General features: G+C 43.1%; 3 protein-coding genes across 7 annotated transcripts; 2 read left to right on the forward strand and 1 right to left on the reverse strand.

Annotated features, from left to right (window-relative positions):
* The first annotated feature begins 133,804 nt into the window (after positions 1–133,804).
* Positions 133,805–208,065, forward strand: LOC124799020 (cytochrome P450 6k1-like). Its single transcript, XM_047262557.1, has 7 exons — positions 133,805–133,883; positions 133,953–134,152; positions 145,914–146,177; positions 157,875–158,037; positions 171,432–171,731; positions 188,113–188,364; positions 207,751–208,065. Exons 1-7 carry the CDS (start codon positions 133,805–133,807, stop codon positions 207,915–207,917), a joined length of 1,425 nt encoding a protein of 474 aa, XP_047118513.1. The 3' UTR covers positions 207,918–208,065.
* Positions 208,066–250,837: 42,772 nt separating this feature from the next.
* LOC124798621 (COBW domain-containing protein 1-like) lies at positions 250,838–775,085 on the forward strand. Of its 5 annotated transcripts, none has more exons than XM_047262102.1 (13): positions 250,838–250,879; positions 257,932–258,028; positions 281,112–281,203; positions 329,352–329,411; positions 329,510–329,547; positions 529,454–529,533; positions 557,036–557,122; positions 578,783–578,827; positions 590,883–590,942; positions 658,741–658,798; positions 664,116–664,232; positions 766,595–766,721; positions 774,902–775,085. In XM_047262102.1, the coding sequence occupies exons 3-13, from the start codon at positions 281,143–281,145 to the stop codon at positions 774,994–774,996; spliced, it is 828 nt and encodes a 275-aa protein (XP_047118058.1). In that variant the 5' UTR covers positions 250,838–250,879; positions 257,932–258,028; positions 281,112–281,142; the 3' UTR covers positions 774,997–775,085. The 5 variants fall into 5 exon arrangements, with proteins under 5 accessions (XP_047118058.1, XP_047118055.1, XP_047118053.1 ...); XM_047262099.1 differs by lacking the exon at positions 250,838–250,879 and adding an exon at positions 251,167–251,250; XM_047262097.1 differs by lacking the exon at positions 250,838–250,879 and adding an exon at positions 251,257–251,504.
* An 85,095-nt stretch (positions 775,086–860,180) lies between these two features.
* LOC124799021 (proline-rich protein HaeIII subfamily 1-like) lies at positions 860,181–860,702 on the reverse strand. Its single transcript, XM_047262558.1, has one exon. The coding sequence runs from the start codon at positions 860,700–860,702 to the stop codon at positions 860,181–860,183; it is 522 nt and encodes a 173-aa protein (XP_047118514.1).
* Between the last annotated feature and the right edge of the window lie 292,731 nt (positions 860,703–1,153,433).

A 1,153,433-nucleotide genomic window follows, 5' to 3' on the forward strand; every position in this document is an offset into this window, starting at 1 on the left:
GATGCGTTGGTTTCAAGCTTACCAAGGTACGACACTTACGTAAAATGAGGCATTTATGAACAAATAACAAAGTATTCAGTTACCATACATACAGGATGTTCCTGTTAATAGTCATCAGGTGAATTTTCTCTGATGTTTCGGTAGACATCTGCAATTTCGTCCTCACAATGAGTAGCTGGAGTCTCTAACTTAAACTAACTTATGCTATGGACAGCACACCCACCCATGCCCGAGGGAGGACTCGAACCTCCGACGGGAGGGTGGTGGGGATGGGGACGGGGGGAGGGGGGGGGGGGAAGCACGGGCCGTGACAAAGCGGCTTAGACCGCGCGGCTACTCATACTAATACTCCAGCAGCTACTGAGAAGCGCTGCTGCATGGCTGTAGCAGTCATTGTTGACTAGGGCCATTCTGTCGCTGCTGGACTACTCGCTTTCTACTGTCCCTGTTAAAACATATCGATAAAACGACTATCGCACTAGATTAAATCAGGGCCCCTCTATGGAACAGACAGGTAAAAATCTGCTTGAAACATCATTAAGCTCTTGACGGGAAACAAACCTATGCTGTCCATCGACGCTGAGAGTCCAAATGGCTCTGAGCACTATGGGACTTAACATCTGAGGTCATCAGTCCCCTAAAACTTAGAACTACTTAAATCTAACTAACCTAAGGACATCAAAGACATTCATGCCCGAGGCAGGATTCTAACCTGCGACCTTAGCGGTTGCACGGTTCCAGACTGAAGCGCCTAGAACCGCTTGGCCACACCGGTCGGCCGCTGAGAGTCACATGATGGATATGATGAGCGGTATTTGTTCGGGGTAACTCCAACTACACATCACAAAAAAGAATTTGCATATAACTGTTTGAGATATAACTTTTGTACCCTTTTTTACTTGGATAAGAAAATAATAAACTGAAACTATAAATGTCTTTGGAGAACGGCTTTTCCTGAGTCCATTAACGTGTGAAGAATTCAGTCGAAAACAAAATTCGATTATAAAAAGGGTTCAAACTACTTCTGTGACTACTTGGAGCACTATATCAGCACATGAGCGCAAAAGAGAAAAATCAATCGTTCTAGCATATGACTGAGCGTTATTTGAAAGTAAAATATTTTTCAAAACACTTTAAAATAATAGAAAATGATATACTGGCAATTACATACTTAAAACCAAGAGGTGCAGTCAAGGTAAACTGTGAGTGTAATCGTGAATTGTAGAATGCGTTTTTCTGTGAAATGTGATAACGAAATTTGCTGGTCCTGAAAAAAAATTACGTGGACCTCAGTTGTACTGAATGAGGAGCTTGGTCTTTAGTAAGTGAAATGCATTCGCAACTGCGAATGTGGGCTGCCATATGCTGTATAATGAAATGCCGACAGTGAAAACTCATATCGGACAGGGACTCGAACTCGGATTTCCCGCTTATCGCGTGCGGTCGCCTTACCATCTGACTATCCGAGCACGACTCACGGCCAGAACAAAATGTCTAATATCAGTCATGTAATTTAAAATTCTTCCTGTAATGTTAGACGGCCCGCCCGGCCTAACGCACTTGCTTCCCGAGCAGGAAGCTGTGCCGATCCCCGGCACGAATCCGCCAGGCGGGTTAGTGTCGAGGTCTGGTTCGCTGGCCAGCCTGTGGGTGGTTTTTAAGGCGGTTTTCCATCTGCCTCGGGGATGCGGGTTGGTTCCCCTTATTCCGCTTCAGTTACACTGTGTCATGATTGCTGCGAAAATAGTCTCCACGTCCGCGTACACCATAATTACTCTACCACGCAAACATTGGGTGTTACACTAGTCTGGAATGAGACGTTCCCGGAGGGGGGATCCACTGGGGTCCGAACCGCACAATAACCATGGGTCAGTGTGTGGTGGCTGTGGGGTGAGTGGACTGCTGTAGCCTGTTGTGGGGTTGTGTACCACTGAGGGCTACGGCGGATACAAAGACTCTCCGTCGTTTCTTGGTCCCCAGTTCAATACATACATACATACACACAATGTTACACGAGGTTCACCTCTCGACTCGTTCTGGCACTCAGCGATAAGCTCAACAGAGCAGGTCCCAATGTTGACAGCAGACCCGTGGGAACGAAAGACGAAGTGGTAGGCGGAATGATAAAAGTCTTATTGTTCCAGTAGGGAAACAGAGCCATGTACTGAAGCGCAAATAATACAGAAATTTGTTAAAGGTAATATCCAGTCGAAGCAAGGTAGGTGTACGGAGAGGGACGTTAACCAGCTTGACCTCGGTTCAGACGCTGCAATGCTGAGCTCATCATTACTGGCGCGCGGTTTCTTCTGTGCCTCAAAAAAATGGTTCAAATGGCTCTGAGCACTATGCGACTTAACTTCTGAGGTCATCAGTCGCCTAGAACTTAGAACTAATTAAACCTAAGGACATCACACACATCCATGCCCGAGGCAGGATTCGAACCTGCGACCGTAGCGGCCACGCGGTTCCAGACTGAAGCGCCTTTAACCGCACGGCCACACCGGCCGGCTCTTCTGTGCCTCCTACGCATTGTGGAGTCTACGCTGCAGACGGTCAGAGATAAAGTAAGGTACTGATTGGGGTCGTACATAGGTTGCCTGTAAAGTTCCAGCGTAACAATATGTCATGTACATAAATAAATATACAAACTTAGGCTCTGTAAGAAAGCTAAAAATTAAGTGGTGTGATATGAGGTAAAGACATAAAATTTCATTTTCATCATGAAAAATTTATTTTTCATTTGTTTTAGTTACTTTAGGGTAGATCCTTGTTTCTATCAAGGCCACTGCTCAAATTTTAAATAATAATTTATCAGCAATGGTAGCCTCTGACGGCCGACATAAGGAGTCACCCTTGTTCTGCGAACGGCCTTGTCAAAGAAGGCAAATGAGCGGACAGAGTTTCAAGTCAACCTCTTGCCCTTGAGGTGGGAAATTACTCCAAACAGGTGTAAAGCGCAGCAATGATCACCGAAATGAGGACGCAAAAGGCAATGGAAACCACTGCATTAAAGAGGCATAAAATGTATTCGCAAGACGTGTGGTCTAGAATTGATATTCCGGATCGGTCCCACATTCGGATATTCGGGACGGAACTGCCGAGGGGCAGGTCACCATAAGAAGACTGAATAACCAACAAAAGAGTGATGTTCTCCGCGACGGAGCGTGGAGGAGTGGAATGTTCGCCGTATGAACGTGATAGGGGATCTAGAAAATCTGAAGAGAGGAATGCTAAGGCTCAAATCGTTATAGTGGCGGTCAGTGAAGTGAAATGGAAATAGGATAAGGATTTCAGGTCACACGAGTACGATGCTGGGTAATATCAGCAGCACTAGTACATGGTATAACGGGAGTGGGGTTCGTTATGAATAGAAAAGTGGGGTAGAGAGTGAGCTACTACGAAATGTTCAGTGATTAAGGTTGTTCTCCTCAGATTCGACAGCAAAGTAATGTCGTAAAAGATGTTTCACAAACACATGTCGATGTCGCAAGCAGGAGATGAGAAAGTATATGAGAACATTGGACGTGTAATGCAGTATGTAAAGGGAGGTGATAATCTAGTAACCAGGAGGGAGGACTTGAACGTGATAGCACTGGAAGGAGCAGAACACGGAGTTCAGGGAGAATATGGGCTTGGTAGTATGAATGAGAGAAGAGAGAGAGTTATTGAGTATTGGAGTAAGTCACAACTAATAACAGCGGATACATTGTTCACAAATCACAAGAGGAAGAGGTTCACTTGGAAAAGGTTCGGAGACACGGGAATATTCCAGTTGGATTACATCATGATCAGGAATATATTCCACCTACGCGTCTACATCTACATCTACGTGATTACTCTGCTATTGACAATAATAGTGCCTGGCAGAGGGTTCGATAATCAGATATTGGATTCTAAGGCGCACCCAGAAGCTGATGCAGACTCGGATCACAATTTAGTAACAGTGAAGAGCAAACTGCAGTTTAACAGAATCGTCTGAAGGTATCATTGTGGGGAGAAGTGGAATACAAAAGTACTGAGGATTGATGACATGCGTTTTAAGTTCTCCAATGCAGCAAAAACTGCCACAATAACACTACAGTAGGCAGATCAGTTGAAAACGATTGAACAACTTTAAAAATGGCGAACACAGATGATGGAAAGGCAAACTTAGGTACAAGGAAGGTAACTGCCAAGAAACCTTCAGCAACAGAAGAAGTACTTCAGCTGATCGACGGGAGAAGGAAGATAGTAACGTTGGGAAACACTGGAACACAGCATTACAGCACTATAAGTCACTTAGGAATAAAATGAGAAGTGCAGGAAAGCCAACGCGAAATGTCTACAAGAAGAACGCGAAGAAATCGAAAAATAAACGATAAGGGACGGTCTGTTCCGGTATACAGAAAAGTCGGAACAAATTACTGTGAAATTAAAATAAAGGGCGTCAGCATTAAGAGTGAAATGGAATTTACTGTTATCGCAGAGAAGAAAGCAGATTGTGGAGAGGTCATACCGGATGACATAGGGTACCCGTTTGTAACACTACCATTTCTTTGTGAACGAGATTTTAACTTTGTTTCACCGTAAAGTCAAATTGTAAGACGTGCTTTCTGTAATTTTCAACGAGACCGTAACTTCCGTGCGTCGTGTCGTGACTTTACACTCGCATAAGTCATTTACATTTACGTAATGCTACACACACGTTAGCTCTGCATAAGAAACAGTTAACATCACTACAACTAGACAAAAAAAAGTTATTTATAATAAAGTTTTTGGTGATTTTATTGCCCTTCTTGCCTTAGCCATTGATTAAATGACTTCGAGACAACCATTGAATCATAATGCTTGTATCAACAATGCAATGAGGAATGGGACAACCTCCCCTTTTGATTTCTCCTCCTGAAGAAATGACATAATATTTGTTAAATAATACGGTTGTCAGTCCTGAATGGTCAAAAATCAAGAATTGATTTGGTATATTCACTCAAAACCGTTGACAGGATTTTTCTTGAAATTGAACTACTTCATTTTAATGAAAAATGAAGAAGTAAGCGCAGTTTTGTCTCCCTACATTTGCAACCAATGATGATGATGATGAAGTCCCATACTCCTTGACAGAGCGTAGGGGACGATGCGGGAGGCCCGCACCGCCGTACTAGGCAAGGTCCTAGCGGAGGTGGTTTTCCATTGCCATCCTCCGACCGTTATGGGGATGAATGATGATGATGAAGACGACACAACAACACTCAGTCATCTCTAGGCAGGTGAAAATCCCTAACCCCGCCGGGAATCGAACGCAAGACCACGTGCTCGGGAAGCCAGAACGCTACCGCGAGACCACGAGCTTGTAACCAATATTACTGCTTTTTTTTACCAGAAATGAGATCAATGGTTAATTCTGTTATTTTTCATAAAGCTTATAGAATCCTAAAACTCCAATTAACCATGAACTACGGCAAAGTGACCCTCCCAATAAACGACCAAAACTTAAGTTTAAAGTTAAATAATCTCTCTATCTGTGTGCTGCAGGCATTTCATTTACACTTCTACTACGTTACATTAGCATTACTGTACAAACATTTATACTACCTTTAATTACTCTTGATTTAACAAAGTTACTTGGCAACAGGACGCGGAAAGAAGGGAATGGCAAGTTTTCAAGTAGTACTAACATGTTATTATAAATCATGTTAATGTATTTTCCACAACTGATTAGCCTCAACGTTTCCTAAGACAACTGTACATCCCTTCACGTATCTAAATAGGAAAGGATAACGGTCTTTGTCTCTTTAACTGAAACTTACACCTTTTAAACAGTGAGCATTTAATACATTACGGTTTCTTCATGTCTCATATCAAAAATGTAGCTGTTGATCGCCTTATTGCATTCCGTGGCAACAACGCTTGCTGGACTTGTGACGCGTTTGATAACAGTATAGATTTAGCCTCGAAAAAATTTTGCACATGCTTGAGACGACTTACTGATGGAAATGCCCAAAGTCGACGTTTCCATTTACCACTATGCACTAAGTTACCGTACAAAATTAACTGCTTATTGTCGGCTGTACTGTAGCACTAACAACAACTGACTGGCAGTGACTGTTAGTCACTTCACACGTTTCGCGCCAACGTGAGAAACAGACACCAAACTAAAAACGTAGAGCATGACCTCGATATGTGCTGCAGACATTATCATAAATTTCTTTGAAAATCGTTTACTCGTGATGAGAGCAGTTATTCACAAAAATAAATTTCGAAAATAATATGAAGTCTAAAATAGTTTCAATAAAGCAAATTACTAAGTATATACTGCAATCATTGGTTTCGTATTTAAGATACAAAATATGTAATTGGAATTACATTATGACGGAAAAAAGGTTTGAGATAACAAACAAAATATAGTGTTACAACATTACACAATATTAGACTCAGAGTTTAACAGAATTTTGGAAAACTTTCTATCAAATAAGGCAGAAAGGATAGAGAACATCCAATCGGAATTTCTAAAATGATTGGGGGCAGCAAAACAACTTTTGAAGTTGGTTGTAGAATCTAAGAGACTTAAAACATACCGTCTGACTTTCACAAAAATATCATCCACACAATCCCGAAGATGGCGAGATCGGATTGGTGAGAGAACTATCGCACAATCAATTTAAGAGTTCTTGCCTTCAAGTTGCCAACAATAATAATACATATAAAAATGGGAAAGAAAATTGCAGATCTGGGGATCTGTTAGATGACGATGAGTTGGGATGCCGAAAAGTATAGAGCCCAAACAGGTATTTCTAACGCTGCGTTTAATAGTGGAAGTAAGACTTAAGAAGAATCAAGACACTTTCGTAGGATTTGTCGACCTAGTAAAAGCGTTCGACAATGTAAAATGGTGCAAGACGTCCAAAATTCTGAGAGAAAATTAGGAACAAGCCATAGAGGAAGACGGATGATCTATACTGCTATATAAAGACAAGTCGTAGTTTAACGTTGTTACCAAAAATTCTGAAAAGTCTCTGAGTAATTTACTTCAAATTTTTACACGATACTTTACTAATCGTTCCGACGCACGGAGCCTACTAAAGTTCTTCACCTATTTACTTCAAATTTTCACAAGATACTGCAATAAAATTTGGATGGTCGTAGACTATATACATTTAAATATACATAGTATATAAATATATACTACAATGATACAATAGGCAAACATTTCTGGCACAATCTCGAGAAGTTCTTGATCGATATAGTTCAGATTTTTGCGCAATACTTTAATAAACATTCAGATGGATATGGGCATAGGCTATATATTTTTTAAACAACACTGTACAGGCTTTCTGTTAGAACTGCCTGTGAGAAAAAAATTCCGTGCTTTGCTGTGAAAATGTGTGGTTTTTTTCATTCTCACCGTCATTTTTAACATCGATATCAGGGTATTTAAACAGTTACGCAAATTTTTTCTCCTACCTATATTCTTTCTCCTTCTATAAAATTTTAAGCAAAATTTGAATACACGATAATGCGCTTTTTCCGTTCATTCCTCGCGGACGGTTTGAAATAGAAAACGGGGAAGTTGCATTCATGGTTTGTCAGTTATAGTTAGACTACTACTATGGAATCTGAATCGTTCGAAACTTTGTCATCCTACCCGTTTGCAGATTAAAATCAAGCGAAATACTGTTGTCGAAGCTACTGTCCTCGCAGATCCAGCAGCCGGAGACGTCTCTCTCACACCCCGTGTACCAGTGATACCATCCGATTTACCGATTGATTTTAAGCGATTTGTAATTTTAATCAAGGATTCCTTTTCTATAGCAATAAACAAGGCTCAGGGTCAGAGAGAGGAGGGGTCGACAAAGAGGAGGGAGGATAGGAACATAGAGAGAGGGAAAAAGGAGATTGACAGGGGAAGGGCGGATGAGTGGAACGACGAAGAGAGGGAGGAGGAGGTGGAGAACAGAGAAAGAGGGAGGAGGAGGAGATGAACAAAGAGAAAGAGGAGAAGAGAGGGCTAGAGAGATTGGGAGAGACGGAGATTAGGATGTACATTCAATTCCTATACATATTTAGCGATTACGAAACATTGCCGGGTTAGCTAGTATACAATACGTACAAGAACCGAGAGCGAACAAGAAGAATTGAGACAAAGAGTAGCATGCAGTTTTTCGCCCCTACTGTTCATTCTGTACATGTAAGAAGCAATTGCGTAAGTTTGAAGAGTGGTATTAAAATTTAGGATGAAGGGATATCAATGATAAGATTCACTTAGAACATTGCTATCCTCAGTGAAAGTGAAGAAGAGTTATGGGATCTGCCTAACACTACGAACAGTCTAATGAACACAGAATATGGCTTTAGACTAAACCGCAGAAAGACGAAAGAAATGATGAGCAGCGGAAATGAAACTAGCAATAAACTGAATATCAATATTGCCGACCGCGAGGTAAACTATCGGATTTCTGCCACCTTAAAGCAAAGTAATACATGACAGGCGAAGCAAGAAGGATGTAGAAAGGAGACTAGCATAGGAAAAGATGGAATTCCTGGCAAATAAAATCTACTACGAGTAGTAGCAGAAATGTGCTTTAGTTTGAGAAGGAAATGAGCGTAAAACTGAATGGTTGGCCGGAATACATCCAACAACTAATAGAGGTCATAGGGTAGTAGAGCTATTATGAGATGAAGACGTTAGCACAGGAGAGGAACTCGTGGCGGACCCCGTCAATCCAATCAGGAGAATGATCACCAGGGCACTTTCCAAAATGTTTCATAATTTGTGGTTCCAACTGACGTGAAATGAGCTGTCTGAAATTGGGGCTCTATAAGATAAGGAGGAAACGTGCCCCCTTCAACCTAAAAATGGAAAATCCAGGAAAAAGAAAACCATCTGCTTGGCAAAATATTATCACAAAAACGTCACTGAAGGCCGAGTGTTTGTATCATTTTCCTTTATGAATGGATTCTTTTTTTCCAGTTCCCTTTGGCTCGCAGTAGTCCCAGAATTCACATCCGTCGTAAAATGTAGTCGTCCCGTTTATAGCCACAAACAGAAGCATTAGAATATTGAGAACCGAAATGATCCCGACTGCGAAATATACTAGGGTTGTCCAGAAAGTAAGTTCCGATCGGTAGCGAAATGTAAACCACTGGGAAAATCCGGTAAAGCTTTCCACAGTTGTGTTGAGCAGTGTCTCTAGTATGCTCCTCGTCGATCGTGTAGCGTCGCTCTTTTCAGTTTTGAGTGAACAGTGAGCACATAAAGATGCGTAGGGAATAGCGTCTCCCACCAAGTGTGAGGGCCCGGTTAGAGATTTCGCCTGTGTCATGCAGCCCACATAACACAACTGTCGAGCAGTTCCTTCCTCATGCCAATTCTCGGCTGCACACTGCAGGGGCAATGAAGACGCTCCTGCAGCGTTTCTGATGAGAAGTGTTTGTTCACCCACAAAACAGTCCGTAATTGGCTCCCCCTGAGTCTCATCTCTTCTCACAAAAACCGCTGGCTATGAAGACAAAATTTTTCCACAGACTTCGAGCTGCAGACCAGTGTAGATAACTGGCCGAAATCACAGGCGGCTGCGTTCTATGACGAGGATATTGGAAAATCTACACTACAACACTACGACAAAACTGGAAGTTGGAGCGGCGACTATGTAGACAAGTAGGTGGACGGTGTACCTAACCGTTGCAAATACAACATTTCTGGTTTTCACTGTGGTTTCCATTTCGCAACCGATCGGAACTTACTTTCTGGACAAACCCGATTAAATTTGAATAACAGGTGTCGGTAGACTTGGATTAATAATCGGCTGTTTATTCCAATCATCAGATGCAGGCGCTTCGGTTATAAAGTCATTCAAAGATAGCCTGGAACTGGATAACACGAAAACCCACTGAGCGTCCGGTTGCAATGGGTGGTAAGTTCGACCTGTCCGGTACCGACCGGGAAAATTACGCATACTGTCTCGAACAACTGGCCCGACAACCCACACGTGAAAGCAATATTCTAGAATTTCTAGCTTTAAACAGACCCCATCTTTTTAAGAGTGTCACCAGTGAGAAAGGCCATCGTGTTATTACAGGAACACTGGTCATAATAGGTACAAACATCATCAAGAAACCTAGGAGCAACTTTGTGTTTGATCGAGCTGATAGTCAGTACCCAATCATTAAAAAAGAAGAAACTGAGAACGTTTAGTGCAGAAATGGCCAACGAGTAAAAAATGAACTTATACTTGAAACCACTTTCTTATTAACGTAATAAAAGACCCATCCTGGTTTAATGGTACATTCGTAGAATGTTACTAAAAGAGGGACTTCTACATTCTCGCTAAAAGAGAGATTCTACGTATGCTACTAGATACAGTTTACTAGCAGCTCCTGCATTTGTAATAAGGGCCATGCGTGAAGCCTACAATAATTTTCAAATGCAGATTCCCGCGAAAGATTTTTGGGGGAATCATTGGAAGTTCTGATCTTAGAATGAAGGCTTTCACGGCAGGTGTTGTCATCACTTAGCACTTCCGGTCTGAGATGCCGTGGTCCATACGTAAGACTCTCCCCCGACGTTTCGCCTTCGACTGTGGAAGGCATCCTCCGAGGACAATCGGCGAACTGCAACGAGAGCGCGAGTGAGCGCAGTATATATAAGCCATCCTGAGGGCGCCGCTGTCAATCACGTGACGTCGGCGGTGCTATGATCTCTGATACTGCCAACTTTCTCAATTGAAATTAATCGATTGTCACGCTGTTGCTGCAATGTTGACATCCATATGTTATTCAGCTTAATGCCTTCATCTTTTCTATTAAAATTATTGCAGTGTTTGACAATCTCAATGGCCTCTCTGTACATTCGCGCACAATAATGCGACGTCTTTGCTATGACGGTCGTCTCACTAAACTTTATTTCATGATCACCTTCCTGAAACACATGTTCCGCTACAGCCGATTTATCATTATGTCCGAGGCGGCAGTTCCTTTTATGTTCACCCAGGCGGATGTTGACGCTTCTTTTAGTTGTGCCTATATAGACCTTTCCACAACTGCACGGAATTTTATAGACACCTGGTGTAGTTAAAGGATGTCGTTTATCTTTTGCGGATCTTAAACATTCTTTTATTTTCGTGGTGGGTCTGAAAACAGTTTCCACAACGCACTGGCTTAAAATTGGAAGTTCTGGTTATATGTGAAGTCAATGAACGGATCCAAACAAACCGTTCAATCTGTCGTGGATCCATTTGCTGTCGCGACTGAGGACAGCAGACAGAAAGCAGAAATTTTCAATTCCACATTTAAAAATGTACGCACGTGAGATGATATTATCGAAGAAATGTTTGCCACTGCACTGACTCACCAATGAGGGATATCGACTTTAGCACCCCTAGAAACGAAAAACAACTAAAACTTCTCTGATGTACCAGCGATTCTAACAGTCTGCTTCCCGCCACTTGGTATGCAAGAACCGCTCTGATTGTCTGTAGAAGGATTTATGTTCTGGCCCTGCCAGGGAGGTAGTATCAATCGAGGAATTGATTAGACTTAAGAAGAACGGTTATTTGTGGATTCCTGAAGCAATTTAATTTAATGAGAGTAGGTAACCTACTTTGAAGACAAACAACACGTTCCCTTCACTATTATATTGTTTGTACTATCGCGTTGTTTGCAGAATGATACAGGATAGAAATGGTTTACTGATAATTAAATTTAAAAGAGTACATACGAATATTTATACTAGTATCAGATAGTTATAGATAACAATGCTTAGCTGCTATATAAGTTAAAACAAACAAGTAAGAACAGAAGTACACTCTGTAGAAATGGTTTCTACGATATACTATACTTAAACGGCGTTAATTAATGTAGTTGGACAACCATTCCTAACTAATGTTCATCATTATAATCTTTCTTGGCTAAACACAACAAGGAGGGACTAGTATAATTGTCCAAACTAAACACTGATCTGGACAAATACGCACGCTTGTGACAAGATCATCTGTAATGCACTCCCTGCGCGATTGCAATGTGTCATTTACCTTTGCTACACAGTGCGTCCTTAGATGTGCAGGATGCCGGATGACTGCATCTGCTCCGCATAGCCTGTCAACCTATAAAACTGCTTATTCTTGGCTGAAGTGTCAGTCATATAGTATTACCGAGACGATCTGTGAAGCAGAAGACTGTTTGTCCCTAATCTGTCTATAAAGATTGCATACACTCGCCTGGTTGGTGGAGCAACGTGCATAGTAATGCCCTCGCAGTTCTCGCAAGAACTTATTAACACGTCTCTTCTCGATCTCTCCTCTTGGAGAATATATTAGACTCTCAGCTTATTTAAAGCTGGTCTGTTTATAGTCCATTGTGATCAAAGTGACCACAGAATAAATCTCTCTACACACCCCACGAAATGTCTAGCACTCGGTGTATCATCACAACGTTTCGGACAGAGAGAGAGAGAGCCGTTTCTTGTCTGCAATTTGCGTGTACTGAGCTTCCCTCCTCCTTCTGTGAAGAATATTGTCTCCCATCAAAACTGCCAGCCAGACAGCTATGTACAGGAATTATTTCTCCCACTCTTAAAACTTTACTTTCAGTGATCCTATCCACTAACTCCATCTCCATAAAGAAAAGACGTAAAGGATGCAGTCTCCCTTCGCTCATGATTTTCAGGCTGTTCTGCCAACGAGACAGCGTTCTAAAAGAGCCCTGACCCTTTACTAGCATTCGTATCAGGCACTGTTCACATGGGTGCCACGTGCTGTTTCAACTATGTATTTCCTTCTCCGCCTCCAAAATTATGGCACAGCGTGAATTGCGCAGTCGCCACTTCCTTCAGACATCTGAGGCAGTTGTTGCACCGTTGGCTCCAGTGGCAAAATGAGCCACAGAAGTCTGTTGATACCCACACAGCATCCCTTCATGCCGCGATATTTATGACCCATCGCTATCCTTCAACACTGGTCTGCGAAGTGGCTTTTAAAGAAAAGTTATGTCGTGGTTCATGACTTCCTCTCTGTTCCAGATCTGCATTGCCACTGACATATATTTACATGCAAGTGGGAAAAGGGATTACTTATTCTTGTATTCTGATCAGCCAAGTACACTTTCACTGTCATTTGATATACAAATGAAGTCTGTTAAACACAAAGTATGGCATGTGATATACCATTTGAGCTGTCTCTTTGAGGAGATGCTCACGGAAGGTGGTGAAATGGATTGTCAACTTGCCTGTTGCCTCTGGAAGGTGGTAAAAACGGGCTGCCACGTTACATAATTCCGCCTTCGTAGTTAATTTGGTGCTGGGTTTAGTCAAGGGTTAAGGCATTGACTAAAGCAGCACCAAATTAGATAACTGTCTCAAGTTTATTCAGCTGTCTTTAACTTTGTCCAACTACCTTGTCTTAAGTTAAGGTGAGTCATTTTAAAGTACTATTAATCTTTAATACATAGAAGTTTCAAAGAAGTGATTTGCAAGACCCTTTAGTAAATCTTAATGTTATTATACTGAAATATTATGTGTTCACAACTAAGTATCTATAATTATTGTTTAGCTTTTGGGGACACTTTATAAGAAATTACACTAGAATGTCGCTTTCACACTTGAATCAGTATCTCAGTCATCCTTTATCTAGTTAAATTACGTTTCAAATTTGTGAAAGAAAAACCCACATTCATTCCACTTATCAATAATTATGACGTGTATGATTGAAGTCAAGGAAACCTTTGTCTCAACTATCACATTATTTTCTCTCAACCCTTCACAATCCATGTCCATTTAAAATGTTTGTATCTCTGCATCTACATGTGGAATATTATTAAGTTCAACCTTGTTGATGGTAAACACGACATACACACATAAAATAATTGAAGACAACAAGAATATACGTTTGCATAATATAATTTAAGTTCACAAGGTATGTATTACATTGACTTGAAAGTAACATCAACGTAACGTTTCTTGGCACTTGTAGAGAACAATTTTTTCCTTAGGTGACCTGGTACCGAATAAACTTTTTTCCAGTACTAAAGTGGCACTCTTACACTTATTTGTGGACTGTGGTACACAGTTCCCATTGTAGTCCTGCACTTATTTGTGGGCTGCACTAAACATTTCCTGTAGACTGAGTGGCTGTGTAGACCACAGTCTGTTGTCACATCCCACAGGATCTTGTTGTGATGTGATAGAGACATTGTAATTACATATGTAAATAGTTCTAGTTGTAGAGTAGCTGGAGAATATGGAACCAGCATTGCTGGCAGTGTTTCATGGTAGGCCATCAATTAGATGTGTATTTGTACAGACTTCAGCATGACTTCCATGGTAGTCTTGTAGTGTCAGGGTCATCACTTTGGTGATGTAACAGATCATGGTTTCGTTACATATCGTAGGCCCTCATTCTTCAGGATTTTCTCACATTTCCATTTATGAAGACCAGCAGCAGGTCTATGTTAATGTTAAGTATTTGACAGTCACAGTGCTATGTGTTCATACTATTGGATGAGCAATAAGCTGCAGAGTTTTTTCATGGCATTTTTACATATTTGACTTTTGAGATCTCAGGAGAGAATTGTGGAAGGTGAATCTTCATTCTTCTAGCCCGCATCATCTTTCTCCTCGCCTATGGTCTTCTCTTCTTTTTTTGCAGGACCTTCTGCTTGTTTGTTTTTTCATTCTTCTTGAGCTGGGATAGGGTGTGATCTCACATGTTAGTTGACAGTACTGGATAACTTTGCCAGGTTTTATGTGGGATTTTGATAGGTTTGAACAGATGTTCATGGTGACCTTGGTAGCTCTATGCTCAGCATCAAGCCATTGTGTAGCACTCATGTTGGTACATGGATGTATCGTTTTTCATCGATTGCCTGTTGTCCTCTGGTGCGATTCCTATTTGAAGTAAGGTACCATGTTGTAAAAGCACCGTGGTCTAGAGGTAGCGTCTTTGATTCATAATCAAAACGTTTTCGGTCCCGGGTTCGATTCCCGCCACAGCCTAAATTTTGATAAATAATCAGCATTGGCGGCCGAAGACTTCCGGCATAAGAAGTCAGCCTCATTCTGCCAACGGCCTTGTCAAAGAGGGCGGAGGAGGGGATAGAGGATCAGGGCACTCTCTTGTCCTAGGGGTGGGAAATTGCCCCTAAAGGCGGAAGAATCAGCAACGACCAACGACATGAGGATGCAGCAGGCAATGGAAACCACTGCATTAAAGACACGTAACGTGTATCCACAGGACATGTGTCCTGTAATTGAAGAAGTGCCATGATGATCTCTCCATTGGCAAAAGATTCCGGAATAGTCCCCCATTCGGATCTCCGGGAGGGGACTGCCAAGGGGGAGGTTACCATGAGAAAAAGATTGAATAATCAACGAAAGGATAATGTTCTACGAGTCGGGGCGTGGAATGTCAGAAGCTTGAACGTGGTAGGGAAACTAGAAAATCTGAAAAGGGAAATGCAAAGGCTCAATCTAGATACAGTAGGGGTCAGTGAAGTGAAGTGGAAGGAAGACAAGGATTTCTGGTCAGATGAGTATCGGGTAATATCAACAGCAGCAGAAAATGGTATAACAGGTGTAGGATTCGTTATGAATAGGAAGGTAGGGCAGAGGGTGTGTTACTGTGAACAGTTCAGTGACCGGGTTGTTCTAATCAGAATCGACAGCAGACCAACATCGACAACGGTAGTTCAGGTGTACATGCCGACGTCGCAAGCTGAAGATGAAAAGATAGAGAAAGTGTATGAGGATATTGAAAGGATAATGCAGTATGTAAAGGGGGACGAAAATCTAACAGTCATGGGAGACTGGAATGCAGTTGTAGGGGAAGGAGTAGAAGAAAAGGTTACAGGAGAATATGGGTTTGGGACAAAGAATGAAAGAGGAGAAAAACTAATTGAGTTCTGTAACAAGTTTTGTAAGTAGGCTGTTCATGTTTTCTCTATGTAAGTAAGCTGTTTATGTTTTCTCTATGTAAGTCGGCTGTTTAGGTTTTTTTATTGGTAACGCCACCTCTGTATGAAAATCACTGGCTGTGCTGTGTGCAGTCTGTGGCTAGTTTGCATTGTTGTCTGCCATTGTAGCGTTGGGCAGCTGGATGTGAACAGCGCATAGCGTTGCGCAGTTGGAGGTGAGCCGCCAGCAGTGGTGGATATGGGGAGAGAGATGGCGGAGTTTTGAAATTTGTCATGAACTGCTATATTTATATATGATGATATCAAGGTAAATACATTGTTTGTTCTCTATTAATATCCTTCATTTGCTAACTATCCCTATCAGTAGTTAGTGCCTTCAGTAGTTTGAATCTTTTATTTAGCTGGCAGTAGTGGCGCTCGCTGTATTGCAGTAGCTTGAGCAGCGAAGATTTTTGTGAGGTAAGTGATTTGTGAAAGGTATAGTTTAATGTTAGTCAGGGCCATTCTTTTGTAGGGATTTTTGAAAGTCAGATTGCGCTGCGCTAAAAATATTGTGTGTCAGTTTAAGCACAGTCTTGTATAATTGTTAAAAGGGGACGTTACATATGTCGACCCTTAGCCGAGGATACCTCACTGGAATCTTCTGATTTTTTCTTGTAGTTTGTGTATTTAGTGTAGCTTTTGTTTATTGCTAGCGCGTAATTGTAGAGAGAATCTCCTTTGTAGTTGTAGCCTTTCATTGTTGTACAGTAAAACAGTTGTGGCATGCATATAGATTTGCACCAAGTATTTCGCAGCTACGCTTGCAATTAACTAGATATTATTTTCAGTGCTATGTTAATGTGTTCTCCTATTTTTGCACTTCAAATTGTGCTTTTCGGTGTTATCGTGTGAAATATTGTGACAATTATGGCGTGTGAAAAACGTAACACTAGGCTCCAAACTAAACTGAGAAATAATAGTGACGACGAGCGTAGCTTATCAGCGCCGCCGAGTAATGAATTTACTAATGTTCAAAGTAGTAATTTGGTAATTGTGCATAGGGAAATGGAGCGGGCGGCAAACAATGGCGTGGACAGTGAAACAATTAGTGAAGAGGGAAGCATTATCGATCGATCGGTCGGCAACAGCTCGCCTCAGGAATCCGAAATGACAGGACACAATTTTTCAAATACTGTAGATTCAGGTTTTGCGTCCTCACCGTTTTCCCAAATGAGTCAAGACACGTTTTCCGCTTGTCAAAATGTGAATGTTGCCGGTGCAAATTCACTGCCGAAAAGCACTGAGGAACATATTTCAGACACCAGTGCATTGTTACTACAGTTAATGCAACAAATGGGACAAAAGCTACAAAAGTTAGACACAACACTTGAACAAAATCAGAAACAAATAGGACAAAATCTTCAAAAGCTAGACACAATGGAACAAAATCAGAGACAAACACAGCAAAAGCTTCAAAAGTTAGACACCACACTTGAAAAAACACATGAAGATTTAACTACTGAGTTACATAACAATGAATCGAAATGTCAAAAAGTCTGTAATGACGTAAAAGCACAAATTTGTGAGCATTTTCAACCTATTTTTTCGCGGCATGAAAATGTATTACAGAATCACGAAGCAGCCATAAAAGAACTGCAAACCATTGTTCATGAAAATCACGACACCTTGCAAGCTAAAGTTGACTCAGTTGCATCTACCGATTCGATTACGCAACTTGCAAAAACTCAGGAAAACTTAAAGGACACAGTAGATACTCTGAAACTTGGTTCAGAAAAACATACAGAGGAAATAATTTCACTATCGGATAAAGTAGCCGAACTTTCAGATCAGTTCACTAACTTATCTACAAAGGTAGATGATGATCTGAATAACACAGCACCTGTAGCCTTCACTGACACTGAAGAGTATGTAGAAATTAGAAAATTCAAACAAAATCAAAATCAAATCAATACACTGTACAAAAGAGAAATCCGGGAAGTGCAAGATCAGTTGGCACAAGTAGTACAAGAATTGCGTACTTCAGAGGACACTCGCGCCCCAATAAGGGAAGAGGGACATAGAAATACGGAACAGCCACAAAATAATAACACAGCGCATTTCGGAAGTTATGAAAGAAATTGGCAATGTGCACCGAATTTTGATATGGAACGGCCGACACGACCTAACAATGACCGATATGCGACTCGCCGACATGATGATTTTGACTATAAGCTGTTCATTACTACACGTAAATTCAAAACATTTAAGAATTCTGGCAACGACATTCATCCACAAGCATGGCTCCATCAATTCTCTCATTGTTTTCCTCCCAACTGGTCATTAGAACACAGATTGGAATTTATGTGTGGCTACTTGGAGAATGAACCAGCTGTAAGAATGCGATCGGTCATTCACGATTGCCACAGTGAAGGAGAGTTTTACCATGCCTTCCTCTCAGCATATTGGTCTCAAGCCACACAAGACCGAGTAAAACATAGCATCATGATGATGAAACACTTTGAACAATCTGAATTTTCCAGTCTTGTGAAATATTTTGAAGACATGTTGCATAAGAATCAGTATCTTTCAAACCCATATGGCCCCTCAGAACTTATCCGCATTTGCTTAATCAAATTGCCTGAACATTTACGACACATTATTTTGGCAGGACGTTGCAAAGACGACATTGAAGCTTTTCAGGGACTCCTACAAGAATTAGAAATTGACACAGACAGTCGCCGGATGCGAAAACAGGAAAACAATCACTACAGGTCACATACGTCACAATTCTGTGATAACAGAAACAATAACTGGACACGAAAAGGCTATTCTTACAACGCAAATCGTGACCAAAACAGACACCACCCATATGACAACCGCTGGCAGAGTAATAATAGTTACAGAGAAAGATCGCATTTCCGTAGTAATGACTATCACAGAGACAATCAGAGAAACAGACAATTTGGGAACCAAAATAATTATTATCAAAGGAGACAGAATAACTTCAGACGCAACAGTTCGGCGCGGAGTTACGATTCAGGGAGAAATTCTCCACCACGCGACCGACACGAAAGAAACTATGTAAACTACCGACAAAACGACAGACCTGAATTCCATCAGAACTGGCGAGCTTTAAACAGAGCTGGGCCCTCTCGGCAAGGCGAATTTGTGGAAGTTAGGCCTCCTAATCCCAGTAACGACGCGCGGCAACAAAGAGACAGACAATGACTCGCACCGCAGGCATACACGTGCGCCGGCTGGCTCCGAGAAAAATAACATTATATCTGGTACTGCTAATGAGATTTTAATGCAACATTTTGGTTTACTTGAAAATACATTCTGGGTTTAAAGTACTTTCTGTGAGATACCAGATGACACAGTAGTTAGTTTATGTGACAACTACACGATTTTATCACGACGCTACTAAAGAGTGACAATATACAATGTTGCTTTTGCGGTGTATCTGTTTTATATCTGCACAGTTTTCCTGAATTCTTCTGGAAAGTAAAACAGGTTTTAGTAGTAACTTTTGTAGTATAGCTACAATGAGACAGGGTTTTCCGTAGCACAACAATACGTTACAGTACAGTACTTTCTTCATCATAACAATAATCGTAATAACTACGACATTTGTATGCAAAGCATTTCACTTTTGTGTATTATGAGGTAAGTACATTGACTTCTGCAGAACTTAGCTTTCGTAGGACAATAACTACGACACTTCCACAGAGATTATGTTGCAACAAGACGCACATTTAGCGTTACAGGACACGTATTTGAGTGATTGATTTTGTACTTAAAACATTTATTTTTAAAGATTTTTGAATTACAAAGAAAGTTTTCCGTGATACATTTCATTCCATTGCTGTAATCTGTAACACCTGAGGGTATAATTACATTAATCCTCAGGGGGGTACACACTTACTTTGTGTACCATGTGTGTGGCAACCACAAGGAACCCTAGCTAATATGGTATTTGCTTATACAACTTTACACATCGGTACCATATTTCTCTAACACACAAATTACACAGCTATCTGATCATTTAACTGAGAGAGACAAACATTTATTTTACTATATCAGTGACAGATGTTTACGTAATTACACAGTTGGATAACTTCACACTTATGAAACTGTATTTTGTCTGTACTTTGTAAACTCTTCATATTTTTTCGGAATCATTGTGATACTATGAGAGCTTTGAATGATATATTTGGTAAGGGAGCATGATTTTAAAGTACGTTTGAGGTAGATGACATTATTGAAATGAGCAGAGAATATTTTTTAGGGTTTGAAATTATTGCAGAAAGCTACGACAATTTTGAGATTTGACTGAGGTGTTATGATGTTATTTTTATGACGACGATGTGTATTATGCTGTTGAGGTATGTTTATGATCAATAAGCTGATGTTATATGAGGAATCTGATTATGCTATGTAGTTATTATGTGTTGATGAATACGAATATGTATATGTGTAATAAGGTAAGGAATAATGAATAGTGGGTAGGGACTCTTGACTTGTGAAACAGGATGTTGGAAACCAAGAATCGTACTTTAGAATTATGAAAGGTGTGTACATGTGTGAATGTATTACAATGCCGACGAAAAATTTTTTGGACACTGTTATATATATAGGGTTTTGTTTCTACAGATCTGGAACGCTAATTCTTGACCTGTGAAATATTCTTATGTGAGACTGTCACTGTAGCGGAAACTGCTGTCGTAAATATTTCCGTAAGAAAGTTAAGTGACCACCTGCACGTAATGCGTCGCGGGCACCCACCTGGGCGACAGCCGCCCGAAAAAAAAAAAAAGCCATTAGCCTTTCAGCGGCACTGGTAAAAAAGCAAAAAAAAAGGCAGGCCTTTATCCTCGCCATTGTCATTCCTTTAGAGAAAGCATCGCAAATCCGACACGCTGATTACTTGGAAACATATCGTACTTTCTGATATTTACTGAAATGCCTAATGAAATGACAAGAAATAGTTTGTCTACACACCTGACTATGACTACTGTCTTTCTAGATGAGAGATTTTTTTACAACTTATGAAATGTCACATGACTATTGAATGATATTTTTATGCTTTGGTTTGCGTAATTGCTTATTTCATTTGACATCTGTTTTTCAGCTGTGTTGCAACATTGGTTTCATAAAATAAAATTAAATGCATTTGCTAATGTGAACACTTTCTGTCAACAGATATATTAAATAATAATTTTGTGATCCACATTCTTCAAAAAAGGTGCACTTGGAAAGGAAAGAACAATAAGAAGGAACTAGTAACAGTAACACATTATTTTCTTTTCAAGTACATGGTAATATTTTTTTTACAATAAGTTGTTGTGGTGCACCACTTTAATTACTTAGACATTAAGATGTGATTATACATTTCCCTTATCTGCATTGTTATCTTTAGTGTACTATTTTTTCTGCATGAGCTATGTCATGTTTAGATATAAGCTGCTGTTTGCCAGGCATAGTGCTACTGAACTTTAATTTGTGTTACTCTGCTAAGCCAGATTTATTTTTTTGTTGCTGCACATTGGCTCATATTAGTTGTAATGTTGCATTGCTTGGTAATTTAGATTTACTGTAGCTTGCTTTGCAATTTTCCAATTTTTTGGTCATTGCTGTTTGTGTTACTTATTTTGTGCTGCTGCATTGCCTCGTCCCTTAGTTTAGCATCTGAGCTCAGTAGATTTAAGTTAGCTTAAGAGGGGGTAGCCTCTAAGAGAATGAGTTGCGATGAATTGGAAGAAATGCATTGAGAAAACAGGTTTAGGTAGGATTTTCTTGGAAATAAATGTTGAGGTAAGAAATGTGTGAACATATAAATACAGAAAGCATGCTTAGATAGAATTTTTTGGTGGAAACAAAGGATGAAATAAGAGGAAAGATATATGAAGTTTTGGGTTGGACTGCAGTACCAGATGTTACACTGAAAACGAACCCTGTCCTTTCCTATTCGTGTTATCCCACTATGTGTTTGTGTACCCTAGTGTATTTGTTTCCATCCTGTCTCTGTGTAGTTTCATAGAATTTTTTCTTCTTTTAATACTAAGCTACATTCACTATGATGAGGAATACTGTTATCCTCGAATATAATTGGCATTAATAATATGTTATTTACTTTGTAAAGATGTTAGACATTATTAATTCTGTTCTGTTCAATGCTCATGTGTGAAGTTGATGTTTCAAAAGTTATTGTGATCCTTTTATGTATGTACTCATGTCATAATTCCACTGATGTATATGTTTATTTCTATTCTTTTGTAAAGCCCCTATTACTACAAATGTTATCTGTATTATTATGTTTTTAATGATGTGTTTTGTACCTTTGTTATTGTATTCTTATGTTATAAAATTGTAATTGTCACCAGTTCATGATATTATTAACTTGTTAGTTACATTTCACTGCACACGTTTCTGTTGGTCATAGTATATGGACAATATGTGAGAAGTAGGGACTGATAGTGTTTGCACGTGTGTTAATAATTCAGCAAGGGACTGGATAACAGCATTGCTGGTTCTAAGGACAATTCCAAACACTTTGTGAGTGCACAAGTGGTGGTTTATGGACTTGCTATATTATCCGCAAGACTCTTCGATGGTGAATGTGCACCTGCACAATCGCAACAGATGGCTGCTGGTCATCTCTACAAGGACTACAGTGGGTCTACATCTTTGATGATCCATCAGTACCATTATTTCTAGAAGGACTGCAGTGGGTCTGCGCCTCTGGTGGCCCACCAATATCGTAATCTCTACCAGGACTACAGTGGGTCTGCTCTGTGATGACCTACCAATATTCATCAAAACTTCGACTGACTCTGCAGTGGGTTTGCTCTGTTGTGACCCAATACTTGTCTGCATGTCGAGAGTCAGCACTGTCTTTCCGTTGGAAGGACAACACTACTTCTTCAAGACTGCATGGAAATCCACTACTTCCGTGTGCATTTTCTTCTACTGCTCAGACTTTGAGAAAAACACTATATTTTACCATAATGAATGATCAGGACTGTCTTTATGGACTGTGACAAAATTTTAGCTTTTGACCAACGTTGTATCAATAAGTGTGTGCATTTGATATCTTTGTTATTGTAATTATGAAAAATTTTTTCAAATCTGTACTGGGCACTGCCCAAACCAATTTGTAAAATTTTTTGTGGGGAGCATGGGGGCTATGTAAGTAGGCTGTTCATGTTTTCTCTATGTAAGTAGGCTGTTTAGGTTTTTTTATTGGTAACGCCACCTCTGTATGAAAATCACTGGCTGTGCTGTGTGCAGTCTGTGGCTAGTTTGCATTGTTGTCTGCCATTGTAGTGTTAGGCAGCTGGTTGTGAACAGCGCATAGCGTTGCGCAGTTGGAGGTGAGCCGCCAGCAGTGGTGGATGTGGGGAGAGAGATGGCGGAGTTTTGAAATTTGTCATGAACTGCTATATTTATTATGATGATATCAAGGTAAATACATTGTTTGTTCTCTATTAATATCTTTCATTTGCTAACTATCCCTATCAGTAGTTAGTGCCTTCAGTAGTTTGAATCTTTTATTTAGCTGGCAGTAGTGGCGCTCGCTGTATTGCAGTAGCTTGAGCAGCGAAGATTTTTGTGAGGTAAGTGATTTGTGAAAGGTATAGTTTAATGTTAGTCAGGGCCATTCTTTTGTAGGGATTTTTGAAAGTCAGATTGCGTTGCGCTAAAAATATTGTGTGTCAGTTTAAGCACAGTCCTGTATAGTTGTTCAAAGGGGACGTTTCAGTTTCAGCTAGTAATAGCGAATACCCTGTTCAAGAATCACAAGAGGAGGAGGCATACTTGGAAAAGGCCGGGAGATACGGGAAGATTTCAATTAGATTACATCATGGTCAGACAGAGATTCCGAAATCAGATACTGGATTGTAAGGCGTACCCAGGAGCAGATATAGACTCAGATCACAATATAGTAGTGATGAAGAGTAGGCTGAAGTTCAAGACATTAGTCAGGAAGAATCAATACGCAAAGAAGTGGGATACGGAAGTACTAAGGAATGACGAGATATGTTTGAAGTTCTCTAACGCTATAGATACAGCAATAAGGAATAGCGCAGTAGGCAGTACAGTTGAAGAGGAATGAACATCTCTAAAAAGGGCCATCACAGAAGTTGGGAAGGAAAACATAGGTACAAAGAAGGTAGCTGCGAAGAAACTATGGGTAACAGAAGAAATACTTCAGTTGATTGATGACAGGAGGAAGTACAAACATGTTCCGGGAAAATCAGGAATACAGAAATACAAGTCGCCGAGGGATGAAATAAATAGGAAGTGCAGGGAAGCTAAGACGAAATGGCTGCAGGAAAAATGTGAAGACATCGAAAAAGATATGATTGTCGGAAGGACAGACTCAGCATACAGGAAAGTCAAAACAACCTTTGGTGACATTAAAAGCAACGGTGGTAACATCAAGAGTGCAACGGGAATTCCACTGTTAAATGCAGAGGAGAGAGCAGATAGGTGGAAAGAATACACTGAAAGCCTCTATGAGGTGAAGATTTGTCTGATGTGATAGAAGAAGCAACAGGAGTCGATTTAGAAGAGATAGGGGATCCAGTATTAGAATTGGAATTTAAAAGAGCTTTGGAGGACTTACGGTCAAATAAGGCAGAAGGGATAGATAACATTCCATCAGAATTTCTAAAATCATTGGGGGAAGTGGCAACAAAACGACTATTCACGTTGGTGTGTAGAATATATGAGTCTGGCGACATACCATCTGACTTTCGGAAAAGCATCATCCACACAATTCCGAAGACGGCAAGAGCTGACAAGTGCGAGAATTATCGCACAATCAGCTTAACAGCTCATGCATCGAAGCTGCTTACAAGAATAATATACAGAAGAATGGAAAAGAAAATTGAGAATGCGCCAGGTGAAGATCAGTTTGGCTTTAGGAAAAGTAAAGGGACGAGAGAGGCAATTCTGGCGTTACGGCTAATAATGCAAGCAAGGCTAAAGAAAAATCAAGACACTTTCATAGGATTTGTCGACCTGGAAAAAGCGTTCGACAATATAAAATGGTGCAAGCTGTTCGAGATTCTGAAAAAAGTAGGGGCAAGCTATAGGGAGACACGGGTCATATACAATATGTACAACAACCAAGAGGGAATAATAAGAGTGGACGATCAAGAACGAAGTGCTCGTATTAAGAAGCGTGTAAGACAAGGCTGTAGCCTTTCGCCCCTACTCTTCAATCTGTACGTCGAGGAAGCAATGATGGAAATAAAAGAAAGGTTCAGGAGTGGAATTAAAATACAAGGTGAAGGGATATCAATGATACAACTCGCTGACGACATTGCTATCCTGAGTGAAAGTGAAGAAGAATTAAATGATCTGCTGAACGGAATGAACAGTCTAATGAGTACACAGTATGGTTTGAGAGTAAATCGGAGAAAGACGAAGGTAATGAGAAGTAGTAGAAATGAGAACAGCGAGAAACTTAACATTAGGATTGATGGTCACGAAGTCAATGAAATTAACGAATTTTGCTACCTAGGCAGTAAAATAACCAATGACAGACGGAGCAAGGAGGACATGAAAAGCAGACTCGCTATGGCAAAAAAGGCATTTCTGGCCAAGAGAAATCTACTAATATCAAATACCGACCTTAATTTGAGGAAGAAATTTCTGAGGATGTACGTCTGGAGTACAGCATTGTATGGTAGTGAAACATGGACTGTGGGAAAACCGGAAGAGAATCGAAGCATTTGAGATGTGGTGCTATAGATGAATGTTGAAAATTAGGTGGACTGATAAGGTAAGGAATGAGGATGTTCTACGCAGAATCGGAGAGGAAAGGAATATGTGGAAAACACTGATAAGGAGAAGAGACAGGATGATAGGACATCTGCTAAGACATGAGGGAATGACTTCCATGGTACTAGAGGGAGCTGTAGAGGGCAAAAACTGTAGAGGAAGACAGAGATTGGAATATGTCAAGCAAATAATTGAGGACGTAGGTTGCAAGTGCTACTCTGAGATGAAGAGGTTAGCACAGGAAAGGAATTCGTGGCGGGCCGCATCAAATCAGTCAGTAGTAGACTGATGACCAAAAAAAAAAAACAAAAAAAAAACCATGTTGTTCGTTCTTCACTTCATTCGCCTTCATACTGCCTCTTTTTGATCTACTGGTGTATTTTATTGTTTGTAAACTGTCATGTCATTTGCTACTCATCATGAGTCGTCAATGCCTGTACCTTTTACCTATACCACCTCCTCGATGTTCCATTCTGTCGTCCCACCATCGTTGTCCTCCTGGCTTGATGTTCCAACAGCATTGTCCTCTTGCTTTTAAGTTACACGTCGCTCTGAAAAACAAAGAATTTCATAACAGATCATACGTAAAATTGTTAAAAGAACTTAACTCAGTTAAACCTAGTGCCCTTCATTTTAGACTTTATACATAGGGCGGTTGATTGCTCACGTTTACATACCAGTAATGCTATCAGGTTTCCTCATCTTCCTAGTTTATAGTTTACGACTGAAATGTGTTCATGATGCTTGAATTTAGGGTTATAACTTGCATGCTGTTAGTGTTTGTTTCCTACCTGTACTTAATTATTTGCTGTGCATGCTCTATAAGTTCTTTGTTAGTTACTCTTTGATTGTGTCTTCTCTTCATCCACATTGATTATCAACCGTCAGCTCTCCACCTGTACGTATTTTATCTGAAACAGAATGTTTGCTGTCGTCTCTTCCTGGCATGGTAGAATTGGTTGCTTTTCCCTTCCTTAGGACTAATCATCAATTTGATTCACGTACCTGTATTTTTACTTACTGCATTGGTTTTATCTATTGTTTAGTTACCTTCTTCTCTTATTTATATACACATCTCCTTTTTTCCATTCTATACTTGTCTCACTTCCACCTATAAAACAAAGATCATTTATATTTGCATACATTACGTGTGTTCATTTACAGATGCACTTTTGGCGCCATGTACTGTCTCTGGTTTTCATTGTCAACTGTTGTTCCTGACCTACTCCTCCCAACATGTAGGGTAGTTTTGCAACCATATTAATCTCATTTTATTTTTCCCTAAGAACAACATTTCACTTACAGCCCATTCCACTCAACATATTAATAACAATTAAGGTCCTCACATTCTGAAGAATCCTATTAAGTACTGGGATCTCATATCTTTTGGTATGAGCCCATAATTCTTTTACACCTTCACTCACTGTGTGCAAAATATACATATCGATACTTGTGGCCCTTGGGTCCACCAACCGTCCTTTATATTATTGCAGTAACTCTTACTACCTTTTCATTCAGCGAGCTCTGGACTTCGGTGTCTTAAATTTCATTTAACTACATATCCATTAAACTGTTGACAATAATCTTAATGTCTGGTAGGTTGTTCCTGTTTACATCAGTTCTCCATTACATGTGTATAAATGTATACCCCCTAAGCAACATTACATATCCTTATGAACTCACTCATTAACAAGTATTGCAGCCTCCAAGCTACTTTATCCCATATGCTCTTAGGATTGTCTGCCTCCATTTTCAAAATACTACATGCGACCCATTTTCTGTAATGGTCGTCGATAGCACTGTTGTCTTCGATCCACAGGAAATTATGGAACGTTTTACCTTAAACCCATGGCAATTACTTGCTTTTTTACCAGAATTTATTCTATATTATCTTTGCTAAGCATCGTTAACATAACTATTCTTGACACGCCTTCATGTAGCTCATATGATGCACTCCCAATAGCTTTTGCGTTTTGCGTGGGAAATATAACAGATTTCAACTGCTCCCCTATATGCAAGAAAGAATTTATAACACTCTTATTTCTGGTTATTTGACAGACATTAAGTTTTGATTTGTACCTTCTGGCCTATTTTAAATGCTCATCTACTTACAACTCTGTCTGCTCTATTTTTTCGGATCATGCCTACACAGAAAATATTAAGTATTGCTAGTGCTACAATTTATCTGTGTTGTACCTCCGGATTGGTGGGAATTTAATTATTTCTCTGGTGGTTGTTGGCTTTTTTAGAACAGTTATGAGTGGTAGTTGAGTTGTGGTATGAGGCAATTCATTTATCACGTCATTGGAAGTCTCGCAAATGAATACCCAAAGTGTTGTGCCTTTTTTTGCAAGATAGTGGCATAAGGACCCTAAATCTTTCATCACGCATTCTGATGGGTTATAATTGTAGGGTAAATGGGTGCCCTTGTTTGGAATAGTATATGTTTAGTTTGTTGACAGTCATTACACTTTGTTAGCACCATTCTAATTTGCCTTTCCATATTATTTAAGTGGCATGACCATTTGATTTTGATAAAGCATTTCTTTGGTAAAAATTATCATAGCTTACATTAATGTAACAAATGTGTTTGTTAATTAATTCATTTTGTAGATAAACGGGTCATAAGGTACTACCTACACTTCATCGATAAAACAAGATGTCGTTACCCAAGAAATAATGTTGCCCAATCTCTATCCCATTCTTATCGTTCCATTTATGTTTTCTGATTCCTTGTCTTGTTCTGTTTTGATATTGTTAAAAGTGTTAGTGATAAAGTTTTCAAACGGAACATTTTGCATATAGTAGATTGAGAAATGTTCCTCCTGTAGATCTTGCCTTCTGTCGTCTTTGCTGCACCTTGGGAAATGTGATAAGGCGTTGCTGCAAGTACATAAATCACTGTGAAATCGTGTTCTTGTAGGGTAAGCACCCACCAGGTGAGTCTGCCATATGTTCGTTTCACCATCAGTAAACGATATAACGCTTTTTTATTTGTGTAAACTCGGGTTTTTGTGACAAAAAGAGAACTCTAAAGTTTTGAGATCCCCATACTATAGCTAAAGCTTCTAGCTCTGTTATGGAGTAGTTTCTTTCGCATCTGGTTAAAACCCTGCTTGCAAATGCAATGGTTTTATGAACAGTTTGCCCTTCTTGTTGAAATTGTTGACATATGAGCATTCCCAGCCCTGTTTCCATGCAGAAATCCTGCATTAGGTCTGGATGTGATAAAATCGGCGCTGCTAATAACACTACTTGTAACTTCTTAAATTCTTCATCATCTTGTCTGTCCCACTGAAAGGACGTATTTTTCCCTGTCAGTGCACATAAGTGTGATGTGGCCATACCTCTGCTATAAAAATATCATTGACATAGCAAGTTAATCCCCGTCTATAATTGTTCCAAAGCCCTTTGTAAACGCTACTGAAGAGGTATTGAGTCCAAACGGAAGTATTTTAAATTAGTAGTATCTACCAAGTGCAATGAAGGATGTGTGTTGTTTACAATCTGATGCCAACTCGATTTTCCAAAAGCTAGACCTCAAATCTAATAATTTAACCCTATGAAATATTTGTATTAACCTTGTAACTTTTCTGGTCTATACGTTTCAGTCATAATTATTGTATTTATCTGCCTAGAGTCATGCACGTGGAGGATGCTTCCATCTTATTTGTCAATTTGTAGCGAACAACTGTCCATAGACTGTGCCAATTCTATCACCCTATCGTCCATCATTTTATGTAATTCGTGAAACACTTGTTTTCTGTAGCATAATGGTATGGTATGATATAGGGTGGTACCATGAAGGGTTTATGTTATGAACGTGTACCACTATTGAAATAAGCCCTTCATATGCACACACAGGACATCGATCTCGTGAGGCACAAGGCTCTCATAACGAAGTACGTACGTTGGTCAACAGATGGCACTAGGAAAAGAATGTTAACTGTGCTTTTTAGTTGCTACTTGCGACTCTAAGGCCGGTATTACTCTATCAAATTTCTTTGTCAAAGATTTGATCAAAGATGTGATCCAATATTCCGTCCAATATATTTGACAAAGATCTTTGACATAGCGCTAGAAGGGGTATTACACTGTCATCAAATTTTTCGTCAAAGTTGAAGATGGCTGACAACAACTTGTAATTAACCGCAGCAGTTGTACGTATCCCAATTGCATTGTGTGCACATGCGGAAAAGAAGTGGGGGAAAAAAATGGAACCATACATACGAGGTTGACAGTCTTAAAAGTCTGGAGATTACAACTTGATAATAAATTCAGTTGGGAGGAGCACACCACAGAACTGCGGAAAGGCCTTAACAAAACTGTATTTGCAATTCGAGTGTTAGCAGACATAGGCAACACAAAAATGAAAAAGCTTGCATACTTTGCCTACTTTCATTCCATAATGTCATATGGGATAATATTTTGTGGTAAATCTTGAAGTCAAACAAAAGTTTTCAGAGTCCAAAAGCGTGTAATAGGTATTATTTGTGGAGTAAATTCATGGACGTCCTGCAGAAACCTCTTCAAAGAACTGGGTATACTAACTACCGCCTCTCAGTATATTTACTTCTTAATGAAATTTGTCGTAAATAATATATCTCTTTTTCCAACAAACAACTCAGTTCATACATACAATACCAGGAACCAAAATGATCTGCACAAGGACTTAAAAGCACTTACTTTAGTTGAAAAAGGGGTCCACTACTCAGGAACACTCATCTTCAATTATTTGCCAGGAAACATAAAAAAATTAGTTAGAAATAAAGATCAGTTTAAAAGGAGCCTGAAAGACTTTCTAGTGGCCAACTCCTTCTACTCCATTGGCGAAATTTTTAATAGAAACAAATGATGTATTGTATTTATTCATACTATTAGTTTTGTTATTTCAGCTTTAAAAAAATCGACATGTTCCACATCCACGAGGATCTACTCAGCACAGATCTATGGAACGAAAAACTAATCTAATCTGGGTGAAGCCGTGGGTTTTACGACGACACGATAAAAGCATTCAACAAAACTTGTTACGTGAGCTTACAGTGGAAGACGTCAAGTCATACATCAATTACTTAAGAATGGATGAGCATACATTTCTGTATGTGCTCAATGAAGTGTATCCTCATATCACAAAGCACAATATTCACTTAAGAACTGCTACATCTTCAGAAGACAGGCTCACTGTAACACTCCGATTCCTTGCTAGAGGAGAGGGTTATGTTATGTTAGGTTAGGTTAGGTTAGGTCAGGTCTCCAATCTTCTTGATCTATTTTTGTATTCAGGGTGCCTCACGTTGTAAAGCGCCTCATCAGCTTCAGACATCTCAATTAATTTTGTAGTTGTCGGCACACACCAATTGTATTTACCGGCAATGGTTATAAAAACACTACAGACGACAGAACGCTGCAGTGATGCTAGCGCTCCATGTGGTAACATGTCCCATTGCAGTGAACAGAAGACAAGCGGTTTCTTTGATCAAATATACAGCGAGGCCCTAGATTTGATCCAATATTGGACGACATTTGACAAAGTCCCTATTACACTATCAAATATCTTCGACAAAGATATTGGACAAAGAAATTTGATAGTGTAATACCGGCCTAAGCCAGACTGCGTAAGAGCAACAATGCACGATGGGTGATGCAACTGGGGTGGGGAGGAGTGGGATAAGGAGGAGGGTGGGGTGGGGAGGCGGAGGGATAGCAAGGTGGGGGGGGGACACAGTAAGTGCTGCTTGTGGGAGCGAGTAGAGATGAGGTGGAGAGAGGATGCTCAGCTAGGTGCAGTCAGCAGGTTAGACAGGGGGTCGTGGAGAGGGGGGGCGGGGCAGTAGTGGAAAAGAAGTAAAAAGACTGGTTGCGTTGGTGGAATGAGATCTGAGTAGTGCAGCGAAGGGGCTAGGTGGGTAAGGACAATGACTGACGAATGTTGTGGCCAAGGTTATGGGAACGTAGAATATAATGCAGGGAGAGATCCCGTAAGTGCAATTCAGAAAAATTGGTGTTGGTGAAAAAGATCCAGATGGGTCAGGCTGTGAAGCAGTCACTGAAATGAAGAACGTCGTGTTGGGAGGAGTTCTCAGCTACAGAGTAGTCCAGCTGTTTCTTGGCCATTCGTGCAGACAACTTGTGGTTATCATGCCCACATAGAATGCAGTACAGTGGTTGCAGCTTAACTTGTAGATCACGTGACTAGTTCCACAGGTAGTCCTGCCTTTGATTATGTTTGTGACTGAACTGGAGTAGGCAGTGGTGTGAGGGTGTATGGGACAGGTTTTGCATTTATGTCTATTACAGGGATATGAGCCACAGGCAAAGGATTGGGAGCATGGGTTGTGTAGAGATGGGCACGGATGTTGTGTGGGTTCGGTAGGCGGCAGAATACCACTGGGGGAGGAGTGGGAAGGGTAGTGGATAGGGCATTTCGCATTTTAGAGCGTGACGAGAGTTAGTCGAAACCCTGGTGGAGAATGTAATTCAGTTTCTCGAGTCCCAGAAGGTCATGAGGGGAATGCTCCTCTGTGGCTGGACAGTGGGACTTTGGGAGGCGGTGGATGAAATTAGATTATTATGTCAGACATAGGTAGCAGGAAGACATCTTCCACTTCGTAGCTTGACTGTTTCGTATTCAATACCACATCCTGCTCACTCATCGTATAATTCAAACTTCTTTTAAATTTTAATATGCAAAACTCTCAAGACAAAAAGATACTTCTTAAAAGCAATTATCAATGCATTCCATTATTTTAAACACATTTGTTATGCACCTCTAGTTAAGTGACTGTGGTATTTACTACTCTGGTACACAAGATGATTACAAAATTCATGAAGCAACAAAGTGACTGTCATATTTATTACGCAGCTTCCCAATAATGAAAGTGAAAATTTTGTTCGGATTTATGCTTCAATTGTGTTCATGTCAAACTATCAATATCCCTTCGTTACTCTAGGGTCTAAGCCAAGGAAAATATCATAACGACTTAGGCTTCTGTTGCTACAGTTGAAAACAACTGAATAGCATTTCTAAAGTTAAATAAATATTTAGATTCTTGTAATATTGTTTTTGTCCTTTAAGCAATAAACAAATAAATAATTCTGTTTCGTCTCAAGTAAGTACATAACGTTACAGAATAAATCTTGAAAAACAGCTTTTAAGTAAAAGAAAAATCATTCCAGTCACTCCACTAGGGACTGTGACACCGCATCATAATGTTACATCGTGTCTGCAGTATCAGCCGATATCCGTTCGGCCCCACTTTCAAATACGCGCGCCGCCTTTTACGTCGCTGAGTTTCCTACAGCCGCCACCGCTGCATGAGGGCGCTGCCACGAGCGATTACGCCACTGCCAATCAGATGCAAGCATCCCCTCTCCGGAGCCCCAGCGGTGAATGCACTTAAGTTCGAACATTCATGCATTCTCCCCATTTTGTGCGTTTGCCAGTTGAGTAACATTTAAAGATTTTTATAGTGTCTAGGGCTCGACGTCTTCTGAGTAGACACGGTATTGAAGAGTGACATATTTATAAATCTTTAGTATCTGTATATATTTATACACTCAAATCTACAGTTAGCAACTGATGCTGCAATTACAGCAACAAAGCTATGTATTATTTTTACTGTGTTGTATTAGATGTATTAATATCTGAATTCTCTGTTGATGAACAGTCTCTATTCCTCGCTCCTGTATCAATTACAGAACCAGACAGCTTGCAAGGAAGTCAGAAAAGTGCCCTCATCAAACAATAACGTAGTCATAGCCTAGATCTGGGTAGTATGTAAATGCTAAATTCTTGCTTTTACATCGCAGTGAATAATACCTTTCTTGTTACTACATTCAGTATATCTAAGTAACTTAGCACACTTTGTATGTTCACAAAGAAATGTCTCTACCGATAAATTTTTCTCTTCTGGGACACAGTAACTAAATTCCTACCTTTTCACCAATTCTTCAGTTTTAATCTCCAATTTAAGAAATAAATCATGATCAGAGTCCACATCTGTCCCTAGAAACATCTTACAGCTTATTTGGTTTGGAAATCTCTATCTTACCATCATGTAATCAATTTGAAACCTTCTAGTGTCACCAAGTTTCTTCCACCTATACAACTTTCTTTCATGATTCTTCAACCAAGTGTTAGCGACGATTAGATTATTCTCAGTGCAGAAGTCTACCGGGCGACTTCCTCTTATTTTCCTTTCCCGGGTCCATATTCACCTACTATTTTCCCTTTTCCCACTATCGAGTTCCAGTCTCCCATCACAATTAAATTTCCTTTACCTGCTCTCAAATTCTTCAGTCTGTTGAACGTCTGCAGAACTAATTGGCATATAAATTTGTGGTGGCTGTTGGCTTCATTTTGGCTACGTTAACACATCCACTACGCTGTTCATAGTAGTTTAGCTGCTTTCCTGTTTCATTACTCATTATTAGGTCGCATTACCCATATTCGATTTTATGTTGATAAACCTGTACTGAACTAACCAGAAGTCCTCTTTCCCCTGCTTCTGCACTTCACTAATTCGCAATATATCTAACTCCAGCCTGTCCGTTTCCCTTTTCAGGTATTCTAACCTACCTGACCGTTTAAAAGATCAAACATTTCACATTCCGTCACGTAGAATGCCAGGTTTGGTTTTCGTGATGAAGATATGCTCCTGAGCAGTCTCCACACGAAGTTTTGAATGGGGGACTGTGGTGTCACCGCCAGACACCACACTTGCTAGGTGGTAGCTTAAATCGGCCGCGGTCCATTTAGTACATGTCGGACCCGCGTGTCGCCACTGTGTGATCGCAGACCAAGCGCCACCACAAGGCAGGTCTCGATATACGGACTAGCACTCGCCCCAGTTGTACGACGACCTTGCTAGCGACTATACGGACGAAGCCTTTCCTCTCATTTGCCGAGAGACAGTTAGAATAGCCTTCAGCTAAGTCCATAGCTACGACCTAGCAAGGCGCCATTAGCCTTACATAGTTTGATAGTTAGCGTATGAAATGTCTCCACAAGAACGTTGTACCACAAGGATAAATAAAAGTTAAGTAAACCGACGATACATTCTTTTCTTATTAGCATTCATTACTTATATTGTTCCAGACTTCACGTCAGTCGGCGTGTGTGTACGCGTGCCTTTCTTTCGGCTACCCGTCACTGTGGACTGGCTGCCTTAGCAGTCCACATCATTGGCGATGAGGATGGGATAAGTGTTCTTTCTTATTGCTTACATTTACTTGTGTCATGGCTTCGCCAGATGTACTGTCCGAATTTTATCACTTGCAGAATCAGCAGACGCAGGCGTTATTGGATGCCCTTGGACAACTCGTCCAGGGTCAACGTGCCATTCAAACCGATGCGGCAGCCGCCGCTACATCGCTGCCGCCGCCACAACATGCAGTTGCACCGCAGTTTCGCCAGTTTGACCAAACCCACAAGACCTGGACTGAATGGTCCCGCCAGTTTGGATTTCATCTCGCCGCCTACAGAATTCAAGGTAACGAGCGGCAGCCTCACTTATTGTCTTGTGTCGGCGTGCAAACGTACTGTGTGATAGTGAAATTGTTTCCCCGACGCGACGTAGCAACTCTGTCCTATGAAGAAATTTTGTCTGCTTTAGATGCCTATTTCAAAGAAACAGTCAATGTTGTTGCAAAACGGTATACTTTCTTTCGTACCAAACGTACGGCCGGTCAGACTAATAGGGAGTGGGTTGCAACTTTGCAAGGCCTTACTAGGGAGTGTGCATTTGAATGTGACTGTGGCCTTCCTTATTCAGATACAATGGTACGTGATGCAATAGCACAGAACGTTTCTGATGTTCGCATACGGGAGCAAATTTTGAAACTAGTTAATCCCTCCCTTCAACAAGTGATAGACATATTGGATAGACAAGACACACTTGACTGTGCTCAGGAATCTTTTGAAACTTCGCCAGCAGTGTGTAAAATTAACTGGCCCGCCGGGCGTGCTGCGCAGCCCGGTAACCTGCCCTCGCGCACTTCGACGCAGCTGCCGCCGCGCTCTAAACCGGGTGTGCCCCGCCAGCACACAAATGCAGTGAAATCATGCCCGCGGTGTGCTACTAGGCATTCGCGTGAACATTGCCCGTCACGCCAAGCTATTTGCTTTTTCTGCAATAAAAAACGACATGTTCAAAGTGTTTGCCAGAAAAAGCTCAGATCAGACAATCACCATCATTCCAGGCCCTTTTCTTCACGCTGGAATCGAACCAAGGACACTCAGGCTCGTGGATCTTCGCCCATGGACATTCATGTAGTTAATTCCGCTTCGTCCAGTGCCACTTTCTCTAACAGTGACTGTGTTTGTCCCACAAAAACTGTGCGTCGACATCGCCGGAAATCACGTCAATTAGCAAGTGATGCTGTATCTGTATCAGTTCAAATTGCACAAAACAGTCGCTCTTGTTGTCAGCAGGACAATAAACTTTTTGTAGATTTGGACTTTAATGGCAAGGTCATACCATTCCAGCTCAATACCGGAGCTGCAGTTTCACTGCTCTATCACGACACGTACAAACAACTGGGCAAACCTCCGTTGCGTGCCACAAATGTTCAGTTAAAAAGTTATTCAGGACAGAAAATTCCTGTGATAGGACAGTGCACTCTTCTTGCAACATACAAGGGACAAAAAAAACTTGTGTCCTTTTACGTTCTTCGTTCTTCTACTGCAGTGAACTTGTTTGGTTTAGATTTATGTCAGTTGTTTAACATGTCTATTGTAAATCAGGTCCTATCAGTGAATCAGACTGTGCCTTCAGACAGTGTTTCTCGGCTATGTGACGAATTTGCAGACATTTTTGCACCGGGCTTAGGTTGCGCTAAAAACTATGAAGCACATTTGGAACTGAACGTAAACGCGCGACAGAAATTTTTCAGAGCGCGCAATGTTCCTCACGCATTGCGTGATGAGATCGCAAGAACATTAAACGATTTAGAATCACAAGGTGTAATTGAACGTGTGCAAGCTTCTCTCTGGGCCTCACCCTTAGTAATTTTGCCAAAACCTTCCGGAAAACTGAGACTTTGTGTGGACTTCAAGGCAACTGTGAATCCACAACTCGTGATTGCAACTTTTCCCTTACCCCGCCCGGAAAATCTTTTTGATAAACTGTGCCCTGGTACATACTTTTTGAAGTTGGACCTAGCTAATGCGTACTTGCAAATCCCAGTTGGCGCTGAATCCCAGCGCGTCTTGGTGGTTAACACGCATCTTGGTTTGTACCGATTCAAACGACTGCCATTCGGGTGTGCATCCACCCCTGCATTGTTTCAGCAATATTTACAAACTATTTGTGCGTCGGTCCCTACTGCAGCAAACTATCTGGACGATATAGTGATCTCCGGAAGGACAGCAGCCGAACATTTAGAAAATCTGCGAACATTATTTCAGGTATTGCGACAAAATGGTCTTCGCTTGCAGAAGGACAAATGTGTGTTTTTTTCTCGTGACTTACCATACCTGGGACATGTCATTAATGCCCAAGGCATACATCCGAGTCCAGAGCACCTCCGTGCCATACAAGAATTGCCTTCGCCACAAAATGTGAAGCAGCTACAGAGTGTGTTGGGTAAAATTAACTATTATCATCGCTTTCTGCGCAATGCCTCTTCCATTTCAACTCCGCTTCATAGCTTACGCTGTAAGGGTGTTCCGTTCGTCTGGACGACGGAATGCGAACGTGCCTTTCGCCAGTTGAAATCGGCGTTGCTTTCTCATACTTGCCTTACGCCATTCGATCCCCAGAAACCCCTTTTGTTGATGGTAGATGCATCGGATTTCGGGATCGGTGCTGTGCTTGCGCACAAAGATGGGTCGCATGATCGCCCTATTGCCTTTGCGTCCAAATTGCTCTCGTCTGCGCAAAGAAATTATTCCCAGATAGAGAAAGAAGCTTTGGCTCTCGTGTTTGGTGTTACTAAGTTCCATGATTTCTCGTATGGTCGTCACTTTACCATCATCACGGACCACAAACCTTTGACGTCGCTTTTTCATCCGAACAAGCCTGTACCTCCGCGTACAGCGCAGAAATTCATTCGCTGGTCTATTTTCCTCTCGCAGTACCACTACGATATCTTGTATCGGTCCACTGCTAAGCACGGAAACGCCGATGCGTTGTCCCGTTTGCCTGTTGCTGAGGATAAAGCATTCGATTCTTCCGAACTTGCTTGCCTGTTCATTGATTCGGAAACCGATGACGTGGTCGAATCGTTTCCGATTGATTTTCGTCGTGTAGCTACAGCCACAGCTGCTGACCCGGTCCTTGCTACCGTTTTGCGTTTTGTTGCTACGCAATGGCCTTTGTCAAAGTCTCGGATCGAGGATCTGTTGGTTCGCCGACTTTTTGCTCACAAGGAGAGACTTTTTGTACGATGTGGTGTTTTGTTGTTGCGTTCTGATAATGATCAGTCCAGAGTCGTGGTCCCACGTTCGTTACAGTCCTCTGTCTTACGGCTTCTTCACCAAGGACATTGGGGTATAGTGCGAACGAAACAACTTGCTCGTCAGCACTGTACTTGGTTCGGAATCGATGCTGCGATTACGAATATGTGTTCTTCTTGCATGGCGTGTGCCGAACAACAATCCGCACCGCCGTGGAAAGTCTTTGCATGGCCGAAAGCCACTTCCCCTTGGCAACGCTTGCACATTGATTTTGCTGGTCCATTCTGGAATGCTCGATGGTTCGTTCTCGTAGATGCCTTCAGTAATTTTCCTTTTGTTGTCCGCATGTCTTCCACGACGTCATCTGCCACCATCCAAGCGTTGTCTGCTATCTTTTGCATTGAAGGTCTTCCGCAAACTATTGTTTCCGACAATGGCCCACAATTCATGTCCGCAGAATTTCAGTGGTATTCAACATCTGACATCCGCGCCGTTTTCGCCTCAGTCAAACGGTGCCACTGAATGATTGGTCCGGACTTTCAAGTCACAGATGTTGAAGTTGAAAGAGTCGCATTCTCGGGAGGACGCGTTGTTGCTCTTTTTGTCATCGTATCGCTCTCAGCCCCGAAATGGTCGCTGGCCGGCTGAGTTTCTCCATGGTCGTCCTCATCGAACCTTGATGTATAATGTTACTTTAAATCCGTCTTGATTGCAAATTTTTTTTTTTTATTATTCATATGACCGGTTTCGGTTCATTCAGAACCATCTTCAGATCTGTAAAAATAATTATACTAATTTACTATTTCACGAAAGCAAATCTTTTTCATTCTATCTTATCAACATCAAATGTACCAGAACGTACCTGATATTTAAGTTACAGGAGTAACCCGTCCAATTCAGCAACTTTCACATGCTACGTCACATAAAATTGGTTGGCAGAGTGCACGTCATTTATATTAATTATGACACTATTACCGACAGGTGGCGTCTGGTACATTTGTTACATTCCATTTGCACATACTGTATTCAGTAGATCTTTTTTATATTAAAAATATGTAATTAAAATATGTAGATGTCAAAGCTAAAATCTGTACTTGTCAGGATTAAAAAACAGTAAAATTATCATTTTTATACGATCTAACAGGCATAGGGCGATTTATATATCTATGGTGCTGGTGTGAACTTGTTTTCTTCTACGGTCTGCTTCCGTGGTTCCCGCCACTTTGGTGTTGTGCCGCGGTCCGCTCAGTCGTCTGCTGTCCATCGCCGCGGGCAAGAGGGCCGCACAGGAGGGCCCCGTCAACGACGCCAGGCGTTGCACGCGTCTTCCGGCTTCTCCACCGCGCACCATCTCTCATCCCTTGGCCTGGATCTCCATACGCAACAGTTGTCATCTTAGTAGGTCGTCATAAATGCTAAAATAGGCGTTATGATTGAATTCGCTTTGTTCGTTGAGGATTAAATCCGGATCTTTATTTTTATGGGTGTATATTTCGATCTCTTCTAAAATGTTAAGGAGCCGTCCCTTGTGAGCTCTATGCAGGATGTCTAAGTTGTTTTCAATATTCGTGACTGAGTGCTTTGTCGCAGCCATATGCGCCCCAAAAGCTGTTTTGTTTTGAGAGTAGGTGTGCTCCCTGAATCTGGTTTCAAAGTTCCTACCAGTCTGCCCTATATATTGTTTACAGCAGTCATTACATTTGATTTTATATACACCTGAATCCTGAAATTTATTCCTATTACATATTCTGTGCCAGAGCTTCAATTTTAACGTGTTATTTGTTCGGAACCCTATTTTAACGTCGGATTTACGAAAGCATCTTTCAATTTTGTCTGCAATTCTTCCATTGTAAGTGAGAGCTACATATTTTTTCTTGTTGTTCCTCTTAACTGCTACTTGCCTTCCTTCTGTTTGTTCCATTTGCCTCTTCTTTATCTTCCTATAAATATTCATCACCTGCTTACACGTATATCCGTTCGCTACGGCCACTTGTTTTAAAATACTTAACTCCTTTTCTACTTCGTGTTGGCTTAGTGGCAATCTTAGTAGCCTGTATACCATCGAAGTAAAATATGCCCATTTGTATCGCGGTGGGTGACAAGAGCGCTCGTTGATAACTAGATCTGTACACGTAGGTTTTCTGAATATGCTAAATTCATGCTTCCCATTTTTCTTTATTAGTTTTAAATCTAAGTAATCTATACGGTTGTTTTCTTCAAATTCCATGGTGAATCTAATTTTCGGGTGTTGAGAGCTCATTTTTTGTGCTAAGTTTTCGATATCATTTTTATCTCCTTTGTATAATAAAATGGAGTCGTCCACATATCTCCTGTAATATACAATTTTCTCAGCGATATTAGGATTTTCATCAAAGAATTTGTTTTCTAAGTGATTTACAAAAATGTCAGCCAGCGTCCCAGCTAAACTGTTCCCCATTGCCAGCCCGTCTTTCTGTTGATAAATTTTACCATTGAAAGTAAAGTAATTGAACGACAAGACATGTTCCAACATTTCCACTAGTTCAATCACTTCCCCCAGTGCCAATTTACCATGAGTGAGGAGATTGTTCTTAATGATCTCAATTGTTTCTTTTACGGGAATGTTTGTGTACAGATTGGTGATATCCAATGAAGCTAGTGACGCATTCTGAGGTATAAGTACGTCTTCAATTTGCTCGGCAAATTCGTAGCTGTTGCTAATGTTGAAAGTCCGACGATATGTATATGCCGCCCTCAATCTGTTATTTAGCTCTTTATTTAATTTATAACTTGGGCTGCTGGTGTTATTAACGATTGGGCGAATCGATTTTTCAACTTTATGGAGCTTTATTTGTGATCGTAATTCGGGGATTCGCGGATTCATTACTTTCAGTTTAAACTTTTCCTCCTCTGTGAATAGAAACACACTGTTATCTATTTGTTTCCTTATTTCTGTTTGAAATTTCGTGGTTGGATCTTTCTTGACTTCTACTATTCCGATTTCCATAAAGAACTTTTCAGTTTTCTCTATATAGTCTGTATCGTGTATTAAAACCATAGTGCCGCCCTTATCTGCCTTTGTGACGATAGCCTTACGTGATTCTAACTTCTTATTCAAGCCCTTAAGAGTTAGTAGTTCGTTTCTGTTCTTGTGAGCAGAGTGCATTTCATCTATAATCGACTTCTTTACTTTAATTGCCGTGTTTGTCTGTTCGTATCTATTCATATTTGCGATATCACATGCAATTTTCACTTCTGCGACAGTCTTTTTTATTGTATTTGAGTTAATTGCGGGATTTAGGTTATATTGCAGGCCTTTATTTAAAAGATTCTGCTCATCTTTTGTTAATTCTATCTCAGTTAAGTTCACGACCCTCTCACAAAAAGTATGCAACTTTTTATACTCCGTTTCGTTATCAGTATTAAAATCTACACCTAGGTTAAAAAGCTTCTTCTGATGTCTGTTTAGAGTTAATTCTCGCTCCCTGCCAATTCTATTTTCAATCTCTCTGCTTACGTATGTGAACTGTAATGGAGATAAAATGTCACCTAAAATCAAGTGAAGATTAAAAGCTTCTCTATTTAACTTGTCTTTCATTTTATATGCTTCTCGAATTTGAGTTTTAATCCATAATACTTCACTTTTACGTTTTACTATTTGTGCTATGTTTGACATATTCCTGATTTTTACTTTTGCGTAGTTAGGAGTAATCCCTGCGTCTAAGCATGTTTTGTTAAATTTTATTTTCAAGTTTTCTTTCATTATCTTTGTCCTAATACGTAAGAACTTCGTAATGTATCCCGAAACCTGACGTGGCACAAACTTTGCAAAAACAGACATAATGTCTTATGGGATAACAGCAATCAGTGATTTTATAATGTTACTTTAAATCCGTCTTGATTGCAAATTTTTTTTATTATTCATATGACCGGTTTCGGTTCATTCAGAACCATCTTCAGATCTGTAAAAATAATTATACTAATTTACTATTTCACGAAAGCAAATCTTTTTCATCCTATCTTATCAACATCAAATGTACCAGAACGTACCTGATATTTAAGTTACAGGAGTAACCCGTCCAATTCAGCAACTTTCACATGCTACGTCACATAAAATTGGTTGGCAGAGTGCACGTCATTTATATTAATTATGACACTATTACCGACAGGTGGCGTCTGGTACATTTGTTACATTCCATTTGCACATACTGTATTCAGTAGATCTTTTTTATATTAAAAATATGTAATTAAAATATGTAGATGTCAAAGCTAAAATCTGTACTTATCAGGATTAAAAAACAGTAAAATTATCATTTTTATACGATCTAACAGGCATAGGGCGATTTATATATCTATGGTGCTGGTGTGAACTTGTTTTCTTCTACGGTCTGCTTCCGTGGTTCCCGCCACTTTGGTGTTGTGCCGCGGTCCGCTCAGTCGTCTGCTGTCCATCGCCGCGGGCAAGAGGGCCGCACAGGAGGGCCCCGTCAACGACGCCAGGCGTTGCACGCGTCTTCCGGCTTCTCCACCGCGCACCATCTCTCATCCCTTGGCCTGGATCTCCATACGCAACAGTTGTCATCTTAGTAGGTCGTCATAAATGCTAAAATAGGCGTTATGATTGAATTCGCTTTGTTCGTTGAGGATTAAATCCGGATCTTTATTTTTATGGGTGTATATTTCGATCTCTTCTAAAATGTTAAGGAACCATCCCTTGTGAGCTCTATGCAGGATGTCTAAGTTGTTTTCAATATTCGTGACTGAGTGCTTTGTCGCAGCCATATGCGCCCCAAAAGCTGTTTTGTTTTGAGAGTAGGTGTGCTCCCTGAATCTGGTTTCAAAGTTCCTGCTGTAAACAATATATAGGGCAGACACCAGCACCATAGATATATAAATCGCCCTATGCCTGTTAGATCGTATAAAAATGATAATTTTACTGTTTTTTAATCCTGACAAGTACAGATTTTAGCTTTGACATCTACATATTTTAATTACACATTTTTAATATAAAAAAGATCTACTGAATACAGTATGTGCAAATGGAATGTAACAAATGTACCAGACGCCACCTGTCGGTAATAGTGTCATAATTAATATAAATGACGTGCACTCTGCCAACCAATTTTATGTGACGTAGCATGTGAAAGTTGCTGAATTGGACGGGTTACTCCTGTAACTTAAATATCAGGTACGTTCTGGTACATTTGATGTTGATAAGATAGGATGAAAAAGATTTGCTTTCGTGAAATAGTAAATTAGTATAATTATTTTTACAGATCTGAAGATGGTTCTGAATGAACCGAAACCGGTCATATGAATAATAAAAAAAATTTGCAATCAAGACGGATTTAAAGTAACATTATAAAATCACTGATTGCTGTTATCCCATAAGACATTATGTCTGTTTTTGCAAAGTTTGTGCCACGTCAGGTTTCGGGATACATTACGAAGTTCTTACGTATTAGGACAAAGATAATGAAAGAAAACTTGAAAATAAAATTTAACAAAACATGCTTAGACGCAGGGATTACTCCTAACTACGCAAAAGTAAAAATCAGGAATATGTCAAACATAGCACAAATAGTAAAACGTAAAAGTGAAGTATTATGGATTAAAACTCAAATTCGAGAAGCATATAAAATGAAAGACAAGTTAAATAGAGAAGCTTTTAATCTTCACTTGATTTTAGGTGACATTTTATCTCCATTACAGTTCACATACGTAAGCAGAGAGATTGAAAATAGAATTGGCAGGGAGCGAGAATTAACTCTAAACAGACATCAGAAGAAACTTTTTAACCTAGGTGTAGATTTTAATACTGATAACGAAACGGAGTATAAAAAGTTGCATACTTTTTGTGAGAGGGTCGTGAACTTAACTGAGATAGAATTAACAAAAGATGAGCAGAATCTTTTAAATAAAGGCCTGCAATATAACCTAAATCCCGCAATTAACTCAAATACAATAAAAAAGACTGTCGCAGAAGTGAAAATTGCATGTGATATCGCAAATATGAATAGATACGAACAGACAAACACGGCAATTAAAGTAAAGAAGTCGATTATAGATGAAATACACTCTGCTCACAAGAACAGAAACGAACTACTAACTCTTAAGGGCTTGAATAAGAAGTTAGAATCACGTAAGGCTATCGTCACAAAGGCAGATAAGGGCGGCACTATGGTTTTAATACACGATACAGACTATATAGAGAAAACTGAAAAGTTCTTTATGGAAAACGGAATAGTAGAAGTCAAGAAAGATCCAACCACGAAATTTCAAACAGAAATAAGGAAACAAATAGATAACAGTGTGTTTCTATTCACAGAGGAGGAAAAGTTTAAACTGAAAGTAATGAATCCGCGAATCCCCGAATTACGATCACAAATAAAGCTCCATAAAGTTGAAAAATCGATTCGCCCAATCGTTAATAACACCAGCAGCCCAAGTTATAAATTAAATAAAGAGCTAAATAACAGATTGAGGGCGGCATATACATATCGTCGGACTTTCAACATTAGCAACAGCTACGAATTTGCCGAGCAAATTAAAGACGTACTTATACCTCAGAATGCGTCACTAGCTTCATTGGATATCACCAATCTGTACACAAACATTCCCGTAAAGGAAACGATTGAGATCATTAAGAACAATCTCCTCACTCATGGTAAATTGGCACTGGGGGAAGTGATTGAACTAGTGGAAATGTTGGAACATGTCTTGTCGTTCAGTTACTTTACTTTCAATGGTAAAATTTATCAACAGAAAGACGGGCTGGCAATGGGGAACAGTTTAGCTGGGACGCTGGCTGACATTTTTGTAAATCACTTAGAAAACAAATTCTTTGATGAAAATCCTAATATCGCTGAGAAAATTGTATATTACAGGAGATATGTGGACGACTCCATTTTATTATACAAAGGAGATAAAAATGATATCGAAAACTTAGCACAAAAAATGAGCTCTCAACACCCGAAAATTAGATTCACCATGGAATTTGAAGAAAACAACCGTATAGATTACTTAGATTTAAAACTAATAAAGAAAAATGGGAAGCATGAATTTAGCATATTCAGAAAACCTACGTGTACAGATCTAGTTATCAACGAGCGCTCTTGTCACCCACCGCGATACAAATGGGCATATTTTACTTCGATGGTATACAGGCTACTAAGATTGCCACTAAGCCAACACGAAGTAGAAAAGGAGTTAAGTATTTTAAAACAAGTGGCCGTAGCGAACGGATATACGTGTAAGCAGGTGATGAATATTTATAGGAAGATAAAGAAGAGGCAAATGGAACAAACAGAAGGAAGGCAAGTAGCAGTTAAGAGGAACAACAAGAAAAAATATGTAGCTCTCACTTACAATGGAAGAATTGCAGACAAAATTGAAAGATGCTTTCGTAAATCCGACGTTAAAATAGGGTTCCGAACAAATAACACGTTAAAATTGAAGCTCTGGCACAGAATATGTAATAGGAATAAATTTCAGGATTCAGGTGTATATAAAATCAAATGTAATGACTGCTGTAAACAATATATAGGGCAGACTGGTAGGAACTTTGAAACCAGATTCAGGGAGCACACCTACTCTCAAAACAAAACAGCTTTTGGGGCGCATATGGCTGCGACAAAGCACTCAGTCACGAATATTGAAAACAACTTAGACATCCTGCATAGAGCTCACAAGGGACGGCTCCTTAACATTTTAGAAGAGATCGAAATATACACCCATAAAAATAAAGATCCGGATTTAATCCTCAACGAACAAAGCGAATTCAATCATAACGCCTATTTTAGCATTTATGACGACCTACTAAGATGACAACTGTTGCGTATGGAGATCCAGGCCAAGGGATGAGAGATGGTGCGCGGTGGAGAAGCCGGAAGACGCGTGCAACGCCTGGCGTCGTTGACGGGGCCCTCCTGTGCGGCCCTCTTGCCCGCGGCGATGGACAGCAGACGACTGAGCGGACCGCGGCACAACACCAAAGTGGCGGGAACCACGGAAGCAGACCGTAGAAGAAAACAAGTTCACACCAGCACCATAGATATATAAATCGCCCTATGCCTGTTAGATCGTATAAAAATGATAATTTTACTGTTTTTTAATCCTGACAAGTACAGATTTTAGCTTTGACATCTACATATTTTAATTACATATTTTTAATATAAAAAAGATCTACTGAATACAGTATGTGCAAATGGAATGTAACAAATGTACCAGACGCCACCTGTCGGTAATAGTGTCATAATTAATATAAATGACGTGCACTCTGCCAACCAATTTTATGTGACGTAGCATGTGAAAGTTGCTGAATTGGACGGGTTACTCCTGTAACTTAAATATCAGGTACGTTCTGGTACATTTGATGTTGATAAGATAGGATGAAAAAGATTTGCTTTCGTGAAATAGTAAATTAGTATAATTATTTTTACAGATCTGAAGATGGTTCTGAATGAACCGAAACCGGTCATATGAATAATAAAAAAAATTTGCAATCAAGACGGATTTAAAGTAACATTATAAAATCACTGATTGCTGTTATCCCATAAGACATTATGTCTGTTTTTGCAAAGAACCTTGATGTCTTTGCTGCATCCGCCGCATCAGGTTCCTGTGCAGCGACAGACTTCTGCTTTTGCTCCAGGCGACGTTGTATTTTATCGCAGCTATTGAGGTTCACGGCGTTGGCTCGCAGGGCGCATTCTTCGCTACCTCGGCCGCGCGATGTATTTGGTTTTGGGGGCCTCTGATGAGGTGCGTCGGCATCTCAATCAGCTGCGCCTCTGTCGTCGCACGGGTTCTGCCGCTCCCCGTCTGCTTTCAGCGACGGTGCCATCCGGTCAGCGCCCTGGCTCGCCTAATCCCCAGGTGTTACCGACGCTGCCTTCCATTTTGCCCCGTGGCGACGCGCCGCCGCAGCCGCCGCCACCGCCGCCGCCTGTTCTCCCGCCGGCTCCGCCCGCATTCGACGCTTCGCTGCAGCTGCCCAGCGCCTCCCTGGGTCATGCGCCACCGATCGCTTCCCGTGACCAGCTGTCCTCCGCCATGGAACTCTTGCCCGCTCCGGACCATATGACGTCATCGCGCGTCGGGTGCCCCGACGCAATGGAGGTCGACCCTTCGGCCCCTCCTGTCTCTTTACGGGCGCATACACCGCATGTTGACGTGCACCCTGGACTAGGTTTTCAGGCGTTTCCTAGCTCCCCTCGGACCGAATGGCCGGGTGCGGGTGGCACAGCCTCGACTGTTGTTAGGCTTCCCACCTCATCGCATACGTCAACATGGGGTCCTCCCCACGGCGGGCGGAAGCCTTATAACACGACCGTTCGCCGATTTGCGGGGGAGGAATGTGGTGTCACCGCCAGAACCACACTTGCTAGGTGGTAGCTTAAATCGGCCGCGGTCCATTTAGTACATGTCAGACCCGCGTGTCGCCACTGTGTGATCGCGGACCGAGCGCCACCACAAGGCAGGTCTCGATATACGGACTAGCACTCGCCCCAGTTGTACGACGACCTTGCTAGCGACTATACGGACGAAGCCTTTCCTCTCATTTGCCGAGAGACAGTGTAACCACCCCGCCGAAATTTTAAAAGTCGATATTTAATAGAAATGGAGCCAAAGTGTAACCTCCCTAGCAATTAAATTTAATGACAATAAAAATGAGAATCGCAATCTGACTCAAGGTGTAAGCTGTCACGAAAATAATTAAAAACAATTCAATGCTAATGAGACTTCAGTGACAATGTAAACTCAATTAAACCGAAATATCGGTCTTTGGCCCTTGTGCAAAAATCAGAATTAATTTCTTACCTCATTGAAACTGCTTGTCAAATTTCTGCTCTTATTGTTAGCCACAGCTTGGAGGAACTGCATTGCAAATAATATTTTTTTATTTTTATTTTTTTTTAATTTAACTGAAACTTTTCTTTAAGGGAAATAAAGGAAATCGTAATTAAAATGATTTTTTTGTTAAAAATTGCTTTGAAATCAAAATTATTATTGGGGCATTTGTTGGAAATTAATTACAATAAATAAACTTTACATTATCTGATGATTACCTTAATTAACAATATACCTCATTCAGCATCTTGACCAGAATGCCATGTCGACGCTCGCCGACTGCATCCCACTCGCGACCGTGACAGGACTAGACCACTGCTGCCGACAGACTACATCACACAACCGCACTGGGCTGCTACTACCGACAGACTGTACTGCACGACGACTACTAGCATACTGCTCTCAACACTCGCGCGGTCAAGCGCAGACTAACCACGATAAAAGGCTCTCTGGTCAAAGATTTTATCATGCCTCACCATCGCTGCTACGTTACACACGTGTTTCATAACCCTCCACTGGGGGGGCAAAAATTTGGCAGCGATGGTGAGTCATTTGGACTTGCCATCGAAAGAAATTTTTTGTTTTTTAATTAATCAATTTTTACAATTTACAGAATATTCACATGTAGTACATAAATTAAATGTGGTGCACACGCACCAAGTACAAAATATATCAGACAAAGACAAAATGTGAGTAGCAAATCAGAAAAATGTATATAAAAATTATTTGACAGATAAAGTGCACAGGCACTGAAAAAATTCTTTAGCATAAACAGAATGGCAAAAAAATCATGTTGACAAGTGGCATGAGTGCACATGCACTGCAGTTCAGAACATATCAGCAAATGACGAAATGTATATATAATGAGTAAGAAATGACGTAAGTGCATACGCACTGAAGTATTGAACATACAGAATGAGTAGAAATCATATAGAAAAATGAGAAAAGTGCACAGGCATTGAAGTTCAGTAGAAAACATATTAACACCTAACATAAGTGCACATGCACTGTAGTTCAGAACATATCATCAAAATAAAAAATGTATATACAATATAAAAGACAAGAGTGCACATATACTGTACTTCAGAACAAATCAAAAAAATGTCTTTAGCATTTTCGCAATAAATAAACATAATGGCAAAAAATCATGTCGACAAGTGACATAAGTGTACTCGCACTGGAGTTCAGCAAATCGAAAAAAATGTATAGCCCATGAACATAAATGATGTTAGCAAAAATGATTTTCATTATGTGACAAGAATTAGGATAGGAAAGGGAAGGATTGCATCATGGTTGTAGCACTTTAGATTGCACACAGCTGTTCTGAAAGTCCATATCTTTCCACAGAAGTACAACACCAAGTCACACAATTTGAAGTTCTTTTCCCATCAGAATTTATCAGCGTAGCCAAGACACTGAACTGTCGTAGTAATGTTCCATGTTTTCATTTTGGCAGTACACTAGGTACACCAAACAGTGGGACCATAATAACGTCTTCATTGCTCACGGTGGTGGACAGCATGTCGTGTCAACACCACGCTCTTACAAGGCACACCAACGTAGAATTAGTGCAAAACCAAATATAGTGCTCCATGATCACGAGGATGGACAGGACAAATCGACATTGCAGTAATTCAGGGTAGTTAGCTCATAAGGTGAAGGACATTAGTAGTTTGCGGCATTCATAGCCCAGTTATTGAACATTTCTGTACCAAGTATGTAGTATTACAGAAAAATGTTCATTAATTGTTTTACATAGAATCAGTAGCCTTCTTTTCCTAGTTACAAAGCATTATTAAATAATCGCATTCTTTTCCAGTTACAAAGTATAGCATAGTTAATTAATCATTTGTCATTCCAATATAGTATTAATCATTAGCCTTCTCCTAATTACAAAGCATTATTAAACAATCGCATTCTTTTCCAGTTACAAAGTATGGCATAGTTAATTAATTATTTGTCATTCCAATATAGTATTAATCATTAGCTTTTTCCTAATTACAAAGCATTATGAAACAATCGCATTCATTTCCAATTACAAAGCATAATTAAGAATCATTAGCCTTCTTCTAATTACAAAGCATAGCATCATTTGTCATTTCAATATAGTAAGAATCATTAGCCTTCTCCTAATTACAAAGCATAGCATCATTTGTCATTTCAATATAGTAAGAATCGCATTCTTTTCCAGTTACAAAGCATAATTAAGAATCATTAGCCTTCTTCTAATTACAAAGCATTATTAAACAGTCACATTCTTTTACAATTACAAAGCATAGCATAGTTAATTAATTATATGTCATTCCAATATCGTAATAATCATTAACCTTCTCCTAATTACAAAGCATTATGTAACAATCGCATTCTTCTCCAGTTATAAAGTATGGCATAGTTAATTAATTTTTGTCATTCCAATATAGTATTAATTATTAGCCTTTTCCTAATTACAAAGCATTACTAAACAATCGCATTCTTTTCCAATTACAAAGCATAGCATAATTAATTAATCGTTTTCCAAGTGACATATTATTCATTGCTGTTCAGCATTACTCAGAACTCTCTTAAACTGGTATCATTATTTGGGACTGGTAATACATTTTTTTTGTTAGCAATGCATTGCGTTGGGATCAATAATTAATTGCTGAGGCATAACACTATTCGCTTTTGACCTATTGCTGCAAATGAGGATAGGTAACGTCATTCGTCATGAGTCAGCTGTAGCAAGGTTATGTAACAACGCAGTATATGTGATTACATTTATAAATGATAAACACAAATGGGTAAAAATTAAAAATGCAAGTACTAGAACAGATATAATAAGTAACAGGTTTAGTAAGTATCATGAAAAGCTTCTCCTGGAAAAAATACAAAATGGATTATTGACCCGAAAGAAGAAACGCATACTATGCTGAAAAGTAGTGAACTTCGAATTAACAGGTAGTGAAATGTGTATAAAAATGCATTCCATAGCTGTCCTTTCTAAAACCTTCCGTCATTCTACTATGCAATATAACACCTGCTGTCAAAACAAAATGCAACAAATACTTAAATAACTACATAGCCTAAATATAACTTCAACATTATCCTCATCTGTAAAGAAAAAACTTCATTATCAATCACTTCATTATCCATATTATCATAACTTCATTATTATCATCGCCTGTAAAGAAAAACTTCATTATTCATAATAGCATATTCTTCATCATTATTCATCAGCATTGATTATCATCTGCAAAAAAATCACTTCATTACTCATTATACAACTATCCCTTATCTCTAGCATATTTCATCACTAAAACTAAGATGTGTAGTTCTGTCTGACAGCCTGCATCAATCACCTTGTATTCTGAAAGAAAAAATTAGTTAAGACTGCTATTCTACGATGAGTATAGTATATTCTTGTTAATGCTTGTTAATCCTGATCCATTTACTCTTCCTCATAAAGTTATTGCATCTTCTTTCGTTTATTCCGTAGTTGAAATTCCCATTTCTGTTGAATTTATTTCTTACACACATCATTTCTTTCTGAAATTGATGAACAAAGATTAATGTCTTGCATTTAAATCATATACCCACTAAATAATGACTGGTTTATGGTAACATAATTAACCATACAGCATAACATGACAGAAAACGTAATGTGTCAAAGACATTGACAGTGTTCAGATGCAAAATGTGCAGAGAATATCACAATGCAGGAGCAAAAAATGTAAAACAGTCACGATCTTGAGATGTCATAGGGCAACAAAAATGTCAAAGTCAACTGGTGTGTGTTATATCTTAACTATTTCACAGTGCATACAAACAAAACTGGAATACAATCATACACACGAAAAAAGTGGAAAATGTGCACGGTCTGATGTGTAACGACAAGAAAAGCGACCTGCTAACCTTACCTTGCCGGGCACTTGCCAAGAAAAAATACGATAATCATCAGTAATTAGTCAGGTGAATATAATTGCATAAATGGTCATAAAAAATTAGTAAATGGCATCATAGTGTGTTGAATAATAAAGTGTCTTCATTCAATAAACGGTTTAATGTTTGAGATATGGTGATTCCCTTTCGATTTTCTGGTTCTCAAAGTTTCGACGTGTACCACATTGGGGTGAGGGATGCTGCGAATCCAATATGGACCTGCGTATAGAAGTTCAAATTTACTGCACTTACCTTTTATTCTGCTGGATAAATAGTGTGTACGTACTAATATCTTCTGTCCAACGTGAAAGTCGCGGCGTGTACAAACCTGTTTTTGCTGTCTTCTCCGGCGCTCTGCGGCACGTTTGATGTTGTTCAGCGCAATGTCAATTATTTCGTGGTGTCTTAGTCGACGACATTTAGGGAAGTTTACTAATTCTTTAATTTTGTTTGGTGGTTCAACGTTTTTCAATATAACAGACGGAGATAGCATAGTGGATTCATTTGGAATGAAATTAATTACATCTTGGAATGAGAGTATGTGTGTATCCCAATCAATATGTCTTTTGTGGCAGTATATTCGGCACAGCTTACCAATTTCTTTCATTAACCGTTCACAAGGGTTCGAAGAAGCATGGTACTTGGATATATAAATCGGAGAAATGTTTCTAGCTCGTAACATGCGTGTCCATGTACCAGAACGAAATTGAGATCCATTGTCAGAAATTACTCTCATCACATGCCCTACATGAAATAGAAAATGTTTTACAAATGCTTTCGAAACAGTTTTAGCAGTAGCTTTGCGTAACGGAGTGAAAGTAACAAATTTTGAAGTGAGTTCAACAGCGACAAAGATGTAGCAAAAACCTCTGTTAGTTCTCGGAATTGGACCAAAAATGTCTACAGCGGCCATGTGTCTTAATTTAACAGGTACAATAGGATATAAAGGAGGAATATGTGAAGTGGTGTCTGATTTAGCTTTCTGGCAAATTTTACAAGACGCTAAAACTCGTCGTATACGTTTCTCCATGTTGGTAAAATAACAGTTCTGTCTCAGTATAAGAAAACATTTTCTTGCTCCGTAATGTGCGTAACTTAAATGAGTGTACCAGATTAATTTGTTAACCAGTTCGTCAGGAATGCATAATAACCAATTGTTGTTGTCAGGATGAGAGCGGCGAAACAGAATGTCATTGCGTACAGTGTAATGGTTTCTAATCGTAACATTATTCTTATCTTGCCAAAGGTGTTTAATTCCTTTCCACACATTGCCTTTATTTTGCTCCTTTGCTATGTCCTGTAATGACGATGAAATAAAGTTTTCAAATGCAACTTGCTGAATGTACATGACACTGAAATTTGCTTTGCAGAAGTTGGTTGCTACGTCTTGCTGATTGTTGCTGAGAGAACGCGATAGTGCGTCTGCTATAACATTTTGCGTGCCGGGAATGTGAACTATTGTAAAATTAAATTCCTGTAAATATAGTTTCCATCTGCTTAATCTGTCGTGAGTGAACTTAGCCGAAAGTAAAAATTGTATCGCTCTGTGGTCTGTGTATACGGTGGTCTGCCTGCCATAAAGAAAGTGCCGAAATCTCGTAAAAGCCCATACAACACATAATGTTTCAAGTTCTGTAACGGAATAATTTCGTTCAGCAGGTGACAGAATGCGACTTGCAAATGCGATGTTTTTAATTACTATTGAACCATCTTCTTCAATTTCCTGGAAAATATGTACGCCTAAAGCGGTGTTGGAACTGTCAGTGGCAATGGAAAAATTTCTAGTAAGGTCTGGGTGCGATAAAAGTGGTGCATTCAACAGAGCATGTTTCAGGTTCATGAATTCAGAATGTGCTTGCTTATCCCAAGACCAAATAGTGTTTTTACCTGTTAATTGGCATAATCTGGGTGTGTCTAAAGCAGAGTGATGAATAAATTTACGAAAAAAATTAATTAAACTCCAAAAACTGCGTAATTGCTTCTTCGTCGTAGGAATAGTAATGTCACGAAGAGCTTGAAGTTTTTCCGGATCAGGTGCAATCCCTTCTGCTGAAATTACGTGTCTCAGAAATTTTATGGAAGTTTTGCCAAAATGCGATTTACTGAGGTTAAGTGTGAGTCCTTGTGCATGAAAAGTTTGTAACAGTTGTTCAAGAATCAGATTGTGTTCAGACCAGTTAGCTTCTGCGATAAGAATGTCGTCTACATACGTCGTAATTCTGTCCTTAATGCAAACGTGTGTCGGATGGCGTCAAAATTAATAACATTTTCGTGAAGAAGATTCTGCGTGTCAAAATTATTGCTTACGTTACTGGAATATGAAACCTGTACTGTATATGGTCAAATTCTATCGTACGTGCTGTTATTTACGGGAGAATGTTGTGGCATATCCACTACATGAACTGCTCTGTTATTTCTTATTGACGTGTTACGCTATAGATGACACCTATTACCTGGTTCATTCATGAGAATATGTTCTTGTTGATTACTTTGTTGCTGGTAAGACCGACTGTTATTAAATGTACGCTGAAAATTGAGCTCATCATTTTTTTTTTTTTACGTCTGTCATGATAGTAATTTCTATACGGCGCATTGCGATACGAGTTGAAATAGTGTGTTGTCTGTACGTAGTTATTTCTTTGCTGCCATGCGTTACTATTTGTTGGGGCTGAGACTATACGTGCACGCGGCGAAACATTAAAGTTTGGTTGACCTTGTAGACTGCATTGTTGGTTACGTATGCTAAGCGGCTGACTTTCATGCTGTTGTGCTGAAAAGGTCTATTGTTACCAAAAAATGCGTTTGCTGTTAATTTTACACATACTGATGATTACGATTTTATCCGTTATTAAAAATTACGCTGGTTCTGGAGTGCCTAATGAAAATTATCACTTTCAGTAAAAATTTGTCACATCGGGTTTTCTTTACAACGTTTCTTAATTCTACATAGAGCAATAGTTAAAGAGCTGTTTTGATAGATATAAAGGATAGTAGAAGAGAAGGCAGCAGTGCAGAAAACTAAAGATGAAACAGCACTACTACAGCTCGGGGCCCTATGCTCGCTACGGCACATATTCATTAAAGCGTAATGAATTCCCTGAGGTCAATTACGCACGGCAAATAAATTTTGGCTTTTGCGTTACAGGCAATTGCGGTATAAATTCAAAAGCAAATAGTTGTATCCATGTTAATTCTAATTTCTGCATTATAGGCAATGCTGTTGTAAATGCAATAGCAAATTGTCGCATTAGGTTCAAAGCTAGCTTCTGCATTACAGGTAATAGCGGTGAAAGTACAAAAATAAATTGTCTTATACAGTGCAAATCGTGTATTTGTGCTCTGTCATTATTAAATTCTTTACATTTTCTTGCGGATAAAAATTGCTCGTAATCTACGTTCTCGTCATTGAATTTGAAAACACGTTCGGGTTTGTGTGTGAATCTGTTTGTCTGTGTCATTTCGGATTTCAAGTTGCATAGCTTTTCAGATTTTAAGTCGCGTGGCTTTTCGGATTTTACGTCTCGTAGTCTCTGTAAATTGCTCACATTATACGCGCTGAATAAGTCTGACAAATGTTCGCAAAGTGGCGTCTGCTGTCATGTGTTATTAACTGAAATACTTTTCATCTCTGTTACTTCTTGTTGTAAACTTGACAACTTCCTACGCAACGTGTTATTAGACGAATCGATGTCATTAATTGTCTGCTGTAAATTTTGAAATTCAGGTGTTTGGTTAAATGAAACCGGTGCAGTATCGTCTGATTTATTATCATTATTACTTTCAATAGCATCAATACGACTGGCTAATTCATCATATTTTTCAGTCAGTATTTTTGCCTGATCATCGGTTTTAGAATCGGATGCATTAATCTGTTTTTGCAACTTACGTGTAGTTTCGCTCAGTTTTTTAACATCAGCTTTGATGACATCGCAATCCTGTGTTAGTTCTAATTGTTCGAATCTGTCTGTCACTGTTTGAATATTTACTGTGTGTGTATCTGTTTTTGATTTAAGATCAGAAATTTCATCACGTAATTCCGCGTTCAACTGTTCTATGGTATTAATTTTGTCGGACACTGTAGTAATATTATTGTCTACATACGTTTTGGCCTTCGCAAACATTTTACGTTTGTCTTCCTGTCTCTGTGCTGTGATTGTTTCCATTACTTGTCGTTTCACTTTGTTTTGATCCTGAATAAATTTGCGGAAACGCGTATCACTGTTTTGTATATGGTGATTAAGACGTTCGTTAATTTGAGAGTTCTGTTGTTCGAATTTCGCGTCTATCTTTGCGTCCATTGTGCGCGAAAGTTCTACCGTCATTGCTTTAAACTCTTCCCGTAATTGTGTAGCTTTTTCAGAGCATTGTTTAGCGACTCCGCTAATTTCGTCTCTGAGTGTGTCTGTTGCGGCTGTTTGCATTTCCCTTAATTCCTGCGCAACAGACTTAATTTCTTCGCTATTTTTTCTTGAACAAGCCTCAATTTCCGCGCGCAACTGTTCCTTAGTGTCATGACACTGCGCGGCAACAGCTCTAATTTGTTCACTAAGCTGTCTGGAATTGTCGTCTAATTTTTCATTTAACTGTCTGGAATTGTCGTCTAATTTTTCATTTAGCTGTTTGTTCTGTTGTTTGACCTGTTCACCAAGTTGTTTGAAATTTTCATCATTATTTTCTAGTCTTTTACTATTTTGTAGCAATATTGCCATAATTTGACCCAATGTAACATTATCTACTCCATTCTCTGTACTATTTGACGGTGTATTTGCAATTGTCGCGTTTTGTGTGACCATTTGGTCATTCTTTGGTTCACAAAAGGCTTTCCCTGTCAAATGTACACTCTCATTCACTATTTCGGAATTAAAGAACTCCGGCGTACTTTGTGTACCTTGTTCATTTTCATCAAAAAATTTGTCTGTACGTTACTTGAATTTTCCAAATCGGGTGTGTTAAGCTCGGCAGCGCTCATTACAATAGAGCGTTCTGCATCATCAATTGTCATCAAATTAACAGACGAGACAATTGAGTTTGTTTGTTCATTATCAAGGTAAAAGTCATCACTAGTGGTTGGAATGCACTGATTGTTAGTGAACGCAGGATTGTCATCATTACACTGCGTGTCACATGTCCTATCGGTAAAGTTGTTTGAGTCGGTAATTTCATTCATAATACCTCGCGATACACTATTCACTGTCTTTCGCGGCATTTTTACAATAGTCAAAATTTTTCACAAAATAAATAAGCACAATGCAAAAGCAACACACAAATACAACAGAGCAACGAATTGCCGTTGACCTGTAGAAAGAAAGTCACAAGTTAATAAAAGTGTTGCGCCAAATCCTAATTATATCTAAGCAAATAAGAGCAGATATCTGACTGTTATTCAAAAGATTCTCAACGAAATTCGATCCTGGCAGGGTCGCCAAGTGTAACCACCCCGCCGAAATTTTAAAAGTCGATATTTAATAGAAATGGAGCCAAAGCGCAACCTCCCTAGCAATTAAATTTAATGACAATAAAAATGAGAATCGCAATCTGACTCAAGGTGTAAGCTGTCACGAAAATAATTAAAAACAATTCAATGCTAATGAGACTTCAGTGACAATGTAAACTCAATTAAACCGAAATATCGGTCTTTGGCCCTTGTGAAAAAATCAGAATTAATTTCTTACCTCATTGAAACTGCTTGTCAAATTTCTGCTCTTATTGTTAGCCATGGCTTGGAGGAACTGCATTGCAAATAATATTTTTTTATTTTTATTTTTTTTTTAATTTAACTGAAACTTTTCTTTAAGGGAAATAAAGGAAATCGTAATTAAAATGATTTTTTTGTTAAAAATTGCTTTGAAATCAAAATTATTATTGGGGCATTTGTTGGAAATTAATTACAATAAATAAACTTTACATTATCTGATGATTACCTTAATTAACAATATACCTCATTCAGCATCTTGACCAGAATGCCATGTCGACGCTCGCCGACTGCGTCCCGCTCGCGACCGTGACAGGACTAGACCACTACTGCCGACAGACTACATCACACAACCGCACTGGGCTGCTACTACCGACAGACTGTACTGCACGACGACTACTAGCATACTGCTCTCAACACTGGCGCGGTCAAGCGCAGACTAACCACGATAAAAGGCTCTCTGGTCAAAGATTTTATCATGCCTCACCATCGCTGCTACGTTACATACGTGTTTCAACAGTTAGAATAGCCTTCAGCTAAGTCCATAGCTACAACCTAGCAAGGCGCCATTAGCCTTACATAGTTTGATAGTTAGCGTATGAAATGTCTCCTCAAGAACGTTGTACCACAAGGATAAATAAAAGTTAAGTAAACCGACGATACATTCTTTTCTTATTAGCATTCATTACTTATATTGTTCCAGACTTCACGCCAGTCGGCGTGTGTGTACACGTGCCTTTCTTTCGGCTACCCGTCACCGTGGACTGGCTGCCTTAGCAGTCCACATCAGGGATTATTTCACCTCCAGAAAATTTTACCCATGAGGGTACCTTCATCATTAACCTATACATTAGAGTTGTATCCCTCGAGAGAAAAACAATGTTTGTAGTTTCACCGGCTACGTGGACTTTCCGACCATGGTGTTTCCGACGACCGAGAGAGGTGGCGCTGTGGTTAGCACATTGGACTCGCAATCGGGAGGACGACGGAAAAGACCCGCGTCCAGCCATCCAGACTTAGGTTTTCCGAGATTTACCTAAACCGTTCCAGGCAACTGCCTGCCGGAATGGTTCCTTTGAAAGGTCGCGGCCGATTTCCTTCCCCATCCTTCCCTAACCCGAGCTTGTGCTCCGTCTCTAATGACCTCAAAAATGGTTCAAGTGGCTCTAAGCACTATGGGACTTAACATATGAGGTCATCAGTCCCCTAGATTTAGAACTACTTAAAACCTAACTAACCTAAGGACATCACACACATTCACGCCCGAGGCAGGATTCGAACCTGCGACCGTAGCAGTAACGCGGTTCCGGAATGAAGCCCCTAGAATCGCTCGGTCACAGCGGTCGATCTATTGACCTCGTTATTGACGGGACGTTAAACATTAATTTCCTCCTGTTTCCGAACTTTCTGTAGGTGCCGCAGGTACCGTGGGGCTTCCGACCAGGCAGTTTTTCACCGTGTGTTTTCCGACTAGACAATCCCAAACTACTGATTTATGTTATTCGTTCATCAGCGGCAGATGTGTTGTCACCGTCAGTCAGGCAGTCCCTTCACTGACAGCCTTCGTTCTCGTATATTTTCGTAGGCCTGAGCTATTTAGGTTGCATACACTGCGAGCAATATAACAAATTACAACGAAACGGAACTGGTGTCTCCTCTACGATGGTCATCGCTAAAGGATGCACAGAAAATGTTATGAGTATACGAACTGATGGTCCAACAACTTCGAATGTAGTAAGTGCCGACGCCGTTTAAAAATTGCAAATGGTAGAATCATGGCTGAAGACCAACATTCTAGCTCACCTGACGAGGCAGATGTGAAGATTGAGAAACGAATGCACAAGTGCAGGAAAAGAGCTCACGAATAACAGAAAGTGCCTGTTTTTCAGATTTTTAAAGAGAAATTTCAAGGTTGGAAAGATAAAGATTTATATTTCGCCGTAAATGTGCCAAAATATGAAACTCCGACACTGTACTGTGTAAAACCAGAAGAGAAGTAATTGTGATGACGCAGAATCGTGCCGCTACTTCGGAGGATTCAATTACGCGGAGCCATTCTGAAATTGACTGAAGTTTCTTTCGGACATGTCCAAAAGAACAGACGTCATCGGAATTCGCAGCTGTGATACAGAGGTGGAGGGGAGAGAAAGGAAAGGAAAGGGAACGAACTAATGATATCAGCTGCTTCGGGACTTTATACGGAATCAGCAGCGACGACTGACAATGTGTGCTGGACCCGGGATCTCCCACTTACTAGGTAACTGCGTTAACCACTGAGCCACCCGGACGCCTGTGTTTATTTCAGTTGCGCAGACTACCTCAGTACGCCTCTCGACCGACTCATATTTCCACGTAGCGCCACCTTTCCACAGCCCCTGTCCATGTTCTCCATGCCTGAGATTCCCGCAGGAGTTCGGAAGTAACTGTGCATCCGCAATGGAAGTCGTGGATTCATTGTCCATGTGACTCGTCCGAGATAGTCCGACCAACTGCCCTAAACACTGTGTCCGGCTGGCATAGTGATTACCGCAACTGCCAACTAAGAAGCAGATCCCGGGCTCGAATCTCGGTCTGGCACACGTTTTCACACGTCTCTGCTGACTCCGCCTAAACCCCCGTTGCAGCAGATAATAGTTCCTTCCAATTTCTTTCCTCTTTCCTTCATCCACTTACAGTTTACATAATATTTATGACAACTCGGGATTCCACATGCCGGCCGGGGTGGCCGAGCGATTCTAGGTGCTACAGTCTGAAACCGAACGACCGCTACAGTCACAGGTTCGAATCCTGCATCGGGCATGGATGTGTGTGATGTCCTTAGGATAGTTAGGTTTAAGAAGTTCTAAGTTCTAGGGGACTGATGACCTCAGCAGTTAAGTCCCATAGTGCTCAGAGCCATTTGAACCATTTGGATTCCATATGGCGTTTGTTCTTTCAGAAAGAACAAACAAACTGCATTCGTATAATTGATTTGCCTCGATGGACAATGAATCCACCACCTTCAGTGCGGATACACAATTACGTCCGACCTCCTGCGGGAATCTGAAAGTAACAAGCATGGAGGACATGGACGCAGACGGTGGATAAGTGGCGCTAAGTTGGAACGTGGGTCAGTCGAGAGGCGTGCCGAGATAGTCAGCGCAACTGCAATGAAGGCTGTACCTTAATGGCGCGGTGGTTAACGCACCTGCTAGTAAGTAGACTGGCTTTAGTAGCCGAACAGTGCGGACGTTCTTTATTTCCTCCTGTGGAGCGCGCATGCTAGTTTACCTTCTGCGGCAGTTATTTGCGCCCCATCTACACTCATGCGCATAAATTAAGGATAATTGCAGCATGTGGTGCCACACAACGTCGCACTACACAAAACTGGTGCTAATAGCATAGGCAAATAGGGAACAAACACGACACAGATCTGTAAGTCCACGGTATTGGTGATAAGTCGAGAAAAACGTCCCGAAACACATGTGCTACAAAACGCCACTGTTTCCTGCGCATGCACCCCGACATCAATATGGGATATGATCACCATGCACACGTACACAGGCCGCACAATGGGTTGGCATACTCTGGATCACGTGGTCGGTCGAGCAGCTGCTGGGGTATAGCCGCCCATTCTGGCACCAGCGCCTGTAGGAGCTCCTGAAGTGTCCTAGGGATTTGGAGACGTGCAGCGATACGCCGACCGAGAGCATCCCAGACGTGCTCGATGAGGTTTAGATCTGGAGAACAGGCAGGCCACTCCTTTAGCCTGATATCTTCTGTTTCAAGGTACTCCTCCACGATGGCAGCTCGGTGGGACTGTGCATTATCATCCATCAGGAGGAAGGTGAGACCCGCTGCACCCCTGAAAAGGCGGACATACTGGTGCAAAATGACGCCCCGATACACCTCACCTGTTACAGTTCCTCTGTCAAAGACATGCAGGGGTGTACGTGCACCAATCATAATCCCACCCCACACCATCAAACCACGACCTCCACACAGGTCCTTTTCGAGGACATTAAGGGGTTGGTATCTGGTTCCGCCGGCCGCGGTGGTCTAGCGGTTCTAGGCGCGCAGTCCGGAACCGCGCGACTGCTATGGTCGCAGGTTCGAATCCTGCCTCGGGCATGGATGTGTGTGATGTCTTTAGGTTAGTTAGGTTTAAGTAGTTCTAAGTTCTAGGGGACTGATGACCACAGATGTTAAGTCCCATAGTGCTCAGAGCCATTTTTATCTGGTTCCTGGTTCATGCCAGATGAAAACCCGGCGAGAATCACTGTTCAGACTATACCTGTTAACATAACCTTGGACCACTGTTGCAATGACCATGTACTGTGTTCTTGACACCAGGCTTTACGGGCTTTACTGTAAGCAGGGGTTAGTGGAATGCACCTTGCAGGTTCAAATGGTTCAAATGGCTCTGAGCACTATGGGACTTAACATCTATGGTCATCAGTCCCCTAGAACTTAGAACTACTTAAACCTAACTAACCTAAGGACATCACACAACACCCAGTCATCACGAGGCAGAGAAAATCCCTGACCCCGCCGGGAATCGAAACCGGGAACCCGGGCGTGGGAAACGAGAACTCTACCGCACGACCACGAGCTGCGGACACCTTGCAGGTGTCCGGGCGAATAAACCATGTCTGTTCAGTCGTCTGGAGACAACTGTTCCAGTGTCTGCAATAAGGTCCCGATCAAGGCTACCTACAGTACTCTGTGGCCGTCTGCGGCCACTGATAGTGAGATATTGGTCTTATTGTGGTGGTGTACAATATGTACGTCCCGTACTGTAGCGCCTGAACACGTTTCCTGTCTGCTGGAATCGTTGCCATAATCTTGAGAACACACTTTGTGGCACACGGAAGGCCCGTGCTACGACCTGCTGTGTTTCACAGTCTCCAGTCGCATTAGTATTCTACCCCTCATAACGTCATCAATATGTGTTCTTTGAGCTATTTTCAACACACAGTCACCATTAGGACGTCTGAAAACGACTGCACACTTAACTCGCTGCACTGTACTCTGACATGCACCAACACACCTCTGCGTATGTGAACTGCTGCCAGCGCCACCGTGCGACGCCCGCAGGTCAAAAGCGCCGCATGGTCATACCCCGAGGTGATTTAAACCCGAAAACCGCCCACCAGAGCCTTGTTTCACCATTATAAAAAAAATGGCTCTGAGCACTATGGGACTCAACATCTTAGGTCATAAGTCCCCTAGAACTTAGAACTACTTAAACCTAACTAAACTAAGGACATCACACACACCCATGCCCGAGGCAGGATTCGAACCTGCGACCGTAGCAGCCTCGCGGTTCCGGACTGCAGCGCCAGAACCGCACGGCCACCGCGGCCGGCTCAGCATTATCCTTAATTTATGTGCGTGAGTGTAGTACTCCAGAACAATGACGATTATATTCCGTAAATCGACGCGAAATTTAACCGACAGCAAGAAGATGCAGTGATATGCAAATGATTAGCTTTTCAGAGCATTAACACAAGGTTGGCACCGTATGTGTTGAAATGATGGATTGGACTCTTTCAAAATCTGTTCTTTAAGTCATAGACATCAGTTGTACAGTATCACATCACGCAACATAACATTTAAACGTAAAGCACCAAATGCACATTTGAATTTGCATTTCCTCGTCATACCCTGCAAATCTGTTACCCACTTACGATAAGTTCGTTGTGACCACTTCTTGCAATTAAAGAATTGGTACCTATCCGCTACCACATCCACTTGTTGGTCATAATTAACTTTGAGAATTTACAACGATGTGTTGCAAGCAATGGGCGACAGACAAAATAAGGAAGTCAAAATAAGGAAGTCTACTGGCCATTAAAATTGCTACACCAAGAAGAAATGCAGATGATAAACGGGTATTCATTGTACAAATATATTATACTAGAATTCACATGTGATTATATTTTCACGCAATTTGGGTGCATAGATCCTGAGAAATCAGTACCCAGAATAACCACCTCTGGCCATAATAACGGCCTTGATACGCCTGGGCATTGAGTCAAACAGAGCTTAGATGGCGTGTACAGGTACAGCTGCCCATGCAGCTCCAACACGATACCACAGTTCATCAAGAGTAGTGATTGACGCCAGTTGCTCGGCCACCATTGACCAGACGTTTTCAATTGGTGAGAGATCTGGAGAATGTGCTGGCCAGGGCAGTAGTCGAACATTTTCTGTATCCGGAAAGGCCCGTACAGGGCCTGCAACATTCGGCCATGCATCATCCTGCTGAAATGTAGGGTTTCGCAGGGATCGAATGAAGGGTAGAGCCACGGGTCGTAACACATCTGAAACGTAACGTCCACTGTTCAAAGTGCCGTCAATGCGAACAAGAGGTGACCGAGACGTGTAACCAGTGGCACCCGATACCATCACGCCAGGTGATACGCCAGTATGACGATGACGAATACACGCTTCCAATGTGCGTTCACCGCGATCTCGCCAAACACGGATGCGACCATCATGATGCTGTAAACAGAATCTGGATTCATCCGAAAAAATTGCCTTTTGCCATTCGTGCACCCAGGTTCGTCGTAGAGTACACCATCGCAGGCGCCCCTGTCTGTGATGCAGCGTCAAGGGTAACCGCAGCCATGGTCTCCGAGCTGCTGCAAACGTCGTCGAATTGTTCGCGCAGATGGTTGTTGTCTTGCAAACGTCCCCATCTGTTGACTCAGGGATCGAGACGTGGCTGCACGATCCCTTACAGCCATGTGGATAAGATGCCTGTCATCTCGACTGCTAGTGATACGAGGCCGTTGGGCCGGCCGCGGTGGTCTAGCGGTTCAGGCGCTCAGTCCGGAACCGTGGGACTGCTACGGTCGCAGGTTCGAATCCTGCCTCGGGCATGGATGTGTGTGATGTCCTTAGGTTAGGTAGGTTTAAGTAGTTCTAAGTTCTAGGGGACTGATGACCACAGATGTTAAGTCCCATAGTGCTCAGAGCCAGAGGCCGTTGAGATCCAACACGGCGTTCCATATTACCCTCCTGAACCCACCAATTCCTTATTCTGTTAACAGTCATTGGATCTCGACCAACTCGAGCAGCAATGTCGCGATACGGTAAACCGCAATCGCGATAGGCTACAATCTGAACTTTATCAAAGTCGGAAACGTGATGGCACGCATTTCCCATCCTTACACGAGGCATCACAACAACGTTTCACCAGGCAACGCCGGTCAAGTGCTGTTTGTGTACGAGAAATCGGTTGGAAACTTTCCTCATGTCAGCACGTTGTAGGTTCAAAAATGGTTCAAATGGCTCTGAGCACTATGGGACTTAACATCTGAGGTCATCAGTCCCCTAGAACTTCCAGAACTACTTAAACCTAACTAACCTAAGAACATCACACACATCCATGCCCGAGGCATAATTCGAACCTGCGACCGTAGCGGTCGCGCGGTTCCAGAGTGAAGCGCATAGAACCGCTCGGCCACACTGGCCGGCCACATTGTAGGTGTCGCCACGGTGCCAACCTTGTGTTAATGCTCTGAAAAGCTAATCATTTGCATATCACTGCATCTTCTTGCTGTCGGTTCAATTTCGCTTCTGTAAGCATATCAACTTCGTGGTGTAGCAATTTTAATGGCCATTAGTGTATTTATGGCCATCATTGTGTGTGAGTGTTACACCTTTTCTTTTTATAAAAAGTCGCAACACAACACTGTGGTGTTAGACTGTATTAATCAAGCTCTTTTGAGGGCAAATGTTTGAAGTAATCTAAAAATAATTCAATTAATGAGAGAAGTACTCTCTTAGTATCAAGAGTAAATAATAATCAACGAACAGTAACATCATTTGTAATTTTGCGAAGCAGAAACGACAATTACGCGAGAGTCGGTGCATGCTGAGGTGAGTCACTAGAGGGCTGTGTTTCTGCTGTAGCACTACAAAGCTGACGTCATCAAAGCGCACCGAGGCCAGTATCTTCAGTCGGCCGTGCACGGGAACTCGCTGACGTCATCCACAGCACTGCGTGGCGGTCAGGCGGACGTGTTCACGTCGACAGACGGGCAGGGGCGTGGTGGCAGCAGGACGAGGAGATGCAGCAGTAGCTGACCTATCGTATGCCTATCGCAAAGCAACTCTAAGCAATAGCCTCACACGCTATGAAGGTAACGTTTCGCCTCATACTCCAGACGTTACAAAACGAACTTGGAGTGAAGACGTTGGGAAGAGTGACCCCCCAACACTCAGATCTCATCGCATATGTGCCACCATGTGCGATATCCAAACCTGCAATATTACTACACGTATCAACAGTATTCGATGTGCGGTGAAACTCCATTGGCTGGCTAATTTCTTGTAGGGTACCGGCGTTGACATTGCCGTACTGCAGGAGGTAGTCACCGTCTTAGAAATGCCCCGATACGTAATTATTGATAACATAAATATGTAAGATCCTGTAGAAACTGCCATCCTTTTGCGCGTCGGTATACCTTTTACGGACGCGCAACGGCTGCCTGGTGGTCGTGGCATTTCTCTTCGAGTGAATGGTGTGCAGATTGTCAACGTGTACGCCCCCTCAGGTAGAAGCCATAAGAGAGAACAATTTTTTTAAAAAAATGAGGTTCTCATGCTTCTTAGCACTTACCATGCCCGTCTTACCGTCGGTGGTGACTTCAATTGTAGGCTTAAGGATAGAGACCAAACTCTACACGTGAGAAAAATTACATTGTGAGCGATTAGCGTGCAGTGTCCGATTCACTCTGGCGAGACACTGTGAACCATAACATAGCTCCTGTCAACATCTCCAACCACTGCGCGTATCAGTGTTACCCTAACCTAGAGCGTCAGCAAATTTAGCGCGGCAAAGGCTGTTGGAAACTGAACGTCAGTCTTCTACAGGATACGCAACGTGAAGAGAAGGTGAACCTAGCGTGCCATCAACTCCAGCGCCACGGTCGTCATTACACTAGCGTTCCACAGTGGTGGGTTCAATGCACCAATCCGAAACTACGCCTCACCATCATGAGCTTTACCCGACTGAAAGTTTTTGGCTGAATTTTATTACCGTTGTTTGAGAGAACTGCACAGTCAAACTAACAATCTTTCACCAGATATCGACGTACGTAACAAACGATAAAAGCGAAAATAACGGTGATTCATCGTAGATGGAGGGAATCATCGAATGGTTCAAATGGCTCTAAACGCTATAGGACTCAACATCTGAGGTCATCAGTCCCCTAGTCTTAGAACTACTTACACCTAACTAACCTAAGGACATCACACATCCATGACCGAGGCAGGATTCGAACCTGCGACCGTAGCAGCAGCGCGGTTCCGGACTGAAGCGCCTAGAACCGCTCGGCTACAGCGGCCTGCCAGGGAATCATCGTGCGTGCCCACCCAAAAGACGTTGCCGCCAAAGAACGAGCCTCTTTGTACCATAATCTGAAAATGAAAAACAAACTATGTAAAGCTATGATGATTGAAACAGTCGTTGATGACGCCAAGAATGCCATCAGCCAACTTTACGAGAAGCAGTCACTTGATGAACAGTTTTCCGACAAATTTTTTTTTTTTTTTATGACCCAGAACTGCCGCTTGTCACGAGTGGACATTGCAGATCTGGAATGTGTTTCCACAGTGCACAGGGCAAAGAAAGGGAAATCACCAGGACCCTAGAGCTTTAGCGCTGAGTTTTACCAGCGCCACTAGAACCTCCTCGGCCCGACACGCCTCAACATAGCGAATGAATTCTGGCACCAAGGAGACATACCCAAGGCATTCAAGGAACGCATCATCTTGCCCTTACCGATAAAAGTTAATAGCAGGAAGGTAAAAAACATGCAGCCCATCACACTATTGAAAGCCGATTTCAAAAACGTTACCAGATCGATTAAACTACGGCGACAAACCGTTATGGAACAGTTTTAGGTAGGTACCAACAGAGTGCTGTGCAAGGCCGAAGAGCAATCTCAGCTGCCTGTTAATTGAGGGACTTCATCTGTTCATATGCTGAAAATAGAAGACATCGTGCTCTAGTATTTTTAGATTTTGAGATGGCGTATGATCGTGAACGTCATGACTTCCTCTCTAAAAGCATGGTGAAACTCGCACTTGGATCTCTCTTCACCAAGTCAATTTGCATATTCACTACAGACGTTTCATCCCGGGTCCTCATTAATGACCATTTCACAAAAGAAAGTGGCACTGGGCAATTCATCTGACAAAGATGTCCTCTGTCAGTGATATTATATGCCATTGCAGTATTGCAGTGGAGTCGCGACTCAATAACTTTGTGCACAGTGGGATCGGGCTTAGCATCGATTCTGTTACTATCCTGTGCATTACACATTTTGACTATACATGCGTAGCTGTGTCATCATCACAACTTAAGCTGTGTCATCATCACAACTTATGTCAGCAGAAATTCTTTTAGCGGCATTCACGTTTCGTTCCAGATCAAAATTAATTAGAACCAAAACCATAGCCTTAAAATTAGGCCGCGATGTAGGAGACATATCTCAAACTACCTGATGCACAGAAACGGATTGTCGCACAATTCTCGGTGTTAACTTTAAGGCCATTCCAGATTGCTGACAAACAACTGGTCACAAATGCTTAATGAAGAACGTTTTACTTTAATACTCCGACCGTGATTTGAACTTAGTACAGAAGGTTAAGACGATAGAGCTCGCCATTACAAATAAAATGAATTATTTGGCGCAGGTTCTCCCTATATCCGACTAAAGAGAGTACAGCAAGCGCTATGCTGGTGTCATTTTAGAGGGCACAATTTCAAAGTTGAATTTGATACATTAACTTTTTCCATGTCCAAAGGCAGCCTTCAACTCATTAACGTACACAGGAAATGAGTAACCCTCTTTCTAAATCGCATCAGGAGGAGCAATGTCATCACAAACCTCATCAAGTGGCGGAATCTCCATAAGCCTTGATCCTCCAGTTGATATCACAGGCAGTCCGCTTTATTACCGACATGTGCGACTGTACTACATGAAAATGAGCTGCATTCGGCACACCCACCGTCATCGATACCGGAAGCCTGACAAACAGAAACCTTCATGGACTACTAACGATAACAAATCACAAAGCAGCATCGAAGAGGAACCTGCACACACGAAATGGAAAATAGTTTGGCGAAATGTGCACAAAGACATGTTAAGCGTCACACATCGTAGCCCACTCGTGTCTAACAGTGAATGATAAAGTAGCAAATAATGAGAAGCTACCTAAGATAGGCCTTCATCCTACGCACACTTGTGACGCATGCGGTAGAGTAGCCACGCTAATTTATAGGTTCAGGTGTGGACATGTAGAAGTAATTGCAACATTTTTTCGTCACAGATTGTCGGGATAGACCGGCGACACCCAGCTGTATAGACCACGTGGTGATCCTTCAACGACAAAAACTGAGATATCCACAACAAAGAACAACGCTACAATGCGGACCATCGGCCACACGCCATAGTTTATGATGCAGAACAACCATACTGCTTTCAAACATTATTGTTCATACATCGGAAAGGAACATCTTACAGTCAGCCAACATAATGACTACAGGCAGTCATTTAAAAATATACTGAACGTTATAATCAACGGTTAACTAATTATGTACAAGTAATTCGGATATTAGTAGATGGTGACACTGATCTGTGTGTACAGTAAGAACCCCAGTTCCTTCAGGGGACTTCAGTGCTATTTGAATCTTTAAGGAATTATTGCAGACGTTAAACAATGCAGAAAACAGTTTTATTTCACACTTTTGTTTTCCTATATTTCTTTTTCTCTCAAGGAACTGGAGAGAGAACTTCCATTCAACAATAAAACGATAATTATTTGTGTACTATTTCGTTTTGACGTTAATAATTTGAAGAGCACAAATTTCAAAAAGAAATTTCTTTTTCTAAATTGCTTCAGAGAAGATTGCAGATAATAAATTTCCTTTTTTAATTTACTCCCATCGCAAATGTAGAGCGAATGTTGTTTACTTTTCTTCTTCATACATGAACCTCCTATGTTTTCTCAAACTACAATGTGATGATTTACTTGCAAATAAAGCTTAGAAGGCAATATAGGTGAAAGGATGGCTGGGCTGTAAGTGGAGAAGGGATGCCTTTAAAGAGGAAAAAGAAAAAACAAAGTGTTAGAGCAAAAAAAAAAGATAAAATAAATAAACGTAAGCAGGAGACCCTGGATTCGAATTCCCGTCCGGCACACATTTTTCACTCGTCGCCACTGTTCCGCATGAAGTCCCGATGCAGTTGATACCATAAGTTCATTTCCTTTCCTTTCCTTTCTCCACCCTCCTCCTCCAAATTACAAAATATGTATCACAGTTGCGGTACCGACGTGTTGTCTATTCTTTCGGACATTCCTATTTATATGACGTATAGAATACGTGGGTAGCTGTACCATAACTTACCGATCAAGATATAACTGCAGCATTTCACTGTTGTAATAAGTAACGCTATTAGGCACATTATAATCTCAGGCTCTGTCAATATGGTATGTAACGCTTGGAATAAAACGTAATTGAACTGAGATTGTGGTCAGTTTAGGGGCAAGATGTAAGGAAAACTACAAACTATTCCAGAATCTTCCAAAACAATATGATATTGTGAACTGAAGGTAATCTAAATTATGATTTCACTCGCTCGTCCAAGTATATGCAGTGTCAAAAAATAAACAACAAAAGATCAATAGCAGTTCGTAAATATTGGCAGAAGTGGAAAATATTACGAAAATTTTCGAATTCTATCTACGAGAATAGGGCAACACACCAGTGTTCCTTAAACATTGATTGTTTTTGAGACAGAGCTGAAAAATTACGGTGACATTCCTCACTTGCTGTCTGTTCTCGATGCTAATCCTGTTACACATGTTTGATATGAATAAGAAAAATAGTTGAATGAAATGCGAATGAATTATGAGGGTATCAGAGCAGCGCTATTGCGCTGTTTAGGAAATGCAATTTAATTCAGGCCCCTACGGCAGGAATAACCGTAAATTCTTGTTAAAATATGGCACTAGAGGAGTCTTTGAGTCAGAACAAGGACACAGAAACAGTGAAATCAGCTTGTCACGCTTCGGACGGCCACTGTCTTATCAGCAGCGGAAGATAACCGGTTGACAGTACGGTCTGACCTCAGGGAGCATCGCTGCGGCCATGAAATTCCTCTTATAACGATGAGTTGCAGATGCAGAAAAAGCAACTCATTGCGTCTGATCTTCTACTTACATCACCCTGACTGGACATCTTAGCTGCAGCGTACGCTTATTTTGACATTCGTTTCCAGTTGAAGGACTGACAAGTGACACGGCAGTGGCGATCGAACTGATTACGACTAAAATAATCTTAAATGAAACACAGATCAATTGGCTGCACGTTACCTTTGTTTTTCTATCAAATAAAGATTTCTACGACGACACTAAAAGAACTATAAAAATATTCATCTGTATAATATAATTTCTGCAGTGTCTGCAAATGGATATCAACATTTCTGGGCATACACTGATATGATAAAGTCATGGGATGCCGATAGCGGTAATATCGCGTATGTACTTGTACAACGTATAACAGGGCAGTGCTTTGGCGGAGCTGTCTTTTGTGCTTACGTGAATCATCAGAAAAGATTTCCGACGTGATTCTGGCGGCACAACAGGAATTAACAAACTTTGAACTCAGAATGGTAATTGGAGATACACGCATTGGACGTTCAATTTCGAAAATCGTTACGGAATTCAGTATTCCGAGATTGACAGTGTCAAAGGTGTACCGAAAAAACCAAATTTCAGGCGTTACCTCTCACCACGGACGACGCAATGGCCGACGACCTTCACTTAACGACCGACAGCAGTGGCATTTGCGTAGAGCTGTCAGTGCTAACAGACATGCAGCAATGCGTGAAATAAACGGAGAAATCAACGTTGGACGTTCGACGAACGTATCTGTCAGGACAGAGAGGCGAATTTGCCGTTAATGAGCTACGCCAGCAGGCGACCGACACGACTGCCTTTGCTATGTGCACAACATGGCCTACTGCGATGAGTTCGTGACCATATTCCTAGACGACTGGAAAACGGTGGCCTGGTCGCATGAGTCCAGATTTCAGTAGGTAAGAGCTGATGGTAGGATTCAGATGTGGCGCATAATCCACGAAGACATGGACCCAAGTTGTCAACAACGCACTGTGCAAGCTGACGGTGGTTCCATAATGACGTGGGCTCAGTTTACACGGAAAGGACTGGGTCCTTTAGTCCTACTGAACCATCGTTGACTGGAAATGGTACTGTTCAGCAACCTAGCGCATTTGCAGCCATCCATGGACTTCAGGTTCCCATGACAATGTGCCATGTCACCGGGCCACAGTTATTTGCGATTGGTTTCAAGAACAATTTTGACAATTTGAGCGAATGATTTCCGCACTCAGATCACCCGAGCCATGAATCCCATCGAATAGTTATGGGACATAATCAAGAGGCCGTTTCGTGCACAACATAGTGCTTGGGCAACACTTTCGTAATTATGGACGAATATGTCCGCCCTGACAGCTGAGTGGTGCCGGCACGGTAGCTCAGCGTGCTCGGTCAGAGGGTTAGCTGCCCTCTGTAATAAAAACACTGAGTTAATGGATCATCAACGGACAGAAACGGGTGCCTTTCGACGTCCGCCCAGAGCAGATACAACGAACGAAAACGAACAAAATGAGATTAAAAAAAAAAAAAGTGGTCATCGTGACGGACTGCCGTCCTACGGGCCCGGGTTCGATTCCCGGCTGGGTCGGAGATTTTCTCCTCTCAGGGACTGGGTGTTGTGTAGTCTTCATCATGATTTCATCCCCATTCGGCGCGTAGGTCGCCCAATGTGGCGTCAAATGTAATAAGACCTGCACCGAGGCGGCCGGACCTGCCCCGCAAGGGGCCTCCCGGCCAATGACGCCAAACGCTCATTTCCATGGACGGCTATAAAGTTAACATGGCTCAATATTTCTGCAGAGTTCTTCCAATGACTTGTTGAGTCCATGCCACGTCGAGTTGCTGCGCTCCGACGGACAAAAGGAGGTCCGACACGATATTCTGTCCCATAACTTTTGTCACCTCAGTGTGCGGTACTGCTGCGACTTGATATCACTTTAAGAATTCTGTTCGTCTTAATTTAGATACTCTGTTAATCTCTGGAATTGTTTTTCTCACATTATCTGTTTCAGAGCTTCAGAGATGTGAAAGTTACTGATAAGGAAATCTGATGAATACGATGAGTGTGGAAGATTAAAAGGCACTTGGTGTTTTTTTTTCATATTCTATAGTAACAGCAGCTGAACTGGGAGTATTGGGCGGTCGTTTTGATACAGGAAAAAAAATAGTAACTGAACTTCCTGCTGATTGCATGAGAGTAAGGCAGGTAGAATAGTGTTTAACGTCTCGTGAAGGAGAACGGCATTATATATAACTCGTACTGGGAAAGAAAATTAGTAGCGTCATTTTAAACGGACCCATCGGCGTGTTTTCCTTATGCAATTTCTAAGAACTACGAAACACTCACATCGGGATGGCCAGATACGGATTTGAGCCGCTGTCCACCTGAATGCGAGCCCAGCTTGCTGATCACTGCGCCACCTCAAATGACTGGTGATTGTACCGCAGATGAGTCTTTTGGGCAGATCTCTAGGATTTACTCCGATGTCCCGTTACCCCGCCCACTTAAGAGTCTGAAAATTGTCGACCCCTGTCTCAGAAAAAAAAAACGCTTAAGCTTCTTTGCTGATATTTGCGTACTAAATTTCTTGTGTTTACGAGCTACTGCGGCACTCCTTACTCGCAGTCTGTTCCAGATTGCTGACACTGCAGGTTGCATCCTGTTACAGATCTTGCAAGCAGTTGCATAGACAGATTGATACATATTTGGCTCTGAGCACTATGGGACTTAACATCGGAGGTCATCAGTCCCCTAGAACTTAGAACTACTTAAACCTAACTAACCTAAGGACATCACACACATCCATGCCCGAGGCACGATTCGAAACTGCGACCGTAGCAGTCGCGCGGTACCGGACTGAAGCGCCTAGAACCGCTCGGCCACCGCGGCCGGCTACAGGAGGTGTGCAACGAATCCATTCATGACATTGCACCCCTCTGCCCTCCGGCGTAAGGAGTGACACAGTCTCTCAAGCTTACCAGGACGTTGTAGTAACTGCTGGCACGCTTTAAGACGCGAACCTGCAATGTTCGCACATCGTTGATTGGAGTGGCGTAGACCAATTCCTTCAAGTGTCTTCATAAGCAAACGTCTAGGGGGCTGAGGTCTGACGAATGATCAGGTCAAGGTGTGCCCCACCCCTACCAATCCAGCGGTCCTGATACGTCTGCGTCAGATGTTCGCGCACTTTGTAACAAAAGTGTGCTGGTGCACCATCACGCAGGAACCACATTTGTATTCGTTGCTGCAATGGCATAGCCTCCAGCAAGGTAGGCAATACATTACTGAGACAGTCCAGATAATGCGCCCCAGTTAATCTTCGTGGTAGCACGTACAGCACTATTAATCTTTCGGCAAGTATGTCCGCCCACACGTTGATTGAGATCGGCGCTGATACCCTCTTCCCTGAATTTCTTGGGAATTTGCATCTGCCCATACATTCTGACTTTGAAATTCTTAACACGATCTCTTGTGAACCCTGCCTCGACGGCAAACAAAATCGTGGATGAGAACTGTGGAAATGCGGCACGCTTCTGCAACAGCCACTGACAAAACCGCGGGTCTGCCATGACGATCCTCTAGCCTTAGGGCCGGAAGGTGCTGTAGATGATAAGGGTACAGAAATTGTTCATGAAGTACCTACCAGATAATAGAGTGAGAAATGCCTTCTGCTGCTGCTAATCGTCGCACACATGTCCCAGAAGTTTCTTCCACCGAACGTGGCACACTTTCTTCCATGTCGGGCGTGGGGACTGTGCGTGGCCTTCCAGGGTCAGTGTTCCGAGTTGCAAGGGTACCTGTCTGACTCAGACGCTGGAGATGTGTGCCGAATAGATTACCAGAGGGCACTCACCTCTGCTGGTGTTTTTCAGCGTAGAGATCACGATCCATTTGCTAAATTATAGCAAAATATCACATCAGCCATTTCATTTGTGAAGTAGTAGGCTTCCATTTCTAACAAGTGGTGTAAGAGAGAAAATGTAAATGTACTACACCGTTTGAACGTACAAACAGCAGAATAACAGTAAATACATAAGTGAATCCGCGTTTGGAAGAAGGTCAAACACTATTATACGTACCCGGGGTTGACAGTACTGTACGATATGGCACACAAACACGACGAAAACTAACGTAGCCTACAGTACCACTCGAGCCACACAACTGACTGCAGACCACCTAATGGTAGGTAGAGTAATGTGAGTAAGATATCATAATACCCTGCCGTCACATTTCACGGAGCGATTGTGCTAATATCCGCAACCAACCATCGCGCAGTCCTTCCTATAAACAAGTGTTTATCTCGGAAAGTATGTGTTTGTGGACCAATGTTTAATGGACTTACTTTTCTTGTTTCGATTATTATTACCACCTCTCAAAAGTATCCGACACTTTCTTGAGCACTATATATGTATATGAGGAGATGACAAACAAATATCCATTCTTTCAGTGCACACAAAGGTCGATCTCTTGCGGAAATCCGAAATGACGAGTAAGAGGTTCACGGGTAGATGAGACAACGCTAGTAGTGTGTAACAGAAACTTGAGTCTGATGAAAAGCGTTCTCGGATGGCCGAGGTGGTAACGGCGATTCGATGCCCGGTCCAGTAAAAATTTTCATCTGTTACTATTGTTTCATTTCAGTGTCACAAGTGAAAACCTCTAAATCAAAACGTTACTCCCAGCCGGCAAACAACGCAAGTAGTTTCGCATGAGCATCAACGCGCCGATTTTTCAGCTCTGCAGTGTATTGATGTGGAATCCATCTTGCACACAGTTTAAGAAACTACAGCTCATTATAAGTTATCTGCTGCAGTGAACCGACAGTGTCATCCGCGTACACACTTACTAACAGCTACGGGGCCATCGTCTCTGTTACCATTTCTCTGTTTGAGCTGGGCTTGTGGCCTCTACCCGCGTTACAACAAAGGCAGATAGCTCGATTTAAAAAAGCGAAGCTGATATCGATGTTTCTGTAATTAATTCACCTTTGAAAAGACACTGTACGTCATCACGACTCATTTGTATGAAAACATAATTACTTTATGTTAAACGGCTCAGGAAATAACTGAGACGAACGGCTTAGCTGAGTTCATTTGGCTTCCTGAATATTAACCCTTGACCTACGAGGTTTGGTCTCGCACATGGCGCAGAAATTTTCGAACTCGCTCTCCAAGGTCACTTATGGCGGAGTGCTTCCATACTCCCCCTACCCTCCTTAACTTGCCATCCCTACGATGTTTTGTTGTTGGCACGCGTTATTGACAGGTATTCCAGATAGCGCCTCGTAAAATACGTACCTGTTTTCTTCAGTGCAGTGCAAAATGTGTTCGCAGAAACGTGTCAGTTTTAACGATACCGAGCACCAGTCTTCATACTCTCTCTTCTCTCATCATCATCGTACACTACTGGCCATTGCTACACCAAGAAGAAATGCAGATGATAAACGGGTATTCATTGAACAAATATATTATACTAGAACTGATATGTGATTACATTTTCACGCAATTTGGGTGCATAGATCCTGAGAAATCAGTACCCAGTGTAATGTCCCCACAGCAAATACCCTCTACCACGCACCAATTAATCATTTTCAATCAAACCATCCACATTCATTCACTTTGGAAAAGTTATCTGATCTGATTTTCTCGTAATATATGCGGCGACAGCTCGTCGACGCCAAAGTATTTTCTAGTGTATTTATTCTTTGAAATAACAAAGATGCATATATGCATTCTCCATGTTTGTTAGTGTGGTAACTAGGAAAGCTTCTGGAGTATCGGTTGAGGGTTTGACGTGTTTCTGAGAGGTACATATTCTGCTTTTCTTCTCGCTAAAGCGAGCCAATTAACATTTGTGCCGCTAGCGGTTTGTTTTGAAGAGAAAGAGTTTGTAAAAGAAAAATAATTAAGGCGTGGAATTACCTGAGATCTGGACATGTAATGGAGACGGATTTAATACACGATTTCCTCCATAAATGAGGTTTGTGACTTTTTTGTTCTGGAGTGAATGAACGAATGAGTTTTTTCTGAATCATTTGTTGATCACGTTGGCCCTATAGTTAGTGGGGAAGTTCCAGCTGTGTCGAAGAGAGCCTGCAATCACTGAGTCTGTGTTAAATCGTCCAAAAAGGCTTCGTACACATCTGGAATTCGCAATCTTTCGTAAAAGGATCAAATTGTTCAAACGATTGATTCTCCCGACTGACTGCAGTGTTTAACAGTAATAATAAAGGTAAAGATCTCTTACAGCAAGTCAGCCTCTGATTACCAAGACGAAAAGCTCCACCAAAGATTCTATTTGGCTGATTCCTTTTATCACTATATCACGTAATGAAATCTTATATTAAAAACTATACATAGATAAAGGAGAGAAAGAGAGAGAGCGAATGAAAAATAGAGATAATATTAAGAATCCTCCATTAGTCTAATTTTTCGCCTGTCTTATCACGGATCAGCCAAGAACTGGGAGGGCCTTACTTTACTGTATAGACTTATGTGTGAAGGTGAAGGGATCTTAAAGACAACAGATACACGTCTATACAGACAAGACATTACACAGAGATAGCGGCTAGCTGCATTGATCATCTATTCTTAGATTAAAGAGACGGCAACTTATTATCCGAACATAAAAATGTTAAAATGGCGACTGTGACAGGACTCGAACCTGCAATCTTCGGATCAGATGGCAAATTATTACAAACTGGTAAATGGCGTATTATTTTTCCGCTGTGGAAGGCTAAACAAAGTCCGTTGGTGTGTATGTATACCTGAGGCGCAAATAGAGAAACTCGTATGATTCACCCATTTAACCTGGGGACATTTCGGTGCGACAAAATGTGCAGACAAGATAAGTGTGTACTGTTATTTTCCCAACATAAAGCGCAGAGAGCATGAGGTCTTGAAGAAACTCATAATCTGTCAAAAAGCAAAGCCGGATTCAAAAGGGAGTAAGCACCCACTGTGCTCTATATTAGTCCGAGAACCAAAAGAATTAATTTCGTGCGATCTGTGTGGACCGTTACCTACTTCAAGAGGAGGTGTTAGATATGTGTTGGCATTTCTTGATGTGTCTACGAAATACGTAAAGCTATACCCGATAAAGGCGGCTACAGCCAAAGTAATTGTAATAAGATTGACAACGGATTATCTTCCACATGTTGGTATACCTAAGGTGATAATAACAGACAATGCTAAGATATTCACGAGACTCCGATGGAAACAGGCTTTGTCTCAAGTCGGTGTGAAACACATACTAACATCATTTTACCATCCACAAGGCAATTTGGTTGAGAGAATTTTTAGAGAGTTCAATCGCTTTATGAGGACCTATTACCATAATAAGCAGACTGCGTGGGCAAATTATGTGGAAGAATTTGAGCAGATATACAACAACATGCCCCACTCCTCCACTGGTTATACACCTCATGAATTGATGTTCGAGGAAAAAGAAGAAAACTTCTGGACTCAACATATGCCCAAAACCCAGGAAATTGAGATGCCTTGGGAAGAAAAAATAAGACAAGCCATCATAAATATGACACAAAAGGCTGATCAGAGAAAACAACAATACGACAAATTAATCAAGAGGGTACAGGCGTACCACGTCGGAAAGAAGGTACTAGTCAAAAGACATACCAAATCATCCTTAATAAAGAAGAGTATAAAGAAATGGGAGTTATTATATACTGGCCCATACATCATTGTACAAATTCCGAACCCTGGGGCTTATCTGTTAGCATACCCGGGATCTAACAAAATTAAAGGGTTATTTTCCCATAACGACTTGAAAAAATTTAATGAAGATTAGAAGATAGGGATGAATGGTGTTGCGAGTGACAGAGATGAACGCTTGTAAAAACATAACAATAAACTGTGTGTGTTTAGTGTTAGAAAACTTTAAACTGAAATAATTAATCAGTGACACAGATTGTAGAAATAGTGAATAACTATAACTATCGAGCGCTGTAAAGAAGACAGTGGAGATAGGCTTCACCTGTGTTTGGGTAAACATAGAACTTTAGCATTGCTAATGTCATCAAGAATTATAAAGGATCTGAATGACCTTCAAGAAGAAAGAAATATTTCCCGAAAATGACGCTGCATAATCAAAAGAGGTTACCAGTGAATGTTCATATATAATTTCAAGTGCACGCTTAGATGTGTAAACGTGTGAAGTGAAGTGATGCGTTTAGGCAGTGAATCATGAGTGACGGTTAACGCCGCAAAGATAATTTCCCGCGCAAAACAATTGACGTCGGCGCGAGAGTTAGAATCGATATAGACGACACAGATATGCTTTGTAAGAGACTCGCATCAAACGCGAGGGGAAACGGATTGATGTTCAAATTCAAAAAAGTGTCATAATTAGAGGTTAAGAGTTCTTGATTGATTGTTGAATGTCAAAAGAAATCAATATTCATAGAATTAGTAGTTTTTTAATGGGTCTTGTTCACTTTGGAATTTTGTTTGAAAATCCATTTCCATATATGTGCATGTATGAATGCCGGATGAATCAGAGAATAAATTAAAGAAGTGAATCCACATTCCTCGCCACTAATAACTTTTACATTACAGCAATCAAGCGGAGAAATATATGTACTTAGGACCAAATTTTTATGAGTATAGATAAATGATATGACTTTTCAAGGAAATGATAGATTATGTCTTTGTATAAAATGAACCACACTTTCCATTATTCGATGATTTGAATCCAAAATCTACTGCAAGTTGCATGAATCCTTTAAATTACGAAGAGTAAATCATTGACAGAAAATGTGTCGGAATTTTTGGACTTATAAGCACAAGTGGTGATTAAGTGATATGCGAAGTATAAAGAAAATTCAAACTAGAGTAAATATTATGATGTTTACGGCAACAGCATTAGTCAATGGACAAATGGAAACCTTAAATCAATGGCTAAATTCCTTGCAGTACATCGTAAGAAAAAGGATGCATGAAGCCATAGGGATTTTGTTTTCAGAAAGGAGAATCTTGGACAGTGCAACCTAACCAGTTATTTTACAGGAAGAGTTTCCTTTTCGGTCATTGCTAAATCTTTTGGAATGAATGTTGCATGTAAAATCTGGTATCCCTGTCCCTTCTAATCTTCCCATTGTGGGCCGCGTAGAAGAACGACTACAAATTTGGACGTCGGGGACATGCAAGATCCGGGGGAGTTTCAGGACCGCAAGATATTGTCCTGGGAACAACACTGTAAAAAAAACTTGAGTTATTGACTGTAAATTTTTTTTTAGCTAGAGGCACAAATCACTCTTCTCCAAATCGTTATATAAATCGATCCCTATCTTTCCTTTAGAGATCAATTTCAAAACTATTTTTTTCTCTTGTGTAGGCTTTCCTACCTTCTATACACCGTAGGCTGGGGGGTCTAGGCTTAAGAGGTTTTCCAACGTTTCCCTGCTTAAGAAAGTTCCCGAATGGGTAGACCCTGATAATAGTTTCATGAAAGATCATCTTCCTTGGTTGTGCACAGCAGACATAACACCTTGATGCACGTAAAAGCAATACAGCCGCGCTACCTGTCTCTCCATTTCTTCTGTTTTCAATGTTTCTTTTCTTCGTCTGTCTTGTAAATAACTATTTTTTTTTCAGTCGGAGGACTGACACTCATCACTTCCGGGTCACCCACACTAACAGATAGCTCGTGAAGTGTGTTCGGTAAATCAAAATTAGGCTCACAAACTTCGCTCGCTGCGGACAACCACCTCTGGCCGTAATAACGGCCTTGATACGCCTGGGCATTGAGTCAAACACAGCTGGGATGGCGTGTACAGGTACAGCTGCCTACGCAGCTTCAACACGATACCACAGTTCATCACGAGTAGTGACTGGCGTATTGTGACGGGCCAGTTGCTCGACCACAATTGACCAGACGTTTTCAATTGGTGAGAGATCTGGAGAATGTGCTGGCCAGGGCAGCAGTCGAACATTTTCTGTATCCAGAAAGGCCCGTACACGACCTGCAACATGCGGTCGTGCATTATCCTGCTGAAATGTAGGGTTTCGCAAGGATCGAATGAAGGGTAGAGCCACGGGTCGTAACGTATCTGAAATGTAACGTCCACTGTTCACTGTGCCGTCAAAGCGAACAAGAGGTGACCGAGACGTGTAACCAATGGCACCCCATACCATCACGCCGGGTGATACGCCAGTATGGTGATGACGAATACACGCTTCCAATGTGCGTTCACCGTGATGTCGTCAAACACGGATGCGACCATCGTGATGCTGTAAACAGAACCTGGATTCATCCGAAAATATGACGTTTTGCCATTCGTGCACCCAGGTTCGTCGTTGAGTGCACCATCGCAGGAGCTCCTGTCTGTGATGCAGCGTCAAGGGTAACCGCAGCCATGGTCTGCGAGCTGATCGTCCATGCTGCTGCAAACGTCGTCGAACTGTTCGTGCAGATGGTTGTTGTCTTGCAAACGTACCCATCTGTTGTCTCAGGGACCGAGATGTGGCCGCACGATCCGTTACAGCCATGCTGATAAGATGCTTGTCATCTCGACTGCTAGTGATACGAGGCCGTTGGGATCCAGCACGGCGTTCCGTATTACCCTCTTGAACCCACCGATTCCATATTCTGCTAACAGTCATTGGATCTCGAACAACGCGAGCAACAATGTCACGATATGATAAACCGCAATCGCGATATTCTACAATCCGACCTTTATCAAAGTCGGAAACGTGATGGTACGCATTTCTCCTCCTTACACGGGGTATCACAACAATGTTTCTCCAGGCAACGCCGGTCAATTGCAGTTTGTGTATGAGAAATCGGTTTGAAACTTTCCTCATGACAGCACGTTGTAGGTGTCGCCATCGGCGCCAACCTTGTGGGAATGCTCTGAAAAGCTAATCATTTGCATATGACAGCACCTTCTTCCTGTCGGTTAAATTTCACGTCTGTAGCACATCATCTTCGTGATGTAGCAATTTTAATAAATTTAATGGCCAGTAGTGTACAACTCAAGCATTACAGTACACTCCACACACAAACACACACACACACACACACACACACACACACATACAAACATGTAGTATTATAAATATTGTTAATGCAGCATGTTGTACATAAATAAACAAAACAACACACCATTTTCATTTAGCTCCTCCTGCCAGGATGGTTAGTTCCTCCCCACATTGTAATAGATTTCATTCATTTAGCTCATCCTGCCGGGATCCTGCCAACTAATAATAGACGGTCTTTCATTTGGCGAGCCATATCTCAGGATTTTCGAACTAGTGCAAATCTTGTGATAAGTAGCCACAAGCATAAGCGCGTTATTTAGAATAAGATGACTAATGGTTTCCTTTTGTCAGCTTTAAAAGGTTTTCATTGTCCTTCAGCATTATTTGATATGCATTGCTTGGTGATTTGATGTGTTATTTTGGAAATATTTTGATTTATTTGCATTTTGGAGTTTGCCTTAGCAAACAGAGTGACAACGGCGAGAGAAAAAATTTAAACAACACCACAAAGGTTTAAATGTGAAGCGGCATCGATCAACATCTCCTACCGAAGTAATTACGGAACTATAACGATTCTTTGCCTTTTATTACTAACAACAGGATTATTAATTAAATAAATTACTGTTTTTCTTGACGGAGAAAGAGTCGTTCTGGACTCTTTGTGAATAATGATAGAGAGATTTGTTCGTTGAAATGACTTCGTAGAAAATGAAATGTTAAAAGGGAGATGGAGAGCGAGAAAAATTGTTGGAATTTGTAACAACAGAAAGATATTTGTAAATGAATAGTGTTTCATTGCAGACGTCAATACAATGTAACTTCTGTGAAGTACTTCCGTTAATTTTCATCGCCCAGAATGCAGCTTGCTGTTTTTCTTTAAAGATTTCAGCTGCAGTTTTCAGCGAGTAATATTTCCGGACAATAGCTTTTGGTTTAAGTCAGTTATTGCAAATCGGATCACATTACTCGTACATGGGAACCGACTATATTTTCAGAATGCAGCGTAGCTTGACGACTATTCACGAAGTAAGTAAAGTAAAAATACATTTCACGAAACCTGGTTGCAGATTTGAATTGAAATGACCGTTTATCAATAATAGGTGTAATTCAGACCTCCTAGCGTGTGAAGCGAGAGACGCAAGAAATATTTTTCAAAAATTTAAACATGTATTGTTTTCCTACAATCTGCTTACTGCAGCTTGTTACACTTAACGCCGTCACTAAATTTTCACAAGCAAGAAAAGCATTTCTCGTGAAACGCAGTGCTTAACGTCACTTTTCATTACTTTACCGATAGCAATCACGCCTCATTTACTTACGGATACAGGTCTTGGCCCTGTACCCAGGCAAACGAATTTTACACGGAAGAGCCTAAGAAACTGGTACACCTGCCTAAGACCGTGTAGGGCCCCCGCAAGCACGCAGAAGTGCCGCAACTTGACGTGGCATGGACTCGACTAATGTCAGAAGTAGTGCAGGAGGGAAATGACCTCAAGAATCCTTCAGAGCTGTCCATAAAGTGGTAAGAGTACGAGGGGGAGGAGATCTCTTCTGAACAGCATGTGGCAAGGCATCCCAGATATGCTCAATAATGTTCATGTCTGGGGAGTTTGGTGACCAGCGGAATTGTTTAAACTCAGAAGAGTTTTCCTGGAGCCACACTGTAGAAATTTTGGACGAGTAGGATGTCGCATTGCCCTGCTGGCATTGCCCTAATCCGTCGCAATGTACAAGGGACATAAATGGATGCAGAGTCGTATCTAGTCGTATCAGGGAACCAATATCGTTCCAACAGCACACGACCCACACCATTACAGAACCTCCACCAGCTTGAACAGTCCTCCGCGGACATGCAGGGTCCATGGATTCATGAGGTTGTCTTCATACGGCCGTACACGTCCATCCGCTCGATACAATTTGAAACTAGACTCATGCGACCAGGCAACATGTTTCCAGTCATCAATAGTACAAATGTCGGTCTTGAGGGACCCAGGCGAGGCGTAAAGATTTGTGTCGTGCAGCCATCAAGGGTACACGAGTGGGCCTTCGGCTTTGAAAGGTCGTATCGATGACGTTTCGTTGAATGATTCGCACGCTGACACACTTGCTGATGGCCCAGCGTTGCAATTTGCAGAAGGGTTACGCATCTGTCACGTTGAACGATTCTCTTCGGTCGTCGTTGGACCCGTTCTTACAGGATCTTTTTTCGGCCCCAGCGATGTCGGAGATCTGCTGTTTTACCAGATTCCTGATATTCACGGTACACTCGCGAAATTTTTGTACGGTAAAATCCGCACGTCATCGCTACCTCGGAGATGTACTGTGTCCCATCGCTCGTGTGCCGACTATAACACCACATTCAAACTCCCTTAAATCTTGATAACCTGCCACTGTAGCAGCAGTAAGCGATCTAACAACTGTGCCAGACACCTGTTGTCTTATATAGGCATTGCCGACCGCAGCGCCGTACTCTGCCTGTTTACATGTCTCTTTATTTGAACACACATGCCTATACCAGTTTCTTTGGTGCTTCAGTGATAAATATTCATTACATAAAATACTTCGTTCGCCTCACTGGCTAAGTCCGAAACACGCAGTTTCGTTTCGTGCACTAGCGCTTTTGCCAACCATTAGGTCAATGTAAAAATAATGTGGTAGTATGCAGTCTGATAATGGAAATAGAATATATTATTTTATTATTTGTGTAAGGTAAGCAGTTTTATAGAACGTTATACTACCACGAGTGCTTTGTTTCCAGCTAAACGTTACAGCGAGGGCAGGCAAAAAGCCTTTGGATACGTTTGTATTGAAAACTGAGGAGGGAGTCTAGTAACAGCGTTGTCGGCGTAGAAAGAAACGGACTGTCTGGTGGAGGTTAGCTAAGGACCATTGTAGAAAGAGACTACAGCAAGCAGATACCGTCCAAGGTAAACTGTTCGACGATCAATAATTCTCTTTGCACCTGCATGCACTGAACTTAACGTTATTTCTGTAAATGTGGGCCTCCGGTAGTGACTCTAGTAATTTTCAAGTTCAGAAATCTTAACTTTTTTTTAATTTGGGACACAGAAAATGAAAATATAAAATTCGTATTTTGCAACTAGAATGCCAGCGATGTAGTAGTGTCGGTAGAATTCAAACTAGTAATTTTCATTTACGTAATTTATTTCCGGAATCGGTAAGTAATTTTTCAATTTCAGCAAATTGGCTAGAAGTGACAACAAGAAGAGTTTTTTGCCTGTTTGCTAACAAGTAATAAAATTTTATTAGGCGACAGAAAAAGTGATTTGGCAGAACGTGGAGAAGAGGAGAGGTAGGAGAATGAAGAACGGAGGTAGAAGGAGAGACAGGAGGATGAAGCAAGAATAGATGATAGATGGCGTAAAAAGAGAAGTAGTCAGGGAATTGCAGAAGAATTTAACCATCCTTGCTAGATAATTTTAGGGGACAAATGAATAAAATCCTTAATCAGGTCGTGAATTTGAATGAGGCGGTATGGGAACGAACAGCGGAAGAAGCAAAGATAAAAGGAAAGATTTAAAAATTGCAGCATGAGACTAGGGAACTGAAGACTGATAGCGTGTCCAAGGAGGGTTGGACCCCTACGAGAAACTGAATAGTGAGATTTCATAGATGCGGACCTGGGTAGTAAGGAAGTAGAGTGGTTGTGATTTATCTTTGGATTGCGTGAGTGTGACAAATTTCGATGTCTGCGGGCAGGGTAAAAAAAGAAAACAAAGTTCAGGGTAGTGATGAGACACCACCACCCCCTCCTCCTTATATTGTTGGGGATGACGAGAATCTGCTACAAGACAGGATTAGACAATTAGGTAACCATTCTGAAAATTATATAGGACACCTAGAGAGAATTCAAGGAATAGTAAATTTTAGAAAACGTTCTCGTTGTCAAGCAGAAGTGACTGGTGGTGGAATCAGTTTTACGAAGAATTTAGGTCTGAAATGTGCAGAAGGGAGAACCCAACCAGCTATTTTTTCGAAAGTGTTTCATGGAACTTTATCTGTAGTTTGGGACTCTAGAAGAAAGATAAGTTTTGTGATAAATCATCTAGAGGAAAATACATTGCGGTGGGAACTGTTGAATGTAGACAGATTTTAGTCTTAAGAGAGGTTTGAAAAGGAGTTAAGTCACAATTTTGGACAGAGGGTACACAAAAGTTGCTGGGTACAGGCGTATACCAAGAGACGTGGAGTGGTATAGGAATTTCACTGAATGGCATCTCAGTTAGGCAAAATATTTAGATGAATGAATTTACGAGGCCACGTTGATTGAGGTACTTATCAGTAGGTTATCCACAGTCACTAGTCACTTGACAGAAAATCCTCGGAAGTTCTGGTCTTACGTTAAATCCAGACACTCCGGGATGATGATGGCATTGAAACAGAGGATGACACGCGTAAAGCTGAAATACTAAACACCTTTTTACAAAGCTGTTTCACAGAGGAAGACCCCACTCCAGTTCCTTCTCTAAATCCTCGCACAAACGAAAAAATGGCTGACATCGAAATAAGTGTCCAAGGAATAGAAAAGCAACTGGAATCACTCAACAGAGGAAAGTCCACTGGACCTGACGGGATACCAATTCGATTCTACACAGAGCACGCGAAAGAACTTGCCCCCCTTCTAACAGCCGTGTACCGCAAGTCTCTAGAGGAACGGAAGGTTCCAAATGATTGGAAAAGAGCACAGGTAGTCCCAGTCTTCCAGAAGGGTCGTCGAGCAGATGCGCAAAACTATAGACCTATATCTCTGACGTCGATCTGTTGTAGAATTTTAGAACATGTTTTTTGCTCGAGTATCATGTCGTTTTTGGAAACCCAGAATCTACCATGTAGGAATCAACATGGATTCCGGAAACAGCGATCGTGTGAGACCCAACTCGCTTTATTTGTTCATGAGGCCCAGAAAATATTAGATACAGGCTACCAGGTAGATGCTATTTTTCTTGACTTCCGGAAGGCGTTAGATACAGTTCCGCACTGTCGCCTGATAAACAAAGTAAGAGCCTACGGAATATCAGACCAGCTGTGTGGCTGGATTGAAGAGTTTTTAGCAAACAGAACACAGCATGTTATTATCAATGGAGAGACGTCTACAGACGTTAAAGTAACATCTGGCGTGCCACAGGGGAGTGTTATGGGACCATTGCTTTTCACAATATATATATAAATGACCTAGTAGATAGTGTCGGAAGTTCCATGCGGCATTTCGCGGATGATGCTGTAGTATACAGAGAAGTTGCAGCATTAGAAAATTGTAGCGAAATGCAGGAAGATCTGCAGCGGATAGGCACTTGGTGCAGGGAGTGGCAACTGACCCTTAACATAGACAAATGTAATGTATTGCGAATACATAGAAAGAAGGATCCTTTATTGTATGATTATATGATAGCGGAACAAACACTGGTAGCAGTTACTTCTGTAAAATATCTGGGAGTATGCGTGCGGAACGATTTGAAGTGGAATGATCATATAAAATTAATTGTTGGTAAGGCGGGTACCAGGTTGAGATTCATTGGGAGAGTCCTTAGGCGCCGGCCGGAGTGGCCGAGCGGTTCTAGGCGCTTCAGTCTGGAACTGCGCGACCGCTACGGTCGCAGGTTCGAATCCTGCCTCGGGCATGGATGTGTGTGATGTCCTTAGGTTAGTTAGGTTTAAGTAGTTCTGAGTTCTAGGGGACTGATGACCTCAGCAGTTAAGTCCCATAGTGCTTGGAGCCATTTTTTAGAGTCCTTAGAAAATGTAGTCCATCAACAAAGGAGGTGGCTTACAAAACACTTGTTCGACCTATACTTGAGTATTGCTCATCAGTGTGGGATCCGTACCAGATCGGGTTGACGGAGGAGATAGAGAAGATCCAAAGAAGAGCGGCGCGTTTCGTCACAGGGTTATTTGGTAACCGTGATAGCGTTACAGAGATGTTTAACAAACTCAAGTGGCGGACTCTGCAAGAGAGGCGCTCTGCATCGCGGTGTAGCTTGCTCGCCAGGTTTCGAGAGGGTGCGTTTCTGGATGAGGTATCGAATATATTGCTTACCCCTACTTATGCCTCCTGAGGAGGTCACCAAAGTAAAATTAGAGAGATTAGAGCGCGCACGGAGGCTTTCAGACAGTCGTTCTTCCCGCGAACCATACGCGACTGGAACAGGAAAGGGAGGTAATGACAGAGGCACGTAAAGTGCCCTCCGCCACACACCGTTGGGTGGCTTGCGGAGTATAAATGTAGATGTAGATGTAGATGTAGAGAAAAAGTGACAGGAAGTACTTGGAACAGTGTTCAGCAATTGTTAAAATTTCTTGATCAATTGGATTATTTAAATTTTTTCAAGAAATATTTATAATTAGGGAGAAGAGTGTGGCCGTTAAGATTAATACCTGGTCAAAAAAGGAGAATAGCTAGGAGGGATGTACCTATGAGGCCAGTTACGGAAGGATAGTACACAACCAGCAAAATACTAAAGGAAACAACAAGTTTTACCGTACTAGGGATGATTAACAGCAAAGCCAGAACTATAATTACCGTCGTAGTAATAGCAATAATGCGAGGTGGTATGGAAGCGTCAGTTAGACTGCCCACCTCTCGCCAAGCGCCAAGAGACGCTAATAGGACTTGGAGAGAATCAGTTTGTACTGAAGGTGAGAGAATTAGTGAGTGTTCAGCTGAGAGAGGAACCAGCTCTGTTGACAACGCCATAAACATTACAGTTGTATGTGTCAGCTTCTACAAGTCATCAAGAAGGACTAGAGGTAAAAAGAATTATTATTAGAGGAACAGTTAAACCAGCAGTCAGACTTGTCGAAACCGTTGCAAATTGGAAGTGTTAATGACACGGGGCTGTCATTAGTGATCGACACTGAAAGCAATGTATGTTTAATTAATGGAACATGTTGGGAAGTTATTAAGAAACATGGGAAGGCAGCTACTTAACCCGTAGAAGGTGTGCTTTAATGCGGAGTGATTTTGAGCTTCTCAGTAGGTTTGTAGCCCGTAGCTCGTGGTCTGGTGGTGTTAGTAAAAAAAATCCATAAATTAAAAAAGTAAAACAAATAAAATAAATAATTAAACATAAAGAAACCCGCTAAATCCCCTCCCTGATCCTTCGATTCTAGGACATGTTGCTTGGGCATGGCGACGGGATGGTCAGGCCTGCCCTACACGTCGTCCTATCCTGCAGCGGTTCATTAGATTCAAAAGAAAAAAATGAAAAGGGTTAGCATTGCTTCCTGTCGATCACCGGGTCACAGGTTCGATTTCCGACCGGGTTGGAGATTTTCCCCACCCGGGGACTGGGTGTTTGTGTTCTCCTCATCATTTGATCATCATTCGGGAAGATGGCGAGGCTGGACTGTGCAAAGATTGTAAATTCCTACGGGTGCTGATAACCGGGTTGTTGAGCGCCCCAAAATCATCGATATGATCATCATCGGTAGGTCTGTAAAGCGAGAAACTAACATAAAATTTTGGGTAGAAGGAATTAATATCCGTCAAACGTCCTTGAATATAGGTTAACGAAGGCCCTCAGATATACTTATTTGTGAGAGCTATGGTGTCTTATGACAATTATGCTTTGGTGCAAATCTTCCTTCAAATAACAGATAACTTCCAACCGGCCATCAGGGCATAGGACATATTCCCTTATTTAGTATTAATAACTGATGTCCATGCATCTGGTGTCACTGATATTGTACCATTTGTTGTATCAAGCAACATCTTGCTTTGTCTTCCCCAGAATAGGCCACCTTCGTTTTAGCTCACCCTGCAGTGATGCTTAGTTTCTCCCCACATAGTAACAGATTTCTGTCAACAAGAGTCAACTAGTCAATATATCATAACTGGAAACTTGAATTCTCCCAAGGTGTTTAATAGAGCCGAACCGTGTATGTTATCGTATCAATATTTAGTTGCCAGCTTTTTTCATTAAGTTATCTCATAGTAAATAAGTGACCAGCTGCGGACGTACTTCCCGTAAATACACACCGATCTACAAAGTGGTGTGACAGCAATTTTATATAGCCTTGTCTTTTATTTATTTTTAATGTTTTATACGTTTTAACCTCATTCGCTTCTATTTATGTTAGGGCACTAGAGTAAAATGTGTAAAGGGTTGATAAAATCGTCGCTTAACGTCCATAAATCACACACACACACGCACACGCACACACACGCGCGCGCGCACATGTACAGGGCTGTGTGACCCGAGTTTCACCTGGTGAATAAAATTTTTAGATAACTTACGGGAATACAGCCGGGCGACATCGTCGACAACCGCCGATATTTCGACATGAGACCACACTTTCATTTTCAAGGCAACAGTGCAATAGGAAAGCGACGTGCAATGGAATTTAAAACATCTGCCTGCAGTGTGATTCCGGAAATATAAGACACCAGAAGTTACAGACAGTGAGAATTACAGAACAATGAGTGAGGTACCATTAACTCTGACCCTCTGTTTTTTGACAAGGGAGAGAGAGGGTTCAACGCAGAATTTAAGCAAAAATATCCATCTTTATATACCAGGTTATTTGCTGATTTAGCCGCGAGCAGTGTCCGCGCGGTTTGAGGCGCCTTGTGACAGATTACGCGGCCCCTCCCGCCGGAGTTCGAATCCTCCCTCGGGCGTGGATGTGTGTGTGTTGTTCTTAGCGTAAGTTAGTTTAAATAGTGTGTAACTTTAAGGACCGATGATCTCAGTAGTTTGGTCCCATAGGAGTTCACACACATTTGAACATTTTTGCTAATTTAATTCCTATTGCTTTCTTAATAACATTAACCTAACAGCTGGAAGTGCATGCCAGAATCTGGGTGTTGTTTTATTCCATAGGATGAGTGGTAGCAAGACAGTGTTCTCCAATAGTCATTGGAATTAAATTAGCAAATAATCTTATAAATAGATATGGAGGTCTTGCTTACATTCTGCATGGAATCGTGTTCTTTCTCTCCATTCAGAATGTAAGCTAGACCTCGATATCTACACTCCTGGAAATTGAAATAAGAACACCGTGAATTCATTGTCCCAGGAAGGGGAAACTTTATTGACACATTCCTGGGGTCAGATACATCACATGATCACACTGACAGAACCACAGGCACATAGACACAGGCAACAGAGCATGCACAATGTCGGCACTAGTACAGTGTATATCCACCTTTCGCAGCAATGCAGACTGCTATTCTCCCATGGAGACGATCGTAGAGATGCTGGATGTAGTCCTGTGGAACGGCTTGCCATGCCATTTCCACCTGGCGCCTCAGTTGGACCAGCGTTCATGCTGGACGTGCAGACCGCGTGAGACGACGCTTCATCCAGTCCCAAACATGCTCAATGGGGGACAGATCCGGAGATCTTGCTGGCCAGGGTAGTTGACTTACACCTTCTAGAGCACGTTGGGTGGCACGGGATACATGCGGACGTGCATTGTCCTGTTGGAACAGCAAGTTCCCTTGCCGGTCTAGGAATGGTAGAACGATGGGTTCAATGACGGTTTGGATGTACCGTGCACTATTCAGTGTCCACTCGACGATCACCAGTGGTGTACGGCCAGTGTAGGAGATCGCTCCCCACACCATGATGCCGGGTGTTGGCCCTGTGTGCCTCGGTCGTATGCAGTCCTGATTGTGGCGCTCACCTGCACGGAGCCAAACACGCATACGACCATCATTGGCACCAAGGCAGAAGCGACTCTCATCGCTGAAGACGACACGTCTCCATTCGTCCCTCCATTCACGCCTGTCGCGATACCACTGGAGGCGGGCTGCACGGTGTTGGGGCGTGAGCGGAAGACGGCATAACGGTGTGCGGGACCGTAGCCCAGCTTCATGGAGACGGTTGCGAATGGTCCTCGCCGATACCCCAGGAGCAACAGTGTCCCTAATTTGCTGGGAAGTGGCGGTGTGGTCCCCTACGGCACTGCGTAGGATCCTAAGGTCTTGGCGTGCATCCGTGCGTCGCTGCGGTCCGGTCCCAGGTCGACGGGCACGTGCACCTTCCGCCGACCACTGGCGACAACATCGATGTACTGTGGAGACGTCACGCCCTCGCTCAAAGTCCGTCAACTGCACATACGGTTCACGTCCACGCTGTCGCGCCATGCTACAAGTGTTAAAGACTGCGATGGAGCTCCGTATGCCACGGCAAACTGGCTGACACTGACGGCGGCGGTGCACAAATGCTGCGCAGCTAGCGCCATTCGACGGCCAACACCGCGGTTCCAGGTGTGTCCGCTGTGCCGTGCGTGTGATCATTGCTTGTACAGCCCTCTCGCAGTGTCCGGAGCAAGTATGGTGGGTCTGACACACCGGCGTCAATGTGTTCTTTTTTCCATTTCCAGGAGTGTATTTATAAGATTATTAATTTAATTCCAATGACTATTGGAGAACACTGGCTTGCTACCACTCATCTTATGGAATAAAACAACACGCAGATTCTGGCACGCACTTCCAGCTGTTAGGTTAATGTTATTAAGAAAGCAATAGGAATTAAATTAGCAAAAATGTTCAAATGTGTGTGAACTCCTATGGGACCAAACTACTGAGATCATCGGTCCTTAAAGTTACACACTATTTAAACTAACTTACGCTAAGAACAACACACACACATCCATGCCCGAGGGAGGATTCGAACTCCGGCGGGAGGGGCCGCGTAATCTGTCACAAGGCGCCTCAAACCGCGCGGACACTGCTCGCGGCTAAATCAGCAAATAACCTGGTATATAAAGATGGATATTTTTGCTTAAATTCTGCGTTGAACCCTCTCTCTCCCTTGTCAAAAAACAGAGGGTCAGAGTTAATGGTACCTCACTCATTGTTCTGTAATTCTCACTGTCTGTAACTTCTGGTGTCTTATATTTCCGGAATCACACTGCAGGCAGATGTTTTAAATTCCATTGCACGTCGCTTTCCTATTGCACTGTTGCCTTGAAAATGAAAGTGTGGTCTCATGTCGAAATATCGGCGGTTGTCGACGATGTCGCCCGGCTGTATTCCCGTAAGTTATCTAAAAATTTTATTCACCAGGTGAAACTCGGGTCACACAGCCCTGTACATGTGCGCGCGCGCGTGTGTGTGCGTGTGCGTGTGTGTGTGTGATTTATGGACGTTAAGCGACGAGTTTATCAACCCTTTACACATTTTACTCTAGCGCCCTAACATAAATAGAAGCGAATGAGGTTAAAACGTATAAAACATTAAAAATAAATAAAAGACAAGGCTATATAAAATTGCTGTCACACCACTTTGTAGATCGGTGTGTATTTACGGGAAGTACGTCCGCAGCTGGTCACTTATTTACTATGAGATAACTTAATGAAAAAAGCTGGCAACTAAATATTGATACGATAACATACACGGTTCGGCTCTATTAAACACCTTGGGAGAATTCAAGTTTCCAGTTATGATATATTGACTAGTTGACTCTTGTTGACAGAAATCTGTTACTATGTGGGGAGAAACTAAGCATCACTGCAGGGTGAGCTAAAACGAAGGTGGCCTATTCTGGGGAAGACAAAGCAAGATGTTGCTTGATACAACAAATGGTACAATATCAGTGACACCAGATGCATGGACATCAGTTATTAATACTAAATAAGGGAATATGTCCTATGCCCTGATGGCCGGTTGGAAGTTATCTGTTATTTGAAGGAAGATTTGCACCAAAGCATAATTGTCATAAGACACCATAGCTCTCACAAATAAGTATATCTGAGGGCCTTCGTTAACCTATATTCAAGGACGTTTGACGGATATTAATTCCTTCTACCCAAAATTTTATGTTAGTTTCTCGCTTTACAGACCTACCGATGATGATCATATCGATGATTTTGGGGCGCTCAACAACCCGGTTATCAGCACCCGTAGGAATTTACAATCTTTGCACAGTCCGGCCTCGCCATCTTCCCGAATGATGATCAAATGATGAGGAGAACACAAACACCCAGTCCCCGGGTGGGGAAAATCTCCAACCCGGTCGGAAATCGAACCTGTGACCCGGTGATCGACAGGAAGCAATGCTAACCCTTTTCATTTTTTTCTTTTGAATCTAATGAACCGCTGCAGGATAGGACGACGTGTAGGGCAGGCCTGACCATCCCGTCGCCATGCCCAAGCAACGTGTCCTAGAATCAAAGGATCAGGGAGGGGATTTAGCGGGTTTGTTTAATTATTTATTTTATTTGTTTTACTTTTTTACAAGTAACCTTGTAAATAAAGATGGAGATTTTTGCTTAAATTCTGTGTTGAAGACTCTCTCTCCCTTGTCAAAAAACAGAGGGTCAGAGTTAATGCTACCTCACTCGTTGTTCGGTAATTCTCATTATCTATAACTTCTTTCGTCTTCCCGGAATTACGCTTGAGACAGATTAAATTCCTCTGCACAGCGCTTTCCTATTGCACTTTTGCCTTGAAAATAACGTGTGGTCTCATATCGAAATATCGGCGGTTGTCGATGACGTCACTCGGCCGCACTGCCTTAAGTTAGCCGAAAATTTTATTCGCCGGGGGAAACTCAGGTGTTACAGCCCTATATGTATATGTGTGTGTGTGTGTGTGTGTGTGTGTGTGTGTGTGTGTGTGATTTATCGATGTTGAGCGACGAGTTTATTAGCCCCTTACGCATGTTACTCTAGTGCCCTAACATAAATCTACATCTACATACAAACTCCGCAATCCACCATACGGTGCGTGGCGGAGGGTACCTCGTACCACAACTAGCATCTTCTCTCCCTGTTCCACTCCCAAGCAGAACGAGGGAAAAATGACTGGCTATATGCCTCTGTACGAGCCCTAATCTCCCTTGTCTTATCTTTGTGGTCTTTCCGAGAAATATAAGTTGGCGGCAGTAAAATTGTACTGCAGTCAGCCTCAAATGCTGGTTCTCTAAATTTCCTCAGTAGCGATTCACGAAAAGAACGCCTCCTTTCCTCTAGAGACTCCCACCCGAGTTCCTGAAGCATTTCCGTAACACTCGCCTGATGATCAAACCTAGCAGTAAGAAATCTAGCAGCCCGCCTCTGAATTGCTTCTATGTCCCCCCTCAATCCGACCTGATAGGGATCCCAAACGCTCGAGCAGTACTCAAGAATAGGTCGTAAAAGCGGTCTCCTTTACAGATGAACCACATCTTCCCAAAATTCTACCAATGAACCGAAGACGACTATCCGCCTTCCCCACAACTGCCATTACATGCTTGTCCCACCTCATATCGCTCTGCAATGTTACGCCCAAATATTTAATCGACGTAACTGTGTCAAGCGCTACACTACTAATGGAGTATTCAAACATTACGGGATTCTTTTTCCTATTCATCTGCATTACTTTACATTTATCTATATTTAGAGTTAGCTGCCATTCTTTACACCAATCACAAATCCTGTCCAAGTCGTCTTGTATACTCCTACACTCACTCAACGACGACACCTTCCCGTACACCACAGCATCATCAACAAACAGCCGCACATTGCTATCCACCCTATCCAAAAGATCATTTATGTAGATAGAAAACAACAGCGGACCTACCACACTTCCCTGGGGCACTCCAGATGATACCCTCACCTCCGAGGAACACTCACCATCGAGGACAACGTACTGGGTTCTATTACTTAAGAATTGAAGGTAATGTGGTTAAAACGTATAAAATATTAAAAATAAATAAAAGACAAGGCTATATAAAATTGCTGTAACACCACTTTGTAGATCAGTGTGTATTTATTGGAAGTACGTCCACAGCTGGTCACTTATTTACTGTGAGATAACTTACTGAAAAAAGCTGGCAACTAAATATTGATACGATAACATACACGGTTCGGCTCTATTAAACACCTCGCTAGAATTCAAGTTTCCAATTATGATATATTGACTAGTTGACTCTTGTTGACAGAAATCTGTTACTAAGTGGGGAGAAACTAAGCATCACGGCAGGGTGAGCTAAACCAAGGTGGCTTATTCTGGGGGAGACTAAGCAAGGGGAATATGTCCTATGCCCTGATGGCCGATTGGAAGTTATCTGTTATTTAAATGAAGATTTGCACCATGGCATAATTGTCATAAGACCCCATATCCCTGCTTCGTTAACCAATATTCAAATGACGTTTGCCGAATATTAATTCCTTCTACCCAAAATTTTATGATAGCTTTTCGCTTGACAGCCGCTTTCCATGTATGATCTCGATAGCAGCACGTGAATATTCGACCAGCTTCGCCGTTTCCGAGATCCTCGTTCGCAGACACCGGCCATAAGAATCCGCCATTTATTAGAGTCCCTTATGTCAGTGAATTTCACCATCTGAAGCCCGTACCGTTGCTAGAATGATTCGCAATCCGTCTCTACTCCGCTTAATTACATTAACTGATCAAAAGTATCCGGACCCCTATTAGATCACATTCATGATGTCTTCAGCTCTGCTGGGGACACTTACGATAAGGTCTGCAGAGGGATGGCAGCTCATTCTTCCTCAAGAGCCAAAACCAGAGAGGATAGTAGTGTACGCTGGGATCTGGAGTGAAGTCGATGTTCTAACTTACCCCAACGGTTGTAAGAAAATGCAACACCTACAGCCGTCATTATGATGTCATAGTCCGCAGCTCGTGGTCGTGCGGTAGCGTTCTCGCTTCCCACGCCCGGGTTCCCGGGTTCGATTCCCGGCGGGGTCAGGGATTTTCTCTGCCTCGTGATAACTGGGTGTTGTGTGATGTCCTTAGGTTAGTTAGGTTTAAGTAGTTCTAAGTTCTAGGGGACTGCTGACCATAGCTGTTAAGTCCCATAGTGCTCAGAGCCATTTGAACCATTTGATGTCATATACTGTGCAGCTACCAGTTTCGGAGCTTCGCCGAAATTGGTAGCTACACAACAAATGACATAAGGACAACTGTAGGTGTTTCATTTTCTTACAATAGTCAACGGCCGTAGTTCCCCAGACCTCCAGTCACAAGGATGGACTTACAAAATACCCCAAAGGTGTTCCATTGGATTCAGATCGGGACTCTTGGCAAGCCAGTCCACTCCCGGAATGTAACTGTTCAACTCTTTTTGAGTCATCAGTCTTCTAACTGGTTAATCCTTGCGATCTACATCTTCAGTTATTTGCTAGATGTGTTCCAATCTCTGTATTCCTCTACAGCTTTCACCCTGTACAGTTCCCTCTAGTGCGATGTAAGTTATTCCCTGATGTCTTAAGAGACGTACTGCCATCCTGTCCCTTCTTCTTGTCAATTTTTTCCGTATATTCCTTTCCTCGCCAGTGAGAACTCCTTCATTCCTTACCTTATCAGTCCAGGTAATCTTCACATCTCAAATGCTACGATTCTCTTTTTTTTTCAGTCCTTGTCTCACTACCATACAATGCTGTGCTCCAAACATAGATTCTCATAAATTTCTTCTACGATTCTTTTATTTTCAGTCCTTGTTTCACTACCATACAATGCTGTACTCCAAACATAGATTCTCATAAATTTCTTCTACGATTCTCTTATTTTCAGTCCTTGTCTCACTACCATACAATGCTGTGCTCCAAACATAGATTCTTATAAATTTCTTCTACGATTCTCTTATTTTCAGTCCTTGTCTCACTACCATACAGTGCTGTGCTCGAAACATAGATTCTCATAAATTTCTTCCTCAAATTACGGCCTATGTTGGATAGATTTCTCTTGGCCAGAAATGCCATTTTACCAGTGCTGGTCTCATTTTTAATGTCTTCCTTGCTCCATCCATCATGGGCTATTTATTGCCTTCGTAATCGCTAATGCTCATGATAAGTTTCTCGCTGTTCTTACTCCTGCTATTTTTCATTACTTTCGTCTTTCTTCGATTTACTATGACTCCATATTCTGTACTCATTAGACTGCTCATTTCAGCCACGCGGGATTAGCCGAGCGGTCTTGGACGCTACAGTCATGGACTGTGCGGCTGGTCCCGGGGAGGTTCGAGTCCTCCCACGGGCATGGGTGTGTGTGTTTGTTCTTAGGATAATTTAGGTTAAGTAGTGTGTAAGCTTAGGGACTGATGACCTTAGCAGTTAAGTCCCATAAGATTTCACGCACATTTGAACATTTGAACTGCTCATTCCATTCAACAGATCCCGTAATTCTTCTTCAGTTTCACTAAGGATAGCAATGTCATCAACGAATCTTATGACTGATATCCTTTCACCTTGAATTTTGATTTCACTCTTGAATCTCTCTTTATATTTCCCGCATTCCTTCTTCGATATATTGATTGAACAGAAGGGGGCGGAGAATTGCATTTCTACCTTACATCCTTTTTAATCCGAGCACTGATCCCTCTTGGTTCTTATACATATTGTACTTTACCCGTCTTTCCGTACACTCTTACTCCTGGTTTTTTTTTTTCAGAATTTCGAACATCTTGCATCATCTGACACTGTCGAAAGATTTTTCCAGGTCTTCGTATTCCATGAACGTCCCTTGGTTTTTCTGTAGTCTTGTTTCCTTTACCTTTCCTAAAACCAAACTCATCGTCATCCAACATATCCTCAATTTTCTTTTCATTCTTCTGTATACTATTCTGCTGTTACTGCTTTTCTACTGACAGCACAGTACTCCCCACCCGCATTTATACTGCTGGGTCCGCCTCTCGTGACATCTAGAAGTCAAATCCGCGATACGTTGGGTGTCCGGATACTTCTGATACAGTGTACTTTCCTTATCATGCCATGTTCACGCAACGCCAGTAAGCGGCATTGAGTCTCGAGGTGTGCAGTGGTGTCACATTGTTGTGGGGATGTAGATGTAGATGTAGAAATAAACTGACGCAGCAGCTGTAAAACGTCCGTTTGTCACGGTGAGTGTTAACGCAACGCGAGTGCCTCGGGCTGTGCCAGACACTGCCGGAAGGCGGCGCCCGCGTTCCTCGGTGTCACGCAGCGTGTGTGACGTGAGAGCAGCCCGTGGCCGGCTCCCGGGACTGATTAGCCGTATCAGCAGCGCAGCCGATACCGCCAGTACCGGCGGCCACGCCTGCAGGTGAGTACTGCACACTGCCCATATCCTCATTTATTAATTAATTTCCCAGTGTGTGTGCGCGTTATATGAGAGCGCAACCTACTAGCATACTGTTCGACGCTTTCCTTATCATCGTGCTTACATTACCCTGTTTGTATTTGCCTGCGCAGCTGCTAGCACCAGACGTCTTTGTCTTTACTCGCCTCCAATGCTCGGCGATTACAGCCTCGGAAGAAGTAGTGCAACTTTAAGACGGTGACATTGTATTTTAAGACGGTGACGTTGTTGAGTCTTGCACCGCAGATGCGCGTGGGCAAAGAGAAAAGTGTATTTAGTCCTTTAAAATATGTGGAACACAATCTCAATAAAAATCCTCTATGCATATGACGGCGTAATGACAGAAAGTAAATCCAGCTGCGATGACTTAATCTCATGATTCTACCTTCAGCAGAAGGCGAAACGCTGGATTTTATTTTACAATCTGACGTTACCGCACTCTTCGCGAAATTATACGGAAACTGACTACAGCCTTCACCACTACCACTCGTAGAGAGGAAAAAAATAATTCTGTATTTGAGCAGAAAGTGACTAATGCTTAAATAAATCTAATCGCTAGAGAAGCTTGACACTGATAGGGAGGAGACAGTGGTTTAATGTAAGTTGTTAAATAATTATTTATATTGTGGGATGTAGGTCATGCTTCGCAAAAAACTGTTTTTTGTTGTTACCCAAACATGTTCCAGCACCTCTGTACCATCATCAGCGAGTATTTTTTTATTTGACATATTTTAGGTTGTAACTTATCTAACAAAATGAGGCCTAAAGACAGTTTTTGTTCGTTACTCCTCTTACCTTCATTTTACGTTATTTGGTTTTGCAGAACCATCTGTATGGTGTCCTGCACTGATGCCTCGTCATCTGTAAACCAAACGATGTAAATGTGAATTTTATCAGCGAGTTATCCTATCCCTGAATTTTTTTAGAACGTGATTTTGGTGTGGAAACATGTTTTGTGTACGTATTTGTTAATACCCACATGATGCCATACCAAAATCACGTTTTTAAAAAATCAAGCGATAGGATAACTCGTTCATAAAACGCACATTTACATCGTTCGCTTTGCAGATGAGAAGCTCACAGTGCAGCACACGATACAGATGGTTCTGCAGAACCATATAACGCAAAATCCAGTAAGAAGAGTAACGAACAAAAACTGTCTTTAGGCTTCATTTTGTTGGATAAATCACTTCTACAGTTGTCCAGTAAACAAAACCCACTGATGATGGCGCAGAGGTGTTGAAACATGTTTGGGCGACAAGAAAAAACAGTGTTCTGCAAAAAATGCGGAACCTATAACCCATAACGTAACTGCAAACACGGAAGAAATACAAGAGGTGCAAACCCAAAAGATGAAAAAATTTTTAATGTACGAAAACTTTTAATGCCTAGATCGCAATTTTCGCTGTATAATTAAAGCTCGATGACTAGTTTCGTTTACTTTTCTATACCCACCTTCAGATTGCTCAAATCGTAAAAACTTGACCTGGTGCGAGTACAACTCGCGCATTGAGCGTTCCGTACAGACAGTTCATCCATCCCGGGAATCGATAATCTCGTCGATTTTTGCCTCTTATCGACATTTATACTGAAAAGTTATCGGACCCAGGGCATCGAAGACTTTCGAGAATGTTTTACTTTCAAGTTCGAAGTCGGATAACAAGTAACAAAAGTAATATTTCTTTCGTACAATATAACTACAAATTAACAGTTTTCGGATATTTTCCTTTGGTTCTATGGTGAATCCTTGCTCCTTGCCAAATTTCACGATCCTACGTCAACGTGAAATATCTCGTAGGTTTTGATGAGTGAGTTTGTGAGTATCAAAATATGTGACTTAAATGGCCATATCTTTTGATTGCATCGTCTTAGATGCAAATTTTTATTATACCGCCAAGGGACCACAGACCTTAGTATGTGACACAAATATTAAGTTGATACGTCTACCCATTCCTGAGGAAAAGGGTTCGTAACAGATTGGCAGGCAGACAGGTACTCTGATAACAAATGACAAAATTTTTTTCGTGTGACGTAATTACAAATTAACAGTTTTCGGATTTTTCTCCTTTTTTGTAGTTTGGAGCCTTGGTCCTTGACAAATATCACGATGCTAGGACAACGGGACTACCCTTAAGTTTTGATGAGTGAGTTGGCAATTGTCAAAATACGTGGCATAAATGACCATATCATTTGATTGCATTGACTTCGAAGATTCAAGTTTTTCCATCGGCAAGAGATCGCAGACCTTGATATGTGATATAAATTTCAACTTGATACGTCAACCCACTCCTGTGATAAAGGGTTTTGAACAGTCGGACAGACAGACAAACAGATAGACGAACAACAAAGTGACCAGATAAGGGTTCTGTTTTCACCGATTGAGGTATGGAACCCTTATAAGCAGCGAATAAGCATTAAAAAACACGATCATTAGCTGTAGTTATACAATATCCATTCGTATTATGGACCAACAAGACTATGACAGCATGTAGTTAAAAGCCTCATCGTGAGGAACAGGGTTGTAAATAATAATCTCGCAAGCAGACGGTAATAAAGAAGAAAAATTGCGAGCTACATTACAAAATATTGCATCAAATACCCATTATATGCAATTTTTATTAATGTGACTCGCCATAACATAGTACGAATGCACGTCATTGCATGATGACTGAGTGATTTGAGTGATATGAAGATGGTTACAAAAGAAACGAAACTGGTGGGCATGGTTTAATTGTGTAATGAAAACAGTTGTTTAGGCACGGACAGTATTTTGCATTAAAAATTTTTTTTCGTAATGATAATTGCATAAATCCAGTAGTTTAATAGTCATTCAAAACGACAATCTGAGATTTGTTGTGCTGAAATTACAAATAGATAAATAAGCACCAAAATCAAGACGAAAAGGAAATCATCGCTAGTTTATTTGTGTTATTTTCTGAGCTGCAGATGGTTGTACGCGCTAATACTATATTCTAATAGCGATAGACGAATATAAAGAGATGACTGTAAATTATATAGGAAGAGCATTGCGAACGCTAAGACGGTAGATAAAGCGAGCTCAGCAGAGATACGGTGAAGATTCTACAAAGAACCCTCTCGTGTGATTATGACAACAACATCCTGCTCACATATCTCTTCGAGAAAGAATAATGTTACGAGCGTATCTGGAGTAAACCTTGAGAACGAAGTAGCGGTGCATTTCATGTGTATTGTGGGAGTATCATTTATAATGTTGTTATATCAACAAAAACGTCACAGTGATATAGGGAAAACAGATTTATTAAAGATATGTATGTAATCACGAAACAGCTTTAGAATTAGAGCAGATTCCTTTCCATAAGTACGGTTAGGAAGTGTTAAACATCATTTATCAATGTAGTCGAAACGCTCCTAAGTCTGACGTAAGTTATCTGTTAATGTATACTTTGGAATACATTATTAAATATTGTTTCCCATGCAATAACATTTGTTTATTAAAGTTTATATTTCTACTCGAAATGCTACTGTGCATTCATTGACGGAGGAAACGTGTACTGGCACTGTAATCAGTTCGGCCTTCCAATTTCCCCCTGAGACAGTTTAAGAACTGTTAGTTCTTCGAATAGCTTTACTACGGGTGCGACAATATAGTAATGAGACTGATTTTCTTTGCAAGATGTGGCAACCCTGCAGGCTTGGGTAGGCACAATATCTTTGACCGTGGTCTATAAGCTGCTTCTAGTCCAAGTGGCACATCGATGCAACTCCTCAGTCGTGAGTTGTGCTGTAATAAGTTAACACGTGTTTGTGTCTCTCGTCACGGAAATGGAACTGCATAATAGTGCGCAACGGTATGCCATGTCTTCTTGCGTTAAATTGGGTGAAAACGCGACGACAACTTACAGTAAGCTTCAGAAGGCTTTTGGAGAGGAGGTTATGTCAAGAGCTCAAGTTTTTCGTTGGCATAAAACTGTCTAGTGAGGGCAGAAGGAATGTTGAAGATGAAGACCGCAGTGGACGACCATCAACCTCACGGACGGATGTCAACTTGGCCAGGGTGCGAGAATTGCTCATGAAGAGTGGGTGCCTCGTGAACAAACAGTTAACCAATATTACTAAAAAGAAATTTTAGAAAGACTTCGTAAAAGAGTTCTTCGTGTCCATGCTGACATTGTTGATGATTGGATTCTGCATCACGATAATGCGCCATCCAATACTGCTCTGTCAGTACAGCAATTTTTAACCTCAAAACAAATTTCAGTACTAGCACAGCCACCATATTCAACAGATATCGCTCCATACGACTTTTTTCATTTCCAAGAGTCAAAACGGCGATCAAGGGATGTCCAAAAAACTATGACGAGGGTCTTGGAGGATATTACAGTCGATGAGTTCCAGAAATGTTACCATCAATGGCAGAAGAGCTGGAAAAAGTGTGTGCAATCAGAAGGGAACTACTTTGAAGGAGACCACACTAAACTGACTCTAAATTGTAAGCAACATTTTTTTTTTCACATCAGTATCATTACTTTATTGTCGCACCTCGTAGTTGTTTCGTTACTGAAATATTTCTTCATCACGGCTTGCTCCTCACAAGAGAAACTTCCTATGGCACTCCCTCAGATTTGGTGATAAGAGGACCCTGCAGTCAGCTCGTCAAAAACTGAACACAGATCAACCATGAAAACGGGAAGAAGGTGTACTGAGCGTTAAAAAAAAGCAAAATAGAAACAGTAAACGGTCCGAGAACAAGAAGTGCAATATAGAACAGCGAGGAAAATATATGACGTCGTGATTAAATGGTTACGGTGTTCGACTGCGAAGCGAACAAACCGTGTTTAAACCTCCTTCTTGCCTTTTTTCCGCTGTTCGTTTTATTCAAATTGTGTCTGTATCGTGGTGTAACGTCCGTTTGCAGCAGCGGGGCGTAAGGTAGGGACCTATTATGAAAGTTGATAGTGCACAACTACACTATAAGCAGCCAAAAGGAAGTGGCTTTCGAATGGGAATCGCAAACGTATGATGACAAGGCGACAAGTCAACCGAATCCTCCGCCGGAAAAAAAGTCTGGTGAGTCATACACGGCATTAGTGACAGTACGTGTGTTATATGATAGGAATCTCTTACCGGCGCACACTGGACCCGCTTTCGGTAGGACGACGGTTCACACCCGCGTCTTGCCATCCTGATTTAGGTTTTCCGTGATTTCCCTATATCGCTTCCGGCAAATGCCGAGATGGTTCCTTTGAAAGGGCACGGCCAACTTTCTTCCCCATTCTTCCCCAATACGATGGGACCGATGATCTCATTGTTTGGTCTCCCCTCCCCCAAATCAGTCAACCAGTCAATCAATCTTGTCGACGCATCTAATCTGTATGACTGGTAAGTGAATGAGATATGCCTCCTTCCCCGATAGAGGTGTTCGTATGAATGTGAATTTGATCACTCCCAAAGAAATTATGAAAACTTAGTAGTATGTCACATAAGCTGCAACAAATGAACGCAAGTTTCACACTCACAATGTTTCTCTGTGCTCTATCAAAATATATGTGTTTAACGTTTTTGAAGTTGCGTTCCGTTTTGGAAGTCTTGACTCTTGTATTCCTTCGTTGTAGCATAGTTCACATCCTTTTGCTTGTTGTTTTCGTTTCTGTGAGACGATCTATGTGGCATCTCGCCTGCTCTCACTGTTCATCACATTTACTTTCGACAGTAGCGTATTCTCACCACATTACTCATATTCTATAAACAATGTACAGTATGACAACTGCCAAGACTACAAAAGGAGAACAATCATTTCAATAACCGGAGGAACAGTCCATAATGTAGTGAATAATAAATAAATGGCACGAGGGAGGTTCGAACACTTCTTGCTCTCGTGGCAGTCCAACACCATGACCACTTGCACCCGACGCAGGTGCTGTTTCAGCCTGGTCTTTATTGCACTTCTTGTGTTTGGACTGTTCACTGTTTCTATTTTGAGTTTTTTCCCAGTTCAGTACACCTTCTTCCTGTTTCCATGCTTCATTTGTGTTCAGTTTTTGACTGGGGTATCCACTGGGCCATCTTACCCCTAAATCTGAGGGGAGTGGGATGGGAAGTTTCCCTTGTCAGTAATCTTTGCTACATACCAAAGGCGTACCCGGAACCTGATGGTGGAGGAGGAGGTAGCGATCTCATATTGGTTTCGTGGAAGGGAAAGTGTTGGAGGAATCGAAGTACAACTTATGGGAAAATAAAAGTGAAACATGTAGTGGCAGTGTGACTATTATCACCAAACATACTGGTAGTACCGTTTTATAATAGGCAATGCTCTCTACTGTTGCTGCAGCTGCAAACTAAAAACTATGTAGATTAGTCTAGCATGTGATTGCAGTACTGATACAGCTCCGACGGCTCAATTTTCAATTATTTGTGCGCTACTGCACAAATGATGCGGTAGTAGAACAAGACTTCTTGACGGTATAACCACAAGACGTCACAGAAAACGTTGTGATTGAAAGATGTTATGAAAACCGTTAAAAGCGCTGTAATTTTCATTCGTGCACGCGAACGTAATCAACGAAAATTTAAAGAACTGTTGAACGAATTGCAAGCTTGTTACGGTAATGATGTCCTGCGTACTACTGTGAGAGGGCTAAGTAAAGGAAAAGTGCAGGAACGGTTTGTCAATTTGAAACCTAAAATTATTTTGTTCTTACAACACAGCAATAAAAATGGCGGGCACTTGCAGCTTATCTGTCCAATGTTACACATTAATTCAACAAAAGCAAATTGGAATTGCTAGGTCCAAACAAGATAACTGGGTATATGACTAATAAAATATCTGCATATGAAGCCAAATTACAACTGTATATAAACAAACTTGAAAACAATGATTTGTCTAATTTTTCAACTGCTTCTATGCTCCAATCTGACCTAACTATCGCTGAAAGTATTTACCATGACATGGCGTTTTATTTGCAAAAATATTTGCAATAAATTAAAAAATACTATTTGTTTCATTCTCGTAGAGAACTCTTAGCATGTTGAAGACGATGATCTCAAATTATTTTGTCAATTTGCGTGTCATTTAACTTATCAGAGAAATGAAATAATCGATCTTTCAAGAGGACATACAGCATAAAGCTGAACTTATAGGACATCGAGAAAAGCAGAAGTAGACTGAATTTTGCAGATGAGAGCCTAGCAATTAGCCCAGCAAGATGACCAACTGACGAGGCCCAGAAACGGCCAAAAGACCAAATACACGTCGTCCAATGAGACGACCAACCGAACGACCAACCAGCGGTCGTTCCCGCTCCAATCTCCTTCCGTCGGACAGTTCATGTGTGTGGCCAGCGGTCGGCAAGTACAGGCTGTCCGCGCCTCACTGGCGCTCCGTCCCCGACTCAACTCCATGTCTGTTCGGAACTCGGGAGACACGGCGACCCGGGTACACTGGTTAGGACCCAGCCATGCAGAGGTAACACTTGCCCATTGGCCACCCGACATCTCTACACAAGGAAGGAACCGACCCACGTCCGGCAAGATCACCAACTGACGAGGTCCAGAAACGGTCAAAAGACCAAATGCACGTCCCCAGATGAGACGACCGTCCGAACGACCAACCAACGGTCGTCCACGCTCCAGTCTCCTTTCGTCGGACAGTGCATGTGTGTCGCAAGCGGTCGGCGAGTACTGGCTGTCCGGACGTCACTGGTGCTGCTTCCCCGACTCAACACACGACACACGACGACCCGGAAATACCAGCGGTCGCTTCAAAGATAATATGGCACTGCTCTTATCGATAACCGCTGCTGCTGCCACTCACGGGCAGGTAAGACAGGAACTTAGTGACGCCAGCAAATCGAATTAAACGAAAACGAGGCGACAGAAACATAAAAACAAGATGACGAGCAATAAACGGCATGACCGCGAGCCACGCACGGCTCAACCATGCTGTGGGACTCTGATTTGCAGATGTTTGTAAGAACTTCCTGATTATGAGACCTTTGGGAGTTCATTCTCAAGTGATTGGAGAGTCGAACTGGTGATCCTTTCAGGAAATTCTCATGTGGCGTGTTAAGTGATTCGTGTATTGTTTCGCATAGAACACTCTTATTTTGAGTTCTGGAGGCATGTCAGCCTATTGTATACTCAGTTTTTAGACTATAAATCTAATCTCTGCAGTCATTTCAATTTATATTGTTACTTTGTAACATCTTCTTTCTCTATTGCACAACTGGCGCCCGTTTCTACAGTCTAGTGCCTGAATCTCTAAAGCGTTCAACTGCGTTACCTCTGTCTGACCTCAGCTTCCAAATGGACAGCGCTTCTGAAATTTAATTACTGAAGACAAAAACCCTGCTTGCCGGCCGCTGTAACCGAGCTGTTCTAGGCGTTTCAGTTCGGAACTTCGCGACTGCTACGGTCGCAGGTTCGAGTCCTGCCTCGGGCATGGACGTGCGTGATGTCCTTAGGTTGGTTAGGTTTAGGTAGTTCTAAGTTCTAGGGGACTGATGACCTCAGATGTTGAGTCCCATAGTGCTCAGAGCTATTTGAACCATTTTTTTTAACCGTCCTTGCTTACTGGGAGCTGACGAGTTGTCGCTTCGGTGAGTAAAATAGAGATATTTCAACCGCTAGTCGACGGTTTACCAGGGTAGGAAGAAGAACGGAATGAGAAAGGGTTAGCTGCTCTGAGCGTCGCCCCAAATGGTGCGGTACATCAAAACAACAGCTGTCGGCTGTCACCCCACGGCCTCATGACACCACATGAGACTAGCAGGAGATAGATTCGTCGCTCTTACACCACACCAGCCACACATGCCTGCACGAGTACCAGTTCTGTCACGTGGCCAATACCACCACCCCCTACTTGCCAAGGGCCTATCCGCTGTCTGTGCACACTCATCGGCAGTGTGATTATTTTGTATTTATGATTCGTGCTTAATTGCAATATTAATTTGAATTTATTCCATATGCATTCGCATTTCCATTTATTACACCCTGCTTAATATCCACTGCTGGATAAAAGACTTCTAAGGACTGTATGTATTACAATCTACAGTTGTATGCATCCATACTACTCCTATACGTTTCTGATATCGACCACCCACCTACCATTGTGATGTCTTGTCCGTCTTACGTTTCCACTTAGAATTCAGTAAAAGAACATCTCTCTGCCATCCATTCGCGTACGAAATTCTGTTTCATTTTCTTTGCGGTCATGGTTACGTCCTTCACTCCACTTTGTTGCATCATCCATTCATTTATTTTCCTATCTCATGTATTAGTACCTGTCATCAATATTTCCTCCATCACTGAGAATTGTTCAGTATTACGGGCTTTTCGGAGTGAATGTCCATGCCTGACTCCCATATGGCAAAAGTGATAAAACACGCTCACTGCAAGCGTTATCTTACATATAGATCGCAAAGCCATACTCGGTTTACGAAAATCGTTCCAGGCTGTTTTTCCTTTTTTGTTTTATATCCTGCTGTCCATCCAGTCGTCTTCTGTTATCCTGAATGCCAGTAAAACCTGTTTCTATGATTTCGTTAGCAATTTGTACAGTTTTCTTTTGAATGTGTTAATTATACGTTTTTTTTAGTCTTGTGGTAATTGAGTCTCAGCAGTACTTTAGAACTTACTATATTAAGCTCTTTGATTCGTTTTGAAATTCATTTGCACAAGAGCCAAACAGCATGAGTTCGTTAACAAAACAAAGATGATTCAGGCTTCTTCCATTAACACATGTTTCTTCTTTCTTTTTCCAGTTCATTTACCTGCCAACATCCCCTAGGACACATGGGAATAGTTTTGATGATATCGAATATTCTTGCCCATCTAGAGCCCTTGTAACACTATACCCCTCCGATAAGAAAACAATATCACGAAGCCAAATGCAACCATATTGTCCCCGACGTTTGGTGATATTAGCGTTTATCTCGACCATTGGTCTTGTTTTTAATTTGGTTCTCTTTCAACAGGTATCGCGTCATATGATTTATACTGATGTTAAGTGCCACGGACAAGGTGTTAAGAATAAGCTTCCTTTAAATTTATTCTAGATTCGAGTCACTGTTTTATTCCTTACAATGTCGCAGCTTGTGAAAAAAAGGTGTTAAGAGTCCGTGGCGAATCGGTCTGCACCCCTGGCTTCATCAAAGGACGGCATGAAAAAACGTTCTCCACGCCAACGACAGTTGATTGGAACAAAAACTGTTACTGCCAGTATTTTTTGTAACACTTTCTACAAACTGTTTGCTCATAAATTAACAGTTACTGAAAGCGAGCAAACTTGAAGTTTTCTTTAAGTCGACTTCGGTTTAACACTCGAATTTTTCGTAATGAATACATGAAAGAATAATGATTCCCACACCCTGTAGCGAAAACTGAGCACCATACGTGCCAATACATCATTGCGGGAAATCTACTCTCACTCCTCAGAAAGGGTGAACCTACTTAACAGTAACACAACAAATTTACCCATCTCAGTAGGATTAGTTTCTTGAAAAGAGCGGTTGAAACACATGAACTGTGTCACTATTAAAGTAGTCTGTTGGTCAGTAGGTATCGCTTTGACCCACTTACTTCTGATGTTTTCTACCTCCGTTCTCAGGCTGCAGAAACACTACCTTTCCTCTAGTCACTATCACATAATTTATTAGAAAAGCAGTACAGTTGGGGAGTAATCAGTGAAATAAGGTTTTCCTTTTGGGGACTGTTGGTCAAAACTCAGCTCATAACTTTTTTGAATGAGCAATTGCAAGTATTCTGCAAACTTTGAAGGTGGCAGCAACAAAACCACGATCATCGCGTGGACGACTATGAACAGTTCGACTACTCGCTGTTACCTTCCCATCCGTGTTGGATTATAACTACTTTAACGGTGATGTCGCAATCTATAGTGTTATCTGAGTGGCACCCATATTTAACTATTTTACTGGCAACTGTAGGGCCGACCAAGTCCCGGTGAAGAGGAGCGTTAACTACTCGTAACTTTTCTGAGAGCTCGAAGAATGCCGTAGTATCGATAGCTCCTGAAGTCGCTAGCGCCGACGGCGACTCCCTGTGGCGTAGCTCTTCCACCTATACATACTTGCTCTGCCAACAAAGCCAGCCTCACACAGCTCTTCACTACCGTCTGACCACGAATGACTTCGGCAGCATTGGGTCCACCAGCTTACTTTTCATTGTACTAAGTCAGCTGTTTTTAATTAACAATAGCCGGTCGGTGTGGCCGAGCCGCTCTAGGCGCTTCAGTCTGGAACCGCGTGACCGCTAGGGTCGCAGGTTCGAATCCTGCCTCGGGCATGAATGTGTGTGATGTCCTTAGGTTAGTTAGATTTAAATAGTTCTAAGTTCTAGGGGACTGATGACTTCAGATGTTAAGTCCCATAGTGCTCAGAGCCATTTGAACCATTAACAATGGGTTATGTGTTTATTAAGAATCCGTAAGATTTGAATTTAGAAACTATCTTCTAAGGTTTTCGCCAATCCAGCGTTTTTGTGGTTTCGAATGAAGGACTCTCTACCACAACGTGAGTTATGCTTCATATATCTAAAGGCATCTATAATTGCAGCTTCCGATCAATATCAACGTTGCACAACATTTGTTAATCGAAATTTTGATAAAATAATTGCACTATTCCATAGGAGAATCTTTACACACTCCATTCATTGGAATCTTCATTTCATAGTCTTACATTTGTTTTTGTGTCACACCAGACAAAATGTTCGGTATAAAAACAATGACATTATCAACGCATTGCTTAAAAATATTTGCAAAGAAAATTCACAAAATAAGATACTCGTTATTAGGGCCAGCTAAGTAGCAGCAGTACACTTCAGTGTGATGTAGGCACTTCACACCATTTCTCAAAACAGTCACCAAGCCTCTGCAAACAACAGTCGTTACTTTCTACCAGTCATTCGGCTTCTCGGCGACAGAAAACAGGTCGTTAATAACAAAGCCACTCAAGAACTACTATATGAACTAGAAGTTTGCATTTGAAGTTTAAGCCCACTCCAACTGCTCGGTGCATGTAGTTCCGCGTAAGTCGAGCAGAAGTCAATACAGCCAATCTGTTACTCGTTCGAGCATCTCAAGCTCGAATTGTCCAGCCGTCTACTATAGTTGCCCGAATGCCGCTCAGCCGCCCGCTGTAGAACAAGATGCATTAACGTAAGATGAATGAGAATGCGAAAGCGAAGTTCGATCACAAAGAATATATTCTGAGAAAGACAGTGGTCGTAACAGTGTTTGGGAGAGATTTTCATTGTGACTGATAAAGATAACGGCTACATGTAATTTGACAAGTGCTCTGACCTCCTATCCTACAGATCCGCCACCACACATCTGAAGGCACATGTCTGCAGAACACGACAAAGTGTAAGATCTGAAGCATTATCAGTCTCAGTGAATCCTACAGTACCTGAAAAGGTGTACAAAAATGTATGCCAAAGATCTTCTTCCATTTACACACATTAATATTAGGTGTAGGATTTCGCGCTTTATGTCAGGACCTTGTAACCGTCGGCTCAGAACTGCGACATGTAGATGTCTCTAACCCTATGCCTTTCCCCACCACAGTAGCACGAAACACAGAAAGACACGCCATGACAGTATGAAGCCCAGTATTATCCAGGCCACAGGCGTGAATACATTTGGATGAACAGCAGACACAAGAACACATGAACCGATAACATCGGAAAATGTGTTACATGTGTATTATTGCGCACTTTGTTTATCAAGATTAGGCACTGTGAAATACACTCCTGGAAATGGAAAAAAGAACACATTGACACCGGTGTGTCAGACCCACCATACTTGTTCCGGACACTGCGAGAGGGCTGTGCAAGCAATGATCACATGCACGGCACAGCGGACACACCAGGAACCGCGGTGTTGGCCGTCGAATGGCGCTAGCTGCGCAGCATTTGTGCACCGCCGCCGTCAGTGTCAGCCAGTTTGCCGTGGCATACGGAGCTCCATCGCAGTCTTTAACACTGGTAGCATGCCGCGACAGCGTGGACGTGAACCGTATGTGCAGTTGACGGACTTTGAGCGAGGGCGTATAGTGGGCATGCGGGAGGCCGGGTGGACGTACCGCCGAATTGCTCAACACGTGGGGCGTGAGGTCTCCACAGTACATCGATGTTGTCGCCAGTGGTCGGCGGAAGGTGCACGTGCCCGTCGACCTGGGACCGGACCACAGCGACGCACGGATGCACGCCAAGACCGTAGGATCCTACGCAGTGCCGTAGGGGACCGCACCGCCACTTCCCAGCAAATTAGGGACACTGTTGCTCCTGGGGTATCGGCGAGGACCATTCGCAACCGTCTCCATGAAGCTGGACTACGGTCCTGCACACCGTTAGGCCGTCTTCCGCTCACGCCCCAACATCGTGCAGCCCGCCTCCAGTGGTGTCGCGACAGGCGTGAATGGAGGGACGAATGGAGACGTGTCGTCTTCAGCGATGAGAGTCGCTTCTGCCTTGGTGCCAATGATGGTCGTATGCGTGTTTGGCGCCGTGCAGGTGAGCGCCACAATCAGGACTGCATACGACCGAGGCACACAGGGCCAACACCCGGCATCATGGTGTGGGGAGCGACCTCCTACACTGGCCGTACACCACTGGTGATCGTCGAGGGGACACTGAATAGTGCACGGTACATCCAAACCGTCATCGAACCCATCGTTCTACCATTCCTAGGCCGGCAAGGGAACTTGCTGTTCCAACAGGACAATGCACGTCCGCATGTATCCCGTGCCACCCAACGTGCTCTAGAAGGTGTAAGTCAACTACCCTGGCCAGCAAGATCTCCGGATCTGTCCCCCATTGAGCATGTTTGGGACTGGATGAAGCATCGTCTCACGGGGTCTGCACGTCCAGCACGAACGCTGGTCCAACTGATGCGCCAGGTGGAAATGGCATGGCAAGCCGTTCCACAGGACTACATCCAGCATCTCTACGATCGTCTCCATGGGAGAATAGCAGCCTGCATTGCTGCGAAAGGTGGATATACACTGTACTAGTGCCGACATTGTGCATGCTCTGTTGCCTGTGTCTATGTGCCTGTGGTTCTGTCAGTGTGATCATGTGATGTATCTGACCCCAGGAATGTGTCAATAAAGTTTCTCCTTCCTGGGACAATGAATTCACGGTGTTCTTATTTCAATTTCCCGGGTGTATAGCCCCTAACCCTCGTTTCTGAGAAGTAAAAACAGAGTGGAATTTATTAAGAACTATATTGAGGAAAAATTATTTAAATTGTCAGGAGTAAATTTGCAGCATTTTACAAGACTTCATTTGTCACTGATATAAGGCAATAATATAGAAAGGCGTTGCAACACTCTCAGCATTATGCAGTCATTATATATGTTTTGAAGACCGTCCTGAAACACATTTTCGATGACGGTTATTTGATAAATGAAGCTGCAGTGGTTTTTTTCCACGACTTATGCTGCCAAAGATACCGTCCGTTTCAGGAAGAAAATTGTTGACATGAATTCGATGCAGACAAGCTTGTAGCAAGAAACAGAGAGTAGGTGAAACAGCTTGTTTAGAATGCTGCAGTCAGTACTTTGCCGTACCATTAAATTATGGAAATGCTTCCGAGAGAGATATCTCTGAAAAACTTACTGGTTACGATGGCACTTTGATAGAACTCGTGACATTTTGAGACATTGTTTGTATGAAAGAAAATTTTTGGAAAATCCACAGGAAAAGTCGGAAATTTGGATGGTATTTTTGTATGTAAATCTCAATAAAAGCAGCATGACGGTCGGTTGACAGTTCTGCTGTCATAAGTTTTCATAATATATAAAATGTAACATTCACTTTGACGTTCTGCTGTCGTATGTTTTCATAACAACCAATTTCGCAGAGAATATTGATATTTTGCGAAAAATAATACAAGTGAAAGCGATATTTCTGTTTGTTATCGGTGATGACCATATCTTTAGTGTGTTGCAAAGATTGAATTGATGTCAGTTGGTGATAATTTGTTATGCTGAAAACATTCAATTGATTTCAGTTCGTGGTTTATTACTTTTTAAAAAAAAACAAAAAAAACAAAAAAAAACGCCAACAGTAAGGCGTCGAAATATCGGTCAGCTTACGCGAGCTAACCACCTGATCGTCGAGTCAATGAGACTGACGAAGAACGTAGACAGCGTTTGGAGGCAAATCGAATAAGAATTTCTCAAGCGCGATCCATTATGACACCAGGACCACGGATACAGTCGAGTTTCCACTCGCTCAGCTGGAGTTTACGCACAAAATAATTTGGAGCGTCGACAAAACAGACAGCCAGAAGTAAAAATTAGAACTGAACATTTGGCGTTCAAGTACGATCCAACAGTCGATTACGCTGCAGATGTCAATGGTTGACTTCGGAGCAATGAACAATGTTTGTCAACATTGAAATGCTTTCAGGCTTCGACACGAACCTCTAGGATTATGTTTTGCGAGTGGAAAGCTCAAATTATCACAATTGACGCCAACACCAGAGCCAATAGCAACTCTGCTTCCTGGCCAAGACCAACGATCGAAGTATTTCTTGTAGAATATACGAATGTACAACTGTTACTTCCGAATTAAGAACTACATTAATTATTTATTTTGAATGAATATTATCGAAGAACGAGGTTTAAACCCAACTTTTAAGGTAAATTCTTTTTCGACTGCATCACACATCACATATACAAACACACCACACAAACGAACATCAACGATTCACAAAGTTAACCGTTACGATAATTTATCCATTAACCGATATGTAGCAATATTTTTAATCGTGATTCAGTCCGATACCTAACAAAAGTTCATTATTCACTTGCAAGTTAAGAAAAAAACAAAAAATTTAGCTTTATGTATTTTTATGTCTACCGTTTGATGAGTTGTCGAAACGAGGACACTCACTTATTTAATTACCCTAGATAATTTCATCAGTTCGCCGTTGATATTTACTCGCATGTCAAAATCGAAGCGGGACGTCTGCCATATATACGTCTAAATCAGCAAAAATTGTGTACTGAAAAACACATTATCTGTATGATGCCAAGAAAGTAGACGGAAATGCAAATAAAGTTGGACGACTTATTATTTTGCCAGCGATCTCTGCTGGAAGCCCAACGCACATCCACGAATACGCATGGCCTATGTGCGCCAATACGGTCGACCAGACTTATTCATCGTTTTCACTTGCTACCCAAAATGGATCGAAATAACACAACTGTTACGACCTGGTCAATCATCCAACGATCGCCACGACGACACAACAGGAGTATTCAAGCAGAAACTCAAAACGATCATGGAGCTGATTGCGAAATGTCATGTCTTCGGAGACGTGTGATGTTAGATGTACTCCGTTGAGTGGCAGAAAAACAGGACTGCCTCATGCACAATTCTCCTGCGGATGGTCGAGATAATAAGACCGGATGAAACTGACGCCGTCATTTGCGCAGAAATACCTGATCTCGAAATAGATCCAGAGTTGTATGGACCGAGTGAGGATCACAACCCTGAATCGCCGGACATGATCGAAAACAAATGCTCGAAAGGTTATCCGCGCGCTTCGTTGGCTGACACAATCAAAGGCAATGAATGCTACCCCCCGAATCGTCATCATACTGTTGAGAATAACAGAATAACGATAACGTCGAAAGTCAAGAATAAGGACATTGTAATCGGCAACTGCTGGATTATTCCGTTTTCGCCGCTGCTTTCGAGAACATTCAAACCGCATTGCAGTGATGAGTGCTGCTATTTTGTCACGTCCATCAAATACGTTTTCAAGTACGTCACGAAAGGAAGGGACAGGGCTGTTTATGGTGTTGCAGCTCCTGATGTCAACGATGAAGTTTCGCAATATCAGATGGAAAGACATCAACAGCAACGTGGCGATTTGCAGAATATTTCCATTCTCCACAAACGAACATCATCCTACTGTGGTACGCTTAGCCGCGCAGCTGGAGAATGACAATGAGTTTATTTCACGGCAGCAAACGCAGTGCAGAGAGCCGAACCACCACCAGTGACAACGCTGACAAGATACTTCGCGATATGGACAAGTGATCCATTTGCAACAATACTGTTTCACTCGGAGATGCGGAGATATTTCACGTGGACTGCGTCATCAAAAAATTCCAACGTCGGAAACACGGAAAGTCTGTTCCCGGATACGTGAATGTATATTCAGCTGATGCATTGAGGCGCATTTAGACCGTTCATTCGAGCAATAACGAATGTTTTTACCAGCGTTTGCTTTTGGTTAATGCCGGCCACGGTGGTCTAGCGGTTCTAGGCGCTCAGTCCGGAACCGCAGGACTGCTACGGTCGCAGGTTCGAATCCTGCCTCGGGCATGGATGTGTGTGCTGTCCTTAGGTTAGTTAGGTTTAATTAGTTCTAAGTTCTAGGCGACTGATGACCTCAGAAGTTAAGTCGCATAGTGCTCAGAGCCATTTGAACCATTTTTTTTGGTTAATGCTCGTGGACCAACTTCACTTGAATATTTACGAACTGTCAATGGTGAGCTGTGCGCAACATGTCTAGAAACCTGTTAGTGTTTACATTTGCTCGAGGATGGCATTCATTGTGACCACACACTCGCTGACGCTTATATTTCGTTGCTGTTCATCAAATTCGATCACTTTTTGCCTTCATCATTTCAATGTGTTTCCCATCCAACCCTCGTCATTTGTGGAACAAATACAAAACCAGTATGGCTGAAGACATTCTGCATCAAGTGCGTACAATAGCGATTCACGACCGTGAATTTCGCGCGGAGATCCACAATGAGATATTGATTTCTATGGAGGATTTGTATTTTATGATGGTCGGCAAGGTGTTGCATGGCGCATTCAATTGAGAAACTGAGTAAGAACCACAATACGATCGCGATGCTTTGATTCGATTAGTACGAACACAGGTCTCACTTTTGAATCACCGGCAGAAAACCGAGTACGACAACAGTCAACGACGAATAAGGAGGTATCTTCTTCTTCGATACACTTGGTGGAAGCGACGAAACGTTCACAATGTCATCAATTTTAGTTTTGATTGACGCACAAAGTCAAATAGCGCTGGCCGTGGTGGCATCATTTGGGATCGCTGCCACAGTGTTAGGAGGAGGACGAACATTATTCTGCGCTCAAACGGCCACAGAATTTGAAAACGATAGATGAACCGACATGCATGATTGCCTGAAACTGGAAAAACTGGGAAGTTTGTGGTGAGGTCCTTTGGGATCAAACTGCTGAGGTCATCGGTCCCTAGGCTGACACACTACTTAAAACTAACTTACGCTAAGGACAACACACACACCCGTGCCCGAGGGAGGACCCGAACCTCCGACCGACGGCTACGTTGCGCCGCGCCTGAAATTCATCAATGGTAAAAGTACTACTGAACAGCAGATTATCGTTTGGGATGAGTATACATTGGCGCACATACGAGCACAGGAGCTCTCAATCGAGCGTTGAGAGGTTTGCGCAATAATCTGGAGCTCTTATGAGGTACAATGATTGTGTTGGCCGGTGATTTTCGCCAAACACTGCTAGTCATACCAGTATCAACAGTTGCCGTTGAAATAAACGCTTTCTTGAAGTCATCGACTTTATGGAGATACGTGAAAACTCTCAAGCTTACAACGAATATGCGAGTCGCATTACAAAATAACGAATCGGCGGAAGTGTTCTCCAAGTAATTATTAGACATTGGAAGTGGAATAATTCCGCTTGACCCTTCGATTGGCCTCATTCCGTTTCCACCTAACTTTCGTCATTCACAACATCGAAAGAAGAACTGATCACAAAAGTGTTCCCGAGTTCTGCTGGAAATTACAAAGACCATGTATGGTTGAGCGAATGAGCCATTGTTGACAGCAAAAAATAAGGACGTAGACGAATTGAACATAAAAAATTTTAGTCAAATCGCTGGCCGATTATATTCATTTACTTCGATTCATTCCATTATCGATCCAGATGGTGTCGTCAATCATCCATTTGAATTCCTTTTATTCACTGAATTTGCCAGGAATTCCACCACACAATTTGCAGCACAAAGTTGGCTCGGTGATAGTCATGTTACGCAGTCTGATCCAACTGAAACTATGCAATCGAACAATACTTGCTGTTAAGAGGCCGATAAACAAGGTGACTGAAATATCGATAATCATAGGAAAGCTTGAAAAGCGATAGTGTTCTGATGCCAAGAATTCTACTTGCCGTTTCAATTGAAGCGTGTCCAGTTTTCTATTGCCTTGCATTCGCAGTGACGATTAATAAATCTCAATGGCAGTCGTTGGGAGTGTGTGGAATAAACCTTGAATTGCCGCGTTTGCAATCCACAAGCAAGAGCGGGCAGCGCCACACCTCCAGGAAGACAGCGTTCAGCGCCCCCTGTCAACGATGATTTGACCGGCCGCCCATCGCTAACCGACCCAGTTCGGTCGCAGACATCTAGAGCATCATTGTTGAGTAACAGAAAGACGATACTTAGCCTTCGCTCTACAAGTAGTAATAGTGTGTAAAAGTAATAAATAAGATAAGAGAGAGGCGGAGGAAGAGATGGACAGAGAATGGAGGAGGAAATGGATGTAAACAAGGGGAAGAAGGATCTACATCTACATCGACATCCATACTCCGCAAGCCATCTGATGGTGTGTGGCGGAGGGTACCTTGAGTACCTCTATCGGTTCTCCCTTCTATTCCAGTCTTGTATTGTTTGTGGAAAGAAGGATTGTCTTCCACTGGAGTTTATCTATCATCTCCGTAAGGCTTTCGCGATTACTAAATGATCCTGTAACGAAGCGCGCTGCTCTCCGTCGAATCTTCTCTATCTCTTCTATCAACCCTATCTGGTACGGATCCCACACTGCTGAGCAGTATTCAAGCAGCGGGCGAACAAGCGTATTGTAACCTACTTCCTTTGTTTTCGGATTGCGTTTCCTTAGGATTCTTCCACTGAATCTCAGTCTGGCATCTGCTTTAGCTACGATCAACTTTATATGATCATTCCATTTTAAATCACTCCTAATGCGTACTCCCAGATAATTTACGGCATTAACTACTTCTAGTTGCTGACCTGCTATATTGTAGCTAAATGATAAGGGATCTTTCTTTCTATGGATATGGACAGAGACATGAGGTAGGAGGAAATGGATAGAGTTAGTGTGGAATAAGAGATATACAGGGAACGGGGGAAAGGTGATGGATAGATATAGGGGGGAGGGAGGAGGAGATGGACAAAGGGATAGGAGAGGTGCACACCAATAGAGAGAAAGGGGGCGAAGGAAATTTGGGTGAATATACGATTCCCATACATATTTAGTAATTGCGAAGCATTGCCGTGATCACTGGTCTGTAAATATTTATTTAGTGCCTTTGAGAGAATGCCTGCAGTGCACAGTAGCCAAAGAAATGAAGTCTCTGTTGTCGGAGTGGGTAGACTGTGTGCCATGACATAGTAATCTACCGATGAAGCTTACCTTGTATTTAATCGTAATGCATCGACTGCGCACTAACCAGAACAGCGCTGCAAAACGGCATCAAGAAGGCGTTGACACGCACGCCTATGGAAAGAGTTCAGTACCCCCTGCCAATGTTGATTTAACCACCCATGACTGGTCGGCCCAGATCGGTCGCAGACTTCGAGACCATCAGTACCGAGTAATAGGAAGACAATACTTAGCCTGTATTCGGCGAGTGGTAATAGTGTGTAAAAGTAATTGCATGTGGGAGGCACATGAAGCACATCAACCCACCTCACACGTTACGTTTCTTTCGTTTTTGGTAATAAAGTGTTCTATTAATCAGGAAGTGTACAGATCATTTTGAATTCCTGCCACCAGCCATTGCAACTTCTCTGCTTCCTTGTTTGGGTCGGTGCTGACTCCCTCAGTAACCGACACAACAATGACGACTATGATCCTCTGGAGAGGTGAAAGTGTAACTGTACTCTCTTCCTCAAGCAATCTAATTTAGCGAGAAGAATGTCTTGTGTTCCAGTCTCAAATGTGACCAGCGAAAGAAATTTCAGTGTAGCATGGAAACTTATAAGTTGGCAGTGAATCTCCGAACTGTTTCCACATTTTCTTCATGGCATAAAGCAAGGTACAATGAAGCCCCAGAGAAACCAATATAGGCATGCGTATTCAAATACAGAGATATGTAAACAGGATGCATACAGCGCTGCGGTCGGCAACGCCCATATAAAACAACAAGTGTCTGGCACACTTATTAGATCGGTTACTATTGCTACAATGGCAGGTTATCAAGATTTAAGTGAGTTTGAACGTAGTGTTATTGTCAGCGCACGAGCCATGGCTCACAGCATCTCCGAAGTAGCGACGAAGTGGAGATTTTCCCGTACGACCATTTCACGAGTGTACCATGAATATCAGGAATGCGGTAATACATCAGATCTCCGACATCGCTGCGGCCGGAAAAGATATTGTAAAAACGGGGCCATCGACGACTGAAGAGAATCGTTCAACGTGACCGAAGTGCATCCCTTCCGCAAGTTGCTGCAGATCTCAATGCTGGGCCATCAGCAAGTGTCAGCGTGCGGACCATTCAACGAAATGTCATCGATATGGGCTTCCAGAGACGAAGGCCTACTCGTGTACCCTTGATGACTGCACGACACAAAGCTTTACGAGGCGTAAAGCCCGTCATCACCGACATTGGACTGTTGATGACTGGAAAAATGTTGCCTGGTCGGACGAGTCTCGTTTCATATTGCATCGAGCAGATGGACGTGTACAGGTATAGAGACAGCCTCATGAATCCATGTACCCTGCATGTCAGCAGGGGCTTTTCAAGCTGGTGGAGGTTCTGTAATGATGTGAGGCATGTGCAGTCTAGATATGACTCTGATGGGTAACACACGTACGTAAGCATCCTCTCTCATCACCTGTATCCATTAATGTCCATTGTGCTTTCCGATGGACATGGGCAATTCCGCCGGCCGAAGTGGCCGTGCGGTTAAAGGCGCTGCAGTCTGGAACCGCAAGACCGCTACGGTCGCAGGTTCGAATCCTGCCTCTGGCATGGCTGTTTGTGATGTCCTTAGGTTAGTTAGGTTTAACTAGTTCTAAGTTCTAGGGGACTAATGACCTCAGCAGTTGAGTCCCATAGTGCTCAGAGCCATTTTTTGGGCAATTCCAACAGGATAATGCGACACCCCACACGTCCCTAATTGCCACAGAGTGGCTCCAGGAATACTCTTCTAAGTTTAAATACTTCTGCTGGCCACCAAACTCCCCAGACATGAACATTATTGAGCATATCTGGGATGCCTTGCAACGTGCTGTTCAGAAGAGATCTCGACTCTCTCGTACTCTTACGGATTTATGGTCAGCCTTTCAGGATTCATGGCGTCATTTCCCTCCAGCACTAATTCAGACATTAGTCGAGTCCATGCAATGTCGTGTTGCGACACTTCTGCGCAGTCGTGGGGGCCCTACACGATTTTAGGCAGGTGTACCAGTTTCATTGCCTCTTCAGTGTATGTCTACAGCTTGACCAAATTGATCTAAGTATTGTTCATCATCTCATATATTTTGCCAGGAGCGACGCCAGCCTGCGGACACGCGGAGCTGCTATTGAAACAATCGTAACAGCAGCGCGGCGATCGCACCAGACCGGGCTGCCTCTGCCCTTCCCGCGGCGCCTCGTTCGACCATAGCCTGCTTCGAGCGTTTGAACTCGGCCAAGCCAATCCCGAGCGCGTCGGGCTTGCGCGAGTATGGTGCAAATGGCTCTGAGCACTGTGGGACTTAACACCTGAGGACATCACAGACATGCCCGAGGCAGGATTCGAACCTGCGACCTTAGCGGTCGCTCGATTCCAGACTGAAGCGCCTAGAACCGCTCGGTCACACCTGCGGGCCGCGCGAGTATGAGCGAGCAAAATGCCCAATTTGCAGACCTCTAATGTGAACGTCCGCATCGTTGGAAAATATGGCGGCCGGTTATCGTGTGCTAATGTGTTACAGCTCACAGAAAATATCACCCTAAAATCATGCCATTTCGCTTCTAGTGCGAGCTGGAATTACTATATTTCTCTTAGAATGCGAGCCTGAAATTGTACTAAAATTACACCAGTTTTCTTCGAATGGGCAGTGGTATGTAAATAAAACGGACGAAAACATATTTTGTAGTGCTCTCTCCGCGATAACTAGAAACTAGCGTCGAATGCTGAAACGGCAATCAACCCAGCTAACTTAGAAAAGGGATGCAGCTGTTTGTCTTTGAGTGCGCATGCTCTGATCTGACGTCATCCCTTCTGACACTATGAGTACTACGTTGCTCACAGCACCAGGTCAGTATTTTTCTCTTTTGAAATTGCGTGTAGTGTATTGTGCAAGTGTAGAGCATCACGACTTTTTAAAGAACCCTTCATTGTTCTGACGACACTGAGCGAGTGGCACAATGCGCAGACTGGAAGTTTGCACTCCCGGCTTTGGTTCCCACTCATACCAATAATTTTTTTTCATTTTATTTTATTCCTCGCAATGTAAAACTGTTAGTTGTAAAATATAAATAACATTTCATTTTATAAACAAAAAATGAATACATTCGATTTAGTTATGATTATTAGTCTTGTAAGTGGAAATGCTACAGGCTCGATGGTGCTAAAACAAGAGAGTATGTGAGGTAATTTAGCTTGAAAGTGTTTTCCGCGGATAAACTGCCAAAAAGGCCCTCCTCCATTAGATCTTTAGAGAAGAAAGTAAGATTTAAAGAGGAAGGTAGATGTGCTTCAAAGATAAATATAACGACAAAGAACGAGGCTCAGTGATTTGGTTTATGTACCGCTGAAAATTTCGAAACACTTGCAAAACATTTTGATCAGCTTCTTAATTGTCCAGAAAAATCCATAAGCTAGAACATTCAAACACTAACGAAAACCTAGAAGAGAGTTTACCCCCAACTATCAAAGCAATTGAAGAAGTTATTAAAACCTTACAAAGCTAGAATAGAAGACTCTATTGTAGCAGAACTTCGGAAATGTTTTCTACCATAAATAAAAAAGCAGCTAAAATTAATATTTGACAATAAATACTATTATCGATTCTGAACAAAAAATGTGGGGCTGTTAGTACCCCCATCGGGCGCCTCCCCAGGTGGCGGATAGGGGAATGCCTCCTAGATATAGGTGGTACTGGGGAAATCAAATACCCAGGGCGGACCAAAAACTAAAGAAATGTAGCCTCTGAACTGCTAGAGGAGCGGCTACAAACAGCGTCTGTTCTCCATGTTAGGAGCGGCTGAACACACACTCTGGAACTTACAATCCCAGTTTTAACCTCGGAATGGCCCAAAAAGCCATCTCCCCCCTGAATTTCAAACAACTATGCATGATGTCAATTTCTCTAGATAGAACTACTCCAGGAGGTAACCAATCCTCCGCCGCTAACAGCAGCGCAATCAGGCCTAAGGATTCTCGAGAGCCTGAAGCACCACGTCGTTCAAGAAATTCAAAATCCTCTAAACTGAAGAAAAACAACGTACATTTCTTTGGAACCCTAAATATTAACTCGCTCTTGAAGCCGGGAAAACTGAAGCAGCTCACCAAAGTCTTGAAGGTATATAAAATCCAAATATGTGCGCTGCCCGAAACCAGATTTACAGATGAAGATTTAATGGATTATGAAGGATACAGGATATTTAAAGGAAAGAAAGGCTGGAACCCATGTGTAAGAGGCCTTCCCCACCTTGGAACAGGCTTCATCGTGAAATCTAACTGGGTAAACTCAATAACCGACTTCCAGTCACCTAATGAACGCTTGTCTTTTCTCACATTCCGCGCCCTAAATAAAACCTATACACTTATTAATTGCCACGCACCCATCAAAAATGACAATAAGAAAAACCCTCAGAAAGTAGATACATATTGGGAATGTCTAGACCACGAACTTTCTAAAATCCCAACATCAAATGTGAAAATACTGTTTGGGGACTTCAATGCACAAATAGGCCAAGAAAAAAAATACAAAAAAACAGTAGGAAACTACCCGGCTCACAAAAGGACAAACAGAAATGGAGAAAGATTAATAGAACTATGCAAGGATCATAACTTAAAATTAATGTATACAAATTTCAAAAAACTTCCTAAGAAACAGAAAACATGGAAATCACCAAACACAAGTATTGGAGAGTTCCAGATAGATCACATAGCCATCACACACTATAATCAAAAAGAAATAATGAATGTGAGAGTTCGGAAAGGGGCAAACATTGTAACTGACCACTACTTATCGACAATCAAATTAAATTTCATACCACAAAGAAAGAAACAAATACAAAACAGGAAAACTCAAAAGATAGACGTAAACATCTTGAAAGAGAAAAGAGAAGAATTCTGTCAAAACATAGTTATATGTTCGGATAAATGGGAAGATATAAAAGAAGGAATGATAAGATCTGCTCAAGAAGTCGCAAAAATGAAAAAGAGAAAGAAACACGAATGGTGGGATGAGATATGTGAGGAAGCAATAGAACAAAGGATGAAGGCATGGAAGAAATGGCACTCAACCAAAAGTGATAAGGACTACCTGGAGTTCAAACAGCAAAGATCTTCTACAGCAAAACTCATTAGATCAGTAAAAAGACTATTTGAAAAGAACCAACTTACACAAATGGATAAAGATTTTAAGAGAAACAATAACAGATCCTTTTACAGCACATTCAGACAGAAACTACAAAAATATGTAGCACCAAATCTGTGTTTTAAAGATACCAGTGGAAAACTGGCAATGAATAATGAAGAAAATTGTGAAATATTAGCAAAATATTTCGAACAACTCCTCAACTGTCAGGAACCTATTGAAAAATTACCAGCCAACACCCCAAACACAGTAAACAATAATTCTGAACCCCCATGCCTCATAGAAATCAGAGAAATCATTAAAAACCTTAAGAACAATAAAGCACCAGGGGAAGACATGATAATTGCAGAAATGTGGAAAAGTGTGGATAATACAACTCAAGAAAAACTACTGGGAATAATCAACGAGATTTGGAGAACGGAACGTATACTGGAAGAATGGAAAACTGCATTAATCCACCCCATCTTCAAGAAAGGGGATAAAACCGATGCAAATAACTACAGAGGGATATCTTTACTTCCGGTAACGTATAAAATTCTATCTAAGGCCCTATAAAACAGATTGGAGAAACAACTTGATCAAGAAATTGGTGAATGCCAAGCAGGCTTTAGGAAGGAAAGATCTTGTGTGGAGCAAATTTTAAACTTGAAGTTAATTATTAAATACAGACGATTAAGAGGAAAAGACATCTTTATCACGTTTGTTGACTTCAAGAAGGCGTACGACTCTGTTGACAGAACAACCTTGGTTAACATCCTTAGTGAGTTTGGAGCAGACAAGAAAACAGTCGCAATCGTCAAAGAAACACTTACGGATACCTATGCAAAAGTAAAGTTCCGTGGTGAGGTATCCAGACCATTCAAAATCAGAACAGGATTAAGACAAGGAGATGGGTTGTCACCTACCCTATTCAACTGTGTGTTAGAAAAAGTTATTAGAGAGTGGAGGAAGAAAACGACTGAAGAAGGAATACAAAAAATCAGATTAGGAAGAATAAAGGATGGATTAGAAGTAGATTGCCTCGCTTTTGCTGATGACTTAGCGATTCTGGCAGGAAGTTTGGAAGAAGCAGTCAAACAGATCAATATTCTGAATGAAACAGCAGAAAAAGCAGGACTGAAAATCTCCTTTGAAAACACAGAGTACCTAACCAATGTTAAAGAAGCACCGAACAATATGATTACAAAGTATGGCCAGATAAAGAAGGTTTCTAATTTCAAATATTTAGGGGAAATCATCCAGCCCAATGCTTCAGATAAAGACGGAAATAAAACAAGAACAAGAAAAATGGAAATGGCATTCCAGCTAACAAAGAATGTGTACAACAAGAAGTCAGTATCAATTAACGCAAAAATAAGGCACTACAACACTGTGATTAAGCCACAGTGTCTGTATGCATCTGAATGTTTAGCAATGAACACTAACAAGGAAATGGAAGCTATAGCAAAAAAGGAGCGAAAAATCATTAGAAGAGTACTTGGACCGAGGTTTGAGAATGGGACTTGGAAGCTTAGAAGTAATAGAGAAGTGTATGACACAATTGAGAAAGTGGGAGATACTATGAGGAGAGTAAGCTTTTACGGCCATTTGAAAAGAATGAATGATGAAAGGCTGACAAAGAAAATATTCATGTTTTTTGACAAGAACCCCAGAACCCAAATTACCTGGTTCAAAGAAGTCAAAGCAGACTTAGAGGAGATGGGTATAGGAGAAGATGATATAACCAACAGAGACTTAATGAGAGACAAAATTCAACATTTTGAAGGATTTGAAGTGAAGAAGAGAAGAACTGGAGGAACAGTGTGGACAGAAGACCGAAGGGAGCAGCACAGAGAGAGGATGAAGACATATTGGCAGAAGAGAAAAGAGGAGGAGCGCAATAGGAGAAATGTACATTGAAAAATAGTTGTTTAACGCGGTCCCTAGACGGCCAAAATCGGAATAAAAAAAACAAACTATTATCGTTTCTGAACAAAAAATTTCAAAATAACAAAACTGAAACTAATAACATATTTTAGTCTCCAGTTATTACATGAAAGTATTTTAATTCACTTGACAGCTTCCAGCAACAGAAATAAATTTTGTTTCTATTAGACGTAAGAGCCATAAACGAAGAGAAAACAGTAAAATCACAAAGCATAAACATGGGTCACGTGGAGAACTCACGCCACTACGACTCAGATTACTCCGTCCGTGTGCGAATCTGGCGGCTTGGGCGGACCAGAAAAACTTTTCTGGGTAGCATCTGGCTGCGTGCTACTACTGCTCTGACAACTAACAGCCACACTTCTAGTAGCCACAAGCAGGAGAAGGCAATGCTCATACGCAACTGCTCAGACGAACTGAGAACCTTAATATATACCCAGTTCAGTGTGAGGGTTGTTTTTTTAACTGCGCCTAACAGTTTTCTCTCAAACATCTCACATAATTTACTACCTGATGTTTTCTGCATGGTCATAACTGTGCCATGAAGTGGACTATGCATATGAGTATAGACTTTCCGTTTGGCTTCTACGTGTCCGCACTTCAATATCTGACGTGCTGCCCGGGGGAAAATAAACATTAATGGCTTGCTTGTGGCACGCATAACTTCGTGGTACTAATTAACCTAAAAACATACTACTTGTAATATCTATATTTATTAGTCTACACATTAAGTAAATACTGAAGTAGTGTTACTCAGTACGCTGGCCTCAGCAATCAGTAGAAACGTCTGCACTTATGCACACAACACTCTGTACTTATGAGAGGTGTTCGAAAGAATAGGTGCGAAACAACACTGTGAGTATAACTGGTCTTAAACACCAGAGGCTTTAGCACAGGTATCCAAAAGATTCGCTGATCCCAGAATTCCTGTTGCTGTCACACGAGTCAGTCCTCCACTGTGTCCTTCAGTTCATCATCTGAGTTGAAGCGCTTCACTTTGAAATGTTTTTTTCAATGGGCCAAACACGTGGAAGTCTCAGCGCGACATTTCCGTGCTGTAGGGCGGAGGCTCAAGCCGCTACCGCTCGAACTTGGCCAATACACTTTGTGTGAGCTCGGAGACGCGTGGAAGCATGTCACTGTGGCGCGGAATCACTTCTCCGTGAGCATTCCGGGCCGTTTGCTCTTGATGGACTTGCAGAGGCTACGGTGTGTCTCACTGTACACGTCACTATTAGCAGTTTGTGCGTGGTCGAGGATTTCGATGAGTATCGGACCGCGGTCGAAAAAGCTGGTGAGCATCACCTTGCCTGCTGAGAGCACAGCTTCGAATTTTTTAGGGAGAGGTGGCGACCCTACATTCGCGTTCCTATATGTTTCACAACGTTATCAAAAAGCGGCATATGCAAATTTCAGGGGATTTGAGCGCTATGACATTTCACACCTTTTCATTTGAACATTTTTAATACGAGGTATGTCGTCCACAAAATAAGTTCCGTTTGGTTATATAAAACAAACGTGCACAGATACAGAAAAAATATTTGTTGTACAAATATCTACAACTGTTAAACTACTTTTCTACAGAGCTTCCGAAGTTTTGTAGACACTAGTCATAGCGTGGTAAAAGTTTTTGTGTGCCTTCTTCATAGAAGGTTGCCGCCTGTATATTCAACCATGTGGTAACACGTTCTTTCAGCTCGTCATCATCGTTGAAGTGTTGACCACAAAGGACAAATGGTTCAAATGACTCTGAGCACTATGTGATTTAACTTCTGAGACCATCAGTCCCCAAGAACTTAGAACTACTTAAACCTAACTAACCTAAGGACATCACACACATCCATGCCCGAGGCAGGATTCGAACCTGCGACCGCAGCGGTTCCAGACTGTAGCGCCTAGAGCCGCTCGGCCACCCCGGCCGGCCCACCAAGGACAGATTTTAGGTGTAAGAAGAGATGAAAGTCGCTAGGAGCGAGGTCCGGGCTGTACGGAGGATGATCAAACGCGTCCCAGTGAAATTCCCGGAAGAGTTGGTCACATTCGCCGTGAGAGGTCGGACATTATCGTGGATAAAAACAACACCTTTTGACATCCATCACGCTTGTTCTGTATTGCGTGGCGCAAATTCTTAATGGTCTCGCAGTAACCATGTAAATTGATTGATTGGCCTCGTGGTAAGAAATCAATCAGAAAAATGCCTTTTCTGTCCCAAAAAAAGGTGCATATGACTTTTCGAGGTGTCAAGATTTGCTTAGGCTTAACCTTCGTTGGGGATGAAGTGTGCCTCCGTTCCATTCATTGGCGTTTTGTTTCAGGGGTGTCGTACAATACCCAAGTTTCATCCCCCGTATCTATCCGAGAAAGAAAACCATCGCCTTCTTCAATGTATTGTGTCAAAAAACAACGGATGGGCAGTGCACTTCAGTTTTTATGTTGTTCAGTAAGAATTTTGGGTATCCAACGTGAGGAAAGTTTTCGAAATTTCAGTTTTTCAGTAACAACTTCATGAATTTGTGATCGTGAGATTTGCCGAACTTTCATAGCAAGGACACTAAGTGTAAACTTACGGTTGTGCTTAATCTTCTCTTCAATGGTGTGGACCAGTTCATCAGTAACCACAGACTGGCGTCCACTTCATTATTCATCGTGCAGTTGATCACGTCCTTCATTGAACAGTCTGACCCATCTTCTAACCGTTGAATCACTCAAAGCATTTTGTCAGCAAACCTCGCAGGTTTACCGATGAATCTCCTTTGGTTTAACTTTCTTTGCACTTAGAAAACGAATCACAGATCTGATTACAAACGCGGCGGCATTTTCAGTTACGGCTGACGTTATGAAGAAGCACTACAAAGCACACGTCGGCAGCAGCGATCTGAAAATGGCGTACATGTCTTCTCCTTGAGTCAGAGTAACTGTCGCGCATGCTTGGAACTGCAATTGTAGCGCTGCCGCGGATAGAAATAGAAACGGAACTTACTTTGTGGACGACTCTCGTACACTCGGAATAACACGCCAGGCAACAACTCTATAAGCAACACCGATTTGAAACAGTTGCCCAGGAAGACAACTGTTCTCCTTACCCGAATTTTCAACAGCTGTCTTCTGCAGGGATATTTTCCTGCGGCATGGAAGACGACTCGAGTAGTTCCAATACCCAAGCCAGGTAAAGACCTAGAAGAACCCAACAGTTACCGGCCAATTAGCCTCTTGCCGACCCTTGGCAAGGTGCTCGAGAGAGTGCTGTTGAAGAGGCTCCATGACACGCTTACAGCGCATGAAGTTGTACGACCCGAACAATTCGGTTTCAAGGACAAGTTATCTGCCGAACTTCAACTTCTACGGATTACCGGACGGATACAAGAAGGATATAACAAGCAGCACTTCACGATTGGTGTATTCCTTGACATCGAAAAAGCTTACGATAAGGTGTGGCGCTCCAACCTTATTGTCAAACTGTATCGCACTACCCTTATTGCGGATTGTTACGTTGGACTCATAGACAGCTTTCTGCAGGACAGGGAACTGTATGTGTGAGTCAACGATAAAACTCCGAAATGAAACTCATTTCCGCAGGGCTCTGTCCTTTCGCCTCTGCTTTTCAACTTATATGTAAATGACATCCCAACAGTTCCCATTGTTACGGCGAGTTTTCATGCGGACGATACGGCCTTTCTGACAACTGGACGACATTTGGACCAGCTAATCGCTAGGATGCAACGGAAACTTGCTGTAATGGAACGTTGGGCGCTGCAAAATAAGATAACGATCAACCCGATGAAGACGGCAGCCGTTATGTTCACAGGGAGGAAACCAGTTCTGAACGACAGACTCCAAATAGCTGATCAATTAATCCCATGGTCGCCGGGAGTGAAGTACCTCGGTGTCTACCTTGACAAAAAATTACTCTTTACGCAGCATATTGACGACAAGAAGACGGCAGCCCATAAGATGGCCAGGTCATTGAGTCTGTTTCTGAAGAGTCAGGATGTCAACGCTAAGGCTAAATTGTATAAGGCAACGGTGGAACCGACAGTGTTACATGGCTCCACCTCGTGGGGAACTACGTGCATCTATAACTACAACAAACTCCAAACGCTGCAAAACATTTGCTATTAGTGGATCACAGGAGCTCCATAGTGGACAAGAAACGTCGACAGCCGCACCGCACTCCACGAGACCACTATACAAGAGAACGTCCATGACAAGGCTCTACGAGTTTTTGACAAAATCGATTCCCTTAGGGTCGAAGTTCGACAATTACAATCGGTAGGAATGATAAACCCCGCAAGATGGCACAAGTATCGAGTTCCGAAGTCACTAACGTTTTACTCCGCCCCCCCCCCTCCCATAGGCGATATGTCATAAGACAAGTAAGCAGTCACCCATAACAGTGTAGACACGTCTCACCCTCCAGAGGAGATAGACATCACCAAAGACTGCAGGCTAAAGGACCCATTGAGTGCCCAAACCTAATTTTTTTTCTTTATTGTGATTTCATTCCCCTGCCCCATGTGGGCAGAGGAGGGCTGTCAGTGGCACAATCCGCCACTCTTCAGCCGAGTGACACAACAACTAAAACAAGAATAAAATTATACACGCATAAGGCGGAAAAAATGGGAACATAAAACAGAGTAAGGGGAGAAATTGGAGGTAAAAATACACTGACATAGAGACATTCATGGGGAACAGTTGAAAAAGTCACCAGAAAGTTAAAAAACACCGTTGGAGATTCTTAAAACACAGAGAAGACACTGAATGCGCATGCACAGGTTAAAAGTCGACCACAGTATTAAAAACACTCTGGAACAACACACTTAAAACCCACTTGGAGCACACATGACGAAGAATAAAACTGCCAGGAGGGACCTGCCGAGGGAAAGGTAAGAGAGGATGGAAAAGGAGGGGAGAGCAAGGGGCAGTAGGGGAAGCGGCGGGATGAAGAGAGTAGGGGCATGTGCAGGTACACTAAGAGGCAGGAGACACATGGGGCAGGAGATGAAGAGAAAAGACAAGGCAGGAGGAAGTGCAGAGACACTGAAAGGGGGCACAAGAGAGGAAGGGGGAATAGGAGGGGGAAGCCGCTCAGGAGGAGGGAGGGTGAGGAGAGGGAGCCCTGAGGAGGAGGCAGGAAGATGGGGTTAGAGTTGGTAGGAAGGGTAGATGTCAGGGCGAAGCTCATCATGCAGGAGGGGTAGATGGTGGAAGTTCCATTGGGAAAGGAGATGGAGGGTGTGGAGATGGAGAGAGGGTGGGACACAGCGGTAAAGGTGTGACAACTAGTTTGGGGTGGAGAGGAAAAGAGACACCAGAGGGTGAGGGGGATCAAGGCGGCGGACAATATATAGTGTGCAGATGTGTTCAAGGACAAGTAGAAGGTGGGGGAAGGGGATGAACTCGTAGAGGATGCGCGAAGGGGACGGAAGGCGGATGCAAAAGGCGAGGCGGAGCGCACAGCGTTCGAGGATTTGGAGGGCTTTATAGAACCGGGGAGGGGTGGAAATCCAAGCTACCCTGGCATAACAGAGGATGGGGTGGATCAAGGATTTGTAGGTGTGAAGGATGGTGGAAGGATGCAGACCCCACGTCTGGCCGGATAGGAGTTTCAGGAGGCGGAGGCAGTTCTGAGCTCTGTGTTGGATGGTAAGGAGATGGGGAGTCCAAGTGAGGTGGCGGTCGAGTGTGAGGCCAAGGTATTTGAGGGTAGGAGTGAGGTGGGTAGGACGGCCATAAATGGTGAGGTAGAAATCGTGGAGCCGGAAGGAGCGGGTGGTGTGGTCTATGACGATCGGCTGCCCAAACCTAACTGAATGTGTAATAAATAAAGTGTTTTCCTTTTATCCTTACATCCCAACCTAGAAGAATAAGTCATCAAGGAGATCTCTTCAATCCACACTACACAGTATAAACAGGATGTTGCAAAAAGGTACAGCCAAACTTTCGGGAAACATTCCTCACACACAAAGAAAGAAAATATGTTACGTGGTCATGTGTCCGGAAATGCTTACTTTCCATGTTAGAGCTCATTTCATTACTTCTCTTCAAATCACATTAATCATGGAATGGAAACACATTGCAACAGAACGTACCAGCGTGACTTCAAACACTTTGTTACAGGAAATGTTCAAAATGTCATCCGTTAGCGAGGATACATGCAGCCACCCCCCGTCGCATGGAATCCCTGATGCACTGATGCAGCCCTGGAGAATTGCGTATTGTATCACGGCCGTCCACAATACGAGCACGAAGAGTCTCTACATCTGGTACCGGGGTTGCGTAGACAAGGGCTTTCAAATGCCCCCATAAATGAAAGTCAAGAGGGTTGAGGTCAGGAGAGCATGGAGGCCACTGAATTGGTCCGCCTCTACCAATCCATCGGACACCGAATCTGCTGTTGAGAACCGTACGAACACTTCGACTGAAATGTGCAGGAGCTCCATCGTGCATGAACCACATGTTGTGTCGTACTTGTAAAGGCACATGTTCTAGCAGCACAGGTAGAGTATCCCGAATGAAATAATGATAACGTGCTCCATTGAGCGTAGGTGGAAGAACATGGGGCCCAATCAAGACATCACCAACAATGCCTGCCCAAACGTTCACAGAAAATCTGTGTTGATGACGTGATTGCACAATTGCGTGCGGATTCTCGTCAGCCCACACATGTTGACTGTGAAAATTTACCATTTGATCACGTTAGAATGAAGCCTCATCCGTAAAGAGAACATTTGCACTGAAATGAGGATTGACACATTGTTGGATGAACCATTCGCAGAAGTGTACCCGTGGGGGCCAATAGTGCCTGCACACGCTGTACATGGTACGGAAACAACTGGTTCTCCCGTAGCACTCTCCATACCGTGATGTGGTCAACGTTACCTTGTACAGCAGCAACTTCTCTGACGCTGACATTAGGGTTATCGTCAACTGCACGAAGAACTGCCTCGTGCATTGCAGGTGTCCTCGTCGTTCTAGTTCTCCCCCAGTTGCGAGTCATAGGCTGGAATGTTCCGTGCTCCCTAAGACGCCGATCAATTGCTTCGATAAAAACGTACCGCGCCACGGCTATTGCCCCGTGCTAATCCGTACATCAAATGGGCATGTGCCAACTCCTCATTTGTAAACATTGCACTGACTGCAAAACCACGTTCGTGATGAACACTAACCTATTGATGCTACGTACTGATGTGCTTGATGTTAGTACTATAGAGCAATGAGTCGCATGTCAACACAAGCACCGAAGTCAACATTACCTTCATTCAATTGGGCCAACTGGCGGTGAATCGAGGAAGTACAGTACATACTGACGAAACTAAAATGAGTTCTAAGATGGAAATTAAGCGTTTCCGGACGCATGTCCACATAACATCTTTTCTTTATTTGTGTGTGAGGAATGTTTCCTGAAAGTTTGGCCGTACCTTTTTGTAACACCCTGTATAAGAAAAAAAAAAGACCCTCGTACATAGCCTCTGTCTCACCATGACATTTCCGAGTAAACAGCACAGTTTTCACCGGCCCTAGCCTGTTAGGCGCCTTCGCCCCTCGCCGAGCGCAGCGCTGATGAGCCGGCAGCCGACGCGCTGAGCCGCCAGATGGAGTGGATCACGGCGGTGCTGTCGCTGGTGGCGCTGGCGCTGGTGGCGTTCCTGGCGGCGCGCGCGCGCTACTACGGCTACTGAACACGGCTGGGCGTGGCGTCGACGCGGCCGCGGCTGTTCCCGCTGGGCGACACGTGGGCAGCCGAGCTGCGCCGGCGCTCGCCGGGCGAGGCGCTGGCCCGCCTCTACCGCCGCCTCGCGCCGCTGCCCGCCGCCGGCGTCTTCCTGCGCACCACGCCGGCGCTGCTCGTGCGCGACCCGGACGTCGTCGCCGCCGTGCTCGACACCAACTTCGCCTGCTTCGCCGACCGGCACATGAGGACCCGCGACAGCGACTCCTTGGTGCGTACGTTCTCCCACACAGTTTGCCTGGAAGCTCCGTGTTTTCTATTCTTGTCGTTGTTGTGGTCTTCAGTCCGAAGACTGGTTTGATGTATGTCTTCAAAATGTTCAAATCCTAAGGAACCAAACTGCGGAGGTCATCGGTCCCTAGACTTACACACTACTTAAACTAACTTATGCTAAGAACAGCACACACACTCATGATACGCCCGCTAAACCCGCTGGGCAGAACAGGTAATAGGATTGTGGAAAGGGCTAAGGGTTGAAGTCAGCTTCTGCTTCTAATTGTCATTTATTGTAATTTAGCAACTCTTTCACAGCTGAAAGCCTCCAACAAGAAATCTTAACAATATAAAAATCCAATTCAGATGTTGTTGTTGTTGTTGTGGTCACTAACGGCCAAAGACAAAATTCCACTGGTGCACTCAAATCGTACTCGATCAAAATAGTTAATTGCGCCGCATGACGCCTAAATCCGCAACAACCGACCGACTCACTGCCAGTACGCCGACAACATTTAACACAAGTTGTCAATGGAAATGACACCAACTACACATACAGTTAGACAAAAACTTGCACGAAGACCTGAACGATACTCAACAGTAACTAATCACACACGAGGACAAATCGGGAGTCTTGCGCACGCACACACACACACACACACACACACACACACACACACACACAGCCGACGCATGAACGATCGGCGAGCCAAAACGCGTCGTCCGGTAGGACGACCGACCGACGATCCACCAAGCCCGCGGCCCGGCTCAAGCGATGCGCGGCGGCAATGGTCGGGCGAGCCATGTTGATGCAGGACTCACTGTTGCTCCAACCCGACTGCACTAGTGCCGCATTGCAACTCCCCGACTGGCAGGTCCGGACTGCCCTCCAGACGCTTTCCAACTGACTGGCAGACCCGAACTCGCTAGCCGAACTCGCGACCAACTCCCTACGACAGACAACGTCCGGTAAGTAATAGCAGTCGAGCAAGATACTACGAGAGGGGATATATCGATACGCGCTGCTAACGCCGCTCACGATCAGGAAAAGCAGCAACTCAGTAACAGAAATAATTTAAATTAACGTAGTGAGGTGGAAGTACGTTAAAAACAGGGTGTAAAATACATGATGGGAACACTAGCCATGCACGGCTCAACCCATTCCCGAGGTAGGATTCGAACCTCCGGCGGGAGGGTCCGCGCAATCCGTGACATGGCGCCTCAAACCGCACGGCCACTCCGCGCGGCTGCATGTCTTCATACTGGTGTACTGGGTGAGTGAGACTCAATTAGGAAGTATCTAATTACATGTTACTTTTATGAAACCATCACTCATCGGGCAGTGTGGTCCAGACGAACAGCCTCGAAATTTCTTAGCGCAGCCCAGATACGCTGCTCATCACACTCCTCCTTTTCTACGCACCCAATGGGCTCGCTCCTCGAGGCACAAACATACAATGATGAACTGATGAACTGAGACGTAATTTTTAAGTAAAAAAAAAATTTAAAAAATTTTAAGTAAAAATTTACGAGTAACTCGTCAGATTAAGCGCCAGCGTAGACAAAACAGTTGTGATAAGTCGCTGCAAGATAATAAGAAAACTACCCAAGGCAACCACCCCACTTACACCTAATTGTAAAGAAGTTCAGCGACCAACGGATTTTCAGCTTCAGATCACGCCACAAGGCGGTAACAGTAAATACTTTATCGTCGTGTGCGATGTAAAACATTGGTGGAACAAAGACACAGACAGGTGGCTGATGAACATCACCTACGTTAAATAAAAGCTTAGCTTGAAAGTACAACTAACCAAAACACATGTAAGAAGATTTGACCCCATAAGATGATAAGCTTGGGGGGCCCAGATACACTGAAGAGCCAAAGAAACTGGTACACCTGCCTAATATCGCGTAGGGCCCCGGCGAACATGCAGAAGTGCGGCACCACGACATGCCATGGACTCAACTAATGTCTGAAGCTGTAGTGGAGGGAACTGATGCTACGAATCCTGCAGGGCTGTCCATAAATCCGTAAGACTACGAGAGGGTCGAGATCTCTTCTGAACAGCACGTTGCAAGGTATCCCAGATATGCTCAATAATATTCATGTCTGGAGAGTTTGGCGGTCAGCGGACGTGTTTAAACTCAGAAGAGTGTTCCTGGAGCCACTCTGTGGCAATTTGGGACGTGTGGGGTGTCGCATTGTCCTGTTGGAATTGCCCAAGTCCGTCGGAATGCACAATGGACATAAATGGATGCAGGTGATCGGACAGGATGCTTACGTACATGTCACCTGCCAGAATCGTATCTAGACGTATCACGGGTCCCATATCACTCCGACTGCACACAACCTAACCACTACAGAGCCTCCACCAGCTTGAACAGTCCGCTGCTGACATGCAGGGTCCATGGATTCGTGAGGTTGTCTCCATACCCGTACACGTCCATCCACTCGATACAATTTGAGACGAGACTGATCCGACCAGGCAATGTGTTTTCAGTCATCAACAGTCCAATGTCTGTGTTGATGTATCCAGGCAAAGCGTAAAGCCTTGTATCCTGCAGTCACCAAGGGTACACGAGTGGGCCTCCGGCTCCGAAACCCCGTAACAACGGTGTATCGTTGAATGGTTCGCATGATGACACTTGTTGATGGCCCAGCATTGAAATCACCAGCAGTTTGCGGAAGCGCTGCGCTTGTGTCACGTTAACGATTCTCTTCAGTCGTCGTTCGTCCCGTTCTTGCAGGATCTTTTTCCGGCCGCATCGATGTCGGAGGTTTGATGTTTTACCGGATTCCGGATATGGTCGTACGGAAAATCCCCCCTTCATCGCTACCTCGGCGATGCTTCATCCCATTGCTCGTGCGCCGACTATAGCAGCGCATTCAAACTCACTTCAATCTTGATAACCTGCCATTGTAGCAGCAGTAACCGATCTGACAACTGTGCCAGACTCTTGTCTTATATAGGCGTTGCCGACCGCAGCGCCGTATTCTGCCCGTTTACATGTGTGTATGTGAATGCTCATGCCTATACCACTTTCCTTGGCGCTTCACTGTAACTAAATAAAGCGACTTGGCGACTTAGTGCACAACATACTAGGTAAAAAAAATTATTCTTTGAGCGTCAAGGATAATGACACACTGAACATAAAAATTATTTTTAAAAGTCAAATAATTTACAAAACCTTATAATTTAAAGCACTCAATCAAATCACATCTCCATGATAACTTGTATGAAGACGGTATCTGTTCTTTTGGACATGTCCGGAAGAGCAGACACCAGTGGTGATCATGCAGGTCTCGAAGAATGAAGTTACAATGACATCCAGACCTTTAGATGCTTACAGGTGTTGATAAATATCAACTGGGACAGTTGAAAATGTGTGCCCTGAGGGGGACACGAACCCGGGATCTTCTACTTACATGGCAGACGCTCTATCCGACTTTTTTTTTTTAATATGAAGGAAGGTAAGAGAAATGAGAAACGGAAACCTTTATTATTCACAAAATAAACATAGTACGTCCTGACACATGATAACTGTCCTGGAAGGAACCTCGCTGCCGTCCTACCATGCAGCATGAAATAACAACAAAATCAAAATGGGGCCACTTCCGGCACCCTAAAGAAAAGTATTTATGGATATGAAAACAAAATTTGAAATACATCCAATTGCTAACTGTTCAAGCGTGAGTTTTTCGTAGGTCGCATACTCTCATAGTGTTCTTAGTCGATCACATTACTTGGTCGTTTTCACAACGGCAGCACCGCCGCTCATCTTTGAGCACCCGGCACACCCCAAGTATATGGCGGGTCCGCAAATACCGTTACCAGGAAATTGGCATACCAATCCTTGTACTTTTGTAGCCGTAATAGTTTTGTGCGTCCATCTTGCAAGTATTGCCAGTAATCCAGGACGTTCAGTAAGTTCGTACGTGTGTCTCTATAGATGTAATGGACCGTCATACCTGTGATCCACGCCACTGCGTTCGTCTTATGACACGGAAAATACGTTTCCTCCCGAAAAAATACTATGTCAGAACAGACTACTGTATAGATAGTGCGCCGCATGAACGCTATTATCTTTCTTGCGAGAGTCCAGACAGCCAATGCCTCGCCGCAGACCAGCCGATGGTCGTCTGTATCCAGCACGCCGCATTGCTGACAGAAGGGCGAATCCGCCAAATGTATTGCGTACTTTTTATCATTTGTAGGGTATTTTCTGTTGACGACAATGTACCATGTTGACCTGACAGATGTAGGTAGGTGGGGGTGGTGGACCGTGCGCCACACCACGTGCCAATTAACAGCTGGATGTTTGCGTTCCACCCTATTCCGGGTGATCTGTCGAAGGAGCAGATGGTACACGTCCTTCGATGTCGACTGTCGGGTCGTCGGTAAACGCTCTCGAACGTAACTGTGTTCCACGAGGAACGTGCGCACATACGTTAAAGGGGCCGACACTGACTGGAGGAAGATGCGATGTGGGTACGAGTTCTTCGATGATCGTCCCCGTAAGCGAGTGATTCCTGTTGCGCCACCGTTTGAGCATAGTATTAATATACATGGCACGCGCCTTCTCGTGCACGTTCACTAAACCAACTTCCCCCTCTCACGCTGGGAGGGTAAGCGTGTTGTACTGTACCTTAAAGAGTTGTCCCAGGCACACATAGTACCCAAAAGCCGCCTGAATCCTCATAGCCATCGTGCGCGTCAAGGGAAGAAGGTGCGTCAGTTGGCACATCATGGGCGCGAGATAAAGGTTGACGAGTAACACTCGCTGCAGCATATCCATCGACCGTAGGGCGTTTAGTCGTACTGCCGTGCGGACTCTGAGTAACAATCTTCGGTAGTTGTCCGCAGCCGTTCTCGCTGTCTCTTCATGAAAGGTGATACCCAAACAGCGGAGGGTTTCCACCGCAGGTAAGGGTCCTTCCGTTCCTGGTTCTAGTCCACGCCCCACATGCATGAATTGTGATTTTCGGTAGTTGACCACACTTCCAGCTGCCATCCCATACGTCTGTAGCCAATCCAGTGCTGTTTGAGTCTCCCTCTCATTCCGTACGAGGAACACAATATCATCCGCGTATGCTCTGCATTTGAATGATAATTGCCGTAGGGAGATCCCACTAAGACGGCGGCGAAGGCCTGCGAGGCACGATTCTAAGGCGATTGCATAAAGGAGGATCGACGAGGGGCAACCCTGTCTCACTAATCTTAGGATCTTAAAATACTCAGTTCTCCCTCCGTTGACCACCATCGCTGATCTGGCGCCGTGCAACAAACGCATCACAGCATTGGTCAATAATGGCGAGACACCCATCCTATTCATCACCGCCGCGAGGTACACATGATCCACGCGATCAAAAGCATGATCGAAATCTACTGCAACCATCGCCCCCCGGAGGCGGCATGCAGCCGCGAGGGCGACGACGTCACGATAGTCTCCCAAGGCAGTGTGGATATTACTGATGCCGCCAAGACAAGTCTGATCGGCATGTATTCGATTCTCCAGCGACTTTTTGATACGACTTCCCAGGATGCGCATGAAGATCTTGTAGTCACTATTAAGGAGGGTCAAGGGGCGATAATCACAAGGCCGTTTGCCACCACGGGGCTTCGGTATTGGTATCATGAGCCCTTCCGTGAATTGAATGTGAACCGGTGCTTCTTGCTGCAGAAGCTCATTAAACATACATAGCCACATCGGTGTCATAATGGTCACAAAGGCACGGTAAAATTCCAACGGGAATCCGTCTGGACCTGGGGACTTGTTGCAAGCACCTCGTGTAATCGCTTCCTCCAGCTCTTCACACGTAATTTCAGATAACCCGTCCGCTTCCCCGTTCACACTCGTCGCGTCTGGAATCTCTTCCAGGACGTTCCCCAGCTCCCTCTGACCCTCCCCGTTGCTCCCATAGAATCTGCTAAAATGATCCGTGAACGCCTGTGCTATGCCCCTCTGTGTTGTAAAACGACGGCCATCGCCGAGATCGATCTCATGTATTAAATTCCTGCGTCTTCTTCGTCTTTCCTTTATCACATAATGCATCGAGGGAACCTCGTTGGGCATGAAATCCTACGACCTCGCGCGTATCATCGTACCTGCCATCCTCTGCTTCGCAAGTTGTACCAGCTTCGCTTTAACTCGGTGGACGGCCGTCTGGCGTTCTGGTGTAGGTGGTTGCGCTAACAGTTCCCGGAGAGCCGTAAAGTAAAACTCAGTGGTCGTGCGCTGCCATTGAGAAACTTCCTTCCCGTAACCTATTAACGTCCTCCGTAAAGCTGGCTTCGCGCACTCGATCCACCACTGCAGGACAGAACCGAAAGAATTTCGTCGACGGAGGCAGCCATGCCACGCGTCCTCCACCATGCGTCGGCATTCTGCATCTCGCAGGTGGGAGACGTTCATCTTCCAATTACCCCTCCGTCTCCACACCTGCTGTCTATTAAGGTTAACCGTACAAATATATGCCTCGTGGTCTGTAAATGCCGTCGGCCATATTTCTGCGTCCACCGTCGACGTTGCTAACGCCCTTGAAACGTAGATCCGGTCCAAACGGCCCGCGGAGTGGCTAGTAAAAAATGTATATCCTAGTTGGTTTCGATACTTCAGGTCCCATGTATCGACTAATTCCATCCCGTTGACCAGCTCCCTAAGTTCTTGGCTGGTAGTATAGTTAGGTTGTTGGTCCTTTCTATCGAGCACACAATTAAAATCTCCGCCGAGTATGCAACCATCGTATCGTCCCTGGAACAACGGTGTAACCTCATGGGCGTAAAAAATCTGCTCTGTCCCTTCTCTTATCCGAGCCTGACGGTGCGTATATGTTGATCAAACGTATTCCACCTATGGTCACGGCCGTACCACGGGCAGAAGGCAAATATTCCACTTCGTCTGCACGTATCCCTTCCTTTAATAGAATAGCTGTGCCAACGCCCCTCTCGTCACACGGGGAACAGTAAATGTCGTAACCGTAAAAGTCCGAGGGGGGAAGTACCCGAACTTCTTGTAATAGTGCTATGTCTAAATACGCAGCCTTTATTATGTCACTGAGCATCTTGATTTTTACCGGCGTCCCAATGCTATTGATGTTAACAGACCCTATCCGATAAGCTTGTTGCATGGCTGTCAACGTAGATAGGGCACCGTACGGCCGCTAATTCTTCCGTACATAGGCTGCTGTCGTACTAACGTCCCCCGCCGTACCCTCATATGGTCTGCCGTTATTCCGTGCACCCTTCCGGTCTTACACCGGGAGAGTGCGTGGGAGCAGTTCCTCTAGCATCATCAGTTCCCCACGGGGGTGGGTCTTCTGACCAGTCCCCTAGTGTCCCATCGTTGTCGTGCGGTGCAGGTGCCGTAGCCTCCTCAGTAGCCTGTTGCCGTCGATCGAGCGACTTCGCTGTGTCTGGAGCATCGTCAGCGGTAGGTCGTGCCGCCGTCCCGCTGGCCACCGTTGCATCCACGCTAGGCAATTCTTCTGTATCCATGGTCGTCTGTTCTGTACCCGTAAACTTCTCAGAATTGTCTGCTAGATCAGAGTGGTCGTTCTCCACCGTGAGGCGACGCTTCTTCCGGCGTTTTGGTGATCGCTGTTTACGTTGCCGGGCCTCGGAATCAGAGGTCAGCATGGTCTCCAGTTGTTCGTGGGGGACGTCGGAATCATGCGCCGTCGTATGATCGACGTCTCCAAGTGCGTTATCTGAAGGGGCCGCAAGCGGAACCGAAGAGAGGGCGTCCTGTGACTGCTGCAGGCGGTCCACCGCAACGTCGTCTTTCTGTGGCTCGCCACGATCCGTCGCTGTCTGTGTGTTCTGGTACGCGTCTGTCTCGCGGCCCACGTCATCGCGTAATGCGGCGACGTAAGTCATGGGGAGCACAGTCGGATGCGGCGTGAGGGGTGGATCATCCCGTGGCAGCTGTAATAACCTTCGTTGAGCACACTCAGAACGTATGTGTCCCTCCTTCCCACATCCAGAGCACGTCCTTGGTTGTCCGTCGTAAATGACAATCGCCCGACAACCGGCGATGTACAAGTATGACGGGACGTGTTTTCGGAGTTCGATCCGTATTTGTCTGACGCCATTGAGGACAGTATACGTCTTGAAACTCGCCCATTTTTCAGCCACGTGGGATAGGACCGTTCCGTAAGGACGCAGGGCGTCTGTCACCAATTCTTCTGGCACTTCGAATGGAAGCTCAAATACGCGGATCGTTCGGAGGCCCATGCCGGCGTGTTCAACAGTTACCGCTCCAACATTCCCGTCCGAATGACAGAAACGAAGTCCTTGTCGGTGTCGAAGTAGTAGTTCGTCACATGCCGCTTCATTTATGAGCTTGACATAGACCACGCTGCTGACTATAGTTAAGTGTATTCCAACTAGAACGTCAGGTTCGATTTTCACCTCGTCCCGTAAATAACGTTCGATCTCGTAAGCCTTCGGTCGAGCATATTCGTTAACAAAACTAAATTTCAGTGTCGATTTGCGGAACGACAAGGCCATGATTCGTTCTATGTATACCGCGACACACCGCTACACACGTAACGTAAACACCTCTCGCGCAGACGTGCGGCAGAGACGTAAACACCGTCCGAACCGCTGCGCCGCCGAAGGCTGACTGTGACTGAGCCATCGAGGACACGGAGGATAGTGCGACTGCAGAGACTTATCTCTGGCACGCTTCCCGCGACACCCACATTTCCAACTTACTGTCCACGCACTACATTTGTAGTGCCCCTGCGACAATCTTCCGACCCGGTCGGAGCACACATTTTCAACTGTCCTCGTTGATATTTATCAACGCCTGTAAGCAACTAAAGATCTGGATTTCACTGTAATTTCATCCATGACTGTTGCCAAATTGAAGCTATTACTTTTTCATACGAGGGACACGCTGCTCAAATCGCCTGGCCAGACACAAGCACATGGGACAACTACAACTGGAGGTTGAACCCAATCTTTTTCCCTTCTCCGATAATATTCAGTTGCAATTTGACGTCATTCTGACGAGTGGTGTTATTTCTACAGCGGTTTGAAAATTTTTATCTGCCGTGTGTGCCAACGGCCTTGCCGCAGTGGTAACGCCGGTTCCCGTCAGATCACCGACGTTAAGCGCTGTCGGATGGGTGACCACCTGGTCTACCGAGCGCTGTTGGCAAGGGGGGGGGGGGGGGGGGGGGGGGGGGGGGGGGGGGCACTCAGCCCTTGTGAGGCAAACTGAGAAACTGAGGAGCTACTTGATTGAGAAGTAGCGGCTCCGGCCTCGAAAACTGACATACGGCCGGGAGAGCGGTGTGCTGACCATATGCCCCTCCATATCTGCATCCAGTGACGCCTATGGGCTGAGGATGAAACGGCGGCTGGTCGGAACCGTTGGGCCTTCATAGCCTGTTCGGGAGGAGTTTAGTTTAGTTTTAGTTTTAGATGCCGTGTGAACAGACACCATTTTGATCCAGCAGCTACTGTGAATTGAGACACATAGTAACCACATCCACAACATCCAGAGAATCGAAGAAGTAATTTCGTAAAATGTTTAATTTATTAACTACTTGGCCCAATTTGTTTTTTTTTTTTTAAATTCCAGACAATTGCACAAAGTTTTCAACGGAAGTTGTAGAGAATTTAATTTTGAAAAAATGATGGTAATAACTGTATACCATAGCACAAATGAATTCATGTTAAACTGGAGAAAATAAAGCTTTGTGTTAACGAAGTTGTACAGCGTACATACAATTTCACAACACATTCACAATAAATGTTCAAAAATGTCTCCACCAAGTTCATTGCATTTAGCTGCCCGTGTATGAACAAATTTTGTTGATCGTTTCAGTTTCACGGGGTTGTTCTTAATTTCGTCTATTGGATTCGGAACGCGATCAAGTAATGCCTCACGTGTATTGACTTTGTCCTCATGTTTTATTAAACTCACCAGACAAATAACAACAAAATAAATAGAAATTGTGCTTTACTTTATCCTCATACGGTTCTGCGAGGGCTTCATATTAGCGAAGCTGCTAAATTTCAGGCAAAATCTTTTATTAGCCATAACTCCGTAAGTAAACGTTTGCGGACCTATGTTTATGTAAACTTTTTTCTTTAGCTTTACTTGTAGGATAACATTAAAATATTTGCATATCTTCATGAATAAAAAAAAAGTTCAAATCTGTGTGAAATCTTGTGAGACTTAACTGCTACGGTCATCAGTCCCTAAGCTTACACACTACTTAACCTAAATTAGCCTAAGGGCAAACACACACACCCATGCCTGAGGGAGGACTCGAACCTCCGCCGGGACCAGCCACATTGTCCATGACTGCAGCGCCTTACAGCGCTCGGCTAATCCCTCGCGGCTTTCGTGAATCACTCTGTATAATTCTGTTTATGTTGAAAGTATGAGCGAGATGCTACAGCATTGCCTGATCGCCACGTTAGTGACGAAAGGTGCCGCCAGCTTTGAAATTACATCTAAAATGATCGTTGCGTGTTCGTATAGATTAATAGAGTATTTGTTAAATGGACTGATTACTCCCTTTTTTTTATTATCCTCCACAATATCGCTATGTTAACTTTATTGGAGGCTTTTTCCTGATCAAGAAATGCTGAGGTGGTTATTCGATAAATCTCTGCACAGTTTTCATAACAAATATTGTGTCTGTTGGATGTAAAATGTAGACTGGCAATGGCAAGGAAAGCGTTTCTGAAGAAGAGAAATTTGTTAACATCGAGTATAGATTTAAGTGTCAGAAAGTCGTTTCTGGAAGTATTTGTATGGAGTGTAGCCATGTATGGAAGTGAAACATGGACGATAAATAGTTTGGACAAGAAGAGAATAGAAGCTTTCGAAATGTGGTGCTACAGAAGAATGTTGAAGATTAGATGGGTAGATCACATAACTAATGAGGAGGTATTGAACAGGATTGGGGAGAAGAGGAGTTTGTGGCACAACTTGACAAGAAGAAGGTACCGGTTGGTAGTACATGTTCTGAGGCATCAAGGGATCACAAATTTAGCATTGGAGGGCAGCGTGGAGGGTAAGAATCGTAGAGGGAGACAAAGAGATGAATACACTAAGCAGATTCAGAAGGATGTAGGATGCAGTAGGTACTGGGAGATGAAGCAGCTTATACAGGATAGAGAAGCATGGAGAGCTGCATCAAAGCAGTCTCAGGACTGAAGACCACAACAACAATAACATTGTGTCTGTTATACATCTTCCTGTACGGAAACCGAACACAAAAATCTGTTGCGTGTAAGCCTGTTGCTGTGGCCGAGCGATTCTAGGCGCTTCAGTCCGGAACCGCGCTGTTGCTACGGTCGCAGGTTCGAATCCTGCCTCGGGCTCGGATGTGTGTGATGTCCTTGGGTTAGTTAGGTTTAAGTAGTTCTCAGTCTAGGGGAGTGATGACCTCATGTGTTAAGTCCGATAGTGCTTAGAGGCATTTGAACGATTTGTTGCAACAAAAAAAAAAAAAAAAAAATGGTTCAAATGGCTCTGAGCACTATGGGACTTGACTGCTGAGGTGATCAGTCCCCTAGAACTTAGAATTACTTAAACCCAACTAAACTAAGGACATCACACACATCCATGCCCGAGGCAGGATTCGAACCTGCGGCGGTAGCGGTCGCGCGGTTCCAGACTGTAGCGCCTAGAACCGCTCGGCCACTCCGGCCGGTTGTAGGTAAGGCTTCGGACAGTCAGAGTGGCCTGACCACAAGAGCCAGTCACTACAAGTACCGCGCGTGTGCACACAGCTGCGCGCCAACGACCTGTCGCTAATGCCGGGCGGCGACGGGCGCTGGGCGTCCCTGCGCGGCCGGCTGGCGGCGGCCGTGTTCGGCGACGCGCGCACCGAGGCCGCCTTCCCTAGCCTGGCCGCCGTGGCAGGCCGCCTCGCGCAGTCGTTGCGACGCGCCGCCGGCATCGTCGACGTGCACGACTACGCCACGCGCTTCGCCATCGACATCGCGGCCTCCGCCGTCTTCGGACGACCCTGCGACGCTCTCGCACGTCCCCAGGTATGACAAATCTCCCACCGCCCGCACTGGACACAATGGCACGCTTTTTATCTACACTGAAGAGCTAAAGAAACTGGTACATCTACCTAATATCGTGTAGGGCCCCTAATGTCGTATACGACCACGCGAGCACGCAGAAGTGCAGCAACACGACGTGGTATGGACTCGTCTTATATCTGAAGTAGAGCCGGAGGGAACTGACACCATGAATTCTGCACGGCTGTCCTTAAATCCGCAGGAGTACGACGGGGTAGAGATTCTCTTCTGAACAGCACGTTGCAAGGCATGCCAGATATGCTCAATAATGTTCATGTCTGGGGAGTTTGGTGGGCAGCGGAAGTGTTTAAAATCAAAAGAGACACTCTGTAGCAATTCTGGACGTTTGGGCTGTCGCATTGCCCTGCTGCAATTGCCAAGTCCGTCGGAATGCACAATGGACACGAATGGCTGCAGGTGATCAGACAGAATGCTTACATACGTGTCACCTGTCAGAGTCGTATCTAGACGTATCAGGGGTCCCATATCACTGCAAATGCACGCGCTCCACACCATAACAGAGCCTCCACCAGCTTGAACAGTCCCCTGCTGACATGTAGGATCCATGGATTCGTGAGGTTGTCTCCATACCCGTACACGTCCATCCGCTCGATGCAATTTGAAACGACTCTCGTCCTACCAGGCAACATGTTTTCAGCCATCATCTAGGCAATGTCGCTGTTGATGGGCCCAGACGAGGCGTAAAACTTTTTATCGTGCAGTCATCGAGGGTACAAGAGTGGACTTTTGGTTCCGAAAGCCCATTACGATTATGTTTCGTTGAATGGTTTGCACTCTGACACTTGTCGATGGTCCAGCATTGAAATCTGCAGCAATTCATGGTGCACTCATGAAATGGTCGTAGGGGAAAATCCCCACTTCTCCGCTTGCTCCGAGATGCTGTGTCCAATCGCTCGTGCGCCGATTATAACACCACGTTCAGACTCACTTAAATCTTGATAACCTGCCATTGTAGCAGCAGTAACCGATTTAAAATGGTCCAAATGGCTCTGAGCACTATCGGACTTAACATCTGAGGTCATCAGTCTCCTAGAACTTAGAATTACTTAAACCTAACTTAAGTCACTAACACTGCCAGATGTCAAATTTGTTTAGTTTGCAGATGATACGAACAATGCAATAGAAGTAAATCGAGTATAGTTTTATAATTATGGAATAATGAAATTTTCGTGCGCATTAGCAAATGATTCATTGCCATTTGTCATTAAAACCCTGGAAAAAAATGCTGTATTCAGTAAAGACTCGGAAGAATGTCGTCGCCCCCCCCCCCCCCCCCCCCACATATACCTACAATGTGACGAGAAGCGTACAGAAGAGGCTGACAGCGTTAAGTTCTTGCGATTACTACTCGATAGTAAATTTAGCTTGGAGGAGCACACCGCAGAACTGCCGAACAGCATAAACAAATAGTCATATTTTAAATATTAATTACTAGATTCTAAGTTGCACATATTGACACTGGATTACTAGTTTTGGTCATAAGCTAGATCATCTTCAGATCTGATTAACCACGACCTGAACCTCTAATGGAACGTTTAATTGACAACTTGATCAAATTTATCATTACTAGGTGGAGCTTCAGCATTAATGGAAGAGTTATCACTCTCTCATGACCATATTATAGTTCTCTTATTAATAATTACAGTAGTTGTAGGCTATGTTCGTATTCATACCGGGTGTCTCTTCTAACAATTGTCAGGCACATGTTCTCTGGTGTTTCAGGAGGTATTTGCAATTTCGTTTTTGCATTGTGTAGCTGGACTCAGCCCAAACAATTGCAGGTCATCACGTCTTTTATGCGACACACAGTGACAACAGAAAGCGTCGGCTTGCTTCCTATTACAAACAGAATTATTTTTAAATCGGAATTTTACTTGCCCAAACGATACAGCGCAATCAAATTAGTAGAGTCCGATACTCGTTTTATCGGTATGTATTAACAGGGAGAGCTAATCACGAAGAATAAGCAGCAATCCAGCAGCGAGTCAGTAATGCTGCATCTTGGCGACAGCAAATGGCTCTGAACACTATGAAACTTAACTTCTGAGGTCATCAGTCCCCTACAACTTAGAACTACTTAAACCTAACTAACCTAAGGGCATCACACACATCCATGCCGGAGGCAGGATTCGAACCTGCGACCGTAGCGGTCGCGCGCTTCCAGACTGTAGCGTCTAGAACCGCTCGACCACTCCGGCCGGCTGGCTATAGAAGTCAGCGCATGTCAGGGCAGTGCTATTACTGCTTGAGTGCTGGTTACTCTTCGTGCTTAACTGTCCCTATTAATACAGATCGACGAAACAAATATCGGACTAGACTAATCTGGGACCACTCCATCGAATGAGCACGTAAAATTACGACTTAATGATCATTTTGTTTGTAACGGGAAACAAACCGGCACTTTCCGTCCACACTGGGCCTCACATGAAAGATATGTTGAGCACTATTTGTGTGGGCTGACTCCAGCTACACGATGCAAAAATGAAATTGCAAATATCTGCTTAAAGACCAGAGAACATGTACCTAACGACTATTAAGAGAGTCACCCTCTTTATACAAGGAGGTCATAGATAGTATGAAACCCTTGTAGGGGGTTTCAGGGTAGGTTTGTTGAGAAATAATAACTGCTCAGAAATAAATTAGATTCGTTGCGCCGTTTCCGAGTTAATAAGCATTGAACTTAGCCAATCAGGCCGTTGCACGCGCCAATTCAAGCGGCCCGCCAGATACAATTAGTGTCAATTGTTCAAGTGTAGGTGATAGCACACAAGATTGCTCAGCCTTTAGCTTCGGTTCGATCCTTACTACGGTCCCATATCCGATTTTTGTATCGCTCTCTTGTTCGGTATTAGGAAACCATACGAAGAAGGTGTTAGGCGACAACGTCTCTGGCCGGCTACTTGAATTTCTGAGCACAACGGCCTGATTGGCTAACCTCCATGCTAATCACATCGGTAATCGTGCGACATATCCAATTTTTTTCTTAAAAATTATTTCTCAGCATAACCTACCCCGCAACACCCGACCACCCTGCATAGTTATACAGTACATCGCGAGTATCGTGATTAATCAGATCAGAAGGTGATCATGGCTTATGATCGAAACTAGCGATCTACTGTGAATATGTACAGCTGAGACAGTAATACTAAATATTTTTAAAATAGCTGAACAGTTGCAGAATCTCTCATATAATACGCCATTCGTTATTAAATTCTTCATTTGCAACGCAGATCTTGGTATAACAACGAAAACTGATAGATATTCTAATGCACTAATGTAAAACAGATTTACGCTGGAAAAAAATTAGTTCAAATATTGGCCTCAGGCGTAAATTTTTAGCTGTGAAACCAAGAAAAGTGAGTGGAAATGTTTCCGTATGTAATGGATTAGGAATGGGAAGTGTACATAAATGGTCAAACAAGTGAGAAGTTCATAAAGTTGATTTTATTGCTAATTGCTGTTTATACAGTTTGTTCAACGTGAGTACCGGGGACGTCGACGAAATTCCCTACAGCCCAAATTTTGAACCTGCAGGCCAAAATTTGAACCTCTTTTCGTCCAGTGTAAATCGGTTCCGCATTAACGCATTAGATAATACACAACGTATCACTGCCATACGATAATTACAGCCTGCACAGGAACTCTGTGAGTAGCTGCATTTTAATTAAAACCGCCTGGTACTTATTCCTTATGAAAATTGTTATAAGTAATACACATCTTTTCGAGCCCAGCAGCTCATTTCGTGCCGTCAGCACTATAAATAAGATTAATCTTTAAAGGATTGAACATCACTTACTTTTGTCCAGAAAGGCGCACATTAGTCAGCAAAAATATTTTAATAACCTGCAAGCAGCTATAAGAAATTAATTGCCAACAGACTTCAGTACAGGAGGAGCCTAAAGGACGACATGTAATGGCCAAAACGTTTAACTACCTTGTCGAATTTCTTAGTAGATCCGATAAATGTGTGCATATTATTTTTATCAAATACCATGAGTATTGCGTACAATCTGATTTCTGTACAGTGATTAGTGTAATGTGGTTACTGTAAGGTGATCGATGTAATTTGATCAGTGTAAACATGTTATATAAATTAATTTTTTCTTCGCTACTGCTTTGCCACAATGACCTGTGAACTACCTTATGCACCTCACTGTATTGAACTTTTATGTTTTGTGACAAGTTTCTTATTGCCTTTTAAATTAAAACATGTTTAAGATTTTTTGACGCATTCAAAATCGATGACTGGCATTCCACTTTGGATCTATGCAAGGTAACAGCATGCTGAAAAGTATCCGAAAGACCTGAACCTCATTCCACATGATTTGCATGTAGCCAACACGATATAACTTTCATGCATGTTCTCTAAGCTCTTTTTGGTACAGTGGAGAAGATTTACGTTCTCTTTGGAGAACATTCATAATTCTTGATCATAAGGTATGTTCCATAATTCTACAACAGATTGACGTCAACGATATAGGTCTATAATTGTGTGCATCTGTCCTACAACCCTTCTTGAAAACGGGAATGACCTACTCTTTTTATCAGACATATGATACTCTTCGTTGCTACAGCGACCTACCATAAACTGTTGCCAAAACGGGTGCAAGTTCTTTCGCATAAGCTTTGTGGAACCTTACAGGTATCTCATCTGCTTCTGATGTCATTCCACGATTAAGACATTGTAGTTGCTTTTCTGTTGAGAGATCGGTTATCTAAATATGTGCCATTTCGCCGTTCGTACGATAGGTGAAGGGAGAGACCGTATTACGATTTTCCGCAGTGAAAGAGTTTCGGAAGATCGAATTCAGTATTTTGGCCTTCTCCCTGAAATCTTCCGTTTCGATGCCCGTATGGACACTGAGTGATTGAATAGATAATTTCGACCGCGTACTGATTTCACGTGAGACGAAAACATTTTAGGGATCTAGTCAGATCAGTTCACAAAATTTTACTTTCAGTGTCATTGAACACTTCTCTCATTAATCTCCTTAGGCTCATTGTCGCTTCGTTCAGCTTCTGTTTGTCTGGTAGGTTTTGACTTCTCTTGAATCTGTAATGTCGCTATCATTGTTTACATAGTAGGTTTTTACAAGGCTGTTGAACGACAGAAGGTCTTTCCCATCTCTTAATAACTTACTGGGAACATACTTGTCTAAGGCGTAACACTGCTGATTTTTATTTTTTGTGTGTATCGTGCTTTAAAGACACCCCTGTAAAGTCTGTGAACAGTGGTGAATAAGTCGAAAAGAGCCATGAAAATAAAGATGCCTCAACACATCACAAAAAAACATCAACGCCACAGGAACAAAATGAATGAGTACTTTATAAAAATTATGATGTTGACAGAAGACCAGTACACAAAGTGACATCTTCTCTTACTAGGTTAGCCTTCTCTCTCTCTCTCTCTCTCTCTCTCTCTCTCTCTACAGGATTATCAAAGCAGACATGTAAAGAAGCTTTAATAGCTGTATAAACACGTGTTAAATGTTTCTGTAATGCCAATATAACCTGATTAAGAGGTATCACCTCGACACCTGTCGATAAATAAATAAAATAATTTAGTTGTCACCAAATTTTGCGACTGGTAACGGTATTTGAAAACCTTTTCATATTTTTGAAACAGTCGCGGTCGATTAATAGTCAGTATTACATTGAACGATGCTTTTAATTTTTTTTCCTTTTGTGCTCCACATCTTTGTCCTCAACACTGAATATTTGTAATGCGGAATACAAGTACTTCCACGTACTTCACTGCTATCGGAACTTCCTGAAGGCCGGTCATTGCCAGGAGAGCTGGGTCGCCAATGGAGGGAGCTGTTGGTATGGCAAAATGCTGCGTCGATTGGCTACAGCGGGTGCCTTGTGTACCGCACCGGGCTCCTGTCTGATAGTGTACCGATACAGTTCTATGAAAATTCGAAGTATTCTTGCTCTCTAAATGGTTTCCAAAAATGTCGTTCGCTTGGCAAGGTATCTGAACTAACGAATTACTAAAATAAAAAAAGCGATTAACGGCGTCAAGCGCTCTATGAAACCTCAATATCAACAGCTCATTACTAACAATTTCACTGTACTCACTAGCAACACGTGGCTTTATGAGCAGATGTGCAGTTTGAAAGTCACCTGTCGCCTTTGTTATCTACCTCAGACTGAGATTAATTATCTCAGGTATTCGTGAGCGTGTTTACACTTAAATGGACATCCGGAACTGTTTTGTTCTAGATACTATTCAAACCCAGCACCTATAGCCAATGATAACTAACTACACAAAGTTTTCGTGCTTGATTGAGACTTGAACAAAGGGCTGATCGTCACTGCTGACTAGGCATAACCAAACGAGGAATTTCTCATTTTTGGCCAGTATCAGTTAACAAGTCTCTACATGAAATTACACGAAGAAAATTTTTGTAGTTGACCAAGACCTAGGACTCCTATCCATTAAACTGCTGCCGCTGTTAAGTGATCACGAAATATCGTAAATATAGTTTCTTCATTCCGTAATAACAAATGATGATGATGAAGTCCCGTACTCCTTTACAGAGCGTAGGGGAACGATGCGGGAGACCCGCACCGCCATACTAGGCAAGGTCTTAATGGAGGTGGTTTGCCATTGCCTTCCTCCGACCGTAATGGGGATGAATGATGATGATGATGAAGACGACGACACAACAACACCCAGTCACACCCAGTCATCTCAACACTCAGTCATCTCGAGGCTGGTGAAAATCCCAGACCCCGCCAGGAATCGAATTCGGGACCCGTGCTCGGGAAGCGAGAACGCTACCGCGAGACCACGAGCTGCGGACTAATAACAAAAGACCACGTTTTTAAAATTGAAATGAGGTGATATAATTTTTTGTGTCGCACGAGGATTCTAACCCAGAACCTAATGGGATTGTTACCTAAGCACAATCAAACATCAAATATCGATACAATGTTAATAATGGGTGAAGTTTTGTGCTGGATCGTATTACGAATACTTTTTGATTTATTAAGGTAAGTTTTCGTCGTAAGATTTTCATGGTAAGTTGTAATGCATTTGTATTAAAGCAGTGCTTACATTTATAGAATTTCTTCCTGGTTTATTGAATATAAGAGAAAGAACATCATCATCATCATCATCATTTAAGACTGATTATGCCTTTCAGCGTTCAGTCTGGAGCATATCCCCCCTTATACAGTTCCTCCATGATCCCCTATTCAGTGCTAACATTGGTGCCTCTTCTGATGTTAAACCTATTACTTCAAAATCATTCTTAACCGAATCCAGGTACCTTCTCCTCGGTCTGCCCCGACTCCTCTTACCCTCTACTGCTGAATCCATGAGTCTCTTGGGTAACCTTGCTTCTCCCATGCGTGTAACATGACCCCACCATCTAAGCCTGTTCGCCCTGACTGCTACATCTATAGAGTTCATTCCCAGTTTTTCTTTGATTTCCTCATTGTGGACACCCTCCTGCCATTGTTCCCATCTACTAGTACCTGCAATCATCCTAGCTACTTTCATATCCGTAACCTCAACCTTTTTGATAAGGTAACCTGAATCCACCCAGCTTTCGCTCCCATACAACAAAGTTGGTCGAAAGATTGAACGGTGCACAGAGGATAACTTAGTCTTGGTACTGACTTCCTTCTTGCAGAAGAGAGTAGATCGTAGCTGAGCGCTCACTGCATTAGCTTTGCTACACCTCGCTTCCAGTTCCTTCACTATGTTGCCATCCTGTGAGAATATGCATCCTAAGTAGTTGAAACCATCCACCTGTTCTAACTTTGTTCCTCCTATTTGGCACTCAATCCGTTTATATTTCTTTCCCACTGACATTACTTTCGTTTTGGAGATGCTAATCTTCATACCATAGTCCTTACATTTCTGATCTAGCTCTGAAATATTACTTTGCAAACTTTCAATCGAATCTGCCATCACAACTAAGTCATCCGCATATGCAAGACTGCTTATTTTGTATTCACATATCTTAATCTCACCCAGCCAGTCTATTGTTTTCAACACATGATCCATAAATAATATGAACAACAGTGGAGACAGGTTGTAGCCTTGTCTTACTCCTGAAACTACTCTGAACCATGAACTCAATTTACCGTCAACTCTAACTGCTGCCTGACTATCCATGTAAAGACCTTTAATTGCTTGCAAAAGTTTGCCTCCTATTCCATAATCTTGTAGGACAGACAATAACTTCCTCCTAGGAACCCGGTCATATGCCTTTTCTAGATCTATAAAGCATAGATACAATTCCCTGTTCCACTCATAACACTTCTCCATTATTTGCCGTAAGCTAAAGATCTGGTCCTGACAGCCTCTAAGAGGCCTAAACCCACACTGATTTTCATCAAATTGGTCCTCAACTAATACTCGCACTTTCCTTTCAACAATACCTGAGAAGATTTTACCCACAACGCTGATTAAAGAGATACCTCAAGAGAAAGATATAAGACATAAATGAACCATTAACAATATATTGTCACATATGCACTAAAACTGTCTGACAATGCTAAGGTACTGGAGTTTTCGAATTCTACGCCTTTAGAAACCTACTGGTTCGGAGATAAGGTTGTCGTCAATCCAAGCGTAAAGGGCATTTTCGTCTGCAAAGAATTTTTCTTCATGATTGTTCGGTAAGAAGCGATAGAGGTAAAAGTTTGAGAACGCAAGATCAGAAGAATAAGTGTGGTAGGGATGGTCTTGTACTGCAACAACACTTATGCAATTTCCTGGTTCTTATTCTTGTAATGCGACCACTCAGTTGTTGCCTATAAATAGCAACTGCAGTGGACAAATCAGATGTATAACATTACATTCTGTGCACTCACACGCGCCTCTTCTTCAGACAGTTTTTTGTTAGAGCTAACCATTTATTTGTTCTTTAATAAGTTAACACACGGTCGTTGAAATCCCCATCAGGCCACCAAATTTAGGTTTTGCTTTGCTTCCTTAAATCGACTATGGCAAATGCTGGGATTCTTGTTTTGAAAGAATACAGTCGATTCCTCATTCATTCCCTATCCTCCTCAATGGATGTGAGTGTCTCACGAATATTACGAGGGCGTGCTGAAAAGTAATGGCTCCGAATTTTTTATGTGAAAACTCTCAATGCTTTTAAAATAAAGCAGACGTTATTAACATACTACATCTTTTATTCTTCAAGACCACACGTTTACTTCTCAGCATAGCCACCTTGGCGACGAACACATTTCATCCAGCGAGAGACCAGTTTGTTGATTTCTTCACTGTAGAATGTTTGACTCTTTTGACGGAGCCACATCCTCACCTGTGCTTTCACCCGCTTCATCTGTTTCAGAGTGAAGTCTTCGAAGGTGTTGTTTTAAGCTTTGGAAACAGATGAACATCAGATGGAGCCAAGTCAGGACTGTATGGAGGATGATGGATGAGAGCGACCTCAAGGCGCGGATTGTTGCAGGTGTCGCAGCGCTTGCGTGCGCTCTGGCGTTGTCATGCTGAAGTAGAGGGTGCTGCATGTGTGAAAGAACCCTTCGAATTCATGCTTTCATTTTTCTGAGGAAACAGTACCTTTCAGGGTTTATTGTGGTGCCTGTAGGTATGAATTCCAAATGTACCACACTTTGATTCAAATAGCTCTGAGCACTATGGGACTTAACATCTATGGTCATCAGTCCCCTAGAACTTAGAACTACTTAAACCTAACTAACCTAAGGACATCACGAGGCAGAGAAAATCCCTGACCCCGCCGGGAATCGAACCCGGGAACCCGGGCGCGGGAAGCGAGAATGCTACCGCAAGACCACGAGCTGCGGACCCACACTTTGAACATCCCACAACACTGTTACCACGCCTTTGCTTACTGATGGCATAGTCTTGAAGTACACTCATGCTCATAAATTAAGGATAATTGCCGAATGTGGTGCCACACAACGTGGCACTACACAAAACTGGCGCTAATAGCAAAGGCACATAGGGAACACACACGACACAGATCGGTACGTCCACAGTATTGGTGATAAGTTGAGAAAACCGTCCCGAAACACATGTGCTACAAAACGCCACTGTTTCCCGCTCATTTAGCCCGACATAAAGATGGGATATGATCACCATGCACACGTATACAGGGCGTACAACGAGTTGGCATACTCTGGATCAGGTGGTCGAACAGCTGCTAGGGTATAGCCTCCCATTCTTGCACCAGTGCCTGTCGCAGCTCCTGAAGTGTCCTAGGGGTTTGTAGACGTTCAGCGATGCATCGATCGAGAGCATCCCACACGTGCCCGATGGGGTTTCGGTCTGGAGAACAGGCAGGCCACTCCATTCGCCTTATTTCTGTTTCAAGGTACTCCTCCACGATGGCAGCTCGGTGGGGCCGTGCGTTATCATCCATACGGAGGAAGGTGGGACCCACTGCACCCCTGAAAAGGCGGACCTACTGGTGCAAAATGACGTCCCGATACACCTGACCTGTTACAGATCCTCTGTCAAAGACATGCAGGGGTGTACATCCACCAATCATAATCCCACCCCACACCATCAAACCACGACCTCCATACAGGTCCCTTTCAAGGATATTAAGGGGTTAGTATCTGGTTCCTGGTTCACGCCAGATGAAAACCCGACGAGAATCACTGTTCAGACTATAACTGGACTCATCCTTGAACATAACGTGGGACCACTGTTCCAATGACCATGTACTGTGTTCTTGACACCAGACGTTACGAGTTCTCCTGTGACCAGGGGTAAGTGGAGTGTACCTTGCAGATCTCCGGGCGAATAAACCATGTCTGTTCAGTCGTCTGTAGACTGTGGAGACAACTGTTCCAGTAGCTGCAGTAAGGTCCCGAGCAAGAGTACCTGCAGTAATCCGTGGCGGTCTGAGGGCACTGATGGCGAGATATCGGTCTTCTTGTGGTGTTGTCCACTGTGGACGTCCCGTACTGTAGCGTCTGGACACGTTTCCTGTCTGCTGGAATCGTTGTCATAATCTTGAGATCACACTTTGTGGCACACGGAGGACCCGTGCTACGACCTGCTGTGTTTCACCAGCCTCCAGTCGCCATAGTATTCTACCCGTCATAACGTCATCAATATGTGTTATTTGAGTCATTTTCAACACACAGTCACCGTTAGCACGTCTGAAGACGTCTGCACACTTACTCGCTGCACCGTACTTTGACATGCACCAACACACCTCTGCGTATGTGGACTGCTGCCAGCGCCGCCGTGCGACGACCGCAGGTCAAATGCACCGCATGACCATACCCTGAGGTGATTTAAACCCGCAAACCGCCCACCAGAGCATTATCCTTAATTTATGAGCATGAGTGTATTAAGAATAATAATTATTTGATTAGCTGAATGCGCAGTGTCTGTTCCTTCGAGAGAACAGACACCACGCAGATCCATATTAAGAATAAATATGTCTGATAAATAATTGTGGAACATTATTTTTTGAACGTTCCTCGTATCGGACTTACAGTAAATTGAGATATAGCAGTTACTGAAACTAGTTTATTATACCAAGTAATAAGTGGTGTTTTACACACCTACAAAAGAAGCGAGAAGCACCGAGGTGAGAATCGCGGTTGCGGATAGCGCAGTTGCCAAGTCCAGAGTTAGAGCCAAAATGAAACTTCCATTGCGTTCTGTTGCAGAACGATTTCTCGCGCTGGGTGAAAGACAGGAAGAACCCGCTGGCGGAGTACTTCCTGGAGGCGATGGTGATGGACACGGTCAACTACCGAGCTCTCACGGGCACTCGCCGCGCCGACTACCTCCAGCTTCTCATCGATGCCACCAAGAGCAGCACTCAAGATGGTCAGTATACCGGGTGTTCCTGCTATTCTGACCACGCCTGTTCCTAGACATCATCACATTTCATTCATCTATTTGCTTCCACAGGCTGTTCGGAAAACCCCGTTACGAACCTCAAGCACTTATAGAGGAGAGTGACTACGTAGTATTTTGAAAATGAACCCATGTCCAGAAACGTACTGTCCCTCCACGGCGATCTCAATACCAATATATAACGCGTCCACGTCTAATGAGGAAAAGAGAAAAGTATCAGTTGATTGTCCCGGTATGCAGTAGGGGAGACAGGGTGATGTGTACCACGTCAGTCACCTGATGTCACTTAACCGTTTGCCTTGCTGCGAGACCTATTAAGTGCCTGTGCGTCTCCGATACTGTAAACATGGTTCGATAGACATTTTCTCAAAAAACAGACATGCTCCTTGTGAATGAATGGCGAAGTTCCAAGAGACGGGAGAGCTACTATTCGGCTGTATCACGGACGTTTACCGCAACGTATCACGTCATCACACAAACTTTTTGTCCAAGTTACGCTGCGGCTTGGAGAAACAGGTACCTTCACCGTGAGGATGCAAGGTTGTGGTGCACCACGGCAACGCCGCGAGCCCGAATTTGGTGAAGATGTACAACATCGCGTCGAATAGATACTGTCAACGAGTACTCTAACAACTAAGCGTGCAATGGGTATTAGTGTTAGTATCGTCTGGGATGTTATCCCTTAGCATCAGTTACACCCGTACCATTTACAAATGGTAAACGCTATGGATCCAGCCCATTTTCCACAACGCCTTACCCACTGTACGTGGTTCCTGCACCGCTGCATCGACACACCCCTGTTTTCACGTCACGTTCTGTTCGCATATGAATGTAAATTAACAAGCGACTGTGTTCTGAATTCACGAAACAGCCATGTGTGGGCAAACGAAAACCCTGTTAGATGCATGTACATGGATTCCACCACCTGTTTGGTATTAACGTGTGGGCAGGTATTATGGACGGTCATATGATTAGGGCATACCTCCTTCTACTCAAGCTAACTGGTCTTGCATACTTCGTAAAAAACGTATATGTCCCGTTCTTGGAAGCAGTGTCATTGAATGTTAGTCAGGAAAAGTGGTCTCTGAATGATGGTGCACCATCTCATTCCTCAAGTGCGCTTCGGAGACATCTCAATAGACGATATGATGACAGACGGATAGGCCGATGTGGTCCAACCGAGGGCACGATAGCCGAATTTGACTCCTATGGACTACTTCTTGTGGGGTCGTATGCAAAAGATCTGCTGGCACGAGTTCTGTCGGCTGCACTAGTAATTAGTGAGACACCAGTTGGGATTCAGAGTGTGTACCAGAATAAGCTGCGTAGCTACAGTGTGGTCGCCACATTGAGCCGCTGTTGTAATGAATCAGTACTGTTCTGCATGTACAGTATCCCGGGTTCTCTTTTGTTCTGGAATAATGTAAACACGTAAAGTTAAAACGAATGAGCTTAAGTAATAAAGCGACGTTTCCTTTCGAATTGTTACCTAATAACTGTACTGCGTCACGATAAATTCAACTTTTCCCAGCAAACGTAGATGAGTTAAACATCTGAATTGAAACAGTCGTAGAACGGAAACGGTGCCTTTCCGAACATGGGTTCCTTTTCAAAATATTTTGTATTCACTTCCCTCTGTAAGTCCTAGAAATTTGCAGAGGGGATTTCCGAACACCTTGTATACTGATGTAGCTCGACGTTTGTGGTGGGCTTTGTTAATGTGCTAATAGGGCCAATACATCCACGTCCGTAACTAGATGAATTCTGGATTTCGTTTGCTGTTAGATGTTTAGTGTTTGCAATTGAGGGCGGAACCTCTACATCTATGTAAATCCCGATCCGCCACAAATTTTCGTATGTCACATTTTGGCAGTACACTGTTGTTGTTGTTGTGGTCTTCAGTCCTGAGACTGGTTTGATGCAGCTCTCCATGCTAATCTATCCTGTGCAAGCTCCTTCATCTCCCAGTACCTACTGCAACATGCATCCTTCTGAATCTGCTTAGTGTATTCATCTCTTGGTCTCTCTCTACGATTTCTACCCTCCACACTGCCCTCCAATGCTAAATTTGTGATCCCTTGATGCCTCAGGACATGTCCTACCAACCGATCCCATCTTCTAGTCAAGTTGTGCCACAAACTTCTCTTCTCCCCAATCCTATTCAATACCTCCTCATGCGTTACGTGATCTACCCACCTAATCTTCAACATTCTTCTGTAGCACCACATTTCGAAAGCTTCTATTCTCTTCTTGTCCAAACTTTTTATTGTCCATCTTTCATTTCCATACATGGCTACACTCCATACAAATACTTTCAAAAACGACTTCCTGACCCTTAAATCTATAGTCGATGTTAACAAATTTCTCTTGCCATTGCCAGTCTACATTTTATATCCTCTCTACTTCGACCATCATCAGTTATTTTGCTCCCCAAATAGCAAAACTCCTTTACTACTTTAAGTGTCTCATTTCCTAATCTAATTCCCTCAGCATCACCCGACTTAATTCGACTACATTCCATTATCCTCGTTTTGCTTTTGTTGATGTTCATCTTATATCCTCCTTTCAAGACACTGTCCATTCCGTTCAACTGCTCTTCCAAGTCCTTTGCTGTCTCTGACAGAATTACAATGTCATCGCCGAACCTCAAAGTTTTTATTTCTTCTCCCTGGATTTTAATACCTACACCAAATTTTTCTTTTGTTTCCTTTACTGCTTGCTCAGTATACAGACTGAATAACATCGGGATCAGGGATTTTCTCTGCCTCGTGATGACTGGGTGTTGTGTGCTGTCCTTAGGTAAGTTAGGTTTAAGTAGTTCTAAGTTCTAGGGGACTGATGACCATAGATGTTAAGTCCCATAGTGCTCAGAGCCATTTGAACCATTTGAATAACATCGGGGAGAGGCTACAACCCTGTCTCACTCCCTTCCCAACCACTGCTTCCCTTTCATGCCCCTCGACTCTTACAACTGCCATCTGGTTTCTGCACAAATTGTAAATAGCCTTTCGCTCCCTGTATTTTACCCCTGCCACCTTTAGAATTTGAAAGAGAGTATTCCAGTCAACATTGTCAAAAGCTTTCTCTAAGTCTACAACTGCGAGAAAAGTAGGTTTGCCTTTCCTTAATCTTCCTTCTAAGATAAGTAGTAAGGTCACTATTGCCTCAAGTGTTCCAACATTTCTACGGAATCCAAACTGATCTTCCCCGAGGTCGGCTTCCATCAGTTTTTCCATTCGTCTGTAAATAATTCGCGTTAGTATTTTGCAGCTGTGACTTATTAAACGGATAGTTCGGTAATTTTCACATTTGTCAACACCTGCTTTCTTTGGGATTGGAATTATTATATTCTTCTTGAAGTCTGAGGGTATTTCGCCTGTCTCGTACATCTTGCTCACCAGATGGTAGAGTTTGGTCAGCACTGGCTCTCCCAAGGCCTTCAGTAGTTCTAATGGAATGTTGTCTATTCCTGGGGCTTTGTTTCGACTCAGGTCTTTCAGTGCCCTGTCCAACTCTTCACGCAGTATCGTATCTCCCATTTCATCTTCATCTACATCCTCTTCCATTTCCATAATATTGTCCTCAAGTACATCGCCCTTGTATAGACCCTCTGTATATTCCTTCCACATTTCTGTTTTTCCGTCTTTGCTTAGAACTGGGTTTCCATCTGAGCTCTTGATATTCATACAAGTGGCTCTCTTTTCTCCAAAGGTCTCTTTAATTTTTCTGTAGGCTGTATCTATCTTACCCCTAGTGAGATAAGCCTCTACAGCCTTACATTTGTCCTCTAGCCATCCCTGCTTAGCCATTTTGCACTTCCTGTCGATCTCATTTTTGAGACGTTTGTATTCCTTTTTGCCTACTTTATTTACTGCAATTTTATATGTTCTCCTTTCATCAATTAAATTCAATATTTCTTCTGTTACCCAAGGATTTCTACTAGCCTTCGTCTTTTTACCTACTTGATCCTCTGCTGCATTAACTATTTCATCTCTCAAAGCTACCCATTCGTCTTCTACTGTATTTCTTTCCCCCATTCCTGTCAATTGTTCCCTTAGCTCTCCCTGAAACTCTGTACAACCTCTGGTTCTTTCAGTTCATCCAGGTCCCATCTCCTTAAACTCCCACCTTTTTGCAGTTTCTTCAGTTTTAATCTACAGTTCATAACCAATAGATTGTGGTCAAAGTTCACATCTGCCCCTGGAAATGTCTTACAATTTAAAACCTGGTTCCTAAATCTCTGTCTTACCATTATATAATCTATCTGATACCTTTTAGTATCTCCAGGATTCTTCCATGTATACAACTTTCTTTTATGATTCTTGAACCAAGTATTAGCTATGATTAAGTTATGCTCTGTGCAGAATTCTACCAGACGGCTTCCTCTTTCATTTCTTAGCCCCAATCCATATTCACCTACTATGTTTCCTTCTCTCCCTTTTCCTACTGTGTAATTCCAGTCACCCATGACTACTAGATTTTCGTCTCCCTTCACTACCTGAATAATTTCTTTTATCTCATCACACATTTCTTCAATTTCTTCGTCATCTGCAGAGCTAGTTGGCATATAAACTTGTACTACTGTAGTAGGCATAGGCTTTGTGTCCATTTTGGCCACTATAATACGTTCACTATGCTGTTTGTAGTAGCTTACCCGCACTCCTATTTTTTTATTCATTATTAAACCTACTCCTGCATTACCCCTATTTGATTTTGTGTTTATAACCCTGTAGTCACCTGACCAGAAGTCTTGTTCCTCCTGCCACCGAACTTCACTAATTCCCACTATATCTAACTTTAACCTATCCATTTCCCTTTTGAAATTTTCTAACCTACCTGCCCGATTAAGGGATCTGACATTCCACGCTCCGATCCGTAGAAAGCCAGTTTTCTTTCTCCTGACAACGACGTCCTCCTGAGTAGTCCCCGCCCGGAGATCCGAATGGGGGTTTATTTTGCCTCCGGAATACTGTACCCAAGAGGACGCCATCATCATTTAACCATACAGTAAAGCTGCATGCCCTCGGTAAAAATTACGGCTGTAGTTTCCCCTTGCTTTCAGCCGTTCGCAGTACCACAACAGCAAGGCCGTTTTGGTTAATGTTACAAGGCCACATCAGTCAATCATCCAGACTGTTGACCCTGCAACTACTGAAAAGGCTGCCTCTCAACAGATACCCTTCCGTTGTGGTTGCACCTACGGTACGGCTATCTGTATGGTTGAGGCACGCAAGCCTCCCCACCAACGGCAAGGTCCATGGTTCATGGGGGGGGGGGGCGGGGGGGGGGGCAGTACACTATGTGATCAAAAGTATCCGGACGCCCTCAAAAACATACGTTTTTCATATTAGGTGCATTGTGCTGCCACCTGTTGCCAGATAATCCATATCAGCTACCTCAGTAGTCATTAGACATCGTGAGAGAGCAGAATTAGGCGCTCCGTGGAACTCACGGACTTCGAACGTAGTCAGATGATTGGGTGGTACTTGCGTCATATGTCTGTATGCGAAATTTCCACGCTCCTAAACATCCTTTGGTCCACTGTTTCCGATGCGATAGTGAAGTGGAAACGTGAAGGAACACGTACAGCACAAAAGTGTACAGGCCGACCTCGTCTGTTGACTGACAGAGACCGCCAACAGTTGAAGAGGATCGTAATGGGTAACAGGAAGATCTATCCAGAGTAAAATTCGGAGGCGGTGGTGTTATGGTGTGGTCGTGTTTTTCATGGAGGGGGCTTACACCTCTTGTTGTTTTGCGTGGCGCTGTCACAGCACAGGCCTACATTGAAGCTTTAAGTATCTTCTTGTTTCCCACTGTTGAATAGCAATTCGAGGATGGTGGTTGCACCTCTCAACACGATGGAGCACCTGTTCATAATGCACGGCCTGTGGTGGAGGGATTACACGACAATAAGATTTCTGTAATGAACTGTCCTTCACAGAGTCCTGACGTGGAAATGGAAATGAGCGTTTGGCGTCATTGGCCGGGAGGCCCTTTACGGGCAGATCCGGCCGCCTTGGTGCAGATCTTATTACATTCGACGCCACATTGGGCAACCTGCGTGCCGGATGGGGATGAAATGATGATGAAGACAACACAACACCCAGTCCCTGAGCGGAGAAAATCCCCTACCCAGCATGGAATCGAAACCCGGCCCCTTCGGACGGCAGTCCGTCACGCTGACCATTCAGATACCGGGGCGGACAGTCCTGACGTGAATCATATAGAACACCTTTCGGATGTTCCGGAACGCCGACTTCGTGCCAGGCCTCACCGACCGTCATCGATACCTCTCCTCAGTGCAGCACTCCGTGAATAATGGGCTGCCATTCCCCAGGAAACCTTTCAGCATCTGATGGAACGCATGCCTGCGAGAGTGGAAGATGTCACCAAGGCTAAGGGTGGGCCAACACCATACTGAATGCTAGCATACCGATGGAGGGCGCCACGAACTTATAAGTCATTTTCAGGTGGCCGCATACTTTTGATCACATAGTGTACGTCTGTATCCACGGTATCTGATGTCATGAAATTCGTATTCAACTAGCAATTTAGAACAATACTGCATACAGCTGCTGATCGTCAAATGATACGTAACTGTATATATGCCTCACAACCCACTATAATGTTCAAGGTAGAGGATACCTTGTTCGACTGCTATCATTTCCTTTCCTGTTCCACTCGCAAATGATGCCAGTGGAAACCAGCTGTCAGTATACTTTCGTACGAGCACCGATTTCTCTTAACTTGTTTCACGGTCCTTAGGGTATATGATTGTCAGTGATAGTAGCATTGTTCTGCAGTATGTTGCAAATGACGGTTCTCTAAACTTCCTCAAGAGTGTTTTGCGAAAAGAACGACTTCTTAACTCAGGGATTCCAATTCAATTTCATTTTCCGTAATACTCGCATGTTGATCGAACGCACCGGTAACAAACCTAGTAGCACGCCTCTGAACTTCTTCGAGATCTTTCTTTAATCCGACCTGGAGGGGATCCCAAACGGCCGATCACTACTAAAGTATGCGTCAAAGTGCTCTGTGCGCGGTCAACTTTATAGGTGAGCTACACTTTTCTAGAACTCTCACAATAAACAAAATTGTACCATTCACCTTACCTACAATCGAACTTACGTGATCGTTCCATTTCAGATCGTTTCGCGACTTTATACCTAGAACACCTAAATATTTAATCGAAGTGACTGTGTTAATCGGCGTACTACTAATATTGTATCAGAATACAGTAGATTTGTTTTTCCTACACACCTGCATTAATTAACATTTTCCGACGTTTAGAATAAGCCTCCACTCATCCCACCAAATACAATTTCTCTCCGAGTCATCCTGTATCCTCCTATAGTCATTCAACGACGACGCCATCAGGAAACACTTGCAGGCTGCTGCTCACCCTATCCTAGAGACTGTTTATGTATATAGGGGACAAGTGTTGTCCTACGACACTTCCTGGGGCACTCCTGATTATATCTGTCTCTGGTGAACACCCGCCATCCGGGACAATGCACAGGGTTCTATTACTCAACGCACCTTTGGGCCATTGACATATTTGAGTAACTACGCCGTAAGCTCGGACTTTCACCCGCGACGGGTAGCCGCGTCGTGGTCTAAGGCCTCTTGTCACGGTTCGCGTGGCTCCCCCCCCCCCCCCTCGGGGAGGTTCGAGTCCTCAGTCGGGCATGGGAGTGTGTGTTGTCCTTAGCGTAAGATAGTTAAAGTAAGATTAAATAATGTGTAAGCTTAGGGACCGATGACCTCAGCAGTTAGGTCCCATAAGATCTACTCCAAATTTCCATTTGCGGACTTCCATTAACAGTCTGCATTGTGGCACTGTGTCCAACGTTTTTCGGAAATCTAGGAATCTCTCACCCATACCATTTCCATATTTCTGGAGCCTAAGGAAGACGTCGCGACCGTCGATTTGCCTCGGCAAAGAGGTGCACCCTGCCACACTCTTACAAGCTTTTCAGACTGTTTCTGGCCACCCTATACATCATACTACAAGCCATGTACAGTAGTTATTATAAACATTAGACATAGATTTTGTTTTACTTCATATACCCCTAGAAAGATTATATAATTGAAATTTATTTACCATAAATACAAATTTGATTTGTTGTGTCCAACATTTGAGTAATATTTTTCAATAAAGCTTTATTTTTATTAAACCCTCTAACAAAAACATAGATTTTGCTAAATGTGCATAGAAAATACTGCACGAAGGTAGTTTTAGGCGGTGAAGATGAGAGAGGAGGGCTGAGGAGACAGCTTTGGCAATTCTCCCGAGACAAAGGGTTATCTTGGTTTGCCTCTGAATCTGATTTACAGAAAATTCGAACATACTAAAGCAACAGGCACTTGTAGATCCGATATCTGAATGGGCTAACAAAGTCTGGTTCAGCTCACACTTGAAAACGCGGCATATCTATTTTCATCTTTTGCGAATTGTGAGATTGTTATGAAATAACACAGGAGAGCGAGGATTGGGAAGAGTTTGACAGAAGAATTCGAGATGAATAAGGGTTTGCGGCAGGGATGTGGCTGTCACCGACCCTCTTTAAGCTGTATCTTGAAGCAATCCTCCAGACTTGGCATGAAAAATTTCAGGTTATGAGAGTGACAGTAAAGGAGAGCAAGATATTTCGGCTTGTCCATCCCTGTTAAGTAGGAGGAGAGGATCTCGGCCGATAGCAATATTGCCATTTTCAATATTACCGTTAGCTACAGTAGTTATAATGAAACTACAGCTGGCAGTGGTGTCGAAAATTATGAAATAGCAAAATATTTAGCCTGTATTTTGCAGCTGACCAGATTGTACTACCAAAAGATGATGAGGATCTGAGCTATATGATGCGAAAGCTTAAAAAGGAATACAGTAAAGCTGCCTGAAGTTGAACATGAAGAAGTGTGATACTTGGCTGTCGGAACAGAAAAAATTAATAATTTGTAGGTAGATGGAGAAGTACTACTAGACGTGGAAAAGGAAAAATATCTTGGAGTATAATAAACAGGGCACAGACAATGACGAAATCACTAGGAGGATTAATAAAGGACGAGCTGCAAAAGGGCAATGAAACCAATTCTGTGGAACAATAGATGAGAAGAACAACGAAGAAGAAAACGTATAATACCATACACTGAGGAGACAGAAGTCATGGGATACCGCCTAATATTGTGTCACAACTCCTTCTTCGCTGCGTGGCGCAGCAACTCAACGTGGCATTTACTCAGCAAGTCGTTGAAAGTTCCCTGCAGAAATACTAAGCCATGCTGCCCTCATATCCGTCCACAATTGCGAAAGTGTTGCCGGTGAAAGATTTTGTGCTTGATCTGTCCTCTCCATTGTGTAAGGTGAATGGTCGATGTGACTGACGTCATTCGCTCGAATTGTCCAGAGTGTTCTTGAAACCAATCGCGAACAATTGACATCCATAAAAATTCCGTCGTCGTTTGGGAAGATGAAGTCCATGAATGGTTGCAGATAATCTCCAAGTAGCCGAACATAACCATTTCCAGTCAATCATTGACTCATTTGGAGCAGAGGACCCAGACCATTCCATCTACACATAACCCACACCATTATTCAACCACCACCAGCTTGCACAGTGCCACGTTGACAACTTGGATCCATGGCTGCGTGGAGTGTGCGCCACACCCGAGTCCTACCATCAGGTCTTCCTAACTAATATCGAGACTCATCTGACCAGTCGTCTAGGTTGCAACCGGTGGGGTCACGAGCCCAGGAGAGAAGCTGCAGGCGATGTCGTGGTATTAGCAAGGTCACTCACGTCGGTCGTCTACTGCCATAGCCCATTAACGCCACATTTCGCCGCACTGTCCTAAAGGATACGTTCGTCGTATGTCCCGTCCCACATTGATTTCTGCCGTTATTTCAAGCATTGTTGCTTTTTTGTCAGCACCGACAACTGTACTCAAACACCGCTGTTCTCGGTCGTCAAGTAAAGACCGCCGGCCACTGCGTTGTCCGTGGTGAGAATTAATGCCTGAAATTTGGTATTCTCGGCACAGTCTCGACACTGTGTATCTCGGAATATTGAATTCCCTTAACATTTCCGAAATGGAAGGTCCCATGCGTCTAGTTCCAACTACCACTCGGCGTTAAAAGTCTGTTAACTCCCGTCGGGCGGCCATAATCACGTCGCAAACTTTTTGCCATGAATCACCTGAGTACAAATGACAGGTCCGTCAATGCACTCACCTTTTATACCTGAATATGTGCGAATCGCTATCACGTGATTTTTGACACCTCAGTGTAGTTCAGAGTGTAGTTTTATAGGCAGCAGAAGCCTAGGACGGTAAAAAAAAAATACTGCTTGCCATTGAGATGGTTTACTTAAGACGAAGCTCAGTCTCTACTAGGACAGATAGGATAAAAAATTGAGAGAGATATTTGTGACGACATCAACAAAAACAGCTGATGTGGTTTGACCTAGTGAGTAGGATGAATGAAGACAGGTTGCCAAATAGCATAGTAAGGAAGAAAAGGTTAGTCAGCTCGGATGGCTGTGCAGTCTAACGCACGGCTTTCCGGGCGGGAAGGAGCGCCTGGTCCCCGGCACGAATCCGCCCGGCGGATTTGTGTCGAGGTCCGGTGAACCAACCAGTCTGTGGATGGTTTTTAGGCGGTTTTCCATCTGCCTCCGCGAATGCGGGCTGGTTCCCCTTATTCCGCCTCAGTTACACTATGTCGGCGATTGCTACGCAAACAAGTTCTCCATTTATGCGTACACCACCATTACTCTACCACGCAAACATTGGGGCTACACTCGTCTGGTGTGAGATGTTCCCTGGGGGGTCCACCGGGGACCGAACCGCCCAATAACCCTGGGTTAAGTGTGGGGCGGCGGAGGGGTGAAGTGGACTGCGGTAGTCGTCGTGGGGTTGTGGACCACTGCTGCTGCGGCGGGGACGAAGCCTCTCCGTCGTTTCTAGGCCTCCGGTTAACATACAATACAATACATGTTGTTGTTGTTGTGGTCTTCAGTCCTGAGACTGGTTTGATGCAGCTCTCCATGCTACTCTATCCTGTGCAAGCTTCTTCATCTCCCAGTACCTACTGCAGCTTACATCCTTCTGAATCTGCTTAGTGTATTCATCGTGTAGTCGTCGTGGGGTTGTGGACCACTGCTGCTGCGGCGGGGACGAAGCCTCTCCGTCGTTTCTAGGCCTCCGGTTAACATACAATACAATACATGTTGTTGTTGTTGTGGTCTTCAGTCCTGAGACTGGTTTGATGCAGCTCTCCATGCTACTCTATCCTGTGCAAGCTTCTTCATCTCCCAGTACCTACTGCAGCTTACATCCTTCTGAATCTGCTTAGTGTATTCATCTCTTGGTCTCCCTCTACGATTTTTACCCTCCATGCTGCCCTCCAATACTAAATTGGTGATCCCTCGATGTCTCAGAACATGTCCTACTAACCGATCCCTTCTTCTAGTCAAGTTGTACCACAAACTTCTCTTCTCCCCAATCCTATTCAATACCTCCTCATGAGTTACGTGATTTACCCACTTAATCTTCAACATTCTTCTGTAGCACCACATTTTGAAAGCTTCTATTTTCTTCTTGTTCAAACTTTTTATTGTCCATGTTTCACTTCCGTACATGGTTACACTCCATACAAATACTTTCAGAAACGACTTCCTAACACTTAAATCTATACTCGATGTTAACAAATTCCTCTTCTTCAAACGCTTTTCTTGCCATTGCCAATCTACATTTTATATCTTCTCTACTTAGACCATCATCAGTTATTTTGCTCCCCAAACAGCAAACCTCCTTTACTACTTTAAGTGTCTCATTTCCTAATCTAATTCCCGCAGCATCACTCGACTTAATTCGACTACAATTCATTTTCCTCATTTTGCTTCTGTTGATGTTCATCTTATACCCTACTTTCAAGACACTGTCCATTCCGTTCAACTGCTCTTCCAAATCCTTTGCTGTCTCTGACAAAATGACAATGTCATCGGCGAACCTCAAAGTTTTTATTTCTTCTCCATGGATTTTAATACCTACTCCGTAATTTTCTTTCGTTTCCTTTACTGCTTGCTCAATATACAGATTGAATAGTATCGGGGAGAGGCTACAACCCTGTCTCACTCCCTTCCCAACCACTGCTTCCCTTTCATGTCCCTCGACTCTTACAATACATACAAGAAAAAAAGGGGTCTCCCATGTCGCGAATGTCAAAATGATTGGGAGGAAGTGGTGGAAGCAAGGAATATGAACGTTGAGGGAAGTCAAGATGGAAGAAGATGGCGACTGGGGTCGGAGATGCGGCGCCAGCTCTAGATAATCTGCAAGAAGAAGCGAACTGCGTAGGATGTAGACGTTGTGAGTGTGGTGTCGCCGCCAGACACCGCACTTGCTAGGTGGTAGCCTTTAAATCGGCCGCGGTCCGTTAGTATACGTCGCACCCGCGTGTCGCCACTATCAGTGAGTGCAGACCGAGCGCCGCTACACGGCAGGTCTCGTCTAGAGAGACTCCCTAGCACTCGCGCCAGTTGTTCAAAAAATGTGTGTGAACTCTTACGGGACTTAACTGCTAAGGTCATCAGTCCCTAAGCTTACACACTATTTAACCTAAATTATCCTAAGGACAAACACACACACCCATGCCCGAAGGAGGACTTGAACCTCCGCCGGGACTAGCCGCACAGTCCATTACTGCAGCGCCCTAGACCGCTCGGCTAATTCCGCGCGGCAGCGCCAGTTGTACACCCGACTTTGCTAGCGATGGTTCACTGTCTGCATACGTTCTCATTTGCAGAGACGACAGTTTAGCATAGCCTTCAGCTACGTCATTTCCTACGACCTAGCACGGCGCCATATTCAGTTACTATGAATGTATTCTGAACCGCCGGCCAGAGTGGCCGAGCGGTTTTAAGGCGCTACAGTCTGGAACCGCGAGACCGCTACGGTCGCAGGTTCGAATCCTGCCTCGGGCATGGAAGTGTGTGACCTCCTTAGGTTAGTTGGGTTATGTAGTTCTAAGTTCTAGGGGACTGATGACCTCAGATGTTAAGTCCCACAGTGCTCAGAGTCATTTGAACCATTTGAACCAATTCTGAACCGATAATATTGTGAATCATGTACCATCAAGAGCGACGTTCATCATTAATGAATTAAAGTTAAGTATCAAAGTAATTACGTGCGCTTTCTGAATTCTAATTCCTTGTCATGTTCCAGACCTCACGTCAGTATAGTCCTTCCCTCCTCACGCCAGCCTGCGTGAGCTAAAACGCGTGCATTTCGGCCTCCTCTAGTAACACGGTGTTGGCTCTTCTGCCACCACAACAGTGAGCGTGTGGCGTTTGTGTGTTCAGGAGTTCGGTTCAGACCGCGGCAACCGCAGGGCCCAGCGGCCACGGTGGCGGAGGCTGCGGGCCCTGCCGAGAGCTTCCGGCTGGGCGGCGTGGAGCTGCGCGCTCTGCCCGTCTGGTACCTGGACTCCGGCGTCGAGACGGTCGCGTCGGCGCTCGCCTTCTGCCTGCACGAGCTGGCGCTCGACACGCCGGTCCAGGCGGCGGTGCGCGCAGAGGTGGACGCCACCCTGCGGCACCACGACGGGCAGCTCAGCTACGCCGCCGTCAAGCACCTACCCTACCTGGACACCGTGATCGCCGGTAAGCGCCCTGCCCTCCAGCTTCGGAATGTAGGAGCGTGGTTTCATAAGACTGGCAAAGAGGCAAGAAAAAAGGTTTGTTTCATAAACGACTCACCTTGCTTCTCGACATAGTCTCCTTGGAGGGCTATACACTTGGCCCAGCAACTGTCCAGCTTTTCCACCCCATCGGAAAAATACATTCGCTGAAACTCTGCAAATGCTCTCTGGCTGCATATTATAACGGCTCTTCTTCTTGATGATTTGGTTTGATTTGTACATGGCCTCGGCTAAATCTCGGCGACATTCGGTAGAGTGTTGAGATCGTTATCAAGTTACGAAGACGACGTTACTCAAAATAACAGTGCTGAACCGAAATGTCGACGTGCGTGAGATATTTACTTCACCAAGAACCGTAATTAATCGTTCGTAATCGATGTTTAACTGATTAATGATGAAATATTAATGATAAAACCAATGCAGTCACAGCCACAACAAATTCCCTACAAACTGGTCGTAATCTCAAGTATCTAAGAAATCGTAACAGTGGGCTTGTTATTTGAGTCAAAGATTCTACACAAGCGCCGAGTGCTACAGTCAAATATTATCGCTGCGCGTAATTATTACTCGGGAGTTTCATGTCAATAATTTGATAGAATTTTAAATCACAAATGCACGACTTGGCACGAGAGGGTGTTTTATTGCACAATATCAGTCACTTCCTAACCGAGCCTTGAGTAGAAAGCTTTCCCAGGTGTTGGGGGGATTTAAATTATATGCTTCGGACCTATCACTGAAGTTCCATAAACCACTGGCTATTATAAATGAAAATTGTCTATCGGTGTTCGTTGCCTAAATCACTGTCTAAGTAATGTTTAGTTCAATTATCTAGTTAAAAGTTCACTTTATTCTAGTAGGTAAAAGTCCTCCGTTCGAATTCTAATGCCGTGATATTTGAAGATCGTATTACTGCGTCATAATAGATCGCAATCTCAAAAATAATCTAAGCGCGCCTACATGTCGAGCATTCAAATATATGACCTGCTTCGGCTAACTCTCGTAACGTAGTGACAATGCATTGAATTATACTTAGTCATTACTCACGATTCCCAAAGAGTACTCACACGGAGTATTCTTTGGGATCATTGGTTCTACTTTGCGAATGTTAATTTATGCTAATTTTGCGATTTATTATGATTTTTATTTTACTGAAATTTAATCTTTCTTTCGTAGATTGCTAAATTGTCAAGTCTTAGATTCCTGATTTAATTACTTGTTATTTTCCTAATAATAGTGATAAATGGAACTTCGTTCACTTATTCACTTTTCTAGGAATTTGGGACATGGGGGGAAATCTTTGGGGTGTTGGGAGCTAATTTTTGATTTTTATTTCTCGTCTGAGGAACTGGCATTACAACATATCACTTCCTCATTTGATGAAAATTTCTTCCCAGCAAGCCTAGGTTTCAGCTTTGGGAAGAGGAAGAAGTCACTTGGGACTAAGCCTGGAGAATAGGGTGGATGAGAAACCAATTCAACGTTCAGGTCATGCACATTCGCCATTGTTATCGCTGGTGTGTGGGATGGTGCATTATCCCGATGGAAGAGCATTTTTTTTCTTCGTGACAGCCACATTTTTTAGCCAACGAATTTCACATGATCCAACAATGAAGTATAATAGGTTCCGGTTATGGTTCTGCCTTTCTACAACTAATCTATGGGACAAACTGCCTATTGGCTTCTGTCTCGGGTTCTTCGACCGACGTTCATCTAATGATTTTACTGACGTTTCGCCAGCACGAATGGCTGGCATTGTCAAAGCTTCACCCGATGGTGAACTGAAGCCGAGCTCGCGGCCGCAGACTATATGTACCTGGCGCGCCAACGTCCGAGGGCTTCTCCGCGGTCATCTCCGGTGCGGTTCTCCTCTTGATACCGGCTCGGTCGTTCGCTGCAGTACGTGAAGCCAGGATCCGTTTACCCTAAGGCTCTCCACTTATGTAATCGAGCTTACCAACCATGAAGGCGCAACAAAAATGTTGCATTCTTTCATTGAAATTTACCAGACTTACCAACCACGCTCGCAGTCAATGGACCGAGCGACGGGGAACACCAGATAGCTCACTGTAGGCCTACTCGCAATTTGGGGAACGGTATATCAAATGCTTGCCTGGCCATTGGTATTAGGTCTTCCACGGTTCAGAGTAGTATTTGCACCCAACGCCCTCAAATATTTGTTGGATATACAGCCTCTATCTTCCTACAGTGTTTACCCTCTACAGCTTCCTCATTTATCATGGAAGTTATCGGACTGTACACGATAGTGCACAGTACAAATGTATACTAAAAACCCGCGCACTAAAATGCGATTTTTCAGGGAGTCATATCTCGGGTTCTTTTGATCACAGATATAAGGGGTCAAGTGTTTTGGATAATCCATGGACTAGTAACCATTTGTATACCTATTGGAAGAATAAGCATTCTGTACCTGTCCTACAGCACAGGGTCAAAATTTCAACACTACACACTTCCTCCATCCCAGGCAACTTGAAGCAAATCCCATGGTTCTTTTGTAAAAAGGTGTGGTCTAGGGAGGACCATGGGCGGCTTATGAAAGTCTGTTTCTCCATATGCGGTTCCTGAGAATATCCCAGAAAACCACTATATTTGGGTACGAGATGCACCAGTTGTGGGGATGGTCAGTATCATAATTTCTGTTCATGACCGTCGTCGACATTTTCCGATATGTCCTTAAGATGTTCTCAGAGAACGTTACAGTTTTTTTTCGATATCAGTATCCGTTACTGAAGTTCAGAGGTTCAAAGTTCCGTAATTACGCACGTAAAATATCCGTATTTTTAGCTGATGTAGTGAACTCATGGTAAAGGTTCTAGGGCAATTGCACGTTTTTTGGGGTCACCAGACTAGCATTTTTTCACCAATAAAAATGTATGCTGCACTCTCTCTGTATAATGGGCATTTCGCGCATATGCAAATGTACCAAAAGTGGTACTAAAGTGACAAAAAATGGACTAAAGAGGGTCTTATCATGCCTGAAAAGAGCTTAAAATAATTGCCAGAAATTATGTAAAACTGGAAAGGCTGAAAATTTAGTAAATATTTCTAATAAAATTTTTATTCTTTTAAGACAAGCCGTAAGTGCGCCATTTTCTATTGATTGCGATCTATGAGAAAAGTATTCATAAAATTGTGTTAACTTTATATTATGCGCATTTATTTGTCGTTGATATGTGTCAAAGCACATAAATTTGTCGAAATATGTAGATAAACCACCAATTTTTTTACTTGTAGAATTCTTTTTATATAAGTAGCACAGTCTGCTGTAACAGAGAAAAGAAGGGAACTGGCGGAAAAATGCTCCTGTCAGACAACAAAAAGATGAATATGATCCACTTTAAAAGACTGAGAGAAAAGTGGGGAACCAAGTGCCTAATGGTCAGTCAATCTTCCTCACCAAAAATTTTGGCATGCGAATGTATTCGAGCTTTTCTGTGCTGAAATAGAGTAGAAGAGAGACTGCGACGGTGGAAGAAAGAGGATTCAGTGACAGTGGGAGAGAAAAGAGAGGAGACACTGATGGAAGGGAGGAAGTGGCAGTGAAATATAAAGATAAGTAAAAAGATCGACGTGGGAAGGAACGGATCATTTCAATCAGTTTTTTGTAGTAGCCGAATTTGTCTATTATGTTGCATCAGAACCAGCATTTCTTGCGTAGAATTTTAACTTATAGTTTACAAAGGAGTTTCGTCCAAAGCTGTCGAATGGAAAATATAGAGTGGGCGTAGTCCACCTCGGATTTATGAACAGCGCGGCGAGTTCAATTAAGTTATGTCGTAGTGTCACCGTCAGCATTGCGCAGCATGGAATTTGGGTGTGTAACAGATAACTTCGATAGATGTGAGGACATAACAGTTTGATTTACCGTCGTAGGTGAAGACATCGCACAGAAAGGTTCCGACGGAACATAACACACCAGTGCATTAAAATCCGCTTCTCATCTTACGATTGTGAAGTCACGTCCGTGCCTTTACGACATATGTACAGCTACGAGACGTACTTGTACTGCTACCAACGAACGAACTGTTAGCTGGCGAGGTTGGATCACTCTTGACACTATCATATTAGTGAAACCGTTTACGGAAAGAGTCACCATCCTGAGTGAAATTCACGAGACAAGTTTAAAACGCCTCATTTCTGGGACAGGCGACCACTGTCCCGTAGAAGTCCAGTTGTTGTCACATAACTACGTTAGCCGACTGTTCCTTTGGAGCAATGTAGAATATTTCATACATTATAAATGAAAAAAAATAGACGGTGTTTGCGTAATATTCTGCAATATGTATTATTTAACTGGTTATTAGCTGTTACTCTATTATCAGGTACAATAGTAAATATGTGGACTGTGAATTTCATGATATCAAGGATTGATTGAGACTAGGTGCGTCTAAAGATCTGTCAACTACCTCTGAAAGATAACAGTTATTAATGTTCGTTATAATACTAAAATTACTTTGATGAAAATGTGAAATAAAAACTATGTAACTTACATAAGATGTATGACACGTCGAGTTAATGAACTACATGATAAATTACTATAGCTAATTGTACACTGAAGGAAAATAAATTGACCAAAATACAGAAAACTTTGGAGACATGTTTCAGAGTCGTGACTGAACGAGATAACGTTGTCTTGAGCAAAGCCATTATTACAAACAAGTACAATATAAGAAGTGAGACTAAACGGAGAAATGAAACAAGTGTAAAAATTAATGCCTCCTGCGTCATAAAAATTTTAATAATGAACAAATAAAAGCGGAATTATAGCCTGGACAGTCCTCTACATAACACTATCGTTCGACGTAGTAACAACGCATTTGCACACATTTGCACGATCGTTGAACCCAGGCATCAAAACGTTTGGAAACATTCAGCGCTTTGCTCCTTGGCCCATTTTTCTCTGAATGTTTTTACAGAATTCTTTAAAAGAATTTTCTTTTAAAGGATGCTTCTGAAAGATGAGAGTTATTAATGTTTGATGTTGTTGTTGTTGTTGTCGTCTGCAGTCCAGAGACTGGTTTGCTGCAGCTCTCCATGCTACTCTATCCTGTGCAAGCTCCTTCATCTCACAGTACCTACTGCACCCTACATCCTTCTGAATCTGCTTAGTGTATTCAACTGTTGGTCTCCCTCTACGATTTTTACCCTCCACGCTGCCCTCCAATACTAAACTGGTGATCCCTTGATGCCTCAGAACATGTCCTACCAACCGATCCCTTCTTCTAGTCAAGTTGTGCCACAAATTTCTCTTCTCCCCAATTCTATTCAATCCCTCCTCATTAGTTATGTGATCTACCATTCTAATCTTTGGCATTCTTCTGTAGCAGCACACTTCGAAAGCTTCTATTCTCTTCATGTCTAAACTATTTACCGTCCACACTTCACTTCCATACATAGCTACACGCAATACAAATACTTTCAGAAACGACTTCCTGACACTTAAATCTATACTCGATGTTAACAAATTTCTCTTCTGCAGAAACGCTTTCCTTGCCATTGCCAGTCTACATTTTATATCCTCTCTACTTCGACCATCATCAGTTATTTTGCTCCCCAAATAGCAAAACTCCTTTACTACTTTAAATGTCTCATTTCCTAATCTAATTCCGGCAGCATCACCCGATTTAATTTGACTACATTCCATTATCCTCGTTTTGCTTTTCTTGATGTTCATCTTATATCCTCCTTTCAAGACTCTGTCCATTCCGTTCAGCTGCTCTTCCAGGTCCTTTTCTGTCTATGACAGAATTACAATGTCATCGGTGAACCTCAAAGTTTTTATTTCTTCTTCATGGATTTTAATTCCTACTCCGAATTTTTCTTCTGTTTCCTTTACTCCTTGCTCAATACACAGATTGAATAACAATCGGCGATAGGCTACAACCCTGTCTCACTCCCTTCCCAACCACTACTTTCCTTCCATGCCCCTCGACTCTTATAACTGCCGTCTGGTTTCTGTACCAATTGTAAATAGCCTTTCGCTCCCTGTATAACACCCCTGCCACCTTCAGAATTTGAAAGAGAGTATTCCAGTCAACATTGTCAAAAGCTTTCTCTTAGCCTACAAATGCTAGAAACGTAGGTTTGCCTTTCCTTAATCTTTCTTCTAAGGTAAGTCGTAGGGTCAGTATTGCCTAACGTGTTCCAACATTTCTACGGAGTCCAAACTGATCTTCCCTCAGGTGGGCTTCTACCAGTTTTTCCATTAGTCTGTAAGGAATTCGTGTTAGTGTTTTGCAGCCGTGACTTATTAAACTGATAGTTCGGTAATTTTCACATCTCTCAGCACCTGCTTTCTTTGGGATTGGAATTATTATTAATGAAGTCTGAGGTTATTTCGCCTGTGTCATACATCTTGCTCACCAGATGGTAGAGTTTTGTCAGGGCTGGCTCTTCCAAGGCTATCAGTAGTTCTAATGAAATGTTGTCTACTCCCGGGGCCTTATTTCGACTTAGATCTTTCCGTGCTCTGTCAAACTCTTCACGCAGTATCATATCTCCCATTTCATCTCATATACATCCTCTTCCATTTCCATAATATTGTCCTCAAGTACATCCCTCTTGTATAGACACTCTTATACTCCTTCCACCTTTCTGCTTTCCCTTCTTTGCTTAGAACTGGGTTTCCATCTGAGCTCTTGATATTCATATAAGTGGTTCTCTTTTCTCCAAAGGTCTCTTTAATTTTCCTGTAGGCAGTATCTATCTTATCCCTAGTGATATATGCCTCTGCAGCCTTACATTTGTCCTCTAGCCATCCCCGATTAGCCATTTTGCACTTCCTATCGAGCTCATTTTTGAGACGTTTGTATTCCTTTTTGCCTGCTTTATTTACTGCATTTTTATATTTTCTCTTTTCATCAATTAAATTCAATATTTCTTCTGTTACCCAAGGATTTCTACTCTCTCGTCGTTTTACCTACTTGATCCTCTGCTGCCTTTACTATTTCATCTCTCAAAGCTACCCATTCTTCTTCTACTGTATGTCTTTCCCCCATTCTTGTCCATCGTTCCCTAAAGCTCTCCCTGAAATTCTCTACAACCTCTGGTTCTGGTAGTTTATCCAGGTCCCATCTCCTTAAATTCCCACCTTTTTGCAGTTTCTTCAGGTTTAATCTATAGTTCATAACCAATAGATTGTGGTCAGAGTCCACATCTGCCCCTGGAAATGTCTTACAATTTAAAACCTGGTTCCTAAATCTCTGTTTTACCATTAATTAATCTGTCTGAAACCTTCCAGTATCTCCAGGCCGCCTCCATTTATACAACCTTCTTTTATGATTCTTGAACCAAGTGTTAGCTATGATTAAGTTACGCTCTGTGGAAAATTCTACCAGGCGGCTACCTCTTTCATTCCTTACCCCCATTCCATATTCACTTACTACGTTTCCTCCTCTTCCTTTTCCTACTATCAAATTCCAGTCACCCATGACTATTAAATTTTCGTCTCCCTTCACTATCTGAATAATTTCTTTTATCTTGTCATATATTTCATCAATCTCTACGGAGCTAGTTGGCATATAGACTTGTACTAATGTGGTAGACGAATGCTTCGTATCTATCTTGGCCACCATAATGCGTTCACTATGCTGCTTGTAGTAGCTTACCCGCATTCCTATTTTTTATTCGTTATTAAACCTACTCTTGCATTACCCCTATTTGATTTTGTATTTACAACCTTGTATTCGATGTAATACTAAAATTACTTTGATAAAAATCTGAAATAAAAACTACGTAGCTTACGTAATATGTATGATATGTTGAGTTAATGAATTACATGATAAATTACAATAGCTAATTGTGCATCGAAGGAAAATGAATTGAGCAAAATACACCAAACTTTGGAGACAAGTTTCAGGGGCACAACTGAACAAGATAACGTTGTCTTAAGCAAAGATATTATTACAAACAAGTACAATATTACAAATTAGACGCATGATGAGACGAAGCTGATAAGTGAAACAACTGTAATTATATAAGGGTGATCAAAAAGTAATGCCTGCTGTGTCATAAAAAATTTAATAATGAACAAATAAGAGCGGAATTATAGCCTGGATTCTCCTCTATACAACACTACCATTCTACATAGTAACCACACATTTATACACATTTGCGCGATCGTTGAACCCAGGCATCGAAACCAGTTTGGAAACATTCAGGGTTTTGCTCTTTGACCCATTTTTCTCAGAATGTTTTTAATGCTGTTGTTACTGAACTGTAACGTGTCTGTCTCCTCGAATCACTTCATCAGCACGTCCTCGATAGGTATCTGAGACAGCTGTGCGTTTTATCTGCGTCGTCCGTTTTTCTGTGACCAAACATTTTCCCACAATACCGCACTTTGCTCGTGTTCATTACTGCGTCCCCATACGATTTTCTCATAGATGGGATAAATAACTTTACGATCATGCTTGAAGAAGCGAAACCCTCAATTTCTCCAAACTGGATTAGGTGGCTAGTTAGTCTTCCACCTCCGCAAACTCAAGTCTGTTAGAATTTTGTTACGGGAGGAAGACTGTGGTCCAAGGTTGGTGTTGGGAGCGGCGGAACAGAAGATGTGGACCTATTGAATTTTAGGAAATGTAATTTGAAAATCAAAATGCGGCATTCGCTCTGTGCTGTATGATTGAATGACTATAGGTTCCGCACATAATAATCAGTAATAACTGACATTGTAAATTAGTAGTAAAATCACACCAATGCCGGAACGGTTCCACATTGAAGTGTTGAGTCTTCCCTGCTAGAAATGATGAAAAATAAAACTCATGACACAATAAATAATGAAATTAAACATGTGAAATCGTTAACTGACAATAAAACAGCACTTACTTCCTTCAAAATAAGTTATTGTATCGTAAAAGTACTACAGCAATACCACACGATCCTTGCATGTCAAAATCTGAAGGCAGACAGACCAGTGCGAACAGACATGCTTCTCTTACCTGCGATCAAAAAATTTGAAGGCTGCACTTTCTTTTATTACATAGGTAATACAAATATAAAATCGACTCTGTGGTAGCAATCTACATACCTATGTTTTACACAAAACAGGTTTTTTTTTTATAATGAGCCTTACACCAGATTCAACGATGATGCAGATGTGTAGAAATGCATGGAGACTATGTTTAATCGTAGCGTTATGTGCAATTGAGGCTATGATCTGTACTAATTCCGGTCTTACACATTCATTATTAAAGTATAGGAAGACTAAAGCAAGCTGGTGCAAATGGATGTAGGTGGCAGCAGTTACATAGAGACGAAGAGATTTGAACGTAACATAGTGTCATGAAGAGCTGCATCAAACCAGTCTTCCAACAGGAGAACACAACAACAACAAGCGCTACGTAATTCTGTAACACTTAATTATTAGCTGTCCTTCAGTTTGTGCTTGTGTATGCTTGGGCAAAAGTAATTCAAGACATTGTAGCCGTACTGGCAGGTAGGGCTAATGGATAGGTTCGAGTGACTGAGTTTGAGTTAACAGAACAATAATATTACGTTTATTTCCATCATAAGTGTAATAAAACAGAGTAGTTTACAGACACGATTTAAATAGGCTTCAAACGAGTAAACCTAGCATGCACCAAATTTTAAACGTCACAGGCTTCCTGGGCACAAAATACTTAACAGTGCCAGAGAAGTTTTAAAAAACCAGTTAACAATAATGAAAATAGCGCATCAAAAAAAAAATAGCAGCGTAGTAGAAAACAGTTAAATCAAGTGAATAATCATACAGCAGATTTAAAAACCGCATTTCAAAATTTCAATAGGATCCTGAAGGTCAAGTGTTTAAGATGCACAACTGAATAAACTGAGAACAGTAGCTTCCCTTTTGGAAGGAGCATCGACATTGGGTGTCAATAGATTCTCAATAACGTTTACCTCGGTACAAGACAATTTGCCCGCCTCCAAACCTACAGTGTACATGAAAATCAGCAACGCATTTGGCGACTGCGAGTTGTGTTTTTTTATCATAATTTCATCATCATCATCGACATGCAAGTCGCCTAACGTGGCGTCAACTGAAAAGACTTGCGACTCGGCAGCCAGTTCAGTATCAGGCACGAATCATAGCAATCATTTATCAACATCAACAGAGGAATATGACGAATCAAGGGTTATGGCTGGTCTCGTTAGCATACTCAGTTATAACAGTCTGCATTTAAGAATTTAGTAAACAGTCTCTTTGGGAATTCACTTTTATAGTATCTGTTATAAGGTCCACATCGAAAAGTTTAACTAATCATTCACTCTGGCCAGTCACAGTACTCAATCAGTTATGGTAGTTTGTAGTTAATCATTATGTTTCTATGAGCGTTAGCAAAATATCAACTTACAGTACCTGCGGTGCAGTACAGCTAGCCACAGTCATGTACTGGTCGTGCCACTCCGTCCCGTGTCCAAAATAATAGAATACACAGGCACAATGGGGAGACGTGGGTTTCAACACTCCAAGTGTGCAGTCTGCCCACTAGGACACGAGATAGCTCCCCTGCGATCGCCCGTCACCTACTAGGGCTGTTGATAAAACAACAATATATCGATACTTTCTTCAAATGTGTAAATGCGTGTGACCAAACTGCTGAGGTCATCGGTCCCTAGACTTACACACTACGTAAACTAACTGATGCTGAGAACAAAACACACACCCATGCCCGAGGGAGGACTCGAACCTCCGGAGGGAGGGGAAGCGCACTCCCCGGCATGACGACTAACCGCGCGGCCACTCCCCGCGGCAATACCGTATTTTCATTAAAAATATCGATATGTATCGGCCTTATTCTCCTGCCCACGATATATCGATATACCGATTTCAAACCTGCAATATCGAGTGCCGATATTTTTATTTTATATTACATTCTTTTTCACAATTTTTGGTAAATATTTGAAGTTGTTCTTTTGAAATTGTAGTATAACATAATTTTACTTTCACTCTGTGAAGGACTCTTATTACTTTTTGAGCCGATCTTTCTCTTTGCCTGTGTGCAGCATGTATATGTGACACGAAAGGAAAAGTCAGATTACACTGGGGGGGGGGGGGGGGGGGGGTGAGTGGAATTAGATTTCCGATGTGAATAAATATCACACCAGTTGCGTTACAAAAAAAAAAAAAAAAAAAATTTAACGCAACTAGTGTACTATTTCTTCACATATGCGTCTTCAAAAATGGTTGCTAAAAATGTTGAACAAGAATTTAAATGACAAGATTGGTCTTTGTAGTGGGCAGAGACGTACAAATATGAGGGCAGATGCTGACGTAATCGGCGTTCGGCGTTGCCAACAGAAATTGCAGCCTTTAGCTTCACCACGTAATTTTGACACTACAGTTGCTAGGTCACTGGCGTTGGGGAAATGAAAAAACAGGGAAGTGGACATAGGTGTTGTGGACAAATGCGGTATATAACGGGACTGAATGGGGGACCTTTTATTGTGCCACTGACATTCAGTTACCATTGTTAGCAAAGTGGTTACCGTCAATCGTGAAACTGCATCGTTTTCCTTTCAGTTCTTGCTGTAAGGGGGATAGGCAGGCTGCGAGCTTGTTGATGTCCTCGAATATCTAATAATAAATCAATATCAAATACACAGCTCTAAAACCAGCACTATACTCTCAGGCGCTATAAAAACTGGTATAGGCAGGCGTATTCAAATACAGAGATATGTAAATAGGCAGAATATCGCGCTGCGGTCGGCAACGTCTATATGAGACAAGTGTCTGGCGCAATTGTTAAGTCGGTTACTGCTGCTAAAATGGCAGGTTATCAAGATTTAAATGAGTTTGAACGAGGTGTTATAGTCGGCCCACGAGTATGGGACACAGCATCTCCGAGGTAGCGATGAAGTGGGGATTTTCCCGTACGACCATTTCACGAGTGCAAGTGTACCGTGAATATCAGGAATCCAGTAAAACATCAAATCTCTCCCACATCGCTGCGGCCGGAGAAAGATCCTGCAAGAACGGGACCAACGACGACTGAAGAGTATCGTTCAGCGTGACAGAAGTGCAACCCTTCCGCAAATTGTTGCAGATTTCAATGCTGGGCCATCCACAAGTGTCAGCGTGCGGAACATTCAACAAAACATCATCGATATGGGCTTTCCGAGACGAAGGTCCACTCGTGTACCCTTGACGACTGTACGACACAAAGCTTTACGCCTCGCCTAGGCCCGTCATCACTGACATTGGACTGTTGATGACTGGAAGCATGTTGCCTCGTCGGACGAGTCTGTTTCAAATTCCATCGAGCGAGTGGTTGTGTATAGTTATGCAGACAGCCTCATGAATCCATAGACGCTGCATGTCAGCGGGGCAGTGCTCAAGCTGGTCAAGGCTCTGTAATGGTGTGGGGCGTGTGCAGCTGGAGTGGTATGATACGTCTACTTACGACTCTGACAGGTGACACATGCGTAAGCATGCTGTCTGATCACCTGCATCCATTCATGTCCATTGTGCATTCTGACGGACATCGGCAATTCCAGCAGGACAATGAGACACGCCACACATCCAGAATTGCTACAGAGTGGCTCCAGGAACACTCTTATGAGTTTAAACACTTCCGCAGGCCACCTAACTACCCAGAGCATATCTGAGATGCCTTGCAACGTGCTGTTCAGAAGAGATCTCCACTCCCTCGTATTCTTTCGGATTTATAGACTGCCTGCAGGATTCATGGTGTCAATTTCCTCCAGCGCTACTTTAGACATTAGTCGAGTCCATGCCACGTCGTGTTGCGGCACTTCTGCGTGCTCGCGGGGGCCCTACACGATATTAGGCAGGTGTACCAGTTTTTTTGTCTCTTCAGTGTATTTATAATGTGCAGCCGATATTTATATATTGTAGTGTTTTGGGATATTTGTAAACATCCGAACATACCATTGGGAAGCCGTCGACAAGAGATGCTCGTGAGTAAGTTGAATAAGGATAAACGTAGTGGGAAAGGGAAGCTGTGTGTTTTTCTTTCTTGTATGCAGTGAATGTGGAGCAGTGGTGGAGCCGGCGAGAAGGGGACCAGTAAAAATGGTATTGCAACCACTGGTCGTCCGGGAGTCATTTGGGCCATGGTGCAGCAAGTTCCTGAATACCAGAGCCATGAAGTAAACGAAGCACCAACAAGAGCGTAATGAACAACATGAACTACTGAACAGCAGTAGTTTTTTTATCTGTGCTTTGTTTGCTCTCTGAGGTGCTAAAGGACGCATGTACGGACGTTTTTGAATGTACTCAAGAGAGTGCTGAACCGTCAATTAGGGCGGTTCACAAACAACAACTCAAGTACACATATTATTCCAAAAACGTTATCGTGGAAGTCGGGACCAGGAGGTGCTGGTGAAATATCACACACTGCTAAGTTTATCTTTTTATTTTAAAAGGCTTTCCCAATAATAAATTTTTAAGTCTGGCATTTTAAAAAAATTTCAAAAACAATTTCGAATAGCTGACAAATTTTCTTTATGAAAAGGAGATGCCAGGTAGGACGTTAACAACTTCCCAGTAGTAATATATATATATAAGACAACAATTAAAAAATACTCTTTTAAATAGCTGGCAAATTTTCTCTATGCAAAGGATATTATTGCAAGGTATGACGTTAACAACTTCCCAATAGTAAGATTTTAAAGGAGAACAATTGCTTTAAAAAATCACCTTAGAGTAGCTAGTTTGTACTAAAGCTAAAATAGTTGTCTCTCGCCAGTTAAATAACTTATATTACACTTGTCAGTTCTTACAAGGTAAATGTGAATAAGCCAGCACACAAACTTTCACATTAAAGGCAGTTCCCCAAAAAAATTCCCTTAGCTCGGTGAGGGAGTGACACGTGTAAAGGGGCCCAAATCACAATAGGCGGAATAGTTATTGGTGGTCTATAGGACCACAGCAGATCAGCCCCAAAACTTCCATTACAAGCCACCACCTCCCCGAGTTACCCAAAACTAGAAGATGTAGCAAGACTCTGAACCACAGAGACACGCGACACCGACCCTAAATCACCCAATCGACGTGTGAACGAAACGGCCTGACCAAGAAGAAATTACCACACTCCCGCGGACAGGCAAACGAAAACTGTGGTGGAAAGATTCCAAGAAAACCATTGGTGAAGAAACTCATACACTTCACTAGAACTCAAAAAGCCCTTTATATATAAAACAGTACTCAACTTCTCACACTCCACAACAGCGCTGGGGACACGTTGCACTTCCAAATGCTCGTCAGAGCCAACCGCTGCCAGTGGTTTCAATGGCCGATAAGAAGACATACGGTCCTGCACCACGGCTTCTAAGCTTCATAAGCTACGAACATGCGGGTAAGGCATATTTAGCCTCTGACAGCCAAGAGGTCGGGCAAAGAACGTGGCGAGCAGTTGACGACCCCCAATAACAGGGCCCCCCTCGCGCCACCACCTCTCTCGGTCACCGGCCAGTACATCCTCCTCGATCGTCTCGTGGCCGTACACTTGATCCACCTCCCGCCAAAGAGCAATAGCGATCCAAACGGCGCGCTAAACCGAAAGCGCCACCGCAAACACTAGACGCGAAGCGAAAGGACTCCGCCTGGCGCGCTTTTCGAAGAGCCGGACACAACTACAGCTCAAGTGGTATTACCGTAGCAATTGTTTGTTATGTTGTTAAAAGAAATAGTGAAAATGTTGGGTAAAATATACTCCTATTTGTGAGAAGTGTGGCTATTTATTTAGTAGCGCAGTAGAGAGAACTTGCGGAAGCATTGCAGGAATCTTCACCACAGTTGGATCGACAGGGAGGTGGCACGGAAGGTTCCGGGCCGCCAAACAACTACTCTAAGAAGAGTGGATAAACGTAATACTACTTTCATCTGGCGGTGTATTAGGGTCGGCAAAATATTGTCCAGTTATATCGGCCAGGGACGCAACTTCCCGCTAGTGCTGGTATAAGACCGACCACAAAACCTACAAAATATACACCCCAATAGGCAGGTAAGTCGATATTTTTTTCGTCGATTTGTCGATACATTTCCTCGATATATTGTGGCCGAGCGGTTCTAGGCATTTCAGTCCGGAACCGCACTGCTGCTACGGTCGCAGGTTCGAATCCTGCCTCGGGCATGGAGGTGTGTCACGTCCTTAGGTTAGTTAGGTTTAAGTGGTTCTACTTGTAGGGGACTGATGACCTCAGATGATAAGTCCCATACTGCTAATGGCCATTTCAACCATTTGAACCTCGATATATTGAGAGCAGATAATGATATCTTTTTAAATATCGATGTATCGGATTCCGGACATTTTTAAAAATATCAGAAGTTGAAAGGTGGCTACACTGAGTCACAGCGCCAGAGATTGCGCCAAAGAGTATTATTCCGCCGCCTTCACTGGCAGTAGTAGTTCAGAGGTTGCGGTGGGCAGTTGTAGTTCAGAGGTTGCCGTGGGCAGTGCTTGTTGAGAGGATGTCGAGAGCTGTACTAGTATAGAGCATGTCGTGTGCAGTTGTTCCTCTGCTGGCCGAGAGCGTTGATGCTGTTCGGTTGGTGTAACGTATATATGGAAGATGTTGCAATGATCACAGTGTATTTTTCATCAATATATATGGAGGTAACAAAAATTTTTTTATTTCAAATTTCCTAAATAACAATGCCTCTTGGTCACAGGTTCAGTCAACAACGCATCTGGCTCGTGATCATGCATTACACTGTAACTCTGGTTTCTATGTGCAATTATAGTATTTCTGGTTTTTCAATTAGTTCATTGTAAATGGTGTTTAAAACATCTAGTCGTATTGAGGAAGAACCGTGCCAGATACGTGTACGTTGAATCACACACAGAACAGTTACACTTGTGCTTTGTTGTTTCTTAGCTTTTATAGTTACTGGGGACTTAATTAATCAATTTTGTTAACGGAAATTTCCCTTCATTCTTTATTGTTATTTTATGCAGTCAGATTGCGTACTAATACTAGTCAGGGCCAACCGGTTGCGAGACTTCGCAACCGGACACACAGCTACTAAAATTATTGTATTCGTTTTTAATAATTAAGCCCCCATGCAAAGTCATGTCCTCTATCGTCGCTGGGCTCGGAGCAAACTTCGCTACAGTCGGCCGTCCCTCCAAAATCTATAAATTCGCCACCCAGCTCACACTGCTCTTTCCCATTTTCGCCTCTCAGGGATGGCAGATAATACACCTTCCGCCAGAGGGGTATAACAAAGCCATTCAGCGACTTATCGACACGGAGCAGTGCCAACCCCTGCATGAAATGGAGAAAGTGTCAGCCTTATGCCAACATTTATTATTGTGGACCTGACTGTACGCCTTAATGACGAGGCCTTTACTGGTGACCGCCTGTCTGTTCCTCAGAGACGCTGCGGAAGTACCCGCCCGTGGAGACGGTGACGCGCGTGACCAACGGCGAGTTCCGGGTGCCGGGCTTCTCGGCGACGCTGCCGCGCGGCACGCTCGTGCTGGTGTCCGTGCTGGGCCTGCACCGCGACCCCGCCTACTTCCCAGACCCAGACCGCTTCGACCCCGACCGCTTCCGCGAAGACGTCCGCAGGCGCCGCCATCCCTACGTCTACCTGCCTTTCGGCGCAGGGCCACGGGCTTGCTTCGGTAAGCTGAAGACCCTTCTTCGGACACGAAACGTCTTCTATTTCGGAATACACTAGTTACAAATGATAGTAGCCACTGTGGAGTCGTACCTTTGGACACACCGAAATTACAATCGAAATCAGTTGTAGTTGCCACACACTTCTTTATTACAAATACATTGCTCATAATACATTCAGAGTAACCATAGTTACAACAAAGCTTGTCTTATAGAACACCAAAATCTTTTAAGATATCTTCCACACATCGTTTTTTTTTTCAACCACTTGCATTAATTAAAACCCTGTCCATGGGTCCATAATTAATTCAACATGACTGACAAATGAACCACACCTACTTCATCACTTACATGAAAACTCTTATCTATCTTTTAGCTCATCCAAGTTCGGAATTCAACAGACATTAATGTTTTACGGCTTCTTTGGCCAACTCTTCATAATTTAAACACAATATACATAAAAGCATGCTCGTAAAATATGACTACATAATTATCACAGTTAAAAGTTCTGAGTTCAGCAAACACCAAAATTTTAAGGTTTACTTAGCCAACTCTTCATTAACTAATACAATGTTCATAAAATCCTGATCCATAAAATATGACTAACATGACTAACTCACACCAAAGTTCTGAGCTCAACAAGCCCCAAAATTTTTAAAGTTTACTCGTCCAACTTCAGATTAATTAGAACAATACTGCTTGCATATACCACGTTCGTATGATCTTAGTACATGACTATAACGAGAAGATCTTTCCAAGAGAAACTTAATAGGGGCCGCTTCCACTCTACATGAGAATTAGTGATGGATTCGAGCACCCCAAAAGATTTTAGCCAAAACAAGAAATCCACGGGACAGGAAATTAAATAAAAAGGTACTTAACTGTGCACTGCGATTGAGTTTCAGAAACCATAACTCTCTACCGAAAGGATCGAATTACAGGACAGCTGCAACAAAACCCGAGACGTGGGAGGGGGCAGGGCCTTAAATATCACTCTGCCACCGTGGTAGTCCGATCCCAGCTTGCTCGCGTCAAGCATGTCAGTTATCTGCAACACAAAACACACCAGCGGCAGACAATATTCTGAGGCATGAGATACCAATCCTGACTGCACAACTAGTTATCAATATCTTGCGACGATATACTCCACAAATGAAACCAAGAGAATTAACCTCCGTGACTTACTTGCGCAGTCAAGGCTCTTAAAATCTGGTTAGCCAATCCCTTAAAACCATCACTAAAATAATGGCATAAAAGTTAGAATAGCATGAATAATCTCGGCGCACATTTAAAGGCCAGACTAAAATAATGACGTAACAGGCAGAATAGGAAAAATATTTCAGCGCAGCTTGGAACGCCGAACACAGACTTACGCAGATCTTCGTTACACTTGTAGCTACGTGTTTAGCCATGCTTCGTGTCTATTTGGTGGGCGTCGTTACACTTCCTTAACTGCCTCAAGTTATCAAGTGACAACACCAATTTCAATGATAAGCTACTGGAACAATTCCAAACGGTTTTTAGTACACTGGAATATTTAGTTAATATGAACACCACCCACCGAAGCAACTCGACGACTCCAATTCGTTCGGCCTGTGTAACTTGTAACCAACTCGACGGAACTTGTCCTCCCAACCTCCAGGAAGTCCCCATCATCATGGCCAGAAGATTTGCATTGTAACGGTTAAGGGGATACGGAATCGGATTTTGGGTTAAAAAATCGAATTTTTTTTTATTGGCGTATTATATCCTGCCATGTTTCCTCTTTAAAATGACGTATCATACATAGCTCTACTACAATTATAACTATTTTATTTTTATATATTTGTGGGATCGGGTATTGCGCTTTAGTTATACACGTCTCTCGTGGCTGACCATGAACTTTTTGGCAGTACCTTTAAAGTGACATGAATTCAAATATCCCGGTTTCCAGCGACTATTTATACACTAGTTGCCCGAAAATGTTTCTGTCTGGTTTCCTCAAGTTACTCTTTGACTTTGTGGCGGGACTGTTTTGTAAACAGTGTGATATAAGAAAGTAGTTGTTGTTGAGTTATTTCGTATTTAGTGCTTCATTTTTCGCAGTGAAAATGCCTAGAGCTAAAGCAAAAGTATTTAAAAAGCGTGTGAACTGGCAAAAGAAAAGAAATAATGATTCATTAGCAAAGCAAAGCAGTTTATCATCATCACTGTTGGAAAATGTGAATCCACTTATTACTGATTTGCCGAACGAACTTACACCAAATGAAAACAGTGCTTCTCATAAAAAACTAAGAGATTTGGAAGAGAAATATAATTTACTTGATAGAGGGAATGAAGTTTTTGAACTCATTGATACGAATATATTGTGTGAAGCTCTTGAAAACAGTTTGTGCTGTAAAAAATGTCATGGAAACGTTTCTCTGAAAGTAGAATCCCATGTTGGCCTGGCTGCCCAGTTTAATTTAATATGCAGTGTTTGTAAATACAGCTGTAAGTTTCCAAGTTCGGTTTCAGTAACTGTAAATAATGGATACAAGAAAACTGAACTTTATAGTGTAAATATTAGGTTAGTTTATGGATTGCGAGCAATTGGTAAGGGCAAAGCAGCTGGTGATATGCTATGTGGTGTTCTAAATCTTCCAAGTGCACCTTCAAAGTTTGAAGCTTACAATTATGTACTAGGATCTGCAGTTGAAGATGTAGCACAGAAGTCAATGCAGGTTGCTGTGGAAGAAGCAGTGGAAGAAAATGACGGCAGTCGTGACCTCACAGTGGCGTTTGATGGCACGTGGCAGAAAAGGGGCCACACCTCCAACAATGGTGTTGTAACAGCAACTAGTGTTGATACTGGCAAGGTTATTGATGTTGCAATAATGTCTAAATACTGTAGGTGCACAGGCAGGCTGAAAAATGAACTCAGTGATGACTGTATTGCTAATTATTATGGTAGTAGTGGTGGCATGGAGGTTGCTGGGGTGAAGAAAATTTTTCATCGCTCTTCACAGTGGTATAATGTTCGCTATGTCAAATATCTGGGAGATGGTGACTCTAAAGCATTCAAAGAAGTTTTGGAAAGCAAACCATATGGGAACAGTGTAAATATAAGCAAACTTGAATGTATAGGACATGTGCAGAAGAGAATGGGTGCCAGGCTGAGAAGGTTAAAATCAGTTATGAAAGGGAAAAAACTAGATGATGGGAAAACCTTGGATGGCAGAGGAAGATTGACTGATTCCATAATAGACCACATTCAGAACTGCTATGGCCTTGCAATCAGGCAAAATACAGGCAATCTTGAAGAAATGAGGAGAGCTATATGGGCTTTATATTTCCACACCGCATCCACGGATGAGCATCCACAACATGGTTTGTGCCCCAAAGGTGAAAACAGCTGGTGTAAACACAATAGGGGACTAACAACAGGAGAGAAATACATTCACCACCACAGTCTACCATCAGCCATCATGGCAGAAATAAAGCCCATTTTCAGAGATCTGGCTGACAGAAGTCTTCTGATGAAATGTCTTCACGGAAAAACGCAGAACCCCAACGAGTGCTTGAATAGTGTGATATGGCATCGTCTCCCAAAAACAGTGTTTGTCGGAATTAATACACTACATTTTGGTGTGTATGATGCTGTGGCAACCTTCAATCTTGGAAATATAACTAAATGCCAGGTCCTTCAAAAGTTGGGTATGTGTGTTGGTTCCCGTACGGTACGTGCTATGTTCTTTTTAGATCAGCACAGACTAAGGCATGCTGATAATATAATCAAGACATTAGTGAAAAAAGCAAGACAGGTGCAGAGGGGTGCCAAAAGAAGACTTGAAGATGATTATGAAGACTGTGAAGGGGGTATTAGCTACGGATCAGAAATGTTTTAATCTTCTTTCTCCGTTTCCCGTAAGTTTACTTTTTACTTCATCTAGGAACATTATCTCAGGTACTGGTCAACCTAGAAGTCTGAAATTTTTATGACGTAGTGACATAGGTCCCTATTACATACTGAAACAACGATTTTTTAATTACTTGATTTACAAAAGACTTAGGGGTGATAGTCTAGTAAAAAGCGATGGAAAAAATTTACTTAAAAATAAATGTACAATATCTCTGTAAGAAAATACTTTGACAATAAACTGTTGTTTCAGTATTGTTGTAACATATGAATGCACATACAGTAAAATTTTTACCTCTCTGTCTCCAGTAGTTTGTGAGAAAATGTTCCCTATAGTAGGCATATATTAACATTGCGGGGATAGGTGATTCCGTATCCCCTTAAACTCGCAATAGTGGCTGGTCACGCTCCTTCGTCATGCCCACTCGGCCTCTAGCCGTGCTGCATACAAACACAGTCCCAAGTCATTCCGCCTCACACCGCGCATACCCGCACACCAGCCACCAACAGAGCGCGCGTACTGCAGTTAAAATCGACCGCCGCCAAAGATGTGAAGAAGACATATAAGCATCTAAGTCAACTCAACGATGAGAAGACAATCGATGGAAACTGGCGCCAGCAACGCACCAGCTCAGCCACAGTACGAGGGGCGTTCAGTAATCAATACAACACATTTTTTTCTGAAAGCAGGTTAGTTTTATACAGGATTCCAATACACCAAGTTATTCCCCACTCTTTTGGCTACAAAATCCCGTTTTGCAATATAATCTACGTTCAGTGCGACGACCTTACACCACCTTACTAGGAGGGCCCGTATGCATGCGTGGTACCACTCCACTCCACATTCGTGTGGTACACATGCAGTTTATAATTACAGGTATATGAAATCAGTAATACTACATATAACAAGAATATGAAAGCTACATATAAAACTAACTAAATGTCAATATATAGGTTCCTAATCCGTATAAGAGCTGTATCATCAGCTTTTCATGAGGGCGCTCCAACACCCCTGGTAGGAATTCAAGGGGCACTCATCTGTAATGTGCTTGATTGTCTCGTTCGGAGCCCCACAGCCACAAACCGGAGACTCTGTAGCACCCCATTTGTAAAGAGAGTCTCCGCACTCGGCCATGCCTAGTGATATATCTGTTCAATTCGACCTACCGTTTTCTGTCAAGGTCTGTACCATAGTATCACAGTTATACTTTTGGAACCACTCAAGCTACATCTACATCTACGTCTACATGGATGCTCTGCAAATCACATTTAAGTGCCTGGCAGAGGGTTCATCTTACCACCTTCACAATTCTCTATTATTCCAATCTCGTATAGCGCGGGGAAAGAATGAACACCTATATCTTTCCGTACGATCTCTGATTTCCCTTATTTTATCGTGGTGATCGTTCCTCCCATGTAGGTCGGTGTCACCAAAATATTTTCGAATTCGGAGGAGAAAGTTTGTGACTGGAATTTCGTGAGAAGATTCAGTCGCAACGAAAAACGCCTTTCTTTTAATGATGTCCGGCCCAAATCCTGTGTCATTTCTGTGACACTCTCTCCCATATTCCGCGATAATACAGAACGTGCTGCCTTTCTTTAGACTTTTGCGATGTACTCCGTCAGTCCTATCTGGTAAGAATCCCACACCGCGCAGCTGTATTCTAAAAGAGGACGGACAAACGTAGTGTAGGCAGTCTCCTTACTAGGTCTCTTACATTTTCTAAGTGTCCTGCCAATAAAACGCAGTCTTTGGTTAGCCTTCCCCACAACATTTTCTATGTGTTCCTTCCAATTTAAGTTGTTCGTAATTGTAATACCTAGGTATTTAGTTCAATTTACGACTTTCATATTAGAGTGATTTATCGTGTAACGAAAGTTTAACGAGTTCCTTTTTGAACTCATGTGGATGACCTCACACTTTTCGTTATTTAGGGTCAACTCCCACTTTTCACAGCATTCAGATATCTTTTCTAAATCGTTTTGCAGTTTGTTTTCATCTTCTGAAGACTTTATTAGTCGATAAACGACAGCGTCATCTGCAAACAACGGTAGACGGCTGCTCAGATTGTCTCCCAAATCGTTTATATAGATACCGAAAAGCAAAGGTCCTATAACACTGCCTTGGGAATTTTCAGTTAGTTGACATCTGTTGTCCCACAGGTCTCTCATCCTGGTATTACTGGAATGTAGCTGTTCTGCTTGTCGTAATGGTGGGTTTCTTGAACGGAGTCTATTTCGTCGTAAACTTGGTATGTCCTCCTGTAGGTTCTCCTGTAGCTTACGGTATTTCTTAAGCAAGGTCTCGCTTCTGCGGATTGTGGGTGGATACATGTTGTTCAGCAGAGGAAGCCAATAAGTCGGTGATGATCGGATTGCCCCAGTTATTAACCGCATAGTTTGGTTCAATTGGACGACGATCCAGTTGGCGTGGCAGCTGTTTAGCGACACTGGGTCATAATACTTGGCTGCTGAGCAGACCAACGGAATCGATTATGTGCGCAAGGTACCTGCTGAAGCTACCCATGTCAATCCACACAATTTTTGAATAATATTGATACGGGTTTTAATGTTGGCAGCAGTGTTTTCGAGATGTTTTCTATATGAAAGGGTGCAGTCAAGGATGACACCAAGGTACTTAGGGTACTTGTTATGGCAAAGAGTGTTTCTATTAAGTTTCACTCTGAACTCCGCATTACCTTTTTTGTCTGTCAGGTGGAATGTACATACTTCAGTTTTACTTGTATTCGGTTTAAATCGCCACTTTCTAAAATAAGCACTCATAACGGTTAGATCTTCTGTGAGAATTGTCTCCGCTCGTCCATGATCCTTGGTTCTACAAGCAAGAGCGATATTGTCTGCTAGCAGAATTTTGTTGACCTGGTATTGGGGAGATCGGAGATACATAGGTTGAATAATAGAGTGGCTAAGATGGATCCCTGTGGTTAACCATTACATAATTTCCTCTCCTTGCTCACATTTTCTCCCAAGTAAACACCGAAATATATATTGTCTATCATGGTGTTGATGAGAGTTACAGTTTTTAGGCATCTTTTTTTTTTTTAGTAATTTGTGTATCATCTCTTCTCTCCAGACTGCGTCGTATGCCGCGGTTAGGTCTACGAACGCGACAAATGTCTGCACGTTTCCTTGGAAGCCAGCCTCTATGAAAGTTGTTAGAGCCTGTACCTGGTCGTAGAAACTTCTCTGTGGCCTGAAACCCGCTTTCTCAACTGGGATATGTTCCAGAATGAAGCCGCTAATACTACTATAGATGCACTAACAACCTCGGCGTAATCCACGTACTGCTTTCCGCGGAGTGCGTACTTCATAGGGCCAAACAGATGGAAGTCGGAAGGTGCGAGATACGTGTTGTAGGGTGGATGTGGAAGAATAGTCCAATGAGATTTGTTAGCTCCTCTCTGGTGTGCAGACTAGCGTGAGGCCTCCCTTTGTCATGGAGAAGGAGAAGTTCATTTGCGTTTATGTGGTGACAAACAAGCTGCAGTCGTTTCTTCGATTTCCCGCCGGTAGCACAATACACTTCAGATTTGATCGTTGCACCATGAGGGAGGACATCAGACAGAATAATTTCCTTCGGCGTCCCAGAAGACCGACACTATGACTTTACCGGCTGAGAGTGCGGCTTTGAACTTTTTCTTCGGAGAAGAGGTGGTGCCACACCATGGATTGCCCTTTTGTTTCAGGTTCGAAGTAGCGAACCCATGTTTCGTCGGCTGTGACGATGTTCGACAAAAACTATCACGATCAACCTCATAGAGCACATGCAATTCTGCAAAGTTGATCGTCCGTTTCCCTGTTCGGCGGTAGGGAACTCAGCAGGCACACACCTTTGCATACCTCAACTGATCGACGAGTGTGCCAGTACTACCAACAGCGACGCCCAGTTGCGCAGGGAGGTGTTCGATTGCGATCCGTCGGTCACCTCGAATGAGTGTGTCCGCACGTTCAAATTGCAGGACTCAGAGCTGTGTGCGACTTGTCGGCACGCGGAAGATTGAACATATTTACCCAACTTTCTTGTGATGATGACAAACACCTCGCCAGACGACTCACCGTGCTTTTGTTCCCTGCCAGGTCTCTATAGACAGTCAGCAGGCACCTATTAATATTTCCGATGCTGTGGTTTCCCAACAAAAGAAACTCAGTGACAGCTCTCTGCTTGGAACGCACCTCCGTTACAGACGCCATGTTGAAGGCAACGTATTGTGTCTCCACCTCCAGGAATTCTATGAAACTGTAGGGGCTGAAGCAGGAATACTCCACGAACTCCCACAGCAAATTCCGCATTTTTTCAACTCATACTAACCGAGACAAAAAATTTGTTGGGTTACTCACTGAACGCCCCTCATATAACTGGATCCGATATTGCTTATAGACTTACCGCTAGGATTACACATGCCAGGGCAGCATACCTTAGTACTATGTAATCTAACAGTTATTTTCTTACTCGAGATCGGCCTACTACGAATTACGTAAGTACCTACTTCTGATTTAACTTCCAAGTTTTCCAATAATTTTTGTTCCTATAATCTTCATCAACGGGATTACTCTGCTATTCACAATAAAGTGCCTGGAAGAGGGTTGAATGAACCACCTTCAAGCTGTCTATCTACCGTTCCACTCTCGAACGGCGAGCAGGAAAAACACTTAAATTTTTCTGTTCGAACCTTGATTTCTCTTATTTTATTGTGATGGTCATTTCTCCCTATGTAGGTGGGTGCCAGCAGAATGATTTCGCAATGGAGGAGAAAACTAGTGATTGAAATTTCATGAGAAGTTCCCGTCGCAACGAAATTCGCCTTTGTTTTAATGATTGCCACTTCAATTCACGTAACATGTCTGTGATACTATCTCCCCTATTTCGCGATAATACAAAACGAGCTGCCCTTCTTTGTACTTTTTCGATGTCATCCGTCAGCACCCACGTGCTGCGGATCCCACACCGCACAGCAATACACCAGAATAGGGCGGACAAGCGTGTTGTAAGCAGTCTCTTTAATAGACCTGTTGCACCTTCTAAATGTTCTGCCAATGAATCGTGCGCAGTCTTTGGTTTGCTCTGCCCACAACATTATCTACATGATCAGTCCAATTTAGGTTATTTGTAATTGTAATCCCTAAGTATTTTGTTGAATTTACAGCCTGCAGATTTGTGTAATTTATCGCGTAATCGAAATTTAGCTGATTTCTTTTAGTACTCATGTGAATAACGTCACACGTTCTTTTATTCATGGTGAATTGCCACTTTTCGCACCATACAGATATCTTACCTAAATCATTTTGCAATTCGTTTTGGTCATCTGATGACTTTACAAGACGGTAAATGACAGTATCATCAACAAACAATCTAAGATGGCTACTCAGATTGTCTCCTATATCGTTAGTATAGATCAAGAACAATAGAGGGCCTGTAACACTTCCTTGGGGAACGCCGGCTATTACTTCTGTTTTACTCGATGACTTTCCGTCTATTACTACGAACTGTGACCTGGCTGACAGGAAATCACGAACCCAGTCGCAAAACTGAGGGGATATTCCACGCGCACACAGTTTGGTTAGAGGACGCTTTTGTGGAAGATGTTGAAAGCCTTCTGGAAATCTAAAAATATGGAATCAATCGATATCCCCTGTCGATAGCACTCTTTACTTCATGAGTATAAAGAGATAGTTGTGTTTTACAAGAATGAAGTTTTATGAATCCGTGCTGACTATGTGTTAATAAATCGTTTTCTTCGAGGTAGTTCATAATCTTCGAACATAGTATATGTTCCAAAACTCTACTGCAAATCGACGTTAGTGATATGGACCTGTAATTCAGCGGATTACTCCTATTAACCTTTTTGGGTATTAGTGTGACTTGAGCAATTTTCCAGTTTTTAGGTACGAAACTTTCCTTGAGCGAGCGGTTGTATATAACTGCTAAACACGGAGCTATTGTATCAGCAAACTCTGAAAGGAACCTGACTGGTATACAATCTTGACTGGAGGCCTTGCCTTTATTAAGTGATTTGAGCTGCTTTGCTACACCGAGGATATCTACTCTTATGTTTCTCATCTTGGCAGTTGTTCTTGATTGGAATTCAGAAATACTAACTTCGCTTTCTTTGGTGAAGGAGTTTCGGGAAACCTTGCAGTCTTTACCATTTCTGCTAGTCGCCCGAAACCAGAGAGAATGTCATCTGATCCAAAGCGACACACGTCGTTGGCACCGACATAGGCCACCACCTGCAGTTGGCTGCACTCTGTACTCTTCATGGCATCTGGAAGCACCCTTTCGACATCTGGAATAATTCCTCTCGGTATGCACACCAACTACTAGGCAGCCAAGTTCATAAGGGGCCCTATTACGCGCCTAACGTTGGAGCTCCCAACTATCAATAAACCCAGCCTCTGTGATTGGCCAGATCTTGCAGGCTGAGAGGTTTCCTCTGAAACAGAACAGGCGACTGCATCTGGCTGAGCGACAGTGATAAAGGGCATAGCTGTCTCAGATCCTAATGAGAGTGGTAAACTCTCTTTGAATGCCCAGACCTTGTGGGCCGAGAAGCTTCCTCTGGAACAGTGTGGACGACTGCATCCGGCTTAGAGACTTCCTCAGCCACAGATAACGCCCGAAACTTGTTCGTCAAACGAACTGGGGAGGCCCTACTATCGGCCCCTCAGAAAGTCTTTCGCTGCCTGCCAGACTTTGGAATGATCTCCCACTCGACCACAGGTGAGGGGTCAGCCTCAGTGCAGGCAGTATCCGGGGCGGCCACAGCAGTGGACCGATTGGGTGACATGTGGGACGTGCTCGATGTCCCTCCCATCCTTGCATCTGACCCCCTCACAGTGATGCCACTTGGCAGCAGCCTCAAGCTGTGTGACAGAAGCCAACACTACCTGGAGCTGTGAGCGAAGGGTCAACAACTCACAGCAATCACAGTTTCTATCCATTACTGAATTCGCTCCTGTTTGAATCTCATAAAAATATGTAATAAACGAACGGTGCACTCGCCTTATTAGCAGCAGGAACTCGCGGTGCTCACTGATGGTCTAACCGACACATAGTGCTGTTGTTTCCGAACTTCTCACGACTTTACTATAGTTTCCTTTTTGGTTTCCTCTGAAGATGGGTACCTTAAAGATCTTTTCGAAACGGATCTCTGTTCATAATGTCATTTACTTCACTCTTCAACTCTTTCATATCACTTCTGATTCTATGCAGTCACTTGCACTACAGAGATTATTCTCCAGTTGACGTATATAAAAATTCTCTTGCATATCTTATTTTCATTCGCAGGAACCAGATGGCCATAAAACATCATTTTACGTTTTCTCATCGCTACATTTATATGTTCAGTTTTTCTGTACACATCCTTGTTACTCCTATTCTGGTATTCATTTTTCTGTTTTGTTGACCCCATAGTTCTTTAGGATTTTCTGCTCTTTCTGCTCCATATTTTCTATTTCTCCCGTCTTTTTTGAAATCGATGCATTTGCCTTCATATAAATATTCAGGTTTTTTACTGTAAAACGGTACCGTAATTATGCTTGAGAGGCAATATATCTCTTATTGTTCATATCTTAAGTTCAGCGAAAAGCCTTTTCCACCTTCTTTGCCCAGAGTTTCTTAGCTTCCCAGTCACGGCCGTTCTTCTTTATTACTTCACCAAGCTATTCATACTGTTTTTGATCCACTGTGTTTTCCAGAATGATGAAATCACCCAGGGAAAGCCACGAAAACGTTCTTGAAACAATAACACTCCCACCTGTTTGCAGGGTGTATGCTTTCAGACGTTTCACAACGATGAAACATAAAACCTTCATTCATGTAAAAAGTCCACCTGTCGCCACTCAGCGGACGTCCAATTGCGGTACTGACGCGCAGATTTCAGCCTTCGTCGCCGATGCACAGCAGTCAGCATGGATGCACGAACCAAGCGCCTGTTGCCGTACAGCAACATTCGCTTGACGGTTGTTGAGGAGACAGTGTTGCTAGGCCCTTGGTTCATTTGGACGTTCAGTTGCTCAGCAGTTGCTCATGTATGTACCGAAGTATCCTCTACTCTGTTCGATTGTGTCCTTGAAAGGATGATCTGAGAATGCGAAGAATAACTTAGAAAGTGTGGAGTAAATAACCAGATGCAATCAAATATACGGGGCAACTAAGACGGACCCCCCAAACATATCCAGAGTGAATCAGTATGTCGAGCTATGCTTTTCGCCAAGTAATAACGGACAACATGGCAAATTTCCTGACTTTCGCAACTACACTGATGAGCCAAAACATTATGGCAACTTGCTTAATAGCTTGTTTGTCCGTCTTTGGAACGAAATACATCACTGATTCTGCGTATCAGGGATCCGACAGTTTGTTGGTAAGTTTGTGGAGATACGTGGCAGATGTCTACGCACAAGTCACGTAATCCGCGAAAATAATGGGCCACTGATTTGCGTGCGCGGTGATGGCCCCAGACAGCGACCCATATGGGTTCTATAGGATCAACATCAGGCGAATCAATGTCAATTCATTATAATGCTCTTCAAACCACTGCAGCACGATTCTGGCTCCGAAAGACGACATTACCTTTGGAGAAGGCTTCACGGATGAAGGGATACAGGTGGTTCGCAGCTGACAGCGTGTCTTCGATTACTGCCACAGATTCTATGCAAGTGCAAGAGTGTATTTTCCTCAGCAAAATACTGCTCCCACCAGCCTGCGTCCGTGGCGCGTTTCACGTTTCGAGCCCCCGTTCTCCTCGATAACGACGTTTGTGGAGACTAACATCGACCAAATGTAGTAAAAATGTGATTCACCTGAAGAGCCGACATGTTTCCGTTGATCGACGGTCGAATCCAGATGATTCCGTGCCCATTGCAGTCGTAATAGACAATGTCAATGGATTCACATGAGGCCACGTGGGGGTGATCTGCTGCTGAGCTCCATGTTCAACTATGTGCGATGAACGGTGTGTTCCGAAACACTTGTCCGTGACCAGCATTGCGCTCTTTCGGCAGAGATGCCACAGATCACAATGTATCCTATTTTATGGAACAAACAAACCTCAGAACCCCACGTTCTGAGAAGACTCGTGGACTTCCAATTATTTAGCGCCTAGTGGTAGTTTCATTGTCCTTCTACCTCTTTCCGTAGATGCTCGCGACAGTAGCACGTGAACATTTTAACAGTATCGTCTGTTTCGAGATACTCGTTCACAGGATCCACGTAATAATAATCTATCATTTGTCAAAGTCGCTTCTCTCAACGGATTTCCCCATTTGCAGCCCATATCTTCTTTAGGATGGTCCCCCGTTCGTGTCTGCTCCGCTTACACACTTTTGTTACCGCGTCACCTGGCCGCAACGCCATCAGGAGGCATCCTACATCGCGGTGAGCAGCGGTCAGAATTTTTTGGCTGATAGGTGCAATTTTTATCGTTTATAGTCGCCAAATTACGGCATCAGCTTTGTTTTCTTCTAATGGAACTTCAACGACATAACATGTATGAGACTTGATCATATAGTGTTAAGATAAAAGCGCCGCATACCACTGTCCCGCCGTTAGGAGAAGACGTTTCACAAACGTCTGTCGTATTATACCAAATCTAAGCTAACACGTAACTCAGCTATGATTCTTGTTTTTACCTGGCCTCTTGAAGTCCATCAGTCTGTCTTCTGCTGTTTTAGCAACCAGATTACTTTTCTCAGGCCGCTGAGACATGCACATTGTACACTACAGTCGAAAAATTGAATGTCGTTCATGGCGAATGCCGCGAATCTATTAGAATAGCGATGCGGTTATATGCTGAGGAGTATGCAGATGGTGCCAAGGATTCACGATCTGTCGATCTGTCTTCGCAAACATTATAAAAATTCTAGAAACTGGAAGAATGGAGAATAAAATTCGCCAAGAACAAAGAAGGACTGTGCGGCTGGCCCCGGTCGAGGTTAGAGTCCTCGCTCGGGCATGGGTGTGTGTGTGTGTGTGTGTGTGTGTGTGTGTGTGTGTGTGTGTGTGGGTGGGTGTGGGTGGGTGTGTGGGTGTGTGTGTGTGTTTGTCCTTAGGATAATTTAGGTTAAGTAGTGCGTAAGCTTAGGGACTGATGACCTTAGCAGTTAAGTCCCATAAGATTTCACATACATTGGATTGGACAAAGAAGAGCAAATGATGAAAGTAATAAAACTAACATTTGAGCAGCAATAACACATCTACATCTACGTGATTACTATGCTATTCATAATAAAGTGCCTGGAAGAGGCTTCAATGAACCAGTTTCAAGCTGTCTCTCTACCGTTCCACTCTCGAACGGTACGCGGGAAAAACGAGCACTTAAATTTTTCTGTGCGAGCCCTGATTTCTCTTATTTTATCGTGATGATCATGTTTTCGCAATCGGAGGAGGAAACTGGTGATTGAAATTTCACGAGAAGATCCCGTCGCAACGAAAAACGCCTTTGTTTTAATGATTGCCACTCAAATTCACGTATCATGTCTGTGACACAATCTCCCTTATTTCGCGATAATACAAAACGAGCTGCCCTTCTGTGTATTTTTCCGATGTCATCCGTCAGTCCAACCTGATGCGGATCCCACACCGCACAGCAATACTCCAGAATAGGGCGGACAAGCGTAATGTAAGCAGTCTCTTTGGTAGACCTGTTGCACCTTCTAAGTGTTCTGCAATGAATCGCAGTCTTTGGTTTGCTCTACCCACAATATTATCTATGTGATCGTTCCAATTTAGGTTATTTGTAACTGTAATCCCTAAGTATTTAGTTGAATTTACAGCCTTCAGATTTGTGTGATTTATCGTGTAACCGAAATTTAGCGGATTTCTTTTAGTACTCATGTGGATGAATTCACACTTTTCCTTATTCAGGGTCAATTGCCATTTTTCGCATCATTTTGCAATTCGTTTTGATCATCTGATGACCTTACAAGACGGTAAATGACAGCATCATCTGCAAACAATCTAAGACAGCTATTCAGATTGTCTCCTATGCCGTTAATATAGATCAGGAACAACAGAGGGCCTATAACACTTCCTTGGGGGACGCCGGATATTACTTCTATTTTACCTGATGACTTTCCGTCTGTTACTGCGAACTGTGACCTGGCTGAAAGGAAATCACGAATCCAGTGGCGCAACTGAGACGATATTCCATACGCACGTAACTTGGTTAGGGGACGCTTGTGAGGAACGGTGTCGAAAACCTTCTGGAAATCTAAAAATATGCAATCAGTTTGACATCACCTGTCGATAGCAGTCATTACTTCATGAGTATAAAGAGCTAGTTGTGTTTCACAAGAACGATATTTTCTGAATCCGTGCTGACTATGTGTCAATAAATCGTTTTCTTCGAGCCATTAGCAGTCATTACTTCATGAGTATAAAGAGCTAGTTGTGTTTCACAAGAACGATATTTTCTGAGTCCGTGCTGACTATGTGTCAATAAATCGTGTTCTTCGAGGTACTTCATAAATTTCGAATACAGTATATGTTCCAAAACCTTAATTTACGATTTTGGGATGTATAGTGTTATTATTATTATTTTTAATTTAATCAATTTCCTAACAGGTCTATTATAACTCCATACTGGTATCACCGATATGATAGAGTAGGTCGAGGAAACACTGGAGCTTTTTTCTGAAGGTCCGAGGCGGAGGGATACAACTCTGCCAGGACGCCCCCTGTGAAGGACGAGGCCCCCTATGTCCCGAAATACCGCAATCTATCCCGAAATACCGCAATCTATTTTTCCTTACAGTATGATTGTTGGGCTGCTAAGGATTGTCTCCACGAGTAGAAGACTTTGAACACATAATTAAAAGTTCAGAAATACAAAACAGAAAAGAATGTGAACTTGGCTAAGATCCAAGATGGCTGTATAACCCGACATTCTGACGGACAAGGAGAGAATGAAGCTGAGTGTCGGCGAGAGGGGTCGTCGGTGTTAGGTCTACGCTGACTACTGTCCCTAGCCTTTCACCTGCAGATGGAGCGAATACAGGAAAAAACTATAGCCTGTCGCAGCTACGGACTTGACTGCTAACAGATGAGATGATACTTCGTGTGTTTTGTAGGGAGCACATTGTGCTCATGTGGGAGCGATCTAGATGCTTGTAACACAATAAACCGGTAGCCAAGATCGCAGGAATTCTTTTTATTCCCTGATACCATGGAATAAAAAGAATTTCTGCGATCTTGGCTACCAGTTTATTGTTTTACTTCGTGTGTTCGCTGATCATGCCTTCGGTAATGTCTTCATGGCCGAGAGGCTGGGACCAAGGACGCTGAATTGCCTTCGTAAGTGGGTGCACTACAGACAATGCTGCACTTTTTAAGTTTCTATTTTCTGACGTAGTTCTGAACCAAATCCGCATAACAGCAACCCCCTATGAGGAACTGGCACTTCTGTTCACGGTGGCGTGAGCTCTGATTTCGGTAAGCTTTGTACCTGTATCTGACAGCCCACATTTCAGTGTGATTGTCTCCACTTGGGTACCGAAATTCAAATTTAATGAGCCCAAGGACAGTGTAACTTTAAATTTAGAGAAGATCTATTTTATAATATTGAATAAATGCGTGTTCGCAAAAGTAGTATAGGTACGTACTACGTGCCTTACTTTGCACTTAAACCCAGTATTGAATTACATGATACCACTGATGTGATACTCCAAGGTGGGCGCCACTTTGCACTTAAACGACCTTGAACGAATGCGTCACAAGCCACACTCCCTCTTATCAGTGACGTCTCATACCTTATCTATGACATATCGTGACGTCACAAGCCGCGAGATTTTTTTCAATGACGGCATACTGGTGGGAAATGCAGAAAATACTAATGAAACATGCAAACAGTATTATATTACATGTTCAATTTAAATGATTTGTATTATTTTTTAAAGAAACACCTAACCATCATCTGAACTGTGTAAAAAGTTACACTCCGTCTTCAGTCCACAAGTGGCCCATCGGGACCACCCGACCGCTGTGTCATCCTCAGCTGGGGATGCGGATAGGAGGGGCGTGTGGTCAGCACACCGCTCTCCCGGTCGTTATGGTGGTTTTCTGTGACCGGAGCCGCTTCTGTTCGGTCGAGTAGCTCCTCAATTGGCATCACGAGCCTGAGTGCACCCCAAAAAATGGCAACAGCGAATGGCGGCCGGATGGTCACCCATCCAAGTGCTAGCCACGCCCGACAGCGCTAACGTCGGTGATCTCACGGGAACCGGTGTATTCACTGCGGCAAAGCCGTCGTGTAAAAAAATGTAACCAGATTCAAATAAAAATATTGCCAATACTAGAGTATTCTCATACTGAAAAATGAATAACCTTAATCTAAATTGCATAAAACTGGCGCCATGTTAAAAAAAAAAAAAAAAAAAAAACATTGCCAATACTACAGTATTTCCAAAGACTGTTTAAGCTTGACGTAAGTTGTGCAAATCGGTGTTATTCATATATATCTCTCTCTCTATCTCTCTCTCTCTCTCTCTCACACACACACACACACAAACACACACACACAAACACACACACGTCTGAGAAATATATTATGCATCTGAGTGTACTTGGAAGGCTGAAGAGAAAGAGAGAGAGAGAGATACTTCTGTGCAAGACCTTCGCTGCAGCGAAAACGTCTGATTAGGTCAGTACTGGTGTGTCTGACTTCATGGTCCAAGAGAAGACATGCTTCTCACTAAATAGACTGCGGCATCGATGTGAGAGGGAAGCCAACAGCTTTATAGTGTCGAAAAATGGCGTCCTTTGATGACATGACTTTTTCATTATGATATAAAAATATCCACTGCACCAAAATTTTATACTCTTTCAAACAATAGTTCACGAGCCATTAGCAATTCGTCAATTTTCAAAATGAAACTGAGGTCGAATACACACTCTAGGACAATAAAAAAATGCGTACCGCGAAGGAATTATCCGAATGGGACGGAAATCAGTAGATGTGATGCACATCTACAGGCAGACAAATGACTACAACTTCAGTAAGATTGGATTATTTATTCAAGGGAAAGAGCTTCACAAATTGGGCAAGTCAGTAATGCGTTGGCCCTCATACAAGCAGTTATTCGGCGTGACTCTGATTGACAGAGTTGTTGGGCGTGCTCCTGAGGGATATCGTGCCAAATTCTGCTCAATCGACGCGTTAGAACGTCAAAATCCCGAGCTAGTTGGACGGCCCTGCCCATTACGCTTCAAACGGTCTCAGATGGGTAAAGATCTGAAGACCTTGCTGGCCACTGTGGGGTTCGGCAAGCACGAAGACAAGAACTCTCTCTGTGTGCGGGCGAACATTATCTTGCTGAAGTATAAGCCCAAGATAGCTTTCCATGTAGGACAACAAAACGGGCCCTAGAATATCATCGACGTACCAAAGGGGTCCTGTTATGAAAAGGAATGTCATCCTTGTCGTGCCGTATGACAAGGTCGTCGAATCTCTTTCCAACTGAGAACGTTTGGAGCACAACAGGCAGCGCCCTCCAACTATCTCCGGGATTTTGACGACCTAACGCGCCAATTAGATTTAACACTATATCCGTCAGAAGGACACCCACAAGTCTATCAGTGAATGCCAAGTCAAAAAACTGCTTGCATAAGGCCTAGAGATGGACCAACACGTAATCGCCTTGCTCTTACATAAATCATTCAGTTTTTATGAAATTGTAATCATTTATCTGTCTGTGCATGTACATCACATCTACCCAATTCCATCCCATTCGGATAATTCCTTCATTGTGAGTCGATTTTATTTTAGAGTGTACTTTTAAAGTTATGAACACCAAATTGGGTATGCTAGTTTTATTCTTGGGCGTTGTGACGTAGTGTGTTGAGTTTTGTGTCAGTAAGCTTTTGCTTTGATTTACGTCGAGTAGAGACTTTGTTTAGTTTTTATAGACATTGATTTTTGGTGTCAGATGTTTTAATAACACCACCGGATTGCAATTTCAGTCTTTTCTTATTATCTTCGCTTATAACTTGAAAATTAAAAGCATTTTCACTCCATGCTCATTTACATACTTCGAGGAACGCACTTTCCACTGAAAGTCATATCAGTGTCAACATGACCACTGAGTACATGCCTCAGATTATGCTCGTCTCGTCTGAAAAGAATAATAACGTAGCAAAAAGCTGCCTGCACCATAATTACGTTCATTTTACTTTTTTCTTTTTATATAGCCTGATCACATATTTTTCTTTGAAAATAATTCTCAGCTGTGAAAGAAAGCTTATTGCTTGTCATACTGCCATTGTAACTGTAGAAACACCATCACTAGTAGCCGTTCCAAAACAACGAATGGTCACTTTATTTTGTATTTGTTCCACTGCACTGATCAGTTATCTATCATAATTCTGATATAACTTTAGCTTCTTCACTCATGTAATTCTAACAGAGTAGCGAAATTTGAATGAAACTCTGTTGCCATTATGTATTATTCGTGTGAAAATTTACTGACGAACGTTAACGTCAAACTTATTGTGTTACAGGAAACGAGCTTGCTTTGCTGATTCTGAAGATGGCGGTAGCTGCAATTCTTTCAGAGGTGGAACTTCGAGTATGTTACCGAACCAAGATGCCACTCAGGATTGATCCTACACGCAAGATCATGACACCGAAGGGTGGAGCATGGCTTAACGTTCTTCCCCGGGACTGAGTTTGTGCCTTAACAAGGAGGCTACAACAAAGATAGAAACGACAGAGCATAAAGCCATGTCACTCCATCAAATGTGTTAAAAGTCAAATGTTCTATGTAATTTGCCCAACTGAATTGCATTCAATTTCTACGGTTTAATCATAAATATTTTTATATGTGTTTTGTGATTTAGATTTAATTGTTTTTTTTCCTCTTCTCTTTGTCTATGGCAAGCAATAATCACTTTCGAAGAAGTTTTGGTGATACTAATATGTACCTCTACACTTACTCATAAAGTGCAATTTTTCAATAAATTTTTTTAGATTACTTCATGGTAGAATCTACATACAAAGTTTATTAAAAAAAAAGAAAGGCTATCTTTGGTTATGATACCGGTTTACGAATTTATGGATTATTTAACACTGAGGAAAACAGTATGAAAGATAATCATTTGTATCATACTGACTGTGTGACTGCTGCGTAAGAAATAATATATTACAGTGGTTACTGTGAACAGCTTTCATCTGTAAAGGTATCTTCATATTGTTTGGCCGGGAATTAAAGCGAAAATATGGACCATATTACCCAGTTTTTACTGATAAGGAAGGCACTAATCTTAGCAGCTCCATCTGCAGAGTGCAACAAGACGATACAATTTTCGATGGATTATAAACGGTGTCTTGAGGAACAAAGCGAGGATAGAGACTCATGCCTAGATACGTCGCCCATGACACTGCAGAGCATCGTAATGAACTTTCAGACATCCTCAGTTTGGTTCTCAAGACGTTTTCTACTACCCCACAAAGCTGGTCAGTTCTGTTCCGTTATAATCCGTAGAAGGTGTATCATGACACATTTCTTATATCGTAACTTTTTTTTTACCCAAAAGAAACTGTCGTTTCTGCAAGCCAAGAGTCAACAAATTTCATAAAGCTACTTATGTATGACATTGTTTCTACTAAGTCTTAAATAAGGGCAAGTGTCAATAAAGAACGCATTTATTTATCTGTTTTACTTAAAAAAAACAGTATTGGGAAGATTTAAACCATAAGCTACCCTCAAAGTAAAATCACTTGACCTTAAGTGTGTAAGAAGGTAGATAAATATGATTTATCAACTCAGATTCTAAGAAATATACAATGAGATGACAAACGACATGGCATAGAGATAGCCACTTATACAGATGGCAGTAGTGTCGCGTACAGAAGGTATGCAAGGGCATTTCTTTGGCGGAGCTGTCATTTCTACTCATGTGATTAATGTAAAAAAGTTTCAGACGTGATTATGACCGTACGACAGGAATTAACAGACTCTGAACACGGAACGGTAGTTGGAACTAGACGTATGGGACAATCCATTCCGAAAATCGTTAGGGAATTCAATATTCCGAGACCCTCAGTGTCAAGACCGTGCTGAGAATACCACTTTCAAACATTTACCTCTCACCACGGAAAAATTAACAAGCGAAAGCACCGTCGTTCGCTTAGAGTTGTCCGTGCTGACACACAAGCAACACTACGTGAAATAGCTGCGGAAACCAATGTGGGACGTACGACGAACGTAACCGTTAGGACACTGCGGCAAAATCTGATGTTAATGGGCTATGGCAGCGGACGATCGACGTGAGGACCTTTGCTAACAGTACGACATCGCCTGCAACACCTCTCCTGGGCTCTTAGCTATATCGGTTGGACCCGAGACGACTGGAAATCTGTGGCGTGGTCAGATGAGTCACTATTTCAGTTGGTAAGAGCTGATGGTAGGGCTCGGGTATGGTGCAAACCCCTCGAAGCCGTGGACCCAAGTTGTCAACAAGGCACTGTGCAAGCTGATGATGGCTGCATAGCCGGCCGAAGTGGCCGTGCGGTTAAAGGCGCTTCAGTCTGGAACCGCAAGACCGCTACGGTCGCAGGTTCGAATCCTGCCTCGGGCATGGATGTTTGTGATGTCCTTAGGTTAGTTAGGTTTAACTAGTGCTAAGTTCTAGGGGACTAATGACCTCAGCAGTTGAGTCCCATAGTGCTCAGAGCCATTTGATGGCTGCATAATGGTGTGGTCTGTGTTTACATGGAATGTATTAGGTCCTCTGGTCCAAGTGAACCGATCATTACTGGAAATGGTTATGTTCGGCTATTTGGAGACCACTTGCAGCCATCCATGGACTTCATATTCCCATAACAAAACGCCATGTCACCCTGCCACAGTCGTCTGAATACCATTCTGGATAGTTCGAGCGAATGGTTTGGCCACCAACATCGCCCGACATCAGTCTCACAGAATATTTATAAGACGTAATCGAGAGATCAGTTCATGCACAAAATCCTACACCGGCAATACTTTTGCAATTATGGACGACTGTAGAGGTGGCACGGCTCAATATTTCTGCAGGCTACTTCCAACGACTAATTGAGTCCATGCCACGTCGAGTTGCTGCACTACGCGGGACAAAAGGTCTGACGCAATATTAGGAGGTATCCTGAGACTTTTGTCACCTCAGTATGTATATTCAGACATCACGAAACTTCTGCATATTATTGCCGCTCATGAGTGCATATGTGAAAGGAAGAGGGAATATATAGACGCTACTTGACAAAAAAGTGATGCACAAGAAGATATCTTCCGATGTCAACGTAACTTAATACACGAACACGCTATCGGCAAGTATGTAAATGAATTAAAGTTGAAATTCTCCATGACACGAAGATCAACCATGAGAGTGCATTAATGTGCCTGATAGGATATCTAAGAGGCAATAACAGCCTCAGGTGCTAGGTGACCACTGTGAAGGACATACACTACTGGCCATTAAAATTGCTACACTACGAAGATGACGTGCTACAGACGCGAAATTTAACTGACAGGAAGAAGATGCTGTGATATGCAAATGATTAGCTTTTCAGAGCTTTCACACAAGGTTGGTGCCGGTGGCGACACCTACAACGTGCTGACATCAGGAAAGTTTCCAACCGATTTCTCATACACAAACGGCAGTTGACCGGCGTTGCCTGGTGAAACGTTGTTGTGATGCCTCGTGTAAGGAGGAGAAATGCGTACCATCACGTTTCCGACTTTGATAAGGTCGGATTGTAGCCTGTCGCGATTGCGGTTTTTCGTATCGTGACATCGCTGCTCGCGTTGGTCGAGATCCAATGACTGTTAGCAGAATATGGAATCGGTGGGTTCAGGAGGGTAATACGGAACGCCGTGCTGGATCCCAACGGCCTCGTATCACTAGCAGTCGAGATGACAGACATCTTATCCACATGGCTGTAACGGATCGTGCAGCCACGTCTCGATCCCTGAGTCAACAGATGGGGACGTTTGCAAGACAACAACCATCTGCACGAACAGTTCGACGACGTTTGCAGCAGCATCGACTATCAGCCCGGAGACCATGGCTGCGGTTACCCTTTACGCTGACGATGGTGTACTCAGAGTACGCGAAAGAACTAGCCCCCCTTCTAACAGCCGTGTACCGCAAGTCTCTAGAGGAACGGAGGGTTCCAAATGATTGGAAAAGAGCACAGATAGTCCCAGTCTTCAAGAAGGGTCGTCGAGCAGATGCGCAAAACTATAGACCTATATCTCTTACGTCGATCTCTTGTAGAATTTTAGAACATGTTTTTTGCTCGCGTATCATGTCATTTCTGGAAACCCAGAATCTACTATGTAGGAATCAACATGGATTCCGGAAACAGCGATCGTGTGAGACCCAACTCGCCTTATTTGTTCATGAGACCCAGAAAATATTAGATACATGCTCCCAGGTAGATGCTATTTTTCTTGACTTCCGGAAGGCGTTCGATACAGTTCCGCACTGTCGCCTGATAAACAAAGTAAGAGCCTACGGAATATCAGACCAGCTGTGTGGCTGGATTGAAGAGTTTTTAGCAAACAGAACACAGCATGTTGTTATCAATGGAGAGACGTCTACAGACGTTAAAGTAACCTCTGGCGTGCCACAGGGGAGTGTTATGGGACCATTGCTTTTCACAATATATATAAATGACTTAGTAGATAGTGTCGGAAGTTCCATGCGGCTTTTCGCGGATGATGCTGTAGTATACAGAGAAGTTGCTGCATTAGAAAATTGTAGCGAAATACAGGAAGATCTGCAGCGGATAGGCACTTGGTGCAGGGAGTGGCAACTGACCCTTAACATAGACAAATGTAATGTATTGCGAATACATAGAAAGAAGGATCCTTTATTGTATGATTATATGATAGCGGAACAAACACTGGTAGCAGTTACTTCTGTAAAATATCTGGGAGTATGCGTACGGAACGATTTGAAGTGGAATGATCATATAAAACTAATTGTTGGTAAGGCGGGTACCAGGTTGAGATTCATTGGGAGAGTGCTTAGAAAATGTAGTCCATCAACAAAGGAGGTGGCTTACAAAACACTCGTTCGACCTATACTTGAGTATTGCTCATCAGTGTGGGATCCGTACCAGGTCGGGTTGACGGAGGAGATAGAGAAGATCCAAAGAAGAGCGGCGCGTTTCGTCACTGGGTTATTTGGTAACCGTGATAGCGTTACGGAGATGTTTAATAAACTCAAGTGGCAGACTCTGCAAGAGAGGCGCTCTGCATCGCGGTGTAGCTTGCTCGCCAGGTTTCGAGAGGGTGCGTTTCTGGATGAGGTATCGAATATATTGCTTCCCCCTACTTATACTTCCCGAGGAGATCACGAATGTAAAATTAGAGAGATTAGAGCGCGCACGGAGGCTTTCAGACAGTCGTTCTTCCCGCGAACCATACGCGACTGGAACAGGAAAGGGAGGTAATGACAGTGGCACGTAAAGTGCCCTCCGCCACACACCGTTGGGTGGCTTGCGGAGTATCAATGTAGATGTAGATGTAGATGTAGACGAACCTGGGTGCACGAATGGCAAAACGTCATTTTTTTTCGGATGAATCCAGGTTCTGTTTACAGCATCATGATGGTCGCATCAGTGTTTGGCGACATCGCGATGAACTCACATTGGAAGCGTGTATTCGTCATCGCCATACTGACGTATCACCCGGCGTGATGGTATGGGGTGCCATTGGTTACGCGTCTCGGTCACCTCTTGTTCGCATTGACGGCACTTTGAACAGTGGACGTTACATGTCAGATGTGTTACGACCCCTGGCTCTACCCTTCATTCGATCCCTGCGAAACTCTACATTTCAGCAGGATAATGCACGACCGCATGTTGCAGGTCCTGTACGGGCCTTTCTGGATACAAAAAATGTTCGACTGCTGTCCTGGCCAGCACATTCTCCAGATCTCTCACCAAGTGAAAACGTCTGGTCAATGGTGGCCGAGCAACTGGCTCGTCACAATACGCCAGTCACTACTCTTGATGAACTGTAGCATCGTGTTGAAGCTGCATGAGCAGCTGTACCTGTACACGCCATGCAAGCTCTGTTTGACTCCATGCCCCGGCATATGAAGGCCGTTATTGCGGCCAGAGGTGGTTGTTCTGGGTACTGATTTCTCAGGATCTATGCACCCAAATTGCGTGAAATGTAATCACATGTCAGTTCTAGTACAATATATTTGTCCAATTAATACCCGGTTGGACTAATGACCATAGATGTTAAGTCCCATAGTGCTCAGAGCCATTTGAACCAATACTCGGTTATCATCTGCATTTCTTCTTGGTGTAGCAATTTCAATGGCCAGTTGTGTAGAAATGCTGCTTACACGTGTGAGGCACCGTTATAAGCACCTGACAGCAACTGAAAGGAGTCACATTGTGGGTCCCCGTTTAGCTGGCAAGTCGAATGGCGCAGTGTTGTGGCGTGTTAAAACGGCGTGAACGTTCCACATAAAATCACACAAAAAATAATCATGTGGCGTTAGATCGGGAGAGTGTGGGGCCGTGACACGAATTTCTGACCATCAACCCCACCACAACCGACCCGTCAGTTTCTCAATTTCTTGTAAAGAAATTCGCGAACCTCAAGATGAATTCCACACTGTCGGTCTCCAGTTATGGATGAGCCAATTTCTCAGAATGTCCAGATACGTGTGTCTCGTAACAGTCTTTTTGCAGCAGAAAAAAGGACTGTTAACTTTAAACCGCGAGACTACACAGAATACATTAAGTTCTGGTGAATCTCGAGTGTGCTGCACGATAGTATGGGGATTCTATGAATCCCAGATTAGCACATTGTCCCTGTTCACTGTGCCACTCACAAAAATTCTTGTATTGTCATTGAAGATGAGTTTTTCACTAAACACGTCCATAGGCTGTTGCAAGTTTGCCGAAAATTCAAAGCGTCTGATTTTGTCATTGGGAGTTAGGGCTGGTAGCAACTGCATGCGGCAAGGCTTGAGCTTCACTCTTTTCCTTACGGTCTTCCGAACGGTTGGTTGTGGTATGTTCAGTTCTCTGTTTGATCTGTTCATCGACTTTTGTGGGCTACGTGCGAAACTTGCCCGCACGCGGCCAACCGTTTCTTCATTCACAGCAGGTAATGGTAAAACTTTAAACTGTGCGCACCATCGCCGGCCAGAGTGGCCGTGCGGTTCTAGGCGCTACAGTCTGGAACAGAGCGACCGCTATGGTCGCAGGTTCGAATCCTGCCTCGGGCATGGATGTGTGTGATGTCCTTAGGTTTAATTAGTTCTAAGTTCTAGGCGACTGATGACCTCAGAAGTTAAGTCGCATAGTGCTCAGAGCCATTTGAACCATTTTTTGCGCACCATCGCCGAATGGGGCTGGCAGTTTTGCTGAACTTCATTCTTAAGTGTCATTGCATTGTTACAGGAGTGTGATGTGAATGCATTTCAAGCTCAACATATGCTTCCTTGGCACCTGTCGCTATTTTTTTTTTTTTTTTGCCTAATTGCACACTGCTACGCTCTCGTGGCAGAAATCTCGAGTGCGAGGCAACAATGCAAACCTTTTTGAGCTTTTCAATATGAGTGTTGCGTTTTGTAACAACATGGCAATCCAGCTACAATCCAATTTATGAAATCGTTTCATTCATTTATAATGACCTTGCATGATTTGATAAATTGAAACAATTAACAGATGTCTTAGAGCAACAGAACACAATTATCACAGCCCTTCAAGAGTTACGTAATACTGACCAGGATCCGAAAGAATCAGGAGGATATCGACTTTATAAGGGACCACCAGGAGAAAGCGCAACAGAAAATGTTCCCCAATTCGGTGTGCGTTTCCTGGTACATAATAGAATATTGAATTCCATTGAGGATTTTTCATTCAATTCCTCAAGAAAGGCATTATTAACAATTAAGGTTGAAAACTAAAGATACTCACTGATAAATATTCATGTTCCAACTAATATTAAAAGTAGAACTGACAAGGATGGGATGGAAAGATTCTGGGATGAACTTGATCAACTAGTAAGGCCCATACCAGGTACTAACATTAAAATTCCGCTTGGAGACTGTAATGCGAAGATAGGACGATAGAAGAAATTTCGAGGTGTGTTGGGGGCGATGGCCAGTGCATAAAGTTACAAACAAGAACGGGGAACAGTTAACTGAATTTTGTACTACAAATGGGTTGGTTTTGAAGACAACAAAGTTTAAGAAAAGACCACATAAGTTAATGACATGGAAATGCCCTAACGTCAAGCTAGGAGAGTTCCAGACAGATCATGTGGACATGGGTCAGAAATTCTATTAAAAAAATCTATAATATTAAAGTGCTGCGTGGCGTCGATGTAGATTCAGACCACTATTTTCCAAAATTAAACTCAAACTGACAACTAAACGAAAAAGCAAACCTCAAAAGTTTGATACAAAGAGAATATATGACCCTAGCTATATTATTACTAATCAGATATATTACGAGAGATCAAAAACATCTCTAAGCGACAATCTAGAAGCCACAAAGATAAAACCTGTCGGCTGACGGGTGACGCAACAGAGTGATATTCTTGCTCGGTGGCCATAACATTTTGATGACCTTCTTATTCCCAACCATCAGACGACTGATATTCCATACATAGGGCAATAGAAAGGCCTGCCAGTCGATGAACAACTTTCTGATGCCCCTTCATTCATTGAATTCAATTCGGCATTGGCTAAGCTGAAAAATAACAAATCAGCGGGATTAGACAACTTACCATCAGAACTTTATAAATATGGTGGACCAAACATTATGAACCGACTGTTTGTTCTAATTTTAAAGATTTGGGAGTGCGAAATAACTCCACAAGATTGGAAAGATGCCTGCATTTGCAGGATTTACAAAGGCAAAAGTGACATTTCTGACTGCAATTCTCACAGGGGAATCTCTCTTCTCTCGCCAGCAGGGAAAGTCCTGGCTCACATACTCAACAACCGGCAAATGCACATTGCAGAAAAAGTGCTACCAGAGACCCAGTATGGCTTTTGCCCAAACAGAGGCACAGTGGATGCCATATTTGCTGTAAACAAATGCAAGAGAAAAGCTTAGAGTAACATCAGCCTCTGTTCATGTGCTTTGTAGACCCGGAAAAAGCATTTGACCGAGTCCCACGGGGAGCTCTCTGGATTATACTAAAGAAAACTGGCTGCCCTGACGAAATTATTAATTTGATTAGACAGTTTCTTGACAACATGATGGCAAAAATACTCCATGAAAACGAGCTTACAGACCAGTTTCCCGTGACATGCGGTGTAAAACAAGGCTGTGTACTGGCTCCCACACTCTTCTCACTTTATTTCACAGCTGTTATGAGACGCGACCAAAGCCTACAGTGGTCAAATGGGTCTTTACTCGAGAACAGACAAAAGTGTCTTCAACATCTCTCAGCTCAGAACAAAAATGGCGTAAATAAAATATCTATCTTAGAAATTCTTTACGCAGACGATGTATGCATGATGGCTAACTCTCTTGAATCTCTCCAAACATACACGAACCTGCTAAATGACTACTGCAGAAGATTGGGTTTAGTCATAAGCATCACCAAGACGCAAATCCTTCAACAACCACTTAGGGGTTCCAATACAGACGACTACAGTATTAAGTAGGACAACAAACATTTGGAAAACGTGTCACACTTTAAATATCTAGGTAGCAAAATTAGAAGTGACAACAGCTTGACAACAGAAATTGCAGCTCGTATAGCCAATGCAGCATCAGTTTTCGGCAAACTGAATCACCGAGTATGGAAATCACATGACTTCAGACTACAAACTAAAATTGCGGTCTACAAAGCAATAATGTTACCAACTTTACTCTACACCTCAGAAACCTGGTGCTGTTATACAGCTGACATTAGGAAGCTAGGCACCTTTCATCTTCGCTGTCTGAGATCAATTCTCCGCATAAAATGGGAAGACCGTGATCCAAACACGGAGATTTTGCGTCGCGTGAAACTACTTGGCATTGCAGCTCTCTTAATGAAACACCAACTGAGATGGAGTGGCCATATCATACGCAAGGATTACAGTAGACTTCCCAAAGCGGTGTTCTACTCACAAGGGAACCTCCTCATCGCACCCCCCTCAGATTTAGTTATAAGTTGGTGATGTGTCGGCAGCTGGGCCAACACCTTGTAGATCGAGATGGCTGAAAATGCACGCTAGACTAACGCAGACGGGCGTGAAGTACTGGAACAGGCTACGTAATTAATGCTATGAAGAAAAGTACGTAGCTGGATTAATACTTATCTTTAATCAATCATTGTGGTACATCGCTCTTGACGATACACAGGAGACTTTAATTACAATCACTGTAAGGCTAATGGCGCCTTGCTAGTTCGTAGCCATTAACTTAGCTGAAGGCTATTCTGTCTCTCGGCTAATGAGAGAGGAAGGCTTCGTACATCTAGTCGCTAGCTAGGTCGTCCGTACAACTGGGGCGAGTGCTTGTTCGTATCACGAGACCTGCCTTGTGGTGGCGCTAGGTCTGCGATCACACAGTGGCGACACGCGGCGACATGTACTAAATGGACCGCGGCCGATTTAATCTACCACCTAGCAAGTGTGGTGTCTGGCGGTGACACCACAGTTGGCACAGGGATAGGCCTTGAAAAACTGTACACAGATCAATCGAGAAAACAGGAAGAAGTTGTGTGGAACTATGAAAAAAATAAGCAAAATATACAAACTGAGTAGTCGATGCGCAAGCTAGGCAACATTAAGGAGCATGTTAGCTTACGAGCGCCGTGGTCCCGTGGTTAGCGTGAGCCGCTGCGGAAAGGCAAGTCCTAGGTTCAAGTCTTCTCTGGAGTGAAAAGTTTAATTTTTTATTTTCAGATAGTTATCAAAGTTCAGGCACTCACACATAATCAACTTCGCTCTCTAAAATTCCAGGACATGTTCAGATTTGCTTGGACATATATAGGATTTGACGGTCTACGCACGGAAACATTCGAAAACGTAAAAACACATATGTTTTGACAGAGCACAGGGAAAACTGTGCGACTGTGAAACTGTTGCATTCATTTGATGCAGTTTATGTGACAAACTCTTATGTTTTCATCACTTTTTTGGGAGTGATTATCACATCCACAAGAAAACCTAAATCGGGTAAGTTAGAAGAATCTTTTTACCCATTCGCCAAGTGTGCAAGTTAGGTGGGTCGACAACATATTCCTGTCATGTGACACACATGCCGTCACCAGTGTCGTAAAGAATATATCAGACGTGTTTTCCTGTGAAGGAATCGGTTGACCTATGACCTTGCGATCAAATGTTTTCGGTTCCTATTGGAGAAGCACGTCCTTTCGTCTACTAATCACACGGTTTTGCGGTGCGGTCGCAAAACACAGACACTAAACTTATTACAGTGAACAGAGACGTCAATGAATGAACGGACAGATCGTAACTTTGCGAAAATAAAGAAAGTAAATTTTCACTCGAGGGAGGATTCGAACCAAGGACCTTTCGTTCCGCAGTTGCTCACTCTAAGCACGAGACCACGGCACTCATCAGCTAACATCGTCCATTATGTTTCCTATCTTCCACATGGACTACTCAGTTTGTATATTTTGCTTATTTTTTCATAGTTCCACACAACTTCTTCCTGTTTTCTCGATTGATCTGTGTTCAGTTTTTCAAGGCCTATCCACTGTGTCAATTTATAACTAAGTCTAAGGGGGGTGCAATGGGGAGATTCCCTTGTCAGAGCTCTCATGTGGAAAGTGGTGGCAAGGTGGCCAACACCTGCGATATAAAGACACCATCAAACGCCATATCACAGCCTATGGCATTCCGAGTAAACGTTGGGAGGAGCTTGCATTGCCCTGATCAGAGTGGCGCTCAACTGTACACAAGAGTGTGGAACAATTCGAGCATATCCACCTAATGAACCTGGTCGATAAACAAAAGCTCTGCAAATCCAAGCACAAGCCTAATTACATATATATGCATAACTCCACTGGGCAACTGTATTGCACTTCGTGCAACCGTATCTTCAAAGCAAAGCTCGGTTTTGCAAGCCACACCCGAGTCCGCCACAATGCAGACTAAACGACTGATGGAGTCACTGTCGCCGGACATGGCGAGGAGGACATGATTATATACAAAAAATGATTTGAAAGATATGCATTATGAGGCAATGAGATTGACATATGCCTTTAAGAACTTCTGTTTAAAACAACAGCCAACAAACCATTCAACAAATAACGTAAATCTTAAGTCATATCTTTAACCAAATAAGGGTAAAATAAGCGACAGTAATTTCTGAGCAGTTAGAAATTTGCACATAAAGGTTGGTCAGAAGCTGCAATCGAAATGGTCCACAAGACGTAGGAGCAGCAATAAAATGCTGCACAAGAAGAAAGACCTGTTTAACAGGAAACTACTATCTATGCAGCTCTGAATATCTAACAGAATACATTTCCTTATTTGGTGTAAAGAATACTGAAGATAATCACACTGACCAAATTTGATCGAAAACGAGCAAACTAGTAGCACCTAACCAGAAGAGGGCAGAAGCCTTATCACACCAGCAACTGTGGAAGTGTTTAGTACCCATGCTACAAGGCGTAACAAAGCCCAAGCAAGTGGAGCCAGAGGAGTATACAAATACCTAGCCACTTTTCTACTTAAATCAGGGGTGTCCAATCCATGAACCATAGGTTGCAAGCAGCCCAAAGTATGTATCAGTTCAGTCCAAGAAGTGAGTTATCACACAATCTGGATATATATATATATATATATATATATATATATGTGTGTGTGTGTGTGTGTGTGTGTGTGTGTGTGTGTGTGGTGCTATTATCTAATTGGTCCATACTGTTCTTTCTTTCTTTCTTTATTTTCTCTCAGTGGTTAGTGTTAGTGTTAAGTATATTATGGGCAGCACAAACATACTCCTCTTCTTCCAATATGGCCCAGTTGTTTAAAGCATTGAACACTACTGACTTACATTGTCTCATGTTAGTAGTGCAACACTATTGCTCTGGGGCTGCAACACATGGGGCACCATTGGGACTGCTGTACAGAATCCACAGTTCCTCCTCGGATCAGGGCAGCCCGCCCTGAGACACTAGTTGCAGAGCTGCCATTTGGTCAGCCGAGCCCTGAGACGTAGCACACCAGCCACAGTGCTTTTACAGGATAGCTGGAGACATCAGCCATGCTTCAGCTGTGGCTGCCTTAGTTTCCAAGTACAGAAGATGCTGCTGTCAGAGACACTGGCATTGCACCACCACTCAGCCAAGCCAGCACACTGTCAGCATCGCAGGATGACATGCACACACGCAGGAGACAACTGGATGCCTCAACCACACTCCTTGTAATTAATCAGGGTGGAAGGCTGTAATAAAGGAATTTGAAAAGCCCAAAACAAGTCTACTGACTTCAGTCTATTTCAACAAATTAAAATTAAAAAACTCAAAAGCAAATAGTTACATTGTTATAATTGCTCTATGAATAATTAGACACCACAAAAATTTTTCAAGAAAAGAGTGAAAGGTTTAAAATATGATGTTCAGCCTCCACTAACCTCTAAAGTATTGAAGGATACTATTGCAACGGATATTGGGAAACTAGATGGTAATATCAAATTACATGTAGGACAGAAAGACGAAAAGGCTCTAGCTAACAACAAAACAAAAGCAGGTTACCAATATTCCCAGACTAACATGACACTCAGTGTCTTGAAGGAAACCTTTTTTGTGGTTTACCTTATAGAATAACAATAACATCATTACAAACGTTTAATATCCTTCAAAGTAGTTCCCTTGGGCATCTACACATTTTTTCCAGTGACTCTGTTCCACACATGATATGCATCCTGGACGGCTTCAAATGGAATCTCAGCAAGGCTTCTCGTTACAGTGCTTTGGACAATTATAATCAATCTAAAACAGATTCATTTCAGGGTGATCTTGATCCTCAGGAAGAAACAGAAGTCAACCATACCCTCTCCAGACAGTTGCAGGATTGCGGCAGCATTGCAAATTTGTGTTTCACCCGGTACTCACGTACACACAGAGAGGTGTCATGGTGGAGCTCCCAAGTAGTAGTGATCTCCTTTCTCACTCTGATGACCCTTTTTCACAGCTTCTCCATCACATCAATGTAGTGAGCAGTGTTAATGGTTTGGCCTTTAGGAATGAACTCTCTGTAGATCACGTGTTTGGTGTTTGGAAAAGACAGTCAACAATGGTTTTCATTCTGGCTTACTCCTTATTGCTACTTGTGGTTTCCAAGGTGTGCCACTTGCAGTGTTGACATTTTGTTTCTGGGTTGTACTTGAAACACAATGTTTCATCGCTGGTAATGAAACTGTCCAAGAAAGAAGGTTCAGTTTCCACATCTTCAAGGAGTTCAGCCTTGACACTCACCTAATGACTCTTCTGATTGTCAGAATTTTGTAAACCAGCTTGCACACATCTCCCTCATGTGCAATTTATTGGCCACCAGTTCATGTACGGTTGTTTCAGGAATGTTTAGGGTTTCTGTAATCATCTGGTCACCCACCCAATGGCCAGAATTTGACAGATCACACACACTGTCCAAACTGTTGTCAGTTGGGCTGGTTGATGGCCATCCAGAGCAAAGTCCATTGACCACTCTTCCTGGCCTTTCTTAAACACTTTTAATCAATATGACACTAACGAATATGACAGAGTACTGTCACCTTAAACTTGCACAATCAACTGGTGGGTCTTTGCAAGAGATTTGTTCAGTTTTCAGAAAGCATACACACGCATTTCAAGTTCATAGAAAAAATATAACCACCATCCAACAGCTCACAAACAAGCTGCATACAAATGTGTTATTAACAAGGCATTTAAACATCTCTTAAGCAAAATAAAGTTTATAAAAAAATCTTCAAGCTGAAATCAAAATAATCCCTGAAATAGCAGTAGTAAATGTCAGAGAACAAATTGTCACTCATTAAAATGTAAAGGACAATAAATAAAACAATGGAAAATCCAAGGTGGAATGTAACAATATAATGAGAAGGAAAGTTGCTACTCACCATATAGTGGAGATGCTGAGTCACGGATAGGCACAACAAAAAGACTTTCGCAAAATTGGCAAGAAGTCAGAAGGTCAAAGTAAAGAATAACTAATAAAAAAAATAACTAATAAAAATATACATATATTACTGTGGGTAGCAGGTCTCTTCTTTCCTGTGTTTCTCTTGTCGCCTTACAAACTGCACTGCATGCTCTACTTACAAGCCACACTGTATCAACCGTCTCGGTCTTGCACAGCAGATGGCTACTAGACCACGCTGATTATTGGAGCAGCATCTAATGTCCCCCATTACTCCCGCTGAAATAATTATCCTATACTTTCAAACTGATCACTCTTCCGGTGTCATTTCCCATATTTATGAATATTAACACCCGCACCTTTCCGGTGCCACACTAAATTGCATCTCATCCTACAAATCCGTCTCCACCCCCCTCCACACTTTCTCCATTCTATCCCAGTTCACACCCCATAATTCCACCATCCTGTCACATCTGCCATCCCCCTTCTTCATACTTATCCACCCTCAGACCTGCTACCCACAGTAATATATTTTTTTATTAGTTATTCTTTACTTTGATCCTTGTGACCTCTCACCGATTTTGTGAAAGTCTTTTTTGTTGTGCCTATCTATGACTCAGCGTCTCCACTTTTCATAATATTATAAGAACAATAAATAGATACTTCTACCAGCACAAAAAGGGATAAAGTTAATCTATACCTTATACTGGTTGTCTATCTCACAACTAGCAAATAAACTCAAGGACCTCAAAGATCAAAGTAAACAATGCAAAGTACAGGTTTTTTCGAACATGTCACTCAAACCACATTAATGCATACTACCTTGACAACACACTAAGCATCAATTGTCTCACAGAGACATGAAATTGGACATGCCTTCAACACCATAAAAACCAGTCTGCCAATACCAACAGAATTAATTGAGTTGACAACATGTATATTACAACATTAATCTAGATTTTCATTCACAACATAAAAGGCAAGCTTACTAAGTCAGTTAATAAAACAAATTAAATTTGTGAACTACTTTACAAAATTCAGTGATATACATATTTTATAGCAACTAATTGTATACAGAGTGTTCAAAAATTCAGTGCCCAAGCTAGCAAGGATAATGATGGAGACAAAAACAAATATATTTTGTAAAGCAACCAAGTGTGGGAAATGCATATTACTGGAATACTGAGTGCTCATGAGGTTATTGTGTGCGACTGAGAATAAAGCAAGGTTAAATCAGGGTGGCTATTCAAACTTGGAAAAAAAATCCCTGAGAATTTCAGATGTAAGGAGGAAGATGATGTCAAGAAGCTCCTGATAAATTAATGGTGAGAGGAGGGCAATGGTTCAGCATACTACAACAATGGGTTTCCTTTCCTCTCAATTGAGCTATATGCCAGCCATAAGCAGTAGTTTCACAGCAACTTTTAAACACTAATAATTTATTTGGAATAATATTTATATAACATTGATATATTGAGTATTTTAAAATTTATGATTTATAAAACTCAATGAAATTCAATTTAAATGCTAGTTTAAAAAAAAGAATCCCTGAGATTTTATGATATTCTTGAAATTTCCTGAGATATCCCTGATTTTTCCAGGTAGAATTAATTCCCTGGAATTCCAGATTTTTCAGAGGAATCACTATCCTGTAAATATTTTTATTGCTGTATTGTTCTGATCACTATTACATTACAATAAATGTTCAGAGTGAGCACCATTACCCTCAGCACAGAACCAGTGTTGATGTAGCAGGGAGTCCTGTATTCACTGGAAAATGCGTGGTGTCTTCTGTACTTGAGTGGCCACTAAAAGAATTCTTGCAATCAATTCTGCCTCCATATCATCAGGAGTAGAATACACCTTGGTTTTTGTGTAGCCCCTGAGAAAAAAGTTTAATGGGATGAGGTCTGGTGATATTGCAGACCAATGTACAGGTCCACCCCAGCCAAATCTCCGACTCCCAAAAGTATGGTTATTACTGCTCACACTGGTTCTGCAAAGTGCATTAGGCCCCATTACACTGAAAACAGATTCACCTTCTGATTTCAAGTGGTACCTCTTCCAGTAACACTGGCAGGTGGACTTCCAAGAGCCCTCTGTCCATTGGATGCCTGCATTGAACAGGCATCATGTAAGGTCCAAATAAGTAGTCACCCATGATACTGGCCAACATGTTTACTGGAAAACGTCTCTGATGACCTTGTACAATTGCAGTATATGAGTTTACATCTGACCATACCGGTAAGTGTGAATTGTGACTATTGTAAATGCCTTCCCAAGTAAATTGAGTCTCATCTGTAAACACAATATTAGATTAGATTAGATTAGTTTTTCATTCCATAGATCCGTGCTGAGGAGATCCTCATGGATGTGGAACATGTCATTTTTTTTTAAGCTGAAATAACAATATTAATAGTATGAATATATACATCATTTGCTTCTATTAAAAAATTCGGCAGTGGAGTAGAAGGAGTTGGCCACTAGTAAGTCTTTCAGGCTCCTTTTAAACTGATCTTTATTTGTAACTAAATTTTTTATGTTTGCTGGCAAATTATTGAAGATGAGTGTTCCTGAGTAGCGGACCCCTTTTTAAACTAAAGTAAGTGCTTTTAAGTCCTTGTGCAGATCATTTTTGTTCCTGGTGTTGTAGGTATGAGCTGAGCTGTTTATTGGAAAAAGAGATATATTATTTAGGACAAATTTCATTAAGGAGTAAATATACTGAGAGACAGTAGTTAGTATACCCAGTTCTTTGAAGAGGTTCCTACAGTACGTCCGTGAATTTACTCCACAAATAATATGTATTACATGCTTTTGGACTCTGAAAACTTTTGCTTGACTTGAAGAGTTACCCCAGAATACAGGTTCAGTAAAAAGATGATGTTCATTAGTCTCTTGCAGGTAACAGCGTAAGTACTCAACATGAGGTGGAGAGTCATCTGGTCCCATGGCCTATACTCTCATAGAATTAAGAGGATGGAATAGCTGTCCATGCAACACATCCCTTACTAAACTATGGTGAATGCCGAGCAACAGCTCATGTACTTGTCTTGGATTGTTCTCAAAATGTAGCACCATGTCTTCCTGTACATTTGGTATATGCACCATCAGTGGTCTGCCGGCATTGTCCCTGCTTAGCATCAATGTGCTGGTATTTCCCAGCTGAGCATGGATTGCAGTAAATGTGTGATAATGTGGGCACCTGGTGCAGGAAAACATTACAGTACAATTGCTGGGCTTTTCAACTATTACCTTCAGCCACATCATAAAAGTGCATGTCTTGCAGCTCTCCCCATGTGTAGTACTCCATGCTGACACAGCAATTGTCATGTAGGCATGAGTGATACCCACTGTTTACTGACTTAGTGTTGAAGAGTGTGGCACCACAACATACAGCAGAGTCCCGTTGATCTGAACCCCTGCAATCTGAAGTTCGGTTAATCTGAACATGAAAAATGTTAGTCTAAGTATGGAAAACTGTGCAGTAAACTGCTATACATACACACTATTTTAATTTACACAGTACAGTAAACACATATTAGAAAAATTGGCAAGAAAACATTAGGTGTAAACAATGCATAACAATGAAAGGAAAGCTGTCAACCTTACTAAAATATGGCAGAAATTTTATCCCTACTTTTTAGATGACAAAAACTCAGTCATTGTTTTTTGGCATAATGAAGACAGTCTGTTATATGACGCATAGTCGCACCATCGTCTCATAAACATCAAATCAGCAGGTGTAGCAGTGGACTGTTGCTCCAAATAATGTAACGTCAGGTCAGGGGCTTCTGCTGCGTCACTGAGTGGCACCAGCTCTCCTCTGTCGCTTTCAGGCTCATTGTCACTTCTGTCACAGCAGTCCACTTCTTCCTGGTCTTGAGTCACAGCAGCAACTAAATCAGCATCAGTAAGGTTCTCGACACATGCCCCATCCACTGCCATCCACTCATCTACGTCTCCTTCAGTAGCTTCTTCACATCCAGGGACTACCTGTATCATTTCTAGCAAATTTTCCTCTTCATTTTCAACTAGGTTGCCTGAAATTTAAGAGATGTCCACAGTTTTCTTCATGATTTTCTCAGAGTATTTTCTGAAACATTCTGCCGTGCCTCAGTGGCCCGATAAACAACATCCTTCACATTGGTCTTTTTTATTTCGACCACTAAAGGAATGCTATCATCTTGGAACACCATTCTTAAAAATTGTTTTCTGTAAATCAGTTTTAATGTTTGCAGTACACCCTGGTCATCGGCTACAGAAGTGGTGTAACATTCGGTGGCAAAAATTTCGCCACAATTTCTCCATCACATAATTCCTCAGTGATGGGGTGAGATGGCCCTTTATCAGTCGAAAGGACTGCACAAGGAGACAAATGATTTTCCTTAAAAACCATCAGACAGAGGGAACAAACTGGCTGTGAACCCATTCTTTGAACAGCTTACCATCCATCCACACTTTCTTCTGGTTGCGATAATACACAGGCACAGACTTCATGTTGCACTTTTTAAAATCTCTGAGCCTAGCAGATTTGCCAATCAGCATTAAAGGCAGCTTGTGACTACCAGCAGCGTTGCTGCACACTAATAAAGTCACACAATCTTTACACATTTTAAAACCAGGAGCATGGTCTTCTGCCTTTGATTCCAGGCTTTTTGTTGGCAATGACCTAAAATTAAGGCCAGTTTCGTTAGCATTATAAATTTGATGGGGAGACTTTCCCTCTCTTATCATTTTTTCAAACTCACCCAAGTATTCCTTTGCTGCATCATGGTCAGAAGAAAGCTTCTCTCCAGCAATTGTTAGCTTACGGATTCCATGGCGTTTTTTGAATCTGTTCAATCAAACTGTACTCGCACTAAAAGACTCATCACCATTCATTAACAGCCTTCTCCTGAACCAGTGCTCCACTCAAAGGAGTTCCCTTTGCTCTTTCCTGTGCAAACCAAAGGAAAATAGCTTCATCCACTTTAATGTACTGGGGCTGCTTCAAGTCTGCCGAATTTTGAGTGTTTTTCCTGAAGACATTGCACAGGACTGTTCAAGCTTTGCTTGGTTCTTCTTCCAATCACAAATGGTTGCTTTACCAACACCCAGTTCCATTGCCAGTTTAGATACATTCTCACCATTGTCTATCCACTTCAAAGCATTCAGTTTTTCTTTGAGAGTTAACATTGTATGTTTCCATTTACTCATGATGAAAATACGTACACCAGAACACCAGTACAACTGTTACGCATGCCAGCCATCGATAACTAACATAACCAAATCCTTTACGAGCCAACTGGCAGTGCACTGACCTCAGACACTACAAGGGTCTCAACAATCCAAAACAACAAGGGCAGGGTGTGAGAGTGAGTCATTGTTCCCACACTTGTTCCCATTTGTTCCCATGATGTACATTCTTATCTGCTTGGTACACTTCATTCTAGAAACTCATTACCATAATTCCGGCTAATCCGAATAAAGGGTAAACCGAACAAGGTCCAGTCCCAATTAATTCGGATTAATTGTACTGTACTGTACTATGTATCTCACACTCACGTTTGGTGTAAAAACATTAGGTGATGATAACTTTTACCTGCTCCACTTGTGTTTTACCTGTGCATACTCAGTGCTCATGCAATATGAATGTCTGATACATTATTGCTTTACAAAATATATTTGTTTTTGTCTCTTGTATGATCCCTGTAGTTTGGGCAGTGAATTTTTAACACCTTCTATTAAGCATTGTCACTGCATCTATTTATTTATGTAAACAAGTCTTCAGTGGCACATTATGTTTGACATACAGCTGGATGAAAAAATAACATCTGTAGTATGTTTATGTCCAAATAAGTTAATCAGTGTGTTAAATTGAAATCAACTGCAACTTATGCCAATGAACACAATAATAACAAACCACATATTTGCAACATATTTTTGTGATTATATGCCTTCCCACAGTCCTGGAGCCTCAACTCATATGCAGCTTGTATCTGTTCCAGCACTGCTGCAAACACAACAATGTGAGCAATGTACAGTTGTATATATACAATATAACAAAATAAAAACCAGCCAGTGAATTCCAAGGTCGAGGAAGAGGTCTGAAACCATCCCAATGACATGAAAAGAAGAAGAACCACAAGTGAAAGACTGGTCTTCACAGCCCAGAAAGACAATCAATCTTGGGGAGGAAACCCTGAGACCAAACTTATCAGGTTATTATTGGTAGTAAATTAATTATGGCTTAACACCCCTGATCCCTCAATAAATTTTCAACCAAATCATGGAGGACATTTTACTGAAAATAAAATGGTAAAAATTGTAACTATTGTGCACTTTTTGCTAGACTGAATGTCAATTTCTTCCACAATATGGGTAAGTAGAAGCACCTAACAGACACTTTGGCACAGTACCATATTGCTCACAGCAGTACAGGACACTAGATACACAGATAAGTATGCCTTTCAGTCACAGGGGTACTGGTTTTTCAAGAGTAAGAGAGGGCAGAGACGAATGAAGAATAGTCCATCTCCAGCAACTGGCTTGATAGTCAGTCACAGAAAGTTAAGAGTTAGTTATCAAATTCTATTCACCCAGCAACAAAATACTGGAAGTATCCAATTCACAGAAGCCCCAGGCAAACAGAGGCACAGTCACAGAACAGTAATAACTAACAGTTAAGATCATCATACAGGTGAAGTTCCAGCAGACCCAGGAGCAATTAACAAATGGGCAGTGGTATGCATCACTAGACCAAGTGTCAAAATGCCATGAGTGAGATAATGGAGCTCAAAGTTTCCATTCCCTTAAAAATGTATTTATGTCGAATTTTCCCAATTTTTGTACTGAAGAAAAGTTATTATTGTTTCTCTTAGTAGTGGAACCTCAATGTAATCAAATTCTAAGCAACAGTAAAAAAATAACAAAAATTTTCATTAGCATACAAAAATGTCCATGAACCATGGACCTTGCCATTGGTGGGGAGGCTTGCATGCGTCAGCGATACAGATGGCCGTACCATAGGTGCAGCCACAACGGAGGGTATCTGTTGAGAGGCCAGACAAACGTGTGGTTCCTGAAGAGGGGCAGCAGCCTTTTCAGCAGTTGCAGGAGCAACAGTCTGGATGATTGACTGATCTGGCCTTGTAACATTAACCAAAATGGCCTTGCTGTGCTGGTACTGCGAACGGCTGAAAGCAAGGGGAAACTACAGCCGTAATTTTTCACGAGGGCATGCAGCTTTACTGTATGGTTAAATGATGATGGCGTCTCTTGGGTAAAATATTCTGGAGGTAAAATAGTCCCCCATTCAGATCTCCAGGCGGGGACTAAAGAGGACGCCGTTATCAGGAGAAAGGAAACTGGCGTTCTACGGATCAGAGTGTGGAATGTCAGATCCCTTAATCGGTCAGGTAGGTTAGAAAATTTAAAAAGGGAAATGGATAGGTTAAAGTTAGATATAGTGGGAATTAGTGAAGTTCAGTGACAGGAGGAACAAGACTTTTGGTCAGGTGAATACAGGGTTATAAATACAAAATCAAATAGAGGTAATGCAGGAGTAGGTTTAATAGTGAATAAAAAAATAGGAATGTGGGTAAGCTACTACAAACAGCATAGAGAACGCATTATAGTGGCTAAGATAGACACAAAGCCCATGCCTACCACAGTAGTACAAGTTCATATGCCAACTAGCTCTGCAGAGGATGAAGAAATTGATGAAATGTATGATGAGATAAAAGAAATTATTCAGGTAGTGAAGGGAGACGAAAATTTAATAGTCATGGGTGACTGGAATTCGAGGGCAGGAAAAGGGAGAGAAGGAAGCATAGTAGGTGAATATGGATTGGGGTTAAGAAATGAAAGAGGAAGCCGCCTGGTAGAATTTTTCACAGAGCATAATTTAATCATAGCTAACACTTGGTTCAAGAATCATGAAAGAAGGTTGTATACATGGAAGAATCCTGGAGATACTAGTAGGTATCAGATAGATTATATAGTAGTAAGACAGAGATTTAGGCACCAGGTTTTAAATTGTAGGGCATTTCCAGGGGCAGATGTGGACTTTGACCACAATCTATTGGTTATGAACTGTAGATTAAAACTGAAGAAACTGCAAAAAGTTGGGAATTTAAGGAGATGGGACGTGGATAAACTGAAAGAGCCAGAGGTTGTACAGAGTTTCAGGGAGAGCATAAGGGAACAATTGACAGGAATGGGGGAAAGAAATACAGTAGAAGAAGAATGGGTAGCTCTGAGGGATGAAGTAGTGGAGGCAGCAGAGGATCAAGTAGGTAAAATGACGAGAGCTAGTAGAAATCCTTGGGTAACAGACAAAATATTGAATTTAGTTGATGAAAGGAGAAAATATAAAAATGCAGTAAATGAAGCAGGCAAAAAGGAATACAAACGTCTCAAAAATGAGATCGACAGGAAGTGCAAAATGGCTAAGCAGGGATGGCTAGAGGACAAATGTAAGGATGCAGAGGCTTATCTCACTAGGGGTAAGATATATACTGCCTACAGGAAAATTAAAGAGACCTTTGGAGAAAAGAGAGCCACTTGTATGAATATCAAGAGCTCAGATGGAAACTCAGTTCTAAGCAAAAGGGAAAGCAGAAAGGTGGAAGGAATATATAGAGGGTCTATACAAGGGCAATGTACTTGAGGACAATATTATAGAAATGGAAGAGGATGTAGATGAAGATGAAATGGAAGATACAATACTGCGTGAAGAGTTCGACAGAGCACTGAAAGACCTGAGTCGAAACAAGGCCCCGGGAGTAGACAACATTCCATTAGAACTACTGACAGCCTTGGGAGAGCCAGCCCTGACAAAACTCTACCATCTGGTGAGCAAGATGTATGAGACAGGCGAAATATCCTCCGACTTCAAGAAGAATATAATAATTCCAATCCCAAAGAAAGCAGGTGTTGACAGATGTGAAAATTACTCAACTATCAGTTTAATAAGTCACAGTTGCAAAATACTAACACGAATTCTTAACAGACAAATGGAAAAACTGGTAGAAGCCAACCTCGGGGAAGATCAGTTTGGATTCCGTAGAAATGTTGGAACACGTGAGGCAATACTGACCTTATGACTTATCTTAGAAGAAAGATTAAGGAAAGGCAAACCCACATTTCTAGCATTTGTAGACTTACAGAAAGCTTTTGACAATGTTGACTGGAATACTCTCTTTCAAATTCTAAAGGTGGCAGGCGTAAAATACAGGAAGGGAAAGGCTATTTACAATTTGTACAGAAACCAGATGGCAGTTATAAGAGTCGAGGGGCACGAAAGGGAAGCAGTGGTTGGGAAGGGAGTGAGACTGGGTTGTAGCCTCTCCTCGATGTTATTCAATCTGTATATTGAGCAAGCAGTAAAGGAAACAAAAGAAAAATTTGGTGTAGGTATTAAAACCCATGGAGAAGAAATAAAAACTTTGAGGTTTGCCGATGACATTGTAATTTTGTCAGAGACAGCAAAGGACTTGTAAGAAGAGTTGAACAGAATGGACAGGGTCTTGAAAGGAGGATATAAGATGAACATCAACAAAAGCAAAACGAGGATGATGGAATGTAGTCGAATTGTGTCGGGTGATGCTGAGGGAATTAGATCAGGAAATTAGACGCTTAAAGTAGTAAAGGAGTTTTGCTATTTGGGGAGCAAAATAACTGATGATGGTCGAAGTAGAAAGGATATAAAATGTAGACTGGCAATGGCAAGGAAAGCGTTTCTGAAGAAGAGAAATTTGTTAACATCGAGTATAGATTTAAGTCAGGAAGTCGTTTCTGAAACTATTTGTATGGAAGTGAAACATGGACAATAAATAGTTTGGACAAGAAGAGAGTAGAAGCTTTCAAAATGTGGTGTTACAGAAGAATGCTGAAGATTAGATGGATAAATCACATAACTAATGAGGAGGTATTGAATAGAAGTGGGGAGAAGAGGAGTTTGTGGCACAATGTGACAAGAAGAAGGGACCAGTTGGTAGGACATGTTCTGAGGCATCAGGGGATCACAAATTCAGCATTGGAGGGCAATGTGGAGGGTAAAAATCATAGAGGGAGACCAAGAGATGAATACACTAAGCAGATTCAGAAGGATGTAGGTTGGAGTAAGTACTGGGAGATGAAGAGGCTTGCACAGGATAGAGTGGCATGGAGAGCTGCATCAAACCAGTCTCAGGACTGAAGACCACCACAACAACAACATGCTTAATTGTCACTTTTGAGCTTCTGTTATGCATTAACAGACTAAAAGACTTGAAAATCCTTTGCTCTCATTATGTATAACTGAACAGTGCATTAGGACTATTATAACAATAGAACATAGTATATCACATGTTTTTCATAGACTGAAACAACTTGATTATGATGATGTTTGGTTTGTGGGGCACTCAACTGCACAGTCATCAGCATCCGTGCAAAGTCCCAATTTTTACACAGTCCAATTTTTACTCTATCCTATTTAGCCACTGTCACGAGTGATGATGACAAAATGATCAGGGCAACACAAACACCCAGTCCCTGCACAGAGAAAATCCCCAGCCCAGCCGGGAATCAAACCCAGGACCCTGTGATTCAGAGGCAGCAACACTAGCTACTAGACTATGAGCTGTGGATGAAACAACTCGAAGAGTCCACTTTTTGGAAACAAAGCTTCAATAACAACAAATTATGTTTTGTAAGCTAAACATTGTTGAAGAAGATGCTGAAGGTAACACAGTTTTAATTATTGTAACATGGATGTATCTTTTATTGATCCTTATGGAACACAAAACAATTACATCATTGCAAATAACATTAAAGCTTTATATCTGGAGAATTTCTTAATGTACCCAGCTACCTCTTGTATGTGGGCATCATCAGTTTAAATTTTTCCACTCCATGACTGTCATGAACTTCTTCAGGGTGCTTCATATTTTGCAAAGCGTTATTCACTTTACGACTTGATATCCTAAATGTAACAACTCACACAGTTCATATAACCTGCTAAACTTTCTTTTCTTTAATGTTTTTGCTCTTTTCCATTTTATTTCAAACTTGGAAACCATTGGGCAAATCAATGCATGCTGGGCATCATGAGAGTCAACACTATAAAAATTTTTTGAATTCTTTCCTAGCACTGTCTTCTCCCACTTTTTAAACATTTGCATGGGTAGAGGTAATGTCCGAACTCTTTAGCTTGTTGGAGGGCATTTCTTTGAGCTAAACAGCCCTTGTTTTTTATACATTTTTTTCTTATCTCACTGTTTTGGTTTTCAAACTTACATTTCCATCCCCTTTTTGGCCTCCCATTCAATAACTAATTTATATCTGGTTAAGGAATGTAATTTTGTACATCATTAGTACACACATTCTGCTGTGGGATCACTTCATTTACATTTCTTTGTCTTTCATCATTGTCAACATGAGTAATGCCAGATCTGCAGTTTTCATCTTCATCTCAAGTCACAGCTTCATCAGTGGTTTCTTTACCCACTACTACACTTGATGTTAAATAAGTGCTACTGTCATTTTCACTCCACAAAGTATCTTTGGATGAAATGTCAGTGCTTCAAGATGTATACAGTGTGAATCACCTAAAACTTGCATCACAAATATTGCAGAAGTGAAAAGTGTAATTGATGAGTGGTTTTCACTTAGTGGGTTGGTAGTCAAGGGTTTGTGTTGTTACCCAATCAACAGATTGTAACAAAATTGAGAAAGTGTATTTTTGTGCAGACATACAATTTTTTAAATGGAACAATGTCTATTGACATTAACAAACAAAAAGTTGGTTAAATTAGAATGTCAGTGATCTTTGTTGCAGGATTCTAGTGCGAGTTGTTTATGAGATGCCATATTTTAAAAAGTTTCCACACTGACACTTGTACAATATCTGAGGTAGCACACACTAAAGAACAACACAAGTGCATACACTACTTATGTGGATTCTGACCAGTAATGATACAACTGACCATCGCAGGTTGTGCTCAAAATGACCATCAGTAGTGGCAATACCTGTTTCCAGTCTGGTAAGGAATACCTGTCGCACACATGCTAGCATTTCAGCATTGATGTCCAAGCAAGCTGCAGTAATGTCATTGGATGTAGCTGGTATGTCCCTGTAGACAGCATCTTTCAGCTTTCCCCACAGAAAAAGTCTACAGGCATCACATCTGGGGAATGGGCTGGCCAAGGCACAGGTTCTCTGTGTATTATCCAATGATTTGGAAAAAAATTGTGAAGGCATACTGCAGTGCTTCATGCACTAGGGGCTGGACAGCCATCATGATGGTACCACAGGTCCCTCCTAGGCTGCAGAGCAACATCTTCTAGCATCTGTGAGGAAGCTGCAATACATGTGCAAGTTCTGTGTTCCATCTACAAAAAATGGACTTATGAAATGGATGTTCACTATCCCACATCTCACGTTTAAACTCCATGAATGCTGACGTTCCACTTGACGAAGCCAACAAGGATTGTCAGGAGACCAACAGTGCATGTTTCAGCGGTTTACCTGGCCATGATTGGTAAATGTAACTTTATTCCTAAATGTGACATGTGATACATCTTGAGTATTGTGTCTTAGTGCCCATGTACAGAAGTTAACCTGATTCTCATAATCGTTTCCATGAAGCTCTTGATGGAGCAGGATGTGATAGGGATGGAACTTATGTCGATGGAGAATGTTTATGACACTTGTCTGACTCGTGGCACTTCTTCATGTGATTGCACAGGAGCTAATGTGTGGATCAGCTGCAACAGCAGCAATAACATTAACTTCCCCTCTTTCTGTCATCACTTGTTTCCTTCTGTTACATTGTCTAGACAGTACACTACCACTTTCATGAAGAGGCTGATAAATAATTACTGAGATGGTTGATGTCTATTGGGATATCTTGCCACACACACCATGAGCATGTTGACTTTTGCTGCATTGGTGAATCCCATCATCCATTCACAATCTACTGTTTGGACTATCACTCACTAACTGACTAGCTAGTCACAATGCACTCAAGGAATACACAAGCATACTGTATGCAAATGTGATAACACTGTACCTTGCAACTACACAGGCTGAATGGCATAAACAAGGGTCAGTGAAGAAACTTTTCAAAATGCTATATGTCTTAAATGAATCATACTAGAATCCTTCAACAGACATCAGTGACACCTTAATTTACATTACTTTTTGTTTGTTAACATCCATGACATTGCAACACATAACATAATATTATGTCCATAAATACTACACAGCTCACAGACAAAGGAAAGATGGCCTTTTGCATGGTCTGTGCACACAACCGATGTTGTGAACTAGAATTGCCACGTGTTCCCTTTATCATCATTAGACCAGAGACTGATAACTGGCACTTGGATTGTGGATTTTGTTGCAAAACCGAAAAATCACATGAAGGCAAAAATGGCACTTAGTATTTTCCAATATTTCATGGCAGCCTTTGCTATAATGAAATTGGTGATTTTTTTCCCTAAATAGGTTATGTTGTTTCCCAACAGTATGCACTCACATCAGGAACTTTAAAATAATGGTGCTTGGTCTAATGATACATAACACAGTCCAAATTTGAATGAGGACTTTAAGGAGAAGAGTTACAGGATCTACTGTATAATCATTAAGCAAAAGCTCAGTCACTACAGCACACCCAGTCTCCACCTTCAGGGATCAGATGGAAAATGGTATAGAGTGGTACAGCCAGTTACAACCTCCTGGCTGAATACTTCAAAAACCCCTTCACCAACAAACTGCCTCAACCTTCATTTTTATATCAGCACTGTCCCAGTCAACTAATCTTCCATCCTCCTACAGAAGAGAAAGTGAAGAGCATAATGTAGGCACTCGACAACAATCGCTGAGAGAAGACTCCCTAGGGACTGAACTGTAAAAGCCATTGGAGAGAAAGTAAGTAACAGGTTAATATCTTGAAGAATATTTGATAGACAGAGTGACTACTAACGGACTGGGCATCACCCCTAATCCATCCCTTAAACAAGGAGGGTGATTGCCCAAAGCCTTACTAAACAGAGCTGATCAACTGGATCCACAAGTGAGGGAACATTGAATGGATCCTACACCTGAAGTCAATCCTAAGATGGGCTAAGAGAGCTGGAAAAGGTATGTCATCTTTGTGGACTTCCAGATGGGATTCGGTTCAATTGGAGTACCTATGCTTGTGAGAATTCTGCAGGAAATAGGACCAGACCACAAGACCTACAGCCTTATCCAACAGTCCCTGAGTAATACCAGGTCACAGGTAAAGTTCAGAGTGATGGTCTCAGAAATATGAAACAAAGACAGGAGTCAGTCTGGGGATAGACTCTCACAGTTACTTTCCATATGCACTTTACAGAAGGTCACAAGAGTGTGGCAAAAATAAGTGGATAAACAGAAGTTTCCAAATGTTCTGTACCTGGAAAACAAACACGAGAGAAAAGGGAACATACGTGGCTCAAAATACTCACACATCAGACTGCTAAAGTGGGGCAGAAGTATCACTAGAAAAAACTATATTCTTCACTCTCAACAGTGATCCCCCATGAACTACAATTGGAGTAGGGCAAGATCAAGACACTCATAGGTTTAAGTATCAAAGAGAATGGCTGTGAATCTATCTCTCTGATGTGGCAGCACAAACACAACAAATCAAAAAGCTGGAGCTAGCATATCAACTGACTAAGAACATCTACAATAAGAAATTCTCACATAGCACCAAATTTCAGCACTACCATGTAGTTATCCCCACAGATGCCCTTTATGCCACTAAATGTCTCCATTCCAATGGTGCAGAAAAGTGCAAGCAAACTGATGGGGAAGGGGGGAGGGGTACAGGAGAAATGTATTAGGCTTAATTAAAGAAGTTATCTCCTGTTTTAAGAGCTTCATTTCGAAATTATTGAAACCTCAGAAGTGTGTCCAACACCAACGGCAAAAATTTGCCTCAGTTGTTGATTGGTGGAGGCCCTTATCTGTTACTATTCTGAGGCAGCTTTTTGGAAAAAGAACACTATCAATTTTCCCAATCAGTGTTTAAAAGACACACGTGCCCTTTCTGCATAATGGGAACCCCTACTTTCAGCTAAAACAGATCAAATCAAGATTAATGTGCTTGAAACATTTCCAAAGACAGAGAGTGCCTACAAGACCCACCTGATAGTGATGACATTAAACAAATTTTCAAATAAAGTGCCAAAAATAAATCACCAGGTCTTGATGGCATCCCCACTGAATTTTATCAAGTTTGGGACATTATTGGAACTACTTTTACAGAGAATGTGAATCAAGTTTTTACTGCTGTCCAAATTTCTGGAAAATTCCTCAAAGGGAGTAATTGTATTCATACTAAATAAAATTTCTAGTCACAGAGTAGGAGATCTTTGCCCAATAATGCTTCTAATTGTAGACTACAAAATCGTTGCAAAGTGCATCATATCAAAATTAAAACCTATCATGCCTAAATAATCAGTCCATAGAGTACTATGAAAGAACATTTTGTAATCCATTCGTTGGTATATACATGTGACAGCACATGAAGCAACAGAACATGCTTCTAATTGTAGACTACAAAATCGTTGCAAAGTGCATCATATCAAAATTAAAACCTATCATGCCTAAATAATCAGTCCATAGAGTACTATGAAAGAACATTTTGTAATCCATTCGTTGGTATATACATGTGACAGCACATGAAGCAACAGAACATTTGTCATCAGCATTAAAGGCTATGACCAAGATTTTTAACATGTCCAAACAAACGGCAGGGCAATTAGCTGGAGTTTGATTGCAGACTTCGAGAGCATCAGTTCTGAGTTATAGAAAGATGATACTTACCCTGCATTCTGTGATTAATAACAGTGTGTAAAAATAAAGTGTTATGTACAGATAATTTTTGATTCCTGCCACTGGCCATTACAATTTCTCTCCTTCCTTGTTTGTGTCCATTCCACACACTGTCTTTTACTGTAGGATGATAGCCGAAAACCAAATCTGACAGAGATTCACTTACTACAGTAGGGCTACGTGCATTGTTCAACTGTGATGACATGTTGGAACTTAGTTTTAACTGTCCACAAATAGCAGACATCTGGAACAGCACAACCAGAATGACAGCACTCATACATCGAATGAGTCAGGCAAACGTTTTACCTCATACAGTGCTTACCCCTGGGTTGTACCCTTGTTCAGATTCAAAAACAAATGGTACTATGTGGATCCTTGCTCATGCAGTTCATGCAATCATAGAAAGCCATATAACAGACTCAACTGATTATCCTTCTTTCCTCTAGAAAAGGTATCAAAAGAGACTACCCAAAAACAACCTATGAAAAAACTTTCAAAACTACCTATGGATACTATTAGAGAATGAATTTCAGAAGCTTTTAAGAGTTTATGAGAAGAAACAGAGAAAAACAAAAATGAGTAGAAAACAGATTGAAATATTTCTTTTATTCTTAATTAGTTTATCGTTAAAAATGTTATATTTTATTCCAGTTTACTTAATTCCACATATTTAAATTTCCTTTCAGTTAACATTTATTTCAGTTTCATTCCTTCTGTTTTAACTCCACACTTGGTCTGTTTTTTAATGTGATTACTGTTTTTTCTTTGCCTTTGATTGTATACAAGTATCCTCCAAATGAAGCATTTGTCTCACGAACAGCAAGAGTCCAGTCTCAATGATATCTCCTGCCTACCTAGTATTCTCATTGTATACACAAAGAACCGTTCAATAAGTAATGCAACATGTTTATTTCTGAAAGCAAGCTGGTTTTATTCAGGATTTCAATACACAACATTATTAGCCACTCTTTTGGCTATGGAACCCTAGTTTTCAACTTAACCTCCATTCAATGCTACAGCCTTATGCCACCTTACTGGGAGGGCCTGTATTTGTCAACATTAGAGCCAATGTCTTGCTGCATCAATAACCTCCTCATCATCCATGCACTGCTTCTCACAGAGGGTATCCTTCACTGGGTCAAAGAGATAAAAGTCAAAAGGTTTGAATTCCAGGCTGTAGGATAGATGAGGAAGAACAGTCAAATGAAGTTTTGTGAGCTCCTATTGGGTGCACAGACATGTGTGAGGCCTTGCATTGTCATGGAAAAGCAGAGGTTCATTTACATTTTTGTGGTTACCAACACACTGAAATCATTTCTTCAGTATCTTGAGGGTAGTACAATACATTTCAGAGTTAATCACTACACACGAGGGCCGACATCAAACAAAATAACTCCTTCAGATCCCAGAAGACCATTGCCAGGATTTCTCCCAATGAGGTAGCAGATTTCTTTGGAGGAGAGGTGGTGTGGTGCCACTCGATGGATTGCCGTTTTGTTTCTGGTTCGGAGTGATGAACCCGTATTTCATTGGTTGTGATGATTTTCGACAAAAAATTGTCATTATCAGCCTCCTAATGCACAAGCAATTCCACACAGATGGTCTTTCATTGCTCTTATGGTCTTCTGTTAGGTGCTGAGGAACCCAGAGAGCATACACCTTCAAGGACCCCAATTGGTGGACAACTGTGTCAGCACCACCAACAGAGGCATCCAGCTTTGCGGTGAGGTGTTTGATTGTGATTTGTTGATCGCATTAAATGCGAATGTCTGCACATTCCATCTCTGCAGTGGTAATAGCTGTGTGTGACACGCCAGTACATGGGAGATGAGGCAGATCTACATCTACATCTTCACAGATATTCCACAAGTCACCACATGGCACGTGTCGGAGGGTACTCTGCACCGATACTAGTCGTTTTCTTTCCCATTCCATTTGCAAATAGAGCAAAGGACAAACAACTGTCTGCACCTCCGTATGAGCCCTAATTTCTCATATCTTATCTTCGTGGTCCTTACGCACTATATATGTTGGCGTAGTAGAATTGTTTGGCAGACAGCGTCTCTAAACTTTCTCAATAGTGTTTCTCTAAAAGAACGTCGCCTTCCCTCCAGGGATTCCTGTTTGAGATCGCAAAACATCTCCGTAACACTTATGTGTTGTTCGAATCTACCTGTAACAAATCTAGCATCCCATCTCTGAACTATTTCAATGTCTTTCTTCAATCAGACCTGTTATGTAACCTGACTGAAACTTGATTCTTGGTTCTCCATTACAGGCCCCACTTTGAAGGCAATGTATAACGCCGTCACCTATTGAAACTTCATAGAATTAGAGGGGCTGAAATGGGAATATTCCACGATATTCCACAACAAAACCTGCACTTGTTTTTTCAACCGAAAATGACCAAGAGAAAATGTGTTGCATTACTTACTAAATGCTCCTCGTATACATAATCAAAAAACCATAAACCAGCGTATTGAAGTACAATTAAAAAAACCGGTGTGGCATCAAAGACCAGAAATGGAAAAGTCTGTGGTTTGAATCTCCCTCATAACAATTTGTTTTACTTTTATTTAAATTTTATGTTTTTTGTCAACTGGAAATTATAATAAATATTGAACCATAATTTTCTAATGAAAATAAAACATTTTATTTTCATTATGGATCAAATGAAACAAATTACAATTTAATACAGACAAGAGTGAAATTCGTTCTAGAGTATTACTGATCTAAATAAGTCATTTCACATGTCTGCATCAAATTTTAATTTGTTTCATATGACCCATTGCTGAAAATAAAAAGTTATTTTCACTAGGAAATTCATCATTCATTATATCTTTATTATAATTTCCACTTGACAAAAGTGTAGAATTTAACTAAAAGTAAAAAAAAAAAAAATGTTGTATACTGTAGGAGATTCGAATCATATACTCTTCTTTTTCAGTCTTTGAAGCTACACATGGATCCACAAACGTGGACGAAATATCTTTTTAATTTTTTGCAATAAACAATGGTCAGAATTCATCTCATTTTTAGAGGCAACTTTTTCGAGTTTTTCCTTTTTAAAATAGTGTAAAATTTCTTTAGAAAACTGATAAGTGGGCAGACTTTCAAATCTTGAAAACAGACATACAGAAAATCGAATGGGGCCAGTCCGTCAGGTGCCCTAGTCAGACAAAAGCTCGTATATTAGCTCACAAATGTAACCTCTGTAGAATCAGATGCCTCAAAAGATTGCAAACACGTACACAGTGTGCAACAAATCCAATGTTAACTTAGTTTCACAACTTTCGGAAAGAACTATGAGAGCTTTAAGAATGCTTCTCTGAGTGTGACATCTACGGACAATGCCATGTACCTTTTTATTGTCGTCATTGTTGTGATATCTTGAGCCACGACCTCAGAAAACTCAGGATTTAACGTTGAGTACTCCGTACTTATAGATTGTAAAGACTGAGCCAATTTTACCGTTTACAAATCGTATTGTGAGGTCATCTTTTCCAAAAGTTGGCAGGTTCACACATCCAAAGAAAACAGAACAATCAATAACTTCCAAAATTGCAGCGAATATACCAGTTGAAGATATTAACAAGCTGTGTTGTCTTCGATATAGAGTGCACACATCATAATGGCATCACACCTGACTTTACCAGAGTGCAACCATACTCATCCTTCTGCAATAGCATATAAATTGACCGGTAAATGAACTGCACATGAAATTTTAGAGATCTTTTTCTCAGAATTTTCTGGCTAGTGTGCTTCACAACTTTTAGGGTGGACACACTTAACCCAGATAGTCCTGAGTTATTTGTTTCTCAAAATTGATTTATATCTTATCTATAGTCATTCACAAGGTTGTAAGGAAGAAAGTAAAAATAATTTTGAGTATTTTTATTTAGTATTTCCAAAAATGGGCGTCCTTCCAGAAGAACATCAGGACAATAAGGGAACATGTTTTTAAAGTATACAACATTGCACAATTAACTTGTTTTGGTTTTTATACATTCAAATAAATATAAATAAATTTGAATTATGGGCTAAAACAACTAATAAATACAAAAAACAAAGAAAATAACCTATTCACATATTTTATACACTAAAGTGCGCCTCATTTATGTTGGCGGCCGAGTTTAGGTTCGTTCTGCTCATCTGACGTCACAAAACACAGTCAGCCAATGAACAGAGAACGACGTTGCCAGATCTCGTCTGCAGTGCAGAGCATGGACGAGTGTCTTCAGTTTTAGAAACGTTCAGTCATAAATAAAGTAATAGAACAAAAGCAATGTCTTGATAGCAGACTTTCTTTTATAGAAAGTTTGAAAAAAGCATTCTTTATACCAATTGCTTCATATTCTATTAATTAATTAAACAAAACAAGCAATAAGACTCCTAATTCAGGTGATAGCAAGGAAAGGTGTTTGTATCAATCTCACCAACCGCTTTTTTGCAATAAAGAACAGCGGTAAGTGTTTATTTCCTATTGTTCTTCGACGAATCGTGAATATTCATAGTCATACCAACGGTGTTTGTCAGTATTTTGCATGGCGTGTTATACTTTTCAATGAGTAACGAAACCAGATGAGCTGCAATAGCGCAATGGTGAAGGTGTTGGGCCTCTACGTGAGAGGTTATGAGTTAAATCCTTCTGAGGTGCATAATATTTTCTTTATTTAAAAACAATATTGAAGTGCCATACTTAACGAATTTTATTCGTTTGAATGCAATTTTTCGAAATTTCTAATGCTTTGTCCCTTCATTAACCCTTTCGCTGCTGCAGACACGTGCTCCCCGCATTCCGCGCTGTGCGCGATTTTGTCATCACTGCACTGCTCGCCTGTGCAGACACATGGTGTTCCCACTGCTTTGACACACTTATCATTCGATTTCACAAAAACTATTTGGCCCAAAAATTTGATTTTCACACGTCTTCTTGACTGATACCTTTTCCCCATAAATGACTTAATTTTGTTTCGATGTTCAACGCAGTTATTATGCAGCATTAAATGTAGTAAACCATTGCACGAAATTTTGAAGAGTTTGCAGAGGTAAAAGTCCATAGCGTATACTTTCCGTATGGTCGATTTTAGCTGCCACAGTGTTTAGAATGACATGTGGACAAGATATCTAAATTTCATATAAAATTTACTGTATAACATCTCATTTAATTTAAGTACCACATAGGTGTCGTATGTAATATTGAGAAATATTCCATCTTTCGCGACAGTAATAAAAGTTTTATTTACACCGGGCGCGTTTGGCTTTATTTTAAAGCACTTCAATAAATGAAAGGTATGGCACATACACAATGGTACTCATGTTCTCTTTCTTGTTTTTGTTCCACATTCGCAGTTTTACCAATGGTATTGAAATATATTCCTCTTCTGCAATTGTAATAAGCGACTTATTTAGACCAGATGCATATCTCTCTTTTGAAGCATCTTCAGTGGACAGTATTTTGTCTCCTCCATTGCCAAGTCACCTTCCATAGTTTTGTGCTGCGGTAGCACAATATTCAACGTTTGTGTTGGCTGATCAGTGTTTTAGCAAATAAATTTGTGTGTGCCACACACAAAAATTATATTTGACATAGCTCAGAGGACTCACTGATAGACGGCATATTCAAGTCCTAATGTTTTTGTAAGTCCACAGTTTTGTTTAAGGTATTTTGTGTACTGCCTTTTGATTGATTGAAGTGCTTTAAAATTAAGCCAAACATGCCCGGTGTAAATAAAACTTTTAGTACAGTCGCGAAAGATGGAATATTTCTCAGTATTACATACGACACCTATGTGGTACTTAAATTAAATGAGATATTGTTATACAGTAAGTTTTATATGAAATTTAGGTATCTTGCCCACATTTCATTCTCAACATTGTGGCAACTAAAATCGACCATACGGAAAGTATACTCTATGAACTTTTACCTTTGCAAACTCTTCAAAATTTCGTGCAATGGTTAACTATATTTAATGCTGCATAATAGCTGCGTTGAACATCGAAACAAAATTAAGTCATTTATGGGGGGAAGGTATCAGTCAAGAAGATGTGTAAAAATCTAATTTTTGAGCCAAATAGTTTTTGTGGAATCGAATGATAAGAGTGTCAAAGCAGTCGGAACACCATGTGTCTGCACAGGCGAGCAGTGCAGTGACAAAATCGCGCACAGCGCGGAATGCAGGGAGCACGTTTTTGTAGCAGCGAAAGGGTTAATGCGGCCGTGGTGGATTTACTTCATGTACTGCGCGCTCCCCCCTAAACGTAAGTTTGCGAACTATACTATACTATGGCGCTGCTTCTCTTGGCACGTGCATCGTGTGCAACTGGCAACGCAGCAATCTCCCGCGTCTGGGCGGGCATGCGCGAGCCGCCAAGATAAAAGAATTCAAGTATAGTATGATAAGACAAAAAGCAACAAACATGAAGTAGTTCGTCACATTTTACGCACATAGTAGTAGTTTTGTTTGTGGCAACTTCGACATTTCAGCCACTTCTTCTTTTTTATTATCTCGTCCGTTGGTAATTTAGCAAATAATGTTCTCTTTCATCAAATCTAGAATCTAGTTTTGCCCTCTTACTGGGACATCCTCTGCTGGTAGTGACTCTTTTGTTACTTTCAAGAACTGCAGTGACAATTCGACGACGAAATGTCAGATGATCTATGGATTCTTCGTTCTGCTTACAAAGATCCCAGGCATTTTGCTCTGCAATGTCTATAAAATGTGCAATGCTCGTGAAATACCATTTTCCCTCTTATAGAGCATCTATATAGGGATACATTTTGGTCAGCTCGATCTATGCCTCCCATTTAAGTATTGTAGGAGTGTAATAAGTTAGGTTGAGGCACGCTAATCCTTTTCTTTTGTTCCCTGGAAAATCTTGCTACAGAGCAAGTTGGTGGCTACAGTAACAACACTGTTGTCATTCCAACGTACAACGGAAATCCTGGATGCTGAGTCAGAACAAACTTCATATGATCCTATATTTTCTTTTATCATTTTACTTACAGAAGATAGAGTACAATTCTTAACTTTGTTTCCTCTTATTGTTCCTGTTGCTTCCAAACCCCTCTCTTTTAGGTCATGTAGTTGTTCAACGCTAGTAAAGAGGTTATAAATGTATATTCGATATGGCACATGTGGAAGTAACTGGTCAACATAAGTCATTACCACACTGTAACCCTTACCTTTCGTTTCATAATCCTTACTACACGTGCTAGCTACTTGGTAGGGTTCGAGCCAAACAATAAATTTACCACTTGTGCCTCCACACCAAAATGTGAATCTGCATCTGATTGGTTCCCATTTTATGAATTGTTTGCACCCGTGACCCCCGAAGTATGGGACCATCAATTCATTGACAGAATGATGCCGCACGTGAGTAGCAAATTGTTTGAATCTATCATTCAGCATACACAGTAATGGGCGGATTTTCCCAAAATGGTCTAATTTATCTAAATTGTTATTGTTGCATACATGCAAATTGGAAAAGATAAAGTCAAATCGATCTCTGCATATGGCATTTGTTACGAGATCGTTGATGGTCTTTCTGCGTGACACTGTTACATATCCACTTAGCAGAAGTATTGCAATAAACACCAACATCTCGTCTTCTGAACAATCACCTAGTCTATTTCTCTTGGCTGCGTACTGATTTGTGTAAGTGACCATTATTTGCAGCACTTCGTTATCAAAAAACTGTTGGAAATATTCAAGCAGTGTTCGCCCTTTCTTCATTGCAACTGTGAACATTAGAGGTCATACAGATGTTGGATTAACTATTTCACCACTTTTCGAGTTATATTTCTTGAGGTTTAGAACTTTATTCTTTGATAGCCTTGCTGCTTTTGTTTGTAATGATTGTTGTTGTTGTTGCTGTTTTTGTACTGCTGGAGGGTCCTGGAACAATGTCAGAGGTAAATGATTGTTTCCTTGTTGCATTCACAGCATTACCATCGGTATAAATGGCCAAATCACAAAACGCAGTAGCATTGAGCTGCCTTGCTGGTAATTTATCTACACTTGGATTTTCTTCAGCACCCGAATCTTCATCTGTTATGTCATCAGTTGAATTTAGAAGATGGTGTAATGTTACATTCACACCAGTATTAGGTATCTCCTCATCTTTTGATTTTAATATGTCTAAAAGTTCCATCAGTATATATCGTTTTCTGTGAATACAAAATGACAGCATATTACCCTGACGTCCTTCTGGAAGGATGGTTGAAAACATGATTAAATTACAACTGACGAAAACTTCCAATCGTAATATGAACCCATAAATAACATAGGTTAATTCTTTAAGATATTATATGACAAGTTTCAGAATTATTGACGATATATGAAAGAAAATATATATACCCATCGATGTCAAGGTCAGTCAGTTCGTCCATGGTAAAATCGGCCCTATTTTCAAGACACAGTTTCTCACTCACTATGAACGACAGTGTCAAACTGACTATCGCAGTGCGCAATTGACTCTGCCAACTTCATATAACAATGCGTCACAGTCCGTCACAACAATGCATTATTCGCAAAAATAAATAATTTCGATAATGAGTGACGTCGTCCTTCCAGAAGGATGTCAAGATTATCTGGGTTTGGTATACTACCAACCTGCGACGTCCCTCACAAATCAAGCTAGTCAATAATGCGTTGGTTCACCTCTGGCCCTTATACTTTGTACACACTAGTATATGAGGGTTGGAAGTTAAATAGTCGCAACTATTTATTCAACACTGATACAAAAGAGTTACATGTTTGCACCTGTTACTGTCCTTAAAAATAGTCACGAGCGTTGTGTAGAACCCGTTGCCAGCTATGTGGAAGGCGTAGTATACCATTAGCAGAACCTGTTCTGTTGATGGTGCGAATGGAGCGGTCTACTGCCTGTCGAATCCCTGGAACAGTTCGGAAGCGAATACCACGAAGTGGTTCCTTCATCTTCAGAATCAAACCAGTCACAAGGACTAAAGTCCAGGGAGTATGGCGGATGGTACAGTAGTTCCCAGTCTCGTCGACCGAACAGAGCAGCCACGGCTTGCGCTGTATGCGCCCATGCATTGTCGTGCAAAATGATGGCTGCGTTGTGCAGAAAGTGTCGCCCGCTTCTTTCGCAAAGCATGATGGGTCGCCGCGAAAGTTGAAACTGTGACAGAGCCCCAGTATGGTGATTCTTGTGTACGACTATCATGGTGTTATCGTAACGCATTACATTCCTCCACGGCAGACCGTCAATGCTCAGTATTACTGTTCTTTTTGGAGCACCACCTGCAACCAACTTTGCGAAAGAAGCGGCGACGCTTTCTGATCAACCCTGCCATCATTTTGTATTACAATGCGAGGGCGCATACAGCGCAGGCTGTGACTGCTCTGTTCGGTTGACATGACTGGGAAGTACTGTACCATCCACCATAGTCCCCAGACTTAAATCCTTGTGACTTTGTTTTGATTCTGAAGATGAGGGAACCACTTCGTGGCATTCGCTTCAGAACTGTTCCAGAGATTCGACAGGCAGTATACCACTTCATTAGCACCATCAACAGAACAGACTCTGCTAACGGTGTACTACGCCTTCCACATCGCTGGTGGTTCTACACAACGCTGGTGACTGCTTTGAAGGACAGTAACAGGTGCAAACATGTAACTCTTTTGTATCGATTGTGAATAAATAGTTGCCACTATTTAAATTCCAATCCTCGTACAAAGCCGAGCTATTTTTGTACACCGACAGTGTCTACAGACAATCGAGTTATTTTGTAAACAGGGTGATTTTTTCCACTGTGTACAAACTCTTGGACTGATTCATGACAGGCTATGGAACAAAAAAGATCTAATGAAGTCATGTCAGGAAATGCATGGTTTCCATGCTAGAGACCTTTTATTCAACTGTACTTCGTTACGGAGACTGTGACCTAATACGCGCTTTACCGTGCAGCCCTAGTTACAGTGTGCATTGTTTCCTACTAGAGGGTGGAACTGCTCCTCACATGTCATGCCCTAGCGCCCTCTCCTGCCACAGTAACTGGTAATGTTGTGTCCGATTCACTTGTTTTTCTGACTCACTTCGCAGTGGATGTGATACAGCGTTTTTTACACGATGGTTCCGTGTTCGAATCGAGAGCATGCCGACATGATGTTTACTTACAGAAATGCAAATGGAAACTGGATGCAGGCAGCAAGGTTGTGTCAAGGTACACATCCCTGCCGACAACAATCAAAGCATCCAATGTTTGCAACAGTGTTTCGCCGTTCGTCTGAGACAGTCGTTTCAGGAAGCAGGAAATCATGAAGGATCTACTCGAAAGATTCGGACACCAGACTTGGAGACAGTTGAGCCGTCAGTACAGGGTAAGCCAGACGACCGTTTGTCATTCTCCATGACAATTTTTCCTACACTTATCACGTACAGCGTTTGCAGGGCTTACTAGCCACAGATTTTACACACTGGGAGCGGTTTTTTTACTGGTTTCTTCACCAGGCAACCAAAGATTCCGGGTTTTGTGTCATCCGTTCTATTCACAGATGAGACCACCTTTACGCAACTTTCATAGCAATCACGGTGGAAAGAACCACCCTTATAGACAACTGAGAGACATTTCTTGTCTATAACACGCTCTTGCAACAAAATTACAGACCTTTTTGGCTCTTGTTTGAAATGGGAGACATGAAGACAATTCGTAGAAAACTGCGAAACATTTCGTAACGTGAACGTGTTGGTAGGCATGATATTCAGTTATCCTCTTTAGAGCGTGAAAAACGCTTCGTCGTTTTTTTTTATTATTTTGGTTTTTCTTATTGTTAAACTTCACTTATCAAGGTGTGGCCAACGGAAAAAGTGTTGCAGATGACTGAAGAGTTTCACGTGGTATCATGTTTGTGGGACTTTAACGTTTCCAAATAAAAAAATCGCAACAAAAAGTAGCTGGTTACCGAAGAGCTGGCCAAAAAATTTTAAGTATCAGTGAGTAATGCTGAAAAAATCACGTGCTTCTACTTTCAAAGTCGAAAGAAAATTACAGCCGAAACGAAGCTCCTCCGCAAACAGTTCGCGTTTCGACCTACGTCTCCTTTTTTGATTTCTTTCACTATCCATTATTACCGGCGCCCAAGCTGCGATGCTAACAAGATCAGTCATACGTAGCAAATATCGAGGAACAAGGCATTCAAGTGTGTACACGAAACAAAATACCTAGGCGGTTTATACACATTGTCTCTAACCTAACCTAACCTAGCTACATTTCTATAAACAATCCCTCTACAATATCTGCAGACAGTCGCTCCATTTTGTATTTAAAAAAATGGTTCAAATGGCTCTGAGCACTATGGGACTTACCTTCCTGAGGTCATCAGTCCCCTAGAACTTAGAACTACTTAAACCTAACTAACCTAAGGACATCACACGCATCCATGCCCGAGGCAGGATTCGGACCTGCAACCTTAGCGGTGGCACGGTTCCAGATAGCGCCTAGCACCGCTCGGCCAACTCGGCCGGCTTTTTTATACAAGTGTGTAGCCTACTTACCTTTACGCAAACAGTTATTCGGTTTGGCATTTATTTTTAAGAGTTGTTGGATGTTCTCCTGAGGGATATCGTACTAAATTCTATCCCAATGGCGCATTAGACAGTCAAAATCCCAAGCCGATTGGAGGGCTCTGCCCATAGTGATGCAAACATTCGCATTTGGGGAGAGATCCAGCGGACCTGCTGGCCAAGGTAGGGTTCGGCAAGCATGAAGACAAGCAGTACAAACTATCGCGTTGTGCGAGAAGCATTCAAATGGGTTGAAAACACATAGCTACAGAGTAAAACTGTAGTTTCCTATCTTTCGTAGGAGAAACAACTTGATTAGATCTCAGACGACGCGATGGGGATATTGCCAGATCTCGTGTTACTGCCGTTTCATCCCGTTCTTTTCCGTTTTGTTGGCGGCCTGTATGACTGCCACCGTTTGAAGTGCACTGTGGAATGTTTTGGCGTTCCGTTCCGTCAAATGTGAATCCACATTTTGGCTGGATTGAAGTCCTATCTCGCGGTGGGCTTACAGTTCCGACAGATGACTGCCTACATAAAGCATCACAGTCTGAACTGATTTTAATGAATTTAACGCTTTAGAGAGTATTTCGAAGGAAAGAAATATAGTAAAAACATATCGCTGCTGTCCAAACTAAATGAGCTGATTTTTCACCGGAAATAATCCAGCGGTACGCTAGAACAAGACTTTCCATTCGCATGCGCTTCCTTAATATGAAGCTGAAAATGCAAAAGGTGGCAGCAACACATAAGCGGAAATCCTGGCAATGGCACTCTTCAGCCACTACTAATATTGATGTGGACTCCTAATAAGAAAAGAATGTATCGTGGGTTTACTTAACTTTTATTTATCCTTGTGGTACATCGCTATTCTTGTTGAGACATGCTTTAGATGATAACTATCAAACTATGTAAGGCTAATGGCGCCTTGCTAGGTCGTAGCCATGGACTTAGCAGAAGGCTATTCTAACTGTCTCTCGGCAAATGAGAGAAAGGCTTCGTCCGTATAGTCGCTAGCAAAGTCGTCGTACAACTGGGGCGAGTGCTATTCCGTATCTCGAGACCTGCCTTGTGGTGGCGCTAGGTCTGCGATCACACAGTGGCGACACGCGGGTCCGACATGTACTAAATGGGCCGCGGCCGATTTAAGCTACCACCTAGCAAGTGTGGTGTCTGGCGGTGACACCACAAATATCTAAACAGGTAAACCAACAGTTTTAAAGAATTTCGTGGGAACTGATTGTAGTGATAAGCAGTACTCGCTCCGCCAGCCGCTCCCTCGCTTTGCAGTTTGCTCTTATTGTGACATCACTGCGCAAGTCACTCGCAGTCCTCTTCGCTTCGGGCCCAGCTCTGTTTTTAATAACCTTGAATCGACCTGTTGGGCTTTGTAAAATTCCTCTACAGAACGTCAACGATAACTTTATTCTAAGCTTATTTAGAATCGTCCCTCAGTGTGAGCATCAAGCGTTGCAGATTAAATAGCTAATAAAGACATTTCTGTAAAAGAAAGAAGTTTTGTCTTGCAATATTGGTTAACTTGCTGGAAAACAAAAGCGAAATGCCGAACTTGTGTATGTTTTGAAAATTTGTGTGTACGAAGTGTCAATAAGTGATAACTTTTGTAAAATTTTAGACTGTAATCGAGTAGTAATTATGGAATCATCGGATGAGGATGTCCCAGAATTAGTTCCAGCTGTTTTCCAGCCAGTGCCAGTAACAATAATAACTGGTTATCTAGGCGCAGGGAAAACAACACTTCTTAACTATATTTTAACAGAACAGCACGAAAAGAAGATTGCAGTGATTTTAAACGAGTTTGGGGAAGGTAAAACAGAAACACTATATGTAAATATATACATGTCACTATCTCGTATGACGGTTGTATAACCGTTTGATTATCACCTAACAACGCGTGAATCAGTCTAAGTACCTGGTGCAGATTTGGGTGGGGAAAGTGAATTAAGTATTATAGAACATTTCAAAAGCCAGTCTTGGGATTGGAATGATGCAAAGGGCAAATTTTCGTTAGACATCATTTCTACCTCGTGTAGAAACTTACAAAACCTCCACGCGTGTGAATGGTTCGTTGAGCATAATATAGAATGAAAATAAGGGAATCATACAGGCTTACTCGTTTGCATTCCATTGACGCCCTTGTATCAGAAATATATCCGTGAATTCTACAGTTAAATTCTACTGTCTTTGAGTTCTTTCAAACGATGCTGTGAAGCAATCGTTGTCCGTATTATTCCTTTTTATCAAAGTATCAGCATCGGAGCACTGTAGCAACTTCATTTTTAAATCATTGAAAAAATTACATATATCATACCAGGACACTGATACACGTTGTGTAAGAACTCGTACAATATGGTATTAGTGACAGGTAAAGATTTTGACTTGTTTTACATGTTCAGTATGCCTCCTCTGTAAACGGTCTGTATTATTTAGCACTTCACATACTGATGCTATGGAGTAGGCTTACTGTGAAGTGCCATATCCCTATGTGACATATAAATACAGTATTTTAAGAATGATAAATGTACTTGATTGTTCAAGGTAACAGTGGGGTAAGAGTTAAGTAGGGCCGTGTCTCTCCCTTTATTACAACTTTTGTTTTGCATTCACATGTGTTGGTTTCCCCAAACTGCAACCGTATTGTCACCTTACAACATAATCTAGATCTCAGGTTATGCAACACATCAGTCTGTCACCACAGGCAAGATTGCGGTAAAAGTGGGTGGGGGGGGGTTACTAGCCAGTGTAGATGATATAGTCATCAAGATGTTACCAACATATTTGGGGTTCCAAAATTAACACATCACATTATCATGTTTCTTTCTTGTTTTCTCAGCTGTCCCAGAGTCGGGTACTGTTCCATCTTCTCATCTGCTACAGGTCCAAGATTATTTTAGGAATGTGATTATAGAGAGGACCAATAATACCACATTTATATCCTTTTTCAGTTTGTATTTTCCATGATCTGCACAGAAACCTTGCTCATTGGCAACAAGTTCTTCTGGAATGATCTTTCTTGTTATAAGATTTGGCAGACACTAAGGAGAAGGATACACATCCTTATTTCAGTTTTGGTGTGAGGTGCATTTAACAAGGAAAATCCTATTTGACAATGTGCACATGGTCATTATGGTCATTTTGGTATATTGCACTGGCTGAAGCATGTTTGTGTTTGTCTTGCAACTGTAATAACAATACCTTCTTCAAATTCAAACCTTTAGTTTTGACCAATCTAGTGTAGGCCTAAATATGGTTTTCTGTTTTGTTTCCCTTCTGGCAGCTACATCCTTTTCTTTGATAATGTTTGTGCTTTTGCTATGCCCTTCTCTACATCTATACCGTGTGGACCACTGTGCAGTACATTGGAAAGGGTACGTCCCACTGTACTAGCTATTAGGACTTTTTTCTGTTCCATTCATGTATGGAGCGTGGGAAAAATGATTGTTTAAATGCCTCTGTGTGTGCTTTAATTAATCTAATCTTATCCTCATGATCCCTGTGGGAGCAGTATGTGGTGAGTTGAAGTATATTCATAGAGTCATCATTTAAAGCCACTTCCTGAAACTTTTTTAGTAGACACTCTCAGAATAATTTCCCCCTCTCTTTAAGACTCTCATTTGTGCTGCCCTTTTTTGTATACATTCAATATCCCCTGTTAGTTCCCTTTGGTATGGGTCCCACACACATGAGCAAAACTCCGGGATGGATCACAAGGGGATTCATAAGCAATCTCCTTTGTAGACTGATTGCATTTCCTTAGTATTATAGCAATAAACCAAAATCTGACATGTATATAATAGAGGGAAATATTCCACATGGAAAAATTATATATTCTAAAATTATGTGTTCTAAAATTCTACAAAAAATGTATGTTTGTGTTTGTTTGTGTGTCTATCAACATGCCAGCACTTTCATTAGGTAAGTTACATCATCTTTGTTTTTAGATATAAAGTCTATGACCGAGCCTATGTGATCATTCCACTTCATGCCCCAAACAAGGGTTACACGCAGGTATTTGTATGAGTTTACTGATTCAAACTGTGACTCATTAATGTTATATTCCTAGGATACTACATTTTTCCATTTTGTGAAGTGCACAGTTTTACATTTTTGAACATTTAAAACGAGGTGCCAACCATTGCACTGCTTTGAAATCTTAAAATCAAGATCTGAATAGATATTTGTACAGCTCCCCTCTGACTGTATTTCATTGTAGATAACAGCATCAGGTACAAAAAGTCTGAGGTTACTATTAATATTGTCCACAAGATCATTAATAAAGTCTACTAGACTGCCTTGATCCATGGCGTTCCAGATGTCATGCAAGAAAAGTGCAAGTTGGGTTTCACATGATCTATGTTTTCGAGAGTTCTGTTTAAGAAACCTCATTGTGTTTGAGCTCAGAATATGTTTTAAGATTCTACAAAAATTTATGTGAATGATACTGGGTGGTAGTTTTGTGTATTATTTCTGCTATCCTTCTTGTAGATGACTGTCACCTGTGATTTCTTCTAATTGCTCAGCACACATTTTTGTTTGAGGGATCTACGACAGATTGCAGTTAAGAGAAGGGCTTACTCAGTTGCAATTGGGTATAGAATCTGACAAGGGTTCCATTGGCTTTGGGGTTTTGTTCAGTTGTAGCGATTTCAATTTTTTCTTAATGCCAGTGAGACTAATATCTATTTCACTCATCTCTTCCGTGGTATGAGAATTAAGTTGGGCAATACTTCTGGGTTTTCCAGTGTAAAGGAACATTTGTGCCATTAATAGCCTTTACACATTATCAGAATTTCTGTGGGTTTTGTTGAAGATCATTTGACAGTATTATGCTACGGTAGTCATTCAAGGCTTCACACATTGCTCTCTTGGCTGCCAAACACATTTCATTCAGCATCTTGCTATCTACAGCCCTGCGCTGTGTTTTGTACCTATTTTGCAGTAGTCTCTGTTTCTTTAGAAATTTCATTCTTTCTTGTGTCATACTTATCAAATTCCAGTACTTTGAACTTTCTAGTGACTCCCAGCTACAGATGGCATTTTACAACGGTTAGCTGCAATTATAGAGTGATGAGTTACGTTCAAAGCTGTTTGTAAATGGTTTGAAAGATGAAGACTCATAGTTGTCTAATAACCTACTAACAAATTAATTACCTTTTTAATCAGCAGACTGTCTTTTTTTTATTATTGTGAGAAATCAAGGACCAATTTAAATTAAATTCAAAATTAAAATCAGAGCTGAATATACTGATCCTAAAGACACAACAGGAATGCTTTCCTTATTTCCACAGTATTATTAATAAACCATTAATGTTAGCTAAAGGCAGTGAAAAAGCTTTTGTATGCTGATAAAAGAGGCAGTTGTGGTTGAGTTAATCCTGAACATTTCATAGATGACTTTTTGTGGACTGTCATGTGGCCAATGAAAGTGCTAAACCAATGGTATGCATAGGAAAATGTCCTGACAGTGACTTACTTGCAGTAGGAATGGAAGAGAATATGACCAAGTAATGACTGTAAAACTGGAAATAAGTTGTAAGATGGCTTTTGTACAGTTATCCCATTTGTAGTGTGTCAGTTTTAATATATTTGTAGTGTTTAAAATTGACATTGTTATTAATTTATTGTGCAGTGATATTAATTTATAGTGTGATGATGCAGCTGTAAATGACAGGATGCGTAGAGCCTGCAGATGTGTTATGCTTTACAATTACAAAATCATTGTGGTGCTGCGTTAAGTATCTCGTGGCCAAAACAAAAACTGTCACTTATAATGTAACCACACATGGAAAAACTCAATAGGCCGCTGTTTGAAATATGTTATCAATGAGTAATGTGATACATGCCTTTTTCAAGACACCTATAAATCTTTCTGCACAAGTTTGCTATATAATCTTTGGCTGCTTGTGGAACGAACATCATTTCTCCCCTCGGTACTTGCCCATTGCTTGACTTTCTGGCGTCGAGGTCAGTTGTGACGTGCTGCATCCCTTGTCTGCTTACAACTGTTTTTAGTGAGAGTATGTATCAGGATACTAGCTGCTGTGAAGTGCAGTCAAAGTCCAGCCTGCTATTTCATTTGTTGTATACTGCCCACAGTGCTGTATTGCCTGAGGTGATACTAGATGTAAAGCGTGTTTTTCACACGAGAAGATATGTGAAGCCTGGTAACCAATGTAAGTAGCATGTGGTGTTTTATTTAGACACACAGGTGAAATCTAATGAACTGTTGGAGGGAAGAGAATTACCAATAAAGAGTGAGGAAGTTAGAAGTCTGATTAGTCAATAACACTCCTTACCATCACCAGAATAATGTATTACTTCTGGTTCAAATACTGATTTTCCAGACGGTACAGAAGGGGGAGGCCAAACAATTATAAACAATAGCACACTCATGAAATTGGCTTATAATTATCTGTTTGATATTACTGATCAGCAGAAATTTCTGTCGTGTAGTCATTTGAGTTGTCTGCATTCAGCATTGTTAGCTGATTATTCAAAACACTGAATGGGTGCTGGACCTCGGTATGAGACATATGAGTTCAACCCAAGAGATGACCCTGTCGAGGCAGACAATGAAGGCTTATTAATAAAGGGAATGAATTTTCTTTATGAGTCTGTGATCATTGTGAATATTTTCTGGAAAAAAAAGTCTAGTTCGCTTACTAAAATTTCTTGATTTCTTACGATGTTTTGGCCACTGCCATCATCAGATATCAGCAATTAAGATGAAAGGAACATAATTAGAGACAGGCATTTGTTATACAACAACAAGCTAACAAGAGATAATAACTAATAAAGTTAAAAAATATTTTTAAAGATACACTCACCGAAAAGCTTAGAACTTATAAAAGAAAGTTCTGTCACTCCTGAAACCTGTACCTAAGTGGGTGCCAACTAATAGCGTAATTCAAATTTTTTTTCAAATTCATAAGTTTTAGTTGATAGTTGGCGTTAGTGCTGGGGACATTACCTTTGAATTTTATATTATTACTTATATAAGTGTATATTTTTTCTCCATACTTATAAAAAGACAACCTCACTGTAAAATATAAACATTCACAGACAGATTATAAAAAATGATTTAAATGAGTATAATTCCATACTTGTGAAATTAGCTTTTCAGAAGGTGCCAGTTACTTCTCTAAACAAGCCACAAGTATTCATTTAAAGTGCTACACAATAATATCTATGTAACAGCATCATGAACTTTAGTATTAAATATATTTTTTACCTTATCATGATGCAGTGATTATAAAAGTAGCACTTATTGTTATAATTGCAGGCATCTGATAAATGAAAAGCTGTTTGCTGTGAACTAAAATGTAGTCAAACAATACCCAAAATCTGTAAACTTATAAACGTATTGTAGAGAATAAAACAATATAGTTATTGAATTAAAATAGTTTGGTAGACATCTCCTTTCTGTGGAACCAGCAGTAGCTTGTTCCCTGAGGTAGGTTGTTTGGTGCTCACCAGTGGGAGCTCTGCCAGCCCAGCAGAAGTGACATGAAGTATGGCCTAGTCACCAACAGGAGAGCACGTCACAGTCAGTACTGTCTGTTCTCAAAAAATATCAAAAGGTCATTCAAAATTGTTTTTAGATATCTGTTTTTTGTGGTTAAAAATATCTAGGTTTTCCAATATGTTTAAGCCATATGCCTTTCTGGTTCTGTGTAATACTTTTAATATTTCCATGCTTTCATTTATCTGATTGATGTTTCTGAGTGTCTGACTGTTGTGTCATCCTTGCGCTGCCTCTCCCTCGTAGGAGTATTCTTTAAACATTGCCATGAATTTCCTTCTGGTTTGTCCTATATAAACCTTATCACAATCATTGCAGCTTATTTTGTACACTACATACTTGTCACCTTTATTTCCAATGTTGTGACGTAACCTATTTGGCTGGTAGGAGTAGAGGATCACTACATAGCTGGCATCCAGTGTAGGACCAGAAAAGTCTGTCACTACTGCAACCTCATGTTTGAAAAAGTGTGGGAGAGATCAGCTGCACATATAATCCATAGACCATATGCAGTGTTTTTCAGAAGCTGAAGTTAAATGTATTCAGACTGTAGCAATTGATATAGAACAAGTATGTCATTTGTAACACCTTCTATTTAGTATTTTCTTCGATATTTTACCATCTAAATGTAAAGTTCCAGTAGCTGATGTCATTCAAAGGAAATCTGTACTATAGTTGATTTTAAAATATTTGTGTGTTTGTATCTTTACAGGCAGTGCTTTAGAGAAGAGTGTCTCTGTTGGGCAGGATGGCGAATTATATGAAGAGTGGTTGGAGCTCAGAAATGGTTGCCTGTGTTGCTCTGTCAAGTAAGAGAGACTTTACTATGTGCCTTGTATGTTATAGATAACCACACTTGTGTTTTGTGCATACATGTCTCAGTGAAACTGTTATTGTGGAACTACTCTCTTAATTCAAACTATTCTGATTTCGTTTACATGTGGCCAGCTTCAAACAGCTACATTCATGCATATGTACATGACACATGACACTGAGTGTGACAATAGTAACATGTTGGCTGCTTTGCTGTATAAATGATAATTCATTTCGCATTGCGGCAATTTCCACGGGTAAGAATGAAAGAAGCATTAGTAATGTGCATGTAAGATGTTGTGACTATGCTCTGGCTTGATATAAAATGGTGTGCAGTGAAGGTCTGCTGTGTCCAAAACAGGATTGCACCTAAGTTGGCAATTTTTTTTATCTGGATTTCTAATCAGTTATCCCATTCTTGTCCATGAAAACTACCACAACCAAATCAAGTTGTGTCTGTCTGTACAGAGCAAGAAAGAACATGGTGCTAAATTTGTTGCATAACACTTATATGTAGCTATCTGAAGAAGAGAACAACTACCCAAAACAGGTAACTTCTGCTATGTAGAAAGCAGTTTAATAATTTAGTCATTGTTGGCATTTAATTTTAATCGTCTTTAAAAAACTGTAAAAAAATGAAATATGGCTACTCAAATTGAAATAATAAGATTGGTAATTGGTAAATATTATGTGCCAAATCAGTGTATCCATTATTTGGTACTGAACTTGCCTGTTATGGTTTCTCTCTGTTGTAATATTTCACATCCTGTATATAACTGGAATTGTGTGAACAATCATATATGTTTTTCCAAATAATTAGGAAGAATTTTCAGTCATGGTTATGATATTAGCAGTGCTAACTAAACACATTGAATGAGTTCTTCGATAACATGATTAAGCCTTCAACATATAGCAGGCTGTGCAAGGTAATTGCAGGAAACAGAATTATTAACCGGTGATCAAAACTGCAATCTTGTAGCAGTTATGAAGACGATTCAAGTTAAGGAATAGTAAGCCACATCCTGGCCCACATTTTAAGTACTCACATTGCCATGGGATGACATAAACTGGTAATCATAAAAGGTGCTTTATCCATTAGCAGAGGACCAATTTTGAGAAATACCTCCCTTCACTGTGACCCACTTCACTAGACTTGTCTTTGGACTGCTACAATCTACTGCCTCTTGGGACCATGGCAGTATCGCACCTGGCTATTCATGGGTGGACTGTACACAAGCCCATAGCCTTGTGGAAACATGCCGCTACTCTTCCATGGCACCTCCATGCAAATTGCCACTACGCCATTCATGGACTTTGTCACAGTGAGCACCATCTAGGTATCATCAAAGATTGGCATTTCAATTGCAATCAAATTGTGTGGACATTTGTCCTCAGAAACTTCAGTTAGTTTAGTTCATGGTTAATAAACAGTTGTTATCCCAGTGTGTGCATATCAATCACAACCTTGGTACACCACTTGGTTAAGGACATAACACAATGAAGAGGTATCACAGTAGAGTGTGTGATATTTTGTAAAGTATTGAAAAATTACTGAAATTAATATTTGATGCTTTAGGTTTAGAAAGGCCACAGACTTTTGCTTCTAAATGCACAATTATTAGGAAAATACAAACATGACAAATTACAGTCCCCTTTTGAAGTGGTATTTAAGATTCATTTCAGAATACAAACAGTTTGAAGTGTTAAATAGCATTTGCCATTAACTTCGCGTGATGGATCACCCCTAGGGCATGGAAATATGCTCCACAAGGTAACGCTTCGACAACAGAGGTTACAGTTAGTTCTAAAAATTCAGTATATTTTTTGAGTTGCTGTTCCCTGATACAAAATTCAGGATTCAAGTTAGCATACATCACTTGACCCAATTGTTGCTTGGCCATTTTATGTCAAATTACAGTTTGGAATTTTTTAACAGTAATTTTCAGGATTGATACAGACAGACTTGTATTTCAACAGCTCATCGTTTCCCCAGAACTTCTTCTGAGAATGATTTCATATACCCAGTGCCTGCATGATAAATGCAAGAAGTATTTTCCTGAAAAGTTGTCAGTCAAAATATACACACCTCAAAAAGTGCCATAATGCTGAAAAGCTGCTCGGTGAGAGTTACTTAGGCAACTTTGTTCTTTCCCATAGTAAGTTAAATATCCATATTATGTGTGAAACTACTAGCATCATTTTCGGATATGTTAATATGTAACATTCATATTGTCACTTCAGAAATATACAATGACCAAAATTTTGAACCTATTATTTGCATCCTTCATGTGTTCTGTCAAAAGCTTGATTTCTTTCTCTAATAACTTCAATTCCATGAATGAATCATGTCCCTCTTGAGCTACAATTGACCAAGAACTGGGTAACTTCTTCAATATTAGTGACATTGAAAGCATTTGCATGTGCTACCTCCTCAAATTTTTGAAAAATAAATAAATAAATCTCTTCCAGCATGTTTTTATAGTTGCCTGTATTGTTGTTACAAATCTTCCAGTTTTGGTATGCAATTTCTCAGCGAGTGGACACTTTGAAACACATTTAATTTACTCACTTGAAAATTCTATATGAAAACCTTTAATCTTTGTATGGCAGATGACAATCTGCTCTCAGTAATTTCATCAGATTAATAATGCCAGAACAAATAAATTATTGCCTATACAGGATGTCACAAAAAGGTACAGGCAAACTTTCAGGAAACATTCCTCACACACAAAGAAAGAAAATATGTTATGTGGACATGCGTCCGGAAATGCTTACTTTCCATGTTAGAGCTCATTTTATTACTTCTCTTCAAATCACATTAATCATGGAATGGAAACACACAGCAACAGAACGTACCAGCGTGACTTCAAACACTTTGTTACAGGAAATGTTCAAAATGTCCTTCGTTAGCAAGGATACATGCATCCACCCTCCGTCGCATGGAATCCCTGATGCGCTGATGCAGCCCTGGAGAATGGCGTATTGTATCACAGCCGTCCACAATATGAGCACGAAGAGTCTCTACATTTGGTACCGGGGTTGCGTAGACAAGAGCTTTCAAATGCCCCCATAAATGAAAGTCAAGAGGGTTGAGGTCAGGAGAGGGTGAAGGCCATGGAATTGGTCCGCCTCTACCAATCCAACGGTCACCGAATCTGTTGTTGACAAGCGTACGAACACTTCGACTGAAATGTGCAGGAGCTCCATCGTACATGAGCCACATGTTGTGTCGTACTTGTAAAGGCACATGTTCTAGCAGCACAGGTAGAGTATCCCGTATGAAATCATGATAACGTGCTCCATTGAGCGTATGTGGAAGAACATGGGGCCCAACCAAGACATGACCAACAATGCCTGCCCAAACGTTCACAGAAAATCTGTGTTGTTGATGTGATTACACAATTGCGTGCGGATTCTTGTCAGCCCACACATGTTGATTGTGAATTAAGGACGTACAGTACATACTGACGAAACTAAAATGAGCTCTAACGTGGAAACTAAGCGTTTCTGGACACATGTCCGCATAACATCTTTTCTTTATTTGTGTGTGAGGAGTGTTTCCTGAAAGTTTGGCTGTACCTTTTTGTAACACCCTTTATATGAACTGAAGATAAAGTCATTGTACTTGCAACAACTGCTACCGTTCCTCAAAAGTGAGATGAGTGGGTTGGTGTGGGTTGGACCGTAAAAAGGAATGGTTCAGTCAATAAATTGCTTCCTCCTTTGTGAATTTCACAGAAATACCATGAAAGTAAAGCTAGAGAGATTTGAGCTCACATTGAGGCTTATCAATTGTTGTTCTTTGTGCAGGCTCCTTGTGACAGGAACAGGAAAGGGAAGAAGTGACAGTGGTACACAATTTACACTCTGCCTCCCACCATAAACTGGATTACTGAGTATAGATGTGGATTTAGTTGTAGCTCATTCTGCTCCCTCGCTACCTCTTGGGGTCACTGACAGATCATGTCACCTGACCAATATAAACTGTGAAATCTGAAAGGATTCAGTTAAGGAGATACAAATGAACAACCTCTGTACTTATGTAACCTGATCATACAGACGTAATATTTTGTGAAGATTTTCTTTTTTCTGTAATTTCCGATTTTGAATATCCAGGAGCATTTCTTTCACTTAACCTACTGAGCCATAGATTACACTGCTCATTTTTACATGTAACGGAATTAAACTGGAGGGCAGTCCAAGAAAACTTATCAAAAATGTGGAACAGTACTGGATAAAGGTGCACCCTAAACTGACCATATGACAGCTAACCAAGGTGCATACCAGAAAAGTGGATAAGTCATTGAACTTGCAGTCCATATAACACACAAACTCCATGTAAAATGTGTCTATTTTCAAGTCACCCAGCCTACACTGTCGTCCAATGGAATCTCTTCATAAAAGGCTGTATTATGAATTGTTCTGTGTTCTTAATCATTTTTTTCCACTGTCTTAATCATTTCAGCAGAGTCTGCCAGATAATCTTTCCCCAAACCAGACTAATACCACACTGGAAAGCTGCAACAAAATATTAACAAAGCAATCCAGAAATGAATCAAAATATGTGCCAACACACAAGGCAACTCAGTCATAATGTTAATCATGCAGCAGCACAAATGTCCGTAAAATTAAGCATCTTTAAGGAATGTCAAATCTGCGAGTAACATTTCAGTGGGACCTGTCACAACTAGCAAAAGCAATTATCTATTCTATAGATATGCATTTCATACATAATTCTACACAAAAATGTTCTCCTTCCCCACATTTGGTCCATGATGTAACAGTATATATTACTCCTGCAGCAAATTGCCATAAAGATATTTTGGAAAATGGATCCATCATAAGTGGATAACGGATTCAAGCTGTCACTGCATGCACAAATTCTTCCTTAAATCCTGTAGAAAAGCATTCAGTCAGTTGATAAGCAAGCGGGAAGATAACATTATTCTAAGCATATTCTGATCAAAACTGAGTCAGCTGAGGGAGACTGTAGCTACTACTGTCCCTTAAAGATGAGGGAATCAAGGATTCGCCAGAGATGATATATGTGAAGAATAGGGATTTTAGTCCCCCGCTGCCATACCAGTACATTGATGTGCCATGCATGAACAACGTTGTGATCTTGTATTCAAATTTCAGTAGCATATACTCTGTCATTTCATTCCAAGATGTCAGTGGCTCTGACTTTTATATTCACCTCTGTTCTTTATTCCCTCTTCACTTCTCTGCTCGTTCCCTCTCTACTGTTGTTAGATCTGGTTGCCTTTTTATTGTTCTTATTTTGTAGGCCTCTTTAATGTATAGTTATATGCTACACTATAGTTTTAATGTGTGGTGGCTTATGTCAACTAAAACCTCTTCAGTCCCAATGTACACATATGTGCACATCAGGTCTTTGTAGTGTCATCCTGCCAAGTGTCATTTTCTTGAATTGAGACCTGATGTGCACGACTGTGCACATCATGCGGTTTCTGTTTTTGCCACTAGCTCATGCGCAAGTCAGTTTTGGGGTCGTCTTGCATCGTGAAACTTCCAATCTGAAGGGTGGTGTCATCTGCGACACATGAGAAAGATAAATTCAGTTACAATACTTGTTTTTGAATTGTATTACTGTTTTTCTCATGTCTTACTCCAAACAAGACATCAAGGAAGTGATATGTGCATGCAGTTAAAATGATAGTTTCGTAGTTTTACAATCATCAACTGTTGAATTTTGAACTACACATTTGTGTACATCAGGTCTTGGCTCACAGAATGTAGTGGTACTAATGCTAAAACTGATCTCATTGCAAAATTGTAATTTAAAATGTAATCTGAATTAAAGTCTTAAAGTTTAGCTACTAACACTGTAGCTTAGGAGCAAAGTCTTTGTGGGTGTAATGGGTAGCATGCTGAATTTGTAATACATAGGTCCTGGGTTCTAATCTTGGTAAAAGCTCTAAAATTTTTACTTTTGGTATTAGTTTCACTTTAATTTCTTTCAACAGTTACCAGTTACTCCAAAAGTTACCTTCACTTTACTTAATTTTCTTCTCAGCTTTGACAGACGATGAAATTATATAACTACTTGAGACGAGTGACTTAAGTTCCTTGTCAGACAAAGATGGAGATCCTGTTGATGGACTTCCAACTTCAACTGATTGAATTGGTGTGCTTGAAGTTGAAGCACGCAATGTGGATGTTACTCCTGAGGCATCTGCATCTAACAATGATGCACACAATTCTGGGACATCAGCTTCATCTTCTCACTGTCATCCAGTAAGATGAATGCTATCTAAGTAAGCAATACATTGGTGTAGTTCTGTGTCATCTGACTTGATTTAGATCACTATTTTTCAGTGGCACAATTTGTTTGCAGGATGTGTAATAGCAACAGCCTTCTTACAACAACTTTGAAGAACAAACAGATGGTGAACTGAGAAACCCTTCAGTTTTTCTTCGAGTACTTTGATAAAAATTTCTGGAAAAATGTTGCAGGACAAACTAATTTATGTCATTGTCAAAACTCAAAAAATCTTGTTACAAACAAAATTTTGTCCCTTGTCGACATTGAGATGTTGATGGGTACATTGAAATTGCCCCAGGCAAGACTTTACTGGAATATGCAACTATCAGAATGAGATTTTCACTCTACAGCGGAGTGTGCGCTGATATGAAACTTTCTGGCAGATTAAAACTGTGTGCCAGGCTGAGTTCGAGTCTTGGCCTGGCACACAGTTTTAATCTGCCAGGAAGTTTCAATATGCAACTTGATATTCCATTTGTATCATCAACCATGACAAGAAATAGACACTAAAAATTATGTAATAATCTGCATTTTGTAAATAATTTGGAAGATCATGACACAAAAGACAAACTCTGAAAGGTTTGGCCTGTAATTGATGCTTTTAGAAACAAATGTATTCCTTTATCCAGGTCTCAGCACCTGTCTGTGGATGAACAGACGACTCCATTCACGGGGAGGTGTAATATGTGGACATAAGTACCTTCCAAACTAAATCCACTTGGCCTCAACAATTTTGTTTTGGCATCATCAGATGGACTTGTCCTTAATTTTGATACATACACTGGCAAAGGAACAATTCCTGAAAGCGATCAAAAAGAACATCGCCTGAGAGCGGGTATACTCAAAGTACTGGCTAGAACTGTGTCCAGTGATAACAATCATGTAATTTACAGCAACAGATTTTTTGCCAGTTCAAAATATTTTCAGCTTTTACTAGACAGTAATATATTTCAAACAGGAACTGTGATGACCAATAGAATAAAATAAGTAGCTTCTAAGTTCAAGAGAGATCAGAGGCTACAGCGGGGGCAATGGGATGAATATGTAAAGGAGGACCAGGAAATTTGTGCCCTCAAATGGAAGGACAATAAATCTGTCACTTTGTTATCCTCGTGCATAGGGAGTGAACCAGAGGCTACTAGCATACGATGGTGTAATACAGAGAAAGCAAAAGTTGGTGTCAAACAACCAGCCATCATCAAAAGTTATAATCGCAATATGGTTGGCATTGATCTTTGTGATAGATACATGGCATACTACAGGTCAAAAATCAGGACAAAAAAGTGGATTGTCAGAGTATTCAACCATTTCACTGATTTAGCCATAATTAATTCAAGGATTATGTACAAAAGGTGTTGTCATGTTCTCGCGCAATGTGTAAAAAGTGCAAAGTTTATTTGTATGTATTAAAAAACAATTGTTTTGCTAAATTCCATAAACATGAGAAGTAATGTGTTCATAAAATGTAATGTGTACATAAAAACGAGAAGTAATGTGTACATTTTTCATTGTAAATAAAAATATGAAAATACTATGAGATCGGCATTTTTTTCTCTGTTAAGACCCAGTTTGCACTTATGTGTACATTCAACTATCCAAACATTACATAAAATAAAATTTCAAAATTTGTTTTTTTTTACTACTTTGAGATCAACTGCACCAGAAAAAGCAACTGAAACATTTTTTCCATTCTTTGTTAATCTTCGGGTCTGAAGAGGGTATAGACAGCAAAATTTAACGATGTGGGAAAAGATAGATTGCTACTTACTGTAAAGAAGACATGTCAAGGTGTGGACAGGCAACTGTATGCAACTTGATGTGTCTTCTTTATGAAAGTAGCAATGGATCTTTTCCTACATTGTTGATATTCCTACCTGGAGTTTCTATTGTTTGAGACTGCAAAATGTGATGTGATAAGACACTCAGCCAATGTACAGAGAAGGCACTGAACAGCATATGAACATACAAACTAACTGTAGGTCACCATAGATCATTTTTTTGTATTTTTCAACTGTTCTCACTTCGTTCATTAGTACTACTCCCTTTTCAACTGCCATGGTACACAAATTTTCTTTTTGCTAGCTTTCCTGTACCTCGGTTATTTCTTTCATGTAATTATGGTACAGATTGTCTATTGTTTCTTATGTTGCTTTCTTCCCTTGACAAACTTTTGATATGTTTCTTTCCAGAGATGTTTCACATCTTTAATAAAATCATTTTGCATCACTAAACTTTAGCAATTTGTCTGTGTTATGTGCATATTCCTATCCTGGTCTGTTCTAGGTGTATATTGCTGTGCTTTAATACTTCAGTTAACTGTGACAATGGATAGTCAATCTGAAAATTATAATGGGAAACTTTGAATTTTTTGGAATCAAACTTCTCAGCAACTACTGCTCTAACATTAAACTTATGATTGACAAAAGCTGGGCTCATCTTTAATTTCCTGTTAAGTCATTCAGGTGATTTGCAGCCCCTTTATGAGTCTCCGCTCGCATTGAACATCCAGCTATTGGACTTCCCACTGCCACAGTGCTTTTTTTGTTTTGTTTAAAATCATATTCTGCTCCTGACCCCTAAATCGTGATCTGTTTTCAATATTTAACTCTGCTGTTACAACTGAATAATAAGAAAATACAGTTCGAGGTAGATAAGACAGCAGGAGCTTCAACACATCACTATTATGATAGATGATACACACTTACTAATTCTGGTAATCATACGTAAAACAATACATGAAATGATAAGCAAATACAGGCAACATAAACTTAGGGAATTTATCTATAGTTTTGTCACTGACTAGTTGGCACACATAGTTACTGTTTCACTATTGTTTTCAAGGAATAACTTATTTGTATATAAAATTGTGAAGTGACAAAAGCATGGGGGGGGGGGGGGGGGGTGTCATTAAATAGCAAACGAGCTCTACATTATGAATGCCATTTTATGTAGTAATAAGTTGCAAGTCTCACAGTGAAAAGCTGTTTCTGTGGTGACAGCGTTATGTAATCCAACTTGAGAAACTGATTTATGTTAATTATATTTATTAACTAGTTGAGTACCTGGTATTGCCAGATATATATTTCTTAATTCTGTTAGTCAGTCATATCTTTTGGCTTCTCTTTGTCCATTTCCCCCACCTTTCCTTTCTGTGCCCATCTCCTCTTACTCATCTCTCTGTCCATGCTGTTCTCTTCTTTTTCTCTCTTCCCATCTCCTCCTCCCCCTCTCTACGTACTGAATAATGATATAATTTTATAGGTACATTCAGCAGCATAAGTAGATACTGTCCGCTAATTTTGTTATGAATAAAGTTAGTATCAAAGAAGTAATAAAATTCAAACATCATACATGATGTGGCTGTTTTTCATGCACTTCAGAATTTCTGACACTGTATCTCATGAACTACTTGCCATACAGTGGTATAATTTTGTGTGTGTATATCAGTGCTACATGTGAACACTGTCTGCAAAAAGTGTTGTGAATACAGTGTATAATAAAGAAGTAATAAATAAAATGTTATGCCTAAAGCGACAATTTTACTACATGAACAACGAAAATGCAGTATGTAAGTGAGATAATTTTTCATAAAGGTTTGAAATTGTGTTGTAAGTCACTAAGTGCTCTCATTCTCAAATGATGAATATTGCACATAGCAACTACACATTATACAACATGTACATTATGCAACAGAAGTATGAAAGTGTCAATTAAACTCATTGAAGAGTGTGTAAGCAGTGTATTCAGTACTTTGAATTATATCACATAGCATGTATCAGCCAAGAAAAGCACTTTCACAGATGTAGTTAAGTTCAAAAATTAAAGAGTAAGTATCCTTTTCAAAGAGTAAATCTTTTCCTTAGCTTGCATAATATTCTTCAGTCAGTAAGTATCTTGTACTGTACACTTTCTAAAGACGCTATATTTTTCTTCAGCGTTCAAGCTAATTGCTTACCAAATTTCATCAAAATTGGTTCATTGGGTGTGTTCTTCATAACGTGTGTGGGAATGCGGTGTACTTTGTACAGATATAAAGAATAACTGTCTTTACGTTACTGATGTAAAACAGGTATGAGCAAAATCACTGTCTAATCTTATGTCTAATTAAACAGTGATAAAATAAACTTACATATATGAGCTAAACTTCTGTTCAATTAAACAGTAATGAAAAGACACTGTGATATATCACTTGTCATGGACAGGCGATACCCCCTCAGTCATAACTAGAGACCAGATTATATGCATCATAAAAACCTTAAAATATGCAAGCAAATATGTATGAAAAGTGTCGAAATGTGCAAGATCAAATAATAAAAAAACATGGTAGTTACTGTGTGCATTATATCTCAAAAGTTGAATCTGTGTTATATCAGTTACGAGGAAGAGCGCCGGCCACATGAAAAATTGTTTCATATTGAATGCTGATATCATTTCCTGAATACTCTGTGGTAAAGGCTAGGAAGGGGGTCTTTCTGGGATTATTTTCTAAAAATTTGCAAAATGGGGATGCAATACTGTGTTTCAAGAATTATTTCTCCTTTGATATTGTTGTTGGTAACAAGAGAATGCGATGCTAGTGAGTCACAGCAAGACAATTCATACGTGGAGGACCAATTTCGAGATATATCGCACACAGAGGGGGCACGCTCAAAAATTGTGTAATATTTTATTTAGAAAACAATAGACAATCATGATTTTTTTTTAACAGCATTAACTTTCAATTAATACTATTGGACCAAAGCATCATTTACAATTTATTTTACGTATTTCTACTATTGTAAACATAAACCACGAAGTACTGTTCCAAATGTTCGGTAGTGAGATTGTGTCTTCAATCACTCAAAACATTTTTATGAGCAAAAAAGGACCGTTCTACGTCAACTGCGGTAACTGGGCAGTATCTGAATTTGGATGCTATGTTGGCATTTATTGTTTCTGGTAAAAGTCACCCATCCCATTAATAAAACTATCAATTTGGGACAAGGGTTCAAAGTCTGGGTAATTGTTTAAATTGTTTTCAAACATATCTTTTAAGTTTTCTTGGGAATACCTCCGGCAATAAGGAATTCGTTAGAATAATTTTATTCATTAACTAAATAGATTCATTTAGCACTAAACATTGAGTTTCAAGCTTTTTAATACTTGCAGGTATATGGGAAAAATGAGTGATAATCACAGCAATGTCTTTTCTAATACCAGAATCATTAAAAGCTTCCTTGCACTGGCAAACTGCCAAACCCTCTGCACTATTGAAGTCATTTACTACCTCTCTAAAGACCTCGAAATATTCATTGTAAAACCATACAGCTTCGACCCACAAATCCAAACAAGCTACCACTGCTTCAGGAGATATACACACATTTGGTAATTTTTGTAGGTGTTGATGTGAGCAGGAGCCTTTAGAAACACTTTCTTTGTGAATGAAATCGGTTTATTTACATTCACAAATGTGGAACACACTTACGCACTTCTTCAGCAAGGCACTGTGCTCCATGAACAAAGCACGTCACATGATCAAATTGGGATACAATACTCGGAGGAGGGCTTTTCCTGCTTTGATCATACAGGGAGCAGTATCTGAAATAAACAAAAACCTCATTCATCTGCAGAAGAGTCTGGAAATATTTTTCTAATACCCTCAGTCACAACTCTGGCGATCGAGAATGATTTACTTTTTCAAGTTCTTTACCAGCAGGGATGGCTAGAGGACAAATGTAAGGATGTAGAAGCTTATCTCACTAGGGGTAAGATAGATACTGCCTACAGGAAAATTAAAGAGACCTTTGAAGGAAAGAGAACCACTTGTATGAATATCAAGAGCTCAGATGGAAACCCAGTTCTAAGCAAAGGAGGGAAAGCAGAAAGGTGGGAGGAGTATATAGAGGGTCTACACAGGGGCGATGTACTTGAGGACAATATTAGGGAAATGGAAGAGAATGTAGATGAAGATGAAATGGGAGATACAATACTGCGCGAAGAGTTTGACAGAGCACTGAAAGAACTGAGTCGAAACAAGGCCCCAGGAGTAGACAACATTCCATTAGAACTACTGACAATCTTGGGAGAGCCAGTCCTGACAAAACTCTACCATCTGGTGAGCAAGATGTATGAGACAGGTGAAATACCCTCAGATTTCAAGATGAATATAATAATTCCAATCCCAAAGAAAGCAGGTGTTGACAGATGTGAAAATTACCAAACTATCAGTTTAATAAGTCACAGCTGCAAAATACTAACACGAATTCTTTACAGACAGATGGAAAAACTGGTAAAAGCCGACCTTGGGGAAGATCAATTTGGATTCAGTAGAAATGTTGGAACACGTGAGCCAATACTGACCTTACGACTTATCTTAGAAGAAAGATTAAGGAAAGGCAAACCTATGTTTCTAGCATTTGTAGACTTAGAGAAAGCTTTTGACAATGTTGACTGGAATACTCTCTTTCAAATTCTAGAGGTGGCGGGGGTAAAATACAGGGAGCGAAAGGCTATTTACAATTTGTACAGAAACCAGGTGGCAGTTACAAGAGTCGAGGAGTACGAAAGGGAAGCAGTGGTTGGGAAGGGAGTGAGACTGGGTTGTAGCCTCTCCCCGATGTTATTCAATCTGTATATTGAGCAAGCAGTGAAGGAAACAAAAGAAAAATTCGGAGTAGGTATTAAAATCCATGGATAAGAAATAAAACCTTTGAGGTTCGCTGATGACATTGTAATTCCGTAAGATACAGCAAGGGACTTGGAAGAGCAGTTGAACAGAATGGACAGTGTCTCGAAATGAGGATATAAGATGAACATCAACAAAAGCAAAATGAGGATAATGGAATGTAGTCAAATTAAGTTGGGTGATGCTGAGGGAATTAGGTTAGGAAATGAGACACTGAAAGTAGTAAAGGAGTTTTGCTATTTGGGGAGCAAAATAACAGATGATGGTCGAAGTAGAGAAGATATAAAATGTAGACTGGCAATGTCAAGGAAAACATTTCTGAAGAAGAGAAATTTGTTAACATTGAGTATAGATTTAAGTGTCAGGAAGTCGGTTCTGAAAGTGTTTGTATGAAGTGTAGCCATGTATGGAAGTGAAACATGGACGATAAATAGTTTGGACAAGAAGTGAATAGAAGCTTTCAAAATGTGGTGCTACAGAAGAATGCTGAAGATTGGATGGGTAGATCACATAACTAATTAGGAGGTATTGAATAGAATTGGGGAGAAGAGGAGTTTGTGGCACAACTTGACAAGAAGAAGGGACTGGTTGGTAGGACATGTGTGAGGCATCAAGGGATCACAAATTTAGCATTGGAGGGCAGCGTGGAGGGTAAAAATCGTAGAGGGAGACCAAGAGATGAATACATTAAGCAGATTCTGAAGGATGTAGGATACAGTAAGTACTGGGAGATGAAGAAGCTTGCACAGGATAGAGTAGCATGGAGAGCTGCATCAAACCAGTCTCAGGACTGAAGATCACAACAACAACAACAACAACCAGCCACTAAATAGGAAGAAGAATACTCTTCTTTTAAAGCACCAACAATTAAATTTGCAATGTAATGGCCACTAGTGTCTGTAGTTTCATCAACTGAAATCCAGGTAATGCTGTCTTTGAGTTTATTGCGTACTTCTTCCAGAACATTTAAGTAAATTGTCAGTATATAATTTTTATGCAATGTTGATTCTTCTGTTATATTTTGATTTAAGCAATATTTGCACAGGAAGCCTTTGAGGATAGGGTTTGTAAGTTTGTGAAGAGGAATGTTGCGTGCAATGAATGCTTCACATTGATACATGTTAAACTGATATTTTTTTGGTTACCTTTGGCCAAATCCTTGCTAATGCAACTTGCTTTTGTCAGAAGTTGTTGCTGTGATCCTTTCTTCTGCGTTCCTGCGATATCAAGACTTGTTCTTGACATGCTAGTCTATTTGAAACTTTCTTTTTTTGCACAAAACGTTTTTCTCGCAAACACGACAATATAAAACAATATCGTTATATGTTAATCTTCCAGGATGGTCAGCTATCCACGAAACGATGTTCCTTTTTTCGGGCGGCTTCGTGTGCAGCACATAGTTTAATTTAATTGTTACCAGCGCATGTGGTATGACAGCGGAGGGGATTAACCGGGGGTTGTGGGAGCAGGGGCATTGACTCTGTCTGTGTGTTTCTGTCCCTCTTCTGTAATGATTTCGCTAGACAGTGGCCTCTTGGTTAACGACTGCACGCAGTTCTAGGTCACAGTCAATCGGTGAGACATCAAAAGTAGATCGAGCTAGAGACCACCCATCTAAATTTTTAAAGTATTGTAAATATAGGATGAAAATAAGCATCATCACTAGTTTTTAGTTAAAATATGCAATGACCGGTGAAAAGGAGCCAAATATGCAAATGCATATGCAACATGCAAATGCATATAATCTGGTCTCTAGTAATGACCCACTTGATGCATTAAACAGTGCAATTGCATCAGATCCCAGGCGACCACTTATTTGATTTCTAATTACCTTGTAGACAACTGCTTCATTGTGGGATTGTACTGCTAGCTCATAATCGGTGTCATTTTCCTGCATGCAAAGTAAATTTTTTCTCTCCTAGCTCACTGTTTATTTTATATCACTGCTGCTCTCTTGGACATATGACAACACAATTTGTCGCTGTGTTAGCTGAAGCAATAATGAAGGAATAAGTATGGGCTCATAACTGTCAAATAACAATGGAACAGTGCAAAACAATTTTATTTGTAGTTGCACACTGTATACATAGGCGTGCAAGGGTTAAACACCATGCCTGATGTGGAAGCTTTCATGCATGTCATTGATTGTGAATTAATACATTTTGAACTATGTGTCGTACAATGATATAGTTTTGCAGGTACATTCACTGCTATATGTGAACACTGTCTGCAGAATTTGCCGTGAATACAATTAGTAGTAAAGAAGCATTAAATTAAAATGTTAATGCCTTTAAAGGTTTGAAATTACATGTAAAGTTTGTTGCAAGTCACTAAACACCCTCTACTCAAATACTGGATGAATAAAATCTGTGCATTCACATGTCGTGGCCTAAACTTCTTTTTCACCCCCACTGTTACATGTGTGATAGTTAAGTCATTCTTACCCACAGAGCAATTCTTTCCAGACAGTGAGTGGTATGTGTGCCACATTTGGTTGATATTGGGCGAGTGGTTTTGGAGGGGATGTGAAATATATATACATACATTTTGTGAAATATATATACATACATTTTTATGAGACATATGAATGCCCTTTTCTGTGATCTGATTTTGATGAAATGTAGGCTATATGGCATATATAAATATGCTAAAGTTATGAGTCAAAACCCCATAAAAATACATGTAATAGTCTTGCAGATTAGTGTGTTCAAAGACTGACAGACATGATACTGTTACAGATTCATTTTTAGTACAAATTATAAAAACATTTGTATGCAGCATTTGCAATCAGTAAAAAACAAGGGAAGTGGATCACCTGCTACAATATAATTAAAGTATGCCATATCATTAAAGTATGTTATAATTGCATTTAGTTCCACAAAATTTGTCTATTTTGGACCACTGCTAAGTTGATGGTAGTTACCTTTTACTAAATTAGTTAATAATTTGCTCTTAAGTGTTTCACCTAAAACAATTGACACCTCTCCATCACACAGTAAGATTAAAAAGGAGATAATAATATTCCCTTTTTATTATTAACAATCTCAGAGCCACTTTCCTAATGTTAGTTATTACTTTGGGATAAATGGAATTATGCAAGTGGGCTATTTTACTTGGATGCTTTAACACATATAATTACCATGCACTGCATAGCCAGTCTTGTTGGTGTCAAATAAATTGTGGTTTTCATGTTGCATGCGTCAGATGGAAGTATGTCCAGGTAGTGAGAGCTGCTTGTGTAAAGGCTGTGGTCACTGTGGACAAGACCTCCTTCAGCACTGAGGATGGAAAATCATCATTGCTTAAGCTCATGATCAAAGTCAGGTGTAAGATGACTCACACCTGGTGTAGTAGCAAAGTGGCCCTCAGTTGGAGTATCTGAAAGTTTCTTGCTTCCCTTGGTATTATTGAAGTTCACACTGGGCATGTCCTTTCTTTTTTTTTGGCCACCATGGATGCTTCATCTCACCAGCTGACTTACTTGCATACAAGGTGCAGCTATTGCAAATGCTTCAACCTGATGACAGGTGAAAGTGCAAAGCATTTGCAATTGAGAGTCTGAGTTGCATCAAAAAGATAATCAAAACTTCCTGCAAAAGGTGATTCTCATAAATAAAGTTCCTTTCATGTGTCTGGTAAGCAAAACCAATGCAATGTGAAGATCTGGAACTCTGTCAGCCCTCCCTTTAGCATGGAAATTGTGTGTGATTATGCAAAGGTAAATGTGTGGTGTGGTTTGCTTTGTGAGTGTGTATGGTGGGACCATTTTTCTTTGCAAAGGTTTCAGTAACCTTGGCTTTACCTAGAAATTCTGGAAGAGTGCGTATTTCAAAGGTAAATGTGTGGTGTGGTTTGCTTTGTGAGTGTGTATGGTGGGACCATTTTTCTTTGCAAAGGTTTCAGTAACCTTGGCTTTACCTAGAAATTCTGGAAGAGTGCGTATTTCAACAGTTCGATGAACAGCAACCTGATATGCTGCAGCAGGACGGTGGCCCTCCTCACTGGGCCTTGATTGTTAGGAAGGATTTGACAACGCATTTCCAGGTCACTGCATTGGCTGGAGAGGACCCATTGCCTGGCTCCTGAAGCATCCAGATGTAACCCCATTAGGTTTCTTTCTTTGGGGCTTTGTGAAGGATACTATGTACCAGCCTTCAGTACCTACAGGAACTGCAAGTGCATTTTAGAGTAGCAATTGCACGTGTTAATGAGGATATGCTTAGCTGGACATGAGAGGAACTGGAATATCACTTAGATATTCTGCATGCTACAGACAGTGCATACATTAAAGTCTGTTAAAAGGCTACTAACACGTTAGGAGTGTGTGAACATTATGCCACAAATTGCACCTTTTTACCTATCCCCATTTGTGAAACATAGATTATCGAACTTGTAATCTTGGAACACCCTGTATTTGCAAATTGCGGTCTGGACACATGTATCAATACACATGAAAAAAGATAAAGTATTCCATAACCTAAGCGTTGAATAATTAAATAAACTTTGAAAACTGTTCTCCTTAAAAAATGACTTGTGCAAATGAGTGGATTAAATTTTCCTAATCCCTGGGCTACAAATGCAATTTGAATATCAGTTAGAATAAGTGTCAAGGGACAGTGATGATTACCATGTTAAATCACATTACAAACTGAATTGCAAAATGCTAAGCAAAATTGTAAGAGAATGAAAATGTATGTGTTATCAAAGAAGGGAGGGAGTTTCAGGTTTAACATCCTGTTGCAGAAGGGTAAAGAAGAGATAGGAAATACTCTTTCAAAGGAACTAGCCTGGTATTCACCTGGTGATTTAGGGAATCTGCAAAAATCCCAAATCTGGATAGGCAGATAGGGATTCGAAACACCGTCCTTCCTGTGTATTGCCATTGCACATATTCTCAAGAAAAAATAAATTTCTCCAGTAACAAGATAACAATAATTGGAAGCTATTAAAATATGGCAGGAAAAAGATTTGTGAAAATAAAGAAATTTCTTGAAAAATCAAGTAATTAAATGATCAACGATTGTCTCAAAATTGTAGACGCTTACAACACTTTCAGTGAGTTCAGGTAACAGGCAAATAAAGTAGGTCTGAACACTTCCTTAGTGGACAGATTACAGTTTACAAGAAAAGTGTGCCAAAACAGGTTTAATAAATTTAAACTTTTTTTACGAGTGTAAGTCAACTTACATAGATCAACTGCCATTCCTATTAAACATACAGTTCATTTTCCATGACAGATACTCTTGGAAAATTGATGTTTGAAATGCTGATTGAAATGCTCGATAAATTTCTCATGTGTAGTGGGGCCGATGAGAGTGACTGATTACAAGCAACATTGCTACTTACAGTATGTCTTTCAAGTGTTTTACTAATCATACTTATGCTGTAGATAATTTATCACCAAAATGAAACACAGCGTTAAGCACTGATGACTATAGCATCAACCTTATTGTGCGCAGTAACATTTGCTAGCCAAATATGAGAGCAACACACACAAAAATTTTAGCAGTTCAGTTTCCAGTGACCCTTCTGAATCAGCACTAGGGAACAAGTAGTCAAGAGAACATGTACTGTGGCTGAGGATACAAACTGTGCTGACACAAAGATGATAAAGCTGACTAACCATATTTAATTTTATGTTAGTAGAATGAACAATTTCAAATCAGTTTCATTACAGTAACATCCAAACTCTTTAAGATGTCTATGATTTAAAACAAAAAATTATCTGACTAGCTACAACTTAATGCAAGAAATCCATTTGTAACACATTGAAAACTACAGTAAAAATGAATTATTTTGAATGATACTTACACTGGAAAATGTGTGTTCCCATACACCATGGAGTTATACTTGATATGCCAAAAATTATCTATATGACCACATTAATAAGTGAACTTTGCATTGAAACTTTGTAAGAGAATGTATAATTTGCAGTATTCTCCTTTACCTCTAATTATAAGATTTATATAATTCGGGCACCTTCAGCACAATCTGCTTCAGGCAAGCTGCAATAAATAGACTGCATGATTAGTTTGCAAAATCAGAGTACCCGGAGTATAGCTATCATGCTGAAATCCTCCATATCTACACTCCTGGAAATGGAAAAAAGAACACATTGACACCGGTGTGTCAGACCCACCATACTTGTTCCGGACACTGCGAGAGGGCTGTGCAAGCAATGATCACACGCACGGCACAGCGGACACACCAGGAACCGCGGTGTTGGCCGTCGAATGGCGCTAGCTGCGCAGCATTTGTGCACCGCCGCCGTCAGTGTCAGCCAGTTTGCCGTGGCATACGGAGCTCCATCGCAGTCTTTAACACTGGTAGCATGCCGCGACAGCGTGGACGTGAACCGTATGTGCAGTTGACGGACTTTGAGTGAGGGCCTATAGTGGTCATGCGCGAGGCCGGGTGGACGTACCGCCGAATTGCTCAACACGTGGGGCGTGAGGTCTCCACAGTACATCGATGTTGTCGCCAGTGGTCGGCGGAAGGTGCACGTGTCCGTCGACCTGGGACCGGACCACAGCGACGCACGGATGCACTCCAAGACCGTAGGATCCTACGCAGTGCCGTAGGGGACCGCACCGCCACTTCCCAGCAAATTAGGGACACTGTTGCTCCTGGGGTATCGGCGAGGACCATTCGCAACCGTCTCCATGAAGCTGGGCTACGGTCCCGCACACCGTTAGGCCGTCTTCCGCTCACGCCCCAACATCGTGCAGCCCGCCTCCAGTGGTGTCACGACAGGCGTGAATGGAGGGATGAATGGAGACGTGTCGTCTTCAGCGATGAGAGTCGCTTCTGCCTTGGTGCCAGTGATGGTCGTATGCGTGTTTGGCGCCGTGCAGGCGAGCGCCACAATCAGGACTGCATACGACCGAGGCACACAGGGCCAACACCCGGCATCATGGTGTGGGGAGCGATCTCCTACACTGGCCATACACCACTGGTGATCGTCGAGGGGACACTGAATAGTGCACGGTACATCCAAACCGTCATCGAACCCATCATTCTACCATTCCTAGACCGGCAAGGGAACTTGCTGTTCCAACAGGACAATGCACGTCCGCATGTATCCCGTGCCACCCAACGTGCTCTAGAAGGTGTAAGTCAACTACCCTGGCCAGCAAGATCTCCGGATCTGTCCCCCATTGAGCATGTTTGGGACTGGATGAAGCGTCGTCTCATGCGGTCTGCACGTCCAGCACGAACGCTGGTCCAACTGAGGCGCCAGGTGGAAATGGCATGGCAAGCCGTTCCACAGGACTACATCCAGCATCTCTACGATCGTCTCCATGGGAGAATAGCAGCCTGCATTGCTGCGAAAGGTGGATATACACTGTACTAGTGCCGACATTGTGCATGCTCTGTTGCCTGTGTCTATGTGCCTGTGGTTCTGTCAGTGTGATCATGTGATGTATCTGACCCCAGGAATGTGTCAATAAAGTTTCCCCTTCCTGGGACAATGAATTCACGGTGTTCTTATTTCAATTTCCAGGAGTGTATATCTATATTACTGTACAAAGAGAAATCATTGTTCAACATTTTAACAAAATTTGAAAAGTACTTGACCAATTTACTTCAGATTACATGATACTCTAATAAATGTTCAGGCATGAAATGTTGTTAGCAAAGCTCTGGAAAAGTTCTTGACCGGTTTACTTCAAACTTTTACCTGATCTTTAACAAACATTCAGACGGACATAGGCTACATACTTTTCTAAATGACAATGTAAAAGTTTCTTTTTAACTGACTGGGAGAAAAAAGTGCTGTACTGTGCTGTGAAAATGTATGGTATCATTTTCTTTCTTGCTTTCAGCTTTAATTATGATAGCGGGGCATGTAAACCATTAGAAAATTGTTTTTTCCCATGTACATTATTTTTCCTTATATTTAACTTTAAACAAAAATAGTCTGCACAATGAAGTGCTGTTTTGCTTTCTTCCTCACTGTTAGTTTTCTCAGAATACAGAAAAGTTGTATTTCTGGCTTGTCAAGTTATGATTAGAATAAAACTGCGAAATACTGTCATTGAAGCTGTTATCCTCACAGATCCAGTAGCTGCAAAGGTCTCTGCCATACCCCTTATACCAATGATCACACTGATTTATCTATTTATTTTAAGCAGCTTCAATTTCCAATCAAGGTCTTGTTTGCAGTGGCAGTGAACAAGGCTCGTGGTCAGAGAGAGTGATGGAGAGGAGAGAGACAGAGGAGTGAAGGAAGGGGGGGGGGGGGTTGTGGGGATGGAGATGGACAAAGGTAGAGGGGGGGGGGGGGGGTGGAGATGGACATATAGAGAGGGAGGAAGGAGTTTGGGATGTATGTCCAATACCCTTACAGATTTAGCTATTGCAAAACTTTGCCATGTTTACTAGGTCATTATATAGGCCTTTCAGAATGTATGCTGTGCATTCACAGAAAGACGTAGTTGTGGCATCTCAGACTGATTCTAAGCATTGATGTTACTCAATGTGGGGGACCTGTATTGTTGAGCATTGCAACCGTCATGATCTGTTGCTATTTTTAAGAGAATATATGGAAAATAGTCATCACATAATTAAGGTAATTACCCAGTTATAATAGTGGGCCATAATTAAAATGGGGATTCCAAAGAACATGCCCCATGGTGCACAAAGCACATAAAGAAAAACATAAAACATTGAAATGGAGGGAAAAGTGGAAAAAATTAGTAAAATATATCAATCAGGTGAAGTCTTTCACTGTGTTAAAATAACTGAGGCTGGTTCTGGAAATACTTCAGAGGTTAAGATAAGTGAATCATTTACCTCCTAAGATCCATGTGTATAGGAGTCCAGTATCAATTGTCTGAATCTACAGAATGAAAGGGACTAAACGGAGCAAATATTGTTGGGTAAGCTGTGAAGTAACATCTGTCATGAGTGATGTACATGATGGTGTGCAATAAAGGATCAAATTACAATTTAGCCCTTAAAGACACTGTAAGAGAGTAATCAAAAAATGCCCTATACTCCGGCATGGGTGAGAACATCTATATATTTTTTTGCTCACAGCATATCACAGGGGTAACATTTAAAAACTTTTCCCTTAAGCACTTCCAACATATTGAGCTGTGATATGATGCCATCATTGCCATTCTTAGACCTGTGCCAAACTTAATTCATGAGTAAGAAATGTAATGAACTGAGTGTAGCATTAGACCTTAAAACATAATCCAGCCCTACAGCGTAATGGAACAGGAACAGGCTGTAATGAATGAGTCAGTAAAAAGAATCCTCTGCGAAGCACTATTCACAGAGCATAGATGTATTTATGTACATTATGTGAAAGAGCACAAAATATTTATCTGTCTGAAATAATGGACCAATTTACACATAAAAGAATTAGGACACATTCATTGAAGTGAGACAAGAATTTAGGCCACATAGAACATACATTTGATTCAAAGTTTAAACTTTTACGTGGGTATTCACACTTATATACTACTTTTATTCCCGTATCATCATGCAATGTTTTATTAGATGTTTATATTATTTTCCTTTCGTGATATTAATATGTGTTGTAACTAATTAATTTTTATTTTAAAAGTAGTAAGATTTTTTTATTAGTTATATGCAGAATCTCATAAGAAACAGTTTGGTTTTATGTTGAATTAAGACATACCTGGGCAGTACGCAGTATTTGTTGTGTGCAGTGATGTAGGAATGAATAGCTGTTTCATGTTTTGATAAATCAGAGAAAAGTTATTAAGATTATTTTCCTCTTTACCAAAGTATAAAAAATAGACTTTTTTATAAAAGTTTTTCTTTTTAATTCCACTTTATTACTCAAGTTGGAGGAAAACAGCCTGGGTGATGTAGTGTAGTGTGTATTTAATTAAGGGAAAGGGGGTCTGTGAGAGAAATTAGTAGTCAACATTTTGTTGAATGGGGAATGGGGGTGTAGCCAAGCGTGCAAGATGGGGAAGGGCCCCCCTACTGTAGGTACTTTCCTTGGGATCTGCATGACTGTAGTTATGCCCCTGAGACAAATGTTTTGACATATGAAATGCGCAATTGCTGGTCTCTTATATGTTTCTTTCTTCATGTAGTTAATGCTATAGTCCTCGGAACTATTGTAACACTGTATGTACTGTTTCAGGGACAACGGTGTGAAAGCTATTGAGAATCTAATGAAAAAGAGAGGAAAATTTGATTATGTTCTACTGGAAACTACTGGTTTGGCAGATCCAGGTGAGTAATTTTACCTTGTGTGAAGTGTAACTCTTATGATGGAAAGACGTTGGTGAAATGTAAGTAAAAGTAGGAGTAAATCTAACAAATCACCTTATAATTGAGGTATTGAGTGGTTGATAGGCACATAAACATGACTGCAAAATTTGGCTAGTTTTGGATGATGTCCATATTCAGAACTAAATAATACAGTATACACATAACACATGTACATCTCTATGGGTTCAGTCAACTACATTTTACCAATACTGCAGCTAGACTGGGCTGAGGGGCTGTATTGGTAGGAGAGAGTGAGGTGACAGAAGAGGATTAGAGGACTTGAGGGAGGAGTGGTGACATCTGGGGGAGAGGCAGCAGACACACTAGATAGGAATATGGCACTGGTGAGCTTGTTTTGGGTCACAAGCAGGAGGAGTTGTGTGTGGTGCAGAATGATATGAAGGTGGTGACTGAGAATTGGAGATAGAAGAGAGGCACATGGAGACTGCAGAGACAAGGGTGTGACTACAGAATGGGTTATGTGGCAGGGTTGGAGGTGGAATTGGTCAGGAGCTAGTGAAGATTGAGTCCAGTAGGTTTATGAGATTAAAGAATGTGTTGTAAGCACAATACTATGTACATAAATCAAAGACACTGTTGCTGGGAGAAAGAGTTAAGATAGGAAGCAACCACTGAAATCCATCATCTTGTGCTCAGCGGTGTGTTCTGCCACAGGGCAGTCAACTATGCTCTTGGCTACAGTGTGGGAGTGGGGTGTATATTGGGTGTACAGCTGGTTTGGTGGTCAAGCTCACATAAAGTGGCTGTGCAAAAGTCACAGTAGAGCTCAAATGTGATACGTCTGTTTTCATAGGTGGCCCTGCCCCTGATAGGATAGTATATGTCTGTGACGGAATTGGAAAGCAATATGTTTTGTGAGTGCATAGGACAGGGACATAGGAGATACATTAACAGATTAGGTTTGGAGGGTAATGGTTATCTTTGGAGGCTGTATTAAGACCTTCAGTAAACTGGGCAAAGGATTGTTTGTTTTTTCATATGTGTTGTCTATGAGTGGCTGTACATATGAGAGAGACATTAAAATGTGGAAAGAATGACACATATCAAAAGTGAGCTTGATATGAGCAGAGGTTTTTATGCGTCCCTGAAAGAGATGGAGGTCAACTTCTGGGAAGATGGACCAGGTGAAGCAGATGAGAGAGAAGATCTTGAGGCTATGGAGGTATAAGGATAGTGTGTCTTGACCATAGATCCAGATCTTGAAGATATCATGAGTGGACCTGAATTCCCAACTTTTAGTTTACTTATCCTGTCTCTGCTTGTCATTGAATTGTGTGTGGGTTTTGATTTTCTCCTGACATTCACTTGTCCTTTAGGAATACAAACTGTTGATGCCCATTTCTCATTCCTCTTCATACTTGTGTCTTGATTAAACATCTGAGAAGTTGTGTCACCAGAGTGGACTAATTACCACATATTGATGACTTCTATTTTCATCTGACTACCATGGTCACACCTGTGGTTTATGGCAGTTGTGTCATCCCCTCTTTCTTACCAGACATGTACTGTCTGACAAAGTGTTTGGGCAGGTGAAAGACTTGAGAAAACGTGTTATAGGGAATATGGAAAGTCACGCACAGAGTTAAAATTTCCCATACATTAGGGTATTAAGTGATACACTCGCTAACATGCTTTTCCTGGAGTACCAGAAATTCCCCAGTGTTTGTGAGAAATGTACAGAGGTTCCCTTCTTGTACTTATCAGGATACAGATAGAGAGCTTTTGTCCACAGCTGATGTATAAGAACAACATCTGAAAGTAATTTTAGAACACACAATGAATGTTACAGATGATGATGCAGCATTTGTCTGAAATGCTTGTAAGTGTATTTCAGGGTTTGCCTTATAATTTGTGGAAATATAATGGAGCTTCTATGACTGTTATAAAAAAAAGTTTAGAAAGCAATTGTGTAAGCTTGTATTTTTCAGAATGTCCAATCTCACAGAAAATGTAAATGTCTTTCATCTAAAAGTCCTCTCCTTAAAATAAAACATTGATCTCTGGTTTATTTTTCCAACTGTGTTCTCAATTTATGACCCATTATTGAGGTCATTGGTCTCTAGATCCAATTGACTGAAACTACCTTTTCCAACGTCCTCCTGATACCAAACCCACCACGTCTTTCTTAATCCTCCTAATCAACCACATCCTGACTCACAGTTATTTCGCTTTGGAAGGCCAAATCTGAAAACAAATCCATGGTACTGCCATTGGTACTCGCATGGCACGATCCTATGCCAGCTGATTAATGGGAAATCTGGAAGAATCCTTCCTATACAATCAACTTCTGAAACCCCTTGTCTGGTTCAGATTCTTCAGATTCATTGATGACATTTTCATGATCTGGACTCAAGCCAAGGACAACCTTTCCTCTTTTCTTCATAAGTTCAACACCTACTCCCTAATTGACTTCATATGGTGCTTCTCAGTTCAATGCGCCATCTTCCTAGAAGTTGATCTCCACCTCTCAGATAACTCCATAGGTATATCTGCTCATATCAAGTGCACTGACCATGAACAATACTTCCAGTTTGACAGCTGTCACCCCTTCCATGTCAAAAAGACTCTCCCTTACAGCCTCACCACCCCAACACACCTCATTGGTATTGGAAAGTAGTAGTTGCTGAGATATACCAAAAACCTTACCAAAACCTTTTTTGACAGACAGTATTCTGCCCAGTTTATCTATAAACAGATCCCCCATGAATCACTTCCTCTGACATCAATAAAACTGTTAACCAGCTGCTGACCAGCAGTCCTCTGGTCACTCATTATCACCCTAGCCGTGAAAAGCTTGACCACATCCTTCATTAGGCTTCGAGTGACCAAGCGACATGTCCACTGAAGGCAGTGTGGGAAAAATAATCAGGTATAAAATGACCATGATGTTTATTGTAACACACTTGAACAGTCTTCTCCATGGGAATTAGTGTATAAAACAATAATTGAAAACAAGTCACTCATCAGATATTGAAAGAACAACAATAATATCTTAAGGCTGAAGGCCTGTAAATGTCAGAGTAAATGGAAAGTTCCAAAATCCAATATCCAAACACCAAGCAACACTAAGCATGTGGCAATCAAAGTTCAGAAGTGACATGCAAAAGTAAGGGATGCACAAAAAATTAAGTCTGGTGTATTGCCAACGATAACCAAAGAAAAGTCCAGTTGCTGGTCACAGCATTGGAAGGCATGTCTCTTCAGTGCATAAACCAAGAATGGTGTAGGTCTGTAGGTGGCAGCTCCTGGAGGCGAAAGTCGATGCGGATGGAACCATCACCATAGTGGCAACTCGAAAGTGAGATCTTGATTATGGGAATGTGTATGCAATTGGTGCATGGCCCAAGAGACTCACTTGGAGTGAACTGCTTGAGAGTAGCCCAGATGATAACCTGGGCACCATTCATGTTGCCCTCAGAGGAGAAAAAATGCATGGGGCCAGTGACTGCTGGAGGTGCTTGTGTTGGTGATTGTTGGCCTGACAGAGTGTAGCCATCCCCTCAGCATTTCTTCCTCTCCCTCCCCCCTTTTCCCTCCTGAAGGGGAGGAGAGGTGGTAACACATCTTGACGTCCCTGGAAGAAGCTGGCTCACTGCTTTTAAACAGGATGGCTGGGGTGCTGAGCTCCACCACTACCGACGTTGATGCTGGTGTGATGTGTGGAGTAGCTGAGGATCCCTCCAAGGAGCTAGCCACAGTCCAGAGATTAGACAGGTGTGTGGGATGGGAATTGTGGAGGGCTCCAAAATACAATGGTAGACTACCGGATCTAGGAAGGGGTCCTCGGGAAGGCTGCATTTGGTTAATGTCCTTATAGCACACCATACCATCTTTAAGTGTCACCTCAACTTGGCTCAGCCCAGAAGACTGGAAATGACTGCAAGAAACCAATGCTGGCAGCTTTTGGTGAAGATGAGGGCTCACATGGGCTCTTGGAGAGAGAAACAGTGGCAATTGGACTGCTTAGACGAGGGGATGGATGCTAGTGAGGTGAATGATAGATAATTGTGACTGATGTGGTTAGTCGTGAGTTTTTCTGATGGGATTGACCTGTCCTGGGGAGTGCAACAATAAAAAGCCAGAAAGAGTGTAAGGGCATCATCCAGAGTGTGATGGTGCTGGAACTTGCACAATTGGGATTTAAAGGTATGTACAAAGCATTCAGCTAGACCATTAGAAGCAGGGTGGAAGTGCACAATGTATATTGGTGAGTTATGGCATTTGCTTCACAGAAAATGGGGAATTCCACAGAAACAAATTGAGGGGCGTTATCCATGACAATAGTTTCTGGTAGCCTTCAATTGAAAAATGTGGGACAGGGTTTGAATGATCTACAGACTAGTTAGACATGTTTGAGACATAGGGGAAATCACTGTGAGCATTGTGGTGATTAACCAGGAGTACCCCAGGAAGGGACCTGCAAAATCCAGGTTTAGCTCTTACCGGGGAGCAGAAGTGTCTGTCATAAAAAAAAAAGACAACTTGGAAGGATGGCCTGTGTGGATGATCGCCACATCTATGCCCCACCTGTAGACTTATTGGTAGGCAAGGTACATGGTGAGTACAATCCCCCAGTGCCTGACTTGCAAGAGACACAAGATATGTTGGTGGAGGGTTTTTAGGATCTCGACCTTGGTGCGGCTGTTGTCCCCATGTAGCAGTAGTGCAATCTGAGGGCAGAGAGCGCATTCCAGTGATACCTGTAGGCCTCGACCTCTGGATGTCACAGCTGCTTGCAGTCTGGTGCCAAACTGCATGCACCAGGCAGAGTACCTCCTGGAGCACTGGGTCCTCAGTAATGTGGCGCATGACAAACTTCACGTCCAGCAGTAGGTCGCCCATGGCTATGTCCAGGTGGAAGCAGAATTTGGTGTCTGCGTCAGAGACACAGCCCTGGCCCAGGGGCAGATGTGAGTGAAGGTCGGCAATAGCATGTTGGAGTGTCGAATGTTTCTGAAGTCATAATTACAGCATGAAAGAAACAGAGTCCGCCAATGATGGTGGTGTGCCATTTTGGTTGAAATGTTTGCTGACACTTTTAAAAGAAGGTGTAAGATGTTTTTGGCCTGTGAACAGCATGAAATGGCAGCTGTGGACCTCGTCAGTCACATGTGACAGGACCACTTCTAACCTGTAGTCCAATGCGTAAGCTCCCAAGATTGGGGCTTGGTGGGTTTGTACGCCATAAGGCACTTGGGGCAGAGGATGGCTTGTACCAAGTCCCAGAAAGTGTTATCACATGCCAGGGTCCACTGCCAGCAAACTATTTTGTGTAAGAGGTGGTGTAAGGGTTCTGCAATGGCTGCTGCATGCAGAATAAATTTACAGTAATACTTGAGCTGCCCCAACACGGGTTTCAGTTGGCATGTGTTAGTTAGGGCCTGAAAGTTTTTCACTGCCTCAATATACTATGGCATAGGGCAGATACCTCAGGTACTAAAAACCAGGTATTCCACTTGATGAACAAAAAGAAAAAAAACAATACTTGTCTATTTGAGATTGGCCTGTGGGAGGACCATGAACAGTGTGTGCAGGTTGTGAGCCAAGTCCTGTGTTTCCTTGCCCAAAATGAGAATGTCATATAAAGAGTTCATCATGACTGCTGCACTGCAGGCGAGGTGCTTGAGATAGTGCTGAAAAAATCGCTGGAGTAGTGATGATGCAAAAGAGAAGTCTATTGTGGTAAAACAGCCCAAAAGGAAGCATTGGGAATTCTTGGCCAGTAGAAGTTGGAGATATGCTTCATGGAGGTCAGTCTTGGCAAACGCTTTACCACCCATGAGAGGTAGATCATTATGTCCCCTACCTTGGGAATAGGATAAGCGTGTATGACAGATTGGACATTAATGGTTGTCTTGAAGTCCCTGCAAATGTGCAGTGCACCATTTGGTTTTTCTACAAGACAATGGGGGTGGCCCATAGGCTTTTGTGAAAGGGAATGAGAATACCCTCATCCTGCAACCACTGTAGCTGTAGTTGAAGTTTGTCCCTGACTACAAAAGGAACATTTCCGGCTTCGAAGAACTTCAGTGTCACAGATGAGGGAAGAGCCACATATGCCTCAAAGTCTTTGACACCCAAGGAGGGTTGTGTGAACACTGAGCTAAACTTAGAAAGGCAGGAGTTGGCACCCAGTGACTTGACGATGAGGATGGAGTCATTGATTTCTAAGCCAAGAGTGTTGATCACATCCAGCCCCAAGAGACTGATGGCTCCAGGAGTGCTGAAGACCATAATCCTGGCCATAAGAGCTGTCGAACAGTACTGAACTTGGACTGTAAATTGGCTGCTGACTTTAATGTTACTGCTGTAACTATGCAGCAGATAGTCAGAAGGCTGAAGGGTAGGGGCTCCACGTGATAATAATATTGGCAGTCTATGACGGTCGCGGAGCACCCTGTGCAACTCAGTGAGCAAGTTGTTGCTGACTATTGTGAGCAATAGAGGTTGCTCTTAGTAGGGAAGCACAGATTGAATGTTGGATACATCTGGGAACAAGCCTGTCCTATCTTCCACCCCTGTGTCCAAGAGTTCCTTACATGCACAATCAACATTCATTCTGAGCACTACTTGGCACACTTAAGCCCTTTGTTAGGTTTTCCCACAAAAGGTGCACTTAGTGCGCTGGTAGTGGCACTGGTGTCTCTGGTGACAAATGTAACAGTGGCTATAGGAAGGGGGCTGTTGAGGGTGGCATGTGGCCACTGACTCTATGCCAGCAGTGTGTGGATCTGAGCTGGGTGGGGTTGCCTGACTTGGATTGAGGAGATCATGTTGGTCAGGTAGCAAATGCTTGTGATGGGTCCTGCAGGGTGGCTGACAATCTGAAACACTGCTCAAAAGATCTGATAATGTGAAGACATGTTTCTAAGGAAGGATCTTTTAGTTTAAGGAGATCTGTGCATAGTCCTTCAATGGGGGCATGCGCGAGAATCACGCCTCGGATCAAGGACGTCACATATGATTGCTTACACTGAAGATAACTACACTGGAAATGGCAGTCACAAGTTAAATCCTGGAGGCAAGCAATCCATCCACAGTAAGACTACATGTTCAGTTTACGACAGTTGAAAAGCTTGTGGCAGGCTGCCACCAAATTCACCTGGGAGTCGATATATTCTAACAAACTGGACTTCAATGTGCCATAGGGCAGAGTGTGAAGTTCCACTTCCAGGTTAAGTTGTTGCAGAAGGTGATAAAACATCTGGGTGTGTGACTGACAGAAAGAAGCTGCGCTCGTGGGTATCATTTTTGATGCCGTGGGCTAGGTAGTGCTGTTCCATGCATGCAGTGTAGTTTGCTGCCCATGACCCAGTCTTCTTGTTGAATTACTGCAACAGTGGGGGGTGCTGCCTGGAAGTCCTTGACAATGGAGTTGATGTGGGAGAGACGGTCGCAGAACTCCAGAGGCGATGTGGAGATGGCCCCGTCCGTGGGTGCACTGCATCTGCTGGAACGAAAACAACACTTGGGCAAATACATCCACCAGTTCTGTCATGCTGGAATTTACATGATAATAAGTGTACTTGAAAGTGGAAGAACACATGTCAAAAGACTGTGTATCTGGATCAGACCACACATGTGAGACACTGACTAAAACTTGTAGCCAACTATGCTAAAGGCAGCATAGGAAAAGTACCAAGATATGAAATGAGTATGAAGTTTATTGCAACTCACATAAACAATCTTCACTGATGGAAATAGATTGTAGCTGTGGAAATAGATTGGAACACAGTAATTAAAAACAAGTCCGTAATTAAATATTGAAAGAACAACAATAACATCTGAAGGCATGAAAATATCAGAATAAATTAAATGTTCCAAAGTCCAGTGCCCAGACACTAAACATGCCACAATTAAAGTCCCAGAGGGCTGCAGAGAAGATAAGTCTTGCATATTGTCAGCAAAAAACAAAGACAAATATCACAAAATCCAATTGCTAGTCATGGCGCAGAGGCCATGTCTCTTCTATGTAGAGCCCAAGAATGACATGGGTCGATAGCTGGCAGCTCCTGGAAGTGAAGTTCAATGTGGACGGTGGATGCATCACAGTGGTGGTTGCAGAGCGAGACTCAGATTATGGGATTGATTTTTTTTTTTTTTTACTGTCAGTACATGGGCCAGAAAACTCACTCGGAGTGAAGTGCTTGTGCATAGCCTGGGTGCTAGCCTAAATACTGCCTGGGTCAGAGGACACTGCAAGTACTACTTTTGGTCTCATAACCTGTGGAGGAGAAAAGGTTCTTGGGGCCAGTGACCTCTGATAGAGCTCAGGTTGCCCCCTGGTGGCCATGTAGAGCATGGCCATCCCTTGTTTTGTCATCTTGTCATCTGAAGAGCTGTCCCATGCAAAAGTCTGTGCCCGCGTAACTTGTCTGTGTCCTTGGTTGCTGTCTTGAGTAGGCACAAGCCCTCGACACAGCATCAAGAACCTCTCATTGTGCTCTGAAATGAGGGATATCCTAGCCAAAATCCTATCAGTCTCATCCAAAGTAGTATTGTGCTACTGACCCAACTTACAGAATATTCTTGTCCATCCCTATTCCAATCCTGGTTCCAGTCCTGTACCACATGAGTAATTCCATTGTGGTTGTCCAAGGTACAAGAACTATCCATTACACCCACCACCACCTCCTCCTCCTCCTCCTCCTCCTCCTCCTACCACAGACCAACCACAGGAATAATTTCCTACTGAATAGAAGGTAGGGCCACATCTGAAAGCAGAAAGAACTTAGATCAGAAATATTGTCTGTATTTGATGGACTAATGACAAGAAAGGAAATTTGTCTGACTGCGCTCTTATATGATACTTCAGTTTTGAATTATTCCTTTTTCTGCAACTCATGTCCACTACATGTCATAGCTTTGTTGCCAAATTGTTCTATTAAAGGTGATCCAAGAGGTATATACAGGATGGTCAGAAATAGTCTGACAAGCTTGTAAAGATGTTTCAGGATAGCTTATGCTGAGAAAAAACTGTTAAGAAAGAAAGTCAGTACGTTGTGCCATTTACAAATTAATTGCCATTGAAATTAGCCAATCAGGCTGTTGTGCATGCAGATTGAAATAGTCTGCCAGATACAACTAGTGTCAATTTTTTTAATGGCGTAGATGATAGCAGATGAGACTGCTCAGTCTTTGGCTTGGGTTGGATCCTTACTATCACGCCATGTCAAGTTTTTGTATTGTTCTCTTGTTTGATGTTAGGAAACTAAACAAAGAACATGTTTGGTGTCACCATCCCCGGCAGACTACTTGAATTTGTGCATGCAGTGGTGTGATTGGCTAATGTAAATTGGACACAACACAACCAAGAATGTTAGTTCAACTTTATTAAACTGTGGCATGCACACCAATCACCATAACATACAATGAACACAATAAGATAAGGCAAATGTAAGGAAGCAGTAATAACATGATAACTGAGTGTTAGTGTAGTGCAGTTTAAATAGGCACTAATGCATGGAAGGCTCTATCGGAAGTTCACAGTATTGCTCTTTTGTGGTGCACTTTCACTGATGATAACACACTGCTACTGCGCACAGCTTTCAAGTGTGGATGCATTATTTCATTCCTCTTCCCTTGGGGAACAGCTCAGATTCACAAGATGTCCGTGATGGTCTCCTCCGCAAAGCTCTATCGGAGATGATGTGCTGATAATGGGACATATGGTCAGAAGTACTTTGGGTGTGGGCAGCATTGCAGTCTGCCTTCTCGTGGCAACCCATATGGTAGGATGGATGTCGTTGGTGCAAGTTCCATATCCACATCAGGTCCAGTGCCTGGTGGTGGTGGTGGTGGTGGTGGTAGTGGTGGTAGTGGTGGTGTTCCCGCAGTTGATGGCTGAGATGGAAAAGGTGGCTCAGTGTGGACGGCAGCTATGTTGGCACTGGTAGCCATATTGGAGAAGCTGTACCAGATTCGTCCACTGGTGACGGGGGATCCCTCGTATGTCGTGTCAGGGACTCAACCACATAAGGTGATCCATCGAGCAAGGCAGACTGGCATGGTGATGTCGGAGTTCCAGCTAGGCTTGTCCAGTCATCCATGCACTGGTACAACTGGTCATAATGACGTGCACAGAGCTCTCCTCCATACGGATGTCATCAGAGATGGCAGCTGCAGCATCAGGAGGTGATGGTGGGAATTCATTTTGGGCGATGACCAAACCCGCATGTCTGGACAGCCAACCCGAGCTGGAAAAGGAAGACAGCTCCACAGGTTGACGTCCCTGGTTGGGTCATAGGGGGTGCATGAGCATCCAGGGTTAACTCCTGTAGAGCAGTCCAGCAGGGCTGTTGTTGCCAAATAGAGTGTACTGATAGGAAGACAGAAATTGATCCCAGGAATTGTCAGACAGGGACTTAGTCACATACTTTTACATTTGCATGTTGAATGTTCCAACTTAATATTGGACTGCAAGTGGAAGGGTGGGGTGAAAATGTGACGAATCCCATGGGCATCACAGTAGGAGGCAAACTCTTGTGACACAAACCGAGGGCCATTAAAAGAGGCCAACACTGCTGGAAGTCCATCAATGAAAATATTTTTTGTCTGTGCTGCCACGGTGGCAGCAGCTGAAGTTGACAGGCAAATAAACAACATATAGGAACTGAAAGAATGCGTCAATTACTAGTAGCCAGTATGCATTAAGGAAAAGGCCAGCAAACTCGGTGTGTAGATAGTTCCAGGCCTGTGAAGGTTGCGACCACAGAGACAATGTTGCCTACAGGGCAACTTGCTGCATTGTGCATTCAGAACATGTTGTAACTAAACAAGTGATGTCGCCACCCAAACCATACCAAAAAATATGACGACTGGCTAATGCCTTTGTGCATGACACCCCCCCCCCCCCCCCCCCCCCTTCCCAGTGATCAGTGTGCAGCAGTTGCAGGATATCTGAATGGAGAGCTTAGGGAACCACTAGATGAGGAGCTGAATAGTCTGTATTGAGAAGTAGAACGTGGTCAGTGACAGAGAAACAATGCTGAATACACAGTAGTTACGGATGGGGTCTGATGCCTGCGATGGAAGCACCACAGGCCACCCGTGTTTTACACAGTGTATCACTTTCTGTAAAATCAGATCAGTAGCACAGCCAAAGTGCTAGTGATTGGAAATCACCAATAGTTTGTTGAGTGCACTCATCAATGTGGAAACAGAGTACCTCCTCCTGATCAAAAACTGAGTCTGGACCGGCTGGAAGACAGGAGAGCTTGTCAGCATTCGCATGTTTAATTGTGGGGCAGAAGTGACTCTCGTAGTTGTACTGGGCAACAACACTGAGGGGCTAAACAGCAAAACTAATGTCTTGTGATCTGTGATGAGATGGAATTTTACATCATACAGGAAAACATGAAACTTTTTGAAGGCATAAACAATGGCGAGTGCTTCATTCTATATTTGTGAATATCTAGTCTGAGCCAAATTAAGTGTCTTCGACATGCATGCAATAGGCTGCTTAGTACCTTCAGAATATTTATGGCCTAACACTGCTCCCAGCCCATGCTGGAATGTATCTATTGCTAACACTAAATGTTGACCCAGTTGATAGATTACAAGGCAAGGTGCAGACTGTAACATAGACTTGAGTTTGGAAAATGCTGTTCCATATGCCTGTGAGCAGTGGAAATATGTCCCCTTGTGCAGCAAAACATGTCACCATTGTGCAACTGACACTGCACCTAGCAAAAGCTGGTGATAATAAGCAGTCTTACTTAAAAAAAAAAAAACTTGTAGTTCCTTGACTGACAGGTTGCAGAAGAGCCACAATGTCAGAGACAATGTGACCAAGGGGTTTGATACCAGCACTCGAGACCTTGAACCCAAAATAAACTATAGAGGCCTGAAAGAAGTGGCACTTTTCCAAATTGAATTTTAACTTGGCGGCCTGTAACACCAAAAAGAGCACACATAAGTCGTTGAGATGTTCATCAGTGGAGGAGCCGGAGACCATAATACCATCCAGATAGGTGGCACAGACCTTGTGAGATGTTAGAGATATGGCTGAAAAATCCCAGGGTGCTGGACATGCCAAATGGTAACCACAAGTATTGAGACAACCCAAAAACCATTTAACAACCAAGAGTCATTGAGAGTTAGCATCAACAGGAAGCTGCAAATATGTGTTGGAGAGATCAATCTAGGAAAAGTACTGGACCAGCAACCATGGCAAAAGGTTTGACAGGGCATGGCAAGGGAGACATGTCAATGATAGACTGGGCATTGACAGAAACTTTGAAATCGCCACAAAGATGTAACCATCCTGATTGCTTGTTGATGATGACTAAGGGGGTAGCCCACTCACTGGATGCAGTTGGTTGGATTACCCCAGAGGCCATGAGGTGGTTGAGCTCCACATTCACTTGGTCACTGAGTGCATTGGCACTGGGTAAACCCAAAAGAAAAGAGGTCTGGCTGAAGGTTTCATTGTGATGTTGGCTTTGAAATTATTGACACAGCCCAAGCCTGTGGAAAACAGGTGGGGAAATTCAGAGCATAAAGAGTCGAGTTGTGTACAAGGCACTTGATCAGAGATGAGATTAACTTCTTCGGAAATAGTGAACCCAAAAAGGTTAAAGGTATCCAAACCAAACAAATTTTCAGCGCATGCATTGCTCACCACCAGAACACTCAGTGGACGAACCACAGATTTATACGTGACTGGGGTCAAGAAACTACCCAATATTGGAATGCTTTGTTTATTGTAACTGGCTAATGTATGGGACCCTGGTGCTAAAGGGTTTGTGTTACTAACAGGAGAAATTTGGCCCATTTTGTTGCACTGGCAGCAAATGGCCCACCACTTAGGACAGTCTGGCCTCATGAGTGACAAAACATGATGAACAAGAGAGGAGCATGGAGCACTTGCATTGTTGTTCATTACTGGGCATGTTGTGCTGCTGCTGCAGCCATAGCTGCCCTAGTGAATAGGGTGGCCACTGTGATGTTTTGCTCGTCCTTGGACCACTGCCACCATATTGTCCCCTGGTGAACCGCTGGACAAGCAGTGGGGAAAGGTGGTTGAAGTTCTGCAACCTCACTCCACGATTCAGTCTGAGTACCTGCAGCCCTCGAAACCTCAAACAGTTGTGTAATAGTCATTGGAGAGTGTGGGTTTTCACATTGAATGGCCTGCTTATGAACCTCATGATTGGGGCCAACTGAATGATCGCGTTGCAAACCATTTGGTTGGCATATGACTCGTTATGTACATCAGTGACAAAGTGACGACAACAGCTTAAACTGTGAAGCTCAGCTGCCAAGTCTTATAGGAATGTTCCAGTTTCTTGCGACACCAGTAGAACTTGACTCAAATGGCAATGATGTGCATCCTATTACAGTAGTATTTGGAAGAAGGTTGCACATGTTATCAAAAGAGAGTGAAGACCGATTGTGCAGGGGGGCCAGTTGGCAAAGGAACTGATACATGCGAGGTGATAATCAAGACAAAAAGGAAGTGCGGCATACGATAACATCAATCCAAACACATGAAAATGCTGCCTCAACTGCTTTTTCATAGGCTTTCCATTCTTTGACAGACTCATCATAAGCTGGAAATGGGGGATGGGGGGTGTAAACAACTGTGGTAGCGGCAGGAGGTGTAAGGGGCAATGTAGCAGGTGACATAGATTGAGACAGACCTGAATTGGTCAAAACAGAGGCAAACGTTTCCAATATTAGGGCTTGATTGTGTTGTACTGTGGCGAATGCCTCCTGCTTTTAACGAAGATGCTGCAACACCACAGTAAGAACCCCTTGCTGATCAACCAGCCTGCATAAAAACTCGTCAGTAGTACTATGAGGCATTGTAGAAGCAATGGAGGACCAATCACCATAATATACATTGAACACAATAAGATAAGACAAATGTATGCAAGTAGTAATAACATGATAACTGAGCGTGAGCATAGCGTGGCAGGGTTTAAATAGGCACTCACCTATGGCAGGCTCTGTCAGAAGTTCACAGTACTGCTCTTTCATGGTGCATTCTCACAGATGACAACACAGCTGATGCATGCAGCTTTCGAGTGTGAGCACATTACTTCATCTGACTTCAGTGCTAATTATCATAGAAATGGTACAATGTGTCTTAATTTTTATTTTACTTAACAGTTGTTTCTCAGTACAACCTACTCTACGACCACACTACAAGCTTTTCAGGCTGTTTCTGACCTCTCTGTATGTATTTAAAGTAATAAGCAATGCATGAGCTGCTTTGTGCACTTAAAATAATATTGTAAAATCATTAATAATTTTAGAGGATTTTTCCTTTCATACTAAAGTTTGAATTTTATGCACTCAATCAGCCATGTGTGCCTTCCTGACCTTCCTAGAAGTATGAGAATTACAAACACTGATGAAGTTGCCAAATTTCTTGTAACAGAAGCAAATTTCATTCTGCATAGTATACTGATGACATGGATGTTATAAAAACACTTGGGGCAAGGAAGTAGTGAAATACATTGAATACATGTGGACCCATGGTCTGTCAGTAGTGTCTGTGACTAATAATCAAAATGTTGTGAGTCTCTGGTTTGAACCCAGCAACTTCTTTAATTTTGATTAAAAATTATCAGCAGTGGTGTCCAAAGACCACTGGTATATAAAAGTCACCATTGTTCTGCCAACCACTTCCTCAAAGAGGGCAGAGAAGTAGATAGAGTTGCAGGGCAATGTCTTGCCCTTGAGGTGGGAAACCACTGCTAAAAGGTAGAAGAATCTGCAATGATTGGTGATGTAAGGATGCAGGAGGCAATGGTACCACTGCATTAAAGACACACAATGTGTATCCACTGGACATGTCCTGTTATTGAAAAAGTGTCATGAGTGACAAAAGATTCCAGATTAATACCGTATTCTCACCTCCAGGAAGAGACTGCTAGAATGGAGGTAACCATGAGATTGAATATCCAAAGAAAGGGTTAAATTCTTCAAGTTGAAATGTATGGTGTCAGAAGTTTGGATGTGGAGGGAAGCTAGAAAATCTGAAAAGGGAAATTCAAGGACTGAATCTAGATATAATGGGGGTCAGTGAATTAAAATGGAAAGAAGATATCGATTTCTGGTCAGTGAAACATAGGGTAATGTCAATGACAGCAGAGAATAGATAAGGAGTAGGATTTGTTATGAAGAGAAAATTAGGGCAGAGAGTGTGTTACTGCAAAAAATTTGGTGGTAGTGTTGTTTTCACCAGAATCAACAGCAAACCAACACCAGAAACTATAGTTCATTTATACAATCCAACATCAGAGCATATGATGGAGAGAGAGAGAGAGAGAGAGAGAGAGAGAGAGAGAGAGAGAGAGAGAGAGAAAGTGTATGAGGATACTGAAGGGATTAATTCTGTGGGTATTGGAACACAGTAGCAGGGAAGAAATAGAAGAAACAGTTAAGAGGAATAGGAATGGAAGAGAAGAAATATTAATTGAGTTCTGCAATAGATTTCAGCTACTAATAGTGAATACATTGTTCCAAATTCACGAGAGATGGTGGTATACTTTGTGCCAAAAAGTAGAATACCAAAGTACTGAGGAATGATGAGATGTGTTGATGTTCTCTGAGGCTATAGACACTGCAATAATAAATGTCGCAATGAGCAATTCAGTTGAAGAGGATGGTCATATCTAAAAAGGTCTGTCGCAGAAGTCGGACAGACAAACATAGGTACAAGGAAGGTAGTTGCCAAGAAATTGTGTAACAGAAGAAATACTCCAATTGATCGACAAGAGAAGGAAGTACAAAAATGTTTAAGGATGTTTAGGAATACAGAAATATAAATTATTTAAGAATGAAGTAAATAGGAAATACAGGGAAGACAAGGTAAAGTGGCTACAGAAAAAAATGTGGAGAAATTGAAAAAGAAATATTTGTCATAATGAGTGATTTAGCATGCAGAAGTCAAAGCAATCTTCAGTGAAATTAAAAGCAGGGGTGTTAACATTTAGAATTAAGCACAGAGGAGAGAGTGCATAGGTGGAAAGTGTAGAATAAAGGCCTCTGTGAGATGGAGGACTCGTCTGATGACATTATTAAGGAGAAAATAGGGTCTGTGTGGATGACATATGGGATCCAATATTGTAGTAAGAGTTTAATAGAGCTTTGTAAATCTTGTGATCAGGTAACATGGAGGGAATAGATAACATTCTTTTGGAATTTCTGAAATCACTGGGGGTAAGTCACACACAATCAAGCAACTTCTCAAGTTGGTGGTAGAATCTATGAGGCTGGAGACATACTATTAGACTTTTGGAAGAATTCATCTACACAAACTTGAATATAGCGAAAGCAGATAAGTGTTAGAATTATTGCACTATTAGCTTAACAGCTTATGCATCCAGGTTGCTGGCAAGAGTAATACTCAGAAGAATGGAAAATTAAAGTGAAGATTACCATGTTGGATTACTATCAGTTTGGCTTTCAGAAAGGTAAGGGCATCATTGAGAGGCAGTTCTGAAGTTGCAATTGATAATGGAAGCAAAGCTTAAGAAAAATCAAGATACATTCAAAGGATTTTGTGACCTGGAAAATGTGTCCATCAATGTAAAATGATGCAAGATGTTCAAAATTTTGAGAAAACTAAGGAAACATACAGGGAAGATGGATAGTATATAATTTATACAAGAACCAAGAGGGAACAATAAGAGTTGAAGACCAATAGAAAAGTGCTTGGAGTAAAAAGGGTGTAAGACAAGTAGTCCGTTGCCACTGTTATTCAATCTAGACTTTGAACAATTAGTGATGTAAATAAAAGAAAGCCTCAGTGGTGGGATTAAGATTATTAAAATTCAGGTTGAAAGGATATCAATCATAAAATGTGCTAGGATATTGCTACCCTCAGTGACAGTGAAGAAAAATTACAGGACGTGTTGAATGGAATGAAGATCTGAAGATGACGCAATGTGAATTGAAAATAAACCAGTGAAAGACAAAATAATTAGGAGTTGCAGAAATGAGATAAGCAATAACTTAACATCAAAACTGGGGACCACAAAGTTAAGGAAATGTTGCATATTTTAAGCAAAATAACACATGACAAATGAAGGGTGGAGGACATAAAAAGCTTATTTTCGCAGTCAGAGAGGGCATTCCTGGCCAAAGGAAGTCTAACCTGAGGAAAAAATTTCTGTGACTGTACATTTGAAGCACAGCATTGTATGGTTGTGAATCAAAGACTATGGGAAAACCAGAAAAAAAGAAAATCAAAGCATTTGAGATGATGTGCTATAAAAAGATGTTGAATATAAGATAATGTATGAGGAGATTCTCTGCAGAATCATTGAAGAAAGGGGCACATGGAAAATACTGACAAGAAGAAGGGACGTGATGATAAGACAGATGCTGAGACACCAGGAAATAAATTTTATGGTACCTGTAGAATCTGTTGAGGGTAAAAATTTCACGGAACACATCCAACAAATAATTGAGGATGCAGGGCACATATGTTACTCTGATGTGAAGAGGTTGCCACTAGAGGAATTCGAGGTGAGGAGGTAAGCCATATTGAACCAGTCAGAAGACTGATGACTCAAGGAGGGGGGAGGGGGGATGCTGAGCTTGGAGAGTAGAATCACCTGAGGAAGGTTTGGAATATTTTGTTCCAAGAGCTATCATTTCTTTGAACTCTGTTGTCTCAGTTCTTCTTCTTCTTCCTGAAATGTTTCTGATTATGCAGGTCATTCACAGAGCCTCATCCAAGCTTCTCCCTAACTATTGACTGCTGTCTTACTGGTCAAGCTGGTTATTTGTTCATAATAACTGTGCAGTATGTGGAACCTTTGGAGTATGTTTGCCAGTGCTTTTAAGTATCCTATCTGAATTCAAAACTTTGCTCAGTTCTGAGAACATAACCAAAGGTGGATCCAAAAACCTTATTGCCTGAATACACACCTCTTTATCAGGTTCATAACAAATAACTCATTATACTGAATTTACTGTGATTTACATGTTTCTTAATGGGGCGCGATTGTTAACAAGGTGTGTGATCACCAAGGATGGCAATGTATGCTGTGCAATGTCCTTGCATTCTGGCTCCAAGGTTGGTAAGGTGCTTTTGTGGTAGGGCATTCAATTCCTCCATCATCATGATTGACAACAGCTGGGCTTACATTGGTGCTTGTGAACATACTGTAGTATGCCTCCCGAACACATCTCACACATACTTGATGGGATTTAAGTTGGTTAAATTGGCAGGCCAGTTCATTTGCCAAATATCCTCCCACTTCGAGAGCTCATCCACCTACACTGTTCATTGTGGTTGTGCATGGTGTTCTATAAATGTGAAGTCAGGGCAGAATGCATTGCTTGAAAGATGTAAATGGGGAAGGAGTACTGTGTCACAATAACATAGACCAGTGGATGTATCAATTTCAAAGACTTGGAGGTTGGCACATCCGTGCAGCATTATGCCTTCCCACATCATAACACTTGGATCACAAAACTGACGGTGTTTGACACTCTTCTTGGGTGTCTTATGTGTGGCGAGAGTTGGGAACATGTGATAAATCATGGAACATAGTCAAATGTGATCCATACATTATAGTGTGAGAAGGCATAATGTTGCATCGGCGTAATGAGATTTTGAACGCAGTACACTCATTGATCGGTGATATTGTGACACTGTACTCCTTTCCCGCGTGCATTGCTTTATTTTAGACAGTGTGTAAACACACTGGCTCACCTTGTGAAGGACTTGAATTTTTCTTCAAAACAACTGCAGCTCTTTTCTTTGAATAGTAAAAAGACTTAGTTATTGATTATTGGAGGTAACAGCTCATTGAATAGTGTGAATAGTGGAAGCACTGAGTCATCAGTGAGCACAAAAAAAGAATGAGAACTTTGCTAGCTTTCTGATGAATCCTTTAATGACCTATGGCGTACACACACACACACACACACACACACACACACACACACACACACACACATACAGCTACATTATGCCAGCTGAAAACACAAGAGTGGGCTTGGAGTTAAGAAGGTAGAATGGGGTGAGGGGTTATGTTGGGAGGAGTAGGTGAGGAGATATAAAGGTGGGGGATATGGTGGGAGGGTTGGAGAGCGTTGAGGAGGTGTGGCTTATGGCTCAGAGGGAGGCAGCCGGCATGCAAAATAGCAAGGCAGGAGGGAGAGGCAGCACATAGATGCGGTAGGAAGCAACATATGAGCAACGGAGTCTGTGACATTTTGCAGCATATGATGAAGATGATGTGGTGGTGTGGATTTTGAATGGGTGGCAGGGCAGAGGAAGGGAAAACTGTTGGGTAGAGGGTGTTGGGGCAGTGAGTTAATGGAGACTGAGGCCAGTAGGATTACAGGAACAATGGATGTGCTGTAAAGATAACTCCCATTTATAGAGTGTGAAAAGCTAGTGCTGGGGAGAAGGATCCTGAAGGCATGGGTTATGAAGCAGCCATTAAAGTCAAGCATGTTGTGCTGCTCAGAAGCATGTGTTCAGTTCTGCTCTTCTCCACAGTTCGGCAGTGATCATTCATTTGAATGGACGTTTGGTTGATGGTCATACCCATATAAAATGCTATGCAGAAATTGCAGCAGATACCGTGTATGGCTTGGCTACTATCACAGATACCCCTGCTTCAGACAGGATAGGGCAAACTGGTGATGACACTGTAATATAATGTGGTAAGTGCACTTGGATTCTTCTACAGGGATATGACCCGTGTGGCAAGGGATTGAGAGTGGTTGTGGCACAGGAACGGATCAGGATATTGTGTAGGTTGGTTAGGCAACATAATTCCTCTTTGTGAGGTATGGAAAGAATTGCACATGGGATGTTCTTCATTTCTTGTCATGACGATAGACAGTTGAAGCTCTGGCAAAGGACATGTTTTAGTTGCTCCAGTCTGGGATGATACTAGCTGATGGGGTGGGTGCTCCTTTGCTGCTGGCTCTTGGTGGTGGTAGGAGGATGAGGGGTACATTAAGATATGACGTGAAAAATCTATTTGTGGACTAGATTTGATGGATAGTGCCCTTTTGCAAAGGCCTTTGTAACACCTTCAGCACGCTGGGCAAAGGACTTCTCATTGCTGCAGATACAGTGTTCTAAGGAGGTCAGACTATATGGGAGTGACTTTTTGACATGGAAGGATGACAGCTGTCAAAATGCACATATTGTTGGTGATTAATGGGCTTTATATGGACAGAGGTGTGGATGGAGCCATCATATAAGTGGAGGTCAACTACCAGAAAGGTGGCACATTGGTTGAGGATGATGAGGTGAAATGAATGGGAGAGGTGTTGAGGCTGTGGAAGAATGAGGGTAGGGTATCGTGGCCCTGGGTTCAGATCATGAAGATATCCTCAGTGAACAATATCCAGATGAGAGGTTTGGGATATTGGGGGGGCTGGGAAGGTTTCCCCTGGGTTTCCCACAAACTAACTGGCCTAGGGCAGTGTCAAGTGAGTGCCCCTGACTCTGCTGCAGATTTATGTATATATCTTCCTCCTCAAAAGAGAAGAATTTGTGTGTGAGAATGTATAAGGAACGATATGGTGGGTTTGGAATACTAAGGAGGTTGTGTGAGGTAATGCTTAAATAGCAGCAAGGCCATAGGCAGGGGGGGGGGGGGGGGGAGCTTAGTATATAGGGAGGGGCCGTGACAATAGGGATCCCGGTAATAATGGGGATGAGATGAGCAAGAGCTAATGAATGAAGCTGTTTGTAACTTTAATATGAGAGGATAGGCTATAGAGAGTTTATTAAAGCCATTGGTCGACAACAGCAAAGAGTCTTTCAGTGAGAGCACAGTAACCATCTACATGGGGGCATCCAAGATTGTTGGGTGTATGTATTTTGGAAAGCATGTAGAAGGTCAGTGTGTGCGGGACGATATTGGGGTGAGGTGGGGGATGGCAGGCAGGGCCCTGTCGAGACAGACTTTTTGTTTCCTTGGCTGCTCATTGGATCACTATGGCATCCATGACTTGTCAGATACTTACTCCCGACAATTTGGTTGGTCCATTGGGCAGTAAAAACACCCGTCCTACAAATAGAACTTTGGAGGGTAGCCCTCTTGAGCAGCCTTCATCGTAAGTTCAAGCACTGTATCATAACAGGGCTTGCCAAGTGTGTCAAAATGTCTTTCTTATGTTACAAAGAGAAGATAGTACATTTGAGAAGGTATCATCCTCTTATATACAAAATGGACTTGATGGATTGGTTGGAACCCTCATGTATGTTAAGTGGCTGCATTAAGGCAGATTACTGCTTGAAATAGCAACATCACAGCAAGTTACCAAGCTCCAGGAAGTCAAAACTTTTGAGTGTATATCCTTTGTGGTAGAACTGCACCATACCATTAACTATAGTCAAGGATGCTTATTCTACACTCTTTATTGATAACCACTACATATAAAAAAATTACATCAGTGATAACTGCATGCCGAATAATGACAAGGTTAGAGAAACATTAACACAACTATAAACTGTTAAAGTACATAGTCCTATCACTAACAACTGAATGCACACTGGCACGGAGCTGGTCTGGCTCAAGAGTGTTTGTGTACAATGGAAAAGATGCAAGTGCCTGAGGCCGCATTGGCAGTAACCTGAAGTGTCCCTATTGGTTGGCCACGGCATTAGATGCAGGCAACAGTGGTGTGCTTGCTTTGCCCGGCTGCTGCTTGTTTCAGATACAAAAGTTGAACGTCACAACATCCCTACCCTCTTCTATGGAGCCAGCACCACTGGCATTGGTGTATGAAAATGGAAAACCGTACCAGCTGGATCGCTACTGGCAGAGATCAGCATGGGCAAGGAAACCACCCAATCCGCCCAGGCGAACTGATGGCATCTGGGCAGACACCTTCAGACACCAGTTGAGGGTCCAGGACAGGCAATGGCTCCATCCCAACATTTTTGACACTCACCAGCACATCCAGGGTAGAAGCCACCATGGCATTCGGTCCCTGGGAGGGGTGGCATCTGCAGGGGGGCTGGCCAGTGGTGTCTGCTGTGGTTGCCATGAGTCATTGCACTACTGGTGGTGTAGTTGATTCTGATGGTGAGAGTGTGATGCCCTGTGGTCATCCATGCTGAGCATTAGCTGGCTGTGCATCACCCGAACCTTAGCCGGCCCCTATTGCAGCTGCTCGCAAATGGTTTGCACTAGATTGTTCATAGCATATTGTGAAGGGTGCAGCAATGTCACAGGCCATGGTGTAGCAATGTCTGCTGAGCTGCAGCTGTTCAGTGGCACGTGCCTGTAGGTGCTTAGGAACACAGGCAACACCGTATTGGTAGGTGAGTCCGCCAAGCACTTTGCCAATTTCATATGAAATGTGTGCACCATACGTTCCACCTCACTACTTGGTTGGGGGGTGAAATGGTGTGGACATAAGGTGAATTATACCATTTCAGATGCTGATATGGAAAAATGCTGTGACAATCTGTGGGCCATTATTGGAGACGATCATCCGTGGCAATAATTTGATCAGAAAAATCTGCATTAGAGCCCGCACAGTAGCTTCTGCTGAGGTGGAGCAGATGTGCAAGACATATGAATAATTTGACAGTGCCTCCGCTGCTACTAAACACATGGAATGATGGAAAGGAACCCCAGAATCAATACTGATACAGTCACATGGCTGACTGCGAATGGGTCGTGGAGAAAAAGTTCATGTGGGAGGACTGTCTGATGCTTGGAACACTGTTTGCACCCAGAGAGAAGTTTCTCAATTGCTGAATCAATGCTGTGCTTGTAGACAAAATGCCTTGCAAGCATTTTCATGTGGTTATGCCTTGGTGCCCGTGGTGGAGAAGCACAAGAATTCAGGACTACAGGACTGGTGGGATGGCAACACGGACTTCATCCAAATCTGTACTAGATTAGAGTAGATTAGTTTTTAGTTCCCCGGAAACCATCCTTGTAACCATTGATGCCACTTCCTTATACACAAATATCCCGCACGTCCAGGGCCTCGCTGCGATAGAGCACTTCCTTTCACGCTGATCACCTGCCACCCTACCTAAAACCTCTTTCCTCATTACCTTAGCCAGCTTCATCCTGACCCACAACTTCTTCACTTTTGAAGGCCAGACATACCAACAATTAAAGGGAACAGCCATGGGTACCAGGATGGCCCCCTCGTATGCCAACCTATTCATGGGTCGCTTAGAGGAAGCCTTCTTGGTTACCAGGCCTGCCAACCCAAAGTTTGGTACAGATTTATTGATGACATCTTCATGATCTGGACTCACAGTGAAGAAGAACTCCAGAATTTCCTCTCCAGCCTCAACTCCTTTGGTTCCATCAGATTCACCTGGTCTTACTCCAAATCCCATGCCACTTTCCTTGACGTTGACCTCCACCTGTCCAATGGCCAGCTTCACACGTCCGTCCCCATCAAACCCACCAACAAGCAACAGTACCTCCATTATGACAGCTGCCACCCATTCCACATCAAACGGTCCCTTCCCTACAGCCTAGGTCTTCGTGGCAAACGAATCTGCTCCAGTCCAGAATCCCTGAACCATTACACCAACAACCTGACAACAGCTTTCGCATCCCGCAACTACCCTCCCAACCTGGTACAGAAGCAAATAACCAGAGCCACTTCCTCATCCTCTCAAACCAAGAACCTCCCACAGAAGAACCACAAAAGTGCCCCACTTGTGACAGGATACTTTCCGGGACTGGATCAGACTCTGAATGTGGCTCTCCAGCAGGGATACGACTTCCTCAAATCCTGCCCTGAAATGAGATCCATCCTTCATGAAATCCTCCCCACTCCACCAAGAGTGTCTTTCCTCCGTCCACCTAACCTTCGTAACCTCTTAGTTCATCCCTATGAAATCCCCAAACCACCTTCCTTACCCTCTGGCTCCTACCCTTGTAACCGCCCCCGGTGTAAAACCTGTCCCATGCACCCTCCCACCACCACCTACTCCAGTCCTGTAACCAAGAAGGTGTACACAATCAAAGGCAGAGCCACGTGTGAAAGCACCCACGTGATTTACCAACTGACCTGCCTACACTGTGACGCATTCTATGTGGGAATGACCAGCAACAAACTGTCCATTCGCATGAATGGACACTGTTGTGTCGGTATCTGGGCCGACACTGTGAAGTCGAGATGGCTGAAAAGGCAAGCTAGACTAACGCAGACGGGCGTGAAGTACTGGAACAGGATACGTAATTAATGTTAGGAAGAAAAGTACGGAGCAGGATTAATACTTATCTTTAATATCATTGTGGTACATCGATCTTGACGATACACAGGAGACTTTAAGTTCAATCACTGTATGGCTAATGGCGCCTTGCTAGTTCGTAGCCATTAACTTAGCTGATGGCTATTCTGTCTCTCGGCTAATGAGAGAGAAAGGCTTCGTACATCTGGTCGGTAGCTAGGTTCTCGTACAACTGGGCGGTAGCTAGGTTCTCGTACAACTGGGGCGAGTGCTCTCTCGTATCACGAGACCTGCCTTGGTGGTGGCGCTAGGTCTGCGATTACACAGTGGCGACACGCGGGTCCGACATGTACTAAATGGACCGCGGCCGATTTAAGCTACCACCTAGCAAGTGTGGTGTCTGGCGGTGACACCACATTCCTCCCCCGCAAATCGGCGAACGGTCGTGTGATAAGGCTTCCGCCCGCCGTGGGGAGGACCACATGTTGACGTATGCGATGAGGTGGGGAGCCTAACAACAGGCGAGGCTGTGCCACCCGCACCCGGCCATCCGGTCCGAGGGGAGCTAGGAAACGCCTGAAAAACTAGTCCAGGGTGCACGTCAACATGCAGTGTATGCGCCCGTAAAGAGACAGGAGGTACCGAAGGGTCGACCTCCATTGCGTCGGGGTAGCCGACGCGCGATGACGTCATGTGGTCCGGAGCGGGCGGGAGTTCCATGGCGGAGGACAGCTGGTCACGGGCAGCGATCGGCGGCGCGTGACCCTGGGAGGCGCTGGGCGGCTGCAGCGAAGCGTCTAATGCGGGCGACGCCGGCGGGAGAACAAGCGGCGGCGGCGGCGGCTGCTGCTGCTGCTGCGGCGGCGGCGGCGCGTCGCCATCGGGCAAAATGGAAGGCATCGTCGGTAACACCTGGGGATGAGGCGAGCCAGTAGATGGGTCCCCAGGGCGCTGACCGGACGGCACCGTCGCTGAAAGCAGACGGGGAGCGGCAGAACCCGAGCGACGACAGAGGCGCAGCTGATTGAGATGCCGACGCACCTCACCAGAGGCCCCCAAAACCAAATACATCGTGCGGCCGAGGCAGCGAAGAATGCGCCCTGCGAGCCAACGCCGTGAACCTCGATAGTTGCGATAAAATACAACGTCGCCTGGAGCAAAAGCAGGAGTCTGCCGCTGCACAGGAACCTGATGCGGCGGATGCAGCAAAGACATCAAGGTGCGATGAGGACGACCGTGGAGCAACTCAGCCGGCGAGCGACCATCTCAGGGCTGAGAGCGATACGAAGACAAAAAGAGCAACAATGCGTCCTCCCGAGAATGCGACTCTTTCAATTTCAACATCTGTGACTTGAAAGTCCGGACCAATCGTTCAGCGGCACCGTTGGACTGAGGCGAAAACGGCGCGGATGTCAGATGTTGAATACCATTGGCCTGGCAGAATGACTGAAATTCTGCGGACATGAATTGTGGGCCATTGTCGGAAACAATAGTCTGCGGAAGACCTTCAATGCAAAAGATAGCAGACAACGCTTGGATGGTGGCGGAGGACGTCGTGGAAGACATCCGGACAACAAAAGGAAAATTACTGAAGGCGTCGACCAGAACCAACCATCGAGCATTCCAGAATGGACCAGCAAAATCAATGTGCAAGCGTTGCCAAGGGGAAGTGGCTTTTGGCCATGCAAAGACTTTCCGCGGCGGTGCGGATTGTTGTTCGGCACACGCCGGGCACGAAGAACACATATTCGTAATCGCAGCATCGATTCCGAACCAAGTACAGTGCTGACGAGCAAGTTGTTTCGTTCGCACTATACCCCAATGTCCTTGGTGAAGAAGCCGTAAGACAGAGGACTGTAACGAACGTGGGACCACGACTCGGGACTGATCATTATCAGAACGCAACAACAAAACACCACGTCGAACAAAAAGTCTCTCCTTGTGAGCAAAAAATCGGCGAACCAACGGATCCTCGATCCGAGACTTTGACAAAGGCCATTGCGTAGCAACAAAACGTAAAACAGTAGCAAGGACAGGGTCAGCAGCTGTGGCTGTAGCGACACGACGAAAATCAATCGGAAACGATTCGACCACTTCATCGGTTTCCTAATCAATGAACATGCAAGCAAGTTCGGAAGAATCGAATGCTTTATCCTCAGCAACAGGCAAACGGGACAACGCATCGGCGTTTCCGTGCTTAGCAGTGGACCGATACAAGATATCGTAGCGGTACTGCGAGAGGAAAATAGACCAGCGAATGAATTTCTGCGCTGTACGTGGAGGTACAGGCTTGGTCGGATGAAAAAGCGATGTCAAAGGTTTGTGGTCTGTGATGATGGTAAAGTGACGACCATACAAGAAATCATGGAACTTAGTAACACCAAACACGAGAGCCAAAGCTTCTTTCTCTATCTGTGAATAATTCCTTTGCGCAGACGAGAGCAATTTGGACGCAAAGGCAATAGGGCGATCATGGGAGCCAACTTTGTGCGCAAGCACAGCACCGATCCCGAAATCCGATGCATCTACCATCAACAAAAGGGGTTTGTGGGGATCGAATGGCGTAAGGCAAGTATTAGAAAGCAACGCCGATTTCAACTGGCGAAAGGCGCGTTCGCATTCCGTCGTCCAGACGAACGGAACACCTTTACGGCGTAAGCGATGAAGCGGAGCTGAAATGGAAGAGGCATTGCGCACATATTTATTGTAATAATTAATTTTACCCAACACACTCTGTAGCTGTTTCACATTTTGAGGGGAAGGCAATTCTTGTATGGCACGGAGGTGCTCTGGACTCGGATGTATGCCTTGGGCATTAATGACATGTCCCAGGTATGGTAAGTCACGAGCAAAAAACACACATTTGTCCTTTCTCAAGCGAAGACCATTTTGCCGCAAGACCTGAAATAATGTTCGTAAATTCGCAAGATGATCTTCTTCTGTCTGTCCGGAGATCACTATATCGTCCAGATAGTTTGCTGCAGTAGGGACCGACGCACAAATAGTTTGTAAATATTGCTGAAACAAGGCAGGGGCGGATGCACACCCGAATGGCAGTCTTTTGAAGCGGTACAATCCAAGATGCGTGTTAACCACCAATACGCGCTGGGATTCGTCGTCCACCGGTATTTGCAAGTACGCATCGGCTAGGTCCAACTTTGAAAAATATTTTCCCGGGCACAGTTTAGCAAAAAGATCTTCCGGGCGGGGCAAAGGAAAAGTAGCAGTCACTAGCTGTGGATTCACTGTGGCCTTGAAGTCCACGCAAAGTCTCAATTTTCCGGAAGGTTTTGGCAAAATTACTAAGGGTGAGGCCCAGAGAGAAGCTTGCACACGTTCAATTACACCCTGTGATTCGAGATCGTGTAACGTTCTGGCGACCTCATCACGCAATGCGTGGGGAACATTGCGCGCCCTGAAAAATTTCGGTTGCGCGTTTACCTTCAGTTCTAAATGTGCTTCATAGTTTTTAGCGCAACCTAAGCCCGGTGCAAAAATGTCTGCAAATTCGTCACACAGCCGAGAAACACTGTCTGCAGGCACAGTCTGATTCACTGATAGGACCTGATTTACAATAGACATGTTAAACAACCGAAATAAATCGAGACCAAACAAGTTCACTGCAGAAGAAGAACGAAGAACGTAAAATGACACAAGTTTTGTTTGTCCCTTGTATGTTGCAAGAAGGCTGCACTGTCCTAACACAGGAATTTTCTGTCCGGAATATGTAGTTAGCTTAACATTTGCGGAACGCAACGGAGGTTTGCCCAGTTGTTTGTACGTGTCGTGATTGAGCAATGAAACTGCAGCTCCGGTATCGAGCTGGAATGGTATCACTTTGCCTTCAAAGTCTAAGTCCACAAAAAGTTTATTGTTCTGCTGACGACAAGAGCGACTGTTTTGTGCAATTGGAACAGACACTGGTACAGAATCACTTGCTAATTGACGTGATTTCCGGCGACGTCGACGCACAGTTTTTGTGGGACGATCACAGTCACTGTTAGAGAAAGTGTCACTGGACGAAGTGGAATTAACGACATGAATGTCCATAGGCGAAGGTCCACGAGCCTGAGTGTCCTTGGTTCGATTCCGGCGCGAAGCAAAGGGCCTGGAATGATTGTGATTGTCTGATCTGAGCTTTTTCTGGCAAACACTTTGAACATGTCCTTTCTTATTGCAGAAAAAGCAAATAGCTTGGCGTGACGGGCAGTGTTCACGCGAATGTCTAGTAGCACACCGCAGGCACGATTTCACTACATTTGTGGGCTGGCGCGGCACACGTGGCTTAGCGCGCGGCTGCAGCTGTGCGGACGTGCGCGAGGCCCGGTTACCGGGCCGCGCAGCGCGTCCAGCGGGCCGGTTAATGTTACACACGGCTGGCGAAGTTTCAAAAGATTCCTGAGCACAGTCAAGTGTGTCCTGTCTATCCAATATGTCTATCACTTGTTGAAGGGAGGGATTAACTAGTTTCAAAATTTGCTCCCGTATGCGAACATCAGAAACGTTCTGTGCAATTGCATCACGCACCATTGTATCTGAATAAGAAAGACCACAGTCACATTCAAAGGCACAGTCCCTAGTAAGTCCTTGCAATGTTGCTACCCACTCCCTATTAGTTTGACCGGCCGTACGTTTTGTACGAAAGAACGTATACCATTTTGCAACCACATTAACTGTTTCTTTGAAATAGGCATCTAATGCAGACAAAATTTCCTCGTAGGACAGAGTTGCTACGTCTCGTCGGGGAAACAATTTCACTATCACACGGTATGTGGACACACCGACACAAGAAAGCAAAAACGGCTGCCGCTCTTTACCTTGAATTCTGTAGGCTGCTAGATGAAAGTTGAACTGGCGAGACCACTCGTGCCAGGTCTCATCGGCTGCCACGTATGGTCGAAAGGGAGGTGCAACAGCGTTTAGTGGCAGCGGTAGCGAAGAAGCGGCGGCGGCCGCATCGGTTCGAATGGTACGTTGACCCTGGACGAGCTGTCCAAGGGCATCCAGTAACGCCTGCGTCTGCTGATTCTGCAAGCGATAAAATTCGGACAGTACATCTGGAGAATGTGGCGAAGCCATGACACAATTAAATGTAAGCAATCAGAAAGAACTCTTTTCCCTCGTCGCCAATGTTGTGTCGGTATCTGGGCCGACACTGTGAAGTCGAGATGGCTGAAAAGGCAAGCTAGACTAACGCAGACGGGCGTGAAGTACTGGAACAGGATACGTAATTAATGTTAGGAAGAAAAGTACGGAGCAGGATTAATACTTATCTTTAATATCATTGTGGTACATCGATCTTGACGATACACAGGAGACTTTAAGTTCAATCACTGTATGGCTAATGGCGCCTTGCTAGTTCGTAGCCATTAACTTAGCTGATGGCTATTCTGTCTCTCGGCTAATGAGAGAGAAAGGCTTCGTACATCTGGTCGGTAGCTAGGTTCTCGTACAACTGGGCGGTAGCTAGGTTCTCGTACAACTGGGGCGAGTGCTCTCTCGTATCACGAGACCTGCCTTGGTGGTGGCGCTAGGTCTGCGATTACACAGTGGCGACACGCGGGTCCGACATGTACTAAATGGACCGCGGCCGATTTAAGCTACCACCTAGCAAGTGTGGTGTCTGGCGGTGACACCACAGACACAGGAAGACAGTGTTTGTTGGTAATGAGGATCACCCTGTGACTAAACATGCCTTGGTGCACGGCCAGCACATCTTGGCACAGTGTTACACCGTCCGGGTTATCTGGATACTTCCCACTAACACCAACCTATCCAAACTCCGGAGCTGGGAACTTGCTCTTCAATATATCCTCTCTTCCCGTTATCCACCAGGCCTCAATCTCCACTAATTTCAAGTTGCCGCCACTCATACCTCACCTGTCATTCAACAACATCTTTGCCTCTGCACTTCCGCCTCGACTGACATCTCTGCCCAAACTCTTTGCCTTTGAATATGTCTGCTTGTGTCTGTAAATGTGTGGATGGATATGTGTTTGTGTGCGAGTGTATACCCATCCTTTTTCCCCCCTAAGGTAAGTCTTTCCGCTCCCGGGATTGGAATGACTCCTTACCCTCTCCCTTAAAACCCACATCCTTTCGTCTTTCCCTCTCCTTCCCTCTTTCCTGATGAAGCAACCGTTGGTTGCGAAAGCTAGAATTTTGTGTGTATGTTTGTGTTTGTTTGTGTGTCTATCGACGTGCCAGCGCTTTCGTTTGGTAAGTCACATCATCTTTAAAAAGACTGAACTAACAATACTAGTAGTATGAATATATACAATACATCATTTGTATCTAGTAAAAAATTCGTCAATGGAGTAGAAGGAATTGGCCACTAGAAAGTCATTCAGACTCCTTTTAAACTGATCTTTATTTGTAACTAAATTTTTTATTTTTGCTAGCAAATTATTGAAGATAAGTGTTCCTGAGTAGTGGACCCCTTTTTGAACTAAAGTAAGTGCTTTTAAGTCCTTGTGCGGATCATTTTTGTTCCTGGTATTGTATGTATGAACTGAGCTGTTTGTTGGAAAAAGAGATATATTATTTAGGACAAATTTCATTAAGGAGTAAATATACTGAGGGGCAGTAGTTAGTATACCCAGTTCTTTGAAGAGGTTTCTACAGGACGTCCGTGAATTTACTCCACAAATGATACGTATTACACGCTTTTGGACTATGAAATCTTTTATTTGACTTGAAGAGTTACCCCAAAATATTATACCATATGACATTCTGGAATGAAAGTAGGCAAAGTATGCAAGCTTTTTCATTTTTATGCCGCCTATGCTAACGCTCGAATTGCAAATACAGATTTGTTGAGGCATTTCTGCAGTTCTGTGGTGTGCTCCTCCCAACTGAATTTATTATCAAGTTGTAATCTCAGGAATTTAAGACTGTCAACCTCTTCTATCGGCTCTTCTTCATACTTTTTCCATGTGCTGGGTGGAAACCTCTTACAGGTTCTGAATTGCATATAGTGAGTCTTTTCGAAGTTTAATGTCAGTGAGTTGGCTTTAAACAGTATATTAATATCCATGAAAATATCATTAGAAGATCTTTCTAGAACTAAGCTCGACATACTATTTATTGCAATACTTGTGTCATCTGCAAACAAAACAAACTCTGCTTCTGGCAGTGTAACTGATGAGAGATCATTAACGTAAACAAGAAAAAGCAATGGCCCTAAGATGGATCCTTGTGAGACACCACATGTAATTTCTTCCCATTCTGATGATGACTGATGACTTAATTCACTAGTCCCTTGCACTGGCATCCTTTGTTTCCTGTTAGCGAGGTATGACTTGAACCATTTTGCAGCACTGCCCGTGACACCATAGAATTCTAATTTATTTAAAAGGATGTTGTGGTTCACACGATCGAATGCCTTTGACAAATCATAGAAAATTCCTGCTGCTTGTAACTTGTTATTTAATGAATTAAGTACATTTTCACTGTAGGTGTAAATAGCCTTCTCGATATCAGAACCCTTCAGAAATCCAAACTGTGTTCTTGATAATATGTTATTTGTGGTCAGATGGTTGAGAAGCTGCCTGTACATTACTTTTTCTAAAATTTTTGAGAATGCTGGCAAAAGTGAAATCGGTCTGCAATTTGATGGTATCTCTTTATCCCCTTTCTTGAATAGAGGCTTAACATTTGCATATTTTAGCCAGTCAGGAAATGTCCCAGTTATAATTGACTGGTTACACAAGTAACTTAGAATTGTACTAAACTCACAAGAACATACCTTAATTAACTTTGTTGATATTTCATCGTAACCATTAGAATGCTTTGTTTTTAAAGATTTTGTTATGGAAGTTATTTCTTTTGGCGAATTGAGTGACATATTCATGTACCTGAAGCTATTTGTAAAGGGTAGTTTCAGATATTCAAGGGCATTATTTACTGATCCTGACAATCCCATTCTATCAGTAACGGATATAAAGTACTTGTTAAATAGATTTGCCACATGATGCCCATCAGTTACTAATGTGCCATCTACCCTTAGAGCTGTTAGCTCCTCTTCCTTTCTGGGTCTACCAGTCTCCTCTTTCACTATATCCCATATTGTTTTTATTTTGTTCCCTGACATTGCTATCTTCTTCTCGTAGTGCATTTGTTTAGATGTCTGAATTACTTTTTTTTAAATATTTTACAGTATTCCTTGTATTTAGCTAAATCATCAGCATTAGAGCTATTCTTGGTTGAAAGATACATTTTCCTTTTTGTCTTACAGGAAATCTTTATTCCTTGTGTAACCCATGGTTTTATTATAGACTTCTGTTTAATTTGAGTAACGTTTAGAGGAAAACAGTTTTCAAACATGGTACTGACATTGTTCATGAATGTGTTATATTTTTCATTCATGTCATGAGCACTATAAACATCTTTCCAGTTCATATCTTTGAGCAGTTTTCTAAAACACTCAATTTTTGGTTGATTGACTACTCTCCTGTACTCAGATTTAGCAGTCTTGATAATCTGCTTAGAATTTACATCTAAAACAAGGAGCTGCATGTCATGATCTGATAGTCCATTTATTACAGGTTTTATGATATGATTTTGTTACTTTGATTTGTCTATAAAAATGTTATCAATAGCTGTCCTTGAGGATTTAGTGATCCTAGTTGGAAAGTTTACGGTGTGAGTTGGATTGGAAGACGACATTACTAACAGCAGTAAATGTTTACTGGAAGATTGCATTAGAAAGTCTGTATTAAAGTCACCAGCAATCAAAATTTCTTTGTTTCTTCCTGATAAATAACCCAAAAGACCTCCTAGATGATTTATGAATAGATTATAATTTCGTGCAAGTGCTCGGTAAATAGTTACCATTATATTGGATCTGTTAAGGAACTCTACTTCTGTTGCACATGATTCTAGATGCTGCTCTAAACAGAATTTATTAATGTCAATGTTCTTGAATTTATGGCAGTTTTTAATAAATGTGGCAACTCCTCCTGCATCCATATCTACTCTGCAGAAGTAGGAAGCTAGCTTAAATCCTGAAATGTCTAACATATCTATACAAGTGGTCACTTGATGTTCAGAGAGGCAGATTATGTCAATTTGGTTAGATGAATTCATTTCATCGATACAAATGAGTAGTTCATCAACTTTATTTCTGAGTCCCGGAATGTTCTGGTGTAATAAAGATAACTGATACTGCATCTAATGGGATTATAACTGCTTTGGCGAAGATGAACTGGCAGTTTCTGATTACTTTCTGTTAAACATTGTTTAAATGGAGGCTGTATGCTAAAATCTGACTCTGTTTTCTCAAACTGAGTGTGTCTGCCAATCTCTCTTAAAACTCGTTTTCTTTCCCCCTTCCCTATCCTAAAAAAGGCATCCCTCTGACATCTGTGACCACTGGTATTTTACCATTTGACAGTGTCCCCCCGTAAGTTTTCTGCAATCAACCCAGACAGTTTTCCCTTCCCTTTCCTATTGAGGTGAAGGCCATGCCTAGTGTAGTCCCACCTATCGATCACATCCACAGGAATCAAACCAATATGGGACCCTATATCCGTCCTAAGCAGCCACTCCAACTCCAATTTCACCCTCCCTACAGAAGAGTTCAAATGAGGCCGATCATTGCATCTCAACACAGACATAAATCCCACACCCGTATGCTTCATTGCTGATGCTATCTTCTCCAGGTCACTCTCTATGGAATATTCAGAGTCTCTGTCAATGGTATTTCCTGGACCACCCACTATAACCACGGCATCCTCCTTTGTGAAATCCGTGCATAAAGAACCTACATCCTCTGTTGCCTGACCCAGATGTGCACTAGACTTGAAAAAGTTTGTGACCTGGTACTCTGGACCTAGATTTTCCTGCAGTAGTTGGCCAACACCTCTACCATGGGAGGAGTGTTCCATCAACCATCGCCAGCTACTTACGAAGAAGGAAAAAATTGCAGAGTGGGCCCAGCTGCTTAGTAGGCAGTCATTTGGGCCAACCTTTCGACACAAAATGAGATGCTTGATGGAGCACTGGATCTTGCTAAGTGGCTTTCTCTATACACTTCGCTGTGCTGGAAACCTATCCAACACCTACTGCACATTCATTTGGAAAGACACAACTTTCATTTTGTTGAATTCACAATGAGGACCAATGGGTAAGTGCGACAGTGCACCTGTATTGGCATGACGGGCAGTGGGATGATAATGAATCTCATACTGATACACTTTCAAAAGTAAAGCCAACTGCTGAAATCTTTGTGGAGTCCTGTCAGAAGCTGATTAAGGGGGCCAAAGAGCAACACAAGGGGTTTATGGTCAGTGATGAGATGGAAGTTGTTCTGATAAAGGAAAAGGAGGTCCTTGCGGGCTGCATAGACAGTTACCAAAGCTTCCTTTTCTGTTTGCAAATAATTGTCTTTGAGGCAGATGCCAGAGGTTGTTCAGATATATCAGCTTCCCTGTGAGACAAAACCACCCCAAGCCTATTCTGGGAAGCCTCTGTGGCAAGAACCAGCTGTTTACCAAGTGTAAAAATACTGAGAGATGGGGAAGACAGCAACAACTTGGCATGGGCAAATGCCTTGTTGCAGTCCACTTGCCAAACAAAAAGAATACCTTTCTTTCACAAGTTGCTTAAGGGTTGAATGACATCTACTGCCACGTGGGATTAGCCGAGCGGTCTAACGCGCTGCAGTCATGGACTGTGTGGCTGGTCCCAGCAGAGCTTCGAGTCCTCCCTCGGGCGTGGGTGTGTGTGTTTGTCTTAGGATAATTTAGGTTAAGTAGTGTGTAAGCTTAGGGACTGGTGACCTTAGCAGTTAAGTCCCATAAGATTTCACACACATTTGAACATTTTTTGGACATCTGCCACATTGGCAATAAATGTTTAAATAGGAGCTGAATTTTCCCAAAAATACTTGGAGATCTTTCAGGTTTCATGGCTTAGTAAGGTTGGCAATAGCCACTAGATGATGCTTTGCAGGACAGATGCCATAATTTGAAAGAAGATGGCCCACGTATTACACATGTGCCTGAAAAACTTTAACTTCACAGGTTGCCCTTAAGGCCTGCCTCTTGCAGTATAGTGAAAAAGAGTCCAAAGGTTGTCGACATGTTCTTGCCATGACGACCTGATGGAGATAATGTCATCTAGATAGTTCACACAACAGGGGTTGTCATATATTAACAGTTCTAAGAATCACTGAAAAATTTTGGGAGCACTCATGATGCCAAATGGCAAGCAAGTGTAACAACAAAATCCAAACGGGGTATTGATAACAATAATCTGTTACAAATGGGAATCCAGGCAAAGCTGTAGACATGCCTCTGCAAGATCAGTTTTTGAAAAATGCTCACCTACTGCCAGTTTTGCTAAGATTTTGTTCGTCCACAAAGCCAGAGAAGACTCCACTACTGACTGAGCATTAATTATGAATTTGAAATATCCACACAAATGAAGAGTTTCTGAAGGTGTGGGAATTACAACTAACCCATTGGCTAGGGGAAAGTGGTTCAATAATACAGCCTATCAAGTTCCTCCTTAACCGCTGATCTCAGGGCGAAGGGGACAGGTTGAGCATGACAAAATTTAGGTACGACTGTCTGTCTGAGGTTGATATTTGCCTCAAAATCCTTTGCTGCCCCAAAACCAGGCAAAAACAGGAGGACCAAACTCATGGCAGAGATCACCCAGTTCCTGGAATGGAACAGAGTTGGAAAAAAGATGTATTGCATCTTGAATTTGAAACCAAAAGAACGTGAATGCATTGAGATCAAAAATGTTCTCCAACATTTCACTATCTACTGCCAAAAACATGATTGCCCTTATGACAGTTTGATACTTGACATTGATAGTGAACTGTCCTAGAACAGGAAAGTTGATACTTGATGTCGATAGTGAACTGTCCTTGAACAGGAATGGGCTGGTTTCCATAACGAATCAAACAATGATTTTTAGAGGGGAGAGCAGGTTTACCCAGACGATGATATGTTTCCAGGTTCACAAGGGACACAGAGAATCTGGAAATGGAACAGTTGTTGCTGAATCAACAGCATAATGTAAATCTTGCTGGAGATATCAAGCTTGCGGCCATGGACTGGCATAACACTGTGCACTTCCATGAACTCTACATCTGCATCCGAAGGCCGGCTGCACGATGAGCTATGACAGACTGTGGCCACATGGCCTTGTTTACGGCCCTTCTATGTGGGCAGCAGTGCCAGGAGTGTGCACAGAAAGTCAGGACACCATTGGAAACCACAGCGAAAACAGCAATGTCCAATTGCACCCGAATGAATTAGAGGAACAAATGGAGGGCTTCAGGGAATGTTGCCAATGTTGTGCTAATGAGCACTTTGATGCAACTTACATGACATCTGCAAACTGTTCACATGCAGATTATGACACTTCGAAAGCCTTAACGATAGCCAAAGCCTCCTCAGCTGTTGGATCATTAAAACATAACACTTCCCAATAGACCTCTCTTTCTAAGACAGAACAAATGACAATGTTGCGACTCCGAGAATCGGCATAAGAGTGTTGGCGTTGATCACACACAATTAAACTTCCAACTTAGCTCTTGGAGGTCAGATACCCATGCGTGGGAAACTACCACATGGGTTTGCTCAAGATAATGTGTACTAAGCAAGTCACACATTTCAGAAAATGTTAATGGTGATCAGTTTTTCAATGGGACAAGTTTTTGAAGTGGATGAAAGACAATCATCATCATCATCATCATCATCATCATCATCATTTAAGACTGATTATGCCTTTCAGCGTTCAGTCTAGAGCATAGTCCCCTTTATAAAATTCCTCCATGATCCCCTATTCCGTGCTAACATTGGTGCCTCTTCTGCTGTTAAGCCTATTACTTCAAAATCATTCTTAACCGAATCCAGGTACCTTCTCCTTGATCTGCCCCGACTCCTCCTACCCTCTACTGCTGAACCCATGAGTCTCTTGGGTAACCTTGCTTCTCCCATGCCTGTAACATGACCCCACCATCTAAGCCTGTTCGCCCTGACTGCTACATCTATAGAGTTCACTCCCAGTTTTTCTTTGATTTCCTCATTGTGGACACCCTCCTGCCATTGTTCCCATCTACTAGTACCTGCAATCATCCTAGCTACTTTCATATCCGTTACCTCAACCTTATTGATAAGGTACCCTGAATCCACCCAGCTTTCGCTCCCATACAACAAAGTTGGTCGAAAGATTGAACGGTGCACAGATAACTTAGTCATGGTACTGACTTCCTTCTTGCAGAAGAGAGTAGATTGTAGCTGATCACTCACTGCATTAGCTTTGCTACACCTCGCTTCCAGTTCTTTCACAATGTTGCCATCCTGTGAGAATATGCATCCTGAGTACTTGAAACTGTCCACCTGTTCTAACTTTGTTCCTCCTATTTGGCACTCAATCCGTTTATATCTCTTTCCCACTGACATTACTTTCGTTTGGAGATGCTAATCTTCATACCATAGTCCTTACATTTCTGATCTAGCTCTGAAATATTACTTTGCAAACTTTCAATCGAATCTGCCATCACAACTAAGTCATCCGCATATGCAAGACTGCTTATTTTGTGTTCACACATCTTAATCTCACCCAGCCAGTCTATTGTTTTCAACATATGATCCATATATAATATGAACAACAGTGGAGACAGGTTGCAGCCTTGTCTTACACCTGAAACTACTCTGAACCATGAACTCAATATACTGTCAACTCTAACTGCTGCCTGACTATCCATGTAAAGACCTTTAATTGCTTGCAAAAGTTTGCCTCCTATTCCATAATCTCATAGAATAGACAATAACTTCCTCCTAGGAACCCAGTCATATGCCTTTTCTAGATCTATAAAGCATCGATACAATTCCCTGTTCCATTCATAACACTTCTCCATTATTTGCCGTAAGCTAAAGATCTGGTCCTGACAACTTCTAAGAGGCCTAAACCCACACTGATTTTCATCCAATTGGTCCTCAACTAATACTCGCACTTTCCTTTCAACAATACCTGAGAAGATATTACCCACAACGCTGATTAAAGAGCTACCTCTGTAGTTGATACAATCTTTTCTATTTCCATGTTTAAAGATTGGTGTGATTACTGCTTTTGTCCAGTCTGATGGAACCTATCCCAACTCTCAGGCCATTTCAATTATCCTGTGTAGCCATTTAAGACCTGACATTCCACTGTATTTGATGAGTTCCGACTTAATTTCATCCACCCCAGCTGCTTTATTGCACTGCAATCTATCGACCATTTTCACCATTTCCTTAAATGTGATCCTATTTCCATCGTCATTCCTATCCCATTGTACATCGAAATCTGAAACATTACTGATCGTATTTTCACCTACATTGAGCAACTCTTCAAAATATTCCCTCCATCTGCCCAAGGAATCCACAGGATTCACAAGCAGTTTTCCTGACCTGTCCAAAATACTTGTCATTTCCTTCTTACCTCCCTTTCGAAGACTGCTAATTACACTCCAGAATGGTTTACCAGCAGCTTGACCCAAAGTCTCCAACTTGTTTCCAAAGTCTTCCCAAGATTTCTTCTTGGATGCTGCAGTTATCTGTTTGGCTTTGTTTCTTTCTTCAACATAACTTTCTCTGTCTACCTGAGTTCTAGTATGTAGCCATTTTTGATACGCCTTCTTTTTCCTGTTACAGGCTGCCTTGACTGTGTCGTTCCACCAAGCTGTTTGCTTCATCCTACCTTTACACACTACTGTTCCAAGACATTCTTTAACCACTTCTAGTACTGTGTCCCTGTACCTTGTCCATTCCTTTTCCAATGACTGTAATTGACTACATTCAACTAACTGGTACCTTTCTGAGATGATTGTTATGTACTTGTGTCTGATTTCCTTATCCTGAAGTTTCTCCACTCTTATCCTCCTACATATGGACCTGACCTCCTGCACTTTCAGCCTCACAATACCAATTTCACTGCAGATTAAATAATGATCAGTGTCATCAAAGAATCCCCTGAATACACGTGTGTCCCTCACAGCCTTCCTGAATTCCTGATCTGTTATTATATAGTCAATGACAGATCTGGTTCCCCTGCCTTCCCAAGTATACCGGTGAATGTTCTTATGTTTAAAAAAGGAGTTTGTGATTACTAAGCCCATACTGGCACAGAAATCCAAGAGTTGTTTCCTGTTCCTGTTGGCCTCCATATCCTCTCCAAATTTACCCATAATCGTTTCATACCCTTCTGTTCGATTTCCAATCCTGGCATTAAAATCACCCATGAGCAGAACTCTGTCCTTGTCCTTTACTCTAACAACTACATGAAAGACAAGAAAAAAGTTTTTTGCAAGGGTTGATTTTCTACCTGAAATGCTGTGAAATGCTGCTGTAGACATCACACACATGTGTCACAGCCTGCCTTTGCTTCTTGGATTGATGGAAAAGCTGGATGAGTGCATAGGCAGTCATGACTGGAGGGGCCAGTGCTCCCCGAATTTGTAAATAAGTGATGAAGCAAGTCTAAGTGCTACTGGTATTGCTCATGCTGTTTCTGCTGTTGTAGCAGTTGAACCATGCTGGTTGCATTTCACTTGTGAAAGACAAGTGCAGAATGAACTACCTCGTTGTTAAAACTGCTGTACCTACACTCTTTATTGACAACCACTACATGCACAAAAATTACGTTGGATGATAACTGCACTTCAGATAATGATAAGGTTAGAGAAACATTAACATGACTATTAGCTGTTCAACTACAGAGCCCTACCACTGACAACTGAATATACACTTGCATGGAGCTGGTCGGACTAGAGAACATTTGCCTATGGCAGAGAAGGTGCGAGTGGCTGAGGCCTTCCTAGCAGTGGCCCAACATGTCCTTATTGGCCAGATGGGTTGCTGGCTGCGGGAAACTTTGGCGTGCTTGCTTCACGTAGCCACTGCTGGTGCTGTATACAAACGCTGTGGTGGTGGATAGTGCCAACTCACTGCCACAAAGGAGTAATCGCATGCAGTGACATCATGCATATGGACACAACAGAGCTTGAGGAGGAGTGGACTGACCAGGGGATCATTGAAGTGCGGAGTGTAATGCATTGTCTGAATGGAAGACTGAAAAAAAATCAGAATCGTTTACATAGATGTTCAATTCACCAGTTTTGCCAGATTGTATTAAAGCTGGATTTTTTTAGACTAAAAGTAAGACCATGCTTCACCAATCCCATGAGGTGTTTCATGTGACAGAAATTCGGGCTCACCACTATGGGGTGCAAAGTGCAAGCTGTATGTGGTAAGTGTGGTGGGGGCATACAACACTGAAAGAACTACGTTTGCCTCTCCTGACCTTCGTGTCAGTTGTTCAGACAGCATACTGCTTGGAGCAGAGTGCGTATGATGTTCAAGGAGGAAAAGAAAATCCAGCAATTAAAGGTGACTAAGTGCTTGCCCTATGAAGATGTGAAGAAGGTGTACAGAGCTTTTCAGCTGTACTTGCTGCAGTTCTCATGAAGAAACCTTTAATATTTAGTGTTTAGACCCATACATCACCTACAGATTTTGATACTAAGAAATATTCTAGCCATTGACCTTGCAGAAGCAACATTTCAGTTGAAACTGTAGCTGTCTCCACATGAGCTCCAATGATAAGCACCACTTCAGCCCCTGTTGTAGATGCCACATTGAAAGGGCAGTTGCTGAAAATGGTCTGCCTCAGCCTAAATAAGTGTCACCAACCTGAAGGACAAAATTAAGTTGCAGTGTACCATAAAGAAGGCGGAATCAAAGCAAGTGGACTGTCAGATACAGAAACATTTAGAGGATGCTGACTCAACCACACACTTTGAAGTGTGCTTAATTGAACCCTCAAGTCCTGCCAGTTCTCTACCTTCGAAGTGGATTCGCCTACACACAAAAGAGCAAAGAAAAACAAAACCTCCCAAGTGAATTGATAACCTCCTAAGTAAATTGATTCTGTACTTCAAAGAAAAGATACAGAACACACAAGGAGGACCTGATACTATTGTCACAGCACACAGCATGCACACCTGACTCTGTGTTTAAGGAAATGTATTTTAAATGTAGACACACGCTTTGTACTTAATGGATAAAGCCTCCATCAAAAAGATGACCTCAGTAGAACAGTGGAACAGCAGCTGTCTTTGTGAACGACATTTACCACTCCAATTCCTCTCTGTTCAAACAGCTATTCAAGCAGTTGCTTTCACATTCTGCAACCCATTCACTGTTACAATTTGTAGTATGTACCTGCTACCCAATGAAATTTAGGATAGAGCTGCTCTTTCTGATATGATTTCACAACTCCCCCAGCCTTCCCTACAGGTAGGAGAGTCCAATGCACATAATGTGCTATTTGGATCTACACTGACTTGCACCAGGGGTTGAGTTGTTGAAAGCCTCATCGTGTCTGTCAGAAGAGTTATGCCTTCTTAACACTGGTGGTAGCACATGCTGTAACACTGCCACGGACTCATTCTCAACCATAGACCTAACTTTCTGTTCTCTTGCCATTTATAAATGCTATTCACTGGTCAGTGGGTAATGAAACTGCCATGAGGTCATTGTTGGCCATAGACGTGGCTTTCTGTTCTCTTGCCCTTACAGATGGTGCACTCTGGGAAATGGTCGATGACTTGCATTCAACTGACCACTTTCCTATCTGGTTTCCACCTCTGAGACAGAGCTGTCTTCAAAAGGAAGCCACCATAGTGGAAGCTTAGCAGAGAAAACTGGAACAGCCAATTAGCTGTGTTTGAACATCCAGATACTATCCAGAACAGGGTGGATCACCTCACTGTGCTACTGACGCATCTGTCCCAAAGTCCTCAGGCCGTCTTCAGAGGCGACAGATCACGTGGTGGAACAGTGAGTGTCACTCATGGCCTTGCAACAGTTCAAATGTGAACTATTGGCTGTGAACCTTGCAGGCTTTTAGGTTGTGAGAGAAAAGGCACCAATGACAATAAAAGAGAGCAAGAAGAGGTCTCGGCATGTGTTTCTAGACTTGATAAATTGTCACACTTGCTGTTCAAAGGTTTGGGAAGCCATGAGGAGGATATCTGGCTAAGGTGGGACAGTGCCTATAATTACTCTACAGAGGCAGGGTTGTCTCCGGTCTATGCCTGGGGACATCACTGTGCAAGCGATAGCAGAGTACTTCAGTTCAGTCACTGCCACTGAAAATGTGGATCCACTTTTCCACCGTCATCGAGCATTAATCTGGATGGGTGGTTGGAATTTCCACTCCACCAACACCAAGGATTACAATTGCCCCCTTTTCTGTGTGGGAACTTGAGTATGCATTGTCTTGGGTCGAGACAGCACCAGGTAAGGATTGAATCCTGTATAGCATGGTACAGTGCCTCAAACAGGATGCAAAGGAAATCCTCCTATCCTTTTTTAATTTGATTTGGTTATCTGGGGCTTTCCCAGTTCATGGAAGGAGGCAGTTCTAGTGGCCCTTCTGAAACCAGGGAAGGGCCACACATTGCCTAGTAGATACTGTAGCCTGGCCCTCACTAGCTGTGTGGGAAAGATGCTTGGAAGTGTGGTCAACGACTGTCTGAGTTTGGTCCTAGAATTGTCGAGCATACTCTCAACAACCTCACTCTGCTGAAGGCAGAAATACAACAATTTTTCCCATACAGATGACAACTCATTGGTACCTTCTTTGATCTCAAAAGGGTCTATGACACTGCTTGGAAGCATCACATCCTGGACAGCTTGACAAATGGGACTTCCAAGGATGACTACCAGTATTGATGCTATCTTTCCTTTCTAGTTGATTTTTTAATCAGGGTGGTCATGATCTTTTCAGGCAATTTGAGCAAGAGAATGGCATCCTCAGTTATCTGTTTTAAGTGTAACTCTGTTTGCTGTTGCCATAAATGGTATTACATCCATGGTTAAGACTCATGTTCGATTTTCATTGTTTGTGGATGATATTTTCATATTTCACTCCGTCTCCAACTTCTCAGTGACCACTCGTCAGCTGCAACTAACGAAGTGATGGTTGGAAGAGGTTGATAGCATATGTTTCAAATTTTCCTCAGACAAATGTGTTTGTGTTAATTTTAATAATTCTCGTCACCCTCTTTCCCTGCCTATTCTTAAAACGAGGGACAGTCTTCTGCATTTTAAAAGTTCCGTGAGTTAAAAATATTAAGGCCAAAGCCATAATTGCATTGAATATTTTAAAATGCCTCATCCACAGGTCATGGGGAACAGACAGCATGTGTCTGCTCCATTTTTAAAAGGCATTTGTGCGATATCGCCATGGCTTGGATGCATGGTTTATGGCTCAGCTAAGTCATCTTATCTTAAGATTATTGATGCTGTTCTCCATGAGGGGATTCAGCTTTTAAAAAGAGTATACAGGACAAGTTCAATCCCCAGCCTTTGTCCTGAGGCAAATGAACCACCACTTGTTATCCGATGGCAAATCTTCATGGTGCATCATGTGTACAATATACTCTCCACCCTGTGACCCCTGGCACTCTGAAGCATTGCTCAGCATCCAATGGAATGACTATCGCAAAACAGGCCAAAAGCAATGAAGCCATTTGGGATTCATGTGTGGCAGGTCTTAACAGCTCTTAACGTGGACCGTATCTCTGTGCTTCATCGAAGTTGGAGTTGTTTGCCGCCCTGGTCAATAAGGAGACCCAGAATTATTTTAGACCTACCAGTATACAAAAAGAATTTTCCTCCAGCTATGTTTTCAGATTGCTGTTCTACATAATTTTATTTGAGCATTGAAACTTTGTGATTGTTTATGCTGATGGTTCTAAACAGGATAATTCGATTGGCTGCATTGTGTTATTTCCACAAAGTGTTCTCAATATTGACTTATCTTACATATTCACAATGTATAACACTGAATTACACTGATTGACCAGAACATTATGACTACTGACCTACTGTCAATAACAAACAGTTCCCGGTGGCAGCAGCCTCACCTGGTGAGGAATGACTGCTATTCGGACACATGCATGATGCACATAGTGTCAGTGGGCATGCTGCCCATGTGTAGAATGGGGAACGCATGCACTCTATCAGAATTTGACAATGGGCAGATTGTGATGGCCCGGAGACTCGACACGAGCATTTCAGCAACTGCACAATTGGTCAGGTGTTCGAGGAATACTGTGGTGAGTGACTTCAACACTTGGTGAAACCACGTCCAGACATCATGAGATAGGGTGACCTCCTGTCATTATAGATTTCAGACATTGTAGGCTGGACAGATTGGTAAAACAGGACAGATGATGAATTGTGGTGGAACTAACATCAGACTTCAATGTTAGGCGGAGTACAAGTGTGTCTGAGCACACAGTGCACCAAACATTTCTAATGATGGACCTCTGCTGCCAATGACCCCTGCATGTGCCAATGTTAACACCATGACATTGGCAACTTCAACTGAGATGGGCACATGACCATCAGTATTGGACATTGACGCAGTGGCAGAGCGTTGCACAGTCTAATGAACCCTGATATCTTTTTCATGATGGAAAGGCGCTAATCCGTTGTCTTCCAGGGGAACAGCTCCTTGACATCTGTACTGCGGGTTGGAGACGTGCTGGTGGCAGCTCCTTTATGCTCTTGGGAACATTCATGTGGGCATACTTGGACCCAGTGGAACTCATGCAAGATATCTTGACGACCAAGGAATATTGTACACTGGTTGCAGACCATTTACACACCTTCATGATGATCATGTTTCCTGATGGCAATGGCATTTTTGGTAAGATAATGTGCCATCTCCCCCCCCCCTCCCCCCCCCCCCCCCCCCGACTCGTGAGATCCAAACCCAATTGAACAAATCTGGGATGTGATTGAACGTGATGTCAGAGCTCATCGACCTCCTCCCTGAAATTTTGGGAATTAGGTGACTTGTGTGTGCAGATGCTGAGCCAACCCCTTCCAGCGATGTACCGAGGCCTTATTGGTTCCATGACATTATGTGCCAGAGGTGAACATAACAGCTATTAGGTAGATGGTCTTAATGTTCTGGGATCATCAGGGCACTACAGCAGATATGATGTCTTCCTGCTATCAAATTCCTCATCTGCACCGACTTCCTAAGTGTCCTCTACACTAGCTTTCAAGTATCTTCAGCTAATTCACAACACCCCCTTTTCCACTTACAGAGGTAGGACACGGAGGTGTCATTTTGCTGATACCAGAAGACATGTGTGTTCAGGGTAATGAAGCAGAAGAAGATGCAGCTAAGAAAGCCTGCTTGGAAAATACGATTTCTAAAGTGTGAGGCAGAGGGCCATGCGTGTGTGGGAGCTGGAGTGGTTAGGTTTGAGGAACAACAAGCTGGGGCTAGTGAAACCAGCGACATAGCCATGGCATTCTTCCTTGTGGCTGCTGCAGTGGGAGAAAGTACACCACATTTTAACAAATGTTTTTTATATCAAGCCTCGAGGGCTTCAGCCAATACCAGGTGACCTGCTGCCTATTTTAGGAGACAATGAATCAAATGTGGGCCATGATCTGAAATTCTGTGCAATGTTTAGTATTCTCAGTGATATCTTAGATACTGGGTGGGGCAAATAAAAATGGACCAGAGAACAGAGTTCCAGGATACAAAGAAACATGGCAGAGGAAAGAAAATACAGAAGTGACCTGATCATAACAGATGTTGAAGGTGACCCACATTCATCTCATGGCACTTTTGGGCCCGTCAGCAAGTTGCTGAGGATGGGTTGAAGCTGCACTGTTGTAATTGCTGCAGTCTCATCTGAAATGTTCTGCTGCAGTTCTTGAATGCTATGAGGATAGTTGCTATACACATTAGATTTGAGGGCTCCCCACACAAAGTAATCACGCACTGAGAGATCAGGTGACCTGGGTGGCCAGCTAGGGTCATGACAAGACTGACCTCTACTAACAACTCTGTCAGCCATGAAGATTGTGTAAATGTGATCCAAAGTTTGGCCGGCTGTATGGGCAATTGCTCCATCCTGTTAGAAGTAACCATAGGCCTTTTCTTCCTCATCAGTGCTACCAAAAATGGTTTCAAAATGAATTTTGGCAGTATAATGTGCCAAAGTCAGTGACTGATGAAAGAAGATGGGACCAATAATGTAGTGTGCAGACACTGCACACCCAACCCCCAACCTCCTGATCATCCAATGGTGTTTTGTGGAAGTTATGCCATTTCCCTGCTGCCTAGAAGCTGTGATTCTGAGAGTTGAAATTGCCATTCAGGTGAAACCAGGCATTATCAGACATAAATAACAGATCCATGTCCAACCATTTGTTGTTATCCCAGAGAATAGCTGCTTACAAAACTGGAGGCACTGGTTTTAATGCGTGACCAACAGACACTCACTAGGGATGCACGTGCTCATCCAAGTGGAGTATTCATCCACATCATCGATGTGATATGCCAGTCTCTTGCAACAGGCATTGGGATGATTTGGCGGGACTCTGAAGCATTTTCTGGTGAGCCACATTTTTCTTGCATGGACATATTTTGAAATGAAACTTTCTGGCAGATTAAAACTGTGTGCCGGGCCGAGACTCGAACTCGGGACCTTTGCATTTCGCAGGCAAGTGCTCTACCGACTGAGCTACCCAAGTACGACTCATGCCCCGTCCTCACAGCTTTACTTCTGCCAGTGCTAGTTCTGCAGGTTCACAGGAGAGCTTCTGTAAAGTTTGGAAGGTAGGAGACGAGGTAGTCTGCCAGAAAGTTTCATATCAGTGCACACTCCACTGCAGAGTGAAAATCTCATTCTGATATTTTGAAATGGTTTTTTTTTTTACTTGTTCAAAACAGAAATGGTTTGATGCCATTTTTGGATGAAGTGTTGCATGACACTCTTTGCTGGCACTTTGACACCATTAAACTTCTCAGCGAACAACTGACCTCATCATTTCTACAACTTTGTTGTCACGTAACCTTCCACAATGAACAACTGCTGCTCCACTGTGAGTACCATTGTCGCCTTTTCACTGCTCCCTCACACTGATACAGCCCACAGTACACTCTGAACCGGAGTGGATCATGTGGCAAGTGTACACGTCTTGGGGTGTGGTTATATGCATATATTCATGTCCAATTGTATCCACTCATCTGAGCCACTTTTGTTTGCCCCACCCATTTTTTATTTTCCAAATGCTGAACCAGGGACAGTTCCCTGTTATACTATTTTAGATGTCGTGTAGTTACAGTCTTCGTATTCCTGCCTTCACATCACATACACTTTCTGCCTTCTTCCGAGCCATCAGCCACCCTTCCCCAACCCTCCCTCCTGCCACCCACCTCTTTTCTTCCCTCACCCTCTCCACAATACAGCACCAGACTACCTTCTTAACTGCAGTCCCAGCATTGTGTATTCAGCCATCACAGTGTAGCTGTAGAGGCATGGGAGCTAGAGAACTTTTATTTATTTATTTATTTTGCATGTCAACAATGTAACACTTGTATTATTCAGTGATGTGTTACCTTCACTCCCAAATTATATATATATATATATTCTGCCAGAACGTTCTGTACCATATTGACTTTATTTTGTTGGAGTTACATATTTATATATTTATTTACATTTTGTGTAAGACAGTGGGAAGTCCATGTGCAATTTACTCGAAAACTTTCAGATGTTTATGAGTGCTTTTATGAGGCACAAGCATAAAGCTGTGTGATAGGAAATACCTACTCTGTAGAAGAAAGGAGAGGGTCTTGTTCTGACTGATAGTTAATTCTTTTGCTATTACTTTTTTTTACAGTGTTACAGTCAAATGTTGTGAAAAAATACCTTCATTGGGCAGACTATTTAATTTGCATCTTATTTTTGTAATCGATGAAACTTTTAAGTTTTGTGAATTTATTTATGTATTTATTTATTTTTTGTATTGAAATGTGTGTTATTTCAGTTTTGAAAGCTACTAAAATACTATTATGCATATATTTTATGAAGTTCTTATTTTTTTTTTTAATTTGCAGGTCCCATTGCATCTATTTTTTGGCTTGATAAAGAACTGGGGAGTGACATTTTTCTAGATGGTAAGAACATTTATTTGCTTAAACATTTACCAAAATGCTGCAGACTTGTGTCATTTTACCTGTTGTAAATATGAGTCCTTTTATTACCATCATTTCAGGAATTGTTACAGTTATGGACAGCACTCATGGATTGGAGGTAAGGACAGCATGTTTCTGTTAACATACATCACTTCTGAAGCCTCTTTAATCTTGTAGTGCAGCAATATTACTTGTGCGTGGAGCTGCCCAATTAAGTTTTGTCAGGTTGTCACTCTCTTGACGAAGCATCCTTTTGGCTATCTTCTTAATACATCCGTTATTTCAGGCCTTGAATCAAGTGGAACCTACTTTTGTAAGAAATTAATGTAGGGAATGCTGTTTGTTGTGGTTTAGTGGGAATGAATGAAGTTTTATTAATATGATGATTATTTTTTAATTTTATTATTATTATTATTATTGTTATTATTATTATTTTATTTTTTTTATTTTTATTTTTTTTTAATTTTTAGCTGTGCACAGAAGCCATAATATGGTTTTGGAAATGCTTGGTTTTGAAATACATGTTGGATATTGCCTTAGCTACATTTTATATCTCATGTATTATGAGAAGGAGAGTTGCTACTCACTGTATAGTGGAGATACTGAGTTGCAGATAGCCACAACAAAAAGATTTTCACACCAAAGCTTTCGGCCAGTGGTCTTTGTCAATAGTAGACACACATATGCACACACACATACTCTCACACAAATGCAACTCTCACACACGACTGCAGTCTCAGGCAACAGAAACCAAACTGCAGTGTGGTTTCAGTTGCCAGAGACTGCAGTTGGGTGCATATGTGTGTCTATTGTTGACAAAGGTCATTGGCTGAAAGCCTTAAGTGTGAAAACATTTTTGTTGTGCATATCTGCGACTCAGCATATCCGCTCTATGGTGAGTAGCAATTTTCCTTCTCATAGTACTGTTACATTCCATCCTTGATTTTCCATTGTTTATTATTTACATCTCATTTAGCTGGACAATTTTTGGGCTTTGCCCTTTGCAATACAGCTATATAATTGGCACATGTTTCACGTATTTATTATGAACCATCATCCATGGGCAAAGTCTGAAAGCTGTCCAGCTGAATAAGAGTCAAATTATATAAACATATTATACAGGTTGGATAAGAATTATAGTATTTCGTATAGCCTCCACTGACTACAAAGCAGTCCTGCATTTGTTCATAGTGATAGTTGTTAAGATGATAGTTGGTATGTTGATTTCCTCATTATTTTAACCTGTTGTCACACTGGGTCAAGATATGTTGTAATAAATGTAGGTGAGATGGTATCTCACAGCATCCCAAACAATGACAATAAATACAGGTCTAGTGGTTGGTCTGGCAAGCAGACTTGATGGCAACTCAGAGAACACGGCGATTAAAGTAATCAGTATTTGCATCAGTTGAAGAGCTTTGTTGTTTCATGAATATTGACAGAATGTGCAAGATGAAGTCCTGAATATACCCTGCACAGGTCATTTTTCGTTCAACAAACATCAAAGGTGTACTTTCATGACCCAAGTTAGGTGGTGCAATAGTTAAGACAGGACTTATATTTGAATCGAGTGGACATCAGATACCGATCCAACAAGTCAGGTACAGGTTTTCTGTGGTCTCCACATTAGTCAAATTTGATGACTGCTGTGATGGTTCCTTGGAGAAGGAGAGAGCTGATTTGTGTTTATGTTTGTTTCTCACACAAACTTCTTTTCTCACTCTCATTATTTATGGGATGTTATAGCATAATCTTCCGTTCATTTGTACATTTACTTTACACTATGGCTCCTCTCAGTATGTTTTCCTGAGTAGGTCCTCTGTGTCTTTGCCCAATGCCCTCTGGTAAATGCTGCTCTCCTGGCCAGCACAACAGTTCCTAACGACCATTACTGGTAGCGATACAGACTCTGCTCTCATTGCTAACCAAAACTTTGTGCAAGTCATATATGTAATCATATCTTTGGCTGCATTCAAAGCAAATTTCAAGGCTGATCAGCACCTTCACTCACAACCTGTTCTTCATAAAATGTTTCATTATGATTGTAGATTACATTTTGAGTGTAACACTGATTGTAATTTGTACTGTGCTGTCTGTGTGATAAGCACTGGCTGGTTGTCTGATGGGGCAGTTTAGGAGGAAACGTATGCTGCTGCCAAGTGGGGCAGGGTAATGAGTATATACATTTTTCTTGGACCAATTCAAAGCTGGCACATACAACATGTTGGGCAATTCTTTGGAAGGACATCAAGTTTCTCAAAGATCAGTGATTGAAATTCAAATTATTGCAGTAATTGTGCTCATTGGCACAGCCAAGACATACCTGGCAGTGTCTCATCCCAGTAAGGCATCCTTGCATCACATCTTCAGTACTTTTCATTTATTATCTATCAGCACATGTATCTCTGCAGCAGTAAATGTAATAGCTGTGCATGTGAAAACATTTAAAGTAGGGGAAAATGATACATTGTATAGAATTTAAAATAAAAAGAACAGAAACATTAATTATATGAATTTTTAACAGAAGGGTCTTATAAGTTTAACCCGTGTATCTGATCTGTGGCATTGTAGCTCCCAAATGAAATGTCCTGTTGTAATACAGTTTTTTAACTGAAATCTGATTAAATCAGGATGGTTCTTGGCTATGTTCCATGAAAGTCAGATCAGCTGTTTAAATTTCATCAGCTAAATGAAGTAAAAATGTTTTCTGCTCGTGCACTTGTTTGTACTAAGTTGCATGCACTAAGTTTGTACATAATTATGGAAAAATATGGTAAATAGGTAACACTATTCTTTAACAGTGTCAGGCTAATTTTGTATTTACTTAACAGTCCCCGATGCGAGGACACTTAAATTGAAATGGTACTACACTACTGGCCATTAAAATTGCAACACCATGAAGATGACGTGCTTCAGACGCGAAATTTAACTGACAGGAAAATGATTAGCTTTTCAGAGCATTCACACAAAGCTGGCACCGGTGGCGACACCTACAACGTGCTGACATGAGGAAAGTTTCCAACCGATTTCTCATACACAAACAGCAGTTGACCGGCGTTGCCTGGTGAAACGTTGTTGTGATGCCTCGTGTGAGGAGGAGAAAACATACCATCATGTTTCTGACTTTGATAGAGGTCGGATTGTAGCCTATCGCGATTGCAGTTTATCATATCACAACATTGCTGCTCGCGTTGGTCGAGATCCAATGACTGTTAGCAGATTATGGAATCAGTGGGTTCAGGAGGGTAAAACAGAACACCGTGCTGGATCCCAACGGCCTCGTAGCACTAGCAGTCGAGTTGACAGCCATCTTATCCACATGGCTGTAACGGATCGTGCAGCCACATCTCAATCCCTGAGTCAACAGATGGGGACAACAACCATCTGGAGACAACAACCATCTGCACGAACAGTTCGACGACATTTGCAGGAGCATGGACTATCAGCTCGGAGACCATGGCTGCTGTTACCCTTGATGCTGCATCACAGACAGGAGTCCCTGCGGTGGTGTACTCAACAACGAACCTGGGTGCACGAATGGCAGAACGTCATTTTTTCAGATGAATCCAGGTTCTGTTTACAGCATCATGATGGTTGCATCCATGTTTGGTGACATCGCGGTGAACGCACATTGGAAGCGTGCATTCTTCATCCCCATACTGCCATATCACCCAGCTGGATGGTATGAGGTGCCATTGGTTACACGTTTCGGTCACCTCTTGTTCGCATTGATGGCACTTTGAACAGTGGATGTTACATTTCAGATGTGTTACGACCCATGGCTCTACCCTTCATTCGATCCCTGCGAAACCCTACATTTCAGCAGGGTAATGCATGACCGCATGTTGCAGGTCCTGTACGGACCTATCTAGATACAGAAAATGTTTGACTGCTGCCCTGGCCAGCACATTCTCCATATCTCTCACAAATTGGTAACGTCTGGTCAATGGTGGGCGCACAACTGGCTCATCACAATATGCCAGTCACTACACTTGCTGAATTGTGGTATCATGTTGAAGCTGCATAGGCAGCTGTACCTGTACACACTATCCAAACTCTGTTTGACTCAATGCCTAGGTGTATCAAGGCCGTTATTACGGCCAGAGGTGGTTGATCTGGGTACTGATTTCTCAGGATCTATGCAACCAAATTGCGTGAAAATGTAATGACACGTCAGTTCTACTATAATATATTTGTCCAATGAATACCCGTTTATCATCTGCATTTGTTCTTGGTGTAGCAATTTTAATGGCCAGTAGTGTACTTCTATTAAACTTAAAGGGGCAGTACATATTATTTGCACCTGTTTTGTGATATTTTTTTGTGTCATAATCTCAAACATGCATTGCATTCCATTACTCTTTATACATTTAATGTCTCACTTAAAGAATTATCTTTATTTTGATGAAACTTGATGTTTGTCTGCATCATTCTCCAAATGGCTGTTTCGACTTTCTTACGCTCTGAGAATGTAATGTTTAAATTGAAAGATATTCAGTATCACATTTTGATGTCCTTTTTTTTAATGGAAATACAAGAAGAGTCTGTTTTCCACAATAACTTGAATCTTTGCTAGTCTGTGATATCAATCTGAAAATGGTTTCATTATATTTTTACCTACAGTTTAAATGGTTTCATTACAGTTGTACCTACAATTTATTTCTATTGTAGTGATTAAGATCGTGTACATGAGAGGACCAATAATGGAAGCTATATTTATTTACAAATATGGAAACAGAATAAATCTGTAGATCTGTCTCTTGTGTCAGTACTACTTGTAGGTTAAAGCACCCAAGGTCCCGGTGGGTTCACATATACTGTAATAACTTTCATAGATATGGATTAGCAGATTGTGATCATCCACATCAACTATGAAACCTCTCTTCCAGTTAAAAAATTGAGTTTGTTTTGCATTCTGTTAACAAGGGATTTGAGGAAAAAGTTACATCTTTTTTGTTATATTTTTATTTGGTATCAAGTTGTTGTCCACTTACAACAGGAAGTGCTGCAGGTTGTTTGTTTCTATTTATTTATTTTAAGGAAAGTGTTTTGCTAGGTCTTAGCCAGAAACTGTTCATATGTTTTTCAAGTGCTCTTGTTCTATTCTATAGGTTTGTCAATTTCTGGTTATGGATATGGATCGTCATTTCAATGTTAAACTACATTTCATTGTCCCAGGTGTGTCTGAGGTAGGTTTGTGGTTATGAGATGGATTGTTTTCTAACTTATAATTTGGAGATTGTCAGTAGCGATGTCACACTTCATGTCACTATCCTACGACTGGCATGTCGGTATCTGGGTTAGTCAGATCATATGTTGTGCAGTGCATTTCACTTCACTGGATTTTTCCTCTTTTCCCCTTATCAGTTATTTCATTGTTGTTCAGGAATGTCTTTTGGGCTGAGAAAGTTACAAAATTTGGAGTTTAAGGGTACGTGAAGTGGATATTGTTGAATTCATGAAGTGGCTTGCAGACTAAGTCTTTCATTAAACCGTCATTGAATCCTCCTTTGTATGGTCCCTTAGTGGTGTAAAAACATTAAGCTTGTAAGTCAATGCAGTCAAAAGAAGCAGCCATTTATGTTACATATGTTGATCGTTGCAAATTCATACATCAAAACCTATACTGTACCTCCCGTTGACCAAAAATCTTGAAATTTGGCAAGAAGCAAGCTCTATTCGGTCCATGTTTTCCTGTTATGGGCGTGATTTTTTTCAAGTATTTGGTGTGTGTCGGTGGATTCACATGTGGTGTTATTTGATGTGGTGTGGTGAAGTTTACCTGGGAGTCTCAGGTTTCAATGGTCAGAAGCTACTTTGCTTTCATATTGGGCTTTTGATGGTGCCTATAGGCAGGTGCCATGCTATAGCAGGGCCTTACAAATGTTCTGTATGTGTGTAGTACTGATTTTGGGTTTGCACTGCCAAATCTCAAGTGAGTCATATTTACTATGTTTATTCTTTGCTTTGTCTTGCTGATGATCACATCTTTGTGATGTTTCCAGGACAAGGTGTGGTCGAGAACTAGTCCTAGATATTTCATACTTTGTAGTGGCTCCACACTTTCCTGTCACAGTGTTACAGAAGGGTTGTTTATTTTGAGCCTTGTGCTCATGTAACATTTCAGTGGCTAACATTAGCAGTTGTCTTTTTGCAGGATTTGGTTTAATACACCTCTTCTTCATCTGTTGCTCCAAGCTGGGAACGTACGTCACTGCTAAGTTTCTTGCATCTACTACCTATGGTGCCATGAATCAGTAGGCAGTGTCATCTCTGTAAAGGGTAAAAAATTCATTCCACCTGCTGAGGCATGGGGTGTCTGCTTTGTATTGTGAACTGATTTTGATTCAGCTTAAGATTTTTATTTTCTGTGACCTATAAATAATTATAATACATTACCCTGAAATTTTCCTTGTGCTGAAATATAGATGATCGAGGCAGTCTGTAGATAATCTGTCAGTTTCCCCTTAACAAAGTTTGAAACGGTATTGGGGACTATTAACCTGACAAAAATAAGTGATTGGTTGTAGGACACGTCCTGAGGCATCAAGGGATTTGTGAGGTATAAGGGTATGATACATACAGGGAGTTCAGCAGCTGTTTCACATCCCATGCTATCTGGATCCATCCTTCCAGCTCCAGCTTTTCTAAACTACATAGATGGGAGTAATCCTTCCAATACATCCTTCACTCATGTAATCATCCACGTCATGTTGGTTGCATACCCAGACTGTGCTCCTCTCACCCGTACCTCATGAACTCATGTCCTGCACACCTGCTGCCTTCCTCCAAACTGCCAGCTACCAGCCTCCAATTCCTCCTCCTGCTTCCTACCTCTTTCCCTCTATTCACCCCACCTGGTACAACTCCCACCTCATTCCATAACTGCAATCCGGCATTGTGTTTCCATACAGCTCTGTGTGTGTGTGTGTGTGTGTGTGTGTGTGTGTGTGTGTGTGTGTGTGTGTGTGTTTTTCAAATTTCAAGACCATACTTACTTCACCCATTTATACGATAAAGTCTGTCTGTTGGTAGATACATTGTTGCTATAGGATTTGATGTAATATACATCTGACAATAAACAGTACCTGATGCTGTGAAATACATGTTGCCATTTTTGTACCTTGTTACATCTTTCCCTGAGGTCACTTACAACATAAATTTTCTGTCTCATTATACCTCCTAGAGGCCACTAACGTCAAGAGAATGAATTTTTGTTGTGTTGACCTCAACCAAGGAACACATTGTAGAAAGTGTGCAGAGAGCTGGAAGAAAATGTTTTTATATTTGCCACATCATGCTTTATGTTTGTACCTAAAGCCTGTAGATCTAAAAAGAACAACATGAAGAAGAAGAAACCTCTAAATTCCTCTTATTGAATGCAGGTGTCATTTAGATGAATTCACAACTTCTCTTGCACTCACTTACTGTAACCATCATTTTCCTTAAAGCACTAAAATTCTGTAATATTGAGCAAGTGATGCACAGACTTCTGTCATAAAAATGGAAAATGAGCTCAGATTAAACATTTCCAATTGTAATGGAAGCAACTGACTGCTAGGTAAACATAGTTTCCAAGTCACTCTTAACTGTTCTTACTTATTTTAACTGCAGATCTTTAAACTAGATTATCTTTCAAGGCAAATGGTTTCCTTAACTGAAGTAGAATAAATTATAAAAAGAAAATAATTTCTTTGTTATGTCAAATACTTAAATTTCTCAACAATGATTTCAGACACCATAAGTGTATCCCGGCCTACTGATAACTTTTTGTTTTTACCTTCTAGGTACCAGGTGGGAGCTTTATTGCAAATTTTGTTATGGACAATAACTAAAATGTCACAATACTTTTCTTAAAATAGGGCCCACAGCCACTGTAAATATTCTAAATTATAAAATTCTGCTTCACTCTCTGTCATTGGTGAGACTAAAATATCCTTTTATTTTGTACGCATTACGAAGAAATTTTGGCAGTGTATTAATTTTCGTGTGATTGTGTAGTATAACATGTCAAAAGATTATTTTTGATAGGTGTAGAAACACCAATACGAGAAATGGTAAAGCTGCTAGAGATTATACACAAAACATTCGGGAGCATGATTATTTCTGGTATTGAGCTCCTGCATGTAACAAAGATTGTGATGTTCAGCACCTGTGCACCTGTAGTGCTTGTGTAACATACAATAGAAAGGATCACCTTTATAAACTATGCTGCAATGTCCACATTACTCCAGTTTTGCCGTTGTGTGACTTGATGAGTGCTTCAACTGTAACACGAGTCTGTTCATTTGATATTATGTGTTGTACTAATACAATCACTTAGAAGTAGATACATATCCAAAACAATGCAGCAGTCAATGCAAAATAAATTGGTATTTTAATCCAACCGAGGATAACCCATGTGCCAGATGGTTTTCGTTCATAAAATGACACATGTACTTTTTTCACAAATGAGACAGTGCTTATATTCTCTGTTTTCAGTAATCTATTTTTGCTTGACAGATCTCCTGTGTACTACCACTTGCTTCATGCTACTTTGATGTCCATTGTGTTTCCTTCAGACAGAAACCCCTCTTCTATGACTTTGTTGCTGTAATACATTAACACCTTCATCTCATCACGTCTAATCTCATTCGCTTGCTCAGTGGGTAGTTTCCTGCCTCTAGTGGGCTGCATCTTCATTTTGCCAGTACAGTCTTGTCATTACTCATTACCATAATTAATTTAAATTGTGCCCCTCTTTCATTGGCTATGCATTAATCTAATCATTTTCATCACTGTGCATCGTTGCTTTTGCTTGACAGACTATGTACTATGTATCACTGACTTATTTTATTCTCATCCTTTAGTTATATATTTCTGTCCTACCAAAGAGAAAACAGCAGTTCTGGAAGCTAGATAATCAGATAGTGTTTCTGGTTCATATCAGGTTTGGTCTTGATTGTGAAGTATTTGATTTCTTGCGAATGCTTTTACTTCGGGTATTCAGCTTTGTGCATGGTATCACAGTTACTGTACTCAAATCTTATTTGAAACCTACAGGGACTGTTCTCCTCTTGAACAAAATCATTTTCTTGCATGAGGGCAGTTCGTTTTTGTTAGTAGTTACTTAGATTTTCGACCTTTGGTATTATCAAGCAGCACAAAAACAAAAACAACAACAATGTATGTTTCCATTTGTCACCATGTCATAATTAGTAGCATAGCAGAATGGAATAGATCAATATATGACAGTCACTCATATTATCATGAAATGGTGGACTCCATTAGTAAAGTAAATAACTGATCAGCTGCTGGAAGTTTATTTATTCCACCTTGACCAATACAATGTTTAGATACTGCTATGAGTATCTTATTGGGACGTACATGATGTTACCTAAAAAATTACAACAATACGGTGTTCACCCAAACTACCATATGGTGTGCCACATGTTGCGAGTTGATGTCATAACGAAATGCTTGAACTATATTACTTCTATCTTTTTATCAACATCTACATATATATGGATACTCTGCAAATCACAGTTAAGTACCTGACAGAGAGGATTCATTGAACTACCTTCACAATAATGCTCCATTATCTACTCTTTCTCTATTATCCACCTTTCAAACAGCATACAGCAAAAACAAACACATATATCTTTTTGTTTGAGCTCTGATTTCCTTTATTTTATTATGATTATCATTTCTCCATATGTAGGTCAGCGTCAACAAAATATTTTCACATTTGAAGGAGAAAGTTGCTGACTGAAATTTCATCATAAGATCTCACTGCAACGAGATATTCCTTTGTTTTAATTATGTCCACCCCAAATCCTGTATCATGTTCATGACTCTCTCCCCTTCTTTGAACTTTCTCGATTTAGTCCATTAATATTAACTGGTAAGGATCCCACACCACACAACAGTACTCCAGAAGAGGATATACAAGTGTATTGTAGGCAGTATCTTTAATAGTTCTGTTACATTTTCTAAGTGTTCTGCCAGTAAAACACGGTCTTTGGTTTGCCTTCTCCATAACATTTCCTATGTGTTCTTTCCAATTTCAATTGTTTGTAATTGTAATTCCTAGGTATTTAGTTGAATTTACAGCCTTTAGATTAGACTGATTCATCATGTACTCGAAGTTTAATGGATTCCTTTTAGCACTCATGTGGATGACCTCACACTTTTCATTATTTAGTGTTCATTACCAGTTTTCACACCATTAGGATCACTTTTCTAAATCATTTTGCAATTTGATTTGATCTTCTGATGAGTTTACTAGACCATACATAACAGCATTATCTGCAAACAACCTAAGACGGCTACTCAGATTGTCTCCTAAATTGATTGTATAGATAAGGAACAGCAGAGGGTCTATAACACTACCTTGTGGAATGCCAGACATCACTTCTGTGTTACTCGAAGACTTTCTATCGGTTACTACAAACTGTCACCTCTCGGACAGGAAACCACAAATTCAGTCACAAACTGAGACGATGTTCCATAGGCAAAGAATTTCACTGCAAGTTGCTTGTGTGGTACAGTGTCAAAAGCCTTTTGGAAATCTAGAAATACAGAATCGATTTGAAATCCCTTGTCAGTAGCACTCAACAGTTTGTGTGTGTAAAGAGCTAGTTGTGTTTCACAAGAATGATGTTTTCTGAATTTGTGTTGAATGTGTGTCTATAGAGCGTTCTCTTTGAGGTAATTCATAATGTTTGTACACAATGTATGTTCCAAAATCCTGCTGAATATCAATGTTAATGATATGGGCCTGTAATTTAGTGGATTACTGCTACTATATTGGTGCGATCTGTGTAGCTTTCCAGTCTCTGGGTACCACCTTGTGGCACAAGTTGAGGAATCTGGAGCCTACATGGTCGCAGAACCATTTGAGGCTCTGATTCAGAACCTCCACTCGACTCTGTACCAAAGGTCTGCAACTGGTCCTGTTGAATATTATGCAAATTGTTGAGCTTGGCAGTCTTTACCACTTCTGTTAGCCTCTTGAAACCAGAGAGAGAATCTCTTCTCATCCAAAGTGATTCACATCATTGGTGCCGACATGAGCCACCACCTGCAGTTGGCTGCACCATGTGCTCTTCATGCCATCTGGAAGGACCCTTTTCACGTCCGGAATGACCCCCACCTGGTATGCACATGGAGTGCACATTGGCTTTTTTCCCCTCTGTGGCAACCATGTCCCTATGGAGCCCCATAACGTGGCTAACGCTGGATCTCCCTACTACCAATAATGCCACCCTTTTTGACTGCCCGTATCTTGCAGGCTGAGAGGTTCCCTCTGAAATAGGACAAGTGACCACAGCTGGCTGACATAGTGTTGTAACATACGAATAATAATCTCTGTTCCACCAGTAGAAGACAATGTAACAGTAATGCCAATTTCAGTACCTGTATTTAGAGCAGACAACTGCAACATATATGCGAGTTTGCCCTTTGTAACAGCTCACACATCATTTTACATTAAACTAGGTCAGCATATAGATTATTCTCCTCTCTTTATAACCTACCAGTGAGCTGAATGGCAAACACAGTTCTTGACTGATAGATATAATCGTCTGAAATACACCTATTACTTTATTACTAGCAGTTTTATACTTTTTTAAAAATTTATACACATGTCAGATGACACAACTATGGCGATTACATTGTCATTTTTAGGGTTCCATCCCTCAGTTAATGAAAACAGAACCCTCATAGAACCGAGCGAGGTGGCGCAGTGGTTAGCACACTGGACTCGCATTCAGGAGGACGACGGTTCAATCCCGCGTCCGGCCATCCTGATTTAGGTTTTCCGTGATTTCCCTAAATCGCTCCAGGCAAATGCCGGGATGGTTCCTCTGAAAGGGCATGGCCGACTTCCTTCCCTAATCTGATGAGACCGATGACCTCGCTGTTTGGTCTCTTTCCCCAAAACCAACCAACCAACCAACCAACCCTCATAGTATCACTTTGTTGTCTGTCTGTCTGTCAGGACCTTTTTTTCCTCAGGAACAATTCGAAGTATAAAGCTGAAATGTATGTCAAATACGAAGTTGTATGATCCCTTAGTGGTGTAAAAAAGTTAAACCTCTAAGTTAATGCAATAAAAATAATGGCAGTTTATGTCACCTATTTTGATACTCACAAACTCACTCATTGAAGCCTATAGTTGAGCTATCTATGTACATAATTAAGTTTGTATGGGACCCTCAGAGCGTGACTCCTACTTGCACTTGTCCGATTTTTGGTAAATTGAATAGATTTAAAGCTGTCATGTCTATAGCTGACTGAGCATTATATGATGTGCAAACAGTGTGCCTTTTTGGAGACACTACTTACCTGGAAAGTCAAGACTTTGATATTAGTGCAGCTGTTGTTTTTGTTACTTTAGGATTTTACACAGTCAATGCTTAGGTCCTCAGACTTTTGACTGTAAGTTTATTTAGTGAAGCACAGCTCACATGTGTAGATATATGTTGCAAATTTAATAAAGTAATTTATTTTTTCACATACGTGGTTTTGGTATTAAAGTATTTACACATGTGTTGTTTCATCCCTTAACAAACCTGGTTGAGAGTTTTCACCTGCAATTGCTTAGATTTTTGCACTTTTCATTAATGCCTTTCAGACGATTGTGTTCTTCTTCTTTATTGTTGTACAACAGTATAGACTGAATGTGAACTGTAGTAACATTTACAAAGTCAAGAAGTATAGCTGAAGATTAAAGCGTACATTGGTGAGCTATGGATAGCCAGAATGTACAAGCTGGCTTTAATGAAATACTAAAAACATGCATCCAATATGGACTGAGAAATAACCTTTGAAAGAGTCGTGATTAATATATTTGGTACATTTACAAACACTTAGCTGAAGATGTAACTTCACCACTTATTCATTAGTCCTGCATAGAAATTTCATTCTGCAGTGAAATGAACCTTTCTTGCAACTTAAAACTGTATGCCAGACAGAAATTGAACCTGTGGCTTAATCCTGATCCACCATAAAATTATAAGCAATTATAAATGTTTGTTTAAGAAAGACTTACTGAAACCACTGAACACACATTTGGAAGGCACAGGGTGAAATAAATGACCTTTATGATATGATGTTTATGTCTGCATCCAACATTCTCCTTATTTTCCAGCTCACTATTCTGTTAAAGTAAAACAGGGTGGTGGATAAGTGCATGCCATTGATAGTGAATACTACCTGTGTCACAATTGTGTTATAAAGAAAGTAATTGTATTGTTTGTGTATAATTTATTAAACACACATATTGTGCATCACAGTTTTAACAGCCAGTAGAATAATTCTCATAGTGTAGTCAACACAAAATAAGAACACTGAGATAGTCAGTTAACGTTTCATTGCATGAAAACATTTGAGCACATTCTTGTATTTACATACTGCTTGAACACAAGCATAAACATTTCTGAATACAGATGATGCTACATCAGTATGACCAAGCACTTTGCAACTGCATTTTTTCAACTTCACAAACATTTTCTCATCCTGATTTCGATATCATGTAATGGATTGAGGCAAGTAGCATCAGCGAACTATCAGATCACTATCACCGTCTTTTTACATGAATAGCACAAGTCTTAAGGGCATTTCTAATATAAATAGTAAGACTTGTTTGCCATGTAATATTAAGATAATGCATCTGATAACCTTTACCACCGAGCAATGCATTTCAGATTATACCTGAAACAATAAAAGATGAATTGCACCTAATCAATAGCAAGCTGTTTAAATGAACCTTCCATACCAAAAAGTTCATTCGCTAGTCGTGTCTTCCCTGGTCGTCTTGATTCATCTGCCCTCTTCTTTTCTTCTTCAAGAATCCAGTCACGATAACTTTCAAGTTTTTTCTGCCAGGCCACTGTTTACAAACAGAAATGAAAACAACTTGTTAAAATTCATTAAATATGTGTTCCACCAGCAGATAGCACATGAAATGAAGAGTAAAATGAAACTGTATGTAATAATATTTCACTGTGTGGAATAGGCTGTAGTAAAGTTATTTCCCAGCTTTCTGATAAGTAGCCACAAACATATTGATTAATGATGTTTTAAATATTGTGATTTATCTGCATTTCACTATGGTAATATTTCTGCTATACATTTGTTAATTATTATTGATATATTCCAGTTTTCACTAAGTTCCCTTCCTCTGTAAAGACATACAATGTATTCTAAGTCTTAATGATTGAATATAAAAATGTAATGATTGACAACTCACAGTTAAGTTCACTCCTACTGCCTGCTGATCCTCCATATTCTTCCGGAAGAATGTCTGTAGAGAAAAATTTTGCCAGGCCTTCGCTCCCTCCAGTGTGGACATAGACCTGAAAATGTGATAATGTTAACTGTCAAAGCAATGATGCCAATATTAACATACATGAATACGTATAACACTGGTTACTTATTTGTGTGACACATCATGACAGATTAAAACTGTGTGCTGGACAGAGACTCGAACTAAGGAATTTTGCTTTTGCGAGCAAGGTGCTCTACTGGCATAAGTAAAGCTGTAAGGACAGGTCATGAGTTGTACTTGGGTTGCTCAGTCATTAGAACATCTGCCTGCGAAAGGTTAAGGTCTTGAATTCGAGTCTCAGTCGAGCACAAAGTTTTAATCTGCCAGGAAGTTTCATATCAGCACACACACTGCCGCAGAGTGGAAACTTGATCCTACTCACTCATGTATGTGCTCATTATCATGTACTGATATTAGATAAAAATATTATGAAACCAAGTAACAGACTACAAGTATTTCAAGTCTCATACATACCCTTTTTGCAAGTTTCTCTTTCATATAAGGCTTGAAAATTGCAAGTATTTTGTCTGCAAATGAAGGCGCATAGAGAAGATGAATTTGCTTAATACGGGTGGGAAGGGCATTCTGGAACAGAGACAGAAAGTAAATCTGTTTGATCTGTTAACCATAGAACAAAAAATGGTTCAAATGGCTCTGAGCACTATGGGACTTAACATCTGTGGTCATCAGTCCCCTAGAACTTAGAACTACTTAAACCTAACTAATCTAAGGACATCACACACATCCATGCCCGAGGCAGGATTCGAACCTGCGACCGTAGCAGTCACGCGGTTCCGGACTGAGCGCTTAGAACCACTAGACCACTGCGACCGCTAACCATAGAACATAATACCAACATTTCCCTTGAAGTAATTAGTGTAAAGAAATATATTTTGGTATCAATTTATAACTATAAGCTAACATTTATGAATTATGTTACTCTTTGTTGTTATGTTAATTGTTATTTGGGACTGTTGCTTCAAAAAATGACTGCCAGATTATTCCCCTACAGTTTGCGTGTTGTTTTTGGTTAATTTTGCCATAAAGCATTTTTTTAAAATTTAGCTGTTGTGTGATCTTCAGTGATTTGATGTCATTGTCAGAGATATGACACTGTTGTCGTAGATAAAATAGTAAACTGTCCACAAAAGAAAAGTTAAATAGCAACTAAGAGTGAAATATTTTCTGTTATGAGCTATAAAATTGCCATAAGATGGATGTATGCTTTCTCTGAAATTATCTACACTGAAGTGCCAAAAAAATTGGTATAGGCATGCATATTAAAATACAGAGATATGTAAATAGACAGAATACGGCACTGCAGTTGGCAATGCCTATATGAGAAACAAGTGTCTGGTGCAGTTGTTAGATCAGTTACTGCTGCTACAATGGCAGGTTATCAAGATTTACGTGAGTTTGTATGTGGTGTTATAGTCAGTGCACAAGCGATGGCACACAGCATCTCTGAGGTAGCGATGAAGTGGGGATTTTCCCATACAACCATTTCACGAGTGTACTGCGAATACCAGGAATCCTGTGAAACATAAAATCTCTGACATTGCTGCGGCCAGTAAAAGATCTTGCAAGAATGGGACCAATGACGACTGAAGAGAATCGTTCGACATGACAGAAGTGCAAATCTTCCGCAAATTGCTGCAGATTTAAGTGCTGGGTCGCCAACAAGTGTCACTGTGTGAACCATTAATGAAGCATCAGCAACATGGGCTTTCTGAGTCAAAGGCCCACTTGTGTACCCTTCATGACTGCACGACCCATAGCTTTATGCCTCACCTGGGCCCATCAATGCTGACATTGGACTTTTGATGACTTTTGATGCCTGGTCAGACGAGTCTCATTTCAAATTGTATTGAGCGGATTGACATGTACGGGTATGGAGACAACCTCATGAATCCATGGACCCTGCATGTCAGCAGGGGTCTGTTCAAGCTGGTGGAGGCTCTGTAATGATTTGGGGCGTGTGCAGCTTGAGTGATATGGGACCCCTGATATGTCTAGATACAACTCTGACAGGTGACATGTACATGAGCATCCTGTCTGATCACCTGCAAACATTCATGTCCATTGTGGATTCCGACGGACTTGGGCAATTCCAGCAGGACAATGTGACACCCCAAATGTCCAGAATTGCTACAGAGGGGCTCCAGGAACACTCTTCTGAGTTTAAACACTTCCACTGGCCACCAAACTCCTTAGACATGAACATTATTGAGCATATCTGGGATGTCTTGCAACATGCTGTTCAGAAGAGATCTCCACTTGCTCATGCTCTTACAGATTTATGAACAGCTCTGTAGCTTTCATGGTATCAGTTCCCTCCAGCAGTACTTCAGACATTAGTCAAATCCATGTGACATTGTGTTTTGTCACTTCTGCAAGCTCGTGGGTGCCCTGTACATGATAGTAGGCAGGTGCACCAGTTTCTTTGGCTCTTCAGTGTATAACCTATTACATGACATACACAAGTATGTAATTGCAGAAGTAATTAAAATTGTAAATTATTCTGGGAACTAAGTCCCTAACCTGCTTTTGTAAGTGTTTCAAATTACATTTCTGTTTTCTCACTGGATTTAATGCAAAGAGTAAGAGGTACCGATATAAAAGTCCTGATCATTAGGTTTTGTGCTGATATCTTCAGTTAGTTTTTTTGATTTCCTACAATTTTCTCTGATGTACAATATTGTAATTTTTATTTTATTTATCTACCTGACAGTGTCCATCATTTTTTAACATTAAGTTTTGTGTCCCCTTGTTTCATGTTGGCATTGATGGATTTCATACACTTTCTCTTCCTTAAACACCATCCTTTGCACATTTGGTATTGTAATGTGTGTCTTGCATGATTTTGTGTAGTCGCCAAAGCTCTCACTGAGCGCATGAGCTCCCTTTCAATTCTGGCTTATTTTTCTGAACTCACCAATAACTAACTTTATTTCTCATCCTTTTGTACAAAGGTGTCCCATTAATCATAAGTGTCAGAAGGATATTGGCTATGGCTGTTGGTAAACACTTGATTGATTCATACTTTGAGGTCCATTCTGTGTACCTCCTGTGATGTTTTTATTTTGTTACATTGATACACATTGTGCAGTTATGTAAACTTAGCCTCAAATTTATCACCAGAATATTTTGGTTTTATGTAATTGTGTTGTTAATGTTGAATTGAAAAATTTGAATAGTGAACTGTCATAAAATTCTTTGTTGTGGGTGGTGGCTTGTCTGTAGAAATTATTTCATTTGGTAAGTTTTACAAGAAGTCTCCTCTTCCAATTTCACCTGTTAGAAACAGTGAAGTGAATTAAGGAGTGGCAAGAGCAAACTAAGTGATCTGAAATACTTATAATTGAAACATCTACCCTTTGCACCAGATTTGACACACACTGATGTATGACCACAGCCAAACAATGTTGTGGCTGGGATCTATTTTGATTCCAGCAAAGAGATTATGGCAGCCATATAATTTGGAGACATTCAAAAACCACATGGGAAAAAATGTTGGCTGCAATGCATTAACCTAAAGGGTGACTGTATTAAATCTGAAAATGCATTTTTTAATTTAAAAAATGCAATTGTTCACAAGCAGGTTTCCAACTTTTCACTTTGATCTTATTTGTAATTCGTACCTGGCCACAGACGAGGAGTTTCTTGGCGAGTGGCAGTGTAAACTTTACGAGATGCTGCAGCGTGAATCCACGTAGATCAAAGAGCAGCACTTCACCAAGGCAAGGCTCCTCCTGTAGGCGCACATCTGCTACCAGGAACATGCGCTTCATGTAGTCCCGAGGACTGAAGACTGATGGGTCCGTGTCTGCCAAAGCTGACAGGCTGATCCTGTAACCCTCTGGAGTATAGCCAGGAACTGGGAAATAGTACCTGCAACATATTTCCTAATCAGTCCTGTCTTTTGATGGCACTGCAGTCTCTGCTATAACTGTTTCTACATCACATTTGAATAGCTTATTTATAAAAGGGGTAACTCATATTTGATAAATCATTCAGGAGTAAGAAAAAAGGATTCCACAACCTTGTTTAACAATTTAAAGGCGGATTTCTTTCTGTTGTGTGAATGAGTACATTTGTTGGAATGTGTAAGGTTAATATTACCTAATTTTAAAAGTATTTGTAGTTGCTGTGGTGATTTTTATCACGTGGAGCTACCCCTTACAGCAATAGATGAGGAAGCAAATATATTTTAAGGCACTTATTTAAATAACATAAGTAAAAACTTATATTTAATGAATGACAGTATTTTGAGTGGAATAAATCTTGTGTAAAGTGTATGTGTGTGTCAGGAGTGTGCAAACACAGAAAAATTACCATACATAGTCTTGATATGAAGTACATTTAAATGATAACCAAATAACTTACAGTTCCTCAATGCTTTTGAACCAAAACCATTGAATGTTTTTAATACTATCCTTATAACTCTTAAGTGTTTACAAAACTGCCCTAAGTACATGCAAAAATGAATACAAAACATGTTACAAATGATTACTGGCCACATGTTCACAGAAGTACATTAAGTTTAGTAGTCACTGTCATCCACTTCTGTTATAGGCTACATCTCCAGCTCTTCTTCTAAACTTTATACTATCGATCTGTAATATCAGTATCATCTTTCTGCTTCTTGTTTATGGGAACTTTCCCATCATATGCTTCTGTTTGAGGAAGTTCAATATTCTAGGTGGCAAAATATATACTGGCTTTCACATTGTAAAAGTATGGACATACAGCTTATAAGCTACTTCTCTTTCCTTTTTTTGGTGTGTACTATGAAGTACAGAAGCTAATAGGGAGCAAATGATACTTTCTCCTGTTTTCTAGTGCCTTTTCCCATTGTTTCACTGAAGATAATGACATGTTTGTATAAAAGCATCCAACATATTATAAAATTTCTCTGTTTCTCTTCATTTTGCTGCATGAACATTAAAGTGACCAAGGCAGCTAGATTCGGTGAAAAGTGGCATATACTGACCTGGAATAAGTACTTGGTCACACGTACGTAACTTCCTTTTCAAGACATTTAATAGTCGTGGTCGTATGGTACACGAGAGTGCTCTTCAGTGGGTAAACAGTGATAGATTTTATCAAATTGGCCACTATCTGTTAAGAACAGCAGCATTATTATAAGCATTTGGCTACTTCATGCATTGTGAACAAGTGGAGTTCTCTTTTGGGGATGACGTACTCAGTGTAATGGTATAGAAAGGTGCACACTTCTGTAGGCCCTTTCTTACATTGGTCCTCATTATGTCAGTAAAACCTACCTTCGTGTGTTTTCAGGTTGAGTGTATCAAAAACTCATAGCATGCTAAAAATTATTTGGACTTCAAATTCTGAGCTGCCTATCTTAATATTATAAGTGAAATAGTTAAAGTTTTCATCAAAATCTCGCTATTAGGAAAATTGCAGATTTAAATTTGCTTTCTGCAAGCAGCAAGACAATGATGGCCTCTTTCCAATCAATGCATCTATGTCTCAAGAAACTGAAAATAACAAAACCTACATTTTCATTTTTGAGGGGGTTGTCTCCTTTTGGTAATACGTGATTGATTTGCCTGTGCTGGTAGTTTGTTCAAAGTGCAGTTGTTGTAGTCATGTGTGTTGCTTCCTTCAGAATTATTGGTAATTGTTATTTGGATACCTAATTTTGCTAGTAAGCATGCACGGAACTCACTAATTGATCCCACTAAGTAACTTATACTCATATTTTGGAAAAACAAGATACTCTTATGCCTACCACTGCGGTTGAATTTCGTGTGGCCCCTCCAAATGAATTGGGGCAAATTCAGTAAGATTCCTTTGACAAGGAAATTGTCAGTTTCTTCAGTGCATATGACCAACTGTGAAATAATTTCCTCTTTATAAATGGATTTTAATTCCATGAGTGTTACAACCATACCATACTTTTTACAGCTATTGTAAATTCTGACCTGGCTGTGTCAGCATGATTATGGCAGTTGACTGGTCACTTTTTAGAATATGGCGAACAGCCATACCTCCTTTTTTAGTATTATTAGGATACATCCTCAGCTGCCAATAATACAACTGTCCAAAAGATGCCAGAGCTTTTGAAGAATACCATACAGAGTCTCACTGACAAATTAATCACACACAAAGCCTGATTTCCAAGAGAGTTATGCCTGCAATGACAGCATCTAACAAGAGTTAATAATAGATAATGTGCGATGGTAACATAAACAGGGCTCAACAATTCAGTGCTGCAAGAGTAAGTTACAGTGAGCCTCGTGATCCAAATAAATACAGTTTAGGGAACATCATACATGTTATGTAAAATACTTGGATCAAAAAAAAGTTTTTCTTAGTTAATTGTAGAGTAATTACTTACCTAGCTAATTTACATACTTGCAACAGAGTGTGAAACACACAGTCAATGGCAGCGAGCATTTAATGACCACATGGAAAGAGTACCATTTCACAGACTGACACTGATTAACATCCAATGAAGCCACATTCCAGAATAGGTCATACAAGTGTTTTGTAAGCCATATGTTTACAGACTAACTGCAATCTGCAAGTTATCACACCAATGAATTGTTCCATTTTGTATCCCAGTACATTATTTCCAAATATTTTTAGCACATCAGCTATTCCAGCTGTATCTTCTTAATTGTGTAGTAAAAACATATTACAATTTTACATTTAATGAAGTGAACTACTTTATCTTTCTCTTCAGTAAGAGAGATTTTCCAATCTTTGCAACAGGGTGATTTTTTTTTGTCGAGATATAATTGGATATGAGTACCATTTTAATCTGATAACTCTTTTGCATGGGCTGCTCGATTGGGAAAAGATTACAGCTGGTACTCATTAATATACAGATTATTCTAGGAGGCGATGACAGGAAGTTAAGGTGTGACAGTAGAGATTATGCTGAAGGAGAACATGCAAGCATATATTTGATTCGCAGTGGCTTTTGAGCTAAGGAAACTGCGGGAAACATTAATGGGAGCAGTGCGGGAGTTACAAATTTTGTTTTAACATAATTTTCTCTTTGCAGCTCATATTCAGAACTGCAACTGTGAGTCACATGTAATTTGCAGCTCATGTAAACAGTGGGTGTTGCCAATATAGTTGAAGTGTGCATTTTTCTGTAAAATACACACAACTGTTTAAAACGTTTACAGATGTGCTCCTTGGGTTGCACATTTTGCATGTAGGCTTCAGTTTTTAGCCAACCTGTAAGCAATCACCTGTAGAGAATTGGTTGGATGACCTTGATCAATGGTCTAGCACAACAATCTGTATGAACTATCCAGAATTCATGATAGATATCACTGAGTAAAGCTTTTGTCAATACAAACAATGAAACTCAAGAAATTAATTAGTGGCATTTTTTAATATTTTTAATGGGAATTATCATAAAACTCAAGTAATAACATCTTCAGTGTTACATTGCTGACAGTTATAAGTAACTGCATTTCGCAAGCCATTGAGATAGTGTGTGTGGTTATATGTAGTTCTCCTTCAGAATGGTTAATAGTGCCACATATTTCATATATTAGTTTCTTCCTGTAAAATTTTCTATAATATGAGCGTTATTTGTCCTATCAGACTTACCTGGAATATGCCAGATAGTGTGTTGCTTTCTGCCTGTGAACAGGTCAGTCCAGCAGCAAACCTGGCTGGCCATACCTTGTGGATGTACCCTACTTACTAACTTTTGCCAATTGTGAAGAGTGTACGTGGGATTCTGCATGACCGTTGTTTGTAGAGTGCTGGTATGTTGTAATTGCTATGGAGAAAGTTGCTTTAGTTCAAGGAAGGAAGATAGTGGTCAGTTCATTATGTGTGAATTATATCCTCTAGAATCTTGATGCAGACAGAGGTGATTTAATCGGTAAGGGAGTAAGCACTGCCTAAGAGTATGCACTTAAAAGTTTTTCTGTATGGGCTGAAAATGGAGGCAACTGACATTGGCTAGTCAGTGTAGTAGTGTGTAGTGTCATAAAAACTAGACATATGCTGTTGCTCCTCTATTCTTTCTTGTTATTCGGGTAAGAAAGCATTATTTTTAGTTTCAGGGATAATATATACACCTCTTAATTTAAATGATTTTACTCAAACTGTCGCTGCAGTTTCATTTATTGTATTAGTGATGAAGTCTACACAGTATTGGTCCCTTGTGCTCCTGATAGCAGTTGCCCATCTGTTATGTAGTGGGATCTAACAATATGTTTGTCAGGTAGTGAACTTTTGGCCAAGAGGACAACAGTGGCAGTTTATTCAGAAGTGCCTCCTGCCAGACAGCAACAGTAGGGAAGACAGTAAAAGTATTTGAAGTAACAGTAATGCCTGAATGAATGTGTATTCCTATCTGCCTGTCCGCAGTTAACTTTTTTGTGCCCTCACTCTTATGTGTTTATTATGAATAATAATGCACTTATTTTTACAATGATCAATACATGGGACTTCCCAAATGACAAATTGGTTTCTAAATACGTAGATTACAACAAAACATTAAGCAGATATCCGCACTTTTTGCTTAACTGCGCACCACTAACTGAACTTCCCTTATGTAACTGTGTGAGTAGCAATCTTTTCCTGTGGCTGTGTGCCTATATTAAAGTGATATTGTAGGTGAACGACTTTGGTGTCGAAGTGACGCCGCATCTGAAAGAAGGAGTAAATTAGCGGTTGGGAGTTTGACAGTAACTGTTGGCAGAGGAACCCGTTTTTTTCGAGCTAGCGTGACCGGGCGGGCTAAGTGCCGTTGTCCGCGCGGTGCCGGGTGTCGGGCGCTCGGTAATTACTTCGGCTGAGCGCCGCCGGTTCCTCGTCGCGACGTAACGGGTTCGCGGCACACTTCCGCCCCGCCGACCTGCTGTCTCTTGTTTCGTGCCGACGTTGCTCTCCCCGAGGCTTTCCAGCCAGCTGACTGCTGGCCGTAGGGCGCAGTACAGGAGAGAGAAGGCTTTTCCTCGCTTGGTATTGCTTAGCCTCCGTCGTGGCGCTAATTCGATGTTTATTTCGTTGTTTTTTGTGGTCCCTCTCATGTGCAGTATAGTTCTAGCTTTCTCAGTGCTAAAGATATTAATTAGACTGTAAAGATTGGTACGTGACCTGACTTTCAAAGAGCGCAGGTGTTCTAACGTTTCTAGCGCGGGGAAAACGTTACACAGACGGCTGTGTATGATGAGTCCGATCGTGAGCGCTCGTGACTCATCGCCGTATAAATTGGCAAAACACTTGGCCGCTCTGCATCAGCTGCACGTGGGGAAGATCGACTGTTACATAAAAGACTCGGGACATTTCATTCATACGCTGAAGAAACTAAAACTTCGGAACGACATCCTGTTCAGCTTTGATGATGTTTCTTTCTTTACCGAAGTTCCATTCATTGAATCTCCGAGGCACGTTGGTTCTATCTTCCCGCGCAACGTCACCAGACTTTCATGCACAAACTACTTTATGTGGAACTGTGATTTCTATGAAAAATTGGAAACGTGTCGCCATGGGTAGTCAACTTAGTCCGTTGGCTGCCAATGTCTTTATGTAGCATTTTGAAAGATAGGCGCTGTATTTAGCAGCCTTAAATGTAAGGTGTGGGACGGGTACGTCGAATCATTGTTCGGTGATGTCCTAAGACATCAGAACAGTCTCCGTACCAACATTAAATTTGTTTTGAAGATGTAAAAGGGGGCTAGTTACGAGAAATGTTGAGAACCTGGGCAGCATCGTGAATCAAAAACCTACGCACATGTACGCACAAACTTTCAAACCATTACCCGAGCCAGTAAAGAGGAATAATTAATAACGCTCGTAACGCACGCAAAACAATATATAGGCCACAGCACGTCGGATGCGAGATGCAACACCTGGGGTGCAGCAATGGGTACTTCGAAAATTGCATAAGAAGAGTCATTAAACCTAACACCCATCAAAGTGACACTCCGGTTCAAATGGCTCTGAGCACTATGGGACCTAACGTCTGAGGTCATCATTCCCCTAGAACTTAGAACTACTTAAACCTAACTAACCTAAGGACATCACACACACCCATGCTCGAGGCAGGATTCGAACCTGCGACCGGAGCGGTCGCGCGGTTCCAGACTGAATCGCCTAGAACCGCTCGGCCACACAGGCCGCCCAGACACTCCGGAAGAAGAAAAGTCGGATAGGGATTTCTGCAATAAATCTTTAGGCAGACGGACAAAATCGGCCGTACATTGCGCAAACACGACGTCAATGCTACAAACCGACAAAGAAGATCAAAAAGGGTCTTACACTGAAAAGCCAAAGAAACTGGTACACCTGCCTAATATAGTGTAGGGCCCCTGCGAGCACGCAGAGGTGCCGCAACACGACGTGGCATGCACTCGACTAAAGTCTGAAGTAGTGCTGGAAGAAATTAAAAGCATGAATCCTGCAGGACTGTCGATAAATCCGTAAGAGTACCAGGGAGTGGAGATCTCGTCTGAATAGCACGTTGCAAGGCATCCCAGATATGCTCAGTAATATTCATATCTGGGGGTTTGGTGGCCAGCGGAAATGTTTAAACTCAGAAGAGTGTTCTTGGAGCCACTCCGTAGCAATTCGGGACGTTTGGGGTGTCGCATTGTCCTGCTGGAATTGCCCAAGTCCGTCGGAATGCACAATAGACATGAATGGATGCATGCGATCAGACAAGATGGTTACGTACATGACACATGTCAGAGTCTTATATAGACGTATCAGGGGTCCCATATCACACCAACTGCACACGCCCCACACCATTACAGAGCCTCCACCAGCTTGAACAGTGTCCTACTGACATGCAGGGTTCATGGGTTCATGAGGTTGTGTCTATACGCGTACACGTCCATCCGCCGATACTCGTCCGGCGATGTGAACATGTTTCCAATAATCAACAGTCCATTGTCGGTGTTGGCGGGTCCAGGCGACGCTAAAGCTTTGTCTCGTGCAGTCATCAAGGGGTACATGAGTGGACCTTCGGCTCCGAAAGACCATATCAATATGTTTCGTTGAATGGTTCGCACGCTGACACTTGTTGATGGCCCATCATTGAAATCTGCAGCAATTTGCGGAGGGGCTGCATTTGTGTCACGTTAAACGATTCTCTTCAGTCTCGTTGGTCCCGTTCGTGTAGGATCTTTTTCCAGCCGCATCGATGTCGGAGATTTGATGTTTTACTGGATTCCTGATGATCACGTTACACTCGTGAAATGGTCGTACGGGAAAATCCCCACTTCATCGCTAACTCGGAGATGCTGTCCCCCATCGCTCGTGCGCCGACTGTAACACCACGTTCAAACTCACTGAAGGGGCGGTGGAACGCCCTATCGCGACAATGTTAAATTGAGCGACGGCTTCCCAGTATTTGAGAAACCACTGTAGCCATTGACATGAAACTTTTACAGGACATTAAACTGTATGTTCTGAGTGTACGTAACTACAATAATTGCATTTCAGTCACTGCTTTCGGAAATACAATTTTTTAACTACACGGTTAAAATTTTGTGTACTTTTTTGTACGTTATTCTAAATAATTTCAATTATACTTAACATTATGTTCTTCTTTTTGTTCGGTAGACTCAGGATATGTATGTTATTACTCCATGAAAATTTGAATACTGTACTCGAAGTGGTTTCTGAGATTTAGGGGAAAATACAACATAAAATATAAATTTTCAGGAATGGCTTCTAAAGCTGCAAAAGACTGTAACTTACTCAATATATGCTTAATTTTAAAAGCACCCTGCACCATACTGTGTATCATTCTCTAGATCTTTTTCCAAGTTTTTTTTCTTTTTTTCTTCTTTTCTTCATTTCTTCTTTCTGGACTCCTTAGTGGCCAACTGTGCTGCATACTCTGCTATGTCAATGCGAACCTTGTCCATCCATTCACGTTCTCTGATACAGTTTGCTCCAGGATTAATTCCCATATGCTGTAACACTCACCCTACCAATGCTGCCATCATTAAAAGCAGTAACAGCATCACTAATCTCCCAGTTTAAAGTTTTCAATCCAATAAAAACATTTTTTGGAAAGCGAGTCCATACAAGATTATTGAACGACTCATTGGGATTTTGAGTCTGACCATGCAGACACTTCTTCAGTAACTCAGTATTTGCCAGGTCTGTGTAAATAGGTTTTATGATATCCATGACTGCTGCTAGGATGGAATGTTCATGGCTGTATGAACTGTTTTGAGTACCGAGCATTGCAGTAATTGCACTGTCTATCAGGAGTGCAAAGGTGGTGTACTGGTTTTTCCTCAGTTGACAGTCTGTGAAAGAAGGTAGCCCATACTGCCTGCTTCATTTTCAACAAATCCTCAGTATTATTTCTAATGGCCATCCCATAATAATGCTGTAGTTCATCAGTCAATTTGCCTGTCAGCCTGCATCTTATGGTTTTACCATCAGAAAGTTTCTTGTCTCTCAAACCTTGTTTCAACTTCCTCAGCCCCCTCTTATGGGCATGACCAACACTGTTAACCTTTATAACACAGCAATACACAGCTTTCTATATAAAAAATTACCGATTTTATTAGATCTTGAAGTAATGCACGTAAAAATTTTAACATTTTCTACTGGTGTAGATTATATTTAAAAAATAAAATAATAAAATAAAATACTTCCCATGTGAGTTTATAAGTGATATGTATATGTATATATAGACTACATCAAATTTTATAATGAGATAAAAATCCGAAAATGTGAAAAAAATTTTCCCGTTCTAACTCCCCTTAAATCTTGATAACATGCCATTGTAGCAGCAGTGACTGGTGTAACAACTGTGCAAGACACTTGTTGTCTTATATGGGCGTTGCCGACCGCAGCACCATATTTTACCTGTTTACATATATCTGTATTTGAAAATGCAAACCAGTTCCTTTGCGTTTCATTGTAGACAAATAAAAGAAAAAAAGAACTCGCTCGCAGTATTGGGAATATTCCATATACGAGAAGGCCTGCATGTGGAAATTCTATGTTGACATGATCAGGCGCCTCATCGATACTGGATTCACTTAACACGAACGGTTTTGCAATTTGGGCAGCTGGAGAAATTGTCCGTGGCGGAACACATGCTCTGTGAGACCGATCAGACAATAAAATTCGGCGACACGTAAATCCTCGCGTGGAGAAGAGCTAACGCACCCCCGTGTGTTCAGAAAAGCCATAGAAATTAACAAACATAACAATGGTTTTAACAAGGAAAAACAAAGCCTCAAGGTAAACGGATCCTGGATTCCCATACTGCAGCGAACAACCTTTGTTTGCAGCGCCACCAGTTGTGGCCGAGCGATTCTAGGCGCTTCAGTCCGGAACCGCACTGCTGCTACGTCGCAGATTCGAATCCTGCCTCGGGCATGGATGTGTGTGATGTCCTTAGGTTAGTTAGGTTTAAGTAGTTATAAGTCTAGGGGACTGATGACCTCAGATGTTGAGTCCCATAGTGCTCAGAGCCATTTGAACCATTTGACCTTTGCAGCCAACTAGGGGAGAACCGTAGCGGTAGTGACCGGGGAGAGGCCCTCAGAAGTGGGAGCGATACATACATATAATCTCCGGCTGTGAACTCATCTCCAGTCCACCACCAGCAGTAGATGGTGAACTGACAGTGGCAGCAAGTCGTGCTGGCGAAACGCCAGAAAAATCGTTAAATAAGTATCCGCCGAAGATCTCGAAACCAAATCCAATAGCTTATACGTGTCGATAGACAAAGCGCCATAGCCTACACAATAAGACAAGGCAGGATTCGGTATTGTAAAATTCTGCATTCATACCTGAAGCTGCAAAGATCAAGCGGTGACACTCGATGCAAAGGAACTGGTTTTTATCTTCTTAGTGGAAAAGGAAACCTTCATCACCAGTACTTTGCCGACAAGGAGACGGGAGATGGCCTCGTGGAGTTCTTGATCATCAGACTGCACACAGGCCTTCAGTCTTGTCACATACACTTCTGCGGTGTCTTATGGAATTATGGCATGTGACACAGCTAATAGTGATTCGTTCGTCGGATGAGACACTGCTTTTTCTTTTTCATTGTTATCAGCGGAAGCTGGCCAAAAAAGACATTAATTACCTAATTTATAATTATTGTATTCTAAAAAATCGATGTGAAGCCATTGGCCAGTTCGAGGGCGTAGCGAAATAGCCCTCGACACGGGCGAAGAGGGAGCGGGGAGCGCATAAACTGACCAGAGAAAAAAAAAAAAGAAGAAAGAAACACGATTTAAGAATTAACCGGGAGCGGTACGTAAGTTGCCCCACACCTCGTGTTCCAGTTTTCTGCCTACGAGAAGAAACCACTCCCTCCGACTTTAAATGTACGATGATGACACAGTGTCTTTTCGTCCGAGTAGCATCACAAAGAAACGACAACTACCGAACAGGCGTCTATAGCTAACATGAGGTGTGTGACAACAGTGTATTTGGTTCACACAGCTGACGCCTGCACAGCGCTGTCACGTTCAACAATGGAGTTCTCGAAACTTCCTGGCAGGTCTGCCATTCTGCCACGACTGCTGGATCACCTCGAGTCGGCTCTGGCTAGCTGTAAAAGCTAAACGGTGCTAATCAAATCTGTTAACAGCGATTTGTTTCCAGAGCTTCTTGTTCACTGATTTGTTCCTGCCGACCTACCTGCTGTGTGACACAATATATTAGTGTTCTGTCATATGTCCTAATTTAGGATCAACTAAGTGACAAAGTTTAGAGTTTACACAATTTCACATTGTTTGACAACAGCGCAGTTTAACGATGTACGAACAAATTTGCTGTACCTCGTAATGGAACGGCCACATAGTGATGAAACAACGACGTAGTGAATAGGACATCACACTCTGTGAGTTATGTGGATCTGGCCGAAGTTAGCGTGGCATGGGAACGGGCCACAAAATTTACTGATTGACAGCATCCTGTAAAGTACTCACTTCCTCGTTCTGAGTTTCGTTTTTAGCAGTCAATTTCACTTCCTCAATTATAGCGTTCAAGGACACATTGAAGCATGGTAGAGGTGCTTCTGGGTTATTTGGTGTCAGATATTGAACGTGATGAAGAAATTATTGAAGAAACTATTACTGAAGAACCGCGGCGAATCACACGTGATACAGCATGGCGATTTCGTGCTCTACAGCTTAATACAATAAATCAGGACTGTGATGAAATTAAAAATCTTGCCATTATTGTGTGATGAGTACCGTCTTCTTTACGACTGCCGTGTCGTAATGCACGTCTTGGAATAATTTTTACTTAAACATGGAAGTGAAGATGATAGCAAAGACTAATTAACTAACAGGCAATGGGGTGGTGTGTGATGACGGTTTGTGCTATTCGCAAGGATTTGTTTAATGTGTGCAGTACTTTCTAGCACGCTGACCTCATGAAGTTTTACAATGTGGAGGTAAGACACTCTTCAGAATCGATGGCTGGAGTGGAACCACACGATAAGCGATTGATTACCGTTTGATGTCTCATCAGCATCTTTCTGGAACTGCTATTAGATGTTCCACTTGAGGTTCGATGCCAGTTGTGACAGAGGCATGCATATCACTCTACCTCGAAAAAACGTTGCAGTGTTTGGGAAGTATCGTCTTCAGAGGATGGATTGGCTGTGGAGTTCAACTTTACAGCTCCCACTTTCACCCTGGGCTCTTTTCCCTTGGAAACATTGGAAAGCATTAGCCTTCTGTCAGTGGGACATTGTAATCGGGGAGTGAATTAGTTTCGGTACCGAAATCACTCTCTTTCTTCCACTCTCTTTTGTTATCATATGAAGCAATACGATCGCAACACTGTAATGTACTGGAACTCACCCCGTAATAAAGATACTTACTTGACGCAATAGATAGAGAAAGGGCTTGCATTCCTGTATATCAAACGAACGTACAAAAATTGGTGTTAACTTTGGAGTTGAAGCTAATGACTAGACAAGTTTATCACACTGTTACTTACACGGCGCTCACGCTGCGCAGGACGTCGGCACCAAGAGGGTCCCTGTCGCTGAAGAACTCCGGCACTGCACCTCGTACCGTGTAGTACATGTCGAGCACCGTCTTGGCGCGCTCCACGCTGTACTTGCAGCCTATCAGGAAGCGCTCCAGCCATTCTTCACCTGCACACACCAGATATCCTCCTCAGTTCCGTAATTGCGGATGACCGTACCGGCAGCAGTTGCGAATAGGAGAAATTCAATCCTTAGCGTCTTGGGTATCATCTGCTCACGGAAACAAGATCTTGTTGCAAATTACTGCGAAAACTCACGTCTTCGATTCCAGATGATGAAGGAGAGACGAATATGTCTTTGTAGTATTCGTCATGGTGGCACGGAACAAGTGATCAGAGTGTACCGAGTGTATCATAAGTAATAGAGAAAACTGACAGGGTGAAAATATATGATAATGGTGAAGAGGCGCCACTGGCAACAGAATCAAATGTAATCTTTTCTCTAAAGTCTGTATCTTAGTTGGATCAAAATTTACCAATGGCCTTCCTTAGTAAGGAAAACTGCTTCAGCACGCTACATTCTAAAACTAGTAATTTTTAATTTAGAGAGATCCGCTTCATTTGCGCTAATATTTATATAAATCGGGATCGGTTTCGGTATTTTAAAATCCCATCTTCATGTGCAAGAATTTGTTGTATTCGGTAACACAAGATACGCGGTCGGGCCAGTCACTGCAAGAGCTCCGTGCGGCTGTCCGGCGGCGAACAGTTTCCGACAACATGCAATGATTGGAGCTCTTGCACTGATTGGCCCGACCGCATATTATGTGTTAACAACTACAATAATTTCATGCACCTGAAGATGAGATTTTAAAATCCCGAAACATATCGTGGTTTGAATAAATATTTGTGTAACTGAAGCGGATCTCTCTAAATTAATTATCGTGCCTCTCAGTTGCTCGTGTCCTACGTACCAAATGTCAGAGGAAGTGTTAAAGTGTTCCACGTATTGCTCTTGGATTTGCATGCAATATTGCACTTGTCTTTGCAATGAGCTACAACGTCTTTGAAACGCCCGTGGATATTCGCGTTAATCTGTACTGTTTGCTGCTCCAGTTGTTCAACCACATCATCTGAAATGCTGTACACTTCGCTATTACGCGTATGCGTGCAAGGGACAGTTGGGGGGGGGGGGGGGATGTCGCGGATTGCAGGCGTTACCACAGAGTGACTAGGAGACAAAAGAAATATATTCGAAACTCTTAGCAAGGTATCGAAGTTACTTCGTGATACTGGACGGACCAGTAAAGAGAAAAACTGTAGTGATGGATAGAGATTAGAATATGTAACCCACATCGCGTCGTTTGTATTAGGTTGGTGCTGAAGTTCGTACCGTTTTCGTTTTGCATGTTGGTATTTCATTTGCTGTAGGTTTATTTATCGATTGTCTTTTTTTTTAGTTCGTTGTTGTTATTTGAGTTTACGTATTGTGATATTGTCACTTGGAGATAGTGAGTGGAGCTGTGGACGCTAGAAAATGGAGTACAAAGTGGAGAAATCAGAACATTTCCGTCGTATTCTTCTGTTTCAGTTCAATAGCACAGCAAACGTTTTAAGGAGAATCGTTTTGAGATTAGTAACTGCCCACTTTCAGGAAGACCTTCGAGGTTTCACGAAGATCGTCAAACGCATTAATCTACAATGATCCACGTCAGTGTAGTCGAGAACTGGCAGATGTGATGAACTGTGATCATTCCATCATCGTGCGACATTTGCATGCAATGGGCGACGTTCAAATACGGATGTAAGGGTACCCCACGCTCGAAGTCAAACTCTCACAAATCAGTGGGTGGCCATATCTGGATCTGTGACTGCTCGTCTCAACTGGTTCGTGAACAACACCGACCACTCGTATCCTCTGTCGTTACTAATGACGAGAATGGTGTCTTTATGCTAACATAAAAACATTTACAATTTGTACAGAAACCAGATGGCAATTATAAGAGTCGAGGGACATGAAAGGGAAGCAGTGGTTGGGAAGGGAGTGAGACAGGGTTGTAGCCTATCCCCGATGTTATTCAATCTGTATATTGAGCAAGTAGTGAAGGAAACCAAAGAAAAATTCGGAGTAGGTATTAAAATCCATGGAGAAGAAATAAAAACTTTGAGGTTCGCTGATGACATTGTAATTCTGTCAGAGACAGCAAAGGACTTGGAAGAGCAGTTGAACGGAATGGACAGTGTCTTGAACGGAGGGTATAAGATGAGCATCAACAAAAGCAAAACGAGGATAATGGAATGTAGTCGATTTAAGTCGGGTGATGCTGAGGGAATTAGATTAGGGAATGAGACACTTAAAGTAGTAAAGGAGTTTTGCTATTTGGGGAGCAAAATAACTGATGATGGTCGAAGGATATCAAATGTAGACTGGCAATGGCAAGGAAAGCGTTTCTGAGGAAGAGAAATTTGTTAACATCGAGTATTGATTTAAGTGTCAGGAAGTCTTTTCTGAAAGTATTTGTATGGAGCGTAGCCATGTATGGAAGTGAAACATGGACGATAACTAGTTTGGACAAGAAGAGAATAGAAGCTTTCGAAATGTGGTGCTACAGAAGAATGCTGAAGATTAGATGGGTAGATAATATAACTAATGAGGAGGTATTGAATAGGATTGGGGAGAAGAGAAGTTTGTGGCACAACTTAACTAGAAGAAGGGATCGGTTGGTAGGACATGTTATGAGGCATCAAGGGATCACCAATTTAGTATTGGAGGGCAGCGTGGAGGGTAAAAATCGTAGAGGGAGATGAATATACTAAACAGATTCAGAAGGATGTAGGTTGCAGTAGGTATACTGGGAGATGAAGAAGCTTGCACAGGACAGAGTAGCATGGAGAGCTGCATCAAACCAGTCTCAGGACTGAAGACCACAACAACATCAAAGAAAAGAAAGGAATAGTCGAGTCCAAAGAAAGCAGCAGGCCCCGTAGAAAGGCCTGCGTCCATCCACAAAAGATAATGTTATGCATGTGGTGGAACAGCGACGGAATGATGTATTACGAATTGCTCCCCAAGAGGTGTAACCATCACTACTGACATATATAGTCAAAACTCAGAACGTCTTGCAGACGCAATCCAAGAACAACGGCCAAGAAGACAGCGTGAAGTGATGCTACACCACGATAACACCCGCCCGCATTCTGCTAGACTGACAAAAAACGCTACATAGGAGTTGGGTTAGGAAGTCATTCCGCACCCACCTTATTCACCTGATCTTGCGCGCTCAGGTTTTCACCTTTTCCGCTCTCTATCGAACAACCATCGAGGAACTTCTTTCGGGATGAAAGTGCGCTTCCAACATGGCTCGACGATTCTTCGCCTCAAAACCACGTGGTTCCCACAGTCGCGGAGTCGAAAAATTACCCCAGCGTTGGCAGACTTGTAAATAGTAAAGGACGATATATTATTGATGACTAGAGTCTGTTGTATGTATCTGTTGTGTTTATTAAACTAGTGGAAAATCGCTACGAACTTACGCACCAATCGAATAGCTAGTAGGTAGAAGCACGAGACGGGAAGAGAGAGGCAACTCAATCAGCTCATTAGAAAGAAGTTCTACAAAGTCGGGAAATAGGATATGCTGCTCGGGACTAGGTTGGTCAGGGTGATACGCATGACCGGGCTTAGAGAGAGGGCTGCGCACCGTTATGCCGCAGTTTTTCCGCTGGTTCCTTTTGTCCGGCGGCCGGCGCGCCTGCTGGGATGTGGGCCACGCGACCGGTTCCTCGTTGCCGCTACGTCCTCCCGGGAAGACTGCTGGCGGGTACGTGCCATCAGTGGAGGCGGGGACCAGGATGTGGGTACTCTCTCTGCCCGCTCTCTTCGTCCGTGAAGTCCAGAGGGCAACATGTTTCCTCTCAGTCCAAAAGTTTCGAAGCTGGAGTAATAAAAAATAGAGAAAAGTTAAGATGGTGGTTTTAATTTTCAGGTGTTCTGCATACGCCCTCCCCAGTTGCATACATCGCACAGAACGTTCGTGCAGCCAGGTGAGACTACCAGAAAAGTTATTCTGTGGGCTGTTGTTCACATCGCACGTCACATTGGCATCATCTTCGGTCATGGCGAACCATCAGAAACCCATCTGAACTTTGTCGTTACGTGGGAGTTTTCTATTCGTAACACCGATTCTCGTGATCCGTGATCACTAGTTTGCAGAAAATAATTGTACGCGTTTTGTATTTCAGTCAAGTCGCGGCAGACGTCCACGCGTCGTTGTTTTTGTTTGAGAGTCGAGGTGTGCGGGACAAACTTTGAACGCACTTCTTTTTCAGAACATTCTCGAGAATGTCTTGAACACTTGATTTAGAGATGTTCAGCTCTTTTTCTACTACACTTTATGACGTCACAACGCTGCCACATTATAACCGCACGTCCACTACTTTTAACAATTGCTGCCCACAAATGCCTTAGTTGTGTACAGTTGTTAATCCAAGCTGCCACCGCAGTTACTGCGCTAACGTCGCTTATACACTAAATATAAAATCAGAAGTAACCAGAGTGCCCATCTCTTAACATCATCTCTTTTGAGCGTGAAGTGTGACGAGTATACTGATCTGTTATGCCAAGACTTTATTATTTTTTTTCTCGCACACAGATTACTGTAAGTAGCATATGCTGCATTTCAGATAAAAGGAAATTTGATAGAATTACAACTAAATGAGTCTTCCACAGCTGTGAATAACTGTACGTGCCAATATGCAGTTGGTTCTTCTTCGGCAGCGCCTACCGAGCGAGGTGACATAGTGGTTAGCACACTGGACTCGCGTTCGGTACGACGACGGTTCAAATCCCGCGTCGGCCATAATGATTTAGGTTTTCCGTGATTTCCCTAAATCGCTTCAGGTAAATGCCGGGAAGGTTCATTTGAAAGGGCACGGCCAATTTCCTTCCCCTTCCTTCTCTAATCCGAGCTTGTGCTCCGTCTCTAATGACCTCGTTGTTACCGGCCAGTGTGGCCGAACGGTTCTAGGCGCTTCAGTCTGGAACCGCGCGACCGCTACGGTCACAGGTTCGAATCCGGCCTCGGGCATGGATGTGTGTGATGTCCTTAGGTTAGTTAGGTTTAAGTAGTTCCAAGTTCTAGGGGACTGATGACCTCAGATGTTAAGTCCCATAGTGCTCAGAGCCATTTGAATCATTTTACCCTACAATCACTGAGAGCGACTGCTGTAGCTAAGGCCTCGAGTCCGACCACTCTGTTGTGGGAGTCTGTAGTTTGGCGCATGCACCACGTCAGCCTTGTCATAGTAATTGCATTTTCTGTCTTGTTGACGGTTGGGATAGACCAGTCACAAAATGCACATCACATCTCTGAACATGGATTCAGACATCATACCGAAGAGTCCTATACCGACGAACAGTATTGAAAAATAACAACTTTTTTTTTATACTAAGTCACACTTTGCTGTAATTCTTCCGATGAAAGCTGTCGGTCATTTGCCATCCCTGCTCAATAATTCACGCTTTATTTAGCTTCAACTCAGTGATATAAGTACTTGTTTATTAAACAGCAATGCGGGTTTGTACCAAAGTCATTTTTATGGAAACTAAGCTAACCAGTGCAGTTTAACAAACTGCTTTCAATGGAATCTGTGTATTAGAGACACTCTGTTGTAATGTTCATAATCCCCTGACTATGGTCTACTATTCTGATTTTATATGTTACTTACAAATCTGCTTGTATTATAACCGGTGTTTTTCGGGTGCATGTGATTCGAATTTTACCTAGCATCTTTCTTTTTGTACTTCACCAGTCGCCTTGAACCATTTTCCCAATATAAAACATTTAAATTTGCTTACTATCAGAATTTTCAACGATTCAGTCAGATTCGACTTGTAAGTTTTGAATCCACAATATTACAAATGTTAATTTCATGTTCGCGCTATTTTTTTATTCCATTGTTCATTTATACACCATGCACAATGACGGATTATTTAAAGCCCACACTCACGTCAGAGGCGAACCTGCGACGTACGGGTTTCCGGTACAGCGACGCTACCACAAAACGATGGGTACCTGGGAATATAACAAACAATGCAGCTGCTGAATGCTAGAGCTATAGGGGAGAAATGTAAACTCTTATAAAGTTAATCTTTCATTGAAGTGTGAAAGTAGTATTTACTGTGTGTTTCTAAAGCATGGAACTAACAAAGAAAGTATCCATGACACAGACGTATGAAACTTGTGTCGCAATTGAAATCGAATAACATGACTTCAGCATTCGTGCAAAGTTAAACGGAAAGGCAGGGAAGTTTATACTTCATGTAACTTATTTCCGCTACAATTAATCCTCTTGAGGTTTTGAAACACCTGTCCGTTCATGTAGATTTAGGTTTTCAGTGGTTTCTTAAAAACATTTAAGGAGCACGGCGGGATGTATATTTCGAAAAATTCTGTGCCCATTTTGTGTCCTGTCCTGGTTCAACCAGAGCTTGTGATAACTTTTCTTTCTTCTTCCTTCAGGCAGATGGTTTCCACCCCACCTTATTTCTTTTTTTTTTTTTTTTTACTTCACTTCCTGCTGAACATTTGATTCAGTTTTAAGCATTGGCAGCAGATGCTCCCGGTCTTCGTAAGTGATCCCACACCCGTTTTAGTCCACACTTGTTCTGCTTGTGGGAAAGAGTTGGCAACTCTATCGTAAAAGAACTTTCCTGGAGTTTTTGGTACCACAGTGAATGCATCAAAACTGAAATAATTCCTTTGAGCATTCACGGAAATAACATATGTCGTTGGGTCATTTTACTGTGGTGTAGTCTGTGTGTCTGTGCAATCGTTATTCTTGCCGAGTTGGATTTCGTGTAATTCGTTGTAAGAATTAATGAATCCCACGTCTGCTTCCTCAAAGTGTCTCACCTTTGCGTAAACAATATAAATATTTATATTATTAATATGACAGCTAACAAATACTCCCCTGTTGGACTCGAATTTGATGTACTTGGAGCCTGGCGAACTCATCAGCAGATTGTACAGGGCCCAAAAACTACATTAATGAATAACATATGTATTACATCATTATGAAATATTCTTAAAACCAATATGGAATAAATAATCAAATTAATTTGTTGCCCAGGTCTTTTGTTTCTGAAATTCTAGCTCTGAGTGTAAGCAGTACCTGACTGTGCTTGAAAGTCCTAGTTATATCGCAAGTAAAAAAGTTACAAAAGGCAGTATTAGCGACTGTTGGCATAGTATTAATAAAAATATGTTTATATTCATTTAATTAAGCGGCATAGAAATATAAGGCATTGCCTCCCACTCTACATCCCGCCTTCTCTTGTGTTTCCGTAGTTCTTTGTGAAGTGTTACTGTTCATTTTGCAAGTATTTGCACTTAGACAGTCTACATGTAAGTCATCTCCCCTTCAATAATTGATTTATTACTCTCGGAACCACGACATTTGCGCTACAGCAGAGTGAATAAGCTACTGGGTGGTGAAAGCACGAAGTTTTGCAGCGGCTTCGAACACAAATTTCTACTTTTCTGTTTGTATACAAGAAAGTAGAACAGCACCTACGTAATGGGAAGGAACAGGATGGGAAGCAGATAGAAGCAGGCAGAGAGAACTTCTGTTGTTACGTTTGACGGCGGTTGCCGTTACTGGAGTAGTTTTCGAACAGGATACATCCGTCGCACAAAACACGCTACTCTTCTGTTGCTTCCTGCTTTTGTTTTTACGAACGCTTCAGCGTTTTGTGGCCCCGGGCCTGAGAAAGTACCGCTGCTGTTTAGACTAGCGGCAGTGAAAGTGCGTATAATGCGGAAGAGAGGGAATTCCGCCGTTCATGTTAGCGATACCACTGTTTACGTGACTTCCTCCGGGAAGCGTATTTCCCCATAATCTACTTTCCCCAACATCTGAAGCATATGTTGTTACACTGTTTCGTTGCTTGGATTGAAGGATCTGGATATAGTATGGTTACGAAATGTCACCATTATGACGTCTTCAATTCTTGTTTGCCAACAGTATATAGTTACCTCCGGCGTGTAGTTAACTCTTCACAGTCTAGACACTCTCTTCAGTTACGTGTAGCGGATGACGTGGAATATGCCAGGGCTGTTAATACTGGATGGTTATAATTAACGTGCAGCTGCTCACAGATGTCCAGTATGGGCTGTAATTATCTATGGCAGTGAAACATGGTAGATATGATAATACGTTAATTGGAACTAATTTACGCTGGGAAACAAATTAGTTCCAGTTTTGGCCACCAGGTGCAAATATGGCGCTGTACACTGTATGACGGGATGAGATCCACGCTGTCATCTAACAAGCTATAACAGTATGGCTGTCGAGAAGTGAGACCGTGCACTGTTGTATGTGAACGATAGCAACAACAATGCTACTTTGAGTGAGTGTCGGCGACTGAAAGGTCTGGGGAAGACCCGATTTTATTAAACGGTTTAAAGGTGATGATAATGAAATTCCGAAACGCGAGCGAGCAAGGTGTGGCACATGGAAGTGGAAGGCATCCTGTCTCAGTGTACGTTATCGATGAGTTTGCTGTTGTAGTAAGTGGCCATGCGGTACGTGCTCACTTGTTTTGCATTTTCTTCCCACGTTCCGTTCCTAATCCATAAAATATGGAAAAATATATTGGTATGTAAACATATACGTCTTTCTTGCATTCATAGCGCTAGACTTGCACCTGGTGGCCAGAATTGGAACTAATTTGTGTTCCAGCGCAGATCGGTTCCGCATTAACGCATTAGCATATCTACCAAGTTTCGCTGCCATACGATAATTACAGCCCACACTGGCCTTCCGTGAGTAGCTGCACTTTAATTATAACCGCTGGGTGTAATATGGGTTACAGTTCGTACATGGAAGCACTTAATTTACTGTTGTTGCAAGACCTGAAACCTAACAGTACGCGGACTATTTACTTGTTTATTAATTATTAGAGACTAACACCAACGAAGTGATATGTTACCTATGGTAGTCTAACGAAAGTACCATTACCTGCATAATTCTGGTAGCTATAATCAGAATGATTAGGGTAGAATGAGGAACATGCCTCGTAGCGCAAGAACAACAATCCAAGGAACAAGGCAGGCGTATCATAGCGACAAGGAACTGAAAATTATCTACCGTATCTTACTTTGAGCAGCAAACAGGTTGTTGAACTTAGTGTAATGGTCCGTTCATAATTATCTCAGTACTGTTGAATTTTCTATGCAGTACTTTTCGCGTGGGAGCCTCCCAGTTCCTGTTAAGAAACCTTAGGTACACTCTTTGGACGGACATAATAATGAAAACGGCTTATTTCCTGCATTTATTGCAGCTTTCATTTATTTTGGTAGGGATTTATATAAAACCATTTGTACTTTGCACCAATCTGTTACCGCGATTATTGTTGTTGAAATGTTCAAATGGCTCTGAGCACTATGAGACTCAACTGCTGAGGTCATTAGTCCCCTAGAACTTAGAACTAGTTAAACCTAACTAACCTAAGGACATCACAAACATCCATGCCCGAGGCAGGATTCGAACCTGCGACCGTAGCGGTCTTGCGGTTCCAGACTGCAGCGCCTTTAACCGCACGGCCACTTCGGCCGGCGTTGTTGAAATGTACTTGTAACGACGTTTCTGAGGCAGACACGTATGATTCCCTAAAAAGTGAAAAGGCAGTGCGCTCAGATTCTTTTCGTGTTCTTAAAGCCATACTGAACAGCAGCTCCTTTGTATGTGGATGCAAATTCAACCTAAACAGGTGATCATTGCCAGAAAATAAATACACTATCAAGGAATGCGTCATACTGCCAAACACGTTTACATAGTCATTGACTAAAGCATTATGATTTTTTTAAAAGATGGGATACTCTTCGAAAGATAAATAAATGATTACTTTGTAACATGCCTTTAGACTATTTTGATTATTACAGCGCAGGATTTGGACAAACTAATTAGCTACATTCAATGGTATAATTGATTAATGGCGCAATATTCCATCGTTATTTATACATTATATCATAAACACACCCGCAGAAGGAGACATCATACACGATGTCATTGTGTGTGTCGTCAGCTTGTGGTTTAAAACAGGTTCGAGGTATATAAATTCCTTAGCAGGTTGTAGCCACTGTTAATTAACATGATTAAAAAACTACGAAGAAAATGAAAGAAAATTTGAAAAAGAGAATAAAAAAGGTAGGATAACACTTAACAATGCTCAAGTTTGCAGACGAAATAGTAAGGTTACAGATAAACTAAACACTTGACTGGAATGAGCTGGATTCTGAGCTCAGGACTCAGGTTGAGGATAAATAAAACAAAAATTGATTAAAAAAGTATAAAGAAGAACAGTGGCTTTGGAAACATAAAAACAGCAGAAATGAAACAGGAATGTTGAAAGGATTCTGCTTCCTTAGAAGCAGACTGGGACGAAAACTATTTCCTACCAGAGAGATCTGCTGGTGACAGATACTAGTGTGGAACGACGGAAGAAGCTTTGAGGTGTGATGAAGACGTAGGGGAAAAATGGTGGAGCGGTAGGGGTGAGGACGGGGGATGAGAGAGAACTAGAAGCATTTGATACGCGTTACTACAGAACAATGATATACAAGTATAAGGTTGAAAGAGTTGAATAGAAGACGAAATAGTAAACTGAAAACACGAAAGGTTAGGGACAGCTTATTGAGACATCGGACAATGCACCAAAGAAACACTGGACGCTCTGGAAGGAGTGGGAGTATTTGCAGGAGCAATATGTGTGAATTGTGGTGTGCTTCAGGGTATTCAGCCGATATATTGTTTCCATTTTATGCACAATATTTCGATGGCCGACCCATTCTTCTTTAGGTGCTGTGAGTTTTGCTGATGTGTGTACTCGCTGCCTCGACCTCAACCAGATCCATTTTATGCACAATATTTCGATGGCCGACCTATTCTTCTTTAGGTGCTGTGAGTTTTGCTGATGTGTGTACTCGCTGCCTCGACCTCAATCAGACTGTAGAACTATTTTTCGTATCGCCCCGCTACCCCTATTTATTACTGAGTTCGATTCGCGACACCCACTATACCCAGCAATGCTCTTTTGTTTATCGCAGCTCGTAGTGAAGGTCCCTGAAACATTCTCTCAGCGTTTTCCAGCTCTGGTGCATGTGAGGGCTAAAGATATTTTATTTGATTGCATGCCGGACCCCAAACACTGTTGATACGGAAACATGCGTTTTTTTTAAGGTTGCCCGATGTCTTTGATTACGCTGCCCCAGAAACGTGGCGTTTGCACCACGATACTGATGTCATCGTGTTTCATTTCATGATCATATTCGAGGCAGTGCTTGGCGACAGCGGATTTGCTTGGGTGTGCTGCTGCTGATGTTGCTTGCATCTCTCCTCGACTTTTTAATCTAGCCCACGTAAGACTTGTCACAATCGCATGAAATGCTGTACGCTTTCGGAGACCTTTATCGTATTTTTACATTACAAGGAAGACTTGGTTGATAAGAGCGAAATACACTGCACTCTCTCTATTAACGGAGTGCGCTCAGAAAACCTTGTGAGATGCCAGTAGATGTGAATATGGGATGGGTGAGGATGCAAGGTACAGTTAATACACACTGAAGTGACAAAAGCCGTGGGGTACCTCTTAATATCGTGTCGGACCTCATTTTGCCCGATTTAGTGCAACAACTCGACGTGGCATGGACTCAACAAGTCGTCGGAAGTTCTTTGCAGAAGCAATGAGCGATGCTGCCTCTTGCCAGAGTGTTGCGAGTGCAGGATTTTTTTGCACAAACTGACCTTTCAATTATGTCCCATAAATGTTCGATGGCTGGCCAGATCTTTCGCTCAAATTGCGCAGAACGTTCTTCAAACCAATCGTGAACAACTGTGGCCCGGTGACTTGGCACATTATCATCCAGGAAAATTGCATCGTTGTTTGGGGACATGAACTCTATGAATGGTTACAAATGGCTAAAAATGTCTCTGAGCACTATGGGACTTAACATCTGAGGTCATCAGTCCCCTAGAACTTAGAACTACTTAAACCTAACTAACCTAAGGACATCACACACATCCCTGCCCGAGGCAGGATTCGAACCTGCGACCGTAGAGGTGGCGCGGTTCCAAACTGAAGCGTCTAGAACCGCTCTGCCACCGCGGCCGGCAGGTTACAAATGGTCTCCAAGTAGTCGAACATAACCATTTCCAATCAGTGATAGGAGGAGAGGACCCAGTCCAGTAAGCACAGCCCACCTCATTACTGAGCCAACACCAGCTTGCGCAATGCCTTGTTGACAACTTGGGCCCATGGCTTCATGAGATCTGTGCCACACTCGAACAATACCGTCAGCTCTTACCAAGTGAAATAGGAACTCATCTGACCAGGTCTCGGTTTTCCAGTCCTCGATGGTCCAACCGATATAGTCTCGTATTCAGGAGAGGAACTGCAGGCGATGTCGTGCTGCTAGCAAAGGCGCTCGCGTCGGTTGTCTGCTGCCATAGCCCATTAACACTAAATTTCGCCGCACTGTCTTAACGGATACGTACGTCGTATTTCCCACATTGATTGCTGCGGTTATTCCACGCAGTGTTGCTTGTCCACTAGCATTGACAGATCTACGCAAATGCCGCTGCTCTCGGCCGTTATGTCAAGACCGTGAGCCACTGCGTTGTCCATGATGAGAGGCAATGCCTGAAATTTAGAATTCCCGGCACAGTCTTGACTAGCGTATCTCTGGATATTGAATTCCCTAACGATTTCCGAAATGGAGTGTCCCATGCACCTAGCACTTCGCGTTCAAAGTCTGTTAATTACTGTCGTGCGGCCATAATCACGTCGGAAACCTTTTCTCATTAATCATCTGAGTACAAATGACAGCTCCGTCAATGCACGGCCCATTTACACCTTGTGTACACGAAACTACCGCCATCTGTATATGTGCATATCGCTATGCTATGATGTTTGCCACTTCAGTGTAGGTGACGGTGTAATTAGTGAGAGGTGGACTGCAAGGGGAGACTCACTCTGGTCCTGGGGGAGGTGCGGTTGGTGGCGCAGCCAGGCGCGCAGGTTGACCACGTCGCTGGTGAGGCCGGCGCGGTCGCGGCCCATCTCCTTCTCCATGGCCTGCTGCACGGCCGGCGGCAGCGAAATCAGCGTCATGGCTGCAGCAGGGCAGGCACCGGCTAGCTGGCTGTCAGGGTAGGCCGCCGCTGCAAGAACAACACGACTCGTGTGAGGTCAACTGTGTCGCAAGCAAGCTTCGTCTGTTCCGCCAAATGAGATTCGCTGTGTAATTATTATGAACAGAAATCTTTCAAATGTGATGCTACAGCAGAATGCTTAAGATTAGAGGAATAAATCGAATAGATAATAAACCAATTGCGAAAGAAAGAAATTTATGGCACAGCTTGATTAAAAGAAGAGATCAGTTCATAGGACACGTCCTGAGGCGTCAGGGAATCATCAATTTGGTACGGTATTTGGAAGGAAGTGTGTGTGTGTGTGTGTGTGTGTGTGTGTGTGTAGAGGGAGACTGAAACTTGAGTACAGTAAGCAGGTGCGAATGGATGTGGGTTGCAGTAGTTACATAGAGATGAAAGGGCTCCCCAGAATACTCCATCAGTCCAAAAAGTTTCGAGATTGGATTAATAATATATATATATATATATATATATATATATATATATATATATATATATATATATATATATATATATTACAGGGTGTTACAAAAAGGTACGGGCAAACTTTCAGGAAACATTCCTCACACGCAAAGAAAGAAAATATATTATGTGGACTAGAGTCCTGCATGACCGAGCAAGCGAGCACAAAATACGGGATGGGGCGAGCACCCCCTAACTGGATAGGCTGCCCGCACTAGTTCTAGTGACCGAGCATAGAAGCCGTGACCGAATACGTAGCAGGTAATTTCAAACACATTACACGGGTCATTATCCGTGTGAGACTGCAGCCAGTACGGGCTTCTCATTTGTGGTGTGTCTCTCTCTGTAATCATGCAGCGCGAGGAAGCCAGTGCAGTAAGACGTAAGATTGAAACCAATGTTTACACATTGAAGAAACGGGAAGGTCTAAAAAGCCAAGTATGGAGCACATTTTTGTTTGTTGTAGAGGAAAACAGTGCGTCTAGTGGGTACGTATCGTGCATAAACTGCTCCACATTATTGTGTTTCCAGTCGGGAACCACTCATTTAAAGAAACACAGTTGCAAGAAACCTCACAAACATACGTTTCCTTCAGGGATACAGGCAGTAATAAAAAATAGTATTACAGCAACGTGTGTTGCAATGTGTGCTAAAGATATGAGAACTTTTAATGCTGTTTCCGGTGAAGGTTTCAGGGAACCAGGCCAAGAATTAATACATCTAGGTGCGCATTATGGAGAAGTTAACGTGGCAGATGTCATGCCACATCCCTCTACTATAAGAAGATATGTCAAAGAACGAGCTGATGCAATACGAAACAGCATAATGCCTTCTGTTATTGCGGAAGTTATTAATAAAACATGTGCTGCGACAGTTGATATGTAGACTGATTCGCATAAGCTATTTGACGCTTACAACACATTACATTAACACAGATTGGTCTCCTGTGAACAATGTTTTATTTACAACAGAATTCCCAGACGTTAAGAAGACGGGAGTAAATATTATAAAAGAAAGTGCTCTATGAATTTAGTTGTGTTACGTACCAATTATTGGAAACGTTACTTTTGTATTAAAAGAGGGCCGGCCTGAGTGGTCGAGCGGTTCTAGGCGCTACAGTCTGGAACCGCGCGACCGCTACGGTCCCAGGTTCGAATCCTGCCTCGGGCATGGATGTGTGTGATGTCCTTGAGGTAGTTAGGTTTAAGTAGTTCTAAGTTCTAGGATACTGGTGACCTCAGAAGTTAAGTCCCATAGTGCTCAGAGCCATTTGAACCATATTAAAAGAGAGAGAGAGAGAGAGAGAGAGATAAATACATTTTGTGTGTGTGTGTGTGTGTGTGTGTGTGTGTGTGTGTGAGTGTGAGTGTGAGTGTGAGTGAGAGAGAGAGAGAGAGAGAGAGAGAGAGAGAGAGAGGCGTTGGATTTGTACAGTACAGTGCAGCGAGCCGGGACGAGGCGAGGTGAGACGTCAGCGGTGACCGGTCGTGCTCGGTTATCCGCGTGTCCGGAATCCGGACAACAGACATGGGGCGAGTACGTGACCGAGGCGAGTCGTGTGGGGCCGGACACGAGCGGCTCGGTACCCCCGTCAACAGGCGAGCCGTGACCGGTCAAACATTGAGCGTTGCAGCACGCTAATGTGGACATGTGTCCGGAAACGCTTACTTTCCATGTTAGAGCTCATTTTATTACTTCTCTTCAAATCACATTAATAACGGAATGGAAACACACAGCAACAGAACGTACCAGCGCGACCTCAAATACATTGTTATAGGAAATGTTCAAAATGTCCTACGTTAGCGAGGATACATGCATCCACCCTCCGTCGCATGGAATCCCTGATGCGTTGATGCAGCCCTGGAGAATGGCGTATTGTATCACAGCCGTCCACAATACAAGCACGAAGAGTCTCTACATTTGGTACCGGGGTTGCGTAAACAAGAGCTTTCAAATGCCCCCATAAATGAAATTCAAGAGGGTTGAGGTCAGGAGAGCGTGGAGGCCATGGAATTGGTCCGCCTCTACCAATCCATCGGTCACCGTATCTGTTGTTGAGAAGCGTACGAACACTTCGACTGAAATGTGCAGGAGCTCCATCGTGCATGAACCACATGTTGTGTTGTACTTGTAAAGGCGCATGTTCTAGCAGCACAGGTAGAATATCCCGTATGAAATCATGATAACGTGCTCCATTGAGCGTAAGTGGAAGAACATGGGGTCCAATCAAGACATCACCAACAATGCCTGCCCAAACGTTCACAGAAAATCTGTGTTGATGACGTGATTGCACAATTGCGTGCGGATTCTCGTCAGCCTACACATGTTGATTGTGAAAATTTACAATTTGATCACGCTGGAATGAAGCCTAATCCGTAAAGAGAACATTTGCACTGAAATGAGGATTGACACATTGTTGGATGAACCATTCGCAGAAGTGTACCCGTGGAGGCCAATCAGCTGCTGATAGTGCCTGCACACGCTGTACATGGTACGGAAACAACTGGTTCTCCCGTAGCACTCTCCATACAGTGACGTGTTCAACGTTACCTTGTACAGCATCAACTTCTCTGACGCTGACATTAGGGTTATCGTCAACTGCACGAAGAATTGCCTCGTCCATTGCAGGTGTCCTCGTCGTTCTAGGTCTTCCCCAGTCGCGAGTCATAGGCTGGAATGTTCCGTGCTCCCTAAGACACCGATCGATTGCTTCGAACGTCTTCCTGTCGGGACACCTTCGTTCTGGAAATCTGTCTCGATACAAACGTACCGCGCCACGGCTATTGCCCCGTGCTAATCCGTACATCAAATGGGCATCTGCCAACTCCGCATTTGTAAAAATTGCACTGACTGCAAAACCACGTTCGTGATGAACACTAACTTGTTGATGCTACGTACTGATGTGCTTGATGCTAGTACTGTAGAGCAATGAGTCGCATGTCAACACAAGCACCGAAGTCAACATTACCTTCCTTCAATTGGGCCAACTGGCGGCGAATCGAGGAAGTACAGTCCATACTGACGAAACTAAAATGAGCTCTAACATGGAAATTAAGGGTTTCCGGACACTTGTCCACATAACATCTTTTCTTTATTTGTGTGTGAGGAATGTTTCCTGAAAGTTTGGCCGTACCTTTTTGTAACACCCTGTATAAGAAAGGTAAGGCGGTGGTTTTATTTCTTCAGATGTTTTCTAGTTGTGGACCTTTCAGAAAACACTTTCTGTGGGATGTTGTTCTTATCGCGCGTCACTCTCGCATCTTCTTCGGTCTTGGCGAACCATTGCAGACTTACAATAATCAGCCAGAACATTAAGACCACATCCTTAATAGCTTTTTTGTTCGTCTTTGGAACGAAATACATCACTGAACCTGCGTACCAGGGAGCTGACAGTTTGTTGGTAGGTTTGTGGAGGTATGTGGCATTGAATGTGTACGCACGGTGATGTAGTTCGTGTAAATAGCGGGCTGCTGATTTGCATAAGTGGTGATAGCGCCCGATAGCGACCCAGATGGGTTCCGTAGGATTATCATCAGGCAGATTACGACTTATCTTAGAAGAAAGATTAAGGAAAGGCAAACCTACGTTTCTAGCATTTGTAGACTTAGAGAAAGCTTTTGACAATGTTGACTGGAATACTCTCTTTCAAATTCTAAAGGTGGCAAGGGTAAAATACAGGGAGCGAAAGGCTATTTACAATTTGTACAGAAACCAGATGGCAGTTATAAGAGTTGAGGGGTATGAAAGGGAAGCAGTGGTTGGGAAGGGAGTAAGACAGGGTTGTAGCCTCTCCCCGATGTTATTCAATCTGTATATTGAGCAAGCAGTAAAGGAAACAAAAGAAAAATTCGGGGTAGGTATTAAAATTCATGGAGAAGAAATAAAAACTTTGAGGTTCGCCGATGACGTAATTCTGTCAGAGACAGCAAAGGACTTGGAAGAGCAGTTGAATGGAATGGACAGTGTCTTGAAAGGAGGATATAAGATGAACATCAACAAAAACAAGACAAGGATAATGGAATGTAGTCTAATTAAGTCGGTTGATGCTGTGGGAATTAGATTAGGAAATGAGGCACTTAAAGTAGTAAAGGAGTTTTGCTATTTGGGGAGCAAAATAACTGATGATGGTCGAAGTAGAGAGGATATAAAATGTAGGCTGGCAACGGCAAGGAAAGCGTTTCTGAAGAAGAGAAATTTGTTAACATCCAGTATTGATTTAAGTGTCAGGAAGTCATTTCTGAAAGTATTCGTATGGAGTGTAGCCATGTATGGAAGTGAAACATGGACGACAAATAGTTTGGACAAGAAGAGAATAGAAGCTTTCGAAATGTGGTGCTACAGAAGAATGCTGAAGATTAGATGGGTAGATCACATAACTAATGAGGAAGTATTGAATAGGATTGGGGAGAAGAGAAGTTTGTGGCACAACTTGACCAGAAGAAGGGATCGGTTGGTTGGACATGTTCTGAGGCATCAAGGGATCACCAATTTAGTATTGGAGGGCAGCGTGGAGGGTAAAAATCGTAGAGGGAGACCAAGAGATGAATACACTAAGCAGATTCAGAAGGATGTAGGTTGCAGTAGGTACTGGGAGATGAAAAAGCTTGCACAGGATAGAGTGGCATGGAGAGCTGCATCAAACTAGTCTCAGGACTGAAGACCACAACAACAACAACAGATTTGGTAGCGTGGACATCAACGTGTGTTCACTATAATGCACCTCAAACGACTGTAGCACGGTTCTGGTTCCGAGACGCGGGTAGTTATATTGCTGAAAGATGACATTGCCATCGGGGAAGACATCAAGTATGAAGGGATGCAGCTCTTTCGCAGCTGCCACAGGCCCCATGCAAGCGCAGGAGAATGTTTCCCATAGCATAATACTGCTCCCACCAGCCTGCATCCGGAGCTCGCTGCACGTTTCGAGCCGCTGTTCACCTCGATGACGGCATTTGTGGAGACGATCAAACAGACCTAGTGTAGCAAAAACGTGATTTACGCGACGAGCCGGCGCGTTTGCATTGATCGACTGCTGAATCCCGATGGTCCCGTGCTCACTGTAATCGTAATTGACGATGTCATTGGGTCAACGTGTGAAGGCGTAGAGGTCTGCTGCGGAGCTGCATGTTCAACAACGTACGACGAACGGTGTGCTCCCAAACACTTGTGCGTTCACCAGCATTGTGCTCTTTCGGCAGAGATACCACTATCTTACTGTACAGAGCAGACGAGCCTCCGAACCCCACGTTCTGTAAAGAGTCGTGGACGTCCAACCTCTTACCGCCTAGTGGTTGTTTCACTGTCCTCCTACCTCTTTCCGTAGATGCTCATGACAGTAGCACGTGAACATTAGACCGGCTTCGCCGTTTTCGAGGTGCTCGTTCACAGGCTTTGCGTAATAAGAATCTGCGTTTTGTCAGAGTCGCTTATCCCAAATTTGCAGCCCATATCTTTGCTAGGATGGTCCCTCGTCCGTGTCCATTCCGCTTACATACTTTTGTTACTGCCTCACATGGCCGCAACGCTACTAGGTGGCATCCAACGTCGCGATCGGCAATGTATCCTCCACTTACGATATTGCAGGCCCGTGTTCAGAAGTACGATTCAGTGTTCCCGGAACGGGCAATGCAGCGACTAGAGCCGTTATGAAATACGTGCGATGTATTCGCAGTTGCGAATACCGGCAAGCATCAGCTATATAATGTAATGACGACAATGAAAATTCCATCATACAACTGATGCTTGCCGGTATTCACAACTGCGAATACATTGCGTGTATTTTACAACGGCAGTAGTCGCCGCAGTGCCTGTTTCAGCAACACTGCGTCGTTACTTCTGAGCAACACAGACACTGCAATATCGTATTTATCAGCCGACATCGGGCAAGCGATTTGCTGTTAAAATATCTTCCCTGTAAGAGAATATACATAATGGATGTACGAGTGCAGGTTGTAAACACATAGATGACGACATATGGAAGTTTCGATCTGGCTGTGAAGCATTCTCAGATTGCCTAATGATAAGGAGACCGCTCGCGATAAGTGCGAAATTTGGTTTCGAGTCCCGATCCGGCACAAATTTTCAGTGTTGTGTTTGTTCGGGTGTCAAGGGGTGCGAGACAAATTTCCGTACACATGTTTTTCTTCTTCTAAACATTCTGGAAAACGTCTTGAAAGCTTTCCTTAGAGATGTCCAATTCGTTGCTCCATTGCGATATGTGACACAACGTTAACACACTCCGGTTGCACACTCGCTATTTAACACTTGCGGCTTATAACTGACTTGATCGAATAAATATCTGTTATTTACAGTAGTTCAGGTTGTGACCAGTTACTGCGCTGACGTCGCTTATACGCCAGGAATAAAATCTGTGTCGCAACTTTATGGACGGACGGTGTAGACTAGCGTGCAGAGCTGCGATCAAATCCGTCGTGTAACTGAAGTTCACAACAACAGACTACATACTTCTGAATTAACCAACACGCATTAGTGACACTTGCTTTGTCCTTTTTCGTATTATTGTATTAGTTGATGTATTTGGCACTGTGTTACGTATCAAAATGTTTGTTGATTTGTAGGCTGCGTTTGGCAAGTGTGAAGATTGTCTATACCGAGAATTTCTTTTAATTGACATATTTTTAAGTGTATATATGTATATCGCATGAAATCTACGTCTGAGGCCGAATATGGCCAGCCTTGATACGCCAATAAATCCTGGCTTTTTTTAAAGTTAAGAAGACCCGCGAAACCATTGAGTCGACCTTGATTAAACCTTATTGTTTTATTCAAAGCTTCATTGAATTCCCTATCAGTTGCTCTTGCTGTTCCACTCAAGCACGATTAATTTAGATGTTGTTCCATCACATTATACGTAACCATGTATCAGTGGATACCCATGATTGATCCACTCTGGTATCCGTAATTTAATTTTGGCATATGGCAGCATTTCTTCTAGTCAACAAATGGTTTCTTGTAACTGGGTGGCCTGATGAAAACGACGTTAATGATTTTGTGTGGCGATTACCCATGCAGGTACAAAGAGCAAAAAATGTCGATTATGAGGAATAAAATCACGTAGCCGCAAACTTTCGCGCAGTGCTAGGAGAGAGTGTCATGAAAAACATACTAAAAATACTGACCATGAGGTGTGAGGATTGGGATGGGAGAGGAGGACATATTTTTATGTTTTTCCCGAATAACTCGAAAACCGAGTCTTCTGGCGAAAATGTTTACCAGTGCAAAATTAAACTGCATTAAATTTCCTACTAAAGAGGGCCTATTCATATTTTTCAGTAGGACTAATTGTGTTTTGCATGGGATGGAAAAATCACTGATTATTAAAAATATTGTTCTAACGGTATAAAATTAATGTTTATTTCTAAATGAAGTGGGTTAAAGACAAATGTTAAATGTTTGTACCGCATCTAAGTGCATCAGAGCCGCATTAAGGAGTATATTGTGTTATGGGAGTGTAACAGCGTGGAGGATGGGGTGGTGGAGGGTAGAAACGCAAGGGAAGATAGGTCGCCAGATTCTATTCATGCACTTCTCTCCTTTATAGGTCTACAAACTGAAGAGCGAATATATAATTCCCCTCTCTATCTACTCCAGAACGTCACAAGAAGCAACTATAAGGTGATTCAAAAAGTTATAAGGGCCCTCCACAGCACACCTTCTGAGTCACTGGTGACACACCTGTGCAGAAATGCGCGGGGAGTGTGTATTTTGCACATAATGCATAAACACTACGTGTTATGCAGCTGTTAGCTACTAATAACACTAACGCAGGCAATACATACGGATAGAATCTACGTAAATCTCTTCACACGATTCTACACTGCTATAGGAGAAACTGATTCTTGGTCATCCTGCACGGCAGCTGTAGTGTTCTTTATGGAAAAACAATTTCCCTACACCATAAGTTCTGCTCGCATTTCAATTTACTGACAGACTGTACCTCCCCAGCGTTTCCTGTCCAGTTCTCTTCTGTTATGTGGACAAAATAACTTCACTGAGCTCGTGTTTATGAAGTGGAGTTGTTTTCAGTTTATTAAGCGAGTACTTATATGCAGTTGCTACGTGAATTCATTTAAAGATAAACATTAATTTTATACCATTAGAACAGTATTTTTAGTAACCTGTCATTTCTCCATACCCTGCAACGCAGTAACTATTTGCCCTAAAGAAAAAATGAATAGCAGCGTTTTTGTAGGAAATTTTATTAGTTTAATTTTATACTAGCAAACATTTTCGCTAGAAGCCGCGGTTGTCGATTTATTCGAGAACCCACCCCCAACCCAACGCTCGCATCCCACCGGTCAGGATTTGTCATATGTTGTTCATGACGCTCCTTCCTAGCGCTGCGCAGAATTTTACACTTCAGTTGTCTGAACCTCGGAGAACACCAGTCCATTAGTGTAGGTTAACTGCTACCTAAAATTCCTCTGTGGCTGCCACTAAATTCGTGTCGTTGAGAGATTATGCTGAGTTAAGGACGAAGGTTGCCACACTTTCCCTGCCGTTTTTGTGAGTACATTGAAGATGAAACTCTATTGCTAGTTGATACTGACTCTGATCATTCTTTGGAGACCTAGTGGTGTTTGTTTAATCCCTATAGTACAATAAATCCTAATTCGTTTCCAGGACAGCTCACATGCCTGCTTTTGGAATATGGATTACTTGTAGGTATTGTGTGTAACATAGTTATGCATGGACCCACTCGCATAGCGTATGAACTAAGCGTGGTACTGAGAGAGTGAAGAGGGCCAATTCGGCATCGGAACTGCGCCCTAGAGAGCCACTGCACTGCCCCACAAACGAAGGGATTCGGCTATAACGTCTCGTCGGCAATGAGACCATTAAAGACGGAGCACAAATTCGAATTAGACAAGGATGGGAAAGGGAAACTACTTTGTACTTTCGAAAGGAAGTATGTTGGCATTTGCACGAACTGATCCAAGAAAGCAACGGAAAATTTAGAACTGGTTGGTCGGACGGGAATTTGGACCCCTGTCTACCGAAAGCGAGTGTTCTAACCAATGCTCCACCTCATTCAATGCTCACACGAAAGGCAAAGATTTAGATTCTGCTTCCGTTCTCAGTCAAAATTTAGTACTGTCTGGATTGTTCAGGTCTGCGATACACACACACACACACACACACACACACACACACACACACACACACACAGCAATACGTTGACGACCAGGCTAAATTAGTTGTCTATAACACGCGGAGGTCCAGTTGACCCACAGCGAACTGCGGTAATGTGAGTAGTAATATGTACAGTAGCCTCGAAGATTGTTTATAGACACCTGATACAGCTAATATCATAAGTTTACGAAATAGCATTATAAACTCTTGCTTGTGAGAGCAGAAGAATTAAAACTAGCATTCAGGCAAAGCTGCTGATAAAGACTTACGGCCGGGCTCTGTGGCCGAGCGGTTCTAGGCGCTTCAGTTTTGAACCGCGCGACCGCTAAGGTCGAAGGTTCGAATCCTGCCTCAGGCATGGCTCTGAGCACTATGGAACTTAACTGCAGAGGCCATCAATCCCTTTTAACTTAGAACTACTTAAACCTAACTAATCTAAGGACAACACACACATCCATGCCCGAGGCAGGATTCGAACCTGCGACCTTAGCGTTCGCGCGGCTCCAGACTGTAGCGCCTAGAACCGTTCGGCTACTCCGGCCGGCTCCCTGGGCATGGATTTGTGTGATGTCCTTAGGTTAGTTAGGTTTACGTAGTTCTATATTCTAGGGGACTGATGACCTCAGATGTTAAGTCCCATAGTGCTCAGAGCCAAAGACTTAAAAAACGAAAGATACATTCATGCGGTTGGAACGCATGATAACACTACGCAGTTAATTTCGTCGTAAATGACATCCTGCCTATAACATACTCGTAGCATAATAATTTAAGAAGAAGCTGTCCAGATCTACATGCAACGTACAAGTGTAATGATTCATTTTGATGTCGTCATCGACTGCACGTTAATAAACTCTAATCTTCTTTCCTTCCTTCGTACGGTCAACTTCGGGGCTATCAATTATTTTTTCCTATTTAACGCACTGATGACACTTTTGAAAAGCCTCTGCTATCGTGTCGCTATATGAGCCGTAATTAATTTATGATCTTTCATTCGTGGGGGACCTCAGTCATATAGAATTTTTTGAAAGAAATTTCCATCATTTGACTGTTAATTGTTCATTCATTTTATACAATTATGATTTAGGTTTTGTAGCCATTCTAAAGCGCATGTTGAAAAGTTGTGATATGTCTGACATGTCTATGAAATGTCATCTTCTACAAGACCAGGAACATGTCTTTTCGGCGATGACTTGTCACAGACGGATCATACATATTTTAACTTTTCAAGGTGCACTTGAGAGTGGCTAAAAAACCTAAATCATTATTGTGTAAAATAAATGAACAGTTAACAGTCAAACGGCGGAAATTTCTTTCAAAAAATGTAATTCGTTTGGTTGTTCGTTCTCTATGTCTTGCGTAACACCATGTTGGAGCCTAAGGATACTACTGGATTGATTTTTGCGGGTGGAGCCACGATCAAATCATTGTTCAATCATCGCCATTCAGAACTTTCACGGTTTCTTTAAATCGCTTCACACGAATGCTAGGATGGTTCCTTCAAACAGGCCGCAGCTGCATTCCTGTCGCATCGTACTCCTGTTGGGCCAGTACTTCATCTCTAACGCCAGTAAAAAAAAATTTAATTTCAGCGTTTCCTGCATTCTTTGTGGATTAATTACAGAAAATCACTACTGTCTATTTCCTATGTCGAATTTCATGAGTTAATAGGCATCTTCTTTTCAAGCGTATGCCAGTTATTTTGGCACTTCCGTGGTATCTTATCGCAAGTCACAAACACTTGTGATTATTTCTCGTTGCACATGCTTGAAGATGTTTCTTAAGCTAACCTAGTGGGGATGCTACTTACTCTAGCACCATTTTGCTATAGGTCAGATGCCTCTTTGGTGATACACCTTTTCATAAAGAAGGGGGGGGGGGGAGGTGTGTGTGTGTGTGTGTGTGATAAAGAGAGAGAGAGAGAGAGAGAGAGAGAGAGAGAGAGAGAGTGAGTGAGTGAGTGTGTGTGTTTAGTTTCAGCCGAGTCTTACCAGTTGCCTTATCTATCTCATTCATGCATTAACCTTGTCCTATGGTGACGCTTTCTGATGTCGATTGCGGGAAGGTATTGCCTTGCGTTGCTTTGTCCATATTCACTTTATTCCCAGTTAACATTGTACACAAATTGGATTTATAGACAGGCCGAAGAGGAGACGAACATGATGAGGTGTCCCAGCGGGTATCTACTGGAACTAGTTCAGTAGATTCCAAGTTGAATACCTGCTGTTACTTCTTACTACGACCACTAATAACCACATGATCATCCTCCATCATCATCATCATCATCATCATTATCAACATTATTATTATTAAATGCATATGACTTACTGAATCCGTAAAACACATTTCCTGCATTAAGCAACAGCGTCTTTTACAAAGTCAAATGGTTCAAATGGCTGTGAGCACTATGTGACTTAATTTCTGAGGTCATCAGTCGCCTAGAACTTAATACTAATTAAACCTAACTAACCTAAGAACATCACACACATCCATGCCCGAGGCAGGATTTGAACCTGCGACCGGAGCGGTCGCTCGACTGCAGACTGTAGCGCCTAGAACCGCACGGCCACTCCGGCCGGCTTACAAAGTCATTACTTCCACCTGAACAGTGCTTGAATTCGGGAATACGTCCCAAGACAATAATGCGCACATTATATTAGTGAAACCGTAAGCTTTGTGTGCTGGAAGCCGAGTTTACACAAGCATGAAAGAGAAAGGGACATTGTCTGCACGAGAAATCCTTTTCTCCTTTGTGTTTGCGACATGCCAACGAAAGGTGCACCGAGGGAAATTTTTCTGTCGCTGCACTATATTCTGTGCTTATTTACTTCCGTTAAAAGACATCGGGCAAAGAATCAGATGCAAATGCAGGAGACACACCGTTCTTAAAGCGCAATTGGCAATGTTGTCGCCTTGACCACGTAATTCGTTACGAGTCTCTTCAGCTTGGAGAAATGGTACGAAGCTTAAACTGTAGTATCTCGTAACTAGCGAGCGGGGCGATGCAGTAATTCAGACACTGGTTTCGTAGTCGTCAGGGGAGCAGTTCCGATGCCCGTTCGACCATCTAGATGTCGGTTTTCCGTACTTTCTGAGCATCATTTAAGGTAGGTGCCTTGGAAATAAGAGGTATAATCTTATGTTAAAAGTGTAACACGATTTGTTAATCATTGCTGTTAGACATTACATTGACGGAAAAAAAATCACAACACCAGGGAGGACTTGTGCGGCACAAACGGAAGTTGGTAGGCATGTTTCTACATGTGAAAGGTGATATCTATTCCATTTTCGCGCCAGTTGCATAAGAGAGGCGGTAACAGCGCCACTATGAAAATGCAAATTAGGTTTGCTTTAAATACACACAGTAACGATCATGAACGTTGAGACTGAAGTGGTGAGTTGATGTTAGTCAAGAATGCCTTTAAGGCGACGAAGACACCATTAACACCCCACCTAGTTTCAGTGGGGTCCTGTAATAGGGCTACGAGAAGCTCGATGTTCCTCCTGCGACACTGCAGAAAGACTTGGCAGAAATGTAGACACTGTGCATGGTTGCTGGATGCAAAGGTCGCAAGAATGTACGGCTGCGGACGGCCACGTGGCACTACCGAGACTGAAGACCATCGTGTTCGGCGTATGGCTCTGGCGCATCGTACTGCGTCTGCAGCAGCTATTTGAGCAATAGTTGGCACCACAATGACCCAACGAATTGTTACGAATCGGTTACTTCCAGGACAGCTCCGAAAAAAATGGTTCAAATGGCTCTGAGCACTGTGGGACTTAACTGCTTGTGGTCATTAGTCGCCTAAACGTAGAACTACTTAAACCTAACTAACCTAAGGACATCACACACATCCATGCCCGAGGCAGGATTCGAACCTGCGACTGTAGCGGTCGCGCGGTTCCAGACTGTATCGTCTAGAACCGCTCGGCCACCTCGGCCGACTGACAGCTCCGAGCCAGACGCCCTGTAGCGTGCATTCCACTGACCCCAAACTCCCGCCATTTGCGACTTAATTGGTGTGAAGCAAGAGATCATTGGAGGGCAGGGTGGGCCTGTTGTGTTTTCTGATGAAAGCTGGTTCTGCCTCGGCTCAGTTATGGCCGTGTATTGGTTAGAAGTAGTCAGTTAAGGGCCTGCAACCAACCTTTCTGCGTGGTTATCGCACTGGACCTACCCCGGAGTTACGGTCTGGGGTGCGATTTAATGCAACAGCAGGAGCGCTATCGTGTTTACCCCACGCAAATTCGTACCCTAGTGTGGTGTTTCGTCCTGTTTGCTGCCATTCATGAACAGCATTCCAGGGGGGTGTTTTCCAATAGGATAACGCTCGCCCATATATCACTGTCGTAACCCAACCTGTTCTACAGAGTGTCGACGTATTGTCTTGGCCTGCTCGATCGCCAGATCTGTCTCCAGTCGAGTACGCATGGGACATCATCGGACGACAACTCCAGCATCATCCACAGGCAGCGTTAACAGTCCCTGTATTGAACAGTAAGGTGCAACAGGCGTGGAACACATGCAACAAACTGACATCCGCCACCTGGACAACACAATGCATACACGTTTGTATGCTTGCATTCACTATTGTGGCGGTTTCACTGGTTATGAAAGTGCCAGCATTTCACATTTGCAATGGCTTTTCTCGCGCTTACATTAACCTTGTGATCTTACAGTGTTAATCACTTAAATATCTTACCAAGACAAATGTATACACGAAAGTTTATCAGTCTACATTATTATTATTTTTTTTGTGCTGCGATTTTTCTTCGTCAGTATAGGTCTCTGTCTACAGGCAGCTTAACTTACGACGCGCAAATTACACAGACTAGGTCTACTTTCATCCAGTATTTTGAGATCTAGAGCAGTCACCAATTTCCAGCAACCTTTACGCATTATTTCAAACCTTCACGAAACTTTTTCTCGCTGACACCTCACAGAAAATGATGAAAGGAAAAAAGGTTTATCGTTTATTACATTTTCGCTGTCATGGAGTGAAATTTCAGCATCAGGTATGACATTTTAATTTATTACTTCTTAACTACTAACTATACGCAACACATTTTGCAGAGTGTATTCACATATACCACCGGAACTAGTCAGTGGTTATTTTTTTAAACACTGTTCACGATGACTGTCTCCCTCCTCCTCATACCGTTATTAATTCTTTAGTACAGAAGAAAGCAAACTTTGACGGCCAGTTAAGTTGACGAGGGAGTATGTTAGGCCTAAGTGACAAAATCTGAAACCAATATTATTTAATTTTGTGACGCAACAACCAATCGTTTCAAAGGCGGGGCAGTAATTTTGTTACCTCTGAGTTAGTTAATTGTTGTTCTGTTGTTGATATCTAGACGTTCGGTCATTTGTATATTGCATTTAACTCCAAACGCAGACGACTCTCGTAATAAATAGGAATGCTAGAAACAGTCAAGGATACATTAATTGTTAAGAATCGGTGTAATTGAGAAGGTGTAGTATACATCGTATATGAATTTCACCAGGAAGGAAGATAATAAGTTTGGTAAACTAGCAGCAGCAGGCCCCAATTTCGAACATCTCCAGAATTTTTACTGTCTGGGAGCTAATATTAATCGGACAAATTCCACGTTATCTGAAATGAAACTGCGCATCCTAAGCGATAGTAGACTCTTCCACATGTTTAAGAAATGATTGGCCCCCCGGCTATCAAATAGAGAGCTGAAATTGCAAGTATCCAGATAGGCCCATGATCAGGCCAGTTATATCCTACGTATTTGAAACATGGGCAGTAACGAATATTGATTAGCAGCAGGTTAACACATTTGAATGCATGGTTTTGAGCAATATCAGTGGGACAGTCCAGGATAACAGTGATTTCTGGAGATCTAGAACGGACGCTGAGCTAGACCGCCTCATACAAAGAGCTGATAATGGAAGAGCAATAAGAAGCAGGAGAATAACCGGACTTGGACGTATCCATGGGATGGATACTGGAAGAACGACTAAAAAGGTTCTGGAATGAGATCAGCTTTAAGAAGACAGAGAGAAGGCCACGAAGTGATGGATGGACGACGTCGAAGAAGATATAAAACCTCTCAGTCGGAAGACGGCGGAAAATCACGCTGGGGAGGGCAGAGAGGAGGAAATTCTGTGAAGAGGTAAGACCCATGGGGGCTATAAGGCCATGCGAAGAGGAGAAGTAAACGTCGTAGTAATTTTCGCGGTCAGCGTTATGGATCTTCCTCGGATAGAAGCAGCGTATTCTTGGACCACTGCATCGAAGCAAGATAGATTTTATTTTTAAAGAAATATTTATAAGGTAAAAAAGAATCATGGGAGCAAGTCTTGTGTTGCCATTAAGGTGTATCTGAGAACTTTTGCCCATGTAACAATACGAGTTGTATGTGACAGGCGCTGAACCGCACAGTACTCACCGCAAAAACGTGTGGTCGCTGCTGATGGTCTGGCGGTGTCGCGCAGACTGGCGAAGGAAGCTCTCAGCACAGCTGAGGCAGCTGAAGCGGGCGCCGACCCCTCCACCGCCCCCACCACCCACCTGTAACCACCCCCCTTCCTTCTCGGAACATGATCCAGGAGGCCTATCAGCAACTTCCAGCGACCGGCTGTGCTCGTATTGGTGTCACGGAAGCCTGGATCACGGCAGAAACCCTTACCATCGTCCTCTTCCAGCACCGTTCCACCGAATTGTGTCTTGCGAACACGTCATCCATAAGTTTTGCCCTTCGAAAGGAAAACTAGTTACTTAGCTGATCCATTACCGTCGTAAATCTTGTCCATTTAACCCTCTGTAAAACGGTTACTGAAAAAGAGCTATACTTTCTCATGTTAGAAACGAAACCCTTGTAAATGATAACGTGACACTTTCTTCTTATTTGGCTGATAGATACGTAATCATCAATCAAGGCCACTACCATTATCCCAGTCATGAATCACGCGTACCGAACGGTCTAAGGCGCTGCAGTCATGGACTGTGCGGCTGGTCCTGGCGGAGGTTCGATTCCTCCCTCGGGCATGGGTGTGTGTGTTTGTCCTTAGGATAATTTAAGTTAAGTAGTGTGTAAGCTTAGGGACTGATGACCTTAGCAGTTAAGTCCCATAAGATTTCACACACATTTGAATACAATCACGCTAACTGGGTAAACTAAATGTTGAGATAAGCTGCATTATTTGCTGGCGTAGTTACAGCGTCACTTTTAAACATGGCGCCCCAACAACATTATTCATAATAGCAAAACAAGTGTAAAATTAACGTATATACGAGGTGCCCCATTTATTTCGACCACCGCAAAGAACTTTTTGTCCAGAAGCGATGCACGCGGGGCGTTCAATAAGTAATGCAACCTCCTTTTTATTCAGTATTCCAGTACACTCTCTCTTGTGTACAAAGTCCTATTTTTAAACATAATAACCGTTCAGTGCGCCGGTCTTACGCCACCTTACTAGGAGGGCCCTTACGCCCGCATGATATCGTTCCGCTGGTCGACGTCGGAGCCAACGTCTTGCGGCATAAGTAACCTCCCCATCGTCTACGTACTGCTTCCCACGGGCTGTATCCTTCATTGGGTCAAACAGATGGAAGCCGGAAGGTGTGAGATCCGGGTTATAGGGTGAATGTGCAGTCTTGTATGAGGCCTTGCGTTGTCATGGAGAAGTTAGTTTGCATTTTTGTGGCGACGAACACGCTGAAGTCGTTCCTCCAATTAGCACGGTGCACTTCAGAGTTTATCGTTGCGTCTTGAGGTAGGACATCAAACAGAATAATCCTTTCAGAGTCCCAGAAAACCGTCGCCATAACTTTACTGGCCGAGGTGCAGCTTAAAGCTTTCTCTTCGGAGGAGATGTAGTGTGTCGCCACACCATGGATTGCCATTCTCTTTCCTTTTCAAAGTGATGAAACCATGTTTCATCACCTGCGACGGTGTTCGACAAAAATTGTCACGAACAGCTTCGTAACGCGCACGAAATTCCGTGCAGATGCCCCTTCTTTGCTCTTTATTGTCTTCTGTTAGAGAGCGAGGGACCCAGTGGGTACATACCTTTGAGAAGCCCAAGTGGTGGACTAATGACCACAAAGACGTCCAATTGTACAACAACCTGTTTGCTTGAGATCCGTCGATCACCTCAAACGACAGTGTCCCACGTTCCAACATTAGAGAAGCCGCAGCTGACTGTGGCCGGCAGGCGCACGAGAGATTGTACACGTTTGCGCGACCTTGTTGCGTTGATGACAGTCGCCTCGCCCAACGACTCGGTGCGCTTTTGTGCATTGCCAGGTCTCCATAGACATTTTGAAAGGGCCTATGAATATTTGCATGCTCTGCTTTTCCGTCAGAAGAACCTCAGTGACAGTTCTCTACTTGGAACGCACCTCCGTTACTGATGCCATTTTCAAGGCTACGTAAAGTGGCGCTACCTATCGGAACTTCACAAAACTATAGGCTCTGACGCAGGCAGCCGATGTGGCCTCGCGGTTCTAGGCGCTACAGTCTGGAACCGCGCGACCACTACGGTCGCAGGTTCGAATCCTGCCTCGGACATGGTTGTTTGTGATGTCCTTAGATTAGTTAGGTTTAAGTAGTTCTAAGTTCTAGGGGACTGATGACCTCAGCAGTTAAGACCCATAGTGCTCAGAGCCATTTGAACCATTGTTTTATAGGCTCTGACACAGAAATATTCCACGATGTACTGCAAAACATTCCGCATTTTTTTCAATCGAAACTGGCCGAAGAAAAGTGTTGCGTTACTTAGTGAACGCCCTTCTCAAAAATGTAGCCAGCAAATGTTCTGTAGCTGCCAGGGAGACATTAACCAGCGTGACTGCTTTTCTTTATTTGTTACGAAGATATGAACAGAAGTACGGTTTTTTTAAGTAGAACCCCGCACTTTTTGCTCGGTAGTCCATTCCTCTCTTCAAGACCTGTTCAATAGTATATCACAGTGTACCGTTCACGTAAAACAAAACGACTGTTCGATTATGTTGTTGTTGTCCTCAGTCAGAACTGATTAGATTGAGCTCTCCAAGGTGGTCTGTACTGTAAAAGCCTCTTCATCTCTACACAACCATTGCAAGCTACACGCCGGCCGTGGTGGCCGAGCGGTTCTAGGCGCTACAGTCTGGAACCGCGCGACCTCTACGGTCGCAGGTTCGAATCCTGCCTCGGGCATGGGTGTGTGTGATCTCCTTAGGTTAGTTAGGTTTAAGTAGTTCTAAGTTCTAGGGGACTGATGACCTCAGAAGTTAAGTCTCATAGTGCTCAGAGCCATTTGTTGCAAGCTACACCAATTTGAACCTATTTGTCCCCTCCCGCTGGAGGTTCGAGTCCTCCCTCGGGCATGGGTGTGTTTGTTGTTCTTAGCACAAGTTAGTTTAAGTATTGTGTAAGTCTAGGGACCGATTACCTTAGCAGTTTGGTCCCATAGGAACTCACATACATTTGAACCTATTTATCGCACTCAAGCTTTGGTCCCCCTCTACGATTTTTACCCCCCTACACTTACTTCCATTTCCTAAGCTACGTTTCTTCTATGCGTCTGGATGCTTGTCAAGCTGCGCCGTACATTTCTTTTTCTCCAATTAGATTAATTAATCCTTTGTTAATTATTCGATCTACCTGTCCAGTGTCCAGCATTCTTGTGTAACACCACATTTCTATTTTCTTCTTGTCTGAACTCCTTATCGTCCACATTTCACTTCCATACAAGGCCAGACTCCAGACAAATATCTTGAGAAAGACCTCTTAACAGTTAAATTTACATTATATGTTAACCAATTCCTCCTTTTTCAAAAATCGTTTCCTTACTGTAGCCAGTCAGCATTTTGTATCTTTTCTACGTCGATCGTCATCAGTTATGTTACTGATCAAACAGCAAAAGTCATCTACTATTTTTAGGTTTCGTTTCCTAATCTAATACCCTCAGCATCACTTGTTTTGATTCGACTACATTCCTTATCCTTGTTTTAGTTTTCTTGATGTTTGTCTTATAATCTCTTTCAAAACATTGTATATTCCACTCACTGAACCTCTAAGTCTGTCTCTGACATAATTACAGTGTCATTGGGAAACCTCAAAGTTTTTATTTCATGTCATCTTAATTTCCGAATTTCTTCTTGATTTTCTTAACTGCTTGCTCGCTGTATTGACTGAATAACGTCGACGTTAGGCTACAAACCAGTCTTACTCCTTTCTCAGCAGTTGTTTCCCTTTCATATCCTTCGACTCTTATAACTGCAATTTGCTTTCGGTTCAGAGTTTAGATAAAATTTCGGTCCTTGTATTTTATCCCTGCTACATTAAGAATTTGAAAGAGTGTATTCGAGTCAACTTTTTCAAAAGCTTTCTCCACATCTAGGAATTCTATGAAAATGTGTTTGCATTTCTCCAACCTATCCTCTATCAACGGATACTCCCCATTGCACCCTCCTCAAATTTAGCGGTAAAATGGCCCAGTGGATAGCCCGGTAAAAGCTGAGCACAGATCAAGTGTGAAAACAGAAAGAAGTTGTACTGAACTAAAAAAAAGGAAAATAGAGACAGTGAACGGTCCAAGCTCAAGATTTGGAACATCAAGGGTTCTTGGACTGCCACGACGTCGTGGTTATGTGTTCACGGTGTTGGACTGCAAGGGGAAATCCGTGTTCAAACCTGCCTCGGGCCCCATCTCTTTTTTCCCACAAAATTGTGAACTGTCCGTCCTGTCATTGACGTGTCTGTTCTTCTTCTGCACTCGTGGTAATTGTCATACTATACGTTGGTTATAGAATGTGAGTCATATGGTAAGAATATGTCACCCTCACAAGTAAATGTGATGAATAGTGAGAGTAGCGAGATGGCGCATAGACCTCTCACAGAAATGGAAACAACAAACAGACGGGTGAGAACTACTGTATGTTACAACGAAGAAATCGAAGAGTCAAAACGAACGCAAGAGTAATAAAATGTGTAGGACAACTACGAGGTACGTACGTCTGGAGCTCTATTCATTATACGTCGCTGTTGCAAACGGACATTACACCACGCCAAAGACACAAATTTGAATACAGCGAACAGACACGTGAATGACTGGACGGGCAATTCATAATTTTTTGTGTGTGTAGTGGGGGGGGGGGGGGGAGCCGCACTAGGGAGATTTGAACATGGATCTCCCCCCACGCAGTCCAACAACGCGACAACATTACCACGACATCGTGGTTCTTCAGTTTCGCTCGATGTTGCACGTCTACAGCGTAGACCATTCATTTGTTCGATTTTTCGTCCTTTTTTTTTTCACAGTTCAGCACACCTTCTTCCCGTTTTCTTGCTTGATCTGTTACCGTTTTTGACGGGCTATCCAGTGGGCTATCTTACCACTAAATCTGAAGGGGTTGCGACTGGGTTTCCCTTCTAAGTGGTGTCGAAGGATGACTAATGGCCCCGCGTGCTCCTACATTCATCCAAGTCACAAACTTGTCCTTACCGAGACCGACTTCTACCAGCCTTTCTATTCATATGCAAATAATTCGTCTTATTATTTTACAATCACGACTTGTTAAACTTCTTATTCTGTAATATTAAACCCGTTGGTTTATAAAATGATATATTTTGCCTGATACTGTAACCTTAAATGACCATGGAAGTTTTCTGCATAGATTCCATTATTGTTTTCAATGTTATGAAATTCCTTTCAAAACATAGATTGTTAATAAATGTTTTATGTTTTTGACGTCCTTACATTCCCCGAATTGAAGTTTGCTTCATTTTGGTAACCTGGAATAAAATGTTCGATCTCTGCCACTTGGTTGATTTACTCCTCACACTATATGTTACGGAAGATACCTGTTGTCTTCAGATGTGTTTAGCTGACGATATTTTATTACTGCTTACCCCCGTTGCCACAGGAATCTTCATTCCAGGTAAGGAGATGCGCAAGTGTATGCATTCGGAACTTTAATCAAAACGCCAGAAAAGAGCACTCTTTTTCGTAGAATCTTTGTTGTGGCTTATCGTGTAACCACAGAGCTTTACAAACAGTGGGGATCGCCCTTCAGCAAAACATTATGCAGCTTTAGTTTAAGTAGACCACATGGCTCAGTTTTTGCGTCACGAGATTGCAATATAACAGGAATGTTGTCTCCTGGCATATGGTGGGGAGAACCAGCTTTATTTTTATTGCTACTTGTGAGTGGTGACTCCAAACTTTTTCTTTTTGTGATTGACTCGTATTTTTTATTTGTCTCCTTGCTTTAAATGTCCTTTTTTCGTTTTTAGCGACCTCTGAAGATTAATAAATAAGCAAGTGAGAAATGTTTTCTTCAACAAGTAAACATGTTTAGTGCTTGCTACCCATCTATAAACGTCTAACATTGAAATGAAATTAGCTATAATTTGCTATTTATGGAAGCATCGTTATCTCATCATGCTTGTGACGTACATGTGAACATCATCTCAAAAGAATTATCCATTCTGACGCGAACTGTAGAGGTTGCGCAACTGCTGTTATTTTATTCTGCCTTCTGGTATAAATCGAAAGCTTGTTTCGAGGAAGCTTCCATCTCTTGATGCCATAAAGAACAATATTACTAGTTCTGCATATAGGGATCGTGGAAATGAAAGTTCATTGTGTACAGTACTCTCTCTCCCACTCTTACTTCTAGTGCACAGAATAAAGTGAACATGCGCGTAATAATCGCGTCGAGAGGGATCTCAGTCCTTCTGGGGATCTATGCATGTAAACCTTAAAAGGCGGTCAACCGTCCTTATGCCATTCCTCGGCGGTCCATTTGTTTAAGGTATGCTGGCTGAAAGTAAAGCCGTCAATCTTTTTCTCAATGAAGGTCGCAGTTACTCGTTACCACTCAAAGCTGACGATTGTGGAAGTCAGGAAAGACCTGTTACTTGATCCTCAAGTTTATCAAATCCGCCTTCTACATATACAGCTGTGTTTATTGGGGCCATTATCATACTGTAAAATGTACGATTCACATTTGAAAAAACCTATGCTGGGGAGGATACCCTCATCATTGAAGGAGTATGATCACATGTAATGAGTTCATGGAAGTCACTCGCTACCTTTCGTTCAGCGTGATCACCCTTCGATTATAACGATACGATGGCCCACAACATTATAGAACCTTCATCACAATTCACATTTGGAAAAAGACGCACGCTTTCTCCCGTGTATTCCAGAACAAACTTTATCCACAACAGAAATATTGAAAAAAAAAATCCGTTCGACCACAGTACATTTTTATTAATTGATATTGTAATTTTTTGCATTTCTTGTGCCAGTCCAGAGAGGAAAAGAGGTTTGTTAATATATGGCTTCCAGAATATTATGTGAGAAAATCGTGAGTTCAGTTTCCCACGAGATGTTTTCACTATCCTTGCAAACTGGCATGAAGTCTTGCAGTTCGAGACATCTCATTACGTTCGTCGAGCTCAGAATAAGTTGCAAGGTCGTACAACAGAAAGATGCATGTGATACTGGACGGCAAATTGGTGCGTCACTTGCGGTACCCTTCTTGAAGAAGGGAGTTGTTTGTGCTTTGCGAATTCTGTGCAGAATCTGATAGGATTTCTATCTGGCCCTGGAGCCTTGTTTAATTTTTGCGCTTTCAGCTGTTTCTCGACGCCATTGACACTATACTCCGCTCATCATAAGAATAAATCTCGTCTAAACGTTACACTATATATTCTTCCGTGTTTGCTGGAACCTCATTGGCTTTCGTTTCACGTGCAGCGAAAGACTAGCTGTCTCGAGTACAGTCAAGTACGGTAATGGCAGTACGTTTTATCCTGTGCGTTACGCATACTTCAACTCAGCGATGACACGGGGCAACAGCTTTACCGGCGCTTTTAACTTGGACAGCACTGGCCAGACAAGTGATCCACCCAACTTGGAGTGATGGGAACAGTCGCAGTAAAGACATAACACGCGCGAGCAAAGAAGAATATAGCTCTGTACATAATTTAATTTGCAAACAGAAGGAAATTATATATGGCAAAACTCAAGTGACACGCTTCTTAGGTGACCTGACGGTAAACACAGCTAACGTAGTATTGTAATTAAAAACAAGAGTGATGAAAATTTCTGACTTTTTATTCATGAGCTACACGGTACATGGCATAAAAGCACACTGTTGATTTCCCATGTAGTTAAATATTGAAGCCACTGAAGGTATTACAGTCAGTCGTCTGGTGGTCTCTGAACTTCCATATCGGACTCTGAGGAATACACTTCAGTACTGGTACATTCATAACGAGGCGATCAGCAACAGAATCGCAAGCCACCAAAAAGTGCACATTTCCTCCTCCTCTTCTGTGACGTACTGTTCTGCATTTCGCCATCGTTCGGCAGTGACGTGTCACAAAGCTTCGTGCATTAGCTGCTGTAAGTATACGAGCTTAAATGTCATGTTATTTCTCGCGACATATGTTTGGTCCAGATAGTAGTGGTATAGTGACAACTGTAAAATGCGGCATTTTTACAGTGAAAATTAGTGTTTTCCATGTTTCTACGACACTTATCGCTCTGGCTCGTGTGAGACCACCTCTGTGCTTCAAAACAATGGATATATTCAAATAAAGAGTATTTGATTTTTCATTTTTCTCCAAAAAAATTTGATTGTGTAATGTTTTCATAACTTCAGCAATCTTTTTATAAAATATCGATACCTAAGAATTTATATTATCAATGAAAACCAGAATTGTGAGTGCGGTTTTTCATTAAAAACTAGAGGATGTACATTTTTCTTGAAAAATGAAATTTAAGTATGAATTCATTAACATATATTTGGTGAATTTCATATTTAAATGATTGAAATATTCAAATCGAAAAAAACTATAGATCACGAGATTTGAACTGTCGCCCTAAAGCGTATCTGATTATCATTCTACGACGATGGCGGTATTCAAACTAAAAAAAAGTAGTCTATAACAGGATCCGAATTGTCGCCGCAAAAAATATTCTGTTATCGATCAACGACGTTACCAGTTACGCTGTAATGAAAAATGTATGGGTCCACCAATTTGTAACATACTGTTCCTCGAAAATCGTCAGAGCTGATTTTCTTTTCTGTAAGCCTGTGAAAAACATTAAGTACACTTGTTTTGCGCCGTTAACTGTGTTACGCGCATGTCTCTCTACGAACCAGGAACAGTGTGATCCGTTTTCGCAGTACGTATTAACAGCGAGACAATCAGAGCACAAGTAGCTTTGGCGGAGACTGTGACTGTACACGATTTTTGAAATAAAAATTACGTAGGTAAAGTATGATTAAGAAAAACTTTGATGGCTGTAAGTTCATGAGGATGTCTTTAAGTTTCATTTACAATTACGTTGTTGTTGTTGTGGTCTTCAGTCCTGAGACTGGTTTGATGCAGCTCTCCGTGCTACTCTATCCTGTGCAAGCTGCTTCATCTCCCAGTACCTTCTGCAGCCTACATCCTTCTGAATCTGCTTAGTGTATTCATCTCTTGGTCTCCCTCTACGATTTTTACCCTCCACGCTGCCCTCCAGTACTAAATTGGTGATCCCCTGATGCCTCAGAACATGTCCTACCAACCGATCCCTTCTTCTAGTCAAGTTGTGCCACAAACTCCTCTTCTTCCCAGTTCTATTCAATACCTCCTCATTAGTTATGTGATCTACTCATCTAATCTTCAACATTCTTCTATAGCATCACATTTCGAAAGTTTCTATTCTCTTCTTGTCTAAACTGTTTATAGTCCATGTTTCACTTCCATACATGGGTACACTCCATACAAATACTTTGGGAAACTACTTCCTGACACTTAAATCAATACTCGATGTTAACAAATTTCTCTTCTTCAGAAAAGCTTTCCTTGCCATTGCCAGTCTACATTTTATACCCTCTCTACTTCGACCGTTGTCAGTTATTTTGCTCCCCAAATAGCAAAACTTCTTTACTACTTTAAGTGTCTCATTTCCTAATCTAATTCCCTCAGCATCGCCCGACTTAATTCGACTACATTCCATTATCCTCGTTTTGCTTTTGTTGATGTTCATCTTATACCCTCCTTTCAAGACACTGTCCATTCCGTTCAACTTGGAAGTCCTTTGCTGTCTCTGAGAGAATTACAATGTCATCGGCGAACCTCAAAGTTTTTATTTCTTCTCCATGGATTTTAATACCTACTCCGAACTTTTCTTTTGTTTCCTTTACTGTTTGCTCAATATTCAAATTGAATAGCATCGGGGAGAGGCTACAACCCTGTCTCACTCCCTTCCCAACGTCTGCTTCCCTTTCATGGCCCTCGACTCTTATAACTGCCATCTGATTTCTGTACAAATTGTAAATAGCCTGCCAGCTTCAGAATTTGAAAGAGAGTATTCCAGTGAACATTGTCAAAAGCTTTCTCTAAGTCTACAAATGCTAGAAACGTAGGTTTGCCTTTTCTTAATCTTTCTTATAAGATAAGTAGTAATAAGATACCTTAGGGATATGGCAGCAAGAGAGGGGAAGAAAACCAATGTGCACTCCGTGTGCATACCGGGGGGAGTCATTCCAGATGTGGGAAGGGTCCTTCCGGATGCCATGAAGGGTGCGGGGTGCACCCATCTGCAGGTGGTCGCTCATGTCGGCACCAATGATGTGTGTCGCTATGGATCGGAGGAAATCCTCTCTGGCTTCCGGCTGCTATCTGATTTGGTGAAGACTGCCAGTCTCGCTAGCGGGATGAAAGCATCGTCGACAGGACTGACTGCGGACCTTTGGTACAGAGCCGAGTGGAGGGTCTGAATCAGAGGCTGAGACGGTTCTGCGACCGTGTGGGCTGCAGATTCCTCGACTTGCGCCATAGGGTGGTGGGGTTTCGGGTTCTGCTGGATAGGTCAGGAGTCCACTACACGCAGCAAGCGGCTACACGGGTAGCAGGGGTTGTGTGGCGTGGACTGGGCGGTTTTTTAGGTTAGATGGCCTTGGGCAAGTACAGAAAGGGCAACAGCCTCAACGGGTGCGGGGCAAAGTCAGGACATGCGGGGACCAAGCAGCAATCGGTATTGTAATTGTAAACTGTCGAAGTTGCGTTGGTTAAGTACTGGAACTTCAAGCACTGATAGAAAGCATCGAAGCTGAAATCGTTATAGTTACAGAAAGCTGGCTGAAGCCAGAGAGAAATTCTGCCGAAATTTTTACAAAGGTACAGACGGTGTTTAGAAAGGATAGATTGCATGCAACCGGTGGTGGAGTGTTCGTCGCTGTTAGTAGTAGTTTATCCTGTAGTGAAGTAGAAGAGGATAGTTCCTGTGAATTATTATGGGTGGAGGTTACACTCAACAACCGAGCTAGGTTAATAATTGGCTCCTTTTACCGACCTCCCGACTCAGCAGCATTAGTGGCAGAACAACTGAGAGAAAATTTGGAATACATTTCACATAAATTTTCTCAGCATGTTATAGTCTTAGGTGGAGATTTCAATTTACCAGATATAGACTGGGACACTCAGATGTTTAGGACGGGTGGTAGGGACAGAGCATCGAGTGACATTATACTGAGTGCACTGTCCGAAAATTACCTCGAGCAATTAAACAGAGAACCGACTCGTGGAGATAACATCTTGGACCTACTGATAACAAACAGACCCGAACTTTTCGACTCTGTGTGTGCAGAACAGGGAATCAGTGATCATAAGGCCGTTGCAGCATCCCTGAATATGGAAGTTAATAGGAATATAAAAAAAGGGAGGAACGTTTATCTGTTTAACAAGAGAAATAGAAGGCAGATTTCAGACTACCTAACAGATCAAAACGAAAATTTCTGTTCCGACACTGACAATGTTGAGTGTTCATGGAAAAAGTTCAAGGCAATCGTAAAATGCGTTTTAGACAGGTACGTGCCGAGTAAAACTGTGAGGGATGGGAAAAACCCATCGTGGTACAACAACAAAGGTAGGAAACTACTGCGAAAGCAAAGAGAGCTTCACTCCAAGTTTAAACGCAGCCAAAACCTCTCAGACAAACAGAAGCTAAACGATGTCAAAGTTAGCGTAAGGAGGGCTATGCGTGAAGCGTTCAGTGAATTCGAAAGTAAAATTCTATGTACCGACTTGACAGAAAATCCTAGGAAGTTCTGGTCTTACGTTAAATCAGTAAGTGGCTCGAACTAGCATCCAGGATGATGATGGCATTGAAACAGAGGATGACACGCGTAAAGCTGAAATACTAAACACCTTTTTCCAAAGCTGTTTCACAGAGGAAGACCGCACTGCAGTTCCTTCTCTAAATCCTCGCACAAACGAAAAAATGGCTGACATCGAAATAAGTGTCCAAGGAATAGAAAAGCAACTGGAATCACTCAACAGAGGAAAGTCCACTGGACCTGACGGGATACCAATTCGATTCTACACAGAGTACGCGGAAGAACTTGCCCCCCTTTTAACAGCCGTATACCGCAAGTCTCTAGAGGAACGGAAGATTCCAAATGATTGGAAAAGAGCACAGGTAGTCCCAGTCTTCAAGAAGGGTCGTCGAGCAGATGCGCAAAACCTATATCTCTGACGTCGATGTGTTGTAGAATTTTAGAACATGTTTTTTGCTCGAGTATCATGTCGTTTTTGGAAACCCAGAATCTACTCTGTAGGAATCAACATGGATTCCGGAAACAGCGATCGTGTGAGACCCAACTGTCTTTATTTGTTCTGAGACCCAGAAAATATTAGATACAGGCTCCCAGGTAGATGCAATTTTTCTTGACTTCCGGAAGGCGTTCGATACAGTTCCGCACTGTCGCCTGATAAACAAAGTAAGAGCCTACGGAATATCAGACCAGCTGTGTGGCTGGATTGAAGAGTTTTTAGGAAACAGAACACAGCATGCTGTTATCAATGGAGAGACGTCTACAGACGTTAAAGTAACTTCTGGCGTGCCACAGGGGAGTGTTATGGGACCATTGCTTTTCACAATATATATAAATGACCTAGTAGATAGTGTCGGAAGTTCCATGCGGCTTTTCGCGGATGATGCTGTAGTATACAGAGAAGTTGCAGCATTAGGAAATTGTAGCGAAATGTAGGAAGATCTGCAGCGGATAGGCACTTGGTGCAGGGAGTGGCAACTGACCCTTAACATAGACAAATGTAATGTATTGCTAATACATAGAAAGAAGGATCCTTTATTGTATGATTATATGCTAGCGGAACAAACACTGGTAGCAGTTACTTCTGTAAAATATCTGGGAGTATGCGTGCGGAACGATTTGAAGTGGAATGATCATATAAAATTAATTGTTGGTAAGGCGGGTACCAGGTTGAGATTCATTGGGAGAGTCCTTAGAAAATGTAGTCCATCAACCAAGGAGATGGCTTACGAAACACTTGTCCGACCTATACTTGAGTATTGCTCATCAGTGTGGGATCCGTACCAGATCGGGTTGACGGAGGAGATAGAGAAGATCCAAAGAAGAGCGGCGCGTTTCGTTACAGGGTTATTTGGTAACCGTGGTAGCGTTACGGAGATGTTTAGCAAACTCAAGTGGCAGACTCTGCAAGAGAGGCGCTCTGCATCGCGGTGTAGCTTGCTCCCAGGTTTCGAGAGGGTGCGTTTCTGGATGAGGTATCGAATATATTGCTTCCCCATACTTATACCTCCCGAGGAGCTCACGAATGTAAAATTAGAGAGATTAGAGCGCGCACGGAGGGTTTCAGACAGTCGTTCTTCCCGCGAACCATGCGCGACTGGAACAGGAAAGGGAGGTAATGACAGTGGCACGTAAAGTGCTCTCCGCCACACACCGTTGGGTGGCTTGCGGAGTATAAATGTAGATGTAGATACACAAGCTGGACCTGCTTCCAAGAGCGGAACAACATCAGTGTACGAGAGTTACGGCTGCTGACCAGTCATCGCGCTTATGTTTGTTTACATTAGGTTTTCTTCTTATGATGAACGAAGCATGGTATCTGTATTATTAATATTTGCAGTGATTCGAGGATTAAACTATACTGTATTCATGGAACCTTCTTTGTAAAGGAACCTTTGAATTCGAAGTTCTGCTTTTGGCTTGCTATTCTCAGTTTCATTTGTTGTGTTATCCACCGCTGACAGGCTTTACATATGAGCTGAATTTCCTTGGGCTTAGTTCGTTGTCGCTTTGGAAATCAAATCTGTTTCATGTAGCATCTCCCGATCTATAACACTACTCTATGCTTTACGTCTGTTTCGCTTGGAATCTGTTTCTTTAGATGTTTCTTTACCGAAACTATGCACCATGGAGGCATCTCGCATCATGAACTTTTCTTCTGACACATCTATGCAATGATTCTATCTTTATGTTTCTAAAATTATCGTACATGATCATGTCTGGTGCCAAATGTTTAAAGTTCTTTCTTGAGATTTGACACAAATGGCTTTTAATGTGGTTTACTGAAGGCGTAAATCTTTCCACTTTCAGACGCCATTTGTACTTTGGTAGTCATTCTTGCTACGTGTGCCTTATGACCACTGATACCAGCTGTAAAGTGGCCTTCCTGAAAGTGGTAAGAGTAGGAACACAATAGCGACTTTGGGCCAGATACGCACACTGGGCACGTGTCGGACTGTAACGGGTGGAGGCGAGGGCAGGACTGCGTGGACGAGAACTGTTACTGCGGCGTGATTGTGTCATCGTGTCCCCTCCTCTCTTTTCTCTCCGCCCACTAAAAATGAAACAGCCAATCATTATGTACCCAGAGCTGACCTTTGCCAGCGTTTGCAGAAGCCACACAGCTCTGTTAGTAGAGTGCAAATGCCCCCCCCCCCCCCACACACACACACACAAACGCACGCACACACATTAGTTTGCTCACCCAGTTACTGGTCTTAGAAACGAAATAGCCAATCAGTATGCACCTCAGAGTCAACCCTCTTGTTCTCTGTACCCCACTTACTTGGCACTCAGATAAGACTATAGTTTGGCATTTGTACCCTACCTGGTGCAAGGGAAGTTGGCCCACAAATTAAATATCACAATGTTATTTCTACATCTAAATTGTCTGTATTATTTTTCTGTAACAGTAGAAAATAAATGCGGCTCACTTATTGGCATTACTGGTGTAACTTATATGTTAAAGGTACACTTTTTACAGGTTAAGGTACGCTTGATGCCTAAAACACGACTGTGTTTCTTCAGATTAAAACGTCGCAATGTTATTCGTACATTGACATTGTCGGTAATATTTATCAAAATACGTAAAGAAATAGACGTTTCGATCTTAAGCCTTCTTGAGGTCATATTACTGGTGATATGTAGACCGAACTTTCACCACGTAAACATTGTTGTAACTTTGTCAGTAATGCTTCACCCATGAAGCACCATTGTTTAGGGGGAAGACAATATTGCATCATGTTCTACATTAGGAAGATATAATTGATGTTATTGACTGGCTAATATAGATTTTTTTTTTACTTTTGATCTTAGGCATACTTCAGGTTATGTTACTGGTAGTACAGAGACAGAAAGGCTGCAACATTTACCAATCAGAAATATGTCAGTTCTCTCTAAAAGCGTTTACACAATTCATTTCCTTTCCTTTCCATGATCAACTAGCAAATAAAACTGAGTTCTGTATCATGCTTAGGTACCAATACCACATTTTCTGACACTTTAGCACAATAAATTATACAAGAAATTATGCCTTTTGGAAAGATCTGTAATGCCATGTATTACTTAAATTTCGTAATACCCAAATATAATTACAATATGCACCAAGTACAATTTGTTTGGTTTGTAAACACTTATATAAACATGGCGGCCTCTCGGTTTGTTTGACAGGCTCGCTGGACCACTACAAGTCTCAGAAGTAATAATGTCTTTGGGCAAGACTCCACACAGAGGAAAGTTCGATCTCTGATCACTAATGAAAATTCGATTCTTGCATCAAAATAAAATAGCACTTAAAGAAACCAAAAATGTTCTATATTATTTTCCAGTTGCAGTACAAAAAACACGTGGCTCAATTATTGGCATTACTGATCTATGTTTCAGGTTAAGGTATTCTTGCCAATGACTGACTTACCCTGTTGCACAGTGGAAAACACCTGACACTTCAATTGCATAAAGTACTGAACAGTAGTTCTAACATCTGTATTTAATACACATTCGTATAGGTAAGAAAAAAAGGGTTGCTATGCTTCCAGATATCCACTTTCAACAATTAGATTCAGCCAAACATTAATATGACCCAGTGCTTGGATGTTAACTTTAAATTAACGTGCGTTGAGCCATTATTTTTTGCGAGTACTGCAACATATGGCCACTTTCTATTATAAGGTCTGCCCATCTGCAATGAGTCGTTCATTTTCCAGTAGCAGATTACATTCTTCCTTCGTGACAATTACTATCTCGAACATGGCTGACATTCAGCAACAGTATTTAAGTTTCAGTGAAGCCAGCTGGTTGGCTGTTTTTATCCTTCGTTAAAAAAAATCGTAACAGTTGTTTTCGCCAGATATTCCAGATTGCACTTTTTTGACTTTGAACTCTTCCATTTCCAGTTTTCTTTTGTGTACACATTGTCACATCCATAGCGTGAATATTGCCTGAGATTTAGGAGACGGGGTTCATGAGAAGGCAATTAGTCGATTGGCCTATGTGGGGGAGTCTTGATCTGGCTATAATGTTTAATCCGTTATTACAAAAGGTAAGGTTTGGAAAGTGACTTGAAATAACCCCAACGAGTAGTGTTTTGAAACTCCTGACTTGATTCAAAAAATAGTTTCAGTTCTTGGTCTACTTGCCTTGAAGGAGTTGCAGCCACGAAAAGGCCAAGTCTTAGTGCTAGCACCATACTGTCTGCTTTGAAATGAGACTGTCAGTACTAACAACTGAGCCTGCGCTCACTATACGACCCACAGAGTTCCCCAGGTATTTGCCTATGATTTTGTTAACTGCATTGACACTACTGCAGCTACTTCTACGGAGCCTGGCCTGGCTACTCTCTCTCTCTCTCTCTCTCTCTCTCTCTCTCTCTCTATCCCCTGACTTCATTTGACTTCCATCATTGACTACTCGACTTCTCCCTGGAATTCACTTCACTTTCCTCTTCGGAGCGTCGTGCCTCCGAGTTTTGTTCGACTTCCCCCTCCCCCTCTATCCCTGAAATGATGTGACTCCAAAGGCCTCTCATCACCCCATGGCTCTAATTTTGAACTGTTCGTCAGTAGTTTTCCAGAGACTGGGTGGAGAGAGAGAGAGAGAGAGAGAGAGAGAGAGAGAGAGAGAGAGAGGCGTGTCTCTTTGTATGGTCACACTATGCATCCTAAACCTGCCACTGGCTTTTCATGACTTATCGGTGTCCCTACCAAAGACCCTTTCTCTTTATCTCTCTTATCCAAAGCTCTCTGCCTAGTCATGAAACGCTGCCTGATTGAGACTGTCGATATGTGTGCTGAGCAAAGTTGGAGCTATGCCTGTAATGTTCTTGGATCACCCTGTGTTCACAGCTTATAGCGTTATCTCTGTGTGTGGCCGCCCGACATGCTGGCGCGTGGCTGGCCCGCTGACTGTACTAAGACTTAATGTTATTCTCCATTTGCAACTATTTCCCTACAAGACTTCGCTGTTTTCTGTGGATTGGACGACATGACACATTAACTACACTTAAAGGACTAATTTCTGTAATACGGAATGTTTTAAATCTGTGTGATAAAGTTGGTATGTTTCTTAAGACCTGCAGAGTTTTTGATTATGTTATGGAGAACGATATCCTGCACTAAGAAAAATGTAACTTTTATGTAATAATTATTTCAGTTTTGTGTGAATGTGTGTTCACAAATTCCAGAGGTAAATAATTAAAACTAAAGGCAGACAGGACATCAGCAAATCTTCTGTAAACTATCTGATAGAGGGCCCACATAGAAGTCACCGACACAGAGTACAGCGGAGCACATTGAAAATATTGTTTGTTGGCGTTTGATACACGTAGACAGTTTTCCACAGGGCCAGAAGCACCATCCATTGTGTAGTTCAAATCACAATTTCCTGGCTGTTATTTTCATGTTCATTAGCCAAGGAAGAGGTAATAGTTTCTCATAGACACATATCAGGGACACATTATAAAATCGGTTGGATGTTTACCGGTATCATTGTTCTCTCAAGGGCTTGTGATTCGACACAATTGGAGTTCATCCACGTTAACTGCCTATTTCAAATGTTTTATGTTTCTCAGGTAGGCTTCTTGCAGAAGGAATCGTGGTTTGATGTTAATTTATCACACATTTCCGTTTCGCTAAAAGTCGTAGCAAAATCTTGCGTTAAATTCAGATTCATAAGGTCATATTTGTAAATATATGGTTAATGCAATATCTCGGGCAGATCATCCTGGAGAATTGATGTCATAGGTAACTGTTACATACACCACATATTTTCTGCTTTAACATTACAGACTGTCCCTTCTCTAATTGTCCTTGGAGTTCACTGGTACACAGCTGCCTCCCCCTGCCCACCCCTCCCCCGTCTCTGAATGCATGCGCAGCCTGCATCTCTGTAATGTGGAAACAAGACACTTGCGAATGTGAATGTTTCTACATGTCTCGACTTGTCTGAGACCTTGCCGACTAAGCACATGTACACGTGTCAGGACAGTCCCTCCTAATGTCACATGCATGTAGTGAGGAGTGGGGAGCGGTGACACGATGACGTCATTCCAATGCCTCTGCATTTCTCATCGCCACAGCCCTGCCCTCGTCTCCACGTGTCACAGTCCGAGGAATAGCCTTTCTGAATATTTGGCCCAAAGTCGTTATTGCATTCCTACTTATTAGGTCTATCTGTTGCCATTACGTCTAATATCTTTCCGTCATGAGTTGGTTTTCGAACTATTCTTTGTAGTTTTCAGAGCCAGTATTTGCTAATTTATCACCGGATGCCATGCCATGTCCAATAATAGCAGAAATGTAATTTTGGCTATCGATTGTTGGATGATTTACAGCCTGCTCTAGTGATGGCATTGTGACTGGGGAACGTACTCGTACTTACTAGCGAACTGAGATTTTCTCGTAATATTTTGGTTGCCTCTGTGGATAAGTCTTATGGTAGATGAAAGGATCCGTTTTGCTTACCCTTAATACTTCGTCTTTTCCAAACAACCTCAAGTGTAGATTCTTTGTCGGCGGATTCGTATCTACTGCAACGAACATACCACTTTCGTTTCCCATTAGCCAGTTCTTTCGATACAAAGAAAAATCTCACACTTGCAAGTTTCGGTTTTAGCCAGCTGTCTGCACCTTATATTAGAAGAACTCCAATGCTTTTTACCACTAGTTCAAACTATGGAATTTTGTTACAAATGCTTCGCAGTTGATAATTTAGACTGAATTGTCTCCTTTGTATAGTACGCACATTTGTGTGTACTCCACAGGTATGTTGTCGGCCAGATTGCTATCAGACTTGTTTCTTGTACATGTTGTTGAATCTGTGAGTTCTGTCCTGGGAGATTCTCATTGATTTCACCCACTGGAATATAATGTGGTTGCAGCAGTAGCTCCTGACCGTCTTGGAGCTGTTAATCTCTCTAACAGTGTGTGACATATAGCTGAGTTGTAGTTGCGACATCTGTCTCATACATGATGGTTGTTCTAAAATTCTGGGCTCAGATGGTTCAAATGGCTCTGAGCACTATGGGACTTAACATCTGAGGTCATCAGTCCCCTAGAACTTAGAACTACTTAAACCTAACTAACCTAAGGACATCACACACATCCATGCCCGAGGCAGGATTCGTTCCTGCGACCCTAGCGGTCCCGCGGTTCCAGACCGAAGTGTCTAGAACCGCTCGGCCACACCGGCTGGCGGAATTCTGGGGAAATGAGATTTCGTAATTCTGAACCCGATCGCAGGAGCGGTATTCTGTTGAATCTTCTAATGACTCTCCCTTGGCCACTAGAAAAATTATTAAGTATTCCTGATAAGAACTAAAAGAACAAACAGACAGCCTCGAAACTTTCCGCTTCAAAATTGATTGTAACTACTGTTCCCTACTTTTACCAGGTCCTCTTTCCTTCCTAGTATTAAATGATTTAAATAAATCTGCCCTTTGGTGTTACTTTTGAATATGAAAATTGAAATTGCCTTTTCATAAAAAATAAAGTATTTAATTCTGTGGATTTTTGTTACTGTCTTCTTGGCTGAAAAAGAGTAAATTATTAATTTTGCAATTATCCGTGGCGTCTCCGGAGTGCAATCTAGCGCACCCAATGTTAAAGTTCTTCTTAGCAGCCAGCGTAAGAAACACCTTCTCAAGACCTGCGTCATAACGTAGCTCTGAAAAATTCTTGACGCTGTTATTGAAGAACAAGTCAGATGGATACGATTTATGATACTCTGTGTCGGTAGAGCAAGTTCCGCAAATTTTAGCTTTTCACAAAAGAGAATCTGTTCATTCCAAAAGATCGTGTTATTAAACAGGGACCGCACAGTACTATCTACCATTCAAAATCCTAAGTCTTCTCCTTGCTTGCACTTTGTATCGTAATTACTAGGAGAGGAAAGATGAGCATAGTATTCAATTCAGAAATGAGAAAAAAATTCGCCTTTTAAGATAACAATTATTATTTCATAAAAACGTTCATCTCAGTGTTCAACTATTACAGTATATATTCAGCTTTTTACAAGAGCGTATATTGAAAAAAATAAGTATTTTCTGATATCTCACAGCAATGGTGGCTCTCTTTTTTTTAACAATAGAAGTACCCCTCCTTTGAAAATACGCCCTTCCGTAATCAAGTCTACTATCAGAAAAAATCATTAGTAAACTCACGGAATCCACAAGTTTGTTAAAAATCACGGAACGCTAACAAGCCAACGATATTTACGATGCTGCGCTCTCACAGGCTAAACCGATAATTGAGGTTATTTATAACTGAGATTTTTTCCGGTGCTAATGTTTAAAGAGTAATTAATATATAATCTTGCTGTAATATATTGACCCTTTGACATAATTTTTATGGTAAATAAACAAAATATTATTACCGGAACAGTTCTTCGAGCCGTCGCAGCACCCAGTATTTACATTTATGTCACAGTTTGCATTACACGTTATTAAGTGATGCTATAATCTGTTCACAATAATAGAAGGCAACGGTGCTTGTTCAGGACACAGTATGGACTAGCTAACTCCAAGCCAAATAGCCATAGTCTTGTTGCCACTATATGAGAGTTATAATTATTCCACCTGCATTCGTGCCACATCTGGATAATGAGCGTGACTTTTCTCCGAGATTCGAATCAGGAAACTGCCTATGAGCCTTCAGCAGTGGTCAGTTTTGGGCACCGCTGCGAACCCAATGCTCTGCTCATTGTCGTAGCATTAAGTTCATGATCTTCTTGAATTGGCCATCAGCCAGTTCTTCTCTAAAGTTCTAAATTTCTGTGAAAGAGACGCACTCTATGACATACTGTCACTGGCGTTCTGTTAGCTCTTTTCCAGCAAGCCGAATTTGACAATGAATAAACAAATGCAGTCTCAAGCACAATATAGACGTATTCTGTGATGATTACAACAGTTGCCGAGGACTTCCGGTATAAAGAGTCACTTTTTTCTGCCTACCTCATTCGGCCCTGTCAAAGTGGTCAGGGGAGCGAACGGAGCTTCAGTGGATCCTCTTGCCCTTGATGTGAAAAACTGCCCCTACAAGCGGAAGGAACATCAATGATCAATGGCGTTAGGATGCAGCAGACAACGGAGACCACTGCTATCAGAATCATCAGTTTCATATTACCTTTCTCATTGCATAATCTTTTCGGCTCTTCTGTATTTTAGCTAAAGCTATGTGGAAATTCTTGGATGACGAAGTATAGCGTAAATAAAAGCCAACGCAGAACACCATTCGTGTGAGAGCAGTTACACTGATGAGCCAAAACGTTATGACCAACGCCCACCGCGAGGCTTACTGCCACCTGGTTGCGTTGCGGGCACGTGACACAGGAAAGAAAGAATATAAGCAGCACAAAGACGAATGGGTAGTCATTGTAGCGAAGATACGGGTCGCAAATTCGGAAATCCACTGATATAAACAGTTTTGACGAAGGGCACATCGTTGTGGCGCTGCGGCTAAAAAGAGAATCTCTGAAATGGCTAAGCTGGTCGGCTTTTCGCCTTCTACTGTCGTGAACCCCTGTGGGGAGTGATTGAAGGATGTCGAAATCACGAGTAGGCCGTATGGTTTTGCACGTCCAGGTCTCATAATAGAATCTGACGAGAGAGTGCATTCTGGTGCAGACAAAAGTGTTTCGGAAGAAACCGTTCAGAGGCCATTGGTGAACATGGAGCTCCGTAGCACACGATCCCAATGTGTTCCCGTGTTGACACAGTGATATCATCAATTACGATTGCAATGGCCGCAGCATCACTGGGCTGTGACCGTGGATCGATAGAAACGTGTCACATCGTCGGATGAATCGCATTTCTTGCTACACCAGATCGATGATTGTGTCCTTACACAGCGTCATGCAGGCTAGTGGCTGCTTGTAACATACACCGTGCCACAGATGCAGGCCGCTGGGGCAGAACTACGCTGTGGGCTACATTGGTTGGGCTTCCATAGGATCCCTGGTAGTGATCGAAGGCATCATGACAGCAGTAAACTACATGAACATTATTGCGGACCATCTGCATCGCTTCGTGCTTGAAGTCTCCCCCTGCGCGAAGACATCTCCCGGTAGGATAACTGTCCGTGTTGCAAGGTCAGAATCGCGCTACAGTGGTTCGCATTGATGTCTTGGCCAACAAATTTGCTTGACCCTTACCCATTGGAACACATATCGGACGCCAGCTGCGTGCCCACAAACCACCGTCCCGTAATTTGCGGGAATTGCATGACCTGTGCGTAGACATCTAGTGCCACATACTTCTGGAAACCAACCAAGGGCTTGTGGAATCCATGCCAAGCAGAACCGCTGCTGTATTGTATTTGAAAAGTGGACCAACACGCTATTAAACAGATGGTCATAATGTTTTGGCTCATCGGTGTACGCGTACAATGTTGATTCCTAGATCACGTGCCCTTTGAGACGTTTTCCTTACAAACTACCAAAGTACGAAAACGACGTAGGCGTTACCTGTTTCGACAGCATTCCATCTGATGTAACATACGTAGCTGTGAGTGGATACAGCCCATGTTTTAGTATGAATGTGTTTTCACGGTTGCCTGCAAGGGCAAATTCATCAGGCAGCAATGAATCAGTAACAAGTTTTATATGATCTACTTTATGTGCCTAAGTTCGGATGCTCGTGCTTAAAACGATTACTTTTCGTGCGTTTACAGATTTAAGGCACGTCTTACGATGCTACGGATTCATGGCAAAATGAATGGTCTCAGACTGGACTATCCAAGAACTGCAATGAAATATCACCGGGTGGAAACCTACCTGGTACAGATCTGCCAAGAAGAACTTTGGTTATACTCAATAGACTCAGAACTGGTCATGGCAGAAATGGCGAGATGCTCGGTAGATGGGGCATACGAGATTCACCACAGTGCGATTGTGGACATCCAGAGCAAACGATCCAGCACATCATTCAGGAATGCCCTAAACGTGCGTTTAAAGGATCCATTCGAGAACTTTATGCAGCCTCCCCTGCAGCCGTCGAGTGGATGGGAAACCTAGACATAGAACTTTAAATTGGTGGTACTTGTAAGGCGTTTCCTTCCGTAACCAAGGTAGTCGAGGTTTTTGGTGTTTCAAGATACACCATATCGAAGATTTACACAGCACACACGGAAAGCGGAAAAACGTCATTCACTAAGCCACAACGCGGACGAAAGTGTGTGCTGAGTGATCGTTACAGAGGTCATTGAAGAGGATTGTGTAGAAAAATAAGAGGACGACAGCTGCAAAAGGCATTGCGGAATTCAATGTCACACTCACGAATCCCGTCAGCGCCGAAACATCTCGAAGGGAACTCCGTAAGCTGGGAACTGCAGGGCGTGCTGGAATCCCAAATTAGTCATCAGTGATACAAATGCCCGTAACAGGAATGCCTGATACCGAAGCCATAAAACATGGACTATGAAGCAATGAAGAGTCATATGATCCGCTGACTCTTGTTTCACACTGCTTCTGTCTTCTGACCGAGTTCTCTGGGCCCCTTGGATACACTGCAAGGTCGTATTACTTGCAAGGATTATGTGACCATTTTGGCCTGTCAGATCCATCGCATGGTACAGTGGCTCTTCGCAAATGATGGCGCTGCTCCAAGACGACATGACCCCTGGCCACACAGCTCGCATCGTCCGGGACTGGTTTTGTGAGCACGAGTATGAACTGGCTCATCTCCCGTGGTGACCACAGTAACCAGATCTCAATATTATTGAGGCTTTGTGGTCTACTTCGGAGAGAAGGGTTAGTGATGGCCATTCACCTCCATCATCATTATCTGAACTTGTCGAATAAGATTCGCTTGGGAACCCTAGAGGACCTGTATTTTTCTATTTCGAGACGATTGGAAGCTGTTTTGAATGCTGTATTGGGCATGTTAATGTGTTGTGTTCTTTGTGTTTCTGTATTTTCGTCTACCCTTGTATGTGCGCCTACTCTTCATAATACACTATCTTTATCTGCATCGTTTCTTCTGATCACATCCATTCTTGTATGTGACGATCTTATTGTTGTTTGCAGCGGACTCATTTTCGTGGGATGCTCCGTGGCGTAGTAGCTTTTGTTGTGTAGTCTCCGGAACAAAAGTGTTCTGACCGCGGCATAATAATAATAATAATAATAATAATAATAATATGCATAATAATAATAAGAATATGCATTTCACTCATCAAGGCTTGTCACCGACTCGCCAGCGTGGCGTGAGCCATTGTGTTTTCATTGTAATGCCAATCTTTAATATCTGTCTCTCAGTTTTATTGTAATTAGAGCAATTTTCCAAAAGTGAGAACTTTCAGTTTGCAGAGAATATATGAGAAATCTTCCTGAGAATATATGAGAAATCTTCTGTACCTTGAAAACGATAGGAGAAACAAAGGTTTACGCACCGAGCGAGGTGGCGCAATGGTTATCACACTAGACTCGCATTCTGGACGTCGACGGTTCAAACCCGCGTCCGGCCATTCTGATTTAGCTTTTCCGTGATTTCCCTACATTACTTCAGGCAAATGCCGGGATGGTTCCTTTGAAAGGGCACGACCGTCTTCCTTCCACATCCTTCCCTAATCCAATGGGACCGATGACCTCGCTGTTTGGTTCCCTCTGCCAAATCAACCAGCGAACCATATACTTCCAAACGCTGCGGGGAATTTATGAGATGTAAATGTCGTGTGCCTAGGGCCTCCCGTCGGGTAGACAGTTCGCCGGGTGCAAGTCTTTCGATTTGACGCCACCTCGGCGACTTGCACGTCGATGGGGATGAAACGATTGGGACAACACAACACCCAGTCCCTGAGCGGAGAAAATCTCCGACCCAGCCGGGAATCGAACCCGGGCCATTAGGATTGACATTCTGTCGCACTGACCACTCAGCTACCGGGGACGGGCATTTATGAGATTCTTGCATTATGTGGCTGTAGCTTCTGTTTCTCAGTTTTGTAAGTGGTAGGAGCCTCATGCAAGAATCCACAGCTGTTCGGAAAGCAGTCCTGAAACTATTTACAGTTTGCTGTTAGAAATGAGGACTACTTCCATATGTGCTAGACAGGGGCAAAAAGTTCCAGGTTCGGTCAAAGCCGATCGGATGATGCACTTTCACCACAGAGCTCCCAACTCGAATTCATACACTTGCACCAGTATTCAGATAACTGTTGCAAATTAATCCTGCAACTCCTTATTTGAAACCATACTCAGCTGCTGCATCACTTTTTCTTTCACGTCCTTCAGTTTTATCTGTACTCACGGTAGAAAATAGAAATCTGCGATTTTGAGGTCGGTGTATTCACGTCAGACGTGCAGGGGAACTGCCGCAAGCGATGGCAAAAAGTCTGCTGCCCATTTGTCTGGATGTTTCCTCATGACAGAGTCTGGTAGGTAGGAGTGGAGAACGTCCACAAGCAGTTTTTTTAGCCTTAGTCTGCACCGATTGTCTGAAGAATGCATACATTGACGCCACCATTGATAAATAGCAACAAGCGACGTCTTTAGCGGTGAAAACAGCTTGGAAGAAACCGCTTGTGCAATACGATCACTTGCTCTTTTTTCCGTTGCTTCATAATCGTAAGTTCTGTTAAGATTAGCAACGAATCACGAGATTTCCGTGACAACACACAAAAAGAAATGTTCGTGCACTGTTGCGTAAATGTCATTTCAAACTCTGACGACTTTCCAGTAGTACCTGATTGCGCCGCGTGTTAGAACACTTTGACGTCAAATGCACTGTAATCCCTACAGCCTGCACTCTTCGCCTGCTGCTGCCTATTTCAACCGCCGGCCGCGGTGGTCATGCGGTTCTTGGCGCTCAGTCCGGAACCGCGCGACTGCTACGGTCGCAGGTTCGAATCCTGCGTCGGGCATGGATGTGTGTGATGTCCTTAGGTTAGTTAGGTTTAAGTAGTTCTAAGTTCTAGGGGACTGATGACCACAGATGTTAAGTCCCATAGTGCTCAGAGCCATTTGAATCATTTGAACCTATTTCAACCCGATAAATAAATAATTCTGAAACCTGCTCTAGGACTCCAGTGACATTTTTACTGTGTACATTTAGTGTTTTGTTAAAAGCCTTTGAGCATCCGGGCATGGTGGTCTAGCGGTAAAGTGCGTGTCTGGAGACCGGGAGTTTGCGGGATCGAATCCCGGTTGGACCACGGATTTTTCAGTCTTCGTTGTAACCTAGCCCTCACTTCTCAACCTTTCCCCGGTTGGATAAATGGGGTAGGATAGGGGCACACAGCTCGCCAAAGCGGCGTCCGAGAGAAAGATTTGCACCAGGCCATTGAGCCACACGAACTTAATTAATCAGTATGATCCTACTGCGTAGGACAACCGTTGTTGGTATATGAATTTTGCATAATTTCGCAAATACGGCTTCCTGAAGGAGCACCATAATGATGTATTCTACGGCATATTGTCTATAAAGTCGCGGTATACCTTATGATATTTTCGATTTCGTAAGTTGTGTGTAGAGGAGGACCACGTTGTTCGGAAACAGATTTACTGATTTGGGTGGTTGTTACAAAGATTTCTGCTCGGTAGGGATTGCAATTATATGAACTGAAAGGCCGAGTTTTGCAGGAATGAAACTCGATGTTTTACTTCATTTGTGTAAAATATGTGATCAGTTTGTAGATATTCTATAGATTCTGTTGTAGTTGCCTACAACCGTGCAATCTGCAGACTACGTTAGCATCTGCGTTAATGCCCAAGTATGCATTTCACGCGGTGTTTCCATGTTTTTGCAGTTGTGAGGAATTTGGCGTATAGTAGGCGAGCGAACGAATCCTCTCTGGTAAGCGAATGTGACGTCACCCAGTGGGGGCTTAAAGGGCTCGTCCAAGCCCGAAAAAATTCTACTCTGATGTTGGCAGTCATGAGGGTAACATGTATTGTACCTAAACACACTGTTATAATAAATGAGTTTAGACTCAGTGATACTTAACGTGACCTATCACGACAGTTCGTCACCCTTTCTTATTTTTAAAACTGCGATGTAACATCTTTTGGTTAGCGTCGTAGCTAGGGATACAATTTCCGGCTAACGCGTCAGATTGTTATTGATCTGGTAGGCCTGAAACAGACCCCATTCACTCTCATGAGTACAGGTGATTAGCAGTTTTAAAGTACCAGAAAAGAAGTAATATCTAAAATCTGACAGCAGGTTGTCAGGTTGGCAGCAACAAAAAATTTATATATGGCACGGTTATAATTTAACTTTTGCTATTTGAGTCAGTGGAGACGGAAAACTACAGGATGACTCAAAAGTCCGTTAACATTTCAAAGTTATATACTTCACAGAATAATGTAGGTAGAGGGGTAAGTAAACATTGACACACGTGCTTGAAATGACATGGGGTTTTATTGAAAACAAAAAGTGAACTAAATGACCAACAGATGGTGCCTGGTATGATAAATTAATGCAGGAGTTAAAACTACACTTGATATGTAACAAAGACGATCTTCTTTACAACAAGTGCTCAACACGTCAGTCGTCATTCATCAACAATACCTGAAATCGAGGGACGACTTTGTGAACAGCGCTGTACAGCATATCAGTAGGTATGGTGAGAGATTGCCGTCGAATGTTGTCTTTTAGTGTCGCTAATGAGTTCGGACGATTGCGGGAGACTTGCGACTCCACGTAACGCCGTAACCAAAAATCACACAGGTTCAGGTCCGGGGACCTGGAAGGCCAAGGATGACTCAAGTGGCGGCTCGGCACGCAATCCTCACCAAACGATGTGCGCAAGACATCTTTCACACGAGTAGCAATATGGGGTGGAGCACCATACTGTACAAAAGTTGTACCCTGCAGCAGGCTTATATCAGCCAGTCTAGGAATTACGCGATTCTGTAACATGTCGGCGTACCTCGCACACGTTACACTGACAGCTTGAAAAAGCAGCACCTGTGACTTTCTCGTCACCAATATGGTTGCCAAGGGAGTTTTAGGATTTTCAGTAACCCATATTCTGGAGTTGTTGACAGAACCTCTGACTGTGAAATGGGCTTCTTCGGACCACAATACGTTGACAACCAATCGCCATCGTTCATCATTGTTTGAAGTGCCCCACCACAAATGCTCTCCGCGTCATAAAATCAACGGCTAACATTTCATGATGACGCCGAATTTTGTACATATAACACTGGCGGGTACGCCTTAGTGCTCTCCTAACAGTAATACGAGAAATAACGGTCTGACGTGCGACTTCACGACCGCTGACTTCACCATGCGGAGATGAACTTGCTAAAGTCTCCATTTCTTCCTGTGTAGTAGCTTGTGTCTGGCTGCCCACTAGAGGGCCGATCGTCTAAACAACCCATCGCTTCGAATATCGTGATCATTTTCTTCACAGTGACAATTATCACAGAATCATTAGTTATTCGAATACACTTCTTATGGCGGTGGTATCGTAAAGCTGCAGTAGCGGCTTCTACATGCTGATAGTGAAGCTCCACTGACAGTGCCTTTTCAGCTAAAGTCAACATGCCGCGATTGCCTCTGGATCTGTGATAGGAATAATCCGCTGAATTACAGATTCCTGACTGCCTCTCTCACTACAGCTTATGTAATTCAGGGTTCTCATGTGGCGTCAGTGATTGTTTAGTGACATCTGTTGGCCGGTTGTTACACTCGTTTTTGGTTTCAATAAAACCTCGTGTCACCGCACTGCAGTTCCTTCTCTAAATCCTTGCACAAACGAAAAAATGACTGACATCGAAATAAGTGTCCAAGGAATAGAAAAGCAACTGGAATCACTCAACAGAGGAAAGTCCACTGGACCTGACGGGATACCAATTCGATTCTACACAGAGTACGCGGAAGAACTTGCCCCCCTTCTAACAGCCGTGTACCGCAAGTCTCTAGAGGAACGGAAGGTTCCAAATGATTGGAAAAGAGCACAGGTAGTCCCAGTCGTCAAGAAGGGTCGTCGAGCAGATGCGCAAAACTATAGACCTATATCTCTGACGTCGATCCGTTGTAGAATTTTAGAACATGTTTTTTGCTCGAGTATCGTGTCGTTTGTGGAAACCCAGAATCTACTCTGTAGGAATCAACATGGATTCCGGAAACAGCGATCGTGTGAGACCCAACTCGCATTATTTGTTCATGAGACTCAGAAAATATTAGATACAGGCTCCCAGGTAGATGCTATTTTCCTTGACTTCCGGAAGGCGTTCGATACAGTTCCGCACTGTCGCCTGTTAAACAAAGTAAGAGCCTACGGAATATCAGACCATCTGTGTGGCTGGATTGAAGAGTTTTTAGGAAACAGAACACAGCATGTTGTTATCAATGGAGAGACGTCTACAGACGTTAAAGTAACAGGGTGTATACGACCCGGGACAACCGGGAAATCTGGGGAAAACCCGGGAATTTTTTTATCCGGGAGAAAACCGGGAAAAACCCGGTAATTTTTCGGAATTCCGGGAATTTTTCCTTGTTTTAGCTTTCAGTTAAATTTTTGTAGTTTTGATTGCAGAATTGATTCTCTAGCAAAGAATGTTATTGTATCCTGCTACTGGAGAATGATAATGCAGCAATAAAATATAAACGAGAGGGAAAAAAATAAAACTTTAGTGGCAAAGGAAATGTGCAATTTACAACAACAAAACACCGTGCACGCACAAGCGTCTGCAAGTAGCAAAAATATGTCAAAGGCCGTAGGGCGCAGACTGTAATTCTTCGTAACAATTAACTGCTTGCGATGAGCATGACGTCACAACTGTTCACATTAAGGTTCGTTTGACCAGTTGCCTGCGGTCTGTTGCGCATGCGCATTTGACTCGCTTATAAGCAATACCTTCTCCCGCTTCCCGCTACTTGAAGTTTGACTGTTACCTGTATCGGTAGTAGCAGCAAGCAGCCAGATGCAAACGAGAAAAATTTTTCTCGCGCGCCCTAGCTGCCAGATTCGCGCTTGCACAGAGTTGTCTGAGTTGTAGTGGGGAGGGGGCTAGTCTCCACGTGACCCGGTTTTACGTTGATTTCGCTGCTTCTCTTCGTGTACAGCTCCCACGTCAAATGAAAACAAAACGGTTTTCTGTGGCCAGGAGCTATCAAGTGAATTAAAATACATTCATATAATTACGGAGGACAAAAATATATTATTAATTTCAGTTTTCCTATTTTATTTTATTTCCAAGTTAGTAGCAGTCAAGCATTAATCGCCTTGCAGAACAATGAAGTTATTTTTGCAAGTTTGCTAAGGGAATTTGGCTTTATTAATCTTTCCGCTGAGGCAATCATTTTATTTGAAACTAAGTGTTTCATTCTACAGTATTGGCTAGTTCCAACTGTTCGCTGAATTTCAAGTGCACGTTATCATCGTCTGCCATGTATGGAATTATGCCATAATAAAGAACCAAAAATGAGATCGTAGAGTACTGGTACTCCAAGAAAATTTACATCCCAAAAACCACACTGAAAAGCTTAATATCAGATGGGACCTACTTCATTGTGAATCTGGAAAAAGCCAATTTGCGCTTCAAGCCGAATTATGTATTTTAGTATGGTTTACGAAATTCCGATGCTCTTTGGAGTATCCTCTGATGCCCTGTTTCTTTTATTGTGTAATGTAAGCTCTCTTAGTGCTTTATACACACGAACATGCGGGCCTCCTACACCACTGTAGTTGCAGACGCACAATAATGCATGTTTCCTGGCAACTGGTAAATCGAACCTATTTCTAACAGTCTCCGGATAGTATTGCGAACGGTAGTTAGAAAAGCTTTACTTTCAAAGTAAATTTCTTTTTACTCAAGATGAATTATGTTGCGTGTGAGAAAGTGGGATGGATTTCTAAATCATAGAGCGTTCGAAACTGAACTTTTTGAGGACCAGCCACTTACAAGAATTTCGAGCCGAGACATTTATGTCATAATTTTAAATTTACTGGCACATTTGTGTGATTTATCTTAAAGTATAATACACACAAAAAAGATCAATATTAGATGTGAAAGCTAAGCTTCTGTTGTAGAGTGTTAGAGACCAATATTTTATGTGAAAGCTTAGCTTTTCGTGTAGATATACGGTACTGTGTACATTAATGTGAACCGTTTACTTTTCCTCTTGTGTGTTCGCATGTAACCAGTGATCTTGCTATTGGCTGACTATAACACGTGCCCTATGCTCTGAATAGCTGCTGTCATCGGCAGGCGAGATCTCGTGGCTTGAGATATGACTCGCTTACAAAAGGACATCGCAACCTCGGTTTCAATGCTCCGGAAACTAACGCGCTGTGTTTGGTGCAATTAGAATTTATACTTTCGTAATACAAAAATATGCAGCGTATATGTTGCTGCAAATCAAAGGTCTTTCCAAAACTTCTCTCATTTTTTATTAAAAGTCTCTCCAAAACTTCTCTGCCCCGTCTTTTCTTTTTTTTTTCGGGAAGTTCTACGCGATTGTATAAAACGTTAACCATTCAAAGGATTGATAAGTTTGACATTTCCGAGGGAAAATCTACGGAAAATCTACTGTCACTTAGCACAGAAAAAATGTATTTCCGCCCGGGATAAAGCATATTTTTTAAACGGGATATCCGGGAGAAATCCGGGAATAATCCGGGAATTTTTTTTTCCTTGTCCCCGTATACACCCTGAGTAACCTCTGGCGTGCCACAGGGGAGTGTTATGGGACCATTGCTTTTCACAATATATATAAATGACCTAGTAGATGGTGTCGGAAGTTCCATGCGGCTTTTCGCGGATGATGCTGTAGTATACAGAGAAGTTGCAGCATTAGGAAATTGTAGCGAAATTCAGGAAGATCTGCAGCGGATAGGCACTTGGTGCAGGGAGTGGCAACTGACCCTTAACATGGACAAATGTAGTGTATTGCGAGTACATAGAAAGAAGGATCCTTTATTGTATGATTATATGATAGCGGAATAAACACTGGTAGCAGTTACTACTGTAAAATATCTGGGAGTATGCGTGCGGAACGATTTGAAGTGGAATGTTCTTATAAAATTAATTGTTGGTAAGGCGGGTACCAGGTTTAGATTCATTGGGAGAGTCCTTAGAAAATGTAGTCCATTAACAAAGGAGGTGGCTTACGAAACACTTGTCCGACCTATACTTGAGTATTGCTCATCAGTGTGGGATCCGTACCAGGTCGGGTTGACGGAGGATATAGAGAAGATCCAAAGAAGAGTGGCGCGTTTCGTTACAGGGTTATTTGGTAACTGTGATAGCGTTACGGAGATGTTTAGCAAACTCAAGTGGCAGACTCTGCAAGAGAGGCGCTCTGCATCGCGGTGTAGCTTGCTCGCCAGGTTTCGAGAGGGTGCGTTTCTGGATGAGGTATCGAATATATTGCTTCCCCCTACTTATACCCCCTGAGGAGATCACGAATGTAAAATTAGAGAGATTAGAGCGCGCACGGAGGGATTCAGACAGTCGTTCTTCCCGCGAACCATACGCGACTGGAGCAGGAAAGGGAGGTAATGACAGTGGCACGTAAAGTGCCCTCCGCCACACACCGTTGTGTGACTTGCGAAGTATAATTGTAGATGTAGATGTAGATTTCAGGCATATGTTGTCGATTTTTATTCTCTGCCTACATTATTCCATGAATTAGTGCATTTTCAAATGTCGACAGACTTTTGGATCACCCTGTATTTAATGTATTTATGTATTATGGGTAATGCATTGTTAGTAGTGTCAGTGTGATGAGTTGCCGTTAGACGCCGGTACTGGTACGGCAACGTTGGGCTGAAACACTAGCATTAAATTTGCACACAGTTAACATGGGTCTAGACAAGTTGAGCAGGGCTACACTCATAAAGCTGTTTTATCAAAACAACAGCAACAGTGCCACTGCTTTTCGCGAATCTCGACGCATTAAAGGAATATAGGGAGGTCATCTTTCCGCACCGGGATTGAAGAACAAGATTCGGAAGTTCGAATTAACTCGCGATTTGGGAATAGCTACTGGGAGAGGCTGACGGCAAATTGCGTCACAAATTTCTGAAGAAGTTACTGTTGCCATGGTTGAGAAATCTGGGCACAATGTGCGATTTTCAAGTAGTGCGCGAGCTGTGTCACGGTAACTGAACGTTCTGTAATTCACCGATCGAAAAATGGTAAGAACCATTGTGGAATGGTATCTCTAATGCTGTTCCGGGCTGTCGAGTATGCAGATGGTCATCACATTAAGCAACGTTTGTAACCTGGAATGTAAAAGTGGTACGTAATTAACAAATGTTACAGTCTTAAGTGAAAATTAAAGCGTGTTTCTTTCAGTGGTTTATTCTTTGTTTCTCTTCCGCATGATGTTTTCACAAAGTTTCATTGTGCTAGGAGCATTAGTTTTCCATGAAGACACTTTCGAGTAGCAAAAGTTTAATTATAACCATCCTGTATATAGTGAAACACTCACATATTTCTATTCTTGAACCATTCAACTAGTAGCAATTTATATTTCAACCAGTTTTATATTTCGCAATAAACTGAAACCGCTAGTACACTCTGCAGAATATCTTGTCTTCATTACATACTTTATTTGTCAAAACAAAGTGCCAAATATCTCTGCGGCGGTTCTACAAGTTTTCACTTATGTACACTGCACAGGGTTTGGTGGCTTCGTAGCTGACTGAGAAATCGGTAGACTACTAATCCACATTTTCAAGGTCCGGATATCTATTGCTCTGACAGTGGTTTGCGTATATAAAAATGCCGAGTTGAACACTGGTTCGGATTTCATTGAAGCCTGGGCTAGCCAGTTTAGAGAAAAGTCTTGGATATGACCTCCAAGAGGAGAATATCTAGTAAAAAGCATTTTTGTGTTCAATCCTAAATTATGAATACTGTAATTTCTGTACTCAGGTGTAAAGTACACCAACGGAAAGCCACCATCAATACCTTACTGCGCGATAACAATGGTGATGTTACTGATGACAGCGCCACTAAAGCAGAATTACTAAATGCTGTTTTCCGAAGTTCCTTCACCAAAGTAGACGAAGTAAATATTTCAGAATTCGAAACAACAGTAGTGCCAACATGAATAACTTAGAAGTAGATATCCTCAGTTTAGCAAAGCAGCTTAAATCACGTAAGAAAGGCAAGGTCTCCCATCCTGACTGTATACTCGTCAGATTCCTCTCAAGAGTACGCTAATACAGTAGCTCCATAATTAGCAATAAAGTACAACCAATCGCTTGTTAAAAGATCCGTACCTAAAGACTGGAAAGTTGCACAAATCACGCCAATACCCAAGAAAGGAAATAGGAGTAATCCGCTGAATTGCAGACCCATATCACTAGTCGAATTGCAGTAGGTTTCTGGAACAAATAGTGTGTTCGAAATTATGGGTTATCACGAAGGAAACGATTTATCGACAAACAGCGAACACACAAACGGAAAATGCTGTTTTTGTGAAACACAACTAGTTCTTTACTCTCACGAAGTAACGAGTGCTGTTGATGGGGGATGTCAAATTGATTCCATATTTTTACGTTTCCACAGGGCCTTTGACACCGTACCTTACAAGTACTTCTAATCAAATTGCGTGTCTGTGCACTATCGCCTCAGTTGCACGACTGGATTCGTGATTTCCTGTCAGAAAGACGACAGTTCGTAGTTGTTGACGGAAAATCATCTCGTAAAACAGAAGTAATATCTGGCGTTCCACAATGAAGTGTTACAGGGCCTCTGCTGTTACTGAACTACATTAACTGTTTTGGATATTATCTGCGTAGCACCCTTAGATTATTTGCAGACGATGCTGGCATTGACCGTCTTGTAAAATCATCAGATGATCGAAACAAATTGCAAAAAGATTTGGACAAGGTACATGCATGGCGCGAAAATTGGCAGTTGACTCTAAATAATGAAAAGTGTGAATTCATCCACATGAGTACCAAAAGGTATCCGCTAAATTTCGGTTACACGATAAATCACACAAATCTTAAGGCTGTAAATTCAGTTAAATACTTAGGGATTACAACTGCGAATAACTTAAGTTGGAACGATCAGTAGATAATATTATGGGTAATACAAACCAAAGTCTACGATGTACTGACAGAACACTGAGAAAATGCAACACACATCTATTGAAGAGGCAGCGAACACTGCGCTTGTACGGTATTTTCTGGTATAGCTGTGCGGTGAGGGATTGGCATCAGATAGGATCGATTGGAGATATCGAAAAAGATCAAAGAAGGGCAGGTCTTTTTATACTGTCGCGAAATAGGAGAAAGAGCGCCACGGATATAACACGTGAATTGGGGTGTCAATCATTAAAACAAAGCTGTTTTTCGTTGCTATAGAGTCTTCTAATGAAATTTCAATCACCAGCTTTCTCCTCATGTGAAAATATTTTGTTGGTGCCCACCTATATAGGGAGAAATGATCATAGTAATAAAATGGGAGAAATCAGAGCTCGCATAGAAAAATGTAAGTGTTCGTTTTTCCCGCGCGTCGTTTGAGAGTGGAAAGGTAGAGAAGTAGCTTGAAGACAGTTCGATGAACCCTCTGTCAGGTGCTTCATTGCGGATTGAAGAGCGATCAAGTAGATGTAGATGCAGATACCGTTGAGTAGAAGATGGGTCAGGATGTTAGGACACTTTCACTGTGCTACAGGGAGACATAGGAGGAAAGAATTGTAGAGAAAGTCAGAATTGAAATATATGTAATAAATAATCGCAGACGTTGGGTGAAGGTGCACTCTTTGACAGTGAGATGAAGAGGTTGGCGGAAGAGAGAAAGTCTTGGCGAGTGGAACTGATACATTCAGGAGGCAGATGAGGGAAGAAAAGTACAATTACTAAGTGAGATATCGCTCAAGTGTGGTTCAGAACATGTAAACTACTAGCATAATATTCGTACTGGGTGCTTGCAATTCGCTTATTTTCAGGACTTCAGTGATACGAAGCCAAGGCAAAAATTTCTCCACCTGATGCATAGATCGACTGAATGCTGGAAATGGGAAACAACGAAAGTGCCAAAAATATTTACTTTTTTCCATGTAAACTGCTGGAAGTGCCATGGCTGGTAACTTGGAATGGTGGGAAATACCATAGAAATCTCCTTGTACGTCAAAATACCTTTCAGTTTTGACAGTGAGTTAAGTCCTTTGATCGCAACTTGAGGAACGCTGAATGTGACGAGCGAGTCTGACGGGGTGGGAAACACGTTGTAACCTGAAACTTCCTGGCAGATTAAAACTGTGTGCCCGACCGAGACTCGAACTCGAGACCTTTGCCTTTCGCGGGAAAGTGCTCTACCATCTGAGCTACCGAAGCACGACTCACGCCCGGTACTCACAGCTTTACTTCTGCCAGTATCTCGTCTCCTACCTTCCAAACTTTACAGAAGCTCTCCTGCGAACCTTGCAGAACTAGCACTCCTGAAAGAAAGGATATAGCGGAGACATGGCTTAGCCACAGCCTGGGGGATGTTTCCAGAATGAGATTTTCACTCTGCAGCGGAGTGTGCGCTGATATGAAACTTCCTGGCAGATTAAAACTGTGTGCCCGACCGAGACTCGAACTCGCTATATCCTTTCTTTCAGGAGTGGTAGTTCTGCAAGGTTCGCAGGAGAGCTTCTGTAAAGTTTGGAAGGTAGGAGACGAGATACTGGCAGAAGTAAAGCTGTGAGTACCGGGCGTGAGTCGTGCTTCGGTAACTCAGATGGTAGAGCACTTGCCCGCGAAAGGCAAAGGTCCCGAGTTCGAGTCTCGGTCGGGCACACAGTTTTAATCTGCCAGGAAGTTTCATATCAGCGCACACTCCGCTGCAGAGTGAAAATCTCATTCCGGAAACATCCCCCAGGCTGTGGCTAAGCCATGTCTCCGCTATATACTTTCTTTCAGGAGTGCTAGTTCTGCAAGGTTCGCAGGAGAGCTTCTGTAAAGTTTGGAAGGTAGGAGACGAGATACTGGCAGAAGTAAAGCTGTGAGTACCGGGCGTGAGTCGTGCTTCGGTAGCTCAGATGGTAGAGCACTTGCCCGCGAAAGGTAAAGGTCCCGAGTTCGAGTGTCGGTCGGGCACACAGTTTTAATCTGCCAGGAAGTTTCATATCAGCGCACACTCCGCTGCAGAGTGAAAATCTCATTCTGGAAACATCCCTCAGGCTGTGGCTAAGCCATGTCTCCGCTATATCCTTTCTTTCAGGAGTGCTAGTTCTGCAAGGTTCGCAGGAGAGCTTCTGTAAAGTTTGGAAGGTAGGAGACGAGATACTGGCAGAAGTAAAGCTGTGAGTACCGGGCGTGAGTCGTGCTTCGGTAGCTCAGATGGTAGAGCACTTGCCCGCGAAAGGCAAAGATCCCGAGTTCGAGTCTCGGTCGGGCACACAGTTTTAATCTGCCAGGAAGTTTCATATCAGCGCACACTCCGCTGCAGAGTGAAAATCTCATTCAGGTTGTAACCTATTACCGCTCACTTCCTACAAGTAACAAGCAGTAGTACATTTTACTTCATTTGAGTTATTTTAGACGTGAATCTTTTGTGTCCAGTGGTTTATGACGGAAAGACAAGACTAGAAACGTGAAGAATGTCGAGCTAAGAATTGAAAGAGAGCCCTGTCTAACAAACAGAAGGATGACTTTTGCTGAGAAAGAACCACCACAATATGATGTAACATGAAATTATTAGAATTTAACTACGTATTGTGGAGCGTAATGAAATAAAACAAAATATCGGGAGTTTTGGGGTTCACACTACATGATCTTCTCATCCTATGATATAATTTCTCCTTCAGTTGGCCAGCAAATGGAGTGATAAAGAAAAAGGATGACATTTTACCCACGTTCGATTTTCGTAAACTGAAATAGAGGCACTTTTATTTGTCGCTGTGTCAGAAATGTCAATACCGTATTCTGTCTTACTGCTCAGAAATAAGCGAGGTGATGCTCTGCACATTCATCGTTTCCTTGGAAATGAAGAATGGCATTTACATCTTTACCTAAAGTTTTTTATGTTTTTTAATATCTAAACTTCGTTCGTTTTGCAGACACTTTTTCTGTCAGACGCTACAGATGGCGTGAAACTTATTATAATTTTCCTGCGACTAAAATGATTTCTAATCCGAATCTGTCATGGTTTTTTCCTGTTTTCTTACATTTTGGTACTTAGCACTTTCAGTGTTTCCCATTTCCAGTCTACAATTACATCTTTTAGTGATCTCTGGAGTAACGCAAGCGAAAAGTCAACTTGTTTGTAGGAGGCTTTTTAAAGATTTATTGTTTTGTGTGACTCGTTCGACTGGATATGCTGTTATACCGCGCCACCATAAAACTGTGCTTTGGATCATTTAACACCAACAGAAATTAATCTAAAGCTGTTGAACATCTCACAGAAGTTGTTCCCTACATTGTTATAATTAAGAAGTGGGCAGTCTTCTCTTGAGATCTATGATAAGGTTTTTTTTTTTTGCGTGAAGAGTATCACATTTATTCAACACTGACCAGAGTGTGTCAGAAATGCTTGGACCCTTAAAAAAGGTCTACCAATGATTTCATTCGCCGAGTTGTTACGATAGATGGTACAGAAGCGCATAATTTCGTCTCGAAAATGAACAGCATTCAAAGCATTTTGTGCAAGCCGTTGGCCTTCAACGACAAAATAAGCAAGTTGGACGTCATGTACTCGGTAGGGTTTGGCACATGTTTTGCTGGACTAATGAGGATTATTTTTAGTGATTCTCTTATGAAAGGTTAAACAATAAATGACTAATACTACGGAAGCCTAACGGAACAACTGGATAAAAAAGCACAGAAGAACAAGCCTGGATTCTAATAAATAAATAAATAAACAGTCTTTCTTCAGAACAGTGTACACGCCCACAGAAGTGCTATGGCAACGGGAAAACTGACGAATGTACAGTACAGCGACACGATTCACCAAATTTGCAACTTCTGACAGCCTCCTGTTCCCACAACAAATAAATTTGTTTGTGAAAAACGTCTTAAGTACAGTAAAGAGGTTATACCAGAAGTGAGTGAATATTTTTCAGACATTCCGGAACCACGTTTATGGGGTGGAGTCTACCCACAGGAAAAACTTTGGTCAACATGAATTATTGTGGATGAGGACAACCAAAGGTTATGCTTTCAGAAATAAAAAGACTAGTCTTTTACTAACAGGCCAGAGATTGTTTACCCTGTCCTCATAAAGGCTTTTGCGTGTTGTTGAACTACTTCGTAGGAGATAAAATGAGCAATCAAAGGAATGTTCGTGCATGTAGAAAGGCGGAACTGCGCTTATTAACTCCAGCGGTAAAGGACATGTGAAATCGCCTTGTGAGAACAGAGGTAAAGAACGCGAAGTCTTTCGCTGCGTCACGCAAGGCTGTTATCTACCAACCAGAACGAAAATTTACTTTAATTGCATTTTGCTGCCACGTCTTTGCTATCGTAGCCAGATTTCTTATTTTTGTTTCTTTTTGGTGCCACGATATTTTGTCGTGTCTTTATTTTGCGAATGAGAATGTAAATGCGGCAACAAGACGCCCGAACTTTACTTACAAGGGGAGGCCGCCAATTGTGAAATTCAGATTCGGTTCATACTGCGCATAATAAAAGCTCATGGCCAGAGGTGTAATGTGGCAAAGCACCAAGATGCACTTCCCAGCCGTTGTCGAGAAAATCGACAGTTAAAAGAAACTGTTGCAGTCAAATACTCTCTACGATTAATTATTTACCACAGCGTTGTGGCGCAGCGGTAAGCGCTCTGGTTTGTAATCCAAAGGTCGCCGGATCGAATCCTGCACAATGCAATTTTTTTGTATTTGTTTTTTGTAATTCAAATGTGTATACACACACACACACACACACATATATATATATATATATATATATATATATATATATATAATTCCCGGCAATCAGTTGCAACAATTATGCATATAATAAGTTGTTGAATGTCGTTTGTCGTGGAAAAACTGGCGACTTCGAACATCATTATGTTTTTCGCAAACAAAGTTGTATTTCACAAATGTTATTAATTGTCTTCATAATGTTAACCACGTATAGTTAACGGAAGACGTAGAAACGATATTCCGAAACGAATACGTATAGCGTAAGTCAAACGTTCGAATTAGATTAGAGACCCCACGAACACAAATTCGCTGTGGCAGGTATGAAATATAAACTCCGTTACTCGCTCGTTACACTTGAAGGACAGATGTTGAATGGGCCGAAACGAGCCGCCGCATAACAGCGTAGTTGCCTGCTAACTTCGAAAGAAGGTAGATGCGGTCCCTAGCGCAACTTATAACATCGTCGAAAATCAGTGCGGACGGGAGAGCTTTGGTACACCCTGTTAAAAAAACGGAAAAATGGAGGCGGTACAATTGGAGAGCGATCCGCCTTCACCATCATGCATAAGCAATTCATTAAAATATATATATATATATATATATATATATATATATATATATATATATATATATATATATATATATATATATATACTCCTGGAAATTGAAATAAGAACACCGTGAATTCATTGTCCCAGGAAGGGGAAACTTTATTGACACATTCCTGGGGTCAGATACATCACATGATCACACAGACAGAACCACAGGCACATAGACACAGGCAACAGAGCATGCACAATGTCGGCACTAGTACAGTGTATATCCACCTTTCGCAGCAATGCAGGCTGCTATTCTCCCATGGAGACGATCGTAGAGATGCTGGATGTAGTCCTGTGGAACGGCTTGCCATGCCATTTCCACCTGGCGCCTCAGTTGGACCAGCGTTCGTGCTGGACGTGCAGACCGCGTGAGACGACGCTTCATCCAGTCCCAAACATGCTCAATGGGGGACAGATCCGGAGATCTTGCTGGCCAGGGTAGTTGACTTACACCTTCTAGAGCACGTTGGGTGGCACGGGATACATGCGGACGTGCATTGTCCTGTTGGAACAGCAAGTTCCCTTGCCGGTCTAGGAATGGTAGAACGATGGGTTCGATGACGGTTTGGATGTACCGTGCACTATTCAGTGTCCCCTCGACGATCACCAGTGGTGTACGGCCAGTGTAGGAGATCGCTCCCCACACCATGATGCCGGGTGTTGGCCCTGTGTGCCTCGGTCGTATGCAGTCCTGATTGTGGCGCTCACCTGCACGGCGCCAAACACGCATACGACCATCATTGGCACCAAGGCAGAAGCGACTCTCATCGCTGAAGACGACACGTCTCCATTCGTCCCTCCATTCACGCCTGTCGCGACACCACTGGAGGCGGGCTGCACGATGTTGGGGCGTGAGCGGAAGACGGCCTAACGGTGTGCGGGACCGTAGCCCAGTTTCATGGAGACGGTTGCGAATGGTCCTCGCCGATACCCCAGGAGCAACAGTGTCCCTAATTTGCTGGGAAGTGGCGGTGCGGTCCCCTACGGCACTGCGTAGGATCCTACGGTCTTGGCGTGCATCCGTGCGTCGCTGCGGTCCGGTGCCAGGTCGACGGGCACGTGCACCTTCCGCCGACCACTGGCGACAACATCGATGTACTGTGGAGACCTCACGCCCCACGTGTTGAGCAATTCGGCGGTACGTCCACCCGGCCTCCCGCATGCCCACTATACGCCCTCGCTCAAAGTCCGTCAACTGCACATACGGTTCACGTCCACGCTGTCGCGGCATGCTACCAGTGTTAAAGACTGCGATGGAGCTCCGTATGCCACGGCAAACTGGCTGACACTGACGGCGGCGGTGCACAAATGCTGCGCAGCTAGCGCCATTCGACGGCCAACACCGCGGTTCCTGGTGTGTCCGCTGTGCCGTGCGTGTGATCATTGCTTGTACAGCCCTCTCGCAGTGTCCGGAGCAAGTATGGTGGGTCTGACACACCGGTGTCAATGTATTCTTTTTTCCATTTCCAGGAGTATATATATGAATTACAAAAAACTAATAATAAAAAAAATTCCATACTGCGAGATTCGATCCGGCGACCTTCGGATTACGAACCCAAGCGCTTACCGCTGCGCCACGAGGCGGTGAGTAAATATTAATCGTAGAGAGTATTTCACCGCAACGGTTTCTTTTAACTGTCGATTTTCTCGACAACGGCTGAGAAGTGCATCTTGGTGCTTTGCCACATTACACCTCTGGCCATGAGCTTTTATTATGCGCAGTATGAATCGAATCTGAATTTCACAATTGGCGGCCTCCCCTTGTTAGCCGCTTTGAGTTAACGTTTGTTTATTTGCGTTCGGCAGCATAGCGGTAACGAACGATACAGCATGCCAGTCACTAGATGGTTCTCGAAGCGACATTTTACCTCGGAAATAGGCAACATAGCGACAGTTATTCCAGTCTGTGAATACCAAAATATGTGACTGGGGAGGTGGGGGTGGGGGAATCCAAGGTCGCAAATTTTTGTACAGTGGTGGTGCTGGAGGAGGGAGTATTACGAACAACGTACAAAAAATCCCGACCAGTGTGATGTTTGCGTGGTTGGCGGGGGGCTGTAAGTACACTTATTTACGCTTTTCTTGGACATCTCGAAACTCACAGCATCTAGCGAGAATGCTTCCCAGCACAGAAATCAACTACTTCAATTTTCTTCAAAAATGTATTATTTGTTTTTTCTATAAGACTAATAGTTTCCGCGTTGCAGGGGATGGACAAATCACAGACAAAAATAATTTTTTCATAATATAAAATTGATTCTTTTTGTTAAATGAACTAGGTTACGAACAAATATTAAATGTATGTACCACATCTAAGCACAAAAGAACCTTGTTAAGAGGTAAATTGCGTTCAGGGTGTTTCATAGAGTTGAAAGGCGGGGGTGGAGATTAGAAGCGTGACGGAAGGCAGGTCGCCAGATTGTGCTGATGCACTCACTTCCTTCATAGGCCCGTAAAATGAAGAGCGGGCAGGCAGTTCCCCATTCTCTCTACCGCACCACGTCATAAAAAGTAACTACACGTTAGTTCACATAGTTATAAAGATCCTTCTGCAGTTCGCCTGATGACTCACTGGCGACGCAGTGCGCAGACACTAAGGGTGGCGGAGGGATGTTATTATCCACAAAATGTGTTAACATTACATGGAATGAAGATATGAGTTGCTAATAACACAAATGCAAGAAAAGCGTTTAGAAATATTCTGCGTAAATCTCTGCACACTGTTCCACATTGCTACAGGGGAAATTGATTCTTAGTCGTCCTATATGGCAGTTGTAGCGTTCTTCCACGGAAGGCGACTTCCTCCACTATGCGCTGCTGCTCGCGTTTTAGTTTACGGACAAACTATACCTCCACAGCATATCCTCTCCAGTTGTCTTATCTAAGTACACAAGAAACTTCACTGAGATCTTGTTTATAGAGTGGAGTTATTGTCAGTTTGTTAAATGAGTACTTATTCGCAGTTGTTAAGTGACTTTTTATGTGAGATACGTTCCTATAAACAATGATTGAGAAGTGCTTAATTTGTAAATGTGATTGTGTCAGTAACCTATGTAGTGTTGGTGGGAAAGGAATTGGATTGGCAAATCTTGCATCTTGCTGCTGTCTGTCGTTGACAGAGTATTTGTATTGTAGTCAGGTGGTGGTGAATTAATGAATGACCAGAAAGTTACTGCTCTTCTCTCACCATTAACTGTGTTACTGGTAGACTGCGTGAAACTCTTCGATTCAAGAACTGCTGGGACTTACAGAGGGGGCTGTACTGACAAGGGAACGTCCCCATCGCACCCCCCTCAGATTTAGTTATAAGTTGGCACAGTGGATAGGCCTTGTAAAACTGAACACAGATCAATCGAGAAAACAGGAAGAAGTTGTGTGGAACTATGAAAAAAATAAGCAAAATATACAAACTGAGTAATCCATGTATAAGATAAGCAACATCAAGGACAATATGAGCCAAGGAGCGCCGTGGTCCCGTGGTTAGCGTGAGTAGTTGCGGAACAAAAGGTCCTTGGTTCAAGTCTTCCCTAGAGTGAAGATTTTGATTTTTTATATTCAGTTTATGTGACAAACTCTTATGTTTTCATCACTTTTTTGGGAGTGATTATCACATCCACAAGAAAATCTAAATCGGGCAAGGTACAAGAATCTTTTTACCCATTCGCCAAGTGTACAAATTAGGTGGGTCGACAACATATTCCTGTCATGTGACGCACATGCCGTCACCAGTGTCGTATAGAATATATCAAACGTGTTTTCCTGTGGATGAATCGGTTGACCTATGACCTTGCGATCAAATGTTTTCGGTTCCCATTGGAGAGGCACGTCCTTTCGTCTACTAATCGGGCGGTTTTGCGGTGCGGTCGCAAAACACAGACACTAAACTTATTACAGTGAACAGAGACGTCAATGAACGAACGGACAGATCATAACTTTGCGAAAATAAAGAAAGTAAACTTTTCACTCGAGGGAAGACTTGAACCAAGGACTTCTCGTTCCGCAGCTGCACACGCTAACCACGGGACCACGGCGCTCCTGATCTCACATTATCCTTGATGTTGCCTATGTTGCGCATGGACTACTCAGTTTGTATATTTTGCTTATTTTTTTCATTGTTCCACACAACTTCTTCCTGTTTTCTCAATTGATCTGTGTTCAGTTTTTCAGGGCCTATCCACTGTGCCAACTTATAACTAAATCTGAGGGGGGTGCGATGGGGAGGTTCCCTTGTGAGTGGCCTGTGACACCCCAAGAACACAACTTATCTCTTAATACGGTTCTACTGCACTTATATTTGGTACAAACATGTAATATTTGTTGTTAACCCACGTTATCTAACAATGCACGTTAATGTTATATCATTAAAACACTATTTTTAATAATCTGTGATTTTACATTCCCTGCAAAGCAGAAACTGTTGGCCCTAGGGAAAAAATGAATAGGACCTTTCTTGTAGCAAATTTAGTGTAGTTTACTAACTTAATATGGTTCCAAATTGTTTTACAATTGAAATAAATGGTCGCAGCCTCGTCATAATTTGCATTGAGAAGTGTCTATTTTTTTCTTATTTCTTGATGGTGAATAGTTTTGGACACCTGTGTTCATTTTCAAACCATCCGTGGTGTAAGCGTGACAAATACAGGCAATAGCCCATGTACAGAAACTGCCCCTGCAGTAATGAAAGCGGTGTGTAGCCGAATTAACAACAGGAACCGCTTTCACTACTGCAGGGGCAGTTTCTGTACACGGGCTATCGCCTGTATTTGTCACGCTTACACCACGGATGGTTTGAAAATGAACACAGGTGTCCAAAACTATTCACCATCAAGAAATAAGAAAAATACATACTTCTCAATGTAACTTATGATGAAGCTACAACCATTTATTTCAAATAATGTAGTTTTAGTTTTGTACTGGAAAATATTTTCGCTAGGAGATGCGGGCTTATAGCTGCGAAAACATAAAAAAGTAGCTTTTAAAAACTCTCTCCCATCACCTGCGCCCCCTAGGTTACACACCAAGAGCTATAATTTTTTAATATATTATTCATTACCCTCCCGCTACCACTGTACAAAAATTTGCGACCACACGAATTTTTTCCCGTAAATTTCCTTCGTTGAATGGACTAAATAGTGGCGTGCTTCACTTTTGTTTGAAGAGTACTAAAAGCCACGAGACTTATGTGCGGAAATAAATACAATTTGGCCGATGGACTGAATGCACAGTGCCCTGTGTGTGAGTTTTGATGAGTCTGTGTAGGGACCACCATTGCAACTATAAACTACGTTTTGTTATAGAAATTAGCATTGGAATCGGAATTAAAATAGCTTGGATAAATACAAATAAAGTTACATACGCAGGCGACACCACCCCAATGTCAGTGAGTGAAGAAGAATTACAGACCCTCTAGCTGACGGTGAATGAAAAATGTGCAGATGCTGTTCTAATGCTGAATGACAAGAAAACAAAAAAGCTGTGGCAACTACGCGTATCATTTCTTGGCTTATACGAAGAGAAACAGTGGTGGTACAGTAGTTTCTATGTTCAGTTATCTCGGCTCCGTAGTTTGTCTGATGATGACTGTAGCCATGAAATCAAGAGACGCTTGTTATCTGGTAGAAAGGCAATGTCCAACCTAGAGAATGTTTTAACGAGTAGAGATATAACCTTAATAACGAAGATCATATAGTAAGGGCTATGTTCTTCCCGGTTGCGATGTGCGAATGTGAGAACTGGACCATAAGAAAGGCTCTACGGCTTAGAATAGACGTATTTGAATTGCGATGTCGAATGAAACTCCTTGACTTCCATGGACCTCAAAGAAAACCAATGGGTTAGTATTAAAGCAAATGAAATCAGACTGCTCCTTGGAGGATCTAATAATGAAATAAAAACCGACCAATCTTGGGCGCACCACGAGGAGAAATGATTAGCTGGAAAAGACGTTAATGCTGCGAAGATCGAAGACACAAGGATAAGAGGGCGACAAAGGATAAGATGGATCGATGACATCTCAGAAGTAAGGAGATAATGCAGTACAGAAGAAATTCACGTGCTTTACTTCATAGTGTCACGGAGAGTCGGAATCGACTAAACGACTAAAAGGGGGGAGGGAGAATAACTCGGATCTGATTTCCTTTACCAAGCAACGTTAGGGAATTCCGGTAAAAAAGTGATATCATACAGGATGACAATTATTGAACTATATGAAATAAAATCGTCGTAACTTCTGAATGGTTTGCGTTAGGACATTCGAACTGAACTGCACGGTTGGGCGCGGGGTATGATGGGAATTGTATTGTTTGATTAAGCGACGAAGTCCACATTCATCTGGGTGGATTCGTCAGTAAGCGAGATTGGCGCATTTGGGAGGTTGAGAATCCGCATTTCGCGATTGAGAAGTCTCTTCACTCTCAGTGGGTGACTGTGTGGTGTGCAATGACCAGTCACGGTCACGGTGCGATATTCCTTGATGGCACAGTGACTACACTGAACGGTACCTGAAGCTTTTGGAAGATGATTTCACCCCCTCCCCCCCCCCCCCCCCCCCATTATCCAAAGTGACCCTGATTTCGGCAAGATGTGGTTCATGCAAGACGGAACTCGACGCCATCGAAGCAGGAGAGTGTTTGAAGTCCTGGAGGAGCACTTTGGGGACCGCATTGTGGCTGTGGCGTACCAGAAGCCACCGGCATGGACCTCGATTGGCCGCAGTATTCTCCGGATCTCAACACATGCGACTCCTTTTTGTGGGGCTGTATTAAAGGCAAGGTGTACAGAAATAACCCCAAAACCATTGCTGAGCTGAAAAGAGCCATCCTTGAGGTCACTGAAAGCATCGATTTTCCGACACTTCAGCGGATCATGCAAAATTTCGCTACTCGCCTGTGCCACATCGCCAATGATGGCAGGAATATCGAACGTGTCGTAAGCTAAATCCGAATATCTGTAGTGACGTTTACACGTTGAATAAAGTATGTGCACGCCGTAGTTCGTAAATAATTTACGCTTCTTTGCATATAGTTCAATAATTGTCATCTTGTACAGCACATGCCAGTTCAGAGCATATACGCAGTGACAGCTATTTGGAGGCTCTTCTATGTTTTCGTAACTTTTACGCAGTTATCTTTTTTTAACACTGAAATATTTAATTATGGATTATTTAGTATATTTGTTACAGCATTGTTGTCAGTAATGCAGTATAATATTTACATACTTAAACCATTTTAAAAATAATTACAGCTGGGTTGATAAAGAAAGACGAGAAAAAACACCTAACGAAGAGCCTCTGTTAAAATTGTGTGACTGCTGTAGTGAGCGATAGAGTCGATTTTGCAAGATTATTAAATAATGTTACATCGTTTTAATAAGCTAGAGTAAAAGAGACACGAGATTGCAGCAGACGGATGGGGATAGCAAACGAAAGTTCCTATAGATCACCGACATTGTATTGTTTCTTGGGAAAATACATATGTGGATATATCCAGCCTCGGGCATGGATGTGTGTGATGTCCTTAGGTTAGTTAGGTTTAAGTAGTTATAAGGGACTGATGACCTTAGAAGTTAAGTCCCATAGTGCTCTGAGCCATTTTTTTGAAGAAAAACATTACCAAGCGCTAATATTTTGTTGCTAATTACTACTACTTATTCTGTATCTCTGGGATATTTCTCAATCAAAAGAAAGTATACTACAATGGAGAGAACAGGGATGGCTCTTTATTAAATTACGGGTAACCTCGAGAGCAGATTTTAGGAATCACTATGCCACAAATACGTACACATCGATGTATTCTTGCGAATGTAAGAAAATTTCCGACAAATTAGCAGCCTCGTAAGTGCAGGTCAGCAGTAAACTTGTTGAGATTGGGAAAATATGACCCCCTCCAAACCATAAATTATAAATCAAAATCAAATTCAAAAAATCCGCTCATGAATGCGGGCTGATACTGAATTTAATTAGAAGAATACAGTCACAAAAAACATCTATTCCACATGGAATCGAATTGTTCGTGGATCAGGTCTCTGAATAGCTCGTCATCTCAGATACGTAAAGGCTGACCCAGTCAAAATCAGTCGTTATGGTGGGAGGAATTGTGACACTCAAGGTCACAGCTACTCGCCGTCTGCCATCCTAGTATTGTCTTATATGCTGCAACAGTATTGTTCTGCTGTGATTCGACCCTCAAGCACGACTATTAGCAGACTCAATGGAAGGTCTATGCTGTGTTCTCATGTGCTGTTAAGGAAGGTGATGTTCTCTTTAGGCAACATCTTCTGAGGTTCATCTGCTCAGTACAGCTGTGGCTGTGTTATATTCAACAAAGTACTGCCTATCGTGGTGGTAGGTAAATGAAATGTAGGTTTCGCGACACTACAGTTGCTCCTGTTGATCAACTACCTTGCAACTCTAAATGCCTTCATCCCATGAGATTTCCTTACTCGTAGCTAGTAGTTACCACTATCCAATGTAAACCTGCTCTCTGAAAATACATTTTTGGTTCGATCACCTCTTTCTGACGTGGACGTCCCTCTGCTCTACCTGTAACAATTGCATGTGTGTACTTTTCCACCTGTTGCAACTTTGCACATCGGCTATATGGTGACGATACCGCTTTAGCATTGTTGAAGCTCACCCTTGGTCATTAACACATGTCCAGCCCTATTTTTCGCCACTAGCAATACTCCTTCTTCTCACTTGCACACACTTTCCAACTGCCACTAACTAACTTCAGTGGGGTAGGTGTGAACTATGTAAGATATGAATAACACATTCTCGTTTGCTATCGGTATCCTCTGTGATACGTACAAAGTGTATTATCCGTTGTCACATACACAGTTCCACTACGGTAGTGGAAATGCAAGTTCTGCCTACCTGGCTCTACTACTAACTTCTTCAGTCCTCTCAAATGCGACTCACATGACAGGAAGACCGGAATCAGTTGGCCGTGAAGCACCTGATGAACAATTTCCTGCAAGTTCTTCAGTTCTCTTGGCCGCCAAATTGTATCCCCAAGAGGTTGCAGTAGTCATGTCAGCATTATCCTCGCACCCAGTGCAAGCATCCCTGCGTGTACGGCTTCCAAATCTCGGCTTCAAGTACTACCCGAGGTCCTGACATAATTCATAACTTTCTTGGTAAGCTGCCAAAAAGTGTGTGTGTTGATCAACGTACCACTCTCCAGATTCACGATCTGCTTGGAATGCCGCTAAGTTGATCTGTTTGGCTTCGTTATCCCCTTTGTGGCTTATCCTATTTTGTTCAATTTGCTCACATTGCTTGTGTCTGCTGTTTCACATATGGTCTTCAGAATTCTACTTGCCACACCTGTCTATCCCCCTAAAGCTCCTTATTTTGTGCGGTGCACTGACTTCTGGCACTGCTCTGATTACCTCCTGCAGCTGCTCTTAAAAATCATGCATATTCCCCGAGTAACTTCCGCTTGTTCCTTGAGAACCTGTCTAAACACCCATTTCCATCCGTTAACTGCTGTACCCTTGAATCATCTCTTCAAGCCTGCTTACCTCGTTCCATAATTTGCAGACAGTAAACACTAAGCTCAATGGCCATCTACGGATTGGTAACACTATGTCTTGATGCCTGGAAAGTACAACTCCTCTGCCCAGCTGATGATCTCCTAATGCTCCCACTCCACTTCCAGTGAACAGATACACCACTGCCAAAACTAGCAATCTTCTCTTCTCGCCATTCCGTCTGGCAGCCTGAGGACAGGGACCATTATCAACTCCCCTCACTTCAGTAGCCCACTGTCTCCATCAGCACGTCTCAGTACACTACTGATGCATCCCATCCTAACAAAAACACGAAATCTATATGAAACAATGTAAACAACCTGTACTGCACATAAGAGAAAAAGTACCTGAAACCACAGAAACACAATGCAAGTCAATCATGAGGTGTCTAGACCTCGTCTTTCTATTGTTTGCTCCCTCATATCTTCTCTAGCTCTTTCCTCGCTTTCATTCCCACCTCATGTGGAATCGCTTCGGGCGCACCCTTGAACGGCTGTAGACGCCCAAGATGCACAATTGTTACCTTTTTGGCACCTGTAGCTTCATATGTACTGGTGAAGTGGTCTTAGTCATTTGATATGGACCCTAGTACCGTGTTACAAACTTATTCATTTTCCCCTTTGGAGTATGTGGAATCGATAACATCACCCATTGTCCTACTTTGTACTACTGTAACGTTCCTACTTGCTTCACTGCATCTTCTTGCTTCTCCAATGCCTTAGTATTTGCTCGCTGGATGTTTCTCCGTACTGCCTTCACTTTTCTTGTAAATTCTTAGACCGTATCACCGCTCCTGTCTCATTTCTGTCTAATCATGTCAAAAGATGATGGTATCTTTCTCATACGCCACCTCAAAAGCTGTGCTAGTGTATACTTCGAAGGTATATGCACTCGCCCAAAGGATAAGTATGACAATGGTGTGCTTTCGTGTAATAACCAAGTACCTTTCCAATTTTCTGATGAGCCTGTTCTGTCCTTCCATTAGCCTAAGGATGAAGTGGACTCGTTTGTACGTAATTTTTTTTTCTCTTAAAACTGATATGACTCTTTCATTAGGTCAGACATGAAGTTTATTCCCTCATCTGTAATCATTGTCCCCAGCATCCCAAACTTAAATATCCACCTGTTCACCAGTTCTTGTCAGACTGTGAATGCCTGTTAGTCTGGCATCATCACTATCCGTGTGTGTTGAGAAAAACGATCTTTATGGTCAGCACAAAACAGTTACCCACTGGTGTTCGGTTAAAATGATCCTAACACATCCACACCAATGAAACTAAATGGCTCTGTCGCCTCTTGCAACCTCTGCAATAGTACCTAATTTTGATTCAAATCCACACATTGTGCATACTCTATACAGTTTCTAATGTATTGACCGACGTTATTCCTCCTTCCCTTCCACCACTATTTTTCTGCCACTCTTTGATTCATTGCCCTTCATCCTTCATGTCCCGGGAAACCATGATCATGCATTTCACGTAGTACTTCCTTTTTGAATACCTCTGGCACAACCTTAGTTCCTCTGCACAACAGTCTGTCATGCACACTGAACTGCTGCTGATTGCCATATCGGTGGCACTCTTCATTGGCGCTCTGTGAAGTCTGCCATTCCTCAAGGTTGTCACCTAGTGCTTATATTACCGCTATTTTCTTACTTAACCCATCTGCATTTCCATGTTTCTTCCCTGATTTGTGGATTACTTCGTACTGAAATTCATGGAGTTTTAGTGCCCTCCTCGTCAGTCTGTTGGATGGGCACTGGAACCTACTAACCACTTCAAAGCGTCACAGTCCATCACTACCTAGAACTTTCTACCATGTAGGTAACACCGGAAGTGTGTTACTCCATACACCAAACCTAGTGCCTCTCTCTCTCTCTCTCTCTCTCTCTCTCTCTCTCTCTCTCTCTCTCTCCCCTCTCTCCCCCTCCTTGATACAAAAGCTGTTCCTGACCGTCTGCCGAGCTCTTGGATCCGCTATTCCCACATCTCTCAAGTGGCTGATGATACTTTTGGTGACTCAGTATGGTGTTAGAGCGCCTGAGAACGTTTCCGAATCGCTTCATTGATATTGTTCATGTGGGTTTCTGCTTGGAAGCCACTATCCTGCTGTATCGGTGCGCGCGCAGTGTCTTTTAAATGCGAGTGTTCTTGAGGACCTGTGTGTTTCAGCGTCGTGTGGTGCTGGCTAACGCCCACATCGAGCTACATAGAGAATATTCGCCAAAATTAGTGGCCTTATAGAGTCTGAGTTTACCATCAGTATAACAGTTTTAAATTGTTGTAGCTGTGTTGGAAAAGCACCAGAGCTCCAAGCTCTAATAGAAAGCACTGATGCACACATTGTTATAGGCTAAAGCCGGAGATAAGTTCAGCCGAAATTTTTGCGAAGGACCTAAAGTGTCCAAAAATAGTAGGCTAAACACAGTTGGCGGTGGCGTGTTTGTCGCTGTTAGAAGTAGTGACTTGTAGCGAAATTGAACTGGACAGTTCCTGTGAGTGATTATGGGTAGAGATCATTCTTGGCAACCGGAATAAAACAGTAATTGAATCCTTTTTCTGACCTCCCACCTCAGATGATACAGATGCTGAAAGATTGAAAGAAAACTTGAGGCTAATTTCAAACACCAACCCGACTCATACAATTTGTAGTTGGTGGTGACTTTAGTTTACTCTCGATATATTGGCGGAAATACATGTTTTAATCCGGAGGTAGGCATAAAACATCATACAAAATTGTAGTAAACGCATTCTCTGAAGATTATTTCGAGAAATTAGTCCATGAGCCCCCTCGAGTAGTAAATGGTTGTGAAAACACACTTGACCTCTTAGCAACAAATAATCCTGCGCTAATAACGAGCATCAAAACGGGTACAGGGATTAGTTAACACAGGGCTGTCGTAGCGAGATTGAATAATGTAACCCCGAAATCCTCCAAAAATTAACGAAAAATATACCTATCGAAAAAAGCGTATAAAAATTGGCTTGACGCCTTCCTGAAAGGTAATCCCCAATACTTCTAAATTAACAGTGTTAAGTGTAGATCAGATGTGGCTTGAAATCAAAGAGATAGTATCTGCAGCAATTGAGAGATTTGTACCAAATAAAAAAACAAACGACATGGTACGCAAAACGGGTCTGAACACTGTTGCAGAAACAATGAAAAAACGTGCCAAATAATTTAGACAGACACAAAATCCCCAAGATTGGCGATCTTTTACCGAAGCTCGAATTTTAGCGCGGACTTCAATGCGCAATGCTTATAATAGTTTCCACAGCGAAACTTTGTCTCGAAACCTGTCAGAAAATCCAAAGAGACTGTGGTCGTATGTAAAGTATGCTAGCGGCAAGACACTATCAGTGCCTTCTCTGCACGATAGTAATGGAGATACTATCGAAGACAGTGCTGCGAAAGCAGAGTTACAAAACACAGCGTTCCGAAGAAGACGAAGTAAGTATTGCAGAATTCGAATGAAGAACAGCTGCCAACATGAGTAACGACGGAGTAGTGAAGCCATTTAAATCACTTAATAAAAGCAAGTCTTCCGGTACAGACATTAATACCTATTAGGTTCATTTCAGAGTATGCTGATGCAATAGCTCCATACTTAAAAATCATGTACAGACGCTCGCTCGACGAAAGATCCGTACCCAAAGACTGGAAAATTGCACAGGTCACACCAATATTCAAGAAAGGTAATAGGAGTAATCCACTTAATTACAGGCCCATATCATTAACGTCGATATGCAGCAGGATTTTAGAATACATGTTGTGTTCGAACATTACGAATTACCTCGAAGAGAACGGTCTATTGACATACAGTCATCACGGATTTAGAAAACATCGTTCCTGTGAGACACAACCAGCTCTTTACTCACACGAAGTGTTGAGTGCTATTGACAAGGTATTTCAAATTGGTTCTGAATTTCTAGATTTCCAGAAAGCTTTTGAAACTGTTCCTCACAAGCAGCTTGTCATCATATTGCGTTCTTATGGAATATCGTCTCAGTTACGTGACGGGGTTCGTGATTTCCTGTCAGAGAGATCACAGTTCGTAATAACTGATGGAAAGTCATTGAGTTAAACAGAAGTGATTTCTGGCATTCCACAAGGTAGTATTATAGGCTGACTGCTGTTCTTTATATAGATAAATGGTTAAGGAGACAATCTCAGCAGCCTTCTTAGGTTGTTTACAGATGATGCTGTCGTTTATCGTGTGGTAAAGTCATCAGAAGATCGGATCAAATTGCAGATCGATTTAGAAAATTGGCAGATGACCCTAAATAATGAAAAGTGTGAGGTCATCCACATGAGTGCTAAAAGAAATCCATTAAACTTCGGTTACACGATAAATCAGTTAAACCTAAAGACCATAAATTCAGCTAAATACCTAGGAATTATAGTTACGAACAAATTAAAACGGAAAGAACACACAGAAAATATTGTGCGGAAGGCAACTATAGACTACGTTTTATTGGCTGAATACTTAGAAGACGCAAGATATCTATCAAAGAGATTGCGTACACAACGCTTGTCCGTCCTCTTTTGGAGTACTGCTGCACGATGTAGGATCCTTATCAGATAGGATAACGGAGTAGATCGAAAAAGTTCAAAGAAGGGCAGCAGGTTTTGTATTACCGAGAAATAGGGCAGAGAGTGTCACGGACATGATACAGGATTTGGGGTGGACATCATTAAAAAAAAGGCGTTTCTCGCGCCGGCGGGATTTTCTCACGAAATTTCAGTGACCAACCTTCTCCTCTGAATACGAAAATATTTTCTTGACACCGACGTCCGTAGGGAGAAACGATCATCATAATAAAATAAGGGAAACTAGAGCTCACACGGAAATATATAGGTGTTCGTTTTTTCCGCGCGCTGTTCGAGAGTGGAATAATCGAGAATTATTATCAAGGTGATTCAGTGAACCTGCCAGGCACTTAAGCGGGATCCTTATAGATGTAGATGGGAGGCACACCTGTGTTGACGCTATCGAAGAAAGGCATCCAATGTCTCGCCACAGCTGAGGCCTTGGTGCGGAGCTCCTCGACCTGGGTTTGAGGTCTTGTCAAGGAGAACGCCTAGATATCGAACAGAGGCGCTCTGCAGAATGTCATTTTCTTGCAACCGGATGTGATCTAGGTGTGACGGTCTCTTCTTTTTGAAGTTCACTGCCACCGTCTCCTGATGAAATGTCACATTTTTGTGATGACTCCACTCGCTGTTCAAGTCTAACTGCCTCTGAAGTCGAAAAATATTGATAGCATGGAGTCTGCCAGGCATTGGGAAGCACTGTCATAAGCGAACTGAGCCAGTTGGACATTGGAACGTAGGCGTGTCATTGCCGAAAAGTACGAACAGGAGCTTTTGCATCCGGTGTCTTATTGTCAACCTGCTCAGTCATGCGCCTATTGTGGAGAAAGCTGGCGAGCCGTCGTTGGTATCAGACAGATATTGTGGTCTGTTGCCGTATCTTCGGTAGAAGATTCTGACGGCACATCTTATCACACACAGACTCATTGTCGAGGAACAGACGGCTGTCGTTTGAGATAAGTTGGTACTGATATGTTTTGTCAAACAGAGAAGTTGCAGTTCTTCGCAACACTTTCTGCGGGAACACGGTTACCTTGGCAAATGCCTATAAGATATTCCTTTAACAGATACTACTCCTGTGACTTCCTTTTTATACTATAAATTTATAGCGGACATGTAGGGTAGAGTAAAGCGACAGGTACTGAAAGAAAGCATTTGTCAGTTCAGTGTACAGGAAGGACCACGAGCTTGTCCACAAAATTATCACCCTATACCACTGACTTATATTTCTTCCATAATTTTACAACGCAGTGTAAACACATTCCGAACATAACTTTATTCTTCGCCTTTATAGTCGTTCATATCAACAGCTTTGATGACGTGTGTCAATTCTCATGCTATACTGCAAAGTCTCGGGCCGAAGCGGGCTGCTGTAATTCATGTGTTCCTTTGGTATTGCCAAGAATTTGTCAAATACCATACAGTTTATTTCCAAGTAAAACGTTTTACCCACGACCTTTTTCATTTGATGTTTTGGACACAGAGTGATCAAAATAGCAGTTTTGTTTTTCATGTTGGTATTCCGTTTGCTATAGGTTTATTTATCGATTTTAATTCTTTATTTGTAGTTCAGTGTTGGTATTTGAGTTTACATATTGTCATTTTGTCTTTTGGAGACAGCGAGTGGTAGTGTTGACACTGGAAAATGGAGTGCCAAGTGGAGAAATCGGAACAATTCCCACTTGTTCTTCTCTTTGAGTTCAGTAGAAGGGTGACAGCAGAGAAGACAGCCAGAAACATTTGCGCATGTGTGGGGATAATGCCACTGGACAGCACGACAAGAAAATGATTTTCGCGTTAAGGAGGGTCATTTTGACATTAGTAACTCTCGACGTTCAGGAAGACCTTCGAGGTTTGATGGATATCGTTAAACACTTTAATCGACAGTGATCCACGTTTGTGATAATTCCACTATTGTGCAACATTTGCATGCTGTGGGGAAGGTTAAAAAATCGGATGTATGGGTACCGCACTCTCGAAGCCAAAATCACGCAAATCAGCGAGTTGTCATATGTGCATCTCTGCTTCCTCATCATCATTTGGCTCGCAAAATCACCTACCATTGGTATCCTGCCTCGTTACTGGTGACGAAAAATGGTGTCTTTATGCTAACATAAGGAAAAGAAAGAAGTGGTTGCGCCCATACAAAGCAGCAACTTCCCAAGAACTGCGCGCATACACAAAAGATAAGTGTTATGCATCTGGTGGAAAAGCGAGATAGTGGTGTACTACAAATTGCTTCCCCGATGTGTAACCATCACTGCTGACATTTACTATCTGCAACTGAAATATCTTGCAGACTTAATCCAAGAACAACGACGAGGAAGACTGCGTGAAGTGATGGTACTCCACGATAACGCACGCTCACATTCTGCTAGACTGACAAAAAACGCTATACAGGAGTTGGGTTGGGAAGTCATTCCACACTTACCGTATTCACATGCTCTTGCGTCCTGAGATTTTCACCTTTTCTGCTCTCTGTCAAACAACGCTCCAACCATGGCTCGACGAGTTCTTCGCCTCAAAGCGACGTGGTTTCTGCAAACGTGGAATCGAAAAGTTACCACAGCGGTGGCAGACTGTTGTACAAAGTAAATAGTGAAGGAGAATATATGACTCAAGTCTCTGTTATGCGTATTTGTTGTGTTTATTTAATTTTTGGAGAAACGCTACGATCGTATGCATCAGTCTAAAAAAAATATGATGCCCCTCCAGTCACGAAGCAGCGTAATAACACAGTGTCAATACTGCTCTCTTTAAAGTACTTAGTGCCTGGCTTCGTGGTCTCAGTGTAGCGTCGCTACCACGTGAATAAGAATAGGAGGTTGAATTCTGCGTTAATCAAGGGGCGTGAGTTGTAAGTGTGCCGTTACTGTTCGTGTCCTTCGTATGCAGCGGAATAAAATTCATGAAAAGCTGTATATTATTTACTGTGGTGTTACCCCTGAAGCACATTGAATTTTTACAGAAAATGGCTAAGACTTTCAAATATACCAACGCTTATTTGCCTACCTGCTGTATACAAAGATGACTTATCACATTTAGTTATAGACTCGGACTTGAACTATATGTTTCTTGGGGTGCGGAAGATAACCGCGTCTCAATAAGAATTACGCGACATATGAATGAGTTAACGGGTGGTAAGACGTAAGCTTGCATTTCAGCTTTCAATTCACACTTAAATGTAGAAAATATACAGCAGTGTGCTTTACCTGACACAAGAAACGCAAAAAAAAAAGAAAATATGAGGGTAATCTCAAAAGTAAGGTCTCCTATTTTTTATAGGTACATAGACCTGTTTATTTCTACAATGGTTTACATCAGTTTACAGCTTGAATATTTAGCTATTTTTCGACATAATCACCATTTCTGTCGATGCATTTTTGTAGACGCTGTGCCAGTTTTTGTATACCCATGTCCTTCCAGTTCGCCGCCATGCTGTTCAGAAAGTTATGAACCTCTTCTTTCACCTCGTCGTCGGAGCTGAATCGCTTTCCGGCCACATGTTCTTTAACCGAGGGAACAGGTGATAGTCACTGGGCGCCAAGTCAGGACTATAGGGTGGGTGGGTGATTATGTTCCACTGAAGCTGTTGTAGGAGAGCAACGGTTTGCCGAGCGATGTGTGGGCGAGCGTTGTCATGGAGAATGTGTACGCCCTTGCTCAACATTCCTCTTCTCCGGTTCTGAATTGCACGTCTGAGTTTTTTCAGAGTCTCACTGTACCTGTCAGCGTTAATTGTGGTCCTGTTCGTTATATTTTCAGCTTTCAGCTCGTATGATTCAAATGGCTCGAAGCACTTAACATCTGAGCTCATAGAATTACGTAAACCTAACTAACCTAAGGACATCATACACATCCATGCCCGAGGCAGGATTCCATCCTGCAACCGTAGCAGCAGCGCGGTTTCGGACTGACGCGCCTAGAACCGCTCGACTACAGCGGCCGGCTCGGCTCGTATGCACAACAGTTTTAATGTACACGTTTGCAAAAAAACTTGCCTACGTGGTCTTTGCTAGCCCATAAACGTGCGCAATGACGGAAGACGCAAGGCATGCTATGGATATCTTGTGCCTGTCAAGAAAGTGAACAGTTGCTGAAATTTCAAAGAAACAGGGCAACTTGGAGGTGTTTTATTAGATTGTCAGTGCACTGTAGTTCACACATCATCTCAGTTCATCTTACTATGATGCGTCATTCAGTGTGTGACCAGTAATAGCAGTTTAAAGGATAAAATACTGAATACTGTAAATCTGATTAAGGGAATGGTCTCAAACGCTTAGACTACGTAAAATGGATATTTTGCTTTAACATGTATGTAAGTCAACTTTTTAGTAATGATATCCTAACCTGTGTAACATACAGGCCTACCTTTTCAACAGTAGCCTACGTGTTTATGTTCCCAGAATATTTCTCACTAGTAACTCTGTCAGTCTTTCAGGAATAACCAAACATATCACAATTGGAATCTACGTCTAGTTTGATTATTTGGTTCAGTTTATTTCTGAATTTCATTTTGAGGTTTTCAAAGTATTTAAGTCTATACCGTTCTTTGTGATAAACCAATAGTTAGTTAGTTTTATGTTAAATGTATCATTTGTATGATAAATCATAATTATGTGTAACGAGTCTTTTTATATATTTTTTGTAAATATGCCTCCTTGCTGATCATTTTTTAGATTTTTGTGTTTCAACTAAAGAGAGAGAGAGGTGTTAGTACTTCCTACCAATCACCGTTTACATATTACAATAATAGAAAGTCTTTTGCGAAATAGCAGGATTCGCCAAAGAGAAATGTTTTCAGTCTAGTTCCAAATTTTACTTTGCTTTCTGTCAGACATTGTGTATCACTGGGCAAGTTATCAAAACTTTTGGTTGCAAAAGTGATCAAAACTTTTGGTTGCAGCATTTTGAACCCCTGTTTTTGCTACAGACAACCTTAATACGATGTAATGAATGTATTTTTTTTTCTTCTGGGTTCCGAGAGTTGCGAAACCTGCACAGAAAAGACATAATCATCATTTCCGCCCGTTTTGTTGCTCATGAAAGTCACACGTATGTTGTATCACCATACAGCGAGACCTTCAAAGGTGGTGATCCAGATTGCTGTACAAAACGGTACCTCTAATACCCAGTAGCAGGTCCTCTTGCGTTGATGCATTCCTGTACGTGTCGTGGCATACTATCCACAAGTTCATCAAGGCACCGTTGGTCCAGATTGTCCCACTCTTCAACGGCGATTCGGCGTAGATCCATCAGACTGGTTGGTGAGTCCCGTCATCCATAAACAACCCTTTTCATTCTATCCCAGTCATGTTCGATAGGGTTCATGTCTGGAGAACATGCTGGCTACTCTAGTCGAGCGATGTCGTTATCCTGAAGGAAGTCATTCACAAGATGTGCACGATGGGGGAGCGAATTGTAGTCCTTGAAGACGAATGCTTCGCCAATATGCTGCCGATATGGGCGCACTGGCATTCACGTATCGTACAGCCGTTGCGGCGCCTTCCATGACCACCAGCGGCTTACGTCGGCCCCACATAATGCCATCCCAAAACAGCAGGGAACCACGACCTTGCTGCACTCGCTGGACAATGTGACTAAGGCATTCAGCCTGACTGGGTTGCCTCTAAACACGTCTTCGACGATTGTCTGGTTGAAGTCATAAGCGGCACTCATCGGTGAAGAGAACGTGATGCCAATTCTGAGCGATCCATTTGGCATGTTATTGGGCCCATCTGTACCGCGCTGCGTGGTGTCATGGTTCCAAAGATGGACCTCGCCGTGGACGGCATCATGCAGCCTTTTGCGCACAGTTTGTCGTAACCCGACGTCCTGTGGCTGCATGAAAAGCATTATTCAACATGATGGCGTTGCTGTCAGGATTCCTCCGAGCCATAATCCGTAGGTAGTGGCCATTACGAAAGTAAATGACACCTGTGTTTGTACGTTACAAATACTGTAGGTCCATGTGACTGCGGATTTGTTCATCAGCGTGACAAAAATTTGGTTGGTCTGAGTTTGAAAATTTAGAATCGTAAAATTCTACTTAGAATAATTACTGTACAGATGTAATCAGTCATAAAGTTGGAGTAAACATTTGTTGCTGTTGTTGTGGTCTTACGTTGAAGACTATAGTTTGTTGCAGGTCTCCATGCTCGTTTATCCTGTGCAAGCCGCTTCTCTGCACAACTACTGCAGCCTACAGCCATTGAAAGGTGTTTACTATATTCATGCCTGTAAACTCTTAACCCTCAGACACACAGTTCATTGCATTACCAAATCGACTATTCCTTGATGCCCCTGGACCTAATCACATTACTGATTACGCTCTGTGAATATGTGTACTCAACTTATCTCTCTCTCTTTCTCTGTATGTGTGTGAAACAATCTGCGACACTGCGTTGCCGCGTGGAGTGGCCGCGCGATTTGAGGCGCCATGCCACGGATTGCGCGGTCGCTCCCACCGGAGGTTCGAGTCCTCCCTCGGGCACGGGTGTCTGTGTTGTTCTTAGCATAGGTTAGTTTAACTTAGTTTAAGTAGTGTGTAAGTCTAGGGACCGATGACCTGAGCTGTTTGATCCCTTAGGAATTCACACACATTTGAACAATGCATTACAGGTTTCAGTACATCGTAAATTCTTCAAATCAAATGCGGAAATTTTACAGCAGTGAAGTATCATACAAAGATACTTAATGTTCCATTACATATTGTCTTCGCCACAGTGATGAAATCTGAGGATGACAATTATTCATTGAAGTTGGTAATAATTCTGTGTTTAACAGCACGACCATCATTGATCTATAAAGTATTAATGTATCATGTTCTGATCGTGCTTATACTGATCAGTTGACTAATACCAAGATTTACAAAAATGTTGATTACCTGATTGTATTTTGAATCTTCAGAATTCTCCTTGAATTGTGTCAAATGTTGGTAATAGCAATTGAAATACATAATTCTGAACCATTTTTTCCAAGTCTCTGGTTATTCCCCTGATATCACTATGTTACTAATGTTTGCACATTTTATTCTCACCATGTATTTATTCTTTTCAGGCAGTTTACTAAATTGATAGAAGGTGTAAAATCAAACAATGTAAACCATGGCGCTTTTCCATCGATGGCAAAATATATTTTTTGTAATCCGTCACGCGTGATAGTGTTTATAGAAATTTAATGGAAAATATTGGCTTGTGTCGTTCGTAACAGTTTTTTTCAGTTCCTAGAAAGTCTCTTTAAGATAACAGCGATAATCTGCGGCTCTCACATACTGAACGGTGGCTACTGAAATACTTCCATTAATCCTATCTTTAATGGGATCATTATAAGAAATGTCATTTGTAGATTTTTTGGTATTTTCCTTTTTATTCTTAACTGTAGGTATAACGACACATCAGTATGAATTCCGTCCCGAAAATAGTTAATGATATCAACTTCACTCTTATGTAACTTTCACACTGATTTTTCTTTCTTAGAACACTGTAAGTACAGTGAGACTGCAGTTACTAAGAGGCGAGTTTATGATTTGTCAACAGTAATTTTGCTTTGCTATTAAGTTTCGTTTTTAGGTAGGAGAGAGAGAGAAAAAAAGGGAAATCCGTTGTAGCTTCTCGTGCACACGATCATCAGTCATAAATTATCAAAATCAATTGCAAAATGATTTAGACAAGATTTTTGTATGGGGCGGAAGTGGCAATTGCTTCTAAATAATGAAGAGGGTGAAGAATACACATGTGTAATAAAAGGAATCAGCTAAATTTCGCTCACAAGGCCGAACGCACAAATATAAAGGCTGTAAATCCAACTAGGTTTTATTTACGAATAGTTTAAACTGGAATGATCACATAGATAATGTTGTTGGGAAAGAGAACCAAATACTATGTTTTATTTGCCGTTCACTTAGAAAATGCAACGGGCATACTAAAGAGACTGCTTTCACTGTGCTTGTCCGCTCTCTTCTTGAATATTGCTGTGCTGTGTGGAATCCGCATCAGATGGAACAGACACAGGATAGAAAAAGTCCAAAGAAGAGCAGTTCGTTTTGCATTATCGCGAAACAGAGGAGAGCGTGCCACGGATATCATGTGCAAATTGTGGAGGCAACCATTAAACAAAGGCGTTTTTCGTTGCGGCAGGATCGGTTCATGAAATTGCAATCAGCATCTTTCTTCTCGGAGGGTGAAAATACGAGGGTCGGTCAAAAAGTAATGCCTCCCATTTTTTTTCTACTTAAAGAAATTAAGTTAAGTGAAAAATTTGAATTTGGCGCCATTCCTCAAACCTTCTTCTGCAATCCACTGCAGTAGTAACTTTCTGTGTCAACAGGTGGCAGCACAGCAGAAGTTTGTAAGATGGCCGACATCGATGTTCGTTTGAGACAGCGTTGTGTGATTGAATTCTTGAATGCAGAAGGTGAAACGCCCATACGCATTCATGAAAGACTGAAGAAGGTGTATGGTGTTGTGACAGTGGATGTCAGCACTGTTAGACGATGGGTTCGTCGTTGTAAGGAAGCTGAAGGGCAAACACCGTTGACTGACGAAAAGCGGAGCGGCAGGCCGGTGAGTGCAGTGACTCCACACAACATTCAGCAAGTTGATGACATCATTCGTGGTGACCGTCGGGTGACTGCAGATGAAGTGTGTCGCATTATTTCTCTTAGTAAAGGCAGTGTGATCACGATTATTAAACAATTGGGGTACTCAAAAGTTTGTGCACGGTGGGTTCCAAGAATGTTAACCGATCAGAATAAAGAGGCAAGGAAAACAATAGCCTCCCAACACTTGCAGCGCTTCCGTTTGGAGGGAGATGAGTTTCTGAAAAAAATTGTGACCGGGGACGAAACATGGGTGCATTTTTTTGAACCCGAATCAAAGAGGCAGTCAATGGAGTGGCGTCACACAAGCTCGCCGAGGAAGAAAAAATTCAAAACTGTGCGATCGGCAGGGAAAGTTATGGCAACAGTTTTCTGGGATACAGAGGGTGTGATTCTGGTTGATTTTTTGGAGCAGGGATGCACAATAAATTCTGTTCAATACGTCACAACCCTCAACAAACTTAAAGCACGTCTTCAGCGAGTTCGCCCAACAAAATCAATGGCAGATGTTCTTCTTTTGCATGACAATGCAAGACCACACACCAGTCGTCACACCTCTGACGAGATTGTCAAAATTGGATGGGAAGTTTTGCCTCATCCCCCATACAGCCCTGACCTGGCACCATCAGACTTCCATCTGTTCGGGCCACTAAAAGAAGCTCATCGTGGGATTCATTTTGAAGATGAGGAGGCCGTCAAAACATCCGTGCGTCAATGGCTTAGGAAGCAGAGCTGTGATTTTTACCGTGCTGGGATACATGCCCTTGTTCAAAGATGGACCAAAACTGTAGAGATGGGCGGAGATTACATTGAAAAATGACAAAATGATCCTCAATGTTGTGGTTTTCAACCTATGTAATTGCATTTAAATTTCCTGACAATTAAACGTAGAAAAAAAATAGGAGGCATTACTTTTTGACTGACCCTCGTATTTTGTTGGCGCCCACCTACACAGGGATAAATGTTCATCATAATAAAATAAGAGAAATCAAAGCTTACACTGAAAGATTTAGGTGTTCATTTTTTCGCTCGCACTGTTAGTGTGTGCAGCGTTAGAGGGATAGGTCGAAGGTGGTTCGATGAGCCCTCTGCAAGCCACTTAATTGTGAATTGCAGAGTAATCATGTAGATGTAGATGTTGTAGTGACTGTATGCATATCTGATGCGTGTTATGTGGATCTAATCGTGTTGAAATCGCGGTGCTTCTGACAGACTACCAAAAAGGTTGTTTTAGTATCTTGTGTGTGCATCCTAAAAGACTGTCGCTCACTTTTTCCAGCTGACAATACAGTTTTTGCCTTTTTGCAACTTACTTGGAGAGCGAAATCCACTATTTCGATTTTTCCTTTATCTCCCTACTGTATGTAAGTTCCATCAGCTGTGTCATACAGCGTCAAAAGCTTACAAGCGTCCTACTAGAACAAATTTAAACACTCCTGAGAAATTTTAGTGTAATTCCTGTATGTTTAACTAGGAGGTATAGTAGCACACGTCCGACCGACAGCTTCCACATACTTAGATTTAGGGTAGGAAATAATATTCATATCCACTCTAGATACAATCTTCGGGTAGTGTATAATCCTGAATTTTGTGCCAAACTATTGTAAAATGTCATCTGTACGTTATGTCCGGAAGTGTCGACATAACTCACGACGGTACAACAAAGTTTAGTTAAAATTTGTCGGCCGGCCGGTGTGGCCGAGCGGTTCTAGGCGCTTCAGTCTGGAACCGCGCGACCGCTACGGTCGCAGTTTCGAATCCTGCCTCGGGCATGGATGTGTGTGGTGTCCTTAGGTTAGTTAGGTTTAAGTAGTTCTAAGTTCTAGGGGACTGATGACCTCAGATGTTAAGTCCAATAGTGCTCATAGCCATTTGAACATTTAAAATTTGTCGACCGCGATAAAATTGATTTTTCATCGCACTTCAACTTATTTTTACTCAGGTTTTTTTTCTTCAAAATATAAGTATGGTGTTTGTATACCCGGAAATTAATTTTCTTTACCTCAGAAAGTGCAATGGATTTGTCATTGCGAATCACGAATATCTACAAGAACGACCGGCCTTCCAGTACTCCTCCTTGGGGATGCTGTTCTCTTGGGCGGTATCCAAGATTTCACGTGCGTGACTGTTCAGAAAGTGTGTCGACCTGTCGCAACGGGCAGCAGCGGTCACAGGCAAGTACAGGTTGACACAAAACTTCCGCCGATGGAGGCACCGGCAGACCTGGTGACCCTGTTGAGAGCAGCCCGTGTGAATCTCCGGCGCTCTGCAGATCAGTAAATTGGCTTGCGCTTGTTGCGCCACAAAGAAACAGGTCTGTTCATCTGTGGAACTCTATCGGTTCCCAGTCTGGACATGGACTAGAGCCAAATGTCGTAATCAAATAAAATGTTTGTGAATGAATGTTAGTGGATGGAACTAATCCTGTTCTCAGAAATCTCAACTTATTTTTTACGAGCTAAAGAAAAAATGTTCTTTTAGCAGTATCCTCTTCCAGACAAATTAGTTCCTTCCAACGTCTTCAGAACTACAATCCACACAGACGCCATGTCTCAAAAACTGTAGTTTCCACAAAACCAATATGGTTTATTTTTTATTTCGGCAAATCTTACCAGTGTAACGAATCTTGCGCCAGACCAGGACTCGAACCCAGATTTCCTGCTTTTCGCGAGCTGTCTCGCCAACTATCTAAGTGCTCTTGCAGGGCTGAATCAAACTTGAATTATCATCCGTGTTCCACCCTTGATTTCCGGACACTATTATCAAAGATTTTCCCTCGCAACATGTGGGTATAGCACCGTTGGGAGGGTGGAATCACTGGCAAACAGTAGTTTACCCTGTCTGCAAAGAATGTCATAATTAAAAGACTCTAAAAGCTACACCTTGCAGATGCAGGCATCCTTCTTTGTTCCTCCCTATATGAACAGTTTGTTTGTAGTTGACGCAGTTCATTGCATTAATAACACCTCGTAATGTACACGTTCTGGGCCTGGCTGTTAATATTTTTCCTGGGATTTTTCCTTCTAAGATGACTTTTGTGAAGCTATTACGTCGAATTATATGTCGAATAAATTCAGTTTATTTTCTGTACATCATGTTAATCAATGCCCTTTCGTCTTCAATTTCTTAAAATACGTGTTCATTAGATTTTTTTTCAGTCCATTATGTTTTTGTGGCTATTCTTTCATATGTGCATCACTGTTTCTTCTACACTTCCGTTTTTCTATTTCCCCAGAGTCCACGCTTCACAACGGTACCTTAAAATGGTACAAATAACTGTCATGCTACGTTTCGTTCGTGTTTATAAATTGATTGTTTGATAACAAATTGCGGTGTAGTACTCCTATTTCTGAAGTGTTGTTTAGTCATTGCAATTCTTCTCTTAGTATCCATTATACTTCTGTTTGTCTTCTATTTATTGTACCTAACAAGTAGCAAAATTCCTTTACTTGAATTAGTATTTTATTTACTATGTTAATGTTTCCATTACTTATGTGTTCGATATACCTATCACCATTATTCTAATCTTGTTTTGTTTATTTTCAGTTTGTGGTTTTGCCAGGTATCAGATAAAACTTTTAACATATAAAGTTCGTGTTCTATTCAGAATCTGCTGAGACTACTGTATCATCAACTAATCGAATTCAGTGTATTTGTTTACCAATAATTTTGGTGCGTTTTTTCCGCTTTTCATTGTTTATGTGACACTATGAATAAATGAAATAATTATGGAAACAGAGGACAGCATTGTTGGAAGCATCTTCTTATCGTAGTATCTTTCTTAACGCCGTTAATGTCTATTTCTGTACTCTGGCAGAGTAATGGAGTTTACGGAAATGAAATGAATGGTCGATAAGGATGAAAACAGTGAAGATGCAGTGACATGAAATGATATCATTGCTCACCGTTCAAGTATCTCTCTTCTGTTTTGTTTACAGTGTACTTAATTGATTTCAAACCTTAATAAATTCGTGTTTTCGATAATCGTCTGCCAGTGCTAAATCAGAACCCTTGAGTTTGAAAATTGGAACTGCAGATAGCAAGAAACAACCATAGCATTGAAAGGGAACGGAACGAAGGTTTCGCACCAGTTCACCAGACACGGGTAACTCTGGCGATGAATGTGAAACACAACTGATAAAACTTTGGAAAATGGTCGCCAGAAAACTGCACATAGCGATCACTTGCTGCCGACTCCTGTTTTCTCGAGTTTAAAGTAGATCTCGAAACTGTTTATAACGTTTCGGTAACTCAGACAATCAACATTGAAGCCACAACTTGACTGGCTTTTGCCTCAGTCACGGCCTTTCCACTGGCCATTGGTCCCAACCTTTTTCTCTGCCACTAATATCAACTCTCTTTAGACTGCTGTCCCTGGCTAAACATCACATATTATTTTCGACTGTAATGTTATTAAATTAGCAGTAATTATGTGTTAGAGTACCAACTGGCAAGTACCGAGTGAGTATTACGTAAACGGTGGAATCGTTTGTAGAGGCCAGACCCCGGTTCTGCTATCGGATTTCAATCCTAATAATAACAATTTTAAAAAAGTATGCCATAGAGGTAAGAGGCTGGCATGTGAAGGGCTTAGAAAGCCTGTATGGAGTATCTTTGTCACCTTTGTCTGCAGCCAGGTTCTGTCCTCTCCTAGCTGTAGGCCTCTGCCATAATTCTCCGTTACTATTTGTAGCCTTACAAGTCCGCTAGTTTCTTGGCTTTTCTTATCAAGAGGAATCCAGCAAACAATTTCCATCGTCCACATTCCGGATCTTCATCCAACAATATATTCCGCCAATCTTTATTTGAGCATCATACCAATTCAATTACAACGTAATCTCCTGTACTTTTACTTAACCATTCGTTTGTCTTCCCGTATGTTCTGATTCCTAGGCCGAAAGGAAACCCCGGGTAGACGACATACCGTCAGAACTACTGACAGTCTTGGGGCAGCCAGCCATGACAGAACTCTTTCATCTGGTGTGCAAGATGTATAAGACAAGCGAAATACCCTCAGTCCTCAAGAAGTATGTAATAATTCAAATTCCAAAGAAAGCAGGTGCTGACAGGTTTGAATATTACCGAACTATAATAAGTCATGGTTGCAAAATGCTAACACGAATACTTTACAGAAGAATGGAAACACTGGTAGAAGCCGACCTCGGGAAAGATCAGTTTTGTTTCAGGAGAAATGTAGGAATACGCGAAGTAATACTGACGTTACGCCTTATCTTAGAAGATATGTTAAGGGAAGGTAAACTTACGTTTATAGCATATGTAGACTTAGAGAAAGCTTTTTTCAAAATTACCTGGGATACTCTCTTTGAAATTCTGAAGGCAGCAGCGGTAAAATACAAGGAACGGAAGGCTTATTTACAGTTATTACAGAAACCAAACGGCAGTTGTAAGGGTCGAGGGGCATGAAAGGGAATCAATGGTTGAGGGGGGAGTGAGACAGGGTTGTAGCCTATCCTCAATGTTATTTAATTTCTACGTTGAGCAAGCAGTAAATGAAAGCAAAGAAATATTTGGAGTAGGAATTAAAGCCCATGGAGGAAAAATAAAAACTTTTGGGTTTTTCGATAGCACTGTAATTCTGTCAGCGACAGCAAAGGACTTGGAAGAGCAGCTGAAGTGAATGGACAGTGTCCTGAAAGGAGGCTATAAGATGAACATTAACAGAAGCAAAACAAGGATGATGGAATGCAGTCGAATTAAATCAGGTGATCTGGAGGAATTAGGTTAGGAAACGTGACTCTGAACGTTGTAGATGAGTTTTGCTATTTGGGCAGCGAAATAACTGATGATGACTGAAGTAGAGAGAATATGAAATTTGTACCGGTAACGGCAAGAAAAGCGTTTCTGATGAAGAGCAATTTGTTAACTTCGAATATGGACATAGGTGTTAGGAAGCCTTTTCTGAAAGTGTTTTTACGAAGTATAGCCATGAATGGAAGTGAAACACGTACGATAAACGGTTTAGAAATTAAAAGAAAGAGGCTTTTGTTGAAATGTGGTGCTAAAGAAGAATGCTGAAGATTAGATGGGTAGATACTTAGCTAATGAGGAGCTACTGAGAGGAACTGGGGAAAGAAAAAACTTGTGGCACAACCTGACTAGAAGAAGGGATCGGTTCAGAGGACACATTCCGAGACATCAGTTTAGTACTAGAGGGAAGTGTCGGGGGTAAAAATCGTAGAGGGAGACCAAGAGATGAATGCAGTAAGCAGATTTTAGGAAATGTAGGTTGCAGTGGTTATTCGTAGATGAAGAGGCTTGCACAGGATAGAGTAACATGGAGAGCTGCATCAAACCAGTCTTCGGACTGAAGATCACGACAGCAACAACAAAAACAACATGTTCTGATTCTTCCCAAGTGTCCGCCCAGAAAGAAAAGAAACTTTCGGCATTATCAACGAACTGTCATCGGTTACATATTAGTACATGATTGATTTTAAGCCTTGGACTGTGTTTTCTACGCCGTGACAAGTATCGTCAAAATCGATTTCTCGGCGGTAGTGAACGAACAATTTTTTATAGATGTCCTCATTGGTTCCGCCGGAATATGTTATGACACAAAAGAAACAAGACTGAAGTTGAAAACATGTTCGTTTACCAGACAGGTTGACTTATCGGTGATCGTCTATAAAGTAGAACCCGTTTGAGTCCGCACACATCGAAATTCACTACTCAAAATATTTCGTCATGTCGTTTTCTCTGGTGCTGCGCTAGAGCTCGCCCCTTTTTACCTTTCGTCTGAACGCAACAGCTCATCTGCAGTAAACAGCTTGTTTTTTGCAGATGAGACTGATAGATTTTGTTCATGTATGCCACAGAGCGCTAATTCGCCACAGTAGATACTTCCCTTACATTTTTGTCAGATCTAGCACTTTTTCCCATCGCCCTTTAAGCAACTCTCAAGTGTTAGTTTCTGTAAAGGGTAACAAGCTGCATTCTGCTGCCAAGAGATTCGCAGTCAGCACAAAACATGGCTGTGTAGCCGTGGCGCGATTTATATTCTGCCCTCCTAATAACATTGAAGACACTCACTTTGGTTAGTTTCCTAGAGGCACGACCTGCCCTAAAGCGGCGCACATGGTTCCTCAGCTATATAAAATTTGCTGCACCACGTGTTTCAACAGAGTTAATGGATTTATTTAACGTATTTATAATCATCCTCGTCATCAGTCTTTTGCCCTAGAGCGGTCTTAACATGTAGCTCTCCGCGCAGTCCTGCCATCTGCTACGCTCTTCGTTTTTGTTTTCTGTCCTTATACTATCCACCATCTGGTATCTTCTGCGTCCTCTTCCCCTTCTTCTTATTTCATTCACCGCTCCTTCCATATCATCCATCAGCAAACAATCTCTTCTCATCCAGTGTCCAAGCCAGTTGTTTTTCTTGTGCCTTGATTACCCATAAAATTTCGCTCTTCCTCCACTCTTCTCAACACCTCCTCATTTCTTACTTTGTATACCCATTTTAACGTTTCCATCCCCCTAAAAATTCATATCGATAATGCTTGTATTCTTCTTTGTTGCTCTTTCCTCATTGTCCATGCCTCAGCTCCATATCATGCCACGCTCCATGTAAAACACTTCGTCGGTCTCTTCCTCAGGACCTTGTCCATGCATCCACTTAGAAGCTGCTTCTTCTTATTAAATGCTTCCTTGGCGATTGATATACACGTATCATCTCCTTATGATTTATGATTTTGTCTCTAGTTATGCTTCCAAGATATTTGAAAGCCCCAACTTGTTCTGTATCTTTCTGTCCGAAATTTATAGCTGTTCTTACATTTCTTGCAGTTATCACTATGCATTTTCTCTTTTTCTTATTTATACTAATTCCGACACTCTCACAGGTATTATTTAATTCTTTTAACATTCCAATCATAGGTCTTCCGCTCTCTGCCAGTAACACCATATCATCCGCAAATCGAATACATTCTATCTTCCTACCACCAACTCGCACCCCTCCTTTCGCGTCAAATATTTCGAAATAATATGCTCCAAATATACGTTAAACAGTATCGAGGAGAGTCAGAAGCCTTGTCTCACTCCCCTTCCAATTATACTTTCCTTTGTCACCTCATTCCCAACCTGTACTCGTATTTAACCAGCCTCATTTCATCAGGTCGGGCTGTAACTAATAAATGAAGGAAGGTCCTTATTTTAAAATATCCACATTGTGCTATCACTTTTTATACCAAGTCTGTCATAGAATACAGTTCCAGAAATAACAAAAAAAAAAAAAAAACCGAAAGTAAACGGAATTTGCTGTAATCCCCTCACTCATGTTAGGTGTTGCACAATAATGGTTAGAATAAACAGTACGTGCTGATTGTCGAGATTCCATCTGGCGCTCTTTGGGAATATACTTGCGAATAAGGCATTCGACTTGACAAATAATCTTCAGTAATTTTTATTCTTTGTTTATTTACTTCATAAGTCATCCGCTCGTCGCTTTCAGTTGCTGTAAATGTACGAAACTTTCGACCACTTCTTAATGTACTTTGTTAATCTTCTCAGCGGACTGGTTATATGATACCGAGCAAGGTGGCGCAGTGATTAGCACACTGGACTCGCATTCAGGAGGACGACGGTTCAAATCCGCGTCTGACCATCCAGATTTAGGCTTTCCGTGATTCCCCAAAATCTCTGCAGGCAAATGCGGTGATCGTTCCTTTGAAAGGGCACGGCCTATTTCCTTCGTCATCCTTGACGCTATCCGAGATAGTGCTCCGTCTCTGATGACCTCGATGTCGGCGGGACGTTAAACCTAATCTTCCTTCCTTTCCTTTGTCTGTGTGTAGGTACGTCATTTTAGTCGCACTGTAACCTTTCACTTCTATTCTCAGTCTTGCTTTAACAAACATGTTTTATAACCGAAGAAAACAAATCGATGTCATTCACATATCTGTGAGGGTTTAGATAATATCCGATGCTGCAGATTACTTCGTCATCCCAGCTCGCTGATTTACCTTCATCTACCGTGTTCTGCGAATTACTGTACAGTGGAAGAAGCTATCTTTTATTGTTCTATAGCTTATCACTTCTTTCCGTTGCATTTACTATTAGAACAAGGAAGGTTGTTTCGTAAGCAAACTATTTCATACACAAGTCGCCGTTTTCCTATATCCTCGTTTATCTCAAAGTGTGCCAGTTGCCATTCGTATGCCGAAAATATGCGATTATTCCACTTAATATTCGCAAACGTTTTTGTTCTGTTTAATATTCCCGTGCATGTTTATATGACATGAGTAGTTGTAGCTGTAACTGACTGATTCAGTAACCAAAAGGTACTGCAGTTTGGGTTTCGCAAGTCACAAAACTTCATATTTCACGACATTAAGAGCTAGTTGTTAATTTGTGCACGATATCTTGTCGGGACCCCTCTGGTTAGAGCCCTCGGTTTCATCAGATAATACATCCTCATTCAGCGTCATCTGAGATAAATATGACATTTCATCTTCTAACATTTGTTGAATCGTTAATAATTATTATGAACGATAATCGTTCCGTAACATTTCCTTGGGACTCACTCAAAGCTCACTTTGGGGAAAAATCTCTGTCAATGGTAACGATCTACGTACATCTGACAAGGAATTCTCATTGAGTAACAAACCTACCTAGGTGTCCCATACGAATGCTTCTTTGGTAGCAGTTGGTGCGGCACCGAATGGAGAGGTTTTTGAAAGTGTAGGAACACCGAATGCAGATTGTTAACTGTTTTCAGAGCCATAGCTTTCAAGGCAGCAGAAGTAAAGCCTTCTGATTTTTCTTTCTAGAGAGAAATGTAGGAATTTTAATGGTTGAAGTCTCCACATTCACAGTTATTTGTGCGTATTACGAACGCATTTACTCTTCATATAATTGTTTCTTACGAGCTTTTTGAATATTTATTTAAGTTCGCATATTTCATTTTATTTTGAGAAGAACAACTTAATGTATTGGATTTTCTCCGTAAATAATTCCATTTTTAAAAACTGACATGTGCATTCGTAAAGCTTCGTTCTTCTCTGATGATATTTTGTTGTAATGTCACCACTACTTGAAAGTTTGTTGTGAAAAGTGCAGCGTTTTATGTGGTATGGTGCTATTGTAGGCGGTGGTATGCGATTGTCTTCGCCCGACATTAGAACACAACCAGTTATACCTGTTTGAATTTTTCTCATACACAAAGTGTTGCAAAATGTGAAAGGAAGGTAAGAGAAACAAATAAAGGATCGATTGGGGTCGAAAGCGACAATATGTTTTTGTAATATGACACATATCTGCATAGCGCCCAAAATACGCTGTCTTTATCATAATTCTACGAATAGATTATCATCCGGAACTGACACATCATGAAGATCATCCTTTCAAAAGAGATCATGGAGGCTATATGTGTTCAAAACTGAAACTTGATGGATAAAACAAGGTTCTTCCCTTTTACTTTTAGAGAGAAAAAAATGTGTTGCATGAGAACTTTAACCATTTATTATAAATTATCCATTCAGGATATACTCAGTAATGCTGTGCCATCTTTTAGGTGTATGGTATTTCATAACAGATATTGTAGTTGTAGGAATATTTAAAAATATGTAATCCGAAGGAAGACTCTTGAAAGAAGTCACTTTTTCACCATGGATCAAGTTACCACACGCAGTTGGGTCGAGTTCTTGGCTTCAGTTGTAGCGGTTCGACGTCTATCCGCTAGGTGTCTCTGTAGCCCGAGAAGGTGCGCATGGCATCTGTCGCTAGCTCGCTGAACTACGTGGACATACTGTAGTTTGATAACTTTATTCTGCATGCGCCAAGTTATGGAACCATATCTGCTTGTCAAATAATCTCTACACACGTAGCTCATATACTGGGAATAAGGTAATATTCTAGGCTAAAAAATCATTCCTCCTCCTAAACGAACCGAAAGTCCCATTTGTACTGTGACACGGCGGAAAATAGACAGTGTTTAAGAAGCGTAAGTTTTCATTTACAGCTCTACAAAGGTACATATCGTACAAGCACAACATAGTCGTAAGGAAAATTGTGATACAGGAAATGGTCCTGACAAGTATGACATGAGGATTGCTTCAGCGCTAATCAGGACATACCTTTACATAGAAAATTCTTAACCTTTATAACACCAGAGTCAGATTCAGATTGTAATCCAGATACTTGTATATCCAGTGTTGTTTAGCCACTGTTACAGGTTGTTCTTCGATGAAGAGCTACAGCACTTCGACAACGGAAACCCGTTCTCCCGGCAATCACAGTTCTTACATGTATACTTTTCCAGCAAGCGAGAAACTGAAAATCTGTATGACCATAAAATAAAATTGTGTGTTTGAATAGTGTTTTCCTAAATCATTTCGTACTAATGCCGGTATTGTTCTCTCAATAAAGCCACGGCCAATTTTTCTTGCTGTGTGTCCCTACATTCCGTTTCCTTGTTATTATGGCTGCCTGATCTTTATTCCTTGTTGCCAGTAGTATTCTTCCTCGATTTGAGTCTATTGGATATTGGTCTCTCGACGTATGATTTTGCGATTGCTTTCTAAAAATACGCTGACGATTACGAGATTTTCAACTGTCTTAACGGCTGTGTTGAGAAACAGACGAAATCAATTGTTTAGTTCATATGAACTAAATCATTTCATATTTGCGTGGTATTCGTTACGTTGCATCTAAATTGTCAGTAATGATATCTGCTGTCTTTGTTCCTTCTACCAGTACCTCTTCTCCCAGTTTCTAAACTTTACAGAAGTTCTCCTGCACATCTTTCGAAACCAGAACTCCGCAATATGCCTTCCTTGCAGGTACGCTAGTCTCGCAAAATGTGCGGGAGAACTTATCGGAAGTTAGGAAATTAGGAGAAAGGTGCTGGTGTAAGTAAGAGGCGGGCTGTGTGTCGTGCTTGGATAGTTCAGACATTAGAGCACTAGCCCGGCCCGGGACAGTATTAGTCTACCAGGAAATTTGAAAACAAGTATATGTAAAGCGCCATAGTTTGACATTGGAGATTTGCAGTGATTCATCATCACCTACTGTTTAACATACAATGTTGTATAAATGCTCACTCGAAACTTATCCATGGATTACAGTCTTCAGCTATAACCATCCGATGTGGCTCCCGCAGCTACCATAGTGTCGTTTTCTCATGTTCAATTAAGTACTCGGGTGTCTTGGAATCCACAAGAAAGCTCCTTTCGCCCATTAGTACACTTTAGCATGATTTTATGTGGTACCCACTGGTGTTTCATTTTCATTGCACGCCAGTTTCTTTCCTGGCGCATTTGTTACTTTTGGTCTGCCCAGAAATTCCCAGCGTCCATGTTTCTATTTACCGCGAAACACCTCTTACTTGTAAGTGGTTGGCGCATTAAAATTCAACGTATCACTGATCGTAAACTTTCCTTTTCAGTCACATTGGGTTCTTAGGTTTGAAATCCTCTCTTAGTTTGCCACAAGCACCTCTGGCCACTTTCACTCCTCTGTTTACTAATTATGCTGACCATTCAGTCGTTGTCTTCATACGCCCTAAGAAAAGGAAACAAAAGCACCATTTGTCTGTCGGAGCTTGACAGAACTCGATAATAATATTAAACAGCAAAACACTTCCTAACGTTCTGGAAACTTTTATTTATTGGGGGACGAATCGGCTTTCGGCTTCTTAGGCCACCTTCAGATGACAACTGACTGTCGCAAACACAGATAAAATGACGCGCGATTTACACAGATATTGTTTGTACCAAGATGCAAAATATTACTATTTTATGTCACATAGAAATAAATATGTTAACTGAAAAAGGGGGGGCAACAAAGATTTTATGTATGATAACTTAATTGCAGCAGCTCTGCCTAAATGACCAATATATACTTTTTCACACTATTTGCACGTGATTTTATACTACAAAAAAAGAAAATGGATAAAATTACAACAATTCTGTACGCTGACCGACAGCAATCAGTCAGTAGTTACAAAGCCTGGTGCAAGATCCCATATATTGGCAACGTTTCAGATAACCCGGCAAAAAAGTTAAAAAGTCTCACAACTACAGACCTGCATTTTATAATACCAATAGCTTATCAAAATTTCTATTCAATAGTGAAGACAAATTGCAGCTCATTGCACAGAGAGGTGTATATAACATCACACACTAGAAGTGTGACAAGGTGTGTACTGGTCAGTCAGGCAGAGCTGTGGCAATTAGGTTACGTGGACATCAGAGAAGCTGGACATTTAGAAAGAAAGATTCAGTCTTTGTTAATCGTCTTTTAACAGAAAATCATTAACACGATCTCGAATGTCAAGTCTTAGGTTTCGTTAAGAAAAACAGAAAGGAAATAATTGAATATCAGCAAACATTTGACACAAAATGTCAGTTTAGTATTAAATGATCACATTCAGTTTCCTTTTCCCCTTTCTTAAATTAATTAAAAATTATAGATTCAAAATGTAAATTAATCTTATTTCTCATTAGTTGCCGTATACATCGCCACAAAAAATTATATTTCCTCGATTTTAGTTAATGTAATTACTTCCATGTAAAAAAAATTGTAACACTTTGCTATGTAATCGCTCTGTTATTTTTGTATCTTCCATATAAATTATATATGTGTAAGTCACACATAATTTTTACCTGTGTTTGCGACATTCCATTGTAACCTGAAGATGACCTGAGAAGTTGAAACATAGTTCGTGACCAAATACATATAATTTTGCAGAACACTACAATGTGTTTTCCTATTTAATATTAAAATCGTCAACTGATTTTATGACTTTATTGTCAGTTTGTAAAAATTACACTATGTTGGTTATACTTAAAGTTAATTTTATTTACTGATTTCCAGGACCATTTCGAACCATCTGTGTACTAAATTGTTCCATTCGTTGCTGAAGTTCCTTTGCACTAGAGGCTAACAGTATAATGTCACTGTCAAAAAGAAGGTACTCAGATACATCCCATTAACAAGTATCCCATCTATGTTTTCCCTATTCAATGATCTGAAAACTTTTTCTACACATACTTACGATAGCTTTGATGATATAAAATCTCCTGACTTGTCTCCTCTTCCAATTTTAAATTACCGGTTTTCCTGAGGAAGTGTAATGGAAAGCTTTGGATTGATGTATATATTTTTCGTGTTTATGTTTCTCAATACATTAACTTGCTCAAAGCAGATCACCAGATTTGGTTGAAAATGTGTCGAAAACTTTCTGGAAACGTACAAAGGTCAGTCAGTGTGGTAATTAATACTTATTGCTTTTTTCCATAACTGCCTTTATGACTGACAACTGGTTAATTCAGAAATGTCCATTTCTAGTCCCACTTTATTACTTTTCCGGATTAAAATCCATTGTTACGAGTGACAACTTTAGTGAATATCGTGTACCTTAAAGAGAGATCTGCAATTTATTATGTTCAGACTGTTGCCTATTTTGTAATGTTTTCTGGATATGTGTTCTTCCGCAGAAATTCTGTATATAATTTTGCAAATTCGCACACGTTTTTCCCTTCTTCATACTTCAAATATTTTTATGAACGTACACAGCAAAATTATTGTAATACCATTATTTTCATTATTAATACATGTTCTCCTGAGTAACTGTGTACTTAAAGAAATATTTGAAAGCGATTATACTTTTTCCTTTATTGTTAGCTACTGCGCCGTCTGCCATGTTAAGTGATTATGACAAATGTGTGAACGGTTTACATTGTACAAGAATCATAAGCTGATGGCCTCACCTGCAGGTGCAACACTGTTTAATTTTAATTTCTCTACTTTCGTTTTGGTTGAGAAACATAACTGTCGGCTTTTAATTATTCGCTACGGTCGCAGGTTCGAATCCTGCTTCGGGCATGGATGTGTGTGATGTCCTTAGGTTAGTTAGGTTTAAGTAGTTCTAAGTTCTAGGGGACTGATAACCACGGCAGTTGAGTCCCATAGTGCTCAGAGCCATTTTTTTTTTAATTATTCAAAGTAACAAATGTACAGGGTATTACTTATAAGCTTTTTCTCTATAGCTTCAACCGGAGAAAATTGTGGCACCAGCTACATATTTTTCTAGAGAACGTCACTTGCATATAATTAAGACGAGGACGACCAATGACATCTTCAATGCGGATGCACACTAGGCTCGAACTCTTACGGCAATCGACGAAATTCCGCGAGTACTGCGGATAATCGACAAAGGGCACTTAACGTTAGTAGTGCGTGGATAAGTTGAGAATCTGGGTGTGACGGGAGGCGTGATAGGTTAACCCCTGCAGCTGCGATGGCCTCTGTGTCCGGATGGCTTCGTGGTCAGAGCATCTCTCTGGTAAGCAGGAGACCTGTGTTCGAAATCCGGTCCGGCACAAATTTTCAACCTACCTTATTGATTTAAATTAATGCCCACTCGCTGCCATGCTTGTAATTTGTGTCTAAACTTTTATAATAATTTATTTTCAGGCGCGTTTAAAAAATTCTCTTCCTTGTCAGTGGCCATTTTCAGATACACTGCACATCCATTATAACACGATGATGTAGTGTGAGGTTTTTTTTTTGGGGGGGGGGGGGGGGCGATTGGGACAGTCTAGGGCCTTAAACATTGCACCACCTCTCTGCAAACAGGTAACATGGCTCCTAATATTCAAATCCACCAATTGTAAATGCCATACCCGTCATTAAAGTATGGCAGGTTGTAGTTATGTGGATGGAGGAATAATTATTTTCGAAGATGGAGTCCCCTCGTGGAGTGAGGTAACAGGTAGCTCATCATTGTAGGAGGAGTATATGATAACAAATTCAGACCAAACGAAACACACCTATCACAGTCAAGTATCTCCAAACAGTCACATCAATACGCAGTATACCTCCCTTCAGCCGGCAAGGCAGGCTTTTATTTTCGCTGGCAAACAACCATAATGTGCCGAATGGTATCCTGCAGTAGATTGTCCGAGGCATCTGGCGCCTTTTGTTGCAATTCGGCAATGGTTCTTGCAGGCCCTGGATAACAAATAAGGTCCCGCTTCGTCATGTCCCAAACGTGTTAAGTTGGCGTGAGATGTGGTGCTCTTGCTGGCCGAGTACGTTGCTGTGCACTACGATGAGCACGTTGCGTCTGAGCAGCCGTATGTGGTCATGCATTGTCCTGCTGGAATGCACATCACATTCCTGTCGAAGAAATGACAGTAGGACGGGGTTAACAGCCTGTGCAATGTAGCAGGTGCTGGTTACCCTCTCCGCGGAAACACCAGATGCGATAGCGGGTTGTAACTGACAGCCTGGAACAAGCAGTTCATCAGGTTCACGCCATACACGTGTACGTCCATCACTCACATACAGACAGAACCTACTCTCTTCAGTGAAGACAAGAGAGCGCCATTCCAGCCTCCAGTCAACTCTCTTACGCCACCAGAGTAGCCATGCTTGACGGTGTTGTGGTGTTAGTACTATCCTGACCAGAGGCACATGTGACATTATTACTGCTGCAAGCAGGCGGTTCCCAATGGTCTCTAATGGTAGAGCAGCTGCATGCAGGCGGTTCTCAGTGGTCCCTAATGATACAGCAGTTGCAACGTGTGTCCGGATGTCGTCCCTGGATGATATTCGATGGGCCACCGCTGCTCGCATAATGCGTCGATCTTGCCGTTCGTCCACGCGGACGTTCAGACCCTGGTCTACAGGTATCGTTTATTGGCTTCTTATGGTGTTCTTCAAGGGCAAAACCAAACTGTGGCAGGAGATGGATCACATTTCATGTTTGCGCTGATTGGTAATACAGGTGCTCCGAATGTTTAATTTACGTAGTGACTGTCAAAATGGTTCAAATGGGTCTGAGCCCTATAGGACTTAACATCTTAGGTCATCAGTCCCCTAGAACTTAGAACTACTTAAACCTAACTAACCTAAGGACATCACACACATCCACGCCCGAGGCAGGATTCGAACCTGCGATCGCAGCAGTCGCGCGGTTCCGGACTGAAGCGCCGAGAACCGCTCGGCCACAGCGGCCGGCTCCGCACGTGGATTGCTGCGGGGGAAGGAGCTGTGTGAAGGGAAAATATATGTCGTCATTACATGTTTTTTGTGCGTCTGCGAAGACGGAAGAGAAAGACTTTATTTTCAGTTTATGCGTTGGCAGCGAAGTTGAGAAAATTTTGGGATGTACCGTGGACGGCCTTCTCACGTACTGTAGGATATGAAAAATAGTAAAAAATGAATATAACTCGTCGTACTACAAAGTAAACTCACTGTGACTACTATGGTTTACAGTGTGGTTGTTAGCTAACTTGTGCCTATCTTTTCCACTTCACCACCGGAACGAAAGGTCTTCATATTGTGGACAACATTGGCACAGAAGTCATCTTATTATTAGTAACATTCCTCTTTACAGATCATCGGTAAGTTTAATTTTTTCCTGGCAAATTATTCGAAATGTACGGCGTTTTCATGAACTTTTTATGCTGTCATGGTAGTAGATACAGTATAGGTAGATACCCTTTGTAGATCTCTGGTTGTGACCAAGCATACACCAACATAGCCGACGCCCATACTTTGAAAATGACAATTGGTCTACATAATAGCACAACGATTACAGATGTATTTGTTGTTAATATCGCAGTCAAATAACGTTTTTTTCTTAATAACTTTTTAATCGTTCTGTCTCTCCCCAGTTTTCATACAATTATTGTCCTGCACGGCTCACTCTTGTGTCACGGAATTTTCTTCCTGATGTCTTAATACATGTTATCATCCTGTCTCTTTTTGTGCTAAGTGCTTTCCACAAATACCTCCCCTCTTCGGCTTGCGAAGAAATTTCTTATAGTCCATTTTATATTCAGGAAGCTACTGTAACACCGCATCTCAAACGCTTCGATTACCTTCTTTGACGGTTTTCCCACTGTCAGTTCACTTACATACAATGCTGTGACCCAGATGTGTATTTGCAGAAATTTCTTTCTCATATTGTAGCCTGTATTGGTAGGCGCCTTTCTGCGACGAATGCTAGTCCGTTTCTTATGTGCACCTTGCTTTGTCCAAACAAATTATTTTACTTCCAAGGGATGCAGCTGTGTACGTCATGCGCTACAATTGTGTATTCTGTAAACTTCGACAGCAACGTCATTTAGGAAAGTCTTTCTCCCTTACAGCAGTGGAGGTACTTACGTGATTAGTGTAATATGTCCACTTTTTTTGCTCATTGATCTCTTTCATCTGAGTCAGTTTTTCAAATTTTACAATCGCAGCGTAGATTTGACTCTTAGGAATCCAGTCTCTTATTCCGTTTTGTCCATTTTATAAATGCGTTATTGCCTTCCTGTGGATTTCCTACTTCAGTAGTAGTTAATGTTATCAATATTTGTCATACATTATCACTGTCTTCGACGTTGTTACACGAGTTTGTTACTTAGCATAATTTACAAAATTTTCAAGAAACGAAATTGTCTTCGAGAAATATGCAAATTTTATCCCAGAGTTTTCAAAAAATGTTCAAATGTGTGTGAAATCTTATGGCACTTAACAGCTGAGGTCATCAGTCCCTAAGCTTACACACTACTTAACCTAAATTATCCTAAGGACAAGCACACACACCCATGCCCGAGGGAGGACTCGAACCTCCGCCGGCACCAGCCGCACAGTCCATGACTGTAGCGCCTTAGACCGCTCGGCTAATCCCGCGCGGCCCCCAGAGTTTTCTTTCTTCATTTTACACTCACCACTTTCTTCGGTGTTGTAGCTTCAGATTTTAAAGAGGACTTACAATATTTGTACCGAAACAGATCCAGAAATTGAAGCAATATCAACAATGCTAATTTTATGTTAACTATTTAATGTTCAGATAAACTTGCACCAGTAAAAATGTAGCGGCACTGTGAGTGCTCTTCTCGGCCACTGGATGAGTTACTCGCTGTTGCTAAGCAGCTGGAAATGGCTCTGACGGCTGTCAAACGATTGGAAGCTGCTTCAAATGTTTGCTTTGAGCGACATGCTGATGGACATACACTAGAGATTTTGTAGGTATCTTAAGTAGTTTCCGTTTCAAACGGATGCTGTCTTACGTGCAGGAAATACAGTATGTATAACCACTTTTCTACTTGACAGTGACCGAGCGAGGTGGTGCAGTGGCTAGCATACTGGACTCGGATTCGGGAGGACGACGGTTCAATCCCGCGTCCGGCCATCCTGATTTAGGTTTTCCGTGATTTCCCTAACTCCCTCTCCGTCATCCGTAATCCGATGAGACCGATGACCTCGCTGTCTGGTATCCTCCCCCAAACAGTCCAACAGTCCAACTTGACAGTGAGTGACGTATCAGTGATAGGTGTAGAAGTCCTTCACAGGGGAGACAGAGACCGAGGAGACCTGAGTGTGTTTCACCCACTCACCTAACTAACAAGTTCGATGTGCTGTCTTCCACTGAAGCTGAACCCAAGCTCCTGACACACTTCATCTGTTGCGAAACATGCAGTGTCCAGTATGAAAGGGAGGCAAACACAGAAGTGTAGGAGTCAGTTAATCGTTGGCAGTTCGCACGTACGGCTAATAATAGCACCAATTATGGAAATGACAGAAAGGGATGAGAGGGACTACGTATTGCACTCTGTGTGTGTGTGCGAGGAGGCCTCATTCAACGTTTTGAAGAGTCTACTCCGGAATCCATTAAGGGAACAAGGCGAAACCAATTGTGACGCATGCTGGAACGGAAGATCCCTGTCGTCTGGGGCATGAGGTCGTACTTCGATCGTTCCAGCGACTGCCAGAGTTGAGAAGACCAGTCTTACTCACGGAGTATCAACGAAGCTCACAATCTGCGACATTGATCAGGACTCTCTGGTTTTGAGCCGAGTAAAAGGCTTGAACCAGAGACTTCGAAAGTTCTGTGATAATTATAGTTTTGCAAGCGGTTGGAGTGATGAAACCCTGCGAAACGTTACTCAGTACTTTTCCTAAAAACTACCTAGAGCATGTAATTCAGGAGTCCGCTCATGATGGGAAATATGCTAGACCTAATGGCAACAAATGGTCTTAAACTCTTTGAGGATGTTCATATTGAAAATTGTGTCATTGATCATGAGACAGGTTGTAGCAACATTGACAGCTAAAGCTCAAAGATCAGTTAAATCAAATAGGAAGATTTACATGTTCAGTGAAATAGATAGGCAGTGGTCTCATATGTCAAGGAGGGATTCCAATTATTTAGTTATAGGCAACAATATGTAGGGGAACTACGGCTGAGGTTGAAAGTAAAAGAATAGTTAACTATCCACTGGATAGATATGTAACTATTAAACAGTTTGATGGAAGGGACCTTTCATGGTACACAGTCACAGTAAAGAAACAGTAAATTCTGCGTAACAAATATAAAACAAAGCATAGTTTGAATGAAACGTATTTGGCTGTTAGTAGTACAATGGATGAAGTGAAACCTTCACTGGCTGCCGTAGCAGAATCTTATCGATAAAGCTCTTACAGAACCAAAAGAAATTCTGGTGGTCATGTGTAAAGGCTGTCAGTGGCATTGAGAAACAGGGAAAATCGCTTAAATTAAACTTGACTCCAGGATACGACGGAATTCCTGTCACATTCTGTATAGAATTTGCAGCTGAGTAAGCTTCAGTTTTAATCATAATGCGCCGTAGATCACGTGAGCAAACCAAAAAAAGTTGTACGCAGTGGTTGGATAAAAGCAGGCGTCACCACTGTCTACAGGAAGGGTAGAACAAAAGTGTCGCAAAACTACCGTCCAGTATGACTGCACGTCATCCCTAGAATCCCGGAATATAATCTGGCCCCAAATGTAATGATGTTTTTTTTTTTTTTTTTTTTAACAGAATGACCTTTTCAGAGCAAAGCGTTAACGATTCCGAAACCATCAGTCACGCTAAACACAACTAGCGCTTTTCTCATATGATATCCTGAAACCAATGGATCAACGAAATCAGGCAGATGCCGTATTTCTTGAAGTCAGAAAAGCATTTTACTTGGTGCTACACAAGTGTTTATTAACAAAATTACAATTATATGGAGTATGGAACACAATTTATGTCTAGATTGAGGACTTCTCGACAGCTGTAGAAGTTAATTTGGGTGTACCACAGGGAAGTATGTTGGGACCCTTTGTGTTCTTGCTGTATATTAATGACATGACAAATATATTAACTGCAACTCCAGACTTCACAGATGACCAGCTGGAGAAATGTTCGATCAGGTCTTGATAACATTTCTAAATAGAGCAAAGATTTCCAACTTACTTTAAAAGTACTGAAATGTAATTTTGTGTACTTCATTAAACGAAAAAATGTAGTATCCTATTAATATAATATCAGTGATTCACAATTGGAATCAGTCACGTCACACAAACACCTGGGTGTAACACTTTGTAGGGATATGAAATGGGACGATCACGTTGGCTCAGACGTAGATAAGGCAGGTGGCAGACTTCGGTTCTTTAATAGTCTACAGAGGAGACATCTCATAAACTACCTGTGCGTCCCAGCGTTGAACACTGCTCCTGTATGCGTGACCCATAGTACATACGGCCTACAAAGGGTACAATAGGGATACGGAGATAGGCTGCACGAATAGGGACAGGTTTGTTTGACTCACGGATAGCGTCACGGAAATATTGGAAAACCTGAACTGAAAGGCTCTTGAAGATAGACGGGAGGTAACCCCCGAAAGTCTACTTAAAAAATTTCAAAAACCAGAGTTTTGTGAAGAATGCAGAGATAATCTTCGGGTCCTTACGTATCGCCCCCGTAGAAACCACGAAGAAAAAATTAGACTACGTACAGCAATCGCAGAGGCAGTTAAGCACTCATTTTCCCCGTCCTTCATATGCAGTTAGAACAGGAAGATATCCTGTGTGTTGGTGCCACGCTAAGCACCCTCTCCTACGAGCTTAACATTGGCTTGCTGACTATATATGTAGATATAGCGGAATTCCTTCTCTTCGTCTACTACGTAATCCCTAATTTTACTTTCAGTTTTGTAACTTATCTCATTTCATCTACTCCTTAATACTTTCTTCTTTTTTGGTTTACTCTCAACCTAGAGTGTTCATTCCAGTCAACGTGCTATGTAACGGTGTCCTGATTTTGCAGACGATAGCAAATCGTATCATTGACATCCTTCCACTTTAAAGTTAAATCACACTTCTGAACTTGTCTTTTATATCCTTTATTGCGTCTTCGATATACAGACTGAACAGTGGAGGAGAAACTGCATCCCCGCTTTACTCCCATATTTTTCTCTTTGTGTGCCATACTTATTGTTCTCTCTTTGTTATTGTACACATTTTATTTAACCCCTGCCTTCAGCTAGAGGACTGCGGAAGTACAGTACATCTGCAGATATTCGCAATAATAATTACTTTATTGTTAATTGAGAAAAAATATTACTAACTGTCAACTATTTATTATTAATTTATATAGGGGAACACTAATAAAACCGACAAACTGCAGGAACGGTTTCCTGCCTGGAAATGGAGGAACAACCAAGCTTTGAACGTGCTACTGAACGGTATGCTGCCTGCAACACACAAGGAACACACGGCATGTGGTCAGAGGAACTGTCATTCGTCAGCGCCATCTACCGTGGCAAAGATGCATCCGAACACGTCTTCGTGGACTTTTTCCCTCCATTTCCAGTCAGGAACCTGTCCCTGCAGTTTGCCGGTTTTATCGATGATTACCCTATATGTCTGCCGGTTTCGGTCATAGACCGCCATCAAAGGACGTAAGGTGAAAACAGATCAGGCGAATGCATATTTCATGTTGCTTATAGTCTCATACAACGTCAAAGTTATCATAGAGAAAGCCCACAATAAATTGTCAAATACAGCACCTACAGTACTTCCCCTGACGTGATCTATCACCCCTAGGCGTTTGATGCAAAGACTTTGAAACACGTGGTGTATTCAAGACATATTGTGAGATTTACTGATGTTATAAAATTCTTATTTATGTCGTTTGTGAAACACAAGCAGGAGTCAAGACATGGAGCAACTGTTCCAAACGATACGATGTCCTAGAGTAGCCTAGATTTCGCTTTGTGGCCACTTTCGATAATTGTATAAGTGACAGCCTTTAATGCAAACGAAACAGGGAACTTACACATAAGACAGCTGCTAGTACGACGGAAACAGAGTGTACCTGTGTTGTCCGAAAAGGAAGAAAAGAGTTGATGTCGCCAACTATAGCCCTTGCATGTATCGAGCACGCATCTATCCTCTCCAGATTACTGTGCCTTCCAATCGACATTGTGGCACTCTGTCCCTCACACGTAATACCTGAGACTTAAAGACAGTAATAATTATTACTGTGGACCGTTAGTAGTCCAAACAGGCAAAAATGTAAGATGGACATCATTGTCCAAAGCTCTAGGTTTTATCTTGAACTAGCTGGTACCCGGCGCGTTGCTAGGCGAAAATGTAAGATGGGCATCATTGTCCAAAGCTCTAGGTTTTATCCTGAACTAGCTGGTACCCGGCGCGTTGCTGCCGCAGAAGAAGTAATTGTGGAAATATCGTTTGAAATTTGACAGAGTTATCTTGTTTAATTAGGAATGATAGAAAGGACGACATTTATTTTACTGTCGATAATGAATAAATTTACTGAAACTGAAAGATATATAAAGGAGAAATATAAATGACATTATTTTATTTTTTTGACTTTATTATTCAAGTCCGTTAGGGTAAGACAGTGATTTTTCTTTTTTCATCTTCAGCAAAAACAAATAAATTTCTTGGCTGTCTGACAAGTGAGCAAACAATATCCAATTGGGCATGTGAAAAACATGGATTTTGTAGATTCATTTCGCACGCTTGAGAAGTGATTGATCTTGTTCCTTGTTGATGATCATTGGGAACGCAAATCGAATGCGAAACTGCAATCGTTTGTAATCAAATGGCATGTCGGTGGGAGTGATGGGAATGAGGGGAAGAGCAAATCTTCTCCTTTCAACTTTTCATTAAGAACAGTTGCGTCGATGACATTCATCATCACTTTCTTCACAGCGAGTCTTGTTCCATTACATAGTGGGGGTGGATTAATGTTCCGCAAGAAAATAACTGGCACGCCGAATTTGAGTGAGAATTTGTGCGGTGGCACACCAGAAAGATCCAACGAATATAAAAACTCAGTTGGATAGTTAACAACTTCGTCCCCATTCGTGACATTTTCAGTCGATTTGTAGGTAACAGGCACAAAAAGACGCTGATCTCTTTGTTTCTGCCACATTCTAACATCTCATTACCTCCATGCTCTTTCAGATACCTTTTCCGGTACGGCAACGCACTCCAAGTACTGTAAGTTAACTACACTATGGCTATAATCTTCGCAGAAGCGCAAGTAAGAAGTTGACAAAGTTTTATCAGAATCGCATGAACGGTATGGCAGCGCATAAAATACGAAGAAACAAACAACAAACATAGATTTTTATGTATTAGATTGAGGCGGCAAGAAGTCCGAGAATGTTTTATGCAACAGTGCCGTCGTCGCGAAAGACTTCGTTCTCATCTAAAGGTATAGTTCACTTTTTTTTGTGGAGGATTCAGACATCTTGGATAACCCCCACGACTTTTACATTACCATTTACGACTGTCTCATCCAATTAACTAACACTCTAAAATACCTCCGGCCAACACTTGATCGCAAACTAAAATGGAAGACTCATCTACGAATCCTTAAGCAGAAAGCTCACAATAGACTAAAATTACTAAAACTACTAACTGCCTGAGCGTGCCGATTGCACTCTTCTCCAACCATCCACCACTCTACACCCCTAATCCGACGCATCGTCTGCTATGGGATGGACATCTGCTCCTCTCTACTTTGGTGACGCCTGCGGATTCTCGAACGCCATGCACTCCGCCAAGCCTTTTATATCCTCTTACCCTCCCCGACCCGCATCCTCTTCCAACTTATCTAATTCCCCAGCTTGCTTTTTCCTGTTGAACTCCTCCAAATATCGTGTGTTACGCGTGAACTCGACACTACCCGCCCTCTAGCTTCTCCACTCACTGATCGTGGCACTACGCTGCGCCGCTACCACCACATTCCCCCAATACTGCGCCTCCATACCCTCCACATCCTCTGCTAACGATACTTTAATCGCCGTCCCTTAGCCGAGCATGAAGTCCGCCCTGATGTAGACCCGTCTACCAAATCTATGAGATCCCTAACACCCACCCCTCGTCAGATTCCCCTCCAATCCTCTCCACTCAGTTCGTAAGTCTCGGTTCGGAACCGCATCGCATTCCACTTTCCCTACATCCCTTCTCCAAATATCCACCTACAAGCCACCTCCTACGTACTATCTTGTAAATGCTTCGTTCTCCTGATACCCTTCTCCCTGCCAGTCTATTCCCACTCATCTCTTCACTCATCACATATCGGCTCACTTTTGCTTTATGCACCTGTCTGTTTTCATATCTTCGTGTGCGACACTCACTCATTCATTCATCTCTATCTGTATTTTAATTAATCACCGGACGAACCTTTTATATTTTAACTTATGCAACTGATGATCTGTCTTGTTATTGCACAAAACGTTTGCTTTCGGCAAACGCCGTGCCCAGTTTTTATATTATTTTTTTTTTTTAAATTTTCCTCTCGTGTGATTGAAGAGCGGCAAACTGTATTCACTGACAGCCCACCACCTGCATGGGGCGTGGGAATGAAATAACAATAAAGGAAAACAGCATACGTACCAGAGTGATTGTAGTACAAAGTAAGGACAAACGCCGCCACCTTGTTGTACAAGAGACAGGAATCACGCTTCGAAAACGAATGTTTACATTATTTTGTCTAGATCCTCTTGGAACTTGTATTACTTTTGTTTCCAATCGTTATTTATTAGAGGTCGCAAGAAGCTGGATTGGCTACAGAGACTTCTGAGGGAACACGTGTAACTAGTGAGATTTGATTCTCTTATGCGACCAACAGTGTCGTTCGCTAGACTCGTAGCCGTGACGCAAGTTGGATTTTTAATTTCCCCTGTAGGCCGCAGAGCCAAAAGTACGCGCGTATGAGCGCGCGCGCCATCGCTACAGAGAGGGGAGGAATGCGCGCGCGCGGCGGCCGCAGATGGGCGCAGGTCGCGTCGCGTAATAACTTTGCGTTAGGCCGGCGCTCCGCATCCCTCCGCCTCTGTCTGCGCCTGCTTGTGCCGGCCTCTTCGCGTCGCGTCGCGTCCCCCGCACCCCGTCCGCAGAGCAGCCGGAGCCGCGTGTGCACAAAGGCCGGCCGGGGACGCCGCAGCGCCGCCGGTGCCTTTTTCCAATAACATTTATTGCCAAACAAGAGGCGGCTGCGGCTGCTGCTGCAGCGCTGCCTGGGTCTGCGGCGGCGCGGCGCGGCACACGGCGGCCGCGTTTGCCTTGGGCCACTGTCAACATGTAAAACTCATTTCGCAACTGTAATGGAACTCTGCGCTGTTGACTCGGCGCCTTATTGCACGGCCCGTGTGCGCGCCAGCCCGCGCCGCTGCGGTGCGCCGTGGCTGCGGCGGCGGCAGCGGCGGCGGCGGCGGGTGACTGGCTGGGCGTGGCCGCCGCGTCCCTCCCACCTGTCCCTCATTACCCGCCCGAGGCTAATGGCTCCCAATCCCGAGCTCCCTGTTTGTTCGCTGCCTCCGCTCCGCCACTCCGCGAGGCGAACGACTTACCGCGCTACAGCGTGATTGCCAAATACTCAACCACCGCGGCACACGCCCTTACACGTACACAGATTGCCATTAAAACTGCAACACCGTGAATACGGCATGCGACAGACTTCAGAGTGACACGAGGTGTGCTACGTGCAAATAGCATTTCAGCCGATCCCACAAAGTTGGTAGCAGTAGTGCCATCTACACTGATGATCCAAAATATTATGACCACTGCCCACCACGAGGTTGACTGCCTCCTGGTGGTGCTGCGGGCACGTGACACAATATGGAAAGAATGTACGCGTAAGAGAGACGAATGGGCAGTCATTATAGCGAAGATAAATGCCGCAGATGCGGAAATCCACAGAAATAAACGGTTTTGACAAATGGGAATTCGTTGTTGCGCAGCAGCTGGAAACGAGAACCTCTGAAACGGCGCAGCTCGTCGCCTGTTTCCGTACTAATGTCGTGAGCATCTTTGGAAAGTGGTGGGTGGGCCGTTGTGGCCGAGCGGTTATAGGCATTTCAGTCCGGAACCGCGCTGCTGCTACAGTGGCAGGTTCGAATCCTGCCTCGGGCATGGATGTGTGTGTTGTCCTTAGGTTAGTTAGGTTTAGTAGTTCTACGTCTACGGGACTGAGCCGGCCGGTGTGGCCGTGCGGTTCTAGGCGCTTCAGTCTGGAAGCGCGTGACCGCTACGGTGGCAGGCTCGAATCCTGCCTCGGTCATGGGTGTGTGTGACGTCCTTAGGTTAGTTAGGTTTAAGTAGTTCTAGGGGACTGATGACAACAGATGTTAAGTCCCATAGTGCTCAGAGCCATTTGAACCATTCTGCGGGACTGAAGACCTCAGATGTTAAGTCCCATAGTGCTTAGAGCCAATTGAACCATTTTTTGAAAGTGGTTGAAGGACGGTGAAATAACGAGTTGGCCGTATGATACTGGATGACCAGTAGAGGTCGTAGGATCCTGTGATCGTAGGATACTGTGTAATCCATGATAGGCAGCGATCTGTAGCAGATCTGACGACAGAGTACAGTGCTGGTGCAGACACAAGTGTTTCGGAGCACACCGTTCAAAAGCCATTGTTGAACATGGAGCCCACATCACACGACCCCTACGTGTTCCTGCGTTGACTCAGTGACATCTTCCGTCTTGATTACAATGGGCACAGTATCACTGATTTTTCACCTTATGTCGCCTGTCGCATTTCATGTTACACCGGATCGATGTCGGGTCCTTACACGCCGTCGTTGTGGCGAATGGCCACTTGTAACATGCACGGTGCTACAGAGGCTGGCCGGTGATGGCAGAATTATGCTGCGGGGTACATTGAGTCGGGGTTCCATGGGATCTGTGGTGGTTATCCAAGGCAAAATGATAGCAGTGATCGTTTTTGCGGACCACCTGCATCGCTTCATGCTCTAAGTTCCCCCTATGGCGATCACATCTTCCAGGAGGATAACTTTCTCTGTTGCAAGGTCAGAATAGTGCTGCAATGGTTTGCAAGGCATTATAGTGAACTCACATTGATGTCTTGCCCTGCAAATGCGTCTTCTCTGTACCGTTGGAACACATATCCGGCGTCACCTGCATGCCCGTAAACCACCATCCCGTAATTTGCGGAAATTACTTGACCTGTGCGTAGACATCTGGAGTCACATACGTCTGGAATCCTGATATGTAGAATCCATGCAAACAGAATCTGTGTTCTACTCTGTTTGAAAAGGTGGCAAAACACGCTGTTAAACAGGTGGTCATTATCGCGTACACAAGCGATAAAAGGGCAGTGCATTGGCTGAACTGACATTTGAACTCAGGTGATTCATGTGAAAAGGTTTCCGATGCGATTATGGCCGCACGACGGGAATCAACAGACTTTGAAAGCGGGATGGTAGTTGGAGCAAGACGCATGGAACATTCCAGTTCGGAAATCGTTAGGAGATTTCAATATTCCTGGATCTACAGTGTCAATAGTGTGCTGAGTATACCAAATTTCAGGCATTACCTTTCACGACAGACAACGCCTTCACTTAACGACCGAGAACGGCGGCGTTTGCATAGAATTGTCGGTGCTAACAGACAAGAAACACTTCACGAAACAACTGCCGAAATCAATATGGGACGTACGACGAACGCATCCGTGAGGACAGTGCAGCGAAATTTGGCGTTAAGGGGTTATGCCAGCAGACGAATCACGCGAGTGCCTTTGCAGACGCCAGATATCGTCTGCAGCGCCTCTCCTGGGCTCGTGTGAACCCTAGACGACTGAAAAACCGTGGCCTGATCAGATGAGTCCCGATTTTAGTTGAAAACAGGGTATCTTGAAACATAGCCCGGAGACATTGCTCAGACGATGGCAGGGCATTTTCCAGCGACTACTGCCGATGGCAGTCAGAATCCGTTGTTTCGCTGCTATGACTGCAGAGAGGGGCAAGTTGGACTTCAGATCGCACAATTCTGAGCTTGACAACTACAGTCTCTCCATGTAGGAACTGGAATCGGTACTGACTCAGACTCGTGATACTTCACCCACTCAAGACCAAATCCGATAGTACATACTTCGACATTTGTCTACAGGAAATCCTTCGCGTATGTTTTAATTTTATGTTGCAGACAGCCAACTTTCTCAACTCGTGGAGAGAGGCAATTCCGATACCTCTCTTCAAATCAGGGAAGAATCGCACAAGTCCCAGTAGTTACCGGAGCGTCGCCTTAACTGACTGTTTAGGAAAGCCTTTGTCTGGTTGTTAAAGGCCAAGCAACTCCTTAGCCGCTCTCAGTGTGGATTCCGGAGATTTCGGTCCACTATCGACAACCTGACCCTATTACACACGTCTATTCAGCAAGCTTTCCTATTTAAACATCGCTGGCTCGGTAAATTCTTTGTAATCAGCAAGGCTCACGACACGGAGACACGGTATTCTCGTGTACATCAGTGGGCTTCCGTTGCCATCTCCCCTTCTTCATACGGTCCTTCCTGTCTAAGCGCTTTTTAAGTCCCGGATTGGTGATGTGCTTTCGGATCGTTTTGAGCTGAAGAATGATGTTCCTCTGGGCTGGGTTTTTTAAGTGTTACCCTCTTTGTCATAGGCATTAACAGTAACATGTGTACACTAAGGGCCCCTGTACAGTGGTCCTTATTTGTGGACGATTTTGCTATTTTCTTTTTCTCCTCCAGTGTTGCAACAGCGACCCGTCAGTTGCAACTTATAGTGCGGAGGTTATAGGAGTGGGCTCCAAGGACCACGTTTTCAGTTTTCTGCAGATAAGTGTGTGTGTGTGTGTGTGTGTGTGTGTGTGTGTGTGTTCATTTTAATCGTTCTCATCGTATTTTTAGTTTTTCTGCCTTGCATATGAGGGTCACCATTCTCCTTTTTAGGGACTCAGTGAGGTTTCTGAGCCTCATTTTTTATCCCAAGCTGTCGTGCTTACCACACGTGAGAGACCAGAAAGTCAAAACGCAGAAGACACTGAATATGTTAAAGTGTCTTAGTCGCGTCTGCTCCAGTTTTATAGGGCTTTTGTGCGTCCACGGCTGGACTGTGGATGCACAGGGTACGGATGAGCAAGGCCTTCTTACCTGAAGATTATTGACGCTATCCTCCATTATCGGATTAGGCTGGCCACAGATGCTTACAGGACCAGTCCCATACCCATTCTCTGCTGAACCGCCGCTCACCATCTGGCGGCAGCTCCTCATATTGTGTCAGGCATGTAAGTTTTTCGCAGCTCCGACTTCACCTGTATGCCATACTGTTGCTCGTCCATCTCTGAAACGCTTATTCTCTGGCCGTCCGCGAACAACAAAGCCATTTTGGACCTGCGTACGGCATGTGTTGGAGTCACTTGGTGTGGCGCAAGTACAACCCCGAAGTACAAACGTCTGTCACGCTGGTTACTGCAGAGGCCCCCACTAATTTAGATTTAGTGCCGTACAGGAGAGATAGCACAGATTACACTCTTGTTTTTGTTTTTAATGCGATATTTTCTGACTTTTAAGTGAGCAGTACAACTATGTAGCCGTCTTTACGGATGGGTCTAAACTGGGGGACTCTGTTGGTTGCTCTGTTGTTTTCCCGGATCGTGTGCTCGTTTAGTTTAGTGTGCCATCCCTCTGCATCCTGTCGCCTCGCTATTGAGATACAGAGTCATACATGATGAAAAGATGAGTGAGTGGAAGTGACAGACGACAAGCTCCGTCTCGTAAAGCCCACAGCGCGGTGGTGGTGTACCTCCGTCCAGTCACGCAGACGGGACGAGGTTCTCCTTAAACAGCCCTATGACGCATGGTTTCTCGCTCCGCCTAGAGTACCATCCAGTGTGTGGTGCTTGAGACGTACAGATCAATGTGCACCACATTTTATTAGACTTTTTTTTATTTTCAGACGAGAGGCCAGTGGCAGATTTACCGACAGATGTGCTCTCTATTTTATATAACGTTCAGAAGAATGTGGTGCGAGTTTTAAGGTTTTGTGGTTTGTCTCATTTGTTACCTCAGTCTTAGGGAGCTTTTGTTAATGTGTTAACAGAGTGACTGACTCACTCAAGATTTTTGTAAGTGGTCAGCCAGTCATTTTTCTTTGTACCTTTCGTTTAATTCCTCTGTCGTTTTACTTCTATTTTAATCCGACGTATAGCACTTTTCACGCCTTCTCCTTTGTCTTCAGGCATGTGTGATAGTGTTTGTGCGGATCAACGCGAGTCAGGTGCGAGTGTGAGTGCATGTGTGTCATTTTATAGGGTTCATCGTCACAGCGTACCAACAATTTTAGTACTTTTATCCATATTTGTTTCTTTTAATGTGTGTGAGGGCGCTGATAACCTCGCGCCGTAAGCCTCAAATACACACACACACACACACACACACACACACACAAACACACACACACACACACACAGACCCACACACACACACACACACACACACACACACACACAGATTTCCGAAGGTAGGATTCGAGTGTGGCTCAGACCCGACGAAGCCATGGACCCAAATTGCCAACAAGGCACTGTTAAACCTAGTGGTGATTTTATAATTTTGTGGGCTGTGATTGTGTCCTTTGGTCCAACTGAACCGATGAACCGATTATTGACTGGAAATGGTTGTGTTTGGCTACTTGGAGACTATTTGCAGCCATTCATGGACTTCATGTTCCCAAACAACGATTATACTATTCTGTGTATCCGTTTTATTAAAGATTGTTGTTGTTGTGGTCTTCAGTCCTGAGACTGGTTTGATGCAGCTCTCTACAACCATAATTAAATTACGTCTTAAAACGAAACACTTTTTACGATGTTATCCCGACGTTTTCAAAAAAACTCTACGGCGCTGATTAGAACTTCGCACGCAGATTTTTTTAATGACACCCTATATTTTTTTGTAATTTCTTAACGTCGAATATAAATTTGAGTGTTAGGAAATCTTATGTGAAATTATTTGTATGGAGTGTAGCTACATGTGGAAGTAGAACATGTGCAGTAAACAGTTTACTCAAGAAAAAAATTGAAGCTTTAAAAATATGGTGTTACAAAAGAATGCTGAAAATTAGATTGATAGATCACGTAACTTATGAGGAGGTACTGAGTAGAATTGGGGAGGAAAGAAATTTGTGGCGTAGCTTGATTAGAAGAAGGGGTCAGTTGATGGGACTCATTCTGAGACATCAAGGGTATCACCAGTTTTGTATTGATGGGAAGTGTGGGGGGTAAAAATTGTAGAGGGAGACGAAGAGATGAATACACTAAGTAGATTCAGAAGAATGTAAATTGCTGTAGTTATTCGAAGATGCAGAGGCTTGAAGAGGATAGAGTAAGATGGAGAGCTGCATCAAATCAGTCTTCGGACTCAAAACGACAGCAACAACGATAATACATGTATTATTTGGTAAACCAATAGCTAAGCCATCTAATTGTTTATAAAGAGTCCCTTGGAACTGGAAATAGTTCTGTGCAAGGCATGTCTGTGTGGCCAGTCTCAAGTCATTCAGTTCCACAGGATTGACATTAGACTTGTTCATCAGCTCTGTCAGAATACCAATGCATTCTACTACTGGTATGTTAGAAAAAAAAACTGCTGACATCAAAGGATACTAATTTGTCACTGTGTGAGACAGATATACCTTTTAACTTGTTTACTAGGTCCACAGAGTTTGAAATACCATGCTTTGGTTTGAATTTAGTCTTGCTCTTAATTAGAACATCAAGTTTACTGGCTAGTTTGTAAGATGGAGCAGTGAATGATGATACAACTGGGCGAATAGGAACATCTTGTTTATCCAGTTTATGAAGTCCATACATTCTAGGAGGTCAGGTATAACAGATTGTAGCTAAAGCACTGAAATCCTGCAAGTATAGGGTTTCCTACTATGTCAGCAACACGACAGCCCAGTGTGTTTTTAATAGCAAAGACAAGATCCAGTTATTAGCCAACAGTGGGATATACAAAATCAGCTGTTCTGATTGTGACAAATTTTACATTGGTCAGTCAGGCAGAGACATATCAACTAGGCTGGCTGAACATGAATGCAGCTGGAGGTTGCTGAATTCCGACTCTGCATTTGCTGAGCGTGTATTGAGTGAGGGTCACAACTACCAGCCAGTGTCCCATGTACTTCACTTAGCAAACAAAGGCCATAAACTCAACCTACTGGAAGCCCTGGAAATTAACAAACATCTTGCTCACAGTCCAGATCTCATCCTAAATGACCAGACACAACTCAACACTTCCCCTCTCCTAAACTTCACATAATCATCTTTGTTATTCATTACTTCCCACACTCTCCCTTCCTACATATTCCCATTTTCCTGTATTCATTAAGTTGTTTTATTTGTTGCAGTTGTCTTTGTATTCCACATAGGCTGCAGTTTCAATAGTTAAGGCTTTCTTTTAACTTGTACTTGTATTACTATCCATGTTTAACTCCCCTTGTAGTTGTCTCATCAAATACTGTTCATATTTTACTTTGCTCATTTATTTAATGAAAACTGGTACACAGCCACTGCTTTGATTATAATGTTAATGTTAAAATGCGGTACCAACACACTCTCAAACTGTAGGTTCCCTCAAACACCTCCATTTTCCTGCATTTATTAATTTCTGTTTATCTTATTGATATTGCTTAAGTTCCTTATGTATTCTGTATTTACATTGACAACTGTCTCTTCTTTTTTAATTGGTTGTGTATCACTCTCCATGTTTCATACCTCCTGATGCAGCCTTGTCTAGTACTAATTTTATTTTATTAGTTTTGATTATTAATAGAAACTGTTATGTAGGCATGCTATTCCTATTTTGTGCTAAAGGTTTCTCCATTGTTATTTATGTACTGTTCAGTTTTTACTATTTCATTGCAAAGATGTTACTTACTGTATGTTTCTACTTCAGTCTAGATGTGTTACTTCTCTTCCAATGTTGTGTGCTAACATTTAACTTCTTTGGTGTTAATACTCAGTAAGTGTCTGAAGATGGCCTTGTAAGCCGAAAACCGGTTAACAATAAAAGTAATATTGTAGAACAAAAGCAAACTGGTGCTTTTCATTTATTATAATGTTGTTCTACCAATAACCGACGGAAGATTCTGTTAATAAAATAGAAACGTCTTCGAGCACGGGTCGGAAATCGACTACAGCAGGATCGTGGCGTAGCGAGACTGTAGTGTATCGTTTCGCGATATTACTGGGTGCATTGGTCGGCAACCCACCATTGTCATGCGAACATAAAATTGATGCGTTCAGGAGGGCCACGCTATAGCCAAGCCGAATCTGGTCGGCTCCATGAGACTAGCGTCCGAGAGGACAGATGTTCTGTTCCCTCGGCCACTCAGGATCTTACAACCGCGTCACGTACTTTGAGACAGAAGATGGATTTACTTGCAGAAAGACAGGTACTCACACGGACATTACGACGACGCTTGGAGCAGCACGAACTGTCAGCTCAGCGACGACTGTTGCGGCTGTCCTTGGCAGCAGCAGAGTCAGACTTGCCAGCATTCATGAGCACGACGACAAGAATAGCAATGGATGTACCCATGTGTGAAGGCTCGGAGGGAAAAGAACGTTGACAGTTTTAATTGTGCAGGCTTTCGCGGCCAGATTCAGCTAACGTAAAAATTTTCTTGGTGTGGAACAGCGTCATATTGTAAACAACTGTCACTGATGAAACCAGAATCTCGGTCACGGTTACAGGTGACGTCTTCCGGGTTACTGGAAGCCCATTCACACACAGCATATTGATCGTATATGCGAAAAGACTTGGTTGACATATTAATACTTAAAGTGGACAAGACGGATACATCCGTCCATGACCTGTTCGTTCTCTGTGGGTTCGACGGATATAGTCACCCGCAGCATTCTGTGGCTTGTATCTATTGGGAATGTTTATGGTTTCAGGCACGTTATAACGCTTTTAGTTATTTCAAAGGGGGCCTTATTAATGACTATATATCGTAGGTGACTTTACTTTTTATATTCTGTAACTTAGATTTTTATTCTAATGACTAGAAATGGGTCTGTGCTACTTGCAAAGCTTATGGCTGCCCCTGTTCCTTATGACTTGATGTTTGGGTTGCTGGTTTTGTATCCATGCGTTGTATAAGCACTTGTTTAGCTGTTTTACTCCGTATGACAGTTTTAATGGCATGTTTTGACTTGCTATTTTATGTTTTATTTTACCTAATTATTCTGTTTTATGTAGAGGTGCTTGATGTACTTTTGATTTCATGTGGTTGCAGTGGTTTCCTTATATGTTTCCTAATTTCTTAGGTTTAGGAGCTTTTATATTTCGTAAATGTGCACTACACCACTCATGGGCACCAACTGGACACCTTTTGCCACACTGAAAGTGGTGTTTGCATCTCAATCTGTCACGGTAGTATTTGTGTGCGCGCCAAAGGGACATTGTGCTACATGCGGCTCATACTGCGTTTGTTTTGCAAGCGTGGCCCTATTTTGTGCTACTATGTCAGAGTCAGCGGGTGTGTTGAAGGTCCACGTTGCATTCTGCATCTTTTTTTTTTACTTATGAATTACATATACAGTTACTGTTGCGTCCATTTTCCATTTTATACCACCTTATGGCGGATAGTTTCCATATTCATATCCAATTACTTTTACAAATTCTGATGATGCCACAAAAGGGCGAAACGCGTCATTCATATAAAGTAATTTCGCAACCAAGACTGATTTTATTCTAAAATAACTCAAAACTGGTTGCTTAGGATCCTGCCACAATTGACGGGAATAATTTTTACTGTTAATTAATACTTCCTCCGCTAGATGGGACCTCTCCTCCGTCAGCTAATGAATTCTCGCTCGGTTATAAAGACTTTCATTGTTTACACTGATGAGGGTACAAATTACGGTTATCACGAAGAGAAAATAACTTCTAGAATTGAAACTTCCTGGCAGATTAAAACTGTGTGCCCGACCGAGACTCGAACTCGGGACCTTTGCCTTTCGCGGGCAAGTGCTCTACCAACTGAGCTACCGAAGCACGACTCACGCCCGGTACTCACAGCTTTACTTCTGCCAGTACCTCGTCTCCTACCTTCCAAACTTTACAGAAGCTCTCCTGCGAACCTTGCAGAACTAGCACTCCTGAAAGAAAGGATATTGCGGAGACATGGCTTAGCCACAGCCTGGGGGATGTTTCCAGAATGAGATTTTCACTCTGCAGCGGAGTGTGCGCTGATATGAAACTTCCTGGCAGATTAAAACTGTGTGCCCGACCGAGACTCGAACTCGGGACCTTTGCCTTTCGCGGGCAAGTGCTCCACCAACTGAGCTACCGAAGCACGACTCACGCCCGGTACTCACAGCTTTACTTCTGCCAGTACCTCGTCTCCTACCTTCCAAACTTTACAGAAGCTCTCCTGCGAACCTTGCAGAACTAGCACTCCTGAAAGAAAGGATATTGCGGAGACATGGCTTAGCCACAGCCTGGGGGATGTTTCCAGAATGAGATTTTCACTCTGCAGCGGAGTGTGCGCTGATATGAAACTTCCTGGCAGATTAAAACTGTGTGCCCGACCGAGACTCGAACTCGGGACCTTTGCCTTTCGCGGGCAAGTGCTCTACCAACTGAGCTACCGAAGCACGACTCACGCCCGGTACTCACAGCTTTACTTCTGCCAGTACCTCGTCTCCTACCTTCCAAACTTTACAGAAGCTCTCCTGCGAACCTTGCAGAACTAGCACTCCTGAAAGAAAGGATATTGCGGAGACATGGCTTAGCCACAGCCTGGGGGATGTTTCCAGAATGAGATTTTCACTCTGCAGCGGAGTGTGCGCTGATATGAAACTTCCTGGCAGATTAAAACTGTGTGCCCGACCGAGACTCGAACTCGGGACCTTTGCCTTTCGCGGGCAAGTGCATCTACCAACTGAGCTACCGAAGCACGACTCACGCCCGGTACTCACAGCTTTACTTCTGCCAGTACCTCGTCTTCTACCTTCCAAACTTTACAGAAGCTCTCCTGCGAACCTTGCAGAACTAGCACTCCTGAAAGAAAGGAAAGTGAAAATATCATTCTGAAACATCCCCCAGGCTGTGGCTAAGCCATGTCTCCGCAATATCCTTTCTTTCAGGAGTGCTAGTTCTGCAAGGTTGGCAGGAGAGCTTCTGTAAAGTTTGGAAGGTAGGAGACGAGGTACTGGCAGAAGTAAAGCTGTGAGTACCGGGCGTGAGTCGTGCTTCGGTAGCTCAGTTGGTAGAGCACTTGCCCGCGAAAGGCTAAGGTCCCGAGTTCGAGTCTCGGTCGGGCACACAGTTTTAATCTGCCAGGAAGTTTCATATCAGCGCACACTCCGCTGCAGAGTGAAAATCTCATTCTGGAAACATCCCCCAGGCTGTGGCTAAGCCATGTCTCCGCAATATCCTTTCTTTCAGGAGTGCTAGTTCTGCAAGGTTCGCAGGAGAGCTTCTGTAAAGTTTGGAAGGTAGAAGACGATGTACTGGCAGAAGTAAAGCTGTGAGTACCGGGCGTGAGTCGTGCTTCGGTAGCTCAGTTGGTAGAGCACTTGCCCGCGAAAGGCAAAGGTCCCGAGTTCGAGTCTCGGTCGGGCACACAGTTTTAATCTGCCAGGAAGTTTCATATCAGCGCACACTCCGCTGCAGAGTGAAAATCTCATTCTGGAAACATCCCCCAGGCTGTGGCTAAGCCATGTCTCCGCAATATCCTTTCTTTCAGGAGTGCTAGTTCTGCAAGGTTCGCAGGAGAGCTTCTGTAAAGTTTGGAAGGTAGGAGACGAGGTACTGGCAGAAGTAAAGCTGTGAGTACCGGGCGTGAGTCGTGCTTCGGTAGCTCAGTTGGTAGAGCACTTGCCCGCGAAAGGCAAAGGTCCCGAGTTCGAGTCTCGGTCGGGCACACAGTTTTAATCTGCCAGGAAGTTTCATATCAGCGCACACTCCGCTGCAGAGTGAAAATCTCATTCTGGAAACATCCCCCAGGCTGTGGCTAAGCCATGTCTCCGCAATATCCTTTCTTTCAGGAGTGCTAGTTCTGCAAGGTTCGCAGGAGAGCTTCTGTAAAGTTTGGAAGGTAGGAGACGAGGTACTGGCAGAAGTAAAGCTGTGAGTACCGGGCGTGAGTCGTGCTTCGGTAGCTCAGTTGGTAGAGCACTTGCCCGCGAAAGGCAAAGGTCCCGAGTTCGAGTCTCGGTCGGGCACACAGTTTTAATCTGCCAGGAAGTTTCATATCAGCGCACACTCCGCTGCAGAGTGAAACTCTCATTCTGGAAACATCCCCCAGGCTGTGGCTAAGCCATGTCTCCGCAATATCCTTTCTTTCAGGAGTGCTAGTTCTGCAAGGTTCGCAGGAGAGCTTCTGTAAAGTTTGGAAGGTAGGAGACGAGGTACTGGCAGAAGTAAAGCTGTGAGTACCGGGCGTGAGTCGTGCTTCGGTAGCTCAGTTGGTAGAGCACTTGCCCGCGAAAGGCAAAGGTCCCGAGTTCGAGTCTCGGTCGGGCACACAGTTTTAATCTGCCAGGAAGTTTCATATCAGCGCACACTCCGCTGCAGAGTGAAAATCTCATTCTGGGAACTTCTAGAATTGTTTTGCAGCTTGCTCATGATTTGCTCGGAAAGGGTTATTGCATTTACCTCGACAACTGGTACTCTTGTCCAGATTTAGTTGACAAACTAGAACACCGATGTTGCCGGCATAATGCAGCAAAACAGAATTAGTTCCCTGGCTTAATGAAAAATGGAAAACTGAAGATGGACGAATTTATAAAGGCGTACAGAAAGAAACACATTGATGAAATGGTGGCACAAGAGACTTGTATTGGTGACCAGCACGTTCTATGGGGACACATTTCAAGAAGTGATTTCAGAGAGTGGCACTTACAAAAGCCAATTGTTGTCATGAATTACAACAATAATTTTCGCCAAACACGACGAAGAAAAGACCCAGAAGGAGATGTGAAGTATGTAGGAGAAGAGACCGTCTACATGGAGAATCTGAAATTCCTCTTTGTGCAGAACAACGATTTAAAATATTTCACACAGAAAACTACCTGTACTTATATAAAAATAAAAAAATCATTCTCTTCTTTTATACATTCTATTCCATTGTAATCTATTTTAGTTGTGGTCTTTTCTAACGCAACGGCACTTCTTCCGCGAGGAGAGGAAAATGTGCACCGCAGAAAGTGCAGATAAGAGTACATTCGCTTGTCAGTCTCTGTGAAAGGAAGATTGTAGGTAAGAGGAAGAAATAACGGTTAGTGAATATTGAACAGAACGCCTTGTTTTTTGGAGAACAGCGCAAGGCAATGGATTTCGGTCAGGAAGTGACAGCGTGCCGTTCACTGGAACGTGTTGATTCAAGCGCTGATTCAATATTTTGGCGGGGGGGGGGGGGGGGGGGGGGGGGGGGGCGTGCAGTTTCATACTCCCTCCTTCCCCATTCCCCGTCGCCCCATATATAATTTTATAATTTCTTGAGATACCCGCTTTTAATGTACGACAAGAGCTAGAATATTGGTCATAATAAAAACAATAAAATATATAAATTGTACCTTGTTTTAATATGGTAATTCTATATTACCATTAGTAGGGTAACGGCGGCTTGTGTGGTACCCTCAAAGCCAAAACTGGTACAAAGCTTTTGTTATTGTTTGGAAATAAGGTGTGATTGTATGAAAACTTAACTTGAACATTTGTTTTGGATATAAAATATTGAAAAAAAGATTTCGAACTAAAACGACACACAGTAAGAAAAACTTCTTCAAACTTAAATTCGAGATGCTAAGAAAAGTGTTGGGTCGTATGGGCCAAACAAAAAAACAAAAAAATAGGTTTAAAATAAAAAAAGGTGTTTTTATGGCTCACAAAGAAATTACTCTATTTACATGTCAAAAGTACAAGATAATAAAAGTTTGCTAGAAAACCTTTCAGCTTGTAGATGGAGATTATCTCTCAGGATAGTTCTGAGTTCTTCTTCATAAAGTTTAGATTGAAATCTTTACCTACCAATTTATTTTCTGTTTTAAACCTGTAAGGCAGTTTTACACTTTCTGCCGAATCGTTAAGTGAAGTTTTGAAACTCAGTCTTAGCTAGCGGCATTAACCTAGAATCGACATCTCTCATGTGTGTTATAAGCATTTCTTCGTAATTTTCGAAATTTTCGTGAAATGTTTGTTTGAAAAATCTCATCTGAGGTGTCATAGATGTCTGCTGATTCCCTGCAATGATTTCAGTCTCCTTTGCGGTGTAGTTCTAGCTAGGAACATTAAAAAGATCGGCAACAGCCCTCTCAGTCATTTCGCCTTTCTAAATATTTGAAACTACTTTTGTTATTTTAGTCTCGGACCGCTCTCCGCGACGCTCGCTGGCGTTCTTTTCCTTTTTCAAAAAGCTACATGACTGGCATTCCACATTAAACCACCTTGAGTCAGCGGGCCGGCCGGAGTGGCCGTGCGGTTCTAGGCGCTGCAGTCTGGAACCGAGCGACCGCTACGATCGCAGGTTTGAATCCTGCCCCGGGCATGGATGTGTGTGATGCCTTTAGGTTAGTTAGGTTTAATTAGTTCTAAGTTCTAGGCAACTGATGACCTCAGAAGTTAAGTCGCATAGTGCTCAGAACCATTTTTTGAGTCAGCGGATTTATTGTTATTACTGTACAATCTTTGTTAGACTACTTAAATATTAATACTATTATGACAATAGCACTTATTATCCTTAAGAGGATTAACGGATGCTGAAAATTTAACCCTTCATCAGTTTCGACACTCAAAAACAAATAAAATTTATTTGAGACACAAACTCAACAGCTTTATCAGTCAAGTTGTAGAAAATGGTGGAGTGAAGATTGCGCTTTGTTCCAAATCTGTTTTGCAACAAGCTCGAGAAACGCCAGCCCATACTAACTGCCGTTCCTTGTGTACAGTAACTTATAATTCAGAAAAGTCCGCCATTGTAAAGACATTAGCCCGTAAATTTGTGAGGTTCACCTGTCAGCCAACTGATTTAAGAACAATAACTGGTACAAAGTCGTAGAACTCCTATAGCGTCGATTTAAAGTAGTAAAATCGAAATTTGGATTGAGCATTGGAAGGAGTTGCTTATTTTCGGTCTTTTCCGATACCGTTCGAGAAAGTCAGTCTTATTTTCTTTTACGCGAATTCCTGTGATTTTCTGGTGCTTTATTGGTGTTTCTTGCAGCCGATCAAGCTGCAGACGTTTATATGTGGACTACCGCAAGGTGAGCGAGAGTATCCTACGCTAAGCACAACTTGTCGTGCTCTAGATTTCTTGACATTTGCGAGACTCTTAATTTTCATACTACTTTATTCTGAAGTTAGCTCAGAGACTTGAAAATTAATACATGAAATAATATGAATACTTTCAGTGAAAGAAGGTAAAAACTCCCTCCATGTATTTGCCCCGGCGTTCATATAGGGTACTCCATGGTATGAAAAAATTTCCTCCCCCTCCCCTCCGCCCCCGCATGAATTTCGGACACACCGGATGGTTACAATAAAACTTTCCCTATTTAACAAGTTATAACACGGAAATTAATTACCGTACGAGGACCAAACTTGGTAGCATTAATTTCAAGGACGTGGGGAAGAGAATTAATGCAGAATCAGTTCAGTTGGAACACTTTTAATGTGCTGCTACGGTACATCATATGAGTACATACCGGTACTATTACTCCTACAAAAGGGGCTCAATATGGCGCCCATCAGTGTCCAGAAGAGTCCGAAAGCGTAGGATTGCATTCTGCACTGCACAACGAAGCATGTTCATAGGTATACTGGCTATCTCTCTTGATATGCAGGGCTTGAGATCAGCACATGTGTGAACATTCCCCTGGTAAACCCTGTCCTTCAGGTAGCCCCACAACCAGAAATCACAGGGAGTGAGATTAGATGATGGTGCCGACCAAGCATTTGGAAACGATCGACTGATTATTCGATCCTTTCCAAATGTGTTTCCGAGAAGCAGGTGACGTAACGATTGAGGTACGGTGGGGCCCCATCTTACGTGAAAACTATTGTGTTCAGTGGGTCTCACTCCTGTAGGGCGGGTATGACACACTGGCGAAGCATATCGCAGTAACGCTGGCCAGGCGCTCTGCAAGTCTAGCGTTCTTGAGCGCCAACCCGTTCAAAAAAAATAGGCCAATGATGAACGTAGGGTCCCGGCGGAGGTTCGAGTCCTCCCTCGGGCATGGGTGTCTGTGTTTGTCCTTAGGATAATTTAGGTTAAGTAGTGTGTAAGCTTAGGGACTGATGACCTTAGCAGTTAAGTCCCATAATATTTCACACACATTTGAACATTTTTTTTGATGAACGTAGCCGTGAAGCTACACATTCACCTTACAGAGGAACTTCATGTTCTGTGACAGGAGGTGAAGATCCCCACACTCGACAATTCTGTGTTTTTACCTCACCCGTCAGATGAAAATGAACTTCGTCTGTCCGTAGGATGGTCCAGGGCCAGCCCCCATCAGCTTCAATCCTTGCGAGGAAGTGGAGAACGAAGTCGATACGTCGTTGTGCGTCCTGTGGTGCAAGCTGCTGTACGATATGCGTCTTGTATGGATACAATTTGAGAAAGGTTCGAAGCATCGAAGCACCTTCCGTTCAGTGAACCACGAGATGTTCAGTTGTCGTGGCGCAGCACGCACGCATACTGCCTGACGATCGGGAATTGAGCACAGCGTTGTCTGCCATAGCAACAGCGATTTCATCAACGACCTGTTGTGCAACAAGTCGTCGGCCTCTTCTCGTAACGACGCCCAGTTCTCCAGTTTATTCGAACTTCTTCATGTTCCGCACAGCAGGTGGAGAAAGATGGTTGGCCTAGAACCGATCGGCCACACCGGCCGGCTAGAGAAAGATGACCCTTCCGTAATCCTTTCAGCCGGTGATATACTGGAATTGCAGCTGCAGCATTACTGTTATTATGATAATACAGTTTCAACAATAATACCCTGCTCCTTTTGTCCAAGCTTATGTCCGCACTCAACAAGTGCACTGCGACTGGTCAGGTGTGTGAGACTGTGAATCACAATGACTGATCAAGGCACCTGGTGGCCATAGTTGGATCTCTACGGTGGCGCTGTGACGCATGGAAATCATGCACCCTATACTCTGGATATTATTTTTACCAAATTTGGTACTCGTACGGTAATTAGTTTCCGTGTTATAACTGTTAAATAGGGAAGTTTAATTATAACCATACGGTATTTTGATTAGACACCAATTGTTAGATTTCTTCTCAGATACCGTCTCCCACAATTTGTCCCCATCTTTCATAACAACCCTGTTGACATATTGCGCTAGGGCACGTAAAGCGACACCCGCCATGATCTACGCGTTGTATTTGTTACTTCCAGGAAATTATCACAATAAAATGATTGGTGTGTAGCGTACGTGTTGTCAGTGAATGAGCTGCTCTAATGTGAGTCGCTGTTTGGCTTAGGGAGCTGGCTGTAACGGAGCTGCCTCGGAACCGGGGCGTGGGCCCTTGTGCCGGCGCACTCGGTGGCGGCGGCGGTGGCTGGGGGCCTCGGTTTGTGCCCTGGTCAAGTGCCCGGCCCGGCCCGGGGCACACGGCTCACTATTGGATGCGCGCAGCGGCCGGTGGGCGCAGTGTCAATATTAACCCAGCTATTAGCCGCTCTAATTACTGCTTAGCCAGCTCGCCGATATTGCTTTCGCCCGCGGAACCGATCGAAACTAGTAATCCACAAATACGATCCGACGGTCGCCGCTTGTTTGGCAACATCTGCAGCTTTATTTACTGTTCAGGTGCTTCCGTGCGTGTGTACTCGTATTGCTGCAGACTATAATATTATGTTCAGAGCATCTACCCGTTCAGCGGATTAGCCGATGGTGGATTTAATAATAATGGAAAAGGGAGATTTCAGTACAAATGTTGATCACTCGTCTGAAAAGGAAAGTTTCGCATTGTTTCAGTGGAATCGAAACTGTCGAGGCGCATTGCAGTTGGCCAGCGGTAAATGTTGGATATTCACCGGGTGATCAAAAAGTCAGCATAAATTTGAAAACTGAATAAATCACGGAATAATGTAGATAGAGAGGTACAAATTGACACACATGCTTGGAATGACATGGGGTTTTATTATAACCGAAAAAATACAAAAGTTCAAAAAAATGTCCGACAGATGGCGCTTCATCTGGTCAGAATAACAATAATTAGCATACCAAAGTAAGACAAAGCTAAGATGATGATCTTTACAGGAAATGCTCAATATGTCCACCATCATTCCTCAACAACAGCTGTAGTCGAGGAAAAGTGTTGTGAACAGCACTGTAAAGCATGTCCGGGGTTATGGTGAGGTATTGGCGTCGGGTGTTGTCTTTCAGTATCCCTAGAGATGTCGGTCGATCATGATACACTTGCGACTTCAGGTAACCCCAAAGCCAATAATCGCACGGACTGAGGTCTGGGGACCTGTGAGGCCAAGCATGACGAAAGTGGCGGGCGCAAGAGATCTTTCACGCGTCTAGCAATATGGGGTGGAGCGCCATCCTGCATAAACATCGTACGTTCCAGTAGGTGTTTATGAGCCAGGCTGGGGATGATGCGATTCTGTAACATATCGGCATACCTCTCACCCGTCACAGTAGCAGTTACAAAACCAGAATCACACATTTCCTCGAAGAAAAAAGGCCCGTTAACGATAAATGTGGTAAATCCAACCCATGCCGTGACTTTCTCGTCGTGCAATGGAGTTTCCACGACAGTTCTAGGATTTTCGGTTGCTCAAATTCTGCAGTTGTGGGCGTTGACAGACCCTCGGAGCGTGAAATGAGCTTCATCGGTCCACAACACGTTACTCAACCAATCGTCATCTTCCGCCATCTTTTGAAACGCCCTCACCGTAAATGCCCTCCGCTTCACTAAATCGCCAGGTAACAGTTCATGATGCCGTTGGATTTTGTACGGATATCATCGGAGGGTACGCCTAAGTGCCAACGAAACAGTAGTGTATGGAATGCCGATGCGACGTGCGACTGCACGAGCGCTGACTTCCCCGTGCATAGACGAACCCGCTACAGTCTCCATTTCTTCCTGAACTGTCTCAGCAGCATTACGCCTTGTGCTCGGTCGGCCACTACGGGGTCTATCGTCTAAACAACCCGTGGCTTCGAATTTCGAAATCATTCTCGCCACAGCTGCATTTGTCAACGGACCTTTACCCGTTCGAATCCCCTTCCTATGGCGATAGGATCGTAACGCTGAACTAGCACATTCCCCATTCTGATAGCTTCACTAAAAGCACCTTTTCAGGTAACGTCAACATACTGCGACTGCTGGCGCATCTGATTCTCTCTCTCATTACAGTTCCTTTTATACACGATTGTCATGTGCACTCACTGACGTTCTGCTGTCCAGCGCCATCTGTCGGACATTTTGTGAATTTTTTTTTTTTTTTGTTCTAATAAAACCCCATGTCATTCCAAGCATGTGTGTCAATTTTTACATCTACGTTATTCCGTGGTTTATTAATTTTTCAAATTTATACTGACTTTTTGATCACCCGGTATATTGTAATCAGGTTCAGGTTGACGTATAGGGTGAAGCATGAAAAAAAAAACGGTGTCACAGTCAGTCATTTAGGTCTTGATGACACACCTGAAGCAGAAATATAGACATACACATAGCAGACATAAACCTGCTGTGGATGGCTGTAATTAAGTACGAGGAGTCAGCGTTTTTTAAGAAGACTATGAAGTAAGGCCTTTGAGCTTTGTTGTTGTCGTAGAAAATACCAAGACTGCTCTGATGCAGTTCTCAGTATTAGGGTGTCGTGGGCAAATCTTTTTATACCTCTATAACTGCTGCACTTTACATGAATCTGAACTTGTTTACTGTATTCAATCCTTCGTTCCCTTCTACAACTTACAGCCCCTTCGAGATCTTCCATGAACAGATTCGCCACAAACGCCGACAAAGGATGCCCCATGCTGACATCATTTACCTACTCATAATAATTCCATCAAAAAGATAGTCACTTGAGGTGAGCGTAAACTCGAGAGTCTGTTGCGGTTGGTCTCGAATTTCTTGTTTCCATGGAGTCCTTTAGTGGCGCACTGGCAAAGAGGGACACTACGTCAAGAGGTAACAGGTCACTACCAGTGAGCGAAGATCTTGTAGATGTTGTACAGAATTAGTGGGAATACGCACGTGATGTTGGAAATTCCCCACAGATGGACTCAGGAGGGAACATCCCGTTTGCCGACAGTGTCTCAAGAAAAGTAAGCAGAATCTGGAGCGACAGATGTGAATTTCGTCCACCCCCCATGACCTAGATACTATTGCGTTCGGTAAGGATGATCTAGGCCTTCGCAAATCACGGGCCTACCGAATCTCCTACCATTGCGGCACGGTATACAGTGGGGAAACTGTTCACGGGGGGAAGAGAGGTGTCTTGAACGTAGACGTTACCATGAACTACGCCAGACTATGAAATCCGCCGTGGCCGGCTACAGATTACAACAAAACTAAGATACTTAGACAGTTTTCCTCCTTTCAGGACTGCGTGATTAAAGAGGCCATTGAAATTAAGATCCAGCATAGTCTAATGAACAAAGATAGCGACTTATAACTCAGGCACTTGCACTGAACCGAGAAAAGCAAAGCGTTCCCCTGCAGTAAGGTCAGCACTCGGCTGTGATAGCGCGCAGACTCGGAGATTGCAGTTCGCAGCCGGGCGTCGCCAGCTTACCATCACCACTACGCACTACAGTGGCTGCACACACAAGCGACAGGAGCGGAGTGATGGAGTCACGGTCAACGTTCATAGTGAGCCGGCACGAACAAAGCAGCAGGCATCAGGAACCACCTGAAGATGGCAACGTGCTGTCGAAATATCGTGGAGAATTTAGGGCGTAACCATGGCAGACATCCGAGGATTCTACAAACATAGAAAAAATAAAGAATCGTATACCACATGATGACCACCCTATATAACTATGCCTTGACGTAAAAAAGTATGTCGGGCCGGTATCCACTTACGTACAAATGAATTGGAAACTCCCTGCTAGAGTGCGAAATAGTCTTACGGTCTGATGGCGACAGTAACTTCTCGTCGCATGGAGTTAACGAAATACAAGAATCGTTGCGGAATCATGACAATCCTTGACAGATCAACGCCACGTGAGTTTCGTTAGATCAGCAAGCAAGGAGCTTACTTTTCCCTTCTCTGCATCCCACGTGAATTTCATAGTATTGGGTCTAGGTGACTTCAGGGCCAATGAATACACCCTGAATACCACGAGGCTATGATCTAACTAATCTTACGTCAATGTACGAAGCGATGCTGCCTTGTCTTGCAAAGCTTACTTTTCTCCAGTAAGGTAGGGTGCCAAAAACGAACATTTGAATAGACATGTTATGGCCAGCTGTATTGCTCGACCGTGAGAGACGACGGATATGGAGAGCTTCAGTTTCACCCATGCAAATAATCCTCATGAAATTAATACCACCAGCTGTTAATAAAAAGGTCCTCATATCTATATACACTTGCCGACAAACTTTCCGAAGAATGCCTCTGTACTGTGTATTAAGGAAATGCTTTTCCATGGTATGCGTGTTCATATGTAGATGTCTAATTACAATATCCGACAGTTGGCTGTAAGGAAATGAAGAGTAAACACTTTCGATTCAAACTGCGAGAAGCCAGTTAAAATCAGCCGCGAACCAGTATTTATTAGGCTACTGCTCGAGTGCTTGGAAAACTTACCAAGTCGGATTACAGGAAAAGATCTAAGGAATCCAGAGACGTGCTGCTATGTTTGTAATTGATCAGTTCCTTTGGTATGAGATAATTACGGAAATATTCATTATGTTGCATGTGATTCTGTGGACGAAGACGCCTTCATTTTCGTGAAATGATTTTAGACAATTAACAAATCACAGTTTGAGACGGACTGTAAAACGGTTGTGCTGCCTCCATTATTTATAATGCGAAATCACCAAGAGAACTTACGAAGCGTACTATAGTTACTTTTCCCGTATTTCTTTCTTTCGTGCAACAGAAAGAGAGGGACAGTGAACAATAAAGAATACCATACTCCATACACGATACAGTGAATTCTAGAGTATTTCTTCAAATCCAAATGCAAATTTTGAGGAAACACTGAAGAGGACGTCGTGGCTGGAAAACAGCAAAATGCAAGTAAGCATTGTCACTGACAAGATACTTCCATAATGGACGAAAACGAAAAATACTCTCCTCAGTTATCATCACAATTTAACAGACCCAACGGTTAACTCGATATGGAGAAAAACAGTCTACAACTACATGCACATACATACTCTGCAAAGCACTGCAAAGTGCATCGCAGAGGGTACTTTTCATCTTAACTACTTATTAGGACTTCTTTCTGTTCGATTCGCGTATGGAAAACGGGAATAATGTGTGGTTAACATCGCTAAGCGAACTGTAATTAGTGTAATTTATCGTCGCGGTCCCCACGGGAGAAATTTGTTGGCACTATAGTGTGTTCCTTGATTCCTGACGTACTGTTACTACTTAGAAACTTCTAAAGTTGGTTTTCACGGAATAATGTGCGTCTGTCTTAACTGGGTCGCACGAGTATTTTGTATGCAGTTTTCTGTACAGACCGATTGCATTGCCCTGGTATTTTACATGTGAACCGAACAGTTGTTCCAGTTATGTCTCAATGATATCGTGCTCGTATGTTTGTAGGTTTTTTTCGTTTGGTGAAGTGAACAGTTTTACATTTTTGAACTTTTAAAGGAAGTTTCAATTTTTGCAACGCTGAAATCTTATCCAGAGGTGACATTATTGTTATTATTTTAATGTTGTGGCACTTGTTATTCGGCTTCTTGCTTCCCAGTAAAATGTTGTTAAGTCTGAGTTACAATCACTTAATTATTGCACTCTTTTAAATGATGTTTGTTCATGATCGAAAGAATTTAATGACACGGAACACGTTCCGGAGAGGGTAGGATGGCGACTTTATGCTGGTGGCGGGCGAGCAGTCACATCGAGTAGACAAGTGGGATTATGGCTACAGCTCCTCTTATTGGTCCATCAGATACTACTGAGTCGTCCAAGATGTTTTTTTCAAATTTTTCTCTCACATAAAAATTTATTGAGTCGTTTTAATTCGCCTTCAAATAGTGCGTTTAACTGCAGAATACAACATGTTAGTTTTTCTAATCCGTTCAATTTTTGTGCTCTTTCTGACTAGAAAATCTACTTTTTCGTTACTATCTAACCCACAGTAAGAAGGTATCCTCTTAATTAGAATTGTCCTGCTTTCCTTTTATAGAATTTATGTATTTACTTCGCGGACTTCCTTAACGTGAATGAGTTTTGAGTCTTGTGTGTTGATAACTGCCGATTATTGCGACTCCGGAATCTGCTTTGTCGAATGTGTGTAAATAAATGTGTGTAAACAAATGTGTATAAATATTCTTTAGTTGTCCTATTGCCATACCGATGGATTCAACTTCGCCTCCAGAATTTGAACTGTGTGGTATTAAAGTTTGTACAAACGAAAAATTTTGCTGTATATTCTTACGCCAACTTTTCCTGCTTTTTCCCTATATTAAATGGTTCAAATGGCTCTGAGCACTATGGGACTTAACTTCTGAGGTCATCAGTCACCTAGAACTTAGAACTACTTAAACGTAACTAACCTAAGGACATCACACACATCCATGCCCGAGGCAGGATTCGAACCTGCCACCGTAGCGGTCACGCGGTCCCAGACTGTAGCGTCTAAAACCGCTTGGCCACCCCGGCCGGCTTCCCTATATTAGCCATTGGGTGTATGTGTAGTCATTGATCTTCAGGGCAAATTACATTGTTTCCAGTTCTATAACTCTCATTATTAATTTATCCGTTTCACCTTTTTTATAATTATGTCTCATATCCAGTTTATACTGTAATTGAGAAAGCATAAAGGCATATAAATTTTTCTGTATAAACTTCCGGCAGCTCATGTTGTGGCCTTACGCCTTCTACTTTTTGGATCAAGCTAACCTGCATTTAGAGGTGCTTACTGTTATTGTCGTATGGATATTTATACACTGACGGAAAAATGGCAATACCAAAAAATAATTAATGTAGAGTAATGAAATTTCGGGAATACGTAGGCTAGGTAACATATTTAAGTAATTAACATTGCAAGATCAAAAGCTAATGGAAGCGCGAGGTAAACCATTGCAAATGCTAAATGATGGTACAATAACAATCGGTGCAACTGCCAAAATGTTGAACGCAAGCATGCAGACGTGCATGCATTGTGTTTTAAATTTGCCGGATGTCAGTTTGTGGGATGGAGTTCCATGCCAGTTTCACTTGGACGGTCAATACAGGGACGGTTAACGCTGTTGGTGGATGACACTAGAGTTGTCATACGATGATGTCTCAAATGTACTAGATTGGACACAGATCTGGTGATCGAGCAGGCCAAGGCAACATGTCGACGCTCTTTAGAACGTGTTGGGTCAAAACAGCGGTATGTGGGCGAGCTTTATGCTGTTGGAAATCACCCCTTGGAATGCTGTTCGTGAATGGCTGCACAACAGGTCGAGTCACCGGACTGTCGTACAAAATTGCAGTCAGGGTGCGTGAGATAACCACAAAAGTGCTCTTGCTGTCATAACTCTAGGTGTAGGTCCAGTGTGCCTACCACGCAGACAGGTTGGGTACAGGTCCTCAGCTGGCCGGCCTCCATCTAACCAACACACGACCATCGCTGGCACCGAGGCAGAACCAGATTTCATCAGAAAACAGACTTCCACCCTGCTCTCCAATGAGCTCTTGCTGGAGATGACTGAGTCGCAAATGGCGGTGGTTTGGGATCAGTGGAATGCACGCTACATTGCGTCTGCCTGGAGCTGTCCTGGAAGTAACCGATTTGTAACATTCGTTGTGTCACTGTGGTGCCTATTGCTCCTCAGATAGCTGCTGTAGATGCAGTGCGATGCGCCAGAGCTATACGGCGAACACGATGGTCTTCCCTCTCGCTAATGCCACGTGGCCGTCCGGAGCCCAGTGTTCTAGCGACCGTACATTCTCGTGACCACCGCTGCCAGCAATCATACACAGTGGCTGCATTCCTACCAAGTCTTTCTGCAATATCGGAGAAGGAACTTCCAGCTTGTCACAGTCTTATTACACGACTTCGGTTGACGTCAGTGATGTATTGGTAATGGCCTCATTGTCGCCTGAAAGGTATTCTTGACTAACGTCAACTCACCTCACAGGTAACCAATGCTCACGACCGTTACAGCGTGCATTTAAAGCAAACCAGATTTGCACCTTCATAGTGGCGCTACTAACGTCGCTCTAATGTGACAGGCGCGAAAATTTGAATAGACATCATATTCAGGTGTAGGAACACGCCTACTAAATTTCGTTTATGTCGCACTACTTCTTCTTGTGTTGCGATGTTTTCCCTTCATTGTATTTCAGCATCTAAGTTTTTCTACGCCTATTTTTCAAACAGTAGGTCATTATTCATACCTGCATCTTTTGCAAAAAGTAACACATATCTCACGAGTTTACTTGTTGGGCGGTACCTTTCTGTACACTCAGCAGCGAACATAAGGGATACGTTTCGGCCTATGGCAGACTAGTGTATTTGTCCGAAACTGTTAAAGGATGTGTCCCACAAGTTGTGTATGTTTGGTTATTTGGTTGTGGCCTAAACGTCGAGCTAGAGGGTAAGTTTGGTTATTTGGTTGTGGCCTAAACGTCAAGCTAGATAGAAACAAAAATGTAGCTAGAGTTTTGTTTTATTTTATAGCTGATCGAAGAAACGTCGCTCGAATGAGCAACTGGCGGCGTTGCATTTTCGGTCAGAGATGCCAGTCTCGCATAAGAGACGACACGGTGCTTATTAACCTCGCCTTACCATTCAGGCCATAGACACGCTCGGAGAAAAAGAGATTGCTGCAGGCAGATTTTGTAGCAGGCGCTAAATGAAGACCAACCCACCCCTGGCGTGTCTGGCCGGAGGGGACTGACGGACGGACGGACGGGGCAGAGAATGAAATTGGCAGCAGTCAGGGAATCGCGAGGTTTATAATCACGCCATTGTGGCGGCCGCGCTGTCGCGGGAATTACCGGCGAGCGTGAAGTTGCCTCTCGGCGGGCCGGCTGACGCGGGATGCGCGCGCCCGCATTGTGCCGCCGAGCGCGAGGGGATCAAATAGCAGGGACAATCGCGACTTAAGCCGCTTAAGACGCGCCGCGCAATTTCACGAGCGCGTCTTTCTGTCCTCCTGCTCCCTCTCCTGCTCCTCCCCTCCCCTTTCCTCGCCTCCCACCCCCGCCCTCTTTTTTTCTGCTGACTCCGGCGACGGCGGAGCTAAATGTTTGGCCGCGAGGTGGGGCCTACTCAGCCCCGACCGCAGCGCCCCGCGCACAGCTCCCGCCTTAATAACGCCATTGTCTCTGGCTCTTAATAATTCCATTCTTGCCAGCGCCACCGTCTCTGGTACCAGCGGCGGCGGCTGCGGCGGACAATCGCCCCCATCTCGGTGGCCGCCTCCCTCCGCCGTCGGGAGCCCGGCTATTGCCACCCAAATGAAATACCTTCCTCCGGCGCTAAGCGCTGCACTCGATTCATAATATTTGGGCGGGCATAGGCGGCCGATGCGTCATTATCCCGCGCGCTCGCTGCCATTGTCGGGACACGCGCGCGCACGTGCTCTCGCGTGTTAATTAAAAAGAGGGCCGGCGGCCGGCTGCGAGTACTCGCTAGTCGCTACACGCGGTGCCACCTGCCCACCGCCACCCTACGCCCTCGGGCCCTCCTATTGTGCGGCGTCGGGCGGCAGGTGTTGCACTCGTCCTGCGTGCATCACTGCGTTTCCTTTGTCCCGAGGGTCCTCCCTACTGTGGGCAAGTGTCAAACCTTTTCTTATGCTCCTGTCGTACGGTCACGTAGTAATAAGGATGACACGAGGCGTGTTCGATGAAACACGCTCGAAAGCTACATAATCAGACACTAAAGGCAATAACTCGCTGATGTAGCCAGTGGAAGTAAGAAACTGAGCGAGTACGAGTCTAATGTTGCGGGTTGCATTCTTCACAAATCAGGGTGCCGCTGTTACATCAACGCTAACGGATCTTCCTTCGTTCCGTGAGTATGACATTTCTGGGAACTGTGGCGCTGCGGTCGCTGTCTACTCTCTCTTACTGAAGCATGCAGGAGTGTAACCCTAGTCGTGACTTATTGTTAGTACGAAAGATGGGCACCCGAATTTGTTGCTGTGAAGTAGCACTGACAAGACGAAATGACCGATTTCGGGAACAGATGATCTCTAATGAAGTTGTGCTTGTGGTGTATGACGAAAATTAATTGATGCGAAGTACACGGTTGCAAATGGGTTCTATTACAAGAGGAGTAATGTTGTCGTGTCCTAACACAAGGTAGAGGAAAGACTGCGGATTACAGGTCAGTCTCCCCCTGCAAGTCCGGGCGTTAGAATAGGCCCGAGGTATTCCTGCCTGTCGTAAGATGCGACTAAAAGGAGTCTCACACTTTTCGGCCCTATACGTTCAGGTCGCATTCTATGGTTTGACCTGCCACTTTCAAAATTATACAGAAGTGCGGGTCATATGGGGAAGGATGTCTTACGTGGTGCGCGAGTTATCCATAGTGCCCTTAGATTCGATCTCCTGAATCTCTTGTCATGGCTTTGCATCTCCACCTATGATTCAACTGTTTGGGAGAGGACACTTTCTGGGGTATGTCATCTTCTTCCGTTGTCTCCGGTCCTCTTTCTCCTCCATGACAATACTGGATTTCTCTGCGCCCAATATCCAGCATGGTAGCCAGTCCGTTGTGGTGGGGCTGTCATGTACATATTTGGTGGTTGCCCCTGACAACATAGGAATCGCACGGCTGATGTCTGAGCTGTAAACTCCCAACATATGCCAAGGAGTAGATGCCTGTCTCCCTGCGGCATCAGGGCTCCTGGTAACGGCCATCATGACAGTTGGCCTTTGCTGTGGCTGGGTGGCGCCCGTGGGTTGAGCCCCTGATCGAAGTGGGTGGCATCAGGGCGGATGACCCGCAATGAAGCGTACTAAGTCATCTCTCGCTGGTGACCGTATGGCACCAGCAGTCACTAAGAAGGGCAAGATCGAATTCAATGCCGACAGGTATGATCCTGAATCGTTTCCCTCCCTCGCTACACCATGGGAGGAACGTAGGGTTAGAGAAAGGTGAGAGCCATATTCGCCTCGATTTTTAGTCTGTAGCAGAACTGTTGGGGACTCCTTTCTACCTACGAAGCCTCAATTTTTCGTTGAACACCTTGAGGATAAATATTTACTATTAAAAACAGTGTTGATCACGATTTATTTATTAAGGTGACCGGTTTCGACCACTACTGTGGTCATCTTCATACCGTTGAGTAGGAACCTCTTTCTGCTCCAGGTTTCTACTCAATGGTCTGAAGATGACCACAGTAGTGGTCGAAACCGGACACCTTAATAAATAAATCGTGATCAAGACTGTTTTTAATAGTAAATATTTGTAACTCATTGATCACTGCCACTCCCATAATGTATTCAAAAGTAACCTTGAGGATAAGATTGGAGAAGTGACAGCGCTGTCCAAGATGCGAAACGGCGCAGTCTTGGTTTAGACAGTATCCCCATCCCAATCCCGAGCGTTATTCGCCTGTGACAAGCTGGGTGATATTCCTGTTTCCGCCACTCACCAAAAAGGCCTCAACAAGGTCCAGGGGATCATTTTCCATCGCAATCTCCTCTTGCATTCTGCTAATTTAGAACGCTCGGGTGTTAACTTCATCTGGCGCATTTACAGGAGACCCAAAGACAACAGGATTGCTACCGGTGCCTTCATGTTGGCCTTTGAGGGTGATTCATTGCCTGAAAAGGTCAAGGTGAAGGTTTACCGCTAGGACGTTAAATCATATGTCCCTCCCCCTATGTGGTGGTTAGGTGCTGGAAGTTCGGGCACATGTCTTCCCGCTGAACTTCCAGCGCCATATGTCGAGACTGCGGATGTCCACTGCACCCAGATACTCCATGTGTGCCACCTCCCACTTGCATCAACTGTAGAGAACACTACTCCCTCTGCTCGCCAGACTGCCCAGTACTCCAAAAGCATCGGAAAATCATGGAGTACAAGTCCTTGGACCAGTTGACTTATGCAGAAGCTAAACGGAAAATTTGAAGATTACACCCCATTCAATTTACATCTACATATGCTGCAGCTACGTCATCATCGCTATCCCAAGTGCCAGTGGTTCCTCACTCTGTGCCATGAACAGTGGGCCCTCTTGGCCGCCAGAATACATCGGCCCCCATGGTGGTAGGGGGCAAATCTTCCTCTGTTGCTCCCAAAGCACCTACTTCAGGAGCATGGCCCCACAAACGCAGGGGACATCGGTCCCATCCCCCCTGCCAGAGAAGCAACAGCCTCCTCAGGCTCCTCTTGTGCGGTAGGGCTCCCTTGGGGCCCTTTCTCCCAAGATCTCCACTAATGCAGCGGCGGACACTCGCCAGTGGATCAAGGAACCAAAAGCTGCTGGACGAAGAGCTTCACAGTCTTCCTCCGTGCCTGAAGCTGCTTCAGGGAAATCTTCCTAGCAAGCCCCTAAAGAGAAGCGAGAGAGCAAGCAAACTAAGAAAACGTCTGCTAAGAAACAGAACCCTCTGGTGGCCCCAACACCACCACTCCCTATCGATTCTGCATCTGCGGATGTGGTGGGGATCTTAGCGCCCCTGCAGACTTGGATCTCACTGATGCCTCATCCACCATAGAAATTGCTACAAATACTCAATCGTAGGCAGCAGGTGACCCTGAGGCATAAGCTGCCTCCTTGCATGCTTCATGCCTTCCCAGCCTCACCATATCATCATCCTCCAGTGGAATTGCGGCGGTTTTTTCCACCACCTAGCTGAGCTATGGCAACTCTTAAGCTTTACACGTGCTTCCTGCATTGCCCTTCGGGAAACTTGGTTCCTGGAAATGCGTCCCCCTGCCCTCCACGGCTCTAGGGGATATTGCATGAACTGTAGTGACTATAATAGATTGTCTGGTCGAGTTCGTGTCTATGTTCTGAACTCAGTATGCCCCTTCGAACCCCTCTTGAAGCTTTGGCTGTCAGGATAAGGAAGATGCAGGAAATAACCGTGTGCAACGTTTATCTTTCTCCAGATGGTTCAGTTCTCCTGAATGCATTGGCTGCACTGGTTGATCAACTCCCTAACCCTTCCCTACTTTTGGGAGATTTTAACACTCATAAACCATTGTGGGGTGGCACTGCGCTTACCGTGGCAGAGATGTCGAAAATTTACTGTCACAACTCGACCTCTGACTCTTAAATACAGGTGCCCCAACACATTTCAGTGTGGCACATGGCACATATTCGGCCATTGGTCTCTCGGCTTGCAGTCTGGCCTTCTCTCGTCTATCCACCAGAGAACACATGATGACCTGTGTAGTAGTGACCACTTCCCATCTTTCTGTCACTGCCCCAGCGTCAGGCCCACAAACGCCAGCCCAGATGGGTTTTAACAAGGCAGACTGGGAAGTCTTCACTTCTGCTGTCACCGTTGAATCTCCTCCACATGGTAACGTCGATGTGGTGGTTGAGCAGATAACTACAACGTTCGTTTCTGCGGCGGAAAACGCGATCCCTCGTTCTTTAGGGTGCCCCCGGCGAAAGACAGTCCCTTGGTGGTCGCTGGAAGTCGCTGAGGCAATTAAGGATCGTCAGCGAGCTCTACAGCAGCATAAGTGGCACCCTTCCCTGGAGCACGTTATAGCCTTTAAACGGCCTCGTGCTGGCGTTAGCCATCTTATCAAACGACAAAACAGGAGTGTTGGGAGAGATACGTCTCGACCATTGGGTGCCATACGTCACCTTGCCAAGTCTGGGCAAAGATCAAACGAGTTTTTGGGTACCAGACCCCAACAGGTGTTCTCAGTGTTAACATAAATGAGTGCTATCTACCGTTGCAAAGGCGATGGCCCATCACTTTTCTGAGCACAATACTCGCACTTCTGAGTTGAAGAATTACCCCCCAGCCTTTCGCGCTCTCAAACGGCGTATGGAAGGGAAAGTCCTCTCGTTCAGTACACGCCGCAGTGAACCCTATAACGCCCCATTTACAGAGTGGGAGCTCCTCAGTGCCCTTGCACATTGCCCCAACACAGCTCCTGGGCCAGAACGGATACACATTCAGATTATTAAACATCTCTCGTCGGACGACAAGCGACATCTCCTCATGATCTTCAACTGGATCTGGTGAGATGGCGACTTTCCATCGCACTGGCGGGAGAGCACCATCATACCAGTGCTCAAACCCGGCGAAAATCCGCATGATGTGGATAGCTATCGGTCTATCGACGTTCTTTGTAAGCTGCTGGTCCGCAGCACGTGGTCGTGCGGTAGCGTTCTCGCTTCCCACGCCCGGGTTCCCGGGTTCGATTCCCGGCGGGGTCAGGGATTTTCTCTGCCTCGTGATGACTGGGTGTTGTGTGCTGTCCTTAGGTTAGTTAGGTTTAAGTAGTTCTAAGTTCTAGGGGACTGATGACCATAGATGTTAAGTCCCATAGTGCTCAGAGCCATTTGAACCATTTTTGTAAGCTGCTGGAACGTATGGTATGTCGGCGTTTGGGTTGGGTTGGGTTGGGTCCTGGAGTCACGTGGTCTACTGGCTCCGTGGCAGGGCGGTTTTCGCCTGGGTCGCTCTACCACTGATAATCTCGTGTCCTTCGAGTCTGCCATCCGAACAGCCTTTCTCAGATGCCAACACCTTGTTGCCGTCTTTTTTTATTTACGAAAAGCGTATGACACCACCTGGCGACATCATATCCTTGTTACATTATATGAGTGCAGTCTCCGAAGCACCAAGTTGGTGCCTCCGGTAGTTCCAACCCCCCCCCCCCCCCCACCCCGCCCATATCGAGGAGAATGGGGTCCTGCAGGGCTCCGTATTGAGTGTATCTCTATTTTTAGTGGTCATTAATGGTCTAGCAGCAGCTGTAGGGCCGTCCGTCTCACCCTCTCTGTATGCAGTCGACTTCTGCATTTCGTACTGCTCCACCAGTACTGGTTTTGCTGAGCGATGCCTACAGGGAGCCATCCACAAGGCGCAGTCATGGGCACTAGCCCACGGCTTCCAGTTTTCGACCGCAAAGTCGTGTGTTATGCATTTCTGTTGGCGTCGTACCGTTCATCCAGAACCAGAACTTTACCTTACTGATGATCCCCTCACTGTAGTGAAGACATTTCGATTTTTCGGACTGGCTTTCGACTCCCGATTGAATTGTCTTCCTTTGTCTTCCTCATTTTCGTCCGCTTAAGCATAAGCGCTGGGTGCACCTCAATGCCCTCCGCTGCCTGAGAAACATCAACTGGGTCGAGATTGCTCTACGCTGCTGCATCTCTACAGAGCCCTTGTTCAATCCCGCCTTGACTATGAGAGTCTGTTTTATGGTTCAGCGGCGCCCTCAACGTTGCCTTTACTCGACCAGTGCACCACTGTGGCGTTCGACTAGCGCCGGGAGCTTTTAGGACGAGTCCGGTGACCAGCGTCCTGGCGGAGGCTGGAGTCCCTCCATTGCAGGTCAGGCGTGCACAGCTGCTCGCCATTTACGTTGCACACGTTCGTAGTTCTCTTGCGCATCCGAATTACCGTCTCCTTTTCCTACCCACGTCGGTTCATCTCCCGTATCGGTGGCCCAGGCAAGGGTGTAAAATTGCAGTTCGCATTCGATCCCTTCTATCTGAACTGGAGTCCTTGCCTTTACCATTATACTCGAGGTCCATTTGCGTACATCTCCATGGCGTACTCCTACGCCGCGGCTTCGCCTGGACCTTTCACATGGCCCGGCTTCGCCTGGACCTTTCACATGGCCCGAAGGACTCAGTTCACCCCGCGGCTTTCCGCTGTCACTTCCTCTCGATTCTTGACATGTACCGAGACCATGAAGTGGTTTACATCAACGGCTCGATGGCTGATTGTCAAGTTTGCTTCGCGTATGTCCATGGAGGACATATTGAACAGCATTCCTTGCCCGATGGCTGCAGTGTTCCCACTGCAGAGCTGGTGCTCTTGAGCACATCCGTTCGTGGCCTGGGGAGTCGTTTCTTCTGTGTACTGACTCCTTGAGTAGCCTACAAGCTATCGACCAGTGGTAACCTCGTCATCCTTTGGTAGCGACCATCGTGAAGTCCAACTATCCCCTGGAACGGTCCGGTCATTCAGTGGTGTTTGTGTGGACCCCAGGACACGTCGGAATCCCAGGCAAAGAACTTACTGACAGGCTGGCCAAACAGGCTACGCGGAAACCGCTTCTGGAGATAGGCATCTCCGAAACTGACCTCAGGGTTTTTCGGCTTTGGGAGACGGAATGGCATAGTCTCAGTATGCACAACAAACTGCGTGCCATTAAGGAGACTACGAATGTGTGGCAGTCCTCCATGCGGGCCTCTCGCAGGGCTCTGTGGTTCTCTACCGGCTCCGCATTGGCCACGCTTGGGCGACCCACGGCTACCTCCTGCGCCGTGAGGACCCGCCTCAGTGTCGATGCGCGCCCATATTCTGGTGCACTGTCCCTCTATGACTGCCATGCGACGAAATCTTCGGTTACCGTACTCGTTGCCGCTAATTTTATCTGACAACACCTCATCGGCTGATTTAGTTTTACGTTTTATTCGTGAGGGTGGATTTTATCATTTGATCTAAGTTTTAGCGCATGTCCTTTGTCCCTCTGTGTCCTCCACCCTAGTGCTTTTAGGGTGGAGATTTTAATGTGTTGCAGAGTGGCTGGCTTCTCCTTTTTATTCTCATGGTCAGCCAGCCATGGTAATCTGTTTTGTCGTTTTAATCTCTTCTACCTGTTTCCTGCGTTTATGTAGGTTTCATCTCCCTTTTCGTCCATTTAAGTGTTTGTTGCCCTTATGTCGCTCTTGTGGTTTTTCCTTTCTCTCCGTTTTGTGTTGTCAGTCTCGCTTGTTTTATTGCCACCCTTGTGGCATTGTTTTATTCGGAACAAGGGACCGATGACCCAGCAGTTTGGTCCCTTCCCCCCTCTTTTAAACCAATCAATAGGTGAGTCTGCAATTTCCGAGCGGTTAGCAGTGAGTGCAGAAAGACAAGTTTGCAGCGAGGGCAGATTGATTGTTTGCAATAGCGCCAAGCACTGCCACAAGGCATTTACAAGAGGCGTTGATTTTAAGACTCGATAGGATGTTCGCAGCAGGAGACTCAAGAATACTCGATTGTCTGATTAACAATGTTTATTTGCAATCAAACTAACTATTGCACTGAATGCTAATTCTAAACATTAGACAAAGCAAAGGGTGCTACTGGTTGCACAGCGGAAGTAAGTGTGTGAGCCCTTGGAGTGAGCACTGACAGCAGCAGTGGACACTAACAGTAATGTAAGTACAGACTTTGAGAGCAGCACTCCAAGTGAGAGAAACAGAGGTATCAAAGCTTACTGAGGCTGGCAACGAGCGACACAGAGTTGGCGTCACAGTGATCTGACTGAGAACTCTGTCTGAATACAAAAACATGAGTCTTTAAAGGATGGTGGTGGCTCGCATTTCTCCGTTCCTATAGTCGGACCACCGACCCACAGGCACTTCAAAAGCTTCAGCCAATCTGACGAATGAAATGATAATTAAATAAAGACCCTACGCTATCGACAGGCGTTAATATACATCAACGGGGACAGTTGAAAATGCGTGCTCCGACCGGGATCGAACCCGGGATCTCCTGCTTACATGGCAGACGCTTTATCCATCTGAGCCACCGAGGGCACAAAGGATAGTGCAACTGCAGGGATTTATCTCTTGCACGCTCTCTGTGAGATCCACATTCCCAACTTAATGTGCACACACTACATTCGTAGCGCCCCTGCCCACTACACTCATCACTCGCGGCAGACAATCTGACCGAGTCCCGTAAGAGTTCGGGCAATGCGTGTGCGTCCGCACAGAAGAAGGAGGTCAATGGCCGGTTAGCCTTAACTATATATGGAGATGGTATCTGTCCCAGGGGAGAAGTATCACTTAAGAAAATTAACCGGTAATTTCATCAACTGCCTAGACGCTGTTGCAAGGTGTCACAGTAAAAGATGGCCATAAGGAGGCACGTCTTAGATAAGGCAGGTATCTTTACCATTTGCCTGTAGTTACTGCTGTTCGTTCCACTTATAACACTTTGTAATACAGACCTTCTTAGTCTGCCTGTTGATTCTTACTCCGGATTTTCCTTTTGCGGTGTTTTTTGTGAATCTGTTATGTCGAATTAGGTGTCCAGTCTGTTGGAACGGTGCTTACACTCCCTTTATATGAACAAAGGCACCAGTTACAAGTTCGGTACAGGCCGAGAGTTCGGCGTTTAACACAGTATTCTGTACCGATAGATGTCTGTGCGGTCATGTCATCGTGATCTCACAGCAACTCACTAAATCTTCAGGTGGCTTATTCATTGCTACTTTCGAAGCTATTGGTTCCATTCCTTACCTGATAATTGAGAACTTGCTAGCCTCATTCTCATTTGGAGTTTTATAGATCCTTGTTAATCAAGTACTCGTGCTTCACGAAACTTGGTTGGTAATTGCAATTCTTATTTTAATATATTTTATTTTTCTGTCGTCATTTGTTATTGTATTTCCTGTATTAATGTTTGTCCCACTTGTCTGTTCGATCTGTCACCATTATTTTAGTCTGTACGTCTCCGTAGCGAGCAGTCAGCGCGTCTCAATTCAATGCCAAGGACCAAGGGGGCACATGGTACGAGTTTGTAAACTCAGCCATACCGACGAATGAAAAACTGGCAGGCATACACCTTACATGGAAACACACCAGCAACACGTAACGTGAACTACACATTCTGCAGCACAGAATTTTGTGTTGAACGGTCGCGATCGTCTGATAGACTAGCAAGCAAACGATCCACCTGATCAATGGACCCATGTCAACAACAATCACAACAGCAGACTCTTTAAGTCGTTCCCTGCATGCATGAGATCACCTACCACATGGATAGTCGCCCACACGGCGCACACCGTCTTTCACTTACGACACGATTTCTTATCTATGAGACCCATAGAGAAAAAGACAAAGTAAAAACCAAAATATGAAGAAATGGTTGTAGCGTTAGAAACAGCCTTAACAAACCGTTTAACGACACCAAGCCGACGGATTAATTTCAATATAAAGACGCAGCAACACAGCGCGTCAATAGCAAGAAGAAAGCTGGTGCCAGCCGGAAAAATGAGGCATACCGTTATCTCTACACGGACTGAGTCGCCTTCCTAGGATCACCCAGTCACAACTACATTCCAGCTGCAAAAATAACCAATGAACAAGGATCATGAATACGGAACTTATTCTCGTAAGTGAACTCAAATTTTTTTTCCAGACAGGTTAAAACATGCTGTTATTAAACCATTTCATAAAGAAAGGTGACAAGACAAACTTAAACAATTATTCAAAAAAGTAATTTACTCAAGAGCAATCGCACATTGAAGTGGAAATAATTTATTTAGCATAATACAGTTTGCGTGCCAGAAGGGCTGCTCGACCGAGAATGCTATTTGTACAGTCACTGAACAAGTAGTGCAAGCATTAAACAATAATAAATCGTGCCGGCCGGGGTGGCCGAGCGGTTCTAGGCGCTACAGTCTGGAACCGCGCGACCGCTACGGTCGCAGGTTCGAATCCTGCCTCGGGCATGGATGTGTGTGATGTCCTTAGGTTAGTTAGGTTTAAGTAGTTCTAAGTTCTAGGGGACTGATGACCACAGATGTTAAGTCCCATAGTGCTCAGAGCCATTTGAACCATTTTTTTGACTTTCGTCCGCGCAGGCGTCTGCCTTTGATATTTAAATGGGTTTACCAGATGCAATTATTTAGAAATGAGGACAAAGGAAGAAAAAAGAGGACACATGAAACGGGCCAACTGCAGAGGAGGATACTACCCGTCAGCTTTGGACAAGTCACGTGACTGCCGGGAATTACCGATAAAACTAGTAGTTAATTGTTACTGATGGTCAGGTGGTGGTTAACTCAGCTATATAAAAAAATTAAATACATTGATTGTGGTGACAGTGTGGCGTGAATTGTTTTTTTATGTCAATTGTTTACAAAGCGAAAAACGTAAGACCATTCACCTCCCTTCATTCGACGCACCGCTACCAACATCCACAATTCGAGCAGCACCTGACGTCATGTAAACTGCACTTTAACCTTCAAAATACAAATAAATTGAATGACAGTTAAATAAAACCATGACAGTTAATCTGTCGACTTATTTCTTACCTTTATTGGCCACTGAGACGTACGTTCCAGCTCCACATATCTTACATTCCCCTTCAAATTCATTTCTCCCTTTCTTAAAGCCGGATATTTGCAGGAAAGGAGATCAGAAAATGTACACTTTTGTTTAGGTATAGCCAAATATTTTACGTAACTCACTCGGTTAAAAGGTACACATACAAATCACACGTGCACTACAGGAAGCCAAGCCAATACAAAGCGAAGTACGAAACGAAAATTTGAAATAATCGATATTTGCATTCGCTTATAGGTAGATCAACGATAACATCGACGATCCTGGTGCCACCTTCTAACACCGCCTTCGTGCGTGTTTATCACGAAGGCTGTGCCAATAGTTAAAGTATTTAAGAAATGAGCAATAGAACGAGACGAATTGTAAATTTAACTGTATTACGCTCAACTTTGCGTAAAAGCCGGACACTGTAAAAATCCGCCTGGACCCCGGACAAAGAGGTAAAAAGGAGGACATGTCCGGATTAATCCGGACGTCTGGTCACCCTATATTTAACCGTATATTCCATTGTGTTGTCCGCAGCTCGTGGTCTCGCGGTAGTGTTCTCACTTCCCGAGCACGGGGTACCGGATTCGATTCCCGGCTGGGTCAGGGATTTTCACCTCCCTCGAGATGACTGGGTGTTGTTGTGTCGTCTTCATCATCATCATTCATCCCCATTACGGTCGGAGGAAGGCAACGGCAAACCACCTCCATTAGGACCTTGACTAGTACGGCGGTGCGGGTCTCCCGCATCGTTCCCCTACCCTCTGCTCAAGAAGCATGGGACTTCATTTCCATTCCGTTGTTTGGGTATGCGATGAATTTCGTCTTGATATCGGTTGGTGATTGACCCATTTGCTAATTACGTCCATTTCTTGTTCGTTTTAGTGGGATTTTGCCCTTTCAAATATTTCTTCAGCAGAACGCAAATTCTAAACTGACTTGGTGACAGTACTCGACTGTTTTGCAATATTTTTAAGGACTTCTCATTTCCTCTTTTTAGTGTTCGGTATGTTGGCGGGATACGTACAGATATGTTTTTTTTTATGTTATGACACACAGTCTTATGAATAGTACCAATATTCCGATGCCTCGTTGACGGTTTGTCTTGAATCCATTGTCATTGTTAGTATTGAGACTAACGCACACACAAACATATACACACGCAAGCAATAGGCTATCGCAGCGATCAATCTCCGATGTGTGACTTGCACTTCTGAACAGACTGAAACTTCAGTGCTCGCTGGGCCACATCATCATTTTCGTCGTCCTTCCGCACAGACTTTTGGTAGTGGTTTATTGATTTTGTTGTAAATACATCCATTTCACCTCTATTCATGTGAAAAGATGTCTCTGAATTATGCACCATGATATGATAAAATAAAATATAATGCCATATTTCTGCATATTAGTGTGAAATAAGAATCATATCCATATTACGCATAGAGCTTTCGCACCATTTTCGTCATTTGGCAAGTTTTAAACAAATTCCGTTTACACAGCACCTCTACCAACGCGTTTATTGTCCTATATGTGGTCGGTAGCGTTGGTGTATTACGCTGATGAGAGACAGTACTCAGCAGGCGGAGAATCACGTAAGAACTTCTGTGTCAAAAGTGAGACTGAACCTGTGTTAATACTGGATGTAAGGATGATTATACCAAAGAAAAGCAGATGGCATAGAACGTGTGAACCCACTGACTGGATGATCGTATCATACCGAATGGCCTCAAATGATGCCCAAAAGTCATAGCCCGCTTACTGAAGACTATTTCTAAAAAGTACGAAAATTAAGCTCTACTGTGCATGTCGACCTCCACTCCAGTGTGCAACAGAGAAACGATGGTCTCCGAAAGCGCTATTTGACAGGTTGTACCCTGGACTACACGAATCACATGTAGACATTGTGTTGCGAAACAAATGCTGTGCAAAAGAATAACGCAAAAATTCACTGCTCCATCCTTTCGACTAAGGTGGAAGTGCTCCTAACAAGAAATTCATCTAGTAACATCCAATTCGGCAGGGTGTCATTTTTCGGGTCGGTGGGGGTGGCCGTGCGGTTCTAGGCGCTACAGTCTGGAACCGCAGGACCGCTACGGTCACAGGTTCGAATCCTGCCTCGGGCATGGATGTGTGTGGTGTCCTTAGGTTAGTTTGGTTTAAGTAGTTCTAAGTTTTAGGGGACTGATGACCTCAGAAGTTAAGTCCCATAGTGCTCAGAGCCATTTGTCATTTTTCGGCTCCAGACCACTCACCAGAGGTAACTATAATTTCAAGTACAATCAAACTGGCTGCACAGTTCACCAAGAGACTGCATGAACCTCGCCGTAGCCTTGAGATTAAAGAGTTTAGATAGGTTTCGATCGCACATTCCTTACCCGATAGCCAGCTGATCGCTACACATTGAATTCCATTGTTATCGAGAAAAAAAATACTGAAAAGTCCATAGCGGTCTTTTAATAGTTAACAAATGTGTTTGTTTCCGTTTTCCTTCTAGTGTGCTGGTGTTACCTGAGTCGTTTGTTTTCCATTGTAGGGTACTGGATTCCACCCAGAATGTGGGTGTGCGCAATTCATTAAGCGAGTTGATAGTCGACGGAAAGCATTTATCTCGTTGCCTTTCTCCGAGCATACAATTCTGAAAATTTCGCTTTGGAAATTAGTCGCGTGATGTGCCAAGTACGTAGCTTACATACGAAAAGCGCCCCTCGAAATGAATGTTTACAGTCTTCATAAATCTTTGTAGCTGTTGTTGTTTGGAACTGTGACGTGATAAAACGTCAGAATTCATAAACTTTTCAGTTACAAAGTCAGTTATTTTGTCTTTTATTTCGAACAGTCTCTCAGTCATGCAAGTTCTCTTTTCATCTGTCAATTAATACACGTGATGTTTCACGTTGTGTGGATAATTATTAACATTTGTGCTTTCATGTATTTTCCAATATATTATAGAAGACTATAATGATCCAAAAAAAAGAGGAAAAAGAAAAATGCTGCTCGAGATGTTTTGAGAGTGGAAACTGGTGCCACGGTGTAACATAACCACATTAGCACCTAAACAGTGCATATGACAACTTCTTGTATAGCACATCAGCCATCCATTTCTGGAGGAATTACACTCTAGTCTTTAAATTACTGTATTCCTCTTTTCACGAGCCGCCAAACAAAGTTAAAAGGAAAATAGTCCCGGCTCGTGCCATTATTTATCAAAAATTTTGTCACTGTGGCATGAACTGTATCCGCGTTATTATACTTGCTAACGTGACTTGGATCGCAGTGTATATGCGTACTCCCTCTCGATATTTTCTTCTCTACATAGACTCACTCTCGTTGTCTGTCCAAACAGAGCCCTTCCGTGAAATTTGCAAGTAGCCGACTGCAACATATGGCATATTAGCCTAGCAGCGGCGTAAGGGAATCGCTTTGGCGCATTAAGCAGCTGCATACTAAACTCCCCTCTTATGGTAACGCCATTGTGACTCCCGCTAAGCTGTCACCCAATTCGTCACTAATGCCATCTGCGGGAGGCGTGTTCCTGCAGTTACCGACTAATTGGATAGGACTGTACATGACTTATGTCAGTAGAGGATGGCATACGGTTCCACTCTGCCTTCTAGTACTATCGCACGTATTCTTTAACAAGGTCGCCAGATGGAGAAGGCCTACTGTACGCGGCCGCAGAGGTAAGGAGAGGAGTCAGATGCATATTTCACCAACCTTTAGTTGCAAATAAACTCATTTCAACTTCGCCCTGTCTGTTAGTAATATTGCCAAGTCGTTCCAGTGAATATAGACCAAATAATAGACAATGGAAAATAATTTGGATGCAGAGAAGTTTGGTTTTGGAAGAAATGCAAACTCGAGAGATACACTAAAACTCTTGATAAATTTGGCAGAGAGATTGACTAAAATGAGGAGACGTACGCAAGTGTTTTATAGACCTGGAAAAACATTTTACAATGTGGCTCATGTTAAGCCTACAACTATAATGAGGGAAATCAAAGTGAAGTAGAAAAGCAGGCGAGTTATAAACACATTATATTTAAATAAAAGAAGCAGCAGGGAAAGAGAAAGTACCAACACGACTAAATGACGAAAAGAAATAGTACAGAGCTGTTGCCTGTCTCCTACTCTTTGAGAATGTAATTGAACTGTACCCACTAGAGCCGGCCGGAGTGGCCGAGCGGTTCTAGGCGCTTCAGTCAGGAACCGCGCGACCGTTACGGTCGCAGGTTCGAATCCTGCCTCGGGCATGGATGTGTGTGATGTCCTTAGGTTAGTTAGGTTTAAGTAGTTCTAAGTTCTAGGGGATTGATGACCTCCCATAGTGCTTCGAGCCATTTGATTTTGTACCTACTAGATGATAAAGGGATAAAAATGGGGAGGACAAATATATAGTGTTTGAAGTTTGCAGACGACGTGGTCCGTGTGGAAATGGATAAAGAAGTCTCAGGGGAAATAGGAAGGTTCATTGAAGCCAAAGGAGAGAATATGGAATGAAATGAAAGTCAATACAAAGAAAGCAAAAGTAATGGCACTACGAGGAAATAAAGACATAAATGTAATGCTAAATGAACAAATGTTAGAAAATGTGCTGCATAGTGTTTAATACCTAGCTGTACAGAAATTAAAATCACGATAGCATTAGTGAACGAGGCGGCTTGTACAAAAAAAAGTATAGAGTTCTGCAACAATATGGATAAACATTTTTGTGTTCTTCTGTATGATGCTGAAACGTGGACACTGAGCAAGCAAGATAGAGATACACTGGAGGCTTTTGAAATGTGCATGGGGCAAAGAATGGAAAAAAGTAGGGTTGACGGATAGCGTGAAAAACGACGAGCTACTAAGAACAGTGGGAAGGCAGAGACCATTTCTTACTGAAATAAAGGGAAGGAAAAGGAATTCGGTAGGAACTATATTGAGAAAAAGTAGAGACTTACAAAAACAGATTCGAATGGCGTGCCCGAGCACGGGGTCCCGCGTTCGATTCCTGGCAGGGTCAGGGATTTTCAGTTGCCTCAAGATGACTGGGTGTGTGTGTTGTCGTCATCGTTTCTTCATCATTCATGAAAATGGCGAGATTGGACTGAGCAAAGGTTGGGGCTTTGTAAGGGCGCTGATAACCGCACAGTTGAGCGCCCAACAGACCAAACATCGTCATCGACATCATCATCGAATGGTGTGTGGAGAGGAAGATGGGGCGAAGAAGAAAGAGATTTGAGAGCTTGGACGATTTTCTGGATAGCAGCACATACTGTAGCATAAAGAAGGAAGCCATAAATATAGACGCTAGTGACCTGTTAATACAACAGAAAACACAAAACTGTTAAATAGACCTACATATAATTGGTCCGATACCATAAAAGTAAATTATTCGAACATATGTGAATTTTGAGCAAAGAACCAGAAATAGACAATGAGTCTCTTTCTCTGCATAATATCCCACGAATTTACATTTTAGTTTGCTGCAGTCTTTGGCATAGTAATGTGAATAGATTTTCGACTCGTGTCCTTATCGCTTCCATTCCTGATGCTAAAAGGGGTTTTATTTTCAGTCGATAAAGTGGGCCATACAAGCATAAAATTTCAGAATACTCTGTCGATAAATTTATTCGAGAGAGAGAGAGAGAGATAGATAGATAGAGAGAGAGAGATAGGGGGAGAGAGAGAGAGAGAGAGAGAGAGAGAGAGAGAGAGAGAGAGAGAGAGAGAACCATCTACTGGTACCACTATTACAACCATAGATGTTTCCGAGTGTGACAGTAACAAGTGATAAATGTGAGAACCACAAACAACTTGCCGAAATCAGTTCTCTGCAAAAACATTTTAAATTCATTCTGTCGTATTGTGGAACTAATTTCGGCCATCACTTACCAGGCTGCAGAGCGAAGACTGGCACAGACAGTCTCTACGCCAGAAAACATCACCACTTCATCTCCCAGAAGTCTTAGACGAAAATCATCCTTTATTTCCTGTCAAGTTAATTATTAGTGATGCATGCACAACATTTCAACACCAAGCACTAACATTTCAAGTTCACGCCTTGCGCTGTCACAATTTCAGTGTGATGCTTGTACGAGCTCAGTCCCTCGTGAGAAGAACTATGTGCATTAAATTAGTTTTAAATAGGATTAGAAAGGAAGCGAGAATTAACTTACGTCAGTTTAGAAGTGATCATGTCTCGTCGGTCTCTAGACTGATTATTTCGATTAAGGACTTCAGGACTCTACAAACAATGCTTGAAATTACGCATGTGGTGACCATCCGTTATCAAAGATGCGTATCTTCCCAGTGTATGAATTAATTGGGCTACATAGATTAATCGAAATTGCGAGGGTATATGAAAGGAAATGTCCCACAATTGTCATTAACTTTCGCTCCAATTTCACTGAAGAAATTGCTTAAGGATTTGGAAAATGCTGTGGCAGGAGACCAGAGACGACTGTCTTTTCTCGCTCCAAAACTTCAGTCGTTGAAGAGAGAAGGAAAATTGGTTTGGGCGAAGCTTCATTAAGAACGATGAAACACGGGTTTGTGTGTTCACTCCAGCGGCCAAAGAGGAACTCCGTGATATGGAAACATCCTTGTTCGCCGCCGCTAAGCAATTATAAGTTAATCTCTCTGCAGTCGATGCGATGGCGTTTGTATTTTGAGAGTCAAGCACCAATTATCAGTAAAGTCCAGCGCAGACTCTTGCAATATCACGTGCAGCCATTAAGCAGAAACAACTGGGATAATAATCTGAAGCCTGAGAATTCTGACGGACATTCTCTGATCCAAATCATTTAAACAAAGAAAAGCTTATATCGAAAAGAATGTATGAGCCTTCGTATGGCTGTATCGCCTCTTAAAACATAGTACGATAGTTACATATTTTTGAACCGATGGTATATTTTGAAGAACTGTTTAACCTATCGACTCGGCAGTATAAGTACCAGAATACGTCCAGTTATTGTATAGTCAAATTAAAAATTCAGAACATTATTAATGACACATGTTTCACTTATTGTAGAATAGAAACATTGATTAGCATGCCTTTCGGATTCAAGGAAGTGGTGGAGCTATAATTATTAAAAAAAACGAAATTGTTTGCTTCTGATTCATTTATAACAGAAAAATTTTATTGGTGAATTGAGGTGCAATAAAATACAAAAAATAACTATAAGACGCGGTTTTGCAGACATGACCTGCAAAGACATCATTTCAGAAATAGGCCGGAAAGGTAACATTAAATTTGTCGTAAGGAATTTGATAGCTGCGAACTACAGTGAACAATAAGGGTAACCAGGCGAGGCGATTCCCTTGAGTGGCGTCAGCATTCCTAAACCTTGCTGTGGCTTCCATCTTTGAGAGACGTGCTCTGTGAAGTACAGGACGAACAATGTGCTCTTAGTAGACTGGCATTGCATACTACATATTGGTTTGTTCACTCGGCTCTTGTGCGAGTCATCAAAATGACGTGCCTGCTTCTCTCTTTCTGAGACCTCATGGTCCCACGTGGGACAGTACTGAGATCCTTGCGTCATCCCAGACATGCGGGTCTGCAGCAGTTTTACTATTGTCTTGCTCTGGTCTCGTTATGCGACAGTGTAAAGCGCTGTCTAGGGAAGTCATAGATTTCATTGTGAAAACTGGTAATGATCTCTGTTCTAGTGTGCAATCCTAAATTGTTTTAGCACATTCCATAGGTAGTTAACGTGACAGCCCTCTGGTAATACAGAAGACAACATTGTGAACGCTTCAGCGAAATCTACTTCTGCGTAAAGGTGAGCCAACGCTACTGTGATATCTGCGGTTTGATGTTATGCAACTGTTTGTTGCAACGTATACTCATATTTTTTACCCAACAATAGGGACAGGCAGCTGACCGTCGCCAAGATGTCTAATCATGGATTACGTAGATCCCGTAGTTTAGAGGCCAGTGGCCTCCCAGATGTATTCCATCGAGTTCAGATCAGGCGAATTTGGTGGAGACATCAATTAAGACATCAACGTGAGTTCACTGTCATGTCTCTCAAAGCAATGTAACACAATTCGAACCTTTTGATACGGACAGTTATCCTGCTGGAAGGCACCACCACCATCGATGAAGACACAAGCATGAAGGGGTGGAGGTGCTCCGCGACAGTAGTCACGTAGTTCACAGCTGTCACAGGATTCGTGGAAGCCCAGCTGAATGTCCTGCTCCCAGCAGGCCTTGTTCGTAGCGTGGTGGATGTTCGAAGAGCCGTTTGTGTGGACGACTGCGTAACCAGACGCGACCAACAATCTGGTGTAACAAGAAACATGATTTCTCGGACCAGGCGACACTTTTCCATTGATGTATTGTTCAACTAGATGATGCCATGCCCACCCTACTGCTAACTGTCGAATTCCTAGGGACGGAGTAGATAACACTTGCGAGTGTACTTCCATATGTCGTCAACCATGTGTCTACAACCTGTGCTCGTACATCCATTATCGTAATTCGTAATAACACAGGCACTGCAATTTCATATTTATCCGCCGACACCGATCAAGCGACTTCCAAGTAAAATATACTTATATGACCTGCAGCCGTCTAGAACGAAATTAGAATTATATTAATACCTTCAGCTGCTAACGGGCGTTGATATGTGCAGGGAGGAGACCCTTCAAGAGGGATCATTGCTGATAAAATTATATTAAATAATTTTTCCATTCATAATGTACGGCCGTAGCCAGCTTGGGCATACTGAGGTGGAAGGTGCTGGGCGGAAGACCGTGGTCGGCACCTTCCTGCCACGTCCTCCTCGGTCAGGCTCTAGTCCCACGGGTTGGTTGCGCTGACGAGGGTACGCTACTAGCAAGGCGCGTTGGCGGAATCAACCCTCCAATCAAAGACTAGTCGTGTGATCACGTGGGGACGCGGCTGGGAACGGCGAGAGCGGCTCTCAAACAGCCCCGCGCTCTCTTTGTTTCAGACCTCGGCCCCGAGTAGTCGCTCCTCTAGCCTCTGCCTCTCTCCTCAAACCTCCTGATGAACAGACGGCAACTCTTCTTGGTGCTGCTCAGCCCTACGTAGGCACCCACGTACAGGTATAAACTGGGTCCATTCCAACTTCATTACTTTTCATTTTACCACGCCCACCGCTCCTGACCTCTATCCTGACGAACAGATATATATAAACGGGGACAGGTGAAAATGTGTGCCCCGACCGGTACTTGAACCCGGGATCTCCTGCTTACATGGCAGACGCTCTGTCCATCTGAGCCACCGAGGGCACAGAGGATAGCGCGACTGCAGGCACTATCTCGCGCACGCCTCCCGCGAGATCCACATTCTCACCTTGTATGTCCACACACTACATTTGTAGTGCCCCACCCCAACACACTAACTACTCGTGGAAGACATTCTTACCAAGTCCCGTAAGAGTTCGGGGAATATGTGTGCATCCGCACAGAAGAAGAAGGTCATGGTCGGTATTGCCAGAACTATATACTTATAGGTGTCTGGCGACCGCTCGGGATTAGCGGGAAATCCGGGTTCGAGTCCCGCTCCAGCAAAAAATTCTCACTGTCGCCATTCCATTATACAGGTAATGGTTTTCTATATTCGCAACTATGGATACATTTTTTGTACTTACTTTGCTGTTGAGCCCTATGTTCAACAGTGCACAATGAATGGTATGCTTCGAAATATTATTGCCTACATCTGAAGTGTACTCTTTCGTCAGAGCTAGAGAGCCTGCATAGAAAGAGAGGGAGGCCAATGAAGATGTCAACGCTGATTGGCTGAGAGCTTAGGACGCCGCGTTTTTACCTTTTCTATGATTACTGTGGTTGGAGTAGTGTGCGCGGTGCTGTCGTAGGGTTATTTTAATGCTCCCAATACTGTATCATGGGATATTTGCACGTAGAAATACAAGAAGTCTTGTTGCTCTTATACATGTCCTTTGTCGGTTCATTTTATATAATATAACATTGGTAAAAGAATTGTGTTGTAACTGGAATCTTTGGCGGGATGCTGCACCATATTTTTCACACGAAGTTTTGTAAATTAGATATTTGTTGAGGAGGGGTTTAATGAATGTAAGTAATATGACTTACAAAATTTTAAGGATAATAAAGAGCACTTCCAGTTAGTTCCTCTATTGACTTTAAAAATTGCAGCAAAGGTAAGTTCAAGTCGGTAATATTTCCAATACATGAAGAAAGATGCAAATGTTGGGCAGTTGAAATGAACCTGTAGGACGGGAATCGTAAATGCGGTCTGTGGAAACCGACAATTTCTCCATTCTTTATGCGAAGTGTACGTATTTTGTACTGCTATATGGCATTAGTAATGTCTAATCAATAATATTTCGTTGTAACCTCGGTTGTTGCAAGACTATTCAGTGCTGCAGTGAACAATTTGTAAAATGCTAGCAGAAGAAGCAGTAGAAAAGCCACATATTTTCTACCAAACAGTTATCGCACGATGACTGTAGCAATTGAGTTATTTAGGTTATTCCTTTAGTGCGTAACACATTATGTCTCATAAGTAATGAATAGCCATATAGGAATGATATGCGCTCTAGTAATGTACCAAATAACAAACGAGATGTGGTGCTTTGGTGTCACTTATCAGGTTGATGTAATTTATAGCCGTTGGGCGACTGCATTTCACGTTGCTACGCTACCTAATTCTACATCCCGTGCGCGGTCTGGAGAAAACATCACGGCCACCCGATTATTGGACGCTCTGTATACGTAAAAAGGATCGACAAAAATATGGAAACACCGAAAACACAGCAACTTTACCGTGCCTGATACGACATAGGAAACCTGTTGGCGTTCGAAACAGCTTCCACTCGTCTCGGAATGGATAAACACGGCTCCTCCACGGTCTTCAGGGGAATCTTGTACCATTCTTCTTGCAAAATAGTGGCAACTTCAAGTAATAATCATGCAAGTGGATAGAGATAACGCACCCTTCTCTCCAGAGTAGACCACAGAGGCTCAATAATATTGAGATCTGGTGGCAGTTGGCCAGGAAAGATGCGACAATTCATCCTCGTGGTCATAGAATCAGTCCTTGACGATGCGAAATATGTGGATATGGGCCCTATCGTACCGGAACACAGCGTCGCCACTGGGGAACGAACGTTGTACCATAAGATGGATCTAATCAGTCAAAATAATCAGTCACATAATCTTTGACATTAATGCGACATTGTAGAGCGGGCTCATGGAATACCACGATATGGATGCCCAAATCATCACCAAACCCCCGCCATGTTTCAACTGGGACATAAAATATGTCAGAAATTGGAGAAAATATGAAATAAGACTCATCCCACCAAATGACTTTTTTCCATTGCTCCATGTACAGGTTTTATGGCTTCATCACCTCATTTTCCTGTGACGGACATTTGCATCACTGAGGAGTGGTTTTTGAAACCAACCTCGCCCATCAACTCGCTGTTTATAGGTCTCCCTTCGTGTTGGGTTCGCGAATGCAGCTGTCGTCCTCTCATTTTCGTCACGATACTCTTCAATGACCGCCTGACAGCGACACTGAGCACGTACTTTCGCCGACGTTGTGACTTAGCGGATAATGTTTCTCCATATTACCTGTATCCAGTATAAATTCTTCGGTAGGGTGCCTCTTGAAACACCCAAACACGTCGTCTTTCGTGGCTACGGTAGCACCCATCATACGAGCACCAACAGTTTTACCATTTTAGAATTCACTTAGCTCCGATATAACGCATTCACAACTACACAGAACATTGTTCTGCCCACGACTAACACTTGCAACGTATTGAGGACATTGCACAGGTGCTATTCGTGGCCAAGATACAACATTGCAACCTGCAGGCATACTAGTATCTGCATTTATGTTCGAACAAGCGTTTCTCGCGAAGTTTCCATATTTTTGTCCAAACTCTGTAGGTTCTCTAGTCAGATCTGTCACAGATCGCTGCTCATCCCGCTTCACAGAGAGAGCAGGCCTCTGACCACCAAGTTCTGTTATCAGACATGGACATCTGGCACAGTGTCGCCTACTCGTGGTTTCACCACCCTTCAACCACTTTCCATAGTTGCTCACGACAGTAACACGGGAAGAGCCGGCCAGCATCACTGTATCCGAGATCTTTGTTCCCAGGCATCGGGCCATAAAAATCTGCTCTTTGTCAGAGCCGCTTCTGTTAGTAGTTTCCCTATTTGTGGCGCGTTTCGGTGCTGGAATGATACCTCATCTGTCTGTGATCCACTCGTACACTCTCCGTACCGCGTCACGTGCCCTCAACACAACCAGCTAGTATTCATCCTCACCGTGGATAGTGGTCATAATATTCTGCCTCATCAGTGTATACGACGGTTATGATTATGATGCGACTGAACTGATATATAATGGTAGTATTGTAGAAACAATACTCAGGTCCTGCAACTTAGGCGACGGTCATTTCCTTCGTTTGTTAATTAGCATATTTATTTCGATTAGTTTTGCTTTTTCTTAAGTCATATAAAATCTGTTATATTTAGGAAAAATACCTATTATGAAACATTCTGATAGATTAAAACAATGTACCGGACCGAGACACGTGTTCGAGGCTTTTGCCTTTCCCGGGCAAGTACTCTACCGACTGCGCTACACAAGCACGACTCACGACCCGTCCTCACAGCTTCACTTTCGCCAGTACGTCATCTTCTACCCTCCAAACTTCACAGAATTTATCTGCGGAATTTGCGAGATTAGCACACGTAGAAGAAAGGATGTTGCGGAGACATGACAGGAGAACTTCTGTGAAGTTTGGAAAGTAGGAGATGAGGTACTGGCGGAAGTAAAGCTGTGAGGACGGGTCGTGAGCCGTGCTTGGATACCCCAGTCGGTAGAGCACTTGTTCGCGAGAGGCAAACATCCCGAATACGAGTCTCGCTCCGGCACACAGTTTTAATCTACCAGGAAGTTTCATATCAGCGCACATGCCGCTGCAGAGTGAAAATTTCATCCTGGTATACCTATTATGTTTTTTTATCTAAATTTGTGCCCTTACTATCCAACCATAAGCTCTACAAATAAACGCAATTCGTTTCTTGGTATTAATATCTTCATCATTACATTTCAAGTATATTACCGGTGTTTCAGTATAGCCAGCCAGAAATACAGTATTTTTACTTCCGGTTTGAGTTCCACAGTAGAATTCATAAGAAATGATAGCAGTCCAAACGAGATGAGCAAACAATTACCATCAAGAATCAGGCCTTCCGTGGTCGTGCATTTCAGAGCAATGCCGAGGTTATTCCTATAATAGGAACGTGCCGATTTGTTGGCGATCATTATCTAATCAAGTTAAGTGCTCCGCCTCGAATGAACTCTTCTTTCACAGTGGGAAGCAAACTGCCACAGACTTGTGCATTACACCTTTTTAAGTGTCGGAAGTAAACTCCAGTTTTGAGTGTAACTTGGAGAATTTTTAAATTGGGTGTGTATTTTATAATTACGAGCTATTGACTAAGGTAGGCCACGCTTAATTCTAGCTATGGGGATGACTGACGAAACTACGCAGTACACACCACTATTAAAAATAAATAAATAAGTAAATAAATGTAAGAATAAAAAATACCCACATCAACACCTCTACGAATTCTATATCTCCTCTTTACTACTAGTGAAACTATTGTCATGTGACACATACTGATAATATTTTCGCTTTCTCATTAATAAGCGTTTCATTAGCTTTTCCACGCGGTTATACGAGGAATAATTTAAGTATGTTGAACTCGTAGTTTTTAAGTGCAGTTGCATGAGTAGGAGTAAAAAATAATTTGTTCATTAATATTAACGCAGATCACGTATCCATATTTTGTTAACTGACTCGTTTTACATCATATCGACACAATAGTATTAGTAATCTGTGTCTGCATTTGTTGCAGCAACTACGTCAGAAAGATGGCGGCGCCTCCAGCGGTGATCACTCGTCCGCTTCAAAGCCGGATCTCAACGAAGCTGTCAGGTGAGGACCAAATTGGGAGACCGCTCCCTTTATCATTTTTACCTCTTAGTCCAATATTGGCGTCATCTGTCGGAAAGCTATACAGGCTCGTTGTTTCTTCCTATCGACAATATAGACTGATATCATATTTCATAGAAATTGAGTTATTACGTGGAGAACACATTATTGGTGTTTTTATGATACTCCTAGCAAAAGAAATTGTAAGTTCTCACACATCGTCGTCATAGAGGTCAGTGCAGAGTGAGTACTATCTTATTCAATTAGATATGTATAACGGCTGTTGCTTCCTCGGTCGAACCTTCCTTGAACTCGTTTATTGGGATAGGAGCGAACGTAAATTAGAATGGCGAATCGTGATTTGAACCAGAATTGTCAGGTGTTCCGGATGCGCCACTTTTAAAGCCCACCGTCGCATTCTCTCTAAAACTACATATGTTAACGGAATATTATGAATACCCACCTTTGCCACGCAAAACAGTTCAGATAGTTGTGACGTCGGATATACTAGCATTTGATACATTGTAGAAGGTGTTATGCAAATGACCAAACGCTGATTGCAGTACTGCCGTCACCAACCGAGGTGGTTAGCACAATGAACTCGCATTCGGATGGACGACGTTTCAAATCCCCGTCCGGCCATCCAGATTTAGGCATTCCGTGATTTCTCTAAATCGATCGGGCAAATGCCGGGATGGTACTTTTGAAAGGTCACGGCTGATTTCCTTGCCCATCTTTGAAATACGAGGGTCGTCCACAAAGTAAGTTCCGTTTCTATTTCTATCCGCGGCAGCTCTACGATCGCAGTTCCGAGCATGCGCGGCAATTTCTCTGACTCAAGGATAAGACATGTACTGATGAACTGGTTCACACAATTGAAGAGAAGATTAAGCACAACCGTAAGTTTACACTTAGTGCCCTTGCTATGGAAGTTCCGCAAATTTCACGATCACTAATTCATGAAATTGTTACTGAAAAACTGAAATTTCGAAAACTTTGCTCACTTTGGATACCCAATATTCTTACTGAACAACACAAAAAACAACGGATGAACAGTGCACTTCAGTTTTTGACACGCTACTATGCAGAGGGCGATGGTTTTCTTTCTCGGACAGTCACGGGGGGATGAAACTTGGGCATCGTACGACACCCCAGAAACAAATTGGTAATCAGTGGAATGGAGGCACACTTCATCCCCAACGAAGGTTAAGCCTAAGCAAATCTTGACACCTCGAAAAGTCAGGTGCACGGTTTTTTTGGGCAGAAGAGGCATTTTGCTGATTGATTTCTTACCACGAGGCCAAACAATCAATGCACATGGTTACTGCGAGACCATTAAGAAATTGCTCCGCGCAATACAGAACAAGCGCCGAGGATTACTGTCAAAAGGTGATGTTTTTTTTCCACGAAAACGTCCAACCTCTCATGGCGAATGTGACCAAAGAACTCTTACGGGTATTTCACTGGGACCCGTTTGATCATCCTTCGTACAGCCCGAACCTCGCTCCTAGCGACTTTCATCTCTTCTTACACCTTAAATCTGTCCTTGGTGGTCAACACTTCAACGATGATGACGAACTGAAAGAACATATTATCACATGGTTGAATACACAGGCGGCAACCTTCTATGAAGAAGGCATACAAAAACTTGTACCACGCTATGACATGTGCCTACAGAATTTCAGAAGTTATGTAGAAAAGGTGGTTTAAGAGTTGTAGATTTTTTTGCAATAAATATTATTTCTGTATCTGTTCACGTTTGTTTTATACAACCAAACGGAACTTACTTTGTGGACGTACCTCGTATACCAACCTTGTGCTGTGTCTCTAATGACCTCGATGTCGGCGGGACTTCAAACTTCAATCTTCCTTCCTTCCATACTATTACTATAGATTTCAAGAGAACGGTTTACGAAGTCTAAGCTTTTGGTAGACAAGCTTGAACCACGTGACTGTTCCATAAATTAAATAACCTTATTTTGAACTTGGGGAGTGGACAGTTGCCCTGCTTGATAAATGTCATCCAGTGGAGAGGACAACAGTTTCAGTTGGGCTACCAGTGCTCTGAAATAAAACGTCTATGAGGCTTTCGTGCTGCTTTCTGTAAAACCGGTGGTATATATCAGGGAGGTCGATGGGACTGTAATTCTGCCAGAAGCGGCAAAGGACCTGAAAGAGCTGTTGAACACAGTGGATAGTGAAATTTCCCCAGATTAAAACTGTATGCCAGACCGAGACTCGAACTTGGGACATTTGCCTTTCGCGAGCAAGTACTCTACCAACTGAGCTACTGAGCTACCCAAGCACGACTCACGACCCGTCCTCACAGCTTTACTTCCATGAGTACCTCATCTCCTACCTTCCTAACTTCGCAGAAACTCTCATGTGAAACTTGCGAGACTAGTACTCCTGGAAGACGGAAATTGCGGACGGACTTAGCCACAAAGTAGAGTATGTTTCCAGAATGAAATTTTCACTCAGCAGCGGAATATGCGCTGATACGAAAGGCAAAGGTCTCGAGTTCGAGTCTCGGTCTGAGACACAATTTTAATCTGCCATGAAGTTTCATATCAGCGCACACTCCGCAGCATAGCGAAAATCTCATTCTGAAACATTCCCCAGGCTGTGGCTAAGCCATGTCTCTGCAATACCCTTTCTTCCTGTATTGCTAGTCTTGCATGTTTCGCAGGAGAGATTTTGTGAAGTTTGGAAGATAGTGATGAGTTACTGGCGGAAGTAAAGCTGTGATTGAGGGTCGTGAGTTGTGCTTGGGCAGCTCAGTTAGTAGAGCACTTGCTTCCGAAAGGCATAGGTTCCGAATTCGAGTCTCAGACCGGAGAATCAATATTGTATTGAAAAGAGGTTATGAAATGAATACCAACAAAAATATAAGAGATGATCAAAAAGTTTCGTTTTGATGGCGTTGCTGCAGCCTATATGCAATATGGCGCGACTTCGAACGTGCATAATGGGTGAATCACCTAAAACTTTTACCGCAAATATTGCGGAGATGAAAAGTGCTATTGACGTACGGTTTTCACAGAATGGTCTGGTAGTCAGAGCTCGTATTGTTAGCCAATCAACAGATTGTAATAATACTTTGAAAGTTTATTTCTCGTGCAAACATACACTTTTTTAAATGGAACATTGCCTATTGAGAAATCGCTTGGAAACTTTCCTCATGTCAGCACGTTGTAGGTGTCGCCACAGGCGCCAACCTTGTGTGAATGCTCTGAAAAGCTAATCATTTGCATATCACAACATCTTCGTCCTGTCGGTTAAATTTCGCATCTGTAGCACGTGATCTTCGTGGTGTAGCAGTTTTAATGTACAGTAACGTATTTTAGACTCGTAAACTCTGGCAGTAAAACCTAAAGGGTACTTCCCGTTGATCTAGTCAATAAATGTGCTAAGAAGCAAGGTTTCTCTCCACAACTAAAAGAAGAATATAGGAAAATTTTTAATTTATAATTATATCACTCGATTTTTTTTTATCAATTGTGATCAGACTGACAGAGCGTCCGTCCGACTGTTAAGCCCCGTTTTTCTCAGGAAGGGGTGACGTATCAGGTTGAAATGTTACAGAATGACCTCTGTAACCCTTTGGAGGTGTAAAAATGCTAAGGCTCTACGTTAGTGTAGTCAAAAAATGCGGCGATTCATGCACCATATTCTGATACTCGCTAACTTACTCATTTAAACATATAGGATACTTTCCCTTAACGGCCGGCCGAAGTGGCCGTGCGGTTAAAGGCGCTGCAGTCTGGAACCGCGAGACCGCTACGGTCGCAGGTTCGAATCCTGCCTCGGGCATGGATGTGTGTGATGTCCTTAGGTTAGTTAGGTTTAACTAGTTCTAAGTTCTAGGGGACTAATGACCTCAGCAGTTGAGTCCCATAGTGCTCAGAGCCATTTGAACCATTTTTTTTCCCTTAACGTAGAATCATTAAATTTTGCAAGAAGTAAGGTTTCACAGTAGAAGTAAAGGATAAAATCAGAGAATTGTTAATTCATAATTATTCCAAACGAAAAAAAATGTTGTCTCTTTTTATCCGGCTTCAGAATTCGAGTATCTTGTCGATAACAGCCAAAAATAGTCGAGATCCTCGATTCGCGGAAATGTATGTAGTATACATAATGAAATTGGTACGAAATCGTCAGTGCGCGAGTTCTACTCACATCTGACCAATTTTTGTACAAGGTATAGTTTTTCGTTCAGCAGATGAATTAACGCTGAGGAATGTTTGGACATACGTCGTTGTAAAGTGTTATCCGTGGATTTGTATGTATCATAGAAGCGTCAAGCGTTGTACGCAAAAAGTTAATCAATGTGAACAGTCATTCCAGACGAAACGTGAGTAATTTGCCGCGTAAGTAATCATATCAATTACGACTGCACGAGTGATTGCGTGATGCATTCTGCTAATAACAGAATTCTTGTGACTTACGCGGCGTTATGTACGAGACACTGTATGGGTCGAAGCGGCGGTGATGGATTTGTCAGCATGACAGATGAACTGTGTACGATCTGAGTGCGACAGCACAAGGAATTCGTAAAATGTACCTATATGGCGCATGTGATCAATCTCAGCGTTCCATTATCAAGGGGACAGACAAAATTATTGACTTGCAATGAAAAGTTCTGTCGAAGGACTCGTTTTGTAACATCCTGAACGAGAGCAAATTTTTGCCTTCCGTGAAAAGCTTTATCGCATCGTTGTAATACGTGCGAGCATAAAAGACCTTTACAGATCCCGGCGCGATGTCCTGCAATAAAGCACAACCTTCGTTATTGACTGCGTCTATTGTACCGCGGACGACACGTTATAGCGGATCAATAAGCGAACACTTTTCCGAAACACTGCTTCCCCTTTGGCGACTTCATTTCTACCGACAATAGCCGCTGCACTGCGTCGCTGAGAACGAATGTAAATTTTTTTCGCCGCGTTGTCAGTGACTCCCACTTTATTCGACGAGCTGCCGAGCACTTTTTTCCCTGCTGTTTCTCATTTGGAATAACAGCCTTTATTTCGCCACAGCATGACGTTTTGTTTTCATCTTTGCTGCGATACAGTGCTATTGTTTCTGCTCGCTTCTCGCGAGTATTTGTCTTTTGCATGGTTTACCCTTATTTCTCTCATCTCTCGTTTACGAGACCTATTTTTACGGACACGTTCTATGTATTGTAACGTATTTATAACCGCCTATAAGGCTATTAATTACCAGTACACTTGGCCGTGATTTTTCAGCTGTTTGAGGTTTACTCAGTTCCCGCCAAGTTAAAATTTTATTGTAAATAGGATCTCTCGTATTTGCCTTGCAGAAGCGGAAAGAAGAACTGAGAAATTGAATTGTTTAGTAATTGTGGGAACTGCACAAATGGACGATGTCTAAAGTCCTATTTTATCAGGCTAAGTGTAATAGTCGCTGATTAACAGCTGTGTCTTAAATATTTCATTTAATTATGTCTCCAGTCAGAATATTCCACAGAACCATCAGTAAGTGCAGGTCTTTACCTGAACCCTGTGTGAATCGCAGTGAAGCACAAGACTTTAGCACATTAATAATAATAATAATAATAATGTTATTGTTGCGTTATTATGGATTTTCAAAGTTAAAGCTCTTTAGTTTACTGATTTTTTTTCTTTTATAAATTTATGGATGTTTTACGGCCTGTTCTAAGTCTGTTATCGACACATATGACTCACTCATGAAAAAATAACGTACCAGCTATACTTTTCTTTGTTTTTCCAATTCTCTTATTTCTTTGTTTTGTTTTCTTCTCTGCTTTCAGCAGGATTTCCCCATCTTCCATAGCTCGAAGATTTGATATCTGGGCCAGTTATTTCCCCTCGTAACTCTTCAAGAGTTCTGACAATACTTATCTTTATTGTCTCATCCATTCGTTGTGAATGTATGCGGTAATGTAAAATATTTAACATGTTATGTTCTCGCTGCGTTCACAGTTTGTCCCCTAGAAAATGATATGTGATCTTACAAATAACATATATCGATAGTGGCAAGTCATTTAGGTATGTAGGCGTTTTACTGCATTTCATCTTGCACTTGAGAATGGCTGTAAAGCTAAAATCATGATTGTGTGAAATAAATGAATAGTAAGTTAAAGTGAAATGGCGGAAATTTCTTTGAGAAAGTTCGACTTGACCGTGGTCCGCCACGAAGGAACAATCATTAATGGTGCAGATTATTCGTATAGTGCAGGTAGAAGCATTCGGTTTCTGTACAAGATCGCGAGTGTAATACTTCCAAGAACGCCTTCCACCTACCGTCAGTTTTAAGAATTGAAAGTAGTCGACTTCCCTGACTGACACCTTGGCTTGGGACAGAAAAAATTTCACTTTTACAAGAGTCCTGTGTCATAAACTGCAGCCATTAGGTGTTTTTTTTTTACGGGTAAGTGGTAATCTGTTCTCTGAAAGCCATGTGCTGACATTACTGCTAACCCGTCAACTACATTATTTGTATTACGTTCCACGTCTTTCAGAGTATCGCTAGTGTCATCTGCAAAGAGAAAAATTATTGAGTCATCTGATAAATTTAAATGGAGATCATTGATTACAGTATGTCAAGCAACGGACGCAGAACAGTCCCCCGTGACACTCCCTGCTCTGCATGCCCCGGCAAGATTAAAACCTCTTCCTTGTTTGTTGACATGGGAAAACAACCTTTTGCCTCGTACTTTTGAGGCATGAAGTGAATCCGTTGTTGGACTTTTTCCCTAATTCCCTGATGTTACAACTTATGCAAAACTATTGCATGGTCCACACAATATGCCGTAGTGACCAATATATTCACCACACCTGGATGTCATGTAGTTTACATGACAAGTGTTGCACAGAAAATGCTAAAACTTCGGACGTTGCATGCGTTACAAACCACAATGATGGATTAACGGCATAATCCTTACGGCATGGGATAGAGTAAATTCTTATGGAGGGTAGCGATTCTTCTGGAAAAACTGGAATTTTCAGGTAATTACATTTTAACTGGAAAAATCAGGACAATCTAAGTGAATTTCGGGAATTTCATAAAATCTTAGGGACTTTCGCGTTTTTAACTTAGCATTGAATCTAAATTTACTTACTGTTTCAAGGTGTGTTCATTCTGTGGGTATTGTGTGGGATCAGACAACAAGATCCCGCCTTAAATCCCGCAAGAGTTTCCTTGCTAGGACTGCACCATTGGAGGGAGCACCAGAGGCAATTCTTGTTGAAACATGGAAGAGCTCACTGCCCGTAGACGTACCACTAAAAGAACAACTAACTCCTGGCGCAAACCTACGATACCCTGTATGGAGGTGCGTCAACCGCTTAAGAGTGGGCGTCCCCCGATGCAAGAGCAACCTGAAGAAATGGGGAATCCTTCCAGCGAGCGCAGACACCTCTTACGACTGCGGGGCTGAAGAAGATTCAAGCCACCTACTTGTATGCCCCCTCCTGGACAACTTGCGCAAAATACAAGATGTTTACGAAGGAAATGACAAAGCTATCGCGGCTACTATTGTTTGGAAGTGCTCACCGGACACGTAAATGAAATGAATGATTCCATATAAATTATGGATGTTTACAAAACTGCGGTTAAACTACTGTTTATGGCTGATACATAGCTCACCTGAGAGAAAAGTCGTTATTGTGGTATACTATTGCCCCCGCTCACCATTAATTTATCACGAGCTTCTTTGCACCTTTTTCCTCATCACAGAATTTTTTTTTCCAAGTTTGAGTGGCCACTCTGTTTATGGTAACTTGCTTCGAGATCAGCATTCTAATTTTTGCTGCTCTGTTCCGCCTAAGATGAACAGTGGAGTCTGTGCTTTCTCTAAATGTTAATGTAGTCTTTCGATGTCCTCATACGGCCGTTAATGAGAACTCGAAGTGAACGTGTAATTACTCGTTAGCGACATTGTGAAGCGTCCGATTAGGAAAGGAGGACCGACTCCCGGTGCGGTGCTCCGGTCGGAGTGAATGCAGCGTCTCTGGCGACGCGCCGGTGCCGGTTTCGCCATTTGATTTGCCTGCGGCGACAAGTGGCGGGCCGCAGATGAAGCGGGCACGCGGATTGCGCATTGTCCGCCTTATTGTGCGCCGGCACGATCCCACTCGTGCGGCTGGGCCGCGCTCCGCACTATTTATCCGCAAATACCTCCCGGCGCGCACAATGGCCGGCAGATGGCGTGAGTCTAGCGGCCGCCCCGCGCCACGGCTAATGCTATTGTTTCGCCTACCGAGCGCGACTTTTCGACGGCCGAGCACTAGCATGCGCGCGGCTCCGCTCTGCTCTCGTAGCCCCGCCCCGATGTACGAGTGGTCTGCTCACAGCGCAGCCGTCGCCGAGGGGAAGGCTCTGTGTGGGGCCAAGACGTAGCAAAAGATGAAAAGCACACATCGTGACAGCGGAACAGACTATGGCAGACGCCATATTATTATTATTATTATTATTATTATTATTATTATTATTATCATCATTATCATCGTGTTGCCGAATTTATCACTTAGGATCACGCTACAACACTCTTAGGATCACTCTTGCTTTGCTGCCATTCTGTGGCTCTGTGTCGGGCAAGATAAGCCGCCTGTTGAAAAGACACAAGATCAAATCAATCATCAGGCCTCCAATGAAAATCCGTCAATTACTGAGATCAGTTAAAGACGCAGTAGGTCTCAGAACACCTGGAGTCTACGAAATACCTTGTGAGTGTGGCCAGAAGTACATCGGACAAACAGTGCGCACTGTGGAACAACGCAGGAAATAACATGAGAGGTACTATGGATATCCAGAGAAATCTGCGTTAGAAAACGGTCACAACATAAAATTTGACGATATCTCTGTCGTGGCTCGCTTCTGGGGCAGTTTAATAAAGAAAACTATTCAAATAAAAATTACCGCGAACACCCTGAATAGAGACGGTGGCTTGCAGCTCAGCGCTGCGTGGGATCCTGCGATCGCGCGGTTGAAGAGGGCACGTCGAATGCCGACTCAAAACATGCCCATATATGGCAATGTCACGGGCACCAGTGACGTCACAGCCTGCAGCTAGCGTATATAAGGGCGCACTAACAGCCCACTGGCAGTCATAACACTTGACAATGGCCAAGGAGTGCTTGGCTAAAAGCTCGTGTAGTTTTAAGGAATTCACGCTGTTGGAAACCAGAGAATATTTTATTCAATGTTATCGCCGCGAGACTCTGCATTCATACAGTCGCTATTCTGTTGCTTTTGTTCGTCCGTCCACATCCTTCCGACCTTTGTAGTTCTTTCGACCTGAAACCCTTCCAGGCTTTGTATTCTGTTTCGAAATATGTCCCGTTCTAATACGACGGCTTCCGGGCTCTTGAATCTCTCCAGATCTTTCCGCACTTATTTAATCCACATTGTAGTGGTCTACGTGTTCCTGAAGTGATAAAATATTTGTTTGGATAGTCTACTTTTATCCATTCTATACGAATGTCCAAGAAATATCAACCTCCTTTCCTCACGGTCTCTGGAATCCTCTTAGCATTCTGGAAGACTTCTTTGTTGCTCCGAAGCCGTCTGAGTGGAGCTGTAAAAAAAAAAAAAAAAAAAAAAAAAAAAAAAAAAAAAAAAAAAAAAAAAAATGGTTCAAATGGCTCTGAGCACTATGGGACTCAACTGCTGAGGTCATTAGTCCCCTAGAACTTAGAACTAGTTAAACCTAACTAACCTAAGGACATCACAAACATCCATGCCCGAGGCAGGATTCGAACCTGCGACCGTAGCGGTCTTGCGGTTCCAGACTGCAGCGCCTTTAACCGCACGGCCACTTCGGCCGGCTGGAACTGTAAAACTACCGAAGGCTATCGTTAAGTAAGTGTAGGCTACGGTAATTTCCCTACCAGCTTTGTTCAGCTAAAGTCATAACCGCATTACCTGTATGTTAGGTGTTTTGCATACCTATCGGGCGTTGACTTGTTTCGATCGTTTTGTTGCGATCAGTTTGTCACTAGATTCCCCTAGAAACCGGAACTGGTAAACCGCCTAGAAATTGAATGTGAATATATAAAGGGCTGCCTAACATACAGAAAATTTTTGTTCTAGATAGTTATCCTCCTGTCTGTTACTTAAACATAAACAGTTTTTATAGGAAAATTCTGTCAATGTTTAATTCAATTTTTATTCGAAAATTGTTGACTAGTAACGTGAAATAGAGGAAAGCTGTAGTAAATTTAATAAAAACATACAGATTTATCATACAACGCTAGAAAACGTAATTTCTCCAAAAAAAGGTAAAACTTAAAAAAATGCAAAACAAAATCGTGTCAAACATCGGTTCAGCACTTCGTCGAGCTTATATAAAACATGCTTCTGTTATTCATAAACAACTTTCGCATTTATCGATAATAACAGGAAAATCTTACCTTTGATCGTGATGATGAACGCTCTATTGATTACAAAATAACAACAATAACTACATACAGTTTTTGTGTTTCTAAAAATAATGTTTTCTTGCATCAGAAGTTGGTTACAGAAAAGTGCTGAAGTTACGCGAGCAGCTAATTTTTTTACTTATAAAATGCAATTTATATTTTGTAAGAATTTAAAATACGCAATGAACCCTGAATGATGTGCGATTCTAATTATGTGCAAAACAAACAAGAAACGGTTCCTGTCTCGGACAGCCGGCCGCGGTGGTCTCGCGGTTCTAGGCGCGCAGTCCGGAACCGCGGGACTGCTACGGTCGCAGGTTCGAATCCTGCCTCGGGCATGGATGTGTGTGATGTCCTTAGGTTAGTTAGGTTTAACTAGTTCTAAGTTCTAGGGGACTGATGACCTAAGATGTTGAGTCCCATAGTGCTCAGAGCCATTTGAACCATTTGTCTCGGACTTTAATTTATGTTTCTTTCCCTACCAGTGCTACCAGTAATCGTACCATTTACTGCGTCATTTATGTACTGTACGCAACTCTACGTCTGATGCATTTAACCTGCAGCTGCACTACGTCGCTGATTTCGCGCAAGGCGTGGCTATAGCTTTAACGTATCATAACAACCGAACAACATAACGTCAAACTCCGTGTGTATGTGATTCACAAAAAGTGGAGCTAGCAGACAGCATAACTTTAAATTCCATACAACTGAATCATGTACGGTAAAACTCGGTGAACACGAATCACAATTTCCTTCTCGCTGCTTTTTGACGATTCTTGAATCCTATGTTTCATTCCAGAACAAAGCAATTTCGTACGTTTTCACTGCGCGTACGAGCGACAGTACTACATCAGCACGAATGGCGTGACGGAGAAACTGATTGTCCAATGATATCTGAAACAAGAACTGCGTGGATTTAACATTTCATACCGTGATTGACAAAAACAGTGGAGTCTTTCAATGCCTTATCGTGCTCAGTGTCTCATACGCTCGAAAAATGGCCGATACAAAAATAGGGCGTATTTCCAGTAATGGCACAACATCCGATATAGATGCACGGCGCCCGATGACCAGTCTCTGAGCGGTCGTTTATTTACCTTAGGACTGAACTTAATATGAATAAAGTTTTAATTAAAATCTGTAAGCGATTGTAATAATATTGCTCTTTTCACTTCCGATTTTCGTCTCTCCAATTAACGAGGGAAGACTTTCAGTGAAATGTTCCCAATTGATTGCCCTTCTGAGCAGATAGAACGGCATCTTGTCTAGAAAACCTGGAAGTGGAGAATTCATAGGGAAACTGAATTTGCTGGGAAAGCCAGGGCCATTTCATGAAATTCTGAAAGACTCCAGGAGTTTTGGCAGACTCTAGGGGGGGGGGGGGGGGGGGGGGGGGGGTTGACCTGTTCATTAACGGAAGTAAATGTTCTGAATCATTTTGTCACTGTGAGTTCGGCTTCAGAAACAATCCCATGTGAAGTTGCTTGAGGAAAGGTGAAGAAGGGCGTTTCGTTGTGATCTTTGTTACTTGATCGCGAATATTCTGGCGCGCTCATAGACCTCGGGAATCTTCGGTATCGTCCCTGAATTTTCTGAGTCAGGTTCATCTCTCATTGCAAGACTGCGATTGCAACTGAGTAAACAGTGCGCTTGACAACTGAAGCGACCGGCGTAAGAGAATGATAATCCACAACAGCATATTTTGAGTTATTACGTTGGTTTTGAGGTTGGTTAAACTGAAAGACGAAAATTTAAATTCAAAAAGTAGCTTCAGGCGTACACCAAAGAAATATAAAGCCTGTCTTACATGAGCGACTTTCTGGACAAAATCGGGTACTCGAAGTGCGGGGGCCTTTCGCGCCAGCGTGTAAATCAGCAGCCAACGACGACGCGAATGTCTATGACGTCAATGATCAACATATTGTGGCGAGTGTAGGGGTCTACATTTCACGAGTGTGCTGCACACTGCGCATGCGCAGAGAAAAGGGTCTCTGGCGTCGTCTGCAAACATCGTAAATTATAACGTATTCTGCTCGGGCTCACTCCTATTATATATAGAAACTGATTTTTTGCGTCCGTGTCGTCTTAATCTTTATTGTGTTGTTTGCTTTATTTTCGTAGTTACATGAGATCCTTGTATTTTTTCCTATTAGTGTTCTCCTAAAAGAGAGACGAAATATCTGAAAATAAAAAGTATTCACATTTCACAGAGCAAAAACCTATAATAAGCAGAAAAAAATTTCAGAAGATAAACATATTTTAATGAAAATTGTTTTAACAGCGAAAAAGTGAGATTAATATAAAAAACTTTAATCTTCTTACGTGGCACTTAGCAAGAGAACAAGATACGAAGGATAAAGCAAAATGGCAGTATTTACTGTGTTGTCAAATGTGTTTGCAACCTACACATACTCGTACTTTATCGAGCAAATACAAGCATATGTTCTGAAATGTTTGGATGACACTTTTCCTGTTCTTTCAGTTCTCAAGAGCGTAGAAAGTTCACTTCACGACCGTTAACAAGAACTTTCACAACTAATTCTGCACCGGCCAGAGTGGCCGAGCGGTTCTAGGCGCTACAGTCTGGAACCGCGCGACCGCTACGGTCGCAGGTTCGAATCCTGCCTAGGGCATGGATGTGTGTGATGTCCCTGGGTTAGTTAGGTTTAAGTAGTTCTAAGTTCTAGGGGACTGATGACCACAGCAGTTAAGTCGCATAGTGCTCAGAGCCAACTAATTCGGCTTTTGTCATTAATAGACTTTAATGTCATTGTGCTTGTTCGTACATCATGTCACTATATTTAGATTTTTCCGTAAAAAAGAATAGTGTATGTATGTATGTATGTCTCATAACCTCAGATGTCAAATTGCACAGCAGACAGTTCTCACAACACCTGCAATTTTGTCGCTTGAGTGTAAGCGAAAATCACTACTCAAAACAGACAAGATTTAGTATGGGAATAGAGCTCCAGGTGGCTGCAGTAGACGCAGTTGTCTCGAATACTCTGTTGAGACAAGAAAGTCTATCGTGTAAAAGAGGATTCATAAGAACCTTACTGTCGACAATACATACAGGTTGAACCATAATTCCACCTACAAATTTTCAGACAAGGTAGTATAGACAAAAATAACAAAAACATATCCAGTATTCATAAGCTCTAAAATGCATACCTTAACATGTATGAGCACTTGTTCAGTACAAGAGGTGTCTTTCACAGTAGCGAAGATGAACAACCTCTCACGGCTCTTAAAGTTGCGTTTTAGAACCCATGTTTACTGGACGACTTTGGACCAATGACCATAGCAGTCTGGTCCCTTTAATCCCACAAACCAACTGGACGACTTTTTTTTTGTGCAGAATACTTCCTCCTAAGACATGGAAAGCAGAGAGCTTGCAGTAGAAGAAATGTCTCACAGTATCGAAGATGAGTAAGTGCTCATGGGTCGTCACGTATGCATTTTAGAGCCCATGCTTACTAAAAAATTTTTTATTGTTTTGGTTTAAGCAACCGGTCCTTGAATTCTGTAAAGGGAATTATGTTGCATCGTGCACAGCACACATAACTAAAAAGATAGACGTACAACTCAATCGGACAGTGCGAATAATTACGACATGTATTGGGAGTACAGACACCCAATGACTTTATGTTCTCAGCAGTACCCTACCTCCAGCTCTAACGTGATCAGAAGCTCATCGAGATAGTGCACAAGCAGATCACAACGCTTGAAATTAAGGAACCATCGAGACGCACTGCAAGAAACCTTGTTGGGCCTTCTTTCAGTGTCAACCATTCATGGAAAAATCCAGCGGGAGCAGTCATCAGTAGTCAAAAGATATCCAGTTGCGTATACAAAGATTCGATCTCCCCAGACGTCAGTGGAGAATTTTGAACCTGATTCAAACCGGACAAGGCATATATGCTTATCTAATGCCCAAGTGAAGTGATATGAGAGCTGTGTACGCAAATGTATCTGTCAAGTGTTGGTGAATGTGATGTGGTGTTGTGTGTGTGTGTGTGTGTGTGTGTGTGTGTGTGGGTGGTGTCATGTTCGTGTTAGAGACGAAGAGAGAAGGGAGAGGGTGAAGCGCTGTCGATATACAGGGTGGAGAAGAATTGTGTCACGAAATTTTTAAGCTTGGATAGCTAATAGCAGTAGGAACCAAAATTACTAATGTTGTGTAGGTCGACAACGCACATTTTTAAACTACGGAAACTTGGGGCCACGCCCTCCGGTTGGCCGTGGGATTGCCCTGTTGCCGTTCGTCGGTTGACGGACAGCGCTATGGTTATCGGTTCACAAACACAAACGTCCCTTACCGCATCACTGCCCCAACGTGATACGCACTTGTCGAATAGGTCTTGCTGTTTGTCTCCACCTCACGTCAGAGGCATTCACGCGTAAGCTTCGCTTCGGTGCACACACGTCTCCTGCGATGTAGTCATACAGTAAGCATGGCGGCACAGTATTCGTTTGAAGAACAACGAGATTGGTCATTGATTATGGACTAGCCAACGGTAATGCGCATGAAGCTAGACGGTTGGACGAGGAACGGTACCCAGCAAGACGCCACCCACACCCGCAAACTTTTACAGCAATTCACCGTCGACTTGGCGAAATAGGCTCGTTAGCGCGATATCATGGTGATGCTGGAAGACCTCGGACACGACGGGATGCTGCATTTGAAGAGACTGTTCTGAGCGCTGCGAGGAAGCACCTACGAAAAGTACTCGAGCGGTTGGACACGACGTAGGGGTCACTTATCGGTTAGTGTGGGAGGTTTTGAGGGGTGACGGCCAGCATCTATTTAGTTTCCACCCTATCCAAGACCTAAACCCTGCGGCGGACTGTGAACACAGGCTAGGGTTTTGCCGGTGGTTTCTGCGACGTGTTGCACGAGATCACGACATCCCCGCCATTGTGTTGTTTACCGACGAGTGCACTTTCCACCGCGATGGCCTTTACTACACTCGAAACGTTCATTACTGGGCAAGGGGAAATCTTCACGTCACGTAGTCCACTGCCTCCAGGAACGATTTTCTCTCAGCATTTTGGACCGGTCCGACTACCTCCTCGACTTACTAGGGCAAATTACCTTCACTTTTTGCAAAAAACTCTACCCGGTCTGCTGGAAGATGTTCACCTGGACATACGGCTACGCATGTGGTTGCAGCATGATGAGGCGCACATAACATTCGTGCTGTGTGCGGATATTTAAATGAACTCTTCGACGGCCGTGTAATTGGCAGAGGTACTCGTAGGGCATGGCCCCCGCGATCACCAGACGTCACGCCACCGGACTTTTCCCTGCGGGGATTCTTGAAGGTTCTAGATCATCCACCCGGACGCGAACCACCTAGAAACGAAGTTCAAGCACCTGCTTTAAGTAAACGATGTTCTAGCTACAAAAAAGGCCCTTTTAAGGGCCGACACAATTCGTGAAAGACTTTCTTTGCGCGAACTAACAGCTATTGACGGTCTTTTTCCCTGTACGTCTTATCATGAAACTATAATGGACGTGTCGGGACTCCGGTGGATTCGCCCTCAGAGTGGAAGGCTGGTGCGATACCACCGAGCGTGCGGGCCACCATGGATACATCGCGAACTCCGGCAGGCAAAGCATTCGCGGTCATGCGTTGTCCAGAGAATCTGGCAACAGCCCGCATCTCGTGGTCGTGCGGTAGCGTTCTCGCTTCCCACGCCCGGGTTCCCGGGTTCGATTCCCGGCGGGGTCAGGGATTTTCTCTGCCTCGTGATGGCTGGGTGTTGTGTGCTGTCCTTAGGTTAGTTAGGTTTAAGTAGTTCTAAGTTCTAGGGGACTGATGACCATAGATGTTAAGTCCCATAGTGCACAGAGCCATTTGAACCAATCTGGCAACAGGGCAATCCTGCGGCCAATCGGAGCGCATGGCGCTAAGTTTCCGTAGTTTAAAAAATGTGCGTTGTCGATCTACGCAACATTAGTCATTTTGGTTCCTGCTGGCATCAGCTATCCAGGGTTAAAATTTCTTGACACACTTTTTCTTCACCCTGTATAGCCTACACCTCTCGAAGAGCACCAAAAGGGCCGCCGAGCTTAATGCCTCCATGCAACGGAGGGATCACCGTCAACAATTTCACATGTGCCCTCACTTCATGAGACACTGCGGAGAGGTTTGGAATTGAATTGAGCATATTTAGCACAAAGAGGGGGATGGGCTAGTACTTCGAATTGCGAGTGCTGTGTCATCTTACAGTCAGTACACCTTAACGTCACTGACTGTTGTCTTCGAGCGCACAAAAGAACAGTAATGGACATTCACCATGCATTGGATGAAGTGATTGAATGGAGCCGGCCAAAGTGGCCGAGCGGTTGTAGGCGCTACAGTCTGGAACCGCGCGACCGCTACGGTCGCAGGTTCGAATCCTGCCTCGGGCATGGATGTGTGTGATGTCCTTAGGTTAGTTAGGTCTAGGTCTATGGGACTGATGACCTCTAAGTCCCATGCTGCTCAGAGCCATTTGAACCATTTGATTGAATGGATATGGAAACTAGATATGGAGATGTGAGATTGCAAGATCTTCTGATTGTGCACATTTGGTTAAAAAATGGTTCAAATGGCTCTGAGCACTATGGGACTTAACATCTGTGGTCATCAGTCCCCTAGAACTTAGAACTACTTAAACCTAACTAACCTAAGGACATCACACACATCCATGCCCGAGGCAGGATTCGAACCTGCGACCGTAGCAGTCGCGCGGCTCCGGACTGAGCGCCTAGAACCGCTAGACCACCGCGGCCGGCTGCACATTTGGTCACAGATTTCTTGTATATGTACTTTTTTGTCACATGATAAATAAATAAACCCACTTCTATTGCTAATAATTTTAGGTTATAATTTACAAAGGAGTTTCCATTAAAGCAATGTATTAGGAACAGATTGAGTGGTAGCAGTCGATGTTAGACTGACAGAAAGCGCGATAATTCAAACAGAATGGTATCAGAATATGAGTTAGAAGTCAGCACTAGGTTTAGATACCTTCCTATTCGAGTAAGGAATTAAGTGTCTGATAATAAGTGAAGAAGTGGTACAGTATCTACCATTTAACATTTACTTTTATCGATGTGGCTGGAAAAAGCTCCTGGAGAGCCGCTAGTGGGAGACACAAAATTTGACGCTGTCTGTCACATTATTATGAAGCTTCCCGGAGTTGCCGTTCCTCCCGCTCACGTCCCGACTTTGGCAGATTGTCTCTTTTTTTTTATCTTCCCCAGGAAGCGCTTGTAAGGAAGCCCTCTTTCCCGCAGTCGGTAGCGTCTCCTCGCCACAGACATTTTCCATTTTATTTTGGGAGCAAGGAATACATTTGAATAATAATATTGTGCGGCCGGGGTGGCGGCCGGCGCTGCGCTCCGGTTGGTCGACGCGCAGAGGGGGGCGTGGCGGGGCGCAGCGCACGCAGCGCCACCGCAAATGCGTTTACCGAGTCGGCGGCGCGGCCAAATGATATGGTAACCGCGTTTCGTCTCGGCGCGGGCCGCGTAATCCCGTTACGGCGCTCAGCCCCGCCCTAATGCAATCAGCGGAGACGAGGAGAGCGCCGGGCCAGCCAAGCCGCCACGTCTCTCCCAGCATCCAGTTCCCTCTCCTCTCATTCTCCTCGTACCCACCTCTCTCTCTCTCTCTCTCTCTCTCTCTCTCTCTCTCTCTCAACTCCCGCATACACGCCACAGCTTTACGATCGGATGTATCGTGTCCTGCCGATCAGGTTCTCCGCGCGGTAGTTTCGAACGTCGTTTCCTGGTTTGTCGTGCAGTGGCCAGTAAAACAGAGTTCTGACAAGTCAAGAGTAATGGGACTCGATCCGAATCATCATCAGCCATTTTGTATCTGCTGCTTCATATAATGCCTTTTCAAGGATTTCATCTTGCGTTAATAGAGCAAGTTTCTAAGTGCCTGCCATTTTCCGCAGCAAATGTACACTACTGGCCATTAAAATTGCTACACCAAGAAGAAATGCAGATGATAAACGAGTATTCATTTGACAAATATCTTATACTAGAACTGACATGTGATTACATTTTCACGCAATTTGGGTGCATAGATCCTGAGAAATCAGTACCTAGAACAACCACCTCTGGCCGTAATAACGGCCTTGATACGCCTGGGCATTGAGTCAAACAGACCTTGGATGGCGTGTACAGGTACAGCTCCCCATGAAACTTCAACGCGATACCACAGTTTATCAAGAGTAGTGACTGGCGTATTGTGACGAGCCAGTTGCTCGGCCACCATTGACCAGACGTTTTCAATTGGTGAGAGATCTGGAGAATGTACTGGCCAGGGCAGCAGTCGAACATTTTCTGTATCCAGAAAGGCCCGTACAGGACCTTCAACAAGCGGTCGTGCATTATCCTGCTGAAATGTAGAGTTTCGCACGGATCGAATGAAGGGTAGAGCCACGGGTCGTAACACATCTGAAATGTAACGTCCACTGTTCAAAGTGCCATCAATGCGAACAAGAGGTGACCGAGACGTGTGACCAATTGCAACCCATACCATCACGCTGGGTGATACGCCAGTATGGTGATGACGAATACACGCTTCCAATGTGCGTTCACCGCGATGTCGCCAAACTCAGATGTGACCATCATGATGCTGTAAACAGAGGCTGGATTCATCCGAAAAAATGTTTTGCCATTCGTGCACCCAGGTTCGTCGTTGAGTACACCATCGCAGGCGCTCCTGTCTGTGATGCGGCGTCAAGTCCATGCTGTTGCAAACGTCGTCGAACTGTTCGTGCAGATGGTTGTTGTCTTGCAAATGTCCCTGTTGACTCAGGGACGAGACATGGCTGCACGATCCGTTACAGCCATGCGGTTAAGATGCCTGTCATCTCGACTGCTAGTGATACGAGGCCGTTGGGATCCAACACGGCGTTCCGTATGACCCTCCTGAACCCACCGATTCCATATTCTGCTAACAGTCATTGGATCTCGACCAACGCGAGCAGAATTGTCGCGATATGATAAACCGCAATCGCGATGGGCTACAATCCGACCTTTAACAAAGTCAGAAACGTAATGCTACGCATTTCTCCTCCTTACACGAGGCATCACAACAACGTTTCACCAGGCAACGCCGGTCAACTGCTGTTTGTGTATGGGAAATCGGTTGGACACTTTCCTCATGTCAGCACATTGTAGGTGTAGCCACCGGTGCCAATCTTGTGTGAATGCTCTAAAAAGCTAATGAGTTGCATATCATCGCATCTTCTTCTTGTTGGTTAAATTTCGCGTCTGTAGCACGTCATATTCGTGGTGTAGCAATTTTAATGGCCAGTACTGTATAAAAATTTATTCGGCGAATTGTTATTATTTATGTGTTCTGTCCGAAGCAGGTCTTCCCACGGTTGCTCGTCGTGTCCTTCTGTCTTCTGGTGCTCTCTTGAATTCCACGTGGCTTCCTGTTCCTTTAACTTCATCCACCATCTTGTACGAATTGTATGAGAAAAGTAATGAGACTGACAACACTTCGAGCGGTATGCCAAAGCTTTATTGAAGTAGTTGCGTAGGAAAGTGTGTTCATCCCTTCAAGATCCTCAGTCCGAGTTTCAGCTCCTTACAGCCATCATGTGATTTTTGAGAGCGTCATCAGTGGCAATGTTATATTGTTGTATTTCGCGAAAATGGAACTGCGAAATTTTTTTATCTCAATACGCATTCATTGTTATTTCACAGCTCCCCTATTCACCTGATCTGAATCCTTGTGACTTGTTTTCTTTTCCCGGAGTGGAAAGAGTCTTAAAAGGACGTCTTTTGGGACTCTGGAGAACATTCAAAATATTGTGACCGAGTTAAAGGCCCTAGCAGTTGAAGCTTTTCAGAGATGCTACCAAGATTGCGAACAACGACTCCGCCGGTGTACAGTTGCCGAAGGGAACTATTTTGAAGGGAACAACATTGTTCATTCTTCCCCCACACACTAATCCTTCCCGTGCATTTACCATCAAACAGTTCCGTTGCAACAAGAGACCAGACCATAACTTCCAATAGACCTATTTCCTCTCCTATACTTCCCAGAACATCTCCACTAGCCTCACTCTGAGCCTAGCTAATTCTTCCCAACCTCCGCCATACCCACGTTTCAGATGTCACCAACCACCTTTCGTCCTCTCTTATTAGTGTCCATATTTCAGCTCCATAAAGTGACCGCACTCCAGACGAAACACTTGACTTATCTTTTCCTGAGAACATTATTCATCTTTGCCGGCCGGGGTGGCCGAGCGGTTCTAGGCGCTACAAACTGGAACCGCGCGATCGCTACGGTCGCAGGTTCGAATCCTGCCTCGGGCATGCATGTGTGTGATGTCCTTAGGTTAGTTAGGTTTAAGTAGTTCTAAGTTCTAGGGGACTGATGACCTCAGAAGTTAAGTCCCATAGTGCTCAGAGCCATTTGAACCATTATTCAGCTTTCCAAACAATAAATTCCAGTTTCTATTGAAATTTCTATAATCTGAAATACCTTTTTCCAGCTGCAGTCCAGTATTTATTTACGCTATAGACGCGTTTTGCCTTATATACAGACTGATGACCATAGATGTTAAGTCCCATAGTGCTCAGAGCCTTATATACACTCCTGGAAATTGAAATAAGAACACCGTGAATTCATTGTCCCAGGAAGGGGAAACTTTATTGACACATTCCTGGGGTCAGATACATCACATGATCACACTGACAGAACCATAGGCACATAGACACAGGCAACAGAGCATGCACAATGTCGGCACTAGTACAGTGTATATCTACCTTTCGCAGCAATGCAGGCTGCTATTCTCCCATGGAGACGATCGTAGAGATGCTAGATGTAGTCCTGTGGAACGGCTTGCCATGCCATTTCCACCTGGCGCCTCAGTTGGACCAGCGTTCGTGCTGGACGTGCAGACCGCGTGAGACGACGCTTCATCCAGTCCCAAACATGCTCAATGGGGGACAGATCCGGAGATCTTGCTGGCCAGGGTAGTTGACTTACACCTTCTAGAGCACGTTGGGTGGCACGGGATACATGCGGACGTGCATTGTCCTGTTGGAACAGCAAGTTCCCTTGCCGGTCTAGGAATGGTAGAACGATGGGTTCGATGACGGTTTGGATGTACCGTGCACTATTCAGTGTCCCCTCGACGATCACCAGTGGTATACGGCCAGTGTAGGAGATCGCTCCCCACACCATGATGCCGGGTGTTGGCCCTGTGTGCCTCGGTCGTATGCAGTCCTGATTGTGGCGCTCACCTGCACGGCGCCAAACACGCATACGACCATCATTGGCACCAAGGCAGAAGCGACTCTCATCGCTGAAGACGACACGTCTCCATTCGTCCCCCATTCACGCCTGTCGCGACACCACTGGAGGCGGGCTGCACGATGTTGGGGCGTGAGCGGAAGACGGCCTAACGGTGTGCGGGACCGTAGCCCAGCTTCATGGAGACGGTTGCGAATGGTCCTCGCCGATAGCCCAGGAGCAACAGTGTCCCTAATTTGCTGGGAAGTGGCGGTGCGGTCCCCTACGGCACTGCGTAGGATCCTAAGGTCTTGGCGTGCATCCGTGCGTCGCTGCGGTCCGATCCCAGGTCGACGGGCACGTGCACCTTCCGCCGACCACTGGCGACAACATCGATGTACTGTGGAGATCTCACGCCCCACGTGTTGAGCAATTCGGCGGTACGTCCACCCGGCCTCCCGCATGCCCACTATACGCCCTCGCTCAAAGTCCGTCAACTGCACATACGGTTCACGTCCACGCTGTCGCGGCATGCTACCAGTGTTAAAGACTGCGATGGAGCTCCGTATGCCACGGCAAACTGGCTGACACTGACGGCGGCGGTGCACAAATGCTGCGCAGCTAGCGCCATTCGACGGCCAACACCGCGGTTCCTGGTGTGTCTGCTGTGCCGTGCGTCTGATCATTGCTTGTACAGCCCTCTCGCAGTGTCCGGAGCAAGTATGGTGGGTCTGACACACCGGTGTCAATGTGTTCTTTTTTCCATTTCCAGGAGTGTACAAAAGGCATCTCCAGTAAAACTGTATTATTAGAGATTAAATCCGCTGAAGATGATTTAAAATGCGAAATGAGCTTGGAGCGTAAATCACTATAGAAATTACATATTTACGTGGGACACTTGTAAAAGTGCAATATTGTTTCAGGCGCCATATCATCCAATGTATTCTATTCCCTTATCCAAGTTCCAAATAAAAAGAGGAACCGGCACGTAAACGTCCTGTCAGGACTGCTTCATGTTCAGTTTATGTCAGCTTTTTCCACTCACTCACGTTTGAAATTAGCGATACATTTAAAAATATGGTTAAGGAAGGGTTCTTTGTAAATACTACTCGGAGGAAAGTCGTACTTATAAACCCCGACTGAATATCATCATCTCTGAAAAGTGGCAAATAGTGTATGAATAATCATTCATAAACATGAGAGTAATTGAAAGTCATTGGTTTCAAAGTGTGTGTGTGTGTGTGTGTGTGTGTGTGTGTGTGTGTGTGTGTGTGTGTATGCCTCCGAGCGTGTGGTTGCGGGCGAGAGAGAGCGAGAGCGATCGAGAGAGAGAGAGAGAGAGAGAGAGAGAGGACGGCTCAGGGATCAGCGGCAGTAGAACATTTGAGGCATTTACCCGTGTTGCAACATCATTAATCGTGAGGCTCGGCGATGATCGTCCATTCCTGATACAGTCGCTAGATTAACGCGTGTGGTATCGCCACTCGATAGTAATTACAGGAACGGAGTAATTGATCGTCGAATTATCTTCTTCTTCCTATTCCTCCTTGGCGTCAGCACTCAAGTAAATACTTCCACCAACATGACGCCTAATCTGTAGCTCCGTGTGTACTGGATCCAACCTGGTGTCGATCCAAAAAGCGCGTGTTGTCTCCTCGAAGTCCAACTAAGAAGTGTGGGCACAGTGATATATCTCTGGGTCTTGTTTAGAGACTGCTACCTGGAGCAAAACAGTTGTCTTACGAAGTGCGTTTACTTCTTGTGACCATTATAGCTCGGTACGTTTTCAGCGTTTTCTGAAGTTTACTTGGCTCTGGCGACTTTTTACCGCCAATTTCACCTTACAGATGGATCACTGCGAAAGCGGGATCTTTCTCACACTGGGCTTAGTTTTAAAGAAAATTGCAATCTTGGCGATAACTGATGACTTGTTAACACCTGAGTAACTTCACTACTTTATCGTCGACTCGGCATTATGCATAGAAGTAGTATTATAAGTGTTTAATAACTAATGATGTTTTATATCAAATTTTAGCATAGTTCACGTCTTCCCGTTGTTTTTCCTCGATTGTGAAATATCAACATGATGTCGGGACCCTTTATGGATGTGGCAGCACTGAATGTTAGAGGGCAGTTATGGCAATGATGAATTAAAGTACCTTTATATACACAGCGCAAAAATCACGTACTCACGTGGAAACCAAAAGCCCGCAAGTAAATTTGACATGGGGAAAGAATCGTCTGCTGTTCTAAGGATTATGCTGGGGTAGTAAAAACCATATACATGTCAGACTGGCATCGACTGTCTCATTTGTGAAAATAGCTGAAATTCAGAGAGATGATACTGCAGATTATACTCCTGGATTAGCGTTCTTAGTAAATCCTTACAGCGTTGGCGTGAGGTGTCAACTGCCTATCTGTGTTCATGCGAGCGTTTTGAGGAAAATACTGCAGTAGTCCTCCATGTCCGTAGGACTGGACTGCAAGACTATTATTGGATTCAAATGACCTTGTAATGGACGTTCCATCGAGTGGAGCGATAGGGTCATCAGGCAGCCAGTCGTAGTGTGTTTTAATGCGCCACGTGCGGGTATATACAGAGCCTCGTCAAGCGTGACTGGCCGCACACCGGTAACAATGTCTTGCCAGTGAAACTTGACAGTCACAAAGTTATTTTATTGAAGCTATAGTTATAACCAATGTTAACACTCAGAGGGTCAAGTAGGATTTTTTAAATTTTTTTGAGCCCATCAATTTACGTGACTTGTTATTTTTGGACACTGCAGGTATCATAAATACATTTATATTTATGTAATACAGAAATTACACTACATTGACAAATTTTATATCTTCCAGACTAATACAATAATAATAATAATAATAACAATAATAATAATAATAATAATAAATATTTTAGCAGCCACAGGTCGTAGTTCGCTTTGTGTGATCCTGTACGAGTCTAAACAATTTAAATAAATAAATAAGTGTTTTTCTAATGATGAAAATACAAGGCGGCCATTAAGTTTCTTTATAGGTGAAATGATTTCATTGTAACTTGAATGATAAGTTATTTGTTCAAAATATCCACCTGCACTGGCCGATTAAGCATACTCGCCTGCAGACCATCGACCACGTATGATTTTCATATCCACCACAGGTAGCTGTCTGGTGCGGTCCAGACCGAGGCAGTGAAGGATAAGGGCCGGGCGAATTTCGGGACCCAAGTGCCGTCCCCCAGCCAGAAAAGATCATTCAAATGTTGTGAACGGTTTGTTGGAAGTGGACGGGAGCTTCATTATGTTGGTAAACAGCCTTGGCTTTCATGCCCAAAGCCTCAAGTTGCTGAAAAAGCCAAACATTCAACATCTCCAGATAAGTAATGTGGGGCACTAAACCCTCAAAGAGGTGCGGACCAACAATGTGTTCTTCAGTCATCCCCGCCCTAAGTATGACGTATGGAGGATCGTTCTCAGTGTCTTGATAAGCTTGTGGGTCTTCCTTTGCTCTTATGAAACTCTGATAAACTCTGATAAATAGCACATTCATCAGAGGAAAGAATGCACTTCCGAGAAGGCCTCCAACTTCTTGCATGCTTCCTCCTGGCACTTTGTCATAGTTCATTAGCTCAGTGATGGCCATTGATGGGAATGTTTGCAGGCCTAAGTTCTTTTTCGGTGGAGTTGCTTTGTCCTCTTTTTAATTCCGATTCTGAAGCACACTTTTTGGTTCACTTGTAGGGTAAAAACATCATTGACGCTCTAATTACAGCACTTTGATGACCAGAGTGGGAACATCCAAAAACACTTCTTAAGCGAAAAGATTTCTTCTCCCACCTGATCCAAGCCTGACGTCTTCGTGCCTTCTACCGAAACGTTCAATAAACCTGTCCATCACCTATGTCATATTCTCTTTGTGCTCCCGTTCATTGACCCACGCACTTATCACTCAGCACGACTTCAAAGCGACGTCGCTGGTATCTGCCATAGTTCTTCGCCAAATACCGAAAGGAGAATAATGAACTGCTCAACGCACAGAAATTATTCTCTTCCCTGGGCCTGGCAGTTAAGGGGCACTCACATTGCAATTCACGTGAGCAGCACTGTGGCCATATCAGTAGTTGGGATGGGAGATTCATATCGTAAATATCTTACCATCTTATACCGTTATATGCATTTATTTCACGTCTAAGGTTATTTTCTGGCGACACTGTCGAATGGACACAAAGGAAAAATATAAAGTCATGATATTATGCCAACTTATATTCTACGTTCAAGGTTTCATCAGTTTTCAAATTAATTAGAAACTAAAACTCCACTTCCCGCCAGTTCTGTCCCAAACTTGACTTAGCACCCGTTTGCGTTCCATCTATACTTCTTCCTGGTATAGTCTGCGTCTGGTATGAAAGCCAGTGATTTTGTGAGACGTCGTGGAATCATTCGGATCCCTTTGATGGAAAGTTGAATTGGAGCAATGGTACTGCTCTCTGGTCCTTTCGCACATCGTCATTGTACAGTTCGTCTCCTGTGGTGCAGTGAAAGGCACATCCGTAGGTATGGCAAACCCACAGTTGGTTTTGGTGGCGATAGAACATTCTGCCTTGGGGTCGGTGAAGACTGCGTGTAGCTGCGGCGACGAGTTGAAGAGGGGCAGGTGTCGGAGAATAACGTTCGGGCAACGAGTTGCAGGGATCTTTGCATGGGGAGAAACAGCCAACATTGACTTTAGGAAGATGAAGAAGGCAGACTACACCCACGACGTCACCAGGCCGTTACTCGAATGTTATGCAAATTGGCTCTTCGCACAGGTCACAGTTTATTATAATCGTCAACTTTACGTATTCAAGAATATCCTGCCTGTTCCTTGATTTCTACTCATTTTCCTGATTTTGTCTGTGTCGCTTCTTATCACCAGCAATTCAACAAAGAATTTTTTTTGTATATCTTAAGTCAATTCGTCTGGTTATATGCCTCGTGTAACAACCACGATGAACTACTGTCGTTCCTAATTTTTTCCGCCACAACGTTTCTTGCTGTTGTTTGTGTAGCAGCTCTTAATATCTGGACGGTTTGTAGCGAAAAGCAGGAAGACCTGCAGCGGATCGACGTTTGGCGCAAGTGAACGGGGAGCTTCTCTTAAATTACCGTCCCATCATGGCTGTGCAGTATTTAAATAAATTTCGTAAGTCCAAAACCAGATGAAAATTTTAACAGCCTTCTTCCGTATACGGGAACTGAATTGTAATGAAGGTTTCCATGTGGTTTCCGGCACGACCACCGTTTCTGTTTCCTCTCGATATTCTCTTATGGAGCACATTAATTCGTTAGTGTTGAAACAACAGATAAAACCAAAGAGGGTATACTGGCTAGCGTTCAATTTTTTTAATACTTTGATTGCTGCAAATTAGGAATCTTACAGTGTGTACCCTGGGAGCACATACATCAAGATTGGTGTGCATCACATAGTCTATAATTATTACTCTTTGTTCGGCATCCATTTTTAATGTTTTTTTCGCACGCCACGAGGAGCATTAAAAATTGAGACATTCTTATTGTATATAAAGTCAAGCATTCTTGCTTGTAACGTAAAATAAAGAACTGGTTTTGTTAGCTTCTTTGCTTGGTACTGTCGAACCGTCTTGTTCTTTATTTCTTACCACGCTACGCTCAAAGTGGCTCCTGTCACAGTTTGTCCACTTCAGCCACCCGTAACTGAAGTTTCTCCTTGATCTTAGAAGTTAGTGACTTCTGGTAATTAGCAATCGTTTGATTTTTATAGTCGCCAAACTATTTTTAAGTTGTGCAGAATAAAGTATAATAACTCATTTGTTTTGTTTTGTTGTAGGCAGGTGGCATTGGCGGACCTTGTGATTGTAAATAAGGTGGACCTCGCGACACGCGAGCAAATCGACGCTTTGCGTACAGAGATCTCGTGAGTATCGTACACATTATAATGCCTCAGTCTGTCGTAGAAACCACTTTTCTGTCTATTCCAGTTTTTGCTCTAGGTATTTTTCTCTCATCTCCAAAAACATAGCCGTATAGAGCGTTAACTGCTTTCCTTGTTACTGTGTAGAGCATATACAGATGACACGTCAAAAATCCATCAGGACGAAATCTTGGATTCTCTCTTGACTCAGATCAGCGCGTGAGATGTGGCAGAAACGAAACCTGAATGGTATGCATTTTTGTAAATCACAGATTTTAGGTGGTCATGTGGAAAAATTGATAAGAAACAAAGACATCGTTATGGATGAGAAAAGTTCACCGTGCAGTTAAACTATAATTCAAATAACAGAGTTCCGCTACTGACTTGGGGTATGCAGTAAAGAACGAGTTTTGTTTTAGATATTTGAAAATACACTGTAGTATTTTTTAATCGATTTTAATTCCTTTTGGTTTTATTCTTTTGCGGCTCATAGGAAACTACTGCTTATCAACCAAGATTTTATTAGTCTTCCTGAATTCAAACGACGTTGAAAGTGTACTTACTAAAGAACTTAAGCCTCCTGTTTTAATGAATTTTTTTAATGTAACATGTATTATTGCTGCGTGCCCATGGTGTCGAAAAATTTAAGTTCATCGGTTACCTTGAGTGCTTTCCATCACGATGGACAAGGGCGATAAATAAGTTATCTCGCCTACTGCTTAGACATCCCGCTCAGCGGTGAGGCTTCGTTAGAATCATAAGCGGCAGGCGTAGCGGTACATACTCGGCCACCGTAGCGGTACATACTCGGACACACTATTAAATAGTATAGTTATGGCTCTTGCAATATGAATTTCTGACTTTGTGAAAACATACTTACTGCTAGATTTTCCACGCGAACTATGGTAGCACGATCATACTGCCCTTCATGGCTCACTATGGCACAGCATTCTTATCCTTGGATCGTGTTTATTAGCGTGCTATTCTCCACGCCTATCAGCTAACTTCACAACGATAATTGATTTCACCTTGCAACTAGACTCTAAGCGATTGTTGCAGTAAGCAGTGAAAAGTGTTACTCTGAATTCGTAAAAATTGTAGTCCGCTTTAAGTACAGCTTGCTTATGCTACGTTCATAAGGGCGGTTTCATCTGATACTCTGTAACAAATGTTTGTTCACAATGTATTCATGTCTAATAACTGAGCGATTTTGATACAGATCACCGTCGGTTATTGCAAACGTTGTTTGCTTCGTTATCTGTTCTAATAGAGAGAGATCCGAGCCCAGACAGAGACTTACCCACAGTCGCTCTTCCCGCGAACCGCACGCGACTTGAACAGGAAAAGGGGGGAAGCGACTCCAGTGTACAGATAGCGTAAAGTGGCTTCTGGAGCACAGATGTAGACGTAAACATAATAAAGAATAATTATTTTTAGTATATTGACACCCTATATTTTTCTTTTCATGTTGTAGCATTTATTATGTCTCGGCAACTTAATGAGTCTGGGAGGAGGGGCGATAATGGAATATCCTGTGACGGTGTTCGCTTGAAGCATGATAAAATCGTGATCTCTTTTCTGAGGAAGCATTGATGGTCATTACCGCGAAAATAAGAAAAGATATCTAAGGGACTGAGCACGTGAGTGCTTCTTAACATACCTAATGCGCTACTCTATCCGTGCATTGCTACTCTTACTCTCAAGGAAGAGATACGTTACCTCTACACATTAGTTATTATTTGTTTCAGAATAGTGTTTGCTGATTTTGTGGCCTCCCTCTTCATTCTGTTATATAGCATTTTCTAAAAGATAAGCATAACAGGGAAAAGAGGAAAATAGAAAGCAGAAAGTAGAGCAAATTACAAATGACAGTCCCCAAAAGTTAGAATTGCGCCATTGCTATAGCAAAGGAGCACTCCCCAGTAATTCAAATATTTAAAAAATGCAATGCATTAGACCAATAGTGTCAGTAGTGTAAGAACTCCAGTGTTTCGTTCAAAAATGGTTCAAATGGCTCTGAGCACTATGGGACTTAACTTCTGAGGTCATCAGTACCCTAGAACTTAGAACTGCTTAAACCCAACTAACCTAAGGACATCACACACATCCATGCCCGAGGCAGGATTCGAACCTGCGACCGTAGCTGTCGCGCGCTTCGAGACTGTAGCGCCTAGAACCGCTAGGCCACCCCGGCCGGCCCAGTGTTTCGTGGCGGTAACCTTGAGAAAAATGTTCTCTGGCTTCTAGTCGCATCAAGTGAAGCGACATTAATACTAATAAATCGCATGTATAAAAGTCGTTTTTAATATCATTAGTTACATTTTAAGAAAATGTTTAAAATGACGCAATTCAACGTTGGGCGCATTAGTTGAGAAACAAAACATTTCAAATGACAAAAACGACAACAAAATGAAACAGAACAGTAAAATAAATGTTGTATAGGCGTTCAGAATAACAGTTCATTGCTATTCGTTTAAACTTGTGCGTTTGATTGCTAGTAAATTGGACACACCATGAGGAAAGTTCGGAACACCGCTTTTCCCCGTTCCTATTGAATCGATGTGACAACTTATTGCTCTGCTAAATCACGATATAATATTAAAAATTCTGTTTTATCTTGAAGCAAAAAACTTGTTTCTTTAGCTCAATTGATCAGTGAAACGGTTCTTAAATATTCCCCAAAAAGTTAACATTGTTATGTTTTCCCCTTTTTTAAGGACAGCTACACAGTCTATGCTAATGAACTCGTAGACAGGGAAAAGTGCCTGTTCTTAGCTGATGCTGAATTTTCCATGTCATTTGCAACTGACAGTTTTTTTTTCAGTGTCTCCTCATCGTATTTTGATTTATTTGAAACTGCCATACTGACAGTTATACCTGAAAAATGAAAGACAGCTTCAGTATATTTGTCTGTTTGGCCACTATCGTAGTGTCCGAGAATGGAGCCAATACTATGGGTATAAAGAGACTTACTGCTGTTCAAAACTCGTCAGAAGGAGGTCCAAAATTCGTATGAAGATTATCAGTGTACCGCTAGTAACATCGATGTCACTTAACAATGGATTTCTCACCACCGAGAAGGACAAAAAGAAAGTGTCGTGAGAAACAACACGCAAGCATTTTGCTCTGCAACTGCAGAAAGTCAGCTATTTCATGTAAATGTGTAAACAAACTTGTTCGCCGCTGGAATCTGTCCGCCGCTGGGGAGAGCGCTGCTATAGTAGACAGTCTGTCGTCATTTAGCGTTAGCTTGCAATCAGGTACTTGGACTGGTATCGGTACTTGAAGCTAGTTTAGTTTGAGGCACAAACAACGTAGTGTGACAAAGAAATGAAGATTCTACTGTAATTGTATGATCAAAATTCACTCAATTAAATCAAAGTGTGTTAAGCATATAATATACCAGGTCGAGTCTGAAAGTATTTGCCCCTTTATTTAGCGAAATTACGGCTGCATATGCGAAGTCAACGTATCCACTCCTAGCGGTGGACCACTCTTGGACCTACCCTTCCTGATCTGCCGGTAGCTACGCGGCACGGCGCTACAGTCAGTCCGTCCACGACGTACGAGGAACAAACTGTCACTGGTTTTTTATAGAGCAAGGGAAGAACGCCCATCGAAAACCACATGAGAATGCTGTCCACGTATGGGGGTAAGTGTATCGCTTTGGGAAGTGTGAGGCGGTGAGTTCTGATTTCGCAAAAGGCAGTGAAGACTTACAGGAGAGTGAGCGTTCAGGGAGACCGCATGAAACGTGAATACTACTTCACGTTGAAATCGAAGCAGCAGAGCATGAGCATGGTGTAGGAACATCGGTGTTCACCTGTGACAAGTACATAAATAAATCCGTTCATTGCCATCTGTTGGCAGAGTGGTGTTAACGGTCTTCTGGGAACGTCTTGGTCAGCCCCTGCTGGATTTCATGCCACTAGATGTAACCATTAATGCCGACAGTTATTGTTCCACGGTCACGGCTGCGGGTCGACATCAAGGAGAATGGTTCAAATCGCTCTGAGCATTATGCGATTTGACTTCTGAGGTCATCAGTCGCCTAGAACTTAGAACTATCTAAACCTAACTAACCTAAGGACACCACACACATCCATGCCCGAGGCAGGATTCGAACTTGCGACCGTATCGCTCGGCTCCAGACTGTAGCGCCTAGAACCGCACGGCCACTCCTGCCGGCGCCATCAAGGAGAAGCGCTGATGGATTGTCGATGTCAACATCGTGGTTATCCTCCATGACAGTGCGAGACAACATGCGGCAATCAGAACCGCAGACAAACTCCCGTCACAGGGAGAGTCTGTACCACGTACCATACAGGCCGGACCTCGCCTCCGGTGATTTATACGTTTTCGGTCCGCTGAAGAAGTTCCTGACAGGATAGCAATTCACGTGCAACGATGGATTCAAGAGAGCAGTCCGACGGAGGGTCCACAGTCAGTCAAACAAATCCTACCACAGCGGAATTCCAAATGTAGTTCTGCGATGGGATAAATGTCTGAACCGGTGTGCAGACTAAGTGGAAAAATAGTGTAAGGTACGCAGAATAATACATATATTTGTAATTACCTGTATGTACCGTTTTTCAGATGATAAAAAATAGGGGCAAAGACTTTTTGATTCACCCTCACATTAATCAATAAGTGTTCAAATTTTTATAACGATTTGCTGTGTGTTATTGGGGCGAGAGAGAGAGAAAGACGGAGAGCAGGTATGTTACTCATTAGGTGCCGAAGTAATTTTGATTGTTTTTATTGTGATGTGTTTGCTTTCAACATGCGATTATTCATTTTCACCAAGGTGAAGGTGACCGTTAGATAGATTCCTTTGTGTATACAGGGCTATTACAAATGATTGAAGCGATTTCATAAATTCACTGTAGCTCCATTCATTGACATATGGTCACGACACACTACAGATACGTAGAAAAACTCATAAAGTTTTATTCGGCTGAAGCCGCACTTCAGGTTTCTGCCGCCATAGCGGTCGAGAGCGCAGTGAGACAAAATGGCGACAGGAGCCGAGAAAGCGTATGTCGTGCTTGAAATGCACTCACATCAGTCAGTTATAACAGTGCAACGACACTTCAGGACGAAGTTCAACAAAGATCCACCAACTGCTAACTCCATTCGGCGATGGCATGCGCAGTTTAAAGCTTCTGGATGCCTCTGTAAGGGGAAATCAACGGATCGGTCTGCAGTGAGCGAAGAAACGGTTGAACGCGTGCGGGCAAGTTTGACGCGTAGCCGCGGAAGTCGACGAATAAAGCAAGCAGGGAGCTAAACGTACCACAGCTGACGGTTTGGAAAATCTTATGGAAAAGCCTAAAGCAGAAGCATTTCTTAAACAGGAGATTGGAAAACCGATGGATCGTTCGTGGTGGAGATCATGATCAACAATTCATGTCTTGGCCTCCACGCTCTCCCGACTTAACCCCATGCGATTTCTTTCTGTGGGGTTATGTAAAAGATTCAGTGTTTAAACCTCCTCCACCAAGAAACGTGCCAGAACTGCGAGCTCGCATCAACGATGCTTTCGAACTCATTGATGGGGACATGCTGCGCCGAGTGTGGGAGGAACTTGATTATCGGCTTGATGTCTGCCGAATCACTAAAGGGCCACATATCGAACATTTGTGAATGCCTAAAAAAACTTTTTTGAGTTTTTGTATGTGTGTGCAAAGCATTGTGAAAATATCTCAAATAATAAAGTTATTGTAGAGTTGTGAAACCGCTTCAATCATTTGTAATAACGCTGTAGAAGAATGTCATTAGCGCTGGCACACTTCGGCTGGGAGGTAGTTGGCGGTTGGGGTCAGGCCAGGCGATGGCAACCTAAGATATCTGTTCACTCGTCTGAAAGAGTGATGTAATTCTTTTAGAAACGTCTATTAAGAATGGCAACAGAAAATAGCGCCAACGGTAACAGTACGGCACGTTTTGAACACGTATAGCCGAGTGCGTTAACGCGCCGCTCCTGGGATACGGGGAGGCGAGTCAGCCCCTGATCAAATCCTCCTCGAGGGTTAACAATAAGGGCTGGTGAGCTGCTCAGCCTGGATGTGGTTTTTAGGCGGTTTCCCATATCCAACTAGGTAAATAATGGGCTGGTACTTGTATCGTCTCCGATACAGGATATACGAATATTTAGAAAACGTTCTCCCACCTGACCATGATATTTACTATAGGTGCAGGCAGATGGGTTCACGACATCAGTCCCGGGGCAAATGGTGACGTCAGCAAGGGAATTCGGCCACTAACATTCCAATCTATATAAAATTGGCGACCCCGTAGAGAAACTGAAAATGGCATTGAAAATGAAGATGAAGGATACTAACTTTGAGAATGCATTGTGCAAGAAGGGTACTACTGTGTTCAGTGCAGGTTAAAAGCAAATGGAAAAACGAATTTCGCAACAGTGTTTGGACCACTTTAATAGTTACCAGTCATGTGCGTCGATCTGTTACTGTGGGTCCATTACTTAGCTCGAGGAACGAAACGTTAAAGGAGGAATTCGCCTTAATTATTACCTTGCGAAAGATGAAAGTATTACTAGCAAATAGTACGTAAGACGTAGGGACAAGTACATGAAAAAGTACATGCGAAGTTATTTGAATTTAAAATGAAAAATATCAAAACAAATCACCTTCCCACAAAGGCATTTTGTTAGTATGAAAATTAACGGTTTGTAGTAAAGATTATTAAACCATCTACCGAATTTGTTATTAGAAAACGTTCTGAGCCCAGTGTTTTGCCTTTTTATGGGCAGTGCTCTCCCCTCCCAAACTTGATTGCACAGAGGCTTTTATATTTACAGAACAGCTGGTTCATCCCATTAGTTACTAGATCAAGAGCCTATATGTTGTGACGTAACAAGACTGTTACGCCACACTGAAGTAGCCGAAAGAAAGGCACGCGTACACACACACGCCGACGGGCGTGAATTCTGGAACAGGATAACTATTGAATGGTAGCAAGAAAAGTACGTAGCTGCTTTATACTTAACTTTATTAGTTGATGACTACAGCGTTCTTCTTGAGACATTTATACTATAATTCTCAAACTATGTAAGGCTAATGGCGCCTTGCTAGGTCGTAGCCATGGACTTAGCAGAAGGCTATTCTAACTGTCTCTCAGCAAATGAGAGGAAGGCTTCGTCCGTATTGTAGCTAGCAATGTCGTCGTACAACTGGGGCGAGTGCTTGTTCGTATATCGAGACCTGCCTTGTGGTGGCGCTAGGTCTGCGATCACACAGTGGCGACACGCGGGTCCGACATGTACTAAATGGACCGCGGCCGATTTAAGCTACCACCTAGCAAGTGTGGTGTCTGGCGGTGACACCACACTATATACTCTCTGAACTAATTTTATCAGTAGAGGAGAATGTTGTACCTTGAGGATAGCGTACCTAGGATCACGTGATGATTTTTTGTTACCATCTAATGATTGATTTTACAATTACATGAAGGAAAGCGCAGTAAAAACAGACTTACAATTTTCGCTAGTTTCTATAGGTTTTGTTGTTGTTAGACATGAGTTTGGGATTTGTGCAGCATTTGTGAATGTTTCGTGTTGTGCACATATATGTCCTGTACAGTATATTAAAAGTATCTGGAATATATAGTTAATTCTTCAGTTACATAATTTTATGTTGCTTAAAGTACTATATATTTTGGAACAATTTGCATAACATGTGGAAAAGCAAGCCGTACTTTCTCGGTCGTGCTCCATCGTGTATTTGAAACAGGAGGTGGTCTTGTACCGGAATATGTGATACTTTGCAAATTAACTGAATTTCTGTAATGTCTTAATAATTTAACCCGTCATGAAAATGGAAATTTATTTTAGTTCCTATTTCAAACTGTATTTAACTGGCAACTGATTTTTGATGACATTTGTTCTTAATTTGATTTCACTTACTGATTACTGGTGTGCACTAGAGTAATAATGTAAGAGAGAGACGATTAAATACAGTATAGATAAGCTTTTCTCGATTAGAAAAGCTTTCAAAACTCAATAGAATATTTGTTTCTAGGCACTTGACCATGTTGTACGTGGAACATGTTTAGAAAACCTTGATTTTGGGGGGGAATCTTTTTAAATCTGAGAAAAAGACTGAGGCACACTCAAAGTGAATGCCTTCATTTCAAAATGGAATTAGAAGCATGGCTAGAGGGGAAAATCTGAAAAGTACCCCCAGGTGCAAAATTCGCCCCACCCTCTCCCCCTCTCGCGCTCTTTAAATGTATGACAGCCGTACGATCGAAGTAGTGGTGAATGTATATGCAACACTTTAATGACTGGCTTGTAGTACGTAGTCTTCATTTTAATTTTAAGAGATGTAACCACCACTGCCACTATATTGAGAAGGGGTGCTGACGACCTCTCTATTTAGCGCCCAAAATTAAACCTATCTTATCCAACCTCCCCTCACCTCCCTTTTTCCCATGTCTGTAATGTTCTATACTTTTCTGCATTGTATTGAAGGTCTTAGAAAATCTGAGTGTCGTGTCCAGTCCATATCAGACCAGAGGATGCAATTGCCAGAAAGGTTAACCATATCATCAGCGCGGCATTTATGGTGCTCCGCACTAACGACTCTTGGAAAAGTCGTGGAATTCGGGTCCCTTACGCGTATCTGGAGGCAGGTGCTCGCCTGCCAGTGACTGAAGTTTCGCTTGCGGGAAATATAGGAGCAAAGGCGCGTTCAGCTCCGTTGATGCGCAATCTGTTGTGTGATTGGCGTGCCGGGTGTCGGATTCGTGACGCGCCACTCGAGGCGAGGCTGGGGTGAGGGGCTGGCGCGAGCTCCGAGCCGCGAAGGCGGGCGCCGCCGAGTATTGCAACCAGATTACTCCGTAACTCAATCCCGACACGTGCGCCGTCATCAGATTGCCTGCGGCCCTCCCCGGCCGGATCGCTGTTAAACCGAGGCTGAACGAATTACCGCCGCCGCACAGGATACACCGCGTCGTCGCGCCCTTCTGCAGGCACCGCTCCGCCGTTATCCGCACTGTTGGCCCCCAAGTGCTTCAGAGGCTTTCCTAGCTCTTACTGGGGCTCGCTTAGCTCAGATTTGCTTTGTAGAAAAGTCTCAACTGACTGATAACTGCAGAAAGTTGAGGAGTATTTTCAAGAAGGTACACTGTCTAATCAAAAGTATCCGTCGATCTATTACTGGACATAAGGTGTGTCAATCATTCGCCTTTGTGACGGCTTGTACGCTGCTGGGGCGCTTTCATTCAGGTGTCTGAATGTCTGTGGAGGAATGATAGCCCATTCTTCCTCAAGAGCCGTAACTAGAACAGGTAGTGAGTTGGCTGCTGGGGTCTGGCCGGCCGCGGTGGTCTAGCGGTTCTAGGCGCTCAGTCCGGAGCCGCGCGACTGCTACGGTCGCAGGTTCGAATCCTGCCTCGGGCATGGATGTGTGTGATGTCCTTAGGTTAGTTAGGTTTAAGTAGTTCTAAGTTCTAGGGGACTAATGACCACAGCAGTTGAGTCCCATAGCGCTCAGAGCCATTTTTTTGCTGGGGTTTGGAGCGAAGTTGACTTTATAACTCATCCCAAAGCTGTTCCAGTGGATTCTGGTCGGGACTCTGAGCAGGCCAGTCGATATTAGGAATGTTATTGTCGCAAACCATTACCTCGCAGATGACGCAATGTGACAGGGTCCACGGTTGTGCTGACACACTATGTCGCAGGTTCGAATCCTGCCTCGGGCATGGATGTGTGTAATGTCCTTAGGTTAGTTAGGTTTAAGTAGTTCTAAGTTCTAGGGGACTGATGACCACAGCTGTTAAGTCCCATAGTGCTCAGAGCCACTTGAACCATTTTGTGCTGACACAAACAATCGTCGTCTCCGAACTGTTCCTTCACTATACCCAGTACACAACGCTGTAAAATGTCTTCTTATCCTTCCGAATTTGGCGTGTTATCAAGCACAGTAATGGGACCATACCCTAACCACGGAAAACACCGTAACTCATTTCGAGTCATCCACTGTCCAGTGGCGTCTCTCTTTACACCAGTTCAAGTGTCGTTTAGCATTGACTACAGGAATGTTTGCCCCGCTTGGAGCTCCTTTCCCATCGAACCCCACTCTTTTTAACTCCCTACGCACAGCCATCGTGCTAGCTGGACTGCTGGTAGCGCTGTAGAACTCAGAAGTGATTCCTTCCGTTGATTTTACGCGATTCTTTCTTCGCGTTTTCACTTCACAATCTCAGCATCAACTGTGGACTTGGGCAGCTTTAGAAGATTCAAATGTCCCTGATGGATTTATTGATCAGGTGACAACCAGTGATTAGTCGACGTTAGGAATCGCCGAGCTCTCCTGACCGACCTTTGCTGCTGTTACTATTTCTCTGACAGCACAATACTCTCCGCCTCCTTTTATACCGGCCATTCCGACTCTCACGACGCCTAGTGGTCAGTTCCGCATTACATAGTGCTGTCCGGTTACTTTTGTTCAGATTTTGTATTGTGTTGAATGCTCTGAGATATTTTGCAATGATGTCGAGTGCAGTTGGCTGTAAGCGCATTACATTGTTGATGGAAAGAGTGCATTTCGCCAACGCTTATTGCTCTCAGAACTAGTTTCCTCGATGAGTTAATGGGTATTTTGAAGTTGTAGGAAGCTACAGACCGACCATCAAAGTGTGTGCTTGGAAAGACAACGGTCCATTTTTCAAGTTCTTCATATGTAGTACGCCCCTGAATGCGATTTTTCCCCATTGTTTCGCGTATATCTTGCACAGAGAATACTAATGTGGAGTGTTGAAAGTTATACTCAGAAATTTGATGTGCCCTATAACATATCGAGACACGGACGTAGGGCAGTTGGGGCAGTATTACGCTATAGAGGACATTCGCCATAGTTTCCAAGGGATCTACGGTGATAATAATGTTTGAAGGCACCATGATAGCTGTGCACTACGTGAATATTATTGCGGACCACTTGCATAGCTTTACACTTGATACCTTCCCCGATGGCGTTGATATCTTCCAGAAGGAAAATTCTCCATACCACAAGATCACAATCGTGTTACTGTGGTTTGATGAACATCATAGTGACGCTACTTTGGTATCATCATGACTAAATTCGCCTGATCTAAACCAAATCGCACACATCTGGGAGGCTATCGGGCACCAGCTGCTCGTCCACAATCTACCGTCTTATAATGTATGAGACTTCATGACCTGTAGGTACACATCTAGGGGAATGTACTTCGGGAAACCTACCAAGGAATTGCCGTATCCTTATCACTCAGAATCGCTGCTGTATTGCATTCCAAAAGTGTACAAACACTCTGTTAAGCATGTGTTCATGATGTTTTGGCTCATCAGTCTGTGCATTACGTTCTTGAACACTGGCGAAGACGAAAAAGAGATGAAGTGCTGAGAAGACTGAGAGTAACAAGACGCCTACTAAGAACAATTACAAATAGGAGAAAAATAGACTCCTCTTCCACCGTTCATACCTTTCTGTATCTTGATTGAATGCATAGCATAGGGAGAAGACGGTGAGTAGAATGACGACATCAGATCAGGGGCGAAAGTGAAAAGTGCGAAAGTGTCGAGGAGCTAGCTTTAAGGAGGGAGATAGTAACAATTAGCCTTCCCGTTTTTGGTTGAGAATGAGAAGTGCTCTATCATATCCAAAATAGTGCTCTGTGCTGCCAAAGGACGTCTGGTTTATTCTCTCCTGTGACGTCAATTGGCTGACAAGTTGGCCTTCCGTCTGTTAGTGTAGGCTCCCAAAACTGGAACCATTACTACTTCTTCAGGTAACTGCTTAGTTGTCCTCATACGGCTGAATGTTCCGCGCTCCAGACTGTGCTGAGCATAAATACCCAGGTCAGACATGCTGACTGTTGAGCTGTGGAGGCGAGCTGAAAACATTAAAAATTGTAGATGGTCATCCATTTGCCACAATGTGGGAGGTTCATTTGCTGAAACGGCTATCTGTAAAATTACAGAGAAGCCACTGGGGTAGCTTTCTCTATAGCACGAAGACACAAACTGAAATTGCATATTGAATGGTTCCCCTACTCATTTTGTCGAGTTCGAGTACTGTGATTCACATTCATGAGATGATGTAGAATATATCTAAGTAATGATCTGCAGTGTTTCAGGCTTGTATGTGCTTATTGCTGACGGTGTTATTGTCGTTCCTACAACTATAAAAATGGACGCGAAAGGAGAGTGAAGTCTGCGTCAAGCGAGCTACAGATTCCAGTCGATGACAGTTATTTCAGTTTTCAGTGGATTACCCAAATAACTATAGGGGGAAGACCAGATTGTTTCCATGAACAACAGCATGGATGGCGCCTGTCCGTCCCTCTGACAAGCTGAGCATCTGCTTCGCCAGGAAGAATCTTTACGTCTACAGGAAGTCTACAAGGTAACCTCTAACCTTCCTCTCTTTCTTCAGAAGAAATTGGTCCACACTCCAGTGATGAGACCATGTACGCCATGACCCCCACTCCGCTGTCCCCTTCATAAAAAATCATTTTGAATTATTCGAGGTATCATGAAACAAAACTTATACAGTGTTTAGAATAACTTACGGGAAGCCTTTTTCGCTGTCCAAAAATGGATTATTCTTTCTATGACCGTGCCCTCTGCTTTGCTTTTTCATGAAAGCTTCTAAATGTGTCAGTCAAATTATGTGTGAGGACGGCAGTCTGGTTGTATGTCGTTGTGTACCAGTTAACACTAACGGTAGACGTAACTTCTGAATCAGCTTTTGCTTTCCGTAACTCTCCCACTGCCTCAAGATCTTGTTATCGAATATTCCTTCTAGTACGTTCACCACTGTACGTATCATCGATAGATAAGAATTACATTGAGTAAGGAGATCAAAACTTCCTGAACTAAATGTACTTGTTGGCGTGCTCTGGATACATTTAATTAAATGTCATACCTCTGCCATACAGTAATTTTCATAGCACACTCATCAACCAAGCAAACACGGAATAACAGTGTTAGTGGACACAGACCGTAGTAACAGCGGCTGATGGTTTTTCATGTTTCAGCAACAGATTGCACGGCATCATTTGTTTCTCAACTCGACACCAACCAAAACAGAAATTATTAGTGTTAACAGACTAAGGGCAAGTCACAGGAAGCTAATATGAGGGGCATTCATTAAGTACAGGGCTATTACAAATGATTGAAGCGATTTCATAAATTCACTGTAGCTCCATTCATTGACATATGGTCACGACACATTACAGATACGTAGAAAAACTCATAAAGTTTTCTTCAGGATTCTGCCGCCAGAGCGCTCGAGAGCGCAGTGAGACAAAATGGCGACAGGAGCCGAGAAAGCGTATGTCGTGCTTGAAATGCACTCATCAGTCAGTCATAACAGTGCAACGACACTTCAGGACGAAGTTCAACAAAGATCCACCAACTGCTAACTCCATTCGGCGATGGTATGCGCAGTTTAAAGCTTCTGGATGCCTCTGTAAGTGGAAATCAACGGGTCGGCCTGCAGTGAGCGAAGAAATGGTTGAACGCGTGCGGGCAAGTTTCACGCGTAGCCCGCGGAAGTCGACGAATAAAGCAAGCAGGGAGCTAAACGTACCACAGCCGACGGTTTGGAAAGGCTAAAGCAGAAGCCTTACCGTTTACAATTGCTACAAGCCCTGACACCCGATGACAAAGTCAAACGCATTGAATTTTCGGCGTGGTTGCAACAGCTCATGGAAGAGGATGCGTTCAGTGCGAAACTTGTTTTCAGTGATGAAGCAACATTTTTTCTTAATGGTGAAGTGAACAGACACAATGTGCGAATCTGGGCGGTAGAGAATCCTCATGCATTCGTGCAGCAAATTCGCAGTTCACCAAAAGTTAACGTGTTTTGTGCAATCTCACGGTTTAAAGTTTACGGCCTCTTTTTCTTCTGCGAAAAAAACGTTACAGGACACGTGTATCTGGACATGCTGGAAAAGTAGCTCATGCCACAACTGGAGACCGACAGCGCCGACTTCATCTTTCAACAGGATGGTGCTCCACCGCACTTCCATCATGATGTTCGGCATTTCTTAAACAGGAGATTGGAAAACCGATGGATCGGTCGTGGTGGAGATCATGATCAGCAATTCATGTCATGGCCTCCACGCTCTCCCGACTTAACCCCATGCGATTTCTTTCTGTGGGGTTATGTGGAAGATTCAGTGTTTACGCCTCCTCTACCAAGAAACGTGCCAGAACTGCGAGCTCGCATCAACGATGCTTTCGAACTCATTGATGGGGACATGCTGCGCCGAGTGTGGGAGGAACTTGATTATCGGCTTGATGTCTGCCGAATCACTAAAGGGGCACATATCGAACATTTGTGAATGCCTAAAAAAACTTTTTGAATTTTTGTATGTGTGCGCAAAGCATTGTGAAAATGTCTCAAATAATAAAGTTATTGTAGAGCTGTGAAATCGCTTCAATCATTTGTAATAACCCTGTAATGCAATACACTTTTTGTCTCGGCCCGTTTCGGTTGAAAAACACGGAGAATTTGGTCTGAGACTTTCATGAAGTTCCTATAGGCGGCAACACTATACGTAGGCCTACCTTTCAAAATGGCATCTGTAACGGAGGCACTTTATAAGGAGAGAGCTGTCATTGAGTTTCTTTTGATGGAAAACCAGAACGTCGCAGATATTCATAGACGCTTGCCGACTGTCTGCGGAGACCTGACAAGGAGCAAAAGCACGATGAGTCGTTGGGTGAGGCGTCTGTCATCATAGCATCGAGGTCGCACAAACCAATACTATATCCAGCGTGACTCCTGCAACGCTGGAACTTTCGGACTCACTCATTACAGATGATCGACGGACTACAAACAAACAACTCGCTGCACAACTGAATGTCTCTGTTGGTGGTACTGACAACTCGTTCACCAGTTGGGGGACTCAAATGTGTGTGCACGCTGGTTTCCTCGCCGCCTACCGAAGCAGTACGTGTTGGATGATGGATGACGGATGTGCGGAAGATGTCGACCAGTAGAGTGGAACCATGCAGTGACACAGGCCGTCCCCGTAAGATGGCTTAAGGTCATCGTAATGGAAGGAGATTATTTTGAAAAATAGAGATTTGTAGCCAAAAGAGTGGGGAATGATATGATGTACTGGAACCCTGAATAAAACCAAAATAATTGTTGCTTGTCTTTATACAGTTTTCCCATGTAATACATTGTGTTTTATGTTTTGTTCAAATGGCTCTGAGCACTATGGGACTTAACATCTGAGGTCATCAGTCCCCTAGACTTAGAACTACTTAAACCTAACGAACCTAAGGACATCACACACATCCATGCACGAGGCAGGAATCGAACCTGCTACCGTAGCAGGAGCGCGGTTCCGGACTGAAGCGCCTAGAACTGCTCGGCCACAGCGGCCGGCTTGTATTTTGTAATGAAGTCGCAGAAAAGTCGTGTTTCATTATGAGACATAATTGTATATGGCGAAATGAACTTTGCCGGAAACCAGTAAATAAAAATATAAAAATTGAACGCGAACTGCTTCTGTAGACATCTGAGGATGTCAATGTGTTGTCGAAACACGTCGTCGCTATCTTATTTTGTTAACGGATAAGTGAATAACGCTGAAACTGATTGAGTAAAAATCTTACATACAATTACTGACCTCAACATGTACCTTGTAACTCTGTAAAATAAATATTTTCATAATTTTTAAGAAATATTCAGCAGTGAATTACAGTCCTACAATGATAGCCGTTGTAGCGGTTACTGAGAGGGAAGGGAGTGTCTGTGACCAGTAGGACACATCGTCCCTTTGTGGTGGATGGCGCAGCGCCGCCCAGCCGCGTACAGAGCAGCGCGCGAAGAGCAGGGAGTTTAGTCACCTGTCGAGTTGGTCGGCGAAAGCCAACAGTTGCAGAGTATCGCCTCGGACCTCGGGCGCGCGGCGGACGTGATATAAATTCCAGCGGGCTAATTACCAGCGGCGCTACATTGTCGGCGCCTCGATTAGTTTCTGCACCTATGCAATATCACCTTGGCGAGCGGCCGGTATTTTTCTTTGTCTGCCGCTACACAATTACCTGTAGCGATGGCCCCTTTGGCCGCCCGGCCCGGGGCGCACAATTTCATTTCGCGCGGCGCCATTGTGCGCGGGCCAGTTTATTGGCTAAGCGGGGCGAGTCCCCGCCCCGGCCGCTGGCTCGCTCTTCATTGTGAGCGCCGGCGGTTTTTTTGCAGACCCGACGCCTACCTTTTGTGACGGCGTCGCGACGCCGACCTGGTCACCGCGCCCGCTGCACTTCCTGCCTGCCGCTGTCTGCGACCGCCGCGCGGCTGTTCCTCCGTTCCGGGAACAGCCCTTTGCGGATTCCCTCGTCTCACTGGCGCGCTAATCTGTTTCTCTCCCAACAACCGGCTGTGCGTCTGCATATCGCGAGTGGAGAATTTCATTTCGGCGACAAATTATACACTCCATCTCCCTAGTCGAGACCATTAATGCACGATATTGCAATAGCGAACAACCCCAAGGTAGCCTGTACGAATCCCGATAGTTCCAGGAATTACCATCACCACTATTCTGCAAGACGATATGCGGGGTGACCCACAGACACCCTGTACGGCTCACGCTCGATTTGAAGTAACAATGAACTAACTAAAAAAGAGTAGTTAGTAGTAACGTTAAGAACATGTAGTTACATACACTATGCGATCAAAAGTATCCGGACACCCCAAAAAACATACGTTTTTCATATTAGGTCCATTGTGCTGCCACCTACTGCCAGGTACTCCATATCAGCGACCTCAGTACTTATTAGACATCGTAAGAGAGTAGAGCGGGGCGCTCCGCGGAACTCAAAGAGTTCGAACGTGGTCAGGTTATAACACTAGCCTACCAAGACATAAGCTAATGTTACCCTCTGAGAGGATTTATAATTTTGACCGCGCTTGTATATCTAACGGATAAAGGTATTGCACAGTAATTTTAAATATGGTCAATTTAACAGAAAAACTAAACAGGCTTTAAACTTTGGTATTTAATGAAAGTAGTAAATTTCGTATACGAATGAAAAATGAACGGTCGTCAACCCAATTAGGCACATGAATTTGGAAATATATGTTTAACAAAATTAAATATTACTTCTTTAAGTTACTTTCATTAATATTTCCCAGGGTACACAGGGTACAAACGGACACAGGGCACTCCCAGCTGTGTGTAGCAGCAGTCACCAATACTCCACGTACTGGTAATCATAGAAAGCAACATTTGTACCAAACTCACACTAATAAGAGCTACACTCAAGACTGTTACTTGGATCAGTACTGAAATGTTACTGCAGAACTAAATTTCGCTGGAGGGGGTTCTGACTTAACTGACATATAAATACCACAAATAAAATAAATAATACCACAATTACACTGTTTATGCTCCCATTTATGGAAATGTATCAGATTTCCTTAGTAGCAATACTATTCCAATTACCTTTCTCATATGAGAAGATATGGTGGGGATCCATAAACTGATATTGTATCTCTAGTCAAACTCTATGATTATTTCAGCTGCCAAAATTCAGTATGATTAAATTTAATTCTTATCTTCGCTTGGAATAATTTATGTTTTTTTTTCTTTTTAAGGCAAATTATTCAACACTGAGCTCAATTAACTTAAAAAATTCGTTCATGATAGTAATCAAAGCTAAATTAAGTTTCAAATGAGTATAACTTATCTCCCTGTTTTCATCACCTGTGAAGCGGGTATTTTAGACAGTAACATTTACAGTCTGGCACTGGATTTTTGCAAAATGATACTTTGCAATAAGTTGAGAGTATTTTAGTAAAATTCTAACTAGCTTCACTTTTAATAATACTTGCACATCTGACAAACATAAATAAATAATAATAGTGCATTGAAACAGGATATTCGGTTTTATAAACACGTAGGAGCGGATACTGCACAGGTTCATGTTCAGGATAAGAGTTATGGTTCTAAACACACTATATAGCACTTGGATTATTTTTAAAACCAATCGCAAAAATTAACTGGTCCACGCTCTCATACATCTGTACGCATATAGTTGGTGGAGCAGTGGCGAAGTAGTGGTGGAAAGCGACGTGGTGGCTAACTGTACTCACGGCTCTTGATGTTTGAATGCTTTGTACAATTTCTTCTTGGCGACGGATTTTTAATATGTTTGAGCCATTCCTTATTGCCGAGAGTACCATGCAACAGCCAAATCCACATCTGAGTCAAAATTCCTTGCAAAGCGACTTCCGATTGCCTCCCTTGGCACCGTCGATGTGTACCGCGCAACGGCTAGCCACTGACTACGTACCGTCCACACCAAGGAGCCGCCCAGTCCGACCGCCAAAACCACCTTTTACATCGCGCCAAGCCACTTCCGTTGCGGAGGGACTTCCCTGCATCTTTTACATTTTACAATACAAGTGCCCTAACCATGAACCAGCTTCCAATATACAATTTTTTTCTTCTAAATATACACATATTATAAAATTTCGTTATTTTAAACATCATTTAGCTTTTCCCATATATACATTACAGTATTTTTAAATTTCCTGCCACAAATCAATGACTTTAATCAACAAAGAATAAACATTTCGTAATTACAGATACACAGCTACATAATATAAACCTACTTCTAATCGATATAAGTGTTGCAAGGTGATTGGGTGTCACTTGTGTCATACATCTGTACGCGAGATTTCCACACTGCTAAACATCCCTAGGTCCACTGTTTCCGATGTGATAGTGAAGTGGAAACGTGAAGGGACACCTACAGCACAAAAGCGTACAGGCAGACCTCGTCTGTTGACTGAGGGGGACCACCGACAGTTGCAGAGGGTCGTAATTTGTAATAGGTAGACATCTATCCATACCATCACACAAGAATTCCAAACTGCACCAGGATCCACTGCAAGTACTATGACAGTTAGGCGGGAGATGAGAAAACGGATTTCATGGTCGAGCGGCTTGCACCCCTTGTTGTTTCGCGTGGCACTATCACAGCACAGACCTACATTGATGTTTTAAGCGCTTTCTTGCTTCCCAGTCTTGAAGAGCATTTCGGTGAAGGCGATTGCATCTTTCAACACGATCGAGCCACCTGTTGGTTACACGACAATAACATCCCTGCAATGGGCTGGCCTGCACAAAGTCCTGCCCTGGCTCCTATAGAACAACTTTTGGGATGTTTTGGAACGCCGACTTCGTGCTACGGTCTCATCGATCGAAATCTATCTCTCTCCTCAGTGCAGCACTCCGTGAAGAGTGGGCTGCCATTCTCCAAGAAACCTTCCAGCACGTGATTGAACGTATGCCTGCGAGTGTGAAAGCTGTCATCAAGGCAAAGGGTGGGCCAACACCATACTGAGTTCCAGCATTACCGATGGAGGGCGCAACGAACTTGGAAGTCATTTTCAGTCAGTTGTTCAAATGGCTCTAAACACTATGGGACTTAACATCTGAGGTCATCAGTCCTCTAGACTTAAAACCATGTAAACCTAACCGACCTAAGGACATCACACACATCCATGCCCGTTACCGGATTCGAACCTGCGACCGTAGCGGTTGCGCGATTCCAAACTGTAGCGCCTAGAACTGCACGGTTACACTGGCCGGCCAGCCAGTTTTCTTTGCACCATATAAGCAGACAGCAGCTCGTTATGGTTGTTTTTAAATGGCTGTGGCAGTTGTACTGTAGAAATGAATTACATTTAGTCAGATGCTATTGTGTGCACATGGATTGTTTATAATATGTAGTGGTTCCAATGTGATGCAAACATGGTACAGGAGTATGTCAAGGAATCATACTTTTATTCTCTGCTGCAAAACCTCTGCTTATGCATGATTGTTTTGTATATTTATTACAGTGTAGATACACGACCTTATCACCCACTTATATTGTAGCTTGACACATTGTGTTACGTCATATACGATGATGGGTTGTGAAGTAAATGAAATGTTTATTTTAAAACATGTGGTTTCAGATGGTTTTCAGACATGATGTAGATGCACATCATCAAGCCCTGTAACCCATAACAGGGTAGAACACACTGATTAAAACTAATATCTAATTACGTCAAACTCTTACAGAAGATTTATATATATTTAAAATGGTGGAGGGAATGTCTGAGCATCTGTCCGATATCAGGGATGGGACCTCAGCCGCGGGGTTTACGGGAGGCCAAAGACGGGAAAGGGGGGTGGCAGGGGTGGGCACTACAGAGAGGTGTGTCGGCAGAAGGGGTGGCTGCCACGGAGGGACAAGGGCAGTACTGTTGGTTCCCAAAGGGGTAGGCATGGGAGTAGTGGGCTCTTATTTAGATTTGTCTAGGATAGATGTTGATGCACCTGCACTATTGTTATTAGAAGTCATTGCGAAATTTCTCTTAAGTCAGATAATATTTAAGTAAATGGGACATGATGGGACTTGAACCCAGGACACTCACAGCTTAGAAGCTGTGGGCAGTTGTACTATATTGTGAAGTCACTTGACCTTGGATTGCACCAATACAGTTAGGCTGTATGTGACTTTGGACTGCACTAGAACAATTGGCTAAAAGTGAAAGTGGTGTTTGTGTGGTAATTAGAGAGAGACCTTGTACTGCACCACTAATGGTTGCTGACATAAACAACTCTGGTGGTCATTATACCTATCACTGAGTTGTAATTCTAATCATTTACGTATCCATTGATGGTGTGTGTGTGTGTGTGTGTGTGTGTGTGTGTGTGTGTGTGTGTACGAAGTTACACTGACATCCAACCAAGTCCTCTGGGCGCTTCAATTTTTTTTCCATCCGTTGTATAGTGACTGTAATTTACCATTGCTTTCAGGTGTGCTCGAGTTCCAACAGAATATGAGAATGCTGATTAATGTTATATCGGCACATCTGTCAGTCATACTGGCTGTTGCCCCATTAACCACTGAAAAGGCTGCCCTTCATCAAAAATCATATATTATGTACGTACTCTCAATGGAGATATTTTGTGACAAAGAAAAATGTCTTGTTTTTAAATGGTTCAAATGGCTCTGAGCACTATGCGACTTAACTTCTGAGGTCATCAGTCGCCTAGAACTTAGAACTAATTAAACCTAACTAACCTAAAGACATCACACACATCCATACCCGAGGCAGGATTCGAACCCGCGACCGTAGCGGTCGCCCGGTTCCAGACTGTAGCGCCTAGAACCGCACGGCCTCTCCGGCCGGCTCTTGTTTTTAGATGAAGAGCATGTTTTCGAAGTTAACACTGAACTGTCAACTTAAGCAGCTGAGGAAGTTCATCGAAAAAACGAGAAACAGCAGACACTGTAGATACCAATCGTCTGTGAGCAGTTTCAAAACAACTTAAACAATAACACAGGAATCTGGGTCTTCTGCAGAAGGAAAAGCTTCTTTCTAAATATAATGAAGTTCAGGATTCATCTACTGTAAAGAAAGGCATCTCTACATCACTTCTTGCTTTGTGGCTCCCGTATACATGTAGTAATTATTGCTTTATTAGTAATGACCACCTTCCGGTTTCGTAAAGCAATCACTTGTGACTCATATTTGTTGTGGCAGAAAGCTATCTCATGTTGAGTTATTTGTACCTCTTAACAGCAGTCGATCGTCTACATCACTTAAATAAATGCCTGTTTTCTGTTGTCAACAGGTGCATCAACTCGGCTGCTGTGGTGATTGAGACGACGCGCTGTAGGTAAGTCGGCACGCCCAATGTTTCGCAGTAGTCTCTCCATTCAAGGATTTAGTCTGTAGAATGTCGCTGTAATTGCGCCACAGTCCACCATAAATCGTATATTCTATCTCATTTATATTTTTCGCCCGCTTCATAAAATAGTGTTCTGTCAGGTGAATTCGAAGCTGAACGGTTTGAAAGCTCCACTCGATCTTGGTTATCCGATTATCTTTGCTTGTTAGTGTAAATCTGCATTTACGTGTATACTAGAATCAATGTAAATTGCATAGCAGAGGGTACGTTTGATTGAAGAGGTTTTTACCAGGTATTATATCACTTTCTTATGTGTTCAAATTTAGTAACATTTCAGTTGATTTCTCGTGTTTGTAAGACTGTTCTGTGACCATTAGCACTGTCTTTTTCTGTAGGCTTCTGATTTCACCTTCATTCCGTCCTTGTCTTCTGAGTCAAAGTCGATTCCGTCCTCCATTTGTTATTCACTCGCAGCATATGGAATGCCCCAATGCAATGTACTTACACTAATCTTCAGTGTGGAGAAAAACGTGAAAAATGAAACATAGATAGGAAATTCTATATAGGACACGATGAAACATGGAACATCAGTCTGTGTAACTAACAGAGCTAAATGGGCTCAACCATCTCTGCATATACTGTAAACTGTTCTACCTATTAAGGACAACTTGGACATTTGTCTGGTATTTTTTCGTAGTGTCATTTATTGAATACAAATAGAGAAACGTATGGCAACCAAGCTCGCAGACATTTAATGGCGTGCTACGAGATTCGAACCATGCAAGTGATATTTGAAGGTGTGGAAGAATCTCATGTGAGAGTCATAGTGAACAGATGCTCCAGTTACAGAAAGGTACATTGTTGGCATCACAGCTGTGAATACCGTGAAATCCATTTGCACACCTAAATAGGTGAGTGGTGTAACGTAGTTGCGTGTACGTTAATGTACGTAACACAGTGTCTCGACGACGGTTGTATGAATGTAAGAATCCCCCAGGGTCCCAGAATTCGCTTGCTGGGTACGGACTTGGCGAGCCTGTGGTTCCTTAGCTGTGGACTGGTAAGTGTCGCCAGTCCTCTTTTCACCGTAAGCCTTGGGCATGCTTCAGTGGCCACTGCGAACAGTCGTTAGCGGGCAACATCTGGGGAACCTGCCGCACCTCAGTTGTGTAAGGCTTACTTGGGCATGCGAGAGTCTGTGTAGGTGGACATTTATTTCCGTAGCTGCTCGTGGGACCGGGATAGAACCCTCGAAATTCTCTTCTTCTCCTTCCAGCGGGGACGGTGGGCCACTGGTCGGTAAAAAGACCCAGTCAAACAAGATAGCTTATGTAGCCAAACCTCCTGATTGGGAGTTAATTCAAAAAGTTTGTGATCTAGTAACACAACATAAGCTGGTCATCGGAATGTAATTTTAATTGTTGAAAGGAAGGAGGGCAGCTTCGAGAAAGTTTCGCGTTTCTGTATTCAAAAAGTCTTAGAGGGCATCACTGGCACTTTAAAATAAATTAAGGGATTGCATAATGGGGCGTTATTAGTAGAAATACCTTGTTCCCAACAAGTTAAGAACATACAGAAAACGCAATACTTCGGGAATATGCAATCGAAACTGAGGTGCACAGCACCTTGAATTACAGAAAAGGTGTTGTAATGTGCAGGGATCTGGTGGACATTCCCAAGGAGGAACTGAAAGATGAGTGGGCTACAGAAGGCATCATGGATTGCTAAACATCATGAAGAGGGTGGTGTGAACTTTGTATATTCCGACTCCTTTATCCTGACATTTAATAGCACAAAACTTTGTGACCACGTTAAGGCAGGTTTTCTTTGCCTAAGAGTGCAGCCTTTTATTTCCAACCAAACGCACTGCTTCAAATGCCAGCACTTTGGCATACTACTCTTGGGTGTTAGGGAGAAGCGACTTGTGGCAAATGTGGTATGGCTGCCCATGAAGGAGTTGCTTTTCATATCCATTGAAATGTGGAAACTGCTCTGGAGCTCATCCTGTCTGGAGTTGGCAATGCAATGTATGTGTGGAGGAACAGAAGATAACAAGAGCTTTAGACTATGAAGCACATTCCGTATGGTGAGGCTAAAAAGATATATAAAGCCACGCTGCTTGCAACGTTCACTACCTCCTTTGCTTCAGTTCTTAAACAAACAGAGGCTGCTAGTGTCAACACTAACACCTGCATTTGTCAATGCACTTATGCTGCTGCAGTTACTTTGTCACCTGTACCTCCTCCAAGAACTTCAGAAAGGTCATGATTGCCACCATTGCAGACCTCTCAGCCCCTCCAAAGATTCAGTGTGGTACATTGTCCAGTGCCGCCACTACCACAGCCAAAGCTTACACAGGGCAAAAAATCAAAGGTCAAGCTTCCACAATTGACGGAATCAAGAAGAAACTGCCTGATGATATCTACATCATTCTCTCTGACGTCTCCCAAGATTCTTCTGTAGAGCTAATGGACCTTGACGTCAGTCTGGTGCAACCATCTCGCCCCAAGCCTGAACCTCCACTAACTACGCCCTCTCCTCCATGGCAGAAAGACAGGGTGAAAGTGCAACCCCTGTGACAGATGGCTCCCATATTAAAGTGGAACATTAATGGGTTCAGAACACATTTGGAGGAAATGAACGCCCCTTTGCTTGTGTTTGTAGGAAACACATTTTAAAGCCTCCGATGCCCAGATGCTACAGGGCTATATGCTGTAGTGCAGTGATGACCTGACTAGAGAATAGGCCAAGGGAGGGGTCGCTGTGTTTGTAGATAACGTGCACCAACCCTCTGCTCCCCCCCCCCCCCCACCCCCTTTGCTATTGACAGGCAAGAAGCTGTAGTTGAAAATCATGTGTATCGGGGATCACTGTTTGCTCACTTTATTTACTTTTGCTTGATGCAATAGCCCCTGAAGCTCTCACTGTCCTGTGAGGCTCGACCTCTGCTTGTCTTTGGGGATGGGTTTTGGAGAGCCTCATGACGTCTCAAGCACTGTGCATCCTTAACACAGGTACGCCCACTCATTCTGCCCTGCTACTGGGCCATTCTCAGCCATTGACTTCTCTTTCTACTCTCCAGCCCTCTTGGTTTCTGTTCTGTGGGAAGTCATTGAAGACCTTCATTTCAATGACCACTTCCAACTCATCCACCTATTGGAAGGAGGACTACTTGAACAGAAGCCACCAAGATGCTAAGGGCTGAGTGGACACTGTTCATCCATTTGGCTGTGTTTGAACACTGCAAAAGTGCCCAGGAATGGGTGGACCACATCTGGCAAGTGGTCCATTATGCCACTGACTTATCCTGCACTCTTAGGAGACAAACTGTACCTTGGTGAAGTGATGAGTGCATTTCAGCAATACGGGACAGGCATGTTGCTCTTTGATGATTTAAATGTTGCCCAACAAGAGAACAACCTCACAGCCTTTCGAGTCATGCGAGCCAAGGCTCGACGCGCAATTAAGGCTAGCAATAAAAGGTCATGGCAAATGTCCTGGACTCCATCAGTCGTTCCACTACAAAAGTATGGGAAGCTATCAAGAAGATTTCCGGTAAAGGTAGTCCATTACCTGTAGCAGCGTTGTTGGATCGGGAATGTCTCCAAACGACACATGAAGACATTGCACAGACGATGGCAGAGCATTTTGCACTGACTACTGCCACTGCCACTCAGGATCCAGTGTACCGTCGTTAGCATGCCACCATGGTATGAGGTGAGTTAAACTTCAGATCTAACAATTCAGAGTCCTATAACTGCCCATTCTCTATGAGGGAGCTGGATTCGACACTATCTGCAGCTTGTGATACTGTACCCAGTCACGACCAAATCCGATACAGTATGCTGCGGAACTTGAAACCAATGTCCAAGTAAATCCTATTACAATGTTTTAACTTGATACTTTCCCAGGTCGCGGAGGGAGGCGATTTTGGTACTCAAACCAGGAAAGGACCGAACATGTCCAAGTAGTTACCAGAGCATTGCCTTAACAAGCTGTGTGGGAGAGACATTGGAGAGAATGGTTAACAGTTGCCTGGTCTGGATATTGGAGACCAGGAAGCTCTTAAGTCGCTTCCAATGTGGAGTCAGGAGGTTTCGATCTACTGTCGACAACCTGAGCTTGTGGTAGAGACGGCTCATCAGCAGGCTTTCCTACGTAAACAGCATTCTGTAGATATACTTTTCATATCAGTATTACGTACAATACAACTTGGAGACACCTACAGCCAGTGGAGCTTCCGTAGCCATCTCCCCATCTTTATTCAGTCCTTTTCATCAAAGCACTTTTTTGGCTCCGAGTTGGTGATGTGCTGTCGAATACTTTCGAGCAGGAGATTGGTGTTGCACAGGGCAGTGTTTTAAGCGTTACCGTCTTTGCCAAAGCCATCAGCAGTTTCATGTCTACAGTAAGGAGTCCTGTACAATGCTCCCTATTTGTGGACGATTTTTCAGTTTTCTGTTCCTCCTCCAGTATTGCGATCTCAGTTTAAACTTACATTGAATTAGCTGGAGGAATGAGTTGCACAGACTGGCTTTACGTTTTCTGTGGAGAAATGTGTGTGTATGTGTTCATTTTAATCGTCCATGTCGTATTTTTTTTAAACTTACGTACGTATGTGAAGCACCATTGTTCCTTTTAAGACTCTGTGCGGTTTTTGGGCCTCATTTTTTACTCCAAGCTGACGTAGGTAGCACACCTGAAAGACCTGAAGACAAGGGCACAGGAGGCACTGCAGTATTGTAGCCACAGGTCAGTGGGGGACTTCATTTGATTACGCTTGCACTATGTGTGCACAGTGTATGGGTCAGTGAGGCCTTCATACTTGAAAGTCATTGATGCTGTCCACCATGAGGGGATGAGACTAGCCACAGGCACTTACAGGACCAGCCCTATACCGAGTCTCTGTGCTGAGACTGTTATACTGCCACTTACCATCCAGCGGCAGCTTCTCATGGTGCATCTGGCGTTTTAGCTCCTCGTTACTCCCATTTCCCGAGCATACGATACCGTTCTTGTACAGCTGTGGAACACCTCTTTACGAACTGTCCATGGGCAGCAAGGCCATTTGGGATCCATGCAAAAGGTGTGTTGGAGTCCCTTGATGTGTGGCTTATACAGACTCAAGTCTGGGATTTTAACCATCTGTCACCCTGGTTACTACAGAGGCCCAGAGTAATTTTGTATTTAGCGCAGTACGTGAGAGACTGCACTTCTATTTCTGTTTTTAATGCGACATTTTTCGACATTTTAAATGAGCATCAAAAGTATTTAGCTGTCTTCATGGATGGGTCTAAACAGGAGGACTCTGTTGGTTGCTCTGTTGTTTTCCCCGATCATGTCTTCTAGATTCAGTTGCCTCCAGAGTTCCCTGTATTTGGCGCAATCTGGAGGGCGCTGGATCAGATGAGATGTGCCAGACTAGCTAAATCCCTTGTCTGTTTCGGCCCCCTGAGTGCCCTTCAGTCTTTGAAAACCTTGTATCCAACTGATAAAGTTGTTCAGGATATATAGGTTGTCCTCCAGCTACAAATGGTGGGGAAGGAGGTGTCCTTCTGCTAGGTGCCAAGGCATACGAGTATTGCAGGGAACAAAAGGGCAGATGTAGCAGCCAAGGAGGCGTGTCTTGATCATCGGTTAGTGCAGTGTTCCATCCCTCTGCATGCTCTTTCCTCGCTGTTGAGATGTAGAGCATTGCGTCAATGGTAAGATGAGTGTCTGGAAGTGGCTGATAAGCTCTGTCTAGTAAAGCCCACTACGCGGCTGCTGCCTGCTTACTCGTCTTCGCATAGGCCACAGTCATCTTATATGTGGCTTCTTGCTCTGGCGAGAGGATCCTCCAACGTGTGATGCTTGTGCTGTACAGGAAAATGTGAGCCACATTTTACTAGAGTGTGTTTTATTTGTGGACCAGAGGGCAGTGGCAGATTTGCCAGCAGGTCTGCCCTCTCTTTTAAGTGGCGTTGAAGTGAATGAGGTCAGAGTTTTTAAGATTTTGTGTTATGTTCAACTTGTTTCCAAAAATTTTATGGAGACATTCTTCATGTGTTAACAAGGTGACTAACTCACCCATGTTTTTTGTAAGTGGTCTGCCAGTCACATTTCTCGTGTGCTTTTCTTTAAGCTCTTCTGTGGTTCTACCTCAAAAATGGTTCAAATGGCTCTGAGCACTATGGGACTTAACATCTAAGGTCATCAGTCCCCTAGAACTTAGAACGACTTAAACCTAACTAACCTAAGGACATCACACAACACCCAGTCATCACGAGGCAGAGAAAATCCCTGACCCCGCCGGGAATCGAACCCGGGAACCCGGGCGCGGGAAGCGAGAACGCTACCGCACGACCACGAGCTGCGGACAGGTTCTACCTCAGTTTTAATCCAGGAATAGCACCTTTCATCGTTCTCCATTCTATTAAGACTTGTGAGAGCGCCTGATTGTGTGGGTCAGTGCGAATGAAGTGAGAGAATGAATGACTGACAAGGGGAGGCCGCCAATTGTGAAATTCAGATTCGATTCATACTGCGCATAATAAAAGCTCATGGCCAGAGGTGTAATGTGGCAAAGCACAAAGATGCACTTCTCAGCCGTTGTCGTCGAGAAAATCGACAGTTCAAAGAAACCGTTGCGGTGAAATACTCTCCACGATTAATAATTTTCTACATCGTCGTGGCGCAGCGGTAAGCGCTCGGGTTCGTAATCCCAAGGTCGCCGGATCGAATCTCGCGCCATGCAACTTTTTTTTATTATTTGTTTTTTGTAATTGAAATGTATACACAAACACACACACACACACACACACACACACACACACACACACACATATATATATATATATATATATATATATATATATATATATATATATGTCAAAGGCTGTCCTGGTAACCCGACATGACATGAACAAGGTGACGCATTCGTATACGGCACAATATTCAATCACGATGTCTGGACGAGTCTTGCTTCTTGTTTTCGTATCCCTCAAAGAGTCCACAGGTACGTTTGGACCCACAGTACAGAAGACAGTCGACGAGTACGCCAAGAAGTATACCAACGTTGTTATTATATCCTCCAAATCCGGTAAACTAACAACGGGTTTGTTCATGGACTTCTTGCGTAATGCTTTGCAACCATACGTACAAAAGAAAGAATTTCTCCTTCTGATCGACTCTTGGGGTGGGCAAACGAACCCGTCGTTATACGATGAGATGTTCCAGGACGATAAGAAGTTACCAACGTGCACTATAAAAGTCATTACTCCAATGTGTACTGCTCTCGTCCAGCCGTGTGACGTGTATTTTTACCGGCAGGCAAAAAATTTGATCAAGCGCCTTCAAAATTGTGCTTTTTTAATCGAACGAAACCGTGACATCAACTCCAAAGACGATTGTATAAAAATCCAATCCATCGTCCACCACAAATTGTCTTCTCCGATTTTTGCCGATATGATACGATATGCGTGGTATGTATCAAACTGACGAACGATGGAACAATTTTTCAGAATGTCAATCAGGTGTGTTTCCCAACAGATAATTTAAAAAAACAATTGTTCTTGTAAAAACGCATCGTTTATCAGATGTGCTCGATGTCGTGCTGTTTTCTGCTTTCCATGTTTCTATGATAACTATCACTCTGGTTCGTGCGATACTCCAGCTACTTCTGGTCACTAATTGTTAATTATGTGCCGGCCGAAGTGGCCGTGCGGTTAAAGGCGCTGCAGTCTGGAACCGCAAGACCGCTACGGTCGCAGGTTCGAATCCTGCCTCGGGCATGTATGTTTGTGGTGTCCTTAGGTTAGTTAGGTTTAACTAGTTCTAAGTTCTAGGGGCTAATGACCTCAGCAGTTGAGTCCCATAGTGCTCAGAGCCATTTGTTAATTATGTGCGAGTGTATACCGAACTTTTCAATAAATTGCATCCACATGAATATTATTTGTGATATTGTGTTTTATTTCAAGTATTATTTTTGCACGACAAACGACTATCAACAACTTATTATATGCATAATTGTGTGTATACATTTGAATTACAAAAGCAAATAATAAAAAAAAGTTGCATGGCGCGAGATTCGATTCGGCGACCTTCGGATTACGAACCCGAGCGCTTACCGCTGCGCCACGACGCTGTAGAAAATTATTAATCGTAGAGAGTATTTCACCGCAACGGTTTCTTTTAACTGTCGATTTTCTCGACAACGGCTGAGAAGTGCATCTTGGTGCTTTGCCACATTATACCTCTGGCCATGAGCTTTTATTATGCGCTGTATGAATCGAATCTGAATTTCACAATTGGCGGCCTCCCCTTCTGAGTGAGTGAGTGAGTGTCATTTAATAGGTTTCCCCTTCATTGTGTGATAACGATTTTAGACATTTTGTTTACATTCGTTTCTTTTCATGTGTGTAAGGGTGCTGATAACCTCGGCGTTGAGTGCTCGTAAGCTCCAAACACACACAAACACACTGAATGTAAGAAAGTAATAAATAGCCCGTACAGTCTCACATGTTTTTAAACTGACGTCAGTGTTTTTTAAATGTGATGGCCCTCTTTCGCCATGCTGTGTACCCTCAAGCTGTTTTGATCTTGTTCCAGATTCCTGTTACTTGCCTGCTGTCTTCTTCATTTCAGCGCAACTGCTGCGCTTCACGTTGACGACGGTTTGCATTATATATAGCCTGATCAAGAGGATCAGGACATCCATTTGTGCACATTAATATTGGGTGTATACACCTTTCGTCTTTGTGAGGCCTTCATTCTGTTGTAGACACTTTCAGTGAAGTGTGTGAATGTTTTTGGAGGGATGGCAGCCAAGTCTTCCTCAACAGCTGAAACCAGAGAAGACAGTGACATTGGTCTCTGGAGTCTGGAGCAATGTATACGTTACAACTCATCATGAAGTTATTCCGCTGAGTTCAGGTCGGGACTGTGAGCAGGTCAGTCCATTTCTGGAGTTATTGTTCACAAACCATTCCCTCACAGATGGTGCTTCATGACAGGTGCAGTCAGTCATTGTTTTCGAACTGGTCACCTATTGTATGCAGTACGTAATTTTGTAAAATATGTTCATATCGTAACGCATTTAGCATTTTTCTTAAGAACAATAAGGGGACTGTTATCTAAATATGAGAAACACCCCCATAGCATAACACCATCTCTTTGGTATCTCATTGTTAGCACTACACATGACAGGCATTTTTCCCCAGGCATTTGCCAAAACCAAACCCTTCCGTCGGATTGCCACACTCTAAATCATTCGTTTCCAGCCATTCACTGTCCAGTGTTGTCGCTCTTTACACTATCTCTAGCATCACTTAGCAGTGGTTACGGGACTGTATGTGACAGATGAGGAGATACTCAACCATTGTACTCCAATCTCTTTAACTCCCTATCCAGAATTATTGTGCTGACTGATCTTCTGGAAGCACTTTCGAACTGACTTGTGATTCCTTCTGCTGAATTTATGCGATTTTTTACAACCATTTTCCGCAATGCTCGACGATACCTGTCCATCAGTGCATGCATTCTGCCTGGTCTTGGTTTAACTGTGGTTGTTCCTACGCGTTTTCAATTCACAATTACATCACCAACAGTCTGCTTGGGAAGCTTTAGAAGGGTTGACGTGTAGCTGACGGATTCACTGACGGATTCAGGTGACATCCAGTGTCTAGTCACCTTCTTAGTCTTAACCTATTCTGCTGTTACTATTGCTCTACTTAAAACACGATACTTAGTGGATCCTTTGATATTGGCGTGTCTGTCTGCCGTGACTTCTAGTGATCAGTACCACATTACACAGGGGTGACCTGTTACTTTTGATCGGTTATAACTAGACATGCCCTTGTGATTCTCGCATGCCATTATCCTTCAACTATAGTTTTCAGCACAACTCATCTGTGATGATTATCCAACCGAGAAAGAAGTGGAGCCCCTCCACAACCGGACTAGTATGGTGACCATCACAAAACGTTCTGCTGTCATCTCTACGAAAGGTCACCACCCACTCGAGTGGGTGGAATCGCCATAAAATGGTCCCTTCGCGGTTGTTGTACACAAAAACGTTTGATGGTTGCGAATTTAAGGTCAAAAGGAGAAATTGGCCGCGGAATGTAGTGGGAAAATATCCTCTGTGTCTGTAGTGATGAATGGTAGAGGTGTTGGTGGTATCATACTACTAACAGTAACAGGATTGTTAGTAGTTTGTCGCTTGGCACCGACGATGGCTTCTGGCCCTACCACCGTTGTCTCGATCCTGTAACATGCCAAGGTCTTCTTCAGAGTGGTCAGTTTGATTATAAATCAGCCACTCAGTGTAAATTTTCGTATGGGGTTTATTTGTGATTTGTGTGTTGTCACCTTCCCTGTAGGAACCATTTTATTGTACTACAGGAGTTCACCGACCTCTTGTTCAGTGTGTTTGTCAGTTGGAACTAGTCATAGGTCATCGGCTATCCCTGCTAAAGAGCGGTTTGGTCTGTTGTAGCTGTGATCTTAATTTTTCTAGTTTAGAACGAAGAGATTAATCGAATTTCTTAAATTCCTGTACAGTCATGCTGCTAATTTCTTGATCACCTCCATGCTGGTGTCGAGACAGACTTCATTGTGCAGGTCCATGGTGCGTGTGTGTAATGGAGCATTGCTTATGACTTGTAAAACCTTGTTGTTTACAACCTGCAGATGTATTGAAGCTGCTTATCCACAGACTGGATCAACGTATATCATTATGTCAACCATTTTGTCTTTTCGTTTCATTTCTTTCTTTATTAGACAATTTTTTTTCATTCTCTCGTAGTAGGGCGGCTAAACTTCGCCTATCAACCCATCAGCCTGACGTAACACCATATATCAAAGATCATTACTATATGGGAATGCAGTCTTTGTCGGCCAATTTCATTGACGAGATCTTCTCGGGTTATCAGTCGAGTCGCGTGATCGCAACAATTCGACGACTTTCCTACTAAACATTTCCAGGGGAAGTGTCGCGTTCATGTTCGTTTCGTTCCTTTGCAGCCTTTCGATCGCTGACTTTTTGCCGAGGACCCAATGACCGGGCCAGTCGCCTGCCTCCGGACGAGATCTCGCAGCCGATGGTGGGGTGGACTCTGGTGGGGTGGAGGGGGTCTGGACGTTGAGTATTGGTGCTGCCGGTCTATTCTGTTCGCTATCTTCGCCGCTTTCACATCACAGCGTTTTATACGTATTTTTGCCAACGCCTCGTTCCACGCAAAGCTCTATTGTAAATCGCTGTTCCGGTTGACAATGTCGTAGTGTATTCCGCTCAACGGCTAAAATCAAGAATATGTTTGAGTCAGTCAAATCTCAAATAGAGCTATGGTCACCTGCTGTCTACAGCATCAGTTGTGAATGTGGCGTGCAGGACATCGGCCAGACGTAGCGGTGCGTCTCGCAGATGTGTGCAGAACATGTGAGGAACTTTTGTCTAGGCAGATTGACAAGTCTGCAGTGGCAGAACACAGCGACGGCAGGGCCACATGTTTGTTTGTGAACAGACGAAGGTGCTGTTTCGCGCCAGCAGGTTCTGCGATTCGGTCATAAAAGTGGCAGTGGAAATAGGAGTACATGACGTACTTGTTAACTGAGCTCTGCGATGCATGTAGAGTTAGCAAAAATACTTCTGGAACGCCCCTATGTAACAGCGAGGCGCAGAGTCAAATCTCGACACGTGCCCCCCCCCCCCCCCCCCCGATACCTCCGTGGTGTCCTCACCACCAACTGTGACTTCTGTTCAAACGACTGGCCCACCAACTAGACCCTCAGCGCAGAAGTTAGTGATCCAGGGACTATAACGGAACACTTTGCATGGATATGACAAGTAGGAATTTCGTCGTCTGTATATCGTCAGTTAGCACTCATTTCATTCCGTTAAGCGCCTCACTCAATTCCTTTTCACTTTCGGCGACCGCCACTGTGAGATCAGTGAAATGTGTGTTGCTAATTTTTTATCTGTTAAAAGCAACTCCCACATCTAGGTACTCCTGTATTTCACTTTTAAGACTTCTATGATTAAAAATATTTTGATATGTTGCAGGGTGGATCTCAACCGAATTCTCGACCTCAGAGCCTACAGCACTGGCGGCAACGATGAAAGGTTAGCGAAGTTCTGTTTCTTTTTGACAATGGTCACGGTCATCATCTCTGCTTCACCTCCCCTTTATCTTTCCTTTTACTGAAATATGTGTGATTGTTTTCTGCTTTTAGGCTGTTTCTGTCCATTTCACGCTCTGTTTATTTTGATTTATGTATTGTATTATTAATTTTAATAGTTTTAGTATCACTTTTAAGGTTACATCATCAAGTAGCTTACTTGCTTCAGCGACTGCCACTTAGAACTTACTACAGGATATAAATGAAAAAAAAAAGATTTTATACGTGATGTTGGTATTTAATGTAGACCTTTCTGGACGACAGGTTATAGGAGCGATTTTAATTAGAACTAATGTTACGAAGGTGACGTTAGAAATAACTGAACATTTCTAACAGTGTACTGTACTTACATTAACAGCTAAAAGCAAAGTCACTAAAATGAATATCTTCGACAGTGTGACAATCTCTGCAGGCTCCATGACGAGTCCATCATCGCTACAAAAGTGATGATGAAACCATTCATCATACGAAAAAGATGACGTTGATGCAATTATGTACTCCAGGAATTCGTCATTTATCTTTTATAGCAAGTTGACATCGTGTATGTTGGCCACATGGAAAGTGTAGGCATTGAACTGCTTAGACTCAATTCACACAGAAATGGCGTGGTGCGGACGCCTGGCGGCAGCGAGTCAGGGACATGGCGCGGATGGGACGTGAGCACTTCACACTGGCGTGGTGCTGTGAGAGAGGCGCGGGACGACTATACTACAAATGGGTTACAATATGTCGTCTTCATCACATGAAGCATCCTATGTTCTTAAATACACGAACTGTAAACTGGCCTGCGACTACATTTTCCACTGCATGCTTTTCAAAATATACCCGGTGGTTTACTTATTTGGGAAGTATCACAATGATTATGGGCGATAACGAAAATAAAACCAGTTCATTATCGAGCTGTGATGTCGGACTGTAAGCTGTCAAAAAATCCTTTTTTATATTTTTTATTTTATTTGTGTATTAATTTTTTCCCGTATAATTTCCTGAAAATCGAATGAGAAAGACTCCATAGCGGAGAGCTGTCTTGAATCCTAATACTGCGGTTTTTGTTAACTCGAAAATTTGAAGTTTCACTGAGAAACTCTCTCCAGAAATGGGTGTAGCTTTGCTTCATCTCCATTAAACAATATTTTTAGAGGCACATCACATGACTTCAAGTTAATGGAAACAGCAGCACGCCAGTTGGACGTCTCCGCCACTCGTGGCGAGAAAGGGAAATGGTATGGACCACAAAGTGACGTGTCCACTCCACGCCATCTCTGTGTGACTTGCTGCGTTTGTTGACATGGAGGTGTCGCGGAAGAGCGCCACCTCTCCGCCAGACGTCTGCGCCACGCCATTTCAGTGTGACTTTGGCCTTACACGCTACTAAGAGACCGATGGCCAACCGATTAGGTCCTGTAAAACAATTACCGTAATATACCTACTACCATTTGAAATGGAGAAGACTCTATTTGATGTTTACCACAGTTTTATGGTCACCCGTTGTTCTTTCGGTGAAACAAGGCTAAGGATGATGCGGAAATTTTAAGAAACGTGCTTCGGTTATTGTTGCCTTGTCTCAAGGTATTTGTGCCTGAATGTGTATTGCTGCTTCTGTTCAGACGAAGTTTGACAAATGTTCGCATGCACTTAAATATCTTCTATATGGTGTCTGCTTATGCTTTCGCAACATTACTGTGCGTTTATGATAAGATGGACAGTAGAGAATATGGTATATATTTTCATCCGTGAGTTAAGCTCACGGAAGTAAATACTGCCCTGCGTGCATAAATGCCGCAGAATTCCTCTGGAAATAATTCCAGAGTTTTGTGCATCCATTCTGCGGCAGGTCACAGCGGCATCTCACGCTAAATAGGATCTAAAATGTTTATTCAGATTGACTAGTATCTGATAATTACCTTTGTAAAATGGTTCAGTATCCTTGGTTAAGATGGTCTACACAAATAAAGATTGAGACAGTCCCGCAGAAAGAAACTAGTAACAAAAACAATAAACATCAGGACAGACTGTAGCAACGAATAATCGTATTACAGCAGCACAAGTCGCAGAGTGAACATTTGGGAGAATCTTTTTCGAACAAAAATTCCGACGAAAGAACACCACCCCATAGTCTTTTACTGACCTGCAGTGTTCATACGCCTGACTACCAAAACAATATCCCAGGACTGAAGGTGGTGCGGAGAGTATAAAACATCGTGTGCTGTTAACTTCCAAAGGTTAATTATGGTGGTTCACGTAATCGTTTCGTATTGCTTAGTGTATACTAAATAAAAACTCAAAAGAATGCTTCCCGCGTCATAATTTTAGCGATTCTACTAAACGCGTTACACGTGCCTTCTCAATACGTAACCATCGCCCCCTCGGAATCACCCATTAGGGAAAACAAAATCAGAAGCGTTGAGTAGATTACCTTCTACTTGAGGCTGCAATACCGAATCCCAGGACTTTTAAGCACTATTGACGCCTTCTGCGAAAACTTTACCGTCTGGACGATAAACATATAAACTGATTTCTGTTTCGTTTTCTTATAGTCCATGTTGTTGTTGTTGTGGTCTTCAGTCCTGAGACTGGTTTGATGCAGCTCTCCATGCTACCCCATCCTGTGCAAGCTTCTTCATCTCCCAGTACTTACTGCAACCCACATCCTTCTGAATCTGTTTAGTTATTCATCTCTTGGTCTCCCCCTACGATTTTTACCCGCCACGCTGCCCTCCAATGCTAAATTTGTGATCCCTTGGTGCCTCAGAACATGTCCTACTAATCGGTCCCTTCTTTTTGTCAAGTTGTGCCACATACTCCTCCCCAATTCTATTCAATACTTCATCATTAGTTATGTGATCTACCCATCTAATCTTCAGCATTATTCTGTAGCACCACATTTCAAAATGCCTCTGAGCACTATGGGACTTAACTGCTGTGGTCATCAGTCTCCTGGAACTTAGAACTACTTAAACCTAACCAACCTAAGGACATCACACACATCCATGCCCGAGGCAGGATTCGAACCTGCGACCGTAGCGGTCACGCGGTTCCAGACTGAAGCGCCTTTAACCGCACGACCACACCGGCCGGCACACCACATTTCCAAAGCTTCTATTCTCTTCTTGTCCAAACTATTTATAGTCCATGTTTCACTTCCATATATGGCTACACTCCATACAAATACTTTCAGAAACGACTTCCTGACACTTAAATCAATACTTGATATTAACAAATTTCTCTTCTTCAGAAACGCTTTACTTGCCATTGCCAGTCTACATTTTATATCCTCTCTACTTCGACCATCATCAGTTATTTTGCTCCCCAAATAGCAAAACTCCTTTACTACTTTAAGTGTCTCATTTCCTAATCTAATTCCCTCAGCATCACCCGACTTAATTCGACTACATTCCATTATCCTCGTTTTGCTTTTGTTGATGTTCAGCTTATATCTTCCTTTCAAGACACTGTCCATTCCGTTCAACTGTTCTTCCAAGTCCTTTGCTGTCTCTGATAGAATTACAATGTCATCGGCGAACCTCAGCGTTTTTAATACCTACTCCGAATTTTTCTTTTGTTTCCTTTACTGCTTGCTCAATATAGAGATTGAATAACATCGGGGAGAGGCTACAACCCTGTCTCACTCCCTTCCCAACCACTGCTTCCCTTTCATGTTCCTTGACTCTTATAAGTGCCATCTGGTTTCTGTACAAATTGTAAATAGCCTTTCGCTCCCTGTATTTTACCCCTGCCATCTTTAGAATTTGAAAGAGAGTATTCCAGTCAACATTGTCAAAAACTTTCTGTAAGTCTACAAATGCTAGCAATGTAGGTTTGTCTTTCCTAATCTTTCTTCTAAGATAAGTCGTAAGGTCAGTATTGCCTCACGTGTTCCAACATTTCTGCGGAATCCAAACTGATCTTCCCCGAGGTCGGCTTCTACTAGTTTTTCCATTCGTCTGTAAAGAATTCGCGTTAGTATTTTGCAGTGTGACTTATTAAACTGATAGTTCGGTAATTTTCACATCTGTCAACACCTGGTTTCTTTGGGATTGGAATTATTATATTCTTCTTGAAGTCTGAGGGTATTTCGCCTGTCTCATACATCTTGCTCACCAGATGGTAGAGTTTTGTCAGGACTGGCTCTCCCAAGGCCATCAGTAGTTCTAATGGAATGTTGTCTACTCCCGGGGCCTTGTTTCGACTCAGGTCTTTCAGTGCTCTGTCAAACTCTTCACGCAGTATCGTATCTCCCATTTCATCTTCATCTACATCATCTTCCATTTCCATAACACTGTCCTCAAGTACATCGCCCTTGTATAGACCCTCTAGATACTCCTTCCACCTTTCTGCTTTCCCTTCTTTGCTTAGAACTGGATTTCCATCTGAGCTCTTGATATTCATACAAGTGGTTCTCTTTTCTCCAAAGGTCTCTTTAATTTTCCTGTAGGCAGTATCTATCTTACCCCTAGTGAGATAAGCCTCTACATCCTTACATTTGTCCTCTAGCCATCCCTGCTTAGCCATTTTGCACTTCCTGTCGATCTCATGTTTGAGACGTCTGTATTCCTTTTTGCCTGCTTCATTTACTGCATTTTTATATTTTCTCCTTTCGTTAATTAAGTTCAATATTTCTTCTGTTACCCAAAGAGTTCTACTAGCCCTCGTCTTTTTACCTACTTGAACCTCTGCTGCCTTCACTACTTCATTCCTCAGAGCTACCCATTCTTCTTCTACTGTACTTCTTTCCCCCATTCCTGTCAATTGTTCCCTTATGCTCTCCATGAAACTGTGTACAACTTTGGTTCTTTCTGTTTATCCAGGTCCCATCTCCTTAAATTCCCACCTTTTTGCAGTTTCTTCAGTTTTAATATACAGTTCATAACCAATATATTGTGTCAGAGTCCACATCTGCCCCTGGAAATGTCTTACAACTTAAAACCTGGTTCCTAAATCTCTGTCTTACCATTATATAATCTATCTGATACCTTCTAGTATCTCCAGGATTCTTTCTTGTATACAACCTTCTTTCATGATTCTTCAACCAAGTGTTAGCTATGATTAAGTTATGCTCTGTGCAAAACTCTACCAGACGGCTTCCTCTTTCATTTCTTAGCCCCAATCCATATTCACCTACTATGTTTCCTTCTCTCCCTTTTCCTACTCTCTTATTCCAGTCACCCATGACTATTAAATTTTCGTCTCCGTTCACTACCTGAATAATTTCTTTTATCTCATCATACATTTCTTCAATTCCTTCATCATCTGCAGAGCTAGTTGGCATATAAACTTGTACTACTGTAGTAGGCGTGGGCTTCGTGTCTATCTTGGCCACAATAATGCGTTCACTATACTGTTTGTAGTAGCTTACCCGTACTCCTATTTTTTTTATTCATTATTAAACCTACTTCTGCATTACCCCTAGTTGATTTTGTATTTATAACCCTGTATTCACCTGACCAAAAGTCTTGTTCCTCCTGCCACCGAACTTCACTAATTCCCACTACATCTAACTTTAACCTATCCATTTCCCTTTTTAAATTTTCTAATCTACCTGCCCGGTTAAGGGATCTGACATTCCACGCTCCGATCCGTAGAACGCCAGTTTTCTTTTTTCTTATAACGACGTCCTCTTGAGTAGTCCCCGCCCGGAGATCCGAATGGGGGACTATCTAACCTCCGGAATATTTTACCCAAGAGGACGCCATCATCATTTATCCATACAGTAAAGCTGCATGCCCTCCGAAAAAATTACGGCCGTAGTTTGCCCTTGCTTTCAGCCGTTCACAGTACCAGCACAGCAAGGCCGTTTTGGTTAATGTTGTAAGACCAGGTCAGTCAATCATCCAGACTGTTGCCCCTGCAACTACTGAAAAGGCTGCTGCCCCTCTTCGGGAACCACACGTTTGTCTGGCCTCTCAACAGATACCCCTCCGTTGTGGTTGCACCTACGGTACGGCCATCTGTATCCCTGAGGCACGCAAGCCTCCCCACCAACGGCAAGGTCCATGGTTCATGGGGAAGTATAGTCCATTTTATGATATTTTTCTGGTTCTGTTTTATTCTTAAAGAACAAGATATCTTATAAACACAAGAGCAATTAGCCCAATTCTTTCCTTGAAATTTAAAACTTTTCCCCTTCTGCATCCACCATGGCGTCCAAAAGTAAAGCAACAAACCGTTATTTCCTCGTCCTGTGTCTAATTCACGATAGAATAATACGGACTTTGAACAGATGTCCGTACGATCGTCGTGTTCTGTACGGAAGCTGGCATTCCGGTCAACGAACAACCACGCCAGCGATGACGTCGGGACGCGTATCAAACAGGATAGTGTTTTCCTGGTGGTCCCTCATCCACAATCGCTGTGTACACAGTCAAAGACGGTGCAGTATGGCACAGAGAAGACGCCTACCGGACTATGCGGTGGAAAGCCATAGGATGAATGGAAGCAGGACAGTCGCAAACCGATGTGGCGACGGTTTATGGAGACCGAAACTGCATACCGAAAACAAGAACAGGGCCGACCTCGTGTCACACCAGAAAAAGAGGACCGTTATTTGGCTGTGAGCGCACGATGGTACCGCCTTAGTATTGCACGGTTAACATGCCACCTGGACGGTCGAACAGTGGGCTAATGTACTTTTCATAGGTGAGTCCCGATTTGGTCAGGAGAGCGATTCTCGACGGATTCGCATCTGGAGGGAACGTGAAACACGATTTCGGGACCCAGACATCGTAGAAACAGACCGATATCGAGGAGGGTCCCTAATGGTATGGGCAGTGATTATATTGACCAGTTGAACATCTTTTCATGAAATTGTACAGGTGAATGGACAAGGTTAAACTGCTGTCAGGTATTCTGACTAGATCTTGGGAACGCACGTGCGGATTTTGCGCAGTGCTGTGGACTCACATTTGATACTGATGGACGATAATGCTCGACCTCATAGAGCACGGCTGGTTGGTGTTTTCTTGGAAGCAGAAGATATTGCACGCATGGCGTGGTCTGCTCGCTCTCCCCATTTGAAACCCATAGAGCACGTCTGGGATGCACTAGGGAGACAGGCTGCGTTACGTCAGCATCCATAGCGCCACTCTCCAAGACTTTCGAGCAGCTCTGCATAAAGAATGGGCGTTATTGCCTCAACGAGAGATTTATGACATCATTCACCGTATGTCCCGTCGTTGTCAGGCCTGTACTGCTGCCAGAGGTGGTCACACCCCATACTGAGCACATTGACCAGTTGTCGGTATGTATGTGCAGGTCTGTTAGGTTGAAAAACACGAACATTTTTGCCTACCATTATGCATGTTGCAATTGTTTAAGTTATGTATTCTTTACATTGTTGTTTCTATTTTACTATCACCTGTTTATAATGTTTCGTTGGAAAATAAACGCAACCTTGCACAGTTTCCGTTTGTTGCTTTAATTTTTGTCACCAGCGTATATTCCGTAAATTGTCTTAGAGAGATAATTTCCGCTGTATGAAATTATATTGATTATTTGCGCTTCATTGAACGCAAATAAGCGTCAGATGAAAGACTGCTTATATACCTGTATTGGATCAGCTCTTTGTCCAAATGTTATTTGCACTGTCTCTGTGGGAGCATTTGTAAGGGAGTTTCAAGAGATCTGCGTGTCACCCTCCCCTCCCATCATCCTCTCACCTTAACCGGGCTCTCTGCAGCCATTCTTACACGGAACGTGGCAGTTAATTTGGGTCCGGGTGCGGCTTTCAACGTTGATGGTGAACATCACACGGGAAGTGCCCACCAACATGATCTGCGACCGCAGTGTTCTCTAGCAACAGTTATCGACTACATCTAGCGTGCACTTAAAATTCATTTCCGAAACTGGACACGCATGGAGTAACTGCTTTAACCTGTTTGGCGGTTATCCAAGATGCGCGCAAAAAATCCCGAAAATGACCGTGGAAGCGTCATTAGATTCTGCGACACCTAACAAGCCGAAAAGATGTTTCGTCCTACACAAAATTTTTTTCAAAAACACATTTGAATAAGCATTTGAAAGAAGTAAAATTTTGTGTCTCTGTAGATATCAATAGTTCCCCGATTTGAGAAAGCAGTACATGTAGGTTGGGTTACGATATGCGTAGTAAGTGTGCCGGCAACGAGGAAATAGTACACTATGTGATCAAAAGTATGCGGCCACTCTATGTGAAGCGGAATTGGCCACTAGGTGTCACGAGAGGTGGACCCGCCGATGCAAAAGGAGACGGGGAGTATTGTGTATCTGTAGCAACGCAGGAACAGCAGAATGGATCGGTTAGGCGAGCTCAGTCACTTCGAACGTGGACTAGTCATTGGTTGTCACAGATCCATCCGTGACATTCCAACCCCTCCAAAGCTGCATAAGTCGACTGTTAGTGATGTGACTGAAAACGCATAGGAAAAGCCATAGTTAAACCAAGACCAGGCGGACTTCATGTGGACCTACAGACGGACGGGGACTATCGAGCATTGCGGAGGTTGGTTGTAAAAAATCGCATGAAATATGAGGAAGGAATCACTCGTTAGCTCCAAAGTGCTACCAGTAGTCAAGCTAGCACAGTGACTGTACCTAGGGAATTAAAATGAATAGGATACAATGGTCGAGCTGCTCCTCATGAACCATATATTTCTGTAGTCAGTGCGAAGCCAAGTTTGAGGTAGTATAAAGCGCGACCACAGAGGACATTAAATGACTATAAACCAGTGATTTGAGTTGATGAATCACGTTACACACTGTGGCAGTCGGTTAGAGGGGTTGGGGTTGGGATCGCCTTGAGAACGTTATCTACTGTCTTGTATAGTACCAATAGACTAATGAAGTAGGGAGGAAGTGATGCTACGGTATCGGGATGTGTTTCATGTTTAGGCTTTATTCCCCTTATTGCGCTTAAGAAAAAGGTAAATGCGGAAAGAGATGAACATAAATTAAAGCGTTGTGTACTGCGGACAGTAGAGGAACAGATCCTGGACGATGGCTGTATTAGCATGACGATGCACCCCGTCACAAAGCAGTCTGCCCAAGTTTCTGACCTGAAAGTCGATTTCACTTCAGGCACCAGCGTCATACATCACCACCTACTACCTTCTCTTGCTTCGGCTTTTGACGAAAAATGGGCTGTCATTCCTTCGTAGACATTAAGACACCTTATTGAAAGTGTCGTAAGTTGAGTTCAAGCCGTCACAAAGGCGAAGAGTGAACGCACCCTATTTTAACGTCCAGTAATAGGTGTCCGCATACTTTTGATCAGATAGTGTACATGTCTCGTAACAAAATACACTCCTGGAAATGGAAAAAAGAACACATTGACACCGGTGTGTCAGACCCACCATACTTGCTCCGGACACTGCGAGAGGGCTGTACAAGCAATGATCACACGCACGGCACAGCGGACACACCAGGAACCGCGGTGTTGGCCGTCGAATGGCGCTAGCTGCGCAGCATTTGTGCACCGCCGCCGTCAGTGTCAGCCAGTTTGCCGTGGCATACGGAGCTCCATCGCAGTCTTTAACACTGGTAGCATGCCGCGACAGCGTGGACGTGAACCGTATGTGCAGTTGACGGACTTTGAGCGAGGGCGTATAGTGAGCATGCGGGAGGCCGGGTGGACGTACCGCCGAATTGCTCAACACGTGGGGCGTGAGGTCTCCACAGTACATCGATGTTGTCGCCAGTGGTCGGCGGAAGGTGCACGTGCCCGTCGACCTGGGACCGGACCGCAGCGACGCACGGATGCACGCCAAGACCGTAGGATCCTACGCAGTGTCGTAGGGGACCGCACCGCCACTTCCCAGCAAATTAGGGACACTGTTGCTCCTGGGGTATCGGCGAGGACCATTCGCAACCGTCTCCATGAAGCTGGGCTACGGTCCCGCACACCGTTAGGCCGTCTTCCGCTCACGCCCCAACATCGTGCAGCCCGCCTCCAGTGGTGTCGCGACAGGCGTGAATGGAGGAACGAATGGAGACGTGTCGTCTTCAGCGATGAGAGTCGCTTCTGCCTTGATGCCAATGATGGTCGTATGCGTGTTTGGCGCCGTGCAGGTGAGCGCCACAATCAGGACTGCATACGACCGAGGCACACAGGGCCAACACCCGGCATCATGGTGTGGGGAGCGATCTCCTACACTGGCCGCACACCACTGGTGATCGTCGAGGGGACACTGAATAGTGCACGGTACATCCAAACCGTCATCGAACCCATCGTTCTACCATTCCTAGACCGGCAAGGGAACTTGCTGTTCCAACAGGACAATGCACGTCCGCATGTATCCCGTGCCACCCAACGTGCTCTAGAAGGTGTAAGTCAACTACCCCGGCCAGCAAGATCTCCGGATCTGTCCCCATTGAGCATGTTTGGGACTGGATGAAGCGTCGTCTCACGCGGTCTGCACGTCCAGCACGAACGCTGGTCCAACTGAGGCGCCAGGTGGAAATGGCATGGCAAGCCGTTCCACAGGACTACATCCAGCATCTCTACGATCGTCTCCATGGGAGAATAGCAGCCTGCATTGCTGCGAAAGGTGGATATACACTGTACTAGTGCCGACATTGTGCATGCTCTGTTGCCTGTGTCTATGTGCCTGTGGTTCTGTCAGTGTGATCATGTGATGTATCTGACCCCAGGAATGTGTCAATAAAGTTTCCCCTTCCTGGGACAATGAATTCACGGTGTTCTTATTTCAATTTCCAGGAGTGTATATATAGTTAAATAATTATCTTTTAGTTATAGACCATTGATGATGCTTAATACGAAAGGGTGAAACATTTCTGGTTGAAAACTGAATAAATATCCATTTGCAAAAGTTGGATGGTTATTATTCTTATCTAAAAGGTAAAGGTAATTTAGCGGTAACAAAGGAAGAATGGCCGCAAATTATTTACCTCATTGAGGGCAGGCGATCGAGGATATTGTCTCCCTGCTGCTCCCAACATAGGATGCAGTGACGTAACCACTGCGCCACCTCGGGCTGTGACTCGTCCAAAGTTTTGCGGGAAGAAAAAGTGTTCTGGGTCCCTTACTTTGAGTCTCCTCTGCTTGCGCCTTCAAACGACGCTTCTAGGTGGGGGACGAAGCCGCAACATGAAAGCCACGCCGTCTGCCTTCGACCGTGGCTCCGGTGCGGCGATTAATGAGCTTTTCAGTCGCTAAATACACGTCTTTGTTGCTAACTGGAATGTTTCCAATTATTCCGCCGCTGGGAGCGCGCGTGATTGCTGCAATTACGGCCTCTTAATTGCTTTTGTTACGGAAAATGTGATCCGCGTGCGCTGAAAAGAAAGTCGGTGCCGGCAGCGCGGTGCTATTGTCCCGACCGTGGCTCGCCTCGCCTCGCATTGCGGAGCAGCGGCAGTAGCAGGCGCGTCTCTGCTGTGGGCTGTGGGGGCGCCACGCCCGCATCCCCAAGAAAGGTCTAATTACGGCGCTTATTGTCCAACTTATCTGCCGGAGTGCAGTGCTCCAGCCATCTGTCCAGCCCGCGCTGCCTGCAGAGTTATTTGTTACCGCGCCGCTAAGAGAGGCGAAGCCATTCGCAATAAAAATGTATTGTTTGCTGGCGCAACTGAGCAATTTCTTAATCACAAGTCAGCTTTCCTTTCTTTGCCCGATTGGATTAAAATCTTAGATTTCCTAACGTAAAAGATTTTGTTGTTTGGCTATCGCATAGACGTGAGTCCCATAAAAATATACACTGACACCTCGTTTATCTCGACTAGGCGGGACCATAGGTTATACGGATAACAGAAAATTCAGATAATCCTGCTGAAAGTTATAAAGAAAAGGATGTCATGGGCTGAATTGTATAAATACATTCTTTATGGGAAGTAATCGGAAACGCCATTTTTTAAAAATGAGAATCATTAATGACTAAATAAACTGTCGGAAAGAAATCGCAACAAAAATATTAGTGTAGCGTAATGAAATTTCTGGAGTACACATGTAAGTGATTAACGCTACAAGATCAGAAGTTAATGTGAGCGCGATATAAGCCGTTGCAAATGTGAAATGCTGGTATATTAACAAGCGGTGTAACCGCCAGAATATTGAACGGAAGCACGTAAACTTACGTGCTTTGTGTTGTACAGGTGCCGAATGCCATTTTTTGGGATTGAGTTCCGTGCCTCCTGCAATTTGTCGGTCATTACAGGGACGGTTGACGCTGGTTGATAATAATAATGAGCGTATGGCATTGGTGGCCGGGAGATCCCTAGCGGAGCGGTTCGGCCGCCGCTCCACAAGCTCTTTAACGCCACGACGGCGACTTGCGAGTGAATGAGGATGAAATGATGATGAAAGACACACAACACCCAGTCATCTCGAGGCAGAGAAAATCCCTGACCCCGCCGGGAATCGAACCCGGGACCCCGTGCGCGGGAAGCGAGAACGCTACCGCAAGACCACGAACCGCGGACGCTGGTTGACGATGACGCTGAAGTTGTCGTCCTATGATGTCTTATACGTCCTCGATTGGAGACATATCTGGTGATCAATCAGGCTAAGGCAACTTGTTGACGTTCTGTAGAACATGTTGGGTTGCAACAGCGGTATATGGTCGAGCGTTATCCTGTTGGAAAACACCCGGTGGAATGTTGTTCATGAATGGCAGCAAACAGGTCGAATCACCAGAGTGACTTACAGATTTGCAGTCAGAGAGCGTGGGATAACAGTGAGGGTGCTCCTACTGTCATACGGATCCGCACCAGAGACCGTAACTCAAGGTGGAGGGTCGAATATGTACAGCACACAGACAGGTTGGTTGGAGGCACTCGATTGGCCTCATAGCCAACGCACGGCCATCACTGGCACCAACTTTCATCATGAAACACAATAGACGTCCATCCTGCGCTCCAGTGAGCTCCCACAAGACACCACTGAAGTCGAAAATGGCAATTAATCTGTGTGAAGTTCGAGTGAGGACTAATTCAAAGTTTCCAAATATATATGGAGAAATAGTTTGTTATTCGGTCTACAAAATCATCAAGTTGGAGTTTCAAATTCTTGCAGGAAAGACAAATACTTCGTTCAGCTACCGGAATCTCATTATACAGTTATATCAGCCGAATTTTTGAGCATCGGCATTTATTATAAATGAAATTTGTAAAATCTTAAACAAGTTTTAAATAAGATTTTAAATAAGTTGTTTTGCCATTGCCACGAACTACAAAGCATGTGTAAACCAAAATCGATGCTAAAGTTGATGGCTGGAAACTTATCAGAGAGCGAACGTTACGACGGCAAGCGACGTGAGCTCACAGCAGTTCTAAAGAAGATCACCAAATAGCTTTGACACTATACTCATGATATGAGTTGAAGTCAAAGACTAGGCGCAAAAAGCAAGTTAAAATTATTGTATCCGAGTAGCGGCCTATAACGTTACAATAACATTTTAACGTTACAATAACATTTTTAACTTGTAGCAGATGGCACGCTCAAAGATTCCAAATATCTCAAAGACGTTAGACGAGCATGTTAAGTGGCCCTCACGCGTCCAATAACATTGTCAAACCGCCAATATATTGCAATTTCCTGGTAGTTTAAAACTATGTGCCGTACCAGGACAGTATATTGACCGTCTGAGGACCTGTGCCAAGGTACTGTCAATACTAGAAATACTGACGAGCAATACTGATGGCCCCAAAAATTCGGTCGGTGTTGTCAACACGTAGGCCTACCGAGCGTGAGAATGCGAGTATTCGCGAGTTGAGAATATTCACCACTCAAACTTTGGCAGAGCTTCGTGAACCGACCTTACAGCCTTAGGGAGCACTGTCTATATTTTTAGTTCGTCTTGTGCCTATAATTCCTCAGATTCAATTTTTCAAGTAGTATTTTTAACGGAAAGAGTCTTCTTAGACATATACAGTGTAGTAAATGTTTTTACCACATTAGGTTGATCATTGGACGATTCACTGTGCTATAGCTTTCTTTATCAATTTGGAAACATAGTATTAACCTTTTGAATTTCACAGCAATATGGAAAAACGTTTCTACTTCGAACAGTACGTCTTATAACGGATGTCCCTCCGAAGAACCGTGAGGCGCATTTCCTCTGATGTCTCGGCAGATATTTGCAATTTCGTTTTTGCGTTGTATATTTGAAGTCAGTCAAACAAAAACTGCCCGTCACGTCTTTCATGCGACGCTGAGCATCAGCGTCGGCTTGTGTCCTGTTAGAAACAAAAATATCCTTGAAGTGGAATTTCCCATGTCCATTCATACAGCGGTGTCCAAATTACTCTAGTGCGGTTTTTATTTTATCGTTATGTATTAACAAGGGCAGTAAAACACGAATAATAACCAGTCTTCCAATAGCACTGCTGGATAGCGGTTACAGTCAGGGCGGGAAAGGGCGGTGCCGTCGCTGCTGAGTACTGGTTACTCTTCCTGTTCTACTGTCTCAGTTGACAGTATTGATAAACCAAATATCGCACTAGACTAAATTGGGACCGCTCTATCAAATGGAAATGTAAAATCCCGATTTAAAAAAAAATCATTTTCATTGTAATGGTAAGGTAACCGGCACTTTCCGTCGACATTGGGCGTCATATGAAAGTCGTGATGAGAAGTATTTGTTTGGGCTCACTCCAGCTACACATTGCAAAAACTGAATTACAGGTATCTACCTAAACACAGAAAATGCGCCAGGGACACCCTGTGTATGCAGTGAGGAATGTGCGAAGCCGGCCGTTGTGGCCGAGCGGTTCTAGGCGCTGCAGTCTGGAACCGCGCGACCGCTACGGTCGCAGGTTCGAATCCTGCCTCGGGCATGGATGTGTGTGATGTCCTTGGGTTAGTTAGGTTTAAGTGGTTCTAAGTTCTAGGGTACTGATGACCTTAGAAGTTAAGTCCCATAGTGCTCAGAGCCATTTGCGCCATTTGAATGTGCGAAATGCGTGACAGTTAGAACAAATCATCGCAAAATATACGAAAAGTTTTGCTTCAATTACCAGAATATATAACTGTAGGTCAGATATAATTGCTTCACAGGTTTCAATAACAATTTTGATAATTGTGCTTAATAATACTACTGCACTAAACTTAAAGCATTCGAATCACCTGCCTGTCGCCAGAAATCTCTCGTACTTGGGTCGCTATCTTGTGCGCTATCAACAGCAGTAATTTTATGCCGGAATAACCGAGGACAGTTTATGAAATTTTCGTGTCTGTGCTTCCTTTTCTTCAATCATTTTGATATCCATATCCCCATTTCCTTATCTTCTGTTGTTTCTTGTCGACTGTACCTTAAATAAGTACGGCATACTCTTTCTTCTGTGCGTTCGACGTTTTAACCTTGTAAACTTGTGTTCCCAGCTGGTAATGTTATTGATGGAGTTAGGCTCGCTTCAACATATTGAAGTTTAACAGGCTGGTATTTTTTACAAATACTGAACGTGTTCAGGCCTCTTTAATTGTCTCCACCGAAAGCTCTGAGCTCTTACGCATTATGGGTGTGGCTATATCCATACGCCACACACTGTGGAGAATATTCCATTATTTTTAGAATAAAACTGTTGCATTTCTTTAAGAAATACTAAATTTAGCGTTTACGATTAGTCTTAGAACGCCAGATTATGTGGAATTTGTACGTGTATCGTATTTAATGAGTAACTGCTTTCCATACTTTGAGTGACGCAGCACTGTTGGTTTGGATGGTACGAGGCATATACTCCAAGTGAAACTTCGCTAGAGTCTTGGAGTGCAGTCATGACAGCAATAAAAACAAGTATTTGTTTTACAGAAGTTTTCTTTTGGTCATCGAGTTGGATAGAAAAAGCATGTAGTAACACGATCGATTTCCAACCGCACGGCGCTGCTTTGTCATCTTATTTTCCTAAGTAACACTGAAGTTGTTGCCTTATTCTCGAGCTACAATATTTTACAGTTTATGAGTGCTATTTATTACAAATAGTTGGTCGTCTCTTGTAGCCATCTTGTCACGGGAGTTTGTCGCTCGCACGCAGGACAACGGAGGATGGTAGCTGCTAGTAGCAGGGATGTCGCACATCCAGATGTCACCCATCCAGATGTGGCTTGCTGTCGGTTGCTTCCGTCGCTCACGGAGGATGTGGCCTTACTTGCTGTTCCAAGAAGCCACCAACTTAAACATTCCTCCAACTATGTGTTACAAGTATGTGCAACAGTGTTCCTCTGCCATGTGCCTCGTTCATGTCATTGATAGTTAAAAAAAGTCTATAAAATATACGTAACATTGCTTCAGTATCACACGTCCATCTTACTGGTGACGAATGAAAGTATTCCAGTCACTACAAACACAAACATCAGTAAGACCCTTGCTGTTAATATGGTAATGTGATGCAAAGTATTTTGTGCAAAGAAGCCATTTTGTTGAGCAAGATTCCGCGGTCTCGTACCATATAATAATGAGTTATTTAAAGATGGCCCAAAGTGCAGCCGGCACTCGATTTGTCAATACCTCAGATCCCGATATGTTACGGCTAGTGAGAATACCTTCCAGTGGCATAGTCTGTCTGTGTCTTTTCCAGGTGATTTCAGACTCCATCACGTTTCATGTTCCAATATACTAAACACGATCTTAGTGGTAGTGAGTCCACTAAAATGATGACCAGAACGCGCCGCAACCGTATTACACGGCCGTCAGGATTTATTATTTAATTATCCAGATTTATGAGAGGTATGACTTTGAATGCATCGGACTGTCCAACTCTGTGTTATGACAAAATCTGAAGTATATGCGATAGTAATAATTCACCCTTACGTGCATGTACCGATAATTTGAAATTAGAAAGAAATAAAACATTTACAGCCATTGGAAGGTTGACGTATGTTTGCTAATGATGTAACCTACTGTATCACTGAATCATACAAATACAGAGCGTCTTAATAAATATGGGACTCACTCAAACAGCCATACATGCAATTTATACTACTAATCATGGACTAAACAACGTAGATACTTATACAGATGATACTCTGCAATTAATAAATTAATAAATTCTGAATTTACAGCAGTCGCGGAACAGTACGTTAGCAAAGAAACTTCATACTTAATGCCAAAATACCTGATGATGAGGAGCTGTAAAAAAAAATGTATTAAATTCTCTGCACCGTATTTAATTCTTGAATTTAAGAACGTGAACGAAAAGAGTTATCGAGAAACTGCGTGCTACAAACAAGTAGGACTCAGCTGGATTGTAGCTGTAGACTTGATTCAGTGGCAGATAAACAATTTTAATATCCTTCATCGTTCCTTCTATTGCAGTGTTGTGTTACTTATTTCATATTTGCCAACCTCGATCATCAGTATCGCACACAGCTGCAGTCGGAGCACACACCACGACAACGGCAGTCTGCCACGGTCTACTACTCTCAATGTTGTTATGACAAACAAAGTCTATGCCTAACGAGCAAAATAAAATATGTTACATACTTTGTTTATTTTTATTACATGTTCATCTGTTTCTGTGTTGTTTACGTTTTAGAAAATGGATCACAAAAATAATATTTACGATTACGAGTTTGACCGAAGTTAACGAATACACGAAAGAAAATTATGCCTTAACTAACTATATCGTTACAGCCTTTATCAAACGCTTCTAACACATATGAATGATGTGTGTGTCATCGTTGGAACTTCCTCAGCTCAATTTCCGCCATGGACTGTCGCTCTGAAGCAACTCTACGTCACTCGTCCTGAAGGCTCGCCTAACACACACACACACACACACACACACACACACACACACAAGCGCGCGTGCGCGAGCAGACGAGCAATGATTCTGAAGCCACATATTCCAAGATTCGAAGCTCCCCCCTGTAACCGGTCTCACTTTTTTAACCTGCTTATACCTCTCTGTTATTATAAAAATAAATAAAAAAGTTGGCAATCGTTTCCTGTGATACAAGAAGTCTCTAGTTCTAGTTCAGAAACGGAATGAAGTTCCAGTTTGTCTGGAAATGTCAAAATTATGTTAGTGTTGTAGCTTTGTTTCACTAGTAGCAGCTTTCAGAGCGTGGAATTGTAATACCTTTTATTAGCTACCGTAATTCTTTCTTTTTTCGGATGCATTTAATGTTGTGTCCTGCCTGCTCGTGAAATATGGGGTGCCTAGGAAACCTGCTTCTCAGATCGCTAGGCAACAATTCAAGCACATCGTATTAATGAATTTTTATTACAATAAGATAAATAACATTACTTAACTTTGAGAATTTACAATGATGTGTCGCAAGCAATGGGTGACATACAAAATAAGAAAACGTCTTCAGTATATACAATTCCTAATACAAGTGAAGTTATACAGTTCGTAAGTCGCTCCTGTCGAGCTCGTAGAACGGCTAGTCTTCAACTGGGCTGCGGTCAGACGGCGCGGCGCTTATGTCCTCTTCACCCAGAGACCGCTGTAGTCTTGGTGTCGTCCTACAAAGGGGTCGGTCAGCGTACTGTTGGCTGACATCTTCTTCACAGCCTTCTTTGCTTTAACGTTCCGCCTTAACATTCCTGTCCGTTGTGCCGGTGCTTGACTTTAAGCCATAGTATTTAATGTGTTGTAAACTTGCAACCATACTAATCGATCTGTAGTGGGCTGTTTTCGCATTTTCCGTGATGACATACCATGTCCCTATGGATTAATTAAAGGTTTACCTCTCGTCTCGTGTATATTATATTTCTTCGCCGTATCAAATATTTGGGCGGGCTGTGCTTTACGAAGGTGCTGAGACTTAAAAAAACTAGAGAAATTAGTTAAGCATATATTTTTCGTTATGAATAACAAAAGCATCCATTTTCTCACGTGCTTTATTGAGACTTGGTCCACAGCGTAAGCATAATGTTAATATACAGCCTAGCGCGAGAACCATTAATTACTTTTGACCTTTACTTTGGTATGCAGGCGAGAGAAAAAAATACAGTATTCCAGTTCTCGAGAGCCATAACATTTCAGCATCAGTAGAGAAACGTGCAGTACTGGTTTACATTTTTGCACGCAGACAATAAATCACGTTCATAACATCTGAGAATGGGTACAGTGACAGTAATGTGGTTTTTAAGGAAACCAGTGTAACTGCCAGAAAAGGAAGTAGAAATGGCATCAGAAATAAAGGTTTGCGTGACAGCCTTCGAACATCGGTAGTCACAACACTACTGATAAAGTGTAAGTGAAGGCCGACGTGTTAACGAGTTAAATGTGCTGACTCGTCTCCTGGGAGTGAAAACGATGGCTTTTATGCAGAACAGTTGAAAATAAATATGAGCCAGAAAAATCAGTGCAAAAAAGAATGGGAACTGCCAGCGTTCAATAATTGAATATTACATGCTCTGTCCATTAAGATGAGGATATCATGCGAACGAAATTGACAGTTCAGGCCGGATCTCAATGAATTAAGTATTTCTCCGTTTATTGGAAGTATCAAAATTATGCTTCTCGGTGTCCTTTGACAGGCGTTATTAAACTGTAAATAATTACATCTTTCAAATGAAAAATCGTAGAGAACATTTTCTGTATTCTACACAAAATTGCACAGTCTGCAGAACGAACGAATCGTAATTTTTCCCTCGTTGCGTTGTATTTCGTTAGATATAAGTAACTGAGGTACACTTACATTAATTATATGTTTGCAAGCACTATAATATTCAGACATTTCTCATTATTTCATCATTCCCTTGCGTCTACATCGTGGATTTAATAACTCTCATTATAGTGAAAAACCCATTCTTAAAGAGGCATAAGCTGCCAGATCCTGAAAGGTTCAAATGGCTCTGAGCACTATGAGACTTAACTTCTGAGGTCATCAGTCCCCTAGAACTTAGAACTACTTACACCAAATTAACATAAGGACATCACACACGTCCATACCCGAGGCAGGATTCGAACCTGTGACCGTACCAGTCGCGCGGTTCCGGACTGAAGCGCTTAGAACCGCTCGGTCACCGCGGCCGGCCCAGATCCTAAAGATGATGCGAAATACATAAATAATCAAGAACGTATTAACTAAAAAAGCATAATAGCACAGAACTAAAGACTATAACACATTATATATACAAAAATGTAGGAGTACATTCCAGAAACAAGGTACCATGGGACCACTGTTGGACTAATAATGGCTTGCATCAATCCATGGACAAACACAGCGTGTTAGATTTTTTGAGCACAGTGTAAAATTTCTTGAGTGGTGCGTTCTTCTTCCCGTTCCCAGTCTTTTTTTTTTTTTGCTAGTCTGATTTGATTAAAGAACTCCCAGGGTGAATTTATTGAATGAATTCTAAATTTGCCACATCTTGACCGTATCGTGCTGTATCTTCTCATGGTAGCATCCACGTTCTTAAATGATCGCTCCATTGTTAGCCTGAACCTGAAGAGCTGAACTTCAAATGGTTCAAATGGCTCTGAGCGCTATGGGACTTAACTTCTGAGGTCATCAGTCCCCTAGAACTTAGAACTTCTTAAACCTAACTAACCTAAGGACATCACACACATCCATGCCCGAGGCAGGATTCGAACCTGTGACCGTAGCGGTCGCGCAGTTCCAGACTGTAGCGCCTAGAACCGCTCGGCCACTCCGGCCGGCAAGAGCTGAACTGATGAAGTCTTTAGTTGTCTGCATGAGCATAAGCAACTGTAATTCTAAGCAAATAATAAAGAATAAACTAAACAGAACAGTGTTGCAGAAACAACAAAAAAACATGACAATTTTAAACGAACGTTAAATCCCCAAGATTGGCGATCTTTTACAGAAACTCGAAATTTAGCGCGTACTTCAATGCGAGAAGCTTGTAATAGTTTACACAACGAAACTTTGTATGGAAACCTGACAGGAAATGCAAAGAGTTTCTGCTCGTATGTAAAGAATGCTAGCGGGAAGACACAGTCAGTGCCTTCGTTGTCCGACAGCATCGGAAATGCTATCGATGACAGCGCTGCTGAGGCAAAGTTAGGAAACACAGCCTTTCGAAATTCCTTCACTAAAGAAGATGAAGTAAATATTCCAGAACTCGAATCAAGAACAGCTGCCAGCATGAGTAACTCTAGAAGTAGGTATCCTCGGCGTAGTGAAGCAATTTAAATGGCTCTGAGCACTATGGGACTTAACATCTGAGCTCGTCAGTCCCCTAGAACTACTTAAACCTAGCTAACCTAAGGACATCACACACATCCATGCCCGAGGCAGGATTCGAACCTGCGACCGTAGCGGTCGCGCGGTTCCAGACTGAAGCGCCTAGAACCGCTCAAATCATTTAATAAAAGCAAGTCTTCTGGTCCAGACTGTATACCAGTTAGGTTCCTTTGAGAGTGTGCCGATACAATAGCTCCGTACTTAACAATCGTATACAACCGTTCACTCGACGAAAGATCCGTACCCAAAGACTGGAAAGTTGCACACGTCACACCAGGATTCAAGAAGAGCAATAGGAGTAATGCATTAAATTACAAGTTCATATAATTAACGTCGTCATGCAGCAGGATTTTGGAACTTATATTTCGTGCGAAAATTATGAATTACCAAGAAGAGAACCGTCTATTCCCACACGCTCATACGGATTTAGAACACTGTGCTCTTGCGAAACACAACTAACTCGGTACTCAGAGGAAGCGTTAAGTGCTATCGTCAAAAGATTTCAAATTGATTCCGCCTCTCTTCATTTCCAGAAGGCCTTTGACACCGTAACTCACAAGCCGTTTGTAATCAAATTGCGTGCTTATGGAATATCGTCTCATTTATGCGACTGGATTTTTGATTTCCCCTCAGAGAGGTCACAGTTCGTAGTAATTGACGCAAAGTCATCGAGCAAAAAGAAAAAAAAAAGAGAAAGGAACTTCTGGCGTTCCCCGTGGTAGTGTAATAGGCCCTCTGCGGTTCCTTTCTAGATAAAATGATTTAGCCGTCTGCTTAGCTGGGTGGTAACGTGCTCGCCTACCATGCAAGCGGGCCCGGGTTCGATTCCCGGCCGGGTAGGAGATTTTTCCCGCTCGGGGACTGTATGTTGCGTTGTCCTCATCATCATTTCATCCTCATCACCGGCGCGCAAGTCGCCCAATGTGGAACTTCCTCGAATAGGGGCCTCCCGACCAACGATGTCACGCTCATTTCCATTTTTTTCCATGTAGCAGACAATCTGAGCAGTAGTTTTACGTTGTTTGGATATGACGCTGTCGCTTACCGCGTAGTAATCATCAGAAGATCAGAAAAACCTGCAAACGATTTAGAAAAGATAGCTGAATGGTGCGAAAATTGGCAATTGACCCTAAGTAATGAAAAGTGTCAAGTCATCCACATGAGTGGGCAAATGAATGCGTTAAAATTAGGTTAGACGATAAGTCAGTCAACTCTAAAGGCCTTAAATTCGACTAAATACCTAGGAGTTACAATTACGAATAACTTAAATTGGAGAGGAAACGTAGAAAATGTTCTGGGGAGGCGAATCAAAGATTGCGATTTATTGGTAGACCACCCAGAAGATGCAACAGAACTACTAAGAGACTATCTGCACTACGAAAATTATGAATTACCAAGAAGAGAACCGTCTTGTGAAGTTTGTTGCGCTCTCTGGGGTCCTTACCAGATAGGATTAACGGAGTACCCCGAGAAAGTTCAAGGAGGAGCAGCACGTTTCATATTATCGAGAAATAGGGGAGAGAGTGTCACGAACATGATCGGGATTTGGGGCAGACATCATTAAGACAAAGGCGTTTCTCGTTGCAGCGGGATCTACTCACGCGCTGTTCGAGATTGGAATAATAGACAATTATTGTGAAAGTGGTTCGATGAATCCTCTGCCAGGTACTTATGTGTGATTTGCACTACATCCATGTAGATGTAGGTGAACCACTACAATGAAGTATATGAACTGCTGTAATCACCATTGTGCAAGGACGATACATAATTATAGGATATTTACTAATCTTTCCTTGGGTTTGAAGCTTTGAAATCTTAATTCAATTTATTATGGTTCCCGAAATGGACACCTTTGAATTCTCTTCACTTGTCACTAGCACACAGCGAGAACTTATGAGTGCTGCGACGTTGAAAATGAGCATCACGTGGCATGCGTCAGTACTAGACTACACTGCTGAAACAAAACAGTTTGAATAGCACCCACGGCGTGGCAGAACGCCACTTGGTGGCGATGCGGGAACGTCACGCGATAAGGAAAGTATACAAGCAAAGAAGAGACGGATGGGGAATCATTCTAGTGACAGGGGGAAAATCCATTGACAACGGTACAGTGTCACTGCCCGACACCTGCAAACGAGCGTCTCGGAAAGAGCCAAATGAGCGTCTCGGAAAGAGCACATCTGATCGGCTGCCTGTTTGCTACTGTCGTGAACATCTGTAGAAAGTTGTTGCAGGACAGTGGAACCACGAGCAAGCGACAGGATGTTGGACGTGGAGGTCGAAGGTTTGCCCGCTCTGTAAAGCGGGGTAGGTGGCGCTCTGTGGCACACCTGGCGACATACTGCAGTGCTGGTGGTGGGAAAAGTATTTTGGAGCACACCGTAGCGTGAACACTGTTGAAACGTAAGTTTCTGTGACGCAACGACATCGCCAATTACAACTGCAATGGGGACTGGACCATAGAGGATGCACCATGAATCAATGAAAACGTGTTGCTGGTGTTATGCCGTGGGGGAAATTCATCTGAGCTTCCATAGGACCTGTGGTAATAACCGGAGACCTCGTGAGAGATGTGGACAACATGAACGTTATTGCTTTCAGCCTGTATCCCTTCACGCTTGATGCTTTCCCGGACGGCGATGGCATTTGCCAGGAGGGTAACGGTCCGTGTGACTCTGCAAACTATAGTGGGTTGAGGATCATGATAGTGAGTTCACTCTGATGTCTTGACCACCAAATTCGCCTGATCGGAACCCGACGGACCGCACCCGGGACGGCATCGGACGCCAGCTCTTCGCTCACGAACTTTCGGCTCGTCATTTATGGTGATTGCGTAACCTGCGCGGAGACATCTGGTCCCACATACCTCTGGAAGCCTACCAGGATCTTGTCGAATCCACGTACAGAATGGCTGTTGTAAGCGTCCCATAAGAAGACTAGCACGCTAGTAACACTATAAGCGCCAAATTTGCGAACCGCTTAAAACGGCCGTCGGGACTAAAAAGTCACAACTCTACTCGATGCGTTTTTCTGTAACAAATAGTCACTCTTATGATCTGTTATGTTGTTTTAACTCTAAACGTTACGTACAGTCATGCTAGATACTTACAAATTAGTTCAAAATATAAAGATTGAATATTTTCTCAATTTTTGTCCAGATCAAGTTAAATTGGAAATTGTTCGACTATCACGAAGAAATATTGTATTTTTCATAGAAATACAGCCAAGTCATAAAGGTTTCTGTACAAAATGATATTCTTTACATTAAGAAAGAACTGATAATATACGATCAGTTTATTACCATAGTGTGATATAGGTCTACACTTTGATATACCGGATGATCAAAAAGTCAGTATAAATTTGAAAACTGATTAAATCACGGAATAATGTAGATAGAGAGCCACGAATTGACACACATGCTTGGAATGACATGGGGTTTTATTAGAACCAAAAAAATACAAACGTTCAAAAAATGTCCGATAGATGGCGCTTCATCTTATCAGAACAGCAATAATTAGCATAACAAAGTAAGACAAAGCAAAGATGATGTTCTTTACAGGAAATACTCAATATGTCCACCATCATTCCTCAACAATAGTTGTAGTCGAGGAATAATGTTGTGAACGGCACTGTAAAGCATATCCGGAGTTATGGTGTGGCATTGGCGTCGGATGTTGTCTTTCAGCATCCCTAGAGATGTCGGTCGATCACGATACGCTTGCGACTTCAGGTAGCCCCAAAGCCAATAATCGCACGGACTGAGGTCTGGGGACCTGGGAGGCCAAGCATGACGAAAGTGGCGGCTGAGCACACGATCATCACCAAACGACGCGCGCAAGAGATCTGCCATGCGTCTAGCAATATGGGGTGTTTTTTTTTTTGTTCTAATAAAACCCCATGTCATTCTAAGCATGTGTGTCAATTTTTACTTCTCTATCTACATTATTCTGTGGTTTATTAAGTTTTCAAATTTATACTGACCTTTTGATCACCCGGTACATTATCTGAAGGTAAACATTACAGTCTGTGTAAGTACATATGTGCCTGTCGGCTTCCTACAAAGCATCGATGTTTTTAGATCGAGCTTTGCAAACTGAAAGGCGTAGGAAACTCTAAGAACTCATTTCTTGCAATTTGGTCTGTCACGCGAGGCACTTGTATAAGCTTTTTTCTGCTCTGCAAGATTTTCGCAGCTGGCAATGACGGCGGCTATTCGACGTAAATCTGAACTAGAATAGATAGAGCTCTGAACCTGATTCTTATCTAATTCTTGGTAGGTTTTCTGTGAGCTTGAGAAAGAAATCTTCTTCTGTAAATTACCCAAGTTCTGACGCCTGCTAAATCTAGAATATTATAAAAAGTATAAGCAGGCCACCTTCTTCGACCAGTTTGACTGAGTACCTACAAGTCATCTGATCAACATCATCTACTTCCATGCATTTTTTTCGTCGTAACATGTCACTGTGCCATGCTTTGACTTTGTGTTAGTTCCAAGTTTGTATATACTTGGAACCTGTGTAGGAAGTTACCCAGTATTTCTGCCCAGATTTTGAAGCCATGAACTTAGTGAACTGACATCTATATTAGCAGGGGAGCAACTGGTCTTTAACACAAATATAAAGATCAGGAATATTCATGCTTTGGCAGTTTTCTGTGAATCTCTCTACGCCTGACGTGAGAGCTAACTTGTCATTTATTACTCGACCTCAAATACAACCCGAGAAATCTTATGAGTTCCCTGAAGAGATTACTTGACATAACTGACCTGTAAAATTGTATTCACCACTTCTCTGATCGAAGAAGATCCACTTCTATTTCCTTGGATCTAGTGGCACTCCGAGCACACATGGTAGCAAAGGTGCATCAAGCTCTTCTAAGGGTAATGACCGTTTTTCACTTCCCAACAGGCTGCACACCTCTGTTACGGTGATTTTTGAATGCGTTTCAGGAGAGGTTCGTCAAAAAACAAATACCAAGCAGTATAGGGAAAATGAATTATAATACGCCTTTTATGTACCTGGAAAAGGGCCAGAATTTTCTCGAAGAACATTTTGCTGTCCACGGCTTTCGGGAATCCCTATGTTGGTAGGCACTCTGTTCCACCATGAGCTTCAATTTCTGTACCTGTTACTGGGACAGTGTCTGTTACCGCCAAGCATGTGCATGGCTCAATTCTGCATCATTTGGATGAGAATCGCCGTCGCCTTAAGCTATGCTCTGTTCATCATGATTATCTTGCAAAATGACAACTGCAGCAGCTCTGGCAACACTACACGAACCTCTGTGGCAGATTCTCCTCTGCTACTTTTTCTAGGTCCATGACGACGTGAATGAGGTGGCACTTAGTGGTAAGTGAAATAAGACTTTTATGTGGAATGAACAAAGTTGCAATGAAAAACGGGAAAAGAAAAATATCTAATCTCAGACTCGTTTTATTTCTCACCATCTCCACAACTGTGTACAAAGGGATATTTACCAGAATCTTCATCGCTCTCCTCTGATTCATCCGAGCTTCCTGTTGCGCTTTGTTCTGCATCATAATTAGAATAAGAATCAATTGAAATAGCGTCTACATATTCTGCTTCGGGTTCAACTTCTTCAGTATTTATCTACACTAAAAATTGCACATCCGCGAGACCGCACCCGAGCCATGCTACAGTACGACTTCACACAACTAGTTTATGTTACTTATAAAAAATTTTATTCTGCCAAAGAAGCCCCACTTACCATTTCATAACTGTATCGCAGTAGCGGACACCATTTAAGACCAACAGCCATGTGTAGCAGTCAGCAGCGCTGAGTTTATTCAGTGGGACAAAAATGTCCCGTCGGCGGTTCTTGCGTTAGGTAGGTGGTCATACTGTTTTGGCACATCGGTGTTTGTTTCGTCGAATGCCCGGATGGTTGCTTTGAAAGAGCAAGTCCGATTTCCTTCGCCACGCGTCTTCTATCAGAGATAGTTCGTCATCTGTAATAACCACGTCGTTGACTGGACATTTAATTCAATATTGTTTCTTTTTTCCCTTCATATTCATTCTGTTTAGAATTGGTGTTTCGGTTGCCTGTTTGTAAGAAACTGTACATATTCCCACCATTTGGAGTTTTTTTTGTTTTGTTTTATAAGAACTGGACAGTGCCTTAGCTACCTTATAGGAGAATTTCTTTTGCGTCTTACATGTGTTTTTATAATTTTTCTTTATTTTAGACATCCATCATAGTTAGGAATTAGATCGGTAATGAATAGCAATATTAAAGAGAATACCAGTGAGTAATTTCAACATAAGGTTACGTAGGACACAGACGATTACTCTAGATCATCTGTGCCTTCCTTCCTTTGTCTTCCTCTTTCCAAACATGGAGACAATGAACACAGGGTTACTTTCTAGTACATCAGCCAAGAAGATTAGACGCACTCGCTTTATCTCTCTCCATTATCCCAAATCTGATGTATACAGCATAATTTTACTGAATGTAGAGAGGATAAGGAGCAAAGAGAAGGTCATATGATCGTGCTGGTGGAAGTGCGTTCCAAGGGAATTACACCCACTTGAAATTGGTGATAGCAGATCTTTGACAGTGCTGGTTTCAGTGATTGAGAACACACCAAGCAAATGGGAATGTGCTGTTTGTACTACTGTTTTAGCTCCACACTGAAGAGGTCGGTAATGTTGTCCTTGACGGTACGCTCACACATTATTTCTAAGACGCATCCACTTCACTGATATTGTCGACTCAGTCTGGTCATAGACAACATTATTGCGCACTTGAGTTTGGAACTAAAACGGTAGAATAGACAGAACATTCGTACTTGCCTGGAGTCATATCATTTGTGCTTTCAATCACTGAAACGGTCACTGTCAAATATATTTTATTTCCACCTTCAGGTGGGTGTAGCTCCATATATTCGTATGACCATTTTTGGACATTATCCTCCTAGGGTTCGGTTCCTATAATTTGTCCTCATTTAGTAAAACCACGCCATAGAAACGTTAATCCGCCATTACATGCAAGTCTATAGGCACCGAGACATCTACATAAATAAAAATGTAAGTTTTCTTTTTAAAAAATTTTAAATCTCCTAAAGTTCTTCACCGATTGCTCTGAAGTTTTCGCACAACATTACATTCAAATACGCGAGAGTTTTTATACCTTTTGAATATGTTGAATGTAAATGTAAATATATATAAAGGGTGAACCATTTTAAGTCATAATGGGGAATAACCCGGGGTAGAGATGAGATACAGCAAAATTATTCAGATAAAAATTGTAGGTGTCAAAGGGGATCACGCATTGCTAGCTATGTCCGTGAACTTGAACCTGATTTTCAAGGTGATTTAGAGGTTAAGCTGATTTTTTTTCAATGGGAACCCCAACATTTGATTTAGTATCTGAAAAGAACCGCACGTTTTACTTATAAAATGATTCATTATTCAAGGTCAAGACAACGTTGAATGAAAGTCAAATAAGTAAATATGTTATTAGTTCTCGTAGCAATTAACTCGGAACAGAGGACGGATACAGCAAATTACAATGACAGATACAAACTGGGAGGGGCTTCCCGAGCGAATGACAGGCGCGGGAACTCACTCAGAGGTTTGTAAATCAATTATCTATGATTCATTTACGTTTATTCCGCCTTGCAAATGTCAAAATAACATTTATACATTGTGATGTAATTGTTTTTGCCAATAAAAACGTTAATTAAAACTTGGAAGTTCAAATCTCTCTTCACTCTTTCCAAATCTGACTTCTCAAATAGGGGCTTCCGTGAAACAAAATTCAACCTTCGAATGACCTTCGACAATTACCTTTAAGGTCATGGTTATTGCTAACTATACATGATTCCTTATGCTCTTTCCAATTTTTACCTAACATTGTATTTTGCTGCATCCGTCTTCTGTTCTGAGTTAATCCCTACGAGAACTAAAAAGATATATGCTGATTTGACATTCATTGCACCTTGCTACGGCCCTTAATAATGTATCATACCATACGTTAATTTGACGCTGTCTTCAAATCTTAAATCAAATATTTGGGTTCCCATTTTAAAAAAAAATCATTTTAATCTGCAAAACACCATGCTGTTTCTTATTTTTCGTACTTGCTGAATATCTGAATAAACATTTCTGGCATCTTGCTAATTTCAGAGTAAAAAATCGGAAACAGCTTATAAACAATTTTCAGGACGTAATCAGGCCGCCAACCACACATCTGATGACACGTGATGTCAGTATGATGTATGTTAATACACTTGTTGCTCAAGTGCAAAGTGTTATCGCGGAGAATTTGAGTACCTTTTTGGAGAGACCATCCAAAGAGGTAGAAGAAATGGTGGCTTTATTAAAGTTGCTTTATCTTTCAATTATTTTAAATTCGAGGATGATTTTTATTCACAACAAGAAGGCTTAGTCATGGGCTCTCCACTTGCCTGTTGCATAGCAAATATTTTTATCACCAACTTTGAGCAAGAATTTATGACAAAATTCCCTGAAGATGCTAGAAGATTAACCTTAAGGAATAGATTTGTTGACTATGTTGTCATAGTATTGATGGTAATAACGTTGAAAGTGACCAGTTTCTTCGGGATCTAAATAGTTCGAACCATGCATGCGCCGAGAAGACACTTTACCGTTTTTGGACCTCCAAGTGACCGTATAAAATGGAAATATGGGCTTCGATATTTACCGAAAGCCAACCACGACAGATCTTGTCATACACAAGCAGTCATGTCACCCAGTGACATATAAATCCGCAGCATTCCGAGCCATTTTAAACAGTATGTATAAAGTGCCCCTTATCAGAGAAGCTGGAGTGGCTGAATATGAGGTTGTACACTATACTGCGTATCAAAACGGTTACGATCCAGAATTTGTTAACAAAGTTAATAGAAGTATATTGAAGAGGAAAAATATGCCTTCTCTTAGCGGATTAGAGGCAGATTTTATAACGCTTAGACCAGTCGAGCCGACAAAGAACACTCTATTTCTTTGTGGAATACCATACCTGGGTGCAATACCCGAAAAAATTGGCAGACATATGAGATCCGAAAACATTATTCCCGCGTATTTTACATTTTCAGATCTAGGCAAAAAACTCAGGCACAAGGGAAAAAGCTGTGATGAATAAATGTAATGACTGCTCTAAGAAATATATAGCACAAAACCGATAAGTCATTTCGAATAAGATTTCAGGAACGCCTTAACTTAAATAACCCGCTATTTGCATTAACAGCGCACTTACACAATGAGGGCCACCGCATCACTAGCCCTTCAGAAAATTCAAAAATACTTCACAAAAAAGAAAGAAAGCCATGTTGTTGTTGTTGTGGTCTTCAGTCCTGAGACTGGTTTGATGCAGCTCTCCATGCTACTCTATCCTGTGCAAGCTTCTTAATCTCCCAGTACCTACTGCAACCTACATCCTTCTGAATCTGCTTAGTGTATTCATCTCTTGGTCTCCCTCTACGATTTTTACCCTCCACGCTGCCCTCCAATACTAAATTGGTGATCCCTTGATGCCTCAGAACATGTCCTACTAACCGATCCCTTCTTCTAGTCAAGTTGTGCCACAAACTTCTCTTCTCCCCAATCCTATTCAGTACTTCCTCATTAGTTATGTGATCCACCCATCTAATCCTCAGCATTTTCTATAGCACCACATTTCGAAAGCTTCTATTCTCTTCTTGTCCAAACTATTTTTCGTCCATGTTTCACTTCCGTACATGGCTACACTCCATACACATACTTTCAGAAACGACTTCCTGACACTTAAACCTATACTCGATGATAACAAATTTCTCTTATTCAGAAATGCTTTCCTTGCTATTGCCAGTCTACATTTTATATCCTCTCTACTTCGACCATCATCAGTTATTTTGCTCCCCAAATAGCAAAACTCCTTTACTACTTTAAGTGTCTCATTTCCTAATCTAATTTCCTCAGCATCACCCGACTTAATTCGACTACATTCCATTATCCTTGTTTTGCTCTTGTTGATGTTCATCTTATATCCTCCTTTCAAGGCACTATCCATTCCGGTCAACTGCTCTTCCAAGTCCTTTGCTGTCTCTGACAGAATTACAATGTCATCGGCGAACCTCAGCGTTTTTATTTCTTCTCCATGGATTTTAATACCTACTCCGAATTTTTCTTTTGTTTCCTTTACTGCTTGCTCAATATAGAGATTGAATAACATCGGGGAGAGGCTACAACCCTGTCTTACTCTCTTCCCAACCACTGCTTCCCTTTGATGTCCCTCGACTCTTATAACTGCCATCTGGTTTCTGTACAAATTGTAAATAGCTTTTCGCTCCCTGTATTTTACCCCTGCCTCCTTCAGAATTTGAAAGAGAGTATTCCAGGCAACATTGTCAAAAGCTTTCTCTAAGTCTACAAAAGCTAGAAATGTAGGTTTGCCTTTCCTTAATCTAGCTTCTAAGATAAGTCGTAGGGTCAGTATTGCCTCACGTGTTCCGATATTTCTACGGAATCCAAACTGATCTTCCCCGAGGTTGGCTTCTACTAGTTTTTCCATTCGTCTGTAAAGAATTTGCGTTAGTATTTTGCAGCCGTGACTTATTAAACTGATAGTTCGGTAATTTTCACATCTGTCAACACCTGGTTTCTTTGGGATTGGAATTATTATATTCTTCTTGAAGTCTGAGGTTATATCGCCTGTCTCATACATCTTGCTCACCAGATGGTAGAGTTTCGTCAGGACTGGCTCTCCCAAGGCTGTCAGTAGTTCTAATGGAATGTTGTCTACTCTCGGAGCTTTGTTTCGACTCAGGTCTTTCAGTGCTCTGTCAAACTCTTCACGCAGTATCATATCTCCCATTTCATCTTTATCTACATCCTCTTCCATTTCCATAATATTGTCCTCAAGTACATCGCCCTTGTACAGACCCTCTATATACTCCTTCCACGTTTCTGCTTTCCCTTCTTTGCTTAGATCTGGGTTTCCATCTGAGCTCTTGATATTCATACAAGAGCCTCTTTTCTCCAAAGGTCTCTTTCATTTTCCTGTAGGCTGTATCTATCTTACCCCTAGTGAGATAAGCCTCTACATCCTTACATTTGTCCTCTAGTCATCCCTGCTTAGCCATTTTGCACTTCCTGTCGATCTCATTTTTGAGACGTTTGTATTCCTTTTTGCGTGCTTCATTTACTGCATTTTTATATTTTCTCCTTTCGTCAATTAAATTCAATATTTCTTCTGTTACCCAAGGTTTTCTACTAGCCCTAGATGGGACCTGGATAAGAAAGCCATAATTTGAATATATTAGTGGAAGTGAAAATTTTAGACGTAAAAAAGAAACCGCAGAGTTCTCGTTGAATAACCAATTGGAATTAAAGCGCCATAGCATTCTGGCTAATTTTCATTGTTTGTATGTTTAGATGCTAGTATAAAATTCTGTACTATTCTCGCTTGTACAAGTATTGAGCCCAGCGCTCCAAGTAACAAGCATATGACGACACACTGTCCACATGAATAGCTTCCATTCCGCCAGCCACTTAATGTCTCTGTTATTATTCGTGCGGGCAGCTTTTTCGTTGCCCTGCACTGTCACACTGGTAAGACATTATTACCTGATTCTTTCCACATAATAATTTGCGCGTGCCGCTACTAATCATGTTAGCAGTGACGGTTCTTTATCGCCAGTCCGACCTCTTGACTAGAAGCGATGGATATGTCTATGATCTTTCAACTTTATGAGTATATTTTAGACATTCCTTCATGAATTTTAATATCTACAAAATGTGCTGACACTGTACTTTGCCTTTGCCTTGTAGATTCACCTGATGATGCGGCGGGAAGCTGCGAAACAGGTCGTGTTTTAATAAACAACAATTTTACCAGCTGTAAGTGGAGTTCTTCCTAACTTCATGCTTTTCAACAGCTGCGGTTGCCCGGGATATAAAATAATTCATGTGAAAAGGTTTCCAACGTCATTATGACCGCTCGTCGGGAATTAACGTTGAATGCTGAATGATAGTTGGAGCTCGACGCATGCGACGTTCCATTTCGCAAATCGAGCCACAGTGTCCAGAGTGTACCGACAATACCAAATTTTAGACATTACCTCTCACCACGGACAACGGAGTGGCGGAAGGCCTCCACATAATGACCGAGAGCAACGGCGTTTACGTAGAGTTTTCAGTGCTAACAGAGAAGCAACACCGCGTGAAATAACCGCAGAAATGAATGTGGGACGTAAAACGAACGCATCCGTTAGGGCAGTGCGGCGAAATTTGGCGTTAATGGACTATGGCAGCAGACGACCGACAGTAGCAGAGAAGGGAGCGGAGAGGAAATGGGCTAGACAGAGGAAAGGGGAAGGTCGACAGAGAGAGGGAGAGGTGGAGATGGAATAGAGAGGGAAGGAGTTGATGGACAGAGAGAAGAGTAGTAAGATGAGATTAACAAAAGGGGGGGTGGGGGGCAGAAGGAGATAAGGATGTATATCCAGTGCAGTATGTATGTAGCAATTGCGAAGCATTGCTGTATTCGGCAGTATCCCATAACGTATGCAATAACGTAACTATAGCAGATAAATTATTTTTCTGGGTAGCGTGCAATTCAGTTGGTACGAGAACAAAGATATAAAAATAAATCAAAGATAATAATAAACTGTATTGATTTTCTTGTGAATTTTATCAGTTCCCCTAACATTATTAATCTGAAGGTGTAAGGAGCTACATGGTAATATATATATATATATATATTACTGAGGCTGAGCCGAGCGGTCTAAGGCGCTGCAGTCATGGACTGTGCGGCTGGTCCCGGCTGAGGTTCGAGTCCTCCCTCAGGCATGGGTGTGTGTGTTGGTCCTTAGGATAGTTTAGGTTAAGTAGTTGATGACATAAGATTTCACACACATCTGAACATTTGAACTGAGGCTGAATTAAATGAAATTTACCTGGAAATATACACGTGGAAGCCACAACATAATGACCACCTATCTAGTAGCCGGTATGTACGCCTTCGGCACGGATAACAAGGGCGACGCGTTTTGGCGTGGAAGCAATGAGGCCTTGCTTGGTCGTTGGAGGGATTTAGCACCACGTCTGCACACACGAGTCACTGAATTCCCAAAAATTCTGGGGAGGGGGCGATGAGCTCCGACGACATGTTCAATCACATCCCAGATCTGTTCGATCGGGTTCAGATCTGGCGAGTTGGAGGACCAGCTCATCAGCTGGAACTCGTCACTATGTGCCTCGAACCGCTCCATCACGCTCCTGGCCTTGTGACATGGCGTATTGTCTTGCTGAAAAATTCCACAGCCGTCGGGAAACAAAGTTTTCATGAAGGGTTATTCGTGGTGTGCAACCGGTGCACGATACTCCTTGGCAGTCATGGTGTCTTGCACGAGCTACACTGGACCGATGGATGCCTACGTGAATGTTCCCGAGACCATAATGGAGCTGCCGCCAGCTTGGTCTCCGTCCAGCAGCATAGGTGTCAAGGAGCCGTACCCCAGTAAGACGATGGATTCGCGCCGTCCCACGGCATGATGAAGATGGTATCGGGTTTTGTCAGACCCAGGCAACGCTCTACCACTGCGCCACAGTGCCGATGGTCACGTGCCCATTTCAGTCGTAGCTGCCGATGTCATGGTGTTGACATTGGCATATGCATTGGTCGTCGGCTGCAGAGGCCCATCATTAGGAGTGTTCGGTGCTCTGTGTGTTCACACACACTTGCACCCTACCCAGAATTAAAGTCTGATGTTAGTTCCACCACACTTCGGCACCTGTCCTGTTTTACCAATGTGCCCAGCCTACGACGTCCATTATCTCCAATAAAGGGTGACCGTTCAACCCCACGACGTCCAGACGTGGTTTCACTTTGGTTTCGCCACATGTTGAAGTCTCTCACCACAGCCCTCCTTGGACACTCGAAAGTCCTGGAGTTTCCGAAATATTCGTGCCGAGTCTCAGGGCCATCACAACGTTCCCTCGTCAAACCTAGATAGATAGCGCGCTTTCCCCCTTCTACACAAGGACAGCACACTCGCTGATACTGCATACTCGTGCGTATGTCTGACCAGCAGTCGTTCCTCGCCACGTGACGCTACTATCGCCTAGACGGGTTTATATCAATAGTAGGTCGGTGGTCACGTTGTTGTGGCTTATCAGTGTAAGTAGGTTTTGCATTGCCATTACACATCACTCAGAGCAGAGCATCCGTACCTGGAGAGAGTGTAGGCTCTGTGAGCGACAGCGCAAATTTTTTTTAGTGCCTGTATCATAACAGCGAAGTAAAGATAGCAAAATGGAACGGTGGATGACGTACTCGCTCACAAGCGAGTGAATAACTTCTCACGCGCCAGTGACGCTGTTTGCGGAATGCAATCCCAGACGGCTGTGAGGGAGACACCTTCCGCGGAGCCGTGGCAGGGGCGCAGCGGAGAGCAGCCGACCCTCCCCCTCTCGACCAGTCGCGAGGGTTGCACGCCCGGACTCGCGCGACAAATTGCCGGCCCGCCCCCGGCCGTGTTAATATCACCAAGTTGCGCACAATGCGCCTAACGAGCGCGCTGTTTACGGCGTAATCCCCCCGGCTGCCACAGGGCGCCCGAGAAGCGCGCCAGCGGCCGGCTGCAGGCCGAGACCGAGGGAGGCACGCGCCGGTGCCTCGGCTGTCTGCTGCTCTGGACGTGTGCACTCAGGTCACCGTTTGTCTACCCTCAAACCAAGCACCGATCATTCCCAGTGTCGGGAATGGCGCTATAGACGCATATTAGCTTATCAGAAGTATCCAGACAGCCCTGTGTAATTTGAAGACGTCACGAGAGGCGGACCCGCCTTTGTAAAGCGAGGTCGTGAGTTGTGTGCAGTCAGAAGATAGAGGGCGGTAACACCAGATTGGGCCCGTTAGGAGAACCCAGTGACGTCGTACGTGGACTGGACTTTAACTAACAGATCTCTCAGGGACATTCCGACACTTCTAAAGCTCTCCAGTTCGACCATTGGTGATGCGATTGTGAAGTAGAAACCCGAAAGAAGAAGTACAGGTGGAACTGCCCTGTACCAAAACTATGGTGTTTTAATTTTGGTACAGTACAGAAATGGCGTAGTAAATGGTAGGATTACCGGTAGTATCGGTAGCAGTGCTAGGAAAGGGAGCATAATTGAATGTGTGAGAAAGAATCTGGAAGCAGACGAATTCTCTTTGTTTTTTGTTTGTTTTTCACGTAATTAGAACCCCACATCGTTCAATATTAGTCCATTGTGTATTTTAGATTGTTTCAAAATGTAAATTGCATTTTACAAGTAATCAAAATTAATTGATGACGTTGCCAAAACAATAACTTTTGAAGCACATACGGTTTACATACACTAATATAAGAATATATGTAATTATTGTTGTTATTTTGTATTCAGGAGAGCGTTCTTCATAACCACCAAAGGCAAGAGTTTTCTGTTCTTATTTGTAAGTGTTGAAAGTTGTTTATGAAGGACAAAATGGTTCAAATGTCTCTAAGCATTAAGGGACTTAACATCTGGGGTCATCAGTCCCCTAGACTTAGAACTGGTTAAACCTAACTAACATAAGGATATCACACACATCCATGCCCGATGTAGGATTTGAACCTGCGACCGTAGCGGTCGCGCGGTTCCAGACTGAAGCGCCTAGAACCGCTCGGCCACACCTGCCGGCATATGTACAGTTTATTTTTAAGTAACAGACAGGAGGATAAGAATAAAACTGTTCCGTAGGTTACACAGCCGTTCATAAACCCACATTGTTTCTAGACGGTTTTCTAGGCAATCTAATAAGACCCTTTCACATGCGCAAACAAAGCGACCGAAATAACACCCAAAAAAATATGCACCCCACTTAACATACAGTTAACGTGGTTACGATTTTAACTGGCCAGCGCTACTAGGAAAACTACCCTAGTCTACACTCGCTTATGGTAATGTATAGAAGGCTTGTGAGTTCCGAAATTTTACCAGCAGTCCAGCTAGCACAGTGACTGTGCGTAGAGAGTTAAAAAGAATGGAGCGCTTCCTTATAAGCCCATCACTTCTGCAGCTAATCCCAAGACACAGCTGAGGTGGTGCAAAATGTAGTCGATAAAGTTCAGCACTGTCGCTTAGTGAGCGAAATGCGAGCTTGCCGAATATCGAATCAGATTAGTGACAGAATTAATGACTTCTTTGAAGACATAATTCAACACGTTGTCCTTAACTAAAGCAAGACGGAAGATGTAAATTGAATTAGGAAGCACTCCAAGAGACTGCTGTAGGCTCGTTGCTGTTTACAGTGAATGTAAATGATCTTCGAAATCATGAGGAAAGCACCCTGGGGCTATTCGAGAACGATGTTGTTGCCTGCAGAGATGCTGCAAAGCCTTGTACCAAAATTCGGGAAGGCCTGTAGAGAATCAGCAATTGGTGCAAGGGCTGTCAATTTACTCTGAACGTAAATAAACGTAAAGTACTGTTCATAAGTAGGCGCAGAGTTTCAGTGCTGTTCGATTTTTACGATTCGCGACAAGTCACTGAAAATAGCAGCTATCGCAATACCTTTGTATCTAGGATGATCTATCCAGAGAGACTTTAAGTTAAATAACCACATATAGCAGCAGGACAAGTAATTAGAATCCAGGCTGAGATTCACCGAGAGACACTTACAGATATATAGTTCATCCACGAAAGACATGGCTTACAACCGGCAGATTCTTGAATATTCTTAATCACTCTGGGACCTTTACCAGATTGAACCAATAAAAGAGACGTAGAAGATCCAACGAAGAACGGCGCATTTCGTCACGGGATCGTTTACACAGTGGTAGAGCGTTACGGATATGCAAGCAACTGCTGTGGTGGATGCTACGAAAGAGGCGTTATGCATCACTGTTGGAATTCCGAGAGAGTACGTTTGCAACGAAGAGTCGGGAATCATATTTATTCCTCTCGCTTACGTCTCGCAAGATGAACATGGCGAGGCTATCAGAGAGGACTTACCTCTGGAGAAGGTTTGTTCCAATCATACATCGCACGCACCGTTCGCGATAATAACAGGGGTGGAAGTAATGCTGCTTATCGCTGCACACCACAAGATTGCTTGCAGAGTATAGATGTGCATGAAGACGTAGAAAAATACCGCCACACAAACACTCAACATGCTTGTACAATGGTAATCGTAGGGCCATACACCTGTAGACACTGTCGTGGACAACAGTTTGAGTATCACATATGCCCTTTTCTAGCTATAACGGAATCTCGCAGTTATGCATAGAGAGGGTCATATATGTATCCGATGTCGTCTTGGTAGAACTTCCTACGCTTCTTCTAATATCGAAATTGGATTTGGAAATAGAGTATATGTGACAGTAGTGCAAACCAAGTCAGATATCGTCTAATCATACCCTACATATTGTGAATAAGTAACAGTTCTGGCAAGTGGCCAGTGAGGTAACTGGATAGTGAGCTAATGAATTTCTCGGAGAAATTGATTGCCAAGACAAGAAATGTGTTAATGAACTGCCCTGTCGAAAGAGGGCATATCCTCAAAATCGTATTGATTGGAACAGAATCGACAGGATCTTGTTCTCTCCTTCCCCAACGCCATATCCTGGACTTCACACTGTCCTGCAGTCTCGGGAGTGAGAAGTCACAAGGCTAATGCGAAGGCAAGGGGTTGACTAATTCATCTGAAATCGTTAGTAAACGAGTTTCACTGGCCACATGGCGGTGTGGGACGAGACATTGTTGTCGTGATGCAAAAAGACTTCCCTTAGTCCAATCTTCAGCTGGGGAACTCCGGACGGTTAAATAATGGCAAAGCAAACTGTTATAACACGCTTAAAACTCTTCAGAATTAATCTTTGCAGCATGGCACGTTGGGAGAACAGTGTATTAACAGGGGACACCACTACCACTTGGTGTCCCTCAGGTAATGACCAAAACGAATTACTTACTTTCCGTTTTAGGGCCATAGTGATACATCGTACTCTTCGCGAGTGAAGATGTGTTGGACGTGTTGTCGCGGAGATAAGTATCCATGTGGAAAGCCAGCAGCACCTCGGGGCACAGTTCAAACTTTTGCCACCGCCAAATCTCCTTCCTTCTACCCAGCCCCCCCCCCCCCACTTCCCCAATGAGATGGTGAGACATTCGCTGTGAGGCTTGCATGTTGTGCGAAATCTGCATTTACTTAGCGGGCCCGAAATGCTCCTCCACAAATCATCTACAAGGCAACCATAAAATTTTTTATCATAAAATACACTTTTCAGCCAGAACATTATGACCACCTACCTAATTTTCTGCATATTCACCTTTGGCACGGATAACATCGGCGACACCTCTTTATATGGAAGCAACGAGGCGTTGGTAGGTCGCTGGAGGGAGTTTGCACCACGTCTGTGCACACAGGTCACCTAACTCCCGTAAATTTTGGGGAGGGGGCAGAAGAGCTCCGACGACACGTCGAATCACATCCCAAATGTGTTCGATCAGTTTCAAATCTGGCTAGTTGTGGGCTAGTACATCAATTGGAACTCGCCACCGTGTTCCTCGAGCCACTCCATCACACTCAAGGAGTTGTTCCCCTTTAAAACAACGAATTCTCGCCCTACCATCGATGCGATAAAGAGGGTATCGGGATTCATTAGACCAGGCAATGCTTTGTCACTGCGCCAGTGTCCAGTGCCGATGGGTATGTGCCCATTTCAGCCGTAGTTGCCGATGTCCTGGTGTTAACATTGGCACAAGCATGGGTCGTCGGCTGCAGAGGCCCATCGTTAAGAGTGTTCGGTGCACTGTGTATTCAGACAGACCCTTGTACCCTGCCCAGAATTAAAATCTGATGTTAGTTCCGCCACAGTTCGCCGCCTTTCCTGTTTTACCAGTCTGCCCAGCCTACGACGTCCGACGTATCTAATAAAAGACACCCACCACAGCACTCCTCGAACATCCGGCAAGTCGTGCAGTTTCCGAAATGCTCGTGCCGGGCCTCATGCACTGAGCGTAAGTCTGATCAGTGTATATGCTTCATTCCTCACCCCTTGCAGCTAATTCTAGTGTAAACACGCATTAAGACACCTGTTTTTCTCAAAACAAGCACAAAATCATCCGCCACGAGTGTTCGTTACTCATTGTGTGTCCGTTCCCAGGACTTTCTGCAGCCCAAGGTACTTTTTTTTTCATTTTACTACTACTTTTAGTGTTAGCGTATATGATGACACAAGACAGTGTGCGGTGCAGTTAACCTCAGCCCTGGTTGCAATCCAGGTTCACTGTACAAGACGATATGCGCAGATAAAGGAGAGTCGCTGATAAATTGCGAGGATGTAGGAGAGCTGAATTAGCAGTGCATGAGATCAGTTTTACACAAATGAGGAAGCCTGGTGTCCCAAAAGTGCAGAAAAGGGGAGACCACAGAATTAAAAGAGCTGCACACACAAAAGAAGTGAGCTTCATGTTAGACTCTATCTGATGTCGCTCGTTGTTGATCTGCAGGTTGTTCCATTGCCTGAACATCTAAGATATCTGCATACTTTTCGCCAGGTGATGTTCATTCTTTGGCAGACACAGATATATGCGGAGTTTAGCTAGCGATTCTCTGCATAATAATCTTAGAGCAAGCGACCCCAACGAGTCGCACAAGGAAACCTTCATGCTGGACACACAGTCCTGCTCACTGTCCAGTTAGCTCACTGGCCACTTGCCAAAACTGTTACTTACTCACAATATATAGGGTATGATTAGACGATATCTGACTTGGTTTGCACTACTGTCACATATACTCTAATTCCAAATCCAATTTCGATATTAAAAGAAGCGTAGGAAATTCTACCAAGACGACATCTGATACATATACTCTCTACGCATAACTGCGAGTTCTATTATACCTAGAAAAGGTCATATATGATACTCAAACTGTTGTCCACGACAATGTCTACGATTGCTTGCAGACATTGATAGCTTCCTGCTGACTGTATCCGCAAGCAGAATCGCAGAAAAGTTGCTCACGCTTTTTTTTTTTTTTTTCTTACCATCCTGTTTACCGCGATGTACAAATCTGTGTGAAATCTTATGGGACTTAACTGCTAAGGTCATCAGTCCCTAAACTTACACACTATTTAACCTAAATTATCCTAAGGACAAAGACACACACCCATGCCCGAGGGAGGACTCAAACCTCCGCCGGGATCAGTTACCGCGATGTATTAGCCACAAAATTTCATATGCGTTTCTGTACTTCGTAGTTGATCTGAAAACTGACCGTTCTTCTAAATCTATTTAAAACGATTATTTGTACGTCATTTCTCCTAAATGGTTCACGTTCTCTGGCGAGGTTTCATTTATTTACTCATCCCCTGATCCATTAGTTATTGATAGTCGATAAAGTTGTCATATTCTATACACACACGGTATGTATTGTACTGTCAGGCAAATCTGATGATGACAAATTTAATGTTTACTAATTACCTCGTAATTGCTGAACTATGTTATTAAATAAATGTAGATTATTTGCGTTTCATGGACATACCCTTTGTCACTGATGCGTATTATTTTCTTTACTTTTTGTATAAATCATTCATGGGTGCCAGGCTCGTTTCACGATAAACATATCTAAGGAATTAAATACGAAATTATATGACCTCGAGCTAATAAAATAAAATGATTGACTTGTTAAATGAAATCCATTCAGGCATAAGAGATATTATGGGAACACACAAAGTCACTGTCAAATTTGCTGAGAAAGCAGTTTGCGTACTTGTTGTATAATTTTTGTATAGAATTTTGTATAGTGTTTACCTTCATGAAATATTGTGGCTATTATATTTCGGGAAAGAGAAAAGTATGTCGAGAAAATTTGCGTGCACAAATTTTCTGTGATTTTTACCTTCAAGGGAGGTATGGATTCATGGTAAACATGATCCAACCTTTAACCCCTCATATTTTTACATGCATAAATTTCCATATTTCTCGACTAACTGTCTCAGAATGGAGTAGTATGAAAACTAAGAACCTACAGAGTGGCAAGAAGTTCCAAAAAGTACAAGCTATTTTTCTCAGAAACTTTTCTTGTGGGTGGGTCTTCGCCCCGTGGAGGAGCTTGTGGCCTGACAGCATGCAGTAAATTCCAACTAGAAAGAGACAAACATTACCCACTGTCAACAACAAACACGACATGGAAAGGGAGTCCACAGGAGGAACCGGCAAACCAGTGTGATGTTGAGTAAGGGAAAAGTAACAGAAAGACTGAAGTCCCGAACAGAGGCGGAAATGAGTAGCTACAGTGTAACTGTAAACAGAAAAAAGCAATAATAAATCATTATAAACGTTTAACGAGTAAAGGCAATTATAATGGACAATCAAGAATCGAAAAAGAAACTGGCTAAGGCTTTCCATGAAAACCAACGGCTGAACAAACTGGGCTTTAGAAGGAACAGTGAAAGGAGAATAAGGCGATTAATACATGACATAAGGATAAATTCGTAACAGAAGATGCTTCAGAAGGAACCGATAAACGGAGAGAAGTCTAGGACGGAGGAGAGATCATTTAATACCCGACATTAGGATAAATTCGTCGTACCTGAAACCTAGAAGTGTGGTGGGAATGAAATAATGCTGAGCTAGCCTCTAGGGCAGAAAATGTGATGGCAGTGGTGATAGCTGAGACAATAAATAAAAAAGGAATTGGCCATACAGCAAGCGGTGTTTGCTTGGTTAAACACTCGGCGGTACGGCGGCCGCTACGTGGCGCCCTCGGAGCTGACATTCTGGTCTGTGGGGTAGAGGGTAGAGCGCCCACTTCCTCCCCCCCCCCCCCCCCCCCCCCCGGGCCGCCACTCCCCGACCACTCGCCGCCGTCTGAACGCATTTAATTTCCGCGCCGCGCCGCAGCAGCACCAGAAGAGCAGGCGGGGGCGTGGGGAGTGGGAAGATGTTGGCCACCACTTCCCGCGCGGCTGCGCTGGCAAAAGTTGGCCCGGCCTTTTAGCGCTGAGTCTGTGGAAGACGAGGGCCGCGGGGCAGTAATATGTCGCCTCCATTATCCACGAGGAGCCCCGTTATTGCTCCAGAAAAGTGTTTGACAAACATCTGCATGCCATTAGCATATTATCGGCTGCGCCGCAGAAGAGAGAGCCTGGCCTGGGTCGGCTCAAAAACACCGCCGGGACTTTCCCAGGGCTGATTACCAGCCTCAAGACTGGTGGTCGCTGTTACCAGGCGGATTAATCAACTTGCTTAGCTACAGCCAGACACATACATATTTTGCACTATATTCATATCTGTGAACGCGTGAGAATGAAAAATAAACCTTGCGAAATTAAAAAAAAAAAAGAAATCCGTACTGAGAAATCAAGCGAAACAAATTATTAACTCGGTTGTCGAAACGTCGCTGCTCGTGCCTAACCTCCAATTTTTCTATGGTGGCTCTCCTGAGATCATCTAGTGAGTGATAGTTACTGCTACGACGCATTCCAAGTTTCAGATGGTCCCAACCATCCTCAGTTGGGTTCACCACAGATATTATCATTGAGTGGACTGTTGCCTCCAGGAGGAAGATGGTCACGTCTTGTACACGGATGTGTAATGCAATCTTCAAAGACGAACCCGTCGACGAAACGTTAACTCTAGAGCGCCATAACAGATTTTAGTATTCTAACGCGATACTGCACTGCCTTGAAATTACCCTCGGTAGCGATGAGAGGCGTCCGACGTCCGCACACGATTCCAGCCCAAAACATCACTGAGCTGACCAACTCTCTTCAGAAGCTACGATGATGGCGAGTTTGTACAAATATTCGGTTTCCTAGAGGTCAACGGTGAACGTGGTTCAGCGGTAGTGTTAGAAAGTTTCATCACAGATATAAGCGTAGTCAAAGTCCAGTTGACAAACAGAAGCTGAAAGAAACCACCGTGAGCATCAGGCGAGGAATCCTAAAAGTGATCATTTCGAAACTAAAGTCTGGCAGCCTGTCTCACTAAAAATTTTAGGAAGTTTTGGACCTACTTAAATTGGTAAACTGATCGAAGTCACTTCTTTAGTCGCTCCGTGACTATGTTGGCACCAAACGGAAGATGACAAAGAAAAGGCCGAAGTATTGGATTCTGTTTTCTGACGCGGTTTTATCTGAGAGGATCGTGATACGATTCTTCCTTTGAGTCATGACACGAATGCTGAAATGGCTGACATTGAGAGAACTGTTTGCGGAATGGAATGTCAACCATAATCTCTCAATAGTGGAAAGCTATCTGGATCGGATAGAATAGCTGTGAGACTCTACAAAGGTTGTGTCAAAGAATTTTACCCTGCTACTATTAGTTTATTGTTGGTCGCTGGAGCAATGAAAGTACATAGCGACCTGGAAAAGGGCATGTTATGGTCGTTTCCAAGAAGATCCCTTGTACGGATTTCCATAATTATTGGTGTATCATCCAGAGATGGCGGTGCAAGATCAAAGTCGGCAACGCGAATCGATACCGCTGACATTAGCGAGGGTTCACTGCAATCCGCAACAAAATAAAGTATGTGATCCAGAAGACCATGCCTCCCTCTCAGCAAAAGAAAACGATCTCACGCCGACGTCAAAATAGTGTTGAACATGCAAGAACTCACCCCCAGTTCGCGATCGCAGCTACAGCAGTCAGCATTATAGTGTAAGACCAGTGAAGTGCTGAAATTTCAGATGAACTTGTTGAGTTATTAATGTCGAACATTGTACATTAAGGGAACAGTTCATTAATTAGTGCATAAAATAATGCTTTGCTAGTATGTGACAGTTGTACATTATCAAGTACTCCGGTCTCAAAGAAGCGTGTGGAAGTTAAGTAAAGCTTTCATTCGTTTACGTAATAAAATGAAGTAATATTTCCCGTTTTATGGTATGATGAACCTCTTCCAGAGCAACCAAGGAACCCACAGTTGTGGACGGACGAAAGAAGTTTCAACCGGTCGCAACAGGCCTATTTCAGTGACGTCTGTCTGTTGTAAAATGTGGAACATGATTTATGCTCACGTATCATGGCATTTTGGGCAACGAAAATCTCCTTAATAACAAGCAGCATGGCTTTCGCAGTCAGAACTCTACGAAATTCAGTTCACCCTCTTCGTCCATGAGATCCACAGCGCTGTAGATATCGGCGTCCAGTTTGATACCGTGTTCTGTGATCCCAGGAAGGCATTTGACACCGTCCCGCACTGCCGTTTAGTGAAAAAAATAGAAGCTTACCGAGTATCGAGCCAAATTTGTGATTGGATTCAGGACTTCCTTACGGACAGAACTCTGCACGTCGTTCTTAACAGAACAACATCAACGGATTTTAAGGTAATTTCAAGAATATCCCAAGGAAGTGTAAGAGGACCGCTACTGTTCGAATTATGATGTTTGTAAGTGATCGAGTGGATAATGTCGGGAGATCCAGGAGATTGTTTTCAGACGACACGTTTGCCTATAGGAAGGTAGCAGCAACGGAAGACCGTAGTGAAGTGAAGGAAGACGTGCAGAGGATCGGTGGTTGGTGCAGGGAACTGCAGGTGATCCTGAACGTAAATAACTGTAACATGTTGCGCATAAACAGGCGAAGATATCCCCTACTTTTCGGTTACATTATTGACGTCAAATAACTGGAAACAGCGACCACCGTAAAATACCTACAGCTAACTATGTGGAGCGACCTAAAGTGGAATGTCCACAAGAATCAAATAGTAGAACAAGCAATTGACAGGCTGAAATTCTTTGGGAGAATATTAAGGAAATGTAGTTCATCCACGACAGAAGTGATTTGCAGAACACTGACAACGTCTCTTTGTCAGTTAATAGTGTAAATTTTCAAAGATGTTGGTTTGCATCGAACATACGATAGGTGCTCATGTGTCGTTCCCAAAGTCTTAGTCGCAAAAAAGGAAACAACAAGAACCTATGTTGCTATGTTGCTCTATGAAAGTGGTGGATGTATAGAACTGTGGAACAGTTGTATATTTATTTACCCAGTGATTGATTATTGTACAGTCGTCTATTTCGTGTGGTTGTAGGAGCTATGCAAACAGCTCATCTAATCCAAAGCGAAACGTTGGGGTGTACAATATAATTAAAATTCCTGATAAATTACAGCAATATGTGGGGTGACCCTCCAGTGCTGACTTCTTCGTCGTTCTTATGTGGCGGAAACCGAAGCTACAAGATCGAACATGAGACGTATAGGGGTGGGTCAGATGATACGAACGTTTCCTATGTGAAGCAAAAGTTCATATATAAATGCGTGTACCGGACGTAGCTTAAGTGAGTCAGGAAATTTCATTACGGAGTAAACTCCAAAAGCCCGATGCTGTATTTGAGGTGCTCTAATTTAAATGTTTTATGTTACCAGTCAGAGTCCAAAAATACACAAGATCTTCTGTGCTTTCATGAAAACTGTAAGGCAGCTATTGACATATTGTCTGTGAGGTTTGCATCGTTATAGGAGAATTCTCCACTCAAGCAAATGTTTGGATGAGTATCCTTGCCTGTCACATAATTTTCATCTGTTGGAACGTAGGACAGAACTAATATGTGGACATATGTTAAAACTGACTTCCGGACGAACACAGGAAACTGGATGCTTGCGCTTTTCATGTGGACACTGCGTTACCAGCTGCACTGTTGGAGCACTCGTCAAGGACCGGCTCCCTGCTTCGACATGCCACTAGTTCCTATCGGTGCTTTGCCCAGTCTCCACAGAACCTCTTCCAGAATACTGCTGAAGTAGCACAGTTGAAGCTTTCGGGCGGTCCGTGATGCATGCTCGCGTGTCGCAAGTGGTAACACACTGTCAACGAAAGTCAAATATCGGGTTCGAGATTTAGTACTGAAATAACACAAGAAAAGTAAGTTCAAAAATTGATTACAGTCAGTGTATGGAGAAAAATGTTCATTAAGACTGGAACAAAGTCGTTACTGTTTTACTTTACAACAAAGATCACCCACAAGGCATATCAAAATTGAATCCATTAGTCTACTCCATAATTCGCTACAATTTGACAAAATTTTCCACCAACCCAGTAGGGGGCAAAAAAGATATGGTTTTTAATCAAACAAAGAAACAAGCTGGCGTTAGAAACGGGTATAACTCAATGAGCCACTTGTAAGTCGTGACTCAAAATGTGGAACGGGCCAATGATTATGACTTATCGCTTTGTCTGGGATCAAAATCTTAAGAAAGGTTGTGACTTAGTTTCAGAGAAAACCGTATTGGCAGACTGAGAAACAACACACTGCTTTCATCTGTGTTAATATACTGCAGAATGAATATAACCGTGCTATTGCTTCCATTGGTCTTGATACAGATAGCGAGAAATTTGAAAGGAGGGATCGAGAAGTTTTCGTTTGAGGGTATTTGGTTCCAAAGGTTCTGAGCACTATGGGGCTTAACATCTGAGGCCATCAGTCCCCTAGACGTAGGATTACTTAAACGTAACTAACCTAAGGACATCACACACATCCATGCCCGATGGAGGATTCGAACCTGCGACCGTAGCAGCAACGCGGTTCCGGTCTCAAGCGCCTAGAACCGCTCGTCCACAACGACCAGCTTTGGGGGTATTGCTGCAGCATATATGCAACGTAGTGCGACTCCGATGTGGGTATCTAAGCACCGACAGGTAGGTGAAGAACAGTGTGGCAATCGTATCTTTCTGTTGCGCGGGCGGTAAATGCGGAAACATGAACCATGGTGACGTTATTCCCAAATGCGTCCAAACAGGAGCAACGCGCTGTTATTCTTTTCTTGGTTGCTGAAGGACGAAGACCCGTAGATATCCATCGGAGAGAGAAGAATATGTATTGTACAGCATGTCCGTCGAAAACCACCGTTGTGGAATTGTGCTTCAAGCTTCGTGCTGGTCGCAGTTCGACACAAGAAGCCGGTCGATGCTCATCCTGTTCTTTGATTATGGGGGCTCATTGCTTACCAATTTCAAGCAACCTGGTGCCTCCATCGCTGGAATGGGACTGCGCAACGCTGGAGAAATTACAGTCTGCAATTAAGGCGAAACGTCCGGGAAACCAGCGACATGTGGTGCTGCTGCTCCATGATAACGCACGTCCCCAAGTCGCAAATGTCGTAACGCCAAAGTTATGCCAACTCAAATGGGAGACACTCGAGCACCCGCTCTGAAATCATTTTCTCTGCACATGCGAATATCACACCTTCGGTCCCATAAAAAAGGCGCTGAAGGGTCAACGATTCCTGACGGGCGAGGATGTGCAGCAGACAGTTAAGCCGTCGGCACACGGACCGTGCATCAGAACGTTGAGCATTGAGCGTGCCGAGTTTCTGACGTCATAACGTGGAACAGCACGTTCGGGTGTCCCTCCGAACGTGCAGAGCAATATCTAGCATATTAGATATTCAGAGCGTGCGTCTGAGTGTTGACCAATGAGATGGCACAACGCCACCCACGTCACAAGCACTCCATCTCCCTTCAGCACAGAGTTGTGAGGCGCCATATTGGCATTCATTTAAAGTAAATACGTGTATATGGCCTTACTGAGCACAAGCAAAGTGAGAATCACTGGAAAACCCGTTGTTAACTGAGTGATTCGTTCCAATAAAATAATAAGAAACATCATATTCGTGGCAAAATAATTATTGTAACTTGCGTATTATGAGAGTATTCTATTTGAAGGCTGCGACACACTGAAGATCCACCCAAAACCCATTGTTCTTGGTACAATTTGTTCTAATTAAATTTTAATCAGTAACACATCTACGATTAAAGTTTTCAGCCAGTTGTAACATGCTATGATTTGTTACACACAGCGTGTAGTTGGTTTAGTGTTGTGAGTAGCGTCACTGATCAGTATAAAGATTTTAACCTAGGGCGGCGGTTCGCATCCCCGATCTTGCAAATTTTTTTTCTAACATTTGCGTTTTTCTGAAACTTTCTTATTAGTTTAATGTAAGTATATACTATAATATTTGATCTTATGTAAATATAAGTTCACCTTATTTCGAGGGGTGAGTTTGTTCGATTGGCTCAATCTACAGGAGAGCTTGCGCTACTTGTATAAACTTATTTCCCTCCTTTTTCTTCTCCGCTTCGTAATTCACATGTTGCAAAGATTCTGCTACTGGGTAGGAGCAGTGATCAAGTAAGACTGACCTTGGGGTTTTACTAAAATGTGGGAATGGTGAAATAACGTTTATCTTAAGTGGAGAAGTATTGCAAATTTGTATCGCACTTTTTGTAATCGAACTATTATAAGCCTGTGTCCTTATTGATTGGACATGGTACTTTCCTTTCCGTGGACGATGGAGGAAATGCGCATTTTAATAGAGCTAACGTGGGAATTTTAAGCGCGCTCGTTGAGTAAACAGTGTGATTTACGAACTAGAAACATCTCTCAACTGCCACTGGAGTGCGTTGTGATCGCGCATACCACGTTGGGACCCACGTACCGTATGCTCAAGTCGCATCTTTTCTGACCGTTGAACTTAGCATGCTCAACGTTGACGTTCGACAGCACGGTCCGTGTGCCGACAGCTTTTCGAACTTCTTCACTCAGCAGGACACGGTGTTTTACCGAACTGCGCGTCCGTGGGACGATTGCCTCAACGTTCACGGCGATTTTGCCTGATTCGCATATCGATTCTGGACTGTGCGGCCTTTGAACGGAAACGGTTGATCGCCCCTTACAGAAGCGAAAGAGGAACGACAGAAAGAGATTCAATATTAGCAGCTGTTGTCCACGCTATAAAACCCTGCAATTTGGGAAAACGAAGAATGAGTATATGTCAGTGAAACATATTTGAACAACCTTGGTTTTGATGATCACAGTGTGGTGTTTGGGCCTCGGTTGGATAAATACCAACAACCGATGAATGATCATTGTATAGCAAGTTTGAAAGTATGCCTGAGGATCAGTTACAATCAGTAACTCACACACTCGAAAGAAAGAAATAGAAATTCACATCGAACTCGTACTACTATTTGATAATTTTTTATATTTAGAGTAGGAGATGACGGTGACTTGATGGATAGCAGAAGAAATAAACATCTGAGTAAACGCGCTGTGTAGTACTGTTGTTAAACCCAATTGATTTTTCAAAACTAAGATTGCTGTAAGTTAAAAGGGGAAGTTTTCAGTCAGTGTTTGTTACCGATTTCGACTTCTGGCATTGTAAAATGAACTTAACGTTCAAATAGTGAAGTTTACTCATAGAATAACGGAGAACTGCATGTTAGGAATAAGTGAGAGGGACAGGAAAACAAATGTATTAGAAAACAGGCTGGCGTAGAAGAGGTAATCATGAGAGTAATGCACACGAAATGGTGCTGAGCAGTACGTGTGGTCTGGCAAATGCATGGTTGGTGGATCTACGGCGTTCTTTGTGCGCTTCAAAGAGGTAAGAAGTGACTGGGACGATTACCTAATGGAAAGTGCTAGATCAGTAGCAGAACTTAAGGATGAACGTGGATGCATATGATAGAAAAATTAGAATATGACGCCATGTCGACGATGTCATTAGAGACGGAGCACAAGCTTGAATAAGACAAGAAAGGAGAATGAAAGCGGTCGTATGTTTTTGAACGGAACCACACCGTTATTCAGCTTGATCAGTTTAGGGAAGCCATGGAAAATTAGTTTCAGGATCAGCAGACGTGAGCTTGAAACTCGATTCTCCCGATTGCGAATCCAGTGCACTTGATGCGTGTGTCTGAAGCCTTATCAGATGAGAAAGGTGAGAAGTGGGCTTTACTCAACCGCGGATGACCACTGGCAGTTGCCGCTGCCATTTATGATGACTGTTTCATGGTAATCTACTGAGGAAACATGACGAATCTGTTTTCAGGATGAAATCTACGAATTTCACATCTAGGAGGAGGCTAGAGACAGAGTACTAGATCAATTGAAAAAAAATGAGAAGGTAATTGTTGAGAGCGTACATAGTGGAATCGCCTCGGTATTAAATTTGTCAGGAAAAAGGTAGAATTATAATCAGTGTAACTTGTAAGAGGGGCGTTCAATAAATAATATAACCAATTTTTTCCTCACAGCAGGTTGGTTTTATTCGGGATTCCAATATATCATATTATTCCCCGCTCTTTTAGGAACAGAACCCCATTTTTTAACGTACTTTCCTTTCAATGTGACGGCAATACGCCACCTAATTGGGTGGACCTTTATGCCTGCATGGTACCACTCTAATGGTCGACTTTGGAGCCAACGCCTAAGTGCCTCCCCATCGTGCACATACTGCTTCCCACGGGTTGCATCATTCATTGGGCCAAACAGATGGAAGTCGGAAGGTCTTCTTTTAGGCGGCGAGGAACCCAGCGGGCACACACCTCTGAGTACCCCAACTGGTGGATGAGTTTGTCACCACTACCAAGAGATACGTGCAGTTCAGCAGGGAGGTGTTTGTGATCCGTCGCTCACCTCGAATGAGCGTGTCCGCACGTTCCATCATTGCAGGAGTCACAGATGTGTGCGGCCAACCGGCAGATCGGACACGTTTGCGCGACCTTGTTGCGATGATGACTCCTCGCCCAATGAATCACCGCGCTTTTGTTCACTGCCAAGTCTCCGTAGACATTCTGCAAGCGCCTATGAATATCTGCGATGTTCTGGTTTTCCGCCAAAAGTAAGTCAATGGCAGTTCTGTGCTTGGAAAGCATCTCAGCTGTGAAGCCTACGTGTAGCGCCGCCATCAATCGGAACTTCACTTAACTATGATGACTGAAGCGGGAATATTCCACGATGTCCCACAACAAATTCGGCATTTCTTTTCAAGCGAAATTGACCGAGAAAAATTTGTTGCTTTACTTATTGAGCACGCCTCGTACAAAAAAATGGCTCTGAGCACTATGGGACTTAACTTCTGAGGTCATCAGTCCCCTAGAACTTAGAACTACTTAAACCTAACTAACCTAAGGACATCACACACATCCATGCCCGAGGCAGGATTCGAACCTGCGACCGTAGCGGTCTCGCGGTTCCAGACTGAAGCGCCTAGAACCGCACGGCCACTCCGGCCGGCACGCCTCGTACATATGAGAAAGTAAAAAGTAGTTATCGACCAGAAGATTCTATTGAAAAATAGAGGATGGACGATTTATGCAGGGACTTACAGTTGGGACTGAAAATACTTAAAAAGTAACATATTGCGCACAACTAGGCGAAGATATGCACTGCCATCCTAGTCTACTGCTGAGAGCACGTCATTGAGAACAGTAACAATTTTTAAAATACCTCCCAGTAGCGCTCCAGAGCTACCGGGAGTGGAATGACCATATAAATTAAATTGTAGGAAAGATAGATGCAAGGTCGAAATTCATTGGGAGAATCTTACGGAAATGTAGACCACACAAGAAAAAAATGGTTCAAATGACTCTGACCCACTATGGGACTTAACATCGGAGGTCATGAACTAGAACTTAGAACTATTTAAACTTGACTAACCTAAGAACATCACACACATTCACGCCCGAGGCAGGATTCGAACCTGCGACCGTAGCGGTCGCGCGGTTCCAGACTGAAGCGCCTAGAACCGCTCGGCCACAAAAGGCCGGCAGACTACACAAGAAAAATTTGTGATTCTTGAGTTTCTCCCGGCGTATTTGATAATCAAAATATCCACGGGTGTACTGCCGGTCTACAATGTCCAACGTACACAATATTTCGGCGATCAGACATGTCGCCATCATCAGGTGAACTGAGGGACTGAGCTCCTGTGAACGTGCCGGCACGGAGATCCGTACGCTATGGCTGCTCTGAGAGAACTGGGTTCAGTCGCGGCGGCGGCCGATTTAAATACCCTCCGCCCGCGGCGCGCTCCTTCCGCCGTCCGCGCCCCGCGCCACGGTAGCGCGGTGGAACAGATTGCGACGGCGTCTGGGATGACGTCGGTGTCATGGCTCTGTCCGCCGTGGTCGTCACAACTATACGTTTGCTCGATTTACTCTTGATTAACCCAATCGCTGGTTCCCAAGCCTTGCTAAGATTATAGCCACGGTCACGGTTTATGAGGTCCTCATTGGTGCAAATTTCGATGGCCTCTCTAACAACGCTGTCCCAGTATCTCGACGTCTGTACCAGAATCCTCGTGCATTCATACTCCATAGCGTGATTTTCCGGCAAACAATGTTTAGCGACCGCCGACTTGCTCGGATACATCAGTCGAGTGTGCCTCTGGTGTTCACGGCATCGATCCTCGACGGTACGCATCGTCTGACCAATATACGACTTGTCACATTGACACGGAATCTGGTACACGCCGGTCTTCCTCAAACCGATGTCATCTTTGACGCTCCCCACCAGTGCACGAGTTTTATTCGGAGGACGATACACAGTTCCGACCCGGTGTTTCTTCAAAATGCGGGCGATTTTCCCCGAGAGTGCGCCTGTATATGGAATAAACGCAGTGCCTACCTCCTCCCTCGTGATTTCATCCATCTCCACAGATTGTGCTGTAGTGGTTGGGCGGAGAGCACGTTGAATCTGCCACTCTGAGTACCCATTTTTTCGAAATACAGTTCTCAGATGTTCCAATTCCTGGGGTAGACTCTCTGCTTCAGAGATAGTGCGCGCCCTACGTACTAGAGTTTTAAGTACCCCATTCCTCTGTGAAGGGTGGTGGCAGCTGTCTGCGTGCAAATACAGATCAGTGTGCGTTGTCTTCCGATACACCCCATGACCTAGGGTGCCATCAGCCCTTCTCTTGACCAAGACGTCAAGGAAAGGTAATTTACCCTCCGTTTCAGTCTCCAAAGTGAATTTGATGTTGGGGTGTATGGAGTTTAGATGTGTAAGGAAGTCAAGGAGTTTATCCATACCATGTGGCCAGATGACGAACGTGTCGTCCACGTAACGGAAAAAGCAAGTAGGTTTCCATTCGCATGACGACAGGGCTTCCTCCTCGAAGTTCTCCGTGTACAAATTCGCTACCACCGGCGAGAGTGGGCTACCCATGGCGACTCCCTCCGTTTGTCCGTAGTATTCTGCATTAAAAAGAAAATAGTGGAAGTCAAGACATGCCTAAAACTTTCAGTGGTCTTCTCGTCAAACTTCTGACTAATCAATTCTAGTGACTCTCGCAGGGGTACCCTCGTAAAAAAGGAAACGACGTCAAAACTCACCATGGTATCTGACTCATCAAACATGAAGCTATCAAGGCGTTTAACAAAAACCACGGAATTACGGATATGATGAGGGCATTTACCCACATAAGGACTTAATATTCCCGTCAGGTATTTGGCCAACAAATATGTAGGTGCCCTGATGTTGCTGACAATGGGGCGTAATGGTACCCCCTCTTTGTGAACCTTTGGGAGTCCATATAGTCTAGGCGGTACCCGACCATGGGGTAACAATTTCTCAGCGTCACCCTCCGGTAAATCTGCGTCCTTGGGAAGCGACCTCGTCTTGTTCTCCACCTTCTTTGTAGGGTCAACGCTGATCTTCCGGTAGGATTCGTCAGTTAGCAGGCTCTGCATCTTATCAGTGTAGTCCTTATGGGAGACAACAACTGTAGCATTGCCTTTGTGAGCCGGTAAGACAACAATTTCAGAGTGCTCCCTCTCTTTACTGGTGATATTTGACTTCATCGGCTTGGATTTCGTCAACGCACGACAAGTTTCACGACGTATTTCCTCAGCTGATTCAGGCAGAAGTCGAGCTGCAACCTGTTCAACGGCACTAACAATTTCTGCGACCTCTGAGCAGCCATAGCGTACGGATCTCCGTGCCGGCACGTTCACAGGAGCTCAGTCCGTTAGTTCACCTGATGATGGCGACATGTATGATCGCCGAAATACTGTGCCCGTTGGACACTGTAGACCGGCAGTACACCCGTGGATATTTTAATTAAGAAAAATTTGGCTTACGAAACTCGAGCTCGATTAATTCTGGAGTATTGTTCATAAATCTGGGGACGCTAACCAGGTTGGGTTAATAGAAGGGATGGACACAATCCAACGAAGAGCGGCTCGTTTTGCCACGAGATCGTTTAGTAAACGCGAGAGCGTACAGAGATACTCAACAAACTCCAGTGGCACACGGTACAAGAGAGGATTTTGGAGTATACTCGTAGACATATTGGAGGTGATACAAGGGGCTTTCAGTGAGTAATGTAACACTTTTATTCTGAAAGCACGTTGCTTTTATTCAGGATTCGAATACATCATATTATTCTCCACCACAAAACCCTATTTTTCAAGATAATCTATGTTCAATGCGACAGTCTTACGCCACTTACTGGGACGGCCTGTATTCCCGTATGATACCGCTCAACGTCGGAGCCAACGTCTTGCTGGTTGGATAACCTCCAACATCATCCACATACTGTGATTATGTAGGCTTTCCCGTCGTAATAAGTCTTGAAAGTCTCTTCGGGTTTGCTGCCGGATCCCGCAGCAAACCCGAAGAGACTTTCATCATCCACACACTGCTTCTCGCGGAGTGCCTCCTTCATTGGTGCTGCAAGCAGTCGGAAGGTGCGAGATTTGGGCTGTACATTGAATGAGGAAGAACTGAAGAATGAATTATTTTGAGCTCCTCTCGGGTGCTCAAGCTGTGAGAGACTTTGCGCTCCCGTGGAGACGTTAGTTTGCATTTTTGTGGCGACGAACACGCTGAAGTCGTTTCTTAAGTTTCCTGAGGGTAGCACAGTACAGTTCAGAGTTGATCATCGCACCATGAGGGAGGACATCAAACAGAATAGCCCGTTCCGTGTACGAGAAGACTGTCACCCTGACTTCACCGGCTGAGAGTGCGGCTTTGAGCTGTTTTGTGGAGGTGTTTTGGACTTTACTGTTACCAAAAGTAAAACTCCACAGCATGGTAATGGCTGGATAACTGTTGCTATTGTACCGTACGATGGTAATACCGTTAAAGGTGTTTCTGGAGTGGAGGCTTTCAATAAGAGAGATGTTATTGCTTTTCGTACATTTCAAATTGGTGAAGTCTTCAATAGGGACATCGGAACGTCTTACTTTACTAGCAACATGCCTTTTGTTTTGAGGACTCGGAATCATCGGAAAATAAATGAACAAGATGGTGTTTGTCTTTGGGTCAAAGGATCCGGGACTTGTTATGAAATAAAAGTTGTTGGTGATATTGTTTATTATTATAAACATTAAATAAAGTGTGTCCTTGAACCTTTTTCCTTCCTAAAAGCCGAGAAGCGATTCTTCTTGGTGTTGTAGCACTCTGGGATGCTCTCTGTGTGAGGCACCTCTGGGTAACTCTGTGGGCTGGAGGAGAGCTGCAGTTTAACGTGGAATCATTTCCACAGTAAGCGCAGGAGTCGCAGTGGGGCAGAGAGGCCCAGATGCGCTGCGGCTGGTGGTCCTCCTCCAGCGGGGGCGGCGGCAGCGGGGAGCTGGGAGCGGCGTGCCGTCAGCAGCGCCCCGCTGGGCCGCCCGCCTCATTAGGCGGCGCTCCCCGCCCCGGCAGATGGCCGCGTTTCACGCCCTCTTGATCAATATTGCGGATCAAACCCCGCGCGCTTTGTCCGCCGTTTAAATCGTTATGGATAGTGGCCGCGAGGAGCGGCGCGTCCTCATGAATAAAGCGACGATTGTGCCCGCGGCCTTTGTGGGCGCCGCGCCGGGGTGACACGGCCGCGGCCGCAGGTAACCGCAAACAATGACCTCCCGCCGCCGCCGCTGCTGCCGTCGTGCATTGACTCACAGGTACACCGCACCGCAAAAACAAAGCTCCGCTGACGTCTGCCGTCGTTGACACTGACTGGAGGTGAAGATCGTTGTGTGCTATTTCGTATACAACGGATACAGATTGATGCGGCAACTGTCGTCATAGAGAAGCCGGACAGCAGCAGAAATGATCAGCGAACACCTAAATACAGTAAACAGAAGTTTTGCTTAACTTCCAGATTTCTGCAAGCGTTCCGAAGAAACTTTACAAAATAACGGACAACAATGAAATCCAGCTATGACAAGAAGCGAAAGAGCGTCGTGCAGTGGGAGTCTCCCGCTACTAATGCGCGAGCGAACTGTCGAAGGCTGAGTATGACCGAAGACAGGGCTTTGTAGAGGCCGCCGGCCAACCTACATCACGGCGGCAGAGGGCGGTCGGCCAGTGGCAGGGGTGTCGAACTATGATACTACAAAGGTGACGTGTTGATAAACCTAAAGCCGCGCGGTTAGAGGCGCCATGTCACTAATCGTGCGGTCCCTCCCGCCGGAGGTTCGAGTCCTCCCTCGGGCACGGGTGTGAGTGTTGTCCCTAGCGTTAAGGTAGTTTAAGTAGTGTGTAAGTCTAGGGACCGACGACCTCAGCAGTTTGGTCCCCGAGGAATACACACACATTTGAACATTTGATAAACCTAAGGAAGAATCGAAACACAGGGTCAGAGGAAAGTACTTAAATGGATTTCAAAAGAAATGACACACGCCAGCAGTCAATCTCTCTCCAAGTTTCGATTCGCAATACATGCCCTAGTGTAATTAGAGAGCGCATCTCTAGGGCGCAGGGGCATCATAACTTGGCGTATAACGGCGCGATGCGCGCATTTTATATCTTTGAATTCGCTAAATGTTTGTCAATTGTGACGCTTCAGCGACGGTTTCGCACCAAATATCAGGTGAGAGTTTCATTAAGCAGAACAATCAGTGGGTGGCAGAATCCATTCCATGTGACTGCTTATATGGTGCAGAGAAAACAGGCTGGCCGGCCAGTGTGGCCGTGCGGTTCTAGGCACTACAGTCTGGAATCGCGCAACCGCTACGGTCACAGGACCCAGTCCTGCCTCGGGCATGGATGTGTGTGTCGTCCTTTGGTTAGTTAGGTTTAAGTAGTTCTAAGTTCTAGGGGACTGATGACCTCAGATGTTAAGTCCCATAGTGCTCAGAGCCATTTGAACCAATTTTGAAAACACGTTGGCCAGATTCGTCAGTAGAGACGATTGAGCATTTGTGAGGATCATTCGTCAGGAGCCTGAAGAAATAGATAATAGGTGCGAGCAGAGAACTGCAGACACCATAGTCAGCTGTCGGGCGTATCCTACGCAAACTTCGGCGTATAAAACCTTTCGGGCTGCAGCTGTTACATGCGCTGACTACTCGGAACAATTAACTTCGTTCTAACTTTCTCAGTGACGTACTCTAGCAAAAGATAGCAGATGGTTTTTCACAGAAGTTGGTTTTCAGTGTATAAGCCACGTTTCATGTGTCAGGAAAGATCAATCCTCAAAACGTGTGTGTTTAGGGTACAGAATATTCACACGAGAATCTGGAACAAATCGGTCATTCGCCTAAATTTATATCCTTTGTGTCACGTCCTCTTAAAACATGTGTGAACCATTTTTCTTTACGGAGAAAACTGACTGACTTCTTGTAGCTGGATGTGGTTTTGCCACAATTACACCAAAACCTTGGAGACTTCATTTTGCAAAAAGATGGTGCTTCACCACACCTTCTTCAACACGTTCGTGATTATCTCTATGCCGAATTGCCTCAGCATTGGACTGGACATACTTGCTGTCATAACTCTCCTCTTCTGCTGTGTCTCCCAAAGGCTCCTGCCTTAACTGCATGTGATTTCTTCTTATGGGACTGTGCCAAAGATTCTGTGCTCCCGACTCCAGTGCCACTTAATTTGGAATAGTTGCAAGGAACGTTAATTAATAGTGTCGGTGATATTTACCTTGCCGTATTGGAACGTGCATGGCAAGAATTTAATTATCTTATTGACGTTTGCCACTTCAGTACTGACCATCTGTAAGATGAGTTAAAAACTAGAGACGTTCCGTCCACTAATGTCTGGCTTCTTTTGTGTATATCTTGTGATTTCACGCAGTCTGAACCACATAGGTATTTATGAATAAACCAATACAAACTTCTTGTGTGGATCGTGAGCTGTACTACTGTACTCCCGCGAATCGTATGCCGCACGATTCAATGTGCCATGGTAATGGCAAAACTAACAAAATGTTTCTCTGCTGTGGTAATTCCCTACTCACTTTTCATTAGGTCTCTCATGGCTGTCGAATTGTATTAATTTAAGAAGTGGCATGGCTACGAGGAAACGAGAGAAACTTTATTAAGGGAAATATTAAGACAATGCATAAGGCATGGTGTCACGCGCACATCAGAAAGTTGCCCAGTGCTCCGTATGAGGTCAGACTTCTTCACAACCAGCTCAGAAACAGAATCTTGTAGAAGGTTCTGGAAGAATCTTTGGGAACACCTTCGGAAGATTCAGGAGTAATTGGAAAAACTCACATGAAAGTATCTGAAAAAGCAGTATGTAAAGGGCTAGCGCGTGGGGCCAAGTCAATGTGGAATGTGACTTAGGAGTAATTACTAGGAAGCAACTAGTAGCAGTACAACAGACCAGTCGCCGGGGGCAGTTACTTTAGAGTGACACTTCGATGCTCGTGCAGTAATAACTACAAACAGTGTGCACACATTTGAGAGGGAACAACTAAATTCCTATAAGTATCCACCAATATTTATTATCTTGACTTTCCTGCCTCTTCGAAAATAACAAGCTCTATAGAGTACTAGCAACGAGTAATAATTGATACGTGCTGTGTATCAGGACATAAAGAGTAACAAACATTGTCTCCCATTTGTCTCCTGTTGTAATCGCAACTAGTAATCTTCTAGATCTATATACAAAAGTCTTGTGTGTGTACGTACTGACAGACTTTTCTCCATGACCACGTAATACCAACCCATTCGTGGTTATGGTAGTAGATATCCCTTGCTCTCACGCTGTTAGTAACGGAGTCTGGGTGCTGTACGTGACAGTGGGTGAGTGTCGCGAACGAAAATCCGCGAATTATGGAGTAGTGAATACTCGTAGTAAAGGCTATACACTGAGGTCACAAAACTCATGGGATATCTTGTAATATCGTATCGGACCTCGTTTTACCCGGCTTAGTGCAGCAATTCGACGTGGCATGGACTCAAGAAGTCGCTGGAATACTCCTGCGGAAATACTGAGCCATGCTTCCTGTATAGTCGTCCATAATTGCGAAAGTGTTGCCGGTGCAGGATACTGTGCACGAACTGACCTCTCGATTATGCCCCATACATTTTCGATGGGGTTCATGTCGGGCGAACTGCATGCAAAATCATTCGCCCGAATTCTTCAAACCAGTTGCGAACAGTTGTAACCTGGTGACGTGGCACGTTGTCATCCATAAAAATTCCTGAATTGTTGGTGCTGCAGATGGTTCCAAGTAGCCGAACATAACCACTTCCAGTCAATGATCGGTTCACTTGAACCAGAAGACCCAGTCTATTTCATGTGAATACAGGCCACACCATTATGGAGCCACCACCAGATTTTACAGTGCCTTGTTGATAGCCTGGGTCCATGGATTCGTTGAGATATCACCACAGTCGAACCCTACCATCACCTCTTACCAACTGAAGTCGGGACTCATCTGACAAGGTCAAGGCTTTCCGGTCGTCTAACGTCCAATCGATATGGTCACGAGACCAGGAGAGGCGCTGCAGGTGATATCATGCTGTTAGCAAAGGCAGTCACGTTTATCGTAATTTGCATAGCTCATTAACGCTAAATTTCGCCACACTGTCCTAGCGGATACTTTCGTCGTACGTCCCACATTGATTTCTGCGGTTATTTCACGCAGTGTTGCTTGTCTGTTAGCTCTGACAACTCTTAAGTAAACGCCGCTGTTCTCGGTCGTTACGTGTAGGCCGTCGGCTACTGCGTTGTCCATGGTGAGAGGTAATGCCAGAAATCTGGTATTATCGGCACACCCTTGGCACTGTAGATATCGGGATATTGAATTTCCTAACAGTTTCCGAAGCTGAATGTCCCACGCCTCTAGCTCAAACTACCATTCTGCATTCGAAGTCTGTTAATTCCCATCGTGCGGTCATAATCACGTCGGAACCTTTTCACGTGCACACCTTTGTATAAATAACAGCTCCGGCAATGCACTGACCTTCAATACATTGTGTATGCGATACTACCGCCATCTCTATATGTGCCTACCGCTATCCCATGACTCAGTGTATACTCTCTGGTTTGCGAACTTTACCGTACATGTGAAAATGCGTTTATTGTTTCGCTCGTACGACATAATGCGAAGCTAACGTGGTTTCGTCATTCAGAGATTAATAACGACGACGTGTAATCGTCTTCGTCAAACCACTTTACTGGCTATCGACAGAGACACAAAGAAAAATATCCAGATGGGTAGAGATAAAAATACTCGTAACTAACAAGTGAATAGTCAAACGGTATGCTACAGTAATTTCGGATAAACATTTAGCTTATTCTTCGTGAGTATAGTCCTTTTCGTAGTTGTGTGTGTTTTCGTCAATCACTTCACATGAGCCACATGGTGTTAGCCGTGGTGAAATATGCATCCGTAACGTAATGTTAATGCCAATTTGGATGGAACAAGGTGAGGAGTCTATAAGCGAGTAGATTCACTAATACGGTAAAGTTCAAAAATCATAGAAAATATAAGTTTTTGACAGAGAACTGAGTGTTCTACATTGCGCATTATGTTGAGATATTTACCAACCACTATCACCCATTTCCACCCACCACAGTGTGGATGAAATACTTTGAGGACTCTATCACTTTCATATTGCATTGTGACGGAACCAGTGAAAAGATTTTTACATGGACGGTAAAGTTCTCAAGTCATATATCATTTAACTGTACGTAAGAGTATTTATTGCTCTATATTTTGCGGATTTTTTCCTACCACACACTCACGCACTGCTATCAAACTACCTCACCAACAGGATGGCTGAATTCACAGTATCATTAATGAGATACACGTCTGTACGCGTCTCACATGTACAGTATAATGGTACCGTGCCTTCTAGCACGCCATATATTCTGACCTGGGAAACGCCGGGTTTCTCAGCTAGTAGTTGATTTTTTCTGTATGCTACAACATAAAGAAAACCAAGCGCTTTCTCGCGCTTGTCTCCCGTTGTGCTTAAAGTATTTGATTGTGTATTGTCGAAATGCGTTGCAAGCAGAGCACTTGTTTGTGATAACGAAAGGTAGAACACAGGAACCGGGAGTTCTGGAAATGACGTGACATACGCAGTGATAGGGTGTACTCATTTATTTGCAAAGGTATAAAGCCGCTGTGAGACCGCTCTCCAAATAAGACTGAACTATTGGAATATAAATCGTTCTTAAATTGAATCCTGAATTGGTTACACACTTATTCACTTTTTTACGAAGCGAGCAAATTCTCCTCTCCTTTCCAAAATCACCTGTGCGAAGCATCCTAAGAGACTTCTTTCCTCTTTCTTGGTTAAAGGTTAACTTAGTCGACCTTATCCCACATTGTCGCCAACGTCCTGATAGCGCCACGCAGGTCACATCGTTGGTCAAAGCTGGTGATAGGACCTCTGCCGGAATGCGACAGTTCTGACAGAAATAAAATTTACGTAACATACAGATCCTTCTCTTGACATTACACTTCATGAATCCTGTGAGACCAGAGTGTTAACTCATTTTAGATACAATGAGTTTTTGTCATGTAAACTGAAATGCTTGAGGTAATGACACGTCTGTTTGGCAGGTGGCCTGAATTCTATGGTTGTACATCATATTCCCAGTTATGTTTCTTATTGTGTATGTTACATTGCATGTATATTTACAGATAACCTCAGATCAAATGTTAGTTGCATTGTGCTTTATCAAATACAGATTCAGTGAGAATTAAGTATCTAAAACGTGCATCAGCTGTAGGAATGGAATAGAGATACATTCTAATTACTTTTATTTCCCGTGAATAATTGACTCGAGGCCAGAGCTAAATTTTATTGTGCATACACTTATCAGAACACTAGAAACCTGTAAGTCTCTCTTAGTAAATTATTATTCAATAAAATATTGAACAATTTATATATGATGTCAGAGATGTTTTCCTAGGTGATATTGTAGCCTTGGGAATAAATTAGAACAATGATGTGATGACAACTATTTGGGTGCACTAGTGCAACTTGGTACTAGCCAGAGATCACAATTTGTGTCCATATTAGACCTACAATTTTCGAAAAAAAAGAAGAAAACTTGCATTGACATCTGTTGGTGGTTACAAAATGTAAATTCATGATGGGGGCTGACTCTAGCAGCATGTCGTACAACTTCTGTCACCTGTGTCCAGCCAATATCTTGAGCAAAGTCTAAAGCAAAGTTGTTCAAGCCTAACGCAGGACTGTCTCTATGTTACAGTGCTCAGGATGTGTCTTGTATCTGATTGGTAAGCTTGCGCTTTGAATCCCACTAATCGAATTACCTATACAATAACAGCCACTGCGTTAGCTGAGGTGTTTGTCCTCTCACCCTACCTTTGTTAATGGAAATATTCTGAGCAACATTCCACTTCAGCAGTGTCTTTGCCCAAGACAGAGGCATTTCTGCATGGAGGTAAGTCTTCGGGTAATAAGTTTACATCTATTCTTCTAACTTTTATGTCACTGCCGTTCCTATCCTGCCTCCACTAGCGATGACAATTGGTCAGACGGCTCCCTAGGATATTCTGGTGGCTATAAGGATGTGGTGACTGTCCTACTATATATCGAGTCGTGTCAGCCCTACAGTGTGAACTTCTCAAGCTACAGAGATATACAGGGTGACTGTAAATTCTGTTTTCTCGCTTCTGACAAGTTATGCGGATAATAAACTCCAGTTTCTTGTTTGTTATTTGTGCAAGCATTGTGGGCTTGGCTACCAAAAAGTTTGCTCGCCAAGTCATTCTTAAATTGTCTGCCGATTCTGATGATCAGTAGATCGGTATCACTGTAACCATTATATATTTTGTTCGGAATTATTGAGGAATTACATAGCCGATTTCTAATATTTAGCTGCGGCTGTTCCTAATGTATTCAGTTGCAGTCTACGCTTCTTGAAAAGTCTACACCCGAATATCAAAGTCACGGAAGTGTTTTGAAGGAAGAATACTATTATTTCCTGTGAGAATAATTTCAAACAAAGATTTAACACTCACAATGAATTTTTACCGTCTCTGATTTTTGTCAGGATGTAGTAAATGCAAAATATGCACTTCATAAGTATTCATCCGATATGTTCCGAGTACTAGTCGGAACGTTATTTGATGCTAGACAAGTAGCTACATGAGCCTTAGACAATGTACTGTAGAATTTACTCCACACGTACATCATAAACTTCTCGTTAGTCATCTTCAATCTGTTGCAGAATAATTGTGTGAGCCATTAAAGCTACAAAGTCCATTGTCAGTTGTTCCCACTTGAGGTGTATAGTCGTCTCATACATGCTTCAACCATCTTTTGACTCCGTAATTTTAGATTTGTAGTAAACGTTATATTATTATCTTTCCATCTATTGTTACGATACCACTGTTTCATCACCTACGTCTGTAACGGTACTGACAAGTAACGGCACGAATTGCACAATCTGCAACAAACGCACTTTAAATTCCTGTTACGAAATCTCAACGCTTTTTATTCTTTATGTCCGTGATTGACTGCAAAGTATGTGTTTCGAAAGGGGGCATCGACTAAAATACTTTCTGAATATGAAGTTTGAGTTTTTCAGGCGCTGCCGTATTTAAAGTGCGTAAAGTCACGATTGTTTTTTCTCTCAGCACCAAAGATAGCCACTGTCTTTGGCCCTGTGAAGAATGACTTGATTCTTCAGAAAGCAGGCGTGTATAAGTTTCCCGTTCAGTGTGGTTTGTGGTACATCGGACGTACTGCACGTTGCGCCAAACATTGACGCTATTCTCGGCTGCTGCAGCCTGATAAATCTGCGGTAACTGCGCGGGGTAGCCGCGCCTTGCCACGGTTCGCGCGGCTTCCCCCGTCGGAGGTTCGAGACATCCCTCGGGCATGGGTGTGTGTGTTATCCTTAGCGTAAGTTAGTTTAAGTTAGATTAAGTAGTGTGTAAGCGTAGGGACCGATGACCTTAGCAGTTTGGACCCATAAGACCTTACTACAAATTTCCAAATTTTCCGTAATCTGCGATAGCCGAGCACTGCTTGCAGGCTAGTCATACTATGGACTACGGAACGTTCCAATTTTAACATCTGTTTCATTCCTCTGGGATTCAGTTTTCAAGGAAGCTACTGAAATACGTTTGACGTACGATATGATTAATGGTGAAGACGATTTTAACCTTTCAGAAAATGCGAAATCTGGCTTTGGCAGTTGGTAATTCATATACAAGAAAATTAAAGAGGCCTTTGGAGAAAAGAGAAGCGACTGTATGAATATCAAGAGCTCAGATGAAAAACCAGTCCTAAGCAAAGAAGTGCAAACTGGAAGGTTGAGGGTGTATATAGAGAGTCTACACAAGGGAGATGAACGTGAAGGCAATATTATGGAAATCGAAGAGGATGTACATGAACATGAGATGGGAGATAAGTTACTGCGAGAATAATTTGACAAAGCACTGAAAGACCTAAGTCGCGTCAGTGCCCCAGGAGTAGACGACATCCCGTCAGAACTACTGACAGCCTTGGGAGGGCCAGCCATGACAAAACTCTTCCATGGAAGATATATGAGACAGAGGAAATACGCTCAGACTTCAAGACGAACGTAAAAATTCAAATTTAAAAGATAACAGGTGGTGACAGGTGTAAATATTACGGAATTAACAGTTTGAAAAATACTAACACGAGTTCTTTACAGAAGAATGGAAAAACTGCTAGAAGCCGACCTCGGGGAACATCGATTTGATTTTCGGAGAAATGTAGAATCACGCGAGGCTGTACTGTCCCTTGGACTTACCTTAGAAGATGGGTTCAGAAAAGACAAACTTACATTTATAGCATTTGTGGACTTAAAGAAAGCTTTTCACAATACTGAGTAGAATGCTGCCTTTGACATTCTGAAGGTAACAGGGGTAAAATACAGGAAGCGAAAGGCTTTTTGCAACTTGTACAGAAGCCAGACGGCAGTTATAGTAGTCGAGGGGACATGAAAGGGAAGCAGTGGTCGAGAAGGGAGTGAGATAAAATCAATGTTATTCAATCTGTACATTGTGCAAGCAGTGAAGGAAACCAAAGAAAAATTTGGAGTAGGAATTGGAGTCCAGGGAGAAGACATAAAAACTCTGTGGTTTGTCGATGACATCGTAATTCTGTCAGAGACAGCAAAGATCTTGGAAGAGCAGTTGAACGGAATGGAAAGTGTCTGGAGAGGAGGATATAAGGTGAAGATCAGCAAAAGAAAAACAAGGATAATGGAATGTAATCGAATTAAATGAGGTGATGCTGAGGAAATTAGATTAGAAAACGAGACATTTAAAGTAATAGATGAGTTTACTATTTGGGCAACAAAATAACTGATGATGGCCGAAGTAGATAGGATATAAAATGTAGACTAGCAATTACAAGAAAAGTGTTTCTGAAGAAAAGAAATTTGCTACCATCGAATATACATTCAAGCGTTACGAAGTTTTTCCTGAAATTTTTTGTATGGAGTGTAGGCGTGTATGGAAGTGAAATATGGACGATAAACAATTCAGACAATAAGAGAAGAGAAGCTTTAGAAAAGTTGTTCTACAGATGCTTAAGAGTAGGTGGTTAGATCACGCAACTAATGAGGAAGCACTAAATAGAATTTGGGAGAAAAGACATTTGTGGCACAGCTTGACTAGAAGATACATTCCGAGGCGTCAAGGTATCACCAATTTCGTATTGGAGGGAAGTGTGGGGGTAAAACTTGTAGAGGGAGAGCAAGAGATCTTGCGGATTCAGCAGGATGTAAGTCGGCGTAGTTATTCGAAGAAGAAGAAGAAGAAGAAGAAGCTTTCACGGAATAGAGTAGCATCGAGAGCAGCATTAAACCAATCTTCGGACAGTAGACCACAACTACTCTTATTGACGACGGTACGGTCACCCTGTCGGCCAGAATTTGTAAAACATCTTCATTCACAGAAGGGTCGCTGGAGTATATATCTCTGCTGCCTTTATGGAATTCCGTCGACCACAAATTGCCATGTACACATATACCTGCCGGTATGTAAGGCGGGCGGGAGCCCTAAACCGCCGGCCGGAGTGGCCGTGCGGTTCTAGGCGCTACAGTCTGGAACCGCGAGACCGCTACGGTCGCAGGTTCGAATCCTGCCTCGGGCATGGATGTGTGTGATGTCCTTAGGTTAGTTAGGTTTAAGTAGTTCTAAGTTCTACGGGACTGATGACCTCTGAAGTTGAGTCCCATAGTGCTCAGAGCCATTTAGCCCTAAACCGTGAGTCTGTCCGATCACTCCAGTGCTTTTACAGCCGAAATATTGCGAACGTACAAAATATGGTTATGGCTTTATTCTCGTAATTCGGTGGATCGGTTTTGTGCGAGTATTCCTGTTTTCGACTTCGATTTAGATAAATCTTCGATAGCAGTGAACGGTTGTATTAACGGTGGTAATGTAGGGATTGAAATATTTTTCTACCGATCATTGTTGATTCGTTTGACGACTTTTTTACTTTGTTTACAATTGGTTATCACGAGGTTGCTACGCTTTATGTTTTAAAAGTTAGACTGATTATTTTCAGTTTCAACGTATTGCTGCTTAAAGTTCTCAAAGTAAGTCGGAGAGTACTCGCTACGGATGCCACTGTTAAGTACTTTTGTATCGCTTAATCCTTTTAACATTAAGAGAGTTTTTGAAGACGTAACATGGCTTTAAAATTTAAAACTGAAGATATCTACTAATTACAGCGTTTGTAAACTGTGTTGCAGGTTGCGAGAAGTCGCTGAAACTGTGGAGCGATTCAGCAAAATTCCCCACATCAGCCAGGTCTGTACTGAAGTTTGATCATTAAATTATAGACTGTATTATCTGAATTCTCTCCAGAATCGACTAAGTATTTTTTTACAGTTATCTGACGTATAATTTACTTAGTGATATTTACTTGCTGTACCATGCCCATCAAAGAATTTGTTTGGGCTGTTCTCAGTTCTGTTTTTGGTTTTGAGGAATGTAAATAATGACGTAATAAACAAGTTATCTGAGTGTTTAAATATTCATTGGTTTTTGAATGTGGTGTGCAACCACCTTTTTTTCGCGTTGTCCTCTGAGCTCTTAATATTTCTTCAGTTTCGCTCTGCCGATGAATGCGTGTTTGTTTATGCAGTAACTATCAAAGTAAGGTTACTAATACTGTGCTAATAAGGTAAGAAACGTGTTCTATTTATTAAACCCCGCCCCCCCCCCGTAAATGTACAGTAAAATATAGTTAAGCATCACTTTTTAACGAAAGAATATAGTACTTCTGACTGGAAATGTCATAGCGACCTAAAACTACTCTACGCGGATTTGGAGATGAATATAAAACTTACACGAAGAAGAAATGTGGTCAGAGAACTTTCAGAGGGAATCACTACCAACATACAACACCGGTTCTGTAGGCTCGAAACGTATCATATAAAAACCATAACCATATAAAAGATTAGCTCAGGTTTTACGAAATGATCTCTCGGGTTTTCTCGACGTGATTGATGCCATAAAATAGCACCCAATGTATTATTTTGCTTCCTTCGGTTTACATAGAAAGTCATCTGTGTAACGTTAAAGACAATATATGTCTCTGAAAGCAAGTTATGTACCGCATGCATATGTTTCACATATTACGTGGAAAGAAAGAAGCATATCAGTTGTCGCCGAGCAGTGCCTCGATTATTATGAAATGAAAATATGATTATTATTATTATTATTATTATTATTCTCGTGTCAGAAACATACATGAACCACAGTTTCTACAATTGTTGACAGATCAACACAGTTTATATAATTTTTACCAAAATTTGGCCGCTTCCAGTGCATTTTCCGTTGCCTGGTGAAACTCATGTTCTGTGCATGTGGCTGGACGCAATCGACATATGTTCAACAGTCTGTCCTTCCTCACAGTCAAATGGGTTTTGTTTTCTTCAGTGTATCCCCATCTTGCCAGGTTAACCCGTGATCTGCCCACTCCAGACTTCAGCCTATTCAGGGACTTCAGATTGTCCAATCTCATCATGATCAGGAGGTAAACAGTCTGAAAATCTTTCACAGCCAGGAGGATGGGATGTTCTCAGCACTCCATAGTTGCAGCCTGGGTCCTTCATCAGTAGTTGTTAGTTTCTCTGATGTTCTAAGGTAACTTTTCCTTGATCTTTGTCGTTGTGAGTAGCATTGTTGCCCATGCATGGGATGCGTTTTTTTTCCCCTGCTCCAGTGTCGTTCTTTCCCTGTTTGCTGCTATATCTCTTCGAACAGGTGGTTGTGGAATTCCTGCAAGCTGGTAGAAACATTCGACTGGAGTTGATTACAAGCAGCCTGTTATAATTGTGCATGTGTAGCTTAGCGCAATATCCACATTTTTGGCGTGTGTTACTTACACCATAAAGAACAGGCATACTCTGCAGCGGAGTAGAATAATGCCATTGCAGAAGTTTGGATAGTTTGGGCTTGACTGCCCCACTGTAATCCGGCCAGTTCTCTCGGTAGATTGTTCCCTGGTGGAGAATTTTGATTTGAAATTCGTGCAGTGTTTTTTGAACACTAGAGATCTGTCAAGTGTTATTCCCAGGTATTTTGGAGTGTCACACTGTTCCAATTTAACCCCTGACCATTCTATCTTTAACTTGCAGGTGTTTTCCCTCTTTATCAGGTGGAAAGCACACACTTGTGTCTATGATGTGTTTGATTTAAGCTGGTTTATTCTGTAGAGTTTTGATAGATCTTCAAGAGCACTCTTTAGAGTGATTTCTTTTGAATCGAAGTCGTGCTATGAGTTGCCAGTGCTAGATCATCAGCACACAAGAAAATCCTGTAGTCGGGGGCTAGGGGTTGGTTGTTAGTCTACATATTAAACAGAAATGGAGCCAACACATTTCCCTGGGGAAGGCCGTTTTTGTGCAGCCTCCATCGGCTAGGCAGTCCTTAGAGGTAAATGAATAATCTTCGGTTCTGCAGAAGAATGGTGACGAACCTGGTGAGGCTGAAATCCTTAGTTATCTTGTAGACCTTACTGGCGGTTGATGGTGTCTTACGCCGCTGTCAAGTCCACAAATACCACTCCTGTCACCTTACAGACTTCAAAAACATCTTCTGTGAACTGTGTAAGACCGAGTAATTGTCCTGTGAAGCTTTTACCAGGGTGGAACCCAACTTTCTGAGGTACAAGAAAGAGATGTATAGCACGTAAGAGACGGTTTAAAATCAATCTCTGTGGCAATTTGTAAAGGTAACCCAATAGTGCGATTGGTCTAAAATTCTTTGGACTGTTTGGCATATATATGAAGATACGATGAGACCAGTATCGTTGTGCAAAAGCCAAGCTTCTTGGACAGCGTAATTAAGCAATCTATGGAAATAAATATTTCGGAAAACGTAATATAAACAGGTTTCAAGTTAAACACAGTTTGTGGTCGGGCACACAATTTGTTAAGATCTCGTCAATTGTCACATACACCAGAGCTGAGAATCGCTGTGAAAATGAGCGTTTGAGGGAGTATCAGTAAGGCTTCTGAAAAACAAAGGAGCATTAAAGGGCGTAGCGGTCGTCGAGAATCGAACTCAAGCTGTAAATATCGGCGTGAGATGAACAATAATTCACAATTTGGTTGAAGTCCAGGCGGCGAGTACACGTCACAGCAAAAGTCACAGCACGTGATGATGACGGCTGGATCGGTTTTAGAAATATTGTGCATAAAATGGAAACAAGAACTCAGCAGAGCACCCAGAATCACACCATTAAGGTTCTATGAGTTGGGTCCCCGCGTTCGTAGACACAGCTGGAACTCTTTCATCTAATGGAGCAACATACCTAATTGCCCACGAGGGCAGTCACAGGCGAAATAATTGCTTTGAACCTTTCTGGCACGGTTATCCAAACATCCAAAATCCCACTCGAGCTGTTAAATACACTAGGACCTATTGTCAGACTAATCTGGGATCTACCCTAATCAGGCCTCATCCGTCTGTGGTGTGTCACATCTGCAGTATCTGATCAGTACTGAGTGAGTGTCTAGTGTGTCACATCTGGTGCAAGTGGCGTAGTTCAGCCATCAAAAACTTCTGTTGTATGAGAATTAACGCACTAATCACGTAATACTTGACCAGAATCGCCGTTAATATTGTCTTTCAAGCAACAGGAGTGGTGCATTATTCTGTCAGTTGATTCAGATGGACCTTCAGTTATCACCAGTATTCTTTCGGTACAAAGTAGTAAATAATACTATTTTTTAAAGTCTCACAAATAATGCTCGCCGCTCAATTACTCCGAATAATTACGTGCTCCACGAAAACAGTACTGTTTTGAGAAGTCTTGTAGTACACATTTGAGCAATCAGAATGAAGTATGATTCCAAACTGGCGCATGTTAAACGCCTTTATCAGAACTACAATTTTTAACCTTGTACGATGTATTTGTAACAGTTTCCAGTTTCTCAGCATCTCAGACATTTGGTGTCAGCCGAAAAACTGACGTCCTATTGTTGCATAGAGAATTCGTGGATGTTGCAGTTTCGTCGGCAGTGACGTATTTGAAAATAGGATATTCCTACGATGATGGCTTGAGATTTGTTCGACACTGCTCAACTTCCAATAATAGCACACAGAGAAAATGATAAATGAACACATCTGGAGACGTGACACAGGAAATGATCGATACCATATGTACTTTGGACACGGATAGTGGGAGGTTTTACTCGAATTCTGAGAAAAATAAGGGTAAGATGTAGGGAAAGACGCGTAGTATACTGTATATACAAGAGCCAGGAGCAAACAATAAAAGTGGAAGACTAAGAACGAAGTGCTGGGATTAAAAATGATGTAAGACAGGGTGTAGTTCATTGGCTTCTACTGTTCACTCTGTACATTGAAGGAGCAATAAAGGAAATAAAAGAAAGGTCTAAGAGTGAGATTAAAATTCAGGGTGAAAGAATGTGAATGATAAGCTTCGCTGATGAGATGGCTACCCTGAGTGAAAGTGAAGAAGAATTACATGATCTCTAGGAGGGCATCAAAAGCAAACAAGCACTGGTAAAGAGGGCATTCATGGCCAACAGAAGTCTACTAGTATCAAACGTAGACCTTAATTTGAGGAAGAAATTTCGGAGAATGTACGTTTGAAGTACAGCATTGCATGGTAGTGAAACATGGACTGTGGGGAAACCGGAACAGAAGAGAATCTAAGGATTTAAGATATGTTTCCGAGAAGAATGTTGAAGACGACGAAAGAAATACATGGAAAACACTGCCAATAAGGATGGGCAGGATGATAGTACATCTGTTAGGACATCAAGGAATAACTTCCGTGGTACCAGAGAGGGCTGTAGAGGGTAAAAACTGTAGGGGAAACTGTAATAGGTACCCTGAGATGAAAAAGTTGGCACAGGAGGGGAATTCATGGCGGGCTGCATCAAACCAGTCAGAAGACTGATGAATCAAAAATAAAAAATAAAAAAATAAGTACGAAGTAAAGACAGTGTGTAAGGCACCATGCTGTGGACAGAATAGGAACATGTCAAGAGCATGATACCACTGAGACTATGGCAACTGAAAGAGTGAACTGTTGTGTCGTAGTAAGTCGTAGTAGCGTAGTTAATAGATGCCTGTATGGAGAGGACATAGCTATTCACGCAATTAAATTACTATCTCAGAGGTCGTGTTGTGTGGTCCTTTGAGATACTGAGTAGTCCTATCGAAGAATTTCCCATTATGTTTGGCGTGTTTGCCAGTTACCTATCCGTGGTGATTTCGATGATTCAAAGAAAAATTATACAACCTTATCTTGAACGATAGCTTCAATCAGATTCACCCGTGAATCTCCACATTAGATGAACAGCCATTGCTTATGAAACAACGACTACAACACAGACTGGTTCCGTTGTTGTATGAAGAGGGGTTGGTAGTAGATGGAGGAAGCGTTTGTTTAAAGCTAAACCACAAACAACGGTGCCGCTTGTCATACTTTCATCGAGGACGTAGACATTTGTGTAATGAAAACAGCAACTTATTTCCGCTTTACCTAATTTAAGAACATTAATATAGAAAGATCCCTTCTTATAAAAGAATGTAATTATGGAAAGATGCAACAAGTGATTACACAAGTTTAATTTGCTTGCAGTCTGTCCGTACCTTGACGCTGGAGTTCCCCATTACCTTGGAACGTTCCGCGCTGGATGCGTTCGTACAAGCTCTTCTGTGGGAGAAGGCTACTGGTGCAGACATCATCAGAATGAAGGTAAGCACCCAGTCCTCGAAGACCCTCCTTACAAGAATGAGAGACAACCTAAGTACCACTACAGGCAGCAGGAAGATCTTTCGTCTCCTGTCGTTTCCTCCACTACAGCTGCCATTTGTCTTTAAAACGCCCATCGCCTACTATTTGTCAAACTTATGTAGGTTTCGTGATTTCACATAGATTCCAGAATACTCAAACACAACAGACGCTAAGCGCTGAGAAACATACACACTGATTAGCCAGAACATTATGACCACCTACCTTATAGCCAGTATGCCCTCCTTTGTCACGGATAACAGGGGCGTCACGTCGTGGCGTGGAAGCAGTGAGGTCTTGGTAGGTCGCTGGAGGGAGTTGACACCACATCTGCTCACTCAAGTCACCTAAATCTCGTAAATTCTGGACAAGGGGGCGATGAGTGACGACACGTTTCATTACACCCCAGATGTATTCGATCGGGTTCAGATCTGGCGAGCTGGGTGGCTTGCACATGCATTGGAACTCGCCACTGTGTTCCTCGAGCCAACACACTCTTGTCCTTGTGACATGGCGCATTATCGTCTTGATAACTGTCACTGCCGTCGGGAAACATGATCGTCATGAAGGGGTGTATGTGTTCTGCAATCAGTGTACGATACTCTTAGGCGTCGTAGCGCCTTGCACGAGCTCCATTGTACCCAAAGATGCCCACATGGATGTTCCACAGAGCATGCAGGAGCCGCCGCCAACTTGTCTCCGTCCCACAGTACAGGTGTCAAGGAGCTGCCCGCCTGGAAGACGACGGATTCACGCCCTCCCATCGGCATGATGAGGTCTGTAGTGGGATGCAACGCTGTGCCACTGCGCCAACGTCCAGTACCGATGGTCACGTGCTCTTCTCAGTTGTTGCTGATGTCGTGATTGGCACAAGCATGAGTCGTCGGCTGCGGAGATCCATCGTTAGGAGTGTTCGCTGTACTGTGTATTCAAACACAGTTGCAATCTGTCCAGCATTAAAGTCTGGTGTTAGTTCCGCAACAGTTGGCGGCCTGTCCTGTTTTACCAGTCTGCCCAGCCTACGACGTCCAACATCTGTAATGAGGCGTGGCCGCCCAACCCCACAACGTCTGGACGTGGTTTCATCTTGGTTTCGCTACGTCTTGAAGACATTTACCACAGCACTTCTCGAACACCCGACAAGTATGCAGTTTCCGAAATGCTCGCGCCGAGCCTATAGGGTCTAGGCCATTACAATCTGCCCTCGGTCAAACCCAGATAGATAGCTTGCCGTCCCCATTCTACACATGGACTGCACGCTCACTGATAATACGTGCACCGTGCGTGTGTCTGACTAGCAGTCATTCCTCGTCAGGTGACGCTGCTATCGCCGGGACTGGTTGACATTGATAATAGGTCGGTGGTCATAATGTTCTTTCCGACCAGTAGGGATGTTTATTTGGTAGTGAATACGCTGTGGTCTTTTGTGAAATATTTTTATCCTCAGTGTAGCACTTCTTGTTCAGCTTTTACTGATCGCTAAGGGAAGAGGTTGTAAGGGAAAAAAAACTCTGTCCACCCCAAAGACTGCCGCCGACGAAGGAGCGATGTGGCGGGCGTTTACATGCACCTTGCAGTGGTGGCACTACACATACGCTTTGTGCTTCATTCCAGATATCTAAAATAATGGCAAGTACACATTATTCGCCATATACTGTGACTTTTTGTTCCAGAGACATTATAGGTAGCGCCTGCGATTCAGCATTTTGTAATAAATACGCATACCTACATCCCAATACGACAGTCACTATATGACGGCTGCTATAGTATTTAGGTTGACAGGTGTCTGACATAAAATACTAGAAGCCAAATGGTTTCCAACTACTGGACAGTCAGAACAAGGAAGCGCAGCGATCGTGGAAAGTCGTAGAAATAGTAAATGTTACATTGTTCATTTGTGAGACCCTAAAATTTTCAGCCATTGTTGGACCTGGACCTGGACAAGTGTCCTACACGGAAAGGAGCTAGAGGTAAGTGTAAGGTTGAAGGCAGTTCGCGATACGTTCACGAATGCCTCAATCAGAAAGAGCGCTGCCCGTGAAAAGTATTAATTCAGGATTGGGGTTATAGGATGGTTGGTATTGGTGAGTTCATACATGAGCAGTGTTGTGCTGGCCGAAGAAACACTCGTCTGCGCTGTGGTGGGTTCTTATATTGGCTTCTGGAGGAGGCCGAGAGGATACAACACACGCACAATGTATTCTATCACTTTATTATAATTTCAACACGATGAAATACTTAATTTTAAACAGTCCATGGCCACAGGACAGTCTGTGTATATCTGTAAATGTCACTGAACAGTAACGTATCACGCGATATAGTACAGAATAATAGCCTCTTCTGTCAATGTTCGACTGACTATAAACTTCGTTACTTAGCTCTGTGTAATACAACTGCCGCGCGGGGTAGCCGCGTGGTCTATGGCACACTGTAACGGTTCACGCGGCTCCCCCCGTCGGAGGTTAGAGTCCTCCCTCGGACATGGGTGTGTGTGTCGTGCTTAGCGTAAGTTAGTTTAAGATAGATTAAGTAGTGCGTAAGCTTCGGGACTGATGACCTCAGCAGTTTGGTCCCATAAGATCTTACCACAAATTTCCAAATTTTAATACAACTCTCGCGCTGCTGGCTCTTTAATAAGACGCTGCTGCCGTCTTCGGCGATGATTGCAGAGTAGGGTGAGCGGCACTCCCTTGTGTTGTAAGGCCGTCCGCACACGGAGTGACTGAAGACGAAAGCGACGGGCGGCGATCTACTTCGGCAACTGGCTGCCAACAGTTTCACACAGGGAGCGATACAGAAATGAGCAATTGCAGTTGCCATGTGCGAGCGTACAGGAGACAGAGTATTGTTGTCCTCTAACATCTTATGGTTACACTCGGCAGGTCGAGCAAAGATTCAAACTCAGCGGAGTGTGTGATTCTCTATTATTACTACACACGGATAAGAAGAAGAAAATTCTGGATCATCCGTACACCGAAATAAATATAAACTGCAGCGCTAATAGAAAGCCCTGACGCTCAAATCGTTATAGATACCGAAAGATGGCTAAAGCCGGACATAAGTTCAGCCGAAATTTTCTGTGAATGACCCAACGGCGTTCAGTAAGAATAGGCCAAATACAGTAGGCGATGGTGTGTTTGTTGCTGTTAAATGTAGTTTATCGTATGAAGAAATATAAGTAAGTAATTCCTTTGAGTTAGTATGGAGAGAGGTCATTCTTGGCAACTGGAATAAAATAATAATTGGATCCTTTTACCGACTTCCCAACTCAGAGGATACAATTGCTGGAAGGTTCAAAGAAAACTTGAGTCTGATTTCAAACACGTACCCGACTCATACAATTGTAGTTGTAGGTGACTTAAATTTAATTTCGATATATTGGTGAAAATACATGTTTAAATCCGGAGGTACGCATTAAACATCTACCAAAATTGCGCTACACGCATTCTCCGAAAATTATTTCGAGCAGTTTAGTTCATGAACCCATGCGAATATTAAACGGTTTGGAAAACATACTTCACCTCTTAGCTACAAATAATCCTGAGCTAACAAAGAGCATCAAAACGGATAAAGGGATTAATGAACACAGGGTTGTCGTAGCGAGACTGAATACAGTAACTCCCAAATCCTCCAAAAATAAACGAAAAATATATTTACTCAAAAAAGCAGATAAAAATTCAGTTGACGCCTTCCTGTGAGACAATCTTCACTCCTTTTAAATTAGTATTGTAAGTATAGATTAGATGTCGCTTGAATTCAAAGTAATAGTATCGACAGCAGTTGAGAGATTTATATCAAATGGTTCAAATGGCTCTGATCACTATGGGACTTAACTTCTGAGGTCATCAGTCCCCTAGAACTTAGAACTGCTTAAATCTAACTAACCTAAGGACATCACACGCATCCATGCCCGAGGCAGGATTCGAACCTGCGACCATAGTGGTCGCTCGGTTCCAGACTGTAGCGCCTAGAACCGCTCGGCCAGTCCGGCCGGCAGATTTATATCAAATAAATTATTAAACGACGGGGGCTGATCCCGCATCGTACACAAAACAGGTCAGAACATTGTTGCAAAGACAATGAAAAAAACATGCAAAATTTAAACGAACGCAAAATTCCCAAAATTGGCAATCTTTTACAGAAGCTTGAAATTGCGAGATACCTGTAATACTTTCTACAACGAAGCCTTGTCTCGAAACCTGGCAAAAAAATCCAGAGAGATTCTGGTTTGGTTGGTTTGGGGAAGGAGACCAGACAGCGAGGTCATCGGTCTCATCGGATTAGGGAAGGACGGGGAAGGAAGTCGGCCGTGCCCTTTGAAAGGAACCATCCCGGCATTTGCCTGGAGCGATTTTAGGGAAATCACGGAAAACCTAAATCAGGATGGCCGGACGCGGGATTGCACCGTCGTCCTCCCGAATGCGAGTCCAGTGTAAAGAGAGTTTCTGGTCGTAAGTAAAGTATGCTAGCGTCAAGACACGACAATGCCTTCTTCGTGCGATGGCATGGAAATGCTATCGATGATAGTGCTGCTAAAGCAAGGTTATTAAACACAGCTTTTCAGAAATTCCTTCATCAGAGAAGAGGAAGTAAATATTCCAGAATTCTAATCAAGAACAGCTGCCAACATGAATAACTTAGAAGTACATACCCTCCGAGGAGTGAATCAACTTAAATCACTTAATAAAAGCAAGTCTTCCGGTACAGACGGTATACCAGTTAGGTATTAACAGTCATATAGAACCGCTCGCGCAACGAAAGATCTTTGCCCAAAGACCGGAAAGTTGCACAGGTCACACCAATATTCAAGAAAGGCAACAGGAGCAATCCACGAAATTATAGGCCAATATCATTAACGTCGATATTCAGCAGGATTTTGGAACATATATTGTGTTGAAATATTATGAATTACCTCGAAGAGAACGGCCTACTAACACACAGTCAGCACGGATCTAGAAAACACCGTTCTTCTGGAACACAACTAGCTCTTTACTCGCACGAAATATTGAGTGTTATCGACTAGGGATTTCAGACAGATTCCATATTTCGAGATTGCCAGAAAGCGTTCGACACCGTACCTAACAAGCGGCTTGTAATCAAATTGCGTGTTCATGGAATATCGTGTCAGTTATGCGACGGGATTCGTGAATTCCTGTCAGAGAGGTTATAGTTCGTAGTAACTGACGGAAAGTCATGGAGTAAAACGGAAATGATTTCTGGCGTTCCCCAAAGTAATGTTGTAGGCCCTCTGCTGTTCCTTATCAATATAAACAGTTTAGGAGACAATCCGAGCAGCAGTTTTAGGTTGTTTGGATATGACGTTGTCGTTTACTGCTTAGTAAAGTGATCAGAAAATCAGAACAAACTGTAAACGATTTAGAAAAGATATCTGAATTGGTAGTCGATACTAAATAATGAAAAGTGTGAGGTCGTCCACATGAGTGCTACAATGAATCTGTTAAACATAGGTTACACGACAAATCAACCAAATCTAAAGGCCGTAAATTCATCTACATACCTAGGAATTACAGTTACGAACAACTTGAATTGCAAAGAACGCATAGAAAATGTTGTGGGATAGGCGAACCAAGGAAACCGTTTTATTCACGGAGTACTTATAAGGTGCTACAGATCTACTAAGCAGACTGCCGACATTACACGTGTCCATTCTCTTTCGGAGTACTGCTGTGCTGTATGGCATCCTTACCAGATAGGATTAACGAAGTACATCGGGAAAGCGCAAAAAAGGGTAGCATGTTTTGCATTATCGAAAAATAGGAGAGAGAGTCTGACGGATATGATACAGAATTTGGAGTGAACAAAGGCGTTTCTCGTTGCGACGGGATCTTCTCAAGAAAATTCAATCGCCAACTTTCTCCTCCGAATGCGAAAATTTTTTGTTGATGCCGAGCTACATAGGGAGAAACGATCGCCATTATAAAATAAGGAAAATTAGAGCTCGCACGGAAAGATGCAGATGCTAGTTGTTTCCGCTCCCTGTACGGGAGTGGAATATGGTAATAGAGAATTCTTGCGAAGGTGACTCGATGAACCCTCTGCTAAGCACTTACGAGTGATTTGCAGGGTATCCATGTAGATGTAAATGTATATTTGTTGTAGATGCAAGCTATATGTATGAGGCAAGGAGCTGTAACAGACACATTCGAAATTCATACGTCTTTGTGGAACGGCTAAACAGTGATACAGTGATTTGGCGCAGTTGAATTCTTCCACCATAACACATCGTTACTTTTATTTTGACAACCAAAATATCTTGAAATTTATATACCGGTACATGGAAATGTGATGGTTGTTATGCTTGTTAAGTCGTTTGTCTTTGGACACCATTGTAGTTAGACGTACTGGAGATTTGTGGCCTTTCACTGTTCGGTTCCACTTGACAATTTAATTTGACAGAATGACAAAGGCTGATAGTCACACAAAATTACTTGTGATTTCTTATACATTTGCTTCCATTGACATTACGGTAATTTTATTTTAAACAGTGTATGTACTGTACCTCTCCTTACCAAGAGAAGTCTACCGATATCAAACATAGGCCTTAATTTGAGGGAGAATTTTATGAGAATCTACGTTAGGAGCATGGCATTGTATGGTAGTAAAACATGCATTCTGGGAAAACAGGAACAAAAAAGAATCGAAGCATTTGAGACGTGGTGCTACAGAAGAATGTTGAAAATTAGGTGGACTGATGACGTAAGGGATGAGGAGGTTCTCCGCAGAATCGGCGAGGAAAGGAATGCATGTAAAACACTGACAAGAAGAAGTGGCAGGATGATAGGACACTGTTAAGACATCACGGAGTAAATTACATGGCACTAGAAGGAACTATCGAGTTTAAAACTGTAAATGAAGACAGAGATTGGAATACATCCAGTAAATAAGAGAAGACGTCAGTTGAAATCGCTGCTCTGAGCTGGAGAGGTTAGCAGAGGAGAGAAATTCGTGGCGGGCCGCATCAAACCAATCAGAAGACTGATGAGAAAAAAAGGTACAGTATATTTTGTATGTCATATAAAATCCTTTTCCGTCTTCGCACCTCCATTTTTTTGTCAAATGTATTCTACAGTAGCCCAGGAGCTTGTAGTTGTATAAAATGGGATGTTTTTCGAGTTAATTTGCAAAGCTAAAAGCTAACGTTCACAACCTGCTCTTTCATCTTCAAATTAAACCGATACAGAGGTGTGTTGGAGGACGCAACTCAGTTCGCTTGGCAGCGCGGGCGCCGTCACTGGCAACTGATGGGCAACACATTGCAAGCGATTGACGAAGGAGTCACTCTGCAGTTGCGTCATCTGCGGAGTGCTATTTAACTACACACGAAGTGATTCGCTGCAGACCCATTACAAACTCATGTCGACATCGAGGTGCTTTTGAGTCGCTGCATGTGCGGAGCGCAGTCTTTACTAGTAGCGGCGTATGGTAACTTTTCAGAGCGTGTCTACGCCGACCTCTGCCATTCATCGCTGCGTCTGGCAGCCACTGTGCTTTCTATTAGTTCCATGGTGAGGTAGCAACTTTGTCATGGTGCCTCAATCTTCGGATGAAGCCACAAGAAGCAGGACTATTTCTGTCCTGTTGGTGGCAGAAATTATTCTTGTAACTGCATTAGTTTCCGAATAAGCAGAATATTGGGATCGCTGTTCTTCTGCGTGGTATCATGGCGGACTGACACAGCTGCAACCATTCCGCTGCCGGCGTAAACTACTATCGCACGATACCCAACTTTATTGATGGGCTACGCCATTTTATTTTGGCTCTTCTAGCGGCGGGCTACGATTCTGTGACGTGGGTAAAGCAAGTGTACCAGGACTGTGGGTATATCTCTGCAAACAAACAAGAAGGTCATAGTTGAAACGTTATGATTACTCCTCGTGCTGTATGTAAATTTGACGATCTGCTGCCGGTGTGCGATGCGAGAGGACAATAGATTAACATCTGCAACATAATGACATAAATAACATATTACATTGAAGGCGATATTACTCCTGTATTCGTGCATTTTAATGTTTTGATGAATTTGAATAGTGGAGAGTGGGAGAGTGAGATATTTCGTAACAATGGTTTTAATTTGGCACAGTAGCAATCAAAGTTCTCTCGAGGAAATCGTTCGAATTATGCACCGAGGTGGCAAAATTTATGGATAGCGATATGCACATATGCAGATGTTTGTAGTATCACATACACAAGGTATTAAAGGGCTGCACGTTGTTGGAGCTGACATTTGTACGCAGGTGGTTCATGTCAAAAGGTTTCCGGCTTGATTATGGCCGCACGACTGGAATCAACAGATTTTCAGTGCGGAATGCTAGGTGGCGCTAGACGCATGCGACATTCCATCACGGAAATCTCCAGTGAATTCACTATTCCGAGATTGACAGTGTCAAGAGTGTCCCGAGAATACCAAATTTCAGGCATTACCTGTCACCACGAACAACGCAGTGGCCGCCGGCATTCACGTAACGACCGAGAGCAGCGGCGTTTGCGTATAGTTGTCAGTGCTAACAGACAAGTAACACTGCGTGAAATAACCGCAGAAATCAATGTGGATGTACGATGAACGTATTCATTAGGACAGTGCATCGAAATTTGGCGTTAATAGTGCAGACGACCAACGTGAGTGCCTCTGCTGACAGCGCGAAATCGTCTGCAAAGCATCTCCTGGGCTCGTACCACATCGGTTTGACCCTAGACGACTCGAAAACCGTGGCCTGGTCAGATGAGTCCTGATTTCAGTTGATAAGTCTTGGTGGTAGGGTTTGAGTGTGACAAAGAGCCCAGGAAGCCATGTACCCAGTTTCTCAACAAGGCGCTGTGAAAGCTGGTGGTGGCTCCATAATGATGTGGCCTCTGTTTGCACGGAATGGACTTTGCCATATGTTCCAGAAGAACTAATCATTGACTGGAAATGGTTATGATTGGCTGCATGGAGACCATCTGCAGCTATTCATGGACTTCATGGTCCCAAACAAGTCACAGTTGTATGCGATTCGTTTGAAGAACATTCTGGAAATTACGAGCAAATGATTTGGCCACCCAGATCACCCGACATGAATCTCATCGAACACTTATAGGACTTAATCAAGAGGTCAGTTCGTGCACAAAATCCTGCACCGCCGACGCTCTCGCAGTTATCGACGGCTATAGAGGTAGCATTTCAGATGACCTCCAGCGATTTGTTGAGTCCATGCCACCACTTCGAATTGCTGCACTACGCTGGGCAAAAGGTGATGTGACACAATATTTGGAGATGTCCCATGACTTTTATCACCTCTGTATATTTAAGTATAACTGCTGAGAAAAGCACTTCTCTCTCTCTCTCTCTCTCTCTCTCTCTCTCTCTCTCTTTCCAAGCATTAATCCTGACTTGTGGGGTCTGCTGTTATGTTTAAACGGATGTGGTATGTTAATTTTAAGGGATGGCCAGATGCCCTTCCTGTCGCCACTCCTTACCCCTGGGGGATGGGATCAATGTACCTTAGTTGTCTGTGTCTAGTGTAAGCCATGGAATAGTGCGAATGTTTTTCAAATATCTGCGAGTCGAGTAACTGAGGTGGATTGTGGGGACCAGCCCAGTGTTCACCTACCGGGATGTGGAAAACCGCCTAAAACCACATCCAGGCTGGCCGGCCCTCTGGCCCTCGTCGTTAGTCCACCGGGCGGATTCGGTCTGGGGCCGGCACGCCTACTTGAGTCCAGGAAGCAGCGCGTTAGAGCTCTCGGCTACCCTGGCGGGTTGAGAAAAGCCTTCCTTGCCTCCTAAAAGCCAATCGTCGAATGTTGACGTTGAATTTGCATCATACTACGATGAGCATGTTGTTGAATAACTTCGCTTTGCCGTAAAAAGAAAAGTGAGTGTGGTAATTGCAGTTATCGAGAACAGCATAGACGTCCTGACTGGAAACCGTATTAAGGTGCTGTGTGGGGAAACAGATCCGCAGTATTGGCGGATGCGTTTGTGTTGGAACATGTGTATTTTATTTGAATGAAAGGTTTGGTAATGAAAGATAAGTATTTCGTTGTGTCTGTAGCTGTATGTAAGGTAAATAATAACTGTCAGAGCTAATATAGGCTGGAGTCGTCAAAGCGGATGAAGACGGGAAGAAAAGAAACTGCCTTTACGACGCCGAGTGCCCCATCCTCGTTGGCCCACCATTCGCAGAGAATGTGTTTATTTTGATGCTTCGCAGCGAGCACCAGCGGCCCCTCCCTGACGTCCAATAAATGTTTAAACGCACCGACAAAAGATCCGGCACGGTCTTTTATGTAACGATCGTTGCCGGATGCCGACTGTTACTCTAAGCTCGCGCTCGATTTGCCGCGAATGGGCAACGGCCGTATCGCTCGCTAATAGGATTACAAAAACTGAACGCTCGCGTCTGCGGGCGAGTTGTCAGCAAGCACGGCCGGCCCATTCTGCGCGCACCTGGCGCCGCCCCTGATTCCTAAATTCGTTTACATCTCGGCCGCTCGCGGCGCTGTGCTGCACCACGCCGGCCGGCTTATCCCCGTCGCCCATTGTGGCCGGGCCCCTTTCGCGGAGCCACGGGCGGCCTGGTTACCGCATCTCGCCCAAGCACCGAGTCGGCACCCCGCCGCCGCCAGATGTCTGCGGGACTCGTCGCTCGCTGTCGTCCCCATTGACGGCCGCGTGTGACGTCTTCGGGAGGCCCTAGCCACACGACATTTCCATTTACAGGCACAGTCGCGTCCCCCCTGCCAGCCCAGTTCGTTCCTTTAACTCTGTTCTGAGAATAATCGGAGCGCAACAGGCACATTCTGAAACATCTAGTCTCGACGGACATGCGAGAGCTATCACTCTTCTAACGACGACGACCGAAGTTCTACACAAAAAAATCGTTGTAAAAAAAGAGTCCAACCAGTTTTATCGAAAACAATAAAAAACGAATCAAACGACTTGGTTTTAAAAGAAATTTTCAGCCGAAATCAAGCTTTGCGACTAGTTGAAAATATTACGAAAAAAATTAATGTCCCTAAATCGATTGTAACATTAAAAAAAATAATATCCCTAAATCGATTGTAATATACCCGTGCTCTAGGGGTAGCGTCTTTGATTCGTAATCAAAAACGTCTTCGGTCCCGGGTTCGATCCCCGCCACTGCCTAAATTTTAATAAATAATCAGCATTGGCGGCCGAAGACTTCCGGCATAAGAAGTCAGTCTCATTCTGCCAACGGCCTTGTCAAAGAGGGCGGAGGAGCGGATAGACGTTCAGGGCACTCTCTTGTCCTTGGGGTGGGAAATTGCCCCTAAAGGCGGAAGAATCAGCAATGATCAACGACATGAGGATGCAGAAGGCAATGGAAACCACTGCATTAAAGACACGTAACCTGTATCCACAGGACATGTGGCCTGTATTTGAAGAAGTGTCATGATGATCTCTCCATTGGCAAAAGATTCCGGAATAGTCCCCCATTCGGATCTCCGGGAGGGGGCTGCCAAGGGGGAGGTTACCATGAGAAAAAGATTGAATAATCAACGAAAGGATAACGTTCTACGAGTCGGGGCGTGGAATGTCAGAAGCTTGAACGTGGTAGGGAAACTAGAAAATCTAAAAAGGGAAATGCAAAGGCTCAATCTAGATATAGTAGGGGTCAGTGAAGTGAAGTGGAAGGAAGACAAGGATTTCTGGTCCGATGAGTATCGGGCTGCTCACGTTACCACGAGTCCATGGCGCTCCTGCGATCCTATTGTCCGTGATGTTGCATATGTTCCCATGAACTACTCAGTTTGTATATTTTGCTTATTTTTTCACAGTTCCACACAACTTCTTCCTGTTTTCTCAATTGATCTGTGTTCAGTTTTTCAAGGCCTATCCACTGTGCCAACTTATAACTAAATCTGAGGGGGGTGCGATGGGGTGGTTCCCTTGTAAGACATGAGGGAATGACTTCCATGGTACTAGAGGGAGCTGTAGAGGGCAAAAACTGTAGAGGAAGACAGAGATTGGAATACGTCAAGCAAATAATTGAGGACGTAGGTTGCAAGTGCTACTCTGAGATGAAGAGGTTAGCACAGGAAAGGAATTCGTGGCGGGCCGCATCAAACCAGTCAGTAGACTGATGACCAAAAAAAGAAAAAAATCGATTGTAGCGATTAGTAAGTTGCACTAAAGCTTATGACAAAGCTTTTTATAATGAAATTAATTACAATGATCACACGCCCTGACCAATGTATTAAAAATGGACCAACACACAAATAAATATTTCGTAGATGCTGAAAGATCAGAAATGAAGATAATACACTCCTGGAAATTGAAATAAGAACGCCGTGAATTCATTGTCCCAGGAAGGGGAAACTTTATTGACACATTCCTGGGGTCAGATACATCACATGATCACACTGACAGAACCACAGGCACATAGACACAGGCAACAGAGCATGCACAATGTCGGCACTAGTGCAGTGTATATCCACCTTTCGCAGCAATGCAGGCTGCTATTCTCCCATGGAGACGATCGTAGAGATGCTGGATGTAGTCCTGTGGAACGGCTTGCCATGCCATTTCCACCTGGCGCCTCAGTTGGACCAGCGTTCGTGCTGGACGTGCAGACCGCGTGAGACGACGCTTCATCCAGTCCCAAACATGCTGAATGGGGTACAGATCCGGAGATCTTGCTGGCCAGGGTAGTTGACTTACACCTTCTAGAGCACGTTGGGTGGCACGGGATACATGCGGACGTGCATTGTCCTGTTGGAACAGCAAGTTCCCTTGCCGGTCTAGGAATGGTAGAACGATGGGTTCGATGACGGTTTGGATGTACCGTGCACTATTCAGTGTCCCCTCGACGATCACCAGTGGTGTACGGCCAGTGTAGGAGATCGCTCCCCACACCATGATGCCGGGTGTTGGCCCTGTGTGCCTCGGTCGTATGCAGTCCTGATTGTGGCGCTCACCTGCACGGCGCCAAACACGCATACGACCATCATTGGCACCAAGGCAGAAGCGACTCTCATCGCTGAAGACGACACGTCTCCATTCGTCCCTCCATTCACGCCTGTCGCGACACCACTGGAGGCGGGCTGCACGATGTTGGGGCGTGAGCGGAAGACGGCCTAACGGTGTGCGGGACCGTAGCCCAGCTTCATGGAGACGGTTGCGAATGGTCCTCGCCGATACCCCAGGAGCAACAGTGTCCCTAATTTGCTGGGAAGTGGCGGTGCGGTCCCCTACGGCACTGCGTAGGATCCTACGGTCTTGGTGTGCATCCGTGCGTCGCTGTGGTCCGGTCCCAGGTCGACGGGCACGTGCACCTTCCGCCGACCACTGGCGACAACATCGATGTACTGTGGAGACCTCACGCCCCACGTGTTGAGCAATTCGGCGGTACGTCCATCCGGCCTCCCGCATGCCCACTATACGCCCTCGCTCAAAGTTCGTCAACTGCACATACGGTTCACGTCCACGCTGTCGCGGCATGCTACCAGTGTTAAAAGACTGCGATGGAGCTCCGTATGCCACGGCAAACTGGCTGACACTGACGGCGGCGGTGCACAAATGCTGCGCAGCTAGCGCCATTCGACGGCCAACACCGCGGTTCCTGGTGTGTCCGCTGTGCCGTGCGTGTGATCGTTGCTTGTACAGCCCTCTCGCAGTGTCCGGAGCAAGTATGGTGGGTCTGACACACCGGTGTCAATGTGTTCTTTTTTCCATTTCCAGGAGTGTATAAGCCTGAATTCATCGAGATTCTGTGCTATTGGCGAGTGCCTCAAGGTGTATATTATCGTCATACCCTGGCATCAAGATGTGCCGTTTGCACCGTTGTTTACAAGCAACAGACATAGGAATAAATGTAACAACGTACAATAACAAGTCGATACTGCCGTAAAATTCGGGAGGACGACGGTTCAATCCCGCGTCCGGCCATCCTGATTTAGGTTTTCCGTGATTTCCCTAAATCACTCCAGGCAAATGCCGGGATGGTTCCTTTGAAAGGGCACGGCCGACTTCCTTCCTCTATCCGATGAGACCGATGACCTCGCTGTCTGGTCTGCTCCCCCACCCCCACCCACCCACCCCCCCCACCCCCAAAAAAAAACGAAAACTGCCGTAAAACTGTGGATACCAAATAAAGTTACATAAGCAGAGACAAAATAAAAGCTGTCTGTCTTTCGAAGATATTACTGAACCTCAGAGTCAATATAATAATTAACTGTCGTATTATTCCTCGGTCCGTTAATTATTTTTCAAAGGCCACAATACAGAAAAATTACAAAGTGCGTTCATATTGCTAAGGCAATGCCCCTTCTTCGTCAGCAGTGAATTAGAAGCCAAAACCAGAATATTGTCATACAAAGCCACACTACTCCTTGAATTACTATGACATTTCAGTTTCGGTCTTTGGCTCTGCAAACCAGCTTCTAGCTTTCAGCCAATTAAAAATATAAGTTCTACGATGCAATCTTTAAGCTGCTCCGTGGAAAAGCTTTGCTGACATGTATGAGAACTCGTAAATGGACAACATCAAAACTTCAGTTGGTGAAATCATGTGGAAAAACTGTACAATAAGACGAATCTATTACGCAAAATATCCCAGCATTGAATGAAATATACCTGCTTCGCTCTCCATAATCCTTGAAGTAGAGTGGAAATACCTTTCAGAATTCGTGAACAAAAATAAAAGTTATGATTAAATAGAAAGATTATGTTCCAACTGTAGGTCGAAGATAGAGATTCGTGGAGACTTACATCTGCCCCCAGTGAGGCAAACAAAATATTTCCCAAAACAATATGAAAAAAGATTAATTATGTCAAGTCGATGGCTCTGGAGGCTCAACTACGAGAACAGAACAAGAAAAGCTGATCAGGCGACCATATACCTACATAACTGAACATGACAAGCAGTTTGTGCAGCTTTCCACAAATTCCCTTTGCCTATACACAGAGCAAGCATACTGCAATATATCCACTACTATATCTGGTAACGTACCGTCAAACTTAAGAATGAACCGACAGGTGTTTTCTTTTGAAGACAGTCTCCAACAACTTATCGCTCGGCGTAGTCCGCCTGTTTAGCTGGGTGGTAACGTCCGTGCCTCCCATGCACTGGGCCTGGATTCGATTCCCGGTCGGGTTGGAGATTTTCTCTGCTCGGGGACTGGGTGTTGTGTTGTCCTCATCATCGGCCGCAAGTCGCCCAATGTGGCGCCGACTGAAATAAGACGCACCTGGCGGCCGAACCCGACTGGGACATCCAGGTCAACAATGGCATACGATCATTTCACTTTCATTTATCATCGCTCGGCGTCTGTTTTGTTGTTCCACAACCTGTCTATATAAGCCAATACAATAGCAGGTAGTTTTTTCGGAATGTATCATCCTACAACATTTACAGCACTTCAAGATCTGGCACTAACTCTCATCAAGTCACTGAGGTAACCACTTGCGTCGCTCATTCTATTATGATCCACCGTTGCGGAAGTGAACGTGATAATTTCTGAGCAACAACTCCTTGATTGTCTCCAAAACTAGTACAGCCCTTGCCACCTGAAACTGATGTTCTTATCACTTATTATACGTTCGTGAGTGATCGGGTGACAGTATGACCGCCCACTTGTTTGTGTTAACGCGGGAATTTTGATATTACGAAAGCATAGTGGCATTTTTGATTAATAAAGAGAATTCCCCTGTGATACTCATTACGTTCTGTAAGTTGTCTGTTTACATTATATAGCATTTGATTGGGCGCCTACATCGACCACATCGTCATGCGCAGTAAACGTCGTTTCCAGTGTTAGAATACTGAGTCAGCCGTCCACAGCTGTAGCATGTCAACTGCGCCACATCTGCCTGATAATTAACGAGGCGTGGCTTCATCACATCCTTATAAACGTCTTTACATAAACGTTTCTGAGGCGCTGAAGCCTACTTACTCCGATCAAAAATAAGTTAAGTAACGTAGCAGGGGAAAAAATTGCGGATTGTAAAGGAAACTTCTCAGTGCTTGTACAAACACCACTTTGTGCTTCGAACATGAGGAGCTCGAACGTACACGATTTTCTCGTTGTGGGCGGCGATGAGCAGGTTTTCGCGAGATAAGTTATTTCTTCCATCGAGTGCCCAGCGCTTAAATTTTTTCAACATTACGGCGTCTCTTCTTCCAAGAAACAAACCTTTCTCCTTTATATACGACCAGTGTCTCCTTTTTAGTACTACCCAGTAAACCTGGATGTTTCTGTGATGATGAAATCAACTTTCCGTGACAATGGAGAAAGTCGAATGTATGTATTTGAGATCGACTCTGTTGAAAGATTCAAGCGAAAATTACAAAATTTAAAAATTAGCGTTTTCTATTGATTATAAAAAGTGTAAACACAATTCTTGTAATAATTGCATTTATCTGAACAGGTTATACAAGATTCTACATTCATAACAGTTTTCCACTTTGGCGTTCTCCGCTTTTGTGCTGACATCATACCATCACAAACTTCACCTGTACCCGTCCGCACAAGACCAGAGTAATTTGAGCAGTTGTACAAGCAGAAAGATTTATTGCCGGAAAATCCGCTTCAGTCTGACAGGTGTCTCGCACACAAGACTTTCCTCATGACCACAAAAATCGAAAACAAGGTGAGGATCCTGAAAGGTGAATGAGTTAGCCACGAAAGAGGACCTCATCTTCGTAATCATTTTCCAGGAGCACACGAACAAGATTTGAGTAATGAGGTGGGATTTAATTACGTTGTAAACAAAAGCATGCACTGAGGTGAAGTGAGATGCCACTGAAGAAAGTGGGGCGTCAGTCTCTGGAAAATATATGTACAGTTGTGCAAATGGCTCAGATAAGGGATAATTTACCAATATTATGTGATGCCTCCCCCCCCCCCCCCTCTCAATTTCTGCAAATGTATTCAGTGACTGTTCAGAACTGCAGCGTAGGGATTCTCATCGTCCCATTCGTGATTAGGTGCTGAAACTTGGGATTATTCCGTCCTTGGTGAAACACGCGTCATCCAAGAGTAGTAAGATCTATGTAGATAGAAAAAGTGATAATCTATCATACATCACAACGGCACAGATTGGCTCAAAACGACGCAAAGTCCCACGTCAATAGGAATTAGTGTTTCCACACTGTGTGATCGGTAGAGGGGTAGCTTGTCTCAAGGTATTAGTTTCGACACCGTACTGCGCGCAACGTCCAGTTCACTTGTAGCTGCTAGAGAGTTAATTGAAAGCTTCTCATCGGTGTGAGCAAGCACTACATCTATCGAGTGGGGAGTCCGTACAGACCATTGTACTCGTTGATCGTTGAACTGATAGTACTTGTCCGGCTTCAAATAACCTTGGGGACAAGGTGTGAGTTGGATGTCTCCTAGGTGGGTACCAGGCCCGATAAAGCCGTTAAACCTTCCTGGAGATTCCATTTCTTCGCCTCTACTCGAAAATCATGTCTGCGAATTAAGTATTCGCTTATAATACCGTTTACGAGCGAGATAGCGCATTGGTAAGATAGTGGACTGATATTCGGTAGAATGACTCTAATGATCCCCGTCCGGTCATCCAAGTTTTTCGTGATTTCCCTATATCGCTTAAGTAAATAGTGGAGATAATTCCTTTGAGGCAACGGTCGATTTTATACCTCCTCTTCCCAACCCGCGTATGTGGTCTATGGAGTCGACGCCGATGAGATCTTAGACCTTAATCTTCCCTCCTTTCAACCTCCTATCGTTTGCCATTTCACCACGGCTGTTAAAGTGTACATTTCAAGTTGGAAATACTGACTGCAGTCTTAAAGACTGTTACATCAGGACCGACCATTTCTGTGCAATAAGAGCAAATTGCCAATTCTTGAGATTAATTGATACCTCTTGGGGCCAAACTGGATATTTCTGGTATTAAAGCCGTTTTGCCAATCTTTAATGAAAAAAAGATTCTCTTAGGAAAGAACATTAACGGAGAAACACACACACACACACACACACACACACACACACACACACACACAGAGGCACGCATGAGCGCCCGAAGTTGAGCTGGAGACACCTACCTACTAGCGTGTTGCGACTCCAGATCGCCATGATGAAGGCGGCGTTGCTTGGCACGTGCTGCAAAAGGTAACATGTCTGGCGGACGTGTGGGACCTATTGCTCTTCGAAGAAGGAATTAATATTCCTGGCCACCTTTGAAAAACAAAAGTACCTATACCTCAGCCGGTACTTCGGTCTGTTGCTGTCCAGAGCGCTCTCAGTACGCAGCAGCAAAGAATTCTTGTTCTATTCAATGATTTATGGTTTGCCCCACATACAGTTCAGTAAAGCTGAGTTCCTGCTTGATGAGTCTACCACGTCGGCGGCCAACGCTGTATGCTGTATGACAACTTCAAGTGGGACTTGTCTGGAGCCACACGGATCGCAAATATGAACAGAAGTAGACAACACTCGTTGTACAATTACCAGCTTTGAGCTAACAAAATGGTTCAAATGGCTCTGAGCACTATGAGACTTAACTTCTGAGGTCATCAGTCGCCTAGAACCTAGAACTAATTAAACCTAACTAACCTAAGGACATCACACACATCCATGCCCGAGGCAGGATTCGAACCTGCGACCGTAGCGGTCGCTCGGCTCCAGACTGTAGCGCCTAGAACCGCACGGCCACTCCGGCCGGCTTGCGCTAACACTGTGGACGTCGCTGTACAGTACTTTAAAACCGTAGAAACAGAATTGTGGTGAACTCATAATGTGATCACCTTGCGAAGTCTAGTAACCAGTCGTCATTGTGTATAGCCTCTTTCGATCCACCGCTCCCACACGTGAATGTACATCTACACACATACTCACCGAGCGAGGTGGCGCAGTGGTTAGCACACTGGACTCGCATTCGGGAGGACGACGGTTCAATCCCGTCTCCAGCCATTCTGATTTAGGTTTTCCGTGATTTCCCTAAATCGTTTCAGGCAAATGCCGGGATGGCTCCTTTGAAAGGGCACGGCCGATTTCCTTCCCACTCCTTCCCTAACCCGAGCTTGCGCTCCGTCTCTAATGACCTCGTTGTCGACGGGACGTTAAACACTAACCACCACCACCACCACATACTCCACAAGCCGCTGCACGTGGTGGGAATGAGAGGAGCGTGCGTTGCACCAATGCCAGTCATTTGCTTCCCTATTTCACTCGAAATGACTTTTTACGAGTGCCAGTCTCCCTTACTTTACGTTGCGACCCTTAAAAGAGATAAACACTCGAGGCAGTGAGATCGTTGTGCAGCCTGTTGTAGATGTTGGTTTTCTAAGCTTGCTCTTCCTTCCTCGAAGAATTCCCATCTAAGCTCGTTAAGCATTTACGGTGGTAACTCTCCCATTCTAATCGAACCGACCGGTAGCAAATTTAGCAGCACGCCTCGCGGGGATTGCAGACACTCGAACATTGCATAACAGTGGGTCGAAGAAGCAACCTGTGCGCCATCTGCTTTATAGATGCGCTGTATTTCCCCTGAAAACTTCCAGTAGTCCGTACTCGGGCACTCGCACCGAAGTACACGTATAATCATTCTTATCACGCTCCATACGTGAATAGAATAGAAAGAAACATTAAGATGTGGTACGATAAATATCATGCACATAGTAGTGCTTCACAGAACATAGATGAACGTTAACCGATGAGTAACATCGATTAACGATTAAAATATTGGGTAGCTTCGATACAAATTTAAGTTTGAGGCGGTCTTCTTCTGTCGAGTGCATCTCATATGGAAGTGAAACGTTGACAACAAACAGTCAATGCAAAAATAAGCAGAAGCTTTTGAAATGTGGTGCTGAGAAAGGATACTGAAGATAGATGGGTAGATGAGAAACCTGATGACTAGATACTCAGTCGAATTGGGAAGAAAGAAATGTATGGCCTGACGTAACTAAGGGAAGCGACCGGTTAATGGGACACGTTAAGGAATCATCAATTTAGTAATGGGCGGGGGTGGGGGAGGCGTGTGGATATTATAGAGGTAGACCGAAACTGTAATGCAGTAAACAGGTTCAAATTGGTGTAAGTTGCAGTATTGATGAAGAGTTCTGCACAGGTTAGAGTAGAGTGGAGAGGTGCATCAAATTAGTCTTCGGACCGATGACTGCTACAGTAGCAACTACAAATGCTGGAATATTTAGTTGGAGGTCAAATCACCTGCTAACTGGCATTGCATTACGATTCGATTATTGTCTTGTAGCGGAGATTAAAACTGACGAATCCTGGACACACTGCGGTGTTAACGCCATTTTCCCAGTGCCAGTCGAACCTTCTTGTTTGGATTGGTGTATAAAAACTCGCTGAGTGTGGTTGTGAAGTATGTAAAACGAAAAAAATTGGGAATAATATGTCACAGAAAGGAGTATGGAAACTAAACTAAGATGCCGAGAGGCTGACTTAAAGCCCTCGTGACCATCTCTGATTATTTTAACAAGCAGCTGGGACATCCATCTCAATCCGACCCCCACCGTTCACGATTTTGGCAGAGGACTAGAGTAGCACACGTGCAGAAATTTTACTTGACCTAGCGGAGTATATTCGTGGAAGTGTGTCACTGAACAGTGTTACTGCTTCACCTATGTTAGAATAACTGCATATACAGTGGTTCACTTTAATACTCGGTTTCGCTGTGCCTCAACTATGTACAGGACGGGGAAGGACAGTGATATTTCGGGATGACTGCGGTATAATGCAGAGAGAGACTAAGGCAGGGACGGACGCATAGAACCGCCAGCTCTGTAGGAGATATAGGACTCGGGAGACCTTGCTTCAGAAGCTTGTCTCTGTAGGTGGGCACAGCAGGAAGTCACGTGGCCTCTCTCCCGCGCTCACTGATCAGTGATGCAAGTGTGCTGGTCTACGCAGCGTCTTGGCACAGGTGTTTACTGCCCTTGGACCTTGGTCTGTCAGTTCAGCATGCACATAGCGACACGTCTAGTTAGATGGAACGACTGGGCGCTGTGTGTAATATCTTAGGAAGATAGAACAGCAATAAAAGTTATTGATGTTTTGAGGTCAGCGGTGCGACTGATAACTGGGGCGCTACGTACAATTACTGGGCTTTACAACTCTTTCTGGTGATATTTCTTGCAAATTTACGAATGCATGGGAATCATTCTACAATTTTACAGTTTTTCTGTATGCCTTTTGCACCTTCTTTTCTCGGAATAATAATTATAAAGTAGCCGCTTTGAAATACGTATCTAGGTTAAATAACTTTACCGATTTAATACTGTCACCTTACTACGAATTAATATAACTCGTAATAAAAATGCTTTATTTGGTATATTTCTTCAAATTATTTCTCTTAAACATTTCTACGTATTTCCTATTGTTTCTGCCATGCTAGGAGATGAAATCAGAGTAATTAATCTTGCAACCTCATCTCTAGTTCCTCTAATGACGAAATTAGTCGTGACTTAAAGGTCTACTCCTGTCCGTCGAATAAATTCTTCTTCGGGAGAGATACGGAGATCATGGACAAGTATTAATAGTTTCCCTATAGTTACTGAGTAACTATTCACTCATTAGTATTTTTCTGTACGCCGTTTTGCGAGAGTATGAATGTAAGTGTGAGGCACAATTTTTTGCGTTTGGCTCCTCCAAATAAATACCCCTATACCTTTACATTTTCCGTGCCATACTTTACAATCACCAGAACTTACTTCTACAGCAGTTCTTTGTTAACTTCACGTCATAATTGTAACGTACTATCTGAGGTGAAGATATTACTTTCCTCTAGAAATCAACATTTCTTCATCAGTCAGATTCCGTATTAAGACAGGAAGTTATGAAGCCGTGTTTTTCATACCACTGACTTCGTAATATAGTCAAGGCTTTTTTGCTTGGCATTCGCCCATTTGTAGCCTCGACGATGCAGCACAATTCTGCCTGTATCGGTTAAATTTCTTCCCCTAAATGACGTACGACTGGAATCAAAATTAACTGTATTCGTATTCACTGCATCATATTTACCGATGACATGGCAATGATGGTAGACTCAGAGAAATAACTAAATAAAATGCTTAAGGTCTTAAATCGAAAGATAACTAAACTAAAAATAAAAATAAATACCAAGACAACAAAAGATATGGATACATACAAGAAAGGAGGTGGAGGTAAGACTGACAAAAGATAGGCAATGAGTAACTCGAGAAAGTAACCAAATTTCACTATCTAGGAAGAATGTGGAGCAAAACAGTAGATGTCTCAAGTAAATCGAAAGAATGTCGCTGGCCAAGAGCTGCTCCCATAGCAAAGTACAAACAAGGTCACTTCGAAGCTGCAGAAATATAGTTCTAGAGAATTACAAGACTAGTTCTGCTGACAGAAAAACGAATGAGATGGTTCTACAAGTACGAGATAAGAAAGAACTACTGGACGTTATAGGAGAAAGCAAAGAAACGTTCATTGGGAACTTAATTAGACATAGTATTCATGTACATCTACATGATTATTATGCAATTCACAATTAAATGCGTGGCAGGCGGGATCATCGAACCACCTTCAAGCTACTTCTCTACCCTTCCACACTCTAACGGCGGGCGCGAAAAATGAACATCTAAATCTTTCCATGCGAGCTCTGAATTCTTTTATTTTATTACGGAGGCTACCTCTGCCTACATGGGTGGGCGCCAACAAAATGTTTTCACACTCTGAAGAGAAACTTGGTGATTGAAATTTCGTGAGAAGATCCTATCGCAAGAAAAACGCCTTTGTTTAATGATTGCCATCCCAAGTGGCGCGTCATATCCGAGGCAGTCTCTCCCCTATTTCGAGATAGAACGTAATTCAGAACGAGCTGCCCTTCTTTGAACTTTTTCTGTGTCCTCCGTCGATCGTATCTGATGCGGATCCCACACCACACAGCAGAACTCCAGAAGAGGGCAAACAGATCTGTTGCATTTTCTAAGTGTTCAGCCAATAAATCGCAACCTTTGGTTTGCTTTCCCCACAACACTATCTGTTTGATCGTTGCAGTTTACGTTATTCCTAATTGTAATCCCTGCGTATTTAGTTGAGTTTACAGGCTTTAGATTTGTGTAGTTTACAGTGTAACCGAAATTTATCAGATTCCTTTTAGCACTCATGTGGATGAGTTCACACTTTTCGTTATTTAGAGTCAGCTGCCACATTTCGCACCATACAAATGTCGTAGCTAAATCATTGTGCAATTGATTTTGATACTTTGATGACTTTACAAGACGTTTATTGACAGCATCATCTAAAAACAGTCTAACAGGTTTGCTCAAATTGTCTTCTAAATCGTTTTTGTAGATCAAGAACAGCAGACAGCCTATAACACTTTCTTAACGCCAGTCATTACTTCTCTTTTACTCGATGACTTTCCGTCAGTATGAGAACTGCTGCCTTTCTGACAGGAAATCACAGGTACAGTCATACAACTGATGCGATACTCCACACGATAGAAACTGATTAGAAGTCGCTTGTGAGGAACGCTCTCAAAAGCGTTCTCGAAATCTAAACATATGGAATCAGTTTGACATCCTCTATCGATAGCAGTCATTACTTCGTGAGAATAAAGAGATAATTGTACTTCACAAGAACAATATTTTCTGAATCTATGTTGGCTATTTGTCAATAAATCGTTTTCTTCTAGATAATTCATAACGTTCGAGCACAGTATAACTTCCAAAATCCTACTGCAAGTTGACGTTAGTTATATGGGTTTGTAATTCAGCGGATTACTATTTCCTTTCTTGGGTGTTGGTGTGACTTGTGCAACTTTACAGTCTCTATGTGCGGATGTTTTTACGAGTGTGAAGTCGTATATGATTGCTAAGTATCGAGCTATTGTATCAGCGTACTCTGAAAGTAAACTGACTGGTATACAATTTGCACCGGATGCCTTGCTTTCTTAATTGTTTTAAGCTGCTTCGCTACATCGAAGATTCTTACTTCTACGTTACTAAGTTAAGTTACTATTTTATAAAACATTTTCTAAAGCAAGATCTTAAGAAGGGAAACGAGGGGACGTCCGAGACCATCCTATTTACAAAATATGATCAGTGAGACAGGATGTTCTACATACATGAAGAAGAAGAGGATCGCTGGAGACAGGAAGCTGTAGCTACAGAGGCAAGTGTTAGCCTTTTGAAAGAAGACGACACGCACTAAGCTTCCGTCGAACCATGTCTTCTTTTCTGTGTGGGTAGCCGACGTCACCGACGCTAGAGGGGATATGGTGAAGAAATGAGCTACTTATTTGTTCGAAACGCTCTTTTCATAACCAGCTGTCGCTGATAGATATATTTGTTGGAATTATATGAAGCCTTGGGGAAGAAAGGAGGTGGTTCTGAAATTTCTCGTGCTATTTGAACAGTGGTAACGACAGTTAATTACGCCTTGAGTGGATAATTACTAAGTAACGTGACGCTGTCTAAACGAGCAGGAAAGAAAAATAATCCAGTGTTGCACGTTAAGCATTTTGAAAAGACAACATTATAGCAGGATGAAACTACACTTTCTTTATGCCATTACATTTTTTATATCATGTCTGTTTGTGTTCTGAAATATTCTACAGAAACATCGGCGTAAGAGGGTAGCCGGATATCATAGCCTGACACTGCAATTGTAATAATACGGTATTGCACTTGAGATTACTTCTCCAAATCTGTTAATAACAAATGAAGATGTATCACCAGTCTGTATCAGAGCATCTGACGTCGTAAAATACCCCTTCGGAATCCGCGGAAATGGAGTTTCATTTTATCCGCATTTGTGGCAAGACTCGTGACGGGAGGCGCATAAATTGTCGGATAGGCTGTGACAGCGGGTATGACCACAGCGCAAACAGCCGTCGCGCATGCGCGCCTCGCCCTGGCGCGGCCATCGCGTTGCCACAACAAACAGCTGAGCGGCGGTGCACGACAAATATTGTGACGGGGGCGGAGCGCTACAATGGGTCAGCCCGCCCCTCTCTGTCTCTCTCCATTCAGCTGTCGGCTCGGTCAAAATAAGTGGCTGTCTGCAAGCGCCAGGGCCGGGGGCTTTACGTCACTGGGCCGGATATAGTCTGAGTCTGATAACGCAGATCGTATCTCAAAACAAGATGTTCCCCAACGGTTCAGTTCGAGACTGAATAGACCATGGTTTCTAACGCAGTCGTTTTTTCCCCAGATTCGCTCGTAGTCATCTTCCTAGCCTATAGCGAACGTCTCCTTGCAGAATACTTGTCAGGTTTAAATTAATTGAATGATAGGATCTTCATCCTCTCTGATTCCAGATCAGCGCTTCTGTTACCCACCTCAGATACCTCTACAGTGGCGTACGACTCTATGAACCGTATACGAACAGTCATGTCTAAGAACCAGGATGTTCACGTGCTCGACAGAAGCTCTCTGTGGAATGCCTTCTAACGAAACAGCAGCATACAAGTTAGCCAAAACAGCCTTTACAACGGAGAGAGAGATGGTGGTATCCACGTAATAACACATACTTCCGTCTGATATTAGGAGGTGGAACGTGACTCAAGATAGGTAACCAGCATAGCTGGGCACTAGACCGTTAATCCGTTGTCGTTACTTTTAGAGTAATAGATTACCTTTTAAATTAATTTTAGAAAACGTTAACGGACTCTTCAACCTCCCCCAACTTTCTTTGACTCCGTTAATCGTAAATGAGATATCTACTGTTTATGACTAAAATGGCACCGTGCCGCTCACGGAAGTCCTGTTCTGACAATTTTGGGTCATTTAGGTGTGTGGCTACGCCGGGGTGAACGCGATTTATGCAAACAGTCGAGTACGAGCGAGAATAACTGGATGTTGGCTGTTTATTGTTGTTTGTTTACTGTGTTCGCATTGATTACTACTTATTGTTTGTGTGTTGACTGTGGAAACTAATCATGGAATCGGATCCTAGCTCGAACAACAATCTAAAGAGAAACCTAGTACAAATACGTCTGTAGAAATGAAAGTCCAGAGTCTACTTAAAATGTGGATAAACATGAAATCAGAAGAGTCGTTCAGCGATGTGGTATTTCTTGGGGAACGGGTTTTAATAAACTTATTTATTAATATAATATTCCTGTACCCTCGATTGCTGCAGTCAAACGACTTTTTTCTGTGGGCGAAAACATTTTGTCTCCTGAACTAGCCTCGCTCTCGGAAGAAAACTTTAAGATGTTGATGTTCATGAAGGAAAATATGCAACTTGTGTCCAATACTATCTCATTTTCTTGTTTTTTGATTTTCCCGTGATTTAACATTGATGATTAAATAATTATAAAAATAACTGAATAAATGACCGAATTGTTTTTATTTGTCATCAGTCTAAACTTCCCCAGCAAAACCCTTTTATTTAAGCAGCTGTAATACGTTTGATTCACTAGCACATTTCAGTACACCCACAACATAAAGTTTACTATTACGAGTTAACGATTAACTTTAACATCCGATAAATCTCCTGTAAGATAACGCTTTAACGTTTAACGAAGTTAACCATTTTAGCAACGGATTAATCATTAGGGAAGTTAACTTTTTGACTAACGTTGCACAGCTATGGTAACCAGTATGAGAGAGTTGATCGGACGGACCCATAACTATCCGCATGGATTCGTTAAGCTGTATATCCGTCTTTCTCACGTATGGATTATTAAGCCAGACAGACAAACAGCATTCTGCTGTTGAGAATATCAATCCCGAGTGCGACACTCGAAGTGTGTCTGCTGATGATCCCCAACTAGTGCTGCACAAGAATGTCGTTTCTGCTTTTTAGATTAGTAGATGTTCGTGTGAACTGCTCCTTAAAACAAAATGTTCTTTCTAACGCGATGCCAAGGTCCCTTAGATGCATTTTGTGAGGAAACTAGACGTTAAGGCCTCAGTGTGCCAATTTATTGCACAGATGAAAATATGCAACTCCTGATTTATTTGAGTAAGATGTGACTTTTCAGGCGGAACTGTTGCAAATACACTTCTCGAGTTTGCCGCTGAATTGTATTGTGTAAATCCCACAATATTTCTTCGATTTGAATCAGGTTGTAACCAACATATACGGAAGTATTTGTGACGACTGTTTGCATCCTTGACATTTCTTAAGTCACACTTGTCGTATGGATGGTGGTAAAGAAGTGTCACTTGGAGGTAAATATCTAACCGTGAGAAGCAAGACAGCTTGATAGTTTCGAAGATCTTCTGGCTATAATGAATTTCTCACAAGGCTTGGATTCCGGCGGTTCTCTTCAGGACCCTCTAGCAATAAAATCTGGACCTGTTGTCAAGATCCGTCAAATATCAGGTAAGAATGTTTGGAAAAGGTAAGACAACTGAGTTGGTACCTGTTAATTTGTGCATAAAATTTAATCGTATCACAGTCGTAGGCGTAGTTACTTATTTTGGATTATCATCTGACTACTGCTAACATTTTTCTTACCTCGCAGAATTTATTGTCAACATATAAAACCAAATATTCAGGTTTGGTTCGACGATAGTTCCTAGAAGTTTTGTCCTGAAAACTGAGATTTTCGTCCGTTGCAATGGATTGTTCATTCGAAAGAAAACGAATTTGTATAATTAATGAATTTACACAAATTATAAGTTTCACAAAAAACCAACATCAAATTTGAATTTACGCATACTGTGAATACTACCGTTTCAGCTTTATTCTTAAACCGTCGGCACACGGGACGAGGCAGCTAACGTGTACGTGCACATTACGAGACACAGCGCCGTCGGCACACGCCACGATCTGGTTAACGTGATCTAGCATTCTCCAGCGTCAGATGTCGACTTTATTTGGTCCACAGACGATACAGTTTGCTTACTAAAACGGACGCGTGTAGAATTTCTACGTTAGCACTATTAAACGGATATTTATTTTCTTGGCCATATAGTAGTCATTGTGTTCTGTCTGTGGTATGCGTTTGAAAACCTCAATATCCGTGAACATGCGTAAGACAAAAATGAAAGATACATGTCCTCTGAGAAAGGACATCAGCTTTTAAAAGTTCACCAAATCGAACAAACTGACGCCTGACAGAGAGCACACTTATATTTACATAACATCGAATATTGCTGAAATTATTTCTATCAGTTTTATAGGAAACCCCCACAACCTTATAGAACACGCAAAGGGGATACAGCGGGACGCGAAAACTTTTCCGATTAACCCTCGATTCCCGATCATGGCGCCTTAAACAAATACGCTAGGCTGTGCTGAAACTCAGCTTTTATCAACCTCGTATTTTGTGTTACTAGTTTCTAAATGCTTAAATCGCCGAAATTTTATGAACTGACATTTAATTGTAACAATTCCTAACAAGAGCGACACGTTTTCGTGAATCTTCATTGGGTCGTACCCTTAAAACAGCTTACTCCCATAACACGCGAGCATAAGGCGAAAATACTTTAACCATCAATATTACGTTTCCTGTCATTTTATTACAGCAAATCGTACCAATAACGATTCGTTGTCGAAACATTCAATGTTCTGATGCTTAGGAACAGCATAAATTCATAGGATGTAACACACAACGTAAAATGTACCGAGTATGGGCTGCCTGAACAATGCAAATACAGTATAGCGTCTTGCTTTCTGCTTGTGACGTAGGGAGCGATTTTACTTCCTATTCGTTCTACTGTGCGTGTGACGTCGCCTAAATGTCGGAGAACTTATTTTGTGTTTCGGATGACGAAATGGCTCCTCAACGAGAAATAGCTGGAAGCGACGTCATAATGCTCGAACGTCAACGTTATCAAGCGCGTCCTGTGTACCGACGACTTTAGTCCTCCTCGACATAAAGTGTCTAATGTATGGAGTCGCATATTGTCTTCAAAATTCCACGAGTTCGTCGCACGTAGAGCCTGCATTGCCTTCTAACTCATTGACGTATGTAACGAAGCAGTAGATTTCACTATGTATGCATATTAAACGGTAAATGCCAGCGAAATAAGTGTGGGGAGGGGGGGGGGGGGGGAAGATGTGACCCAACTGGGAAACCTCTGCAGAACATTTCACCAATTTAACTTCACTGCTGCGATGTTAGTATCACATTACAAAGTAGTCTTGAGAAGAACGTGCGTTTGTTTGGTTCCGTAAAATAGTCGCTTTCTTGCTCGACACGGGTTTGCAGTGTCACAACTGAAGACAGCATCCCTTATTGGAATCACGGTGAGGACGTTATGAACTGTTGCGACAGAGTGCTATAATATCCGAACAAAGCCCACTGCGAAGAATTATTGCTTACTGTGTTCTGATTCGAAACTGGCAATCATTTTGGGATTAAAGAGGCTATTGACCCAACTTGAGCAGTCGCTTCTGATAACTGTCGGGTTGGCTGTTGCGTTTTATTTCCCGCTTTGGGTCCACAGTTTTTCCCTTCGCCTCGGTAATCCTTCGGTCGCTACTCAAACGGAGCGAGCAAGACAGCTAGGTGAGGTCGGTCGCCTCGTAATTCCGTCGCCCCGGGCGTCGCTTTTCATCTCCACAATCGCCGGGCGGCCGCGAGCTATATCCCGCCTCCCTCCGGCGCGCCCATTATTTCGACGCCACTGAGGCTTGTAAACAGGTAGAACGTAGCAAATGATAATTGTGGACATAAGACTCTGCAGCACTATGAATATATCCGTCACCTTTCCGTCTTTCACTGGCGGCCAGCTTTCAGTGCTCCTCTCTTTTTTTTTCCTCTCCCCTCCCCCCCCCCCCTTCCCCCTGCGCCCTTATTATTTAGAGACCGGGTCGCGGTAAATCCCGTTCCGTATTGAGCGCCCGCCCTTTGTGGGGCGACCATTGAGTTTTAATACACAGTTTACCGACCGTAGCGTAAGCCGGCTCAGGCGCGCCGGAGGCACGGTCCGCGCACATCTGTCGCTGGCCGGCGCGGCCCCACCCAGCCGGGCAGCGAGGCAGCGCCTGTTTGCGCAGACACTTCACAGACGCTCTCGCCGCTCTAATACGGCGGCCACCCCGGTGCGCCGAGTCGCCCGCAGACGCCATCGCTGCCCGTAAACGACAGCGTCACTCTCACTAAGCGCCCTTCCTGTGAGGGCTCTGAGGCCTGTCGGTGGCTCAGCTAATCGATGCTTGCATGGAACTCGTGACGCCAAGGGAGGCGGAGGTTGGGGGTTAGGAATTGTACTGTCTCAGTCTCTTCGTGTATGCACGGAATTGTGACGCCAATTCTTTTCTTACTGATTGTTTTCTGATATTTAATAGTCGCTCTTGATCATATATTGAAAACAATAGACTGGTCGGGAGAGATTAAGATATGTGAACACAAAATAAGCAGTCTTGCATATGCGGATGACTTAGTTGTGATGGCGGATTCGATTGAAAGTTTGCAAAGTAATATTTCAGAGCTACATCAGAAATGTGAGGACTATGGTATGAAGCTGGTTGTTGTTGTTGTTGTGGTCTTCAGTCCTGAGACTGGTTTGATGCAACTCTCCATGCTACTCTACCCTGTGCAAGCTTCTTCATCTCCCAGTACCTACTGCAGCCTACATCCTTCTGAATCTGCTCAGTACATTCATCTCTTGGTCTCCCTCTACGATTTTTACCCTCCACGCTGCCCTCCAATACTAAATTGGTGATCCCTCCATGTCTCAGAACATGTCCTACCAACCAGTCTCTTCTTCTCGTCAAGTTGTGCCACAAACTCCTCTTCTCCCCAATTCTATTCAATACTTCATCATTAATTATGTGATCTACCCATCTAATCTTCACCATTCTTCTGTAGCATCACATTTCGAAAGCTTCTATTGTCTTCTTGTCCAAACTATTTATCGTCCATGTTTCACTTCCATACATGGCTACACTCCATACAAATACTTTCAGAAACGACTTCCTGACACTTAAACCTATACTCGATGTTAACAAATTTCTCTTCTTCAGAAATGCTTTCTTTGCCATTGCCAGTCTACATTTTATATCCTCTCTACTTCGACCATCATCACTTATTTTGCACTCCTTTGCTACTTTAAGTGTCTCATTTCCTAATCTAATTCCCTCAGCATCACCCGACTAAATTCGACTACATTCCATTATCCTCGTTTTGCTTTTGTTGATCTTCATCTTATATCCTCCTTTCAAGACACTACCCGTTCCATTCAACTGCTCTTCCATCTCCTTTGCTGTCTCTGACAGAATTACAATGTCATCGGCGAACCTCAAAGTTTTTATTTCTTCTTCATGGATTTTAATACCTACTCCGAATTTTTCTTTTGTTTCCTTTACTGCTTGCTCAATATAGAGATAGAATAACATTGGGGAGAGGCTACAACCCTGTCTCACTCCCTTCCCAACCACTGCTTCCCTTTCATGTCCTTCGACTCTTAAAACTGCCATCTGGTATCTGTACAAATTGTAAATAGCCTTTCGCTCCCTGTATTTTACTCCTACCACCTTCAGAATTTGAAAGAGAGTATTCCAGTCAAGATGAAGATTAGCATCTCCAAAACGAAAGTAATGTCAGTGGGAAAGAGATATAAACGGATTGAGTGCCAAATAGGAGGAACAAAGTCAGAACAGGTGGATGGTTTCAAGTACTTAGGATGCATATTCTCACAGGATGGCAACGTAGTGAAAGAACTGGAAGCGAGGTGTAGCAAAGCTAATGCAGTGAGCGCTCAGGTACGATCTACTCTTTTCTGCAAGAAGGAAGTCAGTACTAAAACTAAGTTATCTGTGCACCGTTCAATCTTTTGACCAACATTGTTGTATGGGAGCGAAAGCTGGGTGAATTCATGTTACCTTATCCATGAGGTTGAGGTCACGGATATGAAAGTGGCTAGGATGATTGCAGGTACTAGTAGATAGGAACAATGGCAGGAGTGTGTCCACAATGAGGAAATCACAGAAAAACTGGGAATGAACTCTATAGATATAGCGGTCAGGGCGAACAGGCTTCGATCGTGGGCGCATGTTACGCGCATGGGAGAAGCAAGGTTACCCAAGAGACTCATGGGTTCAGCAGTAGAGGGTAGGAGGAGTCGGGGTAGACCAAGGAGAAGGTACCTGGATTCGGTTAAGTATGGTTTTGAAATAATAGGCTTAACATCAGAAGAGGCACCAATGTTAGCACTGAATAGAGGATCATGGAAGAATTTTATAAGGGAGACTATGCTCCAGACTGAACGCTGAAAGGCATAATCGGTCTTAAATGATGATGATGATGATGATGATGATAATAATAGTCGCTCGTCGTTATGTAAAAAGGAAAATAGTACAAGAAGGGACAGTCTTCCATAAATATACTCGTCTGCGTGACTTTATAGTTTAGTAAACGCAAAATAATTCCACGGACAGAAGCTGTAACACCATCTAATTCTATCTATGCATGCTTTCTCTAGTAGTTTATATGTTTTGGCTAGAATGGTTATTTTTCTGTTTGTCAACAATTCTTGTGTTTCCAAATTTAAAGGAAAATTATGTAATCTATAGTTTTGTCTTGATAGCTGCGGACTAGTTCACAAACGGAATCCAAAGATGTCAATTATTGCTCGCAGAACCAATTAACTCTGATAACTGAAAAACACTTCGTTGTAAAAATGAAGTGACACAATTTCAGAGGCCTACTTGGTCTCATATAGATATGGTTACACCGATCGAGGTGGCGCAGTGGTTAGCACACTGGACTCGCATTCTGGAGGACGACGGTTCAATCCCGCGTCTGGCCATCCTGATTTAGGTTTTCAGTGATTTCCCTGAATTGCTCCAGGTAAATGCCGGGATGGCTCCTTTGAAACGGCACGGCAGAATTCCTTCCCCGTCCTTCCCTAATCCGATGAGACCGATGACCTCACTGTCTGGTCTCCTTCCCCAAACAACCCAACCCAACAGATATGGTTATACGTATATAGACTGAAGCGTCGAATGAACATTGTACCAAGGCCGGGAATCGGACCTGGGTCTCGTGCTTACTAAGCAGGTGCGCTAGCCACTAAGATACCTCGGCTCAGCGGTTCGCACAACTGCACGGTTTACCCAGGCACGCCTCCCTCCTCGATCCAAATTCTCGCTGGCGACCCAGTCTACTCTTAAATTCCGCCTCACACACGGACAGAATTGCCGAGGCTATCCATGTTCTGGAATAGCACCTCAGCATCGAACGTAAATGGGGGATCCAGCTTGAAAACCAGGTGCAGGTACTTATACAAATGAAATGACATAATTTCAGAGACTTTACTGGTCTCATACAGTTATGATTTTATGCATATATACTGAAGCCTCTGAATTTGTGTCAGTTCATTTGTATAAGTACCTGCACCTGGGTTTCAGGTTTCTTTCCCCTATTTATGTACAATGCTTAGGTGCTATCTACATCTACATCTACATGGATACTCTGCAAATCACATTTAAGTCCCCGGCAGAGGGTTCATCGAACCACTTTCACAATTCTCTATTATTCCAATCTCGTATAGCGCGCGGAAGGAATGAACACCTATATCTTTCTGTACGAGATCTGATTTCCCTTATTTTATCGTGGTGATCGTTCCGCCCTATGTAGGTCGATGTCAACAATTATTTTCGCATTCGGAGGAGAAAGTTGGTGACTGGAATTTCGTGAGAAGATTCCGTCGCAGCGGAAAACGCCTTTCTTTTAATGATTTCCAGCCCAAATCCTGTATCATTTCTGTGACACTCTCTCCCATATTTCGCGATAATACAAAACGTGCTGCCTTTCTTTGAGCTTTTTCGATGTACTGCGTCAGTCCTACCTGGTAAGCATCCCACACCGCGCAGCAGTATTCTAAAAGAGGACGGACAAGCGTAGTGTAGGCACTCTCCTTAGTAGGTCTGTTACATTTTCTAAGTGTCCTGCCAATAAAACGCAGCCTTTGGTTAGCCTTCCCCACAACATTTTCTATGTGTTCTTTCCAATTTAAGTTGTTCGCAATTATAATACATAGGTATTTAGTTGAATTTACGGCTTTTTTAGTACTCATGTGGCTGACCTCACACTTTTCGTTACTTGGGGTCAACTGCCACTTTTCGCACCATTCAGATATTTTTTCTAAATCGTTTTGCAATTTGTTTTGATCTTCTGATGACTTTATTTGTCGATAAACTACAGCGTCATCTGCAAACAACCGAAGACAGCTGCTCAGATTGTCTTCCAAATCGTTTATATAGATAAGGAACAGCAAAGAGCCTATAACACTACCTCGTTAGAACCTCGGCAATTCTGTTCATGTGTAAGGGGGGATTTAAAAATAGACTGGGGCGGCAGTGGAAATTTGAATCAAATCCAGCCGAACGCTTCTGAATTACTTCAGAGTCTTCATTTGATCCCATCTGATGGAGATCCCAAACGCTCGAACAATACTCTTAAAAATGCATGGCAAAAGTGTTCGGCAGACGGTCTCTTTTATACACTTCCCTAAATTCTCCCAATAAACCAGTCTTACATACTAATTCTATTTCATGTCGCTTTTCAACGATACACCTAGATGTGTAATTGACTTGACTGTGTCAAGCAACGCACGACAAAAAGTATATTCGACAACATAGTAATTGTGTGTTAACTTACATTTATCTATACTTTGAGCATGCTGTCACTCATAAGATCAAACCCCAATTCGCCTAGGATATCTGCCTCTCCACCATTCCTCGATAGTACGAAAATAGCTGTCCTTCTTTAAACTTTTACGATGTTCCCCGTCGATCCTGTGTAAGGCGGATTCCATACTGCACAACAGTACTCCAAAAGAGCCCAGACAACAGGCAACAATTTTCCAGTCATCAATAGTCCACTGGCGGTGTTGACGGACCCAGGCGAGGCGTATAGCTTAGTTTCGTGCAATGATCAATGGTTCACGAGTGGGTCTTCTTCTCCGAAACCCCATATCGATGATGTTTCGTTGAATGGTTCACACGCTGACGTTTGTTGATGACCCAGCACTCAAATCTGCAGCAATTTGCGAAAGGGTTGCACTTTTGTCACTATGAATGGTTCTCTTCAGTCGTTGTTGGTTCCTTTCTTGCAGGATCTTTTTCTGATTGCAGCGATGTCGGAGATTTGATGTTTTTCCGGATTCCTGATATTCACGGTACACTCGTGAAATGATCGTACGGGAAAAGCCCCTCTTCATGCAATTTAAAATCAATTGTCTCCCATAAGCTGTAAATTCTACTGCATCACAACATGACTCGACTCCATTACACGACAACATCCTACAAAGTGCAAGCAGGAAGAAGGACAAAGGCTACATTTGAAGGAAAGCGATTTAAATGATTTACTGATTTGTCAAAGACATAGTTTCCATTAACTGATACATAATTTAGCAAAACTTGGAAAAAATTAAATTTACAGGTTTTCATGGTAAAGCTGCTGAATTATCAGAAATACGTAAAATGTAAATAGTTGTGCAAGCAGTAATGAATGTTAGTTAAATATAATTTTATACGATCTTTTCTACTTAAAAATGAAATTATCGATACCCATTGTAACCTCCGCCATGCACCTTATGGTGGCTTACGGAACATGTATGTAGATGTATATAAGAACGCCGCACCACAGCCGACAGCGACATTGTCAATGGGCACTGCTCCTGTGGAGCTTTGCAGCCTGTCAATGGCTGAGCTAATCGATGCTCGCATGGATATAGAGGCAAAAGGGGCAAGGACAGAGACAGAGAGAGAGAGAGAGAGAGAGAGAGAGACGCCTTGCAAAGGGTTTTGTTTTTTCACTGTAGCTGTAGTCCGATTCAAACTAGTAGACGTGTGACAGTTAGCGAGCTGAACTACTCCCGTCGCCAGTATCCCTCCTGGCATTGTTCTTGCCATCCTCAGTGGGCATTTCCAGTAGCGCCTTAGTATGTGCAACGAAAGCACTCGAAAGAGTGGTGTAGCGGAGACGTTTTACAGACCCGTGCCATACGTGGATTTCAAAACTTTTGTATGATTTTTGTAGAGACTTTAAACTTAATCGTTGTTATTAGTTGAATATTGAAAAAAAAATACAAAATATGTTCTCGGAGGTTATACATATCAAAGGCAATGCGATATGCAATTTTCGAAAGATACGTTGCTGAGCGGTGTATGTTGGTAAAAAGGATTAATTAAGTTTGATAGTTTTCGATGTATGACGTGATAAATTTGAAGCTGGCTCGAGAAATTTTCATTCGTTAAAAAAAAGGCGTAACGAGGGCCTTAACTAAAATTAAGAACACATTTTGAAAAATACATAGAAAATCTATAGAGATTTATACCTTTCGATAGCAAGATAGGCAAATAAGTTTCTAAAAAAAAATTAAAGAAACTGCAGAACGCATTCGGAATCGACCACAGTTCTCTGCTCCCTAGTCAATGCCTTGGTCTCGCCACACCAGTAGCGCTTTGTGAACGGAGTTTACGTTACGGATACATAAGCGGCTGTCGTAACAGTTTCTTTCCCCGACTTTCACAAAATAGGGGTTGCGGGCCGCAATATGATCAAGAAAAATGCTCAGTTTTCAGTTATCTATCGATCATTTCAATTTTGAGTTGACTGCGCGTCATGATCTGTAGGGTCGTTTTCTCAGAACCGGAGGGGTGTTGACATGAAATATCTCAGAGTCCTCCCTTTTATGTTGTACACGAGTTACCTACCAAATATGAGCCGAAATGGGCTCCCCGTGTCTCAGGCCTTGCCCTTATGGGCGAATAATGGGTCACGATCCTACCACTATCGAGTTTTGAGATGTGCTGCTGGACTCCGTCTCCGCATAACACGATCTTGTCACAAACTGTTAACTTTGAAATGAGGTTTCTGAGTAAGTTGGGGTTTAGTGTGCCGTCGACATGGAGGTCATTAGATATCTGAATAAGTAATCCGCTGCATAATTTTCTCTAGTGTACGTTAAATAAATGGCATAGTCCTACTTACTTCGTGCGGCTGCGTTGAAATGCTAATAATTTGCAGTTTTAATGGATAATGATGCATTAATGGATGGCGTTTTGAACATTTCATGCAAGGAAGTCCAACCTGCGGTATGCTGATAAATTCTGTTCCTTTTCTTTTTCTTTTTGGAAAAATCATTAATGGCGTGAATAATTATACCACCAAAGTTTCGACTGTCTCCACTGCGGTCGTCTTCAGGACGACTAGTTGTGGTTTCGGTAGCTTAATGCTTCGAGAAACGATCTCAGCACGCAGGTGTCCCGTGTTTATGCTCTACTGCTGCACATGATTGATTAATTATTTATTAACATTGTTTGAATCCGCTTTGATGGAGGCCACAATTCGTTGATTTCTTGTTAGTTACAATAAATATTTATTTGATGAAAATTATTGTTCTGTTGTGTTGGCCAGATTATTAATTCTGCGGGGCTTATCCAGTAATTATATTATTAATTATTGGAATTCGCTAATCTTGCAGTACATTATTAGACGGACAGATACAAGAGAGTAAAAACAAGTTTACCGGACAGACCCCTCTGGCACACCAAGCCGAGCCAGCCTATGCGAGTAGTCAAGGTCGTACATCTGCCAGCACCGTTTTTGGCTTTCGGATCCTGACAGCGTGCAATTTCTTTTTATAGAGGATATTTTTTCTGATTTAGTTAGAAGCTAATGTCGTAACATAAAAGACGAAAGCTTGCGTATGAACCTAATTGAGTGGGATGTTTAATTTCTGCTTTCTCACTTCGCTAAACGCAGTCAGAAGGACACAAAATACAGAAACCTAATCAGAATCTGCTGTGCCAGGATTTTCTTCCTTACTTATTTTGTGGATATACCTCAGTCTCTGTCTTCTTCTACAGCTTTTACTCTCTAAAGCTTCTTAAGGTGACATGGAAGTTATTTCCTGAAGTCGTAACAGATATCCTATCATTCTGTCCCTTCTTTTCGTAAATATTTCTCATGTATTCCTTTCCTCGTCGATTCTGCGGAGAACCTCCCTGTTCCTTAGCTTGTCAGTCTACCTAATTTTCAACATTCTAGTGTAACACTACATCTCAAATGCTTCGATTCTCTTCTGTTCAGGTTTTCCCACAATCCATGTCTCACTGCCATACAGTGCTGCTATCCAAACGCACATTCTCACAAATTTCTTCCTCAAATTTAGGCCTATGTTTGATACTAGTAGACTTCTCTTGATCAGGAACGTCCATTTTGCCATTGTTAGTTTGCTTTTTATGTCCTCCTTGCTCCGCCCATCATGGGTTATTTTGCTATACAGGTAGCAGAATTCCTAAGTTCGTGTACTTCAGTTGTGATGTTCCGTTTCTCGCTGTTCTCATGCCTGCTGCTTCTCATTACTTCTGTCTTTCTTCGATTTACTATCAGTCCATATTTTCTGCTCATTAGACTGTTTATCCCATTCAACAGATCTTGTAATTCTTTTTCACTTTCACTGAGAATCACTTATCACTGACATCCTTTCACATCGAATGTTAGTCCCACTCTTTAGCCTTTCTTTTATTTCCGCCATTGCTGCTTCGATGTGTAGATTGAACAACAGGGGTGAAAAGCTACATCTGTGTCTTACACCCTGTTTAGTCTGAGCACTTCGTTCTTGGCCTTCCATTTTTATTTTTCCTTCTTGACCCACGCACACTCTGTATATTATCCGTGTTTCCCTATAGCTTACATTTGTTACAATGATAATTTGGAACATCCTGCAGTATTTTACATCGTCGAACGTCTTTTCCAGGTGGACATATCTATGAACTTTTCTTGATATTTTGTTAAGTTATGCTTTCGTTATCAATCGCACCTTCAGAACTGCCCCTCTGGAAACTGATCATCATCTAACAAATCTTGATTTTTGTGGTTATGCAGTCGATATTAAAGGGACGGGCCGACAAGGCACACTTATCAATGCAGTGAATTTTTAGAAGGGGCCCGCACACAAAGTTCCACCCACCCGTCGTGATTTAGGTTTTGCGTGGTTTTACTATTCTTTGCCCAGGAGATCTGCACCAAATCATACTTTGGGGAACGTCGGGTGGTACCTGACAGTAAACTGTATCAGACAAGAGCTGTTGCTAAAATCTGTCGGTAGTGATAACCTGCCCCCATTGCAGTGTCCGTCATGCAGTATCAAGACCACTCACGCGATTTTGAATGAAAGCAACAGTGTGTCTCGGAGTGGCAGCAAGTTCTCTGTTCTTAGTGAGTTTTTCGGTGCGGCAACCTAACTTTATAGTGGTGTATTTTGTCTGCAAGTAAATAATATTACATTGTTAATCATGATAGAAACAAGTGATATTATTCTTTTCCTTGAAGTCTATGTAATAACAATGCGACTGTTCAACTACGCTACAGTTGTGCGCTCGCGTTGCATCAGTGAAAGCAGTACCTGGTTGAAGGGCACAAAGCGGCATAAGAACTTAAATTAGTACGTTTTCTTTTTTTTTTCTTTAACAGGCGAAGATAGAGAAATCAAGACATAAATCAGATGAAAATAACCAGAAGAAATACGCAGAAAAGGTCAGACTTTTTCGAACCAAAAAATAGGAAACGGAGTGAGAAATATTTAGATGAATCCTGTTCTTGGAAATGACATGTTTTTTTTTCCCGAGAACATTCAGTGATGAAAAGGAAACAGTATGGTATGATTGTGTTAAAAATTTAGATAGAGAGCGTATGTTTTTCAGTAAACATGATTCCTAAATCTAGTTTACTGGAATGCAGAGGAACTGAAAATAAAGCATCGGTCGAATAAGACAAAAGCGAAAGCGAGTAAAGATTTTTACTTTGATATTTAAAAAAAAAAAAAAAAAACATGAAGACGTAAGGCTGAGGACAGCCGAATCCACGAGTTTGCAACGAGCAGTGGTTTCAGCATGAAAAAAGTTGACATTCTTTGACACAATATTGTTGAACAGATGGACAAGTTTAAGTTAACAGTCATTTACGATCCACTTAAAGCTTTTTTTCGACAAAAGTGATTTATGTAAGCTCTACAATTTCACGTCCGATACAACACCAAAAATTTAAACGGCTAAGGCTCATAGGGTGGAAAAATATATACAGGAAATGTATTCGCGCCGGCCGCGGTGGCCGAGCTGTTCTAGGCGCTTTAGCCCGGAACCGCGCGACTGCTACGGTCGCAGGTTCGAATCCTGCCTCGGGCATGGATGTGTGTGATGTCCTTAGGTTGGTTAGGTTTAAGTAGTTCTAAGTTCTAGGGGACTGATGACCACAGATGTTAAGTCCCATAGTGCTCAGAGCCATTTGAACCATTTGAACAAATGTATTCGCAGTTACGAATATGAACCATCTTCGGCTGTATGTTGGAATGACGGCAAAGAAAATTTGTGCTGGACCGGAAATCGAACCCGGATTTCCCACTTTACCCGGGCGGTCGCCTTAACCGATCTGCCAGCCGAGCACATTTCACAGCAAGACCCAAACTTCCATATGTCGTCGTCCATATGTCACAACCTACACTCGTACGTTACGTATACTCTCGTCCAGGAAGGACACATTGGTTGAAAGTCGAGGGCCTGGTTTTGGCGAATAAATGGAAAATAGCAGTGCCGTGTGTACATGGCCGAACGAACATAGCATCGAACATCTTAATAACAGAGGCACTGTTATTTTGTGCAATAATGTAACCAGTTCAACGACCTTCGATACTTATGATATCAAATTTTATGTTTTGCGAAGCAGCGTATCATAGTATTGTTTAGTGTAACGAGTGTTTGAGTATAACCTCCATAAAATTGTATAATTTCCGAAAAGCTTATGTGTTCACTGCCCGACCTTCGCCTGGTACATGGCATCTCCATGAAAATAGGATGGAGGAACCCAACCAATCGTAAGTTTGGTTCAGTGCTGTTACTTGGTCCTGCGAAGATGATTCGACGAGATCATATATATCCTCCCGGATGACGCGACAAGGCAAATGACTCGGATGACGCGACAAGGCAAATGACTCGGTTCCGTCCTGTGACGCGACGGAAATTACACTGGGGTGACAAAAGTCATGGGATACGACCTAATATTTTCCCGGACCTCAATTTGCACGGCATAGTGCAACAACTCGACGTGGCTTCGACTCTACAAGCCGTTGGAAGTTCCCGGCAGAAATTCTGAGCCATGCTGCCTCTATAGCTATCCATGATTGCGAAATTGTTGCCTATGGAGGACTCTGTGCACGAACTCACCTTTCGATTATGTGGCGTAAATGCTGGATGTGTTCCCAAATCATTCACTTTAATTGTCCTGAACGTTCTTAAAAACCATCGCGAAAAATTGGCATGGCTCATTGTCATCCACAAAAATTCCATCGTTGTTTGGATACATGACGTCGATGACTCGCTGTAAATGGTCTCCAAGCAGTCGAACTTCCAGAATACGTAGTCCATTCCATTTAAAACAACCCACACCATTATGGAGCCACCAGCAGGCTGCACAGTGCCTTGTTGGCAGGTTGGGTTCATGGGTTCTCAGGGTCTGCACCACACTCGAACACTATCATCATCTTTTAGCAACTGAAATCGGGACTCGTCTGACCAGGCCACAGTTTTCCAATCACCTATCGTCCAATAGATACGGTGACGAGCCCAGTAGGGTCGGCCGGCCGCGGTGGTCTAGCGGTTCTAGGCGCTCAGTCCGGAACCGCGCGACTGCTACGGTCGCAGGTTCGAATCCTGCCTCGGGCATGGATGTGTGTGATGTCCTTAGGTTAGTTAGGTTTAAGTAGTTCTAAGTTCTAGGGGACTGATGACCACAGATGTTAAGTCCCATAGTGCTCAGAGCCATTTTGAACCAGTAGGGTCGCTGCAGGCGATGTCGTGGTGTTAGCAAAGACTCTCGCGTGGGTCGTCTCCTGCCATATCCCATTAACGACAGATTTCGCCACATTGCCCTAACGGATATATTCGTCCTAAGTCGCACATTGATTTCTGTGCTTATTTCACGCAGTGTTGCATATCTCTTAGCACTGACAACTCTTAGCAAACGCCACCGAGCGAGGTGGCGCAGTGGTTAGCACACTGGACTCGCATTCGGGAGGACGACGGTTCAATCCCGCGTCCGGCCATCCTGATTTAGGTTTTCCGTGATTTCCCTAAAATCGCTCCAGGCAAATGCCGGGATGGTTCCTTTCAAAGGGCACGGCCGAATTCCTTCCCCGTCCTTCCCGAATCCGATGAGACCGATGACCTCATAGTTTGGTCTCTTCCCCCACAACAACCCAACCCTCTTAGCAAACTCTGCTGCTCTCGGTCGTTAAGTGAAGTCCGTCCGCCACTGCGCTGTCTGTGGTGAGAGATAATGCCAGAAATGTGGTATTCTCGGCACAATCTTGACACTTTGGGTCTTGGATTATGGATTTCACTAACGATGTCCCATTCTTCTAGTTCCAACCACCATGCCGCATTCAAAGTCTGTTAATTCCGGTTGTGCGCCGGAAATGTTATCACATGAATCACATGAGCACAAATGACAGCTCCGCCAATGTATATTACTTTAATACCTTGTGTACCTGATACTATCGCCATCTGTATCTGTTCGTATCCCTACCCCGTGACTTTTGTCACCTCGGTGTTTACTCTGCCAAACTCTGACAGCGTGTGTTGTGTCTGGTTACACCACACACCTCATTGTTGTTCCGAGACTTGTCTATCGTATTCCTGCAGTGGTCACCAAACAGTGACCCTTAGGACGGCGGCGGGCGGCTACCCGCTCGGCGAGAGCAGAGCGCGCGGGGTGCCCTCCATATGTGCGACGCGTGCGGGCGGCGCGTGCAGGCGTGGCGATTGCCCTCGTAGCGCCGGAGAGTTCACACCGTGTCGTCGGGCCGGGCTCCTGGGGGCGGGCATTCCTGGCCGCGTCCAATATACGCCGGCCTTATCGGTCAATCTTGACCGTACACGACCACAACAAAAGCTGCGTAATGACGGCCGTGGAGGCGCGCCGGCGCCGCCCAGGAACGCCAATAGCCGCGCCGACCTCATCTGGCGCATTCCTGCTGCAAGGCGGAGCGGCGGGCGCCACGCTCCGGCCAGCGCCGCGTCGCGGGCCGCACCGGCCGTATAAATTCAGCCGCGCGGAACGCAAGCGGCTCCCGCAGCCGCGCTGTTCCCAGGTCACGGCCCCATCGGTCTGCAGTGGGATCCGGGAACATGAACACTGTTTGCACATTATTGGCTATTTCGAAGAAAACGATTTATTGGCAAAAAGCCAACACGGGTTCAGAAATATCGTTCTTGTGAAACTCAACTAGCTCTTTATCGACAGAAAACAGTGGGTGCTATCGACAGAGGATATAAAATTGATTTCATATTTTTAGATTTCCAGCCGGCCGGTGTGGCCGTGCTGTTCTAGGCACTTCAGTCTGGAACCACGTGACCGCTACGGTCGCAGGTTCGAATCCTGCCTCGGGCATGGATGTGTGTGATGTCCTTACGTTAGTTAGGTTTAAGTAGTTCTAAGTTCTAGGCGACTGATGACCACAGATGTTAAGTCCCATAGTGCTCAGAGCCCATTTCTAGATTTCCAGAAGGCTTTTGACATCGTTCCGACTTCTAATCAAATTGTATGCCTGCGAAGTATCGCCTTAGTTCTGCGACTGGATTTGAGATTTCCTGTGAGAAATAATAATTGACGGAAAGTCATAGAGTAAAACAGAAGTAATATCTGGCGTTGCCCAAGGAGGTGTTCTGGGCCGTCTGCTGTTCTGATCTAAATAAACGATTTAGAAGATCTGAACAGCCCTCTTAGATTGTTTTCAAGTTATGCTGTCATTTACCATCTTATAAAGCCATTAGATGATCAAAACCGATTGACGGCCGGAGTGGCCGTGCGGTTCTAGGCGCTACAGTCTGGAGCCGCGTGACCGCTACGTCGCAGATTCGAATCCTGCCTCGGGCATGGATGTGTGTGCTGTCCTTAGGTTAGTTAGGTTTCAGTAGTTCTAAGTTCTAGGGGACTGATGACCACAGCAGTTAAATCCCATAGTGCTCAGAGCCATTTGAGCCAAAACCAATTGCAAAATGATTTAGGCAAGATATCTGTATGGTGCGAAACTTGGCTGTTGACTCTAAATAAGTCTGCAGTCATCCACATGAGTATTAAAAGAAATCCACAAAATTTCCTTTACGCTATTAATCGCACAAATCTAAAGCTTGCAATTTCAACTAAATACTTAAGGATTCAATTAGGCTTACGAATAACTGAGACTGGAACGGTCTCATAGGTAATATTGTGGGTGAAGCAAACCAAAGACTGCGATTTATTGACTCAACACGTAAAAAGTGCAGCAGGTCTATTAAAGGGGCTGCTTAGGCTACACTTGTGTACCCTCTTCTGGAGTATTGTTGTGCAGTGTGGGATCATTACCAAATGGGACTGACGGAGGACATCGAAACAGTTGAAAGATGGACAACTCATCGCAAACGGGGTAGACAGTGCCGCGTATGTGACCCCTGAATTGTGGTGGCAGCATTTAAGCAAAGGCGCTTTACGCTGCGGCAGGATCTTCCCATGGAATATGTTGTTGGTGCCAGTCTACATTGAGAGGAATGATCATCATAATAAAATAAGAGCTATCAGAGCTCGCATGGAAAGATTTAAGTGTTCGTTTACCCCCGCGCTGTTCGAGAGTGGATTGATAGAGATATATCCTAAAGGTGGTTCGATGAAGTCTTATTGTGAATTACACAGTAATGATGCCCTGTACATGGCGGAAGTGGCCGGCAGTTGCTTCAACTTCCTACTGTCAGTGAAGCTGTTTACTTGAACCTAAAGTTAACATTCACGACATGTCAACGACTCCTCAGCGCCAGATGTACGGAACGGTTGCTATCAGTGGGCCACCTAAAGAAAACGTCTAATAACATCTTCAGATATTGTACTAAATATTTTATTTTCAGTGTGAGTTGAACCTTATCTTTTGCATTTCGGTAGAGTAGTCAACAGAAGTCATAGATATTCGTTGTTAAGGAAACGTTTGAAAAAAAAAAGCATGTGTCATCGGCCCAATAAAGGCGACTGGTTACCTCCATTGGACCAGGCAGTTTCCGTGAGTGGGCTGTAGTGTTGTTGTTGTTGTTGTGGTCTTCAGTCCTGAGACTGGTTTGATGCAGCTCTCCATGCCACTCTATCCTGTGCAAGCTTTTTCATCTCCCAGTACCTACTGCAACCTACATCCTTCTGAATCTGCTTAGTGTATTCATCTCTTGGTCTCCCTCTACGATTTTTACCCTCCACGCTGCCCTCCAATACTAAATTGGTGATCCCATGATGCCTCAGAACATGTCCTACCAACCGATCCCTTCTTCTTGTCAAGTTGTGCCACAAACTTCTCTTCTCCCCAATCCTATTCAATACTTCCTCATTAGTTATGTGATCTACCCATCTAATCTTCAGCATTCTTCTGTAGCACCACATTTCGAAAGCTTCTATTCTCTTTTTGTCCAAACTATTTATCGTCCATGTTTCACTTCCATACATGGCTACACTCCATACGAATACTTTCAGAAATGACTTCCTGACACTTAAATCAATACTGGATGTTAACAAATTTCTCTTCTTCAGAAACGCTTTCCTTGCCATTGCCAGCCTACATTTTATATCCTCTCTACTTCGACCATCATCAGTTATTTTGCTCCCCAAATAGCAAAACTCCTTTACTACTTTAAGTGCCTCATTTCCTAATCTAATTCCCTCAGCATCACCCGACTTAATTAGACTACATTCCATTATCCTTGTTTTGCTTTTGTTGATGTTCATCTTATATCCTCCTTTCAAGACAGGCTGTAGTGTAATAGCTGTTAAATACTGAACGCGTCTAAATGAGTGCCATTACATTTCGTATTTTTTACTTCAGGAGTTCTTATTTTGGCATCTGAAATCAAATAAAATGTATTCGAAACCAGGATGACTAAAAGTAGAAATTCGTCTTCGACGCCCAGAAACATTTGACTGGTATCAAAAACGTGTAATAAAAAGAATTATTTAACTTTTGTTCACAATGGTGTACTTAAGCCTAAGATTAGACAAAATTCGACGTGGCTCATTCAAGACAACTCGCACTGCATCGGTTAACAGTACTTACTCTCCATCCATAGCATGTACAGGATGACTAAAAGTAGAAATTCGTCTTCGACGCCCAGAAACATTTGACTGGTATCAAAAACGTGTAATAAAAAGAATTATTTAACTTTTGTTCACAATGGTGTACTTAAGCCTAAGATTAGACAAAATTCGACGTGGCTCATTCAAGACAACTCGCACTGCATCGGTTAACAGTACTTACTCTCCATCCATAGCATGTAACTTTGTAGTGTATGACAAAATGGTGTGAATCGGTCGTATTTTCCAATGACGACTACTGACATTTAATCACTAGTACCGTATCAGTGCAGCGTTTCAGTCATTAATACTAGTAAATTACAATAAGGTAGTGCAAAGCCTACCTTTTTTCATTGTTGCTTCGTGTCTTCGTGGAATAGCTCACGACTACAATCGCGAATCTTCGGCAACATGGAGTACCCTTAATGACTGGTAATATGCGACTGTTGTCAGTCCCCTTAGAGAAATCGAGCCGGCCCATCGATGGAGCCGGTCCTCCGATAGCAACCCTACCTTACAGTATCTCTTCTATTTTTTTGTGAATACTGCACAGCGTACCACAGTAATATAGAGGAAGCTGAGACGAACATTTTAATACAGGACGCTTGTGGTCTATCAAGTAGGAAAACTACCTCAAACTCGCCTACCAAAAGCATCTAAGCTACAGCGCACGCGCGGCACGCGAGATATTCAGTATTCTCGCTATCTCTCCGCGAAAACTGTTAGTTCTAGGCAAAAAATAAATAGTACCTTTTTGTAGCAAATTTAAATTGGAAATTTGTGGTAAGGACTATGGGACCAAACTGCTGACGTTATCGGTCCCTAGGCTTACATACTACTTAATCTAAATTGAATTCACTTACACTCAGGACAACAGACACATACTTATGCCCCAGGGAGGACTCGAACCTCCGACGCGACGGGGAGAACCGTACGAACCGTGACAAAACGCCCTGGACCGCACGGCTGCCCTTCACGGCAGCAAATTTGATTTAGTTTAATTGTGTTCTGAGACACGTTTTCGTCGGAGTGTGCGGTTTTCGCTTTATTAAAGAAAAACGTACATTAGTGATATTAAATGTGTTCTATCTCGGAAACCATTAGCAATAGGGCATATGTCCACAAGAAGATTTTGTTCAGAATCACTAATACTGTTGCATCTCAAAGCATGTACCTTTCCTCATATATATGGCGTTTCAAAAATAATTTTACAAAAGTAGGAGATAGGTTCTTAAAATAGAATCAAGAAAAAAATCCATATAAACGAAAGTCCAAAATCTTTCATTTTCGAGTTATTAAGGAAAGCTAACAATCAGGTAATTAGAGCTCATCAATACGGTAATTCATAATAAATGCTCTAATCTCCTCCTTTTGCTTCTAAGCATGCATGCACTCGTCGAAACCTTTCAAGTACTCCTCGATAGTTTCTAATGGTTTTGCAAGCTTCCATGCCATGTCGAAGAAGAGTTTCTGCATTTGGGTGGTTACTGCAGATAACAATTGTTTTGGTGCCCCCAGATATAATAACCCAAATGACCGAAGTCGGAGGCATGTTCAGGCCATGGAACTGGTCCTTCTCTACTTTTCCATCGGCAGATACCAGCCAGTGCGTCTCAAACACTGAGACTGGAATGTACTGTAGCTCCATCATGGAAAAACCACATATTTCTTCTTAGTTGCAGGAGCACATCTTCTGATAGGTCTTTCAGGGTATTCGGGGTAAAGACCCTGTAGACGCCAGCTGTAAGACGTGCTGGGAGAATGCATGGCTGTACCAGACAGTCACCAGCAATTGCAGCCCACACACCAGTAGCCTTAAACTGACGCTTATTCTACCTGTACTGCAGCAAGAGAATTGCGATCAGCCCATATGTGTTGGTTGTGGAAATTTGTTATTCCATTTATTGCAAACTTTGCCTCATCTCTAAACAAAACTGGAGAGACAGACGACGGATTGTCAGTTTGTGCAACAAAACACTGGCAAAAGCTCTCCCGTGGTGGGTGATTGGCAGGCGTAAGGCCCTACACACGTTGAAGATGATACGGATACATGAGCTGAAAGTGAAGTATCCTGCTTGCTGCACTTGGCAATGTACCATATGCAAGGGCCAATAGTCTTGTGCTGATACCTGGCTCTTCTTCGACAGCCCATAGAATGTGCTCTTCCTGGTCAGGCGGACAAACAGCAGGTGGTCTTTCTCGATCAATAGTCTGTGGTGTTGTAGATCGTCTCTCGGCAACGCAACGCTACAAAGCACCGAAGATTGGACGATCCGGTTGGCTTTGGCTGTAATGGTTGGCTGACACTGCCTTGCAGCCTCGTACGGCCGCACATAAAAATCGTGTCTGCCTGCTCAAAAAAGAATATCCTGCCGCGTCTGAGCACTTTCAGTTAAGGCACTGTCTGTAGTACATGTACTGAATTGACGCGCCGAAGACAGGCGAATGACGTATGTAAACAAGTTTCCCTTTCAACTCAACGCCATCTAGGATACAATGAGTAAACGGGTTGTTGGGTTGTAGGTGAAAAACGTAGGATTTTCGGACATATATTTATATGAACTTTTTTTCTTGTTTTGGTGTAAGGAACCTGTCCCCAAATTTGTAAAAGTATTTTTTGTGCTCTTATTCAGGGTCATGACAGGAACGATCATTCGAAGTAAAAAAGTCTACCAAGCATGGGACGTAAAATCCATACCGATCTTCGTTATTGTGAAACACGCCTCTTCTGCTGAACAAATACTTATAGCTCTTAACGTATGCATTTTAGAGCCCATGTTTACTCGACAATTTTTTCTTGTTATATTCCATACCACCTTCTCCTAAAATATGGAAAGAAAAAACATTGCAGTGGAAGAGATTGTTTCACAGTATCGAAGAGGAAGCAGTGCTCAAAGCTCGTAAGATATCCATTTTAGAGCCCATGTTTACTAGACCTTTTGCTTCGATTGATCGCTCCTGTCATATCTCTGAAAAATTACCAGTCCTCCCTTGACATTATATAATGATTTTGTTTGTGTGTATCCCACTTAAAAGATCCCGATTTGTTAGTTATTACAAGTTACGTGAATTCAAAATTGTCTGTTGTATCTATCCATCGTTAGTTGCCCTGGGAACCGAACAAAATTCCACAAAGAGTGCCGATGTCTTCCTACGTTTTTACTAGTTGTGTCGACGTTGTTCAGATCTCTTTTGAACAAGGAATGTTGTCTTAGAACTAAGTATTTTTTGTACAACTTCACAGATAACAGATATTTTGTAAATCAGAGAAATATACATTGAGAAATTTGACAGGAAAGACATGAAATCAAAATGAGGAACAAGAATTTTATAAGTTGAAGTGGAGCTGTTTTGCGTCGAAGCAAATTAGTATCTGTACGCTAGAAGAATAAACGGAGACATTGCACTGCTCATCTCAGTACATACGCTGTAATGCTAGAAGTGGCCAATTTCCAAAGAGAATGATGAAATCGCAACAATACTAAAGCTATAATACATTTTTTAGACCGGCGCCTATCACTCTCTGCCCAAGACCGTAGAAAGAAATATTAGAAACAAAGTTTTTGAACTTTTGGAAATAGCAGTGTGTAATTCATCTGTTCTCTATTGTAAATAGAGTGATCAAGTTGTTAGCAGTTTGTTTTTCGAAAGCTGAATGCCCATGAAAAACGCCGATACTTGTTCTTCAGATGTCGTCGATAGAAAGGAAATAACAATCAACAAGACATTGAGCAATATGCAGCTGTGTGCGTTGTTCAGATAAAAGACAGTCAGTATTATTCTACTGACTGTAATCTGTCCCACTGTGTTACTCCATGTTTTCTTATCACGCCAGTAGACCCATATACAGTACATAATTATAATTATTGTCGCACATCTGTAGTATCATCAGTTGTACTTAAACTCATATTTTGATAAATAATCGTGATATTTGAAATGTAATTTAACCTTTTTGTATTCCATTTTTCGAAAACGTAATTCCGATTAGATTTAAAATAATATTTTGCATCATTATTGGGAGCTAAATACGAGGGCTGTTCGGAAAGAAAGTTCCATTAATTTAGAAAAAAACGTCAGAACATTCAGAGGGATATTTTATGACTTAAAGCTAGAACTATCAGCTGCTTTTCTACGTAATTGCGTTCCACATGAAGGCGTTTGTCATATCGAGGAATGAGATTCTTCAGTGCCCTCAATGAAGGATTGGGCCGCCTGTGAGCTACGCCATCAATTCACCCTCTCCTTTAACTTGTCATTTTGAAACCGCTGTAACCCTAGCCGTTTTCTCATCTTCGGAAACAGGTGGAGATCGCTGGGTGCCAAATGCGGGCTGCACGGAGGATCATCAGTTTCCAGATTAAACGATTTAGCGACGTTTGTGTGCGTGCCGCAGTGTGTAGCCTAGTATAATCATGCAGTGAAAGCGATATCTGTACTCAACATTCCACGCCTTTTTTTTTCTGGATGTAGAGGCATATATCACTAGGGGAAAGATAGATACTGCCTACATGAAAATTAAAGAGACCGTTGGAGTAAAGAGAAACAGTTGTATCAATATCAAGAACTGAGATGAAAAACCAGTTCTAAGCAAAGAAGGGAAGGCAGATAGGTGGAAGGAGTATATACAGGGTCTATACAAGGGCGATGTACTTGAGGGCGATATTATGGAAATGGAAGAGGCTGTAGGTGAAGTTGAAATGGGAAATATGATACTGCGTGAAGATTTTGACAGAGCACTGAAAGACCTAAGTCGAAATAAGGCCCCGGCAGTAGACAACATTCCACTAGTACTACTGATAGCCTTGTGGTAGCCAGCCCTGACAAAACTCTACCATCTGGAGAGCAAGATGTATGAGACAGGCGAAGTGCCCTTAGACTTCAAGAAGAATGTAATAATTCCAATCCCAAAGAAAGCAGGTGTTGACAGGTGTGAAAATTACCGAACTATCAGTTTAATAAGTCACGTCTGCAAAATACTAACACGAATTCTTTACAGACGAATGGTAAAACTGGTAGAAGGCGACATTGGGGAGGATCAGTTTGGATTCCGTAGAAATGTTGGAATACGTGAGCAACACAGACCCTACGACTTATCCTAGAGAAATGATTAAGGAAAGGCAAACCCACGTTTCTAGCATTTGTAGACTTTGAGAATACTTTTGACAATGTTGACTGGAATACTCTCTTTCAAATTCTGAAGGTGGCAGGGGTCAAATACAGGGAGCGAAAGGCTATTTACAATTTGTATAGAAACCAGATGGCAGTTATAGGAGTCGAGGGGCATGAAAGGGAAGCAGTGGTTGGGAAGGGAGTGCGACAGGGGTGCAGCCTATCCCCGATGTTATTCAATCTATATATTGAGCAAGCAGTAAAGGAAACAAAAGAAAAGTTTGGAGTAGGAATTAAAATCCGGGGAGAAGAAATAAAAACTTTGAGGTTTGCCGATGACATTGTAATTATGTCAGAGACAGCAAATGTCCTGGAACAGCAGCTGAACGGAATGGACAGTGTCTTGAAAGGAGGATATAAGATGAACACCAACAAAAACAAAACGAAGATAATGGAATGTAGTCGAATTAAATCAGGTGATGCTGACGGAATTAGATTAGGAAATGAGATACTTAAAGTAGTAAATGAGTGTTGCTATTTGGGAAGCAAAATAACATGTAGACTGGCTGTGGCAAGGAAAGTGTTTCCGAAGAAGAGAAATTTGTTAACATCGAGTATAGATTTAAGTGTCAGAAAGTCTTTTCTGAACATATTTGTATGGAGTGTAGCCATGGATGGAAGTGAAACATGGACGATAACTAGTTTTGACAAGAAGAGAATAGAAGCTTTCGAAATGTGGTGCTACAGAAGATTACTGAAGATTAGATGGGTAACTAATGAGAAAGTACTGAATAGAATTGGGGAAAATAGGAATTTGTGGCACAACTTGACTAGAAGAAGGGATCGGTTGATAGGATATGTTCTGAGGCATCAAAGGATGACCAAGTTAGTATTGGAGGGCAGCATGGAGGGTAAAAATCGTAGAGGGAGACCAAGAGATGAATACACTAAGCAGATTCAGAAGGGTGCAGGTTGCGGTAATTACTTGGAGATGAAGAAGCTTGCATAGGGTAGAGTAGCATGCAGGGCTGCATCAAACCATCTCTGGACTGAAGACCACAACAACAACAGCTTTTCTGAGTTTGATTAAGATTTTACAGTAAATTATGGAATGATTTGCAGTGCTGCTTTCATTAAATCAACAACAAGTATTCATTTTCTGTGCGAAAAACCGTTGCCATCACATTTCACGGAGGTAAAAATGGGTTATGGGGCGGTACCATACAATTTTTTGTTTCCAAGTTGGCGTATGCAATGCATACTTCTTTCTTTATCGCATTGTGATTGAGGAATTCGGCTTCTTATGCATCGTGTCCCATCAGAAACCGTAATGCGGCTCCCAAACTCTTTGTTTTGTGGACGTCAGTCCGAAGCTTAGGGACACATCGTTGCGAAAAATTTGTGGCAACCAAGCTTATTGCTCACAGGTTCTTACGACATTGTCCGTGATATCGGAGCGAAACTGATTGATAGTGGTCAACCACACCACAGACTCTCGTCCAACCTTACTGAAATAAACGCCACCATTTTCATAAAGCATTATCACTCATGCAGCTTTCTCCGTATGCTGCAAGAAGTTGACCATGAATTTCTACTTCTTTCATCTTCTTCGCACGCAGGAATCAGTTTACGGCACATTATTCGCAATCGGCGGGATTTTCGACCGTAGCTGCCAATTTGCTTTACTGTTACGACGCAAACAACAGTTCAGTAACCTTTCCACAGCACTCTGAACTCCCTTAAACTACTTGGAAATAACTTAATCACCTAAGGGCCGTCATACGCTGGAGCGAAGGAATGGGGCTACATTAGTACTGAAGCACTGATGAGCGCTAAGAATGCGGCGTACTACAAGATCTACCTCACTTCGTAATCTGCAGAAGATTGGATGAACCTTGCTCCTTAGGCGACTTGCTTTCAGAAAGTAACAAGGCCATCCAGGCTGCTGTGTTCTGGACCAATTTTGGAATTTAAGCACCTGAAAAGTTTGTCGGAAGTCATTTTCATTACCACAGGACATACGAGTGTATCGTTTTTCTACCTCCGATCGCTCGCGAAATTGAAACCACAATGAAGATCAAAAATGTTTTATTCGAAACATTTAGCTATACCTTGCAACTGTTTCTCTCCATAGTTGCCGCTCCGGCTCAGACGTTTGTCGTGGCGTGGTATTACCTTTGCAATAACCTCGTCGTGGAAGGTACCCGTCTGTGCATTCCGCCAATTTCTTACGCTGGTCTGCCAGCTTGTTGGCCGGCCTTTGTGACCGAGCGGTTCTAGGCGCTTCAGTCCGGAACCGCGCGACCGCTGCGGTCGCAGGTTCGAATCCTGCCTCGGGTATTGATGTGTGTGATGGCCTTAGCTTAGGTAGGTTTTAAGTAGTTCTAAGATCTAGGGGACTGGTGACCAAGTAGTTCTAAGATCTAGGGGACTGGTGACCAGAGATGCTAAGTCCCATAGTGCTCAAAGCCATTGAACCATTTTGCAGCTTGTTGTCTGTGCCAAAAAAGCTGTCCTCATAGCCAGCAGTTCATGTGAGCGAAGAGACGAAAATCAGGGGGTTGTATGGTGGGTGATCAAACACTGTCCATCGAGAACGCTGCAAGGTCGTCTTCGTTGCACCTACAATGTGCGACCGAGAATTGTATTGAAAAAGTAAATGCATGACAGTTAGGTTATGTGGGCTGCGTGAAATCAGGCGAAACCGCTCGCAAGGGTTTCACACTCAGCAGGAGACACTATTTCCTTGATATCTTTACGTGCTCAGTGTGCGCTCAGAACTGAAAAAGAGCGACGTCTCGTAATAGACGTGTGTAGTATAGTCGCTGCGAAAGCTTCACAGGATTTTCATAGTGGTTTTAATTTCGCGATCCATCGGAGGTTGAAAAAATGTTGTCTCGGTTGTGTTAACTATTTAATACAGGAAATAACAAATTTTACTAATTAATTTTATTGTTCTTGTTGTATGATGTCTTGGACAAGAATAAAAGAAAAAAGACCCATACTGAGCCGAGCGACACACTTATACTGAATTGACTTAGCTACCCTTTCTCCTCTACGCACCAGACGGCATCGGATCTTGCTTTCAGAACACCCCTCGTATATACAAGCATGCAGCCAGCAATATTCTTATGTCTCACACCACTACTGTTGTTCGTAAACTAATACTGCATAACGATATAGTCATATTAGGTCGTATGTAAAACAAATTTTAAAAAATGGAGTTAAGTCATCGAGCAAATGGATACTTTGCCTTTCTACTCTTGTAGTCTGTTCCACTTTCTTTTGAACCTCATCATTCAGCTATTATTTCATCCTCAAGATGTTTCCATTCCTCTCCCGAATCGCGTCCACTATCGACCGTACTATTCGCTGCGCACCTCCTCATTCTAAATGGTATCTTTTCACTCTACTTTTTCCATTTTTCTTTAACAACGCATCTCGGATATTTCCAGCTCTTTTTCCTCAGGGACTAAGTTTCTGAGTCATACATTCTATGAATAAAAATTCGTTAGCTGTCTGTATTTCGATTTTTAGACTTCTTTCCCCTGATACATTTTCGGAGAGAAAGATTCATCAAAAGGGTTTTCAACACTCAAGTGTGGATTTCAATTTATGAGCTGGTGGTCACACCTGCATGTTGTGAGAAACTGCTTCACTGCTGGCTCACGGCGAAATTCCCCGAGATATTTTGCTTTGTAGTCCTTACACACAGTCACACGTAAATGACTCTAGAAAGGCTGTCGAATCAGATGACAGCCTTGAAGTTTTCTTAAAGTGCTAAATGTGGCAGCTGTACGACAAGCAGCCGCAGCGCTATTGTCTAACATAGGTTCCGCAAATGAACTCTAGTTTTATTGCAACACCGCAAATACACACAGTCACGGCTCTTTACTGCCTGCGCCCGTTTGTGTATACTGTGAATTGTCTCTTTACGACAGCCACAGGAAAAACATTTGTTCAGGCCTGGAACAACAGAGGCCAAGTTTTGCGGTAGTTTGTGTTCTCTTTGCCGCCATAAAACAGAACTTCCGAAACGAAAACAAAGCGGCTGGTGCCGTCGTGTGGGTTAGCATTGTAGGCGGCTCTTTAGCGCCGCTCGCTGGGTGGGAGGAGGCGCGTCTCCCGAGGCGACGGAGTTTGTTGTTGCTGCCGAAGGTGGCAGTGACGTTGTGTCCCGGACGATTAATATAGCCGTAGCCGGTGTAAAAATGATTTCCCGAGATGGAGTCGCGCAGGTTCTGCGTGTAGTTACATTGGCCCATAGGAACTTGAAACACCAAGTAATTAGTGTTTTATCGCGAGATTTGCCTGTAAACATTTATTTATTACGTTTTTATTTGCTCTTGTGACATCTTATGGAAATATGTGCAAACTGAAAAGACAATATAAGATTAGATATAGTTGTATATACTCTAAACTGCCACGAAGGACAGTTTGGAGTACATTACAGAGGAGCACACATCGACAGAATTGTACTCGTACTTTTAATCACCACAACAGGGTATTGTGAAAGAGTCAGTTAATCCTACACTCGAAGTCGGCAATTCTGCACGCAGGTAGCAGGACGGTCCGGCCCTAGGTATGAGTGAACGGGGGCGGTGTTCCTGGCCTAACCGAAATCTTCAGTCTTGCTCACATCTGTGAAGAATCGCATAGTGTTTCGTTATGCAGTTCAAGGTAGTCGAAGAGAAAAATAACAGGAAGTCACATTTTGCAATCTATATTTAGTGTTCGTGGTAATATATATTTCTTGCGATTGTTTTATAATTCAGCCTTACAGAAGTGTTCTAGGAGCTGAAGAAGGTGGATGGCGATCCTGTGGTAAAAATTCGCGGTGTTCTGTTAATAATTTACAATCGTCAGTGTTTGGGAGGCACTCATAACGACGTACCAATTCCAGAAAATTTGTTAAATAGGTGAATATTATCGAATTCTGTTAAAACAAATGGCGAAGCTTTGAATAAAAGACCATCAGAGCTTACGCGCAAAGAAGCAGATGACAATTCGACAGTCGTGGACACATTAACGAGGTAGGATGGGATGCAAGATATATTTGCAGTAATATCACTCACGCACGTTTGAAGAGTATCTCGAAACTGCCGAAACCCGCAATGGAAATTCAGGTTGCCTTATCGGAGATAGAGGTGACAATTAGAAAAAGCGAGGCATTTGTCCATAATAATGATATAGAAAATTCTTCTGTTGTTTTTTCAGTCGACTCCAATCCACAATACCTTTTCTAGCACGAAAGTATATTGATGCAGCGAAACAGTTGTTTACGATACACAGTTACTCTGGAGGTTCTTACGAGTTGTCTTATCGGAGATAGAGGTGACAATTAGAAAAAGCGAGGCATTTGTCCATAATAATGATATAGAAAATTCTTCTGTTTTTTCAGTCGACTCCAATCCACAATACCTTTTCTAGCACTAAAGTATATTGATGCAGCGAAACAGTTGTTTACGATACACAGTTACTCTGGAGGTTCTTACGAGGTCTGTTCAAAAAATTCCGGAACTCTGTCCACACATTTTTTCCACACTTACCTTTTACTTATTGTGCATCGTCTCCTTCGAAATTCTCTCCTCCACAATTGATACACAGCTCCCAACGCCGTTTCCACTTCCGGAAGCAGTCTTGGTACGCCTCTCGCTGGATCGCGCGAAGCGCCGTCTGCCAATTTTCTTTTATCTCATCTAACGTTGCAAATCTTCGTCCTTTCAACAGTGTTTTCGGCTTTGGAAATAAACAAAAGACCGCAGGGGTCAGGTCTGAAGAATACAGATCTTGAGGTAGCATAGTGAGTTCGATTTTTGCGCAACAATCGCGCACCAACAGGGATGGCGGTACGGGTGAGTTATCGTGATGCAAGAGCCATGAATTGCCTCGCCACATTTCAGGCCTTTTCCTTCTCACATTTTCCCGCAGGCGTCGCAACACGTCCCGATAGTACCATCAAATGGTTCAAATGGCTCTGAGCACTATGGAACTTAACATCTGAGGTCATCAGTCCCCTAGAACTTAGAACTACTTAAACCTAACTAACCAAAGGGCATCACACACATCCATGCCCGAGACAGGATTCGAACCGCGACCGGGACGGTCACGCGGTTCCACGCTGGAGTGCCTAGAACCGCTCGGCCTCATCAGCCGGCGATAATACCATCAAATGGCTCTGAGCACTATGGGACTTAACAGCTATGGTCATCAGTCCCCTAGAACTTAGAACTACTTAAACCTAACTAACCTAAGGACATCACACAACACCCAGTCATCACGAGGCAGAGAAAATCCCTGACCCTGCCGGGAATCGAACCCGGGAACCTGGGCGCGGGAAGCGAGAACGCTACCGCACGACCACGAGCTGCGGACGATAGTACCATCGATTAACAGTTCATCCCTGTGGCAGAATTCATGATGAACTAACACTTCAAAGTCAAAGAAAACTATCAGCATGGCTTTGACATTTGACTCGATCTGACGAGCACTTTTAGTCTTGGTGAAACTTCCCTGACCCATTGTGAAGACTGAACCTTGGTCTCAACATCATAACCGTAAACCCACGTCTCGCCACCAGTTATGCTTCTCTTAAGGAATATCTCGGTCTCATTTCCGAGACCCAAAAGCTCTCCACAGATTGTGAAGACCTGAAAAAACTTTTACATTTCTACAAACGTTATTTCTTCCTACATATTTCAGGTGGTGAGCCGTGGGGTGAACTTGGCGGCAACAGATTCATTCCAAGATGCTGTGTCAGGATTTCATGATATGATGCAAATGAAATGTTACGTTCCTTTGCATTCTCTCGGACAGTCAGTCTTCGATTGGCACGCACTATTTCGTTGACGTTCGTGACATGAGCGTCTTTGGTGAACGTTGAAGTCCGTCCTGAACAAGGTTTGATCTTTAACTTACGTGCGGCCATTTTTAAACTGTGTGAATCATTCGGAACACCGAGTACGGCTTAAGCACTCATCACCGTAGGCTTCCTGCATCATTTGATGTTTCTCTGTAAAGGTTTTCTTGAGTTTCACGCAAAATTTAATTCAGATGCGTTGCTCCTCTCACTCTGTCGTCTCGAAATTCGCCGACTGTGCGAGGCAACGTTCTACTCAATACAGTAGTGAACAATAACTAACTGACATACAACAGTGAAACTTCTGGTAGTTACACATTAACCACTGGCGAGTGCAGGGATGCCAAGCGCGTTTCGTTTTAGCACACCATTAGCGCGAAATTACGAATGTTCCGGAATTTTTTGAACAGACCTCGTAATAGGTTTCATAGGTTTCACCTGGCTCAAACGTGGTAAGTACAATTGTAATTGTTATTTTAAGAAAGCCTTGTTACTATTAAACGGCCATAATTAATATAGAATATTATTTCCCTTTTGTAAAAAACGCTAAAATAGATATGTTTCTAAATTACGTTATTCTTAAAATTAGTTATACATCATTCACGCTACCGAGGGTTGTGTACATTGCTTAATTCGCGGACCTTCAAAAGCTTTTACATTTCCACAAAAGTTATTTCTTTCTACATATTTCAGGTGGCGAAAAATACAAATACTTGGTTTGGTTCCTGCGGTGTAAAATAGGGCCTATAATATGATTAACTGAAATACTGAATCATGTCATCAACCTCCTCGGTGTTACTATTTGTTCTCGAAATGCGTTACACCCGAGGTGCCTAGTTACTTTCACCGCACTGAGTGAAATGCATAGAATTCTATTAATTGTGACCAACCTGTAGTGTTTTAAAGGTGTCCCGTGCGTAGACAGCAGCACTTAGGTCGTAGGTTGTCTTGAGGCTGTAATGAACAGTTGGCGAGGAACTGATGTTATGTAAATAACTGGTTCGTTCACTATATTTTAGGGATGTCTCTCGTATTCATTCAAGCAAAACACGAGAAACTGCAAGTTATAAACCTCATTCACTGTATCTTAAACAAATCACATTTTATTGATATAGTTACAAACTTTATCTTGCGATTACAAGTTGCTCATCCTTAAACTGATTCAGATTTAACATTTCTAGATAACATTAGTTAAAATCGACCGCACCAAACTATACATCTGTACCCCATAGCCATTCCCTTGCGATCTGATTAGGTATTGCCGCTACTTCGCGTGGCAGCCCTGTCTGAACGCAGCCCCGAAGACACCTGAAGAGCTTCGTCTGCCTTTTCGTTTAGCTTTTGTTTTTAGTTTAACATTTAATAACTGACTTTCGAAATAAGTAGGCGATAGCTTGCTGTTCAAAAGATACCTGTTTCAGAGTGTTAAGCATGTTTAATGCACCATTATTAAAACATTACTGAAAGAAAGTTAGCATTTTGATGCGCAGCCTCCGAACGTATCAGCCAGTGCCATTGACAAACTACAATTCTGGAGGTCTTTTCCACAAGAAAGGTACCATCCACTACTGGTACCTCACACCACTGATTACGTCATATGCATAATGCTGCAACATCTACTGCACTGAGGAAAGAATCTTGGAGCTAGAAATGATGGCTGCTGAGCACAGAAACATTACACTTCGGTACAAAGACCAGAACAGTGAAAAAGGCCAGTGGCTGCAATATATCCTTAGAATTAGTTACTTAAATCTTCAAGACATTACTGCCTTTTTTGCTGACATGGTCAGCATACAGCCACTCGACCAAAAACTGTCCAAATTTTCGAATTATGTAACTGAAAATTACGTTCATGACGAAGAAGATGCGCTATTTTCTCCTCACATTTGGGCAGCAGGCTGCACCCTTATGGGGAAGGACAAGCGCCTGTGAAAGCTTTCGTTCCAGTTTCAGTGATTCGCAGGAATCATCTTATCCCTTACGTCTTAAATTTTGTGAAACATCCAAAGAATGAACAAACTGATACCTACATAAAATTAACTCGGAAAAAAATGGTCACATCACAAAACAGGCTCAAAAACCGAAATGAGGAAAGCTTTGTTACATCAGAAATTAAATTTACTCAGAAATGGTGAAATTGGCAAATTAGAATTTGTAAAGTGCGTTTCATACAACGTAGCCGCCAGCAGAACACAAGATAAAAAAATGGCCCTGAGCACTATGGGACTTAACATCTATGGTCATCAGTCCCCTAGAACTTAGAACTACTTAAACCTAACTAACCTAAGGACAGCACACAACACCCAGTCATCACGAGGCAGAGAAAATCCCTGACCCCGCCGGGAATCGAACCCGGGAACCCGGGCGTGGGAAGCGAGAACCCTACCGCACGACCACGACTGCGGACACAAGATAAAAGAAATGCAGTTGTTTTCAGGAAATATTTTTGTATATGAAATTTGTAAAAAAACATTGTGTTTATGTGTAATTTGTTTTCTTTTATATCTTGTTCATTGGTCCAGTGTTTACAATATTCCTTAAGGACGTTGTACATAGTGGCGGAGGTCATTGCCCCTTCAGATTTGGAAGAATTTTCTGATTTTGTGCAGTTGGTCTGCCACGAGCATGTCGAAGTTGTCGAGTACGTGCATGTCGCTCAGGAGGCACTTTGGGAGGAGGTGCCAAATTCAAGTGCTTCTTTTTCCACCAGCAGGTAGAAGTTGCCGAGTTCGGGCAAGCCGACACGCACTACTACTGCGACTGAATTAGTTCATTTTATTACATTACATTATTCGTATTTTATGCGTTTTATAATATTTCAGCAGACGTGTATCAACAATCACTTGGTCAAAATCTGTAAAACAATCTAATATAAAAAAAGAGAGAGAAAAGGAAAACGACTCACCACGAAGGAATTATCCGGATGGGACGGAAATTGGTAGGTATGATTTATCTTCCTGTACAGACAAACAAGTGAGTACAATTTTAGAAACAATTGGGTGATTTATTCAAGAAAAAGAGCTTCGCAAATCGCGCCAGTTTATAACGCACTGGTACACATCTGGCTCTTATGCAAGTACTTATTCGGCTTGGCGTTGACTGAAAGATGTTGGATGTTCTCTGAGGGATATCATGCGAAATTCTCTCAAATTGGCGCGTAAGATCATCAAAATCCCGAAACGTTTGGAGGGCCCTGCCCATAATGCCCCAAAAGTTCTCAAATGGAAGGATAACCGGCGACATTCCTGGACAATGTAGGTTTCGGCTAGCACGAAGACAAGCGGTAGAAACTCTCGCCGTCTGCGAGCGGGCATTATTCTGTTGAAATGTAAGTCCACGATAGCAATGGGGAACAAAACGGAGCGTAGACCATCGTCGACGTACCGCTGTGCTGTAAGCGTGCCGCAGATGACAACCAAACTGGTCCTGCTATGTAAAGAACCGATACCCCCGAGCGCCACTCCTGGTTGTCGGGCCTTGTGGGGGACGACACTCAGGTTGATATCCCACTGCCTTCTGGAGCGTCTCCAGACACTTCTTCGGTCTGAAATCTCATGGTTTGGAGTAGAACTATATTCGGTGATGAGTCCCGCTTCGAATTGAGCCGCAGTGACCAGCGCTATTAGGAGGTTATCGCTTGTGTAAGAACAAGAAACATCTTCTAGCGGCAGGATGTTGCTCTATCGCGACCGGTTTATCGTTCCGTGTTATTGCTGCTAGCGTTGATGGGAATCCTACGACTATGATCTGAATATGGAGTCGATGGAGGGCCATACTCAACACCATGCATGATCTCAGCGGTCCTAGGAGTAGTGCCCGAGAGGACAGACTCATTGCCGTGCCGTGCCGTGCGGGATCATACAGCCGCGTCACGTCCCTTGAGTCAGGAAACACTCTTGTTTGCAGCAAGTCAAATACCCACCCAGAGAGCGCGAAAGAGCGCCATGCACCACCAACACGGCGACGTTTATTGCTGCTTCCTTTAGCGGGACAGCAGAGAGAAATGCAGTAACAGTGGTGCACCCAAAAAGAATACTGCACTCAAGGGTGGTATTTCGGGTAGTCTTTTCAGACGATTCATGGTTCTGCGTATAGCATCAAGAGGGACATATTCCTGTGTGGCGGTTCCGAGGAGGAAGAACGTTGCCATATTGCATCGGCTAAGTCACCGGCGTAATGGTGTGGGTATCATTGGGTACACAACACGATCACCTCTTGTGCGTGTAGCTGGTAATTTGGACAGAAGGCATTCCATGTCTGACTTATTAAGGCCTGTGCCCAAGTTTCATGCTCTTCGTGATGTTATATTTCAACAAGATAACTCAAGACCTCCTATTGCCCGTAGCGTTGTTCCGTACTGTCTTGCTATAGACGGTGTTCGAGTGTGTCACTAGACACGTTGTTGTGCAGATCTCTAAACCACTGAAAACATCTGGTCATGGGTTCTTTAGAGACTGGCACGCCGCCAATCGCCATCCACTACAAGTGATTAACTCTGGCATAGAGAGTAGGAAGCAGCATGGAGTAACATAGCTGTAAATGTGTCTCAAGCAAGCTCAGGTTGACTCGTTGCCCATCCTGTTTACAACCGTTTTTGCGGCCATGGGTGGGGTTGTAGCTCTGTGTACTAAATTATGTACCCTGTACAACGCCCATCCCGAAGTTCTCATCGTCATCCTAGGTCCGTATGAGCTTGTGCATCATGTCTTACGTTTTAATTTGTGGTTGTGGAAAAGAAAACACTAGAGAGCGCTTTATCAGACGATGCCATCGATGCGTACGTATTGCTGCTGAGTGGTAATGTCTCAGCATGGAACTTCAAAGGGGAAGGACATTTAGTATCATTTGTTGACATCGCACGTTCAATACTGTATTGCTGACGTGATGTCCAACAAGACTTGGGAGGTACGTTATCCGTTTAACTGAAATGGTTTTCTCCTACCTAAAATTTAAAAAAGTTACGCGGATCGTAGCGAGCTGAACGCGATTAATTAATACGGATTTCACAAATATTAATAATTTTGAAGTGCTTTGATAAAAGCCAGAATACGGCCTTTTATAACTGACTAATACAATTAACACAATACTGTCATCTCACTTATTATAGTCCACCAATAATAAGAGATCGATGTACCGCTGCAAATATTGAGTACACCAGTGCCCAACGAGGCCACAATTAGACCTTCCTTAATAAAATTATCTCAAGAGTGCCATGCCCCTTTTAAACAGATGCAACTTAACACAGAATGCTTCAGTGCTTTGGGAATATACCTATAGAATCGGCTTGCGGCTAACTTTCCTCCTACTTCAGTTTGTGATCTACAAAGTGACACACTCAGACACTTTCATAAAATAACAAATACCAATATATGATAAATATGTATATCGCAGTGTCTGGAGTCACTATAACTACTTAAAGTGTCGGCTGTTGTCCTTCTTCCCTTCTTGCCATCAACAGCTGACGTCGAAAGACCTCGTTTCACGTATACACTTGGCAATTTTTGCCATTCTGTAGTAATCCTGGCGCTGCATTTGGGTTATTTACACTTCACCTTTGTAAATTTAACTGAAGTTATATGTGTTTTCGTTCATGTTGTGAGTGCTATCAACCTATGAAACTGCTTTTATTCGTGTGTGTATGTGTGCGTGTGTGAGAGATAGATAGATAGGGAGAGGAGAGAGAGAGAGAGAGAGAGAGAGAGAGAGAGAGAGAGAGAGAGGGAGGGAGAGAGAGAGAGAGGAGGGGGGGGGGCGAGGAGTGAGAGTTAGTGGAAATATCCTGTATGTTTGGCAGAGATGTGAGAGGAGATTTTTTTGCGGGGGAGGGGGGGGGGGTTGCGATTGCGAGGGTCCTTTCTCTCCTCACACAGGAAAGCAGAAACGAAACAAAGGACGTAAACATTGGTCTGACGAGAGAGCTACCCAGTACTGAAATTAAAAATACAATAACACAGACGAAAGAAAACAGAGGAAACCAAAACAGTACAGATGCCATAACACTGATGAAACTTAGAAAGGAACTACAGGAACACAACACCATCATCACAAGGGTACATAAAGAAAACACAATGGTTCTCATGGATAAAGAACAATACATCAATAAGATACAAGAGTTCATCACAGAAAATAAAATTACGAAACTATAATCAGATCGAGCTAACAGATTCCAAACTTAGTTGAGAAACATTCTGAAAGACATTAAACATACAATAAAACAATGAAAAAAGAAAACTGTCACAAAAAAATCCCAGTGCGTCTTCCCTCCCATGCCAACCACAGCTACGCAAGAAAGACCTCCCCGTCAGTGCTATTGTGAATTATAGAAACGCTCCCGCTTACTCACTTGCAAGATACATCTTGAAAATCTTATCAGCACACTACGAATTAGAAGAGGGTAGAACTACAAGAAACACCACACAATTGATTCATTACATAAAAGACATACCGGTTCCAGACACAGCCACTATCATGATGTAGAGAATATGTATTCCAATATATCAGTAGCTGAAACAACAAACATTATAGAACAAAATCTTAAGACACACAGTACACTTCCACATGAATACATCAAAGAAACAGTCAGGCTGCTAGAGGTAATAACAGAATAGAACTATTTCCAGTTCATTACTGAATTCTATTTACAAAGTGAAGGAGTACCAGTGGAATCCCCAATGTCTGGACCATAGCAAACACATTTATGAGCCATGTGGTACAGATTATAATTAACAAAATAATACCATATAGGTACAGCATCCTATAGTGGAACCAAGCAATAAAACTGACCAGTTACACTCACACACAATTGCTGTTCTTGATAAGATACATTTTACAGTAGAGAAAGAGCAAAACAGGCAGCTAAAATTCTTGGACAGCACCATAAAGATAAAAAAAGAAAAAAAAGACAAGAAAACGTTGACATATACCGAAAACAGGCAAGAGACACAATTATACATGAGACATCACAACACCCCAGTTCTCAAAACCAGGCAGTACTTAGACACGTGGTCCATATACTAAACACAGTACCACTAGACACAATTACAAAAAAAGAAATGAATAGCATAATACAAACAGCCACAAACAATGGATACAAATAAAACCTAGTAACATAGATAAACGATAAAATCAAGAAACAAAATGAACAAACACTCAGTCGTCACCAACACAAGGACAGAATCCCACACAAACACACAAAATACAAGAACGGGAACAACACAAAGTGAGAAAGAAACAGGTAACAAAAGATGGGACACAAAAACATACAGCCACATGTACACAAACAGAATGTCTAATATTTTTTTAAAGAAAAACAAGGCATAAAAATACCATAGTTTGGACGCTCTGAGCTTTCGTATCGAACGGACGCTATGTATTGTACTAAGTGGAAGTAAAACTGTATCTATGGTGTTGGTAATAATTCACTATCGTATCGCCTAGACTGTGATAACCTCACCACAAAATAACTCATAAATGAACAGACCAACCTGGCAAATCACATACTCTTTAAACTGACTGACCACTCAATATAACATTAAATATACACATATAACCGCAGGCTCCATTTACCACTACCATCTCCTCCCATATTCTGTCCTACAATCACCATCCCGTCCCACCCTCCACAAAAAGAAGTCTCCTGTGAAAACATTTTCACTAATTTACGCTAATTCACACACACGGAAAAAGTAGTTTCATAGGTTGGCAACACTCACAACATGAACAAAAACAAACGTACAAACATGAAATCTGTAATACTGTGCGGAGTGAGAAACACACATAACTTCCGTTCAATTTACAAAGGTGAAGGGTAAATAATCCAAATACAGCGCAAGAAATACTGCAGGATGGCAAAATTTGCCAAGTGTATATGTCAAACGAAGTCTTTCGACGTCAACCGCTGTTAGTAAGGACGGAAGAATTAACTTACGCACCAAATTTATAAAAGCACTGTTTTTCATCTAAAGCAACCAAAAATGTACAAACATTTGTATCCAGTTTGCAGAATAACCGTGGAAGATGCTTGATAAATAAAAGCGAAACGCGCCTTGTGTAATTCTCTTTAATTAAATCGCAGTAAGCTCAAGACGGAAAACCAGTAATAACTGATGATGGATCTGTACTTGATAAGGTATGCTGTCTGAAGCGTATAATAAACAATGACTGTTAAAATATCTGTTGGGTATGAAAATGCAAAGCGCACCTGAACTCACTGTTTGTATTACAAAAGTACGGTTCTAGCAGTGATCGACAAAAGCACTTCTGAATAAAATGGGAGCCTCAAAGCAGCTAGAAAGTAAACATTAAACTCAGACAGCTTCGTGATACAAGCCACGTGATGTTATATCATTAATCTTATCATTGCTACGCAAAAGCATATTCGTACTTTCCTCTGCTATATGTAAATACATTCATAAAACAGTTACGTCTATAACGACAGAGTTGATGATTACAGTAAAATATACTATCGTTTACACATCCTGTAATCCTAACGTAGTTCCTATTAAACGATGTGAGTACACATTCAAGCTGTGAGAGAGATTCATGCTGATTCAGAAAAGATAAGCAAGAAATTCCGTTTGTTCTTTTCTTAAGCAATGCAAAACACTTGCTGTTTTCACAAGATGTGTTTTTACCGACGATTACATAATAGTTAAATTACTGTTTTCACTAGATGTACAACAAAGTTGGTCGTGGTGTAAAAGAATCTCTTGAATATTCATCTTTTCACTGTAATCGCTGTGTTGCATGCTCTTTGATTCCGACATGGTGCATCGGTTTTTGACGCTCGATGGAGCAAAGCAAGATGGCGTTGCTATCTTGTCAACAGGAAAATAAATTAATGAAAAGCAAAGAAAACTTCCACAGCTACTCCAAATAGAGTTTGCATCGCTGGGTTGAATACGATTTTATAGTTTTACAATGGATGACTGTATAACTATATGTTTCTATTGTTGAGAAGTTTCTTAATTAGTATTCACTCTTTAATTATTTCAAAGTTTGGTCCTTACAGTGTGTAACTTTCCAAACATTCTACAGTTCAAAGTACAAACAATAGCTGTCAATCTCCACTCGTAACACAGTTCATTGGCTGAACAAAACCATAGCCTCACTTCTGTCCAAAATAAAGAAAAAGCAGCTCGGAATACTGCTAAGAGAAGTCATGGTCCATTTGCATTCCCTTGATAAGATTGTGTCCGGCTTTATGCTACTCGATGCATAATTCGATCTTGCCTGTTGATGTCTTCTGCGCTGGATGTTGAAAAATCTTCTCTCTTGTAATTCTTGGTTCTTGTTTTTCTTCTTTTCTTTACAGTCTTCAACTCTTACGATATCCCTTTCTGCATCACCGAGCGAGGTAGCGCAGTGGCTAGCACACTGGACTCGCATTCGGGAGGACGACGGTTCAATCCCGCGTCCGGCCATCCTGATTTAGGTTTTCCATGATTTCCCTAAATCGCTCCAGGCAAATGCCGGGATGGTTCCTGTGAAAGGGCACGGCCGACTTCCTTCCCCGTCTTTCCTTAATCCCATGAGACCGATGACCTCGCTGTCTGGTCTCCTTCCCCAAACAACCAACCAACCAACCAATCTTTCTGCATCGACTTTCAGAAGCAGCTCTACTCTCGATATTCTGGTAAGCTATTACAATAATAGCGAATCAATCGTGTTCTTGAAGGTCTGTGTTCCTCTCGCCTTCTCGTGATATTATTGCGGTCTCCATCCAGTGTCTCTGCGATCTTCGTAAACTTCTTAAATTTTAACCGCCACAAAAAGTTCTTTACCTTCCACAAAACAGTTAATTTTTACAAACTGACTGTGCACTCGTTCCCGTCCGTCCATGCACGACTTAGCCCTGACAATGGTTTGACTGTTCTTCAAAATTACGGATTCCTATGTTCCCACTACTTCGTCCTTCCATTACTGCACAAAAACCACCGTCCTGTTGCAAAATATAACAGGATTTCCACTAATAATCAGACATGTCACTTCCGTCCATCTTAACACTCCGAGTTCCGGATTAGATTGACTTTTTCACTTGTTACTGTATGCATGAGACGGGTGAAATACCCTCAGATTTCAAGAAGAATGTAGTAATTCCCATTCCAAATATGACAGTTCCTGACAGATTTAAAATTTACCGAACAATCAGTTTAATAAGTCATGGTTGCAAACTACTAACACGAATTCTTTGCAGAAGAATGGAAAAACTGTTTGAAGCCGACCTCGGGGAAGATCAGTTTGGATTGCGGAGAAATTTAGGAACGTGCGAGGAAACATTAACCCTACGACTTATCTTAGAAGATAGTTTAAGGAGAGGCAAAGCTACAATAATAGAATTTGTGGGCTTAGAGAAAGCTTTTGACAGTGTTGACTGGAATCCTCTCTTTGAAATTCTGAAGGTAGCAGGGGTGAAATACAGGGAGCGAAACGCTGTTTACTCAGGTAAAAGAAATAAAAACTTTGAGATTTGCCGATGACATTGTAATTATGTCAGAGACTGCAAAGGGCTTGGAAGAGCAGTTGAACGGAATGGACAGTGTCTTGAAAGGAGAATATAAGATGAAAATCAACGAAAGCGAAACAAGGAGAGTGGGATGTAGTCGAATTAAACTAGGTGATGCTAAGGGAATTAGATGAAGTATCGAAACGCTTAAAGCAGTAGACGAGTTTAGCTATTTGGACAACAAAATAACTGATGATGGCCGATGTAGAGAGGATATAAAATGTAGAGTGGCAATGGCAAGAAAAGTATTTCTGAAGAAAAGCAATTTGTTAACTTCGAATATAGATTTAAGTGTCAGTAAGTCTTTTCTAAAAATATTTGTATGGAGTGTAGCCAAGTGTGGAAGTGAAACACGAAGGCTAAAGAGTTTAAATAAAAAGAGAATAGAAGTGTTCGAAATATGGTGCTACAAAAGTAAAAATGTCGTGGGACTAGGGCCTCCCGTCGGGTAGCCCGTTCGCTGGGTGCAAGTCTTTCGATTTGACGCCACTTCGGCGACTTGCGCGTCGGTGAGGATGAAATGATGATGTTAGGACAACACATCACCCAGTCACTGAGTGGAGAAAATCTCCGACCCAGCCGGGAATCGAACCCCGGCCCTTAGGAATGACATTCTGTCGCGCTGACCACTTTTTTTTTAATAATTCTTTGTTGATCTCGTTTTGTTCTTTTTTTTCGTTGTATACGATCGGGCGGACGTCTCATGACACCCGTTCAGGTTGTTCGTTGATCCGTTCAATCTGTTTTTTTTTTTGATTACAGCGGGCAGCTCTCTGACCGAACACGCTTTTTTTAAATTAAAAAAAAAACACGCTGAGCTACCGTGCCGGCTCCACTCAGCCGGGGGCTGACTGTGGTGCTACAGAAGAATGCTGAAGATTAGGTTGGTATATCACTTAACTAATGAGGAATTACTAAGTATAATTGGAGAGAAAATGACTTTGAGGCAAAAGTTGACGAAAACAAAGGACTGGTTGATAGAACACATTCTGAGATATCAAGGGATCACCAATTTAGTACTGGAGGGAATGGTGATCAGTAAAAATCGTAGAGGGAGACCAAGAGATGATTACAGTAAGCAGATTCAGAAAGCTGTAGGTTACAGTAGTTATTCGGAGATGATGAGGCTCACAGAAGATAGGGAGCTGCATGAAACCAGTTTCCCGCGCCCGGGTGCCTGGGTTCGATTCCCGACGGGGTCAGGGATTTTCTCTGCCTCGTGATGACTGGGTGTTGTGTGCTGTCCTTAGGTTAGTTAGGTTTAAGTAGTTCTAAGTTCTAGGGGACTGATGACCATAGATGTTAAGTCCCATAGTGCTCAGAGCCATTTGAACCATTTTTTGAAACCAGTCTTTGGACTGGAAGACCACCACGACAACGACATTCCTTGATTGCCTGATCCTATTGGCTCTAAAGAATGCACGTTCGCAGATTGCAGGTGGTACAAAACATTTTTTTTAGAAGTTTTCATTGATGCACAAGATGAGTCGTTCTGGTTTGGTTGCCAGCGGTGGCCCTGCTCATGTGGAGCTAGACGTTTACTTCGCCACGCCCCTGCAAGTCTGTTTCTCCCGGAGCCGCTAATGCTGCAGGTGAGAGCGGGCAGCTGATACGCACGCCGCAGCGCCGCGGCGCGGCGCGGCGGGCGCATTCCGCAGGCGCCGCTGGCCGCCTTGTGAACGGCGCCCGGCTGCGCCGACACCCGCGCCGCGTACCAATATTGTCTTTTGGCGAATGGGGAGGCGGGGCGAGGCGTAACGAGGCTGGGTCGCGCCGGGCCGGGCTGGGGGCCCGCGGAATGCGCCGTAGCCGCTGCTCGCGGGGGCGGAACAGCGCGCCGCGCCCGCAATATGCGCGCCTCGCCTCGCAGCGGTTATGAGACCGGGGCGGAGCGGCGAGCCGGGCCGCCGGGGAAGCGACAGCGCGCCGCCCTGCCGCACCAGGCCGCCGCTCCACGGCTCTCCACCTGCCGGATCTTTGCACAGCTCTTTTTAGGTTTCCAAACACGCTGCTCCGCAGCAACGTACGTCAACAGACCTGAAGTTGTATTTACGCTAATGTTAAAACGGTTTTGGAAATCATCCCTCCTGTGATACTCACCTCGTCCTTTTCTCACATGATGCACACTGATGTGACAAAAATAATGGGATAGCAGTATGCACATATATAAATGACGATAGTATCACATACACAAGCTGTCTAAGGACAATCAAATGACTCTGAGCAGTATGGGACTTAACATCTGAGGTCATCAGTCCCCTAGAACTTAGAACTACTTAAACCTAACTAACCTAAGGACATCACACACATCCATGCCCGAGGCATAATTCGAACCTGCGACCGTAGCGGTCGCGCGGTTCCACACTGTAGCGCCTAGAACCGCTCGGCCACCCTGGTCGGCAATTTAAGGTAAAAACAGTTAATGATTACAGGGATGTGGATGCCCAGCTGGTTAGCACTAGTAAATTAAAGCAGGATATAATGTGCATGTGATCTCGAAAGAGAACATGTGAAAAAGCGCAACGAAAATATGAGATATCACGTAATGAAACGGTGACGTTGGCAAGTGCATGCTCCGTGAGGTGTAAGAGATCGCTCTGGCTTAAAGCAATGTTTTATACCTCACCCTTTCAATCCGACAACGACTTCCGTGACTTCTAGCAAGGAACTTTCTTTTTAAGTTTATTACACGTTGGCGACCCGCCTTCTGTGCGCGGAGTTTTTGTTTTGCTCGTACGTGTACAGGCCGGTCCACACGCAACGATCTGTCTGCGCAGCTATCAACGCAGATGTCTGTACATGCAAAAGATCGCTGCAAATGTGTTGTGTTCACACGACACAAACTCCAATCTACTATTCGCCTGCCATCTGTCGGCGTAGAAAAGAAATATCAGTGGCAAGCGACTACGCTCGCCGACGATGTCAGAAGTCTGATTAATTTATTTTGAAATTTAGGAATTGTAGAAATTCTGTTGTGGTCTGTGTTCGCAACTTTTGTTGCAAAAAACATTCAGACAAAACGCAGGAAACAGAGAGAGCGGCCAAAATGGTATAGACAGTGGCTGCTAAAGCGTAAGCATTTTTCGCACGTACATTTACTGCGAGAGTTGCAGGGCCATCCTAACGACTGGCGTAATTATTTACAGATGGATGTCGAAACTTATAATTGTCTATTAACGCTCGTAACCTCTCATATTATACGAAATAATACTTGAATGAGAAGAGCAGTTTCTCTCCATGAACGGCTGACGGTGACATTAAGATTCCTGGCAACAGAAAGCAGCTATAAGGACTGCAACTGCATTTTCTAAACAAGCATTGAGTGAAATTATACCCAACACAAATGAAGCTATTTACGCTGTCCTGAAGGATGAGTTCATGAAGGCGAGTCAAGTACATTAATTCTGTCAAGTTACAAATATTTTTGCTGATGAAGAATCACAATATTTTTGCTGTTTTAGACGTGTTCGAATCACAAAATACCACAAACTTGACTGGTATATTTCATCCACTCTAACACCAGATCTCCGAGATTTTTGAACTTTTGATAATTATTTACAGTAAACATCCACAACGATTTTTGTTATTACCGTTTCTCAGTTCGCCGGTGCGTCAACTTCTCGTAATTTCTCAATTAATGCATTGTATGCAGCTGTCTTTTTGTTCCTGTCACTGTACTCTTTACTTTTAATCTTCACAAACATGGGTCATTTCTATAAAGTTCAATGAATTCACTGATAAAGTGTCTACATCACTGACGAGTGTCAGCCATTTTAATGCTCCGTGCGCACAAAGATAAACACTAGATTGAACAAGCAGCTGTTTCGCGCCATATTTGCGGCGATCTCCTGTCCTTACGCTCCAACTTGTCTGCGCAGATGTGGTTTGAACCCACAGATTTGGGACGATTCGCTCAAACCTCCAACTCCAACTTCCAGGTTTGCACACAGCTCGTGTCTGTGCAAATCTCGTGTCCACAAGCAACGATCTGTCTGCACAGATGTGATGTGCATAGACATTTGCGCAGACAGATCGTTGCGTGCGGACGGGCCTTACCGCACGCTAGGACGAATGCAACGTGTTTGCGAAACGGGCGTGTATGCGGCGTTATTATCGTTCCTTGCGGCACTTGCTGCAGCGAGCGATTATTCCATGCCCCCCGCCCAACAGATACGCTCAGCTCCACGGAATCTCCAGGGAGTTGCAATCTTGGTTGTTGACGTCTCCAAGGAGATAAGTTGGTCATTGGTTGACAGCCAGAATATACAAGAGTCATTGTACAAGGCAAATGTTTTATAAATTGAGGTATAACCAAATTTTAAGATACAATGTACGCGTTTGTAACGGAAAGTTAATAGAAAAGAGGAAGAGCCCGAAATCATTGTGCAATAGCTGGTATTTTATGTAACTTTCCAGATTGACACAGGAATCGCAACAGAGGAAAAATAGTGTGAAGCCAAGAGACCTGAGTACTTCCGCAGCTACTTCTAACTGCCAGAAAGTTACGTTTATGTGTGGCGACCGTAAAATACACTCAAAAGGGCCTTTACAGACGCGTTATACAACGGAACCGAGCCGTTGGAAAGAAGCGTAAAGATGATGCCATAAACCTTAGAATGACTGCTAGACGGAGGAATAGAAACAGAGAAATGAAACGGCGAGCGGCTAGTAGAGGACAAAATAATGCCAGGGCATTTTGTCCGAATACTACTAGAGACACATGTCATACTGGGTAACAAGTTCTTAGGAGCAGCGGGACGAGACAAAGAAATGGTGGTCGTCAGCGCGCTATTTAGAGGCAGGCTCGCCGTTAAGGCATGCACGTGAAATGTAATCGCATTTGCGAATTTGGACAACCATCGGCTGTATAATGAAATGACGACAGTGAAAATTTATGCTGGACCGGAACTCGAACACGAATTGCCCACTTATCGCGAGCGGCCGCCTTACCTTTTTTTTGGTTTTTGCATTTTCTTTGTTGTTGATCGTTGGGTTTGGTTGTTGCGGACGTCACAAGACATCCCTTAAAGTTCGTTTGTTGATCCTTCGACTCAGTTTTTTTTTTTTTACTACAGAAGCCAACGCGCTCTCTGACGGAACACGCTGAGCTATCGTGCCAGCGTACCATTAGGCTATCCGAGCACGACTCCTGGCCAGACCAAAAGTACTGTCTGCCGTCAACCATGTGTCTGCAACCTGTACTCGTACATCCACTATTTATATTTCCATACAAGGGAGACATTTGAATTGGAAGTCGTTTGCCCGGTATCGACGGATAAATGCGATGTTGCAGTGCTTGTGTTGTCAAGCATGCTTGCATGTGCGAAGGAACTTTGCATCATACTTCTGAACAACATGCAAGAATGTCTAAAGGAATTCTGCATCGTACTTCTGAACAACAAATGCACTGCGATATCGTAGGTAACGCATGTAGTTTGAAGGAACGCGCGGACTTAGCCTGAATGCGTTCATTCTGAGCTGAGTGTTCAGAACTGATGGATTCATTTACATGCATTTTTTTGTTTTGTATTTGTTTTAATGCGTTATTCTCTAAATTATCGCGTGATCGTGATCTTCAGCTCTTTATAGTTTATTTGAGAAGGATGGGAACCTAATGATGAAGTGAGATTGTAAGGATAATTTTCAGTATTATTGTAGAATGACTGTGTCCGTTACTCGATGGTACAAGGTATTGATGGCATGTTTGTTTCCTGATGTATGAGAGTATTCGGAACGAACGAGGAGGCGTTTGTTATCATTCTTACGACCTTATTTTGAAGCATCAAATTTTTTCGTAAACGAATATCTGGATCCATTCCCCGGATCTCGTAACCATAAAGAACAGAGAGAAGGACCACCAAGTTCCGTAATTGTAATATGATCTTAGTGGTCAAACCATTGCTCCTAAGCAATGGATGCAATTGATATAAACTAATAAAACCCAGATTTCGTACATCGACTGTGTGACAAATGCGGTGTACGAGGTGCGGCTACAAAATAACAGGAATGATGCTGTCACAGAGAAGTAGGCATGCGCCAAAGATGAACGACCAATAGCTGTGAAGCGTGAAGCCTTCTCAGTTGAATTCGGCATCTGTGGTGTCTGTAGACAAATAAGTGTGGCCGTGGCCCTCGTCTGTGTAAGAACTGTTATTCTGTTTTGTCGGAAAATTGATATGTGTAATAACAGGGCAACGAATTGTCATATACTTTTACATGAAACTTGGAAAAAATGCTATTGAAACATTTCTTTTACTAAAGGAAGTATATAGTGAAGATTGTTTACCACGCAAGTTTTTGAGTGGTTCAAGCGTTTCCAAGACGGCCGAGAAGACGTTGAAGATGACTCACGTCCGGGATGCCCTTCAACATCAGAAACGAACGAAAATAGAGATAAAGTACATAACCTAATTCGATCTCACCGTCGGTTGATTATTAGATCGATTGCTGAAACTTAAGGACTTGACAAAGAATTCGTAAGGTAAATTTAACAGAACCATTGTAACATGAGAAAAGTGTGTGCGGAACTGGTGGCTAAAATACTCACGATCGAACTAAAAAGAAGATGGAAAAAATGTTAGTAATGACAATACCATTGAAAAAATTCCTAATGTCTTGGAAAGAGCGGTAACATGTGACTAATCTTGGTTTTTCACTTGTGATCCAGGAACTAAGCCCCAATCCATGCACTGGAAGGCTCCACTACAGCGAGTGCGAAAGGAACTTGAATGAGCGAATCAGGATTCAAAGCGTTGATTATTGTTGTTTTCGATATTCGTGGAATTGTGTATCTCTACTGGTTTTGGGAACGTCCGGCTATTAACTATCTTTACTACCTTCAGATTCTTCCTCAACTCCGTGAGGAAATAAGGAAAAAAAGCCTGTATTGTGGAAGAACAAGTCATGGGTTCTGCATCAAGGCAACGCACCCGTCATTTCTAGCCAAGTACAGCATCCCAGTATTAGACCACCCGCCTCATTCACCTGACCTGGCACCATATTACTTTTATCTGTTCCCCAAGGTCAAATTTACATTTAAAGGAAGGAGATTCCAGTCCGTTGAAGCAGTGAAAGAAAAAGCGGTACGCGTCATGAAGGAGCTCACAGAGGAAGAATTCCAGCATTGTTTCTGTCAGTGGAAAATTCGCAACGCAATTCTCTAGACCCACGGCAGTCATCGGACCAACGCCTTTTTTCAAATCCTTCAGTGTCTGGAATTTATGCAGAGCAACATGTGCACAGTCATCATTCTTGTAATACACCTTTACAAGCAGAGCGCGATCCTGCATTGGGAGAGTCATGGCGAACGTCGCAGACGCGAAAGGAGGAAAAGCCTTGTACCCGGCGTTTTTATACCAACTTCTATGGGTCGTGCGCATGACGGGTGTTTTCATTCACATATTCTGACACATACAGCGCCATCTATTGAGCAATTTTCACACTATTTTTTCTTCTGCCATACGTTTTCCCCCTTCTCCGATAATATTACGTTGTAATTTGACGTCGTTTTGACCAGTGGTGCTATTTCTACAGCGTTTTGAAACTTTAATTGTAATTATAATCACCCTGTATATGGGAAACTATAACATTATGAACAGTGTGTTCGCTATGGAAGATATTCTAAAACAGAGGGTTTGGTTGAGCAATATGTGACTGGCAAATTGCGATGTAATGGCCGGGCCAGGTAGGTAAGCCGGCGCTGAGCAGCGTTCCGAGTCATTCCAGCGAGCAATGAAAGGTGGGGTAGGTTTTGCACTCGCCATTTGGGAATGTCGTGGTTTGGATAAAGTGTGCCGCCGCGTGGTTTTGGACCCCCAAGCAAAATGGCCAGCTTCAAACTGTGCCGAAACTGAAGCTTCGAATATTCACGAGAAGTACTGAAACCACTCCCAGACATTCTATAGAAAATATAATGGCAGCGCTGAAACCGCAATAGAGAGAGGAACTCACTAAAATTATTAGCATGTGTGTAAAGTCGATACTAACAAAGCTGTTAATATTTAGAGGAAATTGCGGCGGAGCCCTGGTGTCTTCGCTTTGCATTCTCCTAAACGCTAGTTGAAACAAGTGCAAATAGTAGTTTTGGCTTCTATCACTCTGTGGCTGAGTGCACCAGTCGCACCCCCTTCAGCTGGTACTTGTCAGCTCGCCGTTATATATTTTGACAATGGAAGAACTCTAATGCAGATTCAAAGAGGATAATGGGGAAGGCGGATCAAAGAAAGTGGAGTCCTTCTCAACTGACTAAAGCTACCGATGCAGGTCTAGAAGTAGTCCAATAAACAGTTTAATGTTTCAGAATCTACGCTTACGAGATTGTCTAACATAATGTACGATGCACCTGAGGAAGCAGCAAAAACAACAGGAGGCAAATCTACAAATTAGAGTACAGATCTTGAAGAAGAGCTGGTTTAATATGGTCTTGCTACAGAAGCTTCTTCCTTCGTTGTTACTCGCAATCACTTGTGAAGAATGGCTGTACAATTGACAGAGAAAAATTACACTAAATACTCTTTAAAAGACGACATTGCTGGGATCTAGTGGATTAGTCTTTTCCTTAAACGCAACAAAACCAAACTGTCAGCAAAGAAAACAGAGAGAAATTCTATATCCTTGTGGAAGATGTTATGTTAAAACTAGTTTGGGATTGATTATATTTTCTCTGATTTAATTCCTTTTTCCAATTTTGTTTATTGCTATTTTGATTAGTTTTATAAGGGGTCTGACTATGGTAACTAATTTTCAAACTCGTATAGTGTAAATATTTTGGAAAGTAAAGCACTTTCTTATGTGTATAATATTGTTTGTACTGGGTCACATGACCAAGTTGTTAAATAGGCAGACAGAGTGAAGTTTGTGGTCTTTTGATATTCATGTCTTGGTTTCCTAAGGTTGTTTTACAAAATTTGCATGGCCAATGAGCTGAATGGGCTTAAGTGTAGGTTGAGGCTTAGAATTATTCGTAAGTTGCCTGTTCCGGACTTGGGAATATTTTAGTATGTAACAGTTCAGAAGATAGAAATATTTTGAACTTGAGTGCTATAATAGCTACCAGTGACTGAACTTTTGCCAAAGTTAATTTATTATTGTGTATAGTATTGAATGAACTTAATTCAGTTTGAGTGATTTGGTTTAAGGCTCAGTGCCTTTGGTTTACATTTGTTATTGTCTGTGAACTCTCCACTTACTCTGCCAAGTCCATCTTTTAATTTCTTATTTAATACTGTGTTCAAATAACAACCTGTGTAAGGCCACCATTCGAACTAATTTTGAGTCAGATTTGAATAAATTAATAGTGAACATCATATAAATTGATAGTGAACATCAATCTTTTGGTTAGGCTCATAATTATCCTAGTTACTCCTTTAATATCTTTTTTATTTACTAATTCATTCATTATCTTATGTTGTTATATTTAAAAATTCACTGGTTTGTCTTTGCTAAATTAAGGTAACTCTGGTTGTTTCTTGTTTTTAAGGGCTTGAAACAACTGTACATGACAAATGATGAACTATATACAAATTCGAAATCGTATGTCCATCTTCTCTCGCTTAGGTAGCAATGAATTGATTCCAGCTGACAATTAATTTCACGTTATGACATTTAACGTTACTGAGCCCCCAGTAGCGTTTGTTAAACTTATTTCAATATTTTTGTTCTACAGGAATTCTTCTGTTACTTCTTGGTGGAACAATTCCATGTTTAAGGTAGAATAACATACAATACATTGTATGACAAACTTGTTTTACATTGTAGGCTACATATTTCTGTAGGTGGAAATACAGTATTATACACAGGACATGGTTAAAATACACAATATTAAAGTATTACAAGCTACAGTGTTGAAGTTTGTGGGGTTAAGAATAGGAAATCCTACTGTGTTTCATTTTTGGATAGCAGTGTGTCTTTTTGACACTTTGTGGGTGTGTGGCTGGCCGGTTGCGTCATGTGAAGCTTAAAAGAGCGGATGTGCTCAGATGTAACTGATAACTTAGAACCAGCTGGGAATTAAATACAAATTTGGAACTCTGAATTCGATGAACCTCATTAACAAAATTAATGATGCTCATGTTACACATAGTGCAAAACTAGTATCTTTTGATGTTAGCAGCTTATTTACAAACATACCAGCCAAAAAATGCCTTGATATTTTGACAGAACTACTATGCAGAGCAGGTATCAACCCTGTATATGTAGATGACATAAAACTGGCCACTGAGACATTTTACAACAGAATTATTTTCAGATACTCTATGCAAACAGCTAGATGGCTTGCCTATGGGGTTACCCTGAGTCCTCTTTTAGCAGAAAGTTTCGTAGACCATTTTGAAAAACAGTTCATACATAGTGAATCTCTCAGTGGTAATATCAAATACTGGTACAGATACGTAGATGAAGTACTGTGTCTGTGGACTGGAATTAAAAGACGGTTGACCACATTCCTAAAACGTCTAAACTACAGCATACAAACATACAGTTCACGATGGAGATTGATGTAAAATACGTTAACTTCTTAGATCTCAACTTGGTTATCACTACAAACACTCATAACTTCAACATTTACAGACAACCCACTGCAACAGACACAGTAATACTCTCACATTCGCAACACCCAATATCACACAAACATACTGCCTTCCATTCCATGGTACATTGTCCTACATCCAAACCTGTGTCAAAACAGAATTTATGGTCAGAATTAGTCATCATTAAATGTATTGCATCAAACAGTGGCAGCACCCCCAAATTAATTGACAACATTTTACACAGAAAAACAAACAAGAAAAATATTTGCTCTCTGTGTATGCCCCCTCTGTAGCAACAGTCATATCTAAAACCAAATCATGTACTATCTCATATTTAGGAAAGCTACCAGCAAATTAGCCAAACCCTCAAATCCTGCAATTACAAAACTTCATTTTATGTAAGAGGCACTAAAGCTCATACCTGTTCAACAGAAAGGATAAAACAGATTTATAAAGCAACAGTGGCATTTACACAATGGCTTGCCATGAATGCAACAAACTGTATATTGATCACACAGGCAGGGCCATAACAACTAGGGTGATTGAACAAAAATGCAATTGTAATTTATGTAAGTCAGACTCTACCTTTTCTGAACATGTGCAGAAGGAAGGACACAGATATCAAGTCCACACAGAAGTACTACATGTAGCCAACAAAAGAAGTAAACTAAATCTGTTAGAAGGTCTTGAGGTAAACAGACATTTAGCTCAAAATCACTAGGTAGTTCTAAATAATCAATTACAACTAAGCAAATCCCCACTTTTAAGCTTCACATGATGCAACCAACCAGGCATATACCCACAAACTGCTACAATGGCACATACTGCTATACAAAAATAAAACACAATAGAATTTCCTATTCCTTACTTTGCTTACCATACAAACTTCAACAATGTTTGAAAAGGTTTTCAAATATTAATAGTCAATATGGCTTCAAATCAGTCAACAACGTAACTTGTAATACTTCAGTATTCTGTATTTTAACCATTTACTGTGTTTAATATTTCCCATAACTTAAAAATGTGATTTACAATGTAAAACGTGTTTGTTGTACAACATGAGTTACTAGTTCGTAGTTAGATAGTTCTCAGCCAATGCCACAACCTCACAAACTATAACATCATAACCATATAATATGTAACAAGTAAGAGTGTGTATTTTAATTATTTCATAGAATACTACCCATTGCCTGAAGTTGACAGTATTAGAAATATGCTCAAATTAACAGTTTCTCAGCCATTGTCAGGTCCTCACAAAATTTTGCATTATAATAATCATTTAACCTGTAATATTCTGTAGTTGAATTATTTATTGTAGCTAACATTGTTGTTGTGTACGTTGCAATTTCAGCGTTAAGGAACAAATTTGATGCACAACACGCAATGTAAGTGGATTGCTTCTTTTCTTATAATGTTTGGTTACCTAAGAGCTAGTGTCCTTTTCAGATGCTAGCTAGTTGCTTCCTGAAGGTGGCCCAGTACGCCGAAAACTAGTATGAAATAAACAAAAACAGTGTACTTGTTATTCAGTCTTTCATATTTTTCTATTCATTCTGTTTATGTAGAAACTTCTACTCATTATAGAGTATGCCACTACCATCGCGCTCGGCTGTAATACATTTATAGGACGTGTAATCCTGCCAAATGGAAGCAAAAAAACTTAAACTTGTAAATAATAGTTATTAATTATGAATTAAAACTTTGATTTATTTCCTAAGTATTCTTTGTGACTTCTACTGCACAGAGATCCGTTGCTCGCAACTGAGTAAAAAATTACAAGACCACAGACTATTGTATGGCAATTGATTTCGTTTGTTGAAGAAACTACTCTTCACTGTTTGTATCCATGTGTTCAAGTTGAGTATTTTCTCATTCTTTAAATTCCTTTTGTTATTCATCTGCGCTCAGTGTGAAATAGCATGTACATTTCATTTATAGATCAGGATTCGTCGTTCCATAACTAACGATATCGCCATTTGGCAACTGTGGGACTGATACATGATATGCGTCTGTTTACCTTTCTCTGAACTGCATTTTTTCATTACTTCGAAGTCTAAAAAACAGTTACAACAAACAGCAACCGTGGCTTGAGCACTTACAAGTCTGCGTTTGACTGTTTATTTTTTAAGTTTTTTGTTTAGTTTTTGTAGATTCATAAACTGATTCTCTCACACAATTTACGAGAATATCTGAGCACTTACTTCAGTCTAACTATGGATATCCGTACGTTACACGTATTTACGTATACATGAACAGCTTACAGGGATTAGGTTTTAGGACTGATCCGACTGGCCGATGCTACCTACAAGGCAATTGAAGTCATACAGTACTGCAAAATGAGTTTATCACACAGCCTAACTGAAACTCTTAATACATCGTGTGCGCTGGGGCGTACGGCAGGAGGAACTGTCAACGTTCCGTACAGTCATTCAGGTTTGTTTTTCCAGCGCTGTGACCATTTCATCCCACCTCTAACCATCCCCATGTGCACGGAGCTGTAAAGGAATACTTAAAACGTTCAGAGTATGTAGTCCAAACGGTTGAAAGTCTTCGACTACAACTACGGTGGGAATCTACTGGAAGGCGGAAATTACTCGTCCTAGGGCTAATGAGATACCGAAAGGAAGGAGAGCGGAACTAACAAAAGGACTCAGACGGATAGAGCGAGGTGGCTCACTGGTTAGCACACTGGACTCGCATTCGGGAGGACAACGGTGCAAACCCACGTCCACCAATCCAGATTTAGGTTTTTCCGTGATTTCCAAAAAAAAGCTTCAGGCAAATGCCGGGACGGTTCCTTTAAATGAGCTTGGTATATTTTCTTTCCCTTCCTTGACACGAACAGAGCCTGTGACTTCTTCTTTAATGATCTCGATGTCGACGGGACGTTAAACCCAATCCTCCTTCCTCCTCGGACTCAGCCAGGGCACTTCTCAGGTCTTATCCGTCTGTGCGACGTGCCAGTCCGGTAAATACTGAAAGGAAATTCATTTTAAAACAGCCGCTAATGTCCCTGTTGGCGTCACAAAGCGTGTAGTTTAACAACAGCGCAGCTCTGCTGCAGCGACTATCGGCCGAGCTCGCTCCAGTTCACTGGAATAAAACAGTCAGCCGTAACATTTAAAACGGACCTGTTCGGGCTCAAAAACCAAAATGATTCCCGCATTATCCGACCGAGTGGCGATGTCGAGCGGTTTTTATTTCGCGAAGAGAGAATTTCCACGTAGTGAACATATTTTTTCTGATTCTCTGGTTGTGTATCAATCAGAGAAAAACCGTTTCGCGGGTGAAAAATCGGCATTCCGCGGGCGGCGTGCGCGGTCGGCCGCAGAGGGCCCCGCTGCGCATGCGCGGCCGGCCGCCCACCCGCCCGCTTTTTGCTTCGCTGCATCGCAGCTGCGGGAACCGGCAGTGGAAAATCCACATGTGCACCTCACTGGCATCGAGGATGTCAGCTTTCCTACTCACGGGATCAACACGGCTCCACTCATGTAACGGACGTTTCAGGCTGTTAACGTAAAGCCACCTGAATGACTTGAGTCGTCTGTTGTCTCTCATTACTTACGAGAGTTCGAGAATATTTCTCGATAGGGCAGTGAAGGACTGTTTCTGTTACGTAAAAAAGTGCAATTCTTTTTCGACATATTGTCCTTATAGGTAATGCACTTTGTCCAACGTTTTGGCAGGTCTGTCCCCAAAGTATGATCCTCAACCGCCATCAAACTACTGATCTACAAGCGGTCGCCTTAACCGCTTCCGCTACATGAGCACGCCTCCCGGACCAACCCAAATTTCCATATGTCACACTGCCCATTTTTCCTAATGCTCGCACGCTCTCTCTCACACACACACAAACACACACGTACACGCACATTATCAGATTCCCACAACAGGGAGGGACATTTGTTGTGATCGTAGTTTTAATCCGTCGTGGCATGTAATGTGTATTATTTAGTTTTATTCACATGATAAACGTGGTTATGGCGACCGCTCGCGACAAGCGGGAAATCAGGCACAAATTTAATTTCGTAATATTTAAAGGGGCAGCTGTGGATCGTCAAGCAGCGTCTGTTTCCTCACACATGCATATATGCGTGAAGGGACATTGTGCAATGTGAATTGTCAACACAGGCGTTGTGCTGAATACGGAAGACAGTTTCCCTGTTGCTGAAGCAACTTTGTAGACCGTTCAGGTCAAGCATTTGTTTTCCTTAAGCGCTCCCAGCATTTTCTGTACTTTTTTCATTTAGTCATCTAGGCCAATAGCCAGGAATTATTTTGCGCTTTCAAGACCAATTAATAACAAAAATAATCTGTTTTACATTCCAGGTGTCCGTAATCGTAAACTTTTTGCAGATGAAATCGAATTTTTTATGGTGTGTCGCCGACTTCAGTCCACTATTCCGTATGAAGCACTTTGTCTTTGACTTCATTTTTTTTTATATTGGAGACGTTAGTTTCAGAAACTCATTTATAAAATGTTGAATATACAGGACAAACTTCTTTGTAAAACTTCACAAACTTTGGATGAATGTTATGACGGAATGGTACTTCAGCTGATACATTTCAACGAAATATACACACACAGTGCTTCTGAAGGCCGCGGTGGCAACCCTCTAATACGACCATTGCCAGTTCCAGAGTAACATGCCGAAGACACGGGATGAAGACCGGAGAAAAGGAGAAAAAAGAAAAGATCTTTAATATATTTAGAAAGCCTGACTTTGTTTATGAGAATATCCAATGGCTCTGGAACTCTAATGAATTTAAGCTAATTTCTTTTCCTTTCTGTTCTAGCTGAACTAATGCTTATTCTGTGTCACAACCAGATAAGGCCTACAATGTTCAAAGCTGCTTCGAAATACGCTGTATTTAAGACATGTCCCATATTCTTAATAGGTGACAGTATTAGTGAAAAAAGAAAATCTTATAGGCTGTAAAATTATGGAAACAAAATTTGTCAAATTATCTACGATTGTGCTCTGTGGTGCCCGTCTCTCTTCTGATACTCCAGCAAGTGTTGATGTGAGTACAAATCATTCTGTGGTACCCACCCCTCGTCTGACACCCCAGCAGATGTTGTGATTCCAGCCCATTTTTACACATTCTTCTGGATGACTTCCCATATGAATACATGGATTGTTTTTAAATATCAGAAGAGACCAGGCGGGCTTTATTGTGGATCAGCAACACTTGATGTTTTGTTGACAGTTTTCCATACACTGCGACTGAAAAATGCCTCAATTGTTTCAAATGTTCGAATGTGTGTGAATTCCTAAAGGACCAAACTGCTGAGGTCATCGGTCCCTAGAGTTACACTCTACTTATACTAACTTAACTAACTTATGTTAGGAACAACACACATACCCATGCCCGAGGGAGGATTCGAACCCTCGGCGGGAGGGGCCGCGCAATCCGTGACATGGCGCCTGTAACCGCGCGGCCACTCCGCGCGGCTCAATCGTTTCGATAGACAATCTCCGGAGGAGCAGTTTGTACTGCACAGTACCCATTTTGCTCCACCTGATACAAAATATTATGTACTCACACTGCCCTTTGCTCGAGGCGATATCTTTTGTTAGGGCCCATCCACTGACTTTTGTTAAGACGTTAACGCAAAGGCATCCGAACTTGACACCAGTATCAGTGCTGCATAGCAGTTCCCATTGAACGAACTGATGTTCGAGCAGAGATGCAGTAATCGTCAAGCCCTTTGATTTTCGCTGCTTTGAATGAGATCGTACAGCAGCTCTACACCCGACTGCAGGACCTGGCCTGGCATATGTCGCACTAAGCTTGGCAGTTCATAACATAATTATGTCAATTATCGATACTTCCTGAATGTTGGAAACCGTTCACGCGATAACGCTCTGTCTTGAAACAAGAAAATCCTTTTCTGGCTTAACTTGTCATAATAGCACTCGCCCCACACAGAATACAAATGTTTCGAGCTGCCCTGACTGCGTTCACCGCTCACCAAAACCCAGCGAACAATATGTCACAAATGTCAGTCCTTTGTCCACTGGCATTATAAAATTAAAGTAACTAAAAATCAGTACATAACTGCAAGACAAATACTGCAACTTCAAATAGGAAAACAACTGGTAAATACACTGATGTACTTGCAGTGCACGTGTAGAAGTTATTTCGCACGAGTAATAAGGTACAATAATAAACAATGTTATGGTACCCAATGAGAGAGCAGTGGAGGGTGGCTGCATGGCGAGGAAACTCTCGAGTATAAACAATTCTCGTCTTGACGCAGCCCAAGAACTCCTTCGCGGAAATGTTTCTGGAAGGCTTTGCTGTTACTAGTGGGTTACAAAGTGAGGTGAATTATTTTTGATGTTCCTTCAGTCTGATGCATTTAGCAGACAGATAAAACACAGTTTAAAAAAATGAAGGAAGGAATGGGCTCGAACACGCGACCTTGTGTCTACACTCCGACGTTTACAACTACACGACGAGCAAATACAGCTCTGTAATGGCTACAGTGTTGCCAGATCGTGCGGATTGTGACTAAGTGCAGGCCTGTTTTATTGCCACGCACACATAAGATGTTCTGGTAAAAAAAGACTCGATGTTTTCTGTTTCCTGTTGATATGTTTTTACACATTTATGTATTGAAATTATAAATAAAGTTGTAATTCAGATAGATGTATTAATCATTCAAACTGCATAACAAAATAGTACAACAATACAATAAACATTAATATAATTACGTGTATGTTGATTTTACTATGCAGTGCCTAACTTTTACTTACAGTTTTTAAATGTGTATATAAGATGTTTCTATTTTTTTTACACTTAATACAGTTCACTAAACTTTTGTTATCAGTTTTTCCACATAGACGACACCTCCCCCGCTTCTTACTTCTGGAATCATTTTATTTCGATGTGGAGGATGCAAATTCAAACTGTGATCTCTCTGCAGCTTCTCTTGCGGCATTTCCTGTTGGAAGATGTCTTCACCTCTTCACATCCCCATGAATTAGCGGCTCGACAGGAGTTTCTTGAAATAGTCGTCTTCGCTCTAGGGTCTTTCCTTTTCATTAGGAGTAAGTTGGCTTGTATAGCACATATAAGAGTTATATGCAAATATGTTGATTTCGCATCGTGGATCAGAGTGCTTTGCACAATAGCACATTTGCTTTTCTTTGGGGTCTATGAAAGAAGTGTTGAGTCTTTTGTGAAAGCAAATGTTAATGTGTAATTAGGAACCCCACTGGTCTGCATTAGTTCGGGTGGGATGCAAGACTTATTTTTCTCGCACACCTCCAATTATTGTGATACTTCTCTTCATCAGCATTTGTCCTAGCTCGTAAGAAGTGAAAAAAATGGTCGCAGGTAATGCTATGGCCTGTCAAGCCATAAGGTACGTCAGTTACAACCCTTATACCTTGGTTCTTTTCAGCGGCACTACCTACTGTTTTCTCTATATGGTTGAACATTCCATGTATAACTTGTTTCATTGTCTCAAAGTACACAAAACTTGATTAGCACTTTGCCGGCTTACTAGGCATGTACTGGCACAAAGGGCAGTTTTCCCTGAATGCAACAAGTTGTTCGTCTACTGTAACAAATATATTGGGATTGTATAATTTAGGTAATATCTCAACCCATTTCTACCGCAAATCCCTTGTAGGTGCAAACTTACCTTGTTCACATCATTGTTGTCTTGTGTCACAGTCATCAAATCGAATAACCAGGTGACTTACAAACGTCTGCTAATAACAACAGACCTACGTAAGCATCTAGATAAAGGACATCTCCTTTTCCCCCCTTATCTCCACATAATTGCATTCCTTCAGCCGCGCGGAGTGGCGAAGCGGATTGAGGCGTCATGTCACGGACTGCTTTTAAGTTTAAGTAGTGTGTAAGTCTGGGGACCGATGACCTCAGCAGTTTGGTCCCTTAGGAGCTGACACACATTTCAACATTTCTGAGCATTCCTTCAGCGTTAGAATGGGGAGTATAATGTTTTCAACTGATGGAGCAAGAAAAATTTGAAAACTAAGTATACATTTGTAACGCGAGAAGTGGCGTACCTTGTTGGTACTGGCGTCAGGTGAACTACGTTGAAGTGACAAAGAAACTGGTATAGGCATGCGTATTCAGATACAGAGACATGTAAACAGGCAGAATACAGCTATGGGCTCGCCAACACCTTTATAACAGATGTGTCTGGCGCAGTTGTTACATCGGTTACTGCTGCTAGAGTGGCAGGTTATCAAGATTTAAGTTCGTTTAAATGTGGTGTTAAAGTCGGTGCACGAGCCATGGGACACGGAATCTCCGAGGTAGCGATGAATTGTGGGGATTTTCTCGTACTACCATTTCACGAGTGTACCGTGACTATCACGAATCCGGTAAAACATCAGATCATCGACAACACTGCGGCCGGAAAAATATCCTGCAAGAACGGGACCAACGACGACTGAAGAGAATCGTTCAACGTGACAGAAGTGCAACCCTTCTGCAAACTGCAACAGATTTCAGTGCTGGGCCATCAACAAGCGTCAGCGTGCGAACCATTCAACGAAACGTCATCGGTAAGGGCTTTCGGAACAGAAGGCCCACTCGTGTACCCTTGATACCTGCACGACCGAAAGCTTTACGCCGCGCCTGGGCCCGTCAACACCGACATTGGACTGCTGATGACTGAAAACATGTCTCCTGGTCGGACGAGCCTCGTTTCAAATTGTATCGAGCGGATGGACGTGTACGGGCATGGAGACAAGCTCATGAATCCATGAACCCTGCATGTCAGCAGGGAACTGTTCAAGCTGGTGGAGGCTCTGTAATGGTGTGGAGCCTGTGCAGTTGGAGTGATATGGGACCCCTGATTAGTGTAGATACGACTCTGACAGGTAACACGTACGTATGTATCCTGTCTGATCAACTGCATCCATTCATGCCCATTGTGCATGCTGACGGACAATTCCAGCAGGACAATGACACACCCCACACGTCCAGAATTGCTACAGAATGGCTCCAGGAACGCTTTTCTGAGTTTAAACACTTCCGCTGGTCACCAAACTCCTCAGACATGAACATTATGTCTGGGATGTCATGCAATGTGCTGTTCAGAAGAGATCTCCACCGCCTCGTATTCTTACGGATTTATGGACAGCCCTGCACGAATCATGGTGTCAGTTCTCTCCATCACTATTTCAGACATTAGTCGAGTCCATGCCACGTCGTGTTGCGGCACATCTGCGTGCTCGCGGGGCCCTACACTGTATTAGGCAGGTGTAACAGTGTCTTTGGTTCTTCAGTGTATATTACATGCTATATGCCGTTCCACTTCAATTAGGCGTGCTCTCTTCCATTCAACTGATTTATCCGTGGACTGATAATTGTACTGCTTACTATTTGCTGTTCTGGTGTATCATCTGCGTCTTCTAGTGAAGATGAAGAGCTATATTTCGAAACATGATTTTCATCCTTCGAAACTACTTCATCGCTATCAGACATCTTCATCAGTATGTCTGCTATTTCATCATCTAGCAAAGAGGCCGTTCTCGTGAGGGGAAAAAACCTACAAAATATATGAATTGTAAAGGTAGAAACATAATTACATGATTAGAAGTGAATCACTTTACAAACGAATTTGGTTATAGGAATGAACCGCACTCCCCCTCCCACCTTTCCACGAAAATAGATATTCAATTGTTAAAAAAACTGATTTCACTTCTTTATACCCACCTTCCTGCACCCACACACGTTCCGTTGTTGGCAAATTGAGTATTGTCAGAACTGACTGTAAGAATGATGCTTAAACTACACAGGGTCTGAAAAAACCCGTAAAGCTTGTAAAGTACTATTTCTGTGGCTGTGACACCAAAGCTCCATTTTTTTTCCCTGTCAGAATATACTTCACTAAGGGGCAAACAAAATCAATGAAGGCAGTTTACGAAAACCAAATATTTTTAGAATTATAGACTATCAAAAATCCTTGTGCGCCAAAATAGACCCGAACACCTTATGAGGGTTAAGTGAGTAACCTGGACTTCATTTCTGGGGCGGTCGGCTGGCGGCCCGATTTTATGACAAAGACTGCACATGCCACGAATGTTTCCGTTGCTGCTTTGTTAGAAATACTCAGTGAGCACGTGTTAATCACTTAATGTCGAAGACAATGTCATTATGTGCAATTACGCAGAGATTTTTGGCAACTTTTGGTATGAGTTACAACCAGATTTTTTTCTAACAACCCGGCAGAAACAGTCAACATGTATTAGTATACTGAAGAGTGCTTACGGAATGGTACAGCTCCCACTAGACTTCAACAGACTAGATGGAAATTTAGAACTGAAACAATAGTCAGGTAAGGAGACTTCATATTCCCGTGGCAGTTTACACCATTTGTATAGGAAATTCTCAAATCCTTAAACCGGGAAGAAGAAGAAGAAGGAGAAGAAGAAGAAAAATAAATACATCTCACTGAAAATAGCTGAACCAGTTTAGTTTTTTGGATGACATTGTATTGGTTGTTGCAGCTCTCCACGCAAGTCTTCTCGTCTCTACATTAATATTTCATCCTGCATCCAACTGAACCTTCTTACCGTATTTGACGCATGGTCTCCGTCCACAGTTTTTACAGCCCCCCACCCCCACACAAATAAACATATATCCGCCACCCCCCGTCCCCCACGCGCATACACATTCACATTTCCATTCATTACCAAACTGACGATTCCCTCAGGCTTCAACATATGCCTTATTAATCGATCTCTTCTTTTAGTCAGAGATGTGAAATTGTCATCAACTTGAACGTTCGTTTGAACACCATAGTGCTTTGCTAGGCATGGTCCTGTTAGAAGTGGCGTACATTGCCTTCTTTCGAGCTTTGAACTGATTTATCCAGCCAAATATAGGTGATCTACCCTTAACGTGAATTATGGCGCACCGTGCAGCTCGGGATTTTTGAAATCAACAAACGTTGCCATATGTGAAGGAAGTGAAAAGTAACAGATTAAAATCTTAGCGCCAGCCGGGGATCGAATTAGATCCCTTTGGATTCCTAGAGCAGACAGACAACAGTACCGAACGTAAGGAGCGGAAAAGAGCAAATCCTTTCGTTGTTGTTTGTTGTTGTTGTGGTCTTCAGTCCTGAGACTGGTTTGATGCAGCTCTCAATGCTATTCTATCCTGTGCAAGCTGCTTCATGTCCCACTACGTACTACAGCCTACATCCTTCTGAATCTGCTTAGTGTAGTCGTCTCTTGGTCTCCCTCTACGATATTTACCCTCCACGCTGCCCTCCAATACTAAATTGGTGATCCCTTGATGCCTCAGAACATGTCCTACCAACCGATCCCTAATTCTAGGCAAGTTGTGCCACAAACTCCTCTTCTCCCCAATTCTGTTTAATACCTCCTCATCAATTATGTGATCTACCCATCTAATCTTCAGCATTCTTCTGTAGCACCACATTTCGAAAGCTTCTATTCTCTTCTTGTCACACATGGCTACACTCCATACAAATACTTTCAGAAACGACTTCCTGACACTTAAATCTATACTCGATGTTAACAAATTTCTCTTCTTCAGAAACGCTTTCCTTACCATTGCCAGTCTACATTTTATATCTTCTCTACTTCGACCATTATCAGTTATTTTGCTCCCCAAATAGCAAAACTCCTTTACTACTTTAAGTGTCTCATTTCCTAATCTAATTCCCTCAGCATCACCCGACTTCATTCGACTACATTCCATTATCCTCGTTTTGCTTTTGTTGATGTTCATCTTATATCCTCCTTTCAAGACACTATCCATTCCGTTCAACTGCTTTTCCAAGTCCTTTGCTGTCTCTGACAGAATTACAAAGTCATCGGCGAACCTCAAAGTTTTTATTTCTTCTCTATGGATTTTAATACCTACTCCGAATTTTTCTTTCGTTTCCTTTACTGAATGCTCAATATACAGATTAAATAACATCCTTCCGTAAGAAATCTGAATTTCGTGCCATAACCGTCTATAGGTGTACATATATGAGAATTATCAGTCCAGTGGAATGATGAATGAGATATTTAGAATTTCTTTTGCTTGTTGCTTACTGTCAGGGAAAGCCAGGGTTTTTTACATTTCACAGCTCTCTCTTACAGCAGTCACTAATTCTCATTAAATATATTAAAATAATTTGATTGCCTCTCTTGTCTACCAAGATTTCGAAGCAACTACTTTTGCAATGGTGCAACATAGCTGCCTATTTAATTGCAGCGAGAGGAAGGACAGAAAATAACGACATTTTTCTTGTGATACGTATACTGTACAGCAGGAAGAGTACATATTTAAGTGATCTGGCAAAATATGGGGTACTAAATTTAATAAACAAAGCAGCCACCTGTGGCAGCAAAAACGACAGTAAGCCGCGTGGGCACCGAGTCACACTGACCTTGGTTGACAGGTACGGGTACGTCATTCCATGCTGCTTCAGGTGTCCATCAGTCGTAGTGGCTGGCTAGTGATGACGTGCCAGTGTGTGGGCGAGCCACAACCAGGTGTTTCCATTGGGTGAGAGGTGTTTGACCCGTGTAACGATGATGAATGCAGTATGACGACGTTTGTTCACCGTGCAGCCTCCACGCGTGGATACACGTCCACTGTGATGGTAGCTGGCCGGAGTGGCTGTGCGGTTCTAAGCGCTACAATCTGGAACCGGGTGACCGCTACGGTCAGAGGTTCGAGTCCTGCCTCGGGCATGGATGTGTGTGATGTCCTTAGGTTAGTTCGGTTTAATTATTTCTAAGTTCTAGGCGACTGATGACCGCAGAAGTTAAGTCGCATAGTGCTCAGATCCATTTGAACTGTGATGCTATGCGCAGAGCAGGAACTCGTCTCAGAAGTCGACGCTGTGTCCCACATGTTCCGTTGCTGTCGTTGGACGCTCCGCTGTCAGCGCGCGTCTGTGTGCTGCGAAGTCAGGGGATCCCACAACGATAGTCGCCGTGACGACAATACGTGCTGCTCCGTGCAGTGTCGCACTGTTCTTGTGAATGTCTTACTGGACGATACTGGATGTTCAGGTGAACAAATCATGGGTTCCCCCGGGCTCCTGGCATCGTACGCGGCGCTGAGTATGTCTTTGCTGGACAGACAGATTCCACATTTCCACCTTGGAACCTTGACCAAAGCGAGCAGCAAAATCAGTAAGAGATTCGAAATTCTCTATTATTCACTCAGTAACCATACTGGCACCGAACCATAAGATAACAGAGAGAAGGCCTAAGTACTGAATTCGATCTTCCGAAATTGTTTCACCGCGAAAGATCGTAAGACGGTTCCTCCTTTCAGTCATTGAACGAACGTCGAAATGACAGATATTGAGGTAACCGATCGTGAATAGAAAAGGAGCTACAATCGCCTAGTAGTGGATAGGTATTAAGCCAGATATGATGCCTATAAGATTCTTCAAATGTTATGCGAAAGAACTTGCTCCCCTTCTAGCAGCAGTTTATCGTAGATCGCTGGAACAACCAAGGGTATCTAGCGACTGGAAGAAAGCTCAGGTCATTCCAGTTTTCAAGGTGGGTCGTAGGACAGATGTAGACAATTATACACCTATATCGTTACACCTATATCAGCCTGTTGTAGAATTATGGAACACGTTTTAGGCTCAAGAACTATGACTTTTTGTGTAATGTAAAAATCAGCGATCTTGACACGATTTGCACTGTCATTTAGTGAAAAAAATACGAACTTACCGAGTCCCGTACCAGATTAGCGACGGGTACAAGATTTCTCTTACAGGTAAAACTCAACACGTCGCTCTTAACGGTACAAAATCGACAGATGTGGAGGTAATTTTCGGAGTACCGTAAGGAAGTGTGATAGGACCGTTATTGTTTACAGTGTATATAAATTATCTAGCAGAATGCATCGGAAGCTCTTTAAGACTGTTCGTAGATGATACGGTTGTACATAAGAAAGTAGCACAATGCCAGAAGACAATTTCGATATGCAACGTGACCTACTGAAGTTGACCCTGAACGTAAATAAATGTGGAGCATAACAGACACCGTCTTACATTACTTGTCTTGTCAGGCACTATCGAATGCCGTTAAAAGTAGCACATAGTTCTAAAAAAAAAAGAAGTTGATTAGTGCTGTAGGTAGATACTTCTCACATCGCTTTCCATACTGATATTTGTTCAGTACCTTGTTTCAGCATCTTCAGAGGTTTCGAAAATATTTACCAGAAGATAAAGTGTTATTCAGGTGAAAAAACTAGGAATTGTCTTTTTTTTCATGTATCCTGTTGTTAAAAAGAATTGTGAAAAGGCACGCATCGTTAGTCCTCTGGTAAACGGCGTGGACCTCTCATGCAATATTTTCCATTTTCCATCAATTTTCGTAATCTAAATCGCACCTATGATTGCTGTTGATTGTACGTGATTACTAAAATGATACTTTTGTTTCTTTCCCAGGATTTCTATCTTACTTCTAGCATTCGAAATTGTGAAAATCCCAGTGAATACAGTGGGACAATGATTGAGGCACTGGACTGGTTTTCGGAAGGCGCTATGTTGAGCTTAGTGTGCGATGTTGTTGATTTAGAGTGGAAATCTCCTAAGTCATTGTGTACAAACAATGGAATAGTTTCTTCGCCAAGATCAGACCAGTTGCTCCCTCTTCCAACTAAAATGGGTCTACGCCTCCGTTGATTTCGACAACTCCAAAGTGACTACAGAACGATTGCTGAAGCGGTGGACTCAGGACAACAGTGTTGCAAGAGGTTTAGGGACGGTCCTTGCAGGCGGTCTGAATTATGAGAAGATCGTAGGATTGTTTGATTGACTCTGGCAATAGAGAGCTGACAATAGCTGAAATCTACCTAGAGGTGAAAGGCAGTGCGTCACCGCTAATCGTCGGGAACAGATCAGTTGAACGTAAGTTGATATCTCGAGTTGCCATGCGTCTTGTAGCATTGACACCACACCGCAGACAACAGAAAACGCGTGTGTCAACCGGTAAAGTGTCAGCGGTACAATTCTCCGCTCTTCATCCAAACGAATTAAAAAAAAAATGAGAAATAGAGACAAAATTTAGGACTTTTTTCTATTTTGAATTAAATTTGAAAGACGTTCAGTTAAAAATTAAACATATACAGTGTAAAAACACATCGTAGGAAAGTGAAATTCTTGTATTAGAAACACTGAAGCGCTACATTTTCACTTAAAATCTGAAGCACCTGCACTAAGGTGAGAAGTATTGCCGGAGGAGAGAGTATTTTCCGTAGAATTGAGGGATGGAGATGGTAGGTAGGAGTAGAGATGGTAAATGGGAACTGCAGTCGGTGGGAAAGACAGAGGGTGCAGGGTACTGTGTTGTGTGGGTAGGGCAGTGGTTATAAGAGGAAAGGGATGGCGATGAATGGAGAGGGGAAAGGAGAGAGGAACCCTGATGAGGAGTAGGATAGGTGAGGAAAAGTTGGTAGTAGACTGATGGCCGTAGAGCCACGAGTTAAATAGCTTGCGATTTCCGCGACGAATGCGGATTACGTCTGCATCAACCTATGGCGTGAAATTTCGACGTTAAAGGAAATTTATAAACTAATGTCTCGTAGGCCAGGTACGAATATGTAAGAAGTTATACCATTACAAATCATCAGACAAGTAGCCTCTTATATGAAAAAGAGGCAGTCTTACAGAATGAGAGAGGAAGCAGTGTCACCTAGTGAAACTGATGTGAATGATAAAATCGTCGTTCTCACCAATGTTTTGCCGATAAACAAATGAACCAGAGAGAAGTAATTATGTGCACATGCAGATAACACTTGAATATATAATTAGGGAATATGGTTTCATTAAAAGATTCATCCATTAAAATATGTACGTGTCGTCTTCTATTTGCTAGACAGTGCCCTCTAGTGTGTATCAGAAAATGACGCCGTTGTCAAAGTAATGCAGAGGCCATGATGCCAGCCTTGAAACCAAAGAAGTGTGTACTGAAACGGACACCGTTGCCATGGTAACGCAGAAAGCAAAATGGTACTCAGAAACCAAAGACGTAGACTTTGGGGTCGCCGACTGCGTCGTGGTAACGATCCAGGTCGATATCTTAAACGACAATTGTGCGAACGCCTCATAACGTACATTGCAGGAAAAACTGAAAATCGTCGTTACCAGGTGACGGCGTATGACTGAAAAATTGCCATAATAATATGCAAAAAATATAATGCGAAAGTAGGTACTAAAACGAAAATAAACATATTACAAATTGCTGTAAAACTGTTACCGTGATGCTATTGTCAGCGTGCCTTCGTGACAAAAATGGCTGCTAGGAAAACAGAAAAACTGAAAACTGCACTTAGTAATGCCCATTTTGTCCGTAGCAACGGCAGATAGTCGATATGCTGAATAACCTCTGAGAGGAAGTTTTCATGGCATTGGCTGCTGTGCCATAGAGGTAAATGCTACGTCATTTCTGTATTTTTTGTAACGCTATACGTTTTAATCTCTCTGCTAACTCTTGATATTCCTAACCTTGTAGGTCTCACATCTGAAGATGTCTTTAACTTAAAGCCGAAACTGATCGTCATAAATAAGTATCATTGCGCTCAAGACTGTTATTTTAAACCAAGAATGGCAAACCCGGTTGCCATACCCGTCGTGAGTCCGGTACCAAATGGCATATTCCTGCGGGAAGATGTAAGAGTCCACACTACAGTCGATAACACAAACGCCTTGAGAAGTGCCCGGATCCTTGATTTGTCTGGCCGGTCCCCCCATTATCTCCCATGGAACAAGGCTAGGATGCGATAGGAAGGCATATACTTTCCCATCGCCTTGAGAGGCTACACTTTTTGCGTTGTCGGCTCGTGCCTTCCTCGGAATCGGATAATGGCATGTAACGCCAGCGCACCGCGCTGCGTAGAATAATAACGGCCTAGCGACTAGGTGGTGGGAGGAGGGTTGTGTGTGGTGGCGCGCCCACGCTCACACGCACGCCCACGCCTTGCGCCGGTTGCGGTGGGAACGGGGGCGTGTCCCATCGGCGCCGACCGCCGACATGAAAGCTGGCCGGCGCTCTATTAATATTTGTTCGCGCGAGCGGGGCGCGCCGCCGCGGTATTAAAACATTCCACACACGCGCCAAAGACGGCCACGGCCCAAGTGTCAAAGGGGAAAACTAATTTAGCAGCTTTTTATATTACGCGCCAGCCGGGCCCTCCTTGTTTAAACACGCGGCACCGCTCCCACTCGAGGGTTACCTCCTCTTTCATCTTATCACTAATTGAGCCCAACACAGGACGCCCGGGGAACCGAACAGTGAAGATTAGGCGGCTGCTCGCCGGGCGGCGGGCTTACCGTCTGCAATAACACGCTGGTCGACGCGCACGCCTCCATTGTGTCGCGCCGCGCATCTCAGTGCACTGGCTGCTCCATCAGCTGCGACTCCGTCTCGTCGGCGGACGCGCTCTCAGCAAGGATTCGTCTGTACTCGAGGCTGACGTTGGCCCGATCGTAGTGCTTCTGTTGGTATTCTTGCAACGTATTCCAAAGTGCTGGCTCGATCCCACAGTGTGTCGCTTTGTGACTTTGGCAAATGGTCATAATTCAGATACGAGGTATGATCAAAAAGTAACAGGAACTTTTTTTCATTTCGCAGGCTTTATACATCCGATTTTCAAAATGTTTTTCATCTTGCTGGCACACATGTTCCTGTTGTATGTTTGCACTTTCAGCTGTTTTGAATATTTAGTTTGCTATTGACTCTCGAAAAGGTTATACAAGTGTATGAGTGCTCAGCGAAGGCTGGCCGGTGTGGCCGTGCGGTTCTAGGCGCTTCAGTTTGGAACCGCGTGACCGCTACTGTCGCAGGTTCGAATCCTGCCTCGGGCATGGATGTGTGTGATGTCCTTAGGCTAGTTAGGTTTAAGTAGTTCTAAGTTCTAGGGGACTGATGACCACAGATGTTAAGTTGGTTGGTTGGTTGGTTTTTGGGGGAGGAGACCAGACAGCGAGGTCATCGGTCTCATCGGATTAGGGGCGGATGGGGAAGGAATTCGGCCGTGCCCTTGGAAAGGAACCATCCCGGCATTTGCCTGGAGCGATTTAGGGAAATCACGGAAAACCTAAATCAGGATGGCCGGACGCGGGATTGAACCGTCGTCCTCCCGAATGCGAGTCCAACAGATGTTAAGTCCCATAGTGCTTAGAGTCATTTGAACCATTTGCTCAGTGAATTTTTACTGTCGACAAAAATGGATCAAAGAATTTCCATTAAATTTTTCTTGACAGTGGAATAAAGGTGAGCACTGCATTCGAAATGTTGACTGTGGGTGGCGGCTGAATTCACTATGAATAACACAAAAATGGTTCAAATGGCTCTGAGCACTATGGGATTTAACATCTGAGGTTATCAGTCCCCTAGAACTTAGAACTACGTAAACCTAACTAACCTAAGGACATCACACACATCCATGCCCGAGGCAGGATTCGAACCTGCGATCGTAGCGGTCGCGCGGTTCCGGACTGAAGCGCCTAGAACCGCTCGGCAACAGCGGCCGGCGAATAACACGAGAGTTTACGAGTGTTTAAACGTTTCGGAGAGGGTCGAGAAGACTTTGAAGACGACGACCGTTCTGACGCCCTAGCACAGGGGTGCCGAGACTTCGGCTCGCGTGCCATGCCCGGGACCCGAGTGCCGAAGCGCTCACCTCGCTTCACATTTCCCTCACCGCCACACTGGGCTGTCTGAACGCGAGGAGGGGGAAGACGGGCAAACAACGAACGTGCCGCATTTAAATGGCAGCACGGTCGCACTGCATACGACTTCGTCTTACATTTCGCATTTTTCAATAACATAGATCAAAACAACTTTTCAGTATTAATTATTTTTGCCACACTGAAGACGTAATATAATTTTTATCTGGTACGAACTATCGACATGCAGAGAGATGCAGACAATTTCACAGAGTTCCGCACTCAAGTTGCCACGTAATCGTGACTTACTTAGTTTCATAATCTAAAAAGGATCTTTCAAACAAATAGATCGATAGAAATATTGTAGCAATTTTGCAGCCTCATTACGGACACTCGGGAAATTATCTGAGAAACCGAGCGAGGCGACGCAGAGGTTAACACACTGCACTCGCATTCGGGAGGACGACGGTTCAAACCCGCGTCCGGCCATCCTGATTTAGGTTTTCCGTGATTTTCCGAAATCACTTCCTTTGAAAGGGCACGGCCGACTTCCGCCCCCCTCCTTCCCTAATTCGATGGGACCGATGACCTCGTTGTTTGGTCCCCTCCCCCGAATCAACCAACCAGCCAACCAATAGACAGTGTCCTCAAGACATTTATAAAACTATAGTAATTGTTGCAAGGCCACAGTGAATTCTTCAAACCTCGTGCTTCCTTTAATGCCAGTGAGCTTAGGGAACTGGACTGTTTTTGTCAGAATGTGCCTCTTCTACGACGCGATTTTTTTTTTTAAATGCATCCCCATCAAAAAAGAAACAATTTATCTTGCAGTGTCTTACTGTGGACTGTGTGCAGTAAAGTCCGCTTAAAATACGAAATCTGCAATCCATTCCGGATGTTCCAATCTTCGTTCCTGTATGTCTTTTTCCTTCATAAATTCAACAGTAGCGAGATTAATCGAAAAATCGTTCCATGCATGTCCCGTGATTTAACCAATGTAAAGTGCAGTAATATATGAAGTCTCCAAGGTCTGCATTCATGTCCATCGAAAACTGTTGCAACTGAAAATGGAATAATGCGTGCGATTTAAGAAACATGATTTTGTGGGTATGCCTTTCAAAGACGGCTCAGTCGTGCCAATGGAAACTGCCTGAAGAACGAAGCCTGAAAAGAATTCGACAGGTTCGATCACATATGAAGGTTTTTCTCCCATTTTCTTCGATTACAATGGAATGTATCACCGCGAGTTCTTGTCTTATGGTCGCACGGTCGGTAAGGAATACTACCTGGGAGTTACGTGCCGCTTGCGTGAAGCAGTCCGAAGAAAACGACGAGAATTTTGGCAAAATCGCTCGTGGAAATAGGCTCCTGCTCACACATCAGTGCTTGTTCGTGACTTTTTGAAAAAAGAAAAAAAAAGTTATGTAACCTCAGCTTCAGTATTTGCCGAACGTGGCCCCTGCAACTTCTTTGTGCTCCCAAGGGTGAGGAGAGCCAAGGAAGGACGTCATTTTCCACCATTGTGAGATAAAAACAGAGTCGCTGAAGGAGCTGAACACCATAACAAAAAGTGAGAACGAAAAGTGTCTCCAAGATTGGAAAAAGAGCTAGTACAATTATATCTGAAGGGGATGGCCTTTTACGAGTGAACGCGACCCTGTCTTTCGACAGTGTGCAGCCATCTAGGGAGACAACTAGAATTCCGAAGAAGATCCCAGCACAGGAGTCGAAACGTTTGAAGAGAAACATGACACGGCCTAATGACTCTGAAGATTTTACCATCTGTCATTACAATGTTTACTCGCAGCGTAAGCTTCATTTCCTGCAAACAGCTATAATAGGTACTAGTAATTGCTAAACCGCCTCGTACAAATTCAACGTGTATCATACGAAGATCGGCTTTTAAAATTACGAGGAGCCGTCTTTTAAATCTTCCTACAAATTGTGAGCCTCCCCTACTAAAATTTTATTGCTTTTATCGGTGGGTGTAGGTGATTAATACTTGCTGTAGTCTGGCTGATTAGACAAATGAGACATCGGTCTTCCATACGTAGCCGATAAGCAGCCTATCTTCCACCTGCACCTAAAATACATGTCGATAAGTTTAAATACCTCTGCCTAGTTCTTCTCCTGGTCTTATTTCTCTGAAAGTCTGACAGTAAGATTGTTACATTATGTTTGTACAATTTACGCGTGCAGACTTTCCGTGTTCCTGTTCTCAACTGTAACATTAGCATCGTATTTAGAGAGGTATGGTACAAGAGTGTGTAACAATAAATATTGGGTACTTGAAGTAGCGGTTTATGTGTTGATATAGCGCAGTTTAGAGGAAAGAAATCTTATAAATTTTATTCATAAAACACACTAAGATGACAAAAATCACGGCGTGCCTCCTAAAATCGTGTCGGACCTCGTTTTGCCCGGCGTAGTGCAGGAACTCGACGTGCCATGGAGTCAGATATGACTCGTCGGATGTCTCCTGCAGAAGTATTGAGCCGTGCTGCCTCTATAGCCGTAAGTGTTGCCGGTGCAGTATGTTGTACACGAACTGACCTCTCTGTTCTGTGCCGGCCGAAATGGCCGTGCGGTTCTAGGCGCGGCAGTCTGGAACCGCGAGACCGCTACGGTCGCAGGTTCGAATCCTGCCTCGGGCATGGATGTGTGTGATGTCCTTAGGTTAGTTAGGTTTAACTAGTTCTAAGTTCTAGGGGACTAATGACCTCAGAAGTTGAGTCCCACAGCGCTCAGAGCCATTTGAACCATTTTTTTCTCTGTTCTGTCCCGTAAAAGTTCGATGGAATTAATGGTGGGTGATCTGGGTTGCCATGTAATTCGCTCGAATTCTCCAGAATATTCTTCAGAACTAATCGCGAACAGTTGTGGCCCAGTGACATGGCGCATTGTTGTGTTTAAAATTCAGTCGTTGTTTGGAAACATGAAGTATATAAATGGCTGCAGATGGTCTCCAAGTAGCCGAACAGTCGATGATCGCTTCAGTTTGATCAGAGGACCCAGTCCATTACACGTAAATACAGCCCTTACCATTATGAAGACACCACCACCTCTAAGACACCACCAGCTTACACAGCGCCTTGTTGAGAACTAGGATCCATGGCTTCGTGGGGTCTGTGAAACGCTGTACTCCTAAAATCAGCTCTTACCATCTGAAATCGGGACTCATCTGACCAACCGTCTGGGGTCGAACCAATGTGGTCATGAGCCCATGAGAGGCGCTGCAGGAGATACTGTGCTGATACCAAAGGCACTCGCGTCGGTCGTTTACTGCCACAGGGCATTAACGGCAAATTTCGCTGCAGTGACCAAACGAATACATCCGTCGTATGTCCCACATTGATTTCTGCGGCTGTTTCACGCAGTGTTGCTTGTCTGTTAGCGCTGGCAACTCTGCGCAAAAGTCGCTGTTCTCGTTCGTTAAGTGAAGGTCGTCGGCCACTGCGTTGTGTGTGATGAGAGCTAATGCCTTAAATGGACCACGGACATACAACCTGGAAGAATTCTCGGCAGCTAATGCCTGTAATTTGTTACTCTCGGCACACTCCTGACACTGTGGTCTTGGAATATTGAATGCCTTTACGATTTCCGGAATGGATTGTCCCATGCATCTAGCTGCAACTACTATTCCGCGTTCAGAGTTTCTTAATTTCTGTTGTGCGGCCATTATCACATCAGAGACCTTTTCAAATGAACCACCTGAATACATTATGTACGCGATACTACTGCCATTTGTATATGCGCATATCGCTATCCCGTGACTTTTGTCACCTCCCTGTAAATTCGTAAAATAATCGTACCATTGGTATCAGAAATTGTGAGGGCGGTATGACTTGGGCTCTCACACATAGAAAAGACAGTCACAAGAGAAATGGAGACCATAGTGCTCAAAGACGGGCGTATCGCAATTCAGGCGATAGTGGAACAAGTGGAAATCAGTTATGGATCAGTTTCCATGATCGTGGACGAGATTTCTACAGAGGTTGGCACCCGAACAGAGGCAAGAGCGGAAATGTCTGGCCAAACCATATGGCTTCTTTAGCCTCCTATTAACCGTGGACGGAAGGGGGGTGTATCACTATGATCCCGAAACATAGGAGCAGAGCAAGCAGTGAAAACGTGTGGATCCATACCGCCGGAAAAGGCGAAAATTCACCATCACAGGCATAGGTGAAACTGGGTACTTTTTGGGCGAGTTATGGCCATAAGACAGAAGCAGCTTCGTTGAGCTTTGGAATTTTGCCTCACCCCTTGTATTCTCCTGACATGCCATCCAACGAATTCTGTGTCCCCTTTCCACGAATGAAGAAACTACTGCGTGGCAGACATCTCCAGAATGACGAGGTGATCCTGAACAGCCAAATGCAAACTTCTACCACCAAGGTCTCCGCCAAGACAGACATTGTTGGGATGATGTTTCACGTATAAATCTGTATATATAGAGAAGGGGTATAACCATCAACAAGTTTTGCGGTCAGTCTTCATGTTTTCTTCTGTGCTGTAGTTAAAACTTTGGAATTAACACTTCTAGACGTAGAAAACTATTAGACTAAATGCTTGAATTAAATGGTTAGTACTGCAAGCAGCTGTATTTTTGTGGAATGACTCGTGTAGAATATGGTATTCTGAATACCGGACGCAGTGACTGATAGATCGTTTCAGGAGCTAAGCATTCGCACCTTGTGTTGCAGGGCGTGATAAGCGTGCAGGGGGAGTCGCGGCCGCTGCAGCTGCAGGCGGTGTACGACACTTACGACGCGGAGCCGCTGCCCAGCGGCTGGGACGTGCCAGGCGCCCTCTGCCGCTTCATCCTGATCGGTGAGCGCCCAGCCAGCAGTCCGAGTCAAAAAGGCCCTCTGCGTATCCCGCACAGTCCTCGCCAGCACGTCTCTGCTCAGCTATGTACACTTCTGTGAAAAACTTACGGATGAAAGTAACTTTCACCCGATAAGTTACTCCCAAGTAACATACACTCCTGGAAATGGAAAAAAGAACACATTGACACCGGTGTGTCAGACCCACCATACTTGCTCCGGACACTGCGAGAGGGCTGTACAAGCAATGATCACACGCACGGCACAGCGGACACACCAGGAACCGCGGTGTTGGCCGTCGAATGGCGCTAGCTGCGCAGCATTTGTGCACCGCCGCCGCCAGTGTCAGCCAGTTTGCCGTGGCATACGGAGCTCCATCGCAGTCTTTAACACTGGTAGCATGCCGCGACAGCGTGGACGTGAACCGTATGTGCAGTTGACGGACTTTGAGCGAGGGCGTATAGTGGGCATGCGGGAGGCCGGGTGGCCGTACCGCCGAATTGCTCAACACGTGGGGCGTGAGGTCTCCTCAGTACATCGATGTTGTCGCCAGTGGCCGGCGGAAGGTGCACGTGCCCGTCGACCTGGGACCGGACCGCAGCGACGCACGGATGCACGCCAAGACCGTAGGATCCTACGCAGTGCCGTAGGGGACCGCACCGCCACTTCCCAGCAAATTAGGGACACTGTTGCTCCTGGGGTATCGGCGAGGACCATTCGCAACCGTCTCCATGAAGCTGGGCTACGGTCCCGCACACCGTTAGGCCGTCTTCCGCTCACGCCCCAACATCGTGCAGCCCGCCTCCAGTGGTGTCGCGACAGGCGTGAATGGAGGGACGAATGGAGACGTGTCGTCTTCAGCGATGAGAGTCGCTTCTGCCTTGGTGCCAATGATGGTCGGATGCGTGTTTGGCGCCGTGCAGGTGAGCGCCACAATCAGGACTGCATACGACCGAGGCACACAGGGCCAACACCCGGCATCATGGTGTGGGGAGCGATCTCCTACACTGGCCGTACACCACTGGTGATCGTCGAGGGGACACTGAATAGTGCACGGTACATCCAAACCGTCATCGAACCCATCGTTCTACCATTCCTAGACCGGCAAGGGAACTTGCTGTTCCAACAGGACAATGCACGTCCGCATGTATCCCGTGCCACCCAACGTGCTCTAGAAGGTGTAAGTCAACTACCCTGGCCAGCAAGATCTCCGGATCTGTCCCCCATTGAGCATGTTTGGGACTGGATGAAGCGTCGTCTCACGCGGTCTGCACGTCCAGCACGAACGCTGGTCCAACTGAGGCGCCAGGTGGAAATGGCTTGGCAAGCCGTTCCACAGGACTACATCCAGCATCTCTACGATCGTCTCCATGGGAGAATAGCAGCCTGCATTGCTGCGAAAGGTGGATATACACTGTACTAGTGCCGACATTGTGCATGCTCTGTTGCCTGTGTCTATGTGCCTGTGGTTCTGTCAGTGTGATCATGTGATGTATCTGACCCCAGGAATGTGTCAATAAAGTTTCCCCTTCCTGGGACAATGAATTCACGGTGTTCTTATTTCAATTTCCAGGAGTGTAGCTTCATGAAATATTGATCATACATTGAAAGAACTATTACACTCTACTATTGAAAGAAGAACGCTATGAATTACCCTTTTATTCAAAGACAATAAGTGCACTTAAGTCAACGCGTTTCAAAATTGTTACCTGGTTCTTAATAGGTTGTGTGATTACCACACACGGCAGTGAATGCTCCGCAACGTGCTCCCATCCTATCCACAAGGTTGCATCGAGTTCTTGTGGTACAGCGTTCCATTCCTCCTCCAGCGCGAATGACATCTGGTAGATGGTCGATGGTGCATGTGGACGTGCTACAATACGTCTTCCCAACACATCCCACTAGTGCTTGATGGGATTTAAGTCGCGGGAGTGGGAAGACCAATCCATTCGCCAAATATCCTCTTGTTCCAAGAGCTTCGCCACCTCCGCTGTTTGATGCGGTAGCACAGTGTCATCCACAAAAATCAAGTCAGGACAGAAATCACCCCTGCAAAGGCACTCACGGGGGAAGAGTACAGAGCACAAGAACGTTCGCCGATGAGTGTATTGTGTTCAAAGATTAGCAATTCAGTACGCCCATGCACAATGATGCTTCCCAAAACCATAACACCGGGTCTACCAAAACGATCATGCTCCACAGTCTGGACATACAATTGTATGACGAGAGGCGGGAACACGCAATCCACTCAGGAACATCGTCGAACATGATCGTTTTGGTAGTCCACGTGTCGTAGTGTGGAGAGGCATAACGTTGCATAGACGTATTGATCTCCAAATCTTTGAACAATGTATACCCAATGGTGAACGTTATTGTGACATAGTAATCCTTCCCCATGTGCGCCTTATCGTGAGTACATTCAGCCCTGATTTCATTTTTATGGACGACAATGCGTGACTGCATCGAACAGCGCAGGTGGAGGAGCTATTGGATATTCCTCGGACTTGAATCCTATTGAACACGTGCGGGATGCGTTGGAGAGATGTACTGCAGCATGTGCACATGCACCAACGACTATGCAACATTTGTCAGCAGCGCTGGTGGATGGATGGAACGTCCTACCACAAAAACTCCCTATCAGCCTTGTCGCCAGTGTGGAAGCAAGTTGCGGACGGAGCAAGCACTGCGCGGTGCTCACACTCCCTATTAACAACCATGTCCCGTCTTTTGTAACGTCCAGAGGACCATCATGATCCACAGGCACTTCAGTGTAATTATTGTCTTTGAAAAAATGTGTATTTTCTATTCGTCTCACTGCATACTATACCGTAAAAATTCTTCCTGTGAGTGGCCCAAGTTTGTCCAGCCGTATTACAGACACTGAAACATCATGCGAAAGTTACTTTCGTCCTTGGCTTTTGCACAGCATTATAAGCAGAGACATGCAGCAGAGAACGGTTAGTGGACACAATTCCTAACAAAAAAAGTGAAGCACCAAGAAGACTTGGTCGCTTGGCAGTGCAAATGATTGGAGCTTTAGTTCTCTGTGGCAGGTGGACTGGCCACCAGAGCGCATTACTGTTTAGTACTTTTCCCAGGCCTAGTTGAGTACGTGAGAGGCATGTACAACATGAGATACTGACTGATCACTGTGAAGGATACAGAGATGCCATGTACTCAAGTGAGACAGCGTTATAGCACCTGATAGCGCATGAAAGCTGCCTCATTTTGGGTCTTCGTTTATCGGTTGGTCGAATTGGGCACTATCTAGATTTGTGGGATGTTTAGATTTGACAGAGGCCCTATGTTGCACTTCAAGGGAACGTGAGAGCAGGCATACTTGTCTCAAGATTCCAGTCGACCACGTTTCATCATGACAAGGGAGGATCACAATATTGTGCACCAAGAACATCGTAAACCCTCATATCTGCACCTGCTATCTCCGAACAAGTAATAGACTCCTTGCAACATTCTTTGTCTTCCCACACAATTGGTTGAAGACTAGCAGCAGCTGGTTTAGGAAACTACCATCTCATGAGTAGGCTTCTGTTAACACCGCAACACACATGGCTGTATTTTTAGTGGCTGTTGAAAGACGTCGCACTGTGTTCTGCGATGGATCATGGCTCTGCACAATCCTCGATGACCATCTTTGGCGAGTATGGTGGCGATCTGGGAAGAGGTTCATATCTTTCATATCTTCCCAGACTTGGGGCAGGCACAGCGGTGATACTCTTACGCCACGGTGTGGGGAGACATCAGGCATGGCTTCAGGTCATGTCTAGTAGTGACTGAAGGAACTTTTACAGCACAATGGTTCCTGCATCCTCCTGTGTAACCTCTCATGTGACAGTATCGTGGTGCATATTTTTTAACAGGATCAGGGTCGTCCACGCAAGCACATATGTCTCTGAACAGTTTACATAATGTTGAGATAACACTGTGCCCAGCAGATTGCACAGATTTGTCCCCTACTGAATATATATGGGACCGGTTCATACGTCGACCCCGTTGCTGTGGCAGTGTGCAGGCTATCACGGACGAGTTACAACAGTTGCGGTGCAACTTGCCTCAGGAGAGGATACAGTGGCTTTATGACACCCTTCCCAACAGAATAAGTGCATTCATTCAGGCCATTTAGGATGCAAATTCTTACTGATAAGTGGAGTCATGATGCGAAGTTCTGTATAAATTTCACCAGACTTTTTAATCACAGAATTAATATTACATTTCCTATTTCATTTCGTCCCCCCCCCCTCTCTTGACAGGCAGTGTATAGAAGGGGCAGTCAAAGGAAAACGAGACAGATGAAGAAAAGTAATTAAACTGCTTATTATTTCACAAGTAATCGCCATAACTGTTAATAAATTTATCCCACTGTGTGTCGAGACCATCAATGTGTGCCCATATGTTGCCAAGGTTGTTTCAATTGACCCGCAGAAGTTTCGCTTAGAAGCCCTTACAAATTCTCCATACAGTCCCGATCTTTCCCCATGCGACTTCCATATTTTTGCAGCCTGAAGAAAGACATCCGTGACCAATGATTTGCTTCGGACGATGAGGTGCATGCCTGGGTACAGTCATGGTTCCATTGGCAAACACAAACATTTTTCCATGACGACATTAATTGCCTTGTCTCACAGTGCGATAAATGAACAGTAATAGCGATCACTTTCGAAATAATGAACATTTTTCTTACTTTCTTCATATGTCTCATTCTTTGTACCATTTACTAAGGGTTTATTCTGGATTGTCATTTTATTGTTGAAGATAAGGTTGAAATTATGTTTTAGTTTATGTCATTGAAGTTTTCAACTGTGACTGTGGTTGTGACTTGTTGGCCAATGCTACTGTATCAATTAACCATGTCGCATGTGTTTACAAATGATGAGTATGCCGATAGGGTATTTGTGTACTGATGTTCCAGTGGGAACTGTAGAGCATACGGTAAGCTATTTCCTAACTGCAGAGTATCAGATTCAACAGCGTTTACTTCTTTCTTCAGTAAACTGCGCGAGGCTGGTACAGTGTCCATCAGTTATATGTCACTTGAATGTGCAAATCAACTGAATTTTGTTGAATTAGAAGACATAATTATGTTGGCAAAGTGTACCATTTCAACAGGCACAAGTAGAATTTCTACATGTGTTGGTGTTCCACATAGAGGAATCAGCCAATACACCACGGCATTCGCTTCATCGGCTTGCCTATTGACTTGTAAGTCTCTCTACTCCAGTCCGTTACCGAGCTCAGGTGGTAGAATCATCATCGACAGTAGACTTCTGGGCATCACACTTGGGATTGAGTAATAACTGAGAGCCTCAGTTCAGTGTAGCACCAGAACACCACAAATCCAGCCTGTGTATTTCATCAGTTAATATCATTATTTTGTTGGCCGCGGTTGATTCCAAATCACTGGTCCTAAAGTTCATTTGGGCAGTCAAGTTTCATACCCATGTGAATTGTGAATCTTGATAAATCAAACAAATGATTGAAGTCGCACGTGGACATCATCTGTCATGTTTACTCACCGTTGCCAACATATATATGGTTGGATTTCACAAGAACAAAAGTACTGTGCATCTTTGTGACATGCCACAACACTGACTCACTCTGAAGTTACACTTGACGTCCCCACCACTTATGGGATGTGATATCTCAAAATCAAGTCGACATTTCTGTTGCATTTTAATTCTGTTTGAATGTGTGTTAATGTGTTAGCAACAAAACTTGATCCCACTGTTATGCCCTGCAATCTGTTTGCCATCTTAGAAAAAAAACACATTTTTTACAAAATTTAAATGGTCTGGGAATTTATGGCTAAAGTGTCACATCTTAAAGGAACTTTCGTGCTCATTCAAACCTGCTTTTACATTCTGCTCTGTAATATGTTTGAAGTTACAGATGATTAAACATTTTGATTTATATTTTAATGATATTAAATCAGCTGATCGGTCGGATTGCAGTTTCATTTGCAAATCATTATCTTTTGTCTTCCAGTGTCTGCTGAATAAATGTTACACTTCAAAACAGTCTTTTAAAGAATATGCGGTATAATTTTCGAATTAGTTAAATAAGTTGGTCCCCCATAAAACATATTTCCCTGCAATGGTCTTTAGTTGCTAATTATCCTCTGTTTATGGTATCATAACAAGGGTGAACTTATTAAAATAGTTTCAGGGTTTGAAATATGCGTTTCTTTCAGGAATCCTAAAATACAAATTCAGAAAGTTTGTGTTGTATCAACGGAATCAGCAGTATTGTACTGTTATCATAAATATGTCTCATGAAAAATGGACTTCACGTAGTACAAAAATTCTGTTCAAGTTCAAAGAGTTTGTTGTTAGGTGCTGTGATCGACTTCGATTCACTAATCAATCACGAAATTATATAAATTGCTTGCTTTTCTTTATAAAAATGTACACTTCATGCAAGAAACGTTTTCCACAAAAGTTTCAAGAAAATTCTCCATTTTGTTACTACTCTCTTTTGTTACTCTCTGAAACATATGTGAACTAGAGAAGAAGATGGTGTTCAAGAGAGCACTCTTCTCTGTGTGCCAACTACTGGCTAAGCTATAAAATTGGAATTAATACGATAAATATTGCAGTTAGGTTCATACACAATGACACATTGCCATCATGTCTATTTCGTAACCATATCGACATAATCTACAGCTCCATATTTACCTGATAGTATACTATTTCTTTTTCCATCAGCCTTCTGACTGGTTTGAGATTGAGATTTTCACTCTGCAGCAGAGTGTACGCTGATATGAAACTTTCTGGCAGATTAAAACTGTGTGCCGGAGCGAGACTCGAACTCGGGACCTTTGCCTTTCGCGGGCAAGTGCTCTACCAACTGAGCTACCCAAGTACGACTCACGCCCCGTCCTCACAGCTTTACTTCCGCCAGTACCTCGTCTCCTACCTTCCAAACTTAACAGAAGCTCTCCTGCGAACCTTGCAGAACTAGCACTCCTGAAAGAAAGGATATTGCGGAGACATGGCTTAGCCACAGCCTGAGGGATGTTTCCAGAATGAGATTTTCACTCTGCAGCGGAATGTGCGCTGATATGAAACTTCCTGGCAGATTAAAACTGTGTGCCGGACCGAGACTCGAACTCGGGACCTTTGCCTTTCGCGGGCAAGTGCTCTACCAACTGAGCTACCCAAGCACGACTCACGTCCCGTCCTCACAGCTTTACTTCTGCCAGTACCTCGTCTCCTACCTACCTGTGGCTAAGCCATATCTCCGGAATATCCTTTCTTTCCGGAGTGCTAGTTCTGTAAGGTTCGCAGGAGAGCTTTTGTTAAGTTTGGAAGGTAGGAGCTTTACTTCTGCCAGTACCTCGTCTCCTACCTACCTGTGGCTAAGCCATGTCTCCGGAATATCCTTTCTTTCAGGAGTGCTAGTTCTGCAAGGTTCGCAGGAGAGCTTCTGTTAAGTTTGGAAGGTAGGAGACGAGGTACTGGCAGAAGTAAAGCTGTGAGGACGGGGCGTGAGTCGTGCTTAGGTAGCTCAGTTGGTAGAGTACTTGCCCGCGAAAGGCAAAGGTCCCGAGTTCGAGTCTCGGTCCGACACACAGTTTTAATCTGCCAGGATGTTCCATGGTTTGAGACTGTTCGAATACCTTTCAACCCCTACCCTTTTTACTCTCAACAGGTCGTGATGTTTTGACACATGTTCTATGATCCTGTCCCTTCTTCTTTTCAGAGTGTTTCACGTGTTCCTCTCCTCGCCAGTTTTGCAGAAAATCGCCTCATATCTTAGCAGCCCATCGAATTTTCAACATCATTCTATAGCACATCTCAGATGTCTAAATTATATCTTTAGTTCCGTTCAGTCTTTGGGGAAGAGCTACTTTGAACAAGTAGGGATTTGAGGAGTAGCTACTTCGAAAATTCAAAACTGCTGTAATCCCCAACTATGCTGATTTATTTATGTTCTGTCTGCTCTACTTCATCCACTCTAATCGAAGTTGCTTCTGCACTGTATGGAGATGGAAATCCTACTGATACCACTCAAAATACGAATCCTGTTTGGAGCCTTTGCACTACCTTTAAAGACAAAAGGGCTGCCTAAAGAGCCAGATTTTACATGATACTAATTCGCAACTTGTTCCAGACATTTGAGAACGATAGCTGGATGAGTTTCAACTCATAAGTGCTTATTTTGTTGCAGGGCGGAACCTGGACAGATCGGCTATCGAGCAGTTGTTCCACCAGACCGTAGTAGCCGCCGTCGATGGTAACAGCCAAGAAGGAGTTTGTACCTAAGCTGATATCTGGACACGCAAACTTCTTTTGTACATTATCTTGTTAACAAATCAACTCCGTGTGTTGTTAATAAAGTGGTCTTATGGCAAGTGTAGCTTATAATCTATGTCACATCCACACATATTATAAAGATAGGTGTATATATATGTAGGCATGTACACATAGGTCGCAACAGGTATAAGTGCATAAATTACTGTTGATGACTGAAGATGGTGTGTTGAACAATATTACATCAGTGTTCATGTTATTTACAGATTAATAATTATAGCTGTAACAAATTAGGTTGGTTAGTACCTTCCACGTACATGTGGCAAGTGCATGCCATTAATTTTAATTTTCCCCTGGGCAGCAGGTCAGTTGTTGAAGCTTGGATGTACGCATGGAAAACATTTAGTATATACTGACAAGCATAGTCCACTTAGTGGTACAGTATGACCACGCAGAAAAGTCAAGTCAGAGTTTGTGAGGTATGTTTGGGAAAACTGTTTGATTCAGAGAAAAAAAACTAACCACTGATGTGTGTACATATTAAGATACCACATAGAAAATATCTGCACTTAGACCTGTTACACTCTGTGTATATGTTCCACATCTCCTCCTGAACCAATGGACCGATTTCAGCTAAACTTATTACACATATCACATACTATCTGGAACGTATCGCTAATGTGGAAAGAACCACCCACCAATGTCGGAGGTGAGGGTGCGGCAAAGAAGCCATGTAGCCTATGATCTGCCGAAAACTATAATTCATCCGGCCAGTATTTGAGAATGAGAGCACATAGTGACTTGCAACGAACTTTACACATGATTTCAAACCTTTATGGAACTTCTTCTCGCTGACAACCTACCCAAATGGAGAAAGGAAAAAGTTATCAAATATTACATGTCTGCTGTTTGAGCATTAAAACTGCAGCATGAAACATGATATTTTAATTTATTACTTCCTTATTACAAACTGTATTCATGACTCATTTTGCAGACAGTGTTCACATATACCACGGAATGTACCATCAAAATTTCACTGATCAGCCATAGCATTATGATCTCTTATGTAGTATCTGGTATATCCACCTTTGGCATGCATAACAGCAGTGTGTGATGGCATGGAAGCAATAAGGCCTTGGTTGGTCGCTGGAGCAAGTTGACACCACATCTGTACACGTAAGTCACCTAATTCCCATAAATTCCGGGTAGGGGGTGATGAGTTGTGATGCCAGATTCAGTCAAATCCCAGATGTATTCAGTCAGATTTAGACCTGGTGAGTTGGGGTGTAGCGCATCAACTGGAACTCGTCCCTGTGTTCCTCCAACCACTCCATCACACTCCTGGCCTTGTGACATGGCGCATTATCTTGTTGAAGAATGCCACTGCCATCGCAAAACATGATAATCCTGAAGGGGTGTACGTGGTCTGCAACCAGTGTATGACACTCCTTGACCATCATGGTGCCTTGAACGATCTCCACTGGACTCATGGATTCCCATGTGAATGTACCCCAGAACGTATTGGAGCCGCCGCCAGCTTGTCTCTGACCTGTACTTCAGGTATCAAGGACAAGTTGACACCACATTGTACACGCAAGTCACCTAATTCCCATATATTCTGGGGAGGGGGTAATTAGTTGTGATGCCGGATTCAGTCCTGGAAGACAACAGATTCGTGCCTTTCCATTGGCATGATGAAGAAGGTATTGGGATTCATCAGATGCCAGTGTGCCAACATTCAGTACCAATGGCTAAGTTCTCATTTCGGTCATGGTTGTCGATGTCATGGTGTTAACATTGGCACATACATGGGTAATAAGCTGCAGAGTTCCATTGTTAGGAATGTTCAGTTCATTGTGGTTTCAGATGTACTAGTACTCTGACCAGAATTAAAGTCTGATGTTAATGCTGCCACAGTTTGCCGCCTGTTGTATTAGACCACTCTGTCCAGCCTATGATGTTCAACATCTGTGATGAGGGGTGGCCGCCCAACCCCACAATGTCTGGATGTGGTTGCACCTTCGTTTTGCCATGTGTTGAAGATTCTCAGCACTGCACTTCTCAAACAGCCGACAAGTTGTGTAGTTTCTTAAATGCTCGTGCTGTGCCTCTGGGCCATCACTATCTACTCTCAGTCAAAACTCAGATGGATCTCAAGCCTCCCCCGTTCTACTCATAGCATGCTCACTGGTATTATATGCACCATGCATGTGTCTGACTAGCAGTTGCTCCATACCAGGTGATGCTGCTATCACCTGGATGGGTTTATATGGGTGGTAGGTTGGTGGTCATTATGTTCTGGCTGGTCAGTGTATATCAGTGCCTGATGAAAGATTCAGGTGATACTACATCATAAACTCTGAGATTCGCAAAAACTGCCACATCATGCATGACGTTTGGAATTATTATGTCTTTACTACTAACTGTAGTTTTGATACATTTTGCAGACAGTATCCACATATGTCTCTGAAAAGATATTCAAAAATATATCATTGCCTGACACACAGTGCAGGGGATACGATGACATAAACACTGAGATGTGTAAAAATGAACTACAGAGTGAAATTTGCTAGAGAGACAAATGAAATATATGTACAAATACTTGTTTAATATGTTAAATATGTATGACTTGTGTGTACATGGGCAAAGCCACAGGAAAAAAAGCTCTCTTAACCCCTGGAAGATTTCAACCAAATTTGGTACATGTATTAGTTAAGCTGTGGAAGGTAATACTGTGGGAATAAGAACCATCAGCATCCTACTGGGGTGGAGATGCTAATGTGGAGAGGGAAGGGGTAGGAGGAGACGAACAGACAGAGGAGGGGGAGGAAAAAATGGACACAGGTAGAGGGGAGGAGGAGTTGGACAGAGAGAAAGCGGGACGGGGAAATGAACAGAGAGAGGGAAGAAGGGGAGATGGGCGAAGTAAGGAAAGAGATGGTGATGGACAGAGAAAGGGGGGTGGAAGATTTGGGCACAGGGAAGGGAGAGGAGATGTAATTAGTCAGCGAGAGAAGCACGTGAACAGAGAGGGGACAGAGGAGATGGGCAGAAAGAGGAACAGGAGGAGATGGACAGAGGGGGGGATGGAGGACGTGAACAGAGATAGGGTGTTGAGGAGGTGGACAAAATGAGAGGAGGAGATGGACAGGGAGAGGGGGAAGAAGGAGATGGACTAATTGAAGACTGGAATAAATACTTACCTGGGCAATGCTGGGTTCTCAGCTCGTGCACATATAAATTGATGTATTTGCGTAGTTGTGTATGATTCATGTCTTCACCTGAACCACTGGGTCGATTTCAACCAAATTTGGTATACATACTACTTATTGTCTGGAAGGGGTGGGGGTGAAAAAGAATTGCAATGCCTGTGTATACACTACCCTGCATTACTGGCACATTTCGCAGCTAGTATCACAATGCATTCCAGGGCACAGAGAAGTGGAAACAGGAGATGAATAATGAGAAGGGAGTGGATGAGATGGACAGAGAAAGGAGAGGAGGAGATCGACAGAGATAAGGGGAGGAGCATATGGACAGAGGAATGGGGGAAGAATTAGATGGACGAAGGGAGGGACTGGAGGAGATGTGTGGAGTGGGGGGAAAGAGGAGATGTTCAGAAGGAGAGGATACGATGGGGAGGTGTAGGAAGGTGATGGACAATGAGAGTGGTAGTGAGCAGACAGAAAAGGAAGAGGGGGAGGACGAGATGGACAGAGAGCGTGGGAAAGCTGTATGCAATATATGTGCCATATGCATATGTGGTTGAAGCCATGGCCAAAAGGCTACTTGTATATATATAATTCCAAACGAAATCAACTTCCAGCAGCCACATTTTGTTTACGAAGACTGATAAAGTTTTTTTTAATGCCTAATGCTTGTCGCTAATTTATTTGTTAAAATGAATAGAACTCTGATGAAAATGTTATGCATACTTTCATAGCTTCCAACATTGCATCCAAAAAGAGAAACTTGACGAAATCTTGAACTTACTCTTAGAGCAAATAATCCCATTGGCTATCTATCACGTGTTTGCTATTTACATTTTGGTTCTAAGAACTGACAACGTCCTACATACAGGGTATAATGAGAGGCACCTGTCGCATACTCGCAAGTTTCGCAGTTGGGTGGTTAAACTATCTGTTGAGAAACGATTCGCGCTGATTTTCATGACCATTCTATTGCCAAGGAATTCCACGCGGTACTTCGACACCTGCAAACAACGCCATCAGTGGTACATCGGCCAGTACAGCTATTTATTGTGGAACGATGAATTGCAATAAACGTTGTGGCGCTCATATGGACCCACGTGGATCAGATAGATGCCTTGGGAACTGTTTGTAATTTTATAGTGAGTTGAGTGATAAACTGAGTGTATTTCAAACGACTGAGTTCTGTAGAGATGATGTGGACTAGCACTGCAGTCCCTGATTTGTGAGCAGGACGTTAAATTTGGTTGACGGAAAAAAAGGCAGGTATTTATTGGAAACATTAAAGGCAACAGCATATTCCCCGTGGAAACAGCTTCGAAGGGGTCCTCTTATATATCAGATGTCATGATGTTTCTTTTCGTAGGAGGAGGACCAGTGTACAATACTTCATCAGTTAATTTTGCTGTAAGACTAGCAGAAAATATTCGCAGTGCCTTAAGAATCGTCGTCGACGTGATGTGAATCAGTATCATCTTTTTAGAAAGAAATCCTTCCTCCTGTGTATCAGAACTAGTAGATATTCTTTCCCCTTGGTTAAAAAATAAATAACAGAAAAAGAAGGTACTTCACACAATTTTTTATATAGATGGTGTTCGTTCAAGAAACTTTTAACCATGTAAGCATATGATATATCCGTTAATATCTGCAAACCAACATTTATATGAAAGGTGTAAATGTTATGGTGATAATGTTTTGTTTATAGAGAAACTGACACGTGTGCCGTACCGTCACACATACACACACACACACACACACACACACACACACACACACACACACGAAGTATACACCTGGAACACGTAAGAAAATGAGTTGTAGCACGAAGTCATTTGTAAATCTGTCGCTGTGCAGGATGGAAGTCACTCTGCATCAACACATTTCCGTCTTAACAGGACATCGCAACCCTGTACTGTCTCGTAACAAAACACAACGTTCTTTTGTGCGGCTGACCCAAAAGGGAGGATAGTCTTTTGATTACGATACATTACTGGTGCTGGTGTACTGCTACAGGCGGTGTCACAAGCCGATTCTGCAGTAGCACATGTGCAATGTACGGTATGGGGGCCTAAATAGCACGACGGCTTGCAGCCTTGGTATACGTCTTGCAGAAAAGTGCACTGCATGCCTTCAAACCAACCGACGTTCCCCTTACGGGGAAAGAATGAAAATGCGAAAAAAGAAAAAAGGCCATGGCATCATTTTTCAGTGGGGCTCACCAGCAGCGTCTCTCTTGAAGATAGTGGTCAAATGGATAGTCGAAATACCGATTCATGTCGATTTTCGGCAGCAAATCCCAGGAGATTCCCAAGATTTATTATGCTGGCAAAGCGTACGCAGCCAAAGTTGGTCTAACACAGCCTAGTTATAAATTTTCCAAGCTATAAAGGTCAAAAAACTAAAACGTAGCAAACACAAACTATTTTAAAACAATGCAACTACTAACTCATTTTTCTGTCATTATATACTGAAGTGACAGAAGTTATGGGATACCTCCTAATATCGTGTGAGGCCTCATTTTGCCCGGTGTAGTGCAGCAACTCGACGTGTGTGTCAGTCATCTTAATTCGTCTTTCTAAATTACTTTCATCATGAGTGAAAAGTGTGGAAGCTGTCATAGTCTAGTGAATGGAGGATTTTTTGCCAGTCTTGTAGGAAGCATTTTCATGGAGAGGAGGGGGTAAGGGTTTAGTGGTGAGTACACTGGAAAAACTTACGACACTCACTGCTGGAACTGCGTAGTATGCACCAGGAACATTTCAATAAATATCCAGGTACCGAGGTATGTGTCCCTCGGGTACCTTTGGAGGAAGTGAGGAAGGAACTGACCAGGATCGAGGACTATGAACAGCCATTGACCATTGCTAGAGTTCGGTGGAGAAGAGCCTCCGGTAGTTCCAGGGCTGGTTCGAGAACACATCACCACACAAGGGACATATCACTTGGTGTGTCCCCCCCCCCCTCCCCCCTTTCCACAGTCACCCCGTTCCCCAGACATCGGTTGACTTTCCTTACGCTGTTGGCAATACAATTAACAACAAATGCAAATGTAGTGATCTACATCTACATGACAACTCTGCAGTTCACGCTTAAGTGCTTGACAGAGGGTTCATATAACCACTTTCGTTACACTCTCGAGTAGACATGGGAAAAACGAACCTTTAAATCTATTAGTGTAAGCTCTAATTTCTCTTATTTTATTATGATGATCATTTTTACACATGCAGATGGAGCTAACTAAATAATTTCGCATTCGAAGGAGACAGTTGGTGATTGAAGTTTCGTGAAAGGATCCCGCCGTAACGAAAAAGCTTGTATTCTAATGACTACCACCCCAACTCGCATGTCAAATTCGTGACGCTCTCTTTGCTAGATCGCCATAATACGAAAGGAGTCTTCCTTCTTTGAACTTTATCGATGTCTACCGTCAGTCCTCTCCCGTAAGGATCCCGTACCACGCAGCAGTATTCCAGAACAAGCGGACAAGCGCAGTGTAGGCAGTCTCTTTAGTACATCTGTTACTTATTGTAAGTATTATGTAAATAAAACTTAGTCTTTCATTCACCTTCCCCACAACATTTTCGACGTAATCGTTCCAATTTAAGTTGTTCGTAACTGTAGCTCCTAGGTATTTGGTTGAATGTAAAATATTTAACTTTTTGTGATCTATCGTTTAAATTAAATTTAAAAGATTCTTTTTTTGTACTCATCTGGGGAACTTCTTATTTTCCATTATTTAGGATCAATTTCCGCTTTTCGAATCATCGAATCATACAGATATCTTGTCTAAATTTTGCAATTTGTTTTGATCTTCTGATAACCTCATAGATGGTAAGAGAGAGCACATCCGCAAATAATTTAAGAAAGCTGCTCACATTGTAGGCACGCAGTGTGTCGCTTGCAAGGATTCAATCAAAAGCCTTCTGCAAATCTAGAAATATGGAATCAATTTGAGAGCCCCTGTCGATAGCCCTCATTACTTCATGTAAATTAACAGCCTGCTGTGTTTCACAAGAATTATATTCTCTAGATCTTTGCTGACTTACGTGCCAATAGATAATTTTCTTTTAAATATTTCATAGTGTTCGAACACAGTATGAGTTGCAAATCGATTTCACCAATATCGGTATAACTCAGCGGCTTGCTTTTATTTCCTCTCTCATCTAACACTGTAACCAGTAATACTTTCCAGTGTTTTGGTACGGATCTTTTGACGAGCGAGCGGTTTTTTATGAGACTGCTAAAAATGGAGCGATTTCATCAGCGCACACACTGGTTTGTATGCAATCTGGAACAGAAGATTTGCCCTTATTGACTTAACCTGCTTCGCTACACTGAGGGTATCTCCTTTTTTCAGCTGTTCTTGATTCTAATTCTGGAATATTTACTATGTCTTTTTTGGTAAAGCAATTTCTGAAAAGCGTGTTTACTGACTGTGTTTTAATAACACTGTCATTGATATCATTACTATTGCTTTCGCGCAGTGAGGGTGTTGATTGTGCCTCGCCGCTGGTGTGCTTTATACACAACCAGAATCTCTCTGGATTTTCTGCCATACTTCGAGATATTGTTTCGTTGTGGGAACTGTGTAAAGCTCTTGCACTGAAAACAGCGCTAAATTTCGAGCTTTTGTAAAATATCACCGGATGGGAGATTTTGAGTTCTTTTAAATCTTTCATGCTTTTTGCGCTACCTCTGCAACAGTGTCCAGACTTCTTTTGTGTACAAAGGTGTATCTGTTCCATATCTTACTAATTTCCTTGGTATGAAACACTCAGTTCCGATTTACTATTTATTTGAATTAAAGCCGTATCTGATCAACGCTTACAATGTTAATTTGGAAGGAATGAAAACTTGTCTTTTAGGAATACGTCAAGCAAATGTTTATCTGCTGTTTTAAATAGATATATTGTGCTTTTATTTTTGTGGATTTGGATGTTACGGTAGTCAGCCTCGTTGCAAGGATCTTGTCGTCACTAATCCCTGTATCCGTCAAGATGCTCGGGGTTATTTGTTGCCAAGACGTTGAGTAAGTTTTCGCAACAATATACACTGCGAGTGCGCAAGGGAAGTAATTGCTCAAAAAATTCCCGAAGAAAGCATTTAGTACGATTTCAGACGAGGTTTATGATAACCACCATTTCAAACAAATTTTCACCAACATATCGAGGGTAGATTGAAGTCACCATCATCTATGAGTGTATGAGATAGGTTCCTATTGGAAATGAGGCTGCAGTTTTCACTGAAACTTTCAGCAAGTATACCATCTAAATCGGGGGATGGTGAAAGGAACCAGCTGTCGTGTACAAACTCAGTCCATACAAACTCATACCTACTATCTGTTTCAATTTCACTACAAGATAAACTACAGTGCATCTAACAGCAAGAAACACGCCACCACTAACTGACTTTAATCGATCCACACAGAACACCGTTAGGTCCTTGGCAAAAATTTCGGCTAAAGTTAATTCCAGCTTTATCTAGCGTTCAATACCAATGACGATTTCTGCTTCGGTGCTTTCTATTAGTGCTTCAAACTTGCGTTCTTTCCCAACACAGCTATGACAATTTTCATCTATTATACCAATTTTTCCCAGGCCTGCCCTCGTGTGCACATCATGTCACTAGCAGACTACACGCTTGCAGAACTGTCTGAGCTTCTGATTCAGACCCTCCAATCAGCTCTACACTAAAGGTCCGCAATCGGTCCTGTTAAAGATTCTGCAGATGGTGAGCTCCGTCATGGTCGTGGAATTAGGTTTTAAAATAAGTACTACGTAGACTTCCATATGTAACGGAAATATATTTTGAATCCTTCCCAATGCTATATGCTGACAAGAAATTCATTTCCATCTGAGGTAGTTCCTGATACTTTAAAAGTTTTTAGTGAAAGAAGAAAGAACTGGCTACGTTGTATTGACGTAACTTCGGTAAATATCTACTGTCTATTAAACTGAATAGAAAGAATGAAAATACAGGGTGATTCAAAAAGAATACCACAACTTTAGGAATTTAAAACTCTGCAACGACAAAAGGCAGAGCTAAGCACTATCTGTCGGCGAATTAAGGGAGCTATAAAGTTTCATTTAGTTGTACATTTGTTCGCCATTTCAGCCAATAAAGTTTTTGGTCCCTTTTTCTTCGAAGGTGCTACTGTAACTGGACTACAGTATCTGGAGATGTTAGAGAATTGGCTGTTCCCTCAGCTCGAACAAGAAGCACAACAATTCATATCTCAGCAGGATGGAGCGCCAGCACATTGGCACTTATTTGTCCGTAACTACCTGAACATCAACTACCCGAGGCGATGGATCGGCCGCCAGGCAGCCCGTGACAGAGCACATCATCACTGGCCTCCAAGAAGCTCTGATCTTACGCCCTGCGATTTTTTCTTATGGGGGTATGTTAAGGATGAAATGAGAAATAACAGCAGCTATCCAAACTGTTACGTCTGATATGCTACAGAGAGTGTGGAACGAGTTGGAGTATCGGGTTGATATTGCTCGAGTGTCTGGAGGGGGCCATATTGAACATCTCTGAACTTGTTTTTGAGTGAAAAAAAACCTTTTTAAATACTCTTTGTAATGATGTATAACAGAAGGTTATATTATGTTTCTTTCATTAAATACACATTTTTAAAGTTGTGGTATTCTTTTTGAATCACCCTGTATAATATTTCTGTGATTTTTTTTAGTTTAATAAAGGATTTTTTAAATTCTGTAATGTAGAATTTTTGTACTTTCTACGGAAACAGTTTGATGGAAATACAAAAAAAATCAAATTTTATATTGGCGTATTAAACATAAGACACTGTTTAGTTGCATAAGTTGTATATTACACTTGAAGAAAATTCACCAGTTAATTGTAACGTGTAACGTTCTAAAGTAGCATTGTATTTCTGGTTGTGCTAAGCCTTGGGTGAAATTTTAGCCCAATTACACTGAAGAGCCAAAGAAACTAGTACACTTGCTTAATATCGTGTAGGGCCCCCGCAAGCACGCAGAAGTGCGGCAACACGACGTGGCATGGACTCGACTAATGTCTGAATTAGTGCAAGAGGGAAGTCACACCATGAATTCTGTAGGGCTGTCCATATATCTGTAAGAGTACGAGGGAGCGGAGATCTATTCTGAACGGCACGTTGAAAGGCATCCCAGATTTGCTCAATTATTTTCATGTTTGGGAAGTCTGGTGGCGAGCCGAAGTGTTTAAATTCAAGAGTGTTCCTGAAGCCACTCTGTAGCAATTCTGAACTTTTGGGGTGCCGCGTTGCCCTGCTGGAATTATCCTAGTCCGTCGGAATGCACAATGTACATGAATATATGCAGGTGATCAGACAGGATGCTTACGTACGTTTCACCTGTCAGAGTCGTGTCTAGACGCACTAGGGTCCCGTATCACTGCAACTGCACACGCCCCACACCATTACAGAACCTCCACCAAGTTGAACAGTCCCCTGCTGATATGCAGGGTCGATGGAGTCATGAGGTTGTCTCCGTACCCGTACACGTCCATCCGCTCGATACAATTCGAAACGAGACTCGTCCGACCAGGCAACATGTTTCCAGTCATCAACAGTCCAATGGCCCCAGGCAAGGCGTAAAGCTTTGTGTCGTGCAGTCATAGGGTAAACGAGTGGGCCTTCGGGTCCGAATCCGATATCGATGATGTTTAGTTGAATTGTTCGCACGGTGACACTTGCTGATGTCCCAGCATTGAAATGTGCAGCAATTTGCGGAATGGTTGCACTTCTGTCTCGTTGAACGATTCTCTTCAGTCGTCGTTGGTCCCGTTCCTGCAGGATCTTTTTCCGTCCGCAGCAATGTCGGAGAGTTGATGTTTTACCAGATTCCTGATATTCACGGTACACTCGTGAAATGATTGTAAAGGAAAATCCCCACTCCTCACCACCTCAGATCCATCGCTTGTGCGCCGATTATAACGCCACGTTTAAACTTATTAGATCTTGATAACCCGCCGTTGTAGCAGCAGTAACCTATCGAGCGAGGTGGCGCAGTGGTTACACACTGGACTCGCATTCGGAAGGACGACGGTTTAATCCCGCGTCCGGACATCCTGATTTAGGTTTTCCGTGATTTCCCTAAATCGCTCCAGGCAAATGCCGGGATGGTTCCTCTGAAAGGGCACGGCCGACTTCCTTCCCCATCCTTCCTTAATCCGATGAGACCGATGACCACGCTGTCTGGTCTCCTTCCCCAAACCAACCAACCAACCAAGCAGCAACCTATCTAACAACTGCGCCAGACACTTGTTGTCTTATAGAGGCGTTGCTGATTGCAGCGCCGGATTCTGCCTGTTTACATCGTTCAACCGAAATTTAATGGATTCTTTTTTTTTTACTCATATTGAGAACGTCTCATTTTTCGTTATTTAGGGTCAGTTCTTTGGCATCTGTGTAGATGGGGGTGACTATATTGCGCTAATGCTGATACACTTGTTCTAAACGCAATTTTTTTTTCAATTTTTAACTTGTCATGACGCGTTTCGTATTATCTCATCATCGGATCTCTAACGTCAAAATACAGTAGCTTGTCACTCGTAACCATTCCATTTCAGTTTGAGCACTGATGGCAGGGATGTTAAAGATCTGATGATGGGGATAGCCGAAACACGATATGAGAAGTTAAAGATAACAGTTTTTCACGGCCAAGACAAGTGTATTATCAATAGCGCCAACACGGTCGCAGATCCCCTCAGATACTTATTGTTTAAGGTGCTGGCCACTTTGCGGGTACGTGTCTACCGTAAGTATTTGGCTTCTATTATGGTGTACCTCCTTACGTGTGAGTTTTCGCTACCAATTACGCTATACCGCGTTTACAAATTTTATGTTCCCAGTTCTGTATTCCAAGCAGCCGCTTGTGTCGCTTGGGTCTTAAACCGGCATTGGATAGAAGTAATATAAGAGCAGGAAACGTTGTGATGTGCTAAATGTTAGGAAGAAGAAAGTGCAGATGCACCATAGTCGATTTGTAGACCTTAAGTCGAAGGAAATTTTAGGGGCAGCGGACCAGGCCATATGCATATTCAGAGCGCTAATTATAATAATAGGAGACTTAGGGCCTATATGTAAGGATTTTACAACAGAGGTCCTTTGATAGCAGTGAGTTGCGAAAATGTTTCGACAGGAAAGTGCCATATGACGTATGTGGTTAACTTTTTAAGATACACTTTGTGACTCGTGGCACGAATGTGCACTTTGTGGAACTGTTCCTACTTCACGATCGACCACGACGCAATCGATGCACGGAGGCCCATTAATGCATTGTTGCAAATTATACTTATGGCAGCCAACTTTGTGTATGTTTCGTCGGTACCAGTAGGAACTATCGATTTGTGGTGTTTCACAAGGCATGACCTACACCTAAACAGAACTAAAAATGGAAGATCGGCTAAATATGAAAAGTATAACGGTTGGATCCAGGACCTCGCATAGTTGTGGTAACGAGAAATTGATGATAAATCCCGACACTGAAAGAAGATATAGAAGCAATTCAGAGGTAAGCTGCTAGGTTTGTCACTGGTACGTTCGATCAGCATGCAAATGTTACGGATATGCTTCGGGAGCTAAAGTGGGAAAAGTGGGAATACATAGGGGGAACAAGACATTCATTTCGAAGAACGCTACTGAGAAAGTTTAGAAAACAGCAGTTGGTTCGAGACAGACGTGGAGCAGGGAAATGACCTGCCACACAGGGTGGGCAGAAATTGTGGTTGTTCGCTGCTGAAGCTGTGGTGTCGAAGGTGTCGAAGACAATTGACTATAGGTTGATACAAGATGACGTAGACAAAATTTCTGGTTGGTGTGATAAATGGCAGCTGGCTGTTAATGTAAAAAAATGTAAGTTAATGGGGATGAGTAGGAAAAACAAACCCGTAATGTTCGGATACAGCATTAATCGTGTCCTGCTTGACATAGACACGTTGTTTAAATATCTGGGCGTAACGATGCGTAGCGAAATGAAATGCAACGAGCATGTGTGGATTGTGGTAGGGAATGCGAATGGTCGACGTCAGTTTATTCGGAGAACTTTAGGAAAGTGTGGTTCATCTGTAAAGGAGACCGCATATAGGACGCCAGTACGACCTATTCTTGAGTACTGCTCGAGTAATTTGGATTCGCAGCAGGTCGGGTTAATAGAAGACATCGAAACAATTCAGAGGCGAGTTGCTAGATTTGTTATCGGTAGGTTTGGGATCGGCACAAGGTGAAATTGAAAGAAGACATGGAAGCAATTCAGGGGCGAGTTGCTAGATTTTTACCGGTAGGTTCGATCAGCATGCATGTGTTATAGATATGTTTCGGGAGGTCAAGTGGGAATCCCTGGAAGGAAGAAGACATTTATTTCGAAGAACATTACTGACAAAGTTTAGAGAACCGACATTTGAAGCTGATTGCAAAACGACCCTACTGCCGCCAACATACATTTCTCGTAGGGACCACGAAAATAAGATACGAGAAATTAGGGCTCTCTATGGAGGCATGTAGACAGTCGTTTTTCCCTCGCTCTGCCTGTAAGTGGAACAGGAAAGGAAATGATTAGTTGCGGTACAGGGTACGCTTCGCCAGCACCAAACGGTGGCTTGCGGAGGATGTCTGTAGATGTAGAACAACGAAACAAACATGCCAAACTTAAACAGAGCAAAATCACCAAGATCGGCGATCTTTTACAGAAGCTCGAAATGTAGCGCAGACTTTAATGCGAGGTCCTTATAACAGTTTCCACAACGAAACTTGTCTCTAAACCGGGCAGAAAATCCAAAGAGATTCTGGTCGTGTGTGAAGTATGTTAGCGGCAAGAAACAATGCCTTCTCTGCGCTATAGCAATGGAGATACTATCGAAGACAGTGCTGGCTAAGCAGAGTTACTAAACACGACCATCCTAAATGCCTTCACAAAAGAAGACGAAATAAATATTCCAGAACTCGAATCAAGAACAGTTGCCAACAGGAGTAACGTAGAAGTAAATATCCTCGAAGTAGTGAAGCAACTTAAATCACTTAATAAAAGCAAGTCTTCTGGTCCAGATTGTATACCAATTAGGTTCCTTTCAGAGTATGCTGATGCATTAGCTACATACTTGACAATCATGTACAACCGTTCGCTGGACGAAAGATCCCTACTCAAACACTTGAAAGTTGCACGGGTCACGTCAATATTCAAGAAAGGTAGCAGGAGTAATCCATTTACTTACAGGCCCATATCATTAACGTCGATATGCAGCAGGATTCTGGAACATATAATGTGTTCGAACGTAATGAATTTCCTCGAAGAAAACGGTCTATTGACACACAGTAAACATGTGTTTAGAAAACATCGCCCTTGTGAAACACACCTAGCTCTTTATTCACATGAAGTGTTGAGTACTATTGACAAGGGATTTCGGATCGATTCCATATTTCTGGATTTCCGGAAGGCTTTTGACACTATACCACACAATCGGCTTGTAGTGAAATTGCGTGCTTATGGAATATCGTCTCAGTTACGTGACTGGATTTATGATTTCCTATCAGATGGGTCACAGTTCCTAGTAATTGACGGAAAGTCGTCGAGTAAAACAGAAGCGATTTATTGGGTTCCCAAAGGGTAGTGTTATGGGCCCTTTACTATACCTTATCTATACAAACGGTTTGGGAGACAATCTGAACAGCCATCTTAGGTTGTTTGCAGATGATGCTGTCGTTTATCGACTAATAAAGTCATCAGAAGATCAAAGCAAACTGAAACACGATTTAGACAAGATATCTGAATGGTGCGAAAAGTGGCAGTTGACCCTAAATAACGAAAAGTGTGGGGTCATCCACCTGAGTGCTACAAGGAATCCTTTAAACTTCGGTTACACGATAAATCAGTCAAATATAAAGGCCGTAAATTCAACTAAATACCTAGGAATTACAATTACGAACAACTTAAACTGGAAGGAACACACAGAAAATGTTGTGGGGAAGGCTAACCAAAGTTTGCGTTTTATGGGCAGGACACTTAGAAAATGTAACAGATTTACTAAGGAGACTGTCTACACTACGCTTGTCCGTCCTCTTTTAGAATACTTCTGCGCGGTGTGGGGCCCTTACCAGACAGGACTGACGGAGTACATCGAAAAAGTTCAAAGAAGGGCAGAACGTTTTGTATTATCGCGAAATGTGGGAGAGAGTGTCACTGAAATGACACAGGATTTGGTCTGGACATCATGAAAAGAAAGGCGTTTTTCGTTGCGGCGGAATCTTCTCACGAAATTCCAATCACCAACTTTCTCCTCCGAATGCAAATATTTTGTTGACATGACCTACACAGGGAGAAACGACCACCACTATAAAATAAGGGAAATCAGAGCTCGTACGGAGAGATATAGGTGTTCGTTCTTTCCGAGCGATGTACGAGATTGGAATAATAGAGAATTGTGAAGGTGGTTCGATGAACCCTCTGATGATTTGCAGAGTATCCATGTACGTGTAGATGTAGATCAGTTTACCCTGCCTCTTAAATGTATCCATAGTTTAAAAACTTCTGCAGTAAGCAATCACAAGATAGATTCTGACACTCCAAAAGGCACACATACTACACGTCATAAAGTAAAAGAAATCAGACAGACAAATAATGTTGAACATGCCACAGACAAAATAATCCTTAGCCGGCCGCTGTGGCCGAGCGGTTCTAGGCGCTTCAGTCCTGAACCGCGCTGCTGTTAGGGTAGCAGGTTCGAATCCTCCCTGGGGCATGGATGTGTGTGACGTCCTTAGGTTAGTCAGGTTTAAGTAGTTCTAAGTTCTAGGGGACTGATGACCTCAGATGTCACATAGTGCTTAGAGACATTTGAACCATTTTGAAAACAATCCTTCATTAAAACATCGAATAAAAAGCTGCCGAAATTTATTAAATTGCAAAACTGATTACCACTACATGAAGAAAATAAAATTATTGTATAGTTATGTAAGCATTTTCACAGGCGTACTGCCGGATGTTAACGTCCAGCGGGAACAATATTTCGGCGATTAGGCACGTCGCCATTGACAGGTGGTGTCACGCCGAAATACAGTGAGGTGACAAAAGTCAAGGGATACCTCCTAATATCGTGTCGGATCTCCTTTTTCCTGCCGTAGTAGAGCAAATAAATGGTTCAAATGGCTCTGAGCACTATGGGACTTAACATCTGAGGTCATCAGTCCCCTAGAACTTAGAACTACTTAAACCTAACTAACCTATGGACATCACACACATCCATGCCGAGGCCGGATTCGAACCTGCGACCGTAGCGGTCGCGCGGTTCCAGACTGAAGCGCCTACAACTGCTCGGCCACCCCGGCCGGCCGTAGTGCAGCAACTCTACTTGGCATGCACTCAAAAAGTTGTTGGAAGCCCCCTGTAGAAATATTCAGTCATGCGGCCTGTATAGCCATCCATAATTGCGAAGGTGTTGTGTAGGATTTTGTGCACCAATTGACATGTCGATTATGTCACATAATTGTTCGATGGGATTCATGTTTGTCGATGTGGGTGCCCAAATCATTCGCATCAATTGTCCAGAATGTCCTTAAAACCAACCGCGTACTGTTGTTGCCTGGTGAGAAGCCGCATTGTCATGCATAAAAGTTCCATCGTTGTATGGGAACATGAAGTGCATGAATGGTGCAAATGGTCTCCAAGTATCCGAACACTTTCAATGATCGATTCAGTTGCGCCAGAGGATCCCAGTCCATTCATTGTAAACGCAGCCCAATGGAGCCACCACCTGTTAGCAGAGTGCCTTGTTGAAAGCTTGAGTTCATTGGTCCGGGGGGGGGGGGGAGGACCTGCACCCACCATCAGCTCCTACCAACTGAAATCGGGACTCAGCTGACGAGGCCATGGCTTTCCTGTCGTCTAGGGTCGAACCGATGTGTTCGCGAGCCTAGAAGAGGCGCTACAGGTGATGTCGTGCTGTTAGCAAAGGCACTGTGCTGTCATAGCCCATAAACGTCAAATTTCGCCGCACTGTCATAATGAGTACGTTCCACATTGATTTCCGCGGATATTTCACGCAATGTTGCTTGTCTGTCAGCACTGACAACTATACGCAAGCTCCACTGCTCTGGGTCATTAAGCGAAGGCCGTCGGCCACTGCATTGTCCATAGTGAGAGGTAATGCTTGAAATGTAGTATTCTTGGCACACTCTGGATCTCGGAATATTGAATTCCCTAACGATTTTCGTAATGGAATGTCCCATGGGTCTAGCTGCAACTACTACTCCGGGTTCAAAGTCTGTTAATTCACGTTGTGTGGCCACAATCACGTCGTAAACTTCTTCACATGAATCACCTGAGTGGAAACGACAGGACCTGCCAATACAGTGCCCTTTTATACCTGGTATACGTGATAATATCGCCACCGCATTGTGCCCACTATAATAATAATGTCGTGTGACTAGAGCCTCCCATCAGGTAGACCGTTCGCCGGGTGCAAGTCTTTCGAATTGACGCCACATCGGCGACTTCCGCGTCGATTGGGATGAAATGATGATGATTAGGAAAACACAACACCCAGTCCCTGAGCGTAGAAAATCTCCGACCCAGCCGGGAATCGAACCCGGGCACTTAGGATTGACAGTCCGTCGCGCTGAACACTCAGCTGCCGGGGGCGGACATTGTGCCCACTGGACCTATGGTATACCAATGGACTATTCGATCTAGTGCAGTGGTGAAACTTCCTGGCAGATTAAAACTGTGTGCCCGACCGAGACTCGAATTCGGGACCTTTGCCTTTCGCGGGCAAGTGCTCTACCAACTGAGCTACCGAAGCACGACTCATGCCCGGTACTCACAGCTTTACTTCTGCCAGTACCTCGTCTCCTACCTTCCAAACTTTACAGAAGCTCTCCTGCGAACCTGCAGAACTAGCACTCCTGAAAGAAAGGAGTGGTAGTTCTGCAAGGTTCGCAGGAGAGCTTCTGTAAAGTTTGGAAGGTAGGAGACGAGGTACTGGCAGAAGTAAAGCTGTGAGTAGCGGGCGTGAGTCGTGCTTCGGTAGCTCACTTGGTAGAGCACTTGCCCGCGAAAGGCAAAGGTCCCGAGTTGGAGTCTCGGTCGGGCACACAGTTTTAATCTGCCAAGAAGTTTCATATCAGCGCACACTCCGCTGCAGAGTGAAAATCTCATTCTAGTGCAGTGGTGTTAAAAATATCGCTGTTGTTTGCACTGGAGAAGAGTGTACGGTTCATGGTTAGTAGCCTATGCTTTAGCTCTGGGAATTCGATTATTCATCAATAACGGAAGCAAGTGTGTGAATCACTTTTCTGTGACGATGCGGAATAGTCAGTACAGCCGCTGAAGGTCGACGCCCACGCCGTGTTTTCGCATCCTCGGGTCTAATCCGGTTTCACTCTTCGCATAACACCACGGAGGCAAAGGCGCATTTTTTTCTTTTTTTTTTTGTAATGCCGTTGTTCCGGTTCACCGGAGACTTTTTCTGCGGCTTTCGACTAATTACTTCCATCCAAGAGTCTCGTTAAATATTTTTCGACGTGCTATTGACTCGGGGATACTCTTAATCCCCCCGTTATCGAGTTAGCCTCCTTGTGAGCGCGGACTGGGGACCCGGGCTGGTAGTTAGGCAGCCTTTAAGCAGGGTAATGCTTTTACGCACGGCATGACGAGCGCTCGGCGCTGTGTTGCCGGCAATCACATCAGATCGATGCGGTGCGTCCCGTGGCGGCGGCGGCTCCGTGCGACCAGCCAGACTCGGGAGGAGCGACGCAGTCCCCGCGGGATGGAGCGCTCGCATTATCCTCTTTTCATTCCATTCTGCCCATAGGATAAATATTTAATACTGCTAATATAACTTGTATTTTTTTCCGGACGAGAAAGAGTTTTATTTGTGCCGGGGACGCGGCAAGCGGGCTCGGCCGCTCTCTCAGTTATTACTTGCCGGCGGATTTGCTTGCTATTTTTAATGAAAATAAAGGCCATGCCGCCGGCTTCTTCAGAAAACTTTCTTTATTTGCCGCTGCGAGTTGAAAAGCGGAGCAGCGCAGCGTTATATTCTTCGGTGCGCCTCCCCCCCTCCCCCCCCACCTGCTCCACCAACCTTCCCTTGCCACCCTTCCCCCGACCCTCTCCCCCTCGTTCGTCTTCTTCTTCGGTGCTCCGAGGAGATGAAGGTAATTATTAAGCAATTTTCTCGATATCTAAACAGAGAGTATTCAGAGGAAAAGTTGCCAGCGGATTCATTATGGGCTTAGAATAGCGAGAGGGGAGGGGGGCGCCGCTTATGAAGCGACGTCGATGCCTCTGCAATGTCAGTGACGGAAGTGGCGGCAGCCGATAGAGCGGTAAGATTGGACCGGAGCCAAACTTAGCTGCGTCTTCAGGAGAGGTACTCCTGTGCGCTCCATCTTGGAATATTGTTCAAGTGTGTCGGACCCATACCGTACAGGACCAAGAGAGGATACTGAAAGTACACAAGAAGTGGGGGCACGAATTGCCACGCTTTTGTGTGACTCAAGCAGAGCGTCATTAAAATGCTGAAAACCTGAATTACTTCTTAAGCCTCTACGCATCGCTCTTGTTGGGACCACGGAGATTAATTACGTCACACACATAGGCATTCAAGCAGTTATTCTTCCCTTATTCCTTACGCGACTGGAGTGGGAAGGAAGATTAACATGTGGTACAAGTACCGTTGCCATGCACTTAACAGTGCTTTGCAGAGTATGTATGTAGATGTAGTTGTTTGGGAAACAAATTTTACGCAGTTGTAGAGTACAACTTGAAATTGAGTCACTGTTATTTTAATCTCCAGAATACCCTATTACAAAAGTACAAGTTGCTGCTACACATACACACTAAGTAAATACTCAAAAGACGAGATTAAACTGACCAGAGTCAACAAAATTTTATGAATTCCGTAGTTACAGACATGAAGGTACGGGGCGCATTGTAGTTCACCGCATTACAGACTGCCCTTCAGATTTCAGATTATTCAACGTTTCCCTGTCCTGTAAGGCTTCTTTCAACTACCACACAGTCCTTCCTATTATTTTTGGACTAATCATCAACTGATTTACTTCGCCGAAGCTATATTCGCTGGGGCCTAGGAAAGTTTTCTTAATCTACGAACTGTCATTTTTCAAGTTCTACCTCTGAACTTCTGTTGTCCTTCGTCGTTTCAACTCAGGACTTGTTGTGCACAGAAGGGTGCCGTCATAGCCATGATTTGTCTTAGTGTTCCATCTTCATCACTTTTAATGACATACACCACAAAACTTTTGTTTCGGCTTACGCCATCATCAGAATAATATGCGGAAGAAATCTACGTATGTACTAATCAGCGAAATCAGTCTGACCACTGCTCACGGTTGGATGCAATGGCGCCTAGTAGGGTTGCGAGCACATAACGTGGCAACGGAAGTATATTAACAGAGCAGACACGGATGGGGAGCACTCTAACGAAGATGCGACCCGCAAATAGGGAAATCCACTGACGTAAGCGACTTTTGACAAGGGGCAGACTGTTATGGCTTGTTGCTTGCGAACGAGATTTCAGAAACGACTAAGCTGGTCGACTGCTCAGAAACGACGAAGCTGGTCGACTGCTCACGAGCTCCTGTCATGAGCGTTTGTCCCTATAACTAGGGAACAAGTTGTTGAACGTCAAAGCCTCGAGACGGAACATGGAGGCCGGAGGTTGTCCGCTCTGTAAGCAGGTTTGGTGGCGATCTGCCGCAGATCGGACGACAGACAACAATTCTGATTCATGCTTGAGTGCTTTGGAGCACACGGTTCAGCACACATACGAGAGCCGTTTTTTTTCAAACTCCAATAGGCTACAAATAAAAGACAAGTTCATAGAAAACAGTTATTTTATTACCAAAAGTTTTGTACACTTATGGTTACTTTTCAACATAATCACCGAAAAGAGTGAGGCATTTATTGTACCCGTGGACAAGCTTTGCAGTACCCTGCCAATTATCTCAAATGAGCATCGACGTTGTTTTGAAGATCTTCTTGGTTTGAAAGTGCTGTTCTCCTAGCCACGTCTCCAGTTCGGGAAAAAGGCAGAAGTCGCTGGGTGCCAGGTCAGGACTGTACGGTGGATGATCGAAAATGTTCCACTGAAATTGTTCCAGGAGCCGTTTGGTTGTGCCAGCAGTGTGTGGACGAGCTTTGTCATGGATCAACACAATTCCTGAAGTCAGCATTCCTCTTCGTTTGTTTTGAATGGCTCTCCGAAAACGTCGTAAAGTTTCCACAATGAGCAGCTGCATTAATAGTGGTTCCGGGCTGCATAAACTCTACAAGCTACACACCTTTTTTGGTCCCAAAACACGGTAGCCATAATCTTTCTGTTGTTGAATGTTTGTTTGAATTTTTTTGCTTTGTTTGGTAAATCTGGATGCGTCCATTGTTGTGACTGTCGTTTTGTTTCCGGTTTGTCGTATTGGATCCAAGTTTCATTTTCACTAACAATTGATTTCAAAAAGTTCTCTCCCTCATCGTGATAATGGTAAAGTAAATTCAAAGCTGACGCCATTCAGTGACTTTTGTGGGCGTCCGTCAACATTTTTGGAACCCAATGAGCACAAAGTTTTTTCTAGCCTAAATGTTCAGTAATGACAGACTGTATGACAGGTCTTGAAACTTCTGGAATTTCCGTAGACAAAGCAGTTATGGTGAACCTACGATTTTCTCTAACCGTTCTGTCAACTCGTTAAGCTAGGCCGGCTGTAACAACAGACTTGCGTCCTTGGCTCCCTTCATCATGCACGTCATTTCGGCCATCTTTAAACTATCGGCAACATTCACGCACAACACCATCGTTCATGAAGTTATCACCGTACACTCAGATCATTCTCCGATGAATTTCTGCTGCACTATTTCCTTCTGCTTGCAGAAATCGAATTACACTTCGTAATTCACACTTGGCGGCGACATCAATGACGGCAGCCATGTTTACGCGGCTGTAGTGCAACGCAGACCGATGCCTTGAGGTCGGCAATGGCGGAGAGTTGAGCAGTAGCCTACAGCGCATGTCCACTTTGTGCCGCTCGCGTAGTTTCAATACTAAGCGATCGGAGGTTCAAAAAAAAGACGGCCCTCATACTTGAAAAAGGGGCTTCTCTTCCAATGTTCACCTAGCGGCATCATTAATTGTGATTGCCGTGGGCATGGAATCATCGATGTTAGACAGCGGATCTGTGGGAATGTATCAGCATGGTCGGATGAATCATCTCTGTTGTTACGCCAGGTCGATAGTCGTGTCGTGATTGTGACCACTCAGGTGAAAGGCTGTTCGAAACATGCTCTGTGTCACGGACGTGTGGCGGTGGGGGCAGTATTATATTGTGAAGTACATTCACTTGGTCTTCCATAGGACCTATGGTAGTAATCGAAGGCACCAAGACAGCCGTGGAATATGTGAACATTACTGTGAACGACCTGAATGCCCTCAATGCATTTGCCGGCCGGAGTGGCCGAGCGGTTCTAGGCACTACACTCTGGAACCGCGCTACCGCTACGGTCGCAGGTTCGAATCCTGCCTCGGGCATGGATGTGTGTGATGTCCTTAGGTTAGTTAGGTTTAAGTAGTTCTAAGTTCTAGGCGACTGATGATGACCTCAGAAGTTAAGTACCATAGTGCTCAGAGCCATTTGAACCATATGCACCTCAATGCATTATGTCTTCCACAACGGCGATGGCATGTTCCAGCAGAATTAAGTGTCAGTGTCACAAGGCCTGAATCGTTCTACAGTGGTCTGAGCAGCAGGATAATGAACTCACGTTTCTGTCTTGGCCAACAAATTTGGCTGATCTGAACTCGATGGAACACGTCTGTGTCACTATTGGGCGCTAGACCCTCGCACAGTAGTCGCCTACCCGGGAATAGCAAGACCTATGCCTGCACATTTGGTATTAGATGCCTCTGGAAACGCACCAAGGATCTGTCGATTGCACGCCACACAGAATCGCTGCTATATTGCGGTCTGAAGGTGAACCAACACGCTTTTAAGCTGGTAGACATTTCTGGCTCATCAATGCCTATACACTGCTTGGCAATTGCTAAGGAACAGAGATATTGTTGGACAGGAATAATCACAGCCTGTGATGGACGACATGCAACGCACATACGTAATAGCGGTGAAGTGGTAGATTTATAACTAAGAAAGGAACAGTTTTTACCACATGGGAAAACAAGATACCAGACATAAATAACGTTCATGTTTGACACAGGTCAGACCCCCAACATAAAAGTCGATATCGGACTCTCAGTAAGGAATACTCCCTCATCTGTCACTAATGCACATTTTGCACTTGTTATGCGTGCTGGTTACCGAACTGTTGAGGAGTCCTTGGGGGATACTTTCTCACTCCTCTCTCAAGGCGTCTCTCAGTTAATGCGCGGTTGTAACGGGTTGTTCGTTGAGAAACACGTCCACCAAGAGCATCCAAAGCATGCTCTAAAGAGTTCAGGGCCGTTGTGTATGTAGGCCATTCAATACGCTCAATATCTTCTCTTGTCAGTGTGTCTGGCACCTCACCGGTCCTGTGTGGTCGGGCATTGTTGTCCATAAGTAAAAAAAAAGTCGGCACCTCGAAACGGACATGATCTAGAATAATCTCCCCACAATACCGCTGTGTTGTAACAGTACGTCACGCAAAGATATGCAACGAGGTTCGGTCATTGTGCATAATGCCTGCTCACAGCATAACGCTTAGCCCATACCGAAGACGTTCGTGAAGATTCTGTGCTGTGAACGTATTCCCCTGTTTCTCCACTCTAATAGGTGGCCAGAATCACCTGCCACAGTGAAGCAGTGTTCGTCAGAGAACATCACTTTGGACCACTGTTGCTGACCCTAACCAACATGCTTTCTACACCAAAGAACTCTCCCCCGACGATAGCGGGGATGAAGTGCGATGCGTTTTACCGGTTGCAGAGCATACAAACCAGAGCAGTCTGATTCAGTCGCCGGCAAATTTTTCTGGCAGAGACGCGTGTACCGGTAGCAGCTGCGAAGTCTGCAGTGATCTGCCTAGGAGTGAGATGTCTGTTCCTTTTGTCGCCGGCCGCGGTGGTCTAGCGGTTCTAGGCGCGCAGTCCGGAACCGCGCGACTGCTACGGTCGCAGGTTCGAATCCTGCCTCGGGCATGGATGTGTGTGATGTCCTTAGGTTAGTTAGGTTTAAGTAGTTCTAAGTTCTAGGGGACTGATGACCACGGCTGTTAAGTCCCATAGTGCTCAGAGCCATTTTTTTCTGTTCCTTTTAGCCACTAGGGCTATGCATCGATCCTCTTGTAGGGTGGTGGTCCGTCTACGACCCCCAGAATGCCTTCACATAGCATTTCCACCTTCAGGGACCGTTTTTCAAACGCGAGATAGTTTGGAAACAACCATCACTGTGGCTACAGTAGTGTTCACCGGCTTCGAGCTTTCGAACTGCTCGCCTATGATCGTAAGCACTCAATTGATGCCATGCAAACAAGTTTGCCGTTCCACACGGAAAGTTGCACTAATTGGTACCACAACAACCTTTGCCACACACAGTACTGCATGAACTGCCGAACGCATACAGAATTCGTGGACAGGCTCCGCTGTAGTTAATACGCCCCACCCTCTACGTTTCCTTTTACTATTATTGGTCTGATGTTCCGTAGCAATTGGCAGTTATTTTATACATACCACTTCTCGAAAGGGGGTCAGTACACAGTATCTCGCCAGGTAACTGTGAGCAAACACATACCGCAGACTTCCTGTGTTTTCAGTAAGGCAGCCTGCTTTAAAGAAAACATCTGTGGCAAATAGGCGGCACTGCAATAACTTTTTCATGTTAAACCATGAAAGTACAGTATCTAAATAATATGATTTCGATTGCAGTTATTTATTTCCTTTAAAATCTTTACAAGATCTTAAAATTTATCAAGAACAACTTTTTTATTTTCATATTTTTTAATACTCTAGCCTTGAATATACAAGGGGATCTTTGTGCTCTGACCCACTGCACAGTCAAGGATTTACCTGTTAAGTAACAATCGAGCTGGTAATGGGGCAGAGGGAATGACAGCTGGGAATATTTGGGAGCGGATTTTCAGTTTCGACATTTGCCACACAACCGAGGGAAACCAGTCGAGATACTTGTTTAGAATCATGAGAGAGAAACTGTTTTTAATGCTATGACAATATGTACCAAACAATGAGTATGAAGCCTACTGAATGTGTAAATGTATAGTTATGTGTATGCAGAGCAAAGGCCATGGCTTGGTCTGAAGGTGCAGCGTGCCTATTGTTACTGATTGTTGGCGACGCGCCATGGAGCAATAATTTTTTTCGTCTTTATTATTTCATTCCTCTAACGGGATTGGGGAAGTGGAGGCTGCCAGCATCAATAGCACCCGAGCTGTGAAGTTTTAAAATGCTGCAACGTAGATTTAGAAACACTGAAAAATTTTACAATGGTAAATTAAATTTAAACCTGATATTTTGATGTAGTGATGATTACTTCTGTGGTGACTGACGTGGCGTTGTTTTGTTCCTGATGATGATGATTGGTGCTGTTGATCTGCCTGAGATTGGTCTATGGAAACTTTATCACCACGTCTGGATAAAGCAGGAGTACTAAAAGGTATAGTGAGGAGGAAAGTGGAACTTGGACGTGTAACGAGATGCTTTAAGGATATTGGAAGAAGGAAGCATTTATACATGAGGATGCAAGGGTTGGATAAAGATAAGATTTGTTATACTTTGACGGAGATTGGACTACTGTAGGACACTGTAGGACACAAATGTAAGTGCGAGGGATTGTACGACAGAATATAGGTTGATTAAAGTGAAGTGGGAATCGTTTTGAGAAAATTTAGCAATAGTATTAGCATGGAGAATGGAGTATGTGAAGACGTTCAAAGAGGGGAATATTTTATGCAATTGCCAATTAATTTATGACTTCAGTGATTATGGATATAAGAAGTTGACTGGATGGAGCGCTGTGTCTGTGGGCAGACGGGGACCGTTAAATTGGATATGATGGATGGTAAAGCCTCGACCTGTAGGAATATGTTGGATAGATTCATCACACGCCTTCAGTTTGGGAGGGAATTGTAGGATAGAGCATTTTTTGGGTTAGTGATGGCACATGTAGTGGAGACAGGTCAGTAGGCAGTCTGCAGTGACTAATGAGGGAGCCAGAGTTGTTGAGAATGTGGAGAGTTTTTATGATCGGCGTATTTGGGTTTGAATTCCGTTTCCGCTGAATGTCTTGCAGTATTCTTCAGGTCAACCTCTTTGGTACAGCAGTGACATCTGGAGGATAGTGGTAAATTTACGATTGTCTGGTACATGGAAGTGGCTAAGATAGCAAGGAAGTGTGGAGACCAATCATTAATGAAGGGAGTTGCACAACAAGTAGGATTAGACTTCAAGATTGCAGATTTTGCGATCACAGAGGTTTTACAGGTGACGATTTGGCTTATGTTCGAGTTTTAATTTCAAAGTACAGGATCTCTGGTGTAAGAATATTTGGTTCAGAGTGGGACAGCACAGACGAATTTGTTGGAGAGGAGGTTTGAAGAATGTGTGGATTTAGTCCATGGGTTCAGGATTTTGTGGTCGTGTCCTAGGGTTCTTAAATTTTTATTTTATTTTATCGTATGGCTAGGGCCCCCGTCAGGCAGACCGTTCGCCAGGTGCTGGTCTTTCAAATTGACGCCACTTCGGCGACCTGCAGTCGAGGAGGATGAAAGGATGATGATGAAGACAGCACAATACCCAGTTCCTGGCCGGAGAAAATTCCCTGACCCAGCCGGAAATCGAACCCAGGCCCAGAGGATTGACAATCCGTCACGTTGACCATTCAGCTACCGGGGGCGGACGAGGGTTTTTAAATGATGTTTGCAAAGACATTGGTTTTTCTGTGAATTAGAACTAGCTGCCAGGCGAATTACCTGGGGAACGGTGGGTTTGAGATGAAGCTGGTGTGATGGAAGATGGTAGTGGTGAAGCTGATGTTGCTGAGGGTCTGTTAGTAGACTTTGGGGCAGATGGAAGAAGTGTAGTTGTGGCGACTGTAGGTACTGCAACCCTCGTGGTAATGGTGGAATGGAAAGTGGTGGAAAAGTGGCTGAAAAAGATAAGGTTGACGCAGCTTTTTTTGTCAAGTGGGGAGGTAATGGACACCCTTGTGGTGGCGAAAGTGAGCAACATTGAAATAACTAATGGTTTAAAGATGGGGTTAAAAGTATGTGTGGCTGAGGCAGTGGGATTTTGTTATAGGTATGTGTATATGGCGACAACAATGGTGGTTGTTGGAACATCCATGCTGATCAAAGGAGTAGGAAATAAGAAACACAATAGATGCAGAGAGATGCAAGGCTATGTGGCGACTGTTTTGCCAGACGAAGACGGATGAGATAATAGCGATGACGACAACGGCTCGAAGACATTCCAGTGACTGCGAAAGCAGAGGCCGTTGGCCAAATGCACAGTGATGACGAGGAGGCTTTCTCTGAGTCCTGAATGCAGGCCTAAGAGTCACCAGCTGCTCACTTTCATGTTGAGAAGAAGGTTTTCAAAGGCCTGATGTGGTGTACTGATTTTTTTTATTTGAGGGTTTTCTAAATGTCATTTTTGTGGGCAGGTACACTGCAGAGCCAAAAAAACTGGTACATCTGCCTAATACCGTTTAGGGCCCCCACGAGAACGCAGAATTTCCCCAGCACAACGTGACATGGACTCGACTAATGTCTGAAGTAGTGCTCTAGGGAATTGACACCATGAATCCTGCAGTGCTGTCCACAAACCCGTAAGAGTACGAGGGGGTGAAGAGCTCTTCTGTACAGCACGCTGCAAGGCATCCCAGATGTAATGTTCATGTCTGGGGAGTTTGGTGGCCAGCGGAAGTGCTTAAACTCAGAACAGTGTTCCTGGAGCCACTGTGTAGCAATTCTAGTCGTGTGGGGTGTCGCATTGTCCTGCTGGTGCCCAAGTCAATCGGAATGCATAATGGACATGAATAGATGTAGGTGATGAGACAGGATGCTTATGTACGTGTCACCTGTCAGAGTCGTATCTAGTCGCATATAACTGCAACTGCACGCGCCCCACACCATTACAGAGCCCCCACCAGCTAGAACAGTCCCCCGATGACATGCAGGGTCCATGGATTCAGGAGGTCATCTCCATAACCGTACACTTTCATCCGTTCGATACAATTTGAAACAAGACTCGTTCGACCAGGCAACATGTTTCCAGTCATCAACAGTCCAATGTCGGTGTTGACTGGCCCAGGCGAGGCGTAAAGCTTTGTGTCGTGCAGTCATCAAAGATACATGAGGGGGCCTTCGGCTCCGAAAGCCCGTATCGATGACGTTTTGTTGAATGGTTCGCACGCTGACACTTGTTGATGGCCCAGCACTGAAATCTGCAACAATTTGCGGAAGGGTTGCACTTCTGTCTCGTTGAACGATTATCTTCAGTCTTCGTTGGTCCCGTTCTTGCAGCATCTTTTACCGGCCGCGGCGATGTCAGAGATTTGATGTTTTACCGGGTTTCTGATACACCCGTGAAATGGTGGTACGGGAAAATCCCCACTTCATCGCTACGTTGGAGATGCCGTGTCCCATCGCTCGTGCGCCGACCATAACACCACATTCAAACTCATTTAAATATTGATAAATTGCCACTGTAGCAGCAGTAACCTATTTAATAACTGCTCCAGACCCTTGTTGTCTTGTATAGGCGTTGCCGATCGCAGCGTCGTATTCTGCCTGTTTACATATCTCTGTATTTGAATACACATGCCCGTACCAGTTTCTTTGGCGCTTCAGCGTGTGTGGGTACCTCAGATGAGCTTCTGAGCTAAGGCGCTGCAATCATGGACTGTGCGGCTGGTCCCGGCGGAGGTTCGAGTCCTCCCTCAGGCATGGGCGTGTGTGTTTGTCCTTAGGATAATTTAGGTTAAGTAGTGTGTACGCTTAGGGACTGATGACCTTAGCAGTTAAGTCCCATAATATTTCGCACACATTTGAACATTTTTTAGCAGCTGAATATCTCTGAGACACAAAATCAACCTTCAGGTACACTACTGTAAAATTTATGTGCAGTAGAACTCCCCACACAGATAGAATTAATAAAGGTGATCAAGGAACCATGCGTACTTGAATAATAAGTAGAATTCAGTATAGCAACAGATTTATTTTCAAAAGACATGAACGATATAGAAGCTAATTCGATATAGCACACCAATTATAGTTATGCTCGTACTCTTAAAATGAAATATACTGATGTACGGTTAACAAAGTAAAACACAAGGAGGCAAATTGACTCTATTCTGGTTTTAAAAATGAATAACGTAATCTGACTGCACCTAATACGGTTGACAGTGGTTGAGAACTGTTGACTGGAACAAACAACCGGAATGCACTTAAATCAGACGGCGACTGCTGCTCCTGTGAGCGAATGGTGCAGTGAGTTACATTCTCTAAAGGTCCCTACTGCTGGCGCTGCGAAAAGCTCACCATGCACATGTAGAAATTTCTCGGTTTTGCAATGGGTCGAGTGATGGACTACCATCTCTTCTCTCCTTCGGATCAACCTTCATGGCCAGACCCCACAGCCCAAGCTGTCTTCTCTGCTCCATGGCATTTGATGGAATTCTCTGCTTCGTCACACTTCAAGCAAGTCCGAAAAACACACCATATGGAGCACGCACCAAAAAAGCTAAGACCACCAATGAATATGATAGCGCTCTCCTACGCCACTCGCATATCACTCCGTATACAGTCTCCATCCATAAGATGGGAAAAAACTTTCTCCCTAGTCCTAACACATCTCGCGTGACCGAACACGCATCCACTGTTATGTTTTTTGATACCACGATCGGCGTCCGAATGAAGACACCGTTATTTTGCTCCGATGGGAAGCAGTGCGACTTGTGTGCATCTCACAGGAAGATTCCCAAGAAACAACGTTAGGACCCGAGCAGAAATCGCCGAACGCACTTATCCTCGGCCGAGAACACTTGTAGGAGCCTCCGTCCGTTGCAACTAACGGGAAAAAGTTCTGCCTCTTGCCTCCTTGACAATATGCCGCTTCCCATGGCCAGTGGACCCCGTGTGGCGTATACCATGTCTTCTGCCTCAGCTTCCAATGTTCGGAAACGCCAGCCAGAGTCTCACTTCACTCTGTCGATACCTGCTGTCGCAACCCGCAGTGTTCTCTGAACTGGCACCAATAAACCTCCCCTGCCAAAGCCAGGGCTGTCTGTCAAACCAAAAGCAAGTAGCTCAGTTCCACCACAACTTCATGCACCAAGCTACCACTGAATTCAGTATTACTACCACTGTCAACCCTCTTCGATACTCTCATTAACCACATACACATCCCAACCTAATGAAAGTACCATAACTGTATAAACTGTAAGCGCCAGTATCAACTAGTTCTGTGGCATTACCCTCTGCCATGCACCTCATAGTAGTTTACAGAGTATAGATGTAGATTGCAACATCAATCTGTCATGAAGGATGTCGAAATAGAAATTTAATCTGAAATCATTGTGTTCGTCATACTCCCTCTTCCTGGGAGCAAATGTTTTTAACATGAGGATGCTAGGCGTATTCTGCAGTGGATAAACACAAAGTAAAAGCTGCTGTGCTACAAGAAACGTTCGTGTCTCTTGACATATGTTCAACCATTTGGAGCAACTCTCTGAAGAGTCTTTACCGATACACTACTCAGCATTAAGATTATGCAGTCATTGTTTAAAGACATCAATGTCACTGCCAACACTGGAAATCTATTGAACCATTATATTGCAACCACTATTGGACGTTGCTTGGGCTGTTGACATTGAAGAACCTATCCCCCCATGGCAGTACAGGAATCGTCGCTTCACAGGCTCCAGAGAAGGGAATCTTTGCCTTGCCATCTCCATTTCTGCCCACCTTCCTTGTGGTGTGGGCGCCGAGACCTGTGTTAGGACACACAGCATGCATTATCATCATCGTCATCGTCGTCATCGTCGTCGTCATAATCATCGCACCATCACATGAATGTCTGCCACCACATACACATCCTAGTAGTATTTTATCAACTTACTTTCTGCTCCCCTCTGTCTTCGCCAACTTTCTATCTATCCTGCAACTCTGCCGCTTTGAGCTTCATTATCACCAACAACAACGTCAATACTATCAACATAGCAAGAACTGCCGCCAGCACCAACACCTAGAAAATCACCTACCCCACCAGCAGCACAGCCACCAGCACCACTACCACCAGTGGCACCACTAGCAGCCATCATCATCAACATCTGCACTGTCAACTGCAGCTGTATACTTTGCCATCGCCACAGTTATAAGCTTCTAGTAACATGTTTATCTCCACTATCCAACAAACCTCATTCTGTGACAGAGGAAACCCATCCAAATCTAATGTCAGGAAATCAGTCATCAACCGAGTAGCCAAAAAACCTAACATCAAAAAGAATAACACCCATCGTGACATCTCCATCTCAACCATCCCCCCACCAATTGACACATCTAATGTTCCCACTCAACCAAAGCGACTGCATATGCCTTCCTCCTATCTGGAGCAGAAATAAGATTCTTAAATCCATAGACACTCTCCCAAGAAGCAGTTAAGTATAAACTGAACCACCCCACTTTCCCACATGATCACCAGGAGAGTGTATGTTCGTACAAAATCAGATGATTCCAGTCTCCATGACAACGTACACCAACAACTTCCACCTCTCCCTACCCATACTACCCTCACCCCTATGTCCTCTCTCCACCCATGGCTACCACATCCGCTCGCCACCCATTAACCCTCTATGCCAAGGCCAATAGATCTCAGTGAAGGATGCGCAGAAAGTCAATTCCATCCCCAGTCTGAAAGTTCGCACTGTAGTCTGCACCCATTGCAGTCATAGCCAACAAATCATTAAAAGAAAGGCGTTTTTCGTTGCGACGGAAACTTATCACGAAATTCCAATCACCAACTTTCTCCGCCGAATGAGAAAATATTTTGTTGACACCGACCTTCATAGGGAGGAAGATCACCACGATAAAATAAGGCAAATCAGAGCTCGTACGGAAAGATATAGGTGTTCATTCATTCCGCGCGCTATACGAGATTGGAATAATAGAGAATTGTGAAGGTGGTTCGATGAACCCTCGGCCAGGCACATGAATGCAATTTACGGAGTATCCATGTAGATGTAGATGTAAATGTACAATGTCTGCCTCGTCACAGAATGAACAGCCATCAACAATCATCTTATCTGTAATTCATTATTCATTTATTTCTAGGCTCGCCACGCCACCTAGTGATACCCTACACCGTACCTCGGTCTTCAGCGGACTCCTTAAATAAATCATCTTTAAATGCTTCAACAAATACCTGGAACAACACCCACCTCTCCACAACACCCTGTGTGGCTTCTGTCCCAACATTCTTCCTCAGGACTAACACCTACAAGTCGTCTTCTTCTTATACCAACTACACAATGAAAGATAAATGAGTACTGCATTCTGAACTATTGTTCAAACTGTTCTGCTATGCACATCCAGTCAATTACACAAGCCTAATCGCAGTCTTTCTTACTCTACATCCATCCTATCTTACAACAAACAACACCCAATTATAGATGTTCCCCATTGATCTATACTGCCACTGTTCCCTTATTTCCGACGTTATTAAGCCATCCCAACCCAAACACTTACTGCAATATGTCGATAACACTGCTTTCCCAGCCGTCCATCACACACGCTCCATTTCTCCCAACAACCCCATCAGCTTCACCTGAACGATTTCACCTTCTTATCTAATCTGTACCACCTCTCCATCAATCCCTCAAAAACCCAGGCAGTTATTATCATAAACCCAACTGAACTTTCTATCCTCGAGATCTTTGCCTCACTGGTCACTGTACAAGCTGCCCCAGGCCCCTAGCGCGAGAAATTTTTGTTATTTACATTTTGCGAAGACGTCGCCTTTCAGCTGATGCTACAACAATCGACCGGTTCATCCGGAACAGGCCGAATCGTCGTCAGCAAAGCTCGTTATCAATCAAACCACACCACAGGATCACCTGACTTGTGAGACTGGGGGCTCTCGGAGCTGCGGCCGAAAAGCGTCTCCCCCTTATGTTCCGAGCCGTCACCTAGAGTCCCCCTTATGTTCCGAGCCGTCACCTAGAGCAGACTAAATGGCTTGTTTTCCTTACCTTGGTATTTTCCCTTTTCCTCCGAGATGGGTCTTTGGCTAATGCTATTAACTTCTCTCGTCCTTCTGGCAATCCTCACCATGTAATCTAAACGACAAAGAGAACAGTACGGTTTCTTTTTCCAGACATTAGTACCGTATGTTAATTACAAGCCCACACCGCTTTCCAATTCAGTCTACACCGTCGAGGGGAGTACACCACAATAAACCAGTTCACCTAACTAAAACACTAAAATACCTTGAACTAATATTCAGTCAAAAGCTAACCTGTAACCCGCACATAGTAACCAAAATAAAACCCATAATACACTAAACCAGTAGCAGAGTGAACATGGGGACCAGATCCCTCAAATATCATGCATAATCAAAAGACCTTCATGTCGCATCCATGCCTAGGCAAATGGAACATGGTCCTCCAACCCTCCCAAGTTTTTTCTCTCTCTCCAAGATCTTGAATACTGTGCATTCCACGTCATTTTTTACAGCCATTTACCCTCCCCCACCTATACCTTGTACCAGATGATAATTTTTTCATCTTCTCAGTTACCTGCGATCAGGGATGGCTTGTGCAAAATTTTACTAATGTGCTACAATATTATCTAAATAAACACACTCTGTTTCATTATGTCTTCATGATAGGCATGACTTAATACTGTTGTGATATTAGCTTTACATAATGCACTAAGGTAAAGTATGTTATTTATATGTCTATAATTTCCGCTGTTTTTTGTTAATGCATTAATGCAACCTAAATTTTTAACTCCTCATGTACCACAAGTATCACTGTCCCCGAATAACGAACATGGAAAGCAAGAAAGTGCGCTGTGAACATCACACCCACTGATCCAACTGTTTTCATACACTTTCATACTAAATTTCTTCGTATATTCGCTTTTTTCTCCACCAACTACAACCTTTTGACCTACACAGATACTAATAGTAACGAAATTGACTATAATAATTTTACATATATAAATTGAACTGTTTAAATATATATATATATATATATATATATATATATATATATATTTTAGTTAATAGTTTAACATTGTGAGGAATAAAATAAAATGAAAAAAGAAAGTGATGGTAGCAACAGGAATCGAATCCGAGCTGACGAACTGGCAGCCAGTGCGCTTGACCGCAGTATCGCGGCGTCGACACGTCAATGGCTGCTCAAAAACCCCTCATACTCTACACATAAATATGTAGAGGGCGACATACTTCGAGCCAAATCAGTGAACTCCGTCCCAAGCCCTCCCCATATTACATGTGGCCGAGCGGTTCTAGGTGCTTCAGTCTGGAACCGCGCGACCACTACGGTCGCAGGTTCGAATCCTGCCTCGGGCACGGATGTGTGTGATGTCCTTAGGTTAATTAGGTTTAAGTAGTTCAAAGTTCTCGGGGAATCGTGACCTCAGATGTTAAGTCCCATAGTGCTCAGAGCCATTTTTTGAACCTCCTCCAAAGATGTACTGGGAAAGGGCCTAGAGCAAATCATACACATAATCCACCAGGTTGCTTGTATAATAATTTACACGCACTTTCAAACAAAACTACTCGTCTCATGCTCTGAGCAAAGTGGCACCACAGTGCTCGAAGAGATGACGGCACGTCAGACAGTGTACAGTCATAGAAAGGCAGCTGCATTCCTTCTCTAAGCTGATCGCAGCACGGCTACCGATAACTTCAGCACTCGACAGTGGTTTCTAGTTATCGCGGAAAAAGCACTACAAAACACGTTTTCGTCCATTTTATTTGCATATCGGCACGAGAAATGGCATTATTCAAGTGCGATATCTACGGTGTGTTGTAGCACATTAGCGTTTGATTACCGGCCGGTATTACCTTGTGTACCTTCACCAGTCCTATTCCTCCCGTAAAATCAAATCCCAAGACCAAAATACCACGACCTCCCCGCCCCCCCTCTTGCTTATGACTCCACACTATTCATGTATATTTCAAGGTTTATTTCAAGTAAATTACCCTCTCACACCTTGAAATCGTTCGTGAGACCTAAACATCTTATAATATATTTTGTGTCTTCATTTTCCAAACGAAGGCTGCAGCACACTTTTTCTCTGCGTAACAATAATCCTATCCGCGTACATCCCGTCTCTGGATCCTCCCCAGTACTTATCTAACATCTTTTTTCATGTCACTTCCCCTCCCCAACTTCTATGTCCAAATCCCTCACCCAGAAAATGGTACCAGGAGCCCACAGAACTTTCAGTTTTACAGTTTCAAGACCTCACGAAAGACAGACTCAACCTTAAGGCAATCGTTTTTATTCTTGTAAATTTATTTTCATACATTTTAACCATTTGAACAAAAGACTGGTGAGCGGCAAAATGTCTGCTGGGAATGAGTTCTCCCCAACAGATTAAAAAAAAAATGTTATTGACCTCAGGGAGCCTACCACTGATGTTACAAGGGAGCTTCCAGGTTTTTAGTCTGACACTCAGTTTGACCCCCATGCCTACGCTGTAAGCAGTGAACGTGAATCTACTATCACACTTTACCTCCAAGTACCTGGGAATGCCACAGTAACATAGAAGCATCCTGGAGAGTATTTGGTTTCCAGACGGGTTAGTCCATCATTTTAGAATGAAACAAAAAACACAAATTGTGAAATGTAACACATACAATAGATAATATTTAGTTTCCAAATTTAGGAGGAACATATGAAATGTAGAGTATGAAATTAGTTTAGACACTGGCGAAATCAAGAATAGGAATGCTCCTAAATTCTTACAATAACCTTAGACTTGACTTAATTTAAATAACAACCTGGGGCTGCATATTTTACACAAAGTCATACAGAGTGGACAGATGCGCAGAATCTACAAATGGGCAGCTCTGTAAATAAATACGTGTATTCTATTAGTTTGTAATATTTCTGCTTTCTTATTCGTTTTGTAATGTCCACTTGATAACATCTTAATGTCGAATTTGATCGAATGCAGAATTAAAATTGCTCAGTCTTATTTGGAGAACATTTTATGATCCATAGAATTCAGTACGATTGTGGCATTAAACAAAAGATCAGTAATGAAGTTCTGAACTGTAGCTGTATGGATGGAGCATACTGAAAGTAAGCTTTCTATTCAAGAAAAGAGATCGGAATCATTCAAATAACAGTACCTAAGCCTGTCTTTGTATATAGCTTATAAAGCATATTATAAAATTGCAAATTAAAGATTGTAAAATATTACAAATGCTGTTTTAAATTAAGAACAAATGGGCTGCTGAAAAATGGTGTTCTTTAATGAAAATCAGTAAACCCCACCAAAGCTTCTTTAAAGACTCGAATTCCCTTGTATAAAATAGTTTCAAATGTCTGATTACTTTGCAAGTGAGTTAATGTGTTAAATATATGACATTAACCATGTAAACAAGAAAAAGGTTAGAAGAGGTTTGATATTATCTTTAAATTTTTTAGACATCATTATGTACTCTCACTTACAGACAGTAGATTAATATAGTCTGAGTAATTTGCTCTCTGTTTCAAGCAATACAAATTTTTCAAGCGTCTCTATGTTTACGACGTCATATCTCCTGAACTGTCTATCGTACAATGATATAGTTTTGCAGGTACATTCAGTGGTATATGTGGATACTGTCTGTAAGTTGTGTAGGGAATAGAGTTACCGTAAAAGTGGGCAACTTGTAGCACTTTTTGTAATATAATCTTGCTGCTACATTGAATTTCCACATATATGAAATTTTATAATCTTTATCCTTTAAGTGTGATAAAAAATTTTTTATGTGCAATGAGGTATTCAGAATATAGAATATTAATTGTCACAAAGTTACCCACCCCCTCCCTCCTGCAGCTCAGAACAGCATTGATCATTAAGTCTAAGATAGGGAAAGTAGAATTAAATTCATCAGACACAACGATGGGTTGACATAGTCTTTTTTATAATACACAGCTATAATTTTGTTACGAATTTGCCTAGTTTTAAGCGTTTTACGTTATCCACACACAGAAGAACGTTTGTCACAAATTTGGTGAAATTAATTTTCTAATCAAAAAAAGTTGTAGGCCTTTTCTCGTGAAACAAAATATGAATGAAAAGAGCAAAATGCATTAAGCAAGTTCGATCCCGCGTCCGACCATCCTGATTTAGGTTTTCCGTGATTTCCCTAAATCGCTCCAGGCAAATGCTGGGATGGTTTCTTTGAAAGGGCACGGCTGACTTCCTTCCCCGTCCTTCCCTAAACCAATGAGACCGATGACCTCGCTGTCTGGTCTCCTTCCCCAAACAACCCAACACAACCCATTAGGCAAGACAATTAAACAAAACTATTACACACTTAGTTACATGTCTGTCCCTTGGAACTGTATGAGAAAGGCTATATAAGGAAAGAAAACACAGTATCCTCATCTCTAGATAATTAATTCAAATTCTTAAACACTTAATAGTTCAGCAGCATGAGATAAAACAAAGTCATGTCAAATTCACTACAGTACAACCACATGTTATATTCAGGAACAAAGTTATAATGCGGAATAAAAGTTTGTCTTTTTTACTAAAAATTCACATTTAATGAGAGTTGTTTCCCGCAATTTTAGCTGTCACACTTGTTTCTGCAAGTATGTGTAGTGTCACAAAGTTACCTTTGCAATCCATGTAAATAACTTCTTGCGCTTTATAATGGCTCAAGAATTTTTTTTACGAAGTTTAACTCTTATATTGAATGGTCTGCCGCATGTAACTTATTTAGATCAACTTAAATCAGTTAGTCAGCTCTTCAAAATTATCTGCATTAGCAGAAAGTTTGCAAGAAATCTACAAACAAGTTTTCCCACCTGCCAACTACATAGCTTTTTGACCAGCTCGAGTGTAATGCACTTACTTGTAGCTGCCATCATTAATGGTAGTACTATGCAAGAATACACAGCAGCACAGCTCTGTAAGTTATGTTCACACGAATTATAGTACTTGGCGTGTTTTTTTTATCATCAAGTAGTATTTAGTCACAAAGTTGCTCACTTTTAAGGTAATAGTGATGAAACAATAAATTAAAACGTCATGCCTGATGCTGAAATTTTGCTGCATGAAAAGCGAACATGCTGTAAGCGATAAACCTTATTTCTTGTTGGAGGAGTGTAAGCATGAAAAAAGTTAGTTGCATATAGCTAAGTGCTCTCATATTAAAATACTGGGTGAATGAAATCTTGATAATTTCCGCACCATGAGTTACACTGCCTCATGATATGTACTGAACACAGTTTCTGACTGTAATGCTTACTATGTTAAACCTTGAACATAAAAATATATCTCTTCATGAGTAGAGTATTACAGCACTTTAAACTTTAATTTCGGTCAGTGATGATATGAAATACAGAAAATCAAATTTTTGTCGCCCCTGGAAGCTGTGATATAGGCAGCCAGCTATTTGGATTGTGAACCATTAACCACGAATCGTAAACCTGGTTAGCAGTTTAGTAATTCAGATGGTTTTATTGGCAAACCAACAATATAAAGACGAAACTAATTTAACTAGGAAACACACGTAACCTCCATAGATTTTGTGGAGCCGTTATATTGTGTGATCAGACATATGTAATTATTCATGACACGGAAAATAGCTTACTTAAGATCGTACAGAACATTACACTTAATCAAAATCGAGTTCTTTTCTTTCCTTTCTTCAGTCAGCAGCAGATTTAGTATCTGCAGATCTCTCTACGAGATCTTACGTGTGATATTGTGAATTCCACAATAAAATATTATTACAGAATAAATCTCTTCTCTACTGAACGCGACATGTATAAAAACAGGTAGAAAAGTATTGGAAAGTAAATGAACTCTTATTTGAGTATGAATATTGAAAACGAGATACATTTTTACACTTCAGGCTGCTAATCAGAATTACACTCCTGGAAATTGAAATAAGAACACCGTGAATTCATTGTCCCAGGAAGGGGAAACTTTATTGACACATTCCTGGGGTCAGATACATCACATGATCACACTGACAGAACCACAGGCACATAGACACAGGCAACAGAGCATGCACAATGTCGGCACTAGTACAGTGTATATCCACCTTTCGCAGCAATGCAGGCTGCTATTCTCCCATGGAGACGATCGTAGAGATGCTGGATGTAGTCCTGTGGAACGGCTTGCCATGCCATTTCCACCTGGCGCCTCAGTTGGACCAGCGTTCGTGCTGGACGTGCAGACCGCGTGAGACGACGCTTCATCCAGTCCCAAACATGCTCAATGGGGGACAGATCCGGAGATCTTGCTGGCCAGGGTAGTTGACTTACACCTTCTAGAGCACGTTGGGTGGCACGGGATACATGCGGACGTGCATTGTCCTGTTGGAACAGCAAGTTCCCTTGCCGGTCTAGGAATGGTAGAACGATGGGTTCGATGACGGTTTGGATGTACCGTGCACTATTCAGTGTCCCCTCGACGATCACCAGTGGTGTACGGCCAGTGTAGGAGATCGCTCCCCACACCATGATGCCGGGTGTTGGCCCTGTGTGCCTCGGTCGTATGCAGTCCTGATTGTGGCGCTCACCTGCACGGCGCCAAACACGCATACGACCATCATTGGCACCAAGGCAGAAGCGACTCTCATCGCTGAAGACGACACGTCTCCATTCGTCCCTCCATTCAAGCCTGTCGCGACACCACTGGAGGCGGGCTGCACGATGTTGGGGCGTGAGCGGAAGACGGCCTAACGGTGTGCGGGACCGTAGCCCACCTTCATGGAGACGGTTGCGAATGGTCCTCGCCGATACCCCAGGAGCAACAGTGTCCCTAATTTGCTGGGAAGTGGCGGTGCGGTCCTCTACGGCACTGCGTAGGATCCTACGGTCTTGGCGTGCATCCGTGCGTCGCTGCGGTCCGGTCCCAGGTCGACGGGCACGTGCACCTTCCGCCGACCACTGGCGACAACATCGATGTACTGTGGAGACCTCACGCCCCACGTGTTGATCAATTCGGCGGAACGTCCACCCGGCCTCCCGCATGCTCACTATACGCCCTCGCTCAAAGTCCGTCAGCAGCACATACGGTTCACGTCCACGCTGTCGCGGCATGCTACCAGTGTTAAAGACTGCGATGGAGCTCCGTATGCCACGGCAAACTGGCTGACACTGACGGCGGCGGTGCACAAATGCTGCGCAGCTAGCGCCATTCGACGGCCAACACCGCGGTTCCTGGTGTGTCCGCTGTGCCGTGCGTGTGATCATTGCTTGTACAGCCCTCTCGCAGTGTCCGGAGCAAGTATGGTGGGTCTGACACACCGGTGTCAATGTGTTCTTTTTTCCATTTCCAGAAGTGTAATTCCAGCAGAGACTGATAAGATACACTGGGTAGTTCACAAGTCCCTCAGCAGTGCTATTGGGACCACTAAATCTTCACTTTCTGTGAAAATCGAATAGTTAATAGACAGCGGCCAGTAGCAAGTACACCCAGAATCACTGCCGCTTACAGTTTGTGTGATTCCAGTTGGAGGTTTGAAAATTGGGCCCTGAATCTGATATGTATTAATTAAATACCCTTCAAAATAATGAATTAGTAATTAAATGACTATTAACTGAAACAAGAATCAGATTTATTCGGTGTATTCTGTTAAAGAAAAAAATGGTTCAAATGCCTCTGAGCACTATGGGACTTAACTTCTAAGGTCATCAGTCCCCTAGAACTTAGAACTACTTAAACCTAACTAACCTAAGGACATCACACACATCCATGTCCGAGGCAGGATTCGAACCTGCGACCGTAGCGGTCGTGCGGTCAGACTGTAGCGCCTAGAACCGCTCTGCCACCTCGACCGGCTGTTAAAGAAAACATTTGACAAGCATTAATAATAGTATTCTAGTAAAACCTCGACGCATCTGATTAAAGGATCTGGAATGATAGTCATGTAAATGAAACAATTGCAATTGCAAAGTTGTATGCGCTTGTTGTGAGGTTATTACAAAGAGATGAAAGCAAGCTGCCGGTAGAGTCTGTGCGCAATGCTTGAAAGTGAAGCTTGCAGTTACGAATTTCTATGAAATGGTTTTAATGTCCCTAGGCATCCCCTCATGGTTGTGACTCGATCTCACCGCAGTAAATCGTAGGTGGGGGCTGAAGTGACTACAAAATCAATCACACCACAACCCTTACCAACAGCTAGTGCGAATCATCTTGTAATCCCTCTAAGTCCCTGCTACGTCTGCTTTTGTTGGTGAACTCTGAATCACGTAATATCATTTGTTGTCAAATCTCAAAAGCAGTTAGCTGTAGGTTGCTGTTCCCTTTGCAACTGCAAATCCCAGGTAGCTGTAGGCTCTAAAAGCATCAGTTCACAATGCTTCACATGTAACAATGCTACCTGAGTTACAGCAAAGTAGTAGAAATTTTAAACGGAATATAGTTTCTCAGTGAAGAACATTGTATGTAGTAGACATCTGTAGCATTTATATGTAGTGCTATGAATAAATACAGTATTCCAATAATTTTTAGTTTCATTTCGCAAGAAATTGTGCTTTGTTAGCTCTACATCTCACACTCCCACGCTTTTACAAAATTAACTTGGGATGCAGTCCCCCTCGCCACACTCCATCCCAGTCCAGATCCTAGATAGTTTGATAGGACTTGCACAGACGGCAGCAGCTTGCACACTGTGAGGTTACACAAGCGGCAAGTTTACCATTCCCATCTTCTGAAGTGTGACGTGACTCATAACAAGAACAGAGCTGCAGTCATTTGGGTTAGTACCTACCAGGGAATATGAGGCACCAGAGAAATGAACTTCTGTAAGATATTGGCAGTTCGTGAATTTTCACGTAAATCAGTGTACGTCAATACTCTCACGAACAAAATATGTTGGCCAAATACAGCAATTCAAAATAAATTTCCTGAAGCTGGTAAAGCGATGCAGCAGAGCAGATAAATTTAGAAACCCGATAGACGAAGGTAGAAATTACATACTACCAACAAAACAAGAGTTACATTCCAATCCAGCCAGTAATTTCCAAATTATTATGGGAAGAACACACATTGCGAATACTGGAGGTGATGACTCCAAACCAAATTCTATACCACGGCGTTTCAGAAAGATCAGTTTTATGAAATAAAATGGGGAAATGAAACTGAAGCAGATTGTTTCAGCCTAAACATGATAAATAATATACCACGGCGTTTCAGAAAGATCAGTTTTATGAAATAAAATGGGGAAATGAAACTGAAGCAGATTGTTTCAGCCTAAACATGATAAATAAAAATAAGTGGAAGCTTTGACGGAAAGCGTCTAGACACCCACATGAAATCGCAATCTTCGTCCGCTCAGGTATTATCTCCTGTACTTTATATTTGGATAGTTCGTTCCTTGCCTTCGTGGGCTGGTTAATTTCGTTTGTTAGGATGGCAGTAACTCTCACCTGCATATTTATTATCAGATGAGTTAAAATTCTTGATAAAAATATTGATATAAGGGCGATTTTTATCAATGACATCCACTCATTGGGTGACAGTATAGAAATATTTTATCTCCAACAGGAAAAGTTTTTGGAAGAATTAACACTGTGCTTGAGCACAACTCGAACAGCTCGAATTGTCTTTGTCACAGCTCGAGAAATTTAGGGTTCTGCAGAAGCTTTCACTCATGTTATGACTGTGCAACACCTGTTGATACTATCTTGACGATGGGTCTTGTTACTGTAATTTAATTTCGTGATGGCAATTATACACAATTTAATATTAATTATTTCATGTATTATGCACTAAATCCTTAATTAATTTTAATCCCTTGTTTCACATGAATATTACAATCTTGTTTTCAAGCTGATTAAGATGTGATAACTGATTAACTCATTATTCCAACACGTAAACAGGAACCGAAATGCTTATTTGAAACACACTTGATAAGCCTTTATGGCCTTTATTAACAACATTAAATGTGTTGAGTTCAGAATAAAATATTATTTTAAGGTACAATATTTTCGCCTTTAACTGTTATTTTTACTTTAAAATCACTTTAAACGTTTGCATTTCCATAAATACTGTGTGATAACTTCTATTCCAAAAGTTAAAATACAACGAAAGTTGTACAGAATTGCATATTCGTATCATAATTCTGTGAATCTGTTAACGTGCAGCTAACACTACTTGAAAAAGAAACGCGAGACAGAACTGAGCATTACTGAATGCAACATTGAGGGAATTTATTGTTGTCAACAGCAAATACCGTAACAAAGAATCTCGTCATCGAAGGGACATTAAACTCTAATATTCTCTCTTTTCACAGGTTATTCGCTGTCTTACGTCTTCCGATGAAGTCAGGACCAAGTAACAACTTACAAGCCTGCTAATAGCCAAAAACACATCCTGATTTTATAACTTGTTTTAAAGGAAGACTTGTACAACTGGGTATAGCGTCACAAAAACTTTTTTTAAATTTATGTAGTTCTTTTAGCCTGAAAATTTGATAATTTTTCTTGTGTCTCCATTAGTTACGTGTGACGTTTTGTGATTAGGCCTTTTTTTGCAGTAGATGGCGTTATGAGAGTATTCCATAGTTGTATTATAATATCTTCTCAAAGCAGCTGCCAACCACTAATCTGATAACATTTTTCGTTGTATTATCGGTTTTGACCGTTTCGCTCATCATCGGGCGGCTGCATTGTATTTACAGGAGGAACTGTTAATAAATTTTTGAACGCTTTGAATTCCATGGTTCCCTACTGTAAAATCATTTCGAACTGATCAATTTTCGAAAAGGAGATGAAAGTCGGGTAGAAATTCAACCTGAAATTGCACGATAGGTGTATAGTGCTTGTACATAACAGTGAATGTATGCTAGTATCTTCGAAGGCATGCTTTTTCTCCGTGTAGCACGAAATACTGTATTGAATAAACGTACCAGTATCGCTATATTGCATATCTTTTAATCACAGTCATGAGTGCAAAGTGTTGAAAGTGGGCAAGGAGAGATTGTGCGGAGAGGTTGTCGCCAGAAAAAGCATATAGGTGTAGGTTGTTTATGACAAGCCTATGTTATGCCTAGTGTAAGATGGAGAAACGTTTTCCTGTACCAGTCGGAATCACAGAATTCAGCACAGCCAATATTATGGCTTATCGAGACTGATTTGCTGTTCCGCTATACCGGTGTTTGCGATCATTGTGACTGTTATGACGGTACGGAATCAGTGGGTTCTGGTGGGCCGTACTCAGTGCTGTTGAGGAGTTCAACGACCTCACGCAAATGGCGTCAGAGAGCTTAGACACGTTCTTTTGGCCCTGCAGGATAGTACAATCACACAACGTATGTCGAATCAGGAAGTGGTCTTGTTTAATTGGCTGGTTGGTTGGTTGATTTGGGGAAAGGAACCAAACGTCGAGATCATCGGTCTTATGATGTAGGTTAGTAGAAACAAAGGGAGGAACAACACAAGCAGCACAGTCTAGTCAAGGGGAAGGGATAGCGTGCAAACAAGATGGAAAAGAAACGTCAGAGCAGCAGGAAGAAGAAAGAACAGGAGGGAGTGGGTGGAAACGGGGAGAACAAGGGTGCCACAGAAATGCTACATGCGGTGGACAGTAGCACCGCCACTGAACCGTCCCAACACCTACACCATACAATTATCACGATACAAAGGGGACAACGCCAGAGGAAGAAGAAACAAGAAAAGGGGAAACAAAACACAGATCAGACAAAATGTAGGGAACTCGCATTTATCACGAAGGGCCAAAACGCCCAGTGAAACATGGATCACCGTGAGCGGAGCCACGGATCTTCAAAGGGGCGTGGTAGGGGGACAAAGGGGAGGGGGGAGTTGATTGCGATGTAAAAAACCATGGGTCAACCTAGTGTGGCCAATACCAAGATGGCAAACAATGGTAGATTTCCGCCGGGATGATGATGATGTATGGTTTGTGGGGCGCTCAACTTCGCGGTTATCAGTGCCCGTACAAATTCCCAGCCTTCGCTCAGCCCAATATCGCCACTTCCATGAATGATGATGAAATGATGAGGACAACACAAACACCCAGTCATCTCGAGGTAGGTGAAAATCCCTGACCCCGCTGGGAATCGAACCCGGGACCCCGTGCTCGGGAAGCGAGAACGCGACCGCGAGACCACGAGCTGCTGTCTCCCGCCGGGAGAGGCAGAGGGAGGAACACTACATGCTAGGAGTCTCCCTGATGGCGCAAAGTTTATTAGACAGTGGGGTAGCCTCCGAAGAGGCAGCCCACGATTGAGCGAAAAGAGATTTGATATAAAGTCGAAAATACTCGGGGGGAGAAGGGGGGGAAGTGGTCTTGTTTACAGCAAGACAAGTATCTATACGGACAGTGCGGCTACGTCTGGACTGCAACAGACTGTCTACACAGCGACCGTTACTGTAGTTTATCTTGACGTGGAAGCAGAACGGGGTGCGTGACAGTGGTGCGCCCAACAGTGATACTGGACGCAGAAGTGATAACATGTCATCTTTTCAAATGAATACCAGTTATATATACAGCATCACAAGGAATGTATCCATGCGTCGTGGTTTCAAGGAGATTGCACCATGCCAGATTACATTCACCATCGTCATACGGACTCAGAGCTTCTGAGCACACAACACGATCACTCTGGTTGCACAGCCAGTAATCCGGACGCTAATGACAGCCTCGCCGTTGAGTGGCCGCAGACTGCAATGGAAATGGGTGCTACATTTTTGTATCATGTTGTTGCGGGTAGCTGCATTTTACTTTAGATGTCTCCAAGACACTTGCTTTCAATAAGATAATGCGTGAATGTACGTTGCCCCTGCTCTCCTGAGTTATCTCGATACAAAGGGCGTTTGACTGTTCTTCTGGCCAACAACGTCTTCAGACCTCTCACCCACTGAAAACATCTGGTCAGGTGTTGTCAAGATACTGGTACACGACCACTCGGTAAGTCACTGTGAATGGTGACCTTTTGACACAGAATTTCTTCATTATGAGTTAGTGTAGTAACTTTTGTTCATAATTTCACACTTTGATACAAATTAGAATGTGTTTCACAGTTTTTCAGCATAAAACCGTAAAGTGCTGCATAAATATAAACTACTCTAACGCAATCTATAAATATTTGTTTTACAGTGTTTCATGTCACTATAAACGTAAAATCTATGTAATGTTAACTGTAATAAAAGTACTATGGCTCAATACGGTAAAATTAAATCTCTGTAATTAAAACATAAGGAGAGTGATAGTTAGAAGTTGAAACTGTTGAGTGGTACTTATTGGTTGGAGCTGTCTTCGCGGAGTTTTAGCGTTCGGTGATTATGGAATGAAAAGTTAATTTAGAAACAAGAAACGGTCAGTTACTAGTGTATTGAATGCAGCAGAGGAACGATTTAAAGCAGACTTAAGATTGAAACAGTCTCTGAAGGTCATTATAAGAGTAATGAAGAAACTTCCAGAGCCTCATCATGGTATCATTGTTGTGTGAATAACTGCAGTTTTAATGTGACCTTTTACATACACAAATTAAAAGCCGAAGGAGTTGAACGAGACGGAAGATCTGGAGATGAAAAGAAGGCAGACACTGTGTCAAGTGAAAGTTGACACAGAAGATCGTCAAGATGAAGGAGTCAAGACGTCGGTAGAACAATAATAGCCTGGGTTCGCTCAAGGAGCAACAGCAGTGATAGTGTTCGGAGAAGTTAACAGCTATTTATATTAACTGAGATGGGCTACAGTGGAGGACTGGACTGTGTATATGAGGAGTGTCAATTATACGATCTTTGTTGTAGGAAGGTGCTCTTGGAACTGTGTAGTTTTGTTTTAACAATTACTGTGAGGGCTAAGCACTAATAAGTCTGAATGTGAAAGTTTTAATAAATTGAAGCCACGCCACTTAAATATACAGAGGGGTCCAAAAAATGTATCCACTGTTTAAAAGTCCATAAGTGGCAAACTAATTGACGGAGTTGTCTCATCTTTCGTAGTGTAATAGTTTGTAGTTCCGGCAATCGCCACACAAGTGTTGTATTGCGTTGTTTTGTTTTGTCACATAACAATCGTCGGATAGTCAGTGTTTTGTTCTTAGTTGCACCTAAAGTGCGCGTCATTTATGTTGGCGGCCGAGTTTAGGTTCGTTCTGCGCATCTGACGTCACAAAACACAGTCAGCCAATGAACAGAGAACGACGTTGCCACATCTCGACTGCAGTGCAGAGCATGGACGAGTGTCTTCAGTGTTAGAAACGTTCAGTCGTAAATAAAGTAATAGAACAAAAGCAATGTCTTGATAGCAGACATTCCTTTATAGAAAGTTTGGAAGAAGCATTCCTTATACCAATTGCTTCATATTATTATTAATTAATTAAACCAAACAAGCAATAAGACTCCTAAGTCAGGCGATAGCAAGGAAAGGGGTTTGTATCACTCTCACGAACCGCTTTTTCGCAATAAAGAACAGCAGTAACTGTTTATTTCCTATTGTACTTCGACGAAGCGTGAGTAATTCATAGTCATACGAAGAGTGTTTGTCAGTTTTTTGCGTGGCGTGTTATAGTCCTCATGGCGTTGTTTACTCAAATGAGGTGCGCTAGCATAATGGTTAAGGTGTTGGGCTACTATGTGAAAGGTTATGAATTCAAACCTTATGCGGTGCCTAATATTTTCATTATTTAAAAACAAAATCGAAGTGCCTTACTTCACGAATTGTATTCGTTTGAATGCAATTTTTTGAAATTTCTAGTGCTTTGTCTCATCATTAACCCTTTCGCTGCTGCAGACACGTGCTCCCCGCATTCCGCGCTGTGCGCGATTTTGTCATCACTGCACTGCTCGCCTTTGGAGACACATGGTGTTCCCACTGCTTTGACACACTTATCATTCGATTTCACAAAAACTATTTGGCCCAAAAATTTGATTTTTACACGTCTTCTTGACTGATACCTTCCCCCCATAAATGACTTAATTTTGTTTCGATGTTCAACGCAGTTATTATGCAGCATTAAATGTAGTAAACCATTGCACGAAATTTTGAAGAGTTTGCAGAGGTAGAAGTCCATAGCGTATACTTTCCGTATGGTCGATTTTAGTTGCCACAATGTTGAGAATGAAATGTGGACAAGATACCTAAATTTCATATAAAATTTACTGTATAACAATATCTCATTTAATTTAAGTACGACATAGTTGTCGATGTAATATAGAGCAATATTCCGTCTTTCGCGACTGTAATAAAAGTATTATTTACACCGGACGCGTTTGGCTTTATTTTAAAGCACTTCAATCAAGGAAAGGTATGGCACATACACAATGGTACTCATGTTCTCTTTCTCGTTTTTGTTCCACAGTCGCAGTTTTACCAATGGTACTGAAATATATTCCTCTTCTGCAACTGTAATAAGGGACTTATTTAGAACAGACGCGTTTCTCTCTTTTGAAGCATCTTCAGTGGACAGTATTTTGTCTCTTCCATTGCCAAGTCACCTTTCGTAGTTTTGTGCTGCGGTAACACAATATTCAACGTTTGTGTTGGCAGATCAGTGTTTTAGCAAATAAATGCTGTTTGTGTGTGCCACACACAAAAACTATATTTGACATAGCTCAGAGCACTTCACTGATAGACGGTATATTCAAGTCCTAATGTTTTTGTAAGTCCACAGTTTTGTTTCATGTATTTTGTCTACTTCCTTTTGATTGATTGAAGTGCTTTAAAATAAAGCCAAACGTGCTCAGTGTAAATAAAACTTTTGTTACAGTCGTGAAAGACGGAATATTTCTCAATATTACATACGACACCTATGTGGTACTTAAATGAGCTATTGTTATACAGTAAATTTTATATGAAATTTAGGTATCTTGTCCACATTTCATTCTCAACATTGTGGCAACTAAAATCGACCATACAGAAAGTATACTCTATGGACTTTTACCTCTGCAAACTCTTGAAAACTTCGTGCAATGGTTTACTATATTTAATGCTGCATAATAACTGCGTTGAACATCGAAACAAATTTAAGTCATTTATGGGGGGAAGGTATCAGTCAAGAAGATGTGTAAAAACCTAATTTTTGGGCCAAATAGTTTTTGTGGAATCGATTGATAAGTGTCAAAGAAGTCGGAACACGATGTGTCTGCACAGGCGAGCAGTGCACAGACAAAATCGCGCACCGCGCGGAATGCAGGGAGCACGTCTTTGTAGCAGCGAAAGGGTTAATGCGGCCGTGGTGGCTCTACTTCATGAACTGCGCTCTCCCCCCTACACGTAAGCTTGCGAACTATGCTATACTATGGCGCTGCTCCTATTGGCGCGTGCGTCGTGTGTAACTGGCAACGCAGCAATCTCCCGCGTCTGGGTGGGCATGCGCGAGCCGCCAAGATAAAAGAATTGAACTATAGTTACTCGAGTAAACATGGCAGGCGCAAGGCTTACATTCGATGAAAGGAAGTCAGTTTTGAAGTGGTATTTTAAGTACGAAAATATTAATAAGGTTCAACGGCAATGGCTAAATGAGTATCAAACATGGCCACCGACACGTTTAACGATTCGTCGCATTTGAGACTAATTTGGAACCGAAGGCTGTGTTAAAGATGTACACAAACAACGATCTGGACGACCTGTAACAGTAACAAGTCCAGCTAACTCCCGTCGTGTGTTACAACAATTCACTCGTTCACCACAGGTCTGTGAGACAGTGTGCCCATGAAAATGGAGTGTGTCGCTCAAGTGTTCGGCGAATTTTGAAGACAGCAAAGTGGAAGTGCTACATCCCACGACTGTTGCAAGCAATGAACGAGGACGACCCAGATCGTAGAATGGAGTACTGCGAGTGGTTTACTAACATGGTGCGCCACGATGAAGAGTGTGCAGAGATGATTGTGTGGTCTAATGAGGCACAGTTCAAACTCAGTGGTACAGTAAATCCCCACAGTTGCATCTACTGGGCCGCCGAAAATCCGAACGTCCATGTAGAAAAAGCCGTGAATTTGCCAGGAGTAAATGTGTGGTGTGGGTTGTCTTACCGGGGCTTGATTGGGCCATTCTTCTTTAACGGCACAGTTACCGGTGAGGTGTACCTTCAGAAGCTTCAGACATGCATTTTACCTGCCATCCGAGACTTGTACAGATACGGAAGAGTTTACTTTCAGCAAGGTGGTGCCTCAGCCCATCACCAAAATCGTGTTAGGCCATATCTCGACAAAAATCTACCAGGAAGATAGATAGGCCATAGAGGTGCTGTGGAGTATCCACCGCGTTCCCCAGACCTAACTCCTCTGGACTTTTACCTGTGGGGAACACTAAAGGACGTCGTTTATCGACAAAAGCCACGCACATTAGATGAACTTCGAGAATCCATCGTACATTCAGTGCAAATATCCAACTGAACACGTTGCAGTCAGTAGTTCGTGCTGCAGTTCGGCGGCATCGTTTGTGTGTGGATGTTAATGGTGACCATTTCGAACACCTACAGTCATATCTTTAATTTGGACTTTAAGCTACACTTTCACCAAAAATGAGACAACTCCGTCGACTAGTTTGCAAGTTATGGACTTCTAAACAGTGGATACATTTTTTTGGACCCCTCTGTATTATTGCTTGGGCATTCACTGTTGAAATTTAAAAAAAATATCAAAATCTAACCCAAAAAATAGCCCTCTCCTTGTTTCATCCGAAGGGTTGCCACACTTTTATGTCGCTAAGTTCTTTTTTGGAGTAGCAATTTTGAGTGATAATATTCTTTTATAATCGCCAATTCTTGCTTTGAGGACGCTATGCCATATTCCCAGCTACCTTTGGTACAGTGAAACATCTGCTAAGCCAAAGGTCAGGAACTTTCTTCGGTCGCTACAATTTCTACAGACTCATGTGAGCAGAAAAACCAACTATACATCTTTGGAGCAGACATTTTCATAACAAACGAATGAGTGTGTGGTCACGTAAATCCACTAACACACCGACGACCCTGTTTCAATGAAGTTAACTGCAAAGTACACTCCTGGAAATGGCAAAAAGAACACATTGACACCGGTGTGTCAGACCCACCATACTTGCTCCGGACACTGCGAGAGGGCTGTACAAGCAATGATCACACGCACGGCACAGCGGACACACCAGGAACCGCGGTGTTGGCCGTCGAATGGCGCTAGCTGCGCAGCATTTGTGCACCGCCGCCGTCAGTGTCAGCCAGTTTGCCGTGGCATACGGAGCTCCATCGCAGTCCTTAACACTGGTAGCATGCCGCGACAGCGTGGACGTGAACCGTATGTGCAGTTGACGGACTTTGAGCGAGGGCGTATAGTGGGCATGCGGGAGGCCGGGTGGACGTACCGCCGAATTGCTCAACACGTGGGGTGTGAGGTCTCCACAGTACATCGATGTTGTCGCCAGTGGTCGGCGGAAGGTGCACGTGCCCGTCGACCTGGGACCGGACCGCAGCGACGCACGGATGCACGCCAAGACCGTAGGATCCTACGCAGTGCCGTAGGGGACCGCACCGCCACTTCCCAGCAAATTAGGGACACTGTTGCTCCTGGGGTATCGGCGAAGACCATTCGCAACCGTCTCCATGAAGCTGGGCTACGGTCCCGCACACCGTTAGGCCGTCTTCCGCTCACGCCCCAACATCGTGCAGCCCGCCTCCAGTGGTGTCGCGACAGGCGTGAATGGAGGGACGAATGGAGACGTGTCGTCTTCAGCGATGAGAGTCGCTTCTGCCTTGGTGCCAATGATGGTCGTATGCGTGTTTGGCGCCGTGCAGGTGAGCGCCACAATCAGGACTGCATACGACCGAGGCACACAGGGCCAACACCCGGCATCATGGTGTGGGGAGCGATCTCCTACACTGGCCGTACACCACTGGTGATCGTCGAGGGGACACTGAATAGTGCACGGTACATCCAAACCGTCATCGAACCCATCGTTCTACCATTCCTAGATCGGCAAGGGAACTTGCTGTTCCAACAGGACAATGCACGTCCGCATGTATCCCGTGCCACCCAACGTGCTCTAGAAGGTGTAAGTCAACTACCCTGGCCAGCAAGATCTCCGGATCTGTCCCCCATTGAGCATGTTTGGGACTGGATGAAGCGTCGTCTCACGCGGTCTGCACGTCCAGCACGAACGCTGGTCCAACTGAGGCGCCAGGTGGAAATGGCATGGCAAGCCGTTCCACAGGACTACATCCAGCATCTCTACGATCGTCTCCATGGGAGAATAGCAGCCTGCATTGCTGCGAAAGGTGGATATACACTGTACTAGTGCCGATATTGTGCATGCTCTGTTGCCTGTGTCTATGTGCCTGTGGTTCTGTCAGTGTGATCATGTGATGTATCTGACCCCAGGAATGTGTCAATAAAGTTTCCCCTTCCTGGGACAATGAATTCACGGTGTTCTTATTTCAATTTCCAGGAGTGTATATTAGAACAGTAATAATTATTCAAAAAATTTGATAATAGAACTAAATAAAATCTGTATGTAAAAAATATTAAGATATTGCTTGCAGTCAGCTTTTTTTTTTTTTTTTTTTTTTTTTTTTTTTTTGCATTTGTGTGTAAGACACAAGTAGTAAAGCCAAGCAGAAATATATTGTGTTCTGCAAGAAGTGTCAAGTAATTCAGCACTAAGTTCAGTTTGCTTGATAATATAATTTTATTTAGAGAGTAGATCAGTTATGACATTAAACTGTCATATTTAATTATAGTCTGCATTTGTCACATGTGACTATGTACACAGCAAAAGCAACTTTTTATAGCAATTTCACATTACAGTGGCGGTTCAGTTACAACTAATTGCACACAGATTGTCTAATAGAGTTTAAAACTTTTTTTAAAGTTTATATAAGAAAATGTGCACTAGCGATATCAATACTCACTAACTCTGCGACGTAATACAATTTACCTACTTAAATACAGGGTGTACATAAAGTCTGGTAACACTAACAATTATTTACTGCACAAGAACCAAACATTGTACAGATATCAAACATGTGTCATTTTGAAGAGAAACCCTTAAAGTTTTTTTCCTTTTTCATTTATACCGCCACTGTGTAGTTTGGTAATTTGCCGATAGTCAGCGCTAGTCGCAGACATGGCGAGTTCAAGTGTGCAGCGAGCTTTCTGTGTGTTGGCGATTTCGACAGAAACAAGTGTGCTACAGCTGTTCAACGAATGTTTAGAACCAAGTACGGTAAGAAGTCACCAACAGGGAAGGTCGGTTACCACTGGCACAACAAATTCGTTACGACGGGTTGCTTGTGCTTGCAAAGAAAAGCGGATGTCCAAGTCTGAGTGAAGTAAATGTGGACCACGTACGAGAGACATTCATAAGGAGTCCTAAGCAATCGGTGCGTCGTGCATCCCGTGAACCCGACATGGCTCCAGTGACAGAGTGGAAAGTCTTGCGACAGAAGCTGTCTAGGAAACCATTCAAATTGGAGCTAGTGCAGAAACTCAATGACGACGACAAAGACAAGCGATTTCAGTTTTGTTCGCAGTTACAACAATTGGATGAGGATGGCATTGTTGATCGCTTAATTTTTAGCGACGAAGCCACTTTTCACACTAATGGGAAAGTGAACAGACACAACTGTCGAATTTGGGGTTCAAAGCATCCACACGAATGCACTGAATTTGAGCGTGTTTATTGTGGAACTACATTACAACTACATGAACTACAACTACATGAAGTTGTACAACATGAGAGGAAATCTCCAAAGTTTTATGTGTTTTGTGCTGTCACGGAAAAAGGTCTATGGTCCATTTTTCTTTGCCGAGTATACTGTTATAGGAAGCACCTATCTCAATATGCTTGAGAACTTTCTTTTCCCACTGTTGGAGACTGATTCAAACGACTTCATTCACCCACAGGATGGGGCACCGCCTCAGTGGCATCTGGAAGTGCGGGAATTTTTATATCAAAGGATTACTGAACGATGGATCGGCCGCACTGAACCAAATGATTCAGCCTTACACTATTGGCCTCCAGTCACCGGATCTGACTGTATCTTGTGGGGCTTTATAAAAGATTTTGTTCATGTGCCTCCATTACCAACAACAATGAATGAACTGAGACATAGTGGGAGCTGTATTCAAGACATGCTCGCTGTAGTCTGGGACTAATTTGAATACCGGATTGTCATATGCCGTGAATCTCAAGGGGGGTATATTGAACACTATGAAAAGGTATGAAAAAGAAAAAACGTTTTGCGTTTCCAGTTCGTCAAAAACCGAAATTCATTTTATGTGTTTATTAGTTTCAGAAGTATAGACGTGCGATATCGGATGATTCTTTCTGATATACCCTGTACATCCACATGCATACTCTGCAAGTCTTCAAACGCTGCACAGCGGGAACTACCCTGTACCAGTGCTCATCATTCCCTTTTCTGTCCCATTCGCAAACGGAGCAAGAGAAAAGACTGTTTAATGCTACTTCCTCTGATCTTGCCTTTGAACTCTTTACGTGAGATGTATCTTGGCGGCAGTAGGACCATTCAGCGGTCTGTTGCAAATGTCAGTTCCCTAAATATTCTCAGCAGCATTTCTTGAAAACAACATCCTCCCCTAGGGATTCACATTTAAGTTAACAAAGCATTTCTGCAATACTCGCGTGTTGATTGAAGCTACCGGTAACAAATGTAGCAGAACTCCTGTGGATTGCTTCGATGTTCTCCTTAAGGCATTGCTTCATATACGCTGCCTTATCACAGAATCCACTTTCATGCAGATATAGACTGCGAATGTCTCCGAACTGCTCCTCTAGTGCATGTAATGCAGAAAGCTGTAAAATGCGCTCATATCCTTCCGCATTGAGAGTTTTATGAAGCATAATAAGGGGACCACATCATAACCATGGGAAAAACTCCCATACCGTGACAGCACTTCCTGGATGCTTCACTGTGGGCACTCCACGTGTTGGCAGGTAACATTTTTCAGAAATTCACCGAACTCAAACTCTTGTATCGGATTGCCATAGGGTAGTCTACAGCATGCTTCATCAGTCGAAGTAACTTGTTTTAAGGCACCTGCTGTGTAGTGAGGTACACCCCAAGCGTCACGTAGTGTTGAGTGCAGAAAGGTGAGCCTTATGAGGAGATGTTCTGCTGTTGTGCCACATTCTTTTGAAGTGTCTGACATGGTGCTAGCTGGACTGCTGGCAGCACTTTGGAACTCTCGAGTCATTCCTTCCGTTGATCTCAGGAAATTTTTTGTAACTACTCTCCGCAATGCTCGATGATACCTTCCTTCAGTGCAAGAGTTCCGTCTGGTCTTGGTTTAGCTACGCCTTTTCCTTCGCGTTTCGACGTCATAATCATATCACAAACAGCCGTCTTAGGTACCTTTGGATCGGTTGAATGGCCCTGATGGATTTGTTAGTCAGATTACATCCAACGACTAGCCCACGTTCGAAGACACTAACTATGAAACTTCTTTATTTAAAATATTTTACTTAAACTGCTGAGTGAAATTGAATGCAAGTGAAGCTACTTTCTCTTTACTTTTTTTTTTATCATGTCAACACTGACCCACAACATTCTAGCGCAACGCAAAGACTGCTCAAAAATATTACAACCTGACTTCAAATAATTAATTCAAAAGAATGCCCCTGACTAAAAAGAAATCTTAACAATAACCTATACGTTTCATTAAGCACTTCTCACAAAAATCTTCATTACACGAACTACTGCAATACAGCGAGCGTCAATACTGCGGGCTAAATGAAAGATTCTAACTACTAAAGCCACTAACTACTACTAGGCATGTGGTTAGCAAAGGAAAGATTTTGTTGCAAACCAAATAATGTATTTTTTACCTTAATAATGTGACATCCAGTTGAGACACGAATATAAATCGTCATTGACACCCAGTACAAAGGAATATAATCATGAATTATATTCAATCTCCAGGTTGAACATGAACAGATCGTTAGCCTACTTTAACACTTCAGACCTCTACCCTCCATCTATTGTAACTTCTCACATCTAACATCCATCACTGCTGGCTGTTCACCTCCAACTGCCCAAAAGTACTTCCATCACTGCAGGCGACTAACTTGCAACTGCCCAACACCATTGGAGATTAACTTTCAACAACGAGTCCAACCAGCCACAGAGTCTCTTACAAAGAAAGCGCAGTCAGAGATCCAATGCAAAGCGCTACACAGCGCTGCCAACACAGAAGCAGTCCACTTACAAGTACTGACTGATCCATTCTGTAGTTACTGCTTCTCTACTGCCAACACAACACTGCCTGCCTCCTTTTACACTGGCAGGTCCACCTCTCGTGACATGTGGTGGTCAGTTTTACACTACGTAGATGTTTCCGTTTACTTTTGGTCAGCTTGTGTAGACGGCCCTAATGTTCCATACATCAATCGGTGGAGAATAAAACAGTGTCATCGATGGACCTTTGTGGGGTATCGGTTGTGCTGTTTTGCATAGCCCCATGATGCTAGTGTCTGATCTCCGCTGACCTACAGAGAAGAGAAGCACCCCAGATGGTCATGCAAATTAATTAAAGAAAATGATAACGTTTCCAACGGTGACCTATCAAACCACGACAGTATAGGGGATATACCATGCACCTAGACCGATTAGTGAGAGGAGGTATAACTTATCTATGACAGTAACAAATGGTCACTATAACATTCAGGTTTACTATCAACAAGCAAAGCACACGAGTTATTCACTAAGATAAATATGGCTGAATGGCTCTGAGCACTATGGGACTTAACTGCTGAGGTCATCAGTCCCCTAGAACTGAGAACTACTTAAACCTAACTAACCTAAGGACAACAGACACATCTATGCCCGAGGCAGGATTCAAACCTGCGACCGTAGCGGTCGTGCGGCTCCAGACTGTAGCGCCTAGAACCGCTCGGTCACTCCGGCCGACTAAGATAAATAATTGAACAATTAACACATGGGGAAGGGGTTCTAATGGTGAACTCTATATTGGCACAAGTGGGTGGTCACGATAAAAACATAGTCACGTGGGTGGTACATGAATACGACAAGTGACTATAAGTATGGTTAGTAAATTGTAGGGAGAACAAGCAAAAATAGGTCTGGACGCCAGTGAAACCGCCAAAGTGCATATTGAAAGTTGAGTAGCTGGCTGTGAAGTATTAAAACGGAATAACTGGCTCCTGAAGGGTGTGAACTAATATCGCGTTCGTACGAAATCAGTGACTGCAACGCTGGCCCATCTTATCGGACTCGTAGCATAATGCGGAAGGCAGGAGCAACAGCCGCTGGATATTCTGAGTTCAGCTCTCTCTCTGTCGTAAGTACGCAAGCGGTAGCATCCTTCTGTGCAACCATAAGGCTCCCTCACTCAGTAGTCTTTATTCCAAGATCGCCCAGCGGCAAGTCATTACTCTTCCAAAGCCTGATGAAAAATGTACTCTTCTGTGGCCTACCGAGCAATGTCTTATTTCTGGACACTTTGAAACTTTTCTCTCCCTATCAGAGCCGGAAACTTGCACGCCAGTCGAGACAGACATCGTGAGTTCCGTCCAGTAAAACTCAAGTAAAGATGTTGAATAATTTGCTACTCTTACAGATTTACGCTATGTTTAACCAACAGAGCTGTGGGCAAGCAGAAAATATCTCTCACTTCATGGTAAAATTTCGAAACTGATCTACGAGGTGGCGCAGGCACGGACGAGAAAGTGCATGCCGTAAGGAAAATGACAGTAAGAACCAATCAGAAAGCCGATTCTGAAATAAATTTAAACCGAACGTCATTTTGTGAAGTCGCTCCTGAGGTAACGGCGATTCACAAGTCAGCCTCTGGGAGCGACACCTGGACACCTGGTTAAACAATCCTAATCTTCCTAAAAGGCTTCTACGAAAAATGCTGCGTTTTTTTTATAAAAAAAAGAAGATGAAGAAGAAGAAGGAGCCGTCCTACGTCCTGGGCGGAGAGCGTGAGATGAGGGACGCAAACACCAGGCTTGTTACCTGAGGTTGCGGCTTTGCCTTAAGCTCTGATTCTTATCTTTTCTAGTCAGTTTGCTGTCTTCGAACTGAGGTGTGACTTCACCACATTAAAAAAAAGTGACAAGAAGGCAATAGAAGGACTGCCAGTAGTGGTACTAAATCATGATACAATAATTACGAGGTGTGTGGGAAAAGTAATGATATTGATAACACTGCCAGCGACCTAGCAACGCTGTGTTCCTCTGCTTCTGTAGAATGGTGCGTTAATCCCTTCCTTAAGCTCAGTCAGAGTCTAAGTTCTGTACCGTCATCACGCGATTTTAGTGAGCGCCATTAGTGACACTGTCTTTCAGTAGTGTGTTACGAAAACGGAAAAGCGGAATTTAGAGCAACGTTATGCCATCAAGTTTTGTGTTAAACTTTGGGAATCCGTGAATGTGACCTTACAAAAGTTGAAACAGGCCTCTGGAGAACAGCCCTTATCGAGAGCACAAGGTTTTCACTGGCACAAATCATTTTTGAAAGGCCGAGAACACGTTGACGATGGATCTCGCAGTCCGCACCTCGTGGTCTTGCCGTCGTGTTCTCGCTTCCCGAGCACGGGGTCCCGGGTTCCATTACTGGCGGGGTCAGGGATTTTCACCTGCCTCGAGATGACTGGGTGTTTGAGTTGTCCTCATCATTTCATCATCATTCATGCACGTGGCGAGACTGGACTGAGCAAAGGTTGGGAGTTTGTACGGGCGCTGATAACTGCGCAGCTGAGCGCCCCACGAATCAAATATCATCATCATCATCATCATCATCATCATCATCATGAATCTCGCTTAGGGAGACCAGCTTCAAAAGCAGACGAAAACGTTGAGCGTGTGCGTGTCCTTATGAGATTAGACCGACGTTTAACGATCAGGATAATGGGTGACCTGTTAAACACTTTCACTGTACATCAAATTTTGACCGAAGATTTGCACATGCGAAGGGTTGTCCAAAGCGGTACCGAAAAAAGTCACAACTGAGCAGAAGAACAATCGAAGAAACATGTGCGTGGAGACATTACTTCCCATTCAACCCTCGTACGAGGGTGAGTCAAATGAAAAACCTTAAATATTTTTTAAATATTATTTATTGTGTAGAAGTGGTACAAAGCTACATCACTTTTCAACATAATCTCCCCCACGCTCAGTGCAAGTCCTCAAGCGCTTACAAAGTGCATTAATTCCTTTAGAAAAAAATTCTTTTGGCAGTCCGCGCAACCACTTACGCACCGCATGGCGTACCTCTTCATCAGAACGAACCTCTTTCCTCCCATTGCGTCTTTTGAAACGTCCCCTTTGAACAATTATACATGACTGTGCACAAACTGACACACAATATTTTTAGCGCAACGCAATCTGACTTTCAATAATCCCTACAAAAGAATGACCCTGACTAACATTAACCTATACCTTTCACAAATCACTTACCTCACAAAAATCTTCGTTACTCGAACTACTGCAATACAGCGAGCGCCACTACTGCCAACTAAATAAAAGATTCAAACTACGGAAGGCACTAACTACTGATAGGCATAGTTAGCAAATGAAAGATTTTAATAGAGAACAAACAATGTATTTACCTTAATAGTGTTGAAAAATCATAATATACATAGCAGTTCATGACATCCAGTCTTACAAATTTCAAAACTCCGCCATTTATCTCCCCACATCCACCACTGCTGGCCGCTCAACTCCAACTGCGCAATGCTACGCGCTGTTCACATCCAGCTGCCCAACACTACAATGGCAGACAACAATGCAAACTAGCCACAGACTGCACACAGCACAGCCAGTGATTTTCATACAGAGCGTTACGTAACGTTGCCAATAAGAAAACATAAACAGCCTGCTTACATAGCCCCCATGCTCCAAACAAAAAATTTTACAAATTGTTTTGGGCAGTGGCCAACAATGATTTGATAAAATTTTTCATAATTACAATAACAAAGATATCAAATGCACACACTTATTGATACAATGTAGGTCAAAAGCTAAAACTTTCTCACAGTCCATAAAGACAGTCCTGATCATTCATCACAGTAAAATTGCAGTGTTTTTCTCAAAGTCTGAGCAGTAAAAGAAAATGCACACGGAAGTAGTGGATTTACATGCAGTCTTGAAGAAGTAGTGTTGTCCTTCCAACGGAAAGGCAGTGCTGACTCTCGACATGCAGACAGGTAATGGGCCACAACAGAGGAAACCCACAGCAGAGTCATTCGACGTTTTGAAGAATATTGGTAGGTAGGTCATCACAGAGCAGACCCACTATAGTCTTGGTAGAGAGTATGGTATTGGTGGGCCACCAAAGGTGCAGACCCACTGTGGTCCTTGTAGAAATAATGGTATTGATGGATCATCAAAGGTGTAGACCCACTGTAGTCCTTGTAGAGATGGCCAGCAGCCATCTGCTGCGACTGTGCAGGTGCACAATCACCATCGAAGAGTCTTGCGGACAATATAGCAAGTCCATAATCACCACTTGTGCACTCACAAAGTTTTTGGAATTGTCCTTAGAACCAGCAACGCTGTTATCCAGTCCCTTGCTGAATTGTTAACACACATGCAATCACTAACAGTCCCTACTTCTCACACATTGTCCATATACTATGACCAACAGAAACGTGTGCAGTGAAATGTAACTTACAAGTTACTTAATATGATGAACTGGTGTCAATTACAATTTTATAACATAAGAATACAATTACAAAGGTACAAAATACATCATTAAAGAACATAACAATACAGATAACATTTGTAGTACAGGCTTTACAAAAGAATCGAAATAACATATGCATCAGTGTTACAGGAATTATGACATGAGTACATACATAACAGATCAGAATAACTTTCGAAACATCAACTTCATACATGAGCATTAAAACAGAACAGAATAAATAATGTCTAAACATCTTTACAAAGAAAATAACATATTATCATAAAATTCTACAACATAACTCTTAATAGCTAAACACATTAAGACAGGAAAAACACAAATTCACATAGTGTAATAACACAAAAATACAGGACAGGGTTTGTTTTCAGTGTGACATTTGGTACTGCAGTCCACCCCAAAACTTCATTCCGTATATCTTTCCTCTTATTTCAACATTTGTTTCCACCAAAAAAATGCTATCCAAGCATGCTTTCTGTATTTATATGTTCACACATTTCTTACCTCGTTATTTATTTTCCATTATCTTACCTCATCATTTATTTCCAAAGCAAATCCTACTTAAACCTGTTGTCCCTAAACCCTACTTTTTTGGTTCATATCCTCTTTCAAAATTCTTTTTTGGCCAAACCATTTTCTTATAGCTTCTCAATGCATGTCTTCCAAGTCATCACAACTCGTTCTCTTATATGGCCTACCCCATCTTAAGCTAACTTAAATCTACTGAGCTCAGATGCTAAACTAAAGGACAAGGCAATGCAGCAGCACAAAACAACTAACACAAACAGCAATGACAAAAAAATGCAAATTGGCAAAGCAAGCAGCAATATTACAACTAATATAATGCAATGAGCAGCAAACAAGAAAAATAAATCAGTAGTAAAACTGGCTTAGCAGAGTAATGCAAAGTGAAATTTAGTAGCACTATACCTGGCAAACAGCAGCAGCAAATGCAATAATTTATATCTAAACATGACATAGCTTAAGCAGCAAAAATATTACACTAAAGACAACAATGCAGACAAGGGAAATGTATATTCACATCTTAATGTCTATGTAATTAAAGTGGTGCACCACAACTTATTCTATGAGAAAAAAATATTACAGTAAAGACAACAATGCAGACAAGGGAAATGTATATTCACATCTTAATGTCTATGTAATTAAAGTGGTGCACCACAACTTATTCTACGAGAAATATTACCAAGTAATTGAAAAGAAAATTATGTATGCAAATCCTGTGAAGGGAAATGATTATTTGTGCTCTTTTTTCTAAGAAAGTACATCATAAACGTATTCTTTACTCGGTCTGTAGACAGAAAATAGTGATATTAGTACATCTATTAAATTTTATAATAACCAATGCTGCAGTGCAGCTAGAAACTAGATATTAAAGAAAATGAGCAAATATGTACAAAGGAAGGCATGAAACATCATTCATTAACCATATGGCATTTCATAAGGTAGTAAAAAAAATCTATCAACTAGAAAGACAGTAGTCATAATCAGGTGTATAGACATAAAAATATTTCTCATCATTCCATTAGGCATTTCAGTAAATATCATAAATTAAGAGCTCCACAGTATTATCATACGTTTTCAAATTTGAGCGTGTCGTATTTGCGATGCTTTCTACAAAGGAATGTCAATAGCGAGGATAATGGCCCCTTTTTTCTTTCTCCACCTGTGCCTCTGAAAGACACACACTAATGGCTTTTTTCCAGGCGACTGTCGCGCAGCTGGGTGCCCACGACTCATTACGTGAAGGTGGTCACTTAACTTTCTTACTGAAATATTTACGACACCAGTTTGCATTAAAGTGACAGTCTCATATAAAAAATTTCACAGGTCGAGAATTTGCGTTGCAAATGTATAGAAACAAAATCCTATGAATATAACAGTGTTCAAAAAGTTTTCGTCGGCATTGTGATACATTCACGCATTTACACACATTTCATAACTCTTGAAGTACGATTCTTGGTTTCCAACATCCTTTTCCACAAATCAGAGTCCATAACCACTACTCATTATTCATATACATATTCGTCGACACTTCTTCAATATTTCATCATAATAAATATGTACCATAATCAAATTCCTCATATATATTAGCATCATCTTATTGATCATAAACATACCTCAACAGCATAATACACATCGTCGTCGTAAAAATAACATCATAACACCTCAGTCAAATATCAAAAACGTCGTAGCTTTCTGCAATAATGTCAAAACCTAAAAAAAATTCTCTGCTCATTTCAATAGTGTCATCTACCTCAAACGTACTTTAAAATCATGCTCCCTTACCAAATACATCATTCAAAGCTCTTGTAGTATCACAATGGTTCTGAAAAAATAAGAACAGTTCACCAAGTACAGACAAAATACAATTTCATAAGTGTGAAGTTACCCAACTGTGTAATTGCATAAACATGTGTCACTGATGTAGTATATAAAATGTTTATCTCTCAGTTAAATGATCAGATAGCTGTGTAATTTGTGTGTTAGAGAAATATGGTACCGAAGTTTAAAGTTGTATAAGCAAATACCATATTAGCTAGGGCTCCTTGTGCTTGCCAAACACATGATACACAAAGTAAGCGTGTACACCCTGGGGATTAATGTAATTATACCCTAAGGTGTTATAGATTACAGCAATGGAATGAAATGTATCACGAAAAACCTTTGTATCATTGTACTTCAAATATCTTTAAAAATAAATGTTTTAAGTACAAAATTAATCACTCAAATATGTGTACTGTAGCGCTAAACTGTGCATCTTGTTGTAAGATAATCTCTATGGAAGTGTCGTAGTTATCGTCCTCCGAAAGCTAAGTTCTGCAGAAGTCAATGTACTTACCTCATGATAAACAAAAGTGAAATGCTTTGCGTGTAGATATCTTAGTTATTACGCTTATTGCCGTGATGAAGAAAGTACTGTGCTGTAACGTATTGTTGTGCTACAGAAAAGGCAGTCTCATTGTAGCTACACCACAAAAGTTACTACTAAAACATGTTTTACTATCCAGAATAATACAGAAAAACTGTGCAGATATAAAACAGAAACACTGCAAAAGCAACATTGTAAATTGTCACTCATTAGTAGTGTCGTGATAAAATCGTGTAGCTGTCACATAAACTAACCACTGTGTCATCTGGTATTTCACTGAAAGTACTTTAAATCCAGAATGTATTTTCAAGTAAACCAAAATGTTGCATTAAAATCTCATCAGCAGTATATGTTCTAAGTATGTAAGCCTTATAGTCGTTACATAATGTGCAATTAACAAGCAAGAATGTACACACACAATAACACTGTGACGTCTGTTCACTATAACAATGCTTTCGTAATTTCTGTTTAAATAAGTTATCTTGGTTCTTGATTGGATATTTAACTTCAAACAGTGTTGCATGGCAACAGTTTCTCAGTCTGACAATGCATACTAGAAATGTGAAGTAAAAAGTTTAATGGCAAAGACAAAGTTAAAAATCAGATTATCTCTCAATAAACGGTTTTACATGTGAAATGTAGTGTAAACCTTTACTCTTCCTAGTACGCAGTGTTTCAACTTCACAGCAATTATCATGTTGTATACGTCGGTAAGGAATGCCAAAATTTTTCTCAAGGTTAGCGTCTATGTTATTTTTCTCGGAGCCAGCCGGCGCACATGGCTGCCTGCGGTGCGAGTCATTGTCTGTCTCTTTGTTGGCGTGCATCGTTATAGGGATTAGGAGACCTAACTTCTACAAATTCACCTTGCCCAGAGGGCCCAGCCCTGTTTAAATCCCGCCAGTTCTGATGAAATTCAGGTCTGTCGTTATGATTATATCGTCTGTCGTCATGTCGGTAGTTCCTGAAGTTTCTTTCTTGTCGGTTAAGTGGTGGAGAATTTCTCCCTGAATTATCACTGCACGGTGGACCGTTGCGTCTGAAGTTATTCTGTCTCCTGTGATAATAATAGTTCTGGTTGCCATATTGTCTGTTTCTATGATTGTCTCTGTCATATTCATTACTACGGAAATGTGATCTTTCTCTGTAATTATTACTACTCTGCCAGCGGTTGTCATACGGGTGGTGTCTGTTTTGGCCACGATTTACGTTGTAGGAATAGCCTTGTCGTGTCCAGTTATTATTTATTTCATCGTGGAATTGTGACAGATGTGACCTGTAATTGTTGAGTTCCTGTTTTCGCGATCCGCGATTGCCAGTGTCAATTTCCAATTCTTGTAACAGTTCCTGAAAAGCTTCAATGTCATCTTTGCAACGTCCTGCCAAAATAATATGTCGTAAATACTCAGGTAGTTTGATTAAGCAACTGCGGATGAGTTCTGAGGGGCTGTATGGGTTTGACAGGTACTGATTCTATTGCAACATGTCTTCAAAATATGTCACAAGACTGGAAAATTCAGATTGTTCGAAATGTTTCATCATTATGATGCTATGTTTTACTCGGTCTTCTGTAGTTTGAGACCAATATGCTGAGAGGAAGGCATGGTAAAATTCTCCTTCATTGTGACAATTGTGAATGACCGATCGCATTCTTACAGCTGGTTCATTCTCTAAATAGCCACACATAAATTCTAATCTGTGCTCTAATGACCAGTTAGGAGGAAAACAATGAGAGAATTGATGGAGCCACGCTTGTGGATGAATGTCGTTGCCAGAATTCTTAAATGTTTTACATTTACGTGTAGTAATGAACAGCTTATAGTCAAAATCATCATGTCGGCAAGTCGCATATCGGTCATTGTTACGTCGTTTCGGCGGTTCCATTTCAAAATTCGGTGCACCTTGCCAATTTCTTTCATAATTTCCGAAATACGCTGTGTTATTATTTTGTGGCTGTTCCGTATTTCTATGTCCCTCTTCCCGTATTGGGGCGCGAGTGTCCTCTGAAATACGTAATTCTTGTATTACCTGTGTCAGCTGATCTTGTACTTCCCGGATTTCTCTTTGGTGTTGCGTATTAATTTGATTCTGATTTGTTTGAATTTCCTAATTTGTTCACACTCTTCTGTGTCATTAAAGACTACCGGTTTTGTGTCATTCAGATTATCATCTACCTTCGTAGATAAATTATTTAGCTGATCCGAAAGTTCAACTACTTTCTCTGATAATGAACTAATTTCCTCCATGTGTCTTTCTGAACCAATTTTCAGAGTATCTACTGTGTCCTTTAAGTTTTCCTGAGTTTTTTCAAGTTGCGTAACCGAATCGGTAGATGCAACTGAGTCAAGTTTAGCTTGCAAGGTCTCATGATTTTCATGAACAATAATTTGAAGTTCTTTTATGGCTGCTTCGTGATTCTGTAATGCAATTTCATGCCGCCAAAAAACTCGTTGAAAATGCTCACAAATTTGTGTTTTTACGTCATTACAGACTGTTTGACATTTCGATTCAATGTTATGTAACTCAGTAGTTAAATCTTCACGTGTTTGTTCAAGTGTGGTGTCTAACTTTTGAAGATTTTGTTCCATTGTGTCTAACTTTTGAAGCTTTTGCTGTGTTTGTCTCTGATTTTGTTCCATTGTGTCTAACTTTTGAAGATTTTGTTCCATTATATCGAACTTTTGAAGCTTTTGCTGTGTTTGTCCTTCGTTGTATTAATTGCAATAATAATGTATTAGTGTCTGGAATCTGTTCCTCTATGCTTTTCGTCAGTGCATTTGCACCGTCAACATTCACATTTTGACAAGCAGAAAATGTGTCTTTGTGTATTTGAGAAAACGGTGAGGACGCAAAACCTAAATCTACAGTATTGGCAAGATTGTGTCCTGTCATTTCGGATTCCTGAGACGAGTTGTTGCCGACCGATCGATCGATAATGCTTCCCTGTTCACTAATTGTTTCACTGTCTACGCCATTATTTGCCGCCCGCTCCATTTCCCTATGCACAATTACCAAATTACTTCTTTGAACATTAGTTAATTCATTACACGGTGGCGCTAACACACTGCTTTCGTCTTCACTGTCATTTCTCATTTCACTTTGGAGCTTAGTATTAAGTTTTTCACACGCCATTATTGTCACAATATTTCACACGACAACACAGAAAACCAAAATTTGAAGAGAAAACACATTAACATAGCACTGAAAATAATATCTAGTTAATTGCAAGCGCAGCTGCGAAATACTTCGTGCAAATCTACATGCATGCCACAACTGTTTTACTGTACAACAATGAAAGACTGCAACTACAAAGGAGATTCTCTCTACAATTACGCGCGAGCAATAAACAATAGCTACACTAATTACACAAACTACAAGAAAAAAATCAGAAGATTCCAGTGAGGTATCCTCGGCTAAGGGTCGACATATGAAACGTCCCCTTTGAACAATTGTACATGACTGTGTTTAAACTGACACACAATATTTTTAGCGCAACGCAATCTGACTTTCAATAATCCCTACAAAAGAATGGCCCTGACTAACATTAACCTATACCTTTCACAAATCACTTACCTCACAAAAATCTTCGTTACTCGAACTACTGCAATACAGCGAGCGCCACTACTGTCAGCTAAATAAAAGATTCGAACTACAGAAGGCACTAACTACTGATAGGGATAGTTAGCAAATGAAAGATTTTAATAGAGAACAAACAATGTATTTACCTTAATAGTGTTGAAAAATCATAATATACATAGCAGTTCATGACATCCAGTCTTACAAATTTCAAAACTCCGCCATTTCTCTCCCCACATCCACTACTGCTGGCGGCTCACCTCCAACTGTGCAATGCTACGCGCTGTTCACATCCAGCTGCCCAACACTACAATGGCAGACAACAATGCAAACTAGCCACAGACTGCACACAGCACAGCCAGTGATTTTCATACAGAGTGCTACGTAACGTTGCCAATAAGAAAACATAGCCTACTTACACTTTGAGTGGTCCAAACATATGGAAATCACTTGGGGCAAGGTCTGGTGAGTATGGTGGATGAGGAAGACACTCAAAATGCAGGTCTGTGATTGTTGCAACTGTTGTACGGGCAGTGTGGGGCCTTGCATTGTCATCTTGCAAAAGGACATCTGCTGACAGCAATCCACGTCGCTTTGATTTGATTGCAGGCCGCAGATGATTTTTTAGGAGATCTGTGTGAAACGTCCCCTTAGAAAAATTTATGTATGATTCTGCTGATAAACCCCTTACGTTATTTGATTTTCAAACAGCTGAGCAAAACTGAACGTGCACAAACATTTCTCTCTTTACCTATTCAGATCATCAATAAACTGACACAAAATATTTTTAGCACAGCGCAATCTGACTTTCAATAATCCCTACAAAAGAATGTCCCTGACCAACAATAACCTACACCTTACAGGAATCACTTACCTCACAAAAAATCTTCGGTACTCGAACTACTGCAATATAGCGAGCGCCAATACTGCCAGCTACATAAAAGATTCCAACTACTGAAGTCACTGACTACTGATAGGCATAGTTAGCAAATATATAAATTTACTGTCTCTGATGGACACACGTCCAGATCAATCGCTCTCAAAACTCCGCCATCTCTCTCCCCACATCCACCACTGTTGGCGGCTCACCTTCAACTCCGCAACGCTATGCGCTGTTCACATCCAACTGCCCAACACTACAACAGCGAATATTACAACAATGCCAACCAGACACAGACTGCACACAGCACAGGCAGTGATTTTCATACAGAGCGCTACGTGGCGTTACCAATATAAAAACCTAAACAGCCTACTTACATGTGTATGATTCACTGGTGACAGTGGTCCCTCTAGGCATGTAATGCTCCAAAATGACGCCTTTTTCTTCTCAAAAGAGAGTCAGAATAACCTTCTCTGCTTATGGTTCTGTTCGAAACTTCTTTGGTTTTAGTGATGAGTTATGGCGCCATTCCTTGCTCACTCTCTTCGATTCCGGTTGGTAGAAGTGAACGCAGGTTGCGTCCCCAGTAACGATTCTTGCAAGGAAGCCATCACCTTCTCGTTCAAAGCGTCGAAGAAGTTCTTCACAATCATCAACACGTCGTTCTCTCGTTTCAGGAATCAGCTGCCGTGGCGCCCATCTTGCAGACACTTCGTAAAACTGGAGCACATCATGCACATTGTGGTGTGTTGACCCATGACTAATCTGTAAACATGCTGCAATATCATTCAGTGTCACTCGGCGGTTTTCCTTCACTATGGCTTCAACTGCTGCAGTGTTCTGTAGAGTCACAATTCGTTGTGCCTGACCTGGACGAGGAGCATCTTCCACTGAAGTCACACCATTTGCGAACTTCCTACTCCATCGTAGACTTGCTGCTGTGACAAACATGCATCACCGTACTGAACCTTCATTCGTCGATGAATTTCAATAGGTTTCACACCTTCGGTAAGCAAAAGCCGAATAACAGAACGCTGTTCTTCCCTGGTGCAAGTCGCAAGTGGGGCGGCCATCTTTATACTGATACTGCGACGGTATGTGTGCATCTGCACTATACTGCCACCTACAGGCCATTCTGCACTCTGTTTGTAGCATGCTTACCAACTTTCAGGATTACGGAGCGAAATTTCGATTTGTTATTACAAATTTAAGGTATTCATTTAATAAACTTTCCATTTTGCAACTGACTGGCTATTTATTATTTCTACAAAGAAAGTATTAGGGAATGTTAGAAGCAGAGTATGATGTTGCTAGGCACAAAGAATTTTAGAGGCGGCACCCGACAAACAGGGACAGAGTAGTGCCGGCAGGGTTACAGTGTCTCTGAAGTGGATCCGCTGGCTGCCACCAGTCGAGAGCATTTTTACCAGTGCGGAAGGAGAGCCCCAGAGCATTCGCAGTCCGCAGCGCCCTCTCAGAGCGGGCGGGCACTGCCAGGCGAGACGAGACGGGGAAGGAGGGACTGCTCAGTGTCCGGCGCCGGAATCCCTGCCGGCTAAAACAATTGTTTGCCCCGCGGGGCAGAGCTGGGAGGCGAGGGCGAGACGAGGCGAAGCAAAGCGAAGCGAGCTGATATTGCTGGCAGGCCGGCTCGCCGGGCGGCCGGGCGCCGCCATCTCAAGACCTGAGCACACAGCGGCCCGTGCCCGCCGCCGCCGCCTATATGACGGCCGGGCGCAATTTTACAATATTTATTCGCGATATTGTTCTCAAAGGATATTGGAATATATTGACGCACGGGCCCGGTGCGCGGCTCATGTTGTTTGAGCTCACATCAAACACGGCCAAACTTTGCCGGCGCGCGCAGTGATACGGTACCGCTGTAATCTGCTCCTTTTGTCTCGCGCCCGGCGCACCGCCGCGCCGCACCGGCTTACTGCGGGATGTTTGCCCTGTCTGATGATCTCAAACATCGCCGCTGCCTGCGCCGCGATATTGCACCTCCGATACTCTCCCGTCCGCCCCCCTCTTCCTCCTCCTCGTCCGCCCACGCAGCCGAGGTTTCCCGCACAGCGCCGCTGCGGACGCTGCCGGACGACTTCAAGTCTACGCTTTTTTCGCGATTACCACGGCATTTATGCTGCCTATTACTACCAAATGGTAGCAGCTGATTACTGGTAATGATACTCTACAGAGAGCGACAAGCAACTGCGAACGCATTAATGCTTACAAAAGTGTTGTGTTGGCAGAAGAGCCAACACCGTGTTACTTGTGGAGATCGAAATGCACGCGTTTTAGCTCACGCAGGCTGGCGTGAGGAGGGAAGGACTATACTGACGTGAGGTCTGGAACATGACAAGGAATTACAATTCAGAAAGCGGACGTAATTAGTTTGATATTTAACTTTAATCCATTAATGATGATCGTCGCTCTTGACGGTACATGATTCACAATATTTTCTGTTCAGAATACATTCGTAGTAACTGAATATGGCGCCTTGCTAGGTCGTAGCAAATGACGTAGCTGAAGACTATGCTAAACTGTCGTCTCTGCAAATGAGAGCGTATGTAGTCAGTGAACCATCGCTATCAAAGTCGGCTGTACAACTGGGGCGAGGGCTAGGGAGTCTCTCTAGACCTGCCGTGTGGCGGCGCTCGGTCTGCAATCACTGATAGTGGCGACACGCGGGTCCGACGTATACTAACGAAGGCTACCACCTAGCAAGTGTGGTGTCTGGCGGTGACACTACAAAAAGTATACACGATTTTCTTGCACTCCAGCCTCGTTTACCTTTCTTAAAATTCTTATGTATGAGGCGGAACCATGGGCCTCATGGGAAAACGTTGACCCGGCTGAGTCACGCAATTTGACTCTTTAGTCTGATCACAAGGCGTGACCATTATTGCACGCGTTGATCACGTAGGCTGACGTGAGGATCAATGAACTATACTTGACGGGCTGTATCTGGAACATCTTAGGTGATTAGAAGTTAGTAGACAGGAATACAATTAAATACTTTAATCCAGCATCAGCGTTGAACGTCGATCTTGACTTTGTACAATAATATTTACAAGTGCAGTTATATTCAAATGGCTCAAATGGCTCTGAGCACTATGGGACTTAACATCGGAGGTCATCAGTCGCCTAGAACTTAGAACTACTTAAACATAACTAACCTAAGGACATCACACACATCCATGCCCGAGGCAGGATTCGAACCTGCGGCCATAGCGGTCGCGCGGTTCCAGACCGAAGCGCCTAGAACCTGCAGTTATAGAATGAACTGGGAACACTTCTTTACAAATCTTTTACTTCACTCATATACACTACTGGCCATTAAAATTGCTACACCACGAAGATGACGTGCTACAGACACGAAATTTAACCGACAGGAAGAAGATGCTGTGATATGCAAATGATTAGCTTTTCAGAGCATTCACACAAGGTTGGCGCCGGTGGTGACACATACAACGTGCAGACAGAAGGGAAGTTTCCAACCGATTGCTCATACACAAACAGCAGTTGACCGGCGTTGCCTGGTGAAACGTTCTTGTGATGCCTCGTGTAAGGAGGAGAAATGCGTACCATCACGTTTCCAACTTGGTCGGATTGTAGGCTATCGCGATTGCGGTTTATCGTATCGCAACATTGCTGCTCCCGTTGGTCGAGATCCAATGACTGTTAGCAGAATATGGAATCGGTGGGCTCAGGGGGGTAATACGGAATCCCGTGCTGGATCCCAATGGCCTATCACTAGCAGTCGAGATGACAGGCATTTTATCCGCATGGCTGTAACGGATCGTGCAGCCACGCCTCGATCCCTGAGTCAACAGACAAGACAGCAACCATCTGCACTAACAGTTCGACGACGTTTGCAGCAGCATGGACTATCAGCTCGGAGACCATGGCTGCGGTTACCCTTGAAGCTGCATCACAGACATGAGCGCCTGCGATGGTGTACTCAACGACGAACCTGGGTGCACGAATGGCAAAACGTCATTTTTTCGGGTGAATCCAGGTTCTGTTTACAGCATCATGATGGTCGCATCCGTGTTTGGCGACATCGCGGTGAACGCACGTTGGAAGTGTGTATTCGTCATCGCCCTACTGGCGTATCACCCGGCGTGATGGTATGGGGTGCCATTGGTTACACGTCTCGGTCACCTCTTGTTCGCATTGACGGCACTTTGAACAGTGGACGTTACATTTCAGATGTGTTACGACCCGTGGCTCAACCCTTCATTCGATCCCTGCAAAACCCTACATTTCAGCAGGATAATGCACGACCGCATGTTGCAGGTCCTGTACGGGCCTTTCTGGAGACAGAAAATGTTCGACTGCTGCCCTGGCCAGCACATTCTCCAGATCTCTCACCAACTGAAAACGTCTAGTCAATGGTGGCCGAGCAAGTGGTTCGTCACAAAACGCCAGTCACTACTCTTGGTGAACCGTGGTATCGTGTTGAAGCTGCATGGGCAGCTGTACTTGTACAAGCCATCCAAGCTCTGTTTGACTCAATGCCCAGGTGTATCAAGGCCGTTATAATGGCCAGAGGTTGTTGTTCTGGGCACTGATTTCTCAGGATCTATGCGCCCAAATTGCGTGAAAATGTAATCACATGTCAGTTCTAGTATAATATATTTGTGCAATGAATACCCGTTTATTGTTCTTGGTGTAGCAGTTTTAATGGCCAGTAGTGTAGATCAGTTGTCAGTGCATAAACTGTATATGGCGCCTGGCTAGATCGTAGCTACTGAGTTAGCTGAAGGCTATGCTAACTAGCGTTTCTGCAAATGATATCTCTGAAGCTACAACAAGTGAACCATTCCTATCCAAGTCGGCTGTAGAACTGGCCAGTGCGCTAGCTTGCCGGCCGGTGTGGCCGAGCGGTTCTAGGCGCTTCAGTCTGGAAGCGCGCGACCGCTACGGTCGCAGGTTCGAATCCTGCCTCTGGCAAGGATGTGTGGGATGTCCTTAGGTTAGTTAGGTTTAAGTAGTTCTAAGTTCTAGGGGACTGATGACCTCAGAAGTTAAGTCCCATAGTACTCAGAGCCATTTGAACCATTTTTGCGCTAGCTTGTCTCGTAAGACCAGCCGAGTGGCGGCGCTCGGTCTGCTAGCGTCGGCAGTGGCGACTCGCGGGTCCGATGTGTACTGACGGACCGCGGGTGATTTGAAGCCTACAACCTAGCCAGTGTGGTGCCTTGTGGTGACACCATGATGTTCCGTCTAAGGTGGAGCTTTCAAAACTGGATGTCCCGACACTCGTGGGTGTCAAATAGTAGCATCAGGGGTGTCGCGAAACGAGAAAAGGGATGAACACGTAGGTCTACTCAAACAGAACAAAACAGCGTTTTCAAATCGCTCGCAGTGTTGTCAGTCTCATTACTTTCCTGCTTTCTAGCATCGACCGTGTGGTGTGGCACAGAGATCGCATTGCCACCCCAAAGTTCGCAACTTGAATCGATACCACAGACTTTAGCGAGAGCTCGCTGTAATCCGTGACGACATGGGACGCGCTACGCAAGAGTATGAGCCCCTCTCGGCATAGCACCGCCATCACTCTGAGGTCAAGATTCTGCTGAGCTAGAAAGAGGTCTGGTAATTCGAGACCTAGGCTACAGCAGTCAACATCATGGTCTAGGAGGATCGTGTAAGTTTCATATGGTTCAAATGGCTCTGAGCACTATGGGACTTAACATCTGAGGTCATCAGTTTCCTACAACTTAGAACTACTTAAACCTAACTAACGTATGGATATGACACACGTCCATTCCCGAGACAGGATTCGATCCAGCGACCGTAACGGTCGCGCGGTTCCAGACTGTAGCGCCTAGAACCGCTTGGCCACTCCGGTCGGCAAGTTTCATATGAACTTCTAGTATCGTTAATGTTGAACATTGTACCTCAATAGAACAGTTTGTTAATTAGTGCATCAAGCGATGCTTTCCTCTTACATGACAGCTGTAAATTATCCATACTACTGTTGCAAAGAAGTGTGTAAAAGTTAAGTAAATATTTCATTCATTTATGAAATAAACTGAACTAATATTTCATCTTGTTCCAGTATGATGAGCCTTCTGCCACAGCAATCAAAGAACCCACAGTTGTGGCCAGGCGAAATTGCCAACAGTATGTAGCAGTTATCATTAATTATTTTGTTTGAGAACAACATTGGTTTTAAGGTATTTGAAGTTTGTAGCGTTCGAAATATAGCGAGTACTTGGTTCAGTCTGTGTTTAGCCAGTAGACTGCAGAGACAGCCATGTTTGTTTCGAGTATGTGACACTTGTACGGATTGACACTGGTACGGAGATGGAATATTTTAACATTTCTTTGGAGCCCAAGACACTTCAGTTGTGGCCCTCGGAACAGGGTGATCCACAAGTATGATACATCAGGTGTCCAACCCTATCTGCGAGTTACCGCAGTAAGAAGGAAAACTCCCCATCGCACCCCCCTCAGATTTAGTGATAACATGGCCCAGTGGATAGCTCATCAGAATCTGAACACAGATCAAGCATAATGTTGTAACTGCGACCGGGACGGTCGTGGGGTTGAAACGACGGAAAGGGCGACGGGACCCGCGGAGAGGCCCGCGAACAACAACACAACGGGAGAGGACGGGCACGACCAAGGAAGGACAGAACGAACAACAACAAGTTCGAACAACCGAATCACAAGGAAACCTAACAACCACGTCCACTCGTACACAGAACAAGAAAGTAAGTAAGCAGTCTAACGCGAGGCGATGTGTCCACAGACGTACGCGGGATTAGACTGGCTGGCTGAGCTTTTTTTTTTCTTTATTGTTATTTTGAAACCTGTTTACAGGCAGGCCTTCAGCAGCATACTACGCCGCTCTTTGGCCTCAGAGAAACACAAAGATACAAATGAAGACAATTAGAGAAAAAATACAATGTGCCGTTCACGGGCGCAGAGTCCAAGATAAAATTGTTCAGACACTTGGACACAGACAGAGACGAAAATTGTCACACGTGAACGTAGGTGCACAAAACGAATAACACTGAACCACTTAAGCACAAAACGATGGCACACACAGAACACGATGCGTTGATCTCCGGCGCGCGAATGTTCACTAACCGTGTACGAGTCTGGGGACCTGCCAAGAGAGGAGGAGGGGGGGTGGGAGAGGGAGAGGGGAGAGCAGATGCCATGGGCAGGGGAGACAGGGGGAAGGGAGGAAGGGGGAGGGAAAGCCCGGGGGAAGAGGGGTGGAGGGAGGGGACGGGGGAAAAGGAAAGAGAAGGGAGGGAGGGTGCCTAAAGGAAAGGACACAGGAAGTGGGGGGGGGAGGATCAGAGTTGATAGGAGGGGTAGATGGAGGGGAGGAGGACATCATCAGGGAGGGGGAGCAGGCGGAAACCACCTTGGGAGAGGGTAAGGAGGGTAGAGAGATGGAGACCGGAAGGGACGTGGGAATACAGGCATGGCAGCAGGCGGGGGAAGCCACCTTGGGAGAGGGTAAGGAGGGTAGAGAGATGGAGACCGGAAGGGACGTGGGAATACAGGCGTGGCAGCAGGCGGGGGTGGGAGAGGATGGGTGAGACAAGCGGATGAGGAGGATTGACTTTGCGGGAGGTGTACAGGATCCGTATCCTTTCAAGGAAAAGGAAGAGGTGGGGGAAGGGGATGAGATCGTACAGGATCTGTGTGGGGGAGGAGAGACGGATGCAATAGACGAGGTGGAGAGCATGGCGTTCAAGGATTTGGAGGGATTTATAAAAGGTAGGGGGGGGGGGGGCGGAGATCCAGGCTGGATGGGTGTAACAAAGGAAAGGGCAGATGAGGGATTTATAGGTGTGGAGGATGGTGGAGGGGTCCAGACCCCACGTACGACCGGAAAGGAGCTTGAGGAGATGGAATTGGGAGTGTGCCTTGGCTTGGATTGTCCGGAGATGGGGAGTCCAGGAGAGGCGACGGTCATGGGTGACGCCAAGGTACTTAAGAGTGGGAGTGAGGGCGACAGGACGGCCATAGATGGTGAGATAGAAATCAAGGAGGTGGAAGGAAGGGGTGGTTTTCCCTACAATGATCGCCTGGGTTTTGGAGGGATTGACCTTGAGCAACCACTGGTTGCACCAAGCGGTGAACTGGTCAATATGGGATTGGAGAAGGTGTTAGGAGCACTGCAGGGTGGGGGCAAGGGCAAGGGCAAGGAAGGCAGTGTCATCGGGAAACTGGAGAAGGTGGACGGGGGGTGACGGCCGCGGCATGTCCGCCGTATACAAAAGGTACAGAAGGGGGGAGAGGACGGAGCCTAGGGGCACACTGGCGGAGGGGAAAAAGGTGTAGGAGTCTGTATTATGGATGGTGACGTAGGAAGGACGGTGGGAGGGAAAGGAGCCGATCAGACGGACGTAGTTAATGGGAAGGGCGAAGGTTTGGAGCTTGAAGAGGAGACCGGAATGCCATATGCGGTCATAAGCTCGTTCGAGGTCCAGGGAGAGGAAGATTGTGGAGCGACGGGAATTAAGCTGGTCGGAAAGGAGATGAGTGAGGTGAAGGAGAAGGTCGTCGGAAGAGAAGGACGGCTGAAAGCCACACTGGGTAACGGGAAGGAGGCGGTGCTGGTGGAGATGCTGGTGGATGTGTCAGGTGAGGATAGATTCCAGGACCTTGCTGAAGACCGAGGTAAGGCTGATGGGACGGTAGGAGGAGACGGCGGACGGCGGTTTGCCAGGTTTAAGGAACATCAGGATATGGAAGGTTTTCCACAGGTCGGGGTAGTAACCAGTGGACAGGACTACATTGTAGAGCCTGGCCAGGGTGGAGAGGAAAGAGACAGGATCTTCACGAAGGTGACGGTAGGTGACACGATTGTGACCAGGAGCGGTGTTGCGTCTTGTGCGGAGTGCAGCAATGAGATCCTGTGTAGTGATAGGGGCATTGAGTTCTGTGTGTGCAATGTTGTCCAAGTACTGAAATCCAGGTGTAAGGGGAGGGACAGAGGTGTCAGTTCGATCGCGGACATCCGGGAAGAGGGAGTAATCGAACTGGGGATCATCGGGGATGGAAAAGACATCGGAGAGGTAGGAGGCAAAGTGATTGGCCTTACTAAGACTGTCAGGGAAGCCGGCACGGTAGCTCAGCGTGTTCGGTCAGAGGGCTAGCAGCCCTCTGTAATAAAAAAACTGAGTTAATCGATCAACAACGAACTTAAACGGATGTCTTACGACGTCCGCGCCGAGCACATGCAACGAACAAAAGCGAACAAAATGAGATTAAAAAAAAAAAAAAAAAAAAGGGTAGCGTCTTTGATTCATAATCAAAACGTCTTCGGTCCCGGGTTCGATCCCTGCCACTGCCTACATTTTGATAAATAATCAGCATTGGTGGCCGAAGACTTCCGGCATAAGAAGTCAGCCTCATTCTGCCAACGGCCTTGTCAAAGAGGAGGGAGGAGCGGATAGAGGTTCAGGGCACTCTCTTGTCCTAGGGGTGGGAAATTGCCCCTAAAGGCGGAAGAATCAGCAATGATCAACGACATGAGGATGCAGAAGGCAATGGAAACCACTGCATTAAAGACATGTAACGTGTATCCACAGGACATGTTGCCTGTAATTCAAGAAGTGTCATGATGATCTCTCCATTGGCAAAAGATTCCGGAATAGTCCCCCATTCAGTTCTCCGGGAGGGGACTGCCATGGGGGAGGTTACCATGAGAAAAAGATTGAATAATCGACGAAAGGATAACGTTCTACGAGTCGGGGCGTGGAATGTCAGAAGCTTGAACGTGGTAGGGAAACTAGAAAATCTGAAAAGGGAAATGCAAAGGCTCAATCTAGATATAGTAGGGGTCAGTGAAGTGAAGTGGAAGGAAGACAAGGATTTCTGGTTCAGATGAGTATCGTGTAATATCAACAGCAGCAGAAAATGGTATAACAGGTGTAGGATTCGTTATGAATAGGAAGGTAGGGCAGAGGGTGTGTTATTGTGAACAGTTCAGTGACCGCGTTATTCTAATCAGAATCGACACCGACAACGATAGTTCAGGTATACATGCCGACGTCGCAAGCTGAAGATGAACAGATAGAGAAAGTGTATGAGGATATTGAAAGGGTAATGCAGTATGTAAAGGGGGACGAAAATCTAATAGTCATGGGCGACTGGAATGCAGTTGTAGGGGAAGGAGTAGGAGAAAAGGTTACAGGAGAATATGGGATTGGGACAAGGAATGAAAGAGGAGAAAGACTAATTGAGTTCTGTAACACGTTTCAGCTAGTAATAGCGAATACCCTGTTCAAGAATCACAAGAGGAGGAGGTATACTCGGAAAAGGCCGGGAGATACGGGAAGATTTCAATTAGATTATATCATGGTCAGACAGAGATTCCGAAATCAGATACTGGACTGTAAGGCGTACCCAGGAGCAGATACAGACTCAGATCACATGTATAGTAGTGATGAAAAGTAGGCTGAAGTTCAAGACATTAGTCAGGAAGAATCAATAGGCAAAGAAGTGGGATACGGAAGTACTAAGGAATGACGAGATACGTTTGAAGTTCTCTAACGCTATAGATACAGCAATAAGGAATAGCGCAGTAGGCAGTACAGCTGAAGAGGAATGGACATCTCTAAAAAGGGCCATCACAGATGTTGGGAAGGAAAACATAGGTACAAAGAAGGTAGCTGCGAAGAAACCATGGGTAACAGAAGAAATACACTCCTGGAAATGGCAAAAAGAACACATTGACACCGGTGTGTCAGACCCACCATACTTGCTCCGGACACTGCGAGAGGGCTGTACAAGCAATGATCACACGCACGGCACAGCGGACACACCAGGAACCGCGGTGTTGGCCGTCGAATGGCGCTAGCTGCGCAGCATTTGTGCACCGCCGCCGTCAGTGTCAGCCAGTCTGCCGTGGCATACGGAGCTCCATCGCAGTCTTTAACACTGGTAGCATGCCGCGACAGCGTGGACGTGAACCGTATGTGCAGTTGACGGACTTTGAGCGAGGGCGTATAGTGGGCATGCGGGAGGCCGGGTGGACGTACCGCCGAATTGCTCAAAACGTGGGGCGTGAGGTCTCCACAGTACATCGATGTTGTCGCCAGTGGTCGGCGAAAGGTGCACGTGCCCGTCGACCTGGGACCGGACCGCAGCGACGCACGGATGCACGCCAAGACCGTAGGATCCTACGCAGTGCCGTAGGGGACCGCACCGCCACTTCCCAGCAAATTAGGGACACTGTTGCTCCTGGGGTATCGGCGAGGACCATTCGCAACCGTCTCCATGAAGCTGGGCTACGGTCCCGCACACCGTTAGGCCGTCTTCCGCTCACGCCCCAACATCGTGTAGCCCGCCTCCAGTGGTGTCGCGACAGGCGTGAATGGAGGGACGAATGGAGACGTGTCGTCTTCAGCGATGAGAGTCGCTTCTGCCTTTGGTGCCAATGATGGTCGTATGCGTGTTTGGCGCCGTGCAGGTGAGCGCCACAATCAGGACTGCATACGACCGAGGCACACAGGGCCAACACCCGGCATCATGGTGTGGGGAGCGATCTCCTACACTGGCCGTACACCACTGGTGATCGTCGAGGGGACACTGAATAGTGCACGGTACATCCAAACCGTCATCGAACCCATCGTTCTACCATTCCTAGACCGGCAAGGGAACTTGCTGTTCCATCAGGACAATGCACGTCCGCATGTATCCCGTGCCACCCAACGTGCTCTAGAAGGTGTAAGTCAACTACCCTGGCCAGCAAGATCTCCGGATCTGTCCCCCATTGAGCATGTTTGGGACTGGATGAAGCGTCGTCTCACGCGGTCTGCACGTCCAGCACGAACGCTGGTCCAACTGAGGCGCCAGGTGGAAATGGCATGGCAAGCCGTTCCACAGGACTACATCCAGCATCTCTACAATCGTCTCCATGGGAGAATAGCAGCCTGCATTGCTGCGAAAGGTGGATATACACTGTACTAGTGCCGACATTGTGCATGCTCTGTTGCCTGTGTCTATGTGCCTGTGGTTCTGTCTGTGTGATCATGTGATGTATCTGACCCCAGGAATGTGTCAATAAAGTTTCCCCTTCCTGGGACAATGAATTCACGGTGTTCTTATTTCAATTTCCAGGAGTGTACTTCAGTTGATTGATGAAAGGAGGAAGTATAAACATGTTCTGGGGAAATCAGGAATACAGAAATACAAGTCGCTGAGGAATGAAATAAATAGGAAGTGCAGGGAAGCTAAGACGAAATGGCTGCAGGAAAAATGTGAAGACATCGAAAAAGATATGGTTGTCGGAAGGACAGACTCAACATACAGGAAAGTCAAAACAACCTTTGGTGACATTAAAAGCAACAGTGGTAACATTAAGAGTGCAACGGGAATTCCACTGTTAAATGCAGAGGAGAGAGCAGATAGGTGGAAAGAATACATTGAAAGCCTCTATGAGGGTGAAGATTTGTCTGATGTGATAGAAGAAGAAACAGGAGTCGATTTAGAAGAGATAGGGGATCCAGTATTTGAATCGGAATTTAAAAGAGCTTTGGAGGACTTACGGTCAAATAAGGCAGAAGGGATAGATAATATTCCGTCAGAATTTCTAAAATCATTGGGGGAAGTGGCAACAAAACGACTATTCACGTTCATGTGTAGAAGATATGAGTCTGGCGACATACCATCTGACTTTCGGAAAAGCATCATCCACACAATTCCGAAGACGGCAAGAGCTGACAAGTGCGAGAATTATCGCACAATCAGCTTAACAGCTCATGCATCGAAGCTACTGACAAGAATAATATAGAGAAGAATGGAAAAGAAAATTGAGAATGCGCTAGGTGACGATCAGTTTGGCTTTAGGAAAAGTAAAGGGATGAGAGAGGCAATTCTGACGTTACAGCTAATAATGGAAGCAAGGCTAAAGAAAAATCAAGACACTTTCATGGGATTTGTCGACCTGGAAAAAGCGTTCAACAATATAAAATGGTGAAGCTGTTCGAGATTCTGAAAAAAGTAGGGGTAAGCTATAGGGAGAGACGGGTCATGTACAGTATGTACAACAACCAAGAGGGAATAATAAGAGTGGACGATCAAGAACGAAGTGCTCGTATTAAGAAGGGTGTAAGACAAGGCCGTAGCCTTTCGCGCCTACTCTTCAATCTGTACATCGAGGAAGCAATGATGGAAATAAAAGAAAGGTTCAGGAGTGGAATTAAAATACAAGGTGAAAGGATATCAATGATACGATTCGCTGATGACGTTGCTATCCTGAGTGAAAGTGAAGAAGAATTAAATGATATGCTGAACGGAATGAACAGTCTAATGAGTACACAGTATGGTTTGAGAGTAAATCGGAGAAAGACGAAGGTAATGAGAAGTAGTAGAAATGAGAACAGCGAGAAACTTAACATCAGGATTGATGGTCACGAAGTCAGTTAAGTTAAGGAATTCTGCTACCTAGGCAGTAAAATAACCAGTGACGGACGGAGCAAGGAGGACATCAAAAGCAGACTCGCTATGGCAAAAAAGGCATTTCTGGCCAATATCAAATGCCGGCCTTAATTTGAGGAAGAAATTTCTGAGGATGTACGTCTGGAGTACAGCATTGTATGGTTGTGAAACATGGACTGTGGGAAAACCAGAGCAGAAGAGAATCGAAGCATTTGAGATGTGGTGCTATAGACGAATGTTGAAAATTAGGTGGACTGGTAAGGTAAGGAATGAGGAGGTTCTATGCAGAATCGGGGAGGAAAGGAATATGTGGAAAACACTGATAAGGAGAAGGGACAGGATGATAGGACATCTGCTAAGACATGAGGGAATGACTTCCATGGTACTAGAGGGAGCTGTAGAGGGCAAAAACTGAAGAGGAAGACACAGATTGGAATACGTCAAGCAAATAATTGAGGACGTAGGTTGCAAGTGCTACTCTGAGATGAAGAGGTTAGCACAGGAAAGGAATTCGTGGCAGGCCGCATCAAACCAGTCAGTAGACTGATGACCGAAAAAAAAAGGGTGTCAGGGAAGGGGTGATCATCATGGAGAAGAGAATAGTAGGGGGAGGGTTTAGTTCTGGTAAGGCGACGGAAGGCTGACCAGAACTTGGACAAGTTGATAGGTAGGGTAGCATTTAAATGGGTGCATGTCTGTCGCCAGTCCCGGAGTTTCTTAGCCGCGAGCAAATTACGAATGTGTCGCTGGAGTTGCTGGTGGCGTCGTAGTGTGTCCAGGTCACGCGTGCAGAGGAAGGCACGGTAGAGACGGCAGGATTCACGGAGGAGGAGGATGGCCCGTGGGGGTAAGGTAGGACGGTGGGGGTGGATGGCGACAGTAGGGATGTGGGCCTCCACAGCCTCAGACAAGGTCTGCTGGAGAAAGGAGGCGGCATGGGTTACATCGTCAGGGTGGTGGTAGGTGAAGGGGTGGCTATCGACCTGGGTGGAGAGGGTATCCCGGTAGGCATTCCAGTTGGCATGGGAATAGTCATGGACATACTGAGGGGGAGGGTCATTTCGAGGGTCGGGGTGGGGGCGACGACCGTCTGAAATGGTGAGGAGGACAGGGAGATGGTCGCTACCAATAGGCTCCAGGACATCCACCGTTATGTGGTCAAGGAGGTTGGGGAGGAGAGGATAACATTGGGAGTGGAGTTGGATTTGGGACGGGTGTGCTGGGGGATGGGGATGAGGTCGCCTTGAAGGGAGGAGAGGAATCAATGCCACCGCCGTAACTGGGCGGTGGAACGACTATGGATGTTGAGGTCGGCGGCGATCACGTAGGAGGAGAAGGTACGGTCAATGTGGGAGAGGAAGTCGAAGGGAATAGGGGCGTTAGGGCGAACATAGATGGTGGCGCAGGTAACGGTAAGGCCGGGGAAGAAGAGACTGAGGATCAGGTGTTCGGTGGGGTTGGGAAGGAGAGGTTGGAGCCGAACGGGGATCTGGCGGTGGTGACCAATGGCAACTCCGCCACACGCAATCGGGAGGGGTTATCGGAGCAGTGAAGGAGGTAGGGTGAAGTGTGGACGTGGACGGTGTGGTGGGGTTGGAGGAAGGTTTCATTGAGGAGGAAGGCATCCATGCGGTGGGTGGCAAAGGTGTGAAGGAAGAGGTTCTTGTTGGCGGGAAGGGAGCGGATGTTGTTGAAAAGGATACGGTGCTGTCGCGCCATGACAGGGATTTAGACGAGTGTGTCAAGACAGGAGAAGGTGAAATGGGCCTGGTTGTTGGAGTAGGTGGCGTACATTTTTAGGTGGAAAATGGAACGGGCAGCGAGGGAGATCTGGTTTAGGGTGTGGGGGCGCTGAAAAGGATGAACATTCTGAAGGACGATGGTGAGGAATCTGATGATGTCCTCAGCGGTAGGGGGCGGGCGAAGGGAATTGACGGGAGGCGTGGGGGCGTCCAGAGGGCAGACAGGAATGGTGAGTTCAGAAGTGGTAGGAGGGGGTCGGGCCTTCATTTCTGGGAGTAAGTAGGATGAGGGAGGTTACAGGTATTGCAGGAGGGGGGGACCGGAGATTGGGGCACTGCCGTAAGAAGTGGGCTTGTCTACAGTGTGGGCAGGTGGGGGCCTCGCGGCACTCAGATGTCGTGTGTGCATTATACCGCAAGCACCTCTGGCAGCGGAGGGATTGAGGAGGGGAACGGGAGGGGTCAACTTTATAACGTTGGTTAAAAAGGAGGGCACCCTCCTTCAGGAGATGGTCTATGGAAGGGGCGTGCTCGGAAAAGACCCTCATAAGGCGGGTGGGGCCGGCAGAGTTGTGGATGCGGCGAACCGCACTCACCTCCAGATGAGGATGTGCCTGAAGCTCCGTCAACACCTCCTCCTCCGTGATTGTCAGACTAAGCTGAATGATCATGGCGGTGAGGGTTGGTGGGCGACGCAGAGGTTGGGGTTGGTGGGAGGGAGGCGGGGAAGGAGAAGGAGTGATGGAGTCATGAGGGCCAAAGCGGGTGACAGGGATGCGGAAAGGAGATGAAGGGTAGGGCTGGTGGAGGAGATGATAACCGAATCACGGCGAGGAGTGAGGACGGAGATGGGGGCACCGGGAAAATGCTGGCGAAGGAAGAGGATGAGGTTCCGGGCCTCAAGAAGGGAGGGATCAGGACGGGAGAGGATGTAGCGGAAGGAGGAGGGGGAGGAGGAGGAGGAGGAGGAGGAGGGGGCAGGGACAGGCGGCGAGACATCCATGGCATCCTGGACAGGTGAAGGGGGATGAGGCAGAGCCTTTTTGGATGCAGAAGAGGCAGGGGTGGCGCTAGGGCGTTTGACGGTGGCAGAGGAGGTGTGGGGGACGGGAGCAACTGAAAGGTGGCGTGGAGGGGCAGGTCCCGGTGCTGGAGTCGGCGCCGGAGATTGTGATGGCGATGACGATGAAGACGATGATGAGGGCGAAGGGGAAAGTGGAGCATGGGCCGTGGAAACAGAAGGAGCAGTGGGAGGGAGTGGCAGGAAGGGATCAGAGGAGGTGCCGGAGGAAGAAGCCGGGGATGGGGCGACAAATAGTGAGGGAGATGGGAGAGTGAGGAGTGGTGGGATGGACTGAGGGGGGGGGGGGGTGACTGGGCACACCGCGTGATAGTGGTGGCAGCGGCGGAGGGGGAGGTGTAGACAATGGCAGTGGTGGTGGCTGTAGAAGAGGTGGTGGGGGTTGACTTTATGATAAGGGAGAAAAAAACACAGGACAAGACAAAGAAGCAAACGAGGGACGGGCAGGGCGACGAGAGACACAGAGTAGAAGGGGACGGAGAATGAGGAAAGATGAAGGAGACTGGGGCCGAAGCCCCACTCTGCTGTCGCTGGCGGGGGGGCGACCCGGCAGGCTGGTCGGTGGGGTAACCTCCGCTGCTGCTGCTGCTGCTGGTGGCAGCTAGGACCACTGCTGGCTGCTGGCTGCTGGCTGCGTCCGCTGGAGGTTGCTGGCTGCTGGTGGGGACCACTGCTGGCCGCTGGCTGCTGGCGGGGACCGCTGCTGGCGGGAACTGCTGCTGGCGGGGACCACTGCTGGCAGGGTCCGCTGCTGGTGGGGACCGCTGCTGGCAGGGACTGCTGCTGGTGGGGACCGCTGCTGGTGGGGAGCGCTGCTGGCGGGGACCGCTGCTGGCGGGGACTGCTGCTGGTGGGGACCGCTGTTGGCGGGGACGGCTGCTGGCTGCGGGCTGTGGGCGAGGACCACTGCTGGCCGCTGGCGAGGACTACTGCTGGCTGCTGGCGGGGACTGCTGCTGGCTGCTAGCTGCTGGCGGGGACCGCTGCTGGCTGCTGGCTGCTGGCGGAGACCGTTGCTGGCGAGGACCGCTGCTGGCTGCTGGCGAGGACCGCTGCTGGCTGGACTGCTGCACGTTGACGGGATGGCTGGCACCTGCAACACCGATCGCTTCGATTGGTACCATAATAGCACAATCGAAGGGCGGTATTCAAACGAATTACCGCCGGAGATGCTGGCTGAGCGAGAGGCAGGCGCTTAAGTACTCTACCGGGGGCGCCGCTATTGGCCGCTGGGACCATGTGTTTCACGGTGGCGCCCTCACACTAAATGCGGGCCAGGAGGAGCGCGCCGCCACAGCTTACGGCGCTATGGTGCAGACACCTCTAGGGGTCTTCGACGTCCATGACGTCTGGTGGGGATTCAAATTCCGCGGAGCGCGGTACCAGACATAAAAACAGGAAGAAGGTGTACTGAACTGTGAAAAAAAGAAGCTAAATAGAAATAGTGAACAGTCCATGCTAAAATTTGCAACATCGAGGAAATTCCCAGAGCGAAGGCATAGCGGTTGTGTGGTCACGGCGTTGGACTGTAAAACGGTCCCTCCTGCCCAATTTTCTTCTATTTCTTCACATAATTATGAACTTCCCGTCCGGTCATTGACTTGTCTGCTCTCCTTCTGTAGCCTTGGCAACTGTCATACTATGCATTGGTTATAGAATATAAGTCGTGTGGTGAGAATGTGTTACTGTCGCAAATAAATGCGATGAATAGTGGGAGCATATGAGATGCAGCATAGACCTCTCACAGAAATGGAAACAACAAATAAACTGGTGTGAACTATGTTACAACAAAGGAATTCAAGAGTCAAATCTTCCAAAACGGAATGTAAGAGGCGTAACATGTGGTACATGCGTAGAATAAATAGCAGGTACTTATGTCCAAAGGTCCCTTCCTTACACCTCACTGTTGGACGTTACACCACGACACAAACACAAATTTGAATACAGCGAACAGACATGTCAATGACCGGACGGACAGTTCATAATTTTGTGGAAAAAAATAGGGCATGAGGGATATTTGTACACGGATCTCCCCTTTCGCAGTCCAACACCGTGACCAAACAACCACGACGACATGAGTATTCAAATTCACTCGATGTTGCACGTCTTGAGCTTGGAGCGTTCATTGTCTTTATTTGGCTTCTTTTTTCACAGTTCGGTACACCTTCTTCCAGTTTTCATGCTTAATCTGCTTTAAGTTTTTGTCGGACTAACCACCGGGCCATCTTACCACTAAATCTGAGGGAGATGCAATGGCGGTTTCCCTTGTAAGAATCCTGTCTGTACACGAGTTCATTACAGACAGTTGTGGTGCGTGGCTTTCTCCCAGAGCTAAGTACTGCAATTGATCTCTGGCTGGCAAGGAGTGTTCAGTGTTTTAAGTGTTGTGAAGATGGATTTCACCGAGATGACCAAAGGGAATCCTTTATTGATATCCAACAGGCATCAGAATACTATTCCATCAAAGACGATGCAACAAAAATGGTTCAAATGACTCTAAGCAGTATGGGACTGAACATTTGAGGTCATCAGTCCCGTAGACTTAGAACTACTTAAACCGAACTAGACTAAGGACAACACACACATCCATGCCCGAAGCAGGATTCGAACATGGGACCGTAGCAGCAGCGCGGTTCCGGACTGAAACGCCTAGAACTGCTCCTCCACAGCGGCCGGGGACGATGTAGCGTACTGACGTTTTGTAAACGATACAAAGGTAAGAGCAAAGGAAGACCATCAACTACAAGTAAGGCAGTTTTAGGCGAAGATAGCCATGTTTGAATTCCAGATGCAGCAGCAAGTGACGTGCGTGTGGAAAGCAATGAGGTACTACTATTTCATCAATTTACTTTGAAAAAGTAGGGCTTAAATGGAGGCTACGACGTAGTAACTTCGCTACCATCACACAGACGTGCGAAACAGTAGTTGCATGGCACAAGGAGAAAACAAACGGGACCGACCGATTTTGGAAGAATATTCTTTCAAGAAAATAAGTTAGTGTTGAACGATGACAGCAAATTTTTATTTTTAAGTGACAACAGGGTACCGAATTCCTGAAAGCGAAAAGAGAAAATCATGTTTCTGAAGCTGTGAACCATTCTTTGTTCAAAATGGCTCTGAGCAGTATGGAACTTAACATCTATGGTCATCAGTCCCCTAGAACTCCAACAGGTGTGACGTCATAAGCGCGTGACTGCGTGTGAGATCGCTCTCTAAGTTTTCATCTATTTTTAGTTTTCAGATATATATTTTAACTGTTTTTGTGATAATATTTACTATATAAGTGACTTATTAGTGGTTTCTTCATTCACCTCTGCATTTCGTGTGTTGTGGCCTGATATTTGTGAGTGTTTCGTATCGAGCAACTTAACCTCTTCCGTGTTTACATTCCGCGCTGACCAGTTGCAGCTGTAGCGGCGCATCGAAAGCTAAGTACTAATTAATTGTTTGTGTATAGTATTTTATTTAGGAACTTTAGTGGTCTTCAACCGGTGTTCTTGGTGTTTTCCGGTGAAATAACTTCAGAAGAAATTTTTGCGAACTGCTTTCAGTTTCGTTACTGTCATTAGACGTTTGATTTTCTTTCTGTGTTAGTATTTTGTTATATTCTCATTTGTTGTTGATTAATACTTTCAATAATAGTAGTTACTTCCCTTGTAGAGCAAGTTTGTGATAATTGTAGTCAGTTTTTAACATCTTCTTATTGTAGTAGCGGAACTTAGATAAAGTTGTTTTCTTGTTTCAATAATTGTAAAATTTTACCATGAGTGAGAAGTGTGGGCTTTGCCGTAGGTTCGTGAGTAGTGGATTGCGGTGTGAGACTTGTTCGAAGTATTTTCACTGGGGGGAATGCAGTGGGGAAGCCAGTGGGCATTCTGGTGAGATCCTCTCCTGGAACTGCAGGTTATGTAGCAAGAGTAAGTTGATAGAGGAGCAGGAGCGTAAGATCTGTGCCCTTCAGGTGCAGTTGAAAAACGCACAGGAGGAGCTAGATAGGGTGAGGAGGGAGAAGGGGGTTGGGGAATGGGAGCTGGCTGTTGGCAAGAGATCTGCTAGGAGAAGGAGATTTTCAGATAGTTTTACTATTGGTGTTTGTAATAGATATGACCAACTGTCAGAGTCTAGTGGAGAGGAATCTCTAGTAGCTGTAGATGTAGGAAGTATGCAGCAGACCTCAGCAGTTACGGTGGCTAGGACAGTTGCAAAGTCTAAGAGAAAGAAGAAGGTTCTGCTGTTAGGTAGTTCTCATGGTAGAGGTGTAGGCCAGCAGTTGCAGGAAGTTTTGGGGAGTGAGTACCAGGTCACCAGCATTGTGAAGCCTAATGCAGGATTGGCTCAGGTGACTTTTAACATAGGGGGGTTATGTAGGGATTTTACTAAAGAGGATCAGGTAGTGATTGTGGGTGGGGCTGGTAATAGTATTGATAGGGATGGGAAGTATGACATAGATGGTGACCTGGAAAAGATAGCCACTCAGACTGGCAACACGAATGTGCATTTCGTGGAACTGTTTCAGCGTCACGATCGGCCTCATCTTAATATAGCCGTCAGGCGTAATAACATGAGACTTGGGGGTGCGCTAATGACAGAAGGCATGAGTCACATTTCAGTGGTGTCGGTGGAGTCTATCAGTAGGACGGGTTTCACTAGACATGGCCTGCACCTCAACAGGTATGGGAAGGGGAGGTTGGCAAAACTTATAGGTGACAGCATAGGTGGGGGTGGTGGGATCACTCATGGGAAAATTCCGGTAGTTGTGGGTGTTAGAGCTGTACCTTTTTTAGATTGAAGTCAGCTGATAGGTATTCCTGCTTAAGGGAAGTCTCTCTAACAAAGAAACCACTTTCTACAAAGCTTGGGTATCCGATTAATGAGGGAATTAGTATATTTCATCAAAATATACAAGGTATTCGAGATAAAGTTAGTGAACTGCTTATAGATGTTGACTCTGAAATTATTGGTATATCTGAACACTTCTTAAATAAGGAGATAATTCAGAGGCTTCCTTTACCAGGATACAGGTTGGCTGGCAGCTTTTCTAGGAGCTCTTTGCGGTGTGGGGGAGTAGCCATGTATGTGAAAAACGGTATCCCATTTGAGTCAATTGATGTTTCAAAGTACTGCACTGAAAAGGTGTTTGAATGTTGTGCAGGTGTGGTTAAATTTAGTGGAGCTAAACTTCTTACTGTTGTTATTTATAGATCCCCAGACTCCGATTTCACAACATTTTTGCTAAAGCTAGAGGAGGTTCTTGGTTCACTTTATAGGAAATACAGAAAGTTAGTTATATGTGGTGACTTCAATATTAATTGTATAAGTGATTGTGCAAGGAAAAGGATGCTGGTAGACCTCCTTAATTCATATAATCTTATGCAAACCGTATTCTTTCCAACGAGAGTGCAAGGGAACAGTAGAACAACCATAGACAATATTTTTGTTCATTCGTCATTATTAGAAGGGCATTCTGTTAGCAAAAAGGTGAATGGCCTTTCAGATCATGATGCACAAATTTTAAGTCTAAAAGATTTTTGTGCTTCAACACATGTCAAATATAGTTACCAACTTTTTAGGAAAGCTGATCCAGTTGCTGTACAGACTTTTGTAAACCTTATCAAGGAACAAGATTGGCAAGATGTTTATAGTGCTGATACAGTAGACGATAAATATAATGCTTTCCTCAAGACTTTTCTCGTGCTCTTTGAAAGTTGCTTTCCGTTAGAACGTTTAAAACAGGGTACTAGCACAAACAGGCAGCCTGGGTGGCTGACTAAAGGGATAAGAATATCTTGTAGAACAAAGTGGCAATTATATCAAAACGTTAGAAACAGTCAAAATCTAAATGCAGCAGCCCATTACAAACAGTATTGTAGGGTGCTTAAAAAAGTTATTAGGAAGGCAAAAAGTATGTGGTATGCAGATAGAATAGCTAAGTCTCAGGATAAAATTAAAACCATATGGTCAGTCGTAAAGGAAGTGGCTGGTCTGCAGAGACAGGTTGAGGATATAGAATCAGTGCGTAGTGGGGATGTCCGTGTTGCTGATAAGTCGCATATATGTACAGTACTTAATAATCACTTTCTGAATATAGCAGGTGAACTAAATAGAAACCTAGTCCCAACAGGGAATCATATAGCGCTCTTAGAAAAAAGTGTTCCGAGACTGTTACCTGAAATGCTCCTCCATGATACTGACAAGAGGGAGATTGAGTTAATAATTAAATCACTAAAGACCAAGAACTCTCATGGATATGACGGGGTATCTAGCAGAATACTGAAGTATTGTTCCACGTATATTAGCTCAGTACTTAGCCATATCTGTAACTTTTCCTTTAGCAGTGGTCGGTTTCCTGACCGATTAAAGTACTCGGTAGTGAAGCCACTTTATAAAAAGGGAGACAGGGATAATGTTGACAATTATAGACCTATTTCTATGCCATCGGTGTTTGCTAAAGTTATCGAGAGGCTTGTATATACAAGGTTACTGCAGCATTTAAATTCACATAATTTGCTGTCAAATGTACAGTTTGGTTTTAGAAATGGCTTAACAACTGAAAATGCTATATTCTCTTTTCTCTGTGAGGTTTTGGACGGATTAAATAAAAGGTTGAGAACGTTAGGTGTTTTCTTTGATTTAACGAAGGCTTTTGACTGTGTTGACCACAAAATATTACTGCAGAAGTTGGAACATTATGGAGTAAGGGGAGTAGCTTACAATTGGTTCGCCTCCTACTTTAAGAACAGAAAGCAGAAGGTAATCCTCCGCAATATTGAGAGTGGTAATGATGTTCAGTCCCAATGGGGCACTGTTAAATGGGGCGTTCCCCAAGGGTCGGTGCTGGGGCCACTGCTGTTCCTTATTTATGTAAATGATATGCCTTCTAGTATTACAGGTGATTCAAAAATATTTCTGTTTGCTGATGACACCACCTTGGTAGTGAAGGATCTTGTGTGTAATATTGAAACATTATCAAATAATGTAGTTCATGAAGTAAGTTCGTGGCTTGTGGAAAATAATTTGATGCTAAATCACAGTAAGACTCAGTTTTTACAGTTTCTAACCCACAATTCAACAAGAACTGACATTTTAATCAGACAGAATGGGCATGTTATAAGCGAGACGGAACAGTTCAAGTTCCTAGGCGTACGGATAGATAGTAAGCTGTTGTGGAAAGCCCATGTTCAGGATCTTGTTCAGAAACTAAATGCCGCTTTATTTACCATTAGAACAGTATCTGAAATAAGTGACATTTCAACACGAAAAGTAGTATACTTCGCATACTTTCATACGCTTATGTCATACGGTATTATTTTTTGGGGTAATTCTTCTGATTCAAAAAGGGTATTTTTGGCTCAAAAACGGGCTGTTCGAGCTATGTATGGTGTAAGTTCGAAAACCTCTTGTCGACCCCTATTCAATAGTCTGGGAATTTTGACATTGCCCTCACAGTATGTATTTTCTTTAATGTCGTTTGTTGTTAGCAATATTAGCTTATTCCCAAGAGTTAGCAGCTTTCACTCAGTTAATACTAGGCAGAAATCAAATCTGCATGTGGAATGCACTTCCTTGACTCTTGTGCAGAAAGGAGTGCAGTATTCTGCTGCATCCATTTTCAATAAGCTACCACAAGAACTCAAAAATCTTAGCAGTAGCCCAAACACTTTTAAGTCTAAACTGAAGAGTTTCCTCATGGCTCACTCCTTCTATTCTGTCGAGGAGCTCCTGGAAGAGATAAAAAATTAAGCAAATTCCAGTGTTACATTCTTGATTTTCTTTATTTAAACTAACGACTTGTTTCATTTTATGTGTTTCTACAATCGTGTTATAATTTCATGTATTGACTCGTTCCATGACCATGGAGACTTCTCCTAAATGTGGTCCCACGGAACAATAAATAAATAAATAAAAAATAAAAACTACTTAAACTTAACCAACCTAAGGACATCACACACATCCATGCCCGCGGCGAGATTCGAACCTGCGACCGTAGCAGCCGCGCTGTTCCAGACTGTAGCGTCTACAACCGCTCGGCAGGCCCATTCTTTGTGAATGGAAAGTTAAAAAATTCGAACAAATAGTTTGGACAGCTGTTTATATTTCCCACAGTACAGTCCTAGGGTGGAAACAAACAGTTTACCAACTGTTCTGTTTGCTACCGAACAAAAAGCGAGAAACATATGATCTTTATATTTAACTATGGAAACCAGCGTGCTCGGATGGCACCTCGAAAATGCTATCGTCTACAATGTTTTGCGGCCTTGTTCCTGCCTACGAAGTAAGCAAAGAAACGCACTGTTACTAGCATATCTCCCTGTAGAAATGTTAAATGACGGTTGACTTTCAGTTCAGGAGCGCATGTTTGAAAATCAAAAGCTTCTGCACTTATACAACTATTTATGGTCCAGCGATAACGATATAAGTGGAACTGCAGTGGAAGGCGCCAACGCACTAACGTCTCAGAAGAATGGAACATTAATAATAAAAGTTCATCTAAATATTTACCCATTGGAAAAAAACCTTGGAGAACACGGCCACCAATTTGATTAATTTTAAATTTCGATGGGGAAAGAAGAAAGAAATCAGCAATTGAGACTAAGACGAGACTACTGCTAAGACTTTAAAAAGATTCCAAACTGACGGCAACTTAAAATTATTTCTGGCTTGTGAGATCTACAAACACAAACTTCAATATAATAGAAAAGTCACAACCATTGGAAATTTTGTAAATAATGAAGCACGTCAAACTGACTGGAAATCTTGTAAAAACCTGTAATGGGCGACGAAATGAGACTACCTGCTTGTAATTTTCCTTGGAAACGACACAAAGTCGGCTAAATGTGTCTTGCAGTTGTAATACATTCGCTAACGAAGACCAAAAAGACTATCTCAAAGGTCATGCCTCTGCTAAGGAATCATCGCGACACTGTCCTCTAGAGATTCTACGAATAAAAATCTATATGGGTGGACACGGGAAACAAAATAATTTCGCGGAAACGCAGGCAAATTAAAAGCTACTACATCCATCCATTCACGCTCCGTATGAAGACGTGTCGTGGACTCCAGTAAGCTGTGCCACGCCCCTGCGATAAGCCGCTTACCCCATAAAGAGGCCCAGGCTTCCAGAAGTGTCACTCCGTACAAGTGTTCGACCCACGTTGAACCATCTTACCAAAACGTTGAGTATTCCATTTACTTTTGTTCTTACTGTATGTAAATGACTCCCGTAGTATTAAAGATAAAGCAGAATAGTTCTGTTTGCTAATGATACAAGCATCAAAATCAGGTCCAACTGATATGGCCAGCAGAAGGAATGATAATGAGATTTTCGTAAAAAAAAATAGATTTGCTAAGTTTAGCCACGCGACATGTCGTTTCTCATTTTGCCGATGAAACCATCGAAAAGTTTACGTGTTTCACGTATTATAAGAGGCTCCAGATCATAAGCTGTACCTTAATTTTCAAGCAATTTTTTAAAAAGGACATTTTTACCATTTTTATTATTAGATTTCAAAGCCAGACTAAGAAATTCTTACTTTTTATAAACGAACTGACATTTAAAATCCCTGAAAGTCGTCATCTTCCAGTTTTGGCCATTTCGCATTCAGTCCTCTATTTGCACATTTAGTCTTCCTCGTTTTTTCAGTTCTTCTTTATTAGCCCGCCCATAGCGAATGGTTTTTTCCTGTTAGTGGAGGGCCGATATGCCGCTCAGATGCTCTGTTTCCACGCTCTTCTACATATGCTACTACTTTCAATTTACAGCCTGCATCCTAGGACAACCTTTTATTTTTTTCCATAACGAAACAAGGTACTAAGAAAGATATTGTACTGTTATCGCACCTATAACAGAAATTACTTTCAGCTCAAGCTCACTGGCACGACAGACTGCAATGAGGCATCATAGGCTCTGGGTTTGTGATGGGACGGGAGGGAGACAACGTTGGCAAGCTCGTGAATCCCCGCAACTCATGTTCGTCACATCAGTGCGCTGCTGCTGCTGCCAGTTGAATCCATTATTGCCAGGTGGAGATAGGCGTCTTCGGGGCCGAATAGATGGCCATTGTTAAGACTGGTGGAAATTTTAAGTCAAACACTGGACACTTTTACATGAATTTCGTGTAAAGGACGCACCTGAATCTTGGAGGCAATTTCTCGAAGAAAAACGTGCGTCTTCTAGTCCGTAAAACACAGTAGCATACTTTACATACGACCGTTCGTTGATGTTCCGTGGGATAATATGTAGTAACTGGCACAGGAAGGCGTGAGTAGGGGGCAATGAAACAAGCAAATAATCCTGGTAAACGTAGGTCCGGAAACCAACTATTACCATGATGCGACATTTTCACAAATGCAGTCATACCAAACTCTACCGATTTCTAAGGCTTCATTTATTTCGATAAGTGAGGCGTAAATTAGAAAGTACTGAACTGCCCTCGTTTGATTTTACCATCATTTCTAAGTTCTTGTAAACAGCATTTCTACAGCAAGTGTATTGGTCACGGATTGCCAGGTGCCCTGACTTGAACCGGTTGAACTTTTTTTGTATCGGGATATTTAAAAGCTTCGGTGTATTCGAACCTTGTTGATAGTGCTGATTAACACCGTGAATGCATTATGGATGGCTGTCAATGCATTCGGAAAACACCTGGCCGGCCGATGTGACCGAGCGGTTCTAGGCCCTTCAGTCCGGAACCGCGCTGCTGCTACGGCCGCAGGACTGATGACCCCAGATGTTAAGTCCTATAGTGCTTATAGCAGGTCCGAACGCTGTTGAAGAGGCAACAGTAAAAGCATGCGAAGTTCAGAAGAACGCGAAATCCCGAAGATTGGCTAAAATTTACAGACGCGCGAAATTTGGCACGGACTTCAATGCGAGATGCCTTTAATAGGTTCCACAACGAAACATTGTCTCGAAATTTGGTAGAAAATCCGAAGAAATTCTGGTCGTATGTAAAGTACACAAGCGGCAAGAGGCAGTCAATACCTTCGCTGCGCAGTGCCGATGGCACTGTTACCGACGACTGTGCCGCTAAATCGGAGTTACTGAACGCAGTTTTCCGAAAATTCTTCACCAGGGAAGACGAATGGAATATTCAAGAATTTGAACAGATAGATACCTTAGGGGTTGCGAAGCAACTCAAATCGCTTGATACGGGCAAGCCTTCAGGTCCAGATTGTATACCGATTAGGTTCCTTTCAGATTACGCTGATACAATAGCTCCCTACTTAGCAATCATATACAACCGCTAGCTCACCGATAGATCTGTACCTACAGAATGGAAAATTGCGCAGGTCGCACTAGTGTTTAAGAAGGATAGTAGGAGTAATCCATCGAACTACAGACCTATATCATTGACGTCGGTTTGCAGTAGGGTTTTGGAGCATATACTGTATTCAAACATTATGAATCACCTCGAAGGGAACGATCTATTGATACGTAATCAGCATGGTTTCAGAAAACATCGTTCTTGTGCAACGCAGCTAGCTCTTTATTCGCACGAAGTAATGGCCGCTATCGACAGGGGATCTCAAGTTGATTCCGTGTTTCTAGATTTCCGGAAAGCTTTTTACACCGTTGCTCACAAGCGACTTCTAATCAAGCTGCGGGCCTATGGGGTATCGTCTCAGTTGTGCGACTGGATTCGTGATTTCCTGTCAGGAAGGTCGCAGTTCGTAGTAATAGACGGCAAATCATCGAGTAAAATTGAAGTGATATCAGGTGTTCCCCAGGGAAGCGTCCTGGTACCTCTGCTGTTCCTGATCTATATAAATAACCCGGGTGACAATCTGAGCAGTTCTCTTAGGTTGTTCGCAGATGATGCTGTAATTTACCGTCTAGTAAGGTCATCCGAAGACCAGTATCAGTTGCAAAGCGATTTAGAAAAGATTGCTGTGTGGTGTGGCAGGTGGCAGTTGACGCTAAATAACGAAAAGAGTGAGGTGATCCGCATGAGTTCCAAAAGAAATACGTTGGAATTCGATTCCTCGATAAATAGTACAATTCTCAAGGCTGTCATTTCAACTAAGTACCTGGGTGTTAAAATTACGAGCAACTTCAGTTGGAAAGACCACATAGATAATATTGTGGGGAAGGCGAGCCAAAGGTTGCGTTTCATTGGCAGGACACTTAGAAGATGCAACAAGTCCACTAAAGAGACAGCTTACACTGCACTCGTTCGTCCTCTGTTAGAATATTGCTGCGCGGTGTGGGATCCTTACCAGGTGGGGTTGACGGAGGACATCGAGAGGGTGCAAAAAAGGGCAGCTCGTTTTGTATTATCACGTAATAGGGGAGAGAGTGTGGCAGATATGATACGCGAGTTGGGATGGAAGTCATTAAAGCAAAGACGTTTTTCGTCGCGGCGAGATCTATTTACGAAATTTCAGTCACCAACTTTCTCTTCCGAGTGCGAAAATATTTTGTTGAGCCCAGCCTACATAGTTAGGAATGATCATCAAAATAAAATAAGAGAAATCAGAGCTCGAACAGAAAGGTTTAGGTGTTCGTTTTTCCCGCGCGCTGTTCGGGAGTGGAATGGTAGAGAGATAGTATGATTGTGGTTCGATGAACCCTCTGCCAAGCACTTAAATGTGAATTGCAGAGTAATCATGTAGATGTAGAGCCATTTGAACCATTTTTGAAAACACCTGGATTTTTGAAAGTGTACGGGCATCGATAAAGAGACGATCTGAAGCCTGCCTGCCTTCACATGAACGGTGGCGACGTGCAACACTTGTTGTAGTGTGTTTGCCCTACAGTTCGGATCCTCGGGGATTCTGTTATGATGTGTTCACACCATATGTCGTGTGGGGGAAACCATATTTAGTAGGAATATTTCCTTGTTTCCTACACCCTCTTTCGCCTTTGTACCGCGAACAGTGAAACACCCTGCGTTCAGGTCAGCGTCTGGCAGCATTTTCACTGAGTAAATGTGCTATACCGGGTGTCGCAGAAGTCTTTCCCGATTACAAACATTCATAAGGCGTAGAATATGAAACACAAATACTTTTTTTATGTGTGCTATCTGTTACTTTGCTTGTTACACGGTCCAGTGACGTAACGGAAGCGCAATAGGTCTCTCATTTAAAATAACATATACTCAAACCAGAAGAACGTCCAATTTGTCCTATTGCATCATGAGACACAGTCACCAAAAATCTATGCACATGAAATGTAGCCTCATATGAGAGAATTAAACCTTTGAGAGATTAATCATCTTCGTCAGTCTCAGCCACCATTCTGATTGGAAGGACTGCATGATCTGGGCTTTGTACGCACGGAAAATAAGTTGTTTGTATAGGATGTGGTGCACTGAGGTCTTCAGAATTTGCGACTCATGTGAGGCTCTGCGGATTGACTTCTTGTAACTTCTCACGAAGACGTCTCTTACTGTCTGAGTTATCTGAGCACTAGCCCCAGACCTGACTGTTGTAGACAGATCACAGACACTGCCTGTTTTTAAGGAATTAGACTTCGCGCACTATACCTTGATGCTTTTAACATCCAAAGGACCGAGAGAGGTGGCGCAATGATTAGCAAACTGGACTCGCATTTGGGAGGACGACGGTTCAAACCCGCGTCCGGCCATCCAGATCTAGGCGTTCCGTCATTTCCCTAAATTTCCTCAGGTAAATGCCGGGATGGTTCTTTGAAAGGGCACGGCCGACTTCCTTCCCCATCCTTCCCTAATCTGATGACCTCCGTGTTTGGTCCCCTTCCCCAAATCAGCCAACCAACATCTGACGGCTGTCAATGGTATGCCGTCTGGGCGTTTTTCTGGACTTTTTTTGGAGACTGTGTCTCGCGGTACCAGAGGACACATTGGGCTTTCTCCTGGTTTGAGTACATATTGTTGGCAAACGGTACCCACTTCCACTGTTGTTACGTCACAGGACCCTGTATCAAACAAAGAAAAAGTACGAACGTATCTACGCAAAACCTAGAATATGTAACATGCAATTCAAGATAAAAAGTATTTGTCTATGTATCATATTATGAAACGTCCCCTTAGAAAAATTTATGAATGACTGTGCTGGGAAACCTCTTACGTTATTTGCTTTTCAAACAGCTGAGCAGAACTGAACGTACTCAGACATTTCTCTCTTTACTTATTCTGATCAACATTAAACAGACACACAATATTTTTAGCGCAACGCAATCTGTCTTAATAATTCCTAAAAAAGAATGGCCTTTCAAGAATCACTTACCTCACAAAAATCTTCGTTACTCAAACTGCTGGAATACAGCGAGCGCCACTCCTGCCAGCTAAATAAAAGATTCTAACAACTGAAGTCACTAACTACTGATAGGCATAGATAGAAAATGAAAGATTTTGATAAAGAACAAACAATGTATTTACCTCAATAGTGATCAAAAGTCATAATATATATAGCAGTTCATGACATCCAGTCTTATAAATTTACTGTCTCTGATGGACACACGTCCAGATCATCCGCTCTCAAAACTCCGCCATTTCTCTTCCCACATCCACCACTGCTGGCGGCTCACCTCCAACTGCGCAACGCTACGCGCTGTTCATATCTAGCTGTCCAACACTACAATAGCGAATATTACAACAATGCTAACCAGCCACAGTCTGCACACAGCACAGCCAGTGATTTTCATACAGAGCGCTACGTGGCGTGACCAATATAAAAACCTTAACAGGCCTACTTACAATATTTTATGGTTCAAATGGTTCTGAGAACTATGGGACTTAACATCTGAGGTCATTAGTCCCCTAGAAGTTAGAACTACTTAAACCTAACTAACCTAAGGACATCACAAACATCCATGCCTGAGGCAGGATTCGAACCTGCGACCGTAGCAGTCGCGCGGTTCCAGACTGTAGCGCCTAGAACCGCTTGGCCACTCCGGCCCGCTGTCTATGTATCATATTTTATGCTTTATGAAATTAATCATGGAAGACTTCTGGGACTCCCTCCCGACGGAGGTTCGAGTCCTCCCTCGGTGTTGTCCTTAGCGTTAAGTTAGTTTAAGTAGTGTCTAAGTCTAGGGACCGATGACCTCAGCAATTTGGTCCCTTAGGAATTCACACACACACTTCTGGGACTCCCAGTTTTTGAAACGTAACTGATTCATTCCACATTACAGACAGATAAATACGAACCACGGACAACGTAAATAATTGTACTAAACCGGTCGCTGACAAGATTATGATACATCGTGCAGGTACAATGGTGGATAGCCTTAGTCGGCGTGTACTCCGAAGTAAACAAGTAACGGCTAGCAACCTGATAACACTGTAGCCATACAGCCTATCTGAGCGGCGGTTGCTGACCGCGGCGACTCCACCAGACGGCCGGCCGGCCACCTGTGGACACCGCCTACCCATAAAACCCCGTATGGCCGCCTTATCTCGCGCTGCAATGTTTATGGCGGGTGGCACCATAAAACTGCGCCCCGTCTCCCCCAGGCTCGCCCACTAATATTTAAATTACTGGTCGCGTCCACGCGCCACACGCGCCACCCCATAAAAGTTAACGGCGCAGTCGCCTCGCGCTGGTGTTTTCAGGGCCCCCAGAATTCAGCAGGCAGCTAGTGCCCTACCGCGGACTAGGGCAGGTTGCCACGTTGTGAAGGGCTCCTCGGGTTAGACGGCCTGCGTGGCAGCAGCCTTCCGTAAGCAAGCCACTGACGAGGCTTACTGAGATGATGGCGACTACCCTAACGCAAATTCCCAGAAACTTCGCCCAGTGGAAGAGGAGTCAAAATAAGCGAAGACTTGTCTGGCCTTATCGCTAGATAATCGACCGTTTCTGGAAAAAACGACAGTCAGAGTTTTCAAAGTATTTTTCCAGGTACTTTATGGGCCTCATATCGCGCAATAGCCCAAGACAAAATGGTGAGTGGTTAGCACCGCGGCTTCTTAATTTTGTTCCCCGTGTAAGAAACTCGATTTTTTTCATTTATATTTCCATATTTGTATAAGATTACTACACCAATGTTTTCCAGTGTACATTAATATAACGCTGTCCTTATTAATCTACTAACTGTTAAGTCTGATGAAAGAATTAAAAAGAAAAAGAGAGAAAGAAAATTATTTGTAATTTTTTCGGTGAAATTCCTGTAGTGTATCTTGATTCATAATCAACTGCAAGCGGCCGACCGGAGTGGCCGAGCGGTTCTAGGCGCTACAGTCTGGAACCGCGCGACCGCTACGGTCGCAGGTTCGAATCCTGCCTCGGGCTTGGATGTGTGTGACGTCCTTAGGTTAGTTAGGTTTAAGTAGTTCTAAGTTCTAGGGGACTGATGACCTCAGATGTTAAGTCCCATAGTCCTCAGAGCCATTTAAACCATTTAAACCATCAACTGCAAGCACCAGTTTTCAGGAAGGGACCCGTTATGTATGATTTGGTGCGAAATTATTGCCGACGCGCGAAATATTCACCGATGTTAACGACGTTTCGTTATCGAATGAGATTCAGACGAAAAACTGTCACTGTGGCAAACCACCTTCGCGCGATGCTCGTGGTGTTTGGAATATCTGTGTTTCGAATGAACTACGATCGGTATAATTCAAGGGAATGCACCAAATATTCTTGGAGAGAAAACACATGAAAAAAATATAAAACTTAATATAAGAATTTATTTGAGGATGAAATATCAGAACTGAGAATTTAAAAAGATCGTAACCCCCTCAATGTATCATACATACATATATTATATAATAAATGTGAGACAATTATTGTGAAATCCAGTTGTAATTTTTCAATTAATAGAATGCCCTTGTATTCCCTAATTTAATAGGAAACAGGCATGGACAGATACATGACAGCAGTAAAAATAAAATCAGTAATCGGGTTTCGAACACGGGACGCGATATTAGAAACCGCGAAACTAACAACTGCGCCACTAGGGCACTTGGGATTACCGTCCTGTAAAAGGCAGATAACGTACCTCGAACACTTTGACAGTCGGTGTGCCAGAAACAGTGGAGTATCTATGAATAAGCCGAGACACGTCTCCGCTTATTTTGACTCCTCTTCCACTGAGCGACCGAGTGATCGCACTTGCTGTGTTCTCCTTGTGAGGAAACAGTTGCTGCGAAATGAAGGGCGATACGGCCCCAGAAAATGACGAACTTACTTATTGTAAACTGGAATAGTGTTTTACTTAATTTCAAGTCTTTGGTAATTTTCGTTTTATGGGCACTGGACCTTGGTCCAAGGCATAATTCCCTGCCTGTCATTTCGTCTTCCAGTGCTGGAGACATAATCAGAAGCTTCATCGATTCAGAGAGCAGTTACAATCTCATACAACTCAGCAAGTCGAACTGTTTGTACGTACAGACGCAACAGTTGGTTCGTGACATCATCAGACCGCTGTCTAAGACCGTGGAGACGCGCCGAATGTATTACGAAGTTTGTAGCTTGTAAGATTTTCTGCTGTTTGCTTTACTGAGCACGAAGATTCACAACTTGTCTCATTTCAATCCTTCTTTTCTTCTGTTCAAGTGGTTTTCGTGGTTTTGAATTTATGAGGCCTCTCTGTGCATGCTAGCATAGTAATGATTGGATATTGACAAAACCATGGTGTCGAAAAACCATTGGTGGTTCCCTGCTCCCACTATATGATCTGCTACTGCCCATTTATCCGTATTCTCCAGATCAATTCTCTACTGCTGTAAGATATATTTAAAAGCAGCAGATTTTTACGGATGAGGAAAACGAATAGGAATGCCTCTCTTTCCATGGCTACTATTGACGAAAGTTAATTTTACAGAACAATTACAGCATTCTATTCTGTACAGGAGCCCCAGTGAGAGTGTTCCGGTTAGTAAGAATTGAACATAATTACTAGTTTTCAGTGTCGAAAAAAATTCATGTAAGAGACTGTAGTGGGATGGTTAGTGAATGTAATCACTGCAGGGAGATTCAAAACGACCGGGGAAGAGAAGGGTCGTAAACGTTGTTTTAAGCAGTTATTGTGAAGTGTGACAGTGTTTTCTAGTTTTGAGTTAAATGGGACTGACATACTGCGAAGGCTCATACCTGGCCGAGAGACACACGAGTAGACATATACACAACAAATAAAAAAAAATTTGACCTGTTATAAGTAGTTGGGGTATGGTGATGAGAGGGGGGAGAGTAGGGGAGTGGATGGGAGGGGAGAGGAAAAATGAGAGGAGGGGAGGAGAGGAGACTGAGAAAAGGTGTGGAGAGGAGAGAGAAGAGGTGGGTGGAGAGGCAGGGGAGAGGTGAAAGGATCAGAGAGAGGTGGAGAAGAGAGGGGAGGAGTCGAATGGAGAAGAGAGTAGAGGGGAAATGATTGGAGGGAAGGGAAAGTGAGATGATCAGACAAGGGAGGTGAGGAGAGGAGAGGACAGGACAGTAAAGAGCAGGGGGGGAGGGGAGAGGAGGGGGAGGATGGTGAGGAGGGGAGAGGAGGTAGGAGGGGGGAGGATGGGGGAGGTGGAGGGGAGGTGAGGGGTGGAGGAGGAGGGAAGGAGAGGGGATGACAGGGGAGGGGAGGAGAGGGGAGGATGGGGAAGGGGAGTAGAGAGGAGGGGAGGGGGGAGGGGAGGAGAGGGGAGGGGAGGGGGAGGGGGAGGAGAGGGGAGGAGTGGAGAGGGGAGAGGGAGAGGAGATAATCATTCAACTGTTGCCATCACATAGTAGAGAAGCTTCCACTGCTGCTTTTAAGACGCGTTATACCGTTTGAGGAATTTCAGAATCGAAGTCATTAGAGAGGAAGCAAGAGGCCTGATGGACAGTGATCGAGAGCTGAATCAGCTACTAAATCGGTCAGAGGACGTGGTCGAATGGTAGTCGAGTGGTGCACTGTACACCACTGTCAACCGCTGCACAAATAAAAAGTAAGGGAAAGTCTGCAGTGCAAGCATGACTGCAGTAGAGTGCAGCCTTATCCCTCCGCGCAATAAGAGGGGGAAAGCAGTGGACCCACTGCCCGGACGCCTTTTTAGCCACGGGAAAGATCCCTGGTATTCGTTGATGGCAATCTGAACAGTAATTAGCACATAGGAACTGTTGCCCAAAATTAAAGCATTCATAAAAGTTGAAGTTTTATTCAAATCTCGTGGCACTATGTTGTTACTATAGTTCGGTAATAATTTCGACAAAGATGTAATAAATTACCAGCAACATCTGAATCCATTGTAATCAATGAAATCCACCCAACAATCATAAAATGATGAAACAACCTATAATCGACAAGAAGAAGAGTAGCTTTCTACGAAGTGAAACAGTAGGGGAGTTGTAAGGGAGCCACGGATCCAAGGGGTGGGGTGGGAGGACAAGGGGGTCATAGCACCACCACTCTCCCATCCCCAACTCCAGAAAAATTACTGTAAGCATTTTTATTTTTACATTAGTTGACAAACCCGGCATTGCCCAGCCATTCATTGCATCGATTTTCGATCACAAACGAAAACAAAAAAATGAACTGTGTTTGCAGTGTAAAATTGAAATAATTCATTTTCATTTATTCATGAAAACAACATTGAAATTATGAAACAGTCGTACAACGAAATATGCATACTGTACAAATGTGCAATGAAGCGTCAAAGAATCTGGTATAGGGATGCTTATTCAAATACAGAGACATGTAAATAGGCAGAATACAGCGCTGCGGTCGGCAACGCCTATATAAGACAAGTGTCTATCGCAGTTGTTAGATCGGTTACTGTTACCACAATGGCGGGTTGTCAAGATTTCAGTGAGTCTGAAAGTGGTGCTAAAGTCGGCGTACGAGCCGTTGAACACCATCTCCGAGGTAGCGATGAAGTGGGGATTTTCCCCTACGACCACTTCACGAGTATACCCTGAATATCAGGAATCCGGTAAACTATCAAATCTCCAACACTGCTACGCCCGGGAAAAGATAATGCAAGAACGGGACCAACAACGACTGAAAAGAATCGTACGACATGACAGAAGTGCAGGCCTTCCACAAATTGCTGCAGATTTCAATGCTGGGCCTCCAACAAGTGTCAACGTGCGAACCATTCAACGAAACATCATATGCATGGGCTTTCGGAACCGAATGCCCACTCGTGTTCCCTTGATGAGTGCACGACACAAAGCTTTACGCTGTGGTCATCAACACAGACATCGGACTGTTGATGACTGGAAACAAGCTGACTGGTCGGACGAGTCTCGTTTCAAATTGTATCGAGCGGATGGACGTGTACGGGTATGGAGACAACCTCATGAGCCCATGGACCCTGCAGCGAACTGTTCAAGCTTGTGGAGGCTCTGTAATGGTGTGGGGAGTGCTTAGTTGGAGTGATATGGGACCCCTGATAGATCTAGATACGACTCTGACGGGTGACACGTACGTAAGCTTCATGTATGATCACGTGTATATCTTCATGTCCATTTTGCATTCCGACGGACTTGGGAAATTCCGCAGGACAATGTGACACCCCACACTTCCAGAATTGCTACAGAATGGCTCCAGGAACACTCTTCTGAGTTTAAACACTTCCGCTGACCACCAAACTCCCCAGACATTAACATTATTGAGCATATCTGGAACACCTGCAACGTGCTGTTCAGAAGAGATGTCCACCCCCCTCGTACGCTTAGCGATTGATGGATAGCCTGCGGATTCATGGTGTCAGTTCCCTTCACCACTACTTCAAACGTTAGTCAAGTCATTGCCACGTCGTGTTGCGGCACTTCTGCGTGCTCACGGGGTCCTATACGATTTTAGGTTGGTTTAACAGTTTCTTTGGTTCTTCAGTGCATAAATACAGTATCCCGGAGAGTCTCTTTACGCTGGGCGCAGCTGCTTCGCGTGTCTACAACGAAACTTTGTAAACATCTCTATGGCAACGCCTCTTTATAACTCTAAGGAAGGCTATAGTTTTGCTGACAGCCGTTTGCGCTTCGTAGTTGAAAGTTGTCAAAATCGTTGCCAGGTGTGAGGTCTTTCCTTCAGTTGACTCGATTGCAGGAATTTTTAGTAGTAAAGAACAAATGTAAGCAGCAGTTTTTCACGCATCTCAGTGTTTATGACGTCGTATCTATGTAAGTATGTGTCGTACAATGATATATTTGTGAAGGTACATTCAGCGGCATATGTGGATACTGTCTGCGAAATATGTAGCAAATAGTGATAGTAGCAAAGAGGTAATACACTTAAACGTCATGCATGATGCGACAGTTTTTCACGCATCTCATTGTTTATGACGTCATATCTCCTAAACTGCCTCGCGGGATTAGCCGAGCGGTCTACGGCGCTGCAGTCATGGACTGTGCGGCTGGTCCCGGGGGAGGTTCGAGTCCTCCCTCGGGCATGGGTGTGTGTGTTCGTCCTTAGGATAGTTTAGATTAAGTAGTGTGTAAGCTGATGACCTTATCAGTTAAGTCCCATAAGATTTCCCACACATTTGAACATTTTTTTCTTCTAAACTACACTCCTGGAAATTGAAATAAGAACACCGTGAATTCATTGTCCCAGGAAGGGGAAACTTTATTGGACACATTCCTGGGGTCAGATACATCACATGATCACACTGACAGAACCACAGGCACATAGACACAGGCAACAGAGCATGCACAATGTCGGCACTAGTACAGTGTATATCCACCTTTCGCAGCAATGCAGGCTGCTATTCTCCCATGGAGACGATCGTAGAGATGCTGGATGTAGTCCTGTGGAACGGCTTGCCATGCCATTTCCACCTGGCGCCTCAGTTGGACCAGCGTTCGTGCTGGACGTGCAGACCGCGTGAGACGACTCTTCATCCAGTCCCAAACATGCTCAATGGGGGACAGATCTGGAGATCTTGCTGGCCAGGGTAGTTGACTTACACCTTCTAGAGCACGTTGGGTGGCACGGGATACATGCGGACGTGCATTGTCCTGTTGGAACAGCAAGTTCCCTTGCCGGTCTAGGAATGGTAGAACGATGGGTTCGATGACGGTTTGGATGTACCGTGCACTATTCAGTGTCCCCTCGACGATCACCAGTGGTGTACGGCCAGTGTAGGAGATCGCTCCCCACACCATGATGCCGGGTGTTGGCCCTGTGTGCCTCGGTCGTATGCAGTCCTGATTGTGGCGCTCACCTGCACGGCGCCAAACACGCATACGACCATCATTGGCACCAAGGCAGAAGCGACTCTCATCGCTGAAGATGACACGTCTCCATTCGTCCCTCCATTCACGCCTGTCGCGACACCACTGGAGGCGGGCTGCACGATGTTGGGGCGTGAGCGGAAGACGGCCTAACGGTGTGCGGGACCGTAGCCCAGCTTCATGGAGACGGTTGCGAATGGTCTTCGCCGATACCCCAGGAGCAACAGTGTCCCTAATTTGCTGGGAAGTGGCGGTGCGGTCCCCTACGGCACTGCGTAGGATCCTACGGTCTTGGCGTGCATCCGTGCGTCGCTGCGGTCCGGTCCAAGGTCGACGGGCACGTGCACCTTCCGCCGACCACTGGCGACAACATCGATGTACTGTGGAGACCTCACGCCCCACGTGTTGAGCAATTCGGCGGTACGTCCACCCGGCCTCCCGCATGCCCACTATACGCCCTCGCTCAAAGTCCGTCAACTGCACATACGGTTCACGTCCACGCTGTCGCGGCATGTTACCAGTGTTAAAGACTGCGATGGAGCTCCGTATGCCACGGCAAACTGGCTGACACTGACAGCGGCGGTGCACAAATGCTGCGCAGCTAGCGCCATTCGACGGCCAACACCGCGGTTCCTGGTGTGTCCGCTGCGCCGTGCGTGTGATCATTGATTGTACAGCCCTCTCGCAGTGTCCGGAGCAAGTGTGGTGGGTCTGACACACCGGTGTCAATGTGTTCTTTTTTCCATTTCCAGGAGTGTATGATAGGTAGGTGATTAGTAAGCCCACACCGATTGTTGCTTCACAGTAAGGGTATGTGGACCAAGTTTGGTTGAGATCGATCCAGCGGTTTGGAGGAGATGTGGAACTTGCACATATACCCTCATACATACATACATTTTTATAATAAGTATGGATATATCAATTTTCAAATTTCACGGCAACTGTTGGAGGATGAAGTTGTATAAGAACTAGGAGACTCGAAAACGGAAAGGGTTTCTAGAACTTACAAGCTATGGTTAACAGAGGATACTTTTCAGATGCTGGGCGTGCTCCTGTCGATGGTCTCACAGTCAGGTAACGTTCGGCCAGGTAAAGGTGATCTTGACGTATCTGTTATTACCAACAAATGACACGGTTCGTGAATCCACAGGCAGAATCGGCAAACTACAGTAATTGAGTAATGGCAGGCAGCAAGGAAAAGGCTCTCTACTACGCGTAGGCGGATATTACTGAAAGAAGATGTATTCTCCAACTTACACACTTACTTACACACATAGCTCGCAGACTGGTGTTTGCAATCATACTGCTTGGTGAAATATTAACCGAGCGATGTGGCGCAGTGGTTATCACAATGACTCGCATTCGGAAGGACGACGTTTGAAAACCGCGTCCAGTCATGCAGATTTAGGTTTTCCGTGATAACCCTAAATCGCTCAAGGCAAATTGTGAGATGATTCTTTTGAAACGGGACGTTTGATTCCCTTTCCTACTCTTCAAACATTCCGAGGAAGGTTGATGTGTACGATCTATTACTACCTGGTGCCTTCACAGTTATGTTAGTGATCGAGTGCCCACGCACTTTAAAACCTATGCTGCTTAATTTTATGCCTAGTTTCTTTTTATCTTTAGGATTTTCATTCATAAAAAAGTTCCAAAATGCTTCTGTTCTTTCTCAATAACAATGTAGTCGACTGTGGCATAAAAAAATCTGGACGATAAGCTACCTGTGACTTCAAAAAACCTTATAATTCGAATTGACAAATGAAAACAGTTGACACATTTGCGTCACAGCAGTCAGAGCGGAGCGAAACGCCGTAAACACCGGCATTAATGTGGCGTCTGCCAGTGGGCGGAACGAGGACGCTGCAAAGAGCGCCTGTGCGCTGCCGGCTCTCCACCGGCCGGCCACGCCACAGTGGCGTTGCCATGGCGACCCGCCTGCATCAACGTTGACATTCCCCGTGATTGAAAGTTAGTGGTGGGGCCCTACAATAGCGAATACCGGGCAACTCGAGCGGACGGCTGCTTGTGATACGGGCATTATATTGTTGTTGCGTCCCCCTCCCACTCTCCACGCCGCATCTCCCTCTCTCAATCTCCCTCTCTCTCTCTCTCTGTCTCTCTCTCACTCCCTCTCACCCTGTACCTCCCTCTACCTCCCTCTCTCGGTCGCCTGCGGAACAGGCAGCCCCAAAACGCGCTGCCTCTCCATGCCTCGGGCTTTGCTATTGCAGTTCACCTCCACATCTTCTTCGCCAGACGCTTCGTGCTTTTCGTGTGCTCCTAGCAGCTGTGTTTCTGTTTCTCACGTGTACTATGGAATCATACTCTGAATTCTTTAAGAGTTAATACTATTCTTGTAACTACGATAAAAGTATCAATCGTCAAATTCTTGCTGAAACTACGAGAGTAATCCAAATCAAAACTTTAAGATTGTAATACAAGAGGCGTTCAATAAGTAATACAACATTTTTTTCTCGGCCAGTTTTGGTTGGAAAAATGCGAGCTTTGTTACTGGACAACGTGAAATATTCCCGCTTCCGCTCCTATAGTTTCATGAAGATTTGGGAGGTGGTGTCGCTATACGTAGCCTTCAAAAAGGCGTAGCCGCGTGTTCGAGTGACTCCCCCCGTCGGAGGTTCGAGTTCTCCCTCGTGCATGGGTGTGTGTGTGTGTGTGTGTGTGTGTGTGTGTGTGTGTGTGTGTGTGTGTGTGTGTGTGTGTGTTGTCCTTAACGTAAGTTAGTTTTAGATTAAGTAGTGTGTAAGCTTAGGAACCGATGACCCCAGCAGTTTGGTCCCGTAAGACCTTACCACAAATTTTAAAAAAAGAAAAAAAGGCGTCTGTGACGGAGAAGCATTCCAAGCAGAGAGCTGTGGTCGAGTTTATTTGTCGTAAAAAACAGAGCACCGCAGATATTCAGGGGCGGTTGCAGAATGTCTACGGAGACCTGGCAGTGAACAAAAGCACGGTGAGTCGTTGAGCGAAGAGTCTGTCATCATCGCAACAAGCTCGCTCAGACCTGTCAGATCTCACACGGGCCGGCCGGCCGCACACAGCGACTCCTGCAATGTTGTGACATGCGGACACTCTCATTAGACGTGATTGCTTGCACGTTACGAGGCTGACTGACAAATTTTTGTCGAACGTCGTCACAGGTGATAAAACATGTATTCACCTCTTCGAATCGGAAACCAAACGGCAAACCACGGAATGGAGCCACACCACCTCTCCTCCGAAATGAAAGTTCAAAGCCGCACCCTCAGCTGCTGAAGTCATGGCGACGTTCTTCTGGGACTGTGTAGGTTCCCTGTGCAACTACAACTCGGAAATGGGTTTTGGTACCCTCAGGAAGCAGAAGAAACGACTTCAACGTATTCGTCGCCACAAAAATGTTACTCTTTCTCCATGACAATGCAAAGCCTCACAAAAATCTGCCCACCTGAAAGGAGCTCACGAAGCTTCATTAGACTGTCCACCATCCACCCTAAAGCCCGGATCTCGTACATTCAGACTTCCCTCTGTTTGCCCCAATGAAAGATGCACTCTCTGGGAAGCAGTATTTGGATGATGGGGAGTTTACTGAAGCATCAAGACGTTGGCTTCGACGTCGACTGGTAGAGTGGTAGAGTCTGTGCAGGATGCGGTGGCCGAAGCGCAAGAACAAATTTTCGTCCAGAGCGTTGGGCGATTTCATTCGTTTGTTCGGAAACGGAGGCCGACCCTGTCTGCCACCATTCGGCCGGTCGGCCATAACAGAACTGAGGCTCATGCCCTGTAATCTTCCTCGAATGATCTTACAGAAACTATTCTTTAAAAAAGTTTTAATTTTTGCATTATTTGTAGCTTTATATGTCGGGTTCATGACGATGAGTGTATCATTTCGTTAATGGTCATAATTATTGCAATATTTACGTGGAAATAAGACACTGCGGGAAATGTGGAAAAATTTGCAGTGAAAAATAGGTGTCTCTATGATTTTGTGTTTGGTGCATATTACATAATACATTGAAGAGCCATAGAAACAGATACACGTCCGTAATATCGTGTAGGGTCCCCGCGAGCACGTAAAAGTGCCACAACACAACGTGGCATGGACTCGACTAATATCTGAAGGGGCGAACTGACACCATGGATCGTGCAGGGCTGTCCATAAATCGCTAAGAGTACGAGGGAAGTGGAGATCTCTTCTGAACAGCGCGTTGCAAGGTATCCCAGATATGCTCAATAATGTTAATGTCTGGGGAGTTTGGTGGCCAGCGGAAGTGTTCCAGCTCAGACGTGTGTTCCTGGAGCCACTCTGTAGCAATTCTGGAGTGTGTCCAGCTGGAATTTCCCAGGTCTGTTGGAATGCACAGTGGAGATGAATGGAAGCAGGTGATCAGACAGGGTGCTTACGTACGTATCACTTGTCATAGTAGTATCTACACGTATCGGGGGTCCCATATCACTTCAACTCCACACCCCGCAAACTTTTACAGAGCCTGCACCAGCTTGAACAGTTCCTGCTGACATGCAGGGTCCATGGATTCATGAGGCTGTCTCCGTACCCGTACGCTACCATCCGCTCGATACAATTTGAAATGAGACTCGTCCGACCAGACAACAAGTTTCCAGTCATCAACAGTCCAATATCGGTGTTGACTGGCTCAGGCGAGCCGTAAAACTTTGTGTCGTGTAGTCACCAGGGCTCCGAAAGCCCATATCGATGATGTTTCGTTGAATGGTTGGCACATTGACTTTAGTTGATGGCCCAGCACTGAAATCTGCAGCCATTTGCGAAAGGTTTGCACTTCTGTCACGTTGAATTATTTCCTCCAGTCGTCGTTGAGCCCGTTCTTGCAGGATCTTTTTCCGGCCGTACCGATGTCGGTGATTTGATGTTTTACCGGATTCTTGATATTCACGGTACACTCGTGAAATGGTCGTACGGGAAAAATCCCCACTTCACCGCTACTTCGGAGATGCTGTGCGCTGTTGCTCGTGCGCTCACTATAACATCACGGTCAGACTCATTTAAATCTTGATAACCTGCCATTGTGGTAGAAGTAACCGATCTAACAGCAGAGCCGAACACTCGTTGTCTTATACAGGCGTTACCGACCGTACCGCCGTATTTTGCGTGTTTACATACCTCTGTATTTGAATACGCTTACCTAAACACGTTTCTTTGGCGCTTCAGTGTATGTTGCTGTGTATGAAGTTTAGGTAACATACTGAATTTTTCTTTAAACTTTGGCGGAGGTCTCTATATGTCACCGACCTCGAGAAAACTGATCTGAAATAACACACCCATTTGTGATCGCGTCGCTCCAGCGATAAAGCCGGAGTGAAATACCCACAACATTCTGTAGATTTCATAAAAGGTTTGAGATGTCGAAATGGAATTTTGACAAATCATAGCACACAAAGAGGAGTGTATTTTGCCGTATGGTTATTATGCAAAACTTCTTTATCTACCGTGTTATTCCACTAACTACAGACTTTTTCAATGAAATAATGTAATTTTTAAGGGGCATCGATAGCTGGTGAAACGAGAAATGCTATCGGTTTACACGTTTATTTTGTACAGAGGATGTGCTTTTTCATAAGATTTTTGACTTTACTTTTCCTGAGCTTCTCACTTAGTAAACGTAATAAACCAGTGTTTCAGAATTTTCTCGCAATTGCGTCTGCAGAGCATGTTAGTGAGGTGAGACTATCTAAATTCAGCTGTGTTTTGGCAAAATAAGCAAGTTTTAACATGGCAACAAGAGAAATGTGTAGGTTTTACTCAAATTTCGCTTCTCGTGACTCTTCTCTGAAAGTTAGAAATGGTTAACAATCCATTCGAAAATAAATCGCCGCATTTTCAGCGGAATTCCTTTTTAGATACTAACCAAAGCAGAGGTGACAGATCTTTTTGGACAGTCAACACACAAGTGTGTGTGTTGTCGGCCCCACTTAATATTTACAAAAAATTGTGAGTGTAAGCTTCAGTTTAGAATGGCAATTCGCCTCCAGCACTCGGCATTTCCCCTACAGTGCGTTGACCACAACTTCCACCACCACGGCTCTTCCCACCCATGCCCTGCTGTCTGCACATCTACTGGGCATGGTATTCAGCACAGACTCTGCCATGTGGGCATACAGGACACTGCCAATAGAGTGTGGTAAGATCGTTGCACTTAACGACTCCTTCACCGTGGAGTCAAGCGGTATATTGCTCCCTCCTATGTATATCTCGCGAAGAGACCATGAGGATAAAATCAGAGAGATTAGAGCCCACACAGAGGCATACCGACAATCCTTCTTTCCACGAACAATACGAGACTGGAATAGAAGGGAGAACCGATAGAGGTACCCAAGGTACCCTCCGCCACACACCGTCAGGTGGTTTGCGGAGTATGGATGTAGATGTAGATGAAATTATGTTGGAAAATAGGGTTCTCCAGCCAAAAGAGTGAAGAATAATATGGTGTTTTGTAATTCTGAATTAAAGGTGTTACATTACTTATTGAATACCCCTTATAAAGCGCACATCAGACTAATGCTGGTAACAGTTGGAATGATGTTGTAAATTCAAGAAGGGGGCTGTTCTACACCAAGGCATTAAGTTAGACGAACTTAAGCTAATGAAAGCATGGATGGTGCGGATGAGTTGAGGAGCACTAACAAAGATGAAGTGTGTGTCTTAACACTGCCCTCTGCCCTGGATCAGAGAATGACTTAACGCAGAAATTTTGAAGAACTTTGTGAAGCTTTAGAAAATAGGAACAGCATGATAAAGAACCCATCCATTGCAAGCCTCTAAGTTGACAAGAATGTGATAACAAAAATATCTGAGTTGATTTCGGATGGAGAAATTGTGATGGAGGAGTGCTATGTAGTGCTCTATTCCGTAGTAGATTAAGACTTCCCCGAATGTTGCGAGTACAAGAATGCATTACCATTCTATTCCCAGAGGCATAAAAAAACGTTTATGTACACGTTAAGTATTCTGGAACATAGTGTACCAGAGTTAAATTAGGAACAGTTTTGCTATAATTCCCTGTTATGACCAAGGTTTTGATGAGGTTTTCCATGGTAGTAAGGCAAATGGAATTGTCTCCCAAATGTTTGCAATCTCCTGCCGCATTATCAGCTTGTTTCGTATTTGTCTGTAAATATGCAGACTCAATTATGCATCAGAACTCTAACACCTTAATTTACCTTCGGGCATACAAAATATAACATACTTACACGGAACTGAAGATTATGCAGTAGCAACTGTATTGTTACTATGGTTTACTTGTTTTGTTATTCCGATTCCGTTCTTTTCTTTGAGAATACCTTCACAACAGTGAAGAAGCCTTTTGATATGGAATCTCCAAAACGTACAAAGTAAAGAAACCTGGTTCTTGGGGTCGGAGTTCCTCAAAGAAAAATCGTACGTCGCCATACCAGTAACGACGTCTGATGGCAAGTCGTGATATCAAACACTACTAAAAATGTAAATCTTGCAGTGCACAGTCTGACCATCAGTCCTATAAAATTGAGAACTCTTAGGAAAATAGTTATCCGTCTACACTGGCAGAAGTAGCGAAAGTTTAATTGTAACCACCGTGTATTACTGTCTCTCGTAATTCAGCAGGGGACTACGTTTCCAGTTCCCACGCCATTTCAGTCACACACTGAGTTGCACTTGTTATCCGTATGGCTTCAGAACTGTGTCTACACGAAACCCAGAACATGTACTCTCTTCTGACAATGCACCGCTCTTGTTGCCCAATGGTCTTAGCGTTGAATAAGAAGTGTAATTTACTTTCTGAAATCCTTACGTAGATGCGTAGAACATATATCTGACTGCTGTTATTGGAATTATCCATCCAACAACACAAAAGAAATGGCTGAAAATTTTCCTGCTAAATCCTCAACTTTGCAGCACGAGTTTTGGACAGACTTCGAACGGGCGTCTGCAACTGTGGTGCGCTCTAAGCAAAGAGCAGTTACTGGATTTCTTTTAACGGAAAACTAGCCGGTCACGAATGTTCACAGGCGTCTATAGAACGTCCACACACATCGGAGACTGAATAAAAGCACGGCAACTCGCTGGGCGAAGCGTCTGTCGTGAACACAACAGGGAGAAGGAACTCTAGAAGGAGATTTTAACTATGCATCCTGAGTGTGCACTGATATGAAACTTTCTGGCAGACTAAAACTGAGTGCCGTACCGAGACTCGAACTCGGGGCCTTCGCCTTTCGCGGGCAAGTGCTCTACCAACTGAGCTACCCAAGCACGACTCACGACCCGTCCTCACAGCTTCAATTCTGCCAGTACCTCGTCTCCTACCTTCCAAACGTCACAGAAGCTCTTCTGCGAACCTGGCAGAACTAGCACTCCTGGAAGAAAGGATATTGCGGAGACATGACTTAGCCACAGCATGGGGGATGTTTCTAGAATGAGATTTTCACTCTGCAGCGGAGTGTGCGCTGATATGAAACTTTCTGGCAGACTAAACCTGTGTGCCGGACCGAGACTCGAACTCGGGGCCTTCGCCTTTCGCGGGCAAGTGCACCACCATCTGAGCTACCCAAGCACGACTCACGACTGGCCCTCAAAAAAATGGTACAAATGGCTCTGAGCACTATGGGACTTAACTGCTGAGGTCATCAGTCCCCTAGAACGTAGAACTACTTAAACCTAACTAAGGTAAGGACATCACACACATCCATGCCCGAGGCAGGATTCGAACCTGCGACCGGCCCTCACATCTTCAATTCTGTCAGTACCTCATCTCCTACTTTCCAGACTTCATAGAAGCTCTTCTGCGAACCTTACAGTACTAGCACTCCTGGAAGAAAGGATTTCTCAATATGGAAACACCCCCAGCTTGTGGCTAAGCTATGTCTCCGCAATATCCTCTCTTCCAGGAGTGCTAGTTCTGCAACGTTCATATAAGAGCTTCTGTGAAGTTTGGAAAAAGTAGAAGACGAGGTACTGGCAGAATTGAAGCTGTGAGGACGGGCTATGAGTCGTGCTTGGGTAGCTCAGATGGTAGAGCACTTGTCCGCGAAAGGCAAAGGTCCGGAGTTCGAGTCTCGGTCCGGCACACAGTTTCAGTCTGCTACAAAGTTTCAGAAGGAACTCTGGTCTCCCACGCGCAAGCCGGCCACACACACCAGTGACGCCCGCAGTTCTGCAAAGTGCGGACATACTTATTCGGAGTGATCGACGAATTTAAATCGAGCAACTCAGTGATCAACTGGACATCTCTTTTGGCAGTGCCGACACCCTTGTTAGCCAGTTACATTATTGCTAGATTTGTGCTCGAGGCCTAATCTGTGAGCATAAAGAGAAATGAAAATGACTGCTGCCGAATTACTTGCTTGTTATGTGGCTGATGGTGGCGATTTATTGTGAAACCTTGTCACTGGCGATGAAATATGGACTCATCACTTTGAGCCTGAAACAAAACGGCAATCCGTGGAGTGATACGACGCAATGCCTCCGAAGAAGAAGTAGTTCAAAGAAGTACCCTCAGCTGTTTAAGTCTTCTGAGAACCTGAAGAGGCTATTCTGTACGATTTCCTCCATCACGGTCAAATTATGAAGTATACTGTTAGACTCGTAGGAAAGAAACGATGACAGGCTGTTCGTGGCCACGATAATGCAAGGCCACGCATAAGTCTGCGCACCCGAGACGACATCACGAAACTTCGGTGGACCGTTTTTCCCCGTACGCCATACAGGCCGTATCTCTCGCTTTCAGACTTCCATCCCTTTGGCCCATTGAAGCATAGACTCCATGGAAAGCACTGTAACAATCATAAGGAAGTAATTGATGCAACAAGGACTTAACTGAGACGTAGACCAGTATAGCGGTACCATGGCGGCATATCCATTCAGTCCAAAACAATTTCGCGACTGCGTTAGTAAGATATAGAGAAAAATTAAGATGGCTCTGTTAGTTCTTTAGGTGGTCTGCGTAGTCTCCACCCACTTGAGTGCAACGCACAGAACGTTCTTACAACCATGTGAAACTCCCCTCCTTTGGGATATTGCTCACGCTGGCTTGATTGTAAGTTATGTCGTCATTTCACAGCTGTTTCATGTGAATTTCTGCACTTCATCGTTTTGTGGTAGGTTCGTATTGATAATACCAAGTCTCAGCATCAGTCTTGATATTTTCCGGGATAAGACTGTCCGCGTTTTCTATTTCAGTCAAGTCGCGGCAGGCGTCCAGTTGCCATTGTCTTTGTGCGGGAGGTCAGGTGTATGTGAAAAAATTTGTTGGTTTGGTTGTTTGGCGGGAAGAGGCCAAACAGCGAGGTCATCGGTCTCATCGGATTAGGGAAGGATGGGAAATGAAGGCGGCTGTGCCCTTTCAAAGGAACCATCCCGCCATTTGCCTGGAGCGATTTAGGGAAATCATGGAAAACCTAAATCAGGATGGCCGGACGCTGGATTGAGCCGTCGTCCTCCCGAATGCGAGTCCAGTGTGCTAACCACTGCGCCACCTCGCTCGGTGAAAAAATTTGTCTTCAGAACATTCTGCAGCATATCTTGAACACTTGATTTAGAGATATTTCTCCACTGCAATTTGCGAAGTACACTACGGCTGCACGTTCACTACTTAGCGCTGTCTGCTCACTGAGTGGTCGAAAGCACAACTGTTGTTTATAGTTGTTAGACCAAGTTGCTACCGCAGTCACTGCGCTGACGTCGCTTGTAAGCCAGGAATAAAATCAGTACGAAACAGCAGTGCCTGGGTTATTAACAAGAGCGGTGCAATTTTCCTTCGGGATGCATGCATGCATCGTACTTCTTAATAACACATGCACAGCTCTTTTGCATTTCGTGTTAACTTTTCTAGCCCTTGACTCTCCTGGGATGGAATAAACGTAATGTACGAGCGCAAGTTGTGACACATGGATGACATATGGAAGTTTGGGTCTGGACAAAATACGTGCGTTGATAACTGAAGCGATTAAGACGATCGGTCGTGTAATGCGGAGAATCTAGGTTCGAGTCCTAGTCGGGGTACAAATTTTCACTGTCGACGTTCCAATATAGAGCTGATGGTAGTTCATATTCACAATTGCGGCCGGCCGGCGTGGCCGAGCGGTTCTAGGCGCTTCAGTCTGGAACCGTGCAACCGCTACGGTCGCAGGTTCGAATCCTGCGTCGGGCATGGATGTGTGTGATGTCCTTAGATTACTTAGGTTTAAGTAGTTCTAAGTTCTAGGGGACTGCTGACCTTAGAAGTTAAGTCCCATGGTGCTCAGAGCCTTTTGAACCATTTTTGAACCACAATTGCGAATACATTTCCAATAAAATGAGTCTCGGAACATTTCGTGTGGAGGTCCTGACATTAAGGTGGCTTATGTCCATAGTATGCAATGGAGGTTACGTTGAAAAATAGGGTTTCATAGCCAAGGATCGGAAAAAATATGGGGTATTTAGGAATAAGATAGTTTACATTGAATTCGGTTTAAATTGGTGTGAGTGTTTGTAAATTCAATTATTCTAAGATTATGAACTTAATTTCAATATTTTTAAATACACAATAATTTTTCACTTTGTAGATGGGACGTCTTACATCGAAGACGGTATTGATGATGCCGCATGTTAATTTAAAGCAACATCTCTGACAAATAAAACAGTATTTTATGCGAATGCCTTCTAGCGCAGCTTTGCAGCCATCCCATTTTTAGTTGACAGTAAAATTAAACATTAAATTTTTCATTTTGTAAAGAATATTAGCATTTGTGAAGCTATGAAAATGTGCACTTCTTTCAGGCATAGCCATTTACTGCTATATTCTTCTGAGAAACTTCTTTGAAAGCATTGAAGTGTGTTACGGATAAGATACCATTTGGGTCCTTCAGAGAGATGAGCTGGCGGAGGAAAACAGATGGAGGATGGGGCGACAGGGGGAAGAGGGGGGGGGGGGGAGCAGCAACTGCAGCCACGACAGAGACGCTGTCTGGAATTCCGGGAACATCTCAAACAAAACGTTTGAATAGCGCCAAACGGTACTGAATGGGATGTTTATATACAGACTGGAGAAATTACGGTGGAGTTGGCACGAGGATTTCATTGTGACGGGGAAATATAATATTTTTCCTCGGGAAATTGGCAGGAATTTCGTCCGAGGAGCGACCGGGCTGCTAGGAGACGTCTGACGTGGAACAGCGAAGGGAAGGCGGCGTGAGGAGGGGAAATGGAGTGACAGAAGGAGATAACGAAACGGAATAGCGAGGAACGACAACAAAGGAGCGGGAGGGAGAGGAAGGGACGGCAACAGGCGCCGGACGTCAGCGGCCCTGCGAGGTTCGCGCCGCGCCCGCCCAGATGGCGCTTCCGTCGCACCTCTTGCCGACTCGTCCACACGACCACTCCCAACCCGCCGCTGACATTCAAGTTTCCTGAATAAATTCCCCAACTTTCTCCAGCGGCTTTTACCCGTCGATTTTCTCGCGCGCATTAATTCTCTTCCCTCTGCGGCTCGCAGATTTAATTGAAGTGCGCTACTGCACGTATTTGGCTTAGAATTACGTCATTCTTTACATTCGCTGGGTGACGGGGAACCCCAGACGCAGCATCTGTATCCCACCTCCCCCCTAGCCCCCACTCTTCCCCCTCCTCAGCATACATCTGACTTCCCAGAGCCCGTACTCTCGGAGGGAGAAAATTCGCACGAATAAACACGCAAACTGCTCGACGAACGCCCGTCTGCGTGCCACCACACTCTCCTCTATTAAAAGTATAAAGTTCCTCCGAGCGTCCTCGTAATCTCAATTCCTGTTATGCGCTGTGTACCGCCTTTTTTTCTTTTATCCGAAAGGGAACGCGTAAACTTTGTCTTCCATTCTCAGTCTGAAAAATATTTTACGTCGCGTTCCGCTGCCGGTGGCAACCAGTGGAATATTTTCGTTGCGTGAAAGGCGTTAAGCGAGTCAGTGTTTCGAACCGCCTGAAACGGAGTCGCGTGGAATTGCAGCATTTTACGCGAGTTCTGAGATTCTTTGAAAAAGTTTCGGCTGTGTGCTTTTCGACATACGTATAATTTCTTAGTAGCACATAATCTGTTGTATGGATGTAGGATCCTAATTCGTGTACTGCTAAAATACGAGAGAAAGTTATGCTTGAATTATTCGTCTCTCTTTCCTCTCATGAAGGAAGGAAGGTAGGTTGGAATTTAGGGTACCATCGACAATAGGTCATCCAAGATGTGCTTCATTCCACATAGATGAAGGGAAAAATCAGGGAACGTACAGCATATGGTGAGTTTTCTAAAAGTTTAATGACAGTAAATTGGCTAGAAACACGGTATTAATGTAAATAAAAATATTATGCTCTCTGAAACTGTACTTGTTTTGCTACTTATCGCAATGATTATATCGTCAGTAAACAAAGCAAGCTCACCATCTACTGATATTACTGTTGAAAGGTCATTAAAGTACACAACGAAAAAAAACTATGGCTCTAAGGTAGAGCGTTGTGGATAATCATATGGAACTAATTGTTATTCGTGGCCTGCCATACAATTTTTAATGTGTCAGAAGTTTCAAGATAGTTTGAATTTTGGCGTCTCTTCTTCGGTGAGATTATTAGAGACGTGGCGGTAATTAATAGGGAGTAGATCGGTTGTGACGACCGTAAGAGACCCACACCAATAGTCCAATTAAGGAATACTGCTGAAATTGCCAGTTGGTACGGTCATGAAAATGGTGAGAATATTCGTTGTCGATTGGTTTAGTCAGCAAGAAATTGGCACAGAAATGCAGAACCAACTAGACTGGGAGACGCTATAAAAGCCGTTTTATATCATTACTCTCCCCCCCCCCCCCCCCCCAAAAAAAAAAAAATCTGGATAACTGCGATTAGCATTCGCGCACCGTGGATTCTGTATAAATTTAATAATGTATACAAATAGTTTATCCGTTACAGGAATCGAGAATCTCGACGATTTTCGACTGCTGTGATGTCGATACAGACAATATATGTCTATCTGATCCTGGCAAGAAAGTGTCTTTTGCCGCGTGGGGTAGCCGCGCTGTCTCGGGCACCTTGCCATGGTTCGTGCGGCTCCCCCCGTCGGAGGTTCGAGTCCTCCCTCGTGCATAGGTGCATGTGTTGTCTTTAGCGTACGTAGCAGTGTGTAAGCCTAGGGACCGATGACCCCAGCAGTTTGGTCTCATAGGAACTTATCACCAAATTCCAAAAAAAATTCCAAAGATGTCTTTACTGGACAGATAGACTGTCGGATAAAAAATGACAAAAAATATTTTTTCATGTTATGTAATTACATATTAACAATTTTGCTTTTTTTCTTCTTTGCTTGTACTGTGAAACCTTGCTCTTCCCATGTATCATAATTGTAGATCAACGGGATGTACTTTATTCGTTTTGTTGAGTGAGCTTGGCAGTGTAAAACATGTGACGTAAATGGGCGTATATTTTGATTACATTGACTTAGAAGCTTAACGTTTTTACACTGGCAAGGGACCATAGACCTTAATATGAGACATGAATTTCAGCGTGGTATGTCAACCTTTTCCTGAGAAAAAGGGGCTTATCAGTCGGACAGACACACAGTCGGATAACAAATGATAAAAAAAATATATTTGTCGTGTAATATAGTTACAAATTAATAGTTTTCAGATTGTTTCCTTTAGCTTCATTGTGAAATCTGGCATCTTGACTAATTTCATGACTCTAGATCAACGGGAAGTGCCGTATAGGCATTGAGGAATGAGTTTTCGAGTATAAAAATGTGAGACATAAATGGCCATATCTTTTGTCTGCATTGACTTAGAAGCTTACATTTATTACACCACCTAGGGGCGACAGACCGAAGTATTCGACATAAATTTCAGCGTGATACGTCTACCGTTCCAGCGAAAAGGGATTTTTAACAGACAGACAAGCGTCAGTGTGACCCTATAAGCGTTCCGTTTTTACCGACTCAGGGATGGAACCTTAGAAAACAAAGAGATCACGATCCAAGAGACGTCAACACGTATTTTCTCCCCCACAAGTATCTAGAGTAACATGTGAATGTAGACTTTTCTCGGCGTGTGGTTGCCATTGCTGAACTTGTAAAAAGTGGGGTCTTTCTACTGTGATATGTTAGTGCATACGAATACGGTACTTGCCGGCCGTTGTGGACGAGCGGTTCTAGGCGCTTCAGTCCGGAACCACGCGGCTGCTACGGTGGCAGGTTCGAATCCTGCCTCGGGCATGGATGTGTGTGATATCCTTAGGTTAGTTAGGTTTAAGTAGTTCTATGTCTAGGGCACTGATGACCTCAGATATTAAGTCGCATAGTGCTTAGAGCCATTTGAATCATTTGAATACGGCACTTCCGTAAAGGTGCTCTCTATGTGAAGCTGCATATGATGGCTACGTTGGATAAGCTGTGAGAGCAGAAGTGCTAGCAGTATGTACTTGGTGCTTCGCTGATTGTTCGAAGAGTCATTTACCTACCTCGTGTCTTCTAAAGAGGCGTCGTTGTCCTCACTCGTATTCTTCTTCATAGGTCGTGTGTTATATCAACACTAAAAGTAATTAAACTTTTCTCTACGTTCAGAGTGGGAGGGCATATGGGCAGTTTAAACGTAATCACTGCTCGAATAACATTCATCATTTTTTTACTCGATGTTCAGTTTTCACTTTCTCCTCTTTGTTCTTCTTCTAGCGTAGGCATCGTAGTGAACTGCACGAGATCGGTCGTCGCTCTGTACGACTATTATTCTGTACATGACTTTAGATTGAGGCTATACAGTTAGGTTAGCGCAGGCACTGATGTAAAAAGCCTCTTGTAGGGCGGGCTAAATCTGAGAAACGATTAAAATGCAAGGTAAATCATGTTTCTGGGTCATTCAGTTGTTGCTATTTAAAGATCTAAATGGACTCATTAATCTTGTCTTATTAAATGTTAAAGACGCAAATTCGATGTAATTCTAATTACGTGGTAGACTGATTATGATATAACAGGGGCAGACGAACATCCAGAAAGATAATAGGGTCAAAACACGTATCTTCAAAGTCACTTATTATTACTATGTAGAGAGCCTTCGGTGATATCTCTGTTAAATATCATTACAGCAAATTCAAAGCTTTTAATCATTATTTACAATAAATTAAACTTAACATAATATTTTTTATCATACCATTACTTGTTTCAGCTGTTGTCGATATACCGTAACTTCATCTTTAACTTTATTTTATTTTTAATTTACTTGGACGTTACCGGCCGATGTGACCGAGCGGTTCTAGGCGCTTTAGTCGGAACCGCGCTGCTGCTACGGTCGCAGGTTCGAATCCTGCCTCGGGCATGCATGTGTGTGATGTCCTTATGTTAGTTAGGTTTAAGTAGTTCTAAGACTATACATATAAATGAATTTGATCCAATAAAGTTCTCTTGATCCTGTCAAACCCCTTTCCTTCCTCGGCTCTGGGAGGGCGGGAATGGGGCACTGAGGTCAGGCCTCGGAAGACGCCCCTGCTCTCTTTGCCCCCGACCCTTCTCTCAGTACATTAAAAAAATTGTAACGTGTTTGCCTACCATGCAGCGGGCCCGAGTTTGACTGCCACCCACCCGTAATGGGGATTTCCACCGCTCGTCGACTGGGTCTTGTGTTGTCCTCATCATCATTTCTTTCTCCCAGTGTGGAATTGACTGAATATATATATATATATATATATATATATATATATATATATATATATATACGGGGTATTACATTGATCGTGACCGAGCCAAACATCTCACGATATAAGCGTCAAACGAAAAAACTACAAAGCACGACACTTGTCTAGCTAGAAGGGGGAAACCAGATAGCGCTATGGTTGGCCCGCTAGATGGCCCTACCATGGGTCAAACGGATATCAATTATGTTTTCTTTTTAATAGGAACACCCACTTTTTATTCCATATTCGTGTAATACGTAAAGAAATATGATTGTTTTAGTTGGACCACTTCTTTCGCATTGTGGTAGATGGCGCTGTAATAGTTTGATGGTCGTGTGCGGTACAATGCTTGGTGGCGGAACGCCTCGTCGTCGGGTGGACCCACAAGGCCAGAGCGCTTTCGGGTGCGGCTTGCAAATTGTTATACAGCACCATGCCGTTCAGCATGTTGACGGTGTTCGTTCTGGTAGTGGGAAAGTAAACGGTATCTGGGTGTAGGAGTTCGTCCGGCGTGATGGACTCTGGCTGTTGTCGTAACAGGAGCGCCAGCATACATTGTGCAAGATCCCAGCATCTGCCTGTCACAGCACATGTCAAGCGTTGCGCGTCCGAAGCGACGACTCCTCAGTGCGGACACAAAGGGTTGTCAGTGAGATGGATGGAATGGAGGCGCTGACGTGTGGCTAATTTGCCGTTCACCACCACATACTATAATGAGCTAGCGTACGTTGGCAGTTATGGATTGTAGACCGCTCGCCACACCCCGATCCGCGGGTGGTTGGGTGTTGTTGTTCGACGTTGTTAGGGGGTTGCCGTGCTCGATAGATGCTTTAGTAATCTCTCGTGCCCGGCGCCCTCGTCGCCGGTAGATCCTCGGTCATGTAGGTCAGTGCGACCAGGAAATCGCGGATGTGGGCAAGAGACGTAGCTACGTGTCCCACGGCGACCGGTGGACGAAGATCTCGCGGCGCGACGATCTGTAGCAGCGTCCCCGTCAAGCTGTTGTTGGCCGCGGTCCATGCGAGCCGCATCGTCCGTTGGTGCAATGCCCACACGCGGTTGTGGGCGTGAGGCAAACCCAGGCCCCCTGCCAGTGGAGACCTCGTTAAAGTAGTGTAACGAACTTTGAATATATGGCCTGCACTCACAAATTGTCCGTACGCCGCCTGGAAACTGTGGGCCATGACGACTGTTTGCGGATCAGCTAAGCAGGCGGACGGAGAGCCAGTAAACATCCCTAAGTCAATGACACGATCTGTGTGCCTAATCACAATATCGCGCTCCGCTGTCTGTTCTTAAGACTCATTTAATATAACATCAAACGCTGGCCGAGACTCTTTTGACATTTATCTCACTTTTTGACTACGAAATTATAAACTTGTTCGTTCAGTACGAGTTACGATGTAACATCGCTGAGTAGGCTGAACTGCTTAATGATCACAAATAACATTTTTCTCACTTGCCCGCACAGAGCGCATGTCCGTCAGGAACCGGCTACTTCCGCCTACATTCGAACGTTGACTTGATTGATTTTCTATAATCTGAAATTTTTTTTTATACGTAATGTAGCAAATATGAAACATATATGAACATAAAATGAACCTGCTCTTGAGAACAAGTCTTTTGAGGCATAATTTGTTCAGTTAATGGGTCCAATTCATATCGGTTCGCTACCTCGAAAACATCAACGTCACTGACGTTACAGTTTTGACTTCATGTGCTTGTAGCGCTGCTGTCGCGTAATGTAATGAGGCGGCCCGCGAGCTTAGGTAAGCATGTGAATCACGCCTGAGGGTCAGCAAAGATTTCCCATACCGGGGTTCAACGATAATAACCGCTTGGGAAACTAGAAGCCAAAAAATAAGTAAAAATTCATAACTGTGAAACTGTTGTTTGCATGGAAAAATATCGAAGTTTCACATCATATTTCCGATGCCTGTCCTATGCTTTCATATTTTCTATGTTCTTTATTTTTTAACCTAAGTTTTGTTAGTAATGTCCCAGTAACTTGAAAAAAAGATGTAATATATTTTTTCCTGTCTGTAGAATACACTCTTACTGCCTACGCCACGTGAAAACGTTTTTGAATAGCTTTTTGTGTGTGTATCCTGTTTGAAAGGAATGGGCCAACGGCCTTGCTGCAGTGGTAACACTGGCTGCTGTCAAATCACCGAAGTTGAGTGCTGTCGGGCTGGGCTAGCACTTGGTGGACGGGTGACCGTCCAGTCCGCCGCGAGCTGTTGGCAAGCGGGGCGCACTCAGCCCTTGTGAGGTAAACTGACGAGCTACTTGATTGAGAAGTAGCGGCTCCAGCCACGAAAACTAACAACGAAAGGGAAAGTGGTGAGCTGACCGTATGCCTCTTCACGCCCGCATCCAGTGACGCATGTAGACTGAAGATGACACGACGGTCTGTCAGTACCGTTAGGGCCTTACGAGACCTGCTCCTACGGTGTTGATGCTCTGAGTACTTTAGGTGCAAGTCTGTATGAGATTGACAGTTGGTGACGAAACTCAGTTACCGTGGTTATCCATCCGTTCCGGTTGTCGACGTATCGTGATTCCAAGCCTGCACAAAAGAGAGAGAAGAATCGATTCTACGGTTATATCCACATCTCTGTTTCACAGTAGACCGTAAGGCGTGTCACAGAGGCTGCATGGCGTACCAGTATCTACCCCCTCCTGCCCACCGTCCTCTCCGCTTCCCTCAGCTCTTTCGTATTCCTCTCGTTGATGGTAGGAGGAATAAAAGACTGTCGACAACCCTCTCAAATTATCTGATGTTATCACCCAACATTATACAAGATGAGAGATGAGTGTCTCGCAGATTTTCAGCTGGGTCGTAGGGTCGAAAGGCCGAGACTATCAACGATTGTCATTCCCATCGACTGCTGGCTGCATGGCGGTTTTTGACACTACCTCACAGTTGTAAACCGAGAAGCATTTCACCGATATCATATTGTGGCGTTTATCCCACGTTACAGTTCATAATCTAATTTCAGTACAGAGTTCCATTCACTGATATGGCTGTGCGTGTCAGAAGAGATAGGGAGGCTACCCACTTCACTATGATTGAGAGTAAAGACAGCTGAACTTGGCGTGAGGGAAAGTTTCAGTCAGTGGGAGACTTTATTGTCCTTCGGGTACGTTTCATCTTAGAAATAAAATGTACTTTAATATACATAACATCAAGTCATAATAATTAACAAGTAATGAGCCGTGCACGGCTCGCGTTTATTCCATGTATTGGCGTCACTAACTTTCTGCCTTACTTGCCCGTGAGCGGCAGCAGCAGCACATATCGATAAGTGCACTGTCGCAACATTTCTGGAGCGACCGATAGTATTTCCTGGTCGTCGTGTGTCTGGCAGTCAGTTCGGGACGGGCCAGCAGTGCCCTCGGGACGCAGCAGCAGTGAAGTCTGGGACGGGGCGCCGGTGAGGCACTGACAGCCAGTGCTTGCCGACCGCTGGCGACACACATGAACCGTCCGATGGAGTGAAATTGGAGTGGAACGACCGTTGGTTGGTCGTTCGGTTGCTCGTCTCATCGGCCGATGTATATTTGGTCCTTTCACCGTTTCCGGGTCTGGCAGTTGGTCGGTTTGCGTGGAGCAGCGAGGAAATCTCTGTGGCGCGTAGTTTGGCCGGGCTCACTGGCGGCCTCTATGTGCGGAGTGTGTGGTGCAATTTCCGTTGCTACAGGGTTCGTGGCTCACCGATCCTGGACATGAATGTTGAGTTCTGACTTAATCTATCAGCAAGTCACGACTGTTCTCATTGTGTTGTTTGGAGTTCATTGTCGGCTGTTGTGATATTCCTGCGAGCAAAGATGTGTGTTTTCAAGTTCGCAAATTTTAGCCACCCTCTCGTAGAGTTTAACTGTACTTGATTTTTTGAATTGAAGTGCATCAGCGGAATCTTCTGCCTTGTGGCCGTTAACGTTTCGGTTACCTGTCCTGGTCGTTGACGTAAATTGAGGCAGTGTATTTTGTACATCGTGTTGTCGCTGTCCAGCACGGTGTGTGGTTTGACAGCTCAATGTATAATGGGTTGTGGGCGGCGATACCTTCTACGTTGTTCCATTGAACTCCCTGTTGCGTGCTGGTCGGGTGAAGCGGAGATTATCATGTCAGTGGGTCCGTTGACTGTCTGTCGGTTGGGTTGTCATTGGATCGACAATGGTTGGGCTGACTGACTGTCTCACCTAAGCGAACACTAGTGTTTGAATTCCAGGCTGACCCTCGGGTGGACTGCCTTTTCTTGTTTGCTCTTGTTGTTTGTACTTGTATGTTCGAGTGTAACTGACAGCCGCTTATTTTGACCTCTTTCCACAACTTAAACTACCTGTCCTGTCCTGCGGGTTTAGCAGGGCGTCTCAAGTTACTTATTACACAACAAAACTGTCTATACGGGAATTTGATGCAGCTCTCCATGCTACTCTATCCTGTGAAAGCTTCTTCATATCCCAGTACCTACTGCAACCTACAGCCTTCTGAATCTGCTTGGTGTATTCATCTCTTGGTCTCCCTCTACGATTTTTAACCTCCACGCTGCCCTCCAGTACTAAATTGGTGATCCCTTGATGCCTCAGAACATGCCCTACCAATCGATCCCTTCTTCTAGTCAAGTTGTGCCACAAATTTCTCTCCAATCCTGTTCAATACCTCCTCATTAGTTATATGATCTACCCATCTAATCTTCAGCATTCTTCCCTAGCACCACATTTCGAAAGCTTCTATTCACTTCTTGTCCAAACTATTTATCGTCCATCTTTCACTTCCACACATGGCTACACTCCATACAAATACTTTCAGAAACGACTTCCTGACACTTAAATCTATACTCGATGTTAACAAATTTCTCTTCTTGAGAAACGCTTTCCTTGCCATTGCCAGTCTACATTTTATATCCTCTCTACTTCGACCATCATCAGTTATTTTGCTCCCCAAATAGCAAAACTCCTTTTCTACTTTAAGTGTCCCATTTCCTAATTTAATTCCCTCAGCATCATCCATCTTAATTCGACTAAATTCCATTATCCTCGTTTTGCTTTTGTTGATGTTCATCTTATATCCTCCGTTCAATACACTGTCGATTCCGTTCAACTGCTCTTCCAAGTCCTTTGCTGTCTCTGACAGAATTACAATGTCATCGGCGAATCTCAAAGTTTTTATTTCTTCTCCATGGATTTTAATACCTACTCCGAATTTTTCTTTTGTTTCCTTCATTACCTGCTCAATATACAGATTGAATAACATCGGGGATAGGCTACAACCCTGTCTCACTCCCTTCCCAATCACTGCTTCCCTTTCATGTCCCTCGACTCTTATAACTGCCATCTGGTTTCTGTACAAGGTAAATAGCCTTTCGCTCCCTGTATTTTACCCCTGCCACCTTCAGAATTTGAAAAAGAGTATTCCAGTCAACATTGTCAAAAGCTTCCTCTATGTCCACAAATGCTAGAAACGTAGGTTTGCCTTTCCTTAATCTAGCTTCTAAGATAAGTCGTAGGGTCAGTATTGCCTCACGTGTTGCAACATTTCTACGAAATCCAAACTGATCTTCCCCGAGGTCGGCTTCTACTAGTTTTTCCATTCGTCTGTAAAGAATTCGCGTTAGCATTTTGCAGCTGTGACTTATTAAACTGATAGTTAGGTAATTTTCACATCTGTCAACGACTGCTTTCTTTGAGATTGGAATTATTATTTTCTTCTTGAAGTCTGAGGGTATTTCGCCTGTCTCATACATCTTGCTCACCAGGTGGTAGAGTTTTGTCAGGACTGGCTCTCCCAAGGCTGTCAGTAGTTCTAATGGAATGTTATCTACTCCCGGGGCCTTGTTTCGACTCTGTCAAACTCTTCACGCAGTATCATATCTCCCATTTCATCTACATCCTTTTCCATTTCCATAATATTGTCCTCAAGTACATCGCTCTTGTATAGACCCTCTGTATACTCCATCCACCTTTCTGCTTTCCCTTCTTTGCTTAGAACTGGGTTTCAATCTGAGCTCTTGATATTCATACAAGTCGTTCTCTTATCTCCAAAGGTCTCTTTAATTTTCCTGCAGGTAGTATCTATCTTACCCCTAGTGAGATAAGCCTCTACATCCTTACATTTGTCCTCTAGCCATCCTTGCTTAGCCATTTCGCACTTCCTGTCGATCTCAGTTTTGAGACGTTTGTATTCCCTTTTGCCTGTTTCGTTTACTGCATTTTTATATTTTCTGCTTTCATCAATTAAATTCAATATTTCTTCTGTTACCCAAGGATTTCTACTAGCCTTCGTCTTTTTACCTACTTGATCCTCTGCTGCCTTCACTATTTCATCCCTCAAAGTTACCCATTCTTCTTCTACTGTATTTCCTTCCCACATTCCTGTCAATTGTTCCCTCATGCTCTCCCTGAAACTCTGTACAACCTCTGGTTTAGTCAGTTTATCCAGGTCCCATCTCCTTAAATTCCCACCTTTTTGCATTTTCTTCAGTTTTAATCTACAGTTCATAACCAATAGATTGTGGCCCGAGTCCACATCTGCCCCGGGAAATGTCTTACAATTTAAAACCTGGTTCCTAAATCTCTGTCTTACCATTATATAATCTATCTGATACCTTCTGGTATCTCCAGGCTTCTTCCATGTATACAACCTTCTTTCGTGATTCTTGAACGTATATTCATTTTGAAACACCCTCTAATTTGTGCACGCGATACTACCGCCATCTGTATGTGTGCATATTGCTAACCCATAACTTCTGTCACCTCAGTGCATACACACACACGCACGCACGCACACACCCACCCACACACACACACACACACACACACACACACACACATACACAGAGAGAGAGAGAGAGAGAGAGAGATAGGTCTAGCAAAACGCAAGGCCAATTTACAAGCGTGAGGAAGCTGTAACCGTATTTATAGACAGCGAAAGAAGGCACAGCTGTCGTCGCAGACACGAGAGTCGTCGGTCGCGTGGGCAGAGAGCTACGCCGGGCTAATTGGTCAGCTGAGCAAACATCGTTAGCCCGCGTGCGCAAGAGCCCAGGCGGGCTGCGACTGAGCGCTGTGCGCCAGGAGAGCACGACTGCCGAGCAAGTAGCGTCGACAGAATCCGCAGGAGCCGTGCTAACTAAGTACAGTAGTAACGTAAGATAAGCACCTAGTGCTCATTAAGCCTGACTCTGAGGTGACAAGTGACATGGGATACCGGTACCCTCATATACAGGTGGTGGTACTATCGCGTACACAAGGTATAAAAGGGGAGCGCACTGGCGGAGCCGTCATTTGCGCTCATGTGATCCATGTGTAAAAGTTTCCGCCAAGATTTTGACTGCTCGACGGTAATTAATGAACTTTGAACGCGGAATGGTAGTTGGAGCTAGACACATGGGACATTTCATTTCCGAAATCGTTAAGTAATTCAATATTCCGAAATCGACACTGTCTACAGTGTGTTGAGAATATAAAATTTCAGGCATTACCTGTCACCACGGATAACGCAGTGGCCGACGGTCTTCACTTAACGATCAAGAGCAGTGGCGTTTGCGTTGTCAGTGCTAACACACAAATAATACTGCGTGAAATTACCGCAGAATCAGTGTAGGACAGACGAAGAACGTTTCCCTGAGGGCAATGCGGCGAAATGTGACGTTAGTGGGCTATGACAGCAGACGACTGACACGCTCTCCTTTACTAACAGCACGAAATCGCCCGCAGCGCGTCTCCTGGTCTCGTGACAATATAGATTGACCCTACGCGAGTGGAAAACCATGGCCTGGTCAGATGACTTCCGATTTCAGATGGTAGGGTTCGTGTGTGGCGCAGACTCCGCGATGCCATGGACCCAGGCTGTCAACAAGGCACTGTGCAAACTGGTGGTGGCTCCGTAATGGTGTGGGCTGTGTTTACATGGGATGAACTGGGTCGTCTGGTCCAACTGAACCAATAATTGACTGGAAATGGTTAAGATCGGCTATTTAGAGACCACTTGCAGGCATTTATGGACTTTATGTTCCCAAACAACGATGAAAGTTTTATGGATGACAATGCGCCATGCCTCGGGCCACAGTTGTTCGCGACTGGTTTGTAGAACATTCTGGAAAATTTGAGCGAATAATTTGGCCACCCAGATTGCCAGACATGAATCCCGTCTAACATTGTGGACAAAATCGATAGGCCAGTTCGTGTTCAAAATCCTGCATCGACAACGCTTTCGCAATTATGGACGGCTGTAGAGGCAACATCGCACAATATTTCTGAAAGGGAGTTCCAGCGATTTACTGTGTCCTTGCCACGTCTAGTTGCTGCACTACGCTGGACAAAAGAACGTCTGACACGATATTGGGAGGTACCCCATAACTTTTGTCACCTCTATGTCTTTAGCGGCGAAGGCTGCTGTTGAATAGTGTTTTCCAAGATTAGAAAGCTCTGCCAGAATCGTCTTTGTTGGTAAAGACAGTGGATGGTAAGTTCCCACTGACTTACTGATAGATAGGTTTTATATTTCTTATACCGCTAACGAGATTTAAAGCAACAAATCCAGAAAACATAGTCTAACAATCATCCACTTATTTCCAGTAATATTAAGATGGTACCTGTTCTTTCGGACAAATACCATGGGTGAACTTGCGTCTCTCGAAGAATGAAATTACGTGAAAAAAAAGTTCAAATGTGTGTGAAATCTTATGGGACTTAACTGCTAAGGTCATCAGTCCATAAGCTTACACACTAGTTATTCTAAGGACAAACACACACACCCATGCCCGAGGGAGGACTCGGACCTCCGCCGGGATCAGCGGCACAGTCCATGACTGCAGCGCCTTAGACCGCTCGGCTAATCCCGCACGGAAAATTACGTGAAATCCAGACCTTTAGCTGCTTACAGGCGTTGATAAATATCAACGGGGACAGTTGAAAATGTGTGCCCCGCCAGGATCTCAATCCCAGAATCTATTGGTTACATGGCAGACGCTCTATCCGACTGAGCCACCGAGGACAAAGAGGATAGTTGGACTGCAGTGATTTAATCTTGCATGCTCCCCGTGAGACCCTCACTCCCAACGCCTGTAAGCAGCTAAAGGTCTGGATTTCATGTAATTTCGTACTTCGAGAGCTGCAAGATCACCAATGGTATCTGTTATTTCGGACATGTCCGAAAGAACAGATACCATCTTCATATAGATAATGCTTAGTGGCCAATGATCTTCTTCAATGCGGATGCACTCACATTGCCCTAATCTTACGGGAATCGGCAGATTGACTGCCACGAGCAATGAGCATGGTGGGTAGGGGCACTACAAATGTAGTGTGTCGACAATAAGTTGGAAGTGTCGGTCTCACGGGGAGCGTGCCAGAGATAAATCCCTGCAGTCGCACTATTCTCTGTGTCCTTGGTGGCTCAGTCGGATGGAATGCCTGCCGTGTAAGCAAGAGATCTGGGGTTCGAGTCCCGGTCGGGACACACATTTTCAACTGTCCCCGTTGAGCCGTTGATATTTATCAACGCCTGTAAGCAGCTAAAGGTCTGGGTTTCCTGAAATTTCAATATTCTCAGTAAGTTAACTGATCTTCTAATTCCACGATAAAATGGTACTTAATGGTGACAGTGTTTGTGAATTCAACTCTGACAGGAAAATTTGGATTACTCCAAGACAATGTCACTGCAACGTTAAAACATATGATCTAGTGGATAATGTTATAAGCTCCATGCCGTAGACGACGTGGGGCCCGTGGGGAAGTAGGAAGATCAGCAGACTGTATCGAACTGCAGGAAGACCTGCAGAAAATTGATAATTGTAGCAAGGACTGGCAGATGGCGCTGAGAGTAAATAAATGTAACATATTAAGCATAAATAGGTAAATAAATTCACTGCTATCCGATTACACTCTTGGTGACAAATCACTGGAAACTGTAATACCTTAAAATAACTAGGAGTAACCATCAATAGTGACTAAAATGGAACGACCGGATAAAACAAATTCTATGAAAAGCAGGTGGCAGACTGAGATTCACAGGAAGACTCTAGAGGAAGTGTCATTCATACACGAAAGAAGTGGCTTACAAAACACTTTTTCGATATATTCTTCAGTATTACTCATCAGTCTGGGACCTGAAAGCAAGAAGTAGACAAGATCCGACGTAGAGTGGCGCGTTCTGGGCCGGAAACGTTTGTTCGGTGCGACTGCGTTACGTAGATGCTCAACAAACTTCAGTTTCAGTCTCTACAAGACAGGTTAACTACTCAAATTCCTAGAGATTACCTTCCGGGAAGAGTCGGGAATCCTACCATATGTTCCCCACATACGTCTCGCGAAGTGACCACAACGAGAAAATATGAGAAATTAGAGCTAAAAGAGAAATTTTATATTCGTTTTTCTCACGAGTCTGTCGTGCTAGAACGGGTTATGATGATCGTGATGACGATATCTGGTTTGTGAGGCGCTCAACTGCGCGGTTACCAGCGCCCGTACAAATTGCGCATCTTGTCAGCCCAGTGTTGCCGCTTTCGCGAATGACGATGCAGTGATGAGGAGTCCGCAGCTCGTGGTCGTGCGGTAGCGTTCTCGCTTCCCACGCCCGGGTTCCCGGGTTCGATTCCCGGCGGGGTCAGGGATTTTCTCTGCCTCGTGATGACTGGGTGTTGTGTGCTGCCTTAGGTTAGTTCGGTTTAAGTAGTTCTAAGTTCTAGGGGACTGATGACCATATATGTTAAGTCCCATAGTGTTCAGAGCCATTTAAAGTGATGAGGACAAGACAAACACCCAGTCCCCGGGCAGAGAAACACCGACCGGCCGAGAATCGAATCCGGAACCAAGCTGCTGACGCGCGCTGGAACAGGAGAGAAGGGAACAGACAATGGAACCAGAAGTATTTTACTAGTACGTTTAGTAAATTTTCTTTTCCTAAACGTAGATATCGACAGGCGCTGGTATCGTAAGATTCACTATATATCTTGGTCTTGATCACATTACGTGGTTCACTTCGGATATTAATTGTAGTGTTGGCAGAAGAGCCAACACTGTGTTGCTAGAGGAGGCCGAAATGCACGCCTCTAAGCTCACGCAAACTGGCGTGAGGTCTGGAACAGTTAAGGGAATTAATAGTAGCAAATGAAGTACGTAGTTGATGTAATACTTAACTTTAATCCATAAGTGGTGTACATCGGTCTGGCGGTACAGGCCTCACAATATAATTGGTAATGGCGCCTTGCTAGGTCGTAGTAAATGACGTAGCTAAAGGCTATGCTAACTACCACCTAGCAAATGTGGTGTCTGGCGGTGACACCACATTAATTGCCCACTTAAGAAATACAAAACACTTTTAAACATCAACTTGATTCCGAGAGCATCAATCACCTCTTGAAATTGGTTAAACATTTACACTTTTCAGTGAACCAGATGTGAGGTGCAGAATGATAGGTTTTTAAGTCCAATGGCGACAGTCTCACTAGTCTTACCCTTTCTTCATAACGTCACCTCTGAGGTGAATGCTTCCTTGTGACAGCTATACATGCATTCCAGTATGCATTTTCCCTCTGCAGCGGAGTGTTCGCTGTCTGGAAACTGCCTCCGAAAGATAGAATCTAACATAGTATCTTTGTATATATATGAAGATGGTATCTGTTCTTTCGGACGTGTCGAAAGAACAGATATCATCGGTGACCATGCAGCTCGTTAGAATGAAATTACAATGAAATGAATGCCCCTAGCTGCATACAGGCGTTGATGTAAGTGAACGGGGACAGTTGAAAATGTATGCCCCGACCGGGATCTCCTGCTGACATGGCAGACGCTCTATCCACCTGAGCCACCGAGGACACAGAGGATAGTGCCACTGCAGGGACTTCTTCTGTGCGGATGCACAAACAGTGCCCGAGCTCTTACGGAAATCGCCAAAAAGCCGCGAGTAATGAATATAATGGGCAGGGGCACTATGAATATAGTGCGGGACAGTAAGTTGGAAATGTGGGTCTCACGGGAAGCTTGCCAGAGATAAATCCCTGCAGTCGCATTATCCTGTGTGTCCTCGGTGGCTCAGATGGATAGAGCGTCTGCTATGTAAGCAGGATATCCCGGGTTCGAGTCCCGGTCGGGGCACTCACTTTCTACTGTCCCCCTTGTCTTATATCAACTCCTGTGTGCAGTTAGGGGTATTCATTTCATTGTAATTTAAACTAGTACCTTTGATTTTCACGAGCAGTTGATCTACGACTGAACTATCCAAACACGGCTCACACCCGCCTTCACAGCTTTCTTCCCCCCGTACCTCATCTCATACCTCGAATCTCCACAGCTGCTGCACACCCTGCGGGACTAGCGTTCCTGGAAGAAAGGACCAGTCCTGGGGGGAAAGAACGCTTTTATGCAAATTGAAGTTGGGGGAGAAAGGAAGGGAAAGGGAAGGAACTAATGGTATCAACTGCATCGGAACTTCATGCGGAAAGCGACGACGAGTGAAAATGTACGCCAGACGGGGACTCAATCCAAGGATCTCATACTTAATAGGCAGTTACTTTAACCACTGCGCGACCCGCTCACAGTGTTTGTCGCAAATGCGCGGACTATCTCGACATGGTCCCTGGTCGACTCACATTCCCTCCTAGCGTCACCTATCCGCAATCCCCATCCATGCTGGAGTTCGGGCATGTCCGAAAGTACAGACTCCCCCTCCCCCCACTCGGAATCCACACCTGTGATCAGATTGTGTAAACTGAAGTGCGAGGGGGGAGAAGGAAAGGAAAGGAAAGGGAAGTAATTAATGAAATCAGGTGCAATGGGACTTCGTGCAGAATCAGCGGCGACAAGTGAAAATGTGTGCTGGACTAGGACTCGAGGGCAGGACCTCCTGCTTATTAGCCAGTTGCATTAACTTCTGGCCGGCCAGTGTGGCCAAGCTGTTCGAGGCGCTTCAGTCTGGAACCGCGCGACCGCTACGGTCGCAGGTTCGAATCCTGCCTCGGGCATGGATGTGTGTAATGTCCTTATGTTAGTTAGGTTTAAATAGTTCTAAGTTCTAGGGGACTGATGACCTCAGATGTTAAGTAGCATAGTGCTCAGAGCCATTTGAACCATTTGAACCACTAACTTCTGCACCATTTGGGCACAGTGTTTATCGTAAATGTGAGGACAATCTCTGACTGCCCTCCATCTCACTGATTTTAGATTCCCGCAGGAGGTCGAACGTAAATGTGCATCCGTACTGAAGGCTGTAAATTCATTGCCCGTCTAGGCGAATCAGTTATATGAATGCCTGGTAGAACAGACACCACACATTCACATGAAAGGACTTACGCTACCTTCCATGAGTGCTAGTTTCACTAGCCACGCAGAACTTCTGTGAAGTTTCGAAGGTACTGGCGGAATAAAACTTTGAGAACGGGTGTGAGTCGTGTTTGGGTGGCAGAGTTGGTAGAACACTTGTCCGCTAAAGGCAAAATACCAGGTTCCAGCTCCGATCCGTAACTTCATAGCCATTTTCCTCCTTATGTTTCTGAGAGAACATCTTACGTCATCGGAACATCTCCAACCCTTAAGCCAGCCTAGGAGACGGAGTACGCGTTTTGAATCTCCTCTACAACTCACTGTAGTGAGGCCGGTGAGATCAAGCTTCAGGTTTTGCATGTCTAACATCCACAGTCATGTTCCCAAGCCTCAGACTCCGAAGAAGAAGTTCGTGGAGATCACTGAGCAGTGGGGAGGATGAGATGAAGAGCTCTACGCTTTAGTACAGAAACTGCAGCTTGCGGTACGGAATCTGATACACGGATCTTGTATGGCCACCACATTAATGCACTATCAGTTCATCTACCCATCAAGTCCCGAGGTCTGAGGGCTTCTCGTCGCGACACGTTGATTAGTATTACTGGGAAAGTTTAGTTGATATGTCATTGCCAGGAGATCCTATGGATAGTCTGCTGATCCAGCTTGTGACTGCGGTGCTCCATACCACATTGTCAGTGAATGCAAGATTCGAGCCTATCAAGGCGCCAAAGAGGACTTCCTGCTAGCAACTCCAGATGCAGTGCGCTGGATTGAAGGACTGGATATTCAGTTGTAAAGACAAACTTAAGTTTCTTGTGTGTCAATATGTACAGGGCTATTACAAATGATTGAAGCGATTTCATAAATTCACTGTAGCTCCATTCATTGACATATGGTCACGACACACTACAGATACGTAGAAAAACTCATAAAGTTTTGTTCGGCTGAAGCCGCACTTTAGGTTTCTGCCGCCAGAGCGCTCGAGAGCGCAGTGAGACAAAATGGCGACAGGAGCCGAGAAAGCGTATGTCGTGCTTGAAATGCACTCACATCAGTCAGTCATAACAGTGCAACGACACTTCAGGACGAAGTTCAACAAAGATCCACCAACTGCTAACTCCATTCGGCGATGGTATGGGCAGTTTAAAGCTTCTGGATGCCTCTGTAAGGGGAAATCAACGGGTCGGCCTGCAGTGAGCGAAGAAACGGTTGAACGCGCGCGGGCAAGTTTCACGCGTAGCCCGCGGAAGTCGACGAATAAATTGGCTCATGCCACAACTGGAGACCGACAGCGCCGACTTCATCTCTCAACAGGATGGTGCTCCACCGCACTTCCATCATGATGTTCGGCATTTATTGAACAGGAGATTGGAAAACCGATGGATCGGTCGTGGTGGAAATCATGATCAGCAATTCATGTCACGGCCTCCACGCTCTCCCGACTTAACCCCATGCGATTTCTTTCTGTGGGGTTATGTGAAAGATTCAGTGTTTAAACCTCCTCTACCAAGAAACGTGCCAGAACTGCAAGCTGGCATCAACGATGCTTTCGAACTCATTGATGGGGACATGCTGCGCCGAATGTAGGAGGAACTTGATTTTCGGCTTGATGTCTGCCGAATCACTAAAGGGGCACATATCGAACATTTGTGAATGCCTAAAAAAACTTTTTGAGTTTTTGTATGTGTGTGCAAAGCATTGTGAAAATATCTCAAATAATAAAGTTATTGTAGAGCTGTGAAATCGCTTCAATCATTTGTAACAACTCTGTACATATGTATATGTAATTTAATTTCATGATATGTCTGTATTAGCCATACGGTAAATAAATAATACTGGGAAAGTCGAAGCGTGTTCCAGTGCTCACGGTGGGGAACGGGTGCTGAGGATCCTGGAGGCGGGTGGTGCCAGCCCAGGCCACCCCGTGACGTGTTGTGCTTGGCGGCGCGACCTGCCAATTAAGGACCCCAAATATTTGGCCGCGCCGGCAGGGGGCGTGCCTGACGGCTCCCACCTGGCCAGCGAGGCCGGGCCTCGAGCGTCACACGCCAGTGTGTAGCGCCGGCTACTGCCCTTCCCTGTAGACAGCTGCGAGCGACCTTGTAACTATTTTATGATGTAGTTTGTTGTTGTTGTGTATGTAAATCGGTACCCTATTCTTAAAACTCCGTGTATTTCTGTGCTGTAATGTGAACCCGATGAACGCAAATGTTGTGGTTAAGTAAATGCTGGATGATAAAAAGAGACGCCAAATCCATCAGAAACTGTGAAACTGTATTGCAGTTTTTACCAAAAATACTAAAAAAACATAAAACTTATGCTAAATAAGCTATAAGGTGAAATGCTGTATTGCGCAGTGCAGTGAACAATGCTACCATATGTGAGGTCACAGTACTTGCCTTACAGATTCCAAACACAAAACTAGCGGAATAAAAATTCTACCTAAAATTAGAAATCTAATTTTGAAATAATAACTGGCCAAAATGCTTCTGTCGAAATGACCTGTAAATTTTATGTTTGCAGACTGACTGAATAAACTCCCGAACACTAAATGAAACACACTCGCATATGTAACGCTGCAATGGCGGTTATCGCTGAAACAGCTTGTTTTCGGTTATATCGATTTTTTCAGCGATGTTTTACGTGGACTGTTAAAATCGCTCAAAATACCCATTTCTCAAATAAACGATTTTCGTTCGTTTTTTTTTTTAATCCTATTATTTCCTATAATAAAGGTAGAAATCGAAAGAAGATTGAAACGTTTTGACTCTGTCACTTTCAAGATACTTATAATCAAAATATTAAATTGCAAATAAAAGAAAACTTATTCAGTATATCGTTTGTTGCTTTTCTCAAAAAAGTGATAAGTGGTTCACTACTACAAAAAATCTCAGGTAGTCTCCTATTGGTTCTAGTTTTTTGAAACTCCGCCAAAACATCGTGTTGTAGTCGGAGATCACATCAGTCCATTTTCAAGGGCTACAACCAGAAGCCTGTTATTTGTAGACACAAGCAGCAGGTCAGCTGCTTTTATGTTCCAGGTTTGTTGTCCCTTCTCCCGTTTTCAATCCTTTAAATCAAATGCACAATTGTACTTCATTGATACCACACATTGAAATACTTATGGCTATGGACGGTGCCATTCTGTAATACAACCGTTGTCCGACGCCAACAGTGAGAAATTACCGTATAGACTAGATAGGGCAAATCTTGCACATCGCATGTACACGTGTACCATGCAATAGGCCACGCCATTTGGTAACAGCTACATTATTGTCTCATCAATGTTCTACTCATTCTTATGCGATGTGTCTGCTGCTCATTTCTCTCAGCATTGTTATTAAAATAGCACTGATCACTTCCTCCATTTTTTATAATACAGCAATATTTCAAAGCAATGCAAATGTTGGGAGGAAAAATTACTCGTTCTTTAAAAAAGGTTTATTTAAAAACGAAAAATTTTAGCTATGCTGCTGTGGTTGATTGACATTGCTGTTTTTTACCCAGTTGGAAGCAAAAATAAAAATACCTGTTATAGCCGAGACTACACCTGTTCGTCGACGTCAGCAACTGGTGTGACGAAGACTCTGTCCTTGATACAGCCCCAGAACAAAAAGTCAAGGTGCGTAGTGTCTGAAGAGCGGGGTGGCCAGCGTGTTGGACCCTTCCTTCCAATCCACCGATCCGGACATTACTCCCCTCTCCAGACATTATGCCCCTAGACTTCTTTTTTGTGGGGTTATATCAAGGACAGAGTCTTCGTCACACCAGTTGCTGACGTCGATGAATTGAAGGCTAGGATACAAGCTGCTGTAGGTACTGTGACAGAACATATGTTACGGAACACCTGGCGGGAACTGGAATACTGCCTCGACATTCTCCGGGCTACCAAGGGAGCACACGTTGAGGTTTACTAACGTAAGTGGTCTTAAAAAAAAACTAGTAACACTAACTTATGTAACGGCGTCAAATGTAAATTATTATGTCAAATGGTTATTCTGTAATAAATCGTTATAATCAAGGCAAGACTTCGTGCTCACCCTGTATATTAAAGCTACAGCATCTTGTGCCTTGAAACGGAAAGCCTTTTACTGTGCAACACATGATACTTGCAAATGAACTGAGTTTCTTTAACGCCTTAACAATTTTCCCCTTCTTAAATATGGAAATGTGTTTTTTTGCCAACAGCTTCTGTTTCAAAATATTTTCAATTTGTAACTTTTTCTATACTATTTCTTCTTAATTTGATTTCAGTTACTGATTACTGATGCGAAGTAGAGTAATAATGTAACAAATATACAAGTACAGTATTGACGTGATTATCTCTATTACAATACTTCCAAATTTCGATGCAATATTTGTTCCTAGGTGCATTACCATGTTGTACCTTGGATCAGATTTTTATGGTTGAAACAACCTTACATTTCCGGAGTATTTTTTGTAATTTCAGAAAAAGACAGCAGCACATACATGGTGCATGCTACAGTTTCAAAATGAAATAAGAAAATATGTGAAACTTCAATTACAGGGCAGGCAAGAGGTGAGAGTCTGAAAAATAATTCAGTGTACAATATCCTATAAACCGGCAGGGAGAAAATTGGTATATATTTGCTCTGCACAAGTACTCCCTAAACACAGGAACGGGAATTGGATATTTAACGAACGAGTGTCTAAACCCCACGTACCTGATTTTCGCGCGCCGGTTGCTCTTCTCTCCTTGCACTGCCTGCTGCGATGTGTTCTGTAATAATTATTATCGAATAGGGTGCGGAACCGCTCACTCAAACAACGCTGTTAGACACACGTCTGTTAGACACAAACACACAGGGGTGGGCTGCACTGTTCACAGCTAACATTATTTCACGTGCGACGCAATTGTTATCTGCATTCCAACCCCGTAAAATGTTGTGACTTACTTAAGTTGTTCTTGAAGCAGTATCTTCAAGTCGAGTGCGTGCAACACAGAACACATATGAAATTCACTGTTCAAAAGGTACTTTACAAGTTGACGAAAAGGACAATTTTTCCAGTGGTACTAAACATTTCCTTCATTCATTGTACGACCGTGAGCGTGAGCGAATCGTGATGAAGACGTCTCAAACTGTCAGTGTACGATATCCGAAACAAGGAAGTACACACGGTAGTGATAATCAAACAGTCCATCCATACACGTTTCTTTCACTTGTAACTTGTAGTTAGAGTCAATCCAGGTCAAGTTATCTTTCCGTACTCGTCCCGACGCGGCTGATTATTGACCTCTCGACACGACACACGAGAATGAAAATCGTCACCTTTTAGATAAAATATTAATACTGAGCCGTGAACACTGATACGAAGTGTATGACTTGCATGACAAATATTTTTAACTATATCAGAATAACTTGAGAAATGTGCGTGCAGCCACGGCATCGACACTGCACGGTGCCATCATAACTAAACTACGACGCTAATTTCGCGCTCTACATTCGCCAGAGCGGTGGCAATCGATAGGTCAGCGATACAACAGTGCACTTAACAACTTCCGTATAGTGCGGTCTTGCCACCCTCGTTGTATGTCGAATAACTGTGTCAATATCTGTTTATGGTAGAAATTCATTATTCTGTTATACTTAGTAATATCGAAATACCGTATCTTACTGACGTCATGCCATGTTAAGTAATAAACACTATGTTTCCACTAGATCATAAATTCAAGTTTAGAACTTAGAAATACTATTCCAGTTCATATTAGGTATTGTAGGAACGGACATCATAACCCACTTACTTGGGTCCAGCTTGATAATTTAAACCATTAATCTCCATTGAAATAATTAGCTTTTTCGTTGCGTACACACTGAATAGGTAGCTTAGTTTCCTGTTGCTATCTTTCTCACGCAGGTCCAGGCAGAGAGAAGAGCGAACTCTTTTTATGGAACACTGGTTCGTGGCTCGATTGGTATCTTGCACCTTTCTCGATTATTCTAGGCGAATGTTGCCAAGTGCTTGATAGATGCGGCATCTTACGCCAGAGCATGAAGCCATTAGCTAGCTGGAGTTAGTTTTCACGGAACGAAACGAACTTCGCGATGTTTAATAAAAGCAAATAAATTCTACGTGTTCCCGTGGGAATTTCAGTGTTGTATTTCTGTGAGTCTTTTGAACTATTGGCGTTGAACTGTACTTTTGTTTTGTTGTTGTGGAGATTACCGGAAGTTGCTAGAGCTAGCTGTATGTATTTCGGGAGACTGAAGATGCCTCAGCAAAGGCGAAGCGCCTCTGGCTAAACTTAAATTACATGTATCCAATTACATGTGAACATTGCCCAAACATCAGTTATATAATATTACAATGCAACTGAGGATTTACAAATCTACAGTATAAAAAACTTTCCATACATTCGGTAAAACTGATTTGCCCAGCTGCGTAATTTTAGCAGCTGTCTCAGATTCAACAAATCATGACAAATGACTGCTTGATGTACTGTCAGTTTCTTCGGGCTTGCGAACAAATATTCACTGAGAGTTAAAAGCGAAGAATTTATTTCAATAATACGCTTTGGCTTATTCACGATGATTGTGTCTAGTATATCTATCTAGTTTGGTATACTGCATTTTTATTGATGGTTGGCAGACGCGGCATCTTGTGATAGGCAAAAGGTAGATTTAAAATGTGGTTGGTGGATGCGTCCTTGTGATTGGTTGCAAACCATCTCGTCCCTCGTACAAGTTATTGGAATTCCTGGACGGTCGTCATCTTCAGTGGGTGCACGACCAACATCAAATCCAGGGGCCCACTTCTTAATCATTGAAATCCAGGAAGACGGCGGCCTTATTGTCACTGGTAACTCCACCTGTATAGTCGGTGGGGTTTAAATCGTCTAAAACGAAGCACTTTACAATAACTCTTAACTAATTCGTTTCCATTATTCAATGAAACCGTAATATTTGATAGTGACATACACAGAATTTAAGCCGGCAGCTGTGGCCGAGCGGTTCTTGGCGCTTCAGTCCGGAACCACGCAGCTGCTACGGTCGCAGGTTCGAATCCTGCCTCGGGCATGGATGTGTGTGACGTCCTTAGGTTAGTTAGGTTTAAGTAGTTCTAAGTTCTAGGGGACTGATGACCTCAGATGTTAAGTCCCACAGCGCTTAGAGCCATTTGACCCATAGAATTTAACTTTAAGTCTTTGAGACTTCGCTGCTCACCTTATCAACAGCAGCAGTTACTCTCTTTAGGCCAAAATCGCATAATGGTAATTTTACTCGTATATGTGGAGCATGAGAGATTTCGAGAAACTTCTATAGACGAAACTTAAACAGCGATGAAATATTCTGTCCGTGTAGCAGACGTCGAAGGGGTCAATAAACGAGCTGTGGACAAGCCATTATCCATTACTTTCCTTCTGCCAGAACTGCTACTTCAGTAGGGTAAGCAAAAGAGTTTCTGCAGAATGCGGAAAGTAGGAACGCAGTACTGGTGGGTCGAAGCTTTGAGCCAGCCACGAAACGCGACAAATACCTCCTTTGGCATGCAATTTTTTTTCTGCTTGGTCATCTTCCGCAGTAGCTGTCATATATCAATTACTAGCACTTTTTTGACATGTAGCGTCTATTTGCTCGTCACTCAAAATTTCTCTGTGATAAAACAATGCCCGATTTGAATCGCTAATAACTACGAGTATTCTAATGCGTAAACAGTGATTGAGTCCACAACGGATGGATCATAGGATCGATTTCAGCCAAATTTGATACATATATCCCTTACTGCTAAGTAACAATCGCTGTCGGGGTAGGAACCACCTACCTATCATAGTTCAGGAGATATGACGTTATAAACAATGAGATGTGTGAAACACTGCTGCATCAAATGGTTCAAATGGCTCTAAGCACTATTGGACTTAACATCTGAGGTCATCACTCCCCTAGACTTAGAACGAAGTAAACCTAACTAACCTAAGATCATCACACACATCCATGCCAGAGGCAGGATTCAAACCTGCGACCGTAGCAGCCCCGTGATTCCGAACTGAAGCGCTTAGAGCCGCTCGGGCACAGCGGCCGGCCACTGCCGCATCATGCATTACGTTTTAATAGGTTTATTCTTTACTAATAAGACACTCCTTCAATCGAGTCAATTAAAATAAATCTCTTGACAACTGATAGCGTTTTTGACAGCGAAAACATTAACCGTCTACGTTGATCAGCCAGAACATTATGAGCATGGACATACTGTCGTTTTAAATCCGTCCAGGCGACAGCAGCGTCACTTCGCGAGGAACGACTACTAGTCAGATACACGCACGCTACATGTAGTATCAGTGATCGTGCTGTACAAGTACAGAATGTGGAAGACGCACAATCTATCTGCGTTTCACCGAGAGCGGCACGAGCATTTCGGAAACTGCACTATGTATCGGGTGTTCGAGAAGTGCTGTAGGACCTTCAACATGGCCATCCCTCATTTGCAGATGTCGGACGTCTTAGGCGGGGCAGATTGGTAAAACAGGACAGGCAGAGAACAGTGGCGGAACTAAAATCAGACTTTAAATTTGGGCAGAGTAAAAGTGTGTCTGAACACACAGTGCGCCGAACACTCCTCACGAAGGACGTCCGCAACCGACGACCCATGGACGTGCCAGTGTTAACACCAAGTCAGTAACTACGGCTGAAATGGGCACGTGACCAATGACACTTAACGTTGGAGCAGTGGCAGAGTGTTGCGTGGTCTGATGAATCCCGATACTTTCTTCATCAATCCGTTGTCTTCCAAGGGAACAGCTCGTTGACATGGTGGTACGGGACAGGTTGGCGGCGGCTCCATTACGCTTTGGGGATCATTCGTTTGGGCATCCGATGGGTCCAGTGGAGCTCGTGTAAGGCACCATGACGGCCAAGGGCAATCGTACACTGGTCGTAGACCATTTACACCTCTTCAAGAAGATCATGTTTCACGAAGACAGTGACATTTCTAAAAAGGCAATGCGCCACGTCCCGAGGCCAGGAGTGTGATGGAGTGGTGCGAGGAACACAGTGGCGAGTACCCGTTGATGTGTTGGCCCTCCAATTCGACTGAGGTGAACCCAGTCGAACACAACTGGGGCATTACTGAACGTGGCGTGTGAGTTCATCGCAACCCTCCCCGGAATTTACGGGAATTAGGTGACATGTGTGTGCAGATGTTACGCAAACTTTCTCCAGCGATCTACCAAGGCCTCATGGCTTCCACGCCACGAGAGTCGCCGCTGTCAGCAATGCCAAAAGCGGACATAACGACTATTACGTAGGTGGTCATAACGTTCTGGCTAATCGGTGTACAGAGCTATGAAGAGGCCTTTACAACACCGCGTTGTAGACACACGAAGCAGCTGTACCCATACATTTATCCATCTTTCTCTGTAAGACTGTTTCGCAATTTCAAAGGTGTTTTCACGAACATATGAAAATGAAATTTATTCGGTACTGCACTACAAACACAGTTCATTTTCTTCCATTTCTAATAGGAAAACGGCAGTGCCGGGATTGTCAACTAGTAAAGTTATAAATTGGGGGAGCGTGGACACGCTTTTAGCTAGGACATTGATTCGCATGTCATTGTTAAGAACTTTAATTTTATTTAGCGTTTCAAATGGTTCAAATGGCTCTAAGCACTATGCGACTTAACTTCTGAGGTCATCAGTCGCCTAGAACTTAGAACTAATTGAACCTAACTAACCTAAGGACATCACACACATCCACGCCCGAGGCAGGATTTGAACCTGCGACCGTAGCGGTCGCTCGGCTCGAGACTGAAGCGCCTGAACCGCTCGGCCACTCCGGCCGGCTTAGCGTTTTATTTTCAGCTCTACGTTCATTGCCAAAGGCAGTCGGTGTGTCTTAACTGTTCCAGAGTTCCAGAAGTACGTACGGTTGCTTATAAAATTCTGAGTATTTGTGCAGATATTTACTTAAGCTTGAGCTTGCCTTTAATGTATCGTCCAAAATCACGATACCTGCAATGAAATTGCAGTCATTATTCCTCCAGTCAAACTTGCAAAATCATCACCATCCTTGCGTATACATTCTCGTGCCACGCGAAAGGACTCGTAACATTGCAATATAGCATGAACTGTGCGATTGGTACTCAGTCAGCTGGTGTCACCAGCTTGAGGTATTTTTAAAACAGGTAGTTATAAAGCACCATTAATTCCTCGCAATAGATTTTCTTGTTTAGAAGAGGAGTGAAAATGTTTATAAATGTCCGTAACTATATAGATGTGCATTTTATTATAGGGTGTTTACTCCTACAGGTGGTGGCAGCAACTGCCAAAACGTCTGCCCTGCAGTGAATGTTCGACCACTTTTGCACCTTTTCTCTGATAACCGAGCTCAGGCTCCAGTGACACAGCCACTAGAATTCGCAACACCATCGAAATAGCATGTTACTAATTTGCCATAGAACGGTTCTCGTTTCTTTAATTCACAATCAACCGTTGCAAATGTAGATTCAGCTGTAGTACTCTTGATTTCAACGAGAAATAAAAACCTTTTCTTCACTTCAAAAGACGACGCAACATACCGAAGTCGCGAAGACAGTTCGCTTTGGTTAGATGCACTCGTTCGTTCGACTGCCATTAAGGAAAAATTTTTATTACGCAGAGTTGTTCATCTTGACTGTCTAGAGCAGGGTTGCCAAATTGTGTTCCGAGGAACACTGTCCCGCAGAGAGTGAATTAAATGGTCGCGAAAAACCGTTAAGAACATGGGTTTTTTTCGACATTTTGAAGATATTCATCACTTTTTAAAATTTTGTTATGACTTCCATATAATTAGTTACGCTTTAAAATAGACGTAATCAGTGAATGAAACAAATTGTTCTCATTTTTTAAATATGTGTTAACCTTAAAATAAACAGCGTTCCGTCGAAGTTCCAGGATTTTCAGTGTTGTCAGAGGAAGAGCTTGCGAACTCCAATGCAATTTAATACTGCTAAAGCAGTATATTTGCTTGCATATGTGTACCTTTCACACTGAAATTTAACTAGCTACCGAATTAGAGATTCGTGCTTTGATGTATGGTTGATTTCTTCCTTGCTAAGGAAATAACGCACTTAGAATTAAACAATACACTGTTTGTGATTTAACGCATTTTCACTTTCATTTTGTTTAGTTATCTGCACACATGAATTGGAGAGTTTAATATCTGTAATTTACAATTTTCAAGTGAAACCTCTTTGCACGTTTCTCTGACTTGGTGTGTTTTTCTATACTGAAGCGCCGAAGAAACTGCTGTTGTCACGCGTATTCAAATACAGAACTATGTAAACAGACAGAAAACGGCGCTGCGGTCGGCCACGCCTATATAAAACAACAAGTGTCTGGCGCAGTTGTTAGATCGATTACTGCTACTACAATGACAGGTTATCAACATTAAACTTAGTTTGAACGTGGTTTTATAGTAGGCGTATGAGCGATGGGACAGGCATCTCCGAGGTAGCGATGAAGTGGGGATTTTCCGGTACGAGCATTTCACGAGTGTACCGTGAATATCAGGAATCTGGTAAAACATCAAATCTCCGACATCGCCAGAAAAAGATCGTGCAAGAACGGCCTCAACGACGACTGAAGAGATTCGTTCAACGTGATGGAAGTGCAACCCTTCCGCAAAATGCTGCAGATTTCAATGCTGGGCCATCAACAAGCGTCAGCGTGCGAACCATTCAACGAAACATCATCGATATGGACTCTCGGAGCGGGTACCCTTGATGTCTGCACGATACAAAGCTTTACGCCTCGCCTGGGCTCGTCAACAACGACATTGGACTGTTGATGACTGGAAACATGCTGCCTGATCGGACGAATCTCGTTTCAAATTGTATGGAGCGGATGGACGTGAACGGGTATAGAGACAACCCCATGACTCCATGGAACCTGCATGTCAGCAGGGGACCGTTCAAGCTGGTGAAGGCTCTGTAATGGTGTGGAGCGTGTGCAGGTGGAATGATACGTCTAGGTACGCCTCAAGACAGGTGACACGTACGTAAGCATTCCGTCTGATCACCTGCATCCATTCATGTCCATTGCGCATTTCGACGGACTTGGGAAATTCCAGCACGACAATGTGACGCCCCACACGTCCAGAATTGCTACAGAGTGGGTTCAGGAACACTCTTCTGAGTTTAAACACTTCCGCTGGCCACCAGACTCCCCAGACATGAACATTATTGAGCATATCTGGGATGCCTTGCAACGTGCTGCTCAGGAGCGATCTCCACCCCCCGTACTCTTACGGATTTGGGGAGAGCTCTATAGGATTCATGGCGTCAGTTCCGTCCAGCACTACTTCAGACATTAGTCGAGTCTATGCCACGTCGTGTTGCGGCACTTCTGCGTGCTCGCGGGGGCTCTACACGATACTAGGCAGGTTTGCCAGTATCTATGGCTTTTCAGTGTAGTTTTCCCGTGCTTCCAGTAGCTTTCCTAAATACAGTGAAAGGTTCAGAAATCAATACTTCTCCTGTTTTTTATAGAACTTCTATTTCATTTTTTAAAATTCATTTCACAGAATTTGCAAAAAGCTTCGCCCTGATCGCGGTCAACGTACAACCATTTGTGTCCACACTCCCATTTTCGCTGGTACTTAGTGTCCCGTCGTTTAGAATGACGACTTAAGTAACGATCAGAAATAGCACATTTTTCATTCGAAGATTGGGGAACAGTATCTGTATAGACAGTAAGCAATTCACCATCACATTCACTTGCATTTCTTTCAATAGACTCAAAGTCATCTACGTCATCCGCAATGCGCAGTCTTTTATTAGAAAAGAAAGCAAATTAAGTTTGCTGTTTCGGCATTGCATTTCGGCGCTAACACGTCTTTATGTACAACGAACTGAATACCTCACCCACATTGCATAATCACGTCGCTCTTCCATAGCAAGGTATTGACTTGTTAACTGTTAAAATAGCTGCATGTGAATAACTGAAATTTAGTACGCAATGGAAGCTTATTAATGTGGCGGTTTGTAGCAGGCGGCAGTCTTTGTGTTTAGATATATCCTTTTCACGCGTTTCATTATACGCAAAGTTATCACGAGTTGTCCAGATTTCGTAAACAACGGTTTCCGGCACAGTTGTAATATGTGAAAACAATACATGCTTATTAGTTATTTAACTACACCAGCCCACACGATAATTTAAATTCATACATTATAAGAGGTCCATGATTAAAGAATTTGTTGCTAGCGCACTCGAGCAGATGTAATTTCGATAGATTGCTCACGCGCTGCCTGCGATATGTAAGCTATAAGAGAATCTTAGACCAGAGAGCAGTGTTGTCAGCAGTAGGAACTGTGTGTCAGTTGTAGTAAGTACTTGCTAGCTAGTAGTCGTGTGTATCGAGTTGGCTGGGCCGGTCGTGTGGAGCGATGGCGGTGCCTGAGCGTTGTAATATAAGGTAAAAGCAGCCTCGCGCATATGTAGTATTGTTATATCAAGTCCCATGTAAATGTTTTTTAAAAAAATCTCTTAATAATAATCTTTCTCATAAAAAGTAATTTTTGACAATCATTCATTTCAATTTAAAAAAATTTACTAATTTCTCCAATGCTTGGTCATCCCGATTATTGAAAAGAAAAATCAGTTGTTTCTTTTTATACATGACAAATCTATCGGCTAGCATTGCACTCGGCTGTGCCAGAAAAATTTCTGGGTGTTGTGTGCTGTCCTTAGGTTAGTTAGGTTTACGTAGTTCTAAGTTCTAGGGGACTGATGACCATAGATGTTAAGTCCCATAGTGCTCAGAGCCTTTTGAACTACTAATTCTATTTACAACCCATTTCTCAGATAATAGGGACATACAGCGCTGAATGTGCCTATAAAATTATATCAGTGTACGACTCATAGCTCAGGAGGAGAAACTGCCAATAATGCTACTAACCCTATTCACTACACATTTCGCAAAGAGCAGGCACATATAGAACTGCATGTACCTGGAAAATTATATCATTGTACAGCACATTATTCAGGAGATACGCTAGTCATTCTGGTGAAATACGAGTTCAAATACTCGTGGAATGTAATAAATATGTGTGAAATATGTTTGACGTCCCTGTATGCATGCAAAGATATGGGTGAAAAGCTCAACATAAAACCGTGGAACGATTTGAATCAAATTTGGTACACACTTTAGTTACAATCTGGAAAGATGTACTGTGATGGTAAGAAACATCAGCGTTCTTTTGGGGGCAGTGTGATAAGGTGGACAGAGAAGGGAAGCCGAGAGAAGATGGATAGAGAGGAGAAGGAAGAGGCAGAGGTGGATAGAGATATGGGAGAGGAAGAGATACGATGAGAGTTGGGCGAGGAGGAGATGAGCAGACACAGGGGAGGAGCAAGTGGACAGGGAAGGGGAAAAGGTGGAGAAGGACAGAGAGAGGGGAGAGGAGGAATGGACAGAGGGGAGAGGAGGAGATGGACACAGAAGGGAATGGGAAGGAGAAGAACAGGAGAAGGGGGAGGAGAAAGAGAGGGGAGGAGGAGACTAACAGAGGATGAAGGAGCAGCTGGACAGAGAAGGGGGAGCAGACTGAAACAGAGAGGGAGGAGGAAAAGATGGACAGAGGGAGGAGCAGGAGGAGATGTATAGAGAGTGGGGGTGGAGGTGGTGGGCAGAGAGAAGGAGTGGTGGAGTTGATGGAGGTGATGGACAGGGATATGAGGGATGGATAGGTAGAGAGGAAGGGGTAGAGAGACAGAGGGGGAAGAGGTGGGGAGAGGAAGAAAGAGGAGATGGACAGAGACAAGCGAAGGAGGAGATGGATAGAGAGAGTAAGGAGGAGGAGATGAACTAATAGAAGATTGGAATAAATAAATACTCGGGAAACGCCTGATTTCTCACCTAGTATTACATACAAATAGATACTAATTTCTAGGGGTCAGGGGAGAGGGATTTTTAATTTCCGAGGGGATTCCCCCCCCTCCCTTCCCCCTCTGAATTCATCACTGATCACGTAGCTGGCCCATCAGGCATACGGTGGCCAGCGCCAGTCCAAACTGCGATTTATCTATTCCAGTAACCTTTATACCTCTCAGAATAGAGATTTCATGAAAAATCTACAGCGCGGACTTGAGCTGCGCACACAAAAACATTTTTCGTGTTAAACCTGTCGTAAAAAAATTGACACTGATCAGCCAAAACATTACGACCACTGCCCACCGCGATCTGCGGGAACGTGACGCGGTAACAAAAGTATGTAAGCGCGGAGCAGGCACGGACGGGGATCACCCTAGCGAAGATATGGGCTACTAATGGGGAAAGCCATTAGGATAAGCGACTTTCACAAAAGGCAGATTATTATTACGTAAAGCCTATGAACGAATATCAAGAAAACGGCGAATGTTCACATGCTACTGTTGTGAGCGTCTACGAAAAGATGAAGAAGGACAGTGAAACTACCACTAGGCGCTAAATGGTCGGACGTCCGCAACTCTTCACAGAACGTGGGATACGGAGGCTTTTCTGCTCTGCAAAGTAGGGTAGATGATGATCTGTGGCATCTCTGCTGAATGAGCACAATGCTGGTGCACGCACAAGCGTTCCAGAGCACACCGTCCATCGTACATTGTTGAACACGGATCTCCACAGCGGACCACCACTACGTGTTCACACGTTGACCCAACGACATCGTCAATTACGATTGCAAAGGACATGGGACCATCGTGATTCGACCGTCGATCAATGGAAACGTGTTGCTTCTTCGGGTGCATCACATTTTGCTACACTAGGTCGGTGGTCGTCTCCACAAACGTCTTCATCGAGGTGAACGGCGGCTCTAAACGTGCAGCGCGTCACAGACGCAGGCAGGTGGGAGCAGTATTATGCTATGGGAGTGTTCTCCTGCGCTTACGTGGGACCTGTGCACCAGTGGTAATAAGCGGACACGCTGAAAGCTGCGAATCAACTGCATCCCTTCGTGCTTGATGTCTTCCCCAACTGTGACGTCATCCTTCAGCAGTATAATTATCCGTGTCTCGGAGCCAGAACCGTGCTACATTGGTTTGAGGAGCATTGTAGTGAATTTGCGTTGATTCTCAGCGACCAAATTCACGTGATTTAAATCCAATGGAGCCCACCAGGGTCGCTTTCGGGCTCCATCATCATCGGCCCGTTATTTAAGCGAATTACACGTCCTATGTGTAAGCGTCCACACACCTCCACGAACCTACCAACACTGTCGGATCCCTGATAGGCAGAATCAGTGATGTATTTCTTCAAAGAAGGAAAAAACAAATTATTAACCAGGTGGTCACAATGTTTTAGTTCATTAGTCTAAGAGTGTTTTTCACCAGTCACGTTTCTCTTTCGTGTATGTGGCATCTGCAGTGTCATTTTGCAAAAATAGTATACGTAATATGTTTCTACACTTTGCTATTACCAGATTAAAAACAGAATGAGATTTTCACTCTGCAGGGGAGTGTGCACTGATATGAAACTTCCTGGCAGATTAAAACTGTGTGCCCGACCGAGACTCGAACTCGGGACCTTTGCCTTTCGCGGGCAAATGCTCTACCATCTGAGCTACCGAAGCACGACTCACGCCCGGTACTCACAGCTTTACTTCTGCCAGTACCTCGTCTCCTACCTTCCGCAGGAGAGCTTCTGTAAAGTTTGGAAGGTAGGAGACGAGGTACTGGCAGAACTAAAGCTGTGAGTACCGGTCGTGAGTCGTGCTTCGGTAGCTCAGATGGTAGAGCACTTGCCCGCGAAAGGCAAAGGTCCCGAGTTCGAGTCTCGGTCGGGCACACAGTTTTAATCTGCCAGGAAGTTTTATATCAGCGCACACTCCGCTGCAGAGTGAAAATCTCATTCTGGAAACATCCCCCAGGCTGTGGCTAAGCCATGTCTCCGCAATATCCTTTCTTTCAGGAGTGCTAGTTCTGCAAGGTTCGCAGGAGAGCTTCTGTAAAGTTTGGAAGGTAAGAGACGAGGTAGTGGCACGAATAAATCTGTGATTGCCGGGCGTGAGTCGTGCTTCGGTAGCTCAGATGGTAGAGCACTTGCCCGCGAAAGGCAAAGGTCCCGAGTTCGAGTCTCGGTCGGGCACACAGTTTTAATCTGCCAGGAGGGTCAGATTAAAAACAGTTTTTTTTTTTTTTGTAAATGTGGTGTTCAATTTTCTTACACTCTTTCTACAAACGTTGAAGACTACAGTTTTTTTTCTCAAAAGTGGAGTGATTTCTTCTGTTCTTCCATACTCTTACATTCTTTGCATCTGGTGTCAAATATTCTCTATGTTTTACATGTAACTAACGACGAGGGAAAAAGGTGTCGACTTCAGAACATGTAAAAAAGGTAACAGGCATCATAAGTAATTTGCACGGTAAACTGACAAACAAAAAATTTTAATCTACAAACAGCGAAACGTGGAAGCACTTTATTAATACTATGTTTACAAAATGATGTCTGAAGATAATATTCTTGTCGGATCTGCAGCGGTTCTTGCTATTATCTTCACAATATTTCAGAGGTCCATCGGGCTGTAAAGAATTCCTGAGAACGTTCTTTGCTAAATTTCGCCGGAACTGATTCTTACTGCGAAGGCGATCCTCTCATACGCCACGGATATGTAAAATTAGAAGGATGTATCGAGCGTTATTCAATATCAGAGCTTTCTTTGGCTCGGTTAAAGATTTTCTAGGGCTCAAAAGGTACGGTGTTTGCAGAATCCATTGTTGTTGTTGTTGTTGTTGTGGTCTTCAGTCCTGAGACTGGGTTGATGCAGCTCTCCATGCTACTCTATGCTGTGCAAGCTTCTTCATCTCCCATTGTAGCTACTGGAAAACGCAAATTTGTCAGACGATCCGTAACGTTCACTACAGATGTGTTGAACACCATCGCTACACACGATTACTATACTCTTGAGAAATAAGCGGTGACGAAACAATGTCTAATCGAGAGAATGTGTCTTAAAGGAATTAACTGAAATTAGAGTGGCATGTAATAGAATTAATAGCGATAGGGGCTGTCGTTTAAGTAAAATATTGAATCCTGCTTTAGCTGATATAAAACAATGCTCTTTGTTGGCAGAAACACATAGCTATAACGATTCATCCTTTCACCAAGAGGAAACTGCACCTTCACATTGCGTTATGGATCAGCAGCGATGATTTCTCTCGCAGGCCTTATTAATATCCTCTGTGACATAAAATGGCCGCCGTTCATAATAGCTTGAGATAAATGTATGAAATAAAACAACAGTGTATTATTGCAGTTCGTACGATGTATTAGTTTACACAGTCTGGTGAATAAATAAGTATTGACTGAAAAACGAAATGCATTGCAAGTAAAAAGTTTATTGTTGCAGTTCGTACGATGTGTTAGGTTGTACAATCAGGTGAATAAAGATGTATTGATTGGAGAACGAAATGCATAGTAAGTATAATATCCAAATTTACGTATTCAGATGTATGGACGCTGTTGCGTTCGTACGATGTGTTAGTTTACACAGTCAGGTGAATAAAGATGTGTTGATAGGTAAACGAAATGCACCATAAGTATAATACCCAAAATTACGAATGCAGATGTATGACGTTGTGTACAAACACGAAACGCGCCTGGTGGAAAACAATAGAAAAAAACAAGTAATTTACACAACGTCTGATCAAGTATACATATCGTCACAACTCACTGTACTCATTGCTGAGCATCGTGACCACATGAACCAAGCGTCTCCATCCCGGACAGTTACCAGCTTCCCAAAATAATCATTTTCTGTAGATTTTCTCCATCTGTTCTCAGAATATGCCCGACTGACACGAGAAGAATGGCGCCGGAGGTGCTGAGTTGTTCAATTGACACATTGGTTCTTCTTCCGCCACACTTTATGCCCTGCATCCTGCGTCAGCACCGAAGCTCAAATGCATCAATCCACTGCTTGTCGTTGCCCTTTTCATGTTACTTTCGTAACCCTAAGAGAGAAGACAAGAATATTTCAACAAGCTGGAATTTTGTGCTGTTCATTATCGTTCTCTTCTGAGACTTGGTGATGTCCTTCATAGCTACTCGCGCTGTTAGGTGGACATTAATGTGGGGTGTCTACCCTTTGTCTTTACGCCGGCATCAACTTTGCTGGGAACAGTTTCAGTGAGGTGTCAGAATGTCCGTTGAGGAGTGGCGCGCCATTCTTCGTCAAGAGCCGAAACCAGAGAAGATAGTGAAGTTGCACGCTGCGGTCTGGTGTGAAGTCGTTGTAACTCATTCCAAAGGCGTTCCATTGACTTCAGTTTGGGAATCTAGGCAGGTCAGTTCATTTCAGAAATTTTATTCTTTACGAACCATTGTCTCAAAGATGCTGCTTTATGACAGTGCACTTTGTCATCGCACCACACAATGCTATAAAATGTGTTCATATCCTTCCGCAATTAGCGTTTTCTTAAGTGTAATAATGGGACGGCATCCTAAGCACGAAAACCTCTGCCACACCGTTTCACAGCCTTCTCTGCACTTCATTGTTATCACTAGACGTGATGGCAGGCAATGTCCTTCAGACATGCGCCAAACCCAAACCCTACCATCAGATTGCCCCAGAATTTAGCGTGATTCGTCACTTCAAATCACCTCTTTTCAGTCATCCATTTTGCAGTGGCGTTGTTCTTTGCACCACCTCAAGTGACGCTTACAATTGACTACAGAAAACTGTGACTTATGATAAGTTGCTCCACCATTGTACTCCATTCATTTTGACTCGTTACGCACAGTCATTGTACAACCTGGACGGCTGCTAACAGTTTGGAACTCACGAGTGATCCCTCCAGGTGATATCATCCAATTTTTTGTAACCACCCTCGGCAATGGTCGGCGATCCGTATCCATCACGAATTATCTCTTACGATATTTTTTTTTACTCTGATTATTCATGAGTTTATAAGTTCAAGCTAAATTTTTATATTTAATTTATGATATAGTTCACAAGTCTAAACAGAAGGTCCAGTTAAGGCGCAGCTTCTGTGAACGAATGTGTCGACGGTCGGAGAGATTCCGCTATGTGCAATGCGTGTCCGAATAGTGAAGCTGGACGCTCTCATAGCGGAGGCGTGTAACAGGGCTGGTCGTGTAGCAGGCTCGTCGACAGTGTCCAAAATTCCTCTTACCCCGTACTCTCATAACTGAAATCTGGATGACAGGTTAATAAAATAAGTAGTCGATATAATTTCATTTGAGTCTCACCAGCGGTCTGTTGTTTGTCTCCTTCCTACTGGTAATTCCTTTTCCATTCAGTTAACACATATTTCAATTGACTTTTCATTTTTAGTTAACACCATTCTCCACGATTTTTTCGTACTGGATAGACACAGCGCCAAAAACTGACAGTTTCATGCATGGACATCTCACAATAATCTGTAACAAAGAATAATCAGTGCTCAAAGCGCATGTAACATTTATGATACAAACTGAGGCTGCAAATGTCATAGGATACCTCCTGACATTGTGTCGGGCCACCTTTTGCTCCGCGTACTGCAGCAGCTCCAGGTGGCGTGAACTCAGCAAGTCGTGGAAGTCCCCTCCAGAAATAGTGAGCCACGCTACGTTTCTAGCAGTCACAACGGCGAAAGTGTTGCCAGTGCAGATTTTTATGCACAAGCTGGCCTCTCGATTATGTCCCATAAAAGTTCGATGGAATCAATGTCGGACGATGTGAGTCACCAAAGAATTCGCTCGAATTGTCCAAAATGTTCTACAAATCAGTCACGAATAACTGTGGGCTAGTCACACGGCGCATTGCAATCCAAAGGCTCTCCAAGTAACCGAACGTAACTACACTGTGTGATCAAAAGCATCCGGACGCCCCCAGAAATATACGATTTTCATATTAGGTGCATTGGGCTGCCGCCTACTGCCAGGTACTCCGTATCAGTGACCTCAGTAATCATTAGACATCGCGAGAGTGCAGAATGAGGTGCTCCGCGAAACTGACGGATTTCGAACGTGGTCAGGAGATAGGGTGTCACTGTGTCATACGTCTGTACACGAGATTTCCGTACTCCTAAACATCGCCAAGTCCACTGTTTCAGATGTGATAGTGAAGTGGAAACGTGGAGGGACACGCACAGCACAAAAGCCCACAGGCCGACCACGTCCGTTGACTGACAGAGACTGCCGACAGTTGAAGAGGGTCGTAATGTGTAATACGCAGGCGTCTATCCAGACCATTACACAGGAATTCCAATGTGGCGATCCGATGTCGTGGGTATGCCGAATGCCCGGTGAACGTCATCTGCCAGCGTGTGTAGTGCCAACAGTAAAATTCGGAGGTGTTGTTGTTATGGTGTGGTCGTGGTTTTCATGGAGGGGACTTGCACCTCTCGTTGTTTTGCGTCACACTATCACAGCACAGACCTTCATTGATGTTTTAAGCACCTTCTTGCTTCCCACTATTGAAGACAATTCGGGGATGGCTATTGCATCTTCCAACACGATCGAGCACCTGTTAATAATGCACGGCCTCTGGCGGAGTGATTACACGACAATAAAATCCCTGTAATGGATTAGCCTGGGAAGAGCCTTGACCTGAATCCTACAGAACGCCTTTGGGATGTTTTGGAACGCCGATTTCGTGCCAGGCCTCACCGACCCACATCGATACCTCTCCTTAGTGCAGCACTCCGTTAAGGATGGGCTCATTTCCCAAGAAACCTTCCAGCACCTGACTGAACGTAAGCCTGCGAGTGTGGAAGCTGTCATCAAGGCTAAGGGTGGGCCAACACCATACTGAATTCCAGCATTACCCTTGGAGGGCGCCACGAATTTGTAATTCATTCTCAGCCAGGTGTCCGGATACTTTTGATCACATAGTGTATTTGTGTGAATGATCGGTTCATTTGGACCAGAGGACCCAGTCCATTCCATGTTAATAGAGCTCACACCATTATGGAACCGCCACCAGCTTGCACAATGCCTTATTGACAACATATCTATTTTATTTATTTATTTATTTACTGCATTATGAGTACAAAGTAACCCACCGCCTTGAAATGTAAGGTGGGTCGGATGCTTCTAAATCTAATAGCAAAGACTTCTCATTGTTAAAATCTTATTGGTAACAGTTTTTAACGCTTTTAGATAATATAAAGAACATAATATATAAAAATTTCTCTAAGGTTACAGCGAATTGAATGCTTGACAATTGTTAAAATGTTTCTGTATAATTTGTTTCTGCCTAGTTGATGTGAATATAATTTCTATAATGCAAATGTCAAACAAACATAAAAAAATGCAAAAAAAAAGAGTGTGGTGAAAATAATTTGCAATGTGTAGAGGGAAGTGGTATACTACATTTGGATGTATTATATAGTCTAAGTAGATGTTGGTCGATAATGGCCTATTTCTACCTATTTCAGGTGAGCAGGTCTCGGTAGAACCTGGAGCTATTCTCATATGACAACTTCGCTCCGTGGTGTCTGCGACGCACTCGAGCCCAACCACCAGCTCCCGACAACTGAAATCGGGATTCAAGTGACCACGTACGTCTCACACTGATTTCTTCGGGTATTCCACGCACTTTTTTCTGCCTGTTAGCACTGACAGGTCAACGCAAGCGCCACTGCTCACGGTCGTTAAGTGAAGGCCTCCGGCTACTGTGTTTTCCGTGGGTGTGAGATAATGCCTGAATTTTGGTAGTCTGGGCGCAGCCTTGACACTGTAGATCTCGGAATTCCGAAATGGGATTTCCCACACGTCTAGCTTCCAACTACCATCATGTGTTCAAAGTCTGTTAATTCCCGTCATGCGGCCGTAATCATATCAGTAACTTTTTCGCACAATCACCTGAGTACAAATGACAGCTCCGCCAATGCACCGCCCCTTTACACTTGAAACTTATTATTAAAATTTTTACTTAAACTACTGAATGCTTACTCAATGTTCTTAAACTGCTGAGTGAAACTGACGCACTATCACTTTGCTATTTTATCACTTCAACACTGACCTACAGAATTTCCCCTGAGAAACAGAACTCACACTTTTCCTATTCATTAATTACCCACAATATTCAACGGTAACGCGATTTGACTGCTTTCAAACTAACTCAAAAGAATGGCCCTGATCAAGAAGAAATCCTAACAATAACCTATACATTTCATAAGTCTTACCTCACAGGGAATCTTCATTACACGCCAATACATTTACATCTATATGGATACTCTGCAAATCACATTTAAGTGCCTGGCAGAGGGTTCATCGAACCACCTTCACAATTCTCTATTATTCCAATCTCGTATGGCGCGCGGAAAAAATGAACACTTATATCTTTCCGTAAAAGTTCTGATTTCCCTTATTTTATCCTGGTGATCGTTCCTCCCTATGTAGGTCTGTGTCAAAAAAATATTTTCGCATTCGGAGGAGAAAGTTGGTGATCGGAATTTCGTGAGAAGATTCAGTCGCAACGAAAAACGCCTTTCTTTTAATGACGTCCTGTATCATTTCTGTGACACTCTCTCCCATATTTCGCGATAATACAGAACGTGCTGCCTTTCTTTGGACTTTTGCGATGTACTCCGTCAGTCCTATCTGGTAAGAATCCCACACCGCGCAGCTGTATTCTAAAAGAGGACGGACAAGCGTAGTGTAGGCAGTCTCCTTACTATGTCTCTTACATTTTCTAAGTGTCCTGCCAATAAAACGCAGTCTTTGGTTAGCCTTCCCCACAACATTTTCTATGAGCTCCTTCCAATTTAAGTTGTTCGTAATTGTAATACGTAGGTATATAGTTGAATTTACGGCTTTTGGATTAGACTGATTTATTGTGTAACCGAAATTTAACGAGTTCCTTTTAGCACTCATGTGGATGACCTCACACATTTCGTTATTTAGGATCAACTGCCACTTTTCGCACCATTCAGATACTTTTTTCTAAATCTTTTTCAGTTTGTTTTGATCTTCTGATGACTTTATTAGTCGATAAACGACAGCGTCATCTGCAAACAACCGAAGACGGCTGCTCAGAGTGTCTCCCAAATAGTTTACATAGATAAGGAACAGCAAAGGGCGTATAACACTACCTTGGGGAACGCCAGAAATCACTTCTGTTTTACTCCAGTTTTACTGCCAGCTAAATAAAAGATCTAACTACTGAAGGCAATGACCACTGATAGGCATGTGGTTAGCAAAGGAAAGATTTTGTTGCAGAGCAAACAATGTATTTACCTTAAGAGTGTGACAACCAGTTCAAAAATCATATAGTCATCAGTAATAAATCTCAGTGTGGGACATACATTCACTCCTTCCGCTCGCGAACCTTCACCACTGCTAATTATTAACTTCTAACCTCCATCACTACTGACTACTCACTAACAACTTCCATCACTGCTAGCTGTTCACCTCCAACTGGCATCACCGCTGACTGTTAACTTCCAACTGCAATTCCGACCAGCCACAGAATCTCTTACAGAGTGCGTACAGAACTGTCAGAGTTATTAAGGCAGAGCGCTACATATTGCTGCCAACATACGAACACATAAACAGGCTACTTACACACTTTGTGTACCTGATATTATCAGCAGCTGTATGTGTGCATATCACTAACCCATGACTTTTCACCTCAGTGTACATTACTACCAGTATTAATCATTTGTCTTCGACATACTGAACTCTCTGATCGTACAAGAAAAGATGATAGTACATGAGGCCTACCTGGTCTTGGTTTAGCTATAGTTGTTCCTTCGCGTTTCCACTTCGCAATTACAACACTAACAGTCGACTTGGACAGCTTTAGAAGGGCTGAAAGGTCTCTGATGGATCTGCTACCCAGGTGATATCCAATAAATTGTCCATCTTTGAAGGCACTGAGCTCTACTATGCGACCTTTTCTCCTGCTTTTCTAATTGGTAATGCAATACACCCCGCATCGTTTTATTTGGCGGATTGATACCTCGTAACATCTAGTGGTTAACTAGGCAGTACGCAGGTATGTCCGTATATTTCTGATCAGGTAGTGTATATTGTGTACTATTATGAAGGCGTAACGCGTTCCGCAATCAATGCGGCTTTATGGCAGCAAGCAGTAACAGAGCGGTGTGATTAGCCCAATGACATACACTCCTGGAAATTGAAATAAGAACACCGTGAATTCATTGTCCCAGGAAGGGGAAACTTTATTAACACATTCCTGGGGTCAGATACATCACATGATCACACTGACAGAACCACAGGCACATAGACACAGGCAACAGAGCATGCACAATGTCGGCACTAGTACAGTGTATATCCACCTTTCGCAGCAATGCAGGCTGCTATTCTCCCATGGAGACGATCGTAGAGATGCTGGATGTAGTCCTGTGGAACGGCTTGCCATGCCATTTCCACCTGGCGCCTCAGTTGGACCAGCGTTCGTGCTGGACGTGCAGACCGCGTGAGACGCCGCTTCATCCAGTCCCAAACATGCTCAATGGGGGACAGATCCGGAGATCTTGCTGGCCAGGGTAGTTGACTTACACCTTCTAGAGCACGTTGGGTGGCACGGGATACATGCGGACGTGCATTGTCCTGTTGAAACAGCAAGTTCCCTTGCCGGTCTAGGAATGGTAGAACGATGGGTTCGATGACGGTTTGGATGTACCGTGCACTATTCAGTGTCCCCTCGACGATCACCAGTGGTGTACGGCCAGTGTAGGAGATCGCTCCCCACACCATGATGCCGGGTGTTGGCCCTGTGTGCCTCGGTCGTATGCAGTCCTGATTGTGGCGCTCACCTGCACGGCGCCAAACACGCATACGACCATCATTGGCACCAAGGCAGAAGCGACTCTCATCGCTGAAGACGACACGTCTCCATTCGTCCCTCCATTCACGCCTGTCGCGACACCACTGGAGGCGGGCTGCACGATGTTGGGGCGTGAGCGGAAGATGGCCTAACGGTGTGCGGGACCGTAGCCCAGCTTCATGGAGACGGTTGCGAATGGTCCTCGCCGATACCCCAGGAGCAACAGTGTCCCTAATTTGCTGGGAAGTGGCGGTGCGGTCCCCTACGGCACTGCGTCGGATCCTACGGTCTTGGCGTGCATCCGTGCGTCGCTGCGGTCCGGTCCCAGGTCGACTGGCACGTGCACCTTCCGCCGACCACTGGCGACAACATCGATGTACTGTGGAGACCTCACGCCCCACGTGTTGAGCAATTCGGCGGTACGTCCACCCGGCCTCCCGCATGCCCACTATACGTCCTCGCTCAAAGTCCGTCAACTGCACATACGGTTCACGTCTACGCTGTCGCGGCATGCTACCAGTGTTAAAGACTGCGATGGAGCTCCGCATGCCACGGCAAACTGGCTGACACTGACGGCGGCGGTGCACAAATGCTGCGCAGCTAGCGCCATTCGACGGCCAACACCGCGGTTCCTGGTGTGTCCGCTGTGCCGTGCGTGTGATCATTGCTTGTACAGCCCTCTCGCAGTGTCCGGAGCAAGTATGGTGGGTCTGACGCACCGGTGTCAATGTGTTCTTTTTTCCATTTCCAGGAGTGTATGTTATACGTGTGAGGTAAAACAGCAATAACGTCTGTTAATGAAGGCACGTGGTGGTTGCAAAGCAGTAATCAATGGAGATACTAGAACCATGTTGTCACTGAAGGAAGAGGTGTCAAAAGCTACATAGCAAAGGAGATGCTGCTATGCAGCGCAGAGAGTATAAATGTCAATAACGTGACTCCCGATTCCCAGACGGCGTTCATGCAGTATTTGAAGGCAGTAACGGTATCAAAAACTGCATGCACTGCCGGATAAAAAACAGTACAAGTGGAAGGACGACGTCGAGTTTGATCCGATGACGGCTGGGGGACAGTAAATGTGAAACATCCCCTTTGGAAAATTATATGACTGTGCTGATAATCCTCTTAAGTTATTTGATTTTCAAACAGCTAAGCGAAACTGAACGTACTCAGACATTTCTCTCTTTACTTATTCTGATCATCACTAAACTGACACACAATATTTTTTTAGCGCAACGCAATCTGACTTTCAATAATCCCTACAAAAGAATGGCCCTGACTATCAATAACCTATACCTTTCATGAATCACTCACCACACAAAAATCTTCGTTACTCGAACTACTGCAATACAGCGAGTGCCAATACTGCCAGCTAAATAAAACATTCTAACTAATGAAGGCACTAACTGCTGATAGGCATAGTTAGCAAATGATAGAGAACAAACAATGTATTTACCTTAATAATGTTCAAAAGTCATCACACACACACACACACACACACACACACACACACACACACACACACACACACACACACATATATATATATATATATATATATATATATATATATATATATATCAGTTTATGATATCCAATATTACAAATTTACTCTTTCTGATGGACACACGTCCAGATCGTCCGCTCTCAAAATTTCTGCCATCTCTCTCCCCACATCCACCACTGCTGGCGGCTCACCTCCAACTGTGCAACGCTATGCGCTGTTCACATTCAACTGCTCAACACTATTGTCCATAGCGAATATTCCAACAATGCCAACCAGCCACAGACTGCACACAGCACAGTCAGTGATTTTCATACAGAGCGCTACGTGGTGTTTCCAACATAAAAATCTAAACAGTGTGTTTACAAATGTACTTATAATGGTCTGAACGTCGTCCGCCAACAGATAGCGCAATGGCATAGGTACCGCCTGTGTCTACGTTTAATAGAAAATAGTCACACCCAGAAGTGTCAGTGTGGTGCAAACATATGAAGCAAGCAGGCAACCAAGTCACAGAGACGTACTTGTGCTTCCTTCAGCCAACAGAGCGCGTTTGAACCGTGTCAAATTCTGGGCTTCCGAGTGGCGGGATGGTCCTTTCGCAGAACTACAACACAAGTTGGACGTGCTGCATCAGTTGTGCAACAGTGCTGGTATCAGTGGTCACGTGAACATTCTCGCACCCACAGACGATGTTTTGGACGTCCGCGCAACTCAGACGCCGGCAAGGATCGTCGTATTGTAAGCAGTGGCAGATAGTACAGCTATGTCAACTCAGATAAGATGGCTTGTGAGCCCAGACTTGTCAACACGAACCGTTGCGATCCGGTGATTAGCTGTGGTATTACAGGAACACACACCTCTGGCACGTCCTCCACTCACGCCACAGCATCCATGTGCACAGCTAGACAGCTGCCATCAGAGGATCACTTGCAAGATGGAATGGAGCAGCCGTGGTCTTCAGCGATGAAACCAGATTCGCTTGCACGAAATTGATTCAACAAGAACTGTTGTGAGCCGGTTATTACCAGTGGGACTACAGGATCGCACACCTCTAACAGGTACGCCACTCACGCCACATTATTGATGTGCACGGCTCGACAAGTGCCGTCAGAGTATCACTTGGAGGTTGGAATGGCGCGCCGTGGTCTCCAGCGATGAAAGCAGGTTCTGCCTGCACGCAGCTGATAGTTGTTTGCCTGTACGGCTGAGGCCTGAAGAGCGCTGTCTCGTAGAATGGATTCGTCCAAGACACTCTGGCCCATCCCACGCCTTATGGTCTGGGGTGCGATAAGCTACAACTCTCGTTTACTGTTGCTGTTACTGGAGGGAACGTTAACCAGCGGTTAGTGTATGTCGATTTGTAAAACAGTTATGATCCTTAGACACCAGTAAGGCATCTGGCACAGGCGGTATCCCCGTAAGATTATATGTTGACTATGAAACTTCCTGGTAGATTAAAACTGTGTGCCCGACCGAGACTCGAACTCGGAACCTTTGCCTTTTGCGGGCAAGTGCTCTACCATCTGAGCTACCGAAGCACGACTCACGCCCGCTACTCACAGCTTTACTTCTGCCAGTATCTCGTCTCCTACGTTCCAAACTTTACAGAAACTCTCCTGCGAAACTTGCAGAACTAGCACTCCTGAAAGAAAGGATGCTGCGGAGACATGGCTTACCAACAGCCTGGGGGATGTTTCCAGAATGAGATTTTGGTGGAGGACCGGGCGTGAGTCGTGCTTCGGTAGCTCAGATGGTAGAGCACTTGCCCGCGAAAGGCAAAGGTCCCGAGTTCGATTCTCGGTCGGGCACACAGTTTTAATCTGCCAGGAAGTTTCATATCAGCGCACACTCCGCTGCAGAGTGAAAATCTCGTTCTGGATATGTTGACTATGCTACAAGTATAGCACCATTCTTATCCACCATCTATCAGAGATCATTGGAACAGCGGAAAGTTCCACGGGAGTGGAAAAAGACCCAGGTCACAGCAATCTATAAAAACGGTAGAAAATCGGATGCACATAATTACCGATCAATTTCACTGACATCGATTTGTTGTAAGATCATGGAAAGTATTTTGTGTTCGGACATAGTGACCTTTCTAGGCTCTGAGAAGCTCGTCTGCAGAAACCAGCACGGTTTTAGGAAACAGCGGTCATGCGAGACACAGCTGTCTCTCTTTGTGCATGGTATACAACAGGCTTTAGATACCGGCTCCCAGGTTGATGCCATATTTCTCGACTTTCGAAAAGCGTTCGACTCAGTTCCGCACTGTCGCTTGCTCCAAAAAGTGTGCGCTTACGGTCTATCCGATGACATATGTGGTTGGATAGAAAGTTTTCTAACAGACAGGGAGCAGTATGTCGTCCTGAACGGGGTGACTTCAACAGAAACGAGCGTAACTTCAGGTGCTCCCCAGGGCAGCGTAATAGGTCCACTGCTTTTAACGATTAACATAAACGATCTGGCTGATGGTATTGACAGCGGCATTAGACTGTTTGCCGGTGATGCTGTAGTCTACAGGAAAGTAGTATTACACGAAAGTTGTGAACAAATCAATGAGGATTTGCAGAAAATAAATGCGTGGTGTAATGACTGGCAGTTATCTCTCAATATTAGTAAGTATAACCTACTGCGTATAACAAGGCGAAAATCCCCATTAACGTACGCGTACAAAATAAACGCCGGTCTTTGGAAGCAATAACATCCGTCAAGTGTCTGGGTGTGACTATTCGAAATGATCTCAAATGGAATGATCAGATAACACAAGTAACGGGCAAGTCGATCTCTAGATTGCGATTTATTGGTAGAATCCTAAAGCGATGAAGTCATGCAACATAGGAAATTGCTTACAATACGTTAGTTCGTCCAGCATTAGAGTATTGTTCGTGTGTATAGGACAATTACCAATTGGGTCTGATTCAAGAGATTGAGAAGATCCAAAGAAGAGCGGCAAGATTCGTGACTGGTACATTTAGCCATCACGAGAGCGTTACAAATCTCATAGAAAGTTTGAAGTGGGATACACTTGCAGATAGACGACGCGCTAAACGGAAGGGGCTGCTCACTAAATTCCGAAATCCGATCTTCGCCGAGAATGTAGAGCATATATTATTACCACCAACTTTCAAATAGCGCAATGATCACCATTCAAAGATAAGGGAAATTAGAGTTCGTGCTGAGGCGTTCAGACAATCGTTTTTCCCTCGTGCGATCTGCGAGTGGAACACAGTGCAGGGGGGGGGGGGGGGGAGGATATGACTTGGCGCGAATTGTGCCCTCCGCCACACACCGCTTGGTGGCTAGCAGAGTATATATGTAGATGTAGATGTACATGTACATGTAGAATGTTTTTAGACCCGTTCTTTCGCCGTTCTTGTAACAGGAAAGTGATGTGTTGCTCCAACAGGATAACGCCCGTGACAAATAATGTGTTTTGTAAGACGTGCAGCAACTTCCCTTGGCAGCACTATCTCTGGACTTGTCTCCAGAATCAGAATACTCTGCCAAATGTACAAGTGTGGGATATGATGGGACCAGATGTGACTCTTGTGACTCCTCAACCAACAACTCTTACAGAACTATACGAACAGGTCGAGCAGGCTTGGCTGAACATATCACAGGACAGTATTCGCCGTCTGTACAATCGACTGGATGCCAGAATCAGCACCTGCTTTGCCGCCCGTGGAGGCTACACTACTTAGTAACATAGGTGTTTCAGAACGGATCGATACCTTCTACACTCATGCTCATAAATTAAGGATAATTGCAGAATATGGTGCCACAGAACGTGGCACTACACAAAACTGGCGCTAATAGCATAGGCACATAGGGAACACACACGAGACAAATCTGTAAGTCCACGGTATTGGTGATAAGTTGAGAAAACCGTCCCGGAACAGCTGTGCTACAAAATGCCACTGTTCCCTGCGCATGTAGCCCGACATCAAAATGGGATATGATCACCATGCACAAGTACACAGGTCGCACAACGAGTTAGCATACTTTGGATCAGGTGGTCGAGAAGCTGCTGGGGTATAGCCTCCCATTATTGCACCAGTGCCTGTCGGAGCTCCTGAAGTGTTGTAGGGGTTTGAAGACGTGCTGTGATACGCCGACCGAGAGCTTCCCAGACGTGCTCGATGGAGTTTAGGTCTGGAGAACAGGCTAGCCACTTCATTCGTCTTATATCTTCTGTTTGACGGTACTCCTCTACGATGACAGCTCTATGGGGCAGTGAGTTATCATCCATCAGTAGGAAGGTGGGACACACTGCACCCCAGAAAAGGCGGACATACTGGTGCAAAATGACGTCCCGATACATCTGACCTGTTACAGTTCCTCTGTCAAAGACATGCAGGGGTGTACGTGCACCAATTGTAATCCCACCCCACACCATCAAACCACGACCTTCATACAGGTCCCTTTCAAGGACGTTAAGGGGCTGGTATCTGGTTCTTGGCTCACGCCAGATGAAAACCCGACTTGAATCACTGTTCAGACTGTAACTGGACTCGTCCGTGAACATAACCTGGGACCACTGTTCCAATGACCATGTACTGTGTTCTTGACACCAGGCTTTAAGGGCTCTCCTGTGACCATGTGACCAGGGGTCAGTGGAATGCACCTTGCAGGTCTCCGGGCGAATAAACCATGTCTTTTCAGTCGTCTGTAGACTGTGTGTCTGGCTGCAACTGTTCCAGTGGCTGCAGTAAGATCCCGAGCAAGGTTACCTGCAGTACTGCGTGGCCGTCTGCGGGCACTGTTGGTGAGATGTCGGTCTTCTTGTGGTATTGTACACTGTGGACGTCCCCTACTATAATACCTGGACACGTTTCCTGTCTGATGACACTTTGTGGCACACAGAGGGCCCGTGCTACGACCTGCTGTGTTTGACCAGTCTCCAGTCGCCCTAGTATTCTACCCCTTACAACGTCATCAATATTTGTTCTTTGAGCCATTTTCAACACACAGTCACCATTAGCACGTCTGAAAACGTCTGCACACTTACTCGCTTCACCGTACTCTGACATGCACGAACACACCTCTGTGTGTGTGGACTGCTGCCAGAGCCACCGTGCGACGACAGCAGGTCAAATTCACCGCATGGTCATACCCCGAGATGATTTAAACCCGCAAACCGCCCACCAGAGCGTTGTTTCATCAGGTATCAGCATTATCCTTAATTTATGAGCATGTGTGTATCTTATAACTACTTGTGCTGTTGATCTAGAAATGTAAAATTTCATGTACTCCAATTGTACTGTTGTAACAACGACTTTTGAGTCAACCGAAAACTTTTAAAAGGTTGTATTAATTTTTTTCCGGTGCTGTATTCTTTATAGGGACAGTGATGGCCTGTGATGATCAGCCTCCGCTAAAATAGCGACACTGTGTAGTTGCAACCCTCAGCCGGGATGAGTTTGCAGCATGCTACTGTATTTCTTTAACCACGACAAATATTGTGGACTGTTGACTACTACCGCCTAGATGGGTGCTGTGTAGGAACTGTCGGGACAGGCTGTGGGCGGCTACAAAGTAATTACACGTGTCTGGGCCTCGTGACACGCCGTGCGTGATGATCGCGTCACACGCATCCTTACTGCCCACCCTCCACTCCCAGAGCGGCAGCGGAGGGGGTGGCGCCGCACCTAGACAGGATCTCTCGTGGCAGCGCCGCGGCGCCGGGCAAACACTGCTTCCGTAGCACTCGCTGTCCCAGTCACCTCGGCATTCGGAGAGTCGAGGATAGCGCGAAATCGGCGGCGTACTGATCCCCTCACATTCCGGCCGAGGTTTCCTACACGAGCGACGACAAGAGAATAGTGCTCCACATTCGTTTCTTCAACACTTATTTATTCTACACGATGAAAATACCCACATGAAAGAAATATGTTTCCTATACACACCCTATTTTTCTATACAATATCCAAGAGCTAAGGCATGTCTCCAGCGAGATACATGGCCGTGTATGCGATGTAGATACCAGTCCCTAGCACTCCGTCTTCAGGCCACGAGTAGCCTACCGGGACCATCCGACCGCCGTGTCATCCACAGAGGAGGATGCGGATAGGAGGGGCGTGTGGTCAGCACACCGCTCTCCCGGTCGTTATGATTGTTTTCTTTGACCGGAGCCACTACTATTCGGTCGAGTAGCTCCTCAATTGGCATCACGAGGCTGAGTCCACCCAGAAAAATGGCAACAGCGCATGGCGGCTGGATGGTCACCCATCCAAGTGTCGGCCACGCCCAACAGCGCTTAACTTCGGTGATCTCACGGGAACCGGTGTATCCACTGCGGCAAGGCCGTTGCCAGATACCAGTCCCTGCTTGTGCTGTAATATGTACTGAAATGATAGAACAGAGGAACGTAGGTAATTTTCGATGTATTTATTTTTTTTACATAACTAGTTTAAGTAAGTAATTTTAGTATTAAAGCTGAAACACTATCACACTGTGAAAGCTTTTATTTACCGTATACAATCGAATATTAATTTTGTAGGAATGTGTGCTCTACAGATAACACGTTTTTAGCCACTACACATTATATCCTGGCCATACACCGTTGCATTTAGTTGCTTCTAGTTACCTATATACAGTCACCTTTCAACAGCTACTCACAGCTACAGTTAGTCAGCCTCTTACTTTTGATAATTTGTTACATATAGTTAGTTTTTAACTTTTTTACACAGATTTTTACTAAGTTGATAATCTATAGTCACAGTTTATTAGGCATCTACAGTTCTAACTAGTAAAGCACTTTTCAGTTCTAAATGGTTAGCCACTTACATTGCCAGGTAGTTAACCATCTATTGTTGCAGATACTAAACCATCACAACCTGGAGGTGGTGATGCATTTTTGCAGCAGGATGTTAGCTTTATGTAAACAGTGGCCTTTAGATATTCTATTCTTGAAGTTGCAGATGCTCTACTTTATCGTCTCAAGTAGTGCTTGCTGTTAATAAGCACTTTTAGTCATTCACAGTTAGACTGTCACGAACCTACTGTACTTATTTCACACAATTTTTCTTTAGTTCACGAAGCGTATGTAGGACTATGCATACTTTTTTCTGAGCTAGTTATTCCACCATAACAAAAGTATAAAATATGTCCACGTTTCCTTCCTCTTATAGTTAGTTTTGAATCTTCTCTTTAGCTACTGACTAAGAATTGTTTCTCAATTGTTTCTCCATTTACTCCAGTTATTACTCCTCGCGTGCACTTCGCGCGCTATTTGCGCAGCCGTAATTCCTGCTGTTTTCTAAAACTTACAGTACCATACAATTGGTAAAATGCCGCTAGTTACAATTCTTTCACGAAACGTACATGCGACGTCCATATATTCTAGTACTAGTTGTTTCACTGTAATATAATTGTGTCCACGGTTCTTTAGTCACTTTCCGACACTTAATATGAGCCAATGATTGAGAATTCTCTCTCCACTTACTCCAGTTATAGGTTCCAGTCCCACATCCGTTTCGTACTTCGGAAACGGGTATATATCACGTTTTTTGTGTTTAACTTACCGTTTGTAAATGCATAATATACAGAAAAATAAAAATTACGTTTTTCTGTTTGCAGATGAGAAGTTGTAGATTGTGTAGAAGACCAGCTACCATCATAAATATACAATAGAATCATGTAAGTTATGTAAACTAACTCATACATCCACTCTTCTGCCAATTAAGCTATAACTAGAACTTTAGACATGGTGTTATAAACAATACACAGTGCATCAGGTCGTTAATACATATCTCAACTGTGAACTATGAACAATTGATGTAGAATATTTTACAACAATTATTCTTTCACAATTGTAAATATTATGTACCAAAAGTTTCGCTAAATGTTAATAAGCAATAACAATTTTACAGAAAGAAAATAAAAAATAATCCACTGAAGAAAGCACAAAAAGTGCTGAAACATGTCTGGGTAAAACAAAACTGAAAAGGTGTCTTGCAGAAGGCGGAATTCCTCGTCCTATTTTCATAGCAAGACACGGACATAAGAAGAAAAATTGCAACGCCACAAGATAATTAATCTTTCTATACATAAGGAAATGTTCTGACTGACGTCTCATCATCGCCCAGCCCAAAGCGTGAAGGATAGAAATATGAAACTTGGAGAGGGATTTGATAGTATACTGCAGACATCGTTTAAGAAGGGATTTTTCGAAATTCCGCTCCTAAGGGAGTGACATATAGGATGAAAGGCTTTTTGAAAATATGTCGCTGTTAAAACAATTTTGAAGCAACAACTTCAAAAATGGGTATTTGGCGTCTCGGTGAGAAATAAAGAAATACACGTTTCAGCATTTTCAGAAATTTAACCCCTACGAGGGTTGAAATAGTGGGTGAAAGTTTTTTTGAAAATAAATCATTGTTAAACGACTACTAAGAATTTCTAAAGCTACAGCTATGAAAACTGGTATTTGACTTCTGGGTCAGAAATAAAAAAATTCGTGTTTCAGTGTTTTTGGAAATTCAACACCAATGGGGTGAAATATCCTATGAAACTTTTTATGGAAATATTTCATTATGAAACATTTTTGAAGATAAATCTCTGAAAATTTGTATTTGCCTTCTCGGTGAGAAATAACAAATTACATGCTTCATGTTATTGGAAATTCAACTCCTAAGGGGGTGAAACAGGGGTTTAACAGTTTTATGAAAATATTTCATTACGGAGCCGTTTTTTAAACTGAATCTCTGATAATTTATGCTGCGCTTTTCGGTTAGAAATAAAAAATACTTCATTGTTTTTTGGAAATTCATTCTCTAAGGGGTTGAAATTGGGGATGAAAATTTTTATGAAAATATTTCGTTGTATACCATAAGAACCCAAATGACAGGATTAATAAAGACCTTCGACTCTAGCTACCAGAATCACTTTTTCGTCAGAAGCACGTTCGGAAATCACTGTGTTTCTGCAGGGTGATTCACGAAGATATGCAAATATTTTAATATGTTATTCTTCAAGTAAAACTAAAAAAAAGGTTCATATTATCATAGGTACGCAAATGTTTGGTTACGGAGTTACGGCTAATAAAAGATTTTGTCTCAAATTTAGCAACTTCGCTAATATGAAGCCCTCGCAAAACTGTATGAGGTTAAAGCAGAGCACCATTTTCATTTATTTTGTTGTTATTGGTCTGGTTAATCTAATAAAATATGTCCCAGACGTGTATCTGCAGTAGCTTTCCAGAACATCCAGAGAAGCAAAGAAATAATTTCGTAAAATTTATAATTCATTAACTACTTGGCCCAATTTGCTTTTTTAATTCCAGGCAATTGCATAAAATTTCCAACATAAGTTGGAGAGAACTTAATTCTGGGAAAATGATGGTAATGACGTTAACTGAAACCGTACGAATGTGTTAGATAATCTGCTTTTATTAATAACATAGCACACGTGAATTAATGTTAAGCAGGAATAAACAAAGCACATTTCTTACAGTCTGTGATGAAACATACTTTCTTTCATGCATCTGAACAGCAGTAGCAAGTTTTCGAGCACCTGATTTTGGATTTTCCGTGACTTCTCTGGTATTTTTGCATCTCGGATAGAATTGCAGGACGACTGCATCGTGATGGGTTTTCGTACGTTTTGTCCTGATTAAACCTGTTTATAACGGTCTTCACTGTAGTGGTAGGTCTACCAATGGTTTTTCCGATTTCTTGAAAAGATTTTCCATTTAGGGAACTACATAATGCAGATTTTTCTCTGTCCTTGTGCAATTTCACTACGTTTTCCACCAATATTACTTAAATATTGCGCAACGGCTGTATAAAAACAGATAGGGAGCTGTCCAGTACAGTGGATGAAACACAACCGCACAAGGAAAGTGGGAAGGGTGTGTTTCACTGCAGCACCATGCATGCGATCTTGTGCACTAAGGCTAATACTTATTTGACATCATCTGCGGCTTGATTTCAAATAACGTCCATTTCTTCACAGATTAAGCAACATATGAAAGGAAATTGCGTTTTATTTCTAAATGCAGTTATTAACCGATGTAAAGGAATAGTTTTTGTTTGTTTTTCAGCTATGTTATTGCGATTGTGGTTGTTGTATTCTATTGCCGGACGAATAGTTTTTGGAGTCACGGTAAACTAAATCACAACTTTAAAGCAAAAATGATGATCGGTAAAGAATCCCATAACAAGTGAAGTACTAGTACGCGAAATGAAAATTCATCTCTATAAGCCAGCCGCTATGGCCGAGCGGTTCTAGGCGCTTCAGTCCAGAACCACGCTGCTGCTGCTACGGTCGCAACGTTCTCCCAGACAGTCACCTCCTCTTCCAGCCCACACATTAATCTTTAACTGATTCTGAAGTTCTAGCCTGTGCTGTAGCATGAGGATTACGATCGACCCATACTTGTCGGTTGTGGAAATCTGTTATTCCATCTCTTCCAAAAGTTGCCACGTCTATGAACAGAATAGACCTCTAAAAGGTACTCCGTACGTGGATTTTATTCAGGAAATTGTCTTAGACCTACTAGAAGATGTGCTCCAGCAAAGAAGAAGACACGAGTGATTTATGCACGATGGGTCTCCTGCACATGTCAGTCTCACTGTTTAAAACGCACTGGCTGGTATCTAACGTGGTAGATGGACAGGTAAAGGACAACCTCTTCCATGGCCTGAACGTTCCCCTGACCTCAGTTCTTTGAATAATTATCTCAAACCACTGGCCTGTGCAGCAGACGAAACGGATGCGGAAATCTTCATCGATGTGTCACGGAAGCTTGCAAAACAATGCGAAACCGGCAGGGAGTATTTGAAAGGGTGCGACAGTCCGTGATTCGACTAGTGCATGCTTGCTTAGAAGTGATAGGACACCATTCCGAGCATTTATTTTGATTTTATGTGTTGATGAGTTCCAGTCACCTAAATTGTAAACTTTCTCATTAATAACTCGAAAACGAAAGATGGCTTGACAGATCTTTATGTGAATTTTTTTTCTTGTTTTGGTGTAAGAAAACTGTTCAGAAAGTTTGTAAAAATATATCTCATACAGCCCGTAGATATTGCAGGGCAGATGTCTGAGAAATCGTGACGCTTCTATGGCTAAGACTACGGAGTAAGTTTAGAAGGCGAATGTTTGAGATTTCTCCTTCTTAGTGCCGTCACGTACACTTTGGCGACAGAAGTCATTGGATGCCTCCTAATATCGTGTCCGACCTTCTTCTGCCCATACCAGTGCTGCAACTCGACGCGGCATGGACTCAACAAGTCACTGAAAGTCTCCTGCAGGAATATTCAACGATGCTGATTCTAAAGCCAGCCAAAATTTCGAAAGTGTTGCCACTGCAGGGTTTCGTGCACAATCTGACCTCTATATTATTTCCCATACGTGTTCGATGGGATTCTTATCGAGCGATCTGGACGGCCGAATCAAACACTGGAAATGTCCGGAATGTTCTTCAAAGCAATCCCAAACAATTGTGACCCGGTAATGCGACATCGATGTTTGGGAATTTGAAGTCCGTGAGTTGCTGCAAACGGTCTCAAAGTAGCCAAACATAACCATTTCCAGTTAATGATCGGTTAAGATGGACCAGAACACCCAGTTCATTCCATGTAAACATAGCCCACACCGTTGTGGAGCAACCGCCATCTTACACATAACCTTGATGACAGCTTGGATCCATGGTTTTGTGTGGTCTGCGCCAATAGCTCTTACCAATGGAAATCGGGGCTCATCTGACCAGGTAACGGTTTTCCAGCCATCTAGGGTCCAACCAATATGGTCACAAGTCCAGGAGAGGCGCTGCAAGCGATGTCGTGCTGTTAACGAAGGCCCACGCGTCGTTCGTCCGCTGCCATAGCCCATTAACGTCAAATTTCCCCGGGCTGTCCTAACGGATATAATCGTCTTAGGTCCCAAATTGTTTTCTGCGCTTATTTCATGCATTATAGCTTTTGCGTTATCACTGACAAATCTGCGCAAACGCCGCTGCCCTCGGTCGTTAAGTGAAGGCCGTCTGCCACTACGTTGTCCATGGTGAGAGGTAATGCCTGAAATTTGGTATTTGGTATTCTCGGCAACGACATAGTGGATCTGGGAATATTGAATCCCCTAACGATTTCCGAAATGGAATGTGCCATGCGTCCAGCTCCAATTACCATTCCGCGTTAAAAGTCTGTTAATTCCTGTCGTGAGGTCGTAATCGCGCCGGAAACCGTTTCACATGAATCGCCTGAGTGCATATGACAGCTCCGCCAATTCACTGCCCTTTTGTATCTTGTGTTCTCGATACTACCGTCATCTGTGTATGTAAATATCGCTATCCAATGACTTTGTGACGTCAGTGTATTGCGCGTAGTGACTTCCAGGACGGGTCAAAGGTGTGACCGGCTTGGTGCGGCCCACAGCCGCCGCCGCCTCCAGAGTGGTTGGTGTCTGCGGACGACCGCCGACCGGCGCGCCTCACAAGAGCCGGCCGATGTTTCTTTACTCAAGGATGAAAGGGCGGCGAGTATTTGTTTTCTCTGACAAAGCGAGTATTGCCGGCCTCTCTGCTCCCTTGACGAGACTAAAGAAAACTTGGCCTCACCGTTTCCCATTGTTTCCCCGAGGTGCTGTCGCTCGTAAACAGAAATACTGGCCGCGCCCGCGCTGCAATCATCGTCCGCTGCCCCCATGCGCAACGCCAGATGTAAACAAGCGCACACGCATTGATCACAGACCTGGAGAACTTCCCCACGAAACGTTTCTCATGTTGACACACGGAACTGGTGGTTGCTAAAAATAGCTTACACGGATTAAGTAACGTTTTACCAACGATATTCTAAGCCATCGACTGTGTCCGCTCCCGCCAGTACCGTAAAAACGACGACAGCCTTTATTGTCCACCTGAACAGAAATGGCAATAAGGTCTTAAAAATTAAAGGGCTGCGCCATAATCCATAATGATTAAGTTTTCTGTTCATGCCTTTGGATTTCACATGGACCTGGATATACAAGGTTCAAAATGGTTCAAATGGCTCTGAGCACTATGGGACTTAACATCTGTGGTCATCAGTCCCCTAGAACTTAGAACTACTTAAACCTAACTAACCTAAGGACATCACACACATCCGTGCCCGAGGCAGGATTCGAACCTGCGACGTAGCAGTTGCGCGGCTCCGGACTGAGCGCCTAGAACCGCGAGACCACCGCGGCCGGCGATATACAAGGTGAGTGGGTTGTTTGAGGAAAGAGACCAAACAGCGAGGTCATCGGTCTCATCGGATTAGGGAAGGATGGGAAAGGAAGTCGGTCGTGCCCTTTGAAAGGAACCATCCCGGCATTTGCCTGGAGCGATTTAGGGAAATCACGGAAAACCTAAATCAGGATGGCCGGACGCGGGATTGAACCGTCGTCCTCCCGGATATACAAGGTGACTTTTCGAGCGTACGGAAACGTCTTCTACAAAAGGTAAGGACATTTTTCACATAAAAAATTATGCTTTCACTTTTCTACCGATTTAGTCGTCAATTGTTGTCAAAGATTTCTGTTTACAGGAACTACCTTGGTAAGCTGTAGATAGAACAACCAGCCGCATGGGAGACTTCGTGCTCCTTGATGACGATGTGCAGTAGATCTGTAGAATGATAAACATAAGCAAATTTAACATTGAAGAAAGATCTACATTGCCCGACAAAATAATTAGGCACGCAGAAAAGATGATCACATGTGAATGCGACTTAATAAACGTACACTCTCAATTGGCGGTATGTTGTATTTCTCCGTGATATCTAGAACGGCCACCAGAATCCGTTAGTAATGTTCGCGTTTAGCCTTGTTACCAGACCTGTTATGTGTATGAGGAACGTGAACGTCGTCAGGTGTTAAGGAGACGAAAACACCGCGTACATGTGTGAGACAGTGAAACCTCCCCTTTGTATGTAAAGAATGACAACAGCTGAGCAAAACTCAACGTACTGATCATCACTAAGCTGACACACAATATTTTAGCGCAACGCCATCTGACTTTCAATAATCCCCACAAAAGAATAGCCCTGACTAACAATAACTTACACCTTTCATGAATCACTTGCCTCACAAAAATCTTCGTTACTCGAACTACTGCAATACAGCGAGCGCCAATACTGCCAACTTCATAGTGTTCAAAAGTCATCTTATGTGACATCCAATTAAACAAATTTCCTTTTTCTAATCGTCTGCTCATAGTAACCTCTCAAAACTCTGGATCTCTCTCCCAACATCCACCACTGCTGGCCGCTCACCTCCAACTGCCCAACGCTACGCGCTGTTCACATCCAACAGCCCAACACTACACTAGCGAATATTCCAACAATGAGTCTAACCAGCCACGGACTGCACACACAGCGCAGTCAGCTATATTCATGCAAAGCACTACGTGGCGTTACCAACATAAAAACCTAAACAGCCTACTTAACATACCAACATAAAAACCTAAACAGCCTACTTACAACAGCTTTATCAGCAGAGGACATAGTTTGAAAGTGGCCACATTTGTTGGTCTCAATTTGGCCGACTGGTCGAATCGTGCATTATCCAGTTTGTGGGGCGTTCAGATGTGACAATGGCCCGATTTTGACACGGACAGGCACACTTCCTCAAGGTTACGAACAACCACGTCTGACGACCACAAGGGAGGATCAATGTAGTTAGTTTAATAAGTAGTTACGTGTTCCATTGATAAATCTCACGGTAAATGTTGCGATGTGGAAAGTGTGTTTATTCTAAACTACATTGATGTGTTTTAGTCTTTGCCGCGTCGCCTGTCATATTTAGCAAAAGTTGAGTAGTTGTCTTGTTCCTTGGAGCTATACCTGGGTTGAGCCACTGCCGCCAGGGTTGTAGGTTGTGCAGTTAGGCGTAATTAACTCATGAATTTTGTACATTACGATTCAGGTTTTTCTTACTGTTATAAACTTGGATGCTTTGTGTTTATTGAACAGTGTTTCCTTTTGCTTATATTGGTAAATTTCAGTAGTTTGTCACTTTATATGTCACTAAAATTCTGTTGGTTTTCATGATTGTTATTAATCTGGAATTTAATTGATCAGTATGTTTTCCTTAAAGAAATGTTAATTTGGTGAAAACGACGAACTATATGATGGGTGTCCCTCCCACGTGTTGATTTTTGATCCTTTCGTATCCTGAACCTGTTACCTTGGTTTCAGATACTTTTTGCCTAAGTGTTAAGTTATTCCAAAATATTATTCCGTATGACATCAGAGAGTGAAAGTATGCAAAGTACGCTAACTTGCTAATTTCTGTATCCTCAAAATTAGCAGTTATCCTGAGTGCAAAAGTTGCTCAACCTAATCCCTTAAGGAGAATATGTATTTTCCAATTAAAATTCTCATCTATACGTACACCCAAAAACTTAGTATACTCTACCCTGCCTACTGACTCCTGTTGGTGTGTTGTTTTTCTTGATGGAACTGTACTCCTTGAAGTAGAAAATTGGATGTACTGTGTTTTTTCAAAGTTCAGAGCAAGCCCATTCGCAGAAAACCAATCAATAACTTTTCGACAGACTTTATTTGTATTATTTTTTATTGGAGTTTCTTTTACTGGATTAATAATGATGCTTGTATCATCAGCAAACAGTGCCAGTGTCGCTTCTTGTTTCAGATAAGAAGGAAGGCCATTCAAATATATCAAGAACAGAAGGGGACCCATGATCGAATCCTGTTGATCACCTAATGTAATTTCACGCAGTTAGACGAAGTGGGAAACTTCCTTAAATCACATGAACCATATAAAGAAAGTTTTTGATTTCTGCTCTGTATGTATGACTTAAACCACTCATATGCTGCTCCATTTATACCGTAGAATCGTAATTTCTGCAGCATAATGTCATGGTTCACCGAATCAAACGCTTTGGATAAGTCAAGGAAAATTCCCATTGGTGACGATTTACTATTTAAAGGCTCTATTATGCGGGCAGTGAAATTTTATGTTGCTGTCTCAGTGAAACAGCGCTTTTGAAATCCAGACTGCTGAGATGGTTAACCACTCTTGAGTGCATTACTTTTTCTCGACAATTTTTGAAAATGCTGTGAGCAAGGATACTGGCCGGTAATTATTGACTTCTGTAGTGTCCCCTTTTTCGTAGAGAGGCTTGACAATGGCATACTTTAACCTGTCTGGGCAAATACCATGAGTCAGTATTGTGCTCCAAGCACACTGTAACCCCTTCACACGTGCAGCTGCCGTCTGAGAACAAGTAAGTGACCCCTGGCGGTAAGTCGAGGAGAGGTCCCATTCTTCCAACGTTTCGGAGAGCCTTGGATCATGGTGTGAGGCAGCCATCGCATATGACTTCAGATGACAGCCGGTAGCGATTGAGGGAATCCTAACGGCACAACTTAACATCACCGACATCCTGCTTTCTCATGTGTCAACTCTCAGGGGGCAGCATCATGGGGCCACTTACGACACATGTCTCTATGAGCTGTCTCCGTGATGTTGAGGTTCTCACAATGTGGGACTGCATCAGTATGATCAGTTCACAACTGGGAGTGATGAAGTAATTCCTACAACACAGCGGTAAGTCATGAACAACTTCCGTCCTCTTGTGCTATCTCTCATGTGACAGTATCGTCGTGCCAGTTTTCAAAAGAAGGGTGCTCGTCCATACATGACAACCGGGAAAACAAAGGAGTATGCAAGACATCCTTATCTGTAACAACTTAAATTCTGCCATTGCTCCCTCCCCATTCTCAAAAGTTGCTGAGGGCCACGTGTTTGATCCAGTTCCTGCGTCCCACTACTCGCACCTACACAAATAATTTTTCGAGTAGCTAAGTTTTCCTCTCTGGTACGTACACACAGCACCACTTGTGTCTCAACGTTAGTGTGCGACTGATAGTCCGGAGTCTTGGCGGAATGCACGGTATGCTGGTGTGCTGCTGTTGTAGTTTTCAGTTCGACGACAGGTTAGATGCAACCCTCCAAGCTAGTTTATCCTGTTCAAGACTCTTCATCCTCTGGTAACTATTGCAACCTACATCCATTTGTAACTACTAACTGTTTTCATGCCTAAGTCTCCCTACTCCTGCCCCCCCCCCTCCCCCGCCCCCCCGCCACTCCTCCCACCACACTTTCCTCGTTTAGCTAACTGGCTGTTTACCTCGGTAAGATGGCGACAGGTAATATGCTTACAAATGAGTCATCTCCCAAGAAAAGTAGAAAGTGCAATGAAAATGAGAAAAATGGAATTCTGTACGATGTGTGTGATTGTTGGACACATATTCGATGTGAAAAGTGAAAAGAAGGCAATCTTCCAGACGTAAATAGCGAATGGCGATGCAAAATTTTATTTGTTTTCATGTATTTATTTTAGAATGTGTCCTGTCAACCGATCCCTTCGTTTACTCAAGCTGTGCCATAAATTTCTATTTTGCACAATTAGATTCAGTGCCTCCTCATTAATTTTTCGCACTTCCCGTCTAATCTTCAGCGTTTTTTTTGTGGCACCACATTTCAAAAGCTTCTGTTCTCTTCTTTTCTGATGGTCTTATCGTCCACATTTTACTCCTGTACAAGCCTACACTCCAGTCAAATACCATAATAAAATACGTTTTAACATTTAAATGTATGTTGAATGTAAACATCTTTCCCTTTTCAGAAATGCTTTTGTTGCTATTGCCAGTCTGTATTTTCTATCCTCTTTACTTTGGCTGTTACCAGTTATTTACTTGCCAAAATAGCAAAATTCATCCACCACTTTTAGTGTCTCTCTTCTTAATGTAATTCCTTCACATCATTTGATTTAATTCGACGACATTATATTACCCTTGTTTTACTTTTATCCATGTTCATATTATAATCTTTTTCCAAGACACTGATCATTCGTAAGAACTGCTATTTCAATTCTTTGTGTCTCTGCTGAAATTACACTGTCATTGACAAAAAACAAAATTTTTATTTCTACTGTCTGAACTTTAATTCTCTTCACAAATTTCTCCTTCGTTTCCATCACCGCTAACTCAATGTAGAGAATGGATAACAATGGGGATAAGCCATAACTCTGTCTCTTTCTCCTCTCAACTATGGTTTCCCTTCTACGTCCTTCGACTTTTATACCTTCAATTTGGTTTGTGCACAAGAGCGTAAATAACCTTTCGTTCCCTGTATTCTATCCCTGCTACCTTCAAAATTTCAAAGAGTGCAGACAATTCAATAAATCGTTTTCTCTCAGTCTGCAAATGAAGTAAAAGTGGGTTTGCTTTGTTTCAACCTATCTTTATAGATAAGTTGTAGAGTCAGTATTCTCATGCGGGTTCCTGTATATCCTCGGAACCCAAACTGATCTTCAATGAGGTCGGCTTCTACCAGATTTTCTATTGCTCTGATTGGAACAGTTAATTTCTTCTTGGAGCCTGAGATGAACGTCCATGGTTGAGAGCAAGGGATGGATACTGGGCTAGGATTTTGTAATTTCTTAATTTTTGTGGATGTGTAAGTCCATGTCAGTACAGGAAAGATAGATATGATGACAAATTCTGCTGTAAAATATTGTGGCTCACACACCCATTAATGTTATTATAGAATGACACATTAACGTTCCCCTGGCCATAATGTCAGCCCAATCGCTTTGTCTTCTTTCAGCGTTGGATACATACATCAGCACATACAGCAGCGTTGTAGTCTTCCGTCAGATCTGAAACAGATCGCTGCCTGTCCTGCATTACAGATCACGCAAGCCTCCGACCTTTTCATTCTGTGTCTGAGGTGAAGACGCTCGACATGTCGTCGTCCCCTCGTGGGTTCACCGTCCATCAATAACGTTCTGTATATATTTATGTCAGTAACACGCGAGCAGCCGAACTAGCTTCGCCGTTTCCTAGATGATCGTACCCCGGCGCTGGACCATAGGAATATGGTTATAGTTGCTTATGTCAGTGGATTTCCAAAATTGTCATCCGTAATTTGAACAAGTTCTAAATAAACAGAAATAAATCATAAAATATCAGTATTATTTGTGTAAAAATCTACATAAATGAATTCTAAATTCAGTACATTAATCTGTCACATTTAATTAATTTTAATCAGCAATATGAAAGATATATTTACTTGTGCTCCGCTTATGTACTTTTCTTATCACCTGCGGCGGGAGAGCGTTTTGGAAACAGTCTCGCTACATATGCAAATCGATAATGAAACTCCCGCGAAAGGCAAAGGTCCCGAGTTCGAGTCTCGGTCCGGCACACAGTTTTAATCTGCTATGAAGTTTCAAACTTCCATTTAATGTGAATACTTACTTTGCGCTGATGAAATTGGTATACCACAGTACTAGAAATTACCAGTAGACAACTGGCGCAGTTTTGCCTTTCTCTTACTTTTAACTCATATTTGAATGCAATGTAGCAGTGCGAAATGTTGAAAGCACTGCGAGGTGATGAGCACGGTAGCGCACCAGCCGAAAATGCAAGAGAGTCGCACCCAAGGGGTGAGTTCTTGGAAAGGCTGTCGGAAGTGCTCCGAGGAACCACAGACCAACGGATAGAGGCCATTGTATAGAATCACAGATATCTCCTGTAGAGAAAAGCCTGGCTATGTTTTACGACTAGGAAATGGATTGAGAACTCGCCCTCTGCAGTAGCAACGTAACTGTGCACGCGATGTCGATGTCGGAAGTTGGCCATTTCCCGAGAAAAGCACAAAAAATTAGCTAAACGTCTCAGTGATGGATAGGGGACGCTTGGTCCTGGCCCTTTGAAGTTGTGGGAGACAGCGGAATGCCCTGACTTCGCATGAAAAGATGTTAATTTGACGTAAAACCTGCCGCTACTTGCCAATTTAAGGCTCAAATGGTTCAAATGGCTCTTAGCACTATGCGACTTAACTTCTGAGGTCATCAGTCGCCTAGAACTTAGAACTAATTAAACCTAACTAACCTAAGGACATCACACACATCCATGCCCGAGGCAGGATTCGAAACTGCGACCGTAGCGGTCGCTCGGCTCCAGACTGTAGCGCCTAGAGCCGCACGCTAATTTAAGGAAACTAAGAGAGAGAGACTGGACGGTGACGAGACAGAGTACGCCATTGGCTGAATAAAGAGACAGACAGAGAGTGTCGGTAGAGTGTGGTAGAACACAAGCTAATGGTAAACCAGTCACGGGCAGGAGACAAGCTTTTGTAACAAGCAGTTTGACCAGTCAGCGCTCGGAAGACTGGGAGCCAAGCCAATCAAATAGTGTGGGAGACGGAAACTGTGGCAATGCGAGGTTTCATCTTACTTCACATTCGACTGGAAATCAAATAGAGTTCTGAGATCAAGATAAATATCCCGAGTCTCCGCTGTCCGACTTCGCCGCTGAGGGCTGCCGCCGAGCCACCTGAGAAGACACATTGGGGATTCAGAAACATCCTGGGCTAATTTTGGGCTTAGCCGCTGGCTAGGATCTTTGGTACAGCCAACGATCGATTCTACACACACTTCAACCATCACCTGTAATATTATAGTGAGACTGTACTGTAGCCATAACACGAGGCGTAGGGAAATTAGTGTCGCTTTTTCGTAATCCGATTACTCCAAGTTTCACTCTAAAGATTTACATTTTTGTCAATAATGAACAATTTACTTACAATCTCGCCCACGGGTGTGTTGCTTTTTTCTGTAGGAAACGTTACTTCCATAAACCTTAAGACGACCGTTAGGTATCCCAAGATGATTAGTAAAACCTTAGGTCGTTAGCTTTTCCCCTCGACACCTATGTCAGATATTCCAAGGATTGCCATTCAGCTGGTTATTTGTCTATGATTTTATCTTGTTCATCTTGCCACAGGCTGAAACTGTTTAGTATTTATTTTATGGTAATAAATCAAAGTAATATAGCTCTTTAACTGTTGTATCGAAACTTCCTGGCAAAGTAAAATTGTGTGCCAGACCGAGACTGGAACTCGATCTACCATTTTTTTTTAAGTCAAGAAGTAGAGTGGTCAGCTTTGAGCCGGTGGAGACAGGATGGGCAGGGGTCGAAACCCGAGGCCTGGCCACGATGCCTCCTCCTTCCCGTCTCTGAACCGCTGCTCTCCTCTATTTTTTTGTTTTTTGTTTTTCTGAGCATGAAACGGTTCAAGTAAACAAAACATCTTTATTTGCGTGCAAGCATAAATACAACAGGAAGAATATCCTTCCAGCTCAACAAATACAAGACATTACACTCGAACAAGGCGTGCAAAAGTCCTTATTAACAAACTGTGGAGAAAAAATTTGCAATAATGCTGAAAGTAAGCTTAGATGTGTGAAGCCGTAGATAAAGAGGGAAGAAAGTGCGGGGGTATGATAAGACTTGCAGACGTCCCCCGTGCTCGGCATATGGGGCGTGGAGGCAGAGTGGGCAGCGGTCAGGACTGAGGCCTGGCCACGGTTCTGCGGCACCGCCACTAGGAAGAGGCACCCGAAGCTCCAGAAGCCAAGGAAGAGGTGATAGTAGAGTTGGTGGGATGATCAATGTGATCTGGTATAGTGCATAAAAGATAGGGGTGCGTGTCCATGCGCCTATTACGCTGTGGGGTACGATATAGATGTCAGCAGGGTCGGGGGGGGGGGGGGGGGGCGGGGGCGAGTTTCGTCCGCGGTCCGCGGTGTGCTACCATCCAGCTGAGTGAGGGTGGCGTAAAGATGGCTTGAAGGTAATTGGCAAAAAAGGCGCGGTAGCGCGGTCGGTGATCAACTTCACTGAGGGCGGTTTGTAAGTACTCCCAGAAGTCAAGGCGCGATGTATCGCCATCATTTTACAGGTAAATGATCGTCCACCCCTTGGCCCATACAACCGCATGACTTTTGATGGCAGGGAAATAAGTATCTCAGGATGAATAGAAGTCCAAAGGTCAATCGAGTCCGGCGGACCGTGGAGATAGCAGGCAACGAATTGTCGACCCAGTTTCCAGACGTCATTGATGGTAGTACAAGACAGGTGGTGGGCATCGTCATCCTCGAATTGGAAAACTGAATAAAGCAGAGTGTCCGACAATCCGATTGTGTGAAGACGTTGATTTGTCCCGAATTTTCCACACGCGACGTGGTAGCATGTTGCCCAAGCGTTGGCGGGAAGGGAACGCTGGTCGACATGACACCAAATAGTGGGCCACCGCGTCGATGGATGTTTGAGTTCGACGTTGTTGATGGATATGTAACGAAGCAGCGGGGTGTAGAAATCTTTGGTTCGAGGAAGGAGCGTTCTCGGTGAGGGAGTGCGAACATAACTGAAGTCGACGATGAAATCAGGAATGTGCGTCAGATGGTGGCTGATGTGGCCTACTAGTACCGGCGGCGATATGGTCGCGAGTATAACAATGTCCAGTAAGCTGCGCGTAAGGGAGGCGCCCCCGTTCCACTCCTTGTGTATGGTGGAAATCTACAAAGACGCCGCTCGTAGTCGCACATTGGCAAGGCCGAGGCCCCGCACTCGTTGGGGGAGGGTGGGAGGGGGGGAGGTGGAAGGTGAGCGTTTTGTAACGGATCTTAAAGAGCGTACCGGTCGTGAGAAAGTATCCGAACGCGGCCTGGAGGCCGCGTCCAAAAGTTGATGGCAGTGGGATCGTTTTGGACATGACTTGTTATTTGAGGTATCGGACATGTAAATAACCGAGTCGGCGGAGGAGATTTTTGTCGCGCTACCGTGCGAACAATTTGGAGAGTAAGCCGAAAACTGATGGCAGCGGAGCGGCCCACGGTGGAGTTGAACATGATACCAAGGCATCGTAATCTGAAAGTGTGCTGTTGCGAAGTGAGACCAGAAAGGTGAGTCGTCAGGCTGCCGACGAGTGGCTACAAGGTTATGGCATAGAGTACGTCGAAAGTGGGCAATGCTGCCTTATGGAGCTCTGGATGGTCACTGGTCCCGCCACACAGTCATTGATCTGAATCAGCGAGTCGGTGCTGTCGTACCGACACCGGATAATATCCATAAAGGCGGGTGCAAAACCCATTTGGCTCGTTACTGAGAACAGAAAACGACGCGCTCCTTGTCCAATGCGCTGTCAAACTCAATGGCAACCACCGCGGCGCGGAGTCTGAAGCCGCTGCCAGTGCAATTAAATCACGACATTCTCCTGTGGCCGTCTGTATATTAACTGAGCCACCCGGAGCTGTCTCTTCTGCAGATAGAGTGCTAGGCAGTATCTCCCGGCAAAGCGTCGCCAGGAGTCCTGCAAAAATTTTGTAGTCTGGTAATGCGCTGCCGTCACTCCCATTTTGTGAATGGGTATAGTAATACCCGTGACAAAGGATGGCGGTAAGGCGTTCCCCATTCATAAAAAATTGTCGTCCACCTCGACGCCATTAGAGCAAGGAAGGCGCTATAAAATTCTATCGGAAAGCCGTCGACGCCAGGTGACTTATTCAAAGCACCTTTGTTGACTGCATGATGGACGTCGCCGCACGTAACCGGCTCCCTCAGCTCGTCCGCCGCTTCGTCGGCGAGATGCGAATGACCTGTGGTAATACAATCTCCTCAGCGTTGTTATTGGTAGTCTCCTCCTCGTACATGGTGTAAGTAGGCTGTTTAGGTTTTTTATTGGTAACGCCACCTCTGTATGAAAATCACTGGCTGTGCTGTGTGCAGTCTGTGGCTGCTTTGCATTGTTGTAATACTCGCCATTGTAGTGTTAGGCAGCTGGCTGTGAACAGCGCGTAGCGTTGCGCAGTTGGAGGTGAGTCGCCAGCAGTGGTGGATGTGGGGAGAGAGATGGCGGAGTTTTGAAATTTGTCATGAACTGATATATATATTATGACTATTAAGGTAAATACATTGTTTGTTCTCTATTAAAATCTTTCATTTGCTTAGTATGCCTATCAGTAGTTAGTGCCTTCAGTAGTTTGAATCTTTTATTTAGCTGGCAGTAGTGGCGCTCGCTGTATTGCAGTAGTTCGAGTAACCAAGATTTTTGTGAGGTAAGCGATTTGTGAAATGCATAGGTTAATGTTAGTCAGGGCCATTCTTTTGTAGGGATTTCTGAAAGTCAGATTGCATTGCGCTAAAAATATTGTGTGTCAGTTTAAGCACAGTCATGTATAATTATTAAAAAGGGGACGTTTCATATGTCGACCCTTAGCCGAGGATGCCTCACTGAAATCTTCTGATTTTTTCTTGTAGTTTGTGTAATTAGTGTAGATTTTGTTTATTGCTGGCGCGTAATTGTAGAGAGAATCTCCTTTGTAGTAGCAGTCTTTCATTGTTGTACAGTAAAACAGGTGTGGCATGCATGTAGATTTGCACCAAGTATTTCGCAGCTGCGCTTGCAATTAAGTAGACATTATATCCATTGCTATGTTATTTTATTTTGCTCTTCAAATTGTGCTTTTCTGTGTTATCGTGTGAAATATTGTGACAATTATGGCGTGTGAAAAACGTAATACTAGGCTCCAAAGTAAACTGAGAAATGACATTGAAGACGAAAGCAGTGTGTTAGCGCCACCGAGTAATGAATTAACTGATGTTCAAAGTAGTAATTTGGTAATTGTGCATAGGGAAATGGAGCGGGCTGCAAACAATGGTGTAGACAGTGAAACAGGTAGTGAACAGGGAAGCATTAATGATTGATCGGTCGGCAACAGCTCGCCTCAGGAATCCGAAATGACAGGACACAATTTCGCAAATACTGTAGATTTAGGTTTTGGGTCCTCACCGTTTTCTCAAATGAGTCAAGACACATTTTCTGCTTGTCAAAATGTGAATGTTGCCGTTGCAAATGCACTGCCAAAAAGCGTAGAGAAACAGATTCCAGACACTAATACATTATTATTGCAATTAATGCAACAAATGGAACAAAATCAGAGACAAACACAGCAAAAGCTTCAAAAGTTAGACACAATGGAACAACACCAGAGACAAACACAGCAACAGTTAGACGCAATGGAACAAAATCTTCACACCACGCTTGAACAAACACGTGAAGATTTAAGTACTGAGTTACATAACATCGAATCGAAATGTCAAAAGGTCTGTAATGACGTAAAAACACAAATTTGTGAGCATTTCCAACCTATTTTTTCGCGTCATGAAAATGCATTACAGAATCACGAAGCAGCCATAAAAGAACTGCAAACTATTGTTCATGAAAATCGCAACACCTTGCAAGCTAAAATTGACACAGTTGCATCTACCGATTCGGTTACGCAACTTGCAAAAACTCAAGAAAACTTAAAGGACACAGCAGATACGATTTCAACTCCAATGGACACTCTGAAACTTGGTTCAGAAAAACACACTGAGGAAATAAGTACACTATCGGAGAAAGTAGCCGAACTTTCGGATCAGTTCACTAACTTATCTGCAAAGGTAGATGATGACCTGAATGACACAAGACCTGTAGCCATCACTGACACAGAAGAGTGCAAACAAATTAGGAAATTCAATCAAAATCAAATCAATATACAGTACAAAAGAGAAGTCCGGGAAGTACAAGATCAGTTGGCACAAGTAATACAAAAATTACAAATTTCAGAGGACACTAGCGCTCCAACACGGGAAGAGGAACTTAGAAATACGGAAAAGCCACAAAATAATAACACAGCGCATTTCGGAAATTATGAAAGAAATTGGCAATGTGCACCGAATTTTGAGATGGAACGGCCGACACGACCTAACAATGACCGATATGCGACTCGCCGACGTGATGATTTCGACTATAAGCTGTTCATTACTACACGTAAATTCAAAACGTTTAAGAATTTTGCCAACGACATTCATCCACAAGCTTGGCTCCATCAATTCTCTCATTGTTTTCCTCTCAACTGGTCATTAGAGCACAGGTTAGAATTTATGTGTGGCTACTTAGAGAATGAACCAGCTATAAGAATGCGATCGGTCATTCACGATTGTCACAGTGAAGGAGAATTTTATCATGCCTTCCTCTCAGCATATTGGTCTCAAGCTACATAAGACCGAGTAAAACATAGCATCATAATGATGAAACATTTCGAACAATCTGAATTCTCCAGTCTTGTGAAATATTTTGAAGACATGTTGCACAAGAATCATTACCTGTCAAACCGATACAGCCCCTCAGAACTTATCCGCATTTGCTTAATCAAATTGCCTGAACATTTACGACATATTATTTTAGCAGGACGTTGCAAAGACGACATTGAAGATTTTCAGGGACTGTTACAAGAATTAGAAATTGACACAGACAGTCGCGGGATGCAAAAACAGGAAAACAATCACTACAGGTCACATCCGTCAAATTTCGTGACGACAGAAACAATAACTGGACACGACAAGTCTATTCTTACAATGCAAATCGTGACCAAAACAGGCACCACCCATATGACAACCACTGGCAGAATAATAGTTACAGAGAAAGATCGCACTTCCGTAGTAATGAATATGACAGAGATAACCATAGAAACAGACATTATGGTAACCAGAACTATTATTGTCAAGGGAGGCAGAATAATTTCAGACGCAACAGTTCAGCGCGCAGTTACGATTCAGGGAGAAATTCAAATGGTTCAAATGGCTCTGAGCACTATGGGACTTAACAGCTATGGTCATCAGTCCCCTAGAACTTAGAACTACTTAAACCTAACTAACCTAAGGACATCACACAACATCCAGGCATCACGAGGCAGAGAAAATCCCTGACCCCGCCGGGAATCGAACCCGGGAACCCGGGCGTGGGAAGCGAGAATGCTACCGCACGACCACGAGCTGCGGCCGGAGAAATTCTCCACCATGTGACCGACAAGAAAGAAACTGTGTAAACTACCGACAAAACGACAGACCTGAATTCCATCAGAACTGGCGAGCTTCAAACAGGGCAGGGCCTTCCCGTCAAAGTGAAGTTGTAGAAGTTAGGTCTCCTAATCCCAATAACGGCGCGCGCCAACAAAGAGACAGACAATGACTCGCACAGCAGGCAGCCGTGTGCGCCCGCTGGCTCCGAGAAAAATAACATAAGATGCTAGCCTTGAGAGAAATTTTAGCATTCTTTACCGATGTATACCACATGATAATTGCGTTGAAGTTGAAACTCTGCGTACTAGGAAGAGTAAAGGTTTACAACACATTTCACATGTAAAACCGTTTATTGAAAGATAATCTGCTTTTTAACTTTGTCTTTGCCATAAAACTCTTCACTTCACATTTCTAGTATGCATTGTCAGACTTAGAAACTGTTACCATGCAACAATGGTTGAAGTTAAATATCCAATAAAGAACCAAGTGGACTTATTTAAACAGAAATTACGAATGCATTGTTATAGTGAACAGACGTCACTGTGTTATTGTGTGTGTACATTCTTGCTTGTTAGTTGCATGATTACGTAACGACTATAAGGCTCACATACTTAGAACATTTACCAGTACTGCTAATGAGATTTTAATGCAACATTTTGGTTTACTTGAAATTTGGTGTATCATGAGGTAAGTACATTGGCTTCAGCAGAACTTAGCTTTCGGAGGACGATAACTACGACACTTCCACAGAGATTATCTTACAGCAAGACGCACATTTAGCGCTACAGGACACGCATTGAGTGATTAATTTCGCACTTAAAACATGCATTTTAAAGATATTTGAAGTACAATGATACGAAGTTTTTCCGTGATACATTTCATTCCTTTGCTGTAATCTGTAACACCTGAGGGTATAATTACATTGATCTTCAGGGGGGTACACGCCGTACCATGTGTTTGGCAAGCACAAGGAGCCCTAGCTAATATGGTATTTGCTTATACAACTTTACACATCGGTACCATATTTCTCTAACACAGAATTACGCAGCTATCTGATCATTTAACAGAGAAAGTAACTTTTTTTTTACTACATCAGTGACAGATGTTAACGTAATTACACAGTTGGATAACTTCGCACTTATGAAATTGTATTTTGTCTGTACTTTGTGAAATGCTCGTATTTTTCTGGAACCATTGTGATACTATGAGAGCTTTGAATGATGTATTTGGTATGGGATCATGATTTTTAAAGTACGTTTGAGGTAGATGACGCTATTGAAATGAGCAGAGAATTTTTTTTAGGGTTTGAAATTATTGGAGGAAGCTATGACGATTTTGAGAGTTGACTGAGGTGTTATTATGATATTATTACGATGACTATGTGTATTATGCTGTTGCGGTATGTTTATGATCAGTAAGCTGATGCTATATGAGTTATTTGATTATGCTACGTATCTGTTATGATGAAATATTGAAGTGTTGACGAATATGTATATTTGTAATAAGGCAAGGAATAATGAGTAGTGGTTAGGGACTCTGGTTTGTGAAAAAGGATGTTGGAAACCAAGAATCGTACTTTAAGAATTATGAAATGTGTGTACATGCGTGAATGTATTACAATGCCACTGAAAATTTTTTGGACTCTGTTATATTTACAGGATTTTGTTTCTACAGATTTGTAACACAAATTCTTGACCTGTGAAATATTTTTATATGAGACTGTCACTGTAGCGGAAACTGGTGTCGTAAATATTTCGGTAAGAAAGTTAAGTGACCACCTGCACGTAATGCGTCGTGGGCACCCAGCTGGGCGACAGTCGCCTGAAAAAAAAAAAAAAGCCATTAGCGTGTGCCTTTCAGAGGTACAGGTGAAAAAAAAGGGAGGCCATTATCCTCGCTATTGACATTCCTTTGTAGAAAGCATCGCAAATACGACACGCTCATTACTTGGAAAGATACTTACATCTGCTCACCTGATTATGACAAGTGTCTTTCTATGAGAGTTGAGAGAATTTCTACTAACTTACGAAATGTCACATGACTATTGAATGATATTTGTATGCTTTGCTTTTCATAGTTGCTTATTTCATTTGATATCTAGTTTCCAGCTGTGTTGCAGCATTGCTTTTATAAAATAAAATGCATTTGCTAATGTGAACACTTTCTGTCAACAGATCTATTAAATAATAATTTTGTAATCCACATTCTTAAAAAAGGAGCACTTGGAAAGGAAAGAACAATAAGAAGGGACTAGTAACAGTAACTGCACACATAATTTTCTTTTCAAGTACATGGTAATACTTTTTTTACAATAAGTTGTTGTGGTGCACCACTTTAATTACATAGACATTAAGATGTGAATAGACATTTCCCTTGTCTGCATTGTTATCTTTAGTGTAATATTTTTTTCTGCTTGATCTTTGCCATGCTTAGGTATTAGTTATAGCATTTGCTGCTGCTGTTTGCCATGCATAGTGCTACTAAATTTCACTTTGTATTACTCTGTGAAGCTAGTTTTACTACTGATTTATTTTTCTTGTTTGCTGCACAGTGCTTTATATTAGTTGTAATACTGCAATTGCTTTGCCTATTTAAATTTTATGTCATTGATGTTTGTGTTAATTGTTTTGTGCTGCTGTATTGCCTCGTCCCTTAGTTTAGCATCTGAGCTCAGTAAATTTAAGTTAGTTTAAGAGGGGGTAGCCTATAAGAGAATGAATTGCGATGAATTTGAAGAAATGCACTGAGAGGCTATACGAGAAAAGTACAGAAAGCAGGTATAGATAGGACTTTTGGAAATAATGAAGAATGAAGGGAGATCTCCGAGAAGTAAAGAAAGTTTTGTTTGCAAAATACTGCAGTAAAACAAACCCTGTCCTTTCCTTGTATTATTCCGCTATATGTTTGTGTACCCTTGGGTATTTATGTTCTTTCTGTATTTATATGTTTATCTGATAAGACTTATGTTATAGAATTTTTCTAATACTAAGCTGCATTCACTATGATGAGGAATACTGTTATCCTCAAATATAATTGGCATTAATAATATGTTATTTACCTTGTAAATATGCTTAGACATTATTTATTCTGTTTTGTTTTAATGCTCATGTGTGAAGTTGATGTTTCAAAATTAATTCTGATCTTTTATGTATCTACTTATCTCATAATTCCTGTAACATTGATGTATATGTTTATTTCTATTCTGTTGTAAAACCTGTACTGCAAATTTTATCTGTATTGTTATGTTCTTTAATGATGTATTTTGTACCTTTGTAATTGTATTCTTATGTTATAAAATTGTAATTGACACCAGTTCATCATATTATTAACTTGTAAGTTACATTTCACTGCACACGTTTCTGTTGGTCATAGTATATGGACAATATGTGAGAAGTAGGGACTGTTAGTGTTTGCACGTGTGTTAATAATTCAGCAAGGGACTGGATAACAGCATTGCTGGTTCTAAGGACCATTCCAAAAACTTTGTGAATGCACAAGTGGTGGTTATGGACTTGCTATATTATCTGCAAGACTCTTCAATAGTGATTGTGCACCTGCACAGTCACAACAGATGGCAGCTGGCCATCTCTACAAGGACTACAGTGGGTCTGCATCTTTGATGGCCCACCAATACCATTATTTCTACAAGGACTGCAGTGGGTCTGCACCTCTGATGGCCCACCAATACTGTAATCTCTACCAAGACTATAGTGGGTCTGCTCTGTGATGACTTACCTAGCAATATTCTTCAAAACTTCGAATGACTCTGCTGTGGGTTTGCTCTGTTGTGACCCATTACTTGTCTGGATGTCAGAGTCAGCACTGTCTTTCCGTTGGAAGGACAACGCTACTTCTTCAAGACTGCATGGAAATCCACTACTTCTGTGTGCATTTTCTTTTACTGCTCAGACTTTGAGAAAAACACTGCTATTTTACTGTGATGAACGATTAGGACTGTCTTTATGGACTGTGAGAAAATTTTAGCTTTTGACCAACATTGTATCAATAAGTGTGTGCATTTGATATCTTTGTTATTGTAATTATGAAAAATTTTATCAAGTCATTATTGGCCACTGCCCAAAACAATTTGTAAAATTTTTTGTGGGGAGCATGGGGGCTATGTAAGTAGGCTATTTAGGTTTTTTATTGGTAACGCCACCTCTGTATGAAAATCACTGGCTGTGCTGTGTGCAGTCTGTGGCTGCTTTGCATTGTTGTAATACTCGCCATTGTAGTGTTAGGCAGCTGGCTGTGAACAGCGCGTAGCGGTGCGCAGTTGGAGGTGAGCCGCCAGCAGTGGTGGATGTGGGGCGAGAGATGGCGGAGTTTTGAAATTTGTCATGAACTGATACATATATTATGACAATTAAGGTAAATACATTGTTTGTTCTCTATTAAAATCTTTCATTTGCTAACTATGCCTATCAGTAGTTAGTGCCTTCAGTAGTTTGAATCTTTTATTTAGCTGGCAGTAGTGGCGCTCGCTGTATTGCAGTAGTTCGAGTAACCAAGATTTTTGTGAGGAAAGCGATTTGTGAAATGCATAGGTTAATGTTAGTCAGGGCCATTCTTTTGTAGGGATTTCTGAAAATCAGATTGCGTTGCGCTAAAAATATTGTGTGTCAGGTTAAGCACAGTCCTGTATAATTTTTAAAAAGTGGACGTTTCAATGGTGCATTAGTGGTCTACAAAGGCATTGACAATTTCGGCCTGCAAGTGACGTGCTAGGCGCGACAGATGTAGATCTCGGTGATGAGTCCTCGTTGTCCGTGTTTTCCATCGGAGGCGATATGATGGATGGTGGGATGTTACCGAATCTTAACGCCAGATCCGCACCATCGTCCCCTGTAGTCTACGGCGTGTCAGCTTTACAATTTGTGCCTTAATCCTGCTGCGTTCCTTCTGAATTTCAGAGGTGGGTGGCTGGTCGCCCAGGTCGCGAAGAGCGGCATAGAAATAGTCAGTAGTGTGCCGGCGCCACGCAGATGCTCCCTTGTCATACAGAATAAAGGCACTTCGAGTGGCACGTTTGGCACACTCCAACCAGCAAGTCAAGGTTTTGCAGTCCTTAGGTAAGCCATTAGGTGGCCATTAGGGACCGTTGAGGTGGGAGGCGCTTAGCTTTCATGGTGCACGACTGCGCCAAGCTCCTTGTTGTGGGAGGAGTATATTGCAGATGTAGGCACAGTGGTCCGAAAAGGCCAAGAGCCAAAGTTCTGCAGCTTGCACTGCAGGTGTGAGTTCCCGAAAGGCGTAAATCCTGTCAAGGCGGCTCTCAGAGTGACTCGTCTAGTAAGTATGCCCAGGAGCGTCGCCGTGCCGAACTCTCCAAGTGTTATGGAGCAACAGATCACGGACGACAAGGCGCAGTTCTTGACAGGTGTTCTGGTGGGATATTTAATCCTTACAGTGAATGGCACAATGAAGATCACCTCCATGCAAGGGATGATCACAGCGCCCAAGAAATAAAGGGGCGATTTCTCCTAAATAGAAGTGTGCTCTGTCGCGTCTGCGGGTGGAACATGACGGGGGGCGCAAAGCAGCTTAACATCTTCCGCCGGGAACTCTAATGGTAGTTGCAAAACCCTAAGTTGTGGTCGACAGTGACCGCACTGACATTGCCGTCGGCGTCGCAAAAGCGTAGACCATGTTTGTTGTCACGAAGTTTTCTTCCGCATGTCGCGTCATTGACGACTTTAACGTAAACCGTACTGCTTAAGATGGAAAAATGGGTGCCCAAAATGCCGGAAGCTCGGATATTGGCCACGTCTCATGGGAAGTGTTCCACTTCCAAGGCCTTCGGTCGGGTTTAGTCATTGCAAAAGATGAATCGTAGTGTCGATTTTCGAAAACGGTTGGTCATGGTTCTAGTAAACGTAAATGATGGCGGCTGGCGAGCGCGCGAACTCCGAAGGCGGAAACTGCAGCACGGATGCGAAAGCGCCGGACTAAGTTCTAACAGCTGAGCTACCCAAGCACGACTTACACCCCGTCCTCACAGATTTTCTTCGGCCAGTACCTCTCTCGGCTCCTACTTTCCAAACTTACGAAGTTCTCCTGCGAACTTGCGGGCCTAGTTCTTCTGGAAGATGGGATGGTGCGGAGATATGGCTTAGCCATAGCCTGGAGGCTGTTTCAAGAGTAAAATTTTCACTCTGCAGCGGAGTGCATGCTTATATGAAATTTCCTGGCAGGTTATAGCTGTGTGCTGGAACGAGACTCGAACTCGGGACTGCCTTTCGCGGGCAAGTGCTCTACTGCCGGAAGTAAAGCTGTGAGGGAAGGGACGTGAGTCGTACTTGGGTAGCTCAGTTGGCAGAGCACTTGCACGTGAAAGGCAAAAGTCTCGAGTATCGGTCCGACACACAGCTGTAATCTGCCAGGAACTTTAATATCAACGCACACTCCATTGCAGAGTGAAAATTTCATTCTGGGAACGGTTGCATTATTTAATATTCATACGTTCCCCCGCCACAGTTTTGGAGGGTAGGTCTGCTCACGTTTCATCGATGCTTATTAGAATTCAATTCATTAACCTGCAGCGTTAGTTTAGAGTAGAGAGAGGAATAACATATAAAAAAAAAACCTGCCTCTTGTCACTTGTCTGTATTGCTACCAGGCGACATTCAATATCATGGTGGGGAGAGGTCAATGTTTTGGCTAATGTTTTCTTTGTATTAAGGTGAAAAACCCTGAATCATTGTAAAATGATCCTTGGACAAATAAATTACTGATAGTAAGCTGACAGTCGTGACACCCTGACAATGTAGCTGCATGGTGGCGTGCTGACGAGTGGTATGCCCCGTAGAGATTGTGTGTGAAGATGTTGGTGTGAAGTACGGTGAGCCGAGCTGCGTGCCCCCAGCCCGGCGGCGCCGCGCCGTCTGACGCTGCCGGCCGCCCGCGCCGCCCCCTCCACCCCCGCACCGAAATAACACGGGCCCCGGCTGTGTCGCGGCCTCTACAGTTACCGCCACATGGCAGCCCTCGACCCCAATTAGTAGCAGCCGCTCCAGACAGCCAACGCGCCGCCGCGCAGCCTCATGCGTCTGGCCGAGGCAAAAAGCCGCCACGCCTACGTCGCGCCCACCTCGGCTAATTTTCACGCTCTTCGTTCACGTAGGCGACTTCTATTTTACTCTCCCTAGCACTCGTATCAGGAGCACAGGACATCCACATCCGTTGCTGCGCTACAGCCAAGAATCTGTAACAATTTACTGACGCGAGACACTGCCTTTCCGCCAAGCTTTCACCGCGTTGGCCCAACCCTGAACTGTCGTGCACCAACACAACGGAAGTCATCACCAATGCCGTTCGGCTGGAGAAAGATGAAAAGGAGCAGACGGCCACTTGTGACAATATATAGCACCTGAAAATTACTCTGAGGTGTCAACAGTACTTTGGTGGAGCTGTCATTTGCACTCACGTGATCCATGTGGAAAGATTTCTGACTTGATTTTGACCGCACGACAGTGAACGCGGAATTGTTGTTGGAGCTAGACGCATAGAATATTCCATTTCGGAAACCGTTAGGGAATTCAGTATTCGGAGGTCCACAGTGCCAAGAGGGTGCTGAGAACACCAAATTTCAGGCATTACCTCTCACCATGGACAACACAGTGGCCGTCGGCCTTCACTCAACGATTAAGAGCAGCGGCGTTTGCGTACACACACAAACAACACTCCGTGAAATAACCACAGAAATCAATGTGGGACGTGCGACGAACGTATCCGTTAGGACAGTGCTGTGAAAGTTGGCGTTAATGGGCTACGGCAGCAGACGGACGACGCAAGTGCCTTTGCTAACAGCACGACATCGCCCGCAGCGCCTTTCCTGGGCTCGCGACCACATCGGTTGGACCCTAGACTAGTGGAAAACTGTGGCTTGATTAAATTAGTCCCGATTTCAGCTGGTAAGAGCTGATGGTAGGATTCGACTGTGACGCAGACCCCACGAAGCTACAGCCCCAAGTTGTCTACAAAGCACTGTGCAAGCTGCTGGTGGCTTCATAATGGTTTGGGCTGTGCGGGCTGTGTTTACATGGAATGGACTATATCCTCTGCAGCAACCGAACCGATCATTGAATAGAAATGGTTACGTTCAGCTACTTGGAGTCAATTTGTAGCCATTCATGAACTTCATGTTCCCGAACAATGATGTAATTTTTACAGATGACAATGCACCGTGACACTGGGCCACAATTGTTCACAGTTGGTTTGAAGAAAATTCTGAGGAACTGGAGCTAATGATTTGGTCACACAGATCGCCCGACGTGAATCCCATCGAACGTCTGCTGGACATAATGGGAAGCTGAGTTCTTGTACAAAATCACTTTCGCAATTATGGGCTGCTATAGAGGTAGCATGGTTCGATATTTGTGCAGGAGACTTCCAGCAATTTGTTGAGCCCATGGCACGTCGAGTTTCTGCACTACGTTGGGCACAAGGAGGTCCGACATCACATTAGGAGGAATCTCAAAACTTTTTTCACCTCAGTGTAGCCTATAACATTTGAGAACGATTACACAAACACTTCTTGGCAGTCACGTGAGATCATGCTACGATTCAGCATGTACATGAGGTTTTTGGCTAGAGGACTGACTGGGGCTCAACACTGTGAGTCTTTATATGACTGTGGATGCTATTTCAGTTTGGTTTGTGTGGTCCTACATGGTTTAAAATTATCGTAAAATAATACCTAAGTGTGCATCACAATAATACAGAACTGTCAACAATTACTTCATAGTAATTAAAAAAGTTCTGAAAAGCTTTCCATCGTCGTCACGGGCATGGTTGTCCTAGCTAGTGACGAGTGACTAGCTGATGTCCCTTGAAAACAAGTAAGAAGCCGAGTTATCTTTCAAGTGGTAACTGAAGTCAACCACGTGGCATCAGTTGCTTAAAATGGACGGTATACACTGAAGCGCCAAAGAAACTGTTATAGGCATGCCTATTCAAATATGGAGATATGTAAACAGGCAGAATACGGCGCTGTGGTCGGCAACGCCTGTATCAGACAACAATTGTCTGGTGTAGTTGTTAGATCGGTTACTGCTGCTACAATGGCAGGTTATCAAGATTTAAGTGGTGTTATAGTCGGCACACGAGCGATGGGTTACAGCAACTCCGAGGTAGCGATGAAGAGGGTATTTTCCCGTACGACCATTTCACGAGTGTACCATGAATATCAGGAATCCGGTGAAAAATCAAAAGATCCTGTAAAAACTGGACCAAAGATGACTGAAGAAAATCGTTCAACGTGACAAAAGTGCAACCCTTCCGCAAACTAGTGTAGATTTCAGTGCTGGGCCATCAACAAATGTCAGCATGCAAACCGTTCAAGGAAACGTCATCGATTGGGCTTTCGGAGCCGAAGGCCCACTCGTGTACCCTTGATGATTGCACGGAACAAGGCCTTTCCCCTCGCCTGGGCCCGACATCACCGACATTGATCTGTTGATGATTGTAAACTTGTTGTCCGGTCAGAAGAGTCTCGTTTCAAATTGTATCGAGCGGATGGACGTGTACGGGTATGGAGATAACCTCATGAGTCCATGGATCCTGCATGGCAGCAGGGGACTGTTCAAGCTGGTGGAGGTTCTGTAATGATGTGGGGAGTGTGCAGTTGGAGTCATATGGGACCCCTGATACGTCTAGATACGACTCTGACAGGTGACACGTACGTAAGCATCCAGTCTGATCACCTGCATCTGTTCATGTCCATTGTGCATTCCGACGGTCTTGGGGAATTCGAGCAGGACAATGCGACACCCCATACGTCCATAATTTCTACAGAGTGGCTGCAAGAACACTCTTCGGAGTTTAACACTTCCGCTGACCACCAAACTCCCCAGACATGAACATTATTGAGCATATCTGGGATGCCTTGCAACGTGCTATTCAGAAGAGATCTCCACCCTTCATACTCTTACGGATTTATGGACAGCCCTGCAGAATTCAAGGCGTGAATTCCCTCCTGCACTAATTCAGACATTAGTCGAGTCCATGCCACGTCGTGTTACGCCACTTCTGCGTGCTCGTGGGGGCGCTACACGATATTAGGCAGGTATAACAGTTTCATTGGCTCTTCAGGGTATAATACTAGTTGCGCTGTATAACACCGCTAAGCGACGGCGTAGTCAGCGATGCATTTTGGTAATGCGGACAAGCAGTTGAATTTCCTCCTGAAGGAGGCTGACCTCTGTTGCTATGCGAGCACCATTATGTTAGGGTGCATAGTGTTGCTGTGCGGCGGTGACGTGTTCTGTGTTGCAGATGGCAGGAAAGTGCCACCAAGAGAAATTTGCGATAGTAACTGTCGCCTTTGACCAGTGACGTAATGATAACTGCTCATCGGACGTCACCTTTTGGTGCACGTATCGATGTCTTTGTAATGTTGTTTGTTGTATTTTCGTTGGTTTCGAGAGAAGTTATAATTCTAATCTCTGCTGGTATGAGGAATTACTATATCTTTTGATTCGGGGGATTTTAATATTTAGTCGTGTCTTACGATAAACATTCCCTTTAAAATTATTGTGTTTGCCGTATTGCCATCAATAGTTATGGAGCCTTTTTAACGGTACTCGATTCGTAAAATGTATTTGTAGTTGCGAATAAGGGTAATCATTCACTGTGTAATGGAATGACGATAACGAAAATTTTCGTGAGTGGTCGACTTACCATTTGGCTGTGATTCTTGAGTTTCTCCCGGCGTATTTGATAATCAAAATATCCATGGGTGTGCTGCCGGTCTATAGTGTCCAACGGGTACAATATTTCGGCGATCATACATGTCGCCATCATCAGGTGAACTGACGGACTGAGCTCCTGTGATCGTGCCGGTACGGAGATCCGTACGCTATGGCTGCTCAGAGGGAACTGGGTTCGGTCGCGGCGGCGGCCGATTTAAATACCCTCCGCCCGCGGCGCGATCCCTCCGCCGTCCGCGCCCCGCGCCACGGTCGCGCGGTGGAACAGATTGAGACGGCGTCTGAGATGACGTCGGTGTGATGGCTCTGTCCCCGTGGTCGTCACAACTGTACGTTTCCTCGATTTACTCTTGATTAACCCAATCACTGGTTCCCAAGCCTTGCTAAGATTCTAGCCAGTCACGGTTTATGAGGTCGTCATTGGTGCGAATTTCGATGGCCTCTCTAACAACGCTGTCCCAGTGTCTCGACGTCTATACCAGAATCCTCGTGCGGTCATACTCCATGGCGTGATTTTCCGACAAACAATGTTCAGCGACCGCCGACTTGCTCGGATACATCAGTCGAGTGTGCCTCTGGTGTTCACGACATCGATCCTCGACGGTACGCATCGTCTGACCACTATACGACTTGCCACATTGACACGGAATCTGGTACACGCCGGCCTTCCTCAAACCGAGGTTATCTTTGGCGCTCCCCACCAGTGCACGAGTTTTATTTGGAGGACAAAACACAGTTCCGACCCGGTGTTTCTTCAGAATGCGGGCGATTTTCCAAGAGAGTGCGCCTGTGTATGGAATAAATGCAGTGCCTACCTCCTCCCTCGTGACTTCATCCATCTCAACAGGTTGTGCTGCAGTGGTTGGGCGGAGAGCACGTTGAATCTGCCACTCTGAGTACCCATTTTTTCGAAATACAGTTCTCAGATGTTCCAATTCCTGGGGTAGACTCTCTGCGTCAGAGATAGTGCGCGCACTATGTACTAGAGTTTTAAGTACCCCATTCCTCTGTGAAGGGTGGTGGCAGCTGTCTGCGTGCAAATACAGATCAGTGTGCGTTGTCTTCCGATACACCCCATGACCTAGGGTGCCGTCAGCCCTTCTCTTGACCAAGACGTCAAGGAAAGGTAATTTACCCTCCATTTCAGTCTCCATAGTGAATTTGATGTTGGGGTGTATGGAGTTTAGATGTGTAAGGAAGTCAAGGAGTTTATCCATACCATGTGGCCAGATGACGAACGTGTCGTCCACGTAACGGAAAAAGCAAGTAGGTTTCCATACGGATGACGACAGGGCTTCCTCCTCGAAGTTCTCCACGTACAAATTCGCTACCACCGGTGAGAGTGGGCTACCCATGGCGACTCTCTCCGTTTGTTCGTAGTATTCTCCATTAAAAAGAAAATACGTGGAGCCGGCCGAAGTGGCCGTGCGGTTAAAGGCGCTGCAGTCTGGACCCGCAAGACCGCTACGGTCGCAGGTTCGAATCCTGCCTCGGGCATGGATGTTTGTGATGTCCTTAGGTTAGTTAGGTTTAACTAGTTCTAAGTTCTAGGGGACTAATGACCTCAGCAGTTGAGTCCCATAGTGCTCAGGGCCATTTTTTTTTGAAAATACGTGGAAGTCAAGACATGCCTAAAAAGTTCAGTGGTCTTCTCGTCAAACTTCTGACTAATCAATTCTAGTGACTTTCGCAGGGGTACCCTCGTAAACATCGAAACGACGTCAAAACTCACCATGATATCTGACTCATCCAACCTGAAGCTATCAAGGCGTTTAACAAAATCCACGGAATTACGGACGTGATGAGGGCATTTACCCACATAAGGACTTAATATTCCCGTCAGGTATTTGGCCAACAAATATGTAGGTGCCCTGATGTTGCTGACAATGGGGCTTAATGGTACCCCCTCTTTGTGAACCATCGGGAGTCCATATAGTCTAGGCGGTACCGGACCTTGGGGTAACAATTTCTTAGCGTCACCCTCCGGTAAATCTGCGTCCTTGAGAAGCGCCCTCGTCTTGTTCTCCACCTTCTTTGTAGGGTCAACGCTGATCTTCCGGTAGGAATCGTCATTTAGCAGGCTCTGCATCTTATCAGTGTAGTCCTTATGGGAGACAACAACTGTAGCATTGCCTTTATCAGCCGGTAAGACAACAATTTCAGAGCGCTCCCTCAGATCACGAATGGCCGCCCTCTCTTTACTGCTGATATTTGACTTCATCGGCTTGGATTTCGTCAACGCACGACAAGTTTCACGACGTATATCCTCGGCTGATTCTGGCGGAAGTCGAGCTGCAACCTGTTCAACAGCACTAACAATTTCTGCGACCGGAGTGAACTTGGGGGTGGGAGCGAAGTTGAGACCTTTCTGCAAAACCGAGACCGCATCATCACTCAACACCATGCCACTCAAATTGATGACCGCCTTGCACGGAACCTGCAGAGATGGTTTGTCAAGGAGACGTGAGAACCTAGCTGTTTGACGTCCCGTAGCCTTCTTATGGGCGGAATCAGCTGACACCCAGGTGACACCATCGATCCAATCCCAGGAACAAGAAGTGAATTTACTAGCCAAATGTAGTTTGAGTAATTCCTGTGAGATAAACTCAAGGCTCCGGCAGGTGAATTGCACTCTCTCACGTACCAATGCGAGGCTGGCTCGTTTCTTGATTCTCTTAGCTGCTGCAGAATCGAAGAAACGAGCCAGCCTCGCATTGGTACGTGAGAGAGTGCAATTCACCCGCCGGAGCCTTGAGTTTATCTCACAGGAATTACTCAAACTACATTTGGCTAGTAAATTCACTTCTTGTTCCTGGGATTGGATCGATGGTGTCACCTGGGTGTCAGCTGATTCCGCCCATAAGAAGGCTACGGGACGTCAAACAGCTAAGTTCTCACGTCTCCTTGACAAACCATCTCTGCAGGTTCCGTGCAAGACGGTCATCAATTTGAGTGGCATGGTGTTGAGTGATGATGCGGTCTCGGTTTTGCAGAAAGGTCTCAACTTCGCTCCCACCCCCAAGTTCACTCCGGTCGCAGAAATTGTTAGTGCTGTTGAACAGGTTGCAGCTCGACTTCCGCCAGAATCAGCCGAGGATATACGTCGTGAAACTTGTCGTGCGTTGACGAAATCCAAGCCGATGAAGTCAAATATCAGCAGTAAAGAGAGGGCGGCCATTCGTGATCTGAGGGAGCGCTCTGAAATTGTTGTCTTACCGGCTGACAAAGGCAATGCTACAGTTGTTGTCTCCCATAAGGACTACACTGATAAGATGCAGAGCCTGCTAAATGACGATTCCTACCGGAAGATCAGCGTTGACCCTACAAAGAAGGTGGAGAACAAGACGAGGGCGCTTCTCAAGGACGCAGATTTACCGGAGGGTGACGCTAAGAAATTGTTACCCCAAGGTCCGGTACCGCCTAGACTATATGGACTCCCGATGGTTCACAAAGAGGGGGTACCATTAAGCCCCATTGTCAGCAACATCAGGGCACCTACATATTTGTTGGCCAAATACCTGACGGGAATATTAAGTCCTTATGTGGGTAAATGCCCTCATCACGTCCGTAATTCCGTGGATTTTGTTAAACGCCTTGACAGCTTCAGGTTGGATGAGTCAGATATCATGGTGAGTTTTGACGTCGTTTCGATGTTTACGAGGGTACCCCTGCGAAAGTCACTAGAATTGATTAGTCAGAAGTTTGACGAGAAGACCACTGAACTTTTTAGGCATGTCTTGACTTCCACGTATTTTCAAAAAAAAAATGGCCCTGAGCACTATGGGACTCAACTGCTGAGGTCATTAGTCCCCTAGAACTTAGAACTAGTTAAACCTAACTAACCTAAGGACATCACAAACATCCATGCCCGAGGCAGGATTCGAACCTGCGACCGTAGCGGTCTTGCGGGTCCAGACTGCAGCGCCTTTAACCGCACGGCCACTTCGGCCGGCTCCACGTATTTTCTTTTTAATGGAGAATACTACGAACAAACGGAGAGAGTCGCCATGGGTAGCCCACTCTCACCGGTGGTAGCGAATTTGTACATGGAGAACTTCGAGGAGGAAGCCCTGTCGTCATCCGTATGGAAACCTACTTGCTTTTTCCGTTACGTGGACGACACGTTCGTCATCTGGCCACATGGTATGGATAAACTCCTTGACTTCCTTACACATCTAAACTCCATACACCCCAACATCAAATTCGCTATGGAGACTGAAATGGAGGGTAAATTACCTTTCCTTGACGTCTTGGTCAAGAGAAGGGCTGACGGCACCCTAGGTCATGGGGTGTATCGGAAGACAACGCACACTGATCTGTATTTGCACGCAGACAGCTGCCACCACCCTTCACAGAGGAATGGGGTACTTAAAACTCTAGTACATAGTGCGCGCACTATCTCTGACGCAGAGAGTCTACCCCAGGAATTGGAACATCTGAGAACTGTATTTCGAAAAAATGGGTACTCAGAGTGGCAGATTCAACGTGCTCTCCGCCCAACCACTGCAGCACAACCTGTTGAGATGGATGAAGTCACGAGGGAGGAGGTAGGCACTGCATTTATTCCATACACAGGCGCACTCTCGGGGAAAATCGCCCGCATTCTGAAGAAACACCGGGTCGGAACTGTGTTTTGTCCTCCAAATAAAACTCGTGCACTGGTGGGGAGCGCCAAAGATAACCTCGGTTTGAGGAAGGCCGGCGTGTACCAGATTCCGTGTCAATGTGGCAAGTCGTATAGTGGTCAGACGATGCGTACCGTCGAGGATCGATGCCGTGAACACCAGAGGCACACTCGACTGATGTATCCGAGCAAGTCGGCGGTCGCTGAACATTGTTTGTCGGAAAATCACGCCATGGAGTATGACCGCACGAGGATTCTGGTACAGACGTCGAGACACTGGGACAGCGTTGTTAGAGAGGCCATCGAAATTCGCACCAATGACGACCTCATAAACCGTGACTGGCTACAATCTTAGCAAGGCTTGGGAACCAGCGATTGGGTTAATCAAGAGTAAATCGAGCAAACGTACAGTTGTGGCGACCACGGCGGACTGCTGCTCACATCTGTTGCTTTCCCCTCTTTGGGGAAGTGTGTGGGGGAGTTTGTAGCCTTTCGGCTTTTACTCCCCTGTGAACGTGTGTGTGTGATTTTTCTATAGTTTTTTGGTGTCTGTGACTTGTGATGTTTGTTGTGAGTGAGTCTGGTACTTGCCTGAGGTAGGCGAAAAGATTGGTGTTATATGGGTAGGAGCTGGATTCGGGATTGGGTATTGGGATTTTCTCTTCGACTTAATCGTCGAAGATCGTCATAGGGCGCTTATGCTTATCGCGGGACATGTCATACCGACCTAGGGAGTAGATGAGCTCGTTTCCGGATCTGGAAGAACCCTCATAGAAGGCCCTTGCCAGATCCTGGAAACGCTCTCTCAGGAATGGGATTTCGGCTGCGGCGTGCAAGTCGTCTGTAGGGAATCCAAGAAGTAAGTGCAGTGCCCTTCTGAGGGCGCGGTTCTGCAGCCTCTGGAGTTTGTCCAGGTGCTGCTTTGCCGCGTATCCCCAGACAGGGCACGCATACTCCATTACTGGCCGGATCAGGACCTGGTACACATTTACTGCTACTGGGCAGGGAAGTGAGCTGGTTGTGTTCAGGATAGGATATAGGATTGACATTCTGGCGCAGGCCTTCCTGTGGACCTCGTCTATGTGGGGTTTCCACGTAAGACGAGAGTCCAAGGTTACGCCAAGGTACTTGGCGGTTCTGCGCCAGGGGAGTTGGGTTCCATTTAGGTGAAGGTGGAGGGGGGGACGTTGAGGAGGATCGCGCCTTCCGAGCCTGCGGGTAATCAGCATTGCCTGCGCCTTCTCAGAGTTGATGGTGATGCGCCAGCGACGGGCCCAAGTTTCTGTGTCATCTAAAACCTTTTGTAGCCTACGGATGACCAGGTCCTTGTTCGCGTTTCTCGTGTAGAAGGCTGTATCGTCAGCGTACTGTGCGGTGTGCACCAGGGGGGCCGTTGGAGTGTCCGCAGTGTACAAACTGTACAATACGGGCTCCAGGACCGATCCCTGTGGCACCCCAGCACGAATACGCCTTCTGGTGGAGGTGGCAGTTTCTACTTTGACGGAGAAAGTCCTATTCGTGAGATAGCTCTTGATGAGCTGATCTATGCTCCCGGGAAACCCTTGTGTGTACAACTTGTAGAGTAGCCCTCTATGCCATACTGAATCAAAGGCTTTGGCTACGTCTAGTAGCACTATCCCGCAGTAGCCTCTGTGGTTGAAGCCCTCTGTGGCTGCTTCAACCATTCTCATGACCTGTTGTGGGGCAGAGTGGTTCGGTCGGAAGCCAAATTGGAAATCCGGCAGAATTTGCTCTCTGGTAATATGTTCTTGTATGGGTCTTAGCAGGAGGCGCTCATAGATCTTGCTGAGAGTTGGCAAGAGGCTAATTGGCCTGTAGTGCTGCGGGAATAGAGGGTCTTTCCCTGGTTTGTGTATCGCGACCACTTCCGCATGTTTCCAGCAAGCTGGGAACACACGGGATCGAGTAATCTCGTTGAGGACGTTCGCGAGGTGTGTGATCGCTGTGGGTGGGAGTTTTTTGACTAACTGATTTGTGACACTGTCGTGCCCTGGCGCCTTTTTTGTAGGGAGGGACCTGATTACTCTTGCCACGTCCTCGGGGGCAAAAAGTATGAGTTCGTCCTCTGGGTCCTCCTCGGCATTGAGGAAGACGGCCAGTTGACGACTGACTACCTCTTCATGCTCTTCATCCTGGGGTTCTGCCGCTTGGAACTGCTTCTCGAAGGAGTCGGCGAGGGCGTTGGCCTTTCCAGCATGGCTGTAGACCAGTCTCCGCTCGCCATGCAGTGGCGGCATCCTAGCGCGTCGTTTTGTAAACTGTTTTGTCGCTTGCCATAGTGTATGATCGTCTACTTTGAGAGCTGTGAGGCGGTTTTGCCATTGCTGGTTTCTGTGCTCATTGAGCGCTACCTTCAGTTCTCTTTGCAGACGATTGAGCAGCCTCCTGGTGACCTGATTTCTGGTGATCTTCCACTCTTTTGCTACTCTGTTCTTATGTCGAATTTGAGCTAGCAAGTGTTCCGGGAGCTGTATTTGCGGCGGTGGGCCATCCCTTTGTGGAGGGGTGGCTTCTTCCGCTGCCTGCAAGATGGTGCCTGTTAGGTCTTGTAGCGCTTGTTCTACTGTTTCGGCAGTAGGTGGCGGAGCGCGAGCGATATCAGAGGCGACAGTTTCTTGGTATCGCTCCCAGTCTGTACGTTTGTACGACGTCTGGTACCGTGGGAGTGCTACCCATTCTCCCACATCGACCTCCAGAATCACTGGGTTCTGGTCGGAGGACATTCTGTTGGTTGTCCTTGCGACCACAAACCCTGCGATCCTCCTAGTGAGAGCTATATCTATCACGTCGGGCCTGCCTCCATTTTTTGGAAAATGTGTGGGCTCGACTGGACCCCATGTTTCGAAGTGGTGGCTGCGCGCTAGTTGTTGCAGTTTGGCGCCTGCTCTGGAGGTTACTCTAGAATTCCAATCAGGGTGTTTGGCATTGAAGTCTTCCCCTATTATGAGTTTGCCTTCAATTTGCCCTAGAGCAGCTATATCTCCCTCATCTATCTGGTCATGTGGGGGTCGGTAGACTGCAACAATTGTTAGGGGTCCAGTGGCAGTGGTTACTTCCACCGCCACTGTTGGTAGCTGGTAAGAATACCTGGTGGTGGGGGATCCCTCTTTTTACATATATGGCCACTCCTCCGCCTTGGGTTGGCCTGTCTTTACGGTAGCTAATGTAGTTGGGAACTGTCGCTTTTACTCCCGGTTTTAGGTGGGTTTCCCCCATCATGCATATGTCGATGGAGAACTCCTTCATGAGTTCTCGAAACTCGACCTCTTGATTAACAATGCCGTCTGCGTTAAAGACGCACATTGTCAGGCCTTGAATATTTGGTCGTCTATCCATGATGGGGTTTTGATACTACTGAGGAAGTCGCAGAGGGGAGCGACTGCTGGACTGTTGCCTGAAGGGCGACGAGGATCTGTGTGTTCTGCTTCTGGGCTTCCCTGAATTCCTTCATCATTTCCATGACGAGGTTCATGGTCTGCACCATTACGCCTAACAACTGATCCATGAGGGGAGAGTGTGTGTGGCGTTCCCTGGGCCTTCCTCCGTCATGGTGGACCTGGTCGTTGTTGCTGTGTGTTTCCCGGTGTTGTTCTCGTGATGGTGTCTGGTGTTGTGATGATTGGGCTACGCTTTCGTGGTTCCTCAGAGGAGAAACCACTTCCGCATAAGTCGCCCTCAGTGTGTCCGGCCTTGGTTTTACCCAGGCCTTGTCCGTGTGTGTTGCCATGGTTTGTTTTCTTGTGTGTCTTGGTGGGTTAATGGTGTTTTGTTTGTGTGTGTGGGTGGCGGCCTTTGCGCCCTTTGCCTGTTGTGTGTGTCGTTTGTGGACCTCACAACCTTGGTAACCCGCCGTGTGGTTTTTGCCACACAGCGTGCACCTTATTTGTGGGTCCGTGTGTAGAAGTGTGCATGTTCTTGTGTCGTGGGCCTCGGCGCACTTCCTGCACCTTACTGGCATGGTGCAGTAGGCGGCGATGTGGTTAAGGCCCTGACACCTGAAGCACTGCACCGTCTTGTTCTTACGGTGCAGCGGTTCGGTGGTGACAGGCACTGCCAGAATCATCTTTATCTCCCTTTTGTTCTGGGGGATGTCCGGGAGTGTGGCCTGGTATAGTGGCCACTTACTGTTTATGTTGCCCATCTGTTGGACCGCCTTGACGACGTACCCCTGGGCAGTCAAATCTCTTTTGATTGCCTGGGGGGCACTCGTCTTGGGAGGTCCCTTATCACTATGTTTCTGTTCCTTGTTTTACTTGTGGGGAACGTGTAGTGTGGTATGTTTTTGTTTGTAAAAAGTGTTTTGACTGTTGTGTAGTTTTCAAGTGTGTGTTGTGTGATTTTGATCTTGTCTCCACCAGCAGGTTTTGCCTGGAAACTGCCTCCCCCGATTTCTGCCTTCAACAGCTCGAAGAGCTCTTCATAGCTTTGCGCAAACTCTGCTACAATCGGGGGGAGGTGGTGGGTGACTTGGTTCTGTGGTTGTGTTGTGTTTTCTGTTGTCTCTGTCTCATCAGCAACCGCCTGAAATCTGTTCGGGGTGGGTTCTACTCCCCGGGCCGGCGGAAGCTTCGGCTGGCGAAACGTTTTCTTCGCCAGCACGAAACCATCCGCATCCTGCCCGGTTACGCGGTTCCCTTCCAGTACCGGTGTTTCTTGGTCCCCTCCCAGTGCGACGACAGGTGCTGTAGGGGCGCTGGCTCCTCAGAGGGTGTGGAAGCGGTTGGGGTGGGGTTGGTGGATTTCTTCTTCCCCTTGGAGTGCTTCTCCTTCCTGTCCTTCCTTACGCGCCGCTGGTTGGATATGGTGGACTTGAGTGGGGGGGATTTATGGTATTTGGAGCGGGTGGAAGACTGAGACGAGGGGGTGGGCTTGGGGAGGATTTTGGTCGGCAGACGGGGCATCTGCTTGCCATTCTTCATGGACGTAAGATATTCGGGAAGTGTGCCGGTGGCGTAGGCAAGCAGGAGCGGAGATAGGACGAGGTTAGGAGGGGCAGGATTGCAAGTACTGACTATATATTTCGATGTCGGTGTGTTGTGTATGACTGCATTGTTTGCTGTGTTTCTCGCGTTGTCCGGAGCGGGAAGTGGGGCTGCTGCCAAGGGGGTGCCAGTTACAGCCTTCGTTGACACCGTTAGGTGGCCCGGCTGCATTGCTGGCCCTACTTTCCTAGTGGACGCGGAGATCTGATCGGCGGCGGCGGAAACCTTCTCTACGGTTCCGCGGCCGGCTGCCAGGTCCTGGCCCACATTTTCCCTAACCTTGGGAGGGGCAGAGCATGGCTCTGCGGCAGCTGGGGCGCTCGAAACGGCCGGAGACGCGGCCCGCGGCGACAACAAAACGCGCCTTTTATCGACAGCGGAAGACCGCTTCGACCCCAAGGCGTCACCTGCACAAGACATTTCCGCAGCGGCAAAAAGCACGACAATGCTGCTCTAAATACTTCCTGAGGTTGCTTGCCCTCAGATGATGCTGAGCGCCAAACTGTATTTTAATAAAAACTCAGTTGGCCACTCCTGCGTCCTTGGTATGCGTAAGTTTCAAAGCTTTACGCACCCTCGAGACGTAACCCGCAAGCAGGTCCCTATGGCTCGGTGTAGTATCGTATGCGCTCCTGCAGCTCCGCTCGCGATCACTGCACAGTATGACTGGCACCGAGCGACTGCCACGGCGGACAGAGCCATCACACCGACGTCATCTCAGACGCCGTCTCAATCTGTTCCACCGCGCGACCGTTGCGCGGGGCGCGGACGGCGGAGGGAGCGCGCCGCAGGCGAAGGGTATTTAAATCTGCCGCCGCCGCTACCGAACCCAGTTCCCTCTGAGCAGCCATAGCGTACAGATCTCCGAGCCGGCACGTTCACAGGAGCTCAGTCCGTCAGTTCACCTGATGATGGCGACATGTATGATCGCCGAAATATTGTGCCCGTTGGACACTATAGGCCGGCAGCACACCCGTGGATATTTTGATTACCATTTGGCTATTCGAGCATGACTGAAGGCCAGACCCTAACTGCCAGATGTCGTCAACCATGTGTCTACAGCCTGTACTTATATATCTGTTATGTATATTGTTGTACAGGGAAGACATTTTACTTGAACGACGCTTGCCCGGTGTCGGCCGATAAAGACGATATTGCAGTGCCTGTGTTATTTCAAATTACGATGCAGATGATGGTCATGATGTTTGGATTGTGGTGCGCTCAACTGGTGGTTATCAGCGCCCGTACAAATTCCCGATGTTTACTCACTCCAATCCCGCCACTTTCATGAATGATGATGAAATGGTGAGGACAACACAAACACCGAGTCCTCGGGCGAAGAAAATTCCCAACCCGTCCGGGAATCGCACCCAGGACCCCGTGTCCAGAGGCAGCAACGCTACCCCCTAGACCAGAGTGCGATGAAATGTTTCTTTGGATATGCATGCATGTACTGCAGTATCGCACACTTGCTAGCGATAAGTAGGAAATATAGGTTCGAGTCCCGGTTCGACACAAACTTTACATCGTCGTCATTCCTTTATACAGCTGATGGTTGTCCATATTCGCGTCTCTGAATACATTTCATGTGTTTCGTACCGGCTATAGACGCCGTAGCGCGTGCTCCTTCGGATATGCGTGTCCGACGGAACATTGCATCGTAATTTGGAATAACTCAGGCACTGCAATATCGTATTCGATTTGTGTCCATTCTGATAAATAGTTAAATTATTCTTGTCAACACTGTCCTGGTTTACAAGTGAAAAGTATATACGAATCGAGACTGCATATTACAGCACAGCTCGCAGAATAAGAAAAAAAGGTGACTTGATCGGTCGTCGAAATACAGTGTATGAAATGGGAACAACAGCTCGGCTGAACAGCCGGAAGAACAGCATGAGTCAGTCACGCAGAGAAAACCTGAGCGGACACATTGTTTTTACGACACTCCGTTCGTTTACTTTCCAAGAAAGGTTTCTCTTTTTTATATGTGGTTAATCATAATAAGCGGAACTCGAACTATTCTTTCCCCGAGGTGATACAATCAAAACTGTTTGTGTCGTTTATGTTTCCAAATGTTGCAAATGATGTAACGTTATAGCCGCCACGGTGTTTACATCGTTTATCGCATGCTTACTACGTGACTGGTCATAGCTGTCTGCTAGTACGTCAATTTCTTCTTTATCCGGAAAGTAATAAATTATAGTGTCGGAATACATTCCATGTATATAAGAACAAAGAATAAGGGGAATACAACGGACATAATGACAAATAAAAGGCAAAAAGTGAACGACAACCAATAATACGTGAAACCAAGGTTGGCATTTTCAAAGGAGATTGGTATATGTGGTGAAAAAAGCGTTCTTTTTGAACTCATCTTGCTAGTTAAACAAATCGTAAGGTTCTATCTTGGAGTTACTGTATATTTCCAGCTCCACAATTGTATTCGTTTACCATGCCGTTTTGAGCACGGAGGACTTGAAAATTGTTATGTATGGTTTCATCATGTTGTTTACATATTATCAGGTGATTCCCGGAGTTGGATGTTGTAGATTTTGTGCCTTTGTATTATCTTTGAGTCATATTGACAATCTTCTGCTAGTTTTCTGGACATTATCGAGCGCAGACGCCTATCTGCATGTATCTACTACTATTACGACAGGTTTCGGGCTGAATCCATTCTCGAGTGAAGGTCAGCTAAAGTGACGTTAGTAATGTCCATGCTTTTTTTTTATTTATTTCTGAGTCGTCAGTCCACCGACTCTTACTTGTTACAATATTTGATAAACCTTTAGTATTTGAAAATCGACTCAGCTCTAAACTGATAGTGAAACCAATGACAGATTATGGGCACAAACACGTAAATAAATTTGATTGAACATCTGGAGATGGAGAGGATCTTGTTGCTGTCTCTACTTTCTGTAAGAATCCTCATGTGTTGCCTTATATTACTGCGCAATACGTAGCTACGCAGAATGAATAAACTGCGTTGGCGTTAGTCCACATCTGTCCTGGGCTAAGAAATTTTCTAATTGCTGTAAAACTCGCCTGTCTCTAAAACTTGGGAATTGCCTAAACTCCACTGTGTTCCCTCTACCACGAATATATGAACAAGATCTCTCTGTCATGGAATGTCACCAGTTTAGTTGCAGCAGTAACGAATAAGTCAATTTTAATAATATACTTACTTACTCATTCATTTATTCATTCAAGCATCGTGTTCCGTCGATCCCATCAAGTAGCAGAACCTTCAGAGATGTGTGGCTCTTACAGTCTTTTACTTTTGAACTTCGAGTACAGCGTAATATAATTTCTCAATAGATTACTTGTGTATTTAAATATAATTGTGCTTTTTGTTTAAGGTCACATATCGATCTTAAAAGGAGGTCTTTTTTTGGAAACATAATCTTTATGCAGCTATAAATCCTTGCATATGTTATGCGGACTATCTGTTTAGTCTTAAGTTGCCTGATGATGGCCTAGAAAGCTCAAGCCGCTTCTCGACGAACTATTAAATAAATATTATTGTGGAGCATCAGTAACGTTGCAAAGCAGCGTATGTGTTTCAAAAGGTTACCCTGTCCCACACCTCTAAGACTAAAGCTCAAATCACGTGAACAATGGAATGACTAACGCGAAGAATTTATGGTCTTAGCTGTGGCCCCTAAAGTGTAGAATTGCATAATTTTGAACATGATATTAAGTGAAGGTGCTAACAGAAACAAATTTTAAACGCTCAGATTAATTTAATCAGTTAAAATACATACACGAAACGCATCTGCCTACGAAAGATCGTCAACTGATATTACTAATCTGCCGTGCATGAATTACAAAAAGCGAATCAGCTGATTTTTCAGAATTAATTGAAGATGAATGAAAATGGGTCCTTTAGATACTATTAAGGGTTCAAAAACATAAGTTGCAAAGTTCTAATTAAGCGAATACAGTGACTGTGGGCCTTACAGTTTGATTAAGAAATGCCTGCATCTATTGAAGCAATGCTAGACTTGAGACAGATGACTGTAACTTTCTGACTAAATACGGATTAAGGGCTCTCCCAGGACGCCTGTGCTGCTAATGATGTTCACCGTGAACAGTCAGCATGAGACGTGCAAAACACTGCCAGCGTGCCTACGTCTCTGAACTGCGAGGTTCAGGCAATACGAACTCTGGACCCCGACTGGCTGCTCGTGTGGAGACCGCGGCTCACGATGATCTACTCTCATTTCTGTTTATGGACGAATTCACAGTTTTCTAGCTGAATTGCACAGCCTGATATTTCCTTCCCACCAAACAAGACGTGACCACTAATCACTGTGTGAGAACACTCAGCTGGACAATGGCGTGATAGCTTCTTACGAAAACATTCCACCAAGAAAAACGTGTCGCGTTAAAACTCCCATAAATTTCCGATGCCCTCCTCTTTTTCAAATGAACTGCTTGTTATGCTCCGATTTCATGACGCCACAAGCATTTTTGCCAATCGCGAAATTTTATGCCGAGTAACTAGCATCGCATCAAAGGTATTAAACAACTGTAACTGAAGCTAGGCCCTTTTCGCACTTGTAGTTATATCTCGTAGCATACACACAGTTTCTAACTTTAATACTTGTCTTATTGCGTTTAATCTTTAACCTAAGATTACATATCTTAATGAGTGGATTATAACTACATTTTAAATTTTTAATTTGGGTCAGTAATTACATGAGGTACTGAAAATTAAATTTGTATTGCCCCTGGCAGGGGATAATAGGAAACACGGCACTGGGAGTATGCAGCACGCACTGTATTAGCGGTTAGTGGTATAGATGTGTTGCCTGCACTTCAGCTTGTTACCAGTTGGATCCCAAGGAATTTCACATACTGTTTGTTATTCGTGCAGTGCATGACCATCAACTTCTGCTTGTTTTGCTTTAGAATCATTATTGCTTGTTTCAAATTGCATAACGTAAGTCTTTGTGAGATTAAGACTCACATATAATAAAATGAAACATCAGCAGCATGGTTTGCATGTCGTTTTAGTATACTGAAACATGTACGTTTGAAATATGATTGAAATTACGTAACTGACAGTAGTCTGAAACACAACATTTAGAATGGGAATGACACATGAACGCACATTTTATCTCGTTGCTTACGCGCTTTGCCCTGTATTGAGCTTTACTGACGGTGAAAATGTAAACTGTCAATAACTTTAAACCAAAGCAAAACTGAATGAATTTACGAAACTCAAAAACTCAATGTGATGCAACACTATTGATCTGAAATTGACCCTGGCAATAAAATAAAACTTGATCAATTTGTAAGCAATGGTCCCTGTGGTTAGTGAATGCTATCCCCTAAATAATATAATTCCTTACGGTTATCTGCTTAGTGGTAAAGCACTTCGCACTGCTCTCTGTTACTACTTTAAATTGTATAGTTAGCAAACAGCTGTTGTACAAGGCTGTAGCTTAGCATACATTTTAATTAAATTGAATATGACTGTGACAATAACTCCTTGAACAAAACAGTTAATCGAAAATGACACGGATCTGGGAACTAGTATTGACTTGGGGTATGTAACAATATGGCAAGTAACTTTAAAACTTGTATTTTGACTCTCTGAAAGTTAATAATGTTCACAATTAACACATTCAATAAACTGATTATACATTAACAATCGGCTTAACAAAATCACTGGATGTGAGTGCTATACATCGACTTAGTCATCACTTATGAATGCAGGCATTGCATTAGTAATAAAAAACTTTCTTTGCCTTAATTATTTTCAACTTCTGTTGAGATTCATTTTGCAGTTAGGAAACATCATAGTAGCACCGCGGTGACGTGGTTCTGATACTAAACTGTTGCATGGAGAGTCGTGAGTTAAAAACTCACCTGGACTGTACAGTTTTAATTTCTATATTCGGTTCGAGTACATTCTAGAACCCCCCCCCCCCCCCCCCCCCAAAGAACTATGGACCTAGCCGTTGGCGGGGAGGCTTGCGTGCGTCAGCGATACAGATAGCCGTACCGTAGGTGCAACCACAACGGAGGGGTATCTGTTGAGAGGCCAGACAAACGTGTGGTTCCTGAAGAGGGGCAGCAGCCTTTTCAGTAGTTGCAGGGGCAGCAGTCTGGATGATTGACTGATCTGGCCTTGTAACACTAACCAGAACGGCCTTGCTGTGCTGGTACTGCGAACGGCTGAAAGCAAGGGAAAACTACAGCCGTAATTTTTCCCGAGGGCATGAAGCTTTACTGTATTGTTAAATGATGATGGCGTCCTCTTGGGTAAAATATTCCGGAGGTAAAATAGTCCCCCATTCGGATCTCCGGTCGGAGACTACTCAAGAGGATGTTGTTATCAGGAGAAAGAAATCTAGCGTTCTACGGATCGGAGCGTGGAATGCCAGATGCCTTAATCGGGCAGGTAGGTTAGAAAATTTAAAAAGGGAAATGGATAGGTTAAAGTTAGATATAGTAGGAATTAGTGAAGTTCGGTAGCAGGGGGAACAAGACTTTTGGTCAGCCGAATACAGGGTTATAAATACAAAATCAAATAGGGGTAATCCAGGAGTCGGTTTAATAATGAATAAAAAAATAGGATTGCGGCTAAGCTACTACAAACAGCATAGTGAACGCATTATTGTGGCCAAGATAGACACGAAGCCCACGCCTGCTACAGTAGTACAAGTTTATATGCCAACTAGCTCTGCAGATGACGAAGAAATGTATGATGAAATAAAAGAAATTATTCAGATAGTGAAGGGAGACGAAAATTTAATAGTCATGGGTGACTGGAATTCGGTAGTAGGAAAAGGGAGAGAAGGAAACGTAGTAGGTGAATATGGATTGGGGCTAAGAAATGAAAGAGGAAGCCGCCTGATAGAATTTTGCACAGAGCACATCTTAATCATAGCTGACGCTTGGTTCAAGAATCATAAAAGAAGGTTGTATACATGGAAGAAGCCTGGAGATACTGACAGGTTTCAGATAGATTATATAATGGTAAGACAGAGATTTAGGAACCAGGTTTTAAATTGTAAGACTTTCCAGGGGCAGATGTGGACTCTGACCACAATCTATTGGTTATGAACTATAGATTAAAACTGAAGAAACTGCGAAAAGGTGGGAATTTAAGGAGATGGGACCTGGATAAACTGAAAGAACAGGAGGTTGTACAGAGTTTCAGGGAGAGCATATGGGAGCAATTGACAGGAAAGGGGGAAAGAAATACAGTAGAAGAAGAATGGGTAGCTTTGAGAGATGAAGAAGTGAAGGCAGCAGAGGATCAAGTAGGTAAAAAGACGAGGGCTAGTAGAAGTCCTTGGGTAACAGAAGAAATATTGAATTTAATTGATGAAACGAGAAAATATAAAAATGCAGTAAATGAAGCAGGCAAAAAGGAATACAAACGTCTCAAAAATGAGATCGACAGGAAGTGCAAAATGGCTAAGCAAGGATGGCTAGAGGACAAATGTAAGGATGTAGAGGCTTATCTCACTAGGGGTAAGATAGATACTGCCTACAGGAAAATTAAAGAGACCTTTGGAGAAAAGAGAACCACTTGTATGAATACCAAGAGCTCAGATGGAAACCGAGTTCTAAGCAAAGAAGGGAAAGCAGAAAGATGGAAGGCGTATATAGAGGGCCTATACAAGGGCAATGTACTTGAGGACAATATTAAGGAAATGGAAGAGAATGTAGATGAAGATGAAATGGGAGATACGATACTGCGTGAAGAGTTTGACAGAGCACTGAAAGACCTGAGTCGAAACAAGGCCCCGGGAGTAGACAACATTCCATTACAACTACTGACAGCCTTGGGAGAGCCAGTCCTGACAAAACTCTGCCATCTGGTGAGCAAGATGTATGAGACAGGCGAAATACCCTCAGACTCCAAGAAGAATATAGTAATTCCAATCCCAAAGAAAGCAGCTGCTGACAGATGTGAAAATTACCGAACTATCAGTTTAATAAGTCACAGATGCAAAATACTAACGCGAATTCTTTACAGACGAATGGAAAAACTGGTAGAAGCTGACCTCGGGGAAGATCAGTTTGGATTCCGTAGAAATATTGTAACACGTGAGGCAATACTGAACCTACGACTTATCATAGAAGCTAGATTAAGGAAAGGGAAACCTACGTTTCTAGCATTTGTAGAGAAAGCTTTTGACAAAGTTGCCTGGAATACTCTCCTTCAAATTCTGAAGATGGCAGGGGTAAAATACAGGGAGCGAAAGGCTATTTACAATTTGTACAGAAACCAGATGGCAGTTATAAGAGTCGAGGGGCAAGAATGGGGAAGCAGTGATTGGGAAGGGAGTGAGACAGGGTTGTAGCCTATCCCCGATGTTATTCAATCTGTATATTGAGGAAGCAGTGAAGGAAACAAAAGAAAAATTCGAAGTAGGTATTAAAATCCATGGAGAAGAAATAAAAACTTTGAGGTTCGCCGATAACATTGTAATTCTGTCAGAGACAGCAAAGGACTTGGAAGAGCAGTTGAACGGAATGGACAGTGGCATGAAAGGAGGGTATAAGATGAAGATCAACAAATGCAAAACGAGGATAATGGAATGTAGTCGAAATAAGTCGGGCGATGCTGAGGGAATTAGATTAGGAAATGAGACACTTAAAGTAGTAAAGGAGTTTTGCTATTTGGGGAGAAAATAACTGATGATGGTCGAAGTAGAGAGGATATCAAATGTAGACTGGCAATGGCAAGGAAAGCGTTTCTCAAGAAGAGAAATTTGTTAACATCGAGTATAGATTTAAGTGTCAGGAAGACGTTTCTGAAAGTATTTGTATGGAGCGTAGCCATGTATGGAAGTGAAACATGGACGATAACTAGTTTGGACAAGACGAGAAGAGAAGCTTTCGAAATGTAGTGCTACAGAAGACTGGTGAAGATTAGATGCGTAGATCATATAACTAATGAGGAGGTATTGAATAGGATTGGGGAGAAGATAAGTTTGTGGCGCAACTTGACTAGAAGAAGGGATCGGTTGGTAGGACATGTTCTGAGGCATCAAGGGATCACCAATTTAGTGTTGGAGGGCAGAGTGGAGGGTAAAAATCTGAGACCAAGAGATGAATACACTAAACAGATTCAGTAGGATGTAGGTTGCAGTGGGTACTGGGGGATGAAGAAGCTTGCACAGGAGAGAGTAGCATGGAGAGCTGCATCAAACCAGTCTCAGGACTGAAGACCACAACAACAACAACATTCTAGAAGTATCCACAAATGGCAAGAATCATTGTACTGGAATGTTCTGTAGCTGTATATATACTGTATGTGTTCTGGCCAGAGGCAGTTCGCTCCGCGCTCTTGTATGTGTAAGTTCAAAATAGTTCAAATGGTTCTAGGCACATTCTGAATAAACCTTCGTTACCTGAAGTTAGTGTTCGTGTTTCATCTAATTACACCTTCCTCTACGTGACAATATTATTACTTAAGTGAACAGTTGAAGACCGAGACCACCGATCACACGGATGGACGTCAGAAACCAAGACTCTGCCTGTTGGTTGTGAACCACCCGCAGGCCTGTTCAATTATCATCTGAGCTATCTCTGCTAATACTGAGTTTGGCCCTGATTGGTATGTTTATGCCATCAACACGAAGTCATTGGAAGGTCGCTTACGTAGGTCAGAAACAAGAGAGGGGCCAGTACCGATCATTGTGTCACTCCGTATATTACGTTCCTCCATTCCGAGTTTATTTCTGTGCATGAGATGCAGTCTGTTAATGAGAGCATCTACCTTCTGTGTTGGCGGTAAGATTACATCCATCCGAGCGGTTCTAGGCGCTTCAGTCTGGAGCCGCGCGACCGCTACGGTCGCAGGTTCGAATCCTGCCTCGTGCATGGATGTGTGTGATGTCCTTAGGTTAGTTAGGTTTAAGTAAGTCTAAGTTCTAGGTGACTGATGACCTCAGATGTTAAGTCCCATAGTGCTCAGAGCCATTTTACATCCACGCAAGAGGTTCAAAAATGGTTCAAATGGCTCTGAGCACTATGGGACTTAACTTCTGAGGTCATCAGTCCCCTAGAAGTTACAACTACTTAAACGTAACTAACCTAAGGACATCACACACATCCATGCCCGAGGCAGCATTCGAACCTGCGACCGTAGCAGTCGCGCGGTTCCAGACTGTAGCGCTTAGAACCGCTCGGCCACTACGGCCGGCCCAAGCAAGAGAGATACCATAAATAACAATGTAATTTGCTAATTACAATTTTGAGATCGACTCAATCAAAGGCTCTGGCAAGGTTGCAGAAGGCACCATCAGAAACTTCAGTTTTCAGGGGAAACATTTAGGGTGCGAAGTAGATGTTTCCCTGTCATGTAGGCTTCATAAACAGACGGGGCTGCCCTCCCCTTGGCCAGTTCTGTGCAGTGTTGGACGCCTCGTCACCTGACGAGCAGGGTCTAAGTCGGCCGCCGCTGCAGAGACAAGCAGGCAGGTCCGGCGGGCTCCAGAGGGCGGGCGTCGGCGTTTGCTTGGCGTCCGGCCGGTCGGCCGGCCACGTCACATCACACGGCCGGCTGTTTGGGCGGCGCGCGATCGCGCTGTTTGCGCGGCTTTGATCAGTCGGCGCGCGCTGACAAGCAAAATAATGTTATTCCACCGCCGGCGCTGCCGCTTTGTTCCGTTTCCTGCGTCGCGGAGAAGCGAGCCACCGCTCCGCCTGCTGCCCACTTGGCGTCGTCTGTTGGCCTCGGATCGACCTCACCCTACATACAGGCCCTTCTGACACTGAGCGCGCTCAGAAAAATGGTGGTAATTGCTGATGATACAGGCCAACCCAATTGTAATCTGGTAGTCAGGGAGAGGCAGGATAAGGCAACGATTGTGGATAGGGCCGTAATCAGCTACCGTTGGCTACAGTAAATACATACACTTTATTTGAAGAAATAACTTTCAACAATCATTTTAAAAGATTTTACTACACTGACGGCTGGAGGCCTTACTAAGAAAGAACTATTTTTTTTTTTTTTGTCGGCAACTTCAGAATACTCAATAGCGGAAGGCCTGAGTTACATGTGGGGAAGGCAGTTAGACATTAAAAAACAATCAAAAACTGTAACGAGCTATAGTAACGGCTGAACGCCTTGTTAAGAAAGAATTGCAAATTATTTGTCGGCTGAAAGCCACAAATGGTTCAAATGGCTCTGAGCACTATGGGACTTAACTTCTGAGGTCATCAGTGCCCTAGAACTTAGTACTACTTAAACCTAACTAACCTAAGGACACCACACACATCCATGCCCGAGGCAGGATTCGAACCAGCGACCGTAGCGGTCGCGCGGTTCCAGACTGTAGCGCCTAGAATCGCTCGGCCACCCCAGCCGGCTGGAAGCCAAAAGCAATGTTAAATACAATTAACGGATGAAGGCCGATTAAGAAAAAAATTCAAAATTATTCGTCGCCGGGAGGCCACGAGCAATTTCGGAATACACAACGGCCGAACGCCTGAATTACAAAGAAAGTGGACAGTTACACATTAAAAATACTAAAACGTTTTTTAACAATCTTAATAAACTGTAACAAGCTATAGTGACGGCTGAAGGCCTTATAAAGACAGAATTGAAAACTATTTGTCGGCTGAAGGCCACAAGCAATTTCAGAATACTCAACAACTGAAGGCCTGAATTACAAGTAACCTAGGCAATTACAAGTTAAAAATACTAAAACCTTCTTAAACAATCTTAACAAACTGTAGCAGGCTATAATGACGGTTGAAGGCCTTATTAAGACAGAATTGAAAACTATTTGTCGGCTAAAAGCCACAAGCAATGTTACAAACAATTAACGGCTGAAGGCCTGAATTACAAGTGAGGAAGGCAATTACACGTCTTAACATTAGGGTAAATTTTGGACAATTGTAAGAAATTGACCAAGTAAGACGTAGTGATCCACCTGAAGACCTGAAGAAGGTGACTACAGCTGTGTAAGTGGGGAAACAGGCAGCCAAGAGCAATGTTCCCCTAAGTAGGGCAACTCAACTAGAGACGGTTTAAACGCCGATCAACCTTCTTAGCAAGTCTACCTAACGCCAGATAACCAGTAAAACGATGGAATAATTCAGGTGAGAGCGAAGTCACAGACAGCACTGTGGCTCCAGAATCCGGTGTTTAAAACAATAAAAGGCAGAAAGAACCATTATAACCCAGGCAGACAAGGAAAACAATTATCCATACTCCAGTCAAGGAAGCTGTCAAAATACACGCCATGCCAGACAGCATCGGCAAGACGAGGGAACGTTCACTGTCGCAAAATATGCTAACATTCAGGTCAGGTAACTGGGGGGTTAGCGGCCACTAGGCAGTAAGATATCGCTGGTTGAACTTCGCCAATAATAACACTAAAACCAAACTAATATCAAGCAGTACAAGGCGGCTAACAGCTTCCGCCAACCTGACAGACTCCACTTGTTGCGGTTGCTCTCACCGATCATGGGAGCAGCAACACGCAAACAACAGCGAGACCTCAAACAGTGGAGGTTTCACTACTGGATAAGGTTCACTCAACTGCAAACGTCCTGGGTTCGGTCGTGAGCTACATCCCCTCGATCCGACAGTGCCTGCACGCCGCCAGCGGTCCCGGCCTGCTCCGCGCTGTGGACCTCCTCGCTGCTCCGTCCGAAGCCGAACTGCCTGACACACACGATGACTCGGAAATACTAGCCATGGCACTAAGGATAGTACGACAGTACTGGTATCGATAACCGCTGCTGCTGCCACTCGTGGACAAACACTACTAGCAAACTCAGTGGCGCCATTAACACAAGAAGAGACGAGACGCCACTACCGCCATTACAAGATGTCAAGTTACGAACGACAAGAACGCGAGCCGCACACGCCTCATCAATGTAGCGAAATGCCTGTGGTAGGAGGTAGTCCAGGATCGACAAAAATGGTTCAAATGGCTCTGAGCCATATGGGACTTAACTGCTGAGGTCATCAGTCCCCTAGAACTTAGAACTACTTAAACCTAACTAACCTAAGGACATCACACACATCCATGCCCGAGGCAGGATTCGAACCTGCGACCGTAGCGGTCGCTCGGCTCCAGACTGTAGCGCCTGGAACCGCTCGGCCACTCCGGCCGGCCCAGGATCGACACTGAAGGGTAGCAGCATGTAGCGAGCATACACGTATCATTTGTTCTTTATGATCAAATACCACAGAAACTTCGTACCTTACCCGTATGTAGATGTACGATGAGGTGACGAAAGTCATGGGATGTCTCCTAATATTGTGTCGGACCTCCTTTTTCACGGCGTAGTGCAGCAACTCATCGTGACATCGACTCAACAAGTCGCTGAAAGTCCTTTGCAGAAATATTGAGGCTTACTGCCTCCTTAAAGCCATTCATAACTGCGGAAGTGTTGCCGTTGCAGAATTTTTTGCACGGACTGATATCTCGATTATATCTCATAAATGTTCGATTGGATTCATGTGGGGCAACCTGAGCGGCAAAATCATTCGCTCAAATTGTTCAGAATGTTCTTCAAACCGATTGGGAACAATCGTGGACAGGTGACATGAGGCATTGCCGTCCGTAAAAATACCTTCTTTTTTTTGGAAACTGATGTCCATAAATGGCTACAAATGGAAAGAAATTGAAATTTGTTGTAAAGTCTTGTGGGACCAAACAGCTGAAGTCATCGGTCCCTAAGCTTACACACTACTTAATCTAACTTAAACTAACTTACGGTAAGGATAACATACACACCTATGCCCGATGGCTACAAATGGTCTCCAAGGAGCCGAACATAAACATTTTCCAAGGGACATTGCATCGTAATTTGGAATTACGCAGGCACTGACATGTCTTATCCTATCGTATATAACCATTTCCTGTCAGTGAACGGTTCAGTTAAACCAGAGGATCAACTAAATTCCATGTACACACAGCCACACTCGAGCCCTACCATCACTCTTAACAACTGAAATCGGGACTCATCTTACCCGGCAACGCTTTCCCTGTTGTCTAGGTTCCGGTTGACATGGTCACGAGCCCAGGTGTGGCGCTGTTGGCGATGCCGTGCTATTAGCAGAGGAACTCGCGTCGGTCGTCTGCTGCCATAGCCCATTAACGCCAAATTCGCAGCACTGTCCTAACGGATACTTTCGTCCCACATCACACACTAATTTCTTCAGTTGCTTGCCTGTTGTCACTGTGAACGCTACGCAGATAGTGTAGTAGGATAGCGACCAGAGCACTATCTGTGTCTCCCCTTTAATAGGGAATGCTCACAGCCAGATGGCTCAGTGTGGTGCAGACGTTTAGACGTTCGAGGCAAACAGGCAACCATGCCACGGAGACGCACCCGTGCTTCCTACGGCCAATTGAGCGAGTTTGAAAGGAGTCAAACTGCGGCCTTCCGAATTGCGGGACGGTCCTTTTGGAGAACCACCACACAAGTCGGATGTGCTGGGTCATTTGTGCAATGAGGCTGATATCAGTGGCCATGTGAACGTCCTCACACCCTTAGACGAGGTTCTGGACGTCCACACAGCACAGACGCCCGCCAGGATCGTCGTATTGTAAGGGCAGCAGTGACAGATCGTACAGCTACCATAGCATAGATAAGAGGGCTTGTAAGCCCAGACGTGTCAACATGAACTGTTGTGAACTGGTTATTAGCAGGTGGCCGGCCGCTGTGGTCAAGCGGTTCTAAGCGCTTCAGTCCGGTGCCGCACGGCTGCTACGGTTTATGTAGTTCAAAGTCTAGGGAACTGATGAGCTCAGATGTTTAAAGTCCCATAGTGCTTAGAGCCATTTGAACCATTTTTTATTAGCAGAGGACTATGGCTACACACACCTGCAGTCGGTCTTCCACCCAGGCCACAGTATCGACGTGCATTGCTCGACTGGTGCCATCAGATCACTTGGATGATACAATTGCGCTCCGTGTTATTCAGCGATGAAAGTAGATTCTGCCTCCATGCAAGTGATGGTTGTTGGCACGTATGACGTAGACCTGGTGAGTGCTGTCTCGTAGAGAGCCTTTGTCCAAGGCACACTGGCTCCACCACCATGGCATTTCAGTAAATATCAGAAAGTACAAGCTCCAAACTGTAATCTACGTTTTCAAGTTTGAGCGTATCGTATTTGTGATCCTTTCTACAAAGAAATGTCAATAGCGAAGTTAACGACCTCTTTTTCTCCACCTAATGGCTTTTTTCCAGGCGACTGTCATGCAGCTGGGCACCCACAATGCATTACATCAAGGTGACTTACCTTCCTTACCGAAACATTTACGACAGCAGTTTCTGCTACAGTGACAGTTTAATACCAATAAAATTTCACAGGTCGAAAAATTATAGTAGAAATGTGTCGAAAGGAATAGCAGTGTTGTGATACATTCAGACATGTACACACATTTCATAACTCTTAAAGTTCGATTCTTGGTTTCCAACATCCTTTTCACAAATCAGAGTCCCTAACCACTACTCATTACTCATATACATATAAAAACACAAACATATTCCTCATATAGCATCATCTTATTGATCATAAACATATCTCATCAGCATAATTCACATCGTTGTCGTAATAACATCATCATAACAGATCAATCACATCTCAAAATCGTCGTAGCTTCTTTCAGTAATTTCAAAACCTAAAAAACAAAAAGCTCTCTGCTCGTTTCAGTAGTGTCAACTACCTCAAAAGTAGTTCAGAAATCATGATACCTTACCAAAAACATCATTCAAAGCTCTCATATTATCACAATGGTTCCAAAAATATATGAACAGTTGACAAAGTACAGACAAAAAACAATTTCATAAGTGTGAAGTTATCCAACAGTGTAACTGCGTAAACATTTGTCACTGACATAGTAAGAAAAATATGTTTGTCTCTCTCAGTTAAATGAACAGATAGTTGTGTAATTCTGTGTCAGAGAAATATGGTATCGATGTGTAAAGTTGCATAAGCAAATACCATATTATCTAGAGCTCCTAGAGCTTGCCACACACTTAGTACACTAAGTAGGCGTGTACCCCCTGAGGATAAATGTAATTATAGCCTCAGATGTTACAGATTACAGCAATCGAATGAAATCTATCCTCGAAAACCTTCTTTGTATCTTTGTAATTCAAAAACCTTTAAAAATAAATGTTTTAAGTACAAAAATTAATCACTCAAATGCGTGTCCTGTAGCGCTAAACTGTGCATCTTGCTGTTAGATAATTTCTGTCATTACATGACAGTAAGAACAAGACAAGTGTCGTAATAATCGTCCTCCATAAGCAAAGTTCTATAGAAGTCAATGTACTTACCTTGTCATAAACAATAGTGTAATGCCATGTGTATGTATGTCTTAGTTAATACGTACATTAGCGTGACCAAGAAAGTACAGTTACTGTTGTGCTACCGAATAGGCTGTCTCATTGTAGCTATACGACGAAAGTTACTACTAAAACACGTTTTACTTTCCAGAAGAATTCAGAAAAACTGTGCAGATATAAAACAGATGCAGCGCAAAAGCAATAATATAAATTGTGTAAACTAAAATGTCGCATTAAAATCTCATTACCAGTATATGTTCCAAATATGTAAGCCTTATAGCCGTTACATAATCGTGTAACGAACAAGCAAGAATGTACACACGATAACACTGTGTCGTCTGTTCACTACAAAAATGCGTTCGTAATTACTATCTAAATAAGTTGCCTAGGTTCTTGACTGGATAGTTAAATTTAAAACATTGTTGCATGTCAACAGTTTCTAAGTGTGAGAAAGCATATAAATAACGTAAAGTGAAAAATTTTCTAGGAAAGACTAAGTTAAAAGCAGATTATCTCTCTATAAACGGTTTCACATGTGAAATGTGGGTAAACCGTTATTCTTCCTAGTGCTCAGAGTTTCAACTTTAACGCAATTATCAAGTGGTATATGTCTGTAAAGAATGCTAAAATTTTTCTCAAAGTTAGCGTTTAAGTTATTGTTCTCTGAGCCAGCTGGCGCACGTCGCTGACTGCGGTGCGAGTCGTCTTTGCAACGTCCTGCCACAACAATATGTCTTAAATGTTCAGGTAATTTGACTAAGCAAATGCGAATGAGTTCTGAGTGGCTGTATGGGTTTGACAGGTACTGATTCTTATGCAACATGTCTTCAAAATATTTGACGAGACTGGAAAATTCAGATTGTTCGAAATGTTTCATCATTATGATGCTATGTTTTGCGTTATCTTCAGTAGCTTGAGACCAACATGCTGAGAGGAAGGCATGATAAAATTTTCCTTCACTGTGACAATCGCGAATGATCGAACGCATTCTTACAGTAGGTTCATTTTCCAAGTAGCCACACATAAATTCTAATCTGTGCTCTAATGACCAGTTGGGTGGAAAACAATGAGAGAATTAATGAAGCCATGCTTGTGGATGAATGTCGTTGCAAGAATTCTTAAATGTTTTGAATTTACGTGGAGTAATGAACAGCTTATAGTCAAAGTAATCATGTCGGCGAGTCGCATATAGGTCATTGTTACGTCGTGTCAGCGGTTCCATCTCAAACTTCGGTGCACCTTGCCAATTTCTTTCATAATTTCCGAAATTCCCTGTGTTCTTATTTTGTGGCTTTTCCGTATTTCTGTGTCCGTCTTCCCGTATTGGAGTGCGAGTGTCCTCTGAAATATGTAATTCTTGTATTACTTGTGCCAACTGATCTTGTACTTCCCGGATTTCTCTTTTGTGTTGCGTATTAATTTGATTCTGATTTTGTTTAAATTTCTTAATTTGTTCATATCCTTCTGTATCAGTGAAGACTATGGGTCTTGTGTCATTCAGATCATCATCTACCTTTGTAGATAAGTTAGTGAACCGATCCGAAAGCTCGGCTACTTTCTCGGATAATGAACTGATTTCCTCCGTGTGTTTTTCTCAACCAAGTTTTAGAGTATCTACTGTGTCCTTTAAGTTTTCCTGAGTTTTTGCAATTTACGTAACCAAATCGGTAGATGCAACTGAGCCAGTTTTAACCCACAAGGTCTCGTTATTTTCATGAACAATAGTTTGCAGCCCTTTTATGGATGCTTCGTGATTCTGTAATGCATTTTCATGCCACGAAAAAATAGGTTGAATATGCTCACAAATTTGTGTTTTTACTTCGTTACAGATTTTTTGACATTTAGATTCGATGTTAAGTAACTCAGCAGATAGATCTTTGCTTGTTTGTTCAAGCATTGTGTCTAACTTTTGAAGCTTTTGCTGTGTTTGTCTCTGATTTTGTTCCACTGAATCTAACATTTGAAGCTGTTGTCCCATTTGTTGCATTAATTGTAATAACAATGCACTGGTGTCTGAAACATGTTCCTCTGTAATTTTCGGCAGTGCATTTGCACAGGCAACATTTGAAAAGCAGAAAATGTGTTTTGACTTGATTGAGAAACGGGTAATGACGCTAAACCTGAATCTACAGTATTTGCAAGATTGTTTCCTGTCATTTCGAATTCCTGGGTGTAGCTGTTTCCGACCGACCGATCGACAAAACTACCCTGTTCACCAGCTGTTTCACTGTCTACACCATTATTTATTGCCTGGTCCATTTCCCTATCCACAATTCCCAAATTACTGTGTTGAACATTAGTTAATTCATTACACGGTGGCGCTAACACACTACTCTCGTCTTCACTGTCATTTCTCAGTTTACTTTGGAGCCTAGTATTACGTTTTTCACACACCATACATATATATAGATACTAAAAGGTATCAGATAGATTATATAATGGTAAGACAGAGGTTTAGGAACCAGGTTTTAAATTGTAAGACGTTTCCAGGGGCAGATGTGGACTCTGACTACAATCTATTGGTTATGACCTGTAGATTAAAACTGAAGAAACTGCAAAAAGGTGGGAATTTAAGGAGATGGGACCTGGATAAACTAAAAGAACCAGAGGTTGTACAGAGATTCAGGGAGAGCATAAGGGAGCAATTGACAGGAATGGGGGAAATAAATACAGTAGAAGAAGAATGGGTAGCTTTGAGGGATGAAGTAGTGAAGGCAGCAGAGGATCAAGTAGGTAAAAAGACGAGGGCTAGTAGAAATCCTTGGGTAACAGAAGAAATATTGAATTTAATTGATGAAAGGAGAAAATATAAAAATGCAGTAAGTGAAACAGGCAAAAAGGAATACAAACGTCTCAAAAATGAGATCGACAGGAAGTGCAAAATGGCTAAGCAGGGATGGCTAGAGGACAAATGTAAGGATGTAGAGGCTTATCTCACTAGGGGTAAGATAGATACCGCCTACAGGAAAATTAAAGAGACCTTTGGAGATAAGAGAACGACTTGTATGAATATCAAGAGCTCAGATGGAAACCCAGTTCTAAGCAAAGAAGGGAAAGCAGAAAGGTGGAAGGAGTATATAGAGGGTCTATACAAGGGCGATGTACTTGAGGACAATATTATGGAAATGGAAGAGGATGTAGATGAAGATGAAATGGGAGATATGATACTGCGTGAAGAGTTTGACAGAGCACTGAAAGACCTGAGTCGAAACAAAGCCCCCGGAGTAGACAATATTCCATTGGAACTACTGACGGCCGTGGGAGAGCCAGTCCTGACAAAACTCTACCATCTGGTGAGGAAGATGTATGAGACAGGCGAAATACCCTCAGACTTCAAGAAGAATATAGTAATTCCAATCCCAAAGAAAGCAGGTGTTGACAGATGTGAAAATTACCGAACTATCAGCTTAATAAGTCACAGCTGCAAAATACTAACACGAATTCTTCACAGACGAATGGAAAAACTAGTAGAAGCCGACCTCGGGGAAGATCAGTTTGGATTCCGTAGAAACACTGGAACACGTGAGGCAATACTGACCTTACGACTTATCTTAGAAGAAAGATTAAGGAAAGGCAAACTTACGTTTCTAGCATTTGTAGACTTAGAGAAAGCTTTTGACAATGTTGACTGGAATACTCTCTTTCAAATTCTAAAGGTGGCAGGGGTAAAATACAGGGAGCGAAAGGCTATTTACAATTTGTACAGAAACCAGATGGCAGTTATAAGTGTCGAGGGACATGAAAGGGAAGCAGTGGTTGGGAAGGGAGTAAGACAGGATTGTAGCCTCTCCCCGATGTTGTTCAATCTGTATATTGAGCAAGCAGTAAAGGAAACAAAGAAAAATTCGGAGTAGGTATTAAAATTCATGGAGAAGAAATAAAAACTTTGAGGTTCGCCGATGACATTGTAATTCTGTCAGAGACAGCAAAGGACTTGGAAGAGCAGTTGAATGGAATGGACAGTGTCTTGAAAGGAGGATATAAGATGAACACCAACAAAAGCAAAACAAGGATAATGGAATGTAGTCTAATTAAGTCGGGTGATGTTGAGGGAATTAGATTAGGAAATGAGGCACTTAAAGTAGTAAAGGAGTTTTGCTATTTGGGGAGCAAAATAACTGATGATGGTCGAAGTAGAGAGGATATAAAATGTAGACTGGCAATGGCAAGGAAAGCGTTTCTGAAGAAGAGAAATTTGTTAACATCCAGTATTGATTTAAGTGTCAGGAAGTCATTTCTGAAAGTATTCGTATGGAGTGTAGCGATGTATGGAAGTGAAACATGGACGATAAATAGTTTGGACAAGAAGAGAATAGAAGCTTTCGAAATGTGGTGCTACAGAAGAATGCTGAAGATTAGATGGGTAGATCACATAACTAATGAGGAAGTATTGAATAGGATTGGGGAGAAGAGAAGTTTGTGGCACAACTTGACCAGAAGAAGGGATCGGTTGGTAGGACATGTTCTGAGGCATAAAGGGATCACCAATTTAGTATTGGAGGGTAGCGTGGAGGGTAAAAATCGTAGAGGGAGACCAAGAGATGAATACACTAAGCAGATTCAGAAGGATGTAGGTTGCAGTAGGTACTGGGAGATGAAAAAGCTTGCACAGGATAGAGTAGCATGGAGAGCTGCATCAAACCAGTCTCAGGACTGAAGACCGCAACAACAACAACAACAACATATATATATGACATCCAGTTAAACAAATTTTCTTTTTTTGATGGACACACGTCCAGATCGTCCGCTCAAATCTCTGGCATCTCTCTCTCCAGATCCACCACTGCTGGCTGCTCACCTCCAACTGCACAACGCTACGCGCTGTTCACATCCAACTGCCCAACACTACAATAGCGAATATTCCAACAATGCCAACCAGCCACAGACTGCACACAGCAAAGTCAGTGATTTTCATACAGAGCGCTACGTGGCGTTACCAACATAAAAACCTAAACAGCCTACTTACAGCTATGGAATGACATTGTAATACTGATGCGATGAAAACTACGTCAGGAGGACAAATGAATTTCCGATAAGTATTTACATCTGCATCTACATGATTAACACATACTTAAGTGACTGGCACAGGGTTCCTCACTCTTCCATTCCACTCTCTAATGGAGCACTGGAAGACCGAACAATCAAATTTTTCTGCACGAAATTTCATTTCTCTCATTTTGTTAATATGATCATTTCTCGCTGCGTAGGTTGGAGAGAATAAAATATTTTCACGTTCATATGAGAAAGTTGGTGATTGAAATTTCCAGAAAATATCTCACTAATCGGAAAACTTATGTGTTTTAATGATTGCCGTCCCAACTCACTTATCACATCCGTGACACTCTCTCTTCCATTTCGCGATAATGCAAAACGAACTACCCTTCTTTGAACCTTCTCGATGTCTTCCGTCAATCATATTTGGCAAGGATTACATGCAGCACCGCAGTAGTCTAGCAGAGGACGAACAAGTGTAGGGTAGGGGTCTCTTTAGTAGACCCGTCGCATTTTCTAGGTGTTCTGCCAATAAAACGTAGTCTTTAGTTTGCCATCTTCACAACATCATATACGTGATCGTTTCAATGTAAGTTGTTCGTAATTTTCATTTCTAGGTATTTAACAGAATAGATAGCCTTTAATTTTGTGTGATTTATCTCGACTGAAAATCAACTGCTCCAGAAGAAAATCCCTATCTTGTACACAGTGCACTGACATCAAAAAACAAGTGCTTCTTGACCCCACCACACTCAAATGTTTCCCATCGTAGGAGTGAATCAATTTTCTGTGTTCAGTGCACTCAGCGAAATCGCACAAGCTGAATAGCAACATTTTTTTTACCTACCGTGGATGTTGTCGCTATTATACCAATGACCTTTATCTTTCTGCGCCCACTGAGTCACATAAAGAAACTGATTTCAAATAAAACAAAATTGGGAAAAATGAGACGAGACAGACCACAAGAGCCTTGTAACCTCTCAAGGCTTCTCCCAAAATTACCTTTACATTGGTCGTTTTTTTCGTCAACCCAGGCATAGTTGTTTACAAGTTGAATTTCGCTTTGTCATTGAAGATGGCCCTCCTTGGGAAATGGAGAGCCTCTATACAACCACACAAGTACCATGTACAGAACTGGACTCTTGGAGCGAAACGCGGCCGATTTAGTGCTTCAACGTTCTGTGAGGAGGACGCAGCAGCCGTTCTTGCATGACTTCCCTGACAGTGGTGGAATCCACAGCAATAGTTCGTGTTATTTCTTAACTACTCGTCATCGTCTCTGTAGTTCCATGGAGTTCAGTCTCTTTCAGATTGACACTTCACCAACGACTTTGAGCACCACAATTTATGCTGTTGACGGCGAATCTGCCCTATTTCAGTGTCTGCTGGTAAAAATTGGCAAAGAGGATGTAGACTGGTGTTTCACGACGAGGAAGACTCTCGTCACAAAGTCGATGCGAAAATGTTATTTGTACTTCTCTCCAGTGTTCAGTACGACATCGAGTCTCAGGATGTGTGTGGCCATATAGATTCGACAGCAAAGCACTGCCCCATGCATTATAGTTCCAAACTGGAAGCACTAAAGCCGGCCGAAACGGCCGTGCGGTTCTAGGCGCTGCAGTCTGGAACCGCGAGACCGCTACGGTCGCATGCCTCGGGCATGGATGTGTGTGATGTCCTTAGGTTAGTTAGATTTAACTAGTTCTAAGTTCTAGGGGACTAATGACATCAGAAGTTGAGTCCCATAGTGCTCAGAGCCATTTGAACCATTTTTGAAGCACTAAAATGAGGCACAGTTAAATGTCAGACACTTATAATTAATTCGGTTTTTAGGTAGTTGTATTTTCTGTACATGTGGTAATAGAAAGGCATTTTGTTATATTCTGCCAAGCTGTACAAATTTTTATTTTAATACAATGAGAATTATATTGCCACAGCACTGGAGGAAGATGATCTTGATGATGGGACAAAATGAAAACACTGGTGTATGTTGAATAATTTGTTTTCTTAGAAGATATAAGACAGTATGTTAATTAATTTAAGATTTCTATACAGTCCTTATTAAGTAGTGTAAGGTGGCAGAATAAATGGTCAGATTTGCATCTTACATGAGACCTTTACAAATCGCAATGAAAAGGTGAATATGACACCTAATGTAAATCGACAGTTATGAGAACATTTGCCTATCAATATGTAATGCAAAAAGGGATGATAGTCAATCGACGGTAATTAAGACATCATTCCTATACAATGCATGTCTTTGAGCATAAGGTACAACAGGGAACACGAGTCGAGTCGCTTTTAGTTTTGAAAAGCCAGCTCCACAATGGTGTAGCGAAACCGCACTGTGGGAGTTATGCCGGCAGCCACTTAAAGGGGTGGCTGGAAAGAGTACAGTGAGCCTGGGCCAGGTGATTCAAGCTGGAGGGCCGCCTGTAGCGAGGGCATCGGTACAAGAGCAGAGAAGAAGCTTTAGAAAACTGCATTTCTAAATTCCAATGGGATACAAACAAAAGCAAGTGACGCATTTTCGTCCTCTGTGTGCAGCACACAGAAAGATCAATGTACTTTAGGCATCTAGAACGGGCACAAAACGTCCGATTGGTGGAAACTCACGACGAAGGAGAAAACTACTGAAGTTTCGACAGAGTTTGATAGAAGGGACGTTGCAATTGGTAGAGGGTGTTCTTCAAAATGAGAGGAATGCTCCTATTGGTCGAAAAAAGCCGTGACGTGAAAAAGGAACCCAAGTGGAGGAAGGCAGTTCTGCCATGAGTAGGACAAGAGAGAAATTTTGTTGGGGACTCTTCTCGGAACTGGCGTCAATTGCAGAAAGGAGCACTTAACGCTCCGTTCGATGCAGAGAAGAAATTGGTGTGGACACTGCGTTCACAGCGGCTGTACTCCAGCTAAAATTAGTTGTAACAACGCTTAGCTCCAACTGTGGGGAAACGAACCAGCCAAATTAGTTAACTGTTCTTGCGAGAACTGAGAGGGCACTATAGTGTGCACGCTGCTCCAACCATGCGTGTGTATACAGCCACATAATAAGACTAGGGCTGAGTGCATGTTTTCTCGCATAACGAGAAACATAGGGAAAGTTTCTGCTCGAAAGCTCAGCAAAGGCCAAATTAGTTTGTAGGAATTTCAGTGGGAGAGAGCGGCCTTGCAGACAGCAGCACGTCGTAGCTTAAGGTAAATACCACGTGCTGAGGCGTAAACATTGTTGGTTCACAAGCTTGTATACACTGTAAACTCGAGCGGCCTTGGGTAATCTTGCGCTGAAATTTGTCACTTGACTAACCATCCGCCATATACTGGATTGTCATCCTAAATAGTACCGAAATTTTAACCGGAATCGTACAATTTTCTTAGTACTGACCAACATCATAACGTATGTGTTGGAGCAATTTTGTAAAGAACCGTCCAATTAAACTTTCATATTATTGTGCTTAGGATTAATGTAAAGAAATTTCCAATTAAACTTTCACAATATTGTGCTTAAGATCAATGTTCTTTCAGAGAGTTATTATTTGACATTGTTGTGTATAAACTTATTTCGCCGGCCAGAGTGGCCGAGCGGTTCTAGGCGCTATAGTCTGGAGGTTCGAATCCTGCCTCGGGCACGGATGTGTGTGATGTCCTTAGGTTAGTTAGGTTTAAGTAGTCCTAAGTTCTAGAGGACTGATGACCTCAGCAGTTAAGTCCCATAGTGCTCAGAGCCATTTGAACCATTTCATAAAATTATTTCACTTTTTCACGTTGGTTTGATGCGTTATCCATTGCGCTGTTTTTATGTTGGCGAGTTGAAAACTATGTGAAAAGCTGTAATGTGGTGAGAAATGTTGCGACATTAAACTAGTCATTTCACCTCACACAGTTGTTCTCAATTCAAGAATAAATAAGCAAGCAAAAAACAAAACCCCCACAACCTTACAGTAGTATATAGTGAAAGAATTATTGTGTTGAAATTAATACAAATCAAAATCAGCATTGCATATCCGACACTCACACACAAATTTTCCCCTTCAAAGTTCGGGCAATCGTCATGCCACCATGTTGGTGTTTCCAGCATTCTGCCCAGTCATCTGGTGGAGCATTTATGTAGCTCACATGCAGGACACTTCCTGAAAGATTCCGCCTTGAGCGATTTCATCTTGAACCAACAACAGTTTTTTTTACATGTTAGTAAAACATTTGCACTTTGCATGCTGTGATGTTTCCAGTTTTTTGCAAATAATCTTTTTTTAGGCCATGTTTTCAAATCAAAAATACTTCAACGCTGTTTGAGCGTGGTAGGAGCGCCATTCGTGGTTCGTCATTTTGCTCTACCAGATGTTTATCAGCAGATTCGTTAGTATTTGCTGTAGGATGTCCTTTAGGTGCTGCGGCAAGAACAGGAGCATTTTCAGTGTTGACAGAATCCATGGCAAGAACACAATTAGTGTGTTTCGTTGCAGCAAAATCACTCGTGTTAAACACGATGTAAACATGGCGTTAGAGCTAACATTCATTGAACGCACAAACTGCATTATCGATAGTAGCTGATTTTCAATAAGCAGTGTTCAATAGATGCTCAGTAGATGAGATGTTCGCCGTCTGAGTCATCTTGCTTCAGTCACCATTGTTAGAAGTCTTTGAGTTTTGAAGCAGGATTAACAAGAATAGCACATAAAGGAATAGTGCCTGTGAAACGCATACTGTGTGTGGTAGTCATGTACAGCAAAGAATAATCAAAAATCTCACCCGTTGTAGTGAAACATGATTTGGTATTCATGCTCATAGCGCAATAAAGGCTCAGAGGTCACTCGTTTTTCGTAAGGTGAAAGCTGATTATGGGATCGCGTGATGTTTATTCAGTCCCATGCATTAAGAACTGAATCATATTTTATTGCTTTGCTGAATACGTGTACACTGAACACGTAATTATTGGTTTTATCAAACTTCGGTTCATGTTATGTTCACTGTAAAACCTAGGTGCTTTACATGATTTTTCTGACCAATCTGAGATGAATATACCCTCGTAATTTAATATTGCTCTATTACTGTTACTTATAATTGCTCTCCCTAAGCCATAGGATACGCTTCGTGTGACGCCATCTTGTCGACACCTATCGCCAGGATCCCTCTTTTGGTTTTTCGATGATTAATCGCTGTACGAACAAGCAAACAGTTCAGTTATACACAGATTTCCAATTCATTAATGACACATAGCCCATTCTGTGTACAAGTAAGTTACAAGTGCAGAAATTAAGTTTGAACGCGGTTATCAGAAAGCAGATTGCTGTGGCAGAGTTCTTAGAGCGTATATTCATAAACCGGGATATCTTCTGTAGTACATGGTAGTGATAAGTTCCCGAATTTCTAATAATATGTGCAGATTTTGTACTTAGACAATGTTATGTTATGTTTTTGGTGATTTGATGAGGCATTACAATGATAAATGCTTTCGTATCCAAGTTACGGCCGAGCGGGGTAGCCGCGCGGTCTGGGGGGTCTTGACACGGTCCGCGTGGCTTCCCCCGTCGGAGGTTCGAGTCCTCCCTCGGGCATGGGTGTGTGTGTGTCGTCCTTGGCGTAAGTTAGTTTAAGTTAGATTAACTAGTGTGTAAGCTTAGGGACCCATGACCTCAGCAGTTTGGTCCCGTAAGACCTTACCACAAATTTCCAATTTTTCCAAGTTTTGTAATTACAACAAGGAGCAACCATCCTCACTGCACTGCCTTTAGCCACAGGTCGAACGTGTTTACACTACATACACTACTAGCCATTAAAACTGCTACACCAAGAAGAAATCCAGATTATAAACGGGTATTCACTGGACAAATGTTACTAGAACTGATATGTGATTACATTTTCACGCAATTTGGGTGCATAGATCCTGAGAAATCAGTACCCAGAACAACCACCTCTGGCCGCAATAACGGCCTTGATAGGCCTGGGCGTCGAGTCAAACACAGCTTGGATGGCGTGTCAGGTACAGCTGCCCATGCAGCTTCAACACGATACCACAGTTCATCAAGAGTAGTGACTGGCGTATTCTGACGAGCCAGTTGCTCGGCTACCATTGACCAGACGTTTTCAATCGGTGAGAGACCTGGAAAATGTGCTGGCCAGGGCAACAGTCGAACGTTTTCTGTATCCAGTAAGGCCCGTACAGGACCTGCAACATGCAGTCGTGCATTATCCTGCTGAAATATAGGGTTTCACAGGGATCGAATGAAGGGTAGAGCCACGGGTCGTAACACATCTGAAATGTAACGTCCACTGTTCAAAGTGCCGTCAATGCGAACAAGAGGTGACAGAGACGTGTAACCAGTGTCAGCCCATACCATCACGCTGGGTGATACGTCAATATGGCAATGACGAATACACGCTTCCAATGTGCCTTCACCGCGATGTCGCCAAACACGGATGCGACCATCATGATGCTGTAAACAGAACCTGGGTTCATCCGAAAAAATGACGTTTTGCTATTCGTGGCCCAGGTTCGTCGTTGAGTACACCATCGCAGGCGCTCCTGTCTGTGATGTAGCGTCAAGGGTAACAACAGCCATGGTCTCTGAGCTGATAGTCCAAGCTGCTGCAAACGTCGACGAACTGTTCGTGCAGATGGGTGTTGTCTGTTGACTCAGGGATCTAGACGTGGCTGCACGATCCGTTACAGCCATGCGGATAAGATGTCTGTCATGTCGACTGCTAGTGATACGAGGCCGTTGGGGTCCAGCACGGCGTTCCGTATTACCCTCCTGAACCCACCGATTCCATATTCTGCTAACAGTCATGGGATCTCGACCAACGCGAGCAGCAATGTCGCGATACGATAAACCGCAATCGCGATAGGCTACAATCCGACCTTTATCAAAGTCAGAAACGTGATGGTACGCCTTTCTCCTCCTTACACGAGGCATCACAACAACGTTTCACCAGGCAACGCCGGTCAACTGCTGTTTGTGTATGAGAAATCGGTTGGAAACTTTCCTCATGTCAGTACGTTGTAGGTGTCGCCACCGGCGCCAACCTTGTGTGAATGCTCTGAAAAGCTAATCGTTTGTATATCACAGCATCTTCGTCCTGTCGGTTAAATTTCGCGTCTGTAGCACGTCATCTTCGTGGTGTAGTAATTTTAGTGGCCATTAGTATAATGTGGTAGAGTTTTCTGAGTGAATTCATACGGTTTGATGTTAAGTTACACGATCTATGCGTATTCTTCTTTGCCGTTGCACTTACTGTGTTTATGTAAATGTGTAAAGTTATAGATTCATTTACTTTCGTATGGTCATATTGAATATTGGGTCATCAACGTTCATAAAAGAGGGAATAGTTTCGTAGGTCAGCGCTTCGCTTAACTGTTCTTGACTGTAGACAAGTTCTTAATATAGACACTCAGCGTATGTGCTTTTCGTGGGATCACGTGCTTTCAGAAACTCGAGCAATATACTGAGAGGAAAGTATGGCGGAATGCCGTTTGCTGAGAGAGATTTACAAGCAGAAACAGTTTAGGCAGGCGGCAGCAGGCGGTGTGGAGCCGGAAGGCCTCGCGGCTAATCCCTACGCCCCCCATCCCCGCCCCCGCCACAGCCGCCGGCCCCCGGGCCGCCTCCCATCTGGCGGGGCCGCCGCCTCAGATCTCGCCGCCGACTCCTCCCCCGCGACACGTCGCAAGGTCGCCACCTGACAGCCCGTCCCGCCCTTCTTCTGAACGATCCTTCCTGTACGAGTGCAAGGTGGAAACAACCAGCGTCGCACTCAAACACACCTGGTACGACCGGCCTCACGCTATCGCAGGATAGTGGCCTCGTACACAGTAGAGCCAAAGAACGTGATACACCAGTCTAATATCGTGTAGGGCACCAACGAGCACGCAGAAGTGCCGTAACACGACGCGGCATGGACTCGTCTGAAGTAGTGCTGGAGGGAACTGACAACATGAATCCTGCAAGGCTGTCCATAAATCCGTAAGAGTACAAGGGGGTGGAGATCTCTTCCGAACAGCACGTTGCAAGAAATCCCAGATATGCTCAATAATGTTCATGTCTGGAGAGTTTGCCCTGCCAGCGGGTGTGTTAAACTCAGAAGAATACTCTCTAGCAATACTGGGCGTGTGGGGTGTCGCATTGTCCTGCTGGAATTGCCCAAGTCCGTCGGAATGCTCAATAGACACGAATGGATGCAGGTGACGAGAAAGGATGCTTACGTACGTGTCACCTGTCAGAGTCGTATCTAGACGTATCAGGGGTTGCATATCACTCCAACCGCACACGCTCCACACCATTACAGAGCCTCCACCAGCTTGAATATCACCTGCTGACATGCAGGGTCCATGGGTTCATAAGGTTGTCTCCATGAGCTCGAAACAATTTGAAAAGAGACTCGTCTCACCAGACGACACGTTTTCACTTGTTGTCTTATACGGGCGTTGATGAAAGCAGCGCCGTATTCTACCTGTTTACATATCTCTGTATTTGAATATAAATGCCTATACCAGTTTCTCTAGTGCTCCAGTGCAGAATACTGCCGTGACCAGCCAAACAAACAGCCTATACATAGCTGACGTCAAGTGACAGCAGGAAAATCGGCCCAAGAAAGCTCGTCGCTGATTCATTGTGGACTACCAGCTGGCAGAAAGCCGTGCAACCTACCAACGTGTCCCCTCCATCTCTCAACACCCACCAGGGTTATGTTAGGGCCAATAGAATCTAATAAACAGAAGTAGACTCGGAAGACTCGGAACCGAAATATCGTGCCAGCAGTTGTCTAGTGACACTATTGGAAAAGTCATGTATTGAAGCATCCACTTCTCAGCTAGTTAGTCTTTGCCCTAGGAAGATCGCTGAAACTCGGGCGAAACCTTGCATATTTTATTTCTGTAAGTGTTGTATCGAAAAAGAAGTCCATCTGCGAGGACCTGGTCTCAAGGAGTGAGACTTGGCAGCACATCGTTGCTGGATGATGCTCAGTTAATCCTGAATCAATTACAGAATTTATGGTGGAAGTGGATGATTGCTGACTGTGGAGGCTAATTCTTTAGTTCTCAAGAAATGTGAGCGTTCTGAAAGCACTACCATAGCAATAGTTGATCTCATGCGATATGTGACAGACGTCAGTACAACATTTTATGTTAAACGGGTTCGTCCAAGGAGTAGAGCGGGATGTTTGAGATCCGGCTCATGGGAGTGCCTCGGTTATTTTCAGATATATATCAGATGAGCTGCTAATAGGACAGAGAGATTTCTATATGGGAATAAATGGGAGGTAATTACCAGTTCTATAAATTGTCGTACAACCAAGGCAAACCTCCCAAAAACCTTAATCAGAATGGGGGAATTGGATCTACGTTGAATTTGATCTGAAATTTAAAACTTTCCCGCCTTATAGATCGTTCATTGAAATTTTTGTCCAGTTGCCGAGTGTCAGTAACTTGCTACAAGGATGTTTCAGCGGAAAGTCTTCTGTTCATCTTCAGGTGTATTCTGGCGAAAGTACACTGAGCTCTTCTATTTAAGACTTTGCTACCGCATGCGTGGTGTGCCCAGTTGTCATTGCGATTGTGTTGCTAGAGCGCATTCGCTTCTGCTGCATGTCTATGTGTTGCTACTATGGATTCACATTCGGGAAGACGACGATTCAAATCTCTGTCCGGCCACCAACATTTAGGTTTTCCGTGATTTTTCTAAATCGGCCCAGGTAAATGCCGGGATGGTTTCTTTGCAAAGGGCACGGCCAACCACCTTCCTCATCGTTTCGTAATCTGCGCTCGGTCTCCAATAATAGCTCTGCCGTCGGACCGTCAACCACTAATCTTCGTCTTTCCTTCCTGCCAAAAGCTCGTCTCGTCGATATCAGCTCTATCGTCTTCTCACGGTGAAATCGCAGGACGACGCAGCCACACTGAACACGAATTTTTTCTATGACACGGTTTTCGTGCATTATCTAACTGGAGACCGCTTTTCTTAAATAGGAGAGCTGAGTGTACTTTAGCTAGTATACAGCTGAAGGCTCGGAACCGAAATATCGTGGCAGCAGATTATTGATATCCAGCAGTTCACCCGGATTATCAATGACCTATATTTAATTTATTTTTGGGTCAATTTTGATGATGATGTATACAAGGTGATTCCACGATGATGTTGCGTACTTGCATGGATAATGAAGAAGGATAAATGTATCAATATGATGTAAGGAACCATGATCAGGAAACAAAGAGGCGAGAGTTGTAACCGAAAGTCGTCATAATACCTCTGACAGTGGACTACATGTACTGGTACTGTTGTAAGATTGTAGGGTAGGCAAGTTTCAGAGGTGGTAGTTTTTATCAAAACAAGAGAAAAATATGTGTAGTAAACATGGACTCTAAAATGCATATCTTAACTGCTACGAGCACTTGTTCATCGTCGCTTCTGTGAAACATCTGTTCTACTGAACATGTGCCCATAACTCTTAATGGATGCATTTACGAGCCCGTATTTACTGGACTTTTTATCTTGTTTTGGTCCTCACTACCTCCTCCCAAAATGTGGGAGGCAAAGAGTTTGCAGTAGAATAGATGTATTCCACAGTTGCGAAGATGAAGAAGTGCTCATAGCTCTTAAAGTATGTGTTTTCGAGCCCATGCTTACTACAAATCTTTTTTTTCCCTTGTTTTGATCCATACTGCCACGTCTGAATATTGGCTGCCCTACAATATGAACTACAACAGCACCGGTGCGTGTGCTACTCTGTCAGGGGTATCAGAACGATTTTCGCTTGAAATTCTCGACTCGAACGTTTCGGAACTAGGGTACCTTACCTCAAATTGACACATTTACACCTCTCCAACATCCATGAAAGTTTGCAACATCATCACGGAATCATCTTGTATAGATAGCTCATTTATAGTTTTTAAAGGGTGCTATAGACATGTGTATTTGACCTTTTTACCTCTACCCGTTCCTGAGATACAAATTAACTGTTACGGCATTTTTTTTCTTTGCTTGTTCTATGAAACCATGCTTCTTGCCAAAGTAGTATCTTTCGACAGCATTGACTTAGAAGCTTAAATTTTTTATACACCAACAAACCGAAGATCTTAATATTTGTGATATATTTCAACGTGATATCTGTTCCTGAGAAAAAAATGGTTCTTAAAAGACGGACGGGCAAACGAACGGATAATAAAGTGACCCTGTAAGGGTTCCGTTATTATCGTTTGAGGTATGGAATCCTAAGAAACAATTGTTGGTCTGTCTGCTCGTCTGTGTGTGTGTGTGTGTGTGTGTGTGTGTGTGTGTGTGTGTGTACGTTGTATCTGTCCTCTGTAAACACTCCTGTAATAGTTTCGTAACTATTTTATGGAGTCTCGTGTGAGGTCATTCGTCGAGATTAACTGATTGTGGGAGTGAGGTAGAAGTGTAAGACTGGTACTATACTTGTATGCAGCCTCATATAGCGACAAATGCCAGGATGGTTCCCCTGAAACGGCGCTGCCGATAACCTACCCCGTCCTTGAAACATTCCGGGTGTGTGCTCCATCTCTAACGACATCGATGTTATTTATTTATTTATTTATTTATTTACACGTCCAAGTTCCGTAGGACCAAACTGAGGAGCAAATCTCCAAGGTCATGGAACGTGTCAGTACATGAAATTACAACATAAAAGTAATAACAGATAAAAGTCAGTCCGTAAGATCAAGTAAACGCAATCAACAATACAATAAGAATCAGCTTAATTTTTAAATGACCTCTTCGACAGAATAGAAGAAGTGACCCATGAGGAAACTCTTCAGTTTCGATTTGAAAGCGTGCGGATTACTGCTAAGATTTTTGAATTCGAGTGGTAGCTTACTGAAAATGGATGCAGCAGTATACAACACACCTTTCTGCACAAGAGTTAAGGAAGTCCGATCCAAATGGGGGTTTGATTTCTGCAGCCGCGTGGGATTAGCCGAGCGGTCTAAGGCGCTGCAGCCGGCCGGTGTGGCCGTGCGGTTCTAAGCGCTTCAGTGTGGAACCGCGTGACCGCTACGGTCGTAGGTTCGAATCCTGCCTCGGGCATGGATGTGTGTGATGTCCTTAGGTTAGTTAGGTTTAAATACACTCCTGGAAATGGAAAAAAGAACACATTGACACCGGTGTGTCAGACCCACCATACTTGCTCCGGACACTGCGAGAGGGCTGTACAAGCAATGATCACACGCACGGCACAGCGGACACACCAGGAACCGCGGTGTTGGCCGTCGAATGGCGCTAGCTGCGCAGCATTTGTGCACCGCCGCCGTCAGTGTCAGCCAGTTTGCCGTGGCATACGGAGCTCCATCGCAGTCTTTAACACTGGTAGCATGCCGCGACAGCGTGGACGTGACCGTATGTGCAGTTGACGGACTTTGAGCGAGGGCGTATAGTGGGCATGCGGGAGGCCGGGTGGACGTACCGCCGAATTGCTCAACACGTGGGGCGTGAGGTCTCCACAGTACATCGATGTTGTCGCCAGTGATCGGCGGAAGGTGCACGTGCCCGTCGACCTGGGACCGGACCGCAGCGACGCACGGATGCACGCCAAGACCGTAGGATCCTACGCAGTGCCGTAGGGGACCGCACCGCCACTTGCCAGCAAATTAGGGACACTGTTGCTCCTGGGGTATCGGCGAGGACCATTCGCAACCGTCCCCATGAAGCTGGGCTACGGTCCCGCACACCGTTAGGCCGTCTTCCGCTCACGCCCCAACATCGTGCAGCCCGCCTCCAGTGGTGTCGCGACAGGCGTGAATGGAGGGACGAATGGAGACGTGTCGTCTTCAGCGATGAGAGTCGCTTCTGCCTTGGTGCCAATGATGGTCGTATGCGTGTTTGGCGCCGTGCAGGTGAGCGCCACAATCAGGACTGCGTACGACCGAGGCACACAGGGCCAACACCCGGCATCATGGTGTGGGGAGCGATCTCCTACACTGGCCGCACACCACTGGTGATCGTCGAGGGGACACTGAATAGTGCACGGTACATCCAAACCGTCATCGAACCCATCGTTCTACCATTCCTAGACCGGCAAGGGAACTTGCTGTTCCAACAGGACAATGCACGTCCGCGTGTATCCTGTGCCACCCAACGTGCTCTAGAAGGTGTAAGTCAACTACCCTGGCCAGCAAGATCTCCGGATCTGTCCCCCATTGAGCATGTTTGGGACTGGATGAAGCGTCGTCTCACGCGGTCTGGACGTCCAGCACGAACGCTGGTCCAACTGAGGCGCCAGGTGGAAATGGCATGGCAAGCCGTTCCACAGGACTACATCCAGCATCTCTACGATCGTCTCCATGGGAGAATAACAGCCTGCATTGCTGCGAAAGGTGGATATACACTGTACTAGTGCCGACATTGTGCATGCTCTGTTGCCTGTGTCTATGTGCCTGTGGTTCTGTCAGTGTGATCATGTGATGTATCTGACCCCAGGAATGTGGCAATAAAGTATCCCCTTCCTGGGACAATGAATTCACGGTGTTCTTATTTCAATTTCCAGGAGTGTAGTTCTAAGTTCTAGGGGACTGATGACCTCAGATGTTGAGTCCCATAGTGCTCCGAGCCATTTGAACCATTTTTTAAGGCGCTGCAGTCATGGACTGTGCGGCTGGTGCCGGCGGAGGTTCGAATCCTCCCTCGGGCATGGGTGTGTGTGTTTGTCCTTAGGATAATTTAGGCTAACTAGTGTGTAAGCCTAGGGACTGATGACCTTAGCAGTTAAGTCACATAAGATTTCACACACATTTGAACATTTGACTTCTGCCGAGTATTAACCGAGAGAAAGCTGCTTATTCTTGGGAATAAGCTAATATTGTTAACAAGATATGACAGTAAGGAATATATAGTGAGAGATCAATGTTAAAATACCCAGACTCGTGAACAGGGGTCGACAAGAGGTTCGTAAACTTATACCACTTATTGCTTGATCCGCCATTTTCTGAGCCAAAAATATCCTTTTAGAATCGGAATAGTTACCTCAAAATATAATACCATACAACATAAGCGAATGCAAATGAACAAAGTAGACTAATTTTCGTGTCGAACGATCACTCACTTCAGATACCGTTGGAATAGTAAAAATGGCAGTATTAAGTCTTTGAACAAGATCCTGAACGTGGGCTTTCCACGACAGCTTACTATATATCTGAACACCTAGAAATTTGAACTGTTCAGTTTCACTACGCGCGTTCTGTTAACATAAAACGTTAGGTTGTGTTGAATTGTGTGTTAGAAACTGTCAAAACTGTGTCATACTGTGATTTAGCGTTAGTTTATTTTCTACGAGCCATGAACTTAGGTCATATAGTGCACTATTTGAAACCGAGCCAATGTTGCACACAACATCCTTTACTACCAAGCAAGTGTCATCAGCAAACAGAAATATTTTACAGTTACCCGTAATACTAGATGGCATATCATTTATATAAATAAGGAACAGGAGAGGCCCCAACACTGATTCCTGGCGCACTCTCCACTTGACTGTACCCCACTCAGACCCATCATCATAGCCGTTATCAACGTTGTGAATAATGATCTTTTTCTGACTGTTGCTAAAGTAAGAAGTGAACCAATTTTGAGCTACTCCCCATATTCCGTAATGGTCCAACTTGTTGTTGTTGTTGTGGTCTTCAGTGCTGAGACTGGTTTGATGCAGCTCTCCATGCTACTCTATCCTGTACAAGCTTCTTCATCTCCCAGTAACTACTGGAAACTACATCCTTTTGAATCTGCTTAGCGTATTCATGTCTTGGTCTCCCTCTACGATTTTTACCCTCCACGCTGCCCTCTAATACTAAATTGGTGATAACTTGATGCCTCAGAACATGACCTACCAACCGATCCCTTCTTCTAGTCAAGTTGTGCCACAAACTCCTCTTCTCCCCAATCCTATTCAATACCTCCTCATTAGTTATATGATCTACCCATTTAATCTTCAGCATTCTTCTGTAGCACCACATTTCTAAAGATTCTATTCTCTTCTTGTCCAAACTGTTTATCGACCATGTATCACTTCCATACATGCCTACACTCCATACAAATACTTTCAGAAACGACTTCCTGACACTTAAATCTATACTCGATGTTAACAAATTTCTCTTCTTCAGACAAGCTTTCCTTGCCATTGTCAGTGTACATTTTATACCCTCTGTACTTCGACCGTCATCAGTTATTTTACTCCCCAAATAGCAAAACTCCTTTAACTTTAAGTGTCTGATTTCCTAAACTAATTCCCTCAGCATCACCCGACTTAATTCGACTACATTCCATTATTCCAATCAACATTGTCAAAAGCTTTCTCTAAGTCTACAAATGCTAGAAACGTAGGTTTGCCTTTCCTTAATCTTTCTTCTGAGATAAGTCGTAGAGTCAGTATTGCGTCACGTGTTCCAACATTTCTACGGAATCCAAACTGATCTTCCCCGAGATCGGCTTCTACTAGTTTTTCCATTCGTCTGTAAAGAATTCGCGTTAGTATTTTGCAGCTGTGGCTTATTAAACTGATAGTTCGGTAATTTTCACATCTGTCAACACCTGCTTTCTTTGGGATTGGAATTATTATATTCTTCTTGAAGTCTGAGGGTATTTCGCCTGTCTCATACATCTTGCTCACCAGATGGTAGAGTTTTGTCAGGACTGGCTCTCCCAAGGCCGTCAGTAGTTCTAATGGAATGTTGTCTACTCCCGGGGCCTTGCTTCGACTCCGGTCTTTCAGTGCTCTGTCAAACTCTTCAATCTAATTGCCTATTTTAATCACCCTGATAAGGAGACCTCACTTACCGTGAGGCCATTTCATAGGATGGCCTTCGGCTGTGTGTCTGAGAAGGACTTTGAGGTTTTTATTCAATTGAGGCCATATGATCTTAACCTAAAAATCAACAAGTGTCAACTTCTTTTAATTAATTAAAAAAAAATTTCACGAGCGGTCTGGCGCGACCAATAACCACTATAATCAAACTTTAAAGATAACTAATTTAATTTAAAGATAAGAAATAAACGAAGAACAAATGGTTCAAATGGCTCTGAGCACTATGGGACTTAACAGCTGAGGTCATCAGTCCCCTAGAACTTAGAACTAGCTTAAACCTAACTAACCTAAGGACATCACACACATCCATGCCCGAGGCAGGATTCGAACCTGCGACCGTAGCGGTCGCGCGGCCCCAGACTGAAGCGCCTAGAACCGCTCGGCTACTGCGGTCGGCTAAACGAAGAACAACTATAATACTGCATTTGTAGAATACGTTAATGTTTGCTGTACGCTACTGCATTGTGGAATACGTTTAGTGTACGCTTTGAAACGTCCCCTTTGAACAATTATACATGACTGTGCTTAAACTGACACACAATATTTTTAGCGCAACGCAATCTGACTTTCAAAAAATCCCTACGAAAGAATGGCCCTGACTAACATTAACCTATGCGTTTCACAAATCGCTTACATCACAAAAATCTTGGTTACTCGAACTACTGCAATACAGCGAGCACCACTACTGCCAGCTAAATAAAAGATTCAAACTATGGAAGGCACTAACTACTGATAGGGATAGTTAGCAAATGAAAGATATTAATAGAGAACAAACAATGTATTTACTTTAACATCATCAAAAGTCATAATATATATATAGGAGTTCATAACATCCATTTTTACAAATATCAAAACTCCGCCATTTCTCTCTCCACATCCACCACTGCTGGCAGCTCACCTACAACTGCGCAACGCTACGCGCTGTTCACATCCAGCTGCCCAACACTACAATGGCAGACAACAATGCAAACTAACCACAGACTGCACACAGCACAGCCAGTGATTTTCATACAGAGCGCTACGTGGCGTTACCAATAAGAAAACCTAAACAGCCTACTTACATAGCCCCCATGCTCCCCACAAAAAATTTTACAAATTGTTTTGGGCAGTGGCCAATAATGATTTGATAAAATTTTTCATAATTACAATAACAAAGATATCAAATGCACACACTTATTGATATACTGTTGGTCAAAAGCTAAAATTTTCTCACAGTCCATAAAGACAGTCCTGATCGTTCATCACAGTAAAATAGCAGTGTTTTTCTCAAAGTCTGAGCAGTAAAAGAAAATGCACACGGAAGTAGTGCATTTCCATGCAGTCTTGAAGAAGTAGTGTCGTCCTTCCAACGGAAAGACAGTACTGACTCTTGACATGCAGACACGTAATGGGCCACAACAGAGCAAACCCACAGCAGAGTCATTCGAAGTTTTGAAGAATACTGGTAGGTAGGTCATCACAGAGCATACCCATTGTAGTCCTGGTAGAGATTATGGTATAGGTGGGCCACCAGAGGCGCAGACCCACTGCAGTCCTTGTGGAAAAAATGGTATTGGTGGGCCATCAAAGATGCAGCCCCAATGTAGTCCTTGTAGAGATGGCTAGCAGCCATCTGCTGCGACTATGCAGGTGCATAATCACCATCGAAGAGTCTTGCAGAGAAGATAGCAAGTCCATAAACCACCACTTGTGCACGCACAAAGTTTTTGGAATTGTCCTTAGAACCAGCAATGCTGTTAACCAGTCCTTTGCTGAATTATTAACACACATGCAAACACTATCAGTCCCTACTTCTCACATATTGTCCATATACTACGACCAACAGAAACGTGTGCAGTGAAATGTAACTTACAAGTTAATAATATGATGAACTGGTGTCAATTATAATTTTATAACATAAGAATACAATTACAAAGGTACAAAATACATCATTAAAGAACATAACAATACAGAGAACATTTGTAGCAACACAGGCTTTACAAAAGAATAGAAATAAACATATACATCAGTGTTACAAAAATAATGACATAAGTACATACATAAAGATCAGAATAACTTTTGAAACATCACCTTCACATATGAGCAACAAAACAGAATAAATAATGTCTCAACGTCTTTACAAAGTAAATAACATGGTATTAGAAAAATTCTGCAACATAGCTCTCATCAGCTAAACACATAAAGACAGGAAAAACACAAATGCACAAGGGTACACAAACATATCGAGGGATGACACAAAAGGAAAGGACAGGGTTTGTTTTACTGCAGTATTTTGCATGGAGATCTCCCTTTGTTCATCATTATTCCCAAAAGTACTATCTAAGCCTGCTTTCTGTATTCTGTTCACATCCTCTTTCAACGTAGTTTTTCTCCACCGTACACTACTTTTTTTTTTGGCCAAACCATTTTCTTATATCTTCTCAATGCATTTCTTCCAATTCACCATAGTTAGTTTCTTATATAGTCTACCCCCTCTTAAGCTAACTTAAATCTACTGAGCTCAGATGCTAAACTAAGGGACGAGGCAATGCAGCAGCACAAAACAAGTAACACAAACATCAATGACAAAAAATTCAAACTGGCAAAGCAATTGCAATATTACAACTAATATAAGGCACTGTGCAGCAAACAAGAAAAATAAATGCGTAGTAAAACTGGCTTAACAGCGTAATACAAATTCAAATTCAGTAACATTATGCCTGGCAAACAGCAGCAGCAAATGAAATAACTTATATCTAAACATGACAAAGCTCAAGCAGAAAAAATATTACACTGAAAATGGCCATGTCTAATACCTATGTCACATCTTAATACTAGAGTGATGCATCACGAGAACTTACACTAGCAGATAAGTTACCAAATCGTAAAGAAATTATTTATGCAATTCCTGTGAAGGGAAATATCTATTTATGTGCCCTCGTTTTCTTGGAAGTAGATCATAAATTTCTTATTGACTGGATCTGTAGGCATAAAATAACTATATTAGTACATATATTAAATTTTATTTTAACCAATGCTGCAGTGCAGCTAGAAACTAGATATTAAAGAAAATGAGCAAATATGTACAAAGGAAGGCATGAAACATCATTCATTAGCCATATGGCATTTCATAAGGTAGTACAGAAAATCTCTCAACTAGAAAGACAGTAGTCATAATTAGGTATATAGATGTAAGTATCTTTCCAAGTAATGAGCGTGTCGTATTTGCGGTGCTTTCTACAAAGGAATGTCAATAGTGAGGATAATGGCCTCCCTTTTTTTGTCTTTTCTACCTGTGCCTCTGAAATGGCACACACACTAATGGCTTTTTCTCCAGGCGTCTGACACAGCTGGGTGCCCACGACGCATTACGTGCAGGTGGTCACTTAACTTTCTTACGGAAATATTTACGACAGCAGTTTCCGCTACAGTGGCAGTCTCATATAAAAAACTTCAGAGGTCGAGAATTTGCGTTGCAAATGTGTAGATACAAAATCTTATGAATATAACAGTGACCAAAAAATTTTCGCCGGCATTGTGATACATTCACGCATTTACACACATTTCATAACTCTTAAAGTACGATTCTTGGTTTCCAACATCCTTTTTCACAAGTCAGTCCCTAACCACTATTCATTACTCCTTACCTTATTACACATATATATATATTCGTCGACACGTCAATCTTGCGACGACACTTCAATATTTCATCATAATAAATACATAGCATAATCAAATTCCTCATATAGCATCAGCTTATTGATCATAAACATACCTCAACAGCATAATACACATAGTCATCTTAATAATAACATCATAAAACCTCAGCCAAATCTCAAAATCGTCGTAGCTTCCTCCAATAGTGTCAAAACCTAAAAAAAAATCTCTGCTCATGTCAAAAGTGTCATCTGCCTCAAACGTACTTTAAAAATCGTGATCCCATACCAAATACATCATTCAAAGCTCTCATAGTATCACAATGGTCCCAAAAAAATATGAACATTGCACAAAGTACAGACAAAATACAATTTCATAAGTGTGAAGTTATCCAACTGTGTAATTGCGTAAACATGTGTCACTGATGTAGTAAAAAAAATGTTTATCTCTCAGTTAAATGATCAGATAGCTGTGTAATTCTGTGTTAGAGAAATATGGTACCGATGTGTAAAGTTGTATAAGCAAATACCATATTAGCTAGGGCTCCTTGTGCTTGCCAAACACATGGTACACAAAGTAAGTGTGTACCCCCCTGAAAATCCCTACGAAAGAATGGCCCTGACTAACATTAACTTATGCGTTCCACATATCGCTTACCTCACAAAAATCTTGGTTACTCGAACTACTGCAATATAGCAGGCGCCACTACTGCCAGCTAAATAAAAGATTCAAACTATGGAAAACACTAACTACTGTAGGGATAGTTAGCAAATGAAAGATATTAATAGAGAACAAACAATGTATTTACCTTAATATCATCAAAAGTCATAATATATATAGGAGTTCATAACATCCATTTTTACAAATATCAAAACTCCGCCATTTCTCTCTCCACATCCACCACTGCTGGCGGCTCACCTCCAACTGCGCAACGCTACGCGCTGTTCACATCTAACTGCCCAACACTACAATGGCAGACAACAATGCAAACTAGCCACAGACTGCACACAGCACAGCCAGTGATTTTCATACAGAGTGCTACGTGGCGTTACCAATAAGATAACCTTAACAGCCTACTTACAGCTTGTTAAAGCGCGTGACCTTGATTTGGACTTAGTCTCTGGCGCAATACTCGTAGGACTGCGCGTGACCTTGTTTTTGGACTTAGAAATTTTCAGCGTGTCGTATATTTACTTGACCCATGTTGCAGAAAATCTCACTTCCGCCAATGTTATTCTTATGGAGAATTGGGCCTCTGAAATTGCTGCAGAGCGAATAATTACATCCGGTTCTTATCAGTAGTGATAACGGACTTCCGCCGCGCTGCTCGCTGCTTGGAGTCACAGCGCGCCCAGGTACATCGCCCTTGTATAGACCCTCTATATACTCCTTCCACCTTTCTGCTTTCCGAAAAAAGTATGCCAAGCGTTCGAAACCTTTTGTTTAATCCATCCAGTACCTCACATACGGACACACTCTCTAAGAGAGATTAATCCCTAACCTTCCTTCCTTGATATTGGGACAGATCACGAAGACTGAAAGGAAAGGTGGAATCTAATTAAATCAATCGCACTTTTAAATCTGCCTCTGAGGTTTCGTCAGCGATGTTGAAGAAGTGCTCTTGGCGCCTCGCTTAGGAAATACGGCGTGCTAGACGGCGAACTAGAGCCGTGGTTGGTGGTGGCAGGAAGCGACTTGTTTTGACAGAGGCGGCCGGGGTGGCGGTGCCTGCTGCCTGGTGGCTGCTGGCCGCGGCTTGTTTGGCCGCCAGTCTGCTGTTTGTTTAAGAGCCTCCGCCGCAGATGTCGCTTCCTGCAGCCGCGGCGAGCTTTGCGGGAGGGCCGGCGGCCATCCGCTCATAATCGCCACTTTATGGCTCTCGCCGAGGCATCACAACGGCAGCCGATGGGTTCGCGGCTAGCTCGCTCGGTGAGCACTAAAACATTTCTCGGCTACAGCGGTAGGGTTGTTTATTTGCGAGATCATCCTACTCCTGGTCGTAGCATCGTGCTGGTGAGTGCCGCCAAGCAGCGAAAAAGAAAGAAAAAAGGCTGAAGGACTGAGAGAAAATCCTGTGTAGTGAATGTGGTAACATCCCGCTTCACTCACTTGAAACAAGACATTCCCATACAGTGGGGCAGCCCCGGACGATGACATCTCACGCTTTAACTAGCTGATAGATGTCATCGGGTAGTTGTGGAGCAGTAATACACGAACACTAAAGGAATTGAAATGAAATGAAACTATATGATTCCAGAGATTTTTCAAGTCTATACCCTGTGTACATCTATGATGTATACAGGGTGGTCTATTGATCGTGACCGGGCCAAATATTTCACGAAATGAGCGTCAAACGAGAAAACTACAAAGAACGAAACTTGTCTAGCTTGAAGGGGGAAACCAGATGGCGCTGTGGTTGGCCCGCTAGATGGCGCTGCCATAGGTCAAACGGATATCAACTGCGTTTTTTAAATAGGAATCCCCGTTTTTTATTAGATATTCGTGTAGTACGTAAAAAAATATGAATGTTTTAGTTGGACCACTTTTTTCGCTTTGTGATAGATGGCGCTGTAATAGTCACAAACATATGGCTCACAATTTTAGACGAACAGTTGGTAACAGGTTTTTTAAATTAAGATCTACGTTTACATCTACATGACTACTCTGCAATTCACATTTAAGTGCTTCGCAGAGGGTTCATCGAACCACAATCATACTATCTCTCTACCATTCCACAACCTGAACAGCGCGCGGGAAAAACGAACACCTAAACCTTTCTGTTCGAGCTCTGATTTCTCTAATTTTATTTTGATCATCATTCCTACCCATGTAGGTTGGGCTCAACAAAATATTTTCGCATTCGGAAGAGAAAGCTGGTGACTGAAATTTCGTAAATAGATCTCGCCGCGACGAAATGGCTCTGAGCACTATGGGACTTAACATCTATGGTCATCAGTCCCCTAGAACTTAGAACTACTTAAACCTAACTAACCTAAGGACATCACACAACACCCAGCCATCACGAGGCAGAGAAAATCCCTGACCCCGCCGGGAATCGAACCCGGGAACCCGGGCGTGTTAAGCGAGAACGCTACCGCACGACCACGAGATGCGGGCCCGCGACGAAAAACGTCTTTGCTTTAATGACTTCCATCCCAACTCGCGTATCATATCTGCCACACTCTCTCCCCTATTACGTGATAATACAAAACGAGCTGCCCTTTTTTGCACTCTTTCGATGTCCTCCGTCAATCCCACCTGGTAAGGATCCCACACCGCGCAGCAATATTCTAACAGAGGACGAACGAGTATAGTGTAAGCTGTCTCTTTAGTGGACTTGTTGGATCTTCTAGGTGTCCTGCCAATGAAACGCAACCTTTGGCTCGCCTTCCCCACAATATTATCTATGTGGTCTTTCCAGCTGAAGTTGTTCTTAATTTTAACACCCAGGTAGTTAGTTGAATTGACAGCCTTGAGAATTGTACTATTTATCAAGTAATCGAATTCCAACGGATTTCTTTTGGAACTCATGTGGATCACCTCACACTTTTCGTTATTAGCGTCAACTGCCACCTGCCACACCATACAGCAATCTTTTCTAAATCGCTTTGTATCTGATCATGGTCTTCGGATGACCTTACTAGACGGTAAATTATAGCATCATCTGCGAACAACCTAAGAGAACTGCTCAGATTGTCACCCAGGTCATTTATATAGATCAGGAACAGCAGAGGTCCCAGGACGCTTCCCTGGGGAACACCTGATATCACTTCAGTTTTACTCGATGATTTGCCGTCTATTACTACGAACTGCGATCTTCCTGACAGGAAATCACGAATCCAGTCGCGCAACTGAGACGATACTCCATAGGCCCGCAGCTTGATTAGAAGTCGCTTGTGAGGAACGGTGTCAAAAGCTTTCCGGAAATCTAGAAATACGGAATCAACTTGAGAGCCCCTGTCGATAGCGCCCATTACTTCGTGCGAATAAAGAGCTGCGTTGCACAAGAACGATGTTTTCTGAAACCATGCTGATTACGTATCAATAGATCGTTCCCTTCGACGTGATTCATAATGTCTGAATACAGTATATGCTCCAAAACCCTACTGCAAACCAACATCAATGATACAGAACGTAGGTACGTTTGAACATTTTATTTCGGTTTTTCCAATGTGATACATGTACCTTTGTTAACTTACCATTTCTGAGAACGTATGCTGTTACAGCGTGATTACCTGTAAATACCACATTAATGCAATAAATGCTCAAAATGATGTCCGTCAACCGCAATGCATTTGGCAATACGTGTAACGACATTCCTCTCAACAGCCAGTAGTTCGCCTTCCGTAATGTTCGCACACGCATTGACAATGCGCTGACGCTTGTTGTCAGGCGTTGTCGGTGGATCACGATGGCAAATATCCTTCAACTTTCCCCACAGAAAGAAATCCGGGGACGTCAGATCCGGTGAACGTGCGGGCCATGGTGCTTCCACGACCAATCCACCTGTCATGAAATATGCTATCCAATACAGCTTCAACCGCACGCGAGCTATGTTCCGGACATCCATCATGTTGGAAGTACATCGCCATTCTGTCATGCAGTGAAACATCGTGCAGTAACATCGGTAGAACATTACGTAGGAAATCAGCATACACTGCACCATTTACATTGCCGCACCATACATGAACCCGCCAAGGTCGCTGATGTTACACTTGTGGCAGCCATCGTGGATTTTTCGTTGCCCAATAGTGCATATTATGCCGATTTACGTTACCGCTGTTGGCGAATGACGCTTCGTCGCTAAATAGAACGCGTGCAAAAAATCTGTGATCGTCCCGTAACTTCTCTTGTGTCCAGTGGCAGAACTGCGCACGACGTTCAAAGTCGTCGCCATGCAATTCCTGGTGCATAGAAATATGGTACGGGTGCAATCGATGTTGATGAAGCATTCTCAGCACCGATGTTATTGAGATTCCCGATTCCCGAGCAATTTGTCTGCTACTGATGTGCGGATTAGCCGCGACAGCAACTAAAATACCTACTTGGGCATCATCATTTGTTGCAGGTCGTAGTTGAAGTTACCATGTGGCTGAACACTTCCTGTTTCCTTAAATGGCCGGCCGAAGTGGCCGTGCGGTTAAAGGCGCTGCAGTCTGGAACCGCAAGACCGCTACGGTCGCAGGTTCGAATCCTGCCTCGGACATGGATGTTTGTGATGTCCTTAGGTTGGTTAGGTTTAACTAGTTCTAAGTTCTAGGGGACTAATGACCTCAGCAGTTGAGTCCCATAGTGCTCAGAGCCATTTTCCTTAAATAACTTATCTATCCGGCGAACGGTCCGGACACTTGGATGGTGTCCAGGATACCGAGCAGCATACATAGCACACGCCCGTTGGGCATTTTGATCACAATAGGCATACATCGACCTTTTCCGCCATTGGTAAACGGTCCATTTTGACACGGGTAATGTATCACGAAGCGAATACCGTCTGCACTGGCGGAATGTTACGTGGTACCACAACTCATACGTTTGTGACTATTACAGCACCACCTATCACAAAGCGAAAAACGTGTTCCAACTGAAACATTCATATTTCTTTACGTACTACACAAATATGTAATAAAAAATGGGGCTTCCTATTTAAAAAAAAACGCAGTTGATATCCGTTTGGCATATGGCAGCGCCATCTAGCGGGCGAACCACAGCGCCATCTGGTTTCCCCCTTCAAGTTACACAAGATTCGTTCTATGTAGTTTTTTCGTTTGACACTTATTTCGTGAGATATTTGGCCCGGTCATGATCAATGGACCACCCTGTATATACAGACTGAAACGATGAATGAAAATTTGTACCAAGCCTAGGCTTCTAACCTGGATCTCCTATTCACTAGGCGTGTGTGCTAACCACTACACCCTGGCAGAGAGACTTTGCACGTCTGCACAGACTACCCTAGCAAGCCTCCCGCCCCAATCCAGTTCGTTCGATGCTGAGGTGTTCGATGTTGAGGTGCTATTCCAATACAGCTGCAGAGCCTCTGCAGTGCTGTTCGAGTTTAGGGGCAATAAAAAGTGGTGTAAGCTGCAGTGCCAGACGAGTAGTGTACAGTATGTACAAGAACCAAGAGCGAATTGTAAGTAGGCTGTTTATGGTTTCTTATTGGCAACGTTACATAGCGCTCTGTATGAAAATCACTGGCTGTGCTGTGTGCAGTCTGTGGCTAGTTTACATTGTTGTCTGCCATTGTAGTGTTGGGCAGCTAGATGTGAACAGCGCGTAGCGTTGCGCAGTTGGAGGTGAGCCGCCAGCAGTGGTGGATGTGGAGAGAGAAATGGCGGAGTTTTGATATTTGTAAAAATGGATGTTATGAACTCCTATATATATTATGACTTTTGATGATATTAAGGTAAATACATTGTTTGTTCTCTATTAATATCTTTCATTTGCTAACTATCCCTATCAGTAGTTAGTGCCTTCCATAGTTTGAATCTTTTATTTAGCTGGCAGTAGTGGCGCTCGCTGTATTGCAGTAGTTCGAGTAACGAAGATTTTTGTGAGGTAAGTGATTTGTGAAAGGTATAGGTTAATGTTAGTCAGGTCATTCTTTTGTAGGGATTATTGAAAGTCAGATTGCGTTGCGCTAAAAAATACTGTGTGTCAGTTTAAGCACAGTCATGTATAATTGTTCTAAGGGGACGTTTCATATGTCGACCCTTAGCCGAGGATACCTCACTGGAATCTTCAGATTTTTTTCTTGTAGTTTGTGTAATTAGTGTAGATTTTGTTTATTGCTGGCGCGTAATTGTAGAGAGAATCTCCTATTGTAGTTGCAGTCTTTCATTGTTGTACAGTAAAACAGTTGTGGCATGCATGTAGATTTGCACCAAGTATTTCGCAGCTGCAATTAACTAGATATTATTTTCAGTGCTATGTTAATGTGTTCTCTTATTTTTGCTCTTCAAATTGTGCTTTTCTGTGTTATCGTGTGAAATATTGTGACAATAATGGCGTGTGAAAAACGTAATACTAGGCTCCAAAGTAAACTGAGAAATGACAGTGAAGACGAAACCAGTGCGTTAGCGCCACCGTGTAATGAATTAACTAATGTTCAAAGTAATAATTTGGTAATTGTACATAGGGAAATGGAGCGGGCTGCAAATAATGGTGTAGGCAGTGAAACAATTAGTGAACAGGGAAGCATTATCGATCGATCGGTCGGCAACAGCTTGCCTCAGGAATCCGAAATGACAGGACACAATCTTGCAAATACTGCAGATTCAGGTTTTGCGTCCTCCCCGTTCTCTCAGATAAGTCAAGACACATTCTCTGCTTTTCAAAATGCGAATATTGGCGGTTCAAATGCATTGCCGAATAGCACTGAGGAACATGTTTCAGACACCAGTGCATTGTTATTACAATTAATGCAACAAATGGGACAAAAGCTTCAAAAGTTAGACACAATGGAACAAAATCTTCAAAAGTTAGACACAATGGAACAAAATCAAAGACAAACACAGCAAAAGCTTCAAAAGTTAGACTCATTGGAACAAACTCTTGAACAAACACGTGAAGATTTAACTACTGAGTTACACAACATTGAATCGAAATGTCAAAACGTCTGTAATGACGTAAAAACACAAATTTGTGAGCATTTTCAACCTATTTTTTCGCGGCATAAAAATGCATTACAGAATCACGAAGCAGCCATAAAAGAACTGCAAACTATTGTTCATGAAAATCATGAGACCTTGAAAGCTAAAATTGACTCAGTTGCATCTACCGATTTGGTTACGCAACTTGCAAAAGCTCAGGAAATCTTAAAGGACACAGTAGATACTCTGAAAATTGGTTCAGAAAGACACATGGAGGAAATTAGTTCATTATCAGAGAAAGTAGTTGAACTTTCGGATCAGCTAAATAATTTATCTACGAAGGTAGATGATAATCTGAATGACACAAATCCGGTAGTCTTTAAAGACGCAGAATAGTGCAAACAAATTAGGAAATTCAAACAAAATCAGAATCAAATTAATACGTAACACCAAAGAGAAATCGGGGAAGTACAAGATCAGCTGACACAGGTAATACAAGAATTACATATTTCAGAGGACACTCGCGCCCCAATACGGAAGAGGGACATAGAAATACGGAAAAGCCACAAAATAATAACACAGCGCATTTCGGAAATTATGAAAGAAATTGTCAAGGTGCACCGAATTTTCAAATGGAACCGCCGAAACGACGCAACAATGACCGATATGCGACTCGCCGACATGATGATTTTGACTATAAGCTGTTCATTACTACACGTAAATTTAAAACATTTAAGAATTCTGGCAACGACATTCATCCACAGGCGCGGCTCCATCAATGCTCTCATTGTTTTCCTTCCAACTGGTCATTTGAGCACAGATTAGAATTTATGTGTGGCTATTTAGAGAATGAACCAGCTGTAAGAATGCGATCGGTCATTCACGATTGTCACAGTGAAGGAGAATTTTATCATGCCTTCCTCTCAGCATATTGGTCTCAAGCTACACAAGACCGAGTAAAACAAAGCATCATAATGATGAAACATTTCGAACAATCTGAATTTTCCAGTCTTGTGAAATATTTTGAAGACATGTTGCACAAGAATCAGTACCTGTCAAACCCATACAGCCCCTCAGAACTCATCCGCATTTGCTTAATCAAATTACCTGAATATTTACGACATATTATTTTGGCAGGACGTTGCAAAGACGACATTGAAGCTTTTCAGGGACTCTTACAAGAATTAGAAATTGACACTGACAATCGCGGAACGCGAAAACAGGAACACAACAATTACAGGTCACATACGTCACAATTCCATGACGACAGAAACAATAACTGGACACGACAAGTCTATTCTTACAACGTAAATCGTGACCAAAACAGACACCACCCATATGACAACCACTGGCAGAGTAATAGTTACCGAGAAAGATCGCATTTCCGTAGTAATGAATATGACAGAGACAATAATAGAAACAGACAATATGGTAACCAGAACTATAATTATCAAGGGAGACAGAATAACTGTAGACGCAACGGTCCAGCGCGCAGTTACGATTCAGGGAGAAATTCTCCACCACGTGACCGACAAGAAAGAAACTATGGAATCTACCGAGATGACGACAGACGATATAATCGTAACGACAGACCTGAATTGCATCAGAACTGGCGGGATTCAAACAGGGCACGGCCCTCTCGACAAGGTGAATTTGTAGAAGGTAGATCTCCAAATCCCAATAACGACGCGCGCCAACAAAGAAACAGACAATGACTCGCACCGCAGGCAGCCACGTGCGCCAGCTAGCTCAGAGAAAAATGACGTAGACGCTAACATTGAGAAAAATTCCAGTATTCTTTACCGACGTATACCACATGATAATTGCGTCGAAGTTAAACACTGCATACTAGGAAGAGTGAAGGTTTACACCACATTTCACATGTAAAATCATTTATTGAGAGATAATCTGCTTTTTAACTTAGTCTTTGCTATAAAATTTTTCACTCTACATTACTTGTATGCTTTGTCAGACGTAGAATCTGTTAACATACAACAATGTCTGAAGTTAAATATCCAGTCAAGAACCGAGAAAACTTATTTAAACAGTAATTACCACAGCATTGTGATAGTGAACCGAGGACACAGTGCTACTGTGTGTGTACATTCTTGCTTGTTAGTTGCACGATTACGTAACGACTATAAGGCTTACATACTTAGAACATATACTGCTAATGAGATTTTAATGCAACATTTTGGTTTACTTGAAAAGACATTCCTTATTTGAAGTAGTTTTTGTGAGATTAAAGATGACTTAGTATTTGGTTTCTTTGACAGCTACACGATTATATCACGATGCTACTAATGTGTGACACAATTTACATTGTTGCTTTTGTGGTGTTTCTGTTTTATATCTGCACAGTTTTTCTGAATTATTCTGGAAAGTAAAACATGTTTTAGTAGTAACTTTTGTGGTATAGCTACAATGAGACAGCCTTTTTCGTAGCACAACAATACGTTACATTATAGTACTTTCTTGATTACGGTCAGGTACGTAATAACTACGATATCTATACGCAAAGATTTTCACTTTCGTTTATGATGAGGTAAGTACATTGCCTTCAGCAGAACTTTGCTTACAGAGAATGATAACTACGACACTTCCACAGAATTATCTTACAGCAAGACGCACATTTAGCGCTACAGGACACGCATTTGAGTGATTAATTTCGTACTTAAACCATTTATTTTTCAAGATTTTTGAATTACAAAGAAAGTTTTCCATGATACATTTCATTCCATTGCTGTAATCTGTAACACCTGAGGGTATAATTACATTAATCCTCAGGGGGGTACACGCTTTCTTTGTGTACCATGTGTTTGGCAAGCACAAGGAGCCCTAGCTAGTATGGTATTTGCTTATACAACTTTACACATCAGTACCATATTTCTCTAACACACAAACTACACAGCTATCTGATCATTTAACTGAGAGATAAACATATTTTTTACTACATCAGTGACACATGTTTATGCAATTACACAGTTGGGCAACTTCACACTTATGAAATTGTATTTTGTCTGTACTTTGTGAACTGTTTATATTTTTTCGGAACCATTGTGATACTATGTGAGCTTTGAATGACGTATTTGGTAAGAGAGCATGATTTTAAAGTACGTTTGAGGTAGATGACACTATTGAAATGAGCAGAGAATTGTGTTAGGTTTTGATATTATAGCTGAAAGCTACGACGTTTTTGAGATTTGGCTGAGTTTTTATGATGTTATTATTACGATGTCAATGTGTATTATGCTGTTGAGGTATGTTTATTATCAATAAGATGATGCTTCCATAAATGAGGAATTTGATAATGCTATGTATTTATGTTGATGAAATATTGAAGAAGTGTCAACGAATACGTATACGAATAATGACTAGTGGTTAGGGACTCGGATTTGTGGAAAAGGATGTTGGAAACCAAGAATCGTACTTTAAGAGTTATGAAATGTGTGTAAATGTGGGAATGTATCACAATGCCGACGAAAACTTTTTGAACACTCTTATATTCATAGGATTTTGTTTCTACACATTTACAATGCAAATTCTCGACCGGTGAAATTTTTTATATGAGACTGTCACTGTAATGCAAACTGGTGTCATAAATATTTCAGTAAGAAAGTTAAGTGACCACCTTCACGTAATGAGTCATGGGCACCCTGCTGCGTGACAGTCACCTGGAAAAAAGCGATTAGTGTGTGCTGTTCAGAGGCACAGGTGAAAAAAAAGGGCCATTATCCTCGCTATTGACATTCCGTTGTAGAAACCATCGCAAATACGACACGCTCAAACTTGAAAACATATGATAACACCGTGGAGCTCTTAATTTATGATATTTACTGAAATGCCTAATGAAATGACGAGAAATATTTTTATGTCTATACACCTGATTATGACTACTGTCTTTCTAGTTGAGAGATTTTTCTACTAACTTATGAAATGTCTCATGACTACTGAATGATGTTCTTATGCTTTACTTTGTACATAGTTGCTTATTTCATTTGATATCTGGTTTCCAGCTGTCTTGCAGCATTGGTTTCATAAAATAAAATTAAATGCATTTGCTAATGTGAACACTTTCTGTCCACAGATCTATTAAATAATTATTTTATGATCCACATTCTTCGAAAAAGGAGCTCTTGGAATGGAAAGAACAATAAGAAGGGACTAATAACAGTAACTGCATAAATAATTTTCTTTTCAAGTACTTGGTAATTTTTTGTAGAATTAGTTTTTGTGGTGCACCACTTTAATTACATAGACATTACGATGTGAATATACATTTCCCTTGTCTGCATTGTTATCTTTAGTGTAATATTTTTTCTGCTTGAGCTATGTCATGTTTAGATATAAGTTATTTCATTTGCTGCTGCTGTTTGCCAGGCATAGTGTTACTGAATTTGACTTTGTGTTACTCTGCTAAGCCAGTTTACTACTGATTTATTTTTCTTGTTTGCCGCTCATTGCCTTATATTTGTTGTAATATTGTTGCATACTTTGCCAATTTGTATTTTTTTTGTCCTTGCTGTTTGTGTTAATTTGTTATGTGCTGCTGCATTGCCTCATCCCTTGGTATATATATCTGAGCTCAGTAGATTTAAGTTAGATTAAGAGGGGGTAGACTATGTAAGAAACTATGATGAATTGGAAGAAATGCATTGAAAAGCTATAAGAAAATGGTTTGGCCAAAAAAGTAGTGCACAGTGGAGAAAAACTATTTTCGAAAGACGATGTGAACAGAATACAGAAAGCATGCTTGGATAGGATTTTTTTTTTTTGACTGGAGCGAATGTTCATATAAGAGGAATGATATATGGAATGAAGTTTTGGGTTGGACTGCAGTACCAAATGTTACACTGAAAACGAACCCTGTCCTTTCCATTGTGTTATCCCCCTATGTGTTTGTGTACTCTTGTATATTTGTGTTTTTCCTGTCTTTATGTGTTTAGCTAATAAGAGTTATGTTGTAGAATTTTTCTGATAATACGTTATTCTCTTTGTAAAGATGTTTAGACATTATGTATTCTGTTCTGTTTTAATGCTCATGTGTGAAGTTGATGTTTCGAAAGTTATTCTGATCTTTTATGTATGTACTCATGTCATAATTCCTGTAACACTGACGTATATGTTATTTCGATTCTTTTGTAAAGCCTGTACTACAAATGTTATCTGTATTGTTATGTTCTTTAATGATGTATTTTGTACCTTTATTATTGTATTCTTATGTTATAAAATTGTAATTGACACCATTTCATCAAACTAAGTAACTTGTAAGTTATATTTCACTGCACACGTTTCTGTTGGTCATAGTAAATGGACAATATGTGAGAAGTAGGGACTGTTAGTGTTTGCACGTGTGTTAATAATTCAGCAAGGGACTGGTTAACAGCATTGTTGGTTCTAAGGATAATTCCAAAAAAACTTTGTGAGTGCACAAGTGGTGGTTTATGGACTTGCTATATTGTCTGCAAGACTCTACGATGGTGATTATGCACTTGCACAGTCGCAACAGATGGTTGCTGGCCGTCTGTACAAGGACTACAGTGGGTCTGCATCTCTGGTGGCCCACCAATATCATTATTTCTACAAGGACTGCAGGGGGTCTGCACCTCTGGTGGCCCACCAATACCATAATCTCTACCAGGACTACAGTGGGTCAGCTCTGTGATGACCTACTTACCAGTATTCTTCAAAACGTCGAATGACTCTGCTGTGGGTTTGCTCTGTTGTGTCCCATTACCTGTCTGCATGTCAAGAGTCAGCACTGTCTTTCCGTTGGAAGGACAACACTACTTCTTCAAGACTGCATGAAAATGCACTACTTCCGTGTGCATTTTCTTTTACTGCTCAAACATTGAGAAGAACACTGCTATTTTACTGTGATGAATGATCAGGACTGTCTTTATGGACTGTGAGAAAATTTTAGCTTTTGACCAACATTGTATCAATAAGTGTGTGCATTTGATATCTTTGTTATTGTAATTATGAAAATTTTTATCAAATCATTATTGGCCACTGCCCAAAACAATTTGTAAAATTTTTTGTGGGGAGCATGGGGGCTATGTAAGTAGGCTGTTTAGGTTTTCTTATTGGCAACGTTACGTAGCGCTCTGTATGAAAATCACTGGCTGTACTGTGTGCAATCTGTGGCTAGTTTGCATTGTTGTCTGCCATTGTAGTGTTGGGCAGCTGGATGTTAACAGCGCGTAGCGTTGCGCAGTTGGAGGTGAGCCGCCAGCAGTGGTGGATGTGGGGAGAGAGATGGCAGAGTTTTGAAATTTGTAAGACAGGATGTCATGAACTGCTATATATATTATGACTATTAAGGTAAATACATTGTTTGTTCTCTATTAAAATCTTTCATTTGCTAACTATGCCTATCAGTAGTTAGTGCCTTCTGTAGTTTGAATCTTTTATTTAGCTGGCAGTAGTGGCGCTCGCTGTATTGCAGTAGTTCGAGTAACGAAGATTTTTGCGAGGTAAGTGATTTGTGAAAGGTATAGGTTAATGTTTGTCAGGGCCATTCTTTTGTAGGGATTATTGAAAGTCAGATTGCGTTGCGCTAAAAAATATTGTGTGACAGTTTAAGCACAGTCATGTATAATTGTTCTAAGGGGACGTTTCAGAATGACCACAGTGGAAGACCAAGTACGAAGTGCTCGAATGAAAAATGGTGTTATACAGGGATCTAGTCTTTGAAACCTGGTTGGTAGGTACTCAGAGAGCGCACAGGATAAGGTTACGATTGTGGATGGGGCCGTAAACAGTTGCTGTGAGTTGCACAATCAAACACACAACTTTATTTTTCTAGGAACCACTTATTTACACATGTCTTTGAAAGATCACAATTAGACAATACAACTGAAGGCCTAGTTAAAGAAAACTTGAGATTCTTTCTGGACTGAAGGCACAAAACGACATCAAAAGAAGAACGGCTGAAGGCCTGGTTTGGAAATCAAAAGCAATTAAAAATAGTAGTTAAATTTAAAAAAAACATGCAATTGAAAACAACTAACGGCTGAAGGCCTACACTACACATCTGAAGAACAACTATAATTAAAACACATTAATAACCAAGAAATTTCTTTTTAAACTTACAACAGAATGGCCAAAAGCCTAATTAATGAAATATTAACTTATTGCCTGGCTGAAGGCCCCAAACAAATTTCAAACAATGGCTGAAGGCCTGAAAAACAAGTAAAACAATTTAAAATAAACCCCTTCCTTCTCATAAAAAATTTTCCTTTAAAAAATACACACAGCTGAAGGCCTTATTAAAAGGGATTCACATAAATCCTCGGGTGAAGGCCACTCATAACACATCAAACAACTAATGGCTTGGGGTCTGGATTACAAACAATTTAAGATAGAACAAATTTTAAGGAAAAAATATTTTTTTTAGGTAAAATCAATCTTCAAAATTTTAATTTAACACGGCTTTATGAGAAATTTAAAAAAAACTTAATTAATACATGGCCAAAGGCCACACACAATAACACACAATACTTCAAACTAAAATGAAAATCACAGTCTAAAACAAACAGAACAAGTGATGCTCAGAAGTGTTCCAAGGGTCGGCTTGAGAAGGAACCTCAAACGTAAGGTGAGCTGAAACAGGCAGCCAAGAGTTGAAGTTAAATAATCTGATGGCAACCCAAACTAGGGATGGCCCAAGGACCGAGCAACAATTTAACCAATTCCCTTTCGTCTGACCAAAGGCACAACGATGTAAAATATTGGCTGAGGACGATGATACGAACAGCAGTACGTCTTCAGAAATTGCCGTCTAAAAACAGCTAAGGGAACAATAACCACTCTAATCAAAATATAAACCAAACAACTTAAAAGCTGTCGAACTACACGCCGTGCCGGACAGCATCAACACTACGAGGAAAGGCACACTTCCGAAAAACCACGCTAACGACCAGGGCCCGTAACTGAGGCGTTAAAGGCCACAGGGAAGAAAATACCGCTGCTACACTGCACTGGCAAGTCTACCTATCTATCTATGTCCGAATCCCGCTCCAGCTACTGCCGAGTCTGGGTGCTGACGAGTCCTCTCCATTTGGATCGGTCATCCCACCACTTTTCTTCCTCCACTTGCTGGCCTGTCACACCTCTCCTTTCTACAGTTATTCTCACTCACATTTTCCACCGTGTTCTTGGGCGCCCTCTATGTCTTTTCCCATCCATCTTTAGTTCTTCCATAATTTTGGGGAGTCTCTGCCCATGCATCCTCTTAACATGCCCATACCATCTTAATCTCGTTTTTTTCAATTTCTTCTCTCATACTTTCTTGTTTAAGGTCCCTTCTAATCTCTACATTCCTTATTATGTCCATTTTTGTTTTTCCCTTAACTGCTCTGAGAAATTTCATTTCCCCTGCTTGCAGTCTGCTCCAGTTCCTTTCTGTCATTGTCCATGTTTCTCCACCATAGATAACAATAGGGAAGTAATAAACGTTTTTCACACGCCATTATTGTCACAATATTTCACACGATAACACAGAAGAGCACAATTTGAAGAGCAAAAATAAGAGAACACATTAACATAGCACTGAAAATAATATGTAGTTATAAAGGAGATTCTCTCTACAATTATGCGCTAGCAATAAACAATAGCTACTCTAATTACGCAAACTACAAGAAAAGAATCAGAAGATTCCAGTGAGGTATCCTAGGCTAAGGGTCGACATATGAAACGTCCCCTTTAGACAATTATGCAAGACTGTACTTAAACTGACACACAATATTTTTAGCGCAACGCAATCTGACTTTCAGAAATCCCTACAAAAGAATGGCCCAGACTAACATTAACCTATGCATTTCACAAATCGCTTACCTCACAAAAATCTTGGTTACTCGAACTACTGCAATACAGCGAGCACCACTACTGCCAGCTAAATAAAAGATTCAAACTATGGAAGGCACTAACTAGTGATAGGGATAGTTAGCAAATGAAAGATATTAATAGAGAACAAACAATGTATTTACCTTAATAGTCATAATATATATAGCAGTTCATGACAAATTACAAAACTCCGCCATCTCTCTCCCCACATCCACCACTGCTGGCGGCTCACCTCCAACTGCGCAACGCTACGCGCTGTTCACATCCAGCTGCCGCTGTCCAACACTACAATGGCAGACAACAATGCAAACTAGCCACAGACTGCACACAGCAGAGCCAGTGATTTTCATACAGAGGTGGCGTTACCAATAAGAAAACCTAAACAGCCTACTTACAACATAAGGAGTTTTACTTTTTCTGAAACATCCTTATTCCAAACCAGGTGTTTTATTGTTTGGTAGAAAGTGCCTCCCTTCTGTAACCTCCTATTAATTTCATTAGTTATTCTTCCATCCCTAGATATTTCACTCCCTAAATAAGTGAAACTTTCTACCACTTTGAGGGGTTCTCCATTCAAGGTAATATTTTCGCTGACCCCTTTCTCTCTTCCAAATACCATTACTCCACTCTTACATTTATTTATTTTTAATCCATACCTTTTCATTATTTCCTTCCACGCATCAAGCTGTAACTGTAGATCTACCTCTTTATCACCCTATATTACCATATCATCTGCAAAAATCATCTTTTTGTATTTTTCTTTTACTATATCTTTAACGGCCCTATTCATTCCCTCCATCACAACATTAAAAAGTGCAGGAGACAGAATACTTCCTTGCTTAAGTCCTTGTCTTATTTCGAAGTATTCAGAGTTCCCCAACAGTGTTCTAATTCTGCAAGTGTGTCCTCTGTACATTGTCTTTATTACATTAATGTATTCATCTTCTATATCTATCTTCTTCAAGTCTTCCAACAGTCTTTCCCTGTTAACTGAGTCATATGCCTTTTCTATGTCTATAAAAACCATTATCACCCTTTTGTTATACTCCCAACTTTTTTCCAGCAGTTGACGGATAGAAAATATCAGGTCGATCGTGCTTCTTCCTTTCCTAAACCCATGCTGTTCTTCACTCAGCTCCTTTTCTATCTTTTCACTTATTCGATTTAGTAAAAAATGTCTCGTGTTCTCCAATCGTCAGGTATTCTACTATTCCTCCACACGCTTGATAGTACACTATACAGTCACTGCATTCCCACTGGACCTGCCGCTCTTATCATGTCCACTGATACTTCATCAGGTCCTGGGACTTTCCCCCCATTCATCTTCTTCACAGCTTTTTCCATTTCTTCCCGTGTAATTTGTCCTAATTCTGCTTCCCAACTTCTCTCAATTTCTCCATTATTTGATGTTTCCTCATGTACCTGCTCCTCAGCGTTTAACAGCTTCTTAAAATGTTCTTTCCAGAGATCTTTTATATTCCCTGGATCTTCAATCACAGTACCGTCCTCTGTTTCCATCTTTACTGGCAAGTAACAGTCAATTTTATAATTAATCACAATATAGGAATACAGCTGCAAGTTTTCACCGACTCCAAACATCATATGTTGCTGCTAGCGCCAACGGCCCAGGGAGCAACAACTCGCAAATGAACGAAGAGATGTCACAATCGTTGAGGCTTCATAACAGCTTAACTGATTACTCAACTTCAGCGTCCAGGTTCGGAGGGCAACGAACTTTGTCGCTCTCTCAGCTAGTGCCTCAGGATCCGACAGCGTGTGCACGCCGCCAGCGGTCCCGGCCTGGCCTAGCGCCGCGGAGACTTAATCGCTCTCCGTCCCAACCGACTGACCACCACACACACCACCACCACCCGGAAATACTAGCGGTCACATTAAAGATAGTACGACAGTACTAGTATCGATAAGTGGTGCTGCTGCCACTCAAGGAGGCAAGCCAACAACTTCGTTACGCCAGTAAGTAAGGAAGACGCAAGACACCACTCAATGTGACAAAATGCCAAAGAACAAACGGCATGAACGCGAGCCGCACACGGTTCCGTCTTTCACCCCTACTGTTCGATTTATACCTCGAAGAAGCAATGTCGGAAATAAAAGAAAGGTTCAAGACTGGGATTAAAATTCAAAGTGAGAGGATATCAGTGATAAGATGTGCTGATGACATTGCTATCCTCAGTGAAAGTGAAGAAGAATTACGGGCCTGTTGAATGGAATCAACAATCTAATAAGTACAGGGTATGGGCTGAGAGCAAATAGAAGAAAGACGAAAGCAATCAGAAGTAGGAGCAACTTGATGATCATGAACTACTTTAAGGTAACGAACTCTGCTACCTAGGCAGCAAAGTAATTCACGACGCACGCTCCGAAGGATATAAAAGCAGATTAGCACAGGTAACTGGCAATTCCTGGCCAAGAGAACTCTCCTAGTATCAAAAATTGTGCAAATGTCTCTGAGCACTATGGGTCTTAACTGCTGAGGTCATTAGTCCCCTAGACTTAGAACTACTTAAACCTAACTAACCTAAGGACATCACACACATCCATGCCCGAGGCAGGATTCGAACCTGCGACCGTGGCGGTAGCGCGGTTCCAGACTGTAGCGCCTAGGACCGCTGGGCCACTCCGGCCGGGTCCTAGTATCAAACATAAACCTTAATTTGAGGAAGAAATTTCTGAGAGTGTACGTTTGGAACACAGCATTGTATGGTAGTAAAAAATGCAGTATGGAAAAACAGGGTCGGAAGAAAATCTAAGCATCTGAGATGTGGTGAAGAATGTTGAAAATTAGGTGTACTAATAAACGTAACTAACGTTCTCCACAGAATCGGCGAGAAAAGGTATATATGGAAAACGCTGACAAGAAGGAGGGACAGGATGACACGACATGTGTTAAGACATCATGGAATAGCTTCCATGGAACTAGAGGAAGGTGTAGAGGGTAACAACTGTAGAGGAAGACAGTGATTGGAAAAGATTCAGCAGATAACCAAGGACAAGTTGCAAGTTCTACTCTGACATGAAAAGGTTGGCACAGAAGAAGAATTGGTGCACGTCGTTACTAATGAGAAAAAATGGACACACTACAGTAATAAAGTGGCTAGTTTTGAATATGAGCGGTCGTGTGATGGTCCGCTAAGCATCTGTAAACGGGAAATATCGAGAGGATGATATGTGTGTAGGAGATACCCCTACCATAACTAGAGGAGATGCAATACAAGTGTGGATTTGCTCAGTGGTGAAGCTGCAGGTGCTGACAATAGATATGTTCTATGAGTCACCAGCTACGGTAAGTGTTCATAAACTGCTGTACATCAGTTAGGCCTCACTCAGTTTTGTAGCTGACCATTCAGTAACTTTACTTTATAATTTTAAAGTTGACAACATAGTGCTTTAAGTGAATTTTATTTGTGTTTTTGTACGTAGGGAATATGTTGATTACGCTGTTGATAGCATGTCACCGCTTTCATGTTTTTTAATTCACTGTTAGACCTACCTCTGCATTACACATATGTGATTTTAAACTTATAACCCTGTACTCAGTTCTCTATATTTAACTTCATCCTATACATTACTCTTATCAGTTTTTCCAACCTACTATCCTGATGACTGCATCTTACATGGCATGCTTCGACCCCTAGAATGTCAGATTTTTTTTCCTGTTGTCATCATTCTCGTGGGTACACCCTTTCCGGATATCCGAATGGAGGGGTAAACATGAGAAATATTTTGCAGAAAAGGATAGCATCGTCGTTAAATGACACAGAACCAAAGGGGTTTTACTACAAAAAGAAATGGCACCCCAGACCATGATTCCACGTTGTCGGATCGTATGGCGGGCGACAATCAGTTGGTATCCGACGCTGTCCGGGGCGTCTCCAGACACATCTTCGGCCTGGAATGTCATTGACTGGAGTAGAATTGTATCCAGTGATGAGTCGTCACTCAAACTGAGCCTCAGATGACTAGTGAAGACATGTTTGGAGATGCCCCCCCCACAGTGGGAAGATACCAACGTGACTATCACTCGTCATACAGTCCAGTAACAAGGAGCGATGGTGTCGGGTGGCATTTCATTTCACAGCTCGATCACTTTGGTTGTCATTCTCGACACTCGCACAGCACGGCGGTGCTTGGAAGATACACTACGCCCTGTTTTGTTGCTCTCAAGGGCAAGCCACGCTGGGCTTACATTTCGACAAGATAATGCCCGCCCGCACACGGCACGAATTTATAATGCTTGTCTTCGTGCTTGCAAACCCTGCCTTGGTTAGCAATGTCGCCGTATCTCTCCCCAACAGACAACATTTAAAGAGTTATGGACAGGGAATTTCAGTCATCTCGGGATTTCGATTATCTAAATCGCCACTTGGAGAGAATTTGGCACATATCCCTCAGGAGGACATCCAGCAACTTTATGAATCAATGCCAAGCTGAATAACTGCTTGCATAACGGCTACAGGTGGACCAAAGTGTTACTGACTTGCTGAATTTGTGAAGCTCTTTCGCTTGAATAAATCATCCAATTTTTTTTGGAACTGTAATCTTTTGTTTGCCTGCCTATGTACATCACGTGTACCGGTTTCAATGTCATTCATATAATTCCTTCGTGGTGCGTCTTTTTTTGTTGTCTTAGAGTATACAGTCGTATTGCTTAAAACAGAAGTTGCTGTATTAACGCATGTTCTTCCCTCATTCACTGCAGAAGTTCAAATGCGTGGAGTTATTAAAACACAGACGTTAGTTTTTCAGACATCTCACTGTTTATCTCTTGAACTATGTCATATCTACTGAACTGTGTATCGTACAATGCACTGTGGCAACAAAGAATGGATGAATGTATGACAACAGAACAAGTTCTGTTTTGCGAAATATGACTGTGTATCACATGTATTAACGTAGACTTGCTGGTGAAACTATTAGGCACGCACTTAGAAGTGCACAGTGGTCCAAAGCACTCCAAAGAGCGCTCTACACGATGTAAACTGCTATTAAGGAGTTATGTGAAACTCCATCACTAACTTAAATCTTGGAAGTGAAATGTTGTGTATGTGCCAGTCGATTGTGTGGATCAGAGTAGTAAGATAAACTGGAGTGGAGAAATGACAGAACGACAGAAATGAGAAGAGATCTGATCTTTGCATGTGGCCATGGTAACACCGTAAAAAGTTACCCAATTTGTTGGTGCGTTAACGCAGACTGTGGAATTTTCTTGTAGGGTATGTCGTGCCACTCGTACCCATATAACGCGACGTAACGAGCCTAACCGACAGAGACCAGAGCCGACTGTCACGCCTTGTCAATGACATTTTCAGTCCGAAAAGAAATTGCTTCTTACAGTGAGTGTAGGTGCATCACAAACTGTATTCGAATGATCACTGCGAAGGAAACTGCATTCTGTGTACACTTAGAAAGAACGAAGGAAGGCTAGAGTTTAACGTCGCAGTCATTAGTGAAGGAGCACACGCTGGTCATCAGGTTTTTAAACGAACCGTCCCGATATTTGCCTGAAACTATTTCGGGTAACCCAGATGTGGATGGAGGGACGGTGACCTGAACCATAGTCCTCCTGAATATAGACACTTAGAGGTGGGTACTTCTCAAAATACCATTTCTCACAGCGGCACAAAATGTTGCGCTTCTTCAGTTGGCGAAACAAGACAGAAACTGAGCAGTAGGTGATTGCAAGCCTATAGCGATAATCGCCGGATAGCGATTTCGCCTCTTTCCAGACAATGCAAGGTGAAGAGTGCTCTGGAGGCCCAGAGTGGCGTTTAAACTGAAGTGCGTGGAGGACGTAGCTCGAGTTCGTGAATGTTTGTCATATTTTCGAAGTGTTTTTCGTGCTATGACCTGGGTCTATTCTTTCAAGTTATAGTCGTAAACATGAACCAGGATGTGTTCTTCACTACAACCGAGTGTCTTCCAAGAAGACAACAACCGTGTTAACTTCCCGGTTTGACGAACACTCGGGCATTCTATGCCACCTCGACTGGACCACTAAATCGTCCGATCTTAAGCTTGTAGAAGAATATTCGCAGGGAAGGAAAGGCAGCAGTCAGCATCCTCAGAGCTGGGTGTCTCATCCATTTCAGCTGCATGTGGCATATCTGAAGGAACTCGTGGCCAAACTTCCTCTCGAATTGAGGCCATTATTGACGATGGAGACCATGTTATGCAAAATTAGCGTGGCGACTTTTGGAGGAAAAGGATTTTTTTTGTCCTGTGTGCTTGTTGGAAGCAAATGGTCAGCTTTTTGCCAAATAATACCTCTTTTATGATTCTGCTGGTCATAACTTTCTTGTGCGGTATTGTTCCTTCAGCAACTTGATTTTCAATAGTCATTAGAGTTGTTAATCTTTAAAGATCGATTTTACACGAATACTCAGTTTTTCAGATAAATGTCCTTGACAGAGCAGACACATCTTCCCAGTCAAAAATTATTTTTATTCGGGTTTAGCAGTTAATTCGAGGTATATTCACTTTGTGAGACGGGAAGGCGCTGTGACGAAAATGGAGATAGCGGGAAACGCGAGTTGTGTGCGCATCAACTGACAAGGTCAACGACAAAAAAATTATGTATATAGACTGAAAGCGCGCGTGAAAATTTGTACCAAAGCTGGGAATCGAACCCGGATGTGGCGGGTTAAACCGTGCAGTTGTGTGAACTGCTGTGCCAAGCCTATTAAGCAGGAGACCCGTGTTTGATCCCCGGCCTTGGTACAAATTTTTACTTGCCACTTCAGTGTATATACGTAAAATCACATCTTCATGAAATCAGTAAAGTCTCTGAAATTGTGTAATTTCATTTGTAAAAGCCTCGTTCCAAGCTGGATCCTCCATTTATGTTCGGTGCTGAGATGCTGCTCCAGAACAGGGACAGCCTCGGCAGTTCCGTTCATGTGTAAGGGGGAATTTCAGGTAGCCTGGATAGGCAATGAGAATTTGGGTGGAGGAGGGAGGCATGCCATGGTAATCCATGCAGTAGTCTGAAACGCTATGCCAAGATGGCTTAGTAGCTAATGTACTTGCCTAATAAGCGGGAGACCCGGGTTTGATTCCCAGCCTTGGTAGAAATTTTCACTAGCCGCTTCAGTCCATTTACATAAAATCATATCTGTATGACACCAGTGAAGTCTCTGAAATTGTCATTTCAACGACAAAAAAAAAACCCTCGTTTAGAGGCAAGACACGGTACTTTGAAGGTTTTAGAACAAAATGACTTAATCTGCGTGTCGGTATTCTGGAAAAACGACACACAAGGCTCAGTAGCATATGACTAGAGGCCGAAGTGGAAAGAAGCGCTTAAATTCGGTTGAGATTGTCGTGTGCATCATTTGTAGAGTGGACTACTACAACATGTGCTTCCGCCTTGTCACGGCTTCGCACTCCCTCCAGGCATAGTATTCAACAGCTTTGGAAATGCTTGGGTTGGTATTTGCAATGTTTAAATTGATTCTGCGGAAAGTTATTTTTTTCTATATGTGGCTAAGAAGTGATTTTTCCATCACATGTTACCTGATATAGGCTCCTTTACCATCTCATACTAGTGCTCCATGGTGTAAAGAACTCATAAACGTGTAAATCACAATCTGCAACAGACACCAATGATTTAAATGAATAATAATTGCCAATATTCGAGACGTTCTTTAGCATGGTTTTCAGTGAATGCAAGACAGTAGGGAGACCGGGGCAGACTAGCCCACTTTTTTCCTTTACTTTTTCTAGCTTGTATTTTAAACGTTTCCATTGATCTTTTTATGTGAAAACATTGGTTCATTGTTTCAGCTTATCTACAACTAACTACAGCCTCTCATTGTTTACTATTCATAATAAAACAACATTTAGTACAGTCATACTACCTGGACCAACCTACCCCACCCTCTGGTAACGGTTCAATCACGCGTCCGGCCATCCTGATTTAGGTTTTCCGTGATTTCCCTAAATCGCTCCAGGCTAATGCCGGGATGGTTCCTTTGAAAGGGCACGATCGACTTCCTTCCTCTTTCTTCCCTAATCCTATGAGACCGATGACCTCGCTGTCTGGTCTCCTCCCGTAAACAACCCAACCCAACACCACCCGCAGGGCAATTTGGCACGACAGTGAGGGCAACTTGGTCCACATGATTTTATCGTTTTAGTTACTACATAGGCTATTTAACTGAAAATATATCGACTCTAATACTCGCAGTTTATTTTAATTCCAGTTTTTACAACTTTGTGACAAAAACTGATTGTGTTATCATTGTTATACACTGAGGCGAGAGAAGCCATGGGATAGCGATATGCAAGTCTACAGATGGTGGTAGTATCGTGTACACAAAGTATAAAAGGGAAGTGCTTTGTTGGAGCTGTCGTTTGTACTCAGGTAATTCATGTGGAAAGGCTTCCGATGTGATTATGACTGCATACCGAGAATTAACAGACTTTGAACGCGGTATTGTAGTTGGAGCTAGACACTGTAAGGCCTCGGATCTTATGGATGTCTTACATGAAGCAATTAGAACAAATTAAGTGAAATAATCGTATGGCATTGTTGTCCGGGAAGCCCCATTCGGGGGAGTTCGCCCACCGTATTGCAAGTTCTTTCTAGTTGACGCCATGAGTCAATGATGATGAAGGACACACAACACCCAGTACCCTGTCGGTAATCGTACCCGGGCCCCTTGCGTGGTAGGCGGTAACGCTACCGCTGCGCTACGGAGGCGGACAATTAGAACAAAAAAAAAATGGCTCTGAGCACTATGGGACTTTACTTCTAAGGTCATCAGTCCCCTAGAACTTAGAACTACTTAAACCTAACATACGGAGATCACACACAGCCATGCCAGAGGCAGGATTCGAACGTGCGACCGTTGCGGTCGCGCGGTTCCAGACCGTAGCGCCTAGAACCGCTCGGCCACCCTGGCGGGCTACAATTAGAACAGAACTTGTATTTTAACTGCAGTAAGAGATCGAATTCATGTTATTTAGAACACTGACATATGCGGGCAATGAGGGTGACGTTACAAATCGCGTGTCTTGCATGCTCATGTTATAACTGGCAGTCAGACTATAGCACAATGTTTTTGCTAAGAAACCATAAGAAGTGAGGACAGCCATTTTGAACTAGCAGGACACTCTGCGGTGCATGGCAGGGACGGAACAGCGTTGTTGCCCTGGCGTCCTCAGTGCAACGTCATTGGGGGGCGGCCACGCTCCCGAGTCATTGACACACCAGGGGACGCAGGCCCGGAGGCTGAAAGCCATCTCGCAGTACGTGTTTATACGGGCTCTGTCCATGACAGTTTGCAGAGAGTGGAGTGGGAAAGTCGGGTCTGAGCCTTCTCCGTGAGCGGAGAGATCATGTCTCTGTGTACGCACCTTGTGCACAATAGAGAGGCAGTAGACTCCGATTGATTATCGAGCAGATGTACAAGAGTGTCTCTGTGAGCTGTACATTCGTCACTTGGCAAGCATATTGGAGAAATTATGAATCTGTAGGAGCAGTTGGACATTAGAACTGCTCTTTATTCACGTTTGATTGTAATGAGATTCTGTCGTTATCTGGCCAATGGGCAAGCATCTGGTCCCACTCGCAAATGGCCCGATACCACAGCAGTACACAGAGAGGAGTGTTACGGACAAAATTAGTCCAAGTGAGTAGGCAGGTATCAGAGCTGCAACGACCGACGGTGCGGGAGCCGCAGTCAAGGCAGTCAGCAGCGGTAACTTTCACTGTCGTTTTATGTATGGTGACATCGCAGCTCGGCAGAATATAGGGCCTTAATTCAATAAATGCGTTGAGCTCCATGCCATTATGCTGTATTCAAAAGCTGTCAGATTCATTTAGCAGTTGGTTACTTCTTTTTCCTGTAACTCGACGACATCCTATTAGTCTGTATAGAGTTAGATCGCGCTGCACAATTTATTTAAGAGGACTACACGTTCAATACTAATTAATGCCAGGCCAAACTCAGAGAGGTAGTTAAGAACAGGTGATATTCTTGTCAATCTAAACTTTTAATTGAAAATTGTAAAATTTATTGTATTGTCAAAATAATATATAATTTATTGTCAAAAGCATTACAATCGAAAATCGAGGACTGAGTGTAACAACGTAATGAAAAGCGTGGTTGCCACTCACCATATAGGAGACATGCTGAGTCGCAGATAGGCACAAGAAAAAACGCATAGGACATTCCATATCAGAAACCGTTAAGGAGTTCTATATCCGAGATTCAGGGTGTCAAGAATGTGCCAGGAATATCAAATTTCAGGCATTACCTCTCGGTATGGACAACGCAGTCGCCGACGGTCTTCACGTAACAACCGAGAGCAGCGGCGTCAGCATAGAGTTGCCAGTGCTAACAGACAAGCCACACTGCCTGAAACAAGCGCGTAGACTAAAGTGGGTTGTACGACGAACGTGTCCGCTTGGACAATGCGGCGAAATTTTGCGTTAATGGGCTATGGCAGCAGACAACAGACGCAAGTGCCTTTGCTGAAGCACAGAATCGCCTCAGCGCCTCTCCTGAAGTCGTGACCATATTAGTTGGGCCCTAAACGGCTGAAAAACAGTGGCATGGTCAGATGAGTCCTGACTTAAGTTGGTAACAGCTGATGGCGGCGGCTTCGAGTGTGGCGCAGACCCCATGAAGCCATGGACGTAAGTTGTCAACAAGACACTGTGAAGGCTGGTGGTGGCTGTGTTTACATGGAATGGACTGGGCCCTCTGGTCCAACTGAACCGATCATTAACTGGAAATGGTTATGTTTGGCTATCTGGAGACCATTTGCAACCATTAATGGATTTAATGTTCCCAAACAACGATGGATATCTTATGGATAGCAGCGGCGGTGGGACCACAATTGTTTGCTTTTGGTTTGAAGAACATTCCGGACAGTTCCAGCGAATGATTTGGCCACCCAGCTCACCGGACATGAATCTCATCGAACATTTATGGGACATAATCGAGAGGTCAGTTCGTGCACAAAATCCTTCACCGGCAGCACTTTCGTAATCATGTACGGCTGTAGAGGCAGCACGGCTCAATATTTCAGCAGGGGACTTCCAGCGACTTATCGAGTCCATGCCACGTTGTCGTATATAGATCAATCACATAATGACTTGTATGTTGTTACGCTTAAGGCTATTTGGATCATCAAGGACACTCCAAGGTAGGAGATCATAGACTAATGCAGGAAGCAATCAAAAGTCGTAGCGTTTGGGTTACCGGAGACAAATTGTAGCACTACAGCCGTGAAAACTGTATACGCTCTAGGCAGCTGCCTCAAGGGAGAAGTTTCACTTCAGGGAATTAATTGGTAGCGCCATCCACCACCTAGATGCTGTCGTAAGGCGTCACTGTAGAAGATGGCCACGAAAAGGCGCGTCTTAGCAGAGGCAGCAAGCTTGATACTTGCTCCTGAGAACTGCAACGTCAGTGGATTTACACAGGTTAGAGTGCTACTGCAGCAGTCCCCACACACAGAAGGACGGATAGCGAGACCAAGTGACATTAAACACGGTTGTTGCTGGCCGTGATAGGAGTGTCAGTGACGTTTATCTTTCAGCTGAACGCTGTTGATACCAAACTTGGAATTTGTTAATGTAAAATCCAGAAGAATCCCTACATACCGAATAGGCATAAAGGGGGAATCTAAATGTAATTGGCCAGTGGTGCCCTGGTGGAGATGAACAGCGACTCACAAGACTGACTGAAGCTTGTTAAGTGCCGGCGGATTGATGGGGCGACTATAGAAAGGGAGAAATGATGCGCCGCCGAGATTCTTTAGAAACCTATGTTTTTGTATTCAGAGGGAATTCTCAGTGAGACCGCTGGCGCGCCTCTCCTTGCCTCTTGTAGCCAATCTCGATAAGCTCCGACATGTCTGTTTTCCTCACTTGGAGTGCTGCTCTCAAGTTTGTACTTAACGTTTTGCTAGTGTAAGCAACTTCTGTTAGCACCTGCCCCGTGGCTTCGGACACTGACTTCTACTTTGCAACCAATTGCCATCTTTGCTTTTACTAATCGTAAGATTACCCTTCATGGCAGTAGTTAGATCGATCGCAAATAAATAGTGATAATCAGACCCTTGCATTCCGTGAGTCTCCTGCTGCCAGCGACCTGTCGAGTCCCGCGGTCTGCCTCTCCCGTTGGTGCCCTGTGACAGAGTTTGGCGGTCATCCAAGTCATCAGCCTGCCTTTACTAGGAATTTGCCTTTCTGCATTTGCTCCTCACCTCTTGGAAATTGCAGATTGGCCACAAACCCCCTAACTTCCGTGTCAGCACACGACAACGTCTAGTTGCTGCACTACGCCGGGCAAAAGGAATTCCAACACGATAGGATCTTCACAGTTGAGAAATTCATAAAAATGCCCATTCACTTCATTTTTAACACATGACATATATTTCCACCCCTTAGAGCTTGTGGTTAATTCATTCAACATCTTTAATGTTGTGAGAAAATGTTTTGAGACCCCGAAGACACAGGGTATCTTCATACTCATCTTGAAGAATGTTCTTTCAATGCCTGCTTTCTTTCTGTCCTTTACTTGAGCAGTTTCATCGTGTGATTTAGCTTGGACATTGCCACTTTTTTAGAAAATACGTTATTTCTCAGAATATCCATATTAGTTTCTACAGTGGTTTTTTCTATTACTTGTACTGGAGTTTCTTTTGTCTACTGTCTTTCTTCGTGGTTGTGATTTCTTAAATGGCCTGACTTCTTTGGGTGGTGGGAAGCACAGTTGGTTGGGTGATATGACTATTAACTAAACAGGCGTGTTTAGTGACAGCATAGACCTGTCATTGTCTTTTCGAGCAGCCGAAGGGCCATGTTCAGCAACTTAACCCCAACTAACAGCGATATGACCTGGTCTTTTTTTTGACTCATCAGTCTTCTGACAGGTTTGATGCGGCCCGCAACGTATTCCTCTCCTGTGCTAACCTCTCCATCTCAGAGGAGCGCTTGCAATCTACATCCTAAATTATTTGCTGGATATGTTCCAATGTCTGCCTTCTCCTACAGTTTTTGCACTCTACAGCTCCATCTAGTACTATGCAAGTCATTCTCTGATGTCTTAAAAGATGTCCTATAATCATATCCCTTCCCCTTGTCACTGTTTTCCACATATTACTATGCTCTTCTGTTCCGGTTTTCTCACAGTCCATGTTTCACTATCATATAATGATGTGCTTCAAATGCACATTCTCATAAATGTCTTACTCAAATTAATGTCTATGTTTGATACTAGCAAACTTCTCTTGGTTAGGAAGGCCCTTTTTGCCAATGCTAGTTTGCTCCGTCCGTCATTTATTATTTAGCTGCCTAGGTAGTAGAATTCCTTAACTTCATCTACTTCGTGTCCACCAATCCTAATGTTAAGTTTCTCGCTGTTTCATTTCTGCTACTTCTCATTACTTTCGTCTTTCTTCGAATTACTCTCAGTCCATATTCTGTACTGATTAGACTGTTCATTCCATTCAGCAGATCACGTAATTGCTCACTTTCACTCAGATAGCAGTGTGATAAGCGAAACGTATCATTGATATCCTTACATCTTGGAATTTAATCCCGTTCGTAGACCTTTCTTTTATTTCCATAATTGTTTCTTCAATGAACAGACTGAACGTAGGGGCGAAAGACATCATCCTTGTCTTACATCCTTTTTAATCCGATCACTTCGTTCTTGATCGTCCACTCTTATTATTACCTCTTGGCTCTTATTCATATTGTATATTACCCGCCTCTCCCTTCAGCTTACCCCTATTTTTCTCAGAATTTCGAACATCTTGCACCATTTTACATTGTAGAACGCTTTTTCCAGATCTACAAATCCTATGAACGCCTCTTGATTTTTGTTTAGTCTTGCTTCCATTATCAACGGCAGTGTCAGAGTTACTTCCCTGGTGCCTTTACCTTTCGTAAAGGAAAACTGATCATCATCTAACACATCCTCAGCTTTCTTTCCCATTCTTCTGTATATTATTCTTGTCAGCACCTTGGATGCATTACCTTATATCACTTCATAACGTGTAATGCAAACTGTGACATAAACCTAAATGCTAAGTGCTACAACGCCTTGAAAAACATTTTCCTATAATAATATTCTGTCTGAAACTTCCTAGCAGATTAAAACTGTGTGCCCGACCGAGACTGCAACTCGGGACCTTTGCCTTTCGCGGGCAAGTGCTCTACCATATGAGCTAATGAAGCACGACTCACGCCACCTCCTCACAGCTTTACTTCCGCCAGTACCTCGTCTCCTACCTTCCAAACTTTACAGAAGCTCTTCTGCGAACCTTGCAGAACTAGCACTCCTGAAAGAAAAGATACTGCGGAGACATGGCTTAGCCACAGCCTGGGGGATGTTTCCAGAATGAGATTTTCACTCTGCAGCGGAGTCTGCGCTGATATGAAACTTCCTGGCAGATTAAAAGTGTGTGCCCGACCGAGACTCCAACTCGGGACCTTTGCCTTTCGCGGGCAAGTGCTCTACCATCTGAGCTACCGAAGCACGACTCACGCACTGTCCTCACAGCTTTACTTCTGCCAGTATCTCGTCTCCTACCCTCCAAACTTTACAGAAGCTCTTCTGCGAACCTTGCAGAACTAGCACTCCTGAAAGAAAGGATACTGCGGAGACATGGCTTAGTCACAGCCTGGGGGACCTTTGCCTTTCGCGGGCAAGTGCTCTACCATCTGAGCTACCGAAGCACGACTCACGCGTGGTCCTCACAGCTTTACATCTGCCAGTATCTCGTCTCCTACCTTCCAAACTTTACAGAAGGCAAAGGTCCCGAGTTCGAGTCTCGGTCGGGCAAACAGTTTTAATCTGCCAGGAAGTTTTATATCAGCGCAGACTCCGCTGCTGAGTGAAAATCTCATTCTGGAAACATCCCCCAGGCTGTGGCTAAACCATGTCTCCGCAGTATCCTTTCTTTCAGGAGTGCTAGTTCTGAAAGGTTCGCAGAAGAGCTTCTGTAAAGTTTGGAAGGTAGGAGACGAGATACTGGCAGAAGTAAAGCTGTGAGGACCGTGCGTGAGTCGTGCTTGGGTAGCTCAGATGGTAGAACACTTGCCCGCGAAAGGCAAAGTTCCCGAGTTGGAGTCTCGGTCGGGCACACAGTCTTAATCCGCCAGGAAGTTTCGCATCAGCGCACACTCCGCTGCAGAGTGAAAATCTCATTCTGGAATATTCTGTCTATTTGTTAGAGGGGTACTGTAAAATGGTCTAATTGGTGGAACCAACCATTATGAACCAGATTCTACAGACTAACTCTCGGTTATAAACAACCTGAATTATCGCTTTCGCCTGCGGAAGCGCAGCATTGTAAATAACATCGTTGGCTTGTTAACATTCCGTGATTTTTAACAAACTTGTGTATTCCGTGACTTTCCTAATTATTTGTTTCTGGTAGTAGACTTGACTACGAAAGGACGTATTTTCAAAGGAGGTGTGCTTCTATTGTTAAAAAAGGAAACGACAGCCACCATTGCTGCGAGAAATCTGAAGATAGTAATTTTTGTCAATATACGCTCTTGTAAAAAGTTGAATATATACTGTAATAGTTGAGCACCGAGAAGAACGTTTTTATAATTGTTATCTTAAAAGGTAAATTTTTTCTCATTTTTGAAGTGAATATTATGCTCATCTTTCCTCTCCTAGTAATTACGATACAAAGTGCAAGCAAGCAGAAGACTTAGGATTTTGAATTTAAGGTCGTACTGTGCGATCCCTGTTTAATAAAACGGTCTTTTGGAATGAACAGATTCTCTTTTGTGAAGAACGAAAATTTGTGGAACTTGCCCTACCGACGCAGACTATCATAGTTGTTCAGAATCGTAGGCCTATCCGTCTGACTTACTCTTCAATAACAGCGTCAAGTATTTTTCAGAGCTACATTAAGACGCAGATCTTGAAAAGGTGTTTCTTACGATGGCTGCTAAGAAGAACATTAACCTTGGGTGCACTTGGCTGCACTCCGAAGACGCCACGCAATACTGCAAAATTAATAATTTACTGTTTTTCAGTCAAGAAGACAGTAAGATAATATTTTATTTTTGATGAAAAAGTAAATTTCAGTTTTCATATTCAAAAGTAACACCGAAGAGCAGATTTATTTAAATAATTTAATACTAGGAAGGAAAGAGGACCTTGTAAGAGTAGGGAACAGTAGTTACAATCAATTTTGCAGCGGAAAGTTTAGAGGCTGCCTCTCTGTTTGTTCTTTTTGCTCTTATCAAGAATACTTGATAATTTTTCTAATGGCCAAGGGAGGGTCATTAGAAGCTGTTAAGCTGATTGAGCGATAATTCTCGCACTTGTCAGCTCTTGCAGTCTTCAAAAGTCATATGGTATGTCGTCAGACTCACACATTCTACACACCAATGTGAATAGTCGTTTCGTTGCCACTTGCTCACATGATTTTAGAAATTCTGATGGAATGTTATCTATTCCTTCTGCCTTATTTGATTTTAAGTCCTCCAAAACTCTTTTAAATTCTTGTTGTAATACTGGATTATCCATCTCTTCTAAATCGACTCCTGTTTCTTCTTCTATCACATCAGATAACTCTTCCCCCTCACAGAACCTTCAATGTACTCTTTCCACCTACCCGCTCTCTCATCTGCGCTTAACAGCGGAATACCCGTTGCACTCTTAATGTTACTAATCTTGCTTTTAATTTCACCGAAGGGTATTTTGACTTTCCTATGTGTTGAGTGAGTCCTTCCGACAATCGTTTCTCTTTCGCTCTCTTCACATTTTCCGTGCAGTCATTTCGTCTTAGCTTCTCTGCACTTCCTGTTGGTTTCATTTTTCAACGACTTGTAAAGCTGTATTCCTGAACTTCCCTGAATATTTTTGTACGTCCTTCTTTCATCGATCAACTAGAGTATTTCTTCTGTTACCCATGGTTTCTTCGCAGTTACCTTCTTTGTACCTATGTTTTGCTTTCCAACATTTGTGATCGTCCTTTTTAGAGAAGCCGATTCCTCTTCAACTGTACTGCCTACTGAGCTATTGCTAATTGATGTATCAACAGCTTTAGAGAGCTTCAAGGGTATCTAGTCATTCCTTAGTACTTCTGTATCCCACTTGTTGGGGTATTGATTCTTCCTGACTAATCTCTTAAACTTCAGCCTACTGTTCATCACTATTACACTGTGATCTGAGTCTATATCTGCTCCTGGGTACTCCTGGCAATCCAGTCTCTGATTTCGGAAACTCTGAGTATGATGAAATCTAATTGAAATCTTCCCGCATCACCTGGCCTTTTCCGAGTATACCTCCTCCTCTTGTGAATTTTGAGCAGAGTTTTAGCTATCACTAGCTGAAATGAATTACAGAACTCATTTAGTCTTTCTCCTCTCTCATTCCTTGTCCCAAGCCCATATTCTCCTGTAAACTTTCCTCTGCTCCTTCGCCTACAACTGCATTCTATTCCCCCTTGACTATTAGATCTTCGTCTCCCTTTGCTTACTGTATTACCCTTCAATATCCTCATATACTTTCTCTATATCTTCATCTTCAGCTTGCGATATCGGCATGTATGCCTGAACTATCGTTTTCGGTGTTGGCTGCTGTCGATTCTGATAAGAATAACACTATTACTGAACTGTTCACAGTAACACAGTCTCTGCCGTGCCTTCATATTCATAACGAATCCTACTCCCGTTATACAATTTTCTGCTTGTCTTTTTTCCATTTCATTTCACTGACTCCTACTATAGATTGGGCCTTTGCATTTCATTTTTTAGATTTTCTAGCTTCTCTACGACGTTCAGGGTTCTGAAATTCCACCCCCCGACTGTAAGAAGATTATCCTTCCTAGGAGGAAGTTATTGTCTGTTCTACGAGATTATGGAATAGGAGGCAAACTTTTGCAAGCAATTAAAGGTCTTTACATGGACAGTCAGACAGCAGTTAGAGTTGACGGTAAATTGAGTTCATGGTTCAGAGTAGTTTCAGGGGTAAGACAAGGCTGCAACCTGTCTCCACTGTTGTTCATATTATTCATAGATCATATTTTGAAAACAATAGACTGGCTGGGTGAGATTAAGATATGTGAACACAAAATAAGCAGTCTTGCATATGCGGATGACTTAGTTGTGATAGCAGATTCTATTGAAAGTTTGCAAAGTAATATTTCAAAGCTAGATCAGAAATGTAAGGAGGAGGAGGAGATTAGTGTTTAACGTCCCATCGACAACGAGGTCATTAGAGACGGAGCGCAAGCTCGGGTGAGGGAAGGATGGGGAAGGAAATCGGCCGTGCCCTTTCAAAGGAACCATCCCGGCATTTGCCTGAAGCGATTTAGGGAAATCACGGAAAACCTAAATCAGGATGGTCGGAGACGGGATTGAACCGTGGTCCTCCCGAATGCGAGTCCAGTGTGTAACCACTGCACCACCTCGCTCGGTCAGAAATGTAAGGACTATGGTACGAGGATTAGCATCTCCAAAACGAAAGTAATGTCAGTGGGAAAGAAATATAAACGGATTGAGTGCCAAATAGGAGGAACAAAGTTAGAACAGGTGGACGGTTTCAAGTACTTAGGATGCATATTCTCACAGGATGGCAACATAGTGAAAGAACCGGAAGCGAGGTGTAGCAAAGCTAATGCAGTGAGCGCTCAGCTACGATCTACTCTCTTCTGCAAGAAGGAAGTCAGTACCAAGACTAAGTTATCTGTGCACCGTTCAATCTTTCGACCAACTTTGTTGTATGGGAGTGAAAGCTGGGTGGATTCAGGTTACCTTATCAACAAGGTTGAGGTTACGGATATGAAAGTAGCTAGGATGATTGCAGGTACTAGTAGATGGGAACAATGGCAGGAGGGTGTCCACAATGAGGAAATCAAACAAAAACTGGGAATGAACTCTGTAGATGTAGCAGTCAAGGAGAACAGGCTTAGATGGTGGGGTCATGTCTCACGCATGGGAGAAGCAAGGTTACTCAAGAGACTCATGGGTTCAGCAGTAGAGGGTAGGAGGAGTCGGGGCAGATCAAGGAGAAGGTACATGGATTCGGTTAAGAATGATTTTAAAGTAATAGGTTTAACATCAGAAGAGGCACCAATGTTAGCACTGAATAGGGGATCATGGAGGAATTTTATAAGGGGGGCTATGCTCCAGACTGAACGCTGAAAGGCATAATCAGTCTTAAATGATGATGATGATGATGGTTTTCAATCTTTTTCTCATGGTCTGCCATGGAGGCAGAAAGTCACTATAGGTGGAAATGTTCCTGTTTAAGGGGAAGATTTCTGTCACTCTGAATCCAGTCAATAAATTTCTCGACGTAACTGCATTTGTTAGTGCAGTTTACACAAATTCTGGGAGTCGTATACTGTATTGGTCGTTTGCTGCCCATCATGCATCGCATGCTCTATTGACAAATTTCTTGAAGGAGCCGTAAACGCTTCTGTCTAAAGGCTGTGAGCTGGAAAAGATAAAAGTGTGACAGACGACATTTTCCGGCAGATAAATGGGTACTATAGTTCTCAATTAGTACCAAGCAAGGATGGTCTTTGGAACATCGAACATGTGACAGAAAATGATGCATTTCTTTCTGTCATCCACCCTGAGGAATTGGCACTACCTTTGGACGCAGCTATCTTTGCTCCCAGTGACACAGTCTCTGATAAAATAGGGTTCCAAGTCAAACTAAGGAATGTGAGAAATGAAGACATGCTATTCCCAACTGCACTAACAGCTAAAACCGTAGAGGTAAGTGATCCTCTTTCAGTAGACGTTACTCTCCCATTTGCCGTAATCTCCTTCGGCGACTATTCTGTCAGGTCTTTGGACTATAGTGATTCCAGTTTCATCAAGGTTCCAGGTCTCACTAGGGTTCAGTTTCAGTCTTGTCAAAACATTGTTGATACTGTCAATAACAAGGCCGTATTGTGCTTATTGACGATAGTATATTGCGCCAAACTATTTGCCTTAGAAGTTCGAATGCACTTTACCCGTTGTAATTATTTGTTTAGTAAGAGCGCTGTCTCTGAGTACACAACAAAGTTTACAAAATTATCGCAATATAGCTAAATAACTATGAAATTTGAACCGTGTTTAAATTATTGCTATAAGCGTGTTCTGTCTAATGCTGTCCCTTGTCCGTGTCTGTAGCTGCATTCTGTCAATGTTTTTGTAGTTGTGTAGCAAGTACATGTTAATGTGCAGTTCGAAACTGTACCATTAGTGAAAGTAATGTATGTTAACAATGTATGTTACTCTGAGGACGTGGCTGATCCATACATCAAGCGTCAGTTCACAACTTTCTATTACAACTGGAGTGTTAGTTCTGTGTATTCAGGTTGAATGGCAACAGCAGTGAGTAATCAGCGTCATGTTTCATTTTTGTACTATATACGTGTTGTTAAATAAGTGACTAGTAGACATTAGGATACGTGCTCATTGGACTAGTGACCTTTCGATTTCGTTTCTAAATTCCAGTGGATTGATTTGTGGACTGAGTTTAGGCATGCTATTCTCGTACTTAGTATTTTTAACTATTACATCGAGATTTATTATCAGGCTTTGACAGGTTAAGAGAATTTGTAGTGGTCCATCTATTCTGGTTATAGGCATATAGAAATTTGATTTCTTGTAATAATTTGTAGGTAATATTTTTTGGTCATATATTAACAGCAGTGGAATCGGAAAGGAAGGACGGTATAGCACATAGTTTATTGCTATAACTAGTACTGTCGCACACTCATTATTTCGTTTTGTGCGTCATCTGCGCCACTGGTTCACACGCTGCCTCCCAGGAGACTGGTCCACAGACAGAGTCTTGTGGGCATTTCTTCATAATCATCTTCTATTGACCGTGCGTGACGTATCACAAACCCTTATGTCACAGTGATAGTCTGCAAACCCTCTCTAAGGACAGCCAAGTTACGTTAGATAATGAATATCTTTAAACAGGACAAGAAGGAGCAAAGTAATAAATGTACAGTACACATCCTCCATCATCCACTCTACGATGGCTCGTGGAGTAAAGTTATAGATATGCATGTGGACTACGTCTGGACTACTTAGAAACATAAATGGTTGCACTTTTGCTGCAATGTTTTGAACAGCCTGGGACGTGGGAAACGAACGTGACGCAGGAAAGTGTCCGCCTTTGCCACACGACCTCGGTGCATTGTACACGCCCAGGGGCTTGGCGCAGTTACGCCATCATTGCAGATAAGGCAGGCCCACAACAGCGGGCACCCCGTCCGCGTAATGGAGCTCCTCTGATTGAAGGCGCCACTGCCTGGAATGATAGCGTAGCAGCCGGTGCGAGGCGGATTTCCCTCGTGTTGTAATACACCTTCGCCGCTAGAACTGCGTATCAGGAGAAAAACTGGCAGGAGTACGATCAGAAAAATTTACTGTAGTTCAAATATAGTTAATATGTTCGAGTGCCAGTGGCCATCCATTATCGCAAAATGTGCACAATATTACAGATCAAGGTACTCTTATAGATTCAGTACCGAGTCTTGTGGCATATATTATGCAGTCTGGCAGCGAAATAGTGTCAGAGGTTTAATTACACGATCCAGATTTTAGCACAGAGGTGAGTTTACGTGCATTAAGTGCAGTGCCAGAGAACCGTCGTAGACAATGGGGCGAATGAAAGCATCTGCCGGGTTTTGCAGAAAAGGCTTCGAACCCTTCGGCTGAGAAGATACTCCTTTTGTTGGCAGCCTTGTCATAATAGAGAGTATTTTCTCCTAATGCAAGCACAATGTGGAACTCTGGGTTACGTGATCCTCTGAAACCCGAGTGTTATTTCCGTAGAAGAATGAGGTGCACAGCGTCAGCCAAACTCTTTCGGTGTTCTTCGACTCGCGGAAGCCATCAGTTGTAGTTTCACTCTATCTCATAGTGGACGAAGGACGGTATATGGTGTTTCAGAGCAGTTTTGTAACTGAAGACTACCTAGGAAACAGGAATCACTATATTGTCCGTAAAGGGGAGAAATCGTCAGACGTGAATATAGCTTCGAGAGTACCACAAAGCAATGTTATACGATATACCTTTGGAAGTTCATTGCTGTTGTTGAATATAGGGAAGAAGAAATGACAGAACAATTATTACTGAATACAGCGAAGATGCAGTTAGAAAAAATTGCGACAAGATCCCGGAAGATCTCCAGAGGATAGCCGCTTGATGGAATACCCGCAGTTCCCCTGAAACACAAATCAATGAAACGCTTTGCACATAAAAATGCGCCAAGACAAATTATTATTTGATTATATCACTGGTGATCAATGCCTGGAAACATTCATAAAGATAAAATGTCTATGTGTATGCGTCCCGAGTGATTTAAGGTGGAAAACTACATAAAGGCTAGTAGTACTAAAAGCAGATAGCAGACTAGAATTCATTGGAAGAGATCTGAGAAATTCGTCCACAGGGAGCAAGGTAAAGCATCTGTCATTCGAGAGTTTTTTGAGTATAGTTCGTCGGTATGGGACCTTTATCAGGTACGATGATTAATAGAAGAGAAAGTAAAGATGACAGGGAGAACTGCACAGTTTGTGTCATAGTTTCATTTAATCAACACGAAAGCGTCACAGAGTTTCATCGAACACACATGTCACACACTTCAGGAGAATGATTGTGTATTGGCTTACTCTTTAGTATCGCACGTTTCAAGAAGAGTCTGACTATACAGTTCCTACTCCCACACATAAATCACAAAATAATTATTACAATAAAATCACAGGAATTCGAGTTTAGACAACCTTATCAAGACTGTTCCTGTCTTATTATCAATCACGGACAGATTAGGTGAGATGGGAGTAATAATGACACAGTGCTGCAGTTGCTCCTAACCTAAGAGTTTTATGCAACCCAAAACACCTTCAAAAACTTCATGAGAGATTCTCATATTCTTGTGTTTGTTACTTTTGAACCATTAGTCCTACAGAAAAAATTAACAGGATCTTTTTGTAGGAAATTTAAATCAGTTAAATTTTTTACTAGGATGCGTTTACACTGAGGACATCGGCTTTCTACTTATTTAAGAAAATGACGCTCCTAGCGAAAAGTTATTCCAGTACAGAATTTAACACTTCAAATTTCCTACACAAAGATCCTGATCATTTTTTCTGTAAGACTAATCAGTTGCGCAGAGCAAGCGAGAGAATATTAAAATCTTGTGTGTGACATTTGAAGGCATTGTGGGTTGCATAATACCCATGTGGAGGGGCAGCTGAATCATCCTGTATATACACACTACTGGCCATTAAAATTGCTACACCAAGAAGAAATGCAGATGATAAAAGGGGAATTAATTGGACAAATATATTATAGTAGAACTGACATGTGATTACATTTTCACGCAATTTGGTTGCATAGATCCTGAGAAATCAGTACCCAGAACAACCACCTCTGGCCGTAATAACGGCCTTGATACGTCTGGGCATTGAGTCAAACAGAGCTTGGATGGCGTGTACAGGTACAGCTGCCCATGCAGCTTCAACACGATACCACAGTTCATCAAGAGTAGTGACTGGCGTATTGTGACGAGCCAGTTGCTCGGCCATCATTGATCAGACGTTTTCAATTGGTGAGAGATTTGGAGAATGTGGTGGCCAGGGCAGCAGTCGAACATTTTCTGTATCCAGAAAGGACCGTACAGGACCTGCAACATGCGGTCGTGCATTATACTGCTGAAATGTAGGGTTTCGCAGGGATGGAATGAAGGGTAGAGCCACGGGTCGTAACACATCTGAAATGTAACGTCCACTGTTCAAAGTGCCGTCACTGCGAACAAGAGGTGACCGAGACGTGTAACCAATGGCACCCCATACAATCACGCCGTGTGATACGCGAGTATGGCGATGACGAGTACACGCTTCCAATGTGCGTTCACCGCGATGTCGCCAAACACGAATGCGACCATCATGATGCTGTAAACAGAACCTGGATTCACCCGAAAAAATGAAGTTTTGCCATTCGTTCACCCAGGTTTGTCGTTGAGTACACCATCGCGGGCCCTCCTGTCTGTGATGCAGTGTCAAGGGTAACCGCAGCCATGGTCTCCGAGCTGATAATCCATGCTGCTGCAAACGTTGTCGAACTCTTCGTGCAGATGGTTGTTGTCTTGCAAACGTCCCCATCTATTGACTCAGGGATCGAGACGTGGCTGCCCGATCCGTTACAGCCATGCGGATAAGATGTCTGTCATCTCTACTGCTGGTGATACGAGGCCGTTGGGATCCAGCACGGCGTTCCGAATTACCCTCCTGAACCCACTGATTCCATATTCTGCTAACAGTCATTGGATCTCGACCAACGCGAGCAGCAATGTTCCGATACGGTAAACCGGAATCGCGATAGGCTACAATCCGACATTTATCAAAGTCGCAAACGTGACGGAACGCATTTCTCCTACTTACACGAGGCATCACAACAACGTTTCACCAGGCAACGCCGGTCAACTGCTGTTTGTGGCCGGCCGGAGTGGCCGAGCGGTTCTAGGCGCTGCAGTCTGTAACCGCGCGACCGCTGCGGTCGCAGGTTCGAATCCTGCCTTGGGCATGGATGTGTGTGATGTCCTTCGGTTAGTTAAGTTTAAGTAGTTCTAAGTTCTAGGGGACTGATGACCCCAGAAGTTAAGTTCCATGGTGCTCAGAGCCATTTGAACCATTTTTTGCTGTTTGTGTATGAGAAATCGGTTGGAAACTTTCCTCATGTCAGCACGTTGTAGGTGTCGCCACCGGCGCCGACCTTGTGTGAATGCTCTGAAAAGCTAATCATTTGCATATCACAGCATATTCTTCCTGTCGATTAAATTTCGCGTCTGTAGCACGTCATCTTCGTGGAGTAGCAATTTTAATGGCCAGTAGTGTAAAATGTAGTTCACGGAAGTTGTAAAGACGGAAGAGGCAATCTCCCACTCTCTCACCATGCACCCTTAAAGTCCAGGACATGCATACATGTACGAAGGAACTTTGCATCGTAGTTCGGAATAACACAGGCTCTGCAACGTTGTGTTAGTTAATTTCATTCCGACTGGAAGCAAAGGCTGAAATTTTAAAAATTAAACACTGACTGCCGACATCTAATTCTTTTTTTTTCTATTTTTGTATGTTAAAATGGTTGCTTTTGTCATTTTACGACAAACAGACATTATTCCAATTTTTCGTCTTCAAGGAAAGATAATATCCGTTGCATGTTACAGTAACATGGTTATCATTTGAACAGAATTACCTATCCACTGGAATAGTCTATCCCTGTTGGGTGGTAAATTTGATAATTGGTGTTGCAGCTGTCATCTGTAATTGTTTCGCCAGGCGATTCTCCCTAGTATTTGTACAGGCCAAAGTGAAACTTGTACAGACCAAAGTGGTTAAAGAAGAGTCCAGACTGACTTTCAGAAATGAAATGCCGTGTGACTAGGGCCTCCCGTCGGGTAGACCGTTCGCCTGGTGCAAGTATTTCGAGTTGACGCCACTTCGGCGACTTGCGTATCGATGGCGATGAAATGATGATGAAAGACACACAACACCCAGTCATCGCGAGGCAGAGGAAATTCCTGGCCCCGCCGGGAATCGAACCCGCGACCCCGTGCGCGGGAAGCGAGAATGCTACCGCATGACCTCGCGCTGCGGACTGACTTTCAGAAAGAACAGCTATTGATGCGCAGTTAGGTGAGGTAAGTAACAAAAGATGTCGAGCCTGATGTTTCTTAGATATTGACGATGCCCAATAAAACATCTTCAGGTAAGAGTAGTAGAGGAAAAAATTCTAGCATTCATTGACGTGCATAACAGATAACAGAACAAAAGCTGTCGCAAAGAACTGTAAGGCTTCAGTGTTAAAACTGTGTAAGAAAGTAACACGCACTTTCGAGCTGTTACTTTTGCGAGCACCGTCCTGTCTTAAGAGCCCCGTTGTTAATCTAAGCCTTTTGTGGTGGTCACTCCAAAATAAATGCGCAAAATTTTTTTCAAAACCAAATTTTTGTGCTAAAATCTTTGCTGTTCACGGAGGTCATAGAAACATTCTTCCCACTTGTATTCAAATTTAATTCAAGCTGTTTCCAGAAGTCGCACTGTCGTAGCACTCCGTCAAGATGGTCCACAAACGAAACGTCAGTGTAAGTGGAACTAGGAGAAGCGAGTTGTTGCAGAATACTGAGAAAAATATCGGTGAGAAAACAACCGCCGAGTTCGCAAAGCCTGGTTGGACGGCACTGAAACACCCGCCCTGCAGCACGGGACTGGTGCTGTTTATCATTTCTTGGTAAACTGAAGCAATCCTTTCCCGAAATGATATTTGAAGAGGATAACTCCCTTGGGAAGGCTGGCAAAGAGTGGTTCAAAACGTACTGTCATGTCTTCTACCGTGCAGGTATAAAGACTTTAATTCTATGGTGACGTTACGCAGTTTGAAAGGACGGAGATTATGCGGAAAACTGAGTTTGTCTCTGAAGGATATGTCACTGTACCGTAAAAATACCAAAGGTACAGAAAATAAATTTGATGTTTAAAAAAATATTATGCCTTTCCTTTGGAGTGACCCTAGTGGTTCCTGATCGCCATTAGAAATTTTTACAAATTTTTTCCGTAATGATGATTCATGCTTTTAGGAATGATGAGAAAAATAGAACTGTCACCGAAAGGTTTTCTGTGGGAGGCGTTCGAACAATCTCACAGGAAGCGTGAATCTTTGCCGGCAATGGGCGAGGATTTATTCGTGAAAGACGACAATCCAACCTAGGTATATCTTGAAATGCAATAAATTCTACAAATTATGTGATCATCTTGAACGTCCATCCAGAATCCCAGAGAAATTGTTTTGGACATTCACCAAATGTGTGTTGCTACTCACTATGGCCTTTTCCAAGGATAACGAGTTACTGCTATGAAACTTGTGACACTAGAAGAAGCCAGCTCGGAGTGCCAGAGACTGTCGTGAGTATTTGACGGATCGACGAGCAAACTGGGTGAGGCATCTGAGCAATTTAGGTAGAGCTGATGACTGAGCGGCTGGACATGGGTATTCAAATGGTTCAAATGGCTCTGAGCACTATGCGACTTAACATCTGTGGTCATCAGTCGGACGTGGGTATTCCCGAGACCGTGCGTGCACGCTGGCTGATCCGGTAAATGAAAGATGAACATTATACGAATTTTTTGTGTGAAAACTCCTAAAGATTTTAAAAAAAAACGTTATTAACATTCTACATCTTCATTCTTCAGGTCTACATATTTATTTCTCAACATATGCAGCCTTGGGATGAACATACTTTTCCCAACGAGAGACCAGTTTGTTCATACAGTCACTGTAGAACACTGGGCTTTGTGGTCGGAGCCCCAATATCACCTCTGTTTGCAACGCTTCATCACTATCAAAGTGAAGTCCTCAAAAGTGTTCTTCAATTTTTGGAAACAGGTGGAAATCGGTTGGGGCCGAGTCGGGAGTGTATGGAGGATGATAGATGACAGATGCCACAGCGTTCGTGTGTGGTCTGACACTGTTCTGCGGAAGGGAAGGTGCTCCATGTGTGAACGATCTCTTCGAATTCTAAACTCGATTTCACCGACATAGTTGTGTTATAAGCCGCCGTGTCACACGTTACCCTCTAGATACGTAGGGCTCGAAATATCTAGACATGAAGAATAATGAAGTAGACTGTTAACACCTTTTGTTTTACTTAAAAAGCCTTAAGAGTTGCCACATAAAAATTCGTAGGCATTACATTTCAGTGCGCCCTCGTATATTTTAACGAAATTATATTACAGATCATACAAAAAGGATATACAAAAATCAAGTACATCACAAAATCTCTACAATGTGGAGCGCTCATGTGATATCAAGCACAGATCTATGATTATTATTACAAAGGATAGTATTGTTATGATAGATTATAAAATGAAGAGCCAAAGAAACTGGTACGCCTGCCTAATATCGTGTAGAGCCCCAGCGAGCACGCGGAAGTGGCACAACACTATGTGTCATGGACTCGACTAAAGTCTCAAGTAGTGCTGGAGGGAACTGACATCATGAGTCCTGCAGGACTGTCGATAAATACGTAAGAGTACGAGGAGGTGAAGATCTCTTCTGAATAGCACATCGAAAGGCATCCCAGAAATGCTCAATAATGTTGAAGTCTGGGGAGTATGGTGGCCAGGGAAAGTGTTTAAACTCAGAAGAGTTCTCCTGGAGCCAGTCTGTAGCAATTCGGGACGTGTTGGGTGTCGCATTGTCTGCTGGGATTGACCGAGTCCATCGGAATGCACAATGGACATGAATGGATGCAGGTGATCAGACGGGATGCTTACGTAAGTGCCATCGTCAGAGTCGTATCTAGACAATGGTTCCATGTCACTCCAACTGCACACGCCCCACACCGTTAGGGAGCCTCCACCAGCTGGAACAGTCCCCTGCTGACATGCAGGGTCCATAGATTCATGAGGTTGTCTCCATAGGCGTACACGTCCATCCACTCGATAAAATCTGAAACGAGACTCGTCCGACCAGGCAACATGTTTCCAGTCATCAACAGTCCGATGTCGGTGTCGACTGGCCTAGGCGAGGGGTAAAACTTTGTGTTGTGCAATCATCAGGGCTACATGAGTGGGCCTTCGGCTCCGAAAGCTCGTATCGATGACGTTTCGTTGAATGGTTCGCACGCTAACACTTGTTGCTGGCCCGGCATTGAAATCTGCAGCAATTTTGCGGAAAGGTTGTACTTCAGTCACGTTTAATAATTATCTTCAGTCGTCGATGTTCCCGTTCTTGCATGATATTTCTCCGGTCGCTGCGATGTTTGAGGTTTGATGTTGTACCGGATTCCTGATGTTCACGATACACTCGTCAAATGGTCGTACAGAAAAATCCTCAATTTATCGCTACCTCGGATATGCTGTGTCCCATCGCTCGTTCGCCGACTATAACACCATGTTCAAACTCACTTAAATCTTGGTAAGCTGCCATTGTAGCAGCTGTAACGGAGATGACAATTGCACCAGACATTTGTTTCTTTACGTAGGCGTTGCCGACCGCAGCACCGTAATCTGCCTGTTTACATATCTCTGTATTTCAATAAGCATGCCTTTGCCACTTTCTTTGGCGCTTCAGTGTAATATAAATAACTAGTAAGTCACGGGAATAGTGTGAGGCGTCACATGACAACTGACAATGTCAGTAAATACTACACCACGCTACTTTAAAAAAAAAGAATAACAATGGCTTGTATCTAAAGACTTACAGATTAGTTTGTCAGAAGTTGATATGCAAATATGCCAATATTATTACGCTCTAAAATCAGATGCAGTATGAAGGCAGCACGAGTTCTTATATCCTTATGTAATTTTCCGACAGTATGAGTAGCCACAATTTATTATTCAAAATGTTTGCAGATTTATACATCAGGTTTGTCACAATGAAAACCTGATGAACTTTGTCAATAGCTTGTTTACCACTGAGTTGATGTTTCAATGACAGGTCGCAAAACGACCGAAATAATTCTCTGTGTTTTACAGTATCATAATTGCATATGTAAATAGCTTTAGATTTGGATGGTGCTCGTTATTAAAGTGTCTAACTAGGATTCAGTAGTATGTGACGCCACAGATAACATTTAAGGGCGAGGGGAAAGGTGTGTGAGGTCTTTTCGGCGGGCTTTTGTCGGTGTTGGTGAGTGTGTTTTGTCAGGTTGCTGTGGTGCCGAGCAGTTTCGTGTGAGTTGAGGTCCTTAGCGTTTTTAAATATTTAGAACAATTTTTGTTGCGCAAGTTATAGGCTATTTTCTCACTGCACTTGGAGCAATTGAATGTGTTTTTGGTGATTGACTTTGTACTTTAATTTTATTTACTGGATCTGGAGCAGCTGTGAACTATAATTATTTTCTGTAGTTAATATGTAATTGTTGCATAATTTCGCAGTGGTTTTTCAGAATAACGAACTTTGGTTTACGTTCCGGTTGATCGAAGAAAACTGCACTTGGAAAACTGCACTTCCAGACCTTGAATATTTGCTGTTCAATTTTGTAAAGTACTGTGCAGTCAAATGAACTTTATCCCCGAGTGTTTTTGTATTCATTGTTCTGCTTGTATCACATAACACATAATTGTTTTTTTTTTTTCTTTACAATCGTATTGACCAACTAAGATCACGTTAACAACTTCAGTTCCTCTTCTTCCTTTGTTGTTGTTTCCTATTTTTCCAGTATTCCCTCATTTTATCCCCAGGAAGTCTCTTCCTTTCTTCTGTCCATGTTGTTCCCGATTTTTTATTTATTCTGCTTTGAAAGCCTTCCAAATTTAGTATTTCTGATTCTTTGATGTTGTTTCTTTTAAGATCTTTTCTTACTTCTGTAATCCATGCTATTGTCGATTTCTTCATCCAGAAATATAGGATTATTTGTTTTGTTAGTCTATTTCCATTCATTCGGTAGAGGTGTCCAGTAAATGTTAATCTTCGTTTGACCATTACTTCAGGTATTTTCCCTATATTTTTATAGATCTCCTCATTACTTCTCATTTTCGAACCATTTGCAGTTTTCATTGCACCCATTATTTTTCTAATAATCCCTCTTTCCAGTACCTCTAGTTTGTCCATCTTATAGTTCATAGTTAGGCATTCAGATCCATATAAACATTCTGGTCGTACCACTGTGGTGTAGTGGTTAGGTTTTGTTTTTCTAGGTATACATTTCTTGTTGTAAATATTTTTGGCCCACCATATGCTCTTTCCATTTTGTTAATTCTTACATCTATTGCAGATTTTTCTAGTCCAGTCTGTTGTATAGTTTCTCCAAGATATTTAAATTTATTTACTCGCTCTATTTTACCTATTTGTGTTTCTATGTATTTTGGTGCATTTTTTATATTTGTCATGAATTTTGTTTTTTCAGCTTAAATTTATTGTTTAGTTGTTTTCATTTCGAATCAGCGATCCATGGGAGACTACCACACTCATGCGTTAGAACTTCAATAATATTTGATTTACAATAGAACCCCTCCGGTTTCGCCAACATCATAAATCCTATGGGATTCACCCAGTCATATTCTTATTTATTTAAAATGTTTGTTTCATTAATATGTTTATTTACTAAAAAGCGTTTACGTATTTCTTCTGTTTTAAATGTATGGGCTTTAAAGTGACAGTTTACTACAGACCTCTTCTGACAAAAAGGAGTCAAGCCAACAAATAATTAGGTCATACGTTGCTCCCACTGATAGCGGTATATAAGATCATCGATGTGCTTGTTAAATCTCAGATACAGTAATTACCAGCATCGTACACAGTTGAATGTGGTGTATTTCTGCTCTTGATAAACATCTCCGTATTGACGTAACTTGTACTGCGTAGCGTGGCACATACTGCAGCCTTTGTGACGTTCTAGGCTTTCAATCCATTCACCTCACGGATTTCTGAGCTGCGACTTTTTCGTTATTTATAGAGACCAGCGTATTACGTCGCGGAGGAATTATCTTTCCTTATCTAATGGAAGCAGTGTTTCCACAAGTGGGATAAGCAGTGGGGGTGTTGTCTTTGTTAAAGGTGACGTAGGTGCCCCTTTCGCGGTGCGCATATGCAACTTGGCGCGACACCTCACTGGCGTCTTCGCACCGGGGCAGACTGCTTATCCTTGCGAGACGATAACACCCTCCCGATTATAAATTTCCGCTGTTGGTTTGCGGTATCGCGCGGCTTATCTTCGAACAACATTCACGTGAATTACCCAAACGCCGTGAGGCCACACCGTCGCTCTGCTGTCTATGTACTTTGGCGGCTCTGCGAAGGAAAACACCTGCTTTCACAGCCGACGGAAAGTGCAGAAGAGTCTTTGAGCAGATCAGTGTGTATCTTGTGTGATAACTCTGCAAACAGTTACTAGTTTTTAGAGGAATTGCTCAGAAATGGTTCTTGCTACGTAACTGCATATCCTGTGTCTTCATGGCTAACGTATCATTCTGTTTCTGCAACAGTTGGTACCACTATCCCCAGCAGTTTGTAGACAGTGGGCCTATGAATAGAAAAGTGGTCATCATATAAAAGTTTGTGTGGGATATCACTTTGCTTTCATAGTTATGGTCCTTATGGAAGGGATAAATTCTTGATATCCTTCGATATACGAAATATTTTATCAATTATTGGGCAAGGGGGGGGGGGGGGAGGAGCAGACAGATGGGCTTGTAACTTGATATTCGACCACTGTATACAAGCGTAGTTTTGTGTCAAAAATGTATCACCACATGTTAATTGTTCAAAAAGTGATCATACATGCAGGACACACGTTTCTATTTTTAGTGTGACATATACCTGCTCACACACGAAGACACGTCCTACGTTCTTAAATTGCCAAAATAAATTTCCGAGAAAATCGAAATAGCTTAGCTCCGTTGGTTACTGTTAAAATACAAGTGTCTTATACATCCTGAAGCACAACGAAGGATCATTATGAATTTTGGATGCAAATTTTTTATACAACGTATGGGATCTTTTATTAGGTATTGATTGACAGCGCAAGTAATTTGTGTATTACATTTAACAATGTAACGTTTAGTGTTCGTCCTTCGAGTTTATTTCTTGTAGGATTGGCCTTACATCTGGTACCCTACTGTCAAATATGTTGTTCTCCGCTGTATGTAAATAAATGCCAGTACCGCGCTTTCAGGTCTTCGTTTTGTGTTAGTTGCATTGCTGTTTAACTCGGTGGAATTCATGCCCGGCAATCTGGGTGGCCAGATCATTCCCTCGAATTGTCCAGAATGTTCTTCAAACCAATCGCAAACAATTTTGCCACCGTGACAGGTCTGGGAAAATGAAGTCCATCAATGGCTGCAAATGGTATCCAAGTAGCCGAACATAACCATTTCCAGTCAATTATACGTTCATTTGGACCAGAGGATTCAGTCCAATCTCTGTAAACACAGCACACATCATTATGGAGCTACCACAAAGCTTGCAGAGTTGTTTTTTTTTTGACAGCTTGGGTCCATGGTTTGGTGGGGTTGCACCACATTCGATCCCTATCATTAGCTAAAATCTGGACTCATGTGACCAGACCACAGTTCTCCAGTCGTCTAGGGCCCAACTGATAAGGTCACAAGCCCAGGAAAGGTGCAGCAGGCGATGTGCTACTGCAAAAGCTTATTAACTTCAAATTTCGCCGCACTGTCCTAACTGATACATTCGTCGTTATTGAGGTTTATTTGCGGCTATTTTGCGTAGTATTGCTTGTCTGTTAGCACTGACAACTCCACGCAAAGACCGCTGCTCTCGGTCGTTAAGTGAAGGCCATCGGCTACTGCGTTGTCCGTGATGAGAGGTAATGCCTGAAATTTGGTACTCTCGGCTCACTCTTGACACTGTGGATCTCGGAATACTGAATTCGCTAACGATTTCCGAAACGGAAAGTACCATGTCTCTAGCTCCAACTACTATTCCGCGTTCAAAGTCTGTTGATTGCAGTCGTGAGATCCTAGTCACGTCGAAAACCTTTTCACACGAATCACCTGAGTACAAATAATAGCTCCGCCAAAACACCATGTGTACGATATACTAGCGCCATCTGTATATGTGCATATCGCTATCCCATGGCTTTTGTCACTTCACTGTAAAGACTCAATATAAAATTTGTATATTATTTAAGAAAAGTGCGAAGGTTCTTACCAATTATTGAGATTTTTGATGGACCTCAGTGTTATTGATAACTTTAGACTAAGGCTGCAGCTTCTATGTCAACTTCAGTTATTGTCGTTTGGTTGTTCTCTCGATGTTGTAGACCTGGTAATGTAATTGAGGGACTCAGTACTGGTAGTTACGTGAAGGGCGCTAGTGTTGTTACCAGTAAGGATGAGAAGGGAGGGGAAAGGGAGAGGAGAGGTGGGGAGAGATGAAGGCCATTTAGTGCAAATACAGATGATTTTGTAGTACTTATTTGTGGCCTGTTGTTGTTTTCTGGAATTCTGTAACGAAGATGTTGGTGACGATATTTTACTGGCGACGACGACAGGATTACATCACGGTATTTCTTCAGTGATAAGGATCTCGCTAGGTTCGGCCATGACACAGTAATGGAGTGTATTTTTTTTAATCCACTTATAGTTGTTTTCGGCCTTCCTGTTTCCCTACCGTAGGAACACTTAATGGTCTTTTTTCTAGTTTAACTGTGCATCACCTTTCGCCTGTAGTCGTTTTGGATTAGGGAGCTAATAATGGAACAAGGTTTTTATAGACGTGGAGAGATTTGTTAAAGTGGGAATAAGGCGTAATCTTCTAGTAGAAAATAAATACTATCATTTTGCATGACAGAGTTTCGTACTTTCGAAATGTTTTGCTGAGACTTTCATTTTCCGCATTTTAAGGACGTAGCATGGAGTTGGTTGGGAGGTTAGGTGGGGAGAGATTGTGGTCTATTTGGTCAGATTGGTAGTCCCTGAAAGAGCAGTGAGCTGGCTACATGGTGAAATCTCTTTACATCCTTCACCTTGACGATCGAGCGGACTCCATCGGTAATTTTAGAGTGAGTCTTACCACAGAATGATAGTGCTGATGGCGAAAGCTGGGAGGTTGTAGCGTATCCGTCACAGAGATTTTGTAATATTCACACGAATGATGTACTGTTTATCTTAAGAGCTGTATCCAGCAACCTACAACCCATATCCAATCAGAGACTAACTGCAACACCTTCCTTTGGGGGTATTAAATGTGGTGATATGCATTTGAGAATTCTATTATGAATTGCGAAACTGGTAGTTAGAATTAAATTATCGGTGTTCGGTACGCTGTAGCTGAGACTGAAACATGGTAGTTACGTTTATTAATCGGTGCGCTCGCGGAGTACGCAAAAAAAAAATAATAGTTCCACTTTCTGACACCAGGTGAAAATATTGCGCTGTAAGCAGTCAGAATGCAAATGTTTTCTGTTTAGATGTCAGTACGTTGTTTGTTGCTTGGTGACACTTGTTGATTTCTTTTATAAAGTGATTGTTGGTGTAATGGGTTAAGAAGGTTGAAGTTTTCCATAGGAAATGCAGTGGGTATTGAGAAGAAAGCCAGTGCATTGCAGGTAAAGTTGTATAATCAGAACGGCAGCAATAGCAACGTTGCATTGCGCGAATAAGGCCGACCGGAACAGCTGCGAAGAGGTTTCATGTGAAGAGTGTGATAAAGGAATTTGAAGAAACAGGTGAATTAGGTGGTACATCACGGAGAGGGAGACGGCCCATTCGCATGACAATTATTGATGAAGTTGCTGTAGCTATAGCCGACCATACAGCACATGCCTCGAACTATGCAACCAGTGCTCAAGCTGTGTCACTGGAATTGTCTCTCCTCTGCTGTCCCTACAACACACATTCACACATTGGAATGACATATGGCTGGGGTATGTTCTTTGGGCGGAAGAGGCACGTTTTTCTCTGCACGGTGCCGTAAATGCGCAGAACAGTAGCATATGGAGCTCTACTCCGCAATGTATTGTGCGGAACCATCCACAGCACTCAGGTTATGTGACTGAGTGGTGTGGTTTCACAAGCTCCTTAAGTCTAGGTCCGATTTTCTTCGAGGAGATGACACTTCGCTGGTGTGTTAAGTACACATTGACATCCGCACGTTATAAGGACCCCCTTGTGGAACACGCGATTCCAGCTTTCCAAGAACATAGCTCTGTCTACAATATTATTTTCATGCAGAATGTGAGAACAGCACATGGTAGCTGCCAGGCGAAGGATTTGCTTCGAGAAACCTTCGATAACGACCGAATCATCTCTAGGTAATTTCGCCGGCCGGAGTGGCCGAGCCGTTCTAGACGCTACAGTCTGGAACCACGCGACCGCTAAGGTCGCAGGTTCGAATCCTGCCTCGGCATGAATGTGTGTGATGTCCTCAGGTTAGCTAGGTTTAAGTAGTTCTAAGTTCTAAGGGACTGATGACCTCAGAAGTTGAGTCCCATAGTGCTCAGAGCCATTTGAACCACCTAGGTAATTTCAAGATGTGTTTTCTTCCAGATCCGTCGACCTAAATCGTGAAGTCTGCTTGTGGGGATATCTGAAAGATTGTGTATCACTGATGTACGCTGTGAGGTAATGGACGAGTTGTGGCATCCTGAAACTATTCTAGGTTCGGGGTTGGTGTGGTCGCACGGGTCACCCGGCAAACCGGGGCTCGTCAGCAAGCGCATGGTGACGAACGTTAGCCGTAGCAAGGGGGGTAGCCCCAGCACGTGGTACAGGCCGTCCTCGTGGCTGGGAATTCCATATTGACGCTGTGTCGAGTGCTGTGCTTTGTGTTGATGAAGGAGATTTGTATGCCGGGATTGTCAAAGATGGCGAATTTTGTGAGACCATAATGGCAGACATTTCACAGTTCATGTAGAAATTAATCGTAACCAGAGGAATCATGATACCTCAAAAAGAAACATGTACATTACCATTATTTGCACGACGATTCTGATGGTGTAATCAGATTTTCAATATCTTTATTAGCTTAAAGTTTAGTATCTGACTGTAAATTATACAAGTAACTCCCAGCAACGGATTTTCAAAATCTAAACGGTTCATCCGATTTTGTAACTTGAATAGTGCATAAGTTATTGGAGGTCAAAGTGGCCTATTACTATTGATCGCGTCAGGCTACAAGTACTCCACAGTTACACGAAAAAACCGTAGCAGCATGCTTGTAAATATATTTATTCGTCTATGTTTTTGTTTATATCCGATATATACTATTCATGAAGAAATTGGTCAAATATTTACTGTGTTTCAGAAAGCACATAGACATTAGGCTACTGGCCTACTTTTGCTTCTATTCCTATGTTTATTTAATTTGTTTATGTATTTAATAATGTGTGTTAAAGCGTGTTGATGGTCCAGCCGTAGGAATAGTTATTTAATTTCAAGTTATTTAAATGTAAATCCAGTATTAAGCATGTGTTTTAATATGTTTGTGAGTGTGCGTTGGCTTGGAGACATGGCGGGAGCGCTCCAGGCAATCACAGCGCTCGTTACTACGGTAGGCGACTACCGGAGAATGGAGAGAAGTGTATGGAAGTGGGGGAGGAGCATGGAGTCACAGAGGACACGGGAAAGTGCTTGACGGAGAGGCGCGACGGATGGCTGTGGGAAATACTTGGAGAGTGGAGCAGTTTGCGCGTGGTCGCGGGAGATAGAAATATTTCGTAGAGCCGACTTGTGCACTCGTGAGATTTCCGTGGCTTCTGCAGTGAAGACGTAGTATGCGTTTAGAAGTGAATATCTCACGAGCTATGTTCTCGTTCATAGCTAATTACGTGGAGTAGGAATCTATTGTTTCCCTGTTATTCAAAAAAAATGTACCTGCAGATTTATTTAATTGCCATCATTCATTTATAAATTTCTATGTTACATTCAAAATTCGCAACTGTCAAGTGATAGGAACCTTCGACCACTCGATTCATGTGTATATTCATACCGTATACTGCAGACTCAGCAGTATTTGACTTAATGCGGCAACTACGTGTCCAAACCCGTAGACAACGAAACCAGCCAAAACCCTTACTATTTCAACTCTGAGTCTGAGGGTACGTAGTTGAGGGCCACATTTTATTTTATTTTTGAAAGCCCACAACCCTGACTCTTCCTCATCTGAAGGATAACATATGGTGACATATCACTCTGATCACACCGGATATGCTGCGAACAACTGTCGACCACCCGTGTTGCAAATGCATCATATTGCTTAGTCTGTAGACCATTTTGAACACATGTTGTAACTTTTGCATATTTTCTGATAAACGTAAACAGAACCACAGCTATCATGTGTTTGATCGTTCCTCCTCTTTCCCTAGAACCACACCATAATCTGCTTACAGCGCCATATTTTCAACTAGTGGCAGAAAGTGAATCAATTATGTTTTCATCATACTCCACGAGTGCAGCGAGTAACGAAAGTTACTTATGATGCTTCAGCGCACTGCAATGTATACAGCCTACACTGCAGCAACCAGGACACCGTCAGTTTGATTATAACCATTCGGTACGTGATATAGTAAAGGTAGCTGAAATTTCCGGACTGACTGAAATTGTATGTCAGACTAGAACTCGAGCACGGAAGTTTGTATTTGGCGAGACTCAGCTACCTAGGTAGGGCTCACGGCCCACCCCTCCAGCTTCATTTCAGCTACTACCTCACTCCTACTTTCCAAACTTCACAATAAATGTTGGTATTTCAAAAACAGATTTTCCCATATTTTTGGATGTACCGATCATCGGTGTGTGAGTTCGTGCTAACTTTATATTATGGAACAAAGCATGATTGATCACCCATATGGAATCAGTTTCACAAGCAGACGAGTACGAGTATAGGAGACTGATTAGGGTCTACAAATCGAAAGGCTTCTTCGCCGTCTGTATCGAAATTACGTTGCATCGCGAGATCAAGCGTGTCGTGCATCGGAATTTTTTATAACACCACCCCAAAAACTATTAATGTCCATTTCATACCAGATGTAGTGTGGAATGCAATTTCCAGTGCAGGTTCTGCTGCCGCTGATTTCTCATGACACCGTAGGCAGAAACAGCTCTCGTGTTCTACATAACACTATTCAACAGTGTGTACAGATTATTCTGTGTAAAATTGTCCACATTCACACGGTATCAGACGGCTGTCCGCAGTCAAGCACAGGTTGGGACCAGGCCATCGGATGGGTGATACGGGCACAGCCCTCCTGCGACCAAAAAATTACTTTATATGGCACTGAACTGGGCACCAGTGTTGTCATAGACGATAGCACGTCTATGTAAGGACGATAGCAGCAACCACACACGCCTGTCACGGCTTGGCGACACCCAAGGAGCAATGGTCGAAAGCTCATGAGTTTTAATACACTAAACGCTCCTGTAATTCCGAGAGCATTTTATCGAAGATACACTTACCACAAAACTCTCACACTTCGCGAAGGAAAAGAGCCATTCTATTCGAAGTACACAGAAACCTATCCAACTATGCGACTGAACCCAGCCCTCAGGATCTCATAGGAAACGACATCACACGATAGTTGATAAACCAGACAAGTTGCTATCCCTCCGGGGGAACATGTGTATAAGACACAGCGTTACATCTAGACTGAATCACCTAAGGGACGTCATTACCGTAGGGTTGTAGTCTTGTGGAATTCTTCATAGCTATGCTGTTATTCCTACAGGATTAATAGTGAATTGAATGTAGCATACGATTTGGTGGAATGGGATTCGGGCAGGGGGCTGTAGGAGACGACTTAATTTAATAACTACTTTTTTAAACCTAAAATCTAATTGGCAACAGAACAATAAAAATTAAACAGAACTTAATCTTCAGCCCAAAGCAGTTCTTGAGAGCAGAGTTTAAGAAAGAGAATAACAATTAAAATGCCTTCAACAGAATTCAAGGAAGCAGAATTAAAGTCAATTTATGCCCGGCACGCAGAGTCGGGCAACATCAATAATAATTACAAAAGATGGTCCACGGTCACACACAGAAAAAAATAAATATAGCTTCTGCAATTAACTGTAGGACAATACGATAACTCTCGGACTTAATTAAGATCACTCACACAGAATGCAACTAAATATTGATCTATGACTACTCCCACCACCTGGTATTCTCTATGACAAGCTACTATCAAGTATCTAAAGGACTACCTACACATATATCTCGACAGAATCTTCTGTTTAATGAACTACATAATGAAGCATTCTCACAGAGCATAATAATTTCCTTTGTATAAGTGATAGAACAAAAATCAGTTACATTCACAGTATAATAAAAACACACCACCTTCCTTACAACAAAACATATAAATCAATCACATTCACGACATGCAATTAAGAAAATCAAAATGGCTCTGGGCTTGAGAGAACACATTCGGACGCATGATGTGCCAGCACACAACAACCATAACACATTGCACCATAACTACAGACCTTCCGTGCTTTATATTATTTGTTAACCAGTGCATTCAGCGCACCACTTGCACTCTGCGCTGTACGCTATACTGAATCACTTAAGGACCAAGATGGAGCCATCGACTATTAAAGAAAGTAGGTAATGATCCTCTTGAAAAGCGGAAGCCCCTTTCTTCTGTTCCACTGGTAATGCTGTCCTCTGGCCCGGGACAGGACATAGTTCGTTTGTGTCCACACCACGGCCACGCCCCACGCTGGCCGCTGTCAACGTCGCGTAGACAGCTCATTGGCCTATCGGCTTGGAGGAGGCTCCCCGTTCTCGGTCGCGTACCGACTGACTTCCTTTCGTTGGTCGCTGCTCCACCTCGGTCCCATCACGCGCGTGTGCGGCCCTTCCTCGACACGGAGATATCCGGACAGCAGGGTTTGCGGAGATTTGCGGACACCAGCTGAGGTGGGACTTCTGGTGCCGAGAAGCCTGTGTCTCCACTAATGTACATGTGGGACCTGCAGGTGTTCCAGAATGTGTTGGAAATATACGTGGCGTGTTGCTAAAATCTACCCGTGTGTGGCCAGCTACTATGTGGAAAACGAGATCAATGCAATTCCTGCCAATAAGACTGTTGCAAAGACAGGAGGTCGTTTCCAGTTACTTACAACTAACACAATCGTAGATATTTACAAATATAGACTATTTGCAACGGTTAACAAACGATAAGGGTTATTGCCGTTCGTGGAAGAGCGTTTGTAAATTTCAAAGTACTTGGAAAAATGTATGACACAATGCTGTCTTGTAAAATTATTTGTTTAGGACCGGTTTCCGTCGATAACCATATTCAGAGTCGGAGGATGGTCAATGACAGAAACTAGTAGTTAATAAATAACTTTGTAAGACAGCATAGTGTCACGTATTTTTTCAGGTAGATATATACTGTTAACTGACGCCTGAAAAAATAGTCGAAATCTAAAAGAAAAAAAGAAAAGATGCACCACGAAGGAATTATCAGAATGGGACGGCAGTCGGTAGGTGAGATGTACATGTACAGACAAACAAATGATTACTCTCCCACCGCTATCTGGATCGTCTCAAGACACGTCTTTGCTGGTCATAAGGCCTCAGTTCGAAGTGGGTCTCATCACAAAAGACAATTCTACTCTGGCCAATGAGGTTCCAGGCCGCAAACGTGTCTGAAGACACCTCGAACAGCGATGGGATACTAACCTGACTGTCACCTCCCATGGAGCCTGATAACCAGGAGTGATAGTCTGGGGTGCCATATCATTTCATAGCTGGATTCGTTTGGTTGTCATTTGCAGCACACTGACAGCACAGTGGTATGCCGACGAAATTCAGCCCACCGTTTTGTTGCCCTTCATGGCAAGCCATCTCGGGCCTACATTTCAGCAAGATATTCCCCGACCACACTCGGCGAGAGTTTCTATTGTCTCCGCACTTGCAAAATCATAGCTCGGCCAGCAGCTCTCTTTCCAATTGGGGCGTTTGGAGCATTATGGCCTGCGCTCTCCAACCAGCTCGGGATTTTGACGATCTAATGCGCCAGTTGGGCAGTATGTGGCACGATATCCCTCAGGACGAAATCCAATAACTCTATCAATCAATGCTGAGCCGTGGCGACTTCTATGAGGGCGTTCGCCAATCCTACTGGTGTAACTTGAGCGCGCGTTCCATCGACTCTGGCCCTCGTCAAATCGTCTTTGCTTGGTTATGTCTTCCCTCTGGGGCTTTGCGGCAGTAAGCTGCACGGGTGTGCCTGGGCCTCGGCGTCCTGGAGATTGCAGAGATTTGAAACCGTTGACGGCTGGGCTATGAGGATCTGCGTTTTCCTTCAGCATTGACCGTTGTTAGCGCGGGTTTAGCGTCCACCCTGCTTACGATGTACATCAGTAAATTGTAGAGTGCTAAAAACGCCGAAATGTATTGGACAACTGTGTAAATCAATACTAAGCTCAATAACTACTGGCATAAGGGCCAGAGGTGGAACAATACGTTACTGACTTGTCAATTTGTGAAGCTCTTTCTCTTGAATAAATCATCCAGTTTTAATGAAATTGTAATCATTTGTTTCTCTGTGTACGTGCATTACACCCGAGTTCCGTCTCATCTGGATAATTCCTTAGTGATGCGTCGTTCCTTTTTGTCTTAGAATGTATAAGTTCTGAACAAGGTCGCCCCCAGTAGCTGAGTGGTCAGCGCGACAGATTGTCAATCCTAAGGGTCCGGGCTCGATTCCCGGCTGGGTTGGAGATTTTCTCCGCTCAGGGACTGGGTGTTTTGTTGTCCTAACCATCATCATTTCATCCCCATCGACGCGCAAGTCGCCGAAGTGACGTCAAATCGAAAGACTTGCACCCGGCGAACGGTCTACCCGACGGGAGGCCCTAGTCACACGACATTTACATTTTACTTGTGAACAGATCTTATTTCGTTTTCTGAATGTGGGCAATGCTTTTCAAGCAAAACCTAATTTTGCTAGTATCGCCTGGAGGTAGAGGAGAGAAAAAAAGTATAAGGACCGAGAGGTAGGGGAGAGGACGGGATACTATTCCAGTGCATGAGTGACGAGGGAGGGGAGACTGTCTCCGCAAATCTGCGGTGTCCATAACTCTCCATATCCGGAACTCTCTAGATACAGAAGAGAATGGCAAAAAAGGTGTACATCTCTGACTGACTGAAAACGACCCTTACAACTGAGAGCAAATAATTAGGAAAATAATTAAGGAGGTCTAAAACTGATTTATAGAGTTCTATGTAAGTTGCAGCAGGCACTGAAGCAGTTGATGGTGAATGATGCTTCATTATACGGGCAGGGGCGTACCATTTCGAGCCCTAAACGGAGAAATGCAGCCAGCAGTCTAAAAGAGTGGGCAGCGAGTTTGCAAAGCGTGTTGCAGCCCGACTTCCGCGGTGGTGACAGGGACGCGCTGTGCACAATCTGCGGCCCTTGTTTGGCGGCTGGCAGCCGGTGGCTGTGCACGCAATTACAGGCGGCGTGATGGCGCATTGTGCGGGCACGCCGCCGCCCTCGAGGCGCCGTCAACGGCCTCCGTCAAGGACGCGGCTGCCTGGTGCCCGCTAGTGTTCAAACACGCGGGGCTGAGGACAAGTCACTGAGCGGGGGTGCCGTAATGCGCCTTAAGTAACCCGGAATAAGGCAGCAGCTGCCGCTCTTGTGGGTGTTCAGCGACTGAGCACGATGACAGCGTTGCAGTGTCCGGTAATCCGAGAACTGGGAACTCGATTCCAGTGTGTTATCGAGAACTGGTCTCGAGTATTCGAATGGCGCATCCGAGAACAATAGTTCTCACTCCATGTCCAGGATCGGCTCGTGCTGGCACTTGAGTTATTGCATGGTGGAGAGCTCTATTTTTTTTTCTTGGGAGGAGGGGGGGGCGTCATCGGTCTTCTGACTGGTTTGATGCAGTCCGCCACGAATTTCTCTCCTGTAGCAACCTCTTCATCTCAGAGTAGCACCTGCGACCTACGTCCTCAATTATTTGGTTGATGTATTCGCGTTTCTAGCCGGCCATAAGATGAAGCGCATGACACTGTCGAGAAGTCGCCGTGTCGGAAGACTGCCACCCAGCTGGAGATCCGAGAGTTTTTCATCAGTAGTGTATGCCGGGAGAGCCTAATTCACATATGCACTTACTGGATGTCTCTGCCTTTCCGTTGTCACAAGCGTCCTCTTACTGTAGGAATTCGGGAAACGATTTTCGCTTGTTCCCTTGCTTGTTACACACACACAAAGAGAGAGTGAGAAAGAGAACGTTCTACTGAAAGATTTTAAACATCGAACAAACATAATTTAAATTTGCATTAACAAAACCCCACAGAATTAGATATGGACTGTTCTACTAAATTTCACAAATGACTATGGAACGACAAGAGCATAAGACAAATTCTAAGTAGAAAGTTTCTGGCAGATTAAAATTGTGTCCCAGACCCGAATCGAATGCGGAACCTTTGTATTCTGTCGACTGAGGTATCCAAGCACATCTTATGCTCATGACTAACCTTCTACATCTACATCTACATATACATCCATACTCCGCAAGCCACCTTATAGTGTGTGTCGGAGGGTACTTTGAGTACTTCTATCGGTTCTCCCTTCTATTCCAGTCTCGTATTGTTCGTGGAAAGAAAGATTGTCGGTATGCCTCTGAGTGGGTTCTAATTTCTCTGATTTTATCCTCATGGTCTCTTCGAGAGATATACGTAGGAGGGAGTAATGTACTGCTTGACTCCTCGGTGAAGGTATGTTCCCGAAACTTCAACAAAAGCCCGTACCGAGTTACTGAGCGTCTCTCTTGCAGAGTCTTCCACTGGAGTTTATCTATCATCTCCGTAACGTTTTCATGATTACTGAATGATCCTGTAACGAAGCGCGCTGCTCTCCGTTGGATCTTCTCTATCTCTTCTATCAACCCTATCTGGTACGGATCCCACACCGGTGAGCTGTATTCAAGCAGTGGGCGAACAAGTGTACTGTAACCTGCTTCCTTTGTTTTCGGATTGCATTTCCTTAGGATTCTTCCAATGAATCTCAGTCTGGCATCTGCTTTACCGACGATCAACTTTATATGGTCATTCCATTTTAAATCACTCCTAATGCCTACTCCCAGATAATTTATGGAATTAACTGCTTCCAGTTGCTGACCTACTATATTGTAGCTAAATGATAAAGGATATTTCTTTCTATGTATTCGCAGCACATCACACTTGTCTACATTGAGATTCAATTGCCATTCCCTGCACCATGCGTCAATTCGTTGCAGATCCTCCTGCATTTAAGTACAATTTTCCATTGTTACAAGCTCTCGATATACTACAGCATCATCAGCAAAAAGCCTCAGTGAACGTCCGATGTTATCCACAAGGTCATTTATGTATATTGTGAATAGCAACGGTTCTACGACACTCCCCTGCGGCACACCTGAAATCACTCTTACTTCGGAAGACTTCTCTCCATTGAGAATGACATGCTGCGTCCTGTTATCTAGGAACTCTTCAATCCAATCACTCAATTGGTCTGATGGTCTATATGCTCTTACTTTGTTCATTAAACGACTGTGGGGAACTGTATCAAACGCCTTGCAGAAGTCAAGAAACACAGCATCTACATGGGAACCCGTGTCTATGGCCCTCTGAGTCTCGTGGACGAATAGCGCGAGCTGGGTTTCACATGATCGTCTTTTCGGAACCCATGCTAATTCCTACAGAGTTGATTTCTAGTCTCCACAAAATTCATTATACTTGAACATAATACGTGTTCCAAAATTCTACAACTGATCGACGTTAGAGATATAGGTCTGTAGTTCTGCACATCTGTTCGACGTCCCTTCTTGAAAACGGGGATGACTTGTGCCCTTTTCCAATCTTTTGGAACGCTATGCTCTTCTCGGGACCTACGGTGCACTGCTGCAAGAAGGGGGGCAAGTTTCTTCGCGTACTCTGTGTAAAATCGAACTGGTATCCCATCAGGTCCAGCGGCCTTTCCTGTTTTGAGCGATTTTAATTATTTTTCTATCCCTCTGTCATCTATTTCGATATCTACCATTTTGTCATCTGTGCGACAATCTAGAGAAGGAACTACAGTGCACTCTTCCTCTGTGAAACAGCTTTGGAAAAAGGCATTTAGGATTTCGGCCTTTAGTCTGTCATCCTCTGTTTCAGTACCATTTTGGCCACAGAGTGTCTGGACATTTTGTTTTGATCCACCTACCGCATTGACATAAGACCAAAATTTCTTAGGATTTTCTGCCAAGTCAGTATATAGTACTTTACTTTCGAATTCACTGAACGATTGAACGCCTCTCGCATAGCCCCCTTAACACTACACTTCGCTTCGCGCATTTTTTTTTTTTTTCGTGCAAGGCTTTGGCTATGTTTATGTTTGCCTCCTCAAATCTGAACTTCCGTCAGTATCTCTTCTCCCCAGCCCTGTGAGAAATATAAACCCTGGAAAGAACTTGTGACGTCACACTAGTCGGTTTGTCCCCCACACTTCGCGAACGCTCGACTCCGTGCAAGACCCACGTGAAATCTGTATGTAATTGAAAAGGTTCCCACTTAATGTCTTAACTTTTGCGTGTGCTTTCCAAAGCTTGCATGCATCTAAACGCGCAGCCAAGAGTTATTAAACTAGTCTGAAATAGTTACTCACTCCTCGCCGTAGAGGGCTGCTGGCACTCGTAACACCTGCTGTGTTACGTGCTGTGACGTACGCGCCACAGCCGTCCTCCTACTTTTCAAATTCAAGAGACGTTCTCATACATACCTAGTACGACAAATGATTCCAATAGAAAGGATTCTGCAAAGAAATGCTTTAACCGCAGCCTAGGGTATTGTTTTCAGAATGAATTTTCGCTCTGTATTGGAGTGTGCTCCGATTCAGGTGCGGCACACAGTTTTCACGTAGCAGAAAGTCTCACTCGGCACACATTCCGTTGCAGAGTAAAAATTATTCGGGAAACAACCCACTAATCAGTGGCGTAGCCGTTTCTCCGCAGTAGCTTTTCCCCCGGGAATGTTTACTCTGCTAGGTATGCAGGAGAACATCTGTGAGGTTAGAATAGTAGATCTGGCGGGAGTAAAACTTTGAGAGTCAGTTCCGACTCGTGACTGGATGGCTCAATGGATAAAGCAATTATCCGAGAAAGGCAATCATCCCAGGTTTGAGTTGGCTCCCGAAACACAGTTTTAATCTGCTAGGAAGTTTCAAATTAGGGAACACCACGGTGCAGAGTGAATATTCCTTCTTGAACGTTGATGTTTAGTTTCCACTTTAATTCAGGAGTAAAGTTCTGTCAAATTTTGCAACCTCTCTTTCAAAACAAAACAAGAAACAAAAAAATCGTACGCCGGTTTTCCCTTCAAATAATGCTGTACGGTATAACAAACGGAAGAAACGATTTTGTTGCGAATACCTTCCGTAAAATGCATGAAAGACAGCATAACAAATGCACGTACTCAAATCTACTTTTTTTATTTTTATGTAAAAAGTAAAATCTTATCTGACAAACTAACTTCAGGAATGGATATAACTTTACTTGGTTTACATAAACTACTTTGCTTAGAAACATTGCAAATATCGTAAAATCCTACATTGTCGTAGCAGCACTGTAGATACACATATGAGTATTTCTCGAGTACAGTCGCTTGCATAGATGAAGTATACAGTGCCTGTTAGACCTAGGATGTACCCGAAAATGTTCTAGGTTGTCTGATATCAATGTGATGCCTTTTATGTCCATTTTACTCCATAGACGAGGGACTTCAGCTGATGAAATATATGAGAAAAAGTACCACCACAGCTGCATTTTGAGAACGTATTTATTCCATCACACGCCCAGTTTCGGCGGCACCGTGTTGTCTCCAATTCCAAAACACGGTGGAGACAACATAGTGTCGAGTATAGAATCCTGATGAAAGGTAGCCCAAGTGTGCTAGTAACAAGGATCCCATAGTAAATGCGGCAAGGAAATCAAATACTCTTTTGGCAGTTGTGGGGCCTGAGGATGGGGGTAACTGGATGCTGAAACTAGTGTGATACACTAAAGACATTCTCAAGATACAGCCGTGGTGGTACTTTTCTCATATAATGTGATTCCTTTTCGTTCTTGAGAACAGAGTTCTCGAGTTCTGAATTGTTCACGGCTTCCCATTACCATAGTATAGGACTTCTTCCGATCTTCTCACGATAGTTTCCTAGTGACCTAGTGAAGACAGAAGGCGACTATCTGGCTCCCAGCTGCACGTGCGAGGTATTGAACGTAAAAGAAACTTGGGATCAGTCAATATAACCTTGCATTCCTCGTGGAGAACGCTGTGAATGAGATTACTTGGAGTTCAACTGCTTACATCAAACACAGAAATCATGCCTCACATACAGATACATGAACTAAGTGCCTAAGACAAACAATGAGTTGCTCAGTTATTGAAGTTCCTTAGGTCGTCGATATTTTGGAAGGTAGGAGACGAGGTACTGGCGGAAGTAAAGCTGTGACGACGGGGCGTGAGTCATGATTTGGTAGCTCAAATGGTAGAGCACTTGCCCGCGAAAGGCAAAGGTCCCGAGTTCGAGTCTCGGTCCGGCACACAGTTTTGATCTGCCAGGAAGTTTCATATCAGCAACATGGTTTATTGGCTTTCTGCAACGTCGAGCTATTGGTAATATAGAAGCTGGTCACCGTTATCGGTTTCATAGGGTGGACAATGTTAAAGAGATAGTAAATTTCAGTACTACGAGGTGCAAATACCATCAGTGTCCCCAAGTGCAATTTCAACATACAGTAATTACCTCCTCTTCAGACAAACGCAGATATTCGAATAGAACCATTGCAAGATTGTCAACAACCCAACGCGATAAGGCGCAGAATGCGAATCAACTGTATAAAGGAGTATGTTAACCCACACTACTCTTCGTGTGTGTGGTAGGAACTTAGCCTGTCAGTGTATGTGCCACAAACACTTGACGCAGAATGGAAGACATAGAATGGAAGAACTCGTTATTCAGATTATATGAAGGCTCGAGATGTAGTGATGAGGCTTGACACCGCACATTCGCTTCTCGGGAGAAACTGGTACGCGAAACAAAGTAATACTTCACCTTGGTCGAGAACTAAGGTATTGAGTAAAAATCAACATCGACATACTCGCGGACATTCATGTGATCCTACCATGTTATTTAACTCGATGTTGAAGAGGCGAAATCATTCTATAAAACTACAACACAGTATGTCACGTTATGCTACAGTATTATTTTATGTAAGGTTCAATGCCTTTCTCTATTGTTTCTTCGTATACATGCTATCAGTTTGCAATATTGGCATATTATTTTTGTATAACTGTTGGGGTCAATTTTTATAAATTTTGTAAAGAAGACACACTAGCCAGGTCAGGGTTTTTGCTATCTACAAAATCAAACGTAATATCTAAATTGTAGTAGGATCTTTGGCATACGAGCGAGAAAAAACACGTGCACGTAAGTGCGTACGTCGAACGAGTAGTGGCAGTGTATGTAGCGAGGCTTTGTGGATGTGACGGGTAAGCAGTTTTGTGGGGCACAGTACAGTATTTATTAAGGAAAAAGCTTCAAGAAAATTATTAATGGACGAATACTGCGTGGATGAAGCCTATTTAATGTTATTCACAGTTGCTGAGCCTTGGCTGAAGTCATTGTTGCCGCAGGACTGTTACTTTGCTCCAGCAGTGTCGCTTCAGTAATGTCTGTATCATTTCAGGCAGTCAGAACTGGAAAAGGCTTGCCAGAGTCGTAGAATTATTCTTTGGACAATATATAGTCAAATGTATAAAAATTTAAACCCAATCCTGTGGCACTTATATAACCAAATAATTATTATCACAAGCAGGCTACTTACGCCTGTCACGATTAACATTTACGAAACCTCGAAAGCCATTCGAAGCTGCATTCGTAACATTCCTAGATCTGTACCTGACAGTTCGCAGTAAACTTCTGGTCTGCATACTCCAAAGGCTGACTGTGTATTCTTATTTGATGATCATCTTTGATCAGATAAAACCTGGATCTGTCGCTAAACACTTCTTGGTAACGTCCCGCAACCGGTTCCGTGAATTGGTCACAACAAAGGCATTAAAACAGCAGCCATTGATGAGATGTCTTTAATGCCTCTAGTATAATGGACTAGACAACAAGTCACGTCCTACTCGACGTCATGACATGCAGCAGGCTCCTTAATCATAGGCGTCCCACAGAAACTGAAGTACACAGCTTTTATTCGCGTATTGAGTGGACAACCATTAATTCTCTGGAATACGACAATCTTTTCGTGTCACTTATAAAATGTAGTTCTTATGGCATGACTTGTCTCTAAACTGACCAACCATTCATACCTTTTTTTTCACGATCATAGGCCCTGTTGTCCACCCGTTGCATCAACGATCTGCTTCCATTTTCTTGTATTCCTCGCTGTCTCTCTCTACCCCGCGATGATTCCTAATGCTGCGGCGTCCTTCTCTATGGCGTCTTTCCACCGGTCGGCCCATTGGTCTTGATGCTTGGAGAGAGGCCTCAAATGCCTTCTTAGGAATTCTGTTGGTTTCTTTCTAGCCACATGGCCAGCCCATTGCAGTCTCGCACTTTTTCATTTCTGGACGATAGTGGGGTGCTTCATTAACTGATAAATTTCAGTGTTCTTTTGAACTTTTCAGATGTCGTTCTCCACCACTGGTTCTCAAGTTTTTCTCAGCACTTTTCTTTCGAAAACGTTTTTTCTCTTTCTTTCTTGGTAAGCGCCCAGCTTTCCGAACCATACGACCATACAGTACTAACTGGCAGATGATGGTGTTATATGTCTTCGTATTTGTGGTGAATGACAAAGCTTTACTTCTGTGTGGGCTGCTTAGAGCTTAGAGACATTTTGATCGGGTGGCTATTCTCTCATTTATATCCAGTGTTATGAAATTTTTACTGCTGAAGCGCGACTCAAGGTATTTAAGCTGATGAACTTTAGTGAATCTCGAATGGTGGTCAGTTTCAAAGTATGGGTCTAGGTTTATGACTCCACCTGTTTCCATATATTCTGTTTTTTCTTGGTTTATGAAAAGTCCCATTTTGCTGGCACTGTTCCTGAGAGATTTGTACGTGACCTTCATCTCTTCTTCCGTTTTACTGAGTAAGACTTCATTATCTGCGTATGCCAGGAGCTTTACATCCCTGTGTTCGAATGGGAGACCAATGAATAGCTGTGAATTGCTCTCTCGAAGCACTTTCTCCAATGCAAGGTTGAAGAGAACATATGAAAGAACTTCTCCTTGTTGTAAGCCTGATTTGATTTATACCAAAATTGGCAGTTTTAGAACGGAGCTACTCCCCTCCCCCCCTCCCGGAAAACTTCTCGCGGCATGTCCTAACAACCGAGTATACATTATTAAAATAATAAATCTTTCCGTTGCACTGAAAATGACTTGTTAAGAGGTTAATCAAATTGTTACATGATCTTGCACTACAATAATATTAATAGCTTTTCGGAAAAAGAAGTTAATTGATTATGGGGATCAGTGAACTTGGAAAGATACATTAATTTTACATTCTTAGTCAACAATATTCTTCAGTTTTGTGTGTTTAGTGATTGTCTATTGTACACTGAACTGAAAGAAGTCATGGGTAGCGATATGCTCATATATAGACGGCGGTAGTAGCGCGTACAAAAGGTATAAAAGGGCAGTGCAGTAGAGGAGCTAGTACATTAGCGGAGCTATCATTTGTACTCATGTGATTCATATGAAACGATTTCCCACTTGATTATGGCCGCATGGCAGGAATTAAAACTCTGAACGTGAAATGGTAGTTGGAGCTAGATACGTGGGAAATCCCATGTAGGAAATCGTTAGGGAATTCATTAGTCCGAGATCTACAGTGTCAAGAATGTGCCGAGAATACCAAATTTCAGACATTACGTCTCACCACGGACAACGCAGTGGCCGACAGCCTTCACGTAACGACCGAGAGAAGTGGCGTTTGAGTAGAGTTTTCAGTGCTAATAGACAAGCAACACTGCGTGAAATAACCGCTGAAATAAATGCTGAACATACGACGAACGTATTCGTTAGGACAGTGCGGCGAAATTTGGCGTTGATGGGCAATGGCAGCAGACGACCGACGCAAGTGCCTTTGCTAACGCCACATCACCTCCAGCGCCTCTGCTGGGCTCGTGACCATATTGGTTGGACCCTAGACGACTGGAAAACGGTGGCCTGGTCAGATGAGTCCCGATTTCAATTGGTAAGAGTTGATGGTAGGGTTTGAGTCTGGGACACACCACACTAAGCGATGGACCCACGCTGTCAACAAGGTATTATGCAAGTTTGTGGTGTTTCCATAGTAGTGTGGGCTGTGTTTACATGGAATGGACTGGGTCCTCTAGTCCAACTGAACCGAACATTGACTGAAAATAGTTATGATCGGCTATCTGGACACAACTTTTAACCCTTCATGATTTTCATGTTCCCAAAGAATGGTAGAATTGTCACCGGGCCACAGCTGTTCGTGACTGGTTTGGAAAACATTTTGTACGATTCTGGCGAATGATATGGCCACCCAGATGGCTAGGCATGAATTCCATCGAACGTTTATGGGATATAAACAAATGGTCAGTTCGTGTACAAAATACTGCACCGGTAACATTTTCGAAATTATGGACGCCTATAGAGGCAACATGCCCCACTATTTCTGCGCTGGACTTCCAACGACTTGTTCAGTTCATGCTGCATACGGCGGGCAAAATGAGGACCGACACCATAACGTTTGTTACATCAGTGTATTTCGGCTTTGCCTTACTACACTTGAAACGTCCCCTTTTGAGAAATTATACATGCCTATGCTTAAACTGTCACACAATATTTTTAGCGCAACGCAATCTGACTTTCAATAATCCCTACAAAAGAATGGCCCTGACTAACATTAACCTATACCTTTCACAAATCACTTACCTCACAAAAATCTTCGTTACTCGAACTACTGCAATATAGTGAGCGCCACTACTGCCAGCTAAATAAAAGATTCAAACTACTGAAGGCACTAACTACTGATAGGCATAGTTAGCAAATGAAAGATTTTGATAGAGAACAAATGATGTATTTACCTTAATAGTCATAATATATATAGCAGTTCATGACATCCAGTCTTACAAATTTCAAAACTCCGCCATCTCTCTCCCCACATCTACCACTGCTGGCGGCTCAACTCCAACTGCGCAACGCTACGCGCTGTTCACACCCAGCTTCCCAACACTACAATGGCAGACAACAATGCAAACTAGCCACAGACTGCACACAGCACAGACAGTGATTTTCATACAGAGCGCTACATAACGTTTCCAATAAGAAAACAAAAACAGCCTACTTACATAGCCCCCATGCTCCCCACAAAAAATTTTACAAATTGTTTTGGGCAGTGGCCAATAATGATTTGATAAAATTTTTCATAATTACAATAACAAAGATATCAAATGCACACACTTATTGATACAGTGTTGGTCAAAAGCTAAAATTTTCTCACAGTCCATAAAGACAGTCCTGATCGTTCATCACAGTAAAATAGTAGTGTTTTTCTCAAAGTCTGAGCAGTAGAAGAAAATGCACACGGAAGTAGTGGATTTCCATGCAGTCTTGAAGAAGTAGTGTTGTCCTTCCAACGAAAAGACAGTGCTGACTCTTGACATGCAGACAGGTAATGGGTCACAACAGAGCAAACCCACAACAGAGTCATTCGAAGTTTTGAAGACTATTGGGAGGTAGGTCATCACAGAGCAGACCCACTGTATTCCTGGTAGAGATTATGGTATTGGTGGGCCACCAGAGGTGCAGACCCTCTGTAGTCCTGGTAGAGATTGTGGTATTGGTGGGCCACTAGAGGTGCAGACCCACTGCAGTCCTTGTAGAAATAATGGTACTGGTGAGTCAGCAAAGGTGTAGACCCACTGTAGTCCTTGTAGAAATAATGGTATTAGTGGGTCATCAAAGATGCAGACCCACTGTAGTCCTTGTAGAGATGGCCAGCCGCCATCTGTTGTGACTGTGCAGGTGCACAATCACCATTGAAGAGTCTTGCGGATAATATAGCAAGTCCATAACCACCACTTGTGCACTGATAAAGTTTTTGGAAATGTCCTTAGAACCAGCAATGCTGTTATCCAGTCCCTTGCTGAATTATTAACACACGTGCAAACACTAACAGTCCCTACTTCTCACTTATTTTGCATATACTATGACCATCAGAAATTTGATGAACTGGTGTCAACTACAATTTTATAACATGAGAATACAATAACAAAGGTACAAAATACATTATTAAAGAACATAACAATACAGATAAATTTGTAGTAGTACAGGCTTTACAAAAGAATAGAAATAAACAGATACATCAGTGTTACAGGAATTATGACATAAGTGAATATATAATACAATGAGAATAGTTTTCGAAACATTAATTTCACATATGAGCATTGAAACAGAACAGAATAAATAATGTCTAAACATCTTTACAGAGAAAATGACATAGTATTTGAAAAATTCTACAACATAAATCTTATTAGCTAAACACATAAAGACAGGGAAAAGACAAATACACAAGGATACATAAACACATAGCGGAATAATACAAAAGGAATGACAGGGTTCATTTTCAGTGTAACATTTGGTACTGTAGTCCAATCCAAAACTTAATTCCGTAGATCTTTTGTCTTATTTCAACATTCGTTTTCACCAAAACATCCTATCCAAGCATGCTTTCTGTATTTATATGTTCACATATTTCTTACCTCGTTATTTATTTTCCATTATTTTACATCATTTATTTCCAAGAAAATCCTACCTAAACTTGTTGTCTCTAAACCCTACTTTTTTGGTTCATATCCTCTTTCAGAAAACTTTTTTGGCCAAACCATTTTCTTATAGCTTCTCAATGCATTTCATTCCACTCATCCCAACTTGTTCTCTTATATGGCCTACCCCATCTTAAGCTAACTTAAATCTACTGAGCTCAGATGCTAAACTAAGGGACGAGGCAATGCAGCAGCACAAAACAATTAACACAAACAGCAATGACAAAAAATTCAAATTGCAAAGCAAGCAGCAGTAAATCTAAATCATCAGATAAAATGCAACATTACAACTAATATGAGCCAATGTGCAGCAACAAGAAAAATAAATCAGTAGTAAAACTGGCTTAACAGAGTAATACAAAGTTAAATTTAGTAGCACTATGCCTGGCACACAGCAGCAGCAAATGCAATAACTTCTACCTAAACATGACAAAGCTCAAGCAGAAAAAATAGTACACTAAAGACAACAATGCAGATAAGTGAAATGTATATTAACATCCTAATGTCTATATAATTAAAGTGGTGCACCACAAAAACTAATTCTACAAAAAAATTACCAAGTACTTGAAAAGAAAATTATATATGCAGTTACTGTTATTAGTCCCTTCTTATTGTTCTTTCCATTCCAAGAGCTCCTTTTTCGAAGAATGTGGATCAGAAAATAATTATTTAATAGATCTGTTGACAGAAAGTGTTCACATTAGCAGATGCATTTAAATTTATTTTATAAAACCAATGCTGCAACACAGCTGGAGACCAGATATTAAACAAAATGAGCAATCTCTCAACTAGAAAGACAATAGATGTAAAATGCAGCTCATCATTTCATTAGGCATTTTAGTAAATATCATAAATTAAGAGCATCACAGTGTTATCATATGTTTTCAAGTTTGAGCGTGTCGTATTTGCGATGCTTTCGACAAGGAAATGTCAATAGCGAGGATAATGGCCTCTTTTATTTTTTTGCTCCTAATGGCTTTCTTTTGTCAGACGACTACCTCTCAGCTGGGCACCCAAAACGCATTACGTCAAGGTCACTTACCTTTCTTACTGAAATATTTACGACAGCAGTTTCCACTACAGTGGCAGTCTCATATAAAAAAATTCACAGGTTGAGAATTTGCATTACAAATGTGTAGAAACAAAATCCTATAAATATAACAGTGTCCAAAAAATATTCGTCGGCATTGTGATACATTCACGCATTTAGACACATTTCATAACTCTTAAAGTACGAATCTTGGTTTCCAACAACCTTTTCCACAAATCAGAGTCCCTAACCACTACTCATTATTCCTTACCTTATTATAAATATACATATCGTCGACACTTCTACAATATTTCATCATAACCGATACGTAGCATAATGAAATTCCCCATATAGCATCAGCTGATTGATCATAAACATACCTCAACAACATAATACACATCGTTGTCATAATAATGTCGTAACACCCCAGTCAAATCTCAAAAACGTCGTAGCTTTCTGCAATAATTTCAAAACTTAAAAAAATTCTCTGCTCATTTCAATAGTGTCATCTACCTCAAACATACTTTAAAAATCATGATCCCATACCAAATACATCATTCAAAGCTCTCATAGTATCACAATGGTTCTGAAAAAATATGAAGAGTTCACAAAGTACATACAAAATACAATTTCATAAGTGTGAAGTTATCCAACTGTGTAATTGCGTAAACATGTGTCACTGATGTAGTAAAATAAATATTTGTCTCTCTCAGTTAAATGATCAGATAGCTGTGTAATTTCATGTTAGAGAAATATGGTACCGATGTGTAAAGTTGTATAAGCAAATACCATATTAGCTAGGGCTCCTTGTGTTTGCCAGACACATGGTACACAAAGTAAGCGTGTACCCCCCTGAGGATTAATGTAATTGTATCCTCAGGTGTTACAGATTACAGGAATGGAATGAAATGTATCATGGAAAACTTTCTTTGTAATTCAAAAATCTTTAAAAATAAATGTTTTAAGTATAAAATTAATCACTCAAATACGTGTGCTGTAGCGCTAAACTGTGCGTCTTGTTGCAACATAATCTCTGTGGAAGTGTCGTAGTTATCGTCCTCCTAAAGCTAAGTTCTGCAGAAGTCAATGTACTTACCTCATGATAAACAAAAGTGAAATGCTTTGCGTATAGATATCGTAGTTATTATGCTTATTGGCGTGATGAAGAAAGTATTGTTGTGCCACGAAAAAGGCTGTCTTATTGTAGCTATATCACAAAAGTTACTACTAAAACATGTTTTGCTTTCCAGAATAATTCAGAAAAACAGTGCAGATATAAAACAGATACAGCGCAAAACCAATAATATAAATTGTGTCACTCATTAGTAGCGTCGTGATATAATCGTGTAGCTGTCAAATAAACTAACCACTGTGTCGTCTGGTATCTCACAGAAAGTACTTTAAATCCAGAATGTATTTTCAAGTAAACCAAAATGTTGCATTAAAATCTCATTAGCAGTACCAGTATATGTTCTAAGTATGTAAGCCTTATAGTCGTTCCGTAATCGTGCAACTAACAAGCAAGAATGTACACACACAATAACACTGTGACGTCTGTTCACTGTAACAATGCATTCGTAATTTCTGTTTCAATAAGTTCTCTTGGTTCTTGACTGGATATTTAACTTCAAACATTGTTGCATGTTAACAGCTTCTAAGTCTGACAAGCATACTAGTAATGTAACGTGAAAAGTTATATGGCAAAGACAAAGTTAAAAAGCAGATTATCTTTCAATAAACGGTTTTACATGTGAAATGTGGTGTAACCCTTTGCTCTTCCTAGTACACAGAGTTTCAACTTCAATTCAATTATCATGCGGTATACGTCGGTATAGAATACTGGAATTTTTCTCAATGTTAGCCTCTATGTTATTTTTCTCTGAGCCAGCCGACGCACGTGGCTGCCTGCGGTGCGAGTCATTGTCTGCTAACTCTTTGTTGGCGTGCGTCGTTACTGGGATTAGGAGACCTAACTTCTACAAATTCACCTTGTCGAGAGTGCCCTGCTCTGTTTGAATCCCGCCAGTTCTGATGGAATTCAGGTCTATCGTTTTTTCGGTAGTTTACATAGTTTCTTGTTTGTCGGTCATGTGGTGCAGAATTTCTAGCGGAATCATAACTTCGCGCTGAACTGTTGCATCTGAAGTTATTCTGTCTCCCTTCATAATAATTGTTTTTGTTCCCATATTGTCTGTTTCTATGGTAATTTCTGTCATATTCACTACAATGGAAATGCGATCTTTCTCTGTAACTATTATTACTTTGCCAGTGGTTGTCATATGGGTGGTGTCTGTTTTGGTCACGACTTGCGTTGTAAGAATAGACTTGTCGTGTCCAGTTATTGTTTCTGTCATCACGGAATTGTGACGGATGTGACCTGTAGTGATTGTTTTCCTGTTTTTGCATCCCACGACTGTCTGTGTCAATTTCTAATTCTTGTAAGAGTCCCTGAAAAGCTTCAATGTCGTCTTTGCAACGCCCTGCCAAAATAATATTTCTTAAATGTTCAGGCAATTTCATTAAGCAAATGCTGATGAGTTATGAAGGGCTGTATGGGTTTGAAAGATATTGATTCTTACGCAACATGTCTTCAAAATATTTGACAAGACTGGAAAATTCAGATTGTTCAAAGTGTTTCATCATCATGATGCTATGTTTTACTCGGTCTTGTGTAGCTTCAGACCAATATGCTGAGAGGAAGGCATGATAAAATTCTCCTTCACTGTGACAATCGTGAATGACCGATCGCATTCTTACAGCTGGTTCATTCTCTAAATAGCAACACATTAGTTATAACCTGTGCTCCAATAACCAGTTGGGAGGAAAACAATGAGAGAATTGATGGAGCCATGCTTGTGGATGAATGTCGTTGCCAGAATTCTTAAATGTTTCGAATTTACGTGTAGTAATGAACAGCTTATAGTCAAAATTATCATGTCGGCGAGTCGCATATCGGTCATTGTTACGTCGTTTCGGCGGTTACATTTCAAAATTCGGTGTACCTTGCCAATTTCTTTCATAATTTCCGAAGTGCCCTGGGTTATTATTTTGTGGCTTTTCCGTATTTCTATGTCCCTCATCCCGTATTGGAGCGCGAGTGGCCTCTGAAATACGTAATTCTTGTATTACCCATGTCAGCTGATCTTGTACTTCCCGGATTTTTCTTTGGTGTTGCGTATTAATTTGATTCCGATTTTGTGTGTATTTCCTAATTTGTTCGCACTCTTCTGTGCCATTAAAGACTACCGGTTTTGTGTCATTCAGATCATCATCTACCTTTGTAGATAAGTTAGTGATCTGATCCGAAAGTTCGGCTACTTTCTCCGATAGTGTACTTATTTCCTCAGTGTGTTTTTCTGAACCAAGTTTCAGAGTATTTACTGTGTCCTTTAAGTTTTCCTGAGTTTTTGCAAGTTGTGTAACCGAATCGGTAGATGCAACTGAGTCAATTTTAGCTTGCAAGGTGTCGTGATTTTCATGAACAATGGTTTGCAGTTCTTTTATGGCTGCTTCGTGATTCTGTAATGCATTTTCATGCCGCGAAAAAATAGGTTGAAAATGCTCACAAATCTGTGTTTTTACTTCGTTACAGACTTTTTGACATTTCGATTCAATGTTATGTAACTCAGTAGCTAAATCTTCACGTGTTTGTTCAAGTGTGGTGTCTAACTTTTGAAGCTTGTGCTGTGTTTGTCTCTGATTTTGTTCCATTGTGTCTAACTGTTGCTGTGTTTGTCTCTGGTGTTGTTCCATTGTGTCTAACTGTTGCTGTGTTTGTCTCTGGTGTTGTTCCATTTGTTGCATTAGCTGTAATAACAATGCATTAGTGTCTGGAATCTGTTCCTCTACGCTTTTCGGCAGTGCATTTGCACCGGCAACATTCACATTTTGACAAGCAGAAAATGTGTCTTGACTTATTTGAGAAAACGGTGAGGACGCAAAACCAGAATCTACAGTATTTGCAAATTGTGTCCTGTCATTTCGGATTCCTGAGGCGAGCTGTTGCCGAGCGATCGATCGATAATGCTTCCCCGTTCACTAATTGTTTCACTGCCTACGCCATTGTTTGCCACCCGCTCCATTTCCCTATGCACAATTACCAAATTACTATGTTGAACAGTAGTTAATTCATTACATGGTGGCGCTAACACACTGCTTTCGTCTTCACTGTCATTTCTCAGTTTACTTTGGAGCCTAGTATTACGTTTTTCACACGCCATAATTGTCACAATATTTCACACGATAACACAGAAAAGCACAATTTGAAGAGCAAAATAAGATAACATAGCAATGGAAGTAATGTCTACTTAATTGCAAGCGCAGCTGCGAAATACTTGGTGCAAATCTACATGCATGTCACAACTGTTTTACTGTACAACAATGAAACACTACAATTACAAAGGAAATTCTCTCTATGATTACACGCTAGCAATAAACAAAGGCTACACTAATTACACAAACTACAAGCAAAAAATCAGAAGATTTCAGTGAGGCATCCTCGGCTAAGGGTCGACATATGAAACGTCCCCTTTTGAACAATTATACATGACTGTGCTTAAACTGTCACACAATATTTTTAGCGCAACGCAATCTGACTTTCAATAATCCCTACAAAAGAATGGCCCTGACTAACATTAACCTATACCTTTCACAAATCACTTACCTCACAAAAATCTTCGTTACTCGAACTACTGCAATATAGCGAGCGCCACTACTGCCAGCTAAATAAAAGATTCTAACTACTGAAGGCACTAACTACTAATGGGTATAGTTAGCAAATAAAAGATTTTGATAGAGAACAAATTATGTATTTACCTTAATAGTCATAATATATATAGCAGTTCATGACATCCAGTCCTACAAATTTCAAAACTCCGCCATCTCTCTCCCCACATCCACCACTGCTGGCGGCTCACCTCCAACTGCGCAACGCTACGCGCTGTTCATATCCAGCTTCCCAACACTACAATGGCAGACTACAATGCAAACTAGCCACAGACTGCACACAGCACAGACAGTGATTTTCATACAGAGCGCTACGTAACGTTGCCAATAAGAAAACATAAACAGCCTACTTACACACTAAATTTGCTTGTGATGTCATTCATATTTAATAATTTTTTATAATTAATGTTCTAACGACCCTCCCTTGGCCACTAGAAAAGTTATTAAGTATTCCTGATAAGACAAAAAGAACAGACAGACAGCCTTGAAACTTTCCGCTGCAAAATTTATTGTAAATACTCTTACCAGGCCCTCTTTCCTTCCTAGTATTAAATGATTTAAATAAATCTGTCCTTTGGCGCTACTTTTGAATATGAAAATTGAAGCCGGCCGCAGTGGCCGAGCGGTTCGAGGCGCTTCAGTCTGGAACCGCGCTGCTGCTACGATCGCAGGGTCGAATCCGGCCTCGGGCATAGATGTGTGGGATGTCCTTAGATTAGTTAGGTTTAAGTAGTTCTAAGTCTGGGGGACTGATGACCTAAGATGTTAAGTCAAGTGGTGCTTAGAGCCATTTGAACCATTTGAAAATTGAAATTGACGTCATCATCAAACATAAAATAATTAGTACTTTGGATCTTAATTACTGTCTACTTGGCTGACAAAGAGTAAATTATTAATTTTGCAGTAATGCGTGACGTCTCCGGAGTGAAATCGAGAGCATCCGAGGTCAAAGTTCTTCTTAGCGGCTAGCTAGAAAGAGCTTTTGAAGACCTGCGTGGTAATGTAGCGCTGAAAAATTCTTGATGCTGTTATTGAAGAGGAAGTCAGACGGATACGATTCTGAACAACTATGATAGTCTGTGTCGGTAGGGCAAGTTCCACAAATTTTGGCTTTTCACAGAATAATCTGTTCATTCCAAAAGACTGAGTTATCAAACAGGGATCGCACAATACGACCTAGCAGTCAAAATCCTGTCTTCTGCTTGCTTGCACTTTGTATCATAATTTTACCTTTTAAGATAACAATTATTCTTTCATACAAACATTCTTCTCAGTTTTCAGCCATGTTGTTGTAGTGATTTTCAGTCCAGATACTGGTTTGATGCAGCTCTCCATGCTACTCTATCCTGTGCAAAGTTCTTCATCTCCCAGTACCTACTGCAACCTACATCCTTCTGAATCTGTTTAGTGTATTCATCTCTTGGTCTCCCTCTGAGATTTTTACCCTCCATATTGCCATCCAATACTAAATTGGTGATCCCTTGATGCCTCAGAATATGCCCTACCAACCGATCCCTTCTTCTAGTCAAGTTGTGCCACAAATTTCTATTCTCTCCAACTGTGTTCAATACCTCCTCATTAGTTATGTGTTCTACCCATCTAACCTTCAGCATTCTTCTGTAGCACCACATTTCGAAAGCTTCTATTCTCTTCCTGTCTAAACTATTTCTCGTCCACGTTTCACTTCCATACTACACTCCATACAAATACTTTCAGAAACGACTTCCTGGCACTTAAATCTATACTCGATGTTAACAAATTTCTCTTCTTCAGAAATGCTTTCCTTGCCATTGCCAGTCTACATTTTATATCCTCCCTACTTTTACCATCATCAGTTATTTTGCTCCTCAAATAGCAATACTCATTTGGCCGGCCGCGGTGGTCTAGCGGTTCTAGGCGCTCAGTCCGGAACCGCGCGACTGCTACGGTCGCAGGTTCGAATCCTGCCTGGGGCATGGATGTGTGTGATGTCCTTAGGTTAGTTAGGTTTAAGTAGTTCTAAGTTCTAGGGGACTCATGACCACAGATGTAAAGTCCCATAGTGCTCAGGGCCATTTGAAAGCAATACTCATTTACTTCTTTAAGCGTGTAATTTCCTAATCTAATTCCCGTAGCATCACCCGACTGAATTCGACTACATTCCATTATTCTCGTTTTGCTTTTGTTGATGTTCATGTGCTCAACTATTACAGTATATATTCAACTTCTTACAAGAGCGTGTATTGACAAAAATTAATATTTTCTGATATCTCGCAGCAATGACGGCTGTCGTTTCTTTTTTTTTTTTTAACAACAGAAGTACACCTCCTTTGATAGTGCGTCCTTCAGTAATCAAGTCTACTATCTGGAAAAAAATCATTAGTTAAGTCACGGAATACACAAGTTTGTTGAAAATCACGGAACGCTAACAGGCCAACGACGTTACTTACAACGCTACGCTCTCGCAAGTGAAAGCGGTAATTCAGGTTATTTATAACCGAGAGTTTCTCTATTGTAGGCGTGGTATAACGTTTCTTAAATTGATTGCCATGTTGTGTTACTGGTAGCGAAGTAGATTACATGTATTGGAAAATGTCTATCGACGCGTTGCAGCGATCTGTATTTAGATTTGTCACAGCTTCCATTACAGCTTACGAAGTGATACTACAAAAAAATGGTTCAAATGGGTCTGAGCACTATGGGACTTAACATCTGAGGTCATCAGTACCCTACAACTTAGAACTACTTAAACCCAACTAACCTGAGGACATCATACACATCCATGCCCGAGGCAGGATTCGAACCTGCGACCGTAGCAGTCACGCGGTTCCGGATTGAAGTGCCTAGAAACGCACAGCCACCGCGACCGGCGTGATACTACAATGTCAAGCACATGGAAGAAGCAGTTAGTTAAACTTAGTGACTGTAAGATCGTAGAACTTAGTCATTACTGCGTCGCTTGACGCTGTGAGTCAATCTATCTTGAATTTAATTAATGCCAAGGTGTTAAGTATAATGATAACTGACCAAATAAGTTCTGTGAAGGTTTGCATATTCAACTGAGCTCCCACATGTGAAATACCCGTTATCGTTCATGTACGCCTCGTTCCATTAGCTGTTACGTGAATTAAATACCGATCTACCTTGATCAGTACCAAAACTATACCCCGCTTTAAGTCCGGCTGTCCGCCCCTCGTGGTCTCTCGGTAGCGCTCCCGCTGCCCGAGCACGGGGTTCCGGGTTCGATTCCCGGCGGGGTCACGGATTTTTCCTGCCTCGAGATGACTGGGTGTTGTTGTGTCGTCTTCATCATCATCATTCATCCTCATTACGGTCGGAGGAAGGCAACGGCAAACCACCTCCATTAGGACCTTGCCTAGTAAGGCGGTGCGGGTCTCCCGCATCGTTCCCCTACGATCTGTAAAGAAGCATGGGACTTCATTTCCAATTTTTTCCAAGTCCGGCTACTCTGTTGTTTCACTCCGTAACTAAATTCTCATTAAACTGGACTTTCCTAATTAGATATTAAATTCGACTAACTGACAAAAATTTATCGTAATTACTCATATTTGCAGCCAATCGCTATCAGGGCAACATATTCACTTATCGTAATAACGATTAGTTATGCACATTTCTTATATCGTTTCGGTTTATCTGCTTTGGAACTGATACCTCTCCCAGTAATTAGGTACACTTAATCAGGCCGATTGCAAGGGTAGTGAAGGGTGCAAGGGGATTACTACCCAACATCGTGTTTAATATATGGCGTTGACATTTCTTTCCTCCTTGTAGACGACATGGATGGTCATCCACATTCTTGCGCTGTGGTCGGCACGCCGCAAGAAGGTGGTGTCACTCGAATACAAAGGCAAGTGTGGTCCCTAGATTGAACCTCACTTGACGAAGTTTAGATTCACATGAAAGACAAATTTCGTATCAGCCACCACCTCACATACGTTTCCTAGGTAGAAATGGCTCTTATTTGGGAATAACAATTTACCCTAAGACATAATGTCTTATGGCATAACAGCAATCAGTGAAAAAATACTCAAAAGACGATATTTAGCATTTCCTCTGACTGTACTCTGTATTAAAAGCTAAAGGTGTTATTAAGCTGAGCGCTGCTTGGAAGATCATAGTTCTCCACTAGTAACCGTACTATTAGAGATGTTGTGTTCGTGCCTACCTTCGAACTCTGAACTGACTCGCCAAGCCAGATATTGGGGGATCTATGGGTAATCTGGATTGTGAACGATGGTACAACTTGGCATTTTTTATTTACTAATTACTACCAGTTATAGGAGGCGGGGGTGTCTATGCTTAATTTGGACTTTGAACGATGGTAAAACTTGACATTTTTATTTACAAATTATTGTCAAAGCTGATAGAAACTTTTAGCGTCAGGAAAAATTTCTTGGGCCGACAGCTCTCTGAACCCTGAACTAATGGGTGTGGAATCAGACACTTAATCGTTTACTATTGGTCACCTTTTCTGAACCTTCGGAAGTGTAGTCAGACTTTTACTCACTTGGGCGCCGAGTCTATTGTAACTGCTTATAGTTGTTTCATTAGTTTGAGTTATTTCGCTGGTACTACGAGTAAAAATAGTTTTTCTAAAACCTCGTGCCATATAGAAAAATTACAGAAGTCCTGCATCATTATGTTCTATTATATTACTCCTTCTCTGGAACTATTGAATGTTAAAATGATTTCAGAGTGAACTGGAGCGTTGTTTCTAGAAATGGATGCATCTCCTGTTATGATCAGTGTAAGACTACAGGGCATGCTTATTATTTGTAGTATTATCGTTACAATTCTCATCTAATATGTGAGCCAGAGATATGGGGTGAAAAATTTTTTGGTTCAGCCCGTACCAGCGGCCATTTGTACAGTCATTCGAACATCCGCCTCACTGTAGCTATATTACCGTATATTAAGTAAGGTTTGAAGACGAAACAGAGCTGTCGCCCAGGCAAACTGTGCGAATCGATTACTTCCTCTTTCAAAGCGACGGGCTGAAATTAATGCTCAACTAATGACACTCTTCGCAGGTACACCGTTCGGATTTTACGTGCAGAAACGGTCACCGTTGTTCGGATTTTACATACAAAAAGAGTCACTCTTAATTAAATGAATGCGGACTGGAGCGAGACAGATGGTTCAAATTTGGTCCACCGATGTAACAGACCTTGGTGTAAGATGATTTCCAGTCGTCTGAAAAAACCTTGCTTCGTTTGGATTTTACGTATAAAAAACACGTGTTTTCTGGGAGGTTATTGAAGCGCACCACTTTTTAATTTTAAACTTGTACGAATCGGTTCAAACTTTGCACGGACGTTGACAAATGGATAAAGTCGAAACTAAATTTTTAACCAATAATCTTTATCTGTTTTCGTCATACGATGATTTAGAGTTGAGCTAGATGTGGTCCGTAAAACTCGTTCTTGCTGGAACTGCGCAGAAACGGTTTGAAGTGAATCAGGTAAATAAAAAATGCATTCTTACAATAAAATTAAAAACTCGCTTTCAAAAACATTGCTTTATTCGGATTTAAGGAGCAAAAAACACATTTTTGTGAGCTTTTTTACTCGCGCGACTTCTGCAATTCAGACTAGTGCGAATAGTTTGAAATTTTGTAGACAAACAGATGTAATTAATGGACGTCCTTGTGTTTTATGAAAGCTTTGTTCGTTGCCACGATGTAAGCAACATGCTTAGAAACACGATAGAAAGAAAACCGATACGGGATCAGTCGTCGCACGAGTCAACTGAAATCTACATCGGTTGCCAAGCTACGATGATGAGCTCTAATGTGAAAAGAATGGTAGAGTAAAAATTGGGAACCAGAATGAAAAATGCTCTTATCGTAGCCCAAAAACAAAAGACTATGTCCTGCGCGAAAGAACATGTCCTGCGCGGATTTAGGATTGTAGAAGATGGGAATTAGCTTTTCGAGTTACCTGACAGAGTCAAAGATACACTACTGGCCATTAAAACTGCTACACCAAGAAGAAATGCAGATGATAAATGGGTATTCATTGGACAAATATATTATACTAGAACTGACATGTGATCACATTTTCACGCAATGTGGGTGCATAGATCCTGAGAAATCAGTACCCAGAACAACCACCTCTGGCCGTAATAACGGCCATGATACGCCTGGGCATTGAGTCAAACAGAGCTTGGATGACGTGTTCAGGTACAGCTACCCATGCAGCTTCAACACGATACCACAGTTCATCAAGTGTAGTGACTGGCGTATTGTGACGAGCCAGTTGCTCTGCCACCATTGACCAGACATTTTCAGTTAGTGAGAGAGCTGGAGAATGTACTGGCCAGGGAAGCAGTCGAACATTTTCTGTATCCAGAAAGGCCCGTACAGGACCTGCAACATGCGCTCGTGCATTATCCTGCTGAAATGTAGTGTTTCGCAGGGATCGAATGAAGGGTAGAGCCACGGGTCATAACACATCTGAAATGTAACGTCCACTGTTCCAAGTGCCGTCAGTGCGAACAAGAGGTGACCGAGACGTGTAATCAATGGCACCTCATCCATCACGTCGCGTCATACGCCAGTATGGCGATGACGAATACACGCTTCCAATGTGCGTTCACTGTGATGTCGTCAAACACAGATGCGACCATCATGATGCTATAAACACAACCTGGATTCATCCGAAAAAACGGCGTTTTGCCGTTCGTGCACCCAGGTTCGTCATTGAGTACACCATCGCAGGCGCTACTGTCTGTGATGCAGCGTCAAGGGTAACCGCAGCCGTGGTCTCCGAACTGATAGTCCAAGCTGCTGCAAACGTCGTCGAACTGTTAGTGCAGATGGTTGTTGTCTTGCAAACGTCCCCATCTGTTGACTCAGGGATCGAGACGTGGCTGCCCGATCCGTTACAGCCATGCGGATAAGATGCCTGTCATCTCGACTGCTAGTGATACGAGACCGTTGGGATCCAGCACGGCGTTCCGTATTACCCTCCTGAACCCACCGATTCCATATACTTCTAACAGTGATTGGATCTCGACCAACACGAGCAACAATATCGCGATACGATAAACTGCAATCGCGATAGGCTACAATCCGACCTTTATCAAAGTCGGAAACGTGATGGTACGCATTTCTCCTCCTTACACGAAGCGTCACAACAACGTTTCACCAGGCAACGCCGGTTAACTGCTGTTTGTGTATGAGAAATCGGTTGGAAACTTTCCTCATGTCAGCACGTTGTAGGTGTCGCCACCGGCGCCAACCTTGTGTGAATGCTCTGGAAAGCTAATCATTTGCATATCACAGCATCTTCTTCTTGTCGGTTAAATTTCGCGTCTGTAGCACGTCATCTTCGTGTTGTAGCAATTTTAATGGCCAGTAGTGTATTTGGATCAAAACATCTTAACATATTTGCACTTTTTAGGTTTCTGTGCCTGAGTCGGTAAAACGAAACCCTTACAGCGTCGCTTTGTTGTCCGTCCGTCCGTCTGCCTGTGAAGACCCCTTTGTCTCAGGAGCCGCCAGACGCATCAAGTTGAAATTTATGGCACACAGCTCATGGTCTCTGGGACTCTGGTGTAAGAATGTTCAGCTTCTACGTAAATACAGTCAAAAGATGCTGTCAATTATGTCACATATTCTGATTACTCACGGCCTTGCCGTAGCTGTTACACCGGTCACTCGTCAGATCACCGATGTTAAGCAATGTCGGGCTGGCTAGCACTTGAATGGGTGACCATTCGGTCTGTCGAGCACTGTTGGCAAGTGGGATGCACTCGGTAAACTAAGGAGCTACTTGATTGAGAAGTAGAGGCTCCGATCTCGTAAACTGGCATGCGGCCGGGAGAGCGGTGTGCTGACCACATGCCCCTCCAAATCCGCAAACAGTCAACCTTGAGGGCTGAGAATGACACAGCGGCTGGTCGGTGGCGTTGGGCCTTCATGGCCTGTTCGGACGGAGTTTAGTTTTTAGATTTTTTATTTGGATACTCGCAGACTCACTCATTAAAACTTTTAAGGTACTTCCCCTTGGCGTAGGACCACGAAATTTGGCAAGAAGAAACGTTCCACACTACAAGTAAGGGAAAAAAACCAGGCGAATGTTAATATTTAATTATATCACACGAAAAAGTGTTTCTTTTTTATTATTTGTTTTCCGACTTCAAACGTGAAATTAAAACCTCCTCGGAAGTGTTGGAACCTCAGGGAACGGCATGTTGCCGTTGTCAATGCTGATAACAGGAGAAAACCATCGAAATCCCAGATTCCCGGAACGGAGCAACTGTCTATATATATATAACTAAATTTGTACGGTATCCTAATTACCGAGTCCTGCTCGCACCTGACCATTATTTTTTTAATCCATCTGTCTGTTCGTCAGTTCAACTCTTTTTCTCTGAAATAATTTGGTGTATCAAATTCAAATTTACAATACGTCTATGGCTCTTGGAAGAGTAAAAATTGTAAACTTCTAAGTCGATGCAATCAAAAGCTACTGATATTTATGTCACATATTTTGATGCTCGAAAACTCACTCATTAAAACCTAGAGGGTGCTTCCCTTTGACCTAGAATCACGAAATTTAGCAAGAAGCAAGGTTTTATAGTAAAAGCAAATAAAAAAAATCTGAAACTTGTTAAACTGTAAGTATGTAACGTAAAAAATATCTTTTGCCATTTTATCATACATTGCATCTGTCAGAAGCATAACTGATGAACAGTTTTGCATGGAAACATGAAATGTTAAGTTGGAGTCATGTTTCAGTAAATAAATAAAAAATGTTTTATTAAATCTTATTTCTCTACATACATGAACCGAAATCCCGTGCTCGCTATGCTGTGTATGTCCGGGCTAGCCTGAGGAACTACTGAAGAGATTTTGATACGATCTTGTAATTCCCAGGACCAATATCTTGCCAGTAAAAATAGCAGACAAAAATCATTGAGATTCTCGATTCGCACGATGGAAGTTTGTACGGAACACGAGTCCTTTCTCGCAGTTGGCCAATTTTTTTTAAATAGTTGACCATACTTGCCCCAGCGCAGTGACCTCCTTACCTCCCGCAACTGTTACATGTATGCTGACAGAAGTTGTAAGTAGGCTGTTTGGGTTTTTATATTGGTAACGCCACGTAGCGCTCTGGATGAAAATCACTGACTGAGCTGTGTGAAGGCTGTGGTTGGTTTGCATTGTTGGAATTCGCCATTTTAGTGTTGGGCAGTTGGCTGTTAACAGTGCGTAGCGTTGCGCAGTTGGAGGTGAGCCGCCAGCAGTGATGGATATGGGGAGTGAGATGGCGGAGTTTTGAGACCGGATGATCTGGACGTGTGTCCATCAGAGACAGTAAATTTGTAAGACTGGATGTCATGAACTGATATATATATGTATATATATATATATATATATATATATATATATATATATATATATATATATATATTATGACTTTTGAACACTATTAAGGTAAATACATTGTTTGTTCTTTATCAAAATCTTTCATTTGCTAACTATGCCTATCAGTAGTTAGTGACTTCAGTAGTTAGAATCTTTTATTTAGCTGGCAGTATTGGCGCTCGCTGTATTGCAGTAGTTCGAGTAACGAAGATTTTTGTTAGGTAAGTGATTTGTGAAAGGTATAGGTTAATGTTAGTGAGGGCCATTCTTTTGTAGGGATTATTAAGTCAGATTGCGTTGCGCTGAAAATATTGTGTCTCAGATTAGTGTTGATCAGAATAAGTAAAGAGAGTAACGTCTGAGTACGTTCAGTTTTGCTCAGCTGTTTGAAAAGCAAATGATGTACGAGGTTTATCAGCACAGTCATTCAATAATTTTTCTAAGGGGACGTTACAAAGTATCCGAGAGTGGCGGTATATGTGTAATGGGAAGTATCCCAGAGTGGGGATGCACGCATCATAAACTTCAATGACACTTTGTGTCGTACTGCACGATATGGCAAATGCCATGTTGGATACTATAATGGAACGTGTTATATTATGCGACATGTTACTTCGCTTGGCACGATGTATTATAGTACATGACATGGGTACTAATACTAACAAGTAGAAAAGCGCGAATATTTCAATTTGTTTTGATTGAAATGTCTTTGAAGTTGCTAGAGAAGTCGAAGAGCTAGTTCCCTTCTTTTATATCCCTAACTCTGCCCAGGACATATTCGCCATTTTTTGCAACGATAGGAGCATTTTTCATTCTGGTAGCAGTATAATGGTTGAAAGCGAAAACGGAATGATAAATGAAAATAAAATCCAACACTCGCGTAAATTATATGTTATTGTTTTTGAGAAGCACCGATAGGATCTCGGAAATTAAATTTTCCATAGACAGACGAAATTATCAACAGCATGCCTTATTTCCTTGCGCTTTGTTGAATAATATGGAAATTAATATAGCCTGTGATGTACGATCTAGTGATCACATATTATACACGACAGGCGCTCTTCTTTTCACTGACAAAAAGAAAGTGAAAAAAAAGTGACGAATTTCCCTAACAAAAGTGACACAGAAATTTTGTACTTTATTTCCTGTTTCTCTGTCCATGAACAGTGAAGTAGGTTTGGCTGTGTAACAGCTCGATGCTGAAAACAGGCCACGATTAAAATCCAGAAGGAACTGGTCCACGTCCGAAAACACATAATAAACTCAGATATTCTGTTTTGAAAAAGAGGGAACAAAAAGAGCTGTTGGCAGTGATGTAATGTTCAACACAAAGGCGGGAGATAATAATAACCCAAATTACCTACTACGATATCAGACTACGACAAATATTTATTGATGCAATCTTAATATTTCCGTAACGGGATTAATAAAATGTGAGACCGCTGGTAGGTAGAAAATGCGCTGTAATAAGAACGGAATGCTAACATATCTGTCGATTTCATTACGTTAGATACACTGAATTTTCCATAAACCCTACAGTGAGGAGATTTATGAAGATGTGACTTATGTCAGTAAGTAAAAATATATAACGCCTATTACGAAAGAACTGGTATGCAAATCCTTCAACAAATCCTACATGAGGCAATCTTCAAGGATGTCGGAAAAGTAAAAGAATTCATTATTTATTTACACATTAAATAAAAGGCGTACTACTTACGCCTGTCACGATTAACATTTACGAAACCTCGAAAGCCATTCGAAGCTGCATTCGTAACATTCCTAGATCTGTACCTGACAGTTCGCAGTAAACTTCTGGTCTGCATACTCCAAAGGCTGACTGTGTATTCTTATTTGATGATCATCTTTGATCAGATAAAACCTGGATCTGTCGCTAAACACTTCTTGGTAACGTCCCGCAACCGGTTCCGTGAATTGGTCACAACAAAGGCATTAAAACAGCAGCCATTGATGAGATGTCTTTAATGCCTCTAGTATAATGGACTAGACAACAGGTCACGTCCTACTCGACGTCATGACATGCAGCTCTTTGACATCAGATTACTCATCTAGGACACGATATGTCGTTGTATGCTGGTATGCGCTATGTGTCTGACGAATTCTAACGTGCTTGAAGCTTCTAATAGCTACTTTTGTCATAATGGTTGTAACACATACTGTAACCATCATTACCTTATATTATACTCCAAAAGAGATTGGAACACCACAATTAACTATTTTCTGTGTACAGATTATGATTTATTTATTGACTGATTGAACGAAAACTTTAAACTCTCAACACTTCGACACTAAGCTAAGAAATTAATAGAAAATCCTATTTATGGAGGACCGAAGAAGAACATAACGTCTACTACTGTTGTTTGGTTTAATACCCAGGAGAGCACTGTCACTAATATTTTAAACAAAAGTATGAATAAAAACGCCTTCAATTACAAATCGTACGATGCATTTGCCAAACAATTTTAATACATTATTTGGTACTGCTAATGAGTGGGGTGATGCGAAATGTTTGTTCCTGTTGTTAGAAGGTTAGCTATTCAGTTTCGAAATTCGCGGATCATCTAACTTAACAGATAACCTTCTCACAACAGGTACGTACATTTCACGGTACCTCATTCCAGAGCAGAAGTAAGTAATGTGTTAGAAAGAAAATTTGTGGTTGCATGAGTTATTATTCATACTTCCAAATAAAGTCACATCCACAAGTGCAAAATGTGGATAAAATTAACATTTTAAGTTCCAGAGAATATCGCAAATTGTTATCTGTGTGCAGACATGCATGGGTTGCCTCCTAATGATACTCAGCAGTTACCTCGAATGAAAGATTTAATCGCTTCACTTTGGTAACTAGGAACTGTGAGTTCGAATAAAAATGCAGGTAGGAATATTTCAGTACAAAGGATAGAGGATTTAAGAAAAAATATATTCTATCATCGATTTTTTTCAGTTTATGTTTAAACTCTTTACATCGACACCTTAGTTACGGTTTTATAGTTAAGCGCCATGTAGACCTGCTATTTTGTATGATGTTGTATTTTCTATTAGACATACACTAGGCAGCTGTTTTATGTAATGATTAATTTGCTGGGCCTTCTCTAGATGTTAATTTAATGGAGACAGAGCTTTACATCATTCAGATAGGGAACCTAATTTATATTAATTACTTGAATTACCTACAAAATTTACACAAATTTTCAGTCACTGCAAAAAAGTATTAGATATGTCAGTAGCAGCATTGTAATTAGAGCACATCTAAATCACTTCTGCGTTCACAAACTTTTACTCATTCTGGATTATATCTAGGACCATTGCTGTCACCCTTCGGATAAATTATTGTGAAACAATTAACACTCTCCCATCTCTCACTGAGATTAAAAAAATAATGTGTCCATTAAGTCAACAATTACCTTTGGGTGTAAATTACAGGTTCGAAAGAAACAGAACATTGTCAGATGTACTTTTCCTTGGATGGTGTATTGCATAGTATTACCAGTCAGTGTGTGCCTTAAATCTGGGCATGCCAACTGGCTGCAAATGGGATCCAATTAGTAGGATATCCAGGTGACAGCCACCGGGTGTAAGCGGGGGTTGGTGGTCATTTCGTATTCTGTGTGTACCAATAGTGACTCTGGCTGTCGCTTATAATTTATTCTCGGTTATCTCCAAGGTGCTGTTGCTGTTCCTTACATGAATACTAGTAGCAAAGTGAGAGACTCTAGGAGGATCTCTTCTCTGATTTCAGTAAAACTTGCTCTGAACATGTCCTGACAATGGACTGGCCAGATCTGATACACTGTCTTGCCAATCAAAGTATCTGTTAGCAATGTTCATTGCACTTACGTAAAGCCCTCCGTTCCCAAAATAAAAGGAATACCCATGTTCCAGCCTAGAAGCATTCCTGCATGTTTAGTTTCCAGATATTCCCAAAACTTCCCGCATTGTGGAGCTGTGTATTGTTAAATTTGAAAAAAAATTATGATGGTATTTTCTGGGAGAAAATATGTCGGCGTAAAACTGGCCCCCATTCAGAACTCCGTGTGGGTTTTAGCCAGCAGGATGACATCAGGGAAAACACAACTGACGTTTTACTGTTTGTGGTGTGATATATTAAAGAGTCATAAAACAAGTGAGTGGACAAGAGAATGTAAAAAGGTAAGAGAATAGGCTGTTCTTAGATATAGTGGGAATTAGGAGTAATGGAGGAACCAACCTGCTACAAGAGTACAAGTTTATATGCCTACTAGCTGAGCATTTGATGGAGAGACTGAAAGAGTATATGATGAGGCAATACTTATTCAATTAAAGGAGACAAAAATTTAATTGTGATGGGAGTCTGGAATTCGATACTAGGAGAAGGAAAAAATAGGAGTTCAGGGACTGGAGGAAAGGAGTAAAAGAGTAATTTTGTGCAGAGTATAATTTAATATTTGCTAACAGCTTCAGAATGATCAAAAATAGTTGTATACTTGCAAAGAGTTGGAGACAGCAGAAGGTTTCATCTAGATAATATAATGGCGAGAGAGGTTTATCAAAATCAAATTTTAAGCTACAAAATATTCCAGGGGCAGATGTGAGTTCGACCATAATTTGTTGGCTATGAACTGCAAATCACACCCGAGGAAGTTACAAAAAGGTGAGAAATTAAAGAGGTGGGATGGGGGTAATTTAAAGGAAGAGGGGAAAGAAATAGAATAGAAGACGAATGGGTAGCTTTGAAAAATAAAGTATTGAAGTCAGTGGTGATCAAATAGGCAAAAAGCACAAGGCCAAACAGAAGTCGCTGGATAAAACATAAGATACTGAATTTAATAAATTTAAAAAAAGGAGAAAATATAAAAGTACAACAAACGAAGCAAGCGAACCTAAGGGCCCTTGGACCAGACGACATTAGCTTAGGACTATTAATATCCTTGGGATTAAAAGTCATTGCAAAAATATTTCACCGAGAAAGCAAGATACATGAGACTGCATACCCTCAGTGTTCAATAAGAATGTAATGGTTCCAATTCCAGACAAGGCGGATGCTGACGTGTCTGAATATTATCAAACCATCATTTTAATTCGTCATAGTTGCAGAATACTAACATGAAATAATTGAAGAAGACTGGGAAAACCTGGTAAATGTAGGAACAAGCGAGGCAATAGTGACCATACGGTTTATCTTACGGGGCTTGTTCAGAAAGTAATGTACCACATTCTTTTTCTTCAACAGTTCTTTATTGAACATAGTAAGAATTACACACACGAAAGAATGGTGTTTTGTCTACACACCCTATTTTTCCACATAATCTCCATCCCATTCTTCCTCCAACGCGAAACAAGGGCGTGTATGCCCTGTCGCTGTCAATCCATGTCCTCGTGGCGGAGCCAGTGCTCCACTGTGTGAATCACTTCCTTTGCTGACTGACAGATGCAGCGCCAACTGCCGAGTTGTAATGCGTCTGTCCTCGACAATGATGTGAATAACAACATCAGCTCGCTGCAGCATGTCAAGTGTGGCAGCCGCGGATGGTCTCCCCGACCGTTGCATATTGTGGAGCTCCGCCGAACCGCCTTCCGATGACCTCACCCTCCGTGCCCAGCGACTAACTGTACTTCTGTCGGCAGCAGATGCTCCATAAGCTTTGCACAATGACTTGTGAATGTTTCCTAGAGTTTCTTTCTCTACAGTGAGAAATTCAGTGACGGCACGTTGCTTGCGACGTACATCACCTACAGACCGGCACTTTCAAACTGTCCTGCAGCTATGCTATCTGTCGGAAGTGACGGAAACTTGAAGCGCTCATTCAGGAGACTTCAAATAATACACATATCAAAAAATGTTTTGCATAACCCCGGTTCCCAGAACTCCTGAAGATAAACTTTGACTGTGGATATTGTATCACAGACACAACCTTTTGACTGTTCCGAGATGTCACTAAACCCGGCCAAAGATGTAAACAAACATGCATGACCAGCGCCTATTAGACGGAGGGGGTCCGACAGCCGGTCAGTTCCATCATTCCACCAGAAAGGAGGTACACGGCTCGTGTTGTCTGTAGTTCAACCATGCCTAGACGGTCAATACAGCGATTCGATCGTGTCCGCTTTGTTACTTTGTGCCAGGAAAGGCTCTCAACAAGGGAAGTGTCCAGACGTCTCGGAGTGAACTAAAGCGATATTGTTCGGACGTGGAGGAGATACAGAGAGACAGGAACTGTCGATGACATGCCTCGCTCAGGTCGCCCAAGGGCTACTACTGCAGTGGATGACCGATACCTATGGATTATGGCGTGGAGGAACCCTGGCAACAACGCCACCATGTAGAATAATGCTTTTTGTGCAGTCACACGACGTCGTGTTACGACTCAAACTGTGCGCAACAGGCTGCATGACGCACAACTTCGCTCCCGATGTCTATGGCGAGGTACATCTTTGCAACCACGACACCATGCAACGCGGTACAAATGGGCCCAACAACAAGCTGAATGGACCGCTCAGGATTGGCATCACGTTCTCTTCACCGATGAGTGTCGCATATGCCATCAACCAGACAATCATCAGAGAAGTGTTTGGAGGTAACCTGGTCAGGCTGAACGCCTTAGAGACACTGTCCAGCGAGTGCAGCAAGGTGGAGGTCCCCTGCTGTTTTGGGGTGGCATTAGGTGGGGCCGACGTTCGCTGCTGGTGGTCATGAAAGGCGCTGTAACGGCTGCACGATACGTGAATGCCGTCCTCCGACCGATAGTGCAACCATATCGGCAGCACATTAGCGAGGCATTCGTCTTCATGAACGACAACTCGAGCCCCCATCGTGCACGTCTGGTGAATAACTTCCTTCGGGATAACGACATCGCTCGACTAGAGTGACCAGTATGTTCTCCAGATATGAACCCTATCGAACATGCCTGGGATAGATTGAGAATGGCTGTATATGGACGACGTGATCCACCAAGGGATCTACGCCGAACCGCCATTGAGGAGTGGAGCAATCTGGACCAACAGTGCCCTGATGAACTTGTCAATAGTATGCCACGACGAATATAGGCATGCATCAGTGCAAGAGGACGTGCAAGAGGGCTCGCTGTATGGTGCTACAACATGCAATGTGTGGTTTTCATGAGCAATAAAAAGGGCGGATGTGATGCTTATGTTGATCTCTAACCTAATTTTTTGTACAGTTCCGGAACTCTCGGAACTGAGGTGATGCAAATCTTTTTTTGATGTGTGTACAAACGTAAAAAAAAATATGCGTTTCATTACTTTCTGGGGAAACCTCGTAGAAGATAACGTAAAATACGCTGCCTCATTTAGTACACGACAACTTTCCAACTAAAGCCGGTATTTTAACGGGGCGAGGACGAGATAAAAGCCAACTAAAAGTCGAGTTAAAGAAAAATTTCCAACAAATTTACGGAAATTCTATGAGGTTACGATAATAAATTATGCGACCTGCAAAGACTGACATGATACGACTGTAAGCGATACACATTCCAAAGCCACGTTGCTTGCAAAAATAACGCGATTCGGATTTCATTGTTTCGTTGCCGACAGATGCAAATTCGTAACAAACAAAGCAACAAATGCAGAGCATTATCGCTACACTTTTATTGAATTAGGTCATTCGGCGTCATGGGAGTGGCATCGCCATTAGTCGAAAATAGGAACCATACGGCTCCGTGTCGGTAAAAGGTAGTAAATCTCTTACGTAACTGTCGCTTAACACAGCCCAGTCCGACTCCCCTCAGGGTTCCCTTTCATACACCTTGGCCTCCTTCCCATTTTAGCGGCCTTCATTCAGTTCCCTTCTTCTTCTTCTTCTTCCCACTTCGCCCATCCTATTTTTTGGTCCTCCATGTTTTTCACCTGTCCCCTTGGAAATGTTGCCCTGGTCCCGCCCCCAGATGCTATACTCAAGTCACGCCGCTGGCAAGAGTCAACAAATTATGATTGTATTTACTGAAAAGCGTAATTTTATTTTGAGGAAGAAACATGGTCTAAAAAGCCAATAAAACATCAGTCATGCGAAACTCAACTCGCGCTTTTATCACATGACACTTTGAAAGCCACTGAAAATGACAGTCAAGTATATGCAGCATAACTTGTTTTCTGAAAAGTATTTAGCTCTGTACCAAGCATACGCTTAAAACAAAAGTACTATTGTATCAGGTAAAGGTAGATGTGAGTGTAAACGCCGTCCACAGACCCAGTTGGGCCCATAGATACCGACCGACCGCCGTGTTATCCTCTGCCAATGGTGTCATTGGGTGCCATATGGGGAAGCATGTGGTCAGCATACTGCTGTCATGGCCAGTGTCAGTTTTCTTGATCTGGAGTCGCTAATAATGATGAGTCAAGTAGCTCCTTTTTTTAGTTGGCATTACGAGGATGTTCACCCTGTTCAGGTCCTGCCTGCCACCAAGGAGGCCGTGGCATGGTAGCCAGCCGGTCTGACCGCTCAGCTACCGAGGCATCCGATTGTACTGGGTGTCAAACAAAATTCGTGACTATTGAGGGTTTACTCGTAAGGAGAACGCAGCATGTTGTCTTGGATGCGGAGTCATTGGTAACTGTAGAAGTAGCTATAGGTGTACCAAATGCATCACTTTCAGACTCCTTCACCATAAATTATAACGAGTCTACTGTGAGTGACACACGATCTGACATATTCTGTCTGCAGAATACGAGTAACACCGCGCACCTCACAGTCGGAAGGATTCGCAATCTGTACAGCCGTGGTTACAGCTCCATGTGCCCGCGTAGCATGGCCCGACGCGGCGAATGTCCACATCACACTGAACACCAGCAACCAACTAGGGGTTGCCAGGAGACAGGAGTGTGGATTGTATGTACAAACGTTCTTTACTTTCTAGATGGCCCTCACACAATAATCACCTGCCATATTAATAAGAATCACAGAATTTTCACAAGTCATGCAGTTACATACTGCCGTCTCCATAGCGCAGCAGTAGCGGTACCGCCTACCACACAAGGGGGGCCGAGTTCGATTCCCGGTAGGGGACTGGGTGTTGTGTGTCCTTCATAATCGTTTTCATCATCATAGACACGCAAGTCGCCGAAGTGACGTCGACTAAAAAGACTTGCAATACAGCGGCCGAAACCCCAAAGGGGATATCCTGGCCAATAAATGCCATACGGTCATTTCGCACACTGAGTCTTCGGATACCTCTTAATATTGAGTCGGACATCTTTTTTCCCGCCATAGCGTGACATGGGCTCAATACGTCATTGGAAGTTCCCTGCAGAAATATCGAGCCATTCTGCCTCTATAACCGTCCATTATTGCGAAAGCGTTTTCGGTGTAAGATTTTGTGCACGAACTGGCTACTCGATTATGTCACATAAATATTCTGGGAGACAAAATCATTCACTCGAATTGTCCAGAATGTTCTTCAAAGCAAACACGAACAATTGTGGCCCGGTAAAATGGTGCATTGTCATTCATAAAAACTCCATTGTTGTTTGGGAGCGTGAAGTCCATGAATGGCTTCAAATGGTGTCCAAGTAGCCGAACAGCCAACGATCGATTCAGATGAACCATAGGATCCAGTCTATTCCGTGTAAACACAGCCCAGACCATTATGCGGTCATCACCAGCTTGCACAGTACCTTGTTGACAACTTGGGTTCATGGTTTCGTTGGGTCTGCGCCACACTCGAAACCTACCATCAGCACTTACCCACTGAAATCGGGACTCATCTTACAGGGCCACTGTTTAGCAGTCGTCTAAGTTCGATGCGATACGGTCAGGAGCCAAGGAGAGGTGCAGCAGGCGATGTCGTGCTGTTAGCAAAGGCACTCACTTCTGTCGTCTCGTGCCATAGTCCATTAACGGCAAATTTCACCGCATTGTCCTGACGGATACATTTGTCGTACATCCCACATTGATTTATGCGGTTATTTCACGCAGTGTTGCTTGTCTGTTTGCACTGGCAACGCTACGCAAACGCCGCTGGTCTCGGCCTCAAGAGGAGGTTGTCGGCCATTGTGTTGTCCGTGGTGAGAGTAATGCCTGAAATTTGGTATTCTCGGCGCACTCTTGACATTGTGGATCTTGGAGTACTGTATTTCGTAACGATTTCCGAAATGGAGTGTCGCATGGTTCTAGCTCCAACTACTATTCCGAGTTCAAAATCCGTTAATTCCCGTCGCGAGGCCATAATTACGTCGGAAACTTTTTCACATGAATAAAAATAACAGCTACGCCAGTGCATTGCTCTTTTATACCTTGTGTAGGCCTACGCAGTATTATTGCTATCTATATAAGTGCATGACCCTTTCCCATGTCCATTGTCATCTCAGTGTATATAATGTACTGGCTGAAGGAAAGCTGCAAAAACATTGTCAGATCGTGATAACGTTTCAAAGTGGTACAGGGATTAAGGACTTTCTTTCAGTGTCTAGAATGTTGACATAAACTCAGTCGTAGGCACAACAGTTGGAGGACGTCGGGTCATTGGTAGTATATTGGGAAAATGGAAACTCATTCTAGATTATTTTTTAAGTGTGTGAGACTCATACCAGACAGGACTAACAGGGGATATTGAACATAGGTAGAGGAGGGCACTGTGAATGGTTCGTTTGACCCACTGGGGAGCGTTACTGAGATCCTGCGAAAACTAAAATGGCAGCCGCTTGAAGACAGACATCAGTTACCAGCGAAACCCTACTTGAAAAAACTGAAGAAACAGCATTTACTAAAAGACCTAGGAATATACCAAAACCCCCTACACATCACTATCGTATGGACCGCGAAGTCAAGATTAATTATGGTGCGTACAGAGCCATTTAGGCAAACGAACTTGGCGCACTCCACACGCGAATGGAAAGGGGAGAAACCTGAACAAGTGGTACAATGTCAAGTGGTCTGCAGAGTATGGATCACAGTTACTAGAACAGACGGTAGGTATCACGTGCAGATTTGCTATAAGCGCTGACGTCGTCGCTAACATTCTCGCTTCAGCGCAACTCATAGAAATTTATGGGTTTGCCGAGCACAATTATAAAGACAATCGGGGTTTTTCATTTTATAGTATATTATTATTATTTTTAACTTTTCTATTAGTTACTGACAAAATAAATTTGTTTTTATGCAAAATAGTTTAATAAACAAACAAATTTGTCAGTATGTGACAGTTTTCTCAGTTTGCTTAAGAAATATCTAAAACATCGTTTGTTTTATAAAATTTATCTGGGTCGGTGAAATGATAGTACAAAACCTGGTGGAGCACTAAACTGCATGATTCTTCGTCTTTTAATAGTGACTATAGTATAATATGTTTCAATACATGCCTGACATAACACATGTTTTATAAGATATGCAACGTACGGTCACAACCATTTACTATCCTCAAATGACCAGTTAGAGCACCATCCTTTCATTACCATTTTTTGTTGACAGTCAGAAACAGAATCCTCAAACTACTTTGCGAAGATGTTTTATTTTAAGTTACTCAGCATTGCACCAAAATAGACCATCTCTTTTTCTTAACTACTTTCACTTCTTTTTTCAAGATTTCTAAGAGATGGCGCAAACGCTCACTGTTGCAATTACAGGATTGTTTATTTTCATTCCTAATGTTTTCTCTGCTAGTATTTTCTTCACGAATTGGTAATTGTTTACCTGTAAAATCTTTTCTAATTTTACGCAGTTAACTTCCTTTTTGCGACCGAATTTTTCTCTCACTCTTACGCTCATTACTAACTCTAGGGGACGGAAGCTGTAAGAGTTGGAACAGCATCAGACTTCAGCTTGGGTTTGGGTGGAAGATTCAACACTACACTTTTGAAATTCCTTTCATAAGCCAAATAGGCTACTTTGTTGAGCAAGCACAGGAATTAGCAATTGATAACGACGGTACGTTTAGAAACATTTATCCATTTTTTAGTTTCGTGTAGTTGTTCTTAGAAAATATATGAAACATAATTTCTAACTTGTTTAGTTGTCTGCAGTGGTTAGTATAACTCGCGATCAGCAAATCATTTTCCGCCGAACAAAATTCGGAACATATTCTCAGAATCTCTCAATACACCGTAGCTGTAGCGTGACTGTACTTGACCGTAAGTCTTCGAAAAGACTCAGACTCACGTAAGCAACTCTGTCGTTGTCACTGTTGTGCTGTTCAGTCCGAAGACATTTCATGTAGCACTTCATGCTGGTCTATTCAAGACGGTGCCATAAATTTCTTTTTACCCTCAACTTGATTCCGTACCTACTCATCTGTTATTCGATCCACCCATCTAACCTGCAAAAGCTTCCACTCTCTTCTTGTCCGAAATGTTTATTGTCCGCGTTTCAGTTCCGTACAAGGTTTCATTCCAGACAAAATAACCTCAGAAAATACTTTCTAGCACATAACTTTATACGCTGAAGGGCCAAAGAAACTGGTATAGGCATGCGAATACAAATGCAGAGCTGTGTATATAGGCAGAATACAGCTTCAACTTTTGTAGCCCTGTCTTCCTTAGTTGCGTGTTATATTACGGTATATTGATAACCACAAAAAGAGCTCACCAAAATAAATACTATTTCACACCAAAACATACACACACATGCATACACAAACAGATCACAGATACCTCAGAAATTACTCTCGAAAGTTGGCACTGACATTCGATCTTTGGCAAGAACATCCGACAGTCGGCAACACAAACAAAAACACTGCAACAAAAAAAAAGTGTTCAGTTCCTAGTGCTGTGAAATGTGGAGAAAACCCCAAGTGGCAATTATAAGAAGAGCAACGGCACTAAAAATGGAACAGAAACATAATTTGTAGAAAACCGTTCACGCACCGTGTAAGTAGAATTTGAAATATTACTACATCATAGCGTAAACCATCCACGAGAACTGATAATAACGTATAGGTACAGTGCCCCAAAATGAAAATTGAATAGTAAAAGTATGTACATATTCCAGGCCACTGAAGATGCCTAGCAGAGAATAAAGGCGAAACGCGTATGGCACGAAAATTGTGTTTCATTCAGTTGTAATCAGACGGTCCAAAAAGTAAATACTGTCAATATACCGTAAAAGGCAGAATACAGCGCAGCGGAGGGCAACGCCTGTATGACAACAACTGTCTAGCGCTGTTGTTAGATCGGTTAATGCTACTACAATGGCAAATTATCAAGATTTAAGTGAGTTTCAACCTGGTGTTATAGTCGACGCACGAGCGATGGGACTCCAAGGTAGCGATTAAGTGGAGATTTTCCTGTAAGACCATTTCACGAGTGTACCGTGAATATCAGGAATCCGGTAAAACATCAAATCTCTGACATCGCTGAGACCGGAAGAAGATCCTGCAAGATGAGTCGACCAACGATGACTGAAGTGAATCGTTCAGTGTGCCAGAAGCCCACCAACAAGTGTCAGCGTGCGAACCATTCAACGAAACATCATCGATATGTGCTTTTGGAGCCTAAGGCGCACTCGTGTACCCTTGATGACTGCACGACACAAAGCTTTACGCCTCGCTTGGGTCCGTCAACACTGACATTGGACTATTGATGTATGGAAACATGTTGCCTGGTGTCGAACGAGTCTCGTTTCAAATTGTATCGAGCGGGTGGACGTGTAAGGGTATGGAGACAACCTCATGAATTCATGGACCCTCCATGTCAGCAGCGGACTGTTCAAGCTAGTGGAGGCACTGTAATGGTGTGAGGCGTGTGCAGTTCGAGTGATACGGATCTCCTGATAGTCTAGATACGACTGACAGGTGACACGTACTAAAGCATCCTGTCTGATGAGATGCATCTATTCATGTCCATTGTGCATTCCGACGGACTTCGGCAGATCCAGCAGGACAATGCGACATCCCACATGTCCAGAATTGGTACAGAGTGGCTCCAGGAGCGCTCTTCTGAGTTTAAACACTTCCGCTGGGCACCAAACTTCCCAGACATGAACGTTATTGAGCATATCTGGGATGCCTTGTAGTGTGCTGTTCAGAAAAGATGTTCACCCCTCGTACTCTTACGGATTTATGGACAGCCCTGCACGAATCATGGTGTCAGTTGCCTCCAGCACTACTTCAGACATTAGTCGACTCCATTGCACGCCGGTTGCGGCACTTCTGCATGCTCGCGGGGGCCCTACACGATATTTAGCGGGTGTACCAGTTTCTTTGGCTCTTCGGTGTATTAGATGTTAATAATTCTCTTCTGGAGAAATGCTGCTTCTGCTGTTGCCAGTCTACATTTTATATCTACTCTAGTTCGCCCATCATCAGTTATTTTGCTACCTAAATAACAAAACTATTCTACTACTTTTTGTGTATCATTTCCTGTTCTTATTCCCTCAGCATTGCCTGATTCAACTAGACTACACTCAATGACACTTGTCTTATAACCTCTTTTCTAGACTCCATACATTCCGTTCAACTGCTCTTCCAGGCCATTTGCCATCCCTGAGAAAAATACAATGTCATCTGCAATCTTTATAGTTTTTATTTCTTCTCCCTGAACTTTTTGCTTCCAAATTTCTCCTTATGTATTCTTTCAAAAACGCAATGATTACAGTAGGATATGCCAACGGCGGACTACCAAGCGGCGGCATTGTCATCTGTGACGTCAGCGTCGGTTCTTGCTACACCACACACGCCTCGTAATCCGTACCGCGTACTGTAGTAAACGTGGTACACAGGGTGTCTCAGAAGGCATGGTAACTCTACTGAGGGATGTGACGGGAACCATCGTTCGAAGGAAAATGTTCAAAAATGTTCAGATGTGTGTGAAATCTTGTGGGACTTAACTGCTGAGGTCATCAGTCCCTAAGCTTACACACTACTTAACCTAAATTATCTTAAGGACAAACACACACACTCATTGCCGAGGGAGGACACGAACCTCCGCCGGGACCAGCCACACAGTCCATGACTGCAGCGCGTAAGACCGCTCGGCTAATCCCGCGCGGCTCGAAGGAAAAGCGTCTATTAAACAAGGGCTCTAAAGCACATGCTGTAAGATCCATGAGCACTTGTTTATCTTCGGTACTGGGAAACACGTCTCTTGTCTGAAAAACTGCTCGTGGCTATTAAGGTATGCATTTTACAGCCTACGTTTAAACCTGTTCTGCGCTACACTTCTATATCGTACCCCACAGCGTAATAGGCGCATGGATACGGGCCCCTTTCTTTTATGCACTATGGCTCTGGGCACTATGGGACTTTACCCTGACGTCATCAGTCCCCCAGAACTTAGAACTACTTAAATCTAACTAACCTCAGGCAGGCTGGATTCGAACCTGCGACCGTAGCAGTCGCGCGGTTCCGGACTGAAGTGCCTAGAAGCGCTCGGCCTCCGCGGCCGGCTTCTGTTGTGAACGATCGTTTCTGTCATATCCCTGAATACTGATCATCGCCGGCCGCGGTGGCGGACCGGTTCTAGGCGCTGCAGTCCGGAACCGCGCGACTGCTACGGTCGCAGGTTCGAATACTGCCTCGGGCATGGATGTGTGTGATATCCTTAGGTTGGTTAGGTTTAACTAGTTCTAGGTTCTAGGGGACTGATGACCTCAGACGTTAAGTCCCATAGTGCTCAGAGCCATTTGAATACTGATCATCCTCCTGGGACACTGCAGATGTAAACTGATTGTTCGGAGCTCGTGTACTTGCCAACATCACGACCGCGTTTTCAGAGTCGCCACTGCGTCATGTCAATCGGCGAAATGACAAAAGCGGCTGCGCAAACTGTTCGCACAGTGTGCTGCGCACACAAAACAAATTGAGCTGGAGAGGTCCCTAATGCGAGCTGTTTGTCTCGTCGCCTCTATCTCGAACGCATGTTAATAGCCCCCTCAGCACAGGTTTCGGCCTGACGCAGATCGGCGTCGAGTGTGTGTACCACCGGCCGCTGCCCGAGCGTCGGGACAAAGCGCGGGCGTCGAGTGGCGCCGGCGGAGCGGCGGGCCACGTGTTCACGCGGGCCGGCCCCGGAGCCGCCAGTTGGTCGAGAGGCGGCCGCCAACTGCCGCCAGCGCCGCTCGAGTGGGTCGCCTTGCCTCGCCGCGGACCGCCCCGCCCGACTGCGCCGGCGACACCGCGTTCCGCCTCGCGCCTCGTTTGCTCCCTATGGCGGCGCGGCCCGCGGTTATGAATGTGGAACTCGTTTCATAACTGCTCTTATATTACCATTTTTCTTTGTAGCGGCCTTCCCCGCTGTCGTCCTCGCAGCGGCCCGGATTAGCCCCGTAGCGCGTCATCCGAGCGTGAGGTCGCAGCGTGAAAAGCTCGAGGATGTGGTTTCGTGGCCGCGGGGGATTATGTCGGACGCTCTCCGCCCTGTTTGTCGCAGAAATATGAGGGGGGGGGGGGGGGGGGGAGCGGAGGCAGTTACCGCAGCATCTCGAGATCGTGCACGGTCCTGCCAGCGGGAGGCGAAAAAAGAAGCGCCGCGATAAGTGGATGACAATGTGCAAGATCTGCCGTCCGCCGTGGCTGGGCACTTGTGCAGGAGGAGCGTCTACCGTGGGATACGGCGAGTTGCCAACCTCGCGGAATCTCTCCTCGCAACTGGTTGCGAACTGGCGGATGCGAGGTCTCCATTATCCTGACGGGAATCGAAAGCACCGACCGTTATTTTTTTTTTTTTTTATTATAATTCCGTCGTTGTACTGGCGTTTGCGTGCTATCCTCGCCAGGAGCGAAGAACCTAGCACTTGGTTACAGGATGGTTATAATTGAACTTTCGCTACTTGTGCAACTATAAAATGGCTCTGAGCACTATGGGACTTAACTTCTGAGGTCATCAGTCCCCTAGAACTTAGAACTACTTAAGGGGGGTAGGACGTCAAACAGGCCGACTTGCAGCGGGAGCGGCACCACAGAGGACATTTTAATTTCCACTGTCTATACTTTTACAAATAAATTCATAAAACCTTGAAAGCATGATCAGGAAGGATTCAGGATTCATATTATTAGTAGTGGAAGCTCAAAAATGTAACAAAATACCTTTTTTTACATGTCAAATTTCATCATATTTCACGTACTACTGGCTGCATTTGTTGCTATAAGTACACTTTTCTTCCTAAGTAAGAGAGATTTTTCGATGAATTTTGCACAGCATACAAACTATAGTTACATGTGTATGAAACTCTAGAGTTTATTTAATTTATGAATAAAATGAATGATCTGTTACATTTTAAACTTCTTGTTTAGAAAAAACTCAAATTTAATAGTTAATTATCTCAATTTTTACCACAGTTTTTAATAGATTGGGAAAATTCTAGAGTTTGATGCACCTGTAAGTACTGCTTGTATGCTGTCCAAAATTCATCGAAGAATCTCTCTTACTTAGGAAGAAAGGTGTACTTACAGAAACAAGTGCAGCCGGTAGTAAGTGAAAAAAATGATGAAATTTCACATGTAAAAAAAGGTATTTTGCTACACTTTTGAACTTCCACTGCTATGAGTGTGAGTCCTCAATCCTTCCTGGTCATGCTGACAAAGTTTTATGAATTTGTTTGTAAAAGGATAGACAGTATAAATTAAAATGTGCTGTGGTGCCTCTCCTGCTTCAAGTCGGCCCGTTTGACATCCTACCCCACTTAAACCTAACTAACCTAAAGACATCACACACATACATGCCCGAGAGAGGATTCGAATCTGCGACCGTAGGGCTAGCGCGGTTCCAGACTGTAGCCCCTAGAACCGCTCGGCCAACCAGGCCGGCTGTGCATCTATAGACAAAAAACTTTTACCTTGTAGTTGGTTGGTTGGGGAGGTGGGGACCAAACAGCGAGACCATCGGTCCCATCGGATTAGGGGAGGATGTGGAAGGAAGTCGACAATGCTCTTTCAAATGAACCATCCGAGCATTTACCAGTGAAACATCCCCTTAGAAAAATTTATAAATGACAGTGCTGGAAAACCTCTACGTTACTTGATTTTCAAACAGCTGAGCAAAACTGAACGTACTCAGACATTTCTCTCTTTACTTATTCTAATGAACAGTAAACTGACACACAATATTTTCAGCGGTACGGAGTCTGACTTTCAATAATCCCTACAAAAGATTGGCCCTGACTAACAATAACCTGTACCTTTCATGAATCACTTACCTCACAAAAATCTTCATTACTCGAACTACTGCAATACAGCGAGCGCCAATACTGCCAGCTAACTGAAAGATTCTAACTACTGAAGGCACTAACTACTGATAGGCATAGTTAGCAAATGAAAGATTTTGATGGAGAACAAACAATGTATTTACCTTAATAGTGTTCAAATGGCTCTGAGCACTATGCGACTCAACTGCTGAGGTCATTAGTCCCCTAGAACTTAGAACTAGTTAAACCTAACTAACCTAAGGACATCACAAACATCCATGCCCGAGGCAGGATTCGAACCTGCGACCGTAGCGGTCTTGCGGTTCCAGACTGCAGCGCCTGTAACCGCACGGCCACTTCGGCCGGCTTAATAGTGTTCAAAAGTCTTAATATATATAAAGTTCATGACATCCACTCTTACAAATTTCCTTTTTCTGACGGACACACGTCCAGATCGTCCGCTCTCAAAACTCTGCCCTCTCTCTCCCCACATCCAGCACTGCTTGCGGCTCACCAACTGCTCAACGCTACGCGATGTTCACATCCAACTGCCCAACACTACGATAGCCAATAGTCCAACAATGCAAACCAGCCACAGACTGCACACAGCACAGTCAGTGATTTTCATATAGAGCGCTAAGTGGCGTTACCAACATAAAAACCTAACCAGCCTACTTACACCTGAAGCGATTTAGGGAAATCACGGGAAACCTAAATCAGGATGGCCGGATACAGACTCCCGAATGTGAGTGTCCCCGTTGGAAGTCCGAGTCCTCAGTCGGGCATGGGGGTGTGTGTTGTCCTTAGTGTAAGTTAGATTATGTTAGATTAAGTAGTGTGTAAGCCTAGGCACCGATGACCTCAGCAGTTTGGTCCCATAGGAACTTACCATAAATTTCCAAATTTCCCGAATGCGGGTCCAGTGTGCTAGCCACTGCGCCACCTCGCTCGGGTTAACCTTATGGGTACCCAACTTCGTAGGAATGATCTTCAGACTGTGCGGCGTAGGATTTACTACGTTGCTAGTCGTCTTGGTGCCATGACTTGTCGTTGGGCGTCGCTACTGGTACGGTTGAAACACAAGCATTTGCGTGCGTTACAGTTCCATACAGTCAACAAGCGTCTGGACAAGGATAGCGGAGCTTTACGCATCCACCTGTCTCATCAAAACAACAGCAACAATGCTGCTGCTCTTCGCGTGTATCAATGCATAAAAGACTACTAGAGGTTGACTTTCCGCATCGGGATTGAGGAACAAGTTCTTATTAACTGGCGATTAGAGAACTGTTGGTGGGAAATGCCGTCGGCCAATTGCGCCACAAATTATATGAAAGCGTGGTGTCTGTTCCTTCGGACATGTCCAAAAGCATAGACACCACGCGGAATCCTCAGCTGTGATACCTTATATGCAAGTTTAAGGTGGAGGGGTGGAGGAAGCAAAGGGAACGGAGTACCGATGTCGGCGTCCGCGGCTCGTGGTCTTGCGGTAGCGTCCTCGCTTCCCGCGCACGGGGTCCAGGGTTCGATTTCCGGCGGGGTCAGGCATTCTCTGCCTCCAGATGACTGGGTGTTGTGTGTCTTTTATCATCACTTCATCCTCATTCACTCACAAGTCGCCTTAGTGACGTTAAAGACCTTGTGGACCGGCGGCCGAACCACCCCGCGAGGTGTCTCCCGGCCACCAATGCCATACGCTCATTATTTACTGATGTCACCCGGATCGGGACATTACGTCCGACCAACCTGCGGACCTCCACCTGAAATTTACATGAAGCTCCGCAAATTGTTGAAGAATTAACTGTTGTCATGACTGATAATGCTGGACGCAATGTACGATCTTCAAGCAGTGCACGAGTTGTGTCAGCTAAAAATTTCATGGTCCACTGTTTGAAAAGTGCTGCGAAATAATATCTCTAGTGCGGTTCCAGTCTGTCGTGTATGTAGAGCAATGTTTGTAACGTGGGATATAAACATGATACGCAGTTAACAAATGTTACCTTCTCACGCGAAAATTAAAATGTGTTTCTTTCGGCTGTTTATTCGACAATTCTCTTCCTCATGTTCTTACAAATGTTTGGTTCAAATGGCTCTGAGCACTATGGGACTTAACATCTGTCAGTCCCCTAGAACTCAGAACTACTTAAACCTAAGGACATCACACACATCCATGCCCGAGGCAGGATTCGAACCTGCGACCGTAGCAGGCGCTTGGTTCCGGACTGAAGCGCCTTGAACCGCTCGGCCACCCCGGACGGCTACAAATGTTTCCACGAAGTTTCATTGTCCTAAGATCACTCATTTTTATGGAGCCCCTCTCAAGAAGCAAAAGTTTAATTATAACCATTCTCTATTTCAAGGTACGGTAAACCATTATGGGAAGTTACACTGAGGGAGTATATTGTGACACAGCTGCAAACTGGCACCTTAGATGAGAAATACTGTCGAATACCTAGCTGCATACTTCGGGCAAACTGGCAGCTGGAGCAGCGACCAGCCCAATCACAAGGAAAACATTTTCTTTAGTGTACAGTCGCACTTTTATTTTGTCAAGAGAGTTCTGGTTTTGAAGCGAAGAAATACCAAGAGCAGCACTCAAAGCGCAGTCGTCTAAATCACTTACCCGTATACTGGCTGCTAAAAAAGTATTCCATACTTTGAGTGGTGGTAGTATGGACCAAACACAAGGAAGACAAAGTCTCGAGTAAACATGGACTCTAAAATGCATATCTTAAGAGCTATGAACATTTGTTCACTTTCGTTACTGTGAAACACATTTCTGCTACTGCAAGCCATTTGCTCTTTCGAACGATCTACAGAATCAGTAAACAAATAAAGACCCATTCCTCTGTTATTGTTCATGGGTAGAGCAAACAGTAAACACATATTACTGTGGTTTCTGTAAAGCGTATTCAGAGTTTTGGCATGAGCAATTGCTACACCCATACCACGTACAGCGTGTCCAAGGCCTTCGGCCACAAGATCAGCCGACCAAAAGCAGTTCTGTCAATGGCTGTTGCAAAGCTGTTGCGAAAATTCACTTTTCATAGAAAAATATTGTGCACAAAGGAGGCTAGTTTCACGTGAGATGAGATTGTCGGTTTTTATAACCAACATGTTTGCGCTGATACAAATGGGCTGCCATTCCTCAAGAAAAGTTCCAGCACCTGATTGAACGTATGCCTGCGAGAGTGGAAGCTGCTATCAGGGCTAAGGGTGTGCCAACACCATACTGAATTCCAGCATTGCCGATGGAGGGTGCCACGAACTTGTAAGTCATTTACAGCCAGATGTCCGGATACTTTTGATCACATATTGTATCTTCAGTTCCTATCAGACAACATGCCTGTCATACTATAAAATGTACCATTCAAACAAAGGCTGAATTGTGGTTCATACAAGTGAAGCAACAAACCATTTTCTTATAAATGTCAGAGAACTTTCACACATACATTTAGTGAGCAACGGGCTCTGCTATTTCACAGTAAAAGAGTAATGTGTTCTCGTCAGTTTACTGAATTCCATAGATCATTCTAATAGCAAAGAGCTTGCTGTAGAAGAGATTTTAAAGCAGCGAAGACGAACACTTGCTCATAATTCCTAAGGAATGCATTTTAGGGCCAAAATTTCTGGACATTTTTGTCTTTTTTTGATCGATACTACCACTCTAAAAATAAGGAACACTTTTTGTCGACACTCTGTATATAGATGTATTACGTGAGACGTAACACTCTTCTATATCGAGAACAGTTTAGGATATCAAACGAGATTTTGGACAAATGATAGTACACAGATGAGCACGTAATTCTGTTATGCGGTTAATACTCTTAACTGTGTATCAATGAAGATACTGAACCACGTACGTCTCTTTTTTCTTGAAAGCACGGAAAGCACCGCCTTCATGGCCAAATACGTGGCAATGGATCCTGACCGATCGCCGTGTCATCCTCAGACAACTGTCTGATCGAGGTGCGGTATGAAAGGACATGGTGTCACCACACTGCTCTCGCTGCCATTATCGGCTTAGCAGATCTGGTTCCGCTACTACTCAGTCAAGTAGCTCCTCAGCTGGTGTAACGAGGCTGAGAGCACCCCGTTCCAGTCCTCGCACCAAGGAAAAACCCCTGGCTGTACCGGGCATCGAACCCGGGTCCGCCGTACGATAGTCAGCCGTGCAGACCACTTGGATACGAAGGTAGACTTTTTTTTCTTAATGGGATTCAGTTACAGTTTATAAAGAACGGTACAGTAAGGTGCCAATTGTTGATGTTGGCGTTAACACTTTTCTCAAAAATTTTCGAAAAGTGCGCTAAAATTAAATGGCAAAGCGGCTGGCTATTGCGCTATATTGTTTCCATGTAAGACTGTCATGGCAGACTCCGTCGTTGTATTAACCCTTTTGACTATTTGCTTGTTTCTAAAAAAACCGATCACTTAAATATGAGTAGCACACCCATGTGAAATACCTTTGATAACCCTTTTGATAACCTAGAAGTTGACATGTAGCTCCGTTTACACCATTCTAACTGATCGTATATCTATGTTATGTAAAGTAAGACGGTGAGGAAAAACGTTTTATCTTAGGAGCGTAGGTCTATCATCTTGCTGCATTTAACGTCAGAGCCTGAGAGCCTGACAAAGGAGCCCCACTAGGTGGTGTTTATTCCATAATGTACCCGATTCCGGCCATTTTGTCTTTCAGTTTTAGCATATTTCTAAGGTAGTTTTGCAAAAGTTGCAAAGAAAATATTAACTAGCGTAATATCAATGTGCTCGCCGTTTCAGGATATTTCGAATGCCGTTAAAAAAGTATGCCATTCCATTAAAAGGAGTCAACTTGGTTTAGTATGTCGCTTGGTGCAAGAGTCAAGAAATTTGCCGAGAACCTCGTTTCGATGTCTTTAACCAATCACGAAGTAAATGGAACTTCGTGGTTTTCATCACTCACCCTACGTCTATGCACACACTGATCAATCAGAACATTAAGACCACCTATCTGGTAGCCGGTATGTCCACAACTGGCACGGATAACAGCGGAGACGCTAACAATTTAGCTGAAACCATAGCGACGACATTAGAAGAGGTAGGAAGGGTAATTTCACTGAGAGTTGGACGTTACAGATGGGGACAAACAAGACACATTGTGCGAATACTGTTAACTACAATATAAGAAATGCACGCGAATAGGGCGTTCAGAATAGACATGCAGGTAAAAGTTTAACAGGATGCGTGATAAGTAGATACGGAGGCCGAAGCGGGCAATATAAGGGTAGCAAAAACATGTGCAGTAGCGGGATTTTGCTTAAGTAGCATAGTTTACGGAAGGATGCCTAAGTTGTTACTGGACATCGGCTTTCATGTGTTAGTGACGAGTGTGGGCTTCAGGGAAATGGGAGGGTTGGCCCATAACGATGTAGATTAAGTGGAAGTAGTGGAAATGAGGTGTGTTCGCTAGGTTCAGCGATGTTGAGTTCTCGGGTTAGGGCAAGAAGTTTTCCGTTTTATAAGGAAGTTTTACCTTATATAGGCGATGGTTAATGTGCAATCTTAAGGTTATATTCTTCCATGGACATCACGCTAGACTTGACCGTCATCGATGCGTGGTAGAACTCGATGGGACATCGTTACCTCTGAGGGAAATTCTTGACAGCGCCACATTACTAAAAGGTTCATCCATGGCATAAGGGGAAGCACTTAGAACTGGGTGCACGGCCACTATAGATCAATTTGCGTGATACTGTACTGGAAGGTATGGGAGAACTACTATCGGTGAGTGTACGAAGTAATTTGCCGGTAAACGTATTGTAGTGGAGCCGCTTAAGGAAACATTCATGGAGTTTCACAAGCAGGAGTGTTGTATGCATACAATTATTAAGTGGTAAAGAGACAGTGCGGATCAAGACGCATAATTTTGGGACCATGGATGTGGAATTGTCCAAGGGGTTGATGGTTGTCCGTTTGGAGATCTTGCAGGAAAACTATTTAGACAGAGCAGATTACGACCCTAGGCTTAAGCAAGCCGCCAGTTTAACTGCGTTATGGGAGAAGGCAGCACACTTCGAACGAGCAGAGAACATAGTGGTGGAGCAGATGTTGTTAGAATATGGGGCTCTGTTTAGCCCTCGTGGATCCCAAATGGAAATGAATAGGCTGCTTATCGTACACTATCATACACATTATATGGAACCAGAAAAGGAAGAATTTATTAACCAACAGCTACGAGCTGGTGTTATTGAGGAACGTATCAGTCCTTGGGAATAGCCAGTGGTAATTATATCAAAGAGAAGTGCAGATAGGATGGTTTGAGTATTGGTGCTGGAGCTGGCAACAGCATCCTTTCAGTGCCATGCATTCAACAGGCACTGTATCTGCAACAGCCTCATTGAGTATCGTCACCAACTAGGTGCAGCCATTGTTTTACGAGTCGTCATTCAGCACTGATGGTTCCGAGCATCGAAATGGATCCGCCAAGGTGAGGCCGCCCCATGAGGGATAACGCCTGACACTCCAGCCAGACTCAAAGGGTCCCCCGCCTGCACATTCCTGCCAGCCCCGTGTGATGTACGCTAGCTCAGCCCCTAAGCCTTATTGCGCAGCCGCAAGTTGACACCCTACTTACGTTAGCAAGTGCCCCGTCGCCGCCAGATGCTGTTGTGCTGCTGCAGCATTCCAGGTCCCAGCATATGTCATCCGCTACCTAATACCTCGTCTGGCATCTGGGCCACTATTATGAGTGTGCTGTACGAAAGGCAAATAATACTGAGTGTTCCTGGCGAGAGAGCTCTCGCCATAGTCCTGGAGAATCCATCCACATCTACTCACACATATCATCAGTCAGGAATGGCCCACTGGCAACAATGGCAGTAGCCAGATGTAACAAAGCCGAGTATTTCGCGAAAATACATTAACTAAACAAACAATTTTTGCTGCATTTGTGTAGAGCTAACTTTGAAGCAATAAAAGTGAACTGTTGGGATGTTGTAACTGAATGTTACTGCCAGTTCAGCCCGAACATCTGTTTCTACTACAGTTTACTAAAAAAGGTGGCAGTATGCATGCTAGTTAAAATCTACGTAGCATTTGCTGACAGGGCAGCACTAGTAAATAAATGTGGCAACACGGTGAGAAACGTCCACGAATCAGTACGGTTTAGGAAAGCATCGGTCGTGCGGAACTCAGCTTGCCCTTTTCTTACGTGGTATCCTGCGTACCAAGGATGAAGGGCAACAAGTGAATTCCATATTCCGAGATTTCCATAAAGCATTTGACACGGTGCCACACTGCCGACTGTACAAGCATACGGAACAAGGTCCCAAATATTTGAGTGGCTCGAAGATTTCAAGTACCAGAACCCAGTATGTTGTCCTCGACGGCGAGTTTTCATCGGAGACAAAGGTATCGTCGGAAGTGCTCAAAGGAAGTGTGGTCGCAGTTGAATTTGGGTGGTTTGCTAAAATATACGGGATGATTCAACAATCCCTGTTGCTTGGACTGTTACGTCTCCAGTATAGTCGGCTATTTCATTAACATTATAAATTTAAACTTGCCCTTGAGGGTAACGAAAGAAAAACGACCTTTTTGAAACGTTACGCTAAAACTAGTTACGTTGACAATTCGATCAAAATTTAACCAAAAATGGCTCTGAGCACTATGGGACTTAACTACTGTGGTCATCAGTCCCCTAGAACTTAGAGATACTTAAACCTAACTAACCTAAGGACATCACACACATCCACGCCCGAGGCAGGATTCGAACCTGCGACCATAGCAGTCGCGCGGTTCCGGACTGCGCGCCTAGAACCGCTAGACCACCGCGGCCAAAATTTAACCCTTACAAGTTTTGCAGTCAGAAGTCCTCACGAATACTTTAGGCTGTTAACATTCACAAAATTCTTGGGTAAAATTTACAAAAACGTCACTTTTACAGTTTTTAAGAGCTCGACTAAGCCGATGGCGTAATGAGAACAATCAATGAGGGCCATACAAAATCGAATGTTAATTCGCGCAGTCGCAGATTTTTGTATAGTGGGATTACGATGGATAATAACATACTCGTGAAGGCCGAGTATGGTAGAGAACTACGGCCTCTTGAGGAAACGTGTCCCAACGCAAAATTAACTACATTACATCCCATAAAAAGGTTCTGTTCATTTTTTTTCTGTAGGACTAATTGTTTGCGCGTAGCGAACAAGGGAATATGAAAAGCTCGCGCGTGGCTTATGAAAGTCAGATACAACATTTCGGATTGCATAAAACGACATCGGTAGAGGCAGGTGAATCACCCCCTACATATAAGAAATTTCCAGGCCTTGGTAAAACTAAAATGCAAGCTGGGTAGCATATATGTAAATCGCTCAGTGATGGAATTTTCAGTGTTGTTCTCACAGCTGACGAGCAAACCGTATGAAATTCTTGGAATCAAGTGATCAACAACAGCCTTGGAAGTATATGGACTAAGAACTACAAGTATCTAACACAAATGAAGAGACTGTCTCATTTCTTTTCCAAAGAAAAAGCTCCCCAAAGAAGTTATGAGACTCGGATCCAATGCTGAATAATGAATTTTTTTGCCCCAGCTTGGTCTCACAAGAAATTTGCATCTGAATGTTGCGGTTAAGGCAAAATTTCCCCATTCCTTGCATCATTTTCAAGTAGAAACACTGAAAGCGCAGTCTGTATGAATCGGAACAGTTATGCGTACGGAGTCCGTTGAGCGACAGATTAAAAGAACGTAGGGAAAACGAGCATTTGTTTCAAGTAAGTTCGCCTGCTCCTAGCAGTAAATGGATTTTTTTCACATCTGCGTCGAGCCTCTGTTGGAAAACGCGGAGCCCCGCAAAGGAGAATGAGAGAAAAGAGGTTCATTTCACGCGCTGCGCTCTCTAAAAAAATTCTGCGAGCCCTTTCGGGGGCCGTGGAAGCTAAAAGAGAACAAAGGACGCAGAGTTTGTCCATTCCTGGGCAGGGGCTCGCCTTTTATGGAGGTCGGCCCAAGAGGTTTAAACAGCTCCGGCCATATTTCCTTTGAGATTTTCGCCGCGCCGCTGCAGCCACGCTGTCAGCACAAAGGCCGTACGGCGTAGCGGAAGCAGGCAGCACCATCACATGGACGCAGCTTCCACTGTTACTCAATTACCTACCACATGGTTTATGGGACGCAACACTTGTGGGACGTCGTGCGTAGACATACAGTGAGCGATCTTCTTGTGTGCTGAGTTCTATATTATGGTTATTTTCGGCAAGCCACTGCAACTCGTGAATTCACATTGACTGATAAAAAGAAGCGAAGCATCCAGAAGATGAGAACGAAACGAAATGAAATCTCACTAGTGAGCGGGTATGTCACATTATTTCAATGATTATGAAATCGAGACAAATGTGCAAAGAACTTGGCAGTGGGGGCACAGTTATCAGAATGTCGGTGTACTCTCCCTGACCTGGGTGCATGCACTGACTGGGCTGGCAAGGGTGCCGTAAAGCCGGTGTGTCCTCTCCTGGGGCAACAGTGCTGTAGTCTCAGCAATACTCCACGTCTTCCAAACCAAAATGTTAGCATCTGGAAATGCTTCAAGGCCACCATAATCTGCTTGATTGCCCCATACAACAGCAAGTGTCAGCCAGGTACTACCTCCAAACACTGCTTGTACATCACAGGTAAAGTTCAAATAGAGTCCACGAAAAACATTTGGACCTCCAATCAATTGCCAAGTCAATATCAATCGCCTTGAAACTGCGATACACAGGTACACTGCGCCGCCAGCGACGACGTGTTGTGTACCATAAGGCTGTTTAGCCAACAGTCCTGTAGTCTCAGCAATATTCCACGTCTTCCATGCCAAAATGTTAGCATCTGGAAAAGCATCAAGGCCACCATAATCTGCTTGGTTGCCCCATACAACAGCCAGTGTCAGCCAGGTACTACCTCCAAACATAGCCTGAACATCACAAGTGAAGTTGTGTTAACGTGCCACAGCAATGCCTCTGCGACGTGCATGGCGACGTCGCTGGCGGCGCAGTGTACCAGTGTATCGCAGTTTGAAGGCGATTGATATTGACTTGGCTGGGCAGTTTAATAAACAGCAATTGATTGGAGGTCCAAATGTTTTTCATGGACTCCATCTCAACTTCACTTGTGATGTTCAGGCTGTGTTTGGAGGTAGTACATGGCTGACACTGGCTGTTGTATGGGGCAACCAAGCAGATTATGGTGGCCTTGAAGCTTTTCCAGATGCTAACATTTTGGCATGGAAGACGTGGAGTATTGCTGAGACTACAGGACTGTTGGCTAAACAGCCTTATGGTACGCTTGTTCCAAGCATGCCATTTGTTTTGACTACGAGAAGGAAGAAGTTAAGCGCTGATGAGTACCTGTTTATATTGGCGAAAGTCGGCAATGGCAATTGTAAAATAAAGATCAACGGTGACTGTATGATTTATGATAGACAATAAAGTGACTGGGCTGGAAAGGGTGTCATAAAGCCGGTGTGTCCTCTCCTGAGGCAAGCTGCCACGCAACTGTCGTAACTGGTGCTTGATGTCATGCATACTGGCACTCGGCCAGAGCTGACGTCTGACCTAGTCCCATAAAGACTCTGTTGATCCATTATGGACGTGGGACAGCGGTTGGCCAAATGTTTAACAAAGAATTTCGCCAAACAGCCGTGCAGATTAAGAAGTTATTTTATTTTATTTTCGCTACCAGTTTCGGCAATTCAATATGCCATTTCCAGGCCCCATATGCATCTCTCAAAAATTATCGGTATTGGCATACTGGAGCCATTTGTTTCTGGATGTTGTGAATCAAGTGCTTCCTTCGAAGACTTGCCTGAAGATAGCATATTGAATTGCCGAAACTGATAACGAAAATAAAATAAAATAACTTCTTATTTTGCATGGCTGTTTGGCGGATTTATTTCTTGAACAGTTCCATATATGATCAATCGGGGACAGATCTGGAGTCGTCCTGGCCACAGGAGTAGCTCAGCATCATTCAGATAGTTCATATAGACAGATGCCTTGTACTGGCGAGCATTGTTCTGTTGAAATATTGTACCACGATACTGCTGGATGAGAGGTAACACATGAGGACGCAGGATGTTCGTGAGGTACCTTCGGCCATTCGTCAATCACTACCAGCTGTAACGTAAAGTTACAGCTGGCTTCCGACTCCAAGACACCAGGAGTAGCACCGCAGTGCTTCTCCAAAACATTGTAACTGTAGGATAGGCCAGAGCCGTACTCGCCGACGGTGGTCCTCGGAGTAGTGGAGAATCGCGATTCATCACTGAACACAATGCGCCGACATTCGTCAGCACCGAGCGAGGTGCCACAGTGGTTAGCGCGCTGGACTCGCACTCGGGAGGGCAACGGATCAGACTCGAGTGCGGCCATTTCTAGAACACAACCTACGACCAGCTTAGAGACAGAAGTGATGATACTTTCTGCAGGACCTGACCATCATTTTGCAACACAATGCTCAAGCACATACAGCGCGAATTGTTACTGATTTGTTTGACTGATGGGGCTGCTAAGTGCTATACCACCTACTGCACTCCCCTGACTTAAACCCTCGTGACTTCAATTCGATTTCTAAACTGAAGGAAACACTTCACGACATTCGCTTCAGAACTGCTACAAATTCGTCGGGCATAGACCGCGCCGCTCGAACTGTCAACACAAGTGGAACTGCTAAGAGTATCCTACGACACCCACATCGCTGACAACGGGTTATAGACAATGCTGGTCACTAGTTTGAAGGTCAGTAAAACTTTGAAACACGTATCTATTTTGTACGAGCTGTAAATACATAGTTGCCACTATTAAAGTTCCAATTCTCGTAATATGCCTTTTAATTACTTTATATTTCACATGATTTTAAATTAAACTGCGGAAGAATTTACTGCCTGTACCAGCACATAGTAATACAAGTGGCAGTCCTTCACAGGGAATCGGTTCTGTTAAGGTGCAGATCACGTATCATAATATGGCAGTTGAGACGGGTTGACACGAGGACAGAAAGAAAAATTTTTTGGAAATTTGTGATAAGTTCCTATGGGACAAAACTGCTGAGGTCATCGGTCCCTAGGCTTACACACTACTTAATCTAACTTATGTTGTGGGTTGGCAGGAGAGCCAACACCGGGTTACAAGAGGAAGCCGAAAGGCACGCGTTTTAGCTCACGCAGGCTTGCGTGAGGTCTGGAACAGGACAGGGAAATTAGACTTTAGAAAAAACGGACGTAGCTGGTGGAATACTTAACTTTAATCCATTAATGGTGCACATCGCTCTTGACGGTACATTATTCAGTATCAATAGTAACTGGTAATGGCGCCTTGCTAGGTCGTAGCAAATGACGTAGCTGAAGGCTATGCTAACTGTCGTCTCGGCAAATGAGACCGTATTTTGTCAGCGAACCATCGCTAGCAAAGTCGGTTGTACAACTGGGCCAGTGCTAGGGAGTCTCTCTAGACTAGACCTGCCGTGTGGCGGCGCTCGGTCTACAATCACTGATAGTGGCGACACGCGGGTCCGACGTATACTAACGGACCGCGGCCGATTTAAAGGCTACCACCTAGCAAGTGTGGTGTCTGGCGGTGACACCACAACTTACACTAAGGACGATACACACACACCCATACCCGAGGGAGGACTCGAACCTCCGACGGGGAGAGCCGCGCGAACCGTGGCAAGACGGCTCAAACCGGGACAGAAAGAATGAAAACCTACAAGAAGAAAATTTACTAAGAAAACTGCAAGTTAAAAATTGATCAGAATTTTTGTATTATCGATGTGAAGCGATGAAATTTTTGGAAGCAAGAATCTGCAATTAGATTTTGTCAAGGAAATGCTTTTGAACGTATATGTTGGATTCTGGGTGATATAGGCCCTACAATTAATTCATATCGATTACAACGTAAGTATTTTATCGGAATCGAGATACTTGGACCTCATGCTTTGATTGAAATACTTCAACTGTTTCATAAGCTTGCTACTAAAAAGTGTCACAAAACTAGTGGGCCAGTGCTCTGATGCCATACCGGGTGGTTTTACCAACGAAAGCTGTGACCATACAAAACCTATTATGACACTGAGAATAAAATATTTTTCGCATTTTCAATAAATGTTAGCAATGTTGAATTTCCAAAAAGAATCGAAAAGTGAAAACTTGGATCATATAATGACAACAGATATTGTAAACATAAGTAAAATCACTGACGTGGAAAGAGACGGATTAATTCAAGTAGTTTTCTCTTGTAGCTAAACATGTCTGATATGTTAGATTGCTCTCACCTTTCAATACGTGAACATTTAAGTACCAAGGAACATAGAGGTTCATTCTGTAGCAATCAAACAAATATCAAGGGTGATTGTTTACAATAGTTGTTTGACTGATAAAAGTAGTGAATTCATCACAATTATACCGCAATACATTCTGAGTAATTAGGGCCAACCAAAACAAGTTATAATACTCGTAAATTTATTTATTAGATTGCCAATTTCCTTCTGTTCAGAGAAAACTAACATTACTGCCGTCTGATAGTGACTGAGTGACTGTGAAATTCTAAGACTTTGCTCATCGCCTATATGTGGCAACAATACTTCATTATGTCAACGAAGGGCAATTTAATGAAGTAGCCTGAGAACTGTAGGATCGTTGCTACATTATGTTTATTGGATTAGTGCTAGAGAATCGTTCAAGGAGATGACGGTCTCCACCTCTATGTACTGTATCGGCTGAGATCGTGGACTGTAGCCTGAGTAACGTCTCTACTTAACGACGCGCTTACATCGGAAACGGTCCCGATGTGTAGAAAAAGTGTAAATCAGCTACAACCATCAACACTGGTGATGAAGATCCTGCGGATTCGAGATTATATAGACCAATAAGTTTAATCAGTACAATGACTTTGTTTGAAAAGCTATTGCACTGTAACTGTCTGTAGACTGAAAGGTTGCTCAGTTACTTTAGATTGAGTCTCTCAACCAAATCATGTCAATACTGTAAAGCTCATCGCGTAATGAGTTACTGAAATGCGGTATATGTTGCAGAGTCTTTGACAGCACTTGGGAGATTGTGATACTTGCACGTAGTTGACGTCAGTCTTAAAAGACTACTAGAAATGCAGCTTGATGGAATGGAGTGGAGGGACCGCTAGAGGAAGTTCAATCAGTTGACTGGTATGGAAGACCGATGGAGCTCCTCTCACCTAAGAAGGTCAGTGATTCCAAAGTATTGCATTTTATGTCGATAAAATATTCGTAGCGATCTCTGGTAACTAAAGAACTCTATTGGAGAGAAAAGCCTGTGGTACTCGAGTGCGTGGAGTTTCGGCATGTAGGTAAAGAACTAGTCACACAGCACAAAATCATCCACGAGATACGTAAAGGGAAGCTGTCACTCACTATAGACCCAACTGCAGACTTAGCGATATCTGTTTCCATATTCCGCAAGCCATCTTTTGATGTGTGGCAGAGGGTACTTTGTGTTACACTATCATTCTCCCCTTTTCCTGTCCCAGACGAACTTTACCTTCGACCTCTTTTGCAGGAAGCAATAAATTGATTGAATCTTCTAGGAACGTACGCGCTTGGAATTTTAACACTAAACCGCACCATAAAGCACAACGGCTCTCATGTAATGTCTGCCACTGGAGTGTCTGAGCATCTCCGTGATGTTGTCGCTCTCACTAAACCAGTCTGTGACGAAAGGCGTTACTCTCCTTCTTTCCAACTTCTCCTTTTCCCCTGTGAAACCTATATGGTACGGATGCCAGTCTGACGAACGACATTCAAGTTGTGATCGAACGAGGATTTTGTAGCCCGCAACCTTCGTAGATGGAGTATTCTTTCTGAGGATCCTTCCTAGTCTGGCATTTGCCTTACCTCTGATTAAGTTCATATGGTTGTTCCACACGTTCCGTGCACACGCTCCTGCATATTTAATGAATGTACTGCTCTGAGTGAGTCTTTCTGCATTTCACCAGAATTTTCGAGTTACTGTGAGAACCTTATGGTCACTGTGTCCCCCGTGCACGTTGAAAGACTAGTCTTGTTACCTACTAGGATATTTAAGACGTAACCATCAAGACTCAGTTCTCAAACTACTGAAGGAAATTTTCTGGAAATACATTCGGAATAATTGCACGTCAATCCATGTCCTGGCACTAGTTTTAAGGGGGTAGACCAGCGTGCCGCACGATTTTAGAATCAACATTCGTGATTTTTTTTCCAGTAAAATGAAAAATCAATTCCAAAACTGACTTTAGATCCTCATCGTACACTCTTAAGATTATATTAAGAATTTTTTAAGTAAAAATTTTGCACCCAGAGTACACTGCACGACATCGACGAAAGGCCTTCGTGAAGTGCGACGGTGGTTGATTGGATCTCTGAATGCCACAACTTTCATCCTAGGAAAAAATTTCAAAAACTGCTTTGAAACTGATGATCTTTCCTAACGTAGTATTTAGAGATATTAAAAATGCTTTTTAACAAAATGGCAGCACACTGAAATAAAATTCAAAGTTTTCCACAAAAAAGTCACTATAAAAACTGCACCAAAAATGGAAATTAAAATGGATCTAAAACAATTCTACGTATTACAGTAGAAATAATGTCAACTCAGAAGTTACTAAAAGGCATAACGTATCTGCATGTATGCTTCATGAGTTATAGCTCAGGCCAACTCGAAAACTGTTGTTTTGAAAAAGCAAGCGTTTAAAGGTTCAACTTGTTTTTTTCTGATATTGAAACTGAACAATCTCTCATTTTGATGAAAATATATCTCTTAACTGGCTACCGATCACCAATCGAAGCATATTTTGCACTAATGGCATTACTTCTCGAACCGCTTTCACCCGTATAAATAAGTTTGTCATTCATGATCGACTGACCAGTTCATACAGTACAAAAGGTGTTTATATATAGGTGTTAAAACTAATAAAATACGAAGGTTGGAACTTTAATAGTGGCAACTATTTATTTACAGCTCGTACAAAATAGATACGTGTTTCAAAGTTTTACTGACTTTCAAAGTAGTCACCAGCGTTGTGGATAACCCGTTGCCAGCGATGTGGAAGTCGTAGGATACTCTTAGTAGCGCCATTTGTGTTGACAGTTCGAGCGGCGCGGTCTATTGTCCGACGAATTTGTAGCAGTTCTGAAGCGAATGCCGTGAAGTGTTTCCTTCAGTTTATAAATCGAGTCGAACTCACAAGGGCTTAAGTCAGGGGAGTGCAGTACGTGGTATAGCACTTAGCAGCCCCATCAGTCAAGCAAATCAGTAACAGCTTGCATTGTACGTACTTGAGCATTGTCCTGCAAAATTATGCTCAGGTCCTGCAGACAGTGTCATCACTTCTGTCTCTAAGCCGGTAAGCTGGTCGTAGGTTGTGTTCCAAAAATGAAAAGCATAGAGTTTTAAACCTGTGTTTAAACACCTGTTGCACTCTATCAATTAGGCGGTCAGTCATGTACGACTATTTTAGCTCTGGCTGCCGTAGTTTTAACATTTTCTGTAGCTTCTGTCATTTCCAAGCTCTTATGTTTTACTTCGTATAAAAAAGCAGTGAATGATCAGTTCAGTAGACGCGAGACAAGAACGTGGAGGAGGATATTAGTGTTTAACGTCCCGTCGACAACGAGGTCATTGAGACGGAGCGCAAGCTCGGGTTAGGGAAGGATCGGGAAGGAAATCGGCCGTGCCCTTTCAAAGGAACCATCCCGGCATTTGCCTGAAGCGATTTAGGGAAATCACGGAAAACCTAAATCAGGATGGCCGGAGAAGGATTGAACCGTCGTCCTCCCGAATGCGAGTCCAGTGTGCTAACCACTGCGCCACCTCGCTCGGTTTACAAGAACGTGCTTTCAGGCTATTTACCATGAATGAATCATGTTACGAAGATAAATCTTGACGAGAATAATATTTTAGTTGATACTAATACCCTCTTTGATATTATCCAAAACTAATAGGACCCATATTCCGTCGGTAACTATTACAGTATTATGTCGGTTGCATTCGAGCGCTCGAATACACCAGACCCCCATGCAATAAATCGCAGTTTTAACATACTCTTATTTTAACATTTATGGCACACTTTATATGAATGAATCTTAAAAAGAGACTCTCTAAGGAACATTTTAAGTCAATAAGAAGATTAGGCTAAAAAAAAAAAAAATTCTACCCTGGCCTGCCCCCTTAATTAAACAAATGTTCCAGTATGTAAACTGAAATCTCCTATTACCACAGCATGGCCCTGAAATTAACGACCGAAAATCTCCAAGTTTTCACTAAAGCGTTTTCGTACTACAGCTGCTGAGGCAGGTGACCTGTAAAAACTGCTGATTGCCACATTTGACTCACGTTTGACGCTTACTCACAGATTATTCGCACTCAGGATCTGTAATAGTCTTACTAGCCGTTATCAAATGGTTTATGCCAATAGAAACGCGGTTATAGTTAATGTCCAGCTTATCCTTGCCTTATGTGTAATAGTTTCGATTTCCTAATTTCTTTCCTCTCACCCAAAAAAGATTAGTTTCCGTGTCTGCATTGTTACTTAATAAGAAGTGCAGTTTAAGAACCTGTAATTGTATCACGAAAGAGTCCAAACGGTTATCCATTTGTAAGCTCCTGTCGACTGAATATACGACAAGATTATTTTCTTTGGATGTGTATTATATTTATATTCTCGTTACAAACTTTGAGAACGTTTAGAAGGGAATCAGTATAAAATATTTTGAGCGGGAAACAATGTCTGGAAACGTACCGTTTCCTAGTTACAGCCGTTTGAAAACATGTTTGCTACATTGTATGCAACATGGTAGTCTTTGTGAGGGTGGTGCCGTCGGACGGGTTGACATCATTTGACATCTACCCTACCTCTCTGGCCAGGTTCGAACCTCATCCACGCGTCTGTGAGTGAGTACACGTCTGCAGAATACACCGACATGATCCTTCTGAATGGCGTAGCTCACGGTAATGGAAGAGTTGCTCTTTGCCTTTATCAAGATCCTTCTCCACAACGTACGACTTCATCTCATACCCTTTTCGCCACAATTGCGCAACGCCTTCGAGAAAGGGTACCTTTACCGTCAGCAGGCGTAGCTGTGTTGCCCCAATGAGACGCAGCACAACCGAGATGGAAGAGGCCGTACTGCATCAGTAAGAAGAGAACCCGCAAACGAGTACACGAGCAGTTTCGTTGGTTTTTAATTATTGGAATTTTTAAACAAGTGGCGCACTGGATCACGCCTAGTAAATTACTTGTAGACGTGGTGGCGTTACCATGTTTTTAAATGGTTCTAGCACGGAAATGATACATTTCCGGACACGAGTTCCAATACAAAATGTTATCTACTCACTCAGACCTGCAAGTCCAAGACGTTTCTAACGGGAATTTCCGAACACCTTGTATACAGGGTGTCGCGCGGGATAGCCGCGAGGTCTAGGCGCCTGGCCACGGCCCTTGCGGCTCCCCCCGTTGGTGGTTCGAGTCCTCCCTCGGGAATGGGTGTGTGTGTTTTCCATAGCGTAAGTTAGTTTCAGGTAGATTAAGTAGTGTGCGGGCTTGGAACCGATGACCTAAGTAGTTTCGTCCCATAAGACCTTACCAAAAATGGTTTAAATGGCTCTAAGCACTATGGGAATTAACATCTGAGGTCATCAGTCCCCTAGACTTAGAACTACTTAAACCTAACTAACCTAAGGACATCACACACACCCATGCCCGAGGCAGGATTCCAACCTGCGACCGTAGCGGTCTCGCGGCTCCAGACTGTAGCGCCCAGAACCGCTCGGCCACTCCGGCTGGCAAGACCTTACCACAAATTTCCAAATTTGTATTCAGGGTGCTTCAAAAGTCTTTGCTTCGAACGTCTAAGGTGGATAGATGACATAATAGAGAGCAAGTTTTGTCGGAGACTTAATGTTCGATGATACTTCCCGGTCACACTGCGCTTTTATTTGAATTCTTCGGTTCTGGGACGACGATATTTCACGACTAACATGGACTGCTAAGCAGGTGTGTGATATGTGCGTACTGCCTACCCCATTAATTTGATAGTGTGAGTTTCAACAAGAAAACCTTAAGAATGAATGTCTCTAAATGAGGAAAAGTATTTTACAGGCTCAGGCTACCCCTTTTCATGCGAAGCAGATGACTGCCTTATAGTCAAAACACTTTGCATTCGAACAACCCAGAGTGTCTACGCTCTGCCGCCTCTTCAGGGCATACGCAGTTAATAAGACGGCGTAGGGTCTCTGGGAAGTGTCAGCGAACACTTTGCTTCTAACAAAAGTTATTCTCCGTGACGTGGTCCACCACCTATAGACGTTTGATGCAAAGGATTTGGAATAGCCCGCGTATTTTTTCTGTTGATATATTATGTAAACTGTACGAATTTGTAGTATAAATACAGAACTGTCATTGAAAGATTATCAGTGTTAGTAATGGGCTCCATGGTACTTCCAATCTTGTCTGACGATTCCTTGAAGAACGGCCATCCTGAGACGAGTTGCCTTGCAGCCAAGTAAACCCGTACTTTCTGTACCTTAGGCTTGGACTGCTGATTTAATGGGACCCAGTAGTCTCCCGTTTAGTGGTAGACCCCTCCCAACACCTGTTCACCTCAGATTGTCCTTTGACGTCATGCTGGGGTCAATCGATACGATAATCTGCTGGCGGGTGCCGCATGGGGTGGAAGAACGCGGCAGAGTGGGGAGAAGAGAATACCAGACACCAGATAACGCCCTCGCTTTTGTCGAGCAACGAGACGGGGAGGGGAAGCCACAGATGACCGTCCACGGAGGCAGCCAACTGACCTTCCTTTGTATCCCCGCGAACAACGAATATTGGGCGACGACAAGCGTGAGGGAACTGATCTTGTCTCTTCCAGCAGCTGGTGCCGAGTTGCTTCTGGTGTTGCCAGCTACTTAGCACAGTGCAAATTACATTATGTTTTCCCGTTCCCCGAATTAAGCACCATCATACATTCCTCAAATTGTACAGCTTCATTGCGGAGTCTATCACAAACTTTCTGGTTATAGACCCAATAAGAAATCCGCCATAATTTGCGGAATAAATACTGCAGGCTACACATTGATCATAATTAAAAATGAGTCCTGTTTTGTGAATTCGGTTGGCAGTTCCTTATAATTTAAAGTCGCTGCTTTATGTTTATAAATGTTTTCAAAATAATTAAATGTTAAACAGAGTATACCTCTTTACTTCCCACATTTTCATTCATTGTGACAGCAACATAAGAAAATATATTACTGCTGGAACCTTTTGCGCAGCTTATGGAATTACAACATTTTATAGTATTCTCCATTATCCAGTGACCAAACAACAATAATCCCCTACGTTACATTAGTTTTGCTTGATGTAGCTTATCTCGCCTATTCTAAGGTACTGGCTGATAAACCCGGCAATTTTCTGTTAGAAACAAAACCAAAAAATGGACTGCATTTTTAGTGAAGTATCGAAAAAAAATTATTTCCATGTTTTCGTGAAAACACCTTTGAAATTATGAAACAGTCGTAAAAATAAATATGCATTGTGTACAAATGTGTAAGTATAGTATTCAAATTGAGGCCTATGATCCCTGGATGCAAATATTTCGCGTGACTACAGTGCATTTTGTAAACATCTGTATGGCAACGCCTGTTCATAGTTCTCTACGAGCCGTAGACATCTATCGTTTTCGCGTACAGCCGTTTGCAGCTCGCTGTTGAACGCTGTCAATAGTGCTGACAGACGTCAGGGGACTTCCTTAAGTTGACTCGACTGTCGGGGGGCGTCTTAGCAGTAAAGAGAAAAAAGGATTAGAACTTGTGTGCATGATGCACGATTTCTCACGTATCTCTCTGTTTATGACTCATATCTCCTGAACTATGTGTGATACCATGATACACTATTGCAGTTGCACTTAACGCCATAAGTGAATATTGCCTACGAATGGTCATGGGAAACGCTTAGTTGTTTACATTACTTTCGCATAAAAGGTAGTCTAAACTACTAAAATGGACACAGTCGATCTTGCTACTTTAATTTGATTCGGTGAAGTAATACTCGTTTGCGGATCTCGTCCTTGTAAACTGTAAACTTTAATGGCTGGAAATTGTCACACTTATTACAGTATTCCGGGCTATTTTTCCCACGAACCCAACGTTGCGTCTCCGTTTATGGAGAACATCCACAAGGGAGGTTGTAGCTTCATCGATGCACATCCCGGCTCACTAGCGATATCTTTCGCAGACAGGACGAAAAATTAGGTTTCAACAAGAAATTCATCTGTATAGCCTGGAATATTTTAATAAGTATGAATCACGTTGATATTTTTCCTGAATCTCTTGGAAACTTCATACAGAACCCCGAAGTTTGTACTTTTTGGAGAGGAAGGATGCTTACTTTTACCCGTTGGTATACTGAAACTTGAGAAAAGCGCTCTTGGTCAACAATTAGTAAAGATCCAGTTGTGGTCTCACTGAACAAATCATTTCACAAGTCGACTGAAAAAAAAAATGACTGGAGCTGGTTTTGAACGTACATTCTTCTAAATATTACGCACGTAATTAAAAATTAGTCCTGTTTTGTGAATTCAGTTGGCAATTCCTTATAATTCAACGTCGCTGCTTTGTGCTTGCAAATATTTTCAAAATAATTAAATGCTGAACTTGAAAACCGATTTACTACCCACATTTTCTTAAGCAAAATTAGAAAACTGATTACAGCTTCAACCTTTTGGGCAGCTTTTATAGCATTCTTCCATTACCCAGTGACCAAACCACAATAATCGTCTACGTTACATTAGTTTTTGTTAGCGTAGCTTATCTCACCTATATCAAGCTACCAGCTGCCAAACTCGGCAATGCCAGAGTATTCACTTTGCAACTTTGTGTTAGAAACAAAAACTAAAAAATGAACTGTGTTTTTAGTGAAGTATGGAAAAAATTTGATTTTCATGTTTTCATGAAAACACCTTTGAAATTATGAAACAGTCGTGCAAACAAATCTGAATTATGTGTAAGAACAGTATTCAAATTAGGAACGTGATCCTTGCGCGCAGTTACTTCGCGTGTCTACAGCGCGATTTTGAAACGCCTCTATGGCAACGCCTCTTCATAGACGTCTATCGTTTTCGCCTACAGCCGTTTGCACCTCGTAGTTGAAATCTGTCAAAAACTTTGCTTAATTTGACTCGACTGTAGGTCTCTCTTTAAAAGTTAAAATAGGAAGCATTAAAACTGCATGCACGATGCGTCATTTTTCACATAGCTCGGAGTTCATGACGTCATATTTCCTGAACTATGTGTGATAGCATGATACACTATTCTAGTTGCACTAAGGGGACATGTGCGAAATTTATTGTGAATACACTTCGTAGCATGGTAGTAAGACGTTTAAACGTCTTGCATGAAGCGGCAGTTTTAGACGCATCTCATTATTATGACGTCATACCTCCTCAACCCCCCCATGAACCATGGACCTTGCCGTTGGTGGGGAGGCTTGCGTGCCTCAGCGATACAGATAGCCGTACCGTAGGTGCAACCACGACGGAGGGGTATCTGTTGAGAGGCCAGACAAACGTGTGGTTCCTGAAGAGGGGCAGCAGCCTTTTCAGTAGTTGCAAGGGCAACAGTCTGGATGATTGACTGATCTGGCCTTGTAACAATAACCAAAACGGCCTTGCTGTGCTGGTACTGCGAACGGCTGAAAGCAAGGGGAAACTACAGCCGTAATTTTTCCCGAGGGCATGCAGCTTTACTGTATGATTACATGATGATGGCGTCCTCTTGGGTAAAATATTCCGGAGGTAAAATAGTCCCCCATTCGGATCTCCGGGCGGGGACTACTCAAGAGGATGTCGTTATCAGGCGAAAGAAAACTGGCGTTCTACGGATCGGAGCGTGGAATGTCAGATCCCTTAATCGGGCAGGAAGGTTAGAAAATTTAAAAAGGGAAATGGATAGGTTGAAGTTGGATATAGTGGGAATTAGTGAAGT

Source organism: Schistocerca piceifrons, chromosome 5, assembly GCF_021461385.2.
Source record: "Schistocerca piceifrons isolate TAMUIC-IGC-003096 chromosome 5, iqSchPice1.1, whole genome shotgun sequence".
In the NCBI taxonomy this organism is placed as follows: Eukaryota; Metazoa; Arthropoda; class Insecta; order Orthoptera; family Acrididae; genus Schistocerca; species Schistocerca piceifrons.

Bases quoted from the DNA above. Each gene is read 5' to 3' on its own strand.
- LOC124799020 (XM_047262557.1), top strand. From the start codon at position 133,805: ATGGAGTGGATCACGGCGGTGCTGTCGCTGGTGGCGCTGGCGCTGGTG. The intron at 133,884-133,952 runs GCTACTGAACAC...ACACGTGGGCAG, and splicing joins GGCGCGCGCGCGCTACTACG to CCGAGCTGCGCCGGCGCTCG. The intron at 134,153-145,913 runs GTGCGTACGTTC...GTGTGCACACAG, and splicing joins CCCGCGACAGCGACTCCTTG to CTGCGCGCCAACGACCTGTC.
- LOC124798621 (XM_047262097.1), top strand. From the start codon at position 251,333: ATGGAATCATCGGATGAGGATGTCCCAGAATTAGTTCCAGCTGTTTTC. The intron at 258,029-281,111 runs GTAAGAGAGACT...GTACTGTTTCAG, and splicing joins TGCCTGTGTTGCTCTGTCAA to GGACAACGGTGTGAAAGCTA. The intron at 658,799-664,115 runs GTCTGTACTGAA...ATTTGCTTGCAG, and splicing joins AAATTCCCCACATCAGCCAG to TCTGTCCGTACCTTGACGCT.
- LOC124799021 (XM_047262558.1), bottom strand. From the start codon at position 860,702: ATGGTACCAATCGAAGCGATCGGTGTTGCAGGTGCCAGCCATCCCGTC.